Source organism: Planococcus citri, chromosome 4 (genome assembly GCF_950023065.1).
Source record: "Planococcus citri chromosome 4, ihPlaCitr1.1, whole genome shotgun sequence".
NCBI lineage: Eukaryota > Metazoa > Arthropoda > Insecta > Hemiptera > Pseudococcidae > Planococcus > Planococcus citri.
Window position 1 is genome coordinate 21,567,479 of NC_088680.1, and position 1,153,433 is coordinate 22,720,911.

A 1,153,433-nucleotide genomic window follows, 5' to 3' on the forward strand; every position below is an offset into this window, starting at 1 on the left:
TTTTTTTTTTTCATTAAAAGTAACATTGAAAATCAGTTGTTTTCAAAAGATAATTCTTCCACACGTTTTCCCCTGTGGAGATGTTTGTTCCTTATCTCTAAACATTTACAATTTCATTTACAAACAAAGCTCATTGAAGAAGCTTTGATTAAAGTTTTTTCAAAAAGATGTTTTCTCAAAAAAATAAGTTTACACAAATAAAAAGGTCCCATTGAAAATAAAAAATATTATTTTTAAAAACAAATTTTGTTTTGCAACAAACAATTCTTTGAGAGAGGTTTTTTCTCTTTCTGAGAAGTTTTTATGGAATACGTTTTTTAGAAGAGTCTTTTAAAAAATACAAAGTGTAATAGCTTTTGTGCCATGAAGTTACCATTTTCCCTTCAAGCATAAAGTTTTCAGTTTTTCTTTAAAAATTAAGATTGTTAATTCTACCTACATACTTTTTTCTGTTCAAAAATAAAGATTTCATTTTTTCCCATTAAAAATGGAGGTTACATTTCTCTCAAGAAACAGAGTTTGCACACAATCTTCTAAAACGAAATGAAGTTTTCATTTTCTGTTCAAAAATTAAATCAAATTTTTATTCAACTTTTAAACATGACAAATGCATTTTCTTTTCTAAAACAAAAAAAAAAAGTGAACTTGGCATTTTCTTTGATACTTTGGTACTCTTATTGGTCTTTAATGAGAAAATAATTCCATTCAATTATTTACTTTGAAATACAATCTGATTTTTAATGCAATAAAACTAAGCAACTGGAAAATCAAATACATGCAACTCATCGTAATTATATTTCCTCGCAAATTCGCACTATCGAAACCCATCGAGTGCAGAACTTCTTGGCCATTTTTCAAGCATTGCGCACCTACTTCTGTCTTCGAACACTCAATATGTTCGACCCCTTCAAAGTACACGATCAGCACACATTCAAACGCGTATGTCAGCCATGAAAAATACCGTATCCATAAAAATATCGCAGGAATTGATCTAATGTTCATCACCATTCCTGTAAATGGATAAAAACATGTGCCAAGAAGTAGTGCCAGGGTGTCAGAGATATGAAAGTTGTTTGTTGCCAATGATGCCATAATTCCTGAAGAATACATACATAATTATCAATTACGATATCATTATCATCAAGTCCCAAGCTACATTGTATGTAGGTATTTGTAGATGGTATTTGGCTGTTTTGATTAATTCAACTCACCAAATGAAACTGATAGATTAGAATTCAAAATATTCGCCATTATGGTTACAAAAAAAGCGAACCAATTCTTACGTAAGTCTAACATCACATACGCTATAACTGTGAATAAAATCGAATCCAACAGTAACCCTGGAATCTGAGTAAATTTAAAGGTTAATTGTCAAGTAATGCAGAGAAAAACAGGCAGTTCCTTTACCCCTCCCCCTCTCGAGATTTAAATTACTTCCCATCAAAAATCAAACAACTTACAATAATGGTTTAAAGTAATAATTATAAAAAAAAAGAAAAAATGAAAAAATTTGAATTTTTCGAATAATTTTTGAAATTGAAATTAAATTATATAGGTAGCTTTGAAAAAGTACCTATTTCGATGAAACTTACTTACCAGCGAAATAATGCTTGATAAATAAAAAATCAGCGGTGTATTCATATCATTAGAATACTCTCGCAAAAACAAAGGCATTTTCTTTGGAAAATGATTGATGGCAGTATAAAAATAAGGAAAGAAGTTTTGATTCTCAATCACAAACAGTAATCCTTTCATGGAATGAATACTTTCTTGATTCGTGATCGTGCTTTTTTTCACACAAAAGCCCACAAATAAAGCAAACGCCTGTGAAATCACGTTTAATTTTTCATTAGTTAGGTACCTAGGTACTTTGAAGTTGTAATTTATTTTCGTATAGAAAAAATTTCATATTAAGTGGTAGATGTTTTACGTACTATTCTCCTGATGATATTTATACATAGTTTCGAGGGATTTCTCTTGGCACTCAGAACTTCACGATAAGTTATAAGCTGAAACTTTTGGAACCAGGAGATATATTCGCTGTAATTGAAAGAATATTTGCACAAAATAGTAGATAAATGTATTTGTAATTTTATTTTAGATGAATGTATATCTTGACAGATAGGTAGAGTAATAAGTATAAATAGGTGCTTACATTTTTTCCAGTCCACTGAGCTTCTCCTGCAGTTGAATTAAATTGAATACATTTTTCAATCAACTTTTTGATCCCAATAATAATTGTATCAAATTAAAATTGCTTACTATTCTACCGCTCTCCTCCTCAGTTTGTTCGCAAATCATCTTGGAATATTGACTTTCTTGAAATTTCAAACAAATCTCAGCAGCTTTACGACTGAACTCCAGCTCACGTTCGGGAACTACTGAGAGACTTTTAAGAAAATAGTCAGCTGGATTTTGTTTTTTATTGTAGAAATAACCGATGCTGAAATCAATCACAATTATTAATATTATCGATACTAAATTAGGCTCAAATTTCGTTTTTCACTTTGATTTGAGAATGTGGGTATCTTTATCAAGTAGGAAAGTATTTTCACGTTATCACTTGAATAAAATCATTGACTAACCTTTGAAAAAATTCTAGAGCATTCTCGATAGATCCACAGAACGCGATTTTTCCATCGTGTAACAATATTATTTGATGAAACAAATCGAGTATTTTTGCACTGGGTTGATGAATTGAGCAAATAATCGTTTTACCACCTTGATTAATCATATTCCTAATCACAGTCATCACTTTTAAAGCTGAATATGAATCTAAACCTGTAAGAAAATTTCGCAGTATTTTTTAATGTTCATTTGATATAGGTACCTATTAGTTGATGAGACAGGTAAAGCCTCATTTATTTTGTTCTCACCTGTGGTTGGTTCATCACAAAACAGCAAAGCTGGATTGATTAATAATTCGGTGGCTACAGATAATCGTTTTCGTTCACCTCCTGATAAGTTCAGCTAAAATTTTTATTCCTGTTGAGTGTTGGTGAGGTTTATTCGAATTATAGAAAGTACTTATCTAGGAATCCCTACCTGTCCATCATCGTCAGTCGAAGTGCCAATAAAACGATTCGCACATTCTGTCAGACCAACATCTTTTAATATTTCGTTTATCAATGCTTTACGATGTTTGGTGGTAATTTTCTTGTCTAATTTTATTCGGGCCTGAAAAAAAAAAATAGATTAGGTGGGTACCAGTTCTGGGCATTTTACTAAAAATGCTTACCACCAAATGTAAATGCTCCGAAGCAGTTAATGTAGGAACAAATAAATCATCTTGATAAACGAATCCTGAAATTTTCTTCATCAAGTCAGAGGGTATTTTTTGACCATTTATTCGAACATCTCCAGCAACTTTGAAATCCCCTGCATAAAATTACCTACTCTTTAAGCTGAATTAAATTCATCTTACTATACAATAGGTATGTACCTACCAATGGAATTAATTTGCCTACCTAATCGTCTATTTGCCAGCACTGACATCAATGTAGTTTTACCCGATCCGCTGTAAAAAGGCATAAATACATAATTTGTGTTTGTTTTCAATTCCATGAATTTTTGTTATCAAAAAATAAATATGCAATAGCTGATAACTACGTGTAGATATTTTATTGCCATTAAATACCTATAAATTGTTTTTAATGATTTAACCTTATAAATTTCGAGAATTTTTTTTGCACAACGTGACACTCTGGCTTTGAATTAGATTGGTTCCAAGTATTAATTATAAAAATATAATTTATATTCATGCTTACCTAATTACTTAATTGGGCATCACAATCAAAATTATTTTCAATTCAAGCGTGAATGTTTTGAGAATCGAGTCGAAAATTGATAAATACCTAGGTACTTCGAAAGTTGAACATAATACTTAATGATGCGGTGAGCGGTGTGAGTTCGTTGAAATTAATTGAAGCTTACAAGTATAGAGTAGGTACCTCCACCACCCCCTCCCCGTCATCCACATGACACACGACATCGTTAATGTCATTTTTGTGGCTTCAAGTATATTATGCCTCTGAATCTTTGTGGAAGTGAAATCATGCAACAACCAGCCAATTCTGATCAAAGGCCAATGTCTCATTTGCCGTGAACAAAAATATCAATAAATTTTAAAAAATTCTCACAAAAATCAAAAAATTAATCAAGAGTGTTGAATTTTTGGTAATGATAAAAATGTTGATACTTGCACTTCTCAAAAATTCGACCCTATGTTGAATTCAAAACCTGACTCTTCAAATGGTTCACTCGCTTACCTTATACAGAATAAAGATCAAAATTGAAAATATTATTCGAATTCATATTATTCTCCAATCTTACCTTGCGCCCATAATCGCTACCAAATTGTTCGGTCTGACATGTCCATTCACTGGAAATGAATAAAATTAGATAAGCATTTGAAAGAATGTTACGTAAGTAAGATTATAGTTTGTTGAAAAAAATGGTGCCTAATATTTACCTAGGTAAGATTAATGTAAAATACATACTTGGGACAAAAAGTTTTCATTTTTAAAATTGTCCTCCCCCTTCAATTGAAATTTCCACTAAAAAAAAGTCCCAAGTTGATATATGTAGATTCAAGTTCATTTTGACACTTCCGAAATCAGTCGAAAATTTTAACATTTAAAAAAAAAATCCTTCCAAGTTTATTTGACGCATTTTGGAGTCAGGTTTTCATCACTTAAAGATCCAAAATGAAACTTGAAGGAAATTTTCCACAATTCAGAAGTTCCCAAAATATCAGAAAAGGTGAAAGAATTTTTGAAAATCATTATCAAATAAAAATAAAACATTGAATCAAATTTTAAGCATTCGTTGATTTTATTTTTCAATTTTTGTTTTTGATGAATTTTTAAATATTCAAATGGTTCCATGAAAAAAAATAAAAATTTGATTAATGGTTTATGCCTTATTTTTGATCTTTCAAATTGTTAAGTGGTGGCTTTGACTTTTAAGACCTTTTGGAGTCTAGTATTGATTTTTAAATTTCCCATACTTGAAGAAAATGTCTTAAGAGGGGTCAAAATTAAATTCAGTGCGTATCTTTATTCAACTTTCAACATAAGAAAATTAAAAAATTCGTTTGAGACTCAGAAATGGATTTGAAACCGTCACTAATCGACTTGAGAGATCAAAAAACTGACTTTTGTAACCAAACACTACCTTTCTATTTCACTTTTATCAAATTTTATTTTTTTTTCACAGAAATTGGATCACATTTGATTTTTTAAAAAAGTTTTCAAGACCTTGTTATGGTGCAATCTGCCTCCACCTGCTAGGTGATAGATCTTAGGGTAACCCTTTACGCGATGTGATTTATTGCTATTTAGTAAAGAGGGTTCCAGTAACGTGGGAAAATATTAGAACATAGGGTGTGAACAATACCTTTCAATAGTCAAGGAGGCACGAGCTTCTGTCGATTGAAAGGTATCATCACTTGGTTTTTGCGATCAGCCGTGGCAAGATCCTCGTCTAAGTATGTGGTCAAGGAGTAATTTGTATGTAATAACAGGCCTATGCCTAAGTTACATTATTTCAGGTTAACCCACCTCGCGTGTGTTTAAGATAATATTTTGATTTTATCGTAATCGTTGGTAGTTATTAATTAATCCTCTGAGGTAATGATCCGACGATTATAACCTTTGCGGTCATATCAAGATATTCCTAGGCATCTTAAATGAAGCGTGTGATATGTGTGTCTCTTCGTAAAGCAGCCACCGACAGCCACTATTATTGGGGTAGGCTAAGGAAAAGAGGTGGTGTGACAGTGAGCAGTGTTCGGTAAGTGTAAACTTACATGGTGGTGTCTCCACTATATTAATTATAACTTTATCGTAATTAATAGATGATGTCAATAGACGTGAGGGATGGAGCATGGATTCCTCACTCACGTCATTATGAACCTATTTCGCATACATAGCTTTAGTAGATTACTCAGCTAGTAAGGTCCCGTACGGAAAAAAACCATGGTTGACTATAGGAAAAATCATAGTATAGTAACTATTGTATTTTCACGACTATAGTTACTATAGTAAATCATAGTATAGTATAGTTTAGTGTAGTACCAAAATTTTAGGTAAAAAATTGCGTTAAAACACTGATAATGGAATGTCCATTGATAAATTGTGTATTTTCAGGCATTGTAAGCTAATAAAATTTCCAAAAAACGAAAAAAAAATTTCAAAAAATTATGGCCCACGCCAGGCTCGATCCCCCGACCCACGCGTCACATAACATACATTCTACATTCGTCTTTGCCACCTACCTAACCCACACACCGCTAGATAAGGAAATAGGGTTTATTTGCGTACTTATACATATTTACATTCTATATTATTAGGTCTGGACTTATAAATTTTTCAACTTTTTTTTTTTTATTTATTTTTTTTTTTAATGATGTTACAATATATAGGTGTTTTTGAAAATTGATAAAAATTATTTATGATGAATAGTTTTAGATAAAATGAATAAGTGATTTATTTGGATATGTACTTACTATGAATATTAGGCACTTAAAAAAAAAAAAACTCAGCTAAAATTTTGGTACAGTGTGATAATTGGAAAAAAAATTAATTTTTTTATTGCCAAAATACATGATGAAAATGTTTTAATATTTTATAATTTTAATTTTCATCTTTAAATTTTTTTACACCTGCAGGTTCATGGAGCAAAGTCCTTCAAAAACCTACAAAAAAAACGATCTGAATTTGGATACAAAATGTGTCGATTTTTTTCTCACAAATTGTGTCATAAATACTCAAGTCTTCAAATAAAAAACGTGTTTCTCTTTGAATTAAAAAAAAAATTATTTTCACCGTAATTTTTATAAAATTTTCGCGAAATTCTTGTTTTATAGGTAGTTACTATAATTGACTGCGAAAATTTTCATAGTTAGTATTGTTGACTATGAAAATTTTTGTAGTTACTATAGCTGACTATGAAAATTTTCATAGGTACTATAGTTGACTACAACTCACTATGTTGACCACAAAAATTTATCGTAGTAACTATAGTTCACTATGAAAATTTTTGTAGTTACTATAGTTCACTACATCTTACTATAGTTGACTACAAAAATTTGCATGGTAACTATAGTTGACTTTAGTCAACCATAGTATTTTTCCGTACGGGGTATCAATTCCATGTATAATTGCCATGATCTGCCAGGAGAAATGCTAAGCATTATCCTATCTGTCTTGATTGAACGCGTTTAATAAATAAATAACATATTACAATATGTTATAAATAACGTAGATGTAGTGAATGTCTTGACCGAATAAATCTTTTGTACATAAATGGTATTTAAATGTTGATCATTTCTGTACTTGATGACTTAGAATCTTTAGTGGTCACTCAAGAGAACTCCCATCTGAGCTAGTCAGGAGTTGAATAAATCTCCCCCTTAAGGTGATATTTATGAGAGATACCATCGAAACAGTAATGACTAATTACACCAATCATCGCTGATCACTATCAATAATTCTAAGATAACAACCTTAAAAAAAATCAGCATTTAAAAGTTATGTTTTGTAATTTTTAATTTTTTTTTTCATTTTGACAAGATAAAAAAGCTGTTAGTTGGGATATTTCTTGTGTTAAGTGGGGTGGGGTGGGGGGGGTGGTTGAATAAAAATACATATTATGCATATGAAAGTCATTACCATTATGAATCAATTCTTTGACAGTATGGGTGGCATTTCGAAATATATGCTGTGTTTTGATGTCAACTTTGACCGTAAGGTTTTGCCATGTGATCGAGACGCCTTTGGTTTCCATTTCTATAAGTAACTTTTAGTTCATCTATCACTTATTGATGTGGAATTTTTCTTCACCTCTAAAATGATAAACAGAAGAGATCCCTACCAATAACATCTTCATTTTTATTTGTTTTTTACAACTATAACAAAGAGTTTTTGTAATTTCAAAAGAAGAAAAATTATGAACGCGTTGCTTGAATTTTTTCCAGTCGTAGGTAATTTTTATGCATGTACATTGTACTTACCTATAAATATTGAAATCTGAAAAATTTACATTCACGTGCAGCCTTGCAGGTCATCTCGTATGCAGCCGGTTCCGTATTCGTGCAATCACAATCATCTTGAAAAATGTGGTTTAGCATCAATTTTTTTCTTATGTATTAAGTACATACGTAGATATCACACTTTTATATCCAAATAAAAATATATTAAAACAGAAAATAATTTTTGTTTTAAATAATCCGAAAATCAGTATCTATTTCTATAAGTATAGCTTACACAATTGTATTCAAATTTCATTCTTTCTGCGAAACTGTTCCTCGATTTAAAAAAAATTCCAAATTCACGGCTCGTTACAAACGTGTTAGATTAAACCAAACTGGTTGTGAGAAGCCACAGTCTTGTTTAATTTATGAATAAAATCTACGTCATTTAATTACCTATGTGTGGAAACTAGAAGTACCTACATTGATGTAGAAAAATATGCATGTTTCTCAGAATGGAATGTTCGATGAATAAGACAGTTTATTTGTGTGGCTTATTCCTGGCCTATTGGCAACTAAGTACATAGATAGTATGCAGTTAGGCTATGCATGAGTCATGAGTGCTTATAACTAAATTTCAAATGCTCATTGATTGATTGATTTAAATTAAAATTGGCGATAAAATGTTTTGTTTTTTTTTTTTAAATTCTTACTTTATCCCTTTTGGGGTTTGATACCTAGTTCTTAATTTGAAATTTATGCTTTGTTCTTTTTATAAGTTTTACATTTTCAAATTAAGGAGGCTAAAAAAATGTTAATTAATTTCAAATTTTATTCAACGTAATTTTTTTGTTTGTTTGTTTCTTTAATGTGAGGTAAAAAAATTTAACACCACCAAATCAAAAAGAACTGATAAACTTACAATCTCCATAAATGAGACATTTTTTGACAAAAAATACAGTTCAAGGTTCTGTTCTGTGTCGAGCAGCAAATATGAAATAATAATTTCGGATTCACTTTGTTCAAATAGGTAATCTTTAATGAGAAAATAACAAACACTTAACTTAACCATTCATTTTGAAATACAATCTGGTTCTCAACGCAATATAACTGAGGAAATGAAAACATAGGTAAATACTAAACATTATAATCAAATTTCGTTGCAAATTCGCTCCATCAAAACTCAACGAATGCAAAACTTCCTGACCATTTTTCAAACACGGTGCATTTTCCGACTTCGAACATATGATATGATCTACGTCTTTGAAATACAAGATCATTAGAGATTCAAATGCGTAAGTCAGCCAAGACACGTACCGTATCCATAAAAATATCACAGGAATTGTTCTTATATTCATCATTATTCCAGAACATGGATAGAAAAATGTTTGGATGGTTGTTGTGATGGCGTTTACAATGACGAAGTTGTTTGTTGTCAATGATACCAGAATTCCTGTCGAAGAATAGGAGAAGATGATAAATGATAAATTAATGTAGGTACCTTTATTGATTTTAAGTGGATGCATTAGATTTATTGATAACTTAACATCAACTTACCACACACCATTGATGTATTGAACACTAAAATACTGACTAATATGGAGATAAGGAAACCGAACCAACTGTTGCTTAGATCCAATAACGCAAATGGTATAGCCGTAAATAAAATTGGATCCAATAAAAATTGTGGAATCTGAAAAATCATTCATCTAATTAACTTTGGCATCTAAAAGTATATGTACCTAATGGATTCTGAGATGTGATTGTTCTTATTATACATAGTCCGGCATATGACAATAGGAGTAATTGCACCCCCCCCCCCCCGCCGATCAATCCAGGACAACTTTTTTCTTAAAGGGGACGTCCCGTCCTAAGGAACATTTTAAAGCAAACTTGCCCAAAAAAAAGTTGGCCTTACAAAATGGCCGCCATTTTGTAAGTAAGGTCAACTTTTTTTTTGGATGAGTTTGCTTTAAAATGTTCCTTAGGACGTCCCTTCTAAGAAAAAAATTATCCCGGATGGATCGGTGGGGGGGGGTGCAATTACTCCTATTGTCATATGCCAGACTAATAGTGATGTAGATAAATTTCAGCATGATAACTGATCGTGGTTACTTTTGTAAATAGGTACTTAGGTAGGTATCTATAATAGGTATAATGTAATGTATGGTGCTTTAGTATCACTTACTTACCATTGGAACGATGTTTGATAAGTAGAAAATAAGTGGTGTATTCATATTATTTGAATATTCCCGCATAAACATAGGCATTTTTCTTGGGAAATGATTAGCTGCTAGTAAAAGAGGAGGGTAGCACGTTAGATTCTCAATTATAAATAGTATTCCTGTGAGTGACTGGACAGTTTCTTGATTTAGAACTGTATGTCTTTTCAAACAAAATCCCAAAAATACTGCGATTGCCTGCAAAATCATAAGTATTCAATGTTTCAGTACCTACTTGCTCACAAAAGGACTTTTTGGTCAACAAAAATATAGAAATGAATAAAAATGCATTCAGTTGCCCAAGTGAAAAGTTGAGGGTTCTTCGTGGCTTTTAAATTTTACAGAATAGTCCAAAAATTAAAGAAAATGAAGAAAAACTCGAATGGGGAGTTATTATTTCTCAGAAAATCTTATTTTTAGTCACATTTAAATTACAATCACTTTGAAAGTTCAATTTTGACATTTAAACTTTTCCAGGGTCCTCAATTTTTTATTTGGGCAGATGTGATTTTTTTAGGAGTCACTTTACAGGTTGATGAAAAAATGAGATGTGCAAAATCGAAGAATGAAGAACCAAGAGATTTTTCGTAAGATAGGAACCTACGTTCAGAAATTTTTTTTTACTTACTACTCTCTTCAGGATATTTGTAATTTGTGTGCCAGGACCTCTTATGACACAAAGTACTTCACGATAAGTTATTAAAATGAGCTTATGAAGCCAAAAAATGTGATCGCTGCAAAAAATAAATAGGTACACAGGAGGTATTAAGTATAAGTAGGTACCAATTAATACATCAGTAGCTACAGATATAGGTACGTAGGTGCAAAAAAGAATAAAAATAAATCACTTACATTTTTTCCAGCCCTTCGAGCTTCTCCTAAAAATTAAATTGAATATGATTTTAATTTATTTTCAACGATCGAATGATCACAATTATTTTGGAAAGAAATGCGATAAAAATGATGTAGGTACCTACTTTTTCACTTTCATATTCAATTTGTTCGTAAGCATATTTCGCGTACTGACTAATTTGAAATTTTGAACATATCTCGGTGGCTTTATTCTTCGACTTCGCTTCCTGTCCTGGCACCACTGATAGACTTTTGACCAAATAATCAGCTGGATTTTGTTGACTGTCGTAGAAATAACCAATACTGAAACAAATTACCCATATCCAAGTCTTAAATTTTGAAGAGTACCTAACAGGAACCTAGATTGATTCCTTTTTCAAATCTCCTGAAGGAGTTTGAATCATTCTTCCATTTTCTTAAATGAATAATTATTGTAATCAATATTAACCTTTGGAAAAATTCTAAAGCTTCCTCGATAGCTCCAGAGAAAGCGATTTTTCCATCGTATATCAATATAATTTGATCAAACAATTCGAATATTTTCTCACTGGGTTGATGAATTGAGCAAATAATCGTTTTACTTTTTTGTTTAGTTATATTTTTCATCGTGGTCATCAGTTTTAAAGCTGTATACGAATCTAAACCTGAAACAAAAAATTTGAGTAGAATTTGTTCAAATTTGAAATGAGTGGTTATTTTGAGTTTGCCTGATTCACTCACCGGTGGTTGGCTCGTCACAAAACAGCAATGCTGGATTGATTAATAGTTCTGTGGCTACAGATAATCGTTTTCGTTCACCTCCTGACAAGTTCAGCTAGAATTTTTTCATCTTATTGTGAAATTTTACTGGTGTAGGTATCTAAATTGAAGTAGGTAGATATCTCGGTCAACATTTACTTGCACATCTTCGTCGTTTGAATTGCCGATAAAACGATTTGCACATTGTGATAGACCAACATCCATTAATATTTCATCCACCAATACTGCGCGTTTTTTCGAAGTGATTTTTCTATCTAATTTCAATCGTGCCTGAATAAAAAGAGGATCTGGTAATTACAAGAACAATTGTTTCTATTGCGTTTAAACACATGGATTATTGCTGAGATATTTACCGCCAAATGTAAGTGCTCTGAGACAGTTAATATGGGGGTGAATAAATCATTTTGGTAAACAAATCCTGATACTGTCTTCATTACTGCTGGTGGTATTTTTTGGCCGTTTAGTCGTATGTCTCCATTCACTTTAAAATCACCTGTGCAGATTGGCTACCTATAAGTATTTTAGTTCAACTCCGACAGATTACATATCGGGTATAAATTATTCGTGTTTCTTACCCGGTTGTCTATTTGCCAACACTGACATCAAGGTACTCTTTCCTGATCCACTAAAAAGATACGTCAGAAGGGTAATTAATTACTTACACACTTTCAATTTCATTGAAAAAAGTAATTTGTACTTAGGTATTGGTTAGTACAATAGATCTGTTCCTCTACCTTGCTCCCATAACAGCCACTAAATTTTTTGGTTGCACATATCCATTCACTGTAAACAAAATTTCAGAAAATAGTAAGTAGGTAATTTTGTTTAAATTCTAAAAATTGCCAAAAATGATTTAAACAACGCTTTTTTCTTTTTCATTTGGACCAGAGATGATTATACAGTTAGATACCTATTTTGAACAAACCCACTATTTCGGAATTTTTTTCATAATTTGAGTTTTTAAAAAATATTTTCATCTTAAATTTCGCATTAATTTGATTCTGCTAAAATACCGAACGATATAATTTTTAAAACTGCGAGGGAATATTTTAGAATATGGATTGATGCAAATTTTCTGGTTACTATTCTCTTATTGCTTATTTCAGAAATTGGAAATACTGCGTCCTAAAATATTTCTACATGTTTCAGAAATGATAAGTCTCTCGATGATTTAGCTCAATTATTGAGAAATATTAGAGAAGAAAACACGTTCAAAGTACTCACAAATTTACTCAAAAATAACCGAAAAACCTAGAATTTTTTCAAAAATAAGCCATCTTTTAAGACCCATAAATAATCAAAGGGTATCTCCAAAACTTCCTAACATTTTTTCTGAATGACTTCCAACTTGAAATGAAGGTCTCAACGAAATTTGGTCAAAATTCCCGGCATTTTTTTCGTGATTCATCTTATTGTGTGTACCTAAAAATTGAAATATCTTAAGGAGTACCTTATGGGTACTGGTTCTTAAAAATGTTGAGTTAGGCAGAATTGATTTTTAGGGCCCCAAATTTGAGGAGAGGATGCTAAGATGTAGATCACAAAATTTTCGAAAACCAGGTTTTTTCCCCTTCTAAATATCACTTTAACCTCAAAATAAAAAATGTCAACATTTTTAGTTCCATGGTTAATTACGTGCCTCAAAATCCAACCTTTCCAGACCTTTAAAACCACCTTCTTTGTTCCATCAGTAGAAAAATGTTTGAACCACTCAAAAGAAAATTGAAGAACTTGAAAAAGTAAATCACCAGCCAACATTTCAGGTGCTAAAGTGCATTTTTTAGATTACTGATGAATTTTTAAAAATTAAATTAGGGCCAGAAATGTAAAAAAATAATAAAAAAATAGGTACCTACCGAATTGACCAAAAAAGCATGGCATGTACTTTATTTTCGACCACTAAATTGATTGGAAACAGTTTCAAACGGGTTTTCAGCAGCTCAGGAGCTTTCAGCAGATTTTTGAAAATTGTTGAAATTTTCCTTTTTTATCGGACGAAGTTTGAAGGCTGAACTTTAGCGTACAACTTAATTTTGACATCATGAGTCGATTGAAAGTGATTTCAAGTCATTCTGAAGCCTCTAGCTATACCTATTTTAAAAATCCAGAATTTTCAAAAAGTACCAAAAAACGGTGCACATTAACTTTTTAAATCAGTGGAAACAGATTTTGAAAAATTTCTATATAATATTCAAGTGGCAGTGGGTTGGTAACATACACTCAATGCGTTTATAGCTACTAAAATTCATTTCGATAGATTTTGAACCCCTTTTTTTTGGGGGGGGGGGGGGAGAAAAGGGGTACTGAAGTTTTCAAAAAGTTTCTGAAGTACCCAAAAAAACTTGAACCATATATTCTCCTATCGACTCATTACCTATGTTAAACTCAAGCTATCAAGACATAAATTTCAGATTTCCAACTTGATTGGGCAAAATTTTGTGGAAATTTTAGCTTTCATAAATCTGCTAGAGACTCCATAAGACCGTTCAGGCGCTCAAAATGTGTAGTTTGTACCCATTTTCATTGATTTGAGAGGTCGAAAATAGTATACACACGCCAAATTTGTGTTTTCAAAGTCTATTTGGTAAAATTTTGTTTTTTTGCATCTTAATTCAAATTTGATTTGTCAAAAATTCGTAAAAAAACGAAAAAGGGCACCTTGAGACGGTCTGAAATTTTGGCTAGTGATGTAGGATTTGTCCGGTTCGAAAATCTCTCTACCGGCTGGGATATCTCCTTTATAAAATCAGATGAATAGGTACAATTTAACAACTTTTTTCTTCATGGGGGTATTTTGAGCAAAATAGCTCAAGAGACGAGTAACATAATATGTAAATAAATAGGCTACAGTGTAATTTGGATAGGTAGGTAACTCAAAATTGAAGGAAAATGAAACGGATTTTTATACTCGTATGTACTTTGAATGAGGCTCTCTCAGTTTTCAAAGTTGCACATGGTGCCTGTAGTGGAAGAAAACGAACACACGAAATGTTTTTAAAGTTTTTATTTATATTTTGAAACACGAAACACGAAGTTTATTCACGGATTATACTTAACCGAACTTTCGCGTCTTATACTTAGTCGCGGATGAAGGTAAGGTTAGGTTAAGTTAACTTTACCTTAGCACGTTCAGACAAAACCAAAGATCTCCAATGGTACTAGGTATCCACTGGGAGGATCAATGAGATCCCTATTCGACAAACCAAAGATCTCAGATGGTACTAAGTATCCACACTGAGGATCAATGAGATCCCTAAAGGCCAAACCAAAGATCTCAATTAGATACTAGGTATCCGCAATGAGAATCAATGAGATCCCTATAAGGCTAACCAAAGATCTCAAATGGTACCGAAGCAGCCACTATGAGAATCAATGAAGTGCGGTCTACACATAAGCGAAATTCTACACCTATGTTAAGGTAGACCTCCCTAGCTCTTTAGGCTAATGAAGAAGCTTCGATAGCCCGAAGAGAACTGATTTTACTAGCGAATTGGCTGAGTTTATATACTCTGAAAAAGGTGGGTGCACTAGCTTCTCAGCTGATGAGGAATCTATCTCAGCTGTTTGAGACTTGTATCAGCTGATTAATATTTGTATCAGCTGATTAATATTTGTATCAGCTGATTAAGATTTGTATCAGCTGATTAAGTACATTATAAAAATGTATGGTTAAATAAGACCTATCAGCTGACTGAGTATGCTCCTTAAGGGTGAAATAAAACAGCTGACTAATGATATTGAAATTAGTTACAGTAGACTTCCCATAGGATCGCTAAGTAGATAAAATATATGACAGTTTGTTTATTTTGATAAATCAGCTGATTGTTATGATGAATAGTTTCATTAGATGTCCTATAGGATCGCTAATGGTATATAAAGTGAAACAGCTGACTGTTTGAAAAATAGATTAGATAGAATTTATGCCTGTAGGATCGCTAAAGTATTTATTTAGTTTCCTTCCACTACAGTGCCATAATTTGTTTGTTACGGATTTCAATTTCAAAGAGAGCAGACAACATTCAGTTAGGTATACCTTAGTACGAGTTATCCACGTGATATAAATGATACCAGTATTTACCATTATGAATTAATTCTTTGACTGTGCGAGTGGTCTTCCGAAATAAATGCTGTGTCCTGATATCAACCTTGACCGTGAGATTTTTCCATGTCACCGAAACTCCTCCGGGTTCCATAACTTTTGATTCCTGAATGCGATAATTCACATGAGACAAATTGTAGAGACACCTTGTATAGTATGTGGACACTTGGACAGATGCATACCTACATTACATATTATCTAATCTAATACCTAAGTGGATAGACACTTAATATAAGTAGGTACTTACAATGAGAGGAATCCTATACGTTAAATGGCAGTTTCTCATTCACTTTCACACTAAATTGAAACAAATTCACGCACTAGAGTAATGTTTCAAAAATTATTTCAAATTCTGTGATTATACAAAGTTACGTACATGCATTTTCATAATTTTAGATGAAATAGATGTCACATTGAAATATTTATTGAGATAACTGTACGTACATGAAGAAAGATTTGCGTAATTCTCGGAATGCACTACAGTTTATTGATACGTATCTGCGCAGTTCATCCATGTTAAATAAGAGGTATAGGCACCTATAGGTATAATATAACTTGATGATACTCGTAAAAAAACGTATGGAGAGGGACACGATTGAAAATCAGGTTTTTTTCTAATTAAAATCAGCCGTAGGTGGAACGTTATTTTTGTCGTAGTGTTTACATTTAATTGATTTATTCTGTCTCGATGTGGAACATGAATGGCGAGTATTTTTTTTTCTCTTTGGAGGGGATCTTCATTCCCATGTGTCAAAGCTGGTACCTATACTTAATTTATTCCGTAAAATGTTGAATTACTAAAAACGGAATCATTCGAGGTGTCCTTGTCCACCTCCAATTTACTCGTAAACCATACTGGAATTTTTGCAAAGAGGATCGGTCTTGAATCTTAAATTTCAGCTGCCCAAATTCGATTTCTGGTGAATTTTTAAAAATTCAAAATTGATTTTTTTGCATTTTTTTGAGCACCTAGAATACTATTGTGATATAATACGTAGATTGAAGCAAACTTGGTGGGTAAAGTGGAGGATTTGTAAACGTTCATAATTTTTTTTTTCAATTTACCTCTACCTAAGTATTTTAAATTCATTTTACCAGATTTTTTCTTAAATCTCATTTTGAAAATTTTTTCCTTGTCCGTTGTCCAGTTTTTGAATAATGAAGCAATTTTTAAAATACGAGTACCTTGGTAATTAAGTAGTTGGAGAAAATACAACAGAAATGTTCTGCTCGAATTCCACGATTTGAGAGCAGGATTCCTTAATACCTACAGGTAATTACCATTTAACTTAACCCATATAGGTAACTCATCCCCAACCAGACCAGCGTCTAATGAGAGCAACACAAAAACAAATCTTTAATGTGAAAACTACACCACAAATCAATTACCTACCCAAATACAATTTAATCCTCAACGTGATAAAGCTAAGTAAATGCAGGACTAAATAAATACAACACATTATAATCACATTCCTCTGTAAATTATCGCTATCGAAACCAATCGAGTTCAAGACTTCTTGCCCGTTTCTCAAACAAGGCACATCTGCTGCTTTCGAGCACCGAATATATTTAACGTCTTCAAAATACACGATCATCACACATTCAAAGGCGTAAGTGACCCATGAAGTGTATCGTATCCATAGAAATATGACTGGAATTGTTCTTATGTTCATTACTACTCCGCAGAATATGTAGAAAAATGTTCTGACCATTAATATAAAAGTTTCAGCAATGGTCAAGTTATTTGGCGCCAATAATGATACTAGAATTCCTGGTCCATACATAAGCAATAATTATAAGAAATGGTAAGTGTACGAATTGGGCTATAATGTAGGTAGAAAGGTAAACTATGGTGTGGTTTCTTACCGTATGAAGCTGATGTAAAAAAAACTAATATATTGACTGTCATGATAACAAGAACAGCGAACCAATTGTTAGGTAGCCCCAATAGTGAGTACGCTATAACGGTAAATAAAATTGGATCGAACAATAATCCTGGAATCTGAACAATTCATAAATAAACTCATAACATCTAGAGATAGGCAGGTAGGTATTCTAAAAAAATCTAAATTTTAAAAATCACCCAAACAACATACGTACGTTTGATAATACATAATTAATTTTTCCTTCCCAAAATCAAAATATCAAAAGTAATAGTTTATCAATTTTTGAATTTTCAAAAATTTTGAAATCTCAAAATAATTTAAAAATGGGTAGTAGGGCGGGTCGAAAAAAAACGTAGGTCTCAGAATTTTCTGAAATTCACATACGAGTATGTGGTTCCTTTTGAGTTGAAACCACCCCAAAAAATTTTTAGGCCCCCGCGGCACCATGGGGCTGAGCCACGTGGCCTCAAAGTGGGGCCATTTTAGCTAAAAATTCACGTTTTTCAGGTTTAAAGCTCCAAAATCGATTTATAAAATTTACGGCTAGCACTCAATTTGTAGAGTTTGAGATGCTGAATCTCCCTGTGGAGTTCATTTTTTTTTCAGTGGTCGCTTACGTCGGCATAAATTCGTTGAAAGTATGAAAATTGCTGATTTTAAGATGTCAGGAAAACGTTTCCGCGAATTTATGCCCAAATGGTGTCTTGTAAGGGGACATATCGATGTAGTAAGTTGTATATGTAGTCGAGAGGTGAAATTTAGAATCATCAATATGCCCTCAGATCGCTGATAGGGTACATGATTCGACTTTTGTGCAACATTTTAAGATTTCATAAATTTGAAAATTTCATCAGATTGTTTTTACCTATTTTTTTCATGTTTTCAAAAAAATTTTCATTTCATTTTTTAAAAATTCAATTTTGAATGACATATGTATCTTGGAAGTACACAAAACCTTTTTTGAAAAATGTGAAAATCATTCAAAAACATGAAAAAATGATAAGACAATCAAAAAACCACAAAAATTTGAGAAAATGTCTCATTCGCGTAAAATTTTGCACAGACTACTTGGTTTATTGAAATGTACCTAACAAGAATTAATCGGAAATTCTCAAAATTGAATGATGATTTGTAAAACTGCAGAAAGTGTCATAAAAATTGTCAAAATTGAGCCAAAAAAAAACAGTTTTTATTTTCAAAATTCAAAGTAGGTACAAATTACCCTAAAAAAGTTAGAAAAAAAAACTCAAAGACCACAAAAATCCTTTTTCGATTCCACTTTAGGCATCGCGTTGATGCTTCTCAATTTATTTTCGATTTTTGTCGTTTTTTGATGGTCTATCAATTTTTCATATTTTTGAATTAAGTATTTTCACATTTTTTAAAAAAGGTTTTGTGTACTTCCAAGATACATATGTCATTCAAAATTGAATTTTTAAAAAATGAAATGAAAATTTTTTTGAAAACATGAAAAAAATAGGTAAAAACAATCTGATGAAATTTTCAAATTTATGAAATCTTAAAATGTTGCACAAAAGTCGAATCATGTACCCTATCAGCGATCTGAGGGCATATTGATGATTCTAAATTTCACCTCTCGACTACATATACAACTTACTACATCGATATGTCCCCTTACAAGACACCATTTGGGCATAAATTCGCGGAAACGTTTTCCTGACATCTTAAAATCAGCAATTTTCATACTTTCAACGAATTTATGCCGACGTAAGCGACCACTGAAAAAAAAATGAACTCCACAGGGAGATTCAGCATCTCAAACTCTACAAATTGAGTGCTAGCCGTAAATTTTATAAATCGATTTTGGAGCTTTAAACCTGAAAAACGTGAATTTTTAGCTAAAATGGCCCCACTTTGAGGCCACGTGGCTCAGCCCCATGGTGCCGCGGGGGCCTAAAAATTTTTTGGGGTGGTTTCAACTCAAAAGGAACCACATACTCGTATGTGAATTTCAGAAAATTCTGAGACCTACGTTTTTTTTCGACCCGGCCTAATGGGTAGGTACATACTCAATTCTTTTTGAGTTATTTTAGAACCTTCCGTAAAATTTGAGTTGAATGGCTCATCCTAATAACATTTTTATTTTTATTTTATTTTTTTATTTTCAAAAAATTTTCCTCAATTCAAAAATGGGCTGCTGTAGGTAATAAGTAAAATACGTCATAAAATGATGATTACAGAAATAAGACATCATCTTTAAATCTAGCTTGGTCCCCTCGTTAAAATTGAAGGGCACGAGTACAATTGAATTAGGTAGTTTAATATACTTACCAAAGAAATGAAATTTGACAAATAGAAAATCAATGGTGTGTTCATATTATTCGAATACTCTCGCATAAACATTGGCATTTTTCTTGGAAAATGATTTAATGCAACGTAAAGAGAAGGAAGGAAATTTTGATTGCCGCACACAAATAATATTCCTTTCATTGACTGGACACTTGCTTGATCCAAAATTTCAGGTTTCCTCAAACTAGCCCCTATAAGTACAGCGATTACCTGCAAAATGATATTTATTATCGAGTATAATTTTAATAATTCATTTTATCAAAGTGTGCAGTTTTTATGCAACTCAACTTACTACTCTTTTCAGGATAAGAATGTACTGTATTGATGAATCTCTTATAGAATTCAGAACTTCACGATAAGTGATTAAGTAAAACTTGAAAAGCCAAGAAATATGATCGCTGCGCAGATTGAAAAAATATTTGCATAAAATTAAATATGTACATTCAAGTAGGTATGTAGTAGATAGGCAGGTGGGTAATTCTCAAAAAAAGGGTCAATTTTGATGTGCATAATTTTGAAAAATAAAAATCATTTTTTTTGGAAAATTTCAAGTGGGAATCATTTGTATAGGTGTCCCAGATCCCTGTTCTAGTGTTAGCCTCAATTCAATCCCCCCCACTGTGGACCCCGGCCCCCCTAAAACAGCGATAATTAGGATTCGACCCTCATCGATGTGTAACATGTCGATTAATATGTTTTCGAGGTCGTAGAATTCGAATCTGGAGTTAGAGGTGGATGGTGAGGCGTGGGGAGGGGGAAAATGTCAAATTTTGCTTATATGTATTATCGAGTAATATGTCGATTTATGTTTTTCAGGTCGCAGTGTTCGAATCTGGACTCATTTTTTTGGTTGGGGTGGAGGCGAAGTGTGGGGAGGGAGAAAATGTCAAATTTTGCTTGATGTAGAATAAGTTGCCTTTCTCAATTATTGTTTTTGGCGGGTTCATCAGGGTAAATAAAAAGGCAAGCCGAAGGACACCGATTTTGCGAAATATCATATTTTCAGAGACAAGTACGATCAGAACGAGCCATTGCGTAGGTTTTGAAAATAACATTTCGGGGTAACATTTTTATGAGGACAGTGAACCAGTGCAGCCACTCGCCAGAAAAAAATGTTGGAATGGGAAGCTACCAAAATTAATTGAAAATTGCTCTAAAATTTGCGCAAAAAGTGTGAGACAGTTTTCAAATGTGAAATGTGAGCTTCCTATGGACTTATTCCAATTGCAATTTGCACAATAATGGACCTTCGTGTTCTATGATAATGAGAATGTGTCAATTTTTCCCCAAAAAAATGAAGTTCATGACACTTTATAACATTCATTTTCAAAAACATGGCGTGTGACAGCCAAGTCGAAGGACATTTGGGGTATAAAATCGAATGTACACCAATGAAAGGAGGGGCTAAAAATCTCAATACCATATGTGAAATGTATGGGGGATGATCCTTGAATGGAACAAAAAAAAATGTATAAAATTTCATGCTAAAACCTTTGAGAAATTTGCCATGTACACGATTTTTACCTTTTTTTGAGAATTACCCAGGTAGTCTTAATTATTATAGGTAAAGCAATTTAATAGTATGTATTTACCAACATTTTTTCCAGTCTGTCGAGCTTTTCCTGTGAATTAAATTAAATTCATTGATTAGGTAGGTACCATTTAAGTTTATTTCAGTGATCAGAATATAATCAAATGCTAATTCCATTAGGTGAGATTATTAAATCAAAATTATACTAACTGTCTGTTTGGTTTCCAGTTCAATTCTTTCGTATACATATTTTGCATATCGACTTCTTTCAAATTTGTAACAAATCTCGGCAACTTTATCGATGGATTCTGATTCGCATCCTGGAACGACTGATACACTTTTTACCAAATAATCTCCCGGATTTTGTTCTTTGTTGTAATAATAACCAATACTGAAATGCACCAATTCAAGAATTATTGGAAGTATAAATTGCTTCGTTCTTAAGAAGGTATTCTTTAATCCTAATAGCTGTATAATTAAGTCATCAACCAACCTTTGAAAAAATTCCAAAGCATCTCCGGTAGTACCACTGAAAGCTACATTGCCATCGTATAGCAATATTATTTGATGAAACAGATTCAATATTTTCTCACTAGGTTGATGAATAGAGCAAATAATCGTTTTGCCTCTCTGTTCAGTCATTTTTTTCATAATGGTCATCACTTTTAAAGCAGTGAACGAATCTAAACCTAGACAAAATTGAGTAGGTACAATTTTAAAATAGGTAGTCTAATCTCTTGATAAAAATAGTCAACCAGGTAATTGACTAGAAATCTACCTGTGGTTGGTTCGTCACAAAACAGCAAAGCTGGATTGATTAATAATTCTGTAGCCACAGATAATCGTTTTCGTTCACCTCCTGATAAATTTAGCTGAAAATGTTCAATTCCGTAAAACATACCTACTGTTGTATCTAAATTACCTACTAAACGTGATTAATTTCGATCAATATTTGCTTGTACATACCTTTCCATCTTCTTCACTTGAAGTACCAATAAAACGATTCGCACATTTTGTCAGACCAACATCCCTTAATATTTCATCTACTAATTTTCTACGAACTTCGGCGGTAGTTCTTCTATCTAATTTTAATCGTGCCTAAACAAAAAATTGGCCATAGATGTAGGTAGGTAATTACTAAAGAAGTTCTGATAGCTGAAAATTTAATCCAATGCTTTTTGAAGTGATTCAAAGTTACTGGATAAAAGTAAAAAACGTCAAAATTTGGTAGAGGTTTTAAAATGACTTGAAATTGGTCACAATCGATTCGAAAGGGAAGTGTCAACTTTCATGTGTCTTCGTATGAATAGAATGTCAAATTTTTATGTCAAAATTCAAACATTTTGTTAAAAATTAACACAGCTTGAAAATCGAAATTTCGTTCTGAGGAATAAATGGCAAGCCCAGTTGCCCTTGTAATGAGCCACATATTTTCTGCCCAACCGGAGTAGACAGGTTATTAGATTAGAGGGTCCCTATAGTAATAAAATTATGCACGATTACAAAAATGCATAATACGATGTGTAAATGGTCGTATTTACTTCAGAACGTTGAGTGAATAATGCACTCCATTGGACTACATTAATTTTTGTACCTAATTGAGTGGGTAGGTATACCTAGTTATTATTTAATTTTCCAAGTTATATTTCGACGCGAAATGGAAAACCCATCCATCCTTAAAAAACCATATTCGATCTTTCAAAAATTATTTTTCTTGTCTGTGTTTATAATTTACATAATATCCTATTAAGATAGGTACCTAACTACCTATGTATAACGTATATTAAAAGGTTACATATTTACCGCCAAATGTAAATGCTCAAAAACAGTTAACGTAGGAACGAATAAATCAACTTGGTAAACGAATCCTGAAATTGTCCTCATTAATTCAGGTGGTACTTTTTGGCCATTTAATCGTATATCTCCGTTTGCTTTAAATTCTCCTGCGTAAAATTGCTAATTTCAGTTTAAATTTAGCAAAATGCGTACATATTATTGTGAAGATATATGTCATGCAATATTCATTACTCACGTGATTGTCTGTTTGCCAGTACTGACATCAAGGTGCTTTTTCCTGATCCGCTGGAAAGACATAAGTATAGTTAAGTGTCATACTTACATTAGATACGAGTAGGACGTGACCATATTAAATTATTAGACCATAGACCGAATATGGATGAAGAAAAAATACAGTATGTAGTTGGGGCTTAAGAGAGAAAACGGAGGAAGTAAAATCACAATAAAAAAAAGGAGTCCAACCTTTGAACTTGGACTTTTCAATTCAATTTTATCTAATCGTGGTGGGAAGAAAACGTGTATTTTTATCACTCGAGCCATCATGCGAGAGGAAATAATAAAGCGTTTTATTCCCTTATATAGTTAAGAAACATAAAATATTATTATTGAATGTACCCAGTACCCAGGTATAATACATTAGTTGGTACTATGGTACAAAGTGCATTACATAGTAGGCATTTTGTATTCTTACCTTGCCCCCATGATAGCAATCAATGTATTCGATTTCACGTATCCATTCACTGAAAATAAGATTCACAAACCAATTTGAAAAATCATTGTGGACAGAGACAAAACCACCCAAAGACTTTAGGGGGCGTGAACCAAAAATTTGCTGACTGGCATAAGAATAAAATATCAATTTTGTCGAATAAAATGGCGAATTTTTACAGCAAAATAGACAAGACATAATAAATGACAATTTTGCCATTTTCCGTTATAAATTTTTGGTGTTTCATATCGGAAAAAGGAGATGAATTTACCGCCAGCGAAGGAGAAGTCAAGCCAAAAGTTTTTGAAAATTTCGTGGTTTAATAAGTTGACCAACGACATTTTCATGTAAGAACTAAGAATTTGTTTTTTGGTTTCAAGATTAGAATTTTTTTGGTTCAAAAATTATAATGTGTTTGAGTTTTTTTTTTTTTTTTTAGACATTTAAATTGAGAAAAAAACAAACTATTAGTGGTCCGAGCGAAGCGAGGGCAAAATCTATCGAAAATTCGTAGGTATTTAGAGAATATAAAAAATATTTTTTGTTTGAGGAGATCATTGTTTTCATTTCAAGATTTCAAATTTTGAATGATGACCTTTTTTTCAGAAATATCAAATTTAAAAATGAAAAACAAAGAGATCCGAGCGAATTGAGGGCAAAAGCCTCCCAAAAATTGGTATTTTGAGAAGTAAAAAAAACAATGTTTTTATGCAAAAAGTTCATATTTTTAAAATTTAATATTTTGCAATATTTTTTGGGATTGAGGGAGGGGGGGGGGTGAATCATAGATTTTTAGACATTTTAATTTTGAATGTACTAATCAAAGCAAATGAGGCCGAACGAAGTAGAGGCAGAAGCTTTCAAAATTCCAGCTTGAGTAGGTATATCACAGTTAATAATTAGGTATTAATTTCATCTACTTCAGTCTTCAGCAACATTTTCAACGAATCAAATTTTCCTAAATTTTCAATTCAAATTATCAAATTCAGATTTTTGAATTCATAAAGTTGCTGATTTCAATATTTTACAAATTTAGTCAATTTTCAAAACCTTCGAACTATTTTCTAAAACTTTGGCAAAGTTTTGTCAAAATCATAAAATTTCCGATTTTTGTAGCAATTTTTTTAATTTTTGCGGAGAAATTTCACCGCAGTCGTCAAAATTTCAAGATTTATTAATTTTTGTATGCTGAGGAAATTTCTTAAATTTTTCAAAAACTTTTATCCAAGCGTAAAATTTGCCAATTTTGAAAAAAATGTGATTAATTTTTGAAAATTAGCCAACTTTTTGAAGATTTTTCGAGTACATCACCGGTAGTTTTGTCTCTGACTAAGGAGCATTATTTCGTGTACATGAGAATCAAGTGCTAAAAAATAATTTTTTTGAAATTTTCACAATTTCATATTCAGCATTTTTTTTCAGTTTTGCAAATTTCAAATTAGGTACATTTGCAGAGTAATATTACTATACTTACCATTATGAATCAATTCTTTCACAGTATGGGTGGTACTCCGAAAAAAATGCTGCGTTCTGATATCAACATTGACTGTCAAGTTTTTCCACGTCATTGAGACGCCTTTGGTTTCCATAGCTTCAGGGTTATCCTCCATATTTTTCAAATTTCACTCTATTTTAATAAAATCTTGTACGAAGCTAGAAACACGAGAAAACGTTTACCTAGTCAATTTTTTATCCAGCTAACTGTTAGGTATCGTTAATCACGCACACACACATAAAACGACGCATGTACCAAGACAGGGTGGTTTGTTTTATCAACCATTAGAATTAGTCTGCTCGAGGATCCATGAACCATTGCACAGTATTGCCAACCCAAATTTCTAAAAATCCTTAGCTTCGGTGGGAAAAAAATCTCTGCTTTTACCAAAAATCCTTAAATTTTTTTGTAAGCATTATAAAAAGCCTTAGGACCACATTCATAGACGTTACTTGGGGATTACTTGAATAAAAATGTCATATTTTTAAAATGATGAATCGACACTTCCTAGTTCAATCTCTCAATTTATTATTAAAATTTTTTTCAAAAATTCAATCACGCCCGGAAAAATTGCTTCAAAATTTATCACTTAGCCAAGTGATCTTTGAGTAACGTCTATGAATAAGGTCCGAAAATACGTGAGAGGTGGAAATATCTGGCCATCCCCTTCCTCTCAGAGATTTCGGTTCGGAAAAATACATTGTATGCAGTACTCAAGTACCTACTTACTTGCAACATGTGGAATGTCCGGTTTTCTTGCAATTTTTCACATGTTTGGAACAGATTCACACACAGAAATATTTTTTTAAAAATACTAAAAAAAAATATTCGTACCAATTTTCAGCTTTAAACTTTCTAATCGAAATTATTTTAATTTAAAAATCTTCAAAGTCACGGTCTCGCGGACTAAATCATAAAACTACGAGGACGAATATAGTGAAAAACGTGTTTTGAATGAACGACGAGTGGTCAGTGGGTCTGATGGTACTAGTACTACATTCCTTATTAAACTTAATAGTTGTTTTTACGAACAAAATCTACGTATGCTACCAATAAATTTCTTATTGAATTATGTAATGCTAATGACGATGCATTGGTACGAATAATTTTGTATGTATTCAAGGAGTATAAGAACCTGACCGGTGCAGCGACGCAGAGGCGAAGTTGCCAGTTTAGTATACCTAGACCTACCTACTCGTTTACCGAAATTCAACTTCTGATACATTGTATAGAGACTCGAAGAATATCCATAATTTAAAGGATTTTTTTTTTCAAACCACTAATACTGCTTTGTTGTAGAATTATGTAGGCAGATGAAATTTTTGATTTGGATTTGATCTTTATTTTGGGTACCATTTTACTCTAAAAATTTTGTGGTTTCCCAATTTTTGAAGTATTGATGTAGGAGGTTTGAGCTTATGTCAATTTAATTATTAATTGCTGCTTGGTTCTATGACATTTCTTACACATGAATTCGATTCAGGAGCAGGCAGCAGATAAAATAAAAACCACATCAGCGATGTAGATTACATCAAATAACGTTTAATAATAAGAAAATATAACACGAGTCAAAATTTCAAATACAATCTAATCTTCAACGTAGTAAAACTAATCAAGTGAAAAATTAAATAAATACCACACATCGCAATTATATTTCGTTGCAAATTCTCACTACTAAAACCTAATCCACTCAAGACTTCGTGACCGGTTCTCAGACACGGTACATCTGGCACCTCTGAACATTGAATATTCTCCACACCCTCGAAAAACACTATCAGCAAAGATTCCACAGCGTAAGTCATCCATAAAACATACCGTATCCACGCAAATATCACAGGAATCGATCTCAGATTCATCGCTACTCCAGAAAACGAATAGAATAATACACCAAAAGTTGTTGACAAGGTATCAGCACCCTTGTAGCTGTTCGTCACCAGCGATGCCAAAATTCCTGATGAATAAAATAAACGAGTTAGATGATATGTACTATAATAATAATAATGCAGAAACGAGAAAATCTAAGGCCACTTATATTATAACTACCTATATGAAATTAATCTGCCTACAAATCGAATCATTTTCAGAAACTTAAGGAGGAACCAAGTTCCACTTTTTCATCTTGGCGATGGGAGGGGGGAGGGGCAAAACGAAAATACTAAATAGTGCATTTCTGATAAAGATGGAGTAAATCCAAGGATTAAAATTCAAAAAATAAAAAAAGTAAAAATATTATTTTTTTGAATTTTTAAAGGAGACCAGTCCTACTTTTTCATCTTGGAGTGGGAGGGGTCAAAGATATTCAACAGTAGTTTTCTGATGAAAATGGACCAAATCCAAAAAAAATCAATTTTTCAGATTTCTTATAAATTTTGAAAAGAATGGGGGGGGGTGGGAGGACGGCTTCCTGACACTTCAGGGAATGGAAAACAAAAAAAAATTAAAAAAAAAATTTCCACCATATGTTAGATTGAGAATCCTAATTGCCTCAGTAGTCAGTAGATAGTTGTTCATTAAAGTAAATAGGTAATTGACAATTGGATATTTTACTTTCATTGAACTCACCACACATAGCCGATATATTAAAAACTAAAGTGGTGACTGATATGGTAACCAGGAAAGTTAACCAACTGTTACGTAGCTCCAGCAAAACATACCATATTACTGCGAATAAAATTGGATCCAACAGCAATCCTGGAATCTTAGTAATTATTCATCGAATTAATAATCACAAATAAACCAAAAGTTCCATTATTGAACAGACTTAAATTTCAACTTTAATTTTGGGAAAGGTGTAGGCAAAAATGAGCAGTAAATACTTAGGTAGGTACTCTTTATTGTTTGACTTTCCAATAAATTGTGAGATTTATTTTTTACTAATTTTATTGTAGGTACCTATACTTTGCATACTCACCAAGGAGATCATATTTGATGTATAAAAAATCAGTGGCGAGTTCATATTATTTGAATATTCTCGTAAAAACACCGGCATCTTACTGGGAAAATGACCCATTACGATAAAAAAAGCAGGAAAGATATTTTCAGTCACCATTGCTAAAATGACTCCTTTGATTGATTGCACACTTTCTTGATTCATAACGGTGGTTTTTTTAAAACAAAGTCCTATAAAAACGGCTATCGCCTACAAAATAAAACGTTTTATATTATTATTTTATTTATTATTCCCCCCCCCTTCAACTGGAGAAATATCATTTTTAGAAGTTCACTTTGCTTACCATTTGCTTAATGAAATTCATATATCGCGTTGATGGATCTCTTATGCCACTCAGCACTTCTCGATAGGTTAACAAGTACAGCTTGTGAAGCCAGAAAATATGTTCTCTGTGATTAAAAAAATTTGTTAGTACATACAGTTGGTAGGTATAAATCCTGAGTAAGTATTATCCAAACGTTTTACATTTTTTCCAGACCGCTGAATGTTTCCTGAAAATTGAATTGAATACATATTTAAGTAATTTTATTTAATTCTAATCTGCATTTATGAAGTAACTATACGAACTGTTTCACGACGCTCCAGCTCAATTTGTTCGTATACATAATTGAAATATTGACTTTTTTCATATTGCGTACAAATCTTGGTGGCTTTTTCTATAGATTCTAATTCACGTCCAGGAACTATTGATAGACTTTTAACTAAATAATCAGCTGGATTTTGTTCTTCATTGAAGGGATAACCAATGCTGAAAACGATCATATAGGAAATAAGTACATATAAATTCCATTTAAACTATCAACTGAGATTTTGACTCACTTTTGAAAAAACTCAACAGCATTTTCGGTAGTACCGCTAAAGGCAACTTTGCCATCGTGTAATAATATAATCTGATGAAACAGCTCGAATATTTTTGCACTGGGTTGATGAATAGAGCAAATGATCGTTTTATCTTTTTGATCAGCCATATTTCTCATTATGGTCATGAGTTTCAACGCTGTAAATGAATCTAAGCCTAAAACAAAATAGCATAAATTTTGGAATACCTACCTATTTTTTTTTGTGAATTTTGAAGTAACTACAGGGTAGCCAGCTCATACCGTCGATTGAACCATTTCTAGACTTACTGAAAGGGTATCCCATTTTTTAGCCAAGATCGAAGAAAATCTCCCCCCCAAAAAAAAATTCAAAATTCATCACCAGCGCTAATTTTAGGAAGTTAAATTGGTTTTTTCGATTTTTGGCGAATTTTTGAAATTTTGAATTCGGTTTATTCTCTCTCTCTCTCTCTAAAAAAAAGTAGGGTACCTATTCAATCAATTTAACGTGAAAAATTGAAAGTTGGGGTTTAAGTATCTATTCCATTTTCATCCACTAGAATTAGACAACTGGTGATGATTTCTAACTGTTTTAAAGTTCCCAGCAGATTTTTAAACTCTCCAGTTTTCCAAAAAATTTCATAAATAGGCTCGAAATGAAATTCTCAGCAATGATCCAGTCAGGGTTCATCATATTTGCTAACCTTCTGATCGATTTTGGTACCAATTTTCAAAATCCGTTTGCGCTGATTCAAACACAAAATTTTCTCCAGTACTTAAGTTTGAAAGAAAGGAAAGAAAAATTTGCAAAACGCTGAAATCTGATTTGTACCTTATTTTCAATCTGTTGAGTCATTTTATGATGGATTCCAGCCGTTCTAAAGCCTCCAGCTGAATTATTTTCAAATTCTCCGATTTTTGAAAAAATTCTGTACCTAAATAGAGTGAAAATAACTCGAATTGACGACTTAGGAGGTTGAAAATTGGGAAAAAAACCAAAATCTCCTATCTTAGTTATTTTCGTTTTCACATTCGCGAACAACATTTTTTTTCAATTTAAATATAATCACTGGAGAAAATTTTGAATTGGAACCAGCAAAAAAGATTTTAGGATTTTGATATAAAGTGCTAAATTTCATTCTAATCCCAGTGAAGTACAGCTTTTTTCTTTCTCTTTTTTTTTTCAACTGAAGAAATCAAAAGAAGTCTGTTGGAGATCCCAGAACTATACTTATGTAGTTGAAATTGTCGTCAATCGAAGCAGGAGGTCAAAAATACAAGATAGAAACTTAATTTTAATTTTTTAAACTTTTTTTTTAGAAATTCCCACATTGCTAGAAAAAATTTTGAATTTGAACAGGCACAAAGGAATTTTGAAAGTTTATGCCAATGTCGATCGAAATTCGAAAAGATTGCAATTACACACAAAGGCAGTAAATCTGAGTTTACAGACGCTAAATTCCATTTTAACCTTTTATTGCTAACAGCATTTTTTTCGAAAACTGAAGAAGCCCGAAAATACCTCACAGGCTCCAGAATATCTCGAAACGTACCCCAATCGACTCAAGAGGTCAAAACCATATTATAAGCCACATTTTACCTTTCTTAAATTAATTTGACCACCTTCATTTTTTTTCATGGGAAATGATCCAATTTGAAATTTCAAAAAATTCTCTTAAAATCGAGCAATGAACTTTAGCAGCTGAAATTCGCGTCAGTGGTATATTTCTGAAACCCCTACTTTTCCTCCGGTAGAATTGCATTAAGAGCCACATTAAAAAAAAAAATACAAAATACAAAAACACAAAAAATTTTGAAAATCTTTGGACGAAATAATAGTGATTCTTTAACCTCATCAGTAGAAGAAATTCACAAAAAAAAAAATCGAGAAAATTCGGATAAACTTGAGGCCTAAAAGGGTCCATCAATGCATGCTTGGTATGAAATCACTTGGCAAAGTCAAGATTTTCCAGCTACTTACCCGTGGTAGGTTCGTCACAAAATAACAAAGCTGGGTTAATTAATAATTCTGTAGCCACTGATAATCGTTTTCGTTCACCTCCAGATATGTTCAACTGGAATTTTTCCATTCAAAATAATGTTGTTAGGTAATGCAGGAATTTAACTAAACAAAGCACAACATCTAAATAAGTAGGTATCCTATCAAATTTCACTTATGCTTACTTCTCCTTCATCCTCATTCGAATTACTGATAAAACGATTTGCACATCCTGCCAATCCAACATCTGTTAGTATTTCATCCACCAATATTTCACATTGTTTCGTTGTAATCCTTCTGTCCAATTTTAATCGCGCCTAAACAAAAAATATGGCACTAGATTAGGTAAAAATCTATATAAATCCAATCCAAATTCCAATATTAATGGTTTCTCCTACGCAAAGACACTCACCGCGAAGTGTAAGTGCTCAGCAACAGTTAATGTAGGAACAAATAAATCATCTTGGTAAACAAATCCTGCAATTTTCTTCATCAATCCAGAAGGTATCCTTTGGCCATTTAGTCGTATATCTCCACTCACGTTCAAATTTCCTACGTAAAATAAGTTGCTACTTTAATTTAAATCTAGCCAAATGTATTTATTGGGTAGGTACTTTACTTAGGCAATTTTTGTTGCATACTTGATTGTCTATTTGCCAGCACTGACATCAAGGTACTCTTGCCAGATCCACTGTAAAGGCACACAGATTAAATAGAGCAGAAAAAAATCATTGTACCTACTCTTTTATTTTTGATCTTAAATAATGTGTACTTAGGTAAGTGCAGGCTAGAAAATGGTTTATTCTTACCTGGCACCGATAATGCCAACTAGACTGTTCGGTTTCACATATCCATTCGCTAAAAATATAAATCACTCTTTGAAATATTTTTGTATCGTTGTGATTTTGGGAAAGTACTTACTACAAAGAGAAGATTCTTACCATTATGAATTATTTCTTTTACGGTGTGAGTGGAATTTTGAAAAATGTGCTGCGTCTTGATATCCACCTTGACAGTAAGTTTTTTCCATGTTATCGAGACGCCTCTGGTATCCATAACGTTTGGCTTATTCTTTAGTGTCATCTGCGTCAAATTGAGTGGCTCTTTTAACGTCGTTAATGTTGATCGATTTGTTTAGTTTTCAGCATATTTTAGAAATATTAATTATTAGGTACTGGGCCTTTATTCATCTGGAATTCACATTCAAATTTTTATCACAGATTTAGGTACTTCTTTCAATTTTAAGGTGGCACAAAAAGTCAATTATATTACCTATGATTAAAATTCTATTAGTGCTTTGGTCAAATAAATTTTAAGATCAGGCCAAATTTACTAGTAAGTATAATTCTCAAGATGTCAAATTTTATTCATTTAAAGTTTTCGTATCCAGTATCGGGTACCTAATATTTCAATCTCAAGGCCATTCATTATCATCTCGAACGTAGAAAAATACGAGCACACATCTTGTTAGCAGATAACTTGGACGTACTTACAGCAAGAGAAATATCCGGTTTTGGGAACCCAATTCAGTATAATTTATCATTTATTTCCACACTTTTATCCGAATAAATAAAGATTTTACAAAACTAACTTTTTAATAATTTTATTTAAAAAGTATCTACCTTATTTTCAGTCCATATTCCAGCACAGTTGATGATAAAAAAGATTCAAATTCGCGCGGCTCGACAAACGTACCTAATAAACAACTATTACACAACTGTTGCAAACACGTTAGATGACTACCTACCTTACCTATACCTGTAGTAGTCGTTATGATCAGTTCTATCTTATGGAGTTAAACATACAGGTATAGTTTTTACTTATAAAACATGTTTCTTGGAATGTAATTTTAATGATTAGGTATATCTAACGATTGAGAAGTTTATTTTTGATGCCAAACGGTGGACGTCGATCAGTATAGGTGCACGTACCTATTGGTAAGTAGGTATTTGAAATTCAAAGTTTTGTTGTTTGAATTTAGAATTACCATTGGTCAAAATCTTCTCTTTTTTGACGAACTAAGCCGATCGGAGAAGTTTAAAAACCAAAAAATAAACTCTTCGCATATATTTATTAAACTGGAAAAATTGATATATTTTTTTATGTATATAACATTTTCATCGACAAATTTTTAGTCAACACCACCCCCTCTCAAAAACCTAAAAATAGCTTCTGCTCTAGAAATGGGGTCTATCATCATATATCTGCCCGGGGTCCTGAGAATAGGCACTTACCTAAATTTCAAAGCAAATGGGCGGGGGGGGGGGCTCGATTTTAAATTCATTATAAGCAGGAACTAGATGAGCCTACATTACTTTTAGGAGTGAATCACTTAATGTGCGCGCTTCAAATAGGTACATATTTATTTAGAAAATAACATCGTCTATAGTTACTTAAGTATAGGTACCTACATATATCTACATATTAAGGGTTGCTCACTTATAATCTGATCTTCAGCGCAATAAAACTAAGCACATGAAAAATTAAGTAAATACAACACATCGCGATTATGTTTCGTTGCAAATTTTCGCTATCGAATCCCATAGAGTATAATGCTTCATCGCCAGTCTTAAAACATGGCACATCTGGTGTCTTTGAACACTGAATATATTCTACTCCTTGGAAGTATACGATTAACAAAGATTCGAGAGTGTAACTCATCCAGTAAATATACCGCACCCATAAAAATATCACAGGGATTGATCTCATATTCATTGTAAAACCACTGAATGGATAGATTAATGTAAAGACAACCATCGACCAGCCATCAGCCGCCGCTGAACTTTTCGTTGCCAGTGATAGGAATGTTCCTGAGAAATAAAAAATAAACATGCATCTTCTTCATTTATGTAGTTAGGTACCTACCTATACATATTATAAGTCAGTAGGGGTATCTACTTATTTGAAATTGAATTAGTTGATTTGCTTTGCTCAACTTACCAAAACAAGCTGATATATTAGCGAGTAGAACATTGATTGAGATGGTTACAAGGAATGCGAACCAACTTTTACGTAGTCCGAACAATTCATACGCTATAGATGTAAATATGATTGGATCCAACAATAATCTCGGAAGCTAAAGAAATTATTTATCGAATTAATAATGAACTCTGGCCTTTTTCTGGAACCCATACAATATTCATAAATAGGGCCAAAAGGCAGAGATCAATTTTTAGGATGGGAAATGAAAGGCCAATGCAGGAATTTTACTCAGATATATTTTCAAGCTAACAAGGGAACTCCGTGAATCATTCATAAACGAATTAATCAATTTTTTGAAAAAACCACTCGCGAACGAATAGATTCATTTTTAGCGAATCATTCGCCATCGCCAACGAATCGATCAATTCTTTAATTTATTTGTATGAATCAATTCGTTCGTGAAGGACTCACACAAATAAATTCGTTTGCGAATATGATCTGCCAAAAAATATTCAATTCGTTCGCGAAGGATTCACTGAAAAATTATTCAATTCGTTCGCGAATGATCCACCAAAATTCCAAAAATTATTAAATTCGTTCGTGAATGATTTACCAAAAATTAAGTAAATGAATCGATTTGTTCGGGAATGATCTAACAAAAATTATTCAATTCGTTCGCGAATGATTCATCAACAATTAATCAATTCGTTCGCAAATGATTCACCAACAATTAATCAATTTATTGGTGAATGATTCTCAAAAAATGAGGTACATAAATCGATTCGTTCACGAATGATTCACCAAAAATTTTTCAATTCGTTCGCGAACGATCCACCAAAAAATTATTCAATTCGTTCGCGAATGATTCATCAACAATTAATCAATTTATTCGTGAATGATTCACCAAAAATCAAGTAAATGAATCGATTTGTTCGCGAATGATTCACCTCACCAAAAAATAAGTAAATGCAACGATTTGTTCGCGAATGATTCACTAAAAAATTATTCAATTCGTTCGCAAATGACTCACCAACAATTAATCAATTTATTCGTGAATGATTCACTAAAAATGAGGTAAATAAATCGATTCGCTCGCGAATGATTCACCAAAAATTCTTCAATTCATTCGCGAACGATCCGCCGAAAAAATTTTCAGTTCGTTCGCGAATGATTCATCAACAATAAATCAATTCGTTCGTGAATGATTCTCCAAAAATCAAGTAAATGAATCGATTTGTTCGCGAATAATCCGCCAAAAATTATTCAATTTGTTCGTGAATGATTCACCAAAAATTGAGTAAATGAATCGATTCGTTCGCGAATCATTCACTGAAAAATTATTCAATTCATTCGCAAATGATTCACCAACATTTAATCAATTCATTCGTGAATGATTCACTAAAAATTAAGTAAATGAATCGATTCGTTTGGGAATGATTCACCAAAAATTATTCAATTCGTTCGTGAATGATTCACTATATTGAACCAAAATTTTCGAAAAATTATCCTTATTTCCTACTAGGTATACCTAGGTAGGTAGGTACATACTTACGAAAGAAATGTAAGTCGATAGATAGAAAATTAGTGGCGTGTTCATATTGTTAGAATATTCTCGCCTAAACATGGGCATTTTTACTGGGAAATGCCATCTTGTGAACATGTAAGGAAAGAAATTCTCGGTCGTTAGCATTGATAACACTCCTTTGATTGACTGAATGCTTTCTTGATCCAAAACGTTAGGTGTTTTCATGCACATTCCCATAATTACAGCAATCACCTGAAAAATCAAATTTCACTGTCTTAAGAAATTTTAGACTGAATTCATCTAAGGTATGTTTAGAATTTTGGTTCAACTTTTATGAGTTAGGTAGGTAAAGTAATGTACTTAGTTACCATTTGCTGAATGAACCCCATATATCGTCTAGATGGATCTCTTACGATACCCAGTACTTCACGATAAGTTATTAAATAAAATTTATGAAGCCAGGAAATATGTTCGCTGAAATTGAAAAGAAAATGCATGAAATTTGTAATTGTGTTATGATTGAGTACCTACATTTCTACGGATTTTATCGAAGAAAATAACATCATTTACACGTCTTCTAATCCACTGAGCTTTTCCTGCGAATAAAATTAAAAATTCACTCTTAAAATTTCTCAAGTCATAATTATAAGAACATCAACTCTGAACTTATAATACATCATAGTGAAATTACGAACAATTTCATGGTAGTCTTGATCATCAGCTCGCTCGCACGTATTTTTAAAATGTTCACTGTTTTCGAACTTCAAACAAATGTCATTAGTTCTATCGCTGGAATCGAGTTCACGTCCAGGAACTGTTGATAATAGACTTTGAATTAAATAATCAGCTGGATTTTGTTCTTTATTGTAGGAATAACCTACACTGAAGACAACATTTTAAAAAAATACCAATTCATTGGGAAAGACAATAAAAACCATTCGCTTTTATTATAATTTGAGAATTCTTTGACCAACCTTTGGAAAAATTCCAAAGCATCATGAGTGGTTCCACTGAAGGCGACTTTTCCATCATGTAACAATATTATTTCATGAAACAGGTCCAATATTTTCGCACTAGGCTGATGAATTGAGCAAATTATGGTTTTATTTTTCTGATCGGTCATATTTCGCATAATGGTCATGAGATTTAGAGCTCTAAATGAATCTAAACCTGTAAACAAAATTGAGGTGGTACGATTTGACAATTTTTTGAAATTGGTACCTCTTGATATAAAATGGGTACCTTTAAATCTAGGTAGGTACCTGTGGTTGGTTCGTCACAAAATAGCAAAGCTGGCTTGATTAATAATTCTGTGGCTACAGACAACCGTTTACGTTCACCTCCTGATAAGTTGAGCTGAAATGAAAATTTTCAATTCTGTAGAGTTAAGTACCATCTACTCATAAATCTGAATTTACCATCAATAATCAGATCCGATCAAAATGTACTTGTACCTTTCCATCTTCGTCATTTGAAGTACCGATCAAACGATTTGCACATTCTGTCAAACCAACGTCCATTAATATTTCGTTCACCAATGCTTCACGACATTCGGTGGTGATTCTCTTATCTAATTTTATTTGTGCCTAAAAACAAAAATGACATCTAAACGATTTTTTTCTTTCCAAGATAGGTACCTAAGTAAGCCGTTTAGATGTCCTTACCGCTAAATGCAAGTGCTCTGAAACAGTCAATGTATGAACAAGTAAATCGTGTTGGTAAACAAATCCCGAAATTCTCTTCAGCAGTTCAGGTGGAATGTTGTGGCCATTTATTCGTATATCTCCAATCACTTTGAAATCTCCTGCGTAAAATTGCTATTTGTGTTATGGTCTGAATCCTGCTGGATCCTACGGTATGCAATTTGTGTTACTTACCTGACTGTCTATTTGCTAGCACTGACATCAAGGTAGTTTTTCCTGATCCACTAAAAATACAATATAAATACCTATATGCGTTTGAGATTTTTTAAAATTTTATTATAATATGCTCTTTATTCAAAATAAAAAATACTTGGTACATATAAAAAATTAAAAAAAAAATATTCCTATAATACATAAATCATTTTTTATTAAAATCATTATCATTTCTTACCTTGCTCCAAAAATGGCCACCAAATGTTTCGGCTTCACATATCCGTTCACTAGAAATAAAAATAATTATACGTGAGTACTTACGTAGGAATTATTTGAGTTTCGTATTGGAGTAAGGAGTATGCAGATATTGCACGAATATTTATGATTTCTTAAAAGTCTGAAATTATGTCGAGAATTCATCAAATTTTTTTTCCATTTTTGAAAGTCTGACAAAATATTATGAATTCGAAGATCACCTTTTTTTGTTTTCAAAAGTCAGCGTGACGCGGATCAGCGTTACACAAATTTTGGAAAGGCCCCCCTCTCCCCCCAAAAAAAACATCATCTACATATGTCAAAAAAAAAACATCGTTGACTTTCTGACATTGTATCAGACTTCTTAAAACTTGGAAGAAAACTGATCAAACGGTGTGAGGTAGACTTTTGACAGCGAAAAAAATCTTGACCTTCCTACATTATGCCAGACTTTTGAAAACTTATTTGAGAGGAAAAGTCTATGTCAGACTGAAGGGGGGGGGAGGGTCAATGAAATTATAATTATCAAACTTTCAAAAATGACTTTCTGATATTTTGTCCAATTTTTTTTTGAATTTGGAATTGCTGAAATATGTTATCCATTTTTTCGACAGACACAAGACGAAAGACGAACAGATGAAATTTTTTCCTTACCTAGAGATCTTTAAAAAAAGAAAGTTTTTTGAACCTAATTTAGGCACAATAACACACAAACTGGAAAAAGTTTATAATAAATCCATATTGATAAGAAATGCTTACATTTTTTCTAGCATTTGAGACATGTTTTATAACCTCAAAGTGAAAATTCGTCATCATTTAGGTAGGTAATTGAATTGCTTACGAATATTTTTTCTTTTAAGTAAGTTCCCACTTTTGCTTGTGGTTGTAATGAAATATGATTTTTTTCTGTATTCTAATTCACTCGTATTATAGTATCTATCTATACAAGCTTTATACAATGAGGTTATAAAAAAAAATATTTACCATTATGAATTAATTCTTTGGCAGTACGAGTAGTATTTCGAAACATATGCTGTGTCTTGAGATCAACTTTGATGGTGAGATTTTTCCACGTTATCGAGACACCTTTGGTTTCCATAGCTGTTGGCGTATCCGTTTTCATAATCAAATTCAACGTATAACTTGCACTCAATCATTGAAAATGGTATAGGTACCTGTTTGCCCCAACAATTTTTGAGATAAGAAACGTATAATTACTTAATTTCAATTTTTCGTCAAGTACCTGAGTAAAGTTTTTTTTCAATTTGGAAAAGTGCATTCTTAAATGAATACTAAAATCGATAATTTAAAATTTTTTTAAAATTACAAAACTGATTTTTTTTTAAAACATACCTGATAAATTGATGATGCATGCTTATTTCTTATTGTTAGCTTTCATGCACACGATTTTTAGGGGAAAAATTTAAAAAATCACAGTTCGACAACAATTTTAAAAACTAGGTAGGTATTATCATAAATTCATAAGTAAACGTTATAAATACGTAATAGTGTATGTACTCGTACGATTAAGTCTGTAGTACTGGTCTATGAAATTTAAAACGTGTTTTCTAGTTTTTATTATACTTACACAGAATCAATTCTATACCTACCTAAGTAGATACATTAATAATAACTTGCAAGAACCGGTAAATACATTGATGGGAACGAATTTACATATGTTTTGTATAACTACATACATACATATTTTGAAATGCGACTTGCGATAGCCATATCCTCCAGTTGTCGTCGCACTTCGCCTCGTATAACACACGAGGCAATAACTGGAGAAGCATCCCAAACTCGATCCGAGCTATTTCATGATTAGCCTGCAATATTGTATTCGTGTAATTAGCGTTTTCCATTACTTAGTATCGGTTTTATAGCAAAATGAGATGAAAATGAAAATTTCAAATGTAAAATAATTTTTTAGTTGAGTTTTAACATTGGGGCGGGTCGAAAAAAAAACGTAGGTCTCGGAATTTTCTGAAATTCACATATGTGGTTCCTTTTGAGTTGAAAACACCCCAAAAAAATTTTTGCCTCCCCCCCCCCGTGACACCATGGGGCTGAGCCACGTGGCTAGAGGGCTGCGATTTGCGCCATTATTCATCCCTTCAAAAGTTGTCTCTACAGGAAAAATTTCAAAAAAATCGCCGACCCCCCCCCCTAACCACTTCTTGGTCGAATTGACGTGGAATGACCCTATAGTGCTTTTCTTTTCTTATTTTTTTAAAATTTTATTTCTGTACCTATTATATGATCTTTTTATGTAGGTAGGAGACGATTTACTGAAGGTTCAACATATCCTTCTTCAAATATTCCTCTCATCACTTCATCATGTTTCCTTCGATAATGACGAAAGATACTATTGCCAACGTTTCATACATTTATTTATTACATTAGAACGTTTTAAACCTAAAAATGATTAATTTATGTACTCATTCAATTGTCAACATAGACTAGGTACACGATTATTTATTAAATGTTTACTCGTTGCAATAGAATATCGTTACGCGGTGTCAATAAACCGAGATTTTTATTGAATTCCAATGGAAACTTCATTTCTGGCGATACCCGATAGGAATAATTTTTTAAAGCGTAAATCAAACCAACTTTCACCATCGTTTTCCCGAAATTGGACCCTGTAACATGAGTACATATTTTCCGATCATATTCCATTTCAAATATGGTTCCATTGAAATCCTACAGTTTCCATGGCCTTCTGTAGGAGTAGATTAAGGGTAAGGTGCCCGAATGTCGACCACCTAGTTTATTTTTGGAATAAAAAGACCTGTAATTGACCTAGGTTCGCGCACAATGGCTCAAATGATAGCCACATGCCTCTAGTTTAATGCCCTAAAGTCACTAAACCTAAAACCCCCCCGCTGATTTTTCATGGCGTTTTTTCCAAAAAGTGAGAAAATTGAAAATCGCAAAAATGGTATCCTAATTCCGACCACCCCAAAAAAATTGAAAAAAAGATGGTAAATAATATGTCAACATCGTTGTTTATTAATTGAAATGACACAAATAGAAAGGCAATTAATTATTTAAGCAAAGGGGAACAAATATTCAATTTTTTTTTACATTTTTCTGACCCCGTATCACAAATCTCATGTCCCCATTTGAAACACTTGGAAATTGTTTAGATGCTTTTAAATACCCTTATTCTCGTTTTCTTACAGCTTTTACAGCTTTGTTCATTGCATCAGCACACCATTTTTTACGTTTTGGCATTTTTTTCGAAAATCCAGGAAAATAAAAATTTCAAATATATAGCCAAATCATTGGTGGTCGGAATTAGGGCACTCGATGAAAATAAATTTGATGGAAAATTTATCGGACTTACCTTTCATCGATCCAAAAACTGATTATCGGCTTTTATTCGTCGAACTTTGTACTTTAAAAAATAATTAAAACTTTTTTCACGAGAAATCACACATTTGCGCAACAGGCGATTGAAGTTGCGGGAAAAGTTAATTTTGACTTTTTGAATTTCGTTTTTTAGCTATATTTTCGCGAGTTTTGGCTTTTGGGTTGTGATTTTGGTCTTAATCGTTTTTTCTGTGAAAAATACATACGAAAATATTTTTTTCCGAATTTTCAAGGCATTAGTGGGCGAGATAGGCTTGTGGTCGGATTTAGGCGACTGGTCGACATTCGGGCACCTTACCCTTACTTTGTAATTTGTGGTACATACTCACTTACTTACCTATACAATACCTTGGCCCCGCTCCAAATGGTAAATAAGTGCAGCTGGGTCGTTTGGATTTTTCTTCTTCGGTGAAACGTTCTGGACGAAATTCCTGCGGATTTTCGTATGTATTTATGTGGTATCTTGAGCCCGCCACATCTCTGTCACTCGGTAAACATTGTACTTATGGCTGGCGAGCCACTATTTGAGTTATTAGTAGTGCCCACTCAAAGATGGTTAAAGTAATTTTATATTAACTCGCGATCCCGTTATGTCGTTGTGTTCGCGGGGTACCACAGGGCATTTATCCTGGATTCCGGACATGGGTAAGTGTCTCTAGTTTAAAGTGTATCTTTCTAACTTGTCCCCTAAACAGGCCTTAGTATTAGGAGAGCCTAAAGGAGTAGGGTGAAGTGTACAGTGTTTTGAGGTACTTGTGCCTCCTTTGCTCATATTGACTAATTCATAAGGGATGCTAAGTTTAATTACTTATTGACAGTTTCTGACTCGTAATCTTCTCATCACCATTGTGATGAAGACTAGGCCTAAGACCCCTTGTCTAGCAACCTTACTAAGTACCCAGTCTTTATATACTATGTTTGGCTTACATTGCAGGGATATTTGTGTAAATATATTATTTAAACAAATCGTCTCATATCTGTTTTTATTCACGTAAAAATGGACACATTATGTGATAATGTCATTAGATGATTCGTGTTACTAAGTGTACTCTGAGCTAGCTGGTTAAAGAGAAATGTTCACTCTCTAGGGAATATTTCTATCCTCACCCCAATAGATATATTTCGATAATAACCACCACACTTAATATTTCCCAATCGCCTTTTAACAAAGTGGGGGTTTTGTCGAATTGTTGGTGAAAAAAACACCAGAAAATCCTCACGACCCTACAAATTTTTTTTGAATGTCTGGTGGCTCCTTGGTGAATTATGGTAGAAGTCACCAAAGTGAGTTTTTGACTTTTTTGAGGTGAGTTTTTATGATGGACAAATCACCAGAATGTCCTTATGATCCTAGATTTTTTTTTTGAATGTCTGGTGACTCCTTGGTGAATTCCGGTGACTTCTTGGTGAGAGATTCAATTCACCAGAAGTCACCAAGTGAGTTTTTCACTTTTTTGAGGTGAATTTATGATGGACAAATCACCAGAACGTCCTCATGCACTTTGAAAATTTTTCGAATGTCTGGTGACTCCTGGTGACTTCTGGTGACAGATTCACCAGAAGTCACCAAGTGGGTTTTTTGTCTTTTTTGTGGCGAATTGTTGGTGAAAAAAATCACCAGAACGCCCTTATACCCTTTGAAAAATTTTTTGAATGTCTGGTGACTCCTTGGTGAATCCTGGTGACTTGTGGTGACAGATTCACCAGAAGTCACCAGCTGAGTTTTTGACTTTTGTCCATCTGAATTTATGGTGAAAAAAATCACCAGAATGTCCTAATGACCAAAAACTGTTTTCGAATATCTGGTGACTCCTTGGTGAATTCTGGTGACTTCTGGTGACAGATTCACCAGAGATGTTTTGAATGTTTTTTAGCTGAATTTATGGTGAAAAAATCACCAGAATGCCCAAATGACCCGACATTTTTTTCGAATATCTGATGAACCCTTGGTGAATCCTGGTGACATGGTGACTGATTCACCAGAAACCACCCACTGAATTTTCGACGTTTTTAAAGGTAACATTAAAATGAAAAAATCACCCCGATATTCTTTTTGACTTTTTTAACGGTTAATTTAGGGCGAAAAAATCACGAGAATGTCCTCAGAGCCTTTGAAATTTTTTTTAATGCTTGATGACTGCTTGGTGAATCCTGGGGAGTGGGGACTTAAAGTGACTAGATTCAACAGGTAAGTTTTCGCCGTTTTCGACTTTTTTTTCAGCTGAATTTATGGTGAAAATATCACCAGAATGTCGTAATGACCCGAAATTGTTTTCGAATATCTGATGAACCCTTGGTGAATCACCAAATGAGTTTTCGACTTTTTTAAAATGTGACTTAAAAATGAAAAAATCACCACAATAGGTATCGTTTTTGACTTCTTTAAAAGTTAATTTAAGCGGAAAAAATCACGAGAATGTCCTGAGAGCCTTTGAAAATTTTTTCAATGCTCGGTGAGACTGCTAAGTGAATCCTGGGGACCTGAGGTGAATCTGTCACCAGACGTCACCAGGTGAGTTTTCAACTTTTTTCCAGCTGAATTTATGGAGAAAAAAATCACCAGAATGTACTAATGACCTGAGAAATTGTTTTAAAATATCTGGTGGCTCCTTGGTGAATTCTGGTGACTTCTGGTGACATTAGTTGAATTTATGGTGAAAAAATCACCAGAATGTCTTAATGACCTCAGAAATTGTTTCAGAATATCTGGTGACTCCTTGGTGAATTCTGGTGACTTCTGGTGACAGATTCACCAGAGATGTTTTGAATGTTTTTTAGCTGAATTTATGGTGAAAATCACCAGAATGCCCTAATGACCCGAAATTGTTTTCGAATATCTGATGAACCCTTGGTGAATCCTGGGGACTTGAGGTGAATCTGTCACCAGAAGTCACCAGGTGAGTCCCGACTTTTTTCCCTCTGAATTTATGGTGAAAAAATCACTAGAATGTCCTAATGACCTCAGAAATTGTTTCAGAATATCTGGTGACTCCTTGGTGAATTCTGGTGATTTCTGGTGACAGATTCACCAGAGATGTTTTGAATGTTTTTTAGCTGAATTTATGGTGAAAAAATCACCAGAATGCCCTAATGACCCTAGGAATATTGTTTTCGAATGTCTGGCGACTCATTGGTGAATCTTGGTGTCTTCTGGTGACAGATTCACCAGAAGTCACCAAGTGAGTTTTCGACTTTTTAAAGGTGAATTTATGATGAAAATATCACCAGAATGCCCTAATATGACCCTGGAAATCGGTACCTGGTGACTCCTAGTTTTTAACTTTTTTTAGGCGAATACTTGTTGAAAAAAATCACGAAAATGTATTTATATGTACCTAAACAATTTATTGAAAACTGATCAACTTGTTGATATACACAATAATATAGACAACTTTCAAGAATTAGCGTACGTGCCTCCAAAACAGAAGTGAAAAAAGGCCTCTTCAGAAGTACATTCTGCTCAGACTCAGAGATGAAGAATTTTCAAATAATTTGTACCTGTCTGTAAGACATCAGTTTTACATATTTTTTGATTTTCAACTTTGGGAGCTTTATACAAGGGCACCAACATTATTTGGAAGACCAAGGGATGGGTTTTCTTGAAAATGTTCTTACCTATGTACTCGTAGAGAAATTCTACCCATTGAAAAATTTTCAAAAAATGTCTACAGACATCAGTTGCCTATGTTTTTTTCATTTTTTCCAAATTTGGGGGCTCCATAGTCCATACAAGAGAGCCAACGCCATTTGGATGGTCCAACGAAAGTATGTAGGTAAGGTATAGAACAATTCCAATGTGGAAATGAGATATTTCCAAAAAAATTCCCCGATTGATTTTTTCAACTTTGAGAGCGCTACTCAATAAGGAGCCAATATGGTTTGAAGGTTCGGAAAAAGTTTTCTCTGTGGTGGGGGATTATTTAGAGAAATTCTGACGCAGAAACAAAGAAATGTTGATAAATTGAACTTTTTTGGTCATATTTTTTTTTTCATTTTTCCAACTTGGGGGCTACTGGCACCACTTTCTTTGTAGATATGGGGAAAATAAAAAATAGGGAATTTAATTTCTCACCCGAAGGCCGAAGTAACAATTTTGGTGGGTGGGAGGTGGAAAATTTCAGCTTTGCAAAATAAGGTACACCTTAATTTTAAAACTATAGGTACCTACTGTAATCAATTGGGCAATTAATTTTAAAAAGAATAATTGTTCCCGGTGATTTGATTTTTTTCTGTTTACAGTTACAGTATTAGATGTATTTCATGGTTGTGTTGTGGCACTTTCTGTATCATTTATGAGTAAATATTACAAGGCCAATGAATTAGGTAAATCTTGAGATGCACTGAGTACCTAGAAGGACCTATTGTTTATTTTATGATGTTTAATATAAATTTTCATGTTTGATTCTTTATAGGACGACTACAAGCTGTGAATAGCGCGTTTTCCTTACTGTTTCCCTTCGCTTTCCCCGCGTACAATGCTATTTTTCAGTCAACATTGGATGGGTTTCCTTCTTCATTTTGTTTTCTGAGCATTGTGATGGATTTAGGCATCATAATTTGCTTTTGGTAAGTTCAAATTCACTAGGATCTACCTAGTTGGCTACTATTTGAGGTATTATTTTCCATTTTTATTACCATAATAGTGAACAATGAACATGCATCAATATTTCATCTAAGTTATTTACAATTTCAGCGTATCCTATTCCTTCAGTAAAAAAATCGCAACAAAAAAATCGACCGATGTTGAAGGAGAAACTCACAAAATGATGGCCGGACAGTGATGAAATAGTCGTGTTTTGATCTCGCATTATGGAATTTGTTATGTACGTATTTTGATCTGGTATGAAGAATAAAAACGTGCGAAAGCAATAATAAGTTATATTTGAATTTCAAAATGTATACACTAGGCGACGTTTTCTGCCTAAAACGAAAAGAAAATAAATAAACCTTAAATAATCTCGTATCACAGCAGCACGTAGTTGTAATTAGTACTTTTAAAATTACCATTTATAGTCGAATTTCTGATCGAAACAGTATTAAAATCCATGATTAATACACAATTTATTTAATTACATATTATACCATTAACATGAAACAGAGGAGGGAAAACAAAAAAACAAAAAAAAAATAGTGATGAACAACGAACGAAAAAAAAAATGTGCAATACTATTTTTCAAACTTTTTAAACAAAACAATACACATAAGGTACGTAGTGTTTTCAAAAATTATTATTATTTTTTCTTTCTTACCCTTTTAAAAACTACAGTCCGGCTACGATGACGGCTGGATTTTCTACGGCGGCTTTTATTTTACGTAAAAATAATACTGCTTCTCTACCATCGATTAATCGATGATCGTAAGTTAATGCGACGTACATCATTGGTCTGATAACAACCTGTGAAGACAAAAACAATATATTATTAGAAAATTTGATGGGTCACGTAATATTTTTCAAAAAATTCCAAAAATCATGCCTCAATTTTAGACTTAAAATTCTTCTCAAGTGCTCAAAACATATTTTCGTCGGAATATTTGAATTTTTGGGAAAATTTCGAACCATTTCGATAGGTCGCATGGCAAGTTTTAGAAAATGCTAAAAATCATGACCCAAATTTGGGCTGAAAAATTTTCGAAATGCTCAAAAAACATTTTCATCGAAATACTCGAATTTCTCGCAAAATTCTAACCTATTTTGATAGGTCGCAAGGTCACCTTTGACTAATTCTACAACAGGTTATTTTCACTTGAAAGGGATGGGCCGACTGAAACTTTTAGGCAGCAATAATTTAGGCAACTAGTCACTTTTCGCCGGCTGGACTGCGTAATTCCAACTGAACATTTCAAATTACCTGTCCATTCAAGGCGATAGGTCTCTCTACGATGGCGTGCATTCCTAGAATAGCGGATTGAGGAGGGTTGATTATAGGAGTACCCATCAGCGATCCGAAAACACCTCCGTTGCTAACCGTGAACGTGCCTCCGTCCATGTCTTCGACGGCTAAAGCGTTTTGTCGAGCTTTCTCACCCAACGCTGCGATAGTCTTTTCGATATCCGCGTACGTCATACCTTCCACGTTGCGAACCACTGGTACGACTAATCCCTGTAAATATAAAGCATTTATTCTATAAATAATACCACCAACATCAAAATGCATAAAATCAGCAACATTCTCCAATCATCGGTACGTACTTTGGGTGTAGCTACGGCTACCGAAATATCGACGTAATCCCTGTACACGATTTCGTTACCATCGATGACAGCGTTTACGACTGGTTGCTCTTGCAGCGCGTAAGCCGAAGCTTTCAAGAAAGCCGACATAAAACCGAGCTTTAGACCGTGTTTTTTCGTAAAAGCGTCCAAGTTGGCTTTTCTAAACGCCATAATATTGCTGCCAACACGTCGAAGAATTCAAATTAGAACACCGCAGCTTACTCGTACGTAATTTATTCAACGATGTATCTTACCTCATGTCGATCTCGTTGAATGTGGTCAACATGGCGCACGTATTCTGAGCGTCTTTTAGTCTTTGAGCGATACGCAACCGCATACGGTTCATTTTGACTCGTTGCTCCGTCCTGGTTCCGGTGATCTCAGTCGAGTAATCTTGCGGTGGCACTTTGACCGTAGCTGATTCCAATGATTGAGCATGCCTGATCGCAGCTACCGGAGGAGCTGATGCGGCCGGTTTGGGAGGCGGTGGAGGGGGCGGAGGTGCAGCTGCGGCTGGCGTTGGTGCAGCTGCGGCAGGTGAAGGAGGAGGTGGCGGAGGAGGAGGTGCGGCTGCTGAAGGAGCTTCGGCCGGTTTCTCTTTCTTCGGCGCCGGAGGAGCTCCACCTTCTGTGAACAGAAATCACGGAAAAGTTTGGTTGAAAGTTGAAAATAATCATCGATTGATGCAGTTATAAGGAAAATGCCAACTCACCTACGGCTTTTACTATACATAGTTGTTGACCAGCTTTGACGGTCTCGCCGTCTTCGGCGAATCGTTCTGTTATGACTCCGCTGATCGATGATGGAACTGGCATCGAGGTCTGAAAAAATAAAAACATTACTTTGTGAAGAATAAGACTCGAAATTTTTGTATACGACAATTGGACCATTTAGACATGATTTTGGGGTATTGAGGAGATATGCAAAAAATTACGCAGAAATTTGAAAAAAAATTGTACTCAATTTATCGCTCAATTTCCTTAAAATAGGTAGCATGTTCATCTCCAAAGCCAAATTCAAATATTATGCATATGGGAACAAGAGACCCATTCGATGAAAATTAGCTATAAAATGTCATCACAGACTTGAAAAAAAATTTCCAATTTCTTCAGGGTGCCAATAGGACATTAGCAGGATATTTTACTTCAAAATTTTAAAATTTGAATGATGGTTTCAAAAAAAAAATATAGGTATAATGGTATATATTCAGATTTAGCGAATCAAAATACCCCGATTTTCATCATTATTTTTTACGATAATTCAGCTGAATTTCAATCATCTCTTTCCCACCCTAAATCCTGAAATTTCCCATTGTTTTTCAAATACGTACTACATTTTCAAATCGTAAAAAATATTGAAATTTTTTCTGCAGTGTAAAAATTCAACTCGAATGGTAAAACGAGGTCACGAATTTTGCACAATTTTTGGCTTTGAACCAATAGAAATTTCATCTCGCCAAATCCAAGTCAAGTACAAAGTAAATACGTTTGATACAATAATTTAGGGAAATCATTTAAAAGTGGCTTTGAAGATATCCACGAACTTGAGGTGTACGAAAATGGAACTGAGAGGTTCTCGGAGCTGACTGATTTTCATGTTTCATCACTCTGACGTCACAACTTGGTGATCACAATTTCGAAATTCATTGCGAACATCATCGAAAGTTCTCAACTCCACTCGAATATATTGAAATCAAAATCGAGCACAACAAATCGTTCGATAAAACACAACCAATTAATTTCGAAATTCATTCTACTCCTTGACTCTGTCTGTAATCAAGAGCACACAACATAGAATAGAAAAACAATGAGCAACTTCGATGAAAACCAGCCAACTCGAGAAATATTACATCAGCACGACGAATTAAGAATCGAATTTCACCAACAAACTACAATACTTTCATCGAAAACCCCCAATCGTTCGTAATGGTAAAAATAAAAAATCCACAAAATTTCGAGGGCGAAAAAAAATCACGATAAAATTCCTTTCATCGTTCACAGGTACGAAAAAATACTCTAAATCGACGAAGAAAATTATCTTATCAAAACCATTAAACAAATTACCTTATCAGTTTCTATCTCGCACACGACTTCGTCTACCGAAACTGAATCACCGACGTCTAGATATCGTGAAAAAAGAAGAAAAAAATTAATTAAAATAAAAAATTACCCAACACTTCGCAAACCAAAGTCAACTCACTTTTTTCCCATCGGACATCTCCTTCTGAAACAGAATCAGCGAACGGTGGTACTTTCAACGTAACTTGTTCTTCGTCTGTATAAACAAACCGATCAAAATAAAACCTCGTCAATACACAAAGTTCACATAGATAATAAAAAAATACACGATAGGAAGCAGTTTTCCACTAATTAGGAAATTGTCTGTGTTTGGGTTCGTAATTCTTCGAATAAGTTTACTGACCTATACTAACAATAATACGTTCGACTTACATAGTATCCGAGAAGTATGGAACAACCTGCTCTCAAGGACATATTGATTGTGGTTTCTCAGACTGAAAAAAATCGTACGATGGATTAATATTATGCTAATTCGACGTCTCGGCGTAATTATCAAAGCGAGCTTACTGTTTTGTACTGGTTACAGGTGAAAATCCTTGGGTACAGCATATTCTACCTGCGACAAAATGGAAAACAAAATCCAGTTAGAATTGAATTATATTTGATTTATAAATTACTCGAGTTCGTTTAATCATCACGTAAAGAATGTTGAAATGATATTTCGGTGCAATATCATCGAGATAATATTTATTCTGCCCTGTTATAAAACGTTGATTTTTATTTCAATTTTATACTGTGACTAAATCGACGTTCGTAAAACTGATTAGTACACCTTTAAATGGCATAAAAGGTGTTTAAAGTCGTCGATTACGTCATAAACATCTCAGCTTCAAGTACAAATGCTACAAAGTACAGAATAATAATTCTATCTACCATCGAACACGTACCTTTGGTATTATACAGTCTAACTGGTGTTAGGTTCTGAAAACAGAAAACACAATACGAATTTTAGTACAAGTTCCAGAGAATCATTCGTACATTTAAAAATACATCTAGATCTTTTATTATTTTTCAATAGCAATAATAATTTCACCGGTGAAACCGAACCAAAGGTGGAAACTGAATTCCACTAGACTGGATTGATGAAGGCCGGAGTGTTTTTTCAATACACAAACTGGGATTCAACGACACACAGTTCAACTGTTGTATTATTATGTAATTCGAGTACACACCCGATGAATATTCATTAACGAAAAAATCGTCCAGAGTGATCAGAAACCCCTGGGGAATAATAATTACAAAATAATATGTAGTTCGACTTACTTGGTTCTTATTCACATATTTGAATAGCTTGGATTTATTGGTCCTGCCGACGACGTGCCTCAGAAGAACCCCGGCCATTGGAAAAATATCGATCCTCGGGAACGAACGAATTAATTAACATACATAAATATAATTCTCATTAACTTATTTAACTTAAATTAATTTATAAAAAATAAAAATCCATAAGAAGTTGAAGATAAATTTCATAAAATTTGGAGCGGACAGCGAGTTTTTTTTATCTACTGAAGTAGTGCCATTTAGCCAATCAGAGACAACGTTCGCGATAAAGAATCACTTCACACATTTCTGCGTTCATGACATGGTGTTCGAGTTCAACCGCTTCGACGCAAAAAAAATAAATTTCAATATTCAACGCCATGAATTATAAATTATGTACGTATAAGTACATATTTGTGATATTTTTTTCAGCAGTAAGTTTAACTAAAAAATCAAGATCAAAATTATGAACGTTTTAAACTTTATTATAGTTGGATAAGCTGGAAGGCGTGGATCCGTCCATCACCTCCATCTAGAATTAGAAAATGAAAATTGAAAATACTTGTCTTGTAGATAATTAGTACCTTACCTTGTACATGTACAAATACAGATACAGCTTGTCCATATTTCTAATTTTCTATTAAGTATTACGTAATGAGTAATGAAGTTTGTTGAATTATTTTCAATTCCAACGTACCGACATCGATGCCCACTTGCCCAGTTCTTTTAATTGTAATTTGTAATTCGTATTTCAGCACGACCACAACAATCTGTACGTTTGGGATGCGGATTTACAGTTTCGATCTTTATTTGATGATTTCAGCTCTGACATCAATACTCCTTGTAAAATATATTACGAGTTCCTTGACTCATGTTCGAATAAGTTCTCAGAACTCTCCTACATATATTCTTAATTCATATTAAGACAGTACACTTGCTACTCTTGCAAGTTGCATCAGTTGCACAGAATAATAGTAAAGACTTAAAGAGGATAGAATAGAAATAGAATGAATAATATGAAAAATGAAAAAATACGTAGAGAACAGGCAAACCTTTAAAGCATTAGCAACTTCTTCATCATTTATTTCCAAACAATCCATATTTATTATTTAAGTCATCAGAATTGAGAAAATTGAAAATGAGATTAGGAGATTTACGATTTACCATAGTAAAGTCAAAGTGTTTATTTTGAAATGTTAACGCGAACACATGATACACGCAAAAAAAAGAATTGAATTGCCCGACCATGATATCATGTTTACGTCATGAATGGCACTACTTCAGTAGATAAAAAAAACTCGCGAGAGGACATGGACAAAACTGATATCAGATGATGTCCACTCGGGAATTGCTATTTTCACAATGTTTGAAAACGGGAACATCACTAGCGCTCCCTACGGTTAGTCGAGTTTTGTTTTTTGTTTTTAATTTTATTTTTTCTCCAAAAAAACCAAAATTTTGAGCGTTTGATGAAGTTTGATCATTGATGTTGGGATTTTATTATTTTAAAATGGATAAATGACAAAAACTACTGTGCTGAAAAAAAAAGTTGAAATAAAAAATCCAACTTTACAGTTTACACTTTTACAGTTCAAAGGTTGCATTTTAATTTATTTTATTTTTGATAAACAACTATGATACAAAAACAAAATACAAATTAAAATTACAATTAAATTCATTTTTACAGAATTATGGACATAGAGACAGCAGATCAGGGTTAGACTAGGTACCTACCTTTGTAAATCTTGACTGCTGAAGAAGTAATCGAATAAAACTAAACCACATGATTGTGTAGGTAGGTACCTAAACCTATGTTCTTTGAATACTCTTTATCTTTAATCATAAAATAACGCCAATCAAGGTATCAACCATTCAGCTTCAAATACAATCTGATTCTTAATGCAATAAAACCAAGCAAAAGAAAAACTATATACATAAAAAACATAATGATCATGTTTCTCTGCAAATTCTCACGATCGAAACCCATCCAATTCAAGACCTCTGGTCCGTTTTTTAAACACGGTGAACCTGATGTTTTCGAGCACTGAATACATTCCACGTTTTCGAAGTACACAATCAGCAAAGCTTCAAAACTATAAGTTACCCATGAAATATATCGCATCCACGAAAATATTGCAGGAATCGATTTTATACTCGACATCATTCCAGAAAGTGGGTTGAAAAATGTTCTGACAATTTGTACGACAGTGTCAGCAATGGTGAAGTCGTTCGTTGCCAATGATACCAAAATCCCTGATCATGAACAATAAAAATATTATTATTCGTGCAACTTTTGCTCGAACTTGAAAGCTGAAAGAATCATTTCAATAAATTATTGTAGAGATGCAATTTAATTTCTGAGGCTTACCGAACGAAGCTGATACGTTGAAGATTAGAACATTGATCGTTATAGTCAACAGCAAAACGATCCAACTATATTGCTGGGCGAATAACGCATAAAATGTGACTGTGAATACTACTGGATGTAATAATAATCCTGGAAACTAGGTAATTTTCTTTGAATTAATGAAGACCGGACCGATCTTTGATCAAGATTGGAAGAGGCGGTAGCAGAAAAGTTCTTTTGATGTCCTCCATCAATCGATAATTTTAAATTTATATGGCGTTAATGATGAAAGGACTACCAAATGAAATTTCATGTTGGGCTCCTTCTCAAAGTATCTATAGGAGTAGATATAAAATGTATTTCCTGGCACTGGAGTAAGAATTCTTACAATACTTTTTAAATTCAAAAGTATGTGGAAACTTATGTGAAAAATTTCACATAAACCTTCACATAGTTTTTCATTCAATCAAATGCAAAAATATTTACAAAACTTAGATATTGAAATGAAATGCAAAATTTTTTGCAATACTTAAACATTTCAAACAAATGCAAAAATTTCATCAAAACCTAAACATTTCAAACAAATGCAAAAATTCATTCAAAACTTAAACATTTCAAACAAATGCAAAAATTCATTCAAAACTTAAACATTTCAATGAAATGCAAAAATTTCATCAAAACTTAAACATTTCAAACAAATGCAAAAATTTCATCACAACATTACCATTATACCACTAGTTAAAGAAAACATTATCTCTAATAAAGCGGTAACACAAACACCAACACCTTTATCATAGAAACTGATTCTTTTAACTAATGCACCCACCAGATGTGGAGGTTGTTATTGAAGAGAAATTTTTGCATTTGATTAAAACAAATTGACATTTTTTTTTCTTTCTATTATAAAATAAATAATGAACACTATTGAAAAGAGCCACCTTGAATTAATAAAAGATTATGTTGATTGGGAGGGAATTTCAGAATATCAAAAACTATCAGAAAATTTCATAAGGGAATTCAAAGGCAAAGTAAATTGGAGTGCAATTTCAAAATATCAAACACTATCAGAAAACTTTATAAGAGAATTCAAAGATCAAGTACATTGGAAAAAGATTTCAAGATATCAAGATCTATCTGAGTATTTCATAAGAGAATTCAAAGACAAAGTATATTGGTTTGCAATTTCAGTTCATCAAAAACTGTCAGAAGATTTCATTAGGGAATTCAAAGACAAAGTAAATTGGGAAGAAATTTCACGTTATCAAAAACTATCAGAAAATTTCATAAGGGAATTCAAAGGCAAAGTAAATTGGGAAGAAATTTCAGAATATCAAAAACTATCAGAAAATTTCATAAGGGAATTCAAAGGCAAAGTAAATTGGAGTGCAATTTCAAAATATCAAACACTATCAGAAAACTTTATAAGAGAATTCAAAGATCAAGTACATTGGAAAAAGATTTCAAGATATCAAGATCTATCTGAGTATTTCATAAGAGAATTCAAAGATCAAGTAAATTGGGAAAGGATTTCAGTTCATCAAAAACTGTCAGAAGATTTCATAAGGGAATTCAAAGACAAAGTAGATTGGAGAGGAATTTCATGGTATGAGATGCTATCTGAAGATTTCATAAGAGAATTTAAAGACAAAGTAGATTTTAAATGGATTTCAAAACATCAAACACTATCAGAAAACTTTATAAGAGAATTCAAAGATCAAGTTGATTGGGGAAAGGATTTCATGGTATGAGATGCTAAGATTTCATAAGAGAATTTAAAGACAAAGTAGATTGGTATAGAATTTCAAGGTATCAATATTTATCAGAAAATTTCATAATAGAGTTCAAAGACAAAGTAAATTAGTGCGCAATTTCAGAAAATGAAAAACTGCCAAAAGAACTTAAAGACATAGTAAATCGCAATATTTCAAAAGGCTTAATTGAACATATTTTATGTAACTTAGACTCAAGTAATATTCATATTGTCAGACTTTAATGATGTGAATAAAAAACTTTTTTATGAAAAATTTTTTCATAAAAGATGTAAGATTAATTTACAACAGCTCTATTTGTGAAAGGGTTATAAGTAGAAACAACATTATAAATAGTTACAATGTGTATTACTGTATCAGCAGAAAGAGCTTCCTTGAATCTAAATTTTAATTTTACGTTTGTGGTACTCTCCTTTATGCTTTCAGGTTGGCAGGTACAATCAATAGCTATTATGGGATATTTGTTAACATAATCATTTAAAGAACAAATTGGTTTCCCTTCATTACCATAATAAGCTAGTTTGAAATTTTTAAACATTTGATAAATTTTATTATAATCATTTTCTGAACTATTTATATTTAGTTCAGTTTTAGGATAATGTTCATTATTGTTGAGAACAGCTTGAACGTTTTCAAGGCCACATAAATCAAATTGACTATTATCCACTTTGATGTTATCATTTCTATTTTTTTGCATCCCAATAAGAATAAATATTGGATTCCCATCACAAGTATATTCACATGTATACTTTTTTGTTGTTATACCAGTTTTAAACTCATATCCCCAATGTCTAAAAATTTGTGGTAAATCTTTTGAAGCCAGTATTTGTTTTAGACATTTGTTTTCCATTTCTCTTCTCAATTTTACCTGTGACATTATTAGTGCAACATCTGTAAATTTTATAGTAATAGTATGTTCATTTGCAAAAGTACTATCAACTTGAAACATATTATTATAATTATTGAGATGGGTTTTTGTTAACCTTAATTCATGTGGGACGTGAAATACATAATCCTTGTGATCCTCATGATAACCAAATAGTGTTTCTAAAGAATTATACAAAGTAAAATATCCAGATTTGTTCAGAACATTTGAGTTTGGAGAGGAGATATTCCAGCCTCCATCATTGTAAATCGAATCAGAACCAAATGAAACAATTCCTTTCATAGTAGTAACCACACCTGGCTCTTCAACTGAATCTATTATTTTATCACATTCCAAATATTCAATTTTTGAAAATAAATGTGGTAGTGGATTAGTAACAAATGATATTTTTTTCAAATCAAGTTCTGCTACAGCACTCTTGTCAGAATTTTTAGTCACTGTAACAATTCCTTTCACAAGTAATCCACTTCTATGTGGATGGGTAATGACATCTTCATTGTATGTTCTTATACGAATTTTACTATTTCCTTTATTTATGTCATCTTGTGGAGAGGGTCTGTAGACTACAAAGTCTTCACTTTCAATGTAATTTTGTATCATATTTATAATAGGAAAAATTTTTTTTATTAAAACTTGGATTTTAAAAGTTCTTCATTATAGAATTTCCCTTCAATTTCTTCACCATCAGTATCTTTAATAGAATAAGTTACAGGAGTTGTGTGAAATATTTCATCAACTACAAAAATTTCTTTAGTCCAGTTATTCTTGTACTTGTTATCAAAAACTTTTTTATATGCAAAAATTCTAACTCTATCTCCTTCCTTGAATTTCTGATGTGATTTACATTTGGGTTTATTTTTGTTAAATTTCATCAAAATTTCTTCTGCATTATCCTTATCAACTTTAATAGGTGGCATACCAATAGTTCTATGAACATCTTTTGTGTTATATTCTTCTAGTATTTTAGGTAAAATATCGATCCATCTGAAATTCTTCCTCATCTCAAAATAAATTTTCAACTTTTGATTTAATGTTCTGTTGAAACGTTCAATTATTGCAGACTTTTCCTCATTATTGGTATGATACATTTTAATGTTGTGTTTTTTCAGCATTGTCTTGAAAGTTTGATTTACAAATTCTCCACCTTTGTCCACATGAAGTAAATTGGGTTTTCTTTTTGAGATTTTCAAAATATTTTCAAAAGCATCTGTAGCTGCTTTACCTGACTTATTCTTCAAAGGTTCAATCCATACAAATTTAGAAAATGTATCTTCAACATTGAGCATATATTTAAAACCATCATTTTCTTTGGAATATTTGTCCATAATTAATAAATCAGCTGCCCATAAATCGTCAATACCTTTGGTTACAATACTTCTTTTACAAAATTTTTTCCTAATAGGTGCATGTAATTCTTTAGCTTCTTCCATTTATTTATTGTATATAAAAAAATCCTTTAAAACTTTGTTTAAAAATTTCATTCACATTATCACAATCTTTATCAATTACTAGAAAGCCATACTTAGTTTTCCAACAAATATTGCACATTTCCAAATATTCATCAAATGTTACTAAATGTGAGACATGATTATCGTAGATGTGTCTCGAATTTCTAAGATCTTGCATAAAAATTGCCAGTAAATTAAAATTATCTCTTATACATTGTTTTGGACATTTTGAATAGGATTGAGCTAGATAAAAGCAAGAAATATTGTAATGTCTTCCTCTCAGATAGAAATTTGCTATTTTATCTTGAGGGTCTGTCAAAACATCGTCAAAAATTATAACTGAATTTGGTTTCATTTCTTCAGGTTCTTTCAAATCTTGAGGTAATATAGTACTAAAACCAATGTTCTGTTCTGGCGATGTTCTGTTGATAATATCTATTATGTTTTTCAATCGAATATATTTTTCTTGATGAGATGTTTTTGAGCAAAGATAAATATGGGTATATGTATTTATTTCCATTAGAATTTGAATTAAAAGATTGGTTTTACCACAACCTGATGGACCAAATATACCAGCTCGAATTACATTTGGAAAATTTCTATTATATCGTGGACCCACCTCCTTGTAATCATAATTTTCAATTTCAATAGGTATATCACTTTTAACTACTTTTATAATACGTTTTTTCTTCATTTATATTAGGATTTTTTTTTTTGTATTATAAATATGAGATTTGATTTAATAGGCGAACGTAAAGGAGAAACTTTATCTTCTTACATTCACACAATATTTAAAAATAGAGTTAATCTGTGTTCTAATAAACTCTATGGAGTTTGTTTACTCATTCTTAGTCTCTTTAATTCTTTAATGAATGTAAGAAAACATAACAACAGGTTTGATCTTGTAGATGATCAAGGAAATCACGAGGAAATTTATATTTCAGAAGGTGCCTACGAAGTTACAGATATTATCAACGCTATAAGAGATAAAAAATTCAACTCTTTATATAATGTTGAGAGAAAAAATATACGATTTGATCTTTCAGAAGATGAAAAGAAGATGATTACAGTTCCAGAAGGAATTTATGATGTGGATAATCTAGAGAGTACAATCAAAGCAAAGGAATTTGATAAACTAAATACAATAATACAAAAAAGGGAAGATTTACATCTAGATAAGTTATTAGATAAAGAGTGTCGTCATTACATTCACATTCCTGGAGATAAGTACAAAGTAGAAGATATCTTACAAGCAATTAAAGAGAGAAGGTGTGCAGCAGATAAATTGAAAATGAATTTGACACCATATACTCATAAAGTAAAGATAATATCTGAAGGTAAAAAAGTTGACTTTAGTGTACCCAACTCTATTTGTAGAGTTTTGGGTTATAGTGAAAGGGTTTTAGAAAAAGATGTAACACATCATTCAGATAGAATGATTGACATTTTTCCTCTTACTGCTATTCAAGTAAAATGTAATTTAGTGAATACAAATTATGAAAATGGAGAAGGAGGAGGTGGTGTAATATACTCCCACCCCTGGTCAGCTCCAACAGGTGAAAAATATTGGATAATCCCGTATCACTACTTATACTATGAAATAAATACACATTCTTTCAGGGAAATTGTAGTTCAGATTGTAGATCAAGATGGTAATCTGTTGGATTTTGGTGATGAAAAAATTTATGTAGCATTGGATATTAGAGAAATGTAATTTTAAGAGAATTTCTCTTAAAATACTTAGAACTCAGCTAAAAATTTCAAACAAAGATGTCCACAAATAACTTGATTGAAATTTTGCTTTTGGTCAACATTATAATATACATTCTTTTGAAAATAGTTTAGTACTTCACTAGGAGGTCTTTCACCAAAAGAATCAAAATAAATTATATAATCATCTTTCTTGAAAAAACAAACCCAATGAGATCCAGGTCCAATAGAATCATCTAAATTGATAATCATGCTTTCATTTCTTCCAATTTGTTTTGGTAGTTGATCTTTCATAAACACTCCCCTAAAATAAGGTATACACAATTCCTTTGCATATAATTCTAGTTCCATATTGGATAAGGGTTTAATAGGAATTTTTATTAACCTCCCTTCCTCTTTTTTTTTTTTGCTTTCACATTAACCCCAGCACCTTCAACAGGTTTTCGATGAGAAGCTGGATTTAAATATAACCCCTCACCTTCAACAGGTTTTCGATGAGAAGCTGGATTCAAATATAATCCTTTTCCTACTTTCTTCATAGCTAATTTGATATCTTTAGAATTATTTATAAATTGCAAAACCTTTTCGTTGTTTTCCAAACCTGTACCAGACTTTACTGGTTCCTCTAGTATATCAGTTAGTTGTTTGTGAAGAGGTTTTTCTTCTTTATATCTTTTTTTAACTTCTTCAACTAACTGATTGTTTGCTCTATGATTGCTATAGGCATCAAAACCATTTTTAATTATGGATGATGCTGCAGCTATAGCTGGTAATGCAGCAACTAGAGCAGGTAAGAAACCTCCAGTTTTATTATTTGTGTTGATAAATTCCAATTGTTTTGCAGACAACTTTATCTTGACTGATTTCTTTTTAGTACACGCTTTACTGATTTCCTTCTTTTGATATGTTGTCACTGGTAAATAAGTCTCTTTCATCACACTGTTTTTTGTTCGAATCAATTGTTTGTGATCCAAGTTTAAAGTAATTGGTTTCCCTAACTTTATTCCCTCTAGAATTAACAGTTGCTCTTTTTCATCTAAATTGACAGGAATTTTTTCATAATTTTCCTTTTTCATACCGGTACCAAAGTACCTTTTTGCACCCATGACAGCATCCACAAGCTGAGCTTGTTTTTCCAATTTTTTACTTGTATCTTTATCACGTGCAATATTTGAAGCTTCTCTCTGTAATATATAATCAGCTTCATGAAGTTCAGCAGGATCTTCCATCAATTCATAAGCAACATCATGTCTCCTAGATGCATAATCCAGTTTATTTCTTGGTTCAACTCCTTTCAATATTTGTAAAGTTGGATTTGTCCAGGGTCCAGTAAAATTATGATCTTCTAAATGCATGGGAGGTAATGGAAGCTTCTTTATTGCCCAATTTGCAACTGTACCCAACATACCACTACCTTCTTTCACTTCACCATCAAACATCACCTTGGGAATTCTTTGTCGAATTTTGTCATTCAATATAGTTTTAAAGTTGTTACTATTCATGTTTATTACAGAAAAAAAAATATCATTTCTTCTTTTTGCGTCTAATCACTTTTTTTCTAAATTTCCAAATACTTTTCAAGAGAATCGTCATCAAGAAAATACATGTTTTCATATTTTGATGCTGGGAGCTTGTTCTCCCACTTTGTGTATTAGAATTATTTCCTTCACTACTACATGGAGAGTCACTATTCATTTTATAATAGGAAATTTTTTTTTTCAAAGTTCTTTAAGTTCTTGCAAAATCCTAACAATTTCATTTCTTAAATGAGGGTTGGAATTTCCAGCTTTCTTTTCACCATACAAAACAACTAATTTATCAAACAATTCAGGCAAGTTATCCCAATAAATATATTTATCCCCAGATGTGTTGGCATACAAATTCATTTTTTTGAGATGATTTAAAATTGGTACTATTGCCTTACCATCTAAAGATCCTTTTTGAATCTCTGAGTAAATTGTGATTAATTTTTCTAGATAACTATCTATGCTATCACTTTGATACAACCCTCCCCCCTTTTTCAGATATTTATCCAGTAAAGGTTTTATTACAGAAATGTATTTGATTCCACAACTTGATTTCACTCTGGAAGATGGATTATTATTTTGTTTATAACTACTGGTTTTATCAATAATTTTCCAAAAATCCTTTAAATCTTCAGAATCATACTCATTTGGATCTGGATTTTTTAATGTCAACAACTGCCATAAACCATGAGTTCCTTTAAATTCAATACCACCTTTAAACTTGATGTTATTACCATTAAAATTAATTTCTTCATTGCCAATCATCCATTTATTAATGTCTGGATCATATCGAATTCCAAAAGTAGTATCACAAATTTCTTTTTTATCATCAGCTGCATAAAATTGTAAATATTGTTTTGCTATTTCACCAAGAACATTTTCTTGAGGACTATTCCACTCAAGCATATTTTGGGTAGGTTGTGGGAAGGTTTCTGGAAGGTTTTGGGAAGGTATTTGGATGGTTTCTGGAACATTTTGAGTTATTTGGTTTCTAATTTTTTCTAGTGGTATAATGATTGGTTTAAACTGTTCTTCTAATACTTCTTGCTTATAAATTTTACCTGCTTTACTTGCCTGATACATTGCCTTCAATTCCTTTCTTATATTAACATTTTCATTTACTAAATTGTAATTATTGCTCATTTATAGTAGAAAAATTTTTTTTCCTATTATAAAATGAAGTGTGCTGGTATTATTCTGTTTACCCTTTTTGTATCAACTTTACAAGAACATGATTTATTCTTTAGATCTCAAAAAATAGTCAACAATGAGGGAGTTACACTATTTTGTAACGTTACATTTTCAGAACAAGAATTTGTGTATCAGCTGGAATGGCTTAAAGATGTTCCTTTTGACATTCCAGAACGTTTAAGTATCAATAAATTTGAATATTTGAATTCAACATCGAAGAAAAAGGTTGAGGTTGTATCATTTTTGAAAGTTATAAATGAAGGACAATACATGTGTCGAATTAGAACAAAAAAATTTGGTGAATCTTCAAGTAACTATTACTATGATTATTTGGTAGTGTCGCAGCAAAATTTAAAGAGTCAACAGCATTTGGTGACAAAAACTTGGGTAAAATTGCTTATGGAAACAGAGGGAGTCAATACAAAAATTGAATGTGTTTATAATTTTGAGAAATTTCAGTCAAATAATAAGTGGTTCAATTATAACAATGAATCCATCATTTCTAATGAGCGAATTCGTACCACAGACTTGTTTATTGAAATCAAAAATCTAACTTTTACAGATCAAAATGCGTACAGATGTGTGAGTCCAAACAATGAGTTTTATACAGCTTTAGTGGTTACAAAAAATTATAAAAAGTGGTAATATCTTTTAGAACAGTGTTCTAAAAGAACAAAGCAGTTAATTAGATGAATATTTCCATCCTAAAGAAAGGAATATTTTTCTGCATATTTCATCACATTCCCTCTTGTTGCCAAGTGAAATGAAATCTTCTGGATCAAAATTGTGACCATCTTTCAACATTAATTTATGTAAAAGAAATTTCATATTTATAAAGTTTTTTCTATGGCTATTTATCAAATCAAATTGATTGGAAAATTTTTCAAAATCATTTAGAAGTTGTTGTTCTAAATGGGAAATATCACTTGGTTTCTGCCCTGTTAAATTAGAATGAATTAGAATATAATCGTCATAGTGTTTATGATAACCTAGTTCTTTCAAGAAATAAAAAACAGTTGATTTTTTCACTTGTCCAAATGTAGATAAAGCTTCTTGTAAATGTATATAAACCTCTGGACTTATAAAATCAGTTTGTTTTCCTTGATATTTCTCCAAACACTTTTTGAAATTACTTAACCTATTGTAGTTTGAATTTTGTTTCTTGAAGCAATGAGGTTTAGAATTATGTTTGTAGTGAATTACCTCGGCAAAACATTTTTTGCATATTAAAATATTATCTCGATCTTTGAAAAATTCTCGAGTACTTCCACAGTTTTGACACCTTTTGGATGGATAATACTCTTTTTTTGATACATTGCATATGAGACCAAATCTCTGTGAAGCTTCCTTCATAATCTCATAAGGAATGATTTTTTTCATTTCATTCAAATATGTATTCACATTTGTTTTCATCAAGTTTTCTCTCGTTCTCAAATATAACATCAATATGCTTTCTGAAAATTGAAACTTGTCCATGTTTTTAAAATCATTCACAACTTCAGGAGAAAGATTTCCATCCTCAATGTTGTATGTTTTCACTCTTTGCTTAGATTCTTGAAATAATTGAATATTGTTCCTTAAAGTATTTGTTATAAAATTATCCAATTCTATAATAGAACTCATTTTATTATAGAAAACAATTCTTTTAACTATTACATTTTTTTCCTAGATACCCAATCTTTCAATTCACATATGAAATCTTCTGATAGTTCTTGATTTTCTAAGATTTCTTTCCAATCTACTTTGTCTTTGAATTCTCTAATGAAATGTTCAGACAGTTTTTGACTCCATGAAATACATTCCCAGCATACTTGGTCTTTGAATTCTTTAATGAAATCTTCAGCCAGTTTTTGATGGCATGAAATCCAATGCCAATTTACTTGATCTTTGAATTCTCTAATGAAATGTTCAGACAGTTTTTGATGACCTGAAATCCAATGCCAATTTACACAATCTTTAAATTCCATGATGAAATCTTCTGATAGTTTTTGATAACGTGAAATTTCTTCCCAATTTACTTTGCCTTTGAATTCCCTTATGAAATTTTCTGATAGTTTTTGATAACGTGAAATTTCTTCCCAATTTACTTTGTCTTTGAATTCCCTAATGAAATCTTCTGACAGTTTTTGATGAACTGAAATTGCAAACCAATATACTTTGTCTTTGAATTCCCTAATGAAATCTTCTGACAGTTTTTGATGAACTGAAATTGCAAACCAATATACTTTGTCTTTGAATTCTCTGATTAAATTTTCTGATAGTTCCTGATTACTTGAAACATCATACCAATTTACATGAGAGAGTAATAATTTAAGATGCCCCTTTTCATTATTGATCATATTATTATTTTATAATAAGGAAAAAAAAATTTTAACCAAAGTTATTTATATTAGTGAAGAGAGAGTTTTCAAATGTGTGATAAAATTCTGTCTTTCTACTTCTAGTTTATAATGTCCCCAAGGTAAAGTTTCATTGTCAAATATACATCTCTTGTCATCAAATGGAGATAAACCTCTTTTATCTTGTTCAAATGTGTAAATATTATGATTTTTACTTTGTATAATTTTCTGCTTGAAACTCTTTGTTATTTTCTTCTCTAAGCATTCTTTATAATCATTATGGGTGATTTGATTTTTGATTACATGTTTCTTCACTCCTTTTGCTCTTTTCTTTTCATCTTCTTCAAATACTTTGATGGAGTACAATTTAGAAGCTAACCCTATGAATTCTTCAATACTTTTTCCTTTCATTTCATCTTTGAATTTACCAATAACTTTTTTATTAACTTGAGGAATACCATATATATTATTCTCAGGATAGTCTGATGTGTCAAATTCATCAATCATTCCTTTCATATCACTGTAAAAGTCTGGCGTTTTTATTGACAAAATTAATGAGTCTGTATCAGTATACAAAAGTTTAACATCATTTTTATATTCTCTCTTCAACCTATAATAGAAATCATACATCAATGTTTTTGAAATATCTAAAATAGAAACACCCACATAAATTGGTTGATTGAAATTGATGTGAGTTTTTTTCATGTGAACAGCTGCAAGATCTTCTGCAAAAAATGTTGATTTTACAAAATTTGGTTTTGAAACATACTTTGTATATTTTTTACCTTCACTAATCAATTTTATATCCACATGATTTCGCACATTCATCATTGTTCTACCAAACACCGAGTTATTCATCAATTTAAAAAAGTCTTTTTCAAATTCATTTTTTGCATTTTGTCTATGCTTTGTATTTTTATCAATATATACTTTCATCCAATCTGATTGGTTGAATTGAATAACTCTGTGAATTTTTTCCAATTTCAAACCTGCTTCAAGAGCCTGTCTAAGATTCAAATAATGTAAAACATATTTCTTCTTATCATATAATGTTGTGAATAATTTAGGAAGTCTATTTTCATCAATAATATTTTCTGCACAATAAGGTAGATCAGAATGATAATCATGTAATGTTTCTGGATAGCTTAAATCAACTTCAAACAGATATCCTTTGCTTTGGTTATCTCTCATTTTCAAAATTCTACTGTAAGTAAAATCGTTTGGATTTGCCCACCAAAACCCTCCATATGGTAAATGTTTACTCATAGCCCATCCATATAAATTATTTGCATCCAAATACTGAATGAATGTTGATTCTTTATTTTTATCAAATTTTTCACCCATGTACTTATGATTGGCTTTTTCATATCTATTTGAACATTGGGAAATTCCACCACGCTTGGCATTTTCAAACATGTACAACATGTCTACATCAGTTATCAATTCCAATTTTTGTTTTGTTGTTTTCAACATGCAATCCCAAGCAAATCCGGGGGTAGTATAATACCAAAGTGGATCTAACTTGTAAATTTCAAGTGCAGTTTTTCTGAAATTTTCAATCACATCTGCTAGCAAGAGTACATCAATTTTATTGTACAACATTGTAAACTCTTTTAGATTTTTAATGTTGAAATGTTCCCAAATTTTTTGAGCACGTAAAAATTCCTGTTCATCTACATGTTCATCATTCAAGGAGTTGTAGAAATTTCCCCTAGATGGTAACTCTTCCTCATCATATTTTTCTAATGAGTCCATATAATCGTAAGGGTAAGCCAATTTTTCAGTCAACAAATTGAACAATGAATCATTTCCAGGTGGTACTGTATTATCAAACCATTTCTTTAAATTTTTGAAATGACACATTTCCAAGTTTTTAGCCAATTTAGAAAGTGGTTCAGATAGAAATTTGTATGAATCTAAAAATCTAAGTTCTATTTTACCCTCTTTTCCTGAATAGTGTTGAAACTTTACAACTTTTGAGAAGCTGATGTAAGATTCCTCATTATTTGGAATTAGTTTTAAATTATCTGTAGTTCCAGCAAATTCTTTGACTAATAAGTGGGAATCATAACCAGAAAAGTTGTGAAACAAGACGGGTATGAAACTAGGTACATTGTAATTCAAGTTGCAAAGACTATGAGCTGCACCTCTATATTCACCTGTTATATGGTCATGATCCTGAACTTTCTTTTTATTTTTTTCTTCATCATCTAATTTCTCTTTCAAATCTAATTCTAATTTCTCTAGTCTATCAGTCAGTGTTTGATCATCATGATACTTTAAAATATTTGAAGTAATTTCTATTTCTTTTCTCAATTTATTAATATTTTTTTCCATCATAGGTGGGAAATCACTCAATTTTCTTTCACAAATATGACATATTGTTGCTTCTTTATATTCACATTTTTGTATATTGGTCAGTTTCTTCATTTTTTTACAATTATATATGTATTCATTAGCAATACGTACTGCATCTTCTGATAATTTTTCACACAATACTTGAGGGGTATTACTTCCAAAATATTCAAACATGTTCTCTGATATTTCTCCATTCTCATATAAAATGTAATAAACACAACTAATTGGTACGTGCTCTTGAATTTTTTGTGTTTTAGCATCTTCCTCTACTTTAGTTTTTTCAAGTTTTCTAAGTATACACTCAAAATCAGCTATTATTGTGAAAGGAATTTTCATTGATCGATTATAGTTTGTAAATTCACAAATGTTATCACTTTTAAGAGGAAGTTTTACTGCAACTGGATCATGTACTTTACAGCTTTCTCTATGTTCTAAATATTTAACTTCACTGTAAAAATGACAAAGGCACCTTTTGCACAAAAAATGTATTTTTTGAGTGTTTTTGGTTAATTGACTTTTAATCAATTTTGTTAGATCCTTAATCCAACAGTAGTGAGTATTTCTATCATTACTCTCTTCACATAAATACAATAAATCAACATGTTTTGTTTTCTCTTCTTTAGTAATATGTAAGGGATAAATTTTATAACGATCATCATGATGATAAACATTAATAGATAATCCACCTTCTACCAATTTCAATTCATTCACTTTATTTTCAAATTTCTCTATGTCTTTAATTTTCATCGGAAATTCAATATCTTTCAAAGCTTTATCAAAAGTTTTCTCATATGCTTTGTACTTTATTATTTCTTGTGGATTATCTTTTGCAGGATATAAACATGCTAAAAGTGACCATAAAAAGCATTTATTATCAGTATTTTTAACATTTATAATTGCTTTCTTATCTTTTAAAATTTTTGGAAGATCAATATAGGAACTTGCTCTAAGCGGGTCATATTTGTTTATATTTACTCTAAAACTATTGATTGATATTATTCGCCATGGACTACCTGTTAATTCATCAATGATATTTTCATGTCTATCAAGTACACTCTTCATTAAAGTTGAAATTCCATTTGTTAATTCACTTCTATTAGTAATTCTATCATTCTTAGTTTGCAAATGTTTGTATGCAATTTTTGTTTCATCTCGAGTGTCTACATAAGTTGCAGAAACACAAAAATTCACTTTAATACCACTATGCTTTTTCATCCATTCTTGAAGTAAAGAACTAACATGTTTTTTCATAAAATGTAAAAACTTTGACATATCTTTAATATCCCAGTTATTTTTCATATCAAATTGAGCATGTCTTGATTTAAAATTTTCATCCACAAATTCCCATTTGGGCAGAGGTAATGTTTTATTTGAGTGAAAATCGAGTAACCTTTCTACTATTTGATCTTTTCTCAACTGTTTATTAATATTGAAATTGTTATCCTGAATAAACTCAATCAATTTCTTTTTTGATAATTTCAACAATTTTTCTCTATCAATATTAATAGCCTTGATTTTATCTTTGTTCACTAACAAATCTGATTTTTTCATTTTATCAACATTTTTCATTCCATACCACTTCAATTCCGTCTTTAATTCTTTCACATTAATCTTGACTTCATTGTGTTTCTTTGTTTTTAAATGTCTGGCATAGTTCTTGTATGTAATTTTACACATACACTTCTCACATGTTCTTAAAGGTGCTTGGTTATCCATTTTATTATAGTTATTCATTTTATTATTGAAATTGATTTCTTTAACTAATGGATCAATTTCTAAAAGATGGTGTACTTCAAATGCAAAAAAATTCGTTCACAGTGGAAAAAATTCATTAGTTAAAAGAATCAGTTTCTATGATAAAGGTGTTGGTGTTTGTGTTACCGCTTTATTAGAGATAATGTTTTCTTTAACTAGTGGTATAATGGTAATGTTGTGATGAAATTTTTGCATTTGTTTGAAATCGTCGGCTAAGTGCGGAAGGGTGCCTCGTGCAAATCGTTACTTGATACCTGTGTAAAACTGCCTTTCCACACTGAGCGCCATCTATCAGTCCAAGTTCAAATCTAAAGGTATCTTCCGCGATGGGAAGGGTGCCTTGAGGTAACATAACTTTTGGTTTGAACATTTGGACTGATAGATGGTGCTCAGAGTGGAAAGACCGTTTTACACAGGTATCAAGTAACGAGTTGCACGAGGCACCCTTCCGCACTTAGCCGACGAAATGTTCAAGTTTTGATGAAATTTTTGCATTTCATTGAAATGTTTAAGTTTTGAATGAATTTTTGCATTTGTTTGAAATGTTTAAGTTTTGAATGAATTTTTGCATTTCATTTCAATATCTAAGTTTTGTAAATATTTTTGCATTTGATTGAATGAAAAACTATGTGAAGGTTTATGTGAAATTTTTCACATAAGTTTCCACATACTTTTGAATTTAAAAAGTATTGTAAGAATTCTTACTCCAGTGCCAGGAAATACATTTTATATCTACTTATAGGTACTTACCAGCGAAAAAATGTTCGATAAATAGAACATTAGCGATGTATTCATATTATTTGAACGTTCTCGTATGAAAATAGGCATTTTTCTCAAGAAATGACCAATTGAAAAATAAATAGGAGTGAAAAAATTTTCATTCAAGACAGCAAATAATACTCCTTTTATCGACTGAATACTTTCTTGATTCATGATTAAGGTTTTTTTCATGCAAGTTCCTAAAATTACAGCGAATACCTGTAAAATGATGAGCAGATATTTAATTTTTCATTACCTTTACCTACCTATTCATCTTCAACTATTTTTTTTTGCTGCTGTTAGGTAGGCTGTTTATTTATTTTTTTTCACTCTTAACTCTTTTGAGAAGATAATATATAATATTTCAAGTGGGCCACTGTTTTTTTTTTACGTACCATTAGTCTGATTAAATCGAAACACAATATTAATGGATCTCTGATGGTGCTAAGCCCTTCGCGATAAGTTATCAAGTAAAATTTATGAAACCAGGAAATGGGATTGCTGTGATAGAGAAATATTGTCACCGGTGTATATCTTGATAAAGTAGGTATGTACCTAGATATGTATTTGTGACGCGACCAGCGATACTATACCATAAGTCGGAAAACTTTTTTTTGAGATAATCGCGTTTTCATGGAAAAAGTCAGAAAATATCAAAAAAAAATTTTTTGTCGATTCATATACTATGAAGCCTATACTTTGGAATGGGTGTACCCACCGATCTCAAACACGTCGTTTTAGTGGTGAAAAACTGGTTTTACAAAAGTGCTTTTCATAAAAAAATGTCGAAAAAAAAAATATATATTATGATGTAAAACCATTAAAAGATGAAGAAAATCAAAAAAAAAAAAAAAATACTGTTCACTGGTTTTTAAAAATGTTACAAAAATAACCCAAACTTTCAAAAACGTTTTTCTCAGAATTTTGGTTTTTAAATTTCAAAAAATACGCAACTTTGAAATTTTGCAAATTTGTCAGATTTTAATATTTTGAAAATCTGTTTGCACCATTGAAAAGAGGAAGAAAAACACTACCAGAAACCACAATAAAACGAAAAAAATTTTTGCCGACATATGGTATGGTATCGCTGGTCGCGTCACATTTGATAAACACTCACATATTGTATTCCAATCCTCTTAGCTCTTCCTAAAAATTATCATGAGAGTGAGCAGATAAAAAAATTTACCACAAAATTGTAACTAGATCAACAACTAAAATAATATACCTAAATAGAAATCAAATCCAAATCACTAACTTTTCTATAACGCTGCTGTTCAATCCTCTTGTTCACATACTTGGCATATTGACTTGCTTCGTATTTTAAACAAATATTGCCAGCGTTATTGAAGGAAAAGGATTCCAGGCCACGTTCAGTACTCATTGATAGGCTTTTAATCAAATAATCAGCTGGATTTTGTTTTTGCTTGTACAAATAACCTATGCTAAAAAGCAATATTTGATGAAAAATTACCTATATGAAAAAAGTACTCTTTCTTTAAATAGGTAAACCTTTGAATAACCTTTGAAAAAATTCTAAAGCATTTTCAGTAGTTCCACTGAAGACGATTTTTCCATCGTGCAACAAAATAATTTGATGAAACAGGTCGAATATTTGTTCACTCGGTTGATGAATTGAGCAAATGATTGTTTTACCTCTATCATTAGCCATATTTTTCATGATGGTTATCAGTTTTAAAGCTGCAAATGAATCTAAACCTACGAGAAAAGTTGAATATAGTTTAGTCAGATCACTTGAAATAAGTAAGTACCTACTCACCTCTTGATATAAAATAGCTAGTTACCTATATCTTGAAATATACAAATACCTGTGGTGGGTTCGTCACAAAACAACAAAGCTGGATTGATTAATAATTCAGTTGCTACAGATAATCGTTTTTGTTCACCTCCTGATAAATTCAACTGAAATTTTTCTATCCTATAGAATGTTGCAGACGAATCTAAAGTAGGTAAATTAGAATGGCCAACTATGAATGTTTTCATGTACCTTTTCTTCTTCTTCGCTTGAATTACCGATGAAACGATTGGCACATTCTGTTAAACCAACATCCTTTAAAATTTTGTTTACCAATGCTCTACGATGTTCGGTTGTAATTCTTCTGTCTAATTTCATTCGTGCCTAAAAAAACACACACATACAGGAGTTACCTACTTATATTGTGAACAGATTTGTTTCTATAACATTTATTTGTATTAATGTTATGAGTATTCAATTATTTACTGCGAAGTGTAAGTGCTCGGAAACAGTTAGCGTTGGAACAAATAAATCATCTTGATAAACGAATCCTGAAATCTTCTTCATCGCTCCAGATGGTATTTTTTGGCCATTCAGACGTATTTCTCCATTCACTTTGAAATCACCTGAATATTTGATGAAACGACTATTTAAGCAAATTCAAATTCAGCTAATTTTAGGCATAATTTTCACTGACACATTTGATTATAAGGTTAGGTACTATGTAATTGCTTGAAGCGACACTAACGACAGTCAAGAGAGTCTCCAATACCAAAACAGGAGTTTAAAATCAGTTTATTGACCCTTCCAGAACAACTTGAATTTTTTAGAGTAGACTGAAAACTCGACAAATGCTTTAGATAATGACCAAAGTGGTTGATTTCGTGTTAAAAGACTAAAATACAGTTTGAAATTTTTTTTTGAATTTTTCAAATTTTTAAATAGCCTTTGAAAATGCATAAATGAACTCGAGATCTAAAACTGTCATTTCCCATGGCTTATGTCGTGTTCTTATATGACTTTCGATTCGACTCACGTCAATTCATTCAATTATTTCAAATCAACTGTGTCAGTTCAAGCCATTCTTTGTACCTATGTATGTACTTAAATAAACAGTATGCAATATGTGTTGTTTACCTGATTGTCTATTTGCCAGTACTGTCATCAAGGTACTTTTACCAGATCCGCTGAAAAAACATGATGTAAGTAGGTATCTCTTTTTATTTTCAATCATTTGTTACCGAAAATAAATTATACCTAACTATCTACTGATAATTCAAATTGAAATAATTATTAGTTGGTACATCGAGGAAGGGAATTGTAGGTAGGCAACTTATTTCACATCATTTTTTCAAAAGCAAATGTCGTATTTACGGCAAACAGGATAGGCAATTTATTTTACATCTTTTTTTGACAAAGGTTTCTTCATAAGGTAGATATGCTTTTTTTTGGTCGACTTGAATTTTTAAAAGTCCAAGTATTCCTTATGTAAAAAAGTGAACAAAAATTTGGGTTTTTGCCAAAACTGCAAAAAACCCTTTTTTTGGTCAAAATTTCGAAGTCTTGCATTTTTGGTGACAAAAAATTAGACTTTTTTTTGGTAAAAATCACGTTAAAAAAATGTTTCTTTTTCTGCATCAAGATTTCCAAAAAATCATACTTTTTCCCAAATTTACCAAAAATTCTACATTTCCGAAAAGTTGTAAAAAAAGCACATTTTTTGTTGAATTTACTGAAAAACATTTTTTTTTTTTGGTAACATTATATGCGAAAATTCCTTTTTCAAGGCATGATATTTTTTTGCAAATTAAATAACAATATTATACCAATAAAAAGACAAAAAATGCCCCCCCCCCCGAAAAAATATTCCACACGGTCTTTTTCTTTTTTAGGTCGCAAACAACTTTTTTAAAATCAAAACTGCAAAAAATAGGTATCTATTTTTTATCGAAATTACCAAAAAATTACTTTGTTTTTGCCAAAACCACAAAAAACAACTGTTTTGTAAAAACTGAAAAAAAAAGGATTTTTTTGTCAAAATTTGTTATTTTGGTCAAGATTGCCAAAAAATGTTGAAATTGTCGATGCCCAATTTTTTAATATAGACCTATTTTTTTACGGTCGTAATTTACCCAAAAATTCTATTTTTGTTTGCCAAAATTGCAAAAAAAAATTCTTGCGAAGATAGCTTTGTTATTGAATCTCACGTTCTTAGACATTTTTAAAACAATTGATGGAGAGAATTGAAATTTTTCTAGAATATTTAGCTTGATGGCTGGAAATAGTGTAATTTGGTTTTGAGTAGTTATAATATCAAATCCAAATAATTTTTTTTGGGGGGGGGGGTGGTGTGAGGAGAGGGAGAGGGAGAAGTTTTGTTATTTTGTTAAAACTTTACATTCGATCACTTACGATTCGAAAACGATAATTTTAAATCAGAAATAGGCAGGCATTTATCAAATTATTCAGTTTTCAAATAAGATTACCAAAATTAGGAAAATCAATCAGAACAGTTGAAATTTTGGTAATTGATGCATTAGTCACATAAACTATTCATTATCATTAGCTACCTAGTCATTTAAGTATCTGAAATTTTTCAGTTTTAGTTTCATTTTTGCCTATTATGGTGGTAATTGGCCATGATGGTGGAATGACCTTAACCTTTAAGATTGTATCGTTTGCCTTTGAATATAATATCATTCATAAAGTTAATTAGGTGTGTTTTCTATCCTTACCTCGCACCCATAATGGCGACAAGACTGTTTGGTTCCACGAATCCATTCACTAGAAATGAAAATCAAATCAAACAGACATTTTTATAAACTCATCATATTGAATTAGGTATACTTAGTGCAAAATGCTGTTGATGAATTATCACCAATAGTCATTTGTGATTGTGAGTCAATTTTTTGAAATTTTTAATGTTACCTTAGTTTGGAAGATTCAGAGTAAAGAGTCATTTGCCTGGTTATTTACTTATATTAATAATGATGGTAGGTAAGTATATATGTAAGTATACACGTGAGAGTGAGAGCAGAGAGTTTACCATTATGAATTAATTCTTTGACAGTATGAGTTGTGCTTCGGAAAATATGCTGTGTCTTGACATCAATCTTGACCCTAAGGTTCTTCCACGACATCGAGACACCGTTCGTTTCCAATGTTATAGCCATATCTTATAGTAGGTAGGTACTTGTAATAGCCTAATTTAATTTTAAAAACAAGCTCGAAATCAGGTAGTTAGGTACCCAAGTAATAGTCGACTTGATGAATGACAGTTTCTAATTTGCCTTCTCATTAGTATTCAAGTATTAAAACAAATTCACACACAATAATTACATTTTAGAAACATAATCAACACATAAAATATAACTAAGCAGAAATCATTTGGGTATTTGTCATTATTTCCATACGATTTGAAATTTTTAAATTCACAGCTCGGTAAACGAAAACTGAAATAACGGACGGTTACAAATGCACTAAAATACCATAGGTAATTACCTACTTAATAGGTGCTAACTCAGTGTGTGAGTTACCATGATAGAGATAACAATTACGAAAAAATATAACACCAAAAATCACCCAAGTTGATAAAAAAAATAAATCAGTCATTCAAATTCACATTCGTACATAGCATGTTTTAAAATGTATGTAGTTGGTTGTATTATTATCATGGGTAAAGATCCTTTTATCATAGATACATAGGATTAAGATTAGGTACCTACTTTTTGAACTTGGGGTCGACTGATACTAAATATACATATGATGTGTTTTCATAGCTGCCCTCTTTTACGTTCCTTGCATAATTATAATTATGTTTCAAGCAAATAGAACCATCCGAATGTTTTCAGTGTATTCAAATTTACTCAACTTTATTGCTGCTGCGAGCTTAATGTACTCGTAAGATGTAGGTAAAATGTCTGTATCGAAAAAATTTGCACTTGGTACTCGCAATCAATACCTCTAAAAACCCAGCAAATCATAGATCAGAAATTGGTTCTTCTATTTTTTGAAATTGTGGGCTGAATGTGTGGCTTAGTAGACTCGTCGTATTTGTATCAAAAAAGTAAAATTCGAATTTGTAGTCAGCATATCTGAAACCACAACAAAACATAAACCATACGAATTTCTCAATTTTTTTTGAATTGGGGAGGGGCTTTTCTCGAAACAAAACACCGTCTGATATATATTTAATGCGGAAATATGCGAGCACATACTGAATGATTACAACAGGAAGATGGAGGATATTATTCGATTTATAATTATAGTGACAATTTCCTATTTGTAATACGTTCGGTTCAGGTTTACTTCTATTTTATGTAATTATACCTAATGTAGGTAAGTTAAAACAGCTTCTCAAACAATATTTGACTTGGAAAAAAAATTTAAAAATCATGTTTGTTTTTATTTATACCTTATTGTGTAATAGGGTGTACACTGTACATACACCCTAATGTATAAGCATGTAGGCATGTATGTTATTCCAAGCCTGTTGTCCTTCATGCAAAATAGTTTTCGATGGAAAAAAACTTTTCGAAATCACGACATATTAGCAAACGAAACCATACTTACTGAGCACAAATTATTGCAAAAGTTTTATAGATAGATACGTATCTATCTACGTACGTACATCAATACCTGCCTAGTACATCTTCCAACTAATGAGAATTATACGTACGAGTATCTGGAAAATCGAGTTCGATGATTAAATACCCGCAGGTGACTCAAACCTGTCTATGCGGTGATAACATGTAGGCATATAACGTAGTGTTTTAAATTCACATTTTTACGGATTTGGTAAAATTAAAACTGGTCATCAAATGTTTTTATTCTTCTATTTTTTTCTCGGTTTTACACTCCGTGTAGACCACGTACATATTAATAAGCGATTTAAATTTTAAAATTTAAATCTTTCATCAAGCCCAGTTTTGGTGTTCTAACAAGGAAACCTCTTAGTCACTCATCGATTTCGTTCGTTTCTCTATTTTTCTCCCTTTTTTATCTCTTTTTTACGAGAGCAGAGAAACTGAATACCTACATTCATTTAAATTTGATGGTGAAAATTGGATTATATGACTATAGTTTATGCTTGAAATTTGGCCAACGTTCAATAAATGCAATAAAAAAATTATAGGTATTTTGGAATGCTCTTTGTACAAACGTTCTTGTAGGTTGATTTTTTAACAGAAAAAAAATACATAAACTCTCGAGAAGTGGCATTGAGTGGTTGCATTTTTATGCATTCTCCATTTTGATTATCCAGGTTTTTTTTTTATGGGAGGGAGGAGGCGTAAAGGAAAGTTCAAAAATATCGAAAAATTGCCACGAAAATGAAAAAATTTGAAAAAATACGTTTTTGATAATTTTTCTGAGATCAAAATTACTTAAATACAAAATCTATCAAGATTGGCACGCTGTACTTTTTGAATTATGAAACATAAGTATTATTACTTGAAGAGCAAAAAAAAAACGATCAAAATTTTTTATTTCAAAAAGGTTCAAAATGTTTGATTTTTTTCTCAAAGCACAGTGATGGGATAGGAGATGAGGTATGGAAATTAGGGACTTGCGCAACTTCAGTAGTTCAATTTAGCATCCCCCCCCCAAGGAAAGAAATACAAAAAAGGCCTGATTATACCTAATTATACCTACTAATACCTATTTAAAATTTTTGAAATCTACTCTTGATATGAGTAAAAAAGTGCAATTTTTTCCGCTTATGTCGGAATTAAATCTCAGAGCGTTGTGATAAATTTCATAAGAAAAAAAAATCAGCCCCAAGTTAACATTCAGGAAATCTATGCAAAAAATATTCAAGTCGAATACAGAAGAATTACACGTGCATTTAAAAAAAAAAAAAACACCACCACTTCAAATTCTTGGGGTTAAACTTCGTTTTTTGAGTTTTGACGTAATTTTGAAGGTTAGAAGTTGGTTTATTTTTCGTGGGGAAAAAATGAAAATTTCATTACAATGAGCTCGAATGATAAATTAGGTAACTTGATTTACACTCTCGTTTCAGATCATTCAAATCGATTGATCTTCGTTGAGGTCAAATTGTTCTTAAGCCTCCTGCAAAATTCGGATTTTTCAATTTAGAAAAGTGTCATTAAAAAGCCTGAAATGAAATTAATTATCTGTACGTTGACTATAACTGGGCATTTTTGGGACATTTTTGATCAGTTCAACATGCTCAAAATTTCTAAATCTGTGGCTGCTGCTTCCAGTCCAGAATTTTTTTCTACAAATTGATCTGGAAGTCGTGAAAATAAGGTAATACGAACCAAAATCTCAGTGCAAGTAGTTGCATAAGGGCTTTTCCCCAAAAAAATCAACAGCCTCCTCCCCCCACTTTCTCGCCTTCAAAATTTTGATTCAACTTTTTGAGGTCTTTAATTCTTACCTCCCATTGGCCTTCGAGCACACTTTTTGAAAAATATTTTTAGATGCAGTAGCAGTATTGATCCTAGAACAACATAACTTAAGCCCTACCCAAAATTGTACTTCTGGTGCGCAATAGTCAAATTCGACCAAAATCAACACCCCCTCTCCTGTAATAAGGTTTATACTCGTATGGTACCTATGCAACTGCTAAGTATACTTATTGAAGTAACTGCTGGAGTATTTGTTAATAATGTTGTAATTTTTAAATGAAAATGATGTGTTTTGAGAGTTATTATTAACAAATTCCTATTTGGGGGTGGCGAAGCAGCCCCCCCCCCCGGTCCCAATTTTGGGGCGAAGTGAAATTTTCAATATGGGTGTCGTTTTCACATGAATCGGAGACGCCAAGTCCGAAAACGAAGTTGAATTTTCGTTCTGATACACATAAGTACATACCTTGTTCGGAGCAAGTTGTACGTCCATTTTTTATATGTACCTATGAAAGTCCATTTTTACAGCTTAACTTGCCCCAATGAAGTACTTATATTTTTCCAAAAGTGTGTTCGAAGGCCTCGGGAGGGGAGGGGAGGGGGGGGGGGGGTAAGGGAGACCTCAAAAAATTGAATCAAAATTTTGAAGGGGAAAAGTGAGGGAGGGGGCTGTTGATCTTTTTCGGGAAAACCTTTATGCATGCTTACTTACACTTTGGTTCACGTTTGAAAAAAATTGGCCAAGTCAATCCTGAGAAAAAATTATAAACGATTTTCAATTTTTGAGGAATTACTCAAGAACCACTCGGAGTTGAGGTCCAAAACTCAGGGAAAATACTAATCTTGGGGGTATACCAATGCATCACATAAGTTTCACCTCCAAAGCTCTCGGGGGCCGCTGGACCATGCTTATCATCTTCCTAGGGACTTTGATATTTACTGTATTTTTGGCCCCTCGAATTGATTGTAAATGATTTTGGACCATTTTGAACAGTTTTGGAGCCTTCAGAGGATCTTTGAAAATTGAAAATTCCTCAAAATTTTACCTAACAAAGTTGGAAAGCTAATACAACTTTCCTTGATTTTAAAGTGCTGGGTGGATTGAAGGTGATTTCAGGCCTTTCTGAAGCCTCCACTCTGTATTTTGGAAATTATGTATTCTCAAAAAGTGCCCGGAAAATAGTCCAGATGTGCCAGGTTAGGACTTATTTTCGACCCTCAGAGTTGATTGGAGATGATTTTAAGCAGTTTTGGAGCCTTCCAGAAATTTTTTGGAAATTACAGTCTTTGAAAAAACACTTCTAAATATATCCCAATTTAACTTTGGCTCTATACTCATACAAATGCTACATAGTCAATTTGGATAGTTTTTTTTGGCTTTTTTTAAAGATCTCGAATCTCCAAAATATATCTGGAGGCTCCAGAAAGGCTTGAAACCACCTCCAATCGACTCAGAATGTTTAAATTAGGGTATAAAGTAGTTTTTGGTTTTCCAACTTCATTGAATGAAATGTTATGTAATTTTCAACATTAAAAAATCAGCTGGAGGCTCCAAAACTGCTCTGAAACGATTCAAAACTATTTCCAATCAATTTGAGGGCTAAAAATTGGATACGTACCAATTATCCGCTTACTATAGGTCAATTTAGTTAAATTTTGATTTTTTCACATTTTTTGGGGTAAAATTTGGTTTTTGAAAAAATCACCAAAAATCCAAAAATGCACTTTGGCATCTTTGAAAAATTCTGGTTGATGATGTACCTATTTTGGAATTTTTTTAGGAAAAAATTTTCAAAATAATTAAGTTTATGTACCTGGGTAATTTTCAAAAAAAAAGGTAACTTTTGATATGCATTATTTTGAAAAACAAAAATCATTTTTTTGGAAAATTTCAACCAGGAATCATTTGTACAGGTGTCCCAGATCCCTTTTCTAGTGTAAGTCGAAGACATGGATTTTTTAAATATCAAAACTTCACAGATAAGTACGATCAGAACGAGCTGTAATGTATGTAGTTTTTTTTAAAAACGGTGCGGGGTAACATCTCTATGAGAACAGTTAACCAATGCAGCCACTCATCAGAAAAAAAATGTTGGATTGGGAAGCTAGCAAAAATAATTAAAAATTTCCCCAAAATTAATGCAAAAACTATGTGACAATTTTCAAATGTGAAATGTGAGCTTCCTATGGACTTATTGAGATTGCAATTTGCACAATAATATACCTTTGTGTTCTATATTAATGGGAATGTGTCAATTTTTCCAAAAAAAAATGAAGTTCATGACACTTTATAACATTTGTTTTCAAAAACATGGTGTGTGACACACAAGTCGAAGGACATTTGGGGGTATAAAATCGAATGTACACCAATGAAAGGGAGGGTTGAAAATCTCAATACCAAATGTAAAATGTGTTGGGGTGATCCTTGCATGGACCAAAAAAAAAACAAACAAAAAACCATGCTAAAACCTTTGAGAAATTTGCCATGTACACGAATTTTTCCTTTTTTTTTGAGAATTACCCACCTACTCTTATGTATTTAATAACGACATTCCCTATCTAAAATTTTGTCAAGTTGTGTAATTGGAATGATCTCGTGATTTTTTTATGGGAAGTTTTAAAATCTCAGTCGAAGGTCACTATAAATTGATTCGCGATCGATTCTGTCTTTATAGTTAGGTCAAGTCTAAATTGGGAATTTTGCGAGTTTCCGGTTAGAATTTTAATCGATTTTATTCATCCCATCGAAACCACCCTTTGCTCTTCTCTGCCTGTAGGCTGTCCGCCTCTTAAATGGTCAAATGCATAACTACTTCTCTAAGATATTCGCGTTCCCCCCACTACAAATGACCGCACAAATGATGGGGGAGGCAACGCGCTCTAAATACATCAGACATCACGTGTACAATTAACTACACTTCTCGTAGGCATGTACAAATTTATTAGATTCTTTACCTAATACTCGTACCTGTTGCTGACATATCTAGAATCATGATTTACGTACTCGTAATTTATTTCTGCATTGAGTATGTAATTGATACCTATACTTTTGACGTTGAAGTATAAAAATGCACTTTGTACATTTTTTCGTTTCTTAAACGAGCGTGGATATTTTTGTGTCGTATTCGATTTAGTTTCATTAATATATCGTCATGGTGTGTTCTCACTCGCGATTTTTTTAAATTAAATATTAGTTACTTGATTAAATTTGTCAAATGAGTTCGGATTCATTCGATCGAGTTTTTTGAAAAAAGTGTTCTAGTTTCGTGTACCTATCTTCCACTTTGCCTGAAAAAAATGGCAAATTTCCTACAACAAGTGACCGTGGAACCGTCTTTTTTCATCAACACTCTTCTCTTCAACTGGATAGACGGTTTCGAAACCAATTTATTTCTTCAAAAATCCTGCCGATATAACCGAACAGTCGAGCCGGACTTGAACACCAAGTGCGACGATGAAAGAGCCGGAGTTTTATTCATCTCAGAAGTCACTTCCAAGTATCGTTTCGCTGCTATGTTTTTTGCCACTATTGTTACAATATTCAGTACAACTTGGAGCGATAAAGTTGGTCGAAGAAGAAAACCCCTGATTCATATCGTAACTCTCGGGCAAATATTAATTTTTTTATCGGGTTGTTTAAATTCGTATTTTTGGCATTGGTCACCTACTGTAGTAGCCATAACATCTACGATTTTGTACGGCTTGAGTGGAGGATCCTATCTGATGATAGTGGCATGTCAAATATACCTTTGTGACGAAAATAATGCCGAAAATCGTACCATGAAACTAGGATTCATCAGAGCTATTCAATCGATTTGTATGATATTAGGAAAGGGGTCGTCCGGAATCATTCTACGTAGAATTGGATTTTTCTACAGTTATTTGTTGTGTCTGATTTTGGCTATAGTTTCTTTGATCTTTGGATTTATTTTCATAAAAGATAATTCCACAGTGGCCGAAAAGGACTTTCGTTTTTATCAAGTTTTCAACGTGAAACGTACAGTATTAAATAATTTCAAAGTTGTATTTCATAAAAAATTAGGACGTAAAAGGGTGATTGTTTCGTTGCTTATATTGGCCAATACTGCTGTTAATTTCACCAATTTTGGTAAGTTGAATGCTTCATCCCTCGAGTTGATTCCTTTTTTGTTTCATTTTTGAATTGTACTAACAATAAGTACCATGTAATGCATGTTGGCTGAATGATTGCAGGTGAATTGTCAATATTATACCCGTATCTTAGGTATAGATTTGGATTTGACGAACAGAAATACAGCGTTTTTTCATTTTATAGATTTTCGCTGGCAACATTAGGTAGGTACCTACCTATTTAACAACTTAAATTTGGTTTTTACAAGAAAGTATTGTTTTGCATATTTTCAAAAGTTGAAATAATTAAAATAGGTAGGGAAAAAGTAGGTATAGTACAAAAAATGTGTCTTGTGTCTATATCTCAAAATCTCCTGGTAAAAAATGCCTTCTTTTCTTAGATTCAATCCAACTTACTATCTTCCTGTTTGAACCTCAAAAATTCAACCGCAAGTAGTTGTGAAAAAAATAATTTCAACTCATCTTCTATTTGATTTTACAATGAAAAATGTCATACATATGTCGTTTAAATAGAGATATACCTTTAGAACAGATCTTCAATATTTTCTTTAAAATGCACAGTCCAAAATACCGACCCTTTCATATTGCTGGTTCACACCTAATTTTCAGACTTCGGAACACCAAGAATCAATTCAACGATCCTAGAGAGTTTTTGGGCTTTATTTTTGAAAAATCATATAAAGAGAACCTAAAATGAAATTTTAATTTTGCACCTCTGAACGGAGATAAACCACTCTTGTAAGGCCTTTCAATCGATTTGCTAACAATTTTTCAAAATCAGAACTCAACTTCAGTGGTTCAAATCGATGATAAAAAAATTTTAAATTCTACAAAAAATGCAAGTGGTTGTCAAGAGGGGAGGTGGGTAAAAGGAACAGTTTCTCTGAAACCATGGCAAAGAAAAGGTCCATCACACGTGTGCTAAAAAATTTAAAAATTCCTTACGTACCTGTTATGTTGAAGAGAAATGATAAAATCCATCAAAAAAAGCATTTTGAACCAGCACCCTTCGATTTGAACGGAACCAAGCCAAATGGAAATAGCACAAGTTCTAAAAAAATTATTGTAACCAAAATTTTAGACACTGGAGTTCATTTTTGGATTTTTGGTAAATTTTTAAAATCTGAAAAATTAAAAAAAAAATTGTTCTGACCTTAAACTTTGCAATGAGAATTTTTTTGTGATAAGTTCCAGAAGACAAGTATTTCCAGTAACTCAGTTCATTAAAAAATTTTAAAAATCAATTTTTGTAAGTTCTGTGAGAAGTTCAAATTGAGCTATTTCATGTGAATGCCAAATACAAAAAAACCACACCAAAAATTATTTAATTCATCTTATTTGGAAATTAGATACTTTTTCAAAAATGTTACACCAACAATTTGATAGAGAAATGTACACCCTTTTTATCCTAAATTATATATTTCAAAATTCCAATATGTCGATTATATTTTTCATAATAAACTTCGAAAGTTTGGTGACACTGTAGGAGTAGGTAGGTACATACATTGAGAAAGATCCGGGAACTCACCGCTAAAATGTTGTGTTTACTACAGTGTATTATACGTTGCGAAGACTGAGAGTAGGTACTAAAATAACCATTAAAATATAGCACCAGACTGGACTGGTCTATGTGTAAAATGACTCATAAGCAGGCATAGGTATAATTATGTATTCATGTGCGATACCTACAGTTTTATTTCATTTTTTATTGCTTTCATTTCGTGCCTCCTGAAGTTGTGTTGTTTCAGTTTCATTTCATATTTCTAGGTACATATTAGTGTCTGGTAGCCAGGTTAGCCATAGCCACTCAATATATCGATGAATATAGGTAATTTCCAAAAAAAAAATTGAAAATAATCAAGAGTGCAGGGTAAAGAACTTTGGATTTTGATAAAATTCACTGGAGAAGTTTAATGTTGTGTTGATGAAGAAGTCGTTTAAAAAAAAGTCGAGCCCCCTACCACAGATGAGGATTAAATCTGGGATGGGTTCTTTGGGCAGACTTGTTTTCAAGATGAAGAAACTAGACCTGCAGGCATTTCATCATTGACCCTTCCCTTCCCCATCGGTATAATCCTGGTAGATAGGATGGAAATCCTATAGGTAAGTATGCAGTGTTATACATAGGAGGGTAATTCTAGTTGTTTTTTTGCCTCTTTGGGTAAAAATTAGTTTGATTTCAGACCTTTTTGAATCCCCAGCCAAGCTTTAAAGAAATCATTTGAATGTAGTGTTTTTCTCCTTTTTCGCACATTTTATAATCAATTAATTTCACCTTTTACTTACAACACGAACCCTTTTTTATTCACGAAAAATTAAAATTACAAATACATTAGATTTTATAAAATGAGACGCGTTTCGGTCGTCGTAGCGACCATTATCAATCACGAATGAGATGAAAACTGCGATAGATACATTGTAGAAGATGTGTAGATGCGTTGGGAAGTTATCTAAGGGAGGGGGGGGGCGATTACAAGAATAAAACGAAAATGCGACGTAAATTATGATCGAGGTAGGCTGGGTAGGGGTTGATTTAAAATAGAAAGCAGAGAATCGATAATGCTGTTCGGTGAAATATCATTGACCATGTTGAATTGTGTTGAATTTTCATGGCGTTTTATTTCCAAAAGTTCGAGGGTGTTGAGTCGATGTCCTTTTTCGGCTGTATGCAGTATCGCTAAGCCTGAGTCAGGGTTAAAGTCATGTCCTGATTTTATTAAATGGTCCGCAAAATTACTTCTCTCAAGATGTCTGTTTTTCCAAGCTGAGATGTGTTCTTTTATCCTTATTTTAAAACTTCTCCCAGTTTGGCCTATGTAAGTTGCAGAGCAGTTATTGCAAGACAATCGATAAACACCACTTTTTTCCATTTTCGGAATTTTGTCTCTGGCATTGCAAAGCAATGACCCTAGCGAATTCGTTGATGAGTAGGCAATTTGAGTATCACTTGTGTCGCTACTTTTGAACACCCGGACCAACTTTGAGGTTGAGGATACATGGAAATTGAATTTTTTGAACTTCTTCTTATCCTGGTGTACTGTGTTGATCAACGTAGTGTTGTTGTTGAGTAATTTTTTGAACCGTATACGGCGTATACGATTAAGTAATTTGAAGACAAGCTTTCTAGGGTATCCATTATTTTGAGCGATGTGGATGATGGTGTTGAGCTCTTTTTTGTAGGCCTTGGTTGAGGAGAAGGGGGTATTTAACAGACGGTGTATCATATACTGGATACCAGAGGTTTGATGGGAGTGGTGATGGGCTGAAGTACTGTACAATGTATCTATCGCAGTTTTCATCTCATTCGTGATTGATAATGGTCGCTACGACGACCGAAACGCGTCTCATTTTATAAAATCTAATGTATTTGTAATTTTAATTTTTCGTGAATAAAAAAGTGTTCGTGTTGTAAAAGGTGAAATTAATTGATTAAAAAAATCACAAAATGTCAAAATTCCAATTTCTAATCATGAGATTTCCCCACCCGGAATTTTTCATTTCCCATCACAAATTGAACAAGAATTGAGTTTAACTGATAATTTGTGAAGTGATTGAGCGAAAAATATAAAATTGGAAAAATCAAAAAACTATTATTTAATGACAAAAAATGTTTCATCTTGAAAACTAGCCTACCCAAAGGACTCATGACCCCTTTCTCCCTAAAATTTTCACGAAACACTTCAAATCCAAAGTCAAGCCTCAAAGTGGAATTTATCAAAATGTACTCAGGTATGTTTTCTACAAAATACTATCTATGTAAACCATTAATTGGATCCTACTCGTATATATGGGTCAAACAAATTTTTAGCCGCAATTTCTGTACTCAGTGCATCGCCTTAATTCATGAAAAATCACGAAAAAATAATTATGTCATATTTGCCAGGGAAACGCAGATTTTAGAGTTAATAGAAGGTACCTAATTATTTTCAAATTTTTTCATAAGATGCAATTTTTTTGAGTAGTGTGAACCGAGATGTGAATAATTCTTTCAATTCAACTCCCACATATGTCAACAAAAACTACATTGAAACTTCAAATCAATTTGCATTAGACCAGAAATGTACTTTGAAACCTCCTTGATCGGTGCTTATTGGACACCTTGTCGTTTATTTTAAGAGGTTATTGCAAAATTCCAGGAGTGTCAGTTCAAAAGTGAATTTTTGATCAATTTGTAAATTCCAGAAGAAAAAATCGAATTTTTAAAGAACACGTATCGAGCAATCTTTGCCACAAATCCAAAAATAAAGTTTAGAACCTGAAATTTTGATTAGGAGTTTTAGGACATGATATTATTTAAACGCTAATTTTGGTGCAAAAAAAATGAATTTCGTATACATTTTGAAGTGAATCAGTGTTGGAAAATTTATTTTTATATGAAACTGAGCATTTAATATATTTTTTACAGTTTTTTATTAACGCATTAAAAAATATACTTACCTGGAATTTCTGGAATTCAAGTTCCAATTTTAATTCCACGTGTAGAAAAATTTTTCTTGTAGGTATATAGGTACGTATTTACTGATAATTAATGACTTCTCATTAGGTCATTCATATGGCATCAAATTCGTTAATTCATTCGTAAAACATGCAAATTATATCGGAAGATAAGAAAGCTGAAAATATAGACACGTTATCACATTTAAACAAGTGATGCGATGGCAATTAAATCAATACAACTAATGACAAAAAATACGCATCTTATTCGTTTGTGCTTAAAGTTCGAATTTTTACTTTTTTTTTTTTAAATCATAATTAAACATTTAAACAATTTGGTGATAGTTTTGCTGTTGCTTTGTTTGGGCACAAATTTATTTTCTTTTTGAACAACATTTTTTACTAAAATTTGGCATTTTGATGAAAATATTGAGAAAAAAATGGAAATTTCCTCTGCATACCTACTCGTATGTAAGTTTATAAGTTTACAGTTTTTTTATCTTCTTCTGCGAATTGTTATCACAGGTAAATCAGTTTCTCTGAAATTACAATATGAATGATGTAGGTACAATGTAGTATTTCGAGTTGATATTAGTCTAGACACAAATGTTGACCAATTAGGTCATTTGAAAGAGGGATTCCGAGAAAAAAATACTGACCAATTTGGATGAGAAAAATTGTGAAAAAATCAATTTTTTGTATTTCTGACGACGGTTTTCCATTTTGAAGTACGGGAAAAATTCTGAAAAAATAATTATCATTGCTGCTCTCAGAAGACGTACGCGCAGATAGGTACATATTAGGTACAGCGTTTCAAATTATAGATAAATCGTTTTCTATCGTAGTATTGGCTTTTCCGTTTCAGTGCCTTTTCGTTATTTTGACTATATTTTGTAGGCACATATTATATACGTAGTATGCAAATGTGATTTGAGATAAATAATCAACTTTAAATGTAAATATTTTAATTGAATAAACGTGTTACTTGTCAAAAGAGTAACCAGATACCTACCTATCACTTACATACTTAACGCGATCTTGACATTTTTCTAATGGCCAATTTACAGAATCGTGAATCTCATTAGATAGGTAATAGATATCAATCTATCATCGTCATTGACGTCATCCTGATGATTGTTTCTCCATGTTCGGTTATTTTCAAAGGCACTGAGTTCAAATCCATTTTTTTTTCGATATAGGTAACTAATTAACCACCTCTCTCTTTTAAAAAAAACGTCAAAATTGGTTCTCAATTTTTACCTATTAATAAAATTTCGAAAAATTATGAAAATAATGAAGTGAAATCAGTGTCATTGAATTCAAATTTCTGTCATTTTATTTTTTGTATTCGACTTTTCGGCGTACTTTCAAGGCCAGTGGCATAAGCTCAAACATGGACTTGGTTGGGCCCAGACCACTTGAGGAAAATTTCACCCCGACGAGAGCCCAATCATTTTTTTGAATCATTTTCAATTTTTTGGTGAAAAAAATTAGCATGCATTCCAACTTTTTTCACACAAATATGATAGGGCGAAAGATTTTGAATCCCCCTCCCTGCCTAAATTTTTTGACATCAAAAAGTGAAACTTTTTTCATGTAATTTTGAAATTGAAACACATGGTTTTCTTTTTTTAAATAATAGGGTTAATGCAAAACAATATTTTCCTGTTCAACTTTATTTCAAACGCAAGATTACCTACCTACCTTTTAATTTAGATATTATACATATACCTACCTATCATAATTATCAAAGGGATCTTTTGAACTAAACCCCTTCGATTTTGAACGAAACCAAACTAGATCGAAAGAACATGTGCTGAAGTTCTTCTGAGTAACCAAAATTTATTTCTATATCACTGCAAAAAATGGAAAAAATCAAATTTTCAGAAATGCCATAAGTACTCCTTGAGTGGTTTTTTCGTTCAAATTCCGTTCGATTTTTGTAGGTACAATAAAACAATTCAATTTGAAAATAACCAATCTCGAAACATTTTGGAGCCTCCGCTAAGCAATTTGAAATTTCTTGAGAAAATCCTATTATCACGACGGAGACTTCGAATGATCCAAAAGTGGTATAGTTTTCTAAATGGTGGGGAGGGGGAGGAAGAAATGAAATGAAGTTGTCATGCATTCTGATTAAGTTGCTTAAAAAATATATATTTCATGAAAAATTTGAAAAATCGACATAAAAGCAGCTTTTTTGAATTTATTAAATTTACAAAAATCCAAAAATGAACTTCAGCCCAGATAATTTTTAATTGAGGGTTTTAGGATATGCTCTGTCGATTTAGCTCACTTTCGTTTAAATCGGAGGGTATTAGCTCAAAAATTCCTTTTGTAAGCAATGCACGTTTTCAGGTACTTTATTCTGCTCGATTATCTTGAGCAAATGTTTGAAAGTTCACGATGGACTGATTGGTATCTTGGCTGGATCTTTTGACTTGGTAGCCATCACGTTATTGCTGTTGGCCACTCAAATTTGGCAGATTTTTACGGGTATGTATACCTATATTATTCAAAATAGGCACTTTAAATTTGAGTTTTCTCCTTGTAAAAGATGTTTTGGTAATTTTGAGCTAAATATAGTCCATAACTAAGTAGATATAATCTTTTTTTTTTTTTTTTAATGAAAAAGGTTGATTTTATTTTTTATGTTCACAGTTCCTTTATTAGATATATTTCATGGCTGTGTTATGGTGATTCCTGTATCGTTCATGAGTAAATATTTCAACGTGAATGAATTAGGTAAAATCTAGAGAATAAGTGATTTGAAAACAATAATATTTACTGTAGGTACCTGATTTATTCACTAAACAATATACGTTTTGCACCCACAGGTCGACTACAAGCTGTAAATGGAGTATTTGCATTACTATTCCCTTTCACTTTCCCCGCATATAATGCCATTTTCAAGTCAACGTTGGATACTTTTCCTTCTGCATTTTGTCTTCTCAGTGTTGGCATAGATGTAGTGATCATCTTATGCTTTTGGTAAATTCAAATCAACATCGATATTGCTGAGACATAATTTCACATAAAATTTAATTCTTTTTTATTTCAGTTTATCTTATTTCTTCAGTACAAAAATCCAAGACGAAAATCCGAAAGGGGCTCGAGAAGAGACTCGTGGTATGATACCTAGCCATAAAACTTGAAATTAGGTATTATTCGTAAAATTTTGTTGTTTAAAATAAATTTTTCTGATTGATCTCAAAAACGAGATGATAGCTGTAGTTTTAATTCTATATTTTTTCCTTCAATATCTTTTCAGTTGGAAGGTATTAGGTACTTGAGGGAATCTCCAGGTTGATACAGATTTAACTATATTTTTGCTCCGAAACCTTATCAATGAAAAATCGATTGCTCAGTTTCAAAAACACCAATGATTTGATATTTTGCAAATTTCTAGACATGGGAATAAATAAGAAAATATAACACATAAATATTCTTCAGAGAACCTTTATTTTAAAAAAAAATAACACCAATCAACCATTCATTCTCAAAGACAACCTAATCCTCAAAGCTATAAAACTCAGCAAATGAAAAATTACATAAATACAACACATGGAAATTATATTCCGTCGCAAATTCTCACCATCGATATCCATAAACTTCAAGACTTCCTGTCCGTTTCTCAAACATGGCACTTCTGGAGACTTCGAACACTGAATATACCCCACTCCTTCGAAATATGCAATCAGCAGACACTCGAAAGCGTAAGTAACCCACGAAATGTACCGAATCCATCGAAATATTACAGGAATCGAGCTGATTCTCATTACCATTCCAGAAAATGGATAGGATAATGTTTTCATGATCAGTATGCAAGATTCAACAATCGCAGGACTATTTGTCGCCAATGATATCAAAATTCCTGATCAATAAAAAATAAAAAGTAATTTATTTTATTTATTATTGGAAAAGTAGGTTATTTATGTAGTAGGTTGGATGTCTCAGATAACATCTGATCTGACTTACCAAACAATGCTGATATATTGAACAATAAAACATTGGCTGCTAAAGTTATTAAGAAAGTTATCCAAGTGTTTCGTTGCTGCGATAACGTATAAAATACTGCAGTGAATAATGTCGGTTGGAATAGGAATCCTGGAATCTGAGAAATAATTTATAAAATTATTAATATGTAGAGCTGTAACTTTTCTTTTTTTTCTAAGTGGGCCTCAGGCAATTTTTTTATCATTTTGGAAAATTTAATACCCTTCAACTTTCAAGACAGTCAAGTATTCATTTTAGCAACTGAAATTTTTTGGAGAGCTACCTACCTTTTCGATTTAGTCCCCAATTCCTCACATTGTACTTAGTAAAAAATGAGTAAATTGGTGACTTGGCCGATCTTACAGGAAATAGGAAATCTCTAATAAAAGTTAAATGTGCCAGAGCTCATTTTTATCCCTTTCAAAGCAATGTAAAATTCCAGAAAGAATGTACCCAAAACTTGCTGGGGGGGCTTCGGATTAGCCTAAAATTTGTTGTTTTTGAGTTTAATGGTCAACTAGATCATTAAGTAATTAAATATTTCTATTGAGGTAGGTACTATCGAAATACTCACCAGCGTAATAATATTAGATAAATAGAAAATCAGCGGCGTGTTCATATTATTTGAATACTCTCGAAGAAACATAGGCATTTTCTTAGGGAAATAACCTTTAGTAACATAAATAGGAGTGATTGAATTTTCATTCATAATTAAAAATAGGATTCCTTTTATCGACTGAATAGTTTCTTGATTCATAAATATTGTCCTCTTGATACAAAATGCAAGCAATACAGCGAGTAACTATAAAATAAAATTACATTTTTTATCGTCTGCCTATTTCTGTTTTGTTTTCTTCTTCTTACTGAAAGAATATGTATCATTTTAAACAATCTATTTTACGTACCATTTGCCTGATGAAATTAAAATACAGTATTGATGGATCTCTGATGGTGCTTATTGCTTCTCGATAAATTATCAAGTAACATTTATGAAACCAGGAAATATGATCGCTGCAATTAAAAAATTAAAAAATATTTGTACGTGCATAAAAATAAATTGAGAAGTACAGAATTAAATTTTGGTAAAAAAAAATAAACACTCACATGTTTTGCAATCCACCAAGATTTTCCTGCAAATTGTTTGAAAATGCACTTCATTAATTAAGTATAAATTTAATTCTAAGCTGATAAAGTACAGTGTGTATGGCCAAAAAAAAAAAAAAATGTTGGGAGATTTTGTGACCTTTAGTGGAGAGTCTGGAGACTTTTTTAAAAATTTGCAAATCTCTTATTTTTTGAATAAATTCGTATTCTGACAATTTTTTCTTCTCAGATATTTTGCATTGATCGAGCCAAACATCAAGCAGAACTCTAAAAGTTGTTGAATTTTGATGGCAATGAATCTTAATAATACTATATCTTTTGGGGGGAAAAGTGGCTGAAGGCACCTCTGGAGCCAACATTTTTTCTGAGCAACTTTCAACTCAAATTTGGTCAAAATCTTCTGACATTTTTTTCGCGATCCATTCTGATAAGAGTGATAAGTTAGCAGTTATATCGAATTGAAAATACGAACTATTCTATGGCGACTCTCTGATTCAATACGCTCGTGCACATATTTAGCATAATGACTTTCTTCAAATTTCAAACAGACTTGAGTAGCTTCATCAGCAGTTTCCACTTCACGTCCAGGAACTATCGATAGACTTTTCACCAAATAATCAGCCGGATTTTGTTGTTTGTTGTAGAAATAACCGATACTGAAACCAATTCGCGTCATAAAATATCATAAAAATGAGTAGGTAGGTGTATCTGTCTCCATTTAATCTCAATAAAATTAAGCCATCAAACCTTTGGAAAAATTCCAAAGCATTTTCAGTAGTCCCACAAAAGGCGACTTTTCCCTTATGCAGCAATATAATTTGATGAAACAGGTCGAATATTTTCACACTTGGTTGATGAATTGAACAAATGATCGTTTTACCTCCTTGACTAGTCATATTTCTCATAATGGTCATCAGTTTCAAAGCTGTGAATGAATCTAAACCTGTTGCAAAATTTTGTAGAATTCGTTCATGGTTATCATTGATAAGAAAGATGGGCTTGATTTATTCTCACCTGTGGTTGGTTCATCACAAAAAAGTAAAGCTGGATTCATCAATAATTCTGTTGCTACAGATAATCGTTTTCGTTCGCCTCCTGATAAATTCAACTGGAATTTTTCGATCCTGTAAAATGTTGCTGATTGTACTTATAATATGAATTATGATGGGAAAGTATCGGTCAAATTTTACTTGTACTTTTCCTTCTTCGTCGTTTGAATTTCCAATAAAACGATTTTCACAGTTTTTCAATCCAACATCAGTCAATATTTCGTCTACTAATTCTTTACGGTGTTTGATGGTAGTTTTCTTATCTAATTTTATTCTTGCCTAAATAAACAAATAGGTATAATGAACGTATTGCGTAAAAACGAATGTCTGTTATGGTTAATTTTGTTGTCAAATCAAAATTAATAACTATCGTTTTTTTTTACATGATAAAATCCGAAAAAGTCTTGAAACTTGAATTTTGCTCTAATTATCTGGGTTTAGGTGACCTTTTGGAGTCCTCATGCAATCCATAACAAAAACTCAAAGTTCAATTTCATCAGTTCTATTTTTTTTTTTTTTTTTTTTTAAATAAGTATGTAAGTAGGTGCTAGGGTGTACCTTATTTTGAAAACTTCGAATTTTGTAGCTCCCCCCCCCCAAACATGACCGGGGAAAAAATCAAAAAAAAGTTATATTCATGAACATTTTTTGTTTCTGCACCAGAATGCTTCTAAATAATCCCCTTTTCAAGAAAGAAATTTCCCCGGCCTTTCAAACCATATTGGCCCGCCAGTAAGGAGCCCCTCAAAGTTGAAAAAATCACAAAAGATGATGAAATAAATCAAAGTTATGGAAAATTTGATGAAAATATCTCATTTCCACATTAGAATTGTTCTACATAACCCCCTTTTCAAGAAAAAACCATTGTTGGACCCCCAAATGATTTTGGCTCTCTTGCATGGAGCCCCTCAAATTTGAGAAAAATAAAAAAATATTAAAAATTGGTGTCTGTAGAAATGTTTTGAAAATTTTTTATTCATGTGCAGAATCTTTCTGAATAAGCACTTTTTCAAGAAAAACCTTCCTCCCGGTCTCCCAAACCATGTCGGTTACCTATTTACCTAAGCCCCCCAAAGTTGAAAAAAGGCAACAAAAAAATTAAAAATTCATGTATATCTATACAAAGTTTTCGATAATGTTTCATTTCTGAGTAGAGTACTTTTAGGTCATCACTTTTTCAAGAAAATCACTTGTTTGTCTTCCAAATGATGGTGGTCCTCTTTTATGAGACCCCCAAAATTGAAGAATATCGAGAAAGATAAAAATTGATGTCTACATATAGATACTCGTAATTAGGTGAACATTTTTCATCTCTGTGCAGAATGCTTCTATGTAGATAATTATTTTTATCTTTTTTCAGTCCCCATCTACAATGCTCACCACCAACATAGATCATATTAGAGAACTACAAAGTTGATTTTTTTTTTGTAATGGAGGTGAAGTCTCCTATGCAAAGTTAGTTTCAAGTCATGGATATGTTTCTTTGCTTTGAACTTGAAAATGAAATCTCATTGATAGGGATTCTTGACGATTTTTTCCAAGTTTCCAAGTCTTACATTACAAGATACCAGAACGTCAATAAGTCTTTTGTGAAAATTTGACATAATTTTGTTACAAAACGTCCACTTCAATGTTTCTCGAAGTCAAAATTCAGAAATTCGTCCTTTTTCCACAAGTTCTTAAAAGTCTGACGTAGGCCTATGTGGGCAGTGCTTTTCTGGTGAAGATCGACCAAATCCAAGGATTAAAATATCGAGGGAAAAAATGTAATAATAGGTATTCATCTTTTTTCACTTTATGGGGAAGGAGACAAGTTCCACCTTTTCATCATATAGACAGGTCATAAAATATTTAACAGTATTTATAATGAAAATGGACCAAATCCAATGATTATAATGTAAAAAAAAAAGTAAAAACTTCAATTTTTCTGATTTCTTTTATATTTTGAGATGAGAGGAGAGGGGAGAGGCGTGCTCCCTAGCACGACTCATTTTTACTAACGCGATTGGAGAAATTTTTCTCGTGAAACCCGACAATAATTTAGGGCAACACTGAATATTTTTTCACTATAGTATGTAGACATAAATATGAGCTCTCCCCTCTAATCCAGCTGGTTAGTCTTGGGTGGAGATAAGGGGCTAAAATTGGTATAGGTTGATTTTACGTAAGTAGGGACTTGACTGAGGTGTTAGAACTAGAAAGTTCACAAGGGGGCTGAAATTTTCAGGGTATTATTTTCTCACCTGAGGTCAAGTTTTTGGGGGATGGGAGCGAAAAAAATCGAAAAAAAATGTTTTCACTATACAAATAAGGTACACCCTAGTAGGTAACTACTAACTACTTATGATAATTTTGTAATATTCAGAAATTTACAATCTTCTGACTAAAATGTTTTACGTGGCTGTACCATATATATTCAAGGAAAATTGAAAAACGACTCGCCTTCGTACGATACTTACAGCTAAATGTAAATGCTCCGAAACAGTCAACGTAGGAACGAATAGATCATCTTGATAGACGAATCCTGAAATCCTCTTCATCAATTCAGGTGGTATCTTTTGGCCATTTAATCGTATATCTCCATTCACTTTGAAATCTCCTAAGTAAAATCGTGCGATATTTATAATTGAAGTCTGGATACCTAATTATGGTACCTATACTTACATACAAACCTAAATAATAGATACGTATTTAGTTTGTATTACTTACTTGATTGTCTATTTGCCAACACTGACATTAATGTACTTTTACCCGATCCACTAGAAAGAAAAATAACCATTTTTTTGAATCGAGGACACAAATTTTTAATTTAAAGAATACACAGAAGATAAAAACTCTTACCTGGCACCCATAACAGCAACCAAACTGTTCGGTTCCACATATCCGTTCACTGAAAATGAAAATTAGATCACAATTGAAGTCTAAAATATTGGCACTACTGCGTCCCAAAATTTTCCCTCAGTTTCAGGAATGGTATCTTTCAACCAGTTGTGGTCATTAATGCGAAACATTTGCGAAGAAAAAATTTTCAAAATGCACCAATTAACTATTGAAGGTTTTGGGGGAGGGGAGGAGGTGGAGAGATTTTTTAGCTCACTTTGCTAAAAAAAAAAAAACGAGATACGTACTTTGTGAAATTTTTGGCAAAAGAAGCAAAACTTTTTGGCCATCTTGCTAAAACGTGAGAATCTCTGACAAGATATTTTTACAGATTGCAAGACTTTGTCAATTTTTGCAAAAAGCACGATTTTTTTGAGAATTATTGGCAAAAAGTGGTGTTTTTTTTGGCAATTTTTGGCAAAAAGCGAGACTTTTGAGTAATTTTTAGAGAAAGAAGTCCGACTTGATAGGATTTGTCAAACAAAAATAAGTACTTACTCTGACAATTTTAACAAAAAGCAAGACTGTTTGGCAATTATTGGTTAAAAAAAGTCAAATTTTTGGGAAAATATTTTGGAGCAAAATTTTACAAAAAAATCAGGCTATTTTGAAAGTTATTTTTGGCAAAAAAGCTTAACTTTTGAAGCAAGAAGAAGAAGATTTATTCTATGTGCTTCTCAAAATACGATTAAAAGCTTTGGGAGGTTCGCTAAGAAACGAGATATTTTGTCAACGGCAGTTTAAAATAATTTTCTTTGGTCGATACCTCCTTCTGGGGGGGGGAGCAAAAATTTTTTGAAAAAATTCACGTCACTAGACTCGTGAATCCTCCATAAGTATGTATTTTGGATCAATTCAAAATTCCTTATTGAAAAATTGTTGAAGTACGATTTTTTTTTCGCGAAGAAGGTGTTTTTCGCCCTTGTGAGCAAGGAAGGGGGTGGGTGCGGTGGGGGAAATTTTTTGGCTCCAACCTTTTTTTTAAAGGAGCCCAACAACGTTTCATCAAAATTTCAAAAATCCGAGGACAGGAGCTTTTCACTTATTTTACTTGGTATCTAATACCCTCTAAGTCAGCTTGATAAATGTAGGGCCGAGTAACTAGCTTCGTAATTTTTAGGTAGATTAGATACAAGTATCTATTTATAGGTTTTCAGGAATAAATTCGAGAAGATACAATATGCTCTTGTGGTACCTATCGTGCATTACATCCTTAATATACCTACTTAGGTACCTATTATTAGAGATCAGCACAGTAATTACTTAGGTAGGTACATACTATGAAAATGTTTACCGTTGTGAATTAGTTCTTTAATAGTATGAGTGGCACTTCGGAATATATGTTGCTTCTTGATGTCCACCTTGACCCTGAGGTTTCTCCACATCACTGAGACGCCTCCTTCTGCGTCCATAGTTTTGGCCTTATTCTTCTTATCAGTCATATTCTACTTGATTCTATTAGATAAATACATATAAATTGATGAAATTAAAAAAATATATATATCAGTTATGGGTCTATAGAAATACTAAGTTACAAGCATAGGTAAGTACCTACCTATATGAATTTTTTTAGAAAAATATAATTACTAATTATAGGTAGGTACATGAAAGAATTCCACATTCCTGAAAAATGAATACCAGGGTACTAGGTAGGGTAGGTAGGTACTAATATACTTGATTCAAACTATACTCACAGCGAGAGAAACATCTTCTTTCTTGGTCTGGTCCTGGCAGTTTCCAGTTTTCTGAATTTATACTTAATTTGAAACAAATTCAACCGAAACGTACGTTTAGAACACAATCAACGTATAAATTCCAACTACACAACAATCGCAAAAATCATAGTTGCAGTTATATTTTCATTTTTATTCCATTATACGATACATTTTTCGATCTCGAATTTTCAGAATCACATCTTGGCAACCGATCAAGTTGCAAACGTGTTAGATAAACAAGTAATCTCAGGTGCATCGTGCAGAAAAAACCTGCTAGCAGTGATGCAAACGAACAGAAAAAATAAAGAACATGGAATCTTGACTCGTAGGTATGTAGGTACCATACTGGGTAATTAATTTTTGTGTTCAGTCTCTTTATTACATTTTATGAAAAAAAAATCCATCTACAGTACCTAGTTTTACGTTTGTAAAACCTACCTATTTTTTTTTTCTTTTCATAAAATAGGTACAGGAAAGTAGGTACCTACCTCTATGTACGTACATACGTATAATCAAATTTAAAGAATTTTTTCGCTTGCTGGGAGAGAAATAGGTTGGTAATACTTTTCTACCTTATTTCGTTATAAAACATTGACCAAAAATATAATTATGCTATTAAATCATTCGTACAGACAAACCGAAGGAATTTGAATATTTGGAATATGATTTTTTTAATAGCAGTCTAACCGGTTCATTTAGCACATGTAGGTACCAATATAGACAAACGGTAGGTGGCCAGATAAACACTGGTGTGTACGAGTACCCAACTATTTTACATATGTAGAATTCAAATCTTTACCAATTTAAACGGACATGTCTTTAATATAAAAATTTATTTAAATTATCTAGTGAAGAAAAATTTCCGGTGAAAAGACCTTCCAAAGGGATGACTAATGGCGCAAATCGCAGCTCTCTAGCCCTTTTTAAGGGCTGCTCTAGGGGGTGTCAAAGTTTTCGGTGAACTTTAAATATCATCCATTTCAGCAGTGGATTACTCGATAACCGCGATACCTACCAAAATGGAACTTTTTCCAATAGATAGAAGTTTTGAAAGGATTTTTGGCAGTATCATAAAAATCAGTGGTGCCACTTTTTTTCGTACGAAAAGTTAGCTCGGAAAGTTCCAAAAAATTGTAGTTTTCATATCGTTCCGACTCTCAAAAATTCTGAAAAAAATATATTATGGGCAACTTTTTATGCTAAACAACATATTAAATAATTGGGATGACATTATTTCGTAAAGTCGATTTAAAAAAAAATTGAAAGTTTGCTGAAAAAAGTGCGATTTTTTGATTTAAAACATGAAAAAAAGGTTTGATTGGTGAAGTTGACTCATTTAACCTCTATTTTTACGTATCCGTTGAAAAAGTGGAAAACCCTTTTCACTCGATGAAATGAACTCATCACAAAAAAATCAAAATTCAAAAAATAAACGAATTTTAATTTTTTTGCCAAGAGTGTAATATTTATCAACTTTTTCATGAAATACGCCAGAAAGAGGTTAAAATACATAAGACAACTGAATAAATTTAAACTTTTTTTAACGTTTGGAATTGAAAATTGAATTTTTTCGAATTTTGATTTTCTGGCATAACGTCAAAAAGATGACTAAATTTTTTTCACATTTTTAAAAGTCAGCGTGACGAAAATTTTGGAATGACTCTCGGTACAAAAAACATATCCTTGTCAAAACAAAAAAAAAATGATGTTAAAAATTTTCTTTTATGGATCCCAAGAAAATTCAGAAATAGGATGAGGAGGAGAATCTTTGGGTGATATTTAATATCAAATTTCCATTAATTTGGTATTTTTTTTCACGTTTTGCACCTATATCTAAGTTTGACTTTTGAAGTGAACATCAACGTTTTGGGGATATTCTGGGAATGCTTATTTAATTCCCAAAAGAAACTTGGCATGAAAACTTTTGAAATCTGTTCGTTGAATTATCCTGGGACGAGTTTGGACAAACAAAATTATGATTTTATGACGAATTGCCCATCTTCAAAATTGAAGGCAAAAAGTTTATTCAAAATTCCCAAATTTGTCGTGCCCTACATTTTCAACATTTTCAATTTTCAAATTGTGTTTGCCTCTTCAATTTTGAAGCTGAACAATCTGTCGTAATAACTTTTTTTATTCGTCCACTCCGAGTTAGTGAAGTCAACTTAAATTATCCAAACATTTACCTATAGCGCTCAAATGGGCGAACAAAAAATATCGTAATGACAAATTTCCTATCTTCAAATTGAAGGTGCGTACACAATTTATAAAATTTAAAATCCTCAAAATTCGCAGCATCCCAAATTTGGAAATTTTGAATCAAGCTTTTTCCTTCAATTTTGAAGATAAGCAATTTGTCATAACATTTTTTGTTCAAACACTCGAGTACTATGGATTATACGGGCATTATTTAAATTGATTCAAACATTTCCTTATATTTGATGATTTTTTCAAAAAATAAGTAAATTTTTAGTTTTACGATGAACCACGCGGCTCCTTCGATTCACAAGATAGGCAACCATAATAACGTTTTTCCTCGTCTCCTCGAGTACATGTCTTTCTAGAATCTTGAGTTAAATTTTGGCAGACGATTTCCGGAACACCCTGTACAGTTGATCTTAAAATTGATTCTCACAATCTTTTTCATCATATGAAAATAAAAAAAATTAGTTACCTATAAGACCTGCATAAATTTATTACTTAGATATGTTAGTATAATAGCCAACTCAGAGTCACGATAATATTATTCACGGAATATTTAATTAGGCTACATAATAGTAGACGAGTAACTTCATATATTACATTGAAACGAAATTCATAGTTTTACGTAATTAATATGCACTAAGCCGTTTTTTTTTTTTTTTTTGTACGATGCAGTCTATTTTGTATATTCAAAGTAATATGCTTTCTTGTTTTGTCGAACTTCCAAATTTTCGTGTTTTACTTATTCAGATGAGTTGCTGGTTGATTCGTTCGATTTAAATTTGTTTCAAAATTCAATACCTAGTACCGGATCAAAATCAATTTTATTAATCCAGATCATCTCGTGAAGTATCTTAGTATTCGGTTACTAAATACATGTGTCGTGTATCACTGCCATGAAAAATGCGTAAATTTCTGAAACAGGTGACAGTTGAGCCGTCATTTTTCATCTACTTTCTTCTTTACAACTGGCTAGATGATTTCAATACCAATTTATTCCTTCAAAAATCATGCCGATTCAACGCAACAATCGAACCGGACTTGAGCACCAAGTGTGACGATGAAAAAGCAGGAGTTTTATTCGTCTCGGAAATCCAGTCCAGGTATCGTTTCGCAGCCGTATTTATTGCTGCTTTTGTGACAATATTTAGCACAACTTGGAGTGATAAAGCTGGTAGAAGAAGAAGGCCTTTAATTTATATCGCCATCATCGAAGAAATATTAGTCTCGTTATCGGGATGCTTGCATTCGTATTTTTGGCATTGGAATCCTTCTGGAGCAGCAATTGCAGCGGCAATATTGTACGGTGTGAGTGGAGGAAACGTCGTTATGATAATGGCATGTAATATATACCTTTGCGAGGATGATGCTGAAAATCGTACTATGAAACTAGGATTCATTAGAGCTATTTACTCTATTTGCATGATATTAGGAAGAGGTGCATCTGGATTCATCTTACGCAGAATTGGGTTCTTCTATGGTTATTTATTATGCGTTATTTTGGCATCGAGTTCCTTAATCTTTGCATTGATTTTCATAAAAGATAAATCTGTACCTGCGGAAAAAGAGTTTCGTTTCTATCACATTTTTAACTTGAGAAGAACAATAGTTGGTAATTTTAAAGTTGTATTCAACAAAAACTTGGGACGTAAAAAAGTTATCATTTCACTACTCATTTTCATACATGTCGCTGTTTCTTTCACTAATTTTGGTAAGAATAGGCACTATTTTCTTCGAATTTTTGAGCATCCGTATGCATTATGATCCTGATTTACTTGTTGCAGGAGAATTATCAGTATTGTACCCATATCTTCGATACAGATTTGGATTCGACGAACAAAAGTACAGCGCTTTTTCGTTTTATAGATTTTCAGTGGCAACTCTAGGTAAGTAAATAAACAATAAAATAAGGAGCAAGTTAAAGAACGTAGATAGAGGAAAATTGAGTTTTTCGAAATTGACAATTTGTAATCACAAAAACAAAAACAAAAATAAAAATGCAAAACACAAAAATTAAAATTTTTTATAGCAAGTTATAGGCTGTATTAAAAAAATAAATAGGTACCCAAATTCTTCATGATTTTTGTAAATTCGATTTTAAAGATAGATAGGTAGGTACATTTTTGAAAAATTGAAAAAAAAATTGAAAAATTCTATTAAAAATAAAATTGGAGGTTTTTCAAAATTCCAGGGTAAGATAGGTGAAATCCCCTGTCCTCGGATTTTTGAAATTTTGATGAAACATTGTTGGGTGCCTTTAAAAAAAAAGTTGGATCCAAAAAAATTTTCACAAAAAAAGTAAAATTTGGGAGGGAACTCAGGAAATTGCTGTTCTTATGTACTAAAGTACCTAACCCCTTCAAACCATACTGATACTGCTTTCAAGTCGATCTGGAGCCTCCATTTTCAAATTGCTCCATAGAAGTTGTCATAATGAACTTTAGTGACTAAAAACTCAATCTTATCAATCATAAATTTCCCATAATGAACCAATTGTAGGCTGCATATGGTGAATTTCAATACGAAATGACATGTTGAAAAGTTTCTGTAATAGGCATTAAAATAGGTACCTTATGTGTTTGTACACCAGGAACTTTATTCTGTTCGGTTGTCTTGAGCAAATGTTTGAAAATTCACGATGGATTGATTGGCATCTTGGCTGGATCTTTTGACTTGGCAGCTGTCACAATTTTGCTATTTGCCACTCAAGCTTGGCAGGTTTTCATGGGTATGTATTTTTGAACGAGTTAGTAGGCGTGTATATGTAGGGGAAATAGCTTATAAATATTTAAAATAATTAAAATGATTTGATTTCTTACTGTTAATACAGTTCCACTGTTAGATTTATTTCATGGCTGCGCTTTGGTGATTCCAGTATCATTTATGACTAAATATTATCATGCCAATGAAATAGGTAGGTATCAAACTCTTGAAAACCACATTGCTCGATGCTCATATTTACATCTCTACTTGATTACCTATCCACTTATTTTTGAATCTTTAGGTCGTCTTAGTGCTGTAAATGGTGTGTTCTTGTTGACGTTGCCTTTAACTTACCCCGCATATAATACCATTTTCAAGGCAACGTTGGATGTCTTTCCCTCTGCATTTTGCCTTTTGAGCGTCGCAGTAGATTCAGTCATCATCACATGCTTCTGGTTGGTAAATTAAAATACCTATATTTTTGCCTACACCTGCCACAAAGTCGAGCACTTAATTTTTAATCAAGCATAAGATTGAATTTTCAATTCATTTTTGTTTCAGTGCATCCTATTTCTTAAGCAAAAAGTTTGATAGAGAAAAGCAAACGAATGTTCAAGAAGAAACTCACAATATGTTGCCTGCCACGTAATAATATTGTACTTATTTTGTATTTTTGGTTACATTTTTTTTTTAGTTTAAAATACATTTTAAAACTAGCAGTGAATTTCATACAATGCAAAAATTTTTGCTATCAAAAAATTCATTTTCATTTTTTTCTTGGCTTTGTTCATGCAAAAAGTTGCTACCTATATACTGGGATCTGATCGTATACCCTTTGAGAAATTGTCACTGTGTCATCTTGGACGGTACTCTCTAAATTTAAAGCAGTCAAATTTCACTGCTTAGCAGTCACGACATTTTGCCTTTTTAAAGCAGTAGTTTTTTTTTACTGCAAAACAGTGAAAAATTACTGAATTGGTCAGTCAAAATGATTTTTTACTGACCAATTCAGTAATTTTTCACTGTTTTGCAGTAAAAAAAAACTACTGCTTTAAAAAGGCAAAATGTCGTGACTGCTAAGCAGTGAAATTGACTGTTTCAAATTTAGAGAGTATGCCAACTTAGACACACTTCCCCAAATCAAGGAAAATTTCAAAAATTTGTAAATTATAGGTTTATTAGTGTAGTAGTTATAGTCTGTAATTGATTAATGACATCTTCAAGCTGACATTTTTTCAAAATGTGTAAAGTGTGGATGGACAGTTACCTCATCATACTTTGAAGAAGCAGGCGTGTAGTCAGCATAAGGGCAGCCAGGGTTGGCAAAATGTTTTGTACGTAGACCTCTGGAGCAATCATATGAGCAGGATAGAAGCCCAAAAAGTGCAAAAAAAACACCAAAAAAATCCATAATTGAACATTTGAAAAGCTCAACTTTTGAGAAAATCGCCTTCAGTTTTTTTCTGAAAAAAGCTGAAATTTTGTGTAATCCCAAAACCTTTATACTAGAGCTGTACAACAACAGGTAATTGGAAACTCGGATATTTCTAGATTTCAGTAACCGTATAATCGGTTGTCAACCGGATTCGGGGAATACTTTGTTTTTTTTACTGTTTCTGTGACTTTTTTTTGGAATTCAAATCTCTACGTTGGAAAAGTCACAGAAACAGTAAAAAAAACAATGGATTCTCCGAATCCGGTTATTATCCGGTTAATTGATTACAGCAGTAACCGGATGGCATATTCCGATTAATTTCCGATTATCCAGTTGTTGTACAGCAATACACTTCATACCTAAAATTGAAGATTATTGTTTCTGATGTCAAATATTACTACCCACCTGTAATAGCAATTTTTTTTACTCAATCTTTTCATGTTTGTGAACATTTTAAGCCTGAAAAACAATGATTTGATTAATTAAAATTTTGCATAAAAATTCATTACTCTGTTCAAAAGCAGAAAAAAATGATTAAATTAAGTATATTATTTTCTGTCAAAATTCAACTTGTAAAAATAAAAATCTTTAAAAAAAATTTCAAAAATTTCTTCCCAAGGTGCGATTTGAACCCATACCTCCAGTTCCATAAACCATCACAAATGCCACGCGGCTACTGCTGCAGCTAGCAAATTTGTGTTTTTTAATGGTATATGTGTTGCCACTGGCGACTAGGTGCAGTATAATTTGGAGGGTATTTTTTTGGAAGCGAATTTACCGTGAAAAAAGCAATAATCGACCAAATGGGCCCTTCTTAGAAAAACTTTAGTTCTGTTTTTCTCCGCTTGGGGCACACCTGCGGCCTTCATACTTTAACACGTGATAGTCGGATATGTTCTACATCAAAATCCATCAAAACCTTGCAGGGCTTGCAAACCGAAACCGAAACCAAAACCGAAACCCCCAAAAACCGATTAAAATTGCTCAAAACCGAAACCAAAACCGAAACCAGGAGCGTTATTTTCCCACAACTAAAACCAAAACCGAAACCGGGAGCGTTATTTTCCAAAATTCAAAACCGAAACCGAGAGCGTAACCAATTGAAAACAGAATTGGTTTCGGTTTTGGAATTTTTCAGGTAATCAGCCTAATTAATACTGCATTTTTGGTCAAAATTGAGTAAAAACTGATGCTGAAGGTGAAAAGGCTTGAAAACTAAAAAATTCGACAAATTTGGCACTGCCAAAGTGCCATTTTCTAGGCACATACACAAAGTATTTGAAAAAGTGATCACCTTCTTGGCCTTCTTCCCTCTAAAAAATGAAGAAAAAAGGAAAAAACCGAAACCAAAACCGAAACCAAAACCGTTTCCTTTGAAATAAAACCCTTTAAGCAAAACCGGAACGAGAGAGATAATATTTTAAAAAACCGAAACCAAAACCAAAACCGAAACCTTTATTTTTTCAAAAAACATAAAACCGAAACCAAAACCGGGAGTGATATCTATCCGGTTTTCAAGCCCTGAAACCTTGATTATAGATTCTCTCGACTTTTTCACTAAAAACACCATTATCTCAATAAATAGAAGCGGCCAAATGGGCCCATTACCTACAGAATGACACATGAAATACTTATTTGCTTGCAGTTCTGCAACATGTGAGGCGACATTCAGTTGCTTTGCTTTAATACATAGAATTGATTTACCATATAGGTAGATTATGATATTTGGTCAATTAAATAATTTAACACTCCTTCCGGCTTCCATTCAAAAAAAAATACCAACAGCATAAGCTCCTTATATAGACACTGGACCTGCGGAATAAGACAACCAACTGCAGGCTGAGGGGAATGGAAACAGTAAAGAAAAGTTGTGTAACGCCAATTTATCCCGCTGGGTGCTCTTGACAGTGCTGTACTTCAATTTTGCAGGCAACAGGGAAAAGGGAGGGTTGTGTAGTCTGCGAGGTACTCCTGACTGCGCGCGCAGCCAGCAGTTCCTTCCAGACTACACAACCCTCCCTTTTCTCTGTTGCCTGCAAAATTGAAGTACAGCACTGTCAAGAGCACCCAGCGGGATAAATTGGCGTTACACAGGATATTTTGCCAAGATGGCTGCCAGTTGGTTGTCTTATACGCAGGTCCAGTGTCTATAGTCTATAGCTCCTTATAACGCTTTTGGTTATCACGCGGATTTCCTGCAGTCCCTAGACAACCCCATTTAAACCAATGTAAAATTTGAGATATAACGCTCATGAGCGATTATAAATCACGTTTTATTTAACGCTCTAAAATTCAGGAAAAATCACACTTTTTAAATACTTTTGACAACAAAAAACCAATTTTTAGTGACAAAAAAGCTTACTTTCATGTAAAAAATTCTCACTTTCTGAAAATGTTGGCCACAACAACAGTTTTTTATTGCAATTTTTGCAGTTTCGATTTTAAAAAAAGTAAAAAAAAACTTTTATGGCAAAATTTTGCTAACAAAAACTGTTTTTTTCTTTTTCAACTTTCAACAGTTTCAGTTCATACAAAAAAGTAAAATTATTTTTGATTTTGGTCTAAAAAAAAGTCTGATCTTTTTATAAACTTATCAAACTTGAATAGAAGCTTGATTACAATTATTATTCTTACATACAAAAAGGCAGGTAAGTAAGTATCTCAAGTATTCACCAAACAGTAGAGTTCTAGAAGGTAGAAATGTATTAGAAGGTTAAGTAATGGAGCAAAAGAAATCCAGCCAGCAGTAAGTTATTGAGTGATTTTAGTAAATTGAATGTTCAGTAGGTAAGGTAAGTGGTGCACTGGCACATGCAATTTTCACAAGAGGTCTTTTCTACCTTGCTGGGTTCATGATCCCCCTTCTGGCCCTGAAGCTGCCGCCAAATTACCAACTTAAGTAGTACTAAGGCACTACAGAAGATATTAATTTAGAAGAGCATTATTTTATTATTGCCAGAAGAAATTTCTAATTATCAGAAACAGAAACCATTTTAATTCAATACACAGATAAATTTAATTCAATTACCACAACCCTGTAAAATAAGTCAATATATTTTTTTACAATTAAGTAAGTACATATATGTTTTTTCAATCATAGATACTCATAGAACTCAAAATCAGTCCCAGCGATGTATTTTTTTGACCATGTATCAAACCGGGCAATCATTTCTGGTGTCATTTTTTCCTTCCATTGTCCACTGTAACCTTTCCTAATAAAATTGGCATCCTCTCGTTTATCAATGACTCCAAACCGGGTCAATTGTTTTTCTTGATTGACAGCTGAGTTATGTTTCATATTTTTGTAATCTAAATGATCTGCCAAATCCATAGCTTGCTCCGAAGTTAAGCTAGTTTCTAAGTAATCCGCTACTTTATGTACCACTGATAATAAATCCTGAAGAAAATTATAAAACCATTTTTTACAGGGGGGAAAAAACTAGGATAGTGAAATTTTAAATATTTTTTGATAATGATACATCAATCAGTAAATCTAAGTACTGTAGACCTACTTCTTTCATTTTTTCGTATTTTAGAAATAACACATTGTGAGTTTTCTGAAATGCCCAAAAATCAAGAACGTGTGGCCAATATGGATTATAAACACCTGAAATATAATTAAGATATATGTAGGTAACGACAAAAGAAAGGAATTAGAAGACCTAAATGGCACATCATAATATTAAGCTAACTAGGAATTTCATTTTTTTTTACATTTATCTCGAATGAATATCTCTGCAAATTCTTCAAATGTTCCATCGTATCCACTGATCATACTGCAGAAATGGTATTTGGAGATAACCACATCTTTCGGATTACGGTAAACATAAATTATCTGAAATAAAAATTCTGGGAATAAGAAATTCTACTTTCACTCAAAAGATATTATAGGTATGTCGCACACTCTAAAGAAAGTTCTTTGCTAAAACTTTTTTAGGGGTGTACCTACCTACTCGATATTTCTGCACACCCTGTAGGTACTTAGTTAGGTATTGCATTTTCAATATTATGTAAAAGTACCAACCTTGGGTTTTACAGTCCACAACTTCCTAGGTAATAATTCAAACGGTATGTGAGTTTTTATAAATCTTGGTGATTCAGCATTGGCCACTTTATCGACAGTCCAAAACTCTTTACCAAATCGTGATTGTCCTGTAATAGCAGCTAATCTAAAAGAATTTCAATTCACAGAAACCAAAATTTTATTATACAAATTCACAAGAGCTCGATGATGGATTGATTGATGAACATCAGAACTTACTCTAAATACATGAACCGTTTATGAAGATCATTTTCTTTGGCAGCATCGTAATTTAAATTATTGCATAATAACCAAACCATTTCTTGGGTCCATGTACTTCCTGAATGATTTTTTTTTTCAATAATAATTCTATTTGATAAATAAATTGGCAGAAATCATTCATGAATAAGTTCTAAAATGCTTACCACTTCTAGGAACTGAAATAATCCATACATCATCTTCACGAACATCCATATTGAGAATTTCATCGGCCCATTCAGCGTATGGTTTCGTGAACATAACATGTTTAGGCCCCACCATAATTTCGCCAAATGCTGCATTAATCTTCTTTATTTTGCCTTTCGCAGTTTCTAATTCGGGATCAAATGGAACTGGTGAGATTTCAATGGTACTCGAATCCATATTCGCAGTCAAAGGTCAACTATTTAGAATCGAAATTCAAGCATTAAATTCAATTACGTATGTACCTCTTACCTAAATTCAGAGATTTTTTGTGAGCGCATGGGAGAGTAAATTTTTAAAATATCAAAAAATGGAAATAAGACCTGAAAAAAATGAAAGCGTGTTCCAAAATTGCACGAGTTCGGCAACAGTTATGTTTCAGCGTTGCAGTACCTAATCTTGATGCAGTGACACGTGTTGCATATGAGGTACCTAGCTACCTACTCAACTTACCTGTGTTTGATGCAGTGGTGTAGCAAAGTATGCAATTTTTTTTAGAATTAGAGAGACAGATTGGAGGCCAACGAGTTTTAAAAATAAGATAGCCTTTTTTAATACACCTTCATCTGTTCCTCATCTTCTTCTCTCTAATACTGACCTCTTATACAATGTTTTCACAGTAACCATACCGAAACCGGAATGACTTGCTGATTATGCGAGGAAAAAAAATCAATACATTCAACTCCATCTAAATACTCGTAGGTGAATATTTAAATCATGTACAGGGATGCACAAAAGTCAGCTTGCATCCTCGAAAAAATGAAGTCGAGGCTGAAGAATTTTACTGTCATGTTGAAGGAGTCGTTTTAAAAAAATTGAGCTCCCTGCCCCAGATGAGGAAGTTTTAGATGTTTTAGATGGGTTCTTTCGGTAGGCTTGTTTTCGAAAAACAGACACGAGACGTGGTATTTCATCACTGATCCTCCCCATCTGCATAATCCTGGTGGATATTATAGTCAGTACAATAGGTACATGTGCACTGTGCGGTGTTACAGAAGGGTGATTTTAAGTTTTTTTGCCTCCTTGGATGAAAATTAATTTGATTTCAGACCCTTTTTTTAATTCCTAACCAAGCTTTAAAAAATCACAAATTGAACAAGAATTGTTCGACCAATTTGTAAATTCCAGAAAAGAAAATCGAAATTTCAAAGAAGATATCTACCGGAGCAGTATTTTTGGCAAGATATCATCTGGTAAGACTACTGTGAGAATATTCTTACTTTATGCCTGTTACCGTAATATAATAAATCACTACTTCAAAGGGGAGAACTAAGAAATACTCCGAGGAGAATAACTTACCTGGCTAGCTCAGCAGGACGGCGTTATAAGAATAGACCACAAGTTGTGGATTAAATCGACACATTTGCATACACAAAAGGCATTTAATCCGATTAAACAGTGTCCCATTGGACGTTTAACACAAAATAAGAACAGATTAACATAATTCAAACAAGATTATCACCATAATTAACAAAGATTCACAGATTACAACGTATGTTGGTCTGAGAATTAATATCTCAGTGCATCCGAGCACTTCTTTAACACGATAGTCCATCTCTCTGGCCACAAGAAACAGAACTACGCCGTTCCACACGCTCGTAGCTGCGTCTAGGGTGCAGCTCCGAGTAGGACAACGCAGTGTTACCATAGGGAGTAATACATAATAGTACACACAGGCAGGTTAGGCATATGAGGATATAACATATGCCCCTCCGAGATTAGCTTTGATGATGAGCTTCTTCATCGGAGACAATTACGGATACATTATATACCACATATGAGCTAGAACCTGACTATGAGTAATATTATGGGTATATACTTCTGCCCCCCGTATTTTCTACGATGAGAAAATTACGAGAGAGACAAAAGTGTGTTAAATTTAGAGGTGTGAGGTTAAGCGCTATTCACAACGCCGTATTGCACCAATTGGCCACCAGTAACTGGCACCCTAAGGCACCAAATCACCAACGCACCAACCAATAACAATACGTCACCATGAACGCATACTAAACGACACTAAGACAGGATCAAAAGAGAGTTGAAGAAACTTCGGCAGGTAACACCGCGTTTTGATCACAAATGGATCGAAAACAAGGGAGGGAGTGTGGAAGGCGAGTTCTTCCCTTCTCTGAACATAATAGTTCGTGGAAGGGGGGAAGGGGAGCTGTTTGTCATATACCATGATATGAAAAAAACAGACGATGTTAAAAAGGGAAAGTTTTGGAGAGCCTAGGCTAAAAGTGCTAATTGTTGGGAAAAAAGTTTGCACAAATGGCAACTGCTATCATAAGCAGGGAATAGAAATGACACAAATGGTCATTTGGGTTCAGAATTATCACAATGGATATTTTGAACGGACAGGGTACAACAGTATACAACTTAAAAGATAACACAACTTAAAATCTAACAAGTACTCAATTCCAATTATCATCGGTTCATTTGGTCGTGTGGCTTTTAGACTGTTGAAACCCCGCTGTTGATTGGTATAGTACAATAACACAAGAAAAAATTCAAACAAAAAAAAAAAAATGAAAAATTTACAGTGAGCAATCTGTATGTTACAATGCACAGAAATAAATAACAGCAGAAAGTTACATCAATAAATAATAAATACATTTGGCATCAATCTCAAAAAAAATAAAAATAAAAAAATTAATAAAATACAAAGAAAATGTTGAAAAATTTACAAAGAAAAATAGCATAATTATGTGGGAAACAAATCATTGGGTTTTTTTGACTTTTAATATTGAAAAGTTGTGTGAGAAAGAGAGCTTATTATAAAGCATTCTCATTTATAGCGTTTGGTACTTGTAGAAATTGATTTTCAGAATCGAAAATACTTCTCAACAATTGACTTATAATTTGAATTTTAGCATCAAAATTTCAAATTCGGACAACTGTAGGTTGTGACGTTGTGTTCTTAGGATATTCTTGAGTATCATAACTCGTAAATATTCGATGAAAGAGGTATGGTGGAAGATACATATCTACGTGATAGTAGACATCATGTAGATTTTCTCATCTTGTTGAATCACGAATCAGCAATTTGATGAAAATTTACCCTTTCATAGGAAGGTAATTAAACTGAAGTTGAAAAATTTCAATCTTCAATTCTCTGAATTGAATGTGTGTTGGGACATGCAGCACATCTGTAGTTGGTAAGGTAAATTTATGAGAAAAAAAAATGGGAAGAATGCATTCATCATAGAATGGATTTTTGAAGATGTTTTAGGGAAGGGTATTTTTAATTTCCAACTCGTCATGTTTTGAGAATTTGATCACTTCACATGGTTGAAGTTTTGGAAATTCACTCTACTCTGGGCCAAAAAGCAACTAATTGTGCAAGTTTGACACCTGGATACCACATATTCGGGGCATACATTATATCCGGTGTTTTTGTAGAGTGGATTTTCTCTCTCAAAAATAAAAATTCATCATAGAATTCATTTTTGGAAAAAAATTCCATGCTAGATCCTTGAACTATTAAGATTTATAGCCGAAGGGGGGAGGGGGTGGAAATTTCTTGCCCCTGTTGATGGTTATATTCTCTCCAATTAATTTGAAAGAAAAATTCACCATGGAATTTATTTTCAAATGAAACTGTTTGGAATCTTGGAAAACTACTATCTGATTTTTTCAGCTGAGAAAATCTACCCTATCTTGGATCAAAATTTGGGAATAGGTGCTAGATGTACCTATTTTGGCTGAAAGTAAAGTATTTTGGAGCATACGTTACATCTGCCTTTGGTAGGGTAAATTCTCTCTCAAAAATTTGTATAATTCATTACGAATCAATTTTCTGAGAAAAGAATTTTGTGGGGGTTATCTGTAAGGTGAAAAGTTGCTTGTTTTGGAAATTATTTGAGTATAATAACTCGTAAATTTCAAAACGAGAAAGCAATGTGGTATTGGTGGTTTTAGTGCCACTGCTTTCACTTCTCGGGAGTGTTATCGTTTATTTTCAGATTTCAACATGTTTCAATTTGGATGGAAATGTCTACGTGATATTATTCACCGTGTGTACATTTTCCATCTTGTTGAAATGAGAATCAGCAGTTTGGTGAATTTTTCGAGATACAGTAAATACATATCTTTTCAAAATTCAACCAGTCTGTTGATTTGTCTTGTTGGGTTGGGTATTGAAAAATTTCAATTTTCCCACTCAACAACTGACTGATGCGAGTTTTACCCTATCTCTGTGAAAACAATGGGTATATTGAATTCGAAAAATTTCAAATTTCAATTTTTGGATATGACTTGGGGAGTTGAATTAAATTCACTATGGAATCAATTCTTTTGGGAATGGTTTGGGACAGGGTTATTTTCTTCAGAGAAATGACCTCACTTGGAACCAAAATGCAACTATGTGCCATTTTGGTCCCCTTAGAGTACCACATATCGGGGCATATGTTATATCGTTTGTTTTTGTAAGGTAATCTCTCCCAAAAAAAAAAATCAATAAATTCAGTATCGAATCTATTTTTGAAAGTTTTGGGAAAACGTCATATAGTGAAAATTCAGGATGGTGGGAATTTTGGCCTATCTTGGTTTGAATTTTGAAAATCAGTATCGAAATTCTATTCTTACCTGCTTGGAGTGGACACAAACTTCCTTGAAAAAATTTCTCGAAAAATTTCACAATGGAATTATTTTTCAAGATGGACTATTTCAGTTCTATTGGAATCAATGGCAGGGGGGAGGGGGAAGTCCTTGCCCCTGCTGAGGGTGTTTTTCAACTGGTAGGGATTTTTGAGCAAAGATTACAAGTCAAAAATTTGTCAAAATTTGCATAATCACAAGTTTATGAGGTTTTTTGAGTGTAAACTTCCCCAGGAAACTTTGCCCTACCTTATGGTGGATAAATGACACTGAAACATTTCAGTTATCATGGTTTGGGACACATGTTATCTTGGTTACTTGGATAAATTTTCCAAAAAACCAAAAAAAAAAAAAAAAGGAAAAAAGGAAGAAAAAAAATGCATTCAGTATCGAATTGCATTTTTTTCAAATTGCAAAATTTTGAAATGATTTCTCCCAACCTATTAAAATTAATAGTTTGAGATCGTGGAAAATACTCTTACTCCATTTGACAACATTGTCATCTGGTTTGGAATTTTAATGTGGAAAATTTTGGTTCCAAAATTTTCACTGGTTTGGGAAAAATTCACTTGAAGTAATTTTCTAAGACTTGGCTTTTTGAAAATTTTCAAGTAAATTTTTAACTCGTAGTTATTTGAGTATTTGGAAAAACCTTTGGTACAAAAATTGCTCAAGATTGAGCACTTTCTGGTGGAATTCCTATTCTCAATTTGGGTGCTCGTAAATTTCAACCACTGTGTTGCAAAAAAATAGTGTCATTTCGGCTCAGTGGTTGAACTGGGGTGAGAAATGGATTAAGGGTCTTTCGCACTATTGGCTTCAGATACCTTGGTAGGGCTGAGGTGTGTGACAGAGAGCTTGCACCCCTCACAGAGATGATCGAGGATTTCAGTCATTTCTGAAATCTAACAGAGAAGGTGATGGGGGGGGGGGGGTTAGTCAGACAGAATTCTTGCGAAAATAATAAAATACTACCGGAAATGCGTGAAAAAAGCAATACTAGGGATAAATAATATGTCTGTCAAGTTGGCGTTGGGAGCCTCGTTGACACGTTTACGTTAACACTTTGATTTTATATTTTAAAAGCATAAAATAACGATTGTACTCACCAAGTATCAGGAACTTCAGGTATCAGGAACTGTCAGCTCACATTAGAAATTAAAAAACGACAACGATTATACATACGCGAACGACACATTCTATTATTAGAAAAAAAAATCACGTCACTTGGAAAAAAAAACTTAAGATTTCCAAAAACTGGAAAACTTCAAAAGAAATCAGCATAATAAACATTTTTCACAAAAGGAAAAAAAAATGATTATGCTTTCTTACAAATAGCATCAAAAGTAAGAAGAAACACATGTATAATAACAGTGTAGGTAAAACAATTTCAAATAAAAGGAATAAAAATTATCCAACATTGGATTTGATACAAGCAGGAACACAAAAGAAATGATCGGAGAGCTCATAGCAGAATCGCTTGTTGGCTCGTGTGCTTATCACACTCACCCTACCCCGCACCTTCTAACAAACTGCCAAGACAGATGTCTCAGTGCCAGGATGGCGGCAAAATGCATAATGCGGCCTGTGCTGACGAGCTAGTCGCTGGAACACAAAGGACTACGTAGTTGTAAAATTACAACTGCGTAGTACCAGGGTTTCTAAACTTGGGGTAAAATTTGGAATTTTCAGAATTTTTGAAAAATGACAAATGCATTTTTGACTCAAATTTTCTGAAAATTGTGAATTTTTGAACAATTTTGGACACAAAATCATATTTGATGACGCATTATTCGTTGATGGGGGAAAACATTATTCAAGATTGAATAAATGTTTTTTGGAGTTAAAATTGGTGTTTTTGAGAGATCTGAAAAATGACAATGCATTATTTTTGGCTCAGATTTCCCAAAAATTACGAGTCATGGGAAAAAATACTCTTCAACATTGAATAAGTATTTTTGAATTGGAAACTTGCATTTTCTGGGTATTTGAAAAATGACCATGCATTTTTGATTCAAATTTCCCAAAAATTGTGAATTTTTGAACAATTTTGGACTCAAAATCATATTTGAAACCAAATTACTCGTTTTCATGGGAAAAAATACCATTCAACATTGAATTGGTATTTTTTGGGCACAAAACTTGCGTTTTTGAGACATTTGAAAAATGACTATGCATTCTTGGCTCAAATTTTCTCAAAATCACGAATTTTTGAACAATTTTGGACTCAAAATCATATTTGATGTCGAATCATTCGTTTGAAGGATGGGAAATTGCTGAAAAATGGAATCTATTGATTATTATAAGTCAATAAATTACTCATCTGTTGAAAATGACCATTTATTATAAAATAGGTATTTATTGAACAACATGGGGAAGCTTATTATAGCTAAAAATGACAATGCATTCTCAACTATTTACAAGGCAGTGGTGACTGTGGTTTCCATTTGTTGTTCTATAGAGTCTGTGGGGGTGTCAAAATTGACATTTGCCCCAGCTGACATTGATGGAGTGGAGATGCTGTTATTCACAGTATCGTGAGTTTGAGCATCGGAAGTGGGGGGAGATTGTACAGTGGGGGTGTTATTAACAACACTCACCCCTGTTGAAGTACTTGGTTCTTGGTCCCAAACTGGCTCTAGGTGAATTTCAACCTGAATTTCAAGTTGATTTTCAGCTTAGGGTGTGACAGGATCGTCATTACTTTAGGACTTAGGACAGAGTTTATTGTGGGGGGGTTTCTTCATCCTCAGATTCCTCTGATGAACTGCTTTCAGAATCGGAAGCGTGAATCGGCTCCAGCCCATGTTTATTAAAAATTAGAGCAATGGGATTCGAGGTAGGAGGGGGGTGAGATGGGATTTTAACATGGAATTTCTCTCTGGGATGCTCAGGTTTTGCATTATTCGCAGATTTCTGAGCATCAGAGTTGGAATTTTTAGTTTCTGACTGACCAAACTTCTTTTTAGGGGTAAGGGTGATTAAGACATCGTGTTCGTTGACGTTTCCACCTAACATTTTCCTAAATTGGCGTTGGAGGGTAGCCATATCAGGGAGTTCAACTTCCTTGGAACCATCGTTATTATAAACTGGGGTTCCAAATTGTTGGTGGTTAGTCTTGGAGTAAGCTGGACCTGAGAACACAATAGGTACCTCGTTTTCTGGGTCAACATCATCGTTAGAGAAAAATTCCAGCTTACTGATGAGTTTTTCCACAGATTGGCCATCTTCCTTAAGGTAAATTCTATACTCAAGGGGGGCTTTGCTCACCAGAAGATCGACTATGCATTCTTCAATGGCATATTTTTGTTTCATGAGCGTTTTAGCCCAACGAATCATTTGGTCAGCCATTTCTTTAGGACCTGAGGGGGATCGGAATCGTAATTCGCACTCCCTAAGTGCAGCATTTTGATGGGCTTTGTCCCAATAAAAATAGAAAAATTTCTGGAGAAGCATATCGTAAGAAATCACATTCTCTACTTTGCTTCTCCAGGTGTCGGCATTTTTTGCTTTCACTGCTCCGATGAACAAGAATATTTTGTGAGCTTCCACAACATTCAAGTTCTCGAAGTATTTTTCAAATTGTGAAACGAATTCGTGGGGGAAAAATTTCCTAGACTCATCATAAAAAATACCTGCACTTTTCAGGGAGGCTGAATCAAATGGCATGGTTTTGGACTTCGGCGCATTAATAGCGTTGCTGCAATTGTGAGAGCCACCAAATTGGGCTTTTTTCACTTTTGCAAGCTCCGAAGCCATCACCTGGTAGTCTGCCACGTGTTGATCCATTTTGGCATTCCTATCTTCCCTATCTTTGCAAAATTCGCGTGCAGTATTCGCTGCGAGTTCGCGGGCTTCTGAGGCTGTATTAGTGGCTAGGGTGGCATGTTCTTCAGCTGTTTTGACAATATTGTCAGCCCAAGAACTGCATTTTTGTTCAAATTTCTTGAACTGTTTGTGGGTTTTTTTAATTGCTTTGGTATTAGCAGTCAATACCTTAGCAACCACCTCCTTATCCTTCTCTAATTCGTGAATGTACTTATCATGTACAGCCTGGCCTGCCCTAACTTTCTTAATCATCTGCACCTGCGATGACCACGTGTCCTTGAATAATCCCAGAAGTGGATCGTTAGTATCAACGTCTTCTGGCAATTCTGGGAATTCTAGATCGTCAGTACAGACGATGACAGAATTCTTCTGTTGCAGTTGTTGGTCACTTTGTGCATTCGATTCAGGAATAGGCTTAGAAGGAGGAGGGAGGGTGATTTTAGCTAAATTAGTGGATTCAGAGTCGTCAGCATCGACCTCCTCTGAATCCTCTCCATCCACCTCAGAATCGAGTGGAGAAACTGGAGAATTATCCCTACTTTTGAAAAATGAGATGTAGGAAAATGGGCTTAAATTATTAGTAATCTCAGCCTGTTGGGTGACAGGATCGCTAGTATTCTGTTCACAAATGGAATTAGAATCACGATCCTGCGAATTATTTACATAGTTTGGGCAAGACTTTTTGTGTCTACCTAATACACAGAGACAGTGGTAGAATCTTGGCATCTTAGGAAAAATTCACAAAAAGCACAGAAAAAAAAAATCGCGGAAATATGCACAGTATTTAAAAGCAAAAAATAAGCTGAGCAAAAAATAAATATGCACACTTTGAAAAAAATTAAAAAGCAAGAAAGCAAAAACGAGTAGTAATCTCCGAGGTACGTGAATACTACACACACGAGGCACATAAAATAACTGCCGGATTTAGGCGCGAAGTGTTCTTGGAATAGAAAAGGGTGCGGCTGCAGCAACAGCACAAGCGGTGTGATGTGGCCGCGTCCATTGGTATAGGGAGGGTGAGGTAGCTATAACAGGCCGTTATGACAGTGGCTTGCAACGTGGTAAGCTAGCTACGAAACGTCCGTTGTTGTTAGGGTGGGGTGTGGTAGGTACAACAGCACAATATGGCGTGATGTATCTGCTGCACTGTGATTGGTTCGCGACTTCGCGCTCTTTCTATGACCTTCACGCTGTTTTTGGTACCAAAATTGGCGCGATCCTATGCTGGGAGGTGGCAGGGGTAGCGGAGGTATAGATTGCACCACGTTTTTGCGGCTTTAAGTAGGTTTTGACTATGCAAACCTACCTAAAACTGACGAGCACGTTTTCACGTTCTCTATGACCTTCACGCTGTTTTTGCAACCAAAATTGGCGCGATCCTGCGTTGGGTGGTGGCAGGGGTAGCAGAGGTATAGAGGGACCACGTTTTCACGTTTTTAAGTAGGTTTTGACTATGCAAACCTACCTAAAATAGATCGAAGATGAAAAGAAAAAGATACTCATTTTTCAGTTAGAATCAACTTTATTTGAGTTTGAAATATTTACACACGATGGTATAAAATATCTATTATGATATTACATATGATGATGTGAATATCTGAGTAAGGTTAATATATAATAATATCAACTCTCACACTGACTAAAAATAAATTATACCTAAATTTATTGTCCTTACAAGGGGACAAACACAAATGGTTTTTTCAGTGGGAAATTTCCACTCTTTGTTGCAATTTCACACACAATGGTGTGAAATTTCAACTGGGAATGGAAATTTAAAGGCAGATGACGAGTGTAAGTCACCAATCTGTCTTTTTCGAAGATTATTGGGCGCCAATGTGAGAATATTCTTACTTTATGCCTGTTACCGTAATATAATAAATCACTACTTCAAAGGGGAGAACTAAGAAATACTCCGAGGAGAATAACTTACCTGGCTAGCTCAGCAGGACGGCGTTATAAGAATAGACCACAAGTTGTGGATTAAATCGACACATTTGCATACACAAAAGGCATTTAATCCGATTAAACAGTGTCCCATTGGACGTTTAACACAAAATAAGAACAGATTAACATAATTCAAACAAGATTATCACCATAATTAACAAAGATTCACAGATTACAACGTATGTTGGTCTGAGAATTAATATCTCAGTGCATCCGAGCACTTCTTTAACACGATAGTCCATCTCTCTGGCCACAAGAAACAGAACTACGCCGTTCCACACGCTCGTAGCTGCGTCTAGGGTGCAGCTCCGAGTAGGACAACGCAGTGTTACCATAGGGAGTAATACATAATAGTACACACAGGCAGGTTAGGCATATGAGGATATAACACTACGCGATCATTCGACTCAAAAACAATCAAAATTTAATATTTTTGGAGCCTCCAGCGAGTTTTCAAATTTACGAATTGGTCAAAAATTCACTTTTTTGAACTGACGACTTAAAATGGTAGAGAGGGTATCCAAGCACCAACCATAGTTATGGGTCCTAAAAATCATTTTTCGCCTTCATAGAGTTATTTAAAGTTTCTGGAGAAATTTGAAAGCTCTCCGGAGGGTTCAGAAAGGTTGAGGTTGTTTTCAAGCGAGGTAACCGTGTCCTAAAGTTCATTTTTAGCCTTTCAAAGATGAGATGATGTTTGTTCAGAAAATTGAAAAATCGTAGGAGGCTCCAAAATGGTTCAAAACTAACATATGTAGTTGTTGATGTGTTTGAGTTGCATTAAAAGTACCTAATTGATTAATTTAGAACAGCCCAACTTTGTTCAAAAAAAAAATTATATTTCACGAAAAAGCTTGAAAATTGTCCATAAACTTGGAGCTTTCTTTGAAATTTTTAAAAATTTTCCAAAAATCCAAAAAGCATATTTTGATATGAAATATTGAGAAAAAATGAAAATTTTCTCTGCATACCTACTGGTACCTATAAGCTCATAAGTTTACAGTTTTTTGTCTTCTTCTGCGAATTGTTATCATCACAGGTAAATCAGTTTCTCTGACATCGCAACATAAATGATGTAGGTACTTACAATGTAGTGTTTCGAGTGTTGATATTAGTCTAGACACGAATTTTTACCGGTTACGTCATTTGAAAGAGGGATCAGGGGTTCCCAAATTTGCAAAGATTCAATTTATTTGATGAAAATTTGTAAAAAATAAAAAAAAGTAACAAAGGTCCAAATTCAAGTTGATTGAGCAGTTGAGCTTTTTTAATGATTATTATCATGATTAAGTAGGTACATACATACTACATAGTATGTATTACTTAAGTACGATTCCGAGAAGAAAAATATTGACCAATTTGGATGAGAAGAATTGTGAAAAATTTTGTTTTTTGTAGGTAGGTATTTTTGAAGGTGTTCCATTTTAAACTATGCAAAAAATTCTGAAAAAATATTATCATTGCTGTTCTCAGAAGACGTAAGTACGCAGACAATTAGATATACAGCGTTTCAAATTAGATAAATCGTTTTCTATCGTAGTATTGTCTTTTCCGTTTCAGTGCCTTTTCGTTATTTTGACTATTTGTTGGTGCATATTATAAATAGTGTGTAAATGTGATTTGAGATAAAGAATCAAGTTCAAAAGTACAATATTTTAATTGCATAAGCGTATTACTTGCGACAATTGAGAAAGGGAAGTTATTCTACGTGATAAGTACACATTTATTACGTGTTAAAAATCAAATAATGTCCAGTAGGTACTAAAGTAAGGCTAAAAACGAAGAAACGTTGAGATTGCCCTTCGGCTTGTCCAGCGCACATTTGTCCTTCGACTTGGCCAAATTGCAGACAGCTGTACTTTTATCACGCTAGTCGAGATATTTTACAGGATAATACAAGCAAAATTTGACATTTTCTCCCTCCCCACGCCTCAACACCACCCCCACCAAAAAATAAGTCCAGATTTGAACTCTGCGGTCTCGAAAACATATCGAACCATAGTACACGATAATACATATGTATAAGCAAAATTTGACATTTCCCCCTCCCCACACCTCACCCTCCACCTCTACAAAAAAATAACTCCAGATTCGAATTCTACGGCCTCGAAAACATATTAATCGACATATTACACATCTGTGAGGGTCGAATCCTAATTATCGCCGTTTTAAGGGGGTCAGGGCCCACAGTGGGGGGGATTGAATTGAGGCCAATACTAGAAAAGGGATCTGGGACACCTATATAAATGATTCCCACTTGAAATTTTCCAAAAAAATTATTTTTGTTTTTCAAAATTATGCATATCAAAATTGACCTTTTTTTTGAGAATTACCCATCTTTACTGGCTCATTTTTCAGCCCAAAAATGAGCGTTTTCTGAGAAAAGGGTGCACTTTGGCGAAAATCTGACACCGGAAATGAATTCGTCGTCTTGAAACCCTCCTCTACCTCACGACAAAATATATTGAATCGATTTACGACAAAAAGTTCCATTGCCCAAAAAAATGCATTTGAACTAGGTAACTCTTGGTATTTAAAAACAAGTAAAAGGTGACGATGGTTGCTCGGTTTTCATCGACTTTACCACAGGAGCACTATAGTAACCGACTATATCCGTTTCGCCACGATCGATAATTTTTTACTAGTTTAAAAAAAATACAAAATTGTCTATTATGACATAAGACTGTTCAAAATCCCCCCCCCCTTGAAGTCTCAATTTCGCCGAACCGTTTATACTTATACCTACATACAATACCTACTCGTACATATACGTGTTAGTACACTAGGTAGGTAGTTTAAATTAAACATAGAAAAGAGAAAAAAGATAGAAAGGGTGCACAATGAAGTACCTATGTATGTAAAATACAGACTTATGCAGATAAATCTTATACTTACTTACCTTTATAAAAAATCACAGGATCAATAATAAGCGTTAAATTAATTGAACATTTAACTGTAGTATGTATACTCTTAACACAGAACTGGTCTTACGCGATTTTCGCGGTCTGAACGTCTTTCTAGTAGTGATAGTCCGGGTGTACAAAGTACGTACCTATGTAGATAGTGGGTGTTCCTAGGTAAATATGCCGATGGCTCACAATTCGACAGTAAGTCTCGAATAGTTACTTTGCTAATCGCGTCAGCAAAAATTTTTATAGACTGTGCAAGTGAACATTTTTTGCATTTTACATATTTTTGTTTGCGTACGGTGAAGTTTATCATTACAACACTTGGAGAAGGTACGAAATCTAAAAAGAACCGCTTTCTAAGCGGACATCACATCTCGAATGTGTTTTTATATTGATTGATATGGCTGTATGTTGCCTAAAACCTACCCACGGAAGTCGAATTTTGACATTTCGAGTGATTTTGGAACCTTCAGCGTGATTTTCGATTTCTCTAGATTTTAAAAATGTCTGCAGGAGGCATGAAAATAATTTTGGTCAACTAGAAATCGAGTCGGTTGTGGCTTATTAGAGATGATTTCCAAACGGACGTCTGGAGTACGTTTTTTTCTTCTTTCTTGACCAGCATTCTTCTCTCATCTTTAAAAATATAAATTGGTTAAAAAACGCATATAGTAAGGTGTCCGCCTGGAAATCGGTTTAAATATGGTCATTCCACGTCAATTTGACCATGAAGTATTTTTTTGAAATTTTTTCTGTGGAAAGACCATCCGAAGGGATGACCAATGGCGCAAATCGCCGCCCTGTAGCCCTTTTTTAGAGGTTGCTAGGGGGTGTCAAAGTTTTCAGTGAACTTGAAATATCATCCATTTCTGCAGCAGTGGATTACTCGATAACCGCAATACCTACCAAAATTGAACTTTTTCCAATAGTTAGGGATTTCGACAGGCTTTTGGGTAATATCATAAAAATCAGTTTTGCCACTTTTTTTCGTACGAAAAATTAGCTCGAAAAGTTTCAAAACGTAGTTTTTATATCGTTCCAATTCTCAAAAATTCTGAAAAAAATATACCTATTATGAACAACTTCTCATGCTGAACAACATATTAAAAAATTAGGATGGCATTATGTCGTAAAGTTGATTTTAAAAAAATTGAAAATTTGCGAAAAAATGCTATTTTTTGATTTAAAACATGAAAAAAAGTTTTGATTGGTGAAGTTGACCCATTTGACCCCTATTTTTACGTACCCGTTGAAAAAGTTGAAAAACCCCTTTCACTCAATAAAATGAACTCATCACAAAAAAATCAAAATTCGAAAACATTCAAAAAATAAACGAATTTTAATTTTTTTTGCTAAGAGTGTAATTTTTATCAACTTTTTCATGAAATACGTCAGAAAGAGGTCAAAATAAGACAACTGAATAAATTTAAACTTTTTTTAATGTTTGGAATTATAAATTGAATTTTTTCGAATATTTATTTAAAATGACTAAGTAATTTTTTTCAAGTTTTTAAAAGTCAGCGTGACTAAAATTTTGGAATGACTCCAGGTGCAAAAAACATATCTTTGTCAAAACAGAAAAAATGATGTTGAAATTTTTTTTATGGATCCCAAGAACTTTGGGTAATAAAATTTAATAACTCAATTTGGTATTTTTTTTTTACGTTTGTTACACCTTTAAATTTGACTTTTGAAGTGAACATCAGCGTTTTGGGGATATTCTCTGAGGATCCTTACTTAGTTCCCAAAAGAATCAGGGCTTAATTTCAATTTTTCAGTCAAACTTGGCATGAAAACTTTTGAAATCTGTTCGTTGAATTAGGTACTCCGGGGCGAGTTTGGACAAAGAAAATTATGTTTTTATGACAAATTGTCCATCTTCAAAATTGAAGGCAAAAAGTTTATTCAAAATTTCCAAATTTGTTGTGCTTTGAATTTTGAACATATTCAATTTTCAAATTGTGTTTGCCTCTTCAATTTTGAAGCTTAACAATCTGTCGTAATAACTTTTTTTGTTCGTCCATTCAAATGAGTAGATGAAGTCAACTTAAATGATCCAAACTTTCACCTATAGCGCTCAAAAATGGACGAACAAAAAATATTATAATGACAAATTTCCTATCTTCAAATTGAAGGTGCGTACACAATTTGAAAATTTAAAATCCTCAAAACTTGAAGCATCCCAAATTTGAAAATTTTGAATCAAGCTTGTTCCTTCAATTCTGAAGAAATCAATTTGTCGTAACATTTTTTGTTCAAACACTCGAGTACTATGGATTATATGGGCATTATTTAAATTGATTCGAACATTTCCTTATATTTGATGATTTTTTCAAAAAATAAGTGAATTTTATCTTGTACAATTTATCAAAAATTGGTTCTCACAATTCTTTTACTCACAACTTTTTCTCAAAGTCACCTCTGACAGAACATTTTTTGAGTAGATTTAAAAAGTGAAAACTAGCCAATGACCTCTTTGGAAAATGACTCACCCTCTGAGTTGGCCAAAATATTGAGAATGAGTCTACTCCTGCTATAACACAAGTAACTATTTCTCCTATAGAGCCCACTGCAATTTGCATTTTACTCTTTTTGCTAATAAGAAGTAACGCTGTGCCTTCGTTTAGCAGATAAGATAATTGAGCAAAAGAAATCCAGTTAGCAGTGAGTTATTGAGTGATTTTAGTAGACTGAGTGTTCAGTAGGTAAGATACTTAAGTGGTGCACTGGCACATGCAATTTTCACCAGAGGTCTTTCCCACCTTGCTGGGTTCATGATCTCCCTTCTGGCCCTGAAGCTGCTGCCAAATTTCAAACTAACTAGGTAGGTAATCTAAGGCAATGCAGAAGATATTAATTTAGAAGAGTATTATTTTATTATTGCCAGAAGAAATTTCAAGTTACCAGAAACAGAAACCATTTTAATTCAATACACAGATAAATTTAATTCGATTATTGAAATGTACCTAAGTGTTTCATTTATTTGCGCATTCTCAGAATCTAAATTTACAACAACCCTGTAAAATAAGTCAATATATTTTTTTACAACAAAGTAAGTAGGTACATACATAATGTTTTTTCAATTATCAATACTCATTGAGTCATTGATACTCATAGAATTCAAAATCAGTCCCAGCGATGTATTTTTTTGACCATTTATCGAATCTGGCAATCATTTCTGGTGTCATTTTTTCCTTCCATTGTCCACTGTAACCTTTCCTAATAAAATTGGCATCCTCTCGTTTATCAATGATTCCAAACCGGGTCAATTGTTCTTCTTTATTAACTGCTGAGTTATTTTTCATATTTTTGTAATCCAAATGCTCTGCCAGATCCATAGCTTGCTCCGAAGTTAAGCTAGTTTCTAAGTAATCTGTTACTTTATGCACCACTGATAATAAATCCTGAATAAAACAATTTAATTATAAAACCATATTTTACAGGGGAAAAAAACTAGTATAGTGAAATTTTAAATATTTGTTGATAATGATTCATCAATCAGTAAATCCATTAGGTAATGTAGACCTACTTCTTTCATCTTTTCGTATGTTAAAAATAACACATTGTGAGTTTTCTGAAATCTCCAAAAATCAAGAACGTGTGGCCAATATGGAGTATAAACACCTGAAGTATAATTAAAAAATATAAGGACAGAAGAAAGGAATTAGAAGACTCCAATGACACATAATTAAGCTAACTATAAGTAGGTAGGTATTTCATTTTTTTTACATTTATCTCGAATGAATATCTCTGCAAATTCTTCAAATGTTCCATCGTATCCATCGATCATACTGTAGAAATGGTATTGGGAGATGACCACATCTTTCGGATTACGGTAAACATAAATCATCTGAAATGAAAATTCTGGGAATAAGAAATTCTACTTTCGCTCAGTCGCATACGCTAAAGAAAGTTCTTTACTAAAACTTTTTTGGGGGTACCTACTCGATATTTCTGCACACCCTGTACTTAGTTAGGTATTGCATTTTCAATATGTAAAAGTACTTAGGTAGGTACCTACCTTGGGTTTTACAGTCCACAACTTCCTAGGTAATAATTCAAACGGTATGTGAGTTTTTATAAATCTTGGTGATTCGGCATTGGCCACTTTATCGACTGTCCAAAACTCTTTACCAAATCGTGATTGTCCCGTAATAGCAGCTAATCTAATAGAATTTCAATTCACAGAAACCAAAATTTTATTATACAAATTCACAAGAACTCGATGATGGATTGATGGATTGATTGATTGATGAACATACATATGTATAAGGGGCTTACTCTAAAAACATGAACCGTTTATGAAGATCTTTTTCTTTAGCAGCAACGTAATTTAAATTATTGCATAGTAACCAAACCATTTCTTGGGTCCATGTACTTCCTGAATGATGTTTTTTTTCAATAATAATTCTACTTGATAAATAAATTGGAAGAAATCATTCTTGAATAAGTTCTAAAATGCTTACCACTTCTAGGAACTGAAATAATCCATACGTCATCTTCACGAACATCCATATTGAGAATTTTATCGGCCCATTCAGCGTATGGTTTCGTGAACATAACATGTTTAGGCCCCACCATAATTTCGCCAAATGCTGCAGTAATAATCCTCTTCATTTTGCCTTTCGCCGTTTCTAATTCGGGATCAAATGGAACTGGTGAGATTTCAATGGTACTCGAATCCATATTCGCAGTCAAAGGTCAACTATTTAGAATCGGAATACAAGCATTAAATTCAATGAATATACCTTCTTACCTAAATTCAGGGATTTTTTTGAAAGCGCACGTTGGAGTAAATTTTAAAAATATAAAAAAATGGAGATAAGACCTGAAAAAAATGAAAGCGTGTTCCAAAATTGTACGTACCCACCTAACCTTGATGCAGTGACACCATTCTGGTAAGACTACCTACACGATCATTCGACTCGAAAACAATCAAAATTTAATATTTTTGGAGCCTCCATAGAGTTTCCAAATTTAGAAATTGGTCAAAAATTCACTTTTTTGAACTGGCTCATCTCCTGAAATTCCATGATAACTAGCTAAAATAGTAGAAAGGGTATCCAATAAGCACCAACCAAAGTTATGGATCCTAAAAATCATTTATCGCCTTTATAGAGTTATTTAAAGTCTCTGGAGAAATTTGAAAGCTCTTCGAAGGCTCCAAAAAGATTCAAGTTTGTTTTCGAGCAAGTTAACCACGTGTCCTAAAGTTCGTTTCTACCCTTCCAGAATTAGATGATGTTTGTCCAGAAAATTAAAAAGTCGTAAGAGGCTCCAAAATGGTTCAAAACTGGCACAGTTGTTGATGTGTTTGAGTTGCATTAAAAGTACCTCATTGATTAATTCAGAATGGCTCAACTTTGTTCAAAAGAAAATTATATTTCACGAAAGAGCTTAAAAATTGTCCATAAACTTGGAGCTTTTTTTGAAATTTTTAAAAATTTGCCAAAAACTCAAACAGCATATTTTGATATGAAATATTGAAAAAAAAAAGTGAAAATTTCCTCTACATACCTACTCGTAGGGGTTCCCAAAATTGCAAAGATTCAATTTCTTTGATGAAAATTTGTAAAAAATGAAAAAACGTAACAAAGGTCTAAATTCAAGTTGATTATGCAGTTGAGCATTTTTTATATCATGATTAAATAGGTAGTATGTATTACTTAAGTACAATTCCGAGCAGAAAAATATTGACCAATTTGGATGAGAAGAATTGTGAAAAAATTAGTTTTTTATAGATATTTTTTAAGGTGTACCATTTTAAATTACCTATGCGAAAAATTCTGAAGAAATATTATCATTTCTGTTCTCAGAAGACGTACGCAGACAATTAGATATAAGTACAGCGTTTCAAATTAGATAAGTAAATCGTTTTCTATAGTAGTATTGGCTTTTCCGTTTCAGTGCCTTTTCGTTATTTTGACTATTTGTAGGTACATATTAGTAATATGTAAATAGTACATATGTAAATGTGATTTGAGATAAAGAATCAAGTTCAAAAGTACAATGTATTTTAATTGCATAAGCGTATTACTTGCCAAAAGAGTGACTTATAGATAGTAGATACCTACCCTCTTTTTGAAAATAATTTGAAAAAATTCGATTTCAATTTTTACAAATTTGCAAGCTGACTTTTGCCCACATCTGTAGTGTATACTCTTTATGTACCTACATAAAGAAAATACCTAGATATAACTTGACTGGATTAGACAAAAAAAGGAACGTTGATAAAACGTCATTTAAGTACGTGCTCAACGATCTAGAATTAGTTGGAAAACGTCATTGGATATGCAAAATTTATAATATCTTTTCTGGCTTATTTTTTTTAACCCAAAAATGAGATTTTTCTGAGTCAAGGGTGCACTTTGCCGAAAATCTGACACCGAAAATGAATTCGTCGTGTTGAAACCATTCTCCACCTCGCGAGAAAATTTTGAATCAATTTGCGACAAAAAATTCTATTGCCCAAAAAAATGCATTTGAGCTACCAAGGTAACTCTTTTCATTTTTTGGATTTTTTTAATTCTCCAAAAAAAAAACAAGTAAGAGGTGACGATGGTTGATTGGTTTTTATCGACTTTACCACAGGAGCACTAGTAACCGACTACATATATTATAATATCTTTTTCACCACGATTGATAGTTTTTTACTAGGTAGTTTTAAAAAAAATACAAAATAGTCTATTATGGCATAAGATTGTTCAAAATTTTCTCTCCCTCCCCTTGAAATCGCATCAATCCAGCCGAACCGTTTATACTTATACCTACATACAATACCTACTCGTACATACAGGGTGCCCAGAAATATCGAGTACCCCTAAAAAAGTTTTCTACTAAGATACTTTGGTTGGTCACAGTGAATGATAATAATGATAGCACATGATTGTTTGTTGGACTGGAGAGATAACATTCCACCAATCATATGCATCTATTTCACGTTGCCAACCTATATTTTTAATGAAAAACTTTCTTTGGGGTACTCGATATTTCTGGGCACCCTGTACGTGTTGGTACACTAGGTAGGTAGTTTAAAATTAAACATAGAAAAGAGAAAAAAATAGAAGGGTGCACAATGAAGTATGTAAAATACAGACTTATGTAGATGAATGTTAGTAACCTACCTTTATAAAGAATCACAGCATCAATAATAAGCGTTAAATTAATTGAACATTTAACTGTATAGGTATGTATGTATATCGCGGTCTGAATCTGAACATCTTTCTAGTAGTGATAGTCCGGGTATGTAGTGCCGCACATATATACAAAGTATCTAGTGGGTGTTCCTAGGTAATAAATATGCAGATGGCTCACAATTCGCCAGTAGGTATGAGTCTCGAATTTCCACTTCGCTCCGGCTCCGTTCGCTTCTAGAGATTTGATATTGGTTCTTTGGTCACCGAAAATAGGGATTCCTAAGACTGGTACACCTTCGTTAACTGCTTCGCTCGTACGCAATAATCCTCCGTGAAACATGAACAGTTTTACATTAGGATGAGCTTAAAAAAAAAAAAACAAAACAAAACAGATGAGTGACTGAAAATTGATGATATGCATAATACATGTTTAAATAAAATACGCATAATTATCAGCTGTTTTAAATTTAGGCAGAAGTACATAAATATGTTAATTTGGTTGACTAATTTACACATTTTCAATCAAATTTATTTATTTATTTTGTGATCGTATCTATTTAAGGTGAGCATGTTTTTTTTTGTCTGGAAGGGAGGGAGTAGGTAAATATGTCATTATAATAGTCTATTTTTTATTATTTTTTTATTTTTGACAAAATTCTAACAAGATGTGTTTATTTTTCATCTTAATTTGCCTAAAATTGCCAAAATTAAAAAAATAAAAAAAATAAAAAATACAACCCTACCTACTTTTTTTATCAATTTTTTTTACAGCAAAGATAGGAGATCTCATAACCGATCATATCTTACCTAAAACATCTCTTTGTGGCATCCATTTGGAGATCATAATGTTATCGGATTTTCCTGGCAAAACGTCACCTTCCCATTTCCACAGCACACGTTGAGGGATTTTTGAGAAAGCGTACAAGAAAGCCTCGCGTTTTTCTGGTGGGAACGTTTCGCCTCTGAGTAAAGATCCCATACAGAAGTATACAACTCCGTGTTTCGATTCGTTGATGAATTTCTCAATATTCTGCAACAGTGTAAAAATAACGGAAAAAACACTCACGCTATAAATAGAAATATTTCACGAACGAATTGATTCGCTTTTTTTGAAACACTTGTACAGCAATTGATCTGTTTACAATCGAATAGAATCATTTACAAACGATTGGCGATTGAACAAATTGATTGATTACTAGGTGAATCATTTGCGAACGAATTGATTCGTATAAGTGATTCGTTCGCGAACGAATCGATTCGTATAAGTGACTCGTTCGCGAACGAATCGATTCATTCACTCAATTTTTGATGAATCATTCGCGAACGAACAGATTCGTATAAGTGACTCGTTCGCGAACGAATCGATTCATTTACTCAATCTTTGATGAATCATTCGCGATCAAATTGAATATTTTTAGTGAATCATTCGCGGACGAATTGATTCGTAAAAGTGACTCTGGCGAACGAATCGATTCGTATAAGTGACTTGTTCGCGAACGAATTTATCAATTGTTAGTAGATCATTCGTGAACGAATATTGTTGATGAATTATTCGCGAATGACTCGATTCATTGAATCATTTTTAGTGAATCATTCGCGAACGACTCGATTTATTCAATTTATTTTTGGTGAATTGTTCACGAACGAATTGACGAACCTATTGCTTAATCAATTCAATCGTCAATGAATCATTCATTCTATAAATTTTTCGTGAATCATTCGCGAACGAATCGAATTATTCGATATTCGATTCATTTTTGGTAAATTATACACGAACGAATTGATCAATTAATTCGAAATAATTTCATACCAAAATTTGGGAAGTATGACTATTTACAAAGTAGACAGAGTCTATGATCATGTTACCACAGTTTGGACTATGTCCTAGTAAACAATTCGATTATGTAATTATAAATTACGATCAATTAACTACTCAAGTAGGAATTAGTTGGTTATACTTACTTTTAAATCTATCGATAGATTATTTATAATTTGTTGAACTAGGTCTAATAAAATCCCTAACTGGATTATCTAAATTTGAACTTAAAAAATAAACCAATACCTTGATTATCTAATTTGAAAGTTACGACGAAGTCTATTTCCTAGACTATTGTACCCTAGCAATTTAGAATGAGACCTAAATACTGACCGGAACTACGGCATGAGGAATTACCTCAGCCTGGCCGGTATGCCCGAAATAGTGTACTCACTCCATAGATTGATATTCAAATTCTAAAGATGAAAAATGTTCATTGCAAATAATTCACTCGCGAATAATACCGAACAATTAAATCATTTTATTTCAGTAATTTAATTCGAGTAAATGTTCAAATTACAACATGATAAAAATTATAATAGAAAAAATAGAAAAGAAAAATAGCGTTCGAACATACGCGTTCTTATTATTCGAATATCTAAAACATACTGAAGCTAGGTAGGTAACTACCTAGCGTCATAAGTTCTCAATTTTCCCACTCCCGATTTTAGCCTTGAAAACGTTCATCAAATTTATGCGAGTGTATTTGCCTAACTATTTCTATTTAGGCATCCTTACACCACACACCCCTTTACAGCGCCATTTTGAAATTGCACTTTCAGTTTGAAAGTTTAACTTTCAACTTTTGAAAATTTCAAAATACTCAAAAAGTTGAAAATTCAATGCCCTTTCGAACTGTGAAATCAGTTTTGATCAAAAGTATCATAGTTTTGGAGATATGCGCTGCTGAAGTTGAGTACCTCGAGGCAGTGTGAAAATAATAGAAGCCCCTCCCTAATTTAACTGTGATCAAACTGATTGCGGATTTCTTACTTGTTGGGTGAGTACTTGGACATTGTAAAAAAAAAAAATGTGAGCAAAATCGAAAGACATGACTTTCAAAATCCCATTTTTTTTGGTCGAATTGACATGGAATGACCCAGAAAGCTCCAGACAAATTCAAATCAAGCGAACAGCAACATATTTAAATGAACACCTACCTGAGGCAACGGTTTGCTATTTCCGACATTCAAGCCTCCAATTTCGATGACATTGGGCACCAGTGGTCTTGGCGAGTAATACGTGAAATGTGAATTTAAAAACAATAAATCGACTTTCCTCGCGATAGTTTCCATTTTCGAAACAAAGGGGCCGAAAATAACAGCAGCCATTTCATCGAATTTGTTTTGGGACTCTGATTTGTAAGCGATGATACCGTACCAATGGATTAAAAAATTTTGCAACCTTTGGAGGAAATTCATTTTCGAAGTATAACCACTATATTGTACCGGAAGATAGGATGGAGTATCGGGAAATCCCACCTGTATAGATTGCCAAGGCAATGCCATATTGGTATGGAACCCAATTGTAGGAATATTCAATTTTTCACCGTATAGCAAGAAAATATCCGTGTTGTAAGTTTCGGTAATAAATACGTCGTATTTTTCCGTCGTATTCCACAATTTCAGCAATGGGCCACAATTCGTAACTTCATCGTACGGTGGCATAAAGTGAAAGAACAAATGAACCGAATCAAAACCATTCGTGGAGGTGCCCTTCATATCTTGGATACCTTTCGCAATGGGTGGAATTTTAAAACAACTTGAAATATCAATTTCGTGATAATTGGGAATATTGTATGATTTTGGAAATGTATCGTAAATGGTTACATTATGATCTTTGCGAGCTAATTCCACCATAAATGGATCCATAACTGCGTAATGACTTTTAACAGGGTATGGGAAAACGCCAAGAATTTTGTAGCATGTCGCGAAATTCGCGCACAACAACAATAACACAACCGAATACAACATTTCGTCCACCACTATAAATTTGTTTCAAGTAAAACGTTGAATTTTTATAATAATGGACACCCATGTGTACCTATAAGTACTCAGGTACCTACTCTAAAGTTATCTGATAATTTCAAGCAGATAAGAGCCAAGATGAGAAACTTTTGAATGGCTGATGCAATATTATAAGTGTGTACATTGTAGTACCACGGTACCACTGTATACTCACGTAGTGCGAAAATAATGATGATCTCATTACCTAATTTTAGAAACAATGAAGTTGCGAAGAATTTTTATCAAATTTAGAAGCCTTCATTTTTAGTAGGAAACCTAGATCTACTTATTGAGAAGATAGGTATGTTTCGAAGCTGGACAATTTTGCCCAAAACCGATTGTTATGTAAGGGCATGGAGATAAAACAACCACAATTTTTGAAATATCTTCCTTCCAGAGACTACTTTCGGATTGAAATTTTTACTGGATAACTTTCAACTGGAAATAAAAGTTTTTATTGAATTTGGTAAAAGCTTTTGATCTAAAAAACATCTCAAGAAGCACTGGCTGAAGCAGTAAATTCAAAAGAACAAGTTTCCATTTTAAACAACTAAAAAAATCATTAGTTAATCGATCGTAATGCAAAAAATCATCGTTCATCGTTGTGCCTTATTTCGAAATAGTATAAACATAGCAGTGTTGCCAAATCGCAAAATTTTAGATTATCTCCCTAGGGAGTATCCAAAATTTAGATTACCTCCCGGATAGAGATTCATTCCTCTTCTTATTTACTCGCTCAGAATGTTCCAGTTTTTGCATCGAATAACAACGTTGTAATGATACGTATAGACATTATTGGTATTACGTCACAATGAGGAATAATGGTTCTTGCTGTGCGCTGATTGGCTGGTTGGTTTGTTATTAAATTATCAGTCAAGTTGGCGCAAAATTACGTCTAATTAATCAAATATCTCAGTAATTACTGAGAATAATTAAAAAGTAATTAGATATTTGAAATCTACGCATCTGAAAACATGCATGAGAAGTTCAAAAATGAATGAAGTGGAAATTCTCGCGAAATAAATCGTTTATCAGTGTTAGGAATTCTGGTTTTTATCATTGTAAACAGAGAGCACAATTCGCGACACTGATAAACGATTTATTTCGCGAGTATTTCCACTTTATTCATTTTTGAACTTCTCATGTATGTTTTCAGATGCGTAGATTTCAAATATCTAATTACTTTTTAATTATTCTCAGTAATTACTGAGATATTTGATTAATTAGACGTAATTTTGCGCCACAAACCAACCAGCCAATCAGCGCACAGCAAGAACCATTATGCCTCATTGTGACGTAATACCAATAATGTCTATAATATGTATGTTATATGAAAAAATAATTATGCAACCCATTCGACAAAGCGAAATTATCGAAATACGTTCAGAATGTGTCCAAAATCAGCATATGTTATTAAGAGAATATAAGATATTAGCAGGTCTTTAAAACTGATTTGCAGAAACGGTTCGCCTTAATTTCACTGGTGGTAGGCAACCCATTCGACAAGGTGAAATAACTAGAATGGATCAGTTTGGGCAGAAAATCGCGTTTTGGTATTAGGAGAATATAAAGTATTGGCAGGTCTTCGGGTTAAAAATTCAAACTGGACTTAGTAGTCAGTTGAATTTTCAACAGAGAGCGCTACGTGCATCGTTTCGATTTGAAATTTATATTTTACAAAATTGAGCCGATATTTGTGAGATTTCTTTGGCATTGTTCAATATTTATGATCGAAATTTTATAATACATAATTATGTCGATTTTATTTTATTGATTCTTGATACCTTGATAATCGTACAGGTAAGTATGGTATTTTAAAATTTTAAACCCTAATTTTTCGATTTTTTTTTTCAATGATTCAAGTGCATTAAAATTGCATAGTTTAGGTGAACTTTCAACGCAATTTTCCATTCAAAAATTGGTGAAGCAAGAATAAATGTTTCAAATTTTAATATACGAATTCGAAAATGCAATCAATAAAAATGAAAATTTTCCATAAATCTATTATTTTTTCATGACAAGGTAGAAAAATATTGAGTGATTATTTTCACAAGTTCACTATTAAATTTTCAACTCTATTTAATGGAAAAAAAATTAAATACCTACCTAAAACCTGATCAGTATAAAATTATTAAAATCACTCATACAAAACAATATAGGTAAAAATAACATAACTTTTATTTTTAAATCACAAGAAGAGAAAATATACAACAAAGTAATAATTATTACTACATAAATCACACCTCATCGAAACTTTTCAACATTTTAGAAACACTACGTATAGTATACAAGTTCGTCGAACATACAAACATTTTCACATAGAGAAAAAAAATAACACAGTGACATATTACATTACACCATAGTGACGATAACAAACCTAATTCGACGACTTTAATTACGCTTTTTTTTGTCCGATTTCGAGGAACCTTTCTTAGCGCCGCCACCGCAAATTAATCCGTAAATTGCTCTTAAAATAAACTTGGTGGTATAATAAATGATCAACAATCCGGCGACTAAAACGGCTACAATGAAGGCTATCACATCGAGGAGCAAATACTGGTACCATGGCATATCTGCGGCAGCTGTTCTTAGATGAGGTGCTCCTTTATGTCTAATTACGTATTCGGTCCAGTAAACGGCAGTGTCTAAAGGAGACATCGGACGATCACGATATCTGTCCGAGAGTAGTTTTGCATTTTCTTTGTACCTGTGAAAAATTAAAACACAAATTAATCTCAATTTGTCAACAAAAAAAAATTAGTACGTTATCTTTGGAAATAGGTAGAAAATTACTTGGGGTCGTTCAACAGTCTTTGAATCTTTTCTAAAACTACTTCTTTGGATATTTCATTATAATCAAGGAGTTCACCGGCTCCGTTCGCTTCTAGAGATTTGATATTGGTTCTTTGGTCACCGAAAATAGGGATTCCCAAGACTGGTACACCTTCGTATACTGCTTCGCTCGTACCCAATAATCCTCCGTGAGATATGAAAAGTTTTACATTAGGATGAGCTGAAAAATGAAAAAAAATACAGATGAGTGACTAAGGATAAGGATTGATGATAATGCATAATATGTTTAAATAAAATACGAGGTATCTTTTTGAGGTGAACATGTTTCTTTGGTTTGGAGGGGCGGGGGGAAGTAAATATGTCATTATAATAAAAGTGTAGGTACTTGAAAAAACTGCATACTTCAAGAGTAAACGTAAAAAAAAAGAAAAAAAAGAGCCCAAGAAACAAAAAAAGTCAATTAATTGAAAAAAATCGAAAATTACTCCTACTTTTTGAAAGAAATTAATAATAATTTAATGCTTTTAGATGCAAATTCGGGGAAATGTTGACAAAACATTTTGAAAATGATTCAGAAAAAAAACCACAAAATGAAACAATCATTATTTTTCAACAAAAAAAAAAATTGACAAATTTTCATAAGTTACACTTGAGACAAATAATGCAGAAACATATAAATATTCCCCTAAAAAAAAAAGTGAAAAAAATGTAGGTACAGTTGAAAATTTGAATTATTACGTCATTAAAGCATGTACCTAATTAAAAAATAAATATTTCAAAAATTTATAATTATACTTAAGCTATAAAATTCAAATTTTCTGAAAAAATTGTTGAAAAATGAAAAAGACAAATACGAATACATGCCTACCTACTTCATAAATTTTCAATTGAGTATTAGATAAAATCGCACCTTGGGAGTAAAGGTCACATCCCAAAAAAAATTGATTTGTAAAAAACGCAAATGGCCTCACTCAAAATCTCAACAACATTGCAAGTTGTTAAAACTCCACCTTTTTTGAGCAAATTTCGTACATACAAAGTTTTAACAAATAGTTTTGATTGTTTTGAATGTTTGTCAGTTAGAAATAGATACAAGGAGTGCATTTTTTATTGGTTATTACCAAATGGAAAATTTTTTAAAAATTGATCACTTTTCAGAAAAATGAATTTGCACATATCATGAAATTTTAGTTTTTTGAGAAAAACTCAAAAACTAAGCACTCTAGAAAAAAACTAACGACATTATGTCGATTGGAAATTTAATCAGTTTTTTTGTAAAACTTCTCACAGAAAGTCCTGCTTGTTGTCAACATTCTTAAAAAATCAAAATTGCCAAGAAAATCTGTATGTTTTTTTTTTTTTTTTTTTTTAATCAAAACTGCAAAAAAGCATTGGTTTTTTGACAAAGTTGCAGAAACTCCATTTCTTTTTGGTCTCAATATATCCAGAAATTTTTTGGTTTTTCTGTCGCAAAAAAATGTGTTTTTTTCTTTGTCATAATTCAAAAAAAAAAAAATGAGGTAAGCTCACTTTCTATCACAAACAAAAATTGTGAAAGGTTTCACTTTTTTGTGAAAATATTGTGAAAGAGATCCATGTTTTGTCAAAATTATCAGAAACAATCTGTGTGTTTGGTTAAAATTTCCAGACAGTCCAATTTTTTTGTCAAAATCCTCAAAATTTTTTCTTTTCATAATTTGACTAAAAGGCTTACTTTTTGATCGTCAATTTTGCAAAAGAAAATCCTTCTTGCAAAAATTGTAAAATAGATCCATTTTTATCAAAAATTCCACAAATACCAATTTTATCCAAAATCTTAAAAAGGTTTGTTTTTTCTTGCCATAATTTTCTTGAAAATCTTGAATTTTAGATTTCCAAAATGGCAAAAAAACTTTGAAAAAATTTCAAAAAAAAAGAAAGTAACACATTATGTCATGTTTCATCAAAATTGCCAAGCAATGCCTGTAATTTCCAAAAACTATGTGGTAAAAATTGCAAAAAATCAATTTTTCATTAAAATTTAAAATAAAATTATACCTACTTTTTTGTAAAAATTGTAAAAAACAATTTTTTGACAAAATTGCAAACAAACCGTTTTCTTTTGTAATAAATTGTCAAAATGTCTACTTTTTTTTTGACAAAATCCCAACAGATGATCTATTTATTTCTTGCCTTGAGTAATTTGCCTAAAAATCTTTCTTTTCGTTTACCAAAATTTCAAAACCTGATTTCTTTTGTAAAAAAAATATCAGGATGTTTTTTTTTTTTTTTTTTGATAAAACCCTAACAAATGTGATTATTTTTTATCCTACTTTGTCTAAAAATCTTACTTTTCGTTTGCCAAAATTTCAAAACCTGATTTTTTTGTAAGAATTGTCAGAATGTCTATTTTTTTTTTTTTTTTTGACAAAATCCTACAAGATTTGTTTATTTCTAGCCTTAATTCGCATAAAAGTCTTACTTTTTCAGTTTTCTTACTTTTTGTTGGCCAAAATTAAAAAAAAAAAAAAAAAATACAACCCACCTACTTTTTTATTAAATTTTTTTACAAGATAGGAGATCTCATAACCGATCATATCTTACCTAAAATATCTCTTTGTGGCATCCATTTGGAGATCATAATGTTATCGGATTTTCCTGGCAAAACGTCACCTTCCCATTTCCATAGCACACGTTGAGGGATTTTTGAGAAAGCGTACAAGAAAGCCTCGCGTTTTTCAGGTGGGAATGTTTCACCTCTGAGTAAAGATCCCATGCAGAAGTATACAACTCCGTGTTTCGATTCGTTGATGAATTTCTCAATATTCTGTAACAAAGTAAAAATAACGAAAAAAGTTATAAATTGTGATAATACTTCAAGAAACATGATCAAACACAAGAGAACATTTTGTTGATGATTTCAAACATTTTCATCAAAATTAGGTGGGAAAACACACAAAATAAAAATATAGATACATTTGTGGAACCGAAGGTCACCAAATAAGTCAAAAGTTTCGTTAAAAATTGATCAAGAATTCATTTGTTCATTAATACGTAATTTGAACCTGAAAACGACAAGCCCTTCATGTAATTCGAGGAGGTACCAACCTCAGGCAATTTCTCGGCAGGCAGCACATTAACACCACCAATCTGCACAACATTGGGCCCATAAGCCAAAGATGGATTATAAGTAAAATGAGTATTACTCAGAACCAGACTAACATTCTTCGAGACCTCTTCAACCGAAGGGAAATCTTCGCCAAAAAACAGTCTACTTTCACGATCACACACCCTCATCAGGTACATTTTATACACAATCATCGACGCCGAAAATCGAACCACATTCACCAACCTACTAATAAAAGTCTTATGAACATCGTGCATCAAAAAAGGAAACACAGCTGTATATCCAGGGTTCATCGGAGCACCAACACGATGCATAAGCCAGGGAAACATGACATTCGGAAACAGGTAAATTATGGGTATTTGCAATTTATACCCAACTCCGGATAAAATCTCGGCATCGAAAGGTTCAATAAATAAAACATCGAACTTATCGGACCCTTCGAGTAAATCAACGATTGGTTGACACCTTCGGAGCTCTGCAGCTTTGGGGATCATCTCATAAGCAACGCTCAGTTGCTGAAACATGGAGAAGTGTTTCATTTCAGCGACGTTCTCGAAATGTGGACGTTTCTCGAAACAAGACCAGATATCGATTTCGCGATAATTCTCGCGAGATGGTTTATTACGACGAGAATAAATCGTGTACACGGTTACGTTATGATCACGTTCGGATAATGCGTCCATGATTCGGTAGTTAATCGCGTGATGGCTTTTTGCCGGCACTGTAAATAAACCGACGATTTGTGATCCATAAATTTGGTCGAATACGAGAGACGAGATGAAAATCACGAGTATCTCGAACATATTGCTCGCAACATACGTTCACTTTCGATAGCGGTTTATCGCAAACTGAGACGAAGACGCATATAAGTCGATCTGCTCGGTGCGTTTTGATAAAGAAATTTAATTATGACGCTTCGTTAGGTGCTTAATGAAGTAATGTTTGAAAAGAGTGGTTGTTTTGGTTTTAAATCAGACTGTAGAAAGCTGCTTTCCTATCGCGATAAAGCAGCCGACCAAGGAAGTCGAGAAAATTGGAGTATTTTTTAGCAATTTAAACTGAAAATTTGATAAACAACCTGACTGAAGATTTTTTTCAATGTTCAGCAATTTTTGGTAACCAATGGGGTTGTTAGGGAGGCTCAATCGAAAAAAAAAACAAGCCGATATTCGTATTTAACGCTTACAAAAAGCCCAAACCACAAGACTTACGTTGATTTTTAGCAAAGTGTAGTGGCTTCTTGGGGGCGTTGGGAGGAGGCGAATAGTAAAAAACCAAGTTAATATTCGTATTCAGCGTAGGTATCCAAAAATCTAATAAACCATGTGTCGTGGGATTTTTTTCAATTTTTGGGAAATCGGAGACAATGTGCGAGGGAAGGAGGTGTAGGAGAGGTTGAATCCAAAAAAATAAGTTGATATTAGTCTTCAACGCCCCCGAAACCCCAATAAACCGTATGTCACACGATTTTTTCAATTTTCAGGAAATTTGAAGGGGTCAATGGAGGGTGTTGGAGGGGTCCAATTGAAAAATAAAGTCGATATTTCTATTCAGCGATCTCGATAACATATGAATCGATATATCACACGATATTTGACTTTTTTTTTTGCATTTTGGCCAAAATTTCGGGGGTCTCACAACGCCCCCTTATTGGTTTTCCGAATCCTGTCATGAAAAGTGTGTAAAAACTATAGCTTTATGGATTCAAAGTTTTAAATTATAGCTCAAAAATATGACAATTTTTTGAAAATTGAGCGTTCAAAAAAAGCTCACCTTTGAACTTTGGGGATTTTTATAAAATTATTGTTTTCAAAAGTGCTCTCAATTACCCTCAAAACGCCACAATGTAGGAATTATAGACTCCTTTGGCAAATTTTTGAAAATTGACTTCTCAAAAAAGCTCAACTTTGAACTTTTGGGATTTTGGCTTATGTTTTCAATAAATTTCCCAATTCTTTTCAATACTCTACAATGTATCAATTCTAAGAAATCATGGAGTCCAAATTTGGCAAATTTTCGAAAATTGAGCTTCCAAAAAAAGCTCAACTTTGAACTATTGGGACTTTTTGAAAATATTTTCAAAAGGGATCTTAATTACTGTCAAAACACCATCATAGATCAACCCCGAAAAATTATGTGCTTCAATTTCAAATTTTCCAAAATTGAGCTTTCAAAAAAAGCTCAACATTGAACTTTTGGGATTTTAGAAAACGTTTTCAAAAAAGTTCTCAATTATTTTCAAAACACCATAATGTATCAATCATGAGACATTATTGACTCCGAATTTGGCAAATTTTTCAAAATTGTGCTTTCACAAAAAAGCTCAACTTTTGGAATTGTTGGAAACGAAAAATTATGTGCTTCAATTTCAAATTTTCCAAAATTGAGCTTTCAAAAAAAGCTCAACATTGAACTTTTGGGATTTTAGAAAACGTTTTCAAAAAAGCTCTCAATTATTGTCAAAAGGCCACAATGTATCAATCATGAGAAATTATTGACTCCGGATTTAGCAAATTTTTCAAAATTGAGCTTTCACAAAAAAAGCTCAACTTTTGAACTTTTGGAATTGTAGGAAAAATTTTTCAAACGTGCTCTCGATTACCTTCAAAACGCCACAATGTATCAATCATGAGAAATTATTGTCTCCAAATCTGGCAAATTTTTTCAAAATTGAGCTTTCCCAAAAAAGCTCAACTTTGAACTTTTGGAGTTTTTAATTCAATGTTTTCAAATGTGCTCTGAATTACCTTCAAAACACCACAATGTATCAATCCCGAGAAATTATGGACTCCAACATTGGATTTTTTTGCAAATAGAGCTTTCAAAAAAGCTCAACTTTGAGCTTTTGGGATTTTGGCCTATGTTTTCAAAAAAGTTCTCAATTATTGTCAAAACGGCACAAAGGCACAATGTACAATACATATATCAATCATAAGAAATTATCGATTCCAAATTTAGCAAATTTTTCAAAATCAAGCTTTCACAAAAAAAGCTCAACTTTGAACTTTTGGATTTTTTAGGAGATGTTTTCAAGCGTGCTCTCAATTACCTTCAAAACACCACAATGTATCAATCCTAAGAAATTATGGACTCCAACATTAGACAATTTTTGCAAATAGAGCTTTCAAAAAAGCTCAACTTTGAGCTTTTGGGATTTTGGCCAACGTTTTCAAAAAAGTTCCCAATTACTTTCAAATGCCACAATGTACAATATATTATCAATCATAAGAAATTATCGACTCCAACTTTAGCAAATTTTTCAAAATCGAGCTTTCACAAAAAAAGCTCAACTTTGAACTTTTGGAATTTTTAGAAAATGTTTTCAAATGTGCTCTGAATTACCTTCAAAACACCACAATGTATCAATGCCAAGAAATTATGGACTCCAACAATGGAAATTTTTTTGCAAATAGAGGTTTCAAAAAAGCTCAACTTTGAACATTTGGGATTTTGGCCAATATTTTCAAAAAAGTTCCCAATTATTTTCAAAACGCCACAATGTACATATCAATCATGAGAAATTATCGACTCCAAATTTAGCAAATTTTTCAAAATTGAGCTTTCACAAAAAAGTTCAACTTTGAACTTTTGGGATTTTGGCTAATGTTTTCAAATGTGTTCTCAATTACCTTCAAAATACCACAATGTATCAATCCCAAGAAATTATGGGCCCCAACAGTGGAAAATTTTTTGCAAATAGAGCTTTCAAAAAAGCTCAACTTTGAACTTTTGGGATTTTGCCTAATGTTTTCAAAAAATTTCCCAATTATTTTCAAAACGCCACGACGTATCAATCATGAGAAATTATTGACTCCAAATTTAGCAAATTTTCCAAAATTGAGTTTTCTCAAAAAAGCTCAACTTTGAACTTATGGGATTTTTGGAAAATGTTTTCAAAAGTGTTCTCAATTACCTTCAAAACGCCATAATTCATCAATCCTGAGAAGTTATAGACTCCAAATTTGGCAAATTTTTGAAAATTTAGCTTTCAAAAAAAGCTCAACTTTGAACTTTCGGAATTTTTTGTCAGTTTACAAGTATATAAGCTACATTTTGACTTTATTTCTTATTCACTGCATCACTAAAAAAAAAAAATGATCACCTATATTACCTTCTCTAGAGGGTTGCTCTGTTTAATATGTAATCCATGCACATCAACAGTATTAGGCACAATTGGTCTGGATCGATAAAAAGAAAAATGCAAGTAGAAAAATATCAAACTCGTGTTCTTAACCCAATCTTGTAATTTCGGCACACTACCAAAAAATTTCTTCGCCATTTCATTTCCTCGCTCGTACGAATAAACGTTATACATAAAATAAGTATCAATTTCCACCAAAAAATTCATCACTCTTTGCCAAAAATTCATTTCTGGAGTAAATCCGGAACCTAAATGAGGCATGTAACTGGGATTATACGGCATACCCATTCTGGTCGCCATCCATTGATAAGGTGGATCAGGAAAGAACCCAATAAATGGTATATTCAATTTGTATGCGAACAATGTGAAGAAATCTGTGATCAGGGTTTGAGTTATCATGAGATCATATTTTTCACCGGTGTTTCGTAGCTCGACAATTGGCTGACACGAGGAAATCTTCTCATAAGATGGTATAAGGGTAAGAAGATCGCGTATATCGGAAAAAGCACTACTAAGATCTTCCGCATTTTTCAAGATATCGCCGTATGGTACACTAGGAAAACAATCGCTAATGTCGATGTCTTTGTAATTCGGCAAAGAGTAATTCTTTGGAAAGCACGTATACACGGTTAATTCATGTCCTCGTTTGGATAACTCCACTAAAAGTGTATCAACGACCGTAAAATGACTTCTGCCAGGATATGGAAAAAGTCCTAAAATTTTATACGCGCGACACGAACCGAACAACGAAATTAGTAACGAAATCACCAACATTTTGAGAATGTTCAAAGATCGATACTAGGTACTTACATTTGCGACTAGATAAATGCATGCCTACTTGGTCAGATTTAATCAGCCCCAGAAGTTAGATCCATTAGTAAAACTTGTTCTCGTAATAATATGCATAGCTAAAGGTATACATAGGTTATAAATGGTAATCTTCTTTCATCATAGTGTTCATATACTTACTCATGCCACGATACTACATACAATAAATACTCGTGTTAAAATACCAGGAAGAAAATCACTAAAAAAAAAACCAACAGCCTGTTTTACTACAGCCAGAGGCATAATTTTTTTCCAAATGGTTTTTCAATGCCTCTAGAATACCTTCTAGAAAAATACGGAACTCAAAAGAAATTGTAAGTAAATCAAAAAGAAGAAGGGTTTCTCAAACTTCCTCAAGATATAAATCAATAGAATGTTCACCATTTTTAATGTAAATTTGCCTTCCACTTCAACAATACCAGCAATAGGTCGACATATAAATACGAATAATTTTTTTCCAATCGATTTTATCATGCCTCCAGAATATTGGAAAAAATAATATGAAACTCAAAAAATCTTAAAATAAAAAGGCTGAAGGGTTTCTCAAACTTTCTCAAAACACAAAAATTGATGATCATATTTTGAAAACAATTCTTATTGAGTCAATGAACATTATTTGAACTTGACAGTTTTCAAAAATTGAAAAAACGATCACCAACAGATCGACTTTTAAAATCGCGATATTAGCAGCGAACTGCCAAAGTAGGACCGGATCCGATCAGATCAAATCAGCTTCCCTCTATTGGATCTGATCCAGTTGGAAGTTGGAACATATGTAAGTAGGTGTCTAATCCGATTAAAACTATGATTTGATTGAATCTAGCCAGATTATAAATTATTAGATCAAAAAAAAAGTTTGGATCTAATCAGATCTAATCTAATCCGATCAAAACGAAGAGTAAGATCTGATATGTATTTAAGTACCTATGTTTTCAGTTCAAATTGGATTTGGAAAAGTCTGGATCAGATCTGATCAGATTTGTACAATTAGATCTGACCCATCAAATGCGATCAAACTGTTGATCATCTGTTAAAATCAAATTCAATTCCAGAAAAATGTACAGATCTGATCAGATCTAATCAAGTTTTCTCGACTGTATCTAATCAACTGTGGACAGATCTAATCCAATCAAAACCAAGAGTAAGATCTGATATGTATTTAAGTACCTATGTTTTCAGATCAAATTGGATTTGGAAAAGTCTGGATCAGATTTGATCAGATTTGCACAATTAGATCTGACCCATCAAATGCGATCAAACTGTTGATCATCTGTTAAGATCAAATTCAATTCCAGAAAAATGTACAGATCTGATCAGATCTAATCAAGTTTTCTCGACTGCATCTAATCAACTGTGGACAGATCTAATCCAATGAAAACTAAGAGTAAGATTTGATAAGTATTTATGTTTTCAGGTCAAATTGGATTTGGAAAAAGTCTGGATCAGATCAGATCTGCAGATCAGATTTGCACAGTTGGCATCAAATGCAATCATAGTTTTGATCTTCTGCTAAGATCAAATTTAATTCCAGAAATATACGGATCTGATCAGATATCATCAAGTTTCCTCTACTGGATAAATAATCATGTATGGACAGATCCAATCTGATCAAAACTCTGTTCTGATTAAATCCGATATGCTCAATTGGATCTGGAGAATGGCTTGTTGTAATCAGATTCAATCACGTTCCTCTCATTGGATCTGATCGGATTTGAACAGATCTAACGAAACTGATTTAACCATTACCTACAATCTCCATTTAGATCTGATCTGGTCTGAACAGATCTACTCTGATCCGGCCTGAACTAAATTAATCCAATCAAAACGCTGATTGATTGAAGCTGATTTTATCGAGTTTTATCTGGAGAGTGTTCAGATCAGATTAGAACTAATCAGGTCTCTCTCATTGTATCTGATCTGATCTGAACCGATGTTATCCGGTCAAAACTCTGATCTGATTAGATCAGGTTTGATGAAATTAAATCAGAAAAATACCCCCATCTGATCAGATCTAATTAGATTCCTCTATTCAATCTGAGTCGGTTGAACAGATGTACTCTGAACTCTGATCAAAATTCTGTTCTGATCGAATCGAGTCTGATCAAATTACATCTGAAGACTGGCCGGATCTGATCAGATTTAATTATGCCTCTCCTTATTGGGTTTGATCCAGCTTGAATAGATGATTGTATTAATTCAATTAAAACAGTGAATTGATTAGATCTGATCAGATCAAACCGAATTCAGAAAATGTTCAGACGCAATCAGATCTGATCAGGTTTCCCTTACTGAATCTCATCAGGACCCAAGGGCCAAGAGCCAAGAGATCTTATCCGATCAAAACTCTGATTTGATAAGGTCTGGTTTGGTCTGGTCAAATCTGAAATCGAATTCGAGGAATGTCCGGATCTGATCAGATCTTGAGTGTTTTTTCTATCAGGTAGATCTGAGTAAGTCTGAGCAAATCTACTCTTATCAAAACTCTATTCTGATTGAGTCTGATCTGATCAAATTGCATCCAGAGAATGTGAGGATTTGATCAAATCTAATCAAATTCAACTTATTTATTGATCTGATCCGGTCTGAAACTATTCAATCTAATCGAAATTTGATCTGATCACATCCGATTTGATCTGATCTGATTCAATCATGTTCTGCAGAGATGTAAAAATCAAAACTAGGCTACTCAAAAATTATCAAAAAGTATTCCCAAGAGCTTCATTCAAAAGTTTGTTCCTGTATAAGAAAAATTTCTGCGCAGTTTGTGAACGTTTCATTGAAATTAAAAATTAATTTATCACAGTTCTCCTTTTTTTGTGTTAATCAACGCGAAGAAATTCACAATGTGTTGGTTATTTAATAAATCACGTCTTGTTATCATTTTATCCCTAAGTAAACTGAGTACCTACTTGTCTAAATGGAATTAATCTATAACTACCTAGGAGGCCACAATGAGCAAAATTCGAATCACTATTTCATATCTAGATAAATTCTCAAGTGTATGACTATTCCTAATCAACGCAATTGCTAATTATCTGCAATCCAAGCATATAATAATTATTCAAATACATCGATAAATTACCTCAGATACAGGTTTACTCTGCGCAATATGCAATCCATGAACATCCACACTATTCGGCACCATTGGCCTAGCCGAGTAATACGAAAAATGCACATAAAAAAACATCAAACTTGTATTCTTAACCCATTCCTGCAATCTGGGTACACGACCAAAAAATTTCTTCGCCATTTCATTTCCATATTCGTGCGAATAAACATCGAACATAAAGTACGTGTCTACTTCTACCAGAAAATTTACCACCCTTTGCCAAAAATTCATTCTAGGAGGAAACCCTGAACTCAAATTTGGCATATAACTGGGATTATATGGCATTCCTACTCTATTCACCATCCATTGATATGGTGGAGTTGGCCTGAACCCGATAAAAGGGATATTCAATTTATATGCGAACAAAGTGAAGAAATCGAAGATCTGACCTTGAGTAATCATTACGTCATATTTTTCAGTAGTGTTTCGTAGCTCAATTAGTGGCCCACATGAGGAAATCTTTTCATAAGATGGGATGAGAGTAATTAGATCACGTATATCAGAGTGACAGAAGAAACTGACTGTTGAATATTTTTCGAGCAACGTGCAACAGCACAATAAAAATTCTCAAGTATTTAATTCTCTCTTATCAACCTAATTATCTAAAATACACTCGAATGTAATTATTCAAGTACATCGCTTAAGGTTTTGGCTTGTTTTCTTTGATTTATGCATTATGATGAAACACGAATGGGTATCATAAACGATCAAGCTTGGTGAAAGAAAAACCACGTGTCCTCGAAATGAGCTAAATTTGGAGCAATATTTCCAAAGGTTTAAATGATAATAAAGAGGAGATTCAAATCGAAACTTTAAAAATTAAAAGTTGAAAGGTTAAACTTTCAAGAAAATTCAACTTTTCACGACGAGTAGAAAAACATGAAAGCAAACGTTTCAGAATTTTATACAGAATCCATGAAGATCCCTTCTTTTATGCACTCTTGTAATATAAATTATTATTAAAATGAAATCTAAATATTATTTGGAAAATGAAGAGCGGGGAGCTTCCAAATTTTAATACAAAAATAAACAAAATCAAAAACAGGATATTTTTTACCATTTGAATCCAAAGAGACTGAATTGAAAATCCACAAAAAATGGTAATTTTCAACTTCATCAACAGTTTGACCAATCTCAAAAAAGAATCTTCCAATAAATATAATCATCATTGAAATTTTGTTCATCTTTTAATTTTTTAAATGCAAAAAGTTTAAATTTTTCTTAAAATTTGAGCTTTTTTTCCACAAAAAAAAATGAAAATTTTGAAGATTTGATTTTTTAAAAATAAACGAGTTCAATGAAAAAACAAAATCGAAGAGCATGGAATTTTACAGGCTTCATTTTTGATTATGTTCGGGGTGTTCGATTCACAGGGAAACGACACCAACGTTATAAAAATATCTGAACTTTTCAACGTAGTGAAAATTGAGTTGGGAGCAGAGGCACTGGAGAGGTGTGGATGGGGGTAGCATGAAATTGGACTCCATATTCGTGTTTGGGGTGTTCGAGTCATATGGAAATGACACCAACATTATGAAAATAGCTCAACTTTCAAAATAGTAAAAATTGAGACGGGGGCAGAGGCACTGGAGAGGTGTGGATGGGGGTAATATTGAATTGGACTTCATATTCGTGTTCGGGGGGTTCGATTCATACGGAAACGACACCTCGTTTACCAAAAACAATAATTTACCCCAGAATCCATGTTTACCCCCTCTGTAAGTTTTTTCAATTTTTGACCACGGCCCACCTCAAATTTTTTTTTGAAAAAAATATATGTTTTTTAGGGGTCAAAAACACACTTAAAAATGCTATTTCCATTCTTGTGTCGAATCATGGTCATCGCTAAAACGGGTAAACAAAGCTAAAAAAAATTCCATTTTGAGGGGAAAATATGGGGGGAGGGGGGTGAAAATTTTTGTGGGGCTACCTCTTATAGATGTTCACAACATTCTAAAAAATTTTAAAAATCGGTTCACATGGGGCTGAAAAATTTTTTTAAATTGTAATTTCAGAAAAGTGGGGGGGGGTCTGGGGGTCTGAAACTTTCCTGACGGAAGGTGCTCAAGGGTACCCACCTTCCATGCAAATATCAACCCTGAAGCTCTCGGGGGCAAATTCACCATACTTATCCACCTACAGCCTTTGATATGAAACTGGTCAATGGTCATACTCAAATTATGCAACAAATTAAAGCGTGCCTCGTTTAGTTAAGTTCTATCAACGCATTTAGTATTGGGGAGGCCACCGATAGAGATGGAAAAATGCGTAGTGTCGTTGGTAAGTGTTGGGATACCTTACCCAAAAACTAATTATTTTAACTATAGAAATAAATTAGTGTAGATAGGCGAATGTACGACAGGAGGGATCGTATATTCGTCTAATTAATTAATTTTACTATTAATGGCGTATTGCACGAATACATCGTGTATATTTTTATGCACCTTAATTGTCTCGTTTTATTGTTATTTTATCGATCAATAAGTATAACGAAAAATGTCTAAGCTGCATTTGATGTACCTATTTGTAAAATACTGCCTCCTTATAACGAATCATTAGGCAAGTTTACTTATTAAAAAGTAGTGTAAATTGCAGATGTATAAATACGTTATAATAAATTCTTTTAATTGTTGTTTAGACTGAATTAGTTCTTTCATTTACAACAAGTAATGTATATACCATACCTACTAAAACAGTAGAATAGTTTAAAATCTCTCTGAAAATTGAGCTACCAGGCATAAAGGAGAATTATTCCACCCTTAGGGAATAATTCTAAGACTAAGACTCACTACTATAGAAGGGAATTCTAATCATTCTTCCGCTAGTTTAAACTATATCAAATTTATTTTTAAAAAATGTGGATCCAAAACTCTCCTTGAGGCATCAAATAAGTAGGTACAATGTTTGAAGTCTTTTCAACTGGACAAAGACTGTTTTTGATCTTGAGAGAGCGTATTTGGCGTATTTGTTTCATCACTTGAGGAGAAAAACAATAGATACCAACGTAAAAGGAATTACAATTTGAGGGAAAATGGAAATCAAACTTTTTTCAAGGAAAATTACGAAAGCCCTGCCTTCCATTTTGTGATTAGATTAAGCTAGGGGATTTTTTCATACCAACTGAAAGTACCCAATACTTATGCAGAAAAAATGTACCCTTAAAAAAATCATTAAGGCTGACTTGACAAATTTTTTAGGGTTTCGTCCTTTTTTGATGCTCTACAAATTTTGTTAGAACATTTTTTAATATCTGCTCGATCAATCTGAAAATCTATTTTCTGAAAAACCAAACTATAGACCACATTTACTACTTTAACACTCCAAAAGAGACGTTGAATCAGAGAAAGCAGGCTTTGAATTTTATTTTCTGATTTTTAATGACGTTTTGAAAACTCAAATTCGAGGCAATGGTTAAATTTCAATTTTCTGAATTAACTTCAACGCGATCGGGAAAATCAGAAGATGATGGTGAAAAGTGGTGTTTTGCGGAGGATTCTTGATCGACTGAAGATGGTGAAATTTGGTTTTAATTCATTAATATGCCACAAAAAAATACATAATTTTTTAAAAATCACACAATAGATTAAAAAAACAGCAAGTAATTTGAAAAAAAATTACTCGGGCATAATTTTTCAAGTTTCAAAAATTCACCGATCAGAACAGCAAAAATATTCGATAATGATTTTGTCGAAATCAAGGTCGAACGCAAAGTTTTCTGGTCTTTTGGTGCGTTTTTATCTAACCAAGAGAATAAATTTTGACTTTCATGCAAAAAAATTGAAAGAGCATCCAAAAATACAACATCAGACAAACTCGATTTTATCAAAAATTTTCGAACCTGTTTTTCATGAGAAAATTGGACAAGAGTCAGAATATTGAAAAATATTGTTCGTATTTTATTCAAAATCTGCATTGAAGACACCAAAATGGCCTAAAAACTCACCAATTGGTTCAAGAAGTCAAAAGAAAAATGAGATGAGCTCTCACATTAGGCTCTTTTTTTGAAACTAATTGTCCACCTCAGTCAACAAAAAAAAAAAAATCTGCAAAAGAACATTCATTTCAACTGATTGAAACTGAGTTCGAAAATTGTACTTGAACCAATCCAAAGGATCGTTAGAATTCTTCTTCATCCGAATCACTAAAATGAGATTTTATTCGGGCCCGTTTCATGAATTTTTTTTCAAGATAACAATTTTTTAAAAAAACTTACGAAGACTTTAAAACAAGCTTGAAACTGTGACCAATAGATTCGAGAAGTCGAAATTAGATGTGGCTGAATCCAAATTTCTGTTTTTGAGGGAAATTAAACTACATATACTTACCTACATATGAATTTTCAAAAATTATACTAAAAATTGAAAAATTGAAATCAGCAGCAAAACGTTTGTTTTGGTAGCGTATTTTCGAACTGTTGATTTTTTTCAGTCTGGTTTAAAAATGTTCATCACGATTTGAGACACCTTTCCCGAAAACAGCAAGTACCTTTTAATTAAAATTGCACTATTTCCCTATAAATATGTGAATTCTGTGTGCATTCTTCGTTTGAGTGAGTTGTCAGCTTCAAATTTCAAGATTACCTATACCTACATATTTCGAAGAATTCTCGATATTTTGAAACAATAATTCTAAGAAATTGTTATCTAGCTGCGATATTCAAAGCACCACATTGTGTAATATCGCTCTTTGAAGTCTCATTGTCAAATTCAGAAGGTGTGAGGGCGGTAGATTAAGTGCCCAAATTTCACAGAAATCGCTCAAATCATTCCACAAAAAAATACTCAGAACATATCAAAAAATCATACTCTCGTCAATAAAACCAACCTGCGGTATAGGAGCAGCTTTAGCAACATGCATTCCACCTACAGCAATCATATTAGGAACCAGCGGATAGGGTGCCCGATAATACCCTAGATCGGTATTGATCAACGTCAGACTACAATTCCTGGCCACATCAACAGGTAGCGGAGCCTCGTCCCCAAACACCCTCCTGGCCACATCATTGGCCCTCCCAGTGATGAAGATTTTCTCCATCGATGTCATTACAATAAAAGCAATGAAATTTATCACTCTGGGGAAAAAATCCTTCAACTCTGTCGTGAATCCGGGGGCATGAGGAACATAACTGGGGAACGCAGGTACACCGAGTAATCGAGCCATCGAAGGCAGCAGCATATTCGGAAACACGTTGATCATAGGTATTTGGAATTTATAAGCAAACAAGGTGAACCATTCGGGATAGATTAAATCTGTTATCAAAGCATCGTACTTCTGCTGAGACCGAACCAGGTCCATGATCGGAGAACAGTTGGCGATTTTTTCGTAATTCGGTGTCAGTTTCTCGATCATCTGCATCGTCTGTATTAAATTCGGGTCGCGATTTTCCGAAATGGAAAATCGTCCGTGAATTCCTCCTGGGAAACACGATTGTACATCGATGATCGATACATTTCCTCGGATTTGTTTATCGAAAGGGAAAACACTGTAGATGGTTAGGGTATGATTTCGACGAGCTAATTCGGAAATTAAAGGTTGAACGAATACGTAATGGCTTCTGACGGAGACGAAAAATAAACCCAAGATGTTATACGCGTTCGCATATTGGATGAAAAATAAAAACGAGAAAATTACGAGTATTTTTGAACACATTGTATCACTTTTTTCAACTGAACCGGCGGCGCCACATCTCGCTACGAGTACCACGTGATGACTGAATCCGAATTACGAGTATTTTGTTGAATAGTATAGTCGAATGATATAACATCCCGACGACACCGACGCTTTGATAACCCTACCACTTTTCCTCTCTGGCGTCATTTAATTTGCTAGCAGTTGAAACACTTAGACAAGAACATGCCCGGCGCCAGCGTCACGCCGGATAAATATTTACGATGAGTATATGACGTCATATTGGAAAGAAAAACATTACTTGTTGAGTCTGTCTAGTTATTGAGACGTTCGATGCTCTATTATTGGAATATTTTGATTCCAACGAGTGAATTTTTGAAAGACGAATCTTGAAAGTTTCGGAAAACTTGACCAGGCTCAGGTTAAAATTTTTTTTTGGTCAAATACAAGGTCAATTTGCTAAATTGAGTAGATATGTTTTGATTTCAGTCATTTTTTTTCTTGAAAAATTGAAAAATCATATTGAAATTTTCATTTTTTTTGTTGAAATTTTGGAGCCTATTTTGGGGTTTGAGAATAAGAAACTCGTAAGTATCAAAAAAACAGAAAAAATTGAGAATTTAAAAATAAAAATACAATTTAAAGTTTTTCATTTGAGTGTGACACTCATTAATAAAATTATTTTGATATTTCTAATGATGAAAACAGGAAAAATTTTCTCTTGCGAACACTTCAACTTAAAGTAGGTACTGTTCTAGCTCGGTGAGCTGTGTCTAATATCCACGCACATAGCAGATAAATTACATAAACATTATCTACCGCGAGAGAAATTATTATAAAACCAGTCAAGGTCAAGATCACTGCCCATCACGAATAATTAAGCTGATTTGTACCTACGTCAATTTACGCCTCATGAGATTACGTTTCCTACCACCAAACCAACTAAATACAAACTCATCGCCGAAAATTGCGACCTTGACTGAAAAATTCTATCCTATTGAACGTTAATTCGTGCAAATTGCATCGTGCTTCGAGTTGATTGAAAATTACAATTTAATTTCGAATGCAGAAGACTTAAAACATTAAGGTTTACACCTCAGGTAAGCCTTTATCACTCTCTAGAGAGGAAAAAAAATCTGAAAAATCAACCTTTTTTCTTCCACATCAAATTTTTGGACCCAAAAAATTTAAAAGATAAAAGAATTCTAAAAATAATACGAATTTTTAAATAGGATTCAAAAATAGATTCCAAATTCCACCTCATAAAACCCAACAAAGCACAAAAGGAAAAAAAAGTCTGAATAAATTCAATCTATTTTCTTCCATATCGAATTTTTGGACCCACTGTTCAACGAATTTAAAAGATACGAGATTATTCTAAAAAGAACACGACTTTTTAAATAGGATTTAAAAATGGATTCTAAATTCAAGATCAATACCTCAGAAAACCCCTCAAAGCACGAAAAAAAATCCAACCTTTTTTCTTCCAGATCAAATTCTTGGACCGACTGATCGAAAAATTTGAAAGATGGAAGAATTCTAAAAAAAAACACGAATTATTAAATAAGACTCAAAAATGAATTCCAAAACCCAACTAAAGAGAAAAATCTGAAAAATTCAACTTTTCTTCTTCCACATGAAATTTTTGGACCCATTGATCAACAAATTTAAAAGATGGAAGATTTATCTAAAAAGAACACGAATTTTTAAACAGGTAGGTAAGATTAAAAAATGAATTCCAAATTCAAGATTAATATCTCGACCAACCCCCCCCCCCCCAGCACGAAAAATATCCAACATTTTCCAAATCAAATTTTTGGACCAATTGATCGAAAAATTCAAAAGGTAGAAGGGTTTTTCAAAAAACACGATATTTTTCATCACGAATTTTTAAACAGGATTTAAAAATGAATTCTAATTCAAAATTGATACCTCAGAAAACCCAACAACGAAGCACGAGCCATACAAATTTTTCAATTATTAGACAATCTAGAACTATAAGTATAATATTTGTGAAGCCCAGAAAATTCTTAGATATAAATAAACCTGGTGCATTTCAATTCTAAATAAGCAGCATGAGCAGAATTTTTCAATTTTTTTATACTTGGGGCTTTTCGTAGGCCTCAGGGAGGTTCGTATCAAAAAAATAAATTCAAATTTAAATCAACTCTATTGGAAAATACCTATAACAAACAAAATGACACAAAATTCCCATTTTTTTTCAGATTTGACCAGAATTGCAAGAGGGGGAAACCCACTGCAAGCCAGATTGAAATTCGGGGGGGTCCACGCTTTTGGGGGAAAATTGCACAGCATAATTATGACCCCGCAAGTATAATGCACCTGTTTCTAGTTTTTTTTTCACCTTTAACATTTTTCAGAGAATTTTAATTTTTCAAGACATTGGAGGACCATAAGGTAGAGGGGCTGAAAAAACTTTCATGGTAGATACGAGATCTACGAAGTTTTTTTTGTTGAAAAAATCACTACTTTTTTCACTACTTTTTTCCAACCTAATTTTCAGAAACCTCTCCACTCAACCCCCCCCCCAATTAACAAAGTTAAATTTTTCACAGGAAAATTTTCAAAAAAATTCAAATTGGTTCCTAGGTCAATTTAAAGATAGGCTGTTCTAAAGGTCGAATAACCCAAAAAATTTCACTTTTTTGACCCTGGACGAGGGTCAAATAGGATTAGAAAGTTGAAATCTGCAATAGGCACTTCAGTGACACCTTCCCAGCGAAATGTGAAAATTTGGGCTCCCTTGATGCAACAACCACCGGCTAAACTGACGTCACTTATACCAACACTGTTGCCAATTTTATAAAAAATTAACTTTAAAATCATTAATGAAGGGTTTGGTATTCAAAATTTTAAAAAAATTGAACTTTGTAAATTTTCAAAGAATTACGTATTTTGAATTTTCTTTCAACGTTTTTCGAAATTACGGCTTAATCGATGGAATGATCCAAATGATAGAAAAAACAAAAAAATTATTTTCAAAAAAAATTCCTAACAGTTTTTTTTGCATTTTTTTACCTTATTCCAACTTTTTCTGACAATTTCCTTCAATATCAAAATTTTTTTCAAGTATTAGCATTTAAATTGAATTTTTATACATTTCCTCAAAAACTAGGTGTTTCCATTATTCTTCAAATGTTTTTATTTTTTTTTTCACCCCGTGTCTCGAATTTCAGCTATTTAGATTTTGTAACTATAATGTTTTCTCAAGAAGACATCCCCTTTCTCCCCATTGAAGATGAAGGTAAATAGCAGAATTACTTTATAGATGGGTGGATCGGTTGAAAAGTTGCGTAACTTTAAAGTCTTAAACATACAAAGAAAAAAAAACGAATTCTTCGAAGAAGAGGGAAAGGGGAGTAAAAAAATAAGAAGATAATTCACTTGAAATCGCTGTCAAAAAATCAAGAAAAAAAAATACACAAATTTAGTTTCTCTCAATCAGAGCCCCCAACCCCCTCCACACCACCTTGCTACAAGATTTCTAATTTTTTTTTTTCGTTTCTTTTTCACAATTTTACGACTTTTTCAAAATGAATTTATGACACGTTGGCGATATTAGAACTTTTTTTATTTTTCAGGAAATTCCATTTTTTTTTTTTTTTTTTTTTTTGAGAATTGGACACTGTTTTATACTTACTTGAGGTACAAAATTAATTTCAAAAAAGATGGCTTCCTGACCAGCTACTAAACTTTTGGAGTTCCTAAAGTTGGAGTAATTATTCCGAGCTCTTCAGAAACATCTCTCAAAATTTTTATTTTTGCATGTTTCTCAGAAGATAAAAAAAATGTACTGAAAATTGATAAATCAGCTTGACAAAAAAGGTTTGTGAAATAGGAGGTACTTCCCCCAAAATGTTCAAATTCCGTGTACCCACTAATTTGCAAGAAAAATCAGAGAAGACTTCTGAGATGCAATTTTTTTGAAAATAAAAACAATAGTTATTTTCATAGTTTTTGATACTACAATATCTGGGAACCTTGGCATTTTTTTCAAAAAAAAATCATCACCTTTACTCATTTTAGAGTTTTTTAGAGGTGTTGAAAATTTCAAAAATTTGCCAGAATAATCAGAGAAGACCCCTGACTGCATTTCTTTCTTTTCATTTTTTTGCACAAATTTTCAAAATTTTCAACACCCCTCCCTCCCCCCCCCAAAATGAGAACTCTGTACATAAAGTTCTTTCAGAAACTTTAGCCTGGTGACCATTTCCTGCGAAAATCATCCTCTCCATGAGACGAAAAAATTATTCGATTAAGGTGGGGGTACTTCTCAAAAACGTGTTGAAAGTAGTGTTACATCAAAACTCATCTTTTGGTTGAATTTAGTCCTCGCAGAATTTCAAATATTAAAACAGCCTTGATGAGCATTTAGTTTAACATCTGCTTTGTCGCGATACCCCTTCCCAATCATTGATCTCAATGCATAATTTCAAGAGGAAAATATCGATACAATGCAATACAATACAAAAATTTATGAAAAGTGAGTCTCATTAAGAATCAACTATCCCATTGCAAACCAATTTAGAAAAAGTTTCAATTCAGGGTGTGTGTCTAACAAAACTCCCAGACAAAAAATCATGACTTTCTCATGACCTATTTTTCACATTTTTATCCGGTAAAGATGCATAATGCCCTATTTAATTATCGAGCAGGGTTGCGATTTTTTATGGGATCAAAAATTAGGTATTTCAGTTTTTCCATTTTTCTGATTTTTTGAACAAATTTTTTATTTATTTTTCATTTTGGGCTTTAGAAAATTTTTAAGTGTGTTTCGAGCAAAATTCATGACTTCTTATGACTTTTATGACCACCTACCAAAATTCACGACTTTTTCATGACCGTTGGACACCCTATTCAGTGTTCATCTTCCAATTGTAGCGGTAGAATTTTACTACAGTTATATGGATGGTTACATATAAAGGTCTAGTCTAGATTGACATGCCCAGTACCCTCAGGGAGGTATCCATGGGGTCAATCTAGAAAATAATCCTATCTACACTTGGTCAGTCCCCAGCAGGTGTCAATTGGGGGGCTGCCCCTAAATATTATCATACAAATGTGCTCTAAGGCTCGAATCAATAGTTTAAGGCTATACCCTTGCCCTATGTGCTTCTCCCCCCGAGGGACTTTGTACAAGTAATATTATCATCGGATATTTATAAGTATATGAGGCATCAAACACTTACGTGAATAAGAAAGTCAAATTAACTTCAAACACTCTGTATTGTCACGAAACGTTATTACAATGGTTTATTGTGGGGTTTTTTGTGCAATTACTTTGTGTGGTATCTTGACAGTTAATTTACAATGTTTTTACTTTAAACAAGGAAAAGGAATGAGTACCTAAGTACACCTCGAGAATAGGTTGTTTTGATCTTCCGGAAGTAACCTCTTCCTGACTTCAGTGCAAATAATAGATAGTATACCAAGTCAGCTAGTATACACACTATCCCATCATCTTATGAGACTCGGAATAAAGAGTACCACTGACCCACTGTGGCCCCTGAGCTCCATATACCTGGCTAGTTTTATGTCACCAAATTAATAGAATTAATAAATAGAATTAATATAATGAAATAATATTGATGTACAATCCAGGCCCAGTCCTGCCAGTTCAACCAAGGTATTCCAAGGGAGAACCAGGCAGGACGGCAGTAATATGAAGACTGATTTATGAGGGTGAAAACTAGCAGAGCTCAGGGTAGAAATATATAAAATCTGGTGGGGGAATAGTGGGGGAATGGTGCGCGCGTTCCTTCTCTATTATTGGTTAATAATTACGTCATGATAAGGGCTAATCCACCCCTAGAGATAAGGAATCGCGGCCCGGATATTCGCATCAGGTTGTGTAATTATGTAATATTTTTCTCCCAGTAAGGAGGTATGAATATATTTCTCCCTCTACAAATGCCCCGATTTAGGTAACAAATGAGCGGAGTAGAATATGCTACGTAAATCCCCAGTAGTTGGGAGAAAGAAATAAATAAGTATTGCGAATATCCACACGACCATTGCCCCGATTTTTGTAGTGTATTATATAAGCGGAGTGGTGCACTAGAAGTCAGCTGCAGTCAAACGAATGGAGTCGGAAGACAAACGAAAAGAAAAGAAAATAATTTCTGGAAAAGAGAAAGAAAAATACATGGAGAAAAGTAAAAACGTAAAAAAGTTACAAAATGGTGCCAAGATACGCAAAAAAGAAAAAACTACAACTTAATAGTAAGTTCAAAAACACAAAGCGTAAATATAAATATAAAAAGATACAATTTAAAAAAAAAATTCGTAAAAATTACAGATAAAAAGCAAAAAACCACATGTCATAGCTGTCGAAAAGAAAAATGCAAGAAAAAACTGTAAATCTACAACAATCTTATAAAATAAGAGTACGGAAATATTCAATTCATTTCCTAATATAAGGTGAATTAAGTATAAGATGAATATAATTAAATGAAATTAACATAAAAATCTCCTTTTTTTTTTTTTTTTTAGAAATCAAGAAGAACCATTACTGGCTGAGTATACCATTACCTGCACGAACAGCATCGTAATCCAAGTTGGAAAAAGTGTTCGATCGAAGAATCATCAATGAAGGTAGGTCTGATTTATCTACAGTATAATAATCAAATCTTCGTAAATGCCTACTCAACGCTACTATAACGTGAGGCAAGCTCCAGTAAATAGAGTGAGCGAGAGGATTTAATCGAACTAATATGATGTGTTCAGCCTGCTTACCCTGGTACTCGTGTACGGTGTTAACGGGGTAGCCTCCTTTTACGAGAGTAAATTTTTCATTTTGCGTAAATGTCAGATAATGAGCCGATGTAAATAATGGCAGCTTCTTGATATTTTCATAAGTAAATAATGTTAATTCATTGCGTATATTCGATGTCGATGTCATTCCTTGAGTATAAAATTCCGTAAGTAATGCTGCAGTACTTAGTGTACATCTGTAGGAGATTGATAGGTATTCAATTTCCGTCACGAGATGAGTAGGAATCTGATTATAGCTAATGACAGGTATAGGCGATCGATTAATGTATTGTATTTGCTGCATATCGCCAATCATAATAACTTCATTGGCTTGAGATCTTAAAATGGCAAATACGATTTCACCAAAATGAAGCATGAAAGCTTCATCAATCAGTATACGATGGTATTTATTTACATTTTTACTCATTAGGTATGAGTCGATGGTTCGATAATTATGTCGCAAAAAATGATCTTCTAATATATTAGGGTATTTAATACTTAGTCTCCTTCGAAAATCCTCAGCTCCTTCTTTAGTAGGGAATAGTACCAGGTCAGAATTATCAATGCAAACGTGATTTAAGATGTAAGAAGTTTTACCACAACCTGGGACCCCTTGTACAATATAAAATGTAGGAATAGCCAAATAATTTAAGTCTGCGTTTTTACATATAAAAAATAAATCGTAGTCGCTCAAGACACGAGTGTCTTTGGTAGTGATTAATTTGTTGGAATCAATCTGAGCAGAGTGACTACCTAAATCAGCTAGACGTAATAAATTAAACCCATCACAAGCATATTTATAACTTTGAAATTGAGGGTTGTTAATAAATTGTTGGCTGGAAACATCGAAAATACCTACATCGTGTTTTAATGAAGGGAGGTTGTTCGAATGGTTAGAATCAGTTTTTGTGGTGTAATAAAAATGTAAATTCCTCGCATCTGAGAGAGCTTTCATCGAAGTAAAATACCATATCATGAGCTGTTCCTCTGCAGCATTCTGTAGAACTGATAAAATCATGTATCTAGGGTCATATACGTCCATCAGGAATGCAAAGAAAACCAAAATTATTACGCAAATAAATCAATGCAGTATTAGAATGTAAAAATAATAATATAATACTGGTATGTCATGTAAATGGGTAGAATATAAAATGATAAATAATAAGTTTACTGACTAGAAATCAAAAAATAAAACACTCGTGAAAAATTGAAGTAGAAATAATAATAATATCTTCAATAAAAAAAAAATTAAAAAGTGAAAATAATGAACTAGTCTTGTAATTGGTCGATCCAAAGTGACGTAATTAGCATATCATAACATAACTGATAATACGTTATCAAACATTGAAAATTAATACATTTTGTTTTATGTTACAGGTAGATCGAATAAAAGAAGATAATTGCGTAAATGACGGATCAATATATAATGACAACCAATTACGGGAAGTATATCGTTACATAAAATTACATATAATAAGAATATGATACTTTGTTAACGACGTCTTCTTTTTTCAGGAATGTTTTCTACCGGTGTCAGCGGACGAATCAAATGCGGCTTCATCAATCTGCGGTCTCCAAGATATGGAATCAATCCTAAAAGGATCTCGAGATGCATCGATTGAGATAACGTTGGTATTCCGCCATTGTCTTCGGCTGGTTCTTCTCTGTCGATGATTGTTTCTATTTCAAAGACGTATTTTACGCGACCAGATTCGCTGAGCTGAACCGCTTCGTATCGTAACCAGGAACGGAATGCCTTGCATAGATTTTCAGTAAGTTCGGTGCTTATCGGTGGCAATATGATAATCTGCGCTACATGAGTCTTGAGTATGAATTGCAAAAGATCATGTGCAGCCTTTTTAATGTCTTTTAATGGCTGATTAGCAGCAATCTCGTATTGTCCAAATGTAATCATAATACATTTAGGAAGCACGACGACGAACTTACGTAAATGTCTAATTAAATCTTCGATTGGTCTGCTTTCTTTCAGGAATAGGTTCTTCGTAAGTTGGATGCTGAGTGTCGGGACGTTGCTGATAGCGTACTTAACGATACCATAACAAATGCCATCGCCGATGATCCAGTTTCCTTGGAAGTAGTACGTCGGTTCGCGAATTCCATCAGACCGTTTCAATCGTCCCATCGCGACATAATAATAGAATTGGTAGTCGCTACAATAGCGAGCAGCGTCACTGGGTAGCTGTCGATTAATATAGAATGGTAACCCTGCTACCAGCGAATGAAATACAGCTGTCGTGACAATGCTATCGCTATTCATACGTAATTTAACGAATGTACCAATTTCAGGTAAATGGTTGATATAGTGAGATTAAATAAGACTGAGATAGATGGTTTTTATCAGAATTTCTACCTACGTACTGAAGTTTAGAAATATTCCCTAAGGTAGTGAATATTTGCCCCGCCTGGTTAGCTCAATTTATCGGAGAGGTCTCAGTCATACTACTCACTTTTCACAGAGATAATTTCCAATCACCAATCAAAAGCATACATACAAGATAATATGATTTATTGTTGCTCGGAAATAATATAAAAATACATATTTGAAAGATCAAACGAGCATAAAATGATTTTACTACCTTAGACTCGAGTTAGTAAATTAAGTAATAATTAATATTCGTTAATAGATAATGAGGTTGGTAATTTCTTACCCATTGAAACTGTACACATTTCCTAGAAAATGTGCTATTAATGTTGATGACTTACTCATCAGGTTCACAAACTGTCCGCTTTTCCTGTCTCTTCGGGGTGTCCCTAATACTAGACACAGTCGACAGGTATTGGTTATTTTTACTGAGGGTGCATTTCCAGACGAGAAGTATGATCCGATGGCTAGCAGGATCGGAGGCATACCCAATAGAGAACGTGAAGAATTACGATCGATAATTTTAATCACGAAGCGAAATAATATTAACCACTATAGAAGTGGGCGAGAACGGAATAAATAGGGGATGAGTGTCCCCGTAGAGGGAACTCATCCGCTTCTAACATACATAAATACACTTTGTGACCAAGAACCTGCCTTCGCGACGGTCGGATTCGAGATACACGAGCATACCATCTAATTGGTACAACTTGATTATAAATTCAGATCATTTTAAGTGCAACTACTCGGTAGTCTTGCGACTACCTCGTAGGTGCAGCTTTATCCGAAAATACAACTGGATTAAAATGCAACTTATTTAAAACACAACTACAACTACTTTGGCTCGTGGCTGTGTTGCTCTATTTATAGTCGTAGGTGCATCGTTCGATGCGCGGCTATTGATGACATTGAATTGTCATCAAAACGTATTAGAAGAAGTTCTCACATTACCAGACTTGCGCAGTCTTTGGGAGTTGTTATTTTAATCATCGCTACGGCGATGCTTCTTATACTCATCACTATGACGATGCTTCTATTAATCATCCCTTACGTGATGAAGGCATATTTCCTCATATCATATGCCCTTCCGGGGGTTGACCCCTTTACAGCAGGTCACGGGGGGAAGCACGGATCACAAAATAAGAGGAAAAATATGCCGTACCCCGCTCTCCCCTCCCTTCCAAGACAAGGGAGGATGCGCCACCCCTGCCCCTCCGTACTTTGCTGCGTTGATCTGCAGACTGTTTTGAGGTGACAGGTTTTCACAAGATGGGTCGGAGGGTGGGAATTTTGAATAAAAATGCCATTGACTTTTCCCCGCAATCAAAGACACCAATTACTTGATAATCAGAGATTGCAGTGTCAATCAACAGGATCGAAAATGGTAATGTTTTTTGTGAGAATAGTAAGAAAAATTCTAAAATTTTGGAGTTCTAAAAGTAGCCCTTCTATTTTTTGTAGCCAAATGTGTCCTAATGGGTTCGTTGCGAAGATAGTCCTCATAAATTTGGATGGAATAAATACGCGGAGTATGTACTCTGCCAACGAGAGTGGTTCTTGGTCACTAAGTAGCATTATGTCAATTTGGCCTATAAATTTGGAAAAAATTTCTTGCGAATATGATATTTACAAAAAGCCAGCATCTTTTATTTTTTATAGTGGTCATATCGCAGCTTTTAAGTTTTTGTTTCCCCATTTTTGAATTCATACCCCCATCAAAATGGAAGAAAAATTGAAAAAGTTCAAAAGTTTGCGAATGTGTTGTAGTCTTACCTTCCTATTCTCTAGAGAATGCATACAGTTTCAAAGAATTTAGCTTAATTCTAAAATTTTGCGTAATTCTAAAATTTTTATCTAATTTTAAGAGCATAATGTATTGCATAAAAATAAGTGCAGAAAAATATGGTTCTAGTATTATTGAAAAAGGAGACTGAATGTAAAAAATGGTCTGAAAAGATTGCGTAATAGTATCAAAAAAAAATTTTGCTTAATTCTAGAATTTTGCTTAATTTTAAGTGAGTAATATCTATACATAGCATGAAAAAACAATACGTGCATAAGAGTAGAACTGTTGATGCAAAAATTGAATAGAGATGCATATAACATATATGAGTGTAGAATACAAAATCTGAACTATTGAATAATGTGGATTTGTAAAAAATTAATTGTTGAAGAATTACGGATATTTTGTGATGGGAAGATGTGGTCGTTTAGTCGCCAACAGTATTATTATCAACGAATCTCAGCTTTTCGAGTTATGAAATCTCTCGACATCATCATTTAATATGGATCATTACTCAGGACTGCGTTTTTGTTGAGTCATAATAATTCTGTGGGGAAACAAACTATTAGTGTGTTTTTCGAAAAATACTTACTTATTGTATCTTGTGTATAGATGGGGGTCTGAAAAGTTAGTCATGCTTTATTTTTATACTTAACTCTAGGGTTAGATTAAAAAAAAAAAATAAATGATTAATTATGTACAGGGAAGATTCAATTTCACTTTTATTAGGCACTTCCAGTGATCCAGAGCTCTACTGGTTTCGGCTAAGGTAGTCGTTTTTATTCATCGGCTTCCGTGTCACTTATCTCTTCATCTTGCGATGGTACCCGTTGATCGTTATTGGAGTATCTAGAATCAGAATAAAGCAGTGTTGCGCGCTCGCGTGACAAATTAATCGACGGCAAGCTGACTCGTTCTGCCTGTTCTATGGCTGCTTCTACCATACGCACGATTCGATCGGTGCGTCGGCGTACATGTCGAACTGAGCTGTCGTTATCGTCATTTTTTCGACGTTCTAGGCGACGCAGTTTACCCATCTTTCCGAGATTACTGTTTTCGTCGGAGGAAGTTTGTGTGCTTTGTACTGCTACTGCCTTTGTCGTATTTGGGTGAGAAGAGGTTGAGGGTGTGGAAGGATTAGTGGTTGAACGGGGAGCTATCCTTACAGGGGTCAAGCAAATCCTAGGGATTTTTAAATCAAGTGGTAGTAATTGAGGAGTGTATTCTGACGAAATATCTACGTCAGGTGTAGGGGGCCTAGGATTTAGGATTATTGTTTGCTTTCGTAATACCTCAGGGATGAATTTGTCTCGCATTGTCGGGATTATATTGGCATATAAGTTAGATGGGTAGAAGGGACCTTTTTGGTCCATTCCAGCCCTGTTTCTGTGGAGTTCTTCGAATATATCTGAGGTGTGGAAAACCCTTCCTCCGAGGGTCCGTTCCCAATCAAAATTTAGGGCTCGGTTGATTTCTGAGAAAGTCGTTTGGTTGATATCCTCATGTGGTATGAGGGGGAGGATTATGAGTTGTTGAACTTGTAATTTTTTCAACAACAGACAGATTGCTTGGAATGCATAAAAGAAGTGTTCATATGACGTGTTTCGTTCCACATCAAAATTTCCAATTGAAATCATTATTCTCTTTGGAAGTTCTTTAAACGTCCCGAGGTATGAGAGCAGTCCGGACGCCGGCATGTCTCTACGGTACATTTTATTATCAATCAGGTTTTCATAAGGTTTAGACACACCTAGGTATTTTGCAATACCGTTGGCGTGTCCATCCCCCATGATTAAGATATTGTATGCGAAAAATGCGACGTTGTATGTATCTTCCAAAATTTCATATCCCGCGGCAGTAAAGCCGTGCGGGTAGGAATTAATGGGATAAAAGGGTTTTAACTCGGCTGAATCGGAGCCGAACCGTGCTTTATAATTTTTACGAAAAAGGTTTTTGTCCGCAGATGTGCCCTTTTTCGGTTTTGGCGGGGGAATTTTTGATCTTAACCTCGTAGCAGCTACGTGGTCTGAAATATTGCCAACTTCGGAGTCTGGAGCCCTAGAGCTGTCAGACGAGGTTGATGGAATCGGCTCGTTCATATTTATGCAATCGAGTTGCGATATTATGGGCTGGGTCACTGGGTTATTTTGGATATTTTGATTTTGAGGATTGATAATCGTTGGGATCGGGGTCTCTACAGGCTCCGGTCTTTGAACTGGTGCAGAGCCACAAGAAAGATTTTGTGGTTTCGCAAAGGCGGATCGTGATGATTGTTGGACTCGTCGCCACGAGGGTGAAGGAGGTCCTGAGTTGGAAATCGAAGGTTGTGGCAAGATGGGTTCCATTTGAGAGGAGGAAGGTTGGGACTCGGTAGATGAATTCATTCTCGGACGTAGATTTGCGAATAGGTTTCCTATCTGATGATCTAGGAGCCTATTATACTGCGTCGTCAATTTGGCGTATTCCTTTCGATAATCTTCCACCTGACTTGTTAGGGTAATATTGTCATTGACCAATACCATCTCAATACGTGTAACGTAATCTCGTTGTAATGCTAGTTGATTCACTAGAGACTGGACTCTAGAGTCGGTATTGAGCACTTCGAATATTCGTAGAGATTGGTCAACAAAGAAAGAATCGGATCCTAGGATCAATTGGTTACATGACGGATGGGGACATGGGACACATGGTGCACCTTGTTCTGTTCTCATGGTGGAGTGTATATACAATCGGTATAGGCACCCGAAATGAAAAAGGTGACGACACGCCGTTATGTAGATATCGTCATGAATGGCTCTTGCAAATGGTCCTGGCAAGGCCAAGGATAGCTTGCATTGGTCACAGATTATCTCGCAGTACGACATAATCGTGAGGGGAAATTGAAATGATGATAAAATCGAAAAAAGTTAGGGAAGTTATCTCCAAAAAATTGACTAAATTTTGGGGAATATTCTAGACGAATTAAATTGAAATCATTCGAAAATCTGGAAGATGGTTATCGACATTTTTCACTAAAAAATTGCGATTAATAGGGAAATTCTATTGAAATGAAAGATGACCAACAAAAAATCGGGAAAAATCGATCGAAGAGTGATCTAATGGGGCTTTTGTCGACGTCTGTAATTGAATAACGAGATTTTTGATACGGATTTGGAAAAATAATCAAACACAGCAGTTTGGTACAAAGACACAAATGATCAATCGCGAAATCGATGCAAAAAAGATCCAATTGACTTACTCAAATATAAGTCAACCAGATCAAGTTGTATTGGAAAAGCAAAACTCGGAAACGAATAGGTAAAGCAAAGTCGAAAACTTACCACAGCTAAGTTGAGAGATGTTGCGTGGAGCCCAGCACTACATATAATAAGGTTCGATTCGAAAAAAGGTAGCGCTTTTATTTTGATTTTACCAACTGTTTAGTTGATACAGATAAGATTGAAAAAATTATTCCCACCTCTGGGTCCATAAATTTTAGGTGTATGTGACCGTAATGAGCACTTGTGCGTGAGAATCGATAAGAAGGCGAGGTAATTATCAAAAAAAATAAAATGCTCAAATAGGCGATAGAGAAAAAAAAATAAGTGATTTGAATGACAGTTATGTCCTCGTACGTTGACGTGTTTATGGCCTTAGACTGGTTACCGAATGGTCTCTCTAGAAGTGGTAGCACTTCGTCTGGACTTATGAATGAAATTTTCAAAAAATGCTGACTATACTAAAATGAATCGCCAGACGAGTCGAGAAAATTTGCATACAGTTCAGTTTTTCAGAGTAGCGATTTCATAGAGATTGCTATGAATCGTCGGAGTAATGCAGGCTTATTACTTGCATTGCCGGCAATTATTTTGTTTCTATTGCTGCTGGCCTTGCTTGAATTTTGTACCTTACGTAGTATCTTAATGAGGTAGTAAGCAGCAGTGTTTCTAGTTGCCCATAACTGTCACATAACTCGCATCATTTACTGAGTCCTCTGTGTTGCGCTGGGAACCATTTAATTATCCACAATGTATCGATGATTATTTCGGGTTTCTTAGGGGGGTTTGTGGCTTTGCATCCTACAGTAGCATAATATTTAACTCTCGTCGTTTGACTATTGTCTATAACAGAAAAATTAAACACGTTATATGTATTCTTACGTATGGGCTGTTGCTGTTGTTGAACTGTAAATGCGCATAGTAATGTGTTAATTAAACATATATTATGCCTACGATTACGAGTATAGGATTTTTAATTGGATAAAGGATGATTTTTGAATGGTGTGTGAAAATGCATCTTTCAGTGTACTGAACGATGGCGTAGTATACAGATTGATGGTACTATGTGTGTATAAATTTGGGAAAAATTATAGGTATTATGCCAAGACCTAGATCTCAGTATACTTACAAGTATTCGAATTTGTCTTTTTGTGAAACGGAAATAACTGCATGAGTAGGGAAAAAAAAATGACTATGGGGAATACTCGTGAATCGTGTGCAAGTTACTTGTTAAGCGTATTCCTTTCCCAAATCATCTGGTGGCGAATATCGGACCAATGTGTGTACGTATTTATTCGGGTTCGTTTACGCATTCTTCTCCAGCTGGTATATGCGGGTGTCTACGCTCTGTGTTGACGAGATGTAGCAGGGTCAATGACACACTTGCTTACTGTGTCGCTGGAGTAACGAACTTAGGATGTGAAGACTTGTTGTTGATGTTTGTATTCGTACATGGCACAGTGGGGTTCCGGTTTCGTCTACCTGTTATGTGTCTATTTTTACCAAGGGTGCGAATTACGAGTTGGACATATCGTTCTTCGTCTGTATTTTAGAATGCTTACGTGTATAAAATGCACTGAAGACAAAAAAAAAATGAATTATTAATCAAATGTGATTCTAAGCGTTACATTAAAAGGGATATGTATTTGTTGGGGAATATAAGAAGACATGTGATAAGATAATTTTGTATACTGATTACTTGGGAGTACGCAAGGACATATGATGAGGTAATTTCTGTATACTCCCAAACAGTTTGGGTTGCGTATTTTTGAGTTTATACTACTGGGAGCATTATTGCTTGGAAATGCACAAGGACATATGATGAGGTATTTTCAGTGTACTTCCAAGCGATTTAGATCGTAGTTTTGTAGCTATACGAGTATACATACCACTGTAGAGTGACAGAAGGGGTTATGGGGTTTGAAAATATCTACACTTTCTGATTCTTAATGCTTTGCTTGTCGCATGTCTGTTGTGATAGAAGTAATATGTGGTTATTGTTGCAATCAGAAAATGTGTCAGGACATATGATAGGGTAATTTTCGCACATTTTCCAATTCGCAACAATAGAGTAGTGAATTTTTGCAAGGCATTAAGTTTTCCATGATGGGTTTCCTTCATCATCTGATTTTTCATCAGGAACCATTTCGAAGAACCGAGCGATAGGCTCTTGATCGCTATCAGATGCGTAATTTAGGAATTTTGTCTCGAGCTGTTTTTTCCAGTGAGTAGCGGGTTTAGTTCGTAATTTAGCGAGAACTCGCTCAGATCGTGTCCTAGTTGGCAGAGATGTAGGCCTTTGAGCACTTGCCCCTGCCCTAGGAGCGTTTAGAGTTTCGCTAGGTTGCGATTCTGGAATAGCAGAGTCAGGTGGAGTATCCAATGGGTTTTGAACATTGGAAAGGTCATTATCGGGTGAATTTTGGGGTGCCATAGGAGCATCCAAAGATATTTCATCGTCAGAATCTTGGCTATCTTGACTGTCTTGGCTATCGTCCAAGGTTGAAATAGTTTCTTGGGATGAAAATTCAGTTGCCCTATTCTTACGTGGACGGCCTCTCGTTCTTTTTATCGTAATAGGGGGTCCGTCCTGTGCCCCTGAAGTGGAAGGTTGGGATTGAGAAAGGGTTGAATTTTGAGACGCGTGTGATGTAGCTTGCGCCTTTTCAGGTCGTTTATTTCGTGCCTCAGCACGTTTTTCATGAGCTGATTTTGCTACTTCTTGTAGGACCACTTGAGATGCTTTTCGAAAATCTTTCCTACTGATTACAATTTCGGTGTCATCCTCGTGATCTGAATCAAGGTATAATTCATCATCTTCACTGTCGATTTCAGATTCGTTTTGATAATCAGTGAGAAATTCTTTGATTCTTTGCTCTAACGAGCGCGAATCAATGCTAGATTTGAAGCAAACTTCGCTTCTCAATTTTTCTAAGTTCTCTTTTGTAATAAAAAGAGTCAATTGGCGAATATTTGCTACTCTGTTGATTTCATCCTCATCGGTTGGTTCCAAAAGATAGCAGTTATGGCCATTTCTTTGGACAACGATGTAGGGTCCAGTTTTCTTTTCATATAGTTTGCCAGAAGTCTGTTTGGCAAAAGATGATTGTTTATGATTGGCCATTAAGACCCAGTCTCCCTTTTTGAAGAATGTAGGATCTGGGTGACTTTTATTGAAGGCATATTCTTCTTCAATTTTCTTCAACCTTCTTTTCTCTCGAATAAAAGTCTCAACCAGTTGACGGTGGGTCATTTCTTGGATTTTTAGAGTGTCTTGTTCAATAGTATAGACAGCCTTTTTAGCCAACGAGTCAGCGATGATGTTTGTAAATTCATGTTTTCTTGCAAAAACATGAATAAATTCGACTTTTTCAAACTCCTTACGAAGTTCGAGAATTTCTTTAAATAGGTGTTCATGATGGACTGGTTTATTACGCGAATTTTTCCAATTATTGGTTTGCCATAATGAGCAGGTATTGTTGAGCGCTTTTATAGCGTAGTTCGAGTCACTCAATAATTTTACTTTTGTGATCTCATTTTCTTTAAGTACTTGCAATGCTGTACGAATTGCAATTAATTCCGCAAGGTTGTTCGAAATTGGGTATTGAGTGCTCGTTATACGTTCAGAAATATTTAAAATTGAGTCTGGCGCAAAACAAATACCTATTCCAGCAATTGCATTCGCGTCACCATTTTTTGAGCAGGCTCCGTCCGCTGTGACACGGACGTAACCGTCTGTGTCAAATATTAGGTCTATGTCGGGGTTTAATGTTTCCTCAAGACATTTTTCAGTCGAAACAGATGGAATTTCGCGTTTTATCATTTTTTCATGAATCTTGATGAGTTCTTTCTTGAAGTTGAACTTTACACTTGTCTGGGGTATTTGTAATCCAATAACATCTGCGATGCCCCAGGCTTCATTGGGTTTGAATCCAAATGATGTTGGTGTATTGTTCAATTCATCCTCAATTTCAGAGATTAATTCTTGCCATCCACAATGTGAACGTAATGGATTGTGGTTTTTATTGATTTTTACTCGTAATTTGTCTCCAATCCAGCGCATCGTCCTTTCCACAGATGAAGATTGTGGGTTGTATGCGCTGGTGTGAGCAGCTTGAATGTGATGTTCTTCGAGTAAATTGTACCAAGAACTAGAGATAAATTGTGAGCCATTGTCTGTTATTATTTTCTTGATATTCACTTTATGACTTTCAATGTCAAATATTATTGTAGCCATTTGCTGACAGACTGACTTTTTCTTGATGTTATATAATGTTCTTAACCATGTTCGGTTTGTAAAGACGTCTTTTGCGACCAAGAGGTATTTTGGTTCATCTTTCATTGCAGGAAGGGGCCCAAGCAAATCAACAGATAGAACATCTCCAAGGGCATAAGCTTCTATTTGAGCGTATTCAATAGTCTTATGATTTGCGTAGTTCTTATTGACCTTACAGACAATGCATACGTTGCAGATTTCGCGAATATACGCCAGTGAGTTGTTGTGGTAAAATATTCTGCGAAATATTACGTCGAGTTTGGTAGATCCTACATGGCCATATACGCAATGTAGGTAGTCAACAGTATCGTAGAAAAGCTCATTAGGCAGGCATGGTACTTTTGAACCATTTTCTAGTTTTTTCATGAGAATTTTCTCCCCTTTGGCGTTTTTGAAAATTTCAAATTTCGAAAGTTTGTTTTTCTGAGCATCTCTTTGCTTTTTATTGTTCGCCGGGATATTTTCCTCAAGAATTTCGATAAGTTTTTTACATGTCGTGTCTGTCTGCTGATATGACGAAATGTTTCTGAGACGTTTATGAAGTTCAGGAATGTTTTCAGCAAGAAATTTGACTTCCAAGGGTGTAATTCCTGTCTCAAATTCTTGTGAATGAAGTTCCGATGGCTCAGTTTGAGGTTCAATTGGTTCCAGCTCTGTTGGATCTGAGTCACCTGGAATTTCAACATTGTGAACTTCTAGCTCAGGAGCCTTTATTTTGTAAAGGGTTTTATTAGAAAAATTCATGTCATAGATGATGTCGTAGCAATTTAAAACGGTTACCCAGTGTGCCGCCTTTCGGTGGGTTTGAGCAATTTCTCGAAATCGGTTTATGATTGGTAAAAGGTTTGATCTCACATGAATTCGTCGTCCATGTAGCCATATTTGGAGTTTCTGGACACATTTTACTAAGCACATAATTTCTCGGTCAAACAAGGTGAAGTTTTTCTGGTGATCTTTGAACGCTATTGATATGAACATGATGATTCGTTTGTCATTTTCAACCATATAAAATAGAACTCCGTTCATCGAGTCATCAGAGAGTTGGGTGTCTAAGAACAGATCACCTTCCTTTGGAGCTTGCTGTAGTTTGAAATCCTTCTTGAATTCAGCTTTCAAGGTCTCAAAGGCTTTTTGTTGTTTTTCTGTCCATTCAACAGGCACGTCACCTTTCGTAAGATGATAGATGGGATTTACAATTTGGGAGTATTCAGGAATGAAGTCCCTATAGAGGCCGGTATTGCCTACTAAAGCCAGGATATCGTTCTTTTTGGATAGAGAGAATTTTCCTCGTTTGGTGTGTTTCTTTTCAAATTCCTCTAGTTTTCTGATTTTTTCGCTTTGTTTTCCAATACCCTTGTCAGAAATTACAAAGCCAAGATGATCAGCCCGATTTCTGAAAAATTGAGTTTTTGTTGGATTTAGCTTCAAACCGTGCTCTCTTATTAGGCCAAAAACTTTTTCGAGTCTTTTAATTGTTTCCTCAAAAGTTGTTCCTGATATTTTTATATCGTCGACGTACTTTGTTATTCCGTCTTCGTTGGGGATGACTTGGTTAATCATGAGTACGAATTCGCCTGATGAAATCTTCAAGCCATACGGTAGGCTGATGAATTCGAACACTTGCCCTTCAACTTGGAAAGCGGTAAATTGTCGTGATTTTGGGTCAAGTATTAACTGCCAAAAGCCTGCGGTGAAATCAAGGGTGCAAAAGAACTTGTCGCCAGCATTGTCATAGAGCATGCTTGCAATTGTATTTGGCTCAGTTAAGACATTTACTAGGAATTTGTTGAGTTCATCGGCATCGAGACATAAGCGAATGTCTCCGTTTTTCTTGACCACAGGCGCTAAGGTGTTTATATAGCATGAGTGTGAATATTGAATTATGCCAAGAGCGAGCATTTTATTTATTGCTTTGCGTAAGGCAGGCAATAATTTTTTACTGGGCCGAAATTTTTCTCCTCTCCATGGTTTCAGGTGTTCATTTCCTTCTTGAAACGTGAATTTCACCTGTTCACCAGTGTATCTACCAGGGTTGAGGTCAAAAATATCGGCAAAATGCTGTAATCTGTCGAACCCGCGGATCGCTTGTTGTAATGTGATTGATCCATTTTCAACAGCCATGTTTAGATCAGCTCGTAAATTCTCTTTAAAAGTACGTTGAGCCAGTCTACGCTCTTCAAAAATTTCTTGTTCAGTGATGGTATAGTAGGTATCAGACATATCCTCGGAAAATGTTTCATATTCCTGTTCATTAGCCACCAAGGAGAATACCGTCAATGCACTTTGGAATTCATCAGTGTGCATGAACGGTATTGTGAATTTTTCACAAAATTCTGGTCTACATTTTACGAGTCGTTTAGGGACATTCAACTTCATTTTCAAATAGTCCATTGTAATTCTACCCATAATAAATGTCTGGCCTGGTGCATCAATGATGTAGAATGGCACCTTTATCATTTCATTCCCAAGAATCATTTTGAGTTCAACAATATAATTGGCAGATGGAATGAGTGAATTGTTAGCTAATCTAAGTTGGACTTGTTTTTTGAGTTTGATAAACTTCATCCAATTTGGAGCCTCTTCCAGGAATGTTTTGATCATTAAACGAGAAAGTACATTAGGAAGTGCCCCTGTATCGAGCTGTAACGCAACTTTTCTCGCACCAATGATGACTGGTACGACACACGCCGGGTCATTAGTTTTTTGAGTCACCAGTTGCGAAGAAGTGGCTGGGTCAGGCTCGTCGTTATTGAGTGAAGTGTTATCTATCGCATCGATGAACTTGATATTCTGTTTTTTCTTTGAGTTTTGGTTGACTATTTTATGAAATCGTTGTTCATTGATTTTTGTGACTAATAACTCGCCCAAACTCATAATTGTAGGAGAATCTGATAGGATTGCAGGATCGTTGAAGAGATCATGGATTGCGTTTTTAATTTTTCTTTCTGGTTTGAGTCTATTGCGTAAATTTGGATTTTTAAGCGTTGAAACTTGACCGATTGGGGCTTCTATTGTGGTTGTAGTTTCGGTGGTGTCACTTCCCAGGTATTCTACTTCTGCATAAGTAGGAAGTGCCGCCATTCTTTCTTTGAATGATTCGATTCGTGCTATTTCGGAAATAAGTATTTTGCGGATATCATGGTACTCTGTGATTGAAGGAAAATATCGTTTTAGTGAAGGGACATAATGGAATTTCTGATCTATTGGCAACAATTCTTTGCGTGCACCAACTTTGGGTCTGGTGTATTGTTTGCCCTGGCTATGAATGATTTCTGTTTCCAAAAAGCTCATAGCTGGTGTACATAAGAATTTTACTTTAGGATTGTTGGCTACACGTACGTATATGTTCTTAAAGTCAATATAACGTGCTAGTTTTATTTCGAATTCTCCTGGTACACGTGGTTTCATCAGAGGAAATAATAGAATTATGCTTTGTGCACCCTTGTCGAGTAGTGAGTCGATGATACTGTGTAGTTGTGTTTCAATGATATGGTAAGGTTTACGCGAAAAATTAAATTCCAATTGTCCTGCAGAAACTATAAAGTGTGAATTTTTAGGGAACTTAGCTCTCTTCAGCCTAAGGTGTAATTCTTCAAGTGCTAATTGGTCACGTAAATATTCAGGTAAATCGTCTGATAACGTTGTCTCGCTGCGCCTTATGTAATGGCTTAAACCATCGCCGACGAAAGTATATTTTTCTATAGTTGATTCTGGGGGGGCTCTAAAGGCACTAGGAGTTGCCCCTTGGCTACCTAGTGGCTTTCGTTTCCCGATGCAGAATTTTCCTCTTCGTCAGAGGGCGTGGTCGTCATTAATTGCAAGGCAGCCGTAATTGTTTGCAAATCTAACTCTTCTGGCGCATCTGCAAAGATTGTATTTAACATGTTGCATGTTGCCACCTGATCAGTTAAATCGTCTGGGGGTGGTTGGTCTACAACATATTCATCCAAATCTTGATCAAATTCTACTGCTTGTACGGCAGCTGCAGGTGCGTTAGATTGCATTTTCGGTTTAAATCTGTTTATTGTCAAATTGCCATTTTTATCGATACCAAATGGCTTGGATGTTGGATTTGACATAGTCATATTCAGGTTTTTCACTTGATTCGGGTTTTGAAGTGTAGTTTTCTGTTCTGGCTTATCCCTTGGGGGATAAGTTGTTGCAGGAAGATTCGACGAACTTGGGGGATAACGCGTAGGTGATTTTTCATTTTGAGCAGGCTGGTAATTGTTCGTGGTGTTTTCATTGACATTTTTCGGAATCGCCTTCTGCGAGATTAGATTATAAATTGCCAGTAATTGCTCATTTGATGGTGTGCCCTTGTTCGTGTATTGCGGATTGTTAGCAGGCGCGGGTACAGGAGGGTCATTGAATTTACGTTTATAATTTCGTCGAAACATGATTGGTACTTCATTCTCTGGATCATGTTGCATTTTTGATAAATTGGCCAATTTTTCTAAGAATTGGTCCATTGTCTGTCCTTCTTCTCTTAGGCTGGGTTGGTGACTTTCTGGGGTTTTGCCTATGAGGATATCAATGATTTCGTCCTCACTTCTATGACGATGGTTTCGGAGTGATTTGGCCCATCTGGCCATTTTATTCGCCATATCTTTAAGGTCCTCCGCATACGCAAAGTCATATCTGCAAGCTTTCATTGCTTCATTCTGAGCTCTGCGATCCCAGTAAAAGTCCAGAAATTTATTTTTTAATTCGCGGTAATTTTGTACGTTTCGTACAGTCTCGAGAAATGATTTGCGAGTTTTCGTATCAATCACTCCCTTAAATGCCAAAATCTTGTGCCTTTCAGCTGCATTTGTTTCTGAAAAATACGCATCAAATTCATCCAAAAATTCATGCGGAAAATGCAGTTGATCGTCTGTGAATATAATTCCTGCATTTTTTATGGATCCAGCATCAATCGCGAGAGATTTGAATTTTGAACCACCACCCAATGAAGTACGTCGGAGTTTTTCTTTGATGTTATTGATTTCTTCGACAAAATGAGCACAACCCTCGTCACGTTTTTTAGTTTCTTGACAAATTTTGTTAATTGTCTCAGAAATTTTCTGCAGTTCCGAAGTGTTCTCTTTTGTCATAGAATTTGTCTCAATCAGAGCAATGCGAGTAGATCTTAATTTCCCCTTTAACTCATCAACCCAAGCTCCAGCTTCTTTCAAGTTATTATGAGCTTGGGTCGCAAGTTCAGAAAGTTTAGAGTTGACATAAATTCCAATTCCCTTTGCCTCACATGCTACTTTTGTTGCATTTTCAATTTCATCTTTTTGCTTTTCAAAATTCTTTTTTGCTTCTGAATGAATTTCTTCATTCCAGTCCCAAGTTTTTCGAAAAATTGCATATACGTTCTCGTTAATAGTATCCTTAAAAAGCTCAGGGTCAAAGGGGCGAGTGTACGGTTGAGTACCTATCCCTTCGTCACTTGGCGTTTGCCGATCCATTTCCTCATATACAGGCTCTTTATTTGCCTGAGAATGATCACTGAAGAAGGAGTGAACAGAACCTTGGCTATTTTCTTGTTCCATTTCACTGATACTATTTAAACCCGATTTCCGATTACGTTTACGAAATTCGAAAAATTTAGAAGATTTTTTACTCACCCTACTGCGTGTATTCAAAGCTGGAGGAGTGTTCATAGAATCTCGAAGTGCAAGACGGAGGTCCGATGCGGAGGTCCGATGCGCGCAAAAGTACTGTCGAAACTAATGAAAATGCTCAGATAGTAAGAGCTTATATAGTGAGCTTGGCTACTCAATTTGGTATAAAGAGAGGTGGAAATTGTAGGGATTTGGTGGGAATTCCATTGTAATAATTTTCCCATGAAATTTGATGAGAATTGAGCTCTAAGTGCTTTCTCACGCTGGATTTCTCCGCTTTGGGTTATAAAAGTCTATTTTAAGTTCAAATTTATGGCTTTTGCTCATATGGCTCATTGTTTTACATTGGATCCTTTCTATTTTCACTCAATAAAACTGCCAAAATGTGACATTTTCGCCGGAAATCCTATCAATTAGTGATTGGTACCTGCAATTTATTGATGTGAAACTACTGAGAACATGTGAGTTTGCTTTACTGCAGGATAGATAAATCTGTCCAAAAGTATGGGAAAAGTGTCAATTAAATGCACAAAAAGAATCGAACTATTTTGCTGTTATTAGTATAAGCGTTTTGATTTGGTTCTGATTTGTAAATAAAGAAATAAATCTGACAGAATTAATGACTTTGGGAAATTAATTGGAGTATTTTAAGGGTTGTTAGTATGTATGTAAGCATAGAATCAATCAGGCTGACAGATTAATGACTTAAATTTATGAGTTTTAGAGAAAATTAATCGGAGTATTTAGCTACTGTGATTATTTACATTTTCATTTTCCCACACTCGAAAGTATGAGAAAATTACGTCAGAAAACTATTGAATGGTAATAAATTGTCAAAAGCTGACATATTAATGGCCTGAATTAATAGATTTTAGAAAGTGAATCAGACTATTTATCTGCTGAGAATCATTATATTTTGGTTTTTTCATACTCGAAAGTATGAGAAAACCAAATAATAACATTGTCAGAAAACTATTGAATGGTAATAAATTGTCAAAAACTGTCAAAATGTCAAGCAGAATGGTTGAATAATGGGTGAATATGTTCCCTAATTTCCTATGTGATCAGTATAGAAAAACAGAAAACATTAATATGCTACCTTTAAGAGGTGCATAGCTATTAGTATTGTTAAAAACTGACAGATTAATGACTTGAATTAAATAATTGTAGAAAATTAATCGGAGTTTTTAGCTACTGTGAATGTTTACATTTTCATTTTCCCACGCTCGAAAGTATAAGGAAATTAAGTAATAAAAACGTCAAAAAACTATTGAATGGTAAATAAATTGTCAAAAATTGTCAAAAGCTGACATATTGATGACTTGAATTAAGGAATTATATATAATTAATCGGAGCGTTTAACTATTGTGACTATTTACATTTTTGTTTTCCCATACTCGAAAGTATGAGAAGATTAAGCAATAAAAGTGTTAGGAAACTATTGATTGGTAATAAATTGTAAAAAACTGTCAAAATGTCAAGCTAAGTATTGAAATATTGCGTGTTAATATTCTCCAGTTTCCTATGTGGCCACCACAGAAAAGCAAAAAACATTAACATGTTTAATCAATTAATTGGGAGCTATTATTATTGTTAGTTTTTACATGCGACGAAATAAAAGTCTAAGCCCTTATGTACCTATGCTTAATACAGTAGTCTTTTACGTATTTGTTGCTGAGCATCTATGTGCCTTGTACCCAATTACTTTGTCACGAGATAGAAATTAAATGGTGACATTTTTATTACACTGCATCAAATAGGTGTAATAATGTGATTAAACGGAAGCAGTTCTATTTTACTAATTGGGCGTTCTCAGGTATCCGAGACGATTTTGTATATGCGGCAGATAGGTGTAATAAAGTAACCAGAAAGTGACGTTTTTATTGCTAAGCAATAAATGTCAACGCATTTAACCAAAATACTCAAGTTGTTTGTATGTTAATTAATTTACATATCTACTGGCGCTATGATTTCGTGGGAATCTTTCGGCTCGGATGTTTTTATAGGCATCCTGTTTGACTATGGCACGTGTGTGCAGCTATATGAGCTGGATACAAAGAAGATTCTCTATGGGGGTGATTTTTATATGGAAACAGATCGCGCTCTTTTCTAACTGAAAACTTGGTATTTTTTATCTTATGGTTTTAAGAAATTTTCATCGGAGATTTCAAGTCTTGCAACGATCTTTTTTGGACTAGATTTTTGAGATTTTGAACTTACACAGATGCAAAATGGGGTGGTTAGAGAGATGCATTTTTATAGAGAAATGTAACCAGTGTGGAATTTGATCAAATGGCCCAATTCCTGATAGGTATTTGATCATTTTCTCACTGGTAACTTGAGAAAGATTTTTACAAAGAGAAAATTCAATGAACTATTTACAGGCTGAATTTATTCCATCTTTCTACAGATTTTCGTCTGTAAAAACAAGAAATAAATTCGTTCCTAGGTACCTACTTGAATAAAATGAGCTGAACTGCTTATTTTACCCATGCACCAAATTGTTAAAATATTACTAGGTACATAGAAAATAACTAGATTAGAATGGCCAAAAAATTTTCATCAAAATGAGACATTTTAATGATTTTAAAACTGGGTGGCCTCACTCAAGTTGTCATTGTACTCCATAGGGGAGGAATGAGTTTGAGTGAATTTTTTCTCAACCTAGCTTATACAGACGTTTTCGGAATTTTGAACACTTTGGTTATGAGCATAAAAAGATCAAAATTTTATGCTTTGCTTTTTAAGGGTAGTTTTGCATTTTTCTGTCAAGTTGTCAGATTTTTTATCTTCGGACTTGGCAGAAAACAGCAATTTCACCCTAATTTTAGGTCCGAATTCATCAGATGGCTAATTTGTTCCATTTGGAACAAAATTAACCTCGGAAGAATTTCTGCCTTGTTTGTGTTGTATTTTCAGATTTTCATCTTCGTAATTTTCACAGAAATGTCCGAAAATACACTACAAAGGGGTTAGTTAGGTCAAGAAGCAATTAAATTGAATTTATAAATATTTGAACTATTTTGATTCGGACCTGTGTTGCTACAATTTGCGAGTCAAAATGGTGCCTATTTGAATTTTTACATGTCCCTTTTTGTAATTTTAGCTCAAGAGAGTGTCTGAAAAAATTCGTTCTATTTTTGTTCTAATTTATAGACGTTTTTCAAATTTTTACATTATTTAGTGAAAATTTAAGAATTTCATGTATTTGGTATTTGTGGGCAATTTTCTAGTTTTTCCAGTGAAGGAAAAACGAAAGACTCTCATGATGATAAAGAACTCACTTTAGGAGACAAGCTTACCAATCGCTCACGGGGAGTCCCATGATTCTCTGTGAGTTAAATGATTTTCATGAGAGTCAATATTATTGCAAACTATACCACAAGAAAATTGATTAAATTATCCAACTCTGATCTGTATTAAGCATGGACTTTCATGATGATAAATTACTCACTTTAGGAGACAAGCTTACCAATCGCTCACGGGGAGTCCCATGATTCTCTGTGAGTAAAATGATTTTCACGAAAGGTCATGAGAGTACAGATCATGAGTCAAATATTTCAGAATTTTTATATTTTGGAATTTTCCAAAAGTACATGATGAATAAGGTAGCACAATTCTACTGTGATTCTTGAGATAATTATCTCCTTTGAGGCTAGTCAGGCTTTTGCCTTGCTCATTAAGGAGTTTTTTCTCAATTGGCACAGTATAGGCTGCGATCCCCTACTCACCATGTAAGTGAGAGACTAGCAATTTTTATGATATCAAAATTTTATTTAGATGAAATTTTGGTGATTATTTTAAGATTAAAATTCTCTGAAAATACACAGTAACCAGGGTACCACAATTCTACCGTGATTCTCGAGATAATTATCTCCCTTGAGGCTAGTCAGGTTTTACACCTTGCTCATGAGGAGTTTTTTCTCGATTGGCACAGTATAGCTGCGATCTCCTACCCACCATGTAAGTCAGAGATTGATTTTTTACGAAGCCAAAATTTTATGTAAGTTTAATTTTTTAACAGAATTAAATTATTTTGACTCGGACTTGTATTTCTAAGAATTATGAATCGAATAGTATTTTAGAATTTTTTCCTGCCCCTATTCATAATTTATGGACGAAAAGAGTATTTGAAAAAATTCATTTATGTACATTAAAAGTATACTACATTATTTTAGCATAGTGTTAATAAGCTGTACTCACTGAGACTTTTCTTACTGAAATATGAGCTATAATTTTGCCTGCATATCTACCTACGAGACTTCGAGGTAAAAAACGCAATTTTAATGGGGTATAGGAATTAAAACAAAAATCAAAATGAAAAAATAAAAAAAATCAAAAAAAATCAAAAATTTTGGAAGGTTATAATTTAGATTAATTCGAAACGTAATTTTTAGCTTGAATTATGCTCGTTTTTGGAGCTTTTTGGATTCAAGAAAGTTCAAAAATTAATTTTTTGGTAAATTTAAATTTTTTAGTTTATGAATTTTCGAAGATCTGTGGCATGTATGATTTTTTCTAGAGAGGTTCATCCACGTCAGGCGCCAGACTAAGTGATTAGTCAATTTTGACATGCAACATATCTTGGAAAATCATGTTTTTTCACTCGAATTGTGTTCTTTAGGAGAACCATTTGGAATTCGAGTTTGACAAAATTTGAAAAAATTGAAAAGTTTGAAGATTTTGAAAAATTTGAATTTATTAAGGGTGGGTTTTTTAGTAAGTCGGACTGAAAATTTTGCAATTTTCATGAGAATTACGCGGAAGTTAGGCGCCAATATGATATAGTGAGATTAAATAAGACTGAGATAGATGGTTTTTATCAGAATTTCTACCTACGTACTGAAGTTTAGAAATATTCCCTAAGGTAGTGAATATTTGCCTCGCCTGGTTAGCTCAATTTATCGGAGAGGTCTCAGTCATACTACTCACTTTTCACAGAGATAATTTCCAATCACCAATCAAAAGCATACATACAAGATAATATGATTTATTGTTGCTCGGAAATAATATAAAAATACATATTTGAAAGATCAAACGAGCATAAAATGATTTTACTACCTTAGACTCGAGTTAGTAAATTAAGTAATAATTAATATTCGTTAATAGATAATGAGGTTGGTAATTTCTTACCCATTGAAACTGTACACATTTCCTAGAAAATGTGCTATTAATGTTGATGACTTACTCATCAGGTTCACAAACTGTCCGCTTTTCCTGTCTCTTCGGGGTGTCCCTAATACTAGACACAGTCGACAGGTATTGGTTATTTTTACTGAGGGTGCATTTCCAGACGAGAAGTATGATCCGATGGCTAGCAGGATCGGAGGCATACCCAATAGAGAACGTGAAGAATTACGATCGATAATTTTAATCACGAAGCGAAATAATATTAACCACTATAGAAGTGGGCGAGAACGGAATAAATAGGGGATGAGTGTCCCCGTAGAGGGAACTCATCCGCTTCTAACATACATAAATACACTTTGTGACCAAGAACCTGCCTTCGCGACGGTCGGATTCGAGATACACGAGCATACCATCTAATTGGTACAACTTGATTATAAATTCAGATCATTTTAAGTGCAACTACTCGGTAGTCTTGCGACTACCTCGTAGGTGCAGCTTTATCCGAAAATACAACTGGATTAAAATGCAACTTATTTAAAACACAACTACAACTACTTTGGCTCGTGGCTGTGTTGCTCTATTTATAGTCGTAGGTGCATCGTTCGATGCGCGGCTATTGATGACATTGAATTGTCATCAAAACGTATTAGAAGAAGTTCTCACATTACCAGACTTGCGCAGTCTTTGGGAGTTGTTATTTTAATCATCGCTACGGCGATGCTTCTTATACTCATCACTATGACGATGCTTCTATTAATCATCCCTTACGTGATGAAGGCATATTTCCTCATATCATGGTGATAATTAATAGTAGGTTCATTACGCATAACGATACGATTTACCTTCAGACGTGGATTCTCACGTAATCTTCTGATTACAGGTGGCGAAGCTAACGGAGACGACGTACGCATAGTTGCTGGAATCAATGGTGATGAGATTCGACCAAGAGATGGTATCAGCGGCGATGTTCGAGTCGAAGAAGCTGGCTGGAAAATATCATCGAAGTCAGCATCGGAGTCGTCAGATGATAACGAAGAAATCGAGTACTGGTCACATGGATTTATCGTCGGTATGTCAGTGATATCTCTGGAACAAGATGCAACTGGTTCTACTGGAGCGGTAGTTACACTGGAACTCGAAGCAGCAGGTCTAACCGGAGTAGCGACTGGTCTCGGGGTCGGAGCGACGGTCATCGAAGCTTTCGACGTCGAAGGAGCTGGAGAATTGCTGCGTAACGACACGGTATCGACTGTCTTTTCATCTTTGGCTGGATCCACTGTCAAATCAATCTCAGTCTTAATTTTAGGAACTAATGATTTGTTATCTAATAACGACTGTAATTCTGCAATCATGTTGTCTCTTTGTTTTAAGAGTAAATTAAGATCCCTGTTTGCTTGTATAGAATTACGTAAATCTCTGTTTAATCTAGCAGTTTGAACGAATGATTCATTATTCTGAAGATTAAGCTGTACTAATTGGTTACGCGTAGCGTTGTTAATAAATAATTTAATACTGTCAGAGACAGGCGATCGTTTAATACCAATTTCGCGTACTGTAGAGAGATTAATAAACGCAATGCATTTTTTGTATGGACATTTAATTTGTCGTTCTTTAAGATCTTTAGTAGCGATCATTAAGCATTTTAAATGCAAAACATGATTACAGTCTTTACCAGTCACTATCATCGAAGTAATGGAGTTACCTTGCGGTGGCTCAGCCAAAGTATGATCGCAGACAGGACACACAGCAATAATTATATCGTCGATGAGTGGAGTCTCCATAGTAATTAATAAAGCTGGAATTATGATAACTGGAACCACTGATAGAAACCGAATCAAAGTAAAGCAGAAAAACCGAAGTATACTATACGCAAACACTAATACCAAGATGAATTACAACGAATAAATAGGCACAAGAAAAAAGAACAAGTTGACAGACACCTGTTGAAGATACTAATGATGGAAATGTAGTTTCTACCTATCGAAGTAGCATCAGAATGCAAAGGCTAGAATATGGTAGGGGAATTTTATCTCATTTCCTTATTAGATTAGCTGTCTGCAAAAGCCTATTTGAAAGAATAGCCGCTGTCTGGTAATTTCTATTTTAGGGTACTTTATCAGTACACAGACAGGTAGGTGGAAATATGGCTTGCAAGGTATGTACGAGTTATCGTACATCTCAGACAGGTAAGATGTCTATCGTAGATAAGTATCCAAAAATAAATAATTATCAAGTACCTATGCAATTCTGGCATTTTGGAAATACCCATCGATGTAATTTCAAATTGAATTCTGCATTATGTAATACAGAGGGGAGGGCATTTGAATACCTATCGATATAATAGATATTTGCGTAAGTATTTTCTCGAGTTGAACATTATATTTTATTATGGAAGTATTCGGAAATACCCAAAAACAACAATATTCAATGTTACGATAATAAATTAATAGAGGAAATACCTAAAATCATTCAAACAAGAGCAAAACGTCTCTCTCTCTAATTTCAAGTATAACCCTTTCGGTAGTAATGATGTGAGTATATTTTTATTCTTTTTTGGCTCTAATTATTTTCTCAAATTATCGATATTGTTTCAAAATATCTTTTCGGTTTAATTAATACTCGCATTCCCAGGTAGCTATTCATAAAATTCATTCATTTTCAATGATACGATTGCAAATATGATGATCAAAACAAAAAAAAAATAAAAAATAAGATTGAATACTTCTTCAAAACAAATTTTATTCTATTCGCATTAATTATGCGAGAACGCAAAAACAAATTAACAAGAATGACGAATAACATAATTGCGTAAATAACTACTGGGATTACATAATTTCAAGGGATACGTAGATGGTTAAAATAATAGCAAAAATCAGCTAATTCTAAGCGTAAATCAACAATCAGCTTTTTAACGTAAATGTACATCTCATAGAGAAAACACGTACCCTTTTTTCCTTAGTAAATAATCGAGTATATAATAATGAGAAAACATTAGAGAAATAATAAACAATGGGAATAATTAAAGTAATAAACATAAAAATACTAGCAAAAACGCCAAAAAACAAATAAACAATGATTATAATACTCACAAAATAAATCACAAAATTAGTTTTCATTGGGGAAATCGTAATGAAAAATGGGTAACAAGCCACGAAGGGTGGACCTTGTTGAAATCGAAATTCAGCGAGGCTCGTAATGAAAATGATATCGAATAATTTTTCGGCCTAATTATACCGATTTCCCCTTCAAAAAACAATTAAACTAATAATACAAAAAGTATAAGCATAAACATGCTCGAACAAATTAAACAAATAAAAATAGCTCACTTTGAGCAAAAAACGAGTAAACTGATCTATATACAGGTGAAACTTACGTAAATGTCGGCTTAATCGTCGTCAGGGTCGAACAGGTGGATTAATGCCATCATCACGTCGTAATGGACGAAGGGATGGGCATAGATTATACCGGCCATGTCCTCGTGGTAAGGCTCGACGCGGTCCACAATCGGCTCAATAAAGTCTAAATATTGAACACGCTCTCGGTCCAAAGCCGGTAGGACGCGTCTCATCCAATCGCGGTATTCTGTTCGCACCTCAGCATCCGGACGTCGCGGCGCAACTATTAGCGGAAGTATCAAGATTTGGCGAACGTTTTGACGCAGCAGGAATTCGATTAGTGCCTGAGTATTTAATCGAGCGTTAAGCTCAGTTTCCATCGCAAGATCGTGTACGCCCATGCTGAGGAGGATGAAGGGAGGCACATTCAGGATATGATTTTCAATATTATGGATGAGCCTTCTCGCCGACAGGAAACTTCCCGCAACCCTCGATCGATCCCAACGATTTTTCAACACTGCATTACGGCGTAGAGGTTCTCTGGCGACACCGTGCGCCAGCCCATCGCCGATGACCCAGTATCCGTTAAAAAAGATACTGGTGATGGGCTGACGGTTGTCAGGTGACCAGGAGGTGAAGAGAGCGGAGTACATCTGGTTCGATTGATGAATGAACTCATAGCGAAGATTTCGATCGACTCGGCCGTGCGGTTCGTATCCGGCGCGATGCAAATTCGCCATGATGTTAGTACGGCGGTTCGGAAAGACTCCTCTTTGCATTTGATGACCATCTTCGCCTCCATCGTATAACCGGATCTCTCTTTCATCGCGGATATCCTCGCCAGGCGCGTCTTCATCGTCCATCAGCTGAGCCGCACCTTGCGGTGGTTCAGCATTACGTACGACGTTGTGTTCTGCAGCCTGAGGTAGGTATCGCGCTTCGTTTATCGCCCGTTCACGTAGCACCGCATTTACAAAATCATCGCGTTGATGGTAATAATCGGGACGCAAATCGTGAAATCCCACAGGCAGCATTACACGTGGCGGTGGTCTTGGCTCCCTCGGGTGTTGACGGGGAATTAATCCAACGGCTACGGCGACCGGATTCGGGACTGGTGCCGGTGGTTGTCGATCTTCAGCTAATGGAGCTGGATTATCATTCTCGACCGCTACTGGTGCGTCGTTAGCAGCAGCTTCGTCATGTTCGGCGACTGGTAAATTTACGTGATTGTCGGCAGGTTCGGAATCGTTAGCGGCGACTGGTGCTACGGCATCGTTGTCAGCGACGACTGGAGCGTTATCAGCAACGACTGGAGCGTGATCGGCGGCAGCTTCGTTGATTGCAGCCGGGGCTAGAATCACCGGTGGTTGTAATTCGTCGTTGCCGTCGGCTGGGATTAACATTGCACGAGGTGGTTCAATGTCACCTTGTTCGCCTAAAACATGGAAACAAATCTGCTCTTGGTAAATTCTAATATTGGGCGGAAATAATGAATGTTTACGTGTCGAGACATAGCAAATTCCACCGTATGTTAAATTTTTACGAAATTTATAATAAAACGAATGATTTAATGAGTCTAACGTAAATAACGTACCTCCGTCGGATTCTTCGGTATCGATACGTTCGAGTTCGAAACCTTCCTCGTTGATGAGTATTACGTCATCAACGATTCTTTCGGCGGCTGCAGGGTTATTTACGGGAATGTCTGCTTCGATTAAACGCTCTATCTCGTCCATCATTTCGTTAGCTTCGTTGATCGCAGCTTCTCGCTGGAGATTTATCGGCGGATTATTTTCGGCAGCCATGGCGGCCTGAATGGCACGCATTTCATCGACCGGATTCGGATCTAAATTGTTAGCGTGAATTAAATTACAGAATTCACAGGGTAAATCAATAGATGAACTAATACTACCTTGATTATTTAGTCGGCTACGTAAGTCTTCAACTTCGCGCTGGAGAGTCGTGTTGCGTTCGCGTAGAATCCCATTGTTGACTTGGGATTGTGCTACCGAAGCTTCGAGCGTAGAGATCTGTTGACGGTGGCGAGCGATTGTGCAAACGTTGCGTGGGACCTCATATCGAAAATTCAACGAATGGTATCGTTGCCTCACAACGTTTGCTCCACAATTTCTGTTTTGACAGCGTGCCTGCATAACGACTCTATTGCCTTGGGGCGTTCTACGTTCAGTCATATCACGGACGCACATTCGGTGGTAGCAGTGAGAGCATGTCTCATTCCTGACCACCTCCTGATGCTCCTCGAACGCTTCACCGCACCATTGACAAGATGGTGCACGGTAGGGATGCATACTGGAAATAACACCAAAATCAGCGTCGTTTAGGTCAACGTTATCGAAATAATTGGACAAATCTTCAAAATCAGAACGTTGATCGATAGGTTCGTCAATTAAACGAACGTCAACATCATTGATAAAATGACCGTGCGGTAGGAATACATCAAGTGGTTCGTTAGGTTGGTCATCAGTTCGGTTGATGGGATGGTTTGAACCGATCATACGTATATTATAGGAATATTGTGATCCATCCCATCTGATATATCGATATATGTCCATTACTAGATTTTACGGAAGTTTCGTGTAAGTTAATTGTAAATTAATGATAAACTAATTTAGAAAATAATATACCTTTTGTAAATTCAATCGATCCAAATCGAAACAAATTATCACCGCTCAAGTAAACGTCGACGAGCAATTAATAAATAACGCCACACGTACGGAAATATTACAACACCAACCGAAAATACTGATCTGTAGGTAAAAGTATATGTAAGTATTCTTGCTCGTAAACGAATAGTAATAACTAGTGGAATGTTCTCACCTTTTGAATCGCAAACCAAATGTCACATATATCACCGAAATGATGGCAGGACGACGATTAATACCGCAAATAAAATACTTCTTCGGTAACGAAAATAATAATAGGAAATCTTCTTCCAACAATTAATCTGTACAAAACACAGTGATTAATGGTACGATTCGGCGAAATTTGCGTAAGTAATTAATCAAACAATCAGCACGTGTGTATTTAAATCAATCAGAATGAATATTTTTATAAGAATTCTGGTAGAAAATGCTTCGATTTTTCTCCTCCGTTTTTTTTTTATTTTATTTTATTTTTCCTGAATGAGTCAGTTAAAGTAATTATTACGTACCAAATGCGATATTTTAATTAGGTCTTTCCTAAAAATATACCTTCATCAAGCGTGTATGGTAAGCATGTGAAGTAGATGTTTTTACAGGTACGATGTACGAATAACACACGTTTTGTACAACTAATAGGTCTAATACGATGGTAATTAAACGAATAATAATACGAAAATAATGAATTACTTACGTTGAATTAACTCCAAATAAATATCGTCGAATAACAAATCCATGCAAAGATGGCGTCGCACCACACACTGTTTGGGGTAAAAAATATTCAAATTAATAAAAATATACCTTTGCGAACTAATTATAACACAGTTGAGAACAACTGAACTTTACCTTTAACGTAGAATAACAAATTATAATAAAAAATCGCAAAAACACATAGAAAAATTCACAACTATACCGAGATGGCTAGAAAGTAACATCACTTGAACAAAGACAGAATACTAATGGCGTTGAATGTCGCAATAAGTTGAGCATCGGCTCGGCGACCGGTTCCACGAAAAAGATAAGGAATGATCCTTTGTGTTCTAGGAACGTTACCGAAAACACCACCTCCTCTCTTTCTCTTCTGCCTATCGATGTTATCGCATTTGCGTCAGCTATTTGCGAGCAGATTTTTTCAAATTGACAAAATTAAACTGCCTTCGGTCAAGTAGGTATAGTCGCAAAACAAATAGGTATACCAAATAAAATGCCTTTTCTTATTCAAATAAACGAATATGATATTTACGAAGTATGTAATTAGTACGCCATTCGAAATGCAAATTAGTCAATTTATAATATGTACAGGGTATCGTAGCATTTAGCAGACATTTACGTAAATATCGGTTGAATTTAGACATTCAATCTCCAATACGGTTCCCAATTTTGAGTAAATTTAATGATTCGAAATGCTAGTTCAGCATGAATGTTAGGGTTGCAATAATAATTGCCAACACCATCCTTATGGAATGGATCAGCTCTATCAATAACTTCTTCACAATTCCACGCAAAATCAATAATTTCTGAATCCATTTTAGGGAGAGTATTTTGGAGGAATTTTCGGTATTTATTACGTAATGTCTGATCAGGTAACAAAGGGGAACGAATATTTGGCAAAATCAAAATTTCCTCTGCGCCATGATTCAATAAATGAGCAAACAGCTCCGTCGTATTGCTGCAAGCTTTGTTGAAAGTTTCTTTCAGCATATCGTGGCTTCCCATGGAAATAATGATTCTAGGGGGTATTTTGATTTTATGACGACGAATATTGAATAATAGCCTTTTAGCAGAAATATTTGTACCTGAAACTCGTGAGTTATCCCACAAATTTCTGACTCTGGGTTCATCTTTTAGGACCTCTCGCACAATACTATGTGCTATTCCGTCCCCTATGACCCACCAGCCATTGATGAATGCATGACAAATATGGAGACCATCGTGCCTAGATAGTGAAATGTATCTGCTCACGTAGAAATGCTGTTGAGCGAACATAAAATGGTCTTGCAAGTCCATAGGCATGGTAGGTCCCCATCGGCACCTAGCCTCTATCAATTTGTCTTCGAGAGAGTCGTATGTAATAGGCATAAATACGTTTTGATAGCTACCATTAAATCTGCGCACCCTGTATACGTTTTCGCCAAGGTTAATGAACCTTGGGGGTGACTGGCGACTAATTACTGACATAATTGGGAAAATTAATCAATTCGAAACAATGTTTTATTTACAGGTATCGAATCAATTTTATTATAAGTAGGTAGTAACGCTGTCTAGTATATAAACTAGAGAATATACGATATAATCTGACAATAATAAATTGGAAACGCTTCAGCTAAAGACTGTGCATCATATTTTGAAAATATCCAATAGTCAAATCAATGAACAAATATTCAGTATATTTATTTAATGAGAGAGCAACGGCGATGTGAGCAGCAAGAAGATATGCAATATAATGAATACAAGAAAAAAGGTATTTGCGGAAATATCGGTTAAATTTGTAGGTAATCAACAGGTGAACTTTAAAGTGGTGGGAGGTATCTCCGACCAATCAGGAAGCGCGGTGGTAAAATGAACGAATTTCATTCGTTGATCGTGATTCAGCAAGTTCAAAATTATTGAATTTACGTTCTTATAGTGCTTTCGTGTCGGCGCAGGTACGTCTTCGGGTGAATCCGTACCTTCATCGTAATTCAAATCAATTCTGCGCTTGCGCAGGTTATAACGAGCATTAGCTTCTTTTTGAATATTTTCCCTCTCACCCTTTTCAGATACTACCTTGGTCAAGATTGAATCAAATTGTTCTTGTTCTGATTCTTTGGGTTTTCTTCGATATTTCTTACGAATTTTATTAAATTCTAATAGCTTTTCATCTTCTTTCATGTCTTCAAACTTACGATACGGCTTCTTAGGGGCTTCTAGGTCTTTAATAAATTTTTCCAATAGGTCTCTATGCTCGGCAAAATGATAAATTCTCTTGCGTAATGAGCGCTTGTCTAACAAGCTGCGTAACTTTGGTTCTTTTCGCAGAATTCGAAGATGGTATAAATTTAAATAGGTAGTAATTTGCCGAACGTTAATCAGACGTCGATCTGATTTGTCAGCAATTTTCTGAACCTCATAACAATTTTTACCGGCATGAGAAATTATAACAAATGGCCCGTGTCTCTTTGGATACAACTTTGCTGATGCACCTTTATCAGCAGACGATAATCTATGATTAGTAATCAATACGAGTTCGCCGGGCTGGAAAATTCTGGGATCGCCAAATCGTTTGTTGTGTTTTTGCTCTCTAGATTGATTATGTAGCGCACGGCGTTCTTTAATTAATCTTATAAGCGCTTGATGATTCGACATCCGGTTAATTCGACTAATATCGAAATCGCTGGTATAAACAGCTTTACGAGCTAGTTTATCAGCTGTGAAATTTCCAAAATCGGTTCCACGAGCATATACGTGGCTTAATTCGAAGCTTTCAAATTGTGTTTTTAATCGCATAATGTCTTTAAAAATATCCTGATGGTGGACTGGCTTGTTAGCCGAGTTCTTCCAGTCATTCTCCGACCATTTTCCAAAAGTATCATTGATAGCTGAGGTCAAATAGCGAGAATCAGAGATTACTCTCAACTTACGTACATCGTTCTTCAACATAATTTCCATAGCGGTAAGTAGAGCTACGGCTTCGGCTAAATTATTAGTTAACGTGTAATTTTTATTTTCAATACGTTCTGATATGTTTCTTAATCCATTAGGATGAAAACAAATTCCAATCCCTGCGATGGCGTCCTCAGATCCATTATTGGCGCAAGCACCATCAATGGATACCCATACGACGCCTTCAGAGGAAGTATAAACATCGTTCAGCATATCGAGCTTATCATCAATTAATTGAGAACGTGTAATGGACGGTACATCAAGCTTTTGTTGAGCTTCTCTAAATAGACGCAATTGATACCTTGCATCAATTTCACATTTGTTAACAGGAATCTCAGTATCGAGCTCATCGATTCGCCAAACTTCGTTCGGAGGTACGTTTACATCGTTTGGAGTATTATTTATTTCCTCTTCGATTTCCTTAATGTATGTACTCCAGCCATGATGTGAGTAGGCTCCTTCAGCGTGAGTGTTTAATTTTACTCGTAAACGATTGCCAATATCACGCATAGAACGCTCAACCAAGTTGGATTGAGGATTATGAGCTGTCGAGTGACCAATGGCAATCTTATGCTTCGTAAGTAATTGCTTCCATATAGCGTTAGTAAACTGGGTAGCATTATCTGTTATAATCTTACGAATTTTGAATTTTTTAGCTTTTATTTCCTTAATTACAGCATCCATTGCCCCAGCAACGGTTTCTTGCACGATATCCTTCAACGGAGATAGCCAAATTTTTCCAGAAAGCACATCCTTCGAAACCAATAAGTAACGAGGCTGATCTGAGTAGTTTGAAATAGGACCAAGGATATCCACGGAAATAACATCAGCTAGTGAGTATGCTTGTGTATACGCAAATTCAAGTGGCTTTCTTTCCGAGTAATTTTTATTTGTTTTACAGTGTAAACACTCACCGGTGATAAAACGAATAAGATGTTTAGCGTTGGCGGAATAATAGAGCCTGCGAAAGATAGCTTCGAGTTTATTCGCACCTACGTGACCGTAAATCTCGTGGAGATATAAGATCAAATCCTTGAATAATACATCCGGAAGTACAGGTACTTTAGTTTTATCTCTGTACGTGTACATGAGTAATTCCTTAGTATCAGTAGTATCAAATGAGTAACGTTTACTTAGATTTTCCTTGATTGTTTTAGCTGTCTCGCTCAAATCATCATCTGGTGTTTTAAGGCGTTGAACGATATTCATACATCTGGAATCATGCTTCTGTAGAATGTGTATGCGAGCTAAATGTTCCAATAATTGTGTTTTAATTCGTCCAGGAAGATCGTAATTGCCATCAATGGAATTAATACAGTTCACGCTGTTAATGGTAAGTTCCGGCGCTTGCATGCCGAACCATTTTTTATGCCTTTTTCTTAAATCGTAGATTAAATTATAGCAATTGAATAACGTTATCCAGCCCGCGGCTTTTCTATGTATTTCCGCGAGCGTTTCAAATTTGCTAACGATAGAAAATAGGTCGCTACGAACGTGTATTGTCCTTCCGTGTAACCACAGCTGTAGTTTTTTGATTGATTTAGCCAACGTATACATCTCTCGTTCAATGAGAGTGTATTTCTTTTGGTGTGGCTTAAAACTATGGCTGGAAAACATAATTATTTCGTCTTGATTTTCGTAATGCTGATATAGTACAGCATTCATTGCGTCAGTAGACGTGTAAGTATCTAAATATAAATCAATTTTATTTCGAGGTGGAGTCAATTCGAAATCCTTCGTATATTCAATGATCAACTTTTTTACAGCTTCATCTTGACGTGGTCCCCATTCAAAGGGAACGTTGTCACAAGTTAATTCATACAAAGGAGCAATTATTTGTTGATAATTAGGAACAAATCTTCGATATAAACCAGTCAAACCAATAAATTCGAGTATTTGTATTTTATCTTTGAGGATAAATTTTCCGTTCTTCGTATGTTTAGCAATATAATCGTTAAATTTATCAATCTTAGCAGATTGCTTCGAAATTGCTCCATGACTCAAATTGAAACCAAGATGTTCGGTTTCACCCTTAAAGAATGTAGTCTTTTTAGCGTTAAGACGTAAATTATTAGTTCGTAATATCGTAAGTACTTCTACTAATAATCCTAACATCTTTTCAAATGTTGCAGATCGAAGAAGAATATCATCGACATATTTCGTAATTCCCTGTTTATCTGGTATGATGTCGTTTACCATATTAACGAATACTGCAGAAGATATTTTCAAGCCGTACGGAAGTCGTATAAATTGATATACGCGGCCATCAACTTGGAAAGCGCAAAACTTACGTGATATTTCAGCTAATACTATCTGCCAGAACCCCGACACGAAGTCAAGAGTACTGAACAGCTTAGCTTCAGCATCTTCGGTAATGATTCTGTCAAGAAGTCCAGCTTCATTATAATTCACTTCTAATATGGGATTTAAATCCACAGGATTCAGACAGACACGTATCTCGCCACTCTTTTTGACATTCACCACGATGGGATTAATGTAAATCGAGTTAGATGGCTCAATAACGTTAGTTGCAAGCATCACCTGAAGTTCCTTACGTAAGTCATCCATTAATTTACGAGAGGGATTATATTTTGCCCCTCGATAACGTATTTTATCGTAAGGAATATTGAAAATTAATTCTTCTTTCTTTCCAATATATTTTCCAGGAAATCGTGAAAATACATCTTTAAATTCACTCAACGTACGATACGCAAGTTCGGATTGTTGTAAAGTAATTCTTCCAGCAATTACAGCGTCGGCTAAATCTGCCTTCAATCTGGTAACAAATATTTCCGGTCCATCGTCGATCACACCTTCAGGTAACTTATAGTAATTACTACGAGTGCTGGTACGACCTAATATTCGATTCATTTCGGCTTTATAAGCTGATTTCATCTCAGCTGAAGAAATATTTAATTTATTTTCATATTGCTCAGGTGTTAAGAAATCAACTACTTCCGTGTGAACTTTCGGCGAAGGGCGACAGATAGCTTTACCTCGTGAAATTCTGGGCTCAATTCCAAGATGCCTCATTGATTGAGTACCGATAATAAATACCTGGTTACAACCTTTAAGTACATAAAAAGGAATTTTTAATGCATGTTTCCCAAAATATAATGTTGGAACGATAATATAATCAGCTGTTTCAGCTTCATTAGAATCAGCCAAAACACAGACGGCCGGTACGTCGAGCTGAATGAATTCTAAATCATCTGGATGATTATCCATAATATACTTCGCTGTTTCCTCGGACATAATATTGGGAACTGCCCCAGAATCTAACTGAGCTGGATAGCAAGCATTACCCAAACGAAGTGGAATTACACAGGTAATTTGATCGCTTTTATCGTGTAGTAATTGTGACATTAATGTACGATTAATTTCAGATACTTTCATAGGTGGTTTCGAAAATATCGTAGGATCCTGCGTATCGTTTGAATCTTTGCTTACGGAAATACCATTCACCATTCTAATTGAATTAGCTGGGAAATGCTTAAACTTATCTTTATCTGGTAAATCGTGGAATTCTTCGGTAACGTCTTCACTCTCTTCCTGATCGTGTATACCAGAATCGAGATTCGAGGTACCGGAAGTATTGAGAGAAGCGTCGAGTTGTTCACTCATCGATCTGTTTAAGGTACGTAACATATCCGTAGAAGCTTCGCAACTAGCAGCTGCCATGTTGTTAATTAATAATCGTAATGAATCCACAGTTACGTGACCAACGTTTCCTGTTTCGTCAGATACGTAGATAGTATCTTCTTCTTCTTCAGAAACATGTGGTTCATCGGTAGGAGATGTTCGTGGATCAATCTTTCTCTTAGTAGGATCGCAGATTTTCCTTAGAAAACCAAGTAATTCATCGCGAGCCTTAATACTAATTTTATAATCTTTAATACGATCGTCATAATAAAATAATTCCATGTTAGGAACTACCTGATCGTATTCGTCGTGAGCAACGATCCATTGAGGTCCTACTGATGGATTTTTCATTAATCTGGCCAATAATTTTGTAGGTTCAGAAGCAAATCGAACGTTACGTGACACTTCTACGCTTTGGAATATATGAAGAAAATCATACCATCTTTTAATAGTCGTAGTATCGTACGAACCCTTCATAGGTCGCACTGGTGGAAATAATACGAGTATGTCTTTAAATTCTTTTTGAATTAATAGGCGTACGATTTTGTCAACGTGTTTCTCTACGTATTCAGTGGTAATTGATTCGTCGTTGATTTCAAAGTCTGCCATGGAAATAATTACGTGTTTCTTCGTAAAAGTGGCGTTCTCAATTTCATGAGCCAATTCTTTTAAGATGATTACTTCCTTTAGGTAAGGTTTATGTTCAGTAACATCGGTATTATTTCCATACTTAATGAAATATGCCAATCCATCTCCGATAATTTCGTAATCATCGAGAGGATCTACGGTAGAAGAATCAGTGGAATTAACTATTGTTGTACTTCCCCCGCTGTCGTGGCAGGGGGAGTCTGCAAGTTTTTTGGCTTGTTAGCTTGAGGTTCCTCTTCCTCTTGCTCCTGTTCTTCCATCCAACGAGCATATTCAATAGCTATACCTTGTAAATTTTCGATGTCAATACCGGCTGAATTTACGTTAGTCTTCATTCGAACTGGACCTGCCCCTGCAGCAGCATTGTTACTACCGCTGGGTCCAGGTTTAGAATTCCTTTTCGAGTTAGCGAACTTGTTAAATCGATCCGATTGAAAGAAATTATTCAAATTACGAGGTTGCTTAGTTCCAGAACCAGTATTAGGCGTCGAGACATTGTTGCCTATTGGTGGTAACCAAAATGAATTAAAACTGGACTGTAGTTGAAACGGAGTTCCTTTATATTCTTCATGACTAGTCATTTTATCCAACTTTCGTTTGAATAAAACTCGGTTATCATTGCATTCAGCAAATTGATAAACTAAATCTTTAGGGACTCGCATGAAAATAGTGTTTAACAGCAGCGAATCGGAAATATCAGTATCAGCTAATATGTTAAACCATTTCAATAATTCTGAAGCAATATCCATCGAAGAATTCGACGTAAATTGAATAGACATGAAATAATTCCTAGCGTTGAGCTGCTGTTGTTCATCCCAAGCTCTCCGTACAAAGCTATCCCTGTAATCGTAATATTTCAAATTAGGATCAACATTAACTTTCCAAGCTTTTGCTTCGTTGCTTTGAATTAATTGGGAAAATAATGAACGATATTGTGATTCGCTAGCACGTTCATCGCGCATTTGAACTTCAAATCGTTCGATGAAACCCATAACATCGTATTTGTTAGAATTATCAAGGTAAATTCCTAAATTGACGAAGTGTTTTGCTTTCAGGTTCTGTTTTCCTTCGCAAAATTCCAAATCATAACGTAATTGTCGCTGGCGAGGTACGAATCGAGATGATACCTTCTTCTTCTTATTTTTACTGAAGAATACACCAGATTGATTAAATGGATCAATACCTCCATCGTCGTCGTCGTCATCGCCGCTATCGTTACCACTATCGTCGCGTTGATTAGAGCTTTGACCACTTCCAGTACCACCAGGGGGACGAGGGGTTTTACCATACTGAGTAGGTCTAACTTCGACTTTACCAGTATTTTCGTCAGCTTCGTCGGATAAATATTTACCATGGTAATTATAGTAGTAAAGGTCTTCTACTGCGTTAGATAATTCCTTTGTTACTTTCTTAGTAACAGCATTGTCTTTATCGTGTCTAATGTTGTCCTGTTTCAGAGTTCTAATCATCTCATCATATACCTTAAACTTCTTCGCAGCTTTACCGAATTCATCGTTCAAATATTTCTTCATATTTTCGTGATCCATTCCTCGCTGTTCCTGAGCCGTGATGTAAACATCTTTGAGATCTCCTCGGGTAATTGAAATACCATTTTCGAGACCTTTAATGCGATCTCTAACTGAAGTAATTCTGTCAGAGCAGCCAGTAGCTTCTCTTTGAATCCAAGCAATGATTTCTCTAGCATGTTGAACAGTTAGATCTTCGCCTTCAGGAATTGCGTACTTATCGATATTAGGATTATTGAATGCAACTTCTGCATCAAATGGATCGAAACAATAAATTCTCTCAACTGGTTGAGGTGGTTCAACAGGTATTTCCTCTACGTCTGGATCACCAGCTCCATCGGTGTTGGTACCAATAGTTCGGTGATTAGGTCTATTAATTTCTTCGATTGTAGGAGCGGTAGGCGTGGGTGGTTTACGCCGTTGAATTACTGGTGGAGGTACCTCAAGATTAAACTCAGGTACTTGTTCGAACATATCCATCCAAAAATAAGAATCTTCTTTATTTCGTAAATATTCAACATTCTGCTCGTCATCGTCATTATTAACAGCTGATATGTCAATATTAATAGGCCTAGGTTCGACAGATTTTCGAAACGTAGACGTAGATGGTTCAAGTATAGTGCCATCAGGAAGAGTGTACCGAACCTTCTTTTTTCCTCCTTCAGTCGTAATTGAAGGTTGAGCTAATATCGATTGATGTTGAGGTACAGATGGTTTTTTAGACGAATAAAATCTCTGTGTTTCGGACAAAAATTTAGCAGTAGGGCCTTTCTCACTACTCTGAGTAGGATGACCGGTTTGAGCATTCAATTTAGCCATTCTACGTGTCCAAATTTGGGGTTCATCTGTATTTTGGATAGTAGGTCTGGAACCATTTCTACTTGGATTCCCATTATGGGTACCATAGATGTCTTCTTTACTCATGTTTGCGATTTAATTAATTAATTACGTAAATAAATTAATTATAGCTGGAGTATTATCAGGAATTATACGATATTACGGCGATTAAAACGAATACAATACCAAACTAGAAAAAGTTTGGTTGTTATGAATAGTAATAAATAACTACTATTGTAAAATGTTTCAGATAAATTTCCGGAGAAAAATGCACTGAAAAATCGTTCAAATAATTCCGTGAGATATAATACTCCCAATATTATCGCAGTGAAGAAGAAAACTATCTGTGCAGGTATGCGTAAATAAGTCCAGAGTAATATCCACATTAATTAAATAAATACAAATTAATGTTTTATTTATTTTCCAGGATTATGTCGTAAGTATAAACGATGCAAAATACCAATAGCAGTACTTACCGGAATAATGTTATCTGATATGTGGCAAATATTCACATCCAAACTCCAAAAAATCGTATATTTCGAAAGAAATATTTTCCTTAAATTGGCTGGGATAATAAGCAAATAACAAATTGAGTTTATTTAATGGCCTAAGCCTTTATTCAAATAATATTCAGGATCGAAGGGGGTTGAGTCCCAATCAATATTTGCTGTATGATGGTGAAATAATTCCAAGTCCAAACGAATGAACTGAATCAATAGTAATGAGCAGTTTATGGTAACAGAGAGCTAGGTGTGAACGAATCAAGGATTGAAAACGAATTGACTGGTCTAGCTAACTGCTCATATACTTTCAGCTTAAATCCGAGCCGCAAAAAAGGGTGTGTCGTGATTTTTAGGGAGTGGGGGATGTTGATTCGTGTGCAGGATGATGCAATAATTTACCCTTTTGTGTTACAAGCTGAATAAATTCTTATCTTTTCAGATAAGGGTGTCTAGACAGCCTAAAAATAGCTCGCAAAATACGAAGGTATTTAGATAGGGGTGTCTGCATTCCTGTCTGGGGTTGATAACGAATCAATATTTTCCACAGGCCTTGACAAGTTGGCTTAAAAATAGCTTGGTTGGGAAAATCCAAATGAAATTAATACAATGGGAACATCTTGATAAGGGATGTTAAATGCTTATCTCGTAGCTAAAAATAAATTCAACCACTGATAAGGGTGTCGTTGGTTTTTCCCAAGGGCAATATTATGCTGGTTATTACTGCAACCTGCAACGAATGGTTGAAAATTAATCAAATCCATCACAAATGGTGCAATAATGTTGGAAATCCCAGGCTATTTTTATTCCATGTACGTTACCTCACTAGGTAGATAACAACATGTTCAAACGCCAACTTGCGTAATTGTCAGATAATAATGGTACTTCCGCGTTGGTTTGCGAAAGGGTTTAAAAATAGCATCGTTATCTGTACGACATGTCTGGTTCAGATAAGAAAATTTCATTCTCGAACTTGCATAAAAATGGAATTTTTGTCAAAAATTGAACGAATGATGCAATAATATTCTGGATCGCGAAATGTACAATATTTACAGGTGCGAATAGTTTGAATCAAGCTGTCAATTAATAATCGATGACAGTACCTGTTTTGTGTGCCGAAAATGCTCAGTGCACAAAAACATCTAACTTTACTGTAAAAATTCCATCTCATATGCAAATGAGATGAATTTTCTAATTAATAAATCGTTCGTACTTTTCTTCTCAGTAGAGTGAAAATAGGAACGAAGTCTAGGGTAATTATCCGAATCTGGAATGGGTATTCGGACATAATATTGGGCTGGTTTGAAACGAATTCAAATGAATGATTTTAGCCCAAGTAAGTACCCATATTTTATACTGCTACATGACGAAAATGACGCATTCGGAAGTGCGGTTCGTCTATATACTTCGTGGTAATTTGCCCCAGGGGGTGTATAGGTCCACCTGACGCAAAATACTTCGTGAATTTCGTAAATTTCTGCAGTATAAAATTAATATTTTTTGTGAGCATGTAGATTTGCGTAAATTAATCGATCATGATGAGTTGTTAGGTCACACAGTGATAGATATTAATCCGGATTCGTAATTTTTCATCACTGTAGACATGCGAGGGGGTATATTTACATTCCATTTGTGGGTAATTTAATGGAATCTGCGTAATTGGATTAATACCCTCGGAAGAACGAATTCGATTGAATAATGCAAATCTGATGGTAAAATGCTCAGAATTTTTCGTAAATTAATCGCTGACATACATAGAACGAATTCTATGGGCGTTGTTAACAAAAAATACATGGATACAGACTGTTCAGAAAATCCTAATTTTTCTGCAACTTTCTCTAAAAATCAATTCGTCTGCGCATACGAACCAATGAATAAATAATAGGAGAATTAATTAATCAATTCCAAAACAATTGTATCGTAAATATGACCTCGACCTTCCTAACAGACAGGTCTTGGTGGGTATGAAGAAATGGTTGGCAGCTCCAAGAGCGAGTCAAATTAGAGCTACATACTATTTCCACACCTACAGTTAAGTGCAATTGTAGGACTTTGGTGCTCATTTATGCGAAGTGCAATGCATACGAATGAGCGGGTTGACTTAATTAATACGTTAATTAATATTAATTAATCAGTATTCGAGCCCCACGTTGGGCGCCATAAATGTAGCGGTAGAATTTTACTACAGTTATATGGATGGTTACATATAAAGGTCTAGTCTAGATTGACATGCCCAGTACCCTCAGGGAGGTATCCATGGGGTCAATCTAGAAAATAATCCTATCTACACTTGGTCAGTCCCCAGCAGGTGTCAATTGGGGGGCTGCCCCTAAATATTATCATACAAATGTGCTCTAAGGCTCGAATCAATAGTTTAAGGCTATACCCTTGCCCTATGTGCTTCTCCCCCCGAGGGACTTTGTACAAGTAATATTATCATCGGATATTTATAAGTATATGAGGCATCAAACACTTACGTGAATAAGAAAGTCAAATTAACTTCAAACACTCTGTATTGTCACGAAACGTTATTACAATGGTTTATTGTGGGGTTTTTTGTGCAATTACTTTGTGTGGTATCTTGACAGTTAATTTACAATGTTTTTACTTTAAACAAGGAAAAGGAATGAGTACCTAAGTACACCTCGAGAATAGGTTGTTTTGATCTTCCGGAAGTAACCTCTTCCTGACTTCAGTGCAAATAATAGATAGTATACCAAGTCAGCTAGTATACACACTATCCCATCATCTTATGAGACTCGGAATAAAGAGTACCACTGACCCACTGTGGCCCCTGAGCTCCATATACCTGGCTAGTTTTATGTCACCAAATTAATAGAATTAATAAATAGAATTAATATAATGAAATAATATTGATGTACAATCCAGGCCCAGTCCTGCCAGTTCAACCAAGGTATTCCAAGGGAGAACCAGGCAGGACGGCAGTAATATGAAGACTGATTTATGAGGGTGAAAACTAGCAGAGCTCAGGGTAGAAATATATAAAATCTGGTGGGGGAATAGTGGGGGAATGGTGCGCGCGTTCCTTCTCTATTATTGGTTAATAATTACGTCATGATAAGGGCTAATCCACCCCTAGAGATAAGGAATCGCGGCCCGGATATTCGCATCAGGTTGTGTAATTATGTAATATTTTTCTCCCAGTAAGGAGGTATGAATATATTTCTCCCTCTACACAATTTCTGATTGCTTTGTTTTTTTTCTTTTTTCAAAAATTTATTCACAATTTTGAGAAAATTTCGCTTGAAATGAATTACTTGTGTAAGATGTCTAATTTGATTTTCATTACTTTATTTCAAATTCCTAATAAGGGATTTTTTGTTTTTCATTTTATGTTTGTAAGATCTTACTCAATTCTTCCAACAAATCAATTTCTTGAAATTTGAAAATCTTCAAAAATTTTCATGCTATAAAAGATTTTATTTTTGGAACAAATTGAGAGCTTGAGATGAAAAATACAAAAAAATGTCTGATTTGATTTTCATTAATTTCAAATTCTTAATATAAAGGATTTTATGCTTCACGATTTTTTTTTATTTTATGTTTGTAAGATCTCATTTAATTTTTCCAACAAATCGATTTCTTAAAATTTGAAAATCTTCAAAAATTATCATATCACAAAAGAATTGATTTTTGGAAAAAATTAAGGGCTTGAGGTGAAAAATAAAAAAAATTGAAATTTTAGATCTTTTCCCACCGATTGTAACAACTTACAACTGGTATTCTCCAGAGAACTCCTGTTTTTGAATCCTTTCGAATAAAACTTACGAAGCTCAAAATTGAACGATTTCACTCTACTCCTTTGAATGTGTCACTCTGCATATTTCCAATTTTAAAAAAAACCTACTAACCTGAGGTAAGCTTTTAGCAGGACCCACATTCATACCACCAATTTTAATCAAATTAGGAGGCACAGGTATCGAAGCATGAAGACCCGGATAGTTATTAAAAAACGTCACGCTGGTATTTTTCACGATTTCCTCCAACGGTGGCATTTCATCGCCGAAAACCTCGCGAGCAAATTTTTCCATCGGAATGGTTGCGTAGAACGATCCGTGTCATCATTAAGTAATAATACGTATTGAATAATCTATCTCCAAAAGACATCTTCGGAATTGGAGCCACACCACTGATGAAATTAGGCACATAGGCAGGGTTCGAGATAGCTCCTATGGTGTCGGAAACCCAAGGCAAGATCATATTCGGAAAAACACTGATCATTGGACAAGCGAACTTGTAAGCAAACCCAGCATACCAATCGTTCAAAACGATATCTGTAAGAAATAAATCGAACCTATCCGTAGAATTGAATAGCTCGTTCATCGGTGAACATTCCACAAGCTCTTGACTCGATTTCGGTTTTAAGTCGTAACAAAAGTTTAAAGTTGATATTATGTTATCATTTGAAATAATCTCGTCCAAAGTTCCAGAAGCTGGCAGCGGAGGAGGCATACACGGTTTTATGTTTATTTGACGATATTTAATCGATTTAGAATCATCGGGATGCACTGTGTACACGGTTAGGTTATGTCCACGTTCGGCTAATTTCGCCAGCAGCGGTTTAACAAACACGTAATGACTTCGGACTGGCATGGGGAAAAAACACAAAATATTGGCTCCATTGGCCAAGCAACACAAGCACGACAGAATGATTAAAATTTTCATAATTCAATATACGAATAGGAAATCGCGTGAATCGGATGCGTCTTTACTAATGGAACGAAATTCGTAAACTGCTCAATAATTGTAATAATTACATCGCGTTGGATAATATTTTACTTAAAGATAGTACCTTTACCTACAGTGTTCTTTGACCTCATATTAATTTTATAGATAACTTTATGTAGCTTATCAGCTAGAACAAGAACAACGGCCGAAGGTTGAGACCAAAATTATGCTGTTTTTTCATCTCTATACTTTCAAAAAAGATATCTACAATCTACTTACATTCTTTAGAAAAATTTTCAAATTCAAAAAAAATTTCGATCTACATATAAACAGGGAAAAGAGGACGTTGAACTCAAAACTTTCCAATTCGATCAATCAAAATTTATCATTAGGCAACTGATTCGTGCCCCCTTTCGATTTCAATTGAATTCGAAGCGAAAAAATTTGGTTCAACCCCACCTGAGGCCAATTAATTGTCATCAAATCACCCAAATTGTCAATTTTTTGAATACACTCCAACACTTTTTCTTATAAAGCCAATTACTAACCTGAGGCAAAATTTTAGCAGATCCAATATTCATACCACCAACTTTAATTAAATTAGGAGGCACTGGTATAGCTGCATGAAGACCCGGATAATTATTGAAAAACGTCACACTGGTATTCTTCGAAATCTCCTCCAACGGTGGCAATTCATCACCAAAAACCTCCCTAGCGAACTTCTCAGCTGGAATGGTCGTATAAAGCGATCCGATCGTTTTCATCACCACGTAATAATACGTATTGAATAACCTATCCGTAAAAGACATTTTTGGAATCGGAGCCACACCACTGATCATATTAGGCACATAAGCAGGATTCGAGATAGCCCCTATGGTATCGGCAACCCAAGGTAAAATCATATTCGGAAAAACACTGATCATTGGGCAGGCGAACTTATGAGCAAACCCAGCGTACCAATCATTGGCACCAAAATTAGTGATAAATAAATCAAACTTATCAGTCGACTTGAAAAGCTCATCCATTGGTGAACAGTTGAGAAACTCTTGACTCGATTCTGGTTGAAATTTGTATACCATTTTTATAGATGCTAATATGTTACTAGATTTCATGACTTCTTCCAATGTGCCTGGTTTTGGTGGCTGAGATGGCATACATGGTCTTATATCAATTTGACGGTATTTAATCGATTCGGGTTTGTCGAGATACATTGTGTATACGGTAAGGTTATGTCCTCGTTCGGCTAATTTCACCAGGAGCGGTTTAGCGAACGCGTAATGACTTCGGAATGGTATCGGAAGGAAGCACAAAATATTGGCTCCATTTGCCGAGTAACACAAGCACAACGAAAGTACCAAAAGTACCACAACTTTCATAATTTAAAACTTATATGATCACGTAAATCTAAAGTAATACTTCTTCAATGATAACGAAACTCGTAAACTAGTACTTCTATTGTTACATCTCAGTATGTAATATTTCTGTATTTCTCAAAGATCACACAGTAGGTAGGTAGGTAGGTACCTTTTATCTCATTATTCTAGATAAGTCAACTTATCTTACGACTACACGAGAAGAATAGGATAAACAAGTCGAAGTGTGAACTCGAGGTGATACTATTTCGAAATCTTTAATTTCAACATCAAATAAACGCTTCTGTACTTCAAGTTTTGAAACCACAAGTTATTTTTTAAAATCCCCTTCAAACGATTTCTTTTCTGCAGTTTTGCACATGAGGTAGAACACGTTCGTGAGAAATGTATTTAGAAAAAATGTAGGTTCAAATTTTCGAAACAGTAAAGGGTTAAAAATAAACTTTTTTCATAGGTATCTTAAATTAAAAATTTTTCAAGACTTTTACTCGAACGAAGCCTGCAGGTCCATTTTTTTAGATTTCTGGAATCTTGAAACTGGAAAACTACGCAGGTACTTCTCAAGTTTGAAAATTATCAACTTAGACCAAGAATATTCCAATATTTCTTCCCCCCCCCCACCATCGAAATAATGTTGCCAAATATCAAACTTCTTGAATTGTAAAGGCCCTAGGCAGATAAGTATGGTCGAGCGGCCCCCGGGACCTTCGGAGGTGAAACTTATGTGATGTATAGGTACACCCAAGATAAGTATTTTCCCCAAGTTTTGGACCTCAAATCTGAGTAGTTCTTGAGTAATTCCTCAAAAATCGAAAATCGTTTTTTAATTTTTTTTCTCAGGATTGACTCGGCCGATTTTTTTCAAACTTGAACCAAAGTGTACCTACGTATGCATAAGGGCTTTCCCCAAAAAAATCAACAGCCCCCTCCCCCCCACTTTTCCCTTCCGAAATTTCGATTCAATTATTTGAGGTCCTCCTTACTCCCTAAGGCCTTTCGGCAAACTTTTTGAAAAATATTTTTAGATGCAGTATCGATCCTAGAACAACATATTATAACTTACTCAAAATTGTACCTCATCTTCAACAATTTTTAATTTCTAAAAATATTCTAGGCTATACACAAGTTTGAAAAATGCAAGTGTTAAAATAATGGTTTTCAATCAGCAAAAATAAATAAGTTATAAATTTTCGAAAGATTTTGTTCGTTGATTTGCTCTGATCATATATTTATTTTATTTCATTTTTTCAAGAAATAAAACTTCTAGTGTAATATTTTCCGAATTTTCAAAATCCTCATGTCAGAAATATAACTTAACACCATTAGGTAACAAGTTTGTTATGTATTGAGTAGTCTGCACCAGACAGTCAAATACATACTTAGATATGAATTTTTTATGTTTTGGTAACTTCATTGGTGACTGATTCACCACAAGTCACCATGAGGGTTTTTTATCTTTTTTAACACGAATTGCTGGTGAAAAATTACCAAAATGTCCTCATGGCCATTGAAAATTATTTTGAATGGCTGGTGGATTCACCAAAGATGAGTCACCAGACCTTAAAAAAAGTTTTAAGGTACATGAGGACACTCTGGTGATTTTTTCAACAACAATTCGCCATAAAAAAGACAATGAACCCACATGGTGACTTCTGGTGAATCTGTCACCAAGAAGTCAACATTATTCAACAAAGAGTCACCAGAATCTCAAAAAAACTTTCAAGGGCCATGAGGACATTCTGGTGATTTCTTCACTAACAATTCGCCATAAAAAAAGACAAAACACCCACTTGGTGACTTCTGGTGAATCAGTCACCAAAATTCACCAAGGAGTCACCAGACGTTCAAAACAATTTTCAAGGGCCATGAGCACATTTTGGAGATTTTTTCACAAACAATTCGCCATAAAAAAGACAAAGAATCCACTTGGTAACTTCTGATAAATCAGTCATCAGAATTCACCAAGGAGTCACCAGACATTCAAAAAAGTTTTCAACGTCCGTGAGGGCATTTTGGTGATTTAATTATCAACAATTGGCCATAAAAAAAAAAACAAAAAACCCACAAGGTGACTTCAGGTGAATCAGTCACCAAGAAGTCACCAGAATTCACCAAGGAGTCACCAGACATTCAAAAAAATTTTCAAGGGCCATGTGGACATTCTGGAGATTTTTACACAAACAATTTGCCATAAAAAAAGACAAAAAACCCACTTGGTGGCTTCTGGTGAACCTATCACCAGAAGTCACCAGAATTCACCAAGGAGACACCCGACAACATAGATTAACGTTTAAAAAAGTTGAAAACTCACTTGGTGACTTTTGGTGAATTTGTCACCAGAAGTTACCAGGATTCACCAAGGATGAGTCACCAGACATGTAAAAAAAAATTCAAGGGCCTTGGGGACATTCTGATGATTTTTTTTACCAATAATTTGTGTTAAAAAAAAAAAAAACTCTCATGGTGACTTATGGTGAATCTGTCACCAAAAAAAAAACTCATTGTGACTTCTGGTGAATCTGCCAGCAAGAAGTCACCAGGATTCAAGAAGGAGTCACCAGACATTTGAAAAAAGTTTCTAGGATCATGAGGACGTTCTAATGATTTTTCCATCACAGCCTAAATTAACCTAAAAAAAAAAGTCAAAAACTCAATTGGTGACTTCTGGAGATCTGGTGAATCTGTCACCAATAAGTCACCAGAATTCACCCAGGAGTTACCAGACATTCAAAAAAAAAATTCTAGAGGGTCATGAGGACATTCTTGAAAATGATGAAAAAATTCAAACTCCAGCAAATGTAAACTCTCAGCTAGAGTAGCTGCATCAATTATGAAATCTTAGTTCATCTTTTTGGGTACTATTACTTCGTCCTTTAATCATTTATAGTAGCCTATAACTTACCCACCATCTTTTACTGCATATATTATGTATTTTCTAGAATGAAAATAGGTTACTAACCTGAAACAGAAAAATGAAAAGCAAAAATTAGTAAATTACGTATTTGATTGCCAATCAACAAATCAACGTGCAAGTAATTTTCTCAAGTATGAAACTTTTCATCATAATATTTTATAAGATGTACTAATAAGTATGTAACTGTATCTACTTAAATCAAAAATTATTCTCGTTTCAATTGAAGATAAAAATAATAAAACGCATAACAGCATAAAATTTGTCCAATAAAAGTTGAAACATTATGATTGAAATGCACTTTTACATTAACAGCTGTTTCTTTTGCTTGATTTTTCGACAAACGTGCGGTTCAGAACCAGCATAGGTCAATTTGGACAGCTTTATAATGTCATTTTTTGAACATTTAGAATTTTTATCATAAGAATGGAGGCTTCAGACATGCTTGAAATCACCTCCAATTGACTCGGCATGCTGAAATTATGGTATGAAGTAAATTTCAGCTTTCCAACTTCATTGGATAAAATTTTATAGAAATTTAGATTTTTAAAAATCTATACTGGAGGCTTCAGAACTACTCAAAAGGGTTCTAAACTGCTTTTAATCGATCCGGGGGTTGAACGTGAGGGTATGTAGGAACTTTTAGCTGATGATTTGGTAAAATTTTGACTTTTCCCCCCTCATTTTTGGACTCATTGATTTTCAAAAATTAACTAAAAATCGAAAATGAACTTTAGTATTTGAAATTTTGACTGATGAATGATGATTTATTTTTGCAAGCTCTTTCGAGTCGGCTTTGTTCAATTCGAAAAATTGTTTCCAGGCAAGAACCCTTATTTTTATTGAAGAAGGAAGAAGGAAAAACATTCACAAAACACACAAGGGGCACTTTTTTTTCTTCAGAAACTCATACAAACCTGCGGTAACATTTTAGCAGGACCAACATTCATCCCACCAACTTTAACTAAATTCGGAGGCACAGGTATGGCAGCATGAAACCCCGGATAGTTGTTAAAAAACGTCACGCTGGTATTTTTCACAATCTCTTCCATCGGTGGCACATCATCGCCGAAAACCTCTCGAGCAAATTTTTCAGCAGGAATAATCGAATACAAAGATCCGATAGTTTTTATCACCAGGTAATAATACGTATTGAATAATCTATCCCCAAACGACATCTTTGGAATAGGAGAAACTCCGCTGACCATATTAGGTACATAAGCCGGATTTGAAATAGCTCCTATTATATCAGCAACAAAAGGCAGGATCATATTCGGAAAAATATTGATCATTGGGCAAGCGAACTTGTAAGCAAACCCAGCGTACCAGTCAAAATGGCTCAAATCGGTTAAAAATAGATCAAATTGATCTGTAGACTTGAAGAGATCATCCATAGGCGAACATTTCACAAACTCTGTACTCGATTTAGGTTGAAACTCGTAACACATTTGCAACGAGGCCATTATATTGTCAGATGCCATAATATCGTCGATGGTTCCTGGTTTAGGGGGTTTAGATGGCATACATGGTCTTATATCTATTTCACGGTATTTAATCGAATGAGAATTTTTAAACTCGGGGTACATTGTGTACACGGTGAGGTTATGCCCACGTTCAGTTAATTTGGCCAGGAGGGGTTTAGCGAACGCGTAATGACTTCTGAATGGTACCGGAAAGAAGCACAAAATATTGGCCCCATTGGCCAAGTAACACAAGCACAACAAAATGATCACGGTTTTCATAATTTAGGTACAACACGACGACGAGAAAATCAGATGGCACGTCTAAATTGACATCACGAAAATTGTGCACTGCCTACTCCCAATTTTAAGTCGTAATACTTAGACGCAGATATACTCGTAGGTACCTAGCTTAATTATGTAATATTTCTCAGTAGATTACGTTGAATTGTTATCTCATTCATTCAGATAATATGTTCATTTCATTATTTTATTTGTATAAGACGTAAATCTAAAATAGAATAAACAAATCAAAAGGTGAACTGAAGGAAAGTCTATTTTAAGATCATCTGTCTCAAAGTAACATCCGCATTTTACCGTAGAAAATTTCAAAATTGAGAAAAAACCTCACCTAATGAGGGTGTCTACCAAAATTTGATATTCTAATATCACGACTTTTTGCGACCCTTTTTCGCGACATTTTTCGCGACCCTTTTTTTCGCGTTCTTTTATCGCAACTTTTTAACAAAAAAAAAATTATTTTCAATAAATTTTACACTTTTTTCAGAGACTATCAATAGTTCTCATGCGACATAAAAACATGCAAAAAATACATACTCTGCTAAATTCAAATTCATACCCTATGCAACATTCAATCACTATGACAAATGTTCTTTTTAAAAAATACTAACCTCAGGTAAAACTTTAGCAGGTCTCACATTCATACCACCAACTTGAATCAAATTAGGAGGCAAAGGTATCGCAGCATTAAGACCAGGATAATGATTAAAAAACGTCACACTGGTATTTTTCACAATCTCCTTCAACGTAGGCATCTCATCGCCAAAAACCTCACGAGCGAACTTCTCAGCAGGAATGGTTGTATAAAATAAGCCAATAGTTTGCATCATTAAGTAAACATACGTATTGAACAATCTATCTGCAAAAGGCATCTTTGAAATTGAACAAACATTGCTGACATAATGAGTGACAAATGCCGGATTCGAAATAGCTCCAATGGTATCAGAAAGCCAGGGCATGACGGCCGTATTGGGAAAAACACTGATCATTGGACATCCAAACTTGTAAGCAAACCCAGCATACCAATCATTATGACTTATGTCAGTTACAAATAAATCGAACTGATCCGTAGACTCGAAAAGTTCATTAAGAGGTGCACATTTGAGAAAATCTTTACTCGATTTTGGTAGGAAACTGTACATCATGTTCAAAAATGACATCATGTTAAACGCCATGATATTTTCAAGTTTTCCTTTTACTTCTTGCTGAGGTGGTATACATGGGCTAATATCCAATTGACGATACTTGAGTGATGAAGAAGTGTCCGGATATATTGTGTATACTGTGAGGTTATGCCCACGTTCGGCTAATTTCACCAGGAATGGTTCAGCGAAAGCGTAATGACTCCGGAATGGTACAGGAAAAAAACATAAAATATTGGCTCCATTTGTCCAGTCACACGAACACAATACGAGTATAATGGTTAAACTTTTCATGATTTAAAATCGATAGTCTACGCGCGGAAACTGATAGGTACTTCACTACTTCTTCACTAATCAAACAAAACTCTAGGACTGAACTTACCTACATAATTATGTATCACTGAGAGTGAGAGACATTTGTATGGTAATTCATACAAAAACTATAGTTCCATAGGAAAAATCCGAATTACCATACTAGGGCTATTTGGTGGTTTTAATTAGCATACGAGATGACAACTTGATCAAAATTGGAACGTACCTATCGATTATCTACTATACTTTGTGGCAAAACTTATGTTACAATGTACATACGAGTACACTGAAAGTCGCTTAATGTTATACTTATAATGTTTGTATCAGCCCGATCTAATACAATGAAGCGACTTATTACTAGGAACGAAAAATATATTCTTTAAAAAAACAGAAAATATGCGCATATTTTATGCGCTTATTTTGGTAAAAATATGCAAAAAAAATTCCTAAAAAGTCAAAATATGCAAAAATATTCCCAGCATTTTCTTCGCAATATGGGTATCGTTTTACAAGAAAAAACAAAATGAATCCAATGGTAACCTTGATAATTTAATAAAATCACAATCCAAAAAAAAAATTGGTGCCCAAAAAATTATTTAAAAAGTCAAATTTTGAAAAGTCTTAAAATATTCACTAAAAATCGGGAAAAGCTGTGAAAATTGAGTAAATATGCTGAAATATGCGCCAAAAAAAGTAAAATATGTGAGGAGTGAGGACGCATACAAAAAGAGATCAAACGACCGAAATTTAAAAAAAAATTTGTCTCCAAAATTGTTGTAGGAACTCTTCAAGAATCGAATGGAATCTCCTCCTATAAAATTTCAGTTTTGGTCGTCTGGTCCCTTTTCGTATGCGCCCTCACATATGCATTTATGGTCAAAATAATGCAAACGTATACAAAATAACATTTGCTCATTAGACTCGAAATTTCTCAATTCGCAAAGATATGTTGGATATTTCCTAAGTATATCTAATAGCACAGAAAAATATATGCAAAACAATATGTTCTTCGTCCCTACTTGTTACACAAACAGATTGAAAAAAAGGTGATTTTTTTTTGTCAAAAATGTTCACACTGTTTATTTTTTTGGATTCTACCTCTAAAAAACCGCATCAAAAGTTAGAACGGCTGGAAATGGCAGAATTCGCCATTAGAGGATTAGTTCTGGACAAAATTCAGCGATTCACGCAAATTTCAAAAATTTCCTCGCAAATGGGAAACTTTGGATTCTTTGGATTTTTCAATTTTGAAAAAAGCTGGTCAAAAAACCACTTTTGAGGTGTCACTCTCAAAATCGGCTCAAATGTGGATAAACTCGTTAAACAGGTCGAGTATAATATACAACTCGATTTTTAGCTGCCCAACTTCATATTCACGCCTTCTGGAACAAATTCAAAATGCTGGAGAAATTGTAAAATCGCGTTGGAGGCTCCAGAACGCCTGGAAATGGTGAAATTTGGATTTGGAGAATAAATACGTATTGGTTTTAGGACTAATTTTGGCCATTTTTACTGATCAAGTACGTAGTTTTCAAAAAAAAGCATAAATCACCAAACAACGTCAATTTTGAATTTTCAAACCTTCGCCAAAAATTGAAAAATGAACTTGGGCAGCTGAAAATTTGGTTTTGGGGGTTTTAGACAATGCTCTTTCCAAAAATCGTGGTCTCGTTCAAATCGGAGTGTGACATCTCAAGAGGTTCCCTTGTAAGTAACCCAATCTGTTCATATTATTGAAAATTAATGTTATCAAAGATTAAATGGTTTGTTAGTTGATAGCCAGACATTTTTACTACATACCTACGTATTTTCAACAGATATTCTGAATTTCATACAAAATGAACAATATTAAATTTTTGTTAAACAATCTAAGATTTTGATAATAGGCAAGTACACCGTTTTCTGTCTGAATCGAGCATTACCGAACAGTAATAGGAGATTTATCGAAGTCGATTTCATTTCAATGTCATGCCAGGTGAATTTTCATCTTATTGTATTGAAAATCTTCATCATAAAGTTCGCGATTTTTCCTTTGTACTTATACTGTATCGAAAGTGGGCTTTGAAGAATAATCGATGGAAACTCTGTGTTGGAAAATTTACGATTTCATTTCGTTTTCACATCAGAGGAATTTTCAACTTGATCTACTGAAAACCTTCATCAAAACGGTTGTGTCGAAAACATAGATCATCTTTGAGATAACTACCTATTTTTAATGAAAATTTCAATTTTCGAAAATTTATAATTTTAATTCATAATGAGAACTAAAACACCGAATAGTAGAAGATTGACATTTTGATGTGAAATGAAATCAAACAGTTTTGGACAAAAAATCGAATTTGATTATGATTACCTAACGGAAAAGAAAGTTCCTCCCTAAATCTAAAATTTCTCTCTCGATATGTCGACATTGTATCATACAATAGGTATCTTTAACAATAGATTGTCGATATTATGCGAGTATCGATCGAGAATTAATATTCGATTTAGGGAGGAGCCTTCTCCACAGTTGATCGAATTCTAGTTTTTTTCTTTTGACTAAAGCAATTTTTTATTATTTTTCATATAGCTTCCCGACCGAATACATTTTTCTGGTGAGTGACAGCACCGGTTCATTGTTCTCTTGGAGATAAAAGTTTGAAGGTAATTTTTAGTTTTGAAGCCAAAAATGAAAGTTTTTAAACGGTACAACACCATGATCGCCAATAGCCATCACGCACTGGTTTGATTTACAGAATAGAAATTAATTAATTCATGCCCTAGAAAATGTTCAGCAACCATCTGGAAAATTTTCTTAAAAGGAAAATACCAACCTCAGGTAAAACATGAGCAGGTTTCACATTCATACCACCAACTTGAATCAAATTAGGAGGCAAAGGTATCGCAGCATTAAGACCCGGATAATGATTAAAAAACGTCACGCTGGTATTTTTCACAATCTCCTTCAACGTAGGCATCTCATTGCCAAAAACCTCACGAGCGAACTTCTCAGCAGGAATCGTGGTATAAAATAAGCCAATAGTTTGCATCATTAAGTAAACGTACGTATTGAACAATCTATCCGCAAACAGCATCTTTGAAATTGAACAAACATTGCTAGCATAATGAGTGACAAATGCCGGATTCGAGATAGCTCCTATGGTATCAGCAAACCACGGCATGACGGCCGTATTGGGAAAAACACTGATCATTGGACATCCAAACTTGTAGGCAAACCCAGCATACCAATCATTATGGACTCCATCGGTCACAAATAAATCGAACTGATCCGTAGACTCGAAAAGTTCATTCAGAGGTGCACATTTGAGAAAATCTTTACTCGATTTTGGTTGGAAATGGTACATCATTTTCAAAAATGACATTATGTTGAATGCCATAATATTTTCAACTTTTCCTTTCACTTCTTGCTGAGGTGGTATACATGGGCTAATATCCAATTGACGATACTTGAGTGATGAAGAAGTGTCCGGATATATTGTGTATACGGTGAGGTTATGCCCACGTTCGGCTAATTTAACCAGATATGGTTCAGCGAAAGCGTAATGACTCCGGAATGGTACAGGAAAAAAACACAAAATATTGGCTCCATTTGTCCAGCCACACGAGCACAATACGAGTAAAATTATTACACTTTTCATGATTTAAAATCGGTAGTCGACACGAGGAAATTGATATCTAGGTAGGTACGAGTACTTCACAACTTCTTCACTAATCAAACAAAACTCGTGGACTGGACTTAGGATCACATCGTTCTTCTAATCGTAGGTAAGTAGAAGTTCACATGAAATGCAAAACATTTTTATCTCAATGATAATTGCTTATTTATCATAAACGGAAAATAATTATATAGGTATAATAAACCACTCAAAATGTAGATATGTTTATATATAATTTTTTTTTCTTTCAAATTTCGACGTAAAATATACCATTTTCTACAATGGGTATGCAAATGTCTAATTAGAAGACAATTAATTAAGTAGATAACGGATTTTTTAGAATCAGAATTATCTTAATCCACTTGTATTTACTCAAGTTGATTTTAGTTTCTTCGTGACATCTTCATCTAATCTGTTTCATGATTGATTCAATCATTCGCGAGCGATATTTCCACTCTTGAGTAAATCATTCACGAACGAATCATCTTCAATTCTTACTTACTTACTGATGGATTCGAAAACGTCAAATTTCGCCACGTCCTTTTTCCCTGGATTTAATTACTAATTAGTAGTGATTCAGACGATTTTGAATGATTTGTCAATAATTCTGAACAAATCGTTCGCGAACGAATTGTGCATAGTTTTCAATGGTAGGATTGAAACCCAAGAACTTTAATTATATTTTATGTTTTCAGTATCTCATTTTTGATTTTTCACTTTTTCAGTGATTCATTCGCTCGCGAACGATTTTTCTTATATGAGCAAGTCATTCGCGAACGAATCGTTCACAATTCTAAATTATGTCTTAATACATATAGATCTATGATTGGGTAAATGATTTTTATTTGTTTTATGTTGTCGTGTATTATGTGATCTAATTTCCATGATTCAGTCGTTTTCAAGTGATTTGATGATTCTGAGCAAATCGTTCACGAACGAATTTAGCTCAGTTTTCAATGATAGGAAAAGGAATTAAACCGTGGGATCCACCATGTTGTCAATATAGGCAATAGGCATATTCAATAAATTGAATCAATTTGAATTTTCAGCGATTCATTCGTTCGCGAACGATTTTTCTCCTCTGAGCAATTCGTTCGCGAACGAATCACTCATTGATAAAATAATATTGTGTCGTAGGTACCTACTAAATATACGTTCGTATATTCGATACCTACTGACTAATTACCTACTCGAATAAGCAGGTAATCGGATACGGAGATGTACTAGTGTAATTGTAATAAAGCTAATTACTTACCTCGGCTATGGGTTTTATAGTACACTACCGAACACAATAAATTATCATACGCAAAGTTCGTGTAAACGAATGTATTATTGTCAGAAATGACACAATACTTAAACCGACTCGGAGTAATAAAAGGGTTCAATACAACGATTATTCGGGGGGAATTACAAATTACGTTAACACTACTAAATTATTACTAAATTATAAAATATACAAGAACACTTTAAACCTAGGGCCGGAGCTCTAAAGAATTAAGGACATATTATCTTGGCAACTCGCTTGCTTCACGAAAACGAACTACAAGTTGGTCCAGTTGCCAAAGAAGCTGGAAGGCTCATTTGACACCTTGACCACTCATTGTTACCAACCACATCACCGAACGGTGCTGGAAGGGTTAAATTACCTGTTTATACACATACGTGTTACCATTAAGGCATATCCGTCTAACATATGCCCTCCGAGGTTTACTCAGCTATGACTCAGCGAGCTAAGTTCCCAGCAGAGGAAATCACGGTGTGAGACTCAGACATGACTTAATGATAACACTGTCCGTACGGACCCTGCTGCCCCCCATGAGTTTCTCGGATGAGAAATTGGTGAGCAGAGAAGAAAGAAGAAAATTCTCAAATTTGGAACCACAGCGCACCCTAGGTGTTGAAGCAGGCGCGTACGTGACCCACTGAGCCACCAGATATCGATTACTCGAAATACAATGTACTCAACAAATACACGTAACTACCTAGCTCTAGCCTAGGATACACGACATCGAAAAAGTTGCCAGTTAGCAATAATAAGATCCTTTTTGTTACAGGTACCCGTCCGGAAAAGGTGAGAATATGGATCAATCAAGATAAGCCGCAGCAGCTCTGAACGATGAGGAAAAGATGAGCTACGTGCGTAGCTGCGAGTTCGATGTCCAAGTCAACATGTCCAAACAGGTGAGAACCGGTTACCAATATTATTATTGCTTCGATGTAACTATTGTAAATAAGAGCCAAAAAAAAAAAAAAAAAATCAATTTGGAATAAAATAAAGCTCGTAACTATAGTTGTTATTGTATTCTAACATCATTGTTTCTATTTTTATGTTTCAGGTATATGGGTCATTAACACCTCCGAGCCGGTCTTTAATTACCATCGTAAACATCAGTAAAAATAAGTGCAACGTTTAGGAAGAAAAAAAATGTGCGAATTAGAAATAAGTTTGTACTTTTATTCGATGTATAGGTTACAACATGCATTGTAAATACTGATTATTGTTTATGAAAAGAAATAAAATAAATACCAATACTATTTCGTTAACTTATTTAGACACTCAGTCTTAAAATTTCAGTCTTTGAAATTAAACATAGGGAAATAATCAACGATAAAAAAAAAGGTCGTTAAGACAAGGAAATGCTACTTACGTAGACATAGCGTAAAAAAAAAAAAAAAAATCACTGAATTCATACACGAACTGTTATACCACCTCGAACGTGTAGAAAAATTATAAACGTAGAGTACAAACATAACGTAATACAAAAAAAAATAAAAAGTAAAAATGGGTAATACTTGTCGAAAAACAATAAACAAATTTTCGAGGTTATTTTTAGTCCTAAGACTCTAAATGTGGTACATACGTACGCCTTACAACTAATGCCAAAGTAATAACCTCTCCAAAAAAAAAAAAAATCTTGATTTTGCTTAATTTTAACTCAAACAACTACATAACAAAGTAAAAATTAATGAATAATTTGCTTATTAAGCATATGTCATGGATCGGTATAAAATATTTACATAGGTCACGAATCGAGAGAATTTTAGACAAAGTCTGTACGTCATAATTGGGGTTATTCACGAACACGATGATGAATTTATCAATTTCAAACTGAACGATAGAGATTTTGATTAATTAATAGGACATGTCGCATCGATAAGAGTTATTATTTGCCAAATTTTTCAAATTTATTACCAAAAGATCGATGCAAAATTACTCGTACGAGTATTGATTTTGAATAGAAATGGGAAAATTCCTCTTTTTCAATTTTGTTTCTGGTCTACATTTTTCCAGCAGGAGCTTCATAGTACCATGCAAACGTAAGCAATAACAATGACGTACGTCAATATCATGCTGTTAGTTTGAAATTGATAAATTGTACAAACGAACCTTATTCGAGCATTTCTTCGTCCGTGGTTAGATTTGGAGCGGTTGTCGCATCGCCGTCGGTTTTTCCAGTATTCTCAGCTTGCTGATTTTCATCGTCGCTCAGATCTGAAACCGTGGTGGATAACGATTTCATGTCTTCGTCAATATGGAGTTTGGAATCGACGGAATCGTTATCGGCATCGTCGTTGTTATCCGGCTGAGGCGTTGGTGGCCGTGCTTCCTGTTCGTTCGCTCGAACGCCCGAAAAACCTTCGCTTTCGTCAATTTTTTCTTCGGCCGTTGAAACGTCGTCGTTGGTACGGTTTTCGGAGTCTTCGCCGGCGGTAAGGTTTACCCAACTCTCGGTGAGTGCGGCTTTCGTCGATGGGCCAGGTTGGGCATCGTCTTCAGTCAAATCGTGGACGGCCTGGTGCGGCTGGGCGTCGCGCGACGTCGAAGCTGGGCCGTGCGTCAGCTGGCGATTGTCAGTCGTCGACGAAGATTCATTTTCGGATTGCGATTCTGCCGTCGGGTTGCGAAGAAGATTTTCGGGTTCTCGATACCGTTGACGTATTGCCTCGCTGGCATCGTTGGTCGGCGGAATGAACGTGTGCCGTATCCATACCGCGAACTCCTCATGTTCCTGTATCGTGTACATGGGAGGTCGTTCACCGACTGTCGGGGTGTAGTTCACGAACCACGGGTAAGGGTCGATCAATGCGTAGCGTCCGCCGAGCATGGTGCTGTAGTTCACCTCAAACACGGACATGACCGAAGCGTATACAGTTTCATCTTGCTCCGCGTGTTGAATAATTGGCACAGCGTAAATTTCACGCACTCCGCGGTCGCGGCAAATCTTGATTAATCTGCGAAATAGTTCTTTGAATTCTTCGCTGTCGAAATTATCGAACGCGTCAAGATTACCAATGGAGATGATGAGGCGAGGCGGTAACCGTTTGAAACTTGCGAGCGTGCTGATGAATTCTCGAATACGAATCTCGCGTCCATACAGACCGGGATGCATGTATTCGCGTATATCGCGTTGGTACATAATCCATTCAGCTACACCTAGCACAAATCCATCACCAGCCAATAACACGTCTTGTGCGGCGACCGCCGATCTCGCGTCATTTTCGCCGACGAATACGCCAAGTGTCGTAAACTCGTGAGGTAGGGCGTTGAGCGGATAGAACGGCTTGAGCATTTTGGAGTCGATCTTGAATTTTTTGTAGAAACGATTGTGGCTTTTCGAAAGATTTGCCATGCAATGCGGTCTTTGTTTCTCGGCAGGTTTCGCAGGCTCGGTGATGAATTTGCTCGTTGGATTGCGTGCGGTAGGTGGAATCGCCTCGTATCTGTCGTTGCTTGGCGCCGGACCAGATCGAAGGGGTCGGAAGCCCATGGTTGCGATCGATCCATCTGCATTATATTGGGGTAGATCTCGCATCGGCGTATCGTATTCGTAGTTGGACAATGCGGCAGCAGCGTGCGAATTCGTAGGTCGGCGGTGAGACGTAGCATTATCGAAAGGCCGTACGGTCGCTACGTTTCCAGAAGACATACCAGGTGTCGGCGGTGTCACGTTCGTGGCGTTGGTCGTCGAAGTCGTCGCCGCGTTTGTGGCGGTATTTGCCGGAGTCGTATCGGTATTCGTCGAAGTCGTCGAAGTCGTGGATACACATCGCTGATCGGTGGTACTAGTAACAGCTGCGTTACGATTAGGCATATTGCGACTGGCTACATTGACTCGCGGCGGCCTGGTAGCTTGGTTACGATTTACGAGCGTAGCGTTCTCGTTACGTAGTTGGCGATTGACTTCTCGCTGGTGCTGCAATTGATTTTGTAAGCGGCGAATCGTCGCATCTCTATCTTGCACCGATTCGCGATAATTTTCCATGATGTATTCATACCTCGAAATTCGTTGGCGGGCCGCGTCGAGTTCAATTTGTGGGTCCGGACGGGCAATTGGAGCTGCGGCGATTTGATCGGTTGCCGGACTAATGAAGTTCGCGTCGAGTGGCCTTATCGCTCGGTTACAATTCAGCTCTGGACATAATACAAAATTGCCATTTTCGTCGGAAGCCATCGACTCACCTCGCATTTGGCTAAGGCAAAACGGGTGAAAAGCGTGGCAGCGCGTGGCGGCCAGTGTCGGTAAATTATCATGATTTACTCGTTGGTTTGGGTCGAAAATCGGTTTGTGACATTTGGAGCACAAGATTACCGTAATTTGGTCGTCGGCCATGGTTGAATTCACTCGCGATCGGTAAAGTTTTTCCACGAATCGTACACACGTACCCGAGATGTCGAACACTCTGCGTTCGTAGATATATAATTCGCGACACACCGACACTAGAGGATTATCGTACTCGCAGTATTTACACATATAACACGTAATGTACGCACAAAAAATTCATATTATTCGCGCAATTTACAAGAATAGTAATAAAATACTCGATTCATCGAACACTGATACTTCGCAAAACGTTCACACACGATAATAACATACATAAAAAAAAATACAATGATAATTTTAAAAACGTAAAGATCGAACTGTAGCCGGGCGGTAGACAGGAATATAATGGAACCGATTACAATATGTGCAATAGATAGTAATTCGAATCCGTCTGCGCGCGTCGCTCGATGCCTTTTTTGTATAAATATAATTTAGAGGAGGGTGGAAAGCATCTCTCGAACGAGAGCAAGTATTTCTTTGATTATCAGTAAAATGCGCGATAACGTTTCGCATTCTTCCAGCGTAAGCATGATGATAACACGAGCGACTAGAAGAGAATAATCATATCAGTATACAGAAATGAGCTGCTACGCAAAAACTGCCCTTCTCCCTCCCTTAGGTGACTGGTTGGTGGCGACCAAGCGGCGTAGTCAAATTTCTACGAAAAGCAGAAGAAGCACGTTCGTGCAATGTGCGTATTGTTTCATTTTATTACGCACTAGAAAGCGGTCTTTTGGACATCTTATTCGGTTTCAAGTTGATTTTTTATAGGTAATAAATCCGTAGTTGTCACGCTAGTGAATATTTGGTCCTTTGAAAGGAATTTGATTGTGATTTTAGCCTTGAAACCGAACCCTGAGATGTGTTATATTGTTCGTACGAACCTATTCGCTATCATCACGTGTGTAGAAAACATGTTTGGTTCAACGCACGTGGTTGTTTTTCACTTAGCAGGGCATCGAACGATGCATTAATTACCATTTTAATGGTCGATGAATTGTTACCGAAAAAGGTTCGTATTCATCGTACGCTGAGTGTTTGAGTAATTTGCAGCAAAAAATGAACCTTTTTATGGTAATTAGTCACTCCGGTGGGCGTGGAGTTAGAAAAAATAAACATACGTTTCTAACTGGCATTTCTTATGTATTATTTCAAGGCAAGTAGGTACCTACCTATTTCTTCGCCTTCTCTACTCAACTCACCTATTTCTGTCTCAAATATACGATGTTTTATGTGTTTTCATGAGTGAAACTGTACGAGTAATTTGAGTGAGGTGTGAGTAGGTTAGTGTGAGGCGGAACGAGCGTTTCAGGTTTTTAAAATAGTAAATCAAAAAATGTGTACGTTTTCGTACATGTTTAGATTTTTCAATCATTCGTTTCTACGTATTTTCCCGATCTAGGTATAATTGTAAAGTACTTACCTTTCGGTTATTTGCACGTTGGTGCATTTTGTGTTAATATCACAACTGCGATACCATCTGTGGAAAATAATGATTTCAATACGATTGAAACTTACCCATATCTATTCAGATAATAGTTACCAAGTTTATTTTTAAACTCTTATCACGATGGTGATATACTATTCGAAGCATTTCGTTAAATTTTTACTCATTTTTGAGTCTGTTAATTTTATCCCCTGTTGCCACGTTTGCCCTTCCTGTAATTTTGTTGATTCTTATGTAAGCTTTTACCTATTTGTTCGAACATAGTTCCTATTTATTTTGCCCTGGTAGGCATGGACAAGTAATACGTATACGTATATCGCTGGACTAACCGTACAGTTTTATTCGTTGAGAAATTTTACATCTTAAAATTAAATACCGAGGTACAGGTTACCTATATAACAGTTACCGGACGAGTTCTTACTTTTTCGAGTCTATAAACTTCAAATTTTACGCAAAATCCGCGTAATTTAATCTTAATAGCTGCAGGAACTCGTCTATGATCGCCATTGGTCGATAGACCCTTGTCGTACGATCTCTTCGCCTCGCAATGATCAGCTGCGCACCTTCTTCATTAAAATGTTGGTGAAATTCGATAATGATTGCTGAGTTTCCGTGCGCGAAATCTGTAAGATTTTGAAAAATTAGCTCATTTAGCCGTTGGTCGAAATCGTTGATATGGAGGAATCGTATTATATTCCGCTCATTGGCAGCGACTGTTACTACGATACGCGGGCGTCGTCGTGCTGCGTGTCGAGGTCGCTGGAATTGTAAGAAGATCGATCGGAATGGTGGTCGCATTTCTGGCGGTCGAATGGCCGCAAGCGCCGGATCTAATCCGGGGAAAATCGGCTCCTGAGCCATCGTACGAACGTAGAAAGATTGCGTAGCAAAACACTCGTAAATTAACCGTACGGTAATATTATAAACGCGATCACTTTACATCAATTTACAGTACTCGATATACGCACGCTGCCTCCCTTATACGCTCGAAATATTATGCTTTGCGAGAACGCACTTAATCGAACTACTGGCACATTGGTTGATTTGTCAAAATTTTTGGTTTGGTAATCGTACGAACGCCCATTCGAATTTTGCTTAGCAAAATATTCTCCGATCTAGAGTGATGTGATATTTCACGATTGCGATATTCAAGAGAATCAATTTCACTTACCTGTTACAGTAGTTATTCTCTGGCTTTGTACGTGTGTCAATTTGTTCATTTATTGTACTTTAAGTAAAATAAAGAAGTCTATACGTGTGTACATTAATTATTTTATTCGAAACGAAAAATCGAGAAAGAAAAAAAAAAAAAAAATCAGAAATCAGGTACATCTTGACTTAATACTAGGTGGTACGTACGTATCCTACTTAATCTAAACATCTTAAAACTTACATAAATTCCGCCGGGATAAAGCCGAAAGTATCGAGGAAGTCATCGACGACTGCTATGGGTATGCGTACCCGTGCCGTACGGCTTTCTCTGCGAATTACCAATAATCGATCACCATTCGCGAAGTAGAAATTGTGAATCTCCATGATGATTAGTTCTATTGGGTTATAATCAAAATCGAACAATAGATCTTGATGGAACAGCTCGCGGATCATGTTTCGGAGATCAATTCGGGAAAATCTTCTTGTGCAGGCTCGTCCTCTAGCTCGTACATTAACGCTAATCGCATCCGGTATAATTTGATCATGGACCATTCCGTTTAGTCGTATCCGAACGGTAACATACCCAAATCGTAGGTTCCAGGGTCGACGTCTGCGTAATGCGGGAGCCAGGTATGGAAATGGTCGATTGTTATCCATTGCGATCGTTGAAATTGCCAATAGCACTGTTTTTTTATCACCGTAAGGTACTTGTATAATTATACGTACGCACTTATCTTACATTAAACTATATTACCGCACATGTACTGGTTTCTCGCGAACTTATACTTCACCGCATCAGGCGCTAAATAATAAAAATAGCCACGTTAGCTCTGGTTACGCACAATTACGTCCTTTCGATACTGATCTACACAACATAATAGCCTTTCAATCGATAGATGACGCGTGATGTTTCCAAAACTGAACGGCTGATTCTCGCAAAATTTCCTGGAATTTTACGAGATCGGTACGAAGAAAGTAGCTAGAGGGTGCGGGTGAATACGAATGATAGAACGACGAGCGTCGCTGAATTGGCTAATTCTAATCTTTTTTGTTCGAACCCATCAACCAAAGCGCCAATTTTTTAATCTTCGATTTTGCTTTTTTACCTTTCTTATCATTTTTCTCCGAATCAGAGTTGTTTGGCGAATTATTTAATATGAATTCCAGTGAGTTTTCTTCGTCCGAAGACAATTCAGACGAGTCACTTTCGCTTTCGCTAACTGTTACCGAACGGTCATCTTCGTATTCAGTTTTTGGATCTGGATCAGTACCGTAATACTTGCCGTAGAATTTTTGTTCATTATCAAGCATTTTAATTTGGTTTACCGTTTTGGTATTCTTTCTCATAATTAACCGTTGTCCCATTCGAAGGGCGGTAGCTGCGAGACGTTCAGATCTTCGAGTTTTCTTTTCCTTTGGTTCTTCATTCGCAGCATCTTTCTCCTTGTCATCCGTGGTTAGATCTATGACAGGTACTTCGTTCGAAGTATTTTCCTTTTTCTTTTTCTTCTTTTTCTTCTTCTTCTTCACAGGTGTGTCCAATTCTTCGTATATTGGCTCTTCACTACTAGTGCCAGCTTTACTAGCTAGGTACTCCGAACGTTTCTTAGCTCGAGCGGCTTGTCTTTGATCTCGCGCGATTTTTTCTAATTTTGACAAAATTACCTTCGTGGCGTTTTTGGTATTTTCATCATTTTTGTCCGATCTTGGAACCTTGATTTTTTGAATTTTTTCGACCATTTCTAATTCATCCTCCTCCGATGATTCGTCGTTGTTGGTTTCAATTTTATGGTCATTCAAAAAATCAGAAATTTTCTTCTCTAACGTACGTTTATCAAGCCACGAACGTAGGCAGGGATCTTTTTCCATTTCTGAAATTTCAGCCTTTTTTAAAAACAACGTAAGTTGTCTAACGTTCGCAATGCGATTCACATTTGAACCGTCGGTTGGTTCAAGTAGGTACGAGTTGGTACCTGCTCGTTTGAGAATCTTAAATGGACCAAAACGCTTTTGGTACAATTTTTTCGCGGTTTGCTTGTCCGAACTAGACAATTTATGGTTTGTGAGCAAAACCATATCTCCTTCCTTAAGCGTGTCTGGATCCTTGTGCTCCTTGTTGAACTTGTACTCCTCTTCGATCTTTTTTAATCGTCTTCTTTCCCGAATATAAGTTTCAATTATTTGACGGTCAGTCATTTTATCGATTTGGAATTTCGCCAGTTCAATCGTGTAGACAGCTTTTTTGGCCAAGTGATCCGCTATCACGTTCGTGTATTCGTATTTACGTGCGTAGACGTGGTGAAATTCAATGAAATCGAACGATTTCTTCAATTCCAAAATTTGCTCAAAAAGCTTCTTGTGGTGGACAGGTTTTTTCCTGGCGTTAAGCCACTTGTTTTTCAACCACACGTTAACCGTATGGTTCAGAGCCTTAATGACGTAATTCGAATCTGAAAAAAGCTTAACTTTTTTCACGTCATTAAATTTTAAAATTTCCAATGCTTGAATAATGGCTGACAATTCAGCAAAATTATTCGACAGTTGGAAATCTTCAGTAGGTGATATCCGATCGGATACATTTCTCAATGAATCTGGTGCAAAGCAGATTCCAATCCCCGCTACCGCGTCCGCGTCTCCATTCTTCGAACACGCGCCGTCGGCGGTTACGCGGGCGTATCCGTCTGGATCTAAAATTAAGTCGACCGTAGGGTCTAATTTCTTCGTAAAGCATTCCGATAAAGGAATTGAAGGAGCTTTAATTTTGCTCAAATTCTCTTTCAATTCGATTAATTTATGGGTAAAATCGAATTTCTTTCGTTTATGAGGCATTTTCGCATTTATAGCATCTACCATGCCCCATGCCTCGTTCGGGGTGAATCCGAATGACGTAGGTGTATTATTTATTTCAATTTGGATCTCTCCAATAAAGCCTTGCCATCCCGTATGGGGTTTATGAGGGTTATGAATTTTATTCAATTTCACCCTCAGTTTATCACCGATTACTCGCATCGTACGTTCGACCGAAGATGATTGCGGGTTGTAGGCATTGGTATGGGCTACCTTGATATCATTATGTTCAAGTAGCTTATACCACGATTCACTAATAAATTGAGTACCGTTGTCGGTAATTACTTTTTTGACGGTTACGTCACGACGTTCGATGTCCGCAAGGACGGTTTGCATTGCGTTGCAGACATCCTTTTGTCGCGTATGACACATTGTTTGGATCCAAGTTTTACCGGTAAAAATGTCTTTTACCACCAGTAAAAATTTAGGATATCCTTCGATCGCAGGAATTGGTCCAAAAATGTCAACTGACAAAACATCGCCAATGGCGTACGCCTCTATTTGTCCGTATTCTAAGACCTTATGGTTGGTGTAATTTTTATTCACTTTACACACAATACACGTATTACATATCTCACGTATGTAGTGCATAGAGTTGGGATGATAATACATGCGACGAAATATCATCTCCAACTTAGCTGGGCCCAAATGGCCATACGCGTAATGCAGGTAGTCTACTGTATCGTAGAACAGGGTATCTGGTAGGTAGGGTACCAGCGAGCCATTATCTAGCCTTTTCATTAACATTGGTTTTTTAATAGGCGTGAGGTCGTTGACCTCCTCATCATCTAAGTCCAATTCGTCCGAATTTTCATATACGAGCGTATCTTTGATCGCAAATTTCTTAGCTTTACGCTTTTTTATTTCGATTTCTTTCTTGTCCGTTTCTGGATAATGCGTGGTTAAAATCTTCATGATCGCTTCACATTTTTCATCTCCGTTTTGGAACTTAGGAATATCGTTCAGACGATTATGAAGTATCGTGATATTTTCTTCAACAAATAACACTTCCAAAGGTGGTATTTCGGTCGAAAAATTCTTTAATTCCAATTCTGGCGCTTTTACACTGTACAAGTGCTTATTGGATTTATCCATAGTCCATTGTAGATCGAAACAATTGAACCAAGTAATCCAATGAGCAGCTTTACGATGTGTTTGCGCCATCTCTCTGTACCTATTAGCGATCGCCAATAAATTCTTCCGAACGTGAATTTTTCGTCCAATTACCCACATTTGGACCTTTTTCAAAACTTGCACCAGTGTCATCATTTCACGATCGAAAAGCGTGAAATTCTTCTGATGTGTTTCAAAAAGTTTCGATACAAATAAGCATATATGCTTCTCTTTCGATATCTTATCTATGTAGAATAACACAGCGTTCATTGCATCTTCGGATACGTACGTATCAAGATACAAATCACCATCTTGAGGCGGTGGTTTCAGTTTGAAATCTTTGCAATACTCAGCTTTCAATTGCTCAAAAGCTTTTTCTTGTTCCTTGCCCCATACGACCTTGTCTTCATTACCCTTGGTAAGGTCATAGATAGGTCGCAAAATTTGCATATAATTAGGAATAAAATTCCTATAAAGACCGGTTAGTCCTACCAGAGTGAGAATTTCTTTCACCGTTTTTAGTGCAAATTTCCCTTTCTTCGTGTGTTTTTCGACAAATTCCATAAATTTCTTTATTTTCTCACTCTGTTTGGCAACTTCATCTTTTGAAATAATGAAGCCCAAATGTTCCGCGTATTCGCGGAAAAATTGCGTCTTGTTAGGGTTTAATTTTAAACCATTCTTTCGAATTGCTTCGAATACTTCTTTCAGACGATCTAAAGTCTCTCTAAATGTTGCACCAGACACTTTGACGTCGTCAACAAACTTAGTCACTCCTTTCATGTCAGGAATCACCTGATTTATCATGTGAACGAACTCGCCACTTGATATTTTCAAACCGTACGGTAATCGACAAAACTCATAAACTTGTCCGCATACTTGGAATGCGGTGTATTGACGCGATGCCTCGTCGAGAACCAGCTGCCAGAAACCGGCAGTAAAATCGAGAGTGCAAAATAATTCATCACCTTTGTTTTCAAAGATGATCCATTCAACCGGGTTCGGTTCTGTAAGCACTTGTTGTAGTTTTTTATTGAGTTCGTCGGCATCTAAACACAACCGAATGTCACCGTTCTTTTTTATGACCGGCGCCATCGTATTAATGTATTTTGACCGTGAGGGCCTTATTATACCTTCTCGCAACATTTTTGCGATCGTCTTTCTCAAGGCTTCCATGATCTTCTGCGAAGGACGGAATTTTTCACCTCTCCAAGGACCCAGTTTTGGGTCAATGTCAAACTTGAAGTTGACTCTTTCGCCAACATAGCGACCTGGCGAGTTGCTGAAAATGTCACAGTAGCCTTCAACTTCTTTATAGGCATCGTCTGCCTCTTTCGCGGTAATTTTACCCTTGAGAACGAGGTTGTTTAAGTCATTCTTCATATTCTTTTTATAGAGCTGTTGAGCCTTGAATTGCTCATCGAATAGCTCTTGGTCGAGGTATCCCGATTTTCTGTGTAAGTTGTGCACCATTTCGTGCATGTATTGTGGTTCAACTTCACAATGGTAGACGGACAAGGCGTCCCTATATTCGTCCTCACGTAGGTAAGGTATTTTGAACGGTTGTCCATTTCGTGGTTTACATAAAGCATAATCGTGCCCCTCTTCTAGCTGAGGTAAAATACCTAAGTATCTCATGGCCACACGGCCCATTATGCACGATTTGGCGGGAGTATCCAAGATGTAAAATGGTGAGTAAATCATCTGAGTACCTACTCTCATGCAAATTTCCACGATATGAGTCATTGTTTTGACTAATTTATCATCAGCCATTCTTAATAGTACCGGACGGCGTAATTGGATATACTTAATCCATTGAGGGTGTTGTCGAGTAATATACTCGACGACAGGCTTCGAAATTACATTGGGCAGAGCCCCTGAGTCCAATTGCAACGCCATCGGTTTTAATCCAATCATAACCGGGATTACACACGCTGGGTCGACCGTTTGGTGATCAATAAATTGATCACGAGTCATAGATTGTATCTCATCTTCGTTCGAAGCAGGGTGTGCATACTCGATTGCATCAATCGCATTGACTTTCAATTTAGGTGTTTTATCCACTTCCGGATTCTCGTCATCAGAATTAGCATCTTCCATAATCACCTGGTTATCACCTTTGCCAAAAATCTGTTTTGGCGGTTTTGGTGAAAGAATGGTCAATTCTTCAAAGTTCACCGGTTTGGATAAGTGGCCAGCCTTAGCTGGCGGATCATATACAATTTTTGCAAAAATTGCATCGCCGTTTGGCGTTATTTTTCGACGTAAATAAACACCCGTATTTGGACAGCAATCAATTTTCATAGACAACGCTTGGATTAATTTCTTCATCATCGAGTTGTTTATGTAAATTTTCTCGTCCATAGGGTTTTTATTTCGGTCGATATTCGATTCGAATAATGTTTTCAGACGTCCTAATGCAGCTTCCCGCGGCGGGGCCTCTCTATCACGTTTATAATCAAGTACAGATGTTTCCCATTTATCGAGAGCGTGCACAACCATCTGAAACACGTGCGTGTACATCGACATGTCTGGGTAATATCGATTGTACGCTTTCGAATAAAAGAATTTATTCTGTAATGGTATTACATTATTTCTTTGATCGATCGCAGGTCGATCAAATTCATCGCCATTTTCCGTATGGATCTTTTCTAATTTTAGATATGCGTACGCCATCTGGCGCCAAAATGTGATACGTTTGTCGTCTGTTAGTTTTACTAAAATATTTCTATACGCAATATACCTACTTAAGCTTACTGGTTTGTCACCTTTTTTACGAGGTTTTACCAGCGGCATCATTAAAAATATATGCTGGACTTTTTTAACGTCCAATAGCAAATTAATAATGCTGTTAATTTGCTTCTCTACGACCTCGTAAGGTTTCCTTGAAAAATTTAATTCTCGTTGTCCTAGCGACAATACTACCTTGGCATTAGGTGTAAAAGTCACCTTTTGAAGGCTCGCATAGAGCTCTTCTAGGCCTATTTGATCACGTACGTAATCTGGTAATTTTTCGATTTGGTCGACGTCACCTCGTTTGAGATGATGGACCAAACCATCGCCGATCCACACGTACTCATAAAACATATCATTAGGGATCTCTATGTGGCTAGGTTTATCCCTCTCTTCCCCTAGCTCTGTCGGTTTCCCGAAGTCGCCGTGGTGGCTGCTGGTTGAGTCGTCGTAGACGCTGTATTCGTGGTGCTCGTTAGAATACTCGTAGCTGTAGGAGTAGGCGGGACGTGCGGGCTGTTTACGTTTGTGGCCACGTGCGCGGCGGTAGGTGCTGGGTGCATAAGCGTGGCGTATTGAACTTGCATCGAATTGTCAACGGTTTGTTGCTGTTGCGGTAATTCGGTAATTGTCGCTTGGTGCATCTGTTGATTTAAACATGCATCATACCAATCATTGTATTGTTTTTGTATTTCATCATACAATGGTTGGTGTTCATCGCTATAATAAAAATCATCATCGTCATTATATAGGGGTTGAAGGGGTACTTGTGTACCAGTTACCATTCTTGGTATTCCGTTCGGGTCTATCATCATAAACTTAGCTGGCATTATTGGCAATGGAGCATTCTGTGCTGTGGGTGGGGGCATTGGAATTGCTGCATTGGCGTTCGCATTATTTTGCGCGGGTGGTGTGTAATACACATTTTGGTTGTGATTTGCATTCCGATTGTTTCCTCGTTTAAATATATGCCTGGGTATCCACCCCTGTGGATTAGCTTGGCCTCTAATTAATGGGGGATACCGGAATGCATTCGGGCGTACCGGCGGTACCGTTGGTGCCGAAAAAAGTGGATGTTGCATTAATGGGGGTGGAGTGGGAGGGAGCGGTCCCATCGGTCCCATTTGGATCGTAGGTGGAGCATGAGGGGGCCATACCCCACTCATAATCATTTGTTGTTGCAACGTCCACTGGGGGGTTGGTTTGGATTGCACGTTCGGCATAATCCTTACCTTCTTGTGTTTAGCAAAATCGATATTAATTTCACTTAACGCACGTAGCTTTTCAATAAATTGCTCTATTGTTTGACCTTTCTTTTCGACTCGCATCTGGTATGCACCAGGTAGTTTATGTGCGATCGTATCGATTATGTAGGACGTACTACGGTGGTCAGAATGGCTTAGCGCGATAGTAAATCGAATTAATTGCCCAATTACGTCTTGTAGGCTGTTTGCACAATCAAAATTGTCGCACGCTCGTTCGAGCATATCTTGGGCACGTTCATTCCAATAGAATCTCAAAAAACTCTCCTTTGTCCGCTCGTACGTATCATCTGGCGATAACGTCGTCATCCAGGTCTCACGATCGTTCGTAGCTACCACTGTGGTAAACACATGTGCTTTATGCGCATCAGGAGCATTCGTAGCATTTGTAAAATGCTCAAATTTCTGAATGAAATCATGTGGAAACAAGCGATTTTGCTCCGTAAATACTATGTTGGATGCTTTCAATAACATCACGTCGATCTTATTAGGTTGGCGGTTGCCACCACCTCCTCCTCCGCTCGGAGCATTGTTAACACGTTGTTCGAGGGTATTGACCTTTTTGGCGAGGTGTTCGGTAGTAGCATTTGCATCCTGCAATACCTCTGCATGTTCCTCAAGCTTGTGATCCAGCTCTTGTATGTCATCAAATAATTGATGCATCTCATCATTTGTATCACTTATAAGTTTATTGGTGGTTTCCTGGAACCTGTCATTTTTCTTGACGTATGCCGCAGATGCTTTGTTGATTTTATCAACCTCTTTCTGGTTCGCTTTGGCTATATCATTGGCCTTTCCAGCCATTGACAATGCACGATTCGCCGCATTGCTCGCCTGTTGTGACGAAACGTCAATTTCATTGATCCTATTTTGCATCTCTTTTTGCTTTTTATATACCTTTTTAAAACGACCATCGACATAGTTCCAGGTATACGTAAGTCTTTCAGCAACCACATCAAACGATAAATCGCCGGGCGGCATTGTGGGAGGGTTAATTACCTCACCGTCACTCGCGGTAAGGTCATGACTTTCGTCGCCAAAATCGTTCATCTCGTGTAGTGGACCTAAGTTGTTTAATGATGGATTTCGCGACGATTTTTTACTACCTACGTTGCTTGGTTTGCGACCTTGCAAATCTCTCTCGTTTAGGCTTCGTCTGTTAGGCCTATTTCTTAGTCTGTCTTTAAGTTCCGACATACGAGCGATATATTGGAACGGGTATTAAAACAAATAAAATTACTAGCTCGTAAAACAGTAGGCGTTGACAGACAGCAGAAATGCGTGAATGAGTCACACACGCACCGCAGATATAGTTGTTCTGTCTGGGACAAGTTTCGCGCCTCGGACGTTGTACAGAGGTTCCCCTCTGAGATCAAGCGTGACGAGGTCAACTAAGTATGTAGACGCGTTCGCGCCTTTTTCACTCCTAATTGCACACGTTTATAAATATACAAATACCTACACAGGTATTTGCTATCGGAAAGCGGAAGCGAAGCACAAATTAATTAACTTTAAACACAGATTACAGTAGCTAACTGTATTTTAGGCGCGTTTTTCCGTAAGGAAAATCAAGCTCACTTTGCATGCAATAAAGATTTGCGTTGAGGCGCCAATGATAAAATAATATTGTGTCGTAGGTACCTACTAAATATACGTTCGTATATTCGATACCTACTGACTAATTACCTACTCGAATAAGCAGGTAATCGGATACGGAGATGTACTAGTGTAATTGTAATAAAGCTAATTACTTACCTCGGCTATGGGTTTTATAGTACACTACCGAACACAATAAATTATCATACGCAAAGTTCGTGTAAACGAATGTATTATTGTCAGAAATGACACAATACTTAAACCGACTCGGAGTAATAAAAGGGTTCAATACAACGATTATTCGGGGGGAATTACAAATTACGTTAACACTACTAAATTATTACTAAATTATAAAATATACAAGAACACTTTAAACCTAGGGCCGGAGCTCTAAAGAATTAAGGACATATTATCTTGGCAACTCGCTTGCTTCACGAAAACGAACTACAAGTTGGTCCAGTTGCCAAAGAAGCTGGAAGGCTCATTTGACACCTTGACCACTCATTGTTACCAACCACATCACCGAACGGTGCTGGAAGGGTTAAATTACCTGTTTATACACATACGTGTTACCATTAAGGCATATCCGTCTAACATCATAATTTTCAATTATTTATAGATCGAATAATATTTCATTTTATCTCATCGTGTACCTATTACATATCTGATCCTGATCTGAATTCCAAGTGATTCAGTCATTTTTTAATGATTTGACGATTACCAAGCAAATCGTTCGCGAACGAATTGAGTCCAATTTTTGACTATATAGGATTAAAACTGCGAAGTTTCGCGTTGTCATCAATAACTAGTTTGATTTTTCAGGAATTAAATCGTTCGCGAACGATTTTTCTCATGTGAGCAAAGCATTTGCAAATGAATCATTCAAAATGTGTCCTTTTATCCTGCCGTGTATTATCTGATCTGATTTCCACCTGACTCAGTGGCTTTCTAATGATTTAATGATTCTACGCAAATCCACCACCAACGAATATTTCTTCATGTCATGTATAGGCACCTAAATTGATTTTTCAGCGATTCATTCGTTCGCGAACGGTACCTCTTATCTGAGCAAACCGTTCGCGAACGAATCATTCACAATTTTTTTCAATACATTAAATTGATTAAATAACGTTTTGTACTATCTTGTCGTGTATTTATTATTTTTTCCAAGTGATTCATTTCAGCCGTTTTCGAATGATTCATCCATTCATAGTGTTTGAGAAAATCGTTCGCAAACGAATCAACTCCTAATAATTTTTGTTGATACTAACGCCTAGTTTTGAGGCATTTTTCATCTGATTTAACTAATTGAAGATTTGTTTATTCGCGATCGATTTTTCGTCTTTGATCAAATCGTTTGCGAATGAATCAAATCATATTTTGAATCAATTAAATTTAAAGCGCTGTTATTCGCTATGAAAACGGAAAAAAATTCACGAAAATGTCATAAAATGTTGACATTGCTTACATACCTACTCCTTCAGAAAACCAGCAGATTAGGTAAGTACCTAATAATGTCGTAATATTGTAATTGTGCAATGATTCCACAAAATATGAACAAATTAGGGTGAAATTATCATTAACAAAAAAAAGTGAAATTAACATAGTAATGATTGAAAATCTTCTTAAGCTACATTATTTCACAGAAAATCTGTTGAAAATAAGGTGAAAATTGATAAAATATTGTAAGAATGTCAATTTTTTAAAAATAAAGAAATATTGAATGATATTCAAAAATCAACAACAAATTGGCGCAGGTACAAAAATTTGGTGAAATTCATATTAGAATTTTCAGGAAAGTACATATGACACTTTTCATCAAGTTTTGAAAATATTTTACCAACTTTTGCTTAGTTTTCAACCGTTTTACGTTGATTTCACAAATTTTCTAGCAAGTTTTCCACAAGTTTTGTGGTAATTTTCGTGAAACTTTTTCAAATGTGACTTTCTTTTAGGTAAATCATCTTTATGTAAGTTCAGTTGATTTTTCACAAAGCTTAGGAAACTTTTTATGCGACTCGTAGTTACTTAATTTTAATGGTTTTTATCATTTTTGATTTCATTTTCCTTGGGTAAGTAAATATAACCTGTTTTTGTGATTTTCGACCACTTTTAGATTGATTTTGCCATTTTATAAAATTTTTCTCAATTTCCAACTACGATCTATAAATACCGACGATCTGCTTATGCATAAATTCGTGCTCATTCGACTCACTTAGACTTCTTCTTTCCTTCAAGTCCTCATAAAGAACCCATTATTTTGAAATAACATTAAAACATCTATTCCTAATATAATATATCTTGAGAGCTGACTTCTCTCCTTAAAAACAGATAAATACTAACCTCAGGTAAATCTTTGGTAGGTCCAATATTCATACCACCGACTTGAATCAAATTAGGAGGCACAGGCATGGCCGAATGAAGACTCGGATAGTTATTGAAAAAAGTAACGCTCGAATTTTTCACAACTTCTTTCACCGTCGGTATATCACTACCAAACACCTCTCGAGCAAATTTTTCAGCTGGAATGGTTGTATAGAATAATCCAACAGTATGCATCATCACGTAACGATACGTATTCCTTAATCTATCCGCAAAAGACATCATTGGAATCGGGCAAACACCAGTATTGGCATCAGGTACAAATGACGGATTATTGATAGCCCCTATGGTACCCGAGAGCCAAGATAGAATCATATTGGAAAATATACTGATCAATGGACAATCGAACTTGTAAGCGAACTGAGCGTACCAATCATTGTGACCGAATTCGGTGATCATTAAATCAAATTTATCTGTCGAGCTGAGAAGTTCTTTCATAGGTGAACATTTGAGTAATTCTTGGCTCGATTTGGGTTGAATGTTGAAATACATATTGAAAAATCCCATCAAATCTGATCCGAAGGTTTCATTCAACATTCCAGTCGCTATTCGCTGAGTTGGCATACAAGGTCTTATATCTATTTCGAGATATTCGGTCGACTGAGAGCTGTCAGGAAACATCGTGTAAACGGTGAGGTTATGGCCACGTTCGGCTAATTTCACCAGCAGCGATCTAACGAACCAGTAATGACTTCGGAATGGTGTAGGAAAAAAGCCCAAGATATTGGCTCCATTGGCCGAACAACACAAGCACAACAAAAGAACAGCTATTTTCATATTGTATGAGGTAAGGTGAATGATCGCGTCAACATACAAATATACCTACGAGTATACTTCTTCACTAACTGAATGAGAATCGCGGACTACTCTGAAATTTAAATTTCAACTTCTCATGACGATTTTCAAAAATCGTATGTACGAGTACTTCAATGTTATCGCACTGTCCTTTGAACCTAGATAGTCAGTCGTTGTACCAGGTACAGAACCTAGATAATCTGTCGTACCAGGTACGCAATGTACATGAAAAGTAAAAAGTGAAAAACAAATGGCTCTTCAATACCCAGAGTACTTTCTAGAAAGAGAATTTGTTTGTGAGGTACCAGGTACAACTTTATCAACATTCAATATACCATTGAGAAAGCCAGTAATCATATCTGTTTTTAGATTAAGTAATTAAGACACGAATACGCGATGAAATTTTAATCACATTATAGGAGCAGATAAAGCAATTTCAAAAACTTCAAAAATATGGGAGACAATTTAAGAGCTTGAGAAATGAGAACGAACTCGAGGCACTTTAGGTACATCTTCTCATTCTACTGCAAAAATTTGGACCCTCTAGGTCAATTTGAAGGGGCTACAGGCTTTCCTAAAAGCCAAAAAACTCGTAAAATAACCCAAAATTTCGTTTTTTTTACCACGGAAAGGGATCAAATAGGGGAGGGAAAATAAAACCTGCAAAAAGCACTCAAGTGACACACGAAATTTCAATTTTTCATGATGACTTTCAGATATCATATTTCAATTTTATCGCATTGTAGAAGCTTGATAATCTTTCGTACCAGGTACGTATGTAACATTAAAAGTAAAGAGTGAATGACAATAATTGACAAATGGCTGCTCTCATCTCATTTCCAACTGATTCAGATTCAGCCGTTTTCGAATGATTTGACAATATTCTAAGCCAATCGTTCGCGAACGAATTGAGACCAGTTTTCGATGATGGGATTAGAACCGTGATATTTCTTCATATCATCTACATACTTATAGGTACCTCTACCTAGTACAGTACCTACTTAAGTTGTTTTTTTTTGTGATTCATGCGTTCGCGAACGATTTCTCTAATCTGAGCAAGCCGTTCGCGAACGAATCATTCACTTTTTTTTACAGATTAAATAATTCTTTGTTCTATCTTGTCGTGTATATTATATTATCTGATCTGATTCCCAAGTGATTCATTCGCTTTCGAAGGATTCATCCATTCATCGTTTCTGAGAAAATCGTTCGCGAACGAATCGACTCCTAATAATTTTTGTTGACACTAACGCCAAGTTTCGAGGTATTTTTCATCTAGTTCAAGTACTCGTAATTGAAGATTTATTCATTCGCGATCGATTTTTCGTCTTTGATTAAATCGTTCGCGAACGAAGTAAACCATCTTCAATTATTTAAAACGTCATGATTCCCCATAAAAATTGGGGGGGGGGAATCCACAATCATTCCATAAAATATAAATAAATATGGGTAAACTAATCTTTTTTAAAAAAAAAAAAAAAACAGTAAAATTAAAATACCTAATAATAATTGAAAATCTTAAGCTTCACGATTTCAACGAAGTATGAAATCTCAGAATTTGACCCAAAATTGCTCAATTATGAAAGTTGCCGGAAAAATTAATTGAAAAATAATCGAGCACTTGCTTAGTGTGTTTTAAATGTAAGTTATTCAATTTGTTTGAAAAAATAATATGCATAAATGCTTTTTTTAGGGGTGCCTAAAGTGGGGGGGGGCTCTAAAAAAAGATTCAAAATTACGAATATACATGGGAGCTTAATTAAACTTTTTCATCCAGATAATTGAATATACCTTAAAATGTTACGTTTGGCGCAAATCGCAGGTTTCTAGTTTTCCAGGTGTTCTCAAAATATCAAAATTACAAAAAATTGGAAAATTGGATTTTTGAGATCCAGTGCAAAATTTTATTGGGATCAAAATTTGGCAGACTATGGAGGTCTTCTGTAAAAAAAACTTTTTAGCGGGGTTCAAAGGGCTAGGTTCAAAATGGTGGTTCCAAAATTTTCCTAAAAATCAACCCCCTCCCCATTTCTACTCCCGAGGGTCAAAAATAGGAAAATTGTGAGAGGGATATATGGCGGTCCTGTTAAGGGATATTAGGGACAGTTACCACCCTGTGGTGGTAACACTGGAAAGCGTCGAGTGCTGGACCTACGTGTCAGGTGCTCGGCGCCGTGGCAGTCATTCTTTATGTACTATTGTGTAGTAAAGGGTTAGTGTCGTGAGTTTATCTAATTTGGTGTATTGAGTTTAGTGCGTCGTGGTGTCACACATGTGTTTTGAGTTTAATATCATTTTCCTTTTGTGTCTTATTTTATGTAAATGTGTCTTGAGTTTATTATCTGTGTAACTTTTATATATTGTGTAATATTGTCAGCCGAAGTAGGCAATTTGTAATATTATCCAACATTCGTGTATTGTAACGTACGAATAAATAGTTGAAGTGCAACGCGTATACATCTTATTCACTTAAGGTAGTAATATACCACTAGCCAGGGGTAAGTTTATCCATCTCAGGTGTGCTTATTATCTATTAATACCTTTACAAAATCATCTGTCACCTCGCACAAAGTTTATCTGGTTCAAACATAATTTTACGCTAAACAAGTTTTAAAAATAATACTCAGTGGTTCCCAAAATTATTTTTGTATTTGCAACTTTGGGCACCCTTGAAGCCCAAAAATTGTCATTTTGGGTTAACTAACTGCGGATTCGTATTTGGGACATTTATTACAACATTTTAGGAGTGATCGAGTCGATAACTGTCTAACAACCTCATTGCAACTCTTCCTTTGGTGCCAAGTTTACCCATTCTTTTCATATCAATGCACTTTACCTATATGCAATTTTTCAATTTTTATGATTCAGAAATAAGTTTTGTTATTCCTCTACTACAAATTTTCTTGTCAATTTTTGAGAATTTTCGTAAAACTTTTTCAAATGTGACATTGTTTTAAATCATTTTTCACAAAGTTTCAAAAATTGTTTATGCAAGTTATTTTTTAATGTTTTTTTTTAAAATCAATTTTTATTGTTTAGTACTTACTTTGGATGCCTGTTTTCGTAATTTTCAACAATTTTTGGATTGATTCCGCCTTTTCAGACAATTCTTCCCAATTTCAAACAATTTATAAATACCAATGATCTTATTAAAAATGGAGAAGCTAACCATCAACAAACAAATGAAACCAAGCACGATGCTGAAGAAAAAACTACTATCTGCTAGGCACAGATTCCAGGATATACTTAGCTACATTAGCATGACATCTGTGGCATGGTTTTCAATTAAACCGAATGCCGAAACCAAAACCTTTCCAAATACATAAGATCAAAAATATAATATTGGAATATGGGATCTAGGCAGAGATGAACCCTCAGTTTAAATGAAAACGAATGTCTATGAAAGGATCGACCACGTCGATAGAATGCAAAAAATAAAATCATCCAAGCACATTCAACGGAAATCCGACGAAGAAAAAATTCACTGATACTTCAGCCCCCCCCCCCTCGAAGCAAGTTCTTCGCAACAACAGGCAGATCACGATCAAACAGTCTACCGCTGACATTGATATGACAAAAAGGGTGTCTACCAAAATCTTATGGTTAAAAAAGAAGGACCTTGGAAGGACCTTTCGGAAGGACATTTTCAAAGGATAAACAAATAGTCGAGAAAATACATCAGCAAACGATGGAAATAATCAAATTGGTTTTCATTAACAAAATACCTACGTTTAAAAAAAATTTAAAATTCTGAAAAATTGAATTTTCACTTTTCGCTTGATTTTAATTAAATGACAAAATTATTTGAAAATTTGGAAAAAAGAACGACTTTTCGCAAAGAAGGACCCATAGGCAAAAAGATGAACTTTTCCTAACCTTCTGAATCGGAAGAACTGTTAGACACCTTGCAAACCCACAACTTTATCATCAAATGTTAAACAATAAGAACACCATTTGATAACTAATACCAACCTGAGGCAGAAGTTTAGCAGATTCTACGTTCATACCACCAATCTGAATTAAATTAGGAGGCACTGGCATGGCCGCATGAAGACTCGGATAGTTATTAAAAAACGTCACGCTCGTATTTTTCACAACCTCGTTCACCGTTGGTATATCACTACCAAACACCTCTCGAGCAAATTTTCCAGCTGGAATGGTTGTATAGAATAATCCAATAGTTTGCATTATTGCATAATGACACGTATTCCTTAATCTATCGGCGAAAGACATCTTTGGAATCGGACAAACAGCGCTATTGACATCAGCCACAAATGCCGGATTCGAAATTGCTCCGATAGTATCGAAAAACCAAGATAAAACCATATTGGGAAAAATATTGATCATTGGACAATCGAACTTGTAAGCAAACTGAGCATACCAATCATTGTGAGCGATTTCGGTGATCAATAAATCAAATTTATCTGTCGAGCTGAAAAGTTTGTTCAGAGGTGAACATTCGAGTAATTCTTCGCTCGATTTGGGTTGGATGTTGAAATACATATTGAAAAATGCTATCAGATCAGATCCTATTGTATCATTTAACATTCCAGTCATTGGTGGCTGAGGTGGCATACATGGTCTTACATCTATTTCAAGATATTTACTCGACTGAGAGTTGTCAGGATACATGGTGTAAACGGTGAGGTTATGCCCACGTTCGGTGAGTTTTAACAAGAGCGGTCGAGCGAATACGTAATGACTTCTGAATGGTGTAGGAAAAAAGCACAAGATATTGGCTCCATTCACCGAGCAACAAAAGCACAACAAAAGAACTGCAATTTTCATATTTTAGGTAAGTCAAGCGATCGCGTCAACGTAGGTACAAATCTTTCTTTACTAACTGAACGAGAACCGAGGACTACTCCCAATTCTTAAATTTCAACGTTTCGTGATTTTCAAATGTCATATTTCAATTTTATCACATTGTAGAACCCAGATAATCTACGTAACAGGGAAAGTAAAGTGTGAATAACAAAATGTCTGTTTAATACCCAGAGTATTTCCAAGAACGAGAATTTGTTTGTAAGATGAAACTTATCAACATACAATGTACTATTGAGAAAGCCTATAATCATATCAGTTTTCAGATTAGGTAATCCATACACGAATACCTGATGAAATTTTAATAAGATAAGGGCAAATTAAGCAATTTCTAAAACTTCAGAAATACAATGGAAGACAATTTAAGAGCTTGAGAAATGAGAACGAACTCATTTCACTGTATATCAAATTCCATCCGGTTAATTATACTAAATTAACAAGGGCATTTGGGTCATTCCACGCCAATTCGACCCCAATAAGTGGCAAGAGAGGGGGAGGGGGGTCGGCGATTTTTTTGACATTTTTCCTTTGGAAAGACCTTCCGAAGGGATGACCAATGGCTCAAATCGCAGCTCTCTAGCCCTTTTTTGAAGGCTGCTAGGGGGTGTCAAAGTTTTCAGTGAACCTAAAATATCATCCATTTCAGCAGTGGATAACTCGATAACCGCGATACCTACCAAAATGGAGGTTTTTCCAATAGTTAGGGGTTTTGAAATGCTTTTTAGGGATATCATGAAAATCAGTGTTGCCACTTTTTTTCGTACGAAAAATTAGCTGGAAAAGTTTCAAAACGTAGTTTTCATATCGTTTCGGCTCTAAAAAATTCTGAAAAAAATATATTATGGACAACTTTTCATGCTGAACAAGATATTAAAAAATTTGGAAGGCATTACTTCGTAAAGTCAATTTAAAAAAATTGAAAATTTGCGAAAAAATACGACTTTTTGATATTTTTTTTTTTTGGGAGGTGGGGGTGTTTATAATTACAAGATTATTACACCCGTAAGGGGGGGGGGGGTTAAATTGAGGTTGATGTTTTTTATTAGGGAGATGAATTTTTGTATTTCTGAGGGTTCGTCAGGGATAGTGGGTGGGTTTTCTTTTATCTGTAGTGTAAGTCTGTTTTGTTTTAGTTGGGGACAGTTGAAAAGTATGTGTTGGATGGATGTGGGTTCGTTTCTGCAAAATTGGCATGAGGGTTTTGGTTCTTTTTGGTATAAGTGGTTATGAGTAATTTTTGTGTGGCCTATTCTTAGTCTGGTAATCAGGATTTCTTCTTTTCTGTTCAGGTGGCCTAGATTTTTCCAGGGGAGGGTAGTTTTTTTATGTTGGAAGAGTTTGTTTGAAGTTTGTTGTGACCAAAAGTTCTGCCAGTTAGTAAATGTGTTGTGAGTGATTAGAGATTTAATGTCATCAGGAGTGAGAGTGGTAAGAGGGGAGGGGGTAGCGGCTGTTTTTGCTAATCTATCAACAGTTTCGTTTCCAGTGATACCTATGTGGCTGGGAACATACATGAAGCTAATTGAGTAATCATAATATTGGAGGTTAAAAAGGGACTTATGTATGTCTTGGACTATGGGATGGTCAGAAAAAATGTTTTGAATGGATAGCAGTGAACTTAGTGAGTCGCTTTGGATTAAGAATTTTTTGTTTTCTGATTGGATGGAAATTATATCTATTAGGCAATGTTTTATGGCAGTGAGTTCAGCAGTAAAAATTGAGGCACAGTTGTGAATTTTGAAACTGAGAACTTTGTCATTAATTAAGTAAGCATAACCAGTATGAATATAAAACATGAAAAAAGTTTTGATTGGTCAAGTTGGCCCATTTGACCCCTATTTTTACGTATCCGTTGAAAAAGTTTAAAATTCCCTTTCTCTCGATAATTACATAAGAGTATCAAGAAAGTCTATCAAAATTCCTCGTAATCGTTAAGACTCAGAAAAAATAAATACTTACCTGAGGCAAAATCTCAGCAGGCCCCACATTCATACCACCAATAGCAATTAAATTAGGTGGCATAGGTAGGACAGCATGAAGACCCGGATAGTTATTAAAAAGCGTCACACTGGTGTTCCTCACAATCTCCTCCAACGATGGCATTTCATCACCAAAAACCTCCCGAGCGAATTTTTCCGCAGGAATAGTCGTATAAAACGATCCAATAGACCTCATCATCAGATAATAATACGTATTGAATAATCTATCACCAAAATACATCGATGGAATAGGAGAAACTCCACTTTGGACAATTGGCACAAACGCAGGATTTGAAACAGCTCCTATAGAATCAATAACCCAGGGAAGGATCATATTATGATACACGTTGATCATAGGACATCCGAACTTGTAAGCGAACCCAGCAAACCAATCATAATGAGTGATGCTCGTTAAAAATAAATCAAATTGATCTCTCGAATTGAAAAGCTGATCCAAAGATGAACATTTGAGAAACTCTTTACTCGATTTCGGTTGAAAGTTGTAAGCCATTTTGAGAGTAGACATTATGTTATCGGATGCCATAATATCATCCATGGTTCCTTGTTTTGGAGGCTGCTGAGACGAGGTACACGGTCTCATATCTATTTGACGGTATTTAATCGACTGATGAGAGTGGTCTGGATACATTGTATATACAGTGAGGTTATGCCCACGATTGGCCAGTTCCACGAGAAGGGGTTTAACGAACACAAAACTACTTCTGAATGGTATGGGAAAGAAGCATAAAATATTGGCTCCATTTGCCCAGTAACACAAACACGATAAAATTATTACGATTTTCATAGTTTTTAAAGAAGCTAATCGCAATCACGTACGCGGAGATTCGCACTTAAGCACCAACTAATTGAAATCTGTGAATTACTTAATACACATCAGGTATGGCAAATTGAAAATATATGTAATTTAGATATAATTAATTATACCTATCAGTATTTCAAAACTACCTATCGCGAAAGTGTAATGTACAAATAATAAAATAGAATTAATAAAGAATCGAAGGTTTTGTTTTTACAGGTTTTGAACCCCTGATTATGAAACAGATCATTACAAAGTACCAAACGTACATACAAGTTTTAGCAATCATTTCTAATGATTTTCAAAGCCTTTGTAAGTACCTAACCATTTCTTTCAAGTACGAATTCGACTCACATATACATTTAGTAACGCTTCATTCAAGAAATTTCTGATAATACCGAGCTCAAATTAATTCAAGGTGGACAGAGAAAAGTTATAGGTGGTGTTTATTTATTTTCACTTGAGAAAGATAAGTGGAACGATTCATCATTTTTATTTTCATTCGAGAATAATTAATTCTTGTATTAGTGTGTTTCAAAAATAGAAAGGTGAAAAAATTTCCAGCAGGAGGCAAATGCTTCCAATTCTGAAATACATTTTGTCATAAATCAAAGAGAATGAATTTGTGAAACTGATAATCCCTCACCATGTTTGATGCTGATCATATTTCTTTAAAAACTGATAAATAGGTACTAACCTGAGGTAAGACTTTGACAGGTTCAATATTTATACCACCGACTTGAATCAAATTAGGAGGCACAGGTATCGCAGCATAAAGACCCGGATAATGATTAAAAAACGTCACACTGGTATTTTTCACAATCTCCTTCAACGGAGGCATCTCATTGCCAAAAACCTCCCTTGCGAACTTCTCAGCAGGGATAGTCGTATAAAATAATCCGATAGTTTGCATCATTAAGTAAATATACGTATTGAGCAATCTGTCCGCAAAAGGCATTTTTAAAATTGAACAAACATTGCTAATGTAATGAGTTACATAAGCCGGATTCGAGATAGCTCCTATGGTATCAGATAACCAAGGCAAGACTGAATTAGGAAAAACGTCGATCATTGGACATCCAAACTTGTAAGCGAACCCAGCATACCAATTATTATGGCCTACATCGGTCAAGAATAAATCGAAGTGTTCCGAAGACTTGAAAAGTTCATTCAGAGGTTCACATTTGAGAAAATCTTCACTCGAATTTGGTAGGAAATGGTACATCATGTTCAAAAATGACAATGTGTTAAACTCCATGATATTTTCAACTTTTAGTTGTACATCTTGCAAAGGTGGTATACATGGGCTAATATCTACTTGACGAAACTTCAGTGATGGAGAATAGTCCGGATACATGGTGTATACGGTGAGGTCATGCCCACGTTCGGCCAATTTCATCAGAAGTTGTTTAGCAAACGCGTATTGATTTCGGAATGGTGTAGGGAAGAAGCATAAAATATTGGCTCCATTTGCCAAGTAACACGAGCACAACAAAATCACCACGATTTTCATTATTTAGGACGGTTGATCGCGAAAAAAAATAATTTTTCACTAAAGCAACTACTCCTAACACTACAACATATCGTACTGACAATGAGTCACACTTCAGTATGATTTTATCGCAAACGAATGAACAGCAGCTTGATTCAAGTACAAGAGCCTATGAGGATTAGTAGCCACTCAAAACTGAAAACAACCTTCGTTAAGCACGACTTCTTCACATGATTCCACTTTGAACGTATTAATCATTATGAAAATTTAAAGCACCAGATAACCATTCTAAAAGATGAGAGTTTCGGCTCTTTTCCTGCAAATTCTTCACATTAAATGCAACTCTCTCAAACCTTGATACTGTAATCTGGATTAATTTGAAAACACATAAATAATATACCTACTTAAGGAGAAAAATGAGCCCATATGAAAGATTCATTCATTCGTTCGCGAACGACTTTCCCACCCCTCAATAAATCCTTCAAGAACAAATTATCTTTAGCTTTTGTTACGGGATTTGAAAAAGTCAAATTTCACCACGTACTCTTTCACTGGATTCGTTCTCGAACGATTTGTAAATTCTGAGCAAATCGCTCGTGAACGAATTGAGTCCAGTTGTTGATCAATTTCATTCTTTCGCGAACGAACCATTCACAATTATTGTTACTGGGTCATTCCACGTGAACTCGGCTAAGAAGTGGAAGGGAGGGGGATCGAAGATTTTTTTGAAATTTTTCTTGTGGAAAGAACTTCCGAAGCCGAAGGAATACTCAATGGCGCAAATCGCAGCCCTCTAGCTTTTTTTAAAGGCTGCTAGGGGGTGTCAAAGTTTTCAGTGAACCTAAAATATCATCCATTTCAGCAGTGGATAACTCGATAACCGCGATACCTACCAAAATGGAACTTTTTCCAATAGTTAGGGATTTTGAAAGGCTTTTTGGTGATATCATGAAAATCAGTGTTGCCACTTTTTTTCGTACAAAAAATTAGCTCGAAAAGTTTCAAAACGTAGTTTTAATATCGTTTCGGCTCTCAAAAATTCTGAAAAAAATATATTATGGACAACTTTTCATGCTGAACAACAAATTAAAAAATTGGGATGGCATTATATTTCGAAAAATCGATTTAAAAAAATATGAAAGTTTGCAAAAAAATGCGATTTTTTGATTTAAAACATGAAAAAAAGTTTTGATTGGTGAAGTTGACCCATTTGACCCCTATTTTTACGTATCTGTTGAAAAAATTTGAAAAAAACTACTCACTCGATGAAATGAACTCACAAAAAAATCAAAATTTGAAAAATTCAATTTTCAATTCCAAACATCAAAAAAGTTTAAATTGATTCATTGTCTTATTTTGACTCTTTTTTTTGACGTATTTCATAAAAATTACACTCATAGCAAAAAATTAAAATAATTCCGTCAGTATTTTGATTTTTTTGTGATGAGATCGCGAACAAATATTCTTCAATTACATATTATTATCGCCAGATAGTTATAGCCTCGCTAAAAACCTCTTTCAAATGCCAATTCAAACCAAATGCATTAGTAACCCGTCATTTAAGGAATTTTGGACAGATTTTATAGTACTTTTTGAAAATATTTGGAATAGAAAAAATATGCCTGAAGTCTCCAGAACTACTTTAAACCTCTTGCAATCGACTCAGTATGTTGATATCAAGGTTTACAGTAAATTTCAACTTCCAACTTTTTTGGGCAAAATTTTCAACTTTCAAAAATCTTTTGAGGACTCCAGAACTGCTCAAATTAGTGGGAACCCTTTTCCAACCCACCTACTGAGAAATTCACCTAAAATTTAAAAATGCACTTGAGCCACTGAAATTTTGGCTTATGATGTATTTATTTTTCTTCGATTTGCGGCAAGGTATAATCAATTTTAAATCAAATGAAATTTTTTTCTTCGCCTATATACTTGAATACTATTTTTGTGATTTTTTTCTATTCCACTAGAAGCAAAAACCTGACATAAAATAAATTTTATGTTTTAAAATAGGTATACCTCGACATTAAAAACTCGTTTCTTTAAAACTGATACCAACCTGAGGTAAGATCTGAGCAGGTCCCACATTCATACCACCAACTTGAATCAGATTAGGAGGCACTGGCATCGCAGCATGAAGACCAGGATAGTTATTGAAAAACGTCACACTGGTATTTTTCACAATCTCTTTCAGAGGAGGTATTTCATTACCAAAGACTTCGCGAGCGAACTTTTCCGCTGGTATGGTCGAATAAAATAATCCGATGGTTTTCATCACAACGTAATAATACGTATTGAATACTCTATCCGCAAACGACATTTTTGGAATTGGAGTAACTTCGCTGATCATATTAGGGACATACGAAGGATTAGAGATAGCTCCAATCGTATCGGCAACCCAAGGAAGAATCATATTTTGATAAATGTTGATCATTGGGCAGGAGAACTTCGCAGCAAACCCAACGTACCAATCATTATGAATGAAACTTGTTATAAACAAATCAAACTGATCTGATGAATTGAAAAGCTTCTCCATAGGTGAGCACATGGAAAATTCTTCACTCGATTTTGGTTGGAAGTTGTACAATAACATATGAGCTGATATTATGTTATTAGATGAAACAATATCATCCATTGTTCCTGGTTTTGGCGACTGAAAAGGCATACACGATTTTATATCTATTTCATGGTACTTGATCGACGGTGGATTGTCTGGATACAGTGTGTATACAGTGAGATTATGCCCACGTTCGGCTAATTTCAGCAGGAGGGGTTTCGCGAATGTATAAGAACTTCTGAATGGCATAAGAAAAAAGCCTAAAATATTTGCTCCATTTGCCAAGTAACACAAACACAACAAAATAATTATGTTCTTCATAGTGTAAGGTGGTGATTAATCATGAGGAGACTTCGTGAGCGATACCATGAAATCCGGGTACTACTAGCACTAAACGTTTCAAAATGGAATATATAGGCTTACATTTATGTACTTGTTTTCAAAGTACAAATTATCAGTATAGGTACTTAATATTTCACTTAAGTAAATACCTAATCTGTATTTCTAAATCATCATGAAAATTTCAAAATTCATAAAGGAGTTCATGAATGATAAGAATTGATGCAAATTCGCACTGTTGACGCTATTTTAAAGATTTAGTTGAAAATTCCTAAACAATAAATTGAGAAGATTTTTATCATTTATGATCCTTGAAATTGGTCTAATCGATAGATTATTGAAATCACTTGACAATAAAATGGTTTGTGATGCCTACGTAATGATCATGGAATGAAATAAGTGATCCTGACCTGAGAGGACACCCCAACTGCCCCACGTTGGGCGCCAATGAGAGATATTCTAAGGTTCCAGACTTCCTGCTGTGGGTGTGGCTGTGGGTAATAGAATGATGTTGGGATATTCTACGTTCAGAGACTCCCAGAATTGTTCACCTGAAAGGGAACACATCCGCTCGGGGCTCAGCTAGCTCTACTCAATAGAACTTGAAAAACACTCATACAATGCACTACCTACCTCAAATAATAACAAAGTCACTCACTCGAAATGATGTATTGAAAGTAAAATATCGTCCATAGTTCCTTGTATTGATGGCTGAGTTGGTATACACGACCTCATATCAATTTGACGGTAATTAATTGATTCGGGATTGTCAGGATACATTGTGTATACGGTGAGGTTATGCCCTCGTTCGGTCAATTTCGCCAAGAGTGGCTTAACAAACGCGAAGTGACTTCTGAAGGGTATAGGAAAAAAGCACAAAATATTGGCGCCATTTGCGCAGTAACACAAGCACGAAAAAATTACTACGAGTTTCATTATTTAAAGCAACTTGTCACGCCACTAGATACCTACTTCTTCACTAATATAATTAAATCCCAAAGTTACTACTACGTCATGGCATCTCATTCTCAACGCAGAATAAAATATGGCTGTTTAATTCTAGAAAGATTAGAAATCATCATAAAATGAAATCTTGGTTCGTTAGAGACGACTTCTGTGATATTTCGCTCGAAGGGCGTGAATCTTTAAATTATTACTACAAACGTTTATTTAACAAAAAACAGAGGTTTTTATCAATTTTTGCAAAAAGAAAAAGAGAAAAAATAAAACTATTTTTTACGTTTAGGTAACAATTTTGCAAAAATCGAGAATTTTTATTAATTTATTTAGACTAAAAACTGTTTCTTTTTTCATTCTTTGTAGAAAAAGTGTGACTTTTTGAAAGAAAAGGGACTGGAAATTTTTGGCAAAAAGTGATAAATAGATTTTGAAGGACAGTAGGTAATAAATTCGTAATAATTTCAGATAAGAAGAGTTCAAACTCTGAAAAAGAAAAAAAAATATAATTCATCGCTCATTTACTTTTATATTTTCCCGCCATTTCCAAACTACGAAATACATATTAGTTTTACGAATCGAATCTTAAATTTGTAGAGTTAGTGATACCAAGTTTTGTTATGTATTCTTTCAACTGGTGTGAATTTTAACCCCCCCCCCTCTTTTATCCGCCAACCAGAAAACCCTCGGGAAAAATCAAAACATTACAAAAAACATTGCTTTTTACTTCATGAATTATAACTTTTCAAATGCTTTCAACTTCGCTGCGCTCGGGTTGGATCATTTTCCCTTTTCTCTAATCAAAGTTACAGGGTTAAAAAATAGACATTTCTCATCAAAAATAATGTTGTTTTACTCGAGAGGAATTTTGAATTTTCGAAAGCTTTTGCCAGCACATTCTTGAAAACATTTTAATTTTCTGAAAATTCAGAATTATCAATTTTTCAAAACTTTTGCCTTCGTTTCGCTCGGGTACATTTTAAATTCTACTACACAAATTTTTTTTCAAAGAATGGAAAAATGAGGCAACCTGTAAAAATCCAAAAATATAACCAAATCAATAAAAAACTTCAAACTTTTTTTAAAATATAAAATTATTCAGCATTTTTTTTCAACTCTGCCTTCCAAAATTTGTTCGAACCTCCCCTGGCCAATTTGTTAGAAGCATTTTTGCGGGAAGGGAGAGAAAATTTGGGGAAAACCTCGCAAAAAAAATTAAGTAAAATTTCGGTCTCACCTTCTTCTCCAGCCACGACACATTTTGCTTAATCGGGAGATATCGGATGCATTTCTTCAGTCGGATAATCAGAGGCTACTGTACTTAATATTTCCCTTAAATACCCAGTCTATATTTCTAAATTATCATGAAAATTCAAAATTCGTAAAGGAATTAATGAATGATAAGAATTGACGCAAATTCACACTCTTCACGCTATTTTTGTGATCTTCAAAATATTAATCTAATCGGTGGATTATTGAAAACTCTTGACAATAAAACGGTTTGTGACGCCTACGTAATCATCATGGTATGATATAATATACTTAAGTTATTGTTTGAGTACTGTAGCCTTCAAAGAAAGGCATACCTAAGTTCGTGGTCATTCGATCCACTTTTTTGAGAAACCAGACCTCTTCCTTCCTTTGAATCCTCATAAAAGAACTTATTATTTCGAAACCATGAAACATCGACTCCTTAAACTGACAACCTCACCAACATGGGTAGTTCCTCGCACGCAGAAAAATGATGCTGATGTTTCTTTAAAAACTAATGAATACTAACCTGAGGTAAAACTTTGGCAGGTTCAATATTCATACCACCGACTTGAATCAAATTAGGAGGCAAAGGTATCGCAGCATGAAGACCCGGATAGTGATTAAAAAACGTCACACTGGTGTTTTTCACGATCTCCTTCAGCGCAGGCATCTCATTGCCAAAAACCTCACGAGCAAACTTCTCGGCTGGGATGGTTGTATAGAACAATCCGATAGTTTGCATCATTAAATAAATGTACGTATTGAACAATCTATCCGCGAAAGGCATCTTTTAAATTGAACAAACATTGCTAATAAAATTCGTTATATATGCCGGATTCGAGATAGCTCCGATGGTATCAGAAAGCCACGGCATGACGGCTGTATTGGGAAAAACACTGATCATGGGACAGCCAAACTTGTAAGCAAACCCAGCATACCAATCATTATGACTTATATCGGTTACAAATAAATCGAATTGATCTGTCGAATTGAAAAGCTCATTCAGGGGTGCACATTTGAGAAAATCTTCACTCGATTTTGGTTGGAAGTTATATAACATGTTCAAAAATGACATTACGTTAAACGTCATAACATTTTCAACTCTTCCTTCTAATTCTTGCCGAGGTGGCATACATGATCTAATATCTACTTGACGATACTTGAGTGATGATGAATTGTCCGGATACAGTGTGTATACGGTGAGATTATGGCCATGTTCGGCTAATTTCTCCAGGAATGGTTCCGCGAAAGTGTAATGACTCCGGATTGATACAGGGAAGAAGCATAAAATATTGACACCATTTGCCAAGTGACACAAGCACAACAAGATCACCACAATTTTCATTATTCAGGACAGTTAATCGCGAAAATGAATAGGTATTCTCTCACTAATGCCGCGTAAATTGAAACCAACTACTTCTAGCACTAAAACATATCGTACTGTGTCACACTTCAGCATGATTTATCATAAACCAATAATCAGCAGTTTGATTCTACTTACATTAGTATAAGAGCCTAAGAGGATTAGTAACCACTCAAAACTGAAACCAACGTTCGTTAGGCACGACTTCTTCCCATGATAGGTATTTTCATTTGGAGGGCTAAACGTTTTAATCATTTTGAAAATTCAAAGCACCAGATAACTAACCATACTAAAAGATAAGTTTCTGTTTTTTCCTCCAAATACTTCACTTTAAATGCAACTCTATCTTAAAATAATCAGAATTAATTTGAAACTTAAGGCATCCACGTTTATTGGGGTAGATGATGAATAAAATTCCAGAAGATTTTGACTAATTTTCATTAAATTATTCGAAGTCGAAAATCAATCAGAAAAAATGTTACCATCAAAATGAATTGCAATGAACTCATTCGCAGTTTTTTTCGCCGAATGTGCAAATGGTGTGCAAGGTTTTATATCAATTTGAAGATATTTCATTGGATCAGAACTGTCAGGGAACATCGTGTAAACGGTGAGGTTATGCCCACGTTCAGCCAATTTGACCAGTAGGGGTTCAACAAACGAGAAATTACTCGTACTTCTGAATGCCACAGCAAAAAAGCACAATACATTGGCTCCATTGGCTCAGCACCACGAACACAACAAAATTACCACGATTTTCATAATTAATTAGGACAGCTAATAAGGTAAAGTACTCCCTCATTAACAGAATGGAAACTACGGAATATTTATACGTAAATTTATCATTCATAAATGCAGTAAAAGAAGTAGTAGACAGCTAGGTAGGAGGTACAAATACCTAGAACCTAATCTAACCCTATCGTGCAATCTGCATAGGTGTTGTAGGGTAGTTATCTTCACTGTTCAACCAAAATAAAGGTAATGGACGTAAGACTTTGGCACCATAAAAATATTAAATTTTAAAAACTAACGCAAGTTATAGAAATACATTAGGTAGGTACTTGGTATTAGTACACAAAAAAGGAATGAGACATGCATGTGAAAAAAAAAGATAGAATTCATTCGATAGCAGGAATTGAATTCTGAAAATTTAGATGAAAAGAGTTTTCGACTATTAGGTAATTTTTCCTCCCCAAAAGATACTGCTTGTACAAAAACTCAATGTAATCTGCTCCATGAACTTAATATCGGTGATCCAAAGTCTAATCTTTCTTCATTTAGTGAACTTCTATCATTTCAACTATTTTAGACAACATCGGTCTCAAAAACGGATGGGATTTATAAAACAATTATCAAAAATTCCGCAGAAATCGACGACACGATCATTTTCTCGATACTCAAGGCATCAAGGATAAGTTACTTATTAATTGAATACTAATATACGTACTTATTTTTTTACTTATTCGAATATTCTCATCATGGAAATTAATTACTCACCTGAAACAAAAAAATGAAGAAAAAAACCATTAATCATTTACCTAACAACATCTCACAGTTTACAAAATATATGCATCAACATAAAAAATAATGAAATCATAATTTTATCGTTCACAAACGATTTATTTGAATAAATGACTGAATCTAGGTCGTTCGTGAACGATTCGTTTGATTATATGAACGAATCGTTCGCGAACGATGATGAGTCTCACAATTGATAGATTTATCAGAGAGGTCTTCTCAACCCAACGACATTCTTGAGTTCACAATGTTTGGATGAGGCAGTCGTTTGCGAACGATTCATTTGAACAAATGAACGAATCGTTCACAAGCGATGATAAGTTCAAGAATTGATAGATTTTTTTAGGGAGAATTAAATCTTCTCAACACAACACCATTCTTAAGTTCACAATTTCTAGATGGGATGGGTCGGTCGTTCGCGAACGATTCATTTGAACAAATGAACGAATCATTCACGAACGATAATAAGTCTGAAAAATAAGAATTGATAGATTTTTCAGGAAGAATGAGATTTTCTCAACACAACACCATTTTCAAGTTCATAATTTCTAGATGCGTCATTCGTTCGCGAACGATTCATTTGAACAAATGAACGAATCGTTCACGAACGTGATGAATCGAAAAATTGATAAATTTCTTCAGAGAGGTCTTCTCACCATAACACCTTTAATAAGTTCGATGTTCGAAGTTTCCGGGTTGGATAGTCGTTCGCGAACGATTCGTATGAAGGAATGATCGAATCATTCACGAACGGTGATCAATCTAAGAATTGAAATATTTTTTTCAGAGATCTCTTCTTACCACGACGCCTTTAATAACTCAAATAGGCACTTCTCAGTAAGCAGGTCGTTCGCAAACGACACAGAGCCTTAGAATTTACACATTTTTCAGAGAGGTCTTTTCTACACAACATCATTCTTGAGTTCGCAATTTTTGGCTAGGGCAGTCGTTCATTTGAAAAAATGAACAAATCGTTCATGAACGATGATAAGTCTAAGAATTTATGGATTTCCCACACAGATCTTCTCATTATGACACTTCCAGAAGTACAGGTCGTCTCCAGTGAGCCAGTCGTTCGCGAACGATTCGTTCAATAATGACGATTCAAGTCCAAGTAAGAACTGTTGGGATTTTCAGACAGGTTTTTTCATCACAACTCCGCAACACCTTTTATAAATTCAGGCGGTGTCCAGTGAGCAGGTCGTTCGCGAACGATTTGTTCAATTGAATGAACGAATCGTTCATGAACGATGGCCATTTTTTGATTGAGTCGATTTTGTGGAATATGTATTTTCATCACCACATCTTTCTTAATACGCACGTAGTTTCTAAATGAGTAAGTCGTTCGCGAACGATTCGTTTGACGATGATCCTTTTTTAGATTGCATCGATTTTGTGGACATATCTTTCCACAACGACACCTTCTTTATCATATAATTTCACAAAGAATGAGTTTCTCCCGAACGATTCCTCTGAATGCATGATCTAGTCAGTCAGTCACTCACTCACTCACTCACTCACTCACTCACTCACTCACTCACTCACTCACTCACGATAGTAAATCCAAGAATTGATGAATTTTTCAACAAAAAAGAAAATTAAAAATAATGAATATCGAAATTGGCTATCAAAGTAACCTTAAAATCAATCTCAATTCCCATTTTAAAAAATGCCACATTCATTTACATCTGTAAACGTACAAAGTACAAACCTCAGGTAACTTTCCAGCCTCGATAATATTCATACCACCCAACTGCACCAAATTTGGCGGAGTAGGTATAGAAACATGATACGGAAGATGAGTATTGGTAAAAGTAATACTCGTATTCTTGACAATCTCCACCAACGGTGGTATATCCCCAAACACTTCATCAGCCAACTTCTGCGATGGCACAACCGTATAGTATTGTCCAATCACCGTCATCAAAACGTACACATACGTGTTGAACATTCGTTCTCGAAAGCCCATCATGGGAGAAACCCCACTATTAAAACTGGGCACAAAAGCCGGATGCTGCGAAGCTCCAATCGTATTCGTGAACCAAATAAAAGCTTTATTAGGAAACACGCTGATCATGGGAGCCTTGAATTTATACGCTAGTCCGGCATACCAATCGTTATGATTAATATTGGTTAAAAATAAATCGTATTGATCGGTCGATGAGTTGAGAAGTTGAGCGAACGCAGGACACTGGTAAACTTCGGCTGAAGATTTTGGAATAATGTAATAAAAATAATTCAAAAGGGTGAACGTGGAAACTTTACGAATTCTTTCTTCGAATGGTATATCTGGAAGAGTTCGAATACACTGTTTGATATCAATTTCGCGATAACTTGTCACCTTGTTATCGGCAAACATCGTGTAAATGGTTAGGTTATGTCCTCGTTCGGCTAATTTCAACAGCAAAGGTTTCACGAAAAAATAATAGCTTTTGAATGGCACCGGAAAGAAGCCCAAGATATTCGAACCGTTTGTGAAACAGAAACAACACGAGTAAAAACACAACAATATAAATGTAACTTTCATGGTGGAAAATTTTGACGAGATCACGAAACATGGAAACTGATTCGAAATGAGAAACACAGCATACTACAGATTTGAACTTATGCATCTTCGCAGACACCTAGATATTTTTTTAGGTTAATTGTAGGTACTTTGGTGACAAAATCTTGGGTGTAAATTAGAGATAAAATATACGATATGATGTTAATTTACAATCAAGAGTAAGATTATGTACGAACAACTTTGAAATAAGGTGTGTATTTCGTCTGACTTTTGGTGTCAGTTCAATTTTTCATTGAAAACTCAATTTTATGATTCGAGATTCGGAAGTACCCTCCTTTTAAAATTAATAAATCAGTTTCAAATTACCCAATAAAGCTCATACCAACCTCAGGTAACTTCTCAGCAGCGCCAATATTCATACCAGCAACTTGAATCAAATTCGGAGGCGTAGGATAAGACACGTGAAGAGGAGTCTGAGTATTCACCAACGTAATACTGGTATTTCTCGCGATCTCATCCAAAGGTGGTATATCACCAAACACCTCTTGAGCTACCTTTTCCGACGGTATTGTCGTATAATACCGTCCAACGGTCATCGACACCATATACACGTACGTATTATACACTCTCTCAGCGAAATTCATCTTCGGAGGATTTTGACTCAGATAATTAGGAATATAAGCCGGATGAGAAGTAACTCCGAAAGAATACGCGAACCAGGTAAAAAGCATATTCGGAAACACGTTGATCATCGGTACTTTAAATTTATACGCGAACCCGATGTACCAATCATTTTGAGCGAAATCGGTTAAAAACACGTCGAAATGTTGAGTCGAGTTGAGAAGTTCAACCATTGGAGCACATCCGAGGATCTGAGCTGAAGTTGGATTCAATCGAAAGAAACCAGCATCCAAAAATGAGAGTATCGAAGGTGGATGCATGATTTCGTCCAATGTTGCAGGAGATACTTTCATCAGACAATGTCTGATATCAATTTCGCGATACTTCGAAGGGGGAATTTTATCAGGAAATGCGGTATAAATAGTCAAGTTATGGCCTCGGTCAGCCAACTTGGATAGGAAAGGTTTCACGAATAGGTAATGACTGTTGAATAAAATAGGAAAGTAGCCCAATATATTGGAAGCACTAGCGAAATAAACCAAACACGATAAAATTACCACTATTCGTTGCATTTTGGTATCAAAAACACTACACTGCTCGTTTAGAATTACACGAAAGTACTAGGACGTGTTTGTACTCAAAGCTTTCTTCGATCGTGGTACATAATACTTATTTAGAACCGAGTTTTATAAAATTATCTATTAATTTTCACGTCAAGCCGAAGATAACATATCATTCATTGCAAAGAGCACGAGTCCGAACCTTGAATACAATTGGAATATTTTGTATGTTTATCTAAACGATGTTTCGCTTAGCAAGGAAATTACAATTAGGTATGTGGTCGTTTGGAAAATTCCTACGCATATTGAAAACCATATACTTACTTACTTACACTCTCGTTTTCTCTTTTTACACAATAATTGGCATAGGTAAATTTCAAATATTCCTTTTTTATCGTTTTTTTTTTTTTTTTTTTTTTTGGGGGGGGGGGGTGTTTGTAATTACTTGATTATTACACCCGTCGTGTGAGATTTAAATCGAGTTGGTAAGGTCAAGTTTTTTAATTAGGTCTAAGAATTTTTTAATTTCGGAAGGGTCGTCTGGTATGAATAGGGATCTTTCATCTATTTGTAGGGATAGTCTGTGCTGATGTAAGAAGGGACAGTGAAACAGTAAGTGTTGGATAGATATAAGTTCTGTCAGCCAGAACTGACATGTGGGTTTTGAAGCCTTTTCATAGAGTGATTGTGCGTGATTTTTGTGTGGCCAATTCTCAATCTGGTTATAAATTAATGATTTCTTCAAGTCTGTTTAAGTGGGAGAGGTTTTTCCAAGGATGGACTGATTTTTTATGTTGAAAGAGCTTGTTTGTGGTTAAGAGGGACCAAAAGTTTTGCCATTTCTTAAGTGTGCTTTGGGTGAAGATAGATTTGAGGTCGTCAGCTATGATAAATATAAGAGGAGAAAGGATGGTGGCAGATGTTGCATTAATATCTACAATTTCATTTCCTAAGATTCCAACGTGGCTGGGTACATACATAAACTGTATGAAGAAGTTTGAATTTTGTAAGTCAAATAAAGTTTTATGAATATTTTGAATTAGAAGGTGATCGGAAAAAAGATTTTGGATAGTAGTTAGTGGGCTGAGGGAATCACTTTGAATTAAGAAGGACTTATTTTCTGATTCATAAGTGAGTACATCACAGAGACAGTGTAAAATAGCTGTGAGTTCGGCAGTGTACCTTTTTTTTATCGTATTAGAGCCTAATCCAAAAATTTTCATAAATCCATACTCCAAAACAAAAAGGATGGAAGCCCACTGTTTTTCGATTTTGCGATTTTCACATCATTGGAAAGAAGTTTGCAAGAGCTTTCGAATGATACAAAAATCTCAAAATCCAAAAAAAAATGGACTTCCGTCCTTTTTGCTTTGGAGTACAGAAATTACCTAAATACTTTTTTGGAATTGAACTTTTTTTTTGAATTGAAAAAATATATTTTTCAAAATACTAGCTACATCTGACAAATAAAATTTAATACCTAGGTTTAATTCGAATCATCAATAAAAAAAATTACGAAAACCATCGAAAATTGTGAACTTGAATTTCCAAAAAAAAACCAACAAAAAAAACATAATAGGTACAACTGAAAAATTCAAACAAAATTTTTGAGGCTATCAATCAAAAAGTTTTTCAAAATTTCATTTCAATAATCAGTATTATGAAAAACGACAATTTTGAAGCTCAATTTTAAAAAGTTCAAAATTTTATTTCGATCAGGTACTAAAATTTAACATTTTTTTCTGATTCTTAAGACGACGAATTTTATATCTATCAAAACCATTTTAAAAATTGAAAAGGTGAAAAAAATCCGTGCCATAAAAAATCTTTACGAACGTTTCCTGAGTTTTTTTTCGATTTGTGAGAACCTGAATATATGAACATATGCAGGATTTTTATGGGGGGGGGGGGGGGGAGAGGGATTGTCATAAAAACTAAAAAAATGAAAAAAAAATACATTTTGGTAACTTTTTCAAAAAATTTTGGTATTTTTTTCCTAGGTCAGAATTATTATTCAAATACAAAATCTATCGAGGTTACCTTTGAACATTGCAATTTTGGAATTATGGAACATTATTACACGAAGAGCAAAAAGAGGTGATCAAAATTTTTTATTGCAAAAAGGTTCAAAATGACGTAGGTAATAAATATCTTATCTCGTGAATAAAAATTTAGATTGCTCTAAATCTAAAATTTTGCATTTAAGTTGTTAAAAATTATTTTAAAAAAAAAACAAAGTACATAAGTACATAAAAAATTTCTGTTTATAGAATTGAACCCTTCATGGACTTTGTTGGGCGACCCCTTTTCTTTTTTTGACCTCATGGACGAATTGAAAGGAGACTAAGGAGGTAGTCTAACCCCCCCTCGGGTTGCGCGAAAGTTGAGAAAAATTTAGGAAACTGTGAGAAATTCAAGAAAGTTGGAAAAATACAAAAATTTCAACAATTGAAAGATAATTTAGGTAAGTACTTCGATTTTTTCTCAAAACACATTGAAAATTAGGCACTTGCGGCTTCAATTTAGTGTCCCATCCCCTCACCTAAACAAGAAAATACAAAAAATGATCTGATCACATGTACCAAAATAAAGATTGAATTTCTGCCAGAGCGAAAGGTAAGCAAAAACTTTTTGAAAAAGTTGATTCAAAAAACGAAAAAACGTATACATATTTATTTTTGTATCAGTAAGTATTTCACCCACATAAGCAAAAAATTGGGGAAACTCCTAGAGCAACACTGAATTGTTTGCTCAAATTTCAAAAAATAAAAAAAAATCATGCAAAATAATTTTGAAATTACCTACTCACGAAATCTTGAATCCTTGTTTAAAAAACTACAATTAAAACTTTCTGACCATGACAAATCACTTTCATCATAAAAACAAAAATGAAGCAGAATTTTTTTATTTTAATGTTACTGGAAGGGAAAATGCAAATTAATTTGTAGTAGGAAAGCTTGAATTTTCAAAATAGTTTTTAAAATCTCGACGTTTATCTGAAAAACGAAATTATTATTTAAAATTATCGCAATGTACCTTTTAAAACGAAATTCCATATAAAACATGATATCAAATTTTGAGAACATTCCATTAACTATTCCTACACATGATTTAATTACGTTTCTATATTTTTTAACATGATAACAAGCGAGAGCATAGCCTTAACGAAAAATATTGCAATAGGTAATTTTAGTTTTCAGAATGAACTGATAAGAGTTCACAGTTCATTATACATGCTGATATATTGCATCATATTGATACATTGATTTTCTCATTTAATTACAACAATTACAATACATATTTCATTTCATAATTTTTCAAAACTTGGGTACCTTTAAAAGGGGCTATAGATCTTAATCGGACATTGAATGATTTGTAAGATCTTCAATCACCTTTTGTATTAGATACTAGGGGGCTACGCCCCCTGGCCGCTTCGCGGCCCAACCCCCATACTCGTTCCTCGGGCTTCGCCCTCGGAACTCGCTCTTGGGGGCTGCGCCCCCAAACCCCCCTTCGCTCACTCTCAGAAGAGGTTTGCTCCCAAGTACCTTTCCTTAAAAACTATACATAATCTGCACTTCATTCAAAATTCTATCACGTTGATACATAGTTGCAATGTCAAAAATAATCGCTCATTTAAAAAAACAAAAAGACTTTTGGTTATTTTGGAATGGGACAACAGCGTGAACGAAAGCAACCTACCAACCAACTGTTTGTAAAATACAGCCAGTGAATACAAAATCATCACTTTCCAATAATTAATGTTTTAAAAGAATTTCTGAATTTTCAACACAATTTTTGGTACATTCTATTTGATTTTATGTCATTTTTCGCAATAAAATTTTCAGCCGTTTTCGTGATATTGTAAACAATTTTTAGGATTTGAAACATCATTTTGGATGAATCATTTCATTCATTTTCATACCACTTTCAACGACTTTCAGCACTTTGAACTATTTTTGAAATTTTTGGTACCTACTTAAAATTTTTACAATATTTCTTCATTTTCATTTTTAAGTCATTTTCATAAATTTTGATATTTTAACTCGTTTTTTTTTTAAATTTTTGAACGTCTTTTATGGCATTCTAAGCAATTTTGGATTTTGCAACGTTTAAGGGTAGGTATTATGTCAATAATACATAATTTGGTACATAAGTACATAAGTAATGATGCTTCGGTAAAAACTTTGATTAAAATGATAGATGATAGACGCGAAAGCAAAGCACCAAAGAATTGCAAAGATAGATGGATTTGCATTATAACATTAGCAAATAGCAATATTATAAATATTATAATAACTGTTTCTATTGACAATTTCAAGCTTGATCGATTTGCATATAAATCTTCTCGTATTGTAAGAATTCCGTTGTTGGAGGAGTGGGAGGTTTGTATGCGCGCGCATGTCGCGTGATCCTGTCTGGAATAACAACGAAAATCGCGATGCGTTGTGGTGGTTGTGTGTATGCTTGTGTGGGTGTATAAGTACACGCATCGTCTTAACGGTTTTTTGTTTCAAGATTCCATAAAAAACGATCAAAATCGCACGATATAATTAACTTTTTGCTAATCTGTTTTCACCATTTTACAGAGCATGAAATATCGAACATTTCCCTCGTTGACAGTACCGATCTAGCGTTTTTAGTTTTCGAGATAATTTAATTCAAAATTGTGTAACTGAAATTCGAAATTTGAATTCAAAATAGCTCAAAAACTAAAAACCCCAGAGTGGTAATGTAATCGAGGGAAATGTTCAGAATTGAATGCTCTTTAAAATGAGATATTAACCACCCTTCTAGCCTTTTTCGTTCTTGATATATTTGAGAATAATCGAAAAAACGGCAAAAACAGCCCATTTAAACTCAAAATTTGGGCCCTTTAATTTCAAAATTTTTGCCCCCGCGTATTTTTCCTATATTCTAGAGACGTTAAGCTGTCGATTAAAAAAAAAATCAGCTCTCTAGGTGCCATAGATCGGGCTCAGGACTTTTTTCCGATTTTTCGGGTATTTTTTAATTAATTTTTTTCGTATTTTTCGCGTATTTTTGGTGTATTTATTTTTCTTGCAGCTTTATAGGATAGATAGGTACATACACAGTTGTCAACGAGCTGCACTTTCATCACAAAGGGTGATAGGGAAGAATTTCGCAAGTTTTTGAATTTTTCGAACACCTGTGTATAATTTTTTGTAATGGATCGATAGTTTTTTTTTTGGATTTACATGTACATATTTTGACTGTAGATTGCGTTTTCGGAATCAATTAAAAAATTTTCAAATTTTTGGAGCCCCAAATTGGAGGATGAGGATCTTTGGGGACATGTTTTTTACTTGAGGGGGATGGGGTGGGAATCATAGGGAAGAACATTTTAATAAATTTTCAAAATTGAATGTTCAATCGATTAAACCGACCAAAGATCAGTCGATGGATCTTAAAGTAATTAGTAATTTACTAAAGCGTGTATAGATTGATTTTTTTTAAAAAAACGTTTGCACTATAGATAAGAACGGTATTTGGAATCTGATAAGAATCATGATTTATACGAGATGTGAGTAGTAATCTGCGGAATTATTGTATCTGGATTTATATTGCAACTGACCTGCTTCGCTTGTTGCTTCGTTTTTTGAGTCGTCGATTACATATTCAATTTTTGCTATACTGTTCGACACAATTACGATTGAATTTGTCTTGCTTTCTGCCTCCGTTACGAATTTGATAATTTTGAAAACACCGTCGAAAATGTCCCCTGCATTAACCAAGTAAGTGAAGTGTATTCGATTTTTTTTTTACTTTTATAAGAATGAAAGTGTACGTGTGATTAAACATTACGATTTTCATGATTCTATTGAAAATTACGTATCCCAAAAAGTATGGCTAGTGTGTTAAGCGAATAAGTAGTCATTTTATTTACTAGCATATTGCGGAAATTGTGCATGAACACAACGCAACTCCTCGAATAGAAATATTTGAATTGATCGATTGATGTTTCAGAATTGGATTTTACGAAATGAAAATCGCACTGTTATTCGGTTTATGCTTCATAAAACTCGACAAAAGCAATGCAAGAGAATCCTATTCGAACAATGTCACCCTATCTTCCGACATCGTTGAAATCATAAACACGATTCGCGATTCAGCTGCAAGAGATGAATTACACAAGAAACTTCTAACATACGAGTATATTATGTACGCGATGAAGAAAAAAAACGATGAATTGAGGCGCAAACAGGCAAGTGGAATTATTAATAAATATTAAGCCCCCTCTACCACAGTAGCGTAAAAACGAAATCTTATTTAAGATATTCCTTATGTTTTACAGACCCACCATGGTTTTATATGCGCATTAAGAAAAATAAAAGGGTACATTGACATTTGTTACGATCAATTCAAACAGCATTACCTGCCTCCCGCAGCCATTCCTTGGCCGGAAAATTTTATCGAAAAAATAATCAATATATCAGACGTGGTCACATTCGAAGTTAAAACTGGTAAACGAATTGGAAAAAAGAAGCGAAATTATTACGCGTACGATGTAGTTTTTAATAGGACAGGCGACGACGACGTGAAAATTGAAAATTTCACTTACAATTTCGATAGAAAGATGAACGAATTATATTACATGTGGAATTACATCGTCGCATCTGGGGATGAATGGAGACCTCTCAAAATCCAATTTGCGATTGAACTCAAAAAACAACTAGATGAATATTACGAGAATCATCGAGCAGAAAATGATGAAAATCCGTACTACGCCAACAAAGCTGAATTCTACAAATATTTTGCTGCACTCGTGACTCGAGCTTACAAACTCGGATGTCTTTATTTTGACGATTTGTGTTACTTGTTCGAATTACGAGGTTCGTGGTTTTATGACTATCCGGATGAAGAAATACCATTTCGCCAAGTACTACTGGAGCATATGCCAAATTGGTTCTTTACAATTGAACATTTAGAGTTGATAAATCTAATATGGAGAGCCGGCGGTGCTAGAGACGAAAAATTATTCTTGAAGGTTAAAGTTGAGATGAAGAATAAAAAGGGACAAGACGTAATCATACCGTACAGCGAAGAATGCCTAATTGATTAAAAGGTCCAATGATGCTTTGACGTCGGTAATTTAATTTCATTGATGCGTAATGATGAATACAAAATATTAAAATAGGCGTTTAATATTATTTTCTAGGCTTTGTAACTTATTAATTTTTCAACACATTTTTTACCCCGCCTTGGTTTTTTTAGCTGTATAAACAAATTTTCATTTATTTTGTTTATTACACAAATTATAAATTTTATTCGTATTCAACGGCTAAAAAAAAAACAAAGTATGGGGGAAAATGTTTTTAAAAAATTGATAAGAAAGTACATAGGTATACCTAATTATTTTATTTTTGAAAATTATTAGAGATTGACTTACTGGACCAATAAATAAATACTTTTATAATGGTTACATTGGTTACACATCAAGTTGATTATTATTGTAGGCCCCCCCATCCCACTACAAAAAAACAACATAATTCAACTGAAAAATGAAAAAAAATTGAAGCTGTCAAGTGAAAGTTTTTCAAAATTTTATTTAAATAATTTGAGATAAGTACCTACTACCTACTTATAAAAAAACGACAATTTTGAAGCTCAATTTTGTAGGTCGATTTTAAAAGGTTCAAAATTTTATTTCAATTATTAAAATATAAGTAACATTTTTTCGAATAATCTTACCTAAGACGAATTATATCAAAACCATTTTAAAAATTGAGAAGGTGACAAAATCCTTAAGAGCGTTTCCTGAGTTTTTTTTCGATTTGTGAGAACAAAAGTGAAATAAAATTTTAATTTCTAATTCACGGGTATTAAAGATAGCAATGCAAAATTTTTAGACACGAAAAATCGAAATTTGAGGTAATTTTCCAATATATGATCATATGCAGGGTTTTTTTTTGTAGGGGCCGCGGGGAGGGGCGCAATCCCCCTCAAAGGAAAGTTCGAAAATATCAAAAAATTGTCATAAAAACTGAAAAAATTAAAAAAATTAAAAAAAAGTATAAAAAATTGAATTTTGGAAACTTTTAAAAAAAAATGGATTTTTTTCTAGGTCAGAATTATCCAAATACAAAATCTATTAAGGTTACCACAATGCAATTTTTGAATTATGGAACGTTATTGCTTGAAGAGCAAAAAAAGTGATCAAAATTTTTTACTTCAAAAAGGCTCAAAATGACGTAGGTAGGTAATAAATATCTTATCTGGTGAATGAAAATTTGGAAATTGCTCTAAATCTAAAATTTTGCATCTTAGTTTGTGAAAATTATATACAAAAAAAAACACAAAGTACATACATAAAAAATTGCTGTTTATTGTACTAGAAGTAATACCTTCGTGGAATTTGATGGGTCACCCATCGTTCTCTTTTGACCTCAGGGACGAATTGAAGGGGAGTTAAGGGGAGTAGTCTGCCCCCCGTTCCACGAAAGTTGGGAGAAGTTGTCAAATTGTGAGAAATTCAAGAAAGTTGGGAAAATACAAAAATTTCAACTATATTTTGGTTTCAGAGTTTTCAAAAATTCTAATTTTTCACAACAAAATTCTCATTTTTTTCAAAAGCTTTTGTCCTCGCTTCGCTTGGGAAAATTTGGTTCTCTTCTATTGATTTACAATATTTCACTCTAATTTTTTTTTGAAAGAAACCCTCGCTCATTTGATTTTTTTGTCGAAATTCGCGCAAAATTTCTTGATTGTAAAGTCGAATATTTTTTTGAACAATGATTAGATAATTTAGGTAGGTACTTCGATTTTTTCTGAAAACACATTGGCGGGGGGGGGGGTGAAAATTGAGCACTTGCAGCTTCAATTTAGCGTCCCAGCCCCTCCCCCCACCCAAGGAATAAAATACAAAAAAAAGACCTCATCATAAGTACCAAAATACAGATGGAATTTCTTATGCAGCGAAGTGAGAACAAAAACTTTTTGAAAAAGTTGATTCAGTTATATTTTTGTATCAGTACGTATTTCACCCACATAAACAAAAAATTGGGGAAAATCCCAAAGCAACACACTGAGTAAACTGTTTACTCAAATTTCAAAAAAAAAATCATGCAAAATAATTTTGAAATTACCTAATATGTACTTACAACATTTTGAATCCTTGTTTAAAAAACTATGCAATTAGAACTATCTGACCAATCACTTTCATATCATAAGAACAAAAATAAAGAAGAATTTTTTATTTCAATTTTATTCGAGGAATAGAGGCAAATTAATTTGTTGTAGGAAAGCTTGAATTTTCAAAACAGATTTTAAAATTTCGACTTTTATCTGAGAAACGAAATTTATTTAAAATTATCGCGATGTAGGTAGCTAGGTACCTACCTAGTACCTTTTAAAACGAAACGCCACATAAAACATGATATAAAATTTTAGGAACATTCCATCAACTACCTATACACATATGATTTATGAATTTTTGAACTGATAACAAGCGAAAGTATAGCCTTAACGAAAAATATAGCAATAATTTGATTTTTCAGAATGAACTGATAACAGTTCACAGTTCATTATACATGCTGATCTATTGCATCATATTGATATATAGATTTTCTCATTTAATTACAACAAATTACCTACAATATCTATTTCATTTCATAATTTTTCAAAACTCGGGTACTTGTAGACAGGGCTATGGATCTTAATCGGACTTTGAATGATTTGTAATCACCGTTTGTACACATATACACATACACAGTCGTCAACGAGCTGTTCTTTTATCACATTCAATGTTCAACGGGTGGGAGGGGGAAATTTTGCGAATTTTTCGAACACCTCTGTATAATTTTTTGTAAGTAATTAATCGATGTTTTATTTTTTTTTTTTTTTTGATTTACATGTATTTTGACTGTAGATTATGTTTTCGGGATCAATTAAGAATTTTTCAAATTTTTGGAGCTTCAATTTGTAAGGTGAAGGGGTGAATTTTCAAAATTTTTAAAATTTTATTTTGTTAGACATCTTGTTTTTAATAAGAACATATTTAGCAAATCAGCAAATGGCGCCATTTTTCAAATTTGCAAAGTAATCTCTTTGATCTTTCTGTTATCTTTCCTCTGATCCTCTTTCTACAAATATCTCACAGTCCCTATTCAAGAAGCTGAAGTGAACAATTCAGACCAGCATGGTATAGAAGAGGTATTATATCTCCTTCTGAGGACCCTTGGGGACATGTTTTTACTTAAGAGTGGGGAATCATAGGAAACATTTTAATAAATTTTAAAAATTAAATGTTCTATCAATTTAACCGACCAAAGATCAGTCGATGGATCTTAAATTAATTTCCTAGTAACTTACTAAAGCGTGTATCAATTGATTTTTTTTCAAATTTTTGCACCTTAGATAAGAACGGTATTCGGAATCTGATAAGAATCATGATTTATACGAGATGTGAGTAGTAATCTGAGGAATTATTGTATCTAGATTTATATCTCAACTGACCTGCTTCGCTTGTTGCTTCGTTTTTTGAGTTGTCGATTACATATTCAATTTTTGCTATACTGTTCGACACAATCACGATTGAATTTATCTTGCTTTCTGCCTCCGTTACGAATTTGAGAATTTTGAAAAATACCGTCGAAAATGTCCCCTGCATTAACCAAGTAAGTAAGTGTATTCGATTTTTTTTTTACTCTTATAAGAATGAAAGTGTACGTGTGAAATATTACGATTTTCATGATTCTATTGAAAATTGCCTATCTGTTGGACCAAAGAGTATGGCTAGTGTGTTAAGCGAATAGTTAAGTCATTTTATTTACTTGCATTGCATATTGCGGAAATTGTGCATGAACAGTGAACACAACGCAACTCCTCGAATAGAAAAATATTTGAATTGATCGGTTGATGTTTCAGAATTGGATTTTACGAAATTAAGATCGCACTGTTATTCGGTTTATGCTTCATAAAACTCGACATAAGCAATGCAGCAGAATTTATTGATCCGAAGGATGTGACTTTACCTCCAAACATCGTTGAACTCTTAAAAAACAAGATTCCCGATTTAGATGCAAGAGATAAACTAAACGAGAAACTTCTAAAATACGCGAGGGAAATAAATGCGGACAAAGAAAAGGATGACTTGGGGGAAAAAAGGATCATACATTGAGAAGCAAATGGGCAAGTGGAATTAATAAATATGTAACCCCATCTACCGTAGTACCTAGCGTAAAAACGAAATTTTATTTGAGATATTCCTTATGTTTTACAGATCCACCATGTTTTTATATGCGCATTAAGAAAAATAATAGCGTACAATGACATTTGTTACGATCAATTTAAACAGAATTACCTGCCTCCCGCAGCCATTCCTTGGCGGGAAAATTTTATCGAAAAAATAATCAATATATCAAACGAAACCGTAAAATTATCCATTTCGGTATTTATTTATACTGACCTCTGGTAACTTTACAATGACGTCAATATGCATCCCTCCAATTTGGATCGCATTAGGAGGAACAGTATGCGAAATCGGATACGTAGGATGAACGTTAATAAACGCCACGCTGGTATTTTTGACAATTTCTGATAACGGTGGAATCTCACCAAACACTTTTTTAGCCAATTTCTCCGATGGTTTGGTTGTATAAAATTGTCCAACACTCATCCACAAAGCATACGCATATGTATTGTACAATCTCTCCAAGAAGTTCATTTTGCAATGTGTTCCACTGGCATACGTAGGAATATAAGCAGGATGAGAAATAGTCCCGATGGCATCAGCGACCCATGGAAACAGCATATTCGGATAAATATAATCATTGGCACTTTAAACTTGTACGCGAAACCCACATACCATTCGTGATGAAGAATATCGGTTAAAAGCAAATCAAATTTGTCTGTCGAATTCACAAGTTTCATTATAGTAGGATTTAATGACGAAGTTTTCATTTTTTTTCTTCAAAAAATGACCCCTGTTTAAAAAACTGACAATTGAAATTATCCCGCAAATCACTTCCATTACAAAAAAAAATAAAGTAGATTTTTTAAAAACTTCATTAGAGGGGTAAGAGGCAAATTAAGTTGCTGATGGATGTCAACAAATCAGGAGTTGAATAAGGTAAAAAAAAAAAATTAGCAAAATTTGAAAACCGAAGAGGAGTGAAATAGGGTGGGACGGTTTCGAAACCTACAAAACGCACTTCTGGCACATCCTCTCATTTTACTGTAAAAATTTGGACCCTCTATATCAATTTGGAGGGGCTGCAGGCTTTCCTAAAAGTCGAAAAACACGTAAAATAGTCCAAAAATCCACTTTTTTGACCCTGGAAAGGGGTCAAATGGGGTTGGAAGGTCAAAACCCGCGAAAGGCACTTCAGACACATTCATTCATTGTTCCTACTGTAACAATTTGGACCCTCTAGGTCAATTTGAAGAGGCTGCAGGCTTTCCTAAACGTCGAAAAACACATAAAATAGTTCAAAAATCCACTTTTTTGACCTTGGAAAGAGGTCAAATTGGGTTTTAAACCTGCAAAAATGACTCAGGCGGCATCCTTCCATCGTATGATGAAAATTTGTGCCCCTAGGTCAATTTAAGGGGTGGGGGGGGGGGGGGTAATAATAGGGGTACAATTTGATTTTTCCACCTTAAATGGGGTGGGGGATAACCTAGGAAGCTGAAATTTGGATATGTTATTGATTGCGGGGGCAGTAGTGACCAATGGTACGATTTTGGACTCTTTTCACCATTATAAGCCAAATAAATATGACCCTCCAACAAAAATCACTTTTCTGTAATTTTCAACTTTGACCCTCCTCACTTCATGGGTCAAATATGGATTTCCGAAAAAACCGTATTTCCCAAGTTTAACTTTATTTGATCAACTAGAACACAAAAATTTGGCTAAAAAGATTCGAATGAGAAGATAGCGTGATTAAGTGAAAACAATTTTCGTTGGAACAGAATCTCGTTCAAAATTCTCCAAAACGTCATACAGTTGAAAATTGAGATTCAAAAAAATTTTTCCATCCTCAAATTTTGTAATATTTTTAGTAGAACACGTAAAAAAAGTACCTATCTACAAATCATGAGTTTTTTGAGTGTATGGGGGGGGGGGTCGGGGTATCCTTCTCATAGCTTTATTCTAGTATATTTGAAAAGAGCATGTGAAAAAAACCACATATGTAGATGGAAATCGAAAATTACAGTTCTTCAAGAACTTTTGTCAAATGACCCCTAAAAAGGACCCCAAGACTTTCAAATATCACAACTGCTGGATATTATCCTGGAAAGCTGAAATTTTGGTTTCCAAGTAAGTGCTTTTTGGGCGAATTCAATCAAATTCCAACTGAACAAGTCAACAGTCGACTACCTACTATTTTGAAAATACATATAACATAGAATGAAAACATTATCGCAAAGAGTTATAAAGTTCAACTTGAGATCTCAATCGACCGCTACCGGGTGTTCCATGACCAGTCGAATAAATTGTCTGGTAATACAGCAATTTAGATAACACAAGTGTAAGTTAGGTTGCTGACCCTAAAAACTGAAGGGTCCGAGTTATGAGCCAAGGTTTCTTTCAATTTTTAAAATTGTCAAAATGCCCGTTTCCTTCAATTTTAGGAACAGACAAAAATATAAAAATAATATTTTTGTAGAGCATTCGAAGTTTTACAAGTTTTTTGCATTCATTGTTTGCCTAAACTCAAAATTGAAGGCGTTCGAGTTCATATTTTTGAATTTTTCAAAAATTTGAACTTTGCAAATTTTAGCTGATTTGGCATGGCAAAAAATGAAAAGAGTATCCACCAATTTTTCAATTTAAAAAAAAATGTAATTCGGAATTATTCAGATCCCATAATTATGAATTCAAAAAGAAATTCGTCGTAGAACAGACTTCCAAAAAAATCCTACCTCAGGCAACTCCTTCGCCGCCACAATATTCATCCCAGCGACTTGAACCAAACTCGCAGGCATCGAATACGATCCTTGATACGGAGGCTGTACATTGACAAACGTCATACTGGTATTCTTTACGATCTCGTCCAAAGATGGAATACCATCCCCAAAAACCTCTCTAGCTACTCTATTCGAAGGCACAGTCGTATAATATCGTCCAATACTCATCGACATCACATACACATACGTATTATACACTCTCTCTCGAAAATTCATCTTCGCAGAAACTTTACTCAAATAATTAGGCACCAAAGCCGGATGACAACTGATTCCAGCACTATACGCGAACCAAGGAAACACCATATTCGGATACACATTAATCATGGGTACTTGGAACTTATACGCGAACCCGGTATACCATTCGTTCAACGCGATATCGGTTAAAAACAAATCATAACGTTGTGTCGAGTTGAGAAGTTCAGCCAGAGGTGGGCATCGGAGCACTTGAGCAGATTTTGGGATTAGTTTCTCAAACCCAGAGAGTTCTTTGAACGCTGAAGGTGGATCGGTGATTTTATCCAGTGGAGGAGGAGTAAAAGTAGGCATAAGCTTACAGCGTTTGATATCAACTTCGTAATACTTCGAAGGAGGAACTTTATCCGGGAAAACTGTGTATACGGTTATATTATGACCTCGTGAGGCCAATTCAGTCAGCAAAGGTTTGACAAAAATGTAATGACTGTTGTAAGGCATTGGAAAAAAGGCCAGGATATTCGAACCAGTCGCGAAAGAAAGTAAACAAATAAGTAGCACTGTCACTTGTTTCATGGCGATGCACTTCAACGTATCCACGAACATATCTATTTTTATTTTTTACGGTATTTGTAACACCACTGTGAATGGGAAATGTTGGCTATAGGTATAACAATTCATTTGAACGACTTATCAAAGTCCAACTTGAGTTGTATCTTTCATTACACGATAGGCAATTCGGCTTTCGTGCCGGAAGAAGTTGCGAATTGGCAATACACCAACTTCTTCAACGAATCGACGAACTTAGAAATTTGGACAGTGTCAGACTCATCGCACTCATTTCACTGGACATACACGGCGCGTTTGATCACGCAAGGTGGGCCGACATCATTGATGTTTTCAACCATTTAGCAATCCCTCATTTCATTATTGCACTTATTGCCTCCTACTTTTCCGATAGAGAAATCATCTTCGAAAATATACGCAAATGGATCAATCGAGGTTGCCCTCAGGGCTCCTCCTTAGGGCCAACCATGTGGAATGCAGACTTTGATGATATTATGCGTTTGATCCAAGAAATATTTGCTGACACCTTTTGCTACGCAGATGATACGATGATCGTGATTGCTGCTAGTACTACCTTTATTACCAATCGAATTATCGAATTCCTCAACAAGCGTGGACTTACCTTGAATACCACCAAGACTGAATATATTGTTATAGATTACGCTAAGAAGAAGATTAAAGTCAACTCTCCTATTAAACCATTATTCATTGGAAACCAAAAGATTCAACCATCATCGTCCATCAAGTACCTAGGGGTCATGTTGGATCCCACTAGATGCTGGCAGCCACATATAGATTACATAACTGCCAAATCTATGAAATACGTGCCTCTTTTACTGAACATTTGTAAAAACATTATCGGCTATTCAAACAAAGCTAGGCGTATTATGTGGTTCGGTACCGTTATTGCCACACTCAAATACTGTTCATCCCTGTTCTATCACCGTCTTTATTTACACAATAACCAACTGACTTTGCAAAAAATACGCAGAAAAATGGCCATTAACATCGCAAGACTCTATCGAACCAGCAGTGTCGAAGCCGCTGGAGTCATAGCTGGTATACCACCTCTGCATTTACACATAGCTGAGCGCAGTGTATTTTGGCTACTCAAAAATGGCTTGCCTGTGCATAATTTCTGCCATTTCCCTGTAGTGGAGTGGCCCGGAGGTAAAGGCTCTACATTACGTTCTACTCTTAATACTTGTACGAAGAACTCCTGGCAAAATATCTGGAATAAGGCTGAATGCAGTCAGTGGACTCATCATCTAATTTCAAACGTAACCAAAACTGTTCCGCTATTGGAAATCGACTTCTACCTGGGACAGGCCCTTAGTGGCCACGGAACGTTTCGTTATCTCCTACATAAGTTTGGCCGATCAACTCATCCACATTGCGAATGTGGTGAACTGGAAAAACCTGAACACGTTTTTCAATCCTGCCCCCTTCACGCTGCAGATCGCCCATACCTTCCGATTAATGTTTTGGATGTAAACCATCTAAAATACCTTCGCCAAACTGTAAAGAAAATGTGGAAAGCTGAAAATTCTCGACAAACAGGCCCAACATCTCAAATAAATCGATTATAACATTCAACTTATTATCTACATACATCATGTCATTAATCTGCTACTAGAATATATTACTAAGAAATCGAATTTATCATCCTATCTTAATTTGTTTAGATTGTTCTTATGCTCTTGTTACCTGTTCATTTTATTTTATTTTATTTTTCTCAACGTTTTCTATGTTCACGTAAATATGTTTATACATTGTCGAATTTATAGGTTTTCCACTATGTATTTATCATCACATTTTGTATTTTCAATATGTTAAGCTGTCTAGTTGCTATAAACCCCCCATGGTAAAGTGATTGTTCAGCAAATATTGAATAATATAACATTTTTGAAGAAAAAAAAAAAAAAAAAAAAAAAAGGTATAACAATTCAATAATGCACACCAGTGTCTCGTATAATTATTCGTTCAATTACGAAATACTACTCATCGAAACAGGTTTTCTTCCGTATGATATTAGGTATTCATTTAGTCAGGTAAACGACAGCAAATAACAAACACAATTATTGAAAACGAAGAAACATGCAAAAGGTGTCGAGTCAGAAATGAAAATTAGATTACAGACACGCGCATCATTCTACACACTCCCAACCTACATTTATTTATCGATGAATAATTGAAAAATATTTGTATCAAGTTACAAATATGTATACATGAGTTTAAAAGTACACCGAGAAATATTTTTATTAAAATTTTGATTGTAAATAAACGTCTGAATTCCAATCGACCTATTATTATCATCGCAAAGGCAATTCGAATTGAAATTTAAAACACTTTTTCAAGAATGGAACACGAAAAATGTATTTTTTAAATCACGAATGGGTCATTCCACGTCAATTCAACCAAGAAGTGGTAAGGGGGGGGTCGACAATTTTTTGGAAGTTTTTTCTGTGGAAAGACTATCCGAAGGGATGACCAATGGCGCCAATCGCCGCCCTGTAGCCCTTTTTTAGAGGTTGCTAGTGGGTGTCAAAGTTTTCAGTGAACTTAAAATATCAGCCATTTCAGCAGTGGATTACTCGATAACCGCGATACCTACCAAAATGGAACTTTTTCCAATAGTTAGAGGTTTTGAAGGGCTTTTGGGTAATATCATAAAAATCAGTGTTGCCACTTTTTTTCATACAAAAAATTAGCTCGAAAAGTTTCAAAACGTAGTTTTCATATCGTTCCAACTCTCAAAAATTCTGAAAAAAATATATTATGGACAACTTTTCATGCTGAACAAAATATTAAAAAATTGGGATGGCATCATTTCAAAAAGTCGATTTAAAAAATCGAAAGTTTGCGAAAAAGTGAGATTTTTTTAATTAAAAACACGAAAAAAAGTTTTGATTGGCGAAGTTGACCTATTTGACCCCGCCATATGTAGTTCATGACGTAATTCCTCTATGGGAAATATTAGTGTAATTCTTCCATAAGAGTGGGAAAAACAGGTATAAGTATGGGGTAAATTCTTTAGGGGCAGATTGAACGAATCTCGTTCAAATCTGAACTAACTTCAACTCATCGTTTTTAACGAGTTAAACTGAGTTCAACTCTTGACTGTAGTTTAACTGTTTGTGGTACAAGTGGCTCTAAATCTTTGGTCTGATGCGAAGATCTAAAACTAACGAGAACGCACTTCTAGTTTAGTAAGTAACTCGAGTAAGCTAATACTTTTTGTCAATGGTGAAAATACAAAGGCAGGCGTGGGCCACCCCCCTCATCCCCTAATAGTGATGTTTCCATTTATTGGTTAATGTGTGTTTAAATTAACCAATGTAAATTAACGTAATGTTGATTTGATTTATGGTTTCTTGGATCATCTCTCTATTATCCGGACATAGAAGAGATGTACCCGATCTATACGTGTTGTATTTCTACCAATAGCTACCGCCACACCTAGTATTAGGGGATGCAAGGGAGCTGCAGTCAACGTGTACAGTGTTAGGGGGAGGTTGAAAACCCTTTCCTGGGTTGCGTTCGTCCATCTTAAATTAATCAGGTAAATATTGAAATGGTGAGTGTTTAACAGTCATTAATTTGATATTTGGACTAGAGATATGATTTTAACGTATCTCTGATTAATCTGCCATGCCATTTTGTGCAATTGTCAGGTTTTCCTGTGAACGTTTTAATTGAACTAGTCAGATCGGAATCTGACGACAGAAATGAGGAATTGTTTGCCTCATTCACACATGAGATGAATATTTAGATATTCGAATATAGTATTTATGTAGTTTAATTTTGCCAAACTGTTTATGATTGATAAATTCATCATTAAAGGAGTATAAACTGTTCTGTCAGGGTGTTTTATTTCACTTTGAGACCTTTTCTGATGTAGTTGAGACTGTTGAGGATCTAAAAGCCTACTCTTGGAGCTAGCCAGGTAGAAGAGACAAATATTCCCTCCCTAAGGAATGATTCTTGGAAAATCCCTACCCAGTCAGTACCTGTGCCAGGATTTTTCCTTGGAGGGGGATAATTGGGTCAAAACCAAACAATTTTGCGGTCTCATTTTTGGGTTGGGGGGGGGGGGGGTAAAATTAAGCTTCTCCGAGAGCAGAATTAATCAAATAAATACAGTGGCATAGTCAGAATTTCCTCAAGGAGGAGGCAAAACCAGATTTTTAGGCATGAAAAATCGAAATTAGGAGTCATTTTCTACAAACCTATCGTGATATGTGGTGATTATATTATGAAAATGAAGGTAAAATTACTGCTCAAGCGAAGCGAGAGCGAAAATTTTTAGAAAAAATGGGTCTGAACAACAAAAAAAAAAGTCTACTTTTGCATGTTTTATTTCAAATTTTCGTTCGCAAGAGAGGACAATGGCCCTCTTCACTCTCTGACCACGCCACTGAATAAATATGTCATTCATTTATTTAATTTTTAAAAAGGAGGGACCTCAGTGACTGAAATTTGCCTGCAAAGTATTATTCAAATTCGAAGTAAATCGTGTACGAATATACCTATAATGTGGGCTTGAGAAAAAAAAAAGGCTAATGAACATCGGTTTGTAATCGGTATCCATCTCAGTGAAACAAGAGCGAACAAATGCTTGGAAAATTCCCACTTTATAGCATCAACATTTTTTCCAAAAAAACTGGCTTCATGGGGGAGGGGGGATTATCACCCGAATCCCCCCTTAAAACCAGCACTTTAACCCAGTACTTACGATAATTTTTACCATCTCTGATCTTTCTCACTCTCCTCTTTACAATCTGCAGAAAAAGTTGAAACCCCCTTTCATTTGATGAAATAAATTCATCACAAAGAAATCAAAATTTTGAGTGAATTCAAAAAATGAACGAATTTCAATTTTTTTTGCTATGAGTGTAATTTTTATCAACTTTTTCATGAAATACGTCAGAAAGAGGTCAAAATAATACAACTGAATAAATTTAAACTTTTTTTGATGTTTGGAATTAAAAATTGAATTTTTTCGAATTTTGATTTTTTTGTGATGAGTTCTCATTTTATCAAGTGAAAGGGGGTTTTCAACTTTTTCAACGGATACATAAAAACAGGGATCAAATAGGTCAAATTCACCAACCAAAACTTTTTTTCATGTTTTAAATTAAAAAATCGAATTTTTTCGCAAACTTTCAAATCGACTTTTCGAAATAATGCCATCCCAATTTTTTAATATGTTGTTCAGCTTGAAAAATTGTCCATAATATATTTTTTTCAGAATTTTTGAGAGTCGGAACCATATAAAAACTACGTTTTGAAACTTTTCGAGCTAATTTTTTGTACAAAAAAAAGTGACAACACTGATTTTTATGATATTACCCAAAAGCCCTTCAAAACCCCTAACTATTGGAAAAAGTTCCATTTTGGTAGGTATTGCGGTTATCGAGTAATCCACTGCTGAAATGGATATTTCAAGTTCACTGAAAACTTTGACACCCCCTAGCAACCTCTAAAAAAGGGCTACAGGGCGGCGATTTGCGACATTGGTCATCCTTTCAGAAGGTCTTTCCACAGAAAAAACGTCAAAAAAATCGTCGACCCCCCCCTTACCACTTCTTGGTCGAATTGACGTGGAATGACCCCGAATGACTTTTTAAAAAATGGTCGCTCATTTTTTTAGACACCTAAATCAATCAGTTGACGTTCTATTCGTCAGTTTCTCGTCAAAAAATAGGTACCACAATTCAACCCCCAAAAACACGTTAAAAAAATATTTTCCAACTACGAACCTGAGGTAATTTCTTGGCCTCGACAACATTCATTCCAGCCACTTGAACCACATTCGAAGGCTTCTCAAAAGAAACATGATACGGTGGCTGAGAATTTATAAACGTCATACTGGTATTCTGCACTATCTCGTCCAAAGATGGAATATCACACCCGAAAACATCTCTAGCCACTTTATTCGAAGGAACAGTCGTATAAAGATGTCCAATACTCATCCATAAAAAATACACGTACGTATTGTACAATCTCTCCTTGAACGACATCTTGGGAGCAACTCTACTCAAATAATTAGGTATCACAGCAGGGTTACAGGTGGCTCCAATATTATGAGCGAACCAGGGAAAAATCATATTCGGGAAAACGTTAATCATTGGCACTTGAAACTTATACGAGAATCCAGTATACCACTCGTTATGAACGAAATCACTCAGGAATAAATCGTAATGTTGTGTCGAGTTGAGAAGTTCGGTCAGAGCTGGACATCGAAGCACATCGATCGATTTCGGAATCAGATCTTCAAATCCCATCACTTCCGAGAGTAACGAACGCGGACTAGCGATTTTATCAACAAGAGTAGGTGGTACTTTGGGCATACAGCATTTGATATCGATTTCACGATACTCCGTAGGAGGGACTTTATCAGGAAAAACCGTGTAAACTGTTAGATTATGCCCTCGTTCGGCCAACTTGGCCAGTAAAGGTTTGACAAAAATGTAATGACTGTTGTAAGGTATTACGAAAAAAGCCAAAATATCCGAACATTTCGCGAAATGAAACAAACACAACATCACTAGTATTGCTCGATTCATAGCTATAGATTCACTTTTAATAGCTATAGGTAGAGGTATGTCCACTAACTTCGATACACAGCACGACCGACGACAGAACATTACGTAAGTATAAAGTAAGGTATTCAAATTCGTAACAAAATATGTACAACATTATTGAGAAACGTGGATTTTCATGCGATGCAACGCGAAGCATATTCCGGTTTTTTTCATGAAACTAATTAATTCTAAGGCAACGAAAAATAAATCAAATAGGTAAGCAAGTGATTTTCAAAAAAACGAAGGTTAGTATGCTGAAAACGCAACGAAATCATACACTATGCGATGGCGATTCGATACTGGATGGAAAAAATCAATGGCAAGTGTAGCCACTAGCCATGCCCTTACTTGGGAAATAAGAATTAAGTCGAAAAGTGCCGAACATAATCAAATACATATATATGTATGTAAATGTATGAACAAGACATAGAAAGAGAAAGAATATGCACACAAAAAGTGCAAAGTCAGACATGAAAGATGTAACTTGACGTTAAGTACATCATACTCCCATACTCCCTACATCTCATTCCCCACTCCACCCATCGCCTTTGTCGGAAAAATATTATCAGTTATCACAGGTGTTTTTATTTATACGAACAGAATCATAATGAAGTAGGTATCCTAAATAGAAAATTTCGTACATAAATAAATACCTAAATTTTCTCAAAAAGAAATTTTCCAACGAGAAAATTCGTTGATGATTTTCACTTCCCAATGGACCATTGATCATTGTGATACAATTTTAATCACTCTTTTAAGAATTATGTCGTCGAATGAATTGAGCCAATGATTTGAGAAATGAAACAATTGTTTCCCCATCACAGGTTTTTTATTTGATCTTGAATTGTTCTCAGACAAATGCGTTAAACAAGGAGTCCAGAAAATGAAACAAGTTGAAATAAATATAATGATTAGGTGAAAGGGCATATGAATTTGCCAACCCATGCGATGTCAAAAAATCAGGAACTGAGGCAAGGTGAAAAAAACGAGCAAAATTTGAAAATACAATATCAAAAGGATTTTTCAAATACAATGCCAAAAAGATTTTTAATGAAACTTGAATTTAAAATTTAAACAAAAAATTAGTACGAGTATGATAAAAGGGGGGGGGGACAAACTTTAAATTTTTGAAATCATCAAGTGAAAATAATGACCAAAAAAAAAATATTTTGTGCGGAATCGAGTTCATGATTCTCCAACAATTCCAACATGTTATGCAGCAAGAAATAAAAATCTAAATAAAATTTTCAAATTCGAAAAATTCGTAAAATTCAAAATTTCAAATAGAAGAGACAATCAAATTCCCAGCAGCCAATTTTCATTTTCCAATTTTTAATGAAAGTGAAAAATATTACATCAAAAATATGGAATTTTCGTAGCATACGAGAGAAATTGATTTTATACGAAGCCTTTTGACTTATTTCAACCCCTTGAAGCAAAAATAGAGTATTTCATATCGTTGTGGAACTTCCAAAAGAATGGTACCTAATTTCCCCTAATTTTTTTGAAGAGAACAGAGAAGGGAGATTTTAGTCGAGAATGGCTTGAAAGCGTCAAATATTTTCTCATCGAGTTGAAATGATCTAGAGTCATTTTTCCTGGTATCAGACAGAAAATTTGAGATTACGAAAAATGTTTAATTTTTGGTATTTTGGACGAACATTAATTTTTTCAAAAATTCAGCTTCTAGAAATTATTATCCTCATGATTTTTGAAGAAAATGTGTTGAATTCTATAAAAAAAATAATCCCTCGAGTACATTTTTATCGTCCTGAAATCCGAAAAAAAAACTGATGCCAAGAGCACCTTCAAATTTGAAAAAATCGAAAAAAAAGTAATCAGGACTTTTCTATTAAAAATGTTCAAATCTGAATCCAGAATCCTTCTGTAAAACTTTCTCTTCCGAGAAAAAAACCACCCTCGGTGCCTCAAGCAATGTTGAACTCTATATACAGAGCTCTCCAAAATTAAATTAAAAAATAAAGAGAATTTTAAAAAAGGGGGGAAGTTGGGTGAATTTGTTTTACAATTTTAAAATTCGGTGTTAGATTTTCTCAAAATTTCATTCCTTCCAGAAAAAATCTCCAAGTCCACGCGAGCAATTTTGGCCTCTATGCAGAGCTTGCTTTGGTTGAAAAAAATTCTAAAATAGTCAAGAAGATGAATAGGTAAACATTTCAAAAATAATAATAATAATAATTTTCAGGACAAAATTCCTCCAAATACTTAATTCGCTTTTTAAATGAAAAAACTACCTCCACTCTCCAACTAGAAATAGTTATAAAAAATGCATTTTCCAAAAAAAAATTATGATTTCAACCGACCAGGAGGGGTTATTCTTCATGAAAAGAAATTATTCAGAGTAATTCTAACACAAAAATTGAAAATCACACTAAAAAAAGAATAAAATATTGAAAATTAAAAAAAAAAGTTTCACTGTTTTCTCTTTTATTTCAGGGTACCTGTCTAACAAAACTTCCAGAAAAAAAATCACGTTTTCATGACCTATTTTTCACATTTTTACTGCATGAAAATCCCCTCTCCTCCCCTCCCCGCCAAAAAAAATTGAATAACTTGAAACTGCAAGGAAATTTTTTTTCAATTTGAGGGGCTTCATGGAAAAGGGGCCTTAGTCAATTTTTTCATTGACTTTTACAAGTTTAAATAGACTTGGAAATTTTTTCTCTGATTGTGAGCAAACATTTTCCAATTCGTTTTTTTTTCTTGGAAAAACACTACAATATCACTGAATACGGTGGAATTAATAAAAAAAATTATTTTTTAATACATTCAGAATTGTAAAAATCAAAAAAACAAGTAGGTAAGTATTTCATTTTTTCCATTTTTCTGATTTTTTGAATCAATTTTTAATTTATTTTTTTTGTATTTCGTGGGCTTTTAAAAAAAATTCAAGTTTATTTCGAGCAAAATTCATGATTTTTTCATGACTTTATAACTTTCATAACCACCAACCATAATTCATGACTTTTTCATGGCTTTCATGATCGTAAGACATCCTATTTTATTATTATTATTTTTTTTTTTGATTTTTTATAGTTTCAGAGTGCTCTATACAGAGGAACCAACGTTGCTTCGGGGACTTGGCGTGGTTTTCTCTCGAAAACTGAGTTAAATTTCGAGGAATGTTGACCCATAAATTAAAGATTTTTAATCAATGTATTTCAACTATGCATGTATCACACTTTTAAAAGTATTTTTTCCACTTTGAAAAGCTCTTAGCACCATTTCAGTTCAATCAGGAACTAAAATTTTCAGAGATTTTTTTTTTCCATAAAAACTTGGAACTTTGGGTAAAAAAAAATTCTTCACAAGTAAAAATAAGGACTTTTCTAATAAAAATCTCACGAGTAAAAAAAGACAGTTTTTCAATTTTTCAGGAAGATTTATACCTACGTACCTACTCAACATTTGTTTCAAAATTCTATCGTAAAAAATGAATCAGAATTCGATAACCACAGACTCCATTCATTTCACAATAATACCTAACAATAAGTACCTAAACCCATCTAACTTTTAAACACAAATCAGACAATCTGAAAAAAAATTGTAAAAATTTGTAAAAATTTACCAACCAACCTTAGGTAACTCCTTGCTCGCGACAATATTCATACCACCAACTTGAATCAAATTCGGAAACGTCGGATATGATATTTGAAACGGTGGCTGCGAATTCACAAACGTCATACTGGTATTCTTCACGATCTCGTCCAACGATGGAATACCATCTCCAAAAATCTCTTTAGCCACTTTATTCGAAGGCACAATCGTATAATAATGTCCAACACTCATCCACACCAGATACGCATACGTATTGACTAATCTCTCCCAAAAACTCATCTTGGGAGATACTCCATTCACCACGTGACTGGGCATGAAAGCCGGATTAGAGAAAGCTCCAACGGTGTGCGCGAATCCGGGAAAAATCATATTCGGAAAAATATTAATCATAGGGACACGAAACTTGTACGCGAACCCGGCATACCACTCGTTATGAAGAAGATCAGTTAAAAGTAAATCGAACCGTAGGGTCGAATTTGCTGCCAGAATCGCATCTAGAGCTCGACATTGAAGCACTTGAGACGAATTTGGAATTAAACCTCCGAACAGTTTCACTTCTAAAAGTATCGAACGCACACGAACAATAACATCTACAGATGGAGCGACTACTGTTGGCATACAGCCGCTGATATCAATTTCGCGATACTTTTTAGGCGGAATTTTATCTGGAAATGGCGTGTATACGGTTAGATTATGTCCTCGTTTAGCCAGCTCGTCAAGTAACGGTTTGACAAAAATGTAATGACTCTGGGTACGTATTGGGAAAAAGGCTAAAATATCCGAACCGATCGCGAAATGAAACGAACACAGTAACACTATCACTTGCTTCATAGCTACGATTAAAATTCCTTTATACTCGAAACAAATCGAATTCGTGCATAGAATATCGAAAACACGTGCCTACGATTACACGATTCCGGTACAAATAAACGCCGAAGTTTCCAAATCCAGAAAGTTAGTAGTAATCGGGAAACGAATACACGGAGTAAACCTTATCACATTACGCATCAGGCGAAAAAATGTTGCTATGTATGAAAACCAGTTTATATTTAATTGGTCTACGACCAAACTTGTCCAAATTGTAGCAGTTTTGATCCTTCCTTCACATTTGATGGATGTTCACAACTACATAAATGGGAGAAAAATATTGAAATTGGACCAACTTAATCAAAGAAATTGAGTTTGAAAGAGTCTCATCAGCCATCATCATTGACGAACGATTCGTGAAAACAATCGAATCAGTCGTTCTTAATAGATAATTTTCAATATTCAAGATATTCCACAATATTATTGACTCTCGATAAATTTCACTATACGAAAAAAATTAGTGATTTTGTTGAATATTTTGTTCCTATTTTCTTTAATGAATCGTTCAAAATTCACCGAACCGGTTAAATGAGCTGATGAGTGGAATCGTTCGTGAACGTTTCGAGTTAGTTATTATAAATTGTAAAAATGTAAAATGTTCAAGTGAGAATTGAGTTCGACGAATTGATGTATTCATTTTCGAACAATTTCTCGAAAAAAATTGATCAAGTCGTTCGCAAACGATGCGTTTCAAAATTTATGGGTATTATCGTCAATGATTCTATTACACTCTCTGAAAAAAATTGAAGATCTGAAGATAATTTTAAGTAGAATTTCGTTTCCAATTATGAGAATTTTGGACGAAAAGAATCATTCGCGAACTTCGACAGTTGGTTTTATGGAAAAAATCTTGTATAGTATATTTTGGCAAACTCATCGAATCTCAGGCAATCTGAATGTGAATTGAGCTCACTTAAGGAATCCGTTCCCAAATGATTCTATGATTTGTTGATAGTGATCGAAGAATTGATAAGTACATAAATACAGAGTTGCCACTTTTGGCAAAATTGGTGAAGGGGATTTTGTTTTGAATTGAGAGAATTTTAGACGAGCAGTATCGTTCGCGAACGGCTCAAATCAGTTTTTTTTTGAAAAAATCGTTGAGTGTAACATTTTGAAAAATTTAACGATAACGAAATCGAGATACTTTTAGAATAAATTGAGCACGATTAAAAAATTTCATTCCTTAACGATTTTTTGGATAATCGATCAAATCGTTCGCGAACGATTCGTTTCAAAACCATTGATTTGTTGATCAATGGTCGAAGAATTGATAACTGCGCAGAGTTGTCACTTCAGATAAATGTGAAAAAAAGAGTTTTGTTTCGAACTGATAGTTTTAAACGGACAGAATCGTTCGCGAACGTCTTGAGTCAGTTTTAATGAACAATTCATTTCTTCGATCATTTTAAAAAGTCATCGTCTTTTCAGTTTTCTAAATGAGAATTGGATTGAATCGGAAAATTCGTTCTCGAACGATTCTTCAAAATATTTGATGAAATCGTTCGCGAACGATGCGTTTCAGAATCTGTGATTTGTAAGTAATCAACGAAGAATCCGATAAATCGCATGGGGGTTGTCACTTTTGTACTCTGTAGAAATTGAAAGAAGATATTTCCAGGATTTTGTTTCGAACTGAAAGAATTTTGGAAGAATCGAATCATTCGTGAACGCCTTGACGAGTGAGTTTTGATGGGAAATTCATTTGGTCTGTCATTTTTTAAAAAAGTTCAACGCGTCTGCGTTCTTCAAATGAGATCTGACTTGGAAGTTGGATTAATTGAAATTTGAAGGATTCGTTCTCGAACGATTTGTTGGAATAAATTGCCATAGGTGTTATGAAATTGTACTAAGTACATATATAAGGGGGATAGTTACTTTCAAAATTCGCATGAATAGTTGTATATTGTCTAAAACTATACCCTCCGAATCCGAATTTCTCAATTTCCTCTCTTCTAGAGCCTCCAGCACAATTTTCGATTTCTCCAGAATTTTAATTTTTTTTACCAGAATATTCAAAAAATTTAAAACATTTAAAACTTTCAGTATTATAGGAAATAAAAATGTGCGCGAATGACTATATCATGTCTAATAGTGATAACCACCCCCCCACGTTTGAATTTCTCAATTTCTAACCTGTCTAAAGCCTCCAGTTCGATATTGAATTTCTCCAAAATTTTAACTTTTTCATAAAGTGTGGAAATTAATTTGAAGAGCTGAAAATCGTGGCTTATTCTCGATCCATTTAACGAGTTTATCCACATTTGAGATGATTTCCAAGCAGTTGCCTATACAGTGCGTTTTTTTGACCAACATATTTTTAATGATAAATGAAGAATACTGGTTGAAAAAACGCCCTTGATGCGCTTGCCTGAAGATAAGATAAAATGTGTACAATTTTGTTGAACAGATCGGGAATAGGCCACAATTTTCAGCTTCTCAAATTGATTTACGCACCTTCTGGAGAAGAAGAGGACAGGGTAAGACTGACATTTTTTCGAATTTTCTTGTCAGATTTTCTCAACTGTTTACCCTAGATCCCCCTCTCTCGAATTTTGCTAGCTAATTAGCCAGATGTGATTCGAAAAAATTTTGGAAGGGGGAAATGGAAACAAAAATGTTGAATAATTTAAAATTTCTAAAGACGATGCTTTTAGTGGTATGTATTACGAGAAATTTGAATTGATTAGGATTGCAAGGTTGGTACCGAAATCAAAAATCAAAAATTCACACTTTTTTCTCGTTACCAATTTTTTTGTTTGAAAATAAAATTTAAAAAGAGTACAGAGCACAATTTTTGAAAAACTTTGGGAAACTTACAATTTGTGAGATACAAAAAAAATAATTTCTAGTACATAAGAAGTTTCAACGTCAAAATTTCATGCTTTTTGGAATTTTTGAATGAATTTTTCGGTGTGTATCCGAATGTACCGATTAGTGGTTATCAGTAGAAAGATGGGGGGTAAAAACTGTATCTGAATGTCCGTTGCAAAATGACCGCGAATGTCCCAAAAAGTGTATCTGAATGTCCGTTTTGGATTTTTGCGCTTACAGGGGTTTACAAAGTAGGTACTTCTGTTGAATATAATGTACATACTCGTAGTTCAAAAAAATTTTCTTGGCAAATATTTCGCATTAATTAATATGCTAAATTGTAGAAAGATATCATTCCTGAAACCGGGGAAATATTTTGTTAGGCAGTGGTGCCAATTTTTAAATCATTTTTACCAATTTCAAAAATTTGAAAAAATAGTTTGCCCTCACAAATCGACTTGAAAGGCTGGAAAATTTGCATGTGCATTTGGAGGGGTTTTTAGATATGCCTTTTAGGGGTTTCGACTTTTCAGTTGTAAAAAAGTAGATTTTTGTGCCTTCTAAATGGTTTTTAGCCTGATTTTCCTTAAGTAAAAATTGTAAAAATGCAATAAGGCTTAGGCTATACAGTCGATCATAATTCCAGGATTGCGGGAGTGTGGCCTCTCACAAATCTGTTTTGGGGTTTCATGAGCCCATCTTCATCGACCTTACCCTTATCTAGGTATTTTTATGCTACACATGCATATGCAAGGTAGTTGTACTTTCCATTGGCTTCTATATTCGTCAAAACCCAGATATGTTTGGGAATCCCTTTCCCTAGTCATACAAGTTTTTTTTTTTTTACTTCGGACATTCGGATACACCTTTTGGGACATTGGCGGGCATTTCGCTTCGGACATTCGGATACAGTTTTTACCCCCTGTGGTTCTATTGTATTCTACTAATCGGTACATTCGGATATGCGGCCGAATTTTTTTACCCACCAAACTTCATTTTAGCATGTTCTGAGATGATGAAATGGGGTTCCCTAATTTTTACTGCGGGTCCCAACATTGCGAGGGTCGATTACTTTCGTTGTTTTTTCCCCTAGGTATTCAACTTAAACCATTCGTTCATTTTTTCTTCATCAAAAGTTTGATGGAAAAAATACGGGTGAATTATTATTTATTTGCAGAAAAAAAACAGTGGCCAACAAAAAAAAGGTGTCAAAGTATTTTTGATGGACACCTTAGCCAAAGTTGTGTTTTAATCGCCTCCAAGCACCATATCTTCAAATTAGGAATTTTCAAAATGTCAATCTCTCTTTCAACAACACTAAAAAAAAAATCATTACTCACCTCAGGTAATTTCTTAGCCAAACCGACATTCATACCAGCAACTTGAACTACGTTCGGAGGTATCGGATAGGATACTTGATACGGAGGCTGAGTGTTCACAAACGTTATACTCGTATTCTTCACGATCTCAGCTAAAGGTGGAATATCACCAAAAATCTCTCTAGCCAAGCTATCTGATGGCACAGTCAAATGGTATTTTCCAACACTCATCAGCGCCAAGTACAAATACGTATTGTACAATCTTTCAACGAAATCCATTTTCGGAGCAACTCCATTAAAATAATTAGGTATGTAGGCAGGATTCGAAGTAACTCCAATCGTGTCAGCAACCCAGGGAAGAAGCATATTGGGGAAAACATTAATCATGGGCACTTGGAACTTGTAGGCGAATCCGGCATACCAATCATTGTGAACGAAATCAGTTAAAAATAAATCGAACTTTTGTGTTGAGTTGAAGAGTTCCATCAGAACATTACACCGAAGTAGTTGAGTTGATTTTGGCACCAAATTCCCATAATCAGCCAATGTTTTGAGTATAGAAACGGGACGAATGATTTCATCAAGTGGCATAAATGGTATTGTCGGTAGACAATTTTTAATATCGATTTCTTCATATTTTTTAGAAGCAGTTTTATCGGGAAACGTAGTATATATAGTTAGATTATGTCCTCGTTCGGCCAGTTCTGAGAGTAAAGGTTTCATAAAAATATAATGACTGTTAATTGGAAATGGGAAAAAGCCCAAAATATTCGATCCATTCGCGAAATGAAATAAACACAATAGCACTATTGTTAACTTCATGATTTACACAAACACAGTTGCACTAGCACTACCATAAATCTTAGAATTGAATAGACACCAATCACCAACAAAGAATAAGTATGAATAGAACGTGCACTCCTTTAAACAAACCGCATATGACTAGATTTGATTGAGGCTGCATCAGTAGATAAATTTTTTTTTAGAATTTCGTTTCATTTCCTACAATATGTTTATCTCAATTTTTTTCTTCATCTTTGACCCATAGTCCTTGAATTGTGAACTAGATAATACCTATACTAGTTACAACGTATATGTCAGTCCAATTAGTGAAACACTTATCTACGTATAGTCATTTAAAAATAAAATAAAATTCGACTTCTAAACAAATCAGCTCTAGTTGAGCGTGTTCCATTTATTATATGCAGACTACGTGAAGCACTCATATCGTACCTATTGTTAAATTCATCGAAAAACATTTTTAAAGTGTAATAAGGTCAATGGTGACCATTTAGAGCACTTACAGTAAGAATTTTCGCATTATAATTAAATAAAAGTTGAATTTTGGAAATTTGCTTTTTTCATTTTTTTTAAATTTTGCAAATTGCCAACTGACTTTTGCCCTTCCCATGGAGATGATGTTCCCGTGTTATGACCCTAAAACATTGGTTCAAATGAATTTTAGGCTGCAGAATCGGATTCTTCGTCAAAAATTACCCCAGAAAACGTTTGCATTTCATGTTATTATGCGATGAAAATAAATACTAAAAATTATTTTTTCACAAAATCAAAACTATAATAAAAACGACCATCTCACGACTAGAAAAACACCATCCATCGTAAAAAATGTATTCGAATTCAATCACAGCAGGCTCCATTCATTTCATAGTAACATATACCTAGACCCGAACACTTTCAACAACACTAAAAAAAAATCACTACTAACCTCGGGTAACTCCTTAGCCAAACCGACATTCATACCACCAACTTGAACTACGTTCGGAGGTATTGGATAGGATACTTGATACGGAGGCTGAGTGTTCACAAACGTCACACTCGTATTCTTCACGATCTCAGCTAAAGGTGGAATATCACCAAAAATCTCTCTAGCCAAGCTATCTGATGGCACAGTCAAATGGTACTTTCCAACACTCATCAGCGCCAAGTACAAATACGTATTGTATAATCTGTCAACGAAATCCATTTTAGGGGCTACTTCATTAAAATAATTAGGAATGTAGGCAGGATTAGAAGTAACTGCAATCGCGTCAGCAACCCAGGGAAGAAGCAAATTGGCGTAAATTATAATCATGGGCACTTGGAACTTGTAGGCGAATCCGGCATGCCAATCATTGTAACCGATATCAGTTAAAAATAAATCGAACTTTTGTGTTGAGTTGAAGAGTTCCATCAGAATATTACATTGAAGTAGTTGAGTTGATTTTGGTATTAAATTCCCATAATCAGCCAATATTTTGAGTACAGAAACAGGACGAACGATATCATCAAGTGGCCTTAACGGTATTGTCAGTATACAACTTTTTATATCGATTTCTTCATATTTTTTACAAGCAGTTTCATCGGGAAACGCTGTATATACAGTTAGCTTATGTCCTCGTTCGGCTAATTTTGAGAGTAAAGGTTTCACAAAAATATAATGACTGTTCATTGGAAATGGGAAGAAGCCCAAAATATTCGATCCGTTAGCGAAATTAAATAAACACAACAGCACTACTGTTAACTTCATGATTTACACAAGCACAATTGTCACAGATACACTAGCACTATCAGAAATCTAGAATTGAATAGGCAGTAACCACCGACAAAAACTAGGTAGGTCTATGAATAATACGTGTACTACTCGTTAAAAAAAAAACACATGTGACTATAGATTTGAGGCTGCCTCAGGTGCCTCAGTGCCACAACCACGGTACATGAATGAAATTATTTTTTCAGAACTTTGTTTCATTTCCTACACATTTTATCTCAATTTTTTCATCATCATTAACCTATAGTCATTGAGTTGTGAAGTAGGTACACAATACTTACTTGCATATCAGTCCAATTAGTGAAGCATTTATCCACGTAATCATTTATAAATGAAATAAAATTCGACATCTTGACAACCCAGCCTAAGTTGACCTAACCGAAAATTATACTGCGATAACGCATTTTTAATTGGTACGTATCATTAATAAAGCATTCCAATAAGAAATGATTCAATCAGAATACAATGTACAGTTAAGAATTATAATGATCAAAGCTCGGACTTTGTAAAGTTTCCAGGAAAATGAAGCCAATTTATTAGTGAAGTTTTCGTCCGCCAGTAATAGCTTGAAAAATCACTTTTATTTTATTTATTTATTTATTTTTGGAATTTTTAACTTTTATTCAAAACTATGTATCACTGATTTTTTTTATCAACAAAGGAGGAAAGGCGAATAACAGAATAACTTTTTATTGCTCTATATTAACTCTTTGAAGGTTCTCATATTGGGGATGTTGGGGAGACAAATTGCTTTGAAGAATGTAATAGGGTACTCTTTCCAATTGACCGAATTACAAAAAAGTTGAGCTTTCAAAGAAAAATCATTTTAGAAAATTAAAGTTTTGAAAAACTCAAATCCTAAATTTCCAACAAAACAAATGAAGAGTGATATTCCAAAACTCGCTTTGTCCATTTTCACAACTTTTCAGGAGAGGGGAAAAACAGTTTCCCAAGGGTAAATTGGCTTTTTAGGCGAGTTTAGCACTTCATTTGGGTGGATTTATGATGTAGGAGTGTAGGTATACATTTCATCCACTAAATACTGCTGAAAAAAATTTCAATACAAATGGACAAAGCGCGTTTTGGAACACTTTTTTTTTAATTTTTAGTGAATTGGCTATTTAGGTGAGTTTAACACCTCATTTTGGTAGGTTGATGATGTAGGAATGTGAGTTAATACTTCATCTACCAGGTACCACTGAAAACCCAACTTTGATAAAAATGGACAAAGCTAGTTTTGGAATATCACTCTTCAAATGTAAGTATATAAATTGGACATTTTTTTCAAAATGAATTCAACAACACGAGTAAAAAACTAATATTAGTCAAAGGCATTTTTTGAAAATATTTTTTTTTTAAATTATTAAGAAAAAAATCGTAATAACGACAGTAAAAAAAGGTCATCTGCCAGTTCCCAACGTTGAGCAAAAATAAAAACTTGGTAAAAAAATACCTTTGACCAAAAAATAAAAAAAAACAAAAAAAAACAAAAATCTAGGTCGCAAAGGAGAGGATTTTTCATCAAGTATAGAAAACATTGCTTTATTATCTATTATTATCTCCGACTTTTGTCAAATTAAGTCGAAAATATACTTTTGTTAGAAAGCTCATCGTTGTTCCTCCCTCCCTCCTTCCCGCCCTCCAACCAAGAAAAATAGAATTTCATTCCTGACAAAAAGTGAAAAAAATTGAAATGAAATTCGCAATCTGACAACCTCAGGTTGATAACATTGATAATTTTTGTAGGCAAAAAAATTATTGGTGAACAATTTTTTTTTCATAATATACTTTAAAAAATTCATTACTAACCTCAGGTAATTTCTTAGCCAAACCGACATTCATACCAGCAACTTGAACTACGTTCGGAGGTATCGGATACGATACTTGATACGGAGGCTGAGTGTTCACAAACGTCATACTCGTATTCTTCACAATCTCAGCTAGTGGTGGAATATCACCAAAAATCTCTCTAGCCAAACGATCTGATGGCAGAGTCGTATGGTACTTTCCAAAACTCATCAGCGCCAAGTACAAATACGTATTGTACAATCTTTCAGCGAAATCCATCTTGAGGGCAACTCCATTAAAATAATTAGGTATGTAGGCAGGATTAGAAGTAACTCCAATCGTATCAGCAACCCAAGGAAGAAGCATATTGGGGAAAACACTAATCATGGGCACTTGGAACTTGTGGGCGAATCCGGCATACCAATCATTGTAAACGATATCAGTCAAAAATAAATCGAACTGTCGTGTGGAGTTAAGAAGTTCCTTGAGAAAATTACACCGAAGTAGTTGAGTTGATTTTGGCATCAAATTATCAAAACGAGCCAATGTTTTGAGTATAGAAACTGAACGAACGATATCATCAAATGGTCTCAATGGTATCGTCGGTATACAACTTTTTATATCGATCTCTTCATATTTTTTACAAGCTGTTTCATCGGGAAACGTTGTATATATAGTTAGATTATGTCCTCGTTCGGCCAATTTTGAAAGTAAAGGTTTCACAAAAATATAATGACTGTTAATTGGAAATGGGAAAAAGCCCAAAATATTCGATCCGTTAGCGAAATAAAATAAACACAAGAGCACTATTGTTAACTTCATGATTTACACAAGCACAATTTTCAGAGATACACTATAGCACGTCAGAAATCTTAGAATTGAATAGGCAGCAACCACCAACAAAAAATAAGTATGAATACAATGTGTACTCGTTTAGAAAAAAAACTGCATGAGACTAGATTTGAAGCTGCATTAGTGCAACAAATACGGTACATGAATGAAATTATTTTTTCAGAATTTCCTTCATTTCCCACATGTTTTATCTCAATTTCTTCATAATTAACCTCTACTAGTCAATGAGTTGTGAAGTAGATAATACTTACCTACATATCAGTCCAATTAGTGAAGCATTTATCCGTGTATAGGTTGTCATTTAAAAATGTAATAAAATTCGATTTCTAGACAAACCAACCTTAGTTGACCTAACTGAAAATTATACTGCGATAAAGCATTTTTAATTGGTACGTTTCATTAATAAAGCATTCCAATAAAAAATGATTCAATCAGAATACAATAGTAGGTATATTAAAGAAGTGTTTTCTGCTAGTAGATACTTAATAGCTTGAAAAATTATTTTATTTTTTTTTTCTAAGAATTATTTCTTTTTTACCGAATTTTCCACGATTTAAAGAAAATTTTACTCAAATTTCAAATGTTGGTACTATGAATCTTTTTGCTTAACTACTTTTTTGGAGCATGTTTTGTAATTTGGAGGGGGGGGGGTTAACACGCATTTTCAGGTTTTTTCGATCATCCGAGCTCTAAAAATGATGAACTGAGGACAATAGGTAGGCACAGGCTCTCACATGAATAATAATCGCAATTGTAGAACACGCAATAAGAGGAAAGTGTATAGAACAGAATCTTGAGCTCGAGAACCTTGTTGAGAAAAGAAAATTCAACTTTTAATTAAAACTATCGCTGATTTTTTTGCTCAAAAAAGGAGGAAAGGCGAATTACAGAATAACTTTATTATTGCTCTTTATTAAGCCTTTGAAGGTTCTCGTATTGGGGATGTTGGGGAAGAACAAATTGCTTTGAAGAGTGTATAATAGGGTACCCTGTCCAATGGACCGAATCACAAAAAAGTTGAGCTATCAAAGAAAAATCATTTTAGAAAATTAAAGTTTTGAAAAACTCAAAATCCTAAATTTCCAACAAAACAAATGTAAGTATATAAATTGGACATTTTTTTCAAAAAGAATTCAAAAACACGAGTAAAAAACATTAGTCAAAAGCACAATTCTTGAAAATAGAAAGAAAAATCGTAATAACGACAGTAAAAAAGGTCATCTGACAGTTTTCAACGTTGAGCAAAAATAAAAACTTGGTAAAAAAAAATACCTTTGACCAAAAAATGAAAAAATCAAAAATCTAGGTCGCAAAAGAGAGGATTTTTTATCAAGTAGGTATAGAAAACATCGTTTTGTTATCTATTCTTATCTCCGACTTTTGTCAAATTAAGTTGAAAAGATACTTTTGTTAGAGAAAAGCTCATTGTTGTTCCTCCTTTCCTCCTTCCTTTCCTCCAGCCAATACAAGAAAAACCGAATTTCATTCCTGACAAAAAGTGAAAAAAATTAAAATAAAATTCACAATCTGACAACTTCAGGTTTAAAAAATTTACAATTTTTGTAGATAAAAAATGACCATTAATTATAACGAAAAAAGCAACAACATTTCATGAAAGAAATTACATACCATCAATTTTCAGTAAAAATTTGTCAATTATTGTTGAAGAATTTTTTTTTCATAATATACTTATTTAATGCTTTGTGGCCATTTCAGAAAAAGAACAAGCCAAGTTCGGGGAACCTTGCAAAAGGGTTCCCCGAATTCGTGTATATAACGGGACGTTAGTTTCAGCATAACCTCAAGAAATTTTTTTTGAGTAAAAAATTGAAATTTTTCAAGTAGGTACCAGAAGTGCCTAGTTATAGTTGATAACAGGGCTCGGATTTGTACGCTGAAGCGTGTTTTATAATTATGCATTAAGGTCAAACAAATTTTGAATTAATTATTTCAATGATTCATAAATTTCCAGTAAAAGTGAACCTGATTTGTTGGGGCATTTTTTTGCATATTCTTAAAATCAGAGCATAAAAAAGGATACTTGGGCATTTTTGAAGGAACTATTCACACTTTTAGAGAATTTTTCTCAAACGACCTTCAATGCTAGTGAAAATGTAAATTTGAAGAGGGAGGAGCGGAGGCAGGTAGATAACCCTCATTGATTCAAAAAAAGAGAGAAATTTCCATTTCAGGAGAAAAACATGTTACCTACCTATTTTTAGCAAAAAATTATGATTTTTTGTGAGATAGTACTATGTACTTAATCTAATAAAAATCTTCACTTCAGAAGAGTTATCATCAAAACTAAGAAAAACGACCATTCGGGAAGATTATACCTGCTCGAAATTTGTTTCGAAAATCCATCGTAAACAATGTATCCGAATTCAATCACGATAGGATCCACTCATTTCATAATAATACCTACCCAAACACCTTCAACAACACTAGGTAAAAAAATCACTAACCTCAGGTAATTTCTTAGCCAAACCGATATTCATACCAGCAACTTGAACTACATTCGGCGGTATCGGATAGGAAACGTGATACGGAGGCTGGGTGTTCACAAACGTCATACTCGTATTCTTCACGATCTCAGCTAAAGGTGGAATATCATCAAAAACCTCTCTAGCCAAATCATCTGATGGCATGGTCAAATAGTACTTTCCAACACTCATCAGCGCCAAGTACCAATACGTATTGTACAATCTGTCAACGAAATCCATCTTGGGAGCACCTCCATTAAAATTATTACGTATGTAAGCAGGATGAGAAGTAACTCCAATCGTGTCAGCAAACAAGGGAGGAAGCAAATTGGGGAAAACACTAATCATGGGCACGCGGAACTTGTAAGCGAATCCGGCATACCAATCGTTGTAAACGATATCAGTCAAAAATAAATCAAACTGTTGTGTCGAGTTAAGGAGTTCCATCAGAACATTACACCCAAGTAGTTGAGCTGATTTCGGCACCAATTTCCATAAATCAGTCAATAGTTTGAGTACAGATAGCGGACGAACGAATTCATCAAGTGTCGTCAATGTTATTGTAGGTAGACAATTTTTCATATCAATTTCTTGGTATTTTTTAGAGGCAGCTTCACCATCGGGAAACGTTGTATATATAGTAAGATTATGTCCTCGTTCGGCCAATTTTGAGAGTAAAGGTTTCACAAAAATATAATGACTGTTGGCTGGAAATGGGAAAAATCCCAAAATATTCGATCCATTCGCGAAATGAAGTAAACACAACAGCACTATTGTTGACTTCATGATTACAAACAGTGAGAAAAGTTATCACAGATACACTAAGCACTATCAGAAATTTTAGAAATAAATGGGCAGAAACCAGCGATAAACAATAAGTGTGAATAGAACGCTCAACGCTCATATAAACAAAATCTCACACAACTAGATTTAAAGCTGCGCCACTATCAACTACATAATGTAAAATTATGTTCTTAGAACTTCGTTTCATTTTCCACTTATCTTAATTGTTTTCATCATCTTTAACTCATACCTACTATTTGAATTGTGAAGTTGATAATAATACCTACATAACACATACTATAGTGGAACACGTACGTCATTTTTTTTAAAACCCCGACTTCTAGACAAATCAGCCTCACTTGATCTACCTAACCAAAGATTACACTCCGATAACCCACGTGTTGAATTCAGCTTAGTGAATAAAAGTGATGAAACGAACATCAATTGCTAGTAAAAAAGGATCGATTACTTTTGGGAGATGGCCTTATTTTTAAAGGAAGAGAGCAAAGGAAGAAAAATTAGAAAAGATCTTTGGTTCCCAATTTTTTTCAATCTGAGTCAATGTCCTATTCACATACATATTAATCAAGAGTGCGTCATTTTTTGGAAGTAATGACGAAGCAATGCACAAAAAAAAATAAGTACCTGATTCGGATTTTGAAAATATTCCAAAAACCAAAAAATGTTTTCCACTCTGCTTTTCTTTATCTTCACGCCCTTCTCTCCCTCCCGAAAAATAAATAGGTAAATCAAAAATAAGCAAAAAACGAAAGAATTGGGCTCAGATTTTGGAACACCTTCCCAACATACTCGATAATCATAGCTAGATCAAATCAGTTCAGATCAGATTATCGTTTTCATGATTTCATCAGATTACATCTATTCAACTCTGATCAGATCCAATATCATGAGAGAAACCTGATTGAATATGATCAAATCAACCCTTTTTTCAAACCTGTCCAATCTAATCAGATTACATCAGACCCAATATTTTCTTTCTTTCATTTTGAACCTTTCAAAATTTTCGAAAGAAATTAGTCAGTTCAATGCTTCTGGGGTGAAAAATACAACCACAATTGTATTTTTATCACCTCCAGGCACCACAACTTCAAGTTACTCATTTTACTAACAATTTAACATATTAACTCCACATTAATCCACTTTCAAAAAAATGCTCAAGAAAATCAAAATACTAACCTCAGGTAACTTCTTAGCCAATCCAACATTCATACCACCAACTTGAACTAAATTCGGAGGCGTCGGATACGATACTTGATACGGAGGCTGGGAGTTCACAAACGTCATACTCGTATTCTTGACAATCTCAGATAAATGTGGAATATCACCGAAAACTTCTTTAGCCAGCTTATTCGAAGGAACAATCGTATAAAAATATCCAATACTCCTCAACGCCACGTACAAATACGTATTGTACAATCTATCCAGGAAATTCATCTTGGGAGGAACTCTATTGTAATAATTAGGTACATAAGCCGGATGTGAAATAGCTCCTATTGAGTCAGCAAACCAGGGAAACAGCAAATTTGGGAAAATATTAATCATAGGTACTTTGAACTTGTAAGCGAATCCAGCATACCAATCGTTGTGGAAGATATCAGTCAAAAATAAATCAAATTTCTGCGTTGAATTCAAAAGTTCCATTAGAGCATTGCACTGAAATATTTGTGATCTTGTTGGCACTAAGTCCTTAATTCCATTTAATGCTCTGAATAGTGGAAATGGACCAACGATTTCATCCAATGGTATTAGTGGTATCATTGGTGAACAATCTCGAATATCGATTTCGTGGTATTTTTTAGAAGCAGTTTTATCAGGAAACACTGTGTAAATGGTTAGATTATGCCCTCGATCGGCCAATTTTGAGAACAAGGTTTTGGCAAAAATATAATGACTGTTTATAGGGAATGGGAAAAAGCCCAAAATATTCGAACCGTTCGCGAAATGTAATAAACACAAAAACACTATTGATAATTTCATGATTGAGGAAACACAGATGAAAGTCATCACAAACACACCATCACTAGGTACTGAAAAGATTCAAATTGAATATGAATGTAGCAGAGTAAGTAAGAGAATCTTATGCAAACTGAGTTCTGTACCTAAGTTAATATCTCACTAGATAAGTAGATAAATTTCTTGTATATGCATTATGAAATCTTATGTCACTAACTGTATTCTTATACCTATTCATCCTACTTTTTTTCTACCTACTGATTATCTCATGTCAGTGTATGCACAATTCAGAGAAAAAAACACAACAATCTAATTAGCCATAGAAATATATGTACATAGACTGCTAATTTTCTGCGATAAAACTGCAGTTATGGTCGAACAAATAAATTCAATAGAATCTGAACTAACCTAACCTAACCAAAGATCATCTCACGATAACCCATTTAAATTCTTTTATGCAGGGTATGTATATTGTATAGGTAACAATATTAAGGCAACCTTTTATAAATTATCAATTGAAATGCAACTGAATTGTACAATCAATTAAAAAAATATGCAACTAGATGATAATATACTAACTTCAGGTAACTGCTCAACTGGCCCAATATTCATCCCACCAATTTGAACCAAATTAGGAGGAACTGGATAGGAAACTTGAAACGGAGGATACGTATTCGTAAAAATCAAGCTTGTATTTCTCACAATCTCTTCCAATGGAGGAATATCACGACCGTACAATTCATCAGCCACTTTCTGCGATGGCACATTCAAGTAGTACGGTCCCAGACTCATCCAAACAGCATACACATACGTATTGTATAATCTCTCGATGAAGTTCATTTTATACGAAGTTCCAGTAATAAAGGTAGGTATATAAGCTGGATTAGAAGTCACTCCAACAGTATCAGCGAACCAAGGAAAAAGCATGTTTGGAAACACATTGATCATAGGTACACTGAACTTATGAGCAAGCCCAGAGTACCACTCACGATGATACAAATCAGTCAATAATAAATCAAATTCATCCGTCGAGTTCAGAAGCCCTATTATGGCTGGACTCTGAAGCATTTGAGACGGGTTGCAATTTTCACTCGTTATTTGCAACGATGAGAATACAGTCACTTCTTGAATAACTTGATCCAGTGATTTATTCAATGCAGCGGGCATCGAAATGAAATCCGCGATACTGATTTCGCGATATTTAGAAGAATGGGTACCGGTCAGATTTGGAGAAGAGGTATAAATTGTCAAATTATGTCCTCGATCAGCTAACTTGTTCAGTAATGGTTTCACGAAACGATAGTGGCTTTTGGCTGGTACTGGGAAGAATCCCAAGATATTGTATCCATTTGTAATGGCACAAGTCGAGCACACAACAAATAAGAACGCGATTGTCACTTTCATGGTTGGAAGAGAAAACGAAATTTTGAACTTGCGACGAAATACTTTCGAACGAACACTATCTGCCTATTTAATTAAAAATGACATCGTAGGTAAGGTACCTAATCTTACACAATTAAATTGGGAACATTTTCTGTCATAAATTACACCTCCTGACATATCGCACATTTAATTACACGAACGAGTTTGTAGATATGATATCAAAATGTGTAGCAATATGTTTAGAAATTGTAATTCTATTGCAAACAGTGTTGTTTTTTTCATGTCCCCGAGTACAGTTTTCTCGAGCACTTCTCTCTGGCTACTGAGTCCTGGAACCCGATTTCCCAAATTAATATTCCCCGAACGACCACTCTCCCAATGGATTTTCCCCAAAAACTCAACTTCTAAATGTAAAGAATTTTCTGCAATAAAATTTTAGTAAGGAGAAAAAAAACTTTTACACGATTTTGACAAGAAATAATTTTTATCAGAAATTTTGATACAGGTAATGAAGTTGGTCTTTGGGACTTTTTGGCATTTTGGCAAACGAAAAGTAAACTTTGGGCAAATTATGACAAGAAAAACAGGTTTTGGGGGTTTTGAAAAAAAAACTTCACATTCCAGAAAGTTAGATTAAAAAATAGTTTTTTTTTGGCAATTGAAAAATGTATTTTTTTACAATTTTAGAAAAAAGTAGGATTTTTTGCAATTTCAGAAAAAAAGTAAGATTTTTGGAAATTTTCATACCAAGAACTTTTTTTTTCTGCAGTAAGACATTCTAGAAATTTTGATCAAAAAGAAAAGTTTTATCTGGAATATTGGTGAAAAAACAAACTTTCTGGCCATTTTGATTCATTAAAAAAAAAAAACAGTTCTTCTGGCAAACTTCAAGATGAATAGATAATGACTGATGAAAAACTTTTCATACATTTTAAGAAGTACATAAGTACACGAAAAATTGAGAAATTGGCGCAGGTTTTAAAAATTGAAAAATTCGATTTTTATGGTCGTATCTTAAATCCCAAGATGGTTTTAAAACAACAAAAATAAAATTTAGATTTTTTTGTTTAAAATTTTTTTAGAAGTGAAAGCAATTTTTCAATCGACTCAGCACGTTGAAATTGGGAATTGAAGTACCTTAAATTTCAGTCTCCAAACTTGACTGGATGAAATGTGTGAAAACGTCCACTAAGGACTCAAAATTTTGCTGAAGGCTCCAGAACTGCTCAACACTGTTCAAAACCGTTTTTGATCGACTCGGAGCGTCGAAAATAAGACACATAATTTTAGATTTTTCGGTCAATTTGGTAAAATTTTGATTTTTAAAAAATTTTTGGTCCGAATATTTTCAAAAATTCACAAAAAAAAGGTATTTGAGTAGTTTACGACTTACTTATGCTTCATTCCAATATTCTCAGTACGAAAATTTATCATTACTCACCTGAAACAAAAGAAACAAAAAAAATCATTAATCTTCGATCCAAGAACAGGTTACTTAGTAGGTATATACATCTACTATTGGCATTTATTATCGGGAAGGATTTTTCACAAATATCTTTTTCTCATAGGTTCTTAAGGCATTACTACTATCGCTAGGTCATTATTCAAGAATCATATTTTGAAGAACTAAAATATGATAAAAGGCTCAATGGAGATTATATACCTAGTCTAAAATAAATTTTCAGAACGAAAAAAACTGAAATTTTAACCTCTTTGATTTCCGACAAGAAAACTTCAAAAATATTCACCAACCTCTGGTAATTTTGCAACAGTTGCAACATTCAATCCACCAATCTGGATTAAATTCGGAGGCGCGGGATGAGATAACTGATACGGAAGATGAACGTTGACAAACGTCACACTAGTATTTTTCGCAATTTCTGCCAAAGGAGGAATATCACCAAACACTTCTTTAGCCAATTTTTGCGACGGTATTGTCGTATAGTATTGCCCAATGGTCATCCAAACAGCATAGACATACGTATTGTAAACTCTCTCAAAGAAATTCATTTTATAATACGATCCAGAAACAAAAGTAGGTATGTAAGCAACATGGGATGTAGCTCCAACAGAATTGGAGATCCAAGGAAGAAGTAGATTCGGAAACGCATTGATTATTGGTGCGTTAAACTTGGATGCGAATCCGATATACCATTCGTGATGAAACATGTGGGTTAAAAATAAATCATATTCATCGGTTGAATTAATCAGTTTCATTAGAGTGGGATTTTGGAATACTTGAGATGCTGTAGGGATATTATTATACAATGCTTTACGCATGAATGTAAACGTTGTGAATGGTTGTTGGTCGACTGATGGTCCTGCATTTGCAGAAAGAAAAACTGATTGATTTAGGTCAATTTCACGATAGGTTTTCGGAGCAATTTTGTCAGGGAACGGGGTATATACAGTTATGTTATGCCCTCGGTCGGCCAATTTGGCAAGCAAAGGTTTGACAAAAATATAATAGCTTTTGACTGGGAATGGAAAATAACCCAAAATGTTAGATCCATTCGCGGCGTAACACAAACACAGAAAAACGATCACGATTTTCATCATGAAATTGGAAATATACTTAACAAGCAAACGACTAAACCTGAACACGACACTCACTGCACATGATTTGGTATCACGAGCTATTCACAATACCTCAGGATTTACTCGAAAAGTACCTTCTATCTCGAAACTCTTCATTGCCAGGCCACAGATTAGATAGGCACCATATCAAAATTAAACATAAACTTAATGCAGGTACTCAAAATATACTTGATACAATCACTTCAAAGCAAAACCCTGACTATTTTTATGGAACAGGTCTAGGTATACAATACACCAGTGCAATAAAAGTTCCCCTAACTGACACCTATACTCAAAAATTCAATTCAACGTATTTCACTTTTATTACAAAAAATAGGAATATGCTTATTGCCTCTTTTAAATTTCCTGCTTAACCCTTTAATGCCAGAAGGATGTTCAACTCATACTACATTTCAAGAATTCATGAAAGAAGTTGGACTGAACAATCAGATTGCGATATTTGAAAACCAAACTGAACTTTAGTTACTACTCATTTGGAAATTGAAGATTTTTTTCAATTTTATAATCCAAAAGATAACGTTTGATTTTCAAAGCTAAATTTACGATGAAGAATGCAGATGGAAACAAAAAGTCAAGTAGATAGAAAGTTGAAAAAAAAATCATTCATTCTGATATTTTTACTGACCTCCGGTAATTTTTTAGCTACATCAATATTCAATCCACCGACTTGAATTAAACTAGGAGGAACGGATCGAGACAATTGAAACGGAGGGTGAACGTTAATAAACGTCACGCTGGTATTTCTGACAATTTCTTCCAAAGGAGGAATCTCTCCAAAGATTTCTGTAGCCAATTCTTGAGATGGAATGGTCGTATAATATCGTCCAATACTCATCCAAACAGCATATACGAATGTATTGTGTACTCTCTCTAAGAAGTTCATCTTATAATACGCCCCACTGATATACGTAGGAATATAAGCTGGATGAGAAGGAGCTCCGATGGTATCAGCAACCCAAGGAAAAAGCATATTCGGAAAAATATTGATCATAGGTATTTTAAACTTGTAAGCGAACCCAGCGTACCATTCGTGATGATAAAGATCAGTCAATAATAAATCAAATCCATCGGTAGAATTCAAAAGCTTCATAATTCTCGCATTTTGAATTATTTGCGACGACTTGGGAATTAAATCGTTCCCTGCATACAGCAACGAAAAAATTGTAATTTCTTGTTGACTTATTGACACCTGGAAAGCAGTAGGTAAGCTGGAAATTTCTTTGATGCTGATTTCGCGATAGTTTTTTGCCGAAGTATGGTCAGGAAAGGCGGTATATATGGTTAAATTATGCCCTCGATCGGCTAACTTGGCAAGTAACGGTTTGACAATACTGTAATGACTTCTGGCTGGTACTGGAAAGAAACCCAAAATATTCGCTCCGTTCACGACACAACACAAACATGAGAAAAGTATCAATGTTTTCATGATTATAAAATATAATTTTAAATCACCTACACGACAAAAAGTATTAGTTACTGCTCACTACAAATTTTCGGAGTATACAAAATCAAATATCAATCTTTTGAACAAGAAACTGAACAATTTACTGACGTAAATGCTGCGTCACAATTGATAGCTATAAGCTCATTTGAAATGGTACTTGAGATATCATCAAATTACATGTTTGTAATTATTAAGCCTTAAGCACTTCAAAATACAGACTATTAGACAATCACAACATTGTCAACGTATCGTCGCGTCTGATTAATATAATATTGAGCTTTTCTTTGATGAAACAAACCTCTCCAAAAAAAACTTATTTCTCTTTTATTTTCACAATAAACTATGACAAATTTTCTCAAGATTTGAAATTGTTTGCCATTTTTAAAAAACCAAAGCCAAACACCTCAAATGATTTCCCAGCTCTATGTGAATCAAAGAGATCTGTTTATGTAATTACAGTAGTCCCCGCTTAATGTAGTCGCGGTTAATAGAATAATTCGGATAATGGAATCGAAACGAGTTGGGACGGAACGCTTGCACCTTCTTACATGTAAATTTTATCGCTTATTGTAGTGAAAAAGAGCATTCGAGTTCGGATAATAGAATTGATAATCTTCAAAAGTTGGAGGAAATCATGGAAATTTGACAAAATTTAACAAAAAGTGGATGAAAAAGACATGTTTAAACATATTAAAAATCGCATAAAAACACAAAATGAAGAGTATTTTGTAATGAGTGAAAATCGGCAATAAAGATGATGAAATTTTTGTAAAATTTCATAAAAATTGTCCAAAAAAGTGTTCAAAACATATTAAAAAACTAAATTTACCCAACTATTAAGCAACCAAAAAAGTACTGAAATCAACTCCTAAAAACATCAAAAAGTACTTAATGAAATTTCAACGAAATTTGAAATTTTGGGTGATTTTATCCTTCAGCTTTCTCTGGTTTATATATATGTAGAATAAAACAGGGTCCCAACTCGATTCTAATAAATAAGTAAGAGTTGAAATTGGAAATTTGTTTGTGAAAATGATGAAAATAGAAAATTATTCTGAAGGAAGTCCAAGCTTATTTATGACCAGGGAAAAGCCCAAATACAAGTAGGATTTTCGTAGTACGAAATGCTACACTTAAGCAAAGATACAGGATACATATTTCGAAATTTTTTCTGTGTTTTTTTATTGGACCGCTTATTAGAATATCCTGGTTAATAGAATTAAAAGTACCTCGGCCCAAACCGATTCCATTAAGCGGGGACTACTGTAATACCGTCCAAAAACCACCCACACAATATAGACGTAAAAATTACGCAATTTCTCGAAAAAATTCATCTTATTAGAAAATCCACTAATATAATTAGGTACATAAGCCGGATGAGAAGAAACCCCAATCGTATCAGCAAACCAAGGCATTAGAATATTCGGATAAACGTTTATCATGGGCACATCGAATTTATACGCGAACCCCATATGCCAATTACAATGAACGATATCGGTCAACAGGAGATCAAATTCATCCGTAGAATTGAGCAAACTCCTTATCGCCGGATTCTGGAATAACTCTCGAGATGATTTAGGAATAGTATTTTCTAACATGCGTAAAAATGAAAAACTTGTAAAAGTTTGCTGCCCGACTGATCCTCGGAAATCAGAAGGTAAATTAAAATAATCTTTGTGTTCCATACCAATTTCGAGATAATTTTGCGGCGGGTTTTTATCTGGGAAAGCTGTGTATACGGTGAGATTATGCCCTCGATCAGCCAGCCTGGAGAGTAGAGGTTTGATGAACATGTAATGACTAGGTATTCGTATAGGGAAAAATCCCAGGATATTGGATCCGTACACGGAACTGCACATACACAAGAAAAATACTCGAAAATCGAATTTCATTCTAAAATTCGAATTTTAAATCGCCTACTGAACGCGAATACCGGTACAAAAATCAACTACGAATGATTACTTTGCATCCAGCTCACGATATGGGTAACTGGGTACATCGTCGAGTTGAGAAAATCACCACATGAGGCTAAACAAGTTTCTATATACGTTTGTATTAATTACATATTAGTACATAGGAAGATGATCATACAGACATGAAATATGCACAACTGTCCATGGTCAAGTTTAACGCGAATTCAAGGTATTACCATACAGATGCTATAAATCATTCTCAAATAAGTTTTCGAGCCAACATTGAAGCTTTAATCACTTATAAAATTAATAATTAGGTACTCGTATGCAATTGAATCTAAATTTTCTAACCTTTGGTACAGCAGTTGCATTTTTTATATTGATACCACCCACTTGCACCACATTTGGCGACAGTGGCACATTCGATTGCAATGTAAAATGAGTATTTGTCAAAACCAACGCAACACGTGACTCCAACACGTTCAAGGGTACCCCACTATCGTGAATTTTTCCAGAGATCACATCACATACAGGATACAGCCACCCATAATAGAACACCATGTATGTGCCATACAATCCAACATTTTGAATCCTCTCGATGAAACTCATCTTCGGCCCAAATCCACTAATCATAGTAGGTACATAACTGGGATTAGCAGGAGTGCCCAAATTTGAAGCCATCCAAGGTAGCAGAACGTTGGGAAACACGTAAATCACAGGGATATCGAAATACTCGGCGATGGAGAGCAGCGAACTCATATGGAAGGGCTCGAATATAAACAGATCGTAATTTTTGCTGGATTTTAATAGGTTCTTGAGAATCACACACCGGTCCAGTTGGGTAAATCGATCAACGTGATGGTACCATCGAAAAAAACTTTCTATTTTTGGCGAACTTCTCATTTGGGGTATTTTTTGATAAACTGACGGAAAGGTGAAACATTCGTTGATGTCGACTTCTTCGTAGTTTGGAATTTGTTCTGGACTCGGGAACACTGTGTAAACTGTTACGTTATGGTTTCTCGAAGCGAGCTCTTTTAGTAAAGCTGTCAACACGGAATCGTGGCTTTTGACCGGGATGAATGAAAAACTCAAAATGTTGTAAGCGATACTCGAATTCAAATACCACAATTGGATTAAAATCACGAATGATAGCTTTGAACGAGTCATTATATAAAGTGAGTGAGAACGCGGCACAACGATTCATGCTATACTGATCATCGATAGTAAATCAATCAGAAATGTGTTTGAAAAAAATAAGGCCAGCAACCTATGACCAGGTCTTATCAATGTAGAAATACTGCATACACGACACACGTGTAGTGTAGGTATGTACTTGTTTTAGCTTCTTTAATTACATAATTCACCTATTTCATACCAACTTACAAAGATACATATCCCAACATTTACTACAAAGTTTTGATATGACGTATTATTCGGTAACTTGAATCATTTATACCCGAATAATACTAGGAATCATTAGAGCCACGGCGTCATGCACCAATTAAACTACAATTGGCAATTTAAAAAAAGCAAACGCTAACGCTACGACCTTCAAAATACATTATTTTATATTATAATACAACAACGAAAATACATGTTTTTCAGAGTTGGTGTGTTACTTGTATATCCCTATAGACACTTGCTTTGTTAAATTACGAGTAGTTCTATCGAGTTACATACAGTTTCAAATTTGTATCCACTATTGAATCGAATAATCATTTTTAAAAAAAAATCAATGTTAAGTTTTTCCATCACACCTTATTGTTTGAACCTCCATGAAGGGTCATATGAAAAAAATAATAGAAACATAATTATAGGTCGTGAAATTTTCTATCAATAGAGTCCAATAATATTTTACAGCAGAAAGTTAATTTTTCGAGGCATAGAAAGCAGAAGATGAAAGCTGAATATGTAGCTCGAAAACTCAGCTTGAAAGAGAAAATTTTTATCGAACTTGTTGGAAAATTTTACGCTCTACAAATTTATTTCCAGCCATGTTGATCGTAGAATGCTTGATTATTCATTGAAAACGATTTTTAATTCAACAAACATTTTGATCTCAAAAATTTTCCAGAAAATACCAGTAATTTTCCATTAATTACAATATATTTCTCAAAATTTACAAGGTAATATACCAACAATTGGCAGTAATTTACCAAAAATAACCATTAGATGACCAAAAACGACCCAGTAATTCAACAAAAATTACCGGTGATTGACTGAAATTTACTGGTCATTTTTCAGACATTTTTCCAAAATCATTAGTATTTTACCAAGTACTAAAATTAACAGTAATTAACCAAAAATTACCAGGAGTTGACCAAAAATTACCGATAGTTTACCAAAAATTTCTAGTAATTTAACAGAAACTACCAGTAATTTACCAGAAACTACCAGTAATTCACCAGAAATTACCTGTAATTTACCAGAAATTACCTGTAATTTACCAAAAATTACCTGTAATTTACCAGAAATTACCTGTAATTTACCAAAAATTACCTGTAATTTACCAAAAATTACCTGTAATTTACCAGAAATGACTAGAAATTTACCAGGCAGAAATTATCAGTAATTTACCAGAAACAGAAATTACCTGTAATATACCAAAATTACCACTAATTACCAGAAATTACCAGTAATTTACCAATAATTCCCGGCAGGTTACCAAAAATTACAGGTAATTTACCAGAAATTATCTGTAATTTACCAGATATTACCTGTAATTTACCAGAAATTACCTGTAATTTACCAGAAATTACCTGTAATTTACCAAAAATTACCTGTAATTTAACAGAAATTACCTGTAATTTACCAGAAATTACTAGAAATTTACCAGGCAGAAATTATCATCAGTAATTTACCAGAAACAGAAATTACCTGTAATTTACCAAAATTACCACTAATTACCAGAAATTACCAGTAATTTACCAATAATTTCCGGTACGTTACCAAAAATTACCCGTAATTTACCAAGAATTACTGGTGATCTACCAGAAATTATCAGTGATTTACCGAAAGTTATCAGTAATTTAACAAAAGTTACCAGTAATTTACCAAAAACTTCCTGTAATTTACTGTGCTAATAATTTACCGAAAATACGAGCAATTTCAAATTTACCAAACTTTACTAACTTTGAATCTCACCAAAAATTACTAATTTACCAAAGATTACCAACGGTTGAAGAAAATTTCAGACCAATGATTTACATAGAAGAGTGATATTCCAAAACTCGCTTTGTCCATTTTCACAACTTTTCAGGAGAGAGGAAAAACAGTTTCCCTTTAAACGGGTAAATTGGCTTTTTAGGCGAGTTTAGCACCTTATTTGGGTGGATTTATGATGTAGGAGTGTAGGTATACATTTCATCCACTAAATACTGCTGAAAAAAATTTCAATAAAAATGGACAAAACGCGTTTTAGAACGTCATTTTTTTAAAATTTTTTAGTGAATTGGCTATTTAGGTGAATTTAACACCTCATTTTGGTAAGTTGATGATGTAGGAATGTGAGTTAATACTTCATCTACCAAGTACCACTGAAAACCCAACTTTGATAAAAATGGACAAAGCGAGTTTTGGAATATCACTCTTCATGTGTAAAAAAAGTCACCAGAAACTTTGTACCAAAAGAATATCAAAATCAGATACTAAACTTACTCCCCAAGTATACGTATTAGAAATTGGTCATAATGTTATCATAAATTTTCAACACTTGTCTGACAATGATAAAATTAAGAAGAATTAAACACTCAAGTCAAGAAAGAATAAAATCCGCCAAAAATACTCCAAAAAGCCGACCAACTTATCTAAATAGGTCAAATTTTTACAAAATTACCTACAATATGACAATTACTCTACATTTGGTTTACCTGCTCACACATTTAAAAGAACTCAAAGTTCAAAATTTCTCGTTGAATCGTTTGAAATTCATTTTAAAACATAATAAAATCGACTAAACATAAATGTAAAAAGATTTCGTTCGCAGTAATGAAAAATAATGTTGTAGAAAGTCATTTCATCCCTTTCTCGTGCTAAAACATCCAGAAATTCATGTAAAATTAGGATCGAAGATCCATAATTATAATGTAAATATTGTAATACCTAAGTATGAAAATCGATTTTAAAACTGAACAAAAAATTCCCCATCACCAACAGATTCGGAAAAAGATGATCAAATTTCAGTTTTCCATCTCAACTTGATAAGGGGTCGCTGAGCCAATTTTGAACTTTTGAAAATTCACGAAAAATCAAAAATCAAACTCAGAATTTGAAGTGTTGCCTGGTTGTTGGTTGAGTATTTTGATACAGTAGAAACCCAGAAACTTATTTTAATTTTTGTAGTTTTTGTAGATAGGTTATACATCTTCCTTGCAAAATTCCCTTCAAAATATTGCAGAAACCACTTATATTCGAGTAAGTAAGCGTATCAAAAATTCCTCACAGGATTTGGATTTTCAAAATAGGATGATGAGATATTGACAAGTTATCAGTTAACAGCAGGAATCTTTGTAAAATGATACAGGGTGTCCTGTAACGAATGGCCCTCCTTTGAACGGGTGAGTAGGCATTAGGCAGCCCATCCTGCGCTCAAGTATGTATGTTTGCCTAGCCCAGTTTTTCAAAGGTGTAGAGTTATGCTGATACGAGAAATTCTCGATTTCCATACCATTATTGTCGAACAATTTCAAAAGTCATGACGTCATGAGTTGGCCTCGTTCATCTTTGAAATTCAAACCAACTAATTTCAGAGATTTTTGAATACGTACAGCATGAAAATTGAAATGCTTGCGATGCAACTCGATCGAAATTGGAAAGACCATTCGGTTAAAAGTCCATAGGGAAACACAGCTCGATTAAAATTTTTTTTTAAAATGATAATTTCTACAGCAGACAATTAAATAAATATCCTCTAACCTCAGGTACTGGTTTAGACGGTTGGATGTGTATTCCACCAATATCCACGACTCCAGGCACCAAAGGTATCGGAGCATTGATTGCCAAATTAGTGCTCACAAATAATAAACTAACATTACGAATAAGTTCTTCAATAGGTGGTGCCGACTCCAGAAGTTTATGAATCTTGGCATCGTCCTTTCTAGTCGTCGTGTACTTATAGAAGAACAAATACACGATATACAACATAGTATTGTGAGTCCTCTCAAAGAACTTCATTTCTTTGGAGTGTTCAGATAGTAAATTAGGTACGTAAGCAGGATTATCAGGATTACCCATCCTGTTCGATAACCAGGTTAGCATTACATTCGGCGTAACTGTGATCGCAGGTATTTTGAATTTCCACGCGTACATCAACATGACATCATTCATGAACGATTCCGTAAAAAACACATCGTATTTTTCAGTCGAGTTGAGTAATTTCAAAAGGGGATCGCATTGATCAACTCTATCAAAGATATCGGAGAAAAACGTTGCTTGAATTTGTAAAAATAAACTGGATCCCATAGACGCGCATGCATCCACGGTTACTATAGACTTCGGGAAACTGAAACAATCTCCAATATCAATGTCCTTGTAATTCGGTATATTTGCTTTTTTCGGATACAGACTGTAAACCGTGACTTCATTTCCGAGTTCGGCTAATCTCACCAGTAAAGGATCAGCAATGGCGTAATGACTTTTCGATGGAAATGGAAATATGGCCAATACTTTATAACTGAAGCAAACGTTAAAGTAACTCGTGAGGACGAAAAAAATTGCAATTAACGTCATCGCGAAATCGAATTAAATGTATCTTAAACAAAACACGTATTCGCATAAACCAGTTTCATTCATTTACATCAAGAAACATTCACCGCCGCGTCAGTACGTATTGCGATCACTAATGCAACTAAGTATGTACTATGTAGATAGGTATTTTATGTATTGTAATGCGAAGATGATTGACCATGAGTTTTTAAAAATAAATGACGATATTATCTCATGGCGAACTCTTTATCTTCTAGAATGTAGAAAAATGATGAAACAATATTAACGAAATCAGAACAAACTTTGAATAGTTTGTTATATCACTCCCTAAAAATTACGTATTTAATGAGGATTTTGAATTTTAAAAAAACAATTCGCGTAAAAAATCTGTTATCAGTTTTTTTTTTGGGAATTATTTCAATTTTGAAAACCAAACCGAAATAAGCTGCATAAGTCAACCAGAATTCTGGAAAATGACGGTACCGTACACAAAATTTTAAAAAATGTTGGAGTTGAAAATTCCTCCCCCCCCTCCATTCAGCATGCTCACGATGACAAAAAAAACTTTTTTTCGGTGGAAAAATCATACTTCATTGAGTACCTATTGAAAGAAAAAATATTATTCCACCCAAAATTTATAGAATAGACACGAGTCTAGCCACGTGAATTTTTTCAAGAATGTTTGCCACCCCTTACCCCCCCCGGAAGATATTGACCAAAAAAACATTTGAAACATCCATATCTCAAAACCTAATTCCGGCACACACATTTTTTTCCTTCTAAAAATACCTACGTTTAGATGAGTACCATTTTTTCAAATTTTCTCTTCAGGTGAGCATCTTTAAAAACTCAAAAATGTATGTTTTTTTGGTAATGGCATAGCCCAAAAAAGAGCTGCTGTCGATTATGTAGTTCAGAAATTTCGCATGCAGGCGTCTAAAAATAGTAGAAAACGAAACAACTTTTCAAAACCTTATTACATGGTCCACCCCTTCCTCCAATTTCGGGGCAAAGGAAAGAAATTCTTCACTTCCCATTAAAATGTAAAAAAAATGATGAAATGTAGAAAACTATAGAAAACTTATAATGCATAACTCCATTGACAATGACATGGATATGTTTTTGTGGGGGGGGGGGGGGGTCTTTCCGAAATTTGCGTGACGCTGACCTTTTAAAACTTTGAAAAAAATTAGTTGACTTTCTGACACAATACATAATTATAATGTCAGATCTCCAAAAACTCGGAAAAAAATTTGAATTTTGATTAACCAATATTGAAAGCGAAGTTTCATCAATTTTGAAAAAGCAATGAGTTAATTAAAATATGTTTGAATTTTATAAACTTGGTAAAAAAAATTATGAAATTTTTTTAATGCTATGTGCTTTTGTCAGACTTTCAGAAACTTTTTTTTTTTTAAATTGGTAAACTCTTGACATTTTGTCAGACTTTCAAAGACACTGAAAGCAAGGAACAATTTCTGACAATTTGTTTTTAAAATCTTCTCCCAGACTTATGCGGAAAAAATTGCTATGAATTTTTAACATTACCCACTTCAGATTCTTTGAAAAGCTGAAAAAATTGTCAATTCTTAAAATTTCTACCTATATTGAAGTAAATTTTCAGATATCAAGGTTATCTCTTGCGAACTTGAAAAAAAATAATAACCAAATTTGCAGAAATTACCAAGAAAAAAATTCAAAAGTAGTCTAGCATTTTAATATGTATTAAGCCAGACTTGTCTGTTTATTTGGATTTCATCATACTGAGTTCTCTTGAGTAAAAAATATATCCATGATTTAAAACTTTCCTTGAAGAGGTAAACTTTTCACTACTTGCAAGTACGTTACACTCATTTATTTATTTTTTTGGGGGGGGGACAAGGTAGTGGTCAAAATCACACATGCGAATTTTTCACTTTTTCAACGTTTTCCAATATTACTATTTTTAGAGGGAAGGGGGGTGGGGGTCAATAATACCTCCATCATTTAGTTTTTTCATCATTTTTATTCTAATTTGAAAAAGAGGAAGGGATAACATTTCTGGAAAAAAATGAAATCTTGTTCTTCAAAAATGATTATTACTACTCAATTAGAGAGAAAAAATGTGTATCTGCCAGATCGCGCGAAGCTGGTAAAGATTTTTTTTTTGTATGTAGGTATTTTCCATTTTTGCGAAATTCAAACTTTCGAAAAGTTGGCAAATTGTGAATTTAGAGTTGCGAGTTGGAATTGGAAAATGTGGGATATCACAGTGAATTTTTCAAAAACTCCACCACAGTAGGATATTAATCGAAAAACTCAAAGTTACAGCCATCTTTGAGCTTCACATTGAAAAGATTCTTCTCAGCTTCTACCATTATTAAGTAATTTAATTTTACATCTGATAAGCTCACAGTTAAAAATATTAACCCAGACTCCCAACTTTTCAAGACAGACAAAAGAGTTCTCTCAATGAATGGTCTATTCGTAAAATTAAGGGCATTGTGGGGTGAATAAATGTTTCAAGGGTGCATTGAAATTTCAATAACTAATAATGTCAACCTCTATTAAATTCAAAAATAGTGCACTTTACCGAATAATCAGCATTTTTTGCATCAAAATTCACTATGCGTCAAGCCAACAAAATTCAAGCTTTAGAAAATCTCATAAAATTGTTTTAAAAATTCACATTTTCTCAAAATATAAACATGATCTAACCTCAGGTATAGGCTTGGACGACTTGATATGTATTCCACCAATATCCACGACTCCTGGTACCAAAGGTATTGGAGCATTTATCGCCGAATTCATGCTCACGAATAATAAACTAATATTACGAATGTGTTCTTCGATAGATGGTGCCAACTCGAGATGCTTACGTATCATGATGTCGTCATTTCTGGACGTTATGTACTTGTGACAGATCAAAGACAGGATATACAATATGGTATTTTCAGTCCTCTGAAAGAAATTCATTTCTCCCAAGAATCCAGATATAATATTCGGAACGTAGGACGGATTATCAGGATTACCCATTCTGTTCGATAACCAAGGTAACATCACGTTTGGTATGTAAGTGATTACAGGTACGTTGAACTTCCACGCGTACATCAACATAAAATCATTCATGAATGTTTCAGTCAAAAGTACATCAAATTTTTCAGTCGATTTGAGTAATTCCAAGAGAGGCTCGCATTGGCCAAATGTTCTGCCCAATATATTCGAGGAAAACGTGACGTAAAGTTTTAAAAATGAACTAGAACCTAAGGAAGCCGACGTATCCATAGAATTCACAGCAGCAGGGGCAACAAAACAGTGTCCAATATCAAACTCCTTACGATTGGGTATCTTTTCCTTCTTGGGATATGGAGTATACACGGTGACTTCATGTCCTAGTTCGGATAATCTCATTAATAAAGGATCAGCTATGGCATAATGACTCTTCGATGGAAATGGTAGTACTGCTAATATTTTATAACTCGAGCAAATGTCGAAATGACCAGAGAAGCCGAAAAAAATCACCGTTAACGTTATTACACTAGAATAGATCATCATGTTTACTAATTTCAAACTTGACTCGTAATCGCACAAAGGACAAAGGAGGTATAATCAAGCTTTATGAAGAACCACGCAATGTCTAACTGTTGGTATTACAATCACTCAAGCAACTGAATAAGTATACATTGATTGTACTATGAATTTAGATAAACACCGTAAGTACATGGCAGAATCATTGTAGTCGACCTGGTATTGCGCATATTAATGATAAGATATATCTTAGATAATTACAACCTTGGAATCAAATGCTGTATGCTGTATCACATTTTACTAAGAACAAGAATTTTTAATTCAACCATTCAACAATCCAAAATGAGCACATACCTATCTACCTACTCATTTTAATTGACGAAACTTCACACATTTAAAGGTAGACTACAAAACATAATGCAGATTATAGGGTCATTCCACGTCAATTCGACCAAGAAGTGGTGAGGGGGGTTGACGATTTTTTTGAGATTTTTCCTGTAGAAAGACCTTCCGAAGGGATGACCAATGGCGCAAATCGCAGCTCTCTAGCCCTTTTTTAAAAGCTGCTAGGGGGTGTCAAATTTTTCAGTGAACTTGAAATATCATCCATTTCAGCAGTGGATAACTCGATAACCGCGATACCTACCAAAATGAAACTTTTTCCAATAGTTAGGGGTTTTGAAAGGCTTTTTGGTGATATCATAAAAATCCGTGTTGCCACTTTTTTTCGTACGAAAAATTAGCTCGGGAAGTTTTAAAACGTAGTTTTCATACCGTTTCGACTCTCAAAAATTCTGAAAAAAATATATTATGGACAACTTTTCATGCTGAACAACATATTAAAAAATTGAGATGGCCTTATGTAGGAAAGTCGATTTAAAAAAATTGAAAGTTTGCGAAAAAATGCGATTTTTTGATTTGAAACATGAAAAAAAGTTTTGACTGGTGAAGTTAACTCATTTGACCCCTATTCTTATGTATCCGTTGAAAAAGTTGGAAAACACCCTTCACTCAATGAAATAAACTCATCACAAAAAACCAAAATTCGAAAAAATAGACGAATTTCAATTTTTTTGCTATGAGTGTGATTTTTATCAACTTTTTCGTGAAATACGTCAGAAAGTGGCCAAAAAAAGACAACTGAATAGATTTAAACTTTTTTTGATGTTTGGAATTGAAAATTTAATTTTTCGAATTTTGATTTCATTGTGATGAGTTTATTTCATCGAGTGAAGGGGCTTTATTTTCAATCCTAATTTTTTATTATGTTGTTCAGCATGAAAAGTTGCAAATAATATATTTTTTTCAGAATTTTTCAGAGTCGGAACTATATGAAAACTACGTTACGAAACTTTTCGAGCTAATTTTTCGTACGAAAAAAAATGGCAACACTGATTTTTATGACATCACCAAAAAGCCTTTCAAAACCCCGAACTATTGGGAAAAGTTCCATTTTGGTAGGTATCGCGGTTATCGAGTAATCCACTGCTGAAATGGATGATATCTTATGTTAATTGAAAACTTTGACACCCCCTAGCAGCCTTTAAAAAATGGCTAGAGAGCTGCGATTTGCGCCATTGGTCATCCCTTCAGAAGGTCTTTCCACAGAAAAATTTCAAAAAGATTGCCGATTCCTCCCTATACCACTTCTTTGACGAATTGACGTGGAATGACCCTATATTTAGTTGGCACATAGATTAAATTCCGGGTGAAAAATAGTGTATAAATGATTTTAAAAAATCAGACCATTAATTTTAGAAACTATTGAACTAATGCCCAATCTGTCGAACTTTAAAGAGAAATAGAACCAAAAAAGTGAAAAAATTAGGTCCAAGCCTCAAACACCATTCTACTTTTTTTGACGAATTCAAATAAAATACAATTTAATTTTTATAAAATGCAATCTAACCTCAGGTATGGGCTTGGATGGTTTAATGTGTATTCCACCAATATCCACGACTCCTGGGACCAAAGGTATTGGAGAATTTATCGCCGAATTGGTGCTCACAAACAATAAACTAATATTACGAATGTGTTCTTCGATAGATGGGGCCGCCTGAAGGTGCTTACGGATCATGATGTCGTCATTTCTGGACGTTATGTGCTTGTGACAGACCAAAGACAGTATATACAAAATGGTATTTTCAGTCCTCTGAATGAAATTCATTTCTCCCAAGAATCCAGATATTATATTCGGAACATAGGACGGGTTATCCGGATTACCCATTCTGTTCGATAACCAAGGTAACATCACGTTCGGTACGTAAGTGATTGTAGGTACATTGAACTTCCACGCATATAACAACATAAAATCATTGATGAATGATTCGGTCAAAAATACATCAAATTTTTCTTCGGAGTTGAGTAATTCCAAGAGAGGCTCGCATTGGTCAAATGTACTCAACAAATCCACGGAAAATATCACATAAAGTTTCAAAAATGAACTAGAACCTAAAGAAGCCGATGCATCCATAGAGTTCACAATACTAGGGGCAGAAAAACAGTGACCAATGTCTATCTCCTTGCGATTTGGTATATTTTCCTTCTTGGGAAATGGAGTATAAACGGTGACTTCATGTCCTAGTTCAGATAATCTCATCAATAAAGGATCAGCTATGGCATAATGACTCTTCGATGGAAATGGTAGTACTGCTAATATTTTATAACTTGAGCAAACGTTGAAGTAACTCGAGAAAGCGAAAAAAATCACTATAAACGTTATCACGCTACGATTGATCATCATGTTCAAGATTTTCAAATTTGACTCGAAATCGCACAAAGTATAATTATGTACTTAATCAGGGTAAGAAAAGAACCACGCACTGTCTAACTGTATCACAATCATTCAAGCAACTGAATACATAAATGATGATAGATGAGGAAATGTTCTATGAATTCGTATATTAATGATAAGACGTGTCTCAGATAATTACAACCTTGGAACCAAATGCTACGAGTATTATCATATTTTACTTAAGACAATCATTTTTAATTCAACCATTCAACAATCCAAAGTGCGCACATACCTATCTACCTACCTACCTACTTATTTTAATTGGCGAAACTTTGTAGACTACAAAACACGGTGGAGATTATTTTTAGTTTATATGGAGTTGAAATAAATAGAAATGAGAGGAAGAAGAAGGAGCCTTCCTCTCACAAAATTGCATAGATTAGATTCTAGATGAAAAATTGTGTAAATGATGAAAACGATCAAAGGATCAGGCCATTATTTTATAAACTTGAGAACTCATACCCACTCTGTCGCACTTCAAAAAGAAATACATAGAATCAAAAAAGTGAAAAAAATAGACCCAAACGTCAAAGACCATCCTACTTTTGTTGACGAATTCAAACAAAAACACAATTTAATATTTATAATAAATGCAAATCTAACCTCAGGTACACGTTTGGAAGGTTTAATGTGTATTCCTCCAATATCCACGACTCCTGGCACCAAAGGTATTGGAGCATGTATAACCGAATTAGTGCCTAAAAATAATAAACTAATATTACGAATGTGTTCTTCAACAGGTGGTGCTGACTCGCCGAGATGCTTATGGATTATGATGTCGTCATTTCTGGACGTCATGTAATTGTAGAGACCCAAAGACAGGATGTACAATATGGTATTTTCAGTCCTCTGAAAGAAATTCATTTCTCCCAAATATCCAGATATTATATTCGGAATGTAGGACGGATTATCAGGGTTACCCATTCTGCTTGATAACCACGGTAACATCACGTTTGGTAGGTAAATTATTGAAGGCACGTTGAACTTCCACGCGTACATCAACATAAAATCATTCATGAACGATTCAGTGAAAAATAGATCAAATTTTTCAGTCGAGTTGAGTAAGTCTAAGAGAGGCTTGCATTGATCAAACGTGTCCAAAATATTTATGAAAAAAATCCCGTAAAGTTTAATAAATGAACTGGAACCGAAGGAAGCCGACGTATCCATAGAATTCACCATACTGGGAGCCACAAAACAGTGTCCAATGTCTATCTCCTTACGATTGGGTATTTTTTCCTTCTTTGGAAATGGAGTATAAACTGTGACTTCGTGTCCTAGTTCGGATAATCTCATTAGTAAAGGATCAGCTAAAGCATGATGACTCTTCAATGGAAATGGTAATACTGCTAATATTTTATAACTCGAACAAACGTCGAAGTAACCCGAGAAGGCGAAAAAAATCACCAAAAACGTTATTACACTGCGATTGATCATCATGTTGGCGAATTACAAAATTAATTCTCGTAATCGCACTAAACGAAGAACTACACACTGTCTAACCTTATCACAATCACTGAAGCAACTGAATTTACACGATGAAGGTGAAGCGATATTTATGTAAGTATGTATGTACTATGAATGTAGGTAGATAAATACTGTAAACACGTACATATTAGTCGACCTGGTATACCATCGTGCAGATTAATGATTAGACGAGTGAGTCTCAGATAATTACAAGCTTGGAATCAAATGCTGTATCATACTTATTTTACTTGAAACAGTCATTTTGAATTCAACCATTCTAAAATAATCCAAAGTACGCACATATTATGTACCTTTTTATACAATTTTTAGTTTTAGTCAGGGGGCCCGCATAAGGATCTATTGCACCCCCCCCTCAATCCTCCGGGACAACTTTTTTCTTAAAAAGGGAATCCTAAGGATCATTTCTTGCCCTTGTCCTAAAAAAAAAAGTGGCCCTACTTACAAAATGGCGGCCATTTTGATTGGCAGGTCAGCCGAAATCGCAGATTTTGCATTCCAACATAGGACTGCACGAAATTTTTTAAACCGTACAAAAATAGATCGAAAGATCAGGCAAAAATTTATCACATGTCAAAATTTCAAGTGCTAATGTGCCTTTTTCGATTTTTGGTGAATTTTTGAAAATCAAATTTACGCCAAAAATAAGGGGAAAAATCAAAATTTTACCAAATTGACCACGAAAGCTGAAATTTGGGATATGCCCTATTTTCGACCAGCCAAATCGATTGGAAATTGTTTCAAACCGTTTGGAGTAGTTTTGGAGCGTCCAGCAGAAGTAACTGGAGGCTCCAAAACGACGTGAAATTCACCTGCAGTCGACTTCGTAGCGTATTGAAATCAGTTTGCAAAATAAATTTCGGCTTTCCATCCCCGTTTGATAAAATTTTGTGGGAATTTCGAATTTAAAAACTCTGCTGGAAGCTCCAGAATTACTCTAAACGGTTTGAAACAGTTTCCAATCGATTTGGCAAGTCGTAAATAATTTGGTAAAATTTTGATTTTTTTCATCATTTTTGGCCTAAATTTGATTTTCAAAAATTCACCCAAAATCGTAAAAGGAACTTTGCATTTGAAATTCTGACGGGCGATGGATTTTTACCTGATCTTTCGATCTACACAATTTAATTAATATTTATATAAATGCAATCTAACCTCAGGTATACGGTTGGATGAAGGTGTAATGTGTATTCCTCCAATATCCACAACTCCTGGTACCAAAGGTATTGGAGCATTGATCGCCAAATTAGTGCTCACGAATAATAAACTAACATTATGAATAAGCTCTTCGACAGGTGGTGCTGTTTGAAGATGTTTACGAATCATGGCATCATCATTTCTCGAAGTTACGAGATTATAAATAGATAAAGACAGAATATACACGATGGTATTTTGAGTCCTTTCAAAGAAATCCATCTCTTTTACATAGTCGGTCAATAAATTAGGCACATAAGATGGATTATCAGGATTACCCATCCTCTTCGATAACCAGGGTAACATCACGTTTGGTATCAGTGTGATCGCCGGTACGTTGAATTTCCACGCGAACATCAATAAAAAATCACTCACGAACGTTTCCGTTATAAATACATCGTATTTTTCGGTCGAATGAAGTAGTTCTAATAAAGGCTCGCATTGATCGAATTTATCGAATAAACCTGAGCGAAACGTAGAACGAAATTTCAAAAACAAACTAGAACCCATGGAAGCTGATGAATCTACATTCATGAATGTTCCGGGTACAGGAAAACAGTGTCCAATGTCTATGTCCTTGTAATTCGATATGTTTTCTTTTTTTGGAAACGGGCTGTAAACAGTGACGTCATGCCCCAGTTGAACTAATTTTATTAATAAAGGATCGGAAATAGCGTAATGACTTTTCACAGGGTAAGGTAGTATTGCTAATATTTTATAACTTGAGTTGGTGTTAAGGCAACTCGATAAGACGAAAAAAATCGTCATCCATAGTATTACACATACACTACGATTCATCACGATGCCGAAATATTATTATAAATTTGACTCGAATTCGCACGAACTGCAGACGCACTACCTATAACTAAAGTTGGTTTCAAGTTTTCAACGTCTAAACGAATCACAATCATTAAAACAACTAAATACTCATATCTAATGCCAAAATATGTAATTCAGATTTACTCGAAAGGTTACCACGAAATCTGTAATCAAATTGATAAGTTCAAGGATGAATGATAACGCATGTCTCTGACAATACTACAGCCGTCAAATCAAGCTCTGTTCCATTGTAATATTCTAAAGTAGGCAAACCGAAACCAGACACTTGCAAAAAAAAAATTACAAGTTGATTAAAAATATCATATCGCAGCTGTAAATCACTTTTATATGGGGACTAACAGTACATACTAAATGGAAAAAGGGAGGCAGAAATTACCTATCTTGCATCACAAAAATAGTGAAAATCAGATTTTTCATGTAATTTTTGGCAGTTTCCAACCAAATTTTCTGAAAGCTTTCAGAGATCTTGGACATGGACATTATAAGAACCAAGTGTTATTTTTGGAGATGTTTGAAAATTTTTTCAAGCTTATCATCTTGACAAAACGCGCACTCATCTAGCATTTCAAGGGTATTTTTGGTAGGAACCTAAATTATTTCAAAGGTGCAATTATGGAAATCCGTATGTTTCCATCTTCAACAGTTTTTAGCCGATTTTTTTCAAACTTGCAGGGATGTTAGATGTTACCAAGGGTTATTCATGGACATTTTCAAAAAAAATTTCTCAAGCATTGTACTTTCGTATCTCCTGGGCAAAACTCGCATTTCTAGCTTACAAACAGCACTTTTGACCATTTCTTTTAGAGGTGAAATTTTGAAAAAAATATACATCACATTATTTTTTTCAGAATTTTTTATACAGGTGAAAGACCCACAAAAATAAAAATGCAAAAAAATGATTTTTTCATGGTTTTCCCGCCCAAATTCTACATTTTATGAGTTTTATTTTTTTAAAAAAATTGATTGGAATCACCCACTCCGCCAAAATTTATGTCTAGGCTAATAATATCAACTCAAAATACATAATATGCCTTTCTTTATTTAAATTTAAAACTTCTGATTTTTTCAAAAATCATTTTTGTCAAAGTCAGGTTTTTTTAATTTGGAAAAATTCACTCATCACAGGTGAAAAAAAAATCGAAGATTAATCATTTCATTGAATTTGCAATATGATGTATTTCGAGTAGATATTAGTTTAAAAATGAATGTTGACTGGATCAGTGACCCAAAAGGCGATTAAGGGGGGTTTCAAAATGACAGGAATTTCAATTTGTTTGTAAAAATCACCATAAAACTAAAGCACTTCTTAAAAATAGATAAATTTGATCCAAACTCGTATTAATGGTTTAGTTGAACGTCTTTTAAGATTGATAGAAACAATTTTCGGCCAAAATTGACCAATTTGGGCGGGAAAACCATGGGAAAAGTCAGTTTTTTGCATTTTTGAAGGTCTTCCACCAATAATGAAAAATTCTGAAAAAATATAATATGAATTTATCTAAAAGTAAACGATTTGCCAATTTTTAACTGTTCAGTAGAGCCCTAAAAAAATCTTGAATTTTGATAGCAATGGCCTGGATCGATGCTAAATCTCAGATACCTACCATCTTTTTCCATTTTTCACAAAACAGATTGGATAGGTGCTAGAGCCAAAAACCCCACAATTTTTTCAAAAATACCCCCTCTCTGAGATCCTATATTTTTTTTCGCGATCCACCCTATAATGCTCATATCTCCTACCCACATGAGAAATACGTACGTATCTTACATGCAAATCTTACTCAAAGTACTGCATTTCAAAACAAAAATAGGTACAGAAAGTAAAGAACTTCAACAACTCCTCGCTTCATACTCAACAAATTTAAAAAAACAGTTCAATTAGATAACTGCACAATTGTGCTCTAACCTCGGGCACACGTCTGGAAGGTTTGATATGTATTCCACCAATATCTACGACCGCTGGTACCAACGGAATTGGAGCATTGATCACCGAATTACTGCTCACGAATAATAAACTGACATTACGAATAAGTTCTTCCACGGATGGTGCTGACTCCAACTGTTTATGGATCACGACATCGTCATTCCTAGACGTACCATACTTATAGAGACCCAAAGAGAGTCCATACAAAATGGTATTCTTAGTTTTTTCCAAAAAACTCATTTCTTTCCAGTAATAATCGCTTAACATATAATTAGTCACGTAAGCTGGATTATGAGGATTACCCATCCTGCTCGATAACCAAGGTAACATCACGTTCGGCACTACTGTGATCGCAGGTATGTTGAACTTCCACGCGTACATCAACATCGCATCAGTTGCAAATGCTTCCGTCAAAAATACATCGTATTTCTCGGTCGAGTTGAGTAATTCAATTAGAGGCTCGCACTCATCTAATGTGGTGAACAAATCGGTGAAAAACGTCACGTAAAGTCTTAAGAATAAACTCGAACCCAAAGTCGCCGATGAATCCATAGTCAGTAAGGGTGTCAGAGCAGGGAAACAATGCCCAATATCTATATCCTTGTAATTTGGTATATTATTTTCTTTCTTGGGATAATGGGTGTAAACTGTGACTTCGTGTCCAAGCTCGACTAATCTCATTAATAAAGGATCTGGTATGGCGTAATGACTCTTCGATGGAAATGGAAATACTGCTAATATCTTATAACTTGAGGCAACGTCGTTACAGTAATTCGACAAGATGAAAAAAATCACTGTCAGCGTTACTACGTCACACTTCATCGCGGAACCGAATTTTTAATCAACTAGACTCGTATTCGCACCAAACTGGTTTCATTTATACTCGTAGATAGGTATAGGTACCTAATTTACGCTTCCAACGACGTCTAATCATATCACCATCATTAAAGCAACTAAGTACATAAGTACCTTACACATAGGTATGGCCCACCTGTATACCTCTACGTACCAACTACCAACAATGCCTGAAATAATTCGTCTATCACAACAAGTTCTAAAAAATATGGCTGAACCTCGACGTAGTCGATTTGATATTTTCACGAATATGCTATGAATGATAAAACGAAGAGACTCCGATAAGTGCAACCTTCGGGTAAAAAGCGATATTTACGTATCCTGTTGACAATACTCACATAAATTTTTTATCAATAATGTAATATTCCGAAGTACCTACCAAAATAACACATCTTTCTCTATTATGGTGCAATCGAATTTCATCGAAATTTGCGTGATTTGCAAATTGAAAGGACAGGAGTTTATGACCTTCCAAAAAACAATTCTTTGGTTACAGTCCGACTTTTCAGGGCGGACAAAAAAGCTTCTCTTTAGAAATATTCTATCTCTGAAATTCTGAATTTTTCAAGGCACCTCAAATTTGAATTTTTCCAAATTATTTTCATCAGAATTGATGATGAATTGATGATTATTTTCCAATTTGGAAAAATGTACTCACTACGAGTAGAAAAAATCTAAAATTTCTAATTCTGCTGAAATTATAATTCATGGTGTAGTTCGAGTTGACACTTATTAGTCTTAGCATGAATTTTTACCATATTGGTCAACCAGAAGGAGTATCAGGGGTTCCCAAAATGGCGCAATCGAATTTTGTAAATGAAAATTATGAAACAGAAAAAATTGACGAATTTGGCCCAAATTCGGGTTCATGGTGTAGTTCGCATCATTGATGATTTTTTGTGAGGAAAAAAATTTCGACCAAAATTGACCACTTTAGAATGGGGAAACCTCTTGAAAAATTCTGAAAAAATTACCAATCGTAGAAAATACCCTAAAAATATTATCTACTTATTCAAAAATTTATTTTCAATTTTTCGTTTTTTTTTCATGTTTTGGACTCTCCTTAACATTGATTTGAAGTCTTCAAAGTGGATTTTGGGGTCGTTACAGGGGTGGAAAAAAATTGAAAAAATTCAGGGTGATTATCCTCAAGTATTCTGACCTTCACGCCAAGTTTCGAATCAATCGGTTCAAAACAGCTGGAGAGAGCGTGTAATTCTTAAAAATCATGTGGTGGTGGGGTGGGGGCAAACAGCATAAAAACCAAAATCCAGGTAAAAGGCAGTTCCTCCCCTTTTCTATACTATGGCTTTTCAATTTTTGTTCATTTTTACTAATTTTTGTACATATTTCACAGTGTTTATTATGTTTTATGTTTCATGTTTTATATCATTTTCACTAAATTTTATCCACTTGAATTTTAATGAAATTTTGCTAAAATTCTTGGATACTTATTTAGGCAATTTATGGCAATTTTTAATATTTTCAGGTACCTATTTAATTTTTTCAAGTTTTAACGTTGTTTTACTTACGCAATTTTTTCTGAATTCGTAAACATTCCATGAACCCTTATTTTTACGATATTTTACTCAAATTTCAATCTATTCCATCAAATTTTATTCGTGCTCCCTGTATATTTGTAATTTTGAACCCTTTTTTTACAGCCCCTACTTTAGGCACCCCAAAAAAAGGATTTTTCGCATATTTTTTCAAATAAATTGAAGAATTTACATTTGAAACGAACTAGCAAGTGCTCGATTACTTTGTTATTCGATTTTTCCTGTAACATTCATAATTGAGCTATTTTGGATCAAATTCTGAGATTTTACTCTTCGAAAAAACGTTAAAATCACAAATGTACATATTTTGAGCATTTCCAAACAATTTTGTACCCCAAAATTTGGTCACGATTTTTGGGACTTTTGAAAAAGGTGCCATACGAGATGCGACCTATCAATAAATTAGTTGAAATGACAGAATCCCAAATTCCAAATTGGGCTGGAAAAATTTTGAAAGAAAATCAAAATTTTCTATCGAGACTTCTTTGAGCAGTTTTGAAGAGTTTTTGGGGTGAAGGGTTTTTGAAAATGTTGAAAAAGTGCCATGCGACCAATCAAAATAAGTCAAAAATTCAGCAAAAAATCCTAAATGTGTATAACAATTTTTGTGCAAAGTTGATAGAAAGTTTGGATTTTAACACATTTTTATGAATCACATGACACCTTTTTCTAAAATTTTGAAAATCATGTCCCCATTTTGAGGTTCAAAATTTTTTAAAAAATATTACAATAAATTTTCGTCAAAATATTTCGATTTTGTACAAAATTGGAGGGCTCTAAAAAAAAAATAAGGTTCAAAATTACGAATATACAGGGAGCTTAATTGAACTTTCTCATCTAGATAATTGAATATGTTCCTCAAAACGTTACGTTCAGCGCAAATCGCAGGTTTTTTAGTTTTCCAGGGGTTCCCAAAATATTTAAATTATGAAAAATCAAAAAATGGATTTTTGGGTACCAGCGAAAAATTTTATTGAGCTCAAAAGTTAGTAGGATGGAGGTCTTTCAGATACTAATGATTTGTGAAAAGCTTTTTAGCAAAGTTCAAAGGGATGGGTTCAAACTAATGGTACCAAATTTTATTTTAATTAACCCCCCTTCCTTCCAATTTCTGCCTCAGAGGGTCGAAAATAGAAAAATCACCTCGCATAACGTTTATCGGGTTCAAACCGATATTTTACGGTAAAAAATTTTTGAAAAGAATACTCAGTGGTTCCTAAAACTATTTTTAAGTTGCAACTTTGGGAACCCCGGAGCCAAAAATAGTAATTTTAGGTCAACTAATCACGGATTTGCATTTGGGACATTCATTACAACTTTTAAGAGAGGTCGAGTCGAAAACTGTCTGGGACCAAAAAATGACCTTATCGTAACTCCTCCTTTGAGATATTTTCTCAATTTTTGGTTTCTTTTTGATATCATTCATTTTTGGAAACCTTTCAAATCGCCCTGTTTTTTAAAATGAATTTATATGTACAATACACAACCAGGTAAATATTCATGTAAATGCACTCTAACCTGAGGTATACGTTTGGGAGGTTTGATGTGTATTCCTCCAATATCCACGACTCCTGGCACCAAAGGTATTGGAGCATTGGTAGCCAAATTACTGCTCACGAATAATAAACTAATATTACGAACAAGCTCAGCCACAGGTGGCGCTAGTTGAAGATGTTTATGAATCACGACATCATTATTTCCGAACTTTACGAGCTTATAAAGAGACAAAGACAGAATGTACACGATGGTATTTTTAATCCTTTCAAAAAAATCCATTCCTTTAACATAATCCGTTAATAAATTAGGCACATAAGATGGATTATCTGGATTACCCATCCTGTTCGATAGCCAAGGAAACATTACATTCGGCATGAATGTAATCACAGGAACGTTGAATTTCCACGCGTACATTAACATTAAATCACTCGCGAATGTTTCCGTCATAAATAAATCGAATTTTTCAGTCGAATTGAGTAATTCCAATAGAGGCTCGCACTGATCAAATTTATCGAATAAATCAGAAAAAAGCACCGAACGAAGTTTTAAAAATGAACTGGAGGGTCTAGGAGCCGATGGATCTATAGTCACATATCTCCCTGGTGTAGGAAAACAATGTCCAATATCTACATCCTTATAATTCGAAATGTTTTCTTTTTTTGGAAACGGACTGTAAACTGTAACGTCATACCCTTGTTGAGCTAATTTTATCAATATTGGATCCGGAATAGCGTAATGACTCGTCGATGGAAATGGAAATACTGCTAATATTTTATAACTTGAGCTGATGTTCAAGCAACTCGATACGATTAAAAAAATCACCAACAACATTATTACACTACTGTTCATCGCGCTGTCGAATTATGATAAACTTGATTCGAATTTGCACAAATTAATCGCATTCTTTCACTACAATGTTTCAATACTTAATCGATTCACAATCACTTAGATAACTAAACACAAAGAACTTCTGCCGATGTTAAATTATGCCAAAATATTTTAAAAATTTATCAGAAATATACCACATAGTACGAAATCTACAATTAAGTTGATAAGTTAGTCTTCAAAGACTTAATCTAACTTTTATCGGTATTTTCTCCAATTATTTCAAAAAAGTCCATTAAAAAAACACACACAGACGATAAAACTTTTTTTCTGTATCTTCATACTTAAAGTGAGGGAGAAAAATGAAGGATGATTCCGAATGATTTACGAAATAAAATATGTAGCTACCTACTGGTATCAAACTCTTCTTTATGCCAACAATCTGCTTTGCATTTTTTTACAATTAGACCTACCTATTAAAATTTTAAGGTCGATTTAGGCTTACTTCTATTTTATTTATTTAGTGTTTTTTTTTACATTGGAATTTGATATGCACCATTTAATACATATGATTTTTTTACATCAAAATAAACTTCCAACTCTGCAAAAAAAATTAATAAATCTAATTTCATCTCAAAAAGTGTCTAAAATCGCAACACAAAAAGTAATTTCAACGAACCAAAAGCACCCAATATTCTAAATTCCCATTACCAAAATAAAAAAACCTATTTTCTAACCTCAGGTACTACTTTAGCTGGTTTAATATGTATTCCACCAATATCCACAACTCCTGGAACCAACGGTATCGGCGCATTGATAGCCGAATTCGTACTCACAAATAACAAGCTCGTATTACGAACAAGATCTTCGACTCGAGGTGCTGACTTGAGATACTTATGAATGGTGATATTATCGTATCTAGACGTGTAATATTTATGCATAAGCAATGACAAGGAGTACACCAAGGTATTTCCAACCCTTTGGAAAAACGTCATTTTTGTCAAATACCCGGACAATAAATTAGGCACGTAAGCTGGGTTATCAGGATTACCCATTCTGTTCGACAACCAAGGAAACATTACATTCGGCACGAATGTGATCATAGGCACGTTGAATTTCCACCCATACATCAGCATCACGTCATGTACGAATGTTTCAGTGAAAAACAAATCGTATTTTTCGCTAGAGTCGAGCAATTCCATCAGAGGTTCGCATTTATCCAGCTTATTCAATATTACATCGGCGAAAAAAGGTAGGAAAACTTTCACAACCGGATTAGAAGCGACAAACGCAAGTACATCCATGGAAACCGCATCTATCTGCATGGAGAAACAATGCCCAATATCGATCTCCTGGTAATTCGGTATTTTCTCTATTTTGGGGTACGGGTTGTAAACGGTGACATTATGTCCAAGTTCGGCTAGTCTCACTAGTAAAGGATCGGCAATGGCGTAATGACTTTTCGATGGAAATGGTAAAACAGCGAGTATTTTATAACTCGAACTAACGTTAAATTGGCTCAAAAATACGAAAAAAGTAACTACGAACGATGCTAAATTAAAATTCACCATTGTGAGACCTCGCGACCAAATATGAAAATATCAACCAAGTACGATATCGTCATTACGAGCACTAACGACCCAGTGACAACCAACGTCTGGTTGTATTAAAAATACTAATGCAAATGATGGTTTAATTATACAGCAAGACCATTTTATTTAATTTTTTAAACCATTACTATAATATGGTAATGATAATGAAGCATTAGGTAGATACTATTTTACGAATCATTTTTAAAGTAAAGTTACCAAAAACAGCTGAAAATTCCTCCATGAGCATTACATATTAGGTGAAAATTGCAACATATTGAATAATTTTAGCTAGGTGCTCAAAAGAATCAATCATCGTCGAGTGCACATACTCGTCAGTGGATTAAGCGCTCAAGTGGTCTTCTTTTAATGGAAATTAAACGTGACAGAGTAAGCACACTTGAGGGAATTAATGTCTTGATGACAATATTATGCAATAATTTAGAGCAGAAATGCGTTTAATTTTGCACACATAAAGCCGAATGAAATTTTCTAAAATATGATACGTACGAGGTATCATGACTAGTAGACAAATTCGCAGCAATTAAAGAACGAAATATGTGAAATATTTAATTTTTTGGAAGGAGAAGGGAGGGCCAAAGCACAAAAAATTGCAATTAATATTTTTTCAGATCAAATTTATTTGAATTTTCAAGTTAAAATAATTCGATTTTTCAGGTTAAAATTATTCAATTTTTCAAAAAAAAACCGTGAACCAAATACCTAGTTAGGGTAAAATAAAACTAAAATGTAACAAAAAAAAGGATGATTTTAGCAAAAAATCGAGACAGAAGAGGGAAGAGAAACAGGACTGTCTTTCACTTTAATGGATGATTTTACTTTAGAACCCATTCTGTGGATCTGAACTCTGCAGATTTCCCAAACATTAAGAAATTCGTCTTGAAATGCCGGAAAACAAAGTTTTGAAATTGAAAAATTGTCACACGTTCTGATTTTTTCTCCACTCATCAGGAACTAATGTTTTGAAAAAAATATCTCACCACGATTTATACATTTGATGATCTACCCCCCCCCCCCCGCGATTTATTTTAATCTCAGACTGTAACTCCTTTCTCATTTCTGCAAGGAGGGAAACTGGATTTAGAAATTTGGCGACAACCAACAGATTTATTTTAAATTGACAAAGTAGGTATCAGAACCATTTAGTAGGTAGGTAGGTAGGTAGGTAGGTAGTGAAAAAAAATATTGATTAAAAAAATAAGCATCGCATGTAAAAGAAGAATAAAAGCAGGTCTTTTAACAGGACTTTTTTTCCAGTATTTCAATTTGAGAAATAGGACAGATTACGTAAGGTAATAATGTAGGTACCTATTTATTTTTCAGTCGAAAATTTCTACTTTAGAAAAAACTAGAAAAAATGCAAAAAAAATCAAAATTCTGAAACAAAAAGATGAAATATATCTAACAGGACTTTTAGCAGGAAATTTTTTCAAGTATTTCTAGAGGAGGAGAGAGGATTAAAAATTGAATTAAACGGATTAGGTACTCAAAATTCTAAACGAATATACAACTAATTAGAATATTCAAATTTTTTTTAGAAAAATTATTGAAGCAGAACTTACTTTTTTTTGCAATTTTGGAGAAAAAGCTATAAGCTTTCACAGCTTATTTTTCTTTTCTAAAAAAAGTATCAATTTTAAAATTCGAGAATAATTCTAATTTCAGGTGCCCAATTAAAAATGAATTAAAAAATAGTTACCTATACCTACGCATATGAAAAATTTTATTAAATTTAGAAAATGTAAACATTCATTTTTTTGCACAAAAAGTAAGATTTTTTTCCCCAATTTCAATTTTACCAAAAAACAGAATTTTTGTGGCTTTTTCAAAAAGCAGGACTTTTTACAAGGTTCGGAAAAAATCGCTGCAAAAAAACGTGTCTATTTGCAAGTTTGGCTAAAAAGCAAGTCTTTCTGGCAGTTTTGGTTTTAAAAAATCAGAGTAGCAGGACATTTATAAATACTGAGCAAAAATTCAGAGTTCAACTGCAGAAAAAAAATCAAGACATCTTGACGAAAACAAGAACTGTGCAAGATTATCACGAGTATTAAAGACACCCTGTTTTTTAAAAATGATCAGAAGTTTTCATTCAAGAGTCTAAAATGTAGAGCTGAGTAGATCCTAATTCTTTCGATGATATTCAAGTTCAACAAATCAGTTGGAAATGTCCATCCCTTCTTCCCACACAAACTCAAAATTATGAGAGTAGGTCTTAGGTCTAGGTACGGTAGTAGGTAGGTACCTATTACTCTCATTCAAATTTTGAGCAGATTTTTCACCTATTATATTAAGTACTCTGTGGCGAAATATGTAAAATGTGAATGATAAAGTTGATTCAATTCCAAACATTCTCATTCCATATAGAATCCCTAATAATACACAGTAACCTAAGACTTACCTTACCCACTATAAATGTTTTTAGGATGAAAATTCGTAACTCACCTGAAACAGAAAAATGGAAAAAATCGTTATTATCATGCAAATTTTCTAAAATACATATGTACATAAATTTTAAGTTATTCTTCATTTCAATCGAACGTGGATCAATAGGCACATATGTACCTATTTGCATAATATTTATTCGGTATGATATTACGATTAGATACATCGGTCAATTATTTTGTAGTAGGTACATAATTTCTTTTGACATGGATATGTTTCTAAGTAGAACGGGAAGGGGGAGGGTCAGAGTGAAATATGTGATAAAAATTAGAATTATTAATCATTGATTTTTTTTTCAATTTCAAGAGAAAAAATTATGATATCACTTTGTGCAATTTTTTCAATTTAAAAACATTTACCTCGTTTAAAAAATTCATCTATAGTACCTACTTAATCTCTTTTTTTCAATCTTTTCAATCGAGGTTTCTTTTTTCAGAAAAATCCTTGGCTAAATTTTTTTTAAAAATCCAAGTCGTAGTTCTAAATCTTCCACTGCATTTTCCTTGTCCCTGCCCACACCTCAATTTTTCCAATCTTATTTCTTTGAGTACCGAAAAAGAAATGCTTATCAGCAAGTTTTACTTCAGTTTCGATTGAATTTTTGAAAGCTGCATTAGATCCGAATTTTCGTCATTTTGTCTGACATTCGAAACCTTGAGAAAAATCTGGATGAGTTCCTGACGACATGTCTGCCTTTTAGGAAGAAAATTGGAAAATTCTCGAAATTGACACATCAGGGTGTCTAACAAAATCTGAAAACTAAAAAGAAGGACTTTGGAAGGACCTTGGAAGGACCTTCTGGAAGGACATTTTTAAAATTAAAAATGCGCCTACTGACCCCCCCCCCTCATTCATTTTTACAAAATTGGCAAAAAAAACTTCGAAAATTTTTAAAAGTAACAAAAAAATTAATAACATTCGAAATAGACCTGATAAATTTCTTGTCAAATGACTACCAAATCCAAAAAACAAAATTTCGTACTTTTTTCATATCCCTAGCTTACTTTTTAGACATCAAAATTGAGTAAGGGAAACTACTTTGTTGAGAAATTTTAATATCAGGTATGGTACTCAAATTTTTCTTAAACAAATAACTTTAGCAACCAAAAAGTAATCAAAAAAGTAAGTGACTAAAAAAATGTTTAATGTAATAAAAAGGAGGTGAGTAAAACACTTTCCACACAAAACATTATACATTTCATTTTCAGAGGTGTGACGAAACGATGCGTGCTGGGAGATGGAGATGGAGAGGGGGTGAGACTGAGACATTCTTCCAATTTTTCTCGCTATATTTTTCCAATTGTTTACTCCAACACCCCCCCCCCTCGCACCAAGATTTTTTCCAAACAATTGGCCAGATGTGGTTCGAAACATTTTTTTAAAAGAAAAGTTAGAAACAAAAATGTCGAATAAAAAATTTATTTGAATTTTTCATTGATTGGATTATGTTTTTGGAATTTCTTGAGGAGTGTATTTTTCCATTCTAGGAAAAGTTTGAAAATTTTCGTAGCAGAATTGCAATCTGTCCGAGCGAAGCGAGGGTGAAATCTGAGAAAAATTGATAATTCAAAACGTAAAACATCATTTTTTATGCAAAAAGTTGATTTTCATAGCTTCAAAATTTACAAATTTTTAAAGTTTTCAGAAAATTTCATAAGTATTTATCATAGCTAAAAACATGAATAAATGCCCGAGCGAAGCGAGGGCAAAAACTTTCGAAAATTCACAATTCCTGAGTAGTAAAACAGCATTATTTTTGATTTGAGGAGTCATATTTTTCTACCCTTTAACTTTGGTCAGAAAAAAGAGAAGAAAAATGATCTTGCCCGAGCGAAGCGAGGGCGAAAGCTGTGGAAAATTTATACAATATGAGACGTAAGAGAAAACCATTCCTAATTTTTATTAAGTGACAGAATTATTAGAAAATTCGGAAAAAAGAAGGACCTTCGGGCAAAAAGAAGGACTTTTGAAGGACTTTTTGAAAAAGAAGGACCAATAGGCAAAAAGAAGGACTTTTACTGACCTGGAAGGACCGGAAGGACCGTTAGACACCCTGCACATGGATTGATTTTCTTTTCAGAAAAAGAGTTTATACTAATTTTTTCACGCCTTCTATTTATTTCAGTTTTAGACTGCCTCTAAATTTACTTCCAAGAGGGGATGCAACACTTCATAACAAGGTTCAGCTTTTTGAACATCTTAGCTCACAATCAAGTAGGTACTAAAGTACCTACATATTTTCTTCACGAAAATGAACACGAAAAAAACTACGAAAAATCGTTGTCCATTACTTCAAGGTCATGGATAAAACATGTACTGAGATATTAATTACTTCGAAAACTTCTCTATTTTTATCCACTGAAGGACATCTTTTTCACGTACTTAGTAGGTACAATAAATGCTAATATTGCATCACGAAAAAAATTCAAAAATCATCTAAATTGGTCGAGTGTACCTACCCATGTAAATTTCTAGGTAGTTAGAGGTACCTAACCTACACTGTATGTCTACTAGACATACATTTCAACCAGTTCTCGATCGAAACGCGAATATGTACCTATTTCAAAAAAAAGATGACGAAATTCCCAACAAAATAAGTATCACCATAATTTCACATAAAACACCACTCGATGACTCAAAACCAACCTTAGGAAGAGGTTTCGCAGGTTTAATGTGTATTCCACCGATATCGACGACCGCGGGAACCATCGGCATAGGAGAATTGATCACCGAGTTGGCTCCAATAAATAACAAACTCGTATTCTTGATCAAATCATCTACAGGAGGAGCAGATTCATAAACACTATGAATAATTGTATCATCATTTTTGGAAGTCCTTAGAGGATAGAGGATCATGGAAAGACCATACAACACCGTATTCTGCACCCTTTGGAAAAAACTCATCTCTCCCACGAACCCAGATAATATATTAGGCACGTAGGCAGGATTATCAGGATTACCCATCCGGCTCGCTAACCAAGGAAACATCACGTTTGGTATATAAGTGATGACAGGAACTTTGAATTTTGCAGCGTACATTAGCATAGCATCGCTTACGAACGTCTCGGTGAAAAAAAGATCGTATTTTTCGGTCGAGTTCAATAATTGCAAAAGAGGATCGCAAGTTGGAATATTATTATTTTGAAGATTAATGAACAGGAAAGCCAGACAGCTGAATGGACTGGAAGCCATTGATGCCATATCATCCATAGTTATTGTATCGATATTGACTGGTAACTTCATACATGATGCAATATCAATCTCTTTGTAATTGGGTATCTTGTTCTTCTTCGGGTACGGATTGTAGACAGTGACGTCATGTCCGAGTTCGGCTAATTTGACGAGCAGAGGATCGAGTACAGCGTAATGGCTTTTCGATGGAACAGGCAAAACAGCTAGAATTTTGTAGCACGAACCAACGCAAAAGTAACTCAAAAAAACCGAAAAAATTGCCAACAACATGATCGAAGCTCAACACGAAACCGAACAAAAACCCATAAAAAATACGACTGTGTCTTCGAATTGTCACAAACAGGGAAACTAACCAATTCGAAGTGAATTTCAGCACTACATAAATTGTTTCCCAGAAATCCTAATTACACAAGCCTACCATCATCGAGTGGACCTTCTTAAAAATTACAATGACCAAGCGAAACTTGATACGAAAATTATTGAGATACAGGCATCAAATCAACACGAATATTAAAAAATTGGCACGCGATGACCTTCACTTCTCATCGTAGTAATTTATAGGAAAGCAAACAAAAGAATCAACGTTACATTCCACACTAACCTTAGGCAGAGATTTAGCTGGTTTAATGTGTATTCCTCCGATATCGACGACACCGGGAACCAAAGGTATGGGCCCATTGATGACCGAATTTGAGGCTGTGAACAGTAAACTAGTATTCCCAATGATATCTTCCATCGGTGGAACTGATTTGAAATACTTTTGGACTATTTCGTTATCGTTTCTGGTGGTGAGATATTTATACAAAGTATTCGATAGAACATACAGGACGGTATTCCAAGTCCTTTCCAGAAAGCTCATTTTCTCCAAATATCCCGAGATGATATTCGGCACATAGGCAGGATTATCAGGATTACCCATCCTGCTGGATAACCAAGGCAGCATGACATTTGGTATAACAGTAATTAAAGGTGCATCGAACTTGCTCGCGAATGCTGTGGTCACATCTGTGATGAAAGTTTCAGTCAGCACAGCGTCGTATTTCTCGTCCGAGTTCAACAATTCCATAAAAGGTTTACAATTTTCGAAATCGTGAAATTTAGGTGTAAAGAAAAATAAAATGATTAGATTGTTCAACGAATTCGAAGCCATCGAAGCCATGAAATCCACAGTGAGAACTTCTTTTGGTGGAGCGAAACAGGGTCCGATATCGAAATTTCTGTAATTCGGGATTTTCTCCTTTTTGGGGAACGGGCTATAGACGGTGACTTCATGTCCCAGCTCGGCCAATCTCACGAGTATAGGATCAGGTATAGCGTAATGACTTATAGACGGAAATGGCATAACAGCCAGTATTTTGTAACATGATCCGAAGCTAAAGTAGCTCAAAAACACTAGAAAAACTGCCACCAGCATGGTGATAAATTGGTAAACTTCGAATAATTACACTACGTAAAATCTCGTCGGATGTAATAACTTCCCGGCACATTCATTCATACGCAACGAAACACCACACAATGCACACCGAGAGAACTACACTGTAATACTGGCGAATGAAGGAATGATTAGCACGCCTACTAAACGACTAGTATATAATGTACAACAATGCTGTGCTCTTACAACTTGATGTGGAGGCCTGTGGTCTGGTTTCCAACCATGTGTTTAGAGCTAAAATTAAAAATACGAGTAAGTGAGGGTATTGTTTATACACTCGTGACGCGAATACTCGAATAATCATCTAGAAGTTGTCTATCATTCGTTATGAAACGAGTCAAAATAAATAGCCGGCCGGTATTTATTTTAAAAATCACTCGAAAATTTTGCTGATTTTTTCATGTATGTAGCTCTACCTCTACCTATCAAACCGTAGTAAGTACGATATTGAAATAGGTACCTAGTACCTACTCGTTCTTGGAAATTATTGCTCATGAAGAACAATGAAACTACAGAAAATTATTTTCATTTACTGTCACTTTAAATTCTTGAATCATATACTTTCAACATTTCCCAATAAAACGTAATACTTAGGTAAAGTGATGCAAGAAATTCTTTCTTCGCAAATCCATTATTATTGGCCCAACACTTGAAAAATCTTAATTTTTAAGCTTCTTTCATCATTCTTTCATTTTCTTGATTCGTTCCCTGCATTTTCGATAAGATTGTTGACACATTCAATTCCTGTCAGAATTAATTCGATTCGAAAAAATCTTAAGTAGGTATTCAAATCTCCAAAGATTTTGAGAATTTTGTTTACATTTTGTAGCCTATATTTTCATTTCAACAAAAATTTATAAATATTTGTATTTCAACAAGAAAAAATCCAAGTTCATATTCAACTTCGAAAACTGCTCAGTTGATTTTATAACCCAATGATAAATACGAGTAGGTTGTCATCAAAATAGAAACACTTCGTAGAATTTTCGTACAAATTTTCAAAAATGTGACAGAATGTTTGACATAGATATTTTCAGAAACTTATAAATGTGATGGGACGCAAATCATGCATTGGAGAATCATCGTCTTGGAAATTTTGGAGAGACCCCCCCCCCCTTTCCCACCACCAAGAGCACAAAAAATACGCATGGCAAACTAACGAGAAATGATTGACCAATTATTAATAACAAATTACCAACCAGCAATTCAACAAAAGCTACAAGTAATACGCCAAAAATTACCAGAAATACTAACATCTTGGGTCTTTTGGAGGGGGGGGGGATATTCATAGTTACCATTACCAGTAATTCACCGAAGTTAGTAATGCCAAGTCATTTACCAAAAAACTACCAATAATCAACTAGAAAATCAGTAATTTACCAAAAATTACCAAAAGGTAATTTACCAAAAATTACCAGTGTGTAATTAATTTTCAAAAAAATACCATCAAGTAAGTAATTTACAAAAAATTATAGACACTGTACCTGGGGGAAGACAACGAACTAGCGGCCATATTGGCCGAATTATGTGTTTCATGCCAATTTATCCCGCTGGGTGCTTTTGGCTGCGCTGGTGTCGAATTCTTGAACGAAGTACCATGCGAAGTACAGCGCGCTGCGCGCGCAGCCAAGAGCATCCAACTACTATCACTACCATCCCTCTTCCCCGTTGCTTGCAAACTGAAGTATAGCGCAGCCAAAAGCACCCAGCGGGAGAAATTGGCATGACACAAGATTTTACTACCGTCCCTTTTCCCCGTTGCCTGCAGTTCGGTGTCTTACCCGGAGGGCACAGGTACAGTGTCTATACAAAAAATTAACAAATGGTGATTACCAAAAATTATCAACTGGTAATTACCAAAACTTATCAACTGGTAATTACCAAAAATTTTCAACTGGTAATTACCAAAAATTACTAAAAGGTAATTTATTAAAAATAATCTGTGTGTATTTGTGTAATTTACCAAAAATTACCAGCGCTTGATCTATCAAAAAATACCAGCAGATATTTTACCGAAAATTACCAGCAGGTATTTTACCAAAAAATACCAAAACGTCATTCACCAAAAATTACCAACAGGTAATTTACCAAAAATTACCAACAGGTGATTTACCAACAATTACCAACAGGTAATTACCAGCAGGTTTTTTACCAAAATTACTAACAGGTAATTTACCAAAAATTACCAATAGGTGATTTATCTAATTCCAAAAAATATCTACCAAATAGTAATTACCAAAAAGTATCAATAGTAATTACCAAAAAATACCAAATTAAAATCGCTAAAAATTACCAAAAAATGGTAATTACTAAAAATTATCAAAAAATAAAGAATTACCAAAATTTAATTTACAAAAAATTACTAATAGTAGGTAATCTACTAAAAATTACCTGTGTGTAATTTACCAAAAACTAGCAGCAGATAATTAACCAAAAATTGCCAGCGTGTAATTTAACAAAAATTTCACCAGATAATTGACCAAATATCACCAGCAAGTATTTTACCAAAAATCACCAACAGGTAATTCACCAAAAATTGCAAATAGGTTACTTACCACAAATTACCCTAGGGTAATTAGGCAAACATTACCGGTGTGTAAAATTATTAAATGGTAATTACCAAAAATTACCAAAAGGTAATTTAGTGAACATTACCCGTGTGTAATTTACCAAAAAATTATCAGCAGGTAATTTACTAAAGAATTACCAATAGGTAATTTACCAAAAACTACCAATAAGTAATTTACCAAAAATTACCAATAGGTAATTTACCAAAATCAAAAATTACCAATAGGTAATTCACTAAAAAAATTACTACAATGCAATGTACCAAAAAATTACCAGTAATACCAAAAAATTCTAGCAATTTACCAAAAAAAAAAAAAAAACCCATTGGTAATTTACTGAATATTACCAGTATTTCGTCAAAAAGCCAGTTAGGTAGGTAGGTAGGTAGGTAGGTATAAGTAAGTACCAAAAATTACCATAATTTACCAGAAGTTACCAGTTTACTCACAGAAAATTGACAGTAATTTTATCAAAAATGACTTGAAATTCATCAAAGATTCAGGTATAATTAATCAAAAATTGGCGGTAAGTTATCAAAAATCGACTTTCATTCACTGAACACTTCTGCTAATTCACGAAAAATTCCCACAATTTACCAAAAGTTACGTAGTACAAGTTGTCGACCAACAATTACCAGTAAATTACCAAAATGTTATCAATAGAAACTACAGTCGGCAGGCTTGTTTTTCCAACTGTTCAAAAGTCTGACAGGGTATCTGAGATCATTTCATAAACTTGACAGTATTTTTCCAAATGTCATAGGTCTAATATCATGAGTTCATTTTGTTTTTTGTTTTTTTTTACTAATTCTCGGAAGACAAGTCATGCTTGAAAGTTTACTTCATCAGAAATTGGTCATTTTTTTCAAGTTTTCAAAAAGTGGGATCAATCAACCAGAACCATAATAGGTACCTAGTAGGTACTGGAAAAAAGTCATTAATGTGACGATTTAATAAATTTTTGAGGGTGGGTTGGGAGAAGAATTATATTTTTACATGCATTTCTTCTTTAAAGGAGAGATGTTCTTTATCGAGAATAACAGAGCTCTATTTTGAAAAAAAAAAAAAAAGGAAAAAAGTCGTAACGAGCATTTTCAAACGTTTTCCAACAAAGTTACCTACTTATAGGTATTTCTTTAGTACGACTATTCTATCAATTTTTAGGATGGAGGAGCGGTAGGGGGAGGGGGGAATCAAGAACAGAAGCTTGTCGGTTATATTGAACAAGTCATCAAGTTTTAGCTTTATCAGGCAGGTCACTTGTACTTGTACGTATGTTCAACATCTTTTTCTGACGTTTTAAACACATCAGTCACCTAATCCTTCATTTTTTTAATGTTTTTTTTTTTCAACTCATCAATTTGGTCACTTTATTGTCTTTTTATTCCAACAGGTAGGTAAATCTAAATATTTATTATTTTTCACGCTCCAATAATTTTCACGAATTCTTGAATTTGTTTAATTTTGGGTCACGAAAAAAGCAAGAGCTACACCAGGGTTTCCAAATTCTTCTGGAGGCAAACGATCATAATTTTTTTAACGATAAAAATGCTTAAAAATTATTCGAATTTGAAATGCTCAACCAACACAGAAAAAATACTTATTCAACGACTAGATCAGCACTAACCTTCGGTACAGGCTTGGCAGATTTAATATGTATCCCTCCAATATCAACAACTCCTGGAACGAACGGAATAGGAGAATTCATCACCGAGTTGGTGCTCACAAATAACAAACTGACATTCCGAATCATTTCATCGACAGGAGGAGCTGATTTGAAAACACTCCTAATAGTGGCCTGGTCACCAGTCGAAATATAATATTTATGAAGCAATACACACAGCATATGCAGGGCGGTATTTTTCACTCTCTCGAAGTACGACATTTTCGCCGTGTAACCCGATTGCAAATTAGGAATATAAGATGGATTATTAGGATTACCCATCCTATTCGATAACCAAGGAAACATATTGTTGCTAATAAAAGCGATCGAAGGCGTTTGCAATTTGGTCGCGAACATCAACATAACATCAACGACAAATGTCTCGGTTAAAAGCACATCGTATTTTTCGTTCGAGTCGAATAATTCCATCAAAGGTTCGCAGTTCTTGATTTCATCGTACTTGGGCACGAACAGAATTAAAGAAAGAAGATTCAAAATGAAATTCGAGCTCCATGAAAACATAAAATCCACTGTGAGTATTTCTGGAGTTCCAGGGAAACATGGGCCGATATCGATTTCGTTGTAATTCGGTATTTTATCCTGTTTTGGAAACGGATTGTAAACTGTAACGTTATGTCCGAGTTCGGCTAGTCTCACAAGTAAAGGATCTGGTATTGCGTAATGACTTTTGGAGGGGAATGGTAAAAATGCTAATATTTTATAACACGAGCCAGCACTAAAATAAGTCAAAAATATTAAAAAAAACTGCCGCAAGCATTATTACAAAAATGTCACATACTTACCTAGGTATACGACAAAAAAAAAATACGAACGACGTTCATTCGCTAAACAATTACCAATGAAACTAATTTCTGAACAGTTGTTAAAGCACGACTATACCACTATCAAAAAGTACATTGGGAAATAATAAATAATAATGGACAATTTTTTACACTTTGCTTATCTCTCAGTTGGAGTATTGATAAAATTGTACATTTCAAGTAAGTATTATTTTTACTATACCCACCCATAGATATGTACCTATTTAGGTCGTTGATAAGCTCAAACTGCGTACGTAAAATATGAATAAGTGCGAAAGTAATAATTTCGAAGGTGCGTAAATTGCGTTATACTGGAACTTTTTCAAAAAAATAAATTTTAGGGGACCCCCCCCCCAATAAGGACCTTGGAGGGGCCCAATTGTAAATCTAATTTCATATTCGTGTTCAGTGGGTTCGATTCATAAGATAACGACACCTATATTACCAATCCTTCTTTGCCCTCAAATTGGGAGAAAGGGTACCTATAAACAGCCAATGGGCCCAAAATGAGGTTTTCAAAAAAAATTTTTCGTGGTTGTACTATTCTTAGAGGCCTAATGATCCACCTGAAGAAGTAATTTGAAAAAATTCCCAAAAATAGTACCTACTCATTCAAACATCTTTTTAGAAAAAAAAAATGTGTGTCGGAATTAGGATTGACGATATGGTAGTTTCAAATTTTCTCTAGTCAATATCTGCCCCCTAGTAGAGGCCAAAAAATTTTGAAAAAATTCAAGGTCACTCATGTATCCTTTTTTTTATTTTGGGTCGAATCAAAATTTCAATCTTCTACAAAATCAACCCATTAATTTTCCAGTTTCTTAAATATTTTCCAGCAGAAATCATTTCTTCACCAGAAAAAAAAGTTGAAAAAATTGACAATCAAATCAATGGATTTTGTAGACAAAAAAAAATGAGTCCTCAAAAGGACAAAAATACAGTTCACTAACCTGTGGCAGAGGCTTAACCGATCCAATATGTATTCCTCCAATATCAACAACATTGGGAACCAGCGGTATTGGAGGGCTATTAATCACCGAATTCGTGCTGATAAATAATAAGCTCGTGTTTCGTACCATTTCCTCAACAGGAGGTGCTGATTCAAATACACTTTTGATAGTACCCTCATCAATCTTCCAAACGAAATATTTATAAGTAAGCAAGGCGAGAACGTAATGTATTGTATTTTCGAGTCTATTGAAAAACGTCATTCTGGCAGTACATCCCAAATGAGGATGAGGAACATAGGCTGGATTATCAGGATTACCCATCCTGTTCGATAACCAAGGCAGCATAATATTCGGTACGACTGTGATCAATGGTATTTGAAATTTCGCCGAGTACATCAACATGATATCACTCAAGAAAGATTCGGTTAAAAATAAATCGTATTTTTCGTTCGAGTCGAGTAATTCCATCAAAGGTTGGCAGTTTTTGATTTCATCGTATCTGGGCACAACAAAGATCATACCAACAAGATCTGCTATCAGATTTGAACCTGTCGAAGACATACGATCCATCGTGAGTGATTCTGGCATCCCAGGAAAGCATGGTCCGATATCGATCTCGTTGTAATTAGATAGTATTTTGTTTTTCTTTGGGAACTGATTGTAAACTGTAACTTCATGTCCGAGCTCAGCTAATCTCACTAGTAAAGGATCGGGTATAGCGTAATGACTGTTCGAAGGAAATGGCAGAATTGCCAATATTTTATGACACGAGCCAGCACTAAAATAACTCGAAAGGATTAAAACGATTGTTCCCAACATGATTGTCACTTATATGTAATGAAACCGAAAACGAGAGAGAAGCAACTGAACTACAAAACGACGTTTAGTCTTATTACAATCATCATAGCAACTAATCTCTACAAAGTTACCGTAAAACTGGTTTGAGTTACAATGTTTTACATACTTACATTTGCCATGTAGGTATCAGTTTAGTTCAATATTGAACTTGAACTTCGATAGGTAGGTAATACTAGGTATATTGATATGAAATTGATATGGTAACGCAGAGATAGAGAGAGAAAGAGAAAAGATAAAAATGTGTGAAAGAATACGAATAATGTATAATTGTGAGATATACCTAGTAGTTTTCTGGTAGTAAGTAGTCGTAGTCCTGGTGACTCCCATCAATAGAGAGGACGAATTAAGTATTCATAAAATATCGGATACACAAATACGATGTCGTATAAGTAGTATAAGTTCAAAGTTGTCTTTAAATTAATGGACAATATTTTTTTGTAAACTTTTGTTTTGTACTTACATAACAAGTTTATAAAAACTTTTAAATTGAAATTATAATTTTTTTAAATGTCAAAAATTGTGGAGATGGAAAAACGTTGCATCCAAAAATTGAATACAGAACTCAGGATCATCAAAAACACACCGAAAGACATCACTGATAACACACTATCTTGATTTTTGGATAAAATTAACTAGGTATTAAGGAGAGATGGAGAAATGTCTTGAGGTCATTTGAAAGCATTTTATCCTCGATTCTTCTTGAATAGAAAGTTCTGAGGGTCACAAAGGGATTAGAAATCTTGTATCCAGAAAAAAAGGTCATTATTCGAACTTGGTGGCATCAACGAAAATATTATATAAAATATGTATTTACTTAGGTACTTTTACGTATTTTAGATTTATTTTGATAAAAAATGAGAGAGAGTCTGCTACTTTCCCGAATGAAAATCATTTCTATAGTCCAAGAATTTTGATCCCAAAAATGCCCAAAATTAGGTCACGATTTTTGAGATTTTTATTGAAAAAATATCTGAAAACCTATCGAAAAATGGATTACAACTTGACTAAAAAAAAAACTGTGTAGATAGGTAGGTAGGTATATTATTTCAACGAAATTATTTTTCAACATTTTTGAAGAATTTTTTCATTGGCTATGATTTTTGGAAATTTTGAAAAAGTGTAAGAAAAAAATCACCAAAAAAAAAAAAAAAACTTTTGAACTAAACTTGATGTAAAAAAAATTAATAATACCTACATACAAAACGTTTCAAATGAGAGCTGGGATTTTTATGCAGAAATATGATAAAAATATGAAATATTTTATGCAATTTTTTCACCCAAAATATGCAAAAACTATGCAAAAATTTCAGTTTTGAGTGACGTATCTCTGAAAAAAAATTTTCAAGCTAAGAAACATGTAAACTGGTAATTCAAAACAAAATGAACCCAGAGATCAAAAAATACATTTTTAAAAAAAAAAATAGGCAAACCTAGTCATTTATAAATTCATAAAATATTATTTCAGGAAAAAATTTTCATGATGATATTTCAGCAGTGTTGCAATTTTTTGAAAAAGAAAGGCTTTAAAATATCAATTTTTGCAAAATTTTCGTAAATATTCAAAAAAAAATATACTAGAGAATGCTCAAATAAATATACAGAAATGTGCAGGTTTTCCCCTTAAAATATTTATGTTCAAATAGGCAATTTGATATGAAACATGCAAAATGATATTGGGCTCATTCGTCAGGAATATTCATGATTCGTGGAGATCTTATCAAATTATCCTTTTTTCTAGTCCATATAGAAAAATACGCAAAGCATAAAAATCTCAGCTCTACTGATGATGCAATTCGATATGACTCATTGACAAAATAGTGATGAACATTTTTAATTTTAATCAAAAAAGTGCACTTATGTAATATGTATACTACATACCTACTCCCTAATTTTCAGCATAAGAGGGAAATTTTTGGCCAATTTTTGAGAAAGAAGTCAAACTTTGGACCTTTTTGCAGAAAAGCGAAAATTTTTGGCAAATTTTTACCAAACAAGTGAAACAATATGGCAATTTTATCAAATGGAAAAGCCTTGGCTTTTCACCAATTTTTGGCAAGACAGCTAAACTTTATGGCAGTTTTTAGCAAAAAAAATGAGAGTTTGGCATTGGCAATAATTTATAGAAGAAAATGAAAATTTCCCTTCATTTTTAAGTTGAAAAGAGACATTTTTTAGCAATTTTTTTAGAAAAGCGAACAGAGATGCTTTTTATCAATTTAAAAAAAACGATACTTTTTTAGATCTTTTTCTAAAAAAAAATAATAATAAAAAAATATGTAGGTACTTCTTAGGCAGCTTTTAGTGAAAAAGAAAATTCACAAGTGGGGAGTCCCTCCTTCCGAAATTCAGTTTTTTTTTTTAAATGTTTGCTGATGGTAAAAAGTTGTAATTTTTGAAGCATTTTTGCACTCTTGTTTTACTGAGGAAGATGCCGATTATACATGCCAGTGTCTATAGCTTGTTCTAAAATTTCAAAAAAAAAAACTTGAAAATTTTTCAAAATTTTGGGTCCTTACTTCACTTTGGCAGTATCACTTTATTTTTTCAAACTTGATTTTGCCTTCCCCCTCACCCAAAAAAATCAGATGACAAAATTACAATTTTTCGCCCAAAAAATACAACTTTTAGCAATAATAGTCTTGGCAAAAAACGAGACTTTTCAGCCAATTTGGTAAACGATGGGACTTTTTGAAATTTTTGGCAGAAAGCAAGACTTGAACGATTTTTTTAAAAGTAATTTCAGAAACTAAAATTTTGAAAAAGTAACCAAAAGTTACTTTTAGTAGTAACTGGTTAGGTCTTAAAAAGTGGGTAACCGAGTACGAGGCCCATAGAATCCTCAAAGTGGTCTAAGTCAACACAGAATCTCAAATAACATAAAAATAGGGCAATTCTTCCCAAAGCTGATTGGGTAGGAGTCAGGGAGAAAAAACCAAGATTTTCTCGAACATTCCTTTCCCCAAGGACCCATTTACATCTTCTGAGTCATTTTCTAACTTTGATCAAAGAGATTACTAAAAACCATCACTAACCTGAGGCAAAGGTTTAGCTTCTCCTATGTGTATCCCTCCAATATCAACGACTCCAGGAACTAACGGAATAGGAGGCGAATTGATCACCGAATTCGTGCTGATAAATAACAAACTCGTATTTCGAACCATTTCCTCGACAGAAGGTGCTGATTTAAACACTTTTACAATTCCAATTTCATCGATCCTCCATACATAATATTTATGAGCGAGTATCGCTAAAACATACATGATTGTATTCTCAACTCTCTCGAAAAAACTCATTTTCGGCATAAAACCAAGATGTGATAAAGGAACACATGCTGGATTATCCGGAATACCCATTCTGCTTGAAAGCCATGGCAGAATTGTATTCGGTACCACTGTGATTAGAGGTATTTGAAATTTAGCCGCGTACATCACCGTCACATCAGGCACGAAAGTTTCGGTTAAAAACACGTCGTATTTTTCGGTCGAGTTAAATAATTCCAGTAAAGTTTTGCACTTCTCGATTTCTTCGAATTTGGGCGTGAAACGAATCAGAAGAAAAAGATTTGCAAATGCGTTTGTACTCAGAGATGACATGAATTCCATATCGCGATTGTCTGGAATTCCACTGAAACATGGTCCGATATCGACGTCCTTATAATTCGGTAATTTATTCTTCTTGGGAAATGGACTGTAGACTGTGACGTCATGTCCAAGCTCAGCTAGTCTCACAAGTAAAGGATCAGGTATGGCGTAATGACTGTTCGAAGGAAATGGTAAAATTGCAAGTATTTTATAACACGAGCCGGCACTAAAATAACTCACAAACACTAAGAAAATTGCCACCAGCATGATTTACCACTGAGAAAAACACTGAATAATTTTTTTTTTTCGAACTGACGACGTTTACTCTTACTACGGTCATCGAAGCAACTGTTATACCAACCGAAAAACTTGTTTGTAACAGATCATATTAAATCCTCGATCAGATGACTTTTAAACATACGAGTAAAATGCACACGATGCGTAGTATTTGTATATAAAGTAATTTATGAATGAATTTGGAGGTGTTTGGACAAAAAGTCAAGGCGAACTAGGTGACTATTTATAAAAGAATGGTATTTTCTCTCATTTTAAAATACGAGCACATGCTTCTATTACATAACTTAAGTGATGTCTATCTGCAAGATTCTATAACCTTTTAAATATCTAAAGCAACTGAAAAAGTCCTATATGTAATTCATAATTGTCTAATAAATCAAATTTTTGTACATCAGAACCATAACTAACCTTAGGCAGAAGTTTATTCACTCCAATGTGTATCCCTCCGATATCAACAACAGCTGGAACCAAAGGTATCGGAGGATTAATAGCCAAGTTTGTGGTCACAAATAACAAGCTTGTGTTCTGCACCTCATCCTTATTAGGGGAAGTCGACTCGAATACACTTCTCTTATAATACTCGTGAAAGAATAAGCTTGAAACATACAAAATTGTATTACGAAGTCGACAAAAAAAGCTCAGCTTTCCAGCACAATCCAACTGAACGAAAGGTACATAAGATGGGTTATTCGGATTACCCATTTTGTTCGATAACCAAGGCAGCATCACATTCGGTATCACCAAAATCAACGGTGCTTGTAATTTAGCAGCGTAGATCGACATCACATCAGCCATAAAAACCTCGGTTAAAAGCACATCGTATTTTTCAGTCGAGTTGCACAATTCCGCAACCGGTTCGCAGTTTTTGACCGCACCGAATTTAGAAGTAAAGTAGGATAAAATGAAGAAATTTTTGAATGGATTTGAAGCCAACGATGACATGAACTGTAAGCTTAATACATCGTCTGATGCTCCAGGGAAACAATAACCGATATCGATCTCTTTATAGTTCGGCATTTTAGTCTGTTTCGGAAACGGATTGTAAACTGTGACGTCATGCCCAAGTTCAGCCAATTTTACAAGAAGAGGATCAGGTATGGCGTAGTGGCTTTTCGATGGAAATGGTAGAACGGCTAGTATTTTTGAACACGAAGATAAACTGAAAAGGCTCAAAAATATCAAAAAAATTGTAATCAACATGATTCCGAAATAATACTGACACAGGGTAACCGAATTACTAAACGAGATCGCGACTTCTTTTCACCGAATTATCCATGTACTGGTAACTTTTATTGCAAAAAATTGTCAAGACTGTGTTTCGTTATCTTATCTAATTGAAATGTGAAAATTACACTCACAATTATCTGCACAGAGCAGAGCTTCCTAATCAGGGGCGGATGGGCAACAGGGGGAACCGGGAAAAATCCCGGTAAAAATTGGATTTCGGCGCTAATTTTTACGCTAATTTTGGCTCGAATTCGGCGCCGCAGCAGCGCCGAAATTGTAGCTCTGATATGAAAGAATGAAAGAAAAATATTATTTTTTACTTCTTGAAACACAAATTTTCAAAAGCTTTCGCCCTCGCTTCGCTCGGGCTTGTTTTATTTTCTTTTTCGAAATCATAGATGAAAATTTCTGAAAAAAAAAATCAAGTTGTAAAGCAGAAAAATAAATTTTCATCCTCACATCAAAAAACATCGTTTTTATGCCTCTCCTCGAAGTACAAATTTGCAAGAGCTTTCGCCCTCGCTCGAGCTTGTTTTCTTTTTTTTTCAAAATTACGTAACTTCCTAAAAAAAAATCATTTCTAATTCTAAAATTTAAAAACCAAAAAATGAACTCCTTGCATTTAAAAAATCTCGTTTTTAGGCATCTCAAAATAAAAATTTTCAAAAGCCATCGCCCTCGCTTAGCTTGGGCCAATTTGTTTGTCATGCTCCAGAATTTGCACGTTTAGCAACAAAAATAACATTTTTTCACACCTTTTAAGTTTGAATTTTCTAAAATTTTCGCCCTCGCTCCGCTCGGGCAAAATGTTCACCCTTTCATGCCTCTTTTATTCAACTTAGGTATTTGGCTCAATTTTGTGTAGGTGCAAGTACATTATTTTTTAGTTATAAAACTCTAATTTTTTCAAAATTTTGTTTATCCTTTTACGAATACATGCTTAGGTTGACTAAATTCAGAATACAAATTTTAATTTAATTCAGTAAACAAATCTAATACATATACCTACTAATTTCAACTTCGTCAAATTGTTCCATTTTTAAAAAAATCACCAACTTTTTGCGTTTTTTTCCCCCTCAAAAGTTGATCAATTTATTTGTAATTTTTATAGCCCCCTCAAAATGACCACATTGGCTAAAATATTCAAGGTAAAAAAATTCAAAAAAAAGCACACATGATTTCATTCCTTTGTTACCACCCCCCCTCCAATCATCGCCCTCAAAAAACTAGTGTCGCACCGGCGCCAAATCCCGGTAACTTTAAAGTGCCCCATCCGCCCCTGTTCCTAATCGTAAAATAATTTATGGCCAATGAAAAAAGCATGTACAAGGAGAAAAATTATGAAGCAAAAGCAACTTTTCAAGTTTCGTAGCACCTTCAATAAAATTTGTAGGAATCCCCCCCCCCACCGTTTGAAAAAATATGTAGTGAAGGAAAAGTACATTTTTATTTTTTCAAGATTACATATCGACTAGAAAAATTGATCATGATCGATCATCGATTAATCGAACCTCGAAAATCGATTCATTTGCGATTTTAGATTCTATATAATCGATCATGTTCGACATAAGAACCGATTTTAACCTTTCAAATAATATACTCTACATCAAAGATTGGTCATGATCGAAATTCGATTAATCGAATTGCAAAAATTGATTTATTTGCGACTTTCGATATCATATTATCGATCATGTTCGAAATAAAAATCGATTCCAACCTTCATGATATCGTACTTCTACTTAAGTAGATCAAAAAATTGATAATGATCGAAATTCGAATAATCGAACTGCGAAAATCGATTTATTTGCGATTTTAGATTCCATATTGTCGATCATGTTCACAATAAAAATCGATTTTAACCTTTATGACATCGTACTTCTACCTAAGTAGATCAAAAAATTGATAATGATCGAAATTCGAATAATCGAACTGCGAAAATCGATTTATTTGCGATTTTAGATTCCACGTTGCAATATGTTCAAAATGAAAAATCAATTTTAGCCTTTAAAATAAGTATACTTCTTCTTGATAGAAAATTGATCAAGATGATAACTCGATTAATCGAATTGCAAAAATCGATTCATTTGCGATTTTCGATTCCCATGATCGATTGATCGACCATGTTCGAAATGGAAATCAATTTCATCCTTTACATTTTATAATGTCGTACATCAATGTAGATCAAATAATTTACTATGGTCGAAATTCGATTAATCAAACCACCAAAAATCGATTTATTTGCGACTTTCGACTCGATATTTTCGATCATGTTCGAAATGGAAAATCAGGCTCGGCCTTCAAAATACACCCACATCTATATTAAAAATTGATCATGATCAAAATTCGATTAATCGAACCACAAAAATCGATTTATTTGCGATTTTCGATTTTGTATGATCGATCACGTTCGAAATAGAAATCAGTTCAGCATTCAAAACATTGTCCTTCTGAAGTACATAAAAAATTGATCATCATCGAATTTGCATTAATCGAAAGACAAAAGTCGATTTATTTTCAATTTTCGCCCGTATGAAAAAAAAACCAGTCATCACCACTGGTAAAAAGTACCAGTGGTATTTCCGACACCACTACCACTACCACTACACTAATAACCAGTGGTAGTGGTAGTTGTAGTTGCTGCAGGATGTACATATTTTGAACTGAAAATCAATTAAAATAAATATTTTACACGGCAGTACAGTCATTGTTTCTTATAGTAGACCCTTCTAGGTCAAAGAATTCAACTCCCAAAAATTTTGAAAACCAAAAAAAATTTCCACCTGGGGTGGGACTCGAACCTGGGACCTCACGCTTCGTAGTCACCTATATTTCCTACTAGGCTACTGGGGAAGTTGAAAGAGTAGGTGTTTTAAGGATTTATATGCACTTTTCAGCACTCTGGACTTGAAAAATTCCAAGTATGATGATTTTACAAAATACAGGGTGGGCCAAAAGAAACTCACTAATTTCAAACGCGTCGCAAAGATAAACTATACGGTTTTCAGAGTTGGCTACACTGCGAGGTGATTCTCTAGACTTGGCCATTTAAGATGAACTCTTATTTTTTGACTAAACACAACTTGAATGCCCTCCACGCCGGAATTTACATTGTACCTGCCGATTTCAAAAATTTGTAAGTGGGAAAATTTCTTGAAAATTGTTAATCACTTTAGCTTTCCGCATTTACCGGACGAACCGTACGTCCTAGCGAAAATCTGATGACATTAATCTGAAAGAGAATTAAATTCTCTACAATTTCGTTAACAGAAAATTTTCTTAGGACGCTTAGTTACGAAATTGGACGTCTTTGAAGTTGGAGTACCAGTTTTACTCTAACTTCAAAGACGTCCAGTTTCGAAACTAAGCGTCCTATGAAAATTTCTTGTTAACGAAATTGTAGAGAATTTAATTCTCTTTCAGATCAATGCCATCAGATTTTCGCTAGGACGTACGGTTCGTCCGATAAATGCGGAAAACTAAAGAGACTAAAAATTTCCACAAATTTTCCTGTTGTCAATTTTTATCCCTTGTTTTGCGGTGCACACTTTTCTCATTTTCTCCGCTTCTCGGAACCGTAGAAGGTCAAACTAACGCTCATTTTGTAGAGGAAGAATAGGAGTACAATTCTGTCTACTTACTTTTATTCATAAAACCCAATCATTTCCCTTTTTCACGCGTTTGCTTTGGAAATTCCATAAAAGTGGTAAAATAATTACCAGAAAATACGCTTAATCAGCAAACTCACGATGTTTTGCGTACCAACAAACCAAGGTAATTAACCAACTATATCCGACAAAATGGCCAAGTCTGGAGAATCACCTCGCAGTGTAGCCAACTCTGAAAACCTTATAGTTTGTCTTTGCGACGCGTTTGAAATTAGTGAGTTTCTTTTGGCCCACCCTGTACAAACTACGGATATATAATCAAGTTTTTAGTATGTTCGTACTTCTAAGTCCGTCGCATTATAGGGAAGGCAACAACACACAGTCAACCTTATCGGACTACTGCGCGGTGTATGAGGCGAAAATTGTTGCACTGTGTAAAACCGGTTTTTCAACGTTATGTGCATCGACGTTGCCAGTTCGCTACCATTGAGGACCAATGGGACCAACCTCTTCAATCTTCATTCATCATTTCTTTATTCTTTTGAAATGGATTGGATATTATATTGTTTCGTATTAATTCTTTTATGGAATGGGTTTCTTCCGGAGTTGAATGTAGAATGTAGACGAGACGAAAAATGTTGCCAAAGGGTGGTGAATGCTTGGTACATAGTTCTGAAGGTTGACTCCGAAATTAATCCGTATTTTGCTTTAGCTCAAGAGCCATCTGGAGGACCCTGACATTTTTTTAGACCAAAGTATAATAAAGGAAATTTTATCTTTTTTCTAGTAGTAGTAGTAGTATGATTTTTTTAAATATTCACATACAAGATCATATCCAAAAACATCAAATTTTAGTGAAAAAGTATTTAGGAACAAAAGCCAAAACGTTGCAAATTTTGCAATTGATTAAATTCAATATTATTCTGTAAATTCATAGCGACAACCGTATTATTTTATTGCACCATATTGAGTATAGAGAATAACATTTCCTTTTCATTAGTGCAACAATTTTTCAAATCCCCACAATCCCACATTCGATGGACGGAAGTAAATTACTTTGTTTCGAGAAAAATTTCATCTACATATAAAAAAGAGAAAAAAAATCGAAAATCGCGCGGATTCGGCAGTCGACTCGTATTGCCACTAGCACACTGTAGCGTTTCTAGCTCGCTTCTCGGAGAATATGAAGGCGAAAAATGTTGCCGGTGGTGTATGTGTCGTAGTCCGCAAGGTTGACTCTGACTTTATCTGCATTTTACTCAGAATCCATCTCGGCGACCATATTATTTTTTGCACTACATTTTAGAAAATTTCATCCTCTTTGCAATGATGCAATCATTTTGCAAATCCACATCAGTTATCACTTTCAAAAAAGCGCTTTTCCTGATGAGAAATTATACTGAGAACCAAGCCTTTTTTCATACACTGAAAACTTGACAAGCATTAAGTTGTATAATTGGAGAGTCTGTAATTTTTATAAAATACCATTTCAGAAAATAAGTATGACGATATATTCGATGGCCGCAAATTATTTTGTTTCGAGAAAAAATTTCAGCAATAAAAAAGTGAACAATGATCAAAAATGTCGCGGGTACGGCAGTCGATTATTGCCACTAGCACACCACGGCGTTTCTTGCTCATCGCTCGGAGAATATGAAGGCGAAAAATGTTGCAAACGGTGTATCTGTAGTAGTCCGGTAGGTTGACTCTTGAACTTTGAAGCGTTAGAACTTTTAAACCAGATCGGGGACCCCCGTGTTTGATGGCGTCATTTTGTGCAGAAATTTATCCTCTTTCCAATGATATGAATTTTTTTGAAATCCGCATAGTTTTTCATCGAGAATATTGCAGTTTTGCGAGTTGAGAAAGGTGATTTTGGGCTATTTTAAACTTTGACGCCTCAGAACTTTTAAACTAGATCGAGGACCTCCATGTTTTATTGCAACATTTTGTCCAGAATTTTATCAGCTTTTCAATGATATGAAATTTTTTGAAATCCTCATAATTTTTCATTAATAAATAGCATTTTTACGAGGGGGAAACGGTTGAAAATGAGCAAAATGGCCGTTATTTTGAATAAAATTACCCAAAATTTATTTTTGAAGGTACTGTATGGTAGAAAAGTTTCAGCCCCACACAATGATACCAAAATGAAAAAAATCCACCAAGTAGTTCCCTCGGAAATGCAATTTTTCCATTTCAGCGTTGCATTTTTCATCAAAAACTTAAACTTGAAATAAGTAGCTTAATTATTTGGATCACTTTTTTGTCAACTTTATACTTTGACAAATCAGAACTTTTGAACCAAGTCGACGACCCCCTTATTTTATGGCATTATTTTGTAGAGATTTTTGTGCTCTTTCTAATTATGTAAAATTTTTTCAAATCCTCGAAATTTTTCATAGAAAAATTCGCAATTTTGCCTGTTTTCATCCACTTTTACCGCGTAAAACTGCAATTTACTCGATGAAAAACTATGAGGATTCCAAAAAATTTTATATCATCGGAAAGCTGATAAAGTTCTGCACAAAATGACACCGTAAAAAGTTTGGGTCCGCGATATGGCTTAAAAGTTATGACAACTTAAAGTACAAAATAGCCCATTGGCACCATTTTCGTCTCAATAAATTGCAAATTTCTCTATGAAAAGTTTCGAGGATTTAAAATTTTTTATACCATTAGAAAGCAGATAAAATGCTGCATAAAATGACGCCATAAAATCTCAGGGTTGTCGATCTGGTTCAAAAGTTCCGTGGCGTCAAAGTTCAAAATAGCCCAAAATCACCTTTCTCAACTCGCAAAAATGCAATATTCTGGATGAAAAACTATGCGGATTTGACAAAATTTTGCACCATTAAAAAGATGATGAAATTTTCTATAATATAGTGCAAAAAAATAATATTGTCGCCGCGATGGATTTTGAGCAAAATGCAGATAAAATCAGAGTCAACCTAGGGGACTACCACACATACACCACTGGCAACATTTTTCGCCTTCGAATTCCCCGAGCAGCGTGCTACTAATGCCGCGGTGCGCTAGTGGCAATATTTTGCTGCCCTACCCGCGAAATTTTCAACCTTTCACATTTTCTAGATACCTACTTAAAATTTTTCTAGGAACAAAGTCATTCAACTGCCATCAGATACAATGTTACATTTCCTGAAATGTAATTTCGTAAAAATCGCAGGTTCGAGAACATTACTTTGGTATTTGATGCATTTCATTTTTTCAAGTTTCTAAAGTATGTATGGAAAAAAGTCTTGATTTTTACCACCATTTCTCATCAGAAAAAACGTTTTTTGAAAATGATAAGTGATGCGGATTTGCAAAATGATTGCATCATTGAAAAGAGGACGAAATTTTCTATAATGTGGTGCAAAAACATAATATGGTCGTCGAGATGGATTTCGAGCAAAATGCAGATAAAGTCAGAGTCAACCTCCCGAACTACTACACATACACCACTGACAACATTTTTCGCCTTCATATTCTCCGAGCGACGAGCTAGAAACGACGCGGTGCGCTAGTGGCAATATTCAGCTGCCCTACCCGCGAGATTTTCGATATTTCTTCACTTTTTATCAAGGAAATTTTTCTCGGAAGAAAATAATTTGCTGCCATGATCGAATGTAGTGTTGTATGTACTTACTTTCTGGAATAATATTTTATAAAAATTGTTGACTCCAACATTACTTTACGACTTAATGCTTTTCAAGTTTTCAGTGTATGCAAAATGGCTTGATTTTTAATATTTCTCATCAGAAAAAGCGCTTTTTTGAAAATGATAATTGATGCGGATTTGCAAAATGATTGCAGCATTGGAAAGAGGATGAAATTTTCTATAATATAGTGCAAACAAATAATATGGTCGCCGAGATGGTTTTTGAGCAAAATGAAGATAAATTCAGAGTCAACCTCGCGGACTACTACAAATACGCCTTTGGCAACATTTTTCGCCTTCATATTCTCCGCGTGACGAGCCACAAACGCCGCTGTGTTCTGGTGGCAACATTTTGCCATTGTCCCTACAAGATCCTGAAACCATTTACTCAATGTTTCGGAGATTTATTGCATAAAATGTAATTTAATTACATCACTAGGCACCCGAAATGAGAAGAATTCTCTATTTTCTGAGCAATTTCTCATCAGAAAAATTATTTTGAAAGTGACATCTAACGCGGATTGGATTTTAAAAATAATTACATTAGTGAAAATAGTATGAAATTCTCACTAAAGTGCGGGTGCAAAAAATAATGTATGCGTCATCGCAATGTATTTCCAAGTGAAATGCCTTCTTACATTGGTACCCACAATGTTTTTTTTTTTTTGAAATTTCACGTTTTGCACCGCCTCTCCTTTTCGAGGGCCCATTTTGTGGTTGAGTAGAATATGATTGCTAAAAATGAAATCGACTTCAGCGACCCTGAAAACCTCTACTTCATTACACATGTTGAATTTTTCGAAATTTCATGTTTTGTAGCACCTCCTATCCTCTGAAGGGCTCATCTCGTGGTTAGGAGGGGAAATAAATGCCAATAAAAACATCTGAAAAATGGATTTGCCTTTAAAATTCGATTTTTGACCTAGAAGCGTCGTGGTGTTCGGGTGGCAGTATTTAGGCCTACTCGCGAGGTTTTTATTTTTACAATCTACCTACTTATTCGATTTTTTAGTGAAATATTTCACAAATCGAAAAAATTCATCTACCATTGGTAGATTGCAGAATTTCCTAAAAATGATTGATAAAAAATATGATTCTCAAACTCTTTATTTTTGTATTTATTTCCCATTAGGAAAATCGCATTTTTCAACATGATACCTACCTAGTGGGTTTCAAAAATTTTCACACCATTGAAAAAATGGTGGAAATTTCTACAATAATATTTTTCAATAAAATAATATGGTGGCCGCGATGGATGTTTAATTCAGAGCCAACCTCGCAAACTACCATATGCACTGGGCTGACAGCTGAGCTGACTAGTGTTTTCGTCTACATACATTTAACAGGGTTTGGCTCCATTGAATTGAAGGAATTCGATTCTATTCAAAAAGAAATACGTGCTGATGAATGAAGAGGTCCTCAATAGTAGCGAACTGGCAACGTCGATGCACATAACGTTGAAATACCGGTTTTACACAGTGCAACAATTTTCGCCTCATACACAACACCGTAGTCCGATAAGGTTGACTGTGTGTTGTTGCCTTCCCTACAATGCGACGGACTTTCGTACTTCTAGATGAAATTTTAATGGATATTGCACCATCTATACCTAAAAAACAAAGGAGCTTTCCTTATTTTTGATTTTTTGTAATTGGCCCAAATTGAAATAATTCATGATTTTCAAAGAATAAAGTGAATGATTGCTTTTGGGGTGCTGAGTATTGAAATTGTGTCCAAGAATAAAAGGTTTTAATGTTCCAAAAAAGGAAAATAATTTCCCTATTCAAAATTTAAAGTTATTTAAATTAAATATGGCTAACCAGGTATTGCAAAAACCCCAAAATGAGTGTTTGAGTTATTATTTCTATGCAAAATAATTGCTGTTTCCACTTTCCATAAGAATAGTCACACGTACGTCATCCTGTTAATAATTATTTGATTTTTTAATTTTGACCTGTAAAATTTTTAGTTGTGATTAGTGGTTACCATTAGTCTGACCAGTCATCACTACTGATCAGCATCCTTCTGATGAGTAGTAACCAGTGGTAACTACTAATCACAACTCATCCTGTTAGTGGTGAATAGTCATCACTACTGGTTTCTTGTAGTTACCACCAATCACCACTCAATGATGAGTAGTTACCACTGGTTACTAACTACCAGTTACTAATGGTACTTAGTAGTGATGACTAGTTTTTTTTCATACGGGCGATTTTTATGTGATCGATCATTTTCGAAATGAAAAATTAATTTTAGCCTCAAAAATAGACTTTCCGTTCAAGATCTATCAAAATCAAAATTCGATTAATCGAAACCCGGAAATCGATTCATTTACGACTTTCGATTCTATACAGTGATCGATCGCGTAGAAATGCAAAATCGAATGTAGGATTTACAAGTCTAGACTTGGACCTCCTGAGCAAAAACCAGTCACGATCGAAAACCGAACTCTGAAAATCGATTCAATATCGATTTTCGATTTCATATGATCGATCATACTCGAAATTATTCGTTTATACGTTTTCTCATTAAATTTTATTTCACAAAAATTGATCAAAATCATGATTCTCTAGATGATCACTAACCTGAGGCAAAGGCTTAGCTAATCCAATATGTATTCCTCCAATATCGACAACCCCTGGAACCAAAGGTATAGGAGGGTAGTTGATCACCGAATTCGTACTGATGAATAACAAGCTTGTGTTTCGCACCATATCCTCAATATCAGGAGCTGATTCAAATACACTTCGAACAGTTGCTCTATCGATCTCCCAAACGTAATATCTGTGACCAAGTAATCTCAAAATGTAGAAAATCGTACTTTCAAGCCTCTTCAAAAACGTCATCTCTCCAGTAAAATCCAACCCTGTCTGGAGATCACAAGCTGGATTATCAGGATTACCCATCCTGCTCGATAACCATGGCGACATAACATTCGGAGTCACTGAGATCAATGGAATTTGAAATTTGGCTGCGTACATTACCATAGCATCAGTCACGAAAGATTCTGTCAAAAATACATCGTACTTTTCTGTCGAATTGAACAGTTCCATTAAAGGTTTGCAATCAGTAATCTGCTCAAATTTCAGCGTTACACGTAGGGAAAGAATAGCGTTATTTAGAAAATCTGACCCTACAGATGACATGAAATCCACGGTGAGCATATTTGATGGTCTAGGAAAGCATGATTCGGTATCGATCTCCGTGTAGTTTGGTATTTTCTCTTTTTTAGGGTATGGATTGTAAACAGTCACATTATGTCCCAATTCAGCCAACCTTACGAGTAAAGGATCGGGTATAGAGTAATGACTTTTCGATGGATAGGGCAGCACTGCCAATATTTTGTAACACGAACTAACACTGAAGTAATTTAAAAACACGAGGATGGTTCCCAAAAACATGATCATAATTCACTCACAACACAACTGTATTATATGTAACATAATATAAGAATATTATTATTCGAAACGAAATGCATTTATTATTAAAACATCTATTCGATTCGCAATGAACAAGGCCAACGAGGTAACTAACAACTTAGTTGCTGTAGGTAGATGAGAAGGAACCAAACACCGAGCAGACAGATAACGTTTTATAGTTTTGGTACTTCATTTATCTTATCATTGAAAAAGGTTGAATAACACGGTTCTCAACAATTTTGTTATAGAAATGAATTTATAGAAAGAAATAAACCATCAATTATTACTGTTCAACTAGGTAAACTAAAATGGTGCATTTCTCCCAACATTGTCCAAAAAATGAATGTTCTTTAGTATTCTAAATAAATTAATATTTTCTTCTGAAATTGCATAAAATTGAAACTAGTATGTAATTTCAATGATATATAGGTCCGTTTCAATTCACCAATTGATAATAAATTGCATAAAATATTAAAAACCCACTTACTCTCACGTTCTCTTATTCCTTTGACAAAAATTTGTACTCACCTGAAACAAACAAGCAGAATAAATAATTAGGTATTAAACAGTGGGCTCAGAATTGCAAATAATTAAATGCTACGGTAGGCGAGTAACATGCAACTGACAAAAAATGCTCTAGAAATCAAATTTGGAAACATGGATGAATGAAAAAAGGTCAGAAAACGAGTATTTTGGATCTTCGTAATTATAAAAGAATAGAGGGGGAAGAGTGGAATTAGAGCCTAAAAAAACCTCCAATTATATATCACTATTGCAGCTTACTAGGAACCTCATGAAGTGCCCCCCAGGGGAGGGATGTGGATGGAAAGTGGTCTTAGTGGTAGCTCTTGGCCCGAGTACCACACCATTAAAATGTTAGCTGCCAGTTTTGAGTATAGCGCTCACAGTGAATTTTAAAACTTACCCCGACGCTCAGGTTTTATCCCACGGTGTTGTCGTGGGAAAATTTTGAACCTCACGTGCTTGACCAAGGGGCATGTGTTATTTTACTTTCAACTGAATTTTTCATATTATATTTTTCGAAGATTATTCAAATTCCTTATTTTTGATGAAAAGAAAATTTGAATACTCCTTGAAAGATGTGATAAGAAAAATTTAGCTGAATGGGGAAATGAAAGATGTCCTTTGTGCAAGCGCGTAGGTCAGAATTTTCCCGCGACAACACCGTGAAAAAAATCTGAGCATCGGGGTAACGTTTTTGAAAATTTCAAAATTCAAAATTTGACTGTGGGAGCTAAACTCAAAATTGTCAGCTGAAATTTTGATGATGTGGAACTTGGGCCAAGAGCTACCACTGAGATCGCTTTCCGTTCAAGTCCCCGGGGGACATTTCATGAGGTTCCTGTAGTGGACACTCGGGACACTCCTCACTTCGAATAATGCTTACTTCAGCTGGTCAGTTACGCAATGGGATCCTAAACTACCCCTCAAACGTTATTTTTTAGACAAATCTATGATGAAAATAGCTACACCAATTCATATCTACGGCAAAAAGGAGCTCATTCTACGCCTTTTGAATCAAAGTTTGCGAAAAACAAGGGGCAAAATAAGGAGCAGACAAATTTCCAAGTCACGTTTCATTCATTTCGAGTACCTGCATAAAAAATTGAAGTGTTGTGAAATTATTCAAAAGTAACCTTGCGACCTATCAAAATAGGTTAAAACTTCGCGAAAAAATCAAATATTTTGACAAAAATGTTTCCGAGAATTTTTGAAGAGTTTTGAGCCCAAAATTAGTAAGATTTCTGACGAATTGACAGCAGTTCTGAAGAATTTTCAAGACTAAAACTGGGTTAAGTATGTTTTTTGTAATTTAAAAAAAAAAGCCATCCAACATATCAAAATGGGTTAAGATTTTGTGAAAAATTAAAATATTTTAACTAACATGATTTTTGAGCATTTTTGAAGAATTTTTACCTCAAAATTAAGTGACAATTTCTGAAATGAAAAAAAAAAACTATCATTCCACGAGTCAAAATGGGTTCAATTTTCAGGAGAAATTCAAATAATTGGGCAGAAATATTTTTAGAAGATTTCTGCAGAATTTATAACCCAAAAAAGAGTTCATAATTATCCGAATTTCTGAACAAACGTTATGCAATCGATCAAAATGCGTAGAAATTGCAAATACATATTTCAACGAAAATGTTTTTTGAGCAGTGTTACTTAACCCAAAATTGAGTCACGATTTTTATGATTTTCAAAGAACTGTCATTCAACGTGTCATTGAAATTTCGAAAGAAATTCAAATATGCAAAAAAATGCCAAAATTGTGCGAACTGACAATCTTGTTTTCATCATTCAAAGACAAAATTTGCTAAAAATTATATTATCTCAACACTTTATACCTATTCAACACTAACCTGTAATAAAGGCTTAGCAGATGCAATATGTATTCCTCCAATATCAACTACTCCGGGAACTAATGGCACCGGAGGGTAATTAATCGCTGGATTTGTACCAATGAATAACAAGCTCGTATTTCGAACCATATCTTCAATAGGAGGCGCTGATTCGAACACACTTCGAATACTAACTTCGTCAATCTTCCATATATAATATTTACGCACCAGTATCATCGAAATATAGAGGATTGTATTTTCAACCCTATTCAAAAACGTCATTTTAGCAGTAAACTCCGAACCAGGCTGAGGAACATAGGCAGGATTATCAGGATTACCCATCCTACTCGATAAGTAAGGAAACATGACATTCGGTATCACTGAGATCAATGGTATTTGAAATTTAGCAGCGAACAACGATAACACATCAGTTGAGAAATTCTCAGTTATAAAAACATCGTATTTTTCATCCGAGTTTAACAATTCTAGTAAAGGTTCACATTTTCCAATCTGTTCGAATTTAGGTGTAACACGTGCTAAAAGTAAAAGGTTTGTGAATGCACTCGAACCAACAGATGACATGAAATCAATGGTGAGCATTTTAGATGGTCTGCGAAAGCAAGGTTCAATATCAATATCCTTATAATTTGGTATGATATCCTTTTTTGGGTACGGACTGTAAACCGTCACATGATGTCCCAGTTCAGCCAATCTGACAAGTAATGGATCGGGTATAGCGTAATGACTTTTCGATGGAAATGGTAAAACAGCTAATATTTTGTAACACGAACAAACACTAAAATAACCCAAAAACACTAGAATAGTAATTCCAACGAACATTATCGTAGACATTTTCTCTCACAACCGCAGTAAAAAAATTACGAGTGTTCAAAACGAGTCACTTACATTAATAGAATGTCATTCGAAACACTGTGAATGAGATAGGTAAGGTGTTTATTCCCTACTACATTATTTCAATGAGTACTTAGTGGAAATAATGTTTTTTAATCTGGGTACTTGATATGCAATCTTATCGCTAAAATAGGTAGTAATCAAATAAGTAAAGTGATGAAGCAAATAATTCTAACGAAAAAATAATCATGACGTAATTTACTAACATTATCATTTTACCAAATACCAATGCTTCAATATTTCTCCAGAAAATATAAATTCGCAGGAGGGAAGAGTAAATAATTCAAATTGAATAAAAAAGAACTGTTCGAATAATGAAGGACAAGAAAAACAGTCACACGTTTCAAAAAAATTATTGAACAAGATTATGCCTCTTCACAGCCAATTTTATCACAAAAAAAGAACCAATTTCTCACGCAAAATTATATTTTTTTAAAAAATTGAAAAAAAAACATAAATCATGAATCAAAGCTAGGTATGTACATACCTCAGGAACTTTCTGAGCCAGTTCGATATGCATACCTCCAACATCGATAACATTAGGCACATGAGGCAACCTGAGAAAAAATCCAGGAATAGTATACATAAACATGAGGCTAGTTTTTCTCGATACATCCTCCGTAGACGGGGCCTCAGCCCCAAACGTCTTTCTAAACAGGTCATCGGAAGTAGTCCTCGCGTAGTAATCGTAAGCCAAAAAAGACACCACGTACAATACCGAACTATGAACCCTTTCGATAAAATTCATCCTGGGGGAGGTTCCAAAAAAGAAATGAGACACATAAGCAGGATTATCCGGTTCGCTCATTCGATTCGACAGCCAAGGGAATAACACATTAGGCATGAACGTGATGAAAGGTATTTTCAACTTATGGGCTAGAATCAGCATTCCATCGTAGATAAACGATTCCGTGATAAATAAATCATATTTTTTACTAGTCTGGAATAAGTTTTTCAGCACCGAGCAGTTGAAAAAATCGGTGAAATTCGGAGTGTATCCGAATACCCCGATTAAAGTCTGAATGGGGTATCTGATCGAAGAGGCAAACTCGTCTATGGAGCACGACGATGATGAAGGTGGAAAACACGCACTAATATCTATTTCTTTTAACCCAGATATGCTGTAAGGTTTAGGAAAAGGACTGTAAACAGTGATTTGGTGTCCTTTTTCGGCTAATTTCACCAAAAAATGATCCATCACAGCGTGATGACTTTTGACTGGAACGGGCAACACTGCTAAAATATTATACGCGAAAGTGAACCTCGTCAAATTCAAAATTATTACGATCGTATTTAAGAAGAACATACTCGGATTCGCCAGGTTAACCATGCTTCATATTACAGAACTTATTAAATAACGCGAATGAGAGAATAGAAGGAGTTCGGTAAAAACCTTAGTCGAAGACAGACGTGTTTTAGTGCGTATAAGTTGTTTGATACGGAACTGGTTACTCTCGTGTCGTTACAGTGCGTATTGATACCTCGTATAGCGCGTTATCATCGGCAGTAGTTATCATCTACGTGTTTATTATTGCTACATAATTGCTACGATGTCGTTGAACGAAGCGTTCATTTCAGAGCTTAAGGCTATGATTGCGGACGTTAAGACTATCAAATCAACAGTGGAGAAAACGGATGAAAAAATAAATTCTTTTACAACAGAAGTCTTGCAAATAAAAGAAGAAAATAAGCAACTTAAATCCGAGGTAAATAATCTAACCAAACAAAACCAGCTGCTTACACTGAAAGTAAACGATCTAGACCAATATAGTAGAATAGATAACGTAGTAATCAGTGGCATACCTGAAGAAGAAAACGAAAACATATTGGATATCGTCAAAGAAACAGCCAACAAATTAGAAGTAAATCTTACGGATCACGATGTGTGCATTGCTCATAGGTTAAAAACGGAAAAGGGTAAAATACCACCAATAATCGTACGCTTAAACAATCGACACAAGAAAATAGCATTGATTAAAAATTCTAAACGATTACGCCTCAAACCTATTTACGTAAATGAGCATTTAGCACCCCACACTCAGTCCTTATTCAAAAAAGCAAGATATTTGAAAGCAGAAGGATTCATAGAACGTGCATGGACGAGAGAAGGGAAAGTATATATCACGGAAGAGGAAAATGGCCCAAGTAAAAGAATAACAACCGAAGAGGATCTACCCACTCCTACCCAGGAGGAAAACGATGAAGAAAAACATACCCATCAAGGAGCAGATGCTATCCAACAGCCACAGACTACAGGAGTAAGCCTCAGATCCAAAACTCAGGCAACAATGACCCTATCCCAGTTGGGTAATAGGAGGCGCAACAAGTCGAAGAATGCTCGTAACAAATAAGAATCGAACTCCGCTTGCCCAGAAAGATTGGTCACCAAGGGCAAGAAAGACCAAAAAGCAAACGTCCCATTAAGAATAGCCACTCTAAACGTACGTACATTAAAAACAGAGGAAAATATGATCGAACTTGAAGAAGCATTTGAAAAGAGTAAAATCCATATACTAGGTTTGTCTGAAGTTCGTCGTCCTAATGTAACAATTAAAAATACAAAAGATAACCACTTGGTGGTTCATTCTGATAGTGCTGGGGGACAAAAAGGAATAGGATTTCTTATTCATAGAGATATCATTAAAAATTTTGTAGGATTCCAACCAGTATCTGATCGAATGGGACTAATAGAGGTTCAAATAGGTAATCAAAAAATAAAAATAATACAAGTATATGCTCCAACGGCAGCCTCAAGCGAGATAGAGATTGAGGGATTCTATGATCAGCTGAAATATATACTTGGAAACAATAAGCTTAAAGATACATTCATTATAGGAGACTTGAATAGTCAGATAGGTAAAGGTAAAAATATGGATGAATTCTCAATAGGGAAATATGGCTATGGAAAAAGAAATGAGAGGGGGTGGAGATTATTGAGATTTTGTGAGGAATTTAACTTGGGTATCTGGAACACAAAATTTAAAAAAAGGGAGGGCAAAATTTGGACATGGGAAGCTCCAAATCACGAGTTTAGGACGCAAATAGATTATATTATCTCATCTAACGATGTAAAATATGTTAAAAACTGTGAAGTTAGAAATTTTGATTATAACTCTGACCATAGACTGGTTTCATGCGATCTAAATATGAAAACGTCACCAAAAAAATCACATTTTAATCAAAAACCAGTCCATTCAAAAATCAACAGACATAATTCAAAGGCCTACCAACTAGAACTGTCCAGATTGCTCGAAAACAACCACACAAATAGAATTACTGAAATTATAAAGCAAGCTACGGAAAGAATCACCTCTAACGAAACCAGACAAAAATCAAACACCCTACCAGCAGAGCTAAAAACATTAATAAATCAGAGAGAAAGAATGAAACGAGTTAAAAACAAGACAAAAACTGAGAAAATTGAGCTAAATTTGCTAAACAAACTGGTGAAGAAAAAACTTAAAGAATTCAACTATGGGAAAAAAGCTAATATTATCAATGAAATTTTGAACAGTACAAAGAGCACAAAAACAATTAAGAAAAAACTACTTCCAGGAAAGCCATGGATTACATACTTAACAGATAAGAAGGGTAACAAATGTTATAATAGGGAAGCAATAAACCAGTTAGCAACAGAGTTCTACTCGGACCTATATGATGAAAAAGATGGTAACATCCTACCAATAAACATAACTATTGAAGATGAAGAAGAGCCAAAATTCTTAATTGAGGAAATTGAACAAGTAATTCAAAAGTTGAAAAATAATAAAGCAACTGGTCATGATCTCATTTCAAATGAACAGATAAAATTTGGGGGGAGACTTCTAGCTAAAAGACTAACAAGATATTTCAACAATATTCTAGCAACACAAGTCATACCAGAAGATTTTAAAAAATCTGATATTATTCTGATTCATAAAAAGGGGGAAAAATGTGATATCAACAACTATAGACCAATAACTTTAAGCACATCTTTATCAAAAATTTTTTCAAAACTTATAGAAACTAGAGTACATACACAATTAAACCTACAACAAACAATAGAACAAGCAGGCTTCAGGAAAAATTACTCAACAACAGACCATCTTCATACAATAAACCTACTTATACAAAAAAGCAACGAATATAATTTTAACATACATCTGGCCTTCATAGACTTTGCCAAAGCTTTTGACTCCCTTAAGCACGATTATCTAGTAAACACTCTGCTCCAGATGGGCCTTTCAAAAATTCTAACAAAAATAATAGCAGAAATGTACTCAGGTCTAAGAACAAGAATTATCACAGATAAAACAGGGAGATATTTTGCTGTCAAAAAAGGGGTAAAACAAGGAGACCCACTCTCACCAATATTCTTCATCAGTGCCCTGGAAAACATTTTCAGGAAACTTGAGGAGAAGTGGAAAAACAAAGGAATATTAATAGGAGGGGAAAGAATTACAAATCTAAGATTCGCAGACGATGTAACCCTGGTATCTGAGGACATAGAAGAGCTGAAACAGATGATCAGTGACCTAAATGAAGTAGGAAAAGAAGCAGGGCTTAATATTAACATGACTAAAACGAAAATTCTGACTAGGGACACTGTAACCAACATAAAAATAGGAAATGAAAAAATAGAAAAGGTAACAGAAGCAGTATACTTGGGTCAAATTATAGCTCTGGAAAACAGTACAGAAAAAGAAATAAACAGAAGAATCACATTAACATGGAAAAAGTACTGGTCTCTCAAACACATATTCAAAGGTCCATTTTCAAATTATCATAAAAGCCAAATTTTTAACTCTTGTGTCGTCCCAACCCTAACATATGGATCCCAGACTTGGGCTCTCACAAATAAATTGTCAAAAAGAATTGAGGTAACTCAAAATGCAATTGAAAGATCAATGTTGAACGTAAAACTGCGAGATAAAATTAAGATAAGAACTATCAAAACAAAATTAAAACACAATCTCAATATGCTTCATTTGATTAGGAGAAAAAAATGGAACTGGGCAGGTCACGTTGGGAGAATGAGGGATGGGAGGTGGACCCATAAAGTAACCTTTTGGTACTTGGGACACAAAATAAGAAGAGCAGGTAGGCAGAGGGCTAGATGGGAAGATGATTTCAGAAGGTTTTTGGGGCACAAACAGTTTGGCAGACTAACTTTAGTGAGGAACGAGTGGGCACGTTTGCAAGAGTCCTTTGCCCAATTTCGGGTATAGCGGAGCTGAGTAAATTGTAAACATTTATTTTAAGTTATTCTGTAACATTTTATGTAAAGTCCGTTAATAAAGGTTATTTTGATTTGATTTTGATTTGAGAGAATAGAAAGACGTTTTTCTTTACGAATAAGAAAGGCATAATTGCATGATAGGAAGTCTACTATTATACCAATGTTATTTTTATCAATGTACAAGGAATTATCGTCTTTGTAGAAAAAAGCTTTTGTGCACTAGGCATCGTTACTTTAAAAACAAATCCGTCTATGTCCCAAAGACCTAGTTCTTTGGTATGGAAAATTGTCGGAAAATTTTGGCCAAATTAGAGGAAACCTTCATTTTTAGTTAAAAGTTAATTTACCTAATCAAGAAAAATTTTAGTAAGCTCCAGAAGTGCCCCTAGATGGAAGATGTGGGTCTTCTAAGAGTGGAATATTCAAACATCATGATTTTTCCACTCTAGCTCTTAATCCAACGTGTTTTGTGTATAATGACCCAGTTCAGTAGATATTTGATATTCTGTATCGACCTAGGGAATTGCTATCAAAATCCAAGGCCACTTTTAGAGTTTCACTGATCGGTCGAAAATTTATTTTTTCTTCTCAAATATTTCACATTAATTAAGCCAAGACATGGAAAGATATAGTTTCTGAAACTGGGAAAATATTAAATATTTTCCCAGTTTCAGAAACATAATTAAAAAATTGGTACTACTAATTGTTTAAATTTTAAACAATTAGTAGTACCAATTTTTTAATTATTATTTGCAATAATTTCAAAAGCCAAAAAAAGATGTGTTTTTGGCTATTTTTTGCAATTCCTTAAACTTGGCAAAGATCATCAAAAGATTGACACTACTGCATTCAGGAAATATATTTCCCAAGTTCCGGAAATTATATCTTTCGATGTTTTGGATAACTTCAGATTCGAACTCTACAACCTCGAAAATATACCAATCGACACATTACACGATAATATAAGCACAATCTGGAATTTTCTATCTCCCTACGCCTCACTTTCCACCACTAGTAAAAAATAACCACAGACTCGAATCCTACGACCTCGAAAACATATTAATCGACATGCTGCACATCGATGAGGGTCGAACTCTAATTATCGCCTTTTTAGAGATGGTCTGTGGCCCACTATGGTCGTTTCAATTTTTTTTTATTATTTGATAGAGTTTAACAAAAATTTCTGGCCAAATGATCTCAGAAAAAAGTACAAAAAATTGAAAATTTCAAGTCAGTAAGGTATGTTTATTGTTCAACCTTATCGGTGATAGCTTAAAATTGAAGACACTTGAAACTTTTTCTAACACATGATATCTAACGGATATTTTTTTTTTTTTTTTTTTTTGAAGAAATCACAACTGTTATACAAATTTTTTTCAACCAAATTTTCAGAAAACTCTCCACTCGACCCCCCTCCCATTCACAGTGACGCAGCCAGGATTCTCTCAAGGAGAGAGCAAACCCAGATTTTTAGGCATAAACAATCAAAATTAAGAGGTAATTTTCTGAAACATTTCGTGATGTGAGTGATGATTTTATGAAAATGAAAATAAAATTATTGCTCAAGCGAAGCAATATCGAAAATTTTTCGAAAAATGGTCCAAAAAACGAAAAAACATCTATTTTTGCATATTCTATTTTAAATTTTCGCTCGCAGGGGGGGGGGGGAATTGCCCTTTTCGCTCTCCCTTGGCAACACCACTTCCCTCCCACACACAAAAAAAGAATTAACCCTTAAAGACCCAGGCTAATCCTGAGATGTTGTGTGAAAATGCTTTTAATTTCCTGAATTAGATCATCACAAGCATCACTTTAACCCACAGTTTGCCCCCCAGCCCCTTAAAGCCGTCTCGTAAAAGCTGTACCAATTTATTTAATTTTCCTTGAAAACCGAGAAAGCAAAAACCCCAATGAGGTCAATCATGGAACTGAGTGATATTGTATCATTAGGTGTACTGAATGTGTGAAAGCATATCCCCAAAGAACACCCCACCCCTTTTTGGGGGGCAAATTTTCAAAAAAGTTGGAATAAAAAAATTGGACCCATGCTCCATTTTTGGATAAACATATTGATGGTAGACCCTTCACAAAATGAAATCATGAAAGGTGTGAAAATGGTGGACCAGAGCAGTTTTTTGAAAATTTGATTCGCTTGTCTCGATAAAAACCCGAAAAAACAGAGCATGAATACGCAAAGTACATAATATGGAAAATATTATCAAGTAGGCTTGAAATGACAGAAACAAGAATTGAAAGGAACACAGATGCTTTTAACAGCACATAAGTTCAGATAATCTACAATCCACCCATCAAATCTGTTTATCACTCCGTGGATATTCTTTCTCGATATTTGTCACCAAATAGTTACATCCTACAAAGGTTAGCAGTACGATTGTTTTTCTGCAGAAATATCGAAATAGGTTTATCAACCACTTTGAAAAGCTTTACACAGTCAAATTGCAGCACTCCCTGGCATTTCATAATGTTCAAGCATTCATGAAGAAGTCACTATCCCTTCTCGATCATAGATAATGTAGTTCTACATCATGAAAATTGCACGAGCAGAAGTCGAGGTTTACAATCATGAGATTGTGTCCAGCTTATGACTACAGGATTCAGGGGATTTGAGATTCAGTAAAAAGCTTTCAACTGTTGTTCAACCACAACTCTGAACTTTTGAATGTTTTGAGAAATTCCTGCTGAAGTTGATATTCTTTCTCGATATTTGTCAACAAATAGTTACATCCCACAAAAGGTTAGTGGTACGATTGTTTTTCTGCAGAAGTATCGAAATAGGCTTATCTACCACTTTGAAAAGCTTTACACTGTCAAATTGCAGCTGTCTCTGGCATTTCATAATGTTGAAGCATTCATGAAGAAGTCACTAAGTTGTACATCTTGAAAATTGCTTGAGCAGAATTCGTTGTTTCCAATCATAATATTTCATGATGTTGAACTACACTATCAATGATTGAGGAGGAATACATTTTTCTCAAGCCGGAGAATTATTGAAAAAATGATTTAGTTAAGTATTTAAAAATACAAGATAGCATAATTAATTAGAATCAACAATCTTCTGAACCAAAAAAATAAATCAATAAAATAAACAAAAATAAAAAAATAAATCAAATGAACAATGTTCTAAACTTTTAGCTCTCGTCGCCAGGAAAATTGCACATTGGCCTAAACATTAAAAATTTGTCCTTACGTCTTGTCTTGTTGAGCCCATTTGACCTCAATTTTTTTTATTAAAAAGTCAAACATTTTCAAGTCCAAGGGTGTGTAGATAAGTAATAAGTGCTTATATTGGGGGGGGGGGGGTTAAAAATATACAATTAGGGATATTGCAAATCACATCTTCCAATACTTTAAGTACTCATATATGTGAGGGCGCATACGGAAAGGGACCTACCGACCAAAAGTAAAATTTCACAAGAGGAGGGTTTGTTTTGCATTATTTCCCTTGTTTTAAGGTATGATTACATATGGCTATTCCAACTTCGAAGGTCCTATACATTATCACACATTCACACACGCCCTCCAACGACCTGTACTGGCCAAATTAGGCACTACAAGGTTGATAAAGTGAGCAATTCTGTTGATATTATCAAGAATTTTAGGGTATTAGTTTTGATAAAAATCGTTTGCTGCTGATTGTGGCAGTGTTTTTTGGTTCAACTTGTGTTTTTTATATAGTTTCACATTAAAGTTAGTTATATATTGTTAAAAAATACATTTCATAAATCGATACCGGTGGCTAGGTGTATGTACCTTGCCGAAAGTCTTCGATTCGAGTTCCGCTATCGGAAAATTTTTTTAATGATTTTTTCCACTCGTGTCTTATTAAAGTCACGAGTTTTTGTAAAATTTTCATTTTTTATGCGTTTTTACGTCTTTTTTCAAATTTTTTGCGTCATTTTTCAACTATTATGAATGATAAATGTATGCATGCTTCGCTTAAAAGTAAAAAAAATTGATGAGATAATAAAAATTGGGGCCTATGGAGGGTTCTACTCGATTTTTAAAGAGTCCCTACAAAAATTTGGCGAAGAAATAAAAAATTGATTTTTTGGTCGTAAGGTCCCTTTCCGTATGCGCCCTCACATATGTACAATAAAAAATCACAAATCGTTATAAGTACGTACACCCTTTTCAAATTGAAAGTTCATAATATTGTGACAACTGTGCTTTTTTATGCTCAAGCATCAAGTCAAAATTATTTTGCATTATTCCTATTTTGAGATTTAATTTAAAATATGGACTTGAAAACACCTTCTTAAAACAAATAAAACATCTCTCAGAGTAGCAGTGATGCAAAACTTTTACATTTCAGTTTCAGTTCTCAGTTTTTAGTTACAGTTTTGTTCATTTCAGTTTCAGTTCAAGTTTTAGTTTCAATTTCTTCATTTCAGTTTCAGTTTTTTTTCTAGTTTTAGTGATAGTTCTACGTACTTACCTACTTTTCCATCAAATTTGAAATATTTTGGAAATTTTTTGGAAAAAATAAACTATCTTCTTAAATAATTTTAGTTTCAATTTTTTCAATTTTTTCAGTTTTAGTTTTAATTTCTTCATTTCTGTACGAACTAAGTACCTACTTAAATTTTAGTTTTGCTTTTTTCAGCTTCAATTTTTAACTATGCAGTTTCAGTTTTTCATCACTGCAAGGTAATTAAATAATTTAGTTGGGCTAATTGTTACATCTGAAAATCTACACAATTTACACGCGAAATGCCAAGATAAACAACTTGAAGTGCCTATTATCAAATTAAATATTTAACAACTTTTATATCTACACCTTAGCACTTGAATACTTTGCTTATCTTAGAGAGTATGTATTCGTTTCGTTAATTACTACTTTTTTTTCTTTATTTCAAAAAACACCTTCAAGGAGAGAAATTAGAACTTTTTTTTTTATATTCTATATTCTATATTTATATGCATCACGTACAAGAAGAAATTGTCAAAATTGAAATTTTCATGCAGGTAAATCATTTACGTAAATCTCGCTACAAACGAAGGTGATTTGACAAAAAAAAAATCGTTCACGTACGGAAAAAAGTAACCCTTTCCCATTGGTCATTCCAAAAGCCTGACATTATTCAAATACTTAACTTCCTAAACCTGTAAGAACAATATTTATATATGTACCTATGTAGTTACCTACTATCGTACAAAGTTGATATTTTGTTTGCATCACAAGCACGTGATTGCGTTCAGCAAGGTCAATGTCGACCTTCATTTAAACGTTTGACCATTATTTTATTACTTTACCACGCCACCAATCGTCAGAAAACTAAATTAGTACAGACAGACTACAGACACAGACCAGACCTACGAACAGAGCAGACCGACTTCTTAGAGATAAATACGCCAACTAACAACTATGTATATTATGTAAATTCATGTAGGTCTATAATGTCAATGTGACGTCACAGAGGCAATTATTGAGTTGTACCTTGTACTTCTACCACTCCTCTTATTCGACACGCCGCCGACAAGTTTTACTTATAGAAAAGATCGAAATCGCAAGAGTAACATGCGTAGAAACACGAACTGAATAGTTCAATGTCAAGTACGAGTAATATGCACTTGGCTCTACACGAGAATTTACTTATACGATGCGATGCATTAGACTAGAGATAGGTAGTCTAAAACGACGCAATAATTAATGTTTTTAATTCCCTCAACTTCCAAAAATGTTCTCCAATTTGAACACACAGAAATGTATTGAAAAAATGACGAAACTAAGAACGACCCACGATATCAATTCTAAAAGTTGGACATTTTTTTTTTCTCAAAAAATTCACAAATTGTCGAAAACATTCAAAGATTAACCATTTTTATAAGACGTTTAAAATTTGAATTTTGCTCACAAATTTTTAAAAATTACCTACATGAAATTTGAGAATAATTTTTTTAATTTTCAGACAGAGAGTAATAATCAGAATAGAATTTATGATACCTATTTAATTACTTATCATTCGTTCATTATCTCAATCGTCGGAATTCAAAAAGTTATTAATGTTCAAAATTGGTTTAAAATGTTCAAAAAAATTGTAAATGGAGGTACTTATCCAACTTTATACCAACGTTAATAATTTTTTGAAAATTTTACTGTTGCACAAAAAGTTTTCAGAATAAAATTTGTTAAATTTTATTAGTAGTCCTTTCCCAATTCGCAATTTGGGCAAAAACTCCACCCTCATGGTTAGAAATTCATATCAAATACATTTTTCTTCGAACGACTTTTCCGCTGCCCCTTCAACCTTGAAGGTAGGCGACACATACATCTGAAGTTGACTTACGAATTTCAGAATTATCGTAAAGTGACAATTTTTTCCTGCAAGCCGTCGAAGTACCCGAATTTGTCAAAAAAGGAATGAAAAGCTGTGTTCTAGGGTATCAAATCCATCTTGAGGGAGTTGATAAATTCATGGAAGCGAAAAAAATTCAAATGATAACGACAACGTTTGATAGCGAATTTTTATCAATTGGCTTTTAATTTTGACTTTTCACCTGTATCTTTGAATTTTGATTCAGAAAATCCAAATATCTTCAAACTCGTCTTGAAGAATCCTCAACTTCTAAAGTGATTGATTGCTCAAATTCGATTTTTTTTCAAATTATCACAAACTACCCTCAGGTAATCTCTTAGTCTTTAATTTCTAGCATGAAAAATTTTGAAATTTACCATCTACGAATCTTCGTCCATACAACGTTGAATCAATATAAAAGTAAAAAAAAAAAACAAACAAACTGAACCAAAATACATAATATAGCTACCTACCTCAGGAACTTTCTTAGGCGACTTGATATGCATACCACCCACATCGACAACATTAGGTACATGAGGCACGCTAGGAAAAATCCCAGGAATCGTATACATAAACATGAGGCTAGTATTCCTCGTAACATCCTCCGTAGACGGGGCCTCGACCCCCAACATCTTTCCAAACAGATCATCCGAAGCAGTCCTCGAGTAATAATCGTAAGCCAAAAAAGACACCACGTACAATACCGAATTATGAACCCTTTCGATGAAATTCATCTCGGGGGAGGTTCCAAAAAAGAAATGAGATACATAAGCAGGATTATCCGGTTCACCCATACGATTCGACAACCATGGAAATAACACATTCGGTGTAAACGTGATAAAAGGTACATCGAGCTTATGGGAAAACACCAGCATGCCATCGTTAATGAAAGATTCCGTGATAAATAAATCATATTTTTCATTCGTCCGGAATAATTTCTCAAATTCTGAGCATTTTTGGAAGTCGCTAAAATCCGGAGTGTATTTAAACGAATTGATTAAATTTTTAACCGGGTATAAGCTCAGAGATCGAATTTCCTCCATGTGACTAAACGTAGATTCGATTGGAAAACACGAACTGATATCTATTTCTTTGAACCTGGGCACGTTGGAAGGTTTTGGAAAGGCTGTGTAGACAGTGACGTGATGTCCTTTTTCAGCTAATTCAATCAGTAAAGTATTCATAACCACATGATGACTTCTGTATGGCAAAGGTAACACTGCTAAAATATTATACGCGAATGCGAAACTCGTCGAATTTAAAATCACGATCAGTTTAAAGTAAAACATAATAGTTTTTGAGTTCATTTTAACTTTCAAGTTCAACAACACTTCTTTTTAAAATACACGAATAGCGTTAGGTATAAATGATGTTCAAATCACGAATGTACAAAAGCGTTAAGAATGATGAAAACGTCCCTAGTCTCTACAGTCTGTTCTATTGCATAGATAATAACAAGAAAAAATGGCATGCCACATATTAATCTTATCAATTTTTGGGCACTTTGTACTGCGTGATATCTAATTTAGTTGTTTATAAATTATTTTGATAATTAGTTATGTTCTGAGGATTATTATTATCAGAACCTACGATGTGCATAATGAAGAATACTCCCCATTACTTAGATGTGGATTATAATTATGTATTTTAAATATATTTCATTTTTTGGAAACTGCTTGATTCAAGGAAAGTAGAAGAGGAGAGGATGCAGTGAATTTTAAAGGGTTAGTAAAAAATTGGCTGATTGAATTTCAATTCAACGATTAGTAATGAAATTTTTACGAAATCATAAAATAAGACTTACTCATCATCACGTTATTTTATTCTTTCAACAAATATATTTTGTACTCACCTGAAACAAATAAACAAAAACAATAATGTTAGCGAATGGAATGGCAATCCGAGCTCTTTTGCACATGATCTTATATCCTTAAGCCCTCCTCGAGATCGAAGAATTTGGACCAAATTTAGTAGCAACCTTCATTTTGAGTAGGAAGTAACTCATAAAAATTTTAGCTCCAGATATGCTCATGGAGGAGAAATATGGGTACTCAAAGAAGTGACATTTTCAAAAAAATCATATTTTTTTTCGCTCTAGCTCCTACCCAGCCTGTTTTGGGAAAAATGGTCCATCCCCAAAAAATAGTATTAGAGATTCTACGTCAACCTAGACCGATGCCGATAGTCGTCAAAATTTAAGACCACTTTTAGGGATTTGCTGACAATGAGTGGTTGAAAATTTGCAAAATCGCATATTTTTGAGTGAATTGGTGTTTTGATTTTTTTTTCTCTCAAATATCTCATGTTGGGTCAAAATATCGAAAAGTACCATTTCTGAGAATGCAAAAATGCTTTAGAACGCAGTGTTGCCAATTTTTGGTCATGGTTGGGCACTTTTAAAAAAATCGAGAAAAATAGCCAAAAACTTGACAAATTTTTTAAGTGTTCTGAAATGGGCAATAACGACCTAAAAATTGGCAACACTGTATATTTTTCGATATTTTGGCTCATATTATTGATGCGAAATAATTATTTGAGGAAAAAAAATTCCAAACACTTTTCCCAAAAGTAAGTGATTACCAAATTTTCAACCCCTCAGTAGAATCCTAAAAGTGATCTGGGATTGTGATAACAATGGCTTGGGAGGGGAGCTAGAGCAAAAAAACATGATTTTTTCAAATGTGTCCCCCCTTCAAGGACTGATATCTCCTCTGCAGGGGCAATTCCGGAGCTACAATTTTTTCAAATTGAATTTCAATTCAAAATAAATGTTTTTACTGAATGTGGTCAAAATGCTCCAACTTTTCTTCTCTTAATCTACCGTAAGTAATTTATGCTTATCAAAAAAAAAAATAATAATAATAATGAACTCATGTAAATAAGTAAGTAATTGCAACAATTATTGACTGGAATAAATAAAATCAAGGAAGAGAAATTTCCTACTTAGTTATCTACGACACAATGCAAAAAAAATAAGCAATATGCATCCCTCCTCCCCCTCTCTCGTCAAAAAAAAACAAAAATATGATTCGAATCAAATTCCTTGCAATTTTTTTTTGAATTATCATTCAGGACCATTACAAGCCCCAGCGCCCTTGCACCGAAAAAAGAGGCTTGGACATCCAAAAAAGCTCAGAAATGAGAAAAGTAACCAGCAAAACATTTTAATGCAGAAAAAAAATCAAAAAAAAAACAGAACATTACGAATTGGAATAGAAACTTTTAGGTTGAAAAATCGAGGCTTTTTGACAATTTTTGGCAACAAAGTAAGGTCAAGGATTTTTGTAATTTCTGGCAAAAAAAAAAAATCAGCAAAATAAAACGAGACTGACAATTTTAACAAAAGGAATGGTTTTCAGGCAATTTCTGGGGAAAAAAGTGAGACCTTTGGACAATTTTTGAAGAAATCCAAGACTTTGGATTTTTTTTGAAAAAAAATACGACTATTTTTAGAAAATTTATTAAAAGTGGGAGGGGAAGGCGAAGTCTTCCGCCAAGGAAAGTTTAAAATCATAATGTATTTCTTGCTGTAGTTGACTTAATTTCGAATAAAAATAAAAGTCTGACCGAATAACAGAGAGTTATTTTTGATAGTTTTACATAATTTTGGCAACTTGATATTTTTCTCAAGTTCTTAATACTTGGTAATTTTTTTTTTTTTTTGAGAAAAAGAAAACTTGTAAATTTTAAATTTTAGCAAAAAGCGATACTTTTTGGAAATTTCTGGCCAAAACCTCAGCATGCTTTTTGGATAATAAAAAAAATTTACAATTTTTTGGCGAAGAAATTACATTTTTTCTAAAAGTGTGATTTTTCTTCTTTGTAATTTTTAGCAACTTCAAGAAAAAAAAGCGAGAACTCAATTGCAAATAAAAAGCTAAAATTTTTGTCAATGAGCACTTTTGAACAATTTTTGGAAAAAAATAGAACTTTTGGAATTTTTTACAAATAACCGAGAATTTATGAACATTTTTTGGTAAAAAGCAAAACAGAAAGTTTTAATTAAAAAACACAAATAGGCAATAGTTGGCAAAAAAAAATGGTACCTACTTTTTCGCAATCTTTGTGGAAAATGGGAGGCTTTCTTTGGTCAATTTTCCGGAATATTAATAGGAAAAAAAATGAATACTTTTTGGCATTTTTCGCAAAAAACGAGACTACCTATTTGGAAATGTTGACAAAATAAAATAATTTGTTCACTTATTTGAAAAGTAACCGAGTACGAGCCTGCATTCGACTCCCTATTCCTCTTTTCGTTTGAGACTATCGCAGAGATTTAAAAAGTGTTTGTTTGGGTTTTCACTTCTCAATTAAACACTCGCAAATATACAACACACACTATGAACTTTTTCTCAATTACTAGTTAATTCGATTAAATAATACGTATTACCGGATAAGATAACGGATAAAAAGTGCTAATTAAAATACCATTCCAATCAATTAACCCACATAACACCATAAATTTAAAATAGAACATAAATATTATCACGTTCACACCGGATAATCTTATAAACTCGATTTCTAAAAAAAAAAAAAAAGTATCGCATTATTAACACAATTATCAAGTAGGTACCTTATCCAAGGAATTAGCTGGTTTAATATTCAACCCTGCAATCTGAACTACATTAGGGACCATTGGTCGACGACTACTCAAGCTGAAATGCTCGTATAAAAACAACACGCTGGCGTTCCTCGCCACATCTTCCAAAGGGTGCACTTCCGGGCCGAAAATTTGCTTCGCCATTTCATCGTAAACATTCAGATGTCGATTATAGAGAAAAAGAGAGTATAAATTCAACATCAAGTTCTCGACTCTTTCTGGGAAATTCATTCTAACGGGAAAATCTCTAATAAAATTAGGAATATAACTGGGATTATAAGGCAGTCCATTGTTATCAGCTGTCCAAGTGAATGGAGAATTTGAATGCATAGCAATGGTAGGTATTCCAAATAGCCATCCGAATAATAGGAAAAAATCGTGATTGAAAGACTCAGTGATCACTAGATCGTATTTCGTGGTCGTATTCATCAATTCCATTACTTGTTTACAGTTTTTTATCTCATCGTACGATGGTTTAAATCTAAACACTTGATCGAGATTATCGAATCCGTTCGTGGCACCGGATTGCATTTGGGGTATTGTTAAAATATCCGGTAAATGGAAACAATGCGATATGTCCACTTCGCGATAATTCGCCAAGGAGTATTTTTTCGGAAACGTGTTATAAACGGTCACATTATGTCCACGAGAAGCTAAAGCGACGAGTAGAGGATCGAAAACTGCGTAATGACTTCGAGCAGGGAACGCGAATAAGCCGAGGATTTCGTACGATGACCCGAAACCGAAAAGGAAAGGGATGGTGGCGATCGCAAAATATAAGACCGAGGAGAACATGGCGAATACTTTATGCAACAACGACACTTGTAAGACTGATGGGATTTTCGAAAAAATAAAATCAACGTTTAATGTTCGATTCAAATTACAAATATGCGCATGAAACATATCATTAGGTAGAAAACTGGTGAAATCGAGCTTCGTGAACAGAATTGCTTTATCTGTACAACAACACATCGATAAGATGAGGGGAAGTGGGAGATAACGCATAAAAATGATCAAAGCGATGCAAAGATTTGCGAAATGGTTGCAGGAATTTATTTACGATACGTCTGTCCTCTACCTGTATACTTATTGCTTACTTAGTATCTAATCTACATTTACCTTTAAAATGAATCATTATCATTATTATTTATTAATACTTATTGAATAATCATGATTCATAAGATGAGAAATGAGAACTGTAACTACGACATTAATTCGAAAAATGCATTCATTAGTTTTTATATACCTACGAGATTTCATCACCTAGTTGGAATTTTTCCAACTTTCAAATTTTGGAAATGGAAGGGAAAGAAAAAGTCTTTAAAATTGAATAAAATAAGATTTTTAATGAACTAAGTAGTACTTTAGTTGGGAAGATGAATCATTAAATATGTAAGGAAAAAAATTAAAATTAATTAGGTAAGTATACGAGATACAAGGTCATTTTTTTTTTTTTTTTTGGATAAATCAAAAATTATGTAAGAGCATGCGTGCAGAAAGGTCGCGAAATTGAATCAGAAAAGCTCAAAAGCTCACATTATTCTCCATCTCCCCTCTAAAATAGTCAAAATGTAGATTCTTCGAACCTTATTACAAATGCCAACCATTGACAAATTGAGGAGAGAGGCGTATTGTTTTCATTGAAGTGAACAATGAACATCGGAAAAATTATGCACATACATAGATCATTCCAAGAATTTTATGGAGCTGCATAGCTCAGACATGGAGGAGAATTTTTCAGTTTTTTCCCTCACTTGAGAAAACAACTGACCAAATTGCACCTATAATTAGGTATAAAATTATCATTTTTTAAAACAAAAACGAGAGCAAAAATATTGCAAGTAGGATAACCAAGATTAAGATACCTAACCTACATACAATAATGTTTTAAGCTCATCGTATTTTCAATCTCATTTTCAGTTCCAAATTTATGATTTCAAGTTTTCAACTTCATTGTCGAAAAATTTTCTGTTTTATTCACAGTTTTTGATTTCATTTTCAGAGTTCTCAGTTTTACTTATTTTCATATTTCTATTTCATGATCAGCCCTGATTTTGTTTTCATGAATTTTCAATTTCATTCCCACGGTTCTGATTTTATTTTATTTTTATTTTTTCAATTTCAGTTTCTCAGTTTTCGGTTTTCAAATTCAAATTTTAATTCAAATATTTTTCTTTTCAATTTTCTGTTTCGTTTATCCATGCGACAGATTGTGTAAAATAAACTTAATGGTAGGTATAGTTAATTTTTAGAATTTTCGATTTATTTTCCAGTCTTAAATTTTATTTTGAGGTTTTTTAATTTCAATTTTAGTTTTTTATTTCATTTCCAGAGTTTTGAACTATTGAACAATTAAATATTACCTATAAGCATTCTCGTATTTTTTTTCTAATTTTATTCTTAGTTATTTATTTTGGCTCTCGCTTTATTTTCCGAGCTCATGTTTTCAATTTCACTCAAAAAATTCAATTTCATTTTCAGTTTTTTTTTTTTTTTTTTTTTTTTTACAGTCAGTTTTTCATTTAATTTTTAAAGTGTCCCATTTCATTTTCAGCTTTTTATTTTATTTCCAAACTGTACAATTTTAATTTCAGTTTTTGATTTTATTTTCATAAGATTTTCGATTTCATTTTCATACTTCAATTTTTTATCATCAGTTTTCGTTTTTACTTTCTATTCACTTCGGTTTTATTTCCAGAATTTTCTATTTGACTTTCGGTTTTCAATGTTATTTTCAGTTTTCAATTTAATTTCCAGATTTTTCTATTTTATTTTATGTTTTTGATTCAATTTTTAGAGTTCTTAGAGTTTCATTTTCAATTTTTAATTTCATTTTCAATTCTTGACGTAGGTAATTTTTAAAATTTTGATTTTGATTTCTGATACTTAATTTTGTTTTAAATTTCCCATTAGGATCAATTTTCAAGATTTTTATTTTAGTTTTCAGTTTTTGTTTTTGATTTTATTTTCGAAGATTCGCACTTCGTTTCAAAAATTCTTCATTTCACATTCAGAATTTTTGATTTTATACTCGCAGCATCTCATTTTATTTTCAAAGTTTTCGCTTTCATTTTCAGTTTCCAATTTTAGGGCTACTAATTTTTGGAGTTTTTGGTTTTTATTTTCAGTTTTTAATTTGGTTTTCATGATTTCTTGATTAGAACAAAGTTTCAATGTCAGTTCCAAATATTGCGTTTTCAAAACGGGCAACTTCCCTCCCCAATTAGGATAAAATTGGAAAAATTAACACATGTTATGTCATTTTTCTAAAATACTAAACACAAAAAATATGATCTTATTTTTTCAATCAGACCCCCTGTCATGGCCCCAATTTCTCAATAAAAATCACTCAGGGTACTAAAGGGCACAGCAGAGGTTGAAATAGAGTTTAACCTTATTTTTCTTCAAGGTGGCAAGTAAGAGGAAAAACGACACGATAAGATCAATAAGCTAAATTTTCGAAGTACCTAAAATTTCCATTATTTCACTCAATTCGGTCTAAAAATAACTAATATTTGAGTATTCTGAGTAAATTCGTCAAGGTTCTACTTGAAATTGGAACGTTTTATGAGCATTTTGAGTTGTAAAACGAAATGGTAACAACTCGTTTACAAGTGGCCCTGTCATGTTTGTCATAGCCGACCAATTTATAGCTAAATATACGTACAATGTTGATAAAAAAAATTAAAAAATTCAAGAAACTGATAATTTTGAAATTGTAGGTACAAAAATAGCGTAAAGTTATATGAAAAAGCACTAAACTTGAAAATACAAGAACAAAAGGCACCAAAACAAGGAATTAACGTTGTTTTCTATTTTTTTTTTTTTCGTTCATTCATTCTTTCTTTTTGTTGTGAAAACGTATTTTCTGTAAACATGTTTTTAGTGGAAAATTTAATCCTTTATAATTTTGATTTTTGGAAAAACCCACGTTTTTATTGCAAAGCTATGGTTCACAAATTTCCATAAATTTTTACCATAGATGCAGGATAATCACGATTTTTAAGCAAGGTATTCCTACAAATTTTCATTTCACGATGTTCTGATTTGAAACAACGTCAGATCATTCGCAGATTTTTCTTCAAAAATCACACCGAACTCACTCATAGAATTGTGTTGAATTTTCAGAGGAAAGACCCGAAAGAGTCAATTCGTGAATAATATTTCATACCGTCATTCGATATCGATGTTGAATTCGAATTAGAACACGATACATAATATTCTTCGATAGAAATAGAGAAGCACACGAGGATATTTCCCAAAATTGCCTCTTGTCAAACTCAAAATAGCTCACAATATGAGCTCGAATCCTTACTCAGAAATTTAAATCTAATCGTATTTTATTTTATTTTGAAAAAACCACTGTTATTATAAAGTTCAATTTTCAAGTCGAACAAAGCACTATCAGAAAAGACTAAATGCCATTTAAATTTAAACTGGCACAACTTCAACCTCCAGAGTATGACCTCAAAAAACAACGAACCTACAACGATAACTCTTATCTTTACTCAAAGTATACGTCTAATGAACAAAACAAAAAAAACTTTCAAAACAAACGCATTTACCTCATTATCCAACGGTTTGGCCGATTTAATATTCAACCCAGCTACTTCAACGACATTTGGAACCATTGGTCGAACAGGGTTCATAGTGAAATGCGTATTCAAAAGCAGCAAACTCACATTCCTGGCGACCTCTTCCAGAGGAGGAACATCTGGTCCGAAAATTCGTTTAGCTATTCGGTCGAAAACTTGCAGCGAATTTTTTCTATACGAGTACATAGAATACAAATTGAGCAAGAAATTCTCTACTCTTTCCAGGAAATTCATTCTGGGTGCGAATCCTCTCAAGAAATGAGGAATGTAGCTGGGATTATACGGTAGTCCTTTGAATTCTGCTACCAAGGTAACTGGAGAATTAGGATTGAAAGTCACTGAAGGTATTTCGAATAACCATCCAAATAACAAGAAGAAATCTGTGTTGAAACTCTCCGTTATTAGTAAATCGTACTTGGATGTTGAATTTATCAAATCCATGATCGGTTTACAGCTGGTAATTTCTTTGTACGAGGGTACAAAAACGAATATTTGATCATTAGATGCGAATCCATTCACGGTCATGGCTTTCATTTGAGGTATAGTTAGAATATCCGGTAAGTGGAAACATTTCGAAATATCGATTTCGTTATAATTCGGAATCGTGTACTTTTTTGGAAACGTATTGTAAACGGTCACATTATGTCCACGTTCGGCTAAAGCTATTAGTAAAGGCTCGAAAACAATGTAATGGCTTTTTGCAGGCAAACTGAATATACCGAGGATTTCGTAAGACGATGCGAAACTCGAGGAACATGAAAAACACACGAAAATTATGAAAAATTTGGCATACATCGTGACTAGTTCTACCGCGAGTGAATTTTCAACAAGAACGACACCACTCTAATGTCTGGATGAGAGCTAGAAAACTGAACCACTTCCCTACCTAGTTTGTTCGTTCGACGGTTCGAAATATTTACCTACTAAATTTTATCGAACGAAGCGCTTATGTAACGAATGGTAATTTTTAACATTAACCAGCTTTGTTTTTTGTGCTGATGATAATACAAGTATTTTAGAGAAGAAGTAGGTATGAAGGTTACGCACAAATGCAAGCTACGATAATTTATAATGGAAAATTTAAACGCTTCGAGATATTGTAATTGAGAGGTTGATCTTTAATAAATGGTCAACAGGCAATCCATTTTTATTCGACAACGAAATTTTTTTGTTTCGGAATTGAAAAATTTATAGGCTGACAATCCATCGACCAACAAGTGGTAAGGGTGGGGGCGGGGATTTTTTGAAATTTTTCTTGTGGAAAGACCTTTTGAAGAGATGACCAATGGCGCGAATCGCAGTCCTCTAGCCCTTTTTTAAAGGCTGCTAAGGGGTGTCAAGATTTTCAGTTAACTTGAAATATTATCAATTTCAGCACCGGATAACTCGATAACCGCGATACCTACCAAAATGGAACTTTTACCAATAGTTAGGGGTTTTGAAAGGCTTTTTGGTGATATCATGAAAATCAGTGTTGCCACTTTTTTTCGTACGAAAAATCAACTCGAAAAGTGTTAAAATGTAGTTTTCACATCGTTCCGACTCTCAAAAATTCTGGAAAAAATATAATATGGACAACTTTTCATGCTGAACAACATATTAAAAAATTGGGATGGTAACATGTTGCAAAGTTGATTTTAAAAAATTTTAAGTTTGCGAAAAAATGCGATTTTCTGATTTAAAACATGAAAAAAAGTTTTGATTGGTGAAGTTGACGTATTTGACCCCTATTTTTACGTATCCGTTGAAAAAGTTGAAAAACCCCCTTCACACGATGTAATCAACTCATCACAAAAAAATCAAAATTCGAAAAAATTCAATTTTCTCCAAACATCAAAAAAAGTTTAAATTTATTCAGTAGTCTTGTTTCGACTTCTTCCTGGCGTATTTCATGAAAAAGTTGATAAAAATTACACTCATAGCAAAAAATAAACGAATTTTAATTTTTTAATAAAGTGTAGTAAATTTCTCTTAAAAACCCATCAAATGAATTTACACTCTAAAACACGAATTACCCACCCCCCCCCCCAATTAGGTATTTGTTTTATAGAACTCTTGAATTTTCTCAAAAAATATGTTTTGATTCGCAAAGTTGAAAATTTACAAATTTTTCATGTCCCAACTGATTTAAGTTGAACGTTTCAATTTCAGCTCAAAATATTTCAAGAACAATTCCATCTGGAAAAAAATTGATTCTCACTCCGATAATGGAAAATTTTATGCTATTCATCTTCAGTTTTTCTCACAAAACACCACAATTTTTGACGGAAAGATTTGATTTTAGTCCTGTGAAGAAAAATCTATGTCTAATATTTTCATAGGTGGAAAATTTTATGGGCTACAATTTAGCTCTCCATCATTTTACTCATGCAACCGTTAGTTTCTCTCAAAAAGTTGACTTACTGTGACGAAAAAAATCGTAGAAAAAAAATCAAATTTTTCATCGCGATCAATATTTGTAATTTCTGCAGTTGAAAATATCTCAAAAACAAAGCTCTCTGGAGAAAAATCGGTTCCCAATCCACTGATGGAAAATTTTAGGCTCTACTATGTATTTTGTTTCCGATTATGTTTTTTCATAGAACCCTTGGCTTTTCTCAAAAATTAATGATTTCTGCGGCCTTGCAGAGCTCAAAAAATCTTCATAACATCAAAATAAGAGCTCAATGTAAATTAACACTGATTGTAAAAAAATTAAAATAATAAAATTTAAACGCCATCATTTTCGATGAGTGTAAAAAGATTTTCTTTTACATAAATCGCTACTTTTTCGCAAAATTTTCGTAACCCTTTCAACTTAAATTCTTACTCCTCCTCCACCTTCAAAAAAAACGAAGTCAAATTTCAAATTAGAAAAAAGTCTGCATTTTGAATTAAAATTATGAAAAAATGAAAAAAATTGCCTCTTTTCAAGTCAGAAATTTTTTCAATCTAAAAAAAATACCTGTATTGCTTTTTTTTAGCGATTCTTCATAGAAATTTTCACAGAATTCACACTGCTTTCAGTTTCACCAAACTTGTAGGGTAAGTACACTGAAAATGAATTCATTCGGATTCCACCAATAAAATGCAATGCAATTTCAAATTTTGTTTAGGTGAGCGTTTTGTTCGCTGGTGGAGTATTTTTTTTCAGCATGTCTCCTTCAAGAAACATTGAAAAAAGCCCAACAGTTAAAAATTCAAAAATCAATGCAGTTTTGAAAAAAAAAAAAATTGTTTAAACTTTTTTCTTGAGATTTACCAAAGTTCTGCCCTTCCACCCCACAATTTAGATCCAATCCAACCAGCAAGCTAGCAATAAAATACAAATGTTTCTCAAAAAGTCAAAATCTCAAAAAAAATTGAAAAACTGAATTTTTTAAGTGATCTAGAAGTGATTTTGATACAATAAGAGAAATGGTGGGTTGAAAAAAAACTTCCTTTTGGTAGAAAATGATGGAAAATTGTTTTATTATTTTGTACTTACATATCAAATAATTTCTCGAAGGTATGAAAAAAATGTCTATAGTGGTTCCAAAAATTTTTCAATAGTCATCTATGACACTTGCCATATAGTCGCTCCCTACCCTCGACATTGCAACAAAGGTTTTTTGGGTAAACAATTGTCAGACTCTCACACAGTAAATTGACAATTTTTCTGACATGAGGCTCAGACTTGGCACTCACGTTTACTCCAGGTTCACTGAGAATTTTCAACGATTTTTTTTCAATATTTCATTCTCATGGCATTGCATTACCTACATTAGAATTTCAAGCATGTAAGTACATAGGTACATACCTACTTTTTGACTTGATAAGCATTTTTTTAAAATTTTTTACAAACTAAAAATATGTCACAAAATATGAGCTAAAAACCATTCTCAGGATTTTATATCAATTTTAGGTATAGGTACCTACTTTATTTTAAAAAATCATTGCTTGAAAAGTTCAATTTTCAAGTCGAACAAAGCACAATTAGAAAAGACTAAAAAAATGTCATTTTACATTTGAAATAGCACAACTTCAACTTCCCAGAATGTGACCTCAAAAAATAACGAACCTAGGAAAGATAACTCTTATCCTTACTCAAAGTACGTATAATGAACAAAAAAAAAAAACTTTCAAAACAAACACATTTACCTCATTATCCAACGATTTGGCGGGTTTAATATTCAACCCAGCTACTTCAACGACATTTGGAACCATTGGTCGAACAGGGTTCAGAGTGAAATGCGTATTCAAAAGCAACAAACTCACATTCCTGGCCACCTCTTCCAGAGGAGGAACATCCGGTCCGAAAATTCGTTCACCTATTTGGTCGAAAACTTGCAGAGAATTTTTTCTATACGAGTACATAGAATACAAATTGAGCAAGAAATTTTCTACTCTTTCTAGGAAATTCATTCTGGGTGGAAATCCTCTCGAGAAATGAGGAATGTAGCTAGGATTATACGATAATCCTTTAAATTCCGCTACCAAGGTAACTGGAGAATTAGGATTGAAAGTCACCGTAGGTATTCCGAATAACCATCCAAATAACAAGAAGAAATCTGTGTTGAAACTCTCAGTTATTAGTAAATCGTATTTGGATGTTGAATTTATCAAATCCATGATCGGTCTACAGCTGGTAATTTCTTTGTACGAGGGTACAAAAGCGAATAGTTGATCATTAGATGCGAATCCATTCACGGTCATGGCTTCCATTTGAGGTATAGTTAGAATATCCGGTAAATGGAAACATTTCGAAATATCGATTTCGTTATAATTCGGAATCGTGTACTTTTTTGGAAACGTATTGTAAACGGTCACATTATGTCCACGTTCGGCTAAAGCTATAAGTAAAGGCTCGAAAACAATGTAATGGCTTTTTGCAGGCAAACTGAATATACCGAGGATTTCGTAAGACGATGCGAAACTCGAGGAACATGAAAAACACGCGAAAATGATGAAAAATTTGGCGTACATCGTGACTAGTTCTACCGCGAGTGAATTTTCAACAAGAACGACACCACTCTAATGTCTGGATGAGAGCTAGAAAACTGAACCACTTCCCTACTCTATTCCATAGTTTGTTTCGTTCGATGGTTCTAAACATTTACATACTGAATTTTATCGAACGAAGCGCTTATGGAAATGGAACGAATTGGACATTTTAACATTAGCCAGCTTTGTTTTTTGTGCTGATAATAGTACAAGTACATATTTTAGAGAAGAAGTATGAAGGTTACGCACAAATGCAAGCTACGATAATTTATAATGGAAAATTTAAACGCTTCGAGATATTGTATTGAGAGGTTGACCTAAGCAATCCATTTTTATTCGACAGCGAAATTTTTTTGCTTTGGAATTAAAAAATTTATATGCTGAAAATCCATCAGGGTGATTCCACGTCAATTCGACCAAGAAATGGTAAGAGCGGGGGGCAGGGAATTTTTGAAATTTTTCTTGTGGAAAGACATGTTGAAAAGATGACCAATGGCGCGAATCGCAGCCCTCTAGCCTTTTTTTAAAGGCTACTAGGGGGTGTCAAAATTTTCAGTGAACTTGAAATATCACCCATTTCAGCAGCGGATAACTCGATAACCCCGATACCTACCAAAATGGAACTGTTTCCAATAGTTAGGGGTTTTGAAAGGCTTTTTGGTGATATCATAAAAATCAGTGTTGCTACTTTTTTTCGTACGAAAAATTAGCTCGAAAAGTTTCAAAACGTAGTTTTTATATCGTTCCGACTCTGAAAAATTCTGAAAAAAATATATTATGAGCAACTTTTCATCCTGAACATCATATTGAAAAATTGGGATGGCATTATGTCGTAAAAATGCGATTTTTTTATTTAAAACGTGAAAAAAAGGTTTGACTAGTGAAGTGGTGAAGTTGACCCATTTGACCCCTAGTTTTACGTATCGGTTGAAAAAGTTGAAAACCCCCTTTCACTCAATGAAATGAACTCATCACAAAAAAAATCAAAATTCGAAAAAATTCAATTTTCAATTCCAAACATCAAAAAAAGTTTAATTATTCAATTGTCTTATTTTGACCTCTTTCTGACGTATTTCATGAAAAAGTTGATAAAAATTGAAGAGTCCGCGGAAAGAACCAGGTAAGTCAATTTTTTTCAAAAATGAGTTAGGGATGAATTAAATTCACACTGAGGAGTAGAAAAATGTAGTCCATTTAGATTTTGAAAAAAATTGATGATTTTGAAAAAAATAGATTTTTTGTGATTAAAATGACCTTTAAAAAAAAGAGGAGGGGAGAGAAATGAGCCGAGACCAAATGTGAGGCGACAGGAAGAAAATTTCAACATTCTTAACTATTTAGAATGCGAAAATTTTCCATTATGTCATCATGATAATAGATTTTCATCGAATTCAAGTTGTTGCAAAACACTAATTTTTCGATTCTTTGCTGGATTTTTTCACGAAATCAGTGACTTTTCAACTCGTGACTGGTGTATCTCTTCATTTTTTTCCTACTATGCCTCAAGTTGTGTTTGTGGGATGTTGTGTGATGTATTTCCAATCATTACTTTGATGAAATTCAAATTCACTACAAAATTGGAGCATTCTGATACTTCAAAACGCCGTAACACAAAAGTTTAAAAAAAAGACTTGCCTGGTTCTTTCCGTGGACTCCTCAATTTTACACTCATAGCAAAAAAATTAAAATTCGTTTATTTTTAATAAAGTGCAGTAAATTCTATTTTAAAAAACCATGAAATGAATTTACAATCCAACACGAATCCCCCCCACCCTGATTAGATATTTATTATAGAACTCTTGGGCTTTCTCCAAAAATATGTTTTGATTGGCGAAGGAAAAATTTACAAATTTTTAATGTCCTAACCGATTCAAGTTGAACTTTTCAATTTCAGCTCAAAATATTTCAAGAACAAATTCCTTATGGAGAAAACTTGATTCTCGCTCCGATGATGGAAATTTTTATGCTAATTTTTCTTTCGTTTTTCTCACAAAAAACCAGAATTTTTGACGAGAAGATTTGATTTTAGTTCTCTGGAGGAAAATATATTATGTCTAATATTTTCACTGGTGGAAAATTTTATGATCTACAATTTAGCACCTCATCATTTTACTCATGCAACCACTAGTTTCTCTCAAAAAGTCGACTTTCTGTGATGAAAAAACCCGTAAGAAAAAAATCAATTTTTCATCCCGATCTGTATTTCCAATTTCAGTTCAAAATATCTCAAAAACAAAGCTCTCTGAAGAAAAATCGGTCTCCAATCCACTGATCGGAAATTTCAGGCTCTACTATGTATTTTGTCTCTCAAAATTAATGATTTCTGTGGCCTTGCAGAGCTCAAAAAATCTTCGTAACATCAAAATGAAAGCTCAATGTAAATTAACACTGATTGTAAAAAAATTTGACAAATTTTGGAAACCCCATATAAAATTTTAATGCCATAATTTTCGATGAGTCTGAAGGATTTTCTTTTAAATCGCTACTTTTTTGCAAAATGTTCAGAACCCTCTCAACTTGAACTCTTATCCCTCCTCTTCCGCTTCCTCCTCCTTCTCCTCAAAACAAAGTCAAATTAAAAAATGTAAAGGTCTGTATTTTGAATTAAAATTATGAAAAAATAAAAAAATTGTCTTTTTTTTAAGTCGGAAATTTTTGAAATTATTTAAAAAATATATCGCCTTTTTTTAATGACTCTTCTTAGAAATTTTCACAGAGTTCACACTACTTTCACCTAGCTTGTAGGGTAAGTACACTAGAAATGAATGCGTTCAGCTTCCAGCAATAAAATTCAATGTATGTAATTTCAAATTTTGCTATAATTACCTATAGGTAAACGTTTTGTTCGCCAGTGAAATATTTTTTTTTAGCATGTCCCCTTCAAAAAACATTGAAAAAAGGTGAAAAGCTAAAAATTCAAAAACCAATAAAGTTTTGAATGAATTCTTTGTTAGTATTTTTTTTATGAGATTTACCAAAGTCCTTTACTCTTTCACCACTCAATTTAGATCCAATTCAACCAGAAAGCTAGCAATAAAATCATAGTTTACTATTTTATAAATGATTCTCAAAAAGTCAAAATTTCAAAAAAAAATGAAAAACTGAATTATTTAAGTGATCTAGAAGTGATTGATACAATAAGAGAAATGGTGGATTGGGAAAAAAACCTCCTTTTTGGTAGAAAATGATGGGAATTATACCATTATACATATTTGTACTCACATATTAAATACTTCCTCGAAGGTACGAAAAAAATGTCAATAGTTGTTCCAAAAATTTTTTAATAGTTTTTTTTTCAATATTTCATTCTCGAGGAATTACACTTGACATTAAAATTTCAAGCAGCTGCACATTACATACTTTTGGAATAATTAATTTGGACTTGATACACATTTTTTTCAATTTTCTCGCATCGTAAAATTTTTTCTGTTTTTACTCGTATGGACATTTTACAGTTTCTTAAAACCAATTTTAGGTACGATTCAATCATGGTTTCCGTGAATTTTTGATCGATTATTATAACTTTGATTACCACTTTTCGAATAAATTTTCACAATATTGTGTGATACCTTTGAAAGTGTTACAACATTTTTCAACATTCCTTATCATTTGCACAACTTTTCAAACCATTTTAGCAATTTAAATTTCAAACAACAATTTGTGGGAATTTCCATTATTTTTACGCGAACTTATTTCAATAGGTAGACTTTTAACTCAGTTATGCAACATACATTCACTACCTAGTAATCTTCGAAAGATTCCAATCTTGAAAAAAATCCACCAAATGCCTCTCTCAACCCTGCTATCAAAGAGATACCCCTCGTTCTAAACCTAATAGATCAAAAAACTATTCAAAATACTAACCTCGGGTAACGGCTGGCTTTGTTTAATATGTAACCCAGCAATTTCTACAACATTCGGCACCATAGGTCTGGGAATCCCGTACGAGAAATGAATATTCAACAAAAGCAGACTAACTTTTTTCACCACATCTCTCATCCTCGATACAGAGTTACCAAATATCTCGCGAGTCATTTCATCATAGACATCTCGACTTCTGTACTCGTACGAAATACGAGTATAATAATTCATCAAAGTATTACTCAATCTCTGGAAAAAATTCATCTTGGACGTGTATCCATTAAACTCCACCGCGAGATAGGAAGGATTAGCAGGTAACCCCATCAATTCACTATGCCAGGGCATTGGAGCAGTCGAATGAGTGGCGATAATCGGAATATTCAACTTTTCGCCGAATAGTAAGGATACTTCATTGTGAAATATTTCGGTTATCAGCACGTCGTATTTTTGCGAAGTATTCCACAGATCCATTAATGGTTTACATTTTGCTATTTCGTCGTATTTAGGGAACACTATGGCTAATAAATCGACCAGATTGAATCCAGTTTTGCCGATATTTTTCATCAGTTGAATTTCCGGCTCGCTGGAGAACTCGAGACAGTATGAAATATCAATTTCGTGATAATTAGGAATAGTCTGACTTTTTGGAAACGTATCGTAAATTGTCACGTTATGTCCTCGATTGGCCAATTCCACAATGAAAGGATCATAAACTGCGTAGTGACTTTTGCCAGGATACGGAAACAGGGCGAGAATGTTGTAAGAATTCACACAAGTCAACATTACGCACGACATAAGTAATACTCGAAACATCGAACAGCACATTTTTAAACCGAAAGATTATCAGAACCACGCCACGAAGTAACTGATTTCAAACTAAATATTTGCGTTAAAAAAAAAAATGTTAACGTCGAGTTGAAAAATTTTCGTAACTTTTGATTCGTTTATTATCTTTGTTAGTTTTAGCCAACAGCTCGTTAACGAAGATACGAGTACGTTTGAAAAAAAGCGTCGACAGATTTTTTTAAAGAACTTTAATTACTCGCACGGATTCGGGTAAATACCTAATTGCGATGCATTTACAAAGTAGGTAAATCCGAAGCGTAGGTAGTCGAACATTGACAAAGAAACTCGCGCACGAAAATTATGAATAAGAATGTATAAGACGAGAAAATGTACTGTTTTTAATTGATGATTTTTCGTATGTTTGTAGCGAAATTCAATGAATTGAAGAAAACAGTGCCAATAAAATAAACGAAGAGGGAATTCTGGGAAATTGTTACGGTGGAGATTAAAAACTGTAGTACTGCTTATCTGCAATATAAATTTGAATTCCACGTTTTATCACGTCTAGATAACGTAGGGTTTTCCATCGATGAAATATTCGTCAACATTTCAGAAACCTACCTACGAGTATCAATTAAAGTGCACCTTAATTGATAGGTACTCATAATTCTTGACTGAAAAAAAAAATCGCAAAAAAAACTTATAGCTTATTCCTCTCATAAAATTTTGAAAAGTGTGGCCAAAATAAAAAAAAAGAGCTCTACACATTTCTAACAAATAACTTTCGATTCAAACGAAGCATCCCATAAAAAAGTACCAACTTCCTCGTAGGTATAATAATAACGATGGACCTAAAGTCAAAAATTCACTTTTTTTACCCTGGAGGGAGATCAAATAAGTTTTGGAGGATTGAAACTAACAAAAAGCACACCTCTGATACCTTCCCATTGTACGTACCAAATTTAGATCGGCTAGATCAATTTTAGAGGGTGGAACCTCATCATCAAAAATGACAAGAAAGTAAAGTTTTTTTCATCATAAATGAGATGGAGATGACCTAAAATTCTGAAATCCGGATATCACTTGAACTGTTCTCAAGTTCTGGCTTTTTCATCAGCAGAGTGGAACTCTGAATTCAACTCCACTTCAAAAAATGAGTCAAAACTTTCTTTTATAACTCTTTTTCCGTCAAAGAGTTCAAATTCTAACCCATCCCATCTGAAAAAGACGAAAAAGTTTGAAACTTCTTTCGCAACTCTTTTTCATTTTTTCTTTTTTTAAACACTTCCTCGAGTAACAAAAATTTGGAGGTCAAGGTCAATCATGCTTCTCAGAACTTGAGAATTTTTCCAACATTTTTGAAAATCAGTAAATTGATGTCAAAGATTTTTTGAACTCTTCAAAACTATTTTATAAAAGAATTTGAAATCATACAATATTGTTGATTCGGTTTTTAGAAAATTTCTATTAATCTGGCTACTTAATCTTACACTTACAGTCCAAGAAAAATTACCTTTCTGCAAATTTTCAACTTTGTCCTTCTCCATTCGAAGGTTCAATCTGGCTAAAAATGGTGAAAATTTGGAATTTTTTTCAGTTTATAGGCCCATGAAGCACGTTTTGAAGATATGGTGAAAATAAGTAAGTGTTATCACACTTTTAAATAGACTAACGAAATATGGTACCTATCCAACAGAATTTTTTAGACAAAAATCACTACTTTTTCACTACATTTTCACCGACACATTGAAAAACATTTCCAAAAAATTTTTGCCCCCCTTATAACAAATTTTTTCAACTTTTTTGGAGTTATTCAGAGGATGTCACCTTTAAACACTGATGTGACATTTTTTTCAATTTCAAAGTAATCAAGAACGCTGAACGAAGCGAGGGAAAAAGCTCTCCAGAACTCATACGTACAAATTCAAAAAACCAATACCCAACTCTACAAAATTATCAATTTTTGATATCAGAAGTTGATTTTGTTGTCCTTGTCATGTTTCAAATATAAAAATTATTATTTTTAGATTTCAATTTTGAACAAGATAAGAAAATTGAGGAGGTGGATAGCAGAACGCAATAACTCCAAAATTACAAAAATTGAGTTAGATATCTATCCTTATGTAAAATTCAACGGGGAATCCATTCCCGGTGTCAGATTTTGTCCATCAGTTGAATATCATAGCACAATCGAGGAAAACAAGTCTGATTTTAGAGCTAAATGCATTAAAAAATGAGATTTTGTTTGCAAAACGCAATAACTCCCCCACTACTTTTTATACATTTCAGTTGCGCAGATGTGGTAACACTGTTTTTTTTCATCGGGTAGATACTGAAACTCATTGGGTAGGAGTTACTAAAAAAAATCGTGCTTTCGTTCCCACTCTCTGAATGCTATATCACAGACAGGAATTGTTTGAATTTCGCATTCCAGTTTTGTATTGAAAATTTTCGATTCAACATACTTTTTTTCTATAATTTTTCAATTTTTTCAAATAAAAAATACGTCTTTTTTGCAGAAAAACACCCAAAAAAAAAATTTGCGTTCAAAACGCAATAACTTTTTTTTCTTTTCCTCTCTGTGCTTACCCAGGTGACCAAAATTTTGAAATTGAGTGGAAATTTTATTTATGGCACCCTCCCCTTTCATTTGACACCAATTTTGGAACTCGACCCCCCACCCTTCCCCTCCTGACCATTTTTCCTAATTTCCCAAAAAAAACAAAAATGGAGTTATTGCGTTCTGCTATCCACCTCCTCAATTGGCCTCAGTGAAAGTGAAAAGGGAAGAATTTTTGAAAATTCATTAATCGAAAACTTGAATGAAGTATTTTTTATGCGAGAAGTCGATTTTGCTAGTCCATAAGCGCGATCGAAGCAAGGACAAAAGCTTTCGAAAATTAATAATTCAAAAACTTATTTAAGATCATTTTTGATATGATAAGTTCATTTTTTTCAGCTTTGATATTTTTCTAATTGAAACAATAATTTTTTAGAAATTTAAATCTTGGAATAGAAAAGAAAATCAACCTGAGCCCAGCGAGGCAGAAACTTTGGAAAATGTGGGATTCGAGTCAAAAAGCTTATTTTTGTGACTATATAGTTCTACCACATGTGAATTTTTTTTACAAGGAACGACACTACTCTATGTCTATAAGAGCTAGAAAACTGAACCATATTTCCGATGCTTCTTTTCGTTCAAAATATGTACCTATGTACTCAATTTTATCGAACGGAGCGCTCATGTAACGAATGGTATTTTTAACATTGACCAGCGATGTTCTTCGTGCTGATAATATCATTGTCCTTTTTAGAATGTCCGTAACTTTCCACTGAATTTTTTTCGGAAAAAGTTGACGTCATAATACGAGTAGAGTAGGTATTATTATGGAGGCATTTAGGTAAGTATAATATTTACTTAAGTAACAAAATTTCTGTCATTTTCTACAGAAAAGTAAAATAAATCCAATCATTATGAAAAAATGGAAAAAATGGTGTTTTTTTTCCAATACAACTTTTCGTCGACTGGCCAAAAATTGGCACTCTTGAACAATTCTGACAAAAAATGGGACCTTTTTTGACAATTTTGACAAAAATGGACACTTTTTGACCACTGTGCCAAAAATGAACAATTCTCGACTACTTTACCAAAAATTGACGCTTTTCGATATTTTGTTCCAGAAATTGACACTTTTCGACAACTTTTCCAAAAATTGAAAAGGGCATAGGTGAGTAAGATAGGCGAATCGGCCCCCGGCACATTCAGCGATGAAATTCTGGTGGTAGGTAGGTACCATCAAGATACTTTAATCCGCCAAGTTACAGACCTGTATCTTGAGTGGCTCTTGAGTAATGGGCTAATTACTCAAAACGGCCTCAGGCCTTTTTCTCCAGATTAGCTCGACCGATTTTTTTCAAACCTTGACCAATGTGTAGCTATACACGAGGGGCTTCCATGAAAAAATTTTGAGTTCCCCCCCACAATTGTTCCCCCCTCAAATATTCGACTCAAAATTTGAGTGCCTTCCTTACCTATGAAGTACACTCGGCACACTTTTCAAATTCATGTTTTTAGATACCTTATTGACCCCAAAGTAACATATTTTTTTCCAAAATTGTACCTCATTGGGCACATGGTCAAAAACGAGGGGAGAACCAGTCATAATGAGCAAAAAAGGCCAAAAAGCACAATATTCGCGAACACAATTGAGAAGCTAAAAATTAATTATTCAACAGATACTCATTTTTTCGAGTCACGAAAATAAATCAATACCAATGAGCGATAAATACATTGACCCCTCAATTGAGCTGTTGTGACCCCCTCCCCCTCTTTTTTTGAGGGGGTCAGAACGATCAAGGCAATATGGATGTCGTTTCCATATGATTTCAACCTGCTAAGCACGAATATGATGTTAATTCTTCGATTAGACGACCCCAAGCCAAATGAGACTCGGATGGGGCACTGTAACCCCTCCCCTCCTCCTATTTTTTTGAGTCCAGATTTTTTTAGGCAATATTAATTACTCAACAGGTACACCTACTCATTTTCTCGAGTCACCAAAAAAAGATCATTACTAAGATGCAATAAATGTATTGCCCCATCAATTGAGCTGCTGTACCCTCTCCCCCTATTGGGGTGGGGTGGGGGGGGTCAAAACGATCGAGGCAATATGGGTGTCATTTCCATATGATTCAAACCTGCTGAGCACGAATATGATGTCAATTTTTTGACTACAGGACCCCCAGTGGAATAAGCCTCGGATTGGGCACTGCAGCCCCTGCCCTCCTCTTATTTTTTGGGTACAGAGCTATCGTTTTCAGACAAATCAAGCCTACTGAACACGAATTTGTTGTCTAATATTTCAATTAGAGTGTCTTTAGTGTCTCATTCGGAAAATTCATGGTTCATAGTGCAAAATTCCAAAATAATTCTTAAAAGATGAATGAAAAAAAAACTCATGATACAGTTGAGGTAAAAAACATGTTTTTAATTGTTGAGAGCGTGTAAGAGAAAAATATACAAAAAATAGGTATAACAAAATAGAAGAAATGTAGGTCTATACAAAAGTAATAGGTATGGGTAGGTGTTCATTTACACTTTTAAAAAAATGTAAGATTCATTAGAAAATTAGCAATGTGTTAAATACCTATCTACGTTGTACTTGAGTCAAAGTCCATTTATTAAACAGAACAACAAAAGCAGCTCAGTGACTATTCATCCCTTCACGCAGATATGTAGAGTCCAAAGTTCAATTTCTACCAACCCAATTGGTGTAAAGCATGTCATCAGCAAATAAGGAACCACGAGGGGGACTGTGATTCATAGACAAAAAATTGACATCATATTCGTGCTCAGCAGGTTTGAATCATATGGAAATGACACCCATATTGCCTCGATCGTTTTGACCCCCCCCCACCCCACCCCAATAGGGGGAGAGGGTACAGCAGCTCAATTGATGGGGCAATACATTTATTGCATCTTAGTAATGATCTTTTTTTGGTGACTCGAGAAAATGAGTAGGTGTACCTGTTGAGTAATTAATATTGCCTAAAAAAATCTGGACTCAAAAAAATAGGAGGAGGGGAGGGGTTACAGTGCCCCATCCGAGTCTCATTTGGCTTGGGGTCGTCTAATCGAAGAATTAACATCATATTCGTGCTTAGCAGGTTGAAATCATATGGAAACGACATCCATATTGCCTTGATCGTTCTGACCCCCTCAAAAAAAGAGGGGGAGGGGGTCACAACAGCTCAATTGAGGGGTCAATGTATTTATCGCTCATTGGTATTGATTTATTTTCGTGACTCGAAAAAATGAGTATCTGTTGAATAATTAATTTTTAGCTTCTCAATTGTGTTCGCGAATATTGTGCTTTTTGGCCTTTTTTGCTCATTATGACTGGTTCTCCCCTCGTTTTTGACCATGTGCCCAATGAGGTACAATTTTGGAAAAAAATATGTTACTTTGGGGTCAATAAGGTATCTAAAAACATGAATTTGAAAAGTGTGCCGAGTGTACTTCATAGGTAAGGAAGGCACTCAAATTTTGAGTCGAATATTTGAGGGGGGAACAATTGTGGGGGGGAACTCAAAATTTTTTCATGGAAGCCCCTCGTGTATAGCTACACATTGGTCAAGGTTTGAAAAAAATCGGTCGAGCTAATCTGGAGAAAAAGGCCTGAGGCCGTTTTGAGTAATTAGCCCATTACTCAAGAGCCACTCAAGATACAGGTCTGTAACTTGGCGGATTAAAGTATCTTGATGGTACCTACCTACCACCAGAATTTCATCGCTGAATGTGCCGGGGGCCGATTCGCCTATCTTACTCACCTATGCCCTTTTGACTTGGTCACAGAACGTTATAAACAAGTTTGGTAAAAATCAAGACTTTTGTTTGGCAATTTTGTATAACAAGAAGAAGACGTTTAAAATTTGAACAGAATGCGAAAATCAATTCGTTTTGGATGTTGGGAATGGGAGGACGGAGGAGGGTGCAAATAAATTATGGACGACTAATAAGTTTCGAGAATTACCGTACCCCCAATAAAGAGGTGCCAAAAAAAGGCCTGGATGTGGTACATAAAAAAGGAGCACATTCTGAAATAATACATACCTACTTTTGAGGGCTTAAAATGCCAAGGTCATTCGTGCAAATTTAAATACTTGGTATCTAACAGAATTTTTTTTGAAAAAAATCACTACTTTTTCATTTTTTGTAACCACTTTACTCGACCCCTCAGCCCTCACCCCCCCCTCCACACAAAAAATTTGACGAAATCATATTTTTACAGAAAAATTTTCAAAAACATTGAAATTGGAAGAAAATTATCGATTTTTTCAACCATTTGAAGGGTTTTGCTGCGCGTTTGAATTTTTTTCATTTTTTTTTACTATGTTTTACCGTTGGACTAAATTCACTACCTTTTCACTTCTTTCGCCACCCGTTATGATACCCTGTATTTTGAAAAAAGTGACGCTAAAATTAATGTGGACGGTTTTTAGACCACTTTTTTGAAAATCTATTTCCAAAATATACCCGAAGACTCCAGAACAGCCCAAACCCACCTCCAATCGTCTCTCAGCATATTAAAAATGGTGTACTAAGTAAATTTCATTTCAACAACTCAATTTGGTAAAATGTAGTGGAAATTTCAAATTTCAAAAATCTACTAGGTGCTCCAAAACTACCATTCAAAATGATTCGAAATTGTTTCCAATTGATTTGGAGGGTCCAAAACATGGCACACACCAAATTTCAGCTCTCTTGGTCTATTTAGTAAAATTTGGATTTTTTCCATATTTGGCCCACTCAAGTTTGATTTTTCAAAAATTCACTAAAAATGAAAATCGTTTGTGAACTCGAAAATTTGATTTACTGTTTCCAAATTCGTATTCGGAAAATCAGACCACCTCAATTCAAACCTGATGGACAATTATTTCAGCTGATTTTCAAATTCCATGATGTTGGAATTTTTTTTTTTTTTTGATTTGCCATTAAAAATAAAAAGTCATAAAGTGTAGAAGTGACTTACCTACGTAACTTTTTTCATAAGGATTATAAAATTACTTGCTTACTCTCATACGCGAGTTCATTCTATCATTTTTGGAAGGAAATTTGTACTCACCTGAAACAAGAAAAATTAGGGTGGATTAGTTAGTTATAAAATTACTGATCATACTTAATCAACAGATACATAATTATATAAAATATATAATAATGGTCGAAGGCCAAAAAATTCTGACGATCTCTATTATTCAATGAAGAGCCAGAAATGAATATTTACATAAAGAGTACCTATCATAAAAATTGTAAAATTAATTGTGAAAATCACTCAAAAATATCAAAAATTGATGGACCATCAGAAAACGACAAAAATTTAAGAAAATGTCTCATTTGGATACAATTTTGCACCGACTGCTAAGATTACCTATTAAAAAATACACGAGTTACGAAGAATTAATCAGAAATTCTCAAAATTGAATAATGATTCGTCAAAACTGCAAATAGTGTAATAAAATTAGTCAAATTGAACCCCCTCCCCCTCCATAATTGAAAATTACCAGAAGGTGCATGGTATCTATAATAAAGGGATTTTTTTTGAAAAAAAAACACTACTTTTTTCAAACAAATTTTTAGAAAGCTCTGCACTCGACGGCCTCGACCCCTTCTCCTCTTCCACACACAAAAAAAAATTAACAAATTCATTAAAATCACTACTTTCAATACCTTGAAATACCTACTTTTTAAAATAATTTCCAATCACCCACTTTGATAACCTTGTTAACTAGGTACTATTATTTCGGTTCTCGGAATATCAATGATTTAATAATTTTTTGGGTTTTTCATTATCTTTACACTTCAGTGATATCGATAATGAACATACGAGTATAATACGAGCTTTTATAAACTAGGTATTCTTTAAAATAGGGTCACACACATATCACTCATCATTACAACGTCTAATTGTCTAAGGTGAAAGACGAGATCAAAAGACGCGCACACCATCAAAAAAAAATTATAATCTATATGTATAGCGATGATTAAAAACAATGAAGTCATACAGTGTTGCCAAAAGTTGTAAAATTCAATTCAAAACATGCAACAAAATTCTCTTTTTTCTGAAACAATAACCAAGTCATCAACTCACCTCTGGACAGGGTTTACTACTTTTAATATTCAATCCTCCGACATCGATCACATTAGGTACGAGAGGTTTGGGCCAATTATACGTAAAATGATTATACACCAGCATAAGATCGACTTTACTCGCGATATCTTTCATTTTAGAGACAGAACTGCCAAAAATTTTGGGCGCCATTTCATCGTATTTCGCTCTACATTCGTATTCGTACATAAACAAAGAGTACCAAAATATCAAAAAATTGTTCGTTCTTTCGAAAAAGCTCATTTTAGGAAGATATCCAGTCCACTGAATAGCGAGATAAGATGGATTATTAGGCAATCCCATCTGTTGCGAATGCCACGGAAGTGGTACATTTGTATGGAAGGCGATCGTAGGAATGTTTAATTTTTCACCGAATAGAAAGAACACATCTGTATTAAAAGCTTCGGTTATCAAAACGTCGTAATGTTCGGTGGTATTCCATAATTCCATCAGTGGCTTACACGTGGATATCTCTTCGTACGAGGGGATGAATTCGAATAGTAAGTGGACAGCGCTGAATCCAGTCCTGGCCATATCTTTCATTTGATCAATTCCAACTTTCGCAGGTAATCGGAAGCATTCGGAAATATCGACTTCGTGATAGTTCGGTACAGAGTGGGGTTTTGGAAACGTGTTGTAATTGACGACATTGTGGCCCTTTTGGGCCAATTCTACCATCAGAGGATTGAAAACAGCGTAATGACTTTTACCAGGGAATGGAAACAAACCGAGGATCTTGTACGAGTTTGCGAGGCTTAGAAGTGATACGAACGCGAACACAATCAACATATTTACAAACTGACGAATATTTATTCGAATACGAGCAACAACTACGTAGATCGACGAGTAACTAAAATGCGAACTAAATATGTACATACTTAGTAAAAATATTCGTGTCTTTGAAAGAATCAAACATAATTAAGACTTTTTTCATTAATTTTGATAGGTACTGACATGAATGGTAAACCATCAATCAATTCTTGGAACCATCGGACCGTAATCGTTTGCGGCGTAATTGTATTTTTATCGCGTTTAAAAATAATATCTTGAATGCAATGTAACTGAATGGGTGGAGTTTCTTCTTTACATGCGTTTTATTGACGCAATAATCACTAGGCAACTATTTTGAACTTTTTTTTTGTGTTTGGGTTGAAAATAGGCTTAATCTATAGTTTAGACCCTAAAACAAAAAACAGAGTGAGTTTTTTAAATTTGAGTTGTTTTTGTGGTCAGGAGAGACTGTCAAAGTTGCGAAAATGGCCTTGGTTTTTTTCGCAAAGCAATACTGATGTCGCTACAAACTCTTGAAGTAGGGCAAAAAAGGCCATTTTTGCAACTTTGATCATCTCTCCTGACTGAAAAAACAACTCAAATTGAAAAACCCCACACTGTATTTTGTTTTAGGGTCCAAACTATCGATTAAGCCCATTTTCTACCCAAACACAAATTTGCAGTTGCCTAGTGTATTAGATGTGAAATTTGTTCAGAATGACTTGAGTAAATTGAAAATTTACGAAATTTGCAGTTTGAACAATTAAAAAATTCAATTCTCAAAGCCTTAATAGTCATGAAACTGTTGATATTTTTTCAGAATAGGTGGATCCAGAACTTAACATGATGAAAGAAGTTAATATAGATAATTAGGTATTTTTCACGTATTTGCCCACAAGTAACACCAATTTCAAAGAAAAAAAAATCATTTCAAAACCTTGATCAAACTTGAAAATGGATACAAAGTGCTAAAAACGAAAAATGAACCAACTATTCAGTAAACATTCTTTCGATAAAAAATATCTAAAGCGGTCAAAAGTTTGAAATTTAATAAAATGTCATACAAACAGTTAAAAATGGACGAATGTGAAAAAGATGTGCAAAATTTGAGCACTGCATTGTACAAATGCTTAAAATTTTCAAAAAATTCATCAAACATTACCAAAAAGAAGTGCAATTTAGCAAAATTTACAGAGTGTAATACAAAAACTGAAAAGAATCTGCATTAAAAAAATTGAAATTTGCCAATTTGATTGAAAAAACAATTAAATTGAGTAAAAATCGTTTAAAAGTAATCAAATTTCATAAACTTCCCGAGGAAAAAACTGGAAATGCTTAAAATCACAGAAAAATTATTGTTACCTAACTACGAAAAACTGATTAAATAGGTATTACTTATCATCAAAACGATATGAAATTTTATGAAAAGCAACGTACATAAAACATTGCGAAAGTTTCAAAATAGGCATAGGAATCACTAAAACTTACCTTAAAATTAATGAAATCCTGGTAAAATTTCACATAATCCAAAAAAGCAGGCATAAAACACCGTTTAAAATGATCAATTAAAAACGTTCAAAAATCAAAAAAATGACTGGCAATTTGAGTAAGAAATAATAAAACCGCTTTAGGAGTTCAAACTCTCCTAACAGCTACTGTTGTTTCTCAAAATCTTCCAGAAATACACATAAATGTTCTTATGTTTAATAACCACTCTATGAGTTCTGATTCTACATTTAACTTACGTCATTTTACAAAAAAAAAAAATCATCCCAAATGAACATCAATGAAGGTCTATCCAAACAAAACCATCTAATGAGCTATGATTTTCCATTTAGCTAAAGTCGTTTTTCAAAAACTATTAGGTACCTATTCCAAATAAACATGCAGTACCTACACATTCATGTAAAAAAAAAAAAACATCTTAGAGGTTATAATTCTCTAACTTATGCAGGTAACTTCGTTTCACAAAAAATGTTCCAAATGAACATCTATGCAAGAAAACCACGTTATGAGTTATGATTCTCCTTCTAAATAACTTCGTTTCTCAAAAATTGTTCCCAGTAGGTGTTTGAACTTGAAAAACCGAATTAGATGAACATCTACAAATGTATGCAAACCAAACCCACCTCAAGTTATGTATCTCATCCCATAGGTAGCTAACGTCGTTTTCAAAAACTAACTTGAATTATGACCAAAAAAAAAAAAAAAAAAACAACTTCATGAATGATGGTTCTTGTACCCTTCTGGTGAATCAGTCACCAAAATTCACATGAAGTCACCAGGTGTAAAAAATTGCTCAATTGTGGCCATTGCTTGATGAATCTGTCACCAAAAAGACACTAGGGTACAAAATATGTCTTTTCTATATTCTGGTATATCCTGGTGACTTCTGGTGAATCAGTAACCAAAATTCACCAGAAGTCACCAGGTGTAAAAAATCGCTTAAATATGGCCACTGCTGGGTGAATCTGTCACCAAAAAGTCACTAGGGTAAAAATATGTCTTTTCTATGTTCTGGTGAATCCCGGTGACTTCTGGTGAATCAGTCACCAAAATTCACCAGAGGTCACCAGGTGTACAAAATCGCTCAAACATGGCCACTACTTGGTGAATCTGTCATCAAAAAGACACTAGGGTACAAAATATGTCTTTTCTATATTCTGGTGAATCCTGGTGACTTCTGGTGAATCAGTCACCGAAATTCACCAGAAGTCACCAGGTGTAAAAAATTGCTCAATTATGGCCACTGCTTGGTGAATTTGACACCAAAAACTCACCCGGGTATAAAATATGACTTCTCTATGTGTGGTGAATCCTGGTGACTTCTGGTAAATTATTCACCAAAATTCACCTGAAGTCACCAGGTGTACAAAATCGCTCAAATGTGGCCACTACTTGGTCACTTGGTGAATCTGTCACCAAAAAGACACTAGGGTATAAAATATGTCTTTTCTATGTTCTGGTATATCCTGGTGACTTCTGGTGGATCAGTCACCAAAATTCACCAGAAGTCACCAGGTGTAAAAAATTGCTCAATTATGGCCACTGCTTGGTAAATCTGACACCAAAAAGTCACCAGGGTATAAAATATGACTTTTCTATGTTCTGATGAATCCGGGTGACTTCTGGTGAATCAGTCACCAAAATTCACCATAAGTCACCAGGGCTACAAAATCGCTCAAATATGGCCACTACTTGGTGAATCTGTCACCAAAAAGTCACCAAGGTATAAAATATGACTTTTCTATGTTCTGGTGAATCCTGGTGAGGTAACGTTGATTCCCAAAATTTATCCTAAATAAATACCAATGAAACAACGTTACAGGAAACTGATGGAATTTTCATCAAGTTGGACAAAAAAAATTCAGCAAATGTACCCTTGAAACTTGTAAAAATAGCACAAACACAATTTAAAACGATTAAAAATCAATAAAACATCTTGAAATTTGCTCAAAGAAATAAATTTATAAGATTCAATTTTGAATAGATATCTCTAGTTAGTCAGAGTGATACAGTGAAAATTTGAAATTCGTTAATTGACATTACAGAAGCTCTACCACTCACTCATTATGCTTTCAATGCACCAATATTTCAATTTTTTTAAAAATGAAAATATAATTTAAATCATAATTATAGCATCATCCGAACTCATTAGCTACTAAAAACGTACTGAACTGAACCACCTCACAAATTCTGACTGATTTCGCGAATTATCAACGTTATGTAGGGATACAGACACATATGGTGAGGAACAGTCCAGAGTACACCCAGGTATTATATTCGCTCTTTTACTCTTTTTTTTGGTCAAAGTTTTCATAATCAGCTCTAGTAGGTATATTGAAAAATATGATAACTGATAGCATTACCTCCTCCAAGGATTCATTTCAATATGCAATCCGTGTACATCAACCGTATTTGGCACCAATGGCACAGCTGGGTAAAACGATGAATCCAAGTAGAAAAACATCAAACTTGTGTTTTTAACCCTATCTTGCAATCTAGGCACAGAACCGAAAAACTTTTTCCCCATTTCATTTCCATAATCATGCGAATAAATATCAAACATAAAGTAGGAATCCACTTCCACTAAGAAGTTTACCACCCTTTGCCAAAAATTCATTTCAAGTACGTATCCCAATCTTACATTCGGCATGTAACTAGGATTGTATGGCATTCCCATTCTACTAGCCATCCATTGATGAGGAGGATCTGGTATGAAACCAATAAATGGGATGTTCAGTTTATACGCAAATAGCGTGAAGAAATCGTCGATAAGAGTTTGTGTAATCATTAGGTCATATTTTTCAGTGGTGTTCCGAAGCTCAACAATAGGTTCGCAAGAGGAAATTTTCTCATAAGATGGTATAAGAGAAAGAAGAACGCGGATGTGAGTAAATACAGAAGTATCCTTTGAACTTACATCGAAAAAATCAATATCAGGTAATGGAAAACAATCACCTATGTCAATATCTTTGTAATTAGGTAAATCGTCATTTTTTGGAAAGCAAGTGTAAACTGTTACTTCATGTCCTCGTTTAGATAGCTCAGTCAGGAGTATATCGGGGACAATAGACAGACTTCGACCACAATATGGAAGAAGTCCTAAAATCTTATAAGCACTACACGAACTAAGCCATGAAATGAAAAACAAAAGCACCAACATCGTGACAAAGTGATGAAAACGATTACACTGACGAAAGTTTTTGAGAGGCACATATTCGAATCTAGGTAGGTAATTTTTTAAAAAATATATCAATATTTGAAGTATGAAGTATCGATAACATCACGAAATTCGAAGCATCGATACTTTCTTATTTGAATGGTGTTTCTAAACCCTCATCCATACCTCTCTTTTTTCTCATTTTTGAAAATTAGACATTTTAACATCATTTTGATAACTTTACTTTACTTACACGATCCTCACACAAAAATTTACTAATTTTCATAAATCGAAATACGAGATATCCATTTGATACATTCTACTTATACCTATTCCAATAAACAATCGACTTCGAGGTGTGGGAAAGTGAATCGAAAACATCGCTCATTTCTTCATACTTGAAATTATTTGACGGCTCAAATACGATAAAAAGCCTAAGATAATTACGACTTATAGATAGTTATTTAATTCCCTCTTATCTTTACAACTTCAGCTTTGCTATAAGCTACATATACATAATACAGTACAGTAAGTACCATAATTGTGTAAGTATTCAGAACGTTGATAAATTACCTCAACTAAAGGTTTGCTCTGCTTGATATGCAGCCCATGAACACCCACAGTATTTGGCACCAATGGTCTCGCAGGGTAAAAAGAACAATGCACGTAGAAAAACATCAAACTCGTATTCTTAACCCAATCTTGCAATCTGGGCACACGACCAAAGAATTTCTTCGCCATCTCATTTCCACGATCATGAGAATAAATATCATACATAAAGTAAGCATCCAGTTCCACCATAAAATTAATCACTCGTTGCCAAAAATTCATTCCAGGGCCAGGGACAAATCCCAAGCTTAAATCTGGCATATAAATTGGATTATACGGCATACCCATTCTATTAGCCATCCAATGACGTGGTGGATCTGGATAGAACCCAATAAATGGAACGTTTAATTTATACGCAAACAATGTGAAAAAATCGTTGACAAAGGGTTGTGTAATTATGAGGTCATATTCTTCGGTGGTATTCAAAAGTTCAACAATTGGCTCACACGAGGAGATTTCTTCATAAGATGGTATAAGAGAGAGAAGAATGCGTATGTTGGTAAATACCGAAATATCCTTTGGATTCATATTGAAAAAATCCACATGTGACAACGGGAAACAGTGGCTTACATCGATATCCTTGTACTTGGGCAAAACATAATGTTTTGGAAAGCAGGTATACACTGTTACTTCATGTCCTCGTTTAGATAGCTCAATCAGGAGCACATCAGCGGCAACGAATAGACTTCGACCACAGTGTGGGAAAAGTCCCAAAATTTTATAAGCACCACACGAACTAAGCCACGAGAGCAGAAAAAAAATCACCAACATTGTGACGATAAAAAGACTTGACTACTGTAAAATTCGAGTAATCCGTCGTACATATATCGATAATATGGACATTCTACTACACAGAAGCACCCTATATCGATATAACAGCGTTGAAGAAATAATTCGATCACATTTATCTTTATCAAAGGATTTCTGAACTAGGTACACAAATAAAAATTCTTGAGCACTTATTTAATACTCCCTTATCTTTTATAACTGTTCATTTTCTTATACTTATCGATAAATTACCTCATTCAATGGTTTACTCGGTTTGATGTGCAGCCCATGAACATCCACAGTATTTGGCACCAATGGTATAGCGGGGTAAAAAGAAGAATGCACGTAGAAAAACATCAAGCTTGTATTCTTAACCCAATCTTGTAATCTAGGAACATTTCCAAAGAATTTCTTCGCCATCTCGTTCCCGTAATTATGCGAATAAACGTCAAACATAAAGTAGGAGTCCACTTCCACCATAAAGTTTATTACCCTCTGCCAAAAATTCATCTTTTTAACCAATCCCAATGCATTATTTTTTGGCACATAACTAGGGTTGTGTGGCAAACCCATTCTATCAGCCATCCATTGATAAGGAGGGTTTGGCATGAACCCAACAAATGGAATATTTAATTCATACGCGAACAAGGTGAAAAAATCATCGACAAAAGTTTGAATAATCGCGAGATCGTATTTTTCAGTTGTATTTCGAAGTTCGAGAATTGGCCCACAAGTAGAAATCCGTTCGTAAGAAAACATATTGTATAGAAGGTCGCGGATGTTGAAAAATAATGGAGTATCACCCGAGCTTTTCTCCAACGGCAATCGGAAACAGTGACCTACATCGACATCCTTGTAATTGGGCAAAGAATAATTTTTTGGGTGACATGAATACACGGTTACTTCATGCCCACGTTTAGACAACTCCATCAAAAGTACATCAGGGACAATAAAATGACTTCTGCTGCAAAATGGAAAAAGTCCCAAGATCTTATAGGCACAACATGAACTAAGACACGAAATGAAAAACAAAATCACTAACATTGTGACGATGTGATAGAAAAGAGTCGACTGATGAAATTTTTCCAAGTGATCGGTAATTTATGCAAAGTTTATACTCAAGTGCAATAATATGTATTACAAAAAAGTATAGATTTCAATGAGATTTAAAATACTGATGCCTAAAATTATCAGATGTCAAGTTGTCATGAAAGAATCAACATACCTACACTCATCTGTATCGTGAAATTCATTTATTTGCACAAGTACCTATAAAAATCCCCAAGCATTTAATTCTCCGTTATCTACTCAATATGTACGGTAAAAGGATAGCCAATCACCTAAAATACATAGGTATGTACCTCTATTTATCCTCATCTTAAGTACAACGTATTTGACATCAATGGTATAACTTGATAAAAAATATATATATATATTCAAAGAGTACGTGATATTTTGAAGACATTATAATTAATTTGAATTGATTCGAATTTTCAAGTTATTATTTCGTGTATTATAAATTTATTCGATGTATTGAGATCCAGAATGATGGACTAGAGTATAATAGAAATCTGGTGTGCTGGTCCAGCGATGACTTGTTCATCTGCAGTGACATAACGGTGTGAATCTTCTCTTTTTTGAGATTTAGCCTGTGATACGTATAGTCAAGGTACCTAAATGACTTTCGTTTTGAAAAAGGATAAATTAGTCAAGGTACCTAATGATTTCTCGATAAAAATATATTAATTAAGAATAGTTCGGCTAATGTGAACTTATAAAATTAGAATTTTGAATTGATAGGTATATCGTTACCGTAAACTGGGGTAACATTGAAGGATTTTTCAGTATTTTTTATGTTTAGAGGTATGAATGGCGGAGGTAGGGGAAAAGTGTGTGGTGCTTTTGATAAAGCTATGTCAGCACTACGTTTTGGCGGTTACAGAAGTTGCCTACCTTTTTCCTGTCAAGCGCAAGAGCCAAAAGAAGTGCCCTTCAAAGTTACCCAGCGTTTGGGGTAACTTTGAAGACCCCTTGAAATGTGCTTCAATCAAGGTCAAAAATTATCAAAAACATGAGTATTCACTTTTTGGTCACTTTATACGCGTCAAGTACTTACAAAATGATCCATATTCACAATTGAATTTATGAAAGAGTGCTCCAAAATGATAATTTGGAATTTTTCTAGTTTTCAGGCGTTTTTCATGCATTTTGGCCAATTTGATCCAATTTTATGATTTTTTAATGATTTTAGAGCTGTTTTTCAAGTTTTCACATCGTTTTTAACAAGTTTACAAGCATTTTCATGCATTTTCGTCCAATTTTACCAAAATTTCATGATTTTTTTATAGACTTCAAAGTTACCCCAGTTTGAATATTATTTTTTTACTCCTCAGGAAACAACTTTGGCACATGAACAAATGCGCTAATTTATAGTCGGGAGATGTACCAACACATCTATAATGTCACTTGACTCGTTCTTTGAAAATTCAAAATTCCAGACACCAAGCTTTTCATGTTAATTAAAATTGATAAAAACAGCACTTTTTTTCGCTTGCTTTTTCACTGGTGTTGGAACCACTAGTTGAAAATGATAAAATAGGAAAAATAATCGCCAAAGTGTACTCTATCCATTCCCGGTGTCAGAATTGTTCCATACTTCATAGTTCCACCGCCATGGAGCATAATATGATGAAAAACCGCACCCTTCAATGTTACCCCGTGATTTCAATGTTACCCCAGTTTACGGTACCCCAATACATAGTTTAGCTAACTCCATTTTTGCAAATTGTTCAGAAAATGTGAAAAACCGCGCTATCAACAATTGATGGGTGTTAAACTGTTCAATAGTTAAGGTTATTTATTAAAAAAAAATTGGTAAAATTTTTTTTCATTTGACACGTTTTAAGCCACTGTGAGTGGATTTAGCTATTTTTCATGACTTCAAATGCGAATAGTACACCAATGAATTCACCTGAGGTAGTTTTCAACGTCGGAAGTTTCATATAAAGTGTTCACCTTTTAGATAGTGTTCATAACTCATTTTCATGTAACGTAAAAATGAAACAGTTTCACATAGCTAAATACCAAATGCGTTATCCTTTAGTGGAGTTGCATAATTTTCCTGACTTCAAACGCGGATAGTGCACCAATGAATTTGTCAAAAGTAGTTTTAAAGGTCGGAAATTGCATACGAAGTGTTCACCTTTCAGATGGTGATGGTGTTCATAAATGTACTTGACTCATTTTCTTGAAAAAATGGAGTTAGCTATTTTACGTATTAGGGTAACGATAGCATCATTAGAATTTCAAACACTATCTTAAATTTAGAGTTGCTTTTTGTATCAAGAAGAATATCGTTACTTTAAAATCAAATCCGTGTACGACCATAAAAAAAAAAATGTTTTTTGCGTCACTGATAAGACCCTGGGATGCACTGAATTGAAAAATTCGCATCGGAGTGCAGTAAAAGTGCACCACAGAAGATGCACGATGCTAACCGATGTTCAATCAGAACTCAACGAACCCCTCCACGCATATCTGAACCTTATCAGTGATGGGTAAAATTGTACTTTTTAGCTATCTTTGTAAATACTCCCCATATTCTTTTTGAAAAAGAAACAATTTCTTTTTGATAATTAATGTTACCTATGTGGTTAAGCAGGTTCCTGATTTATATTCCTGTTCCAATCCTATTTCTCTGAATTCTCATGTGCTTCCTATTTACGTAGTTTACCTACAGTTGAAATTACACGCCTTTCCTTAAAATCCCCTTCATAATAATTCCTGTAGGTAATCCAAAATCTATTCCACAAGGCACTGCTGAAACACATAAAAAAGTATCGATATGTCATCATCGATACTCATTCCATAATATACCTAATAATTTCTGAATTATTGTTTTCTTCCCAATAAATAAAAATATTGCTTATAAGTCTTATACCACTTTTTTTCGACTTCAGAAATTTTTGGTACATTCTTGATCGACTTATTTTGAAAATCGAAAAATTGGTATGGATCGATAATATAGACATTCTACTACAGAGAAGCACCCTATATTGATATAACAGCGTTGAAGAAATAATTCGATCAAATTGATCTTCATCAACAAATTTCTCAACAACACAAATTAAAATTCTCGAACACTTATTTAATAAGAGTAAGGTATAGGTACTCTCTTATCTTTACAACTGTAAATTCCCTAACTATTTAAGTAGGCGTATCGATAAATTACCTCATTCAATGGTTTACTCGGTTTGATATGCAGCCCATGAACATCCACAGTATTTGGCACCAATGGTCTGGCTTGGTAAAAAGAACAATGCACGTAGAAAAACATCAAACTCGTATTCTTAACCCAATCTTGCAATCTGGGCACTTGACCAAAGAATTTCTCCGCCATCTCATTTCCACGTTCGTACGAATAAATATCATACATAAAGTAAGCATCGACTTCCACCACAAAGTTGATCAGCCTTTGCCAAAAAGTCATCCTGGAGACAAATCCTAAGCTCAAATTTGGCATATAACTTGGATTATACGGCATACCCATTCTGTTAGCCATCCAATGACGTGGTGGGTCTGGATAAAACCCAATAAACGGGACGTTCAATTTATACGCAAACAATGTGAAAAAATCTTTATCCAAAGCTTGAGTAATCAATAAATCATATTTTTCGGTAGTATTCCGAAGTTCGAGGATTGGTTTGCAGGTAGAAATCTGATCATAATATGGCGGAAGAGAGAGAAGAATTCGCATATAAGTAAATACAGAATCACCTTTTGAAAGAGCTGTGTATGGATCAATATTATCAAGCATGGGAAAACAGCTCTTTATGTCGATTTCTTTGTAATTTGGTAAAGAGTAATTCTTCGGGTAGCATGAGTAAACTGTAACTTCGTGTCCTCGTTTAGATAACTCGATCAGAAGTGTATCAGCAACGACGAAATGACTCCTGCCAGGATATGGAAATAGTGCCAAAATCTTGGACGCGTAACACGACGAACTAAGCCACGAAATTAGCAACAAAATTACCCACATTGTGATGATAAGGTGACAACAACAACCATCTGCGACTTCGAAGAGATGCATGAAAACACTGCTCTTAGAAAAACATTACATGTTTTATCAGACACTCTCCTATTCATGTTGATTTACAAACTTCTCCCATTCTCTACTTACATAAGCAATTAGAATTACAGGGTTAGGTACACGTAATAATTTCATCTGAAAGTTTATCAAACATTGATAAGCATGTTATTCGTGAACAGAATCATCACCTTGGTAGGTACTATATTTGATATGAGTCTGCATTCATTAAATAAATAATTTACGTTAAAAAGTCATTTTAACATTACCTCCGGTAAAGGTTTGCTTTGTTTAATATGTAATCCATGTACATCAACAGTGTTTGGCAACAGTGGTCTGGGTTGATAAAAAGAAAAATGCACACAGAAAAACATCAAACTAGTATTCTTGACCCAATCCTGCAATCTGGGCACATCGCCAAAAAATCCATTCGCCATTTCATTCCCATAACCGTAGGAATAAATATCGTACATGAAGTAAGTATCAATTTCCACCACAAAATTAATCAACCTTTGCCAAAAATTCATTCTCGGATTCAATCCCAACCCAATATTCGACATATAACTAGGGTTAAATGGCATGCCCATTCTGGAGGCCATCCATTGATATGGTGGATCTGGCATGAACCCGATAAATGGAATGTTCAATTGATAGGCAAACAATGTAAAGAAATCAAAACTTAATGTCTGAGTAATGAGAAGATCGTATCGTTGACTGGTATTTCTTAAATCGAGAAGTGGTTGGCATGTGGTAACTTTATAAAATGGTACAAGGGATAGAAGATCTCGAATATTGAAAAATATGCCCTTTGTGGTTGATAATGGAATACTGGCATCTGTATCTGGTAGATAAAAACAGTCACTTATATCAATGTCTTTATAATTTGGCAAAGTGTAGTTCTTGGGATAACAAGAGTACACTGTTAGGTCATGCCCTCGCCTGGATAATTCAACAAGCAGAGTATCAGCGACAACAAAATGGCTTCTACCAGGATATGGAAATAGTCCCAGAATTTTATCAGCACTGCACGAACTGATTAAAGGTATTATTAATGAAATCATCAACACCAACATTGTTAACTGGTAAGAGCTCACAAAAAAATACAATTAATTTTACACACCAAATTAATAATAAAACTGCTCAAGAAAATTTGAAATAAAAAACTGCTGCCATAAGTAGCTCTAAATTTTTAAAACCCAACAACAATTTTGGAGATAAGATAATTATATGCTATCATAAAGATTTCTCTAATACCTGCATTGTTATCTACTGCATACATTACAGATACATGAACAAATGAAACTACGAACCTCAGGTAATTCACGCGGCTGCTTAATATTCAAACCAGCCACTTCTATCACATTAGGAGTCAAAGGTCGAGACGATGGACTTAAAGTGAAATGAGAATACAGAAATAATAAACTGATATTATTCACAGCCTCATTCAACGCTGATCTATCCACGGTGAAATATTCCGCAGCCAATTCGCTAAAAACGTTCTCCGAATAAAGTCTATAAATAATCAACGCGTACATTTTTAAAGCTGCGTTCTTCATTCTGGACCAAAATCCCATATCGATAGGATCCATCGAATAAGCAAAAGGTAAATAACTCGGGTTATCCGGTAATCCCATCCGTTCAGAATGCCAAGGAAGAGGTGTATTCGAATGAAATGTAATAATAGGTGTTTTCAATCTGGCCCCATACATAAGGAAAAAGTCCATATGGAAAGTTTCGGTGATAAATACGTCGAAATTTCCAGCTTCTTCGGTTAACAGCTTCTGAAGAGGTTTGCAATTGAAGATTTCCTCGCGACTGGGAAGAAACTCGGATAAAGCGGATAAGGTTTGGAATTCATCAGAGGTCAATTCGTTCATTTGATCCACACCCAAGATATTTGGTAACGAGAAACACGACTTGATGCTGATTTCGTGATAATTCGGTATCGAGGTTTCTTTGGGAAATGTATCGTAAATGGTGACATTATGACCACGTTTGGCTAATTCCACCATTAGAGGATCAAAAACCGCGTAATGACTTCTGGCCGGGTAAGGGAATATCCCCAAGATATTATATTTCTCATTCTCGGCAGCAGATTGATCGAGAAGACTCGAAAAGGAAAAACACAAAAGAACTACGAAAAACATGTCTAACCATACACACAATGAATAAAATCAACTTCTATCAACTAGCGCAACATTCATACTAAGACAGTTCAAGAACGTGATTTACCTTATTGGCGAATCAAATAAAATTACATATCAGTTTATGAGTTCAAAAGTCTAAAATCCAAATCAATAGGTATCATTTTGATGTATTTCAATAATACTCGTAGGTACTGTAGTGCTAGTAGGGTTTTGTTTTTGTGCAGGGTCGTTGAGTAAGAGATCAAAGAAAGCAACGTGCTCATCGTCGGTGCTGATTTCCTAGAGAGCCCATGAAATGAAATCACTTATATTAAATATTAAATTACTATTGGTAGATAAAGATATTAAACATACAAAATTCATCGAAGAATTAAGATTTTTACGTTCTTTTAAATAAACAATTCATCAAATTTAACGCCATTTTTCAAATTATTGTTCTATCTCGAAATTCAAAGTTTTGCTCGGTTCAAAGTTTCAATCGCTGGAAAGTGATTTATAATTTTTTTTCCAACCTCTTAATTAACCAACTGAGGTTTCAAGCTATTTTTAAAATTAGAAATATAACTTAAGGTTTATAAAAAAAATATTCTTATTATTAGGCCATTCAAATTAAAAATAAAAAAGATGGTCATTCTAGAAACTGGATTCGAGGGAACGTCCGAGAACCAAAAACTACCAAAATTTCATGGAAAGTTGGCAAAAATCAGAGAAAGTTGCATAAAAATTCATCTTTAAAATGACAAAAATGTTGTTTAAAATTAGATGTAGAAAATTTGGTAAAATTGCATGAAAACTGTAGGAAAACATTAGACAACATGTTAAAAATGACAAAAAAAAATTTCCAAGGACCATCATAATTTAAAACTGCCAAAAACAAATTAATTTTATAAAAATTGGCGAAAATTTAGTTAAAATTGCACATGACACAATGGGTCATTCCATGCCAAATCGGCAGATTTTTGCATCATGGGTCTTCGATTTTTTTTTTCAAAATCAAATCATGTGTAGAGGTCATCAAACGATGGCGAATGACGCAAACCGGACATTTTTTTGATTTTTTTTGGCCGAGCTGTGGGGCTTCAAAGTTCTTCAAAATGGCCAAAAATGGAAAATTTCAGTTGCAAATTTCTCCGGTTATAGGTATAAAATTTTGAATTTTTTTTCTTCTAATTGTAGTACTTTGAGAGGGTAATCGACGAATGATGTCAAAATCAGTGTTGCCACTTTCGAAAACCTAAAAAATCAATTAAAAAACTTGTAATTTAAATAAAACCACGATGCCTGCGAGTAAAAATTCTGAAAAATTCCCAATTTTAGTCTTTTTCATGTAAAATAACATATCAAAAAATTGGACTGGATTTTTTTTTCATTTTCCAAAAAAAAAAAATCAGACGTTTGGCACTTATTGCAAAAAATACCATCAGAAACCTGAAAAATGAAAATTTTTGCACTTCTGAGATATTTTACCAATGTGTAGACAAACATGTTTGAAAAAATTCTCCTCCCCCCCCCTAATTACCATTTTGGCAATATTTTGGAGAACTTTGAAGCCACACAGCTCCACCAAAAAAAATTGAAAAAATGTCCGGTTTGCGTCATTCGTCTTCGGTTGGCATTGAATGAACTCAATATTATTTAAACATCTTAGAAATGACAGAAGATTACCAGGGCTCCATTAATTACAAAAATATATATATATATAATTTCACCGTTTAGCAAAATTGTATCAAGTTTGATGAAAACATTTCAAAACATCGTTAAACATGTTAAAAATGATATAAAAGCACTAAAATCATTCAAAACTACCAAAAAGCAATGAGATTTCGTCGAAATTAATTTTTAATTCCCCAAAAATTGCATGAAAAAATGTTAAAATGTGTCAAAATCGTGTAACAACACTCAAAAATACATTAAAGATACTGAAAAGTATCACAAAATGGCCAAATTTTGATAAAATTTCTAAAAAATGTACAAAAAAGTGTAAAAAACCAGTCAAGATTGTGTAAAAGCTCCAGGAAGAAAAACATAAAAAAACATGTACAGGTAGGGGATGCGCCCGCAGCTTCCACCTAGAGGGAAGTTGTGTTCCTGTCGGAGTGGCAGCACTGCTTACGAGTAGTGCACTCTATCGAAGTAGTTCGAGATGCGCCACTCCGAGCTTCGAGCTTTGAAAGCTCGTTAGGTATATTTTCACTGGTGCTAGCGTAAGGTAGCAAGTTCAGAGCTTCCGCTTGTAGTCGATACTACAAGTGTATTTTATTCAATAATGTGTAGTGTGTTTTATTATAAATCTTCGCGTGTGTTATACCAGAGAAGTGAATAAAACATTACGAACATTTAGCGGTCTTATGATCATTTATGAGGTGTCTCAACATCACTGCAATTTGATATCTTTCGCAAGGATATCGGGCAAGTTTAGGTTCCCTGGGCTTACTATATGCACGCTGGTCTTGCGGAGGTCTCCTTCAAAGTAAAGACTCCCCAAACCACCACATATTTGGCGCCCAAGCGTGGTTCTCTAACCCAGGGCTTTTCAAAATTGCATTTATTGCAATATTTAGGCGCAAGCAGAGACGTTTTAGTCGAAAACGAGGCACACCGCGTGTTCTCAGGCCTAGCCTACAATTGCGCTCGTAAGACGCAAATTGCAATATATTGCATCGGAAACTAGTTTTCCATTTGAGGTTCTACCTCACAGAGACGATTCGAAGAAATCGCGAATTTTTTTTTCATCGTTTATTCGGAAAAATTTCGGTCCAATTTGGTCAACTAGGCGACCAATCAGTCAACCAGGCGACTGCAACGATCAACCAACGGTCAACTTGGCGACCGCAACGTTCATCAGAACAGGTACGTGAGTTTTTATTCTCGAAAAAATCGCGAAAAAGTGTCGAAAATCGCGTAATAAATAGAGCTTTCATACCAAGTTCGACAAGCTTTGGTTTGGAAAAACCGAGCACAGTTGAACAAGCTTGACACGAAAGCTCAAGGTCAAGCGCCGAACGTTGTAAAAGCTTGTACCACGTACCTGAAACAGAGAAGTTACAAAGTTCGATAATGGCTACGAATAATTTGGAATATTTATCGGATGAATTTCTTGAATTATTACCTGAACGGATGCGACGACTATATGAGATGACGGCTGAAAATAATTCTCCAAATCCTGGAATTGACAATTCGCGACGATCCAGTTTTCCATCGATCAACTTGGATACACGTGTGACACAATTGCGACCTGAAATCAGAGAATATGACAGTGACTGCGTAAATCAGAGATGTTTAAATGTAAATCAGAGATGTTTAAATGAAAATCAGAATGACGGTAAAAAGCAGCTGAGACGTTCGACCAGAAATGCTGCGAAAGATGCTGATTTTCGACGCCGTGAACAATTAGGAATTCAAAAAACACCTAAATCGAAGCCACCTAAAATTAGAGATCGAAAATTATTGCGCAGCTTGCACGAGAACATTTTGGATCAGAGAAGGGAATGGCGGAGTGCTGAAATTCGGATCGATTCCCAGGAATATCAGGAAGCACTCGAGGATGGTGATTTGGATTTTCTAAAAACTGACTTAGACGAAATAGATGCGAATAGTGCTGACGAGGCTGTAGCTGGAAGCAGTGCACTACTGACAGGATTCGAAAATCCTGATGCATCGATAAACCAAAATGAACTGGAATATGAACTCGAAGATGAAATAAACCGATCAGAGAGATGTTTAAAAAATATTGCTGAATCCAAAATGGCCCAAATTTGCAGTTTCGATCCTGTGAATTTTGAGAAGAAAATTGATTTGAAAATTGAGAAAAAGCCTGATGAGCAATATCCAGCACCATTGTCTCAGGACGAGTTAATTTTTCGAAAATGGGCCTATGCTGCATCTGATAATCATGATAAAAATGAAGACACCATTAGGAAGATGTAGGTCACCTATATCTCGAGCTACGTGCTCAAATGGCCAGAATGAAATCAGATCTCAAAAAAGATCATGAGAAAAAGATCAATGATCTAAGATCAGAGATGAGAACAACCTTCAGAGCCTACAGGGAAACTACTGATCGAGTACTCACCTCTCACGTGCTCATTATAAATAAAATGAAAGAGAGAAATATGTACATGAGTAATTTAATGCATCAGATCCAAATGCAGTACTTGGAAGATCAAGAAAATATGCAGATCGAAAGAGCGGAATATTTATCATGGAAAGACCACGTTGACGGTTTCATAGCAGAGCTTCATGATCCAGAAGAACCACCCTACCAGCCCCCTGTTGTGCCTACAGTTGTGCACAACATAAATAATATCAATGCCGATAACACTGCCAGTCGCAGCAGTGTAAATCCAGGCAAAGGCGCAGATCTTTTCCGAGGAAGGAGAGGATCTAGAGATCGATCAAGGTCCCCCGCCCCCTACAGGGGCAACACCGATAACGACAGCCGCAGTAACGAGAGATGTGGCAACAATGGTAGCAGTAACAATAGCTATCGAACGCATGATAACAGACCTAATCGCGATAGATCATCGTCAAGAGAATCACGATCAAACAGAGATGATAGAAACAACGATCGAGATAACAGAGATAATAGAAACAGCGATCGAGGCAGCCGTGATCGACGAGACAGCAGAAATGATCGAGATAACAGAGATGATCGAAATAGCGACCGAAGCAGTGATTATAACAACAACAATCGTAACAGCTTCGACGGCAGCAGTAATAGTAGTAACTATAATCGCGATAACAGAGATGATCGACGAAATGATCGACGCGATGATCGAGCGAATGATCGACACGGAAACGACGATGATCAAGAAGTGCAGATTGATCCTAGATGGATTCAGGCTGAAAATGAGCAACAAAACAACCCCCCAGAACGCAGATTAAATTATAGAATCAAGTTTGGAAATTCAAATTTCAACATAAGACCAGACAGATTACGTGAATTTGGGGTAAGATATTCGGAAGATAATAAGTACCAAGTTTACAACTTTTTGCACCGATTTGAAAGACGCATGCAGCCATACCAAGTATCCCAAAGTCAGTACTGCGATGCCCTAATGGTCCTAATTGATGATGAGCTGATTCATATGGCACCTTGGAAAGATTTGCAAGAAAATAATACTGATTATTACCAATTGAGAAAAGATTTCATCGATTGTGCTTGGGGTCCTCAGAGACAAAATGAGGCTAGAAATCACTTCAGAAATATGCCAGTGTGCAAAACATCTTCGACCACACAATGTTCAGAATTGATGATATGGCTGAAAGTGCTCAAAACTACGAACTCACCATTCGAGGATATCATTATGATGATATACTACAAAATGACACCCAGTCTCAGACCACGTTTTACTGAGATTGAATTGCAAGATATCAACATTTTCGAGAAAAGACTGAATGGAATGACTCGTGTTGAAGAGTTTGCTCAGAGACCACCTGAACCAGAAAGGCCTGCTACTCAGACTCGAAATGTGCAACAAAGATCAGAGAATCGTCGATCCAGTTTTGGCGGCACTGATAGGCGTTCCAATTCACAAACAGTGCGGAATAATACCAATGAAAACAAAGGCGAGCGCACAACTGACAAGTATAAAAAGCCTAGCTACGATAAAAACAAAAGTCAGCTCAAATCAGAGACTACCAAAACCTACCAAAAAGACAGAAAAGATGAGTCTAAGTATAAAAAACCAAAGGAAAAGACACATGGTGTTAATCAAATGAACAAGGAAGAAACACCATCAGAGAATGAAAGCTCAGAGGAGCAACAATCACCCCCTACCTCACCTGAGGGATCAATTGATTCAGCAGGATTGCCGTCGGGAAACGAGTAGCTGACGCGTGCAAATTAGCACAAGTGGAGCAATTCCATGAGCTACCACAAGAAGAGTTTGAACTCATTGGAGATTCACTCGCTGTATTTTTAGCAAATATAATACCACGACGAAGGCCTGAAATCACTCAGCCTTATCTCAAAGAACAGATCAACATCAGCGATCTGAAAACAGCCATCAGAGCAGCCACCTTTACGAAGAAAAAAGCCATTCTATCACTGGCTCAATATGAACTGAACTACTCAGACATGGCTTCGAGTGTTGTGAAAAATTATGCAAAGCAAATTGTGGAGAATTTAAAGCAGAAAGGATTTGAGAAAATTGTTTTGCTGTTTCCACTGGTAAAGCCAAAAACTTCTGCAAGTAATCCAGTATCAATGGACAAGTACTTTGCATACAGAAGAGCGCTAGAGTCACTGGAAGATGATGTTGTGTCATTTTGGTGGTCTCCTGCTGCCTTATTTTTGGACTTGAAAAGAGACTCACAAGATCAGTCTAAACGTCAATTTCGAGTTGATAAAGACTACAACATGATGCCAGTGATGCATAAATTCCATTTAAGCAGAAAAAATGGTAGATATTATCCAAGATTTGCACGCAAAACAGAGTTATTCCAAGAGATGGATAAAATGTACAATTATGATTGGCATCAGAAGAAATCTCCTGAGAATGGTACTGAGCAACATGGCACTCAGACTGAAGAGAGTAGAGAAGTTATAACTGAGGAAGATGGCTTGCAATATGAAGTAGTAAAGAAGAAAACCCTGATCGAAAAGAAAAACTCAGACATTCCTAAAAACATCGAAAAGGAAGTCGCTGATGCTGTAAAGAAAATAGAGAAGTTAAAAAAGTTCATGAAACCTCAAGCGCTCCAAAAGCTACTCAACAAGATAGGAATCCCCTCCCCCCATGAGGAGGAACGAAACTTATCAGAGACGTTACAAACACCTGTTAAATCCGCTGGGGCATCAGAGAAGTTAAAAATAACAGTCAATCACGTGACTGGGGCAACGCCTAAGCCCCCCAACACAACATGTATACCTCAAAATTCAACACATGTGCCTCAAGACACAACTCAGAGTGCACAACCGACAGCAGGAACTTCAACGAATTCAATCCAGCAACCTCTTACACCTAAACCACCACTACGCAGAGAGGAAATTGAGGCTCGAGTTAGAGAGCAAATCCTCAGAGAAAAAGATAAATTTGACACGTGTGTAGTGCCACTTACGATGGATGGCACCACCTACCCAGCGCAGCTCGATACCGGGGCAACCCCTAATGTAATATCAGAAGAAACTGCGAACATCCTGCTCAGAGATCACTATGACAGCGTTCAGTATATCATGCTGAAAAAACCTATTGTGTGCTGTTTGGCTGACGATTCAAAGGTAGAGACATACAGATATGTGATTGTGCCAAAACTCAAATTTGGAGAATGCGAGCTCAAAATTCCATTTTACATTATGAAAGGGTGTAACCAGACTTTTATAATTGGTACCAAAACCATGAAGGTACTTGGAATTAAGACTGATGTGGAAAATAAAAGAGCCACATGCTGCCCTCCAGGCCAAGAGAAGATTGAAACACTCAACTTTATGACTGAGGAGGAGTACAAAAAGAAGATTACACTCAGACGAATCAGAGTAAAGAAAAAGAGCGTTGAGCAAATTGATCACATATCCAAAAGAGCAAACACAGCTGATAAGTACCAGGAAATGGAGCCTGAAGATGTGGACGATGGTCCAGAAATATTTTTGGAAACACTGAGATCGGATTTGGAGCAAGCTGTAAATGAAGAAACCATTACGAAGAAACAGGCTAAAAAAGCTTTTGATATACTTAAAGAGTTTGCCTGTGTGTTCAGCAAATATCCTGGAAAATGGACAGGACCGCCGATGAAATTGAGATTCAAGGATCCCAAGAATATCAAAAGATTCCATGGTCCGAAGTATACTCCATCTAACAAACAGATGCCACTTGTGAGAGAAGCTCTCAGAGTGATGATAGCAAAAAAGATCGTTGAGCCTTCCACCTCACCTTACATTAATGCTCTGGTAGCAAATATCAAGAAAAATGGCGAGGTGAGATTGTGCTTGAATCCTATGGAACTGAACCCTATACTCGAGAATGATTATAATGAAGCTCCACTGCTCGATAGAATTATAACAACAGATGGACGTGCCAAAATGTATTGCTGCCTGGATTTTGTGGCAGGATTTTGGCAGATGGTACTACATGAAGCATATAGGAAGTATTGTGCTTTCATCGTAGATGGAGAAGTCCACCAGTTTATAAGGGTGCCATATGGATTAAAAGTGTCATCTGCATTATTTGTGAAAATGATAAACACCATCATGAAGACAAAAAAAGGCAGAATGAAGTATGTAGACGATGTGCTACTCAAGGCGATGACTTTCGAAGAGATGATGGAATTACTAGTTGATACACTGAAAATAATCAGAGAAAATGGACTTAGGCTCAATCCAAGAAAATCAAAGTTTTTCAAAAAGAGTATCAACCATCTTGGTTTTCAACTCCAGCCTGGGGCAATTTTGAAGCAGAATAAAAAGCTCCAAAAGCTCGATGAATTCAAGAAAAAGCACACCAACAAGAAAGGTGAATTCAAACTCAAAAATGAAAAAGAAGTTATGGCATTTTTGGGAATTGTTGGATTCTACAAGCGCTTCATCGCAGATTATCAGCAGCTAGCAGTGCCACTTTATGAAGTGACTCGAAAAGAAAACTTCAAGTGGGGTGAAGAGCAGCAAAATGCATTAGAGATGTTGGAAACTGAGTATCGTAAAGAATTCAAATTAGCCACCCCAATCGATGGTGCAGATTTCTACTTAGAAACGAGTTTCACCCAAGATGCCATGAATGCGGTGGCATACCAGAAAGACGAAGATGGCGTAGATCACGTTGTGCTATTTGTGAGCAACACATTTAAAGAGCACCAAAAGAAGTACACAATAATAGAGAAAGAGATGTACTCGCTCGCGAACGCATTAAAAAAACTCGAAATGTGGCTTCATGGATATACTGTGCACGTCAGAAAGGACATAATGTCAGTTATGCACCGATTTAACACCTTGGCTCAAATACATCGCAAAGCAGCGGCGTGGATAACGCATTTCAACTGTCACGACCTTGTTTATGACCTGCCAAAAAGAGTTGGAAAATGGTGGGATAGACAAGCACCTGAATTGACCCTATACAGCACGAATTGGACTCATATGGTGCCACTTGGCGTTGTTTACAAAGATTTGGTCAAGGAGCAGTTGATTGATTGTCTTAAGAGGCTGGACTTGTACCAAAACAGAGATGAAAATTGGTCAAAAGTCATTCGGAGACTTCAAGCGGACGAGATTGACATGACTTCCAAGCAGAGAAAAGCGAAGAAACAGCTCGAGAAAAAATATGTCATTTTGGAAGAAGAAGAAGGTGTCAAAATACTGTATCGAATCAGAGAAGATGGATCTAAAGTGCCATGCATGCCTGATGAATTGTACAAAGATACCATAATGTACTTACATGAAGAATATGGTCATGTGGGAGCTGCCAAAATTGACTCGATATTTCGACGCATGTATTATTCGCCAAATGTGCCAAAATCTGCCAAATTGGCCACAAGCGAATGTCTCGATTGCAAACACAATAAGAACTTTGGGCAGAAAAAGAAGCTAGAGTATGCTCAAATTGAGTCTTATGGCATAGCAGATGTCTTGTCAGCTGATTTAATTGGCCAAATCGCAAACAGAGCCAAGGACCCAAAATACATGCTAGTAGTAAAGTGTGTATTTACTGCCAAAGTGTGGCTCAAAACCCTGATTGTGGCAACCAAAGAAGAGGTCTCAAAAGCGATGAAAGAGATACTCGAAGAGATAAAGAAACTGGGGCACAAGGTGCGCAAAGTGATCACTGACAATGGTACTCAGTTTGTGAGTGATACCTGGAATGATTTGCTCAAATCCTATGGTGTAAAAATTGGCCACACCACTAAGTACAATCCACAATCAAGCTTAGTGGAAAGAACAATGAGAATAATTGGCGACAGGCTGAGAGTAAAAATCAACCAATCAGCTGAGGACTTCGATTATACTCATCATGGATGGCACAAATATGCCAAACAGGTGGAAAATGAAATAAATAACACACCTACCGAATTCGGAGTGAAGCCAAACGAAGTTTGGGGAATCCATGATAACTTGGCTCAAGACTTGCCAGTGCCCAACACTGGAATAAATGCCAAATTTGAATTGAGTAAATTACGAGAAGAGCAACGTGCCAATAATGTTCCATCTATAATGTCAGAAGAAGCTCTAAAACTCAAAATGGATCCAAAAAAGCTCATTGTTGACAAGAAAGGATTTGTCTGGGTAGCTGTGGATGGAGCTTGTTCTCAAAATGGCACAGATGAAGCAATAGCGGGTATCGGAATCAGTTGGACACCTAGTGGAGACTTCAATGTTTCGGAAAGAGTTGTGCACCCAGAATACAAAAATTCGAATAATTTGGCAGAAATCATTGCGTTGATAAAAGCGATGGAAATTGCCCTAAATAACCAGATAGAGAAGCTCAAAGTATTTTCGGATTCTAACTACTTGGTCACTGCGGTAAATCACAATTCAAAGAGATGGGTAGAAAATAACTGGAAAAATGCCAACAAAAAACCAGTTCATCACAAAGCAGCATTCCAGCAGGTCATTGAACTCTCTAAAAAATTCAAGGAGTTCGAATTGAGACATGTAAGGGCGAGAAAATACGATCATAATAATTTCGTAGCTGACAAATTGGCCAGAAAGGCTGTATATACCCAAGAAGTGGTTGATGAGAATATTGAAAATATGACCCAGCAGCAGGCTTTAGTGAATTTCATTCGCGAAAAAAGAATGCAGCAGAGAATAAATAATGAGGTCGCTTTCAATAAATTACATGGGCCCCCTACCATTTTCGAAAATGGTGAATTGGTCATGTTAACTTCTCATCGTTTGTCTTCATATGAAAAAGGACTTTCAAAAAAGCTATTTCAAAAACGCTATGGTCCATATACAGTCGAACAGCATGTAGGTAGCAATTGTTACATGGTCAAAAATGTAGCTGACCCTACCGACGAGCAGATCGTTAACACTCGCCAAATGACGTCATACCTCAATAAAAACCAGTTGGAAGAGCTCAAAAATGACCTAAAGCAGAGATCAAAATTCGACAACAGAGATTTGGTGGAAAAAATCAGAGATTTTACGAAGAAAAAAACCACAAATCAGAGTGCTGAAATGGAAGAAGAAAATACTGATGAGGAGGAGGTCGATGACCCTAGAGATCCGGAATATTTACCAAGAGGTTCGCGGAAGCAGCCTGAAAAAACCCTGGAAAAAATTCGCCAAAATTGCGAAGCAGAGAGACCTAAAAGAGATGTTACAAAACACGATGCAGAGTTTCGCGAGATAAAAAAGAGATTACGAAAAAAGCTCCCCCCCCCCCTCCTAGAGAAAAAGCTCGAAGATTGTCTCAAACAAACGTTTCCGGACGAAGATGAGTACAAAGAGAAGAGGGAAGCGGCGCGGGAGAGATATGAAACGCGTTCGAGAACGAAGCAGGTACCTACCAACGCTGAAAGCTCGAGCTTACGAGATAAAAATGCACCAGACGGCCATGACAATCCTCGTAACAAAAAGAAGCGAAAAAAGACCGTGAATTTTATTCACTTAGAGATGTTGGAAAGTTTTGAACGTGCATATTTTGTGAAAGCTTTCACGAAATATCAATCCAAGGCCAAACTAAGTGAGAAATGAGCTTTTGTTACGTTCATGGCCAACTACTTTTAGCATACATGTAGCGTTAATATACTTTCATCTCCGAGTGCAACATTTTTGATGAGATTAAAAGTAAGATAATTTTAGCTATGTGAAAGTTTATCTTTAAAATCGCCATTTTGAAAAACTCATCTATTGTTATGGAATTTCCGATACACAACTGTAGCATTAGAGCTTTCATTCGTTGATTTGATGTGCTCAGATTAAGTAGTACTGTGTATTTTTCGCGATAGTTTGGGAATTAGTGCTAATTTAAGCGTTGTTATTCATTTTGTTATTAAAATTTTTTTCTTTTTTCAAAGTTGCACTTCGGATAAAATTTAGTCTTGTTTAATTTATGACTAGTTTTATTTTAATTTATTTTGACTAATCGTAACTAGTAGTTCACATAGGTTTAGAATTTTTTGTAAATAATTGTAAATTTTTTCTTTCCAAGAGAAGTTGAAAAATCGCGTGAGCATGTGTTGGGGAATTTTGAACGAGTAATTTTTCACAAAAATAGAGATGTTCAAAATCCAGGTTCGATCACAGGTCGAGAAAGGCGCAAGAAGGTTTTCAATTGCGAAAAAATGAGAGAAAATCGCAATTTTTGAACTTGGAAAAATTGCAACTGGCCAGCTGTCAGTGAATAGAGCGCGATGTTCCTAGCTGTCCGTGGGAATAGCCCAATATTCCCAGCTGTGTGTGGACATAGCAACGAGCGACTAGCTGTCTGTGACGATAACGCGGCACTGAATCAACACAACACGAGAGAAAACAAACGCGACGCGATCTAAAGCTAACAAGATCACTTTGTACGCGTAAATAGAGATGTGTAAATAGGGTACTTTCTGCAGCAGAGATGATAAAAAAGGATTCCGGTTCCAGCTCCGAAAACTTCCAATTTGGAAAAATGTCAGCTTGCTGATAACAGAGAGGTTGAAAAATATCGCCAACATGTTAGAGAAAATAAAATGAATCGTAACCAAGATTCAACGTACCTGTAATTTCTCTGATGCTTTTCCGGTTATCGGAGTATTTTTCCGGCATCTCTGATCAATTGGAATTACCAATGAACTTTGGATCGTTTGCCCTTGGTGAAAACAGTCATCCCCGTTTGGCTCCAGTGAGCTTATTTCGATGCTGATTGAATCCGGGAAAGTTGCTGTAGAAAGAGAAGAAAGTCCCTGTTTAGTTTAACATCAAGAAGTACGATATGGAACGCGTAATCAATTGAAAAAGTACCTGTTAATTACTCCAGAAGAAGAGTTCATTGACCTCGTGTTGGTAAACAAGCTGTTATCACACCGGCGAAGCGTTTTTGCGAGTTGCGCATTTTTGGCTTTGCATCGAACCAGTTGATACACACCTCAACGCGTGTTTTTACGTAATTTTTGTGTTTGAAATTTGCCCACATTTCTCTGCTTTTTATGTAAATATTTTGTGTTTGTGAATTTTGTAGCATTTTAGCGACTAAGATGTAACCTGTTTTAGTACTTATATGACAAATTGTTTGCATCTAAGATAAATTTAAGTCGCTAGTGCCGTGAAAAAGCAGCAGAGATGTTTCAAAACTGTAAATTCGACTTGATGGAAGTCATGGATGGATGCCGAAGAACCTAGCTATTCAACATCTTGGAAGCTGCGGGTTCATAGAAGCGGGGCAGAGGGGCCCTACCGTCCGTTGTCCGATTGGCCAAGTTTTGGCTTCAATGATCCAGCATCTCCGATGTCCACGCTGTTTCAATGGAAGCGGGGCATATGTACCGGTAGGGGATGCGCCCGCAGCTTCCACCTAGAGGGAAGTTGTGTTCCTGTCGGAGTGGCAGCACTGCTTACGAGTAGTGCACTCTATCGAAGTAGTTCGAGATGCGCCACTCCGAGCTTCGAGCTTTGAAAGCTCGTTAGGTATATTTTCACTGGTGCTAGCGTAAGGTAGCAAGTTCAGAGCTTCCGCTTGTAGTCGATACTACAAGTGTATTTTATTCAATAATGTGTAGTGTGTTTTATTATAAATCTTCGCGTGTGTTATACCAGAGAAGTGAATAAAACATTACGAACATTTAGCGGTCTTATGATCATTTATGAGGTGTCTCAACATCACTGCAATTTGATATCTTTCGCAAGGATATCGGGCAAGTTTAGGTTCCCTGGGCTTACTATATGCACGCTGGTCTTGCGGAGGTCTCCTTCAAAGTAAAGACTCCCCAAACCACCACAAACATTGAAAAAATATCATAAAATATCATGAAATTTCACCGATTTCAACGAAACCAAAGAGGATTGAAAAAGCATGCTCTAAAGCCCCTCCTCCTTCCAATAACCAAATTTTCAGACGTTCAAGATAATTTTAGGATTTTTGGTCAGAGCTTGTACCTACTTATGTAATTGTTTCAAAACACAAAACGAAAAAGTTACTTTTATTACTTACTAAAATATATGAGAAAAATTATTACAAAATGGGAGCAACGCAATTTTATGCAAAAAAATCACCGAAAAAAAACTTTGCAATTGAATTTTATGCAAAGAAAAGACCTCAAAAAGATCATTCCAGTTAAAATCTAGTAATAAAATGTTATCAAGCGCTGGCAATTTAAGCAAAAAGCAGGAAGTATAGGCATGAAAGTGAGATTATTTCCCAATGTTTTGGCAAAAATACGAGACTTTTGAGCAATTTGAAGGGAGGGAGACAATTATTTTGGAAATTCTTGCAAAAAGGCAACAGTTCACGGCTTTTATGGCACTTTTAATAAATGGCAAGAATTTTTTGCCATTTTTGGCCGAACGCGAGACCATGACACTTGCAGCAAAAGGCAAGGCTTTTTAGTTTTTATCAATTTTTGGCTAAAAAATAGCGAAACTTACAAACGATTTACATACCTCCCATTTTATAAGTCTTTATGTTTATTAGGTAACATTTAGCAAACAGGATCACTAACCTCAGGTAATTCACCGGGCTCTTTGATATTCAAACCAGCCACTTCTATCACATTAGGAGTCAAAGGTCGAGACGATGGACTTAAAGTGAAATGAGAATACAGAAACAATAAGCTGATATTGTTCACAGCCTCATTCAGCGCAGATCTATCAACTGTGAAATATTCCGCCGCCAATTCGCCAAAAACGTTCTCCGAATAAAGTCTATAAATAATCAACGCGTATATTCTTAAAACTGCATTCTTCACTCTGGACCAAAATCCCATATCGAAAGGATCCATCGAATAAGCAAAAGGTAAATAACTCGGGTTATCCGGTAATCCCATCCGTTCAGAATGCCAAGGAAGAGGTGTATTCGAATGAAATGTAATAATAGGTGTTTTCAATCTGGCCCCATACATAAGGAAAAAGTCCATATGGAAAGTTTCGGTGATAAATACGTCGAAATTTCCAGCTTCTTTGGTCAGCAGCTTCTGAAGAGGTTCGCAATTGAAAATTTCCTCGCGACTGGGAACAAATTCGAATAAAGCCGGTATGGTTCGAAACTCATCAGAAGTCAATTTGTTCATTTGATCCACACCCAAGATATTAGGTAACGAGAAACACGACTTGATGCTGATTTCGTGATAATTCGGTATCGAGTTTTGTTTGGGAAATGTATCGTAAATGGTGACATTATGACCACGTTTGGCTAATTCCACCATTAAAGGATCGAAAACCGCGTAATGACTTCTGGCCGGGTAAGGGAATATCCCCAAGATATTATATTTCTCATTCTCGGCAGCAGATTGATCGAGATGACTCGAAAAGGAAAAACACAAGAAAACTACGAAAAACATGTCTAAAATGTGCACAACGAATAAAATCAACTACTATTGATACGCGAAACAGTGATACTAAAACAGTTAGGTACCTACGCACTACGCACTGAGAGAAATTTGCGTGGTTTTTCTTACCAAAAAAAAAAACCTATTACCTATATAATCGTATGTGTAATAAACTGGTTCCATAGGAACAAGCCAGTGCGAATTACCACACTGTTTGGTATAGTTTTAGTTAGCATACGAGATAATATCTTGAAAAAAATTGAAACGTATTGATTGCCATACTATAGATAGATGCTGTATCGACTTGATTCTCGCGATCTCAATAATTTTTTTGCCATTGATTTGCCAAAAACGTCCTGCTTTTTGGCAAATTTTCAATTTAGGGCGGTACCTTATTTTATATCCCTATTTATGGTGGAAATTTTTTTTCCTTTTTTTTCGCTCCGACCCACTAAAGTTGTCATCTCAGATGAGGAAATCACGCCATAAAATTGTCAGCTCCCTCGGTGAAAAATAAGTAGGGCCGGGGAGCCCCCCCCCCAATGAAAAAATCGAAGTATGTATCGGACATTTTTAAAATTGTGAACTTTCCCATTTAAAATTCTAAAAAAATTTTCATAGATGTACCTGTTGATGCTTTTTTGAAATATTTAACTTCCGAGATGGGATCTTGTAATGGAGACGGAGCACTTCCACCCCCAAATTTGGGTAAAACATTCAAAAAAAAATCTGTGGCATGTGATGTATCGAATTGTACGTTTTTGGTGACGCTGAACACGAATATGAGGTCAGATTTTTGATTGAACCCATCCATGGCCCCGAGCACCTCCCCAAATGGGGTAAAAGTTCAAAAAAGTGTTTTGTTCGTGCGACACATGAACGCTGAACACGAATAAGATGTTAGATTTTTGATTGGACGACCCCATCCACAACCCCCAACAATTTTTTTGGGCTTTTACACATTGAGGCAGGTTCTGGGGGCCATGGGTGAGGTCAATTTGAAAAACTAAGGCTATATTCGTGTTCAGCGATATCGAAAACATACTATTTCTTGTATCGCACGAACAAAACACTTTTTTGAACTTTTACCCCATTTAAGGAGGTGGGGGGGCGTAGATAGGGTGCAATCAAAAATCTGACGTCATATTCGTGTTCAGCATTACCAAAAACATACAATTCGATATATCACATGCCCCAGATTTTTTTTGGAAGTTTTGCTCAAATTTGGGGGAGGGGTGCTTTCTTCTACATTAAAAGATCCCATCTCGAAAATTTAATATTTCGAAAAAGCATCAAATGGTACATCTATGGAAATTTTTTCAGAATTCTAAATGGTAGCTCCCACTTACAGCGCCATTTTGAAATTTAAACTTTCAATTTGAAAGTTTCAAAATACTTGAAAAGTTCAAAATTCAATTCCCTTTCGAACTGTGAAATCAGCTTTGATCAAAGTATCATAGTTTCGGAGGAATGCTCTGCTGAAGTTGAGTACCTCGAGACAATGTGAAAATAATGGAAGCCCTCCCACCCACCCCCTGAGGAGGCTGGAACCAAACTGATCGCGGGATTATTACTTATTGGATGGGTAAACATTATCGAAAGACATGACTTTCAAAATCGCATTTTTTTTTTTTTTTTTTGGTCTAATTGACATGGAATGATCCCTCAGTCAAGTCCCTTTTTGGTTAAATAAAAAAATCAACTCATATACCAATTTTAGCCCCCTATCTCCATCCAACACTAATCAGTTGATTAGAGGGGAGAGCTTTTATTTATATACCAACTACTGAAAAAAATTATTTCATGACGTCCTAATGTTGTTGGGTTTCATGAGAAAAAGTTCTTCAAATCTTCAATCATGTTAGCAGAAATAAGTCGTGCCAGAAAGCCCCCCCCCCCCTCCATCTCAATTGTATATAAGAAATTCAAAAGTTTGAACTTTTTAGGTACATTTTTTTTCTACATTCCAATCCTTAGATAAATAAGTACGGTTAAATACTTTTGACCTCTCTACATGATGAAAACATGGAACTGAAGAAAAAGAATATTTTTACATTTTTTCTTCCAAGTTTCAACCTTCAGATTTAGTCAATCTTCATCAGAAAAGCACTATGTAAGACTTTAAAGACTTGGAAAAAATTCATCGCTAACAAATATTTTCACAATTTTACAACAATTTGTCAGTCGTTCAAGAACTTGGAACAAATTTCAACGAATTCATGACATCATGTCAACCTGTAGAAAAATGACCAATTTTCTAAAATTCAAAAATGCATTCAAATCACTAAAAAAAAAAAATCTCAAAAAAATGAAATTTTAGATTTACCAAAAATACATAGGAAGGTGTTAAAAACGCATCATGATGAGTGAAAGTACTCAAAAATGCATTTAAATCACCACAGATTACCAAAACCCTTAAAAATGTTTATTAAATTTGTCGAAAATGCATGAAAAAATATTAAAAACGAGTCAAAACTATGTAAATCACTCAAAAATGCATTAAAACGCAAGTCCGAAACGCGTCCAAAAAACATTGAAATTCTGGTGAAATTTGCCAAAAATGCATAATTTGCAAAAACAGTTGAAAACGTGTCAAAATGGTGTAAAATTTCTCAAAAAAGTATATTTATAATCACAAAAATTGTCTCTTTTTTGTAGACTTCCTGATTTGACTGATGGTTCCAGAATCCAGTCTACAGTGAATTTTTAGATCGTCCAGTTTTTGAAAAATTCTACAGAAAGGAGCACAATCGAAACTCAGTTTTTAAAGACCCTGATCAAATGTATTGGTACGTCCTTTGATCGGTTTTGGCATATTTTTCAGTCTCTCATTGGCAGTTTAGATCCTATCTACTTATAAGGAATTATTTCAAAATTCCAAAAATCCATTAGGTGCTCTAAAATGATTATAAAATGTCACCAACGTGGATAGCTCTTTGATAATAGAATAACATTTTTTCAAAGTTTTCTTCGTCTGAAAAATTGTTCAGATATACTGTATTTTTAAAGCATTTATGAATATTTCAAAAACTCGATTTAAATCAAACTGCCTTTTGTACCTTACCTACTGTTCATCCACTTTGTTATTAATTCATTCAGTTGGATGCGTGTTCCTCATATGTATACAGTATCAATTTTTGCAAAAAGATAAGCTATCACAGACACTGTTCTACAATGTAAGTATTGTATGTATTATCTATTTACATATGTAATTGCATTAACAAATACGATCACTAACCTCAGGTAATTTACCGGGCTCTTTGATATTCAAACCGGCAACTTCTATCACATTAGGAGTCAAAGGTCGAGCAGGATTTAGACTAAAGTGAGAATACAGAAACAATAAACTGATATTTTTCACCGCTTCATTCATCGCAAATCTATCAACTTTGAAATACTCCGAAGCCAATTCCCTGTACACATTTTCCGAATAAATTCTATACATGATTAATCCATACGTGTGTAAAGCTGCATTCTTCAAACTGAACCAAAACCCAACATCAGTAGGTTCTGACAAATAAGCAACCGGTAAATAACTCGGATTATCCGGCAATCCCATCTGTTCCAAATGCCAAGGAAGAGGAGCATTCGAATGAAATGTAATAATAGGTGTTTTCAATTCCGTGCCAAACATGAAGAAAAAATCCGTATTAAAACTTTCAGTGATAAACACATCGTAATTTCCAGCTTCTTCGGTGAACAGTTTTCGCAAAGGTTCGCAATTGAAAATCTCCTCGCGACTGGGGAGGAACTCGAAAATAACAGATATTGATTGGAAATCGCCGGAAGAAAGTCCGCTCATTTGATCCACGCTCAGGATACTCGGTAACGAGAAACACGACTTGATGCTAATTTCGTGATAATTCGGTATCGAGGTTTCTTTGGGAAATGTATCGTAAATGGTGACATTATGACCACGTTTGGCTAATTCTACCATTAAAGGATCGAAAACCGCGTAATGACTTTTGGCAGGGTAAGGAAATACCCCTAAAATGTTATACGCTTCGACCAGCTGAGATCGATGGAGAGTACTCGAAATTGAAAAACACAAAAGGATCACGAAAAACATTTTGAACAATACGAATAGCGAATAAAATGAACTTTTGTCGATGAAGTAAACAGTCACACTGATATGCACATGATTTCTGTACTGATGATTTATGTACTTAGTAGGTACCTACATAATCAAGTAATCACGTTATTAACGAAACAAAAAATTTATCAGTTTATGAATTCGATAGGTAATCTATATACGTATTATTTTGAGATTAATTTGTTAATATTCGTATTATTGTGGTGGTATTTGTTAGGTAGGTAGATTAATTTTATCATAAGTCATTTTATTCTAAAAATGCGAATTTTTTAAACTAAACTTGCAAAAAAGTGAAGCACGACGCCAATTTATTTCGGCACTTGAACAGTAGGTATTGTTAGGTACTTCTGGCACCAAATTCATTTTTTTTCAAAACTGTTTTGTTCTTTTTTTCGGAATTATTCGGGAAAAGGATAATTTAGGAAACCAGATAAAAATAGCTTTCAAATGACATCATCAGCACTTTTCAATTTTGAGCAATTTCATAAATTACTCACTTTGAGAACTGGATCTGTAAAGTTGTTCCTTCTCCATCTTTCGAATTATTAAAGGAATATGGAGGAAAACCCCTAACTGTGAGTGTTTTGATATACCTAAAATGAAGATTTTTAAAAAATAGTGGGAAAAGACTGAACCTGACCAAATCCGAACAAATTTAATTCCACCAAAATTCCTGATCATGATTAGACCAGGAAAATGTCCAAATCTGATCAGGCCTGATCTAATTCAATCTGATCAAACAGGTCGATCAGATCCAAACAAGTTTCTCTTATCGAACCAGATTATGTGTGAGTAATTCTATAATCCGATCCAAACGTTGATCTGGTCAGATCATTGGATTCAGGGAATGTCCGGATCTAATTTGATCTGGTCTCATCGAATCTAATCATTTTCCATTGATTAAGTACGAGTAATAACTTCAAAATTCACAAAAACTGAAACCAAGACTAAGCAAATTCAGTAACTGAGACTAATTTTTTTTTTTAAATTCGAAATTGCCCAAATTTTTATGAAAAAGTTAACATTTTAAGAAATCTATATTGAAAGCTGAAATTTGGTTCATATGGTGCTTCTTTTTTGATGTTTTCGAAAAATCCGACAGAAATTTAAATAAAAGGAATTCGTCACCTGATTTTGTCCTGTTGGCGTATTTCTGGAAGTTATATCAATTTTTCTCTAGGTATTCAATCCAAAAATATTTTTGGTACAATCCAAAAAACATTGTCAGTCGAAACTCTCCTTTGTCAAAAAAAGAGAGAAATATTGTGCAAAATTTGTCACGATAAAACTGCATGAAACATGGTTAAAAATGTCAAAAACTGATGAAACTTCGGCAAAATTTCCATAAATTATCGTGAAAACAAAGAATTTTATCAAATAAATAGAAAACGTTAACATAAGGTTCATTCGAGCGCTCTCAATTTTCAGCAAAACTGAAAATTTTCAGTTTTGCTGAAAATAAATGTGCCTCCACACTAACCAACATATAAAAATCACATATTTTTGGTGATGACAGCGAACCTCTCAATTTTGAAAAACTGCCGGTTTGAAAATGTAATTTATCAACTACAACTCATAAATTTCAATTTACTTACAAATTTTCAAACTTTTCCTTTATTTTAAACACTTTTATCTTTCAATTTAATTTAAAATTTTAAAAAAATAAAAAATTGAATTGGAATGTGCGGCTAATAGAAAAATTATTAGTCGCAGGGTCGCAGCTATTACATACAGCATGTGTGGCAGCACCTTTACTTTTCAACAGAATTTTCAGCAGAATTTTCAGTTTTGCTGAAAATTGAGAGCGCTCGAATGAACCTATAGATAAAAATGATGGGAAACTAATAATGATGAAATTTGGCCAATTTTACTAAAAAAAAAGGCGTAAAATATTTTGAACGTGGCTATTAAAAATTAAATTACAAAACAGTGATCAAATTTCAGTAAAAAAAAAAAAAAAAAAAAAAAAATGGAAGGCTAAATGTCAACACTTGGACTATTTTTTTATTTTTTATTACTAAAAACAGGTTCCCAGAAGATAACGAATCACAACGAGCTGGTGATTGCGACAATTTTTCTAAAACTGGACAATGTGGGTTTGAAACTTTCCCGAATCGATTTCAAAGATCAAAAATGAGGCAGAGACCAAACCCTAGTATCATAAAATTTCGAACATTTTCATGGAAAATGAACCATTACAATTTTCAAAAATTTACCAAAGATCAAAGAGTGAAATATTCGGAAACTAACAATTTCCATGTGTTCTGCCTCTCTTTCCTCTTCAGCCTACATATTGAAAAAATAATAAAATTTAATTCATCGCTTTACATGAATTATGAATTTATGACCCATCCATTGTAAGCCCAGTTTTAGGATAACGAAAAATCATCCGAGGAAGTTGAGTCTAGAAATTTTTATTCAAATGACTCTTCAAGCAGAAAATTTCATGCTCTACATAGACCTAAATTTCATTTCCATTCCTGTTTTAGTGGTCTCATTCGCTTTTTGAAGAAAAAAAGAAATAAAAACCAGGAAAATTAGTCCTCAACATCTTTAAAATAAGATTTTCTTGTCATCTTGGATGGAGTTTAACTTGTTCAAAAGCCATCAGCAAATTTTTTAATTCGCCAATTTTTTGAAAAATTCCACAAAAAGAGCCCCAATGAAATTCAGTACCTGAAAGGAGTCCAGTCAAGAGTATTCATTGCTCAAGTTATATTTAGACGCTTTCCACAACAGGATAAAATCCACTCACATTTTTATGGAATTTTTCAAAAATTCATCAGAGCCTCTAAAAAGGCTTAAAACTGCCATTCGTCGGTTCGGTAGACCAAAAATTGGATCCAATTTCTACTTTTTACGCATGAATTGGATAAAATTTCGATATTTTTGATGAAATTTAAAATTTCAAAAAAGTCAGTAAAATTCTCCAAAATTCAAAAAATGAATTTCAATACTTTGTTATTTGAATTTTTGGGATGCTCCCCCCCCCCCGCCCACTTATGGGTAAGTCTCATTGAACACTTGAAAACATACTCGAACCAATGCTCCATAGAGATCACATTCCGCTCTAGACCTCTCTTTTTACATCACAAAATCGCCAAATTCGATTAAAAATTACAACATAAAACAAATCCAAAAAAATGAACTCACCTCAGGCAACGGTTTACTCGGCTTAATATTCAATCCACCCACTTCGATAATATTAGGAACCAGTGGTTTAGGCCAATGATACGAAAAATGACAATTCAAAAACAACAAATCGATCTTGCTCGCGATATCTTCCAGTTTCGAAATAGAAGATCCGAAAATTCTCTGAGCTATTTCATTGAATATATCCGTGCTCAGATACTTGTACGCAATAACTCCATAATAATGCATTACAAAATTATGCAGCCTTTCGAAAAACTCCATTTTCGGCGTATAGCCACTGTATTGAGTCTGTATGTAAGACGGATTATTCGGCGATCCCATCTGCTCGGTGTGCCAGGGCATTGCTACGTTGCTCGAAAACGTAATCTTTGGAATATTCAATTTTTCAGCGAACAATAAAAATATATCAGTGTTGAAACCTTCTGTAATCAACACATCGTATTTCTCCTTCGTGTTCCACAATTCGAGTAATGTACCGCAATTTGAGATTTCCTCGGCTCGTGGAATGAAGTCGAAAATCATATGAATCGATTTGATTAAATTATCCGACGTACCGATCATGTGATCGATACCTCTGGCACCGGATGGTAGTTTGAAACAATTCGATATATCGATTTCGTGATAATTAGGTATTGCGTACGGTTTCGGAAACGTATCGTAAATGGTTACATTATGACCCCGATGGGCCAATTCTACCATTAAAGGATCAAAAGCTGCATAGTGACTTTTGCCAGGGAATGCGAAAATTCCCAAGATTTTATAACTGTTCGCGAAATTTAACGATATAAATAATAAAATGATTGAGGAGAACAACATTTTTCGACACATGATTCAACGAAACTACGCGTATGTAACAACTCAACTGCTACTGATTGAAGTTCGGTTTCATTTAATTAAGATGATTTTCTTCCACACAAATAATGAACACGTATAAACCCAGTTATAGCATACGTAGAACAATTTTAATATAATGCGCATGCGTGACTAGGTGTTTCAAGTATTTGTTTTGTTTGAGTTTAGCTCACGTTTATTTTTGACCAGATTATTAGCTCTAATGAATAGGTAAGACACTGTTTGCAGCAGTTTTAACATGTGTAAGTATGCTCAAGTGGCTACTTGAGTGTTTAATAAATGTAGTTTATTGTTGTATATTTTTATCGAATGATGTAACTGGGGACTTCTCTGAGTATTAATTTCATATCTTTTTTCAAGTCTGCCTATAGATAACACTGAATTACGTCAGTTATCATATAGAGCTATTGAATAAGAATGTTGATTTAAATGGATGAATTAAGAATAGTCCAGGAAAATTAGCATTCCATTGGGAAAAGTGAGGTAGAAAGCTGAATTTTGGTATATTGGTCTATTTTTTTGTGGTAAACACGAATCTGAGGTGTCCATTCGCATCTTTGGTAAGCGTTCTCCCTTGTTGTGAATCTAAGCCCCCCTCCCAATTTGGTTTTTGGCCTGTAACTCCTCAAATATTGATCTTAGCGGGAAAATTATCAAATGAAACTTATTCTACAGGAAAGTATGTAGACCTTTAGAAAAAATTCTGATAAGAAATTAGAACTGTTGGGAAATCAAGACATTTCGAATTACTGGAAAAAATCAGGACTTTTTTTCTAATGTTGGCTAAAAAATCGCGACTGTTTTTAAAATTGCTGATGAAAATTGTGACTCATTTATTGAAATTCTAAAGAAAATCAGGAGTTTTTGAATCTCTCGGTTAAAAAGCATGATTTTCACAAATTGGCAAACGTTGGAACTTTTTTGAGTTGTTGTGAAAAATCTAAATTTTTTTCAAACTTTGATAAAAATTAGAATAGATTACCCAATTTTTTAAAATTTTTGAAAAAAATCAGGATAATTTCAGAATTGAGACTTTTTTGAAGTTATGTACATAAAAAAAATGAGGACTTTTCTCCAATTCTGGCTAAAAAATTGAAACTTTTTCAAATTTCAGACAAAAATCATAATTTTTTAAAATTCTAAAAAAAATCAGGATTTTTTTAAAATTCTGAAAAAATCAGGATTTTTTTAAAATTCTGAAAAAAATCAGGATTTTTTTAAAATTCTGAAAAAAAATCAGGATTTTTTTGAAATTCTGAAAAAAATCAGAACTTTTTTGGGTATCTCAGATTTTTTTGAGAGAAAGCCCTGAACTTAAATTTTCTGAAAATGAAAATCAGGTCGATTTCAGGATAGAGACTTTTTTTAAATTTCTGTAAAAAAAATTAGTACCTATTTTTCTCCAATAAGTACTCAATTTTGGTTAAAAAATTTGAACAATTTCAAAATTCTGACAAAAATCGTATCTAATTACATTAAAATCCTGAACAAGATCAACATTTTTTTTTGAATTTCTGACAAAAGCCCGAACTTACATTTCTGGAAATAAAAATCAGGTCGATTTCAGAATCGAGACTTTTTTTGAATTTCTGTAAAAAAAAAAAAATGAGGACTTTTCTCCAATTCTGGTCTTTTTTTTCTGACAAAAATCATGATTACTTACTTTGAAATAATTCTAAAAAAAGCAACACTTTTTGGCATTTCTGATAAAAACCTAAAACTTTTTGAATTTTCTGGGAAAAAATCAAAACTTTTTAGAATTCCTCGCTTAAAAAGAAAGATTTTCTCAGAATGGCAAACATTGGAAGTTTTCTTGATTTTTGGAGAAAAAAATCAGAATTTTTTTCAAACTTTGATAACAATTAAACTAGATTACCCTATTTTTTTCAATTTCTGAAAAAAAAACAGATGTCAGAACTGAGACTTTTTCTTGAATTTCTGTAAAAAAAAGTTGGGGTTTTCTACAATTCTGGCAAAAAATCGAGTCATTTTCAAATTTCTGACAAAAATCATGATTTCTTTAAAATCCAGAAAAAAATCAGAACTTATTAAAATTTCTGACAAAAAACTGGAACTTTTAAAAATGTTTTGCAAAAAATTAAGATTATTTAGAATCTTCTTGGTTAAAAAGCAAGAAGGATTTTTTTTAAAAGTTTTTCTCTGATAGAATCAGGACTATTATCAATTTCTGGCAAAAATCAGGATTTTTTCGAAGTCTGACTGAAAAATCGAGAGATCTGTTTTTCTTTCTTACAAAAATCATGACTCCTTTGAAATCCTAAGAAACATAATCAGGACTGACATGGCCTTCTTAAAAACTCCATTAAAATCAGCCCTTTTTCAATTTCTGCCAAAAAATCAGGATTTAAAAAAATCTCTGGTTAGAAAATGGAAACGTTTTAGAATTTCTGGCAAAAATTAAGACTTCTTTGAGATTGTAAAAAAATTAAACTTTTCTTAAATTCTGCAAAAACTGAGACTTTTTTCGAAATTTTGAAAAAAAGAATTGTGATTTATGGCAAAAAATATTATGATTTTGTTTGCAATTTTTACAAGAAGGAGTACTTTTTACAGTAAATTTCAAACACAAAATAAATTTGAGGAGGTATACGCGAAAGGACACCTCAGATTCTTCCATAAAAAATTAGTTTTGAAAATCCTCACACTCACAGCTATGAGCAACATTTTTTGTAAATTGCGACACAGTTCAAGTACATAGAAAGTCTTATAAATACAAGTAGGTAGGTACCTAAAATACAACATTTCAGTCCAAGGCCACTGCGATAAAATTTTCTCGAGCATACCCTATATTGTTTTATTGCCTGTTATCCCACCAAAATGTGGTTTGTATTTTAGAGAGTCTTACAATCGTACATCTCTTTACAAACAACACAACCCAAGCACCAAGAACAGATGGAAAAAAATCCAGCACATACCTCAGGCAACGGTTTCTTATCCTTGATATTCAATCCACCCACTTCGATGACATTGGGAACCAATGGCCTGGGCCAATTATACGAAAAATGAACATACAGAAGCATGATATCAACCTTCCTTGCAATGTCTTCCATTCGCGAAACCGAAGATCCGAAAATTTTCGGAGCTATTTCATCGTACTTAGCTTGGCTTTCGTATTTATACACGACGATTCCGTAACAGTGCATTAGAAAATTATGCATTCTTTGAAAAAAACTCATACCACGAATATAGCCACTAAACTGAGTCGGAAGATAGGCAGGATTATGGGATAATCCCATCGGTCCGGAATGCCAAGGCATTGGTACATTGGTATGAAAAGCGATCGTAGGAATATCTAATTTTTCACCAAATAAATAGAACACATCGGTAATGAAAGCTTCGGTAATCAATACATCGTATTTCTCGGTCGAATTCCATAATTCCAGTAAAGGCTTGCAGTTGGCTATTTCTTCGTATTGGGGTATGAATTCCAGAACCATGTGAACCGAATCGAATCCATTATTTGATAAGCTCTTCATTTGATTAATACCTCCGGCATGGGATGGTAATCCGAAACAATTAGAGATATCGATTTCGTGATAATTTGGAATCGTGTAGGATTTTGGGAATGTGTCGTAGATTGTCACATTATGACCTCGATGAGCTAACTCTACCATGAGTGGATCGAAAATCGCGTAGTGGCTTTTGCCAGGGAATGGGAAAAGACCGAGGATTTTGGAGCCATTCGCGAAATTTAAACATATCGTGAGAAGCACAACCGAGTAGAACATTTTGTCAACGTCAAGTTCGTCGCAATTATACGAATAAATTGAATAAGTACAAAATACTTACAATAAATTACCCACTTACGTTGTAGGTTTGTTTAAACTAAAAGTGTTAGATAAAATTGTTATATTCTGTATCGTTATCTTTAAGACTACATACTTTGCAATGCTCGACAGCTCAATTACATTTTATGCCAAGTTCACAGGTTGGAAGATTTTTTTTCTTTTTTAAATTTTCACAGACACACTCACATTTTAAAAACAAATCAATTGATATTAGATTAGCCCCAGACAAATTCATATCAAGCAAACAGCACCATTATCTAATTGAACACCTACCTGAGGCAACGGTTTACTATCCACGATATTCACGCCTCCAATTTCGATCACATTGGGCACCAGTGGTCTTGGCCAGTAATACGTAAAATGCGAATTTAAAAACATTAAATCGACTTTCCTCGCAATGGTTTCCATTTTCGAAACAAATGGACCGAAAATAACAGCAGCCATTTCATCAAATTTGTTTTGGGACTCTGATTTGTAGGCAATAATACCATACCAATGGATTAGAAAATTATGCAACCTTTGGAGGAAATTCATGTTCGAAAAATAACCACTGTATTGTACAGGAAGATAGGATGGGTTATCGGGAAATCCCATTTGTATGGAGTGCCAAGGCAATGCCAAAGTGGTATGGACACCAATTGTAGGAATATTTAATTTTTCTCCGTACAATAAGAAAATATCTGTGTTGAAAGTTTCGGTAATAAATACGTCGTATTTTTCCGTCGTATTCCACAATTTTAGCAATGGATCACAATTTAAAAATTCATCGAATGATGGTATAAAATGAAAGAACATATGAACCGAATCAAAACCATTCGTGGTGGTGTCTTTCATGTCTCGGATACCTTTCGCAATGGGTGGAACTTTGAAACAACTTGAAATATCAATTTGGTGATAATTGGGAATAGTGTATGATTTTGGAAATGTATTGTAAATGGTTACATTATGACCTTTGCGAGCTAATTCCACCATAAATGGGTCCATAACCGCGTAATGACTTTTAACAGGGTATGGAAAAACACCAAGAATTTTGTAGCACTTCGCGAATTTCGCGCACAACAAAAGTACCAACACAACCGAATACAACATTTCGTCCACAACTATAAATTTATAATGAGTAAGTAAGTAAATTGTAAATACACAATGTACTCCGTAAAATATTAAATTTCGAAAGAAATTGATACCCTTGTGTACTTGTATTTAGGATTATTTGATAGGTATAATTTCACAAGTACTGTTTTTGAGTCAGGCTGAACAACTTTCCAATGGCTGATGCAATGTTATAGGTACTTACATTGTAGTATCGTGGTGTACCTACTCAAGCAGCACAAAAATAATTGTGATCTCATTAAGGTATATTAAGAGGGGATCGCGAGAAAATAATGTAGTATTTTTACCAAATTTAGTAAGTTATGGACCAAAACAGAAAAGAATGATACTCTACATTTCTGAGATCTCACTTCACTTTTTCCGCCACCTAACCCCCCCCCTCCATTTTCAGCTGGCCCCCTTTAAAGGTCAATAACTCCGAAATGAAGCGGTTTTGATCCATGGTGTATATAACATTTTTTACTCCTATTCATGAGTAGAATATGTGGTTTTAATTTTTCAGGTCTTATCCGAATCACCCTGTATATTCTCCATATATGTTGTAGATTATGAATCCCCTATTTATTCTCTTCAAAACAATTCCAACAAATTCTCTCCAAGTTCGTCCAGCCTTGAAATGTGAGAAATTGATGTGTCATAAAATTAGGTGCTCCCCCACACCACTCTTCTTCCAACTTTATTGAATGATCTCAGAAAATTTGTAAAAAATCCGACTGAATAGGTAAATGAATCCCAGAATAGCAGCTGCCCAATGGGACATGGGGCATGAAAAATACTTGTTCTCACTTATGCAAAAAGTGGGTCTCTAGATGTAATTACAGTAATGATGGAATAGGTATGATAAAAATGGAAGATTTTTGGATTCATAACTTCTCAATCACATTTTTTGGTGTTTTATTGTATATCGCAGCTTATTGAAAAAATCACCTGGTGTAGTCAGCAGTGGAGCTCATGAAAGGTAGTTGAAATGTTACAGGAAACGACGTTTCATGGAGTACCTAATTATCTGCCTTACAATTTTTTCATCGGTTCGACTTCGAGCAATTTTTGGACCATTTTGGGAAATTTAAACCGTAGTAAGACCATAAATTCTTCGATGTGATGGCTGGCATTTTTCATCCGCCATCCCTATAAATTCCCATAATTTCAAAAAAAAAATGTGATATACTACTATGCCGTACGTGGTATGTATAGGGCTCGCCCACATGGTAACACTGCGTTGCACTAAGGCAACACTGCGTTGTATTCTCGTCAGCTAGCCATACGAGCCAAGCGACGAGAGTACAGAACGCCAGTAATGTATCCGAGTGCACGCGGGTATGTTATTCACGGTTAATGGGTTAATGCAGTCATTTAAGTATAAGTTTTTACTCTCGAGTGTTAAGTGTTATGTTTAGTGCTTTAGTTTTAATTAGTGTTTAGTATATTCATTTAATAGACGAGAAGGAGTGATGATCTACTCGTCGCCACTCTGGGTAAGTACTTGCACATATCAGTGTGAATAAGTTAGATCTCCTTGCCAGAGGAGATCACTTATCCAAACCTACACCACAGTGTGTAACACCAACGTGTGTATATTTAGTTTAAGAAAGTGTCTTGTTAACGTACATAAATACATAGAATATGTGATTATGTAAAACCTGTAACGTGTTGTTAATATTGCACACATTAAATATCATTCTCGTGTATAACTTGTTATTATTTATGGTGTGTATGATCATATGTTAAGAGTGTAAAAGCAACCATTTCCTACTCACGCCCTAGCCGAGCATGTGAGGTATTCCGGTGAGTATTTAGTAGAAATACTCTAAGGGATATTTCTTGGAAACAACACAATAGCAACCATCGTAAGTCACATTACCAATCATGCTTTAAGACATTTTACCCTCTTACATTGGCGCCCTTCCGAGTGTCCAAAAAGCACAGATTCGTCGTAATCTGAGCTTGGAGGAAGTAAATCGTTATGAGTACAAAGTTTAGATCGCGACCAAACTTTGGAAAATAATACTTGCAGTGTGATTTCATTGTACTTACGATTCACTTCTTGACTATTCTCAGACCAAAGTGTCCGAAAATAGGAAAGGAAAGAATACTTGTGAATATTTCAAAGTAAATAATCACGAAAGTATTAAGTTGCTTTCACCTAAACACACACACACCTAGTCAAATTTGCCAGAATTTGACGAAAACGTGTTTATTTTTACATGTGTATGTGTGGTGGTAGATGATGAAATCCATCGATGGATAAAATATCCGTTGAGAATTTCTCAGAACTCAATCCGTTCGTTGAAACGTGAAAAGCGAGTTCCAGCTTGTCCGCCGCATTGTTGCGTGACCCCTACCACCACCCAAGGACAGACACACACGTCGCACTAACCGCCATCTTTTGATGTCGCCGCTGTAGCTGCGTAGCCACCAACCGACGAGTTGATAGCTACCGCGGCTCGCATTATATATTTTTCTTTTCAAGTGTGACGACGGTTCTAGCAACGCTCCTCTAGAGAAGCAGCTTGACTGTCATTGTGTTATTTTTTCGCGCGCATTTTTTGCGTCCTCCGTGTGTGTCTTGTCCGGTATCTTTTCACGTTTTATTTTTTAAAGTGAATTTTGATACTAAGCAATTTATTTGCATAATTTCTCCGCGTTTGTTTTTCAACCACGCGATCAGCAGCAGTAGAACTTCTGTTCGAAGCTATATTTTGCAGCAGTATTGGTAAGTAATATCGTAAAATATTACAGTACATTTCGCGAGTGGCTTTTCAATCAAAGCAAACACATCGCAAGCATTTTTCGCGTATTTTTCAAACCAGCACTCAAAGCTGAGTGATAATTCAGTGTCCTTGTATTTTTTCAGAAATACCCAAGGTGGTATTTTGGCACCTGAATTTTTTCTCCAGCAATTCGTGTTCGTGTTCGCGATTCATTCGAAGCTAATTTTTTAGCTGAGATCTAGTGCTCTTTATCTTGTCCGAGTCACCTCTGAAGTGACTTTGCACTCGAATTCCGCTAAGAAACACGTTTCGAGCACGTGTGAAACAGTTCGTCCTGACTCAGCGCTTTTTATCTTGTCCGGATTACTCGCCGTAGTAATCTAGCGACTTGAGTCAACCGACTGTATAGCTCAGTGCTAGTGAAGCGCAATTTACGTGATAGAATATTTTTGTGTACCAGAACCAACTCGAGAATTAAAACCAGCATTGCACGTGAATTTGTGTTCGAAATTTAATAGAAATTTCACACAAAAAAGGGAAAATATTCGTCGTAATATTACCCCAGCTGTAATTGAATTCGAACGAAATGGCATTTACTGGACCAGCTGCAGGCACCCGAAGTAAAGCGGTAGCCCTTACGCAACACCAAGTACATTGCTTATGTATTGGTGAAACGCACGAAGAATCGTGCGTTACGTTGAAAAATTCGGATAACAAATCCAAACGGAAAAATCGAAAAAATCCACCTACGCAGGATTTAAACGTAGAACAACCTGAACAACAATCGAGTCCGCAGAACCTTGTGGAATCATTGTTCAGCAGTCATCCGCCATCAAACAATTCTGACGAAGAATATGACGAGGATGATGATGAGGATGACGAAGATTACGTACCTACCGAAGAAAATAACATGGTACATGGATCAGATCTCCCTGACCCGCCCCCAGCGAGGACACGTCACCTGCAAAATTACAGGGACTCAAAAAGGGAAGAATGCAGATCCAAAACTGAACCGAAACGACCTGAAATCGCCACCGATGCTGAAATAAATGATCCGTTGAGATCGTTGTTTCAGCAAACATGGGATTTCACTGAAGGTGCCATAGAGAACCTACAGATTGGTCAAGCAGTTCAAGAACACAGCCTTATCCGAATAGAAGACTGTCTAATTAATCTTGTGGACCATGCAGGTAGTACGAACCGCAACATTGACGGATACAGAAACGACGTAAAAGACGTTCGTGAACACTGTACCCAATGGGCCACTGGCATGAAAGAATATGTAGGTCAAACTACCGGTGCAGCTTTACAAAAAGCTGACAGCGCGATGCAAAAGGCAACGCAATGTGAAACCAAATTTGACCAAGCGACTAATTTATTTAAAGTCGAAATGACGAAGCATAAAGCAGAATGCAGCCAGTTAGCGCATGCAGTTGCGGATATGAGAAAGGAAGGTGGATGTAGACCCAACAGTGGCCTTAATTCAACCCCAACCTTGAAAATAAATGCCAACTTGGTCAGAAGTGCTGGCATTTATTACGATGAATCGAAACGTTACTTCCCTCATGAATTTGTACGTCAGTTCGAAGACTACGTAAACAAAAGCAATGCCGCCGAAACTCAGAAAATTTACGCATTCCAAGGAGTAATTGAGACTCAAGATGCGACAGAGTGGAAAGGCGACATGGTGGGAATAACGGATTACGAAGAACTAAAACAGAGATTCCTTCAACATTATTGGAACAGTCAGTGTCAAAACGATGCATGGGAATATTTCCAGAAATATTTTTGCGAAACCAAAACAGAGAAACGTCTGTTCTTGGAGATAAAGAGATGGGTCCTATCTCTAATCAAACGCAAACATCCAAATATTTCCAAAGTACTGGAAGTGGCAGCTGAAAAAGTGCCTTACCCATACGATAAGAAATTAGCGAAACAAACTACAGTGGAAGGTTTTATAAGAAAACTCGACGAATTCGCCAACTATGACTCTGACCCGAAGAATAATGTACGCATTGCAGTTCGCAACAGCGCGATGACGCCCGTTCAATGGCAACAAACTCCATCATTCGAATGGAATAGAATGCCTAACAACAACTGGAATAACGGAAATGGTTTACCACAATCTACGTACTGGATACTCAATGCGAATGGACAGTGGGCTCAAATTCCCGGAAACCCGAACAACAACTGGAATTCGAATCAATGGAGTAATCAGACTCAGATGAACTCGAACCAGAACTTCGGTCCACAGATAAGTTGGAATATGGGAAACAATCAAAACTTCCAGAATTCCAACCTTAATGGAGGATGGAATTCGCAGAAGAATGCGAAGAATTCTAATTCTGACAGGAATAGGAATTCTACGCAAGGTCCTACTCCAATAGGGAACTGGACGACCCAACCAATGATCACGAATTCACCGCATAATGCGCCGGAACATCCGAAGAAATCGTATCCAGCTGTTACGAACAAAAATGTAAACGAAGGACAACTACAAATGGCATACCAAAAGCTACAAAAAGCTTTAGGTAACAATTTCAAAGGGAATCAGAAAATCAATTTCTATCCCAACTCGAACAAAACTAGTAATAGTAATGGTGTTAAACAGAACACCCATTCTAATACCAATTCGAACAATTCTGGTGGTAATAACAACAGCAACGATAATGCAAAACCCCAGAACAGCGACAATCGTGGTGAAAAACCGCATGAAGCCAGAAAACCCTCGACTTTCCAACCGAAAGTGTCTAGTCAGATACCTCTACCGGTACACTTCTTCGTAATAAACGAAGATGGTACGGTAGGAGAAGGTACTCCGGATAACGCCGATTTCTGCGCAGAAATCGAAGAAATCGACCTAGATCACGATTCCAACGAGAGTCAAGACCAAGGAAACGATGACAATTCGGAAAACTAAAAGGACTAGACACTACAGGGGCACGGTCTAGTAACATCAAAGTCCCCGGTAAATCGATTTTTACGGAATTCATTTGGGTAGGCGACGGTATAGCGCACTTCCTAAAAAGAGGAGACACGCCATTACCGGTAGCGGTGCCACCATATTTACGTGATCAATTACCAATTGAAGAATTATACAGACGTATAGAGAAAACGGAATTCCCCGAAGGAGAGAAATTCGTTCTATCAGCTCTGCAATTCGAATTGAATCACTCACCTCAACCTTATGACAAAATAAAGAAAAGTCTAAACAAACTCTTAGATCTACTAGTCAAAGATAAAGGGGCGGAATTGATTATATTAATCTTCCCAATAGTAAAACCCTGCATTCCAGGTGACCCCAAAAGCATTGGCGTCAAACTAGATCGATATATCGAATACCGTAAAATATTCCAAAACGCGGCGGACGACCAAATTGTAATATTCTGGAAAGAACCGCCCATGTATTATTTGCAGACGCAAAAATTGATAACGGCCTCCGGTGTCGAAGCGATTGGCGTCATGGCAGATAAAAACCAACGAGTAATTCCTTGTGAACGAAAGTTCAAATTCGAAAAGGATAGGAACAAGTACTACCCTGCTATACCTACGTACCGTGTGATTTACGACATGGTTTGTACAGGTATATACAGACTATTCGAAGAATGGAAACGAGTACGTTTAAGCAGAAACGCGCTAAAATCTCCATACGACGAAGTACAAAAGATACTCCAACAACGTCCGCAACCTCCGTACACGTACATGGCTCTGCCTGAACAGCAACCTAAGCAGGAGGAAGAAATAAAGGACGAACCATTAAAAGGTAGTCAGGTCGTCGAACCTAGAAAGAAAACCTTATTTATGGAATATCGAACCTCGTGCAATAATCCTAATTGCCAACGAGATCCAACGTGTTGCATGTTACCAGAGGAGTACTATGAAACATTCACGGACAAATACACCCGTCCTGCTCAGTTAACAGAACTTGACGACGACGGTTTAGTACAAGGAAATCAAACTAAGAAATCCATAAGAGAGATGGATGTCAAATGTTTGATAATGGAGGACCCAGAACTCGTATTAGACGAGTTTCCGGAACTTGATTATTCTCCAACTCCTTTTGAAGTCTTGAACATTCACCATAGAGCGAAGGATCGAAGACCAATCGGAGATTTTGGAGTTAAAAATGCAATAATCAAGAAACCTCCCAAAGACAGATTACTCAGATTGTTGACAAGGGATGGCATTAAGACATTCCCGTGTAATAGTGATACGACTACAACACGTGTGAAATTCATAAGAGGCCTACCTGCCGACAAGAAATGGAGACATCATGCACTTCGAAAACGAATAATTAAAGAAGCTCGAGCACTCGAAGCAATTGACAACGCACACCTTGATGAAACTCAGCTGAAAGAAAAAGCTAAACCATTAGTGGTAAACAAAGGTACCGATGACCCCACTTGCGTTGTTCCAATCACAGTAGGTGATAAGATCGTCGCCATTCAGTTGGACTCGGGAGCACTTCCCAATGTTATCTCAAGGAATGTGCTGAAACAACTTAAGTTGAAAGTGCCACATGCAGTACGCGAAATCGCTATGGATCGCATCGTGCAGCTACGTATGGCCAATAACGCAATTGAACGAGCGTCACAAATTCTGGCCGAAATTACATTCAATTTTGGTCCGAAGGAATTTGTAGTACCATTCTACATAATGGACACCATTGGCAACACTTTCATACTGGGAAGAGTAGCCATGGAGCATTTGGATCTACACTTACATTTCCGCCAGAGATGCGTAAGTCACGAACCTAAGGATGACGATCATTTTACAATTGCATTTATAAACCCAGATGTTTACAAAGACGCGCTCTCTTTATTTAAGATCGAGCAGATCCCTGAACACACAACAATAACTATTGATTTAATGGCTACAAGCATGTCTACAAGAGACAAGCTAAAAGAGCCTGAAGAAGACCGAATTAAAGCAGTACGTATTATGCAGAAAAATCTCATCGAAGATTTAGCTGAAATACGAGAGCTTGGCATTGCACCTCAAAAGGAGGTAGACGATGCCATGCACAAGATCAATGCTTATCAAGACATATTTAGTCTGAATCCGGGATGTTACAAAGGTGAAAAAGTACATTTCAACTTTATCCCCGGTGAGGGGCACCTAGCAGTGCCACGAGGTGAAAAATATAGACCTCCAGCTCGGTTAAAACAAGCCCTCGATATGACGACTCAAAAGATGTTAGATTTGCGAATAATTTGGCCATCTCGTTCAGTTTTTATAAATACACTCGCACCCGTCATTAAAAAGAATGGCGATATACGACTGTGTTTGGCAGCTGACGAGTTGAACAACTTTTTACAATGCGTACTAACTGAACCCGCTACAATCGATAGCGTAATATTCAGTGGTTCACCTGATGGTCTATTTTGTACGCTGGACTTTACGTCCGGATTCTGGCAATTAGAGCTAGATGAAGAATCGAAAAAGTATACAGCGTTCATAATAAACGGCCAAGTATACGAATTTAACAGACTACCGTACGGATTGAAGATCTCGAGCGGTGAGTTTGTTCATATGATAAACCAAGTGCTAAAGGACGAAGAAGGCATCTCCAAGTTTGTGGATGACGTCAAAGTCTCTGGTACTACGTTTAAAGAAACACTTGATAGACTACTCAGTGTATTCGAAAAAATAAGACGGGCTGGATTAAAACTGAATCCGACCAAAACCCACTTTTTCAAGAGGCGTACAGACCACTTGGGGTTCGTCTTATCCAAAGAAAACATTGATAAACAGGACCTTAAAAAGGAAAAATTCCTGAAATTTGAGAAAGACCATATGCAGTGTTGGCGTCCCGTAACAGTAACTGTAACGAAAAACGAAAATAACGAAATTTTTTTCGTTACAGGTAACGGAACTGTAACGAAAACGTTATTTTGATCATGTGATGTTGTGTAACTGAAACGTAACGTAACGATATTTTTCTTGATGTAACGTAACGAAAAACGAAAAAATTCTGTTACCTTTTTTGTTATTTTTTTAGTTACAATATTTTCAAGTTGAGTCAAAAAATGAGATTTTTTACCTTCCAAGCTTGACTTTTTCAAAAATTCCCTTTTTAATAAACGTAATTGTATCATGATTATATCTGTAACGAAAAAATGTAACGGTATTTTTTTCGTTACACTGGTATTTAAACCTATTGGTTCCGTTATTTTAGCCAATTATGTTACAATTTTTCGTTACAAATGCATTTTTCTTTGAAAATATCATCAATTCTACGTTGAAAAAACGTTTCTGTAACGAAAAAATCGTAACGGAAATAACGAAAATAACGTAACAAAAAAGTTCAAGTACCGGTGTAACGAAAAATACCGTTACAGCATTTTTTTCGTTACAAGTACTGTAACGAAAAAACGTAACGAAAAAAATGCTAATTTTGTAACGTAACGAAATAACGGAACGAAAAAAAATATCGTTACGCACAACACTGACCATATGAAACATGGCAAATTCGTACTTAAAAACAACAAAGAAGTGTTAGCTCTTGTTGGGAACACCGTGCTGTACAAGCCGTTTATTCCCCGATACATGCAAATCCTGAGCCCAATATACGAACTGACAAAGGGCGACGACCCTATAGTCTGGACGGATGCTCAACAGAAGGCCTTCGACATACTCAAATCGGAGTACTTGAAGGAATTCACGTTGAAACAACCTCCACGTGAGGGCGACTTATTCTTGGATACGCATTATACAGACGATGCAATGAATGCAGTTCTCTTCTACAAGGAAGATGAACAAAAGCAAATCATTATGTTCATTTCTGTTGGCTTCAAGGAGCACCAGAAAAACTTTACGCTGTATGACAAAGAAATGCTAACACTCTACTCAGTCATCAAAAAGATTTGGATGTGGATTTTCAGTAGGAGAGTCCACGTGCGCGCCAATTTGCTCCCAATTTACAAAGAATTTGAGAGTCTGGCGAAAACGCACCGAAAAGCTGCAAAATGGGTTACAACCATATGCAATTTCGATCTAATCTATGACATGAAGTTGTCTAATAAAGCGTTATACGACATCAAAGCACCAGAATTGGTAGTCGGAAATATCGTCATAGAAGAGCTAACAGAGCTCGATCTATTGATGATTAACCAAGTGGTACCCAGGTTCACGAAAGGTTTTCACAAGGAAGACAATCATGAACTCACAGGTGCCAGTAAAAAGACCGCTCTACCACCTCTGGATTGCAAATTCATGGACGAAAACGTACCCAGATTATTCGACCTACTATCCAATATAGAAGACGAACAAGCTAGAGATAAACATTGCAAAAAGATAATGGATGTCTTAGAAGAAGACGTACCAGCAAATAATAAGAAGCAACAGGGTACGTCACTTCGTAAAAAACAAATTTATGACATAATGTACACACGCGATGGTAAAAAACGTCTGATGAAAATTTTACCAGACAAATCGCAAATACCATATTTACCTGATCGTTTGCTTTACGATACTGTCGACTACCTACACTGTGCCTATGGGCATACTGGGGCAAACCGATTAGACATGATTTTTAGACAACTATACTACCATCCTAGTTCACTCGCGTATATACGCGATATTACAAACACCTGCATTATATGCAAAGTGAACAAGAACTACGCGAAGCACAAAGTCCTGGAATACGCTCAAATAGAGGCGTACGCCATTGGCGACGTGCTATCGGTAGACATATATGGACCAGTTCCAGCATTAAAGAACGATCCGAAATACTTGCTAGTTGCAAAAGAAATCTTTACCAGTCGTGTCTGGCTTCGAGACATGCACAGGATTCAAAAGAAAGTAGTTTGCAACGCAATGGAATCAATTTTATTTGAAATTGAAATCCACGATGTCAAGATCAAGAAAGTGATCACTGACAACGGTACGCAATTTATTTCCGATTCCTGGTACAATTTGCTGGAAAAATGCGAGATCAAAGTTGCACACACGACAGCTTACAACCCTCAAAGTTCTTCAGTGGAACGAACAATGAGAGTAATAGGCGATAAGTTACGTGTCAAACTCAACGAAGTTTATGATCCATATCGCACTCATCTTGGTTGGAGTAAATTCGTTGGAGAAATCCAAAACGAAATTAACAACACACCAACGTCGTTTGGTTTCAAGCCCAACGAGGCTTGGTTTATACCAGACACGACGATTCCAGGTTTTCCAACTGAAATACGAACCTTCAATTTTCGAGATGCGTTAGCAAGATTACACGATCAGAACGAAAACAACCAAATTCCATCAATAACCATTGAGGAATGTCGAAGCCGCGAACTCAAGATATTTGACGTCCCGTCCGATGAACAGGAAGTCTTTATCGACAACAATGGCTATGCCAGAGTCACAGCAGACGGCGCCTGTTCCAAAAATGGCTCACCCGAAGCTATCGCTGGAATAGGAATCTGTTTCAAACCTGGTTCAACTGCTAACATATCTGACAGGATTGTAAGCACAGAATTCCAGGTTACGAACAATTACGCCGAACTAATGGCAATAATTATTGCGCTCGAAATATTACGAGATAACGGCGTTAAGAAGATAAAATTGTTATCAGATTCGAACTACGTAATCAAAGCGCTAACGAACACATGCTCGATATGGAAAACCAACAATTGGAAAAACTCCCGAAATAAGCCAGTTCACCATGCTGAACTATTTCAACGTATTCTTGCTATCAGGCAAGAGCTCGAAGATGTAGAATTTCAGCACGTATATGCACGCAAAGTAGAATACACTAACATTATAGCTGATATGTTAGCCAAAAAAGCTGTGTATACGAGTGAATGGCAAGAAGACAGAAGCGGAAATTTGACTGACCGCCAAGCCGTTGAAGCATTTATTAGAGAAAAAAGACGTCAAAAGCGTATTGAAGAAGAATATTGCTTCAACAAAACGCACGTTGATCCTACATATTTGCAACCTGGCGATATGGTACTAATTACCAACCACAAACAGTCAAGTTTCGAAAAACGAACAGCGGCGAAACTCTATCAAAAGAAACATGGACCTTTTATAGTAATAAAATGGTCAGGTTTCAACAGTTACCTTCTGAAACCTACAGATGGAACAACTGTAGATAGAATTTCGAACATAAGACAGTTAACGCTATTCCTAACTAGTAAAAATATCGAAGACATGGAAAAAAGCGACTGTCTCAAATCTCTACTAGACCAGCGTTCTATTGAAGAAAAAATCAAAGAATTTTTATTCAAAGCTCGCGAAGCAATGTCTGACAGTGAGGAAGACGTTGACGACCCACCAACTCGTGCACCACAGGGTGTCGGTATTAATGAACGTGACATTACAGAAGCATCACCTGCTATTTTACGACAGCTTGAGAATACAGCACGCAACCTTAGAGCCCAACAAAGAGCTGAAAAACGCGATCAAGCTAGTACGCCAACAGTCACCGAACTGCAAGTAGAAGTTGAAGTGCGCAACCCACCAATTACTGAAACTGCAGTAAATGGTGAAGTGCCAACTGAACAACAGTCTACGGAATCAACATCCTTTGATTTACGAGAGGAAATTGATCCAAATGACTCAGCTCAGAATACCAGTGTCACTAAGGAAACTCCAACGAGTGCAGAGGATCAACCAGAATCCTCAGCCTCAACTGGGGCATCCGCAGCCACACCCAAACAAAGTGCACAATTTGCTCCTTCTAACAAGAAGCCGCGAGGTCGACCTCCAAAGACGCCCAAAATTGTGACAAACGCCGCGGAGCCGCAACCTTCAACGTCGCAATCTCAAACAGGAGATTTGACGACAGAAGGAAGCGCACAACCGGCAAAAGATCCAAATAAATTGACTAAATCTCAAAGGAAATCTGAGAGAATCAAGGCACGCCTAATGCGTATGGGTCAAGAACCACCAAGAACCTATGATTTCCATCAGATTGTTCCGTATCATTACTCAGAAAAAAGTCTATATAAAAGTTACTTTATTGAAGACTCAGAACTTTCGCTCACAGAAGACTTACAAGAAGTTTTCACTGTGGAACCGAGAAAATTAGAGGTCAATAAGGTCACAGTTGAGATTAATCCTGAGGAAAATGAAATTAACATTTTCATCTCCCTCCCACCAGAATACAAACTGGAAGGAGAAGTCATAAAGGTTGAAATTCCACCTCAGTGTGAAATACCTAGAAAGGAAAATGCAATTGCACAATTCGTAAAGAGTACAATTACCAATGCCATGAATGGCTGGCTACTCAATAAAATCTGAGATTAGTCATTTTACTTTGTAAAATCGTAGCTGGCAATTTTGAACACTATAAACAGATAGTGATCAAAATATGCCACAGACCAGGATTCGCCGAAATCCAAGTCATAATGTAAATTTATTTGGATTGATAAAAATTTCAATAGGAAATCAAAAAAGTCAGAATGAATCACAAATACGAGAAAAAGTTTTAAATTTCAAATAATTTGACTAGAAGACACAACCAAACACATGTAAACGCGTAATGGGGCATTTAGAATGATTAATTTCGAAAATAATTAGATTTTTGAATAATCACAAATCACATATGCTCTATTACAAGTCTCGACAAGTTAAAATTCGGTAAAAGACTGAAATTTAACTACAGTATTGACCAAGTTTGGATTTCTTTCTAAGTTGAAATTCGGTAAAAAACTGAAGTTTAACTTTGAGAACCACTAAACACGTAAATATTCCACAAGGGAATAGTCACGTAACAGCCAATACTCGGTTTAGATAGCTAAAACGCGAAAATTTGAGTAAAATCTGAAATTTTCGAAAAAATAACGCTACGTGAAACGTTACGCGTTACGTTACGGGCAGAAACGTGAGCCACCACATTCGCATGTACTCAGACGAACTAACACCGGCGAAAATGTGCTCTTATCACGATTTCATCACTTCGAAGGAAAGTTTGATCGAATTAGAAGTTGTTCTTAGCAAAGTTGTACTTTTGAGCAATTAAAGGCTACGTTGAAATTAACTAACGTGTTAATACACTCTTTAGCGATTTCTACAGTGCCAGCTGTATTGAAACGAGTAAGTAAACCTTCAATTACGTAGCATTTAGTCCAAACTAATATCAAACAATATACCAATCTGACTTCGATTTTTAACAGAAAAATGGAAGCGGAAATGAACAACGGTGACCATAACAACCACGAGCACACCATCGCCAACCAACGAATCCGTCAAACCTGCAAAATTACAAAAAGACATGGCGAAATATATCGGAAATGCTACGTGCAAAATGGTAACGGTCCAGAAACCATGAAATGGATTAAGTTAGAGTTCCTGCAATGGTGGGACGAGCTGACTGAAAATACGGATCATTACGAAGTATGCTTTGCCATTAAGGCGTTATTAATTGCACAAATGAACATAGATACTAATCTATCACGCTATTTGTTTGTTAAATCAAGGAGTAATTAGTTAATACGATAACGACGGCGTAGAAACTCCAGCGAATCGACGTATTTGCGGGTGAATCAGCGCACCAGATTGCGACGAATGAAACACATACAAGATGTGATCATTGTCGTGATAATTTTAGTCATATCATATTAATTTGCATTTCCGTATTTCTTTCTTATGCTTTAAATATAAATGTATTTCGTACCGCTTGCTTTAATTAGCTATTCACACTTTCATTGCACAGCTTTACATTGCATACTTCGCCGAAAGTAAACAATGTACGTTCGTACACAGCTTAATCACACGCACATGAACAAATGGATACTTCGTAGAAAGTAACCTAACGTTCAACACACGCCTCATAAAATTAACAACTCAAACGCTTGATGGTATTTTAATCAGATTCGATACTAATAACATTTTCGATCGATTATTTAGTACCTAAGAAGAATGAAAAGCTGATACATACGATGACGAAGGCTGAAATGAAAAACATATCAAACAACATAAATACAAATTCAGGTAACAACTTGAAGTGTATTTATAATACTAAACGATTCGGTAAAAAAGCGGACAGCATGAATACTTTATTCTAAATTAGTATCTACAGTGAATTTATAACATTCGGTTTTCGTTTCAAAATGGTTAGCAACAAGCTATGTGAGTTGAAAATTACTCTAATAAAAGTTGGTTTCGAACTTATAATTAGATTTTGAAAATTAGCATTACATCTACGATCAATTCACCGGCGAGTGAAATGATTCTAACGTGGAAGAGCTACTTAGATTAAACCGAACGTTGAAAACAAAATTTTCAGGATAAAACAAATATCATTTAAGTACCAACTACATACTTCAACGTAAGTAAATAGTAAGTACTGTACGATCTCTCAAAGTACAGATTGTCATGATGGTATTTATTTTTTTTTTGAAATCACCTAATAGTGAGAATTAATTTAGCGACGATGATTCTAACCAATACCTACAATCAATTTACCGGTGAGTAAAGTGATTTTAGCTAGGAAGAGCTACGTAGAAAGTACCGATGGTTTATTAGTTTAGAATTTCAAAAGTAGCTAAAAGAGCTACGAAACTGAAACCGGCCATGTTACGACCAACAATCATGCTAAACTAACTTAGAATTATGACATAAACAATTAGCAACAATAATTTATTAGAAATTATGATAGCTAATACACTTCATGTATTTTCATACAGATTCCAAATCGTATACGGATGACGAGCAATTTTATCGTTGAATAAAATCGCACCGCCGGTAATACAGACGGAATATAGCAACGTTGCCAGACGTAGCATTTAAAAGTAGAAAATACAGGTACAGTGACCAATTATGTAATCGTTTAAAATTTCCAGTGTCAGTGTTAAGCAATACAATGTTTATTTTTCTCGGCAAACCAACTACGAGTACGATGAAAATAATCAGATTTTCACAACAAAAAGTAGCAGTTGGAAAGTAATCGGTAAAATTGAATTCGAATTGGAATAAATCAACAACTTGGCAACTCTATTCAGTAAGTTGCTTTTGGAGCTAAACGTACAGGTAAAACTTAGTTAGCATACTGAGATTAATGTACAAATCCATATACCCTGTCTAAACACTACAACTCGAAATTCGAAGAAATAAAATTACAAAAACGCAATTTTCAAACGCAGACAAGTTCAAAATTCTTTCGAAATAATAGATTTTGAAACATTTTCATTTTCGAAAAGTACATATCAAGAAATGTAATACTATACACAGATAGTGATTCATTTCACCAACATATGCCCTCTTGTTTGCGAGAAATCGAAATTGAGAGTTGAAATTCGCTCATTTTGAGACGTTTTCGAAATGATAACTATACATTTTGAAAAATCCTAGATACGAATGGAAATAATGGAGAGTCCAAAATAACTAAATTTTGTTGACTCGAAATTAGTTCAAATCTCAAAATACAATTTTGAAAATTCCAAATCGCGAATAAAATAACCGAAATAATAGATTTTGGATATTTCTTCACGAAATTTTTGCAATACAGTAAAAGACTGTGATGCAAATTTCTCCATATAAATACCTGAAAAAGACGCAAATAAAAACCACAGGAGTAATGACATTTAATTGGTGACAAATAAGAAGAAACAATTTGGATAATTAGAATTTCGAGGTGATAATTACAAAAATCACCAGCACGCAAATTTCAACCATCGAATCCGAGAAAAGATTGGAATCGATGAAGAAATCTGACGCAATAATTTCGAGACAAAGAAAAAACGTGCATTTAGCAAAAGGCAGATGTTTTCTTTCGATGAAGAGAAAGCGACGTGACTCGTAGCGATAGCAAAATGGCTGACAGGCCGTTAAAAAATTCGATTTAATTGCGACGTAGTTTATCATAACAATAACGACCGCCGAACTGCGCATTTAGGCGCACATTTTGACAAACCCGTTCCAGGAAACCGGCGCCGTCCGATATTTTCTGCTTAGAACATTCTAGAAGGTTATAGTCAAAACCTGCCGTTCGAGCGCATCGCTACCAACACAACGCCGAATTCAACCAATCACGTTCGCCGCCGCCGAGTAGCGAAGTGGGGGAAGGACTCGGCAGTTGAAAGCAACGACGAACCTGAGTCAACTATCGAAATCATTATTTCGTTTCACGTGCTATCGAGTACATGTCTTTGCTCTTGCTATATGTTTTGTCAATGCGTTTTTGAATCTTTGTATTCTTTTTCGCGTAATATTTTTTGCGTTGCTATCGTAAGTAATTATTACTTATTCGAGAATATTATTTTTCGTTTTCTCGTTTCGAATTTTTGAATATTTGTCATCAGCTCCTGTGGTAAGTACAAACTCGTACGATTATTATGCTTTCACTATACTAAGCAGTGTTAATGTAAAAGACAATAGGCCCACCATGCCGATTTGTTTTCGAATAATTATTCAACATTTATTTTTCGCTAAACCGGTATTGCCTTACATCTTCGTCTAACACCTCGTCGCATTTCTGTTCACAGTGATGGCAGAATCTACGCATCTCGCATGCGACAAATGCGGTTTGGTGATTACGTCACCAGGCAAGCAGTATGGAGGCGACAAAAAGGTTCCCGAATCAATCTACATAACCAAGTGTCAGCATCTTTATCATAAGAGCTGCATCATGAAAGCGATAAAAAACTCCGAACTTCGAAATCCTGCCGGCGTGCAGTTGACTAAGTGTACACATATTGGATGCGAACGAGATGTGAGCGAGGACATCTGCTACAAGGTAGAGGTAACTCGTATTCAAATCTCGACGCCTGAACCTACGGAAGCCGCAACCGGCGAGTTGCAAGCTCTCCGTAGGGAAATCGCTCAGTTGCATACCGACAAAGAACTACAACAAGATTTGTCCGAAGACATGTACAAGAAAATGTCAGATTTCGAAGTACAATTGACTGATGCCAATAACATGATCGCGAGTTTGAAAGCTCAACTGGAAACTACCACAGCGAAATACGAAACGCTACGTAAAGCCAAAATGTCATCGCTGTTCCCGAGCTCCACAGCAATCGCCAGTCAATTGAACCAGCAATCCGCGACCAGCTCGAACGCGACGACGCCAGCTCCGCTGCCAGCAGCTACGGCGACTTTACCGACGAATACGATTTCGATTTCGACAAACACGGCATCCACCACGGCGACAAACGAATCCTGCCAGGGGTTTATACCGTCACCGTTTCCGCCACCGCCTCCGGCCAACAACGGTACACCAGAGGTCACGCCGAAAGCTCCGAAGCCGTCAAAAAACGCGGTAGGAGGTATCCCCGCGCCCACGCCGGTGGGCGCAGGGATACCTCAACCAAACGCCGCTATCGCGAGCAACCCTACGCAAGGCATCCACCGCCCGCCGCCAGGCTTCACGATCATAACAGGCGCCGCAACGAACGCCGCGATGACCACTACGACGAACGCTACGACAACCGGTACTACGATGAATACGAGCACCATCACGACGAACGCCGCTATGACAACCGCCCCACGGACACTCGCTCACGTCGAGGACGCGGCCGACGGGGCGCTCATTAGTTTCAAAATCCCGTTCGTGCAACCGGGTACAGCGCCGACTGTACCGGATGCAAGTTCACACTCGCCAATCTCATCTTACTGGAATTTCCCGCAGAAGAAAGATACAGAATACTGGGGAAGATCACTCGCTCAAAGTGGCGAGCAGTCGAACTCCAGTATGCCTGACACCGCCAACGTGCAGAATTCCGTTGATCCGAACGCGAATTTGCACGCTGAAAACCAAGCGGAAAGTGCTCAACCAACGGCGAACCAGTCTCCGGCGGTCGTACCGAAGAAGAAGAAGCGGGCAAAACCTGGAAAACAGTCAAACACGAAATCAAATCAAGACACCTTTGACTCACGATACCCCGAGGTAACGCATGAGGTGCTAGCGCCGTTCTATCCAACGAACGCTTACCCGCAACACTTTACAGTGTGCGGTTTAAAAATCGGAGAAGCGAAACCGGTTATGGCGCTGTTCGCATACAAATATTGGATTGTAGGCGACATCCATGCCCATGGTATTATGCACGCGATTACGGAAGGCAAACCATATCACGCCAATATAGATAAGCGCATGTATAAGCGCGACATGAAGATTTCGGAATTAATTGAATTAATCGTCGAATTAAAACAAATTCCGAAAAATCTCATGATATCTATTGGCACATTCGACATCTTCTCATTTACACCACCGAATACCTTCGACCTAAATTTCCGGAAACTCATCGAAGTTTTAGGGGATAAAAAAGTCGAACAGGTAATCATGCTGCCACCGAATGCGAGCGGCCGATTGCACAATAACACATTCCGGCAAATTACCCAAACCTTTACGTACAACTGGGGAAACGGAAAATTCCAATATATGGTAGCGGGCCATTTGCTTAACGATTTGAACCTCGAGTTGGCATCAGTGGACGAACTTGGCCCGAAATACACGAAAGCTACATACCAAAAAGTAGCAAACTGTATCGCAGCCGTATTTATCCCGGAACCAGTCATCGAAAAAAGTGATTCAACCGTCGAGTCGAATAACGCTAACAGCGCCGCATCGTCACCTGCAACGCCGCCGACATCAAAAGCAAAGCTTGATACGAACGTCGATTTGCAACAAACCTCCGCACCAGCGATGCCGCAGTTCAATTTGCCGAAATCGTCGTTCCAGCAGAGCCCGAACAACATCATAACCGACACCCTGTCACCATCCTACGTAAACCCGCAGTTGCAACAGGCGACAGCGGATTACCTGGGGAATAAAGCAGTCGGTACGCCGCCATATCCCAAAGTGGATACACCGGCACCAGGATGTCACCCGCTAGATCCGCGCAAACCCAAGGTGAAATCAACAACTTCAACGAAAGTTGAGATTTCACCATACAGCGGCTTGCACCTAACAAATGTAGGCTTTTCCGACGATGAACAGAAACCGCTTACTGATAAGGAGGTGATAGAACGCGCAAAAGTCCTCACTAAGATTCAGGCTGATGTAAAAGCTAGTAAAGCGAAAGAGCAGGAGCGACTAGCCGCCGATGCCAAATCACGTGAATCGCTAAAGGAAAAGATGGAGTGGAAGAAGGAAGCTGATAATGCTAAAGCCAGCATCTCTTCGTCGAAGGAGAAACCAGCTCGCAATGTTTCTGAAAAATCCGGGAATTCGTCGGATGATTCAAAAAACAAACTCACGCATAGCACGTCTAAAACTCCATCCCGCGCAGCCTCCAAATCAAGAGAACGCTCTCGTTCGGAGCACCGATCGTCGAATAAATCAAAAGATCGCAAGGTAAAGTCGGGAGATGAGTCGTCCGTACTCAACACCGGTCTTAAACCTAACCCGACTACCGATAAAGAGGACAAATACATCGGATATATGGTAAAAACTCCACCATCGGGAAATCCTCCGACCGAAACGGAGCGACGAATGTACGAGATATTCGGTAATACCGATGGCGTACCTGAGCCTACCGACTCAACAACCTCTGCATCTGCATCGGAAAGCGACACGACAAAAATCGTCAAATCAAAACCGCGCAAATCACGCAGCTCGGTGAAAGTTAAACTCTCGCCGCCGCAAACGTTACTTACCTATATTCCGAGACAGCAGCGCGCAAAGCAGCAGCGCGTAAACGCAGCGCTTAAGCGCAACTTAGTCCTCAAAAAGGTATTCGGTAAACAGTCACAACCGAAAATACAAACTGATGCTGAACATCCTACGACGGAAGGAACAGTCGGCACTCAGCCAAAGGTACTCGTGCCGAAGCTTGATTTAACAGAATCAACGCCGCATGAGAAACCAGTGAAAACGGTCGACTTAACCAAATCAGCGGAATCTGATAAACCGCTCAAAACTATCGATCTCACCAAGACGGTAGATCCTTCCGCCGAGGAGGAACTACCTCGAGGAGCGCAGTCAATCGAACAGCGCATTCTAACAAAGGTTGATACAGCGGTACAGGATACGACTCTAACTCTACATTCCGTCGAGAATGATGAGTTTACTACCATTCGACAAGTAGTGACCACCGTAGTCACTACTGAAGCGATCGAAACAACCGAGCCGGCACACCTCGTTGGTACTTATGATCTGACTAATGAGAGTCCTCGCAACGACGAAGAATCTCAACAGCCAGTATCACCACGCACCGAAGCAGCGCTCCTCGATGAAGGAGTACAGCAAACGGGCGTACCGGCAATCGAACCTTCAAATGACGACGAGGAGGATGAAGACGACGAAGATCTTTAAACCAACTCGCGTTTTCTTTATAAATAGTTCAAAAATTTTTTTTTTTTGTTTGTTTTGTTTCGATCGTATCTCGTTTTCTTACATTTGCCAAAATGCATTGTTGTAGTAGTAATAAGCTATACTGTATGATTTTTTGATATCAGAATACAAGATTTTGAATCAATGTTTGTTATTTACTTTGTCGAAACTATTTTGATTACAGCAATGAATATTCAAGAACGCTGGTGTGCCTTCAATGATATTCACTATATACTGTGCTTTGTTGACAGATTAGTGCACGCATTCACAGTAACGTATGCCTTATCTGAAAAAACTAGACACATGAGTATTAAACGTCATAATCAAGATGACTGTTTCTATGTATCTACAACAACACGCTCAATCGAACTCGATAAAGAATATTTCATACTATGGTTTGCACTGCTGCTACTCTACACAGACTTAATTTGGAAAACATACCAGATTGAAAGCTCACAATCGTCGAATTGTTGAAATTTTCAATGTATTAAGTTTCGAACTTTTCTAACAGGAATTGATCGAAACTCACACTCATATCCCAATCGTCGAATTGGTGGTCCTTTTTCCATTTTACAAACTCGTCGTAGTTTGTTGAGTTTTTTACCACCAGTTCTAATATAATTATTTTGTTCAACAGTGTTGAAAAAATGGTCTGCGTATCGAAAATGCCAGTAGGGCATTCGTTCCGAAAACCGTCGTTGGACGTGTTAAACGAGCCAGTCCGAGGAGACGAAGTTCCAGTCCGGCCGTGGCCAATTGTCCCACCGTGGCACCCGGAGCTGCGGCGTCTACTTGCACCGAACGACGACACCGCCGAGCGACGTCAGAGGTTCCAGCCAAATATTCTCACCCGCCAACCGCCAACTCTGGAAGCAACCGACATAATCACGGTAATGCCAGATGGCGAAGAACGGCGATATTATGAGATTACTCGAGATGCCAACGGCGAGCCGCAACTCCAACCAATCTTGGGACCGGCAACTTCGACCGATCAGCGACAAATCGCCTGGACTCAGGTCCATCGACGACCAACTACGCGTCCTCTCAACCGCTACGATTCCATTGTCGACGATATACTCCAGTCACGATACGAACCCGAGCCGAATGCGGAATTCCAGCGTCTCCCGTTCAACGAAGCGCCGAGAGCACATCCATTCACGATCCAATTGGAACGAGTTCCTTCGCCACTGACTTACGTCGATGATATTCGTATTGCGCCGCAATGACCAGTTTTCGACACTACCCGTGTAAATATTTCTTTTCAGATAATTTTTTGTAATTTTTTTTTTTTATTATTTTCTTCGTTAAATCTGCCTGCGTGCAGATATTTCAAAGTTTTTTCTTGTTTTTTATTATTCTCATCATGGCTGTTTCATAATATCATGTTAGAATTACTTTTCTTTTGTTTTCGAATAACATACCTGCGTGTATGAATTCGCTAATTGTTTTTATCTTTCTTTTGTATTTACTTTTAGAAGATTTCAAAACGTGATTGTCGTATCACCGTGATGATATTCTGTTCCTTTTGTTAGTATTAATGATTTTGTTATTTTTTGTACATATTTTTGTTCAGTTCCTTTTATTCCTTTTATTGTTTTTTGTAATTTGACCCAGTGATGTGTTTTGCCACTTTAAAATTATGTTCTAGTATTAATTTTGTTAATTTTTGAGTATTTGTACATAGTTCCTACTGTTCGTTACTACCTCGTCGAAGGTAGAAGCGACCTCATTAGTAATAGTATTATTTGTTTGATTGTTTGCACTTTCGAAGAGTTTTTTACTTTATATTTTCTCTTTTCTATTATGCAAACCCTTAATGCAATATCGCCGTATATTGCAATTCGTTAAGCGTGATGACAACTCGTTGAAGTTATCTCACGTCAGCACCAATCGCCGAATTGGTACTACATACCCGTGCAAACTCGAAGAATTGATTTGCTAGAATCGATTGTCACGCAGTCTGATATTTTACCACCTCAGGATAAGATGGCGCATGAATCGACAAACAGGTTGATACTGTAAGCCGCAAAGTCTCTTTGAACGACATATGCAACACAACAGGTGTAGCAAGTTTAAAGAGCACTCTTTTTGTCCTGGTTGACATAGGATGCGTCATCGAACGCAACCATTTATTTATTTATTTATTGGACCGCAGCCCTCAACAAGCAACAACGGGTCAGTTGAATGCGCATTATCCGACATTCAGGTTGGAAATGTAAGTCGCTCGCTCTCACAAGAACATTAAAATAAGAGGTACTCTGCCAAGGCACGAATCGGATACGCGCCTCTCTCTTTCTAGAGTCTTAGATTGAGGCGAGCTCACGCTATCCGAACGTGACCTAAAATGAAGAATTATCACGCTTCCCGTCCAACCGAGACGGCGCGAGTTCCACTGGACAGAGTTCCGATGGCTCCGTGAATAATTCCAATTTCGTACGTAACGCAAGAAGGTTACAAATGTTCAGAGAGCTAAATGAATTACCGCGATGGTATTCGGGATTACCGCGGTGTAGTCCCTTTAAAAGATAAACTAACTTTCCTCTCAAATAAAAACGATCAGTTGCAAAGCGCCTTCTCCGACATTCAGGTTGGAAATGTAAGCCGCAAGTCTCCTAGAAGAACATTAATTTAATAGGTACTCTGCCCTGGTATCGCAGGATATAAAGAAGCGACGGATTCGCGTTGTTTTCCTCGTGTTTTGTTGATACCTAAAACGACAACAGGTGCTCTGCCTGGGTAATACCGAAGTGGCTGTTAAAATCCTGCACGATTTTTTCGGAAACTTTGGGCCATTACCAAAAAGACAACAGGTACTCTGCCTGGGTAAACACCCACTATTTTTTCAACGCTGGGTGTTATCACCAAAAAATGACAGATAGTATCTCCACGAGGTGATACAATGTTCAGGGAGCACAATTACCGCGATGGTAATTAGAACTACCGCGGTGTAGTCCTCACACGATAAACTGATCGAGTCTTTCGAGCCATAGGAAAACGATCGTCGAATCGTATCTGAAAGCTCATTTCGGCCTTGTCACCTTGCTTGTAATGACAACCAGTTGAAGTATGCGCTTTAATCGACTATCAGGTCGAATTTTGTAAGCCGCTCGTAACACCTCCACTAGGAGCATATTAATAATTGGTTCTCTGCCACGGTACATCTATGCGCCAAGATGTTGAGAAATTGAGACATGTCACCATCAAATCGCGAGATCTTGAGGAGACTTGTGCTCAAAGACTTCTTCACCTTTGGGCTGTGTAGATGATATTACCGAAAATAGACCGCAACACACTAGGTGTTATATTGGTATGCTCGGAGAGTTTATTTTTGCCATATTGGTATATGCAACTACCGTCGAGTAGATGCAAGGTATTATTCAAACTGGCTCACAATTACAGCAAGTTCAAAATTGGTAAACTAGTGGTCAAGGTTTACGAACCCTTTACACCCTGAAAAAAGGACATGCTATTAATTGGTACTCTGCCATGGAGGCATACCATGCCGACAACCTTGCGCAATGCAGCTTGTTCGAGAGCACGGTATTGCCATCTCCATTGCCAATGGAAAGAACCGCCTGCTAGGGCGATTGTTACCTTGATCATTGGCGATGTGAGCCAAAAATGAACTGTAACACATAAGGTGTTATATACGCATGTTCAAACCAGGAAGACCGCTGATCAGCACTCTTGGTCGTCGAACCAATTGAAACCCATCCAAAGGACATGCACTATTTCGGTTCTCTGCCTCGGTGTTTCCCACCTTGATCTGGAGTCGGTCAGGTTCCCGGCCAGACGACTCACAAGTGGTGAAATCACCGAAAAAGATGGTGCTCTGCCTCGGTACTCACCTACCTAGTCAGCAAGCGGATACTTGTAACGTTACTCGAAGAAACAGACTCGGACAGTAACAGTTTACGGTTTCGCAGAAGACGAAGTAGTGAAGTTACCGAAGATGACCACGCGCCCATTCGCTGGAAAATAAATCGTTGTATTTGTCCCAGCGACTTGGCGATTGGAATCGAAAAGTAACATAGAAGATGTTGCAAGTATGTCCGAATGGGATGCTGACAACTAGGGAATTGAGAGGAACTTGGTAGCATGGTTTACGAACCATTTTTAAGAGCCGCATAAGAACATATTAATAATTGGTACTCTGCCACGGTACGCACCCCGTATCTGGAAGAAATCAGGCATGGTCCTGGAGGATTCCGCGGGTGATGACGTTACCGAAAAGGACAGGTACGCTGCCTGATAATGCCATGACTTGCACGGAACCGGTTACGGGTTCCAGCATGAGATGTAGCAATGACTACCTTTCTGCAAGTCATGACACACACGAAACCGATGACACAGCTTCAATTAAAGAAGCCAGTTTCTTTTCGTAGTTGGTGTTGTTCGAGCTTTCGTGTTATCAAAAATGCCAATTTTAACACAATTAAAGTGTTATAATATGTTCAGACGGACAACGCTGCAAGAAGGATATACTATAATAACAGGTTTCCCAGCCTGCGAATCCTCTGCGAGAATTGCAGAAATCGCTGTGTCATTATTTTGCATATCGATAATCGCGATCCGGCAGGCACGTGCCAGTTTTCGCATTATCAACCTCAAAAAATGACAACTTTTCTTGCAGATGTCGCAGCGAGTGATTTTGAAAAATGGAAGTAACATATAAGATGTTACAATCGTATATCCAAAGCAGCGAAACTACCAAGCACAAAATTGAAATATAGAATACCACTCTTTGATTATTACGCGGTACCACCCACACATGAATCTGTTGCGGGGCCTTGATGGTCAATTAATTTATTTATTCTTTTGTCTAAGCTTCTTTACCGTATGCCTCTGCCATTCTCATCGAAGAAACGCAGGGGGCAGGGGGACAGCTCTGCTGCCACGTACATGCATAGTATATCATGTTTTTATCCGTGCTTTTCTCCGCTGGTTACGCCATCGAGCAAACCTCAGAGGGGCATATGTGATATACTACTATGCCGTACGTGGTATGTATAGGGCTCGCCCACATGGTAACACTGCGTTGCACTAAGGCAACACTGCGTTGTATTCTCGTCAGCTAGCCATACGAGCCAAGCGACGAGAGTACAGAACGCCAGTAATGTATCCGAGTGCACGCGGGTATGTTATTCACGGTTAATGGGTTAATGCAGTCATTTAAGTATAAGTTTTTACTCTCGAGTGTTAAGTGTTATGTTTAGTGCTTTAGTTTTAATTAGTGTTTAGTATATTCATTTAATAGACGAGAAGGAGTGATGATCTACTCGTCGCCACTCTGGGTAAGTACTTGCACATATCAGTGTGAATAAGTTAGATCTCCTTGCCAGAGGAGATCACTTATCCAAACCTACACCACAGTGTGTAACACCAACGTGTGTATATTTAGTTTAAGAAAGTGTCTTGTTAACGTACATAAATACATAGAATATGTGATTATGTAAAACCTGTAACGTGTTGTTAATATTGCACACATTAAATAATATCATTCTCGTGTATAACTTGTTATTATTTATGGTGTGTATGATCATATGTTAAGAGTGTAAAAGCAACCATTTCCTACTCACGCCCTAGCCGAGCATGTGAGGTATTCCGGTGAGTATTTAGTAGAAATACTCTAAGGGATATTTCTTGGAAACAACACAATAGCAACCATCGTAAGTCACATTACCAATCATGCTTTAAGACATTTTACCCTCTTACAAAAAAAAAAAAAAAAATAGAAAAATCTGTAATTAAAATCAAGCTAGAGATTGTAAAGATTGTTTTGTTGAATCGTGCACACAGATAGCTCCAGACAAATAATTCACACCAAGCAAACAGCAACATTTATCTAATTGAACACCTACCTGAGGCAACGGTTTACTATCTCTGACATTCAAGCCTCCAATTTCGATCACATTGGGCACCAGTGGTCTTGGCGAGTAATACGTAAAATGTGAATTTAAAAACATCAAGTCGACTTTCCTCGCGATAGTTTCCATTTTTGAAACAGAGGGGCCGAAAATAAGATCAGCCATGTCATCAAACTTGTTTTGAGACTGTGATTTGTAGGCAATAATACCATACGAATAGATTAAAAAATTATGCAATCTTTGGAGGAAATTCATTTTCGAAGTATAACCACTGTATTGCACCGGAAGATAGGACGGGTTATCGGGAAATCCCATTTGTACTGATTGCCAAGGCAATGCCATATTGGTATGGAAACCAATTATAGGAATATTTAATTTTTCACCGTATAACAAGAAAATATCAGTGTTGAAACTTTCAGTAATAAATACGTCGTATTTTTCCGTCGTATTCCACAATTTCAGCAACGGGCCACAATTTGAAATTTCATCGTACGAAGGTATAAAATCAAAGAACATATGAACCGAATCAAAACCATTCGTGGAGGTGCCCTTCATGTCTTGGATACCGTTTATAATGGGAGACACTTTGAAACAACTTGAAATATCAATTTCGTGATAGTTGGGAATAGTGTTTGATTTTGGAAATATATTGTAAATGGTTACATTATGACCCCGATGGGCCAATTCTACCATTAAAGGATCAAAAACTGCATAATGACTTTTACCAGGGAATGGAAAAACACCGAGAATTTTGTAGCATTTCGCGAAATTCGCGCACAACACAAGTAACACGACCGAATAAAACATTTCGTCCGCCACTATAAATGTATAATAAGTAGGTGAATAAATACCCAATGTACTCGGTAAGATGTTAAATTTTGAAATAAATTGATACCCGCACGTGCCGTGTGCACTTGTATATATTTGGGATTACTTGATAGCTTCAAGTAGTTACTATGCTTTTGAGCCAAGTTGAACAACTTTCCAATGGCTGATGCAATGTTATACGTGCCTTACTTGCAGTGATACTCACGGTGTACTTGAACAGCGCGAAAATAATTCATTCTACATAAAACTCACCTCGATACTCAAGTTCTTAAACTTTACCCCAGTTTTCAAGCTTCAAAGCCACATCATTTTTTTTAAAGTACATATTATTTATTAGCAAATTTACTCAAAAATAGCAATGGATATAATTTTCCTCCGTTGCTACATACTTAATTTTCGAATAAAATTCACAGCGGAGCTTTCTCAAATTCGAAAAATAGACCGGACGGTGACTAGCTAGCAATAGAAGGGGGTGGGGTTTAAATGCTCGTATTCAGACTTTTTACTGTTTCAAAAGAATTTTTTCAATTTGTTTTATTTTTTTCTTCAATTCATCCTTCAACACCTCAGAGTAATTCAGCGAACTGAGTTCAAAAATGTCCTTTTTAGGAACCACAAAGGAGAAACTCAAACATAGCATTTTGTTCCTTTCTTTTGACAACATTGACAGCTCACAAGAAAATTTTCACATCTCGACAAAATTGGAATGAAACAGGGTTACATGTTGAGAGGATTCTTAATTTCGAACAAATTTAGTAAAAAATTGAAATTTTTGAAACTTTTAGACAATCAAAGAAATTTTAATGTTTCTGAATTTGAAAAAAAATTCCCATTTTGGATTTAAAAAAAAAAAAGACTTGTGTTGGGAACGAAAGCGCAAAAATTTTGAAAATTAGTTTAAGAAATCGTCTAACCTTGGCGATGAATAAATTTTAAACATAAATTACCTATATAAACCCTAACAAAAATTGTTTGCATATATTTTTCATGCTAGTCGAGCAATATTTTGAAATGAAATTGTTTTCTTGGAAGAAATTTGGATGCTGTGTAGAAATTGTAGTTTTTGTAGGTTCCTCTTACAACTGAAAGCCCAAACAAAACTGATTTTTTTTTTTGTAACTTGACTCAATTCCCAAAGTGAGTGATGACTCAATTGCATTTTTTTTTCCAAATTTTCCAATCCAATTTCTCGAATTGAAATTTCAAAAATTCGCCCACTAAACTTCTTCCGAGCATTAAATTTTAAAAGTACCTGCAGGCAAATTTTCAATTTTTAAGAAAATACTCACATTGTTAAGTTTTTTAAGTGCAAAGGTGTAAGGATTCAATTTTAAAGGAATTACATTTTTGTACCGATTTTTTGACATTCTTGTGCTCTGTAGTAGATACTTGTATTAGCGTGTCTTGGGATACTTCACATTTTTTGTCAAGCAAAATCGAGCGAAGGAAATTCTACTCTCTATGACTCCATCTTGAGCAGTTGTTTCAGAATTCATAGTAAAAACTAAAAACTTATCTATTTTACCTGAAAATTTAATCAATGAATCTCAAGTACGAATACGTCTAATGTTTCATGAAACCCTGTATGTCTATCCGAATTCTCGATTTTTCATTCTCATTTTTTAGTTGGAGGAGGGTGGATGCACAAGTGTAAATAACAAATATGTAAACATGATTTCCAATTTCAAGATTTGGTGTACTTAATACCTCTCCTATGAACTTTGCAATATCAATTCATGTTCACACTTACTCATTTTTAAAGGTCAATCCATGGAATAAATTGATGACTTACCTGAAACAAAAAAATAAAAAGATATGATTAATTAATTGCATACCTACCTACCAAACGTTACATTTGGCCACTACATAAAAATGGATAGGAGAGCGGGGGAAAATGCAATCTGAGGACAAAATCAAACACGTCACTGTAAAGTAGAAAGTTTGCAGTTACTTCCATGAAATTTTTGAAAATGTTAATAAATATTCAGTAGTTAAAAAATTTGCCTAAAATTAAGATAGTCTTACGACGCAGTTGCCTCCAAATAAGGTCAAGTATCTGCATTTATTTGATGAACAGATTTTTTTTATCATAATTTTAAATTAATTTTTACACTCAAAATGTTCTGAAATTTTTCTTGAAATTCTCAGGAACCAACTGCCCTCCCCTCTCCCTCCCCCCTGCTGAAAGCAATCTTAGGGGTTTATGCACAGTTCGGCGATAAATTCAATATGATAGCACAGCACTACAAATACATACAGAGCGAAACCTCAGCACGACTCACTTTTGGCAACGGTTTACTATCCTTAACATGCATTCCTCCAACTTCAACCGCATTTGGTACCAAAGGCCGTACACCGCTGTAGGCGAAATAGCTGTAGAAAAATATCAAACTAGTATTTTTGACTGCATCTTGTAACCGAGGCATGCCATCGCCAAAATACTTGGGAACCAGCTCGTTATAAACTTCCTGAGAATAGGTATCGTAGACATACAACGAATACAAGTTTCCTATCAAGTTCATCATCCTATCGATGAAATTCATTCGAGGAGGAAATCCTGCCAAAGTAGCCGGAATGTAGCTGGGATTATACGGCATACCGAGTCTTTCAGCGTGCCAAGTATAAGGTAAATTAGAATGATACCCGATCACCGGTATATTCAGCTTATTGGCGTATAAAATGTAGAAATCAGTGGTGAAAGCTTCGGTAATCAGTACGTCGAATTTTTGCGAACCGTTCAGCAACTCGATTAAGGGCTGGCACGATAGGACCTCTTCGAAAGAAGGATTGAAGTTCAAAATAGCATGAGTGGCTCCAAAAAACGAACTCATCGATTTCATTGTTTCCATTGATAGCGTATTCGGTAATGTGAAACACGACTCGACGTTCACTTGGTGGTAATTGGCGATTTGGTGAGTTTTTGGAAACGTGTTAACATGAGTGACCTGATGTCCTCGTTCGGCTAATCCAATCATTAGAGGATCGAAAGCTGCGTGGTGACTTTTCATCGGATGTGTGAATATGCCCAGGATATTATACGAGTACGTAGCACGTACGAGTAGTAAGAAAAATATGATTTTCATTGTGAAAAACGCGACGAAAAACATACAGCACAGTAACGAATCCACCGAGTACTAAATTAATCTTGAATAAATAACGAACGAGATTTAGTTTCATAAACGAATAAATTTTATGGAAATCAGAGTCTTTTAGTGATAAGATAAATAATTATACGATTGTTAGAATAACCTTTGATAATGCTGCATAATGTAATGTGTGAATTTTATTAATAGTTTTGAGCCTTGAGGAGCCAAGGTATGCAGGGGCGAGGTAAAGATATATGTACTAGGGGTTATGTGGTTGAAGAGAAATGTAATCACGATGAATAACGAAGTTCATGCATTTGTAGCAAATTCATTGAACTAGGTACTCGTAATTCAGTATACACTAATACGAGTACCTACCTATTCCTTTTCATTTGTTGTCTTTGATAATGTCTTTTTGCAGACATTCAGAGGTAATCGTATTCCAAGATCGCCAGAACTCAAACCAACAAAAAACAAAAATCCTATTTCTGTTCAGAAAAATCAAATTTACTCCCTCCACCCCCCGGACACCGGTATCAAACTCGATCAGTTTGCATGTTTTTTTGGTTTTCAATTCACAAGGAAAAATACAAAAATTAGATCTAGAGATTGCAAACTGACAATTTTCCTTGTTCTGATTTAGCTCCTACCATTTACCGGTAGACTTCATTCCTGACAAACTACACCTCGACACAATTTTGAAAAAAAAATGGATCGAGTTGGCTCAAATTTTAAGTAGAGTTTAAGCCAATAAATTTCCTTTTCATCATTTTTTTCAGCATAAAATCTACCTATTCTCGAACAATATTGGAATAAAATCGAGCAAAATTTACTGTCAAGCATATTTCATGTCAAGACATCGTCACATATTTTCTACGGATAATTTGAAGAGTATGTGTACCTACTTACATTATCTGTGTTGATGATTTTCAGTATTTTCTATCGACTCTTTTTCTTACCAATCTTGAGTCAAGCTTATGAAAAACTACCCTATAAACTTTCAGAAAAACACTGTTCATACAAATATTTATTGCAAATGACTCCACCTCGACTCTTTCATGACTCAAAAATTAGGTCGAGATGGCCCCTTACCCTTAGAAATGAAGCCAACTGTTGTAACACATCTTTTCTCCAACATTAAACGTTTTTGTAAAACTACTTATACGTTTTGCTGCACACTTCATCTGAGAGCAGTAAATTAACGTCAGTGATGAATAATCAATGTCCATTTTTAAAAATCAATTTTTGGTCTACTTTTACTATTTCTGTGCTGTAAACTAACCATAAAATTTTGAAGCAATTTTCATATCCCATTTTCATTTCTCAGCAAAAATTAGTCAAAATCAACTTCAACTTCAATGTGCAGAAATACTTTGTGTCAAGTTTTGACTATTTTCATTTCAACAAAAAATCAATGAAAAATTGATTTGAACTTTTAAATTCAAAAATGGTATTGATTACAAACAGCACAAATAGGTATATAACAAATTTTGAATCAATTTTCACACATTTTCATTTCTGAGTGATAATTAGCTTAAAATCAACTTTAACTTTTTAATGCTGAATTAATAATGTCTATTTTTAAGGACAAATCAATAAATAAGTATTTCACATCAGGTTCTCACGTTTTATCATTTTGACAAAAAATTGATGAAAAATAGATCGAACTTCTGATTTAAAAAGTGTAGGTACTTACTACCACTTTGCAACAATTTTGAATCAATTTTGAACATATTTTCATTTGAGAAAAAATTGGTAAGAAATTGATCCAACTTCAAAATTCAAAAAAGCCATTGATTATATCACAAATTTAGAACAATTTTGAATTAATTTTCACATCACTTTTATGACTCGGTAGAAATCAGTCTATAATTGACTTCGACTTCTGTATGCATAAGCATAATTGATGTCCATAGAGAAAGAAAAATCAACAAACATTTGCAGTCAAGTTTATAGGCCTTCAGCAAGAAATTGACTTGAAATCGAGTTGAATCATGAAATCGTTAACGATTGAAGTACTATAAAGTAGAAAGATTTAGGATCAAGTTTCCATCAATCTTACATTTCATTTAAAATTGTTGAAAACTATTAGTTGATTATTTTGATACTTAGATATTTTTTGTCAATTCTCAAAATTGTCAAAAAAATTATTAAAAAATCAGCCAATTTCTACAAGATCAAAACTCAACTTCGAACAGAAAGTCGAGATGGTTTGTCAGGCTATTTGGTAAATTAATAGTGATTTTTACATGGAAAATTTTCTGGTAACTTATAGTAAATTTCTGGTAATTTTTAGTGAATTACTTACTGGTCATTTTTGGTAAATTATAGGTAATTTTTGGTAAATTATAAGTAATTTTTGGTAAATTCCTGGTAATTTCTGGTAAATTACTGGTAATTTTTGGTAAATTACTGGTAATTTTTGGTAAATTACTGGTGATTTTTGGTAAATTATAGGTAATTTTTGGTAAATTCCTGGTAATTTCTGGTAAATTACTGGTAATTTTTTGTAAATTACTAGCAATTGTTCATTTTGGCAAATATATTACAGGGTTGATGAGTTTCCGTGCCAATTTACCGTTGATTTTTGTACATTACCCATACTGGTAAATTTTAGTAGATAAAACACTAACCATTTTTGGTACATTTGCTTGTAATTTTCGGTAAATTACTCATAGTTTTCAGTTCTGTACAATTGAATTCGATAGATTATCGTCAATTTTGGGAAATTACATACTGATAATTTTCAGTACGTTGCCCAGAGTTCGTAATCAACTTCTCTCTCTCTCTCAAAAAAAAGTACCTAACTTTGGTAACTAAAAAAGTTGCAAGACGTGAGCAAAACATAAGTATTTTCAATGTAGAAAAAAATCACAAAGAAGAAAGCCAAAAATTTTAATTTTGAAAATGTACTTTAAAAAAATCACGAAATGATAAACTGTTTCCAATTAAAATCGAATTAAGTATGCAATCTTGCAGTTTTTGTAGAAAAAGTGGGGCTAATTTTTCAATTTTTTGATAAGAAATTTGTCTTTTTTTTTGGAAAATACTGGCAAAAAGCGAGACTTCGATAATTTTAAAGCGAGACTTTTGGGAAAGTTTTGGAAAAAAGTTTAGCTATTATTGGCAGGAACAACACTTTTTGACGACGTTGAAAAAAGCCAAAACTTTGGTAATTTCAGTCGAAGGCAGGGTAATCTGCAGTTGAAAAAGATCACTGAATAATAATTAGGTATTATAAAAAAATTTTTACTTCAGTTCACTTCTATAATGAATCATCATAAACAAATACATATGACCATATTTTAAAATAATTACGTATTCTAATCCTATAGCTCACCTCGGGCAAAGATTTACTCTTCTCGATCATCAACCCCCCGACCTCCTTGACATTAGGTGCCAACGGCATCGCCCAATTAATCGAATAATGGGTATTGAACAACAATAAATTCGCACTGTTCGCCAAATCTTTCATTTTAGGCACAGACTGATTGAAAATTTTCGGCGCCATTTCATCGAAAACTCTACGACTGCCAATCTCATAGAGCAAATTGCCTTGGAAATGCAGCAATGTGTTGATCAATCTTTGGAAAAAATTCATCTTCGAAGTATATCCGCTGAATTCTACGGGAAAATATGAAGGACTATTTAGCAATCCCATCAATTCGTGATGCCAAGGAAGAGGTATATTCGAATGAAAAGCAACAATTGGAACATCGAAACGTTTTCCAAACAGCAAGAAAATTTCATAATGACACATTTCAACTATAAGAAGATCGTACTTTTCGCTAGAATTCCACAAACTCATTATTGGTTCGCAAGTAATGATTTGTTCATATTTCGGAACAGATTGTAGGAGAGCGGGAACAGTGATATGTCGATTGACTCCTACTTCTTTCATTTGATCAATATCCCAGGCCGCCGAAGATCCGAAACAAGTGGAAATATCAACGTCGTTGTAATTAGCGATAGTATACGTTTTTGGGAAAGTATTGTAAACTGTCACATTATGACCGCGATTAGCTAATTCGATCATCAAAGGATCAAACGTACGAAAATGACTTTCAAATGGAAGCGGAAATATACCGAGAATTTTATAAGAGTTCGCGTAATTCAAAAAAATCGCGAATATTATAAATTTCAACATTTCAAAGAGCTTTAGAACACCTCGAACTGACTGATGTGAGCAGAAGACAAGTTCACGAAAAATACATACCTATGTAATATCTGTAATATCGATATTGTTTCACAACCTTGGTAGGTATCTATTTGATCGATTTCCCAGCACATAAAGTTTCAATATACTTAATGGTCGAAGTAATTGGCTACGTGTACGTACCTATTATTCAAATACAAATAAAGCATAATAATTCTATAATCTATGCAGTAATTTGATCTCATACCTCGATTTATGAACTTATACACGAATTGTCTTAGCCAATTTTTTGCACGCATGTAAAATTATTGAATACCTCATTATCGTAACTAATCGCACAAGTATACACACATAAAAAATAACAATACTCGTCATTAATTTTTGAACATTAGGTAGAATTTACTCGTCATCGGTTCTATTTTAGGAGGAGAAAAGAGAAGTTGAATGCGAACTATTATATGTATGAGCTAAAAATCGTATTGAAAGACTGCAGGCATTTCAAGTCATGCGAGAATTTTTCACATGATTTGTCGCCTTCCCTACCGATTTCAAAAATTGTTAGCAGAAAATCATGTCGTATTACGACACTTCACAACCAACAGAAATGTATCAGCAACTTTTCAACCCACAACTCGCGTTAAAAACATTTTCAAAAAATTCACCACTCGATCCAATTCGGATTAGTTTCAATTTCCATCAACTCCCATAACTGAGTTACAAAAGTAACCTTCTCAAAAATTAAAAAATACTACCAACCTTCGGTAACGCAATATTATCTTGCTCGATATTTATCCCACCAACTTCCACCACGTTGGGCACCATTGGTCGCGATCCTTTGAACGCAAAATGACTATTAATCAACATCAAGCTTATATTCCTCTCGACATCTAGCAAAGAAGGAACTTTAGGGCCAAATATTCTCGGAGCCATTTCATCGTACGTGTCTCTCCATTGATCATACATGAATATCGAGACAACATACAAAAGCGAATTTTCCACTCGCTGCAGGAATTCTACATTAGTTGCAAAATCTCCTTGATCATTTGGGTAATAGGCTGGATTACACGGTAATCCCATCATCACAGCGTGCCAATAGTACGCATTTCCAGAATGAATGGCCACCACTGGGATCTCCAATTTCCAACCGTACAAGAGGAAGAAATCATTATGGAAAATTTCTGTTATCAGCACATCGTATTTGGTTGTTGTATTGATCAGATCCATTAGAGGCTGGCAACTGGTTATTTCACGGTGAGTAGGTAAGTAATGAACAAAGCTTAGAACATTTGCGAATCCACCGGGTGACATTTCTACTATTTTATCGATTCTTAATCGATTTGGTAAACTGAAACAATGGCTGATATCTACTTCGTGATAATTCTGGATTTCGTAGTCTTTGGGAAACGTGTTATAAACGGTTACGTTATGGCCTTTATTTGACAAACCTCTCATCAGCGAATCGAACATCAAGTAATGGCTTTTGGCGGGAAACGGAAACAGGCCCAAAATATTATACGAATGCGCGAATTGGAAGCACAGTAAAAAAATTAAAATCATTTTCAAACGTTGAACTAATAATATTGTAGCCTATCAACACGAAAAGATCAACGAACTGTAACGAGATGTAACATCTAACAACTAAATGGAGCCAGGTCTCTAGTTATACTGATATATGCTACTCAAGATACACGTAACTAACGCATGTTAAACATCTACGGACGATTTAAAAAAAGATACGATACGAGAACAGCAGCAGGTTCGTGAATTAATTAAGTCGCAAGTCGTCGAATGAGACGAAACTACAAAGGTAGTAGGTACGGGTGGGCCACTCCATGCCAAATCGACGGATTTTTGGACCATGGGACTTCGAATTTTTTCAAAATGAGATCATGCATAGGGGGTCATCAAACGATGACGAATGACGTAAACCGGACATTTTTTCGATTTTTTTGGCCGAGTTGTAGGGCTTCAAAGTTCTCCAAAATGGCCGAAAATGGAAAATTTCAGTTGGAAATTGCTCCGGTTGTACGTGGTATAGAATTTTGAACTTTTTTTTCAAATTGTAGTACTTTGAGAGGGTAATCGACGAATGATGTCAAAATCAGTGTTGCCACTTTCAAAAACCTAAAAAAATCGATTTTAAAACTTATAATTTAAATACTTATAACTATGATCTTGGCGAGTAAAAATTTTGAACAAATTCTCAGTTTTAGTATTTTTCCAAGTAGAATAGCATCTCAAAAAATTGAATTGGCATTTTTTTCGTTTTGGAGAAAAAAAATTACAAGTTTGACACTTATTGCAAAAAAACCATCAGAAACCTAAAAAAGTCAGTGGTACAAAATGGGGAGCCGATCAAAAATCCATGCTACGTATTTATTCAAGTCATGTGCAATCTATCTTTGATTATGGATCAATAATACAATAATACTGCATCTAAGACTGAATTGAAAAAACTAAACTCAGTGGCAAATCAAGTACTTTAACTCTGCTCAGGAGCTTTTTGTACCAGCCCAATAACCAAGCTATTCGAAGAGACTGGAATACTTCCTTTATCACAGAGGAGAGATCAGCTTATGTTAAAGTGGTACCTGAAAGTTGAAAATTCTCCAATCCATCCTAATTTTTACAAAATGTTTTACTCTTCACTGGAAGAAAAGTATACACTACTACTTATCACCCTATTGGCTGTCGTTGTAGAGATCTGCTGATTAATCCTCACATAGATAGATCAGGAAAACACAAATGCCATAAAATATCAAGTGCATAAAACAAGACTCTGTTCTGATTCAAGGGTTACACCATACAAAAAAAGTAGGAGAGAAGAAGTAGTGCTAATCAGATTACAAATTGGGCATACTGCCTATACTCATTCTCAACTTTTTAAAGACAAGCAACTGGAACAATGTGGCCCCTGTGGAGTGCCAATTACCATCATACACCTGATTAACCACTGTCCCAAACATTGATTTTTACGTAAAAAATCAATGGTCCCAAATATAAGAAAGACAGCTAGAGATCAAATTCTAAGGGAGCTTACTTATGAATATGTTCAAACAGATGATGAAGATATATGTCAGAAGTTTTTCACCTTTTTAAAATGCATTGGGATCTACGACTTCATTTAGTAAATATTTATTTTTTTTGCTATGTTATTTTGTGAATAATATTTTTTACTCGTTATGTTGTCTGTACTTGGTTCATTTTGTTTATAATGTAAACGTATTGTGGACGCAAAAAAGCCCAGATGCTGAAGCGCCCTAAAATAAATAATTTCATTCAAAATGGAAATTTTTGCATTTTTGAGATATTTTACCAATGTGTAGATGAACATTTGAAAAAAAATTCTCTCACTCGCAATTAACAAACTGACTATGAATTGTAATGCTACCATTGACAAGGCCACAGCCTCTTCAAATGAACTTATTTGCTTGAGATTTTTCATAGTAATAGCAATTATGATGTAAATGATCCCTTTTCTATGGCACAACAAAAATTTTTTATTGGGGGGAAGGTACTGGGGACAGAAATTTTAAAATTGAGAAAAAGGAGGTCAAAAATGATTTTTTTGAAAAATGGCATTAATTTCGAAATAACACGCTAATTTGCATCACTGTACAAAATTGAACTCATTGGTTCAATAGTTTTCTCTTGACAGGAACATTTGTGATTTTAAAAATTGCCTCAAAATGCTAATTTTAGATCTTTCACCAAAATTCAGAATCATATCGCACCTTGGGAGTAATAAGGTGACATCTCAAAAAAGTGAAATTTTACAGGAGAGTGATTTTCTTTTTTTTAAAAACTTGATTCATTATTTTTATCAACTTGTAATTAATTGTGAGGAATGAATAGCACCTCATTTTAAAGATCTGCTAGCCTACCTTCATTTAGCATAAGAACGCTTTGAAAAATAAAATCTTAAAGAGGAAATATTTCAATGTTTGGAAAACATTTTGAGTTAGAACCTTTCATTAAAGTTAATGTGGAGGCGGAAGGAAGCGTCCAAAAAAAATTTCATGTTAACAAAGTTGTAGAGAATTAAATTTCCAATCGACATACTGTCGTTAGTTTTTTTCTAGAGTGCTTAGTTTTTGAGTTTTTCTCAAAAAACTAAAATTTCATTATACGTGCAAATTCATTTTTCTGAAAAGTGATCGATTTAAAATTTTTTTCCATTTGGTACAAACCAATAAAAAATGCACTCCTTGTGACTATTTCTAACTGACAAACATTCAAAACAATCAAAACTGTTTGTTAACACTTTGTATGTACGAAATTTGCTCAAAAAAGGTGGAGTTTTTTGAGATGTCACCTTATAACTCCAAACAACTTGCAATGTTGTTGGGATTTTGAGTTAGGCCATTTGGGGTTTTTACATGATCTAGATAATGTACCCAACTCAAAGTGTTATTTTTGGTTGAGGGGGGTCATACAAGCCCCAAAAATGCAAAAACATCAAAATCAATTTTTTTGAGATGTCAACTTATTACTCCCGAGGTGCGATATGTGAATTTTCTATAATTTTCTCATGGGAAACTCTTTGTTCAACTTGACTCACCCGTCTGTTCCACTTGAACACATCATCGAGTCAAGTGGAACGAAAAAAGTTGGTTCAGAAAAAAAATTCTGGAGCTCAAGTTTTTGGACCAAATTTGAAAAATGAGGAGTCATTTTGTGGCCTTTGCATGGAATGACCCCATATTATTGATCAACCTATCAAATATGTTGTGTTGAGAATATCGCGATAATGTCATCTAACCTATGTTAGGACTAGCAACTAACACCATCTAATTATTTGTATTTGTACAAACAAACCTGAGGCAGTGGTTGACTGGACCTAATATTTAATCCGCCAACTTCTGCAACATTTGGTACCAGAGGTCTTACAGAATTGATGGCAAAGTGAGCATAAGAAAACATAAAGCTAATATTTCCAGCTAGATTTTCTAATTGTGGCACATCCGAACCAAAAATCCTTTCAGCAATTTCATTGTATTCTCGACGAACTAAATTGTACCAAAAAATACCGTAGAAATTTAGCATCATATTGCGCAATCTCTGAAGAAAATTCATCTTTGAGTTTGAAATATATCCACTCCAGAGATTAGGAATGTAGGATGGATTGCTGGATAATCCAATCATTCTACCATGAATATTACTCAAGGAATTGGCATGAAAAGCGATAACTGAAATACCCAATTCAACACCGAATAAAACGAAGAACTCTGTGTTGAAGATTTCTGTGATAATGACATCGTACTTGACGGTTGTGTTCAACAGGTTCATCAATGGAATGCATTTCGTTATTTGATCGTATGACTGGTGAACTTTCAGCATGAAATGACCTGGTTTTGGTGGACCTTTGCTGCAGGTCAACAGATTGGACATATCTGGTGCATCGAAGCAATGAGTGATATCAACTTCGTGATAATTGGACATGGAGTAATTCTTCACGAATGTATTGTAGTTGGTTACGTTATGTCCACGTCTGGATAACTCGATCATCAAAGCATCGAATACCAAGTAGTGACTCTTCATAGGCAAAGGAAATAATCCCAGGATATTATAAGAGCTGACCGAAGCCACGAAAAGAGAAACTAAACACGTTTTGTAGCAATTAAACATCGTAAATGTGACTGAATTGAAAACGAATCGAGTAAAAACAACGTTCAACGAGTCAGCAAACTGAATAAATAAAATTATAAATTTTTCATTTATCAAGACCAACTGCATTACTGAAGGTACCAACTCAATGTCTATCAAGTATGAAACCTTGCATCCTATAATTTAATTTATAATAGTGCGATACTTAGTTCAATTTAGATAAGACAACGTAGAGATAGGTAACACGAAAAATGACGTAAGTAATAAAGTAACATTCGAGATACGAATTTTGAAGAAAAAAAAAGTACCCACACACCTATAATCAATCACACAACGAAACAAACCTGAGGCAAAGGCCGACTGGGCCCGATATTCAATCCACCAACTTCTACAACATTAGGTACCAAAGATCTGACAGTATTGACTGAAAAATGAGCGTACGAAAACATGAGACCAATATTTTCACTCAGATTCTCCAACTGTGAAGTATTAGAACCAAAAATTCTTCTAGAAATTCCATTATACTCTTGACGGACCGAATTGTAGGCAAAAACACTATATAAACTCATCATCGTGTTGTACAATCTCTGAACGAAATTCATCTTCGGACCGTATCCGGTCCAAGGGTTAGGAATGTAGGATGGATTACAGGGTACCCCAACCATTCGACTTTGAAAAATATTCAAAGAATTTGGATGAAACCCGATCACTGGAATACCCAATTCAAGGGCAAATAAAACGAAGAACTCGGTGTTGAAAATTTCAGTGATCATGACATCGTATTTGACACTTGTATTCAGCAGGTTCATCAAGGGAGTGCATTTTTTCACTTGGTCGTATGACAGTTGAACGTTCAACGTGAAATTTCCATGTTTTATTGGCGTTTTTTTGGTCAACAACGTCGACATGTCAGGTGCATCGAAGCAATGAGTGATATCGACCTCGTGGTAGTTTGAAATCGAGTGATTTTTCACGAAAGTATTATAGTTGGTTACAATATGTCCACGTCTGGATAACTCGGTCATTAGAGCATCGAATATTAAATAATGACTTTTTACACGCAAAGGAAATAATCCCAAAATGTTATAACTGCTGATCGAAGTCACGTGGAGCAAAAATAAACACACTTTGTGTAACATTAGTGATGCGAAAGAATTAAAAACGATAATATAAAAACAAAGTGAAAAGGTTAGTTCGATACGCGAAAAAACTAAATGAACTAAATATCTCATTTATTAGAGTGAAAACTTTGTCTAAATAGAAATACCTACTCACAAAGCTTTTGTTCCACAAACTCACAACCATCAACAAGATAAGACCACAAAACGTATCCCCCCTTCAAAAAAAAACCTTGAAGAGAATGAGTACCTCTACCTACAATAAAATTTATGCTTTTTTTCAAAATTACGAACTTTCAGTACCTACCTAAAACATAAATTGGTGAAAATACTAAATTCTTTCCACGTTACCTATACCATAATCATAAACCCTTGGCCTTCATTTTTTTAAAAAAAGAAAACTTAGTTAATGAGATGCAATAAATTTTAATGTTGATTGTAACATTTGTAACACTTTCGACATGAATAAAACCAAGTTCCAGTTCACTTTTGAGTTGACCCAAAAAAAAATTCAGAAAAGTGAAACGTTCTTAGGTTTTGAGATTGAACGAAGAGTGAACTATGAGGTAATTATTATTATTTGATTAATGAGATACTATTGATTTATTTGGAAACATTTGAAGGCATCTTTTTTCAAAAATTTTGCAACCACTATTTTGATCTTTCCTACTCGTATTTTAGCTGTTTCGGGATCTTCACATAACCCAACAGAAAGGTTGAGTAGAGCTCAGAAACAAAAAAATCGACAGTTGACATTTTTAAAAAGTATATGAGCAGTAGGTACATTTAGGTATGTATTAATTTTTTTTGGAATTAAAAATCTGAGAAATACTCGTAATACAAAATTCATATAATTCAAAATTTGGTCAAAATAAATAGGTACATTTTAAAATTTTCAAAATCCAAATTTTGACAAAAAATTTTTGAAAAAAAAAACTTACATTAAGTCAATACATATATTTTTTGACTTTAATAATTCCATTGTATAAGATTTATTGGGAGAATGAGAAAAGTGTGTGAATACCTTGTCATCCAAAAAAGTTTGAATTACGAGTAGTAACCAAAAATTGACCAATAAAATGCCAAAAGGCAAGAAAAGCATTCAAATGCAGAAGAAATCACCTCCTCCTTCACTCCAAAAAAATCAAAAAAAAAGTTCTGCTTTTCAATTTTAAAAGGTTGAATAATTCTGCAACGTTTTGATTTAAAAAAAAGCGAGACCTCGGCAATTTTAGCAAAAAGAAAGACTTTTTGGCAATTTCTGGCAGTAAAAAGTGCCTTCTGAACAATTTTTGAAAAAAAAGGTGAGACTTTTTGGAATTTTTTGCAAAAAAAACGACAATTTTTGTAAATGCCAAGTTTTTTTAATTTTTGTAAATTTTTAAAAGTCAGAATTTTTTGCAAAGAACAAAATTTTACAGTTATTCTTTAGCAAATAAAACGGAAATTTTTGGCAAAAAAAAAACCAGATTAATTCACTGGGAGCCAAAACCGATTATTTTAATCATTTTTTTGGCAAAAAGCAAAGCTAATAATTTTAGGTAAAATTGGGAATTTTTCGACTGATTTTGGTCCGTTTTTGAAAAAGCGAGAATTCTTTTAGAGAAGCAAGGTTGACATTTTTAGCAAAAAGCAGAAAATTTTAGAAATTAATTCGTAACTTTTTTTTGCAATTTTCGTCGAGAAATAAGTGAGACTTTTTTGAAACTTTTTAGTCATTTTTGGCGAAAAGAATCAAGCTGTTTATCAATTTTGATAAGAATTGAGGATTCTTGACTGAAAGCAAGGCTGGCATTTTCAGAAAAGAAAACAGGAAACTCTGGATCTGGAAATATGAGTACCTAATTGGCAAAAAAAAATTCTAGTTTCTGTCAAGAAAGTGAGACTTGTTTTTGCAATTTTTTGGTAAAAAACAAGATTTTTAGGTTATTTTTTTGATGGTGGGGGGGAAGAGGGAGTGAAATTCAAAACGAGAATTTCTGTCAAAAAGCAGACAAAACCATCAAAAAGCAGGACATTTTGGAAATAACTACTGACAAAAGAATATAATGAAAGTATTTCATTTTTCGCAATTTTTGTCGAGAGAGCCAGACTTTATTGCAACTTTTTGGTGAAACAACAAGACTTTTTGGTAATTTTTGCCAACAAAAAGCGAGGCGTTTGAGCAATTTTTGGAAAAACAGTGACATTTATAGCAATTTCTGGCAAAAATCACCAAAATGTTGGACCTTCTAGCAATTATTTCCAAAAAAACGATTTAAGCAACTATAGTGGAAAAAGAGAGACTTTTTTCCAATTTTTGTGCGAATAAGCGAGACATTTGGGTAATTTTTAAAAATTTTGAAATGAATGCAAAAAAGCAACAATTTTTAGGAAGAAACGAGACTTTTCCTGCAATTTTGACAAACGGTAGAATTTTTGGTAAGCACAGCACCTAAAGTTCAGCTATTTTAAATATTTTCAACATTCTGATGATCTGTGAACCTTTGAAAATCAAGGACAGCTCATCTACTTTCAAAAAAGTACAAATTTTGGATTTGAAGTTGAATCCGAGGGAAAGAACGAAGTCCTTTTTTCACTTACATACCCAGTGCGTAGGTATATTCTTGCCCCATACTTAAATTATGTCAATTCCAACAGAGAATAATTTCTTTGAGAATCAAACAAAACCGAACTACACCATATCCACAAAAATACATTTATACAAACCTGAGGCAACGGCTCACTCGGTTCAATATTCAATCCGCCAATTTCCACAACATTCGGAACCATAGGTCTGACATAATTCAACGAAAAATGAACATAGGAAAACATCAAGCTAATATTCTTAGCTACTTCTCTCAACGGTGGAGTACCAGGACCAAAAATCTCCTTCGAAATCGCATCATATTTTCCACGAGAGTCGCGAGTGAAAGCGTACAACGAGTACCAAAAGTACCAAGCATTATTCAATCTCTGCGAGAAGTTCATCTTCGAAGTATACCCGCTGAGAATATTCGGAATGTACGAAGGAGTATAAGGCAATCCCAAAGCATCACTTTGATAACCATTCAGAGCATTGGAATGAAAAGCGATACTAGGTATACCGAGATGATATCCAAATAGGAAAAAGAAATCCGTGTTGAAGAATTCCGCTATTAAAACGTCGTATTTCATCGAAGTATTCTTAAGCTCCATGAGAGGTCCACAATTTTTAATCTGGTTGTACGAAGGGAGAACGGTGAAAATTAAGGAAATTGTGCGAAAATCACGGTACACGGATGATTGCAATCGAGTGAAATTCGACATCTCGGAGGGTTTGCCGAAACACGCGGATATATCAATTTCGTGATAAAGCGGAATAGAGTGTTTTCTCGATCTCGAGACGGCCGAATAAATAGTAACATTATGTCCACGGCGGGCTAATTCAGTCATTAGAGAATCGTACACGATGTGATGGCTTTTCATAGGCGATGTGAACAGTCCTAATATATTATACGAGTAAACTGCAGGGCACAGCACACTTATTAAAATTAGAAACAACATTATTATCGCAAAAAAAATAAACTACGAAGTAACGACTTTATCTATCACAACGAGACGAGGGAATGGTTATGGCATCATAATTGCAAACATTCCACGTTGAATCTGACGAGTAGGTACTACGAAACTGGTTATGACTCATTATTTTCAACTTCAAGTTTACCATCAAGAAATCAGATTTATTGTCGTTCAAAAATTTAAAACTGTTGTTTCGAAAACGTAAAGGTATGAAAAACATTTTAAAAATTCATGAAACAGCGTTGTGATTTTTTTGTTAGAAATTTTTCATTGAAATATGTCAAAAAATTGGGGGCATTTTTCTGACTCCAAAAAATGACAGAAAAATAATATTTTCAAGAAGACTAAAAAAACTCGAAAAAAATTTACGAAGAATAAGCATCTCCAAATATACGAAAATGTCAAAGAATCTAGATAAAATTTTAAAATTCTGAAAAAAAAAACATAAAATAAGGCCACAAAAGCCCTTGAAAAAAATTACCTCTGGCACAACTCCAACATGTTTAAGATTAATGCCTCCAATTTCTATTACATTTGGAACCAATGGCCGAACACCAGTAATCGAATAATGAGAATTCACCAACGCAAGAGACGCATTTCTCGTCAATTTTTCCAAAACAGGAATATGTGATCCAAAATGACGATACGCTAATTCTTGAGCTTTTCTCGAATAAAACAACTCATCAGTTAACAGCATGATTGCCACTTCAACAATATTTTGAACTCTTTCTGAGAAATTCATTTTTCGATTCGCTTCGGAAAAAAAATGCTTGATATAAGATGGATTTTGAGGATTCCCATAGTCCCATGAAATCCAAGGAGGTAAGATGGGCACACTGATAACATGAATCACCGGAGCTTTGAACACAAACCCCAGCACGTCATACAATCTGGTATGAAAATATTCCCACATAACTAAATCGAACTTTCGATTGGATTGCAGTAATTTTTGAAACGATTCTACATTCAAGTAGCATTCTGCTGTATCAATACGTTTATAAATTTTACTCAACATGTCAATTAATCTTATCATACTGGTAGATTCCGTTGGAAAAGTTGCAAAGCTAAGATTTTTAATGGCACCAGAATTGCAAGATTTCAAGTCGATATCGAAGTAATTTGATACTGTAGTTTTTTGAGGATAATTCGATACTACAGTTACGTGGTGTCCTCGTTTGGCTAGTTCTAATAAAATAGGTTCCATGTTTCTAAAATGACTGTACGATTCGAATGGAGAAACTGCGAGGATGTGATAGGCCAAAATGCATTTTGACAATTGCACGAATAACAATAACGAACCAAAGAACAATTGGAATTGTAACAACATTATAAATAAACACTCTAATAAAATGTTTTTATACGCGAAACTTGAACGCAAGCTTAACTTTAATTCGAATAACTGAAGAAGTTTGGGTCATTGGGTGCTAAGATGGACAATTTTCATCCTAGTTCAATAAATAATATTGCAAATTGATAAGACCAAAGAAACATTAAAATAGGTTTGTATTATCACTTTGACATTCTATTTCGTTATTTCAGACATAAATCATCGCTCCTTAAGAGATAACGCAACAACACTTCTCGGGTAAGTGTAAATTTTTCCCCTACTACCACAAAAAGTACTTACTTCACAAGGAAATCACTTTAGATATCTAGCTTTTTACCTTTGCAAAAAATAACTCTTGAAATTTTATTTCCTATAGTCTTTTTCTCTTTTTTCTTCCAAATTTTCCAATATGTTGCCCCTTCCGTTCCCCTCCCCCCCCACAAATTCAAATAAACACGAAGCATTTTCAAATAAAAAAAATATATTTAGACGATATCATATCCGACCAAAAATCAATTTATACTTCGTGATGGTGAACTTGGAAATTTTCAAAAATGCCTCGAAAAAACTATAAATTTTTCAGAATTCGGTAGAATTTGACAAAACAATATTATATGTACTTCATTTCTGGCAGAAAATAAATATTTTATAAAAAGTGCAATGGTTTAAAAAGTTTTATCGCAGATTCCTCTCCCCCTTCTTCTGTCCCCATTCCACTCTCGTCTTCAATTTCAACTCGATCGATGCGTCTAAAGATTTTCTTGATGACCTTTTCGGATTTTTCCGAGAATGTAATCAAATTTCAACCACACCTACTCCTCATCCACCCATTTTGAAAAAAACGAGTGATTGAACGAACACTGAGGGGCTGAATTCAAAAAATAAACAGATAATTGAAGTCAGAGACTTTGAATTAATAGGAATCAATATTTTACATCATTTTTCATGGGTTTTCGCATTTTCTTCAAAATTGGTGGGAGGGGAAGTGGCATTCAAGAACTGTAACCAAAAAATGAATGAATACTTGAACTATAAGCCCGCTCGAAAATTTTACAAATGTCATTTCATACAATATTTTTGAAATTTAAAACACCCTTTGCGAACAAATACAAACCCAGCCCAATTTACCTCTCAGATTTTGTAATGTTACCTAAGTACCTCAATTGATAGTATAAATTTAATAAAGAACATTTTTTGTTTTCATGAATTTTTTCATCTGGTAACCTTAGCTATACTGTTTTCATGATTTTGTGATGCTTCAAAAAAAAAATATTGTCACTTAGGTACCTGGTACCTATCTAAATGAATTGATCAAAAAAAAATCAAACTAGTCGGATAGGAAAAAGTTACAATACACCTCTGGGGGGACAAAAAATTAATTTAGAGCTGAAAAAATTCACCCAATTTTACTCCTCTCTCTCCTATGCCAAAAATTTGTATAGTTGTAACATTCAGTAACAAACTGGCTGTACAAAAGAAGAATGGAAATCATTGAAAAAGAGCTACCAATAGAAGAGGATAGATGATATAGAAAAGGAGTGGGTATGCCTGAAAACTATTGTACAGAGAGCAGTAGAGGAGGTACTAGGAGAAAGATCAAGTAGGCAAAACCACAAAAAGCTGAAAATCTGGAACGATGAACTATAAAGAGAAGTGAAGAGGAAACAAAACCTTTTCCAGAAGTGGATGAGCTCAAAGAATGAACAAGACAAAATAAGCTACAAAGAACAGTGCCGCAAGATAAGAAAGATGATAAAAGAAACATGACAGGAACAATACAAAAGGTTTGTGGCAAACATGGAGAGGGATACATATAGGGTGGTTGCGGGTTAGATGCCCCTAGTTGGGGGTTAGATGCCGGTGTTTTGCGGTTTTTTGAGCCTTACTACCATAATTTCCATTGAAATGTTTTCAAATTTGCGCGAATCGGTAGAGCAATAATTCCTCTATATTATACTAGAACCGCAATTTTTTTTATCCATTAGTTTTTTTGCAATTTGAAAAAAAAACAAGGTCAGTTTTTGACCGGCATCTAACCCGCACTGACTGGCATCTATCCCCCCAGTGCGGGTTAGATGCCGATTTGGTGTGGGATAGATGCCTCTACCCAAAACCCACCCAAAAAAGGCTCCTGGAAGATTGAATTCGATGAAATTCTTTCATTTCATGCACAACAAATCAAATGAACATCAAAAATTCACAATGGAAGTTCAATTAATCAAAAGATAAAAAAGGTGTTTTTGAGAATTGACAATATGTGTTAAAAATGAACGTAATTCCAAAAATTGACCAAGCCAGTTGAAAATATTTTAAAACCCATCATTTTTGGACTTTTTGCTGCAGTATTGACAAAAAAAAATTTCACCTTCCTCACTCCCATTTAATTACTATGGGTATCTATCCTGATCACAAAAACCGGCATCTATCCCGAAATGATGGGTCAGATTGCGAGGTCAATTTTCATACCAGAATTGAAACATATTTTCGTAAATTTGCAAGAATATGTTAGTTCAAGGTATATACTTATGCGTGAGATACTTACATGCAGTTTTTAAACACTTTTTCTGGAGAAAAAATGAGTTTCAAAAATTACATGAAAAAAGTATCACTGGTTTTACTTACACAAATTTTTTTGTTTGCATATCAAACCAGGTTAACAATAACCGTCACCGATCAAAACTTTAACACAAACTATGTTCACCTTAAGGCATAGTCTGTGCTAATCAGTTTTCAGAAAGAGTTGATAGGGAGCGATTGGTGACCACACCGGCATCTAACCCGCAACCACCCTAAACTGAAACCAAAAATGTACAAAATAATCAAAAGAATATTGGAAGATGAGGTACACAGAGCCAATATTGCCCCACCAGACTGTGAAAAATGGTCAAATACTACGCGAACCTATGGAGTGATGCCAACAATGAAGTCGAAGTGGCAAACCATGAGGAGAACAAGTATGAGCCATTCTCTTGGGAAGAACTAGATGGAGCATTGAAAAGCTCCAGAAATGGAAAAGCCCCAGGCAGCAATAAGTTACTAACAGACTTATTCAAGAATGCCACAATAACAGTTAGGAAGAGACTGCTAGCTATCTACAATAAAATACTATCAGGCGCTACCATACCCGAAGACTTCCATACTACAATTGTAATACTCATTTTCAAAAAAGGAGACCAAAATGACCCAGGAAACTTCCATGAAATTAGTCTACTAAATGCTGCTTACAAAATACTAGCAAAGATGCTAGCAAGAAGAATCAAGATGGGATATATGCAACAAAGCTGCTGATGGAGAAGAGACAAGAATATAACTAGAAACCCACATGTGCTTTGTTGATCTGGAGAAGGCGTACAACGGAGTACAAAGGAAGAAGTTGTTTGAAATCCTGAGGAAAATCAAAGTGATCAAACGAATAGTACCTATGCTTAATTGAAGAAATATATGTACATGGATAATGTATAATAAGAGTAAGATCTGGAAACCCGGTCAATTTTATTGGACAAATTGGTAAAATTATTAAATTACTTATTCACAATTTTTTTGGGGGGGGCCTTCCTGTAAGTTATTAGCCAATGGATAGGTTCAGATCTTCATTTTTTTTTAACTACATACTAAGTAAGGGAAATTTTAGTTCAAAAATATCATAATAAAGATGAGTACATGTGAACAGATGATTATGATAAATAGTCACAAATAATTATTAAGTAACCCGAAATAAAATGTTGAAATGTAAATTTTCTGATTTATTACTCACCGAAGGTATTGGTTTCGCAGGCGATATATTAATGCCACCTACATCGATAATATTGGGAGTTACAGGTCTGGATCCAGAAATAGTAAAATGACTATTGACCAGCACAATACTGGCTTCACTTTCAATCTCCTTTAATGATTTACCATTCAGGTCGAAATATTTCTCAGCGATTGGTTGAGTAGACCATTTATCAGCAGCCTCAAACCATATAATATTCGTCACAACGTTGGCAAAATGCTGAACCCTTTTTAAATACGTACTTACAAAAATTATCATCATTCAAAGTGATTGAATTCTCTCAATAATGTATTGAAACTACTGCTTGATATATATGTATTTTTACCTCTGCAAAAAATCCATCTTCCAACTACAACCACCCAAAGGACTTACGACAAAGGCAGGATTCACGTAATCGCCGAAATTAATGGCATTATTAGGAAACATGATATTACTGCTGAGATAAATAGAAGGTATACGATATTTCTCCGCTATAGCTGAACACAATCGAGACATGAACGCTTCGGTGATAAATAAATCGAATTTTTCATCCGAATTGAATAATTCCTGCACTGCCTCACTCTTCAAAACGTTTTCGAACGATTTGCCCACTTTCACCATCATATTCAAATCAACGATTACATTGTTCACCGAATGTGTGATAGGAAAAAAACTCAAATTGGAGTCGTTCGATTTTGTAATCAATATGTCGCGGTAATTTTCCGATTTTATGTCGGAGGAAAAATACGATAGGACGGTGACACGATGGCCCATTTCGGCTAATTTGAGAAAATACGGTTCAAATGTTTTCGCATGGCTAAAAGATCGATGAGATATCACTGCTAAAATTTTCACTGACACTGTTGGCCGAATTGAGAAAATTATGGCGACACAAATCGCGAATTTTAACGTTAAGAGTAATTTCTGCATTTCGACAAAGTACGAGTAAATGTAGGTAAACGTAACTGAAAAGTATGGTTCTTATACAACTGTACATATAACTATCTTCGTTTTGAAAACACAGTACTCGTACGAGTATGAAAAAAATAAATTTGGTGATAAAAAACTGAAAACGAGAAATTAATGATTGCAAGGCTTATCTCGAGACTTGAACGCGAATAATTCGTTAAAATAGGATGAAGACTATGTAAACACATAAAACATAAATCACAGCAATCTCGATAGCCAGTTATCTAAGCTTTTCTCATTTTCAGTTATGGTACGTCATAAATTTTCACGATGAAGAAGGAGAGAGATTATTCAAATGCTAAGACTCACCTTTGGCAGCGGTTTACTCTTTTGTATCATCAAACCTCCAACCTCCTTGACATTAGGTGCCAACGGCATCGCCCAGTTAATCGAATAATGAGTATTGAACAACAATAAATTCACGCTGTTCGCCAGATCTTTCATTTTAGGCACAAACTGATTGAAAATTTTCGGCGCCATTTCATCGAAAACTCTACGACTGCCAATTTCATAGTAAAAATTGCCATGAAAATGCAGCAAAGCGTTGATCAATCTTTGGAAAAAATTCATCTTCGAAGTATATCCGCTGAATTCTACGGGTAAATATGAAGGACTATTCAGCAATCCCATCAATTCATGATGCCAAGGAAAAGGTATATGCGAATGAAAAGCAACAATTGGCGCATCAAAACGTTTTCCAAACAGCAAGAAAATATCATAATGACACATTTCAACTATAAGAAGATCAAATTTTTCGTCGGTAGAATTCCACAAATCCATTAAAGGTTTGCAACTGATGATTTGTTCATATTTCGGAATCAGTTGTAGGGCCCCAGGAACAGCGACAAGGCGATTAACGTCTAATTTTTTCATTTGATCCAAGTCCCAGGCCACCGAAGGACCAAAACAGTTGGAAATATCAACGTCGTTGTAATTAGCGATAGTATACGTTTTTGGGAAAGTATTGTAAACTGTCACATTATGACCGCGATTAGCTAACTCGATCATCAAAGGATCAAAAGTACGATAGTGACTTATAAGTGGGAAAGGAAATATACCGAGTATTTTATACGAATTCGCGCGATCCAAAAAAATCACAAATATAATCAATTTCAGCATTTTAAGAAGAGCGTTTCGAACACCGATTTGTCGAATAATGCCAAGCGGACTGAACAAAAAAAATATACAGCAGGGTTGAGTTCGGTATTGATCGAATTCTCAGCTCATAAAGTTTCATGGCAATGTTCAAAAAAATTGGCTACCCATTAAATTTCAAATACAATAGGTATAAGTATCTTATATAAAGCATAATTAGGTATGTGACCAACTTGTTGACTATGAAGCATACTTATCAGTTATCACATTCTGCTTCCGATTTCTACGTTCAAATGTGATTAAAATAAGCTCACTCGCGAATTGTTATTTCTCTTTTTTCACATGCATTTTAAAATTATTTAATAGGTACTTAATTAGTGATTTTAGTAATTAGGTACATAATCGGGCAGGTACTCGTAGAAAAAAAATTACTTGTCATTAATTAGTTCAACAGGAAAATTATTAGTTATTGGCCATTGGGGCTCTTAAGGAGGAGATTATGACGTAGGTAGTGAAAAACTGCAAGCAATTTTACTACTATAATAATTGTTGATATGATTCTTCTTCTCAAAATATCTTTTATGCATGGATCCAATGATCTTAATCCTCCTTCGCCCAGAATCGAACCATTTTTTCGAATTGAAATTTTACCAAAGTTAATAAATGCAGACGAAAAATGATTGTTTAAATGATGAGCAGAGCACTCATACCATACTAAAAAAAATTCCAAGCGAAAATAAACCCAAAAATTTTATTAACGAGGGAGGCATCCATAGTCGAGGTGTCCTAAGGAACATTTCTAGCCCTTGTCCTCAAAAAAAAAAAGTGGCCCTCCGAAATCGCAGATTTTGCGTTCCAGCATAGGACATGCACGAAATTTTTCAAACCGTACAAAAATAGATCGAAAGAGCAGACAAACAATTATCACCTGTCAAAATTTCAAGTGCTTAAGTGCCTTTTTCGATTTTTGGTGAATTTTTGAAAATCAAAGTTGAGCCAAAAATGAGGGAAAAAATCAAAATTTTACTAAACTGACTTAGAAAACTGAAATTTGGGATATACCCTATTTTCGACCTGCCAAATCGATTGGAAACTGTTCCAACGCGTTTGGAGCAGTTCTGGAGCCTCCAGTAGATTTTTGAAACTTGAAATTCCCACAAAATTTCATTAAATGGAATTGGAAATCCGAAATTCAATAGGAGGCCACGTGCTAAAGTTAATATAAAAAGGCACAGGAGGCTCCAAAATGAATTGAAATTGCCTGGGTACGCTTCGAAAAAAAGCCAAAAATGGGGTGCCAACTGAATATCATCTTTCTACCTCGAACGAAGGCAGAAGTGTCAATTTTTTAAATTTTTCAAATACGAAAATCGATGCACAAAAATATGTTTTAAACTGAAATACGCCGATTTATAAAAAAAAATGGCGGATAATTAACTTATCGGTCATTTAAGATCATTAACAAGCACCAGTCTCGAGTGCACGTAATTAAGATTCATTGAACAGGTTTAATGACGTTTTTTGGATAATTTAAATTTCCAAAAAGTAGCTGGAAGCTCTAAAACTAGGTACTTGAAACCACCTGCAGTCGACGCGGAGTAAGTTTCGGCTTTTCAACTCCATTTGATAAATTTTAGTACAAACTTCAAGTAACAAAAATCTGCTGGAGACTCCAGTAATTTTCAAAAGGTCACTGGAGGCTCCAACATGACTTGAACCCACCTGAAGTCGTCTTAAGAGGGTGTTAAAATTGAAGTGCAGAGTGAATTTCGGCTCTCCATCTCCGTTTGTTGAAATTTTGGGGAAATTTTCAAGATTCAAAAATCTCCTGGAGGCTCCAGTAATTTTCAAAAAGTTGCTGGAGGCTTCAAAACGACTTGAAATTCACCTGTAGTCGACTTCGTAGACTATTGAAATTAGTTAATAGAATGAATTTCAGTTTCCCAACATCCATTTGATAAAATTTTGTGGGAATTTCAAGATTCAAAAATCTACTGGAGGCTCTAGTAATTTTAAAAAAGTCGCTGGATGCTCCTAAACGACTTAAAATCCACCTGCAACCGACTTTATCGCGTATTGAAATTAGTTTGTAGAATGAATTTCGGCTTTTTAACTCCATTTGACGAAATTTTGTGGGAATTTCGAGTTTCAAAAATCTGCTGGAGGCTCCAGAACTACTTTAAGCGATCTGAAACAGTTTTCAATCGATTTGGCAGGTCGAAAATAGGGTATAAGCCCAAATTTCAGCTTTCTTGATCGATTTGGTAAAATTTTGATATTTTCCTCATTTTTGGCCTTTTGATTTTCAAAAAATCACCAAAAATCGAAAAAGGCTCTTTAGAACTTGAAATTTCAACAGGTGATAAATGATTACCTGCTCTTTCGATCTACCTTATGTATGGTTTAAAAAATTTCGTGCAAGTCCTATATTGGAACGCAAAATCTGCAATTTCGGCTGACCTGTCACACAAGGAAAAATTTTAGATGCTGAATTTAATACTTACCTAATTTTCAAAAAAAAAAGGTTTTCCATCTGTATAATGGTCACAATTTTGATTTTTCGTCATAAAAAATAGACCAAAACGTTCAGCACTTGAAATTTTGTTTTCTGGAGTACTATTGAATGTTTTTTCTTTTTTTTGTCTGGTCTAAAAAAATTAATTTTTCACAATATAAAATTCATGCCAGACTTCCAAGATCACCCTTTTAAAATCAAGAATTTTTCACGACTTTTCAAGTTGGATTATCTTTTATAAAATAGACAACCAGCTACATATTATAGGTTAGTCCTTTAAGAATGTTTTCAATTTTTAAATAACTCCATCGTTGAGTTTCAAAAAATATTTACAATAAATATTTTAGGAATACACCGAACTTGAGAATTTTTTAAAAAATTTCTAACTCTCAAGACAATCAACTCGGCATTAGAAGTTGCAACCAAAAAAATATTGAAAAATACTCACCATAGGTAGATTTTTCTTAGATGCCAAATTTATCCCACCAACTTCTATTACGTTGGAAGGCACCGGTCTCGATCCAAAATGTGTGAAATGGGTATTAACCAGGGCGAGACTAACTCTATTTTCAATTTCTTTCAACGACTTGCCATTCAAATTGAAATATTTTCCGGCGATTGGTTGAACAAACCATTGATCGTTGAGCTCAAACCAAATAATGTTGACGACCACGTTTATAAAATGATCAACCCTGAACAAATGAATCCACATAAGTATAAAATTCATACCTACATCTCAAATCAACACACAGCACTGTCTTCCAATATCAAATCAACTAGATACTCGATAATTTACACATACCTTTGCATAAAATTCATTCTCCAACTCTGACCACCTAAACGAGACACAACAAAGGATGGATTTATGTAATCGCCCAAATTGATCGCGTTATTCGGGAATAAAATATTGCTACTGAGATAGATCACAGGCACGTTGTAATTTTCAACTAAACCCAAGTACATTCTAGACGCGAAAGCCGAAGTAATCAGTAAATCGAACCGTTCGGTCGAGTTGAGCAAATTCTGTATAGATTCCTGTTTCAGAGTTCTCTCGTAATCTGTAACTGTTCCAGTCAAGCCGTGCAATGTCTGCAGTAGCGATAAACTTCCCAAACGCGAAATACTCAGCCTACTTGAGGCTGACTCCATCGAACCTTGGATGGAAATTTCGTGATAATTGTCCGAAATGAAGTGGGTAGGATGATGGGTTATAACGGTGACATTACGACCACGTTCGGCTAACTTGAAAATATATGGTTCGAAAGTTTTCATAAGGCTGCGACCTTTGTGAGGTAACGCGACGAGGATTTTCACCGAAGTTGTGTTTCGCACAAAACACGCGAGTAGGAAATAGAATAAAATATAATATTTGGACATTTTTAAATGTTACAATATTTCAACTGTTACGCGATTAAAAAACAGGCAATTGTAGCCTAGTACTGTTCGAAGCAATCACCAAGTCGTGAATAAAAATAAGTACATATATTCAGCTGTTTAACGCACTAATAAAATGAACGAAAACATTACATGCACCATTGCACGGTCAACAATATTTTTTCACCTTATATCGTAATATTTCGTACAATTCCATTCACAGAGAATCAACTACCTTGATTTCCACATATTTCAAATATGGCTCAATAAAATTAGAAGTGAAACTCCGAGATAAAATAGTTGAATGAACGATTATGAGTATAACTGTAGATATAGTAAGTCTATAGGTAAGGTATGCACAAGTGAGTAATTAGTAGGTAAATTATTATAAAAAATATGTTTATCAGAAAGCATTGATGAAAATAATATTGATTCGATGGAAAGGAAACAAATTGCATAATAACCCATCAATAATATGAAACAGGGAAACCCTATTAAACGTATACGAGTAAGTACCTTAGAGTCAAACCCAGAATTCTCCACTTTTCACCATTTTGAGAAAAACGCAAAAAACTGATGAAAGGTGGGAATCAGTAGTAGCAGGTTTCTAATCTCGCCTATATATAGTGCTTCGGGTAACAATAGAATTGACAAAAAAAATGTTTTTTTTCAAGTCTTTCCATAGCAGTAATTCATGATACCATTTTGGAGAATTCTGGTTTTGACTCCAAGTCTGTAAAAAATATCGAAAATACGCGAAAATGCATGATGAAATGAGGGATAATTCTAGATTCAAGTCTGTTGAAAGTATCTCAAGGTTGTTTATAGTCGACTAGAATGAAAAAAAAAATGTTGAAGTATTTTTTTTTTTCAAAGTTTGACTCGAACTGGGTACTTTGGACCCCCTAACCATCATGGTATCGAATGGGGTAAAATGTTGAATGGCAATTGATGCGTACCTACTAACTGTACCCAAAACTCTCATTTTTGAAAATTTTGGACATTTTTCGGAATTTGACTCTGACCCGGTACTTTGGACCCCCCTGACTGCGTCATTGTGTTAGATAGGTAAAAACAGAGAATGGCGATCGATGCGTACCTACTAACTGTACCCAAAACGATCATAACCTCATTTTTGAAAAATTTGGAGAATTCTGGTTTTGACTCTAAGGTACTCTTGTGAAGTCAAAAAATAGACTCACCATAAAAAAACACTACCTATGTACTTTTTATCTTTCAAAATACGAATTTTCGACAGATTTTGCCCTCGCTTTGTTTGGGCTCATGTGTTTTTTTTTTCAAATTGAATTTTAAAAAAATTATAGGTAGGTACTCGCATATTATTCAAGTTTTAAGAAATGTTATTAAGCTTAAAAAAATGCAATTTTCACATGAAAAAACTTAATTCTCAAATCAAGCTTTTGCCCTTGCTCAGGTCTCGTACTTGGTTACTTTTTCGTCTGTTTTGGGTAATAAAGTCACTTTTTTGAAAAATTTAAAAACGTCAATTTTTGCAAACATCTTGAAGGGAATAAAAAAAGGCCAGCTTACTTGGTACCTACTACCTAGTACCTACCTATCTCTTTTTGTCAATAATTCTCACAACGTTTTTATTTTTTCTAAAATTGTCAAAATCCTTCTTTTTGCAAAAAATTGTAAAAAAATCCTCGGTTTTTAACAAAATTTCCAAAAAGAGTCGTTTTTTCAGAAAAAATTTTGAATTAGGTATTACTTTTTAAAAAAATTGCCCGAATGTCTTACTTTTTTGCCAGAAGTTGTCAGAAAATCATTCCTTTTGTTAAAATTGTCAGTCTCGTTTTTATTTTTCCAACAATCTTTTTCGTCAGGAATTGCCAAAATCCTTACTTTGCTGTCGACAAATTGTCAAAAAGTCTCAATTTTTCATCAAAAAATTTCGAAATAAGCGGTTCAACTTTTCAAAATTAAATACATTTCAATTCGTAATACATTATTTTGTTGTTTTTTTTTGTAATTTTTTTCAGTATTAAAATGTTTTGCTCGCTTTTCGTTACTTTTTTGATTACCTACTTTTCAATCACTTTTTGGTTACTTTTTAAAAAATTTTCGGGTACTAAAATTCATTTTTGGGGGAAAAATTGAGTTCGAGTCCTGCCCTCGCTTCACTTGGGTCTGTTTACTTTTCATTTTCAGAATTAAAATGTTAAAAACTCATCATTAAAATTCTAAAATTTTGGATCAAATGAAATTAATGAATTTTTCAATCATTGTTTTTACCTACTTCTCAAAACCCGAATTTTTGAAAAGCTTTTGCCTTTGCTTAGTTCAGGCCAATTATAATCTCTAAACTAGTAAAAAAAATACCAGTTCAAATGGGAGAAGAAGGAGTCCCCTCCCCTTTCATCGAATGTTCATTTTGAAAGTGGTATATTTTAAATCATCATTAAAAATTACATCGACCTTGATAGGTATATAGATTTTTACGTAATTTTTAATTACAGTCGCACTTAAAACTTCAATTTTGAAATCAGAACTTTCAATGATAACGTCCAACTCGTAACTTTTGAAAACCTCAGTGAAATGGCGGAGAAGTTAAACTCTCCTGAAGTTGAATGCTACAAGATATCGAAAAATTAACCCCTCCTCCCCTTGGGACACTCTTCCCTCGTATGAGCTGAAGACAAAAGAACGGTGGTTTTCTAGTTTTGATTTCAGTTGAATCGATAGACACTAGACAGCCAGACAGGACGAAATAACCCAAAGAAAATGTTTTCGAAATATGAAAAGGGATTTTCAAATTTCCAACTACCCGGTGTAAGTAATCATTCTAAGTGAGCTTGGATTTCAACGCAAAATCTTAAATGCTCGTATGTTTAAGTACTACTTTTTGCAATTGGGCCATTTTTCTCACATCAAGTTAGGTAGAGTTGAAGCGGAAAAAATACCATATAAAAAAAATCAAAAATAAAGATTTCTATCAGGTTTGGTCCCTTTGGTCAAAATCTTTCGATTTTTTTCCAACAGTATAATCCACCTACAGGTACGCAAATCTCAACTCAGGATCGGAGAATACTTCGGAACGACAGACATCTCCAACTCTTCCAGAGCTGAACATACTCGTAGATCACACACCAGGAGATTATTCATAAACCCAATTCCCATAATTATAATCGAAAAATACTACTCGTTTAATTTCAAGAAGAAATCAATTATCAATACATAACCAATATCACAAAAAATCCTACCTGAGGTATCGGTTTACTCTCCTTAATGAACAATCCTCCAATTTCAATCACTTGCGGAATCAATGGCCTAGGTCGATTATATGTGAAATGCGTATGAGACATCGTTAAACTGATATTTTTAGCGATATCTCTCAAAGAAGGCACATCCTCGCCGAAATATTTCTTCTTTAGCTCTTCGTCTTTACGATAGAAAAATATTTCAAATGCGAGCGCATAAACGACCAAAGAGTACACGTTTTCGAGCTTTTGAAAGAAATTCATTTTATCGCCATGGGGTGAGAAGTGACACGGAATATACGAAGGAGTAATAGGATTGGCGATGTCGTAGGATGCCCAAGGCATCATTACGCTGGAGCTCAAGGTGATCATAGGTACTTTGAATTTATACGGGAGAGCGTAGAAGAGTCGCGAGACGAAAGTTTCGGTCACCATGACATCAAATTTCTGATTCGAGTTCATAAAGTTGAGGAAATTTTTCGAATTCAAGATGCCTTCTGTTTCGAGCAGATCCCTGTAAATTAGATGGAGTGGTTTTAATTACGTACCTTACCTACACAAGGATAAGGAATTCTGTGAATTTAAAAGTGCTACCAAGAAACTGCCACTTGAGTTGAAAAAAATAAGTAGGTACTCGTATTATAGAAAATAATATTCCCATGTATGACACACTTCCAGCAGATGACGCTACTGATAAAATCGATCAAAAATTTGTAAAGGCAGAGAAGCTTGGTAGCACATAAAAATTCAAATAAATACGATATTTCACATACTCGTATAATTCCTCCAAATTTTCAATATCACTGACTGGCAATCGTTTGAACATGGAGAACGAAACATTACCAGTGGAATCGAATGTATCACTGTTCACATCTACGTGTTCGAAATTAGGCACCTTTTCTTTAGGAGGAAATCTACTGATAACGACGACCTGATGCCCTTTTCGAGCCAACTCGATCATGAGAGGCTCAAACACCATGTAATGGCTTAGACCATTATGAGCAAAAACACCCAATATCTTAGCTCCATCGCTAAATTCCAGAACCGAAATTAAAAACGAAATTAACGCGAAAATTTTCATACTTGCGAGCACGTGATTCAACTACGAACAAGACGAAGATAATGTAAATTTATACGAAAACAGAAGTCAGCACGAACATCCATTACCAATTGCCAACGAGTAATTAGAGAGATAAAACTGATAACTGATAAGGTATTCAAACAACACTTATAAAATTCAATCATCTTTTAGGTAGGTATTTCACTAAACAAGTTTACTTGTTGAAAAGACGTGAACAGAACAGGTTGGCGATAATCAACCGAAACGATGACGTAGGCAGATCAACAGGTTGTTCAATTTTCTCAAAACGAGAACACTCTTCGTCTTCTTACAAGGGAACCTCTCGAGGTGTCCATCTTCGATCTGAACGAGATGGCGTTTATTGGAAAGAGCATGGTCTGAAATCTCTACAACTAAAATTTCAGCTGCCCAAATCAATTTTTCATAAATTTTTTAGAAATTCAAAATTGAGTATTTTTGAAGATTATTATGCTTTTTACACGATTTACAGAGTTGTCAAAATTGATTTCGACGCTTTCTGGGGAAATTAAAAATCGCGCTGGAGGTTCCAGACTGGCCATAAATTATGAAATTTGGTCTGAAGGGAGTTGATATTAGTTTAAGGGTCAATTTTCACCATTTTTCTGAATCAGAATCAGGTAGGTAGATATAGGAACATAAAAAAAAAATAAATGACCGAGAATGATACATTTTGAATCTTTTAAAAAATCAATTTGCACAGCAGAAATTTTGGTTATGCGGGTTTCAGTCCACACTCTTCCCAAAAATCATGATTCTGTTCAAATCTAAGGTGGACATCTGGAGAGGTTCCCTTGTTAGGGACACTTTTATAGCAAAAAATTGTGGAAAGTAATGTCCTGAAGAGCCCCCGAGAGTTACCCCTCCCTCGCCATTTCCTTGATACCGGTTTACATTTTTATACGGAGCTCCCCCCCCCTTGAAAAATAAGGTTGCCTACAACTTTTTCGGCAAAACAATCGGGAGAAAAGATAAAAGGTCTTGAAAATATAAGTTTTTGGTTTGTGCGAAAAAATTGGAATGAATTTGAAATAGGTAAGTAACTGGTAATATCTGGTAGGTTTTTGATAAATCCAGAGGCATAATCAAGGGAAGGGGGTTGGTTCGGAAGACTCGACCCCCCCCCCCTCCCAATGGCTCAGGGAAAAACTTTAGATTTCTTGCGGGTACAAATTTTGGGAAATTGTACTTAAATCGACCGAGAAAGCGTTTAAAACAAAAAAAAATGATTGAGTTTTGAACATGAAAAAACATTATAAAACGCCTTCTTTAAAATATAGTTTTTAGTCAGTTTTTGTATTTTTATTGAAAAAAAGGAGTAAAAATACGTAGAAAATTGTTGGTGTTTTTATTTTAAACAAAAAAACGCTGTTTGATTTGTTTTTTTTTGCAAAAAAAAAATCAAACACTGATTTTGAACCTTTTTCAAGTATAAATTTTTTCACTCAGAAATTTTTTCAGAACTATAAGAACGAGTACAAAGATTTGCTGATACATACCACAACGAACGAATCGATTCGGTAGATCAAGAATAGGATGTTGTTTTTAACCTGCCACCTATGGGTGTATAAAAATAAATAATTGAAAAAAAGTTGGACCTTTCTCAAAACACCAATACCCCCTCCCCCACCACCCTTTTGATATGCTCTGGCTACGTCTCTGGGTAAATGACAGGTAATCTGTGGCACGAGTAAATTAATCTTGTTGCATTTCTAATTAGCAGGTTCTCACCGAAAGTACGCGCTCTATATTCTATTAAGGGAACTGGATGATTGGCCATGCCATTGCCATTGCTTTACTAGGACGAAAATTGACGATTGTGGTTCAAGATTTTCAATTATTTCTTCCATGAAAATCACTAAAATGAGTGGTATACTTATTAAAATGTTCAAAACATTTCTAGACAGGAAAAATTAACTGAGGGTATTTTTGAAGAACACTCATAGTCTATGGAATGAAATTTTGAAAATCTACAGAAGGTTGAAAACCTGAAATGACACAATAAAATCGCGTTTGGATGTTGAAAATAGATTCGGATGTTGAAAATAGATTCGGATGAAGTTGAATTTTTTCCAAATTTGCTAAATAATAATGAAAAATAAAAAAACGTTTAGAAATTGGATTTAAAAATTTTTTAAATTTTGGACCAACTAAATAAATTGAAAAGTTTGATATTTTTCTTCTGGCAAAATTTTTTGTGTGCCTATTTTTCTCGAATGAAATCCTTCCCAGTGTATTTGTTTCTACGTGAAATGCTTCCCAATTCAATTTTATTTTTTGGAGGAACACATACGTATGAATTTGGTTTCATACAGTCTCTTATTTTGAAAAATTAAAAAAAAAAATGATAACGAAATTCTAAAATTACAACAGAAGTTTCGATTTGAAAATATGTAAGTATGCTAAATAAAGCAAAAAACAATTTTTTTTAAAAATTGAAAATACTCTTTTCCACAATAAAATGTTCATTGACAGTTTGTCAATTTTCTGAATATTTGCCTACTGAGAAAAATATGTATCAATGATTATAGAAACAAAAACTATTTAAGTATCAACAAGAAAACCTCTATACAACTCATTGACTCCGATCAGGCTGAATTTTGGTTCATTGAAAAAATATTACGTCTTTTACATGAGCTATAAAATCGGAATAGGTAAGTACAGAGGTTTAATAAACTGCCATGCCAGAGTTTGTTTTTTGATTTTTCTAAAATTTTTGGAAACAATTACTAAGATAGAAAATTAATGGTCCATTGGTAATATTTTACACAAAAGGATAAAATCTCGAGTTGAAAAACTGGAAATTGGTTTGTTAAGGTATGTAATATCGAGTTCCTGAATCAATTTTGGCCACTTTCGAAACAATCTGCTGGAATTAAAATTTGTGGTGATTTTTCCACATTTTAAGTCAATTAGAGCAAGTGAAATGTGAATTTGAGGAAACGGATTGAAAAGTGTTATTTTCACAATTTAAAAACCTGGTACCTACATATTTTTTTTTTTTTTTGAATATGAAATCGGCTGATTCAGCAGAGAATCGCTGGATATTTCCTCCCTAATCCCAAAAATTGACTTCTGTCTCCCCTAAATCGATTGCGATTTTGTCAGGAGCTACGGAATTGATTCGAATATGGCGAATTTACGCAATTTCTTGGGGAAAAAATGCACAGCTCAAAACAAAAATTTGAGTTGCAGGACATGTTTTTTTGTAAAACAAAATTCAGCTCCATCAGAGCTGCAAACAAGCTTCACACTTTCCTTCGACGACGTCAAATTTCTAAGTACATATATCAGAGCTTGGAAAACACCTCAGAACAAGCCCCCTCTCCCCCAGCTTAATTTTAATAACAGATATAAAATGGGAAAGAGAATATCAAAATGGTCATCAGGTACTTTGAACTTGAAAAAAAAATTCGAAACAATAACCAAATTAGTAAACTCTACGAGCAAAAATCCTACCTGAGGTATCGGTTTACTCTGCGTAATGAACAATCCTCCAACTTCGATCACTTTCGGTATCAATGGCCGAGGTCGATTAAGCGTGAAATGCGAATTAACCACCATTAAGCTGACATTATTAGCGATATCTCTCAAAGACGGTACATCCTCGCCAAAATATTTCTTCTTTAGCTCTTCGTCTTTACGATAGAAAAACGTTTCGTATGCGACTACACTGACGACCACATTGTACACGTTTTCGAGCTTTTGAAAGAAATTCATCTTATCCGCTTGGTACGAAAAGATACACGGAATATACGAAGGAGTAATAGGGTTGGCGATGTCGTAGGATGCCCAAGGCATCATTACGCTCGAGCTTAAGGTGATCATAGGTACTTTGAATTTATACGAGAGAGCGTAGAAGAGCCGCGAGTTGAATGCTTCGGTCACCATGAGATCGAATTTTCGATTCGAGTTCATAAAGTTGCGGAAATTTTTCGTGTTTAGGATGTTTTCCGTTTCTAGAAGATACCTGTGAAATTGAAGGGTAAAGTAATTTTAATTATTTACACGGAGCAGAGGAGTGAAAAATGCCACCAAGGAGCTGCCAGATTAATAGTTTAAAAAACCATTACCTAAGTTATCGAATAGTAAAACTTTCAAGCCCTTACTTCATAATCTCAAAATTTCATTCGAATTCCCTCATAGGTAATAAAATAAATTAATACTGTTTTGCAAATTTGTAATGATGAAAAAGGCCAACAAAAATTACTTCAACATTCAAAAAAATCAGTACAAAATGCACGAAGTTCAGGTTAAAAAATTCAACAAATGAAAAACTTCTCAATGAAAATGGCAAAGAATTAAAATTAAAAATTAATAACAAATGAACAAAATAGGTATAAAAATTATACTAAATTATTAAATAAAAAATTCGAGACCAGTCAAAAAAATGAGAATATAAAACTAAAATCCAACTAAAAATAAAAAATGAAAAAATGAACTCCTTAAAGTGTCTATCAATCCACATTCATCAATCATCTTGAAAAAATATTGAAAAAAATAATGCAAATTTTATACACCTCTCCCTTGAAAAATCCTCTTCTCAAAAAAAATCACAAAAACTCCGCCAACTCATCTTTCCTCTCAATCAAACACAAATCCGACTCACACGCTTTGACTAGATCACAAATCTCTTCCGGTTCCATCTGAGGATGACTTTTCCTCAATACATAAACACCAAACCGTACCGGAATTCTATTTAAAAGACTGCTTATGAAATCGTTCGATAAAACGATAGTATTATTTCTAAACCGATCAACCCATAAATTCACGTAAGCTGAAACCTTCTGACCTTGATACATTGGATGTGAATTTCTCAAGAATTCCGCGTAAACTTTATACTGCTGCGGCATATTCCAAAACTTATTCAGAAAATAGTCTCTCAAATCTTCGTATCGCATCGAAGTAACGTCCTCGAAATTTAAATCGATCGCTGGCTTAATCAAGTAGAATAATTTTTGTTTACTTTGATGATTCGATACATCGTCGAATCTGTCGACATGATTCTCAAAAGTCTGTAAAAATTGAGCAGCTGAGCGTAGATCCGAGTCACCTTCGAAAGGTTTGATATCTTCGTAATACGATTTTAATTTACGTTTACTCATCGTCGTCGTGAGTTTTGAACTGGAAGTGGACACTTGGTGATTGAAGAAAAACGAATTTGGGCAACTTTGAGCCGGCAGTGATTCGAATGTATCGGAACGTAGGCGTCCCATTTCATTGCCTTTTAAGATGCTTCGATGGAACATGGACGATTTAAACTGCTGTTTATTCTCGGTGGCTGTTTTTTGGGAGTCCATTCTAATGCGATGTATGTGACCGTCGTAACATCGTCCGTACATCTGAAAATGCCACCAAAATTGTCGTAATGTTTTGAATTTTTATCGCGAATCGAAGTTACTCGTATTACCTTTATTTTTCTACTTACTCTGCTGCTTCTTTCAAGTAGGTATTATTTAAAGGAGAATAATACGCGGAAATTGAAAATAATCCAAGTGGTACTCGACTTTAATAACCGAAAAAATATCAATTTGAAATAATTTACAGTACGATTAAATTGAGTTCGACATTATTGACACTGACGTTCGAAGAAAAATGAAACACAATAACAATCAGTCTACGGTAAACAGCTGACATGAGCACTCAGACAACATATCAACTTCATTCAACATAAACAGGTATTGCAACCAGACACAAAAAATCAGGCAAAATAATGAAAAGTAGATAAGAAAAACAGCACTACGTACGTTTTATCGAAGCAACACTAGCTAGCTACATTTTCAGCGAAACATAAAAGTATACCTAAAATTTCACTTTCAAACTTACAAACCAAAAAATTTTTGGTTCAAAATTAGAAATTTTAACAAGACTTCATGACGATTTATTTTCTACCCATCGTGAGCAGATATATTCAATATGGCGAGTGTTGCAAATAGGCATTTCATCTTTGAAGAAAAATCTGATAAATTTATTTGATGTTATATGAGGTAATGAGTATAAGTAGGTATTGTTTTAAACACGCAGGTGGTAGACAGCTCGCATTAAATATAATGAAAAAATAAAATCGAACGATCTTAATCAGCTAATGGACAAAATATTATAGGTCAATGAACTTTACACAGAGTTAGACTTTCACGCCTATTTGAAAAAATAAATATCCATCCTGTCTCTTTTTTTTATGTAATTTTTTCGCACGAAAAAGGAAAATTGGGAAATCAAGTTACGCCCAGGAGTTCCTCACTAAATTCATTCGTAAGCTCGATTGATTTTTTAAAAAAAAATATCGTCCATTTGTTTAAGAATTTTTCGGGGGAAATGTACAATTTTTTTTTGTTTCGTTGAAATGAGAGAAGGACAGAAAATGGAGCAAACAAGGAAGCAAAAATAAAACTTGGAAATGAGTAGGTAGTGCTAATATAAAAATATAAATCATACGTACGACTAGATAACTTGACAATGAAAGGTACGTATTTCATTATTTCTCATTGCTGCCAGACGACAGGAAATAATATAATTGATTCGAGGATCCCCAGGAAAAACTTTATCTTTCAACATTTCAATGGATATGGGTACGATGAGCAGATCGACTGCAGCAGTTAACATGTAAACATGACTGAATGTTTATTTGAATTTCATTTTTCGAGTGAGATTTTCCGTTTGAACCAAATGTATCAATCTCAATCAAGTCGAGTACTTTTTAAAATTTCTACAGATACATAGCCTAATTTTTGAAACCTCAAAACATTCAGGGATACGTATTTTGCACCGCTGTTGAAAATTCACAATAATTTGAAAAAATTCGTTTCCTACTACATACATATTTTAAGGTCAATTCTCTCCAAAATTTTGAATTTTTTGTTTTTTCTCATACCTATCTAATTATGTCTGATTAGGGATTATTATCAATATGATCGGATTCTAAATAGATTTCGTAGTTCGGCACCCCCCCCCCTCCGATAACATTCAAAATTTCACGCACGACCAGCAAAAAAATTAATTCCAGCACTTGGGTAATATTTTCAAAATTGAGAAAAATTGACAATATGTGATCAACGTTTGATTAATTCACTCCTTTCCCCCTTTTTAAGGAAAAATAACTACATCATTCAGGTATAAATTAGTACGAAAATGATTGCAATACTTAAATAAATAAAGTTGATTCGAATTTCTTTTAAATTGCTCAAAATGTGTTACCTAACTACTGATAGAAAAATGCTTTAAATGTGAAAAAAAAAACAATTGATTACATTGTCATGAAATAATTCCAAAAATTAATTCTTCTTCGAAATGTTTTTCTTTTTCAAATTTTTCTTTTAGCATTTTTTAGAACAGCGTTTTTCTAGGAAAATTGACACGTTTCTTCAAAAACTGGTTTATTATTCAAAAATTCAATTTTTTTAAATCTCAAAACTGTTTTCTAATGTTAAAGATTGACTTTTTTAAAGTATAGGTAAAAAATTAGTTTTTTTCTTCAATTATTGACTTTTCAATAAATTTGTTTTTCCTGCAAAAATGAGTTTTTTATCCTATAATGGACTTTTTATCCGGAAAGTGGTCTTTTTTTTATCGAAAAAACGAACCTTCTAATTTTTTTAAAATCTAAATGTTGACTTAGGTATCAATTTAAAAACTGGAGGTTTTCGTAAGCAATCTACTTCTTTGCAACAGTTAGTTATTTCTATAAATTTTTTTTTTTTAAATCAAAAAATCAGTTTTTTGATTTGATAGTGACAAAATCTTTTCATTTTTTTAGGGAAAAAATAAACTTACTATCCGCAAAATTGACTGTTTCCGCAAAGGGAGTGAGTTTTTATCAAATAATTGGCTGTTTTATCAAAAAATTGGCTAATCAAAAATGAGATTTTTTATGCAAAATACAATTTTTTTGGTCAAAATCATTAGTTTTTAATCTTTCTAATCCAAAAACTGTTTTTTTTTTAATCTAAAATTTGACTTGACCATATCTATCTAAAAGTTGACAGTTTTCTCCGAAAATCAACTTTTTCATCTATTGATGGCCTTTTTTCTGTAAAAATTCAGTTTTAATGCCGAAAATCCTTTTTACAACAAATTGATTTTTTTTTAGCAAAGAATTGGTTTTTAACCTGATGAAAAAATTGACTTTTTTAAAAAGTGGAATTTTTCTCCAAACGATCGATGACCTTTTTATCCATAAACATGGATTTTTCTTTCAGAAACATTTTTTGTTTTCATTTCAAAAATTGACTCATTAATTTAAAAATTGGCTTATTAGCCAAGTAATTGAATAATGTATAAAAAATAACTTTTTTTCAATCATTGGCTTTTTTCAAAAAAATTGACTTCTTTAAAATCGTAATTAATTGATTTTTCTCTACCAAAAATTTACTTTCTTTTCTTCTTTGAAAAATGGAATTTATTGCTCGATTGATTTTTTTTCAAAATGATGTTTTTCCTTCACGTAACGAATTATGATTTTTGTCAAAGAATTGAATTCTCTCACAAAACTGATTTATTATTCCTTTAAACAATTGTTTTTTTTCAACTTGGAACGTTCAAAATTGATTTCTTTTCTTTGGAAAACTTATGTTTTTCTGCATATAAAGTATCAATTTTTTCGAAAATTGGCCTCTTTTTTCAAAAAATTGACCTTTGAACAGCTGTTTTGTTCAATTAGTTTTCATGCTGTTCTGTTTGTTTTCAAAAAATACTTACCCTAAAAGTTTGATGCGTTTTTCTTCAAAAAATTCAGTTGTTTCTGAAAAGTTGTTTTTCTTTTCAAAATAGAAGTTTCATCAGTTTTTTGGTAATTTTCAGTGATTTTTATTCCTATTTTACTTACAGTTTTTATTTCACTTTATTGACTTTTTGCAAAGCATGTTGGTAATATTTGATCAACTTCAAAATATATACCTACCTAATAATTATCCACAGATTCTGTTCAATATTTGCAATTTTTTTTCTACTTGAGCTTACTTTTGTCTGTTTTCGTGACATTTTAACAAATTATCAAGTAAGTAATTTTGCACAACTTTGCTCAATTTTGTCACTCTTTTGACTCTTTTTTTTTTGCTGGATCAACGATTTTTGAGTTGATTTTACAGTTTTTAACTTTTACAAAATTTATTTAATTTTGCCATTTTTTTCATTTTTTTTTCTTTTTTGGATAATGTTTTTACAATTATTTCAATTTGGTGCTTTATATACGTCTTAATTGCTGCAAAACTGCATCTCAAATTATTTCGATCCAAAAGTTGAATTATTTTCAATTTTTTTTTGGATTTATGCATTGTTTCAAAAAATATTGTTCATTGTTTAGTGTTTTTGAAACACTTTAAGAAGTACTAAAGCAATTTTTGCAAAATTTTATTAAAATTCGTTATTTTTTGTATCACTTTTATGTTAAAATTCAGTGTTTTTGTCTCCAATCTTACATTTTTGTTGGTTATGTATGTATTTCGATGGTTTACAAAAATTATAGCAAAATTAAATTTTTTGGCATAATTATAAGTAATTGGAATCGTTTTTTGTAATTTTCAGCAATTTTCTGTTGCTTTGAGAATTTCTATTGTGTCTTGTGCAATTATTGCAATGTTTTATCAACTTTGAGCCATTTTCAACTATGTTTATAATATTTTATTCAATTTTCAAGCAATTTTTGCAAAATTTCTCTCAATTTTTCTGATGATCGTCAAATGTTTAAATCATCAAGTTTACTGGGCTAGAGCTTTTGAACACCCCACCTCTAGATTTTCAATTTCATCGAAGCAAAGTTCCATAGTTGCATGCAATTTTCATTTTTTTTTTCAAATGAAAAGTGTGAAATAAGTAGGTCACACTTGACTTTTTTCAACACTACAGTTGACTGTTATCAACATTGCTATCAATTCGGAGGTAAAATCAACTATTTTTTTTTACGCTACGTCATTCAAAATTATAAAATGAAAACACACCGAGTGATATGAAAAACCACGTGACGCTCAATGCATCAAGTACCTAAATAATTACTTGATGGCGCCTATCGTGAACGCAGCTGTGTGATAATTATAAAAAATTTAAACGTGTTTCAACAACAGACATAGATAAGGTGTCGAATGATGGCAAAAAAAAAGATTGAAATGTTTTAAAAAAACGAGACAACATTTTTAAAAAATATCACTATAGGTAATTGCACTCGCAGTAAGTTGATCAAGAAAAAGTCCTATCAAGTCTCTTCCTATTTCATTTTTCTCGTCTCATCCTATCAAAGGTATGTAGGTAATGAATGTCTTCTCCTTGCACTTTGTTCTTTCAGCGGTTAAGAATTAAATTAGACGACCTTCAGACGTACTATTCGTACCTATACAAATCACTTAATCAAATTTACAGAAGCATTCTCCTCACTTCATCACATCGTACCTATACAAAGTAAACTAAGGTAAAGTACACAAACCCACCGAAAAAAAATACACGCACCGCACTATTTGCCTAGTACGAGTACCTCGCGACCTAAATTGAATCACCTAACGTAGCATAAATCAGGCAGCATCCTTGGTGGCAGATAAAAAAATTCGAATAATCAACGCCATACAAATACGTACATATACAAAGCCTCCAAATCTTCTCTTAAACTGACAGGCAATCGCTTGAAAATGGTAAACGGAATATTACTAGTGTATTGAGGCGCATCGTTGTTCACATCTACGTGCTCGTAATTGGGCACATTTTCTTTATGAGGATACTTGCTGATAACAACGACCTGATGTCCTTTACGAGCCAACTCCAGCATGAGTGGCTCAAACATCATGAAATGACTCAAGCCATGATGCGGAAAAACACCCAATATTCTAGCACCGCCGCACAAGTTCAAAAGCGAAATTAATAACGCAATTAACGCGAATATTTGCATATTTATACGAGCACGTGATTCGAACTAAACACCAAGTTACGTACAATTACATCTACGTACATACAGATTCAGCACCAACTACGATAAATTTTTTTATTTTTGACTGAGTGCCATCAGATCGACGACGGTGCTGCCAAACTCCGTAACACGTATATTCGCACTTATCGATAGATTGAAAAAAAATTTCAAAGAGTAATTAAGGAAAATACTAAATTAACCGGCAGTAAGTGTACTGATATGATATTTGAACACCGACTATTAACTATACCATTTAACATAACGTGCGACTGACTACGAGCATAATGACAAATGTACCGCGACATTCGTAGACTTTTCAGTTTTCACGGTCGAGCTTTATGGTTAGCCCACGTAAAAAATAGGTCGGCGAGGTGTAATTTTAAACGATGAGTTTGGTCTAGGTAATTATTTGGCTTCATGATAAGATAACCAGATACTCATAGGTATTATCGGTGTAAAGATTCTAGATACGTATTACACAGTTGGTTAGGTCTTTTAATAATTATTGCATTGATTAATTAGCGAACATTGTAAGAACAAATTATAGCGTCGCTTCGAGCGATAAATTACCCATAGTTGCAGCCAAGTTCATTAACGATAGCATAACGTATAGTAAAAAACGACTCAGAAATTTTTCCAAAAAGTTAAAAGGCCTGATATTTTGCAAAAAGATATCAAAAACAAGCATTCATCTATGCATGCAAATAATGCAAATAATCTTGACATTTAAACACGATCAAAAGTGGGTACTTAATTCAACGAACTAATTGTAAATAGACCTACATAAGCCTACATACAGCTGAAAACACTGAATCAATTTTTTTTCACAGATCAAAATTAATTTCGTCGAACATTCAATGATGTGTCAAGTGTAGTGTAAACAATAAATACACTTTTTGAAGTGAAAAAAAAACTTGGAAATTTCTCTTTCCAAAAAAAAAAATTCTGAAAAAAAATCCAAAGAGCAAATCAATTTTGTAAAGAAAAAATGTATTTTGAAGGAAAAACACATCAATTTTTTCAAAAAACTACCATCATTACATTCAGGGAATGTACTTTTCATTAAAATTGAAATTGAAATTTATCAGGCAATAAAGTTGTATACAGACCCATTTCAGGAAATTGGAGGTTAATTCTTGAAATAAGTTAATTCATTGCAAAAGAACGTCAGTTTTTTGAAGAAAAAAAAACAAAACAAAATAGGTCAATGACCTGAAGTGAACAACCAATTGTTAGAAGGAAAGAAATAAGTTTGGTGAGGAAAATCAATTTTTTTCAAATTTAGCTAATTTCTTTTGACAAAAGTCATAGCTTGAAAGGAAAACACTGTTTTTGAAAAAAAAACCACAATTTTTTTAAAGATGAGATTTTTTTAAATGCGCAATCAAATTTTTAAATAAAAAATTTGGAATAAAAAAAAAACAATTTTTTGGATTTAAAAAAGAAAAAAAATTGTGAGGTAAGGAGATATTCTAAGAGAAAATCCATTTTTTTGGATAGTAAAAATCAAGTTATTAAGAACAAGACCAATTTTTGGTTAAAAAATCATTATGTAATTCAGTAATTCTATAAAAATCAATTTTCAGTGAGAAAGTATAATTTTTGTAAGAAGCGTTTACGTTTTTGAGAAAAGTAAAACTTTTATAGAAAAACGTCAATTCTTGGCGTAAAAAGTTACTTTTTTGCACAAAAAAAAGGTTTATAATTGGGTGAAAATCATTTTTTTGTACACCTAAAAATTCTCAGTTTTTTTCTTTTTTATAAGATCCATTTTTTTATGTTTTTTTGTTGTTTTTTTGCTTTAAGTATTTTTTTTCTCTCTTTTTTTTGTATTTTTGTATTTTTTCTAGTGTATTTCTGACCAGACAGCGAAAAAAGAAGAAACATTTTTAGTTTTAATCCCTTCTTAATTATAAGTGGTCTCTCCTGTAATTGACTTTCAGCTGTTGGAGAGACCTAAATAAAAAATAAAAAAATGAAATGTTAACAAGTCAATGTTCTGGATTCAGAAAAGTAAAAAGGTCTATTTTTGGAGTAAAAGCTAATTTTATGCAGAAAAAAACAAACTTTTTGGATACAAAATTATAGTTATTGCTCAAGTCGATTTTTATTTAGGGAAAAAGTCTGTATTTTGCGTAAAATTCTTAGTTTTTGATTTAAAAACGTCAATTTTTGGATAATAAGTTAATTTTTGAATTACATAAAACAATAAAAAGGTTTGTTTGTGGATGAAAAAACAATTTTTAAATGAAAATTCAATTTTTTGGATTAAATACCATGTTTTCAGATGAGAAATTTATAGTTCTGTGAAAAAAAACTACATTTTTTTGCAAAAAAATGAATTCTTTGAAAAAAACAAATTTTTTATAGAAAAATGTAAATTCTATGAAGAAAAAGTCAATTTTTGTGATAAAAGAAAAAAGCAAGTTTTTGGATAAAAAAGTTGTTTCTTTTTTTTTAAATAGAATTTTGAAGACAAAAGTTAATTTTTTTGAAAAAAACAGCTAATTTTTAAAGGAAACCACCAATCTAAACATTTTTGAAGGAAAAACTATTTTTTGAAATAGATGAACATTTTTGAAAAAGTGGTCAATTTTCAGAAATTAAAAAGATTTTTTTCCAAAAAAGAAATTTCAACTGTAAAAACTGAGAAGCAGGAGTTATTTTTTATTAACTTTCTTTATTACGCTTATTCAACATTTTTTTTCTTCTAATGAGAAAATTTTTATGCTTTGACTTTTTATTGCTCCAACATTCATAATGATTTGGAAAAAAAATGTCTGAATACGTCTAAAATATTTTTCACTAGTCAACACAATTTTGAGCAATCTTCAAAAAAATTAATCCAATTTTATTTATAATAATTATTCTTTTTCACATAATTTGCAATCATTTTCATTTCAATTCGGCAAATTTCATTTTTCTCATTTTATTATAATTTTTCCAGGAAAATGAAACTCAATTGATCAGTTTTTTCGTCCAATAATTTTTAATGCCAACAACGTTTTCCTCCATTAAAATCTAATACATAAATACAATTACATAGATATACGATTAGCAAGTATAGAAACGACGATCAATACTTGGTATATGTACACATACTATACTTCCACGCCTTTCATCGTCAGTTCCTATTTTTAATGAAACCTGATCATAAACTCTTGCAAAATAATCCAATTAATACCACGTGCATAACTTACTCACATAACTTCAACTGGCACGCGATTATAATGCATATCAGCTGACGTAGGTACATAAACACATGCAAAAGTACGAGTACGAGTATCTAGCTATCTACGTAGACCTACTGGAAACATTTAATAAGATAACAGGTGCTTAACGTCAAAACTCATTATCATACGCATTACTTCCTCAACAGACAGAAAGTGGAAATTAAGAAGGGACAAGGGATAAGTACCTATCAAGTACCAATCCAACTTTTCGTGTGGTTCTAATCCATACAAGCTATGTTTGTTTATGAACCTGAGGAATTAACCAGTTTGAAAAAATGTCTAAATTTGTGCGGGAATAACATTGTTGATAGTGAACAAAAAAGAAAAAATTTAACATTACCTCAGGTAATTTTCGAGCCGTTGATACATGAATTCCTCCAATTTCAATAACCCCAGGTACACGAGGAAAAGCTCCAAAATAAGAATAATGAGTATTGACCAAAATCAAGGACACATTTGCCACAAGTTTCTTCAAATGAGGAATCGAAGGTGGAAAATACTCCTCCAAATATCGTTGTGATTCAGCATTGTAAATCATCTCATATATGACCATGCCACCAGCAACTTCCAAAGTATTTCTAAGTCTGCCCATAAAATCCATACGTGAAGCAGTGAATCCCAAAAAATGCGGAACGAACGATGGATTATAGGGATTACCAAGATCACTACTAACCCAAGTAGGCAATACACACGCACTAAAAACCACAACAGGACACTTGAAAATGAAACCAAATGCGGCGAATAGTCTCGAGGTGAGGTACTCGGCCAGAACTAGATCAAATTTCGGTTCAGATTTCAAAAAATCTTGAAACTGAGATGATTTAAAAACACATTCGGTCCAACGAAGACTACGATATAATAATTGATAAGTTCCAATTGAGGTAACCTCGTGATATCCGTCCAATGACCATTTGTTTACGAGTACATTTTTGGAATGACAGTAAGTGATGTCAAAGAAAGTGTAGTTGGTTACTCCACTTCCCAGAGGACGGTTCGATATAAATGTCACTTGGTGACCTCGATTGATAAGTTCAATAAGTAGTGGTTCGATCACTTTGAAGTGACTCCAACTCATTGAAGTCATTGATGCCAGAATACGCGAACTGAAGGTGAACGAACATGACGAAACGAGCAAAAGAACAACGGCTGCGAAATTCATGACAGACGGATTTTTAATTTTCAACAGAAAAATGTTCACTCGACAAAATTTTAAGTTGTATTGTTTCACTTTCAATAGAACTATAAAATTACCACATTACACGAACATGAGCTAAAACGTCGGTTTACATTGTATTATCATCGAGATGAATTTTGCTTATCAGCTCTGGCTTTAATTATAAGTAGATAGATGGATACGTTCAAATATATAAAGAACAGAGAATTTTAAAGATGAAAAATTACCTTATCTTGCATAACAAACGTAAAAACTGTGCAGTATTTACATTTCGTAAGATCGCGAGAATAGGTATTTGCCTGAATCATTACGTATAGAAAGATTGACGAGAATTCAGTTGTCGGTTTCCACCCCCATCCCCTTCATTAAAACAGTTAATTCTCGATTTCAATCTTTGGGCCAAAAATGAAAAAAAAAATTACCAAATCAACCGAAAAATCTAAACTTTGATACAAATATTTACCCTTTTTTCGACCATTCAAATCGATTGGAAACGACTCAGAACAGTTTTCAGAAGTTCTGGAGCCTTCGGCAGAACATTTCTACGTAAGTGAACGATATGCAAAAAAACGTGGTTTGCACGATAAAAAGTAATTTGAGAACGGCAATTCACGTCATGCTAGTTCTCGAAACTTGTAAGTCCTGAATTTTTTGCCCCCCCCCCCTCTCATCACTCCAAACATTAAAAAAAAAATGATTTTCCTGTTTGAAAAGCCCTCTTTTGGTTCCAAAATTGCCAAACAAAATACCAGTTTTTTTGAAAAAATTTCTTAATAAGGTTATATTTTTTTTTACCAAATTTGTCCAAGTCAAAGAGTGTCATTTTTTTAAAATGTCGCCAAAAAGTGTCAATTTTTGGAAAAGTCAAAAAGTGTCACTTTTTGGGAGGAAACTGTCAAAAAGCGCCAATTTTTGGAAAAATAGTCGAGAAGTGCCCATTTTTGACATAATGGTTGAAAAGTGTCCATTATTGTCAACATTTTCAAAAAGTGTCCATTTCTGGTAAAATTGTCAAAAGGGGCCAATTTTTGCCAAAACTGTCAAACAGCCCTGTTCTTGCCAAGATTGCTCAAAAAATCCTGTTTTTGCTAAAATTGTCAAAAAAATTCAATTTTTTTAAAAATTATCAGAGGAGTGTCAATTTACATATATAGAACATCAAAATTCAATTCATACTTTGATTTCAACATACTGAATCGATTTAAGGTAATTTCAAATCGTTTTTGGGCTTCCAGCAACCTTTTGATATTCCAGATTTTCAAAAAGTAACATTAAAGCTGGACAAATCAATTTTCAGTTCATATATACGCGATTGGTGCTTGTTGGTGAACCACTGGACCGATTACACGCCATTTTTCCCAATCCATTTCTGACAGTTTGAAATTAACATTTTTTTAGTAATTTCACAATTGAAAATTGTAGTGGAAGAAAACGAACACACGAAAATGTTTTGAAGTTTTTATTATATTTTGAAACACAAAATACAAAGTTTATTCGCGGATTATACTTAACCGAACTTTCGCGTCTTATACTTAGTCGCGGATGAAGGTAAGGTTAGGTTAGGTTAACTTTAACCTTTGCACGTTCAGACAAAACCAAAGATCTCCAATGGTACTAGGTATCCACTGGGAGGATCAATGAGATCCCTATAAGACAAACCAAAGATCTCCAATGGTACTAGGTATCCACTGGGAGGATCAATGAGATCCCTATTCGACAAAACCAAAGATTTCAGATGGTACTAAGTATCCACACTGAGAATCAATGAGATCCCTATAAGGCTAACCAAAGATCTCAAATGGTACCGAAGCAGCCACAATGAGAATCAATGAAGTGCGGCCTACACATAAGTGAAGTTCTACACCTATGTTAAGGTAGGCCTCCCTAGCTCTTCTAGCTAAAGAAGATTAGACTTCAATAGCCCGAAGAGAACTGATTTTACCAGCGAATTGGCTGAGTTTATATACTCTGAAAAAGGTGGGTGCACTAGCTTCTCAGCTGATGAGGAATCTATCTCAGCTGTTTTGAGAATTGGTATCAGCTGATTAAGATTTGTATCAGCTGATTAAGTTCATCATAAAAATGTATGGTTAAATAAGACCTATCAGCTGACTGAGTATGCTCCTTGAAGGTGAAATAAAACAATGAAATTTTTTGAAATCCGCATAGTTTTTCATTGCTAAAATCGCATTTTTACGACTCGAAAAAGGCGAATTTGGACCATTTTGAACTTTGACGCATCAGAACTTTTAAACTAGATCGACAAGCCCAACATTTTATCGCGTCATTTTGTCCAAAATTTTATAGGCTTTCCAACGATATAAAATTTTTTGAAATCCCAGTAATTTTTCATTGAGAAAAAAGCATTTTTACGAGATAAAAAGGGTTGAAAATAAACAAAATGACCCTTAAATTGAGTAAAATTTATTAAAATTCATTTTTGAGGATACTGTATGGTAGGAAATATGTAGCAGTGCACAACGATACTAAAATCAGAAAAATTCACCGAATAGTTCGCCCAAAACTGCAATTTTTCGTCTTGAGCTTATCAATTTCTTGTTAAAATTACAACTTGACAAGGTACACCACAAATGTAGACCGGGAGGTTGCCTTTTGAACTTTGAGGCGTTAGAACTTTCGAAGCAGATCGGGGACCCCCATGTTTGATGGCGTCATTTTGTGCAGAAATTTATCCTCTTTCCAATGATATGATATTTTTTGAAATCCGCATAATTTTTCATCGCTTAAATTGCAATTTTTCAAGACGAAAATGGTAGAAAATGAGCAAAATGGCAGTTATTTTGAATAAAATTATCCAAAATTTATTTTCGAAGGTATTGTATGGTAGAAAAACTCCACCTCGACCAAAAGGTACCAAAGTAATAAAATTCCACCGAATAGTTTGCTCAAAACTGAAATTTTCCTACTTAAGCTCTTCTTTTTTTTTGCTAAAATTACCACTTGAATCAGGTACACCGCAAATGTAGTCCGGAGGTTGACTCTTGAACTTTGAGGCGTTAGAACTTTCGAAGCAGATCGATAACCCCCATGTTTGATGGTTCCATTTTGTGCAGCATTTTACCAGCTTTTCGATGGTATAAAATTTTTTGAAATCCGCGTAGTTTTTCATCACTAAAATGGCATTTTTGCGAGTTGAGTAAGGTGATTTTGGGCTATTTTGAACTTTGACGCCTCAGAACTTTTAAATCAGATAGACGAGCCCAACATTATATCACGTCATTTTGTGTAGTATTTCATCAGCTTTGCAATGATATAAAAATTTTTGAAATCTGCATAATTTTTCATCTAGAAAAAAGCATTTTTACGAAATAAAAATGGTTGAAAATGAGCAAATTTTGAACAAAATTTATCAAAATTTATTTTTGATGATACAATATGGTAGAAAAAATTCAGCGCAACATAATCATACCAAAATTGGAAAAATTCACCGAGTAGTTGGCTCAAAACTGCAATTTTTCGTCTTGAAAACTGCAATTTCTAGCTAAAATTACAACCGTGCAGGTACACCACAAATGTAGACCGGGAGGTTGCCTATTGAACTTTGAGGCGTTAGAACTTTCGAAGCAGATCGGGGACCCCCATTTTTTATGACGCCATTTTGTGCAGCATTTTATCTATTTTCCGATGGTATAAAAATTTTTTTAATCCTCGAAATTTTTCATCGAGAAATTTGCAATTTTTCAAGATAAAAAAGGTGATTTTTGGCTGTTTTGAACTTTAATGCACTACAACTTTCAAACCAGCTCTGGGACCCCCATGTTTTATGGCATCATTTTGTGCAGAATTTTATGAGCTTTCCAACGATATAAAATTTTTGGAAATCTTCATAATTTTTCATCGAGAAAGTAGCATTTTTATGAGATGAAAAATGTTGAAAATATGCAAAATGAAAATGACCCTTCTTTTGAATAAAAAATTAATTGAAATTCATTTTTGAGGAAAATTGAGAAAAATGAATTATCACGAGGGTAATTCATTTTGTGCTGTTTATTTAAAAGTACGTGTTGGTAACTGGTTAAATGCGTTTTCAGTAGTTTACTGTTAGTGCATTCATCCATTGTGCACTGAATGCAGAATGTGAATGGATTTAGACTATTGGCGCGACGCGACGCTCAGCGGGGTATCAAACAAAATGCAACGTATTTCTCCTATTGACAAATCTTGTTATTTTCGTTTTTGTGTAGCGAGATTTTTTCTACATTGCTGTTAGACAATAAAAATACATACATCAAGTTCGAAATCGACCATTCAATTTTTCGTTGCCAGAGAAAGTATCTGCTACATTATTTTCAGTTCGCTAATTGCTGGGTAGGAGGACAAACCAGCGATTCTCTTCATGAGTAATGAAAAATTTCTGGTCAAAAAACAATCGCAATTGATCGTTTTAACCATCATCACAGTAAATGGAGTAATAAAAACACGACATTATCAAAAAAAAGTTTTGATAATTTTATTCAAAATAACTGCCATTTTGCTCATTTTCAACCATTTTCGTCTTGAAAAATTGCAATTTTAGCGATGAGAAATTATGCGGATTTCAAAAAACTTTATATCATTGGAAAGCTGACGAAATTCTGGACAAAATGACGCTATAAAATGTTGGGCTCGTCGATCTAGTTTAAAAGTTCTGATGCGTCAAAGTTCAAAATAGCCCAAAATCACCTTTCTCAACTCGCAAAAACGCTACTTTCTCGATGAAAAACGTTGCGGATTTCAAAAAATTTCGTATCTTTGGAAAGAGGATAAATTTCTGCACAAAATGATGCCATCAAACATGGGGGTCCCCGATCTGCTTCAAAAGTTCTAACGCCTCAAAGTTCAAAAGGCAACCTCGCGGTCTACATTTGTGGTGTACTTTGATATGGGAAGGATTGCCCTACACGCTCAGCTAGTGATTCGTAGCAGCCTTTCTTAGGAAAGAGCCGCGAGATACGTACACTAGCGAGGTGTACACTTTGTAGTACACTTTTCTTACTCCCTAATACCGGAAGGTATGGTAATGTGGTCGCTGCTAGATTAGGTATATGATCGTCTGTTAATTAGATCAACGTGTGTCTGTGTGAGTACCACCCACACATACACACGCAAAGACGATCATTTTCTGTATTTAATGATTGACGTATAGGTGTCACTAATACTTAGACACGTAAAGACGATTCTTAAGTGTTTTGTAGGGGAACTGTCAATCAAACTACCTGTTAGGTCTACGTCATGCGAGGGCGTTGATCGTTTACACACACACATACGACTAACTAATGTGTTTTATAGGGGAAAGGATAGGGTTGAATCGTCTGTGTACGCATACACGCACACGGACGATCGTCCGAGTGTATTTTATACAAACATAATCGATATTAATCGGTTATATTCGGCTGACCAGCGCGCGCATCATAAATAAGGGTTGTACTTACCTAATTTCACCCCCGTCTAAGACAATGATCTATAAATAGCGATGCACGCGAATAAATCAAGTGTTCTTGGATGCTTCTCTTGATGTAGAAAAAGTCGGATGTTAGTTCGTCTTTGATCTTACGATTTCGCGATAGTAAGTTCTCGTCCATACCCGGAAGGGTAGCGCTTCGGCGTTATGCCTAATTTGACGATCGCTTGAACATCTTGTTCAAGTCATCCCTTTTTATGTCTAAACCACTTCTAGCGTGGAAATATCGGTTTACGCGATTGATTCTATCTTTTTCGTTTAACCCCTTTTGGGATTAATCTCCGATATTCCGGACATTGGGGATTAATCCAGTTTAATATCGCGAATGTAGCTTAAATCAGTTTAATTTGTTGTACAAACTTGCTTTCGAAAATAACTCTAAAAATAACGGTAAAAATGACACATTCAATGCCCGCTATTAGTTCAACATACGCGAATGTAGTTTTCATAAATCGATTTGGTCATGTTGATATGAGTGACCGAAATACCTCCGGAGTCTGTAAGTAGTTTGCATTTAAATCCCTAGGCATGCGTTCGCCTATCCAGATTAATTAAACTTAACGTAAATTTAATGTAATTGTGTCGAAACGTATGACGTCGCGTTTTTATATTGTTGTATTATTTTACACCCCTAATATCCTAATCGCGAATTAATGTAGTTTTAGTTTATCCATCTATGTCTTTATGTACGAGCATGTGCTCGTAAATAAGATTAGGTTACTGAAATGTCTCTATTACCTGTGCTATCTTTTAATAAAAATGTCATTGAAAGGCGTTTAAAGATGTTTTTATTCAAGATAGGATCAGGAATAAATACTGTTGTGGTCGAGTGAGAAATGCTAAACTCTCCCTTAATGAGCTAGTCAGGGATGTGATTCATTCGGAAATTATTCCCCACTAAAGGAATAATTCTAAATCGCAATGATAGAGGATAAATTCGAACCCTATTCTCTATTTAAACTATTCTTATCCGTCCCACAACATATTTATTTGGCGCCCTCAGCGTAAGGCAACTTCTAGTTTTGCATGAAACTAGTAGAAAAGTCTAAGCTCTAACCCACTCATTAGTAAGGTAAAATTCTCATATTTTTCAAAAATCGAAAAATATGAAAATTTTTCAGAGTCTTTTTCATGCACGATACATGAAAAAGCGAATAGAAATAGTTTCCAAATTTTTAGTAGTGTCTTAATTAGGTCAATCTTGCGATCACGTAATATTTCTTGGACTTCGAATGATTGTCAAAGTACAGAGAAATATTATGCTGATTAGGGAAAAAATCACTTTTAGGTCTATTTTTTCTGTCTTCTTTTCGAAAAATGTTGACTATTTTGTGAAGTACAAAGTGCGATCTTGGATTGTATTTTATTCTGGTTACGACATACCAACACCTCTTTGAGGAATGCATGGCTAGGTCAACAACTGGAATTTTTTGCAACTCCATTTTTTGCATTTTTTCACAGATGAAATTGACACTTGAGAAAAATCTCGTGATTCGCAATAAAAATACGTAACAAAATTCTATCTCATAAATTGACTCATAATTGGTACCTTCAAAACCTTTCGTGAAAATCATCTTATCCAACAGAGAAACAGGGCACTCTCCCTGGCTGACCTGAAGTAATGGTCTATCTCTTAATGTGGATTTTTTATAATCACGAAAGTCCTTTTGCTGGCTATCAATTCGAGTCAAAATAAATTTAATCAAATTTCTTTCGGTTCTCAGATGCAATAAAAAAATGCCTCTTGGAAAAATCATTTTATTCACAGAGAAACAGGGCACTCTCCCTGGCTGACCTGAAGTAATGGTCTATCTCTTAATGTGAATAATTTATTATTACAAGAGTCGTTAGTTTTTTCCTCGAAAAAAATGTAAAATTGCTTACGATCACCGAAATATTGATTAAAGAGAAACGAAGGTTGAAAAATCTAAGTTTCTAGGGTACTGAATTAGGAAAGTATTCGTTGCGAATTACATCAATCTTACCATCAAGATAGAAAAATAGTTAGAAATTAGGCTCACTTAGGAACTACAGTCTCGTAGCTATTTCAACTGGAAAGATTTGAACCATTAGTGTCTTTTTTCACGAGTCATTAATAAGTTAGGTTCGATCTAAATTTTATGTCAAGTTTATTCTTTCCTTAAATCCTTTCGTTAAGTCGAAAATCTCCATTTATGGTGGCTTGACCGCCTACTTGGAGTAATTTTCGACTATCTTTATCTTGCCTCTCAGAAAAATCATTTAATTCAACAGAGAAACAGGGCACTCTCCCTGGCTGACCTGAAGTAATGGTCTATCTCTTAATGTGGATTCTTTATTATTCTGAGAGTCTATGTCTTTTCCTTGTCAAAAACCTTCATTTATGGTGGCCTGACCGCCTACTTGGAGTACTTTTCGACTAACTTTCTTGGTCAGAAAACTCTCATTTATGGTGGCTTGCCCGCCTACTTGAGTAAGTTTTTTGGCTACTTATCCCGAAAACCCTCATTTATGGTGGCCTGCCCGCCTACTTGAGCAAGTTTTCGAAAAATAACCTCTTTCCAAAAATCTCAATTAAGTATGTAAATAGTTAGATTAGTTAGAAAAATGACTCGTGACTTAATTCGTAAACCAATCTCGTAATTATAGCCGCCTAACTAAAATTCAAACAGAATATTTTTAGATAGCAAAAATCTACATAAAAATAGGATGGTTCAAAGTCGTAGGCCAACGCTTTAAACAAATCTTATACAAAAAAAAAATAAGGTCTAAAAATAGTCTCTAACCAACAAAAAAAAAGGTGAGCCAGGTATCTCTCTGTTTAATGGATTTCATACACGAAGTCCAGAGGATTAGAAAGGTGTCGGTAACCACTTAATAAAACTCAGGTAAAAATCGCTGGTCTCTTAATAGGTTCGAGGGTGACGATCCGACGATCTGTTGGTGACAGTAGAATTATCTAGAAAGGTTAGAAAAACATGTGTCGTGTATATTTTCGCGCCTATGCTCGGAAATATATTACGATCATGTAATTAGTTAGGTCAATTAGGATTAAGATAGCTCAATGAAGCATAAGTAAAAACCAAAATTGTGATAGAAAACAAACTATTCCAAAGAAGCTATTAGATAGGAAAAATTTCCATACGTCATTATACTTTGTTAAGATCTGTAGAAAAATTAATATAAGAAAAACCCCATAAAAATCGAAAAATTACAAAAATTACAAAAAAAAAAAAATCACTAGACTAATAATTAGATCACGAATTAGTCTAAGTTCAGAAATCAGTATTAAAACCATCATCTTGGGTGTTTTGCCTAAGATGATTATTTGTAAGTCTTTGCAACGAATTATTCATGTTCATTTCTTATGAGCAAAAACTCGTAAGAAATGGAAAAATAATTCAGATTAGTTCTATCTCATTACCAAAATTTTCGTCTTGAAATTTCCAAAATTTTAAATACTCACATGCCAGTAGTTTGGAACGCCTACAAGCTACTTGGTCTTTTCAAAATTCTCCGATCATTTTTAATTACGTTTAATAGGCATTACTTTCTTTTTGATTTCATGATCTTGAATCAAACTTATTCCTTGCTTTTCAAGGTATTCTTTCGATTTTATCATCGTCCATATTTTCTATGGTGATGGAACGTCATAATTTTGAAATCTTGAACGCATGAGAGAAGATGAAATTTGGTTTCTCAACGAGCCATCACCTCTCGGCGTATGTGTGGTTCGAGGAACTAAAGTTTCATCAAATCTCATAAGATTCAAAGTGACAGTTTTGTCATCATAAATTTATAAACAGACGAATGATAATTTTCGGTCCAAATCTTAGCTTGCGAGAACGAAGGGTTTGGAGAATTCTTGAAACACATTAGTGGATAATTTATTCATAGAAAATCAATTAGAAAAGGTACCTTTGTCGCGTATTTTTGCGAGGCAGGTATAAGAAATGGGAACCCTGTAGTGAGACAGTGGCGTCTAAGTACAGATTCTCTATCTCTCTCTTGTCCGTTTTTTCTATCTCTCTCTAACAACCACTAAACATCTCGTGTGTATTTTTTCTTTCTTTTCTTTCGGTATTTTTTTTTTTTTTACACACTTATAAAAATCAATTAATTTTGGATATGCTTAGCCCTGTCTTATAACCATTCCCGAGCTCTAGTTATAATTCGGAGTCGCGAAGTTTATTCAACCCTAAAATATCCGTGTAATTTTTTTTTTTTTCTAAATAGGACTAATAATTTCGTCGAAAGAGGTGAAAAATATGTCACAGTACATATTTTTAAAGAGCTGAGAATTCGGATCACCGCGATATCGTAACCTCCGCTTCCCCGCCTCCACCCCCGCAAATTAGACTTACAAATTCGTATTTCGCTTGTCTCTCCCTTTCGAAAATTATTTTTTTTGTACATAGAAAAAAGATAGGGAATTCGCGCCGCGAAATCACGCATAGGTATCTTAAAATTTTGTGATCAAGATAGTAATAGGTACATACAAATGTGTACCTATTAACTATAAAAATCATCCTTTTCGTAGTATTAGAAATTCGTAATGTAAATAAGCTAAATATAAGTTTTTCGAAATAGGATTTTATAGGAAAATATGTATACGTACTTATCGTGTACATATTAGCCGCATTGTTCAGTTAAACACTCGCGTCTTTAGGACCACCCCCACACCTAGGATCGCTGTAAAGGGTTAAAAAATCATCCCCGCCCACTCGATAGTTAGATCAGAGGCACGAGCCAAATCAAATCATAATCAAAAATTATTTCTTGACTGGCTCTTGAGCTCTTCAGACCTTACCTTTCGAGTTCTTCTAAATTGCGCCAGCTATTAGGAACTTAGTATTTCCTCTCGTGTTTGATAATTTTTTTATTCTGTTTAAACTCACTTTTCAAAAATTTGAATTCTCATCTTCAAACTCACATTGCTATCTAAGATCATTGCTAATTGTGCGTTCGTGTATTTTTTTTTCTTTTCTCGAATCGAGTATTTTGCTGATTGTGCGTTCGTGAAATTTTTCTAAAAAATTCACCACTTCGACACTTCGCAGTTTTTTGCAAATTTCCGTATTTGTACCTTACAAACTCGTGAAAATTTTGTAAAAATTCTTCAACATCGTATCTGTGACTTATCAAATATCCGAATTTTTGTGCGAAATCGTGTAATTTGCGCCAGTATCGTAAATCTGTGACTCATCAAATACCGAATTCGTGTCTGACAAAAAATCGCGTTATTTGCGCCAGTACCGTTGAAGTTAGGGTAAATCTGTGACATTATCAAATAATTGAATTCCTTTTGGCCGAATCGTGATTATTTGCGCCAGTATCGTGTAGATCTGTGACTTATCAAAAATCCGAATTCTTTGTGCGGAATTATATTATTTGTGCCAGTACCGTTGAAGTTCGCGTCGATATCCGAATCCGCATTCGCAAACTCGTAATTTGTGCCTACTGACTCGTGCAAATTTTTTCAAAATTTGCAAATTTGTGTCCGCATCGCACTCACGCTATTTCGATATCGTTCCGGTTCAATCTGATCCAGTAATGCTCCAGTCCGATCCGATCCAGCCAAACAGTGCAGCTCAACCCATGGACACCCCAGCTCTAGGTACACGTAGTAAAGTGAGTAAAAAATTATCTAAACGCCAAACCGTAGATTGTGATAGATCAGTTCACAAATCTACACCCCCTGTTAACGTAAAAATGGCGGATTTAAATCAAAATATTAATAACCCCAGTGATCCCAGTGCTCCTAATGACCCCAGTGTATCCAATCCCCCCACCGATTCAAATGTTCCCAATGTCTCCACTGATAAAGAAACACAAGCCACAAGTTCTGAACACTCATTCTTTAGTGATCATACTCAAATCTTTGCGAGAGAACAATCTTCCGAGGATGAGATATACTTAATGCCAAGTTACGAAGGAATAGGGACCCAAGAGTCAGGTGCCCGAGAGAATTTATATCCGTTTGACCCTGAAGTATTTAGAGATACCACCAACGATAAAGTCTATGAAATTTTTAGAAATACTTGGAATTGGAATGAGAGAATTCAGACTGAAGTGAGACAGAATCTTGCAAATCAGAAAAAGGAATTGGCTTTATTAACAAAATTCATAACTAAGGCAAATGAGACTGCCATCTACGTCAATAATAAAGTATCGAACGTAGCAGTGGAATCGCATAAGAATTTGATGAAAGTAGGAGGATGGATAGATGAAGTAACTGATAAATTGAAGGCAACCCACATTGCATTGGATGAGACAACGGACGTAACGAAAGAAAATGCAACGGAAATTAAGAAAATCTCAAAGACTATAGACAAAATTCACCATGATAATGGAAAGCGTGATGATGGAAGTATGAGATTAGTGCGAGAGATAAATGCCATTAAAGAAAACATGCGTAAGACTCCACATGCTTCAGGAGTGAAGTCGAAATCGCTCGCAATTGATGCAGGATCGGTAAAGAATGCAGGAATTTCATTTACTGACGATCAATTACATTTTCCTCACGAATTTCTGGATGAATTTGATAACTATTTTATGGAAACAAACGCCCTTGAAGGCCATAAGATCCTTGCTTTTAAGGGAGTGATCCAAACTCGATCCGATCCAGCCAAACAGTGCAGCTCAACCCATGGACACCCCAGCTCTAGGTACACGTAGTAAAGTGAGTAAAAAATTATCTAAACGCCAAACCGTAGATTGTGATAGATCAGTTCACAAATCTACACCCCCTGTTAACGTAAAAATGGCGGATTTAAATCAAAATATTAATAACCCCAGTGATCCCAGTGCTCCTAATGACCCCAGTGTATCCAATCCCCCCACCGATTCAAATGTTCCCAATGTCTCCACTGATAAAGAAACACAAGCCACAAGTTCTGAACACTCATTCTTTAGTGATCATACTCAAATCTTTGCGAGAGAACAATCTTCCGAGGATGAGATATACTTAATGCCAAGTTACGAAGGAATAGGGACCCAAGAGTCAGGTGCCCGAGAGAATTTATATCCGTTTGACCCTGAAGTATTTAGAGATACCACCAACGATAAAGTCTATGAAATTTTTAGAAATACTTGGAATTGGAATGAGAGAATTCAGACTGAAGTGAGACAGAATCTTGCAAATCAGAAAAAGGAATTGGCTTTATTAACAAAATTCATAACTAAGGCAAATGAGACTGCCATCTACGTCAATAATAAAGTATCGAACGTAGCAGTGGAATCGCATAAGAATTTGATGAAAGTAGGAGGATGGATAGATGAAGTAACTGATAAATTGAAGGCAACCCACATTGCATTGGATGAGACAACGGACGTAACGAAAGAAAATGCAACGGAAATTAAGAAAATCTCAAAGACTATAGACAAAATTCACCATGATAATGGAAAGCGTGATGATGGAAGTATGAGATTAGTGCGAGAGATAAATGCCATTAAAGAAAACATGCGTAAGACTCCACATGCTTCAGGAGTGAAGTCGAAATCGCTCGCAATTGATGCAGGATCGGTAAAGAATGCAGGAATTTCATTTACTGACGATCAATTACATTTTCCTCACGAATTTCTGGATGAATTTGATAACTATTTTATGGAAACAAACGCCCTTGAAGGCCATAAGATCCTTGCTTTTAAGGGAGTGATCCAAACTAAAACGAGAAATTCTTTCCTCGAAACAGTCCGAAATGTCCAATCGTATCTCGAATTGAAAAGTAAATTTTTGGATTTCTATTGGGATCGTAAAGCTCAGAATGAGGCACTGAAGGCATGTCGTTATGAATTTGTAATAGTGAAGATCTCAAGGATATGGCGAATAAGATGTCGAGATGGGCCAGATCTCTCATACATCATCGTCATATGGATGAAGAAGAAATTATTGATCTATTGATAGGCAAAGCTCCAGAGGATTACCAAGTTAGATTGACTCGGGACGGTCAATCAATGGAGGAATTCTTAGAGAAATTAGCCAAATTGACTAAAATTCAACGTGACCCGGATAATGAAGTACCGATAGTATTTCGACGTCAGTTTAAACGTAGATACGAAGACCAGGTTGTTCCTCAAGGTGTGCGATATGTTAACAAATCGACTCAAACACCCCAAACTCAGGCCGTAACACCAGCGCCAAGAACATCAAACCCAAATTTGCCAATTCCACCGAACGATCAATTAATCGCTTTATGGAATCTCATAAAAACGGCACAACCTAATTTGAAAACTTTCAATCGTACCCCTGCGCAAACTGAAACATCGAATTACGTCTCACCAACCAAAACTGCACCGACTTATCCTACAACGGAAAAACCGGAACAGAAAACGATACTTCAAAATCCACAACATCCAAAACCAACGACGACCTTCACACCTCCCAATACGAGTCCAAAATTTTTTAATATCGATAAAAGCGGCAATGTAACCATGAACAAATTTAGACCAAAGACTCCTACAACTACTCCAGCAGCTCCTGTCCAAACCGTACAATTTGATCCAGAATTGAACGAATATGTTGTCATCGATACCCATCAGGATGATCTAACTGACCAAGTAGCGATGTGTAACCTACTCAACACCATATTCGAAGACACGGAATCAGAAATAGAAAGAGAGAGTTTCACAGCTGCACTCCAATCGTTAATGATGAACATACCATCAGAATCTGACGAAGCTCAATGCTCAACAGCGGGAAACGAAAGCCACTAGGTAGCCAAGGGGCAACTCCTAGTGACTTCAGAGCCCCGATTGAAAAATTAACGAAGACATACATCTGGGTCGGCGACGGATTATCCCATTATATGGCAAAAGGCGAGATCACCCCAGATACGGAACTTCCAGAATATCTACGAGACCAACTATCTCTGGAAGAACTCATCATCAGAATTGGAAGAGCAAAATTCCCAAGAAACTCAAACTACATCTTATCAGCAGGAATGTTAGAATTCAACTATTCACGAAAACCGTATGCGGTAATTGAACACCAACTACATACAATAGTAGATGCACTACTCGACAAAGATGCAGAAAGTATCATGCTACTATTTCCTGTGATGAAACCACGGATAGAAGGAGAGCTGGATATAAAGTTGAACCGATACAAGGATATCAAGAATATATACATACGTGTAGCCAACAGTCCAAGAGTTACGTTTTTGAAAAACCCAGCGATGAGATTCTTATATACGGAAACCGTTTTGATAGGAGACAAAACCGTATTGAGACCTACGATTGGGGCACATCAGGAACTTCGACCGATTGAACAAAAATTCCATCTAAATACAGCAATGAACAGATATTTCATGGCAAATATTGAGTACTATGACACGAGAGATGCAATCTTCTCGGAAATTGCCAAGATCAAACTAGCAAAACGAAAACTCAGGACACCACAATTGGCACACATCGAAACTATCAACTTCCAGTCTGAAGAAGACATTAAATGTTTTCAAGCGATAGTAACCAATAATATCCCTGATGAATCAGACAGTGATACACTCCAATGCAAAGAGATCAAATCAGCATCGGAACTAACACCACAGGACCTCGGTGAAATATTGATTGAAAGGATCAATCAATGGCCACAGTTACAGATCGACTACAACTCCGAAAAAATACAAAAACCCAAAAATAAAGGACTTGAGTCGATCGATGCAATTGATAACACCTACTTCAGTAGCGAAGAACCTGCTGACCCTTCAACCACAGCCCAAATAGTGACTCAGAAAACCAATGATCCAACGTGCACGATACTCATAATGGTTGGAAATAGGAGAGTTGCACTACAATTGGATTCTGGGGCACTTCCTAACGTCCTCTCTCGAGCTCTGATAAGAACATTCCTCGACGAGGCACCACAATGGGTAAAATTCATCAAATTGAAGAAAAAGGTCACGCTCAAATTAGCCGACAATTCGCTGATCCAATCAACGACTCACATTGTCGAAATTCGAATGCTAATTGGGACACAACAGATCAAGGTCCCCTTCTACATCATCAATGCTCCTGGACAAACCTTCATCATGGGAAGAATCTCCATGGATTACCTACGAATGACGTTAGAAATACATAACCGACTTGCAAGATGCGAACCACCATTTTGCAATAGCTTTGTAGTTCCATTCTTACATCCTGACGAGTTTCAAAGTGCACTAACGGTATTCGCAATGGACTGCGAAGATGGAGATTATGATTTCGACACCTACTATGACAATCCATCAGAGACTGTGTATTCCTTAACTGAGCAAGAAATACACGATGAACGACAATTTGCCAAGAATACGTACTTAGAAAATCTGCAGAAAGACCTAGAAGAGGCAATTGCAAACGGATTCATTACAGAATGGCAAATGTGTCTAGCAAAAGCAGAATTAACTCGGTTCTGGGATATCTTCGACATGAATCCTGGAAAATATACTGGACACCAAGTTCATTTCAATTTTATTGAAGGAGACGAACACCAAAAGAAATGGAGAGGTGAAAAATTTTGTCCTAGTAAAAAGCTTTTGCCCGCAATAAGAAAAGCAATCACGAAAATGCTCATGTTAGGAATCATCCGTTATTCGCACTCATGCTATATCAACACCATAGCACCCGTCATTAAGAAAAATGGAGATATAAGATTATGCCTTGATGCTGATGAACTTAACAAATTCTTCATGAATGTCCTTACTGAACCGAATACGATCTCTAGTATGTTATACGATAATCCTAGAGACAAGTTCTTCTGCACTCTTGATTTTACTGCTGGGTTTTGGCAACTTGAACTTGATGAGAAATCGCGAAAGTACACCGCTTTCCAAGTTGAGGGGCAAGTTTACGAATTTACTCGGCTACCCTATGGTCTAAAGATATCATCAGGAGAGTTCGTGAACATGATTAACCAAGTGATTGGTAATGAGGATGGTATTACGAAGTACGTAGATGACATTAAAATATCTGGAACGACATTTGAAGAGACTCTCGCGAGAATTATAAAGGTTTTCACGTTGATAAGAGCACATGGATTGAAGTTAAATCCGACTAAGACGCAGTTTTTCAAAAACCGCGCAGATCATCTTGGCTTTGTGATTTCTGATAAAGGGATTGGAAAACAGAGCGATAAGATTAGGAAACTCGAAGAATTTGAGAAAAAGCATACAAAGCGTGGAAAATTTTCATTATCAAAGAAGAATGACATTTTAGCGTTAGTCGGTAACACCAGACTATATAGAGACTTTATCCCAGAGTATTCTCAAATTGTCAACCCGATATACGAATTAACCAAAGGCGACGTACCCGTTGAGTGGACGGAAATACAACAGCGTGCTTTTGAGAAATTGAAAGAGGAATTTAGGAAAGATTTTAAGTTACAGCAGGCTCCGAAAGAAGGCGATCTTTACTTAGACACACAACTTTCCCCAGATGCAATGAATGGAGTTCTATTTCATATGGTGAATGAAGAAAAACGAATCATCATGTTCATTTCGATTGCGTTTAAGGAACATCAGAAGAATTTCACACTTTTCGATCGTGAGATTATGTGTCTAGTTAAGTGCGTACAAAAGCTACAGATGTGGCTACATGGACGACTCACCCATGTAAGATCGAACCTTCTACCTATAGTCAATCGATTCCGTGAAATCGCTCAAACCCACCGGAAAGCAGCTCATTGGATTACAGTATTGAACTGTTATGATTTACGATATGATATGAGTTTTTCTAATAAGGCACTGTACAAAGTAAAAGCTCCTGAATTAGAGATACAGAATGTAGAAGTGCTGGAAGATCCAAAGCCCCCGGTACTTGAGCCAGACATCAATAACATAGATGAATTTAAGACCAACGTTGAACCATTTGAAGTCAAATTCTTAGATGAAAACATCCCAGAGCTATATCACCGTCTTCAGAATATTTCACAATATCAGAGGAAAGACGAGACGTGCATGAAGCTCATTGAGGTTCTCGAGGAACAGATCCCCGCGAATAGTAAGAAACAAAGGGATGCTCAGAAGAATAAGATGACGAAGTTTGAATTATTTAGGGACAAGAAAGGAGAAAAGATCCTCCTCAGAAAGTTAGAGAATGGTTCAAAAGTGACGTGTCTACCGGATGAGTTATTTTACGACACCGTAGATTTCTTGCATTGTGCATATGGGCACGTAGGTTCTAACAAACTTGACGTAATATTTCGACGAATGTTTTATCATAACAACTCTTTGGCGTACATCCGCGAAATATGTAACATATGCATTATATGCAAAGTTAACAAAAATTATGCAAATCACAAAACCATTGAATACGCGCATATAGAGGCATACTCACTCGGTGACGTACTATCAGCAGATTTGTATGGACCTCTACCGGCGTTAAGAAAGGATCATAAATACCTACTAGTCGTAAAAGATGTCTTCACGGGTCGAACATGGTTAAGAACCTTACTGGATATTCAGATGAAATCAGTATGCCAGCAAATGATGACTATAATTCATAACATCGAGAGTCATAAAGTCCGAATAAAGAAGATCATTACGGACAACGGTGCGCAATTCATCTCTAATTCTTGGTACACATTACTCGATACTCACAATATCCAAGCGGCTCATACCAGCCCGCACAATCCACAATCTTCATCCGTGGAGCGCACAATGCGTTGTATTGGTGATAAAATCCGAGTAAAAATCAATGAAACATACGATCCATCGCGTTCACATCTTGGATGGCAAGACGTTATCTACGACATTGAAAATGAACTGAACAACACACCAACATCATTTGGATTCAAACCCAATGAGGCATGGGGCATAGCTGACTCCATCAGTCTACAAGTTCCTACCGAATGCACAAAGTTCAATTTCAAGAAAGAGCTCAAGAAACTTCGCGAAAAGATGGCGAAATGCGAACTTCCGTCCGTCACTACACAAAGATGCCTGGAACAAGAACTAAACCCAGACATTGACCTCATTTTCGACACTGATGGTTACGTACGTGTCACGGCGGACGGCGCATGCTCCAAGAATGGTGACCCCAACGCGATTGCAGGAATTGGCATATGTTTTGCACCTGAATCCATCCTAAACATCTCTGAACGCATCACAAGCGCGGAATATACGATCTCAAACAACTTGGCGGAGCTAATTGCAATTAAAACTGCATTGGAAGTCCTCAAGGAAAATGATATCAAGAAAGTCAAACTACTCAGTGACTCAAATTATGCGATAACATCACTTAACAATTCTTGCTCGATTTGGAAAGCAAATAACTGGAAAAATTCACGAAATAAGCCTGTCCACCATGAACATCTATTCAAGGAAATCCTCGAATTGCAGAAAGAATTCGAAAAGGTGGAATTCATTCACGTCTTTGCAAGAAAACATGAATTTACGAACATAATTGCGGATTCCTTGGCAAAAAAGGCAGTATACACAGTTGAGCAGAATGCGTTGAAAATTGAGGAAATGACACCGCGACAACTTATTGAAACGTTCATCAGAGAGAAACGAAGACTCAAAAGAATTGAAGAAGAACATGCCTTCAATAAATCACACCCAGATCCGACATTCTTCAAACCAGGAGACTGGGTCCTAATGACGAATCACAAGCTATCGTCAGCTATAAAGAAAACCTCAGGAAAACTATATCAGAAGAAAACAGGACCCTTCATCGTAGTCCAACGAAACGGTCACAACTGTTACTTACTGAAGCCAACCGACGATTCCGACATCGACAGAGTAGCCAATATTCGTCAATTGACTCTATTTATCACACAAGATAACTTGGAAAAACTACGAGATGAAACCTGCCTCAAGTCCAGTCTTGATCCACGTACTCTCGAACAACGAATAAAGGAATTTCTCACTGACGAACAAGACGACTTTGAAAACGAGGAAATCGGAACCGACGAACCACCTGATTCTGATCCAGATAACGATCTAGAGATAGTAATCAACCGAAATGATTTTAAGAAAGCATCACAGGCAGTTTTTAAGGAAGTAACAAAGTCGGCTCGAGATCAGCGTGCTGCTGCACGGGCAGAGCACAATGAACGTACGTTACTCGACAATCGTATAGAACAAGGCTCAACACTCGCAAGACCTTCAGCATCAACATCAGCTGGGGCACAAGATGACACAAATCCTAAGGAACCACTAAGAAGATCTACAAGAAAGAAAATCACTCTAGAGTCTCAGGATTCCCAAGAGACGACTTACACTCTAGGAGATAACGAAGATCTGTACGATGACATATTTTTTGACACACCCGACTCATTCAGAGAACACGTAATTCCTGAAAACTCGCCTGAAAATGAACATCAAAATGCTCAAAATCAATTCGAAACTCCACCTGACTCAGGACTCATTGATACGCAACAAACATCTCAATCACAAGATAGGGAATTAGAAGTACGAAGGACCGGGGCAAGAATTCAGCGTCCCACTTCCCTCCCAACAGGGAAACGATCTGACCGTGTCTCAGCAAAATCAGGGCCTTCTACACGTTCTCAGTCGTATGATACAAATGCGTTAGGATTCGTACCAAACATCTATAAAACACCGGTTGTGCAACTACATAGATTAACACCTGAGGAAATAGAAAGATTAAAAGATGACGTTAGTGCCGCATCTCCCGACATAACGGAACTTTAATTTTGACATAAAAACTCATAGTAGTGTGATATGTAAATTAAAGAGTGTCCCATCATATTATGCTACAGATTGAGAGAATCATCAATATTAAGCAGGGTAAAAATTTAAACAAAAACAAAAAAAAAGAGTACTGCCTAATATTGAAAGAAGTCACATAGGAAATTAGGTTCAAAAAGGGATAGTATGTACGCTTCAAGATAATGTAAGTACTTTAAGTATTGGTCAACTTGTCAGTTATGCTGTATGAAAGATATGACAAATAAATCACATCGCTTGTTGCGTGTGTTTTATACCACACATACGTAAAACAGTCGCTAAACAATACCACCCTTTTATAGGCCTAAGACCGCATGAGAATTTATACTGGAAAATAAAAAGGATTTTGCTTTCACACTCGTAGGTGAGTGTATCCTTTCGCCATAATGGTATGACAAAAGGAATCCCGCTGTCTGATAAGTATCTGACCTACTCCCGCGATTCGACACGCATAAACGCACGACACGCGGAAAGATTGTTAAAGATAGGCCACAATGATACACGTTACCGCGTCACGACTGTCAAAACAACCCATCCTTACCTATACAATAAATAGGCGATTTCTTTTTGTCAATATTGATAAATTTTCCGGATCATGGCACATAATTCATTATTTTAAGCCCATGAATAAACCCTTTCTTTAGCTGTCAAAAATCATATCGATTAATACAAAAAATATTATATCATTGTAGTTTCAAATCCATAGCATTGCCCAAGTAATGTTTAGGTAAAAACACGGCGATATAATCAAAAAAAAAAACAACTTCAAAGTTCCTAAAAACTTTTTAATCGACATGAAACATTCTAAAATTCATATCGTCGTAATCTTTAATCATTCTTCAACCCCATAGCATTGCCCCGCGATGCTTAGATTAAAACACGATGATATGAGCTAAAATTTCCCAATTTCAAAATTTTTTTTTATCGTCATAATAAGTCATTCATTTCTTTTTTAGGCCCAAAAGCAGCATCCCAATAGGTAAAAACATGACGACATAAAACCAACATTTCTAACCTTCAAATCGTGATATTTAAGCTAGCATAAAAATCACGATCATATTTTTCAATTAGGCAATTTTATACACAGACTGACAAATCAAGCAAGTACTTGACACGTCAGTTTAGGTATTAAAATTGAAAATTCCATACTCGAATGGGTAACTTGTTCGTAAATCGCATTCATTTCCACCCCTTAAGCACTCTTCAGCTTAACAGGTATGTGAACTGTTTATTATAAACAACACATAAAAAGTCAAAACGCCCTATACACCCCGCATCGCACACACGATACAGGTATACGGCGATTTGAGACAGTCTCATCTTCCCTCTCTTTTCACCTGTCTTTTTCTATCTCTCTCTTTCCCATGTGTACACCATCCGCACATTCGAGATGGTAGCCGAATTATATTGCTTCACATCGCAAAAAAGTTATACAAATTTTGCGACATTGATGAAGTACATATTAAACAAAATTTTAGTCAACAATTTCTTAAGCTCTTTGATAGTTGGAGACGCGCGGACGCGATGTCAATCATCCGTGGCCATTCTAGACCAGTCTTTTCGTTTGTACAGGAAAAAGAGAGACAGTAATCGGTAACTAATTGCCTGCGCAAGACACGATACATTGTATGCCACCTTAGAGGCAAGACCGCTTCTATAAGAACTGGGCTCGCAGATTTTTTTTGATTTTTTTTTACGTAGCTAAGCGAGCGCCCGTCTGGAATATAACCACAGATAATACAATGTAACACGCTTACGGATGACCGCATTAGCGATTCAGTCGTAAGAGGGTGGCGCAGGTGGCGTTAGCGGACTGACCTGTCAATCACTAATACAGACAAGTTGTGTGTATTAAGCGAATTGACTCGCGGTTTTATTTGAGGTATAATGGTGACGTGAATAAGGAACTGATAATAAATTAACTTATAAGTTAATTTAATGCTGACAGATGTCGACCCTTCAAGACCTAACAATTTGGCTAGATTTTTTTTAGTAAGATCCTTAGAATATTGTCGGCGGCTTTTTTTGTACATAGGATTTTGTTTAAGTGCTTTCTCTGTCTCTTCTCACCGATCCCTCTGGTCCAGGCACCTGTGTGCAGAGAAAAGAAAGTCCAGCCTCTTTTAGGGCATTTCGTCACCAATACACCTTCGAGAGCCAATAATTGACTCGTAATTTACATCACACACGTTTCACCTCTCTTGTCACAGCCCACTTAGTTAGAAAAATTTCCTCACCCCCTGTACCAATATACAAATGTTTGCGAAAAAACACATGATCTATACCTAGGTAGTGGGGACTCACCCCCGAGTATCATCGTAGCTAAAACACCAGCTAAGGGTATCGATCGTCTTAAGATAGAATTTATTTACAAAGTTGGCGTGATTGACGAATGCTGTTCCAGACCAAGTCCTCTGATCAAGGGTAAGTTTGCGATTGCGCTCGTTTATTAAGTAAACTTGTAATCCAGGTGTTAACGTAAATAAAATTAATGACACATATTTGTGTGCCATTAATACAAACTATTTATTGATTTTTTGAGATTATTTTTCGCGTAATTTTTTTGATTTGGATTTCCGTCACTATATCTCTGAATTGTCTTCGAATTAGGATGTCGATGAGTTTGGACATTATATGTGAGAGCTGTAAGCTTCCAGTTCTACGAGATGGTCCGCATAAGTTCACCATAAGGGATGATCCACACGTAACTTCGTGTGGACACCTCTACCATTATGGTTGCATTTTTTCTCTTAGGATGGAGTCGAAAAAAGTTAATAGAGACAATTTACGAGTTGCTAGTTGCGTGAAAGAAGGGTGTAAGGAAAATATTAAAGCGCTAGATTACAATGAGATAAAGTATACATTGAGAGAATTTCCTACGAGTTATGATGAGAAACTCACCGAGATAAAAAACCAACTAATCGTGCAACAAGACTACACAACTAGAATGGAGAATACGCTAATGTATGAGAATAAAGTATTAAGAAATCAGTTAGAAGTATTACGACGTGAAAATGCCAACCTCCAAGCGAGATACAGTATGACGTTAAACAACTCCATTCACTCTTCCCTGCATAATTCCAGAATCCAAAATAATATCCAAAATTCCAAAACCATCCATTATCAGCCGCATTTGGTACCTATGTATCAAATGCAGCCGTTGATGAAAAATCCAATTCCTAATCCTTCTGTAAAAGCTCCAATCCCAATTTTACCTCGTCCTGTCCAATACACAAATCCAATCCAAGTAAATCCACCTCGTCTATTCCCTACCTACCCAAACCCGAATGCGAGTGCGTTCAAACCCATTCATGTGAACTCCGAATTAAATAGGCCTGAACCATCAGTAACCCCAGCTCCATTAGCGATTAACTCCATCCAGGTAGTAGAAAGCCATTCACTTGCAAGCACGAGCGAAAGGATAAACGAGAAGAAAAGGTCGTATGAAAAGATGAATGAGAATGAGAATGAGGTATCGGAGAATGAGATTAAGATCTGGAATCCCGCGTTCAGTGCGCGGGAGACAGAGTCGGAAGATAAAGATCACGAACAGGTAGCTAAGAAAGTGAAAGTAGCAAAAGTCACACCAATAAAACCTCGTTCTTTAGTGGAAAAAGGCGCATATCATCGCCGTTTTCACGCTCGCTATGGAACAAGTTCAACAGAACTCAGCCCATTTTTTCCGACCAATTCTTACCCTTTTAGTTATCTTGCGGCTAGTTATGAAGCGAGAAAAGGACATTATGCAATAGCATTCTTCGCTTATAATATCTTAATACTAGGTGACGGCCACGCAGACGCAATTTCTCGTATTTTGTGTTCCGGTAGACGTTACACCAGCTTAGTCGACCCAAATTTGTACCGTCAAAATTTACGGCTAGCTGAATTAATTTGTCATCTCAGTACCCTTCATACTCTGCCCAAAAGAATAATGTTATCAATAGGAAATTTCGATGCAATAAATGGTACAACTGAGGAACGTTTCAAGAACGATTTCGAAGCGCTATGCAAATTATTTAACAAACACGATGTAGAAGAAGTAATTCTTCTCCCTCTTATTCCATATGTAGAGGCAAATCGAGAATATTTAATTCCTATTTCTCGAGTGCTTTATCAAGACTGGAGTGAAATACTCAAGGCACGTATGACAAGAATTCCTGAATGTTTCCATGCGGTGAGCCCTAGTGCTCTTCGCTGGGGAACATATGGACCTTATTTGATCTCAGCCGAATATGGACCAATCATTGAGGCCATAAAGCGTCGCTTCATACCAGTTGTACCCAAGCATAAGAAAACTCGTAGGTCTCTAAAAGCGACGCAAGCTAGGAAAGTTTCATCTAATTCGAATGAAGGAACCCGTACCCCCATCCCAAAAATTGTAATCAAGATCGATAATTCATCATCAGAGGACAGTGAAGGTACTTCGTGCTCTAGCCCAAGATATAGAATTGAAGACGCGAGAATGCCCACCCCCCTCAATCTTATGAGAGAGACATGTATGATTCAGGACAAGATTGATTACAAAAAGATTGGGAAATTCAGCATTCTACAAAGAGTGCTTGAGACCACGAATCCAGAGTCGAAAGATGAAGTAGAAAAAATAGAACATCCGACTGAAGAGACGAATGAAATTGTAGGCGATCTAGACGCTACACCCTCAACATCTCAGGATGTATCGAATACAGCATCCACTTCCGAGAATGTATCGAATAATTGTTCGATACAACCATTTTCTGTACAAGTTCATGAGATTTGCACGAAAGAATGCGAGAAAAAGATTCCGACAGCAAATCGCCTGCCAACTTTCAAAAAATGGACAGATGAAGTAGAGAGAGACGCTCAATTCGTTAAAAATCTTCGGAACCGTATTGTAGAAGGAAAAATTGAAGCGAGAAAATAATGAGCCCTTGACACGAACACATATTCGTGCCAAAAAACTCATATTTTGAATTCCTTCAATTTTGACATATTGTAAATAAAATCCACTGAGCCTTTCAAACTAATTTTAAGAATAATCCATAATTTTCTTATTTTTTAGCATAAAATATCGAGTGAAAAATTCACTATGTCATGTACTTGATTAGAATTTTAATTCGAATTTTATTTTGTTTTAGAAGCAAAAGTGAGTGCAAATCGTTCAAAGTTAGTCAATTTTCGACGAACACCAACGATTAATCAATTTTTTTTTTACAGCAATAATAACTAATTTTTTCTTTGTTTTTAACTTTTTGTTCTTTTTTCAACAGCAATAATCAATTTTTTTTTAGCAATAACTAATTTTCTTTTCAATTTTTAATTTTTTTTTGTGAATAGCAATAATCAAAATCTTCTGTCTTTAGCATCATGGATCCTTTAATTTCGGAAATGATTAATCTTATTTCAGCGGTTATTGAGCTCCTCGATTCGCAAAAGCACATGAATATAACATTAATGCAATTTATTTCAGAACTCGTCGAAAACAATAGATGCAAATGCCCTCCAAAAGAGTAGAAACTGTACTAATGATTTCACAGCCACAGTATAAATGAATCGTCTATAAAGGCCTCAAAAGATATGTTACCTGTCCAAATTGACGATTCACTTCGTCTGGCGCCTGACGTGGGATACAAACTTTTCGGCAAAGAGATATACATGTCACATATCTTCGGAGCTCCCGGATGCAATTCCAGATCGATTCACAATACCATCAATACATCCCGAGCACAGACTCTGGATATACTGTCAATAATGAGATCATTTTTTCATTTTTTCTAACAATAGTTTCGTAAAAACATTACTAATAATTTCTTCTCCACAGTATATAAAAAATCATCTCTAAACACTTCAAAACATCGCAGTCAAGAAGATGTCGGATGGTCCCGTGGTACCAAGAGGTTCACCTCCCCCACGACGATCCTGAGCGCATACTCTGGATTACATCGTGCGACGAATTCGAGTCAAACGACGCTCCTGAGTATAAACTTTGACATACATTATGGACGACAAAATTATTTTTTATCAAAATACTTCAATATTTCAACTTGTCAATTTTTCCATAATTTTTCTTTGATGATTTTGTAATAATTTGAACCGATTTTGCACTTCTGTACTTGTATGCATTTATTATTCGTAATTTGTTAGTCTTAAGATGTAGATATGTTGACCTAAATTTACGCAAAATTTTAAACGACACAATTAAGACTTTGGCTTCACTAGAATTAAGAAAACCCACAAAAACATGATAAAAGAGTGACAATTTTATGGATCTAATTTTTAAGACACATAAGCGTTTCAAATTTGCAATTATTTTTTTTTAAAGTCACTCACAATTTAACGTAACGTAATATTTTCTTCCTTCAAAATTTTGGTATGACACACGAAACGCAAAAAACTTAGTTTTAATTAGATTTAGAAGAACGCACCCAAAATTTCTTTTTTCTCGCGATTAAAACAAAAGATACCGGAATTCTTGGCCGTCATACCCTCAAAAATTGAACTTCGAACATAAAAATTTCGAATTCTCAGATAGGCTAAATTGGACGTATGGACGACGAATCAACATCACTTAACGAATACACACATCTGTGTGTACTCAATCAAAATTATTAGGTTGATAGGTCGATGTCTGTTAGGTTCAACCCCCATACTCACGTATCATTTGGCTATTCACAAAATTTTAGAATTTTTTTTTACTCTACACTATCACGATTTCTAAATTTATTTAAAAAACTATTTCCCTAAAAATCATTACCTTCTCGAACCTGTAAACTGCTGCTATCATAGACGACACATCTTACAGGTATTGACCAGACATTTAGTCTCCAATATCTTCAGAAATTGGTCACTAGTGCGCTGGTTGGTATCTCTAAATGTGAAAGTGCTGGTAGTGACAATCTTCATCTCAAAATTTCACGCCTCCGACCCCATCTTTGGAATTGTTCAAATAAGTATGTTCATGCATATTTGTGGCTAAATTAGTCTGCAGATAACGCAGCAAAGTACGGAGGGGCAGTGGATCCCTTCCGGTCTGTAGGGCTCGCAAGGGGGGAAGAGAGGGAGTAGAGGTGTAGGTCAATGACCTTTTTTGGTCTTCCCATTTTTTATGATCCGTGCTTTTCTGAGTGATCTTTGGCTCTCTAAATGAAAGCCACGAAGGGGCAATGATATGGGAAGGATTGCCCTACACGCTCAGCTAGTGATTCGTAGCAGCCTTTCTTAGGAAAGAGCCGCGAGATACGTACACTAGCGAGGTGTACACTTTGTAGTACACTTTTCTTACTCCCTAATACCGGAAGGTATGGTAATGTGGTCGCTGCTAGATTAGGTATATGATCGTCTGTTAATTAGATCAACGTGTGTCTGTGTGAGTACCACCCACACATACACACGCAAAGACGATCATTTTCTGTATTTAATGATTGACGTATAGGTGTCACTAATACTTAGACACGTAAAGACGATTCTTAAGTGTTTTGTAGGGGAACTGTCAATCAAACTACCTGTTAGGTCTACGTCATGCGAGGGCGTTGATCGTTTACACACACACATACGACTAACTAATGTGTTTTATAGGGGAAAGGATAGGGTTGAATCGTCTGTGTACGCATACACGCACACGGACGATCGTCCGAGTGTATTTTATACAAACATAATCGATATTAATCGGTTATATTCGGCTGACCAGCGCGCGCATCATAAATAAGGGTTGTACTTACCTAATTTCACCCCCGTCTAAGACAATGATCTATAAATAGCGATGCACGCGAATAAATCAAGTGTTCTTGGATGCTTCTCTTGATGTAGAAAAAGTCGGATGTTAGTTCGTCTTTGATCTTACGATTTCGCGATAGTAAGTTCTCGTCCATACCCGGAAGGGTAGCGCTTCGGCGTTATGCCTAATTTGACGATCGCTTGAACATCTTGTTCAAGTCATCCCTTTTTATGTCTAAACCACTTCTAGCGTGGAAATATCGGTTTACGCGATTGATTCTATCTTTTTCGTTTAACCCCTTTTGGGATTAATCTCCGATATTCCGGACATTGGGGATTAATCCAGTTTAATATCGCGAATGTAGCTTAAATCAGTTTAATTTGTTGTACAAACTTGCTTTCGAAAATAACTCTAAAAATAACGGTAAAAATGACACATTCAATGCCCGCTATTAGTTCAACATACGCGAATGTAGTTTTCATAAATCGATTTGGTCATGTTGATATGAGTGACTGAAATACCTCCAGAGTCTGTAAGTAGTTTGCATTTAAATCCCTAGGCATGCGTTCGCCTATCCAGATTAATTAAACTTAACGTAAATTTAATGTAATTGTATCGAAACGTATGACGTCGCGTTTTTATATTGTTGTATTATTTTACACCCCTAATATCCTAATCGCGAATTAATGTAGTTTTAGTTTATCCATCTATGTCTTTATGTACGAGCATGTGCTCGTAAATAAGATTAGGTTACTGAAATGTCTCTATTACCTGTGCTATCTTTTAATAAAAATGTCATTGAAAGGCGTTTAAAGATGTTTTTATTCAAGATAGGATCAGGAATAAATACTGTTGTGGTCGAGTGAGAAATGCTAAACTCTCCCTTAATGAGCTAGTCAGGGATGTGATTCATTCGGAAATTATTCCCCACTAAAGGAATAATTCTAAATCGCAATGATAGAGGATAAATTCGAACCCTATTCTCTATTTCAGAGATGGCGCGATTCCGATTTTTTTAAGGAGTCGTGAGAATCGCATGAATCCGATTCCGGAATCGGATTCCATTTTCGATTCACCTGACAGATGAATCGAAAAATGTGAAATCTGACTCTTTTCAAGCAGGAATCGCAAATGTAATATGATTCGCGATTCCGGTAATTTGATTCTCGCGACTCCGATATTTCGATTCTCGCGACTCCGATATTTCGATTCTCGCGACTCCGATATTTCGATTCTCGCGACTCCTCATTACGATTCTCACGACTCCTCATTACGATTCTCTAGACTCTCACAATGAACAAAATCATCCAAATTCAATTGAAAAGCACAAATACAAAAAAGTGTAATTTTCATAAATATTCTTTTATCTAATTTTTGCCGGTTGGCGCTGAAAAGTGGTTGTGAAAGTGAATCTGAATGATGAATTTAGAATTTATCATTGTTTTACTAATAACATGGTGAGTTGAAAATTTTACATAAATGATTTTAGTTTAGTTGCCTTGTTCAAACTTGTTTTACTACTTTGCACTTTCTATATATTCCACAGGAGAACAAAAATTCTACTTCAGCATCATCCTCAGGAAAGGAAAAACCTCGGAAAAGCAACAGCAAAGAAAAAAGAAACACCCTTCCAAAATTCTTCATAAAATGTAAGCTTCTGTAAAATTGCATTAATCACTTCTGATAGTAGGTACAATGTACCTACTATCAGAAGTATTTTATGAAGAATTTTGGAAGGGTGTTTCTTTTTTCTTTGCTGTTGCTTTTCCGAGGTTTTTCCTTTCCTGAGGATGATGCTGAAGTAGAATTTTTGTTCTCCTGTGGAATATATAGAAAGCAGCGTTGTTGCGATTCGAGTCGCGTAAAGAATCGCTAATAGAACCGCGGAGCCGCAGTTCCGATCCGCGGCTCTTTCGCGATTCTCTCATTACGAGAATTGCAAAACACAATTTTGCGGTTCTCTGCATTTGCGGCTCCCAAATTTTCAAGATTACGCCAAATAAATGGGAAATTTTACAGTTGACTTCTTCAATTTTTCCCCTAATAGTCCGGCATATGACAATAGGAGTAATTGCACCCCCCGCCGATCCTCTGGGACAACTTTTTTCTTAAAGGGGACATCCCAAGGAACATTTTAAAGCAAACTTGCAAAAAAAAAAGTTGGTCTGACTTACAAAACGAAGGCCATTTTGATTGACAGGTCAGCCGAAATCGCAGATTTTGCGTTTCAACATAGAACTTGCACGAACTTTTTCAAACATTATAACAGTAGATCGAAAGATCATGCAAAAATTTATCACCTGTAAAAATTTCAAGCGCTAAAGTGCGTTTTTTGATTTTTGGTGAATTTTTGAAAATCAAATTCAGGCCAAAAATGAGGAAAAAATCAAAATTTTACCAAATTGACCAAGAAAGCTGAAATTTGGGGTATACCCTATTTTCGACATGCCAAATCGATTGGAAACGGTTTCAACACGTTTCGAGCAGTTCTGGAGCCTCCAGCAGATTTTTGAAACTCGAAATTCCCACAAAATTCCATCAAATTGGAGTTGTACAGCTGGAATTTATTCTAAAAAGTAACTTCAATACGCTTCGAAATACTGCAGGTGAATTTCAAGTCGTTTTGGAGCCTCCAGCGACTTTTTGAAAATTCCTGAAGCCTCCAGCAGATTTTTGAAACTTTAAATTTTCACTAAATTTCATCAATTGGAAATGGAGAAAGCTGAAATCTACTCTACACTCCAATTTTAACAACCTCTGAAGACGACTTCAGGTGTGTTCAAGTAATTTTAGGGCCTCCAGCGACTTTTTTTGAAAATTACTGGAGCCTCCAGCAGATTTTTGAAACATTAAATTTTCACAAAATTTCATGAAATGGAGATGGAAAGCTGAAATTTACTCTACTCTCCAATTTTAACACCCTCTGAAAACGACTTCAGGTGGGTTCAAGTCATTTTAGGGCCTCGAGCGACTTTTATGAAAATTACTCGAGCCTCCAGTAGATTTTTGAAACTTGAAATGTCTCCAACATTAATTTATCAAATGGAGTTGGCAAGCTGAAATTTACTTCGCAGACTACATGGTGGTTTCAAATGGTTTTGAAGCTTCCAGCTACTTTTAGGAAATTTCACTTTTCCAAAAAAACGTCATAAGTACAACCTTTCAAAAAGTTGCAGAAGGCTCCAAAACGACTTGAAATTCACCATCAGTCAACTTCGTAGCGTATTAAAATCAGTTTGCAGAATGAATTTCGACTGTCCATCTTGGTTTGATGAAATTTTGGGGAAATTTCAAGTTTAAAAAATCTACTGGAGGCTCCAATAATTTTCAAAAAATGCGTTGGAGGCTCTAAAATGACTTGAAATTTACCTGCAGTACTTCGTAGCGTATTGAAATTAGTTTTTAGAATAAATTTTAGCTTTTCAACTCCAATTTGATGGAATTTTGTGAGAATTTCGAGTTTAAAAAATCGGCTGGAGGCTCCAGAATTGCTCAAAACGGGTTGAAACCGTTTCCAATCGATTTGTTTTTTTTGGGGGGGAGGGGGGGATTCTTCAACAAATAATGTGAATGAAAAAAGCATCATTTTTTCGAATATGTGTGAAACTGCTGAATTGAAAAATCAGTGCCTCAGTGGAATAAGTAGAATTTATTTCTATCTTACATTTACAGATATTATTTGTAATATTCCTGAATTCATTGAAAAACAAAATACAGCTACAGAACAACAGAATGTATTTTCATTTTTCAATTTATTTTATTTCTTGCTTTTTAATTAGGTACCAGTACAGACGAGCCTTTATATTTATTTACTAATGTTTGTTAGAATGTTCATTTCATCATTTCATCTTCAATGCTTCATTTTTATGAAATTTAAGGAGTTGTGATGGGAATCTGGCTGGAGTCGTGAGAGGAATCTGGTTGGAGTCGTGAGAGGATCCTAAGATGAGTCGTGAGTGGAATCTGAATCGGAGTCGCGAAAGGAATCGGAATCGAAAATTACGATTCGGATTCGGATTCCTATATCTGGCGAATCTGATAAGCGGAATCGGGACTCAAAATTTTGTGGAATCACACCATTTGGAATCCGATTCTCAAGCTCCTGGAATCGCGCCAACTCTGCTCTATTTAAACTATTCTTATCGGTCCCACAACAACTTGCTTCAAGTTGTAATTTTAGCAAGAAATTAATAAGCTCAAGTAGGTAAATCGCAGTTTTGAGCCAACTACTCGGTGAATTTTTATAATTTTGGTGTCATTTGGTTGGGTTAAATTTTCTCTACCATGCAGTACCTTCCAAAATAAATTTTGGACAATTTTATTCAAAATAACGGCCATTTTGCTCATTTTTAGCCATTTTTGTGTGGAAAATTTGCAAATTTCTCGATGAAAAATTATGCGGATTTCAAAAAATTTCATATCATTGGAAAGAGGATAAATTTCTGCACAAAATGATGCCATAAAATCATAGGGTTCTCGATCTAGTTTAAAAGTTCTGAGGTGTCAAAGTTCAAAATGGTCCAAATTGGCCTTTTTTCGAGTTGTAAAAATGCCATTTTAGCGATGAAAAACTATGCGGATTTCGAAAAATTTCATATCATTGAAAAGCTGATAAATTTCTGCACAAAATGACGCCATCAAACATGGGGGTCCCCGATCTGCTTCTAAAGTTCTAACGCCCCAAAGTTCAAGAGGCAACCTCCCGGTCTACATTTGCAGTGTACCTTGTGCTCAGTTGTAATTTTAGCTATAAATTGCATCAATCAAGACGAAAAATTGCAGTTTTGGGCGAACTACTCGATGAATTTTTATAATTTTGGTGTCGTTTGGTTGGGTTGAATTTTCTCTACCATACAGTATCCTTGAAAATAAAATTTGGACAATTTTATTCAAAATAACGGCCTTTTTGCTCATTTTCAACCATTTTCGTCTTGAAGAAATGCAATTTAAGCGATGAAAAATTACTAGGATTTCAAAAAATTACATACCGTTGGAAAGCGCGTAAAAATCTGCACAAAATAACGCAATGACATTTCGGGGTTGTCGATCTAGTTTTAAAGTTCTAACGCTTCAAAGTTCAAAATTGCCCAAAATCAGCTTTTTCAACTCGTAAATATTCAATTTTAGCGACGAAAAACTATGCGGATATCAAAAAAATTTATGTCATCGAAAAGCTGATAAATTTCTGCACGAAATGACGCCATCAAACATGGGGGTCCCCGATCTGCTTTGAAAGTTCTAACGCCTCAAAGTTCAAGAGGCAACCTCGCGGTCTACATTTGTGGTGTACCTTCGTAAGTTGTAATTTTAGCAAGAAATTAATAAGCTCAAGTAGGTAAATTCCAGTTTTGAGCCAAGTATTCCGTGAATTTTCTTCGTTTTTGTATTATTGTGCGGTGCTGAATTTTTTCTACCATATAGTACCTTCAAAAATAATTTTTAGTAAATTTAATTCAAAATAACGGCCATTTTGCTCATTTTTAACCCTTTTTATCTCGCAAAAATGCTTTTTTCTGGATGAAAAATCACTAGGATTTCAAAAAATTTTATATCGTTGGAAAGCCCATAAAATGTTGGACAAAATGACGCGATAAAATGTTGGGCTTTTCGATGTAATTTAAAAGTTCTGACGCGTCAAAGTTCAAATTAGTCCGAAATCGCCTTTTTCGAGTTGTAAAAATGCGATTTTAGCGATGAAAAACTATGCGGATATCAAAAAATTTCATATCGTCGAAAAGCTGATAAATTTCTGCACAAAATGACGCCATCAAACATGGGGGTCCCCGATCTGTTTCGAAAGTTCTAACGCCTCAAAGTTCAAGAGGCAACCTCCCGGTCTACATTGGTGGTGTACCTTACTCAGTTGTAATTTTAGTGAGAAATTGCATCACTCAAGACGAAAAGTTGCAGTTTTGAGCCAACTACTCGGTGAATTTTTATACTTTTGGTGTCGTTTGGTCGGGGTGAATTTTCTCTACCACACCAATACCTTCAAAAATAAATTTTGGAAAATTTCATTGAAAAAAACTGCCATTTTCCTCATTTTCAACCATTTTCGTCTTGAAAAATTGCAATTTAAGCGATGAAAAATTATGCGGATTTCAAAAAATATCATATCATTGGAAAGCTGACGAAATTCTGGACAAAATGACGCTATAAAATGTTGGGCTCGTCGATCTACTTTAAAAGTTCTGATGCGTCAAAGTTCAAAATCGACCAAAATCACCTTTCTCAACTCGCAAAAACGCTACTTTCTCGTAGAAAAACTATGCGGATTTCAAAAAATCTCATATCATTGGAAAGAGGATAAATTTCTGCACAAAATGACGCCATCAAACATGGGGGTCCCCGATCTGCTTCGAAAGTTCTAACGCCTCAAAGTTCAAAAGGCAACCTCCCGGTCTACATTTGCGGTGTACCTGCTACAAGTGGTAATTTTAGCAAGAAATTAATAAGCTCAAGTAGGTAAATTCCAGTTTTGAGCCAAGTATCCGGTGAATTTTCTTTGTTTTGGTATCGTTGTGCGGTGCTGAATTTTTTCTACCATATAGTACGTTCAAAAATGATTTTTAGTAAATTTAATTCAAAATAACAGCCATTTTGCTCATTTTTAGCCATTTTCGTCTCGAAAATTTGCAAATTTCTCGATGCAAAATTATGAGGATTTCAAAGAAATTTATATCATTGGAAAGCCGATGAAATTCTAAACAAAATGACACCATGAAATGTTGTGCTTCTCGATCTAGTTTAAAAGTTCTGAAGCATCAATGTTCAAAATAGCCCAAAATCGCCTTTCTCAACTCGCAAAAACGCTACTTTCTCTATGAAAAACTATGCGGTTTTCAAAAAATTTCATATCATTGAAAAGAGGATAAATTTCTGCATAAAATAACGCCATCAAACATGGGTGTCACCGATTTGGTTTAAAAGTTCTAACGCCTCAAAGTTCAAAAGGCAACCTCCCGGTCTACATTTGCGGTGTACCTGCTACAAGTGGTAATTTTAGCAAGAAATTAATAAGTTCAAGTAGGTAAATTCCAGTTTTGAGCTAAGTATTCTGTGAATTTTCTTCGTTTTGGTTTCGTTGTGTGGTGCTGAATTTTTTCTACCATACAGTACCTTCAAAAATAATTTTTAGTAAATTTAATCCAAAATAACGGCCATTTTGCTCATTTTTAACCCTTTTTATCTCGTAAAAATGCCTTTTTCTTGATGAAATATTATGAGGATTTCAAAAAATTTTATATTGTTGGAAAGCTGATAAAATTCTGCATAAAATGATGCCATAAAATTATAGGGTTAGCGATCTGATTTGAAAGTTGTAGCTCATCAAAGTTTAAAATACGTGTATAATATTGTGATTCAAATAGACACTCACTCTTCAGTCTTCCTAAAATTCAAAAATAATGATTCGTATTTTCTAAATTACCTTTTAAATAATTAAATGTAATGAAAAACAATTGTGAATAAATATCCGTGCGAATAATAATAAAATAAATAATCTGGAACTGAGACACACTACAGTCATGATAGAATTTCACCTCCGCATGAAAATAAAACCATCTTTCTTTATTTAATAGGAACGGAAGGACATGAGTATGTATTGAATTTGAAATAACCGGTTTTACGGTAAAATACGCGGTCTACACACGGTGTACCTACGTAGACTGATAAGGTTGCTTTTATAGAGGCGCCTTCCCTATAATCTGACGGATTCAGAAGATTAAATATCTGACAGTTTGTTTATTTTGATAAATCAGCTGATTGTTATGATGAATAGTTTCATTACATGTCCTATAGGATCGCTAATGGTATTTAAAGTAAAACAGCTGATTGTTTGAAAAATAGATTAGGTAGAATTTATACCTATAGGATCGCTAAAGTAGTTATTTGGTTTTCTTCCACTACAAATTTTCCTCACCCCCAAGAAAAGTGACCTCACTTTTATGTCTGAAAGTGCATAGGTTGATAAAGTATGCTTAATGATAAATTTATGACTTAAATAAGTATAGCTACATCTTAGCATTTAAGGCAATCAATTTTAATTTAATAAGTAGGTATATGGTACCTATTTCTATTATGGACAAAGGTATGAAAGATTTCCATTCCAGGGATCATCACATGTGGAGGAGGGAGTTTTGTCTAAAAATATGTTTTCTAATTTTTCAAATAAGTGGAAGCACTAGTGAAGTTGTAAAAAGGAATGAAATTTCGATAAACTTGTTTTGCAGAGTTCTGGCTCAAATTATATTTTAGGTGTGTCAATGCCAAAAGATGATACTAAAGCTGTTGGTTGATAGTTTCCAGTCTTTGAGAAAATGTTGCCATAGTACTTTGTGTAAAATATGTGTAATGGGCCAATGCGTATCAAATGATGAATTTAATTTCAGCAGGTTTCAGTTGAGCACATATATTCTCATCTTTGTTTGTTTGACAAACATCAATTTGAGATTTGGAATGTTTGGGCACATTATTATCTAAAAGACGCAAAAAAAACTGTGTTTAAGCAACAGTAATATAATACAGTTATCTAGTTGACACAATTATGCAACAATAATTTTGAATTATAAACAAGTATACAAGTTGAAAAATGATAATTATTTCACATTGCTTGGTATGGCATTTAATGAAACGCCATGCATTATCAAGTTTGAGTAGTTTCAAGTGGATTCCATATTTACATTGCAATTTGTAGGTAAGAAAGGCCATTACATATTCCTGGGTAAAGGAATTTGGATGCATTTCACAAGCTTGATTTGAGTATTTGGTTTGGGTTGGTTAGTTGGTTGGTTGGTTGGTTGATCAGTTGGTTGAAGAAGTGCTGCTAAGTGGGTGGATTAGATACATACTAAATACTTTAATCATAAGCATATGGTTAAATTAGCATAATTGATTAGGTATGCTATTAGTTATGAGTTTTAAGAATAATCTAAAGGATCATTCTACTTATCTAAAATTAATGTAAGAAAAATGGAGGACAATGTGTGTGGCTGTTTTCTGTAGGTTTTTTGTTTAGATAATTGATTTGTTAGCTTATTTTTTTTATTTTTTTTTTTCCAAGATTTTTGTAGGCTAGTACCTATAATGGAGTATTGTTCTTTCTTAAATGAAATTATTTCCAAAAGACATTTGAGAAATTTTGCTAAAAATATTTGGTAAAGCTGTCAGAAGAGACATTAGCCTAGTTGGAAAATTTTAATCTGAAGGATTGCCAAAAAGTAATGGGAGATTTGCATTAAATAAATTGGATTAAAAATTCATACAGTGGATATAGTTTAGATTCTATGATCAGAGTGATTAAAAAAACATGTGAAGAATTGATTAAAATATTTTTACCTATAATTAAAAAAAATTATTAACCGAAGTAGATAGAGAATGAATTATTTATTATTATTATTATTATTTTTCATGGGGAATTGAAACGTGAGAACAAAATCATTTTGAAAGAAAAAAAATTTTGAAGAGGAAAAATATTTATCCTTGAATAATCTGAAATTCAATGTGATATGGTGCACTGCTACCTTGTATGTCTATCAAAGTTTTAATTTCTTTTAGGAATTAAACTGTTTCAGAATTTTTTTTTTTTTTTTTTTTTTTTTTTTTTTACTTATTCATTTTACACTAATATTTTCACTAACTAATGTTAGTTTTTATCTTTTTTTTTAAAATTTTAATTGATCAAGGTATACCTATTGTATTTCAAGATGAAGTTACACTAGAATTTCAACGCGTCCGTTAAAGTCTAGGAAAAAACTTCTCTTGTTATAATATGTAAGTAATGAATAATGAAAAATTTCATCATTAATTTCTATGATATCAATGTCTTTCAAAATTTATTGCAATAATTTGTTTGTAAATCAGCATGCTATTTTGAAAAATAAGATTCAATTTTATGAGTATAGTCTCGCCTACTCCTGATGATTAGTCAGGGAAATGCCTAGGGAAGGTAAGGTTCTCTTCCAGAGACAAGAAAATAAGGCAAAACTTCTCAAACTCAAATTGGGGATATGTTATTGCTAAATATAACATATTTTTTTTAAATGCCACCCAATTTGTTCAGTTTTCAACATACAATGAATGAAAGACATTATCTTTATAGAGTAAAATTCGTTGTATTTCCCTTTTGAGTAAGGGCTGTACTGTATATTGAAATTTAATTTTTTTTGAATATTTTTGTGTACACAACTTTTATTGGAAACTCATTTATTTATTTATTCATTTATTTCTGTGATTATATTTGTGCTAGCTACCAGTTTTACAACATTAATCGTAGAGAGAATCCATATGTAGGCCTATTGAAACATTGGTCTTACATTATCACATTTTATAACAGTTTCCAAAACACTAAATTCAAGGTGCAGGAGATCACATTGTGTATAAGCTGGCAAGGTTCACAGCTTTTAGTCTCAATTTATAATACAAGAGTAGTTGGTGGGTCAATGGGTTTACTAAGTACCATTTATACAAAAGAGATTTTTTAAAAAATGTTTTTTTTTTTTATTAAATTTTTTAGAAAGAATGTAAATCCAAATTGCAGTGAGTTTATGTTTTTTTTTAAAAATATTGTCAAGTGTTCTTGATTGAAAAATAACTCATTTTGGCCATGTAAAAAAATTATGTAATCAAAATTTAATAATGTTTATTTTTATTCATTAATTTTTTTGTTTTTGTTTGTCTGAATTTTATGGCTTAATAAGCCTCATGAGAAAAAAAATGTTAAAAAAAATTTTATTCTTTTGAAAAATGCTCACTGAGCTGAAAAATCTCATGCTCGACTTTTTTTAATCTATCATCTCTACTTTTGCGGTGGTCAATCAAATTTTTGCTGCTCTCATATTTTTGGAGATTTTCACGAAGTTTATGGAGTGTACTATTATCAAGAAGAGACACTGCCATGTGTATCTCAGGAAGAAGTCCTTTCAAAATATGTTTGCATTTAACTTTTTCCAACATTTTATCATCAACACTATTACATAAATTTAGTATTTTTGTAATATATTGTAAAATAGTTTCATCTTCTTTTTGTAATCTGGTCATTAATTTGGACTTACACAAATCCTTCTGAGCATCCAGATTGAAATATTTCAGAAAAGTAGGTTTTATATCCTTCCAGGTTTTATCTTTTTTCTCCTCTTCTGGAATATTATTGTAAATGTCAAAAGCCAGATCTGTTAGATACATTGGAAAATATTTTGCTTGAGCTTTATCATCCCAATCATTTGCTTGTGAGCAAAGTTCAAAATTATCCAAGAAATTTTGCAAGTCTGTGTCTAAGCCAGAAAATTTTTGAGGGCTAAAAATTTTTGTATAGGTAGACATTGTTTGTATTTTTTTATTTTGAGTGAATTTAATTGGGCTGTTCCCCACTTCTTTTGTTTCTGGGTTTTCACCTAATAGATCGTTTAGCCAATAAACTTGAAGTTCTCTAGCTTTACGATGGTTTTCTTGGCTTATTAAAATGAATTTTTTCAAATGGTTTCTCAAAGATTCTAAATTTCCTTCAAAAGGTAGTTTTAAACTGAAATTGATGAACTTAAGTTCGTCTTTACAGGCTCCTACTATCCAAGCAGTATGTTGGAAAATGTCTTTTTGTTCTGTTTCCTCTGTTTCAATTTTTTCTTCAGAGTCAAATAAATTAAATTGACTATCACTATTCATTAAAATAGTATAATACTAATAATAATACTGATAGTTATTTTTCTAAATATATTTAGGACTGGTAAAAATGATTGTTTTATACCTTTTTGCATCAATATTTACCATTAGGAGGTTCAACAGTTACCCAAATTGTAAGTTTGACAGCTTTATCTGTTGCTTAGGGATGCGGCTTTTTTTTTTTTCACCAAAGGCCAGTGAGTGATGCTCGGATTGGTTCGAATTGGTTCGGGCGCCAATTTTGTAGTGGAAGAAAACGAACACACGAAAATGTTTTGAAGTTTTTATTATATTTTGAAACACAAAATACAAAGTTTATTCGCGGATTATACTTAACCGAACTTTCGCGTCTTATACTTAGTCGCGGATGAAGGTAAGGTTAGGTTAGGTTAACTTTAACCTTTGCACGTTCAGACAAAACCAAAGATCTCCAATGGTACTAGGTATCCACTGGGAGGATCAATGAGATCCCTATAAGACAAACCAAAGATCTCCAATGGTACTAGGTATCCACTGGGAGGATCAATGAGATCCCTATTCGACAAAACCAAAGATTTCAGATGGTACTAAGTATCCACACTGAGAATCAATGAGATCCCTATAAGGCTAACCAAAGATCTCAAATGGTACCGAAGCAGCCACAATGAGAATCAATGAAGTGCGGCCTACACATAAGTGAAGTTCTACACCTATGTTAAGGTAGGCCTCCCTAGCTCTTCTAGCTAAAGAAGATTAGACTTCGATAGCCCGAAGAGAACTGATTTTACCAGTGAATTGGCTGAGTTTATATACTCTGAAAAAGGTGGGTGCACTAGCTTCTCAGCTGATGAGGAATCTATCTCAGCTGTTTTGAGAATTGGTATCAGCTGATTAAGATTTGTATCAGCTGATTAAGTTCATCATAAAAATGTATGGTTAAATAAGACCTATCAGCTGACTGAGTATGCTCCTTGAAGGTCAAATAAAACAGCTGACTAATCATATTGAAATTAGTTATAGTAGACTTCCCATAGGATCGCTAAGAAGATTAAATATCTGACAGTTTGTTTATTTTGATAAATCAGCTGATTGTTATGATGAATAGTTTCATTACATGTCCTATAGGATCGCTAATGGTATTTAAAGTAAAACAGCTGATTGTTTGAAAAATAGATTAGGTAGAATTTATACCTATAGGATCGCTAAAGTAGTTATTTGGTTTTCTTCCACTACAAAAATTTAAAAAAATACTCAATTTAAGCCATATTCTTGAGGAGCCGAAACGACTGAAGATAGTTTCAAGCTATTTTGGAACCTCCAATATTAACTTTTTGGAAAATTCCAGTTTCCCCAAAAATGCCATAAAATATGTTAAAATCGACTTCAGCACCTATAAATGTGTTAAGAGTATCGTTTTTGCGAGCTGAATTATTTTTGACAATTTTAATCTGGAACTTCAATATATGACCGGAGCATCCAGAACGGCTTGAAATCACCTCCAATCAACTCGGCATGTTGAAATTAAAATTCAAAATGATTTTAGCACTATCAACTTCGTTGAATAAGTACCTATTGAATTTTGTAAAAATTTTGGCTGTTAAGAATTTTGCTGGACGAGGCTTCAGAACTGCTCAAAACTGTTTTACATCAATTTGACGAGTCTGAATTGGGGGTAAGTCTACGTACCAAATTACAGCTTCCCAGGAGAATTTGGTGAATTTTGAATTTTTCACCCATTTTTTGTCCAGCAATTTTTAAAAATTCACCAAAAATCGAAAAATGTATTTCAGCACCTGAAATTTTAGCTGAAGATGTAGGTATACTTTTTGCATGATTTTTCCGTTTAGCTTTGTCCACTTCAAAAAATGTTCTACCGGTTGAAACAGCCTACCCCCTCCCCTTCACAACAGTACATGATTATGAGAAAATTAAAAGAATATACCTATATGTAGGTACAGCCTACAACGTATTAAAGCTAAGGATATCTTGTAAAAATTACCTCTGGTATAACTCCAGTCTGTTTAATATGAATGCCTCCAATTTCAATAACATTTGGAACCAGCGGTCGAACTCCATTCATCGAATAATGAGAATTAACAAATGTAAGAGAAGCTGTCCTAGTCAATTCTTTCAAAGTAGGAATATTTGATCCGAAGTAACGATTTGCGAATTCCTGCGAAATTCTCGAATACAACAACTCATCAGTTGATAATATGACAGCAAGCTCGATCGTATTCTGGACTCTTTCAAAGAAGCTCATTCTTTGATTCACGTTCGAAAGAAAATGTCTGATATAAGATGGATTCTGAGGATTTCCATAGTCCGATGCAACCCATGGAGGCAAGATCGGCGGACTGACAACATGAATCACTGGTGCTTTGAATATAAAACCCAACACATCGTATAACCTTGTATGGAAATATTCCCAGATAATTAAATCGAACGTTTGATTGGATTGAAGTAATCTCCGGAACGATTCTACTTTCAAGTAACATTCTCCAGAAATCAAACTTCTGTATAATACATTCAACGTATAAATTAATCTCGTCACACTGGATTCTACCGGTATGTTATCAATGTTTAAATTTGAGAATGGACCTGCATTGCAAGCTGTGAAGTCGATATCGGAGTAATTTGATGGAGGCATTTTCTGAGGAAAATTCGATACTACTGTTACTTGGTGTCCGCGATTCGCTAATTCCAACAAAATAGGTTCCATGCTTTTGAAATGACTGGGTGATAGGTATGGAGAAATTGCCAAGATGCGATAAGCCGAAATGCACTTTAACAATTGCACGAACAAAGTTAAATAAAAGAATAATGGAAATTGAATCAGCATTGTAATAATTTACTTTGAGATATTTTCACACGCGGAACTTAAACACGAACCTAACTCGAATCTAGATACTTGAATGAACTTATAAGTTGTTGTTGTTTCGGGCAAATCATTTTTATCAAACGAAAATATTACAAATACAACGAGATAAGACCATAATTATCACTTTCAACATTCAATTGAAGTACCTATACCTACCGAGTAGGTATATCTGTAGTTCATGAACCGCGTGCAATACTAATATTGTGAATTGTGATAACCGACGCGACAGTATTTCCTCAACATGAATTTATTTTCCTGCAATTTTGATGGAAATATTAGCCCAGGTCGACGTAGAATCTCAAATATTCACCTTTCGAAACTGGTTCATTTTTACCAACACAGTCAAAATTGCCTCGTCTTTAATAACCCATATTTCCCCTCCAGAGCTACCTCCTGAGCTAAAATTTTTACACAGAGATGTTCAATACAAAATGAAGGTCTCCACACTTAATTTAGTCGAAATCCTTCAAATTTGTTTCGCAATATTCTCATAGAAAACAGTTTAAAAATCAAACATTTTCCATTCGTAGGAAATTTTTTTGAAATTCGCACAAATGGTTGGATCCTGTCTGAATTGGATTCTCAAAAATTCGCCAAAAATCGAAAAATAAATTTGGATCGTTGAAATTTTGATTATGGGGTTTTCAGAACATGCTCTTTCCAAAAATCGCGAATCAGTAAACCAATGAAATGGTGTGCAAATTTTTTGAACCTTTGTATGAAATAAAAAATTAATCTTCATAAGCTCAATGAATCAAAACAGGTACACTGCAATATCAACACCCACTCGTCAAATTCAATCCTTTGCTTGCATCAGATAAACAAAAAAAAAATTATAAAACTTTACCTCTGGTAATTGTTGTGCCTTTAGTATATGAATTCCTCCAATTTCAATACTCCCAGGTACTCTAGGAAAAGCTCCAAAATACGAATAATGAGTATTGACCAAAGCTAAGGACACATTCGCCACGAGCTTCTTCAAATGTGGAATCGAAGGAGGAAAATACTCCTCCAAATATCGTTGTGATTCAGCATTGTAAATCAACTCGAATATGATCTCACCACCAGCAACTTCCAACGTATTTCTAAGTCTACCCATAAAATCCATACGCGAAGCACTAAACCCCAAAAAATACGGAACATACGATGGATTATAGGTATCACCAACATCACTACTAACCCATGCAGGCAATATACACGCACTAAAAACCACTACGGAGCACTTGAAAATGAAACCAAATGCGGCGAATAATCTCGAGGTGAAATACTCGGCCAGAACTAGATCAAATTTCTGTTCAGATTTCAAAAAATCTTGGAACTGGGTTGATTTAAAAACACATTTGGTCCCACGAATACCATGATATAAAAACTGATAAGTTCTGATTGAAGTAACTTCGTGATATACGTCCAATGACCATTTGCCCTCATATTTTAAATGACAGTAAGTGATGTCAAAGAAAGTGTAGTTGGTTACTCCACTTCCCAGAGGACGGTTTGATATAAATGTCACTTGGTGACCTCGATTGATCAGTTCAACGAGTAAAGGTTCGATCACTTTGAAATGAGTCCGACTCATTGCAGTGGTCATGGCGAGAATACGCGAACCGAAGGTAAACGAACATAACGAAATGAGCAAAAGAACAATGGCTGCAAAATTCATGACTGGCGGAACTTTAAATTTTTGAGCTTTAAATTGTAGCATTGAGCGTATTTACGTAATGAGAATAATAGATAATATTTATCTCGATATATCGTTGCATTGTATGTACCTAGCCATGTTCAGTAATAAAGCATTCGTCGTGTATAGCACTCGTTATTGCGTTACAAAGTGGCGACCGTGACGAGATAATTTTTTTTCAGTTGAAAACCATGTATATTTCAACGGTTTTGGTAAACAATTTTGCGATTTTTTTTGAGTATTTTCGCTCATTGTAATATATTTTGAGTATTCTGGTGTATTCGCGTGTTTTTTATGGTCGTTATTGGCGGATTTGTGCACAATTTGTGTTGTGACGTTCTATTGTTCGTTGTGCTTTGCAAAGATGACCGGTGGATCTGCGCCAGCCGCTCCTGCCTCCGCACCTGTCAAGCTACGTATTTTCTCATTTTGGGACCACATTTGAGCTTAAAAAATTCATCAAAAAATGAGAAACAAAATGCACTTCTCAGTTCTTGAAATTCTCTTAATTTTGGATGGTGTCAAATTTTGCATGTTAATTTGATGATTTGATCTAGCTTTGTCCAGTTCAAAAATTTTTCTGCCACTGCCAGGTGGGATACCCCCTCCCTCCACGCTGTTAGAAAGGAACAGAACAGAACAGAACAAATTGAATGGAACGGAACAGAACAAAACAGAATGAAAAACTGAAAAAGAACAAAATGGAACAGAACAGAACAAAACAGAAAGGAACACAAAAATGATGAACAAAATGGAACAGAACAGTAATTAAATGTGAATTGATTTGTTCTTGAACGGAATGGAACAAATGATCGTTTTGGTCACCAGCCCTGCCTACATGACCACCAAATTGGCGAGCTGTTCGATAAAAATGGTAACAGTGTGCTTTGTTCATTATTTTTCAAGGCAAGCATAGGCCACTCGTCCCTGAAGCACTTCGCCAAACAGTTTTTCAAAAAATACATAATGTGGCACATCCTGGGCTGAAGGCCACACAACATTTGATTGCTGATCGATACTATTGGCCTGGTTTAAAGAAAGAAGTTCGTATTTGGCACCGTGCCTGTGAACCATGCCAACGAAGTAAAATTACAAGGCATACTAAAGCTCCAGTTGGTGTGTTTCCATAAATAGTGACAGATTCGAGCACCTACATATGGATATCGTTGTATTGTCTACCACTCCTGATGGCTACTAATACTTATGCACCTTTGTAGATCATGCAACACGCTGGTTAGAGGTCGTGCCACTTCGTGATATTTCTGCAGAGACTGTGGCCAGAGCCTTTGTTGAGCAGTGGGTGGCAAGGTATGGTGTACCTGCTTATTTGACCACAGATCGAGGTAGTCAATTTACGTCTGCGCTATTATCTCAAGTTTCTACACTGCTGGGCTCACAGCAAGTCAAAACTGTTGCATATAACCCCCATGCCAATGGAATGGTCGAGCGCATGCATCGCAGATTGAAAGATGCACTCAAATGCAGAGGTGGAAATTGGCTCACGGTGCTACCGGCGGTTTTATTGGGTTTACGCTCGTCACCTCGGGATGATACTGGTATATCGTGTGCGGAAATGGCATTTGGTCGTACGTTGAGATTGCTATGCAAAATTTCCGAAAATTCGGAGCATATTGCAGATACTTTCTCATATGTTTCTGATCTGCGTAATGCATTCTGACGTATTCGCCCTGCACCAGTCCGAAAAAGACACACTGACATGTTCGTACACCCGGATTTAAAGTCCTGCGATCGAGTGTACATGCGTGTTGATTGTGTCAAAATGCCGCTCGAGGCACCATACCAGGGGCCATACCTTGTCATAAAACGCACCCCAAAATGGTATCTGATCGATGTCAATGGTAACTAGGATTCGGTCAACATCGGTAGATTGAAGCCTGAGTATTCATTGGCTGCTGATAATGTCGACAAAAGGCCTGATTTGCCACAGAAATATATTGTGAAAGGTTACGATGTCAGGCAGGCGGAGGAGGAGATGTTGAGGAACACCAAAGTAAACCGAAAATCGATTTATGTCCGAAGTCAGGCTCGAACCATTCCCTTCTCTCCTGCCTCAACGCCTCTCCCTCCATCGCCAGATCCTACTCAGCCACGTACTCGAAGTGGTAGGACCATACGAAAACCTGTGAGATTTGGAGATGGTTGTTGCTAAATTAATTAGATTGCTATATTTTAATTTGTATTTTATTTGCTGATTTTTTTGCCTAATTTTATTCTTTTTTATGCTCGAAAAATTTTTTTTAATTGAATTTGTCGTTTCCCTTTTTCAAAAGTAAAGTTACCATTAGTTTTTAAGTTGTATAGTTGAAAAAAAAAATAAAAAGGGGGGACGCTTGTAGCGTTGAGCGTATTTAGGTAACGAGAATATAGATTAAAATATAGATAATATTTATCTCGATGTATCGTTACATTGTATGTACCTAGCTGTTCAGTTGTTCAGTAATAAAGCATTTACGTACCTCCTCAAGCGTACGTAAGATTTCAAAAATGCTACCAATTTTTCATTTGGGTCGTACCTAACGTGATGATGAGTGGGAGATGAGGGGACTAACTTTGTTAATCTTAATTTCTATAGTTTTTTTTTGTCGTTTTAATCACAATGGAGAGAATTTTTTTGTTGAACTGTCGTTCCTTGCAATAAATTAACTTTCTTTTCATTGCAAGGTGTTGATTATCATCCAAATGTACCTATGGCAAAGTAGATCTTTGAGGTAAGTTTTCGATGATGGTTGTTCTGAATCCTCCTCAGATTTGATTCAAATGAAAAATCGATATCATTTTTGAAATCAATGTCATCGAAAACCTACATTTCGATATATCTATGTACGCATGTCGATTTTTTGTAAAATATGGACTCACCCCAGTGGGGGGGACTGGAATCAAAAAAAATTGCAAATTTGGGTTCGGCGGTATAAAAAACATCGATACAAACATCATTATCCCGGTAGGAAAATGTATACACTTATGTATTTACGAGAACGTTTATTACTACGAGTACATACCTACGTACATTTCTAAGATTGATTCAACATAAGTAAGAAACGTGTCAAATTTGACCGCCTCTCCTCTCTCCCAGGAGGGGTATAAAAAGTGCCTCTGAGAGAGAGTCTTATTCGATGGCATTTGCTCTGTAGTATTCAAAAAATGACACCTTCTTCCGCCAATTGACAATTGTATCTGGTGCACAGATCAAAAACTGTGATTTTTGCAAGAAAATGCCGAAAAAACGCCAATTTTTAGCACCTTTACACCCCTCTGTACACCCATGGTAGAGGTACGCGTAAGTTTATACGATCGATTTGCATTGTAATCGACCTGTAGGTACAATTCGAAAATAACAATAAAAATTTGAAAGGAAGATCAGCGTGTCGTTTAGGGTTGAAAAACGTGTAGGCCTAATTTTTGGGATATTTTTGAGAAAGATGCGAAAACCTCGCCAAGAAAATCTCAAATTTGAGGCATGCTTCTTCCTTGGATTTTGAAAGTAATAAATAGTATTTTCGAACTCGGCGAAGTTCAATCATGTGAAATTGACATCAATATATATCGCGCCGATAGCCCCATATTGAATGATGGGGGGTTGAACCCTCCCATCACCAATCACCCCTTCCCCTCCGATGGAACTTGGTGATTGCCTCTCGGGCTTAAAAATTTTCTTTTGGTGACTTTGTTCATCATACCAAATTTCAAAGCTTTATCATGATTTGACATTTATTGCCCAAAAAATAAAAGCCACTCAACTATGAGCTACGAGTATGTTAGCATCAAATAAACAAACAAAAAATGATAAACCATTACCTCTGGTACTTGTTGTGCCTTTAATATATGAATTCCTCCAACCTCAATAATCCCAGGTACTCGAGGAAGAGCTCCAAAATACGAATAATGAGTATTTACCAAAGCTAAGGACACATTAGCCACGAGTTTCTTCAAATCGGGAATCGAAGGTGAAAAATATTCCTCCGAATATCGTTGTGATTCAGAATGGAAAATCATCTCATATATGGCCATTCCACCAGCAACCTCCAAAGTATTTCTAAGTCTGTCCAAAAAATCCATACGCGAAGCGCTAAACCCCAAAAAGTACGGAACGAACGATGGATTATAGATATCACCGAGATCACTACGAACCCAAGTAGGCATTATACACGCACTAAAAACTACCACAGGACACTTGAAAATGAAACCAAACGCGGTGAATAGTCTCGAGGTGAAATATTCGACAAGAACTAGATCGAATTTCGGTTCAGATTTCAGGAAATCTTGAAACTGAGATGATTTAAAAATACATTCGGTACTGCGAAGGAGGTCATATAATACCTGATAAGTACCAATGTTGGAAGTAGTCTCGTGGTGTTTGTCCAATGGTAATATGTTCACATCTCCTCTAGGATGACAGTAAGAGATGTCGAAGAAGGTGTAGTTGGTAACTCCATTTCCTAGGGGACGATTCGATATAAATGTCACTTGGTGACCTCGATTGATCAGTTCAATGAGTAAAGGTTCGATCACGTTGAAATGAGACGGACCACCCATCGAAGTGATCATGGCGAGAATACGCGAACCGAAGGTGAACGAACATGACAAAGTGAGCAAAAGAACAATTGCAGCGAAATTCATGACTGGTAAACTTTTTTAATTTGGAACACGAAGAAGAAAGAATTTCAAAAAATTGTAATCATAATTCATCAGGAAATATTTTTGCACGCGAAACTTGAACGCGAACTTAGTTTGAATCTGGATACCGAATGAACTTACAATCTTAAGCGACTTATTTTTTATCGAAGAATAAATATTTAATAGGTGCAATTTGATACCAAAAAAATACTTATAATCACCAATTACGCCATACATTATTAGAAAACATAACGTGCATTCTGGTCGTTTTTCACCTTCACATATATCATAATATTCGATTCAAGGTAAGTATGTATTTGTGATTTGATTTCACAGTCCACAGCCAATTAAGCATTCAGACACCCGTCTCACCCGCCACTTTTTCACGCGACGGCGACTATCGCACCTACCTCCTAAATTGTAAGTCTATAGCTTGTCAGTTAGTATCAGATTATTGACAATATTAATTTTCAAATGTTGAAAATATTACTGTTAAAATACGCTCTGTTCTTAGCCATGAACCAATCTTCAAACACTCAAGGAAGTTGACGAAAAAATCTAACAGAATTTTTTTCGAAAAAATCACTACTTTTTCACTAATTTTTTTACTACCTGTCTTCAACCAAATTTTCAGAAAGCTTTCCACTCTACCCCATCTCCCTCCCCCACACGAAAAAAATTAACAAACACAAATTTTTAACAGGAAAATTTTCAAAAAAATTTAAATTGGAAGAAAAGTATTTAGGCCTACCTACACATTATTTCTTAATTTCAATCAATTTTTTCAATAAGTGGAAGGTTTACTATCTTTTTGACTAAATTCTCTTTTTTCAGTAGGTGCTCACACTTACCCATTTTTAAAATTGCCAATTTTTCACTACTTTCACTGCTTGTTAGATACTCTGTAATTTGAAAGAAATGACGCTCGAGTTAATTTCCACCGGTTTTTGACCACTTTTTAGAAAATCTGAAATTTTCAAAATATACCAGAAGGCTTCAGAACAGCCTGAAACTACCTCCCATCGACTCAGCATATTAAAAATGGGGTACTAAATAAATTTAATTTCAACAACTCGATTGAGTAAAATGTTGTGAAAATTTCAATTTTCAGAAATCTGCTAGGATGGTCCAGAACTAACGGCTCAAAATGGTTCGAAACCGTTTCCAATCGAGTTGGAGGGTCGAAAACAGGACACACACCAAATTTCAGCTCTCTGGGTCCATTTGGTAAAATTTTAATTTTTTTCCTTTTTTAACCCAGGTTTGATTTTTTAAAAATTCATTAAATAATCAAAATCGTTTGTGAACTCGAAAAGATCTACTGTTTCCAAATTCGTATTCGTTCAAACCTGATGGGCAATTATTTCAGCTGATTTTCAAATTTCGTGATTTTAGAATTTTTTTTCCGGATTTTCCGTTGAAAATAAAAGGTCACAGGTGTAGAAGTGACTTACGTTGCTTTTCTCATGAGGATTATGAAATTACATACTTACTTATTCTCATACACGCGAGTTCATGCTTTATCATTTATCAGCAAAACGCAGGACATTTTGGCAATTCCTTTTTCAAATTTTTGCCAAAAAAGTTGAACTACAAAAAATTTGGCAACTTTTTGATTTAAAAAAAAATGATTATTTTTGGTACTTACCTAGATAATTTTAGTAGACCAAAAATTGAGAATTTTTATTTTTGCGATTTCTGGCAATGAATACACAAGTCTTTTGACAATTTCAGCAAAAGAAAAGGTTTTTTAACGATTCCTGGCGAAAAAACGACATATTAGAACTATTATTGGAAAAGAGTGGGAGTTTTCGTATGCAAAAAACAACACAATTCTTAGTATGTATCTTTTTTGCCAAAAAAAAAAGAAAATTCTTGACAATTTAGGCTAAAAAATCGAGACTTTTTGCTATTTTTGACAGAAAACGAGACTTCCACAATAATTTCAGTAAAAGGCAGGGCTTCTTAACCGTTTTTATCAAAAAAGCGAAACATTTTAGCGCTAAAGAGCGAGATTTATTAATGATACTCAACTCATAAGTTGATAAAATGTAAGACTTCAACAATTTTTGCAAAAAACAAGACTTTCTAAGAATTTGGAGATTGATGACAAAACCGACCAGCGAAAAAATTGCCCGAGCAAAGCGAAGGTGAATTTTTTCATTATGAGAAATGGAAAAATCTGTTTGAAGTAACCTTTCACAAAATTCCCTGGCTTTTGAGTGAAAAATGCTGTGAATTTCCAAAATTCCCTGACTTTTCCCGGTTTTCCTGACATATTGTGGACACCCTGTTTTTTCAGTACACCCCCCCCCCTCATTCTTTAATGAAAAAACCTGGGTTTCCAATAAAGCTCGCACTTTTCTTTTTTTGGGAGGAGGAGGGGGGTTTGAACAACTTTCAATAGTTCCCATTGGACATAAAGAATAGGATGAAACAATTTTCTCTTTAGCATTTTAAATCATGTCATTTTTCGAGCTTTCCTTTTTCCTTTTCTATCAACTTAACTTTTCAGTACTAAAATCTCTCATCCTATGGGACTTGGTGATTGCCCCCCCCCGCCTAAAAATTGACTATGGCGTCCTTGTTCAATGTTCATCATACCAAACTTCAAAGCGTTATCATGATTTGCCGTTTATTGCCCAAAAAATACATTTTTCCACTTCGCTATGAGTTGTGCTAGCATCAAATGGTCAAAAAAACCACGATAAAACATTACCTTGGGTAATTTTTGAGCAGGTGATATATGAATTCCTCCAACCTCGATAATCCCTGGTACTCGAGGAAGAGCTCCAAAATACGAATAATGCGTGTTTACCAAAGCTAAGGATACGTTCGCCACGAGTTTCTTCAAATCGGGAATCGAAGGTGAAAAATATTCCTTCGAATATCGTTGCGATTCGGAATTGAAAATCATCTCATATATGTACGACCATGCCACCAGCCACCTCCAAAGTATTTCTAAGTCTGTCCAAAAAATCCATACGTGAAGCGCTAAACCCCAAAAAATACGGAACGAACGATGGATTATAGATATCACCGAGATCACTACGAACCCAAGTAGGCATTATACACGCACTAAAAACCACGACAGGGCACTTGAAAATGAAACCAAACGCGGTGAATAGTCTGGAGTTGAAATACTCGTCAATAACTAGATCAAAGTTCGGTTCAGATTTCAAGAAATCTTGAAATTGAGATGATTTAAAAACACATTCGGTACTGCGAAGGTTACCATATAATATCTGATAAGTACCTATGTTTGAGGTAATCTCGTGATGTCCGTCTAATGGTAATATGCTCACATCTCCTCCTCTAGGATGACAGTAAGAGATGTCGAAGAAGGTGTAGTTGGTAACTCCGTTTCCCAGGGGAAGATTCGATATAAATGTTACTTGGTGACCTCGATTGATCAGTTCAATGAGTAAAGGTTCGATCACTGTGAAATGAGTCCGGCTCATTGAAGTGATCATGGCGAGGATACGCGAACCGAAGGAGAACGAACATGACGAAATGAGCAATAGAATAATTGCAGCGACATTCATGACTGGTGAACTTTTAATTTTCAACCGGATGAAGGAAGAATTCCGAATACCTAATTGTAATCACAAATTCAGCGGGAGATATTTTTGCAGACGAAACTTGAACGCGAACTTAGCTCGAATCTGGATACCCGAATGAACTTACAATCGTAAACAACCAATTTTTTATCAAAGAATAAATATTTAATACAATTTGATAACACCAAAAAAATATTATAATTACCTATTACGTCATAGATTATTAGGTACTGGTCGTTTTTCAACTTCACCTATATCAGAATTTTCGATTCAAGTAGGTATTTTATGATTTTACACCGATAAAGCATGTAGAAACCCGTCACTTTTTCACGCGACGGTGACTATCGGACCCACCTCTCCTTAAGTGTAAGTACCTAGCTTGTCAGTTAGTATAGGATTATTGACAATATTACGTAATTATTAAATGTTGAAAATATTACTGTTAAAATACGCTCTGTTTTTAGCCATGAGCCAATCTTCAAACACTTGAGGAAGTTGACGGAAAATTTTGAAAACTGAAGCTATTATAAAGGGTTGACAAATGGTATCTAACAGAATTTTTTTGAAAAAATCACTCAGAAAGCTCTCCACTCGACGCCATCCTCCTCCTCCACCACACAAAAAAAAATTAATAAAGTCGCATTTTTCACAGGAAAATTTTTAAAAAAACTATGTTCATACCTATTTATTAATTTCAATAGATTTGTTCAAGGTTTGAAACTGTTTTCAATCGATTTGGAGGGTCGAAAACTGGACACATACCAAATTTCAGCTCTCTTTTGGTCCATTTGGTAAAATTTTGATTTTTTTCCCATTTTTGACCCAAGTTTAGGTTTTTTAAAAATTCATTAAAAATCAAAATCGTTTGTGAACTTAAAAATTTGATCTACTGTTTCCAAATTCGTATTCGTTCAAATTCAGCTGATTTTCAAATTCCGTGACAAGTGACTTACGTAACTTTTCTCATAAGGATTATAAAATTACTTACCTACTTATTCTCATACACGAGTTCATATTCTATAATTTTTGGAAGGAAATTGTACTCACCTGAAACAAAGAAAAATTAAAATGGATTAGTTAGTTATAAAATTATTGATCAATCAACAGATATGTATCATCGTATCCCATATAAAATAATAATAGTGGAAGGCCAAAGTAAAAATTATCAGCATCTCCATATTTAATAAAGAGCCAGAAATTAATACTTATTACTTATTCACAAATAAAGTATAAAAATTATAAAACTGATTGTAAAAATCACTCAAAAATATCAAAAATTGATGGATTAGGTATCAGAAAACGACAAAAATTTGAGAAAATGTCTCATTTGGATAAAATTTTGCACAGACTGCATTATTAAAAAATACCAGAATTAATCGAAAATTTCCAAAATTGAATAATGATTTATCAAAGCTGCAGAAAGTGTCATAAAATTTGTCGAATTGACCCCCCCCTCCTCCTCCCCCCCAATACTTGAATGAAAATTACTAGAAGTTGATCATGGTAAGTAATAAGTATTTAGTAACGGAATTTTATTTGAAAAAAATCACTACTTTTTACATTAACTTTTTTTCAACCAAATTTTGAGAAAGCTCTCCACTCGACCCCCCCCCCCGACCATACACAAAAAAATTTTAAAAGTCAAATTTTTTACAGGACAAAAAAACAATACAAATGAACGCATTAGTGAACTTTTTCATTTTTTCACTACCTTTCTGACTAAATTCACTACTTTCTCACTACTTACACTACCCATTTTTAAAATCACTACTTTCATTACTTCTTAGATACCTACCCTGGTTTAACAAGAGGTACTCAGAGGGAGGGGCAATTCTTAGGAAGTAGTGTCACCTAAGTAGCCCTTCAGTAACCCCCCCCCCCCCGGACCAAAAAGGTGCGATTTCAGTTTAAACACCTTTCTGGCTCACAGAACTTGGAACTTCGACTCTTCTTTTAGCCCTCTAGTACTGGTCACCTTCCGAAGGACAGATATTAAGAATTGTGTTTTCTCAGCAACTTTATATAGGAAAACCCCCCATCGCTATCCCTTTTATCTCTTAGAGCTCGCTTTTCAAGGTTGCCCCCAAGTCCCTTTCCTTACAACAAACTATATATTACTAAGCAAAATGAGTACTTGAAAAGAGAAATACTCGGCTGAAAAGTATAAGTTGGATTTTTTGTTTACTATTATTTTGATGATAAATAAAATGCTTAGCAAATTGGAAATATTCGGCTGAGAAATTAAAGTTCAAAGTTATGATTGTTCAAAATAATGCTTTTTTGATTTTTAATTTTTCATGCTTAAACTAAAAAATTTTGAATTACAAATGTTTTATAACATATCTACACGTCATAAGGAATATTTTGAAAAAAAAAAATGAGCAAAATCGGTTCAGTTTTCATAAATTTAGAGGAGGGGGTCCAAAAATTGGTTTTTGGGCCATTTCTCCCTCTGTATGGGACCAAATTGGTTCAAATTTTGAAATTAGGTTTAAAACGCAATTTGGAAGAAAGTGTATTCCCAAAATTTTTTTATGTTGACTTTAGCCCCCTTTCTCTGAAATTTGAGGCCCTTAAAATCAAAATTGGGCCTTCGCTATAGTTCTCGCATCAAGTACTCGTCGAGGGCTTTCTTTTAAAAAAAAAATCAGCTTCCTAGGTGTAATGGGGGCCGAATGAGAGCCTGGTGAACTTTTTTTGCTTGTAGCTGTATACTATAGATGGCATTTTTCAGTAGGTACTGAAACTAACGCTAGAATCGAGCTATCATTTTGACCAGTCGGTGAAAATCAATCAACTCCGGTCTAATTAAGCATACGATACCCTCTCGTAAAAAATTACCTCTGGTAAAACTGCAGCCTGTTTAATATGGATGCCTCCGATTTCAATGACATTTGGAACCAATGGCCGAACGCCACTCACCGAATGATGAGAATTCACCAATGCAAGAGACGCAGTTCTCGTCCACTCTCCCGTACTAGGAATACTCGATCCAAAGTAACGATACGCAAATTCCCGAGTAATTCTCGAATAAAACAACTTATCAGCTAACAACATAACAGCCAGCTCGATCGTATTCTGGACTCTTTCAAAAAAGCTCATTCTTTGATCCACATTCGAAAGAAAATGTCTAATATAAGATGGATTCTGAGGATTTCCATAGTACGACGAGACCCAAGGAGGTATCATGGGTACGCTGATAACATGCATCACCGGTGTTCCAAATACCAACCCTAATGTATCGTACAACTGGCTGTGATAATATTCCGACATTACCAAATCGAATGTTTGATTGGATCGCAGTAATTTTTGAAACGATTCTACTTTCAGGTAACATTCTGCAGAAGTTATGCTTTTATGCAAAGTACTCAGCATGAATATTAACCTTACTGCACTAGATTCCGTCGGATGAGTTGTAATGCTGACGTTTGCAAAGAGAACTTTATTGCAAGCGGTGAAGTCAATATCTAAATAATTGGGTACCGGAGTTTTTTGAGGATAATTCGATATCACTGTTACTTGATGTCCACGGTTAGCTAATTCCAATAATATAGGCTCCATTGTTTTGAAATGACTGTACGATATGAATGGAGAGACTGCTAGGATGCGATGAGCCGAAATACATTTTAACAATTGTACGAGAAATGTAAAACCGAAGATGAATCGAAACTGAACCAGCAACATTATGATTATTACGCTTTAAAATATTGTTTCATTTGCGAGACGTGAACCGTTGAACGCGAATTCGACTTGAATGCGAAGCAGTAATTATTAAATCTAGACTATGTTTTAAAATGAACTATTTTTATCTGACAATCGGTAAATATTAAAATTTGATAAGATATACCAGAAACAGTAGAATATTATCACTTTCCACATTCTAATTAATTCAAAGTTTTTTTTTCAAAGGTCAACTTGGTCTTGAATTTTGATAATGCAGGACATAAATCATGGCTGCACCATCATCAAACTCGAAAAAAATCGTATTCACATTTTTGATGCCCTCAATGATGAGTTTAATAATTTCTCTAAATATCTCAAATCACCAAAAATAAACTTTAGGACCTGTAACCTCGGTCGGTCCTTATTGGGCTGCTCATTTCTGGTCCCTTCAGAGTAGGAAATTTGAACTTTCGGGAGGAATTCAAAAACTAACTGGAGGCTGCAAAAATGTGAAATTGCGATTGTTTTCGAGTCAAGTGATTGTGTAGACACACTGGATGAGGTTTGAAAATTTGAATTTTTTTCACTTTTTCTGGAGTTGACAAATTAATTCGAAATTCACTTTTGAACTGGCACTCCTGGAATTTCGCTCTAACCACTTGAAACGGTCGGGGGGTTGCCCAAAAAGGTTCTAAGGTTTATTTTTGGACTTTCAACACTGATTTAAAGTTTCTAGAGAAAGTTGAAAAACCGCTAGAGGCTCCAGAATTGGTCCAAAACTAGCAAGTAGTTGATGTGTGAGAGTTGAATTATTATTGAAGAAATTATCCACATTGCATTGGTTCATTCCCCCCCCCCTCATATGTATTTTATGAAAAAGTTGGAAAAACCACCCTTGAAACAGCTTCCTTGAATTTTCAAATTTTCAAAAATTAGCCCAAAATCGAAAAATGAACTTGAATTTTTAACAAATCCAATTTTCCAATTTTTTGCAATTTCGATATTTTGAGAACCCCTGGAAAACTAGAGACCCCCGATTTGCGCCAAACGTAACGTTTTGAAGAATATATTCAATTTATTATATTGGTGAAAAAGTTTAATTGAGCTTCCTGTATTTATTTGTAATTTTGAACCCATTTTTTAGAGCCCTCCCCACTTTAGACACACGACGACACACCTAAAAAAGAAGTTCGGGCTAATTTTTTCAAATAAATTGAACATTAGCAAAATTTTTCTTGTAACTTTTAATAATTGGGCTATTTTGGATCAAATATTCTGAGATAAATATTACTCTTTGAAAAAACGTTAAAATCACGTTTTTACGATTCTAACGAAAAATTTTACGAGTATGCTCCAAAAAACACGAAATTTTACTCTCTTTTTTCAACACCTTCGACAGTTTTCAAGAAAAAAATTGAGATAAAATAGGGTTAAGTAAATAATTCCGAGGATTTCAATTCTGATTAAATTTTATTTTGGAGTTCAAATTTCAGAAAAAAAGGTAAAAGTTTTCTAATTCTAAAAAATGTTATCTCTGAGTAAAATAAAATTTTGTGCAGTGAGAAAAAGAGCAAAGATTTTGGAAATTGTTTGAAATTCTATTTTGGGAATCGAAGGAGAAATTTGAGATGTAAGTTTCTCATTTCGATGTAAAAATAATTGAGAAATTACGAAATTTGAAAAAAAAATCAAATTCCAAAGAAAATTTATAAATGAGATGAAAAATTCATTAAAAATAATTCAGATGTAATCGAAAAAAATGTAAACTGATCAAAGTCTGATTCCCCCCCCAAAAAAAATACGTTTTTTCGCCATTGCGGGCAAGGGGGATGGGGTGGGGGAATTTGTTTGCCTCGAACTTTTTTTTTAAAGGTACCCAACAATGTTTCATCAAAATTTCAAAAATTCGAAGACAGGGGCATTTCACCTATTTTACCTGGGAATACCCTTTTTATCAACTTGACTTTTTGTTTCCTTCCGCATCTTTAAATTTGGGTTTGGAAATCAGCATTATTTTTTGGAGAAAATTCTCAATTTTCAAATGTGTGATTACTCAAAATAATTTTTATGATCTGATAGTTCAGCCCTACTTCTATCATGAAAATTCTTGAAATTTATCGGTTGAACTTCTGCCAGGCATTTAAGGGTCAATGACAGAAATTTTAGTTATGAGGGGATTTCAAGAACTGCTCTTGGTTTCGTTCAAATCCAAAAATTCCAGTTCAAAAGGTTCCCTTGTAGGTAGGTAAGTACGTATTATAATATCTTTAGTCTAAAAATTACCTCTGGTACGTTTTTAGCTTGTTGAATATGCACACCTCCAATTTCAATAACATTTGGAACCAATGGCCGAGAACCACTCACTGAATGATGAGAATTTACCAACGCAACAGACGCAATTTTACTCCATTCCTCCGGAGAAATATTAGATTCAAAGTAACGAGACACGAAATCCTGAGTAATTCTTGAATAAAGCAACTTATCAGTTGATAACATAACTACCAGCTCAATGGTATTTTGGACTCTCCCAAAGAAGTTCACCTTCAGCTGATTCACATTCGAAAGGAAATGTCTGATGTAAGATGGGTTCTGAGGATTTCCATAATCTAATGAAACCCAAGGAGGCAAGATGGGCGAACTAATAACATGAATTACCGGCGCTTTGAACACAAATCCTAGGATATTATACAGCCTGGTATGAAAATATTCCCACATCACCAAATCGAATGTTTGATTGGACTGAAGTAATTTTTGAAACGATTCCACTTTCAAGTAGCATTCTGCAGAAGTCATACTTTTATAAAATGCATTCAGTCCACGAATAAACCTGGTCCCGTTCCCTCTAGATTCTTTCGCAATAGTTGCAATGCTCCTGTTTGAAAAACGACCTGCATTGCAGGCAGTGAAGTCGATATCGAAGTAATTCGATACTGCAGTTTTTTGAGGAAAATTCGATACAACTGTTACTTGGTGTCCGCGGTTGGCTAGTTCTAATAAAATAGGTTCCATTGTTTTAAAATGGCTCGACGCTATGATTGGAGAAACTGCCAAGATGCGATAAGTCAAAATGCATTTTAACAATTGCACGAACAACGTTAAATTAAAAAATAATCGAAATCGAATCAACATCGTTATAATTCACTCGAAAACTCGAAAGGGGTTCATTCGTGACTCGCGAGACTTGAACATGAATTAAGACTTGAATTCGAATAAGCCCTCCCAACGTATGTTCTGAGACAAGCTAATTTTATCAAACAATAAATTAAACTGATAAGACATGGGAAACATTAGAATATCATACCTGAGGTAATTTTTTCGCTTCTTTTATATGAACTCCGCCAATTTCAACAACATTGGGAACAACAGGACGTACTCCACTTACAGTGTGATGTGTATTAACCAACAAAAGAGACGAACCCCTCATCAACTCTTCCATCGGTGGAATTTCAGTACCGGCGTATTGATTAACAAGTTCTTGAGTTTTACCAGACATCATCAGTTGATCGACCAACACCATTATCGCAACTTCCACCGTATTACGTAATCTTTCAAAGAAGTTCATTTTTGTACTACCAACACTTCCCAAAAAATTCGGGATGTAAGATGGGTCAAGTGGATACCCATAATCCCAAGCAACCCAAGGTGGAGGAATTAGCGAACTGTAATGTATGACAGGAGCTTTAAAAATGTACCCTAATTCGGTAAACAATCTAAAATTGAAATACTCGACCATAACTACATCAAAAGACTGATTGGATTTAATCAGTTCTTGATACGAATTCAATTTTAAATAACATTCGGATACTAGTAAATTATCGTAAAAATGTTCCAAATCGTCAATAAACACGGGTACGAAACCAGTCAGCAATTCATCCTGCACGGTATCTGGGAGCCCTTTTGTGCTACATGATGTCCCATCAATGGCGACGAAATTGGGAGATTTCAGTTTTTCAGCGTGGTTCGAGAAAACTGTCACTTGATGTCCACGTTCGGTCAACTCGGAAAGAATACGTTCCAGTGATAAAAAATGGCTATGGCTGATTGTAGTGATAATAGCTAACACGCGATAATTTAAAACGAATTGGAAACAACTTAGAAACGAACCTCCGAAAATAATTAATCGTAACGACAACATTTTAGCGAGTCTTCTTTCAACGAATTGAACGAATGTTAACGAACCCGAATGAAATGTATACGTATGTAATGTAAGCACAGCGAATAAACAAACCGAGTAGATAGTACCACATAAAAGCAAAGTAGGTATAACTGAATGAGCGAAGAGAGAGGTACACAGAGTCTGGAGATGATAATTTTTTATCAGAAGTTATGGGTATCTAGATATGTATTGTAATTGATCGTAACCTACGTATGAAAATACATAATGCAAACACATATGCGAGTAATTGAACTGAATATAGATATGTACTTAATTGGTACAGGGTGCCCAATAACATCGAGCATGGTTGGCGACAATTTTCGCGACGAAATACGAGTATAGGTAATAGGTATCCACATTTTGTCTCGAAAATTCTCGTCAGCTATACTCTAGGTATATTATTGGACACCCTGTAGGCACTAACGCCTCTCGTCGATTCGAAACGCGTCTAATCTGGAAACTGAAGGGACAACCGTTTGATCAAGGCCATTAAAAAAGGTTCTCTCGCAAAATAGCCCTCCTCTAAACAACTTGATAAATTTTTCAACGTAATTCAAAATTATCGTACAAATTTTAAATCACAATATAATAGCTATGCTAATCTACAATACCTACATAAACTGTTTAAGAAGGGCTGAAGGGCTACAGGTTCAATAGTCAGTAATAAAGAATGCAAATTATGTGCTTAATAATCAACTTACCTATGCTACATTTTTCTTCATTGATCCTCCAACAGCGAAATTCCCCCATTCGAGGTCATATTGATTTTATGATTTTCGATAATTTCTTGAGTCACGGCAGTTCCCAAGAGTTCTGCGAACATAAACAATTTGAAGAAAAAAAATTAAAAATAAAAATACATAAATCTGCAAATGAATTGAAAACAAAATCTTGGCAATTACACACACCCAGTATAAAAAAAATGTTGAAAAAAAAAGATCTAGGTACTCGTATTACAAATAATTTTTTTTTGTCAAGTTTTGACAATTTTGGCACTTAAAATTGGATCATGAATTTCATAATTTTTGGAACTTGAAAAAAAATCCATGCAACTTATCAAAATGGGTCGAAATTTTTCAAAAAAAAAATCAAACATTGAGACGAAACCATTTTGTTGAGCATTTTTGAAAAATTTTGTACCAAAATTAGGAAATGATTTTTCGGGGTTTTTTGAAAAAATACTCGTTATCATGCAAGCTATCAAAATGGCTTAAAATTTTACAAAAAATTCAAATTTTCAGACGACATATTGTTTTTTGAGCATTGTGCCAAACATTGGGTTAATGATTTTTCGGGGGTTCTCTAGAATGGATTAAAATTACAGCAAAATATCAAAAATTCATGTGAAAACTTTTTTTTGAACAGTTTTGAAGAATTTTTAGCCAAAATTGCGCGGGTCATTTTTAAAAAGTGTCACACGATCTATCAAAATTGGTTAAAATTTCGACAGAAAATCAAAAGGTTTCATCAACACGTTTTTTAAAAAATATTTTCAATATCAATTCAAATGTTATCATTTAAAAAATGCATTATTAAAATTTGGAAGTACATTATTACATTCCCCCTTCCTTTCCTCTTCTTCATAAATGCGCTTTCAACATTTAAGAAGACTTTTAATCCAAAATATAGAAGTTTTTCAGCTCTTTTCGACCTACAGTCTGCCATTTTGTCCAATACATGACTTTTTTCATAAGGTCCGGAACTTGCAGGACTTACTATACAGCTGGACGTCAAGGACCGATGCGAGCCCGGGGAAAATATCATGTTGAGCCACATTTTTGAAGCTGAAACTATATTGAGGTTGGGGGGGTGAGTTTACATTTTGGTTTTTAAAATTCGAGAATTTGAATGATGTTTTTTTAGGCAGTTCAGTTTGAAAAAGAAAAAAAAACAGGCTCGAACGAAGCGAGGGCGAAAGCTTTTGAAAATTTGTACTTCGAGAAGCATAAAAACGATGTATTTTAATGCGAGGAGAGGTCAGCAAAGAGTTTATTTTTCGGATTTTAAAATTTTAGAATTTGAATGATGCTGTTTTTAAAGAAAGTTGATTTTCAAAAACAAAACACGCCCAAGTGACAGCAAAAGCTCTTAAAAATTTGTACTTCGAGAGGCGTAAAAATAATTTTTTTTTTACGAGGAGTTTATTTCTTGGCTTTAATACCTACTTGATTTTTATTTTTAGAAATTTCCATCTTGGTCTTGAAAAATAAAGAAAAAAGCTTTCGAAATTTTGTTTAATGTTTTTCTTTTGTCATAGGCCTTTCTTCTTTTTCCGGGCCCTCCATAAAGCGCGGACCGGGACAAACTGTCCCTTTTGCCCCTCTTAAATTTGATGTGATGACTTGATACAAATCTGAGATTCCTTGGTTAATAACTTTTCCCTCCATTTCTTCTGATATAATGGTTTAAAGCTTCAAAATGTACAAAAAAATACATTATAAAATTAGATAGTAAATTTTGAGATTCTTACATGAGAATGGGCATCACTTCCCGTTTCCTCTCCTTGAAATAAAGCTCAAAGCTTGAAAATTTCAACAACAAAAAAATGACAAAAATTGTGTGAAAAAGGATTTATGTAACATAAATTTCTGTGAGCAAAGATTTTTTTTTCACTTGAGGAAAAATTGAATGAGGAAATTTTTTGAAAAAGTTTGAATCGATGCGATTGTAATACATGTGTATTTCTTGAAATCATTCTATTTGTTCCATTTTTTTAGGGTAGATAAAAATAAGAAAAAGATATTTTCCATTAAACTACTTATATTTTTTTCATGTACTTACCTACCTACCTCCAGAAAAAGAATTAAAATAAAAATAAATCGAATAGAATATGTATGACGTTTTCATTATTTCATAGCTCATTTCACAATATCGTTTTTCAACGCAACCTCAAATTCTGAGAAAATTTGAAAAACAACCCCCCTCCCTCCCTCTTAATTACTTCAATATCGATTCAGTCTCATTATATTTTCCTAATTTTAAGCAAACAAGCTACCAAAAATTCCAAATCACTTCGTTTAAAAATAAGTACCTAGGTAATTAGATACACGCAAAATTACGTGTAGAATAAGATAAAACTCAAGCTGATCAAAGTACACGATATCAAATCGAGAGAGCATCATTACAAAAAACATAAAAAGTATAGCTATTTTCGGTGATCGTGAATTCATTTTTTTTCTCGCTTTTAATCAGTATTGACGTTATTTGCGGTTGTATTCGAGTGAATGTGAGAAAAATCGTGATTAAAAATGAAAGTTTTATTATTGGTGGCATTTTGCTTATTTCATACGATATCTGGTACAATCGATAGGACATGGTGGAGAAATACAACCTTGTATCAAGTGCTTTTACCCTCTTTCATGGATGGCAATGGGGATGGTTTTGGTGACTTGAAAGGTAAATTGAATACTCATAAGATGAATATAATACTAGGTACATAACTTTCCATTACCTAGGTGAACTAAAAAAGTTTAATTTCTAACAGGCCTAATCTCGAAACTAGATCATTTTGTCGATCTCGGTATCGAAACAGTATTAATAACACCTCATTATCCTAGTCCAAATATGAATAATGCCGGTTACGATATTACTAATTACACCGATGTTAATCGCCTTTCTGGCACGATGCAAGACTTCGACGACTTGATGAGAGAAATGAAGAAAAGAGGTAAAATACGAAAACGTACATATGTATAATGATGATGCCAAAACTTTCTCAAGTTTATTCACCTGGACAATTTTCAATAATTTTTTTTTCCGAAATTCGCTTATAGGTTTGAAGTTAATTATAGACATGGTGATAAATCACAGCGGTGACCAACACCCTTGGTTTATCAACTCAGTGAACCGAGTAGAACCTTATACCGATTACTATGTTTGGAAAGATGCCAAAGGTTTCGACATCAATAGAAATCCTATACCACCAAATAATTGGGTAAAATTGATCTCTTAGTGTCTTACAAAAATTGAATTTCATCTTGTGCAAATTAAAATTTGAATCATTGGATCTATTTGAGATTTTTAAAGTTCTTATCGTGTTTTAGCAAGCGTTATATGGTGGAAGCATATGGAAATGGAACACAAAACGACAGCAATTCTATCTTCATCAATTTATCGAACAAATGCCTGATTTGAACTTGAGAAATAATTTGGTATTGGACGAATTCAAGGTAATTTTTTCAGAATAATTTCCATTAAAAATAGCAAACACATAATTTATTGATTCCTTCGTTATAGAAAATATTCGAATTTTGGGCCAACAAAGGTGTCGCTGGATTCAGACTAGATGCTGCAGAACATTTCGTAGAAGATGATCAATTGAGAAACGAACCGTTTATTAATCTCTCAACTCAAATACTTCGAGGACGTAACGATCTATCGAATATATTCACGCAATTTTTATGGGAATCTGTAGAAGTCATACACGAATTTCGAACTTTTATCGATTCTTTGACGGAAAAAATCGGAGATTTTGAAAGGTAAACGTGGATAATTTATTTTGATCCATAGAGGAAAAATACCACCTTTTTTTACCAAGAGTCGTTTGATTTTATTTTTTATTCCTCAGAATTTTGATACCAGAAACGCACAGTCAGAGAAAAGAGCTGTATGAGTATTATGGATCAAAGAACCATAATATAGCTCATTTTCCTTTCAATTTTTGGTTAACTTACACGAATCGTTATGAAAATGCTTATTATTATAAAAACCTAATCGAGGGATACTTGAACTGCTTACCCGAAGGAGCAGTTGCCAATTGGAACGTGAGTAATCAACTTCAATTTATTTACTTATATGCATCTTACGGTTATTATAGGTAGGTACTCAAATATTTCTCTGACGAAGCAACCAAAACCACACAAATGAAAGGAAATTGGCCGAATTTGAAATTTGAAGGAAAATAATTCATAAAAATATATTTTGTGCAGTTTGGGTTGCTTACTCATCAGATACAAGGCAATGCTTCACTGTTGACGCTTCAAGAGTCTGCATTCTGCATTTCTAAATTTGATAAAGTTTTATCCCTTCCCAGTCCGAAAATCATGATATACCAAGAAGAGCAGAGGTATTCAATGAAGAATACGAGTTCATACTGACATCGATGGTACTTTTACTTCCTGGAATATCATTTACATACTATGGACAAGAGCTGGGACTCGCAGGATGGCATTTTCCAGGCAGGGAACAGACTATGGAAGCTTTTAGACTTCCTATGCAATGGGATGATACCACGAATGCAGGTAAATAAAATATGCACTTATATTAATTAATTTCAACGATGGCTGTTTTTTAAAAAATGAACCGTGCTTGTTAAAATATTCAGGATTTTCCAATAATTCGCGACCATATCTTCCGGTAAGCCTTAATTACAACCAAATCAACGTAAAGAAACAAAAAGCTGACGAGAATAGCCATTACAATAAAGTGAAAAAAATGATATCCTTGAGGAAAACCAATGTTTTCAAATATGGTGAATTTAAATCTTACGCGGTTTCTCATTGGGTTTACTCTTTCACCAGGTAAGAAAAAAATAAATACCATCGATCATAATAATGTTAAATTCACGATATTAATAACTGATTATTTGCAGGAAATGGGAGAATGAACTTTATGTAATGATTTTCAATTTGGGAGATGGAACAGAATTTGTTGATTTACATCAGTCTATTGGCAATTTACCCAATGTGATGGTAATCGAATTGGCTAGTCGTAATTCTGATTATAAGACAGGGTAGGTAAAGGACTAAAGGTATATACAATTTTTCAATTTTTTGTTTAAACTGTGAATAACGAAACGTTTATAATTTTTGGGTTGCAGCAATGAAATTCAGATTAACCAAAAACTCAAATTGCAACCGCACGTAGCACTGGTGCTTCATCCCAAAAAAAATTGAAAACTGGTAGCCTTCTGTTTTGATGAGAACAAGGATCCTCAAGATATACTGCACAAAGCGTTCATAGTTCAGAGGAATCAAGAAAGATCATCTTCGAAAGAAAAACTTGTTTTACGTATATTTATAAATTTTATCTTTCTAGGTTGTTTTTTTTTCAATTCATCACTCATTACATATCAAAGAGCGGAAAAATAAGCAACCGAAAAGCTTGAAATATGCGCAGAAAATAGGCATACCTTTTCTTACTTGGGTGATTTTGGCAATAATTTTTTGCTAGGCTCCAAAAAACTTTTAAAAAAAACTAATACTCACACATGCATCATGTATCGAATATGAGAAAATATAAACGAAAATAGTTTTTTTTTCATGTACCAAAAATGCGAAAATATACAACACGGTATAAATTGGATTGATTCCAAATGAAATTACCAAAGAACAATCATCTTCAATTCAAACCCAAAAATAAATAAATAGTCGTTTTTTTGTTTTGTTTTTTTTTTTTGAAAAAGTGGAAAACCGATTTCAAAAAATAATGTGGAAAAATTATTTGAGGTCCGTGACTTGAACCATCACTTTTATACCAGAGGGTTTCAAATTTTCAAATTTCAAAATTCTGTTGGCAAAATTGATACCGTAACCGTAACATTTATGCTCGGTAATTTTAGTTTTTATTTTTAAATAAAAAATAAAATTCGTTTCGCGAATTCTAAATATCGCTGGTTATACTTTTAATGAAATTTTGTTCTTTTCGTAAAATCGCGTAAACTGTTGGCTGTTAAATTATCGTCGTATATTTGTTGTTTTCGTTATGTATATAAGTTCGTCGCGTTAATATTGATTTAATCGTCGAGTTGTAAAGTCATCGAGCTTTTTGCTCAGTTATTTGTTCGTTAGGTTCGTTAGATCTTAGGGTCAACGACCGTTAAAAATAAATATTATTTTTATTTTGAATTGTCATGTTTTGTCAGTCGAATTGTTTGATTATTTTCAATATTCGTGAGTCTGATTTATCGATTTAGATCGATTTATCGTACATGGTAGCGTAGAGCGTAGTTCGTGAAAGCTCTGTTTCGCAATTCGACTTCCTGTGTGGAATTTTCTGGCTTGTGTAGCTTCAGCGTATTGGTTCGTGTAGTGTTCGACGAAGTAAATGTCGACAGTCCTGTCCTATTTGCGGTCAGGAAAATCGGTCAACGTAGACGACGACGACAGTAGTGTAGATAAGCGTAAATCGAGCGCCGAGTTTCGTGGTTTTTCTGAAAAGGAAAAACCAGAACAAAGTATACCGAAGTCGAAAGGTAAAAGTAAAGTAACGTTACAGCACGTATCTGAGTCATCCGGCGATTCGGAAGCTGGTCCAAGTTCAGCAGGTTTTGGTGATTCGACATCCGACGATCCGACGATCCCTGTTGACTCCGTTCCTCCTCCGTCTAATCCACCATCCGGTCCTCCACCTCCTCCACCTCCTGGTCCATCCGACGACGAGTCCGAAGGTAGTGAAAGTAGCGACGACGAGTCCGACGACGTAGCTGTAGAATCCGATTCGAGTAGTTCGTCGAGTGAAAATATGTTCGGTGCCGGTGATAATCGCGTAATGGAGTCGATGGTCTTTCGCGGTACGGGTTTCGTCTCCTGGAAGAGAAAAATAAAGGTCATTTTGTCGGCCAAAGGACTTCAAACCGCGATTCTCCAAGTAAATTCGTTATCGCCGCGTAAAAAAGCGAAAGCTTTAGAAATTTTAATTAGGCACGTAGCTGAGAACGTTTTCCGACTGGTCAAGGAGACAGAGGATCCGTACGTATTCTGGACGGAGCTCAACTCCTTGTACCAGGCGGAAAACCAAGCAGCAATTATCGACTGTCGAACTCGTATTTCGAAGATTGTCATCGATATGTACAAAGGTTCGAAGGAGTTCCTAGAAGCATTTTATACGCTAGTCAACGATATGGAGAGTCTGGACATGAAATTGACTCCATCTGAAGTCTATACGTATCTGATCAATGCGTTAGGCAATTCGCCTAAGTACGAGTCAGTGCGTATGACTGCTCGAGGACTAGTTCACGTTACAGCTGGAGACCCAAATCCAAAAGTAATTTCGTCGTTGCTTTTGAGTTTGGAAGATGCCTCGAAGAACTCCTCGACTTCGAAGGGTTCGACAAGTACCGGTTCAGCGATGGCCGCATCCGATCAATCCGGTAATAATAATAAACGTAATCGTAATCGTAATAAGTCGCGTAATCGTAGTTCGAACTCGTCCGGTAATTTGTCGAACGGTAACGGTGATCGTAGTGGTAATAATGGCTTCGTACAAGCCAAAGATTGTACCTGCTATAAGTGTCATAAACAGGGCCATATGGCCAAGTCTTGTCGATCCGCCGGAGGGAATTATAGAAACGATACCAACCCTCGGGGAAGTATCGTTTGCTATCGTTGCAATCTGACTGGGCATATCGGTCGAAACTGCCCACAGAACGGTGATTCGTCGCGTAATAATGGTGGTAACGGTTCGTCGAGTGGTACATCGGGTACGTCTGGTCCGTCAGGTTCGTCCGGTTCGTCAGGTCCTCGTCCGTCTATCGCGTTAGGTCTTTTTCCGTCGACATCTGGAAAAAAAGAAAATTTCTCGTTAGATGAAGGTCGTAGTCGTAATATCGTAGATGAATTCGTTAAAAATAGTGTCGGTCGTAGTAGTTTCGGTGACAGTGTTGCGATTTCTAATTTCAGAAATTCGCGTAACGTAAATATCGGGTCAAACTATTTTTTAGGTGACTCGACTGCTTTGAATCTCGGTGAAGAAAATGCATACGTCGAGACAAACGACGACGACGGCGTCGATTTTATCACGTTTGTCGTCGATAGTGGTGCGACGTCGCATTTTCTGAAACATCGTGGAGTCTTGCACGATGAGAGGAAAATAAACGAAAGTTTACAATCCGCTCATTGTGAAGTCTCTTTGATCAAAGAAGGAGTAGGTCGATTGAGAGTTTTAGCCAATGACGGAAACGTCTATTGGTTGAACGAGGTATACTACGTACCTAGTCTTTCTTTTAGTCTTCTGTCCGTGTCGAAAATCGTAGCGAATGGTTATCGTTTCTTCTTCGATGAAGATCCTCGTTTGGTCGATCCTGCGGGAAATTTAGTGTCAAAATTAGTACTTAATGATAATGGATTGTATACGATTCAATTTATGATAAATATACCTCCTATTTTGTACTCCTGTTCCAATTATTCATCTGCGTTAATTTCTGACGATAGTAGTGACTCGACAAATGTAGGTAATACTTCGACGACGATAGGTAATGATTCTGGAGTTGTAGTTTCGAATGTTTCTAGTGTAGGTATAGGAAATACCAGTACGTGCAGTGACAGTGATGTAAATCTGAAAAATAAAAAGAAAGTAAATAGGTTAAAAGGTGAAGGTGACATCTGGCATCGTAGGTTGGCTCATACGAGCAAAACGGTACTAGATAAGATTCCTGAGTTACGTGGATGTGATTGCCCACCTTTCAATCAGTGTCAAATTTGCTGTAAAGCAAAACAAAAGAAACATACCTACGATTCGAGTAGGTATAGGTATCCGAATCCGCTCGATCTTATCCATATTGACGTAATGGGTCCTATTACAGAAGGACTAGAGGGCGAGCGATATTTGATTGGCTTTGTAGATGATTGTACGAGATGGGGAGTAACGTTCGGAATGAGAAGTAAAGCCGAAGTAGGTACCTACCTAAAAAAATATGTCAATATAAGTGAAACGTTATGGAGTACGAAAGTGAAGCGTATCAGGTGCGATAACGCTAGCGAGTTTATTGGAGGTACCTTTAAAGAGTTTGTCGATGAAAAGGGCATATCTATGCAGAACAGTGAGCCGTATGAAAAGCAGCATAACGGTACCGTCGAGCGTTTCTTCCGAACCATCCAAGAAAAAATGCGAGCTCTGCTGTACGAAGGAGGTTTAACGAATAAATTCTGGCTTTACGCTGCATACACGGCAAACTACGTGTACAATCGTTTACCGCATTCTGCCTTGAACGATCTGTCACCGTACGAGCTGTGGAATCGCCGAAAGCCGGATTTATCGAGAGTGAGATTGTTTGGAAGCGTTGCACGAGTTCTAGTACCGCCTGAAAAGAGAAAGAAAACTGATGAGAAGTCGATCGATATGGTTTTACTCGGTTTTACAGAGACAGGTTATGTATTGTACGATGTTTTACGAAATAAATTTACGAATTCGAGTTGCGTAGAAGTAGACGAAACGCGTAAAATACACGATGTTATTAACGATCATCTGTTAAAAACATCGGTATCAGTGAGTGTAAGCGATGTGAATATCGTACCTACGGTTACACCGGTAGGTAACGCTGATTCAGCTCCTGGTTGCTCCAATTGGATAAACCCAGATGAGCTGACTGAAGCCGAACGTAGCGGTGATAACTTGGTAGATCGTAGTTTGATCGATACATCTTCTTCAGATGAACGTAGCGACGATTTTGCTTGCTTTGCACTCGCTGGGGTCTATGACCTTACGTATGAAGAAGCGTTAAACGGTCCTGAATCGAAATTTTGGCGTGTAGCGATAGATGAAGAGTTAAAGGCGATGGAGATCAAGGACGTTTGGTATTCAGCATCTGAAAAAAGTGTAAATAAAGAGAATTACTCGAAAGTAGACAGTAAGTGGGTTCTAAAGAAAAAAATCAACTCGAATGGTGGGGTGAAATTTAAGGCTAGATTGGTGTTGCGTGGTTTCAAAGACAACCATTTTTATGAGTTGGATGAAATATACGCTCCAACACCTAATCAACCGATAATACGCTCGATGCTCAATCTAGCTATGGTCAACAAGTGGCAGTTGAGACAGCTAGATGTGAGTACTGCATTTCTCAATGGAGATATAAATCGAGGTATTATGTTCAACCCACCGAAAGGGACTAATGAAGAGAAAGGTATCGTATATATTCTCAAACGTTCGTTATACGGGTTAAAAACAAGTCCCAAATCGTGGAACGTAAAATTGAACGAGTACTTACTTTCGCTCGGTTTCGTAAGGAGTAAAGTCGATCCTTGTGTGTATTTCGACGCTGAAAATCCTCTTCGTTGCGTTTTTGTCGTTTACGTGGACGATTTTCTAATTACAGGTTGCGATGATCGTCTAATTGAGTGGTTGGTCAAGCGATTGAATGAGCGTTTTGGAATCAGAGACCTGGAACAATGCAAGAAGTTCATTGGAATGGAAATTAATCGTAGTAAAGAAAAGTTAGAAATACATCAAAATTCATATATCGAGCAGTTAGTTAATGATTACGGGCTATCTAATTCGAATAGTATCTCAACTCCAATCGAACCGGGCTTGAAGATTACTAATCTCAAGCTCGATAAAAGTTATGAAACCAAAGTGCGTGGTCTCTTAGGTAGTTTAAGTTACATAGCAAGGGGAACACGTCCCGATATCGCTTTTGCTGTAAACTTTCTAAGCAGATACCAGCACTTGGCAAACAAGGAGCTATTAGAATATAGTAAGCGTATTCTCAGGTATTTGCGTAGTACATTGAACGTGAAACTTACCTACGTAATACCTGAAGTCGTTGATAAATACTCTGTAAGAGTATACGTAGATTCGGACTTCGCTGGTGATTGTTTAGACAGAAAATCAACGTCTGGAATTTTCGTGTTACATTATGGCAACGTTATTGACTGGGTAGTCAAGAAACAAAATTGTGTTAGTCTTTCGTCGTGTGAAGCGGAGTATGTTGCGTTAAGTACGTCTGGAAAGGAAGTCTTGGCTTGGCGAAATCTGTTTGTCGAATTAGAAGTTCGTATTGACACCGTACCGGTGTATTGCGATTCTAATGCAGCGATTGCCGTTGCGAATACGGTCGAATCGAAACGTACCAGACATATAGATGTCTGTTATCATCATATACGCGATTTAGTCACGAAACAGATAATATACTTGCAAAAGATATCTTCGGCAGATCAACTTGCCGATATTTTGACCAAAGCCACTACACGTACCGTATTCGATAGACTCTGTGAGTCATTATTCAACGCTTAAATTAAGTTTTCGAGTCGATTTTTATGTAATTTAAGTATAATTAAACTGAAATTTTGCTGTAAAAATATTTTGTTTCAAAGTGTTTACAAACACCGGTATTGATAAGAAGCAACAAGTTTTACGTTTATTTTAGTGGTACGCGTGTTAGGTAAAATATTTTTATGGTGGGGTGTTGGCAAAATTGATACCGTAACCGTAACATTTATGCTCGGTAATTGTAGTTTTTATTTTTAAATAAAAAATAAAATTCGTTTCGCGAATTCTAAATATCGCTGGTTATACTTTTAATGAAATTTTGTTCTTTTCGTAAAATCGCGTAAACTGTTGGCTGTTAAATTATCGTCGTATATTTGTTGTTTTCGTTATGTATATAAGTTCGTCGCGTTAATATTGATTTAATCGTCGAGTTGTAAAGTCATCGAGCTTTTTGCTCAGTTATTTGTTCGTTAGGTTCGTTAGATCTTAGGGTCAACGACCGTTAAAAATAAATATTATTTTTATTTTGAATTGTCATGTTTTGTCAGTCGAATTGTTTGATTATTTTCAATATTCGTGAGTCTGATTTATCGATTTAGATCGATTTATCGTACAAATTCACCTCCATTAAACAATTCAGAATTTGAAATTTTTTGTCATAAATTATGCAAAAACTCTGAAAAAATGAAAAATTGCAAAAGGGGTTGTTTACTTTCTAATATGATCAGTAATCAATACTAGGTAGTATTTTCAGAAATTCTTCTAAAAAAAAAAGTACTTACAAGGCTAAACTTGAACATTTGAAATGTCTGGTAAAAAAGCGATGATTTAAATAAGAGATCAAAAATTTTTTTCTCACTGTCTTTTGAGATGCTTCCTTTATCTTAAAAAGTTTGTTCATAAAAAGAAGCTAAAATACAAATATTCTGCATTCTTTCTGAATCCCTCCCCCCCCCCCCCAATAAAATTTTACGAAAAAATAAAAATCCTTTCGGCTGCGCAGACTCGAAATCGCGCCTACACTCCCAGAAAATCGACTTATGACCATAAAAGACGATTCCCGAAGTTGTACTTAACAACCCAATCGCATTTTTCGACTATTTAAAGTGATTTTTCAAAAATTTTAGGTCCAAAAAATACCTTATGACGAGCCTTATACTTTTGGACCCTGATTGATGATGAGAATCACTATTTTACAGTGCGATATTTTTATGGACAACTTTTGTGGGTTTTTTTGGCGAAAGACAATTTTTTTTGTCAACAGTTGATTTTAGAAAAGTTTTTCGATATTTTTATGGACAACTTTTGTGTGTGTGTGTGTGTTTTTTTCTAATTTTCAACCATATTTTTCAAATTTTTTGTACTCCAGTTTGGCAGAATTATCATAAATTTTTCAAAATTTCAAAATAATAAAGAATTTTAAAGATATTTTGTCAATTTTTTTATTTCCTTTTTCGCTAATTTTCTGGTAATTTCAGGTAATTTTTTCAAAATTGAGTACCTAAGTGACTTTTTAATAAAATTTAAGCATTATTTATTTTTTATTTCTTTTGTAAATTTCCACAGTAGGTACATATTGTATCTGTTTCATCAAATTTGTAAAACTTTTGAGAGGTTTTACTAATTTCTTGCGTAAGTTCAAGAATTTTCTGTCAAGTTTGCTGATCATCGGTTGATTATGAACAATTTATGAATTTCTGTAGTTTTTCATGATTTCTTAGTTTATTTTTAGACATTTTCCAGCAAATAAAACCATTCCTTGCATAAATTCATACTGATTTTTTTTTTGTAATTTAATTTATCAAGCTCTCTCCTCCTTTTTTCACTGTATATGCATTATGCAACCTAAAATGCGAACATACCTAATAGATCTAGTACTATTCCACATTACATACACAATAAGTTTTGATTCATTTTCACTTTTGCTCATTTTTGTGCATTAGAAGTAATTTTTTAATTTTTCCTAGTTTTCGAAATTAACGAAGAAAAAATGTCGCAGAAAGATCAGTTTCGATATATCTTCAATTAATTATAATTTTTTCAGAGGTAGGTGAAATCAAAGAGAATTGTATTTTTCATGTGAACCTAAATAAGAAAATGATTATGGAGGAAATTTGCTAAATAAGGAATATGGGCCTTGAGATGGAAACAAAATTTCATTGCAATCATATTGATTGAGATTTTCTTTCAAAAATGCTCCTTATTAGGTTAGGTATTCGAAAAACTTGGTTGAATATTGAAATACTGGTAATGTTCCTCCCTCTCTCCGTCAAAATGAAAAAAAATTTAGAAACTTATTTCAACAAAACATTTTAAAATGAGTATGTATTTTTTGGCAATTTGAAAAAATTCTGAGATGCTGTAAATTTTAGTTTTGATTAAAACATGTTTTCTTCGACTTTTAGATTCTTTTAGTTCATTTCAATTTGTGTTTTTTTTCTTATAATTTTGAGATTATACTCAATTCTGCCTTAATTTCTGCACGACTTCAGCTTTATTTAGATTGAACTTTATTTACAAGTATCTTCATTCCAGACTAATTTTCAGATTTCAAAAAAATTATTAAAATGGATTTCTATGCAATTTCAAGACTATTTTTCGATTTTGAGTGGATGCAGTTGAGACTTTTTCAAATAAATTAATAAATAGTTTTCAGATTTGACCCTAATTTTTTTGAATTTTTTATTTCTTTAAGTACTACTTTAGAATTACTTCGCAACCTTGAGAGAAATTCCACACAATTTTCAGACGGTTTTTGCCCGATTTCACAACACTTCTCTCAAGAATTAGGTATCTTCTGTCTAAAATTTCAATAGGACTTCCCACATTGTGCATTTCGTTCGCCACCTTCTTGGATGATTGAAATGCCATTCTAAAACATTGAACCAGCCATTAAAAAATTTCAAGTTTCCTGTCTGAGTACCTCACCTCCCACCTAGTCCTACAAACGATAAAATTTGACACATGGAGATTCTGAAGTCGAGACTCGAGAGGGTGTCATTTCTAATATAAACTGACAATTTTTCAAATCGATAAGTATTAATTTTTTGCTCTTCGATCGGCGGTATCACGATATGTCAATTATTTACACTCGTACATACGATATCGGCGTAAAGAAAACTGCTTACGAAATTATTCGCGTTGAAAATGAAATTTTTCATAGTGTTAATATGTCTATTTCAAAGCTCGCTCGGAGCTATAGACAGGAATTGGTGGAAAAAAGCAACCTTATACCAAGTGCTTCTGCCATCATTTAAGGATAGCGATGGAGATGGTATCGGTGACTTTAACGGTAAATTTGAAAACTAAATACCTACTTAGTCGATTAACACGTAAGAGAATTTTACAATCGTTTTATTTAGGTGCCTATACATGAAAAATTTATATTTAACAGGTCTAAACTGGAGACTCGATTATCTTAAGGATCTTGGAATCGACACGGTCATGATAACACCTCATTTTTCTACTCCAAATTTGAATTGCGCCGGTTACGATGTCACAGATTTTAAGCAAGTGAACCATCTATTTGGAACAATGAACGATTTCGATCGTCTGGTCAGCGAAATGAGAAATAAAGGTATCTATAAAAAATCTACAATAATTTTTAAATGTCCAGAACTTTATATTTAATCAATTCCCTTCCTAGATGACTTTTTATCGCAACTTTTCCGCAGGCTTGAAGTTGATAATAGACATGGTGATAAATCACAGCAGTGATCAACATCCTTGGTTTAGCAACTCAGTGAAGAGAATAGATCCTTATACCGATTACTACATTTGGAAAGACCCTAAAGGTTACGACCACAATGGAAATCCTATAGTACCGAATAACTGGGTAAGAATCACTCATAATCCCTATCCGAATTCCATTTCATAATTTGAGAAATGTCTCATATACTTGTCAACATCCCACACACAGCAATGTATAATGGGAGGAAGTGCTTGGAAATGGCACCCAGATCGAAGGCAATTCTACCTTCATCAATTTATCGAACAAATGCCTGACTTAAATCTACGTAATGATTTAGTTATATACGAATTCAAGGTAAATGACTGAAAATTTTCCAGAAAAATACATTATTTTGCATCCCTAATCAATGCTTATTTTTACAGAAAATATTCGAATTTTGGTCCGACAAAGGGGTCGCCGGGTTTAGACTCGATGCAGCTGAGCATTTCATAGAAGATCACTACTTTCGCAACGAACCATTTAGCAATCCTTCAACACAAGAACTTCGAGGCCGAGGCGATCAATCGAATATATTCACACAACTGTTATCCGAGTCGATGGACGTCATACATGAATTGAGAACCCAAACTGATTTATTAACAGAAAAAAGTGCAGATTATGAAAGGTGAGCAAAAATATTCGTACTGAAAATAACACAGGTAATCTTAATCACCTCGTGACACTCGTGTTAGAATTTTGATACCCGAGACACACAGTCGAGGTAGAGAACTGTACCAATACTACGGATCAGAAAAATACAGAATTGTTCATTTCCCTTTCAATTATATGTTAACTTACTCATCTAATTACGAAACCGCTCACTATTATCGAAACGTAATCGATGATTACTTGAACTGTTTACCTGAAGGAGGAATTGCCAATTGGGACGTAAGTACCTGAGTTTTCTACTTATATAACAGATAATGAAAAATGATACGTACAAATTTATTGGTGTATGGTTTTTTTTTTTTTTTTTTTTTTTTTTTTGATAGTCAGAAAACCAAGATATTCCCAGGAGAGCAGAGGTATTCAACGAAGAATACGAATATATTTTGACCTCGATGGTTTTATTGCTACCCGGAGTAGCAGTCATTTATTACGGACAAGAGTTGGGACTCACTGGATGGCACTTTCCGGGTAGAAATGTGGATTCTTTCAGACTTCCAATGCAATGGGACGACAGCACGAGTGCAGGTAAATGATGATTATCATTCATAACATCATAGCCTATCATTAATAAATTTCTGTATCAAGAGAATTTCGATTTTTTGAAATTTACCTAATCTAAAATGAAAATATGCAGGATTTTCCACTAATTCCGAACCATATTTACCGGTGAGTGAGAATTACCGCGATGTCAATGTACAGAAACAAAAGTACGATGAAAATAGTCATTACAATAAAGTGAGGAAAATGATATCTTGGAGGAAAACCGATGCTTTTAAATATGGCAGCTTTAAATCTTACGTGCTTTCTACTTGGGTTTATTCTTTTACAAGGTAAGTAAGACTTGAGACTACGCCAAGACTACGCCGAGTGTTCTACAGGGTGTCCGGGAAGTGGTGGAATAAACTTCGGATTTAGATACAACCTGGTATGGTCAAGAAAAAAGGTTACGTGAAGATGTGGTTTATCTTTAAAATTAAAGGGGCAAAATACGTTTTCAAAATCCAAGAGCCAAAATCCAATTATGACCATGGAAGTCGGTGTTTAATACCAATTATGATTTTTTGCCCAACTTGCAAATTGAAGAGACTGCAAATAATTTTTAATTACAAAAAATCTCAATGAATAAAATAAGAGCGGAAATGAGTACTTACTACGTCAAAAAAAAAACAAATTTTGTTATAATTATTTTTTTTCTTACTCTAAAATTAAAGAAGTTTTTAAAGCTCAAAAATTGTAAATTTGATGAAATTTTTAGCAAATCGAAAATTGTCGAGTTTCAAAAGCTTTTTAAATTTAAGAGTATGAAAAAAAAATTATCATAACAAAATTTGTTTATTTTTTCACGTACTAGGTAATTCCGCACTCATTTTTTGCACAGCGATTTTTTCAAATTAAAAATCATTTTTAGTCCCTTCAATATGGTCAAAATTGGATTTTTGGCTCTTGGATTTTAAAAACGTATTCTTCCCCTTCAATTGGATACCCTGTTACCCTGTATACGTATCAGGTCTCAAATAACCCTCTGGTAAAATGCAGAAAATTTATGCAAGTATTGAACCCATTGCTCACCTCAGAAATTTAAGGAGAAAATAGTTTCCAGGGATTACTCTCAATATTTTATTAAAAAAAAAAAAAAAAACATTTTAATGCAGAAAAATGAAAAAAATAACATGATTGCAGGCATTTTGGGAATTATTGACAAAAAATTTAATCAGCAATTTTTTGTCAGAAAAACGAAACGTAGGTAGTTTCGCAGCTTCTTGGTAAAAAGTGAGGCTTATGTTATGTATGTACCTGTACCTATATCTAGATCATTTTTTATGAAAAACAAGACTCATAATTTTAGCAAAATGCACGATTTTTCATCATTTGACAAAAAAACGAGATTTTCAAGTACATATGTACATAAAATATGTAAGTATAAAGGAAGACTTAGCACATAAGCGAAACTTTTGAACAATTTTTGAAACAAGTGAGAATTTTTTGACATTTTTTGTAAAAAAGCAACAATTTTTGAAAATTTTTGACGAAAAACGTAACTTGTTTGGAGTTTTGACAAAAGACAAGGCTCTCAACTTTTTGGCAGAAAACGACACTTCCATAATTTATAGCAAAAGACAGGAAATTCTAGTATTTTTTTGGCAAAACAGTTCAACTTTTTAGCAGTTTTTGGCTCAATAATGAAACTTTTTGACAAAAAAATAGTTTCAGAAAATTTTAGGATAACAAAAATGAGACTTTCAAGAAATGTTGGAAAGAAAAGAGAACTTTGGTCAATTTTTGGCAAAATGTCAGGATAACTTTTTTGGAAATTAAATTATTCGGTATTCGGAAAACATCAGCGATATCTTTCGAAATTTTTGTGGAAAAAGTGAGATTTTTTCCCAAATTTTTGATAAAAAAGCGAGACTTTCTGACAAAAAACTAGACTTTGTTTTGCAAAGGCAAAGTGTTTTGACAATTTCTAAACAAAAAAACAAAAAAAACGAGACTATTGGGAAATTTTTGGAAAAATGAGACTTCTTGAAACGTCTGGCAAAAAAAGCAACAATTTCCAGCTAGGTATTTTTATTTTTTAGCAATAAACAAGACCAGACATTTGGCTATTTTTAACAGAAAAAGAGACTTGAAAATTATAGCAAAAAGCAGGTCAATATATTTTTTTTTTCAAAATGGAGCCAAAATTTGGTAAAAATAAAATTTTTGAAAATTCTCAAAAAAAAAGTAATTATTATGGCAACTTAATTGACCAAAATTTTTAAAAAGTAACCAAAAAAGCTCAACTGCTTCAAAAAGTTACCGAGTACGAACCCGGATCTGTTCAAATATTGTTTGGAATAATAATTGAATGAAATTTTCAAAGAGCTCTAGCGTCTTCGATTTTGAAAATTGAAGGTGCTAACTGCTAATAGATCTTTGAAAATTTTAATCAACCGTACCCCTTTCAGTTTTAAAGATGAATGGAATTGAAAAAGACCTTTTGTGCCCATATCCAAGCTCTGCAACATGGCACAATTTCATTGTTCATTCAAGCTATTTGCAATGTCAAAGAAGTCGTTTAACCATGAAATGCAATAGGTACTTATTCAATTCAATATCCGAAAACTTGACTCCTTCAATTCCCACAGTTTTGGCACCTTGCTTCATTTACATTTTCTTATACGTAAATGAAAATTAATTTTCGTAAATCCACATTTCATTCAGGAACCTATTACCTTCATAAGACCAATTTTTCAACTTACAGGCGACTCAATAATGAAATTTATTTGGTTATATTCAATTTGGGAAAAACTGATACGGAATATATTGACTTGAAACATTTTATCGAAAATTTGCCAGACCAAATGGTGATAAAATTAGCCAGTCGTAATTCAGATTATAACACGAAGTAAGATTTTCAATTAAATTTTCAATTTTTAGCTCAATTTCAAAGAACCTATTGAAGTACATGATTTTTTTTTCATTTTTCCGTTACAGTAATGAAATAAACACAAATCAAAAATTCAAAGTGAAGCCCCAAGTAGCGGTGGTACTTTATCCAAAATGGATTTAAGGCGTTACTCGATTAATTCTGTGAATTTTTCTTCGTGTTTTTTTTCACAATACAAGACACAATATCATAAAAGGTTTAAAATAATCGATTACCTATGTAGTATGTAATTTTGTACGATTAAATTTCAAGAAACAAGTTTTATTCTATGTACATGTAAATCGATTAATGAATGGATGGATGTGAATTGTCAATAATAGATGATGTATTTTTACAGCATTAAAAATAGTTTCATTTCAGTTTTGTATAGTTTTTAGAACCCATGTACCAAAATAAACAAATAAACAGACGAGAAACTGCGACAGTAAAAACATCAACAATGGAGTTGTGGTGCATGTGTAATATCACTAAGCAACTGGTTTTCAAGTTCTTGCTTGAACAAAGGGTGCAGGTAGGTGCCTCTACCTACTTACCCATCCAATTAAAATCTTTGAAAAACAATTTCATCGATTAAGTACATATTTGAATCATCAGAGTAGGTATAGCTCATTCTTTGATTAACTTTTAATTTTGAATGCCTCAAATAGCACAGATGAGTTTTGTTAATCATTAAAATAAAGTAAAATGGGTAATCATAAACATACAAATACGTCAAACTAAATCCTGCACAATAATATTCCAAAATCACAAAATCAAACTTTTATTGAATTCGATCGAGTAACCTTTGAAACTATGTATTAATTTTCGAGTAACATTTAGCAGACATCAGCTATTACTTCATAACGTCTATTTCAATGTTCGCAATGACTTTGCGACTTTACGAGAGGAAAAATCACCAGTCTATATGGTAATCAAAAAGTACTGCGAGTAGGTAGGTAGTAGGTACCATAAGCCGAACGTTACAGAAATTACGTTCAAAAAAAAAAGTAACTACACTTGATTTATTTTATGATTTTATGATACAGATAATCACACGAATTTGACCGAGTATCGAATAAGAATGAGTTGCTTCAAGAAGCGAGTAAGCCGACCTTATCTGAACGTAAATTTTACAATTTGATAAATCTAAATCTACGTTAAGTGAGATTTGCTGTTGAAATTAGTGCAATTAGACCTGCATTTGAGATGATTTAGGGATAAGCTTAAATTTACACAGCGAATGATATACCTATACTATACCTATACTTATAATGTGGTTTTTGGAAAATCCGCACTCGATTAGCTTAATTTGGCAAATCTTTTGTGAGCTTAAGAAACCTTCTCAATTGATCTTATGTCAGCCATAAAACATATCGCATGAGATAAAGAAGATCCTGTGTAAAATATAAATGAATGAGTTTTGATTGATCACTTTAGTCTTCTCTCTTCACTCGATGTATTTTTTTTTGAAAAAACGTACTCACGATTGTATTCAAAATGTTCGCTTTGAAAATGAAATTTTTAATAGCATCCACGTGCCTACTTCAAAATGCGTTTAAACTTGTTAGTGGAACATGGTGGAATTTCACAACAACAACCATTGACCGGACATGGTGGAAACATACGACTATGTACCAAGTGTATTTGCCATCGTTCATGGACAGCGATGGAGATGGTTATGGTGACTTCAAAGGTAATTAAAATTACCTATATCTACTGATTTAGACCAATATTTAATAGTAGTATTGTTTTCAACAGGTCTAGCATCAAAACTTGACCATTTCGTCGAACTCGGTATAGAGACCATATTAATAACACCTCATTACCCTAGTCCAAATATGCGATTTGCTGGCTACGACATAAAAGATTATTTCGGTGTGAATCAACTATTAGGATCAATGCAAGATTTCGACGAACTCATCAAAGAAATGAATAAAAGAGGTGATCGATTTTAAATGCAGCGTTGAAGAAGTTCTAGAACACCAAAAAATTCCATTTCCATTTCATGGGCATACAGTTGTAATATATTGCATTAATTATCTATTAATTTTAGTAATTTCTCAATCTAGGCTTGAAGTTGATCATAGACATAGTGATGAACCACAGCGGTAATAAACATCCTTGGTTTATAAAATCAGTGCACCGAGAAGATCCTTACACTGATTATTACATTTGGCAAAACGCCAAAGGTTATGACAACAGGGGAAATCCTATACCACCGAACAACTGGGTAAGATTTTTCACACTTCACACCCATTACAAACGAAAATGAATTTCACTTCACCACAGACATGAACATCCCATTGCAGCGAAATATAATACTGGAGGGGAGTGCTTGGAAATGGAATGAACAACGAGAGCAATTCTATCTTCATCAGTTTGTCGAAGAAATGCCTGATTTAAATCTACGTAATAATTTAGTATTGTATGAATTCATGGTAAAAATTATTTTTGTAGAATATTTTACAAGTAGGACTTAATTTCGACGTGTGCTTAATTGATTTCTTATTTTGTAGAAAATATTCAAGTTTTGGTCCGACAAGGGGGTCGCTGGTTTTAGACTCGATGCTGTTGAGTATTATTGTAGAAGATGAACAACTTCGAAATGAACCTCGGAGGAATCTTTCAACAAAAGTATCTCGAAAGTATGACGACAATTTGAACATGTTCACACGATATCAAGAAGATTCGCTCGAAGTCATACAAAAAATAAGAATGATTACTGATTACCTGACTACAAAAAGTGGAGATTTCGAGAGGTGAAAATTGTCGAATAAAAATTATTTCCCAACAAGGAAGGTATTCCAATCCGCACGGAAATTTTTGAACCAGACACATACAAAATACACCTCTAATCAAAATTTTAAATGCTTAAGTGCATTTTTGATTTTTGATGATTTTTTGAAAACCTTTATGTGAAAAATGATGAAAAATCAAAATTTCACCGAATTGACCTAGAATGCTGAAATTTAGTATATGCCTTATTTTTGACCCGTCAAATCGATTGAAAATTATTTCGACCAGTTTTGAGCAGTTTTTGAGCCTTCGGAAGGTTTTCGAAACTTGAAATTTTCATAAAATTTTACCAAATGAAAATTGGAAGATCAAAATTTACTCTTGCCTTTCAATTTCAACAAAATAATTTGACTGGAGAAGGTTTCTCAAGTCGTTTTGAAGCCTCCGACGACTTTCTGGGAATTCCAGTTTTCTAAAAAAAACACGCCATAAAACCAGTTCATATCAACTAAAAATCGCATGAAGGTTTCGAAACGACTTGAAACCAGCTTCAGTCGACTCATCATGTTGATCTTGAGGTGCAAAGTGAATTTCGACTTTCTCATTTCTTTTAGTGAAATTTTGTGAGAATCTCCTCCAAGTTACAAAAATTTGGTGGAGGCTCCAGAACTGCTCAAAATAGTTCGAAACTGTTCTAAAATCGATTTGGCCAGTCAAAAGCAGGGCACGGAGCCTTATAAGTCAATTTGATGAAATTTTGTATTTTTTTTTCATTTTTGACCTAAATTTAATTTTGGCTGGTGGTATATTTTTATATTATGCTATTTTCATCTAGCGTTATTATGCCTATCCGGTTCAAAAATTTTTGCGTGAGTTGGGATACCTCCTTTGTAAGAAAATAATGAAGGCGTAAGTAGGTATTAATTACTTTATGTGATACCTACGGACAGAATTATCGTACCAGAGGTATATAGTAAAAACAAGGAACTATACCAGTATTACGGAACAAATAGACACAAATTAGCTCACTTCCCCTTCAATTACTGGTTAGCTAAGACGATTGACTACGAAAACGCGTATTATTATCGAAATGTAATCGAAGGATATTTGAACTGTTTACCTCGAGGGGCAGTTGCTAATTGGATTGTAAGTGACTGATATACCTGCAGGCAGCACCTAGGTGTTGGTACTAAAATACTTGCTCCAATTCCTAAGGATAAAAATTCAATATCTTTTTTCTTATAACAGTCAGAAAATCACGATTTACAAAGAAAAGCTTCGGTATTCAACAAAGATTATCAGTTCATTTTGACAACGATGGTGTTGTTACTTCCTGGAATATCGTACATTTATTATGGACAAGAATTAGGAATGACAGGATGGCACTTTCCTAATGAGAATCAAGATGATTCTTTTAGACTTCCTATGCAATGGGATGACACTATGAATGCAGGTAATCGATGATAATTACTTATGGGTGTAATGTTCTCACAAGAGATCTCTAAATTTTGAAATTGAATCGGCATGAAAATGCGCAGGATTTACCACCAATCCGAAACCACATCTGCCGATAAATCCTGAATACCGCGAAGTAAATGTAAAGAAACAAAAATCGGATGAAAACAGCAATTACAATAAAGTGAAAACAATGTTATCATGGAAAAAAACCGATGCCCTCAAATATGGTAGTTTCAAATCTTACGTACTTTCCACTTGGGTTTATTCGTTTACAAGGTGAGCTTTCTGATTTTTCCAACATAGGTACCTAATACCTACATAATTTATAATGTTGGGTTGATAATACCCTTTTTCATCGTAATATTCTTCATTCTACAGGAGATTAGAAGATGAAATATATTTGGTGACATTCAACGTGGGAAATGAAACGCAATATGTTCGTTTCAAACATTCTATCAAAAATTTACCCCATCGAATGGTGGTAAAATTAGCGAGCAGTAATTCAGATTATGAAATGGGGTAAACATTTTCAGAAATTGAAATCATTTTTCAAGAACGTACTTCTACGAGTATGATTTTTTCCATTTTTTTGTTACAGCGACGTGATAAGCACGAGACGGAAATTCAGATTGGTGCCCCAATCAACAGTAGTGCTTTATCCCAAAAGAATTTAAAATTGGCGCAAAATTCATAATATTTTTTATGAACTTATTTTTCAATTTCTTAATTTTTGTTTAATTTTCGCAAGAATAAAAATTTTACAAATGTGCATTTGGTTAATTTTAAAGAACGCCATTAGTTTAATTACAGAATGATTTACTGACATTGATTCAATTCTTGAGAGAGAAAAAGTTCTCGATTTTCAATTTGATACAAACTTTGAGGAAACCTAGCAAAAAATTTCAAGACTTGATAAGATTTCACATTAATAAGTCGATGTTCTACTCTTCCCCTTCATCAGGGTAAATGGTCAACATTTTCAAAATGTCAAAAATCAAACTTTAAAAAGAAACGCATAAAAATAATTTTAATTAGGGAGACAAGGCAGGTTTTCCAAATCGAAATCGAAGGAGCATGCAAAATAACATCATCAGCTGAAATTTCAGGAGATGAAGTGCATTTTTTAATTTTTGGTGAATTTTTAAAAATCAAATTTGTAGAGCGGGCAAATAGCGGGTTTAAAAAGGAAAAAATTGGCACATAAATTTTTCTTCGGGAATGTGTTCAGCTGAAACCCCTGAACTACCAAAAAAAAACCGCACCTTCTACCGGTACCTGGAGCTAACTTTTTTAGGGGGTTAAAACCGGTTCCGATTCACATTTTTCGCGATTTACTCCGAAAATATTAGGTTTACGATAAAAAGTACCATGACAAAAAATGTTCCCCTTCAAATTCTCGACAATTTGATACTACGCTCGGTACCCATCCCTCAAAAGGGGTGTCTGAAAAAAGGGGTGGAAAGAGTAGGTGTTTCAAAAAAGGTCAGTTCAATAAATTGATCAAAGTTACCTTTTTGTATTATTTGTTTTCGCTCAATTTTTTTTTACAAAGTCTACTCACTCAACTATTAATTACACCACTATTGATTGGTCTTCAATCCTCCCCGGGGGTGGGGGGGGGGTGCTTGATTTTTCTAGTAACAAACAACTGAATCATATTTGAAAAACGAATCTGGACATGCGATATATCGAATAGTATGTTTTAGAGGTCGCTGAATACGAATATCAACTTATTTTTTGGGCCCAGTTCCTCAAAGCACCTCTGTGCCCCAAAAAGGGGGTTAAAATTTTGAAAAATTGTGAAAAGTCGAGTGATATGTTGAATGGTATGTTTCCGACGTCGCTGAGTACGAATATGAACTTATTTTTTGGGTCTCACCCCCCAATGTCGCTATGTGGCCCAAAAAAGGGGCCAAATTTCGAAAAATCATAAAAAGTCGTGTGATACATCAAATGGTATGTTTTCGGGATTCTATTTTGAAATATTTTATTAATTTATGAGTTTTTTCAACAAAAAAAAAACATTATAAATAATTCGTCGTCGTCGTAGTCGCGCTCCTTTACAGGAGATAGCGTATACTTCCATCTATATCAGCCGGTTTCTAGCGTATCTGATAGTTTCTTTCAGGGTCTTACAGGGAGAGTTGGCCGGTGAGTTTGTTGTTAACATCTCCGATCGTTTCCTCCCTCTTGTAGTTCTTCCTTGAATTTTCCCCTGTACCGCTAGCATGAAAATACCGTTTTCTCGTATTTTATGAGCTAGATACTTTAGCTTTCTGTTCTTTATATCTTCTACTACGACTTTCCGCTCCTCTCCTATTCTTGCTAATACTTCCTGGTTGGTGATGAAGTCCTTCCATGAGATCCGTAGTAGCCTTCGATAGCACCACATCTCAAAAGCAGATACTTTCTTCTCGCATTCTGCACTCATGGTCCATGTTTCACAGGAATACTTCAGAACGGTCCATACGTAGCATCGCATAATTTTCTTTCTCAGAGCTAGACTCATCGTTCGATTTCCCAGCACATTGGCTAGGTTGTTAAAGGCGCTTTTTGCCATTCCAATCCGTGATTTAATTTCTTTATGATCTCTACCATCATTATTTATCAGTGCTCCCAGGTATCTGAACTGATTTACATTTTCAATTTCTTGAGTTCCGATGTTGATTTTGACCTCCTTGAAGTCTCCTTTTGTAAATCTCATCACCTTGGTCTTGCCTGCATTTATCTTCATTCCATATTTTAATCCAGCACTGTTGATTTGGTTGATCATAATTAATCCCATTTAAATTTTCCATAATTAATAATTCGAGTGTCACATACCTAAGCGAAATTTACAAATAGAAATTAGTTGGATGGTTATATGTACATTTTATTTCGACGAAATTCGACAAAACTGTAAAAGTCTTAGTTCCATTTTATTTTCTATTAAAAAGTAATCGAAAACTGGTTGGTGAGTCAGCGTTTTAAAAAAAAGTCTTGAGATGTGAAATGTTTTCTTTGCAAAATGAGCGTTCAAACTTTTTGAATACCGATCCTGATAATACCACCTTGGTAATGCCTCTACCTCTACCCTCCTACCTCCGAAAGTTACTCCAATCAGTGCTTTTGAGATGAATTTTCAGAATTATTTCTAAAATAATGGCGAGAATCTTCAAAGAAAATGATCATACCATGTTTTGTCGTCAAATTTTTTGAGACAGAGAACCATTGTGCTTTGGATTCTAAAAATTTGTGTTCAGCAATCTTGAAAACATACTATTCGATATACTCGTATTACACGATTTTCAGCGACTTTTCAAAATGTTATCCTATTTCGAAGGGCGTAAATGGGTTTTGAAGAACTGTAAGCAGAAAATAAGTTCATATTCGTATTCAGCGACCTCGAAAACATACCATTCGATATATCACTTGACTTTTCATGATTTTTCAAAATTTGGCTCTTTTTTGGGGCACATAGAGACATTAGGGGGTGGGACCCAAAAAGTAAATTCTTATTAATACTCAACGACCTCGAAAACATACCATTCGATATATCACTCGACTTTTCACAATTTTTCAAAATTTTAACCCCTTTTTTGGGGCACAGAGGTGCTTTGAGGAACTGGGCCCAAAAAATAAGTTGATATTCGTATTCAGCGACCTCTAAAACATACTATTCGATACATCGCATGTCCAGATTCGTTTTTCAAATATATGATTCAGTTGTTTGTTACTTGAAAAATCAAGCACCCCCCTCAACCCCCGGGGAGGATTGAAGACCAATCAATGGTGGTGTAATTGATAGTTGAGTGAGTAGACTTTGTAAAAAAAATTTGAACGAAAAAAAATAATACAAAAAGGTAACTTTGATCAATTTATTGAACTGACCTTTTTTGAAACACCTACTCTTTCCACCCCTTTTTTCAGACACCCCTTTTGAGGGATGGGTACCGAGCGTAGTATCAAATTGTCGAGAATTTGAAGGGGAACATTTTTTGTCATGGTACTTTTTATCGTAAACCTAATATTTTCGGAGTAAATCGCAAAAAACGTGAATTGGAACCGGTTTTAGCCCCCTAATAAAGTTAGCTTTAGGGGTAGAAAATGCGGCTTTTTTGGTAGTTCAGGGGGTTCATCTGAACACATTTCCGAAGAAAAAATTCATGTGCCAATTTTTTCCTTTTCGCCCTCGCATTTTTACGTTATTTTCCTGCCCTATTGGGTAAAAAATGAGAAAAAATCAAAATTACATCAAATTGACCCAGAAAGCTAAAATTTTAAATGTATCCTATTTTCGAACCGTCAAATCGATCGGAAAAATAATTTTGAGCATCTTTGGAGCCTCTAGCATATTTTTGAAATGCACTTCTGCAGCAGCAGAAATGTTGGCTGGTAATGTAATTAATTTTTTTCAATAATAGGAGATCAGGATCTCCTTTTTTTTCGATAAAAAGTAACAACATTACCGGGGTAGGGAGCGAGAAAAATTTCACGAGAGTATAATTTAGGACCTTCCTCACAGTCATTTTTTTTAATTTTCATTTATGCTTGCGAATTTTAAAAATCTTAAAAAAACGAAGCTCGTTTGATAAATCAACTCAACCACCTCTAAAAAGAAATGAATCAATTGATCCAAAATTGTTTGCAGTTTCCAATTCAACAATTCTAGACTTTATTCTAATACCTTATCGATCTGTAACTTCCATTTGAAATGATGCAAATTACATCATGAAAATTTTCAAGAAAAAACATGAACAATAATCTTTTCCGCCCTCGAAAAATTACCATACGCCAAGTTGATTACAAAAATATTTTTTTTAAAAAGACAACGTTGTATGTATTAGGTATAGGTATACATTCAAATGACAACAATTATTATTAAAAAACAAACAAACAAAATAATATACAAATTTTTTGAAAAAATGCATTATAAAAATTACTCAACTTATGTATTTAAAATTTCAAATAAAATCAACAACGAATACGACGCATTCAAAGTGGAAACAAAAATCATTTCGTAATAAGATGGAAAAAATTAAGCAAACGTACTCGACATCTTACAATGTTTACTAATTGTTGGGAACAGAGAAGATTCGAAAAAAAATTGATCCTAAGCACATTGAAACATTCAATCTTGACTTCCGGTCAAATCCGACCACTTTTCCACTGAGTAAGCACAAACAGAAGCGAAATCCGAGTCGAAATACGAGTTTATTGGATTACGTGCACAGTACACCGTGAACTTTTCAATTTCACTGGCATCGCCGTCGAAAAACCAAAACAACACGCTTCGACGATACCTTCTACGAGTCAACAAATCTTCGATCACCTTATGCTCTCGGTAATCGTATATCATTTTGCGTTTAAACTGCTGCTTTTCCGATTCTGTCGCAAAACACCAATCTAAAAACTCTTCCAAAGATTTGGTAGCTTGAAAGCAACGTGTGGTGATACATAATTGAAACTGAACCAAAAATCCTTTCGAGAAGAGTTCCGGTTGCTTGAAGTTTTCATTGACTAGCTTGTCATCGTCGTTGTAAATCCACAGCAAGAAATCTTGCACGTCTGCTTGATTAAAAACTCTATCTGCGGATGAATCGCAATCGAATAAAATCTTGAACATATCAGCTTTGAATTTTTCTTTCAACTCTTCCAATCTGTGGTCGTTGGGAGACAAAATTGCGTTCAGGCATTCCCTCAAGTCTTTGCTTTCGCCATTACGCAGTTTCACTTCCCAGAAACGAATTTCTTCAGATTTATGCATATCGATCAATGTAATCATAAACTCATCTGGCGCGATGTGACGAGTCTGAGAAATGATTTTCTTCACGTAATCGTATAATTTCCTCCAATCTGCGAAATATAAACACATACTGAGCATGGTTGAACCCAGTGTAAGTGTCATTAACGTCCATTTATAGCATATCAAACTTCTTCGCATTCTGTCCTCGTCGTCTTCGACGTAGCCGGGGACGCCGGGGAAATAAAACGATAGCACGGCGTCAAAATCGTCGAATTCGCCAAATCTCAGCAATACTGACACACATCTCTCAATAACGAGATGAGAATTGGCGAGTGATTTTTTCAACTTAACAACATCGCCATTGTAAGATTCCAGAAAATTACGTATCAATTTATCTACCTCGGCAAACGGTGCCCAAAGAATCAACCAGCGGAAATTCTTCTCGAAAAATTCCATTCTTTTACTCACGTCTGCGCTTTTCAACACCAGTCTGATGAATTTCATTGGATCGTTGATCTGACGACGTGCACGAAAATTCGACGTTTCTCCATTCATAATAACATGCATGCAGCATTGTTCACCTATACGATGCCACAGTTCCATGTCGATGGCCGATTGTTTCAATTCGCTACTAGCGCTGATCCAAATCTCCATCAACACCGTGGTCCATTTTTCAAATTCGCTCGCGTCTATCATCGTTAAAGGTACCAGCGTTTCGAGAATACCGCAGAAATTCTTCGAATCCATGTTACTCTTGAACAGATTCCACATGTAGCGTACGTCGTCCAAAGTACCCCACTGGAGGATTTTCTGGACGATTTTCAAAATCCAAGTACGACACGCTGAATTCCATTCTGTATCTGTCAATTTGGCTAACAAATGTTTTAGGTTTCTTTCACCAGACTGTAGGATGATAGCTCCGAATGCGATCCATTTGAACTCCGAGTGCAATTTATCGAAGAAGTGCTCAACCGGAGGCCACAAATGTAACGTCTTTAAAGTTATACCACTCATCCCTGCGTCTAATACAGAAACATCTGGACTCTCTCCAGGTTCCGAAATCGTATCTAACTCGTTATTCAAATACTTGTTCCAATACACCACGAACGGATCCTCGTTAAAATCCCATTCCGGTACCGAATCCATCGTGTCGCGAAACTTTTCAATCTCTTCGACGATACAATAAGTACTCGCGAATCTGAACCTCTCCAATGGACTCAGCTTCTCATTGGTTAGCATGTTTTTCGCGGTGGCAGCGTAGTCGATTTTAAAATGATGATTCCAAACCAGAGTAACGATGTATTCGCTCAGCGAAGACGATGGTTGATCGTGGAAGAAATTCACACCGTGATGATCCTGGATCCAAGTCACGACTTGTTCCAAAATCGATACCATGTTATCTTCAATTTGGTATCGAATTTTATTGGGTGTATTGGCGAATTGAGGTACTTCCATTTCGTATAATTGCCATACGAACCAGTCGTGAGATGAGCAAGTATCGTAGCCGTTACCTTTTTTCCAAACGTCGATTATGGGCGCTTCGCCCTCGGCCCATTCGTGTAACAGCCGAACGCATACACATTTTGCTGCCAAACATTGCAATTCCATCGGCGAATCGTTCATCTTGCTGCGACTATCACTACCGATTAGGTAAGGTAGCAGACACTTGAATTATCTGGAAAATCAGAACTCTATTTGTACATTCGATCGAAAATTTAAATCAAATCATCAAACCAACTTGAGTGTACTCACCGGAAAGTAAATCAGGACGGGATTCAGGCCTTCTTAATGGTAGGTAATTAAAAACACGACAATTTATACTCTTAAGACTTCATAGAACCATAATAATACTGTAGCAATATCACGAACATACCGGCGAATTCGACTGATATGATATTGGAAAAAGAAACGATCATTCAAGTAACTATATCTTCGAGTTATCAGTATAAACTACGGTTAAAACATTCGAGAATTGTTGAAGTGATGAAACATGATCACTTATGGGAATAGCAAAAAATGCAAACTGATGCATGCGCACAGCCGCACAACGTTCCCAACAAGATATCATAACGTTGAGAACTCATGAATTTAAATTACTCGTACCTATACCTGAACAAAAAAACACAATGAAATGAATTCTACTAATCTGATTCAACTGGAAAATTGTTCAAAGATCTCGCCTTTTTGACAATAATCGTGGAAAGGGAAAATATTTTTAAAAGTCTCACTTTTTGTCCAAAAATTACCGAAAAGTCTCGTTTTTTTACCAGAATTCGTCCGGAAGAATCTTTTTTGGTCTATTCCCAAAAAGTTCTGCTTTTTACCAGGTCTCAATTTTTTTCCGAAAAATACTCTACCCAAATAGGTCGTGTTTTGGTCTAAAAATTACCACGTTTTTCACAAACTATAGTCGCTTTTTTGACAAAAATTGCGAAAAATTGACAAAAATTCTTACGTTTTAATAAAATAGCAAATTAGGTATCGCTTTTCTAGCAAAACTTGCCAAAAATGATCAATGTCTCGGTTTTATCATCACATTGGATTTTTCTGACAAAAATTCCCCCAAAAAATATATTTTTGCCAATTGTTCTCAAAATCGGATACTTTTGTTAAACTTGTCAAATAATTCTGAATTTTTGGCAAAAATTCTCTCTCGCTTTTTAATAGCGAAATCGCTGGAGATATTCAGTTATTCAATATTTAAAAAATTACCTAAAAGTCCTGCTTTTTTGCCAGATTCTCAGTGAATTGTTCGTGAGACCAGCGGTGAGAGTATTAATTCATTAATGGGAATCATACATGAACGAATTGATTAATTTCTTGAAAGAACGAATTGATCAATTCTTCAATTTATGAATCAATTTGTTCGCGAATGATTCACCAAAAAATAAAAATCAAGTAAATGAATCGATTTGTTCGCGAACGAGTCACTTATATAAATCAATTTGTTCGCGAATGATTCACCAACTATTAATCAATTCATTCGCGAATGATTCACCATTCACCAAAAATTATTCAATTCGTTCGTGAATGATTCACCAAAAATCAAGTAAATGAATCGATTCGTTCGCGAACGAGTCACCAATAATTATTCAATTTGTTCGCGAATGATTCATTAAAAAATTCAATTCGTTCGCGAATGATCCATTAGGGTCAACTATTGATCAATTCGTTCGCGAATGATTCATAAAAAATCGAATAAATGAATCCATTCGTTCGCGAACGAGTCACTCATACGAATCCATTCGTTCGCGAACGAGTCACTCATACGAATCGATTCGTTCATGAACGAGCCACTCATACGAATCAATTCGTTCGCGAATAATTCATCAGCTACTAATCAATTCGTTCGCGAACGAGTCACGCATACGAATCGATTCGTTCGCGAACGAGTCACTCATACGAATCGATTCGCCCACGAACGAGTCACTCATACAAATCAATTCGTTCGCGTATGATTCACCAACTATCAATCAATTCGTTCGCGAGTGATTCACCTAAAAATCAATCAATTTGTTCGATCGCCAATCGGTTGTGAATGATTCGATTCGATTCACTTCGCTTGAAAACAGATCAATTCTATACAATAGTTTCACAAAAACCGAATCAATCGTAAATTAATTGATCCGTTTGCGAATGATTCGCTCGCCATGAAATCAATCAATTTATTTAATAAACAATCGTTCGTAAATGATTCGATTTGAATATAGTAGATCAATTGCTATACAAATGTTTCAAAAAAAGTGACTCAATTTGTTCATAAAAGATTAATTGTATTTGAAGAAAAGTCGGTTTTTTTTTAAAGTCATAATTTTTGAAAAAATTGTCAGCAATCCCATTTTTTTCAAAAATTTGGAAATTTAGTCAAAAACGTCTCGCCTTTGGCCAAAAATTGCAAAAATTCTACCTTTGATTGCTAATGGTTGCCAAAAAGAGTCGCTTTTTTATCGCAAAGTTGCAAAATAGTTCAAATTTTTTATGCTTACAACTTTTCCAAAAACGAGTTATAGCCTTTCCAAACAATGTTTGGTCTCCAAAAATGAAAAGAAATATGAAAAACTGTAAAAAAAATTGAAAATTTTGTACTCTGGCCAGACTCTCTCCAAATTAATGTCTCGAATGTTCTTTTTTTCAAATTTCAACACAGCACTTGAATTATTTCTTTCTTTCAACCTTTTCTTCAAATTTGACGGCTCTAAAGGGGAGGGGGAGGAAGAGATTCCTTCAAAAAAGCGTAAAATTTTGAGCAGAAATTGAAAAAAAAACGAATTTGCACTCGTATTTAGAAAAATGTGAAATTCTCAGAAAAATTCTACAGACTTTGATTCGTATAAATTCTATTTTTTTAGATTTTTCACAATTTTGGGGGCTTTATACAAGGAAACGAAAATAGCTTAGAGAAACCAGGGGCGTACAGGGGAGGGGGGTAAAGGGGCAGCTTTCCCCGAGCCCGCGCTTTGGGCCTACCAAAATAAGGACATGTGATGAAAAAAAAACCATTATTTTTTACTTCTTGAAACACAAATTTTCGAAAGCTTATGCACTAGCTTTTCTTTTCTTTTTCGAGGTCAAGATGGCAATTTATTTTCAAGAAAACAAGTTTTAAAGCCAAAAAATGAACTCTTTATTTGAAAAAATATCGTTTTTATCACTTTCAAAATATACATTTTCAAAAGCTTTTGCCCTCGCTTCACTCGATGAGCCTGTTTTCTTTTCTTTTTTAAAATTAACTTCATTCAAAAAACCATCATTCAAATTCTAAAATTTAAAAATCCAAAAAATAAACTCCTCGCACTAAAAAAACCTCGTTTTTAGGCATTTCGAAATAGTTTGTTTCTCGTTATTGAGTAAACAAATTTCACATTTGAGACCTCCAAAAATCCAAAAAAGAAAAAAAAGTTCATAAGTCATACGAATATTATATCAATTGGCAAAATTCATATTTTTCTCCTACATCACTTGACAGCCCCCTACCCCCTCCCTAAAACCTCAATATAACTTCTGTTTTAAAAAATGGGGCCCAACATAATATTAATATTTGCCTAGGGCTCGCGACGGCTCTGAACACATGCTCATTGCACTACAACAAAACAAGTCACCTACTTTGAAAAATGAAGGCACTGCGACACTATCAAAACTTACGATTACTCATCATCATCTCATCTTGCAATTATTATGGTCATCTTTCGTACCTGCTCTTTTTCCCTCTTCTCGTGACCATTTTCCTTGATCGATAATAATCTCCAATCATACCCACATAAATTATTAATTTATCCCTCGACCATCCGCAACATTCATCCGCATCCTATCTTCTCTTACTCTTACCCCACGCGTCTTGGCCAAGATAGAACGAAATTTCACATCAGTAAGACCGGCAGCACTGGCTCGTTCGATTTGTATCGTCGCAGTACGTCCAAAAGCTGTGCGAGTAAATGCGTTACGTCGTCGCGTCGCGGCCCAAACAGTGCATGTAAATTCATACCGGAGTACTTCTTATCATCCGTTTAATTACTTCGGAAAAAAACCTACCATTACGTGAGGCAATTTGTTTTAAAATTGTGATGCCTTCGTCGTAAACAGTTTACGTGAAATCGAGTACGAAAATTTCGCGTTTTACGTAAAAGTTTCGCGCCTTTAAAAATGGCCAATGAACTTAAAACGGCCGAGATGTTAAACTCAAAGGTGGCATCGGATAAACAGGAGAACGTACAGTCTCAAAACAACCCTAGCAACCGGGGTAAGTATCCTCTATCGAGTTTGAAAATTCCGCTATGCCTGCATTTTTTTCGCCGCGTTCAACGATAAGTGATCATTTTACAGCATCAAGTTTTTTGGAGGGAAAAATTACGACATTTTCTTGTACTAATTATGTTGACCTATTGGAAAACCAGGTCGTGGGTGAATTATTGAACGAGGGATTGTTTCAAAGGTTACTAGATCGACGAGTAGCTTCTTTCTACTTATGACGATATGTATTATTTAATATAAGCTATACGAATCGTGTATATGAATGAGTTTCCTAGAATTACATTTTGCCTACTTTAATGCCTTCAATTTGGATAATTCTCTCATTACTCGTGTTGTTATATTTAAATAGGTACGTGAGCTTTAAATTATACCAAGATACACATACGTGTGTTATCAGTTTGCATGTCAAAACTTGAGCCCAGGCAACTGGTAAATTTATTGCTCGCGATCGCGTTAAAGTCTAATTTAATTTACTAAAATACTCGCGAATTTCGAGCCTTTTTCAGCTAGGTAGTGCAATTTTTCTGCATTTCAACATCCTCGTCGTACCTACCTACTGAAATTTTTCCAAATACTTAGGCGAAATTAGGATAGTTCTTTTCCTAGAAATAAGCCACAATTACGAACCTTGATACGTCGATGAAATAAAATATTTATAGTTCACGACGTCGAGTACCTATTCGTAGTTAATGAACTTCGTTATTGATTTAGAGAATTTATATAGCCAAATATCACAGGTACGATAATTTATCGATTGAAAAATATCCTAATTTCGAAGTTCTAACGTCATCCTACCGTTTGAATTTCAATAATACTTAGTATATGGGTAAGTATATAAATTTCACTCGATAGATATCGAACCGTTTGGGTACATTTTATTTGATTTTTTTTTTTCAAATATACGAACAAGATGCGGTGAATTCGCGTAAGTGTATTTTAAGTACCTACTTATTACACACACATCGTCGCAGGTACATAGATAGGGTACCCACCCAGACCTACGCTTTTTTCCACCAACCCAACCTTAAACGTACCTACAAATATGTTACGAGAGAACCATCGTTATGTGAACTTTTCGTGTCACAATGTCACAATGACGTCATCGTTTTTAGTCAACTCCCAACTTTCAAACGTGTATACAAGTACATGATATGTACTATGGTCGTATTATTCGCTTAAGTAGCGTTTATAATAATAATAAAAAATAATGAAAACATGTAAATCATACTTAGCAACGGATATCATTTTTGTGAATAAAGCCAGTTTTAATGAGGAAATTGTCGTATTTGTTTTAATAGCATTTTTTTGCTTCGAACAAAGTTTCTTAATGAAGCGAATTTTTTATACTTTATATACCGCATCGTGACATGAATGATGTTAATAATTTTCAAATTGAAGGTATAATTTCAGGGTAAGTTTGTGGTTTATAGATAACAAGTATTCCCCTCTCGTTCTGTATTAAATAGCTCGACTGATAAACTCGTCGAGTAAAGTAATGAAAAAATGGCTGAACTTGCAGTTTGGGCTTTCAATTTCAAAATTTCGCAACAAAAATTCCCATGATAAAAAAATTGACGTAGGTCGTATTCGTAGTTCAGTAAGTACATTTAATAACTTGGACCAAAAAAACAGCAGTGTTGGAAAATTTCTGAAGAAGAAGGAAATGGCAGAAGACCTTTTAATTTTAGGACCCTAAACTCAAGTAGAATCCTCCAATTGTATTATATCTAAATTTGTTATGCTTCCAATTCAATTTGATAGATCTTTTCTGAAAGAAGGAAATAATAATTTTGAGGCCTTTCTGAAAAAAATGTAGGGCTCTTCATAAGTTTTGCAATAGTATATTTTTTTCAAATTTTTATGCACCACTGGTAAAAAACTCTTCATCGAGAGCGGTTAAGAGAGGAAATGGATGGTGGGGGAGGGGAGAGGGAGATAGAACGACTGAATTTCTAATAAAATCATGAGGCAATGAAATCTGAAATAGGAATCCAAAAATAATTATTCCAATACAAAAAGATATTTAACTCAACTCGTGGAAAACAACTATCTAATGAATTAAGTAGGCATTTATTAAAAATGGAAATTGGTTTTTGAAAAATTGATATTAAATTTTAATTGAAAGTGTTGAAAAAGTAGGGTTTGAAAACATAAACATATGGACCATCGAGATCATCATTTTTTGAACGATTTTGGTAATTTATAGAACATCACCAAACAAAGACTTCAAACAGTGCAAAAAATGATGAATATTTTCAAAAATATCAAAATACTATAAAAACTGCTCAAGTGCATCAAAAATTATCAAAAACATTTTTTAAAAAAGAATAAAAATACACATAAGAAATTACTAAAGTGCTATTAAAGTGACAAAAAATGGTTCAAGATGCTGTAAAAATTGTGTAAATTGTAAAAAATTCCATTAAACATCATTAAAAATAAAATAAATTTGTTTCAATAATCGAAGAAATTGTTCAAAATGTAAAAATAAAATCACGAAAACTGACTGTGATTCCCTGAAAGTAAATCTAAATGTCACAAAACTTATTTAAAAATTGAAAACAAAAAAATGAAAATGTCATCTATTTAAGAAGTTGAAACACCCCCCCCCCCCCCCCAAAAAAAAAAAAATTCAAAAATGACGTAAAAATTGTCAAAAATATGATAAAGATGATTAAAAGTAATGGAAAATTGATCGAAAAATCACAAAAATAATTCCAAACGCTACCAAAATTATTGAAAATGATTAAAAAGTCACTAACAGTGATTGGAGCATCTTGAAAATCATTAATCACTTGAAACAGAATTATTGGTCAAATTGCTTTAAAAAAAACCATTCATTATGATCAAAATACCAATATGTAGCTACCAATCTGAAAAATATCGTATGCAAGTTTAGCAAAGTTGAACTGTAACTTTCATCTTGCTTTCATCCATTTTGAGTTATTTCAAAAATTTTTACAACATTTCAAACAATTATTTTCACAATATTTTCACAACTTATGTGAAATTATTTGGGCTATTTTTACTCTTTATTCACGTCTTTCCTATACTATATCATTAATATGTAATTTACATTGAATTTTCAACATTTCGAGTTAAAAACACCCCCCTCCCCTTCCCACTAGAAAAACGTTACATTTTGTACAATTTTCACAATAATTTAACTGTTTCAATTTTTTTACAGTATTTTTGAAAAATGAAAATATAGTTGACATGGATCGGATATTTTAAAATTATTTTTACGACAATTTAGTGAATTTTTATCACTTGCGAAATTTTTACAACATTTCAAACAATGTTCACAATTTTTTCACAACTTTTGTGAAATTTTAATGAGCTATCACATTTGGGCCATTTTTACTCTTTATTCGTGTCTTTCCAATACAATGTACCTAATTTAAATTTAATTTTCAGCATTTCAAGTTGAAAAAAACACCCCCCTCCTTCTTCCAAAAAAGTTACATTTTGTGCAATTGTCACAACGGTTTCCTTTTTTCAACTGTATTTTTATTTTTTATAGGTATGTACTTATATTTTATTGAAAAATGAAACTATACCTATAGTTGACATGGATATTTAAAAATTATTTTTACGACAATTTCGGGAATTTTTATCACTTGTGAAGTCGCTGAATTCGAATATAAATTCATTTTTCGAATAATCGACCTCAAAATTTATGTTTCCAGCCTTCCATTTTGAAAAAATTACCGATTAAGGGAGACTCAGAGGAGTTGAATCTAAACAGTTAAAACTTTCTTGAATCCAGCTACTTCACAAATTGATGAGAATCGACGAGTTGTGCCACTTTTTAAATTTTTATAGTACCTACTTTTACTTATTTCATTTCTTTTCAAATAAGAGAGTAGATAGGGCTGTAAATGCACTAAAGAATCGTAAAAAAATTGGATTTTAGAGTTCAGTTTTCTTTAAAAATCTCAATTTTACAATCTGACGATATTCAATGTCAAAAGGATCGGATCAAAAAAATCATTCAATATTCAACACTTCAAAATGATCAACAATAATTAATTTATGCTGATTCACTATCATTTTTTTAGGGGTCTCTGTTCCCTCGGCGGTATTGAGATCTTATTTTGAAAACCAGTTTGTTGAAAAAGCACATTTAAAGATATGTTTGTTTATCACGGTAATTTTCTTCAATCTTGAAATTATTGCTTTTACCTTTACAAAATAAAAAGTTATGCTTAACTCAGTACGTTCAGTTTTAAACTTATCAAATTTCAATTTACCTACTGATTTTGAAACTCGAATCTCCAATTTATTTATTTTTTTAAAAACTGACGAAAAATGATGCAGATAATTTTACAAGACCATCGAATGCAACTTGTGAAAAAATTAGAAAAAAATGGCAAGACTGGAGGCCAAAAATTGTTCATCTTGATATGAACTGCCACTGCCTCAAAGACCATGGCAGAAGGAATAAAAACACCTGACTGAAGGTAATATTTGAAATGAAAAATATTTACAATTTTCATGAGCACAGGAAGGGAACATAAAAAGATGCCAACGATTCAAATCGAGCAACGCATTAAATAAATAAAAAATATCATCAATTTTGAAAATTTTTGAACACTACCAAATCTTATGTACCTACCTATGTCTTCAATGAACCTAATAAAATTAAAATCAAATAAAAATCAAACTGAATAGTACGTAAAAAATTTGAATTTTCTCGCTTTGAAATATATATGTCAACTTCAAAATACGTATACTTAAATGGAAATTGAAAAAAAATCTTGATTACATTTTTAAAAAAAAACTGTTTTTTTTCTTCAAAACAATTATGTATCATACTATGTAAAATAACTCGCAATCTAAAACCTTTTATCTTTATAAAATTTCACCCTCACTCACCACCGGTGGTGTCGTCGTCTTATGACAGCTCATCCCATCTATCAAAACATTCAATACACAGACACACAAAGTTTATAAGACGCATCAGACCATTATTTCCGCGTAAACGAACTTCCCCACATATTTTCCCTTTATTTGCACAACAGATACTCGCACTACCCATCTACCGTCTGGTGCTTGTATACTCGAGGCGCACAAAAAAAATATGTACTCGTACTCGTAACCGCGCACACGCTCATTTATCGATTAGGTAATACCGCTTAAATAAAAACCCTAAGATCCCTCCATGCACAAGTATTTTTAAAAAAAATGAAAACACCGATATCGAAACGAGGTTAATGGACAAATCGTACACGGACGAGATAATGCATTAAATTTGTCAACTTTCAGCTTCGCGTTTTACGCGTTATCAAGCCAACAATCGAAATTGGAAAAAATAATTACACGTTTGCTCAACATGGAGCAATCATCGCCATAGCAGGTATTCGACTAGATGTGAAGTGTGGAAGCACGACCCAAAACAGGTGGTTTCTGTTACCGCAGTGTATAGGGTGATGGTGATGGCCGGCAAAAGGAAAAGGAAAAGGGTTAGAAAACGTATAGGACGCGGACGTGTCGTGTAAATAGGAAAGGAATGCGTCGACCGAAACATTGCTGGGGTGTTTCCGTGCATTTATTGAATTAAAAACAATTTAACTTTATATGATTGATTCGGAATTTAAAACGTAAGAAAGTTTATATTATTTGTATTTTCATTAGAAACGACACCCCCTCCCTAAAAAAAAACCAAAAACTTTTTTTTATTCTTTAATTTCGCACTAAAATATGAAACTTAAAAATTATAGTTCGAATAGTGCAAATGAAGACCACACAGAAGAAATAACCAGACAAGTCGAAAATTTTCAAAAATAAGTTTAGGGTCGAAATAAATTCATACTGATTATGAGGAGTAAAAAAATATAGTCTATTTAGATTTTGAAAAAAAAATTGATTTTTTGTTGTAAAAATGGCCTTCAAAAAATAGAGGAAGGGAGAGAAATGAGCCGAGACCAAATCTGAGGCAAAATGAAGAAAATTTCAACATTAATAAGTATTTAGAATGGGAAAATTTTTCATTATGTCATCATGATAATCGATTTTTATCGAATTCAAGTTGTTGCAAAACACCAATTTTTCGGTTTTTTGCTTGATTTTTTCACGAAAAGAGTGATTTTTCAATTCGTAAGTACTTAGCGTATTTCTTCATTCTTTTCTTATTCTTATGCCTCGAGATGTATTTGTGGGATGTTGTGTGATATATTTCCAGTCATTACTTTTACGAAATTCTAATTCACTACAAAATTAGAGCAATCAGCAAATGAAACTAATTATAGATTTTTTCATTAGTTTTCAAAAATCAGGGTGAATATTGAATAATATCAAATTTGTAGGATTAAATTTCTCCAGGTTTTTCTTGTTTTTTATAGACACCCCCTCCCTGAATAAAATCTTTTCCTTTCAATTTTGGAGCTTTCTCGACTTTTAATAATTTCTACATTAACTTAAGTAAATTTTCAACACTTTTCACAACTTTTGGACCCAAATGTGATTTTTCACATTATTTTTGATACCCTCAACCAGTAGTTTTATAATAATCACACCATCAAGACCAGGTAAAGCCAAAGAGGAAGAGCCGAGAGCTGGGAATAATTAGCTAATTTTTTTGAAGGTTTCAAAATTCACGTAGGTAGAAACTTTTTAGTTTTTTTTTTTTTTTTACTTGGGTCGAAGAAAATAGGTTCAAATAGAAAAAACATTTTAATTATTAGTAGAAAAAAATTGAAGTTCAGAGTCGGTTAATCTCTTGCAAAAAAACTAAAAAAATTACATTAAAGCGAAATTTAAAAAAATAAATGAATAAATGAAAAATAAATGAAAACCGAAACCCACAAACGAAATCTGACAAAATCAAAAATCAACACCAAAAATTAAATCAGAAAAACAAAGAAACTCCTAAAACAAAATCTGAGAAATGAATTTGAAAAACAGAATCCAAAACCGAAAAAATTATGTTTCCACGAAAAAATAAAATAAAAAAACTAAAATGCCTACTTGCCCACAAGTTTTAAAAAATTTCCTCGCAGTTTCAAGATAGTTTCAAGTTACTTATTAGATTTTTTTGTTTTTTTATACGGTAAAAATGTGAAAAATAGGTCATAAAAAAGTAATTAAAAAATCATGATTTTTCGTCTGGGAAGTGGGAGTTTTGTTTATAGACACAGACACCCTGATCACAGAGCGTGGAAACTTTTATTTACACCTGCACTAGTGATGATGACAAACTTTCACTTCTATTCTTACACCTACCTTCGAGAAAGAAAAAAAATAAATTAAAAAAATAGAATAAAAAATAATTTTGATAAAAACATTGTAAGTAAAAAAAACGAAATCAAAAAAAATCGAAAACGAAAAAAAAAATAAAAAAAAGAATGAAAACCAAAATAAAATTGTTTTTACAACTCTGATTCTGATTTTCTCCCTTTGATATTCATTTAATGCTTTGTGATTGTAGAAAAAAATATTTTCAGTTCTAAAAATACATAGAAAGTCACAGGATTTTTTCTCAAACAACAAGAAATCTTTAGAAACTCATTTCTAATGTTGAAAAAAAAGTCATGGTTCAGAAAAATGTGTTTCAGAAAAAGTTTCCATTTCCGAGTATTAAAAATAAAAAATAGAACTTTTCTTCGTTATGCATTTTTCTCTAGTTTCCAATAGATAGATTATGTGTACAACAGGAAGAATTCAGGACACATTTTGCTATTTCTTCAACTTCAAAATTTAATATTTTTTCTTCTAATTTTGGACAAAAAAAAGTAAAAAAATAAAAATGTTTAGTCAATTTGGGTTAAAATGTTTTTTCATTACGTCTCCTTAGAAAAAAAAATGGAAATATGCTGCGAATCACTAAACCAGATTAGAAAATTTACTTCATCAATTCTCGAAAAATTTACCGAAATTGTTCTATAAACCAAAATGAAATTTGTACCCTTCAGCTCTTTTACGAGGTTTTGGGTTCCAAAAATTTATAAAAAATTAGAGCAAAATTGTGAGAGTCGAAAAAGGGGATTAAATCAAAATATCTCTTGCAATAAAAAATATTTAAAATTTTTCAATGAGTAAATTTCTGCAGGGAAAATTTTTTTAATAGACCTAAATAAGGTTTTTGAATAACGAAATAAGAGGAAAAGTGAGGGAAACTCGAGAAGGTGGATCTCAAAAACCGGTACAAAAGGTGATATTTACTTTTGAATTGTACGTAATAACCTGACTCTTGCTTCAAGGTGGTGTCGGTGATGCGATGGAGGGGGGGGGGGGTACAGTGAAGAAAAAATCAAACATGTACAGTACATCTATCATGTTTTTATAAAATATAGATAATATTTTGGTAGAAAGTTAAAAAACTAGACGAGAGGCAAATGCTTTTCTAGTCAATGCCTTTTTATTTTATTTTATTTTTTTTGTAAAAAAATTGATTGTTTAATATTGGGGAACACTATCGATTCAAAATTGGGAACCAAAATAATGTAAAAAAATTGTTTTCAAACAAAATAACCTCGAGGAAATTCTTCCTCTAACGATAATACTATTTTCGTTGCGCTATTTTTTCACAAATTATCGCTTCCTAAATCTCGTCGACAATTTGACTACGTACTATCAGTACTCGCGAGCAATTAAAACCAACGATGTGCGATTTAAACTAATCAAAAAAGTTAAATTCATTACTCGAGAGTTGTTTGCTCGTTTCTCATGCTGATGCGTCCGGACGAAATTCTCTTTTCTAATTAGAGCATATTCTTGTTTCGGTTTCGGCTTGTTTTCTCAGGCCGACGGCAAGGTTGTGTGGGATAATGGTCGAATTCACCGTTGATTCTCATATATCGTTGGTCATGTACACTGTTACTCGTATAGGTATAAGGCCGGTTTATAGCGATCTGTAAAGGCGAAAATGACAAGCGATGAGTATTTCCGCACCCGATTTACGCACAGGGCCGTTAATCTTAGTTAGATATTACATAAATATATATAATAATAAATTATTACGGGATAAACCAGTATTACGAGTTCGGCGAGGATGTGTATCGTGGATGTATCTTCAACTTACGAGTATGTGTGTACAATACAAAGTTATCTTATCCGGCGATGGAATAACACGATACACGAAACACGTGTACATCAAAGTACAACTTACTTACCTTTTTTTTTCACCAACGAGACTTTCGTTTTCACTGTTTACGTATATGGATAGGTACAGGTAGGTAGGTATGGTTAGCGGCGGATCCATCGAATTCGAAGCAGACCTTGGCAAAGCAGCTAACGGATTCACGCGATCGAGTTTCGCGAATACGAGTACGAATCTGTTGCCTGAGGCGCAGGCGAGGCGGAGCTGAGGAAACACTCCGAGGAAGAAGGTTCGGCGACTGAAATCGTTGTATTTTTTTGGTCGTTCTGAAATTACACGTAGAAAAAAAAACATACAACGATCAAAAAAAAGGTGTATGATAGAATAGTACGAACTATACGATACTACTACGACGTATAATTTATACAAGAGGGGGGGGGAGGGGCAGAGAAGCGACGATCATGTTACCGAATGACACAAATTCGTGTACGTGTCCGACATTACACGACAATTATTTAAAAATAATACAAATTTTCTGACAGTCTTCCCCGAACTCTGGCTAGGAAGAAGGGTAATACGAGTCAAATATTTAATTCGATATAGCAGCAATATCTCCTCTATAGTCTGACACGATTGTATATGGATGGCGTGTGGAACGAAAATATGAAATTTGCGTATGCCACGGAAATAAGTAGGGAAAAAAATCAACCATTCAAGAGTGAGCATCGTTTACATACCCTCACGCATTCCGTATCAATCAGAAACGTGGTACCGCGATGGTTAGCGCATACAGGGTGTCCCAGGTCATCGTTTGAATCGACGCGACGAGTTGGACACGAATGAAAATTTTTCACCAGTGATCTAGTTTTGAAATTAAACGAACTTAGAATGAGTATTTTCAAACCACAGACCCAAATCTGGGACACCCTGTACACGAAATCAACCATCATCATATTAAACAACCACTATATAAATTCCAGCCTGGTTCACTTGACCCATCCAAACGATGACTTTTTAGCTCTCATTTGTCTTCAACTTCAAATAACCGCATACAAGTTGCTTTACGAGTACATAAGTACATACTGCAGTCCATCAATATGACGATGACGATAAATCATCGAACAAAATATTCCAAATTGAATCCGACAATCTCTTTTATCCTTATAGATTTGCACCCCTTTGAAAAACTGCGTTCTATGCATTGAGAAATATACACTCATTTTTCATCATAACCCTCTTGCTCGGGCCCTCGTGGCTCGTTCAGCCGTTCGTGTCGCTCTCGCAACCATTATTTGATTGGATGACATCATTGTAGGGTATATGGTAGGCTTTTGCGTTGCAGAATTCAAGTTCTGCTCCATTGCATCATGAAAAGTTTAGCACTGTATGTTAGACCATCAGTCGAAAATTATTCAAAGGCCGTATAGCGCCGTATCAATCGTTACACATTTGCTAATGCTAACCGTCTTATCATGCTAAAGTGCGTGTTTTTCACGTTTAATTGAATTCCTTCTTGTGAACGAGTTTGCGGCCTCGGTACACACAATCGTTTAGCTACCGCCAACACTGTGCTTGTGCTGCATCGAGCAATGCTCAAGTCAAAAGTGTCAGATTGTGTTAAGTGATTAGTTACGTTGTATGTAGTATTTGTGTGCTTGGTTGATGACTAAATTATAGCCCTTTTAAGAACACGATTTTTCATATGAATATTGGGTAGGATAGAAAACGAGGGAGAAATCTGAATTTTATTAGAATACTTTGTTAGGGAGAACTGATAGTTCCAGGATGGGGGTTCAATAAAAAATATCCAAAGATGAGGCGATTGAGATTATTCAATTTTAAATGACGGATATTGGGGGAAAAACTTTGAATGTAAGATGATGAATTAGTATTTCTACGAGAGCGATTAAATGTTCATGTTGCTTCGAGAATTCAATTTCGCACATTTTTATAAGAATAATTAAATTTTTTAAAAGGAAACTTGAGACGAAAATCCCAAATTGAAGTAGGTCTAGCTAGGTACAGAGATGATTATGTCAAATGAAGCAGGATAAGAAAATTGGAAAAAATTTTGAAAAAAATTAAAATAAATAACCTAAACACATTTTGGACATGAAGGACTTGACAGAACTAAGAAGTAAAGGAGGTGAGAAGAAATCAATTGAAAATTCGTCCAATTGAAGAACTTTTCAACAAAAAAACTGAAATGAATGACCTGTGGACAATTGGGGCGAGAGGGACTTGGCAGGTTGAGGGGAAAAGGGTTGAAATGTCCACTATGTACTATGTTACATAGTTTCAGTGCTAAAAATGTCAAGCTAGCAACGAAATCATTGAAATTGAGTAAAAATATTAATTATCGACAGGTAACGAAAATTTCGCACCCTTTCCCTCTCCAACACATTTCAAACCCCTCGTACGTGTTCCAACTATTTTCAGGTTACTCAAGTATTGGTTCCAATTTTTCAAGTAAAAAATATTTTTATAATTTGACGCACTTTCTCTCTTCTCAAAAAAATATATACAAGCTTCACCCTTCCCTCCCTCCTTCCATCTGACATGCTCCTATAAAGTCAAAATTATTCTTCGAGAGGTACTTTTACCAAGTACATATTTGCTGATATTACAATCGAAAAAGTTCAATGCGGTGTCAAAATGTACAAAAATCACTAAAATACTGATTTTTAACTTTTTAGGGACGTTTACCCCTCCCCCCTCTCCCCCTCTTTACACCATCATTCTCCTAACTCCCAAATACACCTCAAGTAAATTCTTTGATTTTTCAGACAAAAAAATCTTGAATTGTGCAAATTTTTACCACGTTAGATATTTTTGGCCACATACCTACTTAAGCCTCCTTCCCATAGACTCCTACGAGTTCAAAATAATTTTCCTATGTTCATCTCACTAGAATGTTCAAATGTTAGGATCGAAAAAGGTCAACTAGTTCAGCTATAAAATATGCATTTTCTCAAAGTTTTTCCTTGACAACCTCTCTGGGTCCAAAATGCTTTTCGAAATCACTTTTCAAGTTTCTGATTATGAAAATATTATTGATAAGAACTCTCCGAGACTTTTCAAAATTTTCAAAAGTATGAATTGCCCGATATTGGTAATTTCACGAATTCGACACGATTTTTCTCAAGTAGGTACCTATCAAAAGATGTTGGAAAATATTTTTTTAAAGTTTGACATTTAGCAATTTATCAATTTTTTTAAACAAAAAACTTCCCAAAGTCAGACTAAATATTATTTAAAACTTTGAGATTAGCAGTAATTTACAAAAACTTACCAGTAATATACAAAAAATTACCAGTAATTTACCAAAAATTACCGGTAATTTACCAAAAGTTACCGGTAATTCACTGAAAAGGCTACCGATAATTCACCAGAAAAAATTATAAAAAATTACCAGTAATTTACCAAAAAAATTACCAGTAAATCACCAAAAAAATTACCAGTAATTTACCAAAAAAATTACCAGTAATTTACTAAAAAAATTACTAGTAAATCACCAAAAAAAATACTAGTAATTTATCAAAAAAAAATTACCAGTAATTTACCAAAAAGTAATAGAAATTTACCAAACATTACCAAGGAAAAATAAAAAGCAACTAAAAATGACTAGTTGTAATTTACCCAGAATTACCAATTTACTAAAGATTACAAGTAATTTTTGAAAAATTACTTTCAACAATTTTTTTAGTAATCATACATTAGGTAGGTACTGATAATTTACTAAAAATTACCACGGGAAAATCAACTAAAAATGATCGGTTGTAATTTACCAAAAATTACCAATTTTTTTACCAAAGATTACCAGTAATTTCTGAGAAATTATCTGCAACAATTTTATGGTAATTTACCAAAAATTACTACTGAGCATTATTGGGTAGTATTCCGCCAAAAATTGTCAGTAATTTTTGACAGATCATCAGTAATATTGTAAAATCGTATCACGTTCAATTATGCAATAAATGTTGGAAATTGACTAAACTTTTCAAAGATTTTCAAATGTCCGATATTATTAAAAATTTGGCCATTCTTTTCAGATTATTTCTACTCAAATATTGCAGATCTTAGCTCCTAAATCAGGTTTTTGATCCATAAATTACCTATATTCAAAATACTAATCCCAAAACAAAAATTCCCAAGAAATTCTTTTTTCGAGTCAAAACCAAACCGTTTTGGAGTTTTACTACGTAATTGGGGGGGGGGGGTTATAATTACAAGATTATTACAACCGTAAAGTGGAGGGGGGTTAGATTTGGTTCGTGATGTTGATGTTTTTTATCAGGGAAATGAATTTTGAAAACAACAGGGTAATTTTGATGCAATTTCATAGTGCCAACGTAGATGTATATTTACTGATATCAAGTCACTTATTATGTATGTAATACCTTGTGACTGTTTAAACAATACAATAAAAAAATTTAAAAAATGTTTCCCAAAAAACATTTTTTGCCTCTTGAAAAATATGCTTCGACAAGGAACTTTTTGAGTAAAAATACGTTCTATGATTTTTTAGACACCCTGTATAATTTTCTTACAGTTTTTCACAGATTTGCAAATTTTTAATGGATTTACTTTTTAGCATACATGGAAGCATTAGCGATTGCGATAAACTTTTGAACACACATGGGACAATTTTTTGCAACTGTATGATTTTATTTTGTTCAGACATTTCCATTTTAAGTTATTGGATTTTTCTGTGATAATTTTTGTCCAGTTTCAAACTCTATACAATTGGAGAAGAGTTTTTGAATAAATTTTTGAACGATTTTTTTGATTTTAGTTACTTACCTGCTTGGATTTTTATATTTTTCTAGAGACTTTTTTATGCCAAAAAAATGAGTGTTTTTCAAAAATTTTCTATTGTGAGAGAATTTTTTAGAGTTGCATAATCTTCAAAAACTAAAATTAGCCAATTTCGGGAAATTCATCATAAATTTAAAAAAATGATTGGATTAAGTATTTATATGATGGCTCCAAATCAACAAGCAGGTAGTATACCTTACTTACTGAAAAGTGGACAAACAAAAGATATTAGATATCATTCTGAAAAAACACCCATCTTTAGAATAATTGAAGGAGGACCAAACTTTATCCAAAACTTCAAATTTGAGGCCTTAATTTGGAAAATTCCAAATTTTCACATAATATTTTCCTTTCAAATTAAAAGATTGGTAATTTATCATTATGATAATGAATGGCCCGAACATTTGAATTTTTTACTTCCTGAGTCGCACTTTCAGTCAAGTTTGATAATTCGACTGAAAATTGGAGTCTCATTTTGAAAATTCTTCTACATATCACCTAAAACGATCTCCTGCTCATTTTCCAGTTTCTAGTCACCTTTTTATTACGTTTTTTTGGTCACCAAAGTAATTTTTTAGAGAAAATTCAACAAGATCTCTAAAAATATCCCTACAAGAAAGCTTCAAAGTTCTTTCAAGCGTACCTAGGTTTTTTCCACACTTACAAAAATTCTAAAAATGGACTTCAGCATATCGAAATTTTGGTCACAGGGGTCATAACATTTATCTTCTTCTCGCCTATCTTAAATTTCATTCGATTCAAATCGAATAACTTCCACTTTCCAGTCATTCTTCTGTAAGTAAACAGAAACATACAGAATGGTGCCGGTATTATCGCTACAGGACGTGAAACTTTTTGTATCACTAATTACTTTAGTTGAAACGGTCATTCCACCGGCTCGGCTGACAAGTTCAAGAATCAATGAAAGCCATATACGTTCCATTCAGATGCGAGACCAGTATAATTACGTTAGTATACGTTCAATTCTACCTGTTGTATAGGCAGATTACGATTACCTATACCTAAGCAATGTTTTTGCAACTAGGTAGGTACTCTCAACATGTAGGTAGGTAGTCTATGAAGCATATCCAAACCCATCTTCCTCAGTCTTGGCTTTCTTTTCCTTATTTCGACTCCATAAGGTACATACAGAATACTTTTAGACACCCTATATACCGCATTTCCCTCAAATTTTCTTCAAAAAAGGATAGAAAATTTCGACTTTCATACCAAACTAGATCGAAAACCACCACAAGCATTTCCCAAAACCCATCGTACTAATCGAGTTCTCCACTCATACGATCCAGATACGCTCATAGTATCAATTAAATGACGCAACAAATTTTCCCTTTCCGAGTTCATCCAGCGGAGTCGAGCTTGCAAGCAACGTATAGAAAAAGGGCGTATTATCGGTATTCGGTTATTGGTAATATCATTACACATCGTTTCACTGCGTTAAGCTGTTTTGCTTTCATATAAAACAAAGGCCGGAACATCGCGTGACCAAGTTTTTGGAGGAAAGACAACCTCGCCCTGGCATACCAACGCCCCAAGCCTGGCGATGAGGGCTTCCCTCCAAAATTATTCCATATCATAGCCGGTCTTCGATACGTGTGCATCGGTGGCGCGTGTACCAACATTCATTTTAGTACATACAACGTGTCATATTCTATTAAAATATTATATAGTGATTCGGTGTACCTACGATTTATTAAAAGGTAACTCAAAAATTATCCCAACACTCGGGTAAGTCTTCTAATCATAAAAAGCACTCTAATCCTGTAAACGAGAATTCAGCACTCACCCTCGTACATTTTTTTTTCAAATATAAAACCCACCCTTCATTTTGAAAAAAAAATAACCACATCGTGGTATCGGGTATTAGGCTACTCTTTAACCACGTATTAGCAATTACTTTAGACTTTAATATCGTTGAAAAATCATTAATTTGTAATACTAAACGCCCGCGTTCATCGTGAAAATGAAAAATCTTTCTCTAGATGCTGATTCACGTCACATCGACCATAAAACAAGGTATACATAAACGCTGTGTACTCGCGGAAGTATCAAATTTAAAAAATACGAGTATTCCCCCCTGCATGCTCCTGGGCCCATTCGCGTACAAAATAATCAAATAATTTTCTCAGTGTAGGTCGCGGTAAATTCGTGCATAGGATGTTTCAATAAACGAAAAAATTGTATCCTAGTTTGTTCTATAATCATTAAACATAATTAAAGAATTGTCACAATTAAGGCGTTCTCGATGCGAAATTCATCTCTCTACTGTACGAAGGAGTATAGACAGACCTTCGTAATAGTATAATTGCCATGTGCGAAATTCGTATAATTTTTAAAACGTTCGCGAAAAAATGCCAATTGCAATTTCAAAGGGTGCGCGACGAGACGTATAATTTGCTTAATTTTTTTCATACGAAAAGGCGTGTTGAGAATTCGACCAAGTATAAAATAGTGGTTAGTCCTGAAACGAAATTTTAGTCGAGTTGGCATCGACTTTTAAAAATATAATGATACCCATTTTCAGTTAAAATTTCATCAACTGTTACGTAATCATTATTCGATGAAATTCGTAGCCTATGTTGTACTCAGTCGATCGAAAATATATAAACACACTATATACACAGACGTATTATTATAAATGGTATTGTTTGAAACTAAAACTCGACTTTTTCCCTGTATCGAGTAAATACAATTCCCAAAACGATAAAATTTCCAAGGCTATTCTAAATTTAATACGAATCGAATAAGGTACCTACGTATGTACGCTTTTGGGTGAAAAAAATTCATCGAGTGGAAATTTTCGAACACTAAAAATATGGAATTAACTTTGAGAAGATGTCGTTTTTAATTTGTATCTTATGTTTATTTATTACAGCGAGCAACAAACTAAAAAAAAAAAAAAGTAATAAATAAATAAATTTTACGATCTCGTAAATAAACCAGATGATTATAAAACACATTATTTAACATGGTTTACAGCCAAGTCAAGATTACTTAATATCAGAACTTAAAATACGAAAATTAAACGAAATGTATCTAAATAAAGAGAAAATTTTTTAATTAATGATTCATATAATATGAATTTTAAAATGCGTTAACGAGCCATGTCGGACGTTACTCAAATTGTCAATGATCAACGAAACGTTAACGAAACTGCGAAAAGTTTCGATTCTGTTGAATCGGTAAGAGTGTCATGCCAGTGTAATAATTATGTATATTTAAATAGGTACCTATTTATACGTCTGTTTTTGAAATGGTACAAGAAATATCTGTATATTTTTGTTTAAAAAAAAAAAAAAAAAAAAAATACAGGACACTATACAAATAAATTTTGAAACCTCGCGAAATCTCACAAACTTCAAAAATTTTCAAAAATAAACAAGGTATCAAGAACGTAAAAAAAAAACGAATTATTCTGAAGATTTTGAGAAAAAAAGGCTACTTTGTTTCATTCTATGAAATTCTACATATAAATTATAGAGGATTCAACCAAATCTAGACTAACCCCTCGAAACTGGGCGTAAAAATCCTGGCAATTATACACGCCCAGTATAAAAAAATGTCAAAAAAAAAAAAAAAAAAGTCGACATTAAAACGTATGATTCTTTCATTGATAGAATATCATACGTGTCTAAAAAAAAAAAGTACTAAAATAATATAAAAACTCAAAAAAAAGCACCAGATCAATAAAAATTTCTGAAAAAAAAAATGATTTTCATTACCTTCGGTGAATTGCATGAAACTATGTCAAAACAAGCTGTTGAAACCCTCCCCCCTGTTTTCCAGATGTTGAGGACATTACCTGCTAACAGTTTTTTCAGGATAAATAGAGGAGAGGAATCAATAATTCCATGGGGTATGTAATGTACTCAACCCTCCCACCCCACCCCCGTAGTATTCAAAAAGTTCAATTTTTGGCTTAAGTGCTATAAAATGCAATTCAGAAACAACAGTTTTATAAAAAATTTTGCCATTATTTACTTTAGCATCTTCCTCTCTCCTCAATTTAGGGCTTTAAAAATCGAAATCTGCTTTCGGAGTTGAAAAGACAAAGTCTTATATCGCTTAAATTTAACATTTGCAACTTGAAAACATTCGCTATCTCAAAAGTTTTCAAATCTGAATTTATCTGAATTTCAATTTTTTTCTCAAGTACCTATATACTTAGGTAAAGTTTTATAAATCGATATTAAAATCTTATCATAAAAGTATGATTTTTTTCAATTTTCTTCCCTCAAAAAAGTTTGAAAAATGAGAAATTGAAGTACCTAATTTTAATACCTACTTCAGTGAAGTTACAATCACCAATTTTTTTTGTAAAACTGATTTTTTTTCCTAGAAATTCAGAACAAAAAATCCGTTGCAAGTTTCTGACATTTCATCATTTTGAGCTTAATTTCAACCAATACCAAATTTTTAAGGAGTAAAAAAATCATGTTTTGGAAAAATTAGACTTGATGAGATGAAATGTGAAAAAAACTCAAAACAGGCAAAATTGCTTTCAAAAAAAGTTGGAAAAATGCCGTTTGAAAAAAAAAAGAAAATTGAACGAAAACATTTTCAAAATTTCATTCAACAAAATTCACAGCAAAAAAAATGAAAAAAGTCATCATTATTTATAAAAATGTTTATGATACTTCGTTTTTGGTCTGAAAATTTGAAAGAAAAATGTAGGAAAAATAATTTTCATGTTTTTTTAAAAAAAAGAAATTTAAAACGAAAAATCTGTTACATTGAAGTGTTGCGAATTTTGTGCACATTTTTGACGTTTTATCACTTTGAGAATAATTTCAACTAATACCATCATTTTTAAAGAGTAAAAAAAATATGTTTTGGAAAAATTAGACTTGATGAGATAAAATGTGAAAAAAATTCAAAACAGGCAAAATTGTTTTCAAAAAAACTTGGAAAATGCCGTTTGAAAAAAAAGAAAATTGAACGAAAACATTTTCAAAATTTCATTCAACAAAATTCACAGCAAAAAAATTGAAAAAAGTCATCATTATAAATGTTTATGATACTTCGTTTTTGGTCTGGAAAATTTGTAAGAGAAGATAGAAAAAATAACTCACATTGATGTTACAAGAATTTGGGAAAGTTTTTGAAATTTAATCAAAACTTCAATCAAAAGTATTTTAGCTCGGTTTTTTTTTACAAACAAAATAAATGCAGAAGGTTCAAATTATCTATTTATCTACTCTAAAAAAAAAAAAATGAAATTAAATGAACATTTTCATTTGATGAAACTTGTTGAAAATAATTTCAAAAAATAATTTCGATTGATTGATTGGTGGGTTGGTTGGATGGTTTGTGTGTTGGTTTATTTTACGAAAAATCGATAAATAGATAATTTGAACCTTCTGCATTTATTTTGTTTGTAAAAAAAAACCGAGCTAAAGTACTTTTGATTGAAGTTTTGATTAAATTTCAAAAACGTTCCCAAATTCTTGTAACATCAATGTGAGTTACTATAAAATTGTCATCAGAGAAGTCATTTTTTGAGTTATTTTTCTCGAATTCCAAGAAAGTAAGGGTCTCGAGTGGGCTGAATTGAATCTATTAAACATTTCAATCCATCCTCTCCTCTTCCCACCCATAAAAGTGAGAGGATCTAGATACTTATAGCTTAAAAACTGAAAAAAATATGGTGGTAAGTAAATGCTATTTCCATTTATTGAATCACAATTTTGGTTAAAAATGAAAGAATTCACTCTCCAGCCCTCATCGATAAAACAGAGTTTCGAACCCGAAACCGAAACTCGAACCAGAACCTTTTCAAACATCGTTATTTTTCATACGAGTATAAATAGGTATTTCGGCCCAAAACAAAACTGACGCTAAAATTGTACCTATTTTAAAAACAAGAAACATAAATCTAAACTTTTATTATCTCGATGGGTTTCTTGCTTAGAGTTAGGTACATACATACTTATGTACTTTGGCACTTTGAGGTACCCACTGTATTTTCATCAAATTTTTCATTGATTAGTTAAGCCTGTTGCATTTTTTCCAAGTATTTTTGTGAAGTTTCTGTTGAAAAGTTCGTTTTATTTTATTTTTTTCCTTTCAAGTAATGAGATAATTTACCTGAAACCGGCACTGAACTAGCACGAGGCCTCCGTTTTTATAGCCCTAGACCAAAATTTAAACATAAACCTGAATTTTGATGAATTTGCAGTCTTGCTCAAGTGCTCAGTGAAGTATGAAAACCAAAAAACTCCAAAAAATTGCATTCATTAAAAATTTCTTGAACTTGGATAAATCATACACATTATTTTTACAGACATTAAAAGCAATTTTTTTGGATTTTTTTTTAGTTTTTTAAAATTTTTTCGGACTGGAAGATGGTTTTTAATTTTTGTAAATCCAAGCGTGATTTAAATTCTTTTTTTTTCAATTAAAAATGTAATAAAAATAATTTATTTTTCAAAATTTCAAAGCAGTAAATTCTTACTACGTGTAGGGATTTGAGGTCGGAATTGTAAAAAAATTCGCTAGTTTGGCCACGACCAACTCCTATCAGTTCAAAATTCGAAAAAAAAAAATGCAAAAACGATTCACCCCAATGGCCACTGAAAAGTTTCATTTTTACTAAAAAAAACAGTAAATGCTTCAGGTTCTCTCTCTCTCATTTTTTTAAAAAAGGACAAATGACACCCCTCCTCTCACACCCACCAAAACGAAAAAAGAAAACAACCCCTCTCCCTTACACCTCGATCAAACATTTCAAAAGCTATCAACCTCGTATAATATTCTGCCACCTGATTTTCTTAATCATGTTTACTTTTTACAACGTGAAAAAATAATATAAAAAATTTTTACAACTCTAACAACTCGTGTAAACATGAAAGAAAATAAAACGGCGTAAAAATTCTAGCGCGTTGATACCTATTGAAAATTAACACCGGCACGCGAGAAGGAAAACGATAAGACCACAAAAAAAATGGTAAAATCTTCCTTTGTAAAAGAGAGAGAGACTCGTAAAGAGAGAGGGATAGGCGAAGGGAATGAAATGTCTATGCACATAAGTTAAATTCCATGGCATTGGTCGTGTTCGCATGATACATTAGAATAAAATTGTTAATGCGGGACGGGAGGAAGGTAAGGTAATAAATAGAGAGTAATTTATGTTTACTCTTTTGTCCTTATGATTGACGTTTATTCGGCAAACTCAGCTAGGTAGGTATGGTATAGCTTGCGAAGGTATTCTATGGGCGAAAAACAAAATAAACATTAGGGTACGCTACAGTGTTTGGTACGACGGAAATATATCATGTGAAAAGAATATCTACACTTTCGTGATTCGTTCGGCTGTTGGCGAAGAGGTATCTACGAACACTGGTGCTTTTACACAATATAGGGTGGAAAATTTCAATTCGTGATACTCTCTTTACTGTAGCTAAACTTGAGAAAAACATTGGCAATGTAGGTACGAGTACTAATGAAAGGAAATTTTAAGCTTAATTTCGTTTAGTTGGAAACTTTGTTAATTAACTCGTGGTTGGGCGAGGCAAAAAACCCAAATAGCTATAAGGTACCATTTATATAGAGAGAAGAGCTAGGCAACACCGATGCATTAATTTAGTAATTTACCATTTTTAAACTCTATACATACAACAGGTACACAACAGAGGCAGACCACCAATACCCAGCAACGAACGTCAATTCGTACCTCAAGATCCGATCAATCCAGCAGCTCGTTTCAGACCGGGAGATTTAAACCAATTTCAACTTTGGAGGCAACCTCCTCCTACAGGTAGACCACCTTTGGCTTACCCGCCACCGAATAGATTCGCTTCGAGGAATGCCAACGAACCTCGACCGTTTCCTCCTCGTAATCCAATACCTCCTTTGAGGACTCAAGAGTTCCAAAACAGGAGATCGTTCGAGAAACCCGAACGTGCTTACGATATCGACCTGAGCCCTGTGGAGAGTCGTCTTCGACCGAATTCACCTTGGCAAAGGGTCAAGGAACGTTTACCTTTACAAAGTGCCAATCACCAGAGCGATATGGAGTCGACTCAGATGAAAATAAACGCTTTCGAGGATGCGATGAATCGCGAAATGAATAAAGACAGGATACCTCCGCCGTTTAGAAGAGACTCTATAGTCAATGCTGACTCTAGACTAAAACCACAGTCCGAAAAAAGGTTCTCCGACGAGGATGAATCGTTTCGTAAAAACCGTCCCGGTGATTTACCTATCAATCAATCGAACGATTTACGTAAACCGTCGATGGTACCGGGTGAATTTGCCAGACGAGAAGGTGCAGGCCCTGATCCGAGACTATTTGATGCGAATTCTCAGCATCGTCCTAGTTTAACGCAGCTTCAAATGAACGAGACGAATTACATCAATGATCGAGGCCAGCAAAACGCACCTCCGAAAACTAGACCTTTACAAGCGGTTCCCGAGTATGAAAATCGTAATTATATCAATCGAAATGACGAAGAAAGGCTTCGAGAAGATCAGAATCGTAATCATAGGCAAGATAGTTACGGCAGAGACTACAGAAAGCTCGGCGATTTCGAGAATATCAATAAGGAGAACAGGAAATTCTCGAATAGATCCGAAGATGAGTTATCAGATGAGACCAGAGTCTTGACGAGGAAATATTCGCAGAGGTCTTTTGATAACGGACGTGAAAATTACAACAATCGATTCGATGGAGATAATATGAATTACGATTCTGTCAGAGGGAAGAATGAAGTGGCTTTTAATAGAATTGGTAAATTATGTTCACTTTAAAAAGCACTGATCGGTTAATTTTAGAAGTCACAATTTTAGGTTAAATTTACAAAAATTGAGTTATTTTCGGGTCATTCCACGTCAATTGGACCAAGAAGTGGTAGGGGGGTTCGGCGATTTTTTTGAAATTTTTCCTCTGGAAAGACCTTTCGAAGGGATGACTAATGGCGAATTTTGATTTTTATGTGAGCAGTTCATTTCATCGAGTGAGAGGGTTTTTTCAACTTTTTCAACAGATACGTAAAAATAGGGGTCAAATGGGCCAACTTCACCTATCAAAACTTTTTTTCATGTTTCAAATCAAAAAATCGCATTTTTTCGCAAACTTTGAATTTTTTAAAATCAATTTTACGAAATAATGCCAGCCTAATTTTTTAATGTGTTGTTCAGCATGACAAGTTGTCCATAATATATTTTTTTCAGAATTTTTGAGAGTCGGAACGATATGAAAACTACGTTTTGAAGCTTTTTGAGCTAATTTTTTGTACAAAAAGGTGGCAACACTGATTTTTATGATATCACCAAAAAGCCTTTCAAAACCCTTAACCATGGGAAAATGTTCCATTTTGGTAGGTATCGCGGTTATCGAGTAATTCACTGATGAAATTGATGATATTTTAGGTTCACTAAAAACTTTGACACCCCCTGGCTGCCGTTAAAAATGGGCTAGAGGGCTGCGATTTGCGCCATTGGTCATCCCTTCGGAAGGTCTTTCCACAGCAAAAATTTCAAAAAAATCGCCGAACACCCCTACCACTTCTTGGTCCAATTGACGTGGAATGGCCCTTTCTGGTCATCACACGTGATTGAAATGAAAGTCTAAAAAGAGGGTCATTATTCCAGAAAATTTTTGCACTAAAATACATATTTTTTATTTTAAAATCGGAAGATCCATTTTGGAAGACGAATTGCTTCGTACTCCCGCCCCCCTTCTCGTATCTCATTTCAGTTTTGGTCTTTTTCATACCCAGATAGAAATTGTCTTTGTGAGGTTGCTCAATGTAATGGGCCTTTAATTGTTTCTAGAAATGCGAGTCATTTTCTTCGTAGGACCTCTCTTTCTTTTGAAACTCATTTTTTTGAAATACAGTCCTCACCACAAAGATCTTTCCTCCCAGAATCCTTCAAATCAAACCCCACGTCTCCTCCCTTTCTTTCGATAAAACAATCCTAATATTCTGCAAAAGGGAAAGTTCGCGTTCTACATCTTTCTTCATCTGTATTTTTGCACAAGGGTCTTTGTTTTCCTCAAAAATTGATTTTTGAGATGATGAAATTCAAAAAAAACTTGAACTTTTCCATCACAATAGACTGATTTTTGAAAAAATAAAGGGGTCCTACGAAAAAAATTATGAGAAACAATATTTTTGAGAATAAAATGTTTCGCTGAAAAGTAATCAACCTTGTTCTGGAAATTCTGTGATTATTTTGAACAAAAATTAGAATGCTCGACTTTATTGAATCAGAATGATTTTATTTCCATTGATTGATCTTTTCGATGGTCACTTTTTCAGGCCAATAAATTTTCAAGCTCATCTGAAGCTGAAGCAATTTGATTATAATACCTCCAATTAAAATAATAATTTCGTTCAACAATAAATTTGAATCTGCGTACAAAATCATCAAATCAATCGAGTTCTGTAAATTTACTGAGGACTCTTTCAGTTATGCAAAAGGAACCTTTACAATGAATTCAACTCTGGGCCCTTTAAGCATCATTTTTTGGAGAGGGGGAGCTTTTTTGGAACATTATTGAAAAAAAACATAAAATGATCGAGTTAGAAGGACTTTACAGAGACGACGATCGATATTTTCAAGCCCACAAATTTCATTCTACAATTTGGTAAATTGAACGAAATTTGGACAAATTTTGGTAATTTTTTCAACGTCAAAACCTATTTTTTTTTCAAATGCTGCAATTATAAATTTTCTAGAATTTATCTTTTTGGTGAATTGCTGACGATTTAAAATTTTAAAAATGTAAAGAATGAAAAAATTTACTTCTAACGCCAAAAATGAATTTGTACTTCTCGAATCATGAGTTTTTGAAGGTTTTCACCAACTTTCCGCTCAAATCAATTTGCTCCCCTGCCCTCTCCCCCCCAAAAAAACAGTTGTTCAAATTTGAAAGGTGTTGAAACCAGAAAAATCGTGACGTTGATTTACTTTATAATTCATAAATTTTCTAAAGCTTTTCCTCCTCGCGAACGAATTTTCAACAATTTTCAAGACAAAAAAAAATAAATGAGAACTTCAGGAATGAAACCAAATCAGTAGAAAACTTTCAATTTTCGCTATCAAACTCATGATTTTTAAGCATTCAAAATTACCTATTCGGAATTTCTAAACCCCCCCCCCCACCTCTCACTGTTAAAAACCATCCTTATTTTTTCAAAGCCAAAAAAACTCAAACAGCTAAAAGTTTCAAAACTTTTCTTTTGAAAATTTAAAAAAAAAAATCCACCAACAGTTAGAATTATGAAATTTTGTTGGAATTTCAAAAGTGTGAGACATTTTCTGATTAAAAAAAATCAAAACAAAATTATTTTTGTAATGACTAAGACCCTCCAAAACACATTCATTATTCAATCATTCCCCAACTCATCGAATACGAATACTCGACGATGATTTTCAACATAAAAATGAAAAATCATAACTTTACGTAAGACATTTTCTGAAAGATTACTCATATCCTCCGTACAAACAGATTTTTTGACCGAAGAGGGTGATGAGGAGAGTGGGAGGGAAGAAGAGGGACAATATTTTATTTTTCAAGTCAGCTTTTTTTACTTTCAAAGAAGATTCAAAAAATGAAAAAAAAAGAAATCACAATTCGAAAAAAAAGAATAGAATAAAAAAATCGAAAAAAATCAATACTTGAGACGTTTTAGCAATTTGACAAAAAATCAGAACAAAACACGTTCCTATCCCTCTCCTCTCATGCTCAAGTCGGGGTAAAATAATCTTCAAAACAATATAACAATCAATAATACTTCATACTTCCTCGACAACTCAACAACAACATAAAAGAGTTCATCAGTTCATCTATTTAGAAAATTCCGTATTGAAAAAAGTTCAAGTAAATACCTACATCTATTAGTATTACCTCTGGTTCTATTGTAATAAAAATCAGGTGTAGGTCACTGAAATGAAAACCATTCGGCGGCACAACATTACCTTGAAAAAAAAATGACAAGCACAGGTACCTACACAAAAAGTGATAATAAATTTATGTACACTAACTACGCTGTCAAAAGGCTTCATTCATTAGTTTGTAATATGAAAATAATACAAAATTCAAGTAACACATCGTTAATTCCTCGAACCTAACACGTAAAAGCTATACATCTAACCACACACGTGTTTTAAAAAAATCTTCTGCATTCATTGTAATAAGCGTGAGTAAAGTCTATAAAAATGGTTTTAAATATTAAATTTTATTTCCTAATAAGTGCCAAGGTAGATAGTTGGAAAAGTAGGCAAAAAATAAATGATTAAAATCCGATCATTTCAGCCGGCGAGCAATTTAAACAACACATTCTTTGGGTTTCAGGCCAAGGTGAAAATTCTCTTTATTTATCTCGTTAGCTGGCAATATTGCCAAAAATAAATCCACATGCGTGTGGTGATGAGACATTGTAAAATTTAACATAATTCTTCGTCAAGTAGATAACTTGTAATTTTTACAAATGGGCACTGCTAATTGTAATTTGTAAATATAGGTAAATATAAAATGTAGAGATGAAAGAAAGAAAGATGGGATGATTTTTAAAATTTTAGTAAATACAAATAGGCAGTCATTTCAAATTTTAAATGTCGTAATTTTTCCCACAACAAACATCTGCTTTCTGCTTATTTTATTTACTTGTATTAAAATGAGATGACAACAAAATATAATATTTTTTATGAATGGTTTTTGCAGATGTAAATGGAGTAAGCGACAAAAATGCATTGACCAGAGTAAATGATAACAAAACAGTAAGTTTTACATGTAATTAATTTTTAACATAGGTAGGTACGTTACGGGGCATTTACTCCAGTGAGCTGATGAATGAATTGATGATCATTGATCACAAATCTTCTGCATCAGTGATTCACATTCTCATCTCTCCAAATGTGAAACTTTGTAGAAAACAATACATTATGTTGTAAATGCCCTATCGTATAATAATAATACGACTAAAATGAAAATCCATTTTTTTAGCTCATTTATTTGAGTAAGAATCCATCAAATTGTGCTCAAACCCGGATTTATTTCTAGGTTCTTGACAAAAAACCAACAGCAAATGGCGATATCAAACCTCCGTCTAGTTTACCTGAATTAAAGAAAGAAAAATCTGCCTTGAAGACTCCTACGAGGAAAATCTCCCCAAAATCACCAGAAATTGGATCTGCCAATTCGTTGGCAGATAAAAAAAGTGAGTTATTCGCACAAATTACGCTCAGTCATACTCGTAGTTAGATTAGTCTCAGAGCATTCATTCGTTCTAATGATAAGATAAGAAACTCGCAGTTGATGGTCTTCAGTAAAAAAGAAAAAAAAAAGAATCATGAAGGAAAAGTTTGGTGTCGTGAGAGGAGGGGAATTTTTCAAATCACAAAAATAAATCAACACTCTAATTTCAAGAGTTATTAAAAAAAAAAAAAAACAAATTGTTTCAAAATCCACGAAATCTAAAACAAGTTCTGGAACGCTATTACCCCTTCTCCATCTTTTTTCTGGCTTCAAGATAAATTCTCAAATTTTGGATATTTTGAGCAGAAATTTTCTAACGGGGAGAAAATGAAGCACATCCTTGAAGCCTTTTGAACTCACACTCTCCAATTTGAACAAAACCTAGCTAAATCGAAAGATCATGTTTTAAAACCACCGTAACCAAAATTATTTCAGATGCTCAAATTCATTTTTGAATTTCTTGACCAATTTCTGAAAATTCAAAAAAGTCGTTTCAAGGGTCATTTTCAATTTTTTTTATGAAGCATAAATTTTTTCAGCAAAGTGAATCAATTGTGAATAATTCCTTCAATTCAACTCCCACACATGACAAATTACCAGTTTTGGGCCATTCTGGAGCCTCCAGCGATTTTTCAATTTTCTCCAGAAACTTTAAATCATCCCTAGAAAGGCCAAAAGTTAACCTTAGGGGCTTATAACTTTTGTCGGTGCTTATTGGGCACCCTCTGGCCCATTTTACGTTGTTACTTCAAAATTCCAAAAGTGAGGGTTCAAAACTTCAAAAGTAAATTTTTGATAAATTTGTGAATTCCAAAAAAAGTGAAAAAATCAAAATTTTGAAAGAAGGTACAAACCAAGCGATTTTTTCCAGCACGATCATCCGATTAAAAAAATTCAAGTTTTTGAGGGGAAAAAACGAGGTTTTTGGCAATTTTTAAAAAAAATATTTTATTAGATACCCTATGTTTATATAATTTTTGTATCTAAAAATATACTTGAATTCTAAATTTTTTCTGATTTTGTTCAATTAATGAGGTAGATATTTTTATTCATAAAGCAATAGAATTTTAATTTTTTTAAATTTGAAATCATTGAATAAAATTTTAATTTGAAAAAATACCTATGTCATTTTTTTAATGCAAGTTTTTGAAAAAAATCAAGGTAAAGACAATTTTTCTCGTCTTTTTTGAAGCCCTGGGCAAGTTTACAAATCTTTCCAGTTTCAAAACACAGCAAGGGCTCGACTCAATTTTTCCAACAAAAAAAAAGTAACTTGAGTAACTACAAAAGCACCGAAAAGTCTTTGGAATTGTTTACGATTTTTGGTAAAAAAGCAAGATTGACAATTTTTTTTAGCGAAAACCAGGACTTTTTGACAATTATTGGACAACAAAATTATACGTGTTTGTAAACTTTGTTCAAAATGAGAGACTTTTTTTTCAAATTTTTGATAAAAAAGTGAGTTTCTCAAAAACGACTAATTTTAGCAAAAAACCAAGACAATATTAACAATTTTGATCCAATTTTTCGACTCGATTACTCGTAAGTGTTCGTACAAAGTGAGAAATACCTATTTTCGAATTGTCAACAACCTGGAAACAGGTCAAACAAACATGAAATTTTTCTCGATTCAGAATAATCTTCTCACGACTCGATAACCTTATACACTGTGATGATTTTCTGGCTCGGTGGTTGTAGACATGAGGTAATTTTAGACTTCGAATCCGAAATCTGAGCTTCAATATTTAGCTAGCGAAACTATACAAATCATCAACTTTCATGTCTGAAAATAAAAATAAAAATAATAGAAAAACTCGACAAATAATTCTAACATATTTTTTCCAGAAGTACCAATGAACAAAGTCCAAGTCGGTGCGGCGCCGTCACCTAACCTCAAAGTAGTCCGTTCGAAAATAGGTTCATTGGAAAACTACACTCATAAGCCAGGCGGAGGTAGAGTGAAAATAGAAAATCGTAAATTAGAATGGAAAGTACAACCGAGAATAGAAGCGAAAAACGATAAATATGTTCCAACTGGAGGTGATAAAAAGGTAAAATAGATTACTCCTTTCTCTCACTAAAAATCATCATCATCAATTAGTCTACGTATTCTACACTCGATACAATAAATTTACAGATAACCCAAGTCAAATTACAATGGAGTGCGAAATCAAAAATCGGTTCTTTGGAGAACGCCACTCATAAGCCAGGAGGTGGTGATAAGAAAATAGAAAGCGTTAAATTGGATTTCAAGGATAAAGCGAAGCCTAAAGTTGGATCCAAAGATAATATCAAACATGTACCTGGTGGTGGTACTGTGAAGGTATTTTTCTCAATTCGATTATTTAAACTTTTTACCCTGATAGCTCTCCCTGACAAGATTCTTAGCGATGAGGAGGGGGGGGGGATCGATTTCGAATTTTCGATGCTTTGAATTTTAACACTTTTCACAGTGAAAAGACATTATACAGCATCTAAAAATTCCATCATCAGGAAAATAACAAAAAAAAAAAAACAAAAAAAAACTATTTTTAACCCTTTCGCTCCCGACAGCTGAATTTAAACCTCCCCCACAGCCCAACAATTTTTTTTACGTTTTTAGGTGAATTAGAGGTATACATACGTGGTACAATAGATCGTACACTCCAAAAAATGCTTCACCCCCCTTTTAAACCCCTGTCACAGCGTATGTGACATCAGTCTACCACCACCCAAAAATGCATCAAATATGTTCTGTTCTGACTTTGGACCAATAATAAAATAATAAATACGTACAAAAAATCTTTTTTTCCCGATCTTTTCTGCATTTTTTATGATTATAATTTACCTAATTATTTCGTAAATTTATCAAAAATTGCATCTAAAATCCTGTTATTTTGTTTACATTTGTTGATTTTCATCAATTGAAACTCCAAACAGTGCAACTATAACGCAGTGGAACAAAAATTCTAAAAAAAAAATTTAAAAAAAAATTTCACTAAATTTAGTGAAATTTTGAAAAAAATATTGCGTAAGTTGGTAACACTGCGTGAGCCCAGTGCAGAACTATGTTGGTTTGGGTGTAGGTACTAGGTAGACTGCCACTACCGGTTCTGAACCGTTTGTATAGGTCTGCTATAGATAAAATGCGCATAAACGTAGTTAAATCGCTGTCACAGCTTGTGTGACGGTGGGCTATTTACTATCCCCAAGCCCGTCACATATGCTGTGTTGTCGGGAGCGAAAGGGTTAATCATTGTGTTGATATTTTTCATTAAACTAAGGTGTTTGAACGAAGTCACACAATCATCTTGTTTATTTTTATTTTACGATTTTATTCTCTTTTTTTTGGCAACTTTTCAGCTTACAAAACTGTGTTGAAACAGTTTGATGTAAATTTTCATATTCTTTAAAGCTGTAAAATGCTATTACTCTCATTTGAATTCTTTAAATTAAATTTTTAGATTACGCCAAAGCTTATAATATTTGATAAATTTCTTATTCATCGTATATTTGTACTTCTAATAAGCTTGTTGAGATTCGCTGTATTGCTTATGGTTTTTACGAGTTGTTCATTTCCGCTCTAAACCATTTATTTGGCTTAATGGTTTCATAAGTTTTTAATTTTGGTAACTTGGGTCTGATAATTATTCTGAAGTACCATAGGTATCTAGAAGTTCATATCGAAATGTAAACTATAAGCACATCGTACGTATTTTTTCTTGGATAATTTTTGGAATTTTGTTTACAAATAATTACCTATCTAGCGAATTGCATGCAACTTTCATCAATATACCTACTTATAGCTTTAAATAAATAGCTGGATTAGCTTTATTTATACGTTACCTATGTATCTATATCTATTTAGTAGGAGTTGGCCTTATGTACTTATTACTAAAGCTCATCATCATGGTGTAGATTCATCTGATACTTACGCTTTGCTTATTAATTTTTTTTTTGTGTTTATGAAAACATGGTCATTTCAATGTTTTAGAAAACTACCGACGTCGTCGACGCCAAGAGTACTACATCTAATGTAAGTAGACTGGTTACATTGGAGAATTTATAGTGTGGCTTTATCAACGCATTTTGAGTGAATTAGCTTGGCATTTCCCATCGTGTCGTCATCCCAGTATATTTTTAAATTAGCTATTTTCATCGAACTTGAGAATTAATTCGTTCGGTTTGTTTGTTTTTCTGTATATGTACCTAGATCGAAGATCAAAAACTAGACATCAAGGCCCAAAGTAAAGTAGGTTCTTTAGATAACGTAAAACACCGACCAGGCGGAGGTGATAAGAAAATATTCGACGATAAGGAATACCTCAAACAAACAGGTCTTACCAATGAAAGCTCTAAAGCTAATAGCGTAACCACATCTGGATCTCAGGTAGAGCATAAAGCTATTTACTATTACAATTATCTACACAATATTTTGCACAAACGCAGTTAAACAATATGTTTTATCACGTATTACGTTTGTCAACTTACTGTTTTCTTCGACGATCACGTACTGTAGCTTTTCATGCTTGACAATGAATGATTTTGTCCACAGAGTCCAACGCATATGTAGATTTACTAATTGTCCAAAAATCGGCGGAAACCGAGTCTAAAACATCCAAAGAAACATTCGCAGAATTTAGCACTGCTTAAAAATGTTATATCGTACCTATCTCTAGTCGAAATTTAAAATTAATGTATATAATTTCATCATCATTCTCTAAACCACTTTTAATTTTTTTGTATTTTCAAATAACTTTGTATTGATTTGTAAAAGTTCCTTAATTTATAAGGTTGTATTTTTATTTTCGTTTTAAACGTGAAATTTTCCATTATTATTTCTGGACGCTTGAGATTTTGTTTTGTCGCTTTCCTATTATAGTGCTTCGTGTTTTATAGTTTTATGATTATCGGCTTTATTTATTTTTATATAATTTTGTGTCGTACCTTATACGTTATCAAGAATAAATATTTTCACGATTGTTCGATCTTTCAATGCACTTTCCCACTGTCAACACCTTCACCGCATCCGTAGAGAAATCAATGAATTACAATTAAGTAAGGAACCATACACATTTTCAGTTTCCACTGGGCTAATTCCTTGTGTTATTGTGTTTGTCAACTGCGCTTACTTGAACCATTATTTCGTTCCTTGTTTCAGCTGAAGAAGAATTATATGTAATTGTGAAATAGATGTTTCAGGAAATGATCGAATATTCAGGTTTATAACCCTTTAAAATGTAGAAACAATTACTTGTCTGTAGATGTCGACTGGTAGAGAGTAGTTGATTTTGAACATATTCCAAAATGTACATAGGATTGTACGGTTTACTACGGTATTGTCGATAACACAACTTTGGTAGATGATATTGAAAGTACCATTTAGATTTGAAGTATTTATCTTGAATCTTGATGATAGAAAATAGTTGCAGTTTTGAGGTTCTTCCTTTTGCTGTGGATGAGTTTAATAAAGGAGATGCCGGATTCAGGAATAGCTCTGCAAAAAGTGACAAGAACGAAGGATAATTCAAAAAGCTAATACTAAATGGATGAATGTTTCATCTACTTACCTTGCAGAATTTCTACGGATACAGGAACGAAATTATACCAACTTAATCATTCAAAATTTGTTTATCACCACCGAAAATCCGAAATAAAACTACTTTCTTTCTTATCAGGAATGGAGATCTCTGATTGTTGTCATCCGTGAACAAGGACATTTGAAGTCGCCATTTTGTCTTTAGCAATGTTTACTCAATAATTTTACTTTTATTTTTAAAACATTTTCAAAAGTTTTTGCACTTTTTGAGAGTTACAAGCGCGATGAAATGATGTAAAAATTGTTAAAAATACATTAAAATCACTGGGAATTGTAAAGAAAACAGCTAAAATTTCCATATTACTAAAAAACTTTGCCAAGAAGTGAAGAAATGTTTGTCAAATTTGTCAAAAATGTATGAAAAAGTGTATACCTAAACTTGACCTAAACCCTGTTCATAAAGTGATGATCACTGAAAATTACTGAAAAAATTGGATAAACTTTCGGTAAAATTCGCCAAAATGAATAATAATGTAAAAAGATGAAAACTTCCAAAAATACAATCTCTAAAACATTGAAATAATTGAAAATTACCGAAAATAACTTTCTTATGCTTTAAAAAGTAAAAACACTCAAAACAGCAATAAAATCACTGAAAATTACCAAAACAAATTGCTAAAATTTCTATGAAAATTTCTCAAAATGCATAAACAAGTGTTGAAATGAAAAAGCAGTAAAAGACTCACGTCGTGGCATTTGAAACTCAGGGGAAAAAATTGAGAAAGTTCCAGTCCAGATATATGTACTTAGGTTAACAAAACTTGTATACAATTTGCAAATTCTTTAGCTTCATAAAGTATTATTTCCCAAGTACGAATTGAGTGTTTTTTGCACTACAAAAATAATGTAGATATACCTATAGGATCGTTTCGGGTTCCCAGGTGAAAGAAAACCATTGGTTTTTAAAACCAATAGGTAAATTGGGACAAAACCAATCATATTACCTATGTTAATATAGGTAATATGATTGGTTTTGTCCCAATTTACCTATTGGTTTTAAAAACCAATGGTTTTCTTTCACCTGGGTTTTAAGAAATTAAAATAGGTAGATAATAATTAAAATAGGAATTATGATCGTAGATTCCTTCAGTATAGGCAAAGGGGTATTTGAAATACTTTTACTTAGCTACTTACTATGTTCATGTAGGTATATAGGTTATTTCTTGAATTATTCACTTGGTAGGTGTGAGGTGTAGGTATTCAATTCATCTTTAGATAGAAAAACTCATTACCAAAAACAAATTTCTCATAAGAAATGTCAACAAATATAACGTTGACGAAAACTCATTCATGTACCTACTTTGTATTATTAGACCATTGATTGCAGCTGTTACAAAATAACTGACACTTTTATCTTTTCATCGTTTAATATCTTCTTCTATTCAAATTCCAGGCACCTGAGGACCCTCAGATTTGCTCTCGAGATTCGCAATCGCAACAAAAAGAGAATCAAACCGCAGCTCCAGATGCGATCATTTGTAAAAAACCAGATAGGAAACTAGACAAGGATCAAGTGAAACCGAAAAATGAACCGAAGAGCCCCAAAAGTGACAAAAAATCACAACCATCTACGCCAAAACAATCACTCTCCGCCGAAAGTAAACCTACATCTTCACATCCCGAAAAAGTAACGCCAGCAAAATCCAGTACAAAAGTTCACGAAGAAAAAATCGATCAAAAATCTAAACCAAATTCGACCATGCCAGAAGTTAAACCCGAGCTTACAAAAATTCCTAGTAAAGATAAAATCAAAACCGATTTCAAAAGCAAAGTTCCTACAGCTCAGCCTAAAGAACTTGTGAAAATACCCAGCAAAGAGAATTTCAAAGAAGAAATAAAACAAATTCCTGCAATACAAGTAAAACAAAATCTCGATTCTGTTTCGAAATCGGATGGAAAAAAATTACCTGATATGAGCATTTCTAGAAGCGAAAATTTAAACGAAAATAAGCCAAAATTGAGCAAAGATGAAATTAGGAATGAAAATAATAATAAAATAGAAATAACAGCGGTGGATAAAAAACCATCGGATGTACAAGTCCCTAAATCAGCATCAGAAAATAAATCAATTTCGACGACAAAACCTCCTGTTGAAGTGATCGTATTTAAAAAGCAGAATTCAAAATCTCAAATTGAACCTAAATTAAATATTTCTGATACCGGTAAAAAAGAAGAAAAGAAAGAATCGAGTATTCAAGATTTGAAACTTGACAACGTAGAAAATAAACCAAATATTAGCTACAGCAAAGTAAAAGATGATCAAGTAAAACCAAAAGACCCCATTGATTCGAATAAATCGAGCACAGGCAGGTCTGCAAATATCGAAGATCCTAAAATAGACTCGATTAATCCAAATTTAAAATCCAGCATTGAAAATGACACCAATAAAAGTAAAGATCAATCAAAATTATCCACAAATGTTCCAAAAGAAAATATCACTGATAAAAATTCCAATAACAAGGATGAAAGTAAATTAGCTAAGGTGAACGAACAAATCGAAACACCGAAAAATTCGAATCTAGATCAATCAAAATTATCTACCAATGCTCCAAATCCAAAAGAAAGCAGTGATTCGAATAATGAAAATAAATCGACCAAAATAAACGAACAAATTAAAACACCGAATAATTTGAACCCTGATCAATCAAAATTACCTACCAATGCTCCAAAAGAAAATATTGAAAATAAATTGACCAAAACGAACGAACAAATTAAAACATCGAATAATTTGAGTACTGATCAATCAAAATTACCTACCAATGCTCCAAAAGAAAGCAATGATTCGAGTAATGAAAATAAATTAACCAAAACTAACGAACAAAGTAAAACACCGAATCAACCAAGCTCCAAATTGGACGATGATAAATCAAAATTACCAAAACCCGATACCAATCAAAAGGATAATGTCATTCAAGACTTGAAACCTAATTCTATCAAACCTCCTCCCGAGATCAATACTACAAGCGAAACATTCAGTCCAATTTCTAAAACTGCTGTAGAAACTAAACCTGCTGACTCAATGTCTCGTACCACTGCTGAATCAAAAATCTCCAATATCCCTGTTCAAGATGAAAAACCACCATTACCAAATCAAACTGTACATCAAAGTCAAATTTTGGCTACAAATGAAAAAACTGAACCATCTGAGAAAAAGAATTCCGAATCATCTTCAAATTCGAGTACAACATCACAAAATCAACAGGTACCTTCCATTCCTTCTTCGACTTCGGGATCGAAATAGAATAAAAAATCTACATACACAACAGCTCAAGTTGCACCAACGCTTTCGATATTATTCAACATCTATAACTAAGAAAATTATATAATTATGCGTTGAAATTGAATGTGATATTTAAGAAGCTGGCGTTTGATGTTAAAAACTTCGTGATTTTTGTACTTTCATTAAGTTCTTTGCGTAATTGTTTCTCTTTTTGAGCATGTCTTTTTTTAATTCAATGTAAAACTGATTCTTGTGTGTAAAAACTAATATCATTCTCTTCATCGAGCAAAAAAAAAATGTTAATCTAGGACTACACAGGCTTACTGCCCTTTTTCAAGCAATCGAATCAACGCTAGAACGAAAATTTTGATTACCATGTTTGTAAATTCTCAGGAATACGAAGTACCTATTTCTATTTCGCTTATGTCAAAATTATTACCAGTATTTAATTACTTTTATGTCACTTGAAGCTATGTAACAAATTGTGCATTACATGTTGGTTGCTTTTTTCCAATTTTTAAATTAATATTATTGTTTCTATTGAACGTGTCTCCGTTTCTTTCTTAATTGAACTTGGTCTTTGAAAAATCAATTTTTATTATTGCAAAGTGTTTAACCAAAAGTAAATAAAAATTATGAACTAGGTAAATATACAAATAAGAAAATAATTTATCATATTCTGAGATACCTTGAGAAAAAAATAATTAAATTAAAGTTATCCTCGTCATTGCTAGCAACACCAAAAAGACATGAGGTCAAAATGATATGAATTAATTCGTTCACATTTACAATATCCCTTACGTGGTGCTGACAAACATGATAAGTACCCACTGACAACAATTCATCTTGACTCGAGATTATTAATTAAACTTAGAGAAATTTTAAATTTCAATATCAATGTCACCCCGAATAGGTGAAAATATCAAATATATTATTACGTTAACTAAATAATAAATATCACTAGATTATTCGTTCACAATTAGACACAAGTGTCCTAATGAATGTTTCAAAATGATATGAAAAACGAACGTTACAAAAATGAGACGGTAAGAAGCAAATCGCAAGTTGGTAACAAAGTATCTGTCGCATGTTCATTTTATCCATAGGATGAAAAAGATAATAACGATGACTAATTATTACGATTTCTTTTCAAATATTCTTCTTTTTTTCGAACGACTTCTTCCAACTGAATAGTTTTGACTAATGTAACGTTCTCGAAATACGGATCATCGAGGATCCCTTTGGCAGACATTCTTTTACTCGGATCATATTTCAACATTTTCTGTGGAAAAAATATTCGGGTAAATGACAATGAAAAATGGCACAAAATACGATATCTCGAAACATACCTCCAACACGGGGATAGCTTCTTTATCGACACTTGGTAAGAAATCGCCCAAATATTGAGGTTCCCAACGAGGAAACAGAGGTTTGTATTCTTTCAGGATCGTGACTCCAGGCCATACATCTTCATCGGGTGTTCCGAGTGTTCTAAATATACGAAATAACTGGTCGATTTCAGAATCACCTTCGAACAAGGCTTTTTTCCTAAACTAAAAACAACAATGTTGAAAATACTTTTCACAGATAGTCTCTGGACCAGATGAGCATTGAAACACATACCAATTCGGCAAAAATACATCCCAGGCTCCACAAATCCACAGCCATTGTGTAAACTTTACATCCTAATAAGATTTCAGGTGCTCGATACCATAAAGTTACAACTTCGTGAGTCAATGTTTTCAAAGGCAAACCGAAACTGCGTGCGAGTCCAAAATCACCCAGTTTAATATGACCATCTCCGTCGATTAATAAATTATGTGGTTTCAAATCACGATGAACAATTCGATTGGTGTGACAGTAGTGGAGAGCATTCAGTAATTGATAAATGAAACTCTAAATCAAAGAGGAACATGTAAATGAACTAACTGTAGAAATATTCGTCATAGGCTTACATTAAATGAAGAAAACAACCACCTTAATCAATTGAGGAGGTATAGGCCCAGAGGATAAGTCGATGAATTGCCTCAAATCAATATCCAAATACTCGAAAGCTAGATACAATCTATTGGCAGCATATATAACGTCGATTAAATGAATAATATTCGGATGATCCAATTCCTTCAGTAAAGATATTTCTCTCAGAGCTGTAGATGGAATCCCCTCAACGTAGCTGAAAACATACCAATATAAAGATACCGATTCAAAACACCAAACACGATGAGATAATACTCTACTTACGATTCAACTCGAATCTTCTTCAGTGCGATGTATCTCTGTTGTATGATATCCCAGGCCTTGTATACGATCCCATAAGTACCCTCGCCGATTTTCTCTTGAGCATCGTACTGTGCCGAGACGGCCTGAGGCATACTCGACTGAATTCCGCTCATAATGTCATGCCAATCTGGAAACAAGTAAGACGAAATTACAAGCTGATTAGTGAAGAACGTAGAAGACTTTTCAGGACGTTGTCTACGATTCAGGAAGAGAAGCAAGGGCGTGTAAAATCATTAGGAAACATAGGAAATGAAAACTGATAATAACGTTGAACTTTGAAGTCTATGTTATAAAACAAGCGAACGGTAGGATTTCGTTCACAAAAATAGACATTATAATAGAACAGAGAGCTGAATTGAAACTAACCTCGTAACGTTGACCATATTTAGTTCCACATCTTCACCACTTATCACTTGCAGCTGAATTGTAAATAGCCCATTATTGCATTTTACGAGGAAAATTCGTCGTCCCAAATTCGCGCCATTTATCAAAAAAATAAAATTTTCCGCAAAATTTTTGTTGGCTTTGTATTCATTTGTGTTCGAAAAAGTCGATACCTAGATATCGAAAACAGAAACCTACTTTCTTCGTTTCGTTATTTCGAATTTTTTCAACGATTTCAGCTCAAATGCGATATTTTATACTCAATTTGATGAAAATGTGCTTTTAAAAAACTAGACAACTCATTTTAATTACTGAATAATTCTAATTATTTGAAAAAATAGTGAAATTAAATCTAATATTGACCATTACAAATTGTATTACAAAATGATCACTTTTTTTTACCGATGAATTCGCATACCCAAAAAGCCAACGATGAGAACACATTGTTCATTTTTCTCAAGCTCGACTTCTCGCTGTCGTGGATTCGTGCCGTCAAATTTAGTGAAAACGTCCGGGGTTTATCTAATTTTAACTATGTAAATTTGATGTTATGTGTTAAAAAAGAATAAAGACACATAGTAAGTTCTCTCCTCCATCAATAATTCCTAATCAGCCCTATTAACGTAAAATATCTCGATGTGCAGTGATAATACAAAAGATGCTTTGGCTTCCTCACTCGCTTGCTTTTGCCACCTGCCGGGAAACCCCTCTAACGAGTAAATATAATCTCATTTAATTTATGTTACAGACATTAAACATCAAAAATGGGTGCATATAAGTATATGCAAGAATTATATCGTAAAAAGCAGAGCGATGTTATGCGTTACTTGCTTCGTATTCGGGTATGGCAATACCGCCAGATGACCCGCTTCCATCGTGCTCCAAGACCATCAAGACCGGACAAAGCTAGAAGATTAGGATACAGAGCCAAGCAAGGTATTTATCTATAATTTAGAGTAATCTTATATATCGAACTTCTTGTACTAAATCTTGTGTTTGTGCAGGTTACGCTATATTCCGAGTTCGTGTACGTAGAGGTGGTCGCAAACGTCCAGTTCCTAAGGGAGCAACTTACGGTAAACCGAAATCGCATGGAGTCAACAAATTGAAACCGAAACGTTGTTTGCAATCGATTGCCGAAGTAAGTTTTGCATCTTTGTTGTGAAATAATCACGTTACTTTAGTCACCATGATGAGAGTATTGTTTCTTCCAATACTGTAAAATTCAATGATGAAGTTATTTGTTCCCTTGGCTGTCTGAAGTGTGACTTGACCCTTTGTTTTTGCAATATTTACCCTTATTGTTCGCTGTATTTATGAAGTAATCGTGTAACTGTGTTATTTTGGTCACTGTGATGATAATATTGTTTCTTCCAATGCTGTATAAAATAATGATGAACTTTTTTGTTCCCTTGGCTGTCTGAAATGTGGCTCGTTATGTTTTTTTTTGTTGCATAAATGCGTGTTATTTATTACTTTTGTGATCTAATGATTTGTTTGTTTTTAGGAGCGAGTTGGAAGACGCTGTGGAGGTCTTAGAGTTTTAAATTCTTATTGGGTAGGACAAGACGCAGTATACAAATTCTTCGAAGTAATCACTGTCGACCCCTCACACAAGGTATATATTTTTCATTTTTACGTTGTAGTGCGAATGCCTAATGATGATTTAAGTTGTCATGCACCATTCTGATATATATGAAGATTATATCACCTTTATTCACTGATGGCATTCAATTATCTCATAATTTCGATGTATATTTCGAGTGTAATATGTGAAATTTTGATGATGAATTTGGTACCATGCACCAATCTGCATAGTAATGATGATTATTATCACCTATAAGTTTTCTGATCGACTCTTATTTTATTTAGTACTTGGATTCATTTACTTGAGACTTCCGTTGTTTCATGTTTTTCGTGTAATTAAGACGTAATATTTTTGAAATTTTAATGATGAATCTGTACCATGCACCATTCTGCATCGTAATGATGATTATTATCACCAATAAGTCTTCTGAAAGTCTCTCTTTTTATTTATTAATTTAGTATTTGGATTCAGTTACCTGAGGCATTCGATTGCTTCACATTGATCGTATAATATTTAAGCATGACGTTTGAGATTTTAATGATGAATGTGTACCATGCACCAATCTGCATCAAAATGATGATACTTATCACCAACCAACCTTCTGAAAAAAATCTCGTGTTCTACTGTTGAAAATTCGTGCTTAGATTTTGTATTTTCATACGTTGCGTTTTGTTTTTCTCCAGGGTATCCGAACGGACGCTAAAATTAACTGGGTTTGTGATCCTGTACATAAACATCGTGAACTTCGTGGTAAAACATCGGCTGGTCGTAAATCGAGAGGACTCGGAAAAGGTCACGGCTATTCGCACACGAAAGGAGGATCGAGAAGAGCTGCTTGGCTTAGGAATAATTCCCTACAACTCCGCAGAAAACGATAAACCTACTTGTACTATTTTATTCGCTATATTTACATTGTTAATAAATGACAAAAATTCCATCATTTTGTCTTTTTAATTGACCATCTAACGTTCAAATAAAATCATTTTTGGAGCGAATCTGTGATGTTGAATATTTTATGTAAGCTGTGTGAAATGAATGGCGTAGGTCTGACGGTTATGAATTGTCGCCTGGAGCAAAGCTGTGCCAAAAGGATGCACCTTTTAGTTTTGGTACCCATTTATGACACTTAGGTCATCGAATATGATTTTTGATGAGCTATTTGACTGATTGTTTCCAAATTCATCGACCTTGGGGGGGGGGATGATCGTGAAGTTCAGTTCAACTATCGCTGGAAAAGTGAAATAGTGAGGAACTCATCGAATATGATTTTTGATGAGCTGTTGGACTAATGGTTTCCAGATTCATCGACCTTTGGGGAAATGCTCGTAAAGTTGAGTTCAACTATCGCTGGAAAAGTGAAATGGTGAAGAACTCATCGAATATGATTTTTGATGAACTATTTGACTAATGGTTTCCAAATTCATCGACTTTGGGAGGAAATGATCGTAAAGTTCAGTTCAACTATCGCTGGAAAAGTGAAATGATGAACTCTCGATACGTTCTAAGTGAAGTCTCCCTTTTCTAGTTAGCTTTTGGTACCAATGTGTGAAGAAATGCTTTCATTGCAAGTTCGTAAATTTCAATAGTAATTCGTAATACGTTTGATTGAAGTTTTTCTGAAATATGTACTTCGAAAATTGAAACAAACAATGAATTGAATACATTTTTGCCCACTGAACATTGATCGACAGATTGACGATATGGGACTTCGAGTTGAGATAAGCCTATTTCTCTCACAGCATCTACTCAAAATACTAGATTAAAAATCGTACGAAAATACAACTACCCAGTTATGATTATATTTTATACATATAAATTACAAATCTTAAAGCCTGAATAACTCCACAATCACAGTTCATTTGAGATGTACTTATACTTAATTAGTTAATGCTATAAGAGCGTTGACAACATTTCCATTATGAACTCTCAAGGTTCTCTCAGCCACTGATCTCGTAATCTCCATTTCTTTCACCTGAAACGACAGAATAAATGTAAATACTCGAAATAATAGCTCATAATCGAGTGGTATTCAATAAAACGAAACCAACGATTAAATCGACGTCTTCTTTTTTGATTGATACTTTCAACAGTTCGTTTTCTTTGGCTCTTTTTTCAGCTGCTTCCTTGTTTCGGCGGTCATCGATTATGGACATGGCCTAAAGCAGAACAATATGAGCAATGTGTAGAGAGAATAGGCTAGGATTTCAGCTCAGATTCAAGTGACCTGAGGGATGCTGTAAGAAGTATTTCGACGTTGGTTACTTACACCTTGGAACTGTTCGGCAGAAATGACTTCTTTTTCTTCGGCATAATCGGTAACCTTTTCCAAATCTCGAGCTGCGTGGTTGAATTTTTTCTTGGACGAGGCGTCATTTCCGTCAATCTCATTGCTTTCTGGAACTCCATTTACTTGTGGGGCTGACATTCTGTAACGCTATTTCGAAAACTCAGACCGCATCAAAACTACACGTCAGAATTTAGACTCTATAGGAGTTGGAAACAGAATTTTTACAAAATTTTTGAAAATTTCATTCAAATTCAGAAATTTTTATCACTATTTACAAAACGTTATCAAAGCACATGAATTCAGGGCGTGTCAATCGACCATTACGTCGAATGAACAAATTGAATCGAGCTTGCATTTTGGATTTTCATTTTCATTTTTTTTGCAGGAAAAGCTGGTCATGTGAAATTTACTTTAATACAATTTTATTCTTACTTTCATTCAATTAACAATTAAAAGAATATAATTATATTTCACTCCACTTGTTTTAGTTGTTTTATATTTTTTTATCGAATTTAAAAATTAGCCCGAAGAATTTACAGTTTGAACTCCTAAATAATTAAAATAGTCACACAGAATAGTTTTTGCGTTTTACAACTTACAACACTGTTTTTCCGGCGTGCTCATTTTTTATCAAAAAATAATTTTCCAAAATTTTTAGAAATTTGAATCAATTTTGAATTTTAGAAATCTTTTTCGTAAAGTCTCCATTTGCTCTCAAGTGAATTCGTGTGAAAATAATGTGTACTTCGCTGTAAAATGGATACCGACGATATTTTTGCTAAATTATCTTTTGGAGCAGTATTCCATAAAACTCCATCAAAGAAAACACCAAGTACCAAAATCGAGGTAAAATATCAGACTGTAAGCTTCACTTTATTACTCTACTATTTCATATCTGATTATATTTGATTTTTTAAAGCAGGTAAAATCAGAACCATCTATAAAATCTGAACCTGAACCTGAACCAGAACCACAGTCAAGTGATGAAGGTTCTAAAAACATCACCCTACTGGGCAATATCTCGAGTGAAAGTAACAAGAAGTCGTCTAAAAGCAAGAAGAAGAAAGCTCCCAAAGAAGACGTTGAGAAAAATAAACAACTTCTGACCGAAAAAGTAAGATTTCTTTTCTACGTTGATGTTCATTGTTGAATGATTATGATTCATTGATTTACTCTTATTTATCGTGTTACAGATAAATCATTTTCGTAATTTAAACCATATTAATATCTCTGGCGAAAACATACCTAATCCGATCCAGAATTTCGATGAGTTGGCTGATCAATACGATGTGTCTACTAATCTCATTCAGAACGTAAAAAACTGCGGGTATTCTTCTCCGACTCCTATTCAAATGCAAGCCATCCCCGTTATGTTGAAAGTAAATTGAAAACATTACAGAAAAGTAAAAAACGTTGATTATTTTCGTTTTGGATGAAGTATTATTCATAATTGTTTTGATTTTACAGGGTAAACAAATCTTAGCTTGTGCGCCTACTGGATCTGGAAAAACAGCTGCTTTTCTTATACCAATCATACATCATTTAAATAGACCGAAGAATGTTGGATTTAGAGCTGTGATTATCAGTCCTACTCGAGAATTATCGCGTCAAACTTACAGGTACTGTTTGCGATTAAAATCCTCGATATTTAGGAGAATTTCCACTACCTACGCTGTTTTATATTTTTTTTTACAGAGAATGTGAACGGTTATGCGAAGGTACAGATTTACGAATACATATCACTACCAAGATCAAAGATACGGTTAAAAAATCTGTTAGTGGAGCTGCGAATAAATATGGTAAATTTTGCAACAAAAAAAAAAGTAACAAATTCGTCGTGTAGTTGACTCCAATGAAATTCTAACGTGATTATTTTCAGATATTCTTGTTACTACTCCGAATAGATTAGTGTATCTGTTGAATCAAGAACCTCCCTCGATATCTCTCAAAAGGTATGCTATTATTTGTACATCTATTGGGCAATTTTGTTTCTACTTTAAAGCTTGATAATTTGAAATTTTTTCATAGCGTTGAGTGGTTAATCATCGACGAATCCGATAAACTATTCGAAACTGGTATTCGAGGCTTTCGCGATCAATTAGCTGTGATATATCAGGCATGTGATTCTACAAATATCAAACGAGCCATGTTCAGTGCCACTTATACCACCGAAGTAGCTAAATGGAGCAGAAAAAACCTCAAAGATTTGGCACTGGTTACCATAGGACATAGGTAAACTCGCTAGAAATTTCTACTGATGGGAAATGAACAATAATCTGATAAATATTTCGATATTGTGCAGGAATACGACAGTGGAAAGTGTAGAGCAACAGTTGATTTATGTAGGAAAAGAAGAAGGCAAATTGATCGCTATGAGAGATCTGATTCGTCAAGTTAGTAAAGCTTAGTCTTTTCGTTACGTGAAAAAAATACCAATCACGTGGTATTAATTATTTTTCTTTTAGGGAATTTCTCCTCCAGTGCTCATTTTTCTTCAGTCGAAAGAAAGAGCTCGAGAATTATTTCAAGAATTATTATACGATGGAATAAACGTCGACGTTATTCACGCTGATCGTACCCAGTTGCAGGTTATTATCTTTATTTCAACCATTTGTTTCATTTGTATCATTTTTGTCAACTGTTTATTTAATTTTTCAGCGAGACAATGCAGTGAAAGCCTTCCGTGAAGGTAAAATTTGGGTACTGATTTGTACAGAATTATTAGGACGTGGTATCGATTTCAAGGGTGTCAATTTAGTAATCAATTACGATTTTCCACCTACAGCTATTTCGTATATACACAGAATAGGTACATGAATCCTTTTTTCTATGGCTGAATGCTTTTTGGAAGCACTTTCTAACATTCTATGATAATTTCAGGAAGAACTGGTCGTGCTGGTAGAAAAGGAAAAGCTGTTACATTTTTCACCGATGATGATGCTCCTTATTTAAAAAGGTAACTTTCGAACGATTCAGTCGTAATTTATGTCGAGTGTGATACCCAGTTCTTCCATTTCATTTTGAATGTGTTTTTTTTTTCATTTCAGTGTTGTTAATGTAATGAAAGAGTCCGGTTGTGAAGTACCAGAATTTATGCTTTCGTTGAAAAAAATACATAAAAAGATTCGTAAGAAAATGGAAACTAAATTGCCAGATCGTGGAGATGTTGCATCTAAACCTCACCGTTACAAGTAATTTTCGAAAAAAGAACCTAATAGAATGGCGAATTATGATACGAGTATTTATTCATGTCGTGTGTTTCAGGTCCTTCTTGGATAAACAGAAGAAAGAAAAGCTTGGAAAAACTGAAAATACCACTCAAAATGATGCGAAGAAAACGAAGAAAAGGAAAAATAAAAATCAAGATGTAAATAACGATAAAATAAAGAAAAAGAAAACCTAGCTTTGTAGTTTTTATGGGGGGCTTTATAATCCTTTTTTTTACCCAGGCATCTGCTCATCTGTTGAACTTCGATGTAAAATTTTCAGCTGTGATATTGCTCGTCAATTTATTGGTGATCTTTCCAATTTAAAACAACTTATCAAAATTTATTTTAGAACCTATTTCGTTCTCAAATTTTTATTTTTGAATTTTTATTTCTTCTAAAATTTCTTTATTTTTCCACATTTACAAAATAATTTATATTTTTGCAACACTGCTGCGCATGGTCAAAAAATGTAAATAAACACTGGAATTTTTATCAGATGCTGAACAAAACACTATAAACAGATTTTTGTTTCTTGAGTACGAATAGGGTACTGAAATAGGGGGTATGCTGATAGGCCGGCCATGTTTGCTCAGCGAAACAAAGTTTTCAGGGTGAAACGTCAGGGGGGAAATGTGAATTTACGTGAATACATATTTCCCCCCTGACGTTTCACCCTGAAAACTTTGTTTCGCTGAGCAAACATGGCCGGCCTATCAGCATACCCCCTATTTCAGTACCCTAAGTACGAATGTACGATTCATTTTCAAATGAGGAAAATAATATTGAGTAAATCTTAAAAAAATTGAATCAAGAAGTATGACAGAAGCAGAAGATGTTGACCGTATCGAGGCGAAATGCATGCAAATGTGTCCTGCCAGCGAATGCATCAAGTAATCAAAATACAATTTCTCTCAAATGTAAATATATTGTATCAATCATAAAATCTCATTTGCCCGAATTAAATTACGTAGAAGAGAAAAGGAACGACTCATACACATCTTGGAGACCGATCCTCAAAACACCAGTAAGACAAGAATAGCAGAAAAATGCCGAATGATAAAATCCTATCGCAGATCTGCAGCTGGACAAGAACTCACCAAACCTGAGTTATTACGACCACCTGCAATCCTTTTACAAACTCTCGACTATATTTTCAACAAGTAATACCTCATTCAACTGGTATAATCCTCATTATTTGAGATATATTCGAATGAAACTGACTTGTATTTTAATTCTAGTGTAATACACGACGATCGAGTATCCAAAATAGCTTTATATAATTTCATCGACGATAGACTACGTTCGATCAAACAAGACGGAATTGTTCAGAGACTAGCACCGGAAACCTGGTTCCAGGTTCTTGTACCCATAGTTCATTTCTACGTGTATTCTGCTTATACGTAAGTAATCGAATCGTCCATTTTAATTTGATGTGGGATTTTCTGCTATTTGTAATAATTCTACGATATGTTCTCAGGTTTTGTGAAGAATCACCGAATAATTTTGACCCAAAACTGAATAACGATCAGCTCATAGATTGTTTAACCAGATTCATTAAATTATACGAAGATCATCCTTCGCCAAAATATACCGATTCTTATGCAAAAATAGAAGCTTTGTACTTGATCGTCAATTTCGATAAAGTGGAAATTATTAATCGTGCTGTTCTGCTGGAATTACCGTAAGATTTTCACGTATTCTAATTTGAACTGCACGAAGGCATTCTATAGTACGAGGAATGAATTTTTTTAGACATCAAGATTTTCAAGATACTGTGAAATTAGTGCTCAAAAGTTACACGAATAATTACTGTGATGTTTTTCGATCGCTGCCTTTTATGTCTTTATTACCAGCTTGTTTATTTGTTGCTCTTCATTTGAATAAAATACGAAGGTAAAGAGTATCGTTTGCTGGGTAATTTATTTTATATTTCTATTTCTTAATGTTTCTAATTGGAATCTTCGAATTCAGACGAGCTTTAGAAACGATGTCTTTCGCCTACTCGAGTAAAAAAACCGAATACCCGATCTCAAAACTGAAACCAGATTTATTATTCAATTCGTGGGACGAGGCAATAAAGGAATGTCAGTTCTACGGAATCGTCGTCAATTCCGAAAATAACGTACAATTCTCCAAACGCATACTGAATTCTGAGGTAAAAATAATTAAATAATCAATAACCTTCGATTTAAAAAAATATATTCATTCGTTTGACAATATTTTCCCTTAATTTACAGGCCAACCCACGAAGATTACAACACCTAGATACAAAATTAGCGAAAATCTCACTACCAAATCTTATACTTGAAATCGAAATAAATAACTTATAATTTATAATTTAATCTTGCGAATTTATTCTCAAGTAACCCTGTGTTCCTGGATACTGAGGCAGCTTGAGATCGTATTTAGTTTGTAAACTCGGTGGAACGAATCTTCCACCTAAATAGTGATACTTTCCGGTGAAAAATTTAGCACACAGTTTCGGTGCTGTCAGCGATATAAGAAATTCAGGATGGAAATTATCACTCGAAGGACCAGTTTCTACATTCCAACCGCTAGGAATATCGATACTACAAATCGGAGTTTTGGTGTTCTTCAAGCATTCCAATATACTTTCGTATTCTTTCCTAGGAGGTGGTTTATAACTGAATCCAAATAACGCATCGACGACTAAATCGTATCCATTCAATTCGTCCAAAGATGGCTGAGCGTTTAATAGATTTACTCCGGTGGCTATACTTTGAGTCAAGAGGTTCTCGAACATTGGGATATTCTTTTTACCAGGATAGAATATGGTTGTATTGTACCCAAATAGTGTTAAATGTCGAGCACATACGAGTCCATCTCCTCCATTGTTGCCCGGACCGCAATATACGACAACTTTTGAAGCTTTAGGGTAAGCTTCTGCGATAGCACAAGCTACACTCAAGCCGGCTAGTTCCATTAGTTGTTCGACGCTGTATTTGTACTCGTTGAAGAGTTGTTGGTCGATTTCGATGGCTTCTTGTTGATTCAGGTATTTCACCATGGTTGCAGATGTCGTGGATATGTTTCGAGAAGCTATCGCAGTTTTTGAGAGAATTAAAAAACCGAATTTTAAAATGTTCAGCATTTAATAGGTATACGCGAAATTGTGATTCAGTCAAGAAGTACACGTTTGAAAGGCGAAATGATCGTATTTGAATTTAATGAGTACATTTTTCGTGAAACTTTCATTAAAATCTGACCGGAATGTGTTTTGAAATACTGTTATCAACGTTATCAGTCAGCACTCAGCAGCTGATCGTGGTGAATGAAGGGTAGGAGGGGAATGAAGAGACAAAGGTCAAGGTCACCTCAATGTAAACACAATCTGATTATTGAATTCATAAATTGAAATCTGAAATTCAGAAATTGATTTCATTGATTTTATTGATTTTCTATTTTTGTTCCTTTCCAACGCTACAGAAAATCTGTGGCTGAAGCCCTTCGCTGAAATCGAAACAAGACCAAAATTACCGACTGAATTTAATTACGATGAAAATTGAAAATTCACTGCCCGAGCTCAAAGGCCGAATGAACAAAAAATGATCGGATGATTCGAATCTCAACTCATAACCCAAGATGATATAAGTTATAAGATCACACCAGCCTGAGATGTTTCCTGGATCAAAATTTGATTTGAACCGTTTGAACAGAGGTTCAAGTTTTTATCGGATAATTAGGACTATTCAAATCTGATCAGACCTGTTTAATAAAGGTCAAATTCGCAGTGCTCGTACTTGACTTTTTTTCAACAAAAAAAAGTAACTTCGATAGGTACTTAGACGAAAAAACTCGAAAAAGTAAACAAAAAAATGGAAAAACGAGAACCAAACAAAAAAAATCACCAAAACAGCGACAGCCAGAACGTTGAAATGCTGTGGTTTTAAATTTCAAAAAGTGTAACCATTTAGAAAATTGGAACTTTCTGATGAAAAAGCGAGTCTTTTTGCAATGTTTTGTAAAAAAAAAAATTAGCAATTTTGTTTAAAATCAAAAATATTTTGGCAATTTTTAGCAAAAAGCAAGACTCTGGCAATTTCAGCACAAAGTAGAACGGTTTGATAATTATTGGCAACAATTAAAAAGTGATATTTTGGCAATTTCTGAAAAAAATGGAGACTTTTAGGGATGGACATTGGACAGCTAAAAGATGTAACTTTTGGCTTTAGCTTTTGGCTTTCAAAAATCCCAAACTTCCTCAGCTTTCAGCTTTTAGCTTTCAGCTTTTCAAATTTTTTTAAATAAAGTGAATTGAAATGAAAATGAAAACAAACAACTTACAACGAAAAAAAAACAGGGTTGTTCGTGTTCAAAACACGTTTAAAACAAATAAAAAAACAAAACAACGTGTTTTAAACAACAAAAAAAAACGTTTTTTTATCGTTTCAAACGTGTTTTTTTTCAGTTTGTTGTTGAAAAAGAAGTGGAATTGATTGAATGAACTGCATTTTTTATACTTTCATTTTTCTTCTGATTTTGTGTTTTGATTTCAATTTTTCAATATTTTAATTTAAACAAAAAAAAAGTTTTTGTTTTTTTAAACACGTTTTTTGTACAGTCCTGAAAAAAATACGAAAAAAAACTGAAACTTGAGAAAAGTAAAATGTGAAAATCAAGAAAAAAAACTCAAACAGAAACTGAGCCAAATGAATTTGTAAAAAAGCTGAAATAAAGCTGAATAAACAAAGTTTTTGGCTTTAGCTTTCAAAAATCCCAAACTTCCTCAGCTTTCAGCTTTTAGCTTTTAGCTTTTAGCTAGCTTTCCATCCCTCGAGACTTTTGGGTAATTTTTGGAAAAAACGAACTCTTTGGAAATTTTTGAAACAAAATGAAAATTTTTGCAACTTCTGGCAAAAAAATCATTTCTTTGGCAAAATGCGACACTTTGAAATTATTTTTAACAAAAGAAAGGGCTTTTGACAATTTTTGCGAAAAAGCAAGACTTTTGTACAGTTTTTGTAAAAAAAATAAAATAAAATAAATAAAAATCAGACTTTTTTAGGATTTTTTTGAGAAAAATCGACAATTTTGAAATTATTTTGTTGAAAAACGAGAATATTCGACAATTTTTGGAAAAAAGCAAGACTTGAACATGAACAATTTCATTTCAGAAAAAAGCAGGACTTTCTAACAAAATGTTAAAAAACTGAAAAGGTATACTCGCTGTAAGTATACTTCTTGGAAATTTCTGGCAGATGAGCGAGACTTTTGGATAATTTTTGAAAAATAAAGAAGTTCTTTATACATTTTGCTAAAAAATGAGAATTTTTGTCAAAAAGCAAAAATTTGACAATATTAGCCGATAGTGGGACCTTTTGGGAATTATTGATAAAGGACAAAGAACTAAAAACAGATAATTAATTACTTTTTGCAATTTCTGGCAGAAAAGCGAGGCTTTTGGATAACTTTTAGGGAGCAAATCAGCGAGAAAATCTTCAGCAATTTCACTTGCTAATGAGAACTTTTTTGACTTTGGTGATTTTTGCTAAAAAAAAACAAAACTTTCCAATTCCTAAAAAATTAGACCATTTCTTGACAATTTTTGGAAAAAAGCTAAACTGGAAAGTTTTTTAGTTGAAAAAAAATAAAAACTTTGAAATTTTTCATTTTTGAGGAAAATTGACAATTTTTTGCTAGAAACGATGCTATTTTGAATAACAATTTTTAGCAAGGGCAAAAAAGTGAAATTTTGGTTGAAAAAAATTTTTTTAAATGGAGACTATCGGATTTTTTTTTGTTTTTGAGGAAATTGACAATTTTTTGCAAGAAACGAGGCTATTTTAGTAATTTTAACACTATGTGAGATTTTTGGCTTCTTTTGGCAGAAAGCACCAAAACCGAAAATGAGACATACAATTTTAGCAAAAGGCAGGTTGGGAGAGAGTAAAAGAGTTGAATTGTTCACTTATTGACATTATTAGCTTTTTGTTCCTCAAGATTCAAGATGCATAAAAATATTGAATTTTTTTAAATTAAAAAAAATATGATAATAATCTCCCAAGTGATCGAATCGATCTTGAAAATCATTTAAAATTACCACTAATTTCCACTGAATCGTCTCTGATTGCGGACAAATTCGATAAAGCTCACCTAATCTAAAATTCAATCAGGGCTTACTCCTCGTTCGCACCAATTTCTTCACACCAAACGCACGAAATCACATTCAAAAATTATCCAATTAAACAAAAAACGACTCCTTCGTTAATTTTATAACTTCATTTAATCGTAAATTATACATATGTGCAAATACATTTACATCTGTTCAAAATAGACACACTATATTTACATCGACAGATTTTATGGATAAAATTAAAGTTTAAAATTACAATAAAACAACTTACATCGGTATACGCAATTAAATAGTCGAACATAGTAACACAATAAATAATAATTTAGTACTTCGTCGTACAACCGAACGAATTTTAGACCATGTTTTTCCTTAAAATATGCTCAGAACATCGTAATACAAAATCACTCGCACACTACAAAAACACAAAACGACTACTCAAGTTTACAAGTGTTTTTTTTTCGCTTTCTTTTTCAAGAATCAGCTTAAATACTCTTCTAGAGTCTTTATTATTTTTTGCTCAAAGCTATAGGCGTAGATAGACTTTATTATCCGTATAAATTGTATTAGGTAATAGGTATATTTTGCAGAAATTATCAAAAGAACACTTTGTATACGCTCAAAAATTAAAAACAGACAAACAATAAATAAATCACATGCTCAAAAAAATATTGAAAAAATAAATAAAAATAAAACAGAAGTTAAAAATCCAGCATAATCTAATAAATGCCATCGATATATAGAAAAAAAAGAAAAAAGAAACAGGTAAATACGGAACACACTTGAGTGAAAAAAAATTCCTACGACGAATTCACTATATATGTAGTCGAATCGATGAAAGAAACCGGTCTCAAAAATCATTACTGAATTACTCCTGATTAATCATCTAGATCGTTGAAAATGGTTTTTTTAAAAACATTTCTTCCGAATAAGCCCCCCCAAAAAAAAGAACAAGTAAATGAAATCACTTTCGAATAAAATCAAGACTATATCAATTCAACTCTACCTATGCTTAAATACTGTAGTTCATAAGATAAATTCATGTATTATATCATCTATTTCAACGAAGGACAAAAAAATACGCCAGAGATCAGAGTACGTACTCTCTGAACCCTTACACCAAAATAGAAAAAGAATCGGATACTCGGTCGGGGAGAAACGAGACTAACACCTCAATTATCGAGCAACGAGACAGGATAAGCTATTTTTTTTCATACTGGTTCGAAAAATTTGAAACATTCCTCACCAGTTCGAAAAATAAATCGTTGCGTAGAATAGAAACATAGAAATCTAAACGCTTTCACCTCGCAGCTCTCGTAGTCGTGCCAGACGATTGGCAATTCATCTTCGAAGACATTTGTTTATCGAGTTTTTGATCTAAGCCGTTTTGCCTGCGCATTTTCGAGCGATTAATCCACAGACATAGGGATTTAATTAAACGTTACCGTATGAAACTCTGATTATAAAAGGCAGCCGCGGCCGCCGAATACATCGAGTTCTGCGTCGGATCTTGACCGTACTGATTCTGTGCCGCAGCCACGTTCATTACCCCCATCCTAACGGGTATCTGGCCCTGGTTAATGAACGCAGACGACGCTCCGTTCGTAATATAACTCAACGTCTGTGCTGTCGGAGCCGGTTGCCCGGCCATCTGGTAACCGTACGGGCTACCGCTGTACCGGCTCATCATCGGATTAATAGCCACATTGGCACTCATCGTGGATCTAGCTGCGCTCGAATTAGCCGACCCGTGATGACCGCCACCGCCTCCTCGAGACGATCTATAATTACTAGCCGAAGAAGGCGCAGGGGACGGCGCATTCGTCGAAGCTCCCGGTGTCGAAGACGACGAAGGCGAAGGCGGCGGTGGTATATTTTGACCGGGGGCGAATAACTTGTAATTTTGAGAGGTAAGATGATGAGTTCCCGGAGGCGTCGACATGTTCACATGAGACGACGACACAGACGGCGGTGGCGTTAGATTTATGGGCGAAGAAGGGGTCATTGGTCCGGCACCGGCGCTACTGCAATGTCCAGGCAGTACATCCAGACCGTTGGTGAGCTGTTGCAGTTTAGCCAAGCTGCCAGGATTGGCTGGCTGCGTGTTTTGCATGCTGCGACTACCGCAGCCTGGCGGAGCTGGCCCGGATGAGGGAGATGTCGAACAGATGGACGTTGCCGGATGCATATGAGGTGAATGGTGCATCGGCGTCTGGATATAGAACCCGGTAGGCGAAGAAGTCGAACAGGGAGACGATCCGAGTCTCTGTTGAGACGAAGGTGGCGGCTCCGAAGCAGTCATTCGGTTATGTATGACCGTGGTGACCGGTACGCTGGGCGGATACGATCCTGTGGGCATCTGCGACACACCCAAGTACCCACTTTGCGAAATAACCGCCGCGTGATGGCCGTGAGAGTACGCGGTTGGTATCTGGTGATGTCTGCTTTGAGCCGATGGCTGGTGATTGACGACCGGAGGAGTCGAACGATGAGTTAGAGCAGGCGAGACGCTGTTATTAGGCGTAGTCGTGTTCAGACCACCGCCGACCACGAATCCTGGATTAATCGGACTGTGAGGATTTGCGATCGATGGAGGAGTCGATCTGTGATGAATAGAATTACCGCTCATGTTACCGTTAGCGGTATTATTATGTTGGGGTTGTTGGCTACCGCCTCCTCCTGCTCCACCGCCCACCGATTTATTCCTATGATGATGATGGTGATGATTAACGTTGCTACCGGCGTTCTTACTTCTACTCTGCGACGACGACGACGACGAAGACGATTTGCTCACATGAGGCGACATCATCGGCATCGGACCTTGAGCGTGCAACTGAGACAGCCCGTGAACCTGATGCGATTGCTGCAGATGCAAAAACATCTGCGGTTGATCGAAGTACATCGGATGCATCGACGGTAACGACGTCGAAGGCGGTCTCGTTATCGACTCTGGACCGGACGAGGTGTTCATATCGTTGGACGAAATCGAATTAGGCGACTCGATATTCAAATGGGCTCCATCCATATCGTACTGACCGCCGTATCCATGCACCGAATGCACCGAGTTGGTAGTCGAATCCGGCGTATAAACTCCCATACGACTATCCGACCCGTGAGGCGAAGGTATAGGCTGCTTCATCATCATTCCACCGCTGATGAAATGCTGCCCCGAATCGATATTCGTCACAGAGGCAGCGGCTGCATTCATATGCTCTTCATCTCGACGCATCGCTCTGTACTTCATTTCTTCCTGCATTTTGGACACAGCTGCGGCCATTTCCGCAGGCGAAGACGTATCTATGACACCGTTCGACGAATACAGAGGCGCTTTAGTGGCGCTTTTTTTATCCTTACCGACGCATTTCGAGCGTTCTTTGAATTTAATCTCTTCGTCGGCCCCATGAGCCATTTTTTTCACTTTCGTTACAGCCTGTTCGAGATTTTTTCTACCGTTATTCCTCACCGAGCCTGGCAGCTCGCCATTGCCGCCGATAACGTGACCGGGAGGAAGCGACGACGACATCGAATCGATACATTTCTCTTTCAGTTTCACAGGACTAGTAGATTTCAGTCTTTTGCTTTTCGAATATTTATCCGACTGCGTCTGCTGCAGGTGCTGATGCTGTAATTGTTGTTGGTGGTGTTGATGTTGTTGTTGATGCTGCTGCTGCTGATGTTGCTGTTGCGTGTGATCGAGTTTCGAAGAAGCTGCTGCGACAGCTGCCGCTGCTGTAACCGCTGCCATATTCATAGCAGCTTGCGAAGTGAATTCGTGATGCATGTTTACCATGTTATGATGATGGGGATGATGCGGCGGTGCCGGATATCCTCGGCCATCGGCGAAATTCACCATTTTATCGGTTCCCATCAGAAAAGGCGGAGGGAACGAACCGTATGGCATTTGGCCGGCGTTCGGTGGCATCGGGTTAATGTAACTTTTAGCCGCAACGTTCATATCCGGATGGCTGACTTTATCTTTAGTAGGTGATTTATCGTCACCGGGATATCTATACTTCTCCGATCCGATCATCTTATCGGATACAGGTTTCTCAACCGAAGAATACTGATTACCGTAATAGCTGGTTACTTTACGAAAGGTGCTATTACTACGATGTTCGTCGTGATTATTGATGTTATTATTAGGTAGAGCAGGTTGCGAATACACAGGTCCTACGGTACCAGGAGGCGAGCTATTCACAGCAGACGACTGAATCGCAGCTGCTGGGGTGACGACAGGTAATGCAGGAGTAGGATCGGAATCATGACTAGATCGGGCCGGTGGTTCCGGCATACTTTGTACAACAGATATATTATTATTATTGGACGTAAGCGGCGACGGTGTACTCGAACGGTGAACTTCTTGATGATCATGTTTTGGTGTAGCCGGCATTCGCGAAGCAGGCGAACCCGACGGCTCAGAGGGCTGGTTCAATTGATGACCAGGTGCCGGCGACTGGGCCGATGTTAGCTGCGTAATTGGAGCCAATGACGGAGGTTGCGGCGAGTCGGTCTTCGGCGTGGATGGCCGCGTCATTCGCGGAGAAGGACAAAGCGAAGGCGAACCCGACGGCTCAGACGAATGGTTCGGTTGGTGACCAGGCGCCGCCGACGGTGCCGCTTCCGGCAGCGTGATTGGTTCCAAGGTTGGAGGGTGCAACGATGGCTTTCTAGGCGTTTCGGTTTTGGCCGCCGGGTTCATCGCGTTTTTTGACTGCTCCGGGTCTGCGACTGGTGTGCAAGGTGGGATCTTCACCTCGGCTACGGAGTTTTCACCGTTCGTGATGCTGGTAACGTTCGATTCGGTTTCTTTTTCAGTGTCCTGAGAACAAGGCGAAGGGCAAATTAAATTACATACATCGAGGATTTAAAAAAGCACAAATTTTCATCAATTTTTTTGAATGGGAAACGAGAGAAAGTTTTTTTTTTTCAAATTCAAAACCGAAATCTTCAGATTTTTTTTCTGATTTTTCATCAACCACCAAAAACTTTTGAACATTTCAAAATTTTCGAAAATGAAAAGTTTCAATAAAATATTATTTCAGATATCAATTTTCAAGGGAAAGGAAAACTTTTTTCGGTTATTTTTTCAATTCAATATCACTCGAGAAAAAAATAATGTTGATGGATAAAATCGAAGTTCTAAAAGGAAGAGAGAATAAATGGAGAATTTCAATGATTAAAAAAAAGGAAAACAGGCACAAGGGGGCTAACAAGCAGCACAATGTAAAAAACTGGACAAAAGCGAGACTTCGAGCAGGACATTTTTTCAAATACTCGATTTTTTGTGTGAGAGGGGGAAAAAGTTGAATTTTTTCAATTTATATCACTCAAGACAATTTTCAAAAAAATCAAAATTCTGAAATCAGGAGAACAGGAATGGAAAATTTCAATGATAAAAAAAAGTTTGAAAAAGCGAAACAGAAGGCATTTTTAAAAATTTATTTTTTTGAAGGAGCGATGAAGGGCGTCAGAATTGAAATTTTTCAGATTTTTTATTGTTAAAGAAAACGTGTTACTTTTTTTCTTCAGTCAAAATTCTGAAACCTTCAGATGAATTTTTTCAATCACATAAATTTTGAAGTTTGAATATTTGATTTTAAAACTGGAAAGACAGAAAATTTTTCCAAATACATACCTATTTCAGGTTTTTTTTTAAAGGGGGGGGGGGGGTGATCAAAATTGCATCGGATTATTTCATTTCAATTTCATATAACCCAATAAAAGAAATTTTGCTACCCTGAAAAAAAAAATTAAAATAAAATTTTAATGTTTGGTTTTTAAAAAATGGAAAACTAGGTAATTTTTCATGCTTTAATTTTTTTTTAAGGTAAAATTTATTCCATTATTTCTCTTTTTTTATTTTTTAAAATTTTTATTCTTTCATTTGAGGAAAGGTTCTACAAAAATCAAAAAAAAAATAGAGAATAATTGGAGAATTTCAATGATTTCAAAGATCCAAAACAATACAAAAAATACAAGGTGTCCAAAAAGCAAGACGAGCAAAAAACAGGACGAATACGGGACCATCTGGACATTTTTTTGAACACTCAATTTTCAAAATAGCAGGACAAGAAAGTTGGAACTTTTCGGATTATTTCATTAATTAAAAAAATATAAATTTGTCTGAATTCAGAATACTAAAATCTTCAGTTTTTTTCTGATTTTTCATCCAAGAAAAAAAATTAAATTTCTGAAAAAAAGAAAAAATGGAAAATTTAAATTATTCAAAAAAATGAGAAAATGGCCCTTTTTTCCAAGTACAAATTCCAAATTATTTGTTGGCAGGGGGGGGGGAGTGGGAGGATGGTAAAAAATATCAGATTTTTCTTTTCTTTCAATTTTATATCACTCAAAATTAAAAAAAAAAAATCAAAATTCTGAAAGCAGAAGAACATGAATGAAAAATTTCAATGATAAAATATGTTTAAAAAAGTGAAACAGAGAGCATGTTTATTCATTCCATTTTTTTGGAGGGGGGATGAGAGGCATGAGAATTGGAATTTTTCAGATTTTTTATTGTTAAAGAAAAAGTGTTACTTTTTTTCTTCATTCAAAATTCTGAAATCTTCAGATGAATTTTTTCAATCACATAAATTTTGAAGTTTGAATGTTTGATTTTAAAACTGGAAAAACATTCCATTTTTCCAAGTACATATTTCAGTTTTTTTTGTGGTGGGGGGGGGGGGGGGGTGCGGTCAAAATTGCATAGGATATTTCATTTCAATTTTATATAACCCAATAAAAGAAATTTTGTTATCCTGAAAAAAATAAAAATCAATTTTTAATGTTTGATTTTTAAAAAAATATGGAAAACTAAGTAATTTTTCATACATATTTTAATAGTTTTCAATTTTCATTTTTTTATTTGAGGAAAAGTTCTATCAAAATCAAAACTCTGAAAGAATCAGAGAATAATTAGAGAATTTCAATTAAAAATATATAAATTTTTTTGAATTCAGATCTCCGAGTTTTTTTTTGATTTTTCACCCAAGAAAAAAATTCATATCTCTGGAAAAATGAAAAAATAGAAAATTAAAATTATTCAAAAAAATGGGAAAACAGGTCTTTTTTCGAGTACACATTCTAATTTTTTTGGAGGGTAGGGAAGTGGGGGATGGTAAAAAAATATCGGATTTTTCTTTTCTTTCAATTTTATATCACTCAAGAAAATTTAAAAAAAAATCAAAATTCTGAAAGATGGAGAACATAAGTGGAAAATTACAATGATCAAAAAAATAGAAAAAAGTAAAACAGAGCAAAAGCAGAACTTTTAGCATGGCATTTTTTCAACCATTCAATTATTCTTTTTTTTGAAGGGTAGAGGGGAAAGAGGCAGAAGAATTGAAGTTTTTCAGAGATTTTTTTCTTACTGTTGAAAAACTATTTTTTTCAAAATTCTTAAGTCTTCAGATAATTTTTTGAATCCATCAGTGTCGAAAAAAAATTCACATTTATGAAATCAGAAGGAAATGAATGAAAAATGTCGAAAAAAAATTCACATTTATGAAATCAGGAGGAAATGAATGAAAAATTTCGATGTTTTAATTTTTAAAATGGGAAAACGAACCATTTTACCAAATACATGATTTTTCAATTTTTTTCAGAGGGAAAGAGGGAGGGGGGTCAAAATTTTCTCCGAATAGTGTAATTTAAATTCCATATCAACCAAAGAAATGACAAAAAAAATTGTAACTCGGAAAGCAGGAAAGAATACAAAGAAAACTTCAACATTTGACTTGAAAACAGAAAAACTTGTGCAATCAAAATTCTAAAAAAGTTAGACAAAATCACAACTTTTGTAAACAGATTTAAAATATTTCAATATTTTTAGAATTGGAATTAAGCAGGATCAACATTTTAAGACAAAATTTTTCAATTTTCAAGAAACTGATGAAAATAAATAAAAAAACAACAAAGTCTAACCAAAAAATAATTTTCAAAAATATCAAATCTTTTTATTTCGAATTCCCTTAAAATCTTAAACGAAAATTACCTATTTGAAAAAAGAATCATGAAAATTTCCTCGAAAATTGTCACGATAATATTCAACTCAGTTCATCTTTTATAATAACAAACATGTTTGTAATTCTTTAATATGTACCTTTTCCTCACTCTTCTCCTGTTTGATCTCATCCGTCGAATGTTTTTGTTCGTCTTGTTCGTTTTTTACTTCGGTTGGCTCTGATTTAACGCTATTACTGGACACATTGTTCATCTCCGGTTCAGGTTCCGGTTCGTTAATGGGTGACTTCAAATCAGCGCCGGATTCGGGCTCCATCGAAGTATTCTTGAACGATGTTTCGTTCTCAATTTTACTCGTATCTCTATGAGGCGATGGGCTTTTATCGCGAGACATATGCGAGTCGGTCGACGAAGGTGTCAGAGGCTGAGGCGACACAGCCGATCGAGTCGACGGTAACGAAGAAGGCGACTGAGACGACGACGATTGAGAATACGCATTCGAGGACATTTGCAGCATGCGATCACCGCACGAGTACGAATCCATGTCTCCATCTTTGGTGCTAGGCGATGGAGCAGGAGATTTTGGAAAATTTACGTCGTCTTGGTTCGTAGGCGGGATATCTGACGAAGGGGTTTCTTTGTCATGGGTGTCGGTGTTCTAGAAAAAAAAAAAAATTACAAAATTAACTAAACTGAAAAATTCGTTCTCCGATATTACGATATAAAATATTGAAATACCTCTTCGGAAGTATCCATTTTCTCAATTTTGAACGAATCGTCATTGCCCGACGCCGACGGTGGGTTTTCAGGAGCGGTTTTCTCGTTTCCATCTTTTTCGTCGTCGTTTTCATCGTGTTTTTCGCTTTTCATTTCGACAAAGACGGTCGCAGGCGGAGGGAGCTCTTCATCGTGCGAATCGGATTCGGGTTTCTTATCTAAGACTGGAGGATTATTATAAATCTGGTTTTCGGTCTCTACTTCGGTAACAGGACATAACTGCGGCATTTGATCGTCCACTTCCATAGGGCTATTTTGAAAAAAACACACAAAATCCATTAATTAATACCTTACATCGATCATTTCGGATTTTTCGTAATTTATACAGATTTTCGTACCTTTCTTCGGTAGTACTTTTAGTCTTCTTAGCTTCCTGTTTCGCTTTCCTGGCAATCCATCGTTTCTTGGCTGCCAACGAATGTTGTTTTTTCAACGCTGATTTCGCTTTCTTCTTGATCGGCGTCTTTTTACGTATAATTACAACCGGTTCTTTGTCGTTTTCTTTCGGCGGTGCGATTTCTTTAACCGGAACTGGAACTGGCGTAGGTTTTTTGACCGGTTCTTCTTTTTTCATTCTGGTTAATTTAGGAGGCCTTCCGGTCGTTGGTGGTTCTTTCTTGATTTGACTTTCTTTCTGTTTTCCTTTCGGCGTTTCTTTCGTTTTCGTTTTACTCGACTCTTGCTTTTGTTCTGAAATAAATAAAAATTGTTCTTCGTAGAATAGCTCATATTCGATAAAAGCACACAGAAAAAGATGAAAGAAGATTACTTACCGTTTTCTTGTGTTTTCTTTATCAGTCTTCGACTGGTTCGACGATTCGTTGCGTCATCTTCCGGTGAAGGGTTTTTCTCAACGACTGGTTCTTTCTTGACAGGCGTATCGGATTTTTTGCTCTAAAAAATACGGAAAATCAATTACAAAACTCGGTTATGGAAATTTCATTAATTTAGAATAAAGCGAAGCGGGTTTTACTTGCAAACGATGCGATTCTAAAACAAAATCGGTCTTTGAAAAATTCAATTCAAATCGAATTCCAAGATCAGATGTTTCAAAATTATACATCGAACAACTGCACTATTTGATGGAAATCATTAAACAAATATTGACGATAATTCAATATTTTCGATGCAATTTGACATTCGATTTTTCAGTTTAAAAAAAGACATTTCCCCTCCATTCGTCCTTTAATCATTCTCCAGCGATATGACGTTGAATTCAATTCAAAAAAAAGGTCAATCCATCTTTTCATGGCGCTTTATATTCATTTTGCGTGAGATAACAATATTAACAATCCATCCACCATTTTCAATTCAAATCTATTTCGGTTTCTTTTCAATCCAATCAACCGAATGAGTTCATTTATGAAACGTTATCGTAAAATCAAGCGAACCGCCACCATTGATGAGTAAAACGTTCAAAAATCAGCGAAATCGTCAACTGAATTCGACTTCTTTCAATCAAATCATGATCAATTTATCGGGCAAACGTTCGACCAAATCTTCCAAATAAATTTGCAATTCGTGTACGTAAAAACCAGGGACGATTAAACATGATTCAAACAATTTTATTTAGAACGATAATCAATCAAAAGTTTCGAATGAAAACTTTCAGGGTTACTACTCTACAAAAAAATATATATCAAGCACCAAAAATTTCACGGGCAAATAACTAAGCTACTGATAAAATATAAATCATTTTAAATCGACTAAACTAAAAGTATCAAAAGCTGTTTCGATTCCTAACTCGGATTGAGGAATTCGAGGCAAAACGACCTTAAAATCTACACCCCAGCACGACACCTCAACACTTACATCTTTGCTGGTTTTTCGTGACGGAGTCGACTTGGGGGTATCGGGAACTGATGTCGATTCTTGAGCTTTTACCGTACTCAATCGACTCGATTTCGGAGCCGGAGCAGGAGCAGGAGCCGGAGTTGGTTTTTCATCGCTTATTTTGGACATTTCCAAGTAGGAAATTTTTCTTCTCTTTTTACCACGTTGTTCGGCTGTCTCTTCTTCGGGTTCTGGTTTTTTCTCTTCTTGGACCGGTGGTAATCTAGACATAAGGAATCACGATTAATTTACTAATCGTCGATTTTAACGTTCGATTTATGAAATATATTATCGTACCTCGATGTTCGTTTCTTTGGAGCGGGAGTTTCTGGTGGAGCATTTAGCACTACAGCTTTACGTTTTTTACCGATTTTAGGCGTCGATTCGGGTGCTTGTTTTTTCTGCTGCGGTAATTTCGATGAACTGGCCGATGTTTTACTCTCGGCTCGTTCCGGTTTCTGTTTAACAGGTTCCGGTTCGTCTTCTTCGTCTTTATCGTGTTTCTCCTGCGAAAATAAACGTCGAGTTAACATCGGATTCGATTAAGTTCGTGAAAACCATCACGAAAGTCTTGGTTTTACCTCTTTGAATTGTTTAGTGGCAATGGGCGATATCAAAGGTGTCCATATTAATCGTTCCGGATCGATACGTATACGTGTTTTACTTTGGGCAGCTTTCTCGCAGTAGGATTCGATCATCGGCCAATCCATGACAAAAATCACTTTACCGTCTGATAATTGCCTGACCATATCTAGCGATTGGATCGTATACGCGATGTCATGGCTCATAATACCTGCGCAGAACAAAATCACCGAGAAAATCAGTCAACTTGACTACAAAATTATATATACGTTGGGATGTAGATAAAACGATATCGTACCGGTTTCTTCGCTTATATCATCGATGCTGGTAGATTTTGAATTTTTGTGATCGTGGAAATATTGTAAAATCACCGATTTCCAGTAAGCGTGATAGGAAACTTGACCCAAATCTGATAATGGCTTCTCAGGAGTACCGGGTTTGCCTTCTTTTCTCGATAGTAAATAACCTACGACAGGTAATTAAAAATAAGTAACTTTACTCCAGCAGAAGAATATAAATTGGAAAAAATTTACAGCGGGTACGTACTGAAGTCAATTAAAAATCTACCGTAGCCTTTTCGCTGATATTGTGGTAACGTCATGATACAAGACACGTTGTATTTTTGCTGGCAATGTTTCTCTTTTGAAAAATAACCGACTAGATGACAACCCTGGAACACGGAAATCAATATTAATAACGTTATCTTGGCGCAGAAAAAAAAATCGAGTCGAGATATGTACGAAAAATAAAACCAACCTTTCGGTCATTTTGAGTCAGAACATAAAACAGGAACGGTTCGACATCGTAATACAACGTTTTGTGATCCAAGAATAGCTTAGCCAATAGGCACAAAGTCTGACAGTAAATTTTACTCGTGTTTCCATCCACCTGCGCAATAAAAAATATGTACATTTAGTCGCAAGAAATTATAATCTAAATCGTGTGACGATTCGAAGATGAACTACCACTTGGGCTGACAAGGGAATTACTGCGATTTTCGGAAAAAGCATCTGCAGGACCCCCTTTACTAAAATTTCAGCTGCCCAAAATGGATTTCAAGTTGTTTGAGGTTTAAAAAATCCAAGATTAATTCGTTTCAAAAATTCACTTTTTAAATTTCTTTTTTTTTTTTTTCAAAGTGAGAAAATATTTATTCAGTAAAGTAAAAACGATGAAAATAAAGTCTTGAAAAACGATATCAAAAAATAATATCAATTCTCCTGAACTAATTTATAACATATCGGATCATTCTCGAGTCTCCAGCTCGGCTTTCTCCAGAATTTTTGAACTTCTCCAAAAGCTGCAGAAATTCATAAGCTCAGCTGAAATCGAATTGTGGTCTATTTTCGACTTGTTTGACCAGTTAATCTATATCTGAGCCTATTCCAGGTGCACACCTGGAGTGTTTTTTTGACCAGCATATTTATAAGGGAAAAAATTCAAAAAATTAATTGATCGAGGGAGAATTTTTGAAATTTGCATGAATTGCTGTATCTTGTCTAAAACTAACTCCCCGAATCCGAATTTCATCAATTCGAGTCCATCTGGAGCCTCCAGCGCAATTTTTCATTGGTGTGGAAATCAATTTGGTCAGCTAAAAATCGAGTAATGGCTCATTTTCTACTTATTTAACGAGTTTTTTTTTTTCATTTGAACCAATATCTAGCCTTTCCAGGTGAATACCTGGAGTGGTTTTTTACCAGCATATTTATTGGAAAAAAAAATTAAAAATTCACTAATAATGGGGAAAATTTTGAAATTAGTACAAAGTACAAATCGCTGTAACTTGCGTAAAATCAACTGTTCAAATCCGAATTTCGCCATTTAGAGTCCTTCTGGAGCCTCCAGCGCAATTTTAGATTTCTCCAGAATTTTTAAATTTCTCCAGAAAACTTTAAAATCAAATTGGGCAGCTAAAAATTGAGTTATGGCTCATTTTCTACTTATTTAACGAGTTTTTTTTTTTCATTTGAGTCAATTTTCAGTCTTTTCAGGTGAACGCCTGGAGTGGTTTTTTACCAGCATGTTTATTGGGAAAAAATTGAAATTTACTGATAATGGGGAAAATTTCGAAATTAGTAAAAATCCCTGTAACTTGTGTAAAAACAACTGTTCAAATCCGAATTTCACCATTTTGAGTCCTTCTGGAGCCTCCAGCGCGATTTTAGATTTCTCCAGAATTTTTTTAATTTTTCCAGAAAACTTTAAAATCAAAATTGGGCAGCTAAAAATTCAGTTGTGGATTATTTTCGGATTGTTTAACGAGCTTTTTCAAATTTGAGCCAATTTCCCAGGCAAAAACAAGGAATGTGTTTTTTTGACTAAGCAATAAGCATACTTAAAATGAAGAAAAAAAATCAGAAAATTTAATGATTGAAGGGAAAATTTTGAAATTAGTACGAATCGCTGAAACTTGAGTGAAATCAACTGCCCAAATCCGAATTTCACCATTTTGAGTCTTTCTGGAGCCTCCAGCGCGATTTTCAATTTCTCCAAAATTTTTAAATTCCCCAGAAAACTTTAAAATCAAATTTGGTAGCTAAAACTTGAGTTGTGGATTATTTTCGGATTGTTCACCGAGTTTTTCCAAATTTGAGCTGATTTTTCCAGCAAAAACGAGGAATGTGGTTTTTTGACCAAGCATATTTAAAATGAAGAAAAAAAATCAAAAAATTCAATGACTGAAGGGAAAATTTTGAAATTAGCACTAATCGCTGTAACTTGTGTGAAACCAAGCTCCCTAATTTGAACTTCACCGAGTGCTTCTGGAGCCTCCAGCGCAATTTTTGATTTTCTTTTAAAGGTGTGGAAATCAATTTGGTAAGCAAAAAATCGAGTTGTGGCTTATTCTTGACCAGTTTAACGAATTTATCCACGTTTGGGCCAATTTCCAGGTGGTCACTTGAAAAGTATTTTTATTGACTAGGAGAAAAATCAAAATCAAAAATTTTTTGATCGCAAAGAAATTTTTAAGATTTACACGAGTGGCCGTATTTTACGTAGGGAATCCGAATTTCTCATTTCCAGTCATTCTGGAGCCTCCAGCACAATTTCCGATTTTTACAGTATTTTCCAATTTCTTCAAAAAGCTTGAAAATTAAATTATGTAGCTAAAAATCGCGTCCCTGCTAATTTTCCACCAGTTCAACGAGTTTACTAACAATTGTTGTGATCAGGGCTTGTACTCAAATTTTTCTCAAAAAAAGTAACTTTAGTAACCAAAAAAGCTGGAAAAAGTAACCAAAAAGTAACCAAAAAAGTGACCAAAAAAATTTTCAATGCAAAAAATAGAGGTGAGGTGACCGAAAAACTCTGATCCATACAAAACTTTAAACTACTACATTTTATTTTCAGACGTCTGATGAAGCGATGTGTTGGAGGGGGGGGGCTGAAATTCTCCCAACTTTTCACGCTAAATTTTCCCAATGTTTACTCTACCCCCTCCCCCAACATGATTTTTCCAAATAATTGGTCAGATATTGATTACATTATGTTTTTGGAATTTGTCGAGTTCATTTTTCCATTTTAGGAAATGTTTGAAAATTGCAGTAGTAGAATTCATATCTGCCCGAGCGAAGCGAGGGCGAAAGCTGCGAAAAATTTATGATTCGAAACATAAAACAACCTCATTTTTCAAGCAAGAAGTTGATTTTCGTGGCTTCAAAACTTTCAAATTTTAAAAGTTTTCAGAAAATTACATATACCTAAGTACCTATTTGTTACGTGTAAAAATGAGTAAACGCCCGAGCGAAGCGAGGGCGAAAGCTGCGAAAATTGATAATATGAGACGTAAAACAACGTCATTCCTGATAATGTAAATAAAAAGTTGATTTTCTTGGCTTCAAAATTTTCAATTTTTCAGGAGATTATTACGTATATTCATAGAAATATGAATAAAAGCCCGAGCGAAGCGAGGGCAAAAGCTTTTGAAAATTCACAATTCCTGAGAGGTAAAACAGCATCATTTTTGATGAAAAGAAAAAGAGTTCTAGGTAAAATTTTGAAGAAAAAAAAAGGAAATTTGTGAAAAAAACTCGGAAAAAGTAACTTTTAGTAACCAAAATTTTTAAAAAGTAACCAAAAGTTACTATTAGTAACTTTAGTAACTTGGTTACTTAAAAAGTAACCGAGTACAAGCCCTGCTGTGATTTCCGGTCGAACATCTCGAATTTACTCTTTGAAAAATACGAATAATCAAAAGTCGCTGGTCAAAAAAAAAAAACACACTCGATGTGCCCACTTTTAAATCAAAGAGGACAATTCTCACATGATAGTTCAACTTATCAATCCACATTATCCATACTACACTCGATATTCACCTCGAACACCGATAAATCGTCTTTCCGGTAAATTTCAGTTCCTGGAGGAAACTTCCACGTGCACTTTCCTTGATGCCTTTCAACAACAGCCTTACTTTTGGTGTATTTCAAACAAAATTCGCATAAGAAAAGTTTTGGTAACCTGGAAAACAAAACAAAAAAATTAACCAAAATTAGAGCCAATTTCAAATTCAAGACACTCTTTAAAATAACGATCGACTCGAGGCTACTTTACCTAGCGTATTCTTGAGGAAAAGGAGACGAATACCAAGTTTTAATTTCCCATCTACCGAATTCGATGGCAGCTGGACACCTTGGTTCTTCGTTGGACGCCGATCCCGGTGAAGGCGAGTCAAACACAGCGGCAGATTCTTGAGCTAACGATTCAGTTGCCTGGAATACAATCTCAAATTAATAATCCATTTAGAAATATTGACAATTTTCGATAGAGTTCTAACAAGTTACCTTTTTCGCTCGCCGTTGAGCTTCTTGAAAAAGTTCGATATCTTTATGGGTTACACCGGAAGGTAAATCAGCCGCTAGCAATTTACTCATGCTATTTATCACTGTAAAACACAAACAAACGAATACCTCTAAGTACATCACATAAATAAATCAAAAATCAAATCGATTCGTAAATTAAAAATATTAAAATAATAATAAATCAAAAAAATCGTCATTATACTTCGAAGCAATTGACTCGATCCTCTTGCAATTATAACAAAATTTTTCATCAAAGTATTCTACCAGTCCTCAAAAGTCACTCCTCGACTAACACGGTCGTCGAAATCGTCCGCAGATCTCATTTACATTTTGTTAGCCACGTGTGAGTACGGTATCGTGAAGAGTGCGCAGATTTGTCGAAGAAGAAGCAATCATCTATCGAGATATTATATACATAAACTAGCGGTACGATTATACATATAGCCAGCGTGTGTGTGCGAACTCTCGCCTCATAGGTTACTTTGATTCCTCTTTCCACGTATATAGGTAATCGTTTATCCGGTCTTTCGGTGTGTATCACGATACAATATCATAGATTAATAATTATTTTAAAAAGTATTATAATATTTATGCGCTACATTGTGCCTTCGAGTGCGTTTACGTAAAATGGTGCGTCGCGTCTCACGCTTCTTTGCCATCATCGTGTAAATACACACGCTTATCGTAGCATCCGATTAAGTGGATGTTTTAAAATTATTATTAATCAAAGTACAATGCGGCGGTGATAACAGTTGAAAACCGGCTTGGACAATTAAATCGAATCTAACGCTAATAATATCGTCTCACATAGTTCATTTTTCTTACAAACAATACAACACAGAAGGTAACTTAAGATTTATTTACTGTTTGCAATAATTGAGAAAGGAGAAAAGGGGCGAGAGAAGACGAGACATAGGAAACTTCAAAATTGAGCTTCAATTTTTCATTATTCTCCTTGCAGAGAAGACATTTGAGTGACTTACGCAATCTGAAGAGTAAATAGTGAGCAAACAAAAAGCCAAACTCTCAGGCTACAGGTGAGAACGGTAATAGAAAAAGATGAAATGCCACACAGAAATTCACAGAAGAAGCGAAAAAAAAATTCCCATCAACTAAGAATTTTTACATAAAAATTAGATATTCACAATTTTTCCAACTCGATTAGCACTTCTTTCCGAAGATCCTCAGCAAGGTTCAAATCTTCAACTTTGAATTCAGTATCTCCTGTTCAACTGGACAAAGATTACGAAAAATAAAACATTCAGAAATCTGACGGCTCAAGAATATCTCCACGAATGAAAATCATCATCATATTCAAAAAATAATTCGACTGCTGAGGTTCAAAAAAGAGTAAAATTAGAAAATGAAAGAATTTTTCCTCGACAGTGACCAATACAGAACAAGCTGAATGACCATGGATCTTTTTTTTTGACCACGATACCTCAGAATGGAAAATGGAATCCTCCTCAGGAAGAAGCGAGGAGGGAGAGAAGGCGAAGCAGAATTCTTTTTTCCAATTAATATTACTAAATACACACAGAAAAAAATTGACGAATTACAATCATGGATTTTATAGCAGAATCCAGCTGCAGATTTGCATCCAGATCAAGAATTTCACAGAGAGATAAAGGAGAACTGGGGGTGGGGGTGGGGGGAATCAGGCGGAGATTTATTCAAGATGCTTCTAGAGAGACGAAAGGAAGATCAAAGCCAAGCTGGATTTTTTCCTCGCGTTTTGCCACAAAAATTATGAAAAAAAATGAAAAATATTTCAAAATAGTAGATATTTTTTGTTTTTTTTTCTCATTAATTGGAGCGAAAAAATTTCCACGTTTTTTGTTTTGAATCAGCGACTTAGGAGGATGGGGGGGAGAGAGTTGCATCAAAATGAAACAATGACTTCATCAGCATACTGTGAAAATGAAAACTTGACTGTCTCCGCCCTCCCCCTCGCCCTTACAAAACTCTATTTCAGTCACACAAAGAATAGGATTCAAAAACGTATTGAACATGAAAAACGGTTAGAAATATCATGAAGAAAAAGGAAACAAAGGTTCAAATTGAAAATATGTTCACTGAGCGTCATTGAAAAGTATGAAATTTCACGAAATGAGCCAAAAAATCAACTTGAAGATCCAATTAAAGTATCATTTCTCGATTTTATGACTTGATTATGGGTTTGTGCAAAGTGAGAAATATTCTCAAATTTATTTTTGGGCCAAAAATTACGGTTTTTCAGAAAATTATTATTATTACAATCATTTTCCGCTTTTAAAATGAGCAAGAGTTGAAAGTAGGTAAATCAGAATTATGTCTTTTTTTTTTTTTTTTTTTATTCATTAATCATTTAAAAATATAATATGCAGATTAATCATGTTTAAAATATAATTTTATTAAGAATTATCAAATGAAAAGTTAATTTTCAAAAAATGGTGATCTTATTATTTTTTTTAAATTGAATTTTATCCAAGGGAGACATTTTTTTTAAAAATGTTGATGCTCTATTGCTTTGTTTTTTGAATTTTTTTAATAAAATGAAAAATTTGATTTCATTTCTGAACAACAAAATTTTTTTTTTCAATTTTCTCCGAAAAAAGATTGATTAAAATATTTTTGACATACAAAATTCATCTTCACAAAAATTGACTTGAATGAAATCGTAATTTTACACGATTTCGTAGGAAAAAAATAATTCCTACGTTTTCAGTAATTTATGAACCATGAAAAGATCATCTCAATTGTACCTTTTTCAATTTTTTATACTTCCTTGAACAAAAAAGATCAGCTGTATTGTAAAGGGAGACGTTCAGCAGGCCTTTAATAAATAAAAGAATCAAAATAATTAACTCTCTTCGAGCATGAAGGATAAATATGAATTATTTTTCTCGAAATTATGGAGAAACCGAAGAAGTCTGAATGATAATTTTTTTTCTCACCACCAACAATCTGTAGTTCTTTGCAGATCTGGTCTAAAAAAAAGAAAAATAAAAGAAAAAAATGTAATAATTTAGCTCATAATACTTATAAGAAAAAATTCGTCGATTTTTACCCACGACTTTCATTTCAACGATGCAATCATAATATTTAAATTCCCCATTTTGTTCATCTTCAGCGAAAATGAATTCTAACTCATCGAAAAAGTAAAACTGCTTCATTTCCCCCTCAAAAAGATTTCTACTCGGTTTTTCTGCTCAAGAAATTCTCCAGCAAATTGCTTTCAAAAACGAAATAATTATTCTGTAATAACAAAAATAAAACGTCACTCTACCTTCATCTCCGTCGAAATCATACAGAAGGTATTTTTCAGAAAAACTACACATTTCGATAATCCTCGTCCAAGTTTACAAAACAAGCCCACTAAGTCGGTTACACGAACACACAAAATGATACGTTCACAATCGTACCAACTCTGAATAAATGCTCGATGAAAAATTACGCTAAAATAATACGACATATAAGCTGCAATCAGTGCAGTAAAGTGTTCAAAACAATAAAAAAAACAACGCATCCACGATGCGGAAACAATGCGCAAATTAAAAAAGACCGGCCGAACGAAGAAAACCAAGCAGCAGCAGTATCTAACACCTTTGACCAAAAAAAAAAAAAAGAAACCTAACGGAAATGGACAGAAACCTAGAGTTTTAAAAACAAAACATTCGTCTAATTGTCTAAGTACGTGTCGAAGTGTACTCGTATTCGGCGATGAATTTTGGTAAAAATACTCTTCTTGCTTTTGGACGACAACCTAATCGAATCGCTACACAGTGGGAAAGAGGAGCACGGTAAGAGGTATTTCGAAAGAGAGGTATACGTTCTAGGTAGGAGGTAATTCTCTTACCCGATTGGTTGTACGGCCGGGATGGCGGCACAGAGACAGATTGCACAGAGAGATGGTTCAGATGCCTGCAAACTTGAAAATGTTGGGTTTTAGTGGCTTCCGCAATTAGATTTTTTTCTATCGTACGTTTATCGCTGGATATTACGTCGCCCGATTGATTAACGTACAGCAAAGGCGGCGTTACAGCTGCGGTCGACATCGTCGCCGGCGACGACGCCGACGCCGATAGCATGTTTCGTCTGACGTGTTCGTATTGTTTAGATAATACGGCGCTTTTCACCAGTTTAGAAGGGCTCAGCGATAACGATAGTTTATCGTCGTATCGAGACAATAACGATGACAACGATTGCGTCGTCGTTTCATCGTCTACAATCAGATCTGACTTGGAGACGCAGTAGTCGTCTCCGCCGATACTTTTTAAAGCCATGGTCGGCGGCGCTGACGTTTTGGTTTCGTGCTTGGTGGTCGTCGTCGTTTTAGAAACGCCGTTCAAACTATTTACATTATTTTGCAACGGATTGCGAGTGGAATTCCACATATTGGACAAGTACACTGAATAGGATGGGTAACTGGGTGCTCCTTCCTTATCCAAATGTAACACCGGAGTAACCTCTTTACGAGCGGCGGCTGCTGCGAAGCCCCATAGCTCTTCGGCTGTGTTTTCTTTGGTGGCGTTATTTTTATTAGTCTGGACCGAGATCGGTTCGCGTTCGCGTTCAGAAGAGGGTGACTTCTGGGGTAGAATACTGCTGCTAGGCTTGATACTTTGGTACCGAGTACAAGAATCGGACGAGTTGGACGATTTTTTCGATTTCAACGAACTGGTAACTTTAATACTGGTTTTACGCGACGTTTTGGTGGTCGTCGTCGTCTCCGGTGACAGCGCCGGTACGTTTATCGTCGCTATCGACGGCTGCGCTCTCTCTTCGAACGGTTTGCCAGCGCTATTCGTCGCACATTTATTACCATTATTACCGGAGAAAATACGAGCGAAGTTTTTCGCCGACGAAGAGGTATCCTCTTCGACGGATTGCTTAGCGGCCGAAGGCCTATTACTTAATGTCGTTTTCATTCTAGCGCCAGCGCTCTTGGTTAGCTCGGATGGTGGTTGTTGTTGTGCTGGTGCTGATGCAGCAGGCGGATCCGAGGCGTTCTTTTTGGCCAAATCTCCGAACGTGATGCACGGCACAGACGAGCCCAAAGAACTGAACGGAGCGCTGGTAACCGCGTTCTTCTTGGGTGGTGAGACGCCGGTGGATGGTTTTTTCGCCTTTTCCGGCGGCGTCGCACGTTTTTGTTGAGCGCTGGCGCTTGCGACACTATTAGACGTTATCGTCGATAACGGTTTGGATTTTCCGGCCGCGTCTGCGGTGGCGCCGGCGCCGGATCCTCCAACGTTTGCGCTCGATTTAGCGGCGCCGGTGGTAGTATTATTATTATAGGTACGAGGCTGGCATTTAATCACCGTTTCGTTTTCAACGCTGCTGTCCGACGATGAGTCGTCTTCGCTACTACTAGAACTACAACTAATATCCCGTACAGGTCTCCCCTCTGCCTTACACCTTGGCGGCCCCCTGCCCTTAATGCCATAAAACGAATTTAAACGAAAGAATTTTTGTTTCTCCTTTGAGATGGTTTCTTCGCGAAAGCCACCAACAGGAGGCACAGGTGGAGAAAGAGGGGAGTCAGGAGAGGAATCATTACCATCCTCCGAGCTGCTCTCTGGCACGCCAACGTTCACTTTGGTGCTCTTTCTTCGGCCGCCGCCGCTGTGCTCCAGACGGGCTGCTAGTCTGTAAAAAATAAATCGAGGTGTTAATGAATAGCAATTATTACTAATATTTGATTAGAGGCTATAGCAAGGTAAGATAGGTTTTTCCAATTTTTTTCTGGCAGTTTCCTACTAGTGATGCCACCTCTAATGAGGGTGGATTGGGAGAGGGGAGAGGGCAGGAGGGGGAAGGTCAAATTTTTCATCAACTTTTCGGACTTACAAAATCGATCTTGAAATTTGGAAATTGGCCCCCAGGTATCCAGTTATACGCCAACATGAAACTTATTTTTTGCTATCATTTCCAACCCTCTCCCCCCTCTCACTCTTTGAATCAATTTTTTGCATTTCTCGAATGACGGAACCTTCCTAAATGATCAAAAAACCGTGTCTAGATGACATTTTTCGAGCTCGGGATGACTTCATTTTGATTGAAATGTCCTTCATTGGCATATTTCGATTCAGCCTTTTCATAACAATTTTGCTAAATTTCAAATATTACTTTTTCATCTTGTAATCTGAAAATTTTTTTATGATAAATCTCAACAAAATATCGAGTTTTGAAAAATTTACCCAAATGGTAGCAACACAAGTGCATAATTGGTCAGTTCAATTCGATGAATTCGAATAAAATTCTAGATTTACAGGTCGAATTTCTCAGTGGAAAAGTGAAGTTTTCAAAATTCGATTTTTATAGAAAAATATCACTTTTTATTTGGTGGGGGGAGGGGGTTGGTTCGGGTTGAAATACAGCTAAACCACCACGAAAAAAGGTGAAAGTGGTGGAGGGAGGGGATTCGACTCACTGAACTCAAGGGAAAAAATTCGATCAAATAGAACATTTCTAGGACAAAAAATACTGTTGAATTTCGCTCTTTTGATCCATTAAGAAAATTCTAACACTCGAAAGTAGCCAAAAATTGGTTCAAAAAAAGGAAATTTTATTTAGGACATAATTGGGGAGGTGGGGGATAATTTTTTAAAAAATTTTAAGTCGATTTGAAAGACAAAGCAGCTTGAAAATATTAAAAATTTAGAACATTTTCACAGGGAACTCTCACTCACATTCATATTATTTAACCGAAAAATTTCCAAAATGGAGGTCAATGCGAAGAAATGCTTATTTTTGAGATCATTATACTGCCTCAGAGGATGGCAGAGTTGTGATGATGGTCTCAGAAATGATTCCTCGCTATCAAAAATAGGAGGCTGCTAAAAATAGGGGAAAATTCACCTATCTTCTGATATAATTTTTTCGAATTATTTTGTAAAATAAAAATAAATATTTTACTGCTTATTTTCTATCAAATTGTAGGAACCGAAAAAGTAGTATTTTAAATTTCTTTTGAAACAGAGAATAGGAAACATTTTCTTTTCTAATCTTTCAAACTTTATTTTAATGTTTCAATTCCAATGCTATTTGCAGAGCTCGTACTCAATTATTTCAAAAAAAAAGGAATTTGACCAAAAAAATTTTAAAAAGCAACCAAAAAGTATCTGAAAAATTTACAAGGTGGGATCATGCGAGCAAAACATTTCAATACTGAAAAAAATCACCAAAAAAAAAAAACAAGAACATTTCGATTAAAAATGTAAAAAAAAAGAAAGAAAAGTACAGAACAATAAGCTATAAACATTCCAATTAAAATCTAAAAATGAAACTCGACAGATACTTCGACAAAAAGTGATCGAGTACGAGCCCTGCTGTTACGTTTAAAATTTCGAAGAAAGCAAAACAACCCTATCCTTCCTACTTTCCACTCCTAGACTGAACCAAATTTTATATCTTTTACACGAACATTTACAATATTCATTACTAATAACTCGAATTATACAAAACCATACCTCTGCTTTTTCATTTGTTTCTTTCTTTCCTTCAAATCCATCTGATAACTGGTGGCTTTAGAAGGCGTTTTATTGTCAGATGAAGATGCAATTGACTTATCGCTGGGACCACTTTTGTGACTTTGTAAGCAAAACGAACACTTCCAAGGAGCTTTTGGCTTTTTCTCCACTGGTGGGTTAAGGCACAGCATATGATAACATCTTTCACAAGTGAAACAGTTCAACAAATAAGCCTGAGAAACAAAACCAAAATATTAAGTTTCACCATAAAATAATATAAACATTTCGCAGATAATTATACTGACCTCGTCTTTGAAAGCACCGCATTCGTTGCAACTCAAACACTCTTCGCAATACCAACAATTCCCTTTACTAATCAATATGGCGAATTCAGCAGCATGATGACCGGTTACGCAGGATAAATGCAATGACATACCACAACCGGTACATGAACTAAGTTCTTCTGGCACGCCTTCGCGATTTTTCGAAGCTGTACCGAGACATTCGCTACAAATAGGCAGTGGTGTTTTCTGTAAACAATAGAAACAATAAAAAGGGTGAGACACGATTGGCGCCCTATTATCAATCATGAATAGGTAAGGACTACGGAATTAGATGAGACATACCTTGGGCGTCAGTTCTTTCTCTTCTGTTTTCTTCCGTCGACCAGGAGTTCTTTCGTTATCTTTTCTAGGAATAGCTTTGTAAAATTTACCATCTTGGATGAGCAAACCTCGAGCCGATGCTACTTTGACAGTGGATTTCAAATACGATGGGAAATCAATCTCAGATGGTAGATCTAATATACGCGATTCAGTCAAATATTTTTCGATTTCTTTCAAGGTTGAACCGTTTTCACTTTTCATTTCTCGTACAGCTTTGATGATAGCTTTAGTTAAATCCAATTCATTAGTGATTGATAATTTACGTGACATGACACGAGCCGGATCCTTGTACGAGTTCTTGCCTTTGTTGATCACTTTCAGAATTACACCTTGGTTGACGCATTTTTCCAACTGAGTTAGAATTTCATCGTTAGAAACGTTATGATGTTGTTTGACTGCAGCGAATATTCGATCTTCAGACGGTCGTTGTTTCTGTTTACGGATTTTTCGGATCGCTTCCAAGAGCCAGTCCTTCCATACGGATTGACTGGCCGAGCTGTGCTCTTTCATGGCGATGTAGTAACAACAAACAGTATTGATAACTACGCGAATTCGATCCTTTAACCGTTACTAGCTTCGGAATAATTTAACAATATTTCCATACGTAATACATCAAATGGCAAATTCTCCAATTGCGGAATTTCCATGTCAAGTCGTATTACTTCTGAAATTGGAACGACCGGACTGCCGGGATTGAGTTCTAAAAACAAAGGAAATCAACTTTATCACTACTTTCGCTTCGGTCGTAATTCAGTATGTTTATGCAATAGGCCTAATGATACTCACATCAAAACATTTGTTTGCAGCTAAAATATTCCACTAGATGTAAACAATTTTCACTGTAGAAGATCAATTTACCAACTACAACGTGTGCACTAACGAATTGTCATTCATTTACCGAAATTATCGCATAAATGCTTATTTTATTCACATTTCCACTTCAACATTTTGTACGAATAATTCAAACGAAGATGTAATACAAACATGGCGTTCGCGTTCATCATCGAGAAAATGGTTGTCAACGGTTATCATTTCGGTTATCAAAAACAATGTACTATAGCTTGGATTTGCAAAAATTTCGCATAATATGCAATTTTAGAGCTTCGAGAGTCATAAAATAACGCTTTAGTGCGATATTTTTCAATTTATAGTCATAAAATATCATAAAATAACGGAATAAATCGTTTAAAATCGCAAAAAAAGGCAAAATGAGAGAATAAAAAAAGCATCGAAAGGTTGGCAACAATGATAGTTTACCGATTTTTGAAATTTTTTGATTTTGAAAAATTATGATTAATTTTGCATAAATCTGCATATTTTATCAAGTATTCGTAGTTAGCAATCATTTCCAATGTGTATCATTTTGTTGATATAAGTTTTATCGCTTTCAAATGCATTATAATAATTTCAATAAAAAAAATTGAGAAGCGACTTGTTTTCATTTTTTGCAATGTAGTTTGCTACACTTATTCTTTATTGTTATTTGCATTTTTGGTTCTCCTTTGGCGGGTCCCGCCGGATCCGGTGAAAGTGAAGTCGAGGGAGGTTATTTCCAATTATTTAACCTTCAATTAGAGAAAAAAAATAAGATCATTGACCAATAAAATGAACCACAATGCTACGTAATGGAAATCCAAAATCATGCTCATACCGTGGTTCATATCGACAGATCGAACTGAAAATGTCAATCATCTTTTTTCAGAAGATGTAAATGTATCTACTCTAACGTTAGATGTTGACTCATTTATTGTACAGAACAATAACTAGCGCATACATTCGAAACAGTTCATTAAATGGCCTGCGAAAAATTCCCTAGACCAAGTAATTCGAAAGAAAGAGTCAAATGAGGGATGCTCATCATGTCCCTCTACATTTTAAATTAAACAAAATCTTCAACAACTACGTACATAATATTTCAATCAGACTCTTTTATTTTATTGCTTATAGAGAAACAAATAAAAATATAAGTAGTATTATCCATCTTAACAACCGTAACCGAAATAACAATGCAGGAAATAGATGATACAAAGTACAAAATTCTAAAACCTACATGTGTAAAAAGATAAGAAGGGGAGATTAAGCCGGCGTACCGCGTAATGAGCACATGTGAAACATACAGCTGATAACCTACAATCAGTCCATTTGTTTACTTCCCTCTTCTCATTGGTAACCAAAAAAAAAATCATCACTTTTTAATTTTCGTATTTTTTTTACTCTGTTCCACAACTACTCCAAGTATGGTAGAAATACAGATAAAAACTTCGTCGATTTACATGCACAACTAATTCGGTACAACAGATTTACGATATACCGAAGAGCCACTTGATCAATGAATGCCAAGATAACATGAGCCATGACTCCAATGTGCTTTTCTAAAAATACTGCGGTAATGATAGGAACTCGACGTATTAAATTAGTTTTTTTTATAACGTGTAGAACACGTTTCAAGAATGGCAGGGTAAAGAAGCGAGGATTTTTCTGTGCGCAGGATGGATAAGCCAGCGTAACAGAAATCAAAGGGTGAAAGGGAATGAAACTTAGAATAATATGATATGATAATTTGATTTTTTCAACTTGAGGTTTAAATAGAAAATGATACTATGTACTTCGGAATCACTATTTGAGTCCTGTTTTGAAGTAGGTATGGAAAATTAGGTTCGAGGGCAAAACTGTTGCGTTGTTTTGAAAATACATCCAGATTGTTGGACTACTTCGGAAGCTGCCCAGTTTCCGCATTGAATGCAAACTTCGTACGATTGCTCTTGTATCAGCTGAGACAGAAATCCTATGAAAATGAAAAAGCATCGTTTAGTACTTGAAATCATAATACAGAGCACAGAGAGAATATTTTTAATCAATTCAAGTACCGCCGACAAAGGCATCTCCAGCTCCATTGGTGTCAACGATTTTCTCATTAGGTAACATTATTACTTCGAATTGCTTAACGGTAGAATCTGTGAAGGAAAAAAATTGAAGAAAATTAACATTTGTGCTTTTTAATAGCATTGAGCTCAATTAGAAATAATCGCGTACCTCTGGCCACGATGACTGGCTTTTCTCCTTGAGTAATAACCACTAGCCTTTTCCTTTGTGCATTATTTTTCGGTAAATCAGCTATCTTCAAAGCTATTTCTTCTAAATTTTCAGTACCAAGATTATACTGCTTGGAGAAAGCAGCCGCTTCCTGAAATAATTCAATTCGTGAGTATCAAAATTGAAACCTCAGTAAATAAATGAGTGATTTTTCGAGAAAAAAAAATATTCATACCGTTTCATTTCCAAATAAAATATCGATATAGGGTAACAACGGAGTTAAATCTCTATTGAACGACTCGCAAATATACGGTGCACTCAAGTTCATCGCTAACACTTTATTCTTCTCCAAAGCTACTTTAGCGATTTCCAAAGCAGAATCCGGACTCACAATCAAGAAAAATCCCTATCGAGAAAATCAAGCAGGTTAAATACTAAAATATTAATTTGTTCGATAATTTAAAAATCTACCTACGGTCAAGTAGAAATAGTCAGCTTTATCAATGATTTCTCTATTTTCCGGTATTCTGATGTGATCAATCGAAAACAATTCAGCAGCTGCGAGATTTGCCACCAGTGACCGGTGTTTTCCATCGTCTGTTATTATTACAGCGCAGGTTCCTATTAATAATGGACAGAAATAAATTGTTCATGATTATTATAGGTTTCAAAACGAAATAGGAAACTAAATTTATCGAAGAATTTGGAATTGTACCTGTAGGCCTCTTATCGGTATATTGGTAACGAACATCCACTCCATCAGCTCTGGCTTTCTTCTCAATCATTTCACTGTAGAAATCTTTGCCTACACAGCCCATGTACACAACGGTGTTCGGTTTTCTCAAAATACTCTAAATTAAAAAAATTGAATTAGGCAGTTGAAAAAAATTACAAAATTATTTTCTACAAAAATTTGAACACAAATTTTTCAACAAAAAAAAGGTACGTTTTGAGAATCTCGATCAATTCTCGTAACGTAATCGTAACATCATCTCGCTAATAGAATATTTTAATCGTACTTGAGCGATTCGAGCGGTATTTTGAGACGCTCCACCGGCTATATAATCGACATCATAATTTTCGGTTAAATCTTCATTCAAACCCCTATGCTTAGCCTCAGCTAATATGGCATTGTTTGGTTTCAGATCGTATTTTTTCAATAATTCTTCGTCAGCGTACGCCGATATATCGAGCAAAGGGTTACCCAAACATAACAACATTCCGTTTCTACGTTCAAAGATAAGAAACAGTCAATAAAAAAGAAATCAAAACCTATAGTAAAGAAAAGTACATAAATACTCGACGTTTACCTTAGTTCCGAACTCATGTTTGAATTTGATTCAAATACAAATAACAGATTCACAAATACCGGTTATTATGTAACACTTGGATTAGTAACGGTTAAAAAGCACGTGTTGTCGCCGCCTTTGATAACAGATTTATGAAATGAAAACCTGAAATTTGAACAAATTTAGCTAAGAGTAGAGCAAAAAAAATAATCAAATAATCGATATTAATTGTACTTAACGAACCTGCAAATCAGTACTTGATTGAAGAGGTGGTGTTATTAATTCGATAGATAAAATATTATGGTGTTTGATAAAGCTTATGAGATCCACTTGGTCCACTTCAATATCACCTGTATAAACGAATAAATGCGATATAAAATCTTCAAATTTTTTTGTATAAAAAATATTTACTTATTACGGTAGAATTAGTAAACGAAAACAACCAAATTGGAAAACAAAAGGAGCAAATTTTATTGCAAATGAGAAAGATCAATGATATGACTTCGCAAGAGCAAATTTTCAATTGAGATAAATTATAAATAGGAGTGTTATACCTACGTGAGCAAAAAATTGATTGTCGTTGTCGACGTTGTCAGAACGCATTCATTGTTACGCAAACTCGAAAGATTATATTCAACCTTATCTTTATTACTCTATAACTTTAATTAATTCAAATAAATTTCGATTTTCTATTTCTTTTTATAAACTCAAAACGTTGAGCTCACCGGCTCCCCTCACTTCACCCAAATATCGGTGGAGGTTTAGATACGGTGTGTTATTCTGTTTTGAAAAATTACGTCACTCACGACTTGGCCAATTGAAAACCTTGATTCCTGTTTTGTGAAACCGAACTGAAACCGAAACTCGACTGAGATTGATCTCTAAACCGATTCGAATCCATTTGAAATTCGAAATTCACAAGTAGAGAGTTTCAGACGATTTTAAAAGTTCTGACAGCTCAACCCAAGACCAAATCGCATTTTTGAGCATTGAGCTTTTTTTTCTGAAAATTTTGAGCCCAAAAAGTACGCTTTCGGACGAATAGGCACGCACTACGCAGACTCAAAATCATGGCCAAATTCCAGGAAACTTGACTTGGGACTGGAAAAAATTATTCTCAAACTTGCAGCATGCCCAATTACACTTTCTGATATTTTCTGTACTATTTTTTGAAAATTTTGGGCCCAAAAAAAAGTTACTCTTTTTGTATGTGAACAGTCAAAATCGCCCCAAAACCCAAGTGAAGAAACAGAAAAAGTGATCTCAAGAATTGTAGCTACCCAATTGCATTTTTCGACCATTAATTGGGTGCTCAAAAATACCTTAGAAGTACCTATAAATGTAGTGAAAAACGCGTACCTACTTACCTTCAGTTCTCTGAAAAAAAAACTTCTTCGATGATTTCAAAAATTCAATACTTACTTTATTAAATTTCGACTTTTGTACTTATAGTTTTTGACTGTTTGATTCGATGAATTATTTCGAGATAAGTATTTGTAATAGCCACAGAGGTCGAATTTACAATTCATTTTGACCTTTGAGGCTTTGACCACACACAGTAACTTGGTGGCCCAAAAAAATTCAGATTACAATATTTTAGATTTTTCAGTAACTAATGCTGTGTTTTTAGTCGGTTTTATTTCTTGAGCATACAGAAATTTACTTTTTCGACGCAGTTGAGCGAAATGACCAGAGATTTTCAAGTACTTACTCTTTTTATGAGAATTGACTTGAATCGGAATGAAGTCAAAATAGAAAATAGCAGATGTCTTTGATAGTGAAGATCAATCAAAACAATAAAAGTTTCAACTTGCATATTTTTAATTTAAAAAATAGATCAAGTAGGTACAATAATAACACAATTAAAAGTACGAGTAAGTGCATTGAAGGTACAGGTAGGTAACTCATTCAATAAATGTACAAATGTGGTACTAAATTACTTGAAATTTCAAGAGAATAAATTTTCTCATCGTATAGTAAGTAGATATGTATAAGTAGGTACATAAAATATCATGAGAAATATGGCAGCTGAACATAGCAAGCCATTAAATATACTCGCAGAACTACCATCGCACTTTTTTAGTTGTTTTCAAATCGAGCCCATAGTTGAAACATGGAATGAAAATTTTGTGGTATGCTTATCACCTCCGTCACCATTTCCAGTAGGTACTCTTATGAGCCAGATTCTATTGAACTTGCCTTAGATTGAATTTTCAGTAATTCTGTAAAATTCAACGAAAGATTAAATCACTGAATAGGTAAGTAAAATGAATGAATTTAACAAAATACTGTAGGTAAATAAATACAAGCAGGTAAAGTAGATAGGTACATAGGTATTAAAAAAGTAAAAATATTCGACCTCACAAATATATTCATCAACACAGAATTTAGCTAGGTAAGATAAGTAGATACTCACTTTTCAATAGCATGTTTTTATTGCACATTACACAAAGGTAAATTGCATCCGTCGATCTGACAATCAGTAGATTTCTCATTATTGTTACTGATGTCACTGAATGGAGGGTTTTTCGTCATTTCGCTCCATGTTGAATGCTGAGAAAACTATGTTGACTGTATTTTTGCTATTTTCAGCGATCAAGACCATTTAATCTGAAAACATTTTAAAATTATACATTATTATCATGAAACAAGAATATGGATTTCTATTGCAATGTAAGGGAATTAATGTAAGATTTTCTGGTTTACATCTGTCTCCTACATTCAAGTCTAATCATACGTACATACCTATTTTGTTTTTGAACATATAATTTTCTTGATCTTTAGCCAGCTGAGACGGTTGATGTTCTGGGTCTTGCATCGCTTCTAAAATTTATTGAAGGAGAAGTTGGTTGATAACTGTATTTTGGATCGGTTGTTGTGTTTCGCCAGAATGTGAAAATATCGATTAATATTTCATTTGTTGAATGCTTGGAATGTTATCGTTGTCTCTGACGTTATTTATATGACTGATGAAACCGGCGAATCGCTGGAGAATCTTTATTGCAATACATACTGGTGTCTCTTTTTCTATAGAAAGAAAAAAGAAAAATTAAAAAATGTGCAAAAATTGATATGTAGGTATAAAATATTTATGATCAAATAAAATTAGGTACTTTAAAATTTCTTAATTACTCCCGATTAATTAGATTTGTGATTTTTCCCACTAAAAAACAGTTGATAAAAAAATGAACATCTTTCTAAACTTACCATTTCTGATTGAGTAGGTACGCTTCGCAATGTCTCCGCTTCTTTTTTTTCGTTTCCGCTGTTTTCTTTTTCCAATTTTCCATTGATTGATGACCGCGAGTAAATTTTGTACGTGTATTAATAAGTTTTCTTTTTTTTCAAATTTTCATTTTTTATTCATCTTTTCATTTTTTTTTTTTTTTTTTTTTTTAATATAAGAATGAAATGGTTCATTATCATTACATTTTGTTTACCATATTTTGTTTTTCAATTAGATTCAAATTATTTTTTTATGCACAGCATGCACTGAAAGGCTAATTTTTTTTTTTTTGTTCATTACCTATACATGTAATGTTTTCAAAACTTCAAATTTTGTTGTGTAATTTTTTTGATTTCTACATTCAATATTTTCGGATCTTTTGTTTTCTTTTGTATATTTTTTAATTTTTTTGCTTACTTATTTATTTCATTTTAATAGAGACAGAAGAAAAGCAAGGCGAGAAAACTCGTAACTTGAGTAGGTAACAAGATTGCGAATTAAATCGTAAATTTAGTACGAAAAGATTAATATTTGTAATTTTGATATTTAATTATTAATTTAAATTTAGAGTTGATAATTTTTTTTAAATTACGTAAATATTGATAAAAATTATTATAATTTCATTAATAAATATCTCGAGATTTGGATCTTATACTTTATTAAAACAAATACGCTAGCTAGTACTATACCTTATTCCTTCATAGATGGGTACCGGTACCTATTTAGAAGTGACAATAAATTGTGATTGAGATTTGAGATGAACATTCTCTTGGAAATTTTAAAAAAGCACAAAAATTGCTCATTGATTGAACAGAGCTCAAACGAATGTTTTTTTTGTCAATATAGGTGCATTTTTTCAAATTAATATAACGCTCTTTCTAAATACTGAGAATATTTTGGAGCAAACGAAATCATGAAGAATATGAAACTTTACTTTAACTCAGACATTTTTACGAAAAGCATGCATTGGAATTGAGCAATCCAAAAAAATTGAATAATCCACTTGGCGACGTGAAGTTTGTATTAAACGTACCTACCTAAGTATATTTTGCAGATATCAACTGTTAAATACTTATACGATGCACCTAATTTTTTTTTTAATGAAATCTCCAACATTATTTTAGACATTTCCAAGTTATTTTTGAAAAGCATCAGATTTTTCACAACCTATCTACCCATCATGAAGAATAGGCTTGAAGCTAAGTATCAATAGGTCATACCAATTCAAAAAAATTGGAATTTATCAAAAATTATTTCATTTTTAATCAATTTATTTAGTTAGCTATCCGCTATAAGTAATTAAATTCAAGTTTTGTTTTTTAGATACGAATTCAAGTTGAAAATTATAATAAAAATCAAACGTCCGAATCCTCGTTTATTGACAATGATTGATCCTTCTACTAGTGATGACATAACTTCATGATCGTAATAATACGATATTATTTTGCTCAACAATCTAATTTTAAATCAATTCCAGTCCCCCAAGTTTCATTCGATTTTTAAAGCCGGCTGGAGAAAGTGGAGATTTAATGTGGAAATCCTCGAAGGATACACCAGTTTAATAAAAACATAAATTTCAATTTTATAAAAAATAAATGCGATGTTTGCAATTTGACGAAGTCATTTTTACAATGTTCATGGTGCGAAAATGTATTATGTATCACTTGTTTTAAAATAATCAGCATATGCACACCTAACACAAACGAAAATTATAATCGCGAGAATAAGAATTTTCTATAAAAGTTTATTTTATAATCAGTTTTCACTCATGTGAGTTTGGATTAAAAAACACAAAACAATCCCTTCAATAATGAGATTAGGCAAAAAGTGATATGTTTTTTGTTCATAGAGACTTGTGCTACCCACTCATAGCAACAAACTACTGATTTAAAAAAAATACCTACATAAATATGTAAAATTTGCCTATTAAATTTTCAGTTCTGATCTTCGATGATCTCTAACTTCTTCGAAAGTGGAGCTACGCAAAAAGTTTAAATAACATTTTTTGTTTCTCTCATCGAGTTCTACCCGTTGATCATAGCCATTTGTTTACGTTTTTAATTTAAAAATTTTTTCTCCCATTTAAAATACACGGTAAAATTTCCAACATTCAACCTCATATTCCAGGACTTGAAATCAAAGAGCTACAAGATATAGGCAACATTTCGTTTGAAACCCCGGGGGAGAGTTGTGTTAGTGCGTTCATCAATATTAAAAAATGATTTGAAAAAATTGCGGATTATCCTCCAAAAGCTTTAGTAAGTATACCGAGCCTGTTTCGTTTTTCAAGATACCAACATATGAATTCAAGTCAAAAATTGAGTAGGTATGATAAAATAAAACGTCCGAATCCATATGTACTGTTTTTTAATTCATCGCTAAAACAGTTGTAGATCAGAATAGCCCAAAATAAAATTCATTGTGGAACATGTTCCTCATCCTGACCAAATTACTGAAATATTTTATGACATTTCTAACAATAAAAGTTGTTTCGATGATTTGGAGGATCTATACACAGTGTGTGCACAATTTTCCTAAATAATCCATTCGGGGACGTGGAAGTATGTATTAAACGTATCTATATAATATTTTTATTGTTTGCCAATGTAGACTACCTATTTATTCAATACTTATATCTAATTTATTTTAATGAAAACCTCCAACATTATTTAAAGATCTCTGAGATATTTTTGAAAAGAATCTTATGGAAGCTCGATATTAGTTGTAGAATAAAATATTCATCAATTTTTTTTTTGCAATAGTAGGTACCTACCTACCTACCTACCTACCTACCAACCTACATGAATGGACCACTTTTTATACGTAGGTAATCATAAAGTTCTTAAGGGCTCATCTACAAATTTATGTACTTATAAAATGCATCTATTGGTACTTCAAATTTTTCGAGCTGTTGATGCTTTGTGCTATTATTTTGAGTAGACGCGGATTATCTTCAAAAAAAAAAAGGTGAGTACCTTTTTTTGCCGCTTAATTATGTAGGTAGGTAAGTAGGTAGGTACCTTTTAAATTGAAAATTTTAATAATTTAATCATTCAATTGAAAAGAAAATGGTACTTATTTGACGTTTGCATTATGAATGAGAAATGATAGTTTTGATGAACAACGGGTTGGTTCTTCAGTAGGTAGGTACTTTTGCTGTAATTTTTTTCATTTTCAGCATTGAAGCAGTACAAATTTTCTGAACATTATGTTTGAAAGAGATTTTTTTGAAGAAAATATCAGAAAAAACCTCAATCATCGTTTATCCACCTGTATCTGACGCATTGTCCCAGTAAGAAAGTTAATTTTTTTACCATCCCTACAATTATTAAGACAGGTAGATAAGCATTTCATTTCTTTTAGAGGCATCTACTCAATAGGTATAGATAATTATTAATTCATTTCCTACTTTTAATGTTTGATTTAATATGGTCCAATAATGTTGAATTTACCATTGAATTGTAATGTTTAATTAATATAGGTATCAATTTTCAATGCTTAATTTATTGTCAACTTTTCAATATTTGATTTATTTTCGACTTTTTAATGCTTAGTTTATTTTTGATTCCTAATAGTCTAATTCGCGAATTCACGAATCACTTGGATCGCTGTTGTTATTGTCTGAAAAGGGGGAACTGGAGACTATTGACCAATCAGATTACAATTCACAACGCAAAAATTAATAATTTAGTGGCCAACAATTTTTTTTCTTTACTCAAAGACATCAAACGACTCTTTTGCTGATATACAGTTTTCTCACTTTTGTTTAAAATACGTTTGCAAATGAGTTCTGGTGTCATGAATTTTTTCAATTACTCAAAATCCGAATCATTCAGTTGCAAATTTGAGTTGAAAAATATTCCACAATATAAAAATGTCTTATCACAATTTTGCACAGTTCCCCCTTTTCAGCATTTACGCAAAAATCCGCCAGATGTCAGCCACTTAGTGTGAATTCGCGAATAGGTACCTAGATATTTATTTTCGACTTTCAATGTTTAATTTATCTCCAAAAGATTTAGTAAGTATACAGAGCCTGTTTTGTTTTTTAAGATATCTACATACGAATTCAAGTCAAAAATTAAGTAGGTACCTATGTACGATGAAATTAAACGTCCGAATCCATATGTACTCGTTATCCCGTTTTCATAAATTTGCTGAAACAGTCGTAGATTAGAAGAGCCTAAAATTCATTGTGGAACATGTTCCTCATCCTGACCAAATTACTGAAATATTTTATGACATTTCTAAGAATAAAGTTGTCTCGATTATTTGGAGGATTTATACACAGTGCGTGCACAATTTTCCTAAATAATCCATTCAGGGACGTGGAAGTATGTATTAAACGTATCTATATAATATTTTTATTGTTTGTTAATGTAGACTACCTATTTATTCAATACTTATATCTAATTTATTTTAATGAAAATCACCAATATTATTTAAAGATCTCTAAGATATTTTTGAAAAGAATCTTATGGAAGCTCGATATTAGTTGTAAAATAAAATATTCATTAATATTTTTTTTTGGAATAGTAGGTACTAGGTACCTACCTACATGAATGGGCCACTTTTTATACGTGGGTAATCATAAAGTTATTCAGGGCTCATCTACAAATTTATGTGCTTACAAAATGCATTACTTCAAATTTTTCAAGCTGTTGATGCTTTGTGATTTAGCATATCCAATCACAGGTTTAATTTGAGAAAATTTGGGACATGAAAGTTTTTTTTTGTTTTAAGTGCATTTCCATTTCAATTACTATACATATATTTTGTGTTGCTTACATACAAAGTACATAGTGTTATTATTTTGAGTATATTATGCGGATTATCTTCAAAAAAGACAAAGTGAGTACCTTTTTTGTCGCTTAATTAGGTAGGTACTTTTTAGATTGAAAATTTCAATAATTCAATTATTCAATTGAAAAGAAAATTGTATTTGACGTTTGCATTACGAATGAGAAATGATAGTTTTGATGAACGACAGGTTATCATCGTGGTTATAGCTGTAATTGTGACCTGTACAGTAAATGCGATTATTATTAGTTTCTTATCTGTATTATTTTTCCAAAAACATGGATTGTAGGAGGTTATTGAAGTAGTGCAAATTTTCTGAACATGATGTGTATTTTTGTCAGATGAACAAGAGGATATATTGCAGCTACTGTGCGGACAGACATCTGCACTGGATTACACATGAAGGTGTGAAACTGAAATGAAACAATGGAAAAGACAATAACATGAGCAATTCACCTCAAGTGTAACTAGTATGTTCGAAAGAGATTTTTTTGAAGAAAATATCAGCAAAAACCTCAAATCATCGTTTATCCACCTGTATCTGACGCATTGTCCTAGTAAGGAAGTTAATTTTTTTACAATTCCCTCAATTAGGACATATAGGTAGGTCTGAATTTCATTTCTTTTAGAGGTATGTACTCGACAGGTAATTAATTCATTTCCTACTTCTAATGTTTAATTTAATATCAATCAATAACGTTGAATTTACCATCGATTTGTGATGTTTAATTATTTATATGTCGATTTTCAATGCTTGATTTAGCTATCCACTATGTGATTAAATTCAAGTTCTTTTTTTTATTAATTTATAATTTTTTTCTCATAGGTACCTATCTTATTTTTTCAATTCAATTCAATTCATTGTTTTTAAAATGTAGATATTACTTTGACAATTAGTTAGGTACATATGCAGGGAATTTTAAAGCTGAGAGAATTCAGTCCTCGAATGAATAGATTTCTCATATTAATCCACTTGAAGATATGAAAATCATGTCACCTTGGCAGAATACTTTATTTATTCATGGTCATTAGGAAGGCATTTTAACCAAATGTTTGATGGATTCTCTTGATCGATTCATAAATTAATTAATTTTTACTGTCAAGTAGGGCATATTGAAATTAATGTCCTGAATGTTCAAAGTTCAAACAGAAGCCTCTCCATCAGATGACGAGCGGAGCAAAAAGGAAATTGCTGTCTCAAACGTGAAACGTATCATTTCGTTTTTGAAGGCTTCAAAGGTTGTGGCATTTTGTCTCATTCTACGAGAAATAATCTTAATGAAGTCTTTGGATGTCATTTCAGCAGTTTACACAGGTTCACTCTGAGGTTAGTGCATTGTGATGAAACACATAGAAAAGGTCAACACTTGAAGAATTCCGGAAACAAACAGAATAATCCACTTGGCGGGGTGGAAGTTTGTTTTAAAAGTACATATCTACCTATGTACCTAAGTATGTTTTGCAGATGTCAACTGTTTGATATGTACTTATACATAGGCAGGTATTTAAGTCTCAGTATATTTTTCAATCTTTCTTTTTAATTCATTGTTTTCCCTTTGCTTTGCTTCAAATGATGTAGATATTAGTTAGGATTTTGCACTTCTCATCGAGGAATTTGACGTTCCTTTATACGAATAATCGGAGTTGCTTTAAATGAAAAATCATCACAACTTCATCACTCTGACACCTTTATTGATGGAAATTTGGAATGATGCCTGCAGTGTGAATGAATAGTCGACGATCGTGATTGGTTTCCTATAATGCATGATGTGTGCACAATTTTCCTAAATAATCCATTTGGGGACATGCAAGTCTGTATTAAAAGTACCTATCTATATAATATGTTTGCAGACGTCGACTTTTTATTCAATACTTATACAGTAGGTACCTATCTAATTTTTCTAAATGAAAATCTCCAACATCATTTTAAAGATCTCCAAGCTATTTTTGAAAAATATCGAATTTTTTATTGCTTATTATGAGGGATATAAAACCATCAATAGGTTGTATTCAATAAAATTAGAAAATCTATCAAATATATAATGATTTATTAGATTTAGATCAAATTGATCATTCATTATGTGTCAAACCTCAGAGTTTTCACCTGTCTCTCCCCCCTCAGCCTCGTATTTCTAAATTAAATTGCATGATATTTTGATTGTTTTGCTTAGGTACTCTATGTATAGCTAACACGGAGATTTAGTTGTTTCTGTTAGGTTAACCTAGGTCCAGATTCAAGATTCAACTCACCAATCTGCTTATAATATTACGATTGTACGATTCTGATTCGTCATTTTTAAACTCTGTAATTATGTAATTTATCTGCCTGTATATTTGTACTCAAATTCAAATTATATTTCAAAAGTATACGATTCTTCGACTATATTTTAGTTTAACCCCTTTTATAATCTAATTTTATGCACTTGCGCACGCTTCCACAATCCACATGCACTCTTGATTTGTAGAGAAACGATTCTCAACAATTCAGTTATTTACCTTTTACTTTTAGGTATCAATAGGCAATTGTTTTTATTTTTAAAATAAATATGTATCTGTTATTTTAAACTGTTTTGGTGTATCCTTAAGTATACTTAGGTATAGGTACCTAGTAGTAATAGCGGGAGTTTGGGACCAATGTCAACAGTTTGTATCCCTTCGTAAACAAATACGGAACATACCCCGTAAATCATCTGAAGATTCTGCTTGGAAACGATATTCCTGTCAATCTTACTGGGCTGACAGGGATTGCAAAGTGCCGTGTATTGCCGCCAAAAGATCTATATTTACCAGTTTTGCCAATTCGGGCAAATAAGAAGTTGGTCTTCGCCTTATGCCGAGTGTGTGCCGAAATGGAGAGCTGCGTAGAATGCCACCATCAAGATTCTGAATGAGAATTTGTAGGCACCTACACCATTCTTGAAGTAAATGAAGCCTTGGAAAAAGGGTATTTATTGAAAGAGGTGTATGAAGTGTGGAGCTACAAAACCTCCAAATATGAGAAAGGTGTACATGAAGGTCTATTCTCCGAATATATAGACCTTTTCTTGAAGATTAAACAGAAATCCTCAGGCTATCCAACTACTGTGTCAACTTTGGAAGAAAAGGAAGCCTTTGTTGAGGAGTTATATGATCGTGAGGGGATAAAATTGACTGTTGGTGATGTGGAAGAGAATCCTGGACTATGATCCTTCAGCAAATTATGCCTAAATAGGTAACATATACATATGTACCTACCCACTTGATTTTAATAATGTTCTTCAATTTTATTTTACAGAAGCACAGTAAGGTGCAGTCGTCGAAATAATCCTCAGGTAAGTTATCATTGAAAAGAATCATCAATTTTTCACTTCCGGGAATAGAGTTAAGCAACTGTGATAAATATCTCGAATTCGATGAGCTAGACAAGTGGTGGCATCCACAAATTTGAAAACATTGTGCTGCAAAACTTGTAAAGAACCACCATTTTCCTCAAAAAATCCACAAATTTTTTTCTATTCCCCAAAAATGATATACTGGAGTTCCAAGATCATCACAAGTTTTGAGATAGGTATTAAAATTTGGGGCCCCTACTGGGATCTGCAGCTCTTAAATTGAAAGGGCCCCTATAATGGCTATCTGTGTTGAAAAAAGCATCTGAATTGTACGATTTCTCATCAGATGAATCCTCTCGTAAGATCTGCAGTATCTATTACATTTTTAAACGAGGATTCAGAAGAAGATGCAATGGCATACATACAATGGAAAGGGGTTAAGGGAATTTAATGGAAAGATGGTAAGGTTATTTTTTCGTTCATTTTCTGAATTTTTCATCAATTTCAGATATTTTTTATCTCTGCGCTTTTGAGGTTTCAGAACATTGAAAATTCTCAACATTCAAGTAGTTGATTCAACTTAATTAATTTTTTGTTCGTGTGTTTTTATGAAATTTGAAATGGAGTTTTTAATTAAAATCAGGGCTTCAAACCCGAACGTTTTCGGGTACGGGTATCGGGTACGGGTACAGATTTATTTCTCAGAGAATCGGGTACGGGTATTGGGTACGGGCAGGGTTGTAAGGTAATTTATGTCGGTAAATTACGGCGGTATTTTACGGTATTTTACGGTATTTTACCAAAAGTTTATTACCGTATTTTACCGTAAATTACCAAAAAGCATTTTTTGCCACATTATTTGAAAGTTGAAAGGATGAATCAACAGCTGAAGATGATTGGCATCAAAATTTACAATTGATTTGCATAAATGCTAATGATAATTGATGCATGTTACTTATAAACAGAAAAATGTCTTGAAAATTACCAAACAATTCCCAGAAAATTATTCACAATTGGTCAAAAACTTAAAAAAAATGGCAAATGGCATCATATCGTGAAAACATGTTGAAATCAATTGAAATGTCATTAAAATAAAATGTACTTCAAAGTTCAAAATCATTAAATTTTGGTTATTTCAATCATTAAAATAACCAAATTGGTCAATTTTTGATTTGTTGACAATTTTGAATGATTTTAATTTTTAATTATAATTTTAATCCATGCTTTATTGCTTTCCAGTTTTATGGTTATTGGTTAATGGTTATACAATTAATTTTTCCCCATTGGCCATCTTTCATCACTTTTTAGTTTTTATTTTTAGTAATTTTCAGTAACTTCAAGGTTTTTTAAGTGTTGTTAATGTAATTTTTAACCCCTTCATAGTTTCATATTGTTTTCAAATTTCAAGCAGAAAATTACTGAAATTTCCACCCATCATATAATAATACACAATTTTATAAGTTTGAACCTTTGAAGGGTTGAACACTATAAGTTCATTACATTATTCAAGATGGTAAAATACGGTAAAATACCGTATTTTACCGTATTTTACCGCCGTATTTTACCAGCGAATAAATTACGGTAATTTAACAACCCTGGGTACGGGTATGAAAATTTTAAACGTTCGGGTACAGGTTCGGGTTCAGGTATTTTAGGTGAAATACCCGAACTGTACCCGATCTATCGGGTATTTGGGTTCTAAATAGTCTCTATCGGGTTCGGGTACAGGTTCGGGTATTCCTCATTTCATTTTTCTGGTACGGGTACGGGTACGGGTACGGGTTCGGGTACAGAAATTGTTGGATTTTCGTTCGGGTATTCGGGTATTCGGGTACGGGTACGGGTTTGAAGCCCTGATTAAAATTATTGATAACTTATGTATAATTTTTGGGATGGCTAAGCTACTGGATTCCTTGGTATCCCAAGCTGGTTTCATTTTTTACAATACAAGCCCATCAACAATAAAACATATCCCAGTAAATATTTTTGGATGATTGATTTTAATAAAAATGATACTTCCGCATTCTTAAAATCTGAATGCCCATGTTATGTTACACATCATCGAAACATTCATCACCATGCTAAGAGGTGATCCTCAAGTTAGAACTTTCATGCCAAAATCAAAAAATATGAATGAGTGTCAAATTCATTGTAGAACATGTTTCTCATCCTGACCAAATTAATGAAATATTGTATGGCATCTCAAATAATGAAATCGTTTTGATTATTTGGAGGATCTGTGCATGATGTAAGCACAGTTTTCCAAAATAGGTAATCCATTTGGTGACTGGAAGTGTGTAGTGTAGATATTAAAGTACTTATCATACATATGTTTGCAGATGTTGACTATTTATTCAATACTTATACCTATTTAATTTTTTTCATTTTTCAATGGAAATTATCAACATCTTTTAGAGATGTACCTACAAGCTATTTTTGAAAAGTAGGAATATAATTTTCCACTGCCTATCATGCATGAGGGATAGGGCTGAAACCATCAAGAGGTTGTACTCTGAAAAATTATAAAATCGACTGTCATAATATCTCACTAAACTGCGTGTTCCTCGGAGAATAGATACCTATTAGATAGGTATCTAACTATCGGATCGCCATTGAACACCAATTTCGTCAAACTTTGTAATTCTTTCGTAAATTAATGTGAATGTCATCGAAATTCGTTGTCTCAGGCATCCCAATGATATTTTTCAAAACAAAAAGTACCTTTAGTAACCTTTTTTCATCAAAAAAGTAACCAAAAATTTTCAGTTTTGCAAATGTTTTACCAATATTTATGCACAAAAATTGAAATTTTACTTCTGAAAAAACTCGAGTGGTAAAGTTTAAACGACTCCAACTTTTTTTATTTAGAGAAAGATGAAAAAGTCAAGTTAAGATTTTTTCAACTTTTGAGACTTTTTCACTCAAAAATGTGTCAAAAAAACCAAAATTGATTTTGTGGATCAACACACAACCCTTATTCCACATACTTTTCTCATGGGTGATTCTATTCAATTCTGCAATTTCAAGTCTTTTTTGAGATAGTTTTTTTTTGTTTTTATGACACTTTGTGTAATCTTTGTTGAATTTTGATCCATTTCGATAATATTTGATCGGATTTTTGTAATTTTTAACAACTTTTTTGGTGTTTAAATTATAATGTTTGATAAGAGATTTTAAGAAACATTAATGCAGTTTTTTCAAAATTGTACTCAATTTTGCTGATTTTCTCAACTGATAAACATTTTTCAACACTGATATGCCGATTTAAACACTTTTGCACTTTGTAATGAAATTTTTATGAAATTTTATTTTAAATATTGATAATATTTTATTGATTTTTTTTTGTTCATGCAGTTTAACTAAATTTATTTAAACGAAAAATGTCATCAATAAATGCAACGAATTTTCCCTGCATACTACATACCTAATATGTAGTATGCAGGGAAAATCATATTATGATTTAAGATTCATTGTAGAACATGTTTCTCATTCTGACCAAATTATTGAAATATTTTATTACATCTCAAATAATGAAATCAAAGTCGTTTTGATTATTTGGAAAATCCAAGTGCTCAATGTGAGCACAATTTTCCTAAATAATCTATTTGGGGACGCGCAAGTGTAGGTATATTACATGTACATATCTATAGGCTATAATAATGTTTATTGTTTGCAAATGTGGACTATTTATTCAATAGGTACTTATATATCTAGTGTGTTTTAATTGAAATCTCCAACATTATTCAGAGATATCTAAGCTATTTTTGAAAATAATCTTATGGAAGCTCGATATTACCTAGTTGTAGAACAAAATGTTCATCAATCTTTTTTGGAATAGTAGGTGCATGAATGAACCACTTTTTATACTAACATAGGTAATCATAAAGTACTTCAGGGCACAACAACAAATGATTTGAAATAATTTAAGTAAAATAACTAATCATTTCGATCGATCTGCTATAAGTCATTTCAAAATAGGCAGGAGGGTGTTCAGAATTACTCTGTGTAAAAAACACAACACAGAATTCTGTGTTACATCACGAGTTGAATTTTTACAGAGTGTTTTGCTTGATTAGTGTTTCTGCTGTTCTTGAAAAAATTATTTGAAACCAAACAAGAAAAGACCTCTATGAAATCATCAACTACATACCTAAATATGGTTTCATTTTTTTTAAAAGTTGAATACCTTATAATAAATAAATGGTGCGAATGAATTTTCCTAGAACCTTTATTCAGTTACCTATCCAGCCAGATCATTAATGAATGAATCGCTGGAAAATTGTGTTGTGAACTAAGTATGTGCCTACAAAAGAAACGTATGAATTGCTTGTCAAATTCATTGTAGAACATGTTTCTCATCCTGACCAAATTACTGAAATATTTTATGGCATCTGAAATAATAAGATTGTTTCGATCATTTGGAGGATCTAGGATTTCGCATTTCTCATCGAAGACTTGGCGTTGCTTTAGAAGAAAAATCGGCGTTGCTTTAGATGAAAAATCATTGGAAACTTCAACGCGCTGACACCTTTATTATCGTGATTGGTTTCCTATAATGCGTGATATGTGCACAATTTCCCTAAATGATCCATTTGGGGACTTGCAAGTCTGTATTAAAAGTACCTATCTATATATAATATGTTTGCAGATGTTGACTTTTTATTCAATACTCATACCTATTTAATTTTTTAAAATGAAAATCTCCTATATCATTATTTAAAGATCTCCAAAGCTATTTTTGAATTTTTTTTCCAGCAAGGTAGCAAATTAAAACGTGAATAGGTCTATTACTTTTTCAACCAAGCCTTTTTTCTCCTTTTATTACTTTTTCAACCACTCTACGAGTAGTGCCGGAACACCAGTAGGCTGCTCGGACGCATAACTTCTCTCTCTGTACTCATGAGTTGCCTACTGATTCTTAATAAAGGCGTTAAGTGGTAGGTATTCTACTTCATTAATGTCATCTATTTATTGTAACTGTAACTTGATAAACTATAAACCACCTATCTATGTGATTTGTGCATGCATAATAATAATGGGATTTCCAAACGGGATAGTTTGATGAAATTGTTAACTAGCTTGTTACAAGTCTGTTTTTCACGTAAACCTACCATAAAAACCTTTATCAGCATGCTGAGAGGTGATCCTCAAGTAAAAACCTTCTTGCCATTTCCTTATGTAAGTTTTGGCGACTGGAAGTGAGTATTAAAAGTAGATACCTATCTACATACGTATATAATATGTATGATTGCAGATGTTGACTATTTATTCAATGTTTATAGCCAATTCGGCATAAGGGTACGCGTTGATTTGTACGCGATACCACCACGAGCGGCACGACTCGATGATGACCTACATATTCAGGTTTTTTTTTTGATGGAAATTTCCCACATCTTTTAGAGATTTTCATGCTATTTTTGAAAAGTATCTAATTTTCCACTGCCTAGTGCCTATTATGAGGGACAGAGTTAAAACCATCAAGGGCCAGTTGCTACCTTTATTTAAAATAGGTATCTATTATTTTTAATTCAAGTTACATAAAATTTGACACAGAGGATAATAATTTTCAGAACTTCCCACCTTGGATCATAGATCTATCCACTATTTTTTTTTTTAGTCAATTGACAACAGCTAGAAAACTTTGAACATCTCTAAAAAAGAAAATCTTCGTGAGGATATACAATGAGGAAACATAGTAAAGAGAATCCTCAGGTAAGTTATTATTGAAAGGAATCGTCAATTTTTCACTTCAGGGAATAGAGTTGGGCAACCGTGATAAATAGCTCGAATTCAGAGCTGGACAAGTGGTGGCGCCCCCAAATTTGAAAATATTCTGTCTAAGAACTTATAAAGAATCACCATTTTCCTCGAAAAGTCTGTGAATTTTTTTCTTTTCCCCAAAAATGATCTACTGGAGTACCGAGAGCATAACAAATTTTGAGATAGGTACTCAAATTTGGGACTCCTAGTGAGATTTACAGCTCTTTAAGTGAAAGAGCCCTTATAATGGGCTGCAATACCTCAGCGTAGACCACGATGCTCCTGAGACTAAGGGATTAGTTTTTATTGGCAGCAGAATTTATTTCTACAAGAATGATGCTGGAAAGTTATTTTTTAAGTACCTATTTTTAAGTATATGTGTTTGTATGCTATGTGGAGAAGCAGTCAGTGACGTTCGTACTTAGGTTTCAAGCATTCAAGAGGGACCTAGGACCGAGGAACTTTTCTTATAAAAAAGAGTAAGTACGTAGGTATCTACCTCATTATTATAATATGTAAATTGCTGTTTTTTTTTGGTTTTGTATCATTTTTTTTATCCAAACAAAGACATATGTACTTGAGACATTGTGGAAGTAGAAAAAAAATCAAGGGAATTACACTGAAGACCGATGAAATTGGATGAAACCCTGGACTTCGCTCCTTCAGTAAAATATGTCTCAATAATACCTACGTATATGCATTTTCAAAATTAACAAATACCATACTCATGCACACACTCTCTGTCTCTATTCATTGTGAAAATTACGAAATTTCCTGGCTTTTCCAGGTTTTCCGGGTTTTCTAGGCTTGGGAACACCCTGAGGGTGGCCACTGGCCAAAGAAACTATGAATTTTCGAAATTTGTGAGAAAATTTGAAAGAATTTATAATGTTAATTTGCTAACAAAATCAAATGTATCCTCAAAATTCTTATTTTTTCAAGCTTTTGCCCTCGCTTCGCTTGAGGTAAATTTTTGTTTTTTTATGTATTTCTCAAATTATTCATAATTTTGCTTGGAGAGTAGTTTTAAACAAATTCTGTAAGTTGTAATTGGTGGAAAAACTGTTTTTTTCACGTACAATGCAATTTTTTTTTTGCAACTTGTAGAGTATAAGTCTGCGAAACTTGATGAAATATGTAATTTACATTAATAAATGAGGACTCAGATAATGGTAAGGGTATTTTTTCGTTCATTTTCTGAATTTTTCATCAGTTTCAGAAATTTTTTGTCTCTACTTTTGAGAAGGTTTCAGAACATTAAAAATTCTCTAAGGTATTAACCAAAAAAATTTTTAACGCATTTAGTTAATTCAACTCCATTCATTTTTCGTTTATTTCGTATGTTTTTCAATGCTAATTTAGCACCTGTTTAAGAAATTGTACCTAAGCGTTTTAACAAACGAAAATGAATGTAATATTAGCTCTTTTTTGTTCCCAACTTTTCAATTTCATATCAATCTTGAAAATTGTTTATTACCAATTCCACTTTCATCTTGGTTTCACCCAAAAAGATTCGTTTTTTTTTTTTGTTTTAAGTTGCAAATTAAAATGTTATAAGACACACAGGGCAATAGTGCCTGATAAAATTTATAAATATTTGGGTAGGGAGGAGTGGCAATTTTTATCCTTCATACGATTTACGATTAGATGGGGCACAAAAATGAGAATTTTTTTAAAAAAAATCCAGATAAATAAAACTGAGGCCATTGAAAGCAGTTCATAATGGAACTGGAACTGGGTGGGCTAGGTGTACAAGCTACTGGATCCTTTGGTACGCCAAGCACATATTGATTGTTTTAGATAGGTACAAATTGGAGTCTGAAATTACTTATTATAAAATCAAACATCCGAATCCTCGACAGCAATCGATCCTTCTACAGCTTCTACATGCAGTGATGACTGCATCAGCAATTAAATTAATATTATTAATATTTCTTTAAGTATTAGAAAGCTTTTTGATTATGGGTTTTTTAATTAAAATTGTATATTTTTTTGGGAATGCCAAGCTACTGGATCCTTTGGTACATATCTACATACCATACCTATGAATTCTTTTTTCTTTCACCTTCACTTATGTTTTTGCTTTCGAATGTTGTCGTGTTGTTGTAGTGGTTTGGTAGTGTGCTCATCGTCATCGTAATTTTTCCCTCGTGGACTGTCGCGTATATTTGTGCCCCCTGTTCAATTTCTCCCCTTTCGTTATATATTTTTATTATTTCTGATTCGTTATATTTTGATAAACTTTTACCTCGGTATTTTCGAGAACTTTGTGAAGTTTTATTATTTTTTCTTTGAAATAGGTCCGATTTTGCATTAAAAATAACTCATTTAGGCAAGTTTGGTGTGCAGTTTGGGTTGCATACCCTAGACTTAAGGGGCAGCATATGAATTTAAAAATTGAGCTTTTTAATTTTCTTCGAAAAATTGTTTTGGTATAACTTGATATCATTTACACATATTAAACTGACAATCATCAAAACCGGACATAAATTTTAAATTTGATAGGTTTTGCGGAGTAATTTCTTCATTATTCCATCCTAGTAATTTTAGGTTTTTCTCAAAATTTTTGTTGATCCTGTTGTAATAGATAATGGAATTCTCACAATGGTAAAGAATACTATGTGTTGCCGATTTGGACATCTGTTGCAACATTCTCAGCTGATTAGCATCTGCTTAGTAAGCGATCTGAAAGTTGGAACATGTGAAATTATTGATGTTTTCTATCGCTATATATTTAGAGGCGTCGTAAGGGTAAGGCAAATAATTATTCGGTTACACATTCTCAGGTAAGTTATTATTGAAAAGAATCGTCAATTTGTCACTTTGGGGAATAGGGTAAAGCCACCGTGATAAATATCTCAAATCCGATGTGCTGGATAAGTGGTGGCATGGCGTCCACAAATTTGAAAAAATTCTGTTACAAAAGTTATAAAGAACCACAATTTTCCTTGAAAAGTTTACGAATGTTTTTCTTTTCCCCAGAAATGATCTATTGGAGTGCCGAGAGCATAACACATTTTGAGATAAGAACTCAAATTTGGGGCCTGTACTGGGATCTACAGCTCTCAAATTGAAAGGGCCTTTATAATGGCTACAATACCTCAGCATAGGCTACGATGCTCCATGAGACAAAGGGATTGGTTTTTACTGGCAGCAGAATTTATTTTTACAAGAATGATGCTGGAAAGTTAATTTTTGAGTAAGTATTTTAATATTTAAATTTTAAATTACTTATGTATGTGTAGGTACCTTATTATTATCATAAGTTGCATTTTTTTCTGGTTTTTATTATCTTAAAAGTTGTTACCTTTACCTGTTCCACTTTCATCTTGTTTTCCACTCAAAAGATCCGTTTTAGTTTTTTCATTTCATTTTTTATTTTGCAACAAGGTAGCAAATTAAAATGTTGTCAGAAACACAGACCGATAGTGCCTAATAAAATCAATTAAAAATCTCTCTATTACGGTTCAAAAGTTCTTAAAATTCAAAGTTGCCAAAGGTTGTCACTGATCAATACCAAAGCAAACTGATAGGTAACAGTGATGATGCAATTTGACCACGTTCGGCAACTTTGATCTATGTTTATGTGCATTTGCATTATGTGCAATGGAAAATGGTATGTAAGGATATTTTTTCGATCATTTTTGGAATTTTCCATTAATTTCAGAAATTAGAGGACATTTCAAAAAAATTGTGAGTTTTCGCTCTTGTCGCAGTGTCGTTATACAACTTGTTTTGAAAACCGTACCGTACATTACCGAATGCACCCAAACCATACTTTAATGATAAGTTAATTCTAGTCTCTATTAATAGAGGAAACTCGAGACTCGAGTAAGCAACTTGAAATACATCCTCTGGTAAGTTATTATTGAAAAGAATTGTCGACTTTTTACTTTAGGGACACAGTTAAGCAACCGTGATAAATATCTCGAATTCAAGGAGCTGCACAAGCGGTTGTGGCGCCCCAAAAATGATCTACTGGAGTGCCAAGACCATAACAAATTTTGAATAGGTAGTGGCTGCAATACCCCAGCATAGACTACGATGCTCCTGAATCAAAGGGATTAGTTTTTATTGGCAGCAGAATTATTTATTTCCCCAAGAATGATGCTGGAAAGTTATTTTTTAAGTAAGTATTTTAATATTTTAATTTTAAAGTAATTATGTAGGTACCTTATTATTATCATAAATCGCTGTTTTTGTGTTTTTTTATTATTATTATTTTTATTTAAAATTTTTGGCAATTATTGGCCAAAAAATGATTTTTTTTTCGCAATCTTCGTTTGAAAATGGGATAAATTTTTTGGTCATTGTTCATTGACATTTTTCTTAGGCAATAAAACGGAATTTTTAGGTAATTTTTAGGAAGGGGAATGGATACTTCTTGAATTTTTTTACGAAAAAGTAAAAACTTTTGGCAAGAAACGAGACTATTTTTGGATATTTCGACAAAAGGTGATATTTTTAGGTATTTTTGGCGATAAAAGTGTACGTATAAGTAGGTCAACATTCTCAAATTATTCGCTTATTGATATAACTAGCATTTTTTCCCATCAAGATGTACCTATGCAAAAATTGAATTTTTTAAATTTTTTTCAAAAAGTAAAGCACAAGTCCCTCAGCAATTATGGTAAAAATTACGACCATTTGACTATACTTCATCGAAAAACTAAATTCGCAAAAAATTGATACTCTCTGACAATTTTGTAAAAAAAACGAGAATTTGTTGGCAATTTTACCAAGAATATTCACTTTTTGACAATTTCGACAAAAATGGATACTTTTTGATTATTTTACCAAAAATTGATGCTTTTTGACAACTTTTCCAAAAACATGACATCATGACTTGGGCAAATTTGGTAACAAAAAAACAGAACTTTATAAATAAGTTTTCCAAAAACAGGACTTCTGATTGGCAAATTGTGAAATAAAATAAACAGAGGAATTTCAAAAAACTGGGGAGGTAAACCAGATCACATGTCACATTTTTCGAACACTCTGATAATCATAATCAAGTTTTTGAGTCAAAATTTGAGCAGTTAAAATTTTTATATTTGGTGGGGAGAAACGGTTATTTTTAAATTCACCGAAAATATGAGAAAACAAGTAAAAAAATCCTGTTTTCTGACCAGAAAGCCGGATCCGGCTAATGGTGTATGGGTCGATTTGGTATCTACCACAGACTTTTTAACCAAAATTTGAGCTCCTGAAGTTCATTACAAGAGCTGATTTCACTGAATTTTCAAATTTTCCAATAGCATTTATAAACCACCGGATGGACAGAAAATTCGATTTCTGATGATAATTCCAGATCTGGCCGGCGGCAGTATTAGTCGATTAGGTATCAAGCATAGATCATTCGGCCAAAATTTCAGCTGCTCAAGTTCATGTGGTGGGGAGAAACAGTCATTTTTCGAATTCACCGAAAATAAGAGAAAAAACAGTAAAAAATCCTGTTTTCTGACTTGAAAACAAAATTTCAAACGCTCGCCAAAAATTTAAAAATTAACTTGAGCAGCTGAAAATTGAGGGGATGGGTGTTTTTTGAGGTCCTCTTTCCAGCAGTACAAGTTTCATTCAAATCGAAGATTATCACGGGGGGGGGGTCCCTTGTAAGTAAAGGATGAAATGTAGCAAAAATTCTGTAAATCATCGCCAAAATTACATAAAGACTTAAAATTGCCAAAAAATGTCGAATATTCATTAAAATTTGACAATAATGTGTAAAGATTTGTTGACAAAATAATATGAAAACACTCGAAAAAGCATTAAAATCAGTATAGGTAGGTACCTACCCAATCATTAAGAATCATAAAAATTAGATGAAATTTCAGTAAAATTCGACAAAATGCAAACAAAATCAATTAAGACCAGGGAAAGTTCACAAAATAGTAAATTTTCAAAACCATGATACTATTTCAATTAGGAATACTTCATTTTGAGATTTTAGTTTGGTCAAAATTCGTAAATTTACTCACTTACTCTGAATAAATGACAGTTGGTAACTAAGCACCCCTCATACGAACTTGAAAAAATAAAATGTAAGTAGGTACATGCCACATGGTTTATTAGTTGTTGGAAGGGTACCTATGAGGCTATGAGATGTACATATTTTGTTACACATGATGAGAATTATTAATTATATCGAGAACAAAAGCAATTTTTTCCACTTCAAAATGATAATTGATAACTTTTTCGAAATTGTTTTTGCTTTTGAAGTTTTGAATGAGGTTTATCATGAAAAGAACGAATTTTCTCATTCTCAAGTACACGTATCAACGAAAACTATTGATACGCACCCTACATTTAAAATGCTTCAACTAAAACTTGTAAACAAAACAATTTTTAGGTCCGCCATTGTTTCAACTAATAAAATTGAATAATTTCGTTACAAAACTACGCAACGAATAATGAACAGATCTATTTAGAATTCGGGACATATAACTTCTCAAGATTACAATGATGGGTGCTACGAAGCCGTTTTCTCGAAGTTTTCGTTTCCAAGCGTTATATTCTCAAGTGAAAATAGCTCATTTTTTTACAATATTTAAAATCATTATAATTGGGAAATATATATCGGCACGACAGAAAAAGTGATTTGAACGACAGGACATTTGAACGACAAAATAGGCTATTTCAACGACGATTTTCAACGACAGTTCAGCACGACAAGTTAGGTAATACGAACGACAATTCGATTTCATACAAACGACGAAAGAAATGTAATCCACATCCAAATAAATTATTCCCCGCCTAAAAAGTGATTGCCCGGAAAAATAAATTATTCCCCGCCAAAAAAAAATCGAAAAATTGACTCTTTTTGAAAAAAAAAAATTTCTCAAAAAGGGGTTCGTAGCACCCAAGATTTTATCCATCTAAACAACCTTGTATCCAAAAATGAAAGTTATCCAAACAGTAGTTTTTTCGTAGTTTTGTAACGAAAATTGACGGGTTTTACCTACTCATTTAACCTACTAAACTACACCCAAAAATTCATTTCTACTTTTCGTATGAGCTAAACTTGATACTTTTATGCAGTAAAATAAAAAAAAATCCTTTTTAGTTTTCTAAATGATCGATCATATGCCTACCTAGTTATTTTTATTAATAATAGGTAACTTTTTTAAAGAAGTCTAAATTGAACGTTTCAAATCAGCCCTAAGAAGGCCTAATGCATTTCATTGTACTTATCTAAAAACATTCATCATTTTGTTTGAATTTACCAAACTTAAGCCTTCAAAGCCTCGTTAAAATCTTCAACAGAAATCAAAATTCTCTGAAAATAAATTGAAGTGCCAAGCAACATACCCAATCGAAAATAAATAAAAATTAAATTAAAAAATCAAAACTTGCGGTTGATTCTTGCGATGAAACCATATTTCGTGTAAACCAATAATTGAAATACATAATACTGAAACCGAAAAAATTCAAACTAAACGCACGAGTAAAAAAAAAAACACTAGATCGACACGGCCGAGACACTGCCCAAGTGGGCAAGTATTCAGTAAGATGAGTACTATCCGAATGAAACGCAGAAACTGGAATGATCACTGGTCAAGAGAGCACTTCTAAATTTCAAAATAAAATTCGATGAGTTGAGAAGTGGTGGGAGGGAGTTGGAAGGGTAAGATTATGACAATGCTCTGCGCAGGACCAGGAACCAGGAACTGGTTTATTGCAGCAGCTTACCTACGTATTATTCGTTTTACGTCGCAGACTTCTTCTTCCTGGAAGTGTTTATTGTGAAATTGCAGATAACGGTGCCAAAGGTTAATATTGTTTGTTTACCTGTCTCCCAGTAGTTTCCTCGAACTACATATTATACTGTACTTATTTATATTTTAATGTTCCAAACTACCAAAGGACCGGAAGTGTGTTATTGTATGTGCAAAATAGGTAGCTGATAGTTGAAACCAATTTTTAAAGTGAAGAAAGAAGAATAGCTCGATTTGAATACATCGCACTGTCGATCTATACTTTTGTACTTCTACGTATAATTTCTTAGGAGGTGAAAATTCTGTAAAACTGAGGTAGACCTAGTTGGTTTTTAAGAAAGTTAAAAAGATTCAATTGAAAATTGTAACGAGCAAGAAAATATATTGTACTTGGAGAAATCGTTCTAATTTTAAAATATTCTGAAAAGTTGGAATAATTTGAAATAAGTTCAAGTAGGTACTTCGGTAGGTACTTATTAAAATCGCTTATTAGCAGAAAAAAAATACAGCATAAAATATGTACTTGAAAGTAATAAAATATATTTTAGGAATCTCATTTTGAACAATCACATTTGCCTTACATAACTAGATACAAGTATATAGATACTTCATGAACATAAAACATTAAACGAATACAGCTTAAAAATAAAAAATATGGCACCGAAGGCGATATTTGGCATTTATACCTATCAATATTCACTCATGCAAATCACTAAAAATACGAAAATTATTAGGAAACTGAATGAAACAGTATTTCATATCACTATGCAGAACCTGAAGTGAAAAAAAGTTTGATAGGTAAATGAAAATTTTGCCACACGAGTCGAAAGCAAATTCAAAATTTACAATTCCTCACTTCGGTTCTAGTAAATTTAAGCTACGAGTATTTTTCCTTTTGAAAGCAGAGCATTGAAAGTTAGCTCTTTTAACTGTAATAGCACACTCCCAGTGTGCCAAGTTCTATAAAATGAAAGTCAAATTAAGAAATTGAAAAAAATTTAATCTTTTTTCAAAAATTCTGAGTTTTTTTCTTGATTTTTATTTAATTTTTTACAAAAAAAAATATGCACTTATATTGAGATAGGAACAATTTTTTTAAAAAACTTTTTCCAATATAAACTGAGAATTTAAAAAAAATGCAGTTTTAAATCGAAAAATTTACGAAAATACATAGGTAGCTACGAGGTATCCTGTACCCAATTAATATCACAGTAGGTATCAGTCGGCAATCCTTAATTATTACGTAAAAATATATTTAAATTAAAAAAAAATAAATAAATAAGAAATACAATTTATGCAAAATACATCTGCAAATAAATACAATTAGATGCTAAAAATAAAATATTACGTAAGAGAACTAATTTTTGAAAATATTCATAAATTACACATTAGCTAAATAAATTTCTTAATTTGTCTACATACCTATAATTAATCAAATTAAAAATAAAGGCAACACCTTAGATGAGTTCACTAGCCTACAAACATTAAAATAAACAGTTATCATTACAGCCTTTGCAAATCGAGTAAAAAAAAATATTAAAAATACATACAAACTTAAGTCTAAAAAAAAAACTAGAATTTTTATTTACATACTTCCAACATTGAGATACTCTTTTCTTGATTTCTCGTTCGTTTATGAACAAAATCTCGACATGTAAGATACATCCATACCTAGCTAACATTGTTAAAAACGATATGCTCTCATCTTTAATTTCTAACATATGACATGCTTACACGAAAAATTATTCAAAATTTCCAAAAAAAAATGTCATTTTAAATCGAAAAATTTACACAAGTAATTAATTAGGTATCACAGTTATTGGTAGGTATATAATAGTATAATCTTACAATATATAGGTAGATATAAATTTATTAGCAACAGTTTGAATTTAAATAAATAAATAAATAAAAACCACGTAGGTATTTTGAAAAAAGTTTTAATCTTTTCAACTAGGTACCTATTTGATATTTATTAAGGCGGAGTGTAAAAGGTTTCTGGGGGTTTTCGTCTTGAGAGATGAAAAATATAATTTTTTATACCTCACTTAATAATTTTTGGAAATATTTTGATTTAGCACCAGCCTCCCGAGAACTTCTTTGAACCTTTCTGGATCCAAATAGATGAAATTTATCGTATTTTTAGAGTCTTGGGTCAAACATTCATTACACTACAAATCTATCTAATGTCTCCTTCAGCAAGACAGCTCTTAATTTTCAGTCGATTGATCTATCCTGACCAGTAAAATATTTGAACCGAAGACTGGAAATCGAAAAAGCATTCATAGATACATAACCAGATCGAATTTCAGGTGCTGAATCATATTTTTTGATTTTTGGCGAATTTTTATACCTCGTAAGTATCTAATTCAAAATTTAATCAAAATGAGATATAGAGAAAGCTGAAATTTGGTTTAAAAATTACTTTCGATCTCCAGAAAACTCCTATAACTAAAATTCCAGGACCTAAAGTTTATTTTTGGATTTTTGGCAAATTTTTGGAAATTTACAAAATCCAAAAAAAAAGTTGTTATTAGGTCGATTTTCAAATTTATGCATGAAATGCGCATTTTTTTTGGAGAAAAATGAACCATGGTGCGAATAAATTGTTAGCTTAAACTCCCACATATCAACAACTACCATTTTTGGATCATTTTGGGGCCTCCAATGATTTTTCAATTTCCTCAAGAGACTTCAAATTCCTCTGGAAAGGCCAGAAATCAACACTAGCATTTTTTACAGATTTGGTTGGTGCTTTTTGGACGCCCTCTTCACCGTTTTAAGAGGTTACCAAGAAATTCCAGGAGTACCAGTTCGAAAGTAAATTTTTGATCAATTTGTAAATTCCAGAAAATGTGAAAAACTAAATTGGATCACTGCGTTCAAAAAATTAATATTTCATAAAAAATTTGTCATTAAAACAGGTTTTTTGAATTTTTTTAATTTTTATAAAAATTTACCAAAAATCCAAGAATGAACTTTGGGACTTGGAGTTCTGGGTACGGGGAGTTTTAGGACATGCTCTTTCGATCTAGCTGGGTTTCGTTCAAATGGGAGAGTTCCAGTTCAAATGGGAGAGTTCCAGTTCAAATGGGAGAGTTCCAGTTCAAATGGGAGAGTTCCAGTTCAAATGGGAGAGTTCCAGTTCAAAAAGTTCCCTTGTTCGGTATTTTTTTGGAAAACCAAAAAAATTGCTTATTCACAAAGCAAAGCCAAAGCCTATGCGAAGGTATCAAAAATGTTACCTGAAATTTGGCTTGTACATACCTTCATTCTGATCTGATCTCTCCAATTGATTAGTGACAATTTCAAACCGTTCTAAAGCCTCCAAAAAATCCATAAAATTTTCAAGTTGAAAAAAAAATGGTACCTAATACTTTTGGATTTGTAGAGATAATTTTTGAAAATTTGTGCCTGAATCAATTGAGAAAGTCAAAAAGAACATAAACTCAAGTTCACAGGTGCTAAATTCACTTTGGTTCTTTTTATGAATTTTTTTCTTAAATTTTAAAATCAAAAAAGTTTCTGAAGCCTCCAGTACGTCTCGAAACTCCAAAAATAATCTTGTCTAGAAAAGACAATAAAGATCGAAGAAGTCACACTGACCATCGAATATTTTTTTTAAACTGATCTTTACTCCTCAGAAATAAACATACTCCTACTACCTAGGTATGTTATCAATTCCTTTATAGTTTTCGAATATTTAATCGAAAATTTTGATGAAAAAGGTTTTTGCTTTCAATGTCTACCTCATCTTTTGTTCCTCAATTTTCAATCAAATCATTTTTTTCTTTTGATTTTTTTAAACCCATCATTTTAAAAATTTAATTTTAAGAAATTACGAGTAAGTAGGTAGCTTTCTATAGGAACTATGGTTTCTTTGGTACCCAACCGACCAACCAGCTTTACGAAACACCTCGTATACATACATAAACAACTCACTCACCCAATACTGCTTCACTTTTAAAAACCTAGTTAGTAGATCTCGAAACATCAACTTCGTTTGAATTTTTCGAACATAAATTAAGGAAATTCTCGCAGATGATTTCATTCGAAAGACTTCTCAAAGTACGAACCTTTTTTTCCATCATATCCCACACCGATTCCGTACTACTGTCGTTAGATGTCAATTCCGCACCCTTATTAGCATCTCCAAACGCTTCATCTCGAGTATAGCTCCAAATATCTACACTAGATGGTCCAATTAGCGTATCTGTGAAGGCAAACGCAGATATTTTATAAGTCGTAGATGGCCTCAAATCGACGATGGTTGCGTAATCGACATTCCCATTTCCATAAACCACTAAAGTTTTCTCGAGCTCGGCACATACTTGAAGATTTGTTTGCTTTACTGGACAATACGTCACATTATAGCCTTTGATACCGTGGGCACTTTCAGAACATTCCAATTTCCATTTCAAACTGATGAAAGTGCTGCCTACCTCATCAGTCCACACGTATTTGATTTTATTGAGCTGATTTGGAGCAAGGTCGCAGGTAGCCCAAGACAAACCACTGCTGGATTTCCTCGAGTTGACACTGATGGCAAATTGATATCCTGCTACATCCGGATTACCCTTGAAATTATATTCCAGCGTTTCAGGTGACAAATACGTCCAATTGAAGGGGCTGGCACAAGGATGCGAGTAATCTCGATTCGATTCACACCACAATAAAGTCACATCGGTGATTTTATCGATATCGGGGGTATTGGTTAATTTCCAAGTCAAGTGATAAGCACTTTCTCCTAGGTCCTTTTTGGCGAATACCTCCGGTCTGGGCAAGATTTCTCGTCTCTTTGGTAAATAAATAGTCGAAGAGTAAGTCGGAGAGCCCTTACGACTCACTAATCTGACGATAAATTCGTAGCTGTTGAACGAAAGATTGGTAAAATTGGCGTACGAGCAAGAGACAAAACCTGGCTTCAGGTTTCTCCAGTTCACGCTATCTTCCCAAACTGTTATCTTAAGATCGTAATCGTCTCCTTTGTGCCCTTCGGGTAGAATTTGTTTCCAATACACGAGAACGTCTCGACGATCTACAGACTCCGAGTAGACTTCAAAAGCACTCATATCACTTTGAGGTGCCACCTCAGGAGTACAAGGTGCGGTTTTAAATACACCGGTGGCCGGCTCAGACCAACAATCTTCGTCTGCTAGAGGCGATTTCATGTAAACTTTGAATTGGAACTCCATATTTGGGTAATTTAAACCAGTCACGTTGACTCGAACAGTATCGTTGAGTCTCTGGGTGTCACTGCCCTGATACCTTCGCACAATCCAATCTTGATTAGTCGAATCGGAGGCGAATCTCACCATGAAATCCATATCCATATTGAAGATGGTCCACATACCGATATTCCATTGCAATTCGATACTATGGGTGGTTTTACCAACGGCTACGATTTCAGTAGGAGCTGCTGGCACGACATTCTGGAAATTATTGAACTTGAAAGTTTGGCTAAGCTCGCCGAATTCGTTAACGCCTTTTATTTGGAAATATAGGTAGTTGAAAAAGGGCCTATAACGAGGCAACGTGCTCGTAGTCCACGTACAAGATGTTCTTTCGCGAATGGCACACTCGTATTGTAGTTTATTACTTCTCTGGATTTTTCTAGGAATTTGGTAAAATATCGAGTAGTTCGTCTCGACCTCGTTCTTTGGCTCGGCCCAGGTACACTTCAAAGTCTGCCAGTTGAGATTATAACAGGTGAAATTTCTCAACCCTTTTGGTTCTTTGGTATTGAGAGTCACGTAATTCGAACCAATAGACAGTTCTGGTGGATCTTTCGATCGACGTGGTGCTTTCGAGCAAGGTGGGTATGTCTGAGGGGCAAGGATAGGCAACGATTTAGGTCTACTTTCGCTACCACGTACTACCAAAGAGCAATAATAATACTCGTTCGAGTCGTCTCTAGTTAAATTATCAACGTACAAACGAGCTGTTGTCTCATTAATCACGGTTACGTATTTGCTGTCTACCTTTTCGTCTCCTTTTCTGAACACAATGTCTTTGGCTGAGTAACCCTTGGACTCGGAATGGTCCAAGTTCAACGAGCAGTGGATTTCCAACGGTGAACCCACTTGTAACGAGATATCTCCGGTAGGAAATGTCCATCCTGGAGTAATCCTTCCTCCTCCGATGCAGGTAGATTTGCTATTGCTGGTGTTGATGGTATTGCTGCTGACGTAGCCGATGAACGGGAAGAAGTAGAAGAGGTATGAAAATTTGATGACCGAATGCGATGACGTCATTTTGTTGGATGTCCGGCGAGGTGCTCTTCTTGATGTACAAACGGTTAATTTGGTTTCCTGGGGACAAAATAAAGAATAATGATAATTAAAATCAAAGCTGAGTACGAGTGTACGACCAAATGGGTATTTTAATTTACAAATATATAGAAGGTAGGTAGGCAACTAGGCATGCAAAGGAAATTTTGAACAAAAAATTTTATTTTTTAATCATAACTCTCGTTCTATGAGTGACTTTTTTTCATAACGAGTAAAATCTAGATAGATAGGTACCTATCAAGAATTATCCGGTGATTTGATGTTATAAAAGTCATTCTCCTCCCCCCCCCCCCCTCCTCTCCTGTGCCAAACAATTCGACCATCTAATTCAACCTCAATGTGGTTTTGAGAGAAAAATTCTGCATTAGTTATATTCTAAGGAAAAAATTAATGATTTTTTTCAGATCGCTTGACGTGTAGGTAGGTATTTATTTAAAGTTCGCTGGGCACCTTTTACAAAAAATGATTGACAACGGTTGAGTGGAAATTACGTCGAGGACTCCGAAGTCCAGGTTTCGTAAAAATATATAAATGGTGCCATGCGAGGAGACTGATAACCAGACGCCTTTGTCCGAGTATGAAAAGAGTTGCGTCTAGACTCATCTAGACCTTTCAACGAATTCGTGGTAAAACACGAGCCAAGACGACGTATTTTCCATGTATGTATTAGGGGAGAGCTGCCCAAGATGGCATAGTGTCTAAGATGGCATAGTGACGATTACTCGAAAACTACACATTGAAAAAAAAATTTTTTTCGCTTAAAATGTTGTCAACACTGTAAACACTGAATCCCGGTATGTGACAAATTGTTCAATGCCGAAAATCAAAAAAAAAAACGACAAACAATTTTTTGCTAGTTGAAAGTTTTACATTTCTGCTACTTTAGAAGGAGTTATTGGTATGAAAAATATTTTGTTGCAAAAAAGTGGATGCGAATACGAAAAGTATAAGAAAAAAGGCTTGTAATGAGCTAATAGTTATAATAATTGCATCACCTTATATGCTTCTAATATCACTCTGAAATATATCAATGTGTTTGCCCAAGATGACATAGCATTTTTTGTCCAAGATGGCATATACCAATAACATTGTGTTTTCATAAAAAAATGTTCAAATGAGTTTTTCTTCATTTTTGAAATAGTTTTAATGGTATTTCAGCTTTTGCACTTAAATTTTGTAATAAAAACCACATTTGATCAAGTTTTTCTTCATTTTTGAAATATTTTCATAGGAATTTCAGCTTTTGCAATAAAAACCGCATTCCCTCGAGTTTTTCTTCATTTTTGAATTATTCGCATACGCATTTCAGCTTTTGTACTTGAATTTCGTTATAAAAACAGCTTTTAATCGGCTTTTTCTTCTTTTTGGGAAAATTTTTATAGGTATGCCATCTTATCCATACCAGTGTCCAAGATGGCACATTTGGAACTTTTTTTAAAAAGGCAAATTACAGGTACTGAAAATGAGTAAAATTTTAAAACCAGGGGGGGGGAATTTGTAGCCAAATGTTCATAGTTTCAGATGGTGTATTCATTTTTTCGGATAATTCATTATAGCGCCCTCCAGATTGCAAAATGTGCAAAGTATGCCATCTTAGGCATCTCTCCCCTAAGTAGCCTGTGTGTAAATATAAAGTCTGCACACCTTTATGAATTGAGGGTGCAGAATTTTTTATTCTCATTGCCAAGTAGAAAAGTATCTTTATTGGAAAAAAGATCTTTCAAAAAATTCAAAAAAGGCATACATTATTACGTCAAATTCCCAATTCATGACGACAAAAACATAATATTTCGTCGAAATAGAAGAGTAAAATGTGCTTCGTGAAAAAAGGATAGACACGAAATGTTAAAAATTCATCAAAGCCATCGCGAAAAGAGTAAAAATTCAGGTAAGTAATTTTACTCGCTAAATCCAAATACGAATACGAGTAGGTATAGGTATAACAGTAAAAAAAATGAAAATTCGGATCAAAAGATCTCATAACTGGAATGGAAAAAACACTCGAAATACATTTTACATTTTTTTGGAAGTTCAGGAAAGTTGCACCTCTTCAAAAGGTTGAAATTGACAAAAAAGTAGAAACACATCGAAAGATATTTTCAAGAATAACATTTTTGTCAGTTTATAAAGTTTCAAAATTGATTTTGTAAGAAACAAAAACTGAAAAAAATGAGAAAATTTGATGGAGTTTGAACTGAAACAATGTCCCTTTTTAGGTCACATCCTTTGGAGGGTGGTAAATTTGTACCTAATGATGTCGAGCTTTAAAATTGGGTACCTACATCTTCTCACTTCAACTGAGAAAGTTGTTTTTTTTTTTAAGATGCATTTCCTGCAGCTGTTTACGAAAATTCAAAGACGACTCAGTTAACTCATTTTATTAGTGCATAAAATGAAAACGTTTATATTTGTGCATTTTTAATTGCAGAAAAGTGATTTTTTGAGAAGAACTGATGAGTACTTGTACGAAAAAATTGAAAGAAACAAGATATACATAAATTTAAAAATGTAAATAGATCATAAAATTTCATATCAGCGAGGAAGATTTTTTTAAAGATAGATAAGTTGTAGTTGAATTGCAAAATTTGAATTGAGTGAATAGGTCAGATGGATATATCGTGAAATTCCAAGAGTGCCAGCTTAAAACTGGATTTTTGATCAATTTAAAGGCTAAATTCTCCCCCCCCCACCCAAAAAAAACATTCTAAAATTTTTCTGGAGTTTACAAGTGCCTAGCACTCACAGATGTTCGTGGTAACCACCTGAAGCGGCCGAGAGGGCGAGAGGGTGTCTAATAAAGTACCAACTAGAATTATAGGTGCTATAAAATCCATTTTTAACCATTCCAGAGCAATTTAAAATTCCTGCAGGAAATTGAAAATTTTCAAGAGGCTCCAAAATGACCCAACAGCAATTGTTTTCAAGTCAGGAGGTCACGTTTAAAAATGTAAAATTCTGAAGTGGGACTACTGAAATTTTGTGGTAAGTGCTTCTAAAATGGCCAAGAACCAAGATGTCATATAAGCACCCAAGAAAATTATAGGTCGCTATGAAATTCATTTTCAACCCTTCCAGATTAATTTTTTTTTAAATCTCACAAAAAAATGAAAATTTACTAGAGGCTTCAAAATGATCCAACTGCGATTGTTTTCGAGTCGGGAAGTAATCTGGACACACAACACGATACCATAATTCAAAAATTTTACTTTTGAACTTACACTACTAGAATTTTGGCAGTACCTACCTAAAACTACAGTTGAGAGGGTGCAAGAAACACAGTTAAAGTGTAGGTACTAAAGTTCAAAATTAATAATTCGCTGGAAGCTTCAGAAGGGGTCATGGTCATTCCACCTCAATTCGACCAACATTTTTGAGTCTTGTCCATGAAATAGTATGTTTTCGATATCGCTGAACACGAATATTTAAAAAAAAGTAGTTTTCAGTTTGTTCAATATACATTCCAAAATAGATGAGGTTTAATAAAAGAAACTAAGACTATATTCGTGTTCAGCGTTATCGAAAACATATTATTATTTCATGTGTCACACAAATGAAGCAATTTTTTGGCATTTTACCCATTGGGGAGGTTCTGAGGGCCATGGGTGAGGTCAATTTGAAAAACTGAGGCTATATATTCGTGTTCAGCGATATCGAAAATATACTATTTCATGTGTTACACGAATGAAACCATTTTTTTGACTATTACCCCCTTTGGGGAGGTGCTGGTGGCCGTGGATGGGATCCAATCGAAAATCTGACGTCATAAATTTGTGTTCAGCGTCACCAAAAACATACATTTCGATATATCACATGTCCCAGATTTTTTAAAAAAGTTTTGCCCAAATTTTGGGGGAGGGGTGCTCCCTCTGCATCTAGAGATCCCATCTCGAAAATTGAATATTTAAAAAAAAACATCAAAAGGTACATCTATGGAAATTTTTTCAGAATTTAAATGGTAGCTTTCACTTACAGCGCTATTTTGTTTGAACTTTCAATTTGACTTTTGAAAATTTCAAAATATTTAAAAAGTTGAAAATGCAATGCCCTTTTAAACTGTGAAATCAGTTTTGATCGAAGTATCATAGCTTTGGAGGTATGTGCTGCTAAATTTGAGTAGGTACCTCGAGACAATATGAAAATAATTGAAGCCCCTCCCCACACTGATTGCGGATTCCTTACTTGTTGGGTGGGTAGACATTGTAAAAAAATGTTGAGCGAAATCGAAAAACATGACTTTCAAAATCGCATTTTTTTGGTCCAATTGACATGGAATGACCCAATGGCATAAAACTGGTGGTTTTTGAGCTGTTGGAGGAGACGAAAGGGTTAACCTGGTTCATTTTCTTTAAAAAACAAATTTTTTAAAACTTCAAAAATTGTAAATTTTGACAGAAACTCTAAAAAAGTGATTTTGATGACTTTCGAGACTGCTTTTTTTGAGCTTTCACGTTCAACGGTTACTCCAAATGAAAATTGACGATGACCACGTTGTAGAAGAGATTTCAAGGAGCGATTTTCGTTCTAACATTTTTTTTTGTACGACCAATAGGTGAAGACATGGACGGATTTTCAATATGAAGGGGTGGATCTTCAGAACAGGGGGAAGGGGAAAATGGGCATCTGGACTAGATTTCTTTGCATTGACGTGTTGAACAATAATCAATCAACCATGTAATTTCGAAAAGGGGAAAAAATTGAGTTGCAGATATGGCAATAGGGGGTTGGGTCCTATATGAAATTGAGGGGGAGGTGAGGAAATTGGTTGTGATACGGGTCTTTGGAAACGAAATTTAATTCTAAACACTTCTTGTTATGATACTTTTTAATGACTCTCTGTATATTTCGGCAGAAAATCAAAAAAACTCATTTTGATGACTTTGAGAATGATTTTTTTGAGCTTTTAAGCTCAACGGTTACTCCGAATGAAAATTGAGGATAATCACGTTGTAGGTGAGATTTCAAGGAACAATTTTTGTTAAAACATTTTTTTTGTGCGACCGCAATAAGTGAAGAGATGGACAGATTTTAAAGGTAGGGGGGTGGACCCTTGGGAAAGGGGCAGCGAGAAAAAAAGGCATCTGGGATAAAAAAATTTTGAATTGGCATGTAGAACAATAATCAATCATAAAATTGCTTTTGACATGATTGGCGAACAGACGTGTTTTTTTGTCAAATTATGGGACCTGAGTAGTAGTTCAAACTCTAAAATTTTCAAAAACTACCCAAAAAATCCAAAAATTAATTTCAGCTCTTGAAATGTTAGTTGAGCGAGTTTTAAATACCTACCTACATGTTAAATTAATCGATTAAAAGTATTGGTAACTTAACGAGTATGTAGGTAAGTATAGATAACAATTTTTTAAATAATTTCCTACTTACGAAAAAAAAAAAGATTTAGGTAAAAAGTTTAAAACCTAGCTTTTTTTGTCTTGGAATTGTAAACGATGCCTAAAACCTATCTGCCGACAATTTTTCTAGACATTAGACAAATAAATTAATTTTCAAGCGACTCACTAGTCAATGAAAACTGTCTGCCCAGTTTGCACGCAATTCACGTAAATGTTTAGTTTCAACAATTTCTATACAGCGACTCGCCGACGACTCCATAGATAGGTAGTTAGGTACCGACATCATTTTCTATTTAATATTCTGTTTTCCTAAAATTATTGCATTGTTAATGCTCATTTGATACTTAGTTAACCCTCCGCCAAACCGTTCTATTGTTCAACTAGGTACCTGTCAAACGTGTTGAAAGGATAAAAACATTTACGTATCTAACATTCAACTCCTAAAAATGCGAAAAAAATGTAACCCGGCGTTCACCCTTCATCTCATCATACAAATAAAAATACCCGAGGAAAGAAATTCTATCTATTTGAGATTAGTGTCAAAGCGACGCACGACGCGACTTACTTATATTTTACCATAGCATTCCTTTCAAAGTGATCCTTTTTTTGTGAGACTCTATCAAGCGAAAAAATAACACTACCTACCTAATTACTTAATTGACCACTTACTCGTACCTACATTCATTGTGATGATGTAGGTACTTAACTAATAGGCTTTTGCACATTTAAGTACCTGACCTACGGTAACCTACCTACTTATAGATAAAACAAATGTCAAATAAACATGACGAAATCTGATTTTAGGCTGAGCACTTTTTTTTTTAAAACTTAGTCAAAGCCAAGACTTTGGAATCATTTGAAAAAAAAAGTAGATCAGGTGAAAAGGAAAATAATTCTATTTTATTATCGTCTATCATATCACAATAATTTCATCGATTAGTCAAAGTCAAGTTTTTTGAATCCTTTGGGAAATAATATTTTTAGGTGAAGTGGATGAGGGAGGGAGAGAGGGTCAAATAATCATCTTTCATCAGAATTATTTTTTTCAAATTAAAATTTCTACTCCGTTCTATCTATTATTATAAGCTCGATATTTTTTATCTCTCTGAACTCCTCTGACGGGGATTCTTATATCTGAGAAGGAAACCCACAAGCAAAAAGTCGACGTACAAGAACATTAAAAAGTCACGTAAGAAAAATATGAGTTAAAAAATCTAAATAACCTTCACAAAAAGATGAGCACGAAATATCAAGCCTGAAAATTTTGAAAATTAGGTACCTATCATTTCAGATATGTATCAAAATACGTAATTTTATATTACTTAATTCATCTATTCTTAAACATCATTTTATTTAGAAAAAAAAATCACCAAAATTATTTCCAGAAAATTTCAACACCGAACCTTATTTTTATTCAAATTAATTCATAAATCGAATTATCCGAAATGGAAATACGAGTATGAGCTCCACGAACACGATGTCATTAACCTAGGTACACAAATAAATGAAAATCCACTTACCAAAATATTCTTCAGTTTATTCACTCGATCACGTCTTCAGAAGCTCCGCGATTTTCCTCGGTAAGGTAAATTATCACAACACTCATCACGAATAAAAAGAGAAAAAAATCGAAAAATATTTACGAACACAACCACACGATGAATTTTGGCTAACTTATTTCCAGCACGAACATTCCTCGAAGAATACATCAACAAATCTACACGTGTTTTTCCAATTTCATCTTATTTTAAAGCAACAAACGGTACTTATTTAAGGGATGCTGTCAAGTAGGGATGAGAATCACTACAAATCTACGTCAAAAATACGCTCTCTCTAGGATTATACATCGTGTGTATGGCACCACTAATGAAGATGTACGAATAGGCTATCTAATGAATTGATATCTGTGTGAGGTATGTGCCTACATAGACATACGTGAGACTTGAGGAAATTTCAGGCTAAATTGTGATTATGTTTTTCGAAATACATAATTACCATACGATCATAAGACAATAAGAGTTTACAGTGTAAAGGTAATTAACCCTGGAAAAACACCAGATGTAGACGGTAAAATTAGCAAAATCCTTACTTCAGGCGATATTAATCCTCAAATCAGTAGGTTCGAATTCAAGGTATGAGAAAATTGTCCAAAATTTCATCCCTTTTTCTGATCATATCATTTATTGTCTAATTTACCTCTGGTGTTGGTATTTCATCGCAGGTGATTTTTTTTACCTCCTTATAGGTGTAAAGCAGTAGGTAGAATTTCAACTTAGTCAAATCATGAATGGATGAAGAAAAAACTAGAAATCCTCTTTGTTATACGAGTTGATACTTACGTATTATGTTGTATTTTGTCCTTTTGTTTTTTTTCTTTCTAAATAGGTTCACATCACACCAAGTAACTCTTATTATTCTATCTATCCTTCTTTAGAATCATGGTGCAAAACTTGACCATCGCATTGTTGTTTTGTGTATCCTATGCATTTGATGACTAATGATTGTCAATCGTTCCAGCGAGTTCCAGGAAATTCGTTAAACCAGGGAGATCTTTCTCGGAGAACCGAGAAAGCGGACGGATGGTGTCACAGTAGGCATACATATTGTACATACAGTACATATTCAAATTTACTCGCGCAGTCTACATTGTAGAAAGGATATTTTTGGGGCGTTTTGAAGCTTTAGGAATGGCGTCTCTTATTGTCTTTCATTTTTCACTCCATTTTTTAACCGTTATAGAGCTGGAAATATATGCAAATTCAATCTTATATAGGCATACAATACCTATGTGGCAATATGAGATTTTGAAATAAAAAATGGACCACACACTCCTATAGACGAAAGAAGTTTTCTTAAAGTGAAAGATATTAATGTTCGAAGAATCTATCAACAAAGGAAGTAGGTTCAATGAAGAACATGTCATCCAGACCACAAAATTAAATTTTTAGATTCAAAAAAAGGATTTACCCGAATTTTCTTTAATGGCCGAAATAGCTTTTCAAGAACAAAATTTGGCCCTTCAGTTTTAAAGATATAAGTCCTTGGCGTTTTTATGAATAATATTTTTATAAATCGGTAGCGTATTTTTTTTGTAAACAAATCTGAAATATTGGCAGTCACCATTATCAAATATCCTGCATCTTAGTATTCAAAAAAAATTTAAAAATTTAAAAATTTAAAAAATAAGGTAAGTATAATTGAATTTCTTATTTCAACCTAATGATTAATGATAATGAAGTACGTCTGAATTCAATTCTTAAAGGTAAATAATCTTAAGTTTAGTATGACTTATGTGTACAAAACACTTGAAACAGTAATCAACTTAAAATTTTAACACAGCCTTAAAATAATATACAAGTTACACAAAATGTTTAAAAATTAAACTTGGAAATAAAACATCAAATAATGAAAATACCCTTTCTTCACGAAATTCTTTTCTTCTACAAATTTTCGCGAATTTATGGTTAGATATCTGCTATGCAAGAGTATTGACCCATGTGGTGTAATATTTTTGAAAAAAGTAGCATTTTTTGTTTTTTGCATTCTGCACATTTTTCAAAAACTTTTTGGAAATGTGCCAAAACTTAATTTAATTTCTTTTTAATATCGAATACCTTTTTGCATAATTATTCGAGTGTTTTTGGATGTATTTACGATATTATTCTAATTAAAATTTTATAGATCCATACTCTTTTTTAAAATGTTTTTTTAATCAATCAACATGAAATAGTTTAACGGCGTAAATGACTAAATTTTCTTTTTAAAAATGCGTTTTAGCGCTATTTTGGGCAGTTCTGAGAATTCTATTAGAGATTTCACCCATGAAAATTTCTGTTGAGTTTCGGTGTCGCTTTTCAATATGAATTTTATCAAGGTTATCACTTTTCGTACTGCCGGACAATACAATTCAGGTATTTTTGGTAACGGTTTGCGAACTGAAATCGAAAATTTAATCAAATTCCTGATCTAATCGTAAATTAATAAAATGCCTACTTACTTGAAAATTAATATGTACTTACAGTTTTCTTCTTCTGAAGAACTGGTCAGTAACGCCTCGGTAGGAGGACATAGACCCATTTTCTGCATCTGATCAACGCTAAAATAATGAAAAATTTTAGCTAAAAGTTGACGAGATTTTTCTCAATTGCACCAATAAACAAAAATAGTCGTCGTTTTATATTTTCGTAACTTTTTCATTTAATTTTGTCTAACGAAGAGAAATTGAAAAAAAAATACACTAGGTACTTGGACAAAATTTCAAAAACTGAGTTTAATTTTCTGATTTTTTCAAGTTTTCAAAAATTTAGGCCATCTCCAATGAAAAAAATCACCAAAGTTTGAATAAATTGAGCTTTCGACAATTCAAATTGCACTAACATTTACTCGATAATTTTTTTGAAAATTTAAAAACTCACTAAAAGCGCAGAATAACTTAAATTTGAATCTTGAATTTTTACATTATAATTATTATACTTACATATTCAGGATTGCAGGGTATAATTTTCTAGACAATTCTCCGGTTTTTTTGGATTGTGAGTACTGCAAGTCCAGATATGTAATGAAAATATCGTGGACGTATGAAGAGTTCTTGGAATAGACTTCAAAACTACAGATTTTATCAAATTATTTTTTCTCAATAGGGCCTAAAAAAAAAAAAAAAAAAAAAAAAAAACATTAACAATGTACCTACTAGAACTACATTGACAGTACAACAATTTGTTGTTCATAAATATAAATACCCTTACCCCAGTGTAAATTTTTTGATGATATTAAGTGTAGGTACCTAACAGAGTACTGCACGGTTAAGTTAAAATAGCCGGATAACCGCCGGAGCTATCGGCTAATTTAACTACAGGTTACAAACTGCAGTTACTTTTGTCGGCGCGCGCAACCAGCGGTAAGTTAGGTTAATAACCATACGTTAACCGCATTCGGTTCTCTGGTGTCTCAACAATACATTTTGGTGACTCATCAAACAGATAAGACAGAATCGAACATTACATTTCCGATAAGAGCGCGGTATAATCGCAGGTAGTTTAGTCATTTTAACTACAAAATTATCCGCATAGGCTAACGCTAATATAACTGCTTTTGGATGAGTTATATTTGGTAGCTTACCGCACACGACACGCGACTAACGCAGATAACTTTTAACTATACCGTGCAGGACTCTGGTACCTAACCCTTTCCGTATATACCTATTAAAAGAATTTCGAAGAAACACCTTGATAGAGCTTTTCTACTGAACCGATTTCAACAATTATTTTTGGGGGGGGGGGATATATGGCATGATAGAAAAAGTGATTCAAACAACAAAATATGTAGAATATTTCAACGAAAATTGTTAACGACAATTCAGGTAACACGTACGATAATTCGATTTAATATAACGACGAAAGAAATGTAATCTATGTCCAAATAAAATTTTAACCCTCTCCCCCCCCCCCCCAATTAATGCTCGGAAAAGTTAGTGATTTCACGCCAAAAAAAATGATTCCTTTTGTAATAAAAAATTTTGTAAAAATAAACATAGATACATACGTGTACAAAATTTTACGAATAGAATGTCCTTCATTTTTTGAAAAAACTCCTTTTTTCAAATTGAATTCGAAAAAGTTTTGCTTTTCATTTGAATTGCTAAAAATTGTGAAAAATTTTTGTTTTTTTTGGTCAAAATTTTCAAAAATTGTCAAAAAGTTTTTCTTTTTTCCAGAATTGCCAAAAATCTAGCTTTTTTCCAAAAATTGCCATAAGTTTTCTATTTTTTTTTAAATGTTCCTTTCGTAGTTTTTTGTGGAATTTCAAAAAAACTATCCCAAATCGCTAAAAATTAATAGAAAGTTCTACTGTGGTTTTTTTTCTGGAATTGTGAGCAAGTTTTGCTTTTTTGGTCAAAACCACTAGACTAGAAAGATTTTGCTTTTTATCGAAACTATCTATCAAAAAGTATAGAATCAAGATTGCGAGGTATAATTTTGGAAACACGTTTTTCGGATGTATTTTTTGCCCCCAAACATCTTATACGATATTAGAAATTTTTGCTTTAGTGCTCCGTGGTGAAAAATTGGAAGCATGTACATATCTTGGGGGGGGGGCGAAATGGAAAATTTGGGGAAAATAACTATCAATGAGTAGGGTATAGTTTTCATATGGTTCGATACCGCTGAGCACGAATATGACCTCAGATTTTCTGCTACACTCACCTAGGCTAGCCCACTCCAGAGCCCCTTAGCCCCCCTCAATTTTCACTATTTTTGAAATAGAGTTATTTTGAAGACATTGGTTTCGTATTCTATTCGCATATAATTCGATACCGCTGAGCACGAATACGACTTCACATTTTCTGCTACAGTCGCCTATAGTTCTCTCCAGAGCCCTCTCAGTCCCCCTTCAGTGTTTATTTTTCCTCCTCGAGGATTGATTTCACATTTGAAGTGTTGTCTGTTATTCTGATGCAATTTGTAGTACAGATTACGCAGAATAGTGCTCGTGAGTCGCGCGCATCTCCCTTCCAGCTTGTGTTCAGGTTTTTATGTTTTGTTTGTGTATTCACTAGTCAGTATTCAGTTACGTAAATCTGCATTGAACTGACAAAGTGGAGGGGGATGGTCACTCGTGTACGTATTTCCGGTCTGTCTCCAGATTTCGTTCGCGATGTGTGTTTTATGAATTTTCAGAGGTCTCAATCACCTTCTCATGGAGGAAGGGGGAAAAGTTGGTGGACAAAGTTTGTAGAAAATTTGATGTAGAACAAGATTACCGATCTATTTCAAATGTGAAATCAATCCTCGAGGAGGAATAATAAATACTGAGGGGTGGGGGCTGAGGGCACTGGAGAGAACTATAGGTGACTGTAGCAGAAAATGTGAAGTCGTATTCTTGCTCAGCGGTATCGAATCATATGTAAACGACACCAATGTCATCAAAATAACATTATTTCAAAAATAGTGAAAATTGAGGGGGGCTGAGGGGCTCTGGAGAGAGCTAGGTGAGTGTAGCAGGAAATCTGAGGGCATATTCTTGCTCAGCGGTATCGAATCGTATGAAAACGATACCATACTCATTAATAGTTATTTTCCCTAAAATTCCCATTTCACCCCTCACCCCCCAGATATATTCTTCCAATTTTTCACCACGGCACACCAAAGCAAAAATTTCTTATATCGTATATAATGTTTGGGGGCCAAAAATACATCCGAAAAACGTGTTTCCAAAATTATACCTCGCAATCTTGATTCTTAATAGGCATAAAAAAATGAAAAAAACGCCATTTGTGGGGGGGGGGATACTTACTGGAGATATATAAACATCCCAAAATATTTTCGAAATCGGTTAAAATGGGGCTCAGAAAAGTGTTATTGAAATTTCAAAAAAGGGGAGGTGGTATGGATCTGAAATTTTTCACGCGTTAGTGGTACCCACTTTTCATGCTAGTGTCAACCCGAACGCTCTCGGGGACCATTTCACCCTTCCTACCCGCCGATAACTTTTTTGTGTTTTTTAGAAAACCCCTCTCATTTGAATGGTTCTAGCCCCACCCCCCTTTGGGGTAGATGGACAGTTGATATATCACTAGATCGGAAATTTGACGTGGAACAAAAAAGTACTGAACTGTTTTTGACATAACATCAACCCCTGAGGAGAAAACTGCAAAAAAAACATTTTGGGGGGATCAGCCCCCATAAAAAAATTAGCAAGAGGGGTACAGGGTGGTAACTCTCAGGCATTATGCAGGGGGTCACCCCTCGACAATTTTACGCAAAAAAATCTTGGCTAGGTAAAAATCTTTTTTTAAATGCTAATTCGCCTATCATTATTAGATGGGTACTTATATGTTTTTTTTTGTTTTGATAAGTGATGTAGTTTAAATAAGTGACTATATCGGCTTCACGACTTAACAGCAAAGGCTCTAAATCTTCTAAGAATTTCGACAAATCTCTAAATATTCGGTTACTTTACACATGTTATTATTATTAATTAGTGGGTTACTGACCCATATTTTTCTCATTTCTACGCTGACGTCGCTGATGGTTGATATCGATGTAGCACTTCGTGCGTTCTCGCGCAGGAGAAATCATATCTACTGTGACAGTATATTATTGCACAATAGTGCAAAATAATGTTTCGAATTTCGATACGAAAATTCTTTTAATTGTTGTAAAAAGCAATACTTGGACACAAATCGTAATAATAATTCACTAAAAGTTGAAGTATTATTCTTGTCAATCGTGAAAAATCAAAAACAGAACGCAGCCCATCTCCATCACAAGCGAGTCAGTTTACAAAGTGAGATGGAAGGCTGTTTTGACCAGTATATATAGGTACTCGCGAATTCACGCGAAGTGGCTGACATCTGGAGGACTTTCGTGTAAATTGCTGAAAGGGTGGTGGGGATACGGGGATACTTTAAACACGAATAATGCTTAGATACTTTAAAATTAATAAGAATGTATGGGGGAAAAAATCAGAATGTTTTAGCTCAAAAAACACGTATAAATGTGTACGTTACCTATCGTTGTTATAATTTTTTGAGAGCTAGTTTTGAAATTGTGATGTCAACTTTTTCAAGGTTAGACTAACTAGAAAAATTATTGGTATGGAGAAGATGGATTAAAAACTAAAATTGGGTTAAAAAAACGAAATTTTAAAATAGATAAAGTATCGCCAATTTGATATCGAAATGTTCATTTTTAAAAAGTGCAAAAATATGTGAACAAGATTTCAAAATGAAAAGTTTCTTTATTGATGTAAAAAAACACACAACACAATTTACTCTTATAATAAAAACAATTAAATTCAAACACAGAAAATTTTTAATGTAGGTAAATGAAGGGTTTTGAAGAACCTCTTCTCTACTACTTAGGAAGACTTTATGGAATTAAGCTCTTATAGACAAGTGTAGGTACCTAGAAGTATTACCATTTACATTATACATAAGTATCTAATACATAAAAACTTAACATTTTAAGCAGAAATATTTAAAATGATAATATAAATTCAAATGTATAGGATGTCCGAAAGTTGAATGCCAGTAGGTACTTCTAAAGCAAGAAAAAATTTCATGCAAAGATGTTGCGTACGTAGGTATATTTTTAAAATGATTAAAAAGGCAAATACCTACGTTTTCAAGAATTTGATCAGGGGGGTGTCCATGTTACCCTCCTATGGCCTCTGATAACTTTTTACCCAACTTGCAAAAGCATGTTTCAAATCATTGATTCGAATATTGAGAGAAAAAATCGCAATTCAAAAAAAAAAGAAAAGAAAAGAAACTAAAGCACGTTGAAAGTAGAATAATTTTTAAAAAAAATTAAAATCTAAAAAATTGAGTAATAATTATCATTGTTTAAATTTTGTGAGTTGGGTTACGTATTTAAAAAATTAACGCATACTTAATTAATTTTTTGGTCCATTTTTCACATTTATATTGTTTATTTTTTTCAAAATCCATTTTTAACTCCTTCAATTTCAAAATTAGGCAAAAACTCATTAGATGTTTTTGCTCGTTCTTTAATGCCCCTACCTACATGGATTCTGTCGTTTGCTTTTTTATGAACAAATCTGAAATATTGGCAGTCACTATTATCGAACATCCTGCATCACATTTGAAAAAATTAAAAAAATAAGGTTATTTCTCGTATCAACCTAATAAAGTACTTCTGAATTCAATTCTTAGGTAAATAATCTAAAGTTTAATATGACTTATGTGTACAAAACACTTGAAACAGTAATCAACTTAAAATTGGAACACAGCCTTTAAAATATGCAAATTGCAAGTCACACAAAATGTCGAGAAATGAGACTTCAAACGGAAATAAAATAGGTACCCCTCGTTAGGTACCTACGTGAAATTCTTTTCTTCTATTTACGGCACAAATGACAAAATATTGGATTAAGTTTGTTCAAACTATATGATTCTAAGGTACCTACACATTATGTAATAAGTATTTAAATTTTGTTATACTTAGCCGAAAATATTACTCGCTATATAATTCTCGTCCTAAAAATACTTTTTAGCGTTGTTTTGGGCAGTTCTGAGAATTCCATTAGAGATTTCACCCATGAAAATTTCAGTTGAATTTCGATGTCGCTTTTCGTTATGAATCTTAACAAGCTTATCACTCTTTGTATCGCCGGACAATTTATTTCAGGTTTCTTTGGCAAAGGTTTGCGAACTGAAATCGAAAATGTAATAAAATTCCTGATCTAATCGTAAATTAATAAAATACGTACCTACCTAAAAATTAATACGTAGGTATACTTACAGTTATCTTCTAAGTACGCCTCGGTCGGAGGACATAGGTCCATTTTCTGCATCTCATTAACGCTAAAAAGATAATAAAATTTTAGCTAAAAGTTGGCAACATTTTTCTCAATTGCATCAATAAACAAAAATAGTCATGATTTTATATTTTTACAACTACGAGTATTTTATTTGATTTTGCCATTTTTTTAAGATTCTGTTTCTCTAATACAAAAAATGAAATGTTTGCTATGTCTTGTTCTCGGTTGTTCTCAAAACCACTGCATAATCATTAAACTCACCAAACAAAAATGGTTTTATTGAAAAATAGAAATTTTGAACCGGCCAAAAAAAAAAATTTAAAAAGTGTAAAAAATACACTATCGGACAAAATTTTAGCAACTGAATTTAATTTCCTATTTTTCAAGCTTTAACTTTCAAATCCAAAAATTTAGGTCATTTGTACTCGTCGTTTCCTTTTTCCCTGAGTTTCCATTTCCAAGATAAATTTGAATCTTGAATTTGTACATGACCTACTTATAACTATGTATACTTACATATTCAGGATTGCAGGTTGTATTTTTCTAGACAATTCTTCGGTTTTTTTGGGTTCTGAGTACTGCAACTTTAGATGTAAAACGAAAATATTGTGGATTATTGAAGGATGCTCGGAATAGACTTCAAAACTGCAGATTTTATCAATTTTTTTTTTCTTAATGGGACCTGAAAAAAAAGCATTAACATAGTACAACAACTATACTTACAATCCATACACGAAAAAGTGCTCTAGAAGTTGATTTTGTATTTTTTTTTTTCGGGAACCAAAAAAACGCGCTGCCAAAATGAAGCTACTATGTGCCCCATTCAGAAAAGTGCAATTTTGAAATTTTTCCCTTGCACAAATGGGGGGGGGGGTGGACTCTCAAAAGGTGATTTTGGGGACATGGTCGGAACCACAAAAACTCGACGGGGTTGTGTTGGGGGACTTCTCCCGATACCAAATACAGTGATTTTTTTCCGTGACACCCTGCACAACTGCATATTATGGCACTTTGAATGCGATTTTTATGCATTTTTGGCCAATTTCGACGATAAAACAGCTCTTATGACCAGAGTATGGCCTGGAACCAACGGATTCTTGGACGTGTGTTAAACGGGGATATTTGAAGCCCAACTACGCAAACACGGTGAAAAAATACTTGCACAACGCGATTTTATGCGCACTAATGGGTTTGTCAGCTACCCCCCACCACCAGAATTCAACAATGCATTACATATCCAATAATATCGATGCGACCTATCAAAATGGTATAAAATTTCGCGCTGAACTCTAAAATCGCAGGCATTTTTCATTTCCACCCCCGCATGATGGCGTTTTGCCCCCAAACTGAATCTAACTATGATATTGAACACATTTTGCACATTTCGCGTTGATGGTGAGGATTTATGTGTACGCAATCAGAATGAATCTCATATTCGTTATTTGGGAATATTTTTGCTTCAAAATTTTTCATTCAACCTTCACCCCCTCCCCTCCCCTCCCATTTCAGGACTATGTTGGAACATAGATTTCAAAACATAGACATGACCCATCGAAATGGTAAAAGATGATTTTATGAAAATGCGAGAATAATTACATGTTCAGATGAAGCCAGAGCAACAATTTTTCGAAAAAAATGGGTCCGAAAAACGAAAAAAAAAAACGTTCATTTTTGCATATATTTTATTCCATGTCACCCCCTCCCTTGGCTTCGCCATATGGTATGGTTTCTAATCTATAGGTAGGTACTTGGTATAATTATTGTTGTGTTTAAAGTGTCAAAACTTGCAATAATGTTCAGTAGAAATATACTCGTAATTTTTTTGTTTCAATGAAGTAGAGAAGAATGATGATGAATTGACGACGTAGTTATGAATCGCAGCGAATCACCTTTCCTTTTTTTTATATTCAAATTTTGAATTTAATTTGGAAAAATAACTGATGATGATGAAGAAGAGAAGCATGAAGAAGTGAGGTCTGACTGAGCGACAGAGCGAGTCTTGATTATGCATAGGCATAGGTAAAACTCATAGGCACCTTCTTCCACCTAATTGTGTGGAGGAAAAAATTGATGCTGTAAAAATAGCTACTTATGTAAGATCGTTTTTTCTCCCTTTAACACACTCGTGTTCTTTTCTTTTAAATATGTGGTTCTAGGTACCTACCTATTTTTTTTTTTTTTTTTTTTTGATAAGTGATGTGGTTTAATACTAGGTCACTATATATCGGCTTCACAACTAACAGCAAAGGCTCTAAATCTTCTAAGAATTTCAAAAAATTTCTAAATATTCGGTTACTTTACACATGTTATTATTATTAATTAGTGGGTTACTGACCCATATTTCTCTTATTTCTACGCTGACGTCGCTGATGGTCGATATCGATGTAGCACTTCGTGCGTTCTCGCGCAGGAGAAATCATATCTACTGTGACAGTAAGTAGGTATATTGCACAATAGTGCAAATTGCAAAATAATGTTTCGAATTTCGATACGAAAATTCTTTTAGTTGTTTAAAAGCGATATGTACTTGGACACAAACTGTAATAATAATTCACGGAATGTTGAGTATTAATCTCGTCAATCGTGAAAAATCAAAAGTAGAACGCAGCTCATCTCGATCACAAACGTGTCAGTTTACATACATAGTGAGATGGTAGGCTCTATTGACCAGTATATATAGTTTTAGTTACTCGCGAACTCACGCGAAGTGGCTGACATCTGGAGGAATTTCGTGTAAATTGCTGAAAAGGTGGTGGGGATACTCGAAGCACGAATAATGTTTAAATAGGTTTAGGTACCTACTTTGAAATAGATAAGAATCTATGAAAAAAATCAGAATTTTGTAGCTCAAAAAACACGTTGTCGTAGCTAGATGTAATTTTTCGAGAGATAGTTTTAAAATTGAGATTTCAACTTTTCAAGCTTAAACTAACTAGAAATATTACCTATTGGGTGAGATGGGAGATGGTTTAAAAACTAAAAAAACGACATTTTAAATTCTTTAAGCATCGATATAATTAGCCATCGAAATGTTTATATTTTTTAAAAGTGCAAAATACAAAAATAGGCGAACAAGATTTCAAAATGAAAAGTTTCTTTATTGATGTAAAAAAACATAGACAATTAAAATAATCTTAAGCTTAATAATATGACTTATGTGTACAAAACACTTGAAACAGTAATTAACTTAAAATTAGAATACAGCCTTAAAAACAAGTAACACAAAATGAAACTTCAAATGGAAATACACCTCGATAAATAGGACAAGACGTCCGCAAATGTACACGATTTTCGATACAAATACTTACTCATGCCCATGATTCATATTTTTCAAACTGATCAAAAAAATTGGTAAGTAGGTACTTAATAAATAAAATAAATAAAAATCAAAACTACAATAAAATCGAGGCTGGCAAAAATAAGAAATTAATGATGTTATAAGATAAATATGCAAATTACGTGATTCTTAAGGTACACATAGGTACGTAGATATACCATCTAGGTACCTATGTAAATTATACCTACAAATAATCAAAAAATCACTCACTATACATGATCAAAAAGACATCTTAACGTAATTTCGGGCAGTTCCGAGAATTCTAGTAGAGATTTCACCCATGAAAATTTCAGTTGTATATCGACCTTGCTTTTTGATATGAATGTTAACAAGCTTCTCACTTTTCGTACTGCCGGACAATACGCTTCAGGTTTTTTTGGCAAAGGTTTGCGAACTGAAATAAAAAATTTAATAAAATTTCTGATCTAATCGTACCTGAATTAATAAAATAGCTACAAATTAATATGTAAGTACTTACAGCTGTCTTCTTCTGAGGAAATAGTCAGGAACTCATTTGTCGGAGGATGTAGACCCATTTTTTGCATCTGATCAACGCTAAAATAGGTAATATAAAATTTAAATTATAGCTAAAAGTCAGTGACATTTTTCTCAATTGCATCAATAAACAAAAATATTAAAAATTTTATATTTTTGTAATTTTTTCATTTAATTTTGCTTTTCCTTTAAGATTCCGTTTCTCTACAAAAAAAATATAGAATTTTTGCTTTATTCCTTTCTCAAAATTACTGTTCTAAATTCTAATTATGGTATCTAATCGTTAAACTCATCAAACAAAATGGTTTTATTGAAAAATGAAAGTTTTGAATCGGCCAAAGAGAAATTGAAAAAGTGTAGGTAGTAGGTACCTACATAAATAGGTACATTATCAAACAACATTTCAAAAACTGAATTAAATTTTCTAATTTTTCAAGTTTTAACTAGGTACTTTCAAATCTAAAAATTTAGGCTATTTTCAATGAAAAAAAAGTCACCAAAATTCGAGTAAATTGAGGCAGAGAGCCGAAGTGGGTGTAGTTCATATTCCATTTTCAACCTCTCGAATCGATTGATAAGGTATGTTAGTTTTGAGCCATTCTGAACCTTCAATTCTAACCAATTTTTGGAGTTTCACAGATGAAAAAATTCCTGTGAAAAGGGTCCAAGTAAAATCCAACACAGGCACAATTTTTTTAGCATTTTTCGAATTCAAATTCGCACCGACTTTTACTCGATATATTATAAATATTTATTTGAATTCAAAAATTCACTGAAAACTGCAGAATAACTCAAAAATACCACAAAATCGATCAAAGTGGCCACATAAACTAAATCGGTAGTTTGCTACTTCTGAACGAATTTCATTTCGGTTCTTTTTGCGAAGATTTTTTTCACAAAGGAAGATTCAAAAAATGTGCTCTAGACTTCATGTAAAAAAATAGGAATTTTTAGTTGTCCTCCTGAATCCATTTTTTGCTTTATGAAAATTCAAATTTGGATCATTTCACTAGAAAAATTCAAAATAGGGATGATTATTCTGAGGTAAAAAGACGAAATCTGGTCGATATTTCACTCGAAGATGGTTTCAAGCACTTTCAAACCATTCTATTTCAGCAGAATTTTTTTTGGAATTACATATCAGTTTTCAAAAAGTATTAGGTACCACTAAAAACTAAAAAGGGTCCAAAATGGAATTAAGCGTCTAGAAACTCTGATTCAATTTTTTCTTAACCCTTGTCTTCAATTGATTTTAATAGAGAAGAATTCTCAATACCTGTTCACAACAGTTCGAATCTATATTTTAACACATTTTTTGAAAACATGAAACCTAAAATCCGCCAGGGGCTTTAAAATGGCTAAAAACTATAGGAAAATTGATTTAGGTAGGTACTCGAAAACAAAATTTAAACTGAATTTCAATTTCTTATTTTGTTTTTTTTTCAAATTTGGAAATTTTTTCTTTAAAAAAAAAAAGTTGAATTTGTAGTGTGTAATTCAAAAATTTTTAATGAATGAGATGTATGAACTCGTCGTTTCCTCTTTCCATGAGTTTTCAAAATAAATTTGAATCTTGAATTTGAACATTATAACTACCTCTACCTATACTTACATATTCACGATTGCAGGGTATAATTTTCTAGACATTTCTTCGGTTTTTTTGGATACTGAGTACTCGAAGTGTAGATTAAAAGTAAAACTATGGTGGATCGTTGAAAAATACTTGGAATAAACTTCAAAATCGCAGATTTCATCTAATTTTGTTTTCTCAATAGGTCCTAAAAAAGAAAACATTTTGATGAAGGTACAGGTACTACCTACAATTACGTACATTGACAGTATGATATGAGTTTTCCCACTGAGAACCGTCTTGCTTTGTGCTGAAATTGCTTTTTAAACAAATTTGCTAACTTGAAATTGTTTTTTTTTTTTGCAAGAAATTGCACAAAGTCTCGCTTTTTATCTAAAAGTTTCGATTTTCAGAATAGTTCAAACTTTTTGAAATTAAAAACCAGAACATTATTTTTAATTTGTAACGTTCTGGCTTTTTTTGATGATTTTTTGTTTTGCTCGCATGCTCACGTTTTGTCATTTTTTGAATTTTTGATTACATTTTCAAGCTATTTCAGTTGTACTAAAATTGTTGTTGTTTTTTTTTTTTTGAAAAAAATCTTAGTACAAGACTACAAGTCTCCTGCGAATTTGACCTTATCAAACACCTAAATATAACCCCAACTGAACGTAATAGTTATGTACCTATTTACAACAATTAGCGGGTTACTGACCAATAGTTGACATTTTTTTTTTACGCTGACAGTCGATGTCGATGTAACACTTCGTATGTCTTCGCGCAGGAGAAATCATACCTACTGTGAGAGTACTGAGAGTGCAATAGTACAAAAAATAATATTTCGAATAATCGAATTGCGATACGAAAATCCTTCAATTGTTAAATAGCAATACTTGAACACAAATTATAATAATAATTCACCGAAAGTTATCTCGTGAGAAGTCAAGAATAGAACGCAGCACACCAGAAGGCTGGAACCCAAGCACGTCGGTTTACAATTAACATACGGTAGGCTCTTTTGACCAGTATATATAATCTCGAATACACGCGAAGAGACTGACATCTGGCAGATTTACGTGTAAATTGATGAGGAGGGGATGGGGATACTTGAAGCACTTAGGGATGCTGTGCAAATTGCAGTGTTGTGAGAACGAACGATCGAAATTCCAAAACGAGAATACGATACCCCTGAAGAACGGGATTTTTGAAATTTCCTTCAACTTAAAAAGTGCAAAAATATGAGAACAAGATTGCAAAATGAAAAGTTTTTTTATTGATGCAATAAAACACACACAATTTACTCTTATAGGTAATAAAAACAAATTCAAACACAGAGAAAATTTTCAAATGAAAATGAAGGGTTTTGAAGAACCTCTTCACTACAATAGGAAGACTTTACATACTATAAAATCAAGCACCTTGATAAATGTACCTAGGTGTTCCATTTACATAGGTATACAACGCAAACAAAACATTTTAAACCTATTAAGTATATATACAGGGTGTCCGGAAATAAAATGCCAATACTTCTAATGCGAAAAAAATTTCATGCGAAGGTGTTGCTTCGTTTTAAAATGATTGAAAAGGCAAATCTCGTTTTTGAAAAGTCAATTTAGATCCATTTTTATTCTTTAATGTACTGCCCCCGTCTCTCCACCTCTTGATCAAACATGGATTCTGACGTTTGCTTTTCAGAAACAAAATTTAGCCCCTTAATTTTCACGTAATAGGCAACGTTTTTATGAACGACAATTTTTTCTTGCGTTTTTTAATGAACAATCCTGAAATATTGACAGCTACATTACCGAACATCCTGCATCATATTCAAAAAATACAAAAAGGTCACTTCTCATTCAATTCAATGCTTAGGTAAATAATCTTAAGTTTAAAATGACTTATGTGTACAAAACACTTGAAACAGTATTCAACTTAGAATTTCAACACATCCTTAAAATATACAAGTCACACAGGAATGTCGAGAAATTTAAAAAAAAAAACATGGCTATACCTTTTGGCACAATTTCTGGAGCATTTTGAGATCTAGTTACTTTCGATATTACTCGAGCTGGAATTTTAAGGATCCATTTCTATTGAGCTACGTATGACCATAACTTCTCGAATCGTTTTTTCAAGTCAGTTTTACTTTCATACTTTTCTTTTCCTCTCAAATAAAAAAATAATAATAATCCCTACAATTCATCTCTCCTTTTTTTTTTAATTGATCGATTAGGATCGAATTTCAATGTTAAATCGAGTAAATTTCTGCAAGATTAAAAAATATGGCATAATTTCTCGACACTCATTGAAATTTCATAACATACACATCGGTTTAAGTAACTGCTACATTTCTACAAGTACAATTTTAAACATAACACCGTAACTATTGATTGTGGAATTCAAAAAATATATATTTATATGTGGACACGTAATCTACATTAGGTATAGACAGTCAACGAATACTGAGTAAGTACGTAATTTAAAAAATGAAAAAAAAACAAAGAAAAAACAAAAAAAACAAAACAAACAAATTCAAGAGAAAAAATACGCAATTAAGTACAAAAAATAATATAAAATATTTACACAATACTCATAAAAATATTGTACCTATTTACCCAAATGTAGAAGAGGTAAGTACGGTAATTATTGTTTAAAAACAAAAAATCGACATAAAATAGCTTTATGGCAAAAATATGACAAAATATTGGATCACAGTTTGTTTTCCTGCAGTCAAGAAGATACTCGGATTTCATCTTCAAAAAAAATCACAGAAAGGCGTGTGAAAATTATAGGAAATGAAACTTCGAACGAAGTTTCTCAATATTTATATCAATACGTAAAATAAATTAAACAATAAATAAATTACTAGCAAGAAGTCCGAATGTACACGATTTTCAATACAAATAGGTACCCATAATTCATATTTCGAAAACTGATCAATAAAATTCGTTGAAAAAAAAAACAAGAGTCGTGTCGTAGAAAATCGATCAACATTCAAAAAATGGGGTAGGTATATGTTGAGAATAAAAAAGGTCATCTGTTGAATAGTGAGATGTTTTGTCTACTCGTGATTTTAATTTTTAAATAAGTTTATATTTTAGTTCAGTCTTCTTTGACTAGAATTGAGTTTACCTAATAGGCCCATATTTTGTCTCATCATTTTTTGGACAATAATTTAAGTAAAATAATGAAACAAATACTTAGTTGATGCCACCAACGTATTCTTACAAAAAAAATGTCATGGAAAAACAAAAGTGCTATAAAGAAAAAATAAATTAAAAAGAAGCATCTACTGCAGCTGGACCTATTCAAAAATCACAATTTTACTATTCGTAGTTAGGTAAACTTAGATAATCACTCGAATCAACTCATATTACACGTCGTATCAATAATTTTGGCATCTTTACCGTAGCAAGGATTCAAATAAACATTATAAAGACTTATTCGATCATCATCCATCGCCGATCTCTGACTCTCAGACGAGTTCTTCGTTTCGTTTTGAATCAGTGACAAAAACGAAGGAGGTAAAGTGACCTGGACATTCTTCATTTTGCGATACTTTCGCACCGCTTTTCTACCCAAAATCACGCCCAACGATAAAATCAACAGTAAACCCAACGAAGCTATGATAATCTTGGGCGTTATTTGAGTGGTGCAATTAATCGTATACGCTTCGGTCCACGGTCCGAAGAAATACTTGATATTATTCGGATTAATATCGACGATATTTTTAGCTCGAACGTAGAACACGAACGTAGCATGAGAATAATAATCTTGTTCGCAAGGAGCTTCGGCAAAAGTTTCGGTGCCTTTGGTTTCAAACTCGCCGAACGTAGAACGTGTATTATTCGTCTCGAGGGCTATTCTGACTTCGTAGGTTGGATTCGGACCACCACAATCCTCGGGAGGTTCCCATATCAATTTTTTACGACCGTTGACATCCTTCTCGTGGTGGAATTTCGTTACTTCTCCAGGATTGCCTACAGATGTTTGAAAATTTACTGGGTTACTTCGAGAGCATAACGTACGACTCGTACAAGCAGTTACAGTTGCTCCGTACTGTTGGAAGCTGCTTAATCCGGTTAATATGGCTTTGGTATCGTTAACGATCACGATGTTATTATCGTAAGAGAATTCGTAATGGTCTAGAATTCCATTGAGTTTGGCTGGTTGGTTCCATTCGGCGATTGCAGATGTATTGGTGATATTGAATATTTTCACTACAACATCAGACATATCCGGAGCTGCTTGAAGAGTTCGACTGTACATCTCTTTACTCGAACGACCGATTTGTTTCGTGTAACTGGCTACCGTGAATTTATAACCGGTGAGGGGCTGTAGACCAGTCACTTTGGCGTGTTGGGTATTGACATCGCCGTAAATCTTGAACGTTTTGTAAGCTTCGGTGCATGTTTTCAGATCTGTTTGATTGACCGGACAATACGTGATGTGATACGATTTGATATCCGGATTACGTTCGGAGCATTCTAGAGCCCATCTGATGTCGATGAAATTCGAACCTAATTCGTCGATCCAGACGTTACTCATCGAAGTAGATTCGTTACGATAGATGGTACACTGAGCCCAAGACATGCCACTAGTCGAATAGACCGAATTCACGCTCAAGGCGAACTGATACTGAGTATTTGGCTTCAACTTGACGCTATGATCGACTGCATCGGCTGGTAAATGAGTCCATTGGAGAAAATTTCGGCAGAAAGCCGGATACAGTTGATTATTTTCACACCAGTATATCGTGATATTGGTGATTTTAACATTGACCTGGAATTTCGGCGGTTTCCACGAAAGCTGGTATGTGCCATCGTCGTTTTCCATTTTGCTAAACGAAGATAACTCTGGTAAGATGTATTTCTGTTTAGGCAAACGAACCGATGTCGAATACGCAGCTGATCCGATAGAATTTACCGAAGTGATGACAAACTTGTAGCTATTCAGAGTAAGATTGGTGTACTTGGCGTACGAAGGAGACACAGAATCTGGTAAAATATTCGATTTGACGTTATTCTCGAACGCGACGATCTCGTATCGGAATTCATTCCCGTTATACTCTTCTTCGGGGATCGATTTCCAGTACACGAAGACGTCACGACGATCCTCGAACTGGTTGAAAACACTAAAGCTGCCTACGTCGGTTTCAGGTGACCTGTAAGGTGGACACGGATCAGTTTTTACGTTTACAAATGCTGGTTTGGACCAACTTTCGTGGCCTGCGAGTGCTGACTTCATTTCGATCTTGAACTGATATCCAAGGTTGGGATAAGGCAAATTGGTCACGTTGACTTGGATCTCGTCGTCGTCCCGTTCAACTTCGGTCGAATTATACAATCTGACATCCCAGCCCAGAGTGAAATCACGAATATGAGGATTCTCGAAGCTCTCGAAATCCACTTCGTCGCGCCAATACTTGGGTAAATACCAAGTGTAGTTCACTTTGTAAATCAGACATTTATCGAAGTTCTTCAAACTGCCAATATTCCACTGAAGATGGACACTACGCGATGTTGAACTCATAGCAACCGGCTTACTGGGCCGATTAGGTATCATATTCAAATACGAATCGAATTCCATAGTCTGAGTGCTGTTTCCGAACTTATTGGATCCGTCGATACGAACATTGATATACTTAGCATCGCTCAAGTAAGGAGGATCCGTCTTCTTGGTCCAAGTACAAATACCCTTTTTAGATTTCGGGCACCTGTACCAAGTTTTACTAGCTTCGTCGTCATCTCTTCCGCCGTTCGACGAATAGTACGCTTGGTATTTGGTATAAATACCGTTATTCGGCTCATCCCAAGTACAATTTAAAATCTCCAAATGACGACTCACGCATGTGAAATTATCAACGCTTCGAGGACTTACGCCAATTTCTACGTAATTCACGCAGACCATCAAAGGATGCTTTTTTATATGATCCGTCGCATGAACTCGAGATGCAACTGCGGTATAGTCGTGTAAAACCAAGTAACAGTAATAATACTTTATATCCTCGGTGAGAGGCACGTTCTCCATGTAGAGTCGAGCTGTTGTTTCGTTTACCACGGTGACGTATTTTTTGTCGATCGTTTCGTCGCCTTTTTTGAATATCAGATCATCGGCTGTATGGTTCTTGGTGTCGTTGTGGTTCGTGTGCAGCGTGCAATATATTTCCAAAGGCGAGCCAAGTGGTAGAAGTATGTTGCCGGCGGGGGTTGTGTATCCTAGTGAGTTGTGAAAAGGACCCATGCAAGTGCGATTCGATTGCGAGACTGCAGAACCGACGACGAACAGGATGATCAACAGGGTGTGATTTACGAGCCACGAATTCATGATGAAATGTCGAGGATATGGCAGCGTTTACTGAAAAAAAAAATACGAATTTGATTAGAATACATGTTTTAAAAAAATTGATAGATAAATATTTAAGTGGTCGTTGGAGGGGTTGAATCGAGAAAATGAGTTGATATTCGTTTTCAGCGCTCCCAAAAACTTTAGTAAAAACTACCTGTAACTCGATTTTTTCAATTTTTTGGACACCAATGGAGCCTGGAGGAGTTGAAGTTGAAGAGGTCTAATCGAGAAAATGATTGTACAGGGTGCCCAGAAATATCGAGCACCCCCTTTGGTTGGTCACAGCGATGAGTGAATGATAATAATGATAGCACATGATTGGTTGTTGGACTGGAGAGATAACATTCCACCAATCATATGCATCTATTTCACGTTGCCAACCTATATTTTTAATGAAAAACTTTCTTTGGGGTGCTCGATATTTCTGGGCACCCTGTATATACGAACTCAGCGGTCTCAAACATGTACCCTATCAAAGAAAAAAGTGCGGATACGCATGCGTACGCATACGTATGCCGATTTTTGGAATAATTATGCGTTTACGCATTCGTAAATGTACTCTATCCGTATGCGTAAACGCACGATTAGTCCAAAAATCGGCATACGTATGCGTATACGTATTTTTTTCTTTGATAGGGTATGAAACAATAGGTCACACAATATTTGAATTTTTTTCGGGACTTCGAGCCCCCTCCCCCCACACCTCAAATTTTCACAAATCGTACCTCGAAAAGTTCTTAATCGAAACTTCGAAAGTATCATGAAAATGTGCCAATGCCATCTGAATTTAAAAATTAAACTTTCAAAAAAAAAAAAATAAACAACAAAATCACAAATTGAAAACGTTTTTGCCAATTTTCATTTTTTGGTAAACAAGTAAAAATGTTTGTATGTAATTAATTTATGGCAAAAAAGTCAGTTTTACAGCAAATCACGAGACTTGGACAGTTTCAGTAAAAAATGGGCTTTTTCAAAATTTCTGCAAAAAAAAAAAAACAAACAAAAACGAGACTTCTGGATCATGGGTAGAGATGTGCAGTCTGAAAAGTGAAAAGTACTTTTTTTTCAATGAAAAGTTGAAAAGAAAAGTTCCTACTTTTCATCACACTTTTCAGTTTTCACTAAAAAAAAAAAAGCGAGTGACCAATCAATTTACTCATCAGAGATCACTGACCACATTGATGAAGTCAGATATCAAGTTTCATTCTCTCCACTCCTCCACCTTCGCAATTCAGCACCCATTTTTGATATTTTTCACAACATTTTTTACAAAACTAAAAAACCCAAAAACTTAGAGGCTCTAGAAAGGCTCAAAACTACCACTATTCGATTAAGTAGGAGAAAAAAATGATTTCTTCTTTTTGTGTGTTTTAGATAGGCAAAAAATACATCAATTTGAAGCTCTTACACTCTTACAAGTTACAGAGAGCTTTAAAATGAGACTCAATGACTCAAACAATTTACTTTTCACACTTTTCAATGAACTTTTCACTTTTCATTTCACCAAAATTACTTTTCTGAAAAGTGCACATCTCTAATCATGGGTAGGTTTCCACACCTACAGGGTGCCCAGAAATATCGAGCACCCCAAAACCGAAGTATTTTAGTAGAAAACTTTTTTTAGGGGTGCTCGATATTTCTGGGCACCCTGTAAATAATCGTAAATAATCAAACATTGAAAGCTAATGGTCTAGTTCAAGATTTTCTGAAATTGGAGTAGTTGAATCTGCCGACTTCAGCAGCCTTGAAATTAATGAAGAAATATGTCAATATTATTTTGAACTCCTCACTGTCGAATTAGTATTTAATTACTCAATTTATTTGTATGTACGTATATGCTACGAGTAGGTACGTCCTCGCTTATTTTTAAAATGATATCAACTCAACCAAAAAAAGGCGATTTTGAAAGTCATGTCTTTCGATTTCGCTCAATTTTTTTTTACAACCCACCCAGTAAGTAGGAACCCCGCAATTAGTTTGGTCTCAGCCCCCTCAGGAGGCCGACGCGGTGGGGGGGAGCTTCCATTATTTTCACATTGTCTCGAGGTACTCAACTTCAGGAGCCCATTCCTCCAAAACTATGATACTTTGATCAAAACTGATTTTACAGTTCGAAAGGACATTGCATTTGGAATTGGAACTTTTTAAGCATTTTGAAATTTTCAAAAGTTGAAAGTTAAAAAGGATTACATTCGTGTGACACATGAAATAGTATGTTTTCGATATCGCTGAACACGAATATAGCCACAGTTTTTTAAATCGACCTCACCCGTGGCCCCCAAAACATCCCCTAATAGGTAAAAGTACAAAAAAAAATTGTTGGAGGCTGTGGATTAGGGTGCGTCAAAAGAACAATAGAAAACACTTTTTTTTTAAATTTTGGTAGCTTACCCCCTAAAAGTGTTCCATTTGATCAAAAAATACTACATAAAAAATTTCAGTTCGAAAAAATTATATTTACAGGTCGCGCACGAGAGTTGAATGTTGAGAAGGTGCGAGCGCGTCGAGCGGAAATTTTCCACGGTTGCGCGGTGGAGAACGCAGCGTTGCGTTCCCTCGTACGATCAAAGCAGTTTTATAAAACGTTATCCCCTCTGCAATGCATGATAACATAGATAAGTAAACCTAGTCATTGGGAAGGATTTCTAAGATATTAATAATGAAGATTCAATAACAATTTTTTAATTCCGAAGCTGATCATAGGTGAAAATATGAAAGTTTTGAAAAGTAAATAAAAAAGTATGATTTTGAGGTTGTATCATTCTATTTTAATCGACAATTGTAGGAAAAAAATGTATGGGATAAATTTACGTTGAAATGTGAATATTTTATGAGATTAAACACTTCAAGTTTATGTTTTATCGACTATTATTAATTTTAAAGATGTTACTTGGTGAAAATGTACTGTTTCAGTTTCTAAATTCCATAATTTGAGTTCAAATGAATTCTAGAGCCAAAAAATCATGATCAATATTTTTTTATAGTTGTTTTAAAAATCCAAGAAAGGTTAGTACCACTTGATAAGTTGTAGTGGTGATGCCGCTCTCGTTATAGTTGCGCAAAATCAACCTCCGTAAGCTACGTTGCGTTTCCCGCGGCGCCGTCGTGGGAAGTATTGTGCTTGCACGCGCTCGCAGCTCTCAACATTCAACGCTTTTGCGCGACCTCTAAATATTAATATTTTCCAACAAAAATTTTAGGGTGTTATTTTTTCATCAAATGGAACAACATTAGCGGGTAAGACCTCAAGATTTCAAAAAAAATGTAACATGACGCACCCTACTGTGGATGGGGTCCAATCAAAAATCTGACGTCATATTCGTGTTCAGCGTCACCAAAAACATACTATTCCATGTGTCACACGAACAAAACTTTTTTTTTGAACTTTTACCCCCTTTGGGGAGACGCTGGGGGCCATGTATGGGGTCCTATCAAAAATCTGACGTCATATTCGTGTTCAGCGTCACCAAAAACATACAATTCGATATATCACATGCCCCAGATTTTCTTTTGAAAGTTTCGCCCAAAATTGGGGGTGGGGGTGCTCCCCCTTCATTAAGTGATCCCATCTCGAAACTTGAATATTTCGAAAAAACATCAAAAGGTACATCTGTGGAAATTTTTTCAAAATTTTAAAAGATAGCTCCCACTTACAGAGCCATTTTGAAATTTGAACTTTTAATTTGAAAGTTTAACTTTCAACTTTTGAAAATTTCAAAATGCTTAAAAAGTTCAAAATTCAATGCCCTTTCGAACTGTGAAATCAGTTTTGATCAAAGTATCATAGTTTTGGAGAAATGGGCTGCTGAAGTTGAGTACCTCGAGACAATGTGAAAATAATGGAAGCCCCCCCCACCGGCCCCCTGAGGGGGCTGGGACCAAACTAATTGCGGGGTTCTTACTTGCTGGATGGGTATATATTGTAAAAAAAAATTGAGCGAAATCGAAAGACATGAGACATGACTCAAAAACGTTGGTTGAGTTGACATGGAATGACCCGGGGTCAAGATATCATTTTGAAAATTGTTTTTTTTTTAATTTTAAATAATGACTCTAAATTTTTGATAAGTTTATGGGAGATTTGAAAAAATGTTTTGAATATTGAGCTCCTAAACATTTGTGATCTGTCACGAGAAAACCAGGTTAGTGTCCAAAAAATCGATTTGTTTTTTTTTATGGATATTGGTAGTACTCAGTGTGCAGAATCCGCCTGTGGTGGTTAAAACGTTCGCGAACGATTCTTTTGACCCTAAATTCAAGGTTAAAAAAATAAAGCAACTACAAAAAAAGTTTGAAAATTTTTTTTTTTTTGTGATTTTCTTGAAAAGTATGTTCTGGAAAGTCAACATGCAAATTTTTGGGGCAATCGGCCCACATTTGGAGGATTAGTGCCATTTTATTGACATTTGAATGAGGCTTAAGCTGGAAAAATCAACTCTTTTCACCTTGGACAAAATTTTTGAAAAAATTGAAAAACTCAATAAATAACTTTATTCTATATTAATTATTCATTTTTAGTAGTTTTCGCGACATTTTTGGCGCAAAATTTTCAAAAAATGAAAAAATCGATTTGGGGAAATTTCGATTGTCGGCCTTTGGCAACCCTGATTTTGAAAAAAAATGTCAGGTTATGTTGGCACTTCTTGTGGCCAAAAGTGGTCCAAGTTTCAAGGACCTACGAATTATAGATCGCCGATTCGCCGAACACATAGATTCAAAACTTCAAATACCCGTCCTGTAAAATTTACGTTTTGGACACTAACCTGGTTTTCTCGTGACAGATCACATTTTATGAACGCTTTTTAAATTTTCTTTCAAAATTCCTCTGAGTGTTCCTACTATTTTTATTCAAATCAAGTAGGTACGATGCTTCATATAGGGTGACTCCGGGGGGGGGGGAGCGAGGAATGGGTGGGTGCATACACGATTCACAGCTTCACAATTCTAAAAAATATCCAAGTATAGATACCTACATATTTGATCAATTCTTGATTTAATTTGAAATTATTTTAATTAAAAAATATGCACCTATAAAGAAGTTGACATTTAGTCTTCAGAGAGTAAAAAAGATTGGCAAAAGACCATGAAAAAACGGTATCAGTTCAGTGAATCCAAAAATTTATGCACTGTTCACCCAAATACTGCAAATTTTCAAATAAATCAATTTCTATGAGTTTTTGCCAGCTTTTTATGCCCTTCTAAAAGTTGAAATATGGTTTATATACATGCAAATACACCCATTCTGAATCTGAAACGTTGTGAGTAAATTTTCGGAGCGTTTATTTAACCTGATTTTGGTCACAATTTGAATTCAGACCTTTACTTTTTAAAATTTTGAAAAAAAATATGCAAAAACGATGAGTCGCTCAAATAGATATTTGCTAATAAAATCTCATAGCAGTCCTTCTCATAGTACATATTTCTCAAAAACTTGTGATTTTTTTAAAAATCCAAATTTCAATTTTCAAAAACTTCTCCCTCCATTTTCCCCTCCCTCCCTCTTTGATACAGAGTGCCAGTTAAAAGTTTAGGAAGAAAATGGCCCCATTATTCAAAAATTTCAGTCTTTTGGAAAAAACTAAAAGGTGCTCTTTAAAATCATAGCTTCAAATACGTATGTACCTACTTCAAACGACTTTTCTCACATTTAGCATTTTTTAAAAGTAGATATTTTCGAAATATTAATCCCTATCGGAAGGGGGAAACTGAAAAAAAATTCCAACAATCGAAAAAAGTGATAAGGCTTTGAAATACAGGTTTTCAAAGACAGTGATTCTGATTCTGAAACGATAGATTCATCCCAAAATTAAAATTGCGCCCTCAAAGCCCCAAGGCTCAAAGAAGGTCTTGAAACTTGACATTTTCAAAAATACAATATTTACATCAAAATTTAGATTTTCAGGAACGTTGATTCTTTTCTGATTCCGAAACCGGTCTGACCGAAAAACTATTAATTGAGCCACCCAAGAATACTTGGAGAATTGGGGCCAAAATTTTTGAAAAATACAACAGGTAGAAGTATTGAAAATTGTAATGTCCATGGAGGGGAGGGGGTATGTTTCTGAACCCAGTTTGACCCCAAAATTGAAACTAAATACCTCAGACGAGAACTTGGGCGCCCAAAAATGTTGAAAAATGCAGATGAGTACCCATCAAATTGTAGGTTTTCAGGTTTTCGAAGGCGTTGATTCTAATTTTGAAATCAGTTTGGACCCAAAATCAAATTTGAACCCTCCTGAGCCCAGAGGACACCCAAAGTCCCAAAATTTAAAAAAATGCATTATCGAAACAATAATTTTCGAAGGTGGTGATTCAGATTCTGATACTTGTTTGACCTCATCAGAGGAAGGCTTGGAAGCTTGGAACTTGAAATTTTGAAAAATGCAATATGTGTGTCGACATTCTGATTTTTAAGGATGTTGAGTCTGATCCTGAACCCTCTTTGATCGCAAAACTAAAATTAAAGCCTCTAGAAAAGAGCTTAGGGCCCAGAATTTGTAAACTAGCGGGGAGGTTATCAAAATTGGGGATTGGGCATCGAAACGTGATCGATTATTATAAGTAAATGTGATCAGATAACAGACCAGTTGATTTCCTCATGGAAAATTTTTCAATTTTCAGCATTCATAGCTTTGAGGGCCTTCGGTTTTCTGAATTTGTTTGAAAGCTTTACCCAATGGATTATGGATCTTTGCTCTCCAGTTCACAAAATCACAATGAGCAAAATCGACGCCAATCGAGAGGTTTTCTTGCCAGTAGCTTTCATGTAAGTAGATAATTCTTTACAATTTTGATTATTTTCACGTTTGAATGTTTCGATCGAAAAACTTAATTTTTTCAAAATCCCTCTTTGCACTAGTCGATTTCAATCGAATCAACACATCACCTTCGTGCAATTAAAAAAGACCCCAAAAACTTCATTAAGAATTACGTTGAACTATTATTCAGTGCATTATGATAGCAGGATGTACATCGATAAGAATAAACCTTTTAAACGTAAACTACCTAGAACATTATCAACTGTTTATCATTTCAGGGAAAAGAACCGTAGTAAATTGAAAACCGGTTAAAAATGCATAGCTCGAACACTATACAAACTACAAAGGTTGGTGGAGGCTGGAGGGAAAGGCAGGTATATCAGTATATCACATTGGTTCAGTTCAGTAAGTTACTGTTAGAACAGCAACGCAAACATAATATTATCCATTCGTGAATTTGGCGCCGTTATTGGTATCATCTGTTTGCTCATCGTTAAATCAATCAAATGCTCTCATGCAAGCGTAATATTTATCTATTATCTAGCCAGTATTTCAACCTGTCTATAATTTCAACAATGTAGAGGCTACAGAATAAAACTAAACACATCTGCCATATCACTGTTTTATCATATCTCAACTCACTCGATTTATATGTTTCTAATTTAAGCGATTAGCACATTCCGAGAAGCAAGTTTTTTTTTGTCTTATGCTTCGAATAATCTATTATTCAATATGTCAGCTGAATAAAAAATTCAACTTTTGAACTTGTTTGTAATTAGGGTACATCAAGGCTCAAGCATCAGAAAAGTCATTAATACCTACCTACCTACCTACTTACCTACCTACCTACCTACCTACCCATCTACTCGAATTTTTGAAACAATACAGCACATTCAAAATTTAAATAACTAACAAAGGAAAGTCCAAGAAAAATTCAACAAATACCTACTAAACCTATCGAATTTATAATAATTTAAAATCGACTTACCTAAACCTATCTCATGTTAATGATAATTTGTCAGGAAACCGGAACTTTGCACTTCATCGTTTAGTTACCGAATCGATTATCGAGTAATTAAATTACACCACGCACGATAGATTATACAAATAAAATTTGTCGTCAGAATTCGATTTAAAAAAATGCACGTATGTAAGTCGAAGTGTGTGAAAAAAAGCCTCAAGATCAGGTGTTCAGATACCTGTCTTTGTTGTGCGATAGGATATTCTAGCTCGAGCCATAGTTCGCGAAATAACAGTATTGTTTGGTCGTGTTCTTCAAAAACTGACTACAGAGTAGCCTGTAACTACAACTAGCATCTATCTGGTTTCCACTAGTAAAAAGCACGCATCTACAACTACATATGTTCTACAGCCGTATACCCGAAGCCGAAACACAGAAACCTTTGACTTCATCCCTCTTATCGACTATCGTTAGCACTGTGCCATTTCGTCAAGGCCATTCATCAACAGCGCTGTTTCGTTCTCTCTTCTCTCCTTTTTATTGTGACAGGTGAAAGGGGTGGTGAAGTGTACTATTGTTGTGTAGTTTTACACACATAAGGATTGTGTATTACGTATGGAGATGAATTCCTAATCCTAACTTTCGTAACTTTTCAAATTTCAACCCTTTACACATTTATGAGTTTCCAATTCAAAAATTCTCATGGGACACGCACAGATAGATTACGTTATATTACCTATACATTAATTATGTATTTAATCGCACAAATGGCGGCCATTTTGATTGACAGGTCATCCGAGATCGCAGATTTTGCGTTCCAACACAGGACTTGCACGAAGTTTTTAAACCTTACAAAGGTAGATCGAAAGAGCAGGCAACAATTTATCATCTGACAGAATTTCAAGTGCTGAAGTGTCTTTTTCGATTTTTGGTGAATTTTTGAAAATCAAATTGAGGCCAAAAATGAGGGAAAAATCAAAATTTTACCAAATTGACCAAGAAAGCTGAAATTTGGGATATACCCTATTATCGACATGCCAAATCGATTGGAAACTGTTTCAGACCGGTTAGAGTAGTTCTGGAGCCTCCAGTAGATTTTTGAAACTTGAAATTTCCACAAATTTCATCAAATGGAGTTGGAAAGACGAAATTCATTCCGCAAACTGATTTCAATACGCTACGAAGTCGACTGCAGGTGGATTCAAGTTGTTTTGGAGCTTCCAGCGACCTTTTGAAAGGTTGTATGACGTTTTTTTGGAAAATTGAAATTTCCAAAAAGTATAGCTGGAAGCTTCAAAACCATTTGAAACCACCATTGCGGTCGACTTCATATCGTATTGAAATTAGTTTGCGAAGTAATTTTCAGCTTGCTAACTCCATTTGATAAAATGTGGGAATTTCAAGTTTCAAAAGTAATTTTCAAAAAGTCACTGGAGGCTCCAAAATGACTTGAACCATGCTTGAACCCACTTGAAGTCGTCTTCAGAGGGTGTTAAAATTGGAGTGCGGGATAAATTTCGGATTTCCATCTCCGTTTGATGAAATTTTGGGGAAATTCCATGTTTCAAAAATCTACTGGAGGCTCCAGTAATTTTCAAAAAGTCGCTGGAGGCTCCAAAATGACTCGAAATCCACCTGCAGTCGACTTCGTAGCGTATTGAAATCAGTTTGCAGAATGAATTTCGTCTTTCCAATTCCATTTGATGAAATTTTAAGGAAATTTCAAGTTTCAAAAGTCTACTGGAGGCTTCAGAACTACTCTAAACGGTCTGAAACAGTTTCCAATCGATTTGGCATGTCGAAAATAGGGTATATCCCAAATTTCAGTTATCTTGGTCAATTTGGTAAAATTTGGATTTTTCCCTCATTTTTGGCCTCAATTTGATTTTCAAAAATTCACCAAAAATCGAAAAAGACACCTTAGCACTTAAAATTATGTATGTCAGATGATAAAATTTTGCCTGCTCTTTCGATCTTTTCTTAAAATTTGCAAAAGTTACTTATCAGCTGCAAAAATTATAGTAAGTTAGGTACCTAAAAAACTTCTTAACTTGAGAAGCTACAGCTGAGCTCATGTCATCTATGGTAGTGACATTCATCGGATACCTTTTTATAAAGCCTTTACTACTTACGATAAAAATACTGAAATGGAGGTTGACTTCTTCACCAATAATAACCACAGCTGAAACGATACGAATGAATAGAGGATTGTTTTTTCAAGTCAGTTTTATTCTAACGTTTTGAGAACGAAGATTTACTAATTTTAAACAATTTGAAAGTAATTTGTTGTCAAGTAAGTATTAATTTCAAAAATAGAATTTAATCACGTTGATTTTTCTGCACAACAAGAGACCATGATCTGTAAATTCAAAGATCTATTACCAATTCTCATACTTTTTCTTTCCTCTCAAATATAAAAAAATAATCCCTACAATTTATTATTTTCTAAGAATGAACAATTGTTTTCTCAATAATCAACGGATTGTTCAATCACCTTTCCTAAAAAAATATTTAATGGCATAATTTCTCGACACTCGTCAAAATTTCATAACATTCACATCGATTTGAATAGGTAACGTCTATCTTTCTACAAGAACAATATTGAACATAACACCGTAACTGTTGATTGTGGAATTCAAAAAAAATATATTTATAAGTGGACACGTAATCTACATTAGGTAAAGACAGACAACGAATACTGAGTAAGTACGTAATTTAAAAAATGACCATAAAAAAACAAATAAGTTCAATGAAAAAAATACGCAATTGAGTACAAAAAATATGTATAAAATATTCACACAATACTCATAAAAATATTATATTTACCCAAACGCAGAATAGGTAAGTACGGTAATTATTGTTTAAAAAATCGACATAAAATATAGCTTTATGGCACAAATTACAAAATATTGGATCACAGTTTGCTTCCCAGTCAAGAAGATACTCAGGTTTTATCTTCGAAAAAAATCACAGTAAGGTGTATGAAAATTATAGGAAATGAAACTTCGAATGAAGTTTCTCAATATGTTTATCAATACGTAAAACAAATAAATCAATAAATAAATTACTAGCAAGAAGTCCGAATGTATACGATTTTCAATACAAATACCTACCTATACTTCGAAAACTGATCAATAAAATTCGTTGAAAAAAAAACAGAGCAAAATTCAAAAAATAGGGTAAGTATAGATATGTTGAGAATAAAAAAGGTAGTCTGTTGAATTGTGAGATGTTTTGTCTAGGTACTCGTGATTTTTAATTTTAAAATAAGTTTATGTTTCAGTTCAGTCTCTTTCGACTAGAATTGAGTTTACCTAATAAGCATAAGCCCAGAACTTATTTTGATTCATCATTTTTTGGACAATAATTAAAATAAAATGATAAAACAAATAATGCTATACTAACATATTTTTACGTAAAAAATGGCATGGAAAAACAAAAATAAATCAAGGAAGAGCAGCTGAACTTATAGGCGTATCGAAATCTTCTGCCGATTCGTTGAATAAAGGACATTTGTCTGCAACGAAACAATATTGTTAGTTACGCTCGTAATAAATCACGTAGGAACGCAAAATTACAACAAACATAATGCAAAATATTAAATTGAAAAATTATAACAAATACGTTTTATATCTCACCAGTATTCGAATGACCCAAATTATGACAGTTATTGATACACCGAACATTCCTGACTCGAATACGGAATGGTTGATCTCTGATTTCAGCATTTCCTTTACAATAACTGCAATAAAAAGAACACTGTTAGTAATACAGAAATTGATAATCATCGAGTGATGATAATGTTTTTGAAAAAATTGACTTACTCTTCAAATTTTCTCTGCCATTCGAACTTCATGTTTTCTTTTCCCTCGAGATCGTCTTTAGTTTGCTCTTTTGGAGGAGCTTCGTACTTGGAATTGAGTGTGAGCTTTTCTTCACTATCTTTCCATAACAACGCTCTACAAAATAAACAATAATGTAGGTTAGTTAATGCAATCTTGACATCGGAATACTGAATATTAATACTTGAAGAAATATCGAAACGTACTTGTTGTTATGTAAATCTTGTTCTTTAGATTTTGGTTCGGCTGCTTTACGTTTGCGTTTGCCATTTAAGTGAATTGGCATATGTCGTGCGAGGTAATTTTTCCAAGCGAAAGTTTTGTTACAGATGTGGCAAACGAACTTTTTCTCTCCGGTGTGAGTAGGTAAATGTCTGACTAGGCTACTTCGTCGACCGAACGATTTATCGCAAACTTTACACTTGAATGGTTTTTCTCCGGTGTGCGTTCTACGATGGTCGATAAGATTCTTCTTCAAGATGAACCGTTTGTCACATTGGTCGCATGCGAAAGGTTTCTCGCCGGTGTGAATCTTGTTATGTTTAATTAGGTTAGACAATAAAGTAAACGATTTATTACAGTAGTAGCACGAATACGACTGCCGTCCATTGTGGATGTTTAGATGTTCCGGTAGATAACTTTTGCGGGAGAGGCCGATATTGCAGACTGGGCACCTGACTATACTTTCATTTTTCATATGCTTTTTGATATGACTGCGAAGCTCCTTCTTCTCGAAATAACGTCTATCACAGTAGTGGCACGTGAAGGATAACTCTTCACATTTGATCCGCTTACGACATTTTTTGACTTTATCAGCTTCTGGAGCGTCATCAACTCTTGATAGTTCAACGATAACATCACGACATTTTACTTTTTCGTCAGCTTCGGGATCTGGAGCTTCATCGACTCTTGACAGTTCAACAATAACATCACGACATTTTTTTACTTTTTCGTCAGCTTCAGGATCTGGAGCATCGTCGACTCTTGATAGTTCAACAATAATATCAAGATTGATGCAATTATTCATTTTGTTAATTATAAATCTACGAGTTAGTATAATTCTACGTTGGGTGCTCCAAGATAAAAGCTAATCTACGTTGACAAACAATTGAAAAGCGATGTGATAAAATTGACTTGCACTACTCGTTCAATATCAAAAACTACGGTAAAATAAAGCGTTATGGTGATAACAAACTATCTATCGTGATTTACCTTCACTTCAGCTATGATTATTCGATTCGGATTCAGCAATCCTTCGCCATATACTATATTATACATATATTAAAGTAAAAGAAATTAAATAGAATTCAAGAAAAGCACCATTAGTAGTAAATTTCATAGTAAACTAGTAAACAACAATCTAATCACTAATCAGCTGGATGCCATGTGCGTTTTCAAGCATTGTTGATAAATTGAAAACTAAAAATGATAAAAAATTTAAAAAAGTGGTAACACTGTATCAACTAAAAAAAAATCGCTCTTGTTCTTTTACCGTTATTTTATCAATGAATAATTTTGACATTTGACCCAGATTAGATATTCGACTATTCATAAATACTACATACTATAATACTCATCATAGTGATTTCATACTGACCGTAGATTTTCATATGACGTGTTTTTTTTTTCAATTTAAAACTTTTCGATCGTGAGTAACTACTACAAGAAGCAGAAATGCTCGAATCATTCCACTTACCATTTTTTAAATTATCTAGTCGGTCTTCAAATGATACCAAAACAATGACTACAAAAACTAAAAAAAAGAGCAAATTTATGGCTTACTTTTGGTGGCTATTCGGTGGTATCTCAGGTTTCCATCATTTCTACCTGGGTCGTGATTTACACGGATTTCTGTGGTGGGCCACCCTCGGAGGATACTTCGGACTAGGATGGATCGCCGATCTGTTCTATATCGGTGAATATGTGGCCGAGGCAAACGACGAACCGGAATTCATCAAGAAGATGAAAGAAATAAAGAAGAAAAATGAAAAAGTATGTAACATAACACTTTACTGCAAAATAATACGTAAATGCTTCGAGCCTTCGATTCAATAATTTGTACCTAAAGCTTATTTTATGAACAATGGTTCTGTTCTAGCCTCCGTTTTCTACATTCAGATTTACTGGAATGATTTTATTAGCGTATTTTTGGAGTTCAGTTTTCCAATTGGGGATACCGGAAGAAGAATTTTATGATATTAATTGGAAAGTTTTATACATCTTGACGCCTATTCCTTGCACTTTGGGTAATTATCATATCGAGTTAGGTTGTGTATTCGGATTTCAAAGTGATAAGCACGATTCATCTGTACAGTTCTTTCAAAATAATCACTATTTTTTTCAAGTTGATTTGGGGGCTCAACTTTTGGGATACAAGTAATAAAAATATCGAGACTACTGTCTCATATAAAATTTAATTTTCAGCAAAAAAGTTACAATCACTTATTTCATGCTTTCAATAGACCAGAAAATATTTTTGAGAAAATTAAAAAAAAAAAAAAGATGGAAAGAGGGCAAAAGTTTTGATTTGAAGATGCCTCAATTGTGCAGAGGACCTTTTTTCCTACAATAAAGGTACTTTGCCATTTGAGATACATATTTTTAAAATTGAAGAAGCCAACGTAATTTTGAAAAATAAAATGAGTAAAATAAGTATAGGTAAATAAACACATTTTTCCTCACTTTTTTTTTTTTTTTTTTTTTAATTGAAAGAAAGAGTAAGTAAGGTTTAAAAAATTCATCTCTATACTTTTTCTTTTGACGTTTTCTGAATTTTCTCGAATCCTTTCCATCGTATTGAAGATGGACAAAAAGTAATGAACTAATGATGGTTTTTTTTGCTGAAAATTGAATTTTATTTTTTCGTCGACTTAAAATTTGAGCCCATAACATCAACTTGAAAAAAATATTGAATTGTGAAAATCTATGTAATACTAAAATACTTATCTGCATTATTACAGGTATATGGGTTGTTGGAAACGTTGGCCAGCAAAAAGGTGGAATATGGACACCTTTATTAACCGCTTATTTGACCCTACCTTTGAACTATGTCATGGATGAATCAACAGCTTACACAATTATGGTCCTAGCTGCAGCTTACACCTTTGACTCGTTTGAAAAACAATGGAAACCAAAAACCAAAACCCAATCTAGAGGACGTTGCAAGTAAGTTGAAAAAAAATTTGCTCAACTAATGATTAAAAATTTCTAATTACTTCAACTCAACAATTTTTATCTGTCAAACAGGAGAATTGTACTCATACTTGGAGCTTACCTGATATTTTGTTCATTTTGGGGAAGTTATATATATTTCAACGCCACAGTGACTGATCAAAATGGTGATGAAATTCCAGTCAGAGAAGCCCTGTATCACTTTTTAAAATCTCCATGGTGGACAGATTTGAAGCAGTCTATTCTAGATGTCAAAAATTATATTGAAGCACATGGCTGGGTTGCAGCTTGGAAGCTTATGGTTGAAATGTCCGATACGAATGGCGAAAATAATGCATATAAGGTAATATTAACCTGCAATTATTATACAAGTACCTATGTTCGGTTTGATGACGTTATTCCTTCACTTGGTCGAGTAAAAATTCCAAATTGTTGCCAACAAATATCGAGTATGCATGTTGAATACGTAATTTACTCATTATTCGATGGTAAACGTGCCTCGAAAGATAATCTCTTCCAGTGATAGATTTTCACAAGTGTGTTAATGTGTGAAAAATGGACCTAATATCTATGTTTTTCATACTAACATTTCCTACTGAATCTAAAATGATTATATTTTACAGGTTCTTGAGCTGACCTCGAGTGCATCACAGAGTGAAATCAATGAAAAATGCAAATATTTATCAAAAACACACCATCCAGATAAATTCACAGATGTAGAAGAGAAACGAAAAGCTCAAGAGAGGTTCTTTGAAATTCAACAAGCTTGCGAAGTGCTCAGCAGTAAACGAGCTAAACGAAGGCGTAAAAATAAAAAATTTGAAGAAAGTGAACTTTGAACAAAAAATTACTCCAGGTTTTAGTGTACTGACTGTGATTCTGATCTGAGAATAGTGATTTAGCTACATATGTACTCGTAATGCTTCCCTCCATTAGTTTTAAATGATTCCTTTTCCCAAGATTATGGGAATGTGTATATTTTTGTAGAGATGCGTACGTCGTACGTACTTATTATGTGAAATATGTAAACTTTCATTCCATTCTAAGGAGCTGTGTATCATTTTTTTTTCTCAAGTTATGATGAGGTGCTCATTGTTAGATACTAATTTTTTTTTGTTAATATGTACTTTTTATTAATTTGGAATAATTTTTTTTATAAGGTTGGTAATATTTCATTTTCTTTTTTGTTGCATTTTTTTTTTTTAGGTAACGTATGACGTGCCTATGACGCGATGACGTGCCTTAAAATATTAACACTTTCCTTGTGACCCTGTGCAATAGTTTACTGCCAAATAATTTTTTTTTAATGTTGTACCTATACTCAATTATTTTATTGTATGTATTGCAAATTTAATACTAGCATGCCTGCAATCAGTTTTAATTTATGTTATCATTTAATAAAAAATTAAGACGTTTTCTGATGTGAGCTTTGATAATTTCTCGCAATTAGGCGATTTCCTACAAATAAGTAACGAAATTCAACGACGCGACCTTGTGATTCAGCAAGCTCAATATTTAATATAAAACATACTGTCCACCATCTATTCCACTTGGTGAATGTTTTCATTTTAAATTGCCATATAAAATGATATTCATTGAAATTTGTTAATCCTTTGATGTCCTGTAGATTTATTTTTCACCAAATTATTATACCTAGGTACCTTGATTTTTAAAATTTGAAAATAAATCCAACTTTTTGGTCCAAATTTCATCATCTTGTTTTTTAAAAAATCCAATCATTTTGAGTCTTGAAGAACACCTTTTTTTTTCAATTCAGATGATCAAAAAAAAATTCTCTCGAATTGGCTGACGAACTGACAATGATAAATTCATTAACGATAGTTTGTTCAAGATAATTAATCTAAGTTCATACTAAACATTTTTGAACGTGCTCAATCAATGAACAATTGAATAAATGTGACAATGAGAGCTGTACCTAAATGAGAATATATTGTGCTCGAAATCGTTAACCAGATTAGTATTTCGATATTTCATTAAAAAAAAAACAAAAACAAAAAATGCGACTTGGAAAGCCATTTATGGTTTACTTCTTACTGACTACAAAATAATATTATTAATCGAAAATAAAGAGAATTTTCCATCTTTTGAACGCTTTATTAGTTTATTTTCAAAAAATAAATCAAATTGGTGAGTGAATTTTTTTTGTTGAAAAATTGAAATTTTTTGTCTAAAAGTGACCACTTGAAAAATAATATAAAAAAACTGTCATCGAATAGACGTAGAATGCTGAGAGTTGGCATTTATCCCTTTTTTGGCCCGCCGAATCGATTGGAAACTGGTTTCAAACAATTTTGAGCAGTTCTAGAGCCTCCAGAAAAAAATTTATTTTTGAATATTTTGATAGGGGATATAGTCGAGGAGCCCACTTGAGAATAAATTGCACCCCCTCCCCCGTAGATCCTCCGGGACAACTTTTTTCTTGAAGGGGGAGTCCTAAGGAACATTTCTAGCACCTGTACTCAGAAAAAAGTGGCCCCACATGCAAAATGGCGGCCATTTTGATTGGCAGGTCAGCTGAAGTCGCAGATTTTGCGTTCCAACATAGGACTTGCACAAAATTTTTCAAACTGTACAAAGGTAGATCGAAAGATCAAGCAAAAATTTATCACCTGTCAAAATTTCAAGAGCAAAAGTGAGTTTTTCGATTTTTGGTGAATTTTTGAAAATCAAATTTAGGCCAAAAATGAGGGAAAAAAATCAAAATTTTACCAAATTGACCAAAAAAGCTGAAATTTGGGATACACCCTATTTTCGACATGCCAAATTGATTGGAAACTGTTTCAAACCGTTTTGAGTAGTTCTGGAGCCTCCAGCAGGTTTTTGAAACTCGAAATTCCCACAAAATTTCACCAAAATGAAGTTGGAAGGCTGAAATTTATTCTGCGAACTAATATCAATACGCTACGAAGTCAACTGCAGGGTGATTTCAAGTTGTTTTGGAGCATCCAACGATTTTTTGAAAATTACTGGAGCCTCCAGTAGATGTCGAAAATAGGATGTAAGCCAAGGAGGGCGAAAGGGCCCATTGCCCACTAGCGAGCAAAACTTAGAAATAAAACATGCAAAAATAGACGTTTTTGTTGTTGTTTGGACCCATCTTTTCTAAAAATTTTCGCTCTCGCTCCGCTCGAGCAGTAATTTTGCCTTCGTTTTTTATAAAATCGCCACACATTTACGACAGGTTTCCAGAAAATTACCTTTAATTTCGATTTTGCATGCCTAAAACTCTGGTTTTGCCCCCTCCTTGAGAAAATCCTGGCTACGCCACTGTTAAGGGGGAAGGGAACAAATTTTGGGGGCCTCAATCGGTGTATCCGCCAGGGGCCCTGAACCGACCCAGCCCGCTACTGGTTTTTAGGAAATTGAGTGAAATAATAGTGCAATTCTTCATCAAAACTGAAAACACTTGAAAAAAATACCGTTGAACTCGAACAAGCTAGGTCACAGGTGACCTGGCAACGAGTTCCCCATAAACATGATAACAAAAATTTTTATTAAAAAAACGCCTTTCTATTAATTACGACATACGACTACGAGTACTATTTTTGACAAACACAATGAAATGTCATTTCTTTCGTAACGTTTCATAATGAAAAGAAAATTGAAAATGGCCTTGCTTTTAAAAGTGAAACAAAATATTGCTGCTAAAAAAAATTTAAAAAAAGTAAAAACCTAGTATGTTGTATTGTATCTTTACGCGACGCCAGACAGCGCTAGTATCTGGGATACTGAAAACAGTCACAGACATCAATGACGTCACTCGGATCAATGTTTGTTTCGAAATGTGATGAAGTTTTTCTTTTCCTCTGTGCTGAGTGATTGTGTGTTAAAAAAATTTCGTCGAACTGAAATTTTCTTCTATTTCTTGTGAAAAATTGATAATTATATCTCGTTATCGTCACCATTTTCGCGTCTAGTTCCCGTGTATCGTAATCACATAATCAGCCATGCCGAAGAATAAGGGTAAAGGAGGTAAAAATCGGCGTCGTGGTAAGAACGAAAATGAAACGGAGAAAAGAGAGCTCGTTTTCAAAGAAGACGGTCAAGAATACGCTCAAGTCACCAAAATGTTGGGTAATGGTCGACTAGAAGCTATGTGTTTCGACGGAGTCAAACGTCTATGCCATATACGAGGCAAACTTCGGAAAAAGGTTTGGATAAATCAAGGCGATATCATCCTTATCGGTCTCCGTGATTACCAAGATGCAAAGGCCGATGTCATCCTTAAATACACCCCGGACGAAGCTCGAAATCTAAAAACATACGGCGAATTCCCCGAAACAGTTCGTATTAATGATACCGTTACGTTTGTCGAAGATGGATTCGACGACGAAATCGAATTCGGTGATGACGTTTCGGACGAAGGAGAAGTCGATGCCGTGGACGCGATATAATTTTCTGGTAAAAATCATCTTCTACAAAAATTCTAGCACCTTATTTATATTCTTTGTTCGTCTTACAATGACGATTCTATCAAATGTTTTCGTAAATATGTCGCACACATTTGATTAAAAAAAAAAAAAAAAGTTTTTTAAGACATACGAAAAAGCATTTTCAAAAAGTATACAAGAGTGAAAATGCTTTTTTCTATCAAGTTATCTTTCTATATTATTGTAAATTCCGTTTTTGTATTGTTGTATATTCGTGATTAAATAAAGGAACTAAAACAGTTACGTTGCATGTTATATTTTTACCTAATAGGTAACACATTATCGATTCAAATTTTACTACACTTCCTCGGTGAAAGTTTTTTAAAATTAAACCATTAACTCGTTACGAAAATCACCCCTAAAGTCTGCACGTTGAGGAAATCAATGCCATCACTTCGACCTCGATATGAGCACCCTGTAATCAAAATTGTATTCGTTGTAGTAGCAATTCATGTGTATAAAATTTTGCGATGGTTTTTGTTACAGAAAAAACACTATAAGGTGCTTTGATGCGAATATGTATTAAGACTAAAAACAGTTAAACGTTGAGCTCCAACCGAAACAATGAACCAATCAGTATTTCCATTCTTGAGCCATCAAAGAAATCGACGCCTAAATAAATCAAAAATAAAATAATTCATTCGTCTGTACGTACCAGAGGTAAGGATCGAACTTCTACCATAACTCTTGCGGGATATGGAGCTGATACAACTGCAAAAGAAAGAAAATCGTGTCATCCAAAAATAGTCGCTTGTTGTATGCTTTAGAAATCAGTATTATTATTTTTTTCATTCTCCTTTTTGATTTTGATTACGTTTTATTGTTCGATATACATATATCATACGCGAAGTAGATCACTTTACGTGTGTAGTTCAAAAATATGTTATAATGATAAATTTATCTATGCTCATTGGTAATTTCAAGTGATACCTTTATTAGAAAATTTTGTAAATTTGAAATCTCTTATTGTACGAATAATAATTGTTCATTCGATTTAATCTATTCGTTAATAAATATGTTCTACTTAGTGGTTGGTTTTTTCCCCCCTAAGTGATATAAAATTATACGTATGAACTTACATTCTTCGTAGACGTTATTAATTTTTTCCATATCACCAATATGAGTAACGTATAATCTTACTAAAGCCACTGAAACATTAGAAAATAACAAAATTATAATATTAATGAATTATTTTTCTAGATAGGTACAGTTTGCTTTGGTCATTAATATAATAGGATTTAATATTCTCGACATTTGAACAGGCTTACGAATTGCCTACTCATTTATATAAGTAAAAATCCAGCAAAAATTGATGAATAAGAGATCAATTTTCCAATTTCATTTCTACTTTCAACTAGCCTACCAGAACTTACTTCGTTCCAACGATGATCCAGCCTCTTCTAATATTCTTTTAACGTAAATCATAGCTTTCCTCGTCTCAGCTTCGACTCCACCGACCATTAACTTATCTGTTTTAGGATCAATAGCCACGACACCTGATACATAAAGCGCATTGTCCACTCGAACTACAGAACTACAATGTACACATTTTCATATCTAATTACTTTCGTTAACGGTTAATTTCAATACTCAATCGAGTTACTCGAGCAATTGAAAATACTATTACCTGTAAGGTCCTAACGGAGCTGGAACGGTATTCGCATTATATGCATGAATCAACGTACAGCTTGGCTGAGGTATATTCGGTATAGCATTAGCAGCTTGGAACGCTCCTGGTTGAGCCATAGCTGGATGCTGGAGAGTCTGGAGAGACGGCTGTGGCTGTTGCTGCGACTGCAGTTGATGTACAGGAGGTGCATTACCTGGCGGATTACCAGTTGGATGTTGATGCATCATTTTGTAAAATTTTTTAGTTCAACCCCCTGAAACAAATTCACAACTGTATAATTCTGCGAGCAATATTCATCTGTTATACAGTCAAAGTAAAGTATATCAACGCAATTATAACCTTTCTACCATTAGAATTAATATCATCGAGATAATCCATATCTATTAGATAAATAGGTATGCGAAAAATTACTACATTTACGTTCAGATAAGATTCGTCTAATACATTAAAATATTTGATAAAAGTCGAGAAAAGTGAGGTTATTTTCTTAAATTATATTTTCATCTCATGCAACAAAAATTCAGAAACCTAAATTGCTTTTTCGTGGCAATTTTTTTCAGTATGGGGAAAAATTTGGTGTTATTGATTTTTTTTTTTTTTAATAATTAATTTCTAAAAACCTAACTTTGGAATCTGGTTTCAGTTGCTCAGTTAAGGGCCAGCAGGAAAAAAATGTGTTTGGAACATTTTGAAAATATATCTTCAGCCAACTTGTGTAATTATTTTGATCCATGATCCATGAAGGATTGAATAAATTATACTCGATAAATCACACATGACTACTGGGTGATTAAAGACAGATGTTCATATTGTTCGAAGTTTGGAATTACTACCAAAAATAAAATATTTTTTCAGTTTACGTCAAGAGTGAAAATTGTCTTACCCAAAACTGTTCGAGCTCTAAAAAAATTAATTGTGTTTTGTATTGATTAGGCCAGCATTTTTTGAGATCAATTCGGTCTTTGAATGATTTTGTATTCGAACAATTAGGATTGAAAATTGAAATACATATCTTTAAAAACTTCCTCTGATTTATAAAAAAAAAATCCATATGATTTCAACTAAAATACCAGCTAAATAAACCAGATCAACCGTCAACGAAACACACCCAAATTTAATCACACCAAAGTTGAAAAATCTAGAAAAAAAACTTCAAAATTTCTACAAAAAATTACCTTAGTGAAAAAAAATACTAAAAAAAATTAAAATCACAAACATCAGCACATATATTTGAAAAAAAAAATCATAATAATAAATAACATGAAAAAGTGAAACAAATAGTTCGTAAAAATCGAGAAGAAAAAAAAAGAGGAGAGTAACAAAAAGAGGAAAATAAAATACACAAAATATCATCATAAAATAATATATTCGCTTCAACGGGTAAAAATATGAAAGTCGTACAACCATGTAGAATAATTTCAGGAAAAATCCCATTCTTTCTGACACACGTTTATATCGTGAAAATTATAAGTTAAATCATCTATTACAGCTACGTCTTCGTTTAGTTCGGTGATATTGGATTCGGTATAAGGCACAGCCGGCAATAATAATTCAGGTAGGTTAACATTGGTTCTTCGAATTTGCTTGAAAAATGAATGATTTAATAACTGCTTAGGTGACGGCCTAACGGCCACGTTTATGTGACTACATAATTCTACAAACGCGTGAAACGATTCGGTAAATTTGCGATTAACTCGTTTCATTTGCGGACTGCTTTCGATAATATCTTGACTATCGTATTGCATATCTTCTTTATTTTGTGCGCTATCTTCGTATAGGAACCACGTAGTACAGTCTATCAATTGAGGCGTCACACCTCGTACTTTTTCAGTCAACATTAACGTAGTAGAAGTTTCAGCAAAAGGCACGATTCCGTTAGCTAACTCGCAAGCAGTAACTCCGACACTGTACACGTCTGATTTCTCGGTATACCCTTCGGAATTCTGGCCCAATAGCTCCGGACTCAACCAGTTCAAATTGTGAGCAGCGTGTAAAGGGAAATTATACACCTTGGCTCCTTCTTTGGGTATCGGGTACATGAATCGTAGACCGGATAGACAAGCGTGTCCGTCGGCATGAACCAGGATATGGCGAGCTCTAATGGCACGATGAATGTATCCTTTGCTGTGGATATAATCCAACGCTCGTAGGACGTCTCGTAATACGTACGAAATGACGATTTCCGATAGACCTTCTTGGAACTGGGTCGATATTAGGTCGTGGCAAGATGTGAAGTTCATCAGAGGTGATATTACGTAGAGATCAAAATTAATTACATATGAAGTCAAACATGATATTACGTTAGGGTGTTTTAATTGACGCATGTAGAATATTTCGTTGATAAGTAAGTCATATTGTTCTTGAGAGATCTCCTCCAGGTTGAAATGCTTTATGGCTACCAGCGAACCGCTGCTTTTATGTTTAGCTAACAGCACTTTTCCTTTATCGAAGAAACAATTACTCAACACCGAACAAGTTGTGTAGAATTTCGCTCCTGTTTCATATAGCATCGTATAAAATTATAGCTAAATTAAGCGTACAAACAACTCACACTAACTAAGCACTAAATTATTATCTCGAGTGTAAAATTTATAACATTTTAGATCTTTGAATTTGAAATTGCTATCAAAATTCTAGTTTTTTACAACACTTTTTTGCCCATTTTTTTGGTCGATTTGAAAAAAAAATTTATCAAAAAAATCACATGAAGGGTCAAATTCGTTGACGTCAAGGTATTTAGTGATATCAACGTTGATACATTGACTGGTGTTAGTAACTCAATTTTCGTTTTTTTGAGTAGTTAGCTGGTATTTAAGGACAAAAAGGGATAGGTTAGAGATTTAATTTGATTAATATACGAATAATTAGCTAGATAATGAAGGAAATCGGAGCTGACTGCTCTTAAAGAGTTAACTTACTATAATCGTACCGATGAATTTTCGGTCTAATGACTATCTACGTTGGATTAAATCATGGAACAAACCTTACCTGAATAAGATACATAAACCATGCAAAATTTTGAAGTTCAAAATCACGGGAGATGAATTTTTTTTAACTAAAAATTTTCATAAATGATGAATTTATCATTTGTTTTTATTCGACTGAAATCATTTTTTGAAAAAATTCCCATTAATGGCCAATAATAATTCTTCAGCAATAAGAAACAAAACACACGCATGCGCAGCAGGGTCAAATTCAAAAGTTGACAAACTTTCAAACTTTCATTCTTGTTGATGCTGTGCAATTTCATGTGCAAACTTGTAAAGCTTGCAAAGCGGTTCCATGGTTCAAAATTCGATTCAGAAATAATTTTTCTGAATGACATCATCGACCATCGTTTTATTGAAGCTCAAGCAATTCCTTCAAAATGAGAAGAATGGGCCAAAAGACAAACTTTCCAATATCTTGGATTTCCATGTTGACGATGAAACGGCCAAGTAAGATATCATATTTTTCAAGCTTTATCCTACAATTTAAGTTTTTCATTCTACATCTCGAGTTCATTTTCAGGGAATTAATATCATTTCAACAAGATCGAGATTTAGAAACACATTTAAAAGAATGTCTAAACTGCAGAGATCCTAAATCGAGGAGATTCGAATTACAGAATTCGTCAAACGCAGACAAACTATAGTAAGTTGTGATCATCTTCGGTCGAAGAATTAGCATATTTTGTGATCATTATTTCCATCTTACGTTGACTTTTATTTGCAGTAAACAACGAACTCGTTGAAAAAAAAGCTGTACAATGATGATGATGATGATGAATATATTTTGAAAAATAATAAAAACGTAATTAAAAGCGATCAAAAGCAACTTCGATGCACCTGCGAAGAAAGCTAACCCACCTGTACGTGTTTCGAATTCATATTCTCTTGTTTTTCACGATCCATTGTTTAACTTCATGTAAGTATTTTCAGGTCGAAAAATCACCCAAAAGTAATACCGATACCGCTTCTGAAATTTCGAAAAAGAAAAACAAGTTCGTCAATTTTTACGCCAAAAATGGAGAAACGGTGCTTCTCAAAGGTATACAATATAGCTCAAAAAAATGTTAGGATCGTGTTTAGAATTAATCTTATCGAGCTGATTCTCAATTTGTATCAATTTTTAGGTCGATATCTTTGCATCTGCGAAGCGAAGAAGCACGCTCTTATTAATAATTGTATGAAATTTGGAAGAGCAAGAAGGCTCTGGACCTTGCTTTATCTGCGATACTCTGGTAAGCTTTTTTTCACATAATCGGCAGCCTTTGAATTTCTAAGCAGTCTCTAAGCGAATATTTTTATCGAAGGTTTGTACCGCAACGAAGAGCTATTGGTTTTCAATGGAGATACTGAGATAAAGCCTCTAAATTATACGAACAGTTGTTGACGCAAGAAAAACCCAAGGTGCAGTCGCAGAAAGGATTGCAGGAAGCGATTAATCAACGAAATAAGCCACTCGAGTTTGATAGAAATACGTAAGTGAATGTATTTTTCATTTAGAAAATCTATACCGAAATTATTGTTCACGATGTTTTTTTTCTTTTGCAGTGAAAAACATATACCCACGTGTTCGACGACGATAGCGATTATAACTGTTCTGTCAATCCTTGGTTGACGCTCGATCAACGAGATGAATGTAAGAGAAAGGGAGAAGAATTTTTCAAAAAAAAAAAAGAATCAATCTAGAATGGATGAAAAAATTACCATAAATATCGAAGGTATATTTTTATTTCGGTTCATTTTTTCAAATTTTTAGATCGTAAATATTACAATTATTTTCACTTCCGGCTGGTCAGCAAATTTCAAATTTTGTTATCAATTACAATTTTTTTGCCGTTTCTTGAACTATAATTTTTTATACATTCATCTGAATATTGTAGCCCGTTCTCCACTCCATACGTCTACTTTAGGTTCGAAGCAAGGTAATCAGATTGAACGACGAGTTCGTTAACAAACGAGTTGACTCAAAAGCTGATCATTTATAAATTTCCGATGATACTCAATACCCAATTGAGGTTATATTTTAATATAAATATTACGAAAACATCATTGAAAACTCACATTTATTATACTTACAATTAGTTAATAATACAAAAAACATGACAAATATAAGAAAAAAATGATAAGGTTAACGATTAGTCAACTTTTGGTTCGGGCCTGCTTCACATTTGGGCTTGCCATTGAAGTGAATTGGCATGTGTCGTCTGAGGTAACTTTTCCGAGCGAAAGTTTCGTTACAGATGTCGCAAACGAACTTTTTCTCTACTCTGGTATGAATTAGTAAATGTCTGTTTAGTTTACTTCGTTGAGTGAACGATTTATCGCAGAATTCACACTTGAATGCTTTTTCTCCGGTGTGTGTTGTACGATGCTCCATAAGATTCCACTTGTGGGTGTACCTTTTGTCGCATTGGTCGCATGCAAATGCTTTTTCTCCGGTGTGTGTTTTACGATGCTGCATAAGATTCCACTTCCTGGTGAACCTTTTGTCACATTGGTCGCATGCGAAAGGTTTCTCGCCGGTGTGAATGAGCATGTGTCGTGTGAGGTATCTTTTCCAAGCGAAAGTTTTGTTACAGATGTCGCAAACGAACTCTTTCTCTCCGGTGTGTTTACGTAAGTGTCTGGCTAGACTACTTCGTCGGCTGAACGGTGTATTGCAGACTTCACACTTGAATGCTTTTTCTCCGGTGTGCGTTGTAAGATGCTCGATAAGATTCTTCTTCAAGATGAATCTTTTGTCGCATTGGTCGCATGCGAAAGGTTTCTCGCCGGTGTGAATCTTGTTATGTTTAAATAGGTTAGACGCTGATGTAAACGATTTACCACAGTAGTAGCACGAATGCGGCTGCCGTCCATTGTGGATGTTAAGGTGTTCCAGTAGAGTACGTTTGGTGGAGAGGCCGGCATCGCAAATCGCGCACCTAACGTTATTTTCATTTTCCATGATGTGTGATATGACTGCGAAGCTCCTTCTTCTCGAAATAAAGATTACTACTTGAGCGTTCGGAGCTGATGCTGTATGTAGCCTCAGAGAGAACTACACCGCCAGATCGCGCCGCTAATGGAGCTGCGCAATTCGCTACTCAAGGTTCACATTTTCCACTTATGGTGGAAGCTACGGGCGCACAACCTACGGATACAACATCATAGTCTGGCATATGACAATAGGAGTAATTGCACCCCCCCCCCGCCGATCCTCCGGGACAACTTTTTTCTTAAAGGGGACATCCTAAGGAACATTTTGAAGCAAACTTGCCAAAAAAAAAGTTGGTCTTACTTACAAAATGGCGGCCATTTTGATTGACAGGTCAGCCGAAATCGCAGATTTTGCGTTTTAACATAGGACATGCACGAACTTTTTCAAACTTTACAAAAGTAGATCGAAAGATCGTGCAAAAATTTATCACCAGTCAAAATTTCAAGTGCTAAAATGCATTTTTCGATTTTTGGTGAATTTTTGAGAATCGAATTTATGCCAAAAATGAGGGAAAAAATTAAAATGTTACCAAATTGACCAAGAAAGCTGAAATTTAGGATATACCCTATTTTCGACATGCCAAATTGATTGGAAACGGTTTCAACCCGTTTTGAGCAGTTCTGGAGCCTCCAGCAGATTTTTGAAACTCGAAATTCCCACAAAATTCCATCAAATTGGAATTGTAAAGCTAAAATTTATTCTAAAAACTAATTTCAATACGCTACGAAGTACTGCACGTGAATTTCAAGTCGTTCTGGATCCTCCAGCAACTTTTTAAAAATTCCTGAAGCCTCCAGCAGATTTTTGAAACTTTAAATTTTCACAAAATTTCATCCAACTAAGATGGAGAGTCGAAATTCATTCTGCAAACTAATTTCAATACGCTACGAAGTTGACTGCTGGTGAATTTCAAGTCGTTTTGGAGCCTCCAGCAAATTTTGAATGGTTGTATGACGTTTTTTTGTAAAATTGAAATTTCCTAAAAGTAGCTGGAAGCTTCAAAATCATTTGAAACCACCATCTAGTCTGCGAAGTAAATTCCAGCTTGCCAACTCTATTTGATAAATTAATGTTGGGGAAATTTGAAGTTTCAAAAATCTATTGGAGGCTCCAGTAATTTTCAAAAAAGTCACTGCAGGCCCTAAAATGACTTGAACCCACCTGAAGTCGTCTTCATCGAAGGTATATTTTTATTTCGGTTCATTTTTTCAAATTTTTAGATCGTAAATATTACAATTATTTTCACTTCCGGTTGATCAGCAAATTTCAAATTTTATTATCAATTACAATTTCTTTGCCGTATTGCCGTTTCTTGAACTATAATTTTTTATACAAGGTTCACCGGGGGGGGGGGGAGTCAGAACGGTTTTTCGCTATTTCAACTTTGATCAGCTGTTACTCTCATACTAATGAACCAATATGGCTCAAATTTGTAATGTAGGTTCCCATAAGGGTTCTTTACCTATGGTAAAAATTTGAGCGCGATTGTCACAGTAGCTTTCGCACAATGGAATAAAATGTAACTTGTTCTGACTTACCCCGCTTTGGGGTAAGTCAGAATATCTACAAAATTAATTGGTGATATTAGGATTCGACCCTCAGCGATGTGCAATATGTCGAATAATATGTTTTCGAGGTCGTAGAATCCGAATCTGGAGTTATTTTTTTTTGTAGAAGTGGGGGGTGAGGCGTGGGGAGGGGAGAATTCCAAATTTTTTATTTTTCCTACATTTGACATAGTGTGGGAAATTGTGAGAAATACAAGAAAGTTGGGAAAATGCAAAAATTCCAACAATAAGTATTTTAGTTTTGGAGTTTTCAAATATTAAAATTTTTTACAATCGTCAAAGTTGAAAACTTTTCCAACTTTTGAAGCCAAACCAGTTTCTAAATCTATGATTTTCCCAACTAAAATTCACAATTTTTTCAAAGATTTTTGCCCTCGCTTTGCTCGGGCAAAATTGTTGTGCCTTTTCACATCAACAGTAGGTACAACTGTTTTGCTTCTTGAAATTACAAATTTTGAAAATCTTTTACCCTCGCTTCGCTCGGGACAATTTGTTTTTTTTTCACGCTTGAAAATTTCAAGAAACTATTGAAAAATTTCTTAAAAAGTTGAGATCAGAGAAACCTAATTTTTTCATTAAATTTGATATTGTTCTACTTTTTGATTTACAATTTTTCCAAAGCTTTTAGCCTTGATTCGCTCAGGCCAATTTGATTCTATTTACTAAGTTACAATTTCAAGAAACGTATGATTGAATTTGAAAAATATTGAGACCAGAAAAACTGGATTCTTACATTAAAATTGATGTTGTTCTACTTTGCGAACTGCAAACTTTTTAAAGCTTTCGCCTTTCGGCCTCGCTTCGCTCGGCCCAAATTGATTCTCATCTGCAATGTTACAATATTTTAAAAAATCTATGATTGATTTTGAAAAATGTTGAGATTAGAAAAACCGAATTCTTTCATTAAAATTGATGTTATTCTACTTTTCAAATAATAAATTTTCCGAAACTTTTGCCCTTGCTTTGCTCGGGCCATTCAAAATGTTCCTTTGAAACATTTTAAGAATATGAAAATTAAACAGAAAATTTCTAGAAATAGGTACTCATAATATTCAAAGCTTATAAAAAATGCAAATTTTTCATTACTTTTGGAACAGAACCACTAGCTTTTCAAAATTTTTTAATACCAGAATGTTCAGTATCAGTACGTTAAAATTTTGATTATAGTCGGCAAAGTTAAAATTTTTTGGCTACAAAATGTCGCGATCTACTTGTAACTTAAATATCCTATTTTTTCATGCAACTTGGGAGTTTTCAGTTGAATAAGTTGGGAATTTTCAGTCAAATTAGTTGGGAATCTTAGGATCTTTGCCCCCCCCAGCAAAACCACTTCGCTACGTCCCTGGCTCCCTTCCCACGTACTAACCCCCCAAGAACCTGAAAAATATTTGATTTAGAGTACCTAAATACTGCTTTATGTAAATAGAGTACAATTATTTTCACTTCCGACTGGTCAGCAAATTTCAAATTGTGTTATCAATTACAATTTTTTTGCCGTTTCTTGAACTATAATTTTTTTTATGCATTCATCTGAATATTGACTATTGTAGCCCGTTCTCCACTCCAACGTCTACTTTATAGGTTCGAAGCAAGTAATCAGATGGAACGACGAGTTCGTTAACAAACGAGTTGACTCAAAAGCTGATCATTTATAAATTTCCAGTGATACTCAACGCCCAATTGAGGTTATATTTTAATACAAATATTACGAAAACATCATCGAGAACTCACATTTATTATAGTTGATAACACAAAAAACATGACAAATATACGAAAAAAAAATGATAAGGTTAACGATTAGAAGAATACATTGACAACCTTTGGTTCGGCTGCTTCACATTTTTGGGCTTGCCATTGAAGTGAATTGGCATGTGTTGTCTGAGTTTATTTTTCCAAGCGAAAGTTTTGTTGCTTTTTCTCCGGCGTGTGTTGTATACGATGCTGCATAAGATACCGCTTCCTGGGGAACATTTTGTCGCATTGGTCGCATGCAAATGTTTTTTCTCCGGTATGTGTTTTACGATGCAGCATAAGACTCGGCTTCCTGGCGAACCTTTTGTCACATTGGTCGCATGCGAAAGGTTTCTCGCCGGTGTGAATGGGCATGTGTAGTGTGAGGTGACTTTTCCAAGCAAAAGTTTTATCACAGATGTCGCAAACGGCCCTTTTCTCTCCGGTGTGAAGAGGTAAATGTCTCATAAGGTTACTTTGTCGGCTGAACAATTTATCGCAGAATTTACACTTGAATGCTTTTTCTCCGGTGTGCGTTGTAAGATGATCGATAAGATTCTTCTTCAAGATGAACCTTTTGTCGCATTGGTCGCATGCGAAAGGTTTCTCGCCGGTGTGAATCTTGTTATGTTTAGTTAGGTTACACAATAAAGTAAACGATTTACCACAGTAGTAGCACGAATGCGGCCGCCGTCCATTGTGGATGTCAAGGTGTTCCGGTAGATAACTTTTGCTGGAGAGGCCGATATCGCAAATCGGGCACTTGACTTTATTTTCATTTTCCATGATGTTTCATATGACTGCGAAGCTCCTTCTTCTCGAAATAAAGTTTATCACAGTAGTCAGTAGTGGCATGTAAAGGACGACTCTTCACATTTGACGCGCTTACCACATTTTTTAAGAATGATGCTGTGCGAGTGTGCGAGCAAACCAAGCGTTAATCGTGACCATTGATTTTTTACGTATACGTAATACGTAAAAAATCAATGATCGTGACAATCGTGTGTATTTCACACACATGATCTTCTAGCCACCCTCCATCCCTATACATTCTGGCACATCCGTTGAGACGGGAAACCGCTTTCTCTTTTCTCCCTGCACCCCTTCTTCCACGAACTATCCCACGTTCCATTTCATCCCTATTCCAAAGTTCGCTTGCTCGTCATGCTCTCGTCTCGTGCGTCGCGCCTTCTTCAGTTAGTTGTCATTGTCAGTTGTCACGGAAGGCTGGTATTATTTATAAATTTCCGGTGATACTCATAGTCTACAATCCACAAACGTAAAAGTGTTACCCTACTGAAATTTTTTGATTACCAAAAAACGCATCCGGCTAAATGTAGATGGGACCCACGAAAACCCAAAATGCATGATTTCAATATTTCAAACTTGCACAATAGGGGGCCGGAGCCTCAAAGGGGTGTATTTATGAATGTGGTCGGTACAGAAAAAATGAAATGTAGTCGGAAAGAGTACTCCCACCAGATACCAAAAATGTGTTTTTTTCTGTTGGTCATTAGCACAAACGGCTTTTATTGCACTTTGAATGCAGTTTTTATGCATTTTTTATGGTTAAATCGTTCTATAATCATAAGTATGAGCGGCAACCGAAAAATTTTTGTGAAATTAGTTCGACAAGATTATTTCAGACCGAACTGAAAAAAAACGGCTGAAAAATACCTGCACAATGACGAGTGATGGCGCAGAGAAGTGGTTGGAGGTTACCCCCACTCCAAAATTTAGTTTGACATTTTTCCCCTCAAAGTACTCGTGCGACCTATCAAAATGTATTAAAATTTCGCGTAGAACACGATTATACCATTAATTTTGAATTTCAACCCTTCTGTGTCCCTCTCCCTCGCCCTAAATTGTAGTTTGACAATTTTTTTTTATGAATATTCCCATGCGACCTATCAAAATGCGCTAAAATTTTGCATCGAATCCGAATATACCATTAATTTGTAGGTATTTCTTTTTTAATGCATACTTCAACGTGAAACCATGTCCAGTCAGTTGTTGCTAACTCGCTATACCTACTCAGTGGCGTAGCCAAGGGGGGACGAAGGGGGCCATGGCCCCCCTTGCGAGCAAAAATTTGAAAGAAAACATGCAAAAATGGACGTTTTTTTGTCTTTTGGACCCATATTTTCTCTAAAAATTTTCGTTGCCTTCGTTTCCATGATATCATCACACATCACGATAGATTTCCAGAAAATTACTCCTCATTTCGATTTTTTACACCTAAAAATCTGGTTTTGCCCCCTTGAGAAAATCCTGGCTACGCCACTGTACCTACTCAGTACCTACTCAGTAGCCACTGAGCAGCTCGTACATATGTTCTTTCAAAAAATGATGCAGTTTCTAGGTAGTAAGCATAATTGGTTGTATAATTTTTACTTTTATTTTGAAATAAACTTTTAAAATTTTATCTATCATCTTTAAAATAACAGTGGGTGAGGAGAGGGGCATAGAAGGGCAGAACTTCAAAATTAATGACATATACAGATTCTACGCAAAGTTTCAGTGAATTTTGATAGGTCGCACACGAATATTATTCATTAAAAAATGGTCGAACTCCACTTCAGGATGGGAGAGGGGGCAGGGTATCTAACGGACTTTTTTTGAAAAAATCACTATTTTTTTTCAACCAAATTTTCAGAATGCCATCCACTCGACCACCCTCCCCCCCCCCACACACACAAAAAAATTAACAAATTCAAATTTTTCACATGTAAATTTTTAAAAAAATTGAAACTGGAAGAAAATTTGTAATTTCAATCAAAATTATTGAAAAAACAATACACGAGCTTATTACATTCGTTATAAGACAAGGTGTCAAACAAAATTTCAAAATAAAAAATCCGAACTTTAACAGGACATTTTTTGAACACTAGAGATTTTATTAAAAAAATGAGCCGGGGGAGGCAAAATTTTACATTAGAATTTTTCGCTTTTAGTTTTCCAATGTCTTCAACATCCCAAGATTTTTTTCAACCAAGCGGATGTCAAAAATATAATTTTATCATATCAATTTTTGATTTTTTTTTCACGTTAAAGTTTCTTGCTCATGTAATGAAATTGAGTGAATAAAAAACTTTTTTTTAACAAACCAAAGTTTTAATTTTGAAAGAGAGGCACATGTATGTAAAAAACGATGATTTTTAGTGTGATGAATTGGTTAATCATAAGAAGCTTATTACTTTGCTTCAAAATTTTGAAATTCAAATGCTTTTTTTTTGAAAAATTCAAAATTGAAAAAAAAGCAAACCAGCCCGAGCAAAGCGAGGGCAGAAGCTTTAAAAAATTTATGTTTCGAGAAGTGAAAAAAATTTCTTCATGCAGGGAGGAGTTTATCTTTCTGATTCAAACTTTGAACATTTCTTGAATTTGAACAATAGTTTTTTACGGAGGAACAAAATAAACAGCCCGAGCGAAGCGAGGGCAAAAGCTCTCAGAAATGTGTAATACAAGCTCTAAAAAAGTCGACAAATGAGCTCTTTTCTACAGAATAAAGATCGAGAAAAAGGAACCAATTTGAATTTTTTTCATTTTTTCACTACCTTTTTAACAAAATTCACTACTTTCACTACTTTCACTACTTGCACTACCTGTTAGATACCCTGGGGGGGTCACAGTAGGGTTGCAATTCAAAATTAATGGTGTATTCAGAATCTACGTAAAAGTTTAGTGCTTTTCAATATGTCGCATGTGAGTATTCACAAAAAAGTTGTCGAATTACACAGTAGGGTGGGATAGGGGGCACACAAGGGTTATTGAAATTCAAAATTAATGGTATATTCGGATTCGATGCAAAATTTTAGCGCATTTTGATAGGTCGCATGGGAATATTCATAAAAAAAATTGTCAAACTACAATTTAGGGCGAGGGAGAGGGACACAGAAGGGTTGAAATTCAAAATTAATGGTATAATCGTATTCTACGCGAAATTTTAGCGCATTTTGATAGGTCGCATGGGAATATTCATAAAAAAATTGTCAAACTACAATTTAGGGTGGGTAGAGAGGCACAGAAGGGTTGAAATTCAAAATTAATGGTATAATCGTGTTCTACGCGAAATTTTAATACATTTTGATAGGTCGCACGAGTACTTTGAGGGGAAAAATGTCAAACTAAATTTTGGAGTGGGGGTAACCTCCAACCACTTCTCTGCGCCATCACTCGTCATTGTGCAGGTATTTTTCAGCCGTTTTTTTTCAGTTCGGTCTGAAATAATCTTGTCGAACTAATTTCACAAAAATTTTTCGGTTGCCGCTCATACTTATGATTATAGAACGATTTAACCATAAAAAATGCATAAAAACTGCATTCAAAGTGCAATAAAAGCCGTTTGTGCTAATGACCAACAGAAAAAAACACATTTTTGGTATCTGGTGGGAGTACTCTTTCCGACTACATTTCATTTTTTCTGTACCGACCACATTCATAAATACACCCCTTTGAGGCTCCAGCCCCCTATTGTGCAAGTTTGAAATATTGAAATCATGCATTTTGGGTTTTCGTGGGTCCCATCTACATTTAGCCGGATGCGTTTTTTGGTAATCAAAAAATTTCAGTAAAATCGATTTCTAACGTACTTTTTGCTCCGTGGATTGTAGACTATCAGTGGCATGCACAGAGTTGAAAGATTACCGGGCATTTTTCATTCATGACGATACCACCACCACTCCCCCCCCCTTCAAACCAAATTTTATTTAGGTCAAAAATGAAACTAGACGTTTTAGGAAGGGGTAGGGTCGAGCGGAAATTTTGTAACTGATTTGGAAAAAATGCCTATTTTGAGTATTTTGCCAAGAAAATAGTCAATTTTTAAAGTGAAATAAGAAACAAAAATTGACATTTTTGCTGATTGAAGTAAGTTAGTATTCTATTCACATTTATGACTGTTGATGAAAGTTATCATTAAAAAAAAAAATTAGAAGTTTCAAAATATGGAAGGTTGTATTGTGGAAAAGAGAAACAATAGACCCCAGCGAAGCGAGGGCAAAAGCATTTGAAAATCTGTATTTTGAGATGTGAAAAAAGAAAAAACATTGTTTTTTATATTGTGATGAGTTCATTTTTTTGGCCTCAGAATATTCTAGAATTTGAATAATAGTTTTTTTTTCAATTTTATTAAAAAAGAAAATCAAGTGAATGGACCCAAACAAAGCGAGTGCTGAAGTTTTCTAAAATTTACCTTATTCAAGAAGTAAATTATTTGGTATTTTTAAAGCAAAAACGAGGGCAAAAGCTTTTAGAAATGTCTTATTCAAGTTACAGAAAATGAGGTTTCTTTGTTAATTTACCTACCCATGATAAATCTTGCGACTGACTTCGTCATGCCAGAAGTTGATCATCAGCTTGTCACTGAAGATCTTATACTTATGTAGTTACTTCTTTTAAATTTTTCAAGATTTTTAATTCGATTTATTAAAAAAATTTTCAACTTGTAAACATTTTTTAATTGGAAAAACCTTTCAGTTTCTTGAAGTATATATATATATATTTTTTTTTGCAAATTATGCATTCAAAGTGTTTTGAAAATTTTAAGTATAGAACGAAAAATCTGTTTTTTTTTTTTTTTTTTTTAAATGATCGAATAATTAAAATTTTAACTAGCATAGCACATTGGTAAGTAATGCACGTATCAAACAATTTTGAAAAACTAGTGGTTCTCTTCGAAAAAATGAAAAATTTGCATTTTTAAAATGTTCAATATGAGTATTTCTTGAATTTTTTGGTTAAATTTCCATACTTTCATGAAGGGCCCGAGTGAAGCGAGGGCAAACGCTTTTCAAAATTGTTAGTTTGAAGAAGCAAAACAACTGTAATTTTGATATGAAATTCCAGTTTTTCCATCACTCACTCAGTGGCGGACTCGGTCGGTTTGGGGCCCCTGGTGGATGCACCGAATGGGGCCCCCAAAATTTTCCCCTTCCTCTTAAGAATCTTTCTCGTTCTGTTTTTTCCCCAGGTTTGGATACTTGAACGTAAGTTGTGCGATTGATTTTTGATTTTGAACTTTTTAAGCATTTTAAAATTTTTTAAATTTGAATATTGAACTTTCAAATTGAAAATTCAAATTTCAAAATGGCGCTGTAAGTGGGAGCTACCATTTAAAATTCTGAAAAAATTTCCATAGATGTACCTTTTGATGCTTTTTCGAAATATTCAAGTTTCGAGATGGGATCTTTTAATGGAGAGGGAGAACCCCCACCCCCAATTTGGGGCCAAACTTTTGAAAAAAAATCTGGGGCATGCGATATATCGAATTGTATGTTTTTGGTAACGCTGAACACGAATACGACGTTAGATTTTTGATTGGACCTCATCCACGGCCCCCAGCACCTCCCCAAATGGGGTAAAATTTTGAAATAGGTTTTTTTGGTGTGACACGTCAAATAGTATGTTTTTGGTAACGCTGAACACGAATATGACGTCAGATTTTTGATTGGACCCATCCGAAAATTTTAATATGCTTAAAAAGTTCAAAATTCAATACCCTTTCGAACTGTGAAATCAGTTTTGATCGAAGTATCATAGTTTTGGAGGAATGCGCTGTTGAAGTTGAGTACCTCGAGACAATGTGAAAATAATGGAAGCCCCACCGGCCCCCTGAGGGGGCTGTGACCAAACTGATTGCGGGTTTCTTATCTACTGGGTGGGTAGATATTGTAAAAAAAAATTTGAGCGAAATCGAAAGACATGACTCAAAAACGTTGGTCGAATTGACATCGAATGACCCAATCAGTACTTCGAGGTATAAAAAACGAAGTTTTTCGAGTAATGCGTTTGTCATAGTAGATATGGCCTTTAGTACAAGGAATAATCCTCACGATTATTCCTTGGAATAATCCATGTAACATACCCGTAAATTAACAAAGTACAACGATATACCTATAGTAGGGAGGGAGAATAGGTACCTATGAATTATGATAGGTAGGGGGTACTTAGTGTAGTGAAAGTTGTTCTCAGTTGGCTCGGTCTAGTCTGTTTTTATAGCTTACCTAGGAACGTTTTAATATTGTAAAATATCGTGTTCTATCGGTTTAATATTGTTTGTTAATTGTTTGCGAATTTGCGTAAATCTGTTATTTCATTATACAAAGAATTAATTCGATTGTTACTGTGATGTGTTAATAAAGTAATGTAGCATTGATCTGTTGAATCGATTATTTCGTGTAATGAACTTATTGAACATATTCGTGGTATATGATTAACATTTGGTGTAAAGATAGAGAACAGTAAGGTATATAGGAGTCTCAAACGAACTAATTACATTACGTGAATATACCTTGTTGGTAATTGGGTAGGATCTAGTCATCTTAAACTCTATTCAACTATTAATATCTTTTCACGTTACTCATAAAAAGTTTATCATTTTGTTTCAAAATTTCAAAATTCAAATAATAATTATTTTTTTTAGAAAAAATTCAAAATTGAGAATGCAAAGCAAACGGGCTTGAGCGAACAGAAGTGAGGGCAAAAGCTCTTGGCAATCAGTATTTGGAGAAGCATCAAAACAATGGTATTCGAATGATGATTTTTTTTAGAAACATTTAAAATTAAAAGAGAAATAAGCAAACGGGCACGAGCGAAGCGAGAGCAAAAGCTCTAGAAAATCAGTATTTTGAGAGAGGTATAAAAACGTTTTTCTGCGTAACGACTTACTTCTAAAAAGTTTATTATTTGCTCCAAAATTTAAAAATTTAAATTAAATTTTTTTTTGGAAAACTTAAAATTGAAAAAAGAAAAGCAAACGGACCCGAGTGAAGCGAGGGCAAATCCCGAAAATTGGCAATTTGAAGGGTATAAAAACGATGTTTTCTTGTATGATATAAGAAGAAATTTATTATTTTTGTTTCAAAATTTTTAAAATCCGAAAGATTATAAAAAAAAAATCAAACTTGAAAAAGAAAAAAGAAAAGCAAACAATCCTGAACGAATCGAGACCAAAAGCTTTCAAAAATTGAACCATGTTATGAGAAGTAAAAATGAAGTTTCTTTACTTTCTTTATGGAGAGAGGAGTTCATTTTTCTGATTCAAACTTTGAACATTTCATAAATTTGAACCCGAGCGAAGAGAGGGCAAAAGCTCTCAAAAATGTGTAATTCAAAATCTAAAACAGTTACAAATGAGCCGTTTTCTACAAAATTTGTTCTTTTCAATGGATATACTGATCGTCGTCGTCGTAGTCGCGCTCCTTTACAGGAGATAGCGTATATGTCCATCTATATTAGCCGGTATCTAGCGTATCTAATTGTTTCTTTCAGGGTCTTGCAGGGGGAGTTGGCCGGTGAGTTTGTTGTTAACAGTTCCGATCGTTTCCTCCCTCTCGTCGATCTTCCTTGGATTTTCCCCTGTACCGCTAGCATGAAAATACCGTTTTCTCGTATTTTATGAGCTAAATACTTTAGCTTTCTGTTTTTGATGTCTTCAACTACGACTTTCCGCTCCTCTCCTATTCTTGCTAGTACTTCCTTGTTGGTAACGAAGTCCTTCCATGAGATCCGTAGTAGCCTTCGATAGCACCACATCTCAAAAGCGGATACTTTCTTCTCGCATTCTGCACTCATGGTCCATGTTTCGCAGGAATACTTCAGAACGGTCCATACGTAGCATCGCATAATTCTCTTCCTCAGATCAATACTCATCTTTCGATTTCCCAGCACATTGGCAAGGTTGTTGAAAGCAGTCTTTGCCATTCCAATCCGTGATTTGATTTCTTTATGATCTCTACCATCGTTGTTTATCAGTGCTCCAAGGTACCTGAATTGCTTTACATTTTCAATTTCTTGTGATCCGATGTTGATTTTGACCTCTTTATCATCTCCTTTTGTAAATCTCATCACCTTGGTCTTGCCTGCATTTATTTTCATTCCATATTTTAATCCAGCACTGTTGATTTGGTTGATCATTTTCTGCATCTGCGCCTCTGTCTCAGCAAGGATCACTTTGTCGTCTGCATAACTTATTTCATTTATTCTCTTGCCGTTGATCTTGAATCCCATTCGTTTGATTCGCGCTTCTCTCATTATTTCTTCTGCATACACGTTGAACAACCTGGGTGAGAGGGGGCATCCTTGCCTCACACCTCTCTTTATTCCACATCCGTTCTCTGAGTACTCAGTTCCAATCTTGATGTTAGCGCTTTGCTCCCAGTACAGGTTCTTGATTATTTGCAGGTCTTTGTTATCGATATTGTATTTTTCCAGGATCTCCAACATCTTCTCATGGTTGACACGATCAAATGCTTTTTCATAATCGACGAAGCAAGCAATGATTTCCCTATTTGCATTCAGTGCTCTTTGAATGATCACTTTCAGCAGGGCAATTGCATCTCTCGTCCCTTTTTTTGCTACAAAGCCATATTGTGTTTCACTTAGATTTTCATCTATCTTCTTTTCAATTCTGGCATTTATGATGGAGAGTAGTAGCTTCAGTGCGTGGCTCATCAGTGCGATGGTTCTATATTCAGAGCATTTTTGCGAGTTATTCTTTTTTGGTATTGGTACAAAATTTACTGCTTTGAAGTCCTTAGGCAGAGTGCCTTCATCATATATTTTGTTTATTATCTTCAGCAGCTCCTTTTCATACTCTGGTGTTAAATGTTTGATCAAGTCTGCTGGTATGAGATCTTCTCCCACTGCTTTGTGGTTTCTAGCTCGCTTCACAGCATTCCTCAGCTCCCACATTTCAATTTGTGGTGCCTCTTCTGTGGATGAAACTGCAAATTGAGCCGGACGTGTATCATCTCCATACAGTTCTTGTATGTAGCTGATCCAGACCTCTTCAGTTTCTTGATTGGTAACACAGTACTTTCCGTCTTTTCCTCGCATATATGCTATTCCACTTCTCCTTTTCTTGTGGGTGGCCATCATCTGCTTCACTTTGGTATGCATTTCTCTAGAGTTGTGCCTTTTCTCCAGATCTTCTATTTCTTGACACTTCTCCTCATACCACTTGTTTTTGGCCATTCTGCACATTCCCATGATCTGATTATTTATCACTGTGTATTCATTACTTGGTCTGTTTGCTTGTCTTCGTTCTTCCATCAGATCCAGTATCTCTTGAGTCATCCATGGTTTGTGTTTTCTTCTTCCTTTGAATGGAATAGACTTTTCTGCTGCTGTTTTAACCTTTCGCTTCCATGTTTGCCACTTTTCCTCGATACCTTGTTCTTCTTCCAACCTGTCTTCCTTTTGCTTTTCCAGTTCTTCTTGGAATTTCTTTTGAACTTCTTTTGATTTGATTTTTGCAATGTCAAGTTGTTGGTATCGTTCTTTGCTCTTCTTCTGGCTCTTCAAGACTAGCTGGCATTTTGCAGCCAGTAGTTTGTGGTCAGAGTTGCAGTCAGCACCAGGATATGTGTGACAGTTCTTCACTGTGTTCCTGAATCTTCTTTTTACAAGTATATAGTCTATCTGGTTTCTGACTCGATCTCCAGGACTGACCCATGTGTATAATCTTCTTTCATGCTGCTTGAACCAGGTATTGCATATTACTAGATCGTGTCTTTCAGCAAACTCTACGAGCATTTCACCTCTTTCATTCTGCTCTCCAAGTGCGTATCTCCCTGCAACTTGGCTGCCATGATCCTTCCCAACTTTGGCATTGAAGTCTCCCATCAAAAACACAACATCATTGTTTTTCGAGCATCTCATCACTTCTTCTAGGTCGTTGTAGAAGTTGTTGATTTCTGCTGTACTGCTTTCCGCTGTTGGCGCATAAACTTGAATTATCACCATTGGTTTTGGCTTGACCTCCAATCTCACGAGTAGTATCCTCTCTGATTTTGGAATTATGGCACTGATTTTATCGCTGATTCTGGTATGTATTAATATACCCACACCTTGTTCGTGTGTGTCTTTCCCAGCGAAGATCATTTCATAATTTTCATCTACCCGGTATCTACCGTTTCCAGTCCATCGGGTCTCACTTACTCCTAACACGTCGATTTGCAATCTCCTGGCTTCTTTAATTACACTAGCAAGTTGTCCAATTTTATACAAAGTTCGTACATTCCAGGTTGCGACGTTGATGTTGTTCCGCCTTGTTTTAACTCCGCGTATTCTTAGCACCCTATCCGGCTGCCTTGGCGGATGAGGATCAGCCTGACGGAGACTTAGGGCCGTTGCTAAATTGATGTCCATATAATTCTAGGGAAATATAATGGTGTTGGTTTCCCGTTGCCTTCCACCATGATTTTCTGTTGGGGTTTACTCCCTTAGCCGAATTTGCCAGTTTTTAGGCGCTGGTATTCCCCTACTCACTCTGAAGCTCTTGCGCTTCCCTGGGGCTGGAACAAGTGAGTTGTTGGTGTTCTGCAGCTCTTATGCATTCTTGTTTGTAATCCGGATTTATGTAGAGGCTTGGCCTTCGACTTGCCACTCCTACCCGTCGTTCCACCAACTGGAGAATTCTGCTTTAGCCATGTTTATCGATTCCGAGTCCATCGAACAGCAACATGTTACCACCCCGCACGACGTGGACGCGCAGAATACCCCTGGTGTTGTCTTCGCCTTCTCATCTGTCCTGGGGGACTGGCTCCTCTTGATGATCCGAGCTACTACCTAGAGACTACCTCTAGCGACAACAACCTGTGCCCTCGCGGAGCGGATATACTGATAAAGCCTCTAAATTATATGTACGAATCAGTTGTTGACGCAAGAAAAACCCAAAGTGCAGACGCAGAAAGGATTGCAGGAAGCGATTAATCAACGAAATAAGCTAATAGGTACTCGAGTTTGATAGAAATAAAATACGTAGGTACCTATTTTTCATTTAGAAAATATATACCGGAATTATTGTTCACGATGTTTTTTTTTCTTATGCAGTGAAAAACATACTTACCAACGTGTCGATTATTACTGTTCTGTTAATCCTTGGTTGACGCTCGATTAACAAGATGAATGTAAGAGAAAGGGAGAAGAATTTTTCAAAAAAAAAAGAACTGATCAAGAATGGATAAAAAAATTACCATAAATGACGAAGGTACCTATATTTTTATTTCGGCTCATTTTTTTAAATTTTTAGATCGTAAATATTACAATTATTTTCACTTACCTGGTCAGCAAATTTCAAATTTTGTTATCAATAACAATTTTTTGCCGTTTCTTGAACTATAATTTTTTATGCATTCATCTGAATATTATTGTAGCCCGTTCTCCACTCCAACGTCTATTTTAGGTTCGAAGCAAGGTAATCAGATTGAACGACGAGTTCGTTAACAAACGAGTTGACTCAAAAGCTGATCATTTATAAATTTCCGGTGATACTCAACACCCGATTGAGGTTATATTTTAATACAAATATTACGAAAACATCATCGAAAACTCACATTTATTATAGTTAATAATACAAAAAACATGACAAATATAAGAAAAAAATGATAAGGTTAACGATTAGTCAACTTTTGGTTCGGTTGCTTCACATTTGGGCTTGCTATTGAAGTGAATTGGCATGTGTCGTCTGAGGTAACTTTTCCAAGCAAAAGTTTTGTTAAAGATGTCGCAAATGAATATTTTCTCCTCGATGTGAATAGGGACGTAAATGTCTGACTAGGCTCCATCGTCGGCTGAACGCTGTATTGCAGACTTCACACTTGAATGCTTCTTCTCCGGTGTGTAGTTTACAATGCTCCTTAAGATTCTGCTTCCAGGTGAACCTTTTTGAGGGGTTCGGCTGCTTCACGTTTAGGCATACCATTGAAGTGAATTTTCATGTGTCGTGTGAGGTCACTTTTCCATGCGAAAGTTCCGTTACATATGTCGCAAACGACACTTTTCTCTCCGGTGTGAAGAGGTGAATGTCTCTTTAGGCTACTTCGTCGACTGAACGATTTATCGCAGACTTCACACTTGAATGCTTTTTCTCCGGTATGCGTTGTAAGATGCTCGATAAGATTCTTCTTCAAGATGAACCTTTTGTCGCATTGGTCGCATGCGAAAGGTTTCTCACCGGTGTGAATCTTGTTATGTTTCAGTAGGTTAGACGATGAAGTAAACGATTTACCACAGTAGTAGCACGAATGCGGCCGCCGTCCATTGTGGATGTCAAGGTGTTCCGGTAGACTTCTTTTGTGGGAGAGGCTGATATTGCAAACGGGGCACCTAACTTTATTTTCATTTTCCATGATGTTTGATATGACTGCGAAGCTCCTTCTCAGGGGTTGAAACTGTTAAAAAACCAAAAATCAAAAATGAAGGAAAAACCAAATATAAATCTGTTTTGTGCAAAACTCAAAACTAAAAATAAAAAATATTTGGTCAAAACAATTAACCAAAAAACCAAATATAAAATAAGAAACAGTTATGAACCAAAACTCAAAACCAGAAACAATCCTTGCTGGTTTTTGGGTTTTCTGTTTTGTTTTGTTTTTTTGATTTTGTGCTGCTAACGAAGTGAGTTCTTCAAACTTCAAAGTCATAAAGTTCTAAAGAAAATGTGTATATAATGTCCAATGTGATTTGCAGGTATTGATCGTGAAAATTGAAAAAAACAACTACCTAAATAAATTTGGAATAGTTTTCTCTTTTCTCGTTATTTGCAGAATTGATTGATCATCAAAATGAAAAAAATCCAAGTGTTGTTTTTCAACAAATTTTAATGTTTTTTTTTCAGAATTAAATTTGAAAATAAATGTGAATTTGATGTTGTTTTTATTTGCAGGTACCTATCGATCGTGAAAATCAAAATTCGAAAAAAAAAACTGAATTTGGAATGGTTTTCATTTTATTTGCAGAATTGAAAATTGAAATTGATCATTAAATTGAAAAAAATCGAAGTTTTGTGTTATTTACAAAAGTTTAAATGTTCTTTTCGTCATTCAATTCGAAAATAAATAAAAATAAATCGGAATTTCACGTTGTTACCTATTATAATTTGCAGGTATCAATTGTGAAAATTGAAAAAAAAAGCAAAATTTGGAATGGTTTTCTTTATTTATTGATCATCAAAATGAAAAAATTGAATTGTCTTCTGATTTTGTTTTTTCTTTGTATGTTGATAAAAGAAAAGTATTTCAACGCTAAATACTTTTACTTTTCAAAAAAAAAAAAAAAAAACATGATGTTGTCCCAGTTCACCTCAGATGCAGTTAAAGTTGGCCAAAACAATAGAAAATAAATAATGATATAAGTAAATACAATGGTTGTCCGACCTCACCTCATTTTCAGGGTGATTCAGACAAATTTCATTTTTCAACTAGGCACATACAAAATGGCGGGCATTTTGATTGACAGGTCAACCGAAATCGCAGATTTTGCGTTTCAACATAGGACTGCATGACATTTTTCAAACCTTACAAAGGTAGATCGAAAGATCATGCAAAAATTTATCATCTGTTAAAATTTCACGTGCTAAAGTGCGTTTTTCGAATTTTGGTGAATTTTTTAAAATCCAATTTAGGTCAAAAATGAGGGAAAAAAATCAAAATTTTACCAAATTGACCAAGAAAGCTGAAATTTGGAATATACCCTATTTTCGACATGCCAAATCGATTGGAAACTGTTTCAAACCGTTTTGAGCAGTTCTTGAGCATCCAGCAAATTTTTAAAACTCGAAATTCCCACAAAATTGCTGAAATTTATTCTAAAAACTAATTTCAATACGCTATAAAGTACTATAGGTGAAGTTAAAGTCGTTTTAGAGCCTCCAGCGATTTTTTGAAAATTCCTGAAGCATCCAGCAGATTTTTGAAACTTTGAACTTTCAAAAAATTTCATCAAATGGAGATGGAAACATGAAATTTACTCTACATTCCAATTTTAACGCCCTCTGAAGACGACTTCAAGTCATTTTAGAGCCTCCAGCGACTTTTTTGAAAATTACTGGAGCCTCCAGTAGATTTTTGATACTTGAAATTTCCCTAACATTAATTTATCAAATGGAGTTGGGAAGCTGAAATTTACTTCGGAGACTACATGGCGATTTCAAATGGTTTTAAAGCTTCCACCTACTTCTTGAGAATTTCAATTTTCCAAAAAACACAATACGACCTCTCAAAAAGTGGCTGGAGGCTCCAAAACGACTTGAAATCCACCATGCAGATGACTTTGTAGTATATTAATATTAGTTTGCAGAATAAATTTTGACTTTCCGTCTCTGTTTGATGAAATTTTTAAAAAATCCAAAGTTTCAAAAATCTACTGGAAGCTCCAGTAATTTTTTAAAAATTGCTGGATGCTCCAAAACGACTTGAAATCCCCCTGCAGTTGGCTTCGTAGCGTATTGAAATTAGTTTGCAGAATAAATTTCAGCTTTCCAATTCCATTTGGTGAAATTTTGCGGGAATTTCGAGATTCAAAAATCTACTGGAGGCTCCAGTAATTTTCAAAAAGTCGCGGAAGGCTCCATAATGATTTGAACCCACATGAAGTCGTCTTCAGAGGGTGTTAAAATTGAAGTGTAGAGTAAATTTCAGCTTTCCATCTCTATTTGATGAAATTTTGTGAAAAGGGTACCCCCGGATAAGATAGGCAAAATGCCCTTAACCTCAGATTTCGATGAAACTCACAGGGAATGTTTAGTACCCCCAAAAAATAATTTTGGGCCCATAACCCGCTCCCTAACCCACCCCCCTCAGGCAGGGGGGCCAAAAAACGCGTTTTTCAGGGGAAAAATTCTGCATCAGCGAGTAATTTAGATAAATTTATTCTGTAAACGAATGTAGTTAGAGGATACATGGGGGTACCTCCCTGAATTTTTTCAGAATTTTTCATCGCATGGGGGGAGAAGGAGGGACAAAAGAAAACTTTGAATCGACATTACTCCGGAACGAAAAAACATACCAAAACGATTTTTTCGTCAAATATGTATTTTTAGGTCTACTTTCTATAGAAATCATCTTCCGGCCATTTGGAGTGGTGGGTCAAGCTGAAAAGTTCAAAAAACTCTCAAAAAACCACGTTTTTTACGTTTTTCTCCAAAAATATGGACAAATGGCCAAAATTGAAGGGAACCAAGTTGTTCAGCGTGAAATTTTACCTCAGAATCCTTATATATTAAAAGATGTTTGAAGGAAAACCTTGATAGAGTTCGCCAGCCTTTTCTACTGAACCGATTTCAACAAATTTTTTTTTAAAACGTTCCTTTTGACGTGTAGATATGTCATCAAGAAAAAAAAATCAAAAATTTTGAAATTAAGGGCCGAAAAAATTGAAAAAACACGTTTTCTATTGTGTTTAAACAATAGAATTTCGAGTAGAAACCTTGATAGAGTTCGCCAGCCTTTTCTATCAAACCGATTTCGACAATTTTTTTTTCAAAACGTTCCTTTTGACGTGTAGATATGTCATCAAGAAAAAAAAATCGGAATTTTTCAAATTAAAGGCCGAAAAAATTGAAAAAACACTTTCTCTATTGTGTATAAATGCAGGTATTACAATGCACACTGACAACAATACACTCAGAACGTTGCTATGTGGGCGTGTTTACAGCGTAGGGGTGTTGAGGAGGGAATGATGTTGTTTGTTGTGTTGCGAGTTACATTCATTGCTATAGTATTTTATTTTTTCAAAACTGGAATGTGGTGTCTGTTAAAATAATAAGGAGAGGAGGTTCTACACTTGAGATCATTTTTGGGTTAGGATTTTATTTCAACAGCACAAATTTAAATGTTTAGTGGAACATTGTTTCTAAAAAAGTTAAAGTGAAGATGGAGAAGGGTTCAGTACAGTGTAGCCAGAATTTTCTCAAAGAGAGGGCAAAACCAGATTATTTTTAGGTATGAAAAATCGAAATTAGAGGTAATGTAATGGAAACCCTTCGTAATGTATGATAATTTGTATGGAAATGAAGGTGCAATTACTGCTCAAGTGAAGTGAGAGCGAAAATTTGTTGAAAAAAATGGGTCAAAAAAACGAAAAAACGGTTCATTATTGCGTGCATTATTTCTAATTTTCACTCGCCAGGGGGGGTGGCTCAAGTCACGTCCCTCCCTTAGCTAAGCCACCACTGGTAGGGTTTCTATACTTGGGATACAAATTTGACTATCCTACCTCAGATTTTCATTTAATAGGATTGAATTACTCCAGCATACTCACTACCTACTCATTTTATGCCATCATTTTACAAGAATTTTAAACATTTTTCTACCCAATTTTACAAATAGAATTTCAGAAATTTTACTCCTAAAAAATTATGATAATCATCAAGTCAGTAAGTATACCAGAGTAATTCAACACCCCAAGTATAAATCTGAAGTGAATAGATGTAAGTTTTTTGGGGGAAAAAATGTCGTTAATTCATTGTAAAAATTGATAGAAATATTGTTCAAACTTGAATTTTTTTAAACATTGTACTTTAGAACCAGACTCTAGAGTAGAATTTGCTATTGACACATTTCAGCTGATTTGCATTTAGGAGCAGGGGCATGTGTTGAGTTGTTAAAAAAGCGAGCCCCGGAGGGGCGAGAGGCCTGAGCGAAGCGAGAGGGCCAGGGTGAGCAGCACGAGCGAAGCGAGTGCGCGATCTGGGGGTGGAGGTCGCGGAGCGACCTAGGGGGCGAAGCCCCCTAGTGTGTAATTGAAAATTCATTTATACTGCGCGATCGTATGGTAAAACTACACGCGCAGAAGTATTTTTGCTTATTTATGTACTTATCTATCAAGATAGCTGAAAGGGTATTCCTTAGTAAAATAGGTGAAATGCCCCTGTCCTCAGATTTCTGAAACTTTAATGAAACATCGTTAAAAAAAATGTTGGAGCCAAAAAAAAATCCCCCATCCCACTTTCCTTGCTCACAATAGCGAAAAAACGTTTTTTTGGGGGGAGGATCATGCTTCAACGAGTTTTGAAAAAAAAGATGTTTTATATTCACTCAAAATATGTACTTGAAGAAGATATGATTCTAGCAACGTAATACTATGTACTTGAAAAATACTTGTAATTCAAGAAAATCTTGATTAAGAACTTGCATGGCGTTAATTGCGCTATAATGAAGCATTTTTCTCAAAAAATCTAATTTTTGGGCAACCCCTTTCCATAATGTGACCGTTAGGAGGATCCAACTGCAAATAAAATTTCATATTCGTGTTCAGCGAGTTCGATTCATATGATAACGATACCTATATTGTCAGTCTACCTTCGTCCCAAAATTGTTGAGAGGGGGTGACTATGGCCCCAAAATTGGAGTTTCAAGAAGTTGGTTGGTTTTTCATTGTTTTTGGAGGCCAGAAGGGAAAATTACAGATCGCTTTTTTTGGTGGTGCCGTGACCCAAAAAACACAATTTTGAGTGTTTCTTGAGTTTTTGAAGATGGCCCACCTGGAGGGAAAATTTGAAAAAAAAATACCAATTATGGTACCTACTCATGCTGATATGTTTCTGAAAAGAAATTCATGTGCTTGAATTAGGTTTGAAGATACGGTAGCTTCAAATTTTCTTTTGTCAATATCTTCCCCCTAGGGAGCCAACAATTTTTGAAAAAATTTACGTTGCTAGAATCATATCTTCTTCAAGTACATATTTTGAGTGAATATAAAACATCTTTTTTTTCAAAACTCGTTGAAGCATGATCCCTCTCCCCAAAAAAACGTTTTTTCGCTATTGTGAGCAAGGAAAGTGGGATTGGGGATTTTTTTTTGGCTCCAACATTTTTTTTAACGATGTTTCATTAAAGTTTCAGAAATCTGAGGACAGGGGCATTTCACCTATTTTACTAAGGAATACCCTTTCGGCTATCTTGATAGATAAGTACATAAATAAGCAAAAATACTTCTGCGCGTGTAGTTTTACCATACGATCGCGCGGTATAAATGAATTTTCAATTACACATTCTGAGGTAAAATTTCACGCTGAACAACTTGGTTCCCTTCAATTTTGGCCATTTGTCCATATTTTTGGAGAAAAACGTAAAAAACGTGGTTTTTTGAGAGTTTTTTGAACTTTTCAGCTTGACCCACCACTCCAAATGGCCGGCTGATGATTTCTATAGAAAGTAGACCTAAAAATACATATTTGACGAAAAAATCGTTTTGGTATGTTTTTTCGTTCCGGAGTAATGTCGATTCAAAGTTTTCTTTTGTCCCTCCTTCTCCCCCCATGCGATGAAAAATTCTGAAAAAATTCAGGGAGGTACCCCCATGTATCCTCTAACTACATTCGTTTACAGAATAAATTTATCTAAATTACTCGCTGATGCAGAATTTTTCCCCTGAAAAACGCGTTTTTTGGCCCCCCTGCCTGAGGGGGGTGGGTTAGGGAGCGGGTTATGGGCCCAAAATTATTTTTTGGGGGTACTAAACATACCCTGTGAGTTTCATCGAAATCTGAGGTTAAGGGCATTTTGCCTATCTTATCCGGGGGTACCCTTTAAAGTTTCAAAAATCTGATGGAGGCTCCAAAACGACTTGAAATCCACCATGCAGATGACTTTGTAGTATATTAATATTAGTTTGCAGAATAAATTTTGACTTTCCGTCTCTGTTTGATGAAATTTTTAAGAAATCCAAAGTTTCAAAAATCTACTGGAAGCTCCAGTAATTTTTTAAAAATTGCTGGATGCTCCAAAACGACTTGAAATCCCCCTGCAGTTGACTTCGTAGCGTATTGAAATTAGTTTGCAGAATAAATTTCAGCTTTCCAATTCCATTTGGTGAAATTTTGCGGGAATTTCGAGATTCAAAAATCTACTGGAGGCTCCAGTAATTTTCAAAAAGTCGCGGAAGGCTCCATAATGATTTGAACCCACATGAAGTCGTCTTCAGAGGGTGTTAAAATTGAAGTGTAGAGTAAATTTCAGCTTTCCATCTCTATTTGATGAAATTTTGTGAAAATTTAAAGTTTCAAAAATCTGATGGAGGCTCCAGGAATTTTAAAAAAATCGCTGGATGCTCCAAAACGACTTGAAATCCCCCTGCAGTTGACTTCGTAGCGTATTGAAATTAGTTTGCAGAATAAATTTCAGCTTTCCAACTCTATTTCGTTGAAATTTTGTGGGAATTTCGATTTTCAAAAATCTGCTGGAGGCTCCAGAACTGCTCAAAACGGTTTGAAACAGTTTCCAATCGATTTGGCATGTCGAAAATAGGATATATTCCAAATTTCAGCTTTCTTGGTCAATTTGGTAAAATTTTGATTTTTCCCCTCATTTTTGACCTAAATTGGATTTTAAAAAATTCACCAAAAATCGAAGAACGCACTTCAGCACTTGATATTTTGACAGGTGATAAATTTTTGCTTGATCTTTCGATCTACCTTTGTACAGTTTGAAAAATTTTGTGCAAGTCCTATGTTGGAACGCAAAATCTGCGATTTCGGTTGACCTGTCAATCAAAATGGCCGCCATTTTGTATGTGGGGCCACTTTTTTTTTGAGTACAAGGGCTAGAAATGTTCCTTAGGACTCCCCCTTCAAGAAAAAAGTTGTCCCAGAGGATCGACGGGGGGGGGGGTGCAATTCATCCTGTAGTGGGCTCCCCGACTAAATAGAAGTATGGAAAAACTGAAAACCAAAAACCAAAGAACCAATTATCAAAAAAGTAAAAACTGAACTGAAACCAAAAACCAAAAATCAATTTTTTAACAGTTTCAACCCCTGCGTCCTTCTTCTCGAAATAAAGTTTATCACAGTAGTGGCATGTAAAGGACAACTCTTCACATTTGACGCGCTTACGATATTTTTAGAATTTTTCGCCAGCTTCTGGAGCGTCATCGACTCTGGATAGTTCAACAATAACATCAAGATTGACGCAATTAGGTACATATTTATTGATTTAGTTAGTTAATTATGATGCTACGATGGCCTAATTACAAAATTCTACGTTGGGTATTCCAAGAGAAAAGTTAATCTACGTTAACAAACTATTGAAAAGCGATGTGATAAAATTGACGTGCACAACTTATTCATTATCAACTACGGTAAAATAAAGCGTTATGGTGATAACAAACTATCTATCATGGTTTACCTTCACTTCAGCTTTGATTATTCGATTCAGATTCAGCAATCCTCCGCCATATACTATAAATATATTAATATATTAAAGTAAACGAAATTGAATAAAATTCAAGAAGAGCACCATTAGCCTAGTAGTAAGCTTCATAATAATCAGCCGGATATGGCCACGTGGACCACGCCATGTGGTGCAAAAGCAAGGACACGAAAAAGAACAGGTTCGAATGTTCGAAATCAATCAGCTGATTTTAACATTGTAGGTACCTATAAAGAAGTTTTTGGAAAAAAATTTGATTTAATTTTCTCTTTTTTAATTTCCATTTGAAGTTTGACCAAAATTGTTATTGTATTGTGGTATGGTACCATACTTCTCTAACTTCTCACCTCTAAAAATATGTATGTACGTAACATATTTTGATTGAATTTTAAATTATCTTCACTTTTAAAAATGAAATTCAATATTGAAACAAAAATAAAAAAAATTAAAGTTGGCTCGTGGCTCCATATCTTACAAAAGTAAGGTAAAAAAAAAAGGAACGAAATTTTCTCAGTCCCATGCGAACCGATTTCTTTAATTTTTCGGTAGATATGTTGTAAACATCCATCAGAGATATCCCCACAAAATTTTCATCCCCCTCCCCCCACATTTTCCCCTCAAAATGGCGTTTTTTAGCTTTGTTTGCCCGTTTTAGCGATGACCATGATTCGGCACAAAAATGCGAATAGCATTTTTATTCGCATTTTTAAGTATGTTTTTGATTTTGACCTCTAAAAACATATTTTTTTCAAAAAAAATTTATGGTGGGCCGTGATCAAAAATTGAAAAAACTTACAGAGGGGGTAAAAATGGATTCTGGTTTAAATGATTGTTCTTGGTAAACGAGGTGTCGTTTCCATATGAATCGAACCCCCCGACCACGAATATGACGTCCAAGTCCAATTTTATGCTACCCTCAACCACACCCCTCCAGTTCCTCTGCCCCCACCGCAATTTTTACTATTATATTAAAAGTTGAACTATATAATAATATTGGTGTCGTTCTCATATGAATCGAACACCCCAAAAAGGAATATGAAGTCAAATCTTAAGGCACCCTCATTCACACCCCTCCGGTGCCTCTACCCCCGGCCCCTCAATTTTTACTCTATTAAAAGTTGAGCTATTTTCATAATATTAGTGTCGTTTCCATATGAATCGAACCCCCTGAATACGAATATTGTAGTGCGAGAAAAAGTAAACTTTTATTTCCTTTAAGGGGGAAGAAAAGTTATTTCTTTTAGAATTTAGAGCAGTGCACCTACCTAACAGACTGCGTACCTATCCGCTACGGCATGTATAGGGACGTTGTTAGGTAGGGATTCGTTAGCTATAATTATGGCTAACGACGCGAGTGTTCTACGTGTCAAAATTTAGTCTATGTACGTCGCTTACGAGTGCATGTACATAGCTCATAGGGTTACCTATCCGCTAGCTACGGAAATACGGAATAGGGAATCCGACCTTGTACCTACACTTTTTGGGTAGGTATGGAGTGAGGGTGCTCCTGCTCCTGTCTCTTGGATGCTTTCATGCCCGGTACCGAGGGGTATAGGACTGGTAGGGTAGCGCTGGGATAATCCCATTCATTTATTAATCTTTTTGTTTCCTTTTTGTTCCTTATTTTTTTGCCTTTTTGTTCCTTTGTTTTGACTTATATATTTTGATGTTTTATTCCTCAAATATATAAGATTTACCAGTGCTTAAAAAGTACTTTCAGTTTTTTTTATTTCACTGAAAAGCGAATGGCGAGGCGGTAATTCGCCAGACATTCGCGAAGCTACAAGATAGCTATGTCTTCCCTTGGAATTGTCTTTTAGCCAACCTAAGGGTTGTTTCAAATGCGTGTAAGAGTGTCTATTAGGTCCATGTATCAATTGGGCATCATAATTTACATTTTTCTTGCACGTCAATATGATGTCCAATTTAGCTCTACCGTCATCCACACTCCTATGCCTCTGCCCCCACTTCAATTTATACCATTTTAAAAGTTTTGATATTTTCATAATGGTGGTGTCTTTTCCATATGAATCGAACCCTCCGAACACAAATAACTATGTCATGTCGTCCATCATACAAAAAATTGAAAAAAAATCGGTTCACATCATCACACAGGGCTGAGAAAAAAATTTCTATTGTAATTTCAGAAAGGGGGGGATCTCAAAAACGGGGGTGGGTCTGGAGGTCTGAAACTTTTGTGACGGAAGGTGCTCAAGGGCACCCACCTTCCTTGCAAATATCAACCCTGAAGCTCACGGGGGCAAATTCGCCATACTTATCCACCTATAGCCATAAAAGAGAAAAGCAAACGGACCCGAGCGAAGCGAGAGCAAAAGCTTTAGAAAATCAGTATTTTGAGAGGTACAAAAACGTTTTTTTTGTGTGTGTAATGAGTTAGGTACTTATAAAAAGTTAATTATTTGCTTCAAAATTTTAAAAATTTAAATTATGATTTTTTTGGAAAACTCAAAATTGAAAAAAGAAAAGCATACGGACCCGAGCGAAGCGAGGGCAAATCCCGAAAATTGGTAATTTGAAGGGTATGAAAACGATGCTTTCTTGCATTCTTGCATGATATAAGAACAAATTTATTGTTTTTGTTTCAAAATTCTTAAAATCCGAAAGATTATTAAAAAAAAATCAAACTTGAAAAAGAAAAGCAAACAATCCTGAATGAATGGAGGCCAACAGCTTTCAAAAATTGAACCATGTTTTGAGAAGTAAAAATAAAGTTTCTTTACTTTCTTTATGGAGAGAGGAAATCATTTTTCTGATTCAAACTTTGAACATTTCATAAATTTGAACAACAAGTTTTCTATGCAGGAAAAGAAGATGCAAATAGCCTGCTCTCAAAAATGTGTAATTCAAAATCTAAAACAGTTACAAATGATGAAATGAGCCCTTTTCTACAAAATTTGTTCAAAATTCCGAAAAAGGGGAAAAATCGAAAATTTGAAAAAGTCTTATTGAAAAAAAAACTGTTAGACACCTTGGTGCTTCGACCTCGGAAGATTTCTCGATCACGAGATCTGATCGATTACAATGCAGGTCACATTTTAGATTATGGATTACGTCAAATGACCGATGCAATGACGAGTTCGTTAACGAACAAATTGACTCAAAAGCTGACAATTAATAAATTTCTGGTGATACTTAATAGGTAAGTACCTAATTGAGGAATGAGGTTATATTTTAATACAAATATTACGAAAACATCACCGAAAACTCACATTATTTTATTATAGTTAACAGGTAATATAAAAAACATGACAAATATCCTTATGAGTATTGAGTAACAATGAGAAATAAAAATCACAAATCATTCGAATACACCGATAACACCTCTTGTAATGCGTTTTGCCAGAATTCATAGACAAATTTTGGTCCGGCTGCTTTACGTTTGCGCTCACCATTCAATTTCAAGTGCACTGACATGATGTGTCGTGTGAGGTAACTTTTCCAAGCGAAAGTTTTGTTACAGATGTGGCAAACGAACTGTTTCTCTTCGGTATGAATGCTACGTAAATGTCTGACTAGACTACTTCGTCGGCTGAACGATGTATTGCAGACTTCACACTTGAATGCTTTTTCTCCGGTGTGCGTTGTAAGATGCTCGATAAGATTCTTCTTCTCGATGAACCTTTTGTCGCATTGGTCGCATGCGAAAGGTTTCTCGCCGGTGTGAATCTTGTTATGTTTAAATAGGTTAGATGATGAAGTAAACGATTTACCACAGTAGTAGCACGAATGCGGCCGCCGTCCATTGTGGATATCAAGGTGTTCCGGTAGATAACTTTTGCTGGAGAGGCCGATATCGCAAATCGGGCACTTAACTGTATTTTCATTTTCCATGATGTTTGATTTGACTGCGAAGCTCCTTCTTCTCGAAATAAAGTTTATCACAGTAGTGGCATGTAAAGGACAATTCTTCACATTCGACGCGTTTACGATATTTTTAGAATTTTTCGCCAGCTTCTGGAACGTCATCGACTCTGGATAGTTCAACAATATAACATCAAGATTGACGAAATTCGGTATTTATTGATTTAGTTAGTTAATTATGATGCTACGATGGCGTAATTACAAAATTCTACGTTGGGTGTTCCAAGAGAAAAGTTAATCTACGTTAACAAACTATTGAAAAGCGATGTGATGAAATTGACGTGCACAACTTATTCATTATAAACTACGGTAAAATAAAGCGTTATGGTGATAACAAACTATCTATCATGGTTTACCTTCACTTCAGCTTTGATTATTCGATTCAGATTCAGCAATCCTTCGCCATATACTATAAATATATTGATATACTAAAGTAGAAGAAATTGAATAAAATTCAAGAAGAGCACCATATTCATTTAGCCGAGTAGTAAGGGACCACGCCATGTGGTGCAAAAGCAAGGACACGAAAAAGAACAGGTTCGAAATCAATCAGCGGAATCAACGTTTGTTTTGAAAAGCCAAAAACAATTTTTTTCAGCGTCGACTGATAAAGTGATAAGGATTGTAAAGAAATTTTTGGTAAAAATTTTGATTTAATTAATTAATTTTCTCTTTCTTATAATTTCCATTTGAAGTTTGACCAAAAGAATTGGACGCTAGTTGATCGAATTCAGCCTTCGTCAAATCCCCATTTTCTTACTATTTTTCAATACATATTTTTTTCTTATCATTTTTTATCAAAACAAGGTAAAGTAACAACTCTACAAGTTCAAGTTCATGAAGTTCCTAGTTCAAAGTTTAATTTTTTGCCGAATAATTGTGATATCGTAAGAGCTGAATAATTTATTTTATATAGGTATTTATCAACTCCGAGGAGTACTTGGATCTTCATTCTTTTTTTTTTATTACTTTTTCCAGACCATTTTTTTCACAAGTTCGATAGGTAGTACCTAGTCCAACTGTCTTGATTCAGAAGATGAGACTGAACGATTATTGAATTGTAAAATGAAATCGCATCGCAAATCTTGATAGAGATATTCTGGTACCTAAGAGTAAAAAATTAGTACCTATACTGTCATTTTAGCCAAATTTTTAGTCGAACCTTGGAAAAATTAGGGGAAAGCTAAATTTCACATTATTTGTTCAGATTGGTCTCTAAAACACCCCATCAAAAGTTGCACCCCGCAACTTGCCCGCTACCCCCGCAAGAGGTCATTAACCTTTGCTGGTACAGGTTTTCCGGCTGTATCACCGACATGAAGGGTCCGAGAGGAAAAATGTTCAAACAAAAATTGTTCTACGCTAAATTTACTACCAGCAGGACCAGTTCAGCTTTTCTCAAAATGGCAATTTCACCCTTACTAAAGAGGGGGTAAAGTTGTCAATTTTATGAAAATTGTTTTTAAAAATGAAAATCGACAATTTAAAACGTGAACTCGATTCACGGTAGACCCGAAAATATTTTGACAAAAGTTGCACATTGCAACTTGTCTGCCACCCCCGCAAGAGGTCATTAAAGGGTGGTCGGAGGGAAAAACAGTGATTGAACTAAAATTATTCTACGTCAAATTTCCTATAAGCATGGCCAGTTCAGTTAAAATATATTTTTCGATTTTTGGTGAATTTTTAAAAATCAAATTTAGCCCAAAAATGAGAAAAAAAATCAAAATTTTACCAAATTAACATAGAAATTGAAATTTGGGATTTACGCTATTTTCGACCTGCCAAATCGATTGGAAACGATTTCAAATCATTTTGAGCAATTCTGGAGCCTCCAGCACATTTTTGAAACTTGCAATTTCTACAAAATTTCATCAAATGGAGTTGGAAAGCCGAAAGTTGATTCGTATAGATTTTGTGACATTTTTTGAAAAACAGAAGTTTCTAAAAGTCTGCTGGAGGCTCCAAAACGGATTGAAACCGCCTGCGATCCACCTCAGAATAATGTCAAAAATGGGGTGTCTTTGTTTGGTAAAATTGTATGGAAATTTTGAGCATTGAAAAATCTACTGGAGGCTCCGGTAATTTCCAGAAAGTTGCTGGAGGCTCCAAAACGAATTGAAATCTACCGATAGTCGGCTTCACAGTGCATTAAAATTAGTTTACAGAGTGAATCTCAGCTTTCCAACTGCTTTTTATGAAATTTCAAGTTTCTAAAATCTGTTGGAGACTCTAGGAATTTTCAAAAAGTCGCTGGAGGCTCCAAAATGGCTTGAACCAACCTACAGTCGACTTGATAGCTTGATAAAATTGGAGTACAGAGTAAATTTTGGATTTCCAACTCTGTTTGGTAAATGTTTATGGAAATTTCGAGCATTGAAATATCTGCTGGAGGCTCCAGTAATTTCCAAAAAGTCACTGGAGGCTCCAAAACGACTTGAAATCTACTTGCAGTCGACCCCCTAGCATGTTGAAATTAGTTTACGGAACAAATTTTAGCTTTACAACTGCTTTTGAAAGTTTCAAAAATCTGCTGGAGGCTCCAGAACTGCTCAAAATAGTTTGAAATAGTTTATAATCGATTTGGCAGGTTGAAAATAAGCTATATCCCAAATTTCATTCTTCTAGGACAAATTTTACAATTTTCAATCACTTATCTCCGATCACGAAAAACGTAGATTGACAAAGGTTAATGACCTCTTGCGAGGGTGGCAGACAAGTTGCAATGTGCAACTTTTGTCAAAATATTTTCGGGTCTACCGTGAATCGAGTTCTCGTTTTAAATTGTCGATTTTCATTTTTAAAAACAATTTTCATAAAATTGACAACTTTACCCCCTCTTTAGTAAGGGTGAAATTGCCATTTTGAGAAAAGCTGAACTGGTCCTGCTGGTAGTAAATTTAGTGTAGAACAATTTTTGTTTGAACATGTTTCCTCTCGAACCATTCATGTCGGCGATACAGCCGAAAAACCTGTATCAGCAAAAGTTAATGAGCTCTTGCGGGGGTAGCGGGTAAGTTGCGGGGTGCAACTTTTGATGGGTTGTTTTAGAGACCAATCTGAACAAATAATGTGAAATTCAGCTTTCCCCTAATTTTTCCGAGGTTCGACTAAAAATTTTGCTAAAATGACTGTACTAATACCACTAATCAGTTAAGAAAATCAACCTTCAAATTGTTCATTCATTGAGAAAAAAATTAAACACCACTTTCAAAAATTCAAGTAACTTACTTAGTAAACTTGTAATACTTTTCTCACAAAGTCTGGTGATACAAAAAGTAGATGAATATCTTCCTTCATCCTAAAACTGACTCGTTCAACTTGCTATCGTGACAGCTGCGACATGAATTTAATCATTATAATCCTAACACTATAGTTTCATTTCCATCTCTAAACTATTCTACAAATGTTACAGAATGAGAAATCTTCACCGGATCTGTCGTAAAAGAGGTCGCGGGTCAACTCCGCCATGCTTCGTAAACTGCTCATATTCCACGCTGGCTTCCAAAGATACGAAACCGGGCTAAAACTGCAATCTTACTCAGCCTCTTTGGCCACATACCCCTCAGAAAACATCGCCAAACCGAGATTTTTTGTTAAATTTTTGTGAAAACACGAGTTTCTTTGACGTGTGGAAAAAATTGAAACTTTCTGGATTCTTTTTCTTAAAAAAATCGACAAATTTCAACACTTTTTCCAAAATGTGAAATTTTTATGTCTATTTAAACAAAAAAGACATACCTACTTTATGCCAATTTCTAGCAAAGAACCGTTTTGGGGGATTTTTGGAAAAAGTAAGATTTTTTGTCAATTTTTGGCAAAAATCAAGAATTTAACAAACTTTAGCAAAAAGCAAGGCTTTGGTACTCATTGCAAAAAAAAGACACTTTTTGTCGAAAAATCAAATTTTTTTCAACTTTTTGGTGAAGCAACGTAGATTCCATCTTCTGTAAGGTATACGTTTTTCTGGAACGATCACACTGTTCCATTCACGTGGTAAATCTTCATCGGTTATTGATTGTTTGAAATCCATTTCAATTACGAGATTTCAATCATAATAATCATGTCATTTATAAAATTATAGAACATTTTTGATAGATTAAATTTCAATTGCACCTCATCCACCTGCAAAATAAGGTCTGTGAAACCTTATTTCGTCATTTCGTAGGTGGATGGGGTGCAATTGAAAATTTTTTGAATTTATGAATTCTTTGGCTTCTTTCAATCGAACTTCATTCTCTTTTTCTTCTTCTATCAACCTCATCACTCGACTATTTATTCTAGTCAATTCAGCATTCATGAATTCCGAAATTAAAACTCGACGAATAAATGCACATTGTTCAGAACGTTTTAATTAAAATGCGTAGTAACGAAAAACAATAAATAAGTTAATTCTAATAAATTAACAAAATAAATAGCATTATTAAATTACATCAGCAACGTATTAGACAATACATAGGTAAACTTTTATTTTTAAAAAAATGAAAAAGAAAATACTTTCATATGTAAAAAAAATTATCGAGGAGACGTAAGCGACGATAGCGAACTGGGACCGGAATTAAACGTCGAAGGAGTTTTATCAATTTCTTCGTCGGCCTGATTATTTTTAAACTCTTGTAACGTATGGACCAATTTAGATGCTTCGTCGTGACGAGGATGAGCAATTTGCTAAAACCACAAATCTCAATTAAAATCACCCATTGATCAACTGTACTTAGCTACTTGTTGATGTGATCTTACCTCTCCTACATCGTACAGCCATATTTTACCACCTTCATCTCCGACAGTAATATGAGTACCGGAGGGCGTCCATGAGACTTGATTTATTGCAGCGTTACCATCGATTTGAGTGCTAACAATGGGGATCTCCGTATCTGTATTTAAATCCCAGACATCCACTTTGCCTTGTATATCAACGGCGGCGAATACTGCAGGATGGACCGGAGACCATGCAACATCCATTACCGTATCGTTATAGTCGAACGAATACAAAGGTTTAGTTTCCTGTCAAAAGACGAAAAAAATCAGTTAAAATTAGTCTCACGAATCTTCAATCAATCGACAGGGTTTGGTGAAACTGTACAATCTGAATAAATCACCTTCATATTCCATAATTTGATGGTCCAATCGAAAGACGACGTTAAGAATAAATGATTGAAACTAATACCAGTCTGAACCATATGAGCATCGATACCGGTGACAGGAGCATGGTGCCCTTCGTACATATCCAATACTCCGGCTTTATTACCATGTCTACAAGCTGAAATACGAGCCAAAGTTCATTTTCAAAGTTCAAATTTTCCCATTAAGAATCAGGTTTGAATTTTTATCCATTTTCTTTACCAGAATATACGATGCCTTCTTCGCTACCAACAACGAAATTATTAACATCGTTATAAGGAAATGTAAACGAAGTGACGGCGACCGGTTTAGCTTGCTTGTGTTGCAGCTCCAAGGTTTCTTGAGGTTGCGATAACATATCCAAACTCCACGAGCATAAACGACCATCCGTAGAGACACTTATCAAATTATGAGCATTCTGGGTACCGACTACTTTCAAACAATACACAGGATGCTGAAACACAAACGATCGGAATTATAAAATCGTCTTAAAAGTAACGATTACAAAGACAGACGAATTAAATTATTTTCAAATTACCGTATGAGCTGTAGCCGATAAAGGAGTCCTCTGTACAGGTGTTCTCTTTTGTACTCGGTTATCCCAAAGCACAATCTGACCAGAATATGTACCACCGAGGATCAAATTAGGATGGAATCTGCGACGATTTTAATCAATTTATTAAAATTCTTACATCGAACTTGATCGTCAACTATGCCGAAAAAAAGTTCTCACCTAGCAAAAGTAGCCGAAAGCACAGCCGATTGACAATGGAATATGTATTCCGGTGTATTTTTCTTGAATTTCGTATTCCATACTAAACAAACGCCATCTGGCTCGTGGGGAGATTCGTAATTTTGATTATACGAGGCGACCAGCAACTCGGGAAACTGTGGACTCCAGTCTAACGAAGTGACGCATCTATTTTTGGACCATTTTTCGTCGAAAAATACTCTATTCAAGGAGAGACGAGTACCACTTTTGTCTTCGCTGAAAAAATTCAAAAAAAAGGACAATAAATTAAATTAGAATGAATTCTCGAAAGACGTGAATCAGTATTTAATGCTCGATTAGGGAGGAGAGGGGAGGAGGAGCATTTTTTTCATCATAAATCTGTAAATTTCGATCATCAGCTTTACCATACTGACCAAATAGGAGCTAGAAGGACCAATCTAAAATCTAAAATCGAGCACATTCGCAGAACACGAATAAAATCAGAATCTATAATTACTTTCTTTCGTCGCCATTCGAAATACCGGTGTAATCTGTATAAATATCGATATTTTCGGATAGTGCTCTCTCCATGATACGACCACATCGATCCATAAAATTTTGAAAATCTTTCGATAACACGATCATCATTTTTTCCTCTTCACTAAGTTCTCTCACTGTAACATAAAATCTTCGTTAACGAATAGCAATATTTTTCGCTCAGCAAAGAAACGACGAATTACAAACCTGGTTTAGGTTCTTCTTTTTTATTTTCTTGAGTCTCGAGCGAAGTACAAGCAGGCTGCACTTCCTTAACTTGAGGTAATCCATGAGGTAATATACCAGGTGGCAATTTACTTTGATAACCTCCGATCGTCGGTAAACTACTTTCTTCGTCTTCCGCTTGTACATCATCATAAGTCAAAACTACGTGTTAATTATTCTAATTCTTAAACTAATTCGTTCTTAAAACTAACTATTTACATATTGACATTGAATAGGATAAAAAAAAAGTTATCCCTATAGACGAGAATTTCATAAAACCGTAATCACACCCTGGTTAGTATTTCCAAACCGGAAGAAGTAAAATGAAAAAACCAATAAACCGAGCCATCATAATGGCAACAAATTAACGCAGCCTCCTCCTTATTTAAAGAGAAAAAAAAAGAAAAAAAAATATTCGGAAAATTTCTTATAGTTAAATTTTTAAAATCAGATTTAAAACCTACCTGTAAACTCATCTTCCCATTCTAAACCGGGATTTAGATTGTATTCGTCTTCAGAAACAAAAGAGAACAAAATAAACCAAACAATCACCATTTCGAAGCTTAAAAGTGCTCTTATTAAAAAAAAAATATTATTTAAATCATACAACATATAACTTATACATTAACATTACACATACATGTTTATATCGCGGATCAAAAAATTAGGTATTTTAGAAGAAGAATTACTACGATCGCAGCTAAACAGGAATCGAGCTTTTTCCACATGCTGTAGAAAGCGTCACAACAATAATATAAGCATCAACCCGCCGAAGCAACAAAAAAAAAAAAACTAAAATTTTCATAGAAATAGGGAAGTAAGAAACGAACCAAAACATAAAGTGCAATTTCCTTCACCTTTCAGGTTCTATTCGTTCAAGCAAACCGAAAAAAAAAATGACAATTTTTATATCGATAACCATAAAATATAATGGAGGGTGCGTTAAAATGTTCGTATGGAAATCGGATAGCTTAATAGTAATTTGATATTATTTTTCACGCAATAGTGGTTTTTTTTCGAGAAGGAATTAAGAAAAAAAATAAACTAATCTAACTAAAAAAAGAAAACAAAAGAAAAATTTAGCTTATACTATTATTTCAAAGCTTTTCCTATAATGAAATGAAAAAAAATAAAAAATAAAAAAACGCAGAAGCGAAAAAAATCTATGCGAATCTACTTCTACAAATGAAAAGGTCTAATTTTCAACAACAGCCTAATCAACTATCTGTCAAGTAGAATATTTCATCCAAATGACAGTACAACGTAAGCTGTTCTTTTAGATTTTTTTTAGAAAATAATAATCGATTTAATCTCCAATACGTTACATTATCCGCAATATTTTCTTGAAACTCAATAAACAGATTGTGAATATGAATAATTAAATAATGAAATTTGAAAAACAAAGCGTCATAATTTTAGAAACAGAGTAACGATTCGTTCATCAAATGAGTTTCTTTGAATTTGACCACATCTAATTTTTGAGAATTTAATCAAAAATCTGTCCTCAATTACGACGCTATGTCTATTCAATCTGCCGGTGAATATTCTAATGGCAATTTTTCAAATTTTAACAAACACAGAGAAACTTATTCAATATGAAAAATCGCCAAATAAGTGTAAAAAATAGTAACTAATTCGATAAAAATAACAAAAATGACATCTTACCGTAATATCCGAAAGCTTGAGCTGTTTTTTCAACACAACGACAACGACAACGACAACAGGAACAATGGCAAATGAAACAGAATAAAAATTACACATTAGAATAAGGTATAGAAGTTGTAAGAAGACAGCAGTACAAAATTGCATTGTGACTGTAAGAACGAGCACGTGACTACAAAAAGACTAAAATGTACATTTCAAAGGTATACACATGATATTTTTTTCGAGCAATAAGCGCTACAAGCTGATAATAATGCATTTTCGAATGTAGTATTTCTACATTCGACGAATAAGTGGTAATATCACACAGCTGATAAGGCAGCATACCTTTACGAGGTCTCCACCAATCTTCGAAATAACCTTTCAAAGGGGAAGAAGAACAAGATCCTTTTTAATGAGGTTAGCAATTTAAAAAAAGTAAAAAAATAAAAAGTATTACACATATTATGTGTAATTCTGATTAAATTCACGTTACGAAGTTACGAGCTTTTTTTTTTTTTTAAAGAACTTTTAATTTGTATAATTTTCAAAACAAACCATGCTTACCATCTCTTTCATTCGATGATTGAGTAGTCTGTGTTTGCTTGGAATACACGACCGTTTCTTTGGGAGGAATGCATGTCGTTTGAACATTAACTACACTAAGACTGGTTTGCTTTTTTCTGCAAGTAAGATAAGATTAACTCGCATCTTGATATAGTTCACAAATTAGTTAATTAAGTAGTTTACTTTGAAGTAGCGCCTTGAGATACAGCTGCGTTAGATTGAAGACTATTTTCCGGCGTGGTCAGAGAACTATTTTGATGATCACCCGAACCGGAAGCTACACTGGAAAGACTAGATAGAATATCTGAACAGAAAAACAAACGATTCGGTAATTAATTCTCGATACAGATAAATGTAAACAAGGAATTCCGCTGTGTTTTATACCTGATACTGGTGCTACACCCAGTGATGATAAAAGCTCATCCAATTCTCTTCGCTGGTCGCGATCAGCAGAGGATGTACGTAATACTGCTTCTTCGGCCTGGCAAGCAGATAAAAACGGGCATAAATACTCGAATAATTACACATTCTAATTCAAATCAATCACTTACATCTTTTTGCTCTTTTTCACGACGCCTTCGTTCCTTCTCTGCTTTGATAGCTTGAAGTTTGGCTTTCTTCTTCTCTAGTTCTGCTTTACGATCAGACATATTCGATGGATTTTAAACGTACATTACACGAAATACTGAAACGAAAAAAGGTGTTATCATTTTTTTGGTTCGATGTGAACGCCAGAAGAATGAAGGTGTTTGGAATAGTGAATACGTACTCTGAATTACCGAACGAGCATAATAAACGATACTAAGATGACCGAACTGTTCAATTATTCTATAAATTGGCGATAAAAAACAATATTAATTATTAAAACATTGACATTATGCTAACTTTGGCGAAAAATCGCCAGTTCATTTTAATTTTTTGAGTTTTTTGATGACGGAATTGAGATTGAGAAACACTTTGAGAAGAAACGAGAAAAAGGAGTGGCGTCCAAAATTTCCAAATTTATTTACAGTTTTCTCAGGCAGAGAGCGTTAGTTACCGATAAAAAATATCGTTTACGTAATTACTACTGTAATTACGGCTAATTTCTCAGTTATTTCGTTTCAACGATACCTAAATTATTTGTTTTATCCAGAATCCTTACTCAACAGGATCTCTCAACCAGTTTTTCAATTCTGTCAGTTCGGTTTTTGTTCTTTTTCGCGTACGTTGTTCTTTTGTTCGGGTCCTTTCTGAGTTTTTGCACCGTTGCACGTTATTTCTCGCTTACCGGTAATGGCGTCGCGTTAGAATTTAGCTTTTATTTCGATTGATTCGCGAAGTAGTGCGTTATATCGGGCATGGAATTTATGAATTTTCTTCAGATAAGTGGAAGAATAATTCGAGTAGCCATTTTTTGATCGTTTTCAATGAAGATCTACTCGAGTCAGTCTCCACTTTTCTGTTTCGCTGCGCGGTTATTTTTTGGCGTCTGTTTAGCAAGTACGCCTTTTAATTTCAATATTTCATCGAATTCGAGTTACTTCGGGTAAGTGGAATATAAATCGAGTAACTAAGTATTTGTATAATTTTTCCAATGAAGATTTGAGTTACTCGAACCAGTCTTCTCGTCTTTTCTCTTTGTGTCGCCGCACGTTTTTTTTTTGGCGTCTATTCATAAGTAGGTAGGCCTTAATTCCGATCTCACCTCGAACTCGATTTTCTTCAGGCATCAGGAAAAGGAAATTCGAGTGGTAATTTGCATAGTTTTCACAATGGAAGATCTACTCGAGCCTGTCTCCACTCTTCACGCTTCTCTTTGTTTCGCTTCGCGTTTTTTTTTGTTTTTTGGCGTCCATCTACCTCTAGGGTTAACTGTAGCCTAAGTACGCCTTCATTTCAATCATATACCTAGTACGAAAGTTACATTTATTCAACGACTCACGACTGAGATTATTTCATGAGCAGTGAATGCAACAGTAGGTATATCGATGAAAAATGAAAATTGAATACAATCTTGAAATGTTGAGTTGTTTTCATACATACAGGGTGCCCAGAAATATCGTGAACCCCTTAGAAAGTTTTTTATTAAAAATATGGTTTTCTTTCGCTCATCTCATCAATTGGGTTGGGAAAGAGGACGTATTTTTGCAGCATGATATAAACTTTTGTATTTTCGAAAATCCTCATTTTCCCAACTCCCAAGTGCAACTTTTCCGAATTTCAGCCCTGCTGCGTGAAAAAAACATTTCAAAAATGTCATACGCTTTTTGCCTGAAATACCAAAAAAGCGACAAAACTCGTTTTCAAAGTTGTCAAAAAGCCTCGTTTCTTTCCAAAAATTTCTATAAATTGTGCTTGGAGAAAATTCCGATTAATCTAATTTTTTTTCTCTAAAAAACCCCTCAAGTCTCGCTTTTATAGCAGAAATTTATTGAAAAATTGCCTTAAATGGATAAAAATATCATTATCAAACGTGTAAATAGGTACGGTTTTCTTTCATTCATCCCATCAACGAATTGGAGTCGGAGAGGGGACGTATTTCCGCAGCATGACGTAATCGTTTGTAGTATATTTTCGAAAATCCTCATTTTCCCAAGTCCAACTTTTCCAAATTTCAGACCAGCTACGAGAAAAAAATTTAAAAAATGTCACGCTTTTTGTCTAAAATACCAAAATAGTAACAAATCTCGTTTTCAAAGTTGCCAAAAGTCTCGTTTCTTTGTAAAAATTTCTGTAAATTTCTTGGAAAAAATTCCAATCTCATTTTTTTCTCAAGAAAAAAAACCTCAAGTTTCGCATTTCTTGCAGAAAAAATGAAAAATTGCCAAAAATAAAGAAAATCATCGATTGCTTCCTTAACAGAAATCGCATAAGTTCAATTTTTTACGAAACGTTTCGCTTTTTGAATAAATTGTTGAAAACTCAGACTTTTCTGCTTAAACTCAGCACCTCAAAGTTGAGCTTGTTCGCCTAAAATTACCAAAATGTCCCGCTTTGTACGAAAAAGTTGCAAAAAATCTGAACTTTTTCGACAAAAGTTGCAAAAAAATTTCACTTTTTTGCCAATAATTACCTAAACGTGTTTTTTTTTTTGCTAAACTAGTCTAGTCTCTTTTGTTCGCTTTTTCTTGACAAAAATTTCCAAAAGCATGTGCCACCTCATGTCAATAATTCTCATTCAACTGCTTTTTGCAAAAAGTGTCAAGGTCTCGCATTTTGCAAATTTACCTTACCGTTGAAAATTCTCATTCTCTTTCAGTAAAACCGTCGGAATTTGCTGGAATTATCGTCGAATTCTTTTTTTTTCTGTCAAAAATACCAAAAAATCTCGCTTTTTATCAAAAATGCTCTCCAAAGTTCAATTGTTTGGGCAGAAGGTGATTTTTAAAATCAATTTTTTCTTTCGTATCAGCTTACTTGGTGTGATTGGGGTAATTTTTCAGGAAATTTTGGGTTGTTCGATCTACATACAGGGTACCCAGAAAGATATCGAGTACCCCTAAGAAATCCAACAACCAATCATGTGCTATCATTATTATCATTCACTGTGACCAACCAAAGTAGTTTGGTAGAAAACTTTTTTAGGGGTACTCGATATTTCTGGGCACCCTGTAGTACATACGAGTAGGTACTTTTATTTCCCAAACCCAAGCGAATTTCAACGCTTGTATTTTTGTGAAGCATTTTAGGTGAGGTGCGTGTAAATGCGTAGTAGGTATGTCTATGTGTAAAGTATTGAATACAATGCAGCTGTTAGATATCGTCGCGTCGTCCGTCGTCGTCTTCTTCTCATATTATTCGAATATTCGCAGTCAGTTGTATTTATATCTTATCTCTGGTTTTTCCTCGAACTGGCTGTCCTTTTGTATCGTGCATTCGTGCAGGTTTCGTCGCTAATCATATTTCGTTGCAAACTCTTTCTACGAGTATCTCGAAATTCGGTACCTTACGTTACGTGTGAGATCGAGATAGGCCTATGTACTTCGAACAGTTCGATTATCGGTTCGGTTGCAACGTGAATTTTTTGCATTTTTTTTTTCGATCGAATTCAACGAACGCGAATATTTTTTCAAATCGCGATCGAATTCTAATTACAAACTACAACCGAGAACCTGGGACCCGGACCTGCTAAAGTTGCTGCCAATCATCGATCCTGGTTTTCTATAGTGGTGAGTGTTTTCATTTATTTGCATTACCTAGATATGATTTTTTGAATGAAATATATGTATTATTGCTTCATGTATGTATATAAGTTGCTCGAATTGTGCTCCTTTCTGCGATTTCAACGAAATAATTTTTTGACGATTTTCTAATTCTGTTGATGAATTTCAAATCGGTGAAATGATGCGTAGTTTTACTCACGAATTGGTGGGAAAATACTCCTTTTCCACCCCCCCCCCCCAATCATACGTTGGTAACGCAGATTAGTACTGCGTTTTTGCCATGTTCATGGTGGAAATGGAATAATTTTATTCTGACCAAGCCATTTTTTTCTCGCTCAATCCTGCATGTACAAATATGTAGTTTTATTCGAATGTTATCTTTTTTGCTAAGTTGCCTCGCAAAAGTGTAGGTACTTGTTTGAATTTCAATCAATCAATCAATTTCATTTATTTGGCTCAGTTTTCACGAAAAGGCGAAGTGTCTCGGTATGCCTCCCCACCTTCCCTTCGTTCCTCTTCGATGTGAATTATCTTCCAATGCGTATTGTATTCTTGTAAAAATCTGATAGTACGTTATTCTTATCATTGATTTCTCAGAAATGCTTTCCATGTAAGTAGATACAAGCGTTCTCGTCCGTTCTTGTTGGTTGTTGGTATTCAATAATTTTTTTTACCGATTTCTAACTTCTCCATCATTACTTATAGATTCAGTAACACAAACTTCCACAATTTTGACGCCAAAGAAAAGTGAGTTTCGCTTTCATCTAGAAATCGCAACAATTGGCAAAAATCTTGATTTTATGTATCAAGTTTTCTGATTGAAATTGCAGGGTGAAAGTATCACAATTTTTGCAATTTTTGGCTTATAATAACTAAAATTAATTTGCAAATTGCATGCAGTTTGAGAACCATTAAGTACAGGGTGACCAACAAGTAGTTAAAGTAGAAAAATGCTTGTCAAAAATTCTCTACCTAATTAAGTTATCCAAAAAATCCAAATTGCTATGTTACCCTGGGTCCATTACTGTTCAAATATCTACCATCCTGAAAAATTTCTGTCGTTTTAAAATTTAAAGTGAGGCAGTAATTTATACTCATTAATTTGAACATTGAAATCCGAATCATTGCTCCTTCAAATTTCAAGTTATGCAAAAGTTTACATGAGGTTTTTGTTTCTTTTGTCAACCTCTACCAAAAACTCTGCGGAATTCGCCAAATTATCAAGTTTTCAAGTTGGCAGCACTGAGTTCCCAAAACAAGCCTTGTATCGAAGAAACCAAAGACGTTGCTTGTGTAGCTCCTAAACGTACTGCATTTATGCAACCCCCCGAGCTTCACACAGTGCTTATTAGTTACTCTTAGTAAAGAGTGACATTATTTTTTCGTAGGGGTGAATAGTGGGGGATGAAAAACTCAAAATTTGACCATAATATTGCGTGATATGTCGAAATGTATGTTTTTGAGGGTGTAGATCACGAATCTGACAATATTTTTTTCGTAGGGGTGAATGGTGGTGGATGAAGGGGGGAAATAGGTGAAAAATTCAAAATTTGACCATAATGATGTGTGTGATATGTCAAAATGTACGTTTTCGAAGGTGAAGGAAGGGTGAAGGGTGGGGGATGAAGAATTCTATGTTTGGGGACCGTCAAAGTCCCAGTAAGAAAAAATTTGTAACATTTTAACAAAATTCACTATCATTTTTCAATACAATTGACTGTGGAGGTCGTTGGGTCACTTTCGGTCAAAAATGGCAATTGACATCTTGAAATACGCCATCTCGAGTATTACCAGCCACTGGAATTTCCCGTGCATCTACGTGCAAAAACTCGTTCTATTCCAATTTATGCAGCCACGTAGGCTAGAAACGGAGTTTTAAGATGCATTTTTATCTCTATAATCACGTTATAAAAATTAAAATCCAGTAAATTGATGAAAAGAACTTACTTTCAGTTGAATTATTCATACTTTGTACATTTCGACGTATCACGCATCATTATAGTCAAATTTTGAATTTTCCGCCTTTTTTACCTCCTTCATCCCCCACCATTCACCCCTACGAAAAAAATATTGCCAGATTCGCGATCTACACCCTCAAAAACATACATTTCGACATATCACACATCATTATTATCAAATTTTGAATTTTTCACCCCCCCCCACCTTTCGCCCCTGCAAAAAAAATATTGTCAACTTCGTATTCTGCGACCCCAAAAACATAAGGGAGGATATTATTATACCATTGTTTTAGGATTCATTTTAAGTTTTTGAATTACAGGCGTTTTGAGTAGCATAAAACATTCAAAGTTACAGAGTTTCGAAATGAAAAAATAAAAGCCACAATATATTGTATTAGGTAATTTATACGTTTTCGAATTCTCAATGTTATAAAGGTTCGCAACGTCTTGATGAATATTATTCCAGCTGAAACAAACGAGAAGTATACATACTTATATTTAATCAACCAACTCATTAAATCGACAAATGCTCCTACGTAACAGCGTAAACGCGGTGCGGCTATTCTGCGATTATGGCGTTAAATTAGTTGCATAGTTGCACTTTTGCAGGAGGATGTCTTAGCGCATGATTGATGCTGATGTGCGACATCTTGCGTAGGTATAGTCAACTGTCTGAAGGAATGCAATTTTTGCTGATTGATGGTGATATTGCGTTTACGTGTCATAATCCTGCAGTAGGTAGGTACAGTAGAAATATTTGAAAAATGTTGCATTCGTAACGTAAGGCAGTCTGCCCCACCACTGATAATGGCAGGTGTGATCACAACTTCTTCATTTTCAATGGGTTGATCAGTTCATTCGAAAATTTTATGGTCATGAGTACTGCTAATGGTATATTATGTTTGGTTGATTTTGCTACTAAACACTGTTTCCAGTTTTCAGAAAGTTCTGAAAAAATTTCAAAATTTCCAACTTAGAATAATCTATACTGGCAACAACGCTCAACAACGCTACAAAGTGTAGTCAGTTTTTTCACGAGTCCTACAAAGTTGAAATTTGATGGAAAATTTCAACCTGAAAAAGTCGGGGAATTTTGGAATTAACATCATTTTTTACTCGAAAATCAATGAATTTTGTGAATTACGTTATTTCAGACAGATTTTTCCATCTGTCATAATGAAAAAATTTACCTTCGCTTTGCTCGGGCAATTTTTTCGCAAGTCTCGCTTTTATCAAATACGACGAACTACGTTGAGTGCGCCAGAGCCAGCGAAGTAAATTTTTCTGGTGTGTCGCAAAAAAGAATTACATTATGCAGAAGCGTGGCCATGACCCCCTCCCCCCTCCCTCTCGTCGTCTGAATATGTCCAGTATTTTTACTTTTCATATTACCTACGGAAATTCAAATTTTTCAACATATTTGAAGAATTTTTACAATAAATAAAATAACAAAATTGGAATTGAAAATTTATTAACAACTACATACGTTTGATTGGATTATTTTTTGAAATGGAAATATCCAACAATTTCTCAATCTCGACGTTATTATGAATTGAATGTATGCATAAAATTGGCAGATGAATTAATCTTTCAGCGACTAATGTTGTTTTTAAAATACGTACGTTTTAAGTCGCCGAAGTGGGGAAAAGCATCATTCGCACGTGATGTTTGAAACTGGGATAGTTGAAAATATCTTTAAAAGTTTGAACAATTCTGGAATCGAATCACTCAAATAACTATACATACATAAATTATCGTAAACAGAAGTTACAACTTCAGTAACAGTTTTTGGTTCAAATTTTGAACCGACTTTTTAAAGTATCTAATGCGTATCGCGATGTGAGATAAGTCGCTCCTTATTGAAATCATCCGTCTCGTAAAATGAAATACTATATCATCGATGTGGTCGCCTTTTTTGAGAATAAAATTTTCAAATTTGGTGAAGAAATCAATCGAGGGTATCGGAGTTGAATCTACCTCTTAATGATAAAAGGGTGGTATCATAATTACTTGAAGGTACAATTTGCGATAAAATTCTTCTAGAGTAGAGAAGTTTTGTGAGTGAGGTGAAAATTGAGATTCATAACGTTTAGGACGTTTCCGTACTCTTGGTAGAGATGGCGACTCAATATCCAATTTTTCAATACCAGACGCGAGACATTTGACCGCGGTTTTTGTTGAAAGCTTCATCATTGCGTAATTTCTCGATCATTGTTGTCTTCATGTTATTATAAGAATTATTGATGTTCAGTTTTTGTTTTTGTAAGGCTTCATTCGAATTTTCTTATCATTTCAAAAATGAATATCAGCGTGATACGAACTTCAGATTTGGATATTACCGGGTACTAGTGAAAAAAAAAGTAAGATGAACAAGTTGTCTACTTTGAAAATTGAAGGCCGGGGAAAAATACGTTCTCAAAATCCAATTTTGACCATGGAGGTTGGTAGTACTTTGAAAATAAATAAACAAAATTACCTATTATGACTCTTTGTCCAACTTGCGGATTGAAGGGGCTACGTACAAATGATTTTTGATTTCAAAAAATCGCGATGAAAAAAATGAATGAATGCAGAAGTGAATTTTACGTCAAAATATTAAGAACAAATTTTGTTATAAGTAATCATATTTTTTTCTTACTCTAAAATTTGAAAAGTTTTTGAAACTCGACAATTTTTGATTTGCTGAAAATTTCATTAAATTTACAATTTTCAAGCAGTAAATTTTTTTTATAAATTTTGGATTGAGAAAGAAAATGATCATAACAAAATTCGTTCATTTTTTGACGTAGTATTCATTTCCGCATTGATTTTTTTCATCTTGATTATAACTAGAGAATTGATGCGTACGCCTAGAAACGTGTAATCGTCATAGAGATTTCTTCAGATTGATTTAAAAAAAAACTTTTCACTGAGAAAAAGAAATTTCACTGGTCATATTTGGAACCTTATGATCCTTTTTTGACAAAATTTTCAACTCTTGGAATGCGATATCTGATAAGAGCTTTGGACGGAACTAAGTACTTATTTATTCTTGGTTTCTCGCCACTTGCCACTTTTTGTGTACTCGTCGACTGCTTGTTTGATTCGCTCGCAAGCTTCGTACCTTTCTTCTCTTTCTGCCCAGCTCATAATGATTGAATTGTATTTTCCTATTTTGTCCTCGGGAAATTTGCTGACCAACGTATGGCAGTAGGGATATTCGTATCTGTCATTTTCCAGCTAATCGATCGAGGAATTATTTCATTTCGTCGGCGACGTCGGTTGACATTGTTTCTTCGTTTTGTAAATCTTCCCATCCTAGCTCAACGTAGATCTGTTTAACGTATGTATGTATATCGGAGGGCATTTTTTTTTTTTTTTTTTTTTTTTTTTTTTTTTACAAATTTCTCAACTGTCTTTGGTTTATAGACGTCTTCCGAATGTGGTCGAATGTAAGTGGCTACCGTGGCCAAAATACCGGTTCCGATCAATTGACGATTCCTCCAGTACAACTTTATAAATCGTGTGCCCTTTGCCTTTGAAAAGTTACGAGTTGGCAATATTATTTTTTTGTTGGTGACTGGCACTACGTCAGCTAGTCGTTCGGGCGATTTTTTCGGCGACATGGTTTTTTGTCTCACCGGTGGCGACTGGACCGATGGACCTTCGATTTGATCGATTAATCGTACTGGCGATTTTTTCGGTGATTTTCCTTGCTCTTCGGTATCAGATTTTAATAATTTTATTCACCATACCGAAGAATACGTAATGAAATTGGTTCTCCAAAAACTACCACCCCACGTACAATTTCGAGTAAACCCAGAAGAGTTGAATAACAAAGACGCACTAATTAAAAAACTCGAACATATCCGAAAGATGATGATGAATTTGCTCTGTTTTCCCTGAAACTCGTGAACTGTGTGTTCGTTAGAAAATTGATCAACTAAGTAGAGGAAAAACTCTTTTTTCCTGTTGTGTAAAAGTCAGGTACCTAATGAGTTTCAGAGACTCCAGGTATCGATTTTATGTTGCTATATTCGTGGATTCTGTAAAAATGGTCGGAATTATTGTCATTGAGTAATTCTTTTTCCCATGAAAATTCAATTAGTGAGTAGTTATCATTATTGTAGGGAATGAGGAACTCGTCCAATTAGTTCCTTAGTCCAATTCATCCAACAAACCATATCGTATACAACTGTCGATGGTTTCATCGTCGGAATCAATAAAATGAGGCACATTCATGACAAATGAAAGTGTTCACTGTCATTTGTGTTGTCATATTTGGCACGTTGTGTCTCAATGATAAATCGCGCGATTATTTGTCATTTTTTTCGAATTTGATGAAATTTTTTGCCAAAACTTTTTTGGAAATTGTTCAGAAAAAAAAAATCACTGGCATTTTCGTTTTTCTCGTGAAATTTGAATACATTTTCATCGGTCGCAAGGTGGCCTTTTTTAAAACTCAGGGCAACCAATTTTTCTGTGTTGGAATCCCGCGGATGCGTAACTTCGAAAATTAATTGCGGCCTATTTTTGTGGACATTTTATGGCGAGTAACGTGATGCATATACAGGGTTAGGTAGATGTCAAAACTTCGGATTTGGACATAAGTATAACCGAGAACGGCTTGAAAATGACTTTAGATGGTCAAGTTGCCTATCTATGAAATTTAAGGGACAACCAAGCTTTGAAAAAAAATTAGAGAAAAACGTATTTTTGATCATAGGAATAAGTAGTACTTTGGAAAATGAACAAATTCTGTCATTATGAATTTTGGCCGATCTTTAAAATTGAAGGGGCTGAAAATATTTTGAAAGGAATTTTATTCTTTTAAAATATTTTTAGTCCCTTTCAATTTCAAAGTCATGCCAAAATTCATAATGACGAAATTCGTTCATATTTTAAGTGAAGTGCTACCATTCCAGTGATCAAAAATACGTTTTTCTCAATTCTTTTTTCAGAGCTTGGTTGTTCCTTAAATTTCAGAGATAGGCAACTTATCCATCTAACGTTTTTTTTTCCAAGTCGTGTTACCTAGTTATATTTATCCAAATCTGGCTCACCAGACACCCTGTATGACGCAGTTTGTTTTTTCCTCCCGCACGTAACATTATGTCTATGGTGGTGTAACTATTTGTACAAACAATTGAGACAATTTGCCAAAAATTCCATTCAAAGGGCCGTAGCACGCGGGTGTGCTCGGATCCCGCTCAAAAAGATGCATATCTTTCACTGGTATATGTACGTGTCCTCTATCGAATGACCAAAAAATCCCCCCCTCAACTGCTAGAGAAAATGGCGGTTTCGAAACTCAAGCCCTCTATTGGGCATTACCTGAAAATTTGAAATAATATGCACTTCGTAAGCAGAAGTTTTTTTTTTTTTTGAAAAATTCGATTAGAAATTGCGAAGGATATGATTTTACTTCTTTCTTCCTATAGAATTCGAATGGTTTCACTTCTGAAATACGTATTTCACGATCTAACCAGTTGTATTCCAAATTGTATTTTTACACTGGTTGGATTGCTGGCTTATCATCACTTATCGATAAGCTGCGAGCGAACCGATGCATGTTACTTTGCTACGTCGTTCTCGTTATCGTAGTTTTGTCTCCTTTGTATGATTATCTTCTTCAATTTCAGAAAATGTAGTTGGTTTGTGGAAAGTTGATGCTTGACAAGCTAAGGGAAGAACGATCAGTCTGTTGTGTTCTTCCATTCGTTAACGATCTCGTCGTCGTGTGCGTGTGCGGAATTGAGATTTTTTTCGCGTTCGGTTTTCAAATCAAAAATTGTAATCTACATTTAGCTTTTCGGTATTCTTATTTTTCGTGAAATGAGTTGGCTTTTTTTTTCGATGTTGTCGTTGTCGCGAAAGTGCCGAATTTCGTAACTCGCCGAGGTTTTGAGTCGTCGTGTGCTTCGTTAGTCTACTCGTATTTCGTGATACGTATCATAATGTGATCGCGTGGCCAAGGATGATGGAATAACCAATGGATTCCAACGGAGCACGTCCAACGTCCGGTTTCCAGATATCTAAGGTGAGCTTTTGTGTCTAATTTATTATATTGCATGACTTTTTTTCGTTCCATATTATGTGATAGTTTTAAGGGACCATCCCATAATGAAGAAACAACGCGAAAAAAATGAAAATTCTGGGAGAAAAATCGAAAATAGAAGTACATAAATTATAAAAAAATCATTTTTGAAATGAAAAAATATTTTTCGGCGTGAAATACAACTTGGAAAAAAATATAATCGAAAAAAAAATCTCAAAAAATTTTTAAAGTAATAATAAAAACTAGAATTGGTATTCAACGTTTGATGGGTGGTCTTTTAACGTAATGTGCCATTCGAAGCATTTTTCCTTCCTCGGCCAGCCCTACTTTTCTTCGACGTACTCGCGGCGGTGGTGTAAGTTTTGTACATACACGTAGACATATGTAGGTAACTAGGTAGGTACATACGTAAAGTCTGCAACAAGAGTGCTGATGCGAGCACACAACACTTATGGTTTTTTGTAGGGTGGGGTGAGGTGGGTATGGGTAAAGTGGTACTTGTGGTGTCGAACAGGTGGCTCGACTAATTTTGCAGATACGCAAGAATCCATCTTGACTATATCTCAGTCATCTGTCATTCAAATAATGCGTATCTGCAAAATTAGTCGAGCCACCTGTTCGACACCACAAGTACCACTTTACCCATGTCCACCTCACCCCACCCTACAACAAACCATAAGTGTTGTGTGCTCGCATCAGCACTCTTGTTGCAGACTTTACGTATGTACCTACATATGTCTACGTATATGTACAAAACTTACACCACCGCCGCGAGTACGTCGAAGAAAAGTAGGGCTGGCCGAGGAAGGAAAAATGCTTCGAATGGCACATTACGTTAAAAGACCACCCATCAAACGTTGAATACCAATTCTAGTTTTTATTATTACTTTAATAAAACATCAAATAAGTAAAGAGTTGGTTTCTTACACTTAAATACACGCTTGTAGAAGCAATTCAATATGCGTCGTCACCTTAGCAACCATGTTCGAACAATGCGCAGACGTTTTATACGTAGCACGTAACGTAAACCGCTCTATGTCTCGAAACCCATTTTGTAAAAAAAACCATCCTATTCAGTCTCAATTATATTCGCTGTACGGTCAAAAAGTTGAAACTTTTACCGTGGTGATGTGAGTTTCGCATGCGGTGATACGATCGTGAGGCGAATGTGCTTCGTTTTTTGAATTTTCGATACTTTGAACGCGCGCGGTTCGAGTTCGGGTTTCGAAGACGAGATTGGTTTCGTGTGGTTATTTTTTTTTTAATTTAATTTTTTTTGTTTTGTTTTCATTCGTTGTGGTTATTTTATTATTATTATTATTATTGGTGGTGCTAGTGGTGAATATTTTTTGTGTACTGGATCGTATCGCATTTTTTGAGATAAGGTGAGATTGAATTTTTTTTTTTTTTGAAGTAATGCTTGTATTTTTTTGTACGTACTTGTACCTAATGAAAAGAAAATTTTCGAAGAAATTGGCAGAAAAACACGCCAGTTTGGTATTTCGAAATATTGTAGATGTCGAATTGTCACGCTAATTGGCTTTTTTCTTCATTATGCGTTGCTTCATCGTGACACTCTTGAAATGACTATAAAATTTCGAATGACCATTTTGGAAATTTTTCCATACCTACGGTATGTGTGTTGAGAAATATCTTTTTTTCCCTTTTGAAATGATTGTGCTCGAACTGGCTTTAGGGAAGCATCTTTGAGAAACATGATCAAGCAATCAACAAGTTCGTTGTTGTCAATTTTTCCGCCCAAAAAATTTAAACGCGATTATTTTTTCCAATTTTTGAAATTCCGAGCAGTAAATACCATTTTTAGAGATCACCCAATCAGTAAGCAAAAGGTAAATGCAAAAACTCTCTTGCAATCAGCGAATAGCTGATGGCTTGTTCGATTGTTATTCGATTTTTCAAAAATGCTAGCAACAAATGAAAAAAATCCGACTTATCTATCTACCTACATAGCTAAGTAGGTACTTTTTGTGCAGATAATCGTAGGTACCTAACTTACTCGTCCGATGAAAAAATTTTATGCGAGGGTGTTTGCCTATTTTTAAATTAGAAGAGGCAAATTACCCTCTTCGAAACTAACGGTCAAAATCCATTTTTTATCTTGGGAGTGGGTAGAACGTTGAAAACTGAAAAAATAAACATACCTACATTACGACTTTTTGCCTGAGTTGTAAATTGAAGGAGCTATGAATGAATTTTAATTTCGAAAATTGGCAATGAAAAAAAATGAACCAATTTTTGTTATCAATTTTTTTCTTGCACTTGACTTTGAAAAGATTTGAGAGTTCGAAAGTTGGCAACTTTACGAAAATTCTCACCAAACTGCCAATTTTAAACTTCCAAATTCTTCAAAAATTTTAGAGTTGGAAAAAATTGATGATAACAAAATTTGTTCATTTTCAGACGCATCTGCTAGGTATTCATTTCCGTAATCACCTACTTTTTTCATTGCTATTTTTTGAAATCGAAATTCATTCGTAGCTTCTCTAATTTGCAAATTACACAGAAAGTCGTGACAATTGAGTATGTGATTTTGTTCAAGTTTTGATGTACTACTTTTTTCCAAGGTCAAAAATGAATTTGAACCGTTGGTTTCGAAGAATGCAATTTACCCCTTCAAATTTGAAGATATGCAACACTTACGTCACTTTTTTTCCTTCAAGTGGTACTCGGTTAATTATGAATAAAAAATGTATTATTAGCAAAAAGGAAGAACAGTCTTGCAATCAGTTCTTGTATTTTTGGAAAAAAATTAATTTACAGGTGTACCTTTTTGCGAGTCGCCGTTCTGTATGAAAACAGCATTCTGGAATTTGGAGAAAAGAGCCCCTAATCAGAGGTTTACAGCCTCCGTTTTAATGCGAATGGAAGTACTGGATAGGAGAAAGATTGATGGAAATAGGCTTATCTACCACTTTGAAAAGCTTTACACTGTCAAATTGCAGCTGTTTCTGGCATTTCATAATGTTGAAGCATTCATAAAGAAGTCACTATCCCTCCTCGATCATTGATAGTGTAGTTCAACATCATGAAATATCATGATTGGAAACAACAAATTCTGCTCAAGCAATTTTCAAGATGTACAACTTCACTATCAATGATCGGGGAGGGATAGTGACTTCTTCATGAATGCTTCAACATTATGAAATGCCAGAAACAGCTGCAATTTGACAGTGTAAAGCTTTTCAAAGTGGTAGATAAGCCTATTTCGATACTTCTGCAGAAAAACAATCGTACCACTAACCTTTTGCGGGATGTAACTATTTGTTGACAAATATCGAGAAAGAATATCAACTTCAGCAGGAATTTCTCAAAACATTCAAAAGTTCAGAGTTGTGGTTGAACAACAGTTGAAAGCTTTTTACTGAATCTCAAATCCCCTGAATCCTGTAGTCATAAGCTAGACACAATCTCATGATTATAAACGACGACTTCTGCTCGTGCACTTTTCATGATGTAGAACTACATTATCTATGATCGAGGAGGGATAGTGACTTCTTCATGAATGCTTCAACATTATGAAATGCCAGGGAGTGCTGCAATTTGACTGTGTAAAGCTTTTCAAAGTGGTAGATAAACCTATTTCGATATTTCTGCAGAAAAACAATCGTACTGCTAACCTTTGTAGGATGTAACTATTTGGTGACAAATATCGAGAAAGAATATCCACGGAGTGATAAACAGATTTGATGGGTGGATTGTAGATTATCTGAACTTATGTGCTGTTAAAAGCATCTGTGTTCCTTTCAATTCTTGTTTCTGTCATTTCAAGCCTACTTGATAATATTTCCCATATTATGTACTTTGCGTATTCATGCTCTGTTTTTTCGGGTTTTTATCGAGACAAGCGAATCAAATTTTCAAAAAATCGCTCTGGTCCACCATTTTTACACCTTTCATGATTTCATTTTGTGAAGGGTCTACCATCAATATGTTTATCCAAAAATGGAGCATGGGTCCAATTTTTTTATCCCAACTTTTTTGAAAATTTGCCCCCCAAAAAGGGGTGGGGTGTTCTTTGGCGATATGCTTTCACTCATTCAGTACACCTAATGATACTATATCATTCAGTTCCATGATTGACCTCATTGGGGTTTTTGCTTTCTCGGTTTTCAAGGAAAATTAAATAAATCGGTACGGCTTTTACGAGACGGCTTTAAGGGGCTGGGGGGCAAACTGTGGGTTAAAGTGATGCTTGTGATGATCTAATTCAGGAAATTGAAAGCATTTTCACCCAACATCTCAGGATTAGCCTGGGTCTTTAAGGGTTAAACTACAACTACCTACGCGTTCCTTCAAAATTTTGCGTAATTTCAATTACAAAAAAAAAAAAAACTGTTCATATTCCATATAAAGAATATAAAAATTGCCATTTCTGTACAAAATTGAAATCCGTCTTCGAAACATAAATACGCTGCTGCACACGCATACGCTTCTTTCGACGCACTGCAAAAGACACGTGAGAAAAACTTAGCATTTTTCAAATTAAAATCAGAATATCTAGCCTACGTGGGAAAGAAAACTTATCGAGGACTTCAAGTTCTGAAGAAAAACTTTCTTTCCAGCACGATTGTACGAAAAGTCGTAGCTTGAGTACGCAGGGATTATGAGTCCAAGAGGGTCATCTTTGGTTGTGTATGCGATTTTGTTTTTCTTTTTTATTATTGGCGATGCGGGTTCGTTTGACATTTCTGTTGTTTCCACCGGATCTTCTTTTAGGGACGCATTAGATTTTTTCGATGAATCGATTTTTTGTGACCAATCAGTGTATTAATCAAAACAGCAACATTCTGCACGGAATTTTCTTGCGATTTAATTGTACATATCATGCGTTTTGGAGGACTTTGCGATTTGAGGCTCAGTTTTGCATTTGTTCGTATTTTTTTCATTTTGCTGCGTTCTACTCTCAACGACTGCTTTGAAGGACTCCTGGAGTGTTGCTTTAGGAGCAGGTACACTTTTTGATTCCGTAACTTTTACGATCGCGACTGATGGTTTAGGGGCAGATATATTTTTTGACTCCTTCGTATTTTTATCAGGTGTTATGACATGTTTAGATCCTTTGTTTTCTACGTATAAAAAAGTAAAAAAATTAAAACAGAAACATTACATATTATAAAAAAGTAAAAAAATGAAAACAAAAACTATCTTGCAATCAGCTTCATTTTTCAACGATTTTTTTTGTTTAAAAAGATCACTAGTTGTACCATTACCAGTTTCCAATAAAATTTTCGGAAAGCTCTTCACTCGAAACCCCCTCCCCTCCACACAAACAAAAAATAAACAAAGTCAAATTTTCACTGAAAAAAATGTTTCTAGAAAATGTATATATGGTATACTGTAGGTAGTGTAGAAGTACCCTACTTACCTACCGACTGATTTGACTCGCGTGTTTATGTGTGTTGGTGTTTTCGTGTACACATAGGAAAAACACAGCGCAAGGATGAAAGAGGTCGCGAAGGGATATCGTATTGTAGTTCGGTTCGGTGGCGGTGTGTGGCTTTTCTCGTGTCACGCGAGCTCATTTAAATCATGGAAAAAGTTAGCTACGTAACGCGACGAGTTTCTAAACTTGGGTAATTTCTAATCGCTAATATGAAGTTGTACGCGAAAATCATGCGATACATATACGGTTCGGTATTAATTTTTTAAAAGTCCAACAAGCGCGCACGTTTTTACCCAAGTTTATCGCGGCGCCGGCGCTGGTGGCCGCGACTGCGACCCCGCCGGTGTACTTTGATGCGTCGCGGTTACACACGTAGGCACTGTAAACTAAATGTACTGTACTGTACTGTACCTACCTTTTCATTTTTCAACTATACGACGTTATGGTGTTGGTAATGTGATGGTAAAGGTTTACGATTAGGTGGGCGGTTTTTTGTTGGGGGGGGGGGGGTGAAGCATTTACTTACCTGATACAATATTTCAATAATTTGCATTTTGAGTAGTCCGTGTATAATGATATCGTGGAAAATTGATAAAAAAAATTCACTTCGAATTGGAGCCTACCACAGAAAAATTTTGAGCCCTTCAAACGCGTAAGGGGCTGAATTACAACTTTAAAATAGGGTAATTCTGTAACGATTAACCCTTTGGAGGTTCTCTAGGTTTTCGGGTTAGAAAATTGAAGTGCCTTAATGAGTGTGATAGGGTAACTCGCCCAATTGGCCAAACCACAGAAAAGTCGAGCTTTTGATGAAAAGTTTTATAGGAAAATGAAAGTTTCCAAAAAACACAAATGTGACATTTCCTAAAAAAAATTGAATGTATGCAGAATTTTTTTTTGAAAAAATGAACCAAAAACATGTGTCAAAAACATTGAACAAAAGCACTCTTTCAAGAAATGAAATAAAAATTGAATTGGAAAAATATAAAAATACAAGGTTGAAAAAAAGTCATCTGGCAGTTCACAAATTCAGCGAGAATCAAATCTTGTTGGCAAAAATGCCTTTGTTTAAAGCATGAAGAGAAGAAAAATCTATGCCGCTAAGAGAGGATTTTTTATCAAGTCATAAAATCTTTTAGGAAATCGAGCCGAAATATGGGACAAAATTTAGCAAAATTGCGAGCTTTCTGGTAGGAGGTAACTAATTATAAAAAATTTTTCGCCTTTATTCACGAGATGTAGCATAGAATTTTCTTTCATTTTGGGAAAAAATGAGTATTTTATCACTTATTGGAGCATAGGAATATGAAGATGAAGATGAAGAGAAATAGTAAAAATAGTAAATAAAAATCCAAATTCATCTACGAGTTCAGTCTTTCATTTCGTTTACGCTCTGGATTTGTGTTTTTGTTCACTATTTCTCTTCATCTTCATCTTCATATTCCTATACTCCAATAAGTGATGAAATACTCATTTTTTCCCAAAATGAAAGAAAATTCTATGCTACATCTCGTGAATAAAGGCGAAAAATTTTTTATAATTAGTTACCTCCTACCAGAAAGCTCGCAATTTTGCTAAATTTTGTCCCATATTTCGGCTCGATTTCCTAAAAGATTTTATGACTTGATAAAAAATCCTCTCTTAGCGGCATAGATTTTTCTTCTCTTCATGCTTTAAACAAAGGCATTTTTGCCAACAAGATTTGATTCTCGCTGAATTTGTGAACTGCCAGATGACTTTTTTTCAACCTTGTATTTTTATTTTTTTCCAATTCAATTTTTATTTCATTTCTTGAAAGAGTGCTTTTGTTCAATGTTTTTGACACATGTTTTTGGTTCATTTTTTCAAAAAAAATTCTGCATACATTCAATTTTTTTTTAGGAAATGTCACATTTGTGTTTTTTGGAAACTTTCATTTTCCTATAAAACTTTTCATCAAAAGCTCGACTTTTTTGTGGTTTGGCCAGTTGGGCGAGGTACCCTATCACACTCATTAAGGCACTTCAATTTTCTAACGCGAAAACCTAGAGAACCTCCAAAGGGTTAAAAAAATCATTCGTTCTTCCCTTTCTTTTTGAAATTATTTGAGGTCCTTCAATTTTGAAGGTACCAAGAAATTATACGAGCGACGGTCAGTGCTTTAAAAATTTTTTCACTGGCTCGTGGGTAGATTATCGCAGGAAATCCCCATAGCCAAAATCAGCTGGTGAAATAAATACCCGAAGGAATGAGATGTACGGTATTGCGAAGTGTTGAAGGTGTTGAATTTTTTTACAACAAAAGTACATAATAAAATTCAACAATGAAAAATAGTTTATTACTCGCCTCAGCTGCCAGTTTTTTAATGATGGCTCGACATACTCTCTGGAGAAATGGGGGTTGCCATTGAAATTCGACGACAGGAGCGAATCATCCCATACTCCCGAAAATCGTCAATAATTCGCCACCATATCAACTTGAGTAGTCGATTTTTTGTGTTGGATATACTTCTCCGTATATCTATACAAGTTAGAAAGTTTTTCAGAAATTTTGGTCATACGTTTTGGAGGATTAAATCACGCGCTGAGCCCTCTTCGCCTTATATATCGATACGTAAGGTTCAAGTCATAAAGCGCCATCTTTGACAAAAATAGATTTTTTATTTTATGTCGTTCTTGTACTTTTACAATACATCTGACTCTGGAGGTTACAGCATTGATTCTTCATTGGTCACCAAGAAATTACACGATGTGCAGAAAAACTCGACTCAAGATTTACTCTCCAAAGACCCCGCTGCCCCCATTACCACCCCAGACCCGTTCACAGTAACAGAAAAGGATACAGCATACAGCTTGCGTAGAACCTCAAAGTAAGTTCGTATCGTAAGAAGCTCTACATAGGCAAGCTGTAATGAAATTTGGCTTCAAGTTTAGCGTTGCCAGCCTCATCATATCGTATACTTTGACTAACCTTGGCAAACACCTTGCGCAGGTTTCTTCTATGTATTTTGGTTGTGCATCGTAACAATCGCTTATTTGTATAACTGTTGGGTAATCCCGTTACGAATAACGTTTCCGTACCAGACACCTGAGAATACACCTATGTGGGTGATACTGGACTACTCGATGGATTTTTTATACCTTTTGGACGTGATATTAGTTAAACCTCGATTGATGTATTTAGAAGACGGATTTTGGGTTCAAGATTCCAAGCTGACTAGTAAAAATTATTTCCAAAAAATTCAATTCAAGGTGAGTAGTACCCCTTTGGCTTTGGCTCGCTGAGAAAAACTCCAATCTCTTGGATTAATCTACCTGAGTCGACTTCACTCTTATTTACAGATGGACATTTTATGATTGCTGCCTTTAGACCTGTTATACTTCAAGTACGGCGAATACCATCCGATCTTTCGTGCCCCGAGGCTTCTAAAGGTACAGTGGCAACTTTACCTATACCTACTCTTGTACGTATGTAAATAAAAACACCACTCGAACGAGAACGCTGCTTTATTTGTCGATGATAAAAATCAACCGAGATGACCGGAACTTTCACCACGTCTGCTTTTTTTGGCCTTTTGTTTTTTCAATTTACATTAAAATACCCGGTACAAGATCTCCCTGTTCTTCTTCGATCTGGACTTCTTCGCGGACCGGGTCCTTGATTTCCATATTCCTTAACCTATACTGACCGCAAGATTGACCCATCGACGATTTTTCGAACGTAAACGGCGGTTTCTTGTACATCATTACGTGTTCGGTGAATCGACACGAGACGACGGGTACTTCGCGAACCCATTTATACCTATAATGCGACGTTTTATTATCGCGAGGAATTATCTCCGGCTCTTGGGTTATTAGCCTGCCGCTTTCCATTAGCCTGGCGTGGAAATCTTCGTAAAGTTGCGGCTCTGCTTCCATGTAGTCTTTGATCACTTTATCCCTCATTCGCGTCGTGTTCGTCGATCTGATCGGTATCTTTGGTTCGGCTCGAAAATCGATCGGCCCTTTACGGTCTCTCAAAGCCGGCTGTTTTGGCTTATTGTAGTGAAATAAATTGAATGGTTTTACGTAACATCTAGTCACTTCTTCGAGTACCATGATTTAAAGTTAGCAGGTGTCGTTCCTCGTTTCTCGTATTATGTACGTATAATACAGCGACAGATTTCGGTCTGGTGTTGGCGATAGTGATTTTGACCTCGCTGGAGCTTAATTTTACATATTTCCATAGTAATTTTTTAATTTTTTTCGTCTCTTTGCGCAGATACAAACGTTTTGGGAGTTTTTCAATAATTTGGATAACGTGTTGGCGTCTCCTTATGTGGTCCGAGTAGCCAGAACGTTGACCTACATGGTGTACTTGGTGCATTTGAATACCTGCGCTTACTATGCACTATGCAGTCAGCGTTTACGAAGGGATGGGTTTAGCCAGAGGATCTTATGTAGGTATACATATATACCCTCGAGAGAACGGAGGCTGATGTTGAAGAAATCTATCTGTAACACTACAGTGGCGAATCATCCCCTATCCCTGAAAATAGCCAGTAACTCGCCGCCATGTCAACTCGAGCAGCCGATTTTTTGTATCTATGGTGGATATCTCTTCTCTTCATGTATCCCCTCAAGATGACAAGTTACGGCTGAAATCTGCGCGTAACATTACTGTGGCGAATCATCCCATAACCCTAAAAATACCCAGTAACTATCGCCACCATCTCAATATATAGTTGGAAGTTTTATGGTGATCTCTCCATAACCTCCTCGGTTGAAATCCGCACGTAACACTGCATCCCCAAAAACTCTCCAAAGAGTGTACAGTCCTCCTCCCCTCGCCGTCTAAAAATTAAAATAAACAGCCATCTAAGAGCTACTGCAGCTATTACGTTGTTTTGGCGAAGATCATTTTTTTACATTTTTTTCAGCACACTCGAAAATCTGAAAATTTTGGGTGTCATTATTGAACAAAAGAAAGGAGATGAAAAATGAAAATTTCGTTATCAGACAGTTTTGAAATCGGTACAATGTTATTATTTATTGTGGCAGCTGATTTTTTGATTTTGGGGGTTTCTTGGGATGCTTCACGAGCCTGTGATTTTTTCTACCAAATTTTAGGCATAATTAACAGTCCGAGTAAGTTCGTATTTGTAGTTCACTTCCCTTGTTGGGGATTGTTGAATCAAGACAAGTCTCTTGACGTGCTCGTATCATTTTTGAAGTTGTTAGTTTATCAAGTTTATCACTTTTCGTTAGCTACGTTTCTGAAGTAAAAAATAGCGAAGGTTACGTCTTACTACGAGTATATATTGTAAACTGTTTCCTTTGCTTCGAGTATATGGATTGTCTGAAAGATTCTATGTATTGTACGTTGCATCGTAAGCGTGACCACAATTAACGTGTTTCATTTTTTATTCATTAAAAAAAAATGAAAAGAATGAAATTGATGTACATATAGGTATAATTTTTAATCGATCACTCGGCCATATTTTCGATTTCGCGAGTTATGTATGTGCAATTTTGAATCTCTGGGGTTAATCGTGAGAATTGTTCATGTACGAGTACATGATATACGTAAATGTGTTTTTTCTTTCGTCAGAAATGCTTCGAATGATGCATTACATATTATTCTACTGAAGCCTGATAAAGTAAGGTGGATTTGTTTCACCTACATTACGAGTACCTACCTATGAAATTTAATTCACCACGATTGAAATTTTTCAACGTATCAATTTTTCTCGTTCATTCGTGTTGGGATTTTTTATTTCGTCAAATCCTATTATTAATTGCCTAAAAACGCTTTGAAAAGCGTGTGACAAGGACAACGATTTCAGTCCTTTTTCGGTGTTGGTTATTTTTAGAAATGTTTGTCTTTGATAGTTGTTTCGTGTTTTTCTTTGCCGTATTTATGTTTGTGTTTAACTCTACTTACAGAAAGTCTAACAAACGATACTTAATTTCCCCGAGTCTAACGTCAGTTAAATGTTCTCGGGGTTGTCTTCCATTTTCATCGTACGTTTCGTATAATTTTGATTTTCCTCGACTCATTTTTTTTTTTTACAAATTTCTTTGTAGCCGTATACTGTGGGTATTTTTCCATGACGATTATGACGTGTACCTCTACCTAGTACCTACTACCTACCTGGCTACTCTCTTCGTGGTTCATACTATAGATATTTAGTTGTTAAGCTGCTGTAATGACGTCTACTTTGTACTCGTATATACGAGAATAACAATTATGCAGACGAAAGGGTCGCAAAGGTCATTATTATAAATAGAGCGCAAAACCACAATGGTTAGCCGGTCGTCACACTGAAAAGGTACCCTCTCTTGTCTCATCGCTTTCCCTTTAGCTTTCAAAGTCGATAATGCACCTGTCAACCGTGGTGCGAGTGTCTTCTTGTACATAGTATCGTTTTGTGTGTACGATGCATATATTATTGCGTTGTGCAATTTCAGTTCCAATTTGGTATCATTTTTTATAGGTATCCTTTTGCTTTTGCAATTCGTCCGTCGTCGTGGAATATGAAAAACGAATGTATGAATAGAACGTTTTTTCACTGTCTAATTAACTCGTATGTTTTTCATTGTTCATTTTTTATTTAGTTTTTGTTTTGTTCGAACTTCGCAGCGTTCAAATATTATTTAAAGTAACGATTTGTACGTCCATCAGATGGATTTCATGCGTAGATAGATGACTGATATATTGTGTAGTCTGCGTTATTAAATAAATTAGAAAGGTAGTTTCTTATGTCTTCGAAACTGCATAAAGAATTTTCAGAAACCGAAAACCGGTTGAAAATTTTTGAAAATTTCAAGTCTTTGAAGTATTGAATCTTCATTCGAGGCAAGCAAATCCTTCGGTGGTGATGCAGCCTTCGTTTCAAGTCCTGTTTTTTGTAAAGAAAGTGATATGAAGTAGAATAAATGTAAATCATAATTTCAACACATACATAATCTTGATTTTGGACATCGATATTTGAATTTGTCCTCTCAACACAGCATTTGCCGCGAATGAATGAATGATTTGGAAATTTTTCAACCTATAATTTCCAACTTCCTTCCTTATCGAAGGTGAGATATTTCTGTACAAGACCATTTTTTTGCTTGTCTTCCAATATTAATGCAAATATTTTTATAAGCAATGGCTTCCTTTAAACCTAACCCCTACGTATTGGTCTAATCGTCTGAGTAGACTGTTTCTTGATTGAGGTGAATGGCTCTTCTACAATGGTCTGCTGTAAAACCAAAGTGGTTGTATCTTTGTCTTCAGGAGCAAAGAAAAATACAGGTTTTGTCCTGGCTATCTACGGACACACGAATGACTCGATTTTCTTTTAGTAAAATATCTTTCGACCATTTTGGCTTCGGCGTTCCTTCGCGTTTTCTTCTTTTTATTTTTCCTGCTTTTGTCCTCTTTTTTCACTGAGTCCAGGGTTGGCCATAGTCGTGGGTCTCGATGACCTTGGTTGAACAGTAATATAGGTGCAGGTGAAAGTGAAACTCCTTCATTAGCGTTTTTGCTGCTAGTAGCTATAATCCTATTGTCATTGATTTTAAGCATTATTTTCATTTTCAATTAGTATAGCCAATCAGTTTATAGTATTTTGCAGTGACCAATCGGCGATTAGTACCTATTTACCATGCTAGATAAGAAATTTTATAATTTGGAATTGGATAATAATAAATAGTGTTTTTATTTGATTCATTTTAACAATATTTTTTCATCAATAATTAAATTTCTTGATTTCGGCTTGTATGTACTCAAATTTGCGAAAGAAAAAAAGCAAAAACCCTCTTGCAATCAGCGAATAGCCGATGGCAACTGAATACGAGTAAGAATAATTTTCTCGCTAAAAAATAACCCCTCGGTGTCAGTAGGTAGTTAAATATCGATTAAATAATTAGATCGTGCCATTGGGTAGATGGGTAGGTTAGGTACACGGCATGCAGGAATTTTTTTTTTATTGCAAACGTATACAAATTAAATAGCGTTTTAATTTTAAAAAATTAAACTGCATCGAAATTTAGTATGCAAAAGCCATTAAATATTTCACCCTAGTTATTAAAATCTTGTTAGCTGGCGAAGCGTGACTGGCGAAGCACACACGTGGATGAAATTTACAATGAAAATAGAAAACTCTACCGTTACGTACGAGCGCGTTAGAAAAAGAGAAAAATGAAAGGAGGAAAACAGCGAGGAAAAAAAAGGTTAAATTTCGCTATACCTAATACACGTAGCTTCGTAGTTCGTACATTACTTACTATTTGTCGTGCCATCGTCGCGCTATACCCAGCACCATAAAGGTAGACATACCAGATAGGTAGGTATATACTATTATAGTTATATCTCGTCTCAACAACTCGCATATTTAATATATTTTCACCGAAAAAATTAAATAAAAACGAAGAATGAAAAAAATACAGGAGTTAATTAGACACCGGAAACACTTTCCATTTGTATATTCGGTTTCAAAGTTTGAGAGCAAAAGGATGAAAAAAAAAATGATACAATCAGGGTATCTAACAGGTAGTGCAAGTAGTGAAAGTAGTGAAAAAGTAGTGATTTTTAAAATGGGTAGTGAAAGTAGTGAAAAAGTAGTGAATTTTGTTAAAAAGGTAGTGAAAAAATGAAAAAATTCAAATTTGTTCCTTTTTCTCGATCTTTATTCTGTAGAAAAGAGCTCATTTGTCGACTTTTTTAGAGCTTGAATTACACATTTTTGAAAGCTTTTGCCCTCGCTTCGCTCGGGCTGTTGATTTTTTTTCCCTATGACAAACTATAGTTCAAATTCAAGAAATGTTCAAAATTTGAATCAGAAAAATAAACTCCTCCCTGCGTGAAGAATTTTTTTTTCACTTCTCAAAACATGAATTTTTGAAAGCTTCTGCCCTCGCTTCGCTCGGGCTCGTTTGCTTCTTTTTCAATTTTGAATTTTTCAAAAAAAAAAAAACATTTGAATTTCAAAATTTTGAAGCAACGTGATAAACTTCTTATAATTAACCAATTCATCACACTAAAAATCATCGTTTTTTTACATTATGTACCTCCCTCTCGAAATTAAAAATTTGGTTTGTTAAAAAAAAAGTGTTTTATTCGCCCAATTTCATTACATGAGCAAGAACCTTCAACGTGAAAAAAATCAAAAATTGAAATGATAAAATTATATTTTCGACATCCGCTTGCTTGAAAAAAATCTTGAGATGTTGAAGACATTTGGAAAACTAAAAGCGAAAAATTCTTATGTAGAATTTTGCCTCCCCGGTTCCTTTTTTTTATAAAATCTCTAATGTTTAATATGTAAATGTCCTGCTAAAGTCCTGATTTTTTATTTTGAAATTTTGTTTGACACCTTGTCTTATAACGAATGTAATAAGCTCGTTTATTTTGATTGAAATCACAAATTTTCTTCCAGTTTTAATTGTTTAAAAAATTTGCAGGTGCAAAATTTGACGTCGTTAATTTTTGTGTGGGGGGGGGGGTGGTCGAGTGGATGGCATTCTGAAAATTTGGTTGAAAAAAGGTAGTGAAAAAGTAGTGATTTTTTCAACAAAAAAAATCCGTTAGATACCCTGTACAAAATCCAAGTTTCATATCCTTTTCCTCCTTCAATCTTCTAGGTATAGAAGTTGATGAGAAGGATGGTACAAATTTTGAAAGTTTTTGAAGCTATCATCACACGTAGGTATGTAGGTAGGGTGAAGTTCATCGAAGTGATGGTTTTCGAGGTTGAGGGAGACTTACAGAGCAAAATGTAAAAACCCTCTTGCAATCAACGAATGCTCACAAGTTTTTTTCAAAAATTGAAAATATTAATTATTTACAGCTTACTTAAAATCTTTATTTGAATCTCCAAAATTCGCTGAGTGGGTTCTTTTTTTTGCTGCCTATTATGTACCTACATATGTACATACATGGAATTTACCATACGAATGGCTTTTTTAACTTTCCGTTCCCATTCGTCTCAAAGCGTTTATTATCGCCCAAACATGTTGGGAAACATTGAATGTTTCATTTTTCAGAGACATCTACACAGTGTCCCGTTGCAACATTTGAACATGATGTGTACTTTCTTTTGTGAGCGGAAGATGCTTCGGTTTAAATTATTGAGCTAAGGCATGTACAAAGGCCACTCAATAAGTAAGTTTCCCATGCTCGTTTTTCGGGGTTGGTTTGCACTGATTGCGCTGAAATTTTTACCACGGATCAGTCATACTGTGGATAGTATTTGGTGAAAGTTTCGTTGGAATCGGTTGCATTTTGGGTGTTTCATAGGTGCATAATCATGACAACGACGGGCGAACCTCCGTCCAAGATGAAGCCGAGGGATGTGATCGAGTTTTTTACCCTTTGAGCAAGTCTCCGATCGAATTTTTCCAAAAGGGACCACCATAAATGAAGTTTGATTCCTGGAAAACTTGATGAAACTCCATAGAGCAATTCGAAACAAATAACATCACCCAAAAATTAGTTCTCCATTTGGACAACGCCAAGCCTCATATCGCCAACAAAATGCAGGGCATATTCAAAATTTTTAAATGGGAATTTGGTAAACGATTACTCACCCAACCAACAACCCCTCTGTTTCATTGGGTGATTTTTCAATTTTTGGTCAATCGAAATTGACTTTCAAAAGAAAAAACGAAGAAATCAAACTTGTTGTGAAGAAGTAAATTGTGCAAGCTGGACGGGAAATTTTGGAACGCGCAATTTACAATCTTGTGCCACGGCCGAACAAATGCATCAATCTGTTAGGTGAATACATTGAAAGTTGCATTGAGACCTCCTCTTTCCAATGGTGTATTCAGTTTTTCATTTTGATGACATGTAGTATGTTTTGCAAGCATGGGAAACTTACTTATTGAGTGGCCTTTGTAGCTAGCCAGATACCCAACGTCTTTATTTTAAGGGACAAGTTGAGAATTAGGGAGTTTTCGAATGCAGATTTCCTGTCAATATTGAAGGAAAGTCTACGATAACTGAGTTCTCGAGTTCATTATTCCACGGTTGAATATTCTCTACGCTGTATTCATCACCCTGTATAACACGTATGGTGTGTTTATGTGTACTTGATATGTATACATATGTACACTGTACACAGATGCTCGAGCACAATGCAGTGTTTATCGAGATTGAATCGAGTGTAAAAATATGTATGATCAGTTGCTGGTTACTTTTCTTACACAAGTAACCCACGTGTAACACCTCGAGCAAATTATCGTAGTATTTATTTATCTAAGCTTACTTACTCAAGTAAATTGACAATTATTTTTGTCCACCACATTCTCAGTTTCTTTTTTTTTCGATGGCTGTGCCTTTAAATTTTAGAGGTATGCAACACGTCATCCTACCCCAATATTTTGAAATTGAGGCATCCTCCATTCGCTAGAAAGTGATACAAGGTCATCGTCCTATATTATGCAAATTTTGCAGCAGCAAACTTTGCGATATCTCTAAATATGATGGAGTATTCAATTTTTCCAAACATTTTTACGTAATGAACCCTTCGAGACGAATATACATAGTAAGTTCAAAAAGCCATTCGTACCGTGTAATCCGCTGCATAAAAAAGTACCTACCTACCTAGCTATAGCGATTTTACTGTAGAAATGTAAATGAAAATAAATTACATTCGAGTAAGTATACACCCGCGCTTCGTCGCCGACGCGAGGTTTATGAAAACTTTCGCAGAAATGCGAAAAAGCTCGGCTCTTTTTAGCAAAATATGTCTCATTGTTAAGCAAATTTAACCTTTGTGATCTTAATTTGTGGAAAAGTTTCGCGAATACGTACCTACAGAAGAAAATGAGGAAACAGAGGGAAAAACCAAAAACGAAACGAACGAGCGCGTTAATAAAACGATGATATAGTTGTGAAAAGTATGCAGTAAATTCTGGCGCATTATATTTCATTGCCGGTTAATATTAACATTTCCTTTTCCATTTTGACCCTTTTTTTGAAAAAAAAGCCAGTTTTTTCCTTCTCAACATTTCGACTATACGCGGTAAAGGCGCAGGTTTAGAGGAATGAAACTAAATACACACTTAGCGAGTATAAAGTTGTTTTTTTTCGCGGACCTTTTCATTTCACTCGCTCGCGAATTCCAAACATTAATTACAACTCTGGCCGAAATCCAGAAATGAAAATTCTACAAGCTATAAAATGATTCGCTCTATGAAACGATGATAATACACGTTATTTGTTCACTTTGTACCACGAATAATAACTCTCTTCGCCACGCCGTAAATTTTTATTACCTATATAGACTACATATAGTAACTCTAATCAGTGCGATTGAAAATGCTCGAAAGTTGAATTTACGACTTCGCTTCTTCGCTTCGTCTCGCCGCCACGCGATGGTAACGGGGGATGTCGTTCTATCGCACTTTCGCGATCTGTTTTAGGTACCATTAGTAATTGGTATTTATCCAAGAAAAGCACGTAGATAAATACGTACGTCTGCGTATACTACGGCTATTCGTTTCGCGATATTTATCATGTTATAAAACGTACTCGAGTCTCTTTTTATCGGAAAATTACGTTCTTAGTGAAAAATTCATCGAATCGTTAATCCACGCGCGAGACGTGAAAACTACGAGTGCTCAAAGGATTTTCGAGCGCAATAATAACATTACGTCAAATTACACAACACATCATCGTGTAATCTGGAAATGTGTGGTTTTTGTTTCGCAAACTCGTGTACGCGAGCGAGTGGAATTTATCAACTTGTGGCGCGAAGAATTTTGCCACTATAATTTATTTAAATTCGTTTAGTACATAATTTAAAATCTACAAATAAATACAGAATTCAAAGTACAAAATACAACATAATGATAAAAACAAAAACGACTATATTGCATCCCATATTGCTCGATAGAAGAGAGGGGGCGAGGGCTCCCTGCCCCCTTGACTGTCTCCCAGCCGCCAAACATTGAAATTGCTGTACTTGAAGCAAAATCTTAAACTTACATTTATCACATAAGTATTTACCTACATCTCGATATCTGGACTTTGGTTTCATGAAAACCAGATATTTACATCCACAAGTCATGAAATAGTGAAAAATAATTTTTAAAGTGGTGTCAATTGATGAGGTTATTTTAACCTTGCCATGAAGAATTGTTGTTGGAAAAAAATTTATTAGAAATGTTGAAGCATCTAATTAATACATACATACTAAAACATATGCATATTCTGAATCTTATCTTAGAATTTGAGTTGATTTGTTAACAAGAGAATGATATGATATGGATTCAAAAAAAAAAAAAAATTTCAACGTGTTTTGGGTGTTCGAACTATCGTTTTATTCAGACCTCTTCATCCAATGTAATCCTATTTCCAAGTGTTGTTCTTCTCTTAAGAACGGGATTCCGTTGCTGTTGATAGTATGAGGAGGGGGGGCAGCGATTGGTGATATAATTTACTGGCTTATGAGCATAGAATTGGCCATTGAAATACAGCCGAGCCTCCTCCTCCCAGAAGTTTACTATGTTTCGTCTGGATTGGCTGCATCCATCCCAAGTCGCGATCACCTGGTTGAATATTTGAGAGGGAAACTATACCAAGAAAAATTTTGAGAGACCCAAAATAGGTAATTTTTGAAGAAAAAAAAGTGGTTTCTCGTCACTGTAGGTGATACCTTTGCAGTGCGTGGGTCACGCTCTCCCCTCAAAAGTTACGATTTGAGTTTGAAAACCTTCCTGATCAATTGAATTCAAAGTTTATTACCATTTTCCAGTCCTCTACCAATTACTTGAAGATTTCGAGAGAAAAAGGATTTCTCATTAACTATAGAATTTTTTCATTATTGAAAATTCACTTTACAAAAAACTACGACCTGTGGATTCGTGTTTAGAGGGTTAAAATATGACAATGAACACTTCAATCGCGGTCGTTTTAATCAAATTTTAGAAATTCATATTTTTCACTCGTTTTAGTGCGGGCAAAAATTCAAGTGATTGTAATGATCGAAAGAAGTGTGATGATAGGAATATTGTGACCTGCTGGACACGAATCCATTATTCGTTTTTTTTAAAAGTAATTTTCAATGGTGGAAAAGAGCACTAAAGTTGAAAAGAAATCGTAATTTTTGCGAAAAAATTAAATCATCTCTATCTTTAAGGGCAGAAATCAGGATATCATTTTGACCAATTAAGGAAGCCAACTGGACCACCAGTTTGCGATTTTTGCTATGACGACCGTCATTGATTGAATTGGTCAACTCGACAATTTGCTTTCTTGTCGCTTTATTTGCCATCATTCGAACAGAATCAGAAACTGGAGCTATTTTCACGCATACCTCGTTGATATCTCCAAGAATGACATCTGCACTACATCCTTCAATCGGGCATGTAATTTTTCTGTCCAACAGGTCTTTTGTCGCAATTAGCAAACACTTGAGATGAAATAAGTGGTTGCATGACCGGCTAGTAATGAGCATCGAGGAACCAACACTATCTTGAGGTGGATCGGCTATTGTGTGATTACACAAAGGACACACTGCGATGTTCATAATTTTAAATACAGAATTTTCTCGCCTTACATTGCCCCGATTTTTATTAAAAACAATGAAACATTATTTATAATATAAATCTTTAACACGCAAGAGCGAGAAAAGAAAAAATTTCGAAAAAATTTGCCAAAAACTCACCCTTAGGTGGTATAAGAAGAATGCCCCGATTTATTTTATAAAAAATGTGCCCAAATATCAAGAGGTATAGGAGAACAACGGAAACTAAAAAAAAATAAAAAAGATAAAAGTATGGCAATTACTTAAGCCTTGAAAACGAAAAATAAAAAAAACATGGTACAACATATTACAAATACATGAATTCAGCCTTTAAAAATATACAAAAAATACTTTAAGCGGAGATCGAAATAACAATAGGTAATAAAAAAAATAAAAAATAATTGAGCGAAATTAAGTAGACATATTACAAACTGACACTTCTTTGAAAACTTCTGGCTCAGCCTCCTGAACGGCCGGTGACTCGAAATTTTGCTGAGTACCTAGTGTCTTACTCGAATATAAATTTTACTAACCAATTTTCGTCAAAACCTGGGGTAAGATGTTTTTCTTATCTACTCTGTGAGAATACTTTTCTGCTTGAATTTGATCAAATCTTGATTTCTTCATGGGAAATGGGCCTATGAATAAATAAAAATCATTCGAAAATTGTAAAATGGGTTTTCAGTCCTAGAATATTACTTGGTGATGACTCATTTTTGGATGTTGCTCCAATTCTTCTTCATTTTTTCAAAAAAAAAAAAACTTCTTTTGGTTAGATTACATTCCTTCCAATGTACGAAAATACATTTGCAGACTTTCTTATCTCTTCTTTTTTGGGGAAACGCTTGTATTTTTCCCTCGAATTCTTTTATTTCTCTCAATTTTTATAGAGAGATCAGTTTAAAGAATAATAATGAAAACTGAAAATTTACATTGAAATACCAGTAATACATACTTACAATCCCTTGTAGAAAAATATTCATTTTTACTATCATCAATCTTGCCTGAGTTGAGAGAACCTCTCCGTCGTGGAGTTTTCTCCTTTTTCATTACTCTCGTTTTTTATAAAGAGATCAGTTTTAAAGAATGAAAATGAAAACTGAACATTTACATTAAATCTAACAATAAGTAATACGTACATACTTACAATCCCTTGTAGAAATATTCAGAATAATATTATTATGTCGATGTTACAACGAGTATACCCACTAACATTACACCGAGCACGACAGTATTGAAATTGCGTGATTTAGGTGAACTTGTTTTCACTACCCTGACTACGACTAGTATAGGACGTCGACGACGATTACGGTAATAACTAGGTCATATTCTAAATTTTTGTCAAAGGTTTAAGAAACCCTTTTTTCCATGTTGCCAAATATTTCTCTAGGTTTTTGATTTCATTGTGCTGTGTGATAGTACATAAATTTATGTACATGTACATACATAAATGTACTAATATAAAAGAGAAAAAACTGGGTCTGAAAAAAAAATTGAAAATTTATTGATATAAGTAATTTTATTAATCTGTGGTATTGTGCTGATTGTTCGTGTATTTGTATAAGGTTCCAATCTAGAGTATTACATACATATAAAGGGCTTAAATCCCAAAAACCAAGTTCAATCTACTTGAAATTTGGGTACTTTTGCGAGGGATGATGAGTTTTCATGAGCGAAAACATGATGAAAAATGATCACCAATAACTCTATTGAGTTATTGTGTATCGTTTTCCGGGGCTTATGCTTGTAAAATCGTACCCTTTTAGAGTGACAACTTCCAAAGAATTTCTTTTACTCTGTTTTCAACCACTTTAGCCAAACTTTCGGGTGCTGTAGTTGTTTGTCCAGTATACCTATAATATACTGTTCTTCGTTTTCAAATACGTAAGCAGTTTAGTTGATGATGAAACGTTTATCGATTGAAATAATAGGTAGACAGCTGTACATTTTATACGTGTATCTAATTGTTAGATGAAATTCTATACAATCAGATCAGTTTGATACAATCTGTATACTTACTTACATTTTCGATATCTCAAGCATAATTTTCATTTTCAATTAGTAGCCAATCAGTTAAAAGTATTTTGCAGAGACCAATCGGCGATTAGTACCTATTTATCGTCATCAATAGTTGAATTTCTTGCTTTCGGCTATATGTACTCTAATTTGCGAAAGAAAAAAAAAGCAAAAACCCTCTTGCAATCTTTTTTTTATACAACATTAGAAAAAAGGTTATTTTAAAATCTTTTAAAAAATTTCCCTATACAAATATTACCATTTTTACTTACGAAACGAACATAGAAGTACTCCACACAGCTTTTGTTAAAGTTCTCCGGTGTTTTTTGTTTCAAAACTGACCCTTCTTTGAGAACTTCTGACTCAGCCTCCTGAACGGCCAGTGACTTGAAATTTTGCTGAGTAGTGTCCTACTCGAATATAAATTCTTACTAACCGATTTTCGTCAAAATCTGCGGTAAGATGTTTTTCTCATCTACTCCATGAGAATACCTTTCTACTTGAATTTGATCAAATCTTAATTTCTTCATGGAAAATGGGCCTGTGAATAAATAAAACTTGATCAAAAATTAAAAAATGGGTTTCAGTCCTAGAATATTACTTGGTCATGACTCATTTTTGGATGTTGCTCCAATTCTTCTTCACCCTTTCAAAAAAAAAAAAAAAACGTCTTTTGGTTAGGTAGATTACCTCCCTCCCAATGTACCTAGACCCTACATAAATATTGGCAGACTTTTTTATCTCTTCTTTTTTGAGGGCACGCTTCCATTTTTTCCTCAAATTCTTTTATTTCTCTCAGTTTTCATAGAGAGATCAGTTTTAAATAATAAAAATGAAAACTGAAAACTAACATTAAAATACCAGTAATACTTACATACTTACATTTTGAATCATGACTCTACATGAAAAAATCTCGAATCATAAATTTCCATCCGCAATACCGCGTTTGAGTTTACGTTCGCGGAGCTAACGGTAGAATAAGGATGCTGAAAGCGAAAAATAATGCACATCTAGACGAACATTGGCCACCACTGATCTAGCATATGCATTATTTATTCGCAACAGGTATCTACATGTAAATTTATCTGCTGCTTATACGTGTATTCTCGACGATGATGATAAAATGCTCGAATAAAATCCTCCTTCGCGCTCTTAAAAGTCGACCCCTTTCGCTTTTTCTTCGAACCACCACGACAACGGAGGCGCGAGCTTCCTTATTAATTTTAAAACTGACTGCGGTGGATGTTTTTTTTTCTCTTTGATATCTGCAGCCGCGAAATTATTTATATGTGAGAGCATGTACGTGAGTATGGGTTTATGGGAATAGTGTATCGCGTACCTACCTGCGAATACTTATACGGGAGTTTGTATGTTTTTTTTTTTGGTATAAACTTCGTGCCTCCTTGACAGTAAAATGACGCATAAGGTACTCTTTGGCTTCACCTATAGTGTATTCTTTGATCCGCAATGCGGATGAAATTATGTGATGCGGAGTGAATCTAAGATAGCTACGTACGAATACGAATTTATTTATTATTAAGTAACTAAGTACAATTTCAACATAATAGTGTCCCTCTCGGTGCGCAAACGGCCTGAGCGAGGAAGGACTCCTTTTAAGATATAAATATCAAAATAATGTACCTTACGAAGTGACAAACACATATAAATAAAAACAGAAAACAACAAAAAACAAATAATAAAAAATTAATGATGGGGAAATAAACAATAGCAGAAAAGTGAATAAATCTGCAGTTTGAGATAGACAAGAAAATAAACAAATGCATCATCATCATCTTGTCGCCATCGAGTAAAAGTAGGGCGCGTCGTATTCGTGAAATATATCTTCGCTGGTGAGAATGGTAATATGATCCATTCCCCATTAGGGGGATGGTACATGTAAATGTTCGGGGGTGGTATCAGGGTTTTATTCTGATCCATTCTAAGAACAAAACGAACACAATATGTACTTAATGACGTAAAAAATGTCACTTAGAATAAACTGAAATGAACAAAGACAGAGAAATTGATACAAACTGTACCACTATGTAGCATTCCATAAGGTATTGTCCCCCTCCTGCAACCAGTGGATCAGAGCCAGCCGAGAAGCCAAACACCCACTAATTGTTGGAACTGCGTGAATTTGCTTGATTTGGTGGCTGAATGTAGTTCTTGGTTATTTTGGGCGTTTGAAATTTACTAATTCATCGTTTTTTCAATGTAAACTTGAAGTTGCTGGAGATGGACTTTGTGTGTAATGTGATGAAGCATTTCTGTTGAAATACCTAAAAGAGTACTTACTGTTAGACTATCTCTGTTGACAAGCACTTGAATCAGCAAAAAATCTATATTATGTATTAATATTTCTAGCAATCTTCTCATCTTAACCAACTTCTATTTTTGAACATTTACTTTTTGAGGAAGTAAATTTACGTTTTGAACGGTCTTGTTTGGTAATATTTTGTTTTTACTTGCCCAACATTGATCGAACCCCTACTATCAGAGCCCGAGTAGATCATTACAGCATCTCTGATTTCTCTGAGAGTTTCAATAATGGCAGAGTTTACTGCTAGATTCAAGTTTACAATTCTCCCGACACTTGGCATTTATATTTTAGCAGTATTGTAGTCTTCCAACTGATTCGTCTGTGAAAATAAACCAAAAAAAAGGAACTTTTTGCCGATTACCTATTTTTTGTTGGTTGTTTGGCGTGTTAAATAAGTCACTTAGGTACCTGTTGTATGCTATACAATTGAAAATGCGGGAACCAAAAAAAAAACTTCACTTTTTGATGACTAGCAGCATGTTTTCAAAAATGTTTGTCAATTGTTTGGCTTGTCGAGAAGATGACGTATTTTTTTTCTTCTTGCTGTCGGGCGCTTCTATGGTCACAAATGAAGACTGGGAAATAGATAGGAGGAATTGTAATATTAAAACTATGACAAGTATGTACAACAGCAGATGCTTCACCATAGCTTTTCAAAATTGGTACGATTCTTTAGACACATCAATGGACTAGGTATAGGAAAACCATTCTTATTAAATTGTATGTTCGTGAACACTTCTGAGGCTAAATTGAAACAAGACGATGACTGCTGTGAATGCCTGTTTCTGGTACTGTGCTGGAAAATATTCAAATGAGTAAAGACCGTTGCATTGTGGCGTATTTGAAAAAAAATCCTTGATTTTATTGTATCACCTCCTGATCCTGATGAAGGAGAAATCAAAGGATTGAAGAAGAAGGGGGAATAAGGAGGAAGCAATTTTCTCGTATATTGTGAAAACATCTTCAGCTTCTCTCTAATGTGTCCATATTTTACATGATGATCCGCATTGCATTGGACAAGGTCGAACACCAAAGACGATATATCTTCTCTCGCTCTCTTTTTCTCTGCTTTTTAACACACCATGATGTAGATTTCGCGGCGTCCGGTACATTATCTGTCGGTGGGGGGGGGGGGGACTGACTATCAGTAAATCAATACTCAAGTCAAGTGCAATTTTCTTTGCACTCAAATGCAAGTCAGATGTGTTTAAGGTGAAATGTATGGGTTTTGCCATACGTTATACAATGTTTGTACATATGTATTTGTGCTTTTATATGCATTATAGCACATGTTTTTGACGTTGAATATGCACACGCGCTTATAAGTTGGTTCGAAGCATTTTTTGCTCGAAATCATCTAGGTGCAGATCAATTACGATTTATAATGATTTGATGTTACTGGCCGATTTTCTGTAATAATAAAGAGCGTGGAGAAAAAGAGAGTGAGAGAGAGAGTAAATGTCTTGTTTAGTTCCCTTGTAAATGGTTTGAAACGTACCTACGTGTGGTTTCACTCGGATATTAGTCTAATTAACTTACTTACTATGCTTATCATGAGCTGTTTAAATCTGAAATAATTGAGTTTGAATTTTGAAATCGTACGTTTTTTTAAAAAAAAAATATAACCTTCAGAGTAGATTCATTTTTTAAAGTCAACGTTAATGAAAATATTTTTATTGAATTCATTATCCCTCCTAATCTCTATCTCTCTTAGAGGTTGGAGTTTGACTGAAAAATTTACCGAATATTTGAATTTCGCATCGGAACCCAATTTAGCGCACACCTAAACTGTCTAGAAGGTACTTATCAAATTCTGATAATCGCACGCCCTCAATTAAAATTTGGAGAAAAATCAATTTTTCGGAATGGGTATGCTGCAAAACTACTCTCCCACGGGCGTGACAAATGTTGCACATCAGTGAAGTCGTCGTCTTGAGAATGGCTATTTTTCAAGTGTGAAATATGTAAAAGCAAAACATTCTCTTTTGATATTATTTCTTGCTTTTGAACAATTGTTGAAAATGTGGAAGTTACTTTTTCTTCTCAGATGATTTTCATGATGCCGATGGTAGCATTTGCTGTGTACTTGTCGTAGTTTTGATAAAATTGATTGCTCGATGCTTGAAAGTCAGTTCTTCAACTAAATTCTAAAGATATAAATTTTGTGTTCAGATGAAAAATTTTATAATCTTTCCAAAAAAATTTGTATATTATGCTTCACACGAAAGTTGTTTAAAAAGTTGGGTGAGTTTTAAGCGATTAAAAAAATCACAATATTCAATCAAATAGGCAAAAGTTGCTCAATTTTTCTGAGAAATAATTTTTTACTCACCAGACTCATCTTCGAATTGAAAATCTTGGAATCAAAATAAGATTCAAGTGATGACGTCGAATTCTTCCAATCATAGAATACGTATTTCTCAGCACAATTATTGACTGAAAAGATAGGCACGATTAAAGATGATTATACGACTAGGTGCCTAAAGAGCACGTGTATAAAACAAACGGAGGTCGATAATCAGGATAAAAATTTGGAATTTCCAGAATTTCAGTTTTCGAAATAGTTTGTCGTATAAATCACGCAACACGTGTTCAATCAAAATTGGGCTGTGATTTAAAATTTGAATAAAAAACAGTTCTATGACCAAAGCATTGTTAAAAGAATGTGAGAAGATGTCGAAAAAGTTATTAGAACGAAAAATTTTCGAGCACAGTAAGCTCCAAATTATCCAGTACAAATTTACCCGACTTCGGACTTCCTATTCGGAAAAGAAAAAAAATCAGGCTCGTTTTCTATGTTATCAGAAGATATTACTATGGAGCATACGATGTTATTACACGCGTATGTTGAATAAGTTGCCGCTTTCAGACACGAAGGAGGCTGTTGTATTATTGCTTTCGCTTTGTCGCGGTCAGACAAATATCAAGAAAAGAAACACTCGTTCTGTTCATATAATTTCTCAACTTGTAAATGTCGATGTTCAACCTTCACCTAATATGTATCATGAGAAAAAAAAATCACGAACCTTCTTTGAAAAAGAAAATTTTTTAAATAAATTAAATAAACGAAATTGGAATGGTATGGATATTTATATTTTTATAAAATACAATTCACATAACTAACGGTATAAGAAAATGACCACATAAATGAGTGACATTGTAGGAATGTAAACAAAAGTACCTACATCCAAAAATAAATAAAGTATCTAGTATGTAGTTAAAACTGAGATTCTCACAATAGGTAGGTAATCATTGAGTTTCACATTAATTTATAAACGGAAGCTATACGAGTACATTTCAAATTGTATGCAAAGAATAAAATTATCTGCACAGCTGGATATATTTTACTTAATGCAACCATTAACAAAATAATAAAAAAATATAAAATAATGAAAGAAGTACATAACTACGTACCTACTTATGCTCACATAAGTGTCTGTACATAATTATTATTTTTATGTGCTTAAAAGAAAAGACAAGAGATTGAACTAATGTGTCAAAAATTGCATTGCAAGTATTTTGCAAAATCATAACACAATTCTCTGCACAATATTCAAAATAATGGCACATTTCATCACTTGAAAAAAATGATTGAATACCTAGGTATAAGTATAGGAGGATAGGGATAGAAAACAACTTCATCAATGTTGGTACATGCACAATACATAAGTACGAGTACCTATAGCTGATATAGAAATGAAATGAATCGGAGAAAAAAATATGCAGGTTGACAGATAAGTATTACAAAATTTATCATTACTGAAGCAATACATGCCATTTTAGAACATGAATATATATATCGTATTACGTAGGCTCTGCATATTATGCACACTCAAGTAAATACTCACGCCTAGTTAAACTGCAAATTCACTTCAACAATAATTAAACAAGTGAAAAAATGAGAAATAATTGAATATGCATGATAGCTTGAAAATTTCATGACATGAAATAAAAAAGATACCGTACCTAATATACAATGAAAAATTTGAGCTAATGACTTCCAGGTCATTTGAATTAGGTACCATAAAAATTTCATTAAAAATAAAGGATAGATGATCAATTTTGTCTTCTCTTTTATGGGTTTGTAAAACCAAACTTCATTTTAAAATGGAACTTAAATTCAAATTTCAATTATAAAAACATCTTAGCGTTGAGAAATCTTTAAAAAATGTTTAAAAAGATATCTACTTGCATAATTGCAGCAAGGACCTTGTCGTCGCTGGAATTATGTCTATCTACCTCAATAGGTACCTATATCTATTATCTATTCTCTTCATATTCACTGTTGAAATATTTTGACTGGGGATTTGCCTCATTTATTATTAAATGTCTGATTCTTAATGTAGAATAAATAATATGAGTTGAAATTGTTAGAATTTTAAAGTGGAATTGGAGTTTTCTCATTAAAAAAACATAGCACCTACGCTCATTTGTAATCAACATACTTAATTTTGATGGACTCCTAAATTAAATTGTATCATGGCACTTGATAAATCATAATTAAGTAGGTATTATTTATTCCACATCTCTTAGGTCATTAATCTACATAATATAGGTACCTATTGAGGGCGCTTTTCGAATCAAATTATAAGTATAATCACAAATTCATCCCCAACGATGAAACAAAATAATTTTAAATAAAGTTGAATGATTACAAGTAGGTAATATTTGCATTTGATGAAAATGGCAAATAATTATCATCATGCTTGACCAGATTTGCCATTATCTGTATTATTTGGATTCTGTTCTTTTTCACTAGGCAGTGCACTATTTTGTTTACTCAATTCTTCAATTTTTTCTACCTTGGGAACATTTTCTGAGCCTGCAGTTTGTATACTGTCAGAATGTTCATAAAAACTGCTGGATGAGGACTGTTTATTTTGTTGTTCAATTGCTGACAATACGTTTTGCAACAAATCTTGAGATAAGACTCTTTCATTGGACAATCCGGATCCTCCATTTGAGGACTGCAGTTGGAATTCAAATTGGTTTTGGCCATATCCAATACCATTAAGATTGTTGCTGCTAATGGCAGGCAATTCAACAGAATGTGAGGGAGTGATAGAAGGTGATTTATCTCCTAATGAGCTCAGAAGTGATTGTAATTCTGGATTTGAGGTACCATATCCATCAGATCCAAAGGATGAAGGCACATTGAATGACTGTTGCGGAGCTTGATTGAAAGATAAGCTCTCAGATCCCGGGTAATCTGTATTTTGAGAAAATTGGATATTAGGTGATGGATTGCTGAACTTCAAACTATTGTCGAAAGAGTTGGAATCTCCATTGAATGTAGTGTCTTTAGATGGCTGTTTTGCAGAGTAAGAGTCATATGAACCATCATTTTGTTGATAATTATCAGAATAACCAGAAGAATCGCCTGCAGATGTATCATCTGGTTTAGATAGTTCTGGAATGGCAGGTGGAATATAAGTCTGACCTCTGAATTCTGATCCTCTGTAGTCGTGGCCATCTTTTCCTACAGATTGCAATAAACCAGATGGCACCGGAGCTCTGAACTTGATGGGTTTTTTGGGCTGTAATTTTGGTCCTTCTATTTGTTTACCAGAAGGAACTCCATAGGCTAAACCAATTTGCTGGGTTGGATAACTCGATACCGTGTAACTATCTTTTATTTCTCCATTATCAGAGGTTAACGAGCTACCAAACTGAGAGAAGGAGGAATGATCGTTGCAATCTACTTGAGGATTTGGGAATGTGTTGATGTTGGAGAATCCATTATCGAATCCTAAATTTGAAAAAGAGTTGGAGAAATCGAATGGTACGCCAAAACTAGAGCCAGGGATCTGGTTCACTGAAAGTGGAGAATGCGGATGAGTGTAGAATTCATTGGAAGCTTGATACGAATTCTGCGGTACAGTGAATTCTTGTTCATGATAAGATGTCTGTACTTGAGGGTAAGCTCCGATAAACGAAGCTAATTCAGCCCCCTGCAAAGGTTTCCATCCGTCATAGCTGATGACTGGAGGTGTGGGTGGTGAATGAATTCCAGATGAACCAGATGATTGGTGATGATTTCCAAGCAAAGAGTACAAGCTACTCTTCAAGTTATTGTAGAAAGAGTATTTCGAAGATGAACTACTCTCACTTTTTATGTTTGATCCATATTTCAGCGACAGTAAATCTGGATTCAATGACAAAGATGAAGGTGGTTTCTGTGGTGGTCCGTATTGCGGGCTTGGCGGTTTAGATGGGTAAGATGGAGGTCCGTATGTTGGTTTAGGAGGACCATATTGTGGTTTTGGTGGAGAATACTCGAATGGTGGTGGACCGTATGAAGGTTTTGGAGGAGGAGGTCCGTACGTTGGTTTTGGTGGTGGCGGAGGCGGCGGTGGTGGTGGAGGTCCGTATGTTGGTTTAGGAGGACCATACACTGGTCTGGGAGGAGGTGGTGGTGGCAAATAAGAAGGTTTTGGCGGGGGCGGAGGTGGACCATAAGATGGTTTCGGGGGTGGAAGGTAACTATTACTTGGAGGAAGATAAGAATTACTTGGTGGCAGATACGTATTACTTGGTGGACCATATGCTGAAGGTGGTGGCCCATAGGAAGGAGATGGATTTGTAGGAGGTCTTTCATATCCAAACCCGGATTGTTTGGTAAGAATTTCGTTGTCCTCTGGAGGTGCTAAACCAGGTACGCTGTAATCGAAAGATGGCGCACTTAGAGGAAAAACTGGAGTGGTAGCTTCGAAATCGGAGATTCGTGCATTGTTGCTGTCGCCTCCTTCTGGCGGTGCTAAGCCTGGTGGGCTGTAATCGTACGAAGGCGCACTTAAGGGGAAAACTGGAGTCGTTGCTTCGAAATCCGAGACTCTTGACTCGTAGTTGTCTTTTGATTGAAAGTTATTGGGAGGAGGATCAGCATGTTCCAAAGATACTGGAGCACCATATGCGTTGGTCAGTACGGGCACTTGTCGTCGAATAACTCCTGCATTATTTTTTTTGTTATTCACAACTGCTGCAGATTCGTGAAGTAGTATTCCTAGTAAGAGCATCCATGCCTGCAACAAAATATAACATGAGGGTTAATTTCACAAAATGACAATTGAATGTGCTGCTTTTGATGTAAGTGAAGTATCTAGTACATATAATAATTAGATACGCATTAGTAGGTACATATTCGATATCAACATTTCATTTGGCCATTTTCGAAAATTCACCAAAAAATCAACTTGGAAAGCTGAAAATTAGGTTCAGAGACGTGGGTGACGTAAACTTTTAGTGTGTCAAATTTCAGGAAAAACGTGGGTGACTGAGTTGGCAAGGTTCCCTCGCAATGAATAAAAAAATTCTCACTATAATATGTATTAGTTGCGAAATTTTACCGAAGATCAGGTTCGAGAACAGTAGACACTTTTTCTCTTGAGCTTGAACTTTAAACGTGGGTAGAGAGGCTAGAGTCAACGTGCAAAATCAACTTTCTTGACCACACAAACAATTAACCAGAAGTCGGATGATTTAAAATTTGTTACTAGACTGCATAATACGTATTCACGAAAGTAGAAAATGAATGACTTGATAAACTAGTATCGATTAGAGAATAAATACAGGTAATATGTTAGAAAATAGTAGGTTTGATAATCAAACATACGTCGCGTCGCGTCGGTATAAAATACCTGCGGGCAATTGTAGGACGCATACAAATTGAAGAGAGAAATAATTTCAGGGATTCCTACCATTTACACTTATATGGCAAGTGGTATGTAATAGCTAAGATACTGCAATAATTACTGAACTTGGAGATAGATATGTGCAATTGTTTTCGATTTTGTCAACGCAATTAAGTATGATCATAATCACTATGCGCCTTACTTTTTTTTTCTTTTCATTTCAACACGTAGGTATGTTTATCTACGTCCGCTGTCCATTCCACAATAAGCAATTGAAATACCGAACCATAATGTGTGTGATTTATTGAAATAGTTGATAAGTATCTGAAGATATTGTTTTAAACCATGAGTGATACTTAGTTGCATATTACTATTTTTTAGCCTGGAAGCATGAGCGAATTTTTGAATAATTTTTGTATTTTTCCACTAATTTTTTCCTGCATTGCAATTGATTTGCACATTTGTAGAAGAAAATATTTGGTGATGAGAAAGTAGATTTCGGCACATTTCTTCGCAAATTCTTCAGAACGTGTTTCATAAAAAGTATACCTATAGAACGCAATGTAAATACAGCACTAAAAAAATGAATATTTGTCAGCGAATAGGTCACAAAATCATAAATTTTTGTTAGCCATTCTTCCAATGCTAATAATTTGTGCCTTCGAATTACATAATCATCAAAATGCAGTTTCATTTTATGTCACATTATCTAAAAGAATAAAATATGTGCATAATTAGACCTGTACATGTCTATTGTTTTAAAAGTGTGTTTTTTCAAAAACAAAACCACAAGGGCAGCATTTTTCCATAAATCATTTTGAGAACTCCTTTAATTTTTTTTTCATACTTGTACATACGTATACCTAGGTACCGTTAAAGTAAGTTTCATGATCACTTTCCATATTTGGAAGCCGGGGGCACTTTACCACGACTCTCAAGTTCAAAGTAAAGTACTTTCACATTCATTACATCGTAGATTCACACCCGGCAGATAAAGCTAGCAATACTCAAGTCGATTTCTATTCGTCGTGAAGAATATAATAACGTAGTACTTTTAAACGTGGATAACACAGTACATACAGTCTAACAAACACTCGAGCGATATGAAATATTAATAATGACTAATTTCATAGACTGAGGACTGAGTAGCCGTATACAAAACTAGTATAGCGTCCAGATATTTTCCGGTTTTGTTCGCGCGAGTACCTAGGTAGTATGTAAGTTGGTTTCCACGTAAAATTTATTAATCATAATTAAAACCGGCAGGCGTGTTTCTGCACAACAATTGGGGGTTTTGTATTTTACCTCGGGTGAATGCATTATACGCATCGTCACATATTCAAATACATAGAAATGTAGAAAGTAAAATTTTCCATAGGTAAAGTACAAGTTTATCTGCGTTCGTTGTGTGATCGTAAAAATATCAAGAGGTTAGAAGGCGAGCGGTGAGTGGGCAAAATAAATTCAATCATGTTCTCTAGTCGGAAAAGAAAGGTGACAAATTACAGTAGGTCTTTACTCGCTATGATGGTGTTTCTCTTTTTTTTTTTTTATAAGTGTAGGTAGGTACTTAGTACTTATTTGCTGGTTTACGAGCAAATAATATTTTTAGGAAATAATTTCGATGACAGCTGTAATGGTCTAATGGGGGTCATGAAAACTTGAAATTTGAATGAACGAAATTTTATGGCAGAATTTGCTTACCAATGTGTCGGTAGTTTCTGATTGATCAAAAGCAATGTTCAAGGTATCGAAGAGACGAACTTACGTATAAAGAATACCTACTTAGCAAATCCCAGTAACATTAATGTCTGGGGTCTATTGAAAAATTGCCATAATTAATTGTCTATTAGTACCCACTGTTCGTACTTATGTATTCGCGCACAAGGAATCTGTCTGATGTTATCGCAGACGAACTAATGAAAGATTTGAATAACATTGAAGTGAGTTTAATGTACCGCGATCAATTCGTAACATAAGATATTGGATTTAATTAGAAACACTTTGTCTTCGTACGAGCTGTTAAATCTATGGTTTCTGTTTACCTTGTTTAAAAATAACTCATCAAAAAGAAATTTGGGCTCAATTTACGCAGATACTCGTGGAAAAGGAAGGACATCCAAGGCTATAAATACCTTTTGGATCGGGATGAAAATTTTGAGATCTGTTTCGCAGGTTCCAATGATGATGTTTTTAATTTGAAAAAAAAAATAGTAAGCTTTATTCATAGCATAAAAATCATGTGGTTTTCTTTCTCATACACTGTACCTGATACCTCTCCTTTGTTCTTCAGGTACTATTCTTTTTTTGTTTGATCAAGTCAAAAAAAAATTCAAATTGAATTGAAGAATCCTGCAATGGGTAGGTAATAGGAACAAGAAACTCGCTCACAGTAATTTGATCTTCGGGACCCTTCGTCCAAAGATTAGAGCAAAAATAACGCGATGTTTTTCGAAACTTTTTAGTGGAGCACCTTCGACGTTAAAAATTTGAAATTAAGGTCCACATGGATTAATATGGTCAAAATCTTCCAAATTTTCTTTTCGCAGCCAACCCTTTGTCTGCACGTCTCATATAAGTATTTTTGACCTTGAAATATTACTAATAAGGGAACCTTTGCCATCCAGCAACTCCGATTAAAATGGAACTCGGATTATCAAAAAAACTGATGAACTCATATCTGAGAACCAAATTTCAAACTGCCCAAGTTGGTGCTTTGCGAATTTCGATATGTAGGAAAAGGCTCGCAAGTAGATGAATAACTATTCTAAAATTTTACACAAAAGTAGGTGAATTTGAATAGTGGAATGAAAATCAGTTTGTTTCCAAAGTGAACTCCTCTTCCATTCCCTACCCTTCTGAATCAATAACGACTACTTTCAGACCCAAGGGATTCTCCAGTGAAAGTTGACTCTCCTCCAGCACACTCGAACCGCTCCCTCTGTGGGAAGCTCCAGTCAAGTTCGAAAGTACCGCCTGATCGTAATCGATTCAAGTGACCAAGTGGTCGGTTTTGAGAAATAGAGCTAGTCTACTCGTAGATGAAGTTTCAAGTGATTTTCAATAACAGTAGACGATTTCTGAGTTTTTTTCAAGCTTTAGATCAAAGTACACATTTTGAATGATGATTCATTCCCTGAAAAGAACTCAAATTTGCAATTTACTTGCCCTAAATTCTAAGCTGCCGAAGTTGATTACAGCATCACCCGAAACAATTCCATTTCGCTGGAGAAAATTCAATTTTACTGGAGGTTTCAGATCGGCTTGAAAATGATTATAATCGCTGCAGAGAGTTTATCAAAAATTTTTACAATTCAAAAAATCAATTTCAGCAGCTCAAAATTCAACTCTTGAATGCGAGTGTTCGATTTGAAAACACATCACACAAATGAAGCTACCTATGTACGTATTATAAAAAACTTCTGATTTTATTTTTACTCTTCTCAAAAAAAGGGGGATTAGGTACAGGGCCGGATTTAGCCTCTTTGCGCTCCCAGGCAGAATTGAAATTTGCCGCCCTTACAAAAAAAAATCAAGTACACCCCCTAACGAAAAAGGAAATTCAACAATAAGGGCGATTGATTTAATCGCTTCAATACGAACCCTTTTCGTACTCTATTTATTTTCGAATAAAAACAATAACAAAAACTTTTGAATCTTCAAGATAACAAACCTAGCAGCCGAATATTATCGAGATCGCGAACTTTAAATATAACAAAAACATAGCCAAATATAATTAATAACCGCGAATCCGCGACACTCCCGACGAAAAAAAAAAAAAAAAAAAAAAAACGAATTTTTAAATTTAAAATAATAAGTATAAACGAGAAAAATTACGATGTTTCCAAGGGATACAATTTGTTAATGGGACGGGTAAGTTTAGAATTTTTAGTTTCAACGATTGCTGATCTAACATTACTGTCTGAGCTAACATTAACATTAATTACTTTACCAACTTTCCACTCTCCTCTAGGACAAAATTTTTTATCACCTTCGATTAATACGATATCTCCTACTTTAGGAACTAAATCTACTACATTTTTCTTTTGTTTTATACTAATATTACGTTCGCGAAGACTAGTTAAATATTGGAATTTCCAAACGTTCCAAAATTGATTAATAATATTGTTAGATCTTTTCCATAAATTTACGATTACATCGCGTTTAATATTTTTAACATTATCAATATCCGGAATAAAATCGAATTTGGTATTCATCAAATCATTAGGTGTTAATACATTACTATCATTTTCACCTACGTAAACAATAGGACGCGAATTAATAACAGAAGTTACTTCATACAACACGGTTCTCAATTGATTTTCTGTTATTATACAATTAAAAATTGTTTTCTTTAGCGACATTTTCACTATACCGATTAATCTTTCGTAAAAACCGCCATGCCACGGGGCATATTCAGGCAACAGTTTCCATTCTATCAAATTATTTTTACAAAAATCTATTACATCATTATCAGAAATTATTTGTTGCCAAAGATTTTCAAAAGCTGATTTGGTTATTTTAAATTGTGGCGCGTTGTCACTTATTACGAATTTTGGAATTGTGCGTAATGCTATAAAATTACGAAAAGCGAGTAGGAATTCTTGAGTGGTCATATTCTCTAAAAGTTCTAAGTGAATCGCACGTGTAATCATACAAACGAAAATACTAACAAATACTTTTTTCTGGACTGAGTTATCACTGACGTATAAAGGACCAAATGTGTCGATACCACAACAGGAAAACGGACTGCTTTGATTTACACGGAATTCAGGTAACGGAGGAATTGCAGGATATTTATATGGACCACCATCATAGTATTTGCAGTTAGCACATTTTTTTAGAACGTAGTACACCGTCGATCTGCCTTTTGGAATCCAGAAATTTTTTCTCAATTCAGAGAGAGTATGGGAAACGCCGACATGATAGTTATCGATATGAATTTTTTCAATTAATAAACGAGTGAAGAATTCTTTCTCAGGTAGAAGTATTGGAAACTTCGCATTATCGTCGAGACATGATTCAACTAAGCGCCCATGACAACGTATAATATTTTGAGAATCACGCTTTAAACCAAGCGCATTAGGTTGCGAAATATCAGGATAATTTTTGTTTTGGATATATATAATCCACTGGTTGAAAGCTTCTTCGGTTTTCTGAACAATATTATTCGAATCGACATTTTTCATATAGCTTAACGTTGCATCAAGTAGATAGTTGAGGGTTTTAAATTGAGTACAATCGATTTTAAAAGGAGGCTGAATTACAGCTGTATTATTCAAGATAAGTACTGGTTCTGGTTCAGGTTCAGGTTCAGGTTCGGATTCAAATTGTAAATTCATTGCCTTTGGCCAAGCGACTTCCATCTCTTTCAACCATGTGGGGCCTTCCCACCAGAACGAATTCAAATCTTGCACTTCTGCACCGCGACTGGCTATATCAGCAGGATTTTCAGCAGATGGAACGTAGCGATAATTGAACGATTTATCAATTTTCTTCACAATTCTTTCTACAAATTTGGGCAAAACTTTTTTTGAACATAACCATGATAATACACATTTGGAATCGGACCATACATAAATATTTTTGATATTAACATCAGAAAATTCATTCTTAACGAAATTCACGATTTGACTACCGATATATATAGCTAACAATTCTAACTTTGGAATAGTTAAATTATTGCGAGGAGCGAGACGAGATTTAGCAAAAACGAGACGAGTTAAATTATTTTTCTTAACGTAAACAGTTGCAGCATAAGCTTTTTGAGACGCGTCAACGAAACAATGTAAATCAAAATCATTACAAGCATTAGTGCCACGAAATACGTACCGATCTATTTCTACATTCGAAATACATTTCAAGTTATCTAATAATTCTTTCCACGACTTTTGATCTTTCTCATCTAAAACATCATCCCAATCTAAGTTTTTGCCCCATAAATATCGAATAAATAATTTAGCTGGTAAAACAACAGGACACAAAAAACCTAACGGATCAAAAATCGAGGATACCTTTTTTACAACTTCACGTTTTGTAATAATAATAGTCGAATTAGTGAGTTTATGATTAATCACAAAAGTATCATTTTTAACATTCCATTTTAACCCTAAAATACTAATTTCAGATACATCTAAACGATCTTCTGGTTTTAAAACATTTTTAAGTTCATTACAATTCGTAACCCAATTACGTAAATTCATCGAAGCATCATTAAAACAAGATTTTGAAAAATTATAAAGATCAATAGCTTCATCTACCGAATCGACACTCAAGATAAGATTATCCACATAAAAACTTCTTAGTAATAGCGGAACGAACTTCGAATCATATTGATTTAAATGAAAAATTATTGTTAAAGTTAACAAAAACGGACTAGCAATAACACCGAACGGAATTTTAGTAAAGCGAAATATAATCAAATTATCGAAGTTTAGCGGTTTATTAAAATCTTTTATCCAAATAAATCTAACAAAATCGCGATCACGTAATTTCAAACCGATTTGCAAAAATGCTTTTTCAATATCAGAAGTTAATACAAAACATCTCAACATTAAGCGCAAAATCAAACCGCATAACGTTTCCAAAAGAACACGACCACGAAAAATACAATCGTTTAAGCTTTTATCAATTTTTCGAGATTTTGCAGAACCGTCATAAACAACTCGTAAACTGGTACTTTTACCTGGTGTCAGAACTTCGTGATGCGGAAGATAATGAACTAAATCTTCTTTATCGTTGATAGATTCGTCGACTCGTTCGATAATACCTTGAGACTCTTGGTATTTGATCACTTTGTCATATTCGTCGAATAATTCTTTGTTCTTTTCGAATTTTCTCATCTGAGATTTCAAACGACCGTAGGCGAGCCCTTTGTTCGATTTTAAATCAGGAGGGTACTCTTTCCAGGGCCAAGCTACTTCATAACGATTATCTATCAATTCTATATTATCATAAAAACTTTTTACCGCAAGTTCATCGCCAATATCCTCCACTGAGGTTGAATCATCTATCCCAATCGCATCTAATTTCCATAGGTTTTCTACCATTTCAATCTCGGAGAAGAAAACTGGAGTTTCGTGGTTTTTATTGATTCGACCAACAACCAGCCATCCAAATTTCGAATTGATTAACGAAGTTGAATCATCAATAATTACTTTTTCCATGACCATAAAATCGAACATGTAGTCATTTCCAATCAGGAGTTCAGGTACAAGATTTTTATCAACTTCAGCGAGCTTGAATTTCTTGAATCTGGAATCTAACTTAATATCGTGGTGATTTATTCGATTAATAATTTTAGGTATCGTATTTGCAGTGATTTTTATTTTTTCACCATCATTTGTAAAAATATCTAAACTAACGACCTTGGTTGAAATTTCTCTAGGAGCTTCGGAACAAATCGTAGAAATTCTAATCGTTTCATAATGAAGAGGCTTCAATTTTAATTTATCGGCCAACCTTGTAGTAATGTACGATCTTCTTGAACCGCTATCCAAAATTGAGGTAACTTTCTGAACACGACTTTCATTACCAACGTTGATTGTGGCTGCTAACAGGTTACCTTCTTGATCTTTCATTAGTAAAGATTCAGTTGGTTCAGGATTACTAACTTCTTTCGAAAATAATTTAATACATAAACTACGATGATGACTACGACGTTTTTTACAATGTACACATGGTTTGTTTACCGTACAGTCTTTAGCGAGATGACCAGGATTCAAACAAATGATGCAACGACCATTTAATTTCTTTCTTCTGTCTTCCAATGTCGTTATTTTGCTGCATTCATCGGAATAATGTGACGTTTCACCGCAATAGATACATTTTTTACTTGGTTTTCTATCACCAGTTATCAAGCTCTCTGTAGTACCTTTGAAAAAATCTTTTTTATTAGAATTATTATCGGATGACTCACTCCAATTAGTACCACAATACTGCTCTTGTTTCCATATCAATTCGCCAACTTTCTGCCTCAATTCGGATAAATCGTTACTTGCAACATCCAAATCGGCTTTCATAATTATATCAAACGGAAACTTCTTCATAATCATCGAATACAGTATGGTGTTGTTTTGAATATTTTCACCTACACCTTCTAAAGCATGTAAATTCGATTCAATATTATCGTAAGTATTTCGCAAATTTTTAGTCCATTTGTTACTTTTTGGAATTTTAGTTAAATTATCATATAATAAATCAATTAATTTCTTTTTATTACCAAACTTCTTTTTTACCATTTCGTATGCGATCGGATAGTTAGCAGCAGTGGTACCCATACCTCTCAACAATACTTCAGCTTCGCCTACCAGGTTATTTCTCAAATACGTAAATTTATCAGTTGCTTCTAAATCAGTATTATGTACAGCTGAGTTGAACGAAGACCAAAACGATTCGAATTCAAGTAGATTACCACCATATTTCTTCAACTCCAACTTTGGTAACTTAATCGTAGCTTTTGAAGAAGAACAACAACTACCGCTACCACCAGATTCAGTTGTACACTGTCTTTTAAAACCTGGAACAGCACTGCTATTAGAGAATTTTTCGATACTGCTTTCTAATTTACCTTTAATGGCGATGTAGTCATCTTCGAATTTTTCTATGAAAGGGTCCAGATCCGGAACTTCGAAGTTGTCGAATTCGTCAAGTAAAGCAAGATAATTTTTATATATATCTTCGACCATTGTCAATTTCACTTTAACTTCGTTAAAATCTGCCGTCGCCAGCTTTTCACTTACGTATGACATACTTCTAGTCAGTGAAGAACGAAGTCTGGACTTTCGGGTGGATAACGCTTTTAGCTTTTCTGCATTTTCGCTGGTTTCCGGCATTTTTGGAATTTACCAACGAATTCGGAGGACGAAACGAACGATTATTTAGGATCAGCCTGCTACCATAACGAAAAAGGAAATTCAACAATAAGGGCGATTGATTTAATCGCTTCAATACGAACCCTTTTCGTACTCTATTTATTTTCGAATAAAAACAATAACAAAAACTTTTGAATCTTCAAGATAACAAACCTAGCAGCCGAATATTATCGAGATCGCGAACTTTAAATATAACAAAAACATAGCCAAATATAATTAATAACCGCGAATCCGCGACACCCCCCCCCCTCCATACTTTTATCTACGTACCTATAAGAACAATAAACAGGCCTTCTTTGATCGGGCCCTCTAGAATGACCACACCCGGGGCAAACTGCCCTTTTTGACGCCCTCTCAACAACCCTGCTCCTCCAGAAATCTCACAAAAGACCAAAATTCACAATCCCTCAGAAGTGAAAAAACATCATTTTTGATCTGAGAGGTCAATTTTTCTACCCTCAAGACTCAACTTTTGTTCAGAGAAAAGAAAAATAATATGCCCGAGCGAAGCGAGGGCGAAAGCTTTTGAAATTTTGAATTTTTATGATTATTCAAAATACCAATTTAGCAGTAGCACTACTATTGAACACCTAATAGCACAAGAATTTTTAAAAATTTTAATTCGTAACGATTTTCGCGAATTTTTTGTAATTTTTGATGAAAAGAAAAAATCGCCATAAAGTCTTTTCAAAATTTGCCGCCCCTGAAAATCTGCCGCCCTAGGCAACTGCCTAGGTTGCCTGTGCGTAAATACGGCCCTGATTAGGTATATTGAAAGATGAAAAAAAATTCTTCAGCTGATGCGGTCACTAATGAAGAAGCTGAAAATAGGCTACATGTGTTATTCGAAGGAGAGGACAAAAAAATTCTGAGGTTCATGTTAGAATGTTTGAACATATTATAAGTAAACATTTTCGAAAACTTTTTGTATTATTTTGGTGTATTTTCTCGAAGTAAAAAAAATATACCTAGTCGACTTCAAATCCTCGCTGTAAGAAAATGTAATTTCTTCGTGTATAGGTTTAGGTACTAGGTAGCAAATTCCTATCTCGAGAGACAACTTTTTAAAAGTGGTAAGGAGAAAAAATCAAATTTTTAAAACGTTTTAAATTTTTTAGTGGTTTTTAGCAGATAGAAATGAGCCTTCTTGTTCCATTAACCAATCCATTTTTTTAAGAAGCTTAAATTTTTTCATGGAAAAAGAAAGAATGAAGAACGAAAAAATTGCAAAAAATGCCTAGTGAAGTACTTACTTAGGTACGTAAAAATGTCGTCAACTAAGTACTTATTACGTGTTTGAGACAAATAAGGTTGAAATTCATATCTCTCGAACGAAGCAAGGTCAAAATAATGAGAAAAAAATCAGTAGTCTGATAAACAATTAGCACTTCAATCGCCTGTCGATAAAAAAGCAATGAAGAAAAAACTAATACATTTTCTAACAAAATTGAATTGATCGGATTAGGAAGTTCATTTTATTTTATATCATTTATCAAACGTAGCTTATATGTAATATAGAACTCGAATGAGAATGACGAACATTGATGCAGTTCCAACAAGTGTGTGATGTAACAGGCAAGTAGGTACGAATGGGTAACTGTAGTATGTTATTCTTCTTGCCGTCAATAAACTGTTGAGGAACGTTGAATGTCGCAGTGTGAGTTCATATTTCAATTGTTGATGCAGAAAAAAAATCTGCGAACACGTAATTATAGGCCTATGGTGGAGGCAGAGGCGCGAGTAGGTACACTTGAGCGTGCAGATAATGTTGCTCTTCTATAGACGGTCTTATGGCAAGATCGTTCGAGTGGATAATCACTTATATTCAATTATACGCGCAATCAACTCGTTACATACCTATATCCACATTATTATAGGTGTGTATATTGTGAAGATTAACTCACTTTGTTACATTGACTAATTTGAAAAATTCTATTCATTTCTTTAAGCTTTTTTCCAACTAGAGTGACTAATTTTTTTGTAAATGCTTCTCATTGTTCACAAAAGTCAGTTTAGTTGATTTTGTCAATTTTAATTTTTTTTTCTTCAAAATTTGGCACGAATTCGGCAAAAAATTATCCTATATTGGCCTCCGAAAAGTGAAATGAAAATTTCTGTTTCAAGGAACCGAAATTACAATTTTCTACTTCCTTGGAGTGTTTACATTGGAAGCCCCCCCCCCCTTCCAAATTGAAATATGTATTTGAAAAATTTCGCTCCCATTTCCACAGAAATTAATCAAAAGACCTGCCATCGTGCATAAATACTTATTGAAAAAAGAAAAATTTTCGAAATTTATGAGGGTTTTGTGTGCTGTTTTTATTAGCAGTTTTGATGAAAAATACTTACAAACAAGTTACAACTTTTTCAATCTAGAGGGAGGTGTTTGGAGGAGAGAGAGGTCAGAATTTGTCTACTTTCAAAGTGAACTAGAAGAGAAAAACATTTTGAACCCTCCCTCTCACTACTCTACTGTCTCCTTCAAACTGAAATGCTTGAAAAAATGTTAGCCAACCACTTGATTTTTTTAAACCAAAATTCGCAATTTTTACACATTCTGTTTTTTTAATTCTTTTCATTCGGTAAAATTTTCTAGACCATTTATTTTAAATTCTTGAATTTTACTCCTTTTTTTAATGGTTGTTTCAAAAAAATTGTTAGCTTTCCGAATTGAATTATTTAAAAAAATGTTGCGCTCCGAGTTTTGTATTTTTGCCAAAATTGATGACAAGATTTGCTTTTCTATCCAAATGCAAAAAAATCTCATTTTTACCAAAATTTCGAAAAATAATGTTGTTTTGCAAAAAAGGAAGTAAATTTTTTAATTCAATTCTCTCTGAAAATCAAAAAATATATCAGTTTTACCCCTTCCCCTCCTCAGATTTTAAAAATACAAAAATTCGAAAGTTTCCCCCATTACTTTTTTTCTTGAGGTGTTTACTCGAAAAATTCAACTTTTATATGCTCTGTTGTCTTCTTCCAAAAGCTCGAAAATCTCGAGAGTTAGCGAATCTAACTTCAATGGTGCGAATTCGGTATTCAGTTGAGTTTCAATCTGGAAAATGGTTTCGGTGTTGAGTTCAGATTGGAGAAGAGCTTCGAGTTGACTTTTTTGCCGACGCAGGTTGAATTTGAGACAGCGAAGACGTTTCTTTTTTCCATCCATTTTTGTCAATTTTTGCTGTATCTGAATGATACTAACGCAAAAATGCCACTATCGCGAAAATAATCAAAACGAAGATGAACAACGATTGAATTTTATTTGTAGGTTGATATTCGAATAATATCAACCAATACGAAAATGACCAATTTACTCACGCGAAAATCGCCACGAACATGAATCGACTCGTGAAACCAGTTTTAGTGTAATCAGCCGAATAATAAATTTTCCCTCACTTCAGTCTAGTAAAATTATATACATGATTCCTTTCCATGAAAGTAACTGCAGAAATTAGGTATAGGTACCTAGCTACCTACCTACATATGATTTATGTTTCAAAAATTCTGATTCTCCAGAGCAGAATTGGGAAAGCAATTTTTTTCAAACAATCATTTTCCCGAAAACACCCACGAAAAAAACTACTTACTTATGAAGCACCTAGTGATGCACTTTTCCTTCACTAATTTGGTCTAATTCACTTGAACAATACGTTTTTGCGCTCCATTACAACCTCAAGCTAATGCCGAATTGAAGAGGGGGGGGGGGTTAATTTTTTTTTGCATATCTCCCTCCACAGAATCGCGATTTTTTCGAAATTATATTCTATAAAATTTTCATTTGGAAAACTCGTGAATTCTGCATCGTTCAAATCGCCTTCACCGTTATGAGTTCTATTTTCTAAACGAGCAAACAGTCCTATCTATCTTTGTTTTAAAATTCACGTCACAAGACAACTCCTGCAGCTTCACTGCTTTGCACTGCAATTAATATACCGTAGGTCGTAATAATGTACCATGTGGATGATACCTTTATTATCATCACGATGCGGTATTTAAGTGTGGCTAAATTTACTTAGACACGTGCAATTACGTACCTAGACCTACACATGAAATTATATCGTCACGCGTACCTACTTGTATAATATTACGATGCATTAAAATGTGCTTATTACGCGTACTACTCTGTACATACCTTCATTTTTGGCGGGAGCATATTTCAATAGATGAATAGGATGACAATGTTTGTTGACAGAATACGATGAATTTTTTCGCTTATAGTATAATCACATCACAACATGCGGTATTTAAAAAGGTGGCAATTGATCACGGATAAAATATAGGTTTTATTTTTTTAAATTCGTAATTATTTAACCATTTTATTCGTTGTAATTCGGAATACGAAAAAAAGCACTTATAACAAACACATTTTGACCGGCAGAAAAGTTAACTTTCACGACGAACTATGGATGGCGAATTTTACGTAATATGGGAGAAAAAGCGCGGAACGCGCACGTAACAAAACGTACTAAATTGTGACCAAATATTAAGAAACCTTTACCACTCGACGGGTATCGGTTTAGCTCCCACTATGTAAAGTAGCCATCTAGTTCGGACTTCGGTGGGCATAACCATAAATGATGACGCAGATGCGGGCGCTATGGGAGTCGATGATGATAACTCCTCTTGAAGTGAAAGTCGGATACAGAGGTCTCCTTCTAGTATACGGCGATTTGAAAGAAAGCGAGAGCTTAGACTCGTCTTTGGGTACCCTTGATGGTAACCGGTTATGACCTTCCAGTCTGATGACCTTGGCAGCGCTTCTTCATTCCGGATTGTTTTTTCGGTAAATTCGTCTCGCGAACCGTTTGATGTAGACGGGCCTTTAATGTATCCGGGAAAAATTACTCGTATTATGGAATAATATGAACGGTACGTAATCGAGACGCAGACGCGAGTTGTTTCGTTAACCGCTCACGTTGTTGCGTCGACACGAGGTGTAATTTTCATATAATACCTATACACATTTATCTATGTACCAATGTACCTGTGCCCACATTTTAATATCGATTTGTCTACATATTCTGTATTGGCTTATTCCAACTTAGTCGTTGATCGTTGCTCAAAAATTATTGTAGCGAGTGGAAGAGATCCTATATAGTGAATATTATGTCCAATGTTTGTATTACTTATTCGGTTCGGGAGTTACTTGAACATAATAATTGATTTCCAGATATTTTTTTCAATAAAGGATCATAGATGAGTACAGAGTCAAATTTTTCATAAATTCACTAAAATTTGGAAAATGAATTCCGGTTGATCGAAATTTATTGTTCCTGGACAATGAAAAACATATCTATCCTTTGAGTGAGTTAAATTCATCTTCATCGAAGTTGATAGGATGTCCAGGGTCTGGGTATCCATTTGGTCATCATCATGATATGATCAGCCATCAGGGTGGTTCGCTAAAATTTTTTTAGGAGAATTGTGACCAAATTCAATGGAAACCTTCATTTTTTGAATTGAATGTCACTCAGAAAAAAATTCAGCCTCGGAGGTGCTCCCCTAGATTTGTCTAAACGTTTTCAGCCAATCCACATCTTTTCAGCTCCAATAAGGTGAATTTTTGGTTGCCCTCTTGGGTCTTTGCACGTCAATTCGACCCAGCTGTTTGGCTTCGAATACACTGTCGGGGTCGAGGATGATGACGACGACGACTTGGCCAGCGAATGGTCCGATTTGTATGAATTGCAGTAGAACTAATACCTACACATTAACCAAACAGTTGGAAAACTGTGCAAACTAAAATGATAATTAAAATAGGTACTTGTACTATTACAATCACCCTGAAACAATTCTGGCGATTGTACAAAGCGGGTTTTTGTTCCTCCTGCAGGTGCTTCCTCCTTTTCATTTTCTTTTTCTTCTTCCTGTTCATTTTACAAGATGCACTATTCTCAACAAAAAAATGGGAAAACATTTTACTACTATCGAAGCAATGTTAATATGAAGTCTCCTTACTATCGAAGCAATGTTAATACATATTATGGTTCCAGTCTTGAATACGCAGATATACACGTTGGTTTACTTCGTAGAAATGAAATTTCTCGTTTTTTTTTTCAAATAATTGAAGTCTCCAAACGTGTAAGCAGTAATACATAAATCTGATTTTTTTCACTTTTTTGATTTTTGTTCGATCGGTATGGGAATTATGCAGCGAGACGCCTTTGCAACTTGAAGACATTTTTTCGAGAAATTGCCGAATATCAATCATGTAAGCAGTATACACGTTGGTTTACTTCGTGAAAATGAAAATTTTTCAGTTTTTTTTTTTGTAAAACGCTTACATACCTAGGCTGTGTTCTGGTGTAGCCGAAACCTGCGAGATGCTGATGCTGGTTTCTTCCTGTTTATTTACAAGATGCGCTATCTTCAACAAAAAAAAAAAGGGAAAACATTTTACTATCGAAGCAATGAAAGTAAACTGCCTACCCCATTGGCGACTACGCTTTACGCAACGTTTTTGAAAAACGCTTACATACCTGGGCTGTGTTCTGGTGTTCCCAAAATGTGTGTGATACTGCTGCTATACATGAGCTAACCTTCTCTTCAGTGCCTGGAACATGAGAAATACTATTAGTTTCTGCTATATGTTTTGAGAAATAAAAGAAGTGGTTAGAGGGGGGGGGGAGGTCGGAGATTTTTTGAAAATTTTCCTGTGAAAGACCTTTTGAAGGGATGACCAATGGCGCAAATCGTAGCCCTCTAGCTCTTTTTTAAATACTGCTAGGGGGTGTCAAATTTTTCAGTGAACTTGAAAAAATATCATCCATTTCAGCAGTGGATTACTCGATAACCGCGATACCTACCAAAATTGAACTTTTTCCGATAGTTTGGAGTTTTGAAAGGCTTTTTGGTGATATCACGAAAATCAGTGTTGCCACTTTTTTCGTACGAAAAATTAGCTGGAAAAGTTTCAAAACGTATGTTTTTCATATCGTTCCGACTCTCAAAAATCCTGAAAAAAATATATTATGGACAACTTTTCATGCTGAACAACATATAAAAAATTGGGATGGCATTATTTCGTAAAATCGATTTTAAAAAATTGAAAGTTTGCGAAAAAATGCGATTTTTTGATTTAAAACATGAAAAAAAGTTTTGATTGGTGAAGTTGGCCCATCTGACCCCCTGTTTTACGCATCCGTTGAAAAAGTTGAAAAAATCCCTCCCACTCGATGAAATGAATTCATCACAAAAAAATCAAAATTCCGAGTGAATTGAAAAAATGAACGAATTTGAACTTTTTTGCTGTGAGTGTAATTTTCATCAACTTTTTCATGAAATACGTTCCAGAAAGAGGTCAAAATGAAATAAATGAATAAAAAACTTTATTTGATGTTTGGAATTGAAAATTTAATTTTTTTGAATTTTGATTTTTTTGTGATGAGTTCATTTTTTTGAGTAAAGGGGAGTTCTCAACTTTTTCAACGGATGCGTAAAAATATAGGGGTCAAATGGGTCAACTTCACCAATCAGAACTTTTTTTCATGTTTTATATCAAAAAATCGCATTTTTTCGCAAACTTTTAATTTATTTTTTAATATGTAAGTATGATTGTATGTTCACAGTTGTCAATAATACATGTATATTTTTTTCAAAATTTCTGTAAGTCGGAACGATATGAAAACTATGCTTTGAAACTTTTCGAGCTAATTTTTCGTACGAAAAAAAGTGGCAACACTGATTTTTATGATATCAACTAAAGCTCTTTAATATCAACTAAAAGTCTTTCAAAAATTGGTCATTCCTTCGAAAGGTCTTTCCACAGGAAAAATTTCAGAAAAATCTCCGACCCCCACCCCCTTACCACTTCTTGGTCAAATTGACTAGACGTGGAATGACCGTCTTGTGTTTTTTTCAGAGTCCATCCAGATTCAACCATTAAACCAGTTTCAATTCAATATTTAAATTCAATTTTCGTTTTTTCCAAATACCTATGCCTTTTTAAGAGTTGAACATTTTCTACCTTTTTGCCTTTCTCAGCTGTTCTATAAAATGAAAAAAAAATCAATTCAAGCTACACAGTCACACCTGTGCATCGTTAATTGCCAATTTTAAATTGCAACTTACCTACCTCAGGAATGATTGAAATCGACATTAGAACGTACGTTGGTTTATGCCATTTTTACCTACGAAATTTTTTTCTACCGGCACCTTCCCCTCTCCGTACAACCGAATAGAAATGTATCTACCACTCAGTACTCACCGCAACAATCCAGTAATCATTTTTTCGAATGAGCAAAAAAATAGTAAGAGATGTAATAACGCGAAAATAGATTAAATAGTGTCACATATCCACCTAGTAGGTGTTCATAATAAATATGTACACGTGTGTATCTATCTGTGTACATATGTATAGTTGATATCGAGATTCGTGTGACATTTGAACCAGTTTACGTGTGTATAGTCGTTGCATAATACACGAGTTTTTTTTATTATCGCTCTTCTCCTTCGTATTTTTGTATATTTCTTTTTAATTTTATTTATGTTTTGGTGTGTCATTTTACGAGCACGTCGCGAGAATGCCACGCTATACCCAAACTTAGATCGAAACATTGTGGTTAGGTATAGGTATCTAGATAGCCTATATATTTTCTATTAAATGTGCCAAGTTTAACTGCAAATTAATATTCATTCGAAATTATAGGGCTTCTCGCGTACGAGTATATTTTGGTGATGATTTTAATGAGACGAAATTTACCAGAAAAGTATGGTGAAAAAAATTTTATTCGGATTAATTTGATATATTACGTAGTACGTACATATCGTGTATAATAAGGCACCTGTGTCCAAAATACCGACATGTAGGTGATTCTAATTGCCGAAGAAACGTCTCAAAAAAATCTATTAGGTACATGATGATTAGTTGCTGACTAGATAGGTAACTAGATATGTATGTATGAGTACTACATACATAACATTATATGAGCTGTATGAGCTCACTTTTTAATTATCATCTAAAAACTTTCAATACTTCCCTGTCGATGAACTTGCCTAATGTTTAAATAAATCCTATTTACCTACCAAGCTTAAGCGCGTATGTAATACGTCGATAGTGTCAATTTAAGACGAATGTGCTGTCAAATGTGAAATGAAAATATTTATATCGTTGACAAACAACACATAAGACTCGGTAATTTTCGCACCTGACCACTTAAATACGAGTACTTAACTGTTAAATCATACGGCAATATTTACTCGGGTACTCAATATCTTCACTTGATTAACAAGTGAGAGTTATGAAAATTACTTTTACTAGATTTTATCGAATGGAGCAAATACATACAAGCGTTTGCGATGTACAGTTAGATTAATGCACGTGCACTTTTTTTCTCTTTTTTACCTCGAGTAATGGTTGCAATTGCAAATCAAAGGTATCACGAGCACCGAATGAGATAGATACCTTCACAATTTTTTTTTCGTTTTTATTCGATTGTAAAAAAAATATTGAAAGTGATGCGCAGATGCGTGATGATGAAGATGAGAATTCAATAGGTTTAGGTAGGAGTACTTGGGCAAGTTGAAAAGTGAGTATGGCTAATGCCCATGTTCGTTAGTACTTAAAATTGTACAATTACTTCCTGAAACGATTTTAAATATTTTCTCCAGATGGTTCGACAATTCGACCTCAATTAATTCGTGATGGGTAAGATGCTAACTGTCGGAAAATTACGAGTATATCCATATGCTACATTAAATTGAAATATGTATGTATATCGAAATCGTCAGTTTTATTACGAGTACATATACAAATGAGTCGAAGGTTATTTTCGTTCAATTTTACCTTCTGATCGCAAATTCTTCGATTTACGATCGATAAGAAGAAGGTATTTTGATTAATTGAAAAATTTCTTCCTCGATAATTTCCATACCTACCTGTATACGTATGTACTCGTTTGAATATTTTCGTTTATCGCGATAATCCCAAAAGCGAGATGTACAAGTATGTGCACCTACATTTACAGGAAACAATTTTATAAAATTCGGCATTTCATTCCTTAGAAGATGATATGGCAATGGCATATTACATTAAGATCATTCCAATTGATCTATTTATTATTATATTATAGCTTCCTGCTTTATGTTTAGTAGACAACCAACAAACCCAAAAAAAAAAAAAAAAAAAACTAGACAGCTATAAGCAAAGCTTAGCTGCAAAGGGTGCGTAGCTAGCTGCCTTTTCTACAGCTATAACCGTTATTACATCTAGGTAGTGCATAAGTGAATCAACCATGTCACAGTAATGAGAATTTTTGAAACTCTCACTGCTTCAAAATAATAATTGTTTTTCAGTGTTTTCATATTTTCCAAATTACAATAGGTATTTCAGAATAATTTATAAGCTTGTATTGCTTCTAATTTAAGAAATTTCTAGTTGTTTTTCATAGTTTGCATTGTTTTAAAATTTACAAAATTTCAAATCAATTTCCCGAATTCCCCATCGCTACAATTTCATAAAGTTTTCAATAAATTTTCAGAATTTTGCATTGCTGCTGAGTTAGGAAATTTGCAATCAAATTTTAGAATTCACATTGCCTCTAAATAGTCAAATTTTGAATAATTTTTCAGAATTCTTATATTGTCTTTAAATTAAAAAATTTCAAATTCAATTTTCAAGTTCATATTGTCCACAAATAGTAAAACGTTTACTCAATTTTTGGAATTTACATTGCCTCCAATTTTTCAGAATTCTCATCTTCTTCATAAAATATTACAATACTTATTTCATATAATTTTCAAGTTCACATTATCTGCAACTTACAGAACTTTTAATCAATTTTTGGAATTCTCAGCGTCTCTAAATACAAATTTTCATATTATTTTTTTAGAATTTCCATTGTCTTCAAATTTATAAATTTTCAAACCAACTTTCAGAACTTGCTTTTTATTCTAAATTAAGAATTAAATCTTATAAAATATGTTAAGAATTTGAATTGCCTCTAAATTACACGAAAAAAATATGGGTAATTTTTACAAAAAAATTTAACTAAATACTGGTATTTAGCACAATTAAGTACCAGATCCCATTCGATAATTTTTACTGTAATCGTATAGTAAAAATTATCATTTTAATAAATTTTGCTACAGGTACCAATAGTAAAAATCATTTTGTTTTAATAATTTTTACTAAATCATGATAATAAAAATTACATGTTTCAATTGTACAAAAATTAGTTTAATTACTCATTTTGAAGTAATTTTTAAATAATAAGTAAAAAGTTAAAAATTATTCATGTCAATGTAATTCTTACTATACTTATGGCTATAGGTGGACCAAAAATTAATGAAATGAATTTTTAGTTAGCAAATGATATCATAATTCATAACTCAATTTCAGCATTATTTTTACCCCATTATCATGTACCCTACGACATAGGTAACTCCAAAGCATTTACCTATCCAATTTTCCTACGAAAAATCTGTCACCTACCTACTTACCTCACGGGGATTCGAACCTGGGTCCCCAAATTTCCTATTCCTACCTACATGCCCTAACCACTCAGCCACAAATTCACTACGAGGGTTAGGGCATTAAAATAATATATTTGTTTGGTAAACGCCCCACCAAACCACTCCCACTTGGAATTTACAGCTAACAGATCGGGGGTGTAACAGGGTACAATGAAACACAGCTGGTGATGGAATAGACTGAGGGTATAGCAGGGTACCATGAGTGGCAGGTGTTCTACAAGTCCTCTTTTCCCTTTTTTAGGATTTAATGCATTAAAATAATGAACTAAAATTGCAATTACTCAGCAATTACCCATCCGAATTGAATGAAAATTAATCTATTCCCTCCGCCTTAATGATTCTCAAATGGTGTCCAATAGGTACAAAAAACGGTTGGATAGCTTAAGAGAACATTCATTGTAATTGAAATTTCAATTTCTCAAAGCAAAACCAATAGTGTGCTACGCACACTAAAAAAAAAAAGGTACTTTGTTTGGCTCATGAATGTTTACAAAAGCCCTCGTACTCGAAGGTAAATGAATTTGGTATAAAATAGAGGAAGGTGAGACAACGAATGAGATAAGAAAGAAAGAAATAGAAGAAACGTGTAAAATGTAACAGTAGGTATGTTGACATTAGGTACACGAGTTAATAACTTATTGTGGAATGTAGCGTTCGAGATGAAAATTAATTTCAATGCCATTCGGAGATGTAGAAATTTTGTAGAAAACCTTCGAAAACAACATCTACACCTAGCAAAAAATCGCATTCAGCGTAAAACTATTCAGTGGATATGTGGGATGTGGGATGAGAGTCTCTTCTTCTTTATCTTCAATATTTAGCTATCATAAACTCGTTATAGGTAACTGCACGTTTTATTTTGGATTTTATCATTGTGCCAAAGAATGGTGAATACTGTATACTTATTCACTTAGGTACTTCTACCTATGTACTTAGGACTTGCATAGGTACGAAGTTACGTATACGTAGCTACGTATAATTAAACGGAGTGTCAACATAAAGAATGTAGGTATTGTTTGTATCCTCAGCTATTATTTTCAAATGAGTTGGTAAACAATTTAAGATGTGGATAGAAAACGAGTTTTCTAATTTCAATTACAAATTGACAATAGGTGAGATTTTTTAGCTTGAAAGTTTGTGCTTCCCTGATGCAATACTATACCAAAAGTATCGAAAATGAATCCATAAAATTATAGTAGTGAAAAAATTAAATACATACGTATAGAAAACAGAAAATTGAATTTGAAGCGAACATTTGTATTGAAGCCACCAGAAGATTTTTGAATTTTTCATTTCTGGAATAATTGTCACAAAATGAAATGTGTCTACACCTAAAAAATATTGTTGACTCGTTGAATCGATTAATGGCGGTTTTCAAGTTATTTTCAAAAATAATTACTGAAGAAAACGTTCTATTTGAAATGAAAAAAAACGGGTTTTGAAAATTTGAACTTGAATCGATGTGAAGAGCCGGAAAATACGATTCATCTTCGTTTATTGGAGCTGAATTTCATTTAAGCCATTTTCATCTCGATTCGTCTGAACTGAAAAATCGCAAAATTCCAGGAACTCCAGAACGACTCGAAACCAACTTCAAACAAGAATTAGCCTATTTTGAAATGTTGAAAATAACGTGTAAATCAAGTTTAACTTTTTTTTATCTCAATTTGATCAAATTTTGATTTCTTTAACGGAAAAAAGACCAAATTTGAATTTTTAAGAAGTTTGCCAAAAACCGAAGAATTGAATTCACTTCGTGAAATTTGCATTTTGTACGTTCTTATGATTTTTTTGTGTACTGCCTGAATTTTTTTCCGCCGATGAGGATATCGTATCTCAACTTTTTCTTAAGATACCAAAAAACAGTTTAGTTAGCCAAGAACTTGTGAGTAGGTAGATTCTTTATACTCCGTGTCGATGAAATTTGGCATTAATCCAATATCGCTAAACAATGAACGTGCCTGCCTCTTGAAACGAACAGGTTTGATAATTTGGCTGCGCGCTTTTCTCACACTTTGACGACTTGTGTTTTCCACGCTTAGCCGGAAAAAAGCGATAATATTTCAAGTTTTCATTATCTAAATCTCGAGTTTATTATGATGCGGACAGAGTACGAAAGAAAAAGAGGCATAATATACTAGGTACATAGTACATACAATATGTGCATGAAAACGTGATTGGAAATTATTCAAGTACCTACTTGGTTTTTTTGAAGGGCTCGAGCTATAAAATTGATTTATTATTGCACACCATCCCGCTTTCCCTCCATATTTTTACGAATTGATCTGCAGAAATAACCGGATTCTTTGAAAAAAATCTGCTCGAAAAATTTAATTCTAATTTATTCGACCTTAAATTTGACCATATGTCTAACGTACGAGTAGGGAAGATCAGAAGTAAGGATGTTTAATGAGATAAATTTTAAAATACCTACCTATCTTAGAATTTGTATAAAATTTAAAAATAAAAAAAAAATCCGAGAACGTTTCAGATCATGAAAATGGGTTTCAGATTAAGAAGAAAAACTCGTTTATTTTTACATAGGTACTTACCTAATTTATGAGGAAAAAACAACTTGGCCAATAATTATTTTCACATTGTCTCGAGGTACTCAACTTTAGCAGTACATACCTTCAAACCTATGATAATTTGATCAGAACTGATTTCACAGTTCGAAAGGGCATTACGTTTTGAACTTTTAAAGTATATTGAAATTTTCAAAAGTTGAAAGTTGAATTTTCAAATTGGAAGTTCAAATTCCATAATAGCGCTGCAAGTGGAAGCTATCATTTAAAATTCTGAAAAAATTTCCATAGATGTACCTTTTGTTGATTTTTCGAAATATTTAATTTTCAAGATGGAATCTTTCAATGGTGGCGGACCCTCTCTCCGAAATTTGGGCTAAATTTACAAAAAAAAATCTGGGGCATGTGATATGTTGAATTGTATGTTTTTGGTGACGTCGAACACGAATATGACGTCAGAATTTTTATTAGACCTCATCCATGGCCCCCCAGCACCTCCCCAAAGGGGGTGAAAGTCAAAAAAAATAGTTTCATTCGTGTGACACATGAAATAGTATGTTTTTGATATCGCTGAACACGAATATAGTCTTGGTTTTTTAAATTGATCTCACCCATGGCCCCCGGGACCTCCCCAAATGGGTGAAAGTTCAACAAATAGGTAAGGTTTCTTACTTATTGTGTGAGTAGACATTGTAAAACAAAATTGATTGAAATCGAAAGGTACGTGACTTTCAAAATCGCATTTTTTTGGTCGAATTGACTTGGAATGACCCATCTACGAGTAGTATTTTGCAGAGGCAAAGATTCCATTTAGGTAATAAACTCTTTGAAATTTCAAGCTGCTTCATCAGCTCATTAAGAACTTCTCTCATCTCTGATAAAACAGAAAAAAATAATTTTTCGTAGGTACGTAACAATTAGGTGCATATTCTCACAAGTATGTAGCTGAGTAAGCTGATAATTATGGATGGCATGTTGTTTAAAAAAATTCTCGATATAATAAAATGATGTAATACGATGGAAGACATCACGTGTATCCAACCAAATACGTAAAGCAGTAAATAAAAATTTTAAGACTAATGAATCACTTTCCATGGTAGTACAAAATGAAGAATGTATACCTACTTGTCCATACATTTCAAAATGATGCAAAATACTCGATAATTTCTCAATTAAAACTAGATAGGTACTTGTAAATATGTATAAAATTCATGCTAATATTAAGGTAACAAGTGTAAAAAGTTGGTAAAAGACTTAGATGTCGTGTCAGTCCTATGCTTGGGTACCTGTTCGTCTCATCATGAATTTTTTTTGCTCCTTAATGCTGCATGATGCAATTTAAAAGCACTTAACTTGCAGTAGATAAGTATCTATTACTACTTATAAAACAGTATCTAGATGAGATGAAGAAGCGAACGCGACCGACCGACGGTGAAACCATATACTTACTTGCACAATTAAGCACGTCAAAATTATGTAAAAAAAAAATTTTTGATTTTCGGTTATTTCTCGCGTATTAAAAATCATCATCTACTGGATGTTTAAGTTATTCGCAAGCAGACGCGTTACTTTCACCAGTACAGTAACGCTTTTAGTCCCGCGTAAACGTGTAACTAGCTGAAGGGGAAATGGTTTTAGTATATTTTGCATGCAAATTGGCTTGGACATACGAGTACTTACATATTACCTAGGCAACCACCTAGGCAAATGATTCAAGAATTTTAAACACGTGTAAAGTCGACTTCTCACATGCCTAGTAATTAATTGTTATAGCCGCACTTTTGTTGTCCTCATTCTGGTGTCTTAAAATTTGAACAATAGCCCTAATTCTCATCGTAATTTTCTCATCTATATCTTACACATTAGTTAGTACGTCGTTTACTGCAACTGATGATGTACGTAAATTATGAATGGTTTACGAATCGAATTTTCCAAATATGTGCCTAGTAATACGTAATCGTATCCACGTCTGTACTCGCAACAACGTTCACGGTATTTGTTTTCAAAGAAAAACAAACCATCTGTTATGCAGTAGGTCATTCCATGTCAACTCGACCGAAAAAATGCGATTTTGAAAGTCATGTCTTTGGATTTCGCTCAATTTTTTTTACAATGTCTAGCGACTCAATAAGTAAGAAATCCGCAATCAGTTTGGTCTCAGCCCCCTCAGGGGGTTGATAAGGGCATTGTATTTTGAACTTTTCAAGTATTTTGAAATTTTCAAAAATTGAAAGTTGAACTTTTTAATTGAAAGTCCAAATTGAAAAATGGCGCTGTAAGTGGGAGCTGTCATTTAAAATTCTGAAATTCTGAAAAAATTTCCTTGAATGTACCTTTTGATGCATTTTCGAGATGGAATTTTTTAATGGAGGGTACTAGCACCCCCTCCCCCAAATTTGGGCAAAACTTTCAAAAAAAAAATTAGGGCATGTGATATATCGAATTGTATGTTTTTGGTGACGCTGAACACGAATATGATGTCAGATTTTTGATTGGACCCATCCACGGCCCTCAGCACCCCCCCAAAATGGGGTAAAAGTTCAAAAAAGTGTTTTGTTCGTGTGACATATGAAACAGTATGTTTTTGGTGATACTGAACACGAATATGGCGTCAGAATTTTGATTGGACCTCATCCACGGCCCCCAGCACCTCTCCTAAGAGGGTAAAAGTAAAAAAATTGTTTCATTTGTGTGACACATGAAATAATATGTTTTCGATAACGCTGAAGTTTTTTTTTTTTTTTTGTCAAACCTCATCCATGGAGCTTCGGTCAAATCCTCCTTTATGACTGTTACACTGGAAAAAAAAGTAAAAACTTGAAAATTTTAGTATAGTTAACTTTTAATTTTTTTCACTATTTGAGATTCATATGCAATGCATATTTGATCATTTTAGATACTTGTACTTACTTACTTACTTACTTACTCACTTGCTTATACATATGTAAGGGTTTGTGAATATCAACTGGTTTTCCGTATTTAAACTATTTTATTAGCGTTTAAAATATGCATCTGGTTTAGATTCAGGTTGTACTCAAATGTTACCTTGTCCAGCGTCAAGGTCAATCAGTTGACCCTTTGTAATCCTTTCGCTTTTTCCATAAAATTGTAAAAACTAGGGTAAATAATAGATACCAAAAGAATTTAAAACTTCAAATATTTTTTTTCTTGTAAAATTAATTTTACGCGTTTTTTTATTTACCAAAAAAAAAAGAAAAAAATTGCATTAAGTAAGTAATTTGTAAACTATGGAAAACACGCGGTGAATAAATTATGTCACCTAAAGGTTGAAGAGCACGTAGAGCCTTGAACTCCCTCTCTCTTGCTAGATATTTAATAGAGCCACTGTCTATTAACTAGTTCCAGAATTCCATAAATTGAGTAGAAAATATCTACATTTCATTTTTTTAAAAACTAAAAATAACATTAATTTATACCTACTTGATCTGTTTTTATTGACACTGGCAAATTAGATACATTTACCTACTGTTACGTTGCAAAAAAATCATTCGTGAAGGAAAATTTTGAATGCATAACTCTTGTGACTCGTCTCGTACAGTATATATGTATACAATACATGTTCATTCGTATAGACATGTACATCTTCAAGCTCAATTATTTCGCAATCAGGAAATTTCTCGGTTAAAGAACGACAGATCATCCATAGAATAGTCCTATGAATTATTTTGCATGAAATAACTCCCCACAATCCACATGCAGTATTTTGTAGACAATACTGAACGCTACTATACGCTGCAAATTGATATTTCAGTCGCAAAAGAAAAGACTATTTTTGTTATATTTTTAAATAAAAAAATATAAAACCGCAAAAAGAAGACGTGCCGAGGAAAAAAAGAAATGTATACGAGTCCGAGAATTAATTAAGAGAATCTCTAAAAAATACGAGCGTGTACTTTGAAGTCGTCGCTGATATTTTTGTACGTACTTAATTAAAACTTTTTCTTTTAAAATTAATTAAACGTTTCGACGGAATTCACTTTTTTTTATATTAAATTAAGCAATTCGGTTTATTCGCGTCGTAATCGTAGTCTTCTTCGTTGCGTCGCCTCGTCATCGTCATCTCCAGTTTTCTAAAGATCTTTTTCGTGTTTTTTTTTTTTTTTGGTGCCCTTTTCTCTGTATTTTTTCATTTTGTCAAGTATCTACTGCGTAATTTTTTTAGTCGTGCGTTTTCAGCTTCCTCTTCTGAAACCATAAGTATTAAATTTGCGTGAGCTAATTTTCTCTCGCCCACTCGTCCGACTTTTTTTGGAAGTGGAGGTTCGTGATGAGGAAAGGCGGGTTTTAATTTTTGACATCGGTACATTGGGTTTGATTTGAGTAATCATGTACTTCCTGGTAGATTTATTCAAGAAGACTTACCTTTAAAATCGGCTGGTGTGTGGGGGTTCAACTCATTTTCGGTGATACCAAAAAAACTTATATTTTCCATGAAAAAGCTGTAGTCGAAAAATCTAATTTTGAAAAAATTTGCTGTTTGGGACAACTCGCTGAATACCCAATTCAAGTATGTACTTACCCTAAATGGTTCGACTTTCTGATTGGAAACGTGAATTTTTCAAAATTTCATTTTATGTGTGGCTTTTTTATCGAAAATCTCTTTCACGATGGCAAAGAGGGATTCACCCACTTGAGACATACACTCAAATTCTAAGGAGCGAAATTAGGATCCGGTTCCTGAAAATCAGGCACGAAACCGTCGACTGAACCAATCGTTAAATCTGGAGCTTGAATGTTGAACGATTTTTTGCTTTTGGATTTTATATGCTAAACGAAATCGAAAGCATTTAAATTCAGTTATCCATGCGGCTGCTTTGCGATATGAGTCGAGTTTCGAAATTTATCAACAATTGATTTTGAATCTGCTCGAACACGTGAATCGTTCTGCCCATCCGTAATTTGATTATTAGGTTATTTTACAAACTCTATGTGTTTTTTAATATATGTACTTATCTACTATTTACAATTTGTTGCTGCTGTGCTGGTCCGGGTTCAGGTTCAGGTACAGGTAAACTGTACAGCTACGGCTATACAGGTATCGGGGGTATAACGTATCCACTAATATTCACATCATGTACTATTTGTATTATTTGCTTGTTGCTTGGATGCTTTTTTCGATCAATTGGTAAAGTTCACTTTTTAAAAAATAAAAAGAAATTCGATTTAATTCTACCAATAAAGAAATTAATTACCTATAGGGGTAACGGCCCTATTCTTTTACCCCCCTAAGGACATATCTTGAAATTTCTTCTGACCTAATGAAGCTAGAGAAAAACTGAAAAGCGCATTGAAATCAGCAAACATTCGTTGACAAGATTCAGTGTTTGCCAAAAGTTTAATTTCATTAGGTTCGCCAGAAAAAAATTTTTTTTGCAAAAAAACGAGTTCGCAATTTTTTTTACCCCCATTCGCTATTTCGTTTACCCCCGTTCGCTATTTTTTTTACCCCCCAATTTTTTCTGTGTTTTCAATAGTAACAATATAGATTCAACGTTTCCTGACAAATTATTAATTAATCATGCCAAAAAGTGCCCTTTCCGTTATCATTAGTGTATTCATTGCTTGAAAACCTAATTGAGAATAAAATTGAGAATTTATAAAGATTAATTGTGCAAATTTTCAACAAAAAAATTTAATACACGTATTTTTGGACTCTAAAATTCCTGGACCACCAGATGAACGCATTTTTTCACAAGAAACTATTTTTTAGACATTTTTTGCGAATATAGATGGTGAAAGTTCCTGCTACAGTTTTCTGTTTCCATGTTATTGCTATACTTAAGGTCTTCAATTTTGTACCCGTTTTTGTTTTGTTTGCTTTCACAGACAACCTATATTAGAGGGGTATCAATCATATTTTATTCAATTTTTTTGGTTGATTATTTACATTGATGTAATCAACTGTAGAAAGTGTTTTTTAGACAATATTATTTACAAAAGTTCAGAGCCATACATTCAAAACTAACCCAAAAATGAATAAAATTTATATCACGCCTTTAAACGGTCTTCAGCGAGCAAAAATTCTGAAAATAGTGGGGGGTAAAAAAATTAGAGAACAAAAATTAATATGGATTTTCTATTTTTTTACCCGGTAAAAAAAATAGAAAACTGGGCCTGAATCGTTCCCTATTTTTTTACCCCCTCTAAAAATTTTTAGAAAACAATTTTGATGAAAACTAACCAGCTCATGTAATAGACCAGAGCGTGTAGAATTCAGCGATGTACTCATGAACTCATTTTGATGGAAATTAGTGCGTCCAATCCTTAAAATCAAAACACACTTTTTTAAAATTTTGTTAAGAAAATCGACTAAAATTCACATCACATTTTTCAAAGTCCCCTGAACCATGAAGATTAAATGGAAAATGCAGTTTTTCAAGGGCATTGTGTTCCAAAAGAATCACAAAACATGTTGATATGGTTTTCAATTTTTTTTTTTTTTTTTGACATTTTTTTATACTGGGCGTGTATAATTGCCAGGATTTTTACGCCCAGTTTCGAGGGGTTAGTCTAGATTTGGTTTGAAAGATTGATTTCTTTGATGTATTTAAGAATGTTTTCCATCTGTTTGATGTTGTCAGGAATTGTAGGGTTGAGGTCTGAAATGTTTAAGGATTGGCGTTTTGTTTTGAGGGAGGGACAGTAGAATAGAAGGTGTTGAGTGGAGATTATTTCAGAATTACAGAATTGACAGGAAGGTTTAGGAGCTTTGGTGTACAAATGGCTGTGGGTTAATTTGGTATGACCAATTCGGAGGCGGGTGATTATAATTTCTTCTGATCTGTTTAGGTGACTAAGGTGCTTCCAAGGGAGGATTGATTTTTTGTGGGTAAATAGTTTGTGATTTGTTTTTGAGTTCCATAGGTTTTGCCAATTGGAGTTTTGGATGATTTTTAGAATGTTAATAACATTCTGGCGGTGCTGCGGCTGCGGCGGTTCTCCTCTTAGGCCTCTATTCTGGCGAATTCTACGCAGCATCTCCATTCTTTTCTGCGCCACAATCTCGCGTCTTCGGACACTAAACGGGATCAAAGGTCCCTGCGGTGGGAAATTCTCGTACGTCACGTTCCTCTCCTGCTCTGTGACAGATAGTAACGTCGCTATAATCTCGAACGCCTGAGGTGTATTTGGCATCGGGACATGGCCAACGAATGCGCGAGGGCCCACTCTGGCTATTACTGGCTCCAACTCGGTGACATACCGGTACACACCGTTGAAGTATCGAGTCGGTGGTACCTCTCGGATGAAATCTCGCCAATCAATGCGAACTCTGTCACATCCACGCCAGACGAACGGAGGCACCACTAGGATATGCCGCGTGCCTCGTAAATACAGCTGCCTAAGAAGCTCGTGGTATCGCCTTTGCATGTCGCAAAAGTTTGCTCTGGCCAGCATATCACCTTGGCCAATCGAAAGAGCAATGCGGATCGGCATCTGTGCCACTGTTTCGAGGTTCCCGACCAACGCGTTCGTCCCTATCTGGTTTCCAGCGAAGGGATGCGTCCTCCATTCATCGTTTAGTGACGGTTCGGGGTGGAGGATCTGACTGACGATATTATGGACCAGGGAGTCACCGATTAAAAAGAAGGAGTTCAGAGAGTAAAACGCTTCGCCTTCCTGTACACTGCGGCCTAACATGTGGACATCCTCCTCTCGAATGTAAATGGCTGCATCCCTTGGCGACAAGGTGTTGTCAATGACAATACCTTGGCTCGCGACGTATCGATCAAAAGTTACGTCTGTCACTGGGAACGTCACCCATATTTGGTCAGCTCGTTCGGTTGGGCTGACTTGCGAGTTGATTCATGACTTTGGTGGCTTATTTTTCAGAAAATTCTTGGGGGGGTAAAAAAAACTGGGCCGTTACCCCTACAAAAAATTTTAAAAATCTAAAAAAACTTATACTAATTACATTTAATTTACTTAAAAACCTTGAATTAAAATTTTTTATTAAAATAATTGAACTAAATAAAATTAATAAGTATAAATAAAATTTCAAATGATAAATTTTGAATGGTAGGTAGTGGTACATAATGTTGGCCTTAGTAGATCGATGAATGAAGAATGATAGGGTTGATTGCTGATTGGCCATGGACCTTCGACCTATAATCTAGATTTTTTAGAATCTTATAACATTGATAAAACACGAGTGACACTTGAAGCATTTCACACAAAGCAAAAGCAAGGCACAGGGCACTTTGCGAGCACAAATAAACACTGTTGAAATTATACCTAAACTATTCAATTACTTACCCTGACTACTGTGGATACTTGGAAAATAAAAGTACATCCATACTTACTGTTAAGTGTTTTTGTGCATTCATTCAACGGAATAATGTTAATAGTTAGATCAAAAATTAAATTTGCGAAAGTAAAAAATTGAAGAAAAAAACGTGATACTTACTTTTTTTGTTTTTACAAAATTTCCATTTAATAAGTCTTTTTCTGTTAATTCACCATCACCAATTTTCGATAATATATCACGATCTTTTTTCCATAAGGGAAAATATTAAATAGAAAAATTTCGAAATTCTCAAATGAAAAATAATTTTTTACGTAGTGGTGGACTTCAGCACATGATAATTTAGCATGATACCGAGAAATATAATGATCATACAAGATGAAAACAATATAATATTCATGGTGTGAGGGGAGTGGTGGTGGTACAAACTTCAAATTTGGATACTATTATAACCGGGTACGAATAAAAAAAAAAAAAAAAAAAATCGTTAGATGAACAAGTTGCCTATTTTGAAAATTGAAGGGGCAAATTTCGTTTTCAAAATCCAAGAGCCACAATCTAATTTTGACTATGGGGGTTGGTAGTACTTTGAAAAATGAACGAAATTACCAGTTATGACTTTTTCCCCAACTTGCAAATTGAAGGGACTAAAAATGATTTTTAATTTTGAAAAAATCGTTTTGAAAAAAATGAATACTACCTACGTCAAAAAATATACGAATTTTGTTATGATCATTTTTTTTCTTACTCTAAAATTCAGAACGTTTTTGAAGTTTGAAAGTTGTAAATTTAATAACATTTTTTCAATTTTTGAGTAAGGAAAAAAAATGATCATAACAAAATTTGTCTATTTTTTTAAGGTATTCGTAGTATCCATTTCCGCATTCATTTTTTTATCTCGATTTTTTGAAATTGAAAATCCTTCGTAGCCCCTTCAATTTGCAAGTAGAGCAAAAATTCATAATAGGTAATTTCGCTCATTTTGGCTCTTAGATTTGAAAACGTATTTTGTCCCTTCTGCTTTGAAGATAGGCCATACCTTCACATAACCTCTTTTCTTAGTCGTACTCGGTTGTATCCAAATCTTTGTACCACCACTCCTCGGACACCCTGTATAAGATACTAATCGTGTAGTGTTTTTCAATTCTTAATGATTGAAGTCGCGAACCACACTAATATTACTGTTGATACCAAATGGATTCTTCGTCAATTCCAATAATTCGAACCAATTTTGCTACATAATTATTGACCTAATTTTTTCCTTCAATTCGGAAAGTACATACCGTAATATTATGATGTATAATGCGAGTTTGTGTTGTACCAAAAAAATGTGGGTATATCGCTCTGCTCGGCTATTATTTGTCGTCGAATAATCTTTTATCGATTTAAAAACGACGATGTACATTTTATACGTGTGCGTTATGTTATGTGTACATACTATAATTCGAAACCACATTATGGGCCTATGGGGTGAGCTGTGGTGGAGAGGTGTAACACCTACACGGTTACTACTATATACATTTCGTGTAATAGGAATAGGGAAAATATTCGTCTATTTAACATTCCCCCATGGTTTGAAATTTTTTTCGAAAAAATTTCATTCATCACACTGTACTTCTCTCCATCTCTGTCTATCGTTCTCTTGACACTACGACAAACGTATAATGATGGTTATACCTGCACAAGCAATATCGTATGTATAATAAATAATATCGACATTTCGCTTATACCCACTCACTCCCCACCCTTTCGCCTTCCTCGAGGGAAATTTGACGAAAAAATTTCATATTTGCTAATATTATGACGAGGACGACGACGAAACGAGCATGTAAATGGAATACGGCGTTGGCGTCGATTCGACATCATCGTCGCAGATTTAATAGAGAACGTCGATGGATAGTGGATACGCGGAACCGGGGTTTTCGGTGAATGGCGAAGTCCCCGATGAGGGGAGCAGAGGGGGTGTAATTGGGGTAAGCGGGGTAATCGCGTACATTTCTGTCAATTTAACGCGGCCCCATTGTGTTAAGATGACACCAGATGAAGAGTAATGAGCGCGTGGAACAATTATCGATACGAAATTTAGGCAATTTGCAAAGCTGTCGTGTGGTTTTTGTCGCGCCCCGTTGCTCGACAATACCGATGCCGTTCGCTGTTGCCTCCTATATCAACCTTTTGAAAAAGAGCCGCAGCAGCGTCTGTCGAGATAGTCGAGAACAGCTGCGACGCCATCGTCTCTTATAGAGACGTCTTGAATACCATATACCGCACCATCTTGCCGGAAATCGAATTATAGACAATCGAGTGAGTACCTACTTGTACAGAACGGATCGGAAATTTTTTTAGAGTGCGATTTGGTTCGAATGCAAGTTCATGGTGGACTTTTCGAGTTGAAAATTGGCCGAAAAAATTGTCAGCCTTTTGAGAAAACTGCAGAGGGGGAGGTAGGCTGCCTCAGAGTGCACCACTGTTTTTGAAAAATATGCCTTTCTTCGAATGTGGCGTACCTATAGTTTTGACGTTTGAGTTCAATGACATTTTTATGCTGTGTTTCGTAAAATCTACACTGATGGAAATTTTTCGTAAAAGTTACTGTAAATTTGGCATCATTTACAATAATTTTGATAAGTGTTGCCTTTTTACAGTAAATATTACAAAAAATCGTAAAAATACTTCTTTTTTGGTATTTATTGGTGTTTTTTGTATTCAAGAAGAAATTTTGTGTAACCAGTGAGAAAAATTGCGGAATGATTACCTAAAATTTCAAGTAATTTATACTGAATTTAAGAGCAAGTAGAACTGAATTTTCAGTTGACAATTACGAATTAGGGAAAAAGAACTGTTGCAGCATAATTTAAAGAAACAGTAACTCAGTATTTTAGGTATAGTTACTGTGAAAATTGTCTTGCATTACCATATCAATCACAGTAACAATTTACTGAAATCAGAATTGTAAATTTTATTGCTGCAAATGAGGAACGCTTACCTGAAAAAGGTATAAAACTCACCGTTCAAATACTGTAAGAATTTTACGTGAAAAGAATTCCAGTAATGTTGCATTTTTTATTATGCAACAAATGCAAAAATTTTACAGAAGATATTACTTTTTTCCCAAGTTTTCCTTACTTTAATCAAGGTATTAAATACTCTCTCTAAAATGATGATAGTTTGGAGAATGAGTAACTGTTCAATTTTCAACACAAGTAATCCATGCAACATTTTTTTCAGGAAATTTTACTTGTTTTTCAGTTTCTTTTTACATTATGTACAGTACTAAATTCCCATTTTTTTAGTAATTGATACTTGAGTTCGTGATTTATTTTACACAATTGTTGAATTTCAAAATAACCGTCGTTTTAGTTAGTGCCAGCAAAGTGGATCAATGTTTTGTTCTCTTTGTTTATTATTAATTAACCATTTTGTCCATATTTGATGAACTGATTACAGAAGGTACATTGATGTAAGCTAAGCTTTTCACATTTTTAATATGTGTATCATTACGTAGTTTTTTCAAGACTTGAAACTAAGTAAGCCTAAACACACGTACTTGAATCAATTTCTCAGTTCAGTTATTGCTTATTTAATGCGCCAAATTCACGTTACTCAAAATCGCCTATTATTTCGAAGATAACTTATTTAAAAAAAGGAAGCAAAGAGATATAACGATCATGTATTATAAAATATGTAGGTAATAAAAAGAACACGCGATTTTTAAAAAAATGAAAAAGAACACGATTATTAAAAAAAATGAAAAAATACTTGAAATTAAAAAAATGAAAAAAACACGATTATAAAAAATGAAAAATTAGGTATACTTGAAATAAAAAAAACGGCACAGCCAACTGTTTACGTATGATTACTTTAATAAATCTTAAAATATAAAAAAACACTAGCTAATTAACATATCATCCATTCATTCATAACAAATCAACATACGATCACGTAGTGTAGGTAGTGACATTGTATTCCATGGATTCTCCAGTGGAAAATAATGGTACGTGATTGGTTCGTAATTTTAAAAACGAGATAAAATTTTGTATTTGACTAATTTTGAATAAAAATGATGTGCTTAGCCTCTCTAATATAAAATTGCACCTTTCTGTAATATTGCTCTAGAATTGTCCCTCGCAGATTCATTTGCGATATTCGTTAGACCCAGGCGTTGAAGGTAATGAACTTGATCTCGAGAAGGCATCCGATATTATTTTCCGGTCTATGGCAAGAGCCAACATTTCACAAGATAGGACAGAAAATATTACTCACTTCGACAATAATCACATCGAGGATGAAGAGAAATGGCTGAAATTGAAGCGATATTGTGGTTTTTTTCGCGTTCGCAGTACATGCAATTATTATACGCGATAGAATTTCATTTGAAATGAAACCTGTGTACTTACTTACCTTGTATAATGTATTTTCGTGTTAGGATGTTTGTTTGAATGACATCGTTATTTTAAAGAGTCTATAAAAATTAAAAAAAAAACATCAATAATTTGAATAAAATACTTAATTACAGTAAAATATATGAAACAATAAAATGAATAAAAACATTTAAAAGCTATTACGTGATATAAAAACGCTAAAAAAGTTGAAAACTGTAAAAAAAAATTTTCAACTGTTGGAAAAGACGCCAAAGTTGTTGAATTTAGCAGTCGCTAAAGCCTCATTCCAGTCGATTTTCCATAAGAAAGTTGCTTTCAAACACCTTATTCCATTTCACGTTGTGGAATTCTGGGCTTTTTTCAGTCTTCGTAAGGTCAATAGTATTTGACATATTTTTCATTTCATATTCTGTAGGGTCAAATGACGTCATACTCGTGTTCAGCTTCGCCAAAAACATACTATTCCATGTGTCACACGAACAAAACGCTTTTTTGAACTTTTACCCCCTTTGGGGAGGTGCTGGGGGCCGTGGATGGGGTCCTATCAAAAATCTGATGTCATATTCGTGTTCAGCGTCACCAAAAACATGGAATTCGATGTATCACATGCCCCAGATTTTCTTTCGAAAATTTCACCCAAAATTGGGGGTGGGGGTGTTCCCCCTCCGTCAAAGAGTCCCATCTCGAAACCTAAATATTTCGAAAAAGTATCAAAATGTACATCTATGGAAATTTTTTCAAAATTTTAAATGGTAGCTCCCACTTACAGCGCCATTTTGAAATTTGAACTTTCAAACTTTTGAAAATTTCAAAATACTTGAAAAGTTCAAAATTCAATGCCCTTTCGAACAGTGAAATCAGTTTTGATCAAAGTACATATCATAGTTTTGGAGGAATAGGCTGCTAAAGTTGAGTACCTCGAGACAATGTGAAAACAATGGAAGCCCCCCCCCGCCCCTGAGGGGGCTGGGACCAAACTGATTGCGGCTTTCTTACTTACTGGGTGGGTACATATTGTAAAAAAAATTTGAGCAAAATCGAAGGACATGACCCAAAAACGTTGGTTGAGTTGACATGGAATGACCCACTAAGCTGTTGAAAATTTGCAAATCGCTTTAAAAATTAAAATTTTTCGTCGCAAATGTTTCGCATTAATTATGCCGCAATATCGGACGACATCATTTGTGAAAATGAGGATCTATTTTGGAACGCAGTGGTGCTCATTTTTTGGTCTGTGCCAATTTTAAAAAACCACAAAGATGTGATGTCGTAAGTTTGGTCTCCTTCTGTGGTGTACCTCATAATCCCCACGAGTAGAAAAAATTCACATTTTTTTTAAAATCCAAGTCTTTACAATTTTTTGAAAATTTTTCATTTCTTGGTAGCATCCTACTGATGTGAATAACCTCTCTTTGGAAGAATCCTCTCTCGGTCCTCCATAGTTGAAAAAATCAAAAAAAGAGTAAAAAATTGAACTCGGTAAACAATTTTTGAATTTTCTTTCATTTCTGGTCAAAATCCTTCGAAATAACTTCTTTTGCGAGAAATGAAAAAATCGAGAAAAAAAATTTCACCAAGAATCGAGTTCAGTGAAAACTATACTTAAAAAAATTATTTTAAAATTCCTAGAAATACATCGCGATTGGGCAAGTAAGTATTTGAAATGAGAACACTCATCAGGATCAAGTTGATAGCACGATAAAATGTTGATTATAAACAGCGAGGTTGCTGAATCACAAGATTATTGAAATACGTGACATCACCATACATAATTGTTGGAATTTATCATTGAAGAAAAAATTATGAAGTTCTATCTTATCCTTTCGATCCCGAGTTACCAACCTTACGCAGTAGTTCAACACTCTTTCTTGATAGAGAATTTAATGAAATCCATGAGCCACACTGTGAGACTAATAGAAAATAGTTCCAATTTTTGGCCAAACGATAACATAAATTTAAATTTATTGCATTAAGCACAAGAAACAAAAGTTATTTGGCAGTAAAATAATACAAAGGGAAAGTGTTAATGTTACAAAACGTCAAACGTCACTTAATTTCAACAAAAAAAAAAAAATGAAAAGAAATCGATTACAAATTACAAAAAAAAAAAATCATCATCAAAATGAAATATCAACAGCCTTATGAAAAAAAAAAAATAATTAAAAATACACAAAAAAAACTCGTAACACTGAGCACCCGTAACTTAGAAAGAAAAAAAATGCAACAGATCATTGGAATGAAATGAAAGTTAACGTATCATAATACAATATTCTGAAATACTCGTAAAGGGGGGATCATTAAAAATTATTGGAGGGAATCGTATAGCAGCTTAATCACTATTCGCAGATCAGAATCACAGACAATACACGCTAAAATCTGGTGTAATTTCTAGCTCAAAGTTCACCATCTTCGTACTTCTTATTCTTACGCCTTCTCTTGGCTCGTTTACTGCTGAGTACTTCGCAAGCTTGTTGAATTTCGAAGAACTTCTCTTGAGCTTGACGTTTCTCTTCCTCATCGGTGAATTTATCCGGATGGTGTGTTTTCGATAAATATTTACATTTTTCGTTAATTTCACCCTGCGATGCGCTCGAACTCAGCTCAAGGACCTGTAAAATTGACAGACATATAGGTACGTACGTATTTTAGACACCATTGAAAAACATAAAGACTAGGTATCGGAAACCAACGATATCGTTCGATTTTTCACACATTATCGCGTTCGTAAAAAAAAAACTATTCTTACGAAGGCTTATCGTTTTAAGACACGTTTCCAACGAACAAAACTAACGTGTAAATCACGTATTTGATGCACGTACTCGATACTTGTTGGCAAAAATTTTGAATTTTTACTCGACTAAGCGTAAGAATAACGATATCGATTCACGTATAATTACACGATGACTGAAGATATTATACCTTGTATGCGTTATTTTCGCCATTCGTGTCGGACATTTCGACCATTAGCTTCCAAGTTGCCACCCAGCCGTGTACTTTGATGTAATTTTTGACATCTCGGATCGACTGTTTTAGATCTGTCCACCAGGGTGATTTAAAGAAATGGTAGAGGGCTTCGCGGACTGGAATTTCGTCACCGCTTTGGTCTGTTACTTTGGCATTGAAGTAGACGTAACTTCCCCAGAATGAACAGAAAATTAGGTAACCGCCGAGGACGAGTACGATTCTCCTGTTGAAATTATGAAAATGGTCAAAAACAGCTCAATTATGACTCAGCAGGGATGGAGAAACTAGAATTGTTCGGTTTTCGGGTTTTAGATTTAGTTTTGAGTTTTTCAGTCTCTGTTTTGGGTTCCTTTTTTTTTTGAAAGAGACTTGGTAAAAATAATATTTCAATTTTAGTTCCAATTCTAGATTTTTCCATCACTCATTGGGAGTGAATCGAGAGTTATTTTCAACGTACTTGCAGCATCCCGACGATTTAGTCGTTTTGCTTTTTGGTTTCCATTGTTTTTCGAACGAATCGAAGGTATATGCTGCAGCTAGAACCATAATCGTGTAAGCTGTTGACTCGTCCATGACATATTTTAAAGGTAACGTTAAATAAGCTGTCAATAAAGGTATCCAAATTCCACCTTTCTGCTGTCCAAGATTTCCAACAGCCCATATACCTGTAATAATCCATCTATATATAGATCATTCTATCACTTCGAATGCACGAGTCAACTTTTAATGAGATAATTACCCAAAGCACACGGAATAGGTGTCAGAATATAAAGAACTTTCCAATTAATATCGTAAAATTCTTCCTCTGGTATGCCCATTTGAAACACCGAACTCCAGAAATATGCCAATAGAATCATCGCAGTGAATCGAGTAGTTGAAAAAGGAGGCTAAAACACAACCATCGAGAACGTCATTTATAATAAGCTTCGGGCGGGATCTTCGGATCAAAATGTTGTATTTGATGCAAAGTACATACTTTTTTATGTTTTTTCACGATTTCTTTCATCTTCTTGTTGAACTCCGGTTCGTCGTTCGCTTCGGCTACATAATCGCCTATATAGTATAGATCTGCGATCCATCCTACTCCGAAGTATCCTCCGAGTGTAGCCCACCATAGAAATCCGTGTAAATCACGACCCAAGTAGAAATGATGGAATCCTGAAAAACCGCCGAATGCCCACCAAAAGTATGCCATACATTTGCTCTTTTTTTTCGTCTTGGTCGTCATTGTTTTGGTAGTATCATTCGATGATGATGATGATGATCGACTAGATAATTTGAAAAACGGTAAATGGAACGATTCGAACATTATTGTACTGATTTCTTATACACTTAATAATCGCGATGTATTGAACTACATGGGAAAAAAACACGTCATGAAAAACTAACTAGTGTCAAGTATGAATCGAAATCACTGTCGTATTAGTACTAAGTATTTTGTGTTTACTATCTAATCTGGGTCATTATTCATTGATAAAAAGTAACAGTAAAGCAACAGGTCCGGCTTGCTCCAGTGTTACATGGCGGGAGGACTGGAAATGTGTCGGATGCCGCCGTGATATCGAGTCGCCTCGTGTATATTGCTGTGTATTTCATGCTGCAGTGTTGGGAATTTGTCAACGGTAACTGTTCTGTGTTGAAAAAATTGCTTTAAATAAACGATTTTTCCATAGAGCATTTACCAATCGGAGCAATGCGGGCATGCATACTCTCTGCCGTTCACTACGTGCAGGACAACTCTCCAGCGCAGCGCTACTATTGATGCATGCAATTTTCTTCACAAAAATGCAATTTTTTCGATTGTTCGCGAGTTCGGGTGAATTTTTATGTGGTCTCAAATTAAAGACAATGAAATTCCCTATCGATTGATGTTAAATTTTTATCATTTCGCGCGAAAATAACGATTTTATAATATGAATACTTCCATTTACCGATTTTTGCATACTACATAATATGTCAACTTCAAACTCAAAATACTCAAAATTTTCAGTGAACACATAGGTATTTTAATAAAGCAAAATGTTCGTAATTTTATCCTCTTTAAAATGGGGGTCTCCCGAAATCTCTACATTTAACCGTTGAAAAGTTTTCGAAGCTGAAAGTTGCGAAAACAATGCAAAAACCAGCTGCGAGCGGTAGTGTTGAACTTTGAACTAAAATTACTCAAAATTTTGAGTGGACACATAGGTATTTGAGTAATACAAAATGTTCGTAATTGTATCCTCTTTAAAATACTTTTTTACTCAAAGCTCTACCTCTGACCATTTAAAAGTTTTCGAAGTTTAAAGTTGCGAAAACCAAATAAAAAACTAGCTGCGGGTAGTAAATATTGAAATTTGAACTAAAATTACTCAAAATTTTGAGTGGACACATAGGTATTTGAGTAACGCAAAATGTTCGTAATTTTATCCTCATTAAAACACTTTTTTACCCAAAGCTCTACCTCTCAGTGTTCAAAAGTTCTTGAAGATCAAAGTCGCGGAAAGAGGTCACTGATCAACATAGGTATGGGTAATGGGTATGTGACTGACAAGGGAACCTCTTGAGGTGCCCGCCTCCGTGCCTCCGATTTGAACGGGGCCGCGATTTTTGGAAAGATCATGTTCTAAAACTCCCAAAACCAAATTTCCAGCTGCCCAAGTTCATTTTTCGATTTTTGGCGAATTTTTGAAAGTCCAAAATTGACTATTTTGGTGATTTATGCTTTTTTTTTAAAAAAAAGCACGTAATTGATCAGTAAAAATGTTCAAAATAAGACCCGATATTAACCTCCCAAATCCAAATTCCGGCATTTCCAGCCATTCTGGAGCCTCCAGCGCGATTTTTCAATTTCTCCAGAATTTTTAATTTGCTCCAGAAGACGTGAATATGAAGTTGGGCAGCTGAAAATAGAGTTGTGTGTCATACTCGACTTGTTTAACGAATTCATCCACATTTCAGCCGATTCTGGAGGAGACACCTGAAGAGTGGTTTTTTGACCAGCTTTTTTTCAAATAAAAAATCTAAAAAATCAAAAGTTTCCCGATTACGAGAAAATTTTTGAAATTTGCGCGAATCACAGTATTTTGTCATGAACTAACCCCACGAGGACGAATGTCACCATTTCCAGCAATTCTGGAGCCTCCAGCGCGATTTTTCAATTTCTCCAGGGGCTCCAGAAAGGCTGGAAATGGGGATACTTCTTTTCTAGTTTCATTTTGAATAGTATAGAAAATGTTTTCAATGGTTTCCGTTTTGAACCGCGATGATCTCTTTTTATGGCTGGTAAGAAAATTCGGATGTTATCGATTTTTAAAGCATGGATAATTCTAAAATTTTCTATTTGATTTGGATTCGATTCAAACATAAATTGTCTATAATTTACGGCTAATCTACCTTTTAAAACTTGTCTTTGGCCTGAACCAGATAAAGAGGCGAATATCCAGTGTGCCAATGGTTGGGAAAAATTTTCGATTCATCTCTTTGTCTATGTTTTGGATACAGTTCTTTTTCTGATTTATCAAGAGACATATTTGCAATTTATGAAAAATTTAATGAATAAAGATAAAGACAAAAAAAAAATTTAAATGACGTTTTTAACTTACGAGATTGACTTTATGTGACCAGAAGAGGCCATTAAAATCGAATAGAAAATTCAATTTCTCACGAGGACGAGATGAGTAGAGGAGGGGACATAATGTGCATAAGTCGTAAAGTGACGGGCTTTGCTATGATACTCACGTATGTACTTACTTGTTCAGTTGAATGATGCATTTGATTTTAAAAAAGCGTAACGCAGCTACACATCTTTTTATTTTCATTTTCAATGATGAAAAAATCTCGAAAATTTGACATAATTTTTTATCACAGTTTACACAAAAAAAAAGATAGATAAAAACAAAAAACAGGTAGAACGGGCGGCAGACATTGGATTGTTTATTATTATTTTTACTTATGGTACTTCAGGACATCCTCTGCCACGTTGTGCGGCCTTGCATTCGTTTATTTCTGCGTTTATCGGCGCAATTATAGCTGCTGAATTTGATACGGTTTTTCAAAAACCTTAACTCCGAATGCAGATGATTTTTGTGCACTCTCAATTTTTCGAAATTATTTTTCAAACGATACCAGTTGTCCCTATAATACTTCATTTTGCGATACAAATGGCCGTTGCTGTTCTTGTAGTAAGATAACATTTTCGAACGTTGGTTGCATTTTTCCAAGTATTCTTTTTGATACCATCTGAGAGCTCTCAAGTTATTTTCGTATTGTTCTTTGGTAGAGCGCAATACTTCCCGCAGGTGTTGATTCTCCGTTTCGAGATTGCGTCTATCATTGACTAGTCGAATATTGCCGATATATATGATACGGACATCGTTGAATGTATTCGGACTTCGGCATATCGGGCAAATTCTAAGAGAGACGTCAGAGTTACTAATGATAATAAAAGCACACTGTCGGCATAACACGTGACCACATTTTAGGCAAGCCGGAGCTTTTGTACCGTCCGTGAAATGTTCCTTACACACGGGACATAAGGACGAATCGTCTTCGGCGGTATTCATTATGTAGTACAATTCGCCTTGTTCTTTCCTTGTAATGTCTTCTCGGCTGTTGGATAGAAAATTTTTTTACTCGGATAAAAACTTTTCCCGACAGATGAATTAATTAAAAATACTATATTTTTCGAATTTCTTTTCATGTCGATACACCCAGCAGTCATGCTTTTTTTCCCTAGCAATTATTTTCGAAGTTTCGAGGTTTTCTTGGGAATTTGAAAATCAGTTCAAAGCTTCTCTTTTCTAATTTCATTGCCGCGCGGTACTGTTCACATATGAGTACCTGCGATGTGTCGACCGAGTTCCAGTTATCCTCAGCTTTTTTCTGATGGCGTTTATACATTTTTCGAGAATTTGTGGGTTATCAAACCTATCCAACTTTTTTCAATCGAGTCTTAAAAAATATATGAAAAAAGAATGAATGAAGCCATTTTGAGAAACAGGTAATTATTTTAAAAAATGTTATTCTGCTTTTTATCTCAATTCAAAATTGACTACACCTAGTTTTTCTTCCTTTTACTCAATTTACTGCTATTTTACACTTTAATCTGGACGTTCTGATTCGATCTTACCACATTTTCGAGTTTCGTCATTAGGTACTATTTTTTCCCTCATATTTCTTTCCTCTTTAATGTTTACCCACGGCTTTCGAGAAATTAATAGGAAAACGTGGTCTATATCATTACTAGTTCACTTTTAAAGCAGTATTACTGCGCTCTTAAAATGACAGCTTGGTCGTTATCGAGAACCATGGACCATACATATAGGTAAAAGCTACTGGTATCATGGCTGTAGAATGAGTCGTTACTTGGCACGTATGATGTACTTGTATACCTATGTACGAGTACATATTTACTTATCATATATGGACACATAAATGCTGACAGAATGCAGTACATTTTTATCTAAAACAGTGGCAAAATAATTCTGATGTAAGAAGTCACCAAAGAAAGAAAAAGGTGATAAAATAAACTTAAAAAAATCACCTAGGTAATTTTTGTAACTGAAGAATTTTGATTAGGACTCCGTATCGTACATTTTTGTGGTCCTATTTTTCAATGATCTACGATTAAATGGTACATAGATAGAAATAGGTCGCCATTTTTTTCAGCTATGTCGTTTCAACCATATTTATATTGTTTTTCAAATGACTTTTTTCCCCAAGTTGAACCATATTAACAAAAGCAGGAAAATTCAAACTTTATTTGAAAAAAAAAAAATGAATGATCGACAACGGATACCTATTATGTATTTTACATTTTATTGAAATATAATTTCTAGAAAAAATCACTCAAATTTTTAAATTTTTAAGCCAAAAACTAAAATTTTTCCCAAATCTATTATTTATTCAAATTCAAAAAAATAGATAAATTAATTTCTCACATAGAAATTTTTTTTTACAATTCTGAGATCTTACATGGACATTTTTTTTTTACAATTCTGAGAGCATTTACCCTCACTTTGTTTGGGTCTTTTTGCTTCCGTTTTTTAGAACTGAAATTTCTATTTTCAAGCCAAAAAAATCAAATTCTTCCCATAACAAAAACATTGTTCTTTCAATTATCAAAATTAGAATGTTCAAAATTCAATCACAGGGTTGCAATTAAATTTTTTTCATAAATTTACCAATCTTTCCAATCGGTGGGTTCAACTCATTTTATACCCACCATTGATTTTTTAAAAAATGTTTAGATCCTTCAGCAGATTTTTCAAATTCGAAATTTCTACAAAATTTCATCAAAATGGATTTAGAAAACTGAAATTCAATCTGCAAACTAATTTCAATACCCTATGGAATCTAGTGCAAGTGCTTCCAACTCGTTGTGAAGCTTCTGTGTAGTTATTTTTTGGACCTTCAAGGTCGACGTACGAAACTATAGGGGATAAGCTATTGATTAGATAGACCTCTCTCCCTCCCCCCTCCACCCGACTCGACGAAGTCGTCAAGTTTTGTACATTTACAGTCTTAATATAGGGATTTATTGATCAGAAAAAAAATGTTTTTTCACTTCTCGAAGCACAAAATTTTGAGAGGTTTTGCCCTAAATTGGAATGGGGGTTTTCGCTTATGTTTTTTAAAACTAAAATTTCCACAAAAAATCGCTCAAATTTTGAAATTTTTAAGCCAAAAAAAATCAAATTATTCCCATAAAAAAACATTGTTCTCTCAGTTATCAAAATGAAAATTTTCAAAAGCTTTTACCCTCGCTATTCCTGGCCCAGTTTGTTTGATTATTATATTTTTATTTACAAATGAAAATGAAATTTTTTTGTAAGTCATAAATATAGGCCATGAATATAACCTAATTACCCACACAGATGTATGAATAAGCATCAATTTTTAGTCTTATTAAAGAGACTAAATTGTCAACTTTTTTGGAGCTTGAAGCACATTTTTGGCACAGGCCTGTTTCGTTTTTTTTTTCAATACTTATCAAACTTTCTAAAAATCTATTATTTATTCAAATTCAAAAAAATTGATAAATGAACTTCTCATATAGAATTTTTTTTTACTTCTCAAACTACAAAATTCTGAGAGCATTTGCCCTCACTTTGTTTGAGTCTTTTTGCTTTCGTTTTTTAGAACTGAAATTTCTACAATTAATCACTTAAATTTTGACATTTTCAAACCAAAAAAATTGAATTCTTCACATAACAAAAACATTGTTCTTTCCATTATCAAAATTAAAATTTTCAAATCCCATCTTGCATTTTTTCTGCCACGTATAGTGGTGCACCTACATAAGATGAGGGCAAGATTACCATTTTACCTACATCGAGGCAACTTGACAATTTTTGATTCAAAATTCCCTGGATTTAAACAGATTTTACACTGGAAATTCAAAACAATTGAACCATTCTGGATATAGCCTATTTAACAACTGACTATGTCAAAACAAATTGAAGTTGAAGAGATATGATTGGCTGGCCAATGAGTTCACCCATACTTTTCGAGTTTCTTCAGGAATAGATCCACCTTCGATCTCCTATTCTCAACGTACCTATGTTAAAAATTGAAGCTTTGATGATTTTGTAAAATGCCTAGCAAATCGGAAATATTCGGTAGCGAAATGAAAGCTCTTGATGACGTCATCAAAACTTTGAAGCTTAATTACAGCCTTTTAAGGCCTCTAATCGCGAAAAAAATTCCAGTACAACCATCTACGCATCACGCTGAACATTTTGAGTATTTTTTCAAAATTTTCCGTCCAGCCGTTTTGCAGTGATGGCGTGACGAAGAAAACACCACTTCAATTTATTAAGTAGAGATGTCGCGTTACTACTTTTTACAGCACGTAAATATACCACAGCCTGCGATCCTATCACACTCACTTCAATTTTATCTCATTACGTAAACTAAGAAATAGACCATTTTGAAGTTTATTTTTGCAACGCAGCCTAACTTGTTTCAGGTGTTTTGTGGGAATGAGGGAAAATAAGTAGTCGAGTCGTTACCTAGTTAATACATATTTCTATTATTTTGCACTTTCAGTACAAACAAAAGCGATATGAAAATAAAAACGAAACAGTAATTAGCTTATTATCGAGTAGGTAAGAATATTATTAAGACAATGTCTTTTTAAGGATAACTAGTGGACTTTTTATAACGTTAAATGGTCTCAAATTTCAGAGTGCATAAGGGAGAAATCGGAACCTTGAAACTATTGGTTTCATAATTTACTGAGAACACCAGGAACCCATATTGAACCTACTCTTCAGTTTCTCACCAATAGCGTCTCAGCTTTTATCGCTCGTTCGAGAACGTTTTCATGTACTTTATAGGGCATCTGGATTTCTGGAATCAAGAAACGTTGTAGAATTCTGGGCTTTCTTCAGTTTCCGTAAGGTCAATCAATGGTAATGTTTTCCAAATCGGAGTTGGTAAGGTCAATCAAAATTGCGTGAAATGTCATTAAAAACATACTCAAAATAACATAAGAATACTGAAAAGTTGGATCAAAAAATGAGTTCTATGTCGATAGGAAATGATAATATAACTACGTAAGTAACCAAATTGAGAAAATAATAGGAAGGGTGCATCAGTCAATTTTGTTTTATTTTGTTCCCGAGTTGATTTGTTTTCATTTTTCATTAAAGCTAAATTACCTACTTGAGTGCGACTTATTTTTTCAATTTGGTTGTTTACTTATTAGTATATTACGTGACAGGAGCGTTACTGTCTAATCCTGTCGCGTATATACTATTTTAATTTCATATGAGAGGAAAATAAATGCTAAAATGTTTACAAATTGTTAATTTATAATTTGTAAACAAGTGCGGAAAACCATTACTTTCCTCCGTATTTTCCAACCACAAAACTGTCTAGGAAACTACTCATTTTCCGATCATATGAAATAAAAATACGTAGGTATATGCCTACCCAGAGCACTGCACGAATTCGATGATATTTTACGAAAATTCTAGTCAAATTTCAACAGTTTTTTGATGTGTTCAAAAATTTTACTGATTTATCTAATCTTTTCTCAATTTTAATGAGATTTTGAAGAAATATTGTGCAACTTTCGCCGTAAGTATTTAGCCAAATAAGTGCATACATACGAGTATAATTGTTTCATGAATACCTCACATGAAACCACACGTTTTCAAAGGCTTCGAGCAAGAATTTGATTATTTTCAGCCCCCCTCCCCAGTAATATCATGAGGCATCTTAGAAACGCCATCTCCATTTTAAAGCTTCCAAAAAAAAACATTAAAATTATTTTTAAAAAGAAAACTTGACGAAAATTTTGTTGACAAAATTTGCAAAAATTTGCAAAATGAAATAAACAGCGTTAAAATTTCCTGAAATGACTTGAAAACGAGTACAGTCGACTAGAATTTGAGATCATAGGTAGAAATGCAATTCTCAACTAATATTGTATATTTTCTAAAGTTGAAGAAATGTGCGTAAAATTCACGCGATAATCACGATATCGCAGATAATCATCGCCACTATTACGATGTGAATAGTTGCGATAACGATTACCCCCCTCCCCATACGATGATGCATACTAATCGTAACCGTTAACCTACGATACAGTACTGTCATCGGCGATAATTAACGCCATCGTGCAGTGCTCTGAATTTGCCTACCTAAACTCGGATAAAAATTCCAATTCCATAGAAATACGAATTCGCCAACAGGTCACTTCGCCATTCAATCACAACATACACAGCTCTTTCGATCGTTAAAATGGATGAGATGACGAACAAGACGACCAAAAACCCGTTTTTTAACTTCTTAAAGCATTTTCGAGCCCGGCGGCAAAATCGTAACAAATCCGCATGCGAAAGCGCAGTTGATGGCGCTCGTGTCTGGAACAGGATGAGCAAAAGGCAACGAGAGCCTTTCGTCGAAATGGCAGCACCGTTGCGTGATACGAGACCATCAAGAGGACGAACAGTTTCGAGGGCCCGTGTAGCAGCACCGCGGACGAGCCAAAATCGAGCAACAAAATCAACAGTGCGAACTGGACGTTCCATGAGCCGAAATCCGACCAGAGTTAAGAGATCTCGACCCTTCGCTCGACAAGATTCGTACGGTGAAACGACGAGAAAACAGCACGCCGCGAAGAAAGCTCGTGTACCACCGAAAGGCTCGAAAAGCAGTCCGGGTAAGAAAGGCGGTAGTAAAAGCGCCAAAGGAGCGAAATCGCCCGGCACGACGAAAAAAGGCACAACACCGAAAGGTGGTAAAAAGAAAAGTCTAACGTCGAAGAAGCCTCCCGGAGGGAGCCCTACAGGTACCAAAGGTGGAGCATCGAAAGCAGCAACGAGCCCTGGCAGTCCGAGTACCCAAGGGTATCCGCCTGGTACTCAAGGGTATCCACCTGGTTCTCAAGGGTACGCGCCGGGTACTCAAGGATATCCGCCGAGTCCGTACGGCTACACGAGTCCAGCCGGACCACCGAGCGGTCAAACACGAGGTGGTTACGGAGGACGAACCTCACAACCGGTGCAGATGGGTTATCCGCCTCAACAGCAAGGATTCCAGCCCTGTCTTCCAACCTGTCCGCCGACTTGTCCACCAACTTGTCCTTCGACGTGTCCGCCATCGACGTGCCCGCCATCGACGTGCCCGCCATCCACATGCCCACCATCGACATGTCCAACAACCACGTGTCCGTCTGCATCTTGTATTCCAACTTGTCCACCGACTTGCCCGCCAACTTGTCCACCGACGTGTCCTCCGACTTGCCGACGAACAAATGTTTGTTATCCGCCGATGAATCAGCGAATCTCACCGATGCGTAGCAAAGCTCCGGCGCTAGCGCCCGAAATCATGGCTCATGAGACTTCACCGATCGGCGCCAAACGAGCTGGCAATTGCCTATGTCCGCCGTCTCCGACACCTTCGCAGCAATGCGAACAATGCCGATCTTGCAGACAACCGGGTGATATACCGCCTCCCATCGTGTACGATTATGACGGAGATATAACGGTGAGTCGTGTCCCAGATGCTACTCCTCAGCTCGGTGTTTCTCGCAAATCACGAAAACGTCCTCGTACCAAAGAATCACGTCGACAGCCACGTTCCAAAAAACAACAAGGCGGATACAAACCGTACGATTCTGAAGCATCGGGCGGTTCTTAAGATTAATTTTTAAATTTTTATTTATCGAGTTTATTTTTTATTTTAAATTTCCACATTTTGATGTACATCGTTGAAAAAATATAAGTATTAAATCGTGTTCAAATCGAGGAATAAGTTTTATTTCAAAGATAGGATGAGGTGGTTATTGGTATGGATATAGGTGAACTGAATGTTGTTGAATCGAGGTAGTTTCGAATTAAATTTTATTCCCTCAATTCAATTAGTCTGCAGACGATTAAAAATTAAAGGGACCAGTTATGGGATGCTGAGTGAATCGAAAAATTGTGAGATATTTTTTCATTTTGAATTCTGTAAGAACAAGTTATGTATGGAAATTGAAAAAAAAATAGTAATTACGATATGTGTATTTTTGATTTAGATAGGTACCTATTTTTAATTTTTCACTCGCCGGTTTTGTGTCGGGTATCGGTTCGAGCGGTTTCCCAGGTATCGATTCAAGTTCATGTAAGATGTACCGTGGGGACCACATATCCCTTCTCTGTTTTTCTCCACCTCTCGCCTGAAAATTCCTCCACCGCTATTTTTACTCGTTCACACGCTTCTATCCGTGGCTCTGTTCTGGCCCATTCTAATAGAATGACGTTATATTTGCGAATTTGGTCGTCAACTCGTTGTTCGCCGATGTATGGCAATAGAGACATGCGAATTTGCATCAACTCTTTGGGCAACCGATGAAAATATTCTTCTTCAGTTAACTCAACGTTGTGCGTATTATTGATTCTTGTACCATATCGTTGGATATTATTCAAATCATCCATGCGTCCATATGGTGCACCAAAGCTCAAGCTGGAGTTCCTCCATTCGCTCAACTACACTTTTTGAAGCTTTTATAAATGAAGCCTTATTAGCGATAGGGTTTTTTTAATGTTGGAACGTTGTCTTTGATGAGCGTGTTGAGAGCGTTGACATCGAAAGTAACTAATTTTTCACCCAAGTTGAGTGTCCGCGAAACAGAAAACCAATAGTTTTGCTATAAAAACATTAAAAATATGAAAATTTTACAAATAAGTAAGTACTTGCATGTAAAAGTGAAAATCAAAGCACTATAAATAATCACCATGACTTTAGTTTGCCAAAATGTAAATAATTGAAAGAGTATAGATTCATCTTCACTGTGCCATGGAAAAGTGCTCTTCCACGCATCAAAATAAAGGTAGGGAGTATTTTATATTGGCATTGATAAGTCTCCAAGATGGCGGGGGTGGATCTGCAATTTTCATAACGCAGTCATTTCAGTTATGTTCAAATTGTTGAGATATCAGCGTAAAAAAATGAAAACAAAAACATAACATAGAATCTTATATCACTTTTCCCATGGTACCGAGCGGCAGATTGGGTAGTGACATCTGAAAGTTTGATATTGTACTTTACCTTTTTCTCCGACTGCAATTTCGATTTTCTTCGAACTTAGAACAAAAAATTTAAAAAATATTAATACCAAACAATATACATGAAGATATTGCCCTACCATTGGATTAGAAAAGTTCCCATCTTTTTCTCATGCTTAATTCGGTGGACTAGCTGGTGAAGCTTCGTGTATCTTTGTGTACACAAAGCAATCTTTGGGACACGGCGTGTTGGTCTTTCTTCTGTTGAAAAATTTAAAAAATATATTAATTCTTACTTCCTAACTAGTAAGTAGGTACCTAATTAAGTACATACCTACTTCCTTAAGTTGTACTTGGACTGCGTGATATTTTCTGAGGTTGTATCCACGAAAGAGTGCTTGACACTTACCCTATCATTGACCGGAGTTCATTGGATGAAATATGGCAACAAATTCCTCGTCGCTAAGGCTTACTGGCGCGCTATTACATAGTTTGTTGCTGCTGTTCCTTTTTGTAAAAATGTTTAATATTTAAACAAATGAGCCCGTCTTTATCATAATAACAAAAAGGCTAAAATAAATTAATATCACCGCAAATTTAAATCAAAAGGTAAAACACAAATTGTCGTGCTTGTAAATATAACACAGGTAAACAAAGTTAAAGTACATACTTCTGTGAAAATGTACAAAATAACATCCATGCAAAAAATCTGCCCAGTTACTACCTGTTTTATCGGGTGTCTCCTTGCATTTGGGTTCATGGCATACTTATGTCCTTGTCCTTAAGGATATCTTTGATCCCATTGAATATAAGGTAGATCCAGGCAATCAAAACGCGTCGATACGTTTTCATCTGAAAAAAAAAAAAATTGAAAATTGAAACAAGTGACCTCAAAGTAGGTATGTAATTGGGAGTTTATAGGATCAACACAATTCATTACCTGCGGGCGGAATCCATTAAATTTTTTGACCAGGATACATTCCTCAGTCGATCTATTTATCTTTCGAGATATTTGGTCGGCTGCATTGATCAGAATTTCGTCGAAAATGTTTAGGAAGGTCGGAACGTATGAAATGTGACGTTTCACGATACGCTCCTCTACGTAGTGAAGAAGCCACATTTCTTAAAATCCGCACAAACCTTGAAATTCAATGTTTTTCTCAAAATTACTTACTTTTTATGCTTGGTCGACGGCATTGATCAGGATTTCGTCGAAAATGTTGAGGAAGGTCAGAACGTATGAAATATGACGTTTCACAATACGCTCCTCGTCTTGCAGAAAGTGGAAGACTGAACGTGAAGTTTATAAAAATTAACTTACCTTTACATCTTTCGATTTTTGGTGAATTTTGACAATCAAATTCAGGCCAAAAATGAGGGGGAAAAATCAAAATTTTACCAAATTGACCAAAAAATCCGAAATTTGTGATATATCTTATTTTCGACACGCAAAATCGATTGGAAACTGTTTCAGTCCGTTTTGAGCAGTTCTGGAGCCTCCAGCAGATTTTTGAAGCATGAAATTTTCCAAAATTTTATCTGTTTTGAGCTTTTGCTAGTTTTTTTAAAATGGGTTTTTCTTTGAATCTTGGTGATTTTTTTTGGCATCCAAAGTTACTTTTTTGAGAAAAATTTGAGTACAATCCCTGTTCACATGGAAAATCTCTATAAAAAATTGAAGTCATCTCACCAATTTTGAAAAGTGTTGAGATCAGAAAAATTGAATCCCTTCATTAAAATTGATGTCATTCTACCTGTCGAATAGACCATATTCAAACGGTATTGTCCATATCTTGAAAATGTAAACAATAGGTAAATTTAGAGCCGTTGTCGCTTCTTATCAGTAAATTCTGGGCCAAATTCTTTAAAAAGTGCCACTTGTACGTGATATTTGGCCCAAAATTGAGGAAAAAGATACTGATAAGGACCAAATCCGCCATTTTGCGACGTCAGTCAAGTAAGGTCTATTGAAAATCCCCCCCCCCAAACTTTGCGGGTGTAATAATCTTGTAATTATAAACACCTCCCCACCAAAAAAAAAAATTTCCAATGCTTTTACCCTCATTTACGCAGCAAACGTTTTTTTGTTGAATATTCACTGTCTCACCCGCTCAATTTTTCTCCTTTAGATGTATGGGTAGTTCACAAAAAAAATTTCAGCCAAATCCGTTAAGATTACCCCGTGCCTTGGGACCGCTCAATGTTCTTATGGGAATTAACACAAGATTTTACTTGTGAAAAACGTAAAACTTCAGTTTTGACTGAATTTCTTTGAAATTGATCGTTCGGACCTTGAAAAGCAAACGTGTAAACAACTTCAAGGTGTTTTGATGAATTTTAAACTCTGAGGGGTCCATCATTGAGGAGCCACAAACCCCCAAATATCGTGAAAAATTGCGGTTTTTGGGGGGTCTGTAGCTGCCCACAGCAGACCCCCTTCAGGTTAAAAACGCATTTAATTACCTGATGTTGTTCGTATTTTGCTTTTTAAGGTCCAAACGATCAATTTCAAAGAAATTCGGTCAGAACTGCATTTTCACTATTTTCATATGTTAAATCCTATGTTAAATCCCATAAGGGCATTGCATTTGCGCGGCCCCAAGGCACGGGTTAATCTTAATTCTTAGCGGATTTGGCTGAAATTTTTTTTGTCAGCATGTACCTTCACCTAAAGGAAAAAAATGAGCGGGTGAGAAAGTGAATATTCACCAAAAAATTTTTGCTGTGTAAATAAGAACAACCCTAACCCAAACCATTTGAAAAGTGCGATTTTTTTTCTGAACGGAGCCACTAACTTTTCAAAATTTCTGATACTATTGTGCTCCCAGTTCGATTTTCTTTAGAAAATTAAGCCAGAATTCGATTAACTTACGCTGCGTATTCATCGCATCGTCGCGTTAGGTCGTCATCGTCATCGTTACGATTAAAAATTCATCTCGTACCAAATTAAATTCCCAGCTCGATTTATGCAATCGCAAATATAATCAACGATACGGGATTGAAAATTTTCCAAAGCAGTCGACGATGTGTAAAGGGAACATGTTTTCTGCCGCTTGTTTTTCATTTTTGTTGTCGCGATAAATGTGACAACGACGTCGGTCGTCAGCGAACTGGCATCGTCATACACGTGCTTGCTCTTGCTGTAGCCTATCGTATGTAATGTACCGAACACGACGAGCGTGAAATAATTACATTTTGTATTAAAAGTAAATTAAAATTGATTATTTTGGTCGTTGTTGGGAGCACGGAAGGGGAATATGTACAATATTTCGCGCTTGTAATGCATTTCCATTGTATAGTTTTCATTTTCGCGAAATGAACGGGAAAAAACATTTCTTGAACTATGTACCAACTTGGAACTGGCGATTCGATTGGGAAAATTGATCTTCTTGTCAAAACTGAAGAGATGCTCATCATATAAACAGTTGAAAACTGAAATCCATGCAGAAAACAAAAAAGTCAAAAAATTGCTTATTTTAATTGGTTTTCAATAATCGGTGTTACTGTTTCTTCATGGCGTGGGATTCGACGAAACATCAAGACTCCCCTTTCTTCATTCACCACACCCTCGAATGGTCGTTGAAAACGATTACATGTATTATTAACCCATCTCCATACAATATAGAACGAGAAACCGAGTCCGAATAAATCCGGCGTATTACTCGCGCTTATACATTTATTAAAATGACCCAGATCCTTCTCCGTTTATGGCACCGTGGTTTTCAAATCTTAGGTATAAAATGGAGTCGTTGCTGCCGCAGCAGCAACAGAAGCCGCCAAAAGCTGGTGGCAATCCGCGATGCGTTATTATATAGTGGGCTTTAATCGGAATCTGCCACTTATATCCCAGCGTAGGTATATGTGTTTGTGTTTGCGTACGAGTATACGATACGAAAGCTGGCGAGTTTTATAGCCAGCGTATATCTAGCGTACGTAAAAGGGGAATTTGCAAGGCTGTGTCGCGTATAGTCGGTCGCATTTAACGCAAAGGACATTTTGCAAAAGGTCAAAAAGGTAATTAGGATTTAATAGCCGGGTCAACGTGAGGTTTCGACTAATAACTATACGACGACGCGACGCGGTAAGAATAACTTTACTTTTTTTTCTGCGTTTTTTTTTGTCGTCGTCGTCGTCGTCGTCGTACTCTTTTGCCAACTCGATTAGAGACCTATCCTGGTCCTGGTAAATAGCTGAAATTAAGCCTGCTACTGCAGTCAGCCGTATAAAAGTGCAGCATGGCGCGACGACCCGTATCTTGTGATGAGAGGGGGAAAAGAAGCGAGGGGATTGCGTTGATGAAAATTAGGCAAAAATGCTAAGAATGTAGAGTGTTCTTTAATTGAACGATCAGGGTGTGTTTAGAGGAACCAGATAAATACTCATTTTCAAGTCGAGAAAAATCAAACATGATGGATAAATTGAATTGAAATCGTTGTGCAGATTTTTTTGGTGGTCTGGAATTTCGAACTCGAGGCGTTGGTTGTACAAAGGGTACACTGAGAAAAATTTTTATAGTATTAAATTGTCATAATTATTGTTAACTTGCTGCAGTTTTGATGTTATAGTAAAAATTGCTATGATTTGTAGTAACTGAAATGCTATAATTATGGTATTTCGACTATAATACCAAAACTGGAGCACGTTCATGATTGTTGTAATTTATACTACAAAGTAGGCTACATTTTTCTCGGTGTATCTACCGATGTGAAATTTGATGCGGCAGGCATGACGTGGTTAGTGGTCCTAATGATACCTTGTTTTTACCTTTTTTTTCACCTCTAATACTTGAGCGAAAGCAGAAACTCTCTTGTAATCTTCAGAGGCTATTTGAATAGAGTTCTTTTCGCGTTGATGAATTAATAAACCGTAAGCGACCAATTTTGATATAAAATGGGGCAAACCGTCTGGCGGAGAATGTACGAGTATAACTTTTACAACGGTAACAACCCTATATTCGCTGATCAACTTATGTATTTATGGATCGTAAATTAACTGCCCCTCTTGACATGCGAATAATTGAAAAGAATGTTACTCAGGGTGAAAGTTTTCTTTTCATAACTACAACCGACGTAATTTTTGACTGCCTCGTGTTGAAAAGCTCCCCAACAACTATTAATCATTCTTATAATAGTTGAATATTTTAATCGTGGTACTAGTTTTGTATGCGTAGCATCGAATTCTGCGCCATTAGTGTATTTCTTACCTCTTCTGTTGCATATTTTCTTAGAAAAAAATTCCCTGGGAGCAGAGCTGTGGGACCGAAACGATTTTGGGATTGGACTTCGGTTTCCGGATTGAAATTTATTCATTTCGGGATTGAATTTGTTTCGGGATTCGTTCTTCTAAATTTTCATTTCGGTTTCGGGATTTGATTTGGGATTGAAAAAATTGTTTCAGTTCCGGGATGAATCGGTTTCGGTTTTGGAGTCGTTTCCGACCCACAGTTCTGTTGATTAGAGAGTACATTACCTAAACATGAAAATTGTGTACTCACATCCAGGTTTGATAAGAGGTGGTTCACTCGAGACTCGTTTTGACTCGTATTGGACATCTGAATCATCATCAGAGCTACTCGACAATATCCTTCTCTTATGGACTTTTTTCTGCTGTACAGGATTTGCTTTACTAAGCTTTGAAGCAGCCTTTTTTGTCTCCAGCCTTTTCATCATATATGTAGACTGGTTGATTTGTGAAGTGGGTGTTCAATTGTTTCGTGCCGCCAGGGAGATGCACTATAGCAATTTACATAGCGGCACCCTTCTGCTCTGCAGGAAAATGTTAAAACTGTCCAAAAAAAAAAAACAAACTTACCTCAGACTTCGTATTGGATATCTGAATCATATCTGAATCATTATCAGAGCTACTCGACAATACCCTTCTCTTATAGACTTTTTTCTGCTGTACAGGATTTGCTTTACTAAGCTTTGAAGCAGCCTTTTTTGTCTCCAGCCTTTTCATCATACATATATGTAGACTGGTTGATTTGTGAAGTGCGTGTTCAATTGTTTCATGCCGCCAGGGAGATGCACTTAGCAATTTACATAGCGGCACCCTTCTGCTCTGCAGGCAAATGATAAAACTGTTCAAAAAAAAAAACTTACCTCAGACTTCGTATTGGACATCTGAACCATCATCAGAGCTACTCGACAATATCCTTCTCTTATAGACTTTTTTCTGCTGTACAGGATTTGCTTTACTAAGCTTTGAAGCAGCCTTTTTTGTCTCCAGCCTTTTCATCATATACTTACATATATTATATATAGACTCTGAGTGGTTGATTTGTGAAGTGCGTGTTCAATTGTTTCATGCCGCCAGGGAGATGCACTTAGCAATTTACATAGCGGCACCCTTCTGCTCTGCAGGCGAATGTTAAAACTGTCCGAAAAAAAACAAAAAAAACTTACCTCAGACTTCTTCATAGCGGCACCCTTCTGCTCTGCAGGCAAATGTTAAAACTGTCCTATCTCGAATGTTTGATTTCGATTTAAGCTTCTGTACAAATCTGACAAGGAAGTCACTCTCCGATTTGAACGAAATCAAGCTGGATCGAAGAATCATTCGTGTTATAAATCCACACCATAACCAAAATTTCAAGGGCGGAAGTTCATTTTTGGAGATTTTCCCAACTTTTGACAATTTTAAAAATCCCGAAAAGATGTTTTAGGAGAAATTTTCAAACTTTTTTTTATGAAACGTGGATTTTAATAAGTGAAGTGTACCAATATGAATAATTCCTTGAATTCAACTTCCTTAATCATAGTTTTTCAATTCGTTTAGGAAATGATCTGAAGGGTGCAGAATTATTTCAAACTTAGTTGGAGGAAGTTGAATTGAATAAATTACTCTCATTGGTTCATTTTGTTCAAAAAAATTTATATTACCTATGATAAAGTTTGAAAATCGCCCTTGAAACAGTTTTTTTTTTCAATTTTTAAAATTGTCAAGAATTCGCTAAAAATTTAAAAAATGAATTCGAGATCCTGAATTTCGGTTCCGCAGGTTTTAAGACATGCTGTTACGATCTAGCTTGGTTTAATTTTGTGAGGATTTTGAATGTCGTCTTCTGCAGCAATTGCAGCATACCTACGTTGGAGGTGAGATTTGAGAATCATTGTCACTGTCGGAAGCATCTGTCAATAGTTGGTCATCTCTCCTCATTGGTTGAGAAAATTCTCCAAATGGAGAGAATTTTTTTCCAGTCGAGATCTTTGAATACAACACCAAGTGACACCATCTGGATCCAATTCATCTTGCAGAGTGTGAGCTCTGGAAGCCTGTATGCCCTACCGTTTGCTTTTCTTCTTCGCAAGTTGGTACACTAAATCATGGCAATTGAGATGCGGGTGATCCATGCGGTTACCTTCTGGTGAATTGGGGGGGAGGTTGTTGAACCTATGGACTGTTAAAAGCAGATATTTTCTTGCAATTAGTTCCAAATATCACCTCGTGGACGATATTTTCTTGCAATTAGTTCCAAATATCACCTCGTGGACATCAGTTACTTCTTGATACAACACAGCATTCATCGAATGCTCTGCCATTTTTATTTCTGATTTGAAATCTTGTCCACTGATTTTTTGAGTATGAAATCTTTCCTGTATTCTTCTTTTAATTTTTCAAGGGATGTTTGTTGGTCTTTGCCCCATTTTAAATTCTCCTTCCGAGTCAAGTCGCACAGGGGGTTAGTGATTCGCTGCTAACCCGCAATGAAACGTTTGTAATATTCAACTATCCAAAGGAATGCCTGCACTCATTTTTCATTTTTTTATTCGAATTTGCCTCCATGTATGTGTTTCACGACCCACATTTATGTAGCTTTTTTTTTACAGCTTTAAGAAAAATTTCAGGTTCGATGTCTTCGCCAGGTGATACTTCACTCTCACTTTTATCATAATCTAAAAATTTAGAGGATCGTCATGCGGCTAAATTCGCTTTGCGAAAAGGAGCTCGAAACCATGTGCTGGCTTGAAACGCAACTAAGTAAAATGCCAGTCCTCTCCTAAACATCCAAAGTATTTCCCAATCTACAGTTCAACACATATTCGAAAAAACCCCTGCAAAATTTCGCTACTCGATAATTCGCAATCCGAATGTGTATAGGGGGAACACAGTGCGCGAGCACGCGTCGATATTGCGGATTAAAATCAGTGTGCGGAGAAAAACTGGAGCGAAAAAAATGATCTCTCCCTCGATTTCATCTCGACGGTTCAGGAAAATGTGAAAAAATAAAAGAAAACAACGTTTACGATATTGTACAGCGAATACCTACCATTACACAGGTAGGTAATCGTTTTTCTATGCCGTAAACTTTTCGGCGTGTTTTTCTTTTCCTTTCCTCTCCAGTGTTTTTTATCGGGCTCTGTTTTCTTACGAAGGGTATTTTTACTTCGGGCGAGGTAGAGGGAAAAAATGAAACATCATAGGAATCCCTATACCACGCCGTATCGATATCAATAAAACTATTCAGCCGAATCTGTAAGATTGTTCGTGTCCACTTCTATTCTCATTTTTTATTTTTTTAACCGCCTTACGTTGTTGTTGCGGGTATTTTTTGTAAACCTCTAAACCATATAAGAGCCTTATAAAAGTATTGTATTGTATTGTATTGGTTCGACAATAAATTGCTTGTATGTATGTGTATGTAGTTCGTAGTGTACGTGGCGTTTTCGATAGGTACGAGATGAGAAGGGGGAAAAAATCGCCAATCTTTTGAATTCGACGAGGTTTTTTCCCCCATCCTGTTAAGCTATAACCTATTTCTCATGAACAAATTCTTCGTTGATAGGTTTAGGAACTTGTGTGATTTCCTCCTAATGGTTCTCGTGGTTCTCGCGATTGATTTTCATTTGGTCAACACGATAAATACTTTATTTTTTTTTTCTCTCCTCCATTCGTCATCGTCAAGTCAGCCTGGTTTAGCCTACACTTTGGTTACTATGTAGGTGAAGATGAGGGGTTGACAACGTTTCTGATTGGTGGTAAGCGGAGAGGGGGGGGACTTTTCAACGGATCGTACAGCTTGCTATACAGAGAATACATGAAAAAAAAAAATGCGAAAAAGATAAAAACAATGAAACCCCTTGAGAAGAATAGCGGCGTTAGGAAAGCTCATGAAAAAAAGTCCATTTTTAGATTTAACAGTTTTTATTGTTTCGGTTGCTCGGTTTGCCTGCTTTCTCGTTGCAGTACATTGGAACAGGCCCGTCACTATCCAGTGAACTTTAGTTTCATTAATTTCATCGAGCCGAGCTTTGTTTTTGACACGATGTAGGAGTATTTTCAAATTAAGTTACCTTTTGAAGCAACCTTATAACGATGATAGCAACGGGTGTTTGATAAAAGAAATCTTAAATTAATTATTCGATAATGAAAAGAAAATAAATTTATTTAAAATAAAATGACTAAAAAAATTATCATTTTATTTCAATTAATTTTTATTATACAAATTAGGAAAAGATGGAATCGCATCCATAGTCTACCTTACCAGTCATATAATGGTGGTAGACCATGGATGTCGATTTTTAGGATGTTCGCTAAAGAGGTTAGCTCCCAAGGCCACATCCATTGTGGGCAAGGGACGCCATGGAAGTCTACGTATGTTAACAGTTGTCGACAGCGCAAGAATGTAGGTCGTGTTATACTCGTAAAATATATTTTCGCCGGTGAAATCGGCAGTATGATCCAATCCCCATTGGGGGGATGGTACATGTAAATGTTCGGGGGTGGTATCGGATTGTTATTCTGATCCATTCTAAGAACAAAACGAACACAATATGGACTTAATAACGTGAAAAAGTCACATTTAGCTGTGTCTTTGACAACAGCCATGAAGAGACTCAAACAATGAAATTATATATGCATGAAAATTGTAAAATGGGAATGTAACAAGAAGGAAATTCAACTCACAGGTAGCACATTGATTACAACGAATTCGAAAACGCCGAATTCGAATATGAGTTCAATTGTTTCTCTCCAACCTCTCTGAACTCCCTGATAATAAATTCAACTAGGTAAAAATTGAAAAAAAAGTAAGAGTAACGTGTAGCAAGTAGCATATGCCCTTGTGATGTGGGATTTCGATTGTATTTTTCGGAGCTTTTCTTAGATAGTCGAATGATTTTGGAGTACCTATTCCATTATAAATGATTTTAAGACCGAATCTCAATAGTGTTCAAAAAGGGAAAACGGTTAAAATTGTTAACTTGAAATAATATACAAACGGAGCTGAAATTTTAACCGCGGTGGTCTTTGAAGGCTTGAAAACAACGATCAATTTTTTTTGGTTCCGAATTCCACGTTTTAGCCTCCCTTTTAAGGCCCAATATTTTTTGGACCCCTTCGAGGTGCCCTCGAGGTCTAAAATTAGAGGAGGCTTCTACCGGCGTTCCAAAGAAGAGCTCTCCCAATTTTCAGAATTTTTCGTCAATTTTTAAAAATTTTGGAATCACGAAGATCTGGAAAAAATGCGCTCCAAGTCCAGTCTGTTTTTTGGCAAAGTGGAAAACCCCAAAATTTTAAATAACGTACCTATGGAGCTGAAATTTTAACTAGTGGTCCTTGGAGGCTTGAAAAGGACATTCAATTTTTTTCGCATTTAAATTCTGGAGATAACTGGTGCTTAAATTCTGGAGGCGACTAGTACCTGCTTAAATTCTGGAGAGGACTAGTACTTGAATTCTTGAGTGGACTAGAACTAAAATTTTGGGGAGGACTGGTACTTTAATTCTTGAGTGGGCTAGTTTAATTCTGTTTAGACTACCCACCAGGACCTACCTAATGTGTTTTGTAGGGCATCAGGTTTATCGTTGATGTCTTGCGAGTCAGGAGGTGAAGGAGGATGGTTTGGTTTTTGCCTTTTAGGAGATTGTGCTTCGTCGGAGTCGGTTGCATCTGTGCAAAAGTAAAACATTAGCCGTGTGTTGATCAGTTACATTTTTATCGCCGTTGTTCTCGATGCCGCTGTTGCTTTCGATGGTTTTTTCGTTGGTGGGGTTGTAGTATACATAGTATATTATTGTTTCTTTAATAAATTCAGTGCAACGCCTGAATTCATCAAACAGTTCATAGCTGTTCTTGCGATCAATAAATAAATTTACATTTTCTTTCTTTCTTAAATATATTGTGAAATCGAGTATCAATATCTTACACTGTCAGAGTCATGGGATGATTCCAATTGGCGATCGCGTTTTCTTCTGATTCGCATTTTAAATTGACCGTCATCAGCTCGTCGTTGGAAAAAGCCTTTTTACATGAATCTTCGAAACATTTCACAATTGGGAACCGTTCTTTTCCATCGCAGCAAATGTGTACATACTTTTTGATACACCTTTTATGCATTGCATGGCCGCATGTCATATGGTAGCTCGTCCGCGTCATCTGGATCTTCAACCACTTCTTCGCTAGCTTTTGCACTCAATCCAAATGGAAATAGGTATTCTGTTAAACATGACTGACGGCTTTGAGTCATTTCTGCTGAATATTGTACGAGTTAATAAATAAAATATCTGTACTAACAAAGTTTTGCTAATTGCAATATCCGCGAAGCACGTTGGGACTGCATATTTAATTCGAAGCACACACGAGTAAATCAAACTCACCAATTACCAGACACAACATATGTATTACGATACTTCACTGACAAATGATCCACGAAGAATGTAAATATTATAAATCATCAGCGGCTCGGTGCCCGTCTGTCGCGTTTTCGGCAAGCTAATTGCTACCACAATGAAGGAATTTCGATTTATTGGAAAAATCACGGTTTTGCCCCACATTATAACCTTTGATCGAAATTTTTATTTATGAAGGCAGCGCTATCTACATGAAAACTTCAAACACTATTTTGACTATGAGTAAGTATTATAAAATTAGTCCTTGTGCCCACCAAATTAGAGGGCATGGTGACGAATTTCCGCTCTTTCAAATGAGAAAACTCGGTCACCACAAGCCCGTGACCGGGCATCTCAATGACTAAGATAAAATCTAATTAAATACATATAATACTTGTAATATTATTCATAAAAAGTTGATTAGTAGAAAAAATGACGATTTCTTCAAAAATTTTAAAGAAATGTGTGCATTCAACAGATACACAGTCCATATAAACCAACAAGTAATGCTTTGTATGAAGGTTTTTACCCACTAAAATAACTTTTACGACATCATGTTCCTCCATTGTGGGTGATTGGATGATCAGGATCACAATGAAGTATGAAATTACAACGCACCCACATAATTTTTCTGATGCACAATTTTTACTGAGTCCTACATATTGAAGTGAGCATAAATTCATGATCGGTAAATTGACGTTTATTTAAGACTAGAATTGGAGAATAAACGATTGCTTGCTTTAAACTAAGTATTTCTGAATTCTTGTATGTACTATGATTTATTGTTTTTCATACTAAAAATGAGCCTTGTTTCCAAAGGCAACTCGCCTTTTTCTATAAATTAGGGAACATAAAGAAACACGATGAAAATTTGTTTTCGGCATTACAATTTGAAAAAAAAACGTGTTCACTTCTGAATCCCAAAATATGTATAGTAGGTACGTATGTGTACTTGCTTCATTACGGTGCATTCTGGAAGAGGGGGGGGGCTGGTCAGAAACTACGCGTGTATTTCTATTTCAATCTTACTATAGGGAAGTATCTCAACCGACATAATTTTTTTTTTTAACCAAACACAGTGGAATCTGAGGAGGCTCTCAAATACACCCCCAGAAAAAAAATTCAAAAGCTGGAATTCATTATTCGATTTTAAGTGAATTTTTGAAAATTCAAATTTGGCTCTGTTCCAATGAAGAAATCAAAATTTGATCGAATTGACGTGATTACTTGAGAGACTGAAATTTGGTTTGTATGTACTTGTTGCTACCCTAGATATTTTCGACCTCTTCGAGTCAAATGGAAATGGTTTCGAATCGTTGTGGAATCGGCACTGGATTTTCAAATTCTTCAGTTTTCGAATAAAACGTTGTAAGTATAGAGTGGAATGAAATTCAGCTCCTTTGGCACATTTTTGGAAATCTGTAGGCGCTGAATTTCATTTTCACTCGTTATTTCGCAAAGTGGAGGGTTCGAAAATCCGCCGGATGCTCCAGAAAGGTTCAAAACCATCGTCATTCGACTTAGGAGGTTGCAAAAAGAACGATGACCAAATTTCAGTCTTTGGTGTTGATTTGGTCTAATTTTGATTTTTCCTCTTGCGAAATTGGCAATCGAAAAATGAAATTCAACATCTGAAATTTTTATTAATGGTGTGTATCGAATTTTTCTTGTGATTCCCCTATGTCCGGCCCAAAAATGTTTGTGCCGGTTGGATACCTCCCTTGTAAGAATTGTTGGAAATTGAAGTGCTCGTCATGTTTTTCTCGTGGCACGCCTAGAACTAAAATTTCTGATCTACAAATCAAAATGCCAATTTGAAATCAACAGTTGATCTGAAATATTTCAACACACGTAAAAGATGCTTGAAGTGAGTGTCAGTGGCCTTATCTTGAAAACGAATAAGGTAACGGACGGCAAAACAAATATCTGGCCTTGTTCATAGGAGTTGTAAACTCCAAGAAAATTCTTAATATCATCAATGTTTGACATTTTAAAACGACTAGAAAGCTTATCACAAAATACTCTTTAGTAGATCGATCCAACTACCAACAACAACAATATCATCAACATAAACAAGCACATAAATAACCTTATTTCCAATTCTAAAAATATAAAAACAACAATCTCCTTTTGAACGAACGAATCCTAGCTCTCTTGAAAACGAATCAAGATACTCATTCCAAACTCAAGGTGTTCGGCGCAAACCATATAGCGCTTTCTTCAGCTTTGATAACAAAATCGCCATCACTGAAGGTTGACTTGGATACCATCAGGAATCTTCTTATTTTTCTCTGTTTCTTCATGCGTCAAAGTCATCGAGACTGGCAACATGTTATCAAATTCAACAGCTGCGACGTGTCTACACTTCGCCACAGGGGAATAAACCTCACTATAATCATTCTCTTCCTGTTCAAACCTTTTGCAACTAAACGAGCCTTGAACCTATTGGCGCTCTTTTTCCTAAGAACCCATCTAGAAGAAATAACAATTGCATCCTTTGGCCTTTTGACAAACGAAAACACCTCTTGATCACTTATACTACATATCAAGCTCTTCCTGCATAGCTCGTTTCCAATAACTCAAATCACTTGTTTTTCGCGCCTCACCAACATTCAAAGGAATCTCACTCAAGATACGCTCAATACTACGAGTGTAAACACAATGAACTACAGGCACATTTTCAATCTGCTGCAAACCTACAGGACCAAAACTTACAGTTAATTTTTCGCATATTTGAGGGTCGAAGGTGCGCAAATAATATTTTCTTCTGATGAAGAACCGGCTAATATGGCTCCCGTTGGATGAATGGTATTCATCTTCTGCATTTGGTTTGCGCTAAAATAGCATAAAATTTTAGCTCAAAGTCAGCGACATTTTTCACAATATTGCATCAAAAAACAAAAATAGTCGTCGTCCAGGGGCGCTCTCTTGCCCCACACCGCCTTCCTCCGAGGCAAACGCAAAAAAAAACAGAATAACGAATGTTTTGCAATTTTTCACTTGATTTATATTTTACTTTCTTTTAATATTCCGTTTCTCTACAAAGAACGAATTTTTTTAACTCTTCAAACAAAATGGTTTTATTAAAAAGTAGACATTTTGAGCCAGTCAAAGAAAAATTGAGTTTCCAAAATAAATGAACTTACTTACTCATTTACGTATTATTTCTTGTAACAATCACGTTCAATCACAAGTGATAAAAATTCAATAAAATCGAACAATACAAAAATTCGTTGCCGAAAAACATGAAGAAAGTTACAAATCGAGAAAAAACATTCTAATGAGAGGCATAAACTGCTTGCAACGAACCGTACATACGAGAGTTCGGAATTCTGTTCGTTCCTCGAATTACAAATTCAACGGTTGCTTCGGAGTAACTGAGTATTCGAGTGTTGAAATTTTTTCCGAGAATTATAGAACCGACGACATCGCCATAGATCCAACTACAGATTTAGAATTTGTCAACTTGTCTATCTCGCCTCATTTAAACTTTTTCGGGTAATAATCAGACAGAACCGAGCCTATTAAACCTGCCAAAGTGTCATAAATACGTAACAGTTTCGTCATTCATAATCTTAATGTGGCTGAAATCAATGTAGGTAATTAGGTGTATACAACAGCGCATTTTGAACGATGTTTCTCGTAAAGTGGACGCTTCTCCCTTGCAAACCAACTAGTTTCCAAAAACTTATTGGTACGTTCATAATTTTGTTTGGCTTGTCGAGTAGATTGACTTACCGTTCGAAGAACCGAATGCCAAATGATTGTCCGACTCCAAGATGACTGAAAACAGCTTAAGTGTTATCCTGAGAATCTATAAGCGTCGAAGTCGCAAACTAAACAATTTACAAAGTGCGCATCTCGCTCGTAACCAGGCATTTGTGGGTTTAATTGTACAGGGAAATTAACCATTCTGGATCCTTCGAGTCTAACATTATCTTTCCACGGAACGTAAATTTTATAGTTTTTTTCTCAATCCGTTTCCATCATCCATTATCATGTTTTTTGAAATGAAAAAAATCCAAGTCTGGGAAAAATAAGGAAGGGGGAATCGCCTGATTACGCGGCAATGCACCCATAATGGGTAATCGATTTGGATTTTGAGAAGATTAAAATTAATTTCTAATATTATGTTGAAAAAAAAATGGGATTTTTATAGGAAAAAATTATTTTAAAAAATCAGTCTTTTTGTATACTGAAGTCAAAATGGAAGATAATAATAACTGTGACGTAAAAATAATATCATCCCGTTGTCGTCACATAGCCCTGCAGAAGAAACCACGAAATTTTCCAACCCCATTTTAGGAACATTCAATTCATACAAACCAGACCGCCTGGTCACATTTAAGGTACACCTATCTAATGTATCTGCATACATTCATAGGATAATTTTAGGCGAGGCTTTTACGGGCCAAAAAGAACGACGCACGTAGACCTTCGTTTACCTTACATTACCCTACGTTCGTTTTAATGATTAGCATTAATTAATCAAACACGCACAACGTCGTGTTTCGGAGTAAAAGCTGGCACAAATCTTTCGATTTCAGCGTTTTCTTCCATCATCACCTTACCCGCAAAGTAATTATATCGGAACGTTGTTAGTTGGAAAAGAGAATAACTGAATCGATATGTACCGCCATACATAATACGTATACATACGATATGTATGGTATGGTATAATGTATTATGATGAAACTTGTACGTATTTATGTAAAGCTTTCTCCCTTTCTCACCATTTTCTATCTTCGGTGGCTGTTTGCTTGGTGTTGGTACCTTTAGAGTCATCCAATTGGAACACGTCGACGTTGGGTATCAACGCGTACGTAAGGTACATACATACCTACATAACGCTGTAGTCCCACGAACTTGGAAAATAATCGTAACTTTAAAGTTACACGTTTGTCGGTGCTGATGCCGCCGCATCGCCGATGTTGAACGAAGGGATTTTTGCTGAATAAGCTCGTACATTTACGTATTACCTACAGTTGTATACCTTTTGGGTATGTTACGTAATGTGGAATAACATGTTTTAGCGGGTGTATTTAACTTAATGTCGTTGCTAGGTGAAACTTCATCGTTTACGTCGATGTGTTAATTTGTGGAAACTGGGTCTGGTTTCGTTGTATTTTTGGGTATTGAATGTGACGATGGTGAATAAGAGGCCAGGGGAGAAAAATTTACTTACTTTGAGTTTGGGCTATTTATGAGTATTAAGTTGATCCTGCCTGTTTGGTGGAACTGTTCCGATTTGGAAAAGTATTTTCTATTTTCGAAATCAATATTGAATAAAGAAGCTTTTTCACCATCTTCGAGGGGATAAAGAGGCGATGGCCCTTTTAGTTGGGAAATTTCCGGCGAGGAATTTGAAGTAGATATACAGGATGTCTGCCAGGTCATGTAAGTCATATAAAAGCCACACTTTGAAATTTGCAGTCATACAAGTCATAGAAAAGGTCATACTTTTGGCAAAAATCACTTGAAAAAATTTAAATTTCAAGCAAAATAGCGTGAAATATTAAAATTTACTTACTTTTCCATTAGCACTTCCATCAACGGTATCCTGTACTTGTACTTCCATCAACGGTATCGGGGACCGGCTTCTGCGAGGTTGTTCCCCATGAATACTGGGTCACACGGTGCCCGCTACACACGCCTGGGATGCCTTCGAAATTTACGACTGCATTCACAGCTAAATCATCTTGCTCAGTTTGCATTATTCCAATCATACTTTGGAATAAATGTATCGCTCGTTTTTTTCAATATACAGGGTGGCCCCAAAAGTCATTGACGCGTGGTTTTTTCGTTTTCTGAGCTAAAAAATAAGTCTGAAATGAATCGTTTATTCGTCAGGAGAGTTTAAAATGGTGAAAAAAAAACATATTTTCAACTCTCCTGACGAATAAACCATTCATTGAAGACTTATTTTTTTGCCTAGAAAACAAAAACAACACGCGGTCAAAGACTTTTGGGCCACCCTGTAGATAGAAGATAGATTAATTTGCGGTATCAAACATTATCAAAAGCTCCCTTGATGTCGAGGAAGTTCACTAATGATATTCTAATCAGATTTACCGGCACTGGTCCTTTTTGGATTTGAAATTGGATCTTCCTGAAAAAATTAATTATGCAGGTTCTATACCTGAACAAATATACAATCAAGTTTATTGATAAAACTAAGTGTAAGTACCTATACACTTGAAAGTCATTATACAGTTTATCGTAATGCAAATCAAAACAAATGGACTTTCGTTAGCGCAGAATCGGCAAAATTTTCAAATTTGGTATGCCGATTACACCCCGTGATGAGCGTATAAAATCTCTCAATTTTACTTTGAGTCATTATTTTATTCTAAGAGTGAGAAAACTGTTGGTAATTTATTTCAAATCATCGCTTCATCGTTGGTTGTGATTTTCTCTTCAAATACTTCAGCTTGAAGTTTCACTTCTGAACTTGGATAATTTTATTTTAATGATTGGTAGATTGGATGATCTGATATTAAATCATCTTTCCTGTGAATCGTGATATTAAATCATCTTTCCTGTGAATCGTTCACTTACCTAGCATAACTACTTTTCGCTACAGAATAAGTGCTAGTTGTCGTTGAAAGCATCTCGATTCCGAGTGCAGTTCATTTCTATTCGCTAAAGAATGGAGTACGAATTCAAGGAATTCAGTCTGAAAAATTAAGTAAGGTGTAGAGCGGGTCATATAAATGTAGGTAATAGGTATATGTACTTAGGTACGTAGAATACGTCTTATTGTGAGAGAAGAGTAGGTATACTTACATCCATAACAACGTTCAAATTCTCATCTTCTTTCCTTTTGTCCAGTACATGAGGTATGATTTGTTGTCTCAGAGGAAGCAATTGTACAGCAGTCCTTCTATGATTAAAGGCAGTTCCCGGTTGGCAAAACGGCATTTTTTGGACAGTGCATCTGAATAGGGATATGACCGCATATCAGTCAGAATGTATTTTCTGACTGCCATAACGGCAATATCTGACTGTGGTTCTGAGTGTGGATCTTGATAAAAATAATATTTAAAGCGCCGGTCTAATAATAATCTTCATAAATGAAGCATGTCACCTCGATTGCATTTAATAGGGAATCTCATGAAGTGTCCGCCGGGGATTTGGATAGAAAATGGTTACCTGCAGTGCTAGCCTTCAGCTCAAGTACCACATCATAAAAATTTTAGCTCCTACAGTAAAATTTTGAATTTTTAAATTTTCCAAAATCGTCACACCGACGCTCAGGTTTTTCTCACAGTGTCGTCGTGGAAAAATCCTGACCCACGCACTTGCACGAGCGACTTATTTCATTCTCCCATTCAACTATATTTTTGATATTACATCTTTCAAAGGTTTTTCAAATTTTCACCGAAAATAAATAATGCGAATTATCTTGAAAAAATACAATAATATGAAAAATTTAGTTGAAAGAAAAAGTGAAACATGCCTCTTGGTCAAGCGCGTGGGTCGAAATTTTCCCTCGACAACTCCGTGGGAAAAACTAGAGCGTCGAGGGTAGCGGTTTTTGATAATTTTGAACTTCAAAATACTCGAAATGGCTGCTAAAATTTAAATGGTGTGGTACTTGGGTCGAGGGTTACCACTGAGTGAGACCACGTTCCATCCAAATCAATAGGGGACACTTCATGAGGTTCCCTAGTTCGTTGTGGACATCCAAAATGTTTTCTCAACTTTTTACATATACCCAATAATTCGATTATGAGGCAAAGTTATCGAGCTTAATGCTTTGGCGTTGGGGGCGATTTTCCTTCTTAGCCGAGTTGTTAAACGTAGTTGATATGATTTTTCTGTCTTGGTCTTATCAAATCGGTTTCTTGCTAGAGTCTTCAAATTTTCGGCCTTCGATACTTCGGTCGTCTTCATTAAATTTGGTGTTTTTTCCGTTGGTCTTCGCTGTTAACGATGTATCAAAGGAGGAGGAGGGGGGATTGGTAATTAGAAAATTATCGATAGTCGCGAGAAAAAAAAACCGGTAGATTACACAGCATGATTGTGTTTGTACATATGTATTTTTATCTTCATTGTCGAAAAATTTACTAGTTTTAATGGTGTGCATTTATGCAAGCAGTCAAAATTGGACATGAGCTTTGTTATGAGTTTTTTTTGCTGCTTGGAAAAAGTAATATCCGGTATTTAGAAAATGTACTTCTCATTAAATAAAAAAATTAATATCCGGTACCAAACATTATCAAAAGCTCCTTTGATGTCAAGGAAGTTTGCTGATGAAGTAGGTAATGATCATCTATCAGATTTACTGGTATTGAGTAAAATGGGTGGCGGTAGCTTCAGTCCGTACATTGCTTCCGGCTCCTTCGGTTCTTTTACTAATTTATTCAAATCTACTCAGTGCTTTTCTAAGATTTCTTTTTCCAGCAACGGTTTCTTCTCAATTTCACTTGGAATCATCATTGTATTCCAAGAGTGAGAAAACTGTTGGTAATTTACGATTCAAATTATCGCTTCATCCTTGGTTGTGATTTTCTCTTCAAATACTTCATATCTTGAAGTTTCACTTTTTAACTTCGATAGTTATATTTTAATGATTGGTAGGTTGGCTGATCTGAAAAATCATCAATTTTCTGGTGAATCGTTCACTTACCTACTGAAATTACTAACCGAACATAGGTATAAAACAAAGAATACACGTTCACAAAATAATATTTTAAAGAATTATATAACGTGAAATGCCACGTACGGGGTTATCTGAGAATAAAAAAAATTAAACAAAAATCTTTCCTCACCTCGATCTGGAATTCCAAAAGTTACTGGTTTTGTTCAATGACAGTAATCCTTCCTCATCTCGATCTGAAATTCTAAAAGTTACTAGCTTGTTGAATTAAAAAAAGTACTTACGAGTACTATTAAATGGTTAAGATTATCGTATGATAATTTAATGCTGAAAATTGACTGGTCCGAACCTAAGAAATATAATGATTTAGATTATATACCTACAATCTTGCTAAAGAGAAGTCTGCCGGCGCATGTAGAGGCTTCAGCCCACGTTCATTACACCGATTGCTAGAAAGTTCAAGCTTTGACAAAATATGCCAGCTGGTAAGCAGACGTAGAAAAATCTTGCCGTTAAAATTAGACGTCATCATGATTGAAAAAAAAAACCATGAAAATCCTCACCTAAAGGACTCACCTTTTTATCTTAAGTCGAACTTGACTTTAATGGATTTTACTCTGATTACAAGAGACTCCCTACTATGACTTATGATGCGAGAGTACGTTTTACTGAGAAGTAAAATGCACTAAGAAAGTTTCGTGGACAAATTAGACTACGAAATTAATTTTAAAAAATAAATAAATAATGCAATAATACTATTTTTAACGCGGGGCTCCCAACGAAGTGAGGAAGAAAGTTTTGAGAATCCACTGATGATGAAAAACTTGAATCGCATTATTTTTCAAGCGAAAAGTTGATTTTGCTGACCCTTGACGTTTTTTAAATTCGAACAGCAATTTTCTAACAAATTTTAACAAAGAAAACTTTCTGATAAAATCCTACTCCAAGAGAGTCCCCAGTTGAGCTAGAGCGGAGTCCTCTGGTCGTAACTATACTTTAATTACTTACATGTCATCATAAATATTCATGTAGTGTTTTTTCATCTTTGTTTTAGGTTAGTACCGCTGACGTTGGTATTCAAAATAATTACGCGTATGTAATGTACACGCAGATGCATCGTCATCAATTCTGTAGGTAAGACTTGATTATGTGTGCCTACACGAATTAATTATGTATAAAAAATCTTGATCCTGAGTTGTCAATTAATTTCTTGGAGGTTCATTTTTTCGAATTGAGGATTTTTTTTCAAATTTGAAAATTTGTATTAATGTTAAATTTCTATTGGCACGAAGAAAGTTTGATGAACAATAAATCAGAGGAAATTTCCGCATTGGAATCTTTAGGTTCTAAAATTTCTTCGGAATCTTTGGACAGACTGATTTCGCCATATTCAGATCTTTCTATAGCAATACAGCAGCATCGCATCGGAATTTTCCTGAAGTCGCTACCTATGCAATATGCATGTTTTATAGAAAATACTACATTAAAACATAAATTTAAATTGAAAATATCACTCACTTGTGTATCCAATTTTTTTTTTCAAAGGTAAATTTATCCAATGTATCCTTCGGTGCTTTTCGTTTCATTAGAATCCTCAATCAAACTCTTCCATTTTTCCATTTGAAGGATTTTTCAGTGGATAGTGAGAGTCTCTTGTCTCAAATTTAATTTTCGTTAGAGAAATGAAAAAAATCGAACTTTCCTCATCTCATTCAATCCTGAAATTAAATCAGAAGTAGAAAATTAAGAAGTACGGTATTTCTGATGAAAAAAGCTATAAAGCATTGCAGAGTTTTTCCGAAAGGGACTAATAATTAATTTACAAAAAGCAGAAATCCGCTTGCAATCTGCGGTCAGTTTGTTATTGTTGATGTCCATTCTATTAATTATACATTTGTGGGTGCTTCTGAAACGCAGTCATCCACATTTTAGTAAATAGTTTTTCAAGAAAGATGAAGAGATGTGTATTGTGTATCAATATTAAATATTTAGGGGTCGATGAACATTCAATGAGCATATTCTGAGATGGCCATTTCCTCTCCATTTAGATAGGGAGAGCTGGAATCGTTGTCTTTTCAAGCACATCCTCCCTTATTGAACTCTTTCATTATTCCACTTGAAGGAATTTTCAGTTGGAAGTAAGAGTCCCTTGTCTCAAATTTAATTTTCGGTAGAGAAATGGAAAAAAATCGAACTTTTCATTCAATCGTGAAACTGAATAAGAAAGTAGGAAATCAAGTGCAGTAGGGTATGTCCATTTTCCAATGACAAAAGCTATAGCATTGTATTGGATTGCAGAATTTTTTCAGAAGGTACAGAAGGCAGAAATCCTCTTGCAATCTGCGGTCAGTTTGTTTTTGTAGATGTAATTTGTAGTCTTCATGCTGTTCTTCTGTAAAAATTTGTTTCAAGAAAGATGAAGAAATTGCCCATCTTTGTATAAGTGTGTGTTTGATTAACGAGATCTCGCAAACTAAGGCGTGTTTATGGTCGACAAAGGAAGTTAATTCGGTGGTCGCGCGCGGTAGAACCAGAAAACAATTTCCACATTCGATTTTACGATAGGTTTTTATTGCTCAGGCGATAATTCTCATAGATGATAAAAGAATAACATTTTCTTATCCGAAGATGGGAAGATGTGCGAGATGAAAGATGATGGGCGAAACAACGAGAGAGACTGTTTTTAGTATTTTTTGGATACAATATTGTGTTGTATCTAGGATACGATAAGTTACTCTCACGTGCGATGGAGTTGAGGAGGCAACGAACGAAGCTGTTTTTGCGAAAACACATCGAGGTATGCGAGGCGGAACGATCGTATCTCGATGGTACTCGACCATATAACCAAGTTATATGTAGAAAAATGCGATTCGTGTTTCACGTTGTAATGTATAGGCTTATACTTGTATATTGTACCAATAGCGATAGTCTAAGATACTGGGAGTGTGCTGAAAATGGGGGAAAAAATTTCAATTTACTGCTACGTATACGAGAAGGTGGCGTAAAACGATTTTGTTAGCGTGAAATTTTGCCTATGTAAACGAAAAATTCCATCTAGTCTGGATAACGAGTTCGTATACGAGTTGAAATACCTTATGTAACTACTCACGTGGGAGGTAGAATAAAATTTCAGTTTTTATGTGGTTCTATTTACCAATGTGGGTTGCCTTGTAAAATTTTGGGTACATATTTTTCAAACTGCATGTTGAGCAGGATATAGATTGTGAGTTCTTCTCATGTCTGGGACTGTGCCCTCTATACAAATGTGTTAAAAATCTAATGACTAACGACTTGTGGAAGATCATGGCACATCGCTGAGAATTTCTTAATCATTCCTCAACCACCTATCATCGCCTCCGTCAATCTGAGCTGATGGATTTCTAAAGTATATTATGCTCGGTCACCTGGTCTCCAGTTTGATTTCTGGTATTGGCCATGTGGCGAATAATATGGTTTTTTTCAGAACTCAAATTTCATATGAATGGAATAAAAATGAAAAAAAGAAAACAGTATTTGAGAATGTTGAAATAAAAATCACATCTTAAGAAATAATGGAATAAAAATTAAAAAATGAAAACAGTACTTACTTAACAATGTTGAAATGAAAATCGCATTGTAAAATAAGAACTGATTTACTGAATAAGGAATATATGTACATTTTTTTTTGAATTTCGTAATTTGCGCATCATGAGCTCAGGATGGATTGCACTCGTGTTACAGAATGGTACGTAGGACACCTTGTATGTTTAGGTATATCTTCGTGCATCAAAAGGATGAAATTTTTTCCCCCTTTAGAGAAAGGTTTGCAACCTTGTTTACGCGTCATATGTCGAGTAATTTACGGTGCCAACGTCGTTGCCGTTTCGCCTGGCTACGTGGAAATTGAATTTTAACATAATGATCCGGTAAATTGGTACTTCTTCGTCGACGCGGTGATAATTTCAAAGGCCAAAATGACGGAAATCGCACGAATTTTCTCGTTACGCGGATTGAAATTTGTGAATTGAAATATCTATAAGGTGTTCTGCTCTTTAGTGGCATTTCTGATTCTGACGCCCTCGTCGTTGATTTGGACGATTGGAGGTTGTTGATGATATTGTTGTGTCGATTCGATCCATTTTTAGTATATATAGAATAACGATTAGTGTATGATTGATTTTTTTCTTTCCTTTGAGTTGAGATTCAATCAGTTTATATGTATAGAGATAAGTTATTAAGCACACATGTGCATGTATTATTACGTTCGTACTTCCTTAAAATACTCACACTCGATCTTATACAATTTTCCTTGTCTCACACCCTCAGCTATAAGATTCCATTCATGATTGGAAATCTGAATTTTTCCGACACCAGATAGATATCTATAAGCAGAATCATCAATAGTAGATGCTAGTACTCAGCAAGTTTTGTGGCAATTCTTCAACCAATAAGACATTTTTAATGGTTCAATGTGTGATCATGATCACATTACCTACTTTAAATTCAACATTGACAGTACATACCAGTATACATATGTACATATTTAGCAACACAATGAAATTCACCTCCCATTTTAACATTTATTAACTGGATTTTCAAGCTCAATACGTTTAGAAAAGTACTCTTTTTTATTCACAATATGATCTGTGCGACCACTATCTAATAGCCAAATCATATTCGATCATTTTACACACGAATTGGTTTGTTTTTTCTCATCAACTTCAACCAAAAACGACTCTGCAGACCTATTATTACAATTATCACTACGATTATAATTATTATTACGATTATTATTACCATTAAAACGACCTCGGTCATTAAATCTTCGATTGTGACCAAAATTACCACGTCTATTTCAATTCGGATTATTTTTCCAGCACTACTTCCGCATATGAACCTGCTTTCCGCAATTAAAACATCCTCTACTGGACCCAGATCGCATCTGAACTTTGATAACTTCCTTATCTTTTTCGCTGGTCTCTTCATTGACAGGTGGGGCTGCTGATGACGACGTTGAGGGGTTTGGCTCATTTTGAGGCTCATCAGACTCGAATTTGGTCCCCAATGATAAAAACTTAGCTTTGACATAATATGTAAACTTATTCTTCCCATCAGGCAAAACGTCAACTATATCGGATAAATGAGACAATTCTTTGGGCATTTTCATTATAAAATACTGCAACTTCGTATCACCATCCAAAAGTTTCCCTGATGAACGAATCGTATTCAAAGCACCTTCGAATTTGCTCACAAACACTATTGGTTCTATTTCAGAATTATATGTACATATTTCAATTCGGACAAACGAGTAAGCTGCTACTTGGGCTGCTTGAGTCTGAATTGCATAAATTTCGTCCAAGACCGTAACCTTTCGTTGCAAATCAGCTCCATCTGATCATTCCTGCTTTTTGGCCTTCAAAATATCAGCGGTTGCACCTGCTGGTGCCGCACTCAAGGCATCAATACACTCCTTGGCTTCCAAATAGTGTTCAAACGATATCTCCATTGGGTATAATTTGTCCGTGGAGCGAATGGCGATACTTGAGATTTGGATACAATCACGGGTATAGTTGAGAAAACGTGTTGTACATGAAGTTGTTGCCTATTTTGAAAATTGAAAGAGTTGATCTTGTTTTCAAAAAGTTTTTATCAAATTTCATTTTTGACCAAGAGGGTGTGTAGTACCTAGCTACCTACATCACGAAAAAGCAGCGTTTTCTCATCGTGTACGAATTTTGGCCTTACTTGCAAATTGAAGGGGCTACGAACAGATTTTGAGAGAGAAATACCGTAGTATGATCAAAAGACAGATTGTGCGTTTCAAAGTGAACGAATTCTATCATCATAACTGGATATTCAAATTTTGAACGTTGTGATGAAAAAATTTGCCAAGTTTCTGACGTACCTAGTATATGTACCTTACCTACTGTCCATTTTTTGGGCATTTTTTGAATTACCACAATTTTCTTCTTTTGTGAAATCTGTCCGAAGTTTCTTCGGTTTGCAATGTGGGCAAAAAGCTGTTTGAGAAATTTTTTTCAATTTATCAGATACACAGTTCACATCCTCGTGGTTAAGAATGATTTTTGACTATTATTACGTACGTATATACCTTTTGGAAATGAAATTTTGTCTCTCCATTTTCAGAATAGGCAAACATGTAGTATGTGTAACATTTTTTCTTGGTGGCATCCGATTGTGTTCAAATCTTAAGTATTGCTATTCACTTGACAGACATCCTGATAGAATCAAATGAATCACGGCGAACGGAATTTTGGAAAAAGAAAAAACAACTCGCCTGGGTCCATGATTGAATTTTTTGGATTCAAATCACTAGAATCTTACTGCGTTAGAAAACTTCTCACTTCCTCAGAGGCTTGACGTTGCAAACGTGTATATTCTTCTAAATTCGAATCATTTTCGTTTGAATAAGACGATTATGTACTGAAGTAGATAGTTTGAAATGAAAAAAGGTAGGAAAAATTTAGTAGGCTACTTACGTATTCATATTCTTGAATTCAATTTTCATTCTGTTACTCAATGGATGATTCGGCTATTTGCTTTACAATTGCGTCTTTGATTGTACAGCCGTCCAGGGCGATTTTTCGATTTTCACGTAGCAATTTTGAAAAATTGACCAAAAATAGTCGGCCCAGGTCGCATACCTAAACTTTCCATATTATTTGGGTATTTTAATATAGGTATGGTGAGATTAGCCCATGATGAAATTTTTAGCTGTTGAAGTTGATATTTCAATTTTTCTGAGCAATTTTTCGATTTTCACGTAGCAATTTTGAAAAATTTCCAAACATAGTCGGTCTAGGTCGCATACCTAATTCCCAAATAATATATGTGACCGTCCGCGATAAAACCGACCATCCGTCGCAAAAAATCGAAAATGTTTTTTCGCCTATTTTTGGGCCTTAAATGGTTTAGGGAATAAGAATTCGTGAAAAAAAAAATTTCGATTTTTTTGCGACGGATGGTCGGTTTTATCGCGGACGGTCACATATTGTGAAGTTTAGGCATAAGTATGACCTGGACCGACTATTTTTAACCATTTTTTCAAAATTTCAGTGTGAAAATCGAAAAATTGCTCTGAAGTGAAAAATCGGAATATCAACTTCATCAGCTGAAGATTTGGGGTTAGGATCCGATGTCTTCTATCCAATACCCTGATACTCGCAGATTTTCCATAATTAGCGATTCAATTCGACAGCCTAAACATTGCACAGGATAGGAAAAAAATGGAGAGGATTTTGGACAAATTCAGTAGAAATCTTCATTTCGAGTTGAGAATCATTCAGAAAATTACCAAAACATCAAACCGTATGAAGAAATATTTTGCAATACAGAGTTGCCCATTCTTTGGTCATCACAACCAATTTTTAAAAAATTGAAAAAAATTAGCCAATAAAAACGAACATGAATTTTTTTGTTCTTTTGACATTTGGCAATAATGGCCATAAAATTGGCAACACTGTATTCCAAAATATTAACCCAGTTGTCATAAATTAAACCTATTATTTTCCTAATACAATTAATAAATCGGAGATTTCTGCTTCTTCCAATCCGTAATCTTCTTTTAATGTATCTTCGATCATTTTGCGGTCAACAGATTCCACACCGAGGATTTTTTTCAGCAGAATTTGATGGTGGGACTCATGCCCCATTATCATGACAAACGTTGCATTCGAAGCAATATTTATCAGTTTTTCAGGCGTCATACTTTTTCTCAAAGCCTCAACTTCCGAGTGTTGAGAATAAGAAAGAATATGAACCCACTCTAAGAACATATCATCGAACGTATTGAATAGTTTCTCTCTCGCTGGAGGGTTCAAGTATTGGGTTTCATTTTCAACTGGAATCGTGATTTGCCAGTTTGGAAAAACAGAAACTGTGAAATAGGTACATATTTCAGAAGAAAACATTTTAAAACATAAAACTTACCCAAAAATATTGAGGACCCTCGTCTCTCCTCCAGGAGTACCTCCTCAGCTAGAACTTTTTTTTGGGTGTCTTTTTCAATTCAAATCATTTTGTTTGTGATCCACCCTAGTATGCATATTTCTTGAATCAATCGAGTTGATAAATTAATATTGAATGAAAGAAAAATCACGTTCACGAGAAACACTCTGTTTATTAACATTTTCAAGTTGTGACAGTTGTTTCGGTACAACTTACCATGATCAGACAATGGAAATAGAATGATAAATAATTTGCTGTTATTTTTTTTCTATGTAGAGCTCAATGTCTCATACGAAACGCAGATTTTTCAATTTTGACCATTTATGGAGTGACGACGACGGAGGAAATGCCGGATGCGGATTCGAATTGAGAAAATTTTAAAAAAATCAAAATTCAAGAAGACAGATCTAAAAATTGAAAAAAATACCAGATTGCTTCCTCAATTCTCTTTCCAAGTTACAAAATTATCTGTTTTCGAAATTGGGAAAAAAACACGACAGAGTAAAATCCAAGTCAGCTATTTTAAAACCTCTCTAACCCTCAATCAACAAAATTTAATGAGCGAATTTTTAAAATTCTATGCTATAAGGTCAGCATAACAGATAGAGGCTCATGCAAAACGTCGACATTGGCAGTAATTTTACGACACCTCTCGACCTTTGTGCTGTATTTCTATCAAAATATTCCATTCTAGAATACGTGCAAGACCCTAAAACACTATTCTAGCGATATTAAAAGGCATTATGAACATTTTTCTATAAATTTAATTACCTACATAACAAGTGAGATAATCATACCTACACAACTCACAAAAAAAAAACACCGTAATAAAAATTTTTAAAAATAATCAAACTAATCACCTAATAATTGAAGAGCTCTATTCCAAAGTGGGTCAAGTCATTTTTTTCCCCAAAGAAAGCGTTTAAAGTTTTTGATGCTAAATTGTTCTGTTTCCAAAGGTTGGTGCACCTTACCTTACTTTGGACATCGAACAATTGCTTGTAGAAAAATTTACTTTAAAAAATCTATCACTTAATCCACTTTTGAAGTAAAAATCTTCGTTAAACGTGCTTTTTTAAAAAATGACCTAATCCACTTTGGAATAGAGCTCCTTCAATTGTACGAATAATCGCATCTTAATACATATATTCGATGTTTATTTATGAATGAACACATTATTTTAATCTTGACCCAAATTTACTTGATCAAATCTGTTATACTTCTTGACTACGTAGTTCGGTCGTCTCAGCAGGCTCAGCAGTCCTTTCTATGATCGGCTCAGGAGATTTGATCCTATTTGTAAAAAAAAATTAGAAAAAAAAGTTAGTTTCTTACTATACGACTTTTCAATAAAAATTGAATTGTTGATGTATTTTTATTACTTGGTTTTCTGACTATCATGGTCTCTAGACCGAATGACCAATCGGTATCCGGTACAAACGATCAATAAGAACAAAGGCCCGACTATTAATACCATTACAGGAATCACAATCCAAAGAGTTCTAGAAGAAAATTCTTGCTGACCTGGCAGCCAAAAATGTACAATTTTTAATACATATTTATTCGCGAGAAAAAAATTATAAACGTTGATTTGAAAATAAATGCATCCGATGTAGAAAAATATTAAACTACGTAAAGATAAAAATAATATTATTTAAAAAATGAGTACACACGAAATGGAAAAATGTTCCTTATAAAATACGTCACATAAAAAAAAAAAAAAAAAATGAAAACAAAAAGTAAAACTAGGAACAAATTTCCATTCCACCTCATCACTCACTTTCGTGATAGTACCATATTTTTTTTGAAAAACGAGAGAATATTAGATACGAAACACATTGAAATAATTTTTTGAAAAAAGTGGAACAGAAATTTTTCCCTTACATTTGATTTATCTAGCTACCTACCTAACCTAATTTACCTATTCCTTAAACCATACATTTCAAGATCTTGTACTCTGTAGGTTACTAAATTACCAAAAGGCAGAATTAAAAAGAGATAAAACGGGGAACACAACAAAAACAATGAGTATATTATCAGATAATTGGGCTAAATTACTCGTATTAAACCAAATCCGCCTGTACCCTCGAACCATATCGTATCGGAGCATTTTCATAATAACGACTAGCCGAACGACGAACACCATCGTTATACTGCTGTTCGTCCAATAACCTATGAACTCTTTCATTAGCGTCGTTATATTCGTCCTCCAAGTCCCAAACTTTGTCTTCGAATTCAATCAAAGGTTTTCCAGGTAAAGGTTCATTGGTTCTATAGACACCATCGTAACGACGTTTGTATTTAGGAGTGGTGCCGCCAGGAAGATGCGATTGACTAGGACTAGGATCGGATAAAGGACTACTTCCTAGACTACCTCTATCTCTGGGGAATTGGAATCTGGGACCTGGCGATATAGCCGAGGGGTCTACTATTCTTTGACTATGTAACGCGGGTATACTGCGAGCTCTAGGCAGGCGAGTGGTTTCTTGGACGATGGTGTCGCTGAGATTAGGAGTACTTAGAGCCAGAATAGAGTCTCTGCGGCGCATGGCCGGAGTCGAGGTGAAGTTCCACGACAGATTTGAGCCTTGTTTTTTACCCTTGCGATAGGCTACGTTTAATACGCAACAGAATAATATCAAAATTGGTACTATCACTAGCGATGTGATGGATATCGATGTCCACGCGGTTCTCGATTCGTACTCGACTATACCTGAAATTGCATTACAAACGAGACGGATGTTCGTTCAAATGTTCCAATAAACGTTTGGGTTTTTGGGCATTTTTTACATGGGTGCCAAAACTCAAAGTGATTATAATAATATAGCATGATAGTGCACTTACGTAGGCATTCCGTGTATCCGTATTCGGGCACATCCCACCGCCCTTCTGCGGTGCAAGTTCGCCGTTGGTCACCGATCAAAACGAAATCTTGATTGCACTCAAATGTCACCTTGGTGCCGGGAGTGAATAGAAAATTGCTCTTTCGACCAAATCTGGGCGTTTCCAGCACTCCGCAAGTGATCACTAGAATAATAGATACAATTTTAAGATCATTATTGGTTTTGTACAGTCTTTTTCCTGCAGCCAATAAAGTTGTCAACATTTTCATCAATTGTTACCTCTATCTTTGTTTCTAGCTTTAATATTAACGAACGAATCCTGGAACTGGAGAGTATTTTTGGCGAGTTCTTCGTTTAATGATACCGCGTAATCGTATTGACATTGGTAGGAGTCACCGCAAATTTGGTGGGCTCTTTTGATATCGTCAGACCTTTAAAAACATAATTTTTTGCATGAAAAAATAGAAAAAAATTGAAAAGATCAGAATTTTGTGTTTTTTTGATCGATTGTTGGTTTTTACCACTTTCAATAATTTTTGTTCAGCTCTGCAAACTTATGGAGTGGTCAATAATCCGTTTTTTTTGCAAAACTTACGAATAAGATTTTTGAACACTGATTTTCATTGCCTTGAATTCTTGCCTTTTCCATTTTTTTCTACATATAAAACCTCGAAATTTTCCATCAAATATTCAGGGTTTTTTCACAGTTGAATTTTATGCGATCTCCAGTTTTTTTTCAAAGGAAATTTTTCTCTTAGATAACTTTTGACCCCCCCCCCCTCCTTCCACTCTCGAAATCGTTTAAAAATGTTGCCAAACATACACAAATTTTTATATTTTTCTGTCAAATTTTTTTCCCTGCAACTTAGCTAAAAAGCGAGAATTTTCGTCAACTTGAAAAAAATTCTATTTTCTACAATTATTGTCGAAAAAACGAGATTATTTTGCATCCAACTTTTTCCTTTAAAAAAAGTGACTAAATTGAGATTTTTTGAAGTTTTTGCGAAAAAGCGACAATTTTAGTATTTTTTTTTTTTAGCTGGTAACGACATTTTGAAAATTTTGACAAAAAGCAAGTTTTTTGAGTTTTCAGAAAGCGAGACATTTTTTCAACTTTTTTGTAAAAATGGGAGACTATTGGTTAAATTCTGGAAAAAAATTTGACTTTCCAGAAATTTTTTGCCAAAAATCGACAATTTTTGGGGAGACGAGACTTTTTTTTGGCAATTTTGGTAGGAAGTGACATTTTTTGCCCCTTGTATGCAGAAATGAGGCAGATAATTTCAGCATAAGGTAAAGTTTATTCGTAATAGTAACGCTGAAAAAGCTGTGTAGCCATTTTGAAACCCAAAATATTGTTATTCTCGTATAAACATTTTTCTTTTTTCCAAAATGTATAAAGGATTGAATTTTTGAGTTTATAAAAAAGCAACTTTGTAATCAAAACGTTGATAAAGTAGCCAAGAATTGTACTTGTTATATTAGATTGAATTTTCAGGTGCTGAAATCGATTTCAACGCTTTCTACAGAAGGATTTGAAATTGCTAGAGAAAAATCAATTTTTGCCAGAGGCGTCAAATCGGCTCAAAAATGGTGGCAATTATTTCTTGTAGGGGAGGGGGAGTTGACTTCAGATTTTCTTCGTTATATTTACTACGATAGGTATTTTTGCAGAGAATATCGTACAAATGGTCATTTCCATCATTTTCAAAAATTGGCCAAAAATCAAAAAATCAACTTTTTTCTATCTTTCTTTTTTTGCAGAAAATAAATTCGTGAAATTGTCGTGTATCTGAAGAATTCTCCAGAATATACGAATTGAATGAATAAATTACCTATTTGAAATCGAAAATAAAACTAAAAATAGTTACCGACCTATTTTGTGGAATTATTTGTTCTGGAGTAACAGCGAACTCGGCGAAGAAAGTTCGATTGGCGTAATAACTCGCTGTTCGTCCATATTCTCGATAAAATAAGGCTCCTCCTTTGTATCTTTCGTATCTATCTTCTAACATCCCTGTGAACATGTTAAATAATCACGATTAGGTACGACTTGAGCTAATGCATGAGAAAAATCCAAATTATTAATACGAGACAGACAGCAGCAAATTGGAAGGTCTATAAATAATTCTTCCATCACCTCGAAAAAATGCAATGAAGTGTTTTTTCATCATCACTAAAATTTCATTTCCAACTCAATTTGCTTAAAAAGTACTCAACTAGATTCCCATAATTTTATCTAATCTATAAGCATACGCCTGCCATTAGTACGAGTACTTACAATACATTCCGAAATTCTCATGAATACTTCGAAAATCGCCCGTATTTATATTCAAAATGGTTCCATCGGGTAACATAAAGTCGTCCATACCGTTGAAATTCCAAGTTCCGAGTAGACCTCTAGTTTGATTCTGGAAAATGATGACGAATAAATAAATATAAATTGCTTAGGTACATACGTAAATTCTAACAATGCTGCTATTGCTGTTTTTCGATCAACATTAATGTGGTCATTCTTACAATAAATTTCCAAGGTAGATAGACCCGCGCACTCATGGATCCCTTATTTTCTAATACTTCGACTCCCACTCCAGATTCGAACATGATGATGACTTCGGATTGATTCAGGACGTACATAGGGGTATACACAGTAACACCTTGAAAAACAGCACATGAGTTATAGAAATAGGTTTTTTGGATCATTGTATTAATTTTTGAACAGCCAAATAAATACCTAGTCCTACACTTACCATGAAAATGTTGTAATTTCAACGACGTCCTATCGAAAAATACTCGTTTTCCGTCGGCTAGCACATCCAATCTGTATCTCCATTGTGCTTCTTGAGGTCTTAGACGAACTTCAATTACAGCTGAAGAATTATCTCGAGCTGTCCAAAAAATCAAAAAACAATAGTGAAAAATTCATCGTTGCAGAATTCTTTTTCAAAAACATAGAATACAGCTAAGTAAATTTCATACCCACAACTGATGTCAACCTAGTGGCCATTACAGGTCCGTAGATATTACTCGCAACTTGCTCAAAACGACCTTGGACATCCAACTTGTGCTTATCAGTATCGGTATGCACGAGAACGAATTCCCCTTTACCATTGAACGAGTAGGCTACGTCGTCAAAAGTGATGAAATGAGGATCTCCGAATACCGTAGCTGTAGAAATAACATCACTGTTAGACAAATCTTAGTATATTTTCAGAATAATTAGGAATTAATATTTTCTACTCACCGACATAAGGAGATTGATACGCGATGCAATCTTGAGTAGGACGTCTTTCGAATCGGAAAGTTTCACAGCCTACAGATTGTTCTTCTTGCCAAAGACAACAACTATAGAATGGGGTCACATCGTGGAACCATTGAGATAGTGTAGGTACCTGTAAAACGATATCAAAAGTTGATGATTATTACAGTGTACTTCGAATAGATTGAATACCTGACTCTGGATGGCCGATGTTTTTGTATAATTACTTTGTTAGCTTCGTTCCATGGTAAATAACCTAGATTATGAGATCGTCGGGGTTTCGAGCCCCACTGTTGGTCGTAAGTCAGCATAAGGTAGTTATTTTTGTCGTAGCAACATTGTTGTTCCGAGCCCTCCAAACTGTAAAAAATTTAATTCAGGGTATTTAACTGGTAGTGAAAGTAGTGAAAAAGTAGTGATTTTAAAAATGGGTAATGGAATGTAGTGAAAAAGTGGTGAATTTAGTCAAAAAGGTAATGAAAAAATGAAGAAATTTATTTTAAAATTTAAAAATACTTCATAAATGAATTTTTTTCCATTTTCAAAAAAAAAAAATAATTGAATTTTCCTGTGAAAAAATTGACTTTGTGAATATTTTTTTTGTGTTAAGGGGGGTCGAGTGGAGATAATTATGAAAATTTGGTTAAAAAAAGGTACCTAGTGGAAAAAAATGTTTTTTTTTTTTCAAAAAAAATTCCATTACTAGATACTATGATCATCTTCTGGTTAAAGGAGGGGGGGGGGTCAATTTGATACATTTTCTCAAATTTCTGTCGTTTTCTAATGATCTATCAATTTTTGATATTTTTGAATGATTTTCACAATCAATTTTACAATTTTAATGATACTTTATTTGTGAATATGCATTTCTGGCTCTTTATTATTTCACCTGAAGATCGTAAGAATTTTTACTTTGGCCTTCGACCATTATTATTTCATTTATGTATTTGTTGATTGATCAATAATTTTATAATTAACTAATCCACTTTAATTTTTTCTTCGTTTCAGGTGAGTACAAATTTCCTTCCAATAATGATAGAATCATGGAACTCGCGTATGAGATTAAGTGAGTAATTTTATAATCCTTATGAGAAAAGTTACGTAGGTCACTTCTACACAATCATGTGACCTTTTATTTTCAATGGCGAATCAATGGAAATGTTTAAATGAAGGTGATGTAATTTTCCGAATATGAATTTGGAAACAAGAGACCAAATTTTTGAGTTCACAAACGATTCAAAAGTGAAAGAGTAGTGATTTTTTCAAAATAAATTGTTGAATACCTACCATGTAAATTGAAATACCTACGAAGGTATCACCTTTAAAGATATATAGGGACTAGGGTTATATTTAATTCACATACCTAGGAGCTCCAGTTCTCACGCAATGACGAGCTCCTTTATTGTAAAAACAGCTAGGGTTGGACACGATATCACAATCATAATCTGGCAGATAACGCCCTTTATCCGCAAGAGCTTGTTCCAGAACACAAGGACATTGAGGAATCTGTGTAAAAGTAAATTGGATGTATTTTTTGTTTTTGCTTGAAAACGATCAACTTGAATGTTTTAATAAAATACGAAAGCTCTAAGTATTTAGTTATTGTTACTACTGGCTTACCTCAGCAGCGAAATTTTTCAAATATCTGTCATTTTTGATCCACTTATCACACAGGTGTTCGGGCCACCGAGCTCCGTGCTCTCGTTCCCATTGAGACGCGAAATACCATCCCAGTGGTATAGGTTTACTCCAAAGCACTCTGAAAATTATATTTGTAGGGTAATTGAGAAAACTACAGTGATCGTTTTTAATCAGATATAAATGCAACGGTTCAAGTCATAATCTTATTAGAATCGCAGTCCGATTTACTTACGGTGAAAGTCCATGCTGGAAATATTTTCCTGGATCAGATAAGGTGATTTGTAAAAATCCGAATTCCAAGTCTCGAACTTCTGCATTATCCCGAGAAGAATACACTTCCGGGTAAAGAACATATGACCCGGTATTTGGTATATTGTCCTGAAATACACAGTTGAAAGGTTACTTACTTGATGAAGTTCTTGGTCGAAGATCGACCTATTAATATTTGGAATGAAATTAGATGATTACTTCGAGGATATCAATATACAATAATTCGGGTCTAATGGTGGTTTCTTTGTATCCCCAAAGGGTTAGTCTGAGTCGAGCTTCGTAATTGGTTGTCAAATTCTGCCGATTCCAGGTGATAACGATATTCTGCCTCATATCGGTCTTATGTATCCATTCCGACTCGATGGAGATTTTTTCTGTTGCTGTAGCTGGTGTTTCTGAAAATGAAAAAAAAAACATGAAAAATATTTATCGTTGGCACTTGGCGAAAAAGAAAATTAATCAACTTACCAACGAAAAACATCCCTTTCCAATTATATTTTTCATCACCGATAGCAATATCAAAGATGACGTAGCCCTCGACCATCAAGAAAGGTTGAACACATACGGCTCTGTTGCGATCAATTACACGTCCTACTACTTCCTCTGTATCGAATCTGAATAAATTTCGCAATTTTAGTATAGCCATTATAATGCAAAATAATATGGTAATTAATCGTAACCGAATTTCTCTTACTTGCATCTCACTTTCATATTCGGCTCGAAACATGGTCCGGTGATATTGATAATAGTGCCTCCTAACATATTACCGCTTTCGGGAGCGAAAACGAGAGGAAGTGCAGTACCGGCTGTTTGAATGAAAAAAATTATTAAATTTGAATACAAAATTATAGAGTATTGTATGTCTAATCGATTTACTTTTCAATTATTACCTGCATCTTTATTACAAGTACCCAACATGATGTTTTCATCTATACGGAAGATATGTCTACCAGGAAATCCATTAGCCCATCCTCTGCCAACTAAATCTCGTATGGTAGATCGTTGCGAATAAGGGTAATATTCGTAGCTTCTGGTACCATTTCCAGCATTGAAACCGACCTTTGAAAAAAATCATAACTCATAAGTACTGTATTTCGATCAATAATTTTATTTTTATAAAGATAAATACATGAAAACTTACATAGGCTGGTACACCTCCTTCTCCCAGAGTCGTATCACCTCCAGCTTCTGTATGACTAGTCCACTGCATTTCAGCGTAATTAAAGATGGCGTAAGTGTAGACTTCATCGGTGGCCAAAATTAATTGGAAAGTATTTGTCTGAAAAATACCGCAAAATTGTACGATTTTTTTCTTCGCCAGGTTTTTGAAAAACTATTTGTTGAAACACTTACCACATAAATTGAGTTGGCAAATCCTCCAGCGAAAGACATATTTTTCCAAGTTACAATGGCAGCGTGTTTTGGATCGAAAGTATCTGCGCCTACTACACCTTCGCGAATATCCCACTTGAGTCTTTCTCTCATTTCAACTCCAAATTGATCAGTTCTTCCTTGTAAATCTCGTTCCATCCTGTGAAATTTAATTTTATCGAGTATTTTTCGTAAATTAGACTCAATAAGGTATCGTTTGATTTCGGTCTATCTTACCTAAAATACACTCCTGGTCTGCGGTGATCGATATCTTCAGCTTTGAGCACTCCGATTCGACATTTACTATAAAATATTCCAATGAATGAAGGATCATTTTTCCTCGGCCAGTCTTTATTTGGGAATTTCAACGGATACGAGAGCTGAGGTGGAGGGTCGCTGAATTCCAAGTATCCGTGCATCGATACCTAATTTTTGAGCAGAATTTCAATTTGTAAATCTTTCAAATACCCAAGTTGTGGGTTGCATAGATGGTCTCAAGAGAGACATAAGTAGTCGCATAAAATTTACTTACCCTGGTGTAATTAAACCTGAAGCCAAAGAATGGTAACTGGAAGTTGAAATTTTTATGAACTTGAGGATTCGAATGATGAATATGTATTTGTAGATCGCCATTATCGTCGTCTCCTCCTTTGTCGAAATACCAATACATGAATTCAGATCTTATTTCCCTGAGTCTTTCATCGGTTATAACGAATACTTCTCCGTTTGGACCTTGTCGTTGAGTAGCAGGTGCGTATCGATACGACATGTCGTCTGTGAATTGAAATTAGATGAGATTTAAAACTTATGAAAGTGTGATGTGACGCATCTCCCATTACAGGGTATCCACAAACTTGGAAAACCTGGAAAAGTCAGGGAATTTGGTTGGTCTGGAAAAGTCAAGAGAATTTTCAGCATTTTTTACTCGAGAGTCAGGGAATTTTATGAAAGGTTACTTCCTTTTCGTTAAAAATGGCTAAGAAGCCCTATCTAAGTCTCTTTTTCTGCCGAAAATAGCAAAAAGTCTCGCTTTTAGCCAAAATTATCGAACATTTTTTTTGCGAAAAATTGCTAAAAATTGTGTTGTTTTTTGCATCCGAAAACTCTCGCTCTTTTTCAATAATAGTTCAAATGTGTCGTTTTTTCGCAAGAAATTATTGCTTGAAAAAAAAACTTTTCTTTTGCTGAAACTGTCAAAAGTCTCGTATTTATTGGCAAAAATAGCAAAAATTCTCAATTTTTGCCCAAAATTACCAAAATTTTTAATTTTTGTCCAAAATTGCCAAAATTCTGAATTTTTACCCAAAATTTCCAAAATTCTGAATTTTTACCCAAAATTTCCAAAATTCTCAATTTTTGCCCAAAATTGCCAAAATTTTCAATGTTTGCCCAAAATTGCCTAAAAAGTAGGTTTTTTTTCAATCAAAAAGTTGTAAAATATTTTTAGTTACCTTTTCGGCAAAAATTGGGAAAAGGTCTGTAACTGCCAAAATATCCTGTTTTTTTCTGAAGTTAAACAAGTTCCTGTCGAGTTTCATTTTCAAATTTTGATTAAAAACGAAAAGTTCTGGTTTTTTTGGTATTTTTTTCTGCATTAAATGCATAGCCCATGTTTTGTTACTTTTTTGGTTACCTTTTGGTTCCTTTTTTGAGCTTTTAGGTTACTAAGGTCACTTTTTTTTGGAAAAATTAGTACTAGCCCTAGAATTTCGAAAAATTATTGATTACTTAAATTTGAAAAATGTTGACTTTGAAAAATTCTATTTCTTGATGAAGTCTTTCTAAATTTTGAATCATGAATTTCCCAAAGCTTTTACCCTCGGTTCGCTCTCTCATGAAGTGGTACCAAACTGGGGGAGTCCAACTAAAAAACCAAAAAAAAAAATTCTCACCACGTACAAAATAGTGGCCATCATTTCGAGCACGCAGTCGTGTTAGTTTGGAAAAAAAGGGCACAATTGTAGACCTATTTACGATATTTGTCGCTCATGATGTTCGAAAAAATTTGACATCCCCTCCCCACTTGATTGCATGTGTAATTCATTTTTGAAGGGTCTGGAAAACCTGGAAAAGTCAGGGAAACTCATTTCCGAGCAAGGGTGGACAGTTGGACACACTGTCCCTAGATTTTTTGATACACACAGCACATTATTATGAAATTTTCGATCAAATTACCAATTTTAGCATAGATTTCAAATCGAAATTTTCTAAGAAAGATAAGTACGAGTATTTCAATAAATATGTATTATAGGTCATGGTCTTGAAAATGCAAACGGAAATTAATCATGATGAATTACAAAATACCCATTATCTCATTACCCACCTAATACGTGTGGTACTCAAAACGTAAAATCTATTCATGATAAAATTAATCCAGAAAAATGGATAAAAATTTCTGACTGACTTGAAAACAAATACTCGTAATTTTTCTTCAAAAAACATTTCATAGTAAGTTAATATCCACATACGTAATACATATTAAAAAAACACTAGCACACTCTACATCCAAAAATTAACAACTAAATTGATCAACTCAGCTATAAAATAATAAAAGTTGGTTGCGTACATTATAAATTTAACCGTAACGAATCAGTTTAGGAAAAATTTCACTTTATACGCGCGAGCTTCGATAAACCAAGATAAAGGAAGTACCTATAACTCTACTCGTCAAGTGCACACTGCTATCTCTTCCTCCAGTATTTATCATTATGTAAATATTGTAAAAAAATAATAAGTATGTACCTGTCGTCAATGAAAATTACGAAATATCGTGAATCACAAAGTGTTTTTAAAAAGTAAAACGACGAAAAATTTTCTTTTCATCGTTACACTTATTTACGCATTCTTAATCATATTATGCATCATCTACCTACGTTCTGTGTCATGTGATGTGATTTGGTGACGAATCTGTACATATTGAAATTTTTTCTCGGTGAATCAACCATAAATATATCTAAGGTTGTAATGTGACGAAATTTATAGCACCATAATGGCTCACCTAATTCAAAGCATATTATTTTCTCGTACTTTTCTACCTCATTTTCTCTCATTTTCAGAAATATTACCCTCCCAATTTGATTTTAAAAAATTATTTGTTCAATTCTATTGTTTTTATTCAACTATAGGCAATTCAATGTTCATCCAGTTCTTCAAATTTTCCTTCCCGGTCTTTTTCCCCTCTACATGGTAACTTTCGATTTCAAAATTTCCTCATTCAACGTCATTGTTTAAATATTGAAATTTCCTTGTTTTCCTTTGTTTGTTACAATGATGGAGTTTATTACATCAAACGAATGGGCAAATGCGAAATAGCTAGATGAATGTAGATTTCGTGGAAAACAAAGAAATTTTGTACGAATAAAGATCTGAATCGTAGGTACTGAAAGGAAGAAAACTCGAAAGAAAAAATCGTAGAAAGGCAAGCAAATGGTGGTATACTTTTAATCGATAAATATCAGAGAGGGAAGAGGTCAATAATTACCATACCTATAATCTTTGTCATCGTTTCAAATTGAGAAGAGAGAGGAAGGGAGGGTGATAGAAGACCAAAATCTAACTGAATACGATCGTTATAGGGGAAAACCGAAAAGATGTCGTAAATTTTTGTAAACAGTGAAAAAAGGCTTGAAAAAAAAAATGAAATTTCTTCCCCTAAAAATTAAAAATTACTTACTCAAATGAAAAAAATCTGACGTTTTTTTCAAAAAATCGGACGTTTTTTTTAAAAAATCGTAACGAAAGAATGCCTCGCATAAGGCATTTTCTCGAATAATCTTTATCGTCATTTTCAATCCAACTTACTCCCTCCCCTCCTCACTATCCCTAAAATTACCTTAGGTACATTAAACGTAAAAATCTACAATGAAACTCACCATACTGTCCTCTGCCCCTGTTGTTAGTCCTTTGTTGATACCTAAACGAAGGCCTTTGAAACACATTATTGGTATCCAGCTGACCAGGCTGCTGATAATTCGGCTGTCTGGGTGTCACCGCAGCTGCATCTCTAAATCGTTGCTCATCTCGATTCCTTTGAGCAGGGTCGTATCGCTGAGGCGGGTCGTACCGTTGAGGAATATCGATTCGTTGACCATCCTGGAATCTCTGAGCCGGGTTCCCATAGTTATATTCATTTTGTTGTCCTTTGACACAACTAATCGCGATCACAATCAAGATCACGCGAAGGACGCGCACGTTCATATTTTTAAAATTCAAAAAACGATCGAACGAGAACCATTCATATTTCACCCGTTGAAACTCCACCTGTAACTGACTCTTCTTTTCTCTTAACCTACTTCACTCGCGGCGACAACGACTAAATTTTGTTATCTATCTGTTTGCCGCCACTTATTAGCAGTTTTCGCTATTTCCGAAATAAGTACGTACCTTATCGTGCCAAGTCACACCTTTTTTAAATAACGATAAAAAAATTAAGGTATTTTAAACACAACGACGAGTGTAGCTGGTTAATCCTCGCGCTGAGGAAACGATGATTAATTAATTTCGTTGCTTGATAGGTAGAGGTGATACACTGTTTGAGTGTTTGAGCGTAATTCAACGTCATGATTTTTGCTTATACCTCGCCCCACCACCGCCCACCGCACTCTGCTGTTTTCGTACTTTTGATTCACCTGTGCTTTCGAGTGCGACGAATACGCGGAAAAATTGCGCACTCAGGTGCGAGTAATTTGTCCAAATCGATGAATACAGAGCAGCAGGTTGTTTGCGAAGTGACGAATAGGAAATAGGTGCTAGAAAGTGAGAATATGATCGAGTTTTGTCGCATGTGTATTGTGTACCTTACTGTGTAGAACGGAAATGGATTGGATGAGAGATGAGACAGTTTATGAGGAAGTTGTAGAAAATACAGGTACTTCTACCTAGCTATAATATATTTATTGATGAATGCTGAGAACGATCATCAAAATCCAAGACCACTTTTATGCGGTTCTACAGAGTGGTTGAAAAATTGCAAATCGCTTAGCTATGTAACTTTTAGGTGAATTTGTATTTTGAAAATTTTTTCTTCCGAAATATTTCACATTAATTAAGCCAAAATATCGAAAGATATCATTTCTGAAACAGGGGAAATATTTTGGAACCCAAAAGTGCTCATTTTTAGATAATTATATTCAATTTCAAACACTTGGAAAAAATTGGTCCAGTTTTTGGCTATTTTTCTAAATTTTTCGAAATCGCTTCAATGACCACAAATCATAATTTCAAACTCTCGAGTGCGTTTTTTTATTTTTGTTGAACTTTTGAAAATCAAGGTCATAAAGATGCAGAAAAATCAAAATTTCACCGAATCGAGTTGAAAAACTGAAATTTGATATGTGCCCTAATTTCGACGCTTGAATCGACGATTGGACAGATTTTGGGGCGTTTTTTTTTTCAACTGGAGTTTCCAAAAAGTGGGTGGAGATTTCCAGGACGGTTCAACACAACTTCAAATTAGCTCAGAATGTTGAAATTTAGGGTATAGCGTGAATTTTAGCTTCCCAAATTCGTTGGTGTAAAAGTTTTGTGAAAATTTCAACTTCCAAAAATCTGCTTCAGGCTCCAGAACTACTCAAAATAGTTTCAAACAGTTTTCAATAGATTGGGGGGGGGGGATTGAAAGTGAGGCGTGTAACAAATTTCTTCAGCTTTCTCGATGTATTTAGAAAAATATCATGTTATTTTTTTTTTACCATTTTTAGTCCAAATTTCGTTTTCAAAAATCCATCAATGATTGAAAAATGCACTTTTTCAACTGTAATTTCAGGCTTTCTGCCAATTTTTGGCTTCCTAAATGATCGAAAGCCACATTTTAGTCCATTCTGGAGCCTCCACTACTCCAGCACAGTTCTCGTACATTTTCCAGATTTTTTTAAAACTGCTGTAAAATATACTTACGAATATCAACTTTGCATTTCGGTAATTTTGAATTATTAAAACACAACCACATAATCGTTATTGTAGTGCAGTGTGCAGCGTAGGTACAAGTTACTCGTATTGGAGTTTCTTTTATGTTATGTAGCCTATAGCAAACATGTAGCAGAGAGAGGTATAGGATATACTCATACGTACGACTATGTACGTTTACGTGAAATGTAAACAGTTTTATCGTTATCGATGAACGAAGGTACACTGTGTATGTGTACGTAGAATTAAAAAAAAATGTACCTACTGTAACGTAGTATACCTCTAGTAATGCATATGTATCGTGTACTAATTATGTTGTACATACATACATGCCGAGCAAAATAAATAGGTATATGTGTCTGTAGGTAACCTAGGTAAATTTAAAGGTTCCTGTGGTGTCTTCAGATCTGTCTATAGCTGTCAGCTGTGGTCCAATTATTTTCAGCTCTTGATAGTGGTTTTGTGGTCACATCAAGGACTCCTCTTGGTAATCTTTTAATTCATTCAAAGTGGGAAAATCTTCCATCATGGAGACGAAAGCTTCTTTCCGATGGCCCGAAAAACATTCAAAATTGACTTTTTGTATTCGTAAAAAAAATTACTTACTTACATACTTACAAAAATATGTAATATTTCTGTTGCGGTCGGCGAATTATTTTTCAACAGATTTTGATTTGAAATCCAACTCCCAAAATACTCCCAAGGAGATGAACGGTTGTCACTTATTTCATTATAGACAAAATACTAGTTTCCTACCTCAAATTAACCACTTTGTAACACACTTCCTCAAACATTGAAACCAGTGAAATCTTGGTTCTACATTTTATGTAATTCAGAAACAATTTTTCAATTTTGGGCATAATACTTACTTTCAGATAATTTTTGAAATTATCAGTACATCAATAAACAAGAATTCCCTCATAGCGAGGCTTCATAGTAGAAATATGCAGCTAGTGTCAGAACAAAAATTTGAAAGATAATTTTGAAATCGACAGAGCAATCAGTAGTCAAAAATCAAGAACTCTCTTGCAATCAGATTTTCTTCGAACTATCTTTTACCTGCACTCGAATTTCAGTTCTATTACCCTACATATTTTTATTCAGAAATAGAAAATGGTTTTTGGCTAAGATTGTGATGAACTGAATACACAATTTTTCGAAATTTCGCCTTCGACACTCGACTTGCTCAACTATTCAATAGTTCCAGCTACAATTTTCAGAACCTTACTGGGGAGCTCCGTTCCCTGGGCTGCTCCGCGGCCCCAACCCTTCGCTCGCGGCCTGAAAATTCCAAAATTCAAAATCCCTATAAAACTTCAAACGATTTCTGCAGAGCTGGTGTAGTAGCTCCGCCCACAATGAAGCAACGTAACAATGCGTTCGATTAAAACACTATTTTTATAATGTTTTTTTGATTTTTTTGGACCTTGAATTTCAAATTTTTTTCCAAAATATTCATGTATCATCATTCATCACAGAATAAGGCTCAGATGCAACGTTTTTCAACGTAATTTCAACGATTTGTGATTCATTCAAACCAATACTCATCGAAGGCAATAATAATATTTAAAGTCTCCTTGAAAAAAAAAAATGGCTAAAAGTCTAGTTCTATTGCCGGAAATTGTCAAAAAGCTTTTTTGCCAAAATTGACGAAGTCTCGCTTATCAGCAAAGTTGCAGATGGCCAAGAATTGTCATTTTTTTTCGAAGAATGTCAAAAAATTCCACATTTTTCCAAATTGTTCTATTGCCAAAAAAATTGATTTTTAGTTTTTTGGCTCTCAAGTACATAATTACCTACTTGACAAAATGTCCTAAAATTGTACATAAAAGAATTTCAATCAACTTAATTATAATTTTTTCAAACGATCAAAACGCAGCTTTATGAAACTTTGAGAAAATATGTTCAAAAAGTTGTAAAAAGAGCCTTGAAACGTTCAATAATCATTTTCGACCAATCAGAAGATTTTTTTCAAAAACAGCGCATTTATGACTCAAACTCTTTCTTAGAAAATTGCAAGGAAGAAGGAATATTTGAAAAAATGAACGGGCATATTATTTGGAATTTCCGCGTGTGACCCACCCCTCCCCCTCCACCATTCACTTGAATCGTCGCATTACCGATTTCACGGGTGACCAGTGAGCCTTTGTTGAAATTATTTTCCAAGGTCTCAAAGAATACGTCTTCCTCGTAGTATATGTATTCAAACATTCCTGATCGTAGAAAGGATAAATCAATTCTTAAAAATATTTGTGTAGGCTGAGGACTTCACGTCTTAAAAACTGGATTTTGGAACAAAAAGATGAAAAGTTATTCATCAGGCAAATTTTTGCTAATTTGAACTGGTTGTCTTCTACTTCCATTTTCTGTGTTGGAATACTTCATCTTGAGAATTGCTGCTTTATATGCTTGCTGTGAAAAAATAACCAGTATAAAAATGTACTCGTATGATGTGCATAAGCATAATGGTACATTACCAGACATTTTCCTGTGGCTAAATTTTAGCAACTGCAGAAAAAATAAGATACATATAATTACTCTGAAATAAATCGTTGACCAGACTCTTCGAATTCTCTGATCGGCAAATTCATCGTCTTACGAGAGACAGATACCAACTGTTCCTCGCAAATCAGAACGAAACTTCGCCCACGAGTTACACATGGAAAAGCAACTTGCAGCTGATGGGTATTCGGTTTTTCTGAAATGAATCTAATCTGGAAATTGAAGGGGCAGGAGTGTACGGATTTTAGGTAGGAAATCCCATTGGCCATTTTTGATCATGGATACTGGCAGGATTTTTTGAGACGAACAAAAAGGGTCTCTCATAAAACAGCATATCTTTGAAATTGAATGCTCTGCAGGCAAATCAATATTTAAGGATGTTAGAAAATTTTTATGAACTATTGTTTTTGGATTTTTTGCTTGTCTTGAAAAGTTAGGTACATTAGAATTTACCTTCAAAATTGACAAAAGTTCAAAAACTCGAAAAAAAATTATTCTATGTATTCGCAAAATATGGTTGCCAGTAACGCCTTCAGTTTTAGAGATAGACAATTCTGTCAAAGAACCTTTTTTGTTCGTCTCTAAAAATCATGCCAAAATCCATGGTGAAAAATGGGATTTTCCAACATCCATATGCCACGGTCCCTTCAATTTCCAGTTTAGACTCATTTCAGAAAATTCAAATATCAGCTGCAAGGTGCTTTTCCATGTGTAACATGCAGGCGAAGTTTCGTTCTTTGATATAGGTATTTTGCTCGCCTCCTGGCATGGACGATTTCTCCTTTAATTCTATTTTTTCTGGAGTATTCAACCTCATAATTCAGAGGTGATTATTTTTGAAGGATTTTACCAGGTCCCTGCATTAATTGGGATATATTTTCCTTTCAAAGGATTTTGAGGTAATGCCCTTTCTCCAGTTTTAAAATCAATTTCTATATGATTTTTAAGCTTTGTCAACATTATTGTGTTGAATTAATAAACCCTTAAAAATTCAAAAACATAAGAAAAATTTTCATACGTCATAATTATGAATATTGTAGGTATCAATTGGTAAAATTGACGGGACCCAACATGATTGATGTACTCAACTACTTAATGTATTAGTAGGTACTTAGCAACTGAATTTCAACCTCTCCTTCTCACGAATCTCATTGAGGAGGGTAGCATTTCTTTGCGATAGTTCCTGTCGTAGCACTTGCACTTCTGCCTGTAAGCGTATAATTATTCTTATTGTACGTATTCTTATTCCTGTCAGTGAAAATTATTCTCCATTTTTGGATCTTCATTCGGCATTTTTGTACTGAATTCAGCTCCCCCCTCCCCCAAATAATTTAAGTTTAGGTATAGCTGTTTTTTGATATCCGAAGAAGTACCCAGTTCTAAGAGAAACTTCTGAAAAAAATGTCACCTCTTCCTGAAAACTTCTTCTTTAATTAACGTATTGGGTAAGTTGAGAAAATTGGAAAAATTGTCTGGAAAACCTGGAAAAGTCAGGGAAAATGACTTACTAAAAATAGTGAAAACACCCTGATACAATTTAAAAACAAAAAAATGATTATATGTATAATCGGAAAGTAAATTAAAAAAGCTGCAATTTTACTGTGCTTTGCTGCTATATGGCTGCAACATTATGGCAGGGGAAGGAGTTTAATAGTACGGGAAAGACACCTAAAACATGAAACAGCCCCCTTGTACGCCAAAGGTCGAGAAAAATTGACCATAAAAACAGAAAAAGATTTTTTTTTGAAATTTTTTTTTAGATGCATTAATTTTTTTTTTTTACTAAAATAATGATAATTCTGTGCTCCGAAATCATCAAATTACTATTTTAGTAAAAAAAATAATTAATGCACGTTGAGAAAATTTCAAAAAGAGGACAAAGAAAGCATGCACATGGACATAAATTATAGGGGATTGTAATTTTCATTGTCACGATTCACTATTTGATGTAATCGTGTTCATTCTATTTTTTCAGATTTTAATCAGAATTTCTAGGATTAAAATTTTCAGTATAATATTTTTCAAAATTTGCCAATTTTCATCGAGTCGCGAATACGGTACTTATTGTTTTATTTATTTTAGACTTTTTCGTGTCAATATTAATTTATTTTTCATTGTAATTATATTTCAAGTACAACAAAGAAAAATAATAAAAATAGTTTCGAATCATTTCTATAACAGGTCAGTAAATTTTGTAAACTTTTATCTATGAATATTCACAGGGCCGGATTAAGCCTCTTTGCGCTCCTAGGCAGATTGAAATTTGCCGCCCTTTTAAAAAAATTCAAGTACCCCCCCCCCCCTCCCCTCCTTTTATCTACGTACCTATAAGAACAATAAACACAATATTTGAGATTTATTTAGGAGGATAGGTACATAATGTGTAAGTAGATTATTAATAAGTAGTGTAGTAGGCATGCATAAACAGAACTATAAGGTATTATGGTATTAACCAAGACAGATTCTTCGTTCCAAAAAGTTTTCTTCTCGATTTTTCTTTTGCAAAATCAACAATAACATCTTCAAATTCGATTCTTGAAAGTAATTCTGATTCTACTGCCAATACCATTTGGTAGTTGAGGCGGTGTTGAGTTGTTGTGGAGTATAAATAATTTTTAATAAGTTTTAAGCACGAAAATGACCTTTCGGCGCTGCAATTAGTAATCGCAGTACAATTTAACAGGCGATATGCGATTTCAACATTTGGATACACTTCTTGAACATTTTTCTCGTGAATAAATCGTAACATTTTTAAAGGTGGATAACTTTCAAACTTCTTTAACTTCGCAATATGTTTTAAAGTGACAAAGCTCGTTCTCAAACGCAGGTTCTAAATCTTTTGGAAAACACTCTTGTAATATGTTTGCGTGTTTTCGTAATTCTGAATCATCCAAACTGCAAAACTGAATAAGTACAGCAAATTTTTGGAAAATAGTTTCATATTCGGCGCATCTCTGTTTAAGATCCACGTTGAGTTTATCTAAAATGGCATAAAAAGTATTCACTCTGAAGTTTTCTTGCCCATTGAGTTCTACATCGTCTACTTTTGATTCGCCAGGCTTTAATTTCCTTTTTTTTTTCCTTCGAGAATCTTTTTTATATTCCTGGCTGGTAGATATTTTTCGTGCTTTTTCTTCATAAAGATTGAAATTATTTCGAGTGGTGTTTACCAAACTGATCAATGATTTGTATAAATCTACAATATCCGAAACAGTAGTATCCACGTGCTGCAATTTCTGACTCGTAGCATCAAAACGTTCAAGTAAATCACGCCATACACACAGCAAAAAGCGCTTTCCAATTGCTCCATACAACTTCGAAGGCCTTTTGCTTTATTTCTGGCGACTGGTTTTTCATTAGAATTGTCTTCAAAAGCTGACAAAGTGGTAATAATTTCTTTCCACAATACGAATTTGGTACATAAAAATGGATTTGGATTAGAAAACAAATTTTTTCCCCTCGTAATTCAGAATAAAATTTTGAAATGAAATCCAAATCCATTTTTATGTACCAAATTCGAGTAGGTATTGTAACAAGTTTCCAATTCATTATTTTCGAATTTTTTGGGTATCAGATTTCTAATTCGATTAAATCTAGTAAATTTTACCTATTCTTTTGACATCTGCGCTAATTCACAATAATAGGATGAACAGAAAAAATCATAAGGTGTATTTTTGATTATTTTTAGTCATCTAACATAAATTTTCAAAAAAAGTTACATTTCTCAGTATGTAGGTAAAATATTGTCATCATAAAGTTTCTGGTTTTGAAGGAACGATTGAATTTCTGTCGAATGGGTTTGGTTTTTACGTTTCTCATCGTGAATTTATAGACATTATACTCTTTATCGTACATATATTTTTACCTATACTTCATTTGAGCAATACCATGCAATTCCCTAATACGAGTATTTTCATGGATTATTTTTCCTGCGGAGTAATGTTGAAAAATGTGAACAAAACCTTTTGCCTTTCTAGAACTAGTTGGTGTGGTATAATGACGATGTGCCATCTCTCTCGATGACGAGATAATTTAATCTCGGAATAGATAGTGCATTGCATAGATCTGTACTGCATTTATTCTCGACCATTTGGGGAAATTTTGAAGTGGGAATTAGATAACGATGCGACCAGTTCGGAGGTGAAATGGTTCGAATCGTTAGCTATTATTATATCGTACATGTACGTGTTGGAGTACGCATCTAATTTTCGTGCTCGTTTTTTCCGCGACCTTTTTGCTCTTTTCATTTTTCAACGAGTGTAACTTTGTTCAATTTGTAATTTACTCGAAGTATTGAAATGATTCGAAGTTAATTATTCGATTTCGCGTTTTATTGGTGCAAATGTTTTTGATTAGGTATCTTCCGGTAGTTTTAATTAATCGACGTGGTGTGCTAAAGTCGAGGATAAAGGTGTGCTGTGTTCGAGGAGATGGCTGCTGAGACCATGCTCTGACAGGCTGTAAATTCGATGAATAATAATGCTTCGAGATATCCTGTTTCCAAAGGATAGCCATTGTTGAGCTGAGAGTGAGTTATTAAAATATTTCGTTAATTCTTATACTCGTATTATGATATTTAATTACCATGTTTAGTATGGTCTCAGATTATTTATTGGTGTTTTATTGTAAAAACGATGTATAGAAATGCCATGAGATGTGGTTTGATAGGCAGTTTAGGTAGTAGGTGTTAGCTACTTAGTTTTATTTATACTTTTTCTTACTAGGTCATTTAGTGACAATTTGAATAGGTTTGATAAAAAAAGAAATTCGTAGTATGTACTTACTTTTCGGGCCGAATAAAAGCATCAAGTTTTTCAGTACATTCCATATCTCGTTGAAAAACCTGTCGTGTAAATTTTCACTGAATTTTCTTTGATAATTTTTTGAATTGTTTGTTTGTGTGTAAAATTGGAATTTATGTCGGAGATTTCGATGGTTTTTTAAAATAATTGAATTGAATAATTTTATTATTACGTTGATCAAGAGTCGGTGCAGAGATTTATTTTTGTTGAAGATTTGAAGATTAGATGTCGATTTCGATTCGAAGATTGTTGGTTCGGAGATTGGTTATTGGTTTCGTTTAAGAAAAAGGGTCGAGAGGTGGTACAACAGTACCTACTCTACACTACATTGGATTTAAACATTTTGTTAATCCATTTCTTGTACAATTCTGGATATTTTTCTTCGTTTGGAAATTGGAAAACTTCAACGTATGGTGTACCTCTGTAGTTGCTTTTACACTCCGGCATGCAGCACTGATTTATTATGATTTCATGAATAAAGTAACGAAATATCAACACTACCAGAAAGGTCATTCCACGTCAATTCGACCAAAAAGTGGAGGGGGGTGGAGATTTTTTTCGAAATTTTTCCTGTGGAAAGACCTTCCGAAGGGATGACCAATGGCGCAAATCGCAGCCCTCTAGCCCTTTTCGAAGGCTGCTAGGGGGTGTCAAAGTTTTCAGTAAACTTGAAATATCATCCACTTCAGCAGTGGATTATTCGATAACCGCGATACCTACCGAAATAGAACTTTTTCAATACATAGTTGGGGTTTTGATAGGCTTTTTGGTGGTATGTATCATAAAAATCAGTGTTGCCACTTTTTTTCGTGCGAAAAATTAGCTCGAAAAGTTTCAAAACGTAGTTTTCATATCTTCTCGAATCTCAAAAATTCTGAAAAAAATATATTAAGGACAACTTTTCATGCTAAACAATATTTAAAAAAATTGGGATGGCATTAATTTGTAAAGTCGATTTAAAAAAATTGAAAGTATGTGAAAAAATGTGATTTTTTTGATTTAAAACATGAAAAAAAGTTTCGATTGTTAAAGTTAACCCATTTGACTTTTATTTTTACGTATCCGTTGAAAACCCCCTTTTTCACTTAATGAATGAACTCATCACAAAAAAACCAAAATTCAAAAAAATGAACGAATTTAAATTTTTTGCTATGAGTGCAATTTTTATCAATTTTTTTATGAAATATGTCAGAAAGAGGTCAAAATAAGACAACTAAATAAATTTAAACTTTTTCTGATGTTTGTGATTGAAAATTGATTTTTTTCGAATTTTGATTTTTTTTTGTGATGAGTTCATTTCATCGAGTGAAAAGGTTTTTGTCATTCACTGCTGAAATGGATGATATTTCAAGTTCACTGAAAACTTTGACACCCCCTAGCAGTCTTCGAAAAAAGGGCTAGCAGGCTGCGATTTGCGCCATTAATCATCCCTTCGAAAGGTTTGTCCAAAAAAAAAAAAATCAATAAAAATGAAGACCCTCTCCCCTCCTTTACCACTTCTTGGTCGAATTCACTTGGGCCTATAGCATTGGAAGCCTTCCCAAATTATCAAATAGGTCCTTTGACGTTTCGCGCGAATAATTACTTTTTCGTGAGGATATTGGTTCATGATAAATCCATATCCACGAAAAAATACCATACTTTGGTACATACGAACGAGAAAATTCGTTATTTTTGATTCGTTTGCCTGCATTTCGTAGGTAGCTCGTTTTATTCGCGAAATAAAATCACTCTTTTCAGAAATTGAATTTTCAATCAAACGATAAAGCAGGAAGGGTAACTAGGTAGGTAACGATTTTGTGAAAATTTCGAACACGTTTTATTGCTCACTTTTCTATTCGATTGATCTTGGAATACTATTTTCAACTAAACGTACGAATACGTTCACTTCGTACGTTATAATGCAACGTGATACAAATTGCATATTTCACCTATCAAAGGAATCGAGCATCAGGTTTTTTTTCCATTACCAGCGAAAGCTCCACTTCCACTTCGCGTGTGTGTGCTCGACCGGCGTACGAGTATATTGTAATTTCGACTAGTGTGTATACTTTATCGAGAGCGTGTTTTTTCCCGTCCTCTTGGTCGATGTTTATTTTCGTATTATTACCATTATATAACGGTTAACCCTTCCTTCTTGCACCTCCACACTTTGCATACTTGGCCGATTGTGCGCCGTTAATACGCTACCGTATGCAACTTATTTTCGCTCTTTGACAAGACCGAATCGTAATGGCCTGTATAACGAATTCGAGCGGTTTTTTTATTAGCCCTCTTGGCCGCGTATACTAGTAGGTACTCGTAGGTATGTGTTTAATTGTAAAAAAGCAAGAGGAACGGGTAGAATGGGAACGTTTTCATCGCGAATGGATAAATACGCGCGCGAAACTAGGGCGAAAAAAAAAAACACGACGAACGTGCCTTTTTTTTCGAAGTGTTTACATCAAATTAATTGTAGGTAAATGTTGGAAAAAAAACACCGTGAAAAAAACGCGAAGGGAGATATTAGATAGGAATCGATTACCATACTGTTGAACGTAATTTGAACTGTTTAACCGGCTGGATAATAAAACGTTGGCGAATAAATTAGCCAGCTATTTAACAAAGCGCATCGTCATCATCGTTATATTATTCGTACAACGAAGTACCGCGAGCTGGAGTATTTTCATTTTGAAATGCCAATAATCCTCATACCTATCCTTTTCTAATTAGTTTTACAGATTAAAACCGAACCGAACCTTACGAAAGTCGAACCGTATTGGTTTTCGCGTGGTGTATTTTAATGCGGAATTTAAAACAGCTCGGAATACCATACCAGGTATCCACCATTGTTGATGGAGGTTTTCCGGGCTTTTTTTTTACTCCCCCCTGTTGAGTATGAGCTGTCTTTGGAAGGGAGCTTCTGTATGCTTCTTTTTTACTACCGATTAAGGTTTCAACTTTGTTGAAGAAGCGACGCTTCGTGGACATATGGTATGCATAGTGTGGTTGAGTTATTTGTACGTATAAGAACTCAATAAAAACATCGTTAACGGCGGTTGTGAGTAACATCTTGTTTACACATATCCATGGTTACTATACATAGTAATACGTGGTCGTGCTCGTGCATTTATGTAGAATGGGGAAAAATGAGTGATAGTGCTTTGCTAAATGGATTCGTGCTTTTCCTATTATATTTTTTATCGTATACGAGCTGTCTAGGGTACTTGGTGTGAACAGGTTTCATTGCGAAGAGATGAAACGGAATCTGGGATATTCCCTTTTTCATCGTATTTTTTTTCAGGAAGTATGTGCTAAAAATTACATTGGGGGGGGGCAATTGAGAGAAAGGAAAAGAGGATGAAACGTGAAACTCGAAGAAACTGAGTTTATTGAAAGAGTAGGTATATTAGGCCACAGTGAGTTTTTGTCCAACTTGAAAAAGGCTCGAATAGATTTGTTGATTTTTTTTCGTACCTGCTCTCGAGCTCTTTCACGATTTATTTCATCCGTTGTAACGTTAATTATTCCAAGTTGTTGACGTTTGAATTTTTTTGATTTTCTTTCCATTTTTGAGAAGGGGTTGCTTTTTTTTAGTGCAAGAGGCAATTTTGCAGATATTTTGTATTATTGTTGTTTTCATAATACTTTGAGTATATCAATGCACGGATAATAAATACACGGACCTACTTACTTGCATTAGGTATTAGTAGTTGTATCAAAATTACGACAAAAACTGAAAGGTACATTTTAGTGATTTTTTTTTAAATTGAAAATTTTGAGAAACTGACGAAATTTTTGTTAATTTTGGCAGAAATTGGTAAATATATTGCGTAAAATATTATTTAGGAACTGTTGAAATAATAAAACATTAGGTACTGAAAATTGCCACACAGTAACGAAACTAACACGAGAATAAAAAAAAAAACACCTGGAAAGTTGATGGTTGGATTGTTACAGTCAATAATGATTCAGTTCTACCGTTTTTCAACTTGAACTCTTTGATGATTCTTTCCTCGACTCGCATCGTGGGCCACGATAACACTGTATGGGTTGAGGTCAAGCACTATAAAATTTTTTTAAAGGATTGAATCAATTATGAAATGAAATTCATTTGAACCTGATCTACTCGTACTTCCACCCCATCTATTGCAACTGTACTCATCCACTTGATAATAGATGAAAATTATTGTAAAGTTACATTTTCGAAATTCCAATAATGTTTACGAAACTTTTTCGTTTGAAGTACATATGTACTTACACATTTTCTAATTCTAAATTTTTTAATCGTATTATTTGTTTGAATGCGTGACTTGGAAAATTAAAAATAGAAAAAATACAACTTTGAAAACCCTCGTTAAATTCTGAAGATCGCTTGATGGAAGTGGTTACAGGCTGAAACTTCAGGAATGCTCAATATGTGTTATTTGTAATAATCACAACCAATTCTCATTTTCTCGTCTGTCAGAACTTATCGGTCATAAAATAGATATGAGAACCCCCGAATATGTTGACGGTGGGTATTTATTCTTCCACGTGGCTTTCTTGCGGGCTTCTAACGCGATTAATTGAAAAAGTGGCTGAAATTTTCCAACACTTGAAATGCAATAAAGTGCAATTGCGCAAGGGGCTCGTTAGTTTGAATGCATATCACTGTGGTTAAGGGAACACCACCCTCCTCCCTCCGTACTGCTTAGTTTTTTTGCTGTCACCACCAAGTTGAGAAAATTTGGAGTCTTGAGCCCCGATTCCAGATATTCTCTCATTGCAAAGAATAAAACAAGAATTAATGTAATAAAAAGAAAACTTACTTGTAACCAACATCTCCCTGAAAAGCTCCGTCGGTCTTCTCAGTTTTGATTTTCCTTCTGTCTTGATGGTTTGTTATCATAATAAAATGAATGAACGAAATGATTTTCGAAGGATGAGAAACTGAATTAAATGAAACAAACGAAAAAAATACCTAACGCTTGAGACTGAATCGTAATTTAAAAGTGGAGTAGGTAGGTAATAAGTTAATAAATTGAGATTGAGAACGTTTTTGTAAGTAAACCAGAAAAAGCAACAGAAAGATGGAGAAAATTAATAATGGGTATTTGAAAACGGAAATAAAAAATGAGAAAAAATATCATCACTCCCCTCTCTGATTTCCGATTTCTGTAATCGTACACGAAAACTGCAGTCTTAAATGCTTTCTTCAGGTGAAAAATCCTTTTTCTGCTCTGCACTACACTCAAAATTCAATTTGTTTCAAAAACAAGTAACTGTATAGCACGTTAATTACCTTCTCATCAAACTCACAATGGTGAAGTGTGTTCTGGATATCTGCTTCAAGTGAAATGAAACGATGGAAGAATGAAAATAAATGGAAAATAAATGCATGATGAATAAGAGAAATGAAAAAAATTAATGAATAAAACAAAAAAAATAAACAAAAACCAATAATCATAGAAAAAATAATAATTACGTTATGTCAATTTTTAATTTAATTCTCTACAATTTTCATTGACATCATTTTTTTGTAGAATGCTTTGTTCCATTTCCAAACCAGTTTTTATGATATTCTAGTTTGCGAACTTTTGAAGATGAATTTTTGAAAAATTCTTAACGTAGTTTCATAAAAATTGATTTCAAAATTGAACTAAGTAAGCAATTTTTTGAAAAATGATGTCGATGGAAATTGTAGAGAATTGTATTTTCAATGAACATAATGTCATTATTTTTTTTCTAGAATTTTTGGTTTTTGACCAATTTGAACGTTATGAAATAGTGCCATTCTGGTTGAAAATTCTATTGATCAACAATTCTCATTTAAAGGTACAGGTCGTTTTTTATTTTCAAAAGCATGTTTATAAGGAATGTCAGGTGAAACAGTTCAAACATAGTTTTTATTGAAGACATTGATGCCTCAGTAATGGAAGTCATTTTGTCAGCTATTATAGACTTCAGTTCTTTTTCTTGTAACATCAATAAAATGACGGTCAAGTCACATTTCTGATCACTAGATCAAGTCTGCTCGTAAACAATACAGTCTAAATTCAGATTTGCTGTTGTCAATATTTCATGCGTTCATTACATTTTCGTGTTTTGTGTTTTTATCACCCAATTTCGAGGTTGCTTTTTTAGTGCAAGAGACATTTTTGCTGACATTATTAGGTATTATTGTTTTCATCATATTACTTCGAGTATATCAATGAATGGATGGAAAATGAGTTAATGAACCTACTTACTTGCATTATTGGTATTTTCAACATTTTAAGGCGTTCACGGGGTTTTTGATGTTTCGCGTTTTTTCACCCAATTTCGGAGTTGCTTTTTTAGTGCAAGAGGCATTTTTGCTGACATTAGTATTTTTATTGTTTTCACATTGCTACGAGTAGGTATATCAATGAATGGACGGATAGTAAGTACATGAACCTACTTACTTACATTGTTATTTTTTGGTTAAAAAGTACTGAAATGAATTTCCGTAGCGCATTGTCAGTGTATGGAAACATATTAATGGTATCGAATGTCATTGATGAGCTATAAACTCATCTTTTGGCAGACATTCGTTTATCATCTTTTCCCTATACATAGTTATACATGTCATTTCAAAGATTAAGTAATTCAAGCTGGATATTTACATTTATTCTCAGGATACTCTTTTCTTTACTATTAAACAAGTAGCTCCTCGAATGCGAAGTATAAGTTGTGTTCTTAATAAAAAAGTGGATTCCAGAAAGAATTGTGAACAAAAATTATCCCACGTCTAACAATTTGGCAGAATTAATAATTCATGTGGCCCTTAAAGTGCTAAGAGCTGATAACATTTTCGTGTATCACGTTTTTTCACCCTAGTTCAATTTTGCAGATTCAGGTGTAAATAATTCTGTAATTAACACCTCCTCTCCTAAAAAAAATCAAGAAACACACTCGAAAGAAAATTGCTATTAGCTGAAATTTTCTATAAGGTGCATTTGAAATGCAATAAAGTGCAAATGCGCAAGGGGCTCGATAGTTTGAATGTATTTGTAGTTGAGGGAACCCCACCCTCTCACCAGAACTTCTTAGTTTTTTTTTGTGTCACCTCCAAGTTTAGAGAATTGGGATTTTTGAGCCCCGATCCCAGATATTCTTTCACTGCAAAGAATAAAACAAGAATTAATGTAATGAAAAGAAAACTTACTTGTTAACTTACAATTCCCATCAAATAGTATAGTCTGTGTGTTTATCGTATTGAAAGAATGAATAACATTCTTGTCGAGTACAAAAATAATCAAAATATGAACAATAGAAATGGGATGGAAGTTCAGTTTTTCCTGAATTTTTTCATTCAATTTCTGCACAATTCCTTCTTGAACCCTTTGGAGGTTCTCTAGGTTTCTATGTTGAGAAACAAATTGCTTTGAAGATTGCAATATTAACGAAATCATAAAAAAGTTGACCCTTCAAAAAAAAAAAAATCATTCTGGAAAATGAAAGCTTTTCGAAAAAGTTCAAAACCTTTATTTCCAACAAAGCACAATACTTGTTATAGGTTGTAAATTAAAAAAAAAAAAAATTCAGAAACATTAGTAAAGAATATTAAGTTTGCTTCGAAGTGGATGATTTAGTGTAGAATTTCCTTCCATTTTGGGAAAATGAAGGAATTTTGCCATTAAATCTGATGTTGGAATATGATGATGAACATAAAGAGAAATGGTAAACAAAAACACAAATCCTGCATTAAAAACTTGTAATGCTGGAAAATCCGAAATGAAGCATGGGTTAGCATTCATGAATGATTTTTTTCTGTATGCACTAGGCTACTATGCGTTTACTCACGTCATCGTCGATAATCGCAGCTTTTGTAGATGGGTCCTAAATGAAAGGTGCACACACATCAGACATTTCTCGATCGAAAATCACCTTTAGCACCATCTCCTTGGTCTGTGAATATGAGAACCTTGTCGCGAGGATACCCATAGATGGATTAAAGTCATACTACGCTTGGGCGATTATTCATTCCTTATTATACAACGAATTGTATATCATCGACTTCGACACATGCATGACATACTCGTACAATGAATGCATCGGTGAATTGTCCATCGATATCTGGCAGTTTAATGAAATCATATTTGCCCAGGGTTCTTCGATCGGTGAAATCAGCGACAGTGGTGCTACTTCTGAAGCAATCGACGATTCACCTTCGAAGTTTGCAAGGGTGCCGTCGAATACGCTCCTGGATTTCTCCAGATTTTTTGACATGATAGCGTGACTGCTATAGATGGTTCTTATTAAAATCTGGAAGTCAATGAATTGATTATAGTTGAACTTAAAAATGACAAACTGAACTCCCAGATGAATGTTGTATTTTTATTTACTACCTCCCAGTAAACACACCGAACGCGAATCGCCGGCGGAAATCGCGGTCGCGAAAATCGCGTTCGATTCGCCGGCGAATAGAAGGCAGAAATCGCAGTGAAAAAAATGAAAAATCTCGTTGCGAAAATCGTAGGCGTATCGCGGGCGAATAGACGGCGGAAATCGCAGTGAAAAAAATGAAAAAACTCGTTGCGAAAATCGTAGGCGTATCGCCGGCGGATTCAGCAGTGATATTTTCAACGCGATTCTCGCGTTCTATCCGCCGGCGAATCGAACGCGACAATCGCGCTGAAAAAATTTGAAAAAAACACTGCTGAATCCGCCGGCGATACGCCTACGAATTTCGCAACGATCTTTTTCATTTTTTTCAGCGCGATTTCCGCGGTCTATTCGTCGGCGAATAGAAGGCGAATTTAGTAGAGTTCTTTTACAATATTTTTCATGCGATTTTCGCATTTGTTTCGCGTTCAATCGAGTGAGCATTCAGATGTTCTTACGCAAGCATGCAATAACGAGCAGAATGTTGTGTTTTTTTTTTATCTTTTCGTTCGTGTTTATTTCAAATTGGTTTTCTGGTGTTGAATTTTGATTAATTTTTTTGGAGTGATAACGAACAATTTTTTTTCGTGGTGTGTACATAGAATAAATTTTTCGGCGATGAGTCAGATTGGAATTTTTTTGTGATTATTTCTAATGAATTTTTTTTTAGCAATTTTTGACACTTTTTTGTGATTTTTAAAATAAATTTTTCACTGTATTGATTCAAATTTAATTTTTTTATTCAGCTTGGAATTTTTCATGGTGATTTTGAACTGTTTTTTTAGTGATGAATTCTGATAAATTTTTGATGATTTCAAATGGATTTTGTATGGTGACTTAGAATAATTATTCTAAATCTCCATAATTCAATTTTTGTGTTTTTGGTTATTTTAATAAATTACAATTGATATTGTTGCATTCTTGTGTGAAGTGATTTACCCAAGTATAGGTACTTCATCGTTTTTTTCTTTTGTTATTTCCTAGTTTGTCTTCCTACATCAGAATCAGAAAGCATTCTTCACTTAATTTACTCGTTATTTATTTTGTTTTCTTGATTTTTAATTATGTAAACAAGTAAATTACTCGTAAGAATACGTTCTGATTCTAATGTGGGAGAAGAAACTAGGAAAAAACCAAAGCAAAACATCATTGCGATTATCGCCTTCGAATCGCGTTCTGATATCGCCGCGATTTCCGCCGACGAATCGCCTTCGAATCGCGTTCTATTTCAACAGCGATATCGCTGCGATTCCCGCGGGCGTATCGCCTTCGGATTACGCTGCGGAAAAAGCGGACATTTTCGCCGGCGATTCGAACGCGATTCCCGCCGGCGATACGCCGGCTGCCAATACGATGATCGCCTTCTATTCGCTGGCGTATCGCGTACTATGTGTTTACCGGGCTATTTCTCCCTGTGTTCATCTTGATATTCGAACATTCAGATTCAATAGAAAAATACCTGCTTCTGTTTTTCCAAAATGAAAGAAAATTCTATGCTGTAGCCTATAGTTCGCTTCAAAGCAAAAACGTTCTCACAAGTGACCCCCATCCCCTCCCTTACAAAGCTTTCAATTTTATCAAATGTTGTGTCATATTATTGCAGTTTGATTTCTGACAAGATCTTGTGGGGGCTTGATACAAAAATCTCCTCTTTGCGGCCTAGAATTCTATTTTTTTCATTTTTTGAACAAAGGCATTTTCTTTCTCCAAGTTTTCATCTTTGCTCTACTTGGGAAGTGCCAGATGGCCTTTTTCACTACCATGACAATGAGTTTTTTTCTTATTCATTTTTTGAAAATGCTTTTGACTAATGTTCTTTACTTATCGTTACCTTAAAGGCAAATCCGCGTATGCCCATTAAAAAAAGTACGATTTTACACATCACTGATAAGGGTGGGATATGCTCGGAAGGCTTCGTTGAGTTCTGATTAAACATCGGTTAGGTTCGTGCATCTTCAGTGGTGTACTTTTACTGCACTCAGATGCAAATTTTTCAATTCAGGGCATCCCAAAGTCTTATCAGTGATGCAGCAAGACGATTTTCTTTTTCGAATGGACATACACGGATTTGCTTTTAGATATAAGGTAACGTTATAATTTCATTTTCCAAAATGATTTGTTTTTGAAAGCTCAACTTTTTTGTGATTTGGCTATAGTTGAGCAAGGTACCGTATAATGCTTTTCAATGCAGTTTGTTTTCCCAACATGGAAACTTAGAAAACCTCCTAAATGTTAATGTCTTTTTTCAATTCGGTGTATAGTCTTGAATGTGCATCGATACAATCAATAAGAAAAAATCAAAAATCCTGTTGCAATCAAAATTAGCTAATATAGCTTATGATTAAAGATCCAAATTTGGTGGAATTGCTTCATGTTATAACGTTTGTCCCAACCCAATTTAATAACATGAAGGGATTTATAACACAAACTAATGGAAAAAAAGTGATTTTTTTGTCAAAAATTTTTACTTGATCAATTTTATACTAAATATGTAGTTATTGAACTAAAATTTCGCAAACATTGCGAAAAAAGTGTTTAAAATAAGTTGAAATATCAAAAAGTTATGAAAAAAGTATTAAAAATGATGTCAATCAGAAAAAACTTCTGAAATTTCAGAAATTTTGCACAAAAACTGGGTGAAAAAGAGTTGAAAACATTTTACAAATATGTATTATTAACTATTGTGTAGTCTGTAGTATTACCTATAGGTTTTGTCTCAAACTAACGCTCATTTTGTAGAGGAAGAATAGGACTAAACTCGTTCCATTTACTTCGAAACACTAAAACCAATTGTTTCTCTTGTACACGCGCTAGCGTCGAAAACCCCATAAGATTGTTAACATCATTTTGAGACACCCTGTATACTGGACAACAATTGTTCATAAGTGAGTCATAAACTTCAGCCTTGGTTTCTTCGACGAACGTATAATTACCCAATTCATTTTCGATGCGTCTTCGAATCGGGCATAAAACTTCGAATCCGATCACTGGCATTAGGAAAGTTTGATCGTTTCTCAGGAAATATACGTCGTAGCCGAGTTTTTCTGTGGTGCATTAAAAAATGTTCGAGGTTGGATTATGCTCTCTTCGAATAAGGTGGAAATGACAATAATTCGCTTACTAGACTGTCAACAAATAAACATAATACCTACATCGAATTGGTTAGTTTTATGATATTTAAAAAGAGTTAGTAAATACAATTATGTTTATTCATATTACATTATCCGATGATAACTCCACATTTATGACGTGAAAAATGAAGATGAAAAAAGAATACCTACTTACTATAAATATGTACCTACTTTGGTACTTCCAAAATGAGGTGTGTAATCAAATAAAATCGTCACTGAGAATGTTTACAATCATAGCAAAATGAAAAAAAATCAATGTTTTTTTAGGGGGTCCCCCGATAAAAAAGTTCAGTTTGAAAAATAAGGACCACCTTAAATAGATTGTGGCATAAAATTCATTCGGATTTCGTCTTTTGGATTGAAGAAGTGGCATTTTAAAATAATAATTTCGAGAATCGCGATCCTACAAAAAACCAACGTGAAAAATTTTCTAAATTTCTTAAACACATCATTAGGTACATATTTTAAAATCAGATTTAGAATCAAAAATAGTATGCTTGATATTCGTAATAGTGAGAAATCCGAGTTGCTAAAAGCCAACAAAAATCTTACACCTTGAAAATACCCAAACGTTATACCCTTAAGGCCATTATGTCAAGACTACATTATACTGCCTGTCTACATTATACCTATATGTAGGTAAAAAACCACACAGGGGGCAGAAAAAAAAGAGAATCGAGGTATTTAAAAATCGATACGTCATTCACCATCGCATCGTCGTCCTATATCGTAGTCGTCTTCTCTACCTTCTATCGCACCCTCTCTACATTGAAAAACGCCTCTATTATAACACACACGTTTACGTTAAATATAGTAAAAAGCGAATCGAACACGTAATTCTCCTTATTCTACCTCGTACCTCACCCTCTGAGGTATTCGCTACCCTGGCCCCTTCTTCGCTGGCACCGATGTTTTTCCAAAACCATCATCCATCATCGTACATATAGCACAGTAGCTGAGATAGCAGCTAACTGGTGAAAGGATATCGCATGTTTTTTACGATAGCAACGTCGAGTCGACGATTTACTGGCAGGCAACTTGCTCTAGAGCTTCCTCGGTGCTTTTTTTGTATGGTTCTCGTGTTGGTTGATGTTGAATGTACTTTTACTACTGTGCGAGTACATATGGTCATGTTGATGGTGTTATCATAGTTTTGTTTTAATTCTAACCTTCTTTTCTCCATTTCCTTTTCATATCGAAGTATCAGAAGATGACTTGGTTGAATTTGCCAAATTGAAAAAAAAGACTTACCAGAAAAGAAGTCGACGTTTCTATAATGAATGCCACGTATGCATCGATGTGTTCTTGTTATTCACATACCTATTTCTTGAAAACTTGGCATTTTTTACTGAACTGTTTTGAAGCCATGTCTAATTTTTTCAATCTCCACCTTCAACCTCGTCAAAAAAAACCAGCGAAATATCTTGAAAATAACCCAGAATTTCCAGCTTATTCGTTCAATCGATCCAAGAGCACATCTCAGCACGAATATATTAGCTAAAAAAAGCACCATATTAAAAACTAGCAATTCGAGATTGCAAAGCTATATATGTACGTATAATTTCAATGGAGAAAAATTTCCATCTTCATTTCCAATTCTATACTTATACCATACAGTTTAATTATACGATGCTCGTGCGCATACATACGCATACCTAGCAGCTTTTAATCATAAGTTCCAATTGCATTTAACCATATATACTTACTCGTAGTTCGGCGTCAAACTTTATATAGGTACCATATTCCGCATTTTAGTAAAACGTGTAATCAACATACTCGTTCTGCATGTTTCCTACGTCATTTCCTCTTATCGTCGCGTCGCGTCGTTTCGTTTAAATTTCATAACGTATGCGCCATTTTGTATATAAGAACTAACCTACCACCGAGGAAATAGTTGTGGCGGTTTTGCTGTGTATAGCGAACTCGAGTGTACCTATTCATTTTCCATCCAGAATTCTTACTTACCTTCTCTGTGTATGTACTTGTGTATGGTTATATAGCTCGTATAGTACGTGGTACAAGAACGATGAAATTTCTTCTATAGAAACTCGAGACTCGAGTATACGACGTATAAGTTATATATTTTGAGCGTAGCTCGTCTTCGCTATACTTGCTCGTGGCTGCGAATTACGAATTTCGTCAATTATTGTCAAAACGACCACCACTTAGTTGGCGAATTTAATTGTTATGCTTTTCTCTTTCTCTCTCTCTCATTCTCAACCGAGTAAGCATCCTCTTTAATTAGCATTTGTGTGCTGCTAGATGCTGTAATGCTCCTAGCGATGAGGTTTTTTATCTCTTCTTTTTTTGCAGGTACCTGCTCATTCTTTTTCGTATATTATTATTATTTTTTGTTTGGTGTTGTTTAACTAGGACGTTAGGATAACGATGACTTTTTGAAGGGCATCAAGTATGCTTTAAAATAATGATCCTGTGTAAAGAAGGAATTTTGTTCTAGTTTAGAGTCTCTTTTGTGTCGCGAAATTGGTACAGTTACGCGATTATACTTTTTCTGAGAATGGTTTTCTCGATGAAAAGTAGAAAATTAATGTCTAGAATTGAATTACTCGCGACTGTTTCGTGTTCGCAGTGTAAAATCAATGTTGATGCCTGATGGAGGACTAGCTTACTCGTAACAGTTTACCGAATTGATTTTTCGATTTTTGAAAATTCAATTGTCAAGGTAGATAGCTGCTAGCTACAGCTAAACTACCCTTAATACCTTCGCGCCTTCCAACGATAGGTATACTACCCGATACTAGTATTGGGGTAGTCCAGGTATCGTTACGCGAGGAACGATTCGACCAGAAAAAAGTCTTTTACTCAGTTGAGTACTGGACGAGCATAATAATGGTTGATAAATACATTATCAACCTCGCAATTCGTGATTCGTAATCGTAATTCGTATGACTTCAATGTTGACTCATTTTGGAAATTTAGGCATGCTTTTTAAAAATGCATATTGTATTTCATTATTAGGGCAATTATTTTTATGCGCTAAAAACACCAAAAAAAGCGCTTATAATATGCTGTAAAAATCTGGAAAAAAAGCATTTATATGCGCTAAAAACTTGAAAAAGCTTAAATAAGTGCAATAAAAGTGCACCATCATGGGTATCAAAATGTTTGTATTTTCAGTGCAATATCAAAAAACATAAGAAAATAGAAAGGAAACGTCAAATATATATTTTTTTTTTCAATAAAAATTCATTGTATCATCGATCATACATTTGAAGTCACAAATAAAAACATTCAGGTTTTTTTGTTTTTTTTTTAATGTCAAAAATGTCAAATTTTTTGTTTTTCCTGTTTTGTTGACTGATTTTTTCCATTTTTTTCTCAAAAAAGCTATAACGACCTGAAAAAAAGCTCAAAATAAGCAAAATTTTGACGTTTTTTAACTAAAATAAGCGTTTTTATGCATTTATACCCAAAATATGCGAAAATATGCGCTATAAAATGTCAGCATTCGTCTTGAAATTGCATGAAACGTGAAGAAAATTGCGATATGCGGTATCTGGTGTAGCAGGAAAAAATATGCGATATCATAAAAATAATTGCCCTATTCATTATAGGTACTTATAATATGCTGAAACGAATATCAACTCCCTCGAACTAAATTTTTTCAATTTTCAGGATTTCTGAAGCTTCCAGCTCAATTAATTCGGGCAGCTAAAAATCGAGTTGTCGCTTAGTGTTAGGTTAGGGTATTCTTGACAAGTTTGAAGGGTATTATCTATATTATTTTGAGGCAAAAAACACCGAGAGCGTTTTTTTTTATTCAACAGAATATTTTATAAAAAAAAAGAAAATGAAAAAATCAAAAGTTCTTGGTTCGTTGGAAAATTTTTGAAAGTTGTGCGAATGGCTGAATACTGTCAAAAACCATATCTCGAATCCGAATTTCATCATTTCCAGTCACTGGAGCTTCCAGTGAAGGTTTTCGATTTCTCCAGAATTTTAAAATTTTTCCTGAAGAAATGAAGATTAATTTAGGCTGTTGAAAATCGAGGAAAACTGAGAAAAAGAGTAAAAAAACCTAGCATGTAAACTGCTTACTAGTTCATTTATTTGAAATCGATTGCATTTACGGCGAACTAGTTATGCAATTTTATAACCAGGTACACATATCAGTAGCATGGCTACTTCTCAAGGGCAGAGAATGCATCAAATAGCCATTGAATTTTTATCTAAATTTTCACATAATCGGTAGAAGTAAAAATCTATCCAGAGAACTCTTCACCTCGAAGGCATTTTTTCCAAAAATTGGAAACGAATAGGTAACCCTTAAAATAATAATATCAATAGAATTGAAAGATCAAAATATTAAAAAAAATAAAATTTTATTTACTATAATTAATTACCCTCAAAAGAAGTAAATTATGGTTTGGGTGGATTATTATCGTCTGAATTACTCATGGTTATAGTGAATTGGCTTTTACAACGACGAACGTTTTTTTCGAATGTCGCGAATTGCGAAGCCACGTTAAACATAGGTAAAAAAAAAAACATAAACGTGATAAAACTGTGAATGTTTTCTGTAATGATAAGGTCATTTAAAATCCTTACCCGGATCATCTAAAAAAAAGCAGATTTTCTGCATGCGGAACCTTGACCATCTGAGGGGATTTCTTACCACCGGACCAAAAAGTGTCTGGAGTATTCAAAATTCCTATTTTGAATACAAAAAAGTAAACAAATGATTGAAGTGTGAGCAGTATATATTTAACAAAAAGTTGGATGATACAAGCAAGCTGACTATAAAATATGTTACTTAAAATTCTTACCTCGATCCCCTCCTTCCTCGTGTTGAACCCCTTACTCGAAGAGGAGTACAGGTGATGATGACTTCGGGGGATTGAAAAAAGCTATTTTGAACGAATAAAGTGAACAAATACAGATTACCTACTTATACGACAACAGTTGCAAGAACTGTGCAAACTGACTTACGGTTTTTCAAAATTCTTACCTTGATCTACAAATTCCTTATTTTCAAGAACCCACTTTCTAGCCTACTCCGCTTTTCGCTCGGCTCGTCTCTTCCGGCGAGCTTCCTTCTTTATTTCTTTTTACTTTTTCTGGTCCAACCTAAGCCGATACACAAGATAAAGAAAATGTTAATGGTGTGGTGCTTGGGCCAAGGGCTAACACCGAGACCACTTCCCATCTGAATCCCTATGGAGGACACTTCACGAGGTACCATACTTCCATAAGTTGTACTTGGCCTGTGTGATATTTTTTGAGGTTGTATCCACGAAAGAGTGCTTGACTCTGTAAAAGATCATGATAAAATTTACTTACCCTATCGACGAACGAATGTTTTACTCTTCAATAGATTATGTTTATGTAAAATTTATTTTTTATATTTTTTTACATTATATTATGTATTACGTACGTCGTACTTTACTTACCCTATCATTGATCCAGAGTTGATTGGGTGGAACATTGCCACAAATTCTTCGTCGCTAATGGTTATTTGCGAGCTATTAGCTTGTTTCTGCGGTTCTTTGTTGAAATGATTTATGTGTAAGCAAACGATCCTGTCTTTTTTTGTTCTATCGGATGTCGCTTCGAATTTCGGTTCGCGGGATATTTTCTTGTCATTGAGTATATCTTTGATACCACGGAATATGAGAAAAATCATCGTAATATTACAGCATTTTTTGCGCCGAATCCGAATGTATAGGTCTGCCGACCATTTAGTGCTGCCACAATCCCGTCAGACTGGGTCAAAGGAGGAGCAAATTTGGCTAATTTCATGTTTTTGGGCAAAATTATCTTAAACAACTATCAAATCGGGTTAAAAATTTGTTTTCAAGCAGTTTCACGGAATGCTCTAGGGCTGAGATGATTTCAATTTTTCAAAATTTTCATTTTTAGGGGGGGTGTTTGGGCGTAAGGGGAGTATTGGTAAATTCACCAAATATGGCCTTGTGATACATCAAACATCATTATGTGTATATGTTTTGGGCCGTGGAATTTAATTATTATTATTATGGCAATATTTTTCATATTAGAGGTTCTACGGCCCCAAAAAAATATAATTTTGATGTATCAGAAGGTGATATTTGGTGAATTTCTCGATACTCTTCTTACGCCCCCACCCCACTGATGAAAATTTTGAAAAAAAGAAATCATCTCAGCCCGAGAGCATTCCGTTAAACACCTCGATGAAAATAATTTTTAACCCGATATTATATGACTTTCACGAGAATTCAGCTCAAAACGTGAAATTTGAAATATTTGCTCCTCCTTTGACCCAGTCTGGTGGTGCTTTGGTGGCACTTTGATATACTTATTCGGTATCAGCGCGAAAACTGCTTTAATTAGGCATCAATTCGAGCCAATTTGGGAACTGAATGTTTTTTTGAAGGATGCTTATTTTATATTAATTCAGCGGCCGCGTATTCATATGCGCCTTCCAACGTTTGATAATTCAAACAAGGACATTACAATGAATATTTACAGTCAAGCTTGTAGCAAAAGTTTACACAATTTGTATTTTAATGAAAACAAAATTTCATTCTTGTAAGTACATTTTTGAAAATGGCACGAAACGCAAGAGATAATATGGACAAAGACTTGTCATTTAAAGAAATATTCATTTATAGCGAAGTAGATATAAGGTCGAGAAGTGTAAATCCTAAGTACTCCATTTCAAATTTAGAAATTTCTCTCTACTGGCAAAACGAGAAACATTTTTGCTCATAAGAATGAGTGAGAGTTATCCGGCATGTGTTTTTTTGAAAAAAACTTCACAAATCACCTGGCCACTGATACAACACAATCCGTTGATTAAATTATTGCGCATTGCACTTATATAAATTATTATTTACCTTGGGTGGTCGCTCAAGCTTCCAAGTATATGACTTCAACAGGTCTTTTATCCCGTACATTTTATTTATTGTTTATTGTTTATTCGTTCCATACATGAATCTTAATAAATATGTACCTTTAACGACCCACCAGTACCTTTCGGTGAGCGGGGGATCGGCTCTCTCCTCAACACTCGGATAATAACAAATGCAAAAACCAAAAAAGATTTGAATAAAAAAAACACAGATAAAATAAAATAAATAAGAGTAAATATAAATATAAAAAAAAATATAAAAATACAAAAATACACAGATAAACAAAACAGCCAAAAGAGGAAGGAAACGGAGAGCGAGTGGTTACACATAAATAACAAATTTTCCAAAACAATTTGACTAACAGCTCGGAATATCAGGCTAACACTCAATCATCAACAATAATTAACATGTACTAATACTCATTCATCCACAATGGTTAACACATACTCATCAATCATTCTCTTGAAACCATTCATACCTGCATTTTTATATTCAACTGGCAAACTGTTATACAGATGGGCAGCAAAATAACGAAAAACCGACCTTGACATTGACCTTCTCCAGCCGGGAAGTGGAACGATACCAGACTCAGCACGTCGAGTACGCCCCACCCCCACAGCATAGCCAAATGCGTCTCTATACCTGTGCATCAGAGATAACACAGTGATGTAGTAAATCTGCCTCACCTTAAAGATACCCAAAGAAAGGAAAACTGGCTTAGAGGGGGCATCCCAGCGCACACCAGCGACCAACCGAGCGGCTCGCTTTTGGAGCATCAGTATTGGCCGAATCCAGCATGTAGCTGCACCACCCCATACAGCAATCCCATATCTCAAAGTACCCTCAAACACAGCCACATAGAACCTCCGAAGATGAATGCCAGACACCAAACCAGTCAAATAACGAATCAGATACACAATTTTAGATAGTTTTTCTCTCAAAACCAAACAGTGTTCTCTCCATGACAAGCACTGATCTATCCATACACCTAGGTACCTCTGTTTCTCCACCTGTATCAGGGCTGGACAGGAGCAGACAGCACCACATTCACTCTCATGGAGGAAAACCTTGCCACTTAAGTCACGCACACACCGATTTTGAAAACCAAAAACAACAAGCTTAGACTTATCAGCATTAACCCTGAGCCCATGCTGAGAAAACCAAAGACTGATTTTATGTAGATCTCCATTCAACGCATTTATCAGTTCATCTTCAGAGCCAGCAGACACAATGAGGACAGTATCATCCGCAAAAGCACTTACAGTACCCTTCAAGGGCAATTTAAGCAACTCGTTGATATAAATCAAGAAGAGGTAAGGTCCCAAGATACTACCCTGCGGAATTCCACGAACAACAGGCACCACTTCACTCAGCGATTCCCCAACCCGCACACTTTGAGTTCTCCCAGACAGATACGATCGAAACCACTCCACAGCCAAGTTATCCAATCCACAGTTTTTCATAATTTCCAAAAGAATTTCATGGTCTACCGTATCAAAAGCCTTAGCAATATCAATATACACGGCTGCTACACACTTACCAGCCTCCATCTCACGCACAACCAAGTCCACGTGAAACAGCAGCGCCTTCTCTGTGCTTCTGCCTGGGAGAAAACCAAACTGTAGATCAGCAAAAAACTCCCTATCCATGAGATAATTTACCAGTTGTTGCTTGACCACAGTTTCAAAGACTTTACCAACTGAAGACAAAATTGAAATGGGTCAATATGAAGAAACCGCCAAGGAATCACCCCCTTTAAACAATGGAAGGACGACAGCCTTTTTCAAATCACTAGGATAGACCCCCTCCAAAAATGAACGACTAATCAATGCAGCCAAAGGACCCAGAATATGTAAAGCAACTTTTTTCAAAATTTTTCCAGAAATCCCATCACTAGAAGAGCCACCACCAGAGTTAATACCTGCTATTGCTGCCACCACCTCATCCACAGTCACTGCGGTGAGGGAAAAACTAGCCACATCCGCAGACACAGGGGGGGGGCCTCCACCAAGGTGACCTCCCGATGTCCGATTACTCCTCCAAAGAAGTCAGAGAAAGCCCCAACAATTTCCAAAGGGTCTTTTGAAATAGTGCCGTGTAAATTTAGCGCTACAATATTCCTATTAGTATCCCTCCCCGCCAATTTATTTAGAACCTTCCAATATGCACCAAGATTATTCCCACACTTTGATAACACGCCATCGTAGTACCGTATTTTATCTGCTTTGGTCAATTTTTTAACTTTTTTAGAAGCCTCCCTATACTGTCGCAGAAGAAATGCGTTATCCGGATATTTCTTTGACAAAGCATAAAGGCCACTCTTCTGTTTTGAAAATCTAATTAGTTCCGGAGAGGCCCATGGATTCCTTGGACGATTCCCTGACCCTCTACTGCTACGGGTTGAGGAGACCACACAATTACTCAAAACATTCATAAATTCTGCATACGCTACATCTAAACTACCCTCATTTATTGCATCCATCATACCATGCCAATCAAACATTCCACACTTTTTATCCAACACACTGAAATCAACACTTACAGACTTACCAGAATCAGCCACCACATTTATACCTGCAATAGGCCAGCCCAAAGTGCACTGAATTGCCATGTGATCCGAGAAATTTACATCACACACCGAACATTCCGCTATAAAACGCCTTGAATCTACCCTGAGCAGACCCCTGGCCAACACATGATCGATACACGAGGAGGAGAGTAATCCCACCCGTGTTGGTTCATTTACTAGAGACTCAAAGCCAGCTGAAGTAAAACAATCAACGTAATTTCTGGCAGCGCAAAAATCAAGTAAATTAATATTAATATCACCCATAATGAGCATTGGTGTATTGGAGCTCTGCACAATATCCGAAAATTCTGCAACAAAAGGACTGCAATCTTTCACAGAAAACCTATACAGCACCAGCAACTCGAAAATCCCACCACAATTTTGAAATTTAAGTGAAAGCCCATTAAAGTTTTTCCCATTTAAATTCTCCACATGCACAGACAGTGAATTTTTCACAAAAACCAATACACCACCTGACCGTTGGTCCTGACGTACCTCAAAATAGGAACTATAATCTGGTAAAGAATATCTCGAAACTGGCAAGTTGATATGGTTTTCAAAATGCAAAACGTTTTGAACATGATACATGAGAAGGCAAGTATCTTCAATAAGAGTACAATGCATACTCTTATATTTATTTCTGCATTGAAAGCAGGGGAGATTACCCAATTCGGGCTGTTTCTTGGAACAATTTTCGACGTGCCCAAGCATTTAATTAATGCACTGAGTTTAGTAAACTGTTCATCCGCCATCTATTGAAAACATGGACAAAAACAAATTGCATTTAGATAGAACATTGTTTGCATTTTGCAAAATTCTTATTTTTTAATTTATAGAACCACATACAGATAATATTATACCTAATTAATGCATAAAAAAATGAAAAAAAAAAAAAAAAAAAAAACAAATACCTTAATAACCTTACCATAGAATCTTATACATCCTTACGTGTATGAATTATTTTTTATTTGGTATATTTTTTTACATTATATTACGTACCTACGTCGTCGTACTTTACTTACCCTATCATTGGCCCGGAGTACATTGGATGGAGTATGGCAACAAATTCTTCGTCGCTAAGGCTTACTAGCGGGCTATTTATTAGTTTGTTGCTGCTGTTCCTTTTTGTAAAAATGTTTAATATTTTTACAAATGAGCCCGTCTTTATCTGTTTTATCGGGTGTCTCGTTGCATTTGGGTTCGCAGCGTATGTTCTTGTCTTCAAGAATAATTTTGATCCCATTGAATATAAGGAACATCCACGTAATCAAAAAGCGTCGATATGTTTTCATCTGAGAAAAAAAATGAAAAATTGAAACAAGTGGCCTCCAGGTACCTATGTAATTGAGTGTTTATAGGATCAACACTATTTTGGAAACTTTTTTTCTTCGAAATGCTTACCTTTAGGCGAGTATCGATTTTGGAATCTTCTTTAGGCGGAGGAATTGGTAGAATTACGCATCCATTGAAGTTTTCATTCTCTAGCATTTCAATTAGTTGGTGCGATGGTCCCGAAAAACAACAAAGCTCATGACAAAACACACATTTACTCGGACGTTTTCGTTATTGTGTTTTCTTCTGTTTCACCTAACTGGTGAAAAAAAAGACTCACCCCTAACACGCGTTTCGTAATATAATTTGTGAGGTCACTATTTTTGTTGATAGTCGGTACTTGCGAAAATATCTTCGCCTATTGCGGCTGTTGCGGTCACCACACGACGAATCAACGCTTTGAAGCTACATATAATTCAGCGTACAAATTGGAAAAATTCTCGTACAAGAATTTGTATTAAAAAATGGGCTAGTTTACAATCGATGCTTAGTCTGCGGCTCATTAGAGCATCATCTTGAGTCGTGCACTCGATCAACTTTGACCAAGTTGGATCACATTTGTTCAGAATTTCTCTCATTAATCCAGGTAGGTAGATATGCGTAATACATCCTGTTTCTACTTGAGTAGGTATGCGTATTCGTGGATAAATAGTTTAATGAAGAAAAATGCTCAACTAACTCAACTTTAAACAATTCATTAGATACCTACTGCATTTGTGCACTTTTTAAATTAATAGGTAAATCATTAAACATTAAATTTTAATAAATTTTTATTGCATAAATCATTCTAAACAAAAAAAATTGCTTATTAATCTTGATGGGCCATTTGCAGTAAAATTGAATGCTTTTATTTGATTATCGGTTCGAATACACAAAAAGATCTTCGTAGAAAACTCACCGATCAATGCTCCTCTATATAGTGAAGAAGCCACATTTCTTAAAATAAAGAATCCCTGCTGATCGTTGAGCTTTTGAAGTTGGAATTAAAAGCTTGATTTTTTTCATTTCATAAAATTTTATGTAATTCTACATTAGAAGTTGACCGAACTTGTGCCTCATTAGGCAGTCGCGCATTAACGAAGTGACGTTGCACTGGTGTTAAGTTAGTAGGTTGCGGCTCTTCAGGTAGATCAACTGCTCTGATGGTTACATCATCTTCGGAGATGGTTTTTTCAGTAGCCTTCATAGCGTCGTTGCCGTATTCTGTCCCGGAAAATCCGAGTTGACGATTGTATCAGGGAGGAGGTAGATACGTCGAACCCCTCTTGCTACAAGGTGGCGGATTAGACGCGACGTGTTCCGAATGACAGTATCGTCGTTTGGTTCGCGGCGGAGATCATGATTTCCAATCAAAACCAGAGCCTGTTCGGGAAGATGAGCGATAAGATCTCGTAAATTGTGGTATAAGCGGTTCGCAGACAGAAACTGACCCGCGAACTCACTAAAATCCCAGGCGTTTCTCAAATTATCTTCATGAGATATGGGTTCACGAGCCAACCCGTGGGCGACTCCATCACCCATAACGATGGTTCGATTGATAAAAATTGAAAAGATTTCTCTTTCAGACCCTACCTCGCGACATGAGTATATACTGGAATACATACGCTGTCTCTCGAAGTGAAAATGACGAGCAGTTTCCCTCGGTAGAGGATCATCGAATAAAAAACCGCGAGCGGCAAGATGGTGTCCGATATTATCGCGTCGAAATGGAAAAATTCCAATTTGCCATAAATTGCCATTGAGTGGCTCGTAGCGACGAATAGGACGTGGTTGGGCAATGTCTTCGCCAGGAAAATTATCGTCGTCGGCCAATAAATCAAAATTTCCATCCCATGCCGGCATGGGAGGAACGAGGACAGGATTGGGAACCGGAGCTGGGTTGACTTGAATACGACGATTTGGAAGCTGTGACCTAGGGTCCCTATTACGTAAAGGGGCCGCTTCACCTAAATCCGGTTCTTCAAGTACCGGGTCCGGTTCCTGTACCTGATTAAGACGCTGCGCTGGCTCCTGTTGAAAGACGGGAAGCCTAAGTCGACGATTTCGAGCGATATTCAGAGCTTGATCCACCGCATCATCTATTATGTTGAAGAACGGATGATTAGGTAATGGTAAATAATTAGGATTCAATTTGATATCCTGACGTGTAATATTGTCATTAGACTTACACTCATCGTCCAGCTCGACAACTCCATTATTAATCGCAGCCGGATTTTCGCGTTCTAGCTCCAAAACACGTTCTCGAAAGTTGTGAAGAGTGTCGTTTGTTTCGTTGAGCTGACTCTCCAAAACTTGAATTCGTTCGGCTTGAATCGTGACCATTGGGTCAATGGTCGCTGGTATGAAATCTAATTCAACGTCGTTATCATTACCAAAGGCCAGCTCGGCTGAACAATCTTTACTCTGACAATGGACGTTAGCTTTGAGTTGTTTTCCGTCAGATGATTCGTGGAACAGGAGTCGATTCATACATCTCTGATGGTAAATATGTTGACATTTCGAGTTTTGGACGACGACCTCCTCTGGCACAAACGGAACTTTGCAGAATTGACATACGACATAAAAGGCCGGAGGCTTTTCCACGGTATCATTCGCCTCGACCGGAGCTGCCATTTTTCTTTAAAAATGGCGGGTCTAAGATTGAGGCCGACAAAAAGGCTTGTTTTGCAAATGTCGAGTTGAGTCTGTCCTTGTTGCCTGTGAGCAATTAAAATCTTACTTGATACCTACGTGTAGTCTAGGTTCAGTGCCATGCAAACATACTACATACCATTTTTTAATGCTTGATGCATAGTGCTTGCCACTGGATCGTTGTTTACCGAATAATGGAACACTGTTCACACGAAATGGAGCATACTTGTGGAAATTTTAGCTTAATGGCGTTCCCTCTGCGATATCCTTGTGACCAATGGAAGTACTTGGGTAAGACAACAACAAACTTACGTAAATTCTGTTGTATTTGTGTAATGTCGATCGATTGATAAACAAAAATTTGTTGGTAGTTGGCTGACAAGCTCGATATTCCCAGCTACTGCGTCATCAATAGCACCGAAAAGAATCCCGTCGCCGAGTAGCCAATGGCCCTGCAAAAAGTATACTGGTTCTCCAGTAGCCACGTAGAAGTAAAATCTGTAGTCGTTCACGTATTTTGACATATCTCTTGGAATCTGTCGGTCCATATAAAATGGCGGCATCGGCACGTTGTACGCCTTCTTCATTCGCGCCACCATCATAAATACGAATCTCGCGCAGAACACGGAAGTCTTCATTCGGCTTCAATTTTTCAAAATTTTCATTTTTAGGGAGGGGGGCGTAACGGTAGTATCGGTAAATTCACCAAATATGGCCTTGTGATACATCAACATCATAATTATGTGTATATGTTTTGAGCCGTGGAATTTAATTATTATTATGGCAATATTTTTCATATTGGAGGTTCTACGGCCCCAAAAAATTATCATTTTGATGTATCACAAGGTAATATTTGGTGAATTTATCGATACTTCTCTTATGCCCCCTCCCCCAACCAATGAAAATTTTGAAAATTGAAATCATCTCAGCCCGAAAGCATTCCGTTAAACACCTCGATGAAAATAATTTTTAATATTTGCATTTTGCAAAATTCTTATTTTTTAATTTATAGAACCACGTACTGATAATATTATACCTAATTAATGCATAAAAAAAAGGTTCGCCTACCTCTTGAGCCCTATGTGTTTTTCTGAACTTTCAACTTAGAAATCTGATGGCTCAAAGTGGTGCCTAATTATAGCATTTTTCACGCCGGACCCGAATGTATAGGTCTACCGACCCTTAAGTGCTGCCACAGTCCCGTCAGACTGGGTCAAAGGAGGAGCAAATTTGGCTAATTTCATGTTTTTGAGCAAAATTATCATAAAAAGCTATAAAATCGGCTTAAAAATTTGTTTTCAAACAGTTTCACGGAATGCTCTAGGGCTGAGATGATTTCAGTTTTTCAAAATTTTCATTTTTAGGGGAGTTGGGCGTAAGAGGAGTATTGATAAATTCACTAAATATGGCCTTGTGATATATCAAACATCATTATTTGTATATGTTTTGGGCCGTGGAATTTAATTATTATTATGGCAATATTTTTCATATTGGAGGTTCTACGGCTCCAAAAAATATAATTTTGATGTACTTATCACAAGGTGATATTTGGTGAATTTACGCCCCCCCCCCCACCCACCAATGAAAATTTTGAAAAATTGAAATCATCTCAGCCCGAGAGCATTCCGTTCAACTCCTCGATGAAAATAATTTTTAACCCGATTTTATTGACTTTCGTGAGAATTTAGCTCAAAAACGTGAAATTTGCAATATTTGCTCCCCCTTTGACCCAGTCTGGTGGTGCTTTGGTGGCACTTTGATATACTTATTCGGAATCAGCGCGAAAACTGCTTTAATTAGGCACCAATTTGAGCCAATTTCGGAACTGAATATTTTTTTGTAGGATGCTTATTTCATATTCATTCAGCGGCCGCGTATTCATAAGCGCCTTCCAACGTTTGATAATTCAAACAACGACATTACAATGAATATTTAGAGTCAAGCTTGTAGCAAAATTTTACCCAATTTGTATTTAATGAGAACAAAATTTCATTCTTGTAAGTACATTTTTGAAAATGGCACGAAACGCAAGAGCTAGATAATATGGACAAAGACTTGTCATTTAAAGAAATATTCATAATAGCAAAATAGATATAAGGTCGAGAAGTGTAAATCCTAAGTACTCCATTTCAAATTTAGAAATTTCTCTCTACTGGCAAAACGAGAAACCTTTTTGCTCATAAGAATGAGTGAGAGTTATCTGGCATGTGTTTTTTTGAAAAAAAACTTCACAAATCACCTGGCCACTGATACAAAAATTTGAAGAGTAAAAAAATATGTACGAAGAACCCTTTGCTTTCACTGGAGAACTGGCAAGTTGATATGGTTTTCAAAATGCAAAACGTTGTGAATATGATACTCGCCGTGGCTATGTTGATCGTTGAAATGTCAAGAGCAGTTTCAACAGTTTAATTCCACCCCCAGCATTGAAAAGAAAATGATTCTTTGCGAGGATGTTCTGGGATATTCTACGCATGACTGATCCACGTGTTTAAAATTTGACATAAGTTAAAACTGGACCATAGACAAATTTGTAGCTCACAACTGACATTTCGAGTAGGTAACTTTTTCATTAGAAAAAGCATAATGGAACCTTTCTTAAATGTAATTAAATAACTTATGCAAATGGCATTAGTAGGTATACCTATATGGCTCTTCGTCTAGGTATAACTTTATACACTATCTCCGTTGTTTTAACGAAACATATCTACTTACGCGTACACTTTCGCCATCAACTTTGACCAAGTTGGATCACATTTGTTCAGAATTTCTCTCATTAATTCAGGTAGGTAGATATGCGTAATACATCCTGTTTCTACTTGAGTAGGTATGCAATGCATATTCGTGGATAAATAGTTTAATGAAGAAAAATGCTCAACTAACTCAACTTTAAACAATTCATTAGATACCTACTGCATTTGTGCACTTTTTAAATTAATAGGTAAATCATTAAACATTAAATTTTAATAAATTTTTATTGCATAAATCATTCTAAACAAAAAAAATTGTTTATAAATATCTTGATGGTGTTGGAATTTTTGTGAAAAAAAAATTGAATCACATCTTTCCGGATCAAAAAATCCCCATTTGCAGTAAAATTGAATGCTTTTATTTGATTATTGGTCGAATACACAAAAAGATCTTTGTAGAAATCTCACCGTCTTTACCGAATAATAGAACACTCTTCACACGAAATGGAGCATCCTTGTGTAAATTTTATAGCTTATTTTTCTTGCTTGAGATAATGGTACTGGCCAGATTCCCTTCCATGTTATTACTTAATATATAATTTCATTTTTCATTCAAGTTTCTCTGTAAATATCATATGTATAGGAAAATGCATAATATCGACAGTGCCTTGATATTTTATTTTAAAAAAAAATTTCTTGCTGATGATTTTTACGACCTTCGGTGTGCTTTTCTTCATGGTCATTGAAATTTGATCCCATGTGGTGTCCAAAAATCATGGTGGACACGTAGACATTGGTTCAAAGGTGTACTTCGACGGGTATTCGGGTATTCCGTCACCATTATTATAAAAATGGTAATCATAATATAAAAAATTTAAATAAATTATTAAACCAATTTTAAATCTTTATTATTTAAATAATAAATTAATAAGTAAATCATTAAACATTAAATTTTAATAAATTTTCATTACATAAATCATTCTAAAAAAAAATTATTTATAAATCTTGATGGTGTTGGGATTTTTGTGAAAAAAAATTAAATCACATGTTTCTGAATCAATAAAATCCCCATTGGCAGTTAAATTGAATAGTTTTATTTGATTATCGGTCGAATACACAAAAAGATTTTCGTAGAAAACAAAACTCACCGATCAATCGTGATCTCGATCCGATCCATTTTAAAGATTCACACGCAAATACCATTATTTTTTTGAGTAGGCATTTTTTAGTGTTTCAAATTACCTCATTCTTGGCAGTTTTTTTTTGAAGTGTGATTAACAGCTGCATAACTGCATGTGCATAACTTAACAGGGTATGAGCAACATTGTCGACTCGTATTTATTTATTTACCCATATCTATTCCAATGTTGGGTATTTTCGGTGAACCGAGCATTTCAACATCCGTTACATGGTTAAAAATGACCGAATTTTACATAGCGGCAAATTACAAAAGCACGCGTTATTTTAGAAATTAAACAAAACAAGGGGGAGGAAACGCATTGAGTTGTTTCATGATCGAGTAGAATGCGATCCAGCGAAGCGGAGGCGCCTTTTGATGCCTACCTTGACGCGGTGTCTGCGCTTCTGATTGCCGGAGAGACTCCTTCGTTCGAGGTTCGAGTTTGTGAAACTTCGAAGCGAGTATAGGTACGATTTGCTGTGCGAAACCGAATCCGCACCCAGCACACGTAACCCAACCGACGATATTGAAGAATATTACAAATACAAATCCGTTCCCCAACCAGAAAATTACACCCTGTCAGGAACTGTTCTCATCAAACAAGTTTAACTGCCCTTTTAATTTGTTTTCACCGATTAACGTTGTTCTCGATCCGTATTTGTATTCGTCTACGTACGAGTGTGTGAGGTGTTCGCGTTGTCGACAAAAGCTAAACTCACTTTTTTCTCTTCTGTATTATATGCGAGTATATTTCATTCATTGATTTAAACGTCTGCGATTATGGCCTTGGGTTGCTTGTTGAGTACCTTGTTTGGTGGTGTTGTAAATTTTCCCATACATGTGTCTGCATCGCGTCTGCGGCAAGCGAGGTTGCAAAGTAACGCTCGTGAAGGTGTCAAAAAATTTATTCGGAGAAATATACGTTTGAAGGAATATTATACGAGAAAATGCAAGTACGAGTACCTATGAAGACTAATCAAATGCGTGAACCTCATTTTGTCATTTAAAAAGGGTAACGGAATAAATTTGTCTATTTACAGAATTTTACGTTGGTGTGTTTAAAAGGCGGTTTCTTGTACGCGTTAAAATGATCAGAAAAGTATTGCGAAACGAGCGGATCCTTGCGAATGTATGTATTCCTGAGTTGAACGGTTTTGGTTGATTTTGGCTCGACGTGTTTCGTCTTGATGGGGCCTTTTTTGACCGGCTCTTCTTGACTCATTTTGATACGACTGTCGTTGAACATTTTACGCCTTATGTAGGACGCGGTTTCTTTGTAAGAAAGTTCAGGAGATTCTTTCAAGTAACTCGGGTATCGTGTCGGAATCGGTAATTTTTTCGGCAGAGCCGTTCTACGCCATAAATTCATCATAGCTTCTTCTTTTTGTTTACGTTCACGCTCCTCGTACGTATCTTTACGCTTTTCTAGCGGCGGCCTTTCGGTAGAAGTTTCCATTTCGCTACCTACTTCGTCTTCGGCCTGAGATGGCGTGGCTTTTTTTGGAGTATCGGATTTAGCGGGTTCGGTCATTTGAGCATCGCCAGCCGATGGTTCTTCTTCGATGGTCATAGGAACCTCAGCCGCGTCGCCCTTTTTCTCTTCGGCTGGCTTTTCGGGCGTTGACACTTGCAGCGTGTTGTTAAAACTGTGTAATGAACTTAGCGAGGTGTTATCGTACGTCGAACGTGACGTTACCGATCTGGAGGATTTTGGAAGTCTTTTACGAGCCATGCTAAAGAGCTTCATTTTGATCGAGTATTTATTTCTTTGTACTTAGCTCCAACGAATTTTAACTAACGAATGAGCTGAAAACGCGCAGCTGAATTCCAGTCGTTTCTAGGCAATCGTAAAAAAATATTATGGGCTCATAAAATTTGATTTGATGTATAAAAATATGCGTAGAAAATCAAATGACATTTCTTTCACTGTACGTGCAATAGGAGACATTTGTTTAGGCCTATATTTAGGATTGCCCCGAAAATGTTTTGTAGGTCAATTGGGCACAGGATAAGAAATCACCTAGATATTTCTTTTTTTTTCATTTTATTCAGTCTTGCTTAAGGAATGGGACAAGTATCTGGTGATCAGTTTGAACTTCTCCGAGTAATAATCGATCAGTTTACTATTCTGGAGTCCCCAACTCCAACAAAATTCCACTTCTTCCAATTTTAGTGGCAAAATGGCTTTTAGATTTTAGTAGATATATCAGTTTTCTGCGGGGGAATTTATCCCTTATTCGGTGAATTTCAGATAAACTGAAACTCAGACTCTTGAAAATCTGTAGTAAGTAATACGAAAATACTATGTATCAACCTATTGGCTATCGTGTTTTTTGGTTCGATTTCATCGAAGAATTTTTTTGAATAAAAAAACGACTGGTATGTTAATGCAAAGAGTTTACAAGGTGGGCTTTTTCAAATACAGTGTGACCCTTTTATTTCTCAGTGTTTTTTTTTAGCCTTTAAAACGCGATTTCACGCTGGTTGTGTCATTTATGGAAAGAGTTTTTTTGCTTACGGTATCAGCATATCCCTTATTGTTCTATGCGATCGGTGCATCGTTCACTTTTCGTAATGAATGTGAATGAAAGGATCTAAAAAATGTAACCTTGGACACATTGACGTATTTTCTATTCATCGTGTCGACTTAGGGAATGTGAAAAAACAAACAAAAAACACGATTCTGTTAACATACGTAGGTACAGGATGGTCTCCTGTGTTGAAAAATGGTCGTTCATTCGAAAAGGAAACTAAAAAACCTCGACTAATTGTTTGCTTAGTGTGATTTTTGTTAAGATATTAGGTTAAAATTTGTCGAACGTTCATGAGGCGCTTGTCTTTAGCATTTTCGTACAGTTTCACCTTGAAAATTGAATAATTCACTTGCAATAATCCGAATGACAAATATAAATATAGTCGAAGGCGAAATACGACCACAAGAATGTATTACAGATAATCATGCACGAAAAGTGGAATGAATTTATGCTTACTCATCATCTCATACAATCCCAACACATTTAAATTTCCTCTCGTTCTGCTCGTTCACTTCTGGATACAAAGAAAACCCTGCGCGTTGAATACTCGTAAGATGCGATAAATTGCTTAGCAATCCGGTAACCAAATTTGCGGTTAAAATACCAAGCTTCGAATAGAAAATTTGTTTTCCCTAAACCGTTCGTAAGAAGAAGCTCCGCTTACAGTAGATTATGAGCAACCCACGGCAAAAGGCGACGAAACGTCCCCATGTGAAACCGCCGCCTGGTAAAAAAGCATCGCCCAAATTTATGCCGTTTCGAGCTTACAAACCAAAAGAGCCGGAATCAAAGATCGCCGAGTATGTAAGATCGAGACGACAAGAACCGCCGCCGCTGCCGCCACCACCGCCGGAAAACACCAGCAATAACAACAGCAATACCAACAACAAAGATCCGAGTAAACTAGGCAACCAGACCGCCGTTAAACACCAACCGGCCAAAGATGAAAATCAAAAGAAGCCAAAAGTTGCGAAAAAAATACACACGAATCGTAAGCTGAGCGGCGACGAACGTACGAAACGTCGTAAAACCAAAACATTCGATATCAGCAGTTTTCCGCGCGTATTTTCCACATCCGATTTGATGGAGAAAATGAACGAAAAAAAAGACGCCGCTCAAGAGTGTACGTTTACTCAACAGCAGCAGGCTGACTCATCATCCGATGTCGAGAATGCGCTCAATACCGACGCGTTAATCAACGAAGAACTAAATCTGCAGATATTACCAGATTACGATAAATTCGCCGATATCAATTTCCCGTCGGCTAACTTGATGGTTTTCAATAATAAACAACGTCGAGCCGAGCTCGAAGAAAAATTAACCCAAACCGAAATCGATCTGGAGGGTAAAAATACCGATATCAGATCGCTGTCGAATCAGCTGCAAGAAAAAGCGCAGGATTTAATCATCAAAGAGCAAAAGGAGAAAATTCTTACGCAAAAGCTCGAACAAAAAGAAGCTCAGGTTGCCAAACTGCGCGAAGAAAACGATCTATTTAAACGCGAAAAAGGTCGATACGAGAAATCGTTGAAAGATCTCGAGCACAACATACGTGGTCTAGAGGAACAACTGCAAAGGCATAACTTCAAAGGCCACGTCAAACTGAGCGAATACGAAAAACTACGCGAACGTATACGTGACTTCGAAAACGAACGTGAAACGATGAACGTCGAGATGAATAAAATGAAACGCGAAATCAAAGAGAAAACCGACGCCATCGATTCGCTGACTCGACGTAACGAGCATCTGCAAAAACAAAACGATCTGTTGAACGTTACCAAAAAAGAGAATCGTATATACGCGCTGGAATTCAAAGTCGACGCACTCCAAGACACCGTTAATAAAGTCAAACACGAGAACGAGAAATTAAAAAAGACCTACACCTATACGGTCAACGAGCTGGCCGAATACGAAATGAAACAAATGAAACTGCGCGACATTATCGATAAACAGAAAACATCGTTGAAAGTTTTAGAAAGCAGTTCGTCGACGGAAAATCGCCACTTGCAGAACTACGAACTGGAAAATGTTCGTTTACGTGAAATGAACCGTAATCTGTACTCGGATATGGAGAAAATACGTCAGGAAAATAATCGACTGATTCAACTCGTCACTCTGATGCCATCTACGCGTAAAGAAGCTCAAAAGGCGATATCGCAGTCTAACTCGAAAGATGGTCATTCGGCGACGACTTCCGGTCAATCTCAACCTTATAAACAATCCCTTTCGATGGCGGCGGCTTCCAGTCATAATAAAATTAATCAGCCGATAGCTCTGCCTCAATCGACACGTAAAGAGAATCCGCCCATACCAATGCCACCCTCTGCTGCGAACAAAGAACCGCCTCAACAAATATCCGCACAGCAGCAATCGCACCACGACTCTAGACAAAACACCACGTTGCAGGCCAAAGAGCAAGTAATGATGCCGCCGCCTCGACCGGAGAATCCGCCAGTAGTCGCGATGCCTTCGTCGAATTGTAGTAAACTGACTCCGAGAAACATCGAGATCACATCCGATCGAAAGGAAACACCTCAAAGTGGTATATTCTCTACGAACACGGACGAACCTCAAGTACGCGAAAGTCGCGATTCCCTGCCAGAAATAGATATTGGTAAGGAATCTCTGTCGTCGATGGCTCAAGCGTATTATCACGAAACTCCGGTAATGGATCAACAACATATAGCTATGTATTTGGTTCAGACGCCCGGAAGTACGCCGCAGAGAACGTCTAGAGATACTTTCCAAGAAATACAAAATTTTAAAACTACCATTATGCAGGCTTTCCATCAAAACCATAAATCGAAAGGATAATAAAGATGTATTGAAACCTAGTTACCTTGTATTTAATTGAATGAAAAAAAACAAAACTAATTTACTGGGAAAAAACTAAAAAATACACTTAAAATACTATTAATGTTAAGCATTTAGAATTTGAAATTTTTACAATTTGTTCTTCAATTTTTTGAAATTTGAAGATTTTGTCATTGTCTGTAGGTAAGAATAGTGTGTAATGAATGCGTTCTGAATACGTAATGATCGATCGAACGAGCTTTTGGTGAATACGTATTACCCTGGAGTATTCAAAAATCAAGAGAAGGGATGAAAAGTCCCTGGAAGGGATATGAATCATCGCAACACTATTATAGAATAATACGTACATACATTAATTGATCAAAATCTGCAAATCAACATAATATTGAATGAGTACCTACCTACCTATTAACTTGTTGGAAAAATACGTGGAAACGTAATTTGATCGAATTAATTATCTTAAAACTGTCACAAAATCACGTAACACATAGTAGAATCACATTAATTATTGTAGGTACATAATATGTAATAAAATGAATAAAAAAAAAAACTAATTTACAGGAAAAAAACTAAAAAATACACTCAAAATACAATTAATTTTAAGCATTTGAGATTTAAAACGTTTACTATTTTTGTTCTTCAATTTTTTGAATTTTGAAGATTTTGTCATTGTTTGTCCAAAAACAGCTGGTACCCAAATGGTGGGATTAGATATGGCGAATCAAACGGTGCAGTTGGTTTTCGAATCTGAGCCCCTCAAAGTCCTACAACATATGTTCAAAAAGTCGCAAGTAGAAGTCTTTTCGACATTTTTATTATAGGTAAGTCCGCTCAGTTTCGAAATTGAATGCTATTTTGTACGTAACTAATTATCATTTTTTTCCATCGAAACAAACAAATTCAGTTCGTTTGATAATTCTCTTTTTTGGCTGCATTTTTTTTCAAAATTCCTCTTATACACATTTTAGCACTTTTCTTAAAATGATGGGCGCAATCAGATGTTTTTTCAACGATATTTTTGGAAATGTGAGGCCCAATTAACTTTCGAACTGAATTTGTTTGTTTTAATGGAAGAAATAATAATTACAGTCATAAAATTGCGTTCAATGTAGTACTTACCTCTAAATCGAGCGGATTTTCAATCAAAATGGCAAAAGAAATAAATTTGCGACTATTCAAGCAATTTCTGGAGGGGATTAGCCGGTGTCGAATCATGAAACTTACGCCTTACGGTTCGTTGGTTATACACGAAAAACTAAACGAAGAAAAGTTTCATCAGTGAGCTTTTGGAAATTAAAAAAAAAAAAAAAATTTGAAAAGTTGATGATAAAACCAACTCCATATTAATAAATGACAGGTGAGTACCTATATGAATTAGAACGTGTTACCAAATTGATTTTTTTTCTAATTATGATTTTGAGTAAGAAAGATACAGAGTGGGCCAAAAGTCAGTACCCCGATTTTCACGTTTGAGTTTTTCTTTAAAAAATCAAAAACTAAGCATCCTAGAAAAAAACTAACGACATCATGTCGATTCGAAATTTAATTCTCTACAACTTTGTTGTCATGAATTTCATTTTGGACGCTTCCTTTCGCCTCCAGATCGATTTTTGTGACTTGATGATTTTTATGAAAAAATTTTCAAAAGTTCATTTCAAAGAGTTTTAGTTTTTCTTTAAAAAATCAAAAACTAAGCATCCTAGAAAAAAACTAACGACATTACGTCGATTGGAAATTTAATTCTCTACAATTTTCTTCCACGTAATTTTTTCGTAGGATGCTTCTTTTCATCTCCAGATCAATTTTTATGAAGCTCAGTTGGCAAATTTTTCAAAAATTTTAGTTTTTTGTAAAAAAAATCAAAAACTAAGCATCCTAGAAAAAAACTAACGACATTATGTCGATTGGAAATTTGATTGTCTACAACTTTGTTACTTTTTTTACCATTTTTTACCATTGTTATAATTTAAAAAAAATTTTAGATGAAGATTTTGAATTTTTGGCAAATTGCCAAATGGAAATAAGAAAGTACGAATAAAAACATTGAATTTTTCAAAAGTTCATTTCAAAATATCCAATTGCTAGAATGTCATTAGTGTTTTCTAGGATGCTTAGTTTTTGATTTTTTTTTACAAAAAACTAAAATTTTCGAAAAATTTGCCAACTGAGCTTCATAAAAATTGATCTGGAGATGAAAAGAAGCATCCTACAAAAAAATTACATGGAAGAAAATTGTAGAGAATTAAATTTCCAATCGACATAATGTCGTTAGTTTTTTTCTAGGATGCTTAGTTTTTGATTTTTTAAAGAAAAACTAAAACTCTTTGAAATGAACTTTTGAAAATTTTTTCATAAAAATCATCAAGTCACAAAAATTGATCTGGAGGCGAAAGGAAGCGTCCAAAATGAAATTCATGACAACGAAGTTGTAGAGAATTAAATTTCGAATCGACATGATGTCGTTAGTTTTTTTCTAGGATGCTTAGTTTTTGATTTTTTAAAGAAAAACTAAAACGTGAAAATCGGGGTACTGACTTTTGGCCCACTCTGTATACATACCTATTATGTATTTGCCTCAATTGAAAAAGTGGTTCTTAGTTTCATTTCGTGTTTTTTGAACTCGAGTAAATTTACTCACCAACCCCGAATAACCTCGTAATTAGGTCGCTTATCAATCTTGGTACTGTTTACCGATGGCAATTATGACAGTTACAGATAGATGTTAGCAGGGCCTTTCTAAATGGCGATATTAACCGAACGATTATTTTTGATCTTCTCAAAGGTATGAACGTTGAAAAAGAAACCATTTTTATTTTGAAGAAATCATTTGTACAGTTTGAACACTTCTCCCAAAAATTGAAACTCGAAACTCGATGAATTTTTACTCGAATTGGGTTTTGTTTGTTCAATAATAGACCCTTATTATACTTATAATTACTTATTTACTGGTTACTATGATGAAACTGATTCATCAATATGTATCTTCGTTATCATGATGATAGGTTAATCGAATGACAATGGCTAATTTACAGGAAAAAATACTAAAAAATTCACCTTGAAATAACAATTTGATAATTTTATGTATGGAAGATTCAAAATTATTTATTTACAATTTTTTCTTCGATCTTCTTGATTTTGAAACTGATGGATTCAATTACTTCCTTCAAATAGCCGATCCATTTTATTCTTATGTATGGCACTGATTTTTTTATACTATTTGTGTAAACTTATTGTGTTGTTCAATTCTGAGTGCCTGAAAATACTTACAATAAGTTAAAATCATCAAAATATACACAACTGAAACGTCGTCAGGTAGATTTTATACTTGAAAGTAATCCTGAGGTTGAATAATATTTTCCTTATTAAGGGTAAGGGCGCCCAACTTCGACCACTTTTTTTAAAATCGCCACCAATCGAAGACTATTTCACTTCAAAACGTGGTAGATGGCTTAAAATGTAGGTTGAACCTTCCCCTAACTCATATCAAAATTTTGGCCCAAATGAAGAATCCTTAATATGTTTTTTGAATTTTTTTCCGAAACAACTCAAAAACGATTTTTCAAAAGTTGGGCTCCTAATCCCGACCACCTCCAAAAGTTAGGTGCCCTAATTCCGACCACATTTGAAAGTGCAGCAACCAATAAAATACTATTTCACATGAAAATACAGTAAATGGCTTAAAAGATAGATTGAACCTTCCCCTAACTCATATTAAAATTTTGGGGTTATAGAATAATTCTTTATGGCTTTTTGGAATTTTCTTCTGAGGCACCTCAAAAATGACTGAATTTGGTACCCTAATCCCGACCACCCTGACTGAATTTACATGATCTTATGGGTGGTCGGGATTAGGAGACCCATGTCATTTTACACTTTCGTAAAAAAATTTTATACATACCTTTGATGGATTAGGAAAGCGGCTATATCATCAGAAACGTACTTAAATAACGATCACAACACATGTATAACATCATAAAATTATTGATATCTAGTTAAAATTTTTCGACGATGAAAAATGACAAAAAACTTATCTTTGACTATCGAATTTTTTCAACTTCAATTCATTTCGCGAGTTTTGGCTGTACAATGGCCGGGAATGTCTCAAATTAATCGTCTGTGATAGAGGAACATGTTTATATCACTTTCCGGTAGGTAGCGCTAATAACAGACGAGATATAGAGGGTGGTCGGGATTAGGCACTGGGCGGAATAGGGGTCCCTTACCCTTATTATAAAATTCGTCACCAGCACTGATGAGTATTAAGAACTGAAATAAAAAGACGATGTAAAAATTCGTTTTTTTTAAAAAGCTATTACCTATTTAATTATTTATGTATGTACTTACAATTCGAACCAGCTATCAATTTGGCTGTAAGAAGACGGTATGTTTTCTTTTTCTGCCGAGCTCTCAATATTAAAATTCACACCATTCGATTCGTCCTCTCAAAAAGAGGAATGGTGCCCTTGAATGCGAAAAACACGAGTTTTCCCCAAAATTACCCTACATTGAAGAGTTTGCGAAATATGTGATGTTCTTCATTTTTTTTCTAATTATTACGCTAAGTATCGACCATTGTAAATGTCTTGCTTTTGGCTGTAATCAAATTTACGAAAAAAAAAAAACTACTAACAAAAAGCAAAAACCCTAGTTTGCAATCAGTGAATAGCTGATGGCTTGTTGTTTCATCATATTCCGGTATAGTTGCAGGTAAATCTTTTTCAATTTTTTCATATACTAGAACTGAAAACAATAAATAAATAAAAAAAAATGTAAAAATTCCATTTTTTAAAAAAAAAGCCATTACTTATATGTACGTCTTGTACTTACAATTCAAACCAGCTATCAATTTGGCTGTAAGAAGGCGGTATGTTTTCTTTTTCTGCCGAGCTCCCAATATTAAAACTCATACCATTCGATTCGTCGTCTCAAAAAGAGGAATGGTGCCCTTGAATTCGAAAAACACGATTTTTCACCGAAAATTACCGTGCATTGAAGAGGCATTTTGTCACTGTTGGGGTTCATTGGGGGAGGGGGCTGAAAATAACTTGTTAAATACGAGTACAATGATAAACACATAAACTTATTACATATATAAAAATTTAAAAACAAAATTGAAAAAGTTGAACAATAAAATGTAAAGAAAAATTAGTGACTCATGTTTAGAGTTATAGAGGTGTGCGATTTTGGCTATTGGTGCCAAATTTATGAAATTCAGACTCAAATTTTTCACTGATAAAGCACATAATCTACTACATTGAAGCATTTAATTCCTGGAATAAAAACTACATTTCTCGATTACTGGGTTAATTTTATTTCAAATTAATAGCTTTCAGGTTCTTCAGTTAAAAAATCCTTTTTAGGGACTTGTTAAGTTAATTTGAAATGAAATCAATCCAGTAGGTAAATAATTGAAAAATGTGGTTTTTTATTCCAGGAATGAAATGCTTCAATGTAGTAATGTGCTTCGTTTTTGATGACATTTTAATATTGATGTGATTTGTAGAGGCTACTTACTTTGTTTTCATTCGAAAAATTTCTATAAATATGCAAAATGATGGGAATATATTATGGGGAAAATTTTGAAACACGTTCAATGATCATTCGCGATCTCCAGAGATGCATATTTTTATCATTCTGTGTAAATACCTACAAGAAATATGGAAATTTCATGGATCTTTTGCTCAATGAATTGGTCAATTAAGGGGAAAAAAATCTGAAAAAAAGAGAAGAAATTAAATTTCTTTACTTGAAATGTTCAACTTTTGACTAATTTTTTTTGGGGGGGGGGGCTGAGGGTGGTGATACAGATCAAATCCAAAAAATAAAGGGAAAGATTTGCGTTTTTCCGTTGACTGTGCCCCTTTTGAAGAAACGACATAAGTATTTCCGAACAACATAAAAATTAAAAATTGATTCATTTTGGATCTAAATCGTACCTACTTGGCCAACGGAACAGTTTAGTGCTGTTTTGCCTTCGAATCTCCGTTACACGCAAATCGTATCGGATATTTTAAAGATGTTAATGAAATTGCATAACCAGTTTGCCGTAAATACGCAATCCATTCACCGCCGTGTCTTTTCAACTTGAATCAATAAGAAAATCTGGCGTTCTGATTTCACTCATTTTTTTTTCAGGATATGTACCTACTTCTTCAACTATCCAGTGATATAACCACCGACAGATGTACGTTTTACCCCAATCCTTCGAAGGGTGGGAGGAGGGGCTTGTAATTTTCGCACATTGCAGTTTTTTTAAGATCCTAACTTTGAAACTTGAAACAGTTCTCCTAAAATTCGTCAAAATTATTGGAATGGTGTGTTTAAGAGAGTCGTGAATCTCGAATTTGAAAAAAATTTCATCGTAGTGGTGGGATGGGAGGTGAAGTTGGGGAGAGGGGGTTGTAAATTGTAAATTTGATTTATGAAAGCTTATGATACGTCGATTTGTATGTTTTGAGGGTCGTAGATTTCGAATTTGACAACATTTTTTCCTTAGGGATGGATGGTGGGGGTAAGGTGGAGGATGAATCTGAAGTTTGAGTCATATGAGCTTGTGATATGTCGATTTGTATATTTGAGAGTCGCACAATGGTCCAGGAGATTGTCTACGTAAAATGGCTGAAATTCAAAAATACAAATCGCCACCTTACCCCTAACCCCTTCAAACTGAAAAATTATTTTTCAATTGAAAATTGCTTATTATTTAGGAGGTGTTTGAAAAAGTTTCAATTCGATTACCTACTACTAATTTTTCAAATCTGGGTTCAATATTTCTGTAAGAATGGTGACGAGGGGGGGGTCAGTGGGGGAAGATTTAAAATGTTTACTGGTGGTGGTTTGTTTCTAAAATGAAATAATACTATCGATATTTGTGCCTTCATGCGCTAGAAATTGAAAGTGACGTCCAACAGGCACTTTTCGGAGCATATAATCACTGACCAAAACTTCGTTTGCCATATTACCTAACAGGCGTTTTTCTATGGAAATGTGTAATCGTCTTCGTATAGCTGGAACATATCGATGAACGAGTCGTTGTCTCATAAACGACTCGTTAATGGAAAACAAATGACGTCACAGCAAAACTTTTTGACCAAAGTGATGGAGGATTTTTTTACAAATCCTCCCGAAGATGTGTTCCCGAAGACGGATACAAATATCGATAAATCTCTAGATTTCGCTCTATCTTTACCGCAGTATTTGGCAGCGTTGAATAAACACGACAGAGCCAGGGTGGTCGAGTTGATGGAATTCATACTGAATAACCCTTTACCGGCGTACTTGAAGAAAATGCTTATTTTGGAAGCGGCCAGCACGAAGAGCAAACGGGTAAAGGATTTGTTTCAATATAAAGCTCATACGCCAGAACGACCCAAGAAGAAGAAAAAGAAATCCAGGCAGGAGAAAATCAGGAGCAAGGTGGCCGGATACGTTGATTATGAAAATGTTGAAGGAACCGATCACAATCTCGTCATACGTTTGGCACCGGATCAGATAATGGATGTTCGAAGGGGTAGATTTCCGTATAAAAATGATCCGAAAATACCAATAAGGGAGAATAAAGCGTACGAATGTCGAGAATCGCATTCGAGTTATTGCGGTGTAAGAAAAACCTTGAAAAATTGGTTATACTTTGTATAAATTCGAGTAATTTTAAGGTATGATTTTTTTATCTGTACAGTGTAATTTACTGATATACGATACTCATGTAAATCATTCAGGTGATGTCTGGGGCGAGTTAGAAATAAAATTTGCTAGTTATTTTATCTTCGAGATTTCGAGATGCTTGGTCAGCGGCATTGAGGTCGCTAGACCATCGATGATTTTTTGCTACATGCCATCAAAATTTTAAAAAAGTTGAAAAACAACACTGATGCTGATGACTATTTTTATTGGAGGATTGTGAAAGCAGCAGCTCGCTGGTTTCAATCACTTGGTCATCAATGTCTACAGGAGATCTCGGCATTATTGGTCTTGCGAATGTCGCGGAAGTGTGCCCAGATCATTCTCGATCCCTCCAATGGGATTGGCTAAAGACCGACCCGAGACGTTTGGGACTTGAGTGCCTGAACCCGAGCTCTAAATCAACTTTAAGATGGTGGTCTTGCGATGGCCCGGCCGTTGTCTTTGAATACTGGATTGGATGTCTTTGACTAATTAATTCCATGAAGATGTTTCTGAATTACGATCTCGAGGTTGTTGTAACTGGTCGGGGTTTGGTCTTATTACTATAGGTATGTACTCGTATTAAACTGATCTGGAGATACAAGCGCAGATTTAGACTATTGGGGGTAGCAGCGTTTTTGGCAACTGTCTGCACTCTTTTGTCGACGTATTCATTCAGATCATCGATAAAAACGATAATCCTTATTTCACCGAATCGACCAAACCAAACATAACCATGTCCGAGAATACAGCTACCTATAGGTATGAAAAATATTAAACATATCCTCGAGTTTTGAAATTTAGACTATTGGGGGTAGCAGCGTTTTTGGCAACTGTCTGCACTCTTTTGTCGACGTATTCATTCAGATCATCGATAAAAACGATAATCCTTATTTCACCGAATCGACCAAACCAAACATAACCATGTCCGAGAATACAGCTACCTATAGGTATGAAAAATATTAAACATATCCTCGAGTTTTGAAATTAAACTTACTCATACATAACTTGTTTATCATTGGTGCAGATATTATATCTCACGTGGAATATTTTATTCGCATTTTCGCAACTTTTTCAAAACCAAAGTAGCAGGTATTGAGGCCAAATGTGCAGATTCTGGTGATTTTGGAAAAATTACCTATTTACTGGATAGAATTTCTTCGCAAGTGATTTTTAAAAAAAAATTAGATTAAAAAAGCTGAAATTACAAAATAATATTTAGCAAAAAAAACTATTAGGTACTCTAATTTAGGTATACGTCGGAAATATTTTTTAAAATTCATTAAGTAATACTATCATTTCTTCTCCTTTAAAAGTCACTATAGTTAATCTTTGAAACAAAAAAAAAAAAAAAAAGATTACTTACATTGAACACATTTCTTTACAATACTCTTCTTAGTCTGTCGTTTGGTGCTTCCAATCCAATACTACCGGCATCGGTGGTGGAATTTCTTGTACTTCAGTAAGCGCAAATGTTTCTCTGAGCTGAACTGTTAAGATTTCATCGCGTTTATTCTTAATTTCCGCTTCAATTCTGAGTAAGTCGTCGTCCTGTAGAATTTGTTTCCCTAGTAACATGAAAGAAAATTTACTTATTACCTTTGTTTTTGTCTGTTTACTTACCATGTTGTTGGGGCTATTCACTCGAATCATCTTCGTTAGGACGGAGCAAAAATACTTACTGCGTTGAAAAAAAAAGTATAAGAATGCATTATTTATCATGCAACGAATGTATGGTAATAATTACTAACAAGGGTTTCCATTGGGTTTATTCTTCTTTCTGTTTAAATTCTCATGAGATTTTGCATGCGGTTTCCTTTTCAAGTTCAGTTTATCAATAGTTGAACCTAAACACAATACCAAAAAGAAAAGCAACTTGTAAATTACGTACGTCGTACTTTACTTACCCTATCATTGACCCCGAGCCAATGGATGGAATATGGCTACAAATGAATTTGAATATTTTGATAATTCATTGTTTTCCCATATTAGGTAAAAAAAAAAGAAATTGATATTTCTTAGTCTAGAATGAAACTAATACTCTCGTAAGAATGTATATTCATATAGGTAGGCAAACATTTTGAAATTTAATTTAATTTGTAAGGCATTAAAAATTAATTTTGAGAAATTTTAACATTTGGCAACGGTAACTTATCAAATACTTAGTTTTCAGAAATGTTTTCAGCAACCCCTACTCCACAACCACGATACATCATTGACTTGCATAATACCTATATGTGATTATAAATTATACGTTCGTATAATAGGATTGTCGAGTTTTCGGATGAAGAACTTTCATTTGAATGATGAAAAAAAATATCGTCATCTTCGTAGATATTATTAGCTGCATCGAAGAGGTCATCACTCAAGATGCTGCTTGTATCACAGCCATCGTCAAAGTGAATTTCATCATTTTCAATCAATTTGGCTGTCAGAAGGCGGTATGTTTTCTTTTTCTGTAGTGCTCCCAATATTAAAAACTACACCATTCGATTCGTCATCTCAAATCGTATGTACCTTCTCAGTACTAGCCATTTTCGGGAAAAAAGAGGAATGGTGCCCTTGAATTCGAAAAACACGAGTCCCTCCAATTACCGTACATTGAAGAGGCATTTTGTGACTGTTGGGGTTCGTTGGGTGGGCGGGGGGGGGCTGAAAATAACTTATTACATACAATGATAAACACATACAATTATTATACTAAAAATGGAAAAAGTTTCACAATAAAAGAAGATATTTTCTCAATATCCTGTGAGTCTCGCGCGAGTCTACGTCGTGTGCTTTCTACAGCAGTATGTTGCTCAGTTGAAGTCGTACAAATACCTGCGAAATTTTCAAATGAGTCGCAAATTTTCAACGAAGGTACCTTTGACAGTACACTGTGAGTCATTCCGCGACCATGGACGAGTCCTCCAATTGATTTCATCAAACGCACGATGGTTTGTTCGATTACCATGTCTGACCGAAAACCAGACCAAAAACGATCACTTCTCCGAATTGAAAAATATCCGCTGCTTGTAAAATTTTGGAAATCTGCTTCAGACATGATATTTTTCAAATTACTCGTGTCTTGAAGATATAAATGAGCAGCTTTCGCGTACAAATGATGCTCACTCGCGTAAAAATATGGAATCATGTTCCGTACACAATTCAAGTGTAGGTACCAACTACCAATCGTTCTGCTCTAATGAAATTCAGAACTAAAATTATCCATTCGTATGTACTGCACCCATACAATATAGTGCGGCGGTAAGTCCTACAGCTGTCAACGATCACAATTTTGCATCCAAAATTCGATAGACATCTTGAAATGCCTCTCTCTGAACGACAGAATCATAATTTGATGAATTACTTTGAAGATTTTTCAAGGCTTCCAACAGCAGAGTTTTCTTTTTCATCAGAAATTTCGATGTTCGTATTCAAAAACTATGCTCATCAGCGATTCAAAAATGAGGAGATGTCCTCGAATAGCTCTTGCATACGCATGCCCAGTGAGCATTTTATCTACAGAGAGCGAAGCAAATACAATACCTAATGCTTCCTTTAAACCAGTGTTCGACATAATGTAGCCTAATACTGCCTAAGAACGACATCAATAGGTGGAAACCACCTAATCGAACTACAAACATTGGGTATGCTAATGCATTCGATTCTATCTCTTGCTCGAATGTACAAAGGTTGGTCGTAAGTAACAATCAATGGTGCTTTAAAATTTGAAGAAACTAGAGGTTTACCCCAAAATTACCGTAGGTACTTTGAAGAAGCATTTTGTCACTGTTGCGGTTCGTGGTGGGGGGGGCTGAAAATAACATAGATATTAAATACAATAATAGGCGCATAAAATTATTACGCCAAAAAATTTTTAAAAAAATGTAAAATACAAAATTGAAAAAAAGTTGAATTATTACAGAATTGGTCATTGGTGCCAAATTCGTTCATCATTTTAGACTCATCCGATGTCTGGAGTTCAGGTACTAACTGTGTCTTCTTGATCGGCTGGTGTCCGAAGTTTAGACTCCGTGTCTTCGTGATCTGGAGACGAAGTTCACCGCGAACGAAATATCTGGACTCGTCCACGACGCTACGTATAGCAAGCAGCCAATCATTTCGCGACATTGATGCTCGTAAGCCAAATCAACGTTTTCCTTTTGAAAAGACAGATCTTGGAGCGGCGTTGGAGCGGTAGAAGCATCACCTAAACCAAAACGCACAAATATAAGTCTTCCATATACTTTTCGGTTTTGGTCTATCGTGATATTCGGTTTTTGTGGTGCATTTTCTGCATTAGTAAAATCGATGTTTCGCTTCCTTACATTTTTTGTATCTCATCTCAAAAAGATGTCTTGCGAGTAGATGTAAAAGGCTTATCCTGGGCCATTTTGTCATATTTGGGACACTACCTACCTGTTCCAGAATCCACCATGAAATGACCTCCGAATGCATTTAAACCATCACGAACTGTAGTGTATACATAGATTCGTGTTGAATAAGTTGCCTAACGCGGAGCATACGAAGGCAGATACGCGGAACTGTGTTAAACTAGTCTGGTGAGAGTTGTGGATCTGTATCAAACTTTTTTTTTCTCTCATACCTACGAAAACACACACACTCTCTCTCTCTTTCAAGTTGCATTCAAGCACAAATACAGCAATTATGATGCAACTGGCTTATGTACCTACCAGCATAGCCAGAGATGCCGATCTGTGTTACCTAAACTTGTTTTTAGTGTTTGGAATTATTCGTAGGTAGGTTTATCATTCCCAACGTGTTCGTGAGTTTTTAGTACCTACTACCTATGTTATCATCTCGTATTTACGTACTTCTACATACATATAGGTACATTAGATATTTGACTTAGTGAAATATATCAGTAGAAAAAAATCTAGCTCCAGGTTGTATGCTTACTGTTGGAAATGATTGTGATGAAATTCGTCTCGGAGGTATCGTTTGGATTTGACGACAGAAATGGATCCATAGTGGCTAAAGAGTTATTATTACACTGTTCCAGGTATGAAGTGGAATGGTGACCTCAAAATAGGGTGATTTTGAGGAAAGAAAACACTGTTCTTCAGATCTAGAGGCACCGCCTCCCTTTTTCCCACCAAAAACAGCTGGTACCCAATTGGTGGAATTAGAGATGACGAATCAAACAGTGCAGTTCGTTTTTGAATCTGAGCCCCGCCAACTCCTACAGCAAATGTTCAAAAAGTCGATTTTCAATCGAAATTGCAAAAAAAAAAAAAAAAACTCAAATCTGCGACTTTTTAAGCAATTGTTGGAGGGGTTAGCTGGTGTCAAATCAAAAAACTAACTACACCATTCGATTCGTCATCTCAAATCGTATCTTTTCAGTACTAGCCATTTTCGGGAAAAAAGAGGAATGGTGCTTTTAAATTTGAAGAAACTAGAGTTTTCCCCCCAAAATTACCGTACATTGAAGAGACATTTTGTCACTGTTGCGGTTCGTTGGGGGGGGGGCTGAAAATAACTTATCAAATACACACAATAATAAACACATAATTACAATTATTACACTAAAATTTGAAAAAAAAATTTAAAATACAAAATTGAAAAAAAGTTGAATTATTACAGAATTCATAGTAAAATTGATGACGATGACTCGTTTTTTGAGTTTTAGAGGTGAGCGATTTTGGTGCATACCAAATTCGTACATCATTTCTGACTCAATCAGGTGTCTGAAGTTCAGGTACACTGTGTCTTCTTGATCGGTTTTTGTTCTATTGTGATATTCCGCTTTTCTGGTGCACTTTCTTCATTAGTGAGATCGATTTATCGCTTCCTTAAATTTTTCTGATCTCGTCACTGAAGTATTTTAGGCAGTCCGTAATCCCAGAACTTTCATGTAATAATTAAAGTACATTCTTGATGCGCGTCGAAAATCATCTCTATGAGCGACTGGGCGATTTTTTAATTTCGTACAGCACTTCCATATGTACGAATGGGTGCGCGTAGTAAACATAATCGTCGTAGTGGTATGGTTCGTATTGATGGAGCACGTGTTCTGCTTCAATTTTCGATTCAAGCTTCCTAGCCGGCGACATTTTACGATTAAATGAACGATTTATCGTTACCTTTTTACGTCTGGTTTTTACACGTCCAGCCTCTGGATTCAGTTTCACTCGACGAGGCTTGCTGTTCGACGTTTCGCGGTGAAAGCACAGCTTGAGCTACCTCAGAGACGATATTTCTCACCTCGAATACTTCTGATGATAGTGAGCAAGTGCTGAATTGGAAATGGTATTTGTTCATAGGTCCATCTAGGTGGATATACATTTTCTCCATCGAACGGCTCATTAGCGTAGGTACCTACTTCGAACTAGATTCAAGTGGTTTTCCCACACAACGGCTTCAGTTATATTCCGGGGCCATTCATAAGTTTGGCGCAGAACGTTTCTTTAGCTACACTCGATTAAATTATGTGAAATCTTACCTGAAATTTGACTCGGATATTTTCCTCCAAAAAATACATTCGTTACAGCTGTCTGACTGCGGACACAGTAGCGTAGCTTCGTATTTGCGATCTACACAGTTGCCAGATAGACCCCCCCCCAATACCTTTTTCTAAAACTCTCCGGAATTATTCATTTCTCACTAAAATTAAAATCTTCTTCTCAAATTATTTATTTTCTCTTCGAAATATTGTTATCAAAAATACCGTGCAGTTTGCGATTAACTTACTCGTTTGCTCATAGTTTACTGATTGGTTTTGCAGAATTTTCAAAAAACAACGTTAACTTGATGCAAAAATCATGAATCCTAACGTGGTTTTATGAAAATTTATGTTTTTTTTTAAACTATTGAAATTCGTCGTATAAGTACATATAAAAAAAGAATTCAAATCTAAAAAATAATATAAAAATCATCAAAATTCTTAAGTTAACTAGAAGTAAAAATAATTTTGAATCGAAACTTTTCGACCCGAATTGAAAATTATTTCTTATTTTCGGCTTTTTCGAACAAGCATTCAAGACACTTATCGTACAACTTCATATCAAAAACTATCAAGGGTTCGCCGAACATATTGAGAAGTTCGTGCCACCGGGAAGAGGTGTTTTCAAATGTTATTGCCACCACGTGGCAACAAAATTTTACATTTACATTATTTTCTTTTAGACGATCTAGTAATTCTTGGATAATAGATTCCTTAAATTTAGGATTTTTTTTCAGATGAAAGAAAGTTCCATTTGAACTCAATTACTTTAATTTTTTCCTTCTTTAAATCACTAATTCCTGAGATGATCGATTGTTCATCTTTCGACAGATTGTAGATTTCGAGGTCGTTTTCTCTTTCAATAAACTCGATTAACGCACAAGTACGTATAAGTTTTCGATATACTTTTCCATTTTGGTGTATTGTGACATTCGGTTTTAGTGGTGCATTTTCTGCACTACTTAGTGAAATTGAGATTTCGCTTCCTTACATTTTTCTGATCTCGTCCCTTACAACAAATGTTCGAAAAGTTGCAGATGAGTGTCTTTTCGACATTTTTATTGAAAGTCCGCTCAGTTTCGAAATTAAATGCTATTTTATAATAACTAATTATTAATTTTTTTTTCATTGAAACAAACAAATTCAGTTCGTTTGATAATTTTCAGAGTTCTCTTTTTTTACTGACTTAAAAAAAAAATTTCCTCTGAACTTGAACAAATGTTTACACTTTTCTTGAAATGATGTACGCAAATGAACTTAATCTGAAAGAGTTTCTTCAATAAAAGTTTGAAAATGTAATTTAGATGTTTTTTCAAAGATATTTTTGGAAATGTAAGACCCAATCATTGTTTTAATGAAAAAAATTATAATTAAAGTTATGAAATTGCATTCAATGTACCTCTAAATCGAGCGGATTTTCAATCAAAATGGCAAAAAAATCAAATTTGCGATTATTCAAGCAATTGTTGGAGGCATTAACTGGTGTCAAATCAAAAAATCAACACACCATCCAAAATAATGGAAATATATTATGGGGAAAATTTTGAAACACGTTCAATGATCATTCGCGATCTCCAGAGATGCATATTTTTTATCTGTGTAAATACCTACAAAAAATATGGAAATTTCATGGATCTTTTGCTCAATGAATTGGTGGTCAATTAAGGGTGAAAAAATCTAAAAAAAAGAGCCAAGAAATCAAATTTCAATTTTAAACATCTACTTTTTATTCAAAAATCTTTCAATTTTTGCTCTGCCGGAAGACAGAATCAGTTATGTCCTCAGGCGTCATACTAGTCCGGACGTCGTAAATTTTGATCCGCGGAAACCGATCGAGCGGTACCCTTACTTCAAATCCAGCCTCGGCGATCGCAGTGCACCTGAGGAACTTATCCCTCGAGGACTGGTCCGCCAGTAGCAGGATTGCGCCGGCTTTCGTATTGAAGGCGCCCACTACTCGGATCCCTTCTTTCTTAGGGTCAATGATCTTTTCAAGTCTAGCCTTGACATCGAGTATAGAGGCTTTAATACCTAACAATATAAATGAAGGTATTACCCTACCATTCGGTTCTCTATGGAAATGGTTGATAACCACGTGATAAGACTGTCCCCCTTCATCTTAAAAAAAAAAAATAGAAAATTAAAACAAGTGACCTCAAAGTAGGTATATGTAATTGGGTGTTTACATGATCAACACAATTCATTACCTGTGGGCGGTTGAGATCAGAAAAATCGAATCCTTTCATTAAAATTGATGTTATTCTACTTGTCGAATTGCAAATCCCCCTCTCCCCCACCTTACGGGTACAATAATCTTGTAATTATAAACACCCCCCAAAAAAATTCCAACGCTTTTGTCCTCGCGTTTCGCTCGGCCTATTCAAGAATGATGCAGTCGGTGCAAGTTGGTTTTTGAATCTGAGCCCCGCGCTCTGCCAACTCCTACAGCAAATGTTCAAAAAGTTGATTTTCAATCAAAATCGCCAAAAAAAAAACCATAAATCTGCGACTTTTCAAGCAATTGTTGGGGGGGTTAGCTGGTGTCAAATCAAAAAACTAACTTCACCATTCGATTCGTCATCTCAAATCGTACCTTTTCAATACTAGCCATTTTCGGGAAAAAAGAGGAATGGTGCTTGTTTTCTCCCCTAAATTACCGTACATTGAAGATGCATTTTGTCACTGTTGTTGGGGTTCATTTGGGGGGGGGGGCTGAAAATAACTTATTAAATACATAATAAACACATAAAATTATTACACTAAAAATTGAAAAAAGATGTTAAATACAAAATTGAAAAAAAGTTGAATTACTTACTACAGAATTCAAAGAAAAATTGATGTTTATCATAATTTTTTACAGTTCACAAAAAGAAAAAAATTCCTGAAAAAAGAACAACTTCGAAAAATTTCTATAAATATACTTATGCAAAATAATGAGAATATATTATGGGGGAAATTTTGAAACACGTTCAATGATCATTCGCGATCTCCAGAGATGCATATTTTTATCTGTGTAAATACCTACAAAAATAATGGAAATTTCATGGGTCTTTTGCTCAATAAATTAGTCAATTAAGAGGGGGGGGGGAGGAATCTAAAAAAAAAGAGAAGAAATTACCTCAGGCGTCATACCAGCCCGGACGTAGTGAATTTTGATTCACGGAGACCGATCGAGCGGTACCCTTACTTCAAATCCAGCCTCGGCGATCGCAGAACACCCGAGGAACTTATCTCTCGAGGACTGGTCCACCAGCAGCACGTACCGTCGCCCATTAACACGTGCTTCTGAATGAAATATCACGAAGAATTTTAAAAAAATCATTTGCAAATAATCAAGTATCAAAGTTCAAAATAGGTAAAATAAAATTCGAAATGATAGGATCCCTACTATGTATCAAAGTAATGTCGTTTATAAGGTGAAATGTATGAATTGTAATGTAGATTATATTGGTGAAACTAAGCAACACCTTAAGGACAGATTGTACAGGCATAACCTAGACGTCAGAAATGGTAGTACTAGTACTGCCCTATCCGAGCACTCAATGAAATATAATCACAAGTTCGATTTTAATAATGCAAAAATTATACACAAGGGTTGCAGTAATTTGCAAAAAAGAAAAACCACCGAAGTTCTCCATATTTTAAGCAATCGAAATTGTATCAATAAAAAAACGGATGTTGCTGGTTTTGATGTGTATAAATCTTTAGTACGTCACAAATAGTTTATCTCGTTCTAGCCAATTTCATCGTATGTATTCTCTCTCTGTAGCCAGTCTTATCTCGCACCTGATGAAGGTACTGTGTACCGAAACGTTGTGTTTCTATGCTTTTAACGTAATAAAAACCTATATTCAATCGAGTTATAATGTGTCATTTCGAATTTTATTTTACCTATTTTGAACTGAATGAAATATGTTAACTCGGGTAAATCTGTTTTTCCAGCCAAATTACCTGTTACCGCGTAGTTATGGGTCTGGATTGCTGTGATAAATGGACGGATATCGCCGGGATTGCGCCGGCTTTCGTATTGAAGGCGCCCACTACTCGGATGCCTTCTTTCTTAGGGTCAATGATCTTTTCAAGTCTATCCTTGACATCGAGTATAGAGGCTTTATCTTTAGGCGTGACAAGCACCGCTAGTCGTTTGGTTTTGCCTTTAGTCCGAGCGCGAGCGAGTACGCCACGTTGCCCATCTCTGACCGCGCGGAGGTCCGCTTCCGTACAGAGACTACCTACGCGTGTCATCTAACACGATCTTAATGCTATTGTCACATGCGAGTGTATGCGGCCCGATGCGAAGGCCTCCTCAACCGAAGTCTTGGACGCCGCCTTCCGGCGGTTCGTCACCGCATTCGCATAAGTGTGTGCTTGAGATTCTCTTCTATGTTATTACTTAAGAGAGTGCTAATTTTGTTGATCAGGACGTTTTTGGTCGTCGTATGTATTTCTTTTCTAGCATCCTTAGACCTGTCCGGGCCAAATTGTATCCTAAGACTATGGCGATTACGATCGTCGACTTTGTCGAAATTCTTGCTTTTATCCTTGAAGGGTTTTCGGGGGTTGACGGTATCTATTTCATCATAAACAAAGGAAAAATGGGGGGGGAAGCAAAGGCATTAATGTGGTCATTAAGTATGACGTGATTTTGATTTTAGGCTTTATGGTTCCAATAAAACCTATTTTGTTGATTGGACGAAATTGATGATTTTGTATTTTTTATGGTAAATTTATCTTCATATTAGTGCAAATATTTCATGTTTGCAGTCGTTTAAGTAAATAATTATTTTACGTAAATCGAAATAGTAGCAGTCTGGGTCCTTGATTACGTCATCTGTAATAATTGAATCCGTAATCGACCGCAGCCGTGCCACGTTCCACTGTAATCGAATCTGCGACGAGATTCGGTTAGGCGTTTTGTAAAAGGCATAATCAAATGTTCACGAATGTTGATGGGATTTCGCTGTAACCAGCTCCGCGTCAACTATTGTACCTTTGATTTTTATAATTTGTTCCCTGTGAGTAATTTTAACCACTTGAAACGCACGAAACCACAACTCGTATGTTGACCAGTTGATAGGGTTTGTGAGCTCAAGCATCGAATTCACGTATCCAAGATCAGTCTTCAAGAAATTTAAGCAGCGATGGTAAAAGCTCTCAGTAGCGAGATGACTTACCCATGCTGTATTGTAACGTAGACTGTCCTGAATAATGACTTCGCGCTCATAAGAATTGTCACCGTCTCCGTGAAGAGAGGTATTATCACGTGTGTTAGACGTGATCATTATCGTAAGCGTATCGTATACAGTCTTACTGTTTATGTATGGCATGTTGATTAACAGGCGTGTTACCAGTACCACAGGCAAATTAATAATGCGCTGCAGCACAGGATTTTACAACGAAAGTTTGGAGAATCGAGAGAAAAAATTTCAAATTCAAGATACTTCCTAGTTCTAGTCGAAATAGGTGGTGTATTGGGACCATCTGAACCTTCATATCATAAAGATTTAGACTTTTTCAAATTTTTTCAATTTTGACACGAGATCCTATTCGATTTTGAGCATTTTTTGTATATTTTCAAAAAATAAATCGTCTATTGACGTTTTGGGAAAGTCACTAATAACTATAAAAAATGAAATGAAATGAAACTAATTTTAAATCTTTATTATTTAAATAATAAAATAACAAATCATTAAACATTAAATATAAATAAATTTTCATTATCGGTCGAAAACAGAAAAATATTATCGTAGAAAACTCGCCGATCAATCGTGATCTCGATCCGATCAATTTTATCTTCGAGATTTCGAGATGCTTGGTTGGCGGCATTGAGGTCGTCGCTAGACCATTGATTTTTTGCTAAGTACACTTCATCAAAATTTTAAAAAAGTTGAAAAACAACTGATGCTGATGACTATTTTTATTGGAGGATTGTGAAAGCAGCAGCTCGCTGGTTTCAATCACTTGGTCATCAATGTCTACAGGAGATCTCGGCATTATTGGTCTTGCGAATGTCGCGGAAGTGTGCCCAGATCATTCTCGATCCCTCCAATGGGATTGGCTAAAGACCGACCCGAGACGTTTGGGACTTGAGTGCCTGAACCCGAGCTCTAAATCAACTTTAAGATGGTGGTCTTGCGATGGCCCGGCCGTTGTCTTTGAATACTCGATTGGATGTCTTTGACTAATTAATTCCATGAAGATGTTTCTGAATTAAGATCTCGAGGGTGTTGTAACTGGTCGTGGTTGGGTCTTATTACTATAGGTATGTACTCGTATTAAACTGATCTGGAGATACAAGCGCAGATTTAGACTATTGGGGGTAGCAGCGTTTTTGGCAACTGTCTACACTCTTTTGTCGACGTATTCATTCAGATCATCGATGAAAACGATAATCCATGAAAAATATTAAACATATCCTCGAGTTTTGAAATTAAACTTACTCATACATAACTTGTTTATCATTGGTGCAGATATTATATCTCACGTGGAATATTTTATTCGCATTTTCGCAATTTTTTCAAAACCAAAGTAGCAGGTATTGAGGCCAAATGTGCAGATTCTGGTGATTTTGGAAAAATTACCTATTTACTGGATAGAATTTCTTCGCAAATGATTTTTAAAAAAAAATTATATTAAAAAAGTTGAAATTACAAAATAATATTTAGCAAAAAAAAACTATTAGGTACTCTAATTTAGGTATACGTCGGAAATATTTTTTAAAATTCATTAAGTAATACTATCATTTCTTCTCTAGTTAATCTTTGAAACAAAAAAAAAAAAAAAATTACTTGCATTGAACACATTTCTTTACAATACTCTTCTTAGTCTGTCGTTTGGTGCTTCCAATTACTACCGGCATCGGTGGTGGAATTTCTTGTACTTCAGTAAGCGCAAATGTTTCTCTGAGCTGAACTGTTAAGATTTCATCGCGTTTATTCTTAATTTCCGCTTCAATTCTGAGTAAGTCGTCGTCCTGTAGAATTTGTTTCCCTAGTAACATAAAAGAAAATTTACTTATTACCTTTGTTTTTGTCTGTTTACTTACCATGTTGTTGGGGCTATTCACTCGAATCATCTTCGTTAGGACGGAGCAAAAATACTTACTGCGTTGAAAAAAAAAGTATAAGAATGCATTATTTATCATGCAACGAATGTATGGTAATAATTACTAACAAGGGTTTCCATTCCCGGGAAAAAATGGGACAGATCTAATTGTATCTGATCATACCTAATGTGATCAAATTAGATCTAAAAATTGATCAACATAGATCAGATTTGATAAAATTATATCTGAATGTTGATCAATCTTAGATATAAATTTGTCCCATTATATCTGGTCATATATATTAAGATCTAATTGGATCTAAAAAGCTTGAATCATATTTCTTACAAACATATCTATTCAGATCAGATTTGATCAAATTATATCTGAATTGATCTCATTATATCTGGTCAGATCTATGAAGATCCAGTTGGATCTAAAATGTTTGAATCATATTTTTTGTGGACATATCTATTCAGATCAGATTTGATCAAATTATATCTGGTTAGATCTAATGAAGACCCAGTTGGATCTAAAATGTTTGAAATGCATTTCTTGCAAACATGTCTGTTCAGATCAAATTTGATGAAATTATATCTGAATGGATCTCATTATATGTGGTTAGATCTATGAAGATCAAGTTGGATCTAAAATGCTTGAAAAGTGTGTCATTTTGGCTACTCGCAGATAAAGTCTTGAGCAGAATCCTATATAGGGTTCAAGGCTCAAACTTCCTAATTAACTTTTCATGGTTCCATCTAAGTAAAATTGATCGAGTAGAACATTTCTGTTGAGAATTATAATTTTCATTATTATTATTCGATCTACCCATTTTTTGGAGACAAACTACATAGTAAAGGGTGAGGATCCAAATTAAACTAAAACACTTCCATATGTAAATGAATAAAACTGAACATTGACCAATAACATGGTTAGATCTAACTAGATATAGAAAATGTCTCTATCTAGATAGATCTAACTGGATATAATTAGATCAAATTATATACAGTTAGATCTATCTAGATAGAGACATTTTCTATATCTAGTTAGATCTAACCATTTTATATATAATTAGATCTAATCCATTTTTTCCCGGGTTGGGTTTATTCATCTTTCTGTTTAAATTCTCATGAGATTTCGCATGCGGTTTCCTTTTCAAGTCCAGTTTATCAATAGTTGAACCTAAACACAATACCAAAAAGAAAAGTAACTTGTAAATTACGTACGTCGTACTTTACTTACCCTATCATTGACCCCGAGCCACTGGATGGAATATGGCTACAAATGAATTTGAATATTTTGATAATTCATTGTTTTCGCATATTAGGTAAAAAAAAAGAAATTGATATTTCTTAGTCTAGAATGAAACTAATACTCTCGTAAGAATGTACATATATTCATATAGGTAGGCAAACATTTTGAAATTTAATTTAATTTGTAAAGCATTAAAAATTAATTTTGAGAAATTTTAACATTTGGCAACGGTAACTTATCAAATACTTAGTTTTCAGAAATGTTTTCAGCAACCCCTACTCCACAACCACGATACATCATTGACTTGCATAATACCTATGTGTGATTATAAATTATACGTTCGTATAATAGGATTGTCGAGTTTTCGGATGAAGAACTTTCATTTGAATGATGAAAAAAAATATCGTCATCTTCGTAGATATTATTAGCTGCATCGAAGAAGTCATCACTCAAGATGCTGCTTGTATCACAGCCATCGTCAAAATGAATTTCATCATTTTCAATCAATTTGGCTGTCAGAAGGCGGTATGTTTTCTTTTTCTGTCGTGCTCCCAATACTAAAATCCACACCATTCGATTCGTCATCTCAAATCATACCTTTTCAGTACTAGCCATTTTCGGAGAAAAAGAGGAATGGTGCCCTTGAATTCGAAAAACACGAGTCCCGCCAATTACCGTACATAGAAGAGGCATTTTGTGACTGTTGGGATTCGTTGGGTGGGCCGGAGGGGGCTGAAAATAACTTATTAGTTACATACAATGATAAACACATACAATTATTATACTAAAAATGGAAAAAGTTTCACAAAATAAAAGAAGATATTTTCTCAATATCCTGTGAGTCTCGCGCGAGTCTACTCTGTGTACTTTCTACAGCAGTGTGTTGCTCAGTTAAAGTTGTACAAATATCTGCGAAATTTTCAAATGAGTCGCAAATTTCCAACGAAGGTACCATTGACAGTATCCATCTGCTCATAACGCTGTGAGTCATTCCGCGACCATGGACGAGTCCTCCAATTGATTTCATCAAACGCATGATGGTTTGTTCGATTACCATGTCTGACCAAACACCAGACCAAAAACGATCACTTCTCCGAAATGAAAAATATCCGCTGCTTGTAGAATTTTGGAAATCTGCTTCAGACATGATATTTTTCAAATTTCTCACGTATTGAAGAAATAAATGAGCAGCTTTCGCATACAAATGATGCTCACTCGCGTAAAAATGTGGAATCATGTTCCGTACACAATTCCAATCTTTCAATCGTTCTGCTCTAATGAAATTCAGAACTAAAATTACCATTCGTATGCACTGTGTGGTGTAGGAATTAGGAATTAAGGAGATTTTAAGAACTAGGGATAATATAATGAGAAGATAGGTATTTGGAAAATTCACGATTAGGAAATAATGGGATGGGTTTTGGATTAGGATAAGACAAACCTACCTAACCACATAATATAAAAATGCTCTAAATTTATTCAAATTCACGAAGATATGTTTCAACCAATACTTTACCAAAAGAGAGGGAGAATATATACAAAGTAGGTAGAACCTACATCAAACATAATCATTGTTGGAACGTATCCCAGTGTTAAATTAACTCGAAAAGTAATTTGATAAATTACATACATTTCTAGACATTGTAATACAAGTCGAAATAGATGGAAATCTTCTAAATCTATTCCCAGATTATTTAACTAGAATCACTGTTACGAATCCATACCTAGATCATTATGAGAAATTCTAACTACTTAACTACTAACCTAATCATTACCTTGATCATTTTATTGTAGTTTGGACTCAGTCTTTTCATAGACTATATCTTAGCCCGATACTTTGGAAGAAAGAACCTAAATGCTGACCAACATATTGGCTAGAGGATTTACCTCAGCCTCGCCGGTAACTCGATAAAGGAAACTTACTCCATTAGAATTATTGTCCAATTATCATTGAAATAAATTCATAACAATACAAATAACACTCGCGTTGCCGGAGAAATTATATCATTTTAATTAGTTCAAATATTTATACAAAAAACTCGAATTCTGCCATGAAATGACAGGTAAATTTTAATACAAAAAATAAAGAAAAATACGAACGCACGTTCATCAATCGAGAGGAAAAAACATACTGAAGAATAGGTAGGTTATACCTATCGTCGTAAACACTCGAGTTTCCCACCATAGATTTTAACCTTGAAATGGGCTCATTGAATTTATGTACCAAGTTTTGCCTAACTATTTCTATTTAGGCTCGTCTATAGCACAACTGCACTCATACATAGTGCGGTGGTAGGTCCTACAGCTGTCAACGATCACAATTTTGCATCCAAAATTCGATAGACATCTTGAAATGCCTCTCTCTGAACGACAGAATCATAATTTGATAAATTACTTTGAAGATTTTTCACTCCAACAGCAGGTCTTTTAATAGATAGACGTTTTACAAAAAAAAATTTCATCCCCCTAAACCGGCCCATCGGCCTCGGCCACGTCCGCGTCCTCCACAGTCTTTTCTTCTTCTTTCCGCCTCTTCTTTTCTTCTTTTTGCCTCTTGTTTTCTTCTTTCTAACAGCTCTCTTTTCCTTTCTTCTTTTTGCCTTTGTCTTGTTTCTTCGGAACGTGTTCCTATTTAAAGGTAAAACCAAAGACATAGTTATTTAAATTATAAAACAAAGTGACAAAACTATCGTTTGTACTTACGATATGCTCATCAGCGATTCAAAAATGAGGAGATGTCCTCGAATAGCTCTTGCATACGCATGCCCAGTGAGCATTTTATCTACAGAGAGCGAAGCAAATACAATACCTAATGCTTGCTTTAAACCAGTGTTCGACATAATGTAGCCTAATACTGCCTAAGAACGACATAACAAATTTATTTAATAGCACATTGATTCAATAGCAAGTTGTGTTTAACCTTTATTGTACATACATACAAAAATGCAAGTATACTGGTGAACAAAATTATTGATAACCTTCCAAATGCTACATTGTTTGGAGATTTTCGCTGGTTGTTTTTACATTATGTAGGTATTACGATTGAATTAAATGCAAATGAAACAAAGATTTTTGTTGATCAAATAATGTAGACGCAGGAAATGTGTCATTCAAACGAATTCTGTGTAACATTCAGCGGCACGTCCCAATATTTAATATAACATTGATTACATCCACGGATCTTCTATCCTCCATGATGATCCGGTCGCCATATCGGTCAAAAATCTAGAGGATAACAGTAATCAAAAGTTGAGACAGAAAAATACTTTTTCTGTAGGTACTTACAAACAAGTCATTACCATCCTGCTGGTGCACGTTTTGAAAATATTCAGGACTGTATCAGTAGCCGTTTTTTTTAACCAAATTGTGTTACCGCCAGCGCCCGATACCACCACGGGCGGAGTTCTTCAAGCTGGTGCGAGATATCGCACAAAAACTACATAGATTCTCCTCGTCCTCAACCTTCGCACTGGCGATGATGACGGGTAGAGATGAACATTTTGAGAAATGGCGCCAAAAAAATGTTCAATCTCTGACGACCCCTAATAGTGGAATGATGACCTCAAAATAGGGTGATTTTGAGGAAAGAAAACACTGTTCTTCAGATCTACATAGAAGCACCGCCTCTCTTTTTTCCCCGAAAACATCTGGTACCCAATTGGTGGAATTAGAGATGAGGAATCAAACAGTGCAGTTCGTTTTTGAATCTGAGCTCCGCCAACTCCTACAGCAAATGTTCAAAAAGTCGATTTTCAATCAAAATTGCAAAAAAAAAAAAAGAAATGAATCTTCGACTTTTCGAGCAATTGTTGGAGGGGTTAGCTGGTGTCAAATCAAAAAACTAACTACACCATTCGATTCGTCATCTCAAATCATACCTTTTCAGATCTAGCTATTTTCGGGAATAAAGAGAAATGGTGCTTTAAAATTCGAAGGAATTAAGAGTTTTTTTGTCACTGTTAGGGTTCGTTTCGGGGGGGGGGGCTGAAAATAACTTATTAAATGCAATAATAACCACATAAAATGATTACACTAAAAATTGAAAAAAAAAAAATGTGAAATACAAAATTGAAAAAAAAGCTGAATTGTTATACTTAGAATTCAAAGAAAAATTGATGATTCATGTTTTGAGTTTTAGAAGTGAGCGATTTTGGTGCCTACCGAATTCGTACATCATTTCTGACTCATCAGGTGTCTGAAGTTCAGGTACTGTGTCTTCTTGATCGGCTGGTGTCAAGGTTGTCCGGAACGTGTTGTGATTTGATCGGATGAACATGGCTTTGCTTGCGTAATGCGAAGTATTTCTTAGTCGGTGAACAAATAATACAAATACATCAAAAGAAGGTTAGTTATTTTACGAGACCAATTGACGAGTTACAATCTATACAAAATATATTATACTTAATCGAGAGAGAGAGAGAGAGAAGACAAAGACGAGACTAGACAAGACACTATTCAGGCGTTTCAGGTTCATCAGTCACTTTGTCATATTTTTTCAAGTGACGTATGTTCTCGCGGATGATCTCGATTTTTTACAAAGACTAAAAATTGAAAAAAAAAAATTTTTCCTCCCCCCAAAAATTACCATACATTGAAGAGGCATTTTGTCACAGTTGCAGTTCGTTGGGGGGGGGGAGCTGAAAATAACTTAATAAATACAATAATAAACACATTAAATTATTACATTAAAAATTGAGAAAAAATGTAAAATTCAAAATTGATAAATAGTTGAATTATTACAGAATTCAAAGAAAAATTGATGACTCGTGTTTTGAGTTTTAGAGGTGAGCGATTTTGGTGCCTACCAAATTCGTAGGCCTACATCATTTCTGACTCATCAGGTGTCTGAAGTTCAGGTACTGTGTCTTCTTCATCGGCTGGTGTCTGAAGTTCAGACTCAGTGTCTTCGTAATCGGCCAAGGAACTCTTGAATTTTTTCATTGTTTTGGTCTATTGTGATACTCCGCTTTTTTGGTGCACTTTCTTCATTAGTGAGATCGATTTATCGTTTCCTTAAATTTTTCTGATGTCGTTACTGAAGTATTTGGGAATATATCTTTCATGTAAGATCGAATCTTGAGGAATTATTCCAATAACAATAAAATTCAGCAACTAAATTACTTTCAATAATTTTGTGCAGCTCCAAATTGACAAATGGCTCTTTTTCCTTCGTTCCCTTTACTGAATATTCCGCACCTATAATGCATAAAAAAATGAAAAAAAATTCACCAAATTTTTTGGCTGTGATACAAAATATGTAAATACAAATTACCATAAACATTTATAGCGAGTTTATTAGGGTTGAATTTCTTTTCGACCTAAATTCTGCTGAAGAGCCTTTTTCGATTTTTAGTGAATTTTTCACAATTAAATTCAGGCCAAAAATGAGGGGGAAAAATCAAAATTTTACCAAATTAACCAAGAAAGCTGAAATTTGGGATATACCCTATTTTCGACACACCAAATCGATTGGAAACTGTTTCAGCCCGTTTTGAGCAGTTCTGGAGCCTCCAGCATATTTTTGAAACTTGAAATTTCCCAAAATTTTATCTGTTTTGAGCTTTTGCTAGTTTTTTTAAAAATTATTTTTATTTGAATCTTGGTGATTTTTTTTTTGGCATCCAAAGTTACTTTTTTTGAGAAAAATTGAGACAAAATGGATATCCAATCAAAATAATATTATAATTTTTGTTATTTTAGTGTCACAGCCGTGGTATCTTTTGATAGGGGATGGAACTAATTCACTTACCAAACAAATATTTTGTAATTCACCAATAAAATGGAATTTGTTTTATTTAGAGCTCCTAAAATTTAGGAAATACCGTACCAAATTTGACAGAATTTATTGCTCTAAGATTTGAGCAGTTTGAAAATCGAATGTACGTTGACTTTGACCCCCTTACCGATAAGAAATTAATTTTTTTCCCACCTAACCATTCAAAATTTTCCTCAAATTTCGTACATTTGTCGTATAGTAGTCTGTTTTTAAGTATATGTATATCACATAGCAGCGTAGGTATCTGCTACATCGACGACGACGACCTAACTACAGCACATTTTCTCGCTCTACACTCCGTCTCTATGGCTGTTCCGCCGTTAGCGATTTATTCACCGCTACTGCCCCCTTCTCGGCCCCCTCACCCAGACGTACGTACGTAGAATAGAACGAGAGACGTAATGCATTTTTAATGCTATTTCAGTGTAGTTGGGCTTTTCTTTCATTTTTTTTTTCATTTTGCGATGTATACAGCTGAGGGGGGAGTGAGCCTGAGGGGTAGACTGCGGGAATATTTGCACGCTCCAGCATCCTCCCTAGCGGAGAAAAACGGTCGACTATAGGTTATTTCAATCGTGCTTCTGCTGCGTCCTCCTTGTTACAGCCTCTGCCGCTGTTGCTATCCTATTCCTATCCCGCGAGATATAACGCCAGTGTAAATATTCTTTTGTGATTTTTTTTCCTCTTCTGTGCTGCTGCTTTTTTTCGCTCGTATCTTACTCGCTTTTTCATTCGTGTTTAATAAACACACGTCGGCTATATACGTACGAGTAGGTATGTGTACGATGGCGATGACGATGTACGTTGTGTAGAGCATCGTACCTACCTACCTATGCCGTCTATCTACATAATTAATATCTTCTACGTCGTCGTGCGATACTGTCGTAGGTGGTTGGTGTTTTTTTTATGGAAATGGTTTCTCAAAACTTGAGGTTATTGGGATTGCGGGTGAATTTAATGTTCTGGAGGGATTTCTGAGAAGGGGCTGAGAGGTTTTCGTTTGAAGCCTTTGATAGGATCGAATTGAAATCTCAGATCTTCAACTTATCATTGTCTGTCAAAATGAGCTTACCTATGATGTTTGGAAATTTTGAGATTATTTTAAATATTTATGTATTGGAAACCAGTTGAGGGCTTTTTAACGCTTTGAAGGTTTTCTAGGTTCCCCTGTTGGGGAAACAAATTGCTTCGAGAGTACCCTGCCCAATTGGCCAAATCACCAAAAATTTTGAGCTTTTGAAGAAAAAATTATTTAGGAAAATGAAAGTTTTGAAAAAGCTCAAATCCTGCATTTACAACAAAACAAACACCTCCCCCCCTCCCCCTCAAAAAAAATAAATATAAACTGGAAATTTTCATCAAAAATAATTCAACAACATAGATAAAAAAACATTTTTGTCAGAAGCACTTTTTGAATGCATTTTTAAAAAATTGATCAGAAAAAAAATCGTAATAACGATAGTAAAAATAGGTCATCTGTTAGTTCACGAGTAAAGCAAAAATAAAAATTTTGTAAAAAAAATGCCTTTGACCAAAAAATGAAAAAAAATCTAGGCCGTTGAGAAATGATTTTTTATCGAGTCACAAAATTTGATGAAATTGCGAGCTAGTTCCTCTTTCAGCGACCTAGATTTTTCATTTTTTGACCAAAGGCATTTCTTTTACCAAGTTTTTATTCTTGCTCAACCTGTTATCATAAAGTGCTTTTGACAAAATGTTTTTTACTCATGTTTTTGAATTATCTACTTATTTTTGTAAAAATTTTCAACCTGTAAGAATTTGTTTTGTTGGAAATGAAGGCTTTGAACTTTTTTAATACTTTCATTTTCCAAAATAGATTTTCTTCGAAAGCTCAACTTTTTCGTGATTTTTGCCAATATCACACTCTTCAATGTGATTTGTTTCCTTAACATGGAAAACTGAGAGAACCTCCGAAGAGTTTATGTTTGATGCTCGTAAAATTGAGTTTTATGTTCAACAGCAAACGAAAACGAGAAACAAGAGGAATTCAAACATTTGAAATTTTAGAATTTTAGCAATTTCATCATTTCGTTGGCATAATTTTTCGATTACTTCTTCCGAATCAACTTGCAACAATATTTCCCTTTCCGCGTACATTAGAAGAAGGGCTTCTAAATGCTCATTAGAAAAAGTATTTCTAGTTTTTGTTTTGATCAGCTTTAATTTTGAAAATACTCTTTCACACATTACCTGTGTCATAGGTAATGCGAGTAAATATTTATATGCAACATATAAATTTTCGAATGCTATCGAATGTAATCTATATCGATGGAGAATTCGTAGTGTACAAAATAGGCATCTTGCGCAAATTGCTGGTTTTGGTTTTTCTGATTCTGACTTGTCTTCTGATTCATTTTCGATGTCATCCTCATCTATATCAGTTGAATCAGAATCAGACTCATTCACCTTTTTGTAAATGTCACTCCATGAGGAACTAGAAATTTGTGGATACAATCTTACAAATGATTGTAGTTCCTCCTTCAATTTTTCTTCGTCCAACGATGGAACTGCAGCTCACAAATTCTCTTCAAGGCACCTTCTGGAAGACCTTCCTTCGCAATCTGCTCAAAACGTTTTGGGTCGAAACATTCCAAGTCTCTCCATATAGTTGTTTATTGGGCAGAAATCACTCAGTAATGCTGTTGATGGCTGTATCAAAAGTTGTAATATATACATTAACTTCAAATTTTTTTTTTGGCTGCAAATCGGAATTTCTTTTTTCTGGTAATTCGTCTTCAAACACCAAATCGATATTCTTGTCATCCAACATTTTTTGATTTTTGGTTGCAAACGTTTCTGCAACTTCATAAACAGTCGAGAACATACGTTGACGCTTTTTCAGTTCCATTATGACTGCATCCACTTGTCTCCAGGCTTGCACATAATCTAAATTAGCAGTTTGCAAATATTTCGAAACCGGAGATGTTATGCTGAAAATTGATAGGTACATCATTGCTGTTAAAATAGTTTCGAAGCACAAAAAACGATTTAGCAAACTTGATGCTTCATGTCTTACTTTGGAATTATTTGAAGTATCTTTTGAAATTCTTTCGAAACTTTCAACTACATTTATGAATGCAGAATTCGATTTTTTTCTCAACTTTCTTCTTTGGTACCATCAGTACCATCCCACTGATGGTAATATCCAAATACTGTTGTTAAAGCATCACTTTTGGAACTCCATCGTGTTTTCCCAATATCTTTCAATTTACGAGATTTTGACTTTTTAGATTTTGACTTCTTAGATTTAGACGTTTCAGAATTTGACGTTTCACATTCTGACTCTTTGGTGAACAATAGTGATGGAGTAGTGCTGGGCTACTTACTTTTAGAAAAAGCCACACTGCTGTTAGGATTTCTTCGGCGACCTGTGAAAAAAATGGTCTAAAATAATTACTGTCGTCCCAACGTTTCAAAAATTCGAAGAGCAAATGAAATCATTTTTGTTTCCAGCATCAGTCGAGGATTGAATTAGTAAAGGTATGGGTCTGAAGGTACATAACACACACATCAGCATAATGTGGGTACCTACCTATATTATCTTCCTGTGGCAACCTACGTTCTGTGAAACGTACATTAAATAAACGTCTGACGCATGGGAACGTCGTCAATCATACTTATCATAGGTACCATTGAAGTAAAGTTAATTATAAGATTAGTCACGTAATCGTGGAAAAGCGTTTTCCGCAGTTTAAACATCGACGTTGACAGTGAGAGTATATGGTAGAAAATACAGTCTCTCGAATAACCTACTCAAAGTTTCCACCTCTAGATGGCGAGCGAGAACTTCTCAGAACCGATTTTTCGCGTTTTTTTTTTTTGCGAAAATATCTACACCTCTCCCACAAGAGGAAAATGGTCATTGACGAAATAATAATTTTGTAAGTACGAAAGCGATTGGTTTTTCACAATAATCGGATCTTTCAAAATAATTTTTGTCAAATTTTTGGAATTTTGCCTTTTTTGCGTGAAAAAATGATGAAAAATTTTTCTCGTCTTCGAATTTTATTCTGTACAATTTTGTTCGTGATTATTTTGCCCGAATAGCCATACTTTTGGAGTAAAATTGTGGTGTGAGGAAAGTGAGAGCTTTGGGGGAAAAAACCAAAATAGAAATTTTGTTATTTTTCGCCAATCTCCAACTAGGTAGTCAGAAAGAAAACATTTGAAACTGTCTTTTTACATCATTTTCTGCCTCAGGTGTCTGAGAAAATAAGTTTTGTAGATTTTCATCTTGTTTTATTTTGTCGTTTTAATTAGTTCTGTTGTACATACATATAGATACCTAACGGGTCGCCTACTTTTTTTTTTACAGCTCTTAAATTTTTCCTATTTCACTCACGAAAAAAAAAAACGTTCCTTTTCCTTAGTATTTTTGATCTCCAATACTGTGGTAGTATTTTATGCGCATATTTTTGCGCATCGCATACAGGTAATTTATTTTGTAACGTGGCGAGGACCTTTGAGTCAAACCACATTTACCCTCTTTTTTTTTCATTTTGGGCAAATTACCCAATAAGCTATTTTATTTGGTATGGATGCGGTGGCCGAGGCAGCATACCTGCCGGGGTCCCCGCACCAGTGTTATCTGAGATACGATAAGTGTAACGTATTTGGTATATGGTAATATGTGTGGAGTTGGTATTTTGATCTGACGAGCTGTTTTAATCTATCTATCATCTCTTTCCCTACTTTTTTAATCGTTTATTTTATCCATCATTTTTGCTTGGTTTTTCCAAATGCGTGTATCCGATGTTTTGAAATTTTTTCCTATTTCTTTTTGAACTGGTTCTTATTTTGGCTTGAAAATGAGTGGCACCCGTTATGGTAATTTATGAGATGATTTGGTGGTTTTTTTTCTTATCTACTTTTCTCTCGTTGAGTATTTTTGATCAAAATTGATAATTTTTTTAGTCGCATTTTTGCATAATTTAAATTCAGTATGTTTTAGTTTGAAGAAAAAGAAATTGAACTGTAATTGAAGTACCTACCTAATTACTTACACACGTCACATGCTCGGTATTGCACTTTCCTCACACCACTAACTCAGGGTATCTAACAGACAGTAACTACTTACATAATATAAAAATCACGAATATGTCGTTTAAAGGCGAGATTTAATTTTATCGAAAACATCACAGAATGTATTATACACAACATAAATTTGAATATTTTAAATCACAAAAATGCTAACAGTTACTTACATGATTAAAAATTATAAACCGATTAAAAATTGATGAAAAATCGATCTAATAATACAATCCTCCGACTTGGACAGGAGTTGATGCTAAATCTTTGAAACCTGTAACAAAAAATGAAAACATCACAAATTTTCTCCCTCGACTTTTGGTATTTTTTTTGTGTAGAGAGAGGGGGTCGATTAGAGAGCTTTCTAAGAATTTGGTTGAAAAACAGGAGTGAAAAAGTAGTGATTTTTTTCAAAAAAACAAAAAATCCGCCAGGTACTCTATACCATGTTAATGCGAAACCCTTTTTTTGAAAACGTTTACATTCCCTTCTGGGCGAAGCTCGCCATCTAAATATGGAAACTTTGAGTGGCTTGTGTACTTTAGGGACATATTATCTTCGCCTTTTAAAAAGTTACAGCTGTTTGGATTTAGTTGAAATGTCTAGAATGACCGGGCTAAGTAACTATTGCTTCAGCACTGCAAATGTAGTGATTTTGATGTTCTTGGTATCTTGGTTTGATGTTTGCTTTCGGGAAGATATTTACACGAAAATTGTATGTGTTCATGTGGGCAGATCATGTCCCATTCCGATTCTCAAAAATGAAAAGCACATTTTTCGCGATTTTAGAATTTCAGAAATCGAAAATTGAAGTCAAGTTTTCCTATCTTTGGTTAGTAACGTAAAAAATATCATTTCACAAAAAGTGCTTTGAATTCTCTCAAACTAGGGGAAGGCAGATCACACAACCGTTGTTATATAGTGAAATTTGTACGGGATAATCTTAGATCAGAAAAGCTTACAAAAAAATACTCCAGTAGTCGAAATTTTAGGTGGTAGCGTTCATTTTTTCAATGCTTCTGCGGGGTGGGGAGAGGAGGATTTTTGAAAATCAAAGGATTAAAGAAAAGAGGAAAATAATCAAAAACTTACCGGATTCAGTTTAAGCTAAAAAGCTTACATGGTTTGATGAGTACTTTTTTTTTCAAACCACAGAATGGAGTGACCTTCCTGCGTAATTGCTCCATTTTTCAGAGTTTTTGTGCGAAAAAGACTCCACTGTAAATTGCTTTTCCATCAATTCTTCAACTTTCATCTAATCAGACAATAATTCATTTCAACTAAAGCCAATCAAAGTGTAACTGAAAAATCTGAGAAATGAATATTTTTGCTTCGATATTGATGGTAAATGTCTGAGGTGAGATTACGTTGATTTCATCGAGAGCGGTTAAAGAAACATTTAAAAACATGAAGTATTGAAGCAGCCAATATGAAAAAAGCAAATGCAAACACTCTTTTGCAATCAGTTTTTTTCCTCCTATTTCTCCTGAACATTCGATTATGTATCATAACTTGAGTGTACTGGTACGAATTTGAAAATTGGTGCGCTCAATTGTTGAAATCTCTTGTTCTATTTAATCTCTACAATTCCTCAAGCTGAATTCTTCACTCATCCTTCTTCTAATTGGCATTGTTGTCCGGGGAGGGGGGATTTTCGAAAATCGAAGGATTAAAAAAAAGAAGAAAATAATCAAAAACTTACCAGATTTAGTTTTAGTTGAAATGCTTATGGTTTGCTGTGTACTTTTTTTCCTCAAACAACAGAATGGATTGATCACCCTCCCCCTTGCGTAATTGCTCCATTTTTTTTTGTTTTTGTTCGTGCAAAAAAATTCCACTGTAATTAATTTTCCATCAATTCTTCACCTTTCATCCTATCAGAGAATAGTATTTTAATTAAAGCCAATCAAAGTGAAACTGAAAAATCAGAGAAATAAATTTTTGATTTAGGGTTTCAGTTCCAATTTTTTGAATTTTGGTTAAAGGTTATTGGATAAAAATTATTTTGCCGAAAATTTTTGGGTCATTATTGGTTATGGTTACGATTCAGGTTACAAGTTCCGGTTCGCAGATGTCTCTACGCAAAAATAAACATTTTTTCGCCATTTGACAGAAAATTTAATTTTCTTTTTAAAAAGCTTAAGGTAATTTCTTGAATACGGCCCTGAGTTGAGATTATGTTGATAGGTAGGTACACAACACAAATTCGAATATTTTAAAACACAAAAATACTAACAGTTAAGTACTTACTTACTTCGAGTGTTTGAGGTACACCATATTTCTACAAAATACTATTGCGATTAAATTGATCTTTTCATCTTTTCCGTTTGTTGATGTAAAAGGATGACTATGGTCGACTTTATCTAGGATATCTTTCTTCGCTAAGTTCATCTTTTCATCGAAGGCTTCTTGTTCAGCTGCATCGAATAACATTTTATATGTGCCATCATCAGATAAGGTCTTCGAATAGTCTCGTCGTGTAGATCATTAGGTTTTCCTCTGTGTCGTTAACAATGTCGTGGTCTCCTACAGCTATAAAGATGTTAGGTGGTAAGAGAGTAAAGTACCTACCTACCGGTCTAAATTTCCTATTATTTTGTTGCTTGAAATAAAGCTGCCACCGAAATTATTGCTGATACAGTCTTCGTATGCCTCTCTGTGATTAAATGCCGCCTGTTGAATAATTCCATTTACGACTCCAGTTCCCATACACATAAATCCGTTTATACAAAATACCGGTGCTACGTTTCGTCTACGTTTTGATATTTTGGTATATATTGAGATGTAATTGTACTCAAGTTCCTTTTCCATGGGGATGGTATTATTGTCAGGTAGGTCGAAATGAATCCGTGAATTATTAAAAGAAATGAAATTATAGAATTGTACCCAATTCATTCCATGAATATCCGATGTATCAACCGGTTCTAGTTTACTTTTCTTCGACGGTAAATTGGGCTCGTTCATATCATTAGATGATCTTTTTCTACTTAAAGATGGTTTCGGTGACGAGAAATCAGTTACTTTTTTCTTCGGACTACTGGTCTCAATATTTTCATTCTCATTTACTTCGTGTAGTTTTTTAGTTTCTTCTGATCCAATTGCCGTAGCTTCTAAAGGAATAATGTTGAGCCTTAGAGGAACCGGATAATCAATCTCTCTCGAACAATTGTTCGCAGGACATTTCGGATCGATCTGATTTCTTTCTAAATCATCGTGGCAATCCCAGTGAAAAATATAATTGCTTCATCATCATCATCGGACTCATACACGTACACCGGATCCGGATGCTTGTCTGAATTGAAAAAAAATTGTGTAAGGGTATAAATTACATTGTTGCAGTAGCTAATGCAAATATAAAATATAGGCCTACTTACTTGCCAGTGTTGGCGCATTGTGACATAGGACGATCGTCGTTTTCGTGTTCCAACTGGAAGTGACGACGATACGTCTTATATCCTCTATAAAACTTGTCCTGACACAAGTCGCATTTCAAATAGTTATTCCTTTTCAGCTCCTGAGGGGTGTGCATATCCCTCAGATGGCAATTTAAGGCGAATTTTGAATCAAATTCTTCGCTTTTAATACATATGTCCACAAGCTCGATTTTCGACGATTCCGTTATCATTTCGTTCAGTGATGTTCATATGACATTCTGGGCAAACGTTAATTTTAGTTGATTGGATCTGCGATTTTGTGTCGATATCGTTTCTTAACAGCCGGATTTCATCGTTCTTTTCGTGGATAATTTCATATAGCTTTTGGATTTCTTCTTCGTTTGCTGCTGTTTTAGATGATTTAGTTTGAGATTTATCGAGTTCCGAAGTCTTATCAGAGATGTTTGAGTTGTCACTTTCTAATTCTTGGTTCCTCGTAGATATTTCGAGAATGATGTTATGGAGTCTTTGGATTTCTGCTGAACCGGCTATACGTGTTTCAAATTCGAACATTTTTAGGCTTAAAGTGACCGGTTTTGATAACTTTTTGAGGCAGTGCTCAGCTGGACAGTTAGAATCGATTTTATTTTTTCTTCGGGCGCACGAAAAATCGATCTAATACAATCCTCCGACTTGGACAGGAGTTGGTGTTAAATCTTTGAAACCTGTGACAAAAATGAAAAAAAAACAAAAAAAAAACAGAAATACAAATCACTTACACACTTACACTCATCACATTATTTTTAACATCAAGTCACGAGAGCTTTCTAAGAATTTGGTTGAAAAATGGGAGTGAAAAAGTAGTGATTTTTTCAAAAACAAAAAAAAATCCGCTAGGTCTATGTTAATGCGAAACCCTTTTTTTGAAAACGATTTACATTCCCTTGTGGGCGAAGGCGAAGCTCGTCATCTTAATATGGAAACTTTGAGTGGCTTATGTTTTTTAGGGACATAAAATAAATAATATAATTATATTTAGGTAAACATAAAAAAAATTAATTAAATAAATATTTATTACTTACCTATTAAAATATTCAATATTAAATACAAAAAATTGAATAAAAAATAACTGGAATTAATAAAATAAAAATTCATCTTGAATAATCGATGTAAAAAAAAGTAACATAAAAAAATTAATTTTAATTTTAAAAAGTTACTACTGTAGGATTTAGTAAGAATGTCCAGAATGACCGGGCTATTGCTCCGGCACTGCAAATGTAGTGACTTTGATGTTTGCTTTCGGGAAGGAGTAGGTATTTATACTCGACAATTGTATGTGTTTATGTTGGCAGATCATGTCCCATTCCAATTCTATAAAATGAAAAGCACATTTTTGCGATTGAGAATTTCAGAAATTGAAAATTGATTTCGAGAACCTATCTTTGGTTAGGAACGTGATATATTATTTTGAAAATTGAGTTTGAAAAATGATTTGGATCAACTGAAATTTTCTCAAATGAGTGGAATGGAGATCACAACTGTCAGAGAAACACTGGACAAACCTAGATTGAAAAAACTTTCAAAAATATGTACTCCAGTGGTCGAAATTTTAGGCGGCGAAGTTCATTTTTTCAAAGCTTCTGCAGTTCTGCCGATGGGTAGGGAGAAGATTTTCATGTAGGATTTTTAAAAAATGGGAAAATATTCAAAAACCTGACAGATTTAGTTTGAGCTAGAAAGCTTATAGTTTTATGTGTGTTTTTTTTCAAACCACAGAATGGATTGACCTTTCTGCGTAATTGCTCTATTTTTCAGAGTTTTTGTGCGAAAAAACTCCTTTGTAAATTGCTTTTCCATGAATTCTTTAACTTTCATCCAATTAGAGAATAGTGCATATGCATTTATTTCAATTTAGTAAAGCCAATCAAAGTGAAATTGTAAAATCTGAGAAAGAAATTAATTTTTGATTTTATAGTAAATGTCTGAGGTGAGATTATGTTGATGTCATAAAGAGTTGTTGAAGAAACATTTAGAAGCCCTGAAGTGTTGAAGCAGCCAATATGAAAAAAGCAAATGCAAAAACTCTTTTGCAATCCGTTTTTTTTCTCTCCTGAGCGTTCGATTAAGCAGAGGATTAGTACCTCTGAGCTCAATTGTCTAAATTCCGTGTTCTACATATTTAATGTCTACAATTCCTTAAGCTGAATTCTTCAATCATCCTTCTTCTAATTGGCACCGTTGTCCCCGGGAAGGGGGTGATTTTTAAAAATCGAAGAATAAAAAAAAGAGGAAAATAATCAAAAACTTACCAGATTTTGTTTGAGCTAAAAAGCATCGTATGGTTTGATGTGTAGGTACTTTTTTTAATCCACAGAGTGGATTGACCTTCCTGCGTTATTGCTCCATTTTTCAGAGTTTTTGTGCGAAAAAACTCCATCATAAATTGCTTTTCCATGAATTCTTCAACTTTCATCCGATCAGAGAATAGTTTATGTTTCAATTAAAGCCAATTAAAGTGAAACTGAAAAATCAGAGAAATGAATTTCTAATTTGATGGTGAATATCTGAGTTGAGATTATGTTAATGTGCCATCGAGAGTTAATTGTTGAATAAACGTTTAAAAGCCCTAAAGTATTAAAGCAGCCAATATGAAAAAAGCAAATGCCAAAACTCTTTTGCAATCAGTTTTTTTTCCTCCTGAACATTCGATTTGGATTGGGTTATCCAGTATCGGAATTCGAAATTGGAGTGCTCTATTTTTGAAATCTCTTGTTCTATTTTTAATATCTAGAATTCTTTAAGCTTCTTCAATCATCCTTCTTGTAATTCGCATCGTTGTTCGGGTGGGGGGGGGGGTTAAAAATTGACGGATAAAAAAAGAGGAAAATAATCATAAACTCAACTTACCAGATTTAGTTTGAGCTAAAAAGCTTATGGTTTGATGTGCACTTTTTTTTCAAACCACCACAGAATGGATTGACTACCCCCCCCCCCCCCTGCGCAATTGCTCCATTTTTTAGAGTTTTTATGCTTGCGAAAAAATTCCATTGTAATTGATTTTCCTTCAATTCTTCAACTTTCATCCAATCAGAGAATAGTACATTTCAATTAAAGCCAATCAAAGTGCATGAAACTGAAAAATCAGGGTAACACATTTTCGATTTGATGGTAAATGTCTGAGGTGAGATTATGTCGATGCCATCGAGAGTTGTTGAAGAAACATTTTTAAGCATACAGCATTAAAGCAGCCAATAAGAAAAAAGCAAATGCAAAAACTCTTTTGCAATCAGTTGTTGTTGTTGTTTTTTTTCCTTATCTATTATCACGTAATTTTTTATCTGGAACAAATTTCCTCTCGTGTTGAACAACACAAAGCTGTTCGATAGTTTTCCAAAAACAAACTCGACACAGTTAGTTACTCGTTTATAAGTAAGTGCCCCAACAAGGTAGGATGTATGTAGTACAATACAACTACAACATTATAAACAAAGCTCTGGTGAAGAAAAAAAAACGTACTAGGTAGATAAAAAATGATAGGAAAATTGAGTCATTTTTCAACTCATAGATAAGTACCATGTTTTTTCCTCGTCTGGCCAGCGTCGGTCGTCGTCGTCGTCGCCGCTATACTAAAAAGCTACCGCACCTTCGTCAAAACGGAAATAACCACGATTCCAGGTAATGACAGACAATTTATCTTAATTTTTACTCCGACTGCCAACGTTTTTATTATTTACTTTCTCTCTAGCTTTGACCAATCGTCCGAACACGCTCGAAGTACGGGTAAAAATTAAACCTCGTTAGCGCCGTCATTTCTTCTCCTTTTTTTCGTGTTACCTAACACATTATTATCGATACTCTTTATCGTAGGTATAGATAGGTAAAGGTGGCTGGTAGAAGTACATCGAATGATATAAAAGTGTATAGAATAAGGGTGGCCAGGGAACAGCCAACCAGGGATGAGATATCTTTTTAAAAAGTAATTTTCTTTATAAGGTCTTTCTTTTAGTATCTATCTTTTTATAGGGTGTACTGAAGTATAATTTTTTTCTCTATGTATTGCACACACATTTCTGTTTGTTGCCGTACATCCATCGTATCTTTATGTATTGTCGATTGGACGACGACAAGTGACGTCGTTTTTTTTTAAATGTACGACATTTCCAACCCTGTTTTCCTCTTTGTTTTTTGAAACGACACGTCGTCGTCGGTGACGTGGGATGTTTTCAAAATAAGAGAGCGATTTTTTGTACACCATGTACTCTACTGATAAAAGGAACAGCTTCAGAAAAATCATTCGGAGTGTGAGATTCGTGATTTTTTTTTTGAAAACGTGTCTTCAAATTTTCTACTGTTTATTGGTCGTCTTTTCTGACAAATTGATTCGGAACTGAACGAGAAAAAATTGAAATTTGAGAATACGACTTTTTTGCTTTTTCAGTTCCTTTCGAGTATCAAGTTTTAATAAATAAAAAATGGATATTAACAAGGACCAACACCAAGTGCCCACCACATTGATATATGTATTGAGAATAATATGGCTCACAGGCTACTTGTTACAACTTTATATTACTTTATTTCTGCGGTATGTTGAAGAAGTGTTTATTTTCAGCAACTGGTGCATCTACTGTATCCATGGTAACTTGTTTACACATCACTGGAATAGCTGGATTCAATAGATCACCACGACAACATGACTTGCACAATTATTTTGGGTCTACCAGCAAGTCCCGGAATCTTATCATTAGAAAATTCATTTACAAACATAGTTTTCAATGAAAAAGAATCATTTTTCGCGAATATGCGGGTTCGGTCACTATGAGATAAAATGATGATTATTAAGCAGGCATATAAACTGAAATCCGTTTTCTGTATCATCTTATCCCTTTCCGCTCGAATTTCTTCCACCGTTAAATCTTGATATACTTCAACATGGAAATCTAAAAGTTCAAAGGTATCCCTCAGTCTTTGAACATCCAAGTCAGATCCTCTTCTTGTACCATTCTCATCTTCGGAAAAATGAACTTGGTTGAATATTTTCACCAAACCAGACATTGGGTAATCTGTTTGGTAATATGCTTCGCTTCTTTCGAACTTTACAACTGTGGGCGTGAACGACATTTTAAAAGAAAATTCTTACTAATAACTTGAAAAAAAAACAGAATCAATCATCATTGAAGGTACTATTTGTTGAAATCACAACTAGGTTATCGAATCAAAGATATTAAGTGTAGTACCTGTAGTTGGCCAATTTGAAAAACTGAAGCATAATAATAACCAATCAGGCGACGCGGTAGCGTTGCCACCCCGCCCTCCCACGGTTCCAAACGTGCACGGAGTTATATTCTGTAACTATTTCGTAATGCAATTTCCCCGAGTTTCAAACGCAATTTTCTCAAAAACTATGCGTTTATTCAAAAAACGCATAGATACTTTTATTCTTATTTTTCAAATACCTTTCAGAATATATACCTAAGAATAATTTTTGTACGATAAAAATTCGCGAAGTTTCAAGTACTTACCCTGTTTTTTGTCATTTTGGGTAAAATTGTTCTTCAACACTTACTCAAAGTTTGAAGGATTGGCCGAACCAATTCTGATGAAATTTGGAATACAGCTTTGATTTGTCAACCATTACTGACTAAGATAAAAAAATTGTAAATTTTTTCAAAATTGACCCTGCACCCCCCCTTTTTGGGCCCCAAAAATTTTCAAAATTGACCCAAAATATCAAAAGGCACTTCTCCACCACAAACTTGATGTTCATGCAAAAATTGAGCTTTGTAGCCCAATTACATCAAGCTTGAGTGGAGTCTAAAGATGCTGAAAAATGGCAAATTTTGAAAAAATGAGGAGTATATGTATCAAAAGTACAACCAAACAAAAGCTGGGATAGATGAACGTATATTAAAAGGCACATCTACGATGTTCAAAGTATATTTGAACAAAATTTCAGCGTGATTTGTGCCCTATTCGAGGCTGTAGCTTTGTCTAAAGAAACAGTTAATTTGTAATACTAATTTTCGCCATTATTGATTCTTTAGACAAAGCTACAGCTTCGAATACGGCACGAATTACGTTGAAATTTTGTTCAAATATACTTTGAACATCGTAGAAGTGCCTTTTAATATTTTCAAATTAATGTGAGCTTTAATTTATGTGCAATAATTATTATTATTGCACATACACGTTCAATATCAAAATGTCCGTTAAATTTAAAGCACAACACGTGTTGGCGGCGTTGTATGCAGTTGAAATGCGCTAAAACGTTGAGCAGCCTAGCGGCTGAATGATTTAAGCTTCCGCTCGCCACGCAGTAGACTCCGGTTCGAACCCCATCAGAATCAAAAATTTTTTTTAAATTTTTAATTTTGTAAGCTGATTTTTTCAATATGATTTTTATTTAACATGTTCAATTTTTAAAAATACATTGTAAAAAAACGTTTTTCACTTCCTAAAGTACAAATTTTCTTTTGCCCTTGTTTTTTTTAAAAAAGTAAACATGGAAAAAATTTCATTATGCAAATTTATTTAAAACAAACAAGATACATTTTTTCACCTGAAAAAACATGTTTTTTTTTTACTTCTTGAAATGACGTTTTGCTTTACTTTGTTCAGGTTTGTTTGGTTCTCATTTTCAAAATTTAAATTTTCAAAAAGTTGACATTTAAATTCCAAAATTTTGAAGCCAAAAAATGGAACCTGAAAAACACATCGTTTTTCACCTCTTGAATTTTTGAACGTTTTTTCACTCGCATCACTCAGTTATTTTTTCTATCCTTTTCCTAAACTAAAAAATTCCATTTTGAAACTTCAAAAAATTCAAAAAGGAAAATATTTTTTAATAGGTATTTTTGTCAATTATTGGTAAACTTGTCATTTCATCTCTCATTTCATTTTAGAAATTTATATCCGCTAGTTGTCATTTTATTTGACAAAATTGAAAGTCTTTTTTTACTGATCGGCGAATTTTTGGTCAACCCCTTCCCCCATCACCCTTGAAAACCCACTGTTTTTATTCCAGTCAGTTTAATGACAAATGTCCAGTAATCTGTCCACTCTCTGCATGCTCCTGCCACCAATGCTATTTTCATTTATTAGATTGAACACTTCATCACAATAATATAGGGTCATTCCATGCCAAATCGGCGGATTTTTGCACGAGGGGTCTTCGAATTTTTTCAAAATCAGATCATTTGTAGAGGTCATCAAACGATGACGAATGACGCAAACCGGACATTTTTTCGATTTTTTTTGACGGAGCTGTGGCGCTTCAAAGTTCTCCAAAATGGCCGAAAATGGAAAATTTCAGTTGCAAATTGCTCCGGTTGTACGTGGTATAGAATTTTGAACTTTTTTTCAAATTGTAGTACTTTGAGAGGGTAATCGACGAGTGATGTCAAAATCAGTGTTGCCACTTTCAAAAACCTAAAAAAATCGATTTTAAAACTTATAATTTAAATATAACCACGATCTCGGCGAGTAAAAATTCTGAAAAAATTCTCAGTTTTAGTCCCTTTTATGTAGAATAACATATCAAAAAATTAGACTGGCATCTTTTTTCATTTTCGAGAAAAAAAAATTACAAGTTTTACAATTGCTGCAAAAGTACCATCCGAAACCTAAAAAATGAAAATTTTTGCATTTTTGAAATATTTTACCAATGTGTAGACGATAATGTGAAAAAAATCCCCCTCCCCCCATTTGTCAACGAATTGACATTTTTCGTGCTATAAATTTTTATTTCAAGAGTGAAATTAATGCATTTTTCGTCAATTTGTCGACAAATTGGGGGGAGGGGGATTTTTTTCACATTATCGTCTACACATTGGTAAAATATTTCAAAAATGCAAAAATTTTCATTTTTTAGGTTTCGGATGGTACTTTTGCAGCAATTGTAAAACTTGTAATTTTTTTTTCTCGAAAATGAAAAAAGATGCCAGTCTAATTTTTTGATATGTTATTCTACATAAAAGGGACTAAAACTGAGAATTTTTTCAGAATTTTTACTCGCCGAGATCGTGGTTATATTTAAATTATAAGTTTTAAAATCGATTTTTTTAGGTTTTTGAAAGTGGCAACACTGATTTTGACATCACTCGTCGATTACCCTCTCAAAGTACTACAATTTGAAAAAAAGTTCAAAATTCTATACCACGTACAACCGGAGCAATTTGCAACTGAAATTTTCCATTTTCGGCCATTTTGGAAAACTTTGAAGCGCCACGGCTCCGTCAAAAAAAATCGAAAAAATGTCCGGTTTGCGTCATTCGTCATCGTTTGATGACCTCTACAAATGATCTGATTTTGAAAAAAATCGAAGACCCCTCGTGCAAAAATCCGCCGATTTGGCATGGAATGACCCATAGAAAAAAAAGTACTGATATCCTCCAAAAAAACTCTTCAAAAAAGAATTACACCCCGCCCTCTCCACGATTCCTAATGAACCTACTCCATGAACAAAAATTAAAAATTTCAGTAAGAAAATGTTATGATATCATGGTGGAATCCGCCCCTAAGAAAAACAACCTACCAATTCACCATATTTATTGTATAAGACAATCTATGAAACAGCTAATGAGCCAAAAATTTGGGCGGACAGATCCCTCAAATAAGTTTAGTAATCTAACTTGACTCTGGAGTGTGGAAGATTTGTCAGCCCCCAAATTTTTGGCTCATTAGCTGTTTCATAGATTGTCTTATACAATAAATATGGTGAATTGGTAGGTTGTTTTTCTTAGGGGCGGATTCCACCATGATATCATAACATTTTCTTACTGAAATTTTTAATTTTTGTTCATGGAGTAGGTTCATTAGGAATCGTGGAGAGGGCGGGGTGTAATTCTTTTTTGAAGAGTTTTTTTGGAGGTTTGAACAAAATTTCAGCGTGATTTGTGCCCTATTCAAAGGTGTAGCTTTGTCTAAAGAAACAGTTTAATTTATAATACTAATTTTCGCCATTTTGATTCTTTAGACAAAGCTACAGCTTCGAATAGGGAACCAATAACGCTGAAATTTTGTTCAAATATATTTTGAACATCGGAGGAGTGCCTTTTAATATTTTTAAACTAATTGGAGCTTTGGTTTATACGCAATAATTATTATTATTGCGCCAGGGTGTCCAACACTCCTATTTATCCTATATATCCTATAAAAGTCCTTTTATTTGCCTATGACACCTTTTTGTCCTTTTAGTGTCCTATTTTTCAACAATTTTATCCAAAAGTCCTATTTTTTTCCAATATGACTTTTTCAAATTTTCAATATTTCCCACTTTCTTTCCGGAATTTTGAACTTGTAGAAAAGAGCTGATTTGTCGACTTTTGTAGAACTTGAATCACACATTTTTGAGAGCTTCTGCCCTCGCTTCGCTCGGGCTATTTGCTTTTACTTTTCCCGATATGTAAATTATTGTTCAAATTCAAGAAATGTTCAAAGTTTGAATCAGAAAGATAAACTCCTCCTTCTTTACCAAATTACCGATTTCTTTTTACTTCTCAGCAAAACATGAATTTTTGAAAACTTTTAGCCTTGCTTCACTCGGGTTTGTTTGCTTTTCTTTTCTTTTTGTTGAATTGGGGTGTTGAATCATCATTTTTAAATTTTAAGATTTTGTAGCAAAATATAGGTAACTTATCACTCAAAAAAACATCGTTTTTATACCTCTCAAAATACTGAATTTCTAAAGCTTTTGCCCTCGCTTCGCTCGGGCGCCTCGGGCCCGTTAGCTTTACATTTTCAAAAAAAATCATAATTCAAATTTTAAAATTTTGAAGCAAAACATTTGAAAAATTTGTGCTTTTTTCCAAGTTTTCCATTGATTTTTTTTGCATTTTTGAAAAATTTGTTAGTTTTGAAACAAGTTTTTTATTCACCAAATTTCATTACATTGACAAGAACCTAAATATGTACATCAAAAATTGTAATGATAAAATTACCTTTTCGACGTACGCTTGCTTGAAAATAATCTTGGGATGTTTGAAGGCATTGGATAAGCGAAAAATTTGAATGTAAAGTTTTGCCTCGCCCACTGCATGCCTCCCCCTCTTGAAAAATACCAAGTGTTCAAAAACTGTCCTGTTAAAAGTCCCGCTAAAATTCCTGTCCCTAAAAACTTGAATAAAAATTTTGACCCCCCCCCCTAATACATTACAAAATTCCACAGTAATGCTGGAAAAATGACCTGCTGAAAGTCCTGCTAAAAGTCCTATAAAAGTCCTATTTTTTCATTTTGAAATTTTGTTAGACACCCTGTGCGCTCAATATCAAAATGACCGTTAGATTAATTTGAAGTACAACACGTGTTGGCGTTACAACCTGCCTTGTATGCAGTTGAAATGCGCCAACTGTAAAGCAGCCTAGTTGGCTGCATGATTTAAGCTGCGGATTTCCACGCAGTAGTCTCGGGTTCGAATCCCACTGGAACCAATAATTTTTTTTTCTGAGTTAGATTTTTTTAAGGCGATTTTGATTCTATTTTCCATGTTTGATTCCAAAGAATAAATTATGAAGTCACAAAAAACGACTAATCATAAAAAAAAACGTTGTTTTTCACTTCTTAAAATAGGACAAATTTTCGTTTTTGTTTTTTTCAAACTGAACGTTAAAAAAAATCCATTACTAAAATTTTTTAAAAATATTTAAAACAAACAAGATACCTACACTTTTGACTTTTTACCTGAAAAAAAAAACATTATTTTTTTGTACTTCTAGGAATAACGTTTCGCTTTGCTCAGGTTTGTTTGGGTTTCATTTTCAAAATTAAAATTTTTAAAAATTTGACATTTAAATTCTAAAATTTTGAAACCAAAAAAATTAACAAATTTCTGAAAATTACATAGTTTTTCACCTGTTGAATTTTTGAACGTTTTTGCACTTGCCTCACTCGGCTATCTTTTATCCCTTTCCTAAACTAAAAAAAAATCCATTTTAAAACTAAGTATCAAAAATTCATTATTTCATTTTAAAAATTTGTATTCGCTATTCGTCATTCAAGTCATTTTATTTGACAAAATTGGAGTTTTTTCTTTTACTGATCAGCGAATTTTTGGTCACCCCCTTCATCACCCTTGAAACCCCACTGGTTTTATTCCAGTCAGTTCAATGAAAAATTTCAGGTAATCTTTCCATTCTCTGCATTCTCCTGCCTCCAATGCTATTGTCATTCATTGGAATGAACTTTTCATTGCAACATAAAAAAAAAGTACTGATATCCTCCAAAAAAACTCTTCAAAAAAGAATTACACTCCGCCCTCTCCCCGATTCCTAATGAACTTACTCCATGAACAAGAGGTAAAAATTTCAGTAAGAAAATGTTATGATATCATGGTGGAATCCGCCCCTAAGAAAAATCACCTACCACTTCATCAGATGGTATGAGATGAGACAAACTATGAAACAGCTAATGAGCCAAGAATTTGGGCGGACAGATCCCTCAAATAAGTTTAGTAATCTAACTTGACTCTGGAGTGTGGAAGATTTGTCAGCCCCCAAATTTTTGGCTCATTAGCTGTTTCATAGTTTGTCTCATCTCATACCATCTGGTGAAGTGGTAGGTGATTTTTCTTAGGGGCGGATTCCACCATGATATAACATTTTCTTACTGAAATTTTTACCTCTTGTTCATGGAGTAAGTTCATTAGGAATCGGGGAGAGGACGGGGTGTAATTCTTTTTTGAAGAGTTTTTTTGGAGGATAAATTATATCACAAGCATAAATAAAATGATAATACATAATATCAAAAAACAAATATAACATTTGTAAAAATTACACCAAAGAACAACCATAGCCTTTTTACCTTACCGCGACGTTAATAATTAGAATTCGCAAACTAATTTACACGCGCTTTGATCTGTACATCGCTAGGAAAAGTAGGCAAGTACATATGTAATTTCACCGGAAAGGATTATACGAATATAACCTTCTGTAGGTAAGTCTAAGTAGGTACCTAGGTACTTCAGAAAAAAACTCATATCGTAAGTATGACAACGTTATATTATTGCATTAAAAAAACTACGATAAATGACCCTAAATGAATTTACACAGAACTTTGGATTCGTTGAGACATGTCATCGATAAATTTATCGGTCTGCCTATCAATTTTATCCTCAATTTTATGTATCCCATGACTGAATTCTTGCATCGCCATCTGCTGCATTTGTTGAGCAGCCTGCTGACCCATCTGCGAACCTGTCTCTTGCATTTGTTGAGCTGCTTGTTGACCCATCTGCATACCCGTTTGTTGCATTTGTTGCGCAGCTTGTTGGCCCATCTCCATACCCATTTGTTCTAAATTTTCTTGCGTGAAAGCGCTTTCTTTACTCGATTGCTCTTTATTATCAGCGCTCGATAGAGGTGTCTTATTTGTTCGAACAGATACAACCACAATATCATTCGAAAATATTTTAACACTAATTTTTACACACACGTTGGATGCGGTTGAGGGGTTTGATGGTACCTATGTACCTACTCAAGTTAATAAAGCATCATCAACTTACCGGCAAGTTTTGTATATTTTCCGAATCGCCCGTGATGAATGCATGCGTTTTAATTTCTACAAAAAATCAACGTTGGACTTGAGATGAAATTAAACAACAAATGAAAAAATTCAATGTCTTAATCTAATGGTCGGGCATATGACAATACAGGGTGTCTAACAGGTACTGCAGGTACTGCAAGTACTGTAAAAGTACTGCATTGAAATCCTCGGTACTGCAAGTACTGCAAAGTACTGCATTTTGCCTGAAAAGTACATACTGTATTTTTTCTCAGAATCATTGATTTAAAATTTTTTAAAAACCTCAAAATGAATTACCTAATTGGTGAAAATTGAAAAAAAAAATTCATTTTGTACCTCAAAAGATGGCAACACTTGTTAAATTAATACTTGTAAAAATTTTATCGACAAATTCCAACCGGTTCAAAAATATTTTTTTTTCGGGGGGGGGGGTCGGTGTAAGCTGGAAAAAAAAAATTAAGGTAATGCAAAAGGTACTGTAAAAGTACTGCATTTCTTCGGAGAAATTTTGTTAGACACCCTGCAATAGGAGTAATTGCACCCCCCCCCCGCCGATCCTCCGGGACAACTTTTTTCTTAAAGGGGACATCCTAAGGAACATTTTAAAGCAAACTTGCCAAAAAAAAAGTTGGCCTTAATACTTACAAAATGACGGGCATTTTGATTGATAGGTCAGCAGAAATCGCAGATTTTGCGTTATAGGACTTGCACGAACTTTTTCAAACTTTACAATGGTGGATCGAAAGATTATGCAAAAATTTATCACCTGTCAAAATTTCAAGTGCTGAAGTGCGTTTTTCGATTTTTGGTGAGTTTTTGAAAATCGAATTCAGGCCAAAAATGAGGGAAAAAATCAAAATTTTACCAAATTGACCAAGAAAGCTGAAATTTGGGATATACCCTATTTTCGACATGCCAAATCGATTGGAAACGGTTTCAACTCGTTTTGAGCAGTTCTGGAGCCTCGAGCAGATTTTTGAAACTCGAAATTCCCACAAAATTCCATCAATTACAGTTGTAAAGCTAAAATTTATTCTAAAAACTAATTTCAATACGCTACGAAGTACTGCAGGTGAATTTCAAGTCGTTTTGGACCATCCAGTGACTTTTTGAAAATTTCTGAAGCTCTAGCAGATTTTTGAAACTTCAAATTTTCACAAGATTTCATCAAAATGGAGATGGAAAGCTGAAATTTACTCTACACTCCAATTTTAACACCCTCTGAAGACGACTTCAGGTGGGCACAAGTCATTTTAGAGCCTCCAGCGACATTTTTAAAAAATTACTGAAGCCTCCAGCAGATTTTTGAAACTTTAAATTTTCACAAAATTTCATCGAATGGAGATGGAAATCTGAAATTTTCTCTACACTCCAATTTTAACACCCTCTGAAGACGACTTCAGGTGGGTTCAAGTCATTTTAGGGCCTCCAGCGACTTTTTTGAAAATTACTGGTGCCTCCAGTAGATTTTTGAAACTTGAAATTTCCCCAACATTAATTTATCAAATGGAGTTGGCAAGCTGAAATTTACTTCGCAGACTACATGGTGGTTTCAAATGGTTTTGAAGCTTCCAGCTACTTTTAGGAAATTTTAATTTTCCAAAAAAACGTCATACAACCTTTCAAAAAGTTGCTGGAGGCTCCAAAACGACTTGAAATTCACCAGCAGTCAACTTCGTAGCGTATTGAAATTAGTTTGCAGAATAAATTTCGACTCTCCATCTTAGTTTGATGATATTTTGGGGAAATTTCAAGTTTCAAAAATCTGCTGGATGCTCCAGTAATTTTCAAAAAAGTCGTTGGATGCTCTAAAATGACTTGAAATCCACCAGAAGTCGTTTTCAGAGGGTGTTAAAATTGGAGTGTAGAGTAAATTTCAGATTTCCATCTCCATTTGATGAAATTTTGTGAAAATTTAAAGTTTCAAAAATCTGCCGGAGGTTTCAGAAATTTTCAAAAAGTCACTGGAGGATCCAAAACGACTTGAGATTCACCCGCAGTACTTCGTAGCGTATTGAAATTAGTTTTTAGAATAAATTTTAGCTTTACAACTCCAATTTGATGGAATTTTGTGGGAATTTCGAGTTTCAATAATCTGCTGGAGGCTCCAGAACTGCTCAAAACGAGTTGAAACCGTTTCCAATCGATTTGGCATGTCGAAAATAGGGTATATCCCAAATTTCAGCTTTTTTGGTCAATTTAGTAAAATTTTGATTTTTTCCCTCATTTTTGGCCTAAATTCGATTTTCAAAAACTCACCAAAAATCGAAAAACGCACTTTAGCACTTGAAATTTTGACAGGTGATAAATTTTTGTATGATCTTTCGATCTACCTTTGTAAAGTTTGAAAAAATTCGTTCAAGTCCTATGTTAAAATGCAAAATCTGCGATTTCGGCTGACCTATCAATCAAAATGGCCGCCATTTTGTAAGTAAGGCCAACTTTTTTTGGCAAGTTTGCTTTAAAATGTTCATTTACTGTGAGTCTATTTCATATGATACTGATATACCTAAGATAGGTATTTATGAGGTATGGGTCACTGAACTGCAATAAGTATGTGGAATTACTTTGGTACTTAATACCTACACGAATCCGATTCAACTAAATAAATAGGTAGGTACAGATATCTAATATTAAATTCCTACCTTGCAAAAAATTGACAATTAAATAGAAAAAAAAACGTGTAATGGGTTCTCAAATACCAAGATAATATATTATTTATATAGAAGCACACGCTGCGCCAACTTATAATATCATATCTAAGTAGGTACCAAAGACTAGGTTTTCCTCAACGATTCAGGTACCTATTCGTGCATTTTAGTTTGAGACCTACTAGTATTATTCTCTTAGATTAATGAAGCGTCAACAAATTTTACTTACCAATTATTAAAAATATTAAAATAAACTCAAAGTAAACCTTCATTTTTTGACATCAACTTATGTTAAAATTGTGGCTCGAGAAACAAGGTGCATACCTAGCGCTTTTTAAAAATCCATGATCCACCAATCAGTATCAGATTACGTAGTTGAACATTAAATGCCATGTATCATTACCCTTATTTTTACAATTGTAAAATACGGTAGAGTCGACTCGTAAATGGATTTTTCGTGAGAATTCTGTTATGGAAATTGTTTCCTATGATAAAAATGTAAATCTTTCATGTACGAGCGTAAGTACTTATACTTGATCACTGTAGTACTGTTTTTCTGTTTTTATCGTGAACCATGTAGTAATGAATAATGAATGATTATTAGGTACTCGCTCGAGTGATTTTTTTCACATCAGCTGTACTTACGATTGGTTTGGTAATGTTGATTAAGTAAATGAAGGAAATGAGCTTTAATTTTCATATCATTCTTCCCTCTTTTTTCTTACCGATAGGCTAATGATTTTGAAAATTTCAGTTGGGGAACTTTTTCGTATAAATAGAAGGTTTGAAATTGTGAAAAATCAGTCAGTTCGATTGTTTCGTAGGGAAAACAATTAAATAAGTAAGTGTCCTCGTGAAATTTATTCGCGACTGTTTTTTTTTACTATTCACTTATTAGAATTTTTCAGATTTTTTTGAAAAATTATTTGTTTGAAATCTCTAAATTAGATTTTATACATTTCTGTATTTTTTCTGTTTTTGTTTCTTTTGCTTTTTTTTTTTTAAAAATTGAAAAATGTACCTACAAGGAATTCAAAACTTGGGTGTAGATGTAGAAGGAGGGTGATACGAGCGTGTCACTTAGATTCTTTGTACCTTTTCCCGTTGAATTTTAAAGAAAGAATTTTCAAACTTATCTTTTTTTTTCACATAGGAAAATGGCGTTTTTTGGAAAAGTTGTTGCCCTGATGCTGTTAGCTCATGCTATGGGTGAGTACCTATAATTTTTCATTTCTGTCCAAAACCAAATTCCCCCTTTTGTTTTAAACCCACACATAAGAAAGAAAAAAACGAATTTCTCAACCATTCCTTATTGATCCGTTTCAACGACAATTTAAAATAACAGCGTTGCCGAAAATCCAACACAGAGCCGACGGTCCGTCAGGTTTGGATTTCACCCAATACTTCAATAGCGAAAAATTCCAAGAATACTTGAAAGAAAACCCATCAGCTCTGGATTACTTCAACCTCCAAGGCCAATCTACATCAAATAACGCCATCCAGTCCGATACCATGGAAGATTCGCAAGGCCAATCTCAATATCAGATCCCCAACTACCAAGATTACATGAAAAACTGCATGTCCGGAGGTTTCCCCTCTAGTGCAACTACATCGTCGAGCAGTTCCAGTAGCTCCTCTTCTTCAGCCGCCGGCGCCGCAGGAGCCGACTCTACCAAAGCTGAAAACAACGCTAACCCATTTGAACAATACAGCAGCCAATTTTCTCAGTATTACGAACCCTACACGAATCAGTACCAGTCTTTCGAGAAATGTAGAAAACAGTGGGAATCAGCTGTACCATCAAATGGTTACCAACCACCAAATGGTTTCCAACCTCCTCAAGGATGGCAACCACCTCAGGGTTTCCAACCACCTCAAGGATGGCAACCACCTCAGGGTTGGCAACCACCCAGTGGTTTTCAACCACCTCAAGGATTCTGGCCATCCTCCACTTCCTCCTCCTCCTCTTCTTCAGCAGGTTCGGCGTCTAGTTCATAAATATAGGTATTTGTAACGTGTAATTTATTTTTTATTTCCTACCTATAACTTAACTGTCTATTACTATTTTTGTAATTTATTTAAAATATAGTTTCGCAATTAAAAAAGTGCCAAAGTGCGTTTTTCGATTTTTGGTGAATTTTTGAAAATCGAATTTAGGCCAAAAATAAGGGAAAAAATCAAAATTTTACCAAATTGACCAAGAAAGCTGAAATTTGGGATATTCCCTATTTTCGGCATGCCAAATCGATTGGAAACGGTTTCAACCCGTTTTGAGCAGTTCTGGAGCCTCCAGCAGATTTTGGAAACTCGAAATTCCCACAAAATTCCATCAAATTGGAGTTGCAAAGCTAAAATTTATTCTAAAAACTAATTTCAATACGCTACGAAGTACTGCAGGTGAATTTCAAGTCGTTTTGGAGCCTCCAGCGACTTTTTGAAAATTCCTGAAACCTCCGGCAGATTTTTGAAACTTAAATTTCATCAAATGGAGATGGAAAGCTGAAATTTACTCTACACTCCAATTTTAACACCCCCTGAAAACGACTTCTGGTGGATTTCAAGTCATTTTAGAGCCTCCAACGACATTTTTGAAAATTACTGGAGCCTCCAGTAGATTTTTGAAACGTGAAATTTCCCCAAAATTTTATCAAACCAAGATGAAGAGTCGAAATTCATTCTGCAAACTAATTTCAATACGCTACGAAGTTGTCTGCTGGTGAATTTCAAATCGTTTTGGAGCCTCCAGCAACTTTTTGAAAGGTTGTATGACGTTTTCTTGGAAAATTGAAATTTCCTAAAAGTAGCTGGAAGCTTCAAAACCATTTAAAACCACCATGTAGTCTGCGAAGTAAATTTCAGCTTTGCCAATTCCATTTGAATAAATTAATGTTGGGGAAATTTCAAGTTTCAAAAATCTACTGGAGGCTCCTTTTAGAAATCACATTCCTTAATTTAATTGAGATTCATTTTGAAAATCACCTAACGTCATAAAATGAACAATTTAATAAGAGGCCAAAATTACCTGCTACAATAAAATTTGATGACGAAATTTTTATTTTGTGACTGTAAGTTCAATTTGTGCACCAAATTGAAGAAGGAAAAGGACTTCAACGTTGAAGAAATTGAAAAAAAACTCACTTTTTGGAATTTTTCTCACAAAAGCGTCAGTTTACTTTGGGAGGTTATTCTGTTCAATTTCCTTGCAATCAGAATACTGTTGACCATGCGTTGATCGTTTTCCAACTTCCCTCATACTAATTGTAGGTATATCCGGAAAATGGATGAGATTTCCCATGCAAATATTCCATCAAGTGCCTACAACATAGGTACGTAAGGTGTAATAGAATAAAGGTACACTCGTACTTTATTTTTTATCGTTCTGTGTACCGGTAAGTACCGCATCGTACCGAGTATTTTTCCTATTAAAATAATTCCTTCGAAGCGTAAAATTGATAGGTTTTGTTGCTTTGCTGAATATACTACGTTGGTTGATTTTTTTTTTTTTTTTTTTTTACTATCTCGCTTTCTCTTTCTCTGTTTTTCCTTCTGCACTTTTTGACTCATTCATCGTGGTCCTTGTTTTACACATCAATTGCGATACACCGTAGCGTGTTTATCGACTGATAAAAATAAATAGTGTAGAAAATCCAACCTAACCATCGGCGTCGAGTCGAATGGCGTCGCGTCGTGTCGTCTCTGGCACGCCGATGATTACTACTTTTTTTACTTTTTTTTTTCGGTCGTCGAATTCGTCTTCGGCTAAAATTTAATTTTATACGCGTCGAAGCGTACCGCAGCTTTTTCTACTCAAATTCCGCCGCGATTACCCTACCTCCTCGCCGCTTCTTCGCTTTTGGTGGATAATTTGACGCGAAGAAGAGTTTATTTTATCAACGTGTCGCGCCAACTGCCAAGGGTGAGCACGCAGAAAAAAATAGATAATCGTATCAATCAAAGAAAATTAAATTGTTCGAATCAATTTAACATCTCGTCGTCGTCGACTAACTACACTGTGTAGCGTTTGAGAATTTATGGTAAGAAGGAGTCGGTGGAGGCGAAATGGAATTCTTTATTTTTTTTTCTCGATGGGGAACGCCAGAAGGGGATGGAGAAATTGGATTTTGTTTCGTTGATCGGTCGATGGAGTGAGTAAATTCGTCGTTTTGTGTGTTTTTTTCCCGAGTCGAATAAGTAATCGTATTATCGTGGGGTTTATTATTTTTGAATTTGCGTCTGATTTTTGAAAACTATAGATTAGTTAATTTTTAGTTATGTAGGGGTTTATAGAGATTTGTTTAGAATGACGTAAAATATTGTATCTGATTCCATCACTTTTTATGAAAGCGTAGGTGAGGTGATCAGATAGGTAAAATTTTTAGTTTCGTGCGATATTTGATCGCCGAGGCAAAAAATCAAAGTGAAATAGGCTCAAAAAGACGCGTATCGTGGGATTCATGTTGTATGATGAAAGCTTATCCTCTCCACTCTCCGTGAGCGGAAGCTTGAAGTTTCACTTTTTTTTTTTGGAACCATACTTAGTTTTCTCGTTGATTTATTGTGAAAAATCTATGTACCTACTCTTCCAGATTGGGAAATGAGACATTGAAGAATTGTAATAATTTTCATACATATTCGCTAGTTTATTCAGTCCAAAGGTGGATTTTTTTTACATCTTGAAAGCAATTAATGAAAGCAATTAATTTGGTAAATTAAAAGAAAAACTCTCTTGCAATCAGTGGTGATAATTTTCTGTAGATAACTACATCCATACGGTAACAAAGTCTTACAACATTTTTATAAATTATCTTGAATGCCGGAAGGTATTCAATTGCAGTTGAATACTAATTTATTAATTTACAACCCTTATCAAGTAGATAGCAACTTTTTTTGAACTGTTGATACCTTCAGCAAATTCGGATTTTCTCATGCATCTGGTTGAGAGAGCCTCTCGAAATGTCCGCCTGTGATTTGAATGGGGCCACGTTTTTTGAAAAAAGAGTGGGCTGAACCCCCCCACAACAAACATTTCAGAGTCCGAATAGACTAATTTTATTGATGTTTTGAATTTTGACGAATTTCTGAAAAGTTCAAAATTTACCATTTTCGGTGGGTGATTTGGGGTGACACATACTGAAGGAAGTTTCCAGTCGGACCCGTAGGAACAAATACCGAGGTGTTTGAGTTCTCTTTTCCTCACTCTCGACCACTTGCAGCATATCTGGGCACATACTACGTGACAATATTCCTTCTTTTCTGAAATCTATACACAAAACAGGTGTCAAAGAACAAGGAACTATCATTCTTTCGTTCAAAATACAAAGTGTTCTTACTTACTCGGAATCGCCTGTACGAGATTGTCATTCAGAATAAAAAGGTGGGAATATTAGTCCTGAAACTTTAGGCGTCAACGAACTATAATTTCAACGACCTCGAACCGAATGTCATTATACATACTTCGCATTGTTGGGGGGTATGATAGTTTTACCTGCCCCGGGGGCCTACCTTCATCTTACCACTCACGTGGGCACCACTAGATTTGAGGCTTCAACAGGCCCAAGGTGGCTTAGGTCTTATTACTATCGCCCAACCGATCACCCCTATACCTAACACCCCAATGAAGAGCCAAAAGGTACTGTTCAATACGTGTATTAGGTAATAGGTGCACTACCGACAGACGTCCATACGTCTGCCCAATACAATACTAGCTAACAAGGGAGGTGCCCCAGGTGACATACACCGATTTGAATGATTCTTGCACCATTGGATAGAGGACATCGAACATAGTCTACCACAAAATTTTCAGCTGCTGAAGTTGATATTTCGATTTTTCAGAGCAATTTTTCGATTTTTACATAGCAATTTTGAAAAATTGGCCAAATATAGTCGGCGCAGGTCGCATACCGAAACCTTCAATATTCTTTGGGCATCTCAATACATATGACGAGACTAGCCCACGGTGTAATTTTCAGCTGCTGAAGTTGATATTTGAGCCTTGCAGGGCGATTTTTCTATTTTCACATGGTAATAATTCTGAAAAATTGGCCAAAAATAGTCGGCGGAGGTCGCATACCGAAACCTTCGATATTATTTGAGCATTTCAATACTTATGATAAGACTAGCCCACTGTGAAATTTTCCGCTACTGAAGTTAATATTTGAGCCCTCCTGGGCGATTTTTTGATTTTTACATTGCAATTTTGAAAAATTAGCCAAAAATAGTCAGCGGAGGTCGCATACCGAAATCTTCAATATTATTTGGGCATTTCAATACATATGATGAGACTGGCCCACGCTGAAATTTTCAGCTGCTGAAGTTGATATTTGAGCCCTCCAGGCCGATTTTTTGATTTTCACATTGCAATTTGGAAAAATTGGCCAAAAATAGTCGGCGGAGGTCGCATACCGAAACCTTCATTATTATGTGGGTATTTCAATACATATGATGAGACCAGCTCACTGTGAAATTTTCAGCTGCTGAAGTTGATATTTGACCCTTCCTGGGCGATTTTGAAAAATTGGCCAAAAATGGTCGGCGGAGGTTGCATACCAAAACCTTCAATATTATTTGGGCATTTCAATACATATGATGAGACTAGCCCACGGTGTAATTTTCAGCTGCTGAAGTTGATATTTGAGCCTTCCAGGACGATTTTTCTATTTTCACATGGCAATTCTGAAAAATTGGCCAAAAATGGTCGGCGGAGGTCGCATACCGAAACCTTCAATATTATTTGGGCATTTCAAAACATATGATGAGACTAGCTCATGGTGAAATTTTCAGCTGCTGAAGTTGATATTTGAGCCCTCTAGGGTGATTTTTTGATTTTCACATTGCAATTTTGAAAAATTGGCCAAAAATGGTCGGCGGAGGTCGCATACCAAAACCTTTGTTAAATATATACGTATAGGCGATGCGTACGATGGGAGGATAAGAATATTTCCCTAATAGGTCAGGATGAATCTAACTCCCTAAGAGATGTATTATATCACCTTTTAAAACAGTACTTACCCGCTGCTAGCTCAGCTCTTACAACACCAATATGTAATATTTGAACAGATTTTGGTCGAGTTTACCTTGTATTAATTCGAACCGCACGCGAAATAAGAACACACGATAAACACGAACAGTGTATTATAATTTAAATAAATTATAAAACGATACTTAAGTCTAAAACATATAAAACTCTACGCGTATGACCAATAAATATTCCACCGAATAGTGGCGTAAGTAGGATCGCTTTTACCTATTCACGTGTAACTATCAAATTGCCCGCGTTGGGTAGCGAATTTAGAAGACTTAAGTTTAAACGCGAATACTCTCCCTTAAACACGAACGTTAAGGCAGAGGACCTGGGACTCAAGCACAACCCTTACGTAGGAGTGAGTGGCCTTATTACGTTTCCGCGGTCAGACCTACCAGACGAAGCGCGAATCGACAAGTGAAGATCAATTCCATCTCAACTTGGCTTCTAGCCTCGAGTTGAGAAGGAATTGAGCTTTACGAACTTGTGAGCTTTTCACATCTGCCCTTAATGGAACGATGTGAAAACACCTCTTGGGTGGTTCCCACGTACTTAACACCTTACCTAAGTGCATCGAATGTATACTTTCATCTAAGTAAAGTACTGTAGAATCGAACTATTGATTGGATTCTCCAGTACTTCCTTTAGATGAAAGATTTATGATCCCGCTAAGAGAGATACGATGAATATCCCTGCCTAGCCAGTGAAGGCATATTGTCCCCTTACACCTTCAATATTATTTGGGCATTTCAATACATATGATGAGACTAGCCCACGGTGAAATTTTCAACTGCTGAAGTTAATATTTGACCCTTCCAGGGCGATTTTTCTATTTTCACAATTGCTATGTGAAAATCGAAAAATTACTCTGAAAAATCGAAATATCAACTTCAGCAGCTGAAAATTTTGTGGTAGACTATGTTCGATGTCCTCTATCCAATGGTGCAAGAATCATTCAAATCGGTGCATGTCACCTGGGGCACCTCCCTTGTAAGTATTATTCTGCCTGAGCGTCTAATCTAACGCAGAGCATTCAGCGACCATGCTACGCCTATAACAGATTGAACTGCACAGAGGATCAGGAACCATCGGCTGTGGCATCCTCTGGATGGAACTAATCCACCAGAGGGTACTGATCCAGTCAGTGTACACCCAGCATGGGCATAATTACCCCTCTAGGTGGGTAACCAGGAGTCCCTAGTCCCCATCTACAGCATCATTCTGGAGACTATATAGCTTGATTTTCGGTCCAATTATCCAGAAATTTAAAATTCTCTGAACCGCTTGGAAATCCCAAAATATTTTGAAGGCGTTTGGAGTAATCAAAAATCAAGGTAGAGGCTTTCAAAACGACTGGAAACAGTGAACTTGGGTTCGGTGAGTTGATATTATTTCAAGAAAAGGTCATTTCTATTATTCTTAATAAATCATTATTTTTTATTTACTTTTTTTTTTTGAAAAAGCATAAATCAATGAGAATTGTCACTTTGAATTTCCAAAGCTTTCAGCCAAAAATCTAAAAATTGATTTGGAGTGGTTCCTCTTCTTGAAATACCCTCTTCAATATTTCGAACTTTGAATTCTACTAGAACACGTGGAGCTTTGGTGAAGAGAAGTGTGTAGTTTGATGCCCGATGTAACATTTCGACTGAAATGAATCGAGACACTGCTATCAAAATTCAAAATTGAATTGCCTGAATGGACGGACCAAACCGTGTGGTCTGATCCGGTAAGAACCGAACATTTTCGTTTTTTTTTTTTTTGGAACCAACTCAGTTTTCTCGTTGATTTATTGTGAGAAATTTACATTGAGCATCTTTTAAATTGGGAAATGCGACATTGAAGAATAGTAATAATTTTTATACCTATTCGCTAATTTATTCAGTTCAAAGTTGAAAAAATTGTTGAAATTTTTTGAAAGCAATCAATTTGGGAAAAGAAAAGCAAAAACTCTCTTGCAATCAGCGGTCGAGAAAAAGAAATTGGTATGTTGAAGTTTGATTTACAGTATAAGATAGGTAAGTAGATATATTAAATATGAAAATGTAAAAAATTAATAGACTGAACCACGTACGTGAAGTTACGCAATGGATGAAACAGTTCTGTATACTTATTTGTGGTATCTAAAAGAAAACAGGGTAGATACCTAAATTAAACTCGCGAAATCGAACTTATTTTTATTGAAAAAGCATTAATTAATGAGAATTGTCACTTTTGAATTTTCAAATGTTATAGTTAGCCAAAAATCTAAAATTGATTTAGACTGCTGAAATTAGTTGAAAGAGTTTCAGGCCATACTCTCTCCAAAAACAGTTAGCCCATTCAAATTGCAATCGGACAACTCGAAAGCTTATTTCCTTGTGAGTGCTCTGGAACGACTGAAAATTAACTCGAGCATCTAAAATTTCGAGTGATGAATTTTGTGTTTAGTTTCTGTTCCAATATGGTTAGGATTTTTTGAAATCTTCAAAGATACATGATGAGAGCGTTATTGAATTCACATTTATTTCGCATAAAATTTAAGTGATCTGAGGTTGATATAGGTGCTTTGAACATCATCCACCTTTGTACTCAGTAATGCTTTTTTATGTGGTATTACTTTATTAATCAACTTTATGAATAATGCGGATGATATTTTAAATCCGTATATGGAAGGCAGGGGATGAATTGGTGGTGTACTTACACGGCCGTCAACCTGAAATGCTTAATATTTCTGACTTCATCGAGAACACTTTGCCAGAATCCTGATACGAAATCAAGTGTGCTGAAAAATTCAGCATCGTCATCCTTGGTAATTATTCGGTCTAGTAGGCCAGCTTCGTTATAATTTCCTTCTAGGATGGGATTTAAGTCTACTGGATTTAGACATGAATTCTGATTTCTCCGCTCTTTGATTAGTGCCCACGTATCTTTAGGCGTTTTTGTTGCCGTGACCATTACATTATAACGATTTCTAGCAGTATGTGTAGTGTAGGTACTAGGTATAGTTCTACTTCCGTTTTTGATTGCCAAAGCAGTAATATCTTCTTCGACAACGTCCCTATAGCTCCGATCTGTCCACTCGATTGCTCGTGTAGGCCCAGGTCTTCGATCTGAGTCGTCATCGAAAGAGTCCCCACTGCCCTGAACGTTCCCTCTACATATTTTGATTTTGTGTATCTAAGTGGAATTGGAAGTCATGATCAGATTCGTTGCAAGCATGACTTCAATTTCATTACGTGATTCATTCATAAGTTTTTCTACATGGATTAGGTATATTTCTCCTCACGATATTTAATAAGTTGTCGGGGAATACTGAATTTTAGTTCCGCTTTTGGGCCTTTGAATCGACCTGGCAATTTGCTGCAGACGCCCTTAAACGGTTCTGGAATGCGAAGGCATGTCGTGTGTGCTTACTACTTGGTGATCGTAGTAGGAGCTAATTCAGTGCCTAGTTTCTGTTTCGCTTCATTGTCCAGTCTTCTGGAAAATTAGCAATATGAGTATCAAACTGATATTCAAAAGCGTACAATAAAATTGGGTAGAATTTACTTACTTGCTGCCAGGATTTTTCGCCTCTGAATTGAATGCGTTATTAAATTTTCCTATCGCCTGGCTTTGACGTTTTATGAATATCAAAACTTCCATTAGCATTACACCAATCGATAGGAAATTTTAATACCATCAACTCATGTCTTCATAAGAATTCACCTCAATTTGTTCTTTTTCTAGAAAATACGAGTAGAAAGAAACTGCGAAATTTTATTTGTTCACATAGCATTTTGATAAGAATTTCCCCTCCAGTGATACATATAACTTTAAGCCCCAATGCCCAATTCTCAGTCAGTATTTCTATTCATCTTTTTAGTTTCGACCTCTCACTGTCCCCTCACCTTCCTGTGATCAGAACGACGAGTGACGGGAGAGGGACGCTGAGACATTACGTGCAGGTCTTCAGTCGACCTCCTGAGTATAAAATTTATATTTTGGCTAAAAATTATTCTCAATTTTAGCTGGTATCAATTTTTATGTTTTTGGTAATTATTTATTTTTTGATTTGAAGTAGAAACGCTGATGTGTTTTCTCAAATCGCTGTAGTACGTCTTTTTCATTTTTTTCTCTCTAACCTCCCTCCCCTTGCATCGGTTCGATGTTTCTGCTACGGAGAAAGAATTGATAGCTTACTATTTCTTGTGAAAAAGGCGAATATTTCGATGATTCGATGAACTTTCAGTACATGTATAGTATGTATGTATGTATGAGGTGCATATTTTCAAATAATCAACTTTTCTGTTAACAGAGTTCTTACGTATATAAAATTTCTAAAATTGTTCATTTTTCTGCTAAATATCACACAGTTCTGTTGTTTGATAAAAGTTAAACCCCGACGAAAAATTCAAAAGTAACCAATTCGAAAAAAGTGTAAACCTTCTTGCAATCACCATCACCGTTTTCCCATGAAATCTGAAATTATCGCAGCAGTGGAGTACAGGCAGAGGCCAAAAAAGTGACTCTCTAAGAAATCATAGGCCAAAGACCACCAGTTTGTTGTGTTTACTTAAATGAGTAGGTATTACTGAGCTTTTCAAAGGAAAATGAAGAGAGAGCTAAAAGGTAAAACCCCGACGTTGAGTTCATTTAGTTTAGTTACTCATTCCTCGAGCTCTTTGTTGGTATTTGTACCACTTCCAACCGGAAAACTGGCCCAAGAGCCAAGACCCTTCTACCTTTGAGCCGATTTTGGGAGTGACACATCAAAAGTGGCTTTTTGACCAGCTCGTAACAAACGTTACACAGTGGGCTGTGAGCACCCTCAAAACGGGCGTAATTCAAAAACTTACAATGAACCCTAAAAAAATGGTATAATGATACCCTCCCTTATGTTTTTGGGGTCGCAGAATACGAATTTGACAATATTTTTTTTGTAGGGGTGGGGGGTGAGGGGGTTAGGGGAGCGAAAAATTCAAAATTTGACTATAATGATGTGTGATATGTCGAAATGTATGTTTTTGAGGGTGTAGATCACGAATCTGACAATATTTTTTTCATAGGGGTCAATGGTGGGGGCTGAAGGGGGTGAAAACGGTGAAAAATTCAAAATTTGACTATAATGATGTGTGATATGTCGAAATGTACCGAATATGAATAATTCAACTAAAAGTGAGTAATTTTCATCAATTTACTCGGTTTTAGTTGTTATAAAGTAATTATAGAGGTATAATTTACGTTGAAACTCCGTTTTTTGTCTACTCTGCTGCATAAATAGGAATAGAAAAAATTTTCGCACGTAGATGCACGGGAAATTCCAGTGGCTGGTAATACTTAAGATAGTGCATTTCAAGATGTTAATTGCCATTTTTGCCCTAAAGTGCCCCCGCGACCTCCACAGTCGATTATAGTGAAAAATCTTGGTGAATTTCGTTAAAATGTGACAAATTTTTTCTTCCAGGGACTTTGACGGCTCCCCAATAGAAAATTCTTCATCCCCCACACTTCACCCCCTCTACACCCTCGAAAACGTACATTTTGACATATCACACGTTATTATGGTCAAATTTTGAATTTTTCACCATCTTTACCCCCTTCATCCCCCACCATTCACCCCTACGAAAAAAATATTGTCAAATTCGTGATCTACACCCTCAAAAACATACAATTCGATATATCACACATCATTATGGTCAAAATTTGAATTTTTCACCCCCTTCATCCCCCACCATTCACCCCTACGAAAAAAATATTGTCAAATTCGTGATCTACAACCTCGAAAACATACATTTCGACATATCACACATTATTATAGTCAAATTTTGAATTTTTAAACATTTTCACCCCCTCAGCCCCCATTATTGACCCCTACGAAAAAAACATTGTCAGATTCGTGATCTACACCCTCAAAAACATACATTTCGACATATCACACATCATTATAGTCAAATTTTGAATTTTTCGCTCTCCTAACCCCCTCACCCCCCACCCTTACAAAAAAAATATTGTCAAATTCGTATTCTGCGACCCCAAAAACATAAGGGAGGGTATCATTATACCATTTTTTTAGGGTTCATTGTAAGTTTTTGAATTACGCCCGTTTTGAGGGTGCTCACAGCCCACTGTGCGTTATACCCCTTTGCATTTTTTTGGATTTTTTTGAATTCCAAAAAAATCGAGTAAAGGGTCGTTTTCGACTAATTCTAGGTCGCCGATTCCGAATCTGTTGTCTGATTTGAGCGCTCGCTCCACCTTCATGGACATTTGGCTCTTATATTGGAATTAAAAAGGCCATCGCGTCAATTTTTACGTCACATTCGAAATCAGCGACCTCGAATTAGTCAGAATTCGCCATGAAAAATTCCAAAATTCGACAGCTTTTTTTGCTCATTTTTGATCTCAAAAAAATCAGTTTCTGGGAAAATGGTGCACTCTAGTGATAATCTGACGCCGGAGATGAATTCGCTGTCTCAAAAAACCCCCATGGCCTAATATTCGTGCAATGAGTCATGATTATTGATCGCCCCAGTACTGAAAGAGAATACGTTGAAGAATGCACATACTTTCTATCTCCGCAGTAGGTTGATTTTATTTTTTTTCTATTAATTCCACTGGCATGGCAAACTGACAGAAGAGACCGATTTTGTAATTTGAATCAAACCTACTGCAACATGACGTCAACATCTTCCTCCAATACCTACTGCACAATTGCATTCAGCAGTGCGACAAAAAGTTTTTTTGTCCAAAATAATGCACGAACTGGAAAGAAAAAAAAGCACTTACAGCAATAACATCCCCCCTCCATGAGATTACAATTTCTCTTACTATCAATGACTTTCGCTTCATCCAATGAGTCGATCAGAAATTCACAATGTCCACTGAAAAACTCGTGTTATTCGTCTGAAATTTGGATGCAGTGTGTTTACTGAAGATAGACTCGATCAAAAATCGAAAAATCATTTTTTAATGTATTTTGGAATCATTCTAATCGTTCTTTGGATTAATTTTAATTAAATACTTAATCGTTCTTAGATTGTTTTAAAATGATAATTAACATTACAAAACAGAGTAAAAATCATTTCCAAAAAATATGTTTTTCATGTCGGTGTATGGGGGAATTTGAAAAACCAGTTTTTGCTGCTTTTCGATTTGAAAATTGCGTAGTAGGTAGAATGAAAGAAAGTGTGTGTGAATTATTTGTATAAAATTACAGCAAATGAAATTATAAATCAATAGATTCTTTGCAATCGTGATACTCACTATAGTGAAGTATTTACGGCGTAAAATAAATGAAAACTCAACAAAAAGAGGGCAAGCTGCATTTCCTCTAGTTACCAGTATCAAGAGAGCGTTTTTTGCCACAGATATCAAAATCACGCTGGAAGTCGAAAAACAACATTTCTTGTAATCAGTAATCTTATTCTCAAACCAAAAAATTGTCATAATATCAAACCTGCTGTTCATTGGGTGGATGTATGAGACCAATAGTTAGCTGTTGATTGAATGTGATTTTCAGATAATACGAAATCAGACGTGTAATCAGAGTTTAGTTTTTGAGGTTTTAACCGGATTTCATATCTGATTTCCAACTCAGTTAAGTATCCATTTTCATTTTAGGTACTTTTTTTCAAATCGAATTCAAACTACAGTAAAGTAGGCTCTTTGGTCTCAACGAGTGTGAGATTGATTAGGCCTACCTACCTACCGTTTTTTTTTTTTTTTGGAAAATTTTATTTCTAATTTTGCTACTTATGGAGCAAAGCTCTCTAATACTTCATAAATTATTCTGATTTCATTTATTCATTTTTTTTTTTTTGATTCTCTAGATACTGGTAACGTCAAGAAATACAGCATGTCGTATTTATATTTTTGAGTTGTCATGAATTTTTTATCTTGAAAATTTATTAGGTAGTGTTTTTTTTTCAAGCATTTCTGGATTGATATTTTTAATTGCTGTTACTTGATTTTGAATTTACATACTTTTTTCATTCCATTGCACATTTTTTTCTAGTCAGAAATCAGCAGAAACTGTTTTTCAGATCTCCTCTTTTCCTACATTGAAATTTTTTTCTGTTTTGGAACCCCTGAGTAATGTATTTTGACAAACTGACAATACGTTCAATTTTAGTCCACTCAAACTATAAGAACGTCGAAAGGGCTGAACAAAATTGTAAAAAAGGGACCCTTATAACTTTCACCAGCAACGAGATTCTAAATATCTTCACCATATTTTTTTTGGGAAATTTCCCAATACAGCTGATCTATCGTTATGAACTCGAATTGAATACTGCTGCTCTTTTATTTAAAATGCTTTTCAAATTTGAAAACCCGGTATGTGAACTCTCTGAATGAGTAGGTATCCAACTACCCTTCTCGTATATTAGTTGAGAAGATTAACGTGCTCATAATTCTGTATAAAATGATCGAATGAGCTTTTAGCAATAATGTACTCGTATACTCTATGTACTTTGCAGTCAAGTGTCGATATAAATACAAACAATCTGTCTCTCCATCATCGCTTGTAAGTAATCAAATCTACGTACAATCTACGAGTAAAGTTTCAAGCACATGAACTCGTTGATGGTGTAAATGTATTTTTAGTATACCAACAAGTACTTGTGTATAGTTCATCATTCGATGGTACACTTAGCCTCGTTTTTCATACCTCATACGTTTGTACAGTGGTATACATAAATGTACTTGAATTTACTCGCAAGCAAAGACATCCTCGAGGGATGTCGCCATCTTCTCTTGTCGTACGTAAGCTATCACTTAAGATATGCGCGTATATGCGTTTATTAGGGTTATTTTTTCAACGAGCTCGTAATGTTTTTGTTTTTATGGTGGAAGGACGAAAACATACAGAGAGAGCCAGTCTGCCAGACCAGGGTTGAAGTGCGAATGTCCATGAGTTTTAGCAAGCTAGAGAGATCTTTGTCGGTGGTGTATAATTTTAAGTAAACATCGCTACCCTTTTATAACGTAGCTCGTTATTTTATTCGGCTTAAAATAAATACAACTTTGTTGGTAATGTTACGAGCTTTTATATATACGTTTACGTATATGTGGGTGTGCGTGCTCAAGAAGCGTACTATATTACATATTGTTGCCTATATGTATGTGTGAAATGGAAGTCGAATCCTTCGCACTTGTAGTGTATTCTTACTTACCATGTAATCTGGTTTCGACCTCTGTGTGCGTACGTGGATTTCTTCTGCACTGTGTAGTGTGTAGTTGATATAAACGCTTAAAACACAAGCCATCTGCAGTATTCGCTTCAGCCATTATTGCGGAGTTTGTTTAGGCTAAAATTCAATTTTCAGTTTCATTTGAATGCGTATATACTTAGTCGTGTCGTACTGTAGCCCACCCTGCGCCTTGCCCCCTGGATCTACTTTTTGTATATCTTTATATATAGTATACGAACAACAGAGTATTAAAAATGTCCTAATTCAAAGAGAAATTAATTTCGTGTCTGCCCTGTCCACGATACCAGCACGCTTATTCTTTTGTACAGAGTTATTCTTTCTCGGCGACGACGTTGTAAATGTAGCAACACGCCGCAGATTGTAAAACCGCCCCGACTATACGTTGATAAAATGAGATATTTTAATGAAAATGTCAAAATATTCTATCTTTTGGTAAAGACAAAGAACCATAAAAGCTCGTACTGAAAACGTTGAAAAAATTCGTAGATGGATGAGGCTTAGCTGGTGGAATTTCAGTATATAGGTTTTTTCCCCTTGTTATGATATTCGTTCTGCGAGAGTGGTTGTTGAAGGATTGTGTATTCTCAAACGATGAATTCAGGAGTGGAAAATTGTGTGAAGCAATTGAATTGAAGATAAGTGAATGATCTTATCTCTGACCCTGTATTTGATAGTATAGCATATCTTTCATTAATCGCTCCATTTCCATTCCAAATTCCACAGCGCGAACATGGATGCCGACAGTGCTTATTCCCATCGCCTTTGGGATGTTTATATTGGTGATTATCACAAACACAATAATTATTATCTATTAATTTATTACAGAAATTACAACACTAATGGTTGAAATTTTGAAATTATTCTAAACGTAGTTTCATAAATGGCAAGAGTAGTAGGCATGAAAGATCTGATGAGTGCAGAAAATAAAAATTGATGGCAATTAAAATTAATTTTCAAAATGATATTGAACTTAATACAGAAAACAGAAATTATTTGAATTACTTACATAATTAGGTATCGTTGATATTTTTACTTAGCGAATGTGGTAATTAATATTGAGTCATTGATTTTTAATTACAGGTAAGCGGATTGAATTTTAAAAACAAAGAAACGAATAAGTGAACAATAAGACTGCTTAACCACAGTTGACAATATTCCGAATTACAACATTCCTGAGAATCGCTCGAAGTGGTATGTATCACTCACTACTGGAAAATTGCGTTACGTCAAGGTATTTGATAGTTTCATTACAAATCTGCCAAAAATTGCATTTGGAGTGGAGGTCTTCAAGCAATGACAAATGACTCAAACCAGATTGCGAGTATGATGGACGTTTGAATATCTATTTTTAAAATAGGTAACTATCTACTATAGGTAATTGAAAATATTGTGAATACCTCTTGCGGTGGTTCTTATCAACTTGACGCTTTGAACACTTTATACCTCGTTTATTGGTTCTACATTTCAAGGGATATTTGTGCACAGAGCCAAAAATGGTAGTGTCACTTTTTTTGATGATGTAAAAAAAAATCAGTTTTGGAACTCGTAATTGAAATGGAAATACATATATACAAAGACACAAAGATGAATAAAATTCTCGAAATTTTCTTGTGGAATTTTTTGGTAATTTCAAAATTGAAAATTATTTTCCATAAAGTATCAAAAAGCATCGTCACAATTTTTGATACGTTGTTTCATATTATAAGGAGAGCTATTTTGGAGAATTTTTCCAGAATTTCATTATTGTTTCTTCATATTATTATGTAGGTACTGTTATTTTAATTACAAGTTTTCAAGCCAATTTATCATCGAAAGCAACTAACATGTTTTTGGCACCGTGCCCACACAAATAGCCATTGAGAGCCTGGAGAACAAAACGGGGGGGGGGTCGACTACGAAACAACAAAATAATCAGAACTTTCGCAACAGTCATTTGAACTTTTCAATTGTTGTCAATTTAAAAAAAATAATAGGTACCCCTCTTACCTGAAAAAAATGCGGAGACTTCTGTTTTATGCCATTTGCCATCGTTTGATGACCTCTACGGACAGTGAAATATGAAAAAATCAATGACTTGTTTGGCTTTGAATGATCCTAATATTGGAACTTGAGCTAAAGCATTTCTGGAAGAAAAGTTGAGTATTATGTACATCATGTTAATGCTTGGAAAACTAATCGAAATAATGACATTGGAAAATACGTACCTACATTAAAATATTACCATACGATTTCTTTTTGAAGAGATTTTCTTTGAGCAATTGATTTCAGATACCTCGAAGCTATTTCTTTAACCCAGAATGGGCATTTTGGCACACGGTAACCTGAAATACAGTGACAGACTTTAATAATTTCAATTCAAAAATAAAAAAATTGTTTTACCTACGAATTACTAACACAACGGATTCCACTTCGGTTCGTAAGTTTAATTTGGGTAGTAATTTTAATAAATTATTACCAATTTGATAATTTGGAAAAATTTCTGATAATTTTGCCAAGTTACAGGTAATTTGAGGAAATGTTTGGTTTATTAGGGAGTTATCTACCTACGTATACAGGTGATTTGATGTTTAGTGATAAATTGCTGGTAACTTTGAGTCCCATCAATTTTCATCAAACAAAATATAATGACACTCTTATTTTCGACCTCATACAAGCGTAGGAAAATAAATTATGATCTCAGAAGCTCAAATTATTCAACTGGGGGGGGGGGTGCCCCTCCCCACCAACCACATAAATTTCGCAGTTACCGAACGAATGAGCTCGATTATAAATGATACAATCTTACACAAATTAATGTATTATTTCTCATCTTTGATGCATCGAGAAAATCTCTTCTAATACCTAATTCAATCCACTTCCGCTCATTATGAAACCAATTGCGCCAAGAAATGAAGTATGAAATCCGACGAGTTGACGTTACCACGCATAACTCTTGACCACGGTATTTTGTTTCATTAATCGCATACAAAATTACACTGTGAATAGTGTCGTACTCGCTAGGTAAGGTACATACATATTTCTTTGAGAAATGGAAAAAAGGTCACGTCGGTTCGATGGTGATTTTTCGCTGGCAAAGAATCGGCTCCTAAAACCTCCCCATCCTGGAGTCTCGTCGATTAATGTTGTTGAAATTAGCCGAGGCTCATCGCACCTTGAAATTTTCAGATTTCATCCACTGCGATGTTTTCGATGGAAACGTTTAATTTTTTCATTTTTGGTGGACATGGTTGGTTTGATATCTCGCCGAACTTTCCGAAGATTTGAGATTTTGGGATTGATTTCAGTTTTACCATCGGTATATAAACGGTTTCGTTTGGTTTTGGAGTTCCGCATTGTATGCCTCCCATTGCATGAAATATGTCCCATCTTACATACATTTATTAAATTAATTAGGTCTGGTTTGTAGCACTAGTGCTACGGGATAAACTCGCGAATTATAGTATTTTATTAATAAATAGAACTATGAGACTCATTTTCCATAATTATGTATTTTCTCAGGGCGATTACATTATAACACATTACTTAACAATACGAAAGTTTTATACATTGTGAGCTAACAGTAACAAAAGTTAAAATCATAACGACTAGCAAAGTCTCGACCAATCAGAATTTACAGGTCCAATATAAGTATGCTGCTGGTGATCCATCACCACCAAATGCTCCTTGCATTGGCGAATACTAACTGGAGTTGCTACAGTCCTTGCCTAGCCGAGATAATTTTCTGACAATTGACTACAATGTATCGCAGTTAGTCTGGCTTGTTTGTAGGGGAGGAGGTGCCGTTTCACTGCCCCAGCTGTCTCGGCGCGAGGCACGAGAAGAGGGACAGTTTCACAAACGCACCCTGCCCAGAATTGAAAAAAAAACAACAAATAAGGCCATTGTATCTCAATCAGCCATATTGACGAATAGTTACTATATTCTAAGACGAGTGGTTTTTTATTCGATTCGCGAAGCACGAGAACTACTTATTATTAGATTAGGACTAAAAAAAAGAAACATAACAACAACAGAGAGCACCGTCGTCGATAAGAAAAAAAAACAAAATATGAAAGTACGATTCCTAACTTCGGATCGTTTTACGGTTAAGCTCCAAAAAGTAGGAAAAAAAACTAAATATTAATGAATAGCCGAAGACTTTCAGAGATCGGAGAAGTCTTCACGATTACTTCGTGTATAGCAGTGATGGAGATTGATGCAGTACACTTTTTAAAGGGGCATTGAATTTTTCTTTCGATCATACCTTTGGTTTGTAGAGTCAAGCACTGTAAATGTACCACATGGTGACATTCGGACCCAGTGACCAATACTGGAGGTGCAGATGAACCAGATGGAGGCGCAGCTAGGGTGTCGTGGTCCTTTTATGTTCGAAGTTGGGATTTTCCTCCCTCCCGACCCCCTGAAGTGGTGACCTCTGGCGAGAAAATCATTGTCTATTTTTTATTCTTTCCATTTTCGGAAAACTCGGGCTACGATGGGCCCCTCAATTTTCAAAAATTTTATAAAAATACGAATTCACTGTAAAATTTTAAATTTTAAAATTTCAAGTTCTGTTATGTTTAAAAATTCTGTTTTGAGTAGAATAAACTCTCATGACGATTTCAGCCCCCTCCATTGAAAACCAAGCTGACCCCCTGAAATAGCTATTCAGACTAGTGCAAAATACGAATCTCAGCTATTCTAGAGGATCGACTGGGTTTTCCAGGGATGTGGTTAATATCCTTGTGAGACTTCAATTCACTCAAAAGAGACTTTTTAAAAGTGTTGGAACTTGAAATTTTTGAATTTTAAAAATTTTGCTTTGAAGTTGGATTTTTAAAAATTTTTGAAAATTGAAAGGCCTACCGCAGCCCGAGTTCATCAAAAATGGAAAAAATAAAACATGGAGGAATTATTTTCCAGAGGACACCACTTTGAGGGTTGGGAGCAGAAGAAATCGCAATTTTTTTTAAGGACCACCTTTGTAGACGTGGAAGATTTCATGATTGCCGAAAATAAAAATTGATAGCTATGAAAATTAACCTTCCTAATAAAATAATATTAAAATTGAAAACAAAAAACAAAAATTATTTGAATTACTTGCATAATATTGGGTATTGTTAGCGTGTATTCGGTATTTGTGACGATTATGTGTTTTTTCATTTACTTCATTCATTTTTTGTCCATTTCATCAATTTTTTCCTGCAATTTTTTTAATTTTTTGTTTGAAAAATCTTTCGGCCGCATATCGAGTTGATTGAAAAGCTCGTCTGTTTCCTGAAACATTCAAAACCAAGTTTCTGTAAAGAAATAGTGTTCATGACGAATGGATCCAATCTTACTAGAGCCTAATTTGATCTTTCGGTAGATAGGTAACGAATTATGCCAATGTTGAGACTCCGAAAAGATCAATAAATTCATTTTTTTTTAAAAATTGGGTCATACTCACAGCATACTACATTCGACTCATATGTACTTGATCATTGATGGCCGTTTTGGTGGCGAGGGTTCGGTTGCTCTCCCTCGTATGTGTGGTCGAATATCAGGCGTAGTTGAGAAACTAGCATTCGAAAAACCACCGGATTGTGGTTTCTTTTTGAAGAGATTTTCTTTGAGCGACTGATTTCAGATGCCTTGAAGCTAATTATTGTACGCAGATTGGGCATTTCGGCACACGGAAACTTGAAATACAGTGGCAGTCTTTGGGTTGTGATCAATTATTATAGCTCGATCAATAGTTACATCTGTCTCTTTCACAAATTCTAATTCAAAAATAAAAAAATTGTTTTACCTACAAATTACTAACACAACGGATATCCGTCCTTCCACTGTCACCTGTTATTACGTTCACATTTTCTACATCCACTTCTGTTCGTATTTCGCAATGCAACCTTGAAACCCTTTGAGTAAAGCTTAATTTGGGTAGTAATTTTAATAAATTTTTGATAATTTGGGAAAATTTCTGGTAATTTTGCCAAGTTACAGGTAATTTGAGGAAATTTTTGGTTCATCAGTAAATATAAGTATCTACGTATACTGGTGATTTGATATTTTGTGATAAATTGCTGGTAACTTTGAGTCCTATCATTTTCAGCTCTCCTATTTTTGACCTCATACGGAAGCTTAGGAAAATAAATTATGATCGCAAAAGCTCAAATTATTGAAGTGGGGATGCCCCTCCCAACAACCACATAAATGTCGCAGTTACCTAACGAATGTACTCAACATTATACATGATACAATCTTACACAGTTTAATGTATTATTTCTCATCTTTGATGCATCGAGAAAATCTCTTCTAATACCTAATTCAATCCACTTCCGCTCATTATGAAACCAATTGCGCCAAGAAATGAAGGAGTAAAGAGTCTGGTCAAACGTTACCACTTACCACGCATAACTCTTGACCACGGTATTTTGTTTCATTAATCGCATACAAAATTACACAATGAATAGTATCATACTCGCTAGGTATTTCCTTGAGAAATGGAAAAAAGGTCACGTCGGTTCGATGGTGATTTTTCGCTGGCAAAGAATCGGCTCCTAAAACCTCCCCATCCTGGAGTCTCGTCGATTAATGTTGTTGAAATTAGCCGAGGCTCATCGCACCTTGAAATTTTCAGATTTCATCCACTACGATGTTTTCGATGGAAACGTTTAATTTTTTCATTTTTGGTGGACATGGTTGGTTTGATATCCCGCCGAACTTTCCGAAGATTTGAGATTTTGGGATTGATTTCAGTCTTACCATCGATATCAAACCGGTTACGTTTGGTTTTGGAGTTCCGCATTGTATGCCTCTCATGACATGAAATATGTCCCATCTTACATTTCCATGATGTATGTATTTTCTCAGGGTGATTACATTATAACACATTACTTAACAATACTTACGAAAGTTTTATACATTGTGAGCTAACAGTAACAAAAGTTCAAATCATAACGACTAGCAAAGTATCCACCAATCAGAATTTACAGGTCCAATATACATAGGTATGTTGCTGGTGATCCATCACCACCAAATTCTCCTTGCATTGGCGAATACTACCTGGAGTTGCTGCAGTTTGTGTGTTGTGATCCGCATTATCAAAGACAAATCGCATAAAAGCGTTCTCGTTAATGGGCTGTCTTTGGTATATAGCTGATCGCTGACGATGTACATAAACGAATTTCATTAATTGTATGTATTAATCAGGATGTCGCGAACCGAACTTTGAGTGCAAGTGAGCTGCGATACCTACCGATAATGAAGAGTGAAATATTAAATATGTTAAAGTCATTAAAGTTGAAAATGTTATTAAAGTTATAAATAGAAAAATTAATATGAAAAGATAATTTAAAAAAATATTAATTCTAATGAAATATGTAATATTGAAGAATTTTTTTTTTTTTAGGTTTCCCTATTCAATGTTGATTTTCATGGGCTACTAAAAATACTAAAATATTTTTCATTTTAACTGAACACTAAATATTAAAGGAAACACTAAGGTAAAAATTTGAAAACATGATACATTAAACGAAACGAATTTCCTTTTTCTCTATTGATTCTGCGCAGCAATAATGGCGGCGAGTTGGCTGGTGGAAACACCTCATTGCGGATCCCCCCCCCCTCCGCTGCTATACACAGATTGTTCACATGGGCCCGAAATACGTTCTATCTGATGGCTGAAATGTGAAAAAACACATTAAAATATGTAGATTGAAATTAACACACAGTATTACGAGCCACCTACTTACTCCCACTACACTCGAAAATTTAAGATCAGATTGAGTGTAATAATCTTGTAATTATAAACACCCAAAAAAAAAAAAAAAAAAAAAAGATCAGATTGACAGTGCATGCAAACATTGTTGAAGAGATAAAAACAACTTACTAAAGAAGTTCGAAGACATTTTTGAGATTTCCGATCTTATTGACGTGAGCTTAGATTTTAATGGGCACTTCGATGCACAGTAACCCCAAAATAGTGACAGTCTTTTGTTTTAATCCTATCAATGAGAATGAGTCATTACGGTTCTATTGGGTTATCTAACCAAGAAATCCTTAGTAAGTTTGACTACATTGACTAGGGGAGATCTGCAGATAAGTCACTGACACTGGAAAAAGCATGGAATTAGTTTCTGAAAAAAATCAAATAACAATAAAAAATTGTTTAAAAAACACCTACAAGGAAACCACTGAAACCTGTCAATTGCAATTGAGTGAAAATTCCCCTCACTGAAAAAGCATTTCACCAAGACTTCAGCAGCAAATATTCAGCTTCTGGAGTTGATTGCAACATCATCTTGACCAATTTGAAATTTATTTGTTGAAAATCGAAAAATCAACTTCTCCAGCTGTAAATTAGGTTCTGAGGTACCTATGGATGACAAGGCTCTTTCAGTGAGCCGAATTCCTTCTCAATCTGATTGTGAGTAAGGTTCCTTTGTAACTATATTAATCTGATAACTGCTAAATGAAATCGAAACTTATGTTAATTGCTTTAGGCACATTTGGTATTTTCGGTCTTAATACGTACCATGTAAGTTTCTATCAATTGTTTCCAATTATCTGAATTTTTACTGACGCTTCGTCTGTCTCATATGGGGCTTTTTCTTGGAATTCACTGCTTGAAAACGTCGAAGGAACGAACGGAGACAAACAAATGAAATACCTTCCGGTGGCGATTAGTTCGAAATAAGGCGAAAAATCATCACTGGGCTGAGATCGCGTGAACGTATCTCTTTTAAAATCAATTTAGTATCAAAAATACCGACGGAACGTAGATTATGGACGAAATAAACTCGAGTGAAAAAAGTTGCTTACTTTAATTTCGTATAAATGTAGCATCATGACCTCCCTGAAGTCTCGAACCAAACTGTCCGATAGGTTCTGCTGCACCACGATCACTTTGAGTCCGTTAAGAAAATTTTCACGCCTCATACAAAAAAATTAAATACACCATCGTCCTATTCCTGAGACTTGTGACTACAAAATGAGCGCTCGGTCACGATTGATTCGGAATTCGGAGTAAATGGAACATGGCGATTGAATTTGCGATATTGAAAACGTCGAAGGAACGTAGACTAACCTATAAAACACTTTCCAGTCACGATTGCCTCGAAATTTGACTATGGTAAACTAATCATATCATGAGACCACCTCATGTGTTAGAATTCTTATATATCATGAATATTTTAATGAATTATAATTAACATAATTAGGTATGGACAAGTCTAAGAAAAATAGGGGGAAAAGGGAATAATATTTTTGTTTCCAACTCACAAAAAAAGGGAAAAAGATCAACCCAAATATTCGAATGTCTAGGAATAAGTAATAGTTCAAACGTGACAAAAAGCTCAACTTTGAACTTTCACAACTTTAGATCTATTGATGCTAGAGCTTTGGGGGAAAAAATCAAATTGTAGAGCGTGAAAAGTAGATCACTTAACACGCCTCGAATACCTATTTGTTCACTCAATTTTACGAAATTTATGTATTCCAGAAATACGAAAAAAACAATGCTTTTTCCATTAGAGGGCAATGTTTCTGTTTGCACCCAGGCCTTTGCTTTGTTACGTCCTACCTGTGATTCATTCAAAACACAGGTGATAATAGGTTGTAAAGTATCTGACTTCATGACTGACATCTCGACTCGGCAATTTTTTGTGAATAAACATATGTATATTCCAGGTACAGAATTTTGGTTTGCATATTTGGATTCTACGTCAAAAATTACATTGCAAAAAAAAAACCAATTCACCTCTGTATTTAGCTCGTCTCATTTATTTTACATCTTACAGGATCATAGAGGTCTTATGAGTATCGATATTTATCGATAATATCGATACTTCGCAGTATCGAAAGGTATCGATACCAATTTGTAGTATCGAATGAGTATCGATATTTACGTTATTACGTTCTCATCTCCATTATCTGTCTTTTTTTGGTTTGTAATTTTTACTTGAGCATTAATTTTTGGTGTTGATGATATAATTTCTGATAAGAAAAAAATTGAAGGGTGGTTTTCCAAAACGCATTAAGTCCGTTTTTTTCGAAATTGATTTTTTCGCGCCATTTGGTTAGTGACGTCAGGACACATCATCTGAGACGCATACCTACCTAAAATACCTATTTTATCCATGTTCTTTCCAGCTTTTTGTGAAATTGTTGAAATGCGCTTGATTTTCCAAAACGCATTAAGTCCATGTTTTTTAACGCTTGTAGAATCGCTTGTTCCCATACGAACTGATTTTTAAAATTTTATAGTATGTTGTATACGTGCATCCTTAGGAAGTATCGCCACTGAAATTTTCAACCCCCTCCCCCCCATATTTACCCCTCAAAAATGACGTTTTCAGTTTTTTAACTTATTTTATGGTATTTAACAATGACGATTGCGAGGTACATTTTAGAAACACCTTTTTTGGACGTATTTTTGACCCAATACCTTTTTCGAAATTTTTGCGGTGGTGCGCCATGTTAGAAAATTGGGAAATGTGTGTGTGTGTGTGTGTGTGTGTGTGTGTGTGTGTGTGTGGGGGGGGTGAAATGGGAATTTTGGGGAAAATGACTATCAACGAGTACGGTGTCGTTTTCTTATGATTCGATATCGCTGAGCACGAATATGACGTTAGATTTTGTTTTACACCCCCACAGCCCCTCCGGAGCCCTCAGCCCCCACCTCAATTTTCACTATTTTGGGAATGAAGTTACTTTGATGACGTTGGTATCGTTGTCTTATAATTCGATACCACTGAGCATGAATATGGCGTCAAATTTTCTCCTACACTGAAACTGCCCCTCCGGAGCCCTCAGCCCCCTCCTGAATTTCTATTCATTTTTGAAATAAAGTTAATGTACTTTGATGAATTTGGTGTCGTTTTCGTTGTTTTCTTATGATTCGATACTCACTCAGCCCTCTCCTAAATTTCCACCATTTTCAAAATTAAGCTGCTTTTACAACATGGAATCTTTTTCATACGAATTTCGCGCTCAGCAGTATCGAATCACAAGAAAACGACATCAATATCAACGTAATTCGAAAATATAAGGCAAAAACTTTCAGAAAATCACAATTCCTCAGAAGTGAAATACAAACATAATTTTTGATAAGAGGTTTTGAATTGAATGGTAATATGTAAGCTGGAAAGGAGAAAAGGCAGAAAAATGTACTTTTAGCGTGGTGTTTTTTTTAATTCTTCAATTTGTGCACTGGCGATTGAAAATAAACAGTAAGTAGTAGGAACCATTTTGTTGGAAATTGATTTTCCTACAAGATGGTACTTTCATTTTATAATTATCTTATAGTTACCTCATAATTTTCCTGAATGAATGCTCATTTTTCAACATAAAACGTCTAGTGGTTTTCCAAAACGCATTAAGTCCATGTTTTTCAACACTTGTTGAATCTCTTGTGCAACATTCAACTCAACACCGCGTGTTGGATCATATCAAGCTATACCTAAACTTCAATGTTAGGTTGGTTGCATACTCAAAATAAGCCCTCTAATGAAATGGGAGTATGTTTTATGCTTTTTCTCGGAACTTACTTTTGGGACTTAATGCGTTTTGGAAAACCACCCTTCAATTATATTTACATTATCGAGGTCTGTCTGGCTTGGCTAGTATTCATTCCCATAATTCGTAATAAATTATGAGCAAAATAACAACTGTATATTGAAGTCAATTGGAAAGTATCGATATTATCGATATTTGGGGAAAAAATATCGATACTGAAAATCGCTCAAAAATAAAACCTCTACAGGATGAAGGTGTAGTACGCCTATTTCAGTAAGGTATAGATACAATATTCAGTGTGACCAGAGCTCTTGAAACTATAAAAACTTAATTTGTCTTACTTTACCCCATTTCATGGTACTCTATTTTCAACAATTTTCGAGAAAAAACTCTTTTTTCCCAATCTTACGGATGTCATCTGCGTATGTAATTAATTATGTATGCTCTACTGTGCTGTTGACCACAACTTATGAAATTCAACTCAAAATTATTCCTCGTTTTCTTGAGTTTGATAAAACAACGAACGAATAAATTGAAATAAAAAATGAAAACTACTCGGATAAATCAATACACGCGATAGGGTACGTCGCGACGGCCAAGTCCATCCTAAAAACAACCTTTCGAGAATGACGCGTGAATAAAAAAAAATCCAAAGTTGGCTATAAATACATACCTAGTTGTACATTCGCGTGATAAGAAGAATTTTCTCCTTTTTCCCCCTAGAAAAAACGATACAGCAAAACCCATTCCTCTTTCTTTCACTTTTTTTCCCCAACAAAACCACGTTGTCGCGTCAGGTATGCTGGCGTTGCAATAATATATAGGTTCTTGATCGAAAAGAAAATAGGTAGGTATATTGCTTGTAGTAGACTGGACACCCAGTATTTTCACATTTTAGCTTCGCCTCGCGTGGTTAGGTGTATGGCTAGGCTACGTGTAAAAAACTAATCATTTAGAATGTTTTTTCGGTTGGGTTGATAGATTAGGTAGATATCTTTTGTTTCGTTTTTTTTTTCATCTATCAACGAATATGTTTTGGAATCACGATTGGAATAATTTTTTGTAGGATGATTGGACATCTCTCTTCAGAAAGAATCCGTCAGTGGGTTCTCGAGAAAGCTCAAAACTCGAGCGAATCGCAATCTGAATTCTTTGTTAGTCGTTTACATTTTATAAGTGAAGATTTGAATGGATGTCTCACTATTTTCATGTAGGTTTCATTGGAAAATTAGAGCATGATGATTAAAATCGAAGTTTGGTTCCATTGAAGAGAAAAAATCACTTTCAGATGAGCTACCATGATGACCTTCTATTCAAATTTTGGTAGGTACCTGTGAAGAATTTTTCCCAATGTTCAACGCCACGGGGAAGAATTTCGTCGTACTTCGTACGAATTCCTCATTGGATTTTTTCTGGACCAATCCAATAGCCTCTCGAAATATTTTGACATCTTGATTTTTGTCTGCTATCTTCACCTCATTTCTAAGGTTTGGTGTTTGTTTCTCAACTAAAGAAAATAAACTGAAGGCATGTAGGTATCTCTAAGGCGAATGAAATATTTTCCCAGGATGCACTAGCTGTATGTACGAGTACAAGTGAGCATTTTGGATGGATTCTTTCGTACCAGCCTATTCAACCTCTTAAAATCAATTGGCTATCATTTTTTTTGATCCTATCGTGATCTGATCTTCGAAATCAAGTTGTCATTCTTCTCCATGAAAAGCCATATAGATAGAAAAAAATGTGTTTTTTTTTTATCAATGAGGCAATAAAGACCTTCCTTTCGAGTTAAGAGTTACTCAGAAATATTTTAGCTCTGAGGTGCGTCTGGTAGGGAATTATGAGACCTCAAAGAGGGGACATTTTTTCAAAAAGTCACATGTAGTTTTTTGCTCCGGATTTCACTCAATCTATTTTAGAAAAAATACTCCAGTTTCAAAAGATAGTACTGTATGTATTTGAGATTATGCGCCGACCTAGACCTTTGCCATCAAAATCCAAGACTGCGAATCGTATACTTTTGAGCAAATTCGTATTTTGAAAGAATGTTTTCCGTAAATATTTCACATTAATTGAGCCAAAACATCGAAAGATATCATCTCTGAAAGGAAAATTATTTCGGACTAGGTACAGTGGTTCCCAACTTTTTATTCATTGTTGTCAATTTCAGGGGGGAAAGTAGCGATACGATGTTTATATTATTTTTCTTTATGGCAGTATTCAGGTTCAAAATAATCGACGAATTTATCAATTTTCTCGTCATCGCCTCTCCGAAAGAATTGTTGAAGTTTCTGGTCGAACGGTTCTTTACCAGTCTCAATAGATAGGTCATATAAATCTTTTTTCGATTGTTTTCTTCTAGCACATTTTTCAGCATGTTTTTCCTTATTAATTTTTGGTAGGTGTTTCTTCCAAGCTTGAGTTCAAAACGTGCAGTGTAGAACTAATTTTGGTTTGTCCATTTTCTTCCACCCATCTATTGATGTATGACTCATGCATGTCACTCATCATTATTCATTACAATTGGCTTGACGATTACTGAACACGAATGTCACAGGAAAACCTTTGCCGTCGTAGTCAATCACCATTTATTCCGAAATTGACAACGATGACAAAAATATTAGAATCAGTTCATTCCAGAATATTTTCCCAGTTTCAGAAATGATATCGTTCGATATTTTGTTGAGAAAAAGATGTTCAAAATACGAATTAAAACCCAAAAATGAGCGATTTGCAAATTTTCAACAGTTTAGTAGAGCTCTAAAAGTGGTATTGAATTTTAATGACGATAGCCTAAGTCGAAGAAGAATCTTGAATATCATCTTTTGGGACGGGGCCTTTTTTTCCAAAACATGTTGGGTGAAAGTTGGAGCGAAAAGACCCTGATTTTTTGCAGGTAAATGTCCTTCTTTAGAGGACCATATCGCCCTTCCTAACACAGGCACCTTCGAATGCTAAAATCTTTTTCTGAGAACTTTCAACTCAAAATACTAAAGGTGTCCGCTAAATATGGTGGATATGCGTATTCTCGATATTCGATTTTTTGTCAATTGTGCTTTCAGGTCCATTTCTTTTATAGTTTTATCGCGCTAATAGATAAAAAAAGGTGAATGAATAGTTTGAATTCATTTTTTTTTAATTGATAATTTTTTAACAAAATTTCAAAACCATCAATCAATATGGTGAAAGCAAATGCAAAAACTATTTTGCAATCAGTGAGAAGTAGCTGAATATTTTATAGGTTTGTTTAGGTATTGTCTTTAAACATGATCGAGCGGCGTTCTGCTGCATAAAGTCGTGTATTCGTTGCAATGGAAGTTGAACAATTTTCGAAACGACGTTTCAAGGATTTCTAAAATTTCTTCGAGTTCTGTTGCGTTCCTGAAAACTACAAAACACACGATTAGTTGTTCTTTCACTAAGAAAAAATTTTCAAGTCACGCGAATCTGCCATCGTCGTAGGTTCTATGTATTTCCAAAAAATTGCCTAGGCATGTACCAACAGAGTCAAACTCAGGGGCAAAACAAGGTGGCGGGGTACGGTACCCCCTCTCCCTAGATGGTTTGAAAAATTGAAAAGTTGACAACTGATTTTTTTATTTTCAATTTGTCAGTATTTTCGGGCAAGATTTTTTCAACTTGACACTGGTAGGGAAGTTAAGACCTTCCTTTCGATTCGAAAGTCACTCAGAAATATTTCAATTCTAGCGGTGCGTCTAGCAGGGAATTGTGACACGTCAAAGAGGGGACATTTTTTCGAAAAGTCATAGTTTTTTTTTACTCAAGATTTTATTCAACCTATTTTGGAAAAAATACTCCAGTCTCGAAAGATATGTAGTTCTCTATTTGAGATTTTGCGTCGACCTAGGCCTTTGTCATCAAAATCCAAGAGCACTAATTCTAGGGTTCTACAAAGTGGTTGAAGAATTGCGAATCACTTACCTGCTTTTGGGTAAATTCATGTTTTGAAAACATTTTCCCCGCAAATATTTCGGATTAATTGAGCCGAAACGTAGAAAGATAATTATTATTTCTGAAATAGGACAATTATTTTGGACTAGAGTGGTCCCAATTTTTTGTTTATTATTGCCAATTTCAGGGGAAAAAACAAAAAACCGTAGAATAAATTGATTTTTTGGTCATTTTTTTAGATTTTCTGAAATAGGAAACAATGACAAAAAAGTTAAAACCACTATATCGCAGATTATTATCCTAGTCTTAGAAATGATATCGTTCGATGTTTTGTCGTAAAATCAATTATGCGAAAGGAAGAAAAATATGTTCAAAACACGAATTAACCCAAACATGAGCGATTCGCAAATTTTTCAACCGCTCATTAGAGCCTTAAAAGTGGCATTGAATTTTGATTGCAATAGCCTGGGTTGACAAACAATCTTGAATATTATCTTTTGGCACGAGGCATTTTTTTCAAAACATGTTGAGGGGAAATAACCACGATTTTTTTCGAAAATTTCCCCATTCTGAGGATCATATCGCCCTTCCTTCCAGGGGCACCTCCGAAGCTGAAATTTTTTTTGTGTAACTTCTAACTCAAAATAAAAGTCTACGCTAAATGTGGTGGAAATCATCTTATTATTATTTTTTTCGATCACTGACTATCGCAGCTGTCTGGTATTCTTTGGTAATCGTTTATTGATTCTAAATTCGTAATTACGAAAATAATAACAGTCCCCCCCTCCCGGGATACCCAATCTCTTCGGCTATATTGTTATTCTCATCCATTATGGCAGTATTAATTGATTATTTGAAAAAATGAATATAAAATTTCATTGCGAACAAACGTGTTTTACATTCATAACACATAAACACTATTGATCAGTGTTATTGTGACAGTTTTTGTTGTTATTCGCCAAAACAAAAGACATCGCACCCTCACAATGTATTAATCAGGTTAACGACATACTCAGTGATCAATCACAACTCTTCAATTTATTCACGCATGTATTAATGTATTCAGGTGGCACCGTCTGCCTATTTTAATTTTTTTTGGATCTCTGTGCAATAAAATATTGTGTCTACTCTCTTTCTCTAAAAAAAAAATGATAATAGAAAAATAATGTGAGAAAAATTACTTACTAATTTGTAGAGTTCGCGGTCAGCTTGCGGAAGTTTCAGATATGTTGCAAAATGTCCACCCATCATTAATTACCCACTTAATGATTCATTTGCAACTAATTAGCGTGAGTAAATCAAGCAAAAAGCTCCCCCGGAGATGTCTTCGTGAATCACCGGATACTGCTTTGTTTACATTCTAATCGGGTATCAAAGCTGCGAATAAAAAAAAGTCAGAAAAAATACACGTCTTTCTGCCAATTTCGGTCTTATACTTTCGTCAACTTCTTCAATCGGGTCAAGTTTTGTAGCTTTGATTTTTCTTTAGTTGATTATAGAAATCATGAGGGTTGTTTCTCATAAATTCCGATGCCAAAGTACAAAAATGTAAATGAGAAACATGAAAAGATTGCTTACTTTTCACGTACTGTATTTCGTTAACAAAGAAAAAATTGGGGGTTATTCTCTTTTATCGCCTGCTCGCCCGCCTCGATCTTATCTAACTACGGCGACTCTCACTGAAAAAAAGGGCATTTGAAGTTGCATGGTGGGCTTGTTCAGTGAAGGAGCCTTATCTTCTATGAAATGGTGAAATTGATCATCGAATCGAATCCCTTCCTGCATTCTTGAAATTATAGACATTATTACTATCGTAAATCTATACTCAGAGCAAACAGGATGGAAGTCTTATTTTTTTGAGGATTTTGAGATTTTCACGTTTTACTGGAAAACTCTTGAAAACCTCTTCCAATTATGTTGAAATCGCAAAATCGAAGAAAAAAATGAACTTCCATCCTTTTTGCTCTGGAGTACGGAAATTAGTTGAATGTTTTAGTATGGGGGGGGGGGGGCTCTGACATTTCGAAAATTCCATTGTTCGTGGGTACTATAAGTGGGAGTATTTATGGAAAATTTTCCAAAAAAAATCGTTACGTACCTAGGTCTATTTTCTGCCTGTTTTGAAGGTGGAAAATTTGTTGTGATTTGAACTTTTTTTTTATAAAAAAAAGGAAAATATGCATTGGTTTTTCAAAAGAATTTTTTCACAAATGTACCAGGTTCCGCGAATTTGCCAAAGGTGAAATTTATAAAATATTAGAACTACCTCTTCCATGGGTCAAAACGTTGAAACTTTCAATTTTCAATGTAGGTATTAAAGTTCATAATTCAGGAATGGACGAGGGTACAGGTATAAAAACAATGTCGGTTCAATTTAAATCATGAGTATGTAATAGCCTAGGTGGACGAAGAATCTAGAATATCATCTTTTGGGACGGTGGCATTTTTTTCAAAAGAGGCTGAGGGGAAATAACATTTTTTTCGATCCCAGACTTACTACCAAAATAATGTGAGGTTTTTTTTCAGCCTGGAGCTTATCAAACTATTGTTATGTACTATTTTCAAACATTTTGTGGGTGAGTTGGTCGTCAGCTTGCAAAACTTCCATTTGTATGGATCGTAGATCGGTGATATCAAATCTCTGGTCAAATAAAATCTGGAAAATTTCGAGACTGGGTGCCAAAGCGGCGAGTCAAAAAAAATACATGTCTTTCTGCCAATTTCGGTATACTTTCGTCAACTTCAATCGGTTTGAGTTTTGTAACTTTGGTTTTTACTGATTTTTTTTCCAGTCGATTAGAAAAAAATCATGAGGTTTTTTTCTCCTTAATTCCGATGCCAAAGTACAAAAATGTAAATGAGAAACACGAAAAGATTGCTTACTTTTCACGTACTGTATATTCATTAATTTTCATAAAGCGAGTCACAATTTCTTGCAAATAACGCAAAAATGGGTTCGTTTACAATGAAAAAATTATGATTCAATACATTGCTTGCCTCTTATTCAACTACGGTGACTCTGAAAAAAATCATTTGAAGTTGCGTGCTTGGCTTCTTCAGTGAATGAGGTTTTTGCTTCTACAAAATGATGAAATCGACTATCGAGTCGAATCCCTTTCTGCATTCTTGAAATTATAGACCTTACTATCGGAAAATAATTAAATGTTTTATTATTGGGGTAGGGGGGGGGGAGATTCTGACATTTCGAAACTTTTATTGTTCGTGGGTACTAAAAGTGGGAGATTTTATGGAAAATTTTTCAAAAAAATCGTTACGTATGTATTTGGCGTTGAATTCATGGGCGTAGACTGATCCGAGCCCGAATTTGAGTAGGATTGTATGCGCGCAATCATTTCATTTGTACAATCTGTGCTGAAAAGAGGAGGCACCGGAACCTCTCGATTGAGGTCGCCATAAACATATTTTAGATGGTCATTCCATAGAAGATTCCTAATAATAATGACACCTAACCATTTAAAACTGTAGACGTTGCTGAAAGTGAATACCATTAAGGTATATTTTAGGGATGCGAGTTCACCTGTAGTGGATAGTAAAAAGAGTAAACGTACACTTTTCCAGACTTAGTTCGAGTTCATTGGACGTGAAAGTCGTGAAAACGTCCTAAAAGTCGCTGAAAGTCGTCCTTGACTTTGAATTCAATTTTGTTATTGAAGTAGTTAGCTACCTAGTTACGTACTTCCTATAACTTCAATTGTTTTATATTTATTTAGTACAGAATACGTATTTCATACATTTTTTTGTCACTTGGGCTATTGAAAGTTGGCCAAAAACTCCTTTAAAAAAAAGTGTGAACTTTATTGGAAACCTGTTTTTTTTTCTTTTGTTGAAAAATGAGGGGGTAGGGTGGTCCTTGAATACGTGACAAAAAAATACCAATTTCTTCTGCTCCCAACTCTCACAGTGGTAACCTCTGGTGAGAAAATAATTCCCCATTTTTTTTCTATTTTTGAAATACTCTGGCTGTAGTGGGCCTCTCAATTTTCATAAATTTGAAAAAATCCAATTTCAAACCAAAATGTTCAAAATTTAAAAATTCCAAATTCTAACACTATAATTTTTTTTTTGAGTAAAATGAACTCTCATCAGAATAATAACCCCACCCCTAGAAATCCAAGTCGGTCTCCTAGAATAGCTGAAATTATATACCTATTTTACATTGGTCTAAATTTCAGCTATTTTAAGGGGTCAGCTTGGTTTTCAATGGAGGGGGCTGAAATCGTCGTGAGAGTTTATTTTACTCGAAAGAGACTTTTTGGAGATCACAGAATTTGAAATTTTTGAAAATTGAGGGGCCCACCGCAGCCTGAGTTTTTTGAAAATGGAAAAAATGAAAAATAGGGAATTATTGTTTCACCAGAGGTCACAACTTTCGGGGGTTGGTAGAGAGGACAATCCCAACTTCGATAATAAGGACCACCCTAGAGGTATTGAAGAATTGTAATAATTTGTATACCTATTCACTAATTTATTCTGTCCAAAGTTCGAAAAAATGTTCTGTAAAATTTTTGAAAGCAATCAATTTGGGAAAAGAAAAGCAAAAAAAACTCTCTTGCAATCAGCGGTTATCACAAAAAGGGATTTTTGTTGATTTGAATTGACGTATATTAAAACGGGAGATCCGGTCAAACCCCTAGGAACAGATTTCGAGGTGTTTGAGTTCTCTTTCCTGAAATCTATACACAAAACAGGTGTCAAGGAACTACACATCTTTCTTTCAAAATATGAAGTGTTCTTACATACTCAGAATCTTCCATCCCCTTTTCTTCGAATCGCTTGTGCAAGATTGTCATTCAGAATAAAAATGTGGGAATTTGTCCTGAAACAAATTTCAACAACCTCGAACCGAATTTCATTATTTGCATCATTCTGGAGACTACAGCATTATTTTCGATCCAAGTACCTATCCAGAAATTTAAAATTCCTCCGAATCGCCTGGGAATCACTTCGGGCAGCATAAACCTCTATTTTTAGCTTCCAAAATGTTTCTAAGGCTTTTGGAGGAATCAAAAATCAAGCTAGAGGCTTCAAAGCGACTGAAAATAGTGAAATTAGGTTCGGGGAGTTGATACGAGTATTACATACTTATACTAAATCATTTTTTTTTTTACAAGCGTAAATCAATAAGAAATTATTGTCCTTTTGAATTTTCAAACCTCGATCAAAAATCTAAAAATTGATTTGGACTGCTGAAATACATACCTACCTATTAATATAAGGTATTTTCAAATAATCAATTTTTCTATTAACATGAGTTTTTGAATAAAATTACTAAAATTTTTCTTTTTTCTGCTAAAATATCATGTAGGTACTTTTAAAAAAAGCTGAAGCACAATGAAGCATGTATATTTTAAATATGTATGTATTATTCATCGGTGTGTTTATTTTTAGACGGATTTGATCCGGAGAAGTTGAAAAATCCCCCCTCCCCCAATAATATTTTGGTTGAGGCATTATTTTTCGAAGCACACCTTATTGAAAACAAATATAATGACTAAAAAATAATGAGAATTACTTGCGATTTAAGATACATATAAAAATTACCAAAAGATAACACGATCAAATGGGTAAATTATTTGTGAAATGAAATGAAAATTGAATGAAAAACGAACGCTTACCTACCTTCAGTCTCGCTGTGGATAATTAAGTGAACGTTTAAAGTGTCGCTGCTAGTGTCAGACTATGGATCTGTATATGTTCTTTCTTGGACGATTCAACATTTTGAGTTTGTCATCGAAGTCAGGAACATTGCTCATATTTCGCGACCTTGTTTTCAAAGAGGGGGTATTGAAAACAAGGTCGCAAAAAGTCGCGATTTTCGAGTATCAAATTTTGATTGATACCCTGTAATTGCTCAAGAAATATGAATTGATAACTTTCTTTTGAAAGTGTATTGTCTTATATGTACAATGTATGGACCTGCCAATAAGTTGAAATTGTTGTTCAAATCTAAAGAAAAATATTTTTAAAAAAAATGAAAATCCACCCCCATTACAGCATTAGTATGTACCTTCGCGTCATAATTCTCCAATCTCATTTCCAAATGATTACAAATCACGTCCGGAAAATCAATTCAATCGCGATTGAATCGCATTCCGGTTCGTTCAACCAAAAAGCGTAATAATTGACGTAATTTTCGGCTACACGAGATCCTATACCTATCGTACGTATAGTATAAATCTGCTCGTACCAGTACTACTACAGCCTGTTGTTTATCGAAGCTTTCGAGGCGTAAATTTGAAAATCGAATTAAAACCAGACGTCAGCGACAACTGGGCTGTGTCCGGTATATGGTTTTGGGAAAGTACCTACACGTACATAGGTAGAGGTACTCGTATCGTAGGTTTTAGGTACACAGCCACCGCGTGTTAAAACGAGAACCGCGACTTTATTGAATTACTGCCAGATGGAACGACCCCGGAGGGTTGGAAGGTAGCCGGACGAAGGCAGGGAAGAATTCGCCATGTATGGCGAAAACACGTTAAGCTTTCCTCTTAATTTATTTTCCGTGTTTAGTGTGTACTCGTACGTACTCTCGAAGGCGCGTAAAAGGAATCGAAAAACCATTGCGGTTCCACAATCCCCACATGCATGTATGGGTATATGGTACGATGAGTTCGAGTTCGAATTCGACTTCGCCTGCTGGAAAGCCAAAGGCACGAAGGGGGAAGGGGTGTTCTCTCATTCTCGTTTTCCTATTTCTCTCAGCTGGGGCTGTGTATGTGTGTGTGTGTTCTTTTATACACTGTTTAGAATTGGCCTGATACTAATTTTATACGTGTTCGATTGAACACGGTTGATAGATTAGGTAAATATATTAGATGTCTGCCGATGTGGCACATTCAAGGTACCCTTGTGTGATTGAATTCGGTTAAAGTGGGGATGAGGGGTTGAAATACGTCCCTAGGTTTCTTTCTTTTTCCATGTACCAATGTCGAAAGTTTTAAACATGGAAAGATGGAGGTGAATAAGTTTCATTGTTACCTATTTTTGATAAAATTTGTTGCGGTGGATTGAAAATTTCTTCTTATATATTGAATAAAAAATTCTACTTTTTTTTTGCATATCGCTCGTGTGATTTTTACAAAGGTAAACACGTCCTATCTTTTTCCTGTTTTTTTATTCTATTTTTTTTTTATCGAATCTTTTTTTTTCGTAATCATCTCCGTCGATATTTCGAGCTTTAGCTGTGTACCACGAGACTGTGGAATCGACATTGTATTTTCTCTCCTTCTTATCAGCTCGTATAAGGAATTGGTAAAATACGCTCGACGATACCATATACTCTTGACGGGTTCTTTTCTTTTATTCGCTTTTTTTTCTTTTTTTTCTTCATTCCTTTTCTTTGTAGGCGTCGAAACGACGAAGACGATGAGACAGAAATCGCAAAGAGTCACTTTCTTTAATGACTCGACGACGCAAAGAAATGAGAGAACGAGGAAGAGTGAAAAAGACTGTAAAAGCCTGCTGCGTTCCATTATCATAGTTGAGACGCTGCGCTGCCTTGCTGCCTAGCTATCTCGTATTTATATGAAAAAACGTACCGTACGACGACGACGATGGCTGAGTCGAATTTTCGTATTTTTTCGACTTGGCTTGAAAGAAATGGTAGATACGAGTACAATGCGACGACGACGTCGCAAATGAAAATCCGAAATAAATGTACGAGAGTACGGTACAGTTGTGCAATATCGAGGCGAAAAAAACAAAAACAAATCGAACATTGGGATATGCCACATTATTGGAGAAATACCCCGTGTTATTTCGATGTAGCTGTATTATTCGAATTGTTTTCTTTCTTGCGTTTTTTTTTCTGTTTTGCTCGTGAAGTCTTTGCAGAGAAATACCTTACGTAACGATGTGGGTTTTGTACGTGGTGCTCGTATGTATTTGACCATCGATTATGTGGTGGTTTCGTTTCATTTGTGTGTGTAATCACTAATGATGGATTTTAAAATGTATGTACATATATCTGAGAGGATACTGCAAAGAAAAAAAAAAAGAAGAAATTACTTACTTCATTCCTGCGACTATGCAGCGTCTCTGTCCTGTCTTCTTCATTTACTACTTATCTGGTGTCCTGTAATACCTTGACAAAAAAGGGCGTCAGCACGACAAGCATAAATAGGCACGACAAAATAATGTATCAAACGACGAAATTAAAAAATTCACGATATTTTATTACTTTCAACTGCTATTCAAGGCAATGCACGATAAAATTTTTCTATCAAAAACAGACATTTCACCGACAGAAATAAATGTTTGAAAAATATAAAAATTACATAAAAAAATATACAAAGAAACGAAGTATGTATCTATTAAAAAAATTTCTGTTAGTTTGGTGTTTATAAAAGGAAAGCTTTTGTTGACTTCGTCGGGCGACCCCTCTTCCTTTTGACCTAAGGGGATACATTTTGCAACAGCCATATAAGGCCATGCACGACAAAGTTTTTCTGTCAAAAAGAGATACGTATTTTACCGACAGAAATAACGTTTAAAAAATATGTAGGCCTATGTATTGAAATGATACCAAAAAAACGAAGTAGGTTTGTAAAAAATTGCTGTTTATAGAAGTAATGTTTTGTGAACTTTGATGGGCGAGCGACCGACCCCTCTTCCTTTTTTGACTTCAGGGACGAAGCGAAAGAGGGCTCAGGGGCGACAGTTTGCCCCCCGTCGGTTCCGCGGAAGGAGGAAAAACTTGGGAAATTGTGAGAAATTCTAGAAAGTTGGGGAAAATACAAAAATTCCAACAATATTTTAATTTCAGTTTTCAAAAATTCAAATTTTTTACAATCATGTATTTAATTGTCGTTCATTTGCCGACAAAATCGCAGATCTATCCTTAAAATTCTCCTTTTTTTCCGAAGCTTTTGCCCTCGCTTCGCTTAGGCCAATTTGGTTCTCTTCTACTAAGTTACAAAATTTCACTCAAATTATTTTGAAAGAAAACCTCAGTTGATTATTTGTCAAAATTTGTACAAAATATAATTGTATAATTGAACTGATAATGTTCTGTCGTGTACGAAATTATTTTGTCGTGAATACTTACTGCTTATCTCGTTATTAAATCGTAGTCGTTCATAAATATCTACTTTATTGTCGGGCGTCGTCTGGCGTGGAACTTCATCATTTTTCATCGTTCATTCATATTTTATGAACGAAAAAATGCTTGTCGTGATGACGCCCTCTTTCGTCGTGCAGAAAATATTTCCCCCAAAAAATATATACAGGGTGGGGCAAAAGTTATTATTCCGATTTTCAAATTCCAAAAAGTTGCAGTTTTTTTGTAGAAAAAGATCAAGAACCAAGCATCCTAGCTAGAAAAAAACAAAATGACATCATATCGATTGGAAATTTAATTCTCTACATTTTTTTCCCTGTAGAATGCTCCATTCCGCCTCCAGATCGATTTTTATGTAACTCTTTGAGAATTTTTGAAACGAACTTTTTGAAAAATTTGCAGTCTACGTTTCATAAAAATCGCTCTGGAGGTGGAATGAAGCATTCTATAGACAAATGAAATCGACGAAAATTGTAGAGAATTGAATTTCCAATCGACGTAATGCCATTAATTTTTTCTATGGTGCTTAGTTTTTGATTTTTTTTAAATAAAACACTATAACTTTTTGAAATTTGAAAATCGGAATACTAAACATTTGCCCCATTCTATATTGGTAGGTAGGTACTAGGTACCTACTTGTACAAATATAAATACATACATCTAAAAAATGAATAGCACGAACTCACATCAATTCGTCGGCCCGTAAAACCCATATGTCGAGAGACCGTCGCCCTTTCCTTGAACTTTGAAGACTCATTTTGAGGTTATATAAGGGGAATATGAAAGCTAAAATCAACTTCAGCGACGCAAAAAAAACCTCTATTTCAATACCTGTGTCCCATGTCGAATTTCTCGAAATGTCATGTTTCGCGCCTCCTCTCCCCCTGGAGGACTCGTTTCGAGGTTAAGAGGAATATGAATGCCAAGATCGACTTCAACGACCCGAGAAAACCTTTAATTCGATATTCAACTTACAAAATTTTCATTGTGAAAATTGGGTGGATATTGAGCAACTTGTAACCAATTACTTCCGCAGAATGTCGTGTTTCTGTTCACAAATTCAGAATACCACCACGGCCGATACCCATGTTGAATTTTTCGAAATTTTCATGTTTTGCAGCTCCCCCTCTCTTCCAAGGGCTCATTTCGAGGTTAGAGGGGAAATAAATGCCAAATAACATATTCGAAATTTTACGGATTTGGCGTTGATCTAGGTCGGCCATTGCTGGTTCTACTGAGTGGTTGAAAATTTGAAAATCGTGTTGTTTTTTTTTTTAGTAAATTCTTGATTTGAGAAAAAAATATTCATGATGGCAAAACATGGAAAGATATTACTTCTGAAACTAGAGAAATTAATCAATGTTTTGTAATTCTGCGGTGCTAATTTTTTGGTCACGATTGCCATTTTCAAAAACTTGTAAAAAATTGACTTAAGTTTTGATATTTTTCTAGTTTTTTTTTTGAAATTGGCCATACTGAACAAAACATTGACACTACTGTACTTATTCCAAAATATTCTTCCAGTTTTAAAGTCATACCTTTCTATATTTATTTCGGTGGGTAGAAAATTTTTTCAAAACGCGAATTTATTTGAAAAGTGAGCGATTTGGAAATTTCCTGACCAGTTCCTTCAGTGAATTTGGTCATATTCTGACTGGGAATGAGATAGAGATTTGTGAGTTGAGACTCATATTACCGTCATATCTCAAAAACTAAATCAAAAACTGAAAAGGAAGTCGTAAAACCACAAACCAAATCAAAAACAGAACAATGCAAAAACAAAAATCAAAACTAAAAGATGAAAAACATTGTTATCCTAATAAAATGGCTGAATAGGTATCACATATAAAATAATAAATCACAGATAGTGGTACATGGCTGAAATTTTTAAAAAAATCCACGCATTTCATTTACAAGGAACAATAATGATGATTTAAAAATTAAACCGGCTATTCCATTTGTTCGGCTGTTAGCCTTTTGTTACAGCATCAGGATAATAGAAAGACACAAGAAAGAAAAAAAAAATTGTAGAAATATATACGTCGTCCTAAAATTAGTCAGTTGCTGCTAATTGCAGACCGTATCGAGAAAAATAGGAAAGAAAACTAGCTTGTTTTAAACCTTCTGTTAGGTAGGTATGTGCTTTCATTGTTCGTCTTCAAAAGGATGAAATCTATAATCTTTTTGAGTGATTTTATAACTTCCATAATAGGTGTTTTTGATAATTGTAGTCTCTCTAGCAACTCTAACAGCGTTTTCAATATTTTCTCATAATATTCTTTTTTGAGTAAATTTTCATCAACTACATTCATTACCTGAAACCAAGAGAAAACTCTTCGGTAACAATAGTACCTTGTTGAACAATCGCATTCGAAACAGATTTTTGAATTGCAGAACGTAGGTACCACTAAATTTTGAATCGGCAATAACAATTCCATAAAAGGCAGTAAACTGAGCAGAAATTTATAGTTGGTGGTTTGATTTTGAATTTACCTGCAAATTAGAAAAAAAATCATCAAAAATCTAAAATTACTTACCAATGAACGACAGCCCACAGCGCTCCATTATCGTATTTCATTCTGTCTAGAGAAAACAAAAACAAATCGTTAATATAATAAAAAACACATAGGTACTTACCAAATACAATCATGGTATTTACAACGTACTTCTTAGAATTGGGAGGAAGCTCGCGGGCTTCACCCTATCAATTGGAGGAGCAGAACTCCATTGTTTTTTCTTTTTCTCGTCGATTGTCCAACGTACAAAATGCGTACCTAGGTATTAATTTAGCACGATATTGGATTTTAAAATAACGAAACTTAATGATACCATGATGGATAATTATTTACCTTCATTTGGCTCTTTTTTCGGCAGTTTCTTTGCGGTAGGAATTGCTTCTTGGACGTTTTTTCCTTCGAGCGTTTCTAATTCCTAAAGAGTAAAAAAAACAAAGGTTTTATCAACGAAATTTATTGAAAAATAAAAATAGTATGTATCAGTACCTAGCTAATTCGTCAATACTTACTTCGATTTTTTTCCAGTGTATATCCACTAGTCGCTCTATTCGTTCACTTGAATCAATCTAAAAATATCAAAAATCTCCTTTCCAATACTTTCGATAACGTAAATAATCAAATATTTCAACGATTTCAGCAGTTCTTTCTCATCTTTCGTAATCCACTCTATAAGCGGAAATTCCTAAATGAAAGAAAAATCATTTAAAATGATGTCAGTAAACAATCATTTTAAATGATTTGAATGTAAAGACAGTTTTGGCAACTTTGCCTTAAACTGCTACATGGTTCAATTTCCATCCTACTTCAAGGAAGTGAACCTTCACCCAGTACTATCAACAGATTATAGGTACCTGCGATTTACCGCCTCGATACCTACTCTTCGGTAAATCTATGTACATGGTACCTCTACCTGTATTAAATACATAAATTTTGTACTTACAAAATTATCTGTTTCATTTTTCATTTTCAAAAGGACGAAATCTATTATAAACTTTTTGAGCTATTTTATAACTTCTATAATAGGTGTTTTTGATAATAATTGTAGTCTCTCGAGCAACTCTAACAGCGTTTTCAATATTTTCTCATAATATTTTTTTTCGAGTAAATTTTTATCAACTACATTCATTAGCTGAAACCAAGAGAAAACTCTTCTGTGACGATAGTACCTCATTGTTGAACAATCGCATTCAAAACCGATTTTTGAATTGCAGTACCTACCACTAAATTTTGTATCGGCAATAATAATTCCATGAAAGGTAATAAACTGAGCAGAAAAATATAGTTGGTGGCTTGATTTTGAGTTTACCTGCAAATTAGAAAAAAATTATCAAAAATCTAAAATTACTTACCTACTCTCTAAATTTGAAACTTCCTGCACAAATGAAGATAACAATAATTAAGAATAATTTTGATTTTTAAATTTTCGAGAAAAAACGTTGAGTGGAAGGGGTGGTTAGCAAAGGAAGATTTTTAATTCGAGGAGGTTCTCAAATGACGCATTTTATCGTCTTCCATTAATTGAGGTGCTAATTTTTAGATCACGATTGCCATTTTCAAAAACCAGAAAAAAATTAACATCATTTTCGGATATGTGACCAAAACATTGACACTATTCTATTCCAAAATATTCTTCCGGTTTCAAAAATCATACCCTTCGAGTAGAACCCTGACAGTGCCTTCAGTGAATTTGGTCATATTCTGACTGGGAATTAGATAGAGACGTGCGATTTGGGAACACAATTGCACTTGAGTTAATGTCATGTCATTCATCCTTTTTCACACAATTTGCCATGTAAATGGAAAAAAGAAGCAAGCCTTGAACCATCAGATTTTCAAAATTCATACATTTTTATTTCTGATTTCTGATTTTTGAATAATTTTCGACAGATTTGTCGACGAAGAAATTGAAATTTTTATCTGTGTGTAATTATTATAGTAATCTGATATTTCATCTCTGACTTTTTGAATTTAAGATTCTCATTACTGACTGCAATTAGGAATAAGAGAGAATTTTAGAACTAGGAACAAATAATGAGAAGATAGGTATTAGGAAATTTTATGATTAGAAATATTGGGATGGGTTTGGATTAGGATAAGACAAACCTACCTAACCACATAATACAAAAATGCTCTATTTTAATTCAAATACAGGAAGATCTGTTTCAACCAATACTCAATCGAAATAAAGGGATTTTATTTACAAGGTAGGTAGAACCTACATCATACATAATCTTAGTTGGAACGTATCCCAGTGTAAAAATAAACTCGAAAAGTAAATTGAATTTACATACATTTCTAGACATTGCAAGCAAGTCGAAATAGTTGGAAATCTACTAAATCTATACCTAGATTATTCAGATTGAATCACTGTATTAAATCCTTACCTAGATTATTCAGATGAATTCTAACTACTTTACCATTAACCTAATCATTACCTTGACCATATCAATAGTAGTTGGACTGAATCTATTCATAGATTATATCGTAGCCCTACACTTTGAAATAAGAACCTAAATGCTGACCAACATATTGGCTAGAGGATTTACCTCAGCCCTGCCGGTAACTCGACCAGGAAACTTACTCCATTAGAATTGATGTCCAATTAATTAGTGAAATAAATTCATAGCAACACAAAATAACACTCGCGTTACCGGAGAAATTATATCATTTTAATAAGTTCAATTTTAAACAAAATACTCGAATTCAGTCATGTAATGACTGGTAAATTTAAAGATAAAAAATTACAGAAAAAATACGAACGCACGTTCTTAATCGAGTGGAAAAAACATACTCAGGAATAAGTAGGTATTACCTATTGTCATAATCACTCGAGTTTCCCACCATAGATTTTAACCTTGAAATGGGCTCATTGAATTTATGTACTAAGTTTTGCCTAACTATTTCTATTTAGGCTCGTCTATAGCACATAATTTCTCCCCCTGCCAAAGAGAAAATCTGTGGAAGGGAAAACTCGAATGCAAGACTGAAAGATTATGTTAAACTATTGAAAAAATTAACAATTAACAAGAACTATTGAAAAAACAGCTAATCTAAACTCGAGTATGATTAACAATGAAAATGTAAAAAACAAAGAAAAAACAATAACAAAAAGAATAACATGAGAACGACTATCGCCAGAAAACACACTATCCAAAAACGAAAATGAAATTACAATACAATAAGATTCACAATGATAACGTAATAACTCGAAACGGAAAATACAAAAGAAAAAACCAAAAATTTACAAAAAGGAAAAATTTTGAAATCGAATCTTATTTCTTCTTTTTAATAAGATATTCTTCTACCGGATAGAAGTTATCTCGTACTCTAAACCGATCCATCGCTCGAAGGCTTCTGAGAAGACCAATCATTCGAACTCGTGGCACCTTTTCTTTACACCTGACCGTTCTCGAATAGGGGATTCCCGGTGGTCCTCGAAGATTGATTGAAACAGCGACAGGATCGTAACTTTTGATCAGCGGACCAATGTCTCGTACGCCTAAGATTACTGTACCGTGATGCGCTTCTACTTTCTTCGTAGTCTTGAAATTAGCGACATAACACGGGAACCAATGAACATCGTTCTTGTTACGTTCAATACCGGGAGTCAATCTTAGTGGTACATTGACCTTTCGTCGTACTACTAACCGGAAATCATCCTTCCAAGGTACGTAAATAACCTTAGGATGGTGAAGGACTTCAAACTCGAAAGAGACATTCTTGTCGAAAAACTCGAGTGCGGCAGTATTAATCAACGATACCTGCAACGTAGGATCGATGATTATTTCGACGTAATCGTTGGCTATTTTCCCCAGAACAGTGACGAGGTGTTTCATGTTAGTCTGATTCTGGTACGACCATCTGGGACGGAAAACATGCTCACGTGGGTAAACCTCATCTCGATAAGTCGAACGGACCAAATTCAGATGGTTACGCCAAGTAGTGGCCTCGATTTCGATTCTTGGCCACTCAAAAGACTGCCGTTTCTCGTAATATTCAAATCTCGGAGTCACGATCTTAAAATGAACATATGTTCCTCGTATCAGTGCTTCCCATAGGTCAATCGCTAGATGTTCGAAAACTCGGTCCGAAGGATCCCACTCGAATTCATATGGCTGATAACTATCAGGCCATTGTTGCGGAACGTATGGTCGGAGGTTGCATTCAGGAATCTCATCGTCGCCTATCAACTCTTGTGTGAAAATTTGAATTCCATCGATTTCCGCGTAGTTCAGTCGAGGAAACTTGGCCGTGACATATGCTGGTTGTGGTGGTGGAAGAGCGACGGGAACCACAGCAGCGACGGGAACAGCAGCAGCGGCGGCTTGAGCAGCTGGTTCATTTTTATCAGCTAATGGAGCTGTTTGTACCGATTCTTCGGCATTATTGTCGGTAACATTATCGACCTGCATCGACTCGTCGATTGATTGAGTTGCCGTTGCTGATGGAGCAAACGTTGAACTCAAAGTGGCAGCGGTGACGTCAGTTGAAGTCGACGTAGAACTCGAGTCATTTTCACCGAGAGATAACGTCGATGGTCGATTTTGCGGTGGAATAAGATCGAGTAGGTTGAGATCAGCCATAAGAGAGTTCTGACGGAGAGTTGCTAAAATACTCTCTACTGATGGATCAGCTTCGTTGGGTTTCGGTTGTTGAATTTTAAATGTCTTTGGCTCAGGAAACCGAAAACCAACGGTTTTCTTTTCACCGGTACTGTCTTCCTCAGTGTAGCTCAATTTCTTCGCCGGTGGTAGACCTTCGTCTGGGCTCTTCAGTGCACTCTTGAGAGGAGTTGGTAATCGAGTAAGTGACACTGATAGATTTTCGAATTCGGTCGAATGCGAAGTTCTAGCTGCGTTATCGAAAGATGATGTTGATAAGTGACGATTCGTTTGGTTCAATACATCGATGTTTTCTTCAAATACATCGTCACTACCGCCGTCGGAAACGTTGATGATTTCCTCTCCTTCAGTTAGATCGATCGTTGTTTCACTCGAGTTTATTGCGATTGGTTTGGATTGTTCTTCGATGTGCACAAACGAGAAAACGGCGGGAGGAAGAATCAGATCGTTTTCTGAAAACGCTCGACGAATCATCGTACTTAATTTCGGTCGTTGAACTGGAGTCGGAGGAGCGGGCGATATCGGTCGAGAGAGAGTCTCCATTTGTTCAAATAAGAACTCTGTTAGACCTTCTACCTCGACGGCGATACGAGATGGTAAATCACGTATATTCGGCGTCTCCTTCGGAATGAGGCACCTCTTGCAAGGAGATAGGCGGTCAGCGGTGAAAATCGCTAGGAGATATTCGCGGATATATAATTCCACTCGCTGAATCTCCGATTCCATTATGTTTCGAGACAAAGACGCAGGTAGATCGAGTGCTGAAACGGAAATCTCGATGATCTCGGCGATCGGACATCGGACGTTTTGTTTCTTGATCGTGAGAGTGTCTTCTTGATCGTTTCGGATTACAAATACTCGAGTGTCGAGATCTTCAGCTGAGAACGTTTTCTTTAAATTCTCAGGACTCGAGTTAATGATCGGGTGTATGTGGCTCTGGCGACAGGTCGCGTACAAATCATTCTGTGAACATTTTAAAACCATACACGAAAATAGATTAGAGTAATTCTAAGAGAGGCTTTAAACTTTTTACATGCTATGAAAGAATTATAACTAAAAATAAATTAGAAAATAAAAGAGAGACAGACATAGAAGGCTTAGACGAGTAGACAAAGGCTCCTATTCTATCGGCGGTTGAACAGTGTCATCGGTGGCTGGATTGTATTTACGAAGATGACGGATATTTTCTCGAATAATATATCCTGGATTTTTTTCATCTTCGAGTTCGTAAACGTTGATGAAAGGCTTTGTGATGACTTTATATGGGCCTTTCCATTGGTGTGATAGTTTCGCAGCTACTCCTTTCTCTTTCGATGAGACTGGTCTATTTTTTACAAACACTCGTTCACCAATATCCAATATCACAGGTTTATGGACTTTATGGAAATAGGCTTGTCGACGTTCATGATTCTTTTTCTGGTTTTCGAGTATTTGCTGGTTGATATCGAGTGGTAATTTTCGTTGTTTAATTATATCGACTAATGAATCGGGTACTAAACGTTTATGTACTGCTTCATAGGGAATGCAACCTGTTACAGTGCTTTCGGTATAATTCAATTTACGCTCGATATCTGGTAAAATACGACACCATGATTTTTGTTTATCAGCGATATACTTTCTCATACTCGAACCAATAGTGCTCATTATTCTTTCGGCAGGGTTACTATTCGGAGTATACCTTGATGTATACCGAATTTGAACTCCTCTTTTTAGCCAAAATTTTCTCCAATACCGAGAGGAAAATTGTGGACCATTATCGCTGAGTACTATTTTCGGTAATCCAAACTCGTTAATCCAAAGAATCATACGTTCGAGTATATTTGCTGAAGTCACGACTTTTAATGGGTATAATTTGACGAATTTGGTAAAATGATCTTCGATCACGAACACAGTATCGACGCCAGCTGTACTACTTGGAATTGGTCCAAAATTATCCAAACACAAAATTTCGTTGAAACGTTCAGAAGCGAGTGTTTGGATTGGACCATACAATCGAGTTGTTGATCTCATTGAAATTTGGCATGAGATACAATCATTCACAAATTGGCAAACTTGCGTTGTTAAACCAGGCCAATCAAAATGTCTTCGTATAATGCGAATCAATCGAGTAATTCCAACATGACCGTATTCATAATGATAGTGTTGAATTAGTTCTCGTTGTAAACTTTTTGGAATAAATATTCGCCATTCTTGATCATTGTGATTCTGATAAATAACCAAATTCAATTTTTTATCAACTCGAGTACGTTCAGGGTATTTTTTGATACACGCTTGTACTATCTCGTCATTATTCTGGATTGATCGAAGTCGTCGAAATTCGGTAAATAAACACTTTGGTGTTTTGTAATCGAACAGAAAAATGGTGAAATTTTTGTCGTTTTCGGTAATGTTGAAAGTATACCTAGACAAAAAATCTGCAATCGAGTTATCAGCTCCAGCGATATGTTGAATATCTATTCTGAAGTTGTCTAAATACAGCAACCATTTCATGATCCGATTAGGCAAGAGTTCATTTTTCTTCAAGTATGTTACCGCAATGTTATCAGTGTATAAATGAACTTTATTTCCGGCCAAAAGATAGTAATTTTTGGCGAGAAGATGGATAATTGCCAAAAGTTCGAGTTCCATTATGGAATAGGATTTTTCGTAGCCTTTTAACACTCGAGAAGTAAATGCAATTGGCATCATAAGGTCTTTATCATTCTTGCGATTCGGTTGCATTACTACACCAGCGATAGCTTTCGTAGAAGCGTCGGTGTAAATGTAAAATGGCTTTTTGAAGTCAGGATAGGTCAATAGTGTTTCATTTGCAAGTTCTTTTTTAAGCAATTCGAAATGTTTGATATTTTCTTCTGTCCATACTATTGCACCTTTTCCAACCGTAGTCAATTCGTAAAGAGGAGCACACAGCACGCTGATTCTAGCCATATATTCTCGGTAGTACTGAAACATACCGAGAAATTGCTGGAGGCTCTTTACGTCTTTTGGCAACTCGAAATTTAAGATTGGCTCAATCTTTTCGGGATCCACTTGGACACCCTCATCGGAGAATATCATTCCAAGGTATTTTATTCGAGTTTTACACCATTGGGTTTTCCGAAGATTGAGTGTCATTCCAGCCGCTTTCACCTTTTCGAGGAAAATTCGAATATGTTCGAGGTGTTCTTCGATAGTTTTCGAGTAGATAATGACGTCATCGACGTACACACCGGTGAAATCTTCACAACCACGTAACACCAATCGAAGAGCATAAACAAAAGCAGCCAAACTATCTTCGGTACCGAAACCTACAACCGTCATAACGAGAGGAATACCATCGATGGTGAATGATAGAACGCATTGTTGATCCTCAGCTAATTTTATTTGGAGGAAACCATTATTGAAGTCAAAAATCGAAAAATACTTCATGTCCTTAAACTTCATCCGCATGTTGTTAATATTTGGCGGTTCAGTCGAGTGTCTGAGAATGTATTCATTTAATGGTCTTCCATCCAAACATATACGAACTTTTCCACCTCCTTTATCTACATAGACGAGACCTAACTTATAAGGTGATTGTCTTTCAACCACTTTTCCTTCTTTTTTCTATTTTCTTATAATTTCATGGACACCGTCTTCGTAGCGATGGGGAATAGGTCGAGATTTACACCATACTTTATGTGGAGGGGGAAGTTCGTTACCTACAAAAGCGAATCTATGTTCGTAACAGTTACACAAACCGATTCTGTTCTCAAAAGTTTCATAATTATTATGTATGTGTTTTCTTAACGTACCTTTATTTTTACTCGAGAGTTCTGTACTCTCGACAGCTTCTTCTATTTTATACAGCAGCTCGGTACAGATGACATAGGAGGGATTCTCACTGATTGAAAATATCTCTTCAGGTTTTGTAGACGTGATATACTGGACTTCTTGTAAAGGATATTGTTTTGGATCCTTTAGTAACTCGAAATTCATCACGTTTTTTTCTGAATCGTTATAATGAATCTTGAATGTTTTATTCTGAAGAGCTGTTATCGTTGGATCGGTAAGCTCGATGTAATTCTTTGACGTGTGAATTACTAACTCGAATGATCTCATTAAATTACGTCCCAAAATCAACGATGTATTCAGGTCTTTGACGATAAATGCTTGAATATTGAACACACTTTTGTTAGGTTTTTGTGTTGGAAAACTCATCGGTACGTAAGCCATTTTCGTGATTTTTGGATGAGCTTTGGTAGCTGCTAGAGAAAACTTTTGACCCATACCGTCAGCTTTAACTTCGCTTTTCTTCAGTTCGGGGTAAGCTGCAACGATTCGCTCGTATACACTCTCATTCATAAGTACATGAGAGCATCCATTGTCAATTAATGCGTCGACGTCAATTTTACCAAATTGAACTTTTATTTTTGGCGACACGTCTTTATTCGAGTATTCAATATCGACTGGATCGAGTACGTCGAGAATACTATGGTTGAGATTGAATACAACTGGTTCATCGGTTTTACCGTACATGCTATCGAGTTTCTCGTCTTTCTTCGAATCTTTATAAGGTTGTGTTTTGAAAATGTTAACTCCGCAGTATTTCTTGAAGAAACTGCACAGTTCGTAGTCCAATTTGTTCAAATTGAAGATTTCCCAACTTGCGTAATCTGGTTTCGATCCCGGTGATGCACCATTAGGCTTGTAGAATTCTTTTTTGATATCGTAAAGAATAGCACCATCTGACGTATATTTGAACCATTTTTTTTCAGTTGGTACAAGCTCATTGCGTTTCACAAATGGAGAGAATGCATTCCAAAAAAGACAATTGTCTTGTTTCGTTGCAGTGAAATAAATCTTCTCATTCACTTCTTCGAGATTCTTCCAATAATCGAGACTTATATTGGGAAAATTCACAGGAGCTATCAACGCAAATACGATATTTTTAATTCGATAAATATCTCGTAGCGTAACGACTAATTTTTTCAATTCATTTTGAAACTGAGAGCTATCAAAATTCTTGAACATTGATTCTTGAAGTCCAAGATGGATTAACGCATGTTCAGTACCAAAAGGTATGTCAAAGGTGTTTTCTTCTAATAATTGATTCACCTTTTTTGCCGTCAATTTATCACTAACTAATGAGTATTCGGCATGATCGGCGATATTCTTAAATTCGTGATACCTCAGAAATTTATACATGACGTTACTTCCAATATATGCAATTCCATCACAGAAAAGATACATTTTTTCTTTATTCGGAATATTAGGTACGACTGGAGGAATTACTGGAGCTTCTTTGTTGTGTACTATAGCAGCTTCAAAGGTCGGCTGGTCGGAATTAGAGGTAACACTGCGACCTTCGGTGTTACCTAATTCAAGTTTAAATCTTCGAGTGAAATGGAAATATCGCAAACAGAAAATTCCTCAAAATTCGGTGGATTTTCTCGATCATATGGTTGAAGGTTATGGTTCATATCCACATAATGAACGGTGAGACCAGGTTCATCGAAATTAATCTCATTTGCACTCGCCACTTTAGTAAATTGAGCTCTTCCATTTCGATCAAAACGTTTCAGGATTTGACCTTTATCGAATTTTGTGAAAGGATTTTCTTTCTTCGGAGGAGCGTTCGATCGATTTTCACCGGAACTGTTGCTTTTACTCGAGTTGGAATCTGATTTCGAATTTGATGATGATTTTGATGATGAAGATGATTTCACTTTATCTATCAATGGTTTCGCAACTTGGTTATAATACGATTTAGCATTGACGCTTCTTTTATTCGCTGTTCCAGAATTTTCCATTTCAGTAATCGCTTCGATAATTTCTTCGATCGTATCAGTTGGCTCGGTTTCTTTGAAAATTTCGCGATATTCTTTACCAATTTTTTCGGTCAATACTTGTGCAACCCATTTTGGTGTAACCGAAGTATTCCATCGCATTCTTCTCAGCCAAAAAGTGCAGAAATCAACCACACTCTGATGTTCGTTTTTCACTTCTTTTTTAAATTCTTCGATATCGAGTTGGTGATTCATGATAGTGGAAAATTGCTTAACTAATTTTATTGCGTTTAAATGCCACGGTTCGTCGATCTGTAACGCTTTTTTATAATTGATCAGCTCAGTATGTTCGAGAAAATAATCAAGACAAAGGTTATATTCTTGATTAGTTTTGACCAATTGACGGATTTCGTTCTCGAATTCGATGAGAAATTCTTCGACTGTTCGGTAATCATCACCAGCTTTCCATTTCGTAACTCGAGCTCCTTCGCAGATTTGTTTTACATTCTTTTTACTGCCAGTGTTGTCAGTACTCGAGAATTGGACAGGTGAAATGACCAATAGTGATCGACAGTCTTCAATTGGAAAAACTAACTGTTCATTTTTTGCTTTTAAATGAAAATGTCGTTGTGGAATGGTTAAACATGATGGTTGAGGAACAAAATCACGACTTCCGTCACCTCCACCACGACTTTGCCTCGAATGAATCGCAAATTGCTTGGCAATATTTTCCGATAATGTTTCATTATTTATCTCGATAACATCCATTAATAAAGCAGCTGTTACTCCGCTAGGACCTGGACCAGTTCCATCTGATGTGGAAGCAGCAGTTGTGTTAGCGAGAGACATACGCTTGGTGACTTTCGTTTGTAGCTCTTCGTTTTTCTTTTTAATCGCCGCATTCTCGGCCAATAATCGTTCATAATCTTCTTGAGTGAACGACATTGTAGGTATCGGTTGGTTTTCTTCTTCGTCGAATACGTCAACTTCTTCGATTGGTATTTCTACTTTTATACCAGCAACGTCGTCGTCAGTTGAATCGAATGTCTTAGGAACTTTATCACAAAAACGGGATTCCTTAAAGAAACCTTCTGGAAATCGAGGTGATCGTAAATAATAGAGAGGAGTTGGTCGAAATAATTTCGCTCGTCGACGCTCTTTTTTCTCTTCTGGATCTAACTCGAGTGAAGAAGATGAATCAGAATCGAAATTGTCGAATTGTCTTGATGTCTCGTTCAATCGATCTCGAATACCGCTTAACTCGTTGTCAATCGAATCGTCAGCTTCTTGATCAGGATTTTCGAGTTCGTTCAAATCGTCGAGAGAGATTTCGAGTGCAATATTACTGCTATCGATAAAACTGATAACAGCTGGATCGTGAAAATGAGCACTCGCAGATGACTCGTTGAGTTCAATATCAGGTTCGTTTGAATTATTCACTGTTGAATAAGCTTGATTATTAAACACTCAAGTTACCATATGGCAATGTTGAGTCAGCATTATGGTCCCTAACTATCTAGAAAATCCCTAACTAAGGATCCCTAGATTCCCTACAGACCAAGGTAATGATCTCACAAGTAACACAACTAACACTAAATTGTTTGAAAACACTTGATTATGCATGAGAAAACCAAAGAAGAGTACATACCCACGCAGGCGCCAGGTTGCGTAATTACAACCAATTTTGGCATATCAAATATTTTCAAAACGAAACACAATACATATAAGAAGAATCAAAACAATGGTAAACAACATAACTAGATCTAATTTTACCTCAAAGGAAGCCATAATCGAAAATAAACAAACGAGATAATATTCCAATATGCTAATCAGCTACGTATTCGGCTGGAACATCAAAATACTCGAAATACGACAAGCTCACGAATCTTTCGAACTTCACTTCACATACGAAAGTTTATTAAATCATTAAATAGAAAGCTCGAATAAAAATACGATCGCAATAATCGAATCTATTTTAGCAAAAAGTAAAAATACCGCACTAAAAAACCATACGCAAAACGCAAACTACTCGAGAGATGTTTACAGTACGAAGGAAAAGATAATACTCAAACCGAATGCGTTTCAGATTGCGATCGAAGACTCGACTAGAAAGATAAGAGAATAACAAAATGGCGATCTACAAAAATAGTACAATAGCTAGAAACTACGACGAACATTTCCTAGAAATTTTGTTCAGCCCGATGCCGATTCTTCTACACTAACACAAACACATATCTTTTTGTATTTTTTATTAATTTTCTTAGAAAAACACGCATCTTAATTCTAAAGGCATAAGTTGAATATGTGGATATCCAGACATATGCGGGAAAAGGGGGAAGGAAATTTAGCGGCCTTTATCAAAAACCTATCCTAGCCGAAGCTTTACATAGTACCATTCGTAAAACTAGTTGCAACATGTTTTATTATACGTTAAAAGTACTCGATCATTTTTCTGGTACTCGGAGGTCTTGATGCAATTACTCGATGTCGTTATCTCGTTGATGGTGGTACATTTCATTACATGTACTATACCAGAACGACTAGTACAATTCGAAGCTGGTTTCTTCGTGTATTTAAAATATGCTTTCTAACAAACTGTTCCCTAAGTGAAGTAGGTACCTACTACCTATTCGATACCTACTCACAGGCGGACCGTACTTCTCATCAGGCGAAAGCATAGCACAATAGATAACGCGCTCGAGTTACTATTCTAACGGCCATATTTTATTGGTTGAAAGAAATCTTCGTGTCCAACATGAAACACATGTGTAAAGTGGAATTTTGACACGAAATTTTCTGAAGATGAATTTTGAATAATTAATACCTAAACTCATTAAGCCCTAGCCCCACGTTGGGCGCCAATTTTTATATTATGTGGTGTAGGAATTAGGAATAAGAGAGAATTTTAGAACTAGGAACAAATAATGAGAAGATAGGTATTAGGAAATTTTATGATTAGAAATATTGGGATGGGTTTGGATTAGGATAAGACAAACCTACCTAACCACATAATACAAAAATGCTCTATTTTAATTCAAATACACGAAGATCTGTTTCAACCAATACTCAATCGAAATAAAGGGATTTTATTTACAAGGTAGGTAGAACCTACATCATACATAATCTTAGTTGGAACGTATCCCAGTGTAAAAATAAACTCGAAAAGTAAATTGAATTTACATACATTTCTAGACATTGCAAGCAAGTCGAAATAGTTGGAAATCTACTAAATCTATACCTAGATTATTCAGATTGAATCACTGTATTAAATCCTTACCTAGATTATTCAGATGAATTCTAACTACTTTACCATTAACCTAATCATTACCTTGACCATATCAATAGTAGTTGGACTGAATCTATTCATAGATTATATCGTAGCCCTACACTTTGAAATAAGAACCTAAATGCTGACCAACATATTGGCTAGAGGATTTACCTCAGCCCTGCCGGTAACTCGACCAGGAAACTTACTCCATTAGAATTGATGTCCAATTAATTAGTGAAATAAATTCATAGCAACACAAAATAACACTCGCGTTACCGGAGAAATTATATCATTTTAATAAGTTCAATTTTAAACAAAATACTCGAATTCAGTCATGTAATGACTGGTAAATTTAAAGATAAAAAATTACAGAAAAAATACGAACGCACGTTCTTAATCGAGTGGAAAAAACATACTCAGGAATAAGTAGGTATTACCTATTGTCATAATCACTCGAGTTTCCCACCATAGATTTTAACCTTGAAATGGGCTCATTGAATTTATGTACTAAGTTTTGCCTAACTATTTCTATTTAGGCTCGTCTATAGCACATAATGAGTAATGAATACGTCGTACGATTAAAATGATTAGCCTACATTGTAGGAAAAACATGGCATTAATTGGTAAATTACTAATATTATATCTATTTGGTTTCAATGGAAACACATTCATTAAGTTGTAAACACATAGCAGCCAAAATTACAAATCAAAAAGGCAAACGAAGGTAACCCTAGTTAATGATTTGATTTCCTTGGGAGTGAATTCTTGAGCATTGGCGTTTGATCGGGACATTGTAGATCACCACCATTATCTACAAGCTCTTCGGTAATGTAATGATAGTATGTACCTTGTTGAACAATCACATTCAAAACAGATGTTTGAATTGCAGTACGTACCACTAAATTTTGTATCGGCAATAACAATTCCATAAAAGGTAATAAACTGAGCATAAATTTATAGCTGGTGGTTTGATATTCAGTTTACCTGCAAATTAGAAAAAAATCATCAAAAATCCAAAATTACTTACTCTACCTATATTGAATACAATTTTGTACTGTTTACATTATCATTTCGGTTTCATTTTTCGTTTTCAAAAGGACGAAATCTGTAACCTTTTTGAGCGATTTTATAACTTCCATAATAGGTGACAGATTTGTCAACGAATAAATTGAAATTTTTATGACTGCAGATTCGACATCACATTCGGTCTTTGTTTATATTATTCAAAGTACATTTGGACATGCTGAGAAGCTGCATTGAATTTCTTCGATGAAAGGTCATTCTTTGAGTGCGATTGAATTTGGAATAAAAAATTACAAAATGGGTTTGAAAGACTGGAAATGTGTGAATATTTGTGCACTTATTCGAATTTTATACTTATTGACGTTTGAAAGTCACACTTACCTACATCTCAAAATTCTCACGCAGGTACTCATTGGTGGTTTGATTTTAAGTTTACCTGCACAGTAAAGAAAAATCTTCAAAAATCCAAAATTTCTTACTAATGAGTAATGAATACGTCGTACGATTAAAAACCGGGTGCTGGTGATTTGGATAGTGTTGACACACTAGACGTTAAAGTGCACTAGTTTTTTTTTCCGGTGCAAAAACTCGGAAGTCTTCGGGTACAGTCGGAGGTACTTCGTTCAACTTGTATTTATCTTTTCATCGTCATCTTTCTGTTCTTTTCTTTCCAGTTCCCAAATTCAAATTTTTGATGTTAAGTATTTATTATTTTTCCACAACTAAGCATACTAATGATGTTCATATGAACTGACTTGATAGTTGATGTTGAATTGATTGAAAAACCACTATCACATCACTGTAGAGGCGAAGATTATTGACAAAATCACCGCGAACTGAGAAAGAAAATATGAAAAAACAGTAAACAAGTTGAATTAAGCAGATTATTACTTATTTCCGAGCTTTCGACAATTGTTTTTCAACTCATATATTCCAAATTTGTGTAGGTACATATGTTTCGTGGAGTGTGTACAGTTCATGCACGATATGTATCAACACTATCAGGCTCAACTTTATTTTGAAATGATGATAATAATTTATCCATCTAACGCCAACGGTTAATATTATGAAAAATGCTGAATAAGTAATCATTATTTGTATGTAGTACGAAATGGCATTTTATATTTTCATTTTTTCACCTTTACGTCCTTTATTACGAAGCAGAACAGAGTTTGAGACTTGAGAGTTATCAGTTATCACACTAGAGAAATAGAACAAGTCCAACGAAGTATTTCCGACTGTACCCGAAGACTTCCGAGTTTTTGCACCGGAAAAAAAAACTAGTGCACTTTAACGTCTAGTATGTAGTTTTACTACGATGGATTTTGTAATTTGATCACTCCAAGTGGCGAGTTTGTCATTCCTTATCTATAATTTCCATAAAAACACACACAAGTAGTAGGTACCTAACTAATTTATAAAAAGAAAAAATTATGAAACTTGTTCAAAATCATCCAACTAAAACTAATCATAAAATCAACAAATAATCATTAATCAACTAATTTGTAAAAAAATAAAAAATCAAGGTCATCTGGGCTAACTTTGAATTTTTTGGCACATTATTTGTTACAGAGAAGGGAGCTTCTTTCTTCAGATTATTGCGATCACTTTAATAGGTAATATTTCTTCAAAATTATTAGCATGACATTAATTGGTAAATTACTAATATTATATCTATTTGGTTTCAATGGAAACACATTCCTTAAGTTGTAAACACATTACAGCCAAAATTACAAATCAAAAAGGCAAACGAAGGTAACCCTAGTTAATGATCTGATTTCCTTGGGAGTGAATTCTTGAGCATTGGCGTTTGATCGGGACATTGTACATAGATCACCACCATTATCTACGAGCTCTTCGGTAATGATAGTACCTTGTTGAACAATCGCATTCATAACAGATTTTTGAATATTGCAGTACGTACTACTAATTTTTGTTTCGGCAATAACGATTCCATAAAAGGTGGTAAACTGAGCAGAAATTTATAGTTGGTGGTTTGATTTTGAGTTGACCTGCAAATCAGAAAAAAATCATCACAAAATCCAAAATTACTTACCAATGAACGACAGCCCACTGCGCAGCTTGGTGGGTGGCTTACAGTCCAAGTACTGATTTCTATTTCCCATGGTTTTGATTTTTAGTCGCGATGCATTTTTATATGTATGATTAGATCACTCCATTTTGCGAGTTGTTCATCTTCTATGTACATAATTGCCATAATCAATGTTACGCATATCCTCGAATTCTTTTTCTAATTCCTTGTAGTTCGATCTTGCAAAAAGTTCCTCGAAACAGTTCGATGAATTTTTTGTACTAACTTATTCAAAGTTGGAACAAATTATCGCTCTAAAGCCAAGTGTATATTGTATCTGCGTATCATATGTTCAGATTGTTCTTGCTCAATGGTGCAGAAAACTGATCAAAAGGATTTTTTAATCCGAGGAGGTGCTCAAATGACGCATTCTATTTTCTTCCATTAATTGATGACTTTCAGTCGTTGTCAGTTTTTGAAAAGAACCAATTGTCTACTCACTATTTCGCGGAGATGGACAAATTAAGTGCAGGTTCTGGTTCTGGCAATTTATTTAGCAACCAATTCACTTCTGAAAATACCCTCATGATTCGACTAGTCTGCTGTATGGATGCTGATGACTTTCTATTTCGTAATTGCCATGATATTTGAGCGTATCGTGGTATCTGTTATGTATTTTTTCATTTTGCAGAAGTGAAATTAACTGTGTTGTGTATGATTACTTTTCTGGAATACGATTGAATTTGGAATGAAATTTGAAAAATAATTGGTTTGTAAGGCTTTGCTTATTTTGCAAGTTCTTGTGTAATTGAATGTTACACTTTTTGACGTTTTGAAAATCACGCGTACAACTCCAAATATGTACCTACTCCCGTAATTACGTGTGGTTTAATTTGGAGCTTTCCTACTACTCGTATAATATGTACGTCATTGGCTCAAAAATTGAAAGATAACTTACTAGGCGTCAAAATCCTCCCTTGAGGACTACATCGTGGTTAAATATATTTGAATTCCAAGATTGATTTCAACGACCCGAATAACCTTTTATTCGATACCATGTTGAATTTTTCGAAGTATAATGTTTTGCGCCCCCCCGCATGCTCTCATTTCAAGGTTAAGGGGAAAATAAATGCCTAAATTGACTTCAGCGACCTTTAAAAAAAAACATATCCGAAATTTTACGGATTTGACTGTAAAATTTGATTTATGACTTTTTCATTTCGGACCACTGTGTCCCGTTGACCTCGGCCGGCCATGTCTCGTTCCACTGAACAGTTGAAAATTCGAAAATCGCGTATTTTTTTTGTATATTCGTGCCTTGAGAATGAAAATATTCATGATGGCCAAACATAGAAAGATATTACTTCCGAAACTATAGAGAAATAAATCAATATTTTGTAATTCGGTGGTGCTGATGTTTTGATCACGATTGCCACTTTCAAACCCCTGGATAAAATTGACATTTTCGGATATTTTTCTTTTTTGAAATTGGCTGTAGTGGTGACCAAAACATCGGCACTATACTGTATTCCAAAATATTCTCCCAGTTTCAAAAATCATACCATATGATACTTATTTTGGTAGAAAATTTTTCCAAAACACGAATTTATCTCAAAAGTGAGCGATTTGGAAATTTCAAGCCTCCGAGTAGAATCCTGACCAGTGCCTTCTGTGAATTTGGTCATATTATTCTGACTGGAAATGAGATAGAGATTTATGAGTTGAGACTCATATTACATGTCATTTGAATATTTTGGTTGTCGAAGGTTGTGGTACTTAATTGGGAACAATATTGTAGTTGAGTTGAAAAGAAATGTCATTCATCATTTTTTACACAATTTGCTGGATTTTTTAAAAAAAAGAAGCAAGCCTTGAATCATCAGATTTCCAAATTAACAAAATTTTCATTTGTGATTTCTGATATTTGAGAGCTTTTTGACAGATTTGTGGGCGAAGAAATTGAAATTTTCATCTTGTATGTGTATAATATTATAGTGATGAAATATTTGAGGAGGTTGGTTACAAAGTTAGACAAACGCCACTTCTATAAAAATCGAGTTAGATATTGATTCTTATAGGATTTTCAACGCTCTTTTCATTGCCGAGGTCTGTTATTTTCAATATAGTACGTAAAAGGGTGAAAAACGTGCTCAAAGTTTTGCCTTAGTTTCAAACACAGACATGTGCAAATTGTCTTAGTTTCAAAAACAGACATATCCAGGATATGTCTGTTTTTGAAACTAAGATGATAGGATATGTCTCATTTTGAAACTAAGATAATGTTCACATGTCCGTGTTTGAAACTAAGGCCCAACTTTGATCACGTTTTTTGACCTTTTATGTACTATTTTGAAACTAAGGGACCTCAGAAATGGAAAGAGGGTTAAAAATCCTATACGTATCAAAACCTAACTAATCTAGATAGCTTCAATTTCAAATTATCTTCATCTTGGTTTCAAAATCAGACAAGTGCATTTTCAGGTTCTTTTTATTAGTGGTGGGGGGCAATGGTGGAAGGATATTTTTTGTATTTTTGTTACTCAGTATCATCACTACAATTTGTCGAATATCCCCCGCCTTTACAATGCTGTATATTTTTGTAACAAAAAACATAGTTTTTCTCAAAACCGACCCTGTGGCGTTTGTCTAACTTTGTAACCAAGCTCCTCATTTCATCTTTGACTTTTTGAATTTACGATTCTCATTAATGACTGCAGATTCGACATCACTCTGTCTTTGTTTATGTTATTCAAAGTACATTTGGACATGGTGAGAAGCTGCATTGAATTTCTTCGATGGAAGGTCATTCTTTGAGTGCAATTGAATTTGGAATAAAAAATTACAAAATGGGTTTGGAAGACTGGAAATGTGTGAATATTTGTGCACCCATTCGAATTTTATACTTATTGACGTTTGAAAGTCACACTTACTTACAACTCAAAACTCTCGCGCAGGTCCGCAGGTATGTACTTATATTGGTGGTTTGATTTTCAGTTTACCTGCAAAGTAGAGAAAAATCTTAAAAAATCCAAAATTACTTACTGTAATATAGTGAAGTACATACTACAAATTTCTTAGACAGGTATAATCGTTGATAAAAACAAAGATAAAAATTTTGCAACTTTATGAATAATGATGGGATATTATCGATATTTTGGGATATTGATATCGTCGAAATATCGAAGGTTTCATATCGATATATCTATATCGGAAGTTTTTGACATTCATAAAAAGGCCATAAAACAGCTGAATTTTGATAAAATAGAAACTAAATCAACTCTAAGCTGTTTCTATTCCTTGTTCTTTGCTTTTTCAGAATCATAGTAACTAATTTATAAAATGAGAAAATTATGAAACGTGTTCAAAATCATCCAACAAAAAATACTCATTATTCAACTAATTTGTAAAAAAATAAAAAATGAAGGTTATCTGGGCCAACTTTGAATTTCTTGGCACATTATTAGTTACAGAGACGGGAACTTCTTTCTTCGGATTATTGCGATCACTTTAATAGGTAATATTTCTTCAAAATTAGCCCACATTGTAGCAGAAACATGACATTAATTGGTACAAAATTACTAATTTTATATCTACATATTTGGTTTCAATGGAAACACATTCCTTAAGTTGTAAACACATAGCAGCCAAAATTACAAATCAAAAAGACAAATTGGGCGTTTGATCGGGATATTGTAGATCACCACTATTATCTACATATATGAGCTCTTCGGTAATGATAGTAACTTGTTTGAACTATCGCATTCATAACAGATTGTTGAGTTGCAGAACGTAGGTACCACTAAATTCTGTATCGGCAATAATAATTCCATAAAAGGTACAGGGTGTCCACAGGTCTGGAAAACCTGGAAAACCTGGAAAAGTCAGGGAATTTGGTCGGTCTGGAAAAGTCAGGGAAAAGTCAGGGAATTTCGTAATTTTCACGCAAAATCCCTGGAATTTTGAAAAAACGATCAATTGAAAATTCTGAATAAGGACCTGTGATGAAAGAAAAACACTGTTTTTCACTTCTCGAAACGCAAATTTTCAAAAGCTTTTGCCCTCGCTTCGCTCGGGCTTCTTTTCTTTTTCAAAGGCAACATGAAAATTTCTAGATTATAAAAATCAAGTTTTTATGCCAAAAAATGAACTCCTCACGAAAAAAACATCGTTCTTAAGCATCTCGAAATACATACAAATTTACAAGACCTTTCGCCCTCGCTTGGGCCTGTTCTGTTTTATTTTTCAAAATCAACTTCCTTAAAAAAAAACAAAAAAACATAATTCAAATATTCTAAAATTTTAAAGCCAAAAAAAAGCTACTCGTCCTCACATAAAAAAACCTCGTTTTTATGACTCTCGAAACTCAAATTCTCAGAAGCTTCCGCCCTCACTTCGCTCGAGCCTGTTCTCTTTTCTTTTTCAAGAGTAAACTTCCTTCAAAAAAACATACATTTCAATATTAAAATTTGAAAAACCAAAAAATAAACACTCCTCGCATTCAAAAAAAAATCTCGTTTTCAGGACTCTTGAAATGAAAATTTTCGAAAGTGCTCGCCCTCGCTTCGCTCGGGCCAATTTGTCTCTCATTTTGAAATGAACAAATTTCACATTTTGAGGTCTTCAAAAATCAAAAAAAGAAAAGAAAAATTTTCAGAAGTTATAAATGAATACATAGGTATTTTATCAATTGGCCAAACTCGATGCATGTTTTATTCATTTTTAATTAGAAAAGTTAATAATCAAAGTTGAGCTGTTTTTTATATCCGAAGAAGTATCCAGTTCGATGAGAAGCTTATGAAAAAAAATTACCCCCCCCCCAATTTTTTTTTAAAATTAAAGTACGGGATGAGCATAGAAAATTGAAAAAAATAGTCTGGAAAAATGGAAAAATTGGTCTGGAAAACCTGGAAAAGTCAGGGAAAATCATTTCCAGAAATGAGTGGACACCCTGAGGTAGTAAACTGAGCAGAAATTTATAGTTGGTGGTTTGATTTTGAGTTTACCTGCAATTTAGAAAAAAATCATCAAAAACCCAAAATTACTTACTAATGAACGACAGCCCATAGAACAGCTCCGGGTCAGGTTATTAAGGCCTAGAGTTCGCAATATCAGACAAAACGAAAGTAGCTAGATGCTGCCGCAACATCTTCGAAACTGGGAACAGTTTGATGAATTTTTTATACTAACTTATTCAAAGTTAAAAAATTATCGCTTTAAAGCCAAGTGTATATTTTATCTGCATATTAGCCTATATGTTCAGATTTTTCTTTCTCAATGGTACAGAAAACTGATCAAATGAATTTTTCAATTCGAGGAGGTTCTCAAATGACGCATTCCATCGTCTTCCATTAATTGAGGACTTTCAGTCATTGTCAATTTTTGAAAAGAACCAATTGCCAACCAACTGTTTCGCGGAGATGGACAAATTAAGTGTCAGGTTCTATAATAGGTATACTTTATCCTAAAAAACAACACTTATTTTTTTATCAAAACAATTCCATCGTGTCTTTGTATGCTTGGAAAAAGGTCAGGGATGAAAAGCCTTAAAATGAAACTTCAGCTTTTGACTGTTAGCTTTAAATTTTGAAATTTAAACTTTTGGCTTTAGCTTTCGACTATCTCGATTTTTACGCGGCTAGCCTTAGCCAAACTTTCGGTTTCCAATGGCTTTCCCTTATATTTTCAATTTAACAGCTTTCAGCTACTCGTATATTTAATTTTTCTTTTAGCTTTAAGCTTTTGACTTTAAATTCTAGCTGATACACCATCAATTTTCAAAATAAGGAAATTAATAATTTGATCAGGTACATTGATTTCATAATTGATGATAGTGGAGAACATTCACTGCTAGAATTATTTTCTTTTTTGTTTCATTTCATTAAATCGCATTAAAATCAAATTGAATGAAATTTTTTTCATTTTTTTGTTTCTTCTGAATTTAGAGAGATTTCAATAAAATTCTGCAAAAAAGCCTTTGAAAAGTCAAAGAAAAATATAACTTTTGGCTAGCTTTTGGCTTAGTGCAAACATCTGCTCGGCTTTCAGCTTTCGGGTAGCTTTTCATCCCTGGAAAAAGTTTTCTCCAAACTTCCGCACCCTTTTACAATTTTTACACTTCAACTTGCATAATATAGAACATACAATATCAACTTAACATTGGCTCACCGTGTTCGCCTCGGCGAGATCTACACGTTGGTACCAAACACTCCCATACCTGCCATACTACCTATGGCCGGTTAACGCTTTAAATTTATAATGGCAGGGATAAAAAATATGAATTTTTAAGGCCAGAAACACCACAGTCTCTTTTTATGCCAATTGAACATAAAATTGTTGGCCAAAATTCACTACCTTATGACAAATTTTACTCTACAGTTTACGCACAGAAGACACATCAACACCTTGTAGTTCTGCGCCAGGAGGAGTTGTTAACCCTTCTAGCATACGAGATAAAAATCCTACATCAAAGAAACAAATGGTTATACGAGATACATATTTGAACGAGCACGCACCGTATCCATATACAGGGTTATGACCATATCTGCTCATAAGTACATACGTATATAACCTACACTTCCATTTGAGAGGCTCGTATAGATGTGGAATTTACGCAACGTCGTTATTATACGAGTATATAAGGCATGATGATCGTGTATACACTTAAATGATCTCATATTTACGCCTTTTATTACACCGCCGAAGAAGGATGAAAAAAAAATGGGTAAAAAACCACCTAGGGAAAAAATATAGAAAAAATACACATTTACTACAAATCCCACGTACACTAACTCTGTACGAATACTGTATAGGTATACACATACGTGTTCCTAGTTCCTACCTCTACACTATGTTGTATGTTGTATTAACACACAGAAACGAGCATCTTGTTTTCTCTTTCTCTCTCTATGCCCAAACGAAGTGAGATTTAGTTTATGAGACAGTTACAAATAAACGTATTAAACCGCATATGACAAATACTCGACATTTTTGACAAGCGTATTCAATTTTTCATGTAAAAGCTCGAAAATGCGCTACCATCGTTGTTGTTTTGCCACGCATGTAGTTTTCGCTCACTCACTCATTCGGTGTACTCCCACGTGTATGTGGTACATTATAGAATAGACATAGGTTTAGGTAGACTAGGTTTTATTATTTTGGGTAGAAGGAGCTTTGGTATGACGACGCATTTTTGTAAGATGGCGCGTTGCTAGTTTCGTGAGGTTGGTAATATGTACCGTTCGGATGATAGCTTATCCGCAGATGAGAGTTGAAGAGGTATACAAAGAGACAATTCAACATAATATATTAGCACATCATTGGGTGACCACCCAACGTACACCACAAGAAGATATCTCAAGAAGCTGTAGCTTAGACAGGGTAGGAGACAAAATCGATTACAAGGATCTAACATAAAGGCATAAATAGGAAAAATAAAGTAAATTACAGTCTTGAGTTCTTGACCAGAGAAATAATGAAGTATAAAATCAATTCGACAGGTAGAAAAAAAATCGATCAATTGGGCATGTAAAAGTAGTTTAACAATAGGCTTACGATAGGTCGGGGGTGGCGGTAGGAGAAAAAAAAACAAGATAAAAACATAATCTTTGGTTCACAAATAGGTTTACCAGTAGGCTGAGGAGGGGGGAATAATACATAAATAAGTAAATAAATAAATAGTTAAGGATGAATAATCTCAAACAGTGTAAGTTGTGAGACGACATTCAATAAGTTTCGGATGATAGCTTATCCGCAGATGAGAGTTGAAGAGGTATACAAAGAGACAATTCAACATAATATATTAGCACATCATTGGGTGACCACCCAACGTACACCACAAGAAGATATCTCAAGAAGCTGTAGCTTAGACAGGGTAGGAGACAAAATCGATTACAAGGAGGGGCAGATACCACATGTAAATGAAATGTTTAATTCTGTCAAATCAACTTATCTATTTTGAATTATTCTGAATTAGCCCAGTTCTTAAAGCTTTACAATTCAAGTACCTAGTTTTTTGCCATAGCTTCGTTAAAAGCCCTTGGTAGTGTTGCCGGAGCTTGGTTGTTGGATCTACCAAAGTGGAACTAGGGTATTATTGCTTCAAGCTTGCAAACCCGCCTACTTTTTTCATTTTCCTTAACCCCAAACGCATCATTTTTTTTCATTATGTAGTTTACTGCCTGATATTTGTACAAATTACTAACATTCAATATAAGTATTAAGTTTTTTAAAAACCTCACTCGAACTGTCCCATTTTTTCAAACCCACAATTTCCTTAACAGCTCAACGTTGTAAGAGAGCAATGGGCTCTATATATGCCAGTCTGCTGCACACACACACCCCCCCCCCAACTATAATTCCATATTGCAATACCGAGTGATATAACGAATAATAAATTTTCAACATGTGATAGGGTTTAAAATGAAGATCCAATATAGTGGATAAGATAATTTAGTTTTCTGAATTTGATTTGTATGCCTAAACTTTGCTCTTTCCACATTAATTTAGAATCAATTTTGATACCAAGATATGAGACACTCTCTACCTGACCCAAAAAAGCTCACAGTCACAAGAGGAAAACCCCCCTACAATTGTTCTCATGAAGATAGCATGCTCCACTAATATCCATTTCCCCTCTGTTACGAAAAGCAATAAGATGGGTCTTTGTAGAATTGAGGCAAAGTCTGTGAGATGCAAACCAAACTTACTACAATGTTCACTAAGGTGGTCCTTGAATACATATCAAAAGAAAAATTGCGATTTCTGTTGTTCCCAACCCTCAAAGTAGCGACCTCTGGTGAGAAAATAATTCCCTATTTTTTATTTTTTCCATTTTTGAAAAACTCGAGCTGCGGTGGACCTTTCAATTTTCAAAAATCAAACTTCAAAGCAAAATTCAAAAATAAGTTTTAGGGTAGGTAACACTTTTAAAAAGTCTTTTTTGAGTAAAATGAACTCTCAAGAGGATATTAACCCCATCCCCAGGAAACCAAGTCGGTCCCCTAGAATAGCTGAAATTCGTATTTTACATTGAATTTCAGCTACATATTTTAGGGGGTCAGCTAAATTTTCAGTGGAGAGGGCTAAAATCGTCATGAGAGTTCATTTTACTCAAAAGAGACTTTTTAGAGATAACAGAACTTAAAAATTTAAAATTTTAAAATTTTACAGTAAATTTGTATTTTTTTTTAAATGAAATTTTTGAAAATTAAGGGGCCCATCGCAGCCCGAGTTTTTCGAAATGAAAAACAAAAATAGGGAATTATTTTCTCACAAGAGGTTACCACTTTGGGGGTTGGGAGCGAGGAAAATCCCAACTTCGAAAATAAGGACCATCCTAATGTGTTCACCCTGTTCAAGGATTGTCTGTAGGATTTGAATCCTTCGGTAATGGTGGCTGCAGCAGCGGTAGATCATCATTGCCGCTCGGCGCTCATACAAATCGAAAATCGATTTGAAAAACGCAAAAACTCTCTTGCAATCAGCGATTAGCTGATGGCTTGTTGTCAATACTGGGTTATTTCCGTCAGTCGGTGAACTCCACGAACAACACGAACTGCTGGAACAGGTGTTACCCATGGTTAGAGATTATATTTAACCACTAGGCTAGAATGACGACCACCTCCTCGTATGTGGCACAAGACATTGCATACTCTAGAGATGAGCTGTGGGGAGAAATGAATAAACGCAGGGAAGACCTGGTGCAGAGATGGAAGGGAAGGATTTAAGGAAATCCGAATGTCCTGGACACGAGAAGAACAGGAAGAAGGAGAATCGTGTAAAAATTAGTTTTAATGAAACATTTTTGATTTTCTTGGCAGATTTCAGAATTTTTTGCTCTCTTGTTGATAAGTGAAGGCTCGAGTCAAGAGTTCGAAATTTTTCCCATGGTTTACGACATCGGCTTGGTCTCTTTCTTTTATTAGCAAAAATTTGACAAAAAAACAACAAAAGTTTGGTGTGCGCGAATACTTGGCCTTTAAATTGAAATAGAATGTAATTTTGAGTGAGCACATGGGTGTTTGAGGATGGAAAAATGAGAGCTGTCGTTCGACTGTGTAGCGTTTACTCTGGCCAAAAGTTATAATCAAAAAGTTCAAAGTTTTGAGCTTTTACAACTTTCTGAACTTTTGACCAGGTGAAGCTACGGAGTCGAACAAAAGCTCAAATTGTAGGGGATGAATCGTCTAGATCATTTTTCTATCCTCAAGTCATTGTTTACTCGCTGAAAATTTCATTCTATTCTGATTTAAAGATCCCTAGTAGCACAATCGACAAATTATGGAAAAAGAAAATCGACAAAAAATCGAATTCGAAAAAGTACCCGAATAGTTCCGCAAAAATCGAGTGTTTATCGATCGATATATCGGAAAATTATCGACAGAGTATTGTTAACAATATTTTGTCGAAAATTTTCCGATGTTATCGACCGATAAACACTCGATTTTTGCGGAACTATTCGGGTACTTTTTCGAATTCGATTTTTCATCGATAATTTGTAGAGAATATCTAAAGGAAGAATCAGCAGAAAATCCAATTTTAAAAAAATAGACTACATATCGATACTTCATCGACAGATGAATACTAGATTTTTAGCAGATAATTATTCGGTTTTATTGAAAGTAAGGCTGGAATCGGAAGAAAATCGAAAGCAAATCGAAAGCAATTGAATAAATTCACTTTTAAACTAATTGTAAAAAATAGAAAAACGAATTTTTCTAGAATTTTTTCCTGCTGGAGTGACTAACTTCTACTTGTCTTGCTTAAAATCCACTTTTGAAATTTTGACCCAGGGGGGGTTCGAACCCGGGTCCCCTAACACCTAAATCTACTACCTAACTAACTGAGCCACCTAGTCCCTATGAAAGTAAGGTAAAATAGAGCATTTACATAATTATAGTTGTACCTATGTATTATGCATGAAAAAATCAAAATTTCACCATATTGACCTAGAAAGCTGAAATTTGAGATATGCCCTATTTTCGATCTGCCAAATCGATTGGAAACGGTTTCAAACCTTTTCAAGCAGTTCTGGAGCCTCCAGCAGATTTTTAAAACTTGAAATTCCCTCAACATTTCATCAAACGCCGTTGGAAAGTCGAATTCGATTCTGTAAACTGACTTCAACACGCCATTAAGTTGACTGTTGGTGGATTTTAAGCCGTTTTGGATCCTCCAGCGACTTTTTGAAAATTACTGGAGTCTTCCACAGATTTTCAAATGCTTACAATTTTCATAAAATTTTACCAAACAGAGTAGGAAATCTAAAATTTACTCGAAATCCTAAATTCAGCTTTCTAGGTCAATGTGGTGAAATTTTGATTTTTTTCCCGCATTTTTGACTTAAATTCAATTTTCAAAAATTTAGCAAAAATCGAAAAATGCACTCTAGCACTTGAAATTTAGACTGGGTGATTATTTTTTGCTATTTGATATGCAATTGCCACATATCGGAATATTATCGTATCATTATCGAAAAAGATAAATTCGCGATTTTTTGAAGATGATATAAACAGTCAAAATCGACAGAAAATTGAAACAATTATTGAAAGATTTTCTGTCAGTTCTATTGGATGATGGTATCATCAATTTATCTACTGGATATCGATTTCGATCAACTTCAGATAGTTATTCGATATGTAATCGCCACATATCGTAATATTATCGTATCATTCTCGAAGAAGATAAATTCACAATTTTTTGTCAATATTATAAGCAGTCAAAATCGACAGGAAATTTAAAACAAGTATTAAACGATTTTTTGTCAGTTATACTGGATGATGGTGTCGTCAATTTATCTACTGAATATCGATTTCGATTACTTTCCGATAATTATTCGATGTGCGATTGCCACATATTGTAATATTATCGAATCATTATTGAAAAAGATAAATTCACAATTTTTTGTCGATGATATAAACAGTCAAAATCGTCAGTAAATCTGAAACGAGTATTAAACGATTTTCTGTCAGTTATGTTGGATGATGGTGTCGTCAATTAATCTACTAGATATCGATTTCGATTAACTTCCGATAATTTTTCGATATGTAATCGCCACATATCGTAATATTATTGTATCATTATTGAAAACTATAACTTTCAGATATTTAATCGATCACGTTTATACTAATCTTCATTCCAAAAATGAAATTATCTATTAAATATCGAATATACATCTTAAGATTTCCTTCCGATTTTTTGTCGATAAATTCCCTTGTCGATATTATCTGTCGCTTGTGCTACTAGGGCGATCGAGTATCAGTGAATACTCACGTACATTAGACTTTTAACTTTCATATCGACTCGTTTAAGGGAGAGCTTTGATTGAAGTCTGAAGATTATAGTGCATGAAATACAGATTATTTTTTACTCCTGAAAAACCTATGCACTCGCTCGACTTTTTGAGTAATTGAACAAAATGCTTTCAAGATTACAATTGAAAATTGGAAAACTTGCCAATTACAGAAAGTAATTAATTACGAGAGTGATTCCTAACGCATTCATTTTGTTGGTAATGCTGAATCCATGGTGCCACCGATTCAAAAAATCTCTTACATTTGGCAGAAGTCGACATCGACTATGGCTGCTAAAATTCTAATCACGATGGATTACTTGAATTTACAGTCAAATCGCTTAATTTCAGACACCAGGTTTTTGATTGATATAAACAAAATCGAAAGAAAAAATGAACAATTTTCTATCAGAAAATGTATAAGAAATACGCATATACCAGGTTTCATTTTTTTCACTGTTTACTTTTTATTTGTTAGAAAGTTGTGTCTGAAATTAGGGGGTTTGACAGTACCACAGCATGTGTATTACATGTTCTTCAGCTAAAAGCCTAAAAATCAAGCTTCAGCTTGTGAGTTACAATGGAAAAACAAAAAAAAAAAAAAAAACAGGCCGGAACCGCCAAATCTGGCAACAATGCTTATTAGGCCAAAGTTAACATGCCTTTAAATGGACCCGTTGCTGTTTTAAACAGTTTTTCGTTAAATAACTTTTTTTGACGGTGATTTTATGAAAACTTGTAATCTATAATGGTGTACTCGCTGTTGAATTTTAGTCAATTTAATATTCATCAACTGAGAATGTGTGTAACATGATTGCTGGCTGTCTTCTATCACTATATAATTGCAGCGAATATTTTCATTTAAGTTATTATAAAAAACTACGAGTATATCGTTGGAAAGAGGATAAAAAATGCTACATTTTGAACACTATAAGTTTCAAGTTATCTGTCTTATTTTTGAGAACGTCTTCGATGGAAAATTTGAGTGTCAATTATTTCAATTACCGTTACATAGTATATGACTCAACATGCGTTGTGTTCAAAATGTAGCATTTTTTATGCTCTTTCGAACGATAATATAATTTAAATGAGAATAATCGCTTCATTACGTGATAATAGAGGATCTTCAATAATTGATGTAACATTTTCCCAACTTATGAGCTTACTTATGAAGTAAAATTCAAAAGTAACTACGTATCATTCGATAGAATTAATTTTCTTTTGAAACTTGCTCAAATAATTTTTATAAAATGTAATAAAAAGATATTAACGAAAAACTTCAAAAAACGCACATTTCGCCATAACAACAATGTGTTGTCTGGGTCTAATAATCACAAAAATGCGGCGTTGCCGTTAGCAGCGGTTCCAGCCTGTAATTTTCTATTTTTTTTAAAGATTTCATTTTTGGAAAAAAAAAGAACACTCTTTCTTTCAATGATTCAATCTGAAAAATTGAGAAAGAGAGCTCGCAATAATAATATGAATACCAAAAAACGAAAGTTTAAACTTTGAACGTCGCAGTAGAATAATTTGTTTGAAAACAATGAATAAGCGAAAAGTGAAAACCCCTTTTGCAATCAGCGAATAGTCATCCCTAGTTGCAAATCATGCGTCGTGGATCGTCTCAATCCAGTGTATAGCATAACTCAATTTCTCCAAAATATCGCCTCAAATTTGAATAAATTCCTCAAAAAATTCGGCGAACAATTTTTTTCCTACAAATTAGGTGTGTTTTGGCTCGCTAGACCTGAAATTTCAACGCCCTAACAATAATAATACTGTTGGTGAAAAATTCCAACAAAGCATCCTTTTCTCAAATTTGAAGAAAGCACTCAATTTATTCAGAAACGCTCGCGGAAAGTTATCAAAATTTTTCGAGTTTTCGAATTTGGCCACAAATAGCTAACGAAAAATTGGCATCGTCGCATTTCAACATTTTCTCCTCGTTTCAGTTATATAATGATTATCGTTCAGTGTTATGGCATAATTCAAGCGTCATTTTCAAGAAAAATAGGCCTCATTTTTTTCAGAAACGATAATTTATTCTAAAATTAACAATTTGAAAATTGTCTACCGCCCCAGTTTCTTCGTAAAAGTGGTCTTAGATTTTGAAAGCAATGGCATGAGTCGATGCGAAATCTCGAATATCATAATTTGGGACCGGCCAATTTTTCCCAGAACAGGTTGAGTAGGGACTAGAGTGAAAATATGTACCACGATATTTTCAAAAATGCTCCTTTTTTGAGGGGCGTAAATCTTCCCTTGAAAGATACTTCCGGTGATAAAGCTGCTGTACCTACTTGAACAAAATGCAAAAACTTTCTTGCAATCATATTTACCTATACCTTTCTTTCTAAATGCATTGTCAATATCCTAGAAAAATCCCGGATTTTTCGCTCATATTGTTACCAATCAGAAAGCTCTTTACTCATGTAACTGATGACGTGCTTGTTATTTTGTTTTTCATAAACACTACAATTATTCTATATACCCACGTAAATTTATGATGGTTGACATGTCGACAGTCATTAAAAGTCTAGCTGACATTATTACGTAGAGCTTTATAATTCTCGATTCTAAGAATAACGTCTTTAACCATCTCAGAAACGTACATATGCACCACATGTTTCAATAATATCCGTTCAAATTACGAAAATAAAACACAAAATACGAGTTTGAAATAATAATAGCTACAGTAGATGTTCTGAAACGAATATGAAATACTGGCTGGAGCAGTTTTAACGAATTTCGCCGGAGGCTTGAGATTTCGGCTGAAAATATTGAAATTCGATTTTCAAAGATCGATAACTTTTTAAACTAATTTGATGACGAACATGTTGTTGAGACGTATGCAACCTCCATAAACAAATATGTATGGTGCCTGCAAATGTTGTAATGAAGGTTCGTATCCCATACAACAATTCCGGGATGTGTGCTGCCTCTCCCCCTCCCTCAATGATGAAATATCGAACCCATCCTCGGAAGCGGTGATTCCCTCGCCAGACTCGGCAACTCTTAATGTTGTTGTTAAACAATGTATGTACCTAATTGTATCACTGTTGTGAGATTACAAGCGCATTCCACTCCATTCATAAGCTGTTGACGTCGATACTTTCAATTCTCAAGGACAGTATCTAGATTGATTTTTGATTCTTGCTTCAATACTCTGAAGATCGTTGGGCCCAAGTATATTCTTCTTGCCATAGAATTCGTAGTTTTTATTACCGTCGAACCTCTCGGAAGGTGACAGTTTAGCTCTATATCCAGCTGGTAAATTTACTTGTAAATTCGAGGGTACTAAACCATCTTCGTTAAGCAAAATATCAATCTTTGTCGAACATCTAATTAATAGCGTCCCTCTATTTTTGTCATATTCTGGTTTACTGGCCTGCATTTCTTGTGACAAACCTTCCGAAATACTATACAATATTTTCAGTACTTACGTGTTGTATTTTTATTTTTTTATTTTCTTCGTAAATTGTATGAAGAGTTGGCGACTGGTTTTGTTTTGTTTTCATCCACAAACGAATGTTTAACTGGTAACAGCGTGCCTCCATTAACCGCCTCGAACATAGAGATTATTTCTTCGTCTGTACTTCTTTCGTTTCTTTTTATTAAAAAATGGGTAATATTCAGACACACCGTTCCACCTTTCTTACTTTTGTCGTGGTATATCTGTATCTGTAATACTCCTTCCATCCGGTGCAAAGATATTTACAAGCCAAAAGTGATTAATCGACGTCTAATCTCTTTTCGTCTGGGGGCGAAAATCAGCAGCGAATTTATCCACCAGGGCACATTCTTCTACTGTACCATTTAATGATTCTTCGAATTTTTCCGACAATCCTTCGTTTCTGTGAAATATATCATTCATTAATGTTGATATCGAGACAACATTCCCAATTTTAAATTCCCTTTGACTGATGCATTTTCGCTCCAAAATTCCAGCCCAGTAATCTACTTTTGGGCGCTGCACCGCGTTGTCTTCGGTGGTTTCTTATGGATTTGGGTGTAGGTATGGTGAGTTCTTGTACCAGATTGAAACACAACTCTCGAATAGGTTTATTCACGAATAAACGGTGTTCGTATATTAAGCTATCAATTAGCTTATATTTATATGGATAATTTAGGCTTACAAACTATAACATGTTGTTTTAATTGATTATTTTTTACTCATGAAAACCATTTCGACGAAATTTCAAAAATGTTTTTTCCTCAAAAATCTGATCTTTTAACCCTTGTAATTCATTTCAAACGTCATTATTTTGGAAACTTTTTTTCGTCGAAATGGTCGGTTTTGTCATAGCGGGTCATACGTAATAGTTACTTTGAGTCGATTATCTTTCTTCGAATTATCTTTAATAGGCGGAATAGGTATCATAATACACTGGTTGTATGTCTTTTCATAAATCATTTCTTTTAATTTTTTACGTTAGGTATGGCCCCTAAAAACAACAAAAAAAAGTTCATGGTAAAACGTTTTATGTATTTTCCATCTACCTACAAAATTTCACCATTCATTTTTACTTACGTCCACTTTGGTCGCGATGGTTTTCAGATACTCAAACGTGTAAGTGACTGCATGGGACTGTTTGACCATCCATAATTCCGCTCACTTTTCTGGTCTTAAGCAATTTCTGAAAGAAAGACAAACTTTTTCTAATTCAACTTGAAAAAAGGAGTTTTTTTTTTCCAAAAAATGAAAGACTCCGCATTCGTAAAATTTAATTGGTTCATTTTTTTGTTACAAAATTAGTTATTTTTCTGGAAATTTTTTTTTGGCGAGGAATCATTTTATTTTTCCAGGCAATAATTTTTTTGACTAGTCAAAATTTTATTTGGACGTGGATTACAATTTTTTGTCGTTATATTTTTCAAGTTTTTTTGAATTTGATTTCATTTTTGAAATAAAAACAATGCTCTTTCGCTCAATTATTCAATCTACATAATATGAGAAAGAGAGCTCGCAATATAAGTATTAAGTACCCAAAGACGGAAGTTAAAACTTTGAACGTCGAATGGAACACAAATCAAATATGCGTCCTTATTCACTCTTCAGCAAACTGTGCGCTGAGAAGTGTGCACCTGGGTGTTTTTTTAGTGAAAATCAATCAACCTTTCATGCTCTACAATCGCAGTTTTTAATCGAAACTTTCCCTTTCATGGATCGATTAGAAATGAAAGTTCCAAGTTCGGTGTGCGCGAGTACTTACGTACTTAGCCTTTAAAATGGGAATATAATGTAATTTTGAATGAGCACATGGGTGCTTGAGGATGAAAACGCGAGTCTGAGTGTTTTCGTTCAACTCAGTAGCTTTTACTGGCCAAAAATTATGAAAATTCGAAGTTTGAACTTATACAACTTTTTGCACTTTTAACCAGGTGAAGTTACAGAGTCGAACAAAAGCTCAAATTTTGGGGAATGAATCGCAGATCACTTTTCTATACTCGAGCAACCTTTTACTCGCTCAAAATTTCATTCTATTCCGTTTTAAAGATCGAGTATGAGTGAATACTCACGTATACATTGGACTTTGAACTTTCATATCTATCGACTCGTTCAAGGAAGAGCTTCGATTGAAGTCTTGAGATTGTAGAGCATGAAATGCAGATTATTTTTTACTCCTGAAAAACCTACTTATGTAATGTACTCGCTCAACTTTTTGAGTAGTTGAACAAAATGCTTTCAAGATTACAATTTGAAAATTAGAAAACTTGCCCATTGCAGTAAATAATCACGAGTAATTCGTGATTCTAGCTTGATTTCGAACACCGGGTTTTTGATCAATAAAAACAAAATCAAAAAGAAAAATGAACAATTTTCTACCAGAAAATTTATAAGAAGTACGCATACTCCAGGTTTCATTTTTTTCCACTGATTACTTTTTATTTGTTAAAAAGTTGTATCCGAAATTAGGTGGTTTGACAGTACCTCAGCATATGTAGGTATTACATGTTCAGCTAAAATCCTAAAAACCAAGCTTCAGCTTGTGAGTTACAATGGAAAAAAACAGGGCGGGACTGCCAAATCTGGCAACAATGCTTATCAGGCCCAAGTCACGCCAAAACTAGGGTGCTAGTTTAAACAGTTGTTCGTTGAATAACTTTTTTTGACAATGATTTTATGAAAATTTTGTAATGAAAAGATCGTAAGAGAATACAATTTGTAAACGAATGGAGTAGGTACTACTCTGTGTTGGATTTCAGTCAATTTAATATTCATCAACTGGGAATGTGTATAAAATGATTCCTGGCTGTCTTCTAATTATCAATTTTCACTTTTTGTTTTGTTTTTTTGGGCAACAGGAGGAGATGGGAGTCATTTGGAGGATTAAAAATTTCACTAGAAAATTTTTAAACACACTTTTGTGCAGTTTTAACGAAAAGTAAGATTTTTTTACAGTTATTTTGGCAAAAAAAAAAACTGGATTTTTTGATAGATGCGATGAAAAGCAACATTCAAACATGGTTGAAAAGAGGATTTTTCTTACGAATCGCTGATACTGCTATTCTAGCAGCTTCCACAGCAGTGGCGTTTTCTCGCGGTGGTACATAAGATATCCAGATCACGAGTAATGGCGTTCCACTGAGATGGGCTGAATACTCTCTCAATTGTCTCCGCGTCCTATGAATTAAGTTTTTTGTAACAATAAGAGTAACAGTGAAATAGAAGATCAAACTTACCCTTTCAGGAGTAGATGGTTCATTTCCACGGCACTGCTGTTCCATCAGTCCCATAAATGATATAATCCGTGGGTCCCACCAACGGAGCAAATGTAAAAAACAAAATCGTATTTCAACCAGTAGCAGCCAGTGTTGCCAAGTTAGAAAATTTTCAGGAACAAACGAAATTGCAGAAAACAAAAACTCTTCTGTTCTGCTCGATTGAATTTGTTGAAGCTTGTGAAGTACAGAACTTTTTTCAAATTATTTATCATCTGGAGCAGTTTCAACGAATCTCGCCGGAGGCTTGAGATTTTGGCTGGAAATATTGAAACTCAATTTTCAAAGATCGATAACTTTTTGAACTACATAATTTGATGACGAGCATATTGTTGAGAGGTATGCAACCTCCATAAACAAAGGTGTATGACGCTTGCAAATGTTGTAATGAAGTTTCGTACCTCATGCAACAATTCCGGGGTGTTTTCTGCCTCCTCCCCCCAATGATGAAATATCGAACCAATCCTCGAAAGCGATGATTCCCTCGCCAGGCTCGCCGACTCGTAATTTTGTTCTTACGCTCTTCCTTGAACGCGTTTTGTGCTCTTCTGGGGTCGATCACTGTTGTGAGATTACAAGCACACTCCACTCCACTCGTAAATGTGAAGTCTGCATACGAGTGCATAGCGTTTCATCGGAGACATCTATTTTTTCATCGTTTTTATTCAATAACTCGAAAAAATGGGCGAGTACGTAGGTGTTTTATGAGTGAAAAACAGTCTACGTTTCATGCTCTGCAATCGAAGTCTTTAATCGAAGCTTTCCCTTTCATGGATCAATAGATGAAAGTTCAAACTTCGGTAGCCTTTGAATTGGAATAGAATGTAATTTTGAATGAGCAGAAGCACATGGGTGTTTGAGGATGGAAAAGTGAGAGCTTTTGTTCGACTCTGTATAGCTTTTTATTGGCTGTAAGTTATGAAAGTTCGAAGTTTGAGCTTTTAGAACTTTTTGGACCAGGTGAAGCTACAGAGTCGAACTGAAGCTCTAACGTAAGGGGTAAATCGGAGATCACTTTTTTATACTCAAGCAACCTGCTCAAAATTTCATTCTATTCCGATTTCAAGATTGAATAGGAGTGAATATTCAAGTGCATTGGACTTTGAGCTTTCATATCTATCTACTCGTTTAAGGGAGAGCTTCGATTGACGTCTTAAGATTAGAGTGCATGAAATACAGATTTTTTTTACTCCTGCAAAACCTATGTAAGTACTCGCTCAACTTTTTATAACAATCATGGCAATGACTGGTAATTTACTGTAATTACCGGTAACACTGGGTAAATAGGGGTAATTTACAGTAATTACGAGTAATTTATTGTATTTACGGATAATTAATGGTGATTAAGGGTAGGGTAAGATTATCGTAATCTCCGGTAATAGTAGTAATTTTTGTTAATTCGTGGTAATTATTGGTAATTTGGTGTAAGTTGAAAATTTTTGTTGATTTGCTCGAATTCCACATCGACCATGGCTGCTGAAATTTCTAGTAATGAGAATTACTTGAATTACCTCAGTGTATTACACCTTCAGCTGAAAGCCTATAAAACCAAGCTTTAGCTTGTTGAGCTACAATGAAAAAGAAAAAAAAACGCACCAACGCAAATTATTTTCAAGTTTTTTCTTTAAAATTTTATTCAATGTTTGAAAGAAAAAAACCAACCATATTTCATTCAATGATTCATTCTGCAAGTGAAAAAGAACTCGCAATATAAATACCAAAAGACAAAAGTTGAAACTCTGAACATTGGAGTAAAATAATTTGATAACAATGAATAAGCGAAAAGTGAAAACCCTTTTGCAATCAGCAAATGGTCACTCTTAGTTGCAAGTACAATATTAAGATTCGAAAGGAACTCTTGTTGAGAAAGTTGTACTACGTATCGTGTTAATTTTTTTCATCTCTAGGTGCGCCGCTGCCCCCTCCCTCCAGGAGGAGAACCTCTTCACGAATTTAGTCGGCTCAACTTTGAGTAAATTTCTCAAAAAATGAGACGAACAATTTTTTTCTGCAAATTAGTCGTGTTTGGGTTCGCTAGACGGGGAAATTCAACGCTGTAACAATAATATGTACTACTAGGGGGCTCCGCCCCCTGGCCGCTTCGCGGCCCAACCCCCGTACTCGTTCCTCGGGCTTCGCCCTCGGAACTCGCTCTTGGGGGCTGCGCCCCCAAACCCCCCTTCCCTCGCCCTTTTCTCTCTCAGAACTCGCTTTTTCAATCTTGACCCCAAATCCCTTTCCTTACAACTTACTAAGCAAAATGACTAATTAAAAACAGAAATACTCGCTGAGGATTATAAGTTGGATTTTTTGTTTACTACTATTTTGATAATAAATAAAATGCTTAGCAAATTAGAAATATTCGCCCGAGAAATTTGAAGTTCAAAGTTGAAATTGTTCAAAATAATGTTTTTTTGATTTTTAATTTTACATGCTTAAACTAAAAAATTTTGAATTCAAAATGTTCTATAACATATCTACACGTTATAAGGAAGATTTTAAAACAAAAATGAGCAAAATCGGTTCAGTTTTCATAGATTTAGAGGAGGGGGCCCAAAAATTGGTTTTTGGGTCATATCTCCCCCTGTATGAGACCAAATCGATTCAAATTTTGGGATTTGGTTCAAAATGCAATTTGGAAGAAAACGTATTTCCAAAATTTTTTTAAATTGATTTTAGGGTGTCTTTCCCTAAATTTGGGGCCCTAAAAATCAAAATTTGGACCTCGCTATAGTTTTCGCATCAGGTACTCGTCGAGAGCTTTCTACTAAAAAAAAATTAGCTTCCTAGGTGTAATTGGGGCTGAATGAGAGCCTGCTGAACTTTTTTGCTCGTTTTTTGCTTGTAGCTTTATACTATAGATATCAAGTGTTCTTGCCAGTTAATAAAAAGAAATTCCAAGTATTTTGCATGCATCGCTCATGTATATAGTATGCAAAAAAAGAGAGGAAGATCGTGTATTAGGTGCTCTGGAAGCAATAGGAATCAATAGATGCCTATTCTTTCTTTTCAGTCGTCGAGATAATTTCTTGGAACTTGTTGTTCGGAAGTAGATGCAGGTATAACTTATTTTGACAAAAAACGTAAGTATACCTGCACAAACATGCCATTTGGGGTCATATGGGTTCATCTTTACATTAGCTACCCTGACTCATGCACTCAAGGCGACAGCATTCTTATCTGCAGTCACTACCGCAAATACAACCCCCTCCCCTGTTGATTCGCGGCCTATTATACATAAACACACCGCCACGTGAGAGAAACTAAACAATTTTCTCAACCACTAAAGCAAAATCTGACATAGGCCAGGCTGCTATTAAATTGATCGTAAATTGATCGTATTTTGAAACGTATTGAGAAATGACAAATGATTATTTCGTTTGGTTGTTATAATTGCGCAAAGTTTATGTTACGAAATCATGTTCGCTATTTTTTCCTCTTTCTGAGGATGTATTTAGGTTTTTTGTAAGTGAATTGGATCTTTCAAAAATAATAAGTATATCTTTGTCAAAAAGTTGCCCGTTTATTCGATTGAAATGCAATGAAGTAATAATTAAAGGACATAAAATATAGAATTTACGATGAAAAAAAAGAAAAAATTAACTCGAGATAAATGAATAGGTGAGAAGACACGGTTAGTCGGTTACAGTAAGGAGACGTCGCAACCCCTTTCTCTTCTCTCCACCAACAGTACAGTCTCACCAAACCGCTTTCTTTCCAACGTACACCTCATCCCTTCCCGCAACAACCCTCGTCCATACACCAACATACTACAACAACACGGCTGCGCGACCGCGGAATCTCGGCACTGAAACGTTCCAAAACATTTCCAAAATCCCGTATTTTTCAAAAAAATAACTCTCTCTTGCGCGCCTATTTATAGATCAATCTTTTTGAAATTTTTACACAAATTTTCTGTTGTGAAAATACAACCATACGTTTTTTCAAAATTGAAATCGGATAATGGAAACTTGTGATTGTCCAATTTTGGTTTTTATGCTGTACCTCCCCCCCTAATGGTTCAAAGTAGTTTAAAGCTGGGCTAGGAAGTGCGAGTAACATATGATGAAAGATGTTGTAGTTGTAATTCAATTACCAAAAAAATTGGGGGGAGAGGGGGGTCCAAAAATTTTCAAAATCCACTTTTTGGGGCATAACTTTCCTTCTATGGGTCCAAAAAAGTTCAAATTTTGGATTTGAGGTTCAAATAAGATTTAAAAGAAACAATTTTCTCGAAATTTTGATATCTCAAATTTAGCACCTCCCCCCCCCCAAAATTGGGGGTCCTAAAATCAAAATTGACCCTTCTCTATATTTTTGGCATCATCTACTCGTCAAGAGCTTTCTATTTAAAAAAAAAATCAGATTTCTTGCTATAATAGGGGCGGAATGAAAAATCGCGGAACTTTTTTTCTTGTAGCTTTATATATATGATATTACAGCATACCTAGCACTTTGGTTCTATGCATTTTTCACGTAGAGCACTTTCGTTTCACATCTAGATTGAATTGTTGCAATTGTTGCCATTCAAAATTAAAATAATGAAAAAATGATAAAAAGATCACACTCATAACTGGGTCACCCGTGGTAGGTATATGGTTCTAGTTTGAACTGAATCGAGTTCAGTACTTTATGATTAATTATTTCAATGATAATTTTTTTGGGCGGTGTTTATAATTGCAGGATTATTATACCCGTCAATGATAATTTCTCTCATTAGATCTTCTAAATCAGGAAATGACTAAAATCAACAAAGATATTATCTTACCTTAACCTAACCAGTTGATATCCGGTAATAGTATTATGAATTATATTTTCATGAGAAACTAGTCGATTCATGAAAAATGAAAAAAACGAAACAGAATTTTCATTCCCAAATGGGTAATTCTCAATAAAAGGTAAAAATCGTGTACATGGCAAATTTCTCAACGATTTAAACATGATTTTTTTTTTTGGTCCATTCAAGGATCACCCCCCACACATTTCACTATGGTATTGAGATTTTTAGCCCCTCCTTTCATTGGTTCATTGGTGTACATTCGATTTTATACCCCAAATGTCCTTCGACTTGGCTGTCACAGCCATGTTTTTGAAAATGAATGTTATAAAGTGTCATGAACTTCTTTTTTTTTGGAAAAATTGACACATTCTGATTATCATAGAACACGAAGGTCCATTATTGTGCAAATTGCAATTGCAATAAGTCCATAGGAAGTTCACACTTCATATTTGAAAACTGTCACACACTTTTTGCGCAAATTTTAGAGCAATTTTCAATTATTTTTGGTAGCTTCCCAATCAACATTTTTTTCTGGCGAGTGGCTGCACTAGTTCACTGTTCTCATAGAAATGTTACCCCGCACCGTTTTTTTTCAAAAACTACATTACATCTCGTTCTGATCGTACTTATCTGTGAAGTTTTGATATTTCGTAAAATCTGTGTCCTTCGGCTTGCGTTTTTATTTACCCTAATGAACCCGCCAAAAACGATAATTGAGAAAGGGAAGTTATTCTACATGATAAGTAAACATTTATTACGTGTTTAAAATCAAATAATGTCCAGTAAGTAAGGCTAGAAACGAAAAAACGTTGAGATTGTCTTTCGGCTTGTAGTTGTGCAGTGTTCATTTGTCCTTCGACTTGGCCAAATTTCAGACTACTGTACTTTTATCGCGCTAGTCGACATATTACACGATAATATTAGCAAAATTTGACATTTTACCCCTCCCTACGCCTCACCACCACCCCTACCAAAAAATAAGTCCATATTCGAACTCTGCGGCCTTAAAAACGTTAATCGACTTATACACGATAATATTAGCAAAATTTGACATTTTCTCCCTCCCCACCCCTCCCCTCTCCGCCTCTACAAAAAAAATAACTCCAGATTCGAATTCTACGACCTCGGAAACATATTACGAGTAATTGACATATTACACATCGATGAGGGTCGAATCCTAATTATCGCCGTTTTAGGGGGGCCAGGGCCCACAGTGGGGGGATTGAATTGAGGCTGACACTAAAAAAGGGATCTGGGACACCTATACAGATGATTCCCACTTGAAATTTTCCAAAAAAATAATTTTTGTTTTTCAAAATTATGCACATCAAAATTGACCTTTTTTTTTGAGAATTACCCATATCATAATCCAATTTCTCCAAAATATCGCCTCAAATTTGAGTAAATTCCTCAAAAAAAGAGGCGAACAATTTTTTTCAACAAATAGGTAAGTCGTTTTGGGCTCGCTGGACGTGGAATTTCAACGCTCTAACAACCTACCTAAAACAAAAAGGAATACTTTTAAACATACTTGAACACAGCATTTAAATTCAAACATGGTTGAAAAGTGGATTTTTACTTACTTATTACGAATCGCATGTAAAAAACAAAATTGTTAACGATCGAAAACTGCAGCTGTTCACTGTTCAGCGTAGACGAAATGCTCTCCCTAATTCGAGACATTTTAATTAAAAAATTACGAGCGATACAATAAAGTTTCCATTTTACAAAAATGGTGTTTTGAAGTCTTGCAAAAAACTGTATAATGCTGAAATCTCATTTCAACCAGTTGCAGCCAATGTTGCCAAGTTGGTATGATGATTGTTAGATTCAGGGTTGTTGGAGAACGAAAACGGAAACCGGAATCAGAGAACAAAAAAAAACGAAAATTTGCAGAAAATAAAAACAAAAAAAAAAAATGAAAATTTTCATTCCCAAATATTCAGATGCAATTGCCGGACTGACGCTCGAGAAGCATCTTCGTATCATTTGAAAAGACGACATATGACGAGATTAGCTCATCTCGTAAAGGATTTGGCGTTAATTAAGGACTCGTATAAAAGCTCCACATGTCAAACGAATCCTATATACCTAAGGATAGGTCTCCCAATATATAACGTAGTCGTTTATATACGCCTGTATATATAAAAGGAGAAAGATATGAACAAACGATAAATTTCCTTCTATAAGTAACATTGATAAAGGGTTAAGCCTATTTTGTTAATATTAGGAAACTTATAGTTAGATACCTCGAGCTATTTTGTAAGCGAAGCACCGAAAATGTTGAAATTTCTCACCAGTTTTCATTCTCTGTTGCGGTAGATACGAGTATAGTATGTTTGAAAAGAGTGAGCCTGTGCCTGAATCTCATCTCTATATGACAGAATTTCTGTAGATACGAAATTTACTCGTATATCTTGTACCTTATAAATTGTGTGTCTAATGATGCCAAAAAAATCGGGTCTATCGAGTTGGCTCTTTTTTTTTCTTTTTAGCAAAATTAACGTAACTTTAATGACGATATGGAAGAATCTACGTCCATAGTTTCGACGAATTAACACGTATTATTTGTACTCGTATTACGCTGAAAATACTTTTCAACGCGTTATCGAAGTAATTTATTTATGGTATTTGCAGCGAAAACCGTAGCCTAGCCTTCGTCATGCCACACAGTAAAGCATACAAATATAAACTAATTACCGCGAAACATTTAACGATTGAAAATTAGCCTTAGCCGTTTACGAGTTGCGCAAAGATTAAACAGGGAAATTATTGCCCTCTGTTGAGAACCAACTTGCCAGTTATTAATGTATACGAAAGCTGTTGAAATTTAATTTCAAATCGTATAACTTGTCACTTTTACCAAGTTGTTGTAATACTTCCCACGATGCTAATAAAACATTAAAACCACTCTTATTGAAAAGTTTGTCCATTTAAACGCAGCTATTTTGGAATCATAATTCCGAATCTCGTTAAGTATTATAAGAGGTATTATTCGTTTATGCTGTAGCAGCTCTAATCTGGAATCTAATAAGTGAAGAATCTTATGGCCAGAAACGTTTGTCTTTTTTTCCTGTATTTTATTATTGCCGGGGTGGGGGGGGGGGGTACTTGTTGCTTGACGGAAAAGAATTCGATTCAATTAATGGTGTCATAGTAAGCTAGCTTCTGCTTTAGTATCGTGTATGATATACACAAAGTTTTCGTGACTCATAAGAGTTCTATTTTTCTGTGAAAATTCAGATCAACTTTGCTTCTACTTTTTTTTAGTTGTTTTCTGAGGGACATTAGCTCAAAGCTCAATAAGGTGGTCGAATTTTTAAAAGTGCATGCTTTCAAGATTACAATTGAAAATTGGAAAACTTACCAAAAAGTACGAATTGATAAAAATTTACTTGACGATAGACTCGATGGACGTGGTATGTAGGTAACTAGCTTGTTGCAGTTATTGCTAAAGGGTCATTCCACGTCAATTCGACCAAGAAGTGGTAAGGAGAGTCGGAGATTTTTTTGAAATTTCTCCTGTGGAAAGACCTTCCAATGGCGCAAATCGCAGCCCTCTAGCCCTTTTTTAAAGGCTGCTAGGGGGTGTTAAAGTTTTCAATGAACTTAAAATATCATCAATTTCAGCAGTGGATTACTCAATAACCGCGATACCTACCAAAATGGAACCTTTTCCAATAGTTAGGGTTTTTGAAAAGGTTTTTGGTGATATCATAAAAATCAGTGTTGTCACTTTTTTTCGTACGAAAAATTAGCTCTAAAAATTTCAAAACGTAGTTCTCATTTCGTTCCAACTCTGAAAAATTCTGAAAAAAATATATTATGGACAAATTTTCATGCTGAACAACATATTAAAAAATTGGGGTGGCAGTATTTCGTAAAGTCGATTTTAAAAAATTGAAAGTTTACTAAAAAATGCGATTTTTTAAATTTGAAACATGAAAAAAGTTTTGACTGCTGAAGTTGATTTATTTGGTTGCTACTTTTACGTATCCGTTGAAAAAGTTGAAAAGCTCCCTTCATTCGATGAAATAAACTCATCACAAAATAATAAAAATTCGAAAAAATTGAATTTTCAATTACAAACATCAAAAAAAAGTTTAAATTTATTCAGTTGTCTTATTTTGACATCTTTCTGACGTGTTTCATGAAAAAGTTAATATAAATCACACTCATAGCAAAAAAATAAAAATTCGTTTATTTTTTGAATTTTGATTTTTTTTGTGATGATTTCATTTCATCGTGTGAAGAGGTTTTTTCAACTTTTTCAACAGATACGTAAAAATATGGGTCAAATTGGTCAACTTCACCGATCAAAACTTTTTTTATGTTTCAAATCAAAAAATCGCATTTTTTTCGCAAATTTTAAATTTTTTTAAATTGACTTCGCGACATAATGCCATCGCAATTTTTTAATATGTTGTTCAGCATGAAAAGTTGTCCATAATATATTTTTTTCCGAATTTTTGAGAGTCGGAACGATATGAAAACTACGTTTTGAAACTTTTCGAGCTAAGTTTTTGCACGAAAAAAGTGGCAACACTGATTTTTATGATACCCAAAAAGCCTTTAAAAACCCCTAACTATTGGAAAAAGTTCCATTTTAAGAGGTATCACGGTTATCGAGTAATCCACTGCTGAAATGTGTGATCTATGATACCTATTGTAAGTTCACTGAAAACTTTGACACCTCCTAGCAGCCTTTAAAAAAGGGCTAGAGGTCTGTGATTTGCGCCAGTGGTCATCTCTTCAAATGGTCTTTCCACAAGAAAAATTTCAAAAAAATTGCGGCCCCCCCTTACCACTTCTGGGTCAAATTGACGTGAAATGACTCTTGTATGAGATGAGGGAATTTTGGTTTCACTTTTTTTAGTCGTTAGATGTAGCCCAAAGCTCAACAAGATGATCCAATTTTTAAGCGTGCAATGAGGATGCTTCCAAAATTACAATTAAAAATTGGAAAACTTACCAAAAAGTACGAATTACTAAAAACAGACATGGAAAAACAGCAGGATCTACAATTCACATGGGTGCTGGCTGCAGTTATCGCTACACCGAAATAAGGCGAATCGGAGAGACGGAAATGTAATTAAAATGAAGTGATTTCGAGATTCGTACTAAAAATAGACGGTATTTTTTCCCCGTCTTTTATCTTCGAAAGATGTCACGTATTTTACCCATTTGAAAAGGTTTAAAGAGCATCTTACTTTTTACAAAACAACACGCTCGTTTCAGTTTAAACAACAACACTGTCGTGTTGAGACAGAGAGTAAAGAGAGGTATTTGTAGATAGGTTGGTAGGTAGCTCTAGATAGGTCTAAACACAGTACTCGTATTACAGAACGGAAGCGTGCTGTTGATATTTCGCTCTTCTCTACGTCGTCTCATAAGCGGTCTCGGCCGAAAAAAAAAGAGACGATGGAAAACATTGTAGCGACGATTTTACGAAATTAATTTTCCTCGGATGAATTTAATTTAATTTTTCAACGTTCTTGTTTCCCAGCACCGGTATTATAGGTAGGTAGAGATACTCTTCCTCGGCACGTTATCGCCGCTACTTTTATTATACGGTTTAATTTAAAGAGGCCAAGGAAAGTGATAAGCTGAAAATTAAAAATTTTCTGCTCGGATAGGTCCGGGGTGGTGGTGTCGTGTAAGTTTATCATGCTTACTGGTTGAATTTTGGGGGAGGGGGGATTTATAAAATGTGTAGATATTATAGCATGTCTGTTTTCTTTTTAAATTCTATATTTTTATTCATATCCCCAAAGGCTGCGATGGCCTGATGGGTGCAACAAAGGGTTTTTTCTGAAGAATAGGTAATATTAACTCATAATGTAGCATTTTTGATTGAAAGATTCATTTTTGAATGTGGTTTTTTTTTTTGTAAGTACCTATCCTAAAAGTTCAATGCTTATTAAGTACAGTAGGTATGATTCTCATTTTGAAATTAACCAACTTATGATTTATTTCAATGGTAGTTTTTCTCACCAGATATTCTAAATCGGTAAATGACTGGAATCTACAAAGATATTACCTTACCTTAACCATGTTATGTCTACCTAGAATTCCATTTGATTTATTTAATGTTAGGATATGGGTCCTCCACTCTAAAGGAATTCATTTTTGAAAAAAATTATGTTTTTTTTTTAGCTTTATTCACTGCAAGAGGCATTGGTATCCTGAGGTGCATTCCGTTTACTGCAGAGAGTGTGTTTGAGCATTTGTTGATTTATGGGAACTTACTCCCGCTGCTCTTCACTGTCGAATTCGTTTTACCTCTTGGCGAGCTTGCTCTTTGCAATATTCCATGACCCATGACTTCGAGGCATATGCTCATTGGCAGCTGTTTGTTCTGTGTTCGCATGACGTTCACCCCTCTTTTAATGCCGGTATCAATAGATTGGATACACACTTTCTTCGGTCTGAAAAAAAAAACACATTACCTACTTAATGGCAATAGAAAACGTGGCTCATTATCAACAGAAATCGTTATAGTTTATTTTGCAAGTCCACCGGATACGAGAAAAAAGAATCAAGCGATGATGAATGATGTGAACCGAAGGTCACTGAGATGTTTTTCCTTGCAATATGAACCCTTGAAATTCTACAGAATGGGGGTGATTATAAGCTTTAAAATGCGGATAGCTTCCGTTCCAATTGCTTGAGGTATGAAAACTATATTTTCATTTTAGGTAAATTTTCATACTTATCCAAAACACCCAAACCGAAAAAGATTCTTATCTAACTTACTTTTGGGGAAATATCTAATGTAGGTTATGTATGTGACGAAAAAGTACTCATTTTGTTAGAATAAAATAGAAAAATATGTTTATGATACGTACCTACTAGGTAAGATCATTGGAACTAGATGTATCCACATTTGAAACTTTCAAACGACGCCATTTTGTAAAATCTAAAATGTCATGTATCTGGCAAATGAAAATAGCAGAGACCTTCGGAAGATCAGTTATGTGGTTTGCCATCATTTGACCACTTTTTAAAACATGAAACGTTGACCACTCATCATGCAATTTTTGTTTGAATTGACGTGGCATTGCCTTTTTAATCATACTCGTATTGTTCTTCACCATCCGATTCCTCGTTTTGTGGAGGTTCCTGATGGTTTTTCAGCTGTATCAGCTTTTCCTAAGATATTTTCTTCGGGTTTACACTCAGCTATAGGCTATTCCTCATCTTGATCTTGACTCATTCCTACCTGATGAATCAACTCATCGAATAGGCTTTTGTCAGCTTCAGAGTAGAAATTCTCAGCATTGTTAGATGATTCAGGCTGTTCTTTTAACGGACGTTTAGGCCTTCTTGTGCTGGATTGTTGGTGTATTTTCTCAGCTGCTTGTTTAGAAGCGTTTCTGGAAGATTTTCTAGGCTTAGCATCATTAGCCGGTTCAAGTTTGAGTTTCAAAGAATATTTTTTCGATGACGACATAGTTGGGTAAATGTCTGTAAATCAGGTAACTAAAAATTGAAATAAAAATTGAAAACTTACTCGCCTCAACAAACACAAATCACGAAATTTTTCGAGAAAATTTACCTTGAAAAAAGAGACAATTTTAAGCACACGCGATTAATAAATATTCGGGTGACAATGTATAGAAAGATTGATACTTTACTGTAGAGATTAAAGTCTTGCACTCACCAAGTGTGAAATAAGACACACGTAACACTGTCAGTCAGTGGGTTACATATGTGAGAGCGCATACGAAAAGGGACCATACGACCAAAAAAACAAAAAGTATTCTGAAATTGTTGTAGGAAGTCTTTGAAGAGTTTCTACAACAATTTCAGAGAAATTCTTTTTTTTTTTTGGTCATATGGACCCTTTTCGTATGCGCCCTCACATATGCTGTGAGCGTAGCTCAATAGAAAGTAATGAATCACAACGCCAATTAACGTGGCAAAAAGATATAATAATATTTCATCAACGAAACAATAAAAAGTTATTTAAACAATGACAAACTAATGGCCTACTGTTATGAAGCAAAAGATACTTAGGCATCCACCACAAACACCTAAGCACACGCAAACGTTAATTAAGATGAATATATCTCAGCCACAAACAGAAACATACTGAACTTGACTAGATAAAAGCTCAACGCAGCAGTTCAGAGCCAGACTGCTGTACCTAATCTGTTCAGCTGCGTGCGCATTATATAAAGCACAGAAAGTTGCCCTAAGGAAGCTTCCTGGCGCAATCAAACCCGCTACAGTTCAATAATTGAGGAAGAAATATTGTCAAAACATAAATTATTGACCAGGAAGTACATAAGTAAGTGAATTGCGAATTTTCAATCGTTTAGCAGAATCCTAAACGGGTTTTGGATTTCAATGGGAATAGCGCCTTTATTTCATAATAGGTTGGCTAGAAGCTGGACTGAAGAAAAGTCCATGTTTTTTAAAAATTCCTTCTCTTTGAGGACCTAATAATTATATCTCCCCTCTCAGAGCACCTCTGAGACTGTAATTTTCTTTGAGTGACTTTCAATTCTTGATGACGGTCTCCACTGAATCTGGTCAAAACCCTTTGATCTTTTTTTGGCGACCCGTCCTTTCTGCACTCACAGCAATGACCAAAAATTTCTGACTTAAACAGATAATTTCGGGTGGATGCCGACTTTCCAATGGCATAAAGTTTCCTACTAGGCTGGGAACTCTTGGTCCTCGTCTACCCTCTACAATATAGGAGAAGAAGATTCAACTTTTGTTGAAAAAGTAAAAACTGAAAATAATTACTTACTTGCTGCAAATGAGATTTTTTTAAAATTTAGTAGTGCATTAAAAGATACTACATGTACAATACAGAGTGGCCCAAAAGTCAGTATCCCGATTTCCACGTTTTAGTTTTTCTTTAAAAAATCAAAAACTAAGCATCCTAGAAAAAAACTAACGACATCATGTCGATTCGAAATTTAATTCTCTACAACTTTGTTTTCATGGAATTTTTTTTGGACGCTTTCTTTCGCCTCCAGATCGATTTTTGTGACTTGATGATTTTTATTAAAAAAATTTCAAAATTCATTTTCAAGAGTTTTAGTTTTTTTTTAAGAAATCAAAAACTAAGCATCCTAGAAAAAAACTAACGACATTATGTCGATTCGAAATTTAATTCTCTACAACTTTGTTTGAAGGAATTTTTTTTGGACGCTTCCTTTCGCCTCCAGATCAATTTTTATGAAGCTCAGTTGGCAAATTTTTCGAAAATTTTATTTTTTTGTAAAACAAATCGAAAACTAAGCATCCTAGAAAAAAACTAACGACATTATGTCGATTGGAAATTTAATTCTCTACAATTTTCCTCGATGTGATTTTTTCGTAGGATGCTTCTTTTCATCTCCAGATCAATTTTAACAAAACTTAGCTTGCAAATTTTTCACAAATTTTAGTTTTTTGTAAAAAAAATCAAAAACTAAGCATCCTAGAAAAAAACTAACGACATTACGTCGATTGGAAATTTGATTCTCTACAACTTCGGAACCATTAAATTTTTTTTGGACGCTTCCTTTCACCTCCAGATTCATTTTAATGAAACTCAGTTTGCAAATTTTTCAAAAGTTTATCTCAAAAGACTCCCTAGTATTAATATTAAAATATCCATTGTGTTGAAAGACTTCAACGTAGAAAAGCCCTATCTTGAAGTGTCAACTTGATCCAAGATTTTTTTTAGAACAGAGGTTCTGAGTCTTTTATATCTTTGACGATTCAAAAAATATATGTATATCTGACAATTGTTTTTGACAACGAACTTCACAATTTTTCATGTTCTCATTGTTAAAAGATAACCACTTATAGAATTGTTACCTTTTAGGATTTTTATGACTTACCTGTTGTACAAGGGGATGGACTGGAACGCTGTGTGTTGTCCATCCACCTTGTAAAATATGTTGGGTTTCTTCTTTTTTTCCTAGACATCTGTTTGTCGAAGCCTTCGATGGCTTGTACGCTAATTGTTCCTTTTTCACTAAAAAGAGCCTATATGTTACGGGTACATTGTAGGAAAGATGTAAAATAAGTAGACGAATCATAGCTTAATTAGTACATACATGATCTATTGTTTCGCACTCTCCGTACAAAAAAGAAAAAATATACAAAATTCTATGAGTACCTAGTGCTACTTTACATAAATAGGTACCCACCCATGTAAAGAGGGGAAACTCGTCAAATTCGGACGCTCATTTGATAGGTATTCCTTCGAAGAATTTCTATATTTCCAAAGACTGACTCACTCTCCATGAATGGCATGAAGCACACCTTAATCTCTCTTTATTTCTCAAGTATTGAACTTAATTTCCATTTCTTGTAGCAAAGAGTTCCCATCTACAAACTGAAATTTAGTTTAGGTAAATATATGTAATTAAGATGAAAATATAAATTAGAGACATATGTACTTTAAATTGATTGTGGATGGTGGATCACAGAAAAAAAGTTTGAAGGATTTCTACCAAAATTAAGCGGAGACCTTCATTTTGAACTGCAGGGTCACTCAAAATATTATTCAGCCTTTAGATGTGTCCCCTGTAGAAGACATACCTATAGGTCCACCATTCACAAAAACAATGCATTTTTGAAAAAATCGTGTTTTTTTACCGAGTGCCAAAAGATAGTGTTCGAAATTTTACCTCGACCTAGATTATTCCACTCAAAATCCAAGTCCACTTTCAAAATTTGTGAACAGCTTATTTTTTCATTAATATTTTGTGTTTTAAAAATATTTTTTCTCAGTATTACTCATCAATTAGTATGCCAAACATTGAAAAATCGTTTCTGAATTATTTTGGGAGCACAGTGGTGCCAATTTTTTGGCCCATTATTGCCAATCTCAAAAAATTGAGAATGATACCTAGGTATACCTATTATCTTTCGATGTTTTGGAATAATTATCTAATGCTCAATATTTGAGAAAGAAATATTTTCAAAACATGAATTTACCAGGAAGTAAGTGACTCGCAAAGTTTCAATAGTTTAGCAGAATCCTAAAATTATTGGTCTTGGATTTCAATGGGAATGGCGCCTTTTTTTTCATAATAGGTTGGATAGGAGCTGGAGTATATGAAAACGACAATATTTTTTTTTTTTAATTCCTCGTCTTTGAGGACCTAGTATTCGTACGTTTATCTTCCCTCTCGAGTGACTTTCAATTCTTGACGAAGGTCTCCACTGAATCTGGTCAAAACTTTTTCATCTTTTTTTGGAGATCATCCTTTCTGCACTAATAACAATTTTTAACAAAAATTTATTACTTTAATAAATAATTTCAGCTTTGATGCCGACTTCCCAAGGGCATAAAGGTCGCTGACTCATCTTTGAATGACTTCAACCAGTTTACCGTAAAAAATTCGTCTATTGAACTTGAAATGTTCTCGAATACCAGTTCGTCCTTCCAAACTGGAATCAAATTCCTTACTTTACGTAGAAATCTGTATATTTGTTTCTGGTAGTCTCTTCTGAAAGTGAGCGACTCAGAGAGGATTCTTGGTCCTCGTCTACCTCCTACAAAAGAAAAAAAATTGTGAATTTTTTGTTGAAAAATAAAAAACTGAAAATAATCGCTTCCCAGAATGCGGTTCAATTGTCAGGGGATATTCTGTTGTTATGTTTTTAGCTGTTCATCGAATAATTGATTTAATTTTCGAATTTTCTGTTTTTTCATGTTCGATGCTTTCAGTTACCTACTTACTGTAGAATTCGCCACAAGGTCGAATCTGACAAAACTTTCCAACGACTCACTGTGATCTGAAATTTAATTACATATTAGGTTAAAACATGAAAAAAAAAAATGAATTTCTGTACAATATACATTCTAAATTGAAAAAATAAATAAAATACTTTGCCCATTCTTAATAGTTACTTTTACATAAAGTTGAAAAAAAAGTAAAAACAAGTTTTCAGACAATTACCTAAAGCAAGAATGAGTACTTTTATTAATTACTTACCATTATTCTGGTATCTTTTGTAGACTCGATAAGGACACAAGATTTTCCATCGCCGTCTTGCAATGCCTGTATTAATAAGTACATTCACATGAACCAGTTTCTGTTTCATCCAGTACTTTGAAAGATGAATTGTCTTCAAAAATCATCAGTAGAAATACATAGGTACGTGATATGCTAATTCACAATTGAAGGTGCGATGCACTGTACCTACTTAACAGTATGGTTGTGTTCTTCGTGACCAAGTAAACAATAGATTGATGATAATCGAAAACATCGGCGGTAGTGATTGATACAATGTAACCTTCACCATTTTTATTGCAATCGACGTTAGCTTGAAGCTTATAACTTCAAGGATTTTACTTGCGAACAAAAAAAAATAGCTAAAATAACAACCATAAAGTCCACATACAGCCGTAATAAGGATTTTATTAATTAGTTCTTGGCAAAATTCTTTGTAATTGCCTGTAGGTATTGAAGAGAGTGTACAGTTTTTCGTATGGTACTTCGAGGCAGATGCTGTTCATTGGAGGTGAATTTCGTTGAATTCATTCTCCATGAATGGCATGAACCACGCCTCAATGTCTCTTGTATCTCAAGTATTGAACTTGATAATTTCCACTTCTTGTAGCAAAGATTTCCCATCTACGAGCTGAAATCCATCCAGTTCAGGTAAACATAAATGTAATGAAGATAAAAATGAAAATTAGAAACATACTTTAAATTGATTGTGAACGGTGGATCACAGAAAAAAAAAGTTTTAAGGATTTTAACCTAAATTAAGCGGAGACCTTCATTTTGAGCTGAAAGTCACTCAAAATATTATTCAGTCTTCAGATGTCCATTCGCTAAAAGAATGCATTTTTGAAAAAATCGTGTTTTTTTACCCAGTGCCAAAAGATAGTGCTCGAAATTTTGCCTCGACCTAGATCATTGCACTCGAAATCCAAGGCCACTCTCCAAGTTCCCCTGAGAAGTTGTAAATGTGCAAACAGCTCATTTTTTCATTGATATTTTGTGTTTTAAAAATATTTTTTCTCAATCTAGCATGCATTACTGATCAATTATGCCAAACATCGAAAAATATCGTTTCTGAAATTATTGAAGAAATATTTTGTAACACAGTGGTGCCAATATTTTGGCCCATTATTGCCAATCTCAAAAATTTAAGAATGATACCTATTATCTTTCGATGTTTTGGAATAATTGATGCTCAATATTTAAGAGAGAAATATTTTCAAAACATGAATTTACCAGGAAATGAGTGACTTGCAAAGTTTCAATAATTTAGCAGAATCCTAAAATTATTGGTTTTGGATTTCAATGGGAATTGCGCCGTTTTTTTATAATAGGTTGGATAGGAGCTGGAGTATATGAAAACGGAAATATTTTTTCAAAAAATTCCTCTTCTTTGAGGACCCAGTATTCGTATATCTTCACTCTCGAGTGACTTTCAATTCTCGATGAAGGGCACTGAATCTGGTCAAAACTCTTTCACTTTTTTTTTGAGATCTATCTTTTCTGCACTAATAACAATTTTTAACAAAAAATTATGACTTTAACAAATAATTTCAGCTTTGATGCCGACTTACCAAGGGTATAAAGGTCCCTACTGGGCTGAGAACTCTTGGTCCTCCTCTACCTGCTACAATAGGAAAACAATTTTTTTTGAAAAATGAAAAACTGAAAATAATCGCTTCCCAGAATGCGGTTCAATTGTCAGGGGATGTTCCGATGTTGTAGCTTTACCTGATCATCGAGTAATTGATTTAGATTTTTCAATTTTGCGTTATCTTTGTTAAACGCGTTGATTTGACCTTCATAATTTTTAATAACTTCTGGATCAAATATATTTACTTGTTTGTACGATGGGTTAATAATTGCATTTTTTAGACTTAATAGGAACACAAGATTTCCTGTTGCCGCGTCTTTCAATGCCTGTGTTAATACATACACGTTTTCTTTGGTAGGATTATTGAAAAAAAAAAAAAAAAAAAAAAAAGAAACATTACCTACTCACTTAATGGCAATGGAAAACGTGGTCGTTATATTTAGATTTGCTGTTTTTTCATGTTTGATGCTTTCAGTTAATGTAGAATTCGCCAGGGTCGAATCTGACAAAACTTTCCAATGACTCACTGTAATCTAAAATGTAATTGTTAGGTTTACTGTACAATATACCTACATTCTAAATTGAAAAAATGAATAACATACTTAACTCATTCTTAATACTTTTACATAAATGTAAAAAAACAAAAGGAAAAACAAGTTTTCAGACAATTGAAGCAAAAATGAGTAAGTACTTTTTGTAATTAGGTACTTAGCATTATTCTGGTATCTTTTGTAGACTCGATAAGGACACAAGATTTCCCGTCGCCGTCTTGCAATGCCTGTAAGTACTTGTATATTAACAGATTCACATAAATCAGTTTCTGTTTCATCCCCAATAATTTGATGGATGAATTTGTCTTCAAAAATCATCAGTAGAAATACGTGATACGCTAATTCGCAATTGAAGGTGGATGCACTGGAACAATGTAAACTTCACCATTTGTATTCCAATCCGACGTTAGCTTGAAGCCTGTATAACGTCTTTGAGGATTTTACTCGCGAACAAAAAAAATAGCAAAAATAACTGTTATAAAGTCCAAATACAGCCGTAATAAGGATTATATTAATTATAGTTCTTGACAAAATTCTTTGTAATTGCCTGTATTGAAGAGTGTGTTTAGTTTTTCGTACTTCCAGACGTTTTTCGTTGAAGGTATGTAAATTTCGTTGAATTGAGAAATTATTGCATTTCGTAGGCTTTCAACAGGCCTGTGGTACGTTTTTTCCCCCATTGAAATATTTTTTATTTGAACACAGGTCACATCTAAGGGTAGCCCATTTCGTTGAGACTTTTGTTGTCACCATGCATGTTCTCTAATGATGTTTGTTGAGGAACAGAAGGATGGCCGAGGGTTAAGAAGAACTTCCAGTTGAGTTTACGGTTACGAATGGTTCTTCCTATATCTGGCGGCTTGGCCGGTTGCTTATCATTTTTCTTAGCCATGGCAAAGCATGGGTTGGGTTCGAGCTAAAACTCAACTCACTAAAACTCACCAAGGAATGGGCTCTTTGACGATTCAAAAGAAAAAAAATATCCGACAGTCTTTTCGACAACGCACTTCTCAAGTTTTCATGTTTCTCATTGTTGAAAGGTAACCACTTACTTCTTTAAAATTGAAGGTTGCTCTGTTGAGTGCGAGAGGCTTCCGCTTCAGCATCCGATCTGCATTCCGTTCACTGCAGAGGGTGTATTTGGGGGAGTTGGCTTCCACTATTCTTCAGTCTTGAATTAGTTTTACCTTTTGGCGAGCTCGTCGTTTGCACTATTCCGTGATTTCGAGGTTTAGGTACGTTCATTGGCAGCTGTTGGTTCTATGTACACATGATAACGTTCACCACTCCTGTCCAAACTGTTATGGAAACAATGTTCAGTCCCAAAAGATGGTGTTTGAAATTTTGCGTCGACCTAGATCATCGTAATCAAAATCCAAGACCACTTTCATAGTTGTACTGAGAAGTTGAAAATTTGCCAACAGCTCATTTTTGGATTAATATTTGTGTTTTAAAAATATTTTTTCTCAATCATGTAAATAGGTAATTAGGTACCTAAGGTACCTACTCATCAATTATGACAACCATCGAAAACTATTGTTTCTGAAATTCAGTAATATTTTGTAACATAGTGGTGTCAATTTTTTGGCCCATCGTTAATTAATGCTCAATATTTGAGAAAGAAAATATTTTCAAAACATAAATTTACCAGACAGTAAGTAGCTTGCAAATTTTCAATCGTTTAGCAGAATTCCAAAAAGTGGTAGGCTTATTTATTTTCAATGGGAATGGCACCTTTTTTTTCATAATACTCGTAGGTTGGGTAGGAGATGGAGTGAAAAAACGACAATGTTTTTGAAAATTTCCCCTTTGAGGACCTAGTACTCGTATATCTCCCGTCTCAGGGCACTTATTCTGAGGCTGTAATTTTTTCAGAGTGACTTTCAATTATTCTTGATGAAGGTGTCCACTGAATCTGGTCAAAACCCTTCGACTTTTTTTTGGCGATCCATCCTTTCTGCACTCGCAACAATTTTAACAAATAATTTCGGGTGGATGCCGACTTCCCAATGGCATAAAGTTTCCTACAAGGCTGAGAACTCTTGGTCCTCGTCCACCCTCTACAATAGGAGAAGAAAATTCAATTTTTGTTGTAAAATTAAAAACTGAAAATACTTACTTGCTGTAAATGACAATTAAACGACGCCATTTTGTAAACTCTCAAATCTCTTGCACCTGGCAAGTAAAAATCGCAGAGACCTTCGGATCAATCATGTCGTCTGTCATCGTTTGACGACTTTTTAAAACAAGAGAAGTATGAAAAGTTGACCACTCATCATGCAATTTTTGTTTGAATTTACGTGGCATTGCCCTTTTTTTAAAAATGAAAGCAAAGCTTGGGTTGAGTTCGGACTCAAATTTAACTCACCAAGGAATGGGTTCTTGGACGATTCAAAAGAAAAAAAATATTCGACAGTCTTTTCGACAACGCACTTATCAAGTTTTCATGTTTCTCATTGTTGAAAGGTAACCACTTACTTCTATAGGTATTCCTTCGAAAAATTTTCAGGTTCGCGAAGACTGACTCATTCTCCATGAGTGGTTTTTTTCAAGTAGTTAACTTTATTTCCATTTATTGTAGCAAAGATTTCCCATCTACGAACTGAAATCCAGTTCAGGTAAATATAAATGTAATTAAGACGAAAATACAAATTAGAGACATACTTTAAATTAGATGGGTATCAACCAAAATTAAGCGGAGTCCTTCATTTTGAGCTAAAAGTCACTCAAAATATTATTCAGTCTTCAGATGTGCCCATCGAAAAGAAATATGGATCCTTCATTCACAAAAAGAATGCATTTTTTAAAAAATCGTGTTTTTTTATAGCTCTGTTCACTGCAAGAGGCTTAAGCATCTGAGCTGCATTCCGTTCACTGCAGAGGGTGTATTTGAGTTTGCAGAATGGGGTTGTTAAAAGCTTTAAAATGCAGATAGCTTCCGTTCCAATTGCTATGAGCTATGAAAACTGTTTTTTTATTTTAGGTAAACTTTCATACTTATCCAAAACACCCAAACCGAAAAAGATTCTTATCTAACTTACTTTTTTTGAGATGTGATTATGTTAGCTTCGTAATCTGTGATCATGCTTGCTATATGTTTGTTTGTTTGATACCTTACACAAATATTCTTTGTTTGGGATGTTTCATTCATGTGACAAAACTTCGCAGTATTTTCTGCGGTGTGACTGATATTCATTAGACGGTATGTTGGTATTGGTAACTTACTCTAATCTGCATTACCGTACTACGTATTATTAGGTCTTCATATTTCTCATTGTTGAAATATGGAAAATTAATAGGTAGCTATTGAAATGAATTTGTTGAATTTTATTTCCAAGGTTATACCACAGAGTCGCATTCTTTTACCTGCCTTCATCTGAAAAATTTAATTTTGAAATGCAAACAAATGTATTTTGATACGTTGAATTGTGATATGATGAATTTCAACTAATTGACTTTGTTGTACTTTTCTTTGTTTTAGGTGAGTACGAATTATCGCTGTAGAAGTAATATGTGCTGGCGTATGAAAATCAGTAAGTCATTTTCATGATTTATTAGTCCAGGAGAATTAGCATTTACTTACATAATTATGCAGAAAAGTGGAGCGGAAAGATTAAGTTTCAAACCTTTTCTTTTTTGTTCGAGTTCCCAAAAGTTACATATGAACGAAATTCATCGTGCTTCGGCTCATAAGTGAACGGAAATTCCAATCACTTCCCAACGGTGTATTGAAAAATCAGTTTACACTCACGACTTGCCTCAAATTTGAGGAAGTCGTTTGAAAAATAACTTTTTCATTGCTTCATAATTTTTTTCTCATAATGTGCACAATACGTATGATCTCGAATTTTCTCAATTCAATAAATTCCAAACTCCGATTTATTCACTTGTGATAGTAAAGAAGAAAAAATGAATAAATATCGCATCGATATTCCGTATGTTTTTCTTCTCAATTCTTCTACAAAAACATACGCGTATACTATATTATACCTATACTATCGCAACAACGCTCTTCTCTTTTATTTTCTTTTTTACTCTTTTTTTGTTGAAAATATTCATTGTGGGAACCCGACGGAGCAATTCTTCTCAGCAATGGCGCGCGGTATCCGCATTAAAATCTTAAACGTATATATAGAGAAATTGCTTGATTTATGGCGTAGAATGGCCTTTATGGCATAATGGGTTTCCCTTATGTACATTTACCGAGTTATGGGGTAGTATAGAGTACATTTGAAACGGATATTTTTTTTTCGCTCACATACGATGACGTTCAGCCATCCGTATCCTTACTAATAGATTTCAGTTTCCACTTTGATTTATATATTCGGATACGAGAGAGTCGAGAAGAGAACCCAGAAACGTACTCGGTGCGAATCTACAAGTGGTTTTTTTCCTGTACAGTTTTCTGTATGAGCTTGAGGATAAGTTTACGTTACATCGACCTGTAGTCTCGAGCATTTTATGAATGATCAAGTTGAAAGTACTCGTAGTTGCTCGTGTGATGGGTTGATTTTTAATTCGATCTTTTTTTTTTCAACGGCAATCATCAGGGCTATTATTTGATTAACATTAAGGTTGCGTTTTGATGAAAGTAGAAGTGAAAAATCAATTTTCAAATTCATGCTGAATGTGTAAGTTCATTTTAATTATAGCATCGAGAGATGTTGGAAGAAAAACTTGAACCCATAAAGCATCGAACTAACCAATCAGTTGGAGAGAAAATGCAAAAACCCTGTCGCAATCAGAATGTCATCAGGTGGTATGGTTTTGGTTCCAGCACAAAAGTTTCTTCTATCCAGGACTGCACAGAGAAAAACCTGGACCAGGGGGGAAAATTCGCCTTTTCTACCCTTTTGGCGGGGCCTGGTTTTTTCACGTCGCTTTCAGAAGAAGCGGAAGAGGGATCATATTCATCGTATCGGATCCGGAATTTTCGACTTTTCATTTGGGTAATTCTGATAGAATGTTTCACACTTTATCATACGATTACCTACTTGAGATGAGTAAAAAAAAAAATTCCATCGCAAGAAACATTTTCGCAACTCTTCATTTTTTCATTGGAATTTTTTCTCATTGTTTTCGTAATGTTTGGCAATAAAATTGGATTTTCTGGACCAACCAAACATTCCACGTGAGAATAAATTAGAACAAGATACCTGTTAGGACGTGAAATTTTTACGCACAGAATTAATAGCTAGTTTTTTTTTCTGGAAAGCTTGATTCTCGAGGTATTTTTACCTGAATTTCGAAAGCTCAGCTTTGTCCTTCAGTCGCAAATATCTTGAAAATCAAACTCTTTGGAAGGAATCTGATTGATTTCTGTTGATGCAAAATTCACGTCCTCAATTTTTATCTTCATTTTTTTTCCTCGTAGGATGTTTGTTGGCTCAGGAAATACAATTTTTTTCTAAATACGAAAAATGATGGAGAAAATTTCAACCATAAGATTAGTTTTGTGGGGAATCTTTTTAAGACTGGAAAAAAGTAATTTCATTTTTGAGGTGAACGCTGAATTTCAGACCAAAAACAACCCTCAGAATGAAAAAAACATTTTCATAGTTGGAAAATGTCGACTCCTGAAGTTGCCCTTCCAGACCAAGAGAGTGGAAACAAGCTTTTGTGCATTTTGACCTGTATGTTATGTGTGATGCACCTGGGGATCTCTCCAGCATTTTTCAAAACGAATCCTGTGTATGTGGATTCTTTGAAAATGTAATAAAAATCTGTCGAAATCTTCACATTGCGTCATCAAACATTTGTAAACTTAAACCTTTAATCATTTTCCAATATTTATGGATGTATCTTCTAATTTTTGTAACATTCTATCTTGATTTTGAAAATTTTGAAAAAAATATGTGTATGTAGCTACCTATTTTTAAAATTTTTTTACATTAAAAGTGACGTTTGATGATATATTTTTTGTAGAATAATAATATTCTAAGGTTGAAAAATTTGGAAAATCTTGGTCCAACCTCCTCTCAATCTAAAAAGCTATAATTTTCAAAGGTTGACATTTTTCAATTTTGAAATTCTTTTTCTCTGTTCAATGGTTGTTTTTGGTTTAAAATTTAGATCTGATTTCAGAAATGAAGGTACTTTTTGAAGGATTTTTCACAAATACAATTTTTTTATTTGAATTTACGTATATTCACTAATTTATGTGGAATACCTTGAGTAATTGATTTCGAAATGAATTATTATTATAGATCGAGGATTCCAGAGGAATGAAAATAGCCACTTACTCAGTGTACTGTTTTTCATTTTTCATTCTTTTGATACATTATCGTCGTCTTCTTTTGAAAAACGCCTATCTGAGAAATTTTTCAAATCGAATCCTGCGTACCTATGTGGATTTTTGAAAACGTAAAAAAGTTGTCGAATTCCTCATTTTATGCCAAACATTTGAAAACTTGAAACCTTTCATCATTTTCCAATATTTTGGGTGCATCTAGTTTTGCAACATTCTATCTTGATTTTGAAAATGTTGAAAAAAATTATCTATTTTCGAAATTTTTTCTTACATTAAAAGAGTCGTTTGATGATGTAAGTAAGTATTTTTTTTAGACTAATAAATTCTAAAGTTGAAAAATTTGGAAAATCTTGGTCCAACAACTTTTGAAATGTTTTTTTCAGTTCTGTAATAAGGTAATTAAGAGACACTGCCATTTAATGTAATAGTGGGATAAAACATTATAGGTGTTGGATAGACTAATTTGTTCGTGGGAATATATTTAAAATTACTCCCAGGGAAAGGAGATTTTCCCTGGTCGTAGCTAGCTGGAGAGAATGAGTGTCTATGAATCCTAATTACGCTATTCATCATTAAAAGAAGAGGTTTAAATAAAGAAACACCTCTGACATAATATGTACATTCGGTTTATTCTAATTTTTACATATTATACAAGTTTATACTCAAAGAGTTATATTTTTACAAGCTACTTAACGTACTTCGTACAACTAGGCAATTTATAATACACTAGTGTTAGAGAAATAGCTACATTATGTCACTCAAGAGGCGTAAGGCCTGGTGCGTAAGAATATTTCTATACTTACCCTATAGAAGGAGCAATAAATCGTTCCTTGCGTCTGTGTAAGCTGATTAGGCTTACTGCACATGATTTTATGACGATCACGTCATAAAACCCAGAAAAGAATGGGCGGCAATTATCTTACGATAATTACGGCAAAAACACTGTACACTTTCACACCCCTACTGAACGGCTCACGAATACTAGGCCTTATTGGTGTGTACATATCCTACTCTGCACTTTTACCGGATCACGCGGCTTGATGTCCGGAATCATCAGCCGTGAGTCGAAAATACCTCGTTCCCTCAACGACATAACGGGGGACCAAGTTAATAACAATTATATCAACCCTCGGGGGGGTTACAACGGGGGATGAATGTACGGCACAACCTAAATTAGATGGGTTGAATGTCACTTGACTAGATCCTATCATCGCGAATAATAAGAACTTGTCCTTTTCGATGGAGATTCGACGACCGCAACATCACACTGGACCTCTGGTCCGGTGCATAACGACGACGCGAGAAGGCTCTTAAGAAGATGTTAACACTTCGGAAGACTTGAACGAACTCTCTTTCTTTTCTCATCCGATGATCCGTCGAGGCGCTCGCCCGGATCATCGTGGGAGTTAACACGTAGACCTTGACCATAAAGAGGTGGATCTTATTTCTCCTCTTTCGAGAAGAGTACATTAGAACCGGTATGGAGAAGCTTCTAGCAATTTCCCCTTACGCGGTTGGGCCATACCTGTACCTTACAGTTCAATGGTTGTTTTTGGTATAAAATTCAGATCTGATTTCAGGAATGAAGTTACTTTTTTTACAAAGGATTTTTCACAAATCCAATTTTTTTCACTTAAATATACCTACTTATTCAACAATTTATGTGGAATAATTTATTTTGAAATAATTATTCTGGATCGAGGATTTCATAGGAATGAAAATAGCCCCTTACACCTTACACGAAAGAACCCCTTACCTCCATTCTGGATGCGTGTTTTTAGCTCTGAAATCTCAGCAACAGCTGATCCGATTTTGCTCAACGATGTGTTAAAAAATAGCTTTTAAACCGTAGATGTGCAGGTTTTTCTCAAAAGGTCGGAAAGTTTTAATAAAAGCTTTGAAAAGTTTTAAAAAGCTCAAAAAGCTGAATGCGAAAACCCTCTGAAATTCAGTGAAAAGATTGTAACAAGCAAAAAATCAGCGAAATTGATTGAAAACCCAGTAAACATTTTTCCCAATTTTTCGGTGATTTTTTTCACCGTCTTTCAGTAGTTTTCACCACTTTTCTAACGATTTTTATAGAATTTCCAGTAGTTTTAATTATTTTTCTAGTCTTTCAATAATAATTTTGTAATTATTCTATCTTGATTTTGAAAATTTTGAAAAAAATTATGCATTTCTGAAATTTTTTTTACATTAAAAGAGACGTTTAATGATATATTATTTTTTGTTGAATAATATATGTATTCTGAGGTAGAAAAATTCGGAAAATCTTGACCTAACCATCTCTCAATCTAAAAAGCTAATTTCCCAGGTTGACATTTTTCAAATTTTGAAATGCTGTTTTCAGTTAAATGGCTGTTTTTGGCTTCAAATTTAGATCTGATTTTAGAAATAGAGTTACTTACTTTTTTCATAAAGATTATTCTAACATTTAATTTTTTTATTCAAATAAGTATGTATATTCACCAATTTATGTAGAGTAATTTATTTTGAAATGAATTAGAATTATTCTAGATTGAGGACTCCAGAGGAATGAAAGTGGCCACTTACACCCTGTAAAAAGAAGAAAAAAAATAACTAAGTAAATTAATAAATAATTATTATATTTCTTTGAAAAAAAAAAAAAAAAAACTAAATTAATAAATATATTTCAATAAAAAAATAAAAAAAACGTAACTGATAAAAGTAACTTTATTTCTGAAATTGAAACTAAATTTTAAGTTAAAAATAACCAATTAACCATTGAAGTGAAAAAAGCATTTCAAAAGTCGAAAAACGTTGACCTGGGAAATAACCTTTTTATACTAGAGGGGGGGGGGGGGTCGGACCATGATTTTCCGAATTTTTCAACCTTGAAATACAATGTATTATTCCACATTTTTGCTTCTCTAAATTGAACTATGTATGAGGCTGAAAGTATGTACGAGTACATATGAGAGTTTCATAGATAATTCTTTTTGGAAGGTTTTTGACTTTGTCACCTCTTCCCCTGCTCTCTTTTCAGTTACAGGATTGCCCTTATTGAAACTATCTGTGAAGAAAACCATAATATTCATGAAGACCAACTCTGAAGAAATGAGCACCTGGGAAAGAATTAGCCTCTTGAACAATGAACTGATTATTCTCAGCTCAATAAAAAAGCCGTAATTGTCACAATAACATGTGAACGAAATTGAAATTCTATCAATAAAAGACTTGCAATTTTCACGATAAAACAACTAATCGAAATACTTGGATGTCGTTGAAATGTAGATCACAACACGATACCGATTAAAAGCTGTGTATTTTAAAATACTAGTACATTTTTCTTCATTTCATGCATCAGTTATTCGATGATAGGGTGAAATAGAAACGAAAACAATATTCGAAGCATTAATCAAATACGTATCTTCTTTGTTTGTAGTCGTCGTTTTTTTCCTGGTGATTAAAAATGAATACGACGCAATATCATTGTTTTTATTAACAGACAGTAGCCATTCGACGAGAAGGAAATGGCAAATTTCAGAAAGAAAGATGGAGGAATCTGTACTTTTAAAAATGCATTTGATTTTTGTTTTCTTCGAATTTTTCTCTGAAAAAATTGACGTCATTACTGTGTATTCAACTATAATGTAATGTGGGGGGGGGGTGTTCTTGTGTCTTTCTCTTTCAGTATGTTTGCAGTGTGTTAAATTCTTTATACGAATTGTAATAGAAAATTTTCGAATACAATAACCTCATTAAAGAGCTCCTCCATCTTCTCACAAGAAACCCATTTCCAGTTTCCTATATATTTTATTATCACGCAACAATACGAGAAACTTTTTTCTCAGCTTGGTAAAAATTCTTCAAAACTCTGGCTGCTCACGTCTGTAGGTAGGTAGGTAGGTAGGTACCTACGCAACGTGT

At 34.7% G+C, this 1,153,433-nt stretch overlaps 49 protein-coding genes and 5 long non-coding RNA genes across 135 annotated transcripts in view; 18 read left to right on the forward strand and 36 right to left on the reverse strand.

Annotated features, from left to right (window-relative positions):
• Positions 1–699: 699 nt before the first annotated feature.
• Positions 700–8,634, reverse strand: LOC135843249 (protein scarlet-like). 3 transcript variants are annotated; one of them, XM_065361067.1, is made up of 15 exons: positions 8,268–8,634; positions 8,015–8,109; positions 7,674–7,846; positions 4,333–4,381; positions 3,468–3,517; positions 3,239–3,378; positions 3,046–3,177; positions 2,877–2,970; positions 2,586–2,781; positions 2,263–2,443; positions 2,156–2,181; positions 1,935–2,040; positions 1,597–1,824; positions 1,212–1,347; positions 700–1,097 (listed from the first exon to the last, which is right to left on the reverse strand). In XM_065361067.1, exons 3-15 carry the CDS (start codon positions 7,786–7,788, stop codon positions 706–708), a joined length of 1,845 nt encoding a protein of 614 aa, XP_065217139.1. In that variant the 5' UTR covers positions 7,789–7,846; positions 8,015–8,109; positions 8,268–8,634; the 3' UTR covers positions 700–705. The 3 variants fall into 3 exon arrangements, with proteins under 3 accessions (XP_065217139.1, XP_065217141.1, XP_065217140.1); XM_065361069.1 differs by having other exon boundaries at positions 7,674–7,871; XM_065361068.1 differs by lacking the exon at positions 8,268–8,634 and having other exon boundaries at positions 8,015–8,259.
• Positions 8,635–8,984: 350 nt separating this feature from the next.
• Positions 8,985–16,436, reverse strand: LOC135843244 (protein scarlet-like). Of its 2 annotated transcripts, none has more exons than XM_065361059.1 (14): positions 16,152–16,436; positions 15,884–16,010; positions 12,540–12,588; positions 12,381–12,430; positions 12,159–12,298; positions 11,944–12,075; positions 11,767–11,860; positions 11,495–11,690; positions 11,172–11,349; positions 11,047–11,072; positions 10,823–10,928; positions 10,165–10,392; positions 9,530–9,665; positions 8,985–9,425 (listed from the first exon to the last, which is right to left on the reverse strand). In XM_065361059.1, the coding sequence occupies exons 1-14, from the start codon at positions 16,188–16,190 to the stop codon at positions 9,037–9,039; spliced, it is 1,890 nt and encodes a 629-aa protein (XP_065217131.1). In that variant the 5' UTR covers positions 16,191–16,436; the 3' UTR covers positions 8,985–9,036. The 2 variants fall into 2 exon arrangements, with proteins under 2 accessions (XP_065217131.1, XP_065217132.1); XM_065361060.1 differs by having other exon boundaries at positions 9,104–9,425; positions 10,161–10,392.
• A 798-nt stretch (positions 16,437–17,234) lies between these two features.
• Positions 17,235–26,620, reverse strand: LOC135843247 (protein scarlet-like). Of its 2 annotated transcripts, XM_065361064.1 has the most exons (14): positions 26,362–26,620; positions 25,612–25,790; positions 24,120–24,168; positions 23,664–23,713; positions 23,435–23,574; positions 22,598–22,729; positions 22,410–22,503; positions 22,125–22,320; positions 21,842–22,022; positions 21,697–21,722; positions 20,393–20,498; positions 20,083–20,310; positions 17,771–17,906; positions 17,235–17,675 (listed from the first exon to the last, which is right to left on the reverse strand). In XM_065361064.1, the coding sequence occupies exons 2-14, from the start codon at positions 25,745–25,747 to the stop codon at positions 17,290–17,292; spliced, it is 1,860 nt and encodes a 619-aa protein (XP_065217136.1). In that variant the 5' UTR covers positions 25,748–25,790; positions 26,362–26,620; the 3' UTR covers positions 17,235–17,289. The 2 variants fall into 2 exon arrangements, with proteins under 2 accessions (XP_065217136.1, XP_065217137.1); XM_065361065.1 differs by lacking the exons at positions 25,612–25,790; positions 26,362–26,620 and having other exon boundaries at positions 23,435–23,587; positions 24,120–24,169.
• A 534-nt stretch (positions 26,621–27,154) lies between these two features.
• Positions 27,155–33,171, reverse strand: LOC135843199 (protein scarlet-like). 5 transcript variants are annotated; one of them, XM_065360993.1, is made up of 14 exons: positions 33,022–33,171; positions 32,341–32,482; positions 32,209–32,257; positions 32,041–32,090; positions 31,812–31,951; positions 31,585–31,716; positions 31,382–31,475; positions 29,402–29,597; positions 29,150–29,330; positions 29,048–29,073; positions 28,866–28,971; positions 28,544–28,771; positions 28,195–28,330; positions 27,155–27,583 (listed from the first exon to the last, which is right to left on the reverse strand). In XM_065360993.1, exons 2-14 carry the CDS (start codon positions 32,480–32,482, stop codon positions 27,201–27,203), a joined length of 1,863 nt encoding a protein of 620 aa, XP_065217065.1. In that variant the 5' UTR covers positions 33,022–33,171; the 3' UTR covers positions 27,155–27,200. The 5 variants fall into 5 exon arrangements, with proteins under 5 accessions (XP_065217065.1, XP_065217060.1, XP_065217064.1 ...); XM_065360988.1 differs by having other exon boundaries at positions 32,341–32,589; positions 33,022–33,169; XM_065360992.1 differs by having other exon boundaries at positions 32,893–33,151.
• A 573-nt stretch (positions 33,172–33,744) lies between these two features.
• LOC135843248 (protein scarlet-like) lies at positions 33,745–39,847 on the reverse strand. Its single transcript, XM_065361066.1, has 14 exons — positions 39,311–39,847; positions 38,942–39,132; positions 37,941–37,989; positions 37,724–37,773; positions 37,511–37,650; positions 37,301–37,432; positions 37,109–37,202; positions 36,821–37,016; positions 36,542–36,728; positions 36,417–36,442; positions 36,215–36,320; positions 35,874–36,098; positions 34,340–34,475; positions 33,745–34,209 (listed from the first exon to the last, which is right to left on the reverse strand). Exons 2-14 carry the CDS (start codon positions 39,078–39,080, stop codon positions 33,839–33,841), a joined length of 1,851 nt encoding a protein of 616 aa, XP_065217138.1. The 5' UTR covers positions 39,081–39,132; positions 39,311–39,847; the 3' UTR covers positions 33,745–33,838.
• Positions 39,848–40,330: 483 nt separating this feature from the next.
• LOC135843254 (uncharacterized) lies at positions 40,331–41,734 on the reverse strand. Its single transcript, XR_010558288.1, has 2 exons — positions 41,670–41,734; positions 40,331–40,599 (listed from the first exon to the last, which is right to left on the reverse strand). It is a non-coding gene; the product is annotated as an uncharacterized LOC135843254 (long non-coding RNA).
• Positions 41,735–41,754: 20 nt separating this feature from the next.
• LOC135843253 (uncharacterized) lies at positions 41,755–46,655 on the forward strand. Its single transcript, XM_065361074.1, has 4 exons — positions 41,755–41,977; positions 45,572–45,655; positions 45,745–45,898; positions 46,026–46,655. The coding sequence occupies exons 1-4, from the start codon at positions 41,923–41,925 to the stop codon at positions 46,111–46,113; spliced, it is 381 nt and encodes a 126-aa protein (XP_065217146.1). The 5' UTR covers positions 41,755–41,922; the 3' UTR covers positions 46,114–46,655.
• LOC135843251 (dihydrolipoyllysine-residue succinyltransferase component of 2-oxoglutarate dehydrogenase complex, mitochondrial-like) lies at positions 46,195–51,103 on the reverse strand. The gene is made up of 11 exons (XM_065361070.1): positions 50,885–51,103; positions 50,509–50,542; positions 50,129–50,177; positions 49,994–50,055; positions 49,743–49,817; positions 49,607–49,662; positions 48,256–48,364; positions 47,798–48,170; positions 47,523–47,721; positions 47,182–47,433; positions 46,195–46,727 (listed from the first exon to the last, which is right to left on the reverse strand). Exons 1-11 carry the CDS (start codon positions 50,960–50,962, stop codon positions 46,593–46,595), a joined length of 1,422 nt encoding a protein of 473 aa, XP_065217142.1. The 5' UTR covers positions 50,963–51,103; the 3' UTR covers positions 46,195–46,592.
• Positions 51,104–52,477: 1,374 nt separating this feature from the next.
• LOC135843246 (protein scarlet-like) lies at positions 52,478–74,260 on the reverse strand. Its single transcript, XM_065361063.1, has 13 exons — positions 73,769–74,260; positions 73,458–73,506; positions 71,860–71,909; positions 71,209–71,348; positions 70,975–71,106; positions 70,796–70,889; positions 70,490–70,685; positions 70,225–70,411; positions 70,087–70,115; positions 69,365–69,470; positions 68,961–69,188; positions 53,250–53,385; positions 52,478–53,134 (listed from the first exon to the last, which is right to left on the reverse strand). The coding sequence occupies exons 1-13, from the start codon at positions 73,893–73,895 to the stop codon at positions 52,746–52,748; spliced, it is 1,863 nt and encodes a 620-aa protein (XP_065217135.1). The 5' UTR covers positions 73,896–74,260; the 3' UTR covers positions 52,478–52,745.
• A 5,742-nt stretch (positions 74,261–80,002) lies between these two features.
• Positions 80,003–89,470, forward strand: LOC135843252 (uncharacterized). Of its 2 annotated transcripts, XM_065361072.1 has the most exons (7): positions 80,003–81,204; positions 81,309–81,410; positions 87,999–88,136; positions 88,302–88,385; positions 88,478–88,631; positions 88,702–88,801; positions 88,912–89,470. In XM_065361072.1, the coding sequence occupies exons 1-6, from the start codon at positions 80,394–80,396 to the stop codon at positions 88,793–88,795; spliced, it is 1,383 nt and encodes a 460-aa protein (XP_065217144.1). In that variant the 5' UTR covers positions 80,003–80,393; the 3' UTR covers positions 88,796–88,801; positions 88,912–89,470. The 2 variants fall into 2 exon arrangements, with proteins under 2 accessions (XP_065217144.1, XP_065217143.1); XM_065361071.1 differs by lacking the exon at positions 88,912–89,470 and having other exon boundaries at positions 88,702–88,860.
• LOC135843245 (protein scarlet-like) lies at positions 89,084–96,628 on the reverse strand. Its single transcript, XM_065361062.1, has 14 exons — positions 96,364–96,628; positions 95,964–96,124; positions 94,631–94,679; positions 94,499–94,548; positions 94,249–94,388; positions 91,937–92,068; positions 91,755–91,848; positions 91,488–91,683; positions 91,213–91,396; positions 90,741–90,766; positions 90,542–90,647; positions 90,211–90,438; positions 89,619–89,754; positions 89,084–89,514 (listed from the first exon to the last, which is right to left on the reverse strand). Exons 2-14 carry the CDS (start codon positions 96,109–96,111, stop codon positions 89,126–89,128), a joined length of 1,878 nt encoding a protein of 625 aa, XP_065217134.1. The 5' UTR covers positions 96,112–96,124; positions 96,364–96,628; the 3' UTR covers positions 89,084–89,125.
• A 2,645-nt stretch (positions 96,629–99,273) lies between these two features.
• Positions 99,274–102,276, forward strand: LOC135844629 (uncharacterized). The gene is made up of 6 exons (XM_065362875.1): positions 99,274–100,297; positions 100,371–100,472; positions 101,177–101,314; positions 101,417–101,500; positions 101,591–101,744; positions 101,851–102,276. Exons 1-6 carry the CDS (start codon positions 99,490–99,492, stop codon positions 101,936–101,938), a joined length of 1,374 nt encoding a protein of 457 aa, XP_065218947.1. The 5' UTR covers positions 99,274–99,489; the 3' UTR covers positions 101,939–102,276.
• Positions 102,277–105,759: 3,483 nt separating this feature from the next.
• LOC135843486 (luciferin sulfotransferase-like) lies at positions 105,760–120,636 on the reverse strand. The gene is made up of 7 exons (XM_065361398.1): positions 120,478–120,636; positions 107,171–107,406; positions 106,986–107,085; positions 106,749–106,893; positions 106,439–106,559; positions 106,237–106,331; positions 105,760–106,121 (listed from the first exon to the last, which is right to left on the reverse strand). The coding sequence occupies exons 2-7, from the start codon at positions 107,385–107,387 to the stop codon at positions 105,819–105,821; spliced, it is 981 nt and encodes a 326-aa protein (XP_065217470.1). The 5' UTR covers positions 107,388–107,406; positions 120,478–120,636; the 3' UTR covers positions 105,760–105,818.
• Positions 120,637–123,507: 2,871 nt separating this feature from the next.
• LOC135844668 (luciferin sulfotransferase-like) lies at positions 123,508–127,939 on the reverse strand. Of its 2 annotated transcripts, none has more exons than XM_065362982.1 (7): positions 127,802–127,939; positions 124,954–125,192; positions 124,769–124,868; positions 124,509–124,653; positions 124,217–124,337; positions 124,017–124,111; positions 123,508–123,891 (listed from the first exon to the last, which is right to left on the reverse strand). In XM_065362982.1, exons 2-7 carry the CDS (start codon positions 125,171–125,173, stop codon positions 123,589–123,591), a joined length of 984 nt encoding a protein of 327 aa, XP_065219054.1. In that variant the 5' UTR covers positions 125,174–125,192; positions 127,802–127,939; the 3' UTR covers positions 123,508–123,588. The 2 variants fall into 2 exon arrangements, with proteins under 2 accessions (XP_065219054.1, XP_065219053.1); XM_065362981.1 differs by lacking the exon at positions 127,802–127,939 and adding an exon at positions 127,612–127,751.
• LOC135844663 (UDP-glycosyltransferase UGT5-like) lies at positions 127,712–576,244 on the reverse strand. Of its 50 annotated transcripts, none has more exons than XM_065362955.1 (5): positions 511,518–512,110; positions 504,418–504,928; positions 136,822–137,044; positions 134,239–134,458; positions 133,602–134,152 (listed from the first exon to the last, which is right to left on the reverse strand). In XM_065362955.1, exons 1-5 carry the CDS (start codon positions 511,823–511,825, stop codon positions 133,837–133,839), a joined length of 1,578 nt encoding a protein of 525 aa, XP_065219027.1. In that variant the 5' UTR covers positions 511,826–512,110; the 3' UTR covers positions 133,602–133,836. The 50 variants fall into 50 exon arrangements, with proteins under 50 accessions (XP_065219049.1, XP_065219027.1, XP_065219028.1 ...); XM_065362956.1 differs by lacking the exons at positions 504,418–504,928; positions 511,518–512,110 and adding exons at positions 499,863–500,373; positions 500,633–500,960; XM_065362959.1 differs by lacking the exons at positions 504,418–504,928; positions 511,518–512,110 and adding exons at positions 495,713–495,956; positions 496,067–496,656.
• On the reverse strand, positions 185,793–194,341 carry LOC135844661 (uncharacterized). Its single transcript, XM_065362921.1, has 3 exons — positions 186,955–194,341; positions 186,246–186,565; positions 185,793–185,910 (listed from the first exon to the last, which is right to left on the reverse strand). Exon 1 carries the CDS (start codon positions 194,151–194,153, stop codon positions 188,757–188,759), a length of 5,397 nt encoding a protein of 1,798 aa, XP_065218993.1. The 5' UTR covers positions 194,154–194,341; the 3' UTR covers positions 185,793–185,910; positions 186,246–186,565; positions 186,955–188,756.
• LOC135844318 (uncharacterized) lies at positions 260,169–262,053 on the forward strand. Its single transcript, XM_065362481.1, has 3 exons — positions 260,169–260,371; positions 260,604–260,841; positions 260,932–262,053. The coding sequence occupies exons 1-3, from the start codon at positions 260,352–260,354 to the stop codon at positions 261,697–261,699; spliced, it is 1,026 nt and encodes a 341-aa protein (XP_065218553.1). The 5' UTR covers positions 260,169–260,351; the 3' UTR covers positions 261,700–262,053.
• Positions 265,055–266,529, forward strand: LOC135844674 (uncharacterized). Its single transcript, XR_010558601.1, has 3 exons — positions 265,055–265,252; positions 265,503–265,766; positions 265,858–266,529. It is a non-coding gene; the product is annotated as an uncharacterized LOC135844674 (long non-coding RNA).
• LOC135844671 (uncharacterized) lies at positions 505,149–506,752 on the reverse strand. Of its 2 annotated transcripts, none has more exons than XM_065362986.1 (2): positions 506,369–506,752; positions 505,149–506,300 (listed from the first exon to the last, which is right to left on the reverse strand). In XM_065362986.1, the coding sequence occupies exon 2, from the start codon at positions 506,298–506,300 to the stop codon at positions 505,512–505,514; it is 789 nt and encodes a 262-aa protein (XP_065219058.1). In that variant the 5' UTR covers positions 506,369–506,752; the 3' UTR covers positions 505,149–505,511. The 2 variants fall into 2 exon arrangements, with proteins under 2 accessions (XP_065219058.1, XP_065219057.1); XM_065362985.1 differs by having other exon boundaries at positions 506,387–506,749.
• A 3,171-nt stretch (positions 576,245–579,415) lies between the features above and the next one.
• LOC135842967 (maltase 1-like) lies at positions 579,416–583,095 on the forward strand. Its single transcript, XM_065360666.1, has 10 exons — positions 579,416–579,646; positions 579,735–579,917; positions 580,024–580,184; positions 580,294–580,419; positions 580,487–580,728; positions 580,818–581,013; positions 581,283–581,490; positions 581,574–581,769; positions 581,841–581,981; positions 582,069–583,095. The coding sequence occupies exons 1-10, from the start codon at positions 579,499–579,501 to the stop codon at positions 582,142–582,144; spliced, it is 1,677 nt and encodes a 558-aa protein (XP_065216738.1). The 5' UTR covers positions 579,416–579,498; the 3' UTR covers positions 582,145–583,095.
• Positions 583,096–591,158: 8,063 nt separating this feature from the next.
• On the forward strand, positions 591,159–596,392 carry LOC135844855 (alpha-glucosidase-like). Its single transcript, XM_065363233.1, has 10 exons — positions 591,159–591,464; positions 591,567–591,749; positions 591,847–592,007; positions 592,092–592,217; positions 592,286–592,527; positions 592,595–592,790; positions 592,895–593,096; positions 593,206–593,401; positions 595,816–595,959; positions 596,049–596,392. Exons 1-10 carry the CDS (start codon positions 591,320–591,322, stop codon positions 596,122–596,124), a joined length of 1,671 nt encoding a protein of 556 aa, XP_065219305.1. The 5' UTR covers positions 591,159–591,319; the 3' UTR covers positions 596,125–596,392.
• A 1,217-nt stretch (positions 596,393–597,609) lies between these two features.
• LOC135845127 (maltase 1-like) lies at positions 597,610–598,574 on the forward strand. Its single transcript, XM_065363591.1, has 4 exons — positions 597,610–597,673; positions 597,739–597,921; positions 598,050–598,210; positions 598,497–598,574. Exons 1-4 carry the CDS (start codon positions 597,610–597,612, stop codon positions 598,572–598,574), a joined length of 486 nt encoding a protein of 161 aa, XP_065219663.1.
• A 6,382-nt stretch (positions 598,575–604,956) lies between these two features.
• LOC135843931 (uncharacterized) lies at positions 604,957–608,020 on the reverse strand. 2 transcript variants are annotated; one of them, XM_065361986.1, is made up of 2 exons: positions 607,652–608,020; positions 604,957–607,590 (listed from the first exon to the last, which is right to left on the reverse strand). In XM_065361986.1, the coding sequence occupies exon 2, from the start codon at positions 607,520–607,522 to the stop codon at positions 605,285–605,287; it is 2,238 nt and encodes a 745-aa protein (XP_065218058.1). In that variant the 5' UTR covers positions 607,523–607,590; positions 607,652–608,020; the 3' UTR covers positions 604,957–605,284. The 2 variants fall into 2 exon arrangements, with proteins under 2 accessions (XP_065218058.1, XP_065218057.1); XM_065361985.1 differs by having other exon boundaries at positions 604,957–607,574; positions 607,652–608,019.
• Positions 608,021–611,255: 3,235 nt separating this feature from the next.
• On the forward strand, positions 611,256–650,759 carry tau (microtubule-associated protein tau). 3 transcript variants are annotated; one of them, XM_065362924.1, is made up of 8 exons: positions 611,256–611,636; positions 638,194–638,249; positions 638,533–638,689; positions 640,576–640,778; positions 640,865–641,050; positions 642,701–642,742; positions 642,920–643,096; positions 645,699–650,759. In XM_065362924.1, exons 1-8 carry the CDS (start codon positions 611,540–611,542, stop codon positions 647,544–647,546), a joined length of 2,766 nt encoding a protein of 921 aa, XP_065218996.1. In that variant the 5' UTR covers positions 611,256–611,539; the 3' UTR covers positions 647,547–650,759. The 3 variants fall into 3 exon arrangements, with proteins under 3 accessions (XP_065218996.1, XP_065218995.1, XP_065218997.1); XM_065362923.1 differs by having other exon boundaries at positions 611,259–611,636; positions 640,573–640,778; XM_065362925.1 differs by lacking the exon at positions 642,701–642,742 and having other exon boundaries at positions 611,259–611,636; positions 640,573–640,778.
• Positions 624,983–638,183, forward strand: LOC135844667 (uncharacterized). The gene is made up of 2 exons (XM_065362980.1): positions 624,983–628,705; positions 633,144–638,183. Exons 1-2 carry the CDS (start codon positions 628,628–628,630, stop codon positions 634,269–634,271), a joined length of 1,206 nt encoding a protein of 401 aa, XP_065219052.1. The 5' UTR covers positions 624,983–628,627; the 3' UTR covers positions 634,272–638,183.
• Positions 643,660–644,667, reverse strand: LOC135844676 (uncharacterized). The gene is made up of 3 exons (XR_010558602.1): positions 644,277–644,667; positions 643,961–644,203; positions 643,660–643,867 (listed from the first exon to the last, which is right to left on the reverse strand). It is a non-coding gene; the product is annotated as an uncharacterized LOC135844676 (long non-coding RNA).
• Positions 648,103–650,326, reverse strand: LOC135844669 (cyclin-dependent kinase 2-like). The gene is made up of 6 exons (XM_065362983.1): positions 650,172–650,326; positions 649,767–649,932; positions 649,503–649,698; positions 649,149–649,421; positions 648,875–649,078; positions 648,103–648,807 (listed from the first exon to the last, which is right to left on the reverse strand). Exons 2-6 carry the CDS (start codon positions 649,916–649,918, stop codon positions 648,655–648,657), a joined length of 978 nt encoding a protein of 325 aa, XP_065219055.1. The 5' UTR covers positions 649,919–649,932; positions 650,172–650,326; the 3' UTR covers positions 648,103–648,654.
• RpL15 (ribosomal protein L15) lies at positions 650,616–652,717 on the forward strand. Its single transcript, XM_065362987.1, has 5 exons — positions 650,616–650,767; positions 650,938–651,125; positions 651,194–651,330; positions 651,697–651,807; positions 652,461–652,717. Exons 2-5 carry the CDS (start codon positions 650,954–650,956, stop codon positions 652,653–652,655), a joined length of 615 nt encoding a protein of 204 aa, XP_065219059.1. The 5' UTR covers positions 650,616–650,767; positions 650,938–650,953; the 3' UTR covers positions 652,656–652,717.
• An 837-nt stretch (positions 652,718–653,554) lies between these two features.
• On the reverse strand, positions 653,555–654,342 carry LOC135844673 (huntingtin-interacting protein K). The gene is made up of 3 exons (XM_065362988.1): positions 654,044–654,342; positions 653,826–653,933; positions 653,555–653,749 (listed from the first exon to the last, which is right to left on the reverse strand). Exons 1-3 carry the CDS (start codon positions 654,200–654,202, stop codon positions 653,654–653,656), a joined length of 363 nt encoding a protein of 120 aa, XP_065219060.1. The 5' UTR covers positions 654,203–654,342; the 3' UTR covers positions 653,555–653,653.
• Positions 654,343–654,617: 275 nt separating this feature from the next.
• On the forward strand, positions 654,618–657,485 carry ais (aramis). 2 transcript variants are annotated; one of them, XM_065362979.1, is made up of 13 exons: positions 654,618–654,910; positions 654,987–655,178; positions 655,258–655,443; positions 655,532–655,683; positions 655,760–655,863; positions 655,944–656,016; positions 656,093–656,296; positions 656,367–656,457; positions 656,530–656,652; positions 656,723–656,873; positions 656,945–657,020; positions 657,112–657,255; positions 657,329–657,485. In XM_065362979.1, exons 1-13 carry the CDS (start codon positions 654,821–654,823, stop codon positions 657,465–657,467), a joined length of 1,725 nt encoding a protein of 574 aa, XP_065219051.1. In that variant the 5' UTR covers positions 654,618–654,820; the 3' UTR covers positions 657,468–657,485. The 2 variants fall into 2 exon arrangements, with proteins under 2 accessions (XP_065219051.1, XP_065219050.1); XM_065362978.1 differs by having other exon boundaries at positions 654,620–654,910; positions 654,984–655,178.
• A 487-nt stretch (positions 657,486–657,972) lies between these two features.
• LOC135843440 (germinal-center associated nuclear protein) lies at positions 657,973–659,610 on the forward strand. Its single transcript, XM_065361325.1, has 7 exons — positions 657,973–658,163; positions 658,245–658,433; positions 658,512–658,673; positions 658,751–658,954; positions 659,026–659,166; positions 659,245–659,428; positions 659,511–659,610. Exons 1-7 carry the CDS (start codon positions 658,090–658,092, stop codon positions 659,601–659,603), a joined length of 1,047 nt encoding a protein of 348 aa, XP_065217397.1. The 5' UTR covers positions 657,973–658,089; the 3' UTR covers positions 659,604–659,610.
• On the reverse strand, positions 659,456–660,549 carry Naxe (NAD(P)HX epimerase). The gene has a single exon (XM_065361326.1). It carries the CDS (start codon positions 660,383–660,385, stop codon positions 659,612–659,614), a length of 774 nt encoding a protein of 257 aa, XP_065217398.1. The 5' UTR covers positions 660,386–660,549; the 3' UTR covers positions 659,456–659,611.
• Positions 660,550–663,498: 2,949 nt separating this feature from the next.
• LOC135845275 (histone acetyltransferase KAT6A-like) lies at positions 663,499–688,467 on the reverse strand. Of its 3 annotated transcripts, none has more exons than XM_065363743.1 (19): positions 688,226–688,467; positions 687,401–688,139; positions 687,080–687,304; positions 686,775–687,007; positions 684,863–684,951; positions 679,303–679,403; positions 679,073–679,230; positions 678,838–678,979; positions 675,275–675,406; positions 675,065–675,188; positions 674,817–674,984; positions 674,518–674,729; positions 674,234–674,442; positions 673,916–674,159; positions 672,877–672,997; positions 672,442–672,793; positions 672,065–672,353; positions 671,466–671,984; positions 663,499–668,183 (listed from the first exon to the last, which is right to left on the reverse strand). In XM_065363743.1, exons 2-19 carry the CDS (start codon positions 687,947–687,949, stop codon positions 664,806–664,808), a joined length of 7,245 nt encoding a protein of 2,414 aa, XP_065219815.1. In that variant the 5' UTR covers positions 687,950–688,139; positions 688,226–688,467; the 3' UTR covers positions 663,499–664,805. The 3 variants fall into 3 exon arrangements, with proteins under 3 accessions (XP_065219815.1, XP_065219816.1, XP_065219817.1); XM_065363744.1 differs by having other exon boundaries at positions 687,401–688,159; XM_065363745.1 differs by lacking the exons at positions 684,863–684,951; positions 686,775–687,007; positions 687,080–687,304; positions 687,401–688,139; positions 688,226–688,467 and adding an exon at positions 683,159–684,856.
• An 880-nt stretch (positions 688,468–689,347) lies between these two features.
• On the reverse strand, positions 689,348–692,503 carry Adk2 (Adenosine kinase 2). 2 transcript variants are annotated; one of them, XM_065361027.1, is made up of 10 exons: positions 692,320–692,503; positions 692,005–692,111; positions 691,783–691,926; positions 691,492–691,699; positions 691,188–691,323; positions 690,948–691,093; positions 690,708–690,878; positions 690,473–690,623; positions 690,307–690,393; positions 689,348–690,224 (listed from the first exon to the last, which is right to left on the reverse strand). In XM_065361027.1, the coding sequence occupies exons 3-10, from the start codon at positions 691,797–691,799 to the stop codon at positions 690,091–690,093; spliced, it is 1,050 nt and encodes a 349-aa protein (XP_065217099.1). In that variant the 5' UTR covers positions 691,800–691,926; positions 692,005–692,111; positions 692,320–692,503; the 3' UTR covers positions 689,348–690,090. The 2 variants fall into 2 exon arrangements, with proteins under 2 accessions (XP_065217099.1, XP_065217100.1); XM_065361028.1 differs by having other exon boundaries at positions 692,316–692,503.
• Positions 692,504–693,553: 1,050 nt separating this feature from the next.
• On the reverse strand, positions 693,554–697,949 carry LOC135843548 (uncharacterized). Its single transcript, XR_010558341.1, has 4 exons — positions 694,969–697,949; positions 694,507–694,788; positions 694,178–694,371; positions 693,554–693,983 (listed from the first exon to the last, which is right to left on the reverse strand). It is a non-coding gene; the product is annotated as an uncharacterized LOC135843548 (long non-coding RNA).
• A 19,140-nt stretch (positions 697,950–717,089) lies between these two features.
• Positions 717,090–729,927, reverse strand: LOC135844199 (cytokine receptor-like). The gene is made up of 2 exons (XM_065362342.1): positions 729,729–729,927; positions 717,090–722,881 (listed from the first exon to the last, which is right to left on the reverse strand). The coding sequence occupies exon 2, from the start codon at positions 722,822–722,824 to the stop codon at positions 720,542–720,544; it is 2,283 nt and encodes a 760-aa protein (XP_065218414.1). The 5' UTR covers positions 722,825–722,881; positions 729,729–729,927; the 3' UTR covers positions 717,090–720,541.
• An 11,721-nt stretch (positions 729,928–741,648) lies between these two features.
• On the reverse strand, positions 741,649–744,860 carry LOC135845567 (uncharacterized). The gene is made up of 4 exons (XR_010558776.1): positions 744,610–744,860; positions 743,937–744,102; positions 742,308–742,384; positions 741,649–742,223 (listed from the first exon to the last, which is right to left on the reverse strand). It is a non-coding gene; the product is annotated as an uncharacterized LOC135845567 (long non-coding RNA).
• Positions 744,861–745,144: 284 nt separating this feature from the next.
• LOC135843068 (cytokine receptor-like) lies at positions 745,145–758,424 on the reverse strand. Its single transcript, XM_065360812.1, has 2 exons — positions 757,986–758,424; positions 745,145–750,248 (listed from the first exon to the last, which is right to left on the reverse strand). Exon 2 carries the CDS (start codon positions 750,216–750,218, stop codon positions 747,255–747,257), a length of 2,964 nt encoding a protein of 987 aa, XP_065216884.1. The 5' UTR covers positions 750,219–750,248; positions 757,986–758,424; the 3' UTR covers positions 745,145–747,254.
• A 2,154-nt stretch (positions 758,425–760,578) lies between these two features.
• On the reverse strand, positions 760,579–763,283 carry LOC135843124 (zinc finger protein 260-like). Its single transcript, XM_065360881.1, has 4 exons — positions 762,007–763,283; positions 761,783–761,917; positions 761,597–761,700; positions 760,579–761,475 (listed from the first exon to the last, which is right to left on the reverse strand). The coding sequence occupies exons 1-4, from the start codon at positions 762,825–762,827 to the stop codon at positions 761,405–761,407; spliced, it is 1,131 nt and encodes a 376-aa protein (XP_065216953.1). The 5' UTR covers positions 762,828–763,283; the 3' UTR covers positions 760,579–761,404.
• A 44-nt stretch (positions 763,284–763,327) lies between these two features.
• LOC135843123 (dnaJ homolog subfamily C member 22-like) lies at positions 763,328–766,392 on the forward strand. The gene is made up of 5 exons (XM_065360880.1): positions 763,328–763,792; positions 763,899–764,046; positions 764,761–764,965; positions 765,047–765,314; positions 765,595–766,392. Exons 1-5 carry the CDS (start codon positions 763,475–763,477, stop codon positions 765,808–765,810), a joined length of 1,155 nt encoding a protein of 384 aa, XP_065216952.1. The 5' UTR covers positions 763,328–763,474; the 3' UTR covers positions 765,811–766,392.
• A 2,382-nt stretch (positions 766,393–768,774) lies between these two features.
• Positions 768,775–770,449, forward strand: eIF1A (eukaryotic translation initiation factor 1A). Its single transcript, XM_065359913.1, has 2 exons — positions 768,775–769,393; positions 769,909–770,449. Exon 1 carries the CDS (start codon positions 768,940–768,942, stop codon positions 769,384–769,386), a length of 447 nt encoding a protein of 148 aa, XP_065215985.1. The 5' UTR covers positions 768,775–768,939; the 3' UTR covers positions 769,387–769,393; positions 769,909–770,449.
• Positions 769,663–771,370, reverse strand: UK114. The gene is made up of 5 exons (XM_065359912.1): positions 771,050–771,370; positions 770,796–770,956; positions 770,502–770,570; positions 770,078–770,133; positions 769,663–769,837 (listed from the first exon to the last, which is right to left on the reverse strand). Exons 1-5 carry the CDS (start codon positions 771,277–771,279, stop codon positions 769,781–769,783), a joined length of 573 nt encoding a protein of 190 aa, XP_065215984.1. The 5' UTR covers positions 771,280–771,370; the 3' UTR covers positions 769,663–769,780.
• An 883-nt stretch (positions 771,371–772,253) lies between these two features.
• Positions 772,254–773,746, reverse strand: LOC135842444 (STE20-related kinase adapter protein alpha). The gene has a single exon (XM_065359910.1). The coding sequence runs from the start codon at positions 773,560–773,562 to the stop codon at positions 772,471–772,473; it is 1,092 nt and encodes a 363-aa protein (XP_065215982.1). The 5' UTR covers positions 773,563–773,746; the 3' UTR covers positions 772,254–772,470.
• Positions 773,747–775,970: 2,224 nt separating this feature from the next.
• Positions 775,971–777,213, reverse strand: LOC135842445 (gastrula zinc finger protein XlCGF71.1-like). Its single transcript, XM_065359911.1, has one exon. It carries the CDS (start codon positions 776,984–776,986, stop codon positions 776,168–776,170), a length of 819 nt encoding a protein of 272 aa, XP_065215983.1. The 5' UTR covers positions 776,987–777,213; the 3' UTR covers positions 775,971–776,167.
• Positions 777,214–779,877: 2,664 nt separating this feature from the next.
• On the reverse strand, positions 779,878–781,466 carry LOC135842732 (gastrula zinc finger protein XlCGF49.1-like). Its single transcript, XM_065360328.1, has one exon. It carries the CDS (start codon positions 781,102–781,104, stop codon positions 780,472–780,474), a length of 633 nt encoding a protein of 210 aa, XP_065216400.1. The 5' UTR covers positions 781,105–781,466; the 3' UTR covers positions 779,878–780,471.
• A 27,990-nt stretch (positions 781,467–809,456) lies between these two features.
• Positions 809,457–814,887, reverse strand: sw (short wing). 9 transcript variants are annotated; one of them, XM_065361434.1, is made up of 16 exons: positions 814,703–814,887; positions 814,485–814,618; positions 814,318–814,414; positions 814,117–814,237; positions 813,934–814,049; positions 813,715–813,747; positions 813,391–813,411; positions 812,190–812,237; positions 811,708–811,863; positions 811,481–811,637; positions 810,985–811,239; positions 810,790–810,907; positions 810,474–810,705; positions 810,230–810,390; positions 809,871–810,134; positions 809,457–809,798 (listed from the first exon to the last, which is right to left on the reverse strand). In XM_065361434.1, exons 2-16 carry the CDS (start codon positions 814,581–814,583, stop codon positions 809,646–809,648), a joined length of 2,031 nt encoding a protein of 676 aa, XP_065217506.1. In that variant the 5' UTR covers positions 814,584–814,618; positions 814,703–814,887; the 3' UTR covers positions 809,457–809,645. The 9 variants fall into 9 exon arrangements, with proteins under 9 accessions (XP_065217506.1, XP_065217504.1, XP_065217512.1 ...); XM_065361432.1 differs by having other exon boundaries at positions 813,715–813,774; XM_065361440.1 differs by having other exon boundaries at positions 811,708–811,887; positions 813,715–813,774.
• A 194-nt stretch (positions 814,888–815,081) lies between these two features.
• LOC135843515 (potassium voltage-gated channel protein Shaw-like) overlaps positions 815,082–1,153,433 on the forward strand; it is a 761,198-nt gene continuing 422,846 nt past the window's right edge. Inside the window, exons 1-3 of one of the 6 annotated variants that reach the window (XM_065361445.1) lie at positions 815,082–815,461; positions 817,800–818,084; positions 930,153–930,232. The gene's annotated coding sequence lies outside the window, so the exon portion shown is untranslated. Of the gene's footprint in view, positions 818,085–826,788; positions 827,459–930,152; positions 930,233–958,765; positions 959,364–1,062,786; positions 1,062,898–1,153,433 lie in introns of those variants that run through there. The other 5 variants (XM_065361442.1, XM_065361446.1, XM_065361444.1 and 2 more) reach the window with 5 other exon arrangements.
• LOC135846060 (atrophin-1-like) lies at positions 853,367–871,438 on the reverse strand. Its single transcript, XM_065365034.1, has 2 exons — positions 870,932–871,438; positions 853,367–857,317 (listed from the first exon to the last, which is right to left on the reverse strand). The coding sequence occupies exons 1-2, from the start codon at positions 870,950–870,952 to the stop codon at positions 854,996–854,998; spliced, it is 2,343 nt and encodes a 780-aa protein (XP_065221106.1). The 5' UTR covers positions 870,953–871,438; the 3' UTR covers positions 853,367–854,995.
• On the reverse strand, positions 861,760–866,760 carry LOC135843368 (uncharacterized). The gene is made up of 2 exons (XM_065361235.1): positions 864,612–866,760; positions 861,760–863,435 (listed from the first exon to the last, which is right to left on the reverse strand). The coding sequence occupies exons 1-2, from the start codon at positions 866,758–866,760 to the stop codon at positions 861,760–861,762; spliced, it is 3,825 nt and encodes a 1,274-aa protein (XP_065217307.1).
• Positions 895,372–897,871, reverse strand: LOC135843095 (dnaJ homolog subfamily C member 22-like). The gene is made up of 5 exons (XM_065360844.1): positions 897,382–897,871; positions 897,145–897,292; positions 896,863–897,070; positions 896,361–896,628; positions 895,372–896,050 (listed from the first exon to the last, which is right to left on the reverse strand). The coding sequence occupies exons 1-5, from the start codon at positions 897,712–897,714 to the stop codon at positions 895,835–895,837; spliced, it is 1,173 nt and encodes a 390-aa protein (XP_065216916.1). The 5' UTR covers positions 897,715–897,871; the 3' UTR covers positions 895,372–895,834.
• LOC135845128 (nascent polypeptide-associated complex subunit alpha, muscle-specific form-like) lies at positions 906,138–907,538 on the forward strand. Its single transcript, XM_065363592.1, has one exon. The coding sequence runs from the start codon at positions 906,138–906,140 to the stop codon at positions 907,536–907,538; it is 1,401 nt and encodes a 466-aa protein (XP_065219664.1).
• mesh (sushi domain containing 2 mesh) lies at positions 937,198–950,908 on the reverse strand. Of its 2 annotated transcripts, XM_065361431.1 has the most exons (23): positions 950,302–950,899; positions 946,962–947,203; positions 946,667–946,854; positions 946,412–946,589; positions 946,200–946,337; positions 945,949–946,117; positions 945,753–945,864; positions 945,527–945,672; positions 945,257–945,453; positions 945,021–945,166; positions 944,768–944,906; positions 944,511–944,653; positions 943,375–943,507; positions 943,133–943,280; positions 942,868–943,056; positions 942,639–942,776; positions 942,409–942,545; positions 942,170–942,299; positions 941,764–941,905; positions 940,168–940,319; positions 939,890–940,072; positions 938,428–938,569; positions 937,198–938,338 (listed from the first exon to the last, which is right to left on the reverse strand). In XM_065361431.1, the coding sequence occupies exons 1-23, from the start codon at positions 950,624–950,626 to the stop codon at positions 938,260–938,262; spliced, it is 3,696 nt and encodes a 1,231-aa protein (XP_065217503.1). In that variant the 5' UTR covers positions 950,627–950,899; the 3' UTR covers positions 937,198–938,259. The 2 variants fall into 2 exon arrangements, with proteins under 2 accessions (XP_065217503.1, XP_065217502.1); XM_065361430.1 differs by lacking the exons at positions 937,198–938,338; positions 938,428–938,569 and adding an exon at positions 939,050–939,758 and having other exon boundaries at positions 950,302–950,908.
• On the reverse strand, positions 1,042,318–1,045,943 carry LOC135844302 (uncharacterized). The gene is made up of 3 exons (XM_065362460.1): positions 1,045,739–1,045,943; positions 1,042,839–1,042,894; positions 1,042,318–1,042,699 (listed from the first exon to the last, which is right to left on the reverse strand). Exons 1-3 carry the CDS (start codon positions 1,045,779–1,045,781, stop codon positions 1,042,379–1,042,381), a joined length of 420 nt encoding a protein of 139 aa, XP_065218532.1. The 5' UTR covers positions 1,045,782–1,045,943; the 3' UTR covers positions 1,042,318–1,042,378.
• LOC135844716 (uncharacterized protein DDB_G0271670-like) lies at positions 1,046,311–1,047,635 on the forward strand. Its single transcript, XM_065363035.1, has 3 exons — positions 1,046,311–1,046,350; positions 1,046,663–1,046,718; positions 1,046,855–1,047,635. The coding sequence occupies exons 2-3, from the start codon at positions 1,046,667–1,046,669 to the stop codon at positions 1,047,505–1,047,507; spliced, it is 705 nt and encodes a 234-aa protein (XP_065219107.1). The 5' UTR covers positions 1,046,311–1,046,350; positions 1,046,663–1,046,666; the 3' UTR covers positions 1,047,508–1,047,635.

Bases quoted from the DNA above. Each gene is read 5' to 3' on its own strand.
- LOC135844318 (XM_065362481.1), top strand. From the start codon at position 260,352: ATGTCCCCTGCATTAACCAA. The intron at 260,372-260,603 runs GTAAGTGAAGTG...TTGATGTTTCAG, and splicing joins ATGTCCCCTGCATTAACCAA to AATTGGATTTTACGAAATGA. The intron at 260,842-260,931 runs GCAAGTGGAATT...TATGTTTTACAG, and splicing joins ATGAATTGAGGCGCAAACAG to ACCCACCATGGTTTTATATG.
- LOC135843246 (XM_065361063.1), bottom strand. From the start codon at position 73,895: ATGGCTATAACATTGGAAACGAACGGTGTCTCGATGTCGTGGAAGAAC. The intron at 71,349-71,859 runs GTAAACAACACA...TCAAATATTCAG, and splicing joins ACTGGCAAATAGACAATCAG to GTGATTTCAAAGTGAATGGA. The intron at 53,386-68,960 runs GTAAGTACCTAT...AAAATTACCTAG, and splicing joins TATCGAACATTTTTTCGCTG to TTTCCAGGATTATTATTACA.
- LOC135843068 (XM_065360812.1), bottom strand. From the start codon at position 750,218: ATGAATTCGTGGCTCGTAAATCACACCCTGTTGATCATCCTGTTCGTC.
- LOC135842445 (XM_065359911.1), bottom strand. From the start codon at position 776,986: ATGGAAAATGAAAATAACGTTAGGTGCGCGATTTGCGATGCCGGCCTC.
- LOC135844199 (XM_065362342.1), bottom strand. From the start codon at position 722,824: ATGACGTCATCGCATTCGGTCATCAAATTTTCATACCTCTTCTACTTC.
- RpL15 (XM_065362987.1), top strand. From the start codon at position 650,954: ATGGGTGCATATAAGTATATGCAAGAATTATATCGTAAAAAGCAGAGC. The intron at 651,126-651,193 runs GTATTTATCTAT...GTGTTTGTGCAG, and splicing joins AGGATACAGAGCCAAGCAAG to GTTACGCTATATTCCGAGTT. The intron at 651,331-651,696 runs GTAAGTTTTGCA...GTTTGTTTTTAG, and splicing joins GTTTGCAATCGATTGCCGAA to GAGCGAGTTGGAAGACGCTG.
- LOC135843245 (XM_065361062.1), bottom strand. From the start codon at position 96,111: ATGACTGATAAGAAGAATAAGGCCAAAACTATGGACGCAGAAGGAGGC. The intron at 92,069-94,248 runs GTAAGTATCGTA...TTGTTTATTTAG, and splicing joins CGGAGCATTTACATTTAGCT to GCAAGAATAAAATTAGATAA. The intron at 90,648-90,740 runs GTGAGTGTTTAT...TTTTAATTGCAG, and splicing joins CTTGGTGGATTGCAAAACAT to CGATCATATTTCCTGGTTTC.
- LOC135843095 (XM_065360844.1), bottom strand. From the start codon at position 897,714: ATGTTCGAATCGTTCCATTTACCGTTTTTCAAATTATCTAGTCGATCA. The intron at 897,293-897,381 runs GTATGTACTTTG...GTTGTGTTTTAG, and splicing joins TCGTGAAAAAACATAAAAAA to CCTCCTTTTTCAACTACTCG. The intron at 897,071-897,144 runs GTAATTATCTCA...GGATTATTACAG, and splicing joins ACCTATTCCGTGTGCTTTGG to GTATATGGGCTGTTGGAAAT.
- tau (XM_065362923.1), top strand. From the start codon at position 611,540: ATGGCCAATGAACTTAAAACGGCCGAGATGTTAAACTCAAAGGTGGCA. The intron at 638,690-640,572 runs GTGAGTTATTCG...TATTTTTTCCAG, and splicing joins TTCGTTGGCAGATAAAAAAA to AAGTACCAATGAACAAAGTC. The intron at 642,743-642,919 runs GTAAGTAGACTG...ATATGTACCTAG, and splicing joins CCAAGAGTACTACATCTAAT to ATCGAAGATCAAAAACTAGA.
- sw (XM_065361440.1), bottom strand. From the start codon at position 814,583: ATGTCTGATCGTAAAGCAGAACTAGAGAAGAAGAAAGCCAAACTTCAA. The intron at 814,050-814,116 runs GTAAACTACTTA...TCTTACTTGCAG, and splicing joins TCTCAAGGCGCTACTTCAAA to AAAAAAGCAAACCAGTCTTA. The intron at 810,391-810,473 runs GTAAAGAAAATG...CTCGTATTTCAG, and splicing joins AGAAGGCATCGTATATTCTG to CTTGTAGACATGGTAATAAA.
- LOC135843251 (XM_065361070.1), bottom strand. From the start codon at position 50,962: ATGGCCGGGGTTCTTCTGAGGCACGTCGTCGGCAGGACCAATAAATCC. The intron at 48,365-49,606 runs GTAATTTGTTTA...TTATTTTTTCAG, and splicing joins GCGAGATAGAAACTGATAAG to ACCTCGATGCCAGTTCCATC. The intron at 48,171-48,255 runs GTGAGTTGGCAT...TTCTGTTCACAG, and splicing joins ATGTATAGTAAAAGCCGTAG to AAGGTGGAGCTCCTCCGGCG.
- LOC135844855 (XM_065363233.1), top strand. From the start codon at position 591,320: ATGAAATTTTTCATAGTGTTAATATGTCTATTTCAAAGCTCGCTCGGA. The intron at 593,097-593,205 runs GTAAATGATGAT...GAAAATATGCAG, and splicing joins GGACGACAGCACGAGTGCAG to GATTTTCCACTAATTCCGAA. The intron at 593,402-595,815 runs GTAAGTAAGACT...TTCAACTTACAG, and splicing joins TGGGTTTATTCTTTTACAAG to GCGACTCAATAATGAAATTT.
- LOC135843440 (XM_065361325.1), top strand. From the start codon at position 658,090: ATGACAGAAGCAGAAGATGTTGACCGTATCGAGGCGAAATGCATGCAA. The intron at 658,434-658,511 runs GTAATACCTCAT...TTTTAATTCTAG, and splicing joins CTCGACTATATTTTCAACAA to TGTAATACACGACGATCGAG. The intron at 658,955-659,025 runs GTAAGATTTTCA...GAATTTTTTTAG, and splicing joins GCTGTTCTGCTGGAATTACC to ACATCAAGATTTTCAAGATA.
- LOC135843123 (XM_065360880.1), top strand. From the start codon at position 763,475: ATGCTCGAATCATTCCACTTACCATTTTTTAAATTATCTAGTCGGTCT. The intron at 764,047-764,760 runs GTAATTATCATA...GCATTATTACAG, and splicing joins GCCTATTCCTTGCACTTTGG to GTATATGGGTTGTTGGAAAC. The intron at 764,966-765,046 runs GTAAGTTGAAAA...TCTGTCAAACAG, and splicing joins CAATCTAGAGGACGTTGCAA to GAGAATTGTACTCATACTTG.
- LOC135844302 (XM_065362460.1), bottom strand. From the start codon at position 1,045,781: ATGAAGGTTTACTTTGAGTTTATTTTAATATTTTTAATAATTG. The intron at 1,042,895-1,045,738 runs GTAAGTAAAATT...GATTTTTTGTAG, and splicing joins TTTAATATTTTTAATAATTG to AAATTAAAACGCATGCATTC. The intron at 1,042,700-1,042,838 runs GTAAGTTGATGA...CGAACAAATAAG, and splicing joins AAAATATACAAAACTTGCCG to ACACCTCTATCGAGCGCTGA.
- LOC135844661 (XM_065362921.1), bottom strand. From the start codon at position 194,153: ATGGCAGACTTTGAAATCAACGACGAATCAATTACCACTGAATACGTA.
- LOC135843248 (XM_065361066.1), bottom strand. From the start codon at position 39,080: ATGAAAACGGATACGCCAACAGCTATGGAAACCAAAGGTGTCTCGATA. The intron at 37,774-37,940 runs GTAAGAAATGAT...TTGTATTTTTAG, and splicing joins GTGGCCATTTTTGGAGCAAG to TGGATCAGGAAAAACTACCT. The intron at 36,099-36,214 runs GTAACTAAGTAC...TTGATTTTTCAG, and splicing joins TGGGGTTCATTCAGCAAATG to GTGATTGCTGTAATTATGGG.
- mesh (XM_065361430.1), bottom strand. From the start codon at position 950,626: ATGAACGTGCGCGTCCTTCGCGTGATCTTGATTGTGATCGCGATTAGT. The intron at 946,118-946,199 runs GTAAGTTTTCAT...TTTTTTTCAAAG, and splicing joins AAGGAGGTGTACCAGCCTAT to GTCGGTTTCAATGCTGGAAA. The intron at 945,865-945,948 runs GTAATAATTGAA...TCATTCAAACAG, and splicing joins TACTTGTAATAAAGATGCAG to CCGGTACTGCACTTCCTCTC.
- LOC135845127 (XM_065363591.1), top strand. From the start codon at position 597,610: ATGTACCAAGTGTATTTGCCATCGTTCATGGACAGCGATGGAGATGGT. The intron at 597,674-597,738 runs GTAATTAAAATT...TGTTTTCAACAG, and splicing joins TGGTTATGGTGACTTCAAAG to GTCTAGCATCAAAACTTGAC. The intron at 597,922-598,049 runs GTGATCGATTTT...TTCTCAATCTAG, and splicing joins CAAAGAAATGAATAAAAGAG to GCTTGAAGTTGATCATAGAC.
- LOC135844669 (XM_065362983.1), bottom strand. From the start codon at position 649,918: ATGAGCGGAATTCAGTCGAGTATGCCTCAGGCCGTCTCGGCACAGTAC. The intron at 649,699-649,766 runs GTAAGTAGAGTA...GTATGTTTTCAG, and splicing joins AAGAAGATTCGAGTTGAATC to CTACGTTGAGGGGATTCCAT. The intron at 648,808-648,874 runs GTATGTTTCGAG...TTTTTTCCACAG, and splicing joins AAGCTATCCCCGTGTTGGAG to AAAATGTTGAAATATGATCC.
- LOC135843931 (XM_065361986.1), bottom strand. From the start codon at position 607,522: ATGAACGATTCGCCGATGGAATTGCAATGTTTGGCAGCAAAATGTGTA.
- LOC135845128 (XM_065363592.1), top strand. From the start codon at position 906,138: ATGGATGAGATGACGAACAAGACGACCAAAAACCCGTTTTTTAACTTC.
- LOC135843253 (XM_065361074.1), top strand. From the start codon at position 41,923: ATGTCGTTGTGTTCGCGGGGTACCACAGGGCATTTATCCTGGATTCCG. The intron at 41,978-45,571 runs GTAAGTGTCTCT...TTCTGTTTACAG, and splicing joins ATCCTGGATTCCGGACATGG to TTACAGTATTAGATGTATTT. The intron at 45,656-45,744 runs GTAAATCTTGAG...GATTCTTTATAG, and splicing joins TTACAAGGCCAATGAATTAG to GACGACTACAAGCTGTGAAT.
- LOC135846060 (XM_065365034.1), bottom strand. From the start codon at position 870,952: ATGCTCCCGCCAAAAATGAAG. The intron at 857,318-870,931 runs GTATGTACAGAG...ATTTTGTTGCAG, and splicing joins TGCTCCCGCCAAAAATGAAG to GCATGGATGCTCTTACTAGG.
- Naxe (XM_065361326.1), bottom strand. From the start codon at position 660,385: ATGCTGAACATTTTAAAATTCGGTTTTTTAATTCTCTCAAAAACTGCG.
- LOC135845275 (XM_065363743.1), bottom strand. From the start codon at position 687,949: ATGAAAGAGCACAGCTCGGCCAGTCAATCCGTATGGAAGGACTGGCTC. The intron at 684,952-686,774 runs GTATGGTTTTGT...TATTTTTTACAG, and splicing joins AAACAAATGAAAAAGCAGAG to ACTAGCAGCCCGTCTGGAGC. The intron at 679,231-679,302 runs GTAACTTGTTAG...ATTGTATTCCAG, and splicing joins CTCAACGGCGAGCGAAAAAG to GCAACTGAATCGTTAGCTCA.
- LOC135842967 (XM_065360666.1), top strand. From the start codon at position 579,499: ATGAAAGTTTTATTATTGGTGGCATTTTGCTTATTTCATACGATATCT. The intron at 580,420-580,486 runs GTAATTTTTTCA...CCTTCGTTATAG, and splicing joins TGGTATTGGACGAATTCAAG to AAAATATTCGAATTTTGGGC. The intron at 581,770-581,840 runs GTAAGAAAAAAA...GATTATTTGCAG, and splicing joins TGGGTTTACTCTTTCACCAG to GAAATGGGAGAATGAACTTT.
- LOC135844716 (XM_065363035.1), top strand. From the start codon at position 1,046,667: ATGGCGTTTTTTGGAAAAGTTGTTGCCCTGATGCTGTTAGCTCATGCT. The intron at 1,046,719-1,046,854 runs GTGAGTACCTAT...TTAAAATAACAG, and splicing joins GCTGTTAGCTCATGCTATGG to CGTTGCCGAAAATCCAACAC.
- LOC135844663 (XM_065362930.1), bottom strand. From the start codon at position 572,115: ATGTTGCTGGTTCAGTTTCGATTCATCTTCGGTTTTACATTTCTCGTA. The intron at 137,045-571,272 runs GTAATTTTTTAC...ACTTTGTTACAG, and splicing joins AGGCTGCAGTTTTACCAGAG to AATATTGAGAAATTCATCAA. The intron at 134,153-134,238 runs GTAATTTTCTAC...AATTTTTCACAG, and splicing joins AGACTGTTGAACGACCCCAA to GTACAAAGAAAATGCAAAAC.
- LOC135844671 (XM_065362986.1), bottom strand. From the start codon at position 506,300: ATGTACGGACGATGTTACGACGGTCACATACATCGCATTAGAATGGAC.
- LOC135843247 (XM_065361064.1), bottom strand. From the start codon at position 25,747: ATGGAGGATAACCCTGAAGCTATGGAAACCAAAGGCGTCTCAATGACG. The intron at 20,311-20,392 runs GTAAGTTGAGTT...ATCATTTTGCAG, and splicing joins TTCTTATCCTGAAAAGAGTA to GTAATCGCTGTACTTATAGG. The intron at 17,676-17,770 runs GTAAGAAACCAC...TGTATGGACCAG, and splicing joins TTTTACATCAGCTTCATACG to GAATTCTAGTATCATTATTG.
- LOC135843199 (XM_065360993.1), bottom strand. From the start codon at position 32,482: ATGACACTAAAGAATAAGCCAAACGTTATGGATACCAGAGGCGTCTCG. The intron at 32,258-32,340 runs GTAAGAATCTTC...TTATATTTTTAG, and splicing joins AAAAGAAATAATTCATAATG to CGAATGGATATGTGAAACCG. The intron at 31,952-32,040 runs GTATGCAACAAA...TATTTTACGTAG, and splicing joins GCTGGCAAATAGACAATCAA to GAAATTTGAACGTGAGTGGA.
- Adk2 (XM_065361027.1), bottom strand. The intron at 691,094-691,187 runs GTACAATTCCAA...CATTATTAATAG, and splicing joins TACCGATAAGAGGCCTACAG to GAACCTGCGCTGTAATAATA. The intron at 690,624-690,707 runs GTATGAATATTT...GAATTATTTCAG, and splicing joins TTTTATTTGGAAATGAAACG to GAAGCGGCTGCTTTCTCCAA.
- LOC135843244 (XM_065361059.1), bottom strand. From the start codon at position 16,190: ATGAGAAACTGCCATTTAACGTATAGGATTCCTCTCATT. The intron at 16,011-16,151 runs GTAAGTACCTAC...TATCGCATTCAG, and splicing joins CGTATAGGATTCCTCTCATT to GAATCAAAAGTTATGGAACC. The intron at 11,073-11,171 runs GTAGGTACCTAC...TTTAATTTTTAG, and splicing joins TTGAATATGAAAGTGAAAAA to GAGAAGCTCGAAGGGCTGGA.
- LOC135843252 (XM_065361072.1), top strand. From the start codon at position 80,394: ATGGCAAATTTCCTACAACAAGTGACCGTGGAACCGTCTTTTTTCATC. The intron at 81,411-87,998 runs GTAGGTACCTAC...GCACGTTTTCAG, and splicing joins ATTTTCGCTGGCAACATTAG to GTACTTTATTCTGCTCGATT. The intron at 88,137-88,301 runs GTATGTATACCT...TTATGTTCACAG, and splicing joins AATTTGGCAGATTTTTACGG to TTCCTTTATTAGATATATTT.
- LOC135844668 (XM_065362982.1), bottom strand. From the start codon at position 125,173: ATGGATTCGAGTACCATTGAAATCTCACCAGTTCCATTTGATCCCGAA. The intron at 124,869-124,953 runs GTAAGCATTTTA...AACATCATTCAG, and splicing joins TATTTCAGTTCCTAGAAGTG to GAAGTACATGGACCCAAGAA. The intron at 124,654-124,768 runs GTAAGCCCCTTA...AAATTCTATTAG, and splicing joins AAACGGTTCATGTTTTTAGA to ATTAGCTGCTATTACGGGAC.
- LOC135843249 (XM_065361067.1), bottom strand. From the start codon at position 7,788: ATGGAAACCAAAGGCGTCTCGATCACATGGCAAAACCTTACGGTCAAA. The intron at 2,444-2,585 runs GTTAGTCAATGA...GATTGATTTCAG, and splicing joins GCTCTAGAATTTTTTCAAAG to CATCGGTTATTTCTACAATA. The intron at 2,182-2,262 runs GTAAGCAATTTT...ATTCAACTGCAG, and splicing joins AGGAGGAGAGCGGTAGAATA to GAGAAGCTCAGTGGACTGGA.
- LOC135843486 (XM_065361398.1), bottom strand. From the start codon at position 107,387: ATGGATTCGAGTACCATTGAAATCTCACCAGTTCCATTTGATCCCGAA. The intron at 106,894-106,985 runs GTAAGTTCTGAT...AAATTCTTTTAG, and splicing joins AAACGGTTCATGTATTTAGA to ATTAGCTGCTATTACAGGAC. The intron at 106,560-106,748 runs GTTGGTACTTTT...TTTTTATTTCAG, and splicing joins TGTGGACTGTAAAACCCAAG to ATAATTTATGTTTACCGTAA.
- LOC135844667 (XM_065362980.1), top strand. From the start codon at position 628,628: ATGTCGGACGTTACTCAAATTGTCAATGATCAACGAAACGTTAACGAA. The intron at 628,706-633,143 runs GTAAGAGTGTCA...TACATACAACAG, and splicing joins GTTTCGATTCTGTTGAATCG to GTACACAACAGAGGCAGACC.
- LOC135842732 (XM_065360328.1), bottom strand. From the start codon at position 781,104: ATGGAAAATGAAAATAAAGTCAAGTGCCCGATTTGCGATATCGGCCTC.
- LOC135843124 (XM_065360881.1), bottom strand. From the start codon at position 762,827: ATGAATAATTGCATCAATCTTGATATTATTGTTGAACTATCAAGAGTC. The intron at 761,918-762,006 runs GTACGTTTCGAT...TTTATTTTGTAG, and splicing joins CAAGATTTACATAACAACAA to AGCGTTGTTATGGAAAGATA. The intron at 761,476-761,596 runs GTGAGATATAAA...GTTTCGTTGCAG, and splicing joins TTTGGGTCATTCGAATACTG to ACAAATGTCCTTTATTCAAC.
- ais (XM_065362978.1), top strand. From the start codon at position 654,821: ATGGATACCGACGATATTTTTGCTAAATTATCTTTTGGAGCAGTATTC. The intron at 655,179-655,257 runs GTAAGATTTCTT...ATCGTGTTACAG, and splicing joins AACAACTTCTGACCGAAAAA to ATAAATCATTTTCGTAATTT. The intron at 656,874-656,944 runs GTACATGAATCC...TGATAATTTCAG, and splicing joins TTCGTATATACACAGAATAG to GAAGAACTGGTCGTGCTGGT.
- eIF1A (XM_065359913.1), top strand. From the start codon at position 768,940: ATGCCGAAGAATAAGGGTAAAGGAGGTAAAAATCGGCGTCGTGGTAAG.
- LOC135844673 (XM_065362988.1), bottom strand. From the start codon at position 654,202: ATGTCAGCCCCACAAGTAAATGGAGTTCCAGAAAGCAATGAGATTGAC. The intron at 653,934-654,043 runs GTAAGTAACCAA...GTTCTGCTTTAG, and splicing joins CTGCCGAACAGTTCCAAGGT to GCCATGTCCATAATCGATGA. The intron at 653,750-653,825 runs GTTGGTTTCGTT...CTGTCGTTTCAG, and splicing joins AAGAAGACGTCGATTTAATC to GTGAAAGAAATGGAGATTAC.
- LOC135843368 (XM_065361235.1), bottom strand. From the start codon at position 866,760: ATGCCGGAAACCAGCGAAAATGCAGAAAAGCTAAAAGCGTTATCCACC. The intron at 863,436-864,611 runs GTAAAAGTACCA...CCAAATTTGTAG, and splicing joins TCACGAAGTTCTGACACCAG to AAAGAATTGTGAAGAAAATT.
- LOC135844629 (XM_065362875.1), top strand. From the start codon at position 99,490: ATGCGTAAATTTCTGAAACAGGTGACAGTTGAGCCGTCATTTTTCATC. The intron at 101,501-101,590 runs GTAGGTATCAAA...TTGAATCTTTAG, and splicing joins TTATCATGCCAATGAAATAG to GTCGTCTTAGTGCTGTAAAT. The intron at 101,745-101,850 runs GTTGGTAAATTA...TTTTTGTTTCAG, and splicing joins GTCATCATCACATGCTTCTG to TGCATCCTATTTCTTAAGCA.
- LOC135842444 (XM_065359910.1), bottom strand. From the start codon at position 773,562: ATGCTATATGAAACAGGAGCGAAATTCTACACAACTTGTTCGGTGTTG.
- UK114 (XM_065359912.1), bottom strand. From the start codon at position 771,279: ATGATGCATCAACATCCAACTGGTAATCCGCCAGGTAATGCACCTCCT. The intron at 770,957-771,049 runs GTAATAGTATTT...TGTACATTGTAG, and splicing joins GCTCCGTTAGGACCTTACAG to TTCTGTAGTTCGAGTGGACA. The intron at 770,134-770,501 runs GTAAGTTCATAC...TTTCTTTTGCAG, and splicing joins TAATAACGTCTACGAAGAAT to TTGTATCAGCTCCATATCCC.